The sequence below is a fragment of the Amblyraja radiata genome, chromosome 4 (genome assembly GCF_010909765.2).
Source record: "Amblyraja radiata isolate CabotCenter1 chromosome 4, sAmbRad1.1.pri, whole genome shotgun sequence".
NCBI classification, from domain to species: Eukaryota; Metazoa; Chordata; class Chondrichthyes; order Rajiformes; family Rajidae; genus Amblyraja; species Amblyraja radiata.
In genome coordinates this window covers 62,950,378-64,103,810 of record NC_045959.1, presented here as the reverse complement: position 1 = coordinate 64,103,810, position 1,153,433 = coordinate 62,950,378, and the positions used below count along the sequence as shown (strand labels likewise).

Genomic DNA, 1,153,433 nt, shown 5'->3' with positions numbered 1-1,153,433 from the left:
TCAATCTTCAATCAAAAGGTAAATGTATATTCAAACGGGAAGAAGTAAAGTTAGAATTCTCAAGCCCTTATTGAAAAAGTATCAAGTTTTGGTTTCAGAAATGATTGCTTCAACATTGTATTTTGTCTTGTGCATCAATTGTAGGTAATTGTTGCATGGCAAGAAAAATGATCTGATGCACAAGTCATGTGAGTCCACATCCCAGATGTCCAGCAAAAAGTGGAGCAAGTACTCATGCGTGGTCGCAATTGGCAGCCTTCCTGTTAACATCATAAGGATATCAATCTTCCTGCCTCAAACCTGTAAGGAGTAACTGACCACCAGTGCCTGCGATCCCCGGTATCTGAGAATAGCCGACTAGTCTTTCCGGTTTGTTATGCATTGGAAAGGCAGATGAGCACCAGATGTTCTGTGCTCAAGGATTCTTAATTCCCGTCACACTTGCCATGCCTCCAGACACTTGAAACTCTTTCCACACTCCTCCACTGAGCTATTTGGAGTCACACCTGCACCCCTAAACTTTCACTTGGTATAAATACCTGAGATCATTGGGTGCCAACTAATCAGTTCTAGGTCTACAATCTTTCGGTTCCATTTGAGTTTAGATTTTGGGTTTTCTTCAGTACTTCTCAGTGAGCCTGCATTCCAGTCCTTTCCATTTCTGAGCCTTCGGACAAATTTGTCGACCTCACCCACTACGCCAGCGGTTCTGGTGGCCCACCGTGGAGACTGACACCTGATCTTTCGTCTCTGCCTGTGCACAGAATAAGACGTCCCATCAGCCTCCCTCTGGTCTCCTTCATCCCCTGCCAGTTCCCCGCCATCCCTGGTCCCACATCGCCCTGGACTTCATCACCGGCTTGCCTCCGTCCAAGGGTAATACGGTTATTCTTACCATTGTGGACCATTTCTCCAAGGTTGCTCATTTCCTTCCTCTTCCAAAGCTCTCATCTGCGTAGAACTTGCTCACATCATCATTAACCAGGACATCAGACTCCATGGTTTCCCTAGAGACAGCATCTCTGACAGGGGTCCACAGTTCACCTCAATTTTGGAATTGGACAGCCTCTCTAATGGACTGATCCATCTAATGGTCAGTCAGAGAGGGCCAACCAGGCCCTGGAGACCACCCTACATTGTCTGGTGTCCACCAGCCCTACCACCTGGTCTAGCAAATTGGTATGGATCCAATATGCCCACAATTCTCTACCCAGTTCTGCCACCGGTCTGTCTCCATTCCACTGCTCCCTTGTTTATCAACCACCTCTGTTCCCAGACCAAGAGGAGGAGGTTTCCATTCTATCTGCCCAGGAGTTTGTGCGCCACGGTCATTGGACCTGGAAGGAGGCCCGTTCTGCCCTGCTCCGCACCGCTTCCAGATACAGACAACAGGTGGATCGTCACTGGACCCCTGCCCCTCACTATCGCACTGGTCAGAGGGTATGGCTGTCCACCCGAAATGTTCCACTCGGCGTGGTCCCATAAGTTGGTATCTCGGTTTATTGGCCCATTCACGATTCTCAAAATCATTAACCGCTCTGCTATCCATCTTGGACTGCCCTAATCTATGCAGATTCACCCCACCTTCCACGTATCCCAGGTTAAGCCTGTGTCCTCCAGTTCCCTGTCTCCCGCTCCTCTGATACCTCTGCCACCCCGCATCATTGACGGTGGCCCAGTCTACACGGTGAAGCAACTGCTGAAGTCCTGGCGGCGTGGCAGAGGGATCCACTACCTGGTTGACTGGGAGGGCTACCGTCCAGAGGAAATAAGCTGAATTCCTGCCCATGACATCCTGGACCCCTCCCTGATCCGTGACTTTCATCAGCAGTATCTGGACCAACCAAAGAGGATGCCAGGAGGGGGGTGGGCTCCTGTCACACTTGTCACGCCTCCATACACTTTAGACTCTTTCCATATTCCTCCCCTGAGCTATTTGGAGTTACAGCTGCATTTAATCTGCTCCCCTAATCTATCACTTGGTATAAATACCTGAGATCATCACCAATTGGGTGCTGACTAATCAGCTCTGCATTCTGTCGGTTCGATAGCAGTTCTGAGTTCTGTCGGTTCCAGGTCTACATTTTTTGGTTCCATTTGAGTTTGGATTTTGGGTTTTTTCAGTACTTCTCGGTGAGCCTGCATTCGAGTCCTTTCCATTTCTGAGCCTTCTGACAATTCCACTCTGAGCATCCTAACGTCAGTCTGAAAATCTTCAATTAAACTAGTAATTAGAGATGGGACAAACTGTTGTATTCCCACTAACAATTTAACTGAATGCAAATAAATGTATAATTAAGGATATATGACCTGTGAATTAATCGTTTCCTTCTGTAATTGGCCTGTTCAGTCAGATGAACCAGCTACTCTCAGCTGCAGGTAATATGGTTATTATTTATGCACTATTATAATGTATTATCAATAACGATGTTGCAATTACGAAGCAGATTTTGGAATACTAAATATCTGTTGCCAGCTTGACTCCATTGGGAGTATTTTAATCTCTGCAATAACAAATTATGAGAGATTTTATGTACGCGCAGGTCTATGGTGGTGACTAATTTTTAATACATGCAATTATCTTGTAGATTTTGGGCAACGGAGCATCAAATGGGTTTTTCATTTTCACAAATTCATGTTACTGACCATCTCCAGGTTAAAAACACTTGATTTATGGACACCCTTGCATTACAAGCAAGCTCCCAAAATATAATTAAATTCAAAAGTCTGGCGTATAATCATACATTTCATACATTCATAGGAACAGAATTAGGCCATTCGGCCCACTGTCTACTTCACCATTCAATCATGGCTGATCTATCTTTCCTTCTCAACCCCATTCTCCAGCCTTCTCCCCAAACCCCTGACACCCATACTAATCAAGAATTAGTTGCTCCTACAAATGACAGAACCAGTTTCCTCTCTCTCTCTCTCTCTCTCTCTCTCTCTCTCTCTCTCCACTTTTAATAATTGATCTTTCTTTCCAGTCTCGTGCTTTTGTTGCCATTCACTACAATACTGTAGTGGTCTGGTGACCATACTTAGTGATTTTTGTATATTTTCTGACATTGACAAAGTTGACACTATGGAAAAAATTGACAAATGGACACAATGGGTGGTGAATCTGTGGAATTTATTGCCATGGACAGCTGTGGAGGCAAAGTCTGAGTATCATTAAAGCAGACATTGACAGATTCTTGATTAGTATGGGTATCAGGGGTTATGGGGAGAAGGCAGGAGAATCGGATTGAGAGGGAAAGATAGATCAGCCATGATTGAATGGTGGAGTATGTTTGATGTGCCAAATGGCCTAATTCCGCTCCTATGAACATGAACATCTTTAAAAATTGACCCTTTCGTCACACAGGGTTGGCCTGTGTTACTTTAAGTAGGTAAAAAAGTTGAGAATTAATTTAACTGATTAGACCAGTAAAAAAATATCATCTTTTATGTATTAGATAAGAAGGATTTGATTAATAGCAATAAACAAAAAGGAACCACTACAAATACTCAGCAACTCCCCACATCTGTGGGAAAGGAAACATACTCTTTAGATCAAAAGCCTGACATCAGATATTCATATCATCAGTAGTGCTCGACACTGCACCAAGCAAGTTACAGACATGTCATCAGAGAACATGATGCCTCAAGGAATGGAAAAGAGAGACCAATAAATACTATAAATGTGATATGTGTAGCTGCTTGTAGTGACAATGGCTGCCACGGTGTACTGCTCCTTGATGTTTTGTATGTGTTTGTTCGTTTGTGTCACATGATAAATGGTAGGGAATTGAAGAATACAGTTGAACAGAAGGATCTAGGAATAACCGTGCATAGTTCCTTGAAGGTGGAATCTCATATAGATAGGGTGGTAAAGAAAGCTTTTGGTATGCTAGCCTTTATAAATCAGAGCATTGAGTATAGAAGCTGGGATGTAATGTTAAAATTGTACAAGGCATTGGTGAGGCCAAATCTGGAGTATGGTGTACAATTTTGGTCGCCCAATTATAGGAAGGATGTCAACAAAATAGAGAGAGTACAGAGGAGATTTACGAGAATGTTGCCTGGGTTTCAACAACTAAGTTACAGAGATAGGTTGAATAAGTTAGGTCTTTATTCTCTGGAGCGCAGAAGGTTAAGGGGGGACTTGATAGAGGTCTTTAAAATGATGAGAGGGATAGACAGAGTTGATGTGATCAAGCTTTTCCCTTTGAGAATAGGGAAGATTCAAACAAGAGGACATGACTTCAGAATTAAGGGACAGAAGTTTAGGGGTAACATGAGGGGGAACTTCTTTACTCAGAGATTAGTTAAAACAAATGTAGGTCCCTTGCAGTCAGAAACGGGTGAGTTGATCATGGGGAACAAGGATATGGCGGACCAATTGAATAACTACTTTGGTTCCGTCTTCACTAAGGAAGACATAAATAATCTGCCGGAAATAGCAGGGGACCGCGGGCCAAAGGAGTTGGAGGAATTGAGTGAAATCCAGGTTAGCCGGGAAGTGGTGTTGGGTAAATTAAATGGATTAAAGGCCGATAAATCCCCAGGGCCAGATAGGCTGCATCCCAGAGTACTTAAGGAAGTAGCTCCAGAAATAGTGGATGCATTAGTAATAATCTTTCAAAACTCTTTAGATTCTGGAGTAGTTCCTGAGGATTGGCGGGTAGCAAACGTAACCCCACTTTTTAAGAAGGGAGGGAGAGAGAAAACGGGGAATTACAGACCAGTTAGTCTAACATCGGTAGTGGGGAAACTGCTAGAATCAGTTATTAAAGATGGGATAGCTGCACATTTGGAAAGTGGTGAAATCATTGGACAAAGTCAGCATGGATTTACAAAAGGTAAATCATGTCTGACGAATCTTATAGAATTTTTCGAGGATGTAACTAGTAGCGTGGATAGGGGAGAACCAGTGTATGTGTTATATCTGGACTTCCAGAAGGCTTTCGACAAGGTCCCACATAAGAGATTAGTTTACAAACTTAAAGCACACGGCATTGGGGGTTCAGTATTGATGTGGATAGAGAACTGGCTGACAAACAGAAGCAAAGAGTAGGAGTAAACGGGTCCTTTTCACAATGGCAGGCAGTGACTAGTGGGGTACCGCAAGGCTCAGTGCTGGGACCCCAGCTATTTACAATATATATTAATGATCTGGATGAGGGAATTGAAGGCAATATCTCCAAGTTTGCGGATGACACTAAGCTGGGGGGCAGTGTTAGCTGTGAGGAGGATGCTAGGAGACTGCAAGGTGACTTGGATAGGCTGGGTGAGTGGGCAAATGTTTGGCAGATGCAGTATAATGTGGATAAATGTGAGGTTATCCATTTTGGTGGCAAAAACAGGAAAGCAGACTATTATCTAAATGGTGGCCGACTAGGAAAAGGGGAGATGCAGCGAGACCTGGGTGTCATGGTACACCAGTCATTGAAAGTGGGCATGCAGGTGCAGCAGGCAGTGAAGAAAGCGAATGGTATGTTAGCTTTCATAGCAAAAGGATTTGAGTATAGGAGCAGGGAGGTTCTACTGCAGTTGTACAGGGTCTTGGTGAGACCACACCTGGAGTATTGCGTACAGTTTTGGTCTCCAAATCTGAGGAAGGACATTATTGCCATAGAGGGAGTGCAGAGAAGGTTCACCAGACTGATTCCTGGGATGTCAGGACTGTCTTATGAAGAAAGACTGGATAGACTTGGTTTATACTCTCTAGAATTTAGGAGATTGAGAGGGGATCTTATAGAAACTTACAAAATTCTTAAGGGGTTGGACAGGCTAGATGCAGGAAGATTGCTCCCGATGTTGGGGAAGTCCAGGACAAGGGGTCACAGCTTAAGGATAAGGGGGAAATCCTTTAAAACCGAGATGAGAAGAACCTTTTTCACACAGAGAGTGGTGAATCTCTGGAACTCCCTGCCACAGAGGGTAGTCGAGGCCAGTTCATTGGCTATATTTAAGAGGGAGTTAGATGTGGCCCTTGTGGCTAAGGGGATCAGAGGGTATGGAGAGAAGGCAGGTACGGGATACTGAGTTGGATGATCAGCCATGATCATATTGAATGGCGGTGCAGGCTCGAAGGGCCGAATGGCCTACTCCTGCACCTAATTTCTATGTTTCTATGTTTCTATGTTTACTCAGAGAGTGGTAGCGGTGTGGAATGAGCTTCCAGTGGAAGTGGTGGCGGCAGGTTCGTTGGTATCATTTAAAAATAAATTGGATAGGCATATGGATGAGAAGGGAATGGAGGGTTATGGTATGAGTGCAGGCAGGTGGGACTAAGGGAAAAAAGTTGTTCGGCATGTACTTGTAGGGCCGAGATGGCCTGTTTCCGTGCTGTAATTGTTATATGGTTATATGGTTATCTGTGAAACCTCTTATTATTAATAGTTTATGTGGGATTCCTAACGGTCTCTGTATATCATTTTGTCACTTGTGGGTGGAGCACCAAGGCAAATTCCTTGTATGTGAATACTTGGCCAATAAACTTATTCATTCGTATTCATTCATTCATGAATATTAATTCGTTTTTTTCATTTATACAATAAATGAGATAATCATAGTCATACTGCAGGGAAACAGGTCCTTCACTCAACTCCTCCATGCCAAACTGAAATGCCCCATCTAAGATAGTCGAATCTGCCTGCATTTGGCCCATATTCGTCAATGTCTAAACCTTTTTTATCAATGAACGTTTACCATCCACGTACCTGTCCAGGTGTCTTTTAAATGATGTTATAGTGCCTGCCTCAACTACCTCTTCTGGTAGCTTTTTGGCTGGGTTATCTTCAGCCCAACCTGTCCAAGCCAACCAAGATGCCTCATCCAAGCTCTTGCCCATTTCAGCCCATATCCCTCTAAACCTTTCCTATCCATGTAACCATCTAAATGCTTTTTAAATCTTCCCCAGGTTGCATGCAAAACAAATAATTTCACTGTACCTGGGTATATGTGACAGTAGAGTATCATTCATTTCATATGCCTACCACCCATCTGAGTTAAAATGGTGTATGGATGTTCCATGTTATGTATTGTAAAAAAAATCCTGGGAAAATGTGACATTGAATAACTTAATTATAAATTATTTTGAAATGTTACTTTTTTCATTCAACAGGCAGAACTGTTTGATTCTGCTGATCAATGTAAAATTATATTGGGATGATGTCATATAACTGATGTTATGTATTCAAAGCCTTTCATAACCTTTTAATAGCCCAAAGCCATTACTCTTCAGATATATGTTTATGTTAGTTCCTAAGGGTTTTGATTCGTTTTTGGTCAATTTTCACAATGGGATGCTCAAAGTTTCTTTAATTTTAATTAAAATTACAATGTAAAATATGCACTTCATATTCATATACCATATTTTCTTTCCTTCCATATCTGAGATAAAGTAAGAAACAAATTTCCTTTTAAGATCTCAGTTTTTCTTGCTATTTGATAAGTAACTGCGAAAAATTATCCTAATAACTAACAGGTTGATGAACATGCAAAAATCTGGTACATGGAAAGAAAAACATAGCTAATTACCTTTTAGATTTCCTGGTTGAATTACTAAACTGCCATGGAAGAACAATGGAATGAATCCCCTAATAAAGTTGGAGCTCACTTTGCTGCAGAGCCCTAGAGCCTCAGAATCATACAACCAGAAACAATTTTGTCCATGCCAACCAAGATACCCCATCCAAGCTCTTGCCCATTTTGTTTCATATCCCTCAAAATCATCCCTATCCATGTACCTATCTAAATGTCTTTTAAATCCTGCCTAAACTATACTTCCTCTGGCAGCTTGTACCATATACCCACTGTGTGAAAATATTGCCACACCGGTTCCTATTAAACCTTTCCACTCTCATCTTAAACATGCCCTTGAGTTTTTGATGCCCCTACCCTGAGAAAAGCATTTTGAAGCACAAACTGTGCATTCACTATATCTGTTACCACCATAATTTTATTCACTCCCACAGATCACCCCTCAGACTCCTGCACTCCAAGGAATAAATAAAACAAACTTGACAAATTTGTCCTTATAGTTTAGGCCCTTGAGTCCTGGCAACGTCCTCACAAATCTTCTCTGCACTCTTTCCAACTTAAGTGCTGTTATCCGTCTCTCATTATCTCCTAGTTGCTAACCATTTTCACTCTGCTTCCTATTCCCATACTGTCAAGTATTCTAATGTTTTTGTGCAGATTCCCCGCTTGAAAGGGACCTGATTCATCCACCCCGAAATGATGAACTGGATTTCACTCAATGACCAAACCGCTTCTTTTCCATTTTTTTTTCTCCTTTTATTTTGTCAGATTCAGCAATTAATTGACAGTTTCACTTGATTTATTGCTTCAGCCATTACTTTGAAGGCATTTGGATGTTGTAGGTCTTAAGGTATTTAACAGTTTAGTCTTTTAGCAGGTGAAAAACTGGCTGCCAATCGGGTGATGTAGATAATCAGTCCTGCATGCCTTCGCTGGCGATCGCGGCAGTTTTTAGGACAGTCTCTTAGATTATACTATTCATGTTTTTAGCCGCAAGTCAACTTCCGTCTTTTTCCTCGCTTCCGGTGCTGTGTGCCCTTTTTTAAAGCCCCGGGCGGAACTCAGCTTATCTCCGCTTCTCTGTTCACGGTCGGGCTGACTCTGCTCCCGACCGGGCTTTCTCTGCTTTCTCCCCCCACCGGGTTGACTGTTCCCAGTTGGGCTGGAGACTCAGCCTCTTGTCGGTGGCTTTTCTGGACCTGTCCGTGGCCTTCACGGTACTAGGCCCCCACCCGACGTCTGTGGCTGCTGCTTGGGCTTGGCTGTGGGCTGCACAGCCCTGGATACATTCCAGGTAAGCTGACACCGTGCTTGGTGACCCTTACTGCCCCTGCTTGTTTTCCTAGCTCTTCCCTGAGCTATTGCTTCCCGTTCCTACCTTTTTTCTTTTTGGCGCCAATTCAAAACCATTTGGCTTGGTGCTGTTCCACTTGTTTCCAAATACTACTTCTATTTTTAACTTTTGTTTTCGATTCTTCTTGCTGGCCTTGTTCTTATCTTCATTCTTTTATCCTCGTCGCCAATTGTTGTGTATTCTGATGCTTTGAACAGTCTTGAATAAAGGCTCGGACGGGAGGAATCATACAAGCTTCTTTACTGCAGGACGCCACCTTGTCTTTTTTGCTCCTGCATACATGCCCCAGACATCACAAGACACCAATTACTTAGCCTAATTATCCCATACCTAACACTCCTCCCCCTTTAACTTGGAGGCCGGTAACACCAATTATATTACATACATAATACTCCTCCCCCTTTAACTTGGAGGCAGGTAATACCTTTCATTACAGTTTGACTTGACACATACTGATCTCACTTTCCTGGGCCTCCTCCATGGCCACATTCTGAAAATGTCCGGTCAGTAAAGGAGATTGCCTACGGCTACCTCGACTACCTACAACGACATGGCGACCCCACTACCACTGCACTACGACTTCAAAATTATCGATTTTCTCCATGCCGACCAATTTTTGGTCGCAGAAAATGTTTCAACATGTTGAAAATTTTTCTGCAACCAAACTGAGGCCGCGAGTAGTAACAACTATGCAGGAACTTCTCTTGACCATGAAGGAGACTCTCCAGAGTCCACCTACGACCATGCTGCGAGCTTGTGGCGAGCGTAGATTCTCCTAAACTCGCCAATAAGATCGCCTTAGTGGGACAGGTCCTTGACCTTCAGAGTTGTGCCTTTTTTTGTCATCAGCCAAGCTGTATAAAGGCAGGAGGTTCTTTGAGTCTATGTTCAGCAATCTTATATTGAAGTTCTCAATCTGTGTGCATGTGGCCTCAGTGACACATTACACCTGGTGGAAGTATATAATCCCAGTGAAGGTTTGAGTCCTAAATTTTCTATACTAAACAACTTTGGTAGAAAAATCCAGACTCTCCTGTCTTAGAATGAGGTCAAACGTAAATTGGGGGAACAGTGCCTCGTATGTCGCTTGGGCAGCTTGATTTCTCTAACTTCAAGTAACCCTGCATCCCCTCTCTCTCTGTCCCTCCCCAACCCTAGTCGTCATACTAGTTTTACTGTCGTCCTGTTGCGATCCACTGTCTCTATAACTATTTATCACCTATTATGGGCTCCAGATTTCCTTGAATATCATTGCTTTTTGCACATCTTCTACTTAGGACAAATGAATAGAATCTATATCTCTTATTCCCCTTTCCCATGACTCTCAAGAAGCATTTCAACCCGTAATGTCACCTTTCCCTTTTCTCCAAGATGCTGCCTGACCCACTGAGTTACACCAGCATTTGTGTTTGTTTTCAACAACTAACGTTCAATCGGGCATTTTTTCTGATTGAAGCTATTTCCTGGCCACTTGCCTGATGGTGCCATACTCGATTGGCACATTGACGCAATCAGCCCTCTTATTCCTTATATTTAAGCCCCAAAAAAGGAAGAAATTGATACATTTGCCTGCAGCTGTTTGGATTGGGCATGTTCGGTAAAGATCTATGTTACTGGTCAGGGAATTCTCCTCCATGAGGATTCCCATTCCATAATTGTTAATCAAATCTCCTGCTTTCAAAGTTGGAGTGAGGTAAGATCTCTTTATTTACATCATGGATTTAGTTTAAGAGAAGAGCTGTTCTTTCCAAGAGTAGATTGTCCTTGGAACAAATGCAACAAAGTTGGAGGGACTGGGGGAATGGGATGGTATGTGTATCTGCTACTTAATTACAATTATAACACATGTAACTCAGACTGAAGAAGGGTCTCAACCTGAAGCGTCACATATTCCTTTTCTCCAGAGATGCTGTCTGACCCACTGAGTTACTCCAGCTGTTTATGTCTATCTTCAGTTTAAACCAGAATGTGCAGTTCCTTCCTATACATGTAAGGAGAGAGGCCTTGCTTGCTTTGAATTGTTAGTCTTCGCTGCTCAATGAATATAGACAGGATTTGCAAATTATTTTGCATAATTCACTGAGATCAATTTTTACCAATGTAGATTATTCTCCGTCTCGTTTGAGAATCATTTATATTTGCAGCATGGCTTTATCAAAATGTAGAACATTTTTGTCTCTGGATTCTGAATTTAGTATTAAGTCTGCTGGCGCTCTCCATCCCAAATCCACAAATGTCGCCTCCAAGGAAAGTTATCTGTCCTTGAAGATCCAGTCCCAGATATGCAATGTCTAGCCACGATTCCCGAGGTGCTAACTGTGCCTTCTAATTAATCTGCTGAATAAGATAAGGTTTAAGTATGTAATTATTGTTCCAAACTCTTTATTCATCGTGTGGCCAGAAGGCACATTTCCTCATTCAGTTTCAGAATGGTGGCGCAGCAGTAGAGTTGCTGCCTTGCAGCTCTTGCGGCACCGGAGACCCGGGTTCGATCCCGACTACAGGTGCTGTCCGTATGGAGTTTTTAAGTTCGCCCGTGGCCGCGTGGGTTTTCTTCGAGATCTTCGGTTTCCTCCCACACTCCAGGGACGTGCAGGTATGTAGGTTAATTGGCTTGGTGTATGTGTAAATTGTCCCTAGTGTGCGTAGGATTGTGGCAATGTGTGGGATCGCTGGTCGGCACGGACTCGGTGGGCCGAAGAGCCTGTTTCCGCGCTATATCACTAAACTAAAGTTCAGTGTTCAGTTCAGTTTATTGTTCTGTGTACCAAAGTATAGTGACAAGCTTTTGTTGCATGCTTACCAGTCAGCTAAAAGAAAAGACATGATTACAATCAATCAATTTACAGTGTATAGACACACGATAAGGGAATAATGTTTAGTGCAAGGTAAAGCCAGCAGAGTCTGGTCAAGGATAGTCTGAGGGACATCAAAGAGGTAGATAGTAGTTCAGCACCGTGCTGTTTGTGGTAGGATGGTTCAGTTGCCTGATAACAGCTGGGAAGAAACTGTCCATGAATCTGATGGGACACAAAAATGCTGGAGAAACTCAGCGGGTGCAGCAGCATCTATGGAGCGAAGGAAATAGGCGACGTTTCGGGCCGAAGCCCTTCTTGGTGTGTGTTTTCACACTTCTATACCTTTTGCCTGATGGGAGAGGGGAGAAGAGGGAGTGGCCAAGTTATGACTCATCCTTGATTATGCTGCTGGCTTTGCCAAGGCAGAGTGAGGTATAAATGGAGTTGATAAAAGGGAGGTTGGTTTGTGTGATGGACTGGGCTGCTTCCACAGTTCACTGCAATTTCTTACAGTCCTGGATGGAGCTGTTCCCAAAGCAAGCTGTGATGCTGCCTGCTGATAAAATGCTTTCTATGGTGCATCTGTGGAAGTTGGTGAGAGTTGTAGGGGACATGCCAAGCTTCCTAAGCCTTCTATGGAAGTAGAAGTGTTGGTGTGCCATTGGGCAGGCTTCAATGATGTGCCAGCACCTGCAATTGTATGGAATTTGTGTGTTGCCATCTGGGGCCACACTCGGGCTTATACCAAAGGAAAGGACAACGTTGTGGTGCCTAAAGAAGGTAGGGTGAGATTCACTGTTTAGTTTAGTTTTAAGAGCCTGTCCCACTGGCGACTTACTGTTGCCACATGGTCGCCGGGGTGTCACCTGTATGGTCGCGAGTAGTCTCCTCAGTTGCCCAAAGAGTCCGAGCGTCTTTCTAGTCGCTGCTGGAGTTACAACATGTTCAAAATTTTTCCGTGACAGTGGCTTATGCCAATGAGCATAGTTTGACGTCTCCTGACGTAGGTGCCTTCGAAGGTTGTCGCCAGGTGACGAAGGTTGTCGCCGGTGCTGACAGGTAAATTCCATTAGCGACTACCTGCATCAACCTATGTCAACCGGCAACAGGTACCGGCTACTGAATTGTCTTCAGTTGTCGCTGACAGGGTCGTAGCTTGTTGTAGCTTAATGCGGGTGGACGTAGGTTGAATTCGGTTGTTGTAGGTTGTCACCTGTGTGGTCATTGGGGGGGTCGCCGGTTGTCGGTAGCTTGACGTCGACTAGGTAGTAGGTTGGTGCAGCTTGTCTTAGACATTGTTGTAGACATTGTCTTAGAGGGTCCAGTCACCGTTTTTTCTGCGACCTGCTACGACTATGATAGTCACCGGCAGTCGCCTAAAAATCCACCTAAGTGGAACAGGCCCTTTAGTTTGGAAATACAGTCTGTGTTGCAATGACAGTGGTCAGTGAGAGTTGAGGCAGTGACTGTCTCTCAGACAGACCCTTGTTTATCTCATCATCGCATGGTTCTGGTAATGCAGAATAGGTTCAGCACACACACACACGCACACACGCACACACGCACACACACACACACACACACACACACACACCACACACACACACACACGCACACACGCACACACACACACACACACACACACACACACACACACACCACACACACACACTCTGCTTCCTGCTGTGCTGTAAATGTACTCTGCATTATATTACACTTTGTGGCTGCAGTTATCTCCCGCTGTTCTTGTGGAAAGTCATGAGGCTGAGAGAGCCCAAAAGATTTTCTGTTTACCTGTCCTTGAAGCAATTCAGAGATCAGGGTGAATGCAGACCATTTAACAAAAAAAAAGTACCACAGGGGGAGAGGTCCATCGCTGGTATATTCTGCAAGGGGTGTTGGGAAGAAGTAAAGGGGGACAGATACAACCACTACAGTGTTACATTTTGGATGAAAAGTGGTTTCTTAATCCGAAGAATTTTTTCATTTACTTTATATGGAGTGGATTTCCTGAGATCCTGAATTCCATCTCATTTCCCTCATGGCATGTGGGGTGAGTTTTTTACACAGTGGTGGATGCCTGGAATGTGCTGCCATGGGTATTGGTGAAGGCAAATGTGCAGGTGGCATTTGAGAGGCTTTGGACATGCAGATAATGGAGGGATATGGAACACCTGCAGGCAGAGGAGATTGATTTAATTTGGCATTATATTCGGTATGAACATTATGGGCCAAAGGGCCTGTTCCTTCGCTGTAGTGCTATATGTTCTGTGGTCTTGTAGCTCCAGCACAAGATCTGTCAGTGGCAGATCTTGAAAATATGTCAGGAAATTGTTTCTCTGGTTGGAATTGTTCTTCCAGTGTTTGACTAATTTTGCATTATTTATATATAATCATTATATTTATCCTATCTTTTCCTTTTACTGCTTACACAGAATTTCTTCCCCTTCAGGCATCCAATTTAGCATCTTTCTACCAGGCAAGCGCAGAGCAAAGTGAAGTGACAGAATGCATATCTACACAGTGAGAGTCTCTGGTAGTTATTCAGGTTAGATGCTGTAAACTACTCTGAGGACCGGGATTATTTGTTTCACATACGTCTGCTCCACCAATGAATCGTGCAGAACAAAAATGTCGATTAAGAACTAGAGGCCCACTGCCGATTTTACGGCACCCTTTCTGGATAACCCAGAATGAGCCTTTCTGGATTATCCGTTTTGTTGGAACAACAGAGGTTACGGCCTTGGGGGGGCTGCGATACCGACCCACTAAGTCGGCCGCAGAAGTCAGCTATGGGAATGGACCTCTTGGCTCCAGCTGGGCCGGAGTTCCAGAGTCCCGGCTGCCAGAGGGGGGCAAATTCGACCCACCAATCAGCGCGGAAGTCCTGATGAGGTCGAGATCGGCCACCTCACCCGGCCTAGGTGTCACATTTTTGAGGCGGCTTCTGGGGGGAGGGGGGATTTTGTCCCGATTTAAGGGGGGACCAGACCACCAGTTGTTGGAAAATATGACTGGTTTATCAAAATATTCATGTGCACAATTACTTTGCCAATGTCCCTGGATTGATGAAACTTCCAGCAGGCACTTCAACACTTCCCTTAGATCAGTCCTTTGCCCAGAACAGATCCAGGTTCTATTCAAACCCCAACAGTTTGATCCCCTTGATCTAGCTTTTCTGTCACACAGTGATCAATGCAATGCTATTGCAAAATACAATCAAAATAACCTCCCAAACCTTTACTGGAAATTACTTAAATTCCAGTCAAAGTGATGGGGGTTATTTTTAACACAGCTCTTTATGAAAGTCTAAGATGGCGGCGCGCACGGTCGCAGCGGCTCACGGCTCTCCGTCTCGGTGCTCTTTCTTGTTGTTCGTGTACGTTTTATTGTCCGTGTACATCTTCACTTTCGGTTCTGCGAACATCCGCTACACCCGCCAGAACCTCATGGACATCGGTGACCAGACATCTGTTTCGAGTGTCTTTCATCACACGCATAACACCCCAGACGACATAGCGAGACCATCGGGCTCCCCGTGGATTGTTGTCGGGTCTAGGAGGCGGCGCAGACGGAGGAGGGAGAGGAAGCAGAAGCGAGGCCGAGAGGTCCGGTGTTTTGCTAAGGCTAAGAAAACAACCACATAAGCCACCTCTACCGAGCCTGTATCTCTCCAATGCTAGATCCCTGGTTCATAAAATGGATGACCTGGAATTACAACTCTCTGGAAATCGATATGTTCGTGACTGCTGTGTTTGATTATCACCGAAACCTGGCTTCACCCGGGGATACCTGATGCTAGCATGCAGCTAGCAGGACGCTTTCTGCTCCGCGGGGACAGGACTATGGACTACGGTAAGAGTAGGGGAGGGGGCCTCTGTATCTACGTGCATGAGAACTGGTGCAACAACGGGACAATCATAGACAAACATTGTTCCCCTGACCTCGAGTACATGTCTGTAAGATGCCGGCCTTTTTTTCTACCGAGAGAACTAACAGTAGTGATTGTCACGGCTGTGTATATTCCACCCGACGCCAATGTAAACACGGCGCTCTCTCTCCTGCTGAACACCATTAACGAACAGCAGCGGGCCCACCCCGAAGGTGTTCACATAATTGCAGGGAACTTTAATAAGGCCAACTTGAAGACTGTACTGCCGAAATTTTATCAACATGTCAAGTGTTCTAATAGAGGGGAGAACACGCTGGATCATGTCTACACCAATATCAAGCATGCGTATAGAGCCATTCCCCTCCCCCAACTCGGCCAGTCAGATCATCTCTCCCTCCTGCTCTCCCCAGCCTACACCCCCCTCAGACGCAGTGCCAGGCCCACCATAAAGTCTGTTACAACCTGGCCGGAAAATGCACTCTCCAAACTACAGGACTGCTTCATACAGACAAACTGGGACATATTCGAACACCAGGATCTGAAAACTTTCACAGGAACGGTACTGGACTATATCAAGTTCTGCATCGGAAACGTGACTGTGGACAAAAACATTCGGGTTTTCCCAAACCAGAAACCCTGGATGTCCAGCCAGGTCCGCACACTCCTCAGAGCCCGCGATGCTGCCTTCAGGTCAGGTGACAGAGCTCTGTACAGGGCTGCTCGAGCCGATCTGGAAAGTGGAATTAATAAAGCCAAGGCGGACCATAAGAAGGAGCAGAGTCCCACCTGTCCAGCAATAATACACGGGAGGTATGGCGGGGCATACAAGACATCACAAACTACAGAGGCTAGTGCCACAACGTACAGAAGACATGAGTGCGTCGCTGGCAGAGAAGCTAAATTGCTTCTTTTCCCGCTTTGAAACATCACAACAGCAGCACTCATCTGCTACAGCCCTGCTCCCACCCTCACCTGGCTCCTGTACTACTCCACTCACTGTAAGGGAGAACGATGTCAGACGGGTGCTCCTGGCAGTGAACCCCAAGAAGGCTGCCGGCCCAGATGGAGTACCTGGTAAGGTGCTCAAAGCGTGTGCCCACCAGCTCACCTGTCATCTTCACCAGAATCTTCAACCTCTCCCTGGACCAGGCAGTTATCCCGTCCTGCCTAAAATCAGCCACAATCGTCCCAGTGCCGAAGAAGTCTCCCATCACCAGCCTAAATGATTACCGTCCCGTGGCCCTCACTCCGGTAATCACCGAAGTGCTTCGAGAGATTGGTCCTCCAGCACATCAAGGACTATCTCCCTCCAGACTTCGACCCCCACCAATTCGCCTATCGCCCAAACAGATCCACAGAAGACGCCATCACCGTAGCTCTCCACTCTGTGCTGAGCCACCTGGAGCTGGGGCAGAGCTACGTCCAGATGCTCTTTGTGGATTACAGCTCAGCTTTCAATACTATCATTCCGGACATTCTCATCGACAAACTGGTCACTCTCGGCCTCCCCACTCTCACATGTGCCTGGATAAAGGACTTCCTCACCAACCGGCCTCAGACTGTGAGACTCGGCCCCCACCTCTCCTCCACTTGCATGTTGAGTACCGGCTCCCCACAGGGCTGTGTGTTAAGCCTCCTCCTATACTGTCTCTACACCCACGACTGTAGTCCAGGCCCACAACAACAACCGCATCATCAAGTTTGCTGACGACACTGCAGTAGTCGGACTCATCTCAAGGGGAGACGAGGCAGCCTACAGAGAGGAAGTCCTGAAGTTGACAGCCTGCTGCTCAGAAAACAACCTGGCTCTGAACACCAAGAAAACAAAAGAGCTCATTGTCGACTTCAGGAGGAACAGCACCTGACTTAGCCCCCCTATACATCAACGGCGAGTGTGTGGAGAGGGTCTACACCTTCCGGTTTCTCGGCGTCCTCATCTCCGCTGACATCTCCTGGACAGACAACATCACAGCGGTCATCAAGAAGGCTCAGCAGCGGCTGCACTTCCTGAGGATCCTCAGGAAGCACAACCTGGACTCCAACCTCCTGCTGACCTTCTACCGCTCGTCCATTGGGAGCCTGCTGACATACTGCATTACAGCATGGTACGGCAGCTGCACCATGGCAGACAGGGAGAGGCTTCAGAAGGTAGTTAGGGCAGCACAGAAGATCATTGGCTGCCCTCTCCCCTCCCTGATGGACATTTACACCTCCCGCTGCCTCAGCAGGGCGAAGAACATCATCAAGGACAGCTCCCATCCTGCATTTGGCCTGTTCGACCTGCTGCCCTCAGGGAGGCGCTATAGGTGCATCAGAACAAGGACAAACAGACTCAAGAACAGTTGCTTTCCAAAAGCCATAACCTCCCTGAACTCACACATGTACTGACTTCACAGCCTAACCCCCGGACTCCCATCTATCCACCTACTGTAATTTGTACTGTAACTGTAATTTTTTGATTTTTTTTTAATATGTGCAATAACCCATACTGTATATAGGAATCCTATTTATTCACTCTATTCATCCATTGTCTTTTTATAGATATGTATATAGCGCCGCAGAACTGTGCACCTTATCCCCCCCCCCCCCCCTTTGTTTGTTTTTGCACTAATTACATGTCTGCACTGAGTAGGAGCTGCTTTTAATCTCATTGTACATGTGTATAGTGACAATAAAATGGCATTCATTCATTCATTATGCTATACCTGATACATCCTAATTGGTTAGATGACAAGGACAAAAATTCAGGAAAAATTACATTGTGTGCCATGACAAAAAAATGACATTGAGGCAAGCCGAGATAAGCAACGATGTCTGGTCATCCTAATCATGAATGTGTGATTTTCCTTCTTCTGACTAATCTGACTTACAAAACGTATAGTGAGTACGGAGGTTACCAAGACTCTAATGAGACCCAAGAATCCACTTGATGAAACTCACATGTATTGTATCAATATCTTAGAAGAGCACAGTGACCTGCCTCAATGACTATCCAGGGCTTGGTTATGGTGTGATTCAACTCCTGCCATAGAAATGATTCAGTTTGCCATTACCACAAAATGTTAACAGCATTAGCTATCTCACTGGCTCACCACTATACTATGGAGTATCTGGATAACAGGAACACATTCATCAGGCTGTTGTTCATCAACAATGGCTCAGCATTCAACACAATTATCCCCTCCAAACTATCACCAAGATTAAAGACCTGGTCTCGGCACCTCCCTTTGACTCAATCCTCAACTCTCTCATTGGCAAACATTGCAGGTTGGGAACAACATCTCCTCCTTGGTGACCGTCATCAACACGTGCGCTTCAAGTGCTGTACACTTTGTCCTTCGCTCTACACTTTTCACACCTACAACTATGTGGCTAAGCATAGCTCCAATGCCATCTACACAACACTGCCAACTCCACTATGGTCGGCAGAATCAGGGGTGATGATGAGTCAGTGTACAGGTGAGAAATAAAACACTTTATTCCTAAGAGCGCAGGAGGCTAAGGGTAGCATTTATGGAGCAGTATAAAATATGAGGGAAATTGTTAGGGTGAATGCACAGTCTTTTGCCCAGGGTGAGGGTATCAAAAATCAGAGGACATAGGTTTAGAAACATAGAAACCTAGAAAATAGGTGCAAGAGTAGGCCAATTGGCCCTTCAAGCCAGCACCACCATTCATTGTGATCATGGCTGATCATCCACAATCAGTAACCCATGCCTGCCTTTTCCCCATATCCCTTCTCCCCATATCCCTTGATTCAGCTAGCCCCTAGAGCTCTATCTAACTCTCTTTTAAATTAATCCAGTGAATTGGCCTCTACTGCCTTCTGTGGCAGAGAATTCCACACATTTACAATTCTTTGGGTGAAAAAGTTTTTTCTCATCTCAGTTTTAAATGGCCTCCCCGTTATTCTTAGACTGTGGCCCCTGGTTCTGGACTCCCTCAACATTGGGAACATTTTTCCTGCATCTAGCTGGTCCAGTCCTTTTAAAATCTTATATGTTTCTATATTGAGGATGTCCTTCCGTAAATTAGCCCTAAGAATTTCTTGAAGAGCTAAATCTAACTCTCTCTTGAAAACATCCAGTGAATTGACCTCCACTGCCTTCTGTGGCAGAAAATTCTACAGATTCACAACTCTCTGGGTGAAAAAGAGAGAATAATAACAAGTTTAAGGTGAGAGGGAAAGATTTACTAGGAACCTAAGGGTAACTTTTTCACCCAGAGGGTTGTGGATGTGCGGAATGCTGCCAACATATCATAAGTCCTCTTTACCACACTCTCTGCTTGTGATGCCATTTTCGGGGAGCTATCAATTTGGACCTCAAGATTCCACTGTACATCAATGCTTTTAAGTGTCTTGCTATTAAGTGTACACTTTCTTCTTGCATCCGACCTCTTAACTTGCATCACTTCACACTTGCTCTGATTAAACCACATCTCTGTAGCTGATCTTTATCCTGCTGCATACTTTGAAAGCATTAAAACTGTCCATAACGCCAACAATCTCGGTGTCAACTTCAATCTTACTAACCAACCCATCTGCATTTATTTCCAAGCCATTTATATCGATCACAAATAATGGAGGTCCCAGCATAGATTCTTGCAGAATTCCATTGGTCACAAACCTCCAGCTAGAATAACACCTTTCCACCACATGAATAGGCCAGTTCTGCATCTATACAACTGTGTCACGATGAATCCAGTGGTATTCTAAACTGCTGGATCAATCTACCATGGGGGACTTTATCCAATGCCTTACGCAGTATGTTGGCCTCTAGACGCAGTATGATGACAGATGGCACAATGGGCTAAGTGTTCGGCTGGCAACCGGAAGGTAGCTGGTTCGAATCCCGCTTGGAGTGCATACTGTCGTTGTGTCCTTGGGCAAGACACTTCACCCACCTTTGCCTGTGTGTGTCCTTGGGCAAGACACTTCACCCACCTTTGCCTGTCTGTATGGAAGTAATTGTGTGAAGCACTTTGGGGTCAATGCAAGTTGACTAAAAATGTGCTATATAAATAAAGACATTATTATTATTATTATTATTATTATTATTATTATTATGTTGACGAATAGGTGCCCTACTTGCATCCTGGCCTGGCAGCATCCATCATCAAGGATCCACACCATCAAACTATAATTTATGTTTTGTGTGTTTTCTGATCCGATGAACCTGTGATGCTGCTGCAAGCAAGATTTTCTTTGCACCCCCATGCTACCGTACGTGCATATGACAATAAACTCCACTTGACTTGATGGCAAGCCATGGGCTTCAAGTACTGCATTGATTCAATCTGGGATTTTCAGAACATACCAGCTGACAATTATGTGAAGGAATATCAAAGGAAGCCACCAAGATCAGCATTATGAGCAACAATGTGTCTCAGGAAAAGGTGTGCTGCATCATTACCACTGCATCATTACCACTAATTTGAGAGAACAGTCCTTATGCCAATTCCCTGGTGAATTGCAGCTCTGTACTCTGCACATTTTGTTAGTTTAAATATTCATGCCTGGTTTCTGCAGAATTCTCAGAAAGGTAACAAATACACTGAGCACGTTTCCATGGAATATTTTGTTTCCGTTGGCCATTTGGAAAGAGGAAAAGAGAACACCGACAACAAAGGACCTTTTCAATAGACAATAGGTGCAGGAGTAGGCCATTCAGCCCTTCGAGCCAGCACCGCCATTCACTGTGATGAGGCTGATCATCCACAATCAAGACCCAGTTCCTGCCTTCTCCCCATCTCCCCTGACTCTGCTATCTTTAAGAGCTCTATCTAACTCTCTCTTGAAAGCATCCAGAGAATTGGCCTCCACTGCGTTCTGAGGCAGAGAATTCCACAGTTTCAAAACCCTCGGTGTGAAAAAGTATTTCCTCACCTCTGTTCTAAATGGCACTTTGCAGCCTGCAGTAAATCCACCCCCAGTCACCCAAAGGCTTGTTCGAATGTTCAGTCTGTTCATAGATTGGGCATTCATAACCTAGGGAGGACCTGTATAGTAATAGTTAGGACATTCTATTATGGAGTTTAGACTTTAGAGATACAGCGTGGAAACGGGCCCTTTGGCCCACCGAGTCCACGCTGACCAGCGATCACCCCGTACACTAACACTACCCTACACACTACGAACAATTTACAATTTTTATTGCAGCCAATTAACTTACAAACCCACGAAAACTGGCGAAACCCATGAGGTCATAGGGAGACTCTCTACAGATTGCACCTGTGGTCAGGATCAAACCCGGGTCTCTGGCGCTGTAAGGCAGCAACTCTACCACTGCACCATTGCGTAGCCCTGCAACAAATTCAGATATTGTTCAAAACAAATTATTAAGAAAGGAGGGAGAGAGAAAACAGGGAGTTACAGTATAGACCAATTAGCCTGACATCGGTAGTGGGGAAGATACTCGAGACAATTATTAAAGATGTAATAGCAGTGCATTTGGAAAGTAGTGACAGGATCGTTCAAAGTGAGCATGGATTTATGAATGGGAAATCATGCTTGACTAATCTTCTGGAATTTTTTGAGATTGTAACTAATGGAATGAATAAGGGAGAGCCAGTGGATGTGGAGCATCTAAACTTTCAAAAAGCCTTTGACAAGGTCCCACACAAGAGATTAGTGTGCAAAATTGGAGCACATGTAGGGTCAGAGCAGGGTATTGACATGGATAAAGAACTGGTTGGCAGACAGGAAGCAAAAAGTAGGACTTGACGGGTCCTTTTCAGAATGGCAGGCAGTGCCTACTGGGGTGCCGCAAGGCTCAGTGCTGGGACCCCAGTGATTTATAATATATATTAACGATTTAGATGAAGGAATTAAATGTAATTTCTCAAAGTTTGTGGATGACACATAGCTAGGTGGCACTATGAGCTGCGAGGATCATGCTATGAGGCTGCAGGGTGACTTGAATAGATTGGGTGAGTGGGCAGATGCATATAATGTGGATAAATGTGAGGCAAGAACAAGAAGGCAGATTATTATCTGGATGGTGTCAGATTAGGAAAAGGGGAGATGCAACGAGACCTAGGTGTCCTTGTACATCAATCACTAAGCATGCAGATATATTGTAGAAGGCAATGAAGAAAGTAAATGGCATGTTGGCCTTCATAGCGAGAGGATTTGAGTATTGGAGCAAGGAGGTCCTACTGTAATTGTACAGGACCTTGGTGAGACCACACCTGGAGTATTGTGTGTAGTTTTGGTCTCCTAATTTGAGGAAGGTCATTCTTGCTATTGAGGAAGTGCAGCATAGGTTCACCAGGTTAAGTCCTGGGATGGCAGGGCTGACATATGATGAAAGAATGGATCGACCATGCTTGTATTCACTGGAATTTAGAAGGATGAGAGGGAATCTTATAGAAACATATAAAAGGGATTGGACAGGCTAGATGCAGGAAAAATGTTCCCGATGTTGAGGCAGTCCAGAACCAGGGGTCACAGTTTAAGAATAAGGGGTAGGCCATTTCGGACTGTGATGAGGAAAAACCTTGTCACCCAGAGAGCTGTGAATCAGTGGAATTCTCTGCCACAGAAGGTAGTGGAAGCCAATTCACTAGATGTCTTCAAGGATGTATACTGGATAGATTTAGCTCTGAGAGCTAAAAAAGGAATATGGGGAGAAAGCAAGAATGAGGTACTGATTTTGGATGATCAGCCATGATCATATTGAATGGAGGTGCTGGCTTGAAGGGCCGAATGGCCTACTCCTGCACCTATTTTCTGTTTCTAAATACAGATTTTGAAGGGAAAAAAACAAGCATTTTTGCATTTTTTAGCTTTTATGATAAACACTTTCAATAAAGTACTACATGTTTATGATTCCATTTGTTTATATTTACCATAGCACCACACTAACATTTGTTCACAGTTTAATGGCTTTTAAGGCTGCTAATAGCGGTTTGATGGAGAGGTGGTGGGTGGATGAAGCAGCAGATGGAGTGAGTTTGTTGGAGCAGCTTTAATTTAGCTGCTCTCTTCCAATATTTGTCCAAGATTTTACGACCATTTGACAAGGACAAACATGGTTACAACACAGACACATCAATTATAGCACAATCCTTTTAAGGAACCTCAGCAGGAGGATATTTATTAAATTCAAAAGTTAACTTTACCGCCAGTGAGGAAGGAATCTGGCAGCTGATGCGACAAGGCTGACCACAGATATATTGGCTTTTTTGATGTCACACCAGTATTGAAAGTGGTCACAGGGGCATCCTGCTAGTGTTAAGTTGACAAACCTTGCAGTATTGTGCGAATGCATGCTCCAGTAGGTCTCCTCCAATGTGTCAGTCCACAACGCAGCTGTAGACATCTCTTTGTCTATGTATCTTCTCATGGGGTGATACAGCATGGAAACTGTCCATATAAAGCAACATTTCCATACCTGCCAAGGTGCCGACCCAAATTAGTCTAATTTACCTGCAATTGGCGCAAATCCTTCTAAGCCTTTCTTATCAGTGTACCTGTCCAAATATATTTTAATTGTATCTAACTACTACTTCCTCTGGCAGTTTGTCCTACATATCTACCATCTATGTAAAAAAGTTGCCCCTCAGATCCTCTTTAAATTTTCCCACGTAACCTGAACTTATGCTCTTCAGGTTTAAACTTATTCACATTTTCTTTCCTCCTTGTGGTTAATAAATTGTGGAATACCAAGGAAAGCAAGTGAGCAGGAGGTTCATCACCCGTCAGCTAGCTAAGCATTACCTGAAGAAGGGTCTCGACTCGAAACATCACCCATTACTTATCTCCAGAGATGCTGCCTGTCCAGCTGAGTTACTCCAGCCTTTTGTGTCTATTTAAGCACTACCTATAGTCTGGCATTATAACATTCCAGGCTTTGGTTCAGTACTGCATTCTGATTTTCAGCATCCCACTAGAGTAATACGCTACTTTTTCATAAGGTAATCATTGGCCACAAGTGGTCGTCCTTAAAGTCTATTTGGAGATGTAATAGCTCCGTTATGATGGAGAATTCCACGATGAATCAACCAGTCAGTTGTCGGGTGTTGTCTGTGTGGAATCTGCACATTCTCCCTGTGACTGCATGGATTTCTTCCAGGTGCTCTGGTTTCCTCCCACATCATAAAGACATGTGGGTTTGTACGTTAACTGCCTTCCTTAAATTGCCCCTAATGTGTAGGGAATGGGTGAGTCAGTGGGATAACATAGAACTAGTGTGAACAGATGATCAATGTTCAGTGGACTCGATGGGCCAAAGGGCGTGTTTCCGTGCTGCATCTCTAAAACTAAAAACAAAATAAAGCACAGCTTTGAAATGGTAAATTTTGTACTTCTAAGAATGCTGCAAACACATTTTGTACGTGCTCTTCTTGGTGTAATTTTCAACTTTGGACAATGATAAAAAGTGTGGAATAATAGCTGAGCCACTGGTTATGTATCTCTCAAATACATATTTAATTTACAATGACTCAGCATATTGAGTATTACATTTGAGCTTTAAATAAATATTACCATGAAGAGTGTGCCACATTTTAAAGAAAAAAAGAAAATGGTGAAAATATCTATGGAAAGAAAAATGCAGTTAAGTTCAGGTTGTAAACCTTTCATGAAAGAACCTTGGATGTGAAATATTAATACTACTTTTCTCCAAAGATGCCACCTGATCTGCTGAATATTACCAGCATTTTTGTTTTGGCTTCCAGAAAATATAGCAAAATGGAAGACTCAACACATAACATTTGAACTTACTTCATCAACACTATATTTTCCTGGATGTGGCATAAAGTGGCCACATTAGTGCAAATGCCTTGTGCTAATAGACACAAAATGCTGGAGTAACTCAACGGGCAGGCACCATCTCTGGAAAGAAGGAATGGGTGACATTTCACGTCAAAACCCTTCTTCAGACTGGAATCCAGACCTTGTGCTAATGTTTGGCACTTAGAACATATGATTGACATATGAGGAAAGGTTAAGTAGGCTGGAACTCTACTCTTTGGAGTTTAGAAGAATGAGAGGCGATCTCATTGAAACATATAAGATCGTGAGGGGCCTTGATCGGGTGGATGCACCGAGGATGTTCCCAATGATCGGGGAAACTAGAACTAGGGGACATAGTTGCAGAATAAGGGGGGGCTCTTTTAAAACTGAGATGAGGAAGAACTTCTTCACCCAGAGGGTGGTTCATTTATGGAATTCACTGCCCCAGGGAGCAGTGGAAGCAGAAACGTTAAATATATTTAAGACTAAAATAGATGGTTTTTTAGCTGCCAAGGGGATAAGGGGCTACGGGGAGAGGGCAGGGATATGGACCTAGGTATGGTTAGTATAGTAAGACCTGAGTGATCTCCTGGACAAGTGTCGATCGCATGGATTGGGGTCGGAGAGGAATTTCCCGGATTTTTTTCCCGAATTGGACCTGGGTTTTTATCCGGTTTTTTGCCTCCCCCAGGAGATCACGAGGTTCTTGGGGTGGAGAGGGGTGATAGCGGTATAAAGGGGAGGGTAGTGTCTTGTGTTCTGTGTCTTGTGTCTACTGTTTGTGGGTAAGTGTGTCTGTTTAGTGTTCAGCCATGAGCGAATGGTGGTGCGGGCTCGACGGACCTGGTGGTCTACTCTCGCACCTACTTTCTATGTTTCTATGTTTAACAGCCTCAGCCATGATGTGAACCTAAAAACGCTGACATGTGGTAAATCAAGGTCTACCATTTCAAACTTTGTTTCTTAAATTCAGTTCCATAACAGTCAACACAGACTGCAATGCACAACTGACACTACTGATAATTTCTGCACTGGGAAACAATGGGAAATTGCACCTCACTCCCTTTCCCATCCCACCATCCAAAAACATTCATGGTTAAAACAGGAAATGTCACATCAGACAGCTTCTAGGGAAAGAAAAAAATAGTTAATTTTTCTGGTCAGAGACCCTCCATCAAAACTGGAAAGAAGAAAAAAATTAGTTGGTTTTAAAATGTACAGGGTAAAGGGGAGGAATGGGTAGGACAAAGGGAATTATCGAGTAGGGTAAGATCAGGATTTGCCATAAAGATAGTCTGTTCATAAAGTCATTAAGTATTCACCAGATAACTTCATCAGCATCAAAAATATTTCCTTTGTCACTATAATCTCCAAATAGGCGAACTATACAGACTTGGGGACATTTTTGACTTTTTACTATTATTGTCTATTTATTTGTCTGTTTCTTTCTTTTATATACTGTATACTGAACATTTTTGATGTTTATTATGGGTTTTACAGGATAATATGTTTACATGATTACAGGGCGCCCAAAGAAACGGTTCAAATACTGCATCAAGGCCCACCTCCAGTGCGCAGGCCTAGCCCCAAAAGAACTGGAAACCTGTGCCAGTGATAGGACTGTCTGGCGTACAACCACTAGGAAGGTGGTCAAGCAGTTTAAAGGCAATCACCAAAGTCGACTCCTTAGTGTCAGAGACAGGACGAAGGCTGCAACCCTAAATCCTCCCACAGCAGCCTTCATGTGCCCACTGCTCCCGCATGTGTGGCTCGCGCATCGGACTCTTGAGTCACACCCGATCCGACAAGACATGAGACTGCACAACCATGCTGTCAGTGTCCACAACAGGCCACCACCATGTCGTATCTGTTGTGCTGCTGCAAGTAAGAATTTCATTGTTCGGTTTTGGGACATCTATTATATAGCGATGTTGCAATACTCACCTTCAGCGGTGCTGCAGTTCTGCCACTGGCCGTGTGCACAACTTTGGCGCCTTTGAGGGGGGGGCGGGATTAAAATGCCGTTTTCTCCTGCCTGCGGAGTCGAACTTTCTCAGGCTGTTCAGCTGCTGCAGAAAAATCGTTCCGACTTCCGTTCTCGGAAGTTTTTTTTTAAATCGCGGGACAATTTAATCGATGGAGTAAAATTAAAAGCTACTTCTAACGCCGTCAACGCCTACAATGGGACGGATCTCACGTAGGGGACAAAACATAAGGTAAATCGTATATTTTACATATAAACTTGCTTCTTAGGATGACGTTAATCCAAATTTCTTTCGCGAAAATGTGATTTTGGCCCCATACGAACCAGTAGTGTTTTTCCTGCCGATATGGGGTTCAAATTCACTGCAACCACAACGTTCCAATCGATCGCGTTCCACAAAAACCCACTCGCAAGATGATTAAAATACCCATTAATTTACGGGAATTAAACATTCCTTCCATGTGGCCTATAAATTCATGACAATGAGATTTAAAATTCATGTTATATTGTGAATTCTTGTGTGAATGTTATTTGGACACTTAGGCTATTTAAAAATGTTAACTTTTTCTTAAGAAATGGATAGATGTTTAGATCTAGAAATTGAATTTTGTAATTAACTACAATTAGGTAAATAACTAATTATATGCTTTAATTTCAGGTCATCCAAGTAAGATTGTTTCATATTTGTTTCAGAATGCTTCAATCTACAATAACTGGAAATTTCATTCAGTTCTCTTAATTTTTAAGAAAGTTATGGGCTTTTGACTGTCCCCGATCACAGCTTTTGAGTTAAGTCAATGGAAAAGCAATAGGGAACAAGATGCTAATTTCAGAGTATGAAAATGGTCATAACTTTTTTAATACTGAAGATATGAAAGTGAATTAGGTGCCAAATTACTTTTTATGCTTTATCTGATGGGATAAATTGCAGACTTGATTGTCAAAATCTCAAAATTTTATAACATTGCTATATTATATTACTAAATCTCTCATCTTGTTTGTTTGTGTGCGTGTGTGCGTGTGTGCGTGGATGTAATATGGATGTGAATGAAACGGGACCCCCAACTTTCTTGTCTTTGCAGGAATATAGATTTGGTGTAGGGATCAAGAATCTGATCTTCCCATCGTGCATTGAACAATTTATTGTAGCTTTTAAAAGGTTAATTATTTCTAAACTCTCTAGGCATTTGTTTGAATTATAACAATGACAACATTAATATCTTGTTTGCTTTGAGATGCCATGATATCACAAAAGCTACAATAGAAATGCAATTTTCATAAGTTGATAGTGTATGTTCATTATATTGTAATAATTCATGCAAGAAGCATGTAAGAGTATTGCTGACAAGTGGAAAATAAACCATCCACGAAGAGAGCAGGTAAACTTGACAAATTGACATCTTATCAGAAGTGTCCTAATCTTCAAATTGAAGGAAAATCAAGTGTCTGCAATCACCTGACATGCATCTTAGGTTCCATCAGAACATCTCTGCTCCTGATGCTGGTACAGTTGCAAGAACTGAATGCCAGAGGATTGAGCCATTACATCAAGGTAGAATTGTTTTAGTTTGGCATTAACAAGCACTAGCAAAACTGAGATCATTAAAGCTCAATGGGGAAAATTCCAGGGGCTGAAACCATACCTTCAATGTAGGAAGATGGCTGAGAATTGTCAAAGTTTAATCATCAGAGCCCAGAATATTGCTGCAAGAACGCTTCAGGACCACACCTTTGAAAAAGAAAATCAGATAAAACCTAAAATGTGCTGCAGAATTTCTGTGAACATGTTTTGTGCTACTGTCAAAAACCATTCATTTTCTTAGGGCTTTGAGACCACTTGTAAATCAAACAAATTTTATCAAATATGTTTTGTTCTTTGAGAAGTTGGTGTTAAACCACATTTTTCACTCGCTGTAATCCACTTTGGTGAATACCATTCATCTACGAACTTGTGGAACCTGGAGTCAGCATTCATCTCTGCAACTGGATCCTCAAATTCCTAACATACAGACCACAATCACTGAGGATAGGTGACTCTATGATAATCCTCAACTCTGGTGCTCTGCAAGGATGCATTCCCAGCCGCTTCTTTGGTCTTTATACTCCCACAACTGTGCAACTAAACACAAATACAACTCAATTTATAAATTCACAGATGCCACTACCTTAGTGGGCCGGATATCAAATAATGACGAGATGGAGTAGAGGAAGGAGATTGAGAATCTTGCCTCGCAGGTCAGCGTGGACTCGGTGGGCCGAAGGGCCTGTTTCCGCAATGTATCTCTGAACTAAACTAAACTAAAGTCAATCCATCCTCTCCTTGTAACTCATACCCGCTAATCCAGATACGTTCTGTTAAACCACCTCTGCACCATTCCACTCCACATCCTTCCTGTATTGGGGTAAACAGAACTGCATGCAATAAATTTGACTTATCCCAGTTGCATCATGACTTCCTGACTCTTATACCAATAAAGGCAAGCATACCATGTTCCTTCTCTACTTGAGATTCAATAAGGAGGGGTTTGCAGGTTGCCCCCCCTGATTACATTGGTTATCCACAGGTCTCCTCCAACATTGAGGCAGCATGGTTGCACAGCTGTAGATTTGCTACCTTAAGGGCCTGTTCCACTTAGGTGACTTTTTAGGCGAGTGCAGGAGACTCTGCGCTCGCCACATGATCACCACATGTTCACTGGTGGTCTCTGGTGAGTCTCCTTCATGGTCGCGAGAAGTTACCGCATTCTGGGAACTAGTTGCAGCCTCAGCGTTGAAAAATGTTCTGCGACCAACAATTGGTCGTCATGGAGAAAATCGATAATCCTGTAGTCGTAGGTGCAGTGGTAGTGGGGTCGCCAGTGGTAGTCGAGGTAGCCGTAGGTAGTTTTAGTTAATCTCCTTTGCTGACCGGGCATTTTTATTGGCACATTGGGGGAAAAAATACTTAAGCACGAGTTTTCAGAACCATCAATACCCGACCAGTAATGTTCAATGCCCGCCGAACTTCACAGCTGTGTATCTCTGGCTTATTAAAAGTTGTCTGGCTTCTTAAAAGTGTCTCCATTCATTCCCCCCCTATTCTCCCCCCACCCACCCCCCTTCACCCCCTTCTCCCTGCCCCTCCCTCCCCGCTCTTTTAAAGGACTTACCGTACACTGTGCTGGCCATCTTAACCTTCCTGTTCATCGTGGTGTGTGGCTGTATCACCTTGGCTTTGCACTGTATGAATTTCAGACAGCGCTCCCCCGCTTTCCCTGGCCCCCATGTGTGTGTGTGAGGGTGTGTGTGAGGGTGTGTGTGGGGGTGTGTGTGGGGGTGTGTGTGAGGGTGTGTGTGAGGGTGTGTGTGGGGGTGTGTGTGGGGGTGTGTGTGAGGGTGTGTGTGGGGGTGTGTGTGGGGGTGTGGGGGTGTGTGTGGGGGTGTGTGGATGTGCCATTCCACTTCCCAGTTTTTCAGCGAGTGTCGCGAGCTTGACACTCGCCAGCAGTCTGCTGAAAAATCGCCTAAGTGGGACAGTCCCTTCACAGTGCCACAGACCCAGGTTTGATCCTGACTATGGTTGCTGTCTATTTGGAGTTTGTATATTCTCCCCGCAACCTGCGTGGATTTCCTCCCACACAACAAAGACGTACAGGTTTGTAGGCTAAATGGCTTGGTAAAAATTGTATATTGTTCTTTTTGTGTGTAGGATAGTGTTAGTGTGCAGTCGGCGTGGACTCAGAGGGATGAAGGGCCTGTTTCTGCTCTGTATCTCCAAACTATTAGGCAAGTTGGCGCCTGTAAATCACCCTTGCTGTAGTGGTAGGTTTGAGAATCAGATCGGTATTGATAGATCATGGGAGAGAATGGGTCGTAGGCAATGAACTGGGGAAATAGGGTCAACAGGTTATCTCTGAGAGTTGGGCTGAATGACACAAGCCCCTGTCCCACTTTCACGACCTAATTTGCGACCTCTGACGAACTTAAACGACCTAAAAAAAATCAAGGTCGCGATAACCTACGACCTCCTACAACTTTTCATGACTGTGTCTACGACCTCCTATGACTATGTTGAAATCCTCCCACGACTATGTTGAAGACCGCCCACGACTATGTAGAAGACCTCCTTCGACCTCCTTCGACTATGTTGAAGACTGGCTTCGACCATGAACATTTTACTGCTGTTTGCAGTAGCCCTTGTGCTTCAGCAACCTTTTAAGAAAGGCAGAAGAGGAAGAGCAAGGGTTTAGAGGAAGGACAAGAAGAGGTCTCAATGGGTGAATGGAGATGATGTGATGGACTGTCCCAGTACACCAGATGACTGGAAGAGAGTGGTGCTGGGCTTTGACAAAGATGGAACTTTAAGCACACATGTGGGGCAGTGGATGGCAAGCATGCCATTCTTGTCCCTGTCCCTGTACCCCTCATTTTCCTTTTCGTACAGGATGGCATTCTGCTGGAACCATTCCTCAAGATCCCCCTCCTGCTGCCTGGTGAAGGTGTAGGGCATAACCTTCCTCCAGCCCTCCCTCACCACCAATGGGGCATCTGCCTCTGATGCTGTGTCAGACACAGGAGAAAGGGCTGCTTTGCTGCCTTCAAATGAGGCAGTGAAGGATGGGGTGGTGGTGGGGACATATACTACCACCCTGGTCTCCTCCTCCTGGGGTCTCTCATGCAGGGCTACCTCCTCCTGCACTATCACCTCCTGTGGCATCACCTCCTGCCACTCCTCCTCTTGGGTGGGCAACACCTATATGGCTGTTTTTTTTTTTTAGGGTTGTGCCCTCCCCCTGCGCTGCTGCCTTTTTGGTGCCATCTCTAAAACACGTCTCCTCTCCAAAAAACTCTCCAGCTATGAATGAACATGCCTTGGAGTGACAGAGGTGACGTTCTGCTGTTTAAATCACCTTTTTTTTCAACTGACCTTTTTTTCACCCCGGAGCTATTACCTTCGACTGCCTCCGACCACCTATGACTACCTACGACTAGCATCACGACCTACTTCGACCTACCTATGACCTACCTAAGGGTAAAAAGTATCGATTTTTTTCCATGCCAACCTTTTTTTTACTCGTGGACATTTTTTAATCAGGCTAGAAAAAACGCCGCAACCTACTTGATGCCATGAGTACCTACAACTAGCATCACGACCTACGATCTCCTACGACCTCGTGACGACCATGCTGCGAGTATGAGTCGAGGGCAAACGCGGCAGAGGTCATGAATTAGGTTGTGAAAGTAGGACGGGCTTTAGTGCTCTGCAGTAATGACATATGGAAATGCAAAAACACTCAGCTAGGCATCTTAGATACTTGGAGCCTTATCTGCAGTTCCATCAAACCACATTTGGTGAAATAAAAGGTTTATGAATTCTCCATCATTCCACTACAATCGTTTTCAATCTAGAAAATGTTTTCTATTCTTTTCTTTGGAAACAAAAATAAATTTACAACACATCTGAAATGAAGTAGTTTTGTTTCATTCCTTTATTGTGTGTACAGCAAATACAACCTGAATCCAGTGTGTCTGTAGTTGAAATATCACTTGAACAAAACAGAATGAAACTCCTGAGCTAATAGAGTTTTATACCATTTTGCAGTCAGTACAAAATTGTAAATTCTACAAGCCTTCACATCCAATTTACACACCAAACGGAGTTACATCCACAGAAGTAGCTTCACCTGTGTACAAATGCTAATATTGTTACATAGAATGTCCTTCTGACATAATATAGATTGTTACTTTAGGGTCTACTTAAGATAGTATCATCTGTAGTATCCATTTGTTTTAACAATATATCTGAATATTTTTCTCATATCTTTGTTACAATAACAAGGCTGTGGTATTTGCTAATTTTCCAGTGTTAATTTTTAAATTAAGTTTAAGAAATGTTATTCGGAGAAATAATCTCTTGGTTCTATCTCAGGTATTTCATGAAACCAGGTTCACATATGAGAATTGAGATACTGATCACTAATTCGCCATATTTATTGACTGTTGTGCCAGAGGTAATTATATTCTATTTATTCCTAGTTTAATTAATGTTTCTTATTATCAGATGGGTATAAAATTCCTTAAATAAATCCATGGAGCTAGGATCACTTCCAAACATTGCAATTGCATTTTAAGACTCCAGAATAATGGAGGGTGGCGGAGGAAAGTTGTTTTTTAGACTAGAGGCACGTGACTCATGGTGTGACTCAGGGATTGGTGCTGGGCCCATTGCTGTCTGATATCTATATCAACAGTTTGGATGAGGTATTAAAATAGGTGATATAGTGGACAGCGAAGATGGTTTTCAAAAATTATAACGGCATCTTGATCAGCTGGACAAATAGGGCAAGGAATAGAATTTAGTTCAGATGGGTGTGAGGTGTTGCAAGTAAGGGAAATCAAACCAGGGCAGAATTTCACAGTAAAAGGTAGGGGCCCTGAAAAGTATGGTAGATCAGAAATGGCATCGCAGGTGGTCAAGAAGGCTTTTGGCACTGTTGGCATTTGTTGTGCTGCAGTTTGACACATTAGCACACATGCATGTTTGCACAGGTATCCTGCCTTGCTCATCATTGCCAAAATTATGACAGACATTTTACACCCATTTCACAAACTAGCCATTAGGCAATAATGAGATAAATCTGTAATTGTTTGGATTTTGGGTCCACATTTTAAGTATTCTAAACTGAGGTCTCAAATTGCATGTACTGTACCCTCTTTACCAAAGTTTTGGTGAGACTTATTTATTTCATTCTCTGAAGGTATAGACTGAAGAATTGATTTAGAGGCCAAGGAAGTTCATCAGGTAGAGCAAGAGTGAAAGCAAATTGTACAGTGCATTAAATGAAATGTAACAGAGATATCATATTACCTTTGCCATTTTTTGCCAGGAAACTATGGAAAAAGAAGTACAATACAGGCAGGCAATTCCAAGAAGAATCTAGATCTCGGTCACTTATGTTGAAGGAGTGATTGCTTGATCTTCATTGCTTAAGCTACAGTATGTTGGGACGAACAGGATATTTGCTATATTCAGCCTCAAGGTTTTGATTAATTAGTATTGCCAGTAGATTTACACTATTTCCTACTAGTATTCCATTTGCAATTCCAATAGGATAGCTCTTGAACAACTGCAGTCCGTTCAGCCGCTGCATAGTCAGGAGTGAGAGTAATCACAGCTTCCTAAAGAACTGATTCCAGAGATAAAGTATTTCATAGTTCTATTCCATTATTCAACAGCCCTTCCTGGAGATCATCTCTGTCCAGGGAGGTGCACTGTAATATTCAGCAATTATTCATGCATCTGGCCCTAAGTGGCAATTTGAAGTGGGAAAAAAAGAGTAACATTTGGTTAAATGTTGAGTGTATTTATTGTGTAATTTTAAAAAATGTATCAGAATCTTATTTCCATTCTTCAAATCAAGTCTCAGTGAAAGATAAATTGGCAGTGGACTGATAAATGTGTTATCTGGCTTAAGTTGCTCCAGTAAATGAAGCATGTAAACATGATTAGTATGCTTGAGTGAAAGGCTGGAGGTTGTACATGGATGATCACCATGACTGTAGTGATGCATTGTAAAGATCTGGAGCATATATCACCGAAGATGCCGCAAAATGGCGTATTTTCCTGTTGCTGACTGTGATCCTGATATGTCCGAGATGAGAAAAACATTTTTCACCCAGAGAGTGGTGAATCTCTGGAACTCTCTGCCACAGAAGGTAGTTGATGCCAGTTCATTGGCTATATTTAAGAGGGAGTTAGATGTGGCCCTTGTGGCTAAAGGGATCAGGGGGTATGGAGAGAAGGCAGGTACAGGATACTGAGTTGGATGATCAGCCATGATCATATTGAATGGGTCGAAGGGCCGAATGGCCTACTCCTGCACCTATTTTCTATGTTTCTATGTCCTCTTCATCTCTCAGATCTTCTACACGGCGGATTCAGCTTCTCCTTCACCTCATCTTCAGAACACTCATTCTGTAGTCTTTCTGGAGCCTTAAATTCATGGACACACATCTCAATATAATGTCAGAAGCATATTGCAACATCTCATTAACCTTCCCCAGTGTCTAATCCCTTCCTTTAAAGCAGAGATGGATAGGTTCCCGATTAGTACAGGTGTCAGGGGTAATGGGGAGAAAGCAGGAGAATGGGGTTAGGAGGGAGAGATAGATCAGCCATGATTGAATGGCAGAGGAGACATGATGGGCCAAATGGCCTAATTCTGCTCCTATCACTTATGACCTTTAAACATTCCCAGAGCCTTTACAATTTCAATCTATTATTAATTTCAGTCGCACAAAATGCTGACCCTAAGACCAGATGACTCCAACAAAACTTCACTTGGGTAATTAACATCCTAGTGGTATGATATCAACCACTTCTGCCAAATCCGTCATCCATATTCTTATTGCCTCTAGAATGTGGCTATTTCACTGTACTGTCCCACATTCTCCACTTAGAAGCTCAGAACAGCGAGTCATATTTTGACCTGCTAAGTATTTCTAATTATTCAAATTATAATCAAAATAAATAATCAGAACATACCTACTCAAAAGGCATTAGCTGGAAAAGGCAAATAAAAATAATTTCTAAACTGAAGAAAAGAAAATGGGCAATATCAAATAATGAAAAAAGTTCAAGATTTTAATGCGTCATTCTAGCTTTGCAAGACTTAGTTTTAATAATAGCTTTAGCGCCACCTGGTGGTTAGGCCAATTACTATGCGAACCCTCGGCAGTTGGGGGTAGGGTCATGTGACTGGGTCATGGCGGGAAGGAGTTGACATGATGTTTAGGGATGTGCCCTAGTATAAGTATTGAGCCGCGGGTCAGTCTTCCCCCATTCGCGTGTGTGTTCTCTTTAGCAATATAAATCTCTTTGATTCGCCATGAGTGACTTGCTTATTCACCCGCCATATTGGTGACCCCGATGATCGAAATCATTTTGGATTTCAATAATGTTTTGCAGCCAACGATCAACCTCAACAGCCCGAGGTTGCCGACAATCTGGCCCAGCAGAATACTGTCTTCCTGAAGCTGCCCGTGTTCTGGACATCGCAGCCCCAGGTGTGGTTCCAACAAGCTGAGGCCCAGTTGCACTTTTGACGCATCACGGCCGATGACACCCGGTACTACTATGTGTTTGGGACATTGGATCAGGAGACGGCCAGTCGCCTGGTCCCTTACCTAAGTGCGCCGCAGGATCAGGGCAAATACGAGGGCCTTAAAGCGCTGCTCTTGCAGACCTTTAGGCTCAGCCGCTGGGACTGCATATGGGCGGCCTCGGCGAACGCAAGCCGGAGCTCATGAGCGAGATGCTCACCCTCACGGACGGGCACAGGCCCTGCCTGCTCTTCGAACATGCATTCTTGGAGCAGATGCCGGACAACATCCGCCTGCTGCTCGCCGGTGAGGATTTTGCAGACCCCCTGCAGCTAGCGGAGCATGCGGGCGAGCTGTGGCAAGCCATGAAGCAGAGCGGTGTCTTGATCGATTGAGTATCGGCGGTGCCTTGGAGGGCCCAGAAACCAGGCCCTGAGTTCACCGGGAGTTCAGCGGTGCTACCTGTCCTGACCAACGCCAGTAAGGGGAAGTGGTGTTACTACCACCAGCGCCGTGGTCCCGCAGCACGTCAGTGCCGCCCGCCAGTGCTTGTATGCGGGAAACGCCAGGGCCAGCCGCCAGTATTTGCTGCGGCGGTTGGCCTGAAACAGCGCCTCTACACGTGGGATCGACACTCGGGATGATGGTTCCTTGTTGATATGGGCATGGAGGTTAGCGTTTTACCCCTGTTGGGGGTGGATACTCGTTCTGGCAAGCAGGGGCCTTCGCTAACTGCAGCCAACTGCAGCTCCATACGGACGTATGGAGTTCGCACAATCCCGCTCATATATGGCCCCTGCCATTAAACCTGGACCTTTTAGGTGGCCTATGTTTCCCAGCTGTTGCTGGGTACAGATTTCCTCCGGGCCCAATCCCTGTTGGTGGATGTGCGGGGGCAACGCCTCATTCGTCCACCCTTTCGTTTTCACACCAACAAATAGTTAGTATATCATTTACACACTCCTGCCATATGTCAAGGGCCAAAGCTGGTAGCCCTACCTATTATATCCAGGACAGCTCTGATGCTCTCTGCCACTTTGCCATTTTCCTGTTTCCTGGTCTCAATCTGCTCACCTTCAGCATGGACATCCAATCTCATCTCCATCCCACACAAAAATGACCAGAGGGCTCTTCGCTTCTTCCTTGATAAGAGACCCAGCCAGACCCATTTCACCACCACCCTAGATAGATAGATTCTTGATTAGTACACGTGTCAGAGGTTATAGGGAGAAGGCAGGAGAGTGGGGTTAGGAGGGAGAGATAGATCAGCCATGATTGAATGGCGGAGTTGACTTGATGGGCCGAATCGCCTAATTCTACTCCTATCACTTATGACCTTATGACCCTTCACACCAACCAGGGATCCAAACATTTCTTCAAGTGGAACAACTATTCACATGAACAACCTCCAAAAATTGGCACACTACATTCAATGCTCTCAATTTTGGAGAATACACAATATGTGGGGGGAATACATCATGTCAATACATTGGAAAAATCAAATATGGATTGAGTGGTTGCTTTGTAGAATACTTCTATTCAGTGCTCAAAAACAACTTTAAGCTGTCAGTTACCTGTCTCAATTCTCTATGCATTCCCATTATGATCTTCCAATCATTGATTACCTTGAAGATAGACACAAAATGCTGGAGTAAATCAGCAGGTCAGGCAGCATCTCTGGAGAAAAGGAATAGGACCCTTCTTCAGACCCTTGATTACCTTTATTGCTCAAATAATGCTCACCGTAAATTGAGGAACAGCACCTCACCTTGAGAATAGACTCGTTATAACGCTCAAAACTTAGTACTGAGGTTATCAATCTCAGATGAATACTATTTTTTCACATTTGTGGTTATGCTTTGATTTTTTTTTTCCAATTGTTTCTATTTTACTTCTTATCCTCCTGGCAGTTTTCAAATTAATTGTTATCTTGACAACTTTGTTCTGTGCCTATCATGAACCTCCCCATCTCTTTTCCAGTCCTAGTTAATGGTCCTTGACCAGAAAAGTTGACTCTATCTCTCTCCCAACTGATGTTGCCTGACATGCTAAGTAGCTGCAGCATTCTCTGTTAATGTTTTATAAATGGAAGTTGGTGAAATGTATGCTCTGTTAATGCTTTCCCTCCCTTTCCTTCTCATCTGTAATTCCCTCTGAGACAACTTCCCAACGCTGTAATTCTATCAGCCAACAAACTTAATAAGAAAAGTAATTCAAACTTGTTCAGGGCAAAACAAATGTTGACAAGGTGAGCAAGAAGCCAATTTGATGTAAATTGGAAGAAGTGATGTTTCAGGTTAAGACCCTCCTGAAGCTGTATTTCAGATAAAGGGGAAGCCAACAAGAAATAAAAACTGTCATGAATGATACATTACATGGAGAAAGCACCAGAGGATTAGATGCCTTGGGTCAAATGTATGTTGAGAGGAATCATTAGTGACCAAAATGTAAATGTGCTACAGTGTAATACCTTGTCAGCTTTGGCAGAAAAGCTAAGGTGTGCTATCCTTCTGTGTCACTAAAAGCAATTAATCTTGTCACACTATTAACAGCAAATCATAAGTTGCTTTTATAAAAATTGGTGCAAATAAAGTAATATACTCTCACAGTCAATACTCTGAATGGTCAAATACTACGGAAGAATTGTACATCTTTGGAAAAGAACATGAGGTGGGGTAAAATAGATAATAGAACTGAAAGACATAAAAAGTGGTGGCACAGTGGCGCAGTGGTAGTTGTTGCCTTATAGACACCTAGATTTGATGCTGACTATGGGTGCTGTCTGCACAGAGTTTGTACATCCTCCCTGTGACCATGTGGGTTTTCTCCAGGTGTTCCAGTTCCTCCCACTCTCAAAAGACGTACAGGTTTGTAGGTTAATTGGCCTTGGTATGTTGTCAAAAATTGTCTCTGGTGTCCCTAGTGTATGGGGTGATTGCTGGTCGGCACAAACTCATCGGGACGAAGGGCCTGTATACACGCTGTATCTCCAAACATAGAAACATAGAAAATAGGTGCAGGAGTAGGCCATTCAGCCCTTCGAGCCTGCAACGCCATTCAATATGATCATGGCTGATCATCCAACTCAGTATCCTGTACCTGCCTTCTCTCCATACCCCCTGATCCCTTTAGCCACAAGGGCCACATCTAACTCCCTCTTAAATATAGCCAATGAACTGGCATCAACTACCTTCTGTGGCAGTGAATTCCAGAGATTCACCACTCTCTGTGTGAAAAATGTTTTCCTCATCTCGATCCTAAAAGATTTCCCCCTTATCCTTAAACTGTGACCCCTTATTCTGGACTTCCCCAACATCAGGAACAATCTTCCTGCATCTAGCCTGTCCAACCCCTTAAGAATTTTGTAAGTTTCTATAAGATCCCCCCTCAATCTTCTAAATTCTAAAGGAAAGATTGACAGGTAAAGCAGTGAAGTAGGTTGTGCTTCTGCCTCACAGCTCCAATGGTCCAGTTTTGACCCTGAGCTCCAGTGTCGGCTGTATGGGATTTGTTCACTCTCCCTGCGATCGTATGGATTCCCACCCCACAAACTTTAGTTTTCTCCCAAATTCCAAAGACATGCTGGATGGTAGGTTAACTAGTGACTGGAAATTACTCCTTGCGTAAGTTATTAACTGTAGAATCAGGATGGGTTATATAGGCATATGAGAGGGAAAGGTTATAGGGAAATAAATAAGCGTTGGCACTGGTGGGATTGCTCTGAGGGCTAAAAGGTGATGAAGATGATTGCTGAGAGAAGAGCAATGTAGATAGGTTTGTTTTTGATAAATTTTTCCAGATCGTACAAAAACTAGTGGAGTTCCAAATAGTGCAGAAGGCTGTTAAAAGATACAGCTAGATATAGATCAGGTATATATATGGTTAGGGAAATAGCAGATGTAGTTTAATCCAAGCATATGTGAGGTGTGGCACTTTGGGAGGTCAAATACAAGCAGAAGGTAAAGAGTTACGGGCAAAACTCTTAAACGCATTGATGTATAGAGGGATCTTGGAGTCCTAGTCCAGATATGCTTCAGTTATTCTGCAGATATGCTTGCCTTCATCGGTTGGAGCGTTGAGTATAAGAGGCAGGAAGTCATGTTGCAGCATTATAAAACTTTGATTAGGCCACATTTGGAGTATTGTGTGCAATTCAAGAGAGAGTTAGATATAACTCTTAGGGCTAACGGAATCAAGAACGGGGTACTGATTTTGGATGATCAGCCATGATCATATTGAATGGCTCAAAGGGCCGAATGATTTACTCCTGTTCTATGTTTCTAATTCTGGTTGCTCCATTACATAGGATATAGAATGTTGAAGCAGTGTTGCACAAGAACTTGCCCTTCAGCCCACTATGTCTCTGCTGAACATCATGCCAAGTTAAAATAATCACCTTTGCTTGAGTATGATCCATTGTAGGAAGGATGATGAGGTTTGGAGAATGATGCAGTAAATTCTTCACAACGATGTTGCTTGGATTAAAGTGTTTTCACCATGAGAGTTTGGCAAACTTGAATTGTTTTCTCTTGAGCATCAGAGGCGGAAAGGAGATCTGATGGAAGGTTATAAAATATTAGAGGCGTTCACATGGGAGACAGTCAGAACCTTTTTCCCAGGGTGGAAATAACAAATACTGGAGGGCGTGGATTTAAGATGAGAGAGGGAAAGTTTAAAGGGGATTTGCAGGGCATGTTTTTCCATAGGGAGTGGTAGGTTCATTTTGTTGTATGTATTTACAACGACAATAAAGTTTATTATTATTATTATTATTATTATTATTATTATTATTATTATTATTATTATTATTATTATTATTATTATTATTATTATTATTATTATGTGCCTGGAACATGCTGCCAGAGTTAGTAGTAGAAGTAGATACGACAGTGGTGTTTAAGGAGCTTTTCGATAGGCACACGTGTATGCAGGGTATGGAGAGGTGCGAATCGTATGCAGGCAGTAGGAATTAATTTATCTTGGTATTCTTTTCAGCACATTTGAGATTGTGTGCCATCATTTGCTGTACAATCAATGCATGTAACTGACATAGGCTGACTGGACTGACTAGAGACATTTTGTGAAAAATAGAAGTAGCTGATAAAGCACTCATTTTAGAAAAAATATCTTCACGTAACCTGCCATCCTTAAATATATCACAAGAACTTTCAACGGACGAAGAGGTATAACGGCCATAATAGAATTGGTTGCTGCGCTCCACCTAGCCCTATTGCCCTTTGCACTATGAACCTGTATGCTTGAAATCATCTCATTCCACACCATTCAAACTGTTTGCATACCTCTTGTAACACTTTAAGATTTATGGATAATTGGAAAGGGTCAAGGGAACACTGAATTAGTGGGGGCTAGATCAAAAGCCCTTTGCCTGTGACCAATAGTGTGTAAAATGGATTTTCGCAGAGAGATTTTCAATTTATACTATTTCAGCAATGTAGATTAAATATTTTACTTAATAACAGTTTGGATCAAGCTGATAAATTTACTGATCAGAAGCGTTAATAAACCTTTCAAAAAGAAAATTACTATGTGCCACTTCGTGTGGGTGTGTGATTGTGAAATCACTCTTTGTGATATTTGAAGGTCTGACAGTCAGCGTCACATTTATTTGAAACTAGACTAAGTGGGACCCATTGGGTCCCTGTCACACGGGAGGCCTGGTCCCCCAACGCAACCTGTTCCCCAATGCAATATTCCACCACTCGCCCATAGCCCCAAACTGCCAGGCGTGGCTCATTTCCCCTCATCCCCAAGCACTCCCTCCCCCTCCTCTTCGTCCTTCCCTTTTCCCATCTCCACCTCCCTTCCCTCACCTCTCCCTCCCTTTCCTTTCCCCTACCCTCAGTCACTCCCTCCTCTCCCCTCCCTACCCCCTCCTATCCCTTTATCCCCCACTCCTCACCTCCCCTATACCCCCCACTATCCCTCCTGACCTCCCCCACTGCCCTCCTATCCCTATATTCCCCACTCCCTGCCATTCCCCCCTCCTCTCCCTCTATTCCCCCTCCTCCCCCTGCACTCCCTCCCCCCTACTCTTCACCCTCCCTCTTATTTCCCCTCAACTCCTCCCCTCCCTCACCTCTCCCTCTCCATCTCCTCGCTGCGGACCACGTCCTGCTGCAGCTGTGGCTGTGCCCTCCGGCAACAGTGACCATCCCCTCCAGCCACTGCTGACCAACTGAGGCGCCAGGTGAGGTGGGCGCCTCTTTCCCTTTCATGTTGGGATACATGCTGGTGACTGACAGCAGATGCGGCCAATCAGTACGGCGATGGTGCTGTCCCAGCCATGGCTGACATGAGAGGAGACCAATTTGCGTGGCGATGACGGACAGGAGAGGAGACTCCACTGCGTATGAGCGGTTTTAAAGATTTTTAAACCTTAATAACTTTTAAAATATACCATCAATTGGAACAAAACGTGTTGCACTTGCGCAGAGGAGAATGGTGAGTAAGGTGGCGAAAAATCGTAGTGCTATCGTGTACCATTTTTACGCAAATAGAAAAAACACGCAAATCGGAAGATAACAAGGTCAGAATTTTAGTTATATATACTAGACCAAGTGCAGACCCATTGGGCCCCCAACACACCCGTTCCCCACCCATAGCCCCCAAGGGGGTGTGGTCCTCCAACTCTAGCAGTTCCTGAACGTAAGATTCCAGCAATCCCCTTGCCTTCCTCAGCAGTGATCATAAAAAAAAATTCCAATTGCACTTGCCCTGCATGTTGCAATAGCAATTCGCCCTCCCCCTGCTAGTCGAGCCATTGTGAAGTCAGAAAATTCCAATTGCACTTGTCATGCATGTTGTAATAGCAATTCGCCCTCCCCCTGCTAGCCGAGCCATTGTGACAAGGCAAGGCAAGGCAAGGCAAGGCAAGGCAAGGCAAGGCAAGGCAAGGCAAGGCAAGTTTATTTGTATAGCACCTTTCAACAACAAGGTAATTCAAAGTGCTTTACATAAAACATTATAAGCATTGGAAAGAAACACATATGAAATGACATTTAGATGTAAAACGATTATTAGATTATTCAGATAAAATAATTACTAAATTAAAAGCAATCAAATAAAATATTTAAAATTGAATAAAACCAGGAATAGAAGTTACAGTGCAATATAGGTAATTAATAAATTGTATTGTTTACTGAAAGGCAGCAGCAAACAGAAAAGTCTTCAGTCTAGATTTAAAAGAGCTGAGAGTTGCAGCAGACCTGCAGTTTTCTGGGAGTTTGTTCCAGATATGTGGTGCATAAAAACTAAATGCTGCCTCTCCATGTTTAGTTCTGACTCTGGGGACACAGAGCAGACCTGTCCCAGATGATCTGAGAGGTCTGGGTGGTTCGTAGCTAAGCAGAAGATCAGAAATATATTTGGGTCCTAAACCATTCAGTGCTTTGTAAACCAACAGTAGCATTTTGAAATCAATTCTTTGACAGACAGGAAGCCAGTGTAAAGACCTCAGAACTGGAGTAATGTGATCTACTTTTTTGGTCTTAGTGAAGACTCGAGCAGCAGCGTTCTGAATTAACTGCTGCTGTCTGATCGACTTTTTAGGGAGACCTGTAAAGACACTGTTACAGTGACATCATCAGTTGAAGCTGGTCGGTTTGAAATTCAAGGTATTTTGATTTTTTAAACCTTTAATCAGTAATGAGTCGAGAAATAAAGCGTAAAATGTTCAGTGAAAGTGATCTCTGCCAAGAGGGGGAAAATGTGAGACAGAATGTGTAAAAATCTTATGAAAGTTGGCAGTTTTAAAATTTTAATCGTGAATAACATCAAATATAGGATTAAATCTTCATTGAGGAGGGTCTCTGCTAGCTGCGCCATTGTGACGTCATCAGTCGAAACTGATGGTTTTAATTTCAAAGTCTTTTGACTTTTTTAGACTTTTAATCAGTAATTAATCAAGAATGTCGAGAAATAAACCATAAAATGTTCAGTTAAGGTGGTCCCGGCCTCAACGGGAAAAATGTAAATCGGAATAAATATAATCGATACCGCGTAGAGGGGTGTGTGGGTGGGGGGGGAGTTGTAGGGGGAGAGGGGTGTGTGGGCGGGGAGGAGTGAGCTCGACGAAAAGATGGGGAAGAGCCATGGGGGAGAGGGGGGCATCAAGGGGGAGGGGGGCGCATCACGGGTGAGGGGGGTGGAGCCAGCAAGGGGGACCAGAGGGGTAGTGGCTGGAATTAGCGGTGCGATGGGGACACACAGCGGGCGCTGGTCGCTGTTCATTCTCCTCCGCCGGGATCAGAATCTCCGCTTTCCATTTGGCGACATCTCTGACTTCGGGCTGGGCTGGGTCCCCGACTCTCGACTGGGCTGGGCTGGGTCTCTGACTCTCTGACTGTGGGCTGGGCTGGGCTGGGAGTCCGACTGGGCTGGGTCTCCGATTCTGGGCTGGGTCTCTGATTCTGGGCTGGGCTGGGTCGGGTCGGGTGTCTGACACTGAGCTGGGCTGGGTCTCCTAGGCTGGGTTGGGCTGGGCTGAGCTGGGTCTCCGATTCTGGGCTGGGCTGGGTCGGGTCGGGTGTCTGACATTGGGCTGCTTGGGGCTGGGCCGCTTCGGGTCGCTCTGAAAATTGTGTCCGGTTGGAAACCTCCGCCAGCCATCCTCAGCTCCAGTAAAGACGTGATGGCGCAGGAAGGGGTGGACCATCCCACAGATTAACAGGAGAAAAGACCAATCCATGCGATGCCGACTGGCAGGAGAAGAGATCGGTCTGCGCAAGTGCGGTTTTTAAGATTTTTGAACCTTGCTAACATTTACAACATTCAACTGATCATAACGAAACTTGGTGCACTCGCAGCACAGGAGAACAGTGAGTGAACTGGTGAAAATCGTTGCGCTATCTCAAACCATTTTTGCGCAAATAGAAAGACTGCCAAACCGGAAGATAACAAGATTAGAGTTTTAGTTATGTATAGACAGATTGGAAGGTTAATAGAGTCCTAGTCAAAGATTGATACGGTGTGGAAACAGGCCCTTCGGCCCAACTTGCCCACACCAGCCAACATGTCCCAGCTACACTAGTCCCATTTGCGTTTGGTCCATATCACTCCAAACTTGGCTTATCCATGTACTTATCTAACTGTTTCTTAAGCATTGGGATTGTCCCAGCCTAAATCACCTCCTCTGGCAGCTTGTTCCATACATGCACCACCCTCAGTGTCCTTCTGCAGTTGTACAGAGCCCTAGTGAGACCACACCTGGAGTATTTTGTGCAATTTTGGTCCCCTAATTTGAGGAAGGACATTCTTGCTATTTAGGGAGTGCAGCATAGATTTACAAGGTTAATGCCAGGGATGGCGGGACTGTCATATGCTGAGAGAATGGAGCAGCTGGACTTGCACACTCTGGAGTTTAGAAGGATGAGAGGGTATCTCATTGAAACATATAAGATTGTTAAGGGTTTGGATACACTAGAGGCAGGAAACATGTTCCCGATGTTGGGGAAGTCCAGACCCAGGGGCCACAGTTTAAGAATAAAGGGCCTGTCCCACGAGTATGCGACCTGCATGTGGCAAGCGCGACCAAACCAGAAGCGGGGGCCGTGTGGAGGTCGAGTGAGTGACGTGAAGTTCGAGCGAAGTCCGCGGGACGTTCGCGCATGACGTACGGCGTCGAGACGCTGCGTATGCCCGTCGAGGCGGTGCGTACAGCGTCGATGCGGCTGCGGGCCGGCAGGCCGTTGCCGCGCGGAATTTTTGAACACGGTCAGTTTTTCGGAGCCCCGCACGATGTCGGGACCAGCTCTGCATAACTCCAGACGGCCCCGGCGTCGAAGTGGGACCGGCCCCGCGAGGCCGTACGGCTCAAGCGACCTTGTTAGGTCGCGCTTGCCGCATGGAGTCGCATGCTCGTGGGACAGGCCCTTAAGGAGTAAGCCATTTAGAACGGAGACGAGGAAACACTTTTTCTAAAAGAGAGTGGTGAGTCTGTGGAATTCTCTGCCTCAGATGACGGTGGAGGCAGGTTCTTTGGATGCTTTCAAGAGAGAGCCAGATAGGGCTCTTAAAAATAGTGGAGTCGGGGGATATGGGGAGAAGGCAGGAACGGGGTACTGATTGGGGATGATCAGCCATGATCACATTGAATGGTGGTGATGGCTCGAAGGGCCGAATGGCCTACTCCTGCACCTATTGTCTATTGTCTATTGTCTAAAGAATGTACAACGTCCAAACTGTACATATTATATACTAAACTAAGAATTATTTATAGATGAGTTGGATGTGGGGAGGATAAGCATTAATGGTGACTCCAAGCCCCTCGGGCACATAAAGCATAAAATAAAATTGAGACATTAAATACAAATCCCTAATGTTAAGCTTGAGCAAAAGCCAAACTAAACAAAACTGCTTTGCTATATGTTTATATATATTCTTGTCATGTTAATGGTGATTCACCATCTGCACAATATAATTTAAACAATAAAATCAGATTTTGCATAAGCTGCAGCTATGAATCTATTTTTGATTAACATAACCCTCACTCTTTTTACCATCTTTTCACTTTTAAATTATTAATTTGCCTATCTTGAAATTGTCAGTGGGCAGCACAAGGGTAACAAAAGTATTGCCTTCACACAGTGCATGTGTCGAGTACATCAAAAAGTATTGCCAGTACAAAAGACAACATTACTGTGGAATAGAGGAATCATTGGAATTCTAAAGACAAGAAGATGCCGATATAATGTCAATGAAATTAGGACCAATTGTGGCAACATTTCTATCAAACTTTCCACAGGAGGGAAGGAAAATACTTCTATCTTAAATATCTAATAAACTGGTATAAATAGGTACAACACCTATTGTATACCTTTGAGATGAGGAGGAATTTGTTTAGTCAGAGAGTGGTGAATCTGTGGAATTCACTGCCACAGGAGGCTGTGGAGGCCAAGTCAATGGATATTTTTATGACAGAAATTGATTGATTCTTGATTAGTACGGGTGTCGGGGGTTACGGAGAGAAGGCAGGAGAATGGGGTTGGGAGGGAAAGATAGGTTAGCCACAATAGAATGGCGGAGTAGACTTGGTGGGCCAAATGGCCTAATTCGGCTCAAATCACATTAATTTATTAACACAGTTGAATCGATAATGTTTTATTATTTATGTTTTTTGTGTCATTCCTAACTGTTACTATGTCATGTTGTCACTTGTGAGCAGATCACAAAGACAAATTCCTTGTATGTGAATACTTGGCCAATAAACTTATTCATTCATTCATTATTTATTCATTCATTCATTTAATGCCTAGGTGATCTAAAGTCACCTGTTCCTCCTAAGTAACCTTTGTCATATCTGGAATTATGACATTCTAAATAAATCTATTTACTTTGTAATTAAATAATTCAAATGAATTTACTACTAACATGGTGAATCATGTAGGAAATGATATTAATTGAGGAAGGATGTGGAGAGGGTCCAGAGGAGGTTTACAAGAATGATCCCAGGAATGAGTAGGTTAAAATATGATGAGAATTTGACAGCACTGGGCTTATACTCACTGGAGTTTAGAAGAATGAGGGAGACCTCATTGAAACATACAGAATAATGAAAGTCTTGGATGGAGTGGGTGTGGAGATAATGTTTCCACTAGTGGGAGAGTCTAGGACTAGAGGTCATAGCCTCAGAATTAAAGGATGTTCTTTTAGGAAGGAGATGATGAGGAATTTATTTAGTCAGGGGGTGATGAATTTGTGGAATTCTTCGGCACAGAAGGCTGTTGAGGCAAAGTCAGTGGATATATTTAAGGCAGAGATAGATCGATTCTTGATTAGTACGGATGTCAGAGGTTATGGGGAGAAGGCAGGAGAATATGGTTAGGAGGGAGAGATAGATCAGCCATGATTAAATGGCGGAGTAGACTTGATGGGCCGAATAGCCTAATTCTGCTCCTTTCACATGATTTTATAATTTTAATTACATAATTTCAATATGAGAGATATGGATCAAGTCCTCGCTTCTGGTGCACATCCATTTTAACATCTGAATGCTCCCAGTGACAAATGTGCCCATAGTTTTTTGTGTTCATTGTTTGGCCAGATTACCCAACCTAAGGCTAGAATTAATCCTGCGCCAGGACAAATGCATTAAATCAGTTCACCAGGGGAAAGGGTGTAACATTCATTTATTGTCAGTAACACTAACCCCTCTCACAGGAGCCATTGGAGAGGGGGAGAGAGAGAGACTCTAGATGTCAGCTGCTCTACATCAATGAGACAAGGCGCAAGCTTGGCGATCACTTCGCCGAACACCTCCGCTCGGTTCGCAATAACCAACCTGATCTCCTGGTGGCTCAGCACTTCAACTTCCCCTCCCATTCCGAATCCGACCTTTCTGTCCTGGGCCTCCTCCATGACCAGAGTGAGGCCCACCGTAAATTGGGGGAGCAGCACCTCATATTTCGCTTGGGCAGTTTGCACCCCAAAGGTATGAACATTGACTTCACTAATTTCAGGTAGTCCCTACTTTCTCCTCCCCTTCTCAGCTCCCCCTCAGCCCACTGGCTCCACCTCTTCCTTTCTTCTTCCCGCCCCACCCACCATCCCTCACATTAGTCTGAAGAAGGGTTTCAACACGAAAAGTTGCCTATTTCCTTCGCTCCATAGATGCTGCCTCACCCGCTGAGTTTCTCCAGCATTTTTGTCTACCTGTTGCTGAAGGTACTCTTCAGGTTGACCAGTGTGTCATGTATTGTCCAGCGTGTGTGTGCGCCTGGGGAAGTGAGTGGGTGTCAGGAATATCTGTGCTGGCGAGGATTGAAAATGGGGCATTGGAGGATACAAGATCTTTGGTCTGTGTGTCAACTGATGGAATGTTGACGGTGAGGCATCGAGGGTTCATTAATCAATAGTCCAAATGGGGAGGGGGAGTATTTTGTTGAGTGGTGTGGGTGTCAGACAAATGGAGTTAATCAATGAGTCAGAGTCTGAATTGTGGAGTCTGTTGGGGGCCAGCGGGTGGACAGTGTGCTTTTTCTGTTCAAATGATGGTGCATGCTCAGAGGACGAAGATACATTTTTCAGGAGAACACCAAGCTCACATCGATCCAGTAACATTTTGCAATTTGGTTTTAGATAAAATTTAGTCAACTAATGTGGAGGAACATCACATTGCCCAAAATAATATTTTGCCCTGTGTGTGTTTATATTGCTGATAATTGAAGAGAGGGAAGAGTTTCCTGCACTACGTCATTTGCCCAATATGTACAACCAGTGGATTTGGATATCCACGTCATATAAATATGGAAACCTCCCTCCATTGTACAGGTCCCCAGCTGGCATGACACCAAGTTACTGGTTCGTGGCCTTTTTGATCATATCCATTTTAACTACAATTTTTATTTATCTTTCATTAGTACTGCCAGTTCTTAGAAAATAGTCCTTCTATAACATTTTAAATCTACTCCTACGTAGCTCTGGCATCAAGTCAAAAGTGAAGAGAATCACTCATTTTACAATATTATAACCAACATTTTGCTTCAAGCCTATTTATAGAAATACCGTGAGTAATTTATCATAAGGTGACAGCGCTGGTCTTTCTGTTCACATTTTCCACTCCAGGTTTGCCAGCAATGTAAACCTTTTTGCAAATGCTATATTATTTTCTTAAAATTTGGATTGAAATTTGATTTGATAAAATTACTTTGCGCAGTGTTCTGGGCTTGGTTAGTTGGACTGTTTCATTCATTGTACTCATCATAAGCCTTTTTGTTGGTTCATGTAAATATTCATGCTATTTATCCTCTTTGGTTTAGTTTAGAGATACAGAGCAGAAACAGGCCCTTCGGCCCACTGAATCCACACCAACCAGCGATCCCCGCACAATAGCACTATCCTGCACACACTAAGGGCAATTTTACATTTATACCAAGACAATTAAACTACAAACCTGTATGTCTTTGGAGTGTGGGAGGGAACCGATCTCAGAGAAAACCCACACAGGTCACGTACAAACGAACAAACTCCATATGGACAAGCACCCATAGCCAGGATCGAACCCAGGTCTCTGGCACTCTAAGGCAGTAGTTCTACTGCTACGCCACCGTGACGCCCAGTGGCTTCTCATAATGACTCTTATAAAATAATCTACTCCTTTTATACTTCATTGCATTGGAGTGTCATCCATTATAGGCACCGTTCTTAGTTGTTTGTCAAACACTGTAGGTTTAAACACGCTGCAAAGGTGTTCTGCCCAAATATTTGGGTTGAAATTCCAATATAGTATTGAAGGTATGCTGCATTGTCAGAAGTCCTTCTGTCAGAAGAAATATGAAGCTGACAATTTCTATTCTTTCAGGTAGATCCAAAACTGCAAGGCAGTGTGTAAGAAGAGAACAGGGAAACCATGAAGGGTGGAACAGTGGTGCAGCAGTCGAGCTGCTGCCTTACAGCTCCAGAGACCCGTGTTCGACTCCGATTACAGATGCTGTCTGTACAGAGTTTGCACGTTCTCCCTGTGAACGCATGGTCTCCAGGTGCTCTGGTTTCCACCACACTCCAAAGATGTAGAGGTTTATAGGTTAATTGTCTTCAGTAAAATTGTAAATTGTCCCTAGTGGTGTAGGATAGTGCCACTGTACGGGAGTGATCGCTGGTCTGCGCGGACTCGGTAGACCGAAGGGTCTGTTTCCATGCTGTATCTTTAAAGTAGAGTCTAAAGTCTAAAATCTCTGGTAACCTTGATGATATTTAACACACAATCAACATCACCTTTTTTTGTTTTTTGTTTGTTCTTTTGCCTGTATTAGTTAATTTTTGGTTTTATTATGTTGTGTATGTGTGTGGGTGGGGTGGGGTGGGGGGGAGAAATGGGTTTTTGGTCTCTACCTTCGGGGGAAAGCAACTTCTCTTGTCGTATCCCCTGTGTCCATCTCCATCTGTGCTGAGGCCTAATAGCAGAGCTGGCGGCCTCGGAGCTGGGGCAGCGTTCCAGCGGCAGCGGCGATCTGACCTCGGAGCTGTGGCGTTGCAGCGGCAGCGGTGACCTGACCTCGGAGCTGTGGCGTACCGACGGCAGCGGCGACCCGACCTCGGAGGATCGGCCACAGGCCCGGTGAACGACATCAGCTGCGGGACTGACTTACTTACCATCACCCGGCAGAGTCACAACATCGGAAGCCTGGATCGCCTCGGCGCAGAGGGAGAACAAGGAGGGAAGAGACAAGGACTTTAAGATTTTTGCCTTCCATCACAGTGAGGAAGTGCCTGGTGAACTCACTGTGGTAGATGTTAAATTTGTGTTTATTGTGTGTTTTTGTTATTTTTATTATATGTATGACTGCAAGGCAACGAAATTTCGTTCAGACCGAAAGGTCTGAATGACAATAAAGGCTACTTTGACTTTGACTTTGACTAAACTAAATCTATTTTATGGGAATTTGCGATGTGCATGTTATTTGTCACATTTTTTGCATTATGGTATTAACTATACCAGTACTTCTTCCACCATAAACACTTAGAAATTGGATCGCAGAGAACTCATTTTTCCCAACTGTGTGATTCAAAATCAATTTTTACTCAAAATGAATCACTTTAATCATCGGTACACAAAATTGCTGGAGGAACTCAGCGGGTGCAGCAGCATCTATGGAGCGAAGGAAATAGGCGACGTTTCGGGCCGAAACCCTTCTTCAGACTGATAGGGGGTGGGGAAAGAAAGAAGGACAAAGGGAGGAGGAGGAGGAGCCCGAGGGCGGGCGGATGGGAGGAGACAGCTAGAGGGTGAAGGAAGGGGAGGGGGGGAGGGGACAGCACGGGCTAGCCAAATTGGGAGAATTCAATGTTGATGCCAAGGGGACGCAAGGACCCCAGACGGAATATGAGGTGCTGTTCCTCCAATTTCCGCTGTTGCTCACTCTGGCAATGGAGGAGACCCAGGACAGAGAGGTCGGATTGGGAATGGGAGGGGGAGTTGAAGTGCTGAGCCACCGGGAGGTCAGGTAGGTTATTGCGGACTGAGCGGAGGTGTTCGGCGAAACGGTCGCCCAACCTACGCTTGGTCTCACCGATGTAAATCAGCTGACATCTAGAGCAGCGGATGCAGTAGATGAGGTTGGAGGAGATACAGGTGAACCTTTGTCGCACCTGGAACGACTGCTTGGGACCTTGAATGGAGTCGAGGGGGGAGGTGAAGGGACAGGTGTTGCATTTCTTGCGGTTGCAACGGAAAGTGCCCGGGGAGGGGGTGGTGCGGGAGGGAAGTGAAGAATTGACGAGGGAGTTGCGGAGGGAGCGGTCTTTGCGGAAGGCAGACATGGGGGGAGATGGGAAGATGTGGCGAGTGGTGGGGTCACGTTGGAGGTGGCGGAAATGGCGGAGGATTATGTGTTGTATTTGCCGGCTGGTGGGGTGAAAGGTGAGGACCAGAGGGACTCTGCCCTTGTTGCGTGTGCGGGGATGGGGAGAGAGAGCAGTGTTACGGGGTATGGATGAGACCCTGGTGTGAGCCTCATCTATGGTGGCGGAGGGGAATCCCCGTTCCCTGAAGAACGAGGACATTTCCGATGCCCTAGTATGAAATGTCTCATCCTGGGAACAGATGCGGCGTAGGCGGAGGAATTGGGAGTAGGGGATGGAGTCTTTACAGGGGGCAGGGTGGGAAGACGTGTAGTCCAGATAGCCATGTGAGTCAGTGGGTTTATAATGTATGTCGGTCAGGAGTCTGTCCCCTGCGATGGAGATGGTGAGGTCAAGGAATGGTAGGGAAGTGTCTGAAATCGTCCAGGTGTATTGGAGTGCCGGATGGAAGTTGGTGGTGAAGTGGATGAAGTCAGTCAGTTGTGTGTGGGTGCAGGAGGTGGCACCAAAGCAGTCGTCAATGTAGCGGAGGTAGAGGTCGGGGATGGGGCCCTGGTACGCATTGAACAAGGATTGTTCAACGTACCCGACAAAGAGGCAGGCGTAGCTGGGGCCCATGCGTGTGCCCATAGCTACGCCTTGTGTTTGGAGGAAATGGGAGGAGTCAAATGTAAAGTTATTGAGGGTGAGGACCAACTCCGCTAAGCGGAGGAGAGTGTCAGTGGCTGGGTATAGGTTGCTCCTCTGGTCGAGGTCGTACAGTTGGAGGGCAGGGGGGATCACAGAAGGTGTGCAATTGGAGAGGAGGTTGTGAAACTGTCTCCGGAGAGAGGAGGAGAACTTCTTCAAAGTAGGCATACCTTGAAGAGATATCGCAGTGGAGTACACGTCTTCCCACCCTGCCCCCTGTAAAGACTCCATCCCCTACTCCCAATTCCTCCGCCTACGCCGCATCTGTTCCCAGGATGAGACATTTCATACTAGGGCATCGGAAATGTCCTCGTTCTTCAGGGAACGGGGATTCCCCTCCGCCACCATAGATGAGGCTCACACCAGGGTCTCATCCATACCCCGTAACACTGCTCTCTCTCCCCATCCCCGCACACGCAACAAGGGCAGAGTCCCTCTGGTCCTCACCTTTCACCCCACCAGCCGGCAAATACAACACATAATCCTCCGCCATTTCCGCCACCTCCAACGTGACCCCACCACTCGCCACATCTTCCCATCTCCCCCCATGTCTGCCTTCCGCAAAGACCGCTCCCTCCGCAACTCCCTCGTCAATTCTTCACTTCCCTCCCGCACCACCCCCTCCCCGGGCACTTTCCGTTGCAACCGCAAGAAATGCAACACCTGTCCCTTCACCTCCCCCCTCGACTCCATTCAAGGTCCCAAGCAGTCGTTCCAGGTGCGACAAAGGTTCACCTGTATCTCCTCCAACCTCATCTACTGCATCCGCTGCTCTAGATGTCAGCTGATTTACATCGGTGAGACCAAGCGTAGGTTGGGCGACCGTTTCGCCGAACACCTCCGCTCAGTCCGCAATAACCTACCTGACCTCCCGGTGGCTCAGCACTTCAACTCCCCCTCCCATTCCCAATCCGACCTCTCTGTCCTGGGTCTCCTCCATTGCCAGAGTGAGCAACAGCGGAAATTGGAGGAACAGCACCTCATATTCCGTCTGGGGTCCTTGCGTCCCCTTGGCATCAACATTGAATTCTCCCAATTTGGCTAGCCCGTGCTGTCCCCTCCCCCCCTCCCCTTCCTTCACCCTCTAGCTGTCTCCTCCCATCCGCCCGCCCTCGGGCTCCTCCTCCTCCTCCCTTTGTCCTTCTTTCTTTCCCCACCCCCTATCAGTCTGAAGAAGGGTTTCGGCCCGAAACGTCGCCTATTTCCTTCGCTCCATAGATGCTGCTGCACCCGCTGAGTTCCTCCAGCAATTTTGTGTACCTTCGATATTCCAGCATCTGCAGTTCCCTTTTGAACACTTTAATCATCAGTTGGATGTGAAATCATAACCTTTGCTTTTCCAGTCAGGGCTACTGTGCCTGATGCCTCAAGCCTACACAATATCAGAGCATGCAAATAAGTCCCATCATCATCAGCATAACTTAAACATGCCCAAATTCAAATTTCCATGCCGAAAAAATGACAGTCACAGAAAAACAAGACATCCGCTGTTATATGGCATTTACGAGTTTACCATTTCAACCAATGCTTTCATTCCAGTCTGATAGACTAGTATTCCAATAGTCAAAATATTGAAAAAGTCTTTTCTATCTTGTTCCGTCATTGTTTGCAGCTTTTTTAAATTTTATGCACCTCAGCATATTGCGCTGCAAATTTTGCTTCGCTGATCATCCAGTGATATTGGGTCACAGCTGCTTTGCTGATCCTAGTGAAGGTCATCAGACCTTAAACGTATCTCTCCACATGGCAGCCTTTTAGCGGCTGATGAATGGCTGCCATGTGGAGGGGTACATTCGAGCTTGATGACCTTCTCTATGATCGGCGCGACAGTTGCAAGCTTTGCAAGCAGTTTCCATCAGGAAATGCATATCTTCACACTCAACATTGAGATTGAAAATACAATAGCTCACTTTCAAAAACATTGCTGGAGCTGTGAGAAGCAGAAGACCGCAATAACTGGAAATCTGAAATAAACGAGAATGCTGGAAATACTCAACGTCTCAGAAAGAAATAAGAAACCAGTTAATGTTACAGGAGGTAGACAAAAATGCTGGAGAAACTCAGCGGGTGAGGCAGCATCTATGGAGCGAAGGAATAGGTGACGTTTCGTGTCAAGACCCTTCTTCAGACTGATGTGGGGGGTGAGGGCGGGAAGAATAAAGGAAGAGGCGGAGACAGTAGGCTATGGGAGAGCTGGGAAGGGGAGGTGAAGGAGGGAGAATGTTACAGGAGGGAGAATGTTACAGGAGGATGACTTCCAATTGAACTGGCCTGTTTTGACACAAAGAAAGCCAAAACCTATCATTTAGTTTAGTTTTGAGGTACAGCGCAGAAACTGGCCCTACGGCCTACCGGGTTCACACCAACCAGCGATCTCCGCAAATTAACTGTCCTACACACACTGGAGACAATTTACACTTAGCCAATTAACCTACAAACCGAAGATCTCGGAGAAAACCCACACACTTCACAGGGAGAGTGTAGAAACTCTGTACAGACAGCACCCGTAGTCGGGACCAAACCCGGGTCTCCGGCATTGCAAGTGATGTAAGGCAGCAACTCTACCGCTGCTCCACCATGGCCTTCTGGACAGGATTGTCCTAGGATTGCTGAGCTCTGCTTTTTATTAGAATAATATGGTCCAGTGCCCTAAAAATGTGTATTGAAGAGTTAAATATGTCATCCTGTGCATTCCTGATCAGAAACTGTGTGGGGCCCAAGGATGACTCACACCGAGAAGCACCTGGTCAAATCTCCACAGTGATGCAAAACAACATGAAACTGGTCATTACTATGTTTTATTGTGAATAACATTGATTTTCAATTGTGTAATAAAGCATTGCTACGCAATTGACTTTCCTGGAAGGTTTGTCTTATCTGATTAATTACTAGATCAATCACTTGTTTTATTCCACAGTCTAATTTGGGTCCCAGTTTGTTGTGTTAAATTACGACAGCTTTCACCTTGCATTCAGCAAATACAGAAAATGCATGGCCCAGTATATTCGAATCAAAAAACTAACAAACCATATAATTAAATAATAATGTATATGGCACTCTGGCTCTGCAGTAAACAGTGCCTCAGAAACCACATCCCAGTAAAGAATCTGAAGTGTTAACAAGGAAATATTGGCATGAAGGATTTGTGAAAAGAGGAAAGCAAAACTCTTATGCTGTGTTCCAGCTTTCAAGCATAATTTAATTTCTTCAGCAGTATTGCAGTTGCAAGCGTTTTGTAAGTTTCTATTTCAAGCATTTCATTAACATAATACAGCAATAATGGCTTTGGTACACATTTTAGATAAACCAGTGATGTCTGAAAATATAATTTGCATTGCTTCATTAAAATGTAGTCACATTTTACATTGTATTTCTGTCAGACATTAAAATAATTAATTAAACATATTCTTTACTTAAGACTGTCCGTGTTAATAAAATCTGGTTAGAATGTAATGTTTGAGTTTGCATTATTAGTTATCATCTACATTGATGTTCTTATGCTGCTTTACACCTGGATTGTGATATGTGGATGTAATATTAAAAGTCCTCAATTGGCCATGGTGCTTTATCTTCTTAAAGTTATTCTCAGCAAACAAATGCTCAAGAGGTTAAACCAAGCGTAATGAGAATTATGAAAGTGAATTAAAATTCCCAGATTTCAAAATGGATACCAGGCACATTCTGTGGTGCAAAAAAAAATATCAGATGGGCACGTACATTTACAAAGTCCAGCCCGAGATAGGAAGAGAGTTTCTGTTTATTTTTCTTTTGAAAAACATAATTTGATAAATTAGTTTTAGCTACATCAGTGATCAACTGTATTGCATGATCCTTAGTTTTTGCAATATTGTTCATATTACTATGCAGTATTAGTTCATGCAATATTGTTCATATTAGTATGCAGTATTAGTTCATGCAATATTGCACGATCCTTTGTATTTATCCTCATTTTGTCAAATGTCAAATGCTTCATTTCTGTCAAGTTGCTGTTTGGCTGCTCCAACGGAATTTGATTACATAAATAGAAACACACATTTGAAGTACTACAGTCATCAATTTCAGATAAGTGCACCAACCCTCTCCCACTCAGTGCAATCAACAGCAGCAAATAATTCCCAAAGGTATATGAGTAGTTATTTCACAATTAGTTTTTTATGTACCCTGATATAATTTCTTTTTTTATTATCATGGTTGCACAAGACTGCAAATGTTTTTATTTGCAGCAAAAAAAACAAACTGCTGGAGGAACTCAGCAGGTCGATCAGCATCTTTGGAGGGAAAGGCATTGCCATTATTTCCGGTCAAGACCCTGCATCAAGGTTGAGAGTGGAGAGGGAAGGCGGACAGTGTAAAGAGGAGAAGGGAAGGCTTGGACAATAGATAATAGGTGCAGGAGTAGGCCATTCGGTCCTTCAAGCCAGCATCGCCATTCACTGTGATCATGGCTGAGATCATAGCTGGGATGAACAGAGATGAGGGATGATGGGCAAAATGGAACCAGATGTGGGAGGGAGAGGAGTGAAATTGAGGGACAGGTGGAAGCAAGCAAGGGACAATGGACCTTCCAGTGGGTGCTGTCTGCATCTCTGCACTTAATAAACTCTTCTCAGCTCTTAACTCTCAGCCTGGTAGCTCCTTTATTGTTTGAGGTGTTGGTGGTCTTAGTAGTGCCAAAGAATCCACACGTAGAAACATAGAAACATAGCAAATAGGTGCAGGAGTAGGCCAGTCGGCCCTTCGTGCCAGCACCGCCATTCAATATGATCATGCCTGATCATCCAAAATCAATATCCCATTCCCGTTTTCTCCCCATACCCTTGATTCCGTTAGCTCTAAGAGCTATATCTAACTCTCTAGCTCTAACATCACCTTCAATTAACTTGTTCCTCAGAAGGCCCACCAGAAAAATAAAAACCACTCGCCCTAGTCACTCCCTCTTCTCCCATCAGGTAAGGTGCACAGAAGTTTGAAAATGCATACCTCCAGATTCAGGAACAGTTTCTACCCAGCTGTTATTGGGCAACTAAACCGTCCTCTCACCAACTGGTGAGCAGTCCTGACCTCCCATCTACCCCATTGGAGACAGGGCGGCACGGTAAAGCAGTGGTAGAGTTACTGCCTTACAGAACAAGAGTCCCAGGTTCGATCGTGACTATGGGTGCTGTCTGTATGGACTTTGTTCGTTCTCCGTGTTTGCATGGATTTTCCCCGGATTTTCTCAGGTTTCCTCCCACACTCCAAAGACGTACAGGTTTGTAGGGTAATTGGTATAGGTAAAAATTGCAAACTGTCCCTATTGTGTAGGATTATGCTGGTTACGCGGATCAGTGGTCGGCATCGACTCGGTCGACTGAAGGGCCTGTTTCCACACTGTATCTCTAAACTCAACATCACCTATCCATGTCCTCCAAAGATGCTGCCTGACCCATTGAGTTACTCCACCAATTTGTGTTCTACACCAACATCTGCAGGTCTTTGTGTCTATAGAATATGACATGTTGTCATTAAGGTCCAGGTGCTCTGCTTCCACACAAACAAACCTATCAGCCTAATTTAATTTTCCCTTAGTCCATTCTACCCATCCCCTTCCCTTGACCTGGTTCCATCTGCCCAACATCGACTCCCTATCCAGTTCCACCTTTAACGCGCGGCATGATGGCACAACGGTAGTGTTGCTGCCTTAGAGTGCCAGAGACCCGGGTTCAATCCTGACCATGGATGCTGCCTGTATGGAGTTTGTATGTTCACCACGTGTGAGTTTTCGCTGAGTGCTCATGGTTTCTTCACACACTCCAAAGACGTACTGGTTGTAGGTTAATTAGCACATTAACACTATCCTACACACACTAATTAACAATTTACATTTATAACAAGCCAATTCACCTATAAACCAATATGCCTTTGGAGTGTGGGAGGAAACCGGAGCATCGGAGAAAACCAAAGCAGGTCATGGGGAGAACGTACAAACTCCGTACAGATAGCTCCCGTGGTCAGGTTCAAACCCTGGTCTCTGGTGCTGTAAGGCAGTAACTCTACCACAGCACCACCGTGCCGCCCACCGTACCTAGTTCTTTCAGTGCTCTGTTTTATTCTGTATTCCATCGTATGCAGTCTCATTTTTCTTCATGATGGACAATGTTAGGTGGTGGTGGCACCAGCAGTATTCAGTACCTGTCACAGCACGAGTGACAGGAACATCTTTGTGGACCCTTGCTCTGACTATGATTAAGTGTGGCAGATGCCATTGCTTGGTTCCAGATAAGTCACCACACTTCTCTGTCTTACAAAACAGACTGTTGGTTATGACAAGACTGTGCCATGCATTTCATCAGAGAAGTCCATTAAAGTTAGCTTTCCCTCCTCATTGCCAATCACACCTTTCTAAATAAAAATTGTGTCCTTTCCAACTCTGTTATTGATGTCATCAAGGAGGATCATTTTGTCTTCTGTTAAGATTCAGGCCAGGAATTGCTCAAGATCAGGACAGGACTCCAAATGGGCCTCATTCCATAATTTGTTGGTTGGGACATATGTGCGGATTACGATAGTGTTTGTGTTTGATCATGCTGAACAAGTTGGAGGTCTGGGATAGGTCTCATTTGCCTGCATTTGGCCCTTAACCCTGTATCCATATATGTAGATGTCGAAATGTTTTTTAAAAGTCATAATTGTATCTGCTTCTACAGCTTTCTCTGGCAACTCGTCCCAGATACGGACTACCCTTTGTGTGAAAATGGTCCCCCAAGGGGATCCCTCGTAAACTCTCTCCTCTCACCTTAAGCCTGTAGCCAGGTTCTACAAGTTTTACAATACTATACCCTGGGAAAATGGCCGTGAGCGTTCACTTTATTTATGTCCCTCATGATTTTGTGCACCTTATAAAGGTCATTCCTCAGCCTGCAATGCAAATTCAAAGAAAAAGTCCCAGCCTATTCAACCTCTTCCTGAGTGGCTGGGAGGTCAAAGTAATGCCACTGTCCCACTTAGGAAACCTGAATGAAAACCACAGGAGACTTTGCGCCCCACCAAAGGTTTCCGTGCGGTTCCCGGAGGTTTTTGTCAGTCTTCCTAATGGTCGAAAGTGGTTTCCGCTTCTTCTATGTTCAGACTATTATTTCAAAAAATTCAAAACTGACCGATACTAAAAATATATTGCCGTCTTAAAAATCGGTAATTTTTTAGTCGAAGCTGGTTGCGATGCTAGTTGAAGGTGGTTGCCGGAGGTTGCAACCACCGGCAACCACCTACAATGTGACGGATCGTATGAACGGGACAAAACTAAGTCATTTATTTTACATATAATCTTGTTTCTTGGGATGGCTTTAATCTAATTTTATGTTGTGAAAATGTGATTTTGGGCCCCATACAAACCGGCAGCGTTTTTCCTGCCGATATGGGGTTCAAATTCACCGCAAATGCAACGTTCCAATCGATTGCGTTCCAAAAAAACCCACTCGCAAGATGATTTAAATGCTCTATTTTTTGGACAATCATGTCATAAGAGTATCTAAATCGTCTATATTTTGTGTTATTGTCTATCCATAGTCAATATTTATATACTAAATATCAGTTTTAGTCCCATGTATTGTGCAAAAAACTAATAATTTTAATTATATTGAGTGGATGTTTCTAGATTAATTTATGGGAATTAAACATTAAATTCCTTCCATCTGGCATATAAACTCATGACAGTGAGAAAATCATGTTATATTGTGAATTCGTGTGTGAATGGGATTAGTTTGTTATTTGGATACTTAGGCTATTTTTTTTTATAAATCCTTTTCTTAAGAAATGGAATCTACAGGACGTTCTTAATGGGAAAGTCGTGGGCAGAAAGGCATGTCATGCGTGGTTTGAAGAGCAAAAACTTGTAGTTTACAATGCCAAAATTAAAATGCTGAGGAAAAACAAGGTGGACAGAGTTGCTTATTGGTTACAATCTGAGGAGTATGATGATGCTACTGATTATGATATATAACCATATAACAATTACAGCACGGAAACAGGCCATCTCGGCCCTACAAGTCCGTGCCGAACAACTTTTTTCCCTTAGTCCCACCTGCCTGCACTCATACCATAACCCTCCATTCCCTTCTCATCCATATGCCTATCCAATTTATTTTTAAATGATACCAACGAACCTGCCGCCACCACTTCCACTGGAAGCTCATTCCACACCGCTACCACTCTCTGAGTAAAGAAGTTCCCCCTCATGTTACCCCTAAATTTATGTCCCTTAATTCTGAAGTCATGTCCTCTTGTTTGAATCTTCCCTCTTCTCAAAGGGAAAAGCTTGATCACATCAACTCTATCCCTCTCATCATTTTAAAGACCTCTATCAAGTCCCCCCTTAACCTTCTGCGCTCCAGAGAATAAAGACCTAACTTATTCAACCTATCTCTGTAACTTAGTTGTTGAAACCCAGGCAACATTCTAGTAAATCTCCTCTGTACTCTCTCTATTTTGTTGACATCCTTCCTATAATTGGGCGACCAAAATTGTACACCATACTCCAGATTTGGTCTCACCAATGCCTTGTACAATTTTAACATTACATCCCAGCTTCTATACTCAATGCTCTGATTTATAAAGGCTAGCATACCAAAAGCTTTCTTTACCACCCTATCTATATGAGATTCCACCTTCAAGGAACTATGCACGGTTATTCCCAGATCCCTCTGTTCAACTGTATTCTTCAATTCCCTACCATTTATCATGTACGTCCTATTTTGATTTGTCCTGCCAAGGTGTAACACCTCACATTTATCAGCATTAAACTCCATCTGCCATCTTTCAGCCCATTTTTCCAAGTGGCCTAAATCACTCTGTAGACTTTGGAAATCCTCTTCATTATCCACAACACCCCCTATCTTGGTATCATCTGCATACTTACTAATCCAATTTACCACCCCTTCATCCAGATCATTGATGTACATGACAAACAACAAAGGACCCAACACAGATCCCTGAGGCACCCCACTAGTCACCTGCCTCCAACCCGACAAACAGCCATCCACCATTACCCTCTGGCTTCTCCCATTCAGCCACTGCTGAATCCATCTTGCTATTCCTGCATTTATACCCAACAGTTTAACCTTCTTAACCAACCTTCCATGAGGAACCTTGTCAAAGGCCTTACTAAAGTCCATATAGACAACATCCACTGCTTTACCCTCGTCAATTTCCCTAGTAACCTCTTCAAAAAATTCAAGAAAATTAGTCAAACATGACCTTCCAGGCACAAATCCATGTTGACTGTTCCTAATCAGACCCTGTTTATCCAGATGCTTATATATATTATCTCTAAGTATCTTTTCCATTAATTTTCCCACCACTGAAGTCAAACTAACAGGTCTATAATTGCTAGGTTTACTCTTAGAACCCTTTTTAAGCAATGGAACAACATGCGCAGTACGCCAATCCTCGGGGACTATTCCCGTTTCTAATGACTTTTGAAATATTTCTGTCATAGCCCCGGCTATTTCTACACTAACTTCCCTTAATGTCCTAAGGAATATCCTGTCAGGACCTGGAGACTTATCCACTTTTATATTTTTCAAAAGTGTCAGTACTTCTTTTACTTTGAAACTCATAGTATCCATAACTACTCTACTCGTTTCCCTTACCTCACATAATTCAATATCCTTCTCCTTGGTGAATACCGAAGAAAATAAATTGTTCAATATCTCCCCCATCTCTTTTGGCTCTGCAGATAGCTGCCCACTCTGTTTCTCCAATGGACCAATTTTATCCCTCGTTATCCTTTTGCTATTAATATAGCTGTAGAAACCCTTTGGATTTACTTTCACCTTACTTGCCAAAGCAACCTCATATCTTCTTTTAGCTTTTCTAATTTCTTTCTTAAGATTCTTTTAACATTCCTTATACTCCTCCACAAGCACCTCATTTACTTCATGCTGCCTATAATTATTGTAGATCTCCCTCTTTTTACGAACAAGATGTCCAATTTCCCTTGAAAACCAGGGCTCTTTCCAATTTTTACTGTTTCCTTTCAACCGAACAGGTACATAAAGATTCTGCACTCTTAAAATGTCCCCTTTAAATGTCCACCATTTCTCTTCTACATATTTCCCATAAAACAAAAATGTCCCAGACCGCTCCTTTTAAATCATCTCGCATCTCATCAAAGTTAGCCTTTCTCCAATCAAAAATTTCAAACCTAGGTCCAGTTCTGACCTTCTCCATAATTATATTGAAACTAATGGTATTGTGATCACTGGACCCGAAGTGCTCCCCAACGCATACCTCCGCCACCTGTCCCGTCTCATTTCCCAACAGGAGGTCCAGCACTGCCCCTCCTCTGGTAGGTACCTCTATGTATTGCTGCAAAAAACTATCCTGCACACATTTTACGGACTCCAAACCATCCAGCCCATATACAGAATGTGTTTCCCAGTCTATGTGTGGAAAGTTGAAATCTCCCACAATCACTACCTTGTGCTTACTACTAATATCTGCTATCTCCTTACATATTTGCTCTTCCAATTCTCGTTCCCCATTTGGCGGTCTATAATACACCCCTATAAGTGTTGCTACACCTTTCCCACTTCTCAGTTCCACCCAAATAGCCTCCCTAGATGAGCCCTCCAATCTATCCTGCCAAAGCACTGCTGTAATATCTTCCCTGACTAGCAATGCAACACCTCCACCTCTTGCCCCTCCAATTCTATCACACCTGAAGCAACGAAATCCTGGAATATTTAGTTTCCAATCACAGCCCTCCTGCAACCATGTTTCACTGATCGCCACAACATCATACTTCCAGGTGTCTATACAGACTCTAAGCTCATCCACCTTTCTTACAATGCTCCTAGCATTAAAATATGCACATTTAAGAAACCCCCCGTCTCTTCTTCTCTGTTTATTTCCTTTTTTTTCTTTCCCCTCTTGTGTCCGAGTGCTTCCCTTTTCTGCTTCCTGCCTCCCATTCTGTCTACTAGCTTTCTCTATTTGAGTCCCTCGCCCCAACCATTCTAGTTTAAAGTCTCCCCAGTGACCTTTGCAAATTTCCCCGCCAGGATATTGGTCCCCCTCGGGTTCAAGTGCAACCCATCCTTTCTGTACAGGTCCCACCTTCCCCAAAAGAAGTCCCAATGATCCAGAAACTTGAATCCCTGCCCTCTGCACCAATCTTTCAGCCAGGCAATGCACCAGCTAGCAACTGATCTTCTCCATAAAGACTTGGTCTATTGCTAGAAATTGTAATTTATTTACCTATCTGTTACAAACTTACAGCATATAATACAACAACATTAAGGTTCTTATCTTGAGAATATCAAATTTTTGAATTTACAAGGCAGTCTGGGTGTTTATCACTATTTCCGTCACAATGGTCAATTTTGTAATTAACTACAATTAGGTAATTAATTAATTATATGCTTTAATTTCAAGTCATCCAAGTAAGATGTTTATATTTGGTTCAGAATGCTTCAATCTATAATAACTGAAAATTTCATTCGGTTCTCTTAATTAAAAAAAAAAGTTATGGCCTTTTGACCGCCCTCGATCACAGCTTTTGTGTTAAATCAATGGAAAATCAATAGGGAACAAGATGCTAATTTCCGAGTATGAAAACGGCCATAACCTTTTTAATACCGAAGATATGAAAGTGAATTAGGTGTCAAATTAAACTTATTTTTATGCTTTATCTGATGAGATAAATTGCAGACTTGATTTTTAAAATCTCAAAATTTTGTAACATTGCTAACCTACGTGCACCAATTTACTCCCACACTGGGCTGTGGGCCGAGGTACTTTATGGTTTAAGTTCATGACCCAAATCATGCAACTACCTGAATTTTTAACATATTGTGTAAAAATATGATATAAATCATACCTGAAACTCATCAAGAACAAAACCTGCACATATTTTTTAAATATGAGAAAAACCTCAAATTTTCCGAGTAGTAATTGTCCAATCAATGCACGTTTGACATTGCGTCGGACGCCAATTGACCAATCACGCGCTTTGTTTCATGCTGGCTAGGCAGCGAGCACTCTGGGATCATGGCTGCCTACTAATTACATCAAAACATTAGCAAGGTTTCGAAGGAATAAAGGCAATGCTAACCTTGCTGATAATTTTGTTTTACAATTAAATAAAAATGATAATTAAAAATTTAGAGCTAGGGTTAGGATTAGGATTAGGGTCAGTCGGTCAGTCAGTCAGAAGTCAATCAGTCAGTCGGTCGGTCAGTCATATATTTATATATGGTATAATAATATATGGTTTAAATAGACAACAGCCCCAATGGAGTAATATGAGCATTGAACACTAGATGGCGCTTACTTTTTCAATCTCATTTTCTAATTAGCTTAATTAATTAATGTGCACCTTTTGGCACTGATGAGTTATGACTTCCTTCTCAATTATTTTATCTAAATCTGTGCCAGATTTCAAGTAGATCCCAGAGTTGGGTCATGAAAGTCAAATTCTAGACACATGTTTGATGATCGGCCCACTGCCTACACTCCAAAACATACAGGTTTGTAGGTTAATTGGCTTTGGTAAAGATTGTAAATTGTCTCTCATGTGTAGGATAGTTCTAGTGTATGGGGATCGGCATGGACTCGATGGCCCAAAGGGCCAGTTTCCACACTGTATCTCTCAACTAAAACTCAACTAAGAAAGATTATTAGGAATGCTGAGATGCCACTCCAAATGTGCGACAGTGCCTTGATGGAGCATGAATCAATTTTCCTCTCACAGGGTGGAAGTATTTGTGTGATTTCACTAGGACCAGTAGAAGGTCTTGCACAAACCGAAACCTATCTAATGGGCAGTCACGGTGGCACAGCGTTAGAGTTGCTGCCTTACAGCAAAATGCAGTGCCAGAGACCCGAGTTTGATCCCGACTACGGGTGCTGTCTGGACGGAGTTTGTACATTCTCCCCGTGATCTGCGTGGGTTTTCTCCGAGAACTTCGGTTTCCTCCCACACTCCAAAGCCATACAGGTTTGTAGGTTAATTGGCTTGATAAAATGTTAAATTGTCCAAGTTGGCGATATGCAGAGTACTGCCTTGCCGACTACAAAATTTAGAAGGTTCAGAAGGTACCTCAGCAAATTAGCAAATTCAATATGATGCCTATACAGGAGAGAGATTAAACACTTCATTGAGTGGTGCCCGAAATACAACTTTTTGCTCAACATCAACAAAAAATATAGAACTAATCGTTGACCAGTTTTCATTGATGGATCAGTGGTGGAGAGAGTTAACAACCCCATATTCGTGATTGTTAATATCTCAGATAACTTGTTCCGGACCCAGCATGTAGGTATAAACATAAAGGAGGTAGCTACATCTCTACTTTCATACATTAAAGAGATTCAGCATTTCACAAAACACTCTAACAAACCTCCAGAGATGCACTGTAGAAAGTATCCTGACTGTTGCAACATGACAGGGTGGTGAATCTGTGGAATTCTTTGCCACAGAAGTATGTGCAGGCCAAGTCAGTGGATATATTTAAGGCAGAGATAGATAGATTCTTGATTAGTATGGGTGTCAGGGGTTATAGGAAGAAGGCAGGAGACTGGGGTTAAGAGGGAGAGATAGATCAGCCATGATTGAATGGCAGAGTAGACGATGGGCTGAATGGCCTAATTCTGCTCCTATCACTTAACCTTGTATGTTAATTCCAACAGACAGGAATGCAGAAAATGGTCCATCATGGGCACAGCCCACCCACCAGAGAAAGCATCTACATAAAGCACTGTCTCAAGAAGGTGGCATCTATAACCAAGTACCCCCACCATCCCCACTATGCCCTCTTCTCATTGCTACCATTGGGCAAGAGGCACAGAAGCATGAAGTCGCACACCACCAGGTTCAGGAAGAACGACTCTCCTACAAATATCAGGTTCTTGAATGACCTATACAAACCTAATCCTTTCTCACTAATGGAACACTTTATACTACCTTGGACTTATTTTTATTTCTAATTGTGTTTTACACTAATGTATTGTTTTGGCACATTTTCATTTCACTGTCTTGCAGAATTTATGAGTACTTCATTTATAATTCATGTTTTTGTGTGTGTTGTGTGACTCTTTGTGCCCGTGATGTTAAAGCAAGCAAGATTTTCATTGTACCTGTCCCTACTGTACGTGCATCTAACAAGAAATTTGACTTGACTTGACTTGACTTGACTTGTCCGGCCTCCCTGTGAGCCAACCCTGTAGTACTGATGCTGAAAAGGTATAAAGTAAAGACATGCCATTTAGGCCCAGAGGCCACTTACAAAAAACTACGTATTGCCTCAATAGCATAGCATAGTAGAGTAGCCCTCAACCAACTTGCCGACAGTTACTGAGAATGTTTTAGTGCAAAAGATGGATAAATGCATGTGTGCAGACTGGCACCAAAGGAATCCATGAAGGAAGAGAGTCAAGGATTGTATAGATTTTAGTTTTGATTGCATGTATTCTACAGCTTGGAATATGGATTTGCCTGGACATAAATGGGCAGTAACTAAAGTGATCAGCTACAGATGGAGAGTTACTTGGAAACTGGAGTTGAAAGAGAAGCTTTTCTTTTAAGCTAGGCACGAAGTGCTGGAGTAACTCAGTGGTTCAGGCAGCATCTCTGGAGAAAAAGGATGGGTAATGTTTCAGGTCGGGACCCTTTCCTCAGACTTGTTTTTTAAATTCTGATTCACTCTTCAGGATCGGTCATTAAAACACCTTTTAATGACCATCTTGTAGAGCTGCTGAGTAACCACAGTGCAGTTTGGTATGGGATACCACAACTTTAACCAGTCTGTGATTTGGACGTGAAGCTGAAAATAGTTGTGCACTTATACCATTGCTACCCGATTCTACTAGAGGGTAAACATTGTGGGTTTTCCAGTGCTGTTAGAGAATCCTAGGTAAATCATTATTGCGCATTTGTAGATGGTACGAGCTCCAACCATACCCAGCTGTGATGGGGGTAAAAATGTTCAGCTTGGTGCATGAGTATCCGATTAGTAAACTGCTTTATCCTGGATGATATCAAGTTCTTGCATGTCGTTGGAGGTAAAGGCTTTGGTTGCTGAGGGTATCAATCCATCACCAGTGAAGAGACAATCTCCGATTTTTGGGGTGTAATTAGGTAGACCAGTCAATGCTTACACTCAAGATATTGCTGGTTATTTACACAGCATTGAGTGTCATGAGGAAGTAGTTGTACTCACACATGTTGGGTGTGTTGAGGATGATAGCGATTTGGATGTTGGATGATCAGCCATGATCATATTGAATGGCGGTGCAGGCTCGAAGGGCCGAATGGCCTACTCCTGCACCTATTTTCTATGTTTCTATATCACTTGTGGTCTCCACCTTTCCTTGGTCATCAGTGTCGGCTCTGATTTGTTCTGAACCTTTTCACACCTCTAGTTTCCCTCCCCCTGGATTCAGTCTGAAGAAGGGTTTCAAACCGAAACATCACCTATTCCTTTGCTCGAGAGATGCTGCCTGACCTGCTGAGTTACTGCAGCATTTTGTGTCCATCTTCACTTATCAGTCCATTGAGTTTAAAGTTTGGAGTTTAGAGATGCAGCATAAAAATTGTGCTGAACCACCCAATCCACATCAACCATTGATCATCCATTCACACTATATTATCCCACTTTCTCATCTATTCCGAACACCTTGGGATCAATTTACAGAGTCAAATTAATCTACACATCAGCAGGTCATTGGGATGTGGGAGGAAACTGGAACACCTGAAGGAAACGTACCCGATCACAGGGAGAACGTGCAAACTCCACACAGGTAGCACCTGAAGTCAGGAACAAATCCACATCACTGGCACTGTGAGGCTGCAGCGCTTTCAGCTGCACCACTGTGCTGCCCTGGTGAATATTCTCTAGATCTTGCCATGTGTGGGCACAGACTGTCACACTCCCCAAACAGAATTGATAACAAACAGTCATCAATTCCATTTAAGACTTCTCCTCACTATAATCATAATGCTAGGAATTGTAAGCATTCTTTCAGTCAGTTGTCGATTCCTTCTATAAGGTGATGTACTGTTCAATTCTCCACTACCCCATTGAGGACATTGGACTTTGTCTAAGGAACTGATGCGCTGCAATATTGAGAACTGTATTCTGCACTCTATATCTTTTCCTTTTCTCTATCTATTGTACTTGAGTTTGAAATGATTATATCTATGTGTGGTATATCTGATCTGTTTGGATAGCATGCAAAACACTGATTTTCATTGTACCCTGGTACATTTGACAATAAAAAACCTAAACCTAAATCTGTCAAAAACCACACAGCCCGAAAGGCCATCTAAATTCTGATTTCAGACCCTGCAAAAGGACTGGCAGTCCTGATGCAAAGTCTTGACCTGAAGTGGTGGTTGTCCCTTTGTCTCCACAGATGCTGCTCGACCCACTGAGTTCTTCCAGCAGTTTTGTTTTTTGCTTCAGATTCCAGCATCTGATGGTTCTAGTGTCTTAATCGTTCTTAAGTTGCCTCTACCCATCTGCTTTCTCCCATTTCCTAGCTGTTGGCAAAGGCTGAGTATACATAATCATTACGTTCAGAAGGTGATACATCTGCATTATTTTCTATGCAAGGGTATTTTGCTGAGTCAGTCTGCTTGGTAAAATTGTTACCTGAAGCCATCAATTGTCAGCTCAATCACATTGTGGTCACAATATATCTTGCATTATAGAGGTGACCCCTCCTGTGCACGAAAATCCCATAGGAATGTGAGGAGCCAGTGGTTGTTCTGGTGTATGGGCTGTCTCTATGTTACGAACATCCAACTTATGGGCATATGAACAAGCTTCTGTGATAGTATTAGAAACATAGAAACATAGAAAATAGGTGCAGGAGTAGGCCATTCGGGCCTGCACCGCCATTCAATATGATGATGGCTGATCATCCAACTCAGATTCAGTATTAAATTCAGAAGTCTGACATGCGTGCACATGTTCATTCCTACGAATCTTAGAATGAGTTGATTTCCAACCTTTGGGCTGCAATGCTGGTTCAGATAAAGTGGCAACAGTGAACTGGTGTATTTTGAAGAGATCAACATTTCCTAGCTATTGCTTTTTGATCGTAATTACTTACTAGTCACATTAACAACTGAACTGCATATTGAGGGAGGGATTTCCCTTTCAGTTGAGCAATGGACTTCACTCTGGTATGGAACTCCAAAGTAAAATATTGAAAAATTTGATTATCCCTTACACCTTTGGGTGGCTAGTTATTTTTTATCATGATCAATTAGAAGTGCTTGGTTATCCAGGAGGATAGACCCTCTTCAATAGAGTATTCCTCCATCCTTGTCCCTCTCTTGCCTTGCCATGCCCAGCCTGAGGGACCTCTCCACCTCCTCCATCTCATGCTGAAATCCTGGAAGAACAGCCACCAAAGCCCCAGTTCCAGAGTGAAAGTCAAGAAACACGCAAAATGCTGGAGTAACTCAGCAGGTCAGGCAGCATCCCTGGAAAACATGGAGAGGTGACGGGTTATGGGGAGAAGACAGGAGAATGGGGTTGAGAGGGAAAGATATATCAGCCATGATTTAAGGGTGGAGTTGGACATTCAGTTTACTTTAGTTTAGAGATACAGTGCAGAAGCGGGCCCTTCAACCCATCGGGTTTGTCCAACCAGCAATCCCCTACATTAGCACTATACTATACACTAGGGACAATTTACAATTTTTACTGGTCAATTAACCTACAAATTTGTACGTCTTTGGAATGTGGGAGGAAACTGGAGCACCCAGGGAAAATCCACGCGGTCACGGGGAGAACTATTATTATTAAAAATAATCTATTATTATACTAAAAGTCTCATCTTGACCACTTCCTGTCTACGTTGTAGATACATTTTAGGAAAATAACTACCTTATATCGCTATGATTTTTTGCCATCTTACTCACAGTACTCCTCCAGCCACCCCAAGGCTATTTCCGATCGCTGAAAAATAAAAAACTTATGCATGTTTAAAAAACCATGAGATCAGCTGATTGGTCCTCTCGCCTGTCAATCACCATGATGAAGGTATCGCCCCTTCGGGGGGGCCAGTAGTATAAAGCCCCGGAGGCCGGACGTGAGTCAGTCACTCTGAAAGATTGTGAGTGAGAGTCCACAACTGTGATTCTACGTTGTTAGTCAACTGAACTGTCAGTCTACAATGTGCTTGCAATAAATGATTTGGTAGCCCTTAATGAAACGAAATGAGTTGTTTGGCCTGCCCTGTGCTTGAAATTGAAATGGAAATGGAAATGAAATGAAATGAGTTGTTTGGCCTGCCCTGTGCTTGAAATTGAAATGGAAATGGAATTGAAATTAGTTGTTTGGCCTGCCCTGTGCTTGAAATTGAAATGGAAATGGAAATGAAATGAAATGAGTTGTTTGGCCTGCCCTGTGCTTGAAATGGAAATGGAAATGGAAATGGAAATGAAATTAAAATGAAATTAGTTGTTTGGCCTGCCCTGTGCTTGAAATTGAAATGGAAATGGAAATAAACTGAAAATGAAATTTGTTTGGCCTGCCCTGTGCTTGAAATTGAAATGGAAATGGAAATGAAATGAAAATAAAATGAGTTGTTTGGCCTGCCCTGTGCTTGAAATTGAAATGGAAATGGAAATGAAATGAAAATGAACATGAAATGTGTTGTTTGACCTGCCATGTGCTTGAAATTGAAATTGAAATGGAAATGAAAATGAAATAAAAATGTAATGAGTTGATGACCTGCCCTGGGCTTCAAATTGAAATAGAAATGGAAATGAAATGAAATGAGATGAATTGTTTGGCCAGCCCTCTGCTTGAAATTGAAATGGAAATGGAAATGAAATGAAATGAAATGAGTCGTTTGACCTGCCCTGTGCTTGAAATTGAAATGGAAATGGAAATGAAATGAAATGAAATGAAATGAGTTGTTTGACCAGCCCTGTGCTTGAAATTGAAATTGAAATGGAAATGGAAATGGAAATGAAATGAAATGAAATGAAATGAAATGAATTGTTTGGCCTGCCCTGTGCTTGAAATTGAAATGGAAATGGAAATGGAAATGGTAATGGAAATGAAATTAAATGAAATGAGTTGTTTGGCCTGCCTGAAACCATTCATTTCAGCCCACAAGGTCTCTATTAGCCAAGAACCCAGTCCCTTTAGTCCAAAATGCCCGTATTAGCCCAGGAGGAGCATTTTGGCCCAAAAGGCCCGTGCCAAGCAAGGAAAAGTCCAGAAAAAGTGCCTTTCGCTGAGATTTCACTCTGTTTTTTGTTGTTGTTTTTTTTAAGTTTCAGCCCATCAGCCCTGTACTGGCCCCAGGGGTGTCCCTTCGGCCCATCAGTAAGTATTCCCCCTGCAAGTATTAAACCTCAACCCAGTATTTTTCTCCCTCCCTTCTTTGGATCCCCGTGAGATCCAGGCCTGGATAGCATTTTCTCATTCATTGCTATGATCTGCAGAACAATACGAAAAATGTCTAAAATTGATTCTCCACCCTCCTTCCCCTTCTCTCTCACAGAGTCTCTCACCTGTTCTGGGCAGAATGTCTGGCAGTTTCTGAGCTGCAATCAGTATGACTGAGCTGCCAGTCCACCAGTCCTGAGTGACTGAGCTGCCATCAAACCAGCCCTGAGTGACTGAGCTGCCAGCCCACCAGGCCTGAGTGACTGAGCTGCCAGCCCAACAGGCCTGAGTGACTGAGCTAACTGCCCACCAGGCCTGAGTGACTGAGCTGCCAGCTCACCAAGCATGAGTGATTGAGTTGCCAGCCCACCAGGCCTGTTTGACTGAGCTGCCAGCCCAAGAATCCATTCGGCCCACAATGTCCATACTAGCCCTCTGGAAAACAGGCCCTTCTGCCCAGAACACCCATACTAGCGCTCCAGAACCAGACCCCCCCCCCCCCCCCCCCCCCCCCCCCCCCCCCTCCCCCACTGTCCACCAATATTGGAATTGGTGGAGAGGTGGAATATTGCGTTGGGAGACCAGCCCTCCCGTGTGAACATGGGACCCAACGGGTTCCACTTAGTCTAGTTCTATATGGACTGCACCCGTAGTCAGGATTGAACCCGGGTCTATTGTGCAGTAAGGCAGCAATTTTCCCGCTGCGCCACTTTGCCCCTTTGATGAGCTGAATGGCCTAATTCTGCTCCTATAACATGAACCTATGAACTTATGAGGTGATGTTTTGGATCAGGCCCATTCTTCATACTGATTGCAGGGCTGGGGGAAAGAAATGTATGAGAGTGGAGGGGCAGGACCAAGCATGACAGGTCATAGGTGAACCCAAGTGAGGGGTGGTTTTGCTTGGCTGCAGATAAAAACCAGTGTAGGTTCAAGTTAAACCTTACTTTATGCTTCCATTCTACCTTCCACAACTCTAACAATCTCCTCGAATCAAAATGAGTAAATGTGCAGAAATAACTATCCACCCAAGCAATCACCAACACATCTGCGAGTCAGTAAGGATTACTTTAATGACCCCACATGGGTGAGATAAGAACATTTTCCTGAACGAATGCCTGATTTTCCATCCATAATTAATAAATGGTATTACCTATATCACTGTCAGATTTGCATCATATTAGTGTTGGACAAAGATTGATATCAACCACTATCTAATTTGCATAAATCTGACACATGCACCCTATAATACTCAGCCCGGCCCTGGCTGTTGGCGGCCGAAGCACTCGTGGACCTGGCCCTCGACGGAGCCGTGCTCGCTGTGGCGGGGGCAGGGTGAGGGTGGTGGCCGGCCGAATGAGTGCTGCCCGCAGAGCAGGAAGTGGAGGCTGTGCAACAGGATGGTGGCGGCCGGGCGGTCCCCGTGGTGCTGTTACACCTTGTCCAGGCCCCAGGCTTGGACACCACTCCAGCCCACAGCTCGGCCACCGCCTCGGATCCAGTCGAGGCCCCGACAGCGGACATGGCCAATCAGTGTGGCGATGGTCCCGGCGATGCCCCTTCCTGACTGACAGGAGAGGAGACCAATCTGCGTGGCAGTGACTGACAGCAAACTTCGCATGTGCGTTTTTTACGATTTTTAAACCTTAATAACTTTTACAATATACCATCTATTGGAACATGTTGCACTCGCAGCAGGGGCAAACGGTGAGTAAGCAGGTGAAAAATCAGAGCACTATCATGTACTGTTTTTGTGCAAATAGAAAAACCACGCAAACCAAACGTGCACAAGATCAGAGTTTTAGTTATGTTTAGTCTAAGTGGGCCCTGTTGAATCCCAGTCACACGGGAGGCCTGGTCCCCCAATGCAACCCATTCCCCAACGCAATATCCACCACTCAGCTGTTCCCCCAATGCAACGGCACGCACGTTCTGTAGTCGGGGTACGGGGCACGGGGATGGTTTCAGGCGTGGAGCGTCCTGCAGCCAGGGGAGGGGGATGGCTTTAGGCGTCAGGGGAGTGTGGTGGAGGCGATGTGTGGGGAAGGGGGTTTGTGGGAAGGGGGTTTGTGGGGAGGGGGTTCTTGGGGGTAGGGGGTGTTTTGGGGTTGTGCGGGTGGGGGGGTTGTGGGGATAGGGAAGTGGGTGGGGGAGGAGGGGTGTGGGTGGTTGGGGGAGTGTGGGGGAGTGTGCGGGAGGGTGGTGTGGGTGGGGGAGGAGGTGTGGGGAGGGGGAGTGTGGGGGAGGGGGGATGTGGGGAGGGGAGGTGTGGGGGAGAGGGGTGTGGGGCAGGTGGGTGTGGGGGGGTGTGGATGCGAGGAGGTGTGTTGGGGAGGAGAGAGAGAGAGAGAGAGAGAGATCTCTATCTATCTCTACTGTTAGATAGATATAGACAAGTGAGCAACTTTTGTAATTGGAAAGGAAGGCGAGATGAAAGGATTTGCAGGACAAATGCTGGAGAACAGGGGAATTACACCAACTTATATTCTTGTACAGAGCTAGTACAGATACAACAGGCCCAATGGCTTCATTCCGTGTTTAAACTGTGATGCTGTGACCTTTGAGTACGCCCTTTAGTGCAGTCAATCACTGCTACCGGCCGCCTCCCTGACAAATACATTGAAGTCTTTGATAAACAGGAATAGACACTGCCTACTCATTCTCCAACACAAAATAATTTCATCCAGGCTGAGAAACATCAGTACATCAGTACAAGTGCCATTTTCACAACAAAAGGCAGCTGTCATCATTACATTCCAATTATGTATACGGACCACATTTTATTTTATCACTGAATAACAGAAATTATTGTTCAAGCCATAAAGAAAAAAAAATTACCAGTGTTTCTCAAAGCCAGTGTTCACTATTTGCAATGTTGTTTTCTTAAATTGACAGACTGTAACTTAATCTTACCAAGTTGTGTATCAATATTGGTATTAGAATAGCAGTCTTGATTACAATTACTTATCAAATTAATCAATTTATTGTGCAATGAATACGCAAAGCAATATCCCCATGTGTCAGCAACGGCATTCTTGACACTGAGTCAAACGATTGTGGTGTATTTAGGACAACAGAAAATCCTCATGAGTCAATCAAGGCCTCAACCACTCTCCAAATTAAACACTTCCAAAGAGCTTAGCCTAGCAATCTGCAACTTGATGTTTAGCTCATCTTGGACTTCTGTAGTACTTTCTATAGAGTACATAGAACAGTACAGCACAGAAACAGGCCCTTCAGCCCACAATGTCTGTGCTGGTCAAGATACCACTTTGCCACCTGCCTGCACATGGTCTATATCCCGCAATTCCCTACCTGTTCATGTGAAACACATGCAAACAAAATTAGGTGTAGAAATCTAAGAGGAGGTAAAAGCCAAAAGCCATACTAAAAAAAAGCAGAAAGATACACAACTGCATAAAATTTGACATAAACATCCACCACAGCAGCTCCTCCATATTCCTCACTGTGATGGAAGGCAATAAACTCTTAAATTCTTTCCTCCTTTTTCTCCCACGCTCGGGGCAGTCAAACCATCTGCTGTCGGGGCAATCGAAGCTCCCACAGCTGACGGTCGAAGCCCCCGTGGTAAGTCTCCCGTGATTGGAGCTCTTGAAGTCGGTCTCCAGCAAAGGACGCCAACTCCTCGATGTTAGGCTGTAACAATATACTCTGCATTCTGATTATTTTCTCTTTGCATTACTTGCTATACTCATGTAAGGGATGATTTACCTGGCCAGCACACAGAGCAACGTTTATAGTGTTTCTGAGCAGTGATCTCCTGTATGGATTAAAAAAATTGACAATGCACAGGTTGCATCTCAAAACACTGAAGATTTACCGCCAAAGTTGATTTTGCAAAATTCTTCAAACCTATTGGCAGATTTAGCAAACAGGTATCACCAAGTGTTCCAAGGTTTCCAAGAAATGTATCTTTCAATCTACAATTATCAAGACAATACAAGATACAGATATGTATAAGAAATCAAGATGAGCACTAATAGTCACAAATAATAAAGAAAAAATCTAGAAATATATATTTTCCAGATGAGGACATGCAAATAGTGTAAACCTCATTAAAAGCAACTATGATGCATAAAGAAAGACGTAATTTATCTTTGTTTACAAGGAAATAGAATGCAACAAAAGCTGAAAGCAATTGTTAAGGAAAGGAAATCTACAAACATTGTATAACGTTGGTCATTCCCAAGCATGGTAAAGCAATATACTCCATCTTTGCCAGATCTTGCAACAATACCAATCCGTTTGCATCAGTTACTGAACATAGAAACAGAGAAACATAAAAGGTAGGTGCAGGAGTAGGCCATTCGGTCGTTCGAGCCAGCACCACCATTCAATATGATCATGGCTGGTCATCCAAAATCAGTACCCCGGTCCAGCTTTTCCCCCATATCGCTGAATTTGCTTAGCCCTAAGAGCTAAATCTAACTCTTTCTTGAAAACATCCAGTAAATTGGCCTCCACTGCATTCTGTGGTTGTGAATTCCACGGATTCACAACTATCTGGGTGAAAACGTTTTTTCCTCATCTCAGTCCTAAATAGCCTAATCCTTGGGGTGGAAAAATGAAACCTTCATGTGGTCCACCCTGTTTCGACGAATGCAATCAACCCGGCGTGTACAATCAAATAAGATCAAATAGATCAAGTTGTCCTACAACTTTAGGCTGTGCACGCCATATGCAAGGAGAAGAAGCCTAACCCTTTATTCTTAAACTGTGACCCCTGGTTCTGGACTCCCCCAACAATGGGAACATTTTTCCTGCATCTATCCAACCAATCCTTTATCTGTTTCTATAAGATTCTCTCTCATTCTTCTAAATTCCAGCGAATACAAGCCCAGTTGACCCATTCTTTTATCATTTGTCAGTCCCGCCATCCCGGGAATGAACCTGGTGAACCTACGCTGCACTCCCTCAACAGCCTTCCTCATAATGTCCTTCCTCAAATTAGGAGACCAAAATTGCACACAATATTCCAGGTCTGGTCTCACCCGGGCCCTGTTCAACTGCAGTAGGTCCTCCTGACCTAAACTCAATTCCTCTCGCAATGAAGGCCAACATGCTATTAGCTTCCTTCACTGCCTGCAGACCTGCATGCTTACTTTCAGTAACTGATGTACAAGCACAGCCAGGTCTCGTTGCACCTCCCCTTCTCCTAATCTGACACCATTCAGATAATAATCTTCCTTCCTGTTCTTGCCACCAAAGTAGATAACCTCACATTTATCCAGATTATACTGCATCTGCCATGCTTCTGCCCACTCACCCAACCTATCTAAGTCACACTGCAGCCTCATAGCATCCTCCTCGCAGCTCACACTGCAACCCAGCTTTGTGTCAAATGCAAACTTAGAGATGTTACTGAAGAAAGGCAAGAAATTGATTTGAGGCAAAGAGCAATAATCAGCACATTACTTTTCAAGAAGAGTGTAGGATGTGATTGCTTATTATGTTACAATGCAAAACACTGAAACTTCTCTGTGATGCTTCAAATTATGGGTCAGGAACTGATATGTAATGGACATTGACTCAGAAAAACCTACTGCATTTGCATTACATTCATTGACGATGAATGAGAAAAATAATGCTAAAAATCAAGAAAGAAAAATTAAACATTTTCTTTGGAGTATAAAACATTTCTTCATTTCATAAAGGGCAGAACTTTTACCTTGGTCACTGACCATAAACTTTGATTAACAATGGCTATACAGAGTTAGCAATACCAATGTGTCTAGATTGCAAGGGCTTGCAATTTTCTTATCTCAATACAATTACACGATTGAATATAGAAGTTTTAAAATAAATGCTCTGCAGACCTGTTGTCAAGGTTACCATGAAAAGATTTAGATTTCAGGAGTGAACGCATGATCTTCAGTTTGAAAACTGAAAAAGTAGATTTTCTAGTTATAGTAGTGGGCAAATCTGAGAATGCACACATAGATTACTCTTCTCAAATAAATACATAAAAAGCTTTATAAAGACAGACATTTCACCAAATGTCCAGATGATAGCATTAAAGGGAACAAGGTTATGTTGAATTGGGGATATCGGGTTCTTATACCAAGTTTATGGAAAAGATTATCATTGGATATTCTGGTTTGTGAACTTGAAAGCAAACTCTAGAGGTTTTGTTAATTGTCGGATGAGATAAAAATATTGAAGAGCTAGCAAGGAAGTGTTCTATCTGTCAAGAACACCAGCGAGTGTAGCATCAGAGAGCTAGGAATACCAACAAGACCTTACCGAATAGTGCAAGTTAATTATTGTGAGGCAGGGGTTGATAACTTCTTGGAAATCATAGAGATTCATTTAAAATGGACACAGGTGAAACATGTTGGGTTCAGTACCACAAAGACAGGCCATTAAACAATTCACATTCACTTTCTTATGTCATTGCTTATCAGAAAACTAGCCGAAGATAATGGTCTCCAGTTTCATTCATTTCTATTTGAGTCCACCGTGTAAAATAATTGTATTATGCAGGAGAAACTCAGTAGGTCAAGCAACATCTGTTGAGTCAAAGGGATGGTTCAACATTTTTTTTTTTAACTAATAGAAAGAAAAAAAAAAGCAAGAAAGAAAGGAGATTACAAATATAAAGATTGTGGAGATAGATCCAGGAGATGTTGAGTATAGTTGTTCATCAAACCCTAAACTCAAGTTGTGACTAATTTTATGTTAAACCAGTTTATCTTTTTTTAAATTCAATAAATGGAGACCATATTTTAGAAAATAGTTCTTGATTGTCAATGAATACAAATCTTATTTTTTCCAAATGCAAGGTCTCGGTCATTTCCGTAATCCACATTTTAATTGTGGAGGTTGCTGGTTTTTTCCAAAATGTAAGTATTAATTTTTTCGTGGTTATTAAACTGTAATCAAAAAAGTGTCTCTGACTTATTGTAAGGTTTGTGGTATGTTCTGATAATCCTAATATTATTAATTTTGGATCTGGGTCCAGTTGATTATCGATAACTTTAGAGATAATTTTTATTTTTATGTTTTGTTTTTTTATACAAGTTACAAAAGTATGAGTTAAATTGGCTTCTTGAAATTGACATTTATCACAGATAGGAGAAGTACTTGGGAAGATCCTATTTAATTGTGTCTTCGAATTGTGTAATCTATGTAATATTTTAAACTGTATTAAGGAATGTCTAGTATTTAACGAGCAGTGATGTATATATGTTGTAAACTTTCATCCCATGTGTCTTTCATTATGGGTTGAGCCAATTCATCCTCCCATGCTCATCTATATGACTCTGATGACGGAATGTCAGTGTCTAAAAGGGTATTATAAATATAAGATATTAATTTATTTGTATTGGGATGTCGATTCAGACATTCACCAATGATTTCTGGGCCCCTAAATCTATAATCTTGCGTATGTAATTTTACATAATCTCTAAATTGTAAATATCTAAAAAAAATATTAACATGTAATTCGTACTTCTGCTGTAATTCCTGAAAAGAGAGTAAAGTCCCCTTTTGATAAAGGTCTCCCACCATTTTAATTCCATGAGTTTTCCATTGAACAAATCCTCTATCTAAGACTGACAGTTTGAAAGAAGGGTTATTTGCAATAGGGAGGAAAATAGATAAATTAGCACAATTTTAAAGTAAATTTTAATTGTTTCCAGATGCAGACAACACTATGTATAATCGGGTTTCCTCCATATGTTTTTTTATTCAATTTTATTGGAGCTAAGAGAATCGAGCCTATGTCAGAAGGTAAACAATCCTCCTTCTCCATCTTTAACCAATCTGGCTGCTGATCAGTGTCATCCAGCCAGAAGGTTATATTTTTAATATTAACCGCCCAATAATAAAATAGAAAGTTTGGTAAAGCTAATCCACCATTAGCCTTGGACTTACATATATGTATTTTGTTTATTCTATGGGTCTTGTATTCCCAAATAAAATTAGTAATAATTGAATCCATTAAAAAAAAAAAAATTTTGGAAGATATATCGGAATTGATTGGAATAAGTATAATAGTTGTGGGAAAAAGATCATCTTTATAGCACTAATTCTACCAACGTGAGATGGGAAGTGTTTTCCAAAATTGGATGTTTCTGTGTAATTTAGTAACTAAACAAGGAAAATTTGATTTAAATATAGTATATTTCCTGGTCACATAAATTCCAAGATATTTAAACTTTTCGTAGGCGGTTTTAAAAGGAAATTGTTGAAGTATAAATGGATTTTGTTCCGTTATTGGCATAATTTCGCTTTTATTCCAATTAATTCTATATTTGGAGAATGAGCCAAATTGAGTTATGTGATTTAATAAACTCGGAATGCTAATTTTGGTGTTTGTGATATATAATAATACATCATCTGCGTATAAATACATTTTATTAATTGTATGTTTAGTATTGTACCCGTGGATGTCTGGGTGAGATCTGATACTCTCGGCGAGTGGTTCTATAACGAGGGCAAATAAAAGCGGGGATAATGGACATCCTTGTTTACAACCTCTGGATAAGTAAAATTTGGGTGACAACATTTGGTTTGTCAGTATTCTAGCTGTTGGGGTTTTATATAGGAGGTTCAACCATGATCAAAAGTTTTCAGCGAGTTGAAATGTTTCCATCACAGAAAAAAGATAGGACCATTCCCCTTGATCAAATGCTTTTTCAGCATCTGCAGTCGTCTTTCTTACAGTTTGGCTTTCTTCCCAACCAATTGTTCAAGCGCTTTTGATTGCAACATGCGCCTTAATTTAGTTCAACAAAGAAACTGACAAGTTACTAAAGAACTTTGAATATTTGAATATATTATATTAAACAGGCGTCTCAAATTGAAAAATGAATATCATTTAGATATAAAACCTGATTGGTCAGGGTGCATTAATTTATCGATAACTAAACTTGATCTGTGGGTTAAAATTTTAGCTAATATCTTCTGATCCGTGTTTAAAAGGACTATGGCTCTATACGAGCCAGGGTCTTAAATATCCTTATCTCTTTTTGGGATAAGTATTATTGTTGATTCAGTCAGTGTTGGTGGTAATATCTGTTGTTTAAAGGTGTGGGTATATAGAGTTTGTAAGCGTGGGGAGACCAAGTCACTGAATTTTTTATAAAATTCATTGTTCAGGCCATCGGGGCCAGGGGTATTCCCATTCCTCAGAGACTTAATGGTCTCTTCGATGTCTATCGTAGTTATTTCTGCAATAACTCTCTCTCTCTCTCTCTTTTAAACCAGAGAGTTTGCATTGCTGCAAAACGTTTTGCATGTTCGCAGAGCTGGCTGTTATTTTTGATGAGTATAATGTCTGATAAAATTGCAAAAAGCTATCATTGATGTCCTTGAGTAGTGTAAGCAAGTCTCCCTTGTCTGATCTGATTTTGTAAATTGTGCATTCGTCTTCTGTGGTCTTCAATTTCTGTGGTTTGCCTCCAAATTCAAAGTGTGTTTGTTTAGTATGCTGGAAAAGCCTTAAGATTTGAGCTGAAAGTATATGATTTAACCTGTATTTGAGAGCAGCAATTTTATTATGTCTTATAATAGAGGGGGCAATCGCATTTTCTATGTCTAGCTGTTTTATCTGTCTTTCTAGCTCATATTGTTCAGCTCGGTTCTTCGTGTTTTGGGAAGCTTGAAAGGCAATAATACATCCTCTCACAAATGCTTTAAATGTTTCCCAAAGCAGGGAAGCAGATATTTCTGGAAGGTCATTTGTCTGAAAAAAAGATTTAATCTGCGACTTAAGATAGTCATAACATGCCTTGTCATTTAGAATTTGTGGGTTAAATCTCCAATTTATCTGTTTCTCCAATATTCCTCGTAATTTTACCCTAAAGGTTAGAGTGGTCGGATATGATAATGTTATGATATTTTGAGTTATACGTATAAGGAATAAGTTTGGAATCCACTAAGAAATAGTCAATTCTTGAATATGTTTTATGCACTGGTGAATAAAATGAATACTCTCGCCCTGAGGGGTTTTCGATTCTCCAAACGTCTTTTATATTTGCACTGTATATATATGAATTTAATAATTCAGACGACTTGGATTTTGTTTTCTTTTGAGTTGACGATCTATCCAAAAAGGGATCTAATGTACAGTTTAAATCTACTTCAATTATCAAATTATATTGTCCAAATTCTGGAATGGTATTAAATATTTTCTTGAAAAATTGCAGGTTGTCAAAGTTTGGTGCATAAATATTCACTGTGCTGGACCATTTTCTGTTTACAGGTATTAATGCCACCTGCTGGATGTTCAGGTTCCTACAGCTTTGAGTTACCTTTCCTGTTAGGCAGGAAGTTGTCATAAACCAGGAAGCCCAGCCCAGGGAAAGTACCGCATGGTGTAGACTGTAATTCCTGTGCGTAATTTACTGCCATCCCACCGCACCAGTTTGTTAGACGCATTGTCTGTGAGTAATTATGTTTGTGTAACAGCATCTTTATACGTTATTGTGCAGGATTGCTATTATTAACACAGTTAAGAATGTTTAGAAACATAGAAACATAGAAATTAGGTGCAGGAGTAGGCCATTCGGCCCTTCGAGCCTGCACCGCCATTCAATATGATCATGGCTGATCATCCAACTCAGTATCCCGTACCTGCCTTCTCTCCATACCCTCTGATCCCCTTAGCCACAAGGGCCACATCTAACTCCCTCTTAAATATAGCCAATGAACTGGCCTTGACTACCCTCTGTGGCAGAGAGTTCCAGAGATTCACCACTCTCTGTGTGAAAAAAGTTCTTCTCATCTCGGTTTTAAAGGATTTCCCCCAGCTGTGACCCCTTGTCCTGGAATTCTTGAGAGTGAAATAGAGGTAATTGAGACAGAAATGTAATCATGACGAGTAGTGGTGAGGAACAATTTGAACACTGCATGGAGATTGTGCATTAATAGTACCTACCAAATCTGATGTTTGGAAAGAAATTGTTGAAGTAATTATTGAAGTATGCAGCAGAAAGTGCTATCTTGTGAGTATAGGGCATACCATCAAAAATGTATGCATAAAACATTTAATTCACGAAAGTGATCTTGTAAGCGAATATGAAGGATTTATAATGTGAGCCAATTCCAGAAATTTAATTTGGTGAAGTATGTGGCAGAAATATCTCAAGATACTATTGAATTGAAGCAAGAGGTGACACTAACGTTAAGGAATGGCTATGCGACCAATGATGCAAGTTCTCTTTGAGAAGATCAGTAAGATTTGGAAAACCTGTGAATGGGATAATTCTGTAATTCTTGTGCATATACGAACCATACTTTATTTTCAAAGACCAGAAAGCAGTTGAGCACGTGAGATTTTCCCACTAGTGCCATGTAGTTAATTAGTTGAGTGTCAGCTTTATACACTCTAGCAGTTCTCCTTGTTTCTCTGTGTTTATATACTTCTTATTTCTCCAGTTTGAAATGTCTGCCTACAAAGTACCGGATGGCTCCATACATGGCAGCCTCGCCAAGACCCTTTCTTGCCCTTCTTTTGCTGTTTTGGTTTGTGTTTACATGTATGTTTTTAGTGTACTTTTAGTTTTGTATATTATGTGGGGGTGGGGGGGTGGGTTGGGGGAAACCTTTTTTAACTCGTTCCTCGACAGAGATGTGACTTTTTCATCGTATCTCCGTCTGAACTGCGGTTTTAACATCGTGGAGCTGGCAGTCCCTTTGTTAGGGATCGACTGCAGGAGCTCCAACCGCAGGAGCTTCGACCGCCCCAATCGCGGGAGCTTCGATCGCCCCATTGCGGAAGTTTCAATTGCCCCGACCCGATCGCGGGAGAAAAGGAAGAAAGAAGGTATAAGTTATTTGCCTTCCATCACAGTGGGGAATGTGAGGTTGCCAAAAAAAAACAGATGGACGTGCTGCCTGCCCTGGTGAGGACCTGGAAGGAGTGCAGTGAGTGCAGTGATCTCGTTGTTTTGCAGGGACATGGCTCCATGAGGACATCCAGGAGTCTAGTGCGAGTGTGGATGGCTTTCTGACTGTTCAGGCGGGCAGGGACTGCAGAGAGAGTGACAGCGTTCGGTGCAACTGTGGTCACGTCACGGTGAAGGAGTGTGTGTGTGGCCCGGACATTGAACTGATGGCTGTGGGTCTACGCTTATGCTGTGTGCCCCGAGGATTCTAACACGGCGTTGTGGTGGCTGTTTAAGTCTATGTTTAATTTTTATGTGGTTATGTATCTTGGTGCTTTTTTGTATGACTGTTGGCAAATCAAATTCCTTGTACGTTTACATACTCGGCTAATAAATTAATTACAATACAATACAAGTACAATAAATTCTACTGGACAGCATGCAGGATGAACAAAAGTACATAGAGTACATTTTGACAAACAATGTATCCATTGTGTACAGATACAGGATAAAGGGACTAATGTTTAGTGCAAGAAATAAAAGCTTGCACCACCAGATACAGAAATTGCTTCTTCCTCGCAGTTTTCAGACCTCTGATAAGCTATGGGTGGAGTCCTGATCACCCAACCTCATTACAGACCTTGCACCTTTTTTAGCTGCAATTTTTCTGTGTCTGCAATGCCATAACACTGTAACACTATATTCTGCACACTGGTATTTTTCTTTTCGCACTACCTGTTGTACCTGTGTATGGCTTGGTCATACTCATGTATAGTATGATTTTTTCTGGAGAGCACACAAAGTTTTTCATTGTATCTGGGTACATATAGCAATAAAAAACCAACACCAACACCATTTGTTCAACTAAATTTAAAATTGTCTTTGCATCACTGAGATAACAATTGAGAGAATCCATGCTGCACTGGCCAATATTTGTGCCTCAGCAAACAATTCTAAAACACTTTCATTGCCCTTCCACGGTTTGTGCGATCCAATTATACGAGAATCATTTGTTACATTTGTCAACTGTAACGTATTTTTTAAACTCCCATTCATTGGTTCTGAAGTGGTTTGTGATGGCTGAAGGTATAAAATATTCTTTCCCAAAATTCATTTATATAATACTCTTTCTTCAATGTTGAATTGAAGAATATTTTTTTCCCCCCAAACTGAAACCCAGCAATAACCATATTTGGTTGATTGTGTCTGGTTATGGGAATATAACTATAAATTTCATTTCCATCTATTCCCATTCGGCGATCACCCAATTCCCCAGCCACAGTGTAGGAAGGAACTACAGATACCAGTTTACCAAGATAGACACAAAATGCTAGAATAACTCAGCAGTTAAGGCAGTATTTCAAGAGAAAAGGAATAAGTGGCGTTTCAGGTTAAGTCCCTTCTTCAGATTATGAGACCCTGGGTCTCGACCCGAAAATTCACCTATTTCTTTTCTCCAGAGATGCTGTCCGACCCGCTGAGTTAATTCAGCATTTTGTGCCTATCCTCAGCCAAGATATTGGATATCTTTCCTACCTGACACCACAATCTTCCATGATCCTCAACATGAAGGACTCTTGAATCTTGAATTGGCAGCTCCTGATTGCTACATATCTCCAACTTCTGAATTGCCAACCTCTCCAGCTTTATCTCCACCTTCCCCTGGCAGTCCCTTACCCCAGCAAACTCCTGAAGGTTCAAATTTCTTAGATATGACCTGTAATGAGTCGAGTCGTGCACATGTCAAGGTACAGCACATATTTATTAAAGTACACTTACAGCATTGGTCTGCAAAGTGTTGCAGTAACTAGCAGCTACTCAGACCAAATTACGTAAGCAAACTTCTGGTAATATAAACCGCAGAGTAGGCGGAGCTACTACTAACAAGCACTACAATTGTTTAGTAAGAAGTAACCAATCTACATGATCTATGCCCAATTGCGGCCCTGGCCTTCCATTCAATGATAAGTACAAGTGACATAACTTCAGTGCTAAAAAAATACAATTTCCAATAGGTTTCTCCTGAATTATTGAGGTGTGCTAGAAATTCTAGGTTCTTAGATTAATTTTGCTTACACAGGTAACCCTAAGTGACCCTGTCAAAGGGAATCAAGGATTTATAATTGCAGGACATGTCCACCTTCTGCCATCCAGTGCTATATATTGTGGAATGTGAGAATTAGCTTTGCCCTTGCAGAACGATGACAGGGAACATATAACATTTGTTTCAACCAAAATGAGCAACAAGTGAACATCAGTTAGCAAGGTAGTATTAAAGTATCTTTACAAGTAACTACTTCACCTCAGCCTCTTCAACATCCTCTAACCCTTTAATATTTTGCTTAACCTTTTCTTTACAAAATACCTTTAGGCAATCCTTCGAAATACCATCTTGTGACATATGGACCTTTCAAGTGCACTACATAAATCCGAGGTGATGTTACAGAAGTCAATTAAAAAGTCTATGTACCTTGAATTTAAGGTGTATGTTACATCATTACTACACCCTATTAGAAATGAAATGGCTACATTACACGAGGGATTGGAATGGTAAGCATTAAATGTGGAACAAATTTTCCAGACACGTTTCGCGATAGAGAGATGAGCAAACAGGGCAGCAGAGTGGTGCAGCGGTAAAGTTACAGCGCCAGACACCCAGGTTTGCTTCTGACCACGGGTGCTGTCTGTACGGGTGTCCATTCTTCCTGTGACTGCATGTGCACTCTCCAGGTGCTACAATTTCCTCCCGCACTCCAAAGACAAAAATTCTTGTTGGTTAATTGGCTTTTGGAAAATTGTTGTAGTTCCTAGGAAAGTGTTAGTGTACGCAGATCACTGATCAGTGGGACTCAGTGGGCCGAAGGGCCTGTTTCCACACTGTATCTCTAAAGTCTAAAAATAATTAGAAGGGTCTCGACTCGAAATGTCAGCCATTCCTTCACTCCCTGGATGCTGTCTCACCTGCTAAGTTTCTCCAGCATTTTTGTCTACCTTAGTAGGTTTACATCGATTGCTGCCTAAAATATATTATTTACTTCCTCAATTGTCTCTGATAGAAACATAGAAACATAGAAAATAGGTGCAGGCATAGGCCATTAGGCCCTTCGAGCCAGCACTAAACGGTGAGCAACCAAAATCAGTACCCCGTTCCTGCTTTCACCATATCCCTTGATTCCGTTAGATCTCCCCATATCCCTTGATTCCATTAGTGATCAAGCAGGTTGTCATGTCAACATTGAAGTACATTAGGGAACCTTCCTAAAGGATGCAAGGAAGAGAGCTTTATGTCCACTGATAATAATTTAATGTTGTTCTTTCCTTGAGGTGCCATTGCCCTCTCCTAAACATTATATTCTTTGGGAAAGTCAATGGAGAGATAAATAAGTTAGCTATCCTCTACTCCACCACTGCTCATCCCATGCAGCAACAAATCTAAAAATGTTTTCAAATGTGAAAAACAAGCTTTAAATGCATAGATTCTGTTTAGTGCTCCCATAGTTCCTGAGTCTATCATTTGTTCTGACTTATAAATAAGAAAACATGAGCAAACTTCCCAGGCCTGCCCAGATGTTCAACAAGATCATGTTTTGCCCTTTCCCCATACCCTTTGATTTTTTCTAAATCTATCAATCTCTGTTTCGAATCTAATCAATAACTCAACTTCCATTATCTTCCATGCTGGAGAATTTCAAAGATAAATCATCCTTTCAGCCAAGAAACTTTTCATATACATTCTAAATGCTTTGGCCCTTATTTTGAAAGAGTGACACGTTGTTTAGTTTAGTTTAGTTAGAGATACAGCGCAGAATGAGGTATTTCGGCCCACCGAGTCCATACTGACAAGTGATCCCTACACATTAGCACCACCCTACACACACTAGGGAATATTTTACATTCATACATTCATACCAAGCCAATTAACCTACAAGCCTGTATGTCTTTGTAATGTGGGAGGAAACCGAAGATCTCAGCAAAAACCCATGCAAGTCTCGGGGAGAACGTACAAACTCCATACATGCTGCCCAATTATTATACATCCCAGCCAGGGGAAGTATCCTCTCTTCACTTCTTCATGTTGAGCATTCTAAGAATCTTATACATGTCAGTGAGGTCACCTTTTATTCTTCTAAACCCCAGATGACAGAGGCCTAGCCAACCCATTCTCTCCTCATATGACAGATCTGCCATTTCAGGTACTAGTTTTCTGGGTCTTAGCTGTGTGTCTTCCATAGCGATTTTTTCATAAGGAGAACAAGATTGTAAATTACTCTAGATATAACAGCAGTTTCCAAAGCTGAAATGGATATCAATACCCAACTCCCTCTGGAACATCGGACGGTGAGGGGAGACTTGATAGTATAATATAAAATTATGAGAGGCATACCGTAGATGGGATAGACAGACTGAACCTTTTTTCCCAGGGTGGAAATGTCCAACACTTGGGGGCATAGATATAAGGAGAGAGGGTGAAAGTTTAATGGAGATGTGCAAGCAATGTTTTATTCACGGAGAGTACTGGGGGCCCAGAAGGCTTTGCCAGGGGCGGTGGTGGAGGCAGATAGGATGGTGGCATTTAAGAGGCTTTTAGATGGGCACATGGAAGTGCAAGAAATAGAGAGATATAGATCACGTGCAGGAAGGTAAAGTCAGCTTAAAGGGCCTGCGACCTTCAAGCTCGAGGCACTCGCCTAAAAAACCGCGAACTGGAACGGCGACCATCAGAGCGCGCGCACACACACACACACACACACGCACGCACGCACGCACACACGCACACACACACACACACACACACACACACACACACACACACACACACACACACACACACACACACACACACACACACACACACACACAGCAAATGCGGAGGCCAGGGAAAGCGGGGGAGCGCTGTCTGAAATTCACACGGTGCAAAGCCAAGGTGATACAGACACACACCGCGATGAACACGAAGGTTAAAGTCGGCCAGCACAGTGCACGGTAAGTCCTTTAAAAGAGCGGGGTGGGGGGGGGGGGGGGGAGAAGGGGGGGGGGGTAAAAGGAGTGGAGTGAAGTTTAGTGGGCATTTAACATTACCGGTCAGTTTTCCTTGGTTCTGAAAACTCGTGCTTACGTTTTTTTTCCCCAATGAGCCAATGAAAATGTCCGATCAGTAAAGGAGATTAACTAAAACTACCTATGGCTAACTCGTCTACATACAACGACATGGCGACCCCATTACCACTGCACCTACGCCTACAAAAGTATCGATTTTCTCCATGGCGACCAACATTTTCAACATACCGAGGCCGTGACTAGTTCCCAGAATGCGGGAACTCCTCGCGACCATGAAGGAGACTCACCAGAGACCACCAGCAAACATGTAGCGACCATGTGGAGATCGTGAGGCGAGCGCAGAGTCTCCTGCACTCGCCTAAAAAGTCGCCTAAGTGGGATAGGCCCTTAGCATGGCATCATGTTCGGCACAAACATTGTGGGCCGAAGGGTCCATTTCTGTGCTGCACTGTTCCATATTCGATGTAATATGTGTATCATCTTGGAGACATTTGAAACAATATTTAGTTTGTGCCTAGATAACTAGTTTCAGTGTTGCATCCTTTTAAAGCTTCCCATCATCTCTAATGTTATTCACAGCACCAGGCTTAATGTGAATTGCAAGCTGAACAGACTGCAGAGCCTTTGTTAGTTGCAGCGCTCAACCAGTCACACAGCCCACTACACCCACCTTTTAGAAGTAAATTGGCATTCATAAATCATAACCATTAAATTAAGATAAAATGAACAGTAGGTAGTGAAGGTTACTTTAAAAAAAGCTACTTTCATGTAAATTAATGGAAACCATCCTCAAGTGATGTCTGTTGAACTAACCCAGAACTGCCAGAGAGATATTTATAAGTGCTTTTTTTTAAAATTCAGAACACATTGCTCCAAAAACCCAGATTTAAAAATAGCAAGCTCTTACTTAAAATAGCCAGGATATTGAACGCAGTTACTGTATCACTGCCGTGATGGATGGCAGTCTGCTTCACTTGATTGCTTATCAGGTCTGCCTAGTACTAGAAATACACTTGGGCAATGAGCTAGCTGTCATTACACATGGCTTTTGCTGTAACAGCATCAGTTACGATAAGTAATTAAATCTTAAAATTATCAAAATGAATGCTAAACTTCCTGTAAATGTGACTGTGTGAGATATAGATCTCCCTCTCTGGATAGCCAACCATTTGAAATGTATTACATTTTCTCTTTTTGCTCTGTAATAAAGAAAGCCTCTGTATGATACCTGTCAAATTCTATTAGAATGCTACGGTTGCTGTTTTTGGCCGAGTTCCAGTAATCCACTGGTTTGAGGCGACGGTAATGCAACTATTAAATTAACATGATCATGCTTTATAGTGCCAAATTTTACATTGCCATTTCATAAATGCAGAGGATGATCCGAGGTAAATGCAGATCACACGTTCAGCTTTGCAACCTTTGGTTGGCGAGATTGACTGTGCGTCACGGCATTTGGCATGGAACGAACCACATGAGAGTTTGCGCACCCAATTTATAGTGCACCAAATTGTGAGAGCTGCAAAGTCCACAGTGCAAATCAAACTGCAGTTCAGGCAAGCAGAAAGCACTCTCACGTTGAATAATTATTCAAATAAGGTCAGACACTGAATATCACAACTTTCACCATGGATCTGTTACTTCCAATCTAGTTGATAGATAAAGAACATCTGTCGTATTTTGCTCCTGACCTGGTTTCATCCGTTTGCGTAAGCAAAAATGCTGTTGTTTTGAAGTGCCACAGGAATCTTAGTTTTAGTTTTGATTTTAGTGATACAGCGTCGAAACAGGCCCTCCAGCCCACCGAGTCCATGCCTACAAATGCTCGCCCATAAACTAGTTCTATCCTACTCAGTGGGAACAATTTACAGAAGCTGATTTACCTACAAACCTGCACATCTCTGGAATGTGTGAGGAAACCGGAGCTCCTAGAGAAAACCCACGTGGTCACAGGGAAACCGTACAAACTCCGTACAGACAGCATCCGTCGTCAGGATTGAACCCTGATGTCTGGTACTGTAAGGCAGCAACTCTACCACTGCGCCATTATGCTGCCCCGAGTTGTGAATGTTTATTTACTCATCAGTGAGATTCTTCAGCCTCTGGGTGGGTCTGAAGAAGGGTCTAATCCCAAAAGATAATCTATCCATGTTATCCCAAGATGCTGTCTGAGTTACTCTTGGCCTTGGTGTCCTTTGATGCATTAACCAGCATCTGCAACTCATTATTTCTACACTATGACCAAGAACCAGATAAAAGTAAATATCCATAGTTCTCACAGTAACTGTAACTTTCTGCTGCTTGAACATCCTGTGTGTGATGTGAGAGATGTGAAGAGACCGCAGAGTAAAGCTACTGATTCTGTTCAGTCAACTGGCAAAGTCCAAATCTCAATCAACATGCCTAAATAAACACCACTACATTAGGTGTTCTCGATGTGGGCTTCTGTATATCAGCAAGATCCAGTGTGGACTTGGTAACTGTTTCACTGAATACTTATGCTCGGTCCGCCAGGGCCTACGGGATGTCCCAGTTGCTAACCATCTTAACTGTTCTTCCCATTCCCATACTGACCTTTCTGTTCTGAGCCTCCTCCATTGCCAGAGTGAGACCACACGCAAATTGGAGGAACAACACCTCATATTTTGCTTAGGTAGCTTACAACCCAGTGGTATGAATGTTGAATTCTCCAAATTTCAGTAACTTCAACAAACACTCCCATTCCCAACTCCTTGCCCCCTTTCATAGAAACATAGAAACATAGAAAATAGGTGCAGGAGTAGGCCATTCGGCCCTTCGAGCCTGCACCGCCATTCGATATGATCATAGCTGATCATCCAACTAAGTATCCCATCCCTGCCTTCTCTCCATACCCCCTGATCCCTTTAGCCACAGGCCCACATCTAACTCCCTCTTAAATATAGCCAATGAACTGGCCTCAACTACCTTCTGTGGCAGAGAATTCCACAGATTCACCACTCTCTGTTCCTCCACTAAAAGTCAATTAACAAGTTCCACAGTTCACAATGATATATCCCTCTTGGTGTATCTCTCTCTAGCCAAAATTGACCTATCTGGGAACTTCCCCTACCCCCCTAAGCTTTTATCAGTCGAAGGAAGGGTCCAGACACAAAACGTCACCTATCCATTTTCTCCAGAGACACCGCCTGACATGCTGAGCTATTCCAGCATGTTGTGACTTTCTTTTGCTAAACACCAACAGTCTCCATTAGGCAAGTCTTTCAACTAAGTAAAGTCCATTCAGTTTTTCACATCCGCCAAATCCAGCAGCAACAAATTGTCTTAAAGCAGAAAACATCTATCAATGCCTTAAAGACAATAGGTTGATTAATGTTATAAATGAACCCTGCAGGTGGCTGTGAAAATTCTAATTGCTCTATTGTACTCAGTATTGGTAAATCCTTCATGCCCAATTGAGAAAAGCAATGATCAACAATCTCCATCACCGGTTACATCCTTCTTACAGAGAATGGTAAGTATGCAATCACAGAAAGGTTACACCACTGTGCCCATTGAATCTATGTCATAAGGTCATAAGGACATGTGATAGGAGCAGAATTAGGCCATTCAGCCCATCAAGTCTACTCCACCACTCAATCATGGCTGATCTATCTCTCCCTCCTAACCCCATTCTCCTGCCATCTCCCCATAACCTCTAACACCCCTACTAATCAAGAATCTATCTATCTCTGACTTAAAAATATCCATTGACTTGGACTCTGCAGCCTTCTGAGGAAAATAATTCCACAGATTCACCACCATCTAACCAAAGAAATTCCTCCTCATCTCCTTCCTAAAGGAACATCCAGCTTCATGTTAGGGTAATCCAGTTAGTCCCCCTCCCCTGCCATCTCCCCATCACCCCATAATCGTTATCCTTTCAAGTACTTGTCCAGTTCACCTTTGTATACAAGAAATGCATTATTCTTGGGACAATTCATTCCAAATTCAAACCAGTCACTGTGTAGAACATGTTCAAAAAGGAACTGCAGATGCTGGAATATCGAAGGTACACAAAATTGCTGGGGAAACTCAGCGGGTGCAGCAGCATCTATGGAGCGAAGGAAATAGGCGACGTTTCGGGCCGAAACCCTTCTTCAGACTGATGGGGGGTGGGGGGGGGGGGAGAAGGAAGGAAAAGGGGAGGAGGAGGAGGAGCCCGAGGGCGGGCGGATGGGAGGGTGGGAGGAGACAGCTAGAGGGTTAAGGAAGGGGAGGAGACAGCAAGGGCTAGCAAAATTGGGAGAATTCAATGTTAATGCCATCCGGACGCAAGGTCCCCAGACGGAATATGAGGTGCTGTTCCTCCAATTTCTGCTGTTGCTCACTCTGGCAATGGAGGAGACCCGGGAGTTCGGGTAGGTTATTGCGGACTGAGCGGAGGTGTTCGGCGAAACGATCGCCCAACCTACGCTTAGTCTAGAACATGTTTTCTTCATGTCATTTTTGGTTCTTTTGCCAAAGATTTTAGGAAAATATTGTCTGTCTTTCGCACATCTACCAAACAGAAAGCTTCTCTCACAACCTACATTGTCTAGACTCTATATAATTTTAATTATGTCTCCCAGATTGCCTTTCACACTCTTCTGTTCTGAGCAATTCGCCTTCTCCCGTCCATCCATGTAATTGAAGTAATTTGTAATTCTTCAGCCATCAGTCATCACCCCATACCTACAGATATATGGATCATAATGACCAATACATCTGCAATTTATACCTGTACTTTCTTCAACAAACAAACATTGCAGGCAGTCACGGTGGCGCAGCGGGAGAGTTGCTGCCTTACAGCGAATACAATGCCGGAGACCTGGGTTCGATCCTGACTACAGAGATTGTACGTTCTCCCCGTGACCTGCGTGGGTTATCTCCGAGATCTTCAGTTTCCTCCCACACTCCAAAGACATACAGGTTTGTAGGTTAATTGGCTTGGTAAATGCAAGAAAAAAATTGTCTCGAGTGGGGGTCAGATAGTGTTAATGTGCGGAGATCGCTGGTCGGTGTGGACCCGGTGGGCCGAAGGGCCTGTTTCCGCGCTATATCTCTGAACTAAACTAAAAATATGTACCCGACTACACGGAGTTAGCCACATCAAGTATAATTAGCCTTCCTATCACTCCATTTTTTTGTTATCAATTTTAGCCCATCCTGTATCTCAAATACATTAAGAGACAAATACAAAATACATTAAGATAACAAAAATGTGTTCGGCCTTGGTAGACATCATTATCCAAGTAGTCATTATGTACAAGTGACATGCATTATATCTCCATGGGCAGATCTGCTCTTTAGTTACTCATCAGCTTCTTACAATCTAATTACTGTGTCTCTAGAAGATTCCTGGATTCTCATTTATAGTTAATAATTGTCTGTTCTCATATTTTGCCTTTCTTATTTTCCTCTCTTTGCATCTTCTCTGAACTTTCTGTAATCATTTCTTATTACCTTTCATACATAAAATCCATCATATGCTCTTTGCCTTTATTTTACTTTCTATAGTGCCTACTGTACCTTTCTCCTCGTGTGAATAGCTACATCATTCCTGAAATATTTTCTTTTGCACATCTGTCATTTCCATGCACGTGCACCACATGATTCTTTGTTCTAGTGGCTGACTATAAAATACATCCAGTAATCTTAAACATAACTAACATTAACCAAACTGAAGACAAGCCTACTAGACTACTTATCCTTCAACTAATTATGAGCATTATGAGCACAGCCTGCCCTGATTTTTGTATTTTCCCTAATCCAAACAGCTCCAATAGTGTCAATACCTGTCCTCCTTTGGAATGATCTATCTATTTATTTATTTATTTATTTGTCTATTTATTTATTTATTTGTTTGTTTGTTTATTTGTTTGTTTGTTTTTTGATTTTTCTTATTAGAAGCAGTGTACAAAAGTACAAACCACGGCATATGACATAATACAGTTATAGTACAGCTTCAATTTTAATTTTTAGCTAAAGATGAGAAAGAAGAAGAGAGAAAAAGCAAGAGAGAGAGAGAGAGAGAGAGAGAGAGTGAACGTGCAAGATAAGAACCCCTAAACTACCAAATTGGTGTAGCCGAAGAGTGAGTAAGTAAAAGAAATAAGAAAACCGTAGAGAAATAAAGACACAAACAGAAAGAAAAACAAAAAGTGATGATATACCTGCTTCGTATCTCTCCCCACCCATCACCCAACCCATAATTCGATTTAATTCCAAGATTGTGTTGCACCATACTATCCTTGTAATGAATCAATGAATGGTGTCCATGTCTTCGAAAATTACTCTGGTTTTTCTGCTAAGACAAGTCTCATATTTTCAAGATGTAGCGTCTCAGACATGTTTGTAATCAACGTTTTAAGAGTAGGGGCAGATGTATTTTTCCAGAATTTAAGTATTAGTTTTATCGCCATTATCAGGCCGTAATTGAGGAAACGTCTTTGAAATATTGATAGCTCAGAGCAGGCTTCTGACGTTCCTAGAATAATCAGTTCCGTGTCGGGGTCCAGTTTTGTTTTTAATGTTTTTGAGAACATTTCAAAAATTCCTTTCCAAAAATTATGTAATTTTATGCAAGATGCGAAGGAATGTTATAGTTGCTTCTTGAAGGAGACATTTGTCACAAATAGGAGATACATTTGGAAAGATCTTATTCAGTTTAGTCTTTGAATAGTAGTCTGTGCATTGTTTTAAATTGAATTAAAGTATGTCTAACATTAATTGAACAATTGTGTATACATAAAAGATTTTTTTCCCATCTGTCTTTTGTAATTTTTAGGCATAGTTCCTCTTCCCAGTCTCTTCTAATTGCTTCTGTCGATGGGATTTCTATATTTAGAATACAATACAATACAATACAATACAATACAATACCATTTATTTGTCATTTGAACCTCACATGAGGTTCAAACGAAATTTGGTTTCTGCAGTCATACAAGAAAAGAACCAAGACACACACCAACACAATTTACACAAACATCCATCACAGTGAATCTCCTCCTCACTGTCATGTCTTGTCTCTCCCCTGCTCTCCATTCTTCTCCCAATGTCAAAGTCAAAGCCCCCGGCGGGCGCTAGCAAGTCCGCGGCCATTTAAAGCCGCGCCGGGCGATGTAAGGCCCTGCTCCGGGTCTCGATGTTGGAGTCCCAGGCAGGCGCTAGCAAGTCCCGCGGCTGTTTAAACTGCGCCGGGCGATGTAAGGCCCCGCTCCAGGTCACTTTCAACCCCGCAATTCGGGTGGGAGAAGTCGCCGTTGCCGGTGCACCGCAAAGCAGTCTCCCACCGGGGACCCGCGAGCTCCCGGTGTCACCATCCACCAGAGTCGGGTCGCAGCCGCGCGCCACCACAGCTCTCCATGCTCCGAACTCTCCACCCTCCGAAGCTGGCCAGCTCCACGATGGTAGGTCCGCAGCTCCGCAGGCTCCGTGAATTGAGTCCCCAGGTCGTTCCGGTTGGAGGCCGCTCCACGGTGCTAGGCCCCAACGACAACGGAGACCCGACAGGGAAAAGGTCGGGTCCTCGTGCAGGGAAGAAATTTAAAAGTTTCCCCCACCCACCCCCCGCACCCCACACATACACATTTAAAAGCCCACTACAAACTATACCCTCAACGGGACAAAAAAAAAAAAAAAAGACAGACAGACAGACAGACCTCAGAGGCTGCTGCGACAGTCATACTAGAAGGGTGTTATACAAATATGATGTTAAGTTGTTTGACTCTGAATTTCTATTCATACATTCGTCTAGTATATCTGGCAGCAGAGTTTGGTAGCCATGGGCATATGTTTTCAAATAGTCTCGAATTTGAAGATATCTGAAATATTGATTACCTTTCAGGTGGTATTTCGACTGTAATTCCTGAAATGAAAGAAGGGTTCCCATCTCGTAGAGATCTCCAAGTTTTTTAATTCCTAGTCTTTCCAAAAAAGTAAACATTTTATCTATGATAGATGGCTTGAACAAATGGTTATTAGCTATTGGTGAGAGAAGAGATACATTTCTTAGTTTAAAAGTTGATTTTACTTGTCTCCAGATTCGTAGAGTGCTGTGAATAATCGGATTTTTATCATATAGTGTGTTCTTCAACTTTGTTGGGGAGAGAAGAATCGCGCCTATATTAAAAGGCGAGCAATTCTCTCTCTCCATTATTAACCAGTCTACCTGTTGGCATGAGCTATCCAGCCAGTAAATTACATTTTTAATATTCATTGCCCAATAATAGTATAAGAAATTGGGGAGAGCCAATCCGCCCGTTTCTTTGGGTTTACATAGATGTCGTTTATGAATTCTGTGTGTTTTATAATCCCAGATAAAGTTTATAATCAGAGAATCAAGATTTTTGAAAAGAAATTTAGGTAGGTTTATCGATATTGATTGAAATAAATAGAGAATTTGTGGGAGAAAGATCATCTTTATAGCATTTATTCTGCCTATTAGATACATCGGAAGTGTTTTCCAAAATTGAATAAGAGCATTTAATTTAGTAACTAGGGGCTGGAAGTTTGCGTTGAATAGAGAAGTATATTTTCTGGTTACCTGAACACCCAGATATTTGAATTTTTCCGTAGCAATTCTGGAAGAGAATTTATGAAGGTGTGTCGGCTCTTGAGGTTTTATTGTTCCAGTTTATTCTATATCCTGAAAAGGAGCCGAATTCCTCTATAAGATTTAATATACTTGGAATGCTAACTTGGGAGTTGGTGATATATAATAATTCATCATTTGCATATAATGATATTTTATTATTGGAATATTTAGTATTATAGCCTTGAATGTTCGGATGTATTCTTATACTTTCCGCTAGAGGTTCAATCGCAAGGGCAAATAACAGGGGTGATAATGCACATCCCTGTCTATTGCCCCTGGATAACTGAAATTTAGGAGAGCGTATATGGTTAGTTAGTATTCTGGCAGTCGGCTTATCATATAACAATTTTATCCATGAAATAAAATGTTCTCCCATCTGAAATGTTTGCAGTACTGTGAAAAGATACTTCCATTCTACTTGGTCAAAAGCTTTTTCTGCATCTAATGAAATAATTGATAAGTCTTCTTTAGTTCTGTGTGAGTACATTATGTTAAAAAGGCGTCTCAAATGATTAAACCCCGTTTGATCCAAATGTATTAATTTATTAACGTATTTACTTAAACTTCTTGCTAAAGTTTTCGCTAGTATTTTTGATCTGTATTTAACAGGGCGATTGCTCTGTATGATCCCGGGTCTTCTAGATCATTATCTTTATTGGGTATAAGTGTGATAGTTGATTCAGCTAGTGTTTGTGGTAATGCCTGTTCTTTAAATGTGTATGTATATATGTATGTATGTATGTATGTATGTATGGAGGAGGAGCCATCTTGGTGAACGGCTGCTAGCCAGCAGCCGTCCGTTTTAAATCCGTTTTTTTTATAGTTTTTAGTGAGTCCTGTTTTTTGTTTGTAGGGGATATGGTCTTTTTAATGTGGGGGGTAGGTATTAACTTAATTTCTAGGTCCCTACCTGGTCGGTGTGGCAGCCTTTTCTCCGGGCTGCCCGTTGACCCGTCCTCGTGGCCTACCTGCGGGCTTGGAGCGCCGTTTCCTGGCGGGAACCGCCCAGCACCTCGGCCTCGGCGGCGGCACAGCATTGGAGCGCTGGAGCGGAGCGGGCGATCCCTTGCCTGGGTCGCCGCGCTGGAGCGACGCGCTGGAGCTCTGGCGAGCTGGACCGCCGAGAGCAACAACTCCGGGCTGCGGGTCTGCGGAGCGGAGAGGCGGCGCCAACTTTACCAACGGGAGCCTGGGAGCTCCAAACCGACGCGGCCTTGTCGGCTTCGGCAGCCGCGGGCTCCAACCAGGAAGCGGCCGTTCCAAGTGGCCCAGTCGCCGAAAGGACTCTCCCGACGCCGGGGCAAGACCACCCGGTGAGAACGGCCAGGAACATCGGGCCTCCGTAGAGGCAATTGCGGTGGCCTCAATAGACCTGACTTTGGGGTGAACATGGGGTGGGGACTGGACATTGTGCCTTCCTCCACAGTGCTACCCACTGTGGGGGGATGATTTTTTTGTCTAATTGTAGTCCTGTAGGTCTGTGTCCAAGATGGCTGCCGTGAAGAGAGAGTGGACGCTGGCACGATTTGGTTGCCGCTGCTCCCTCTTCACACTGTGTTTTTGATTTTCTGTTTTTGGATTGAATCCTGTTTTTAATTTGTGTCTCTGTGATGTCTTTATTACTTGTTATATTCCGATTATATGTTATTCCGATATACTATGTAAGGTGACCTTGAGATGTTTGAAAGGCGCCCATTAAATAAAATTTATTATTATTATTATTATGTATAAAGATTGTATAAACGCGGGGAAATTACCTCGTAAAATCTTTTATAAAATTCATTACTAAATCCGTCTGGTCCTGGTGTTTTACCGTTCTTCAGTGAATTGATTGTCTCTTCTATTTCTTTAATTGAAATCTGTGCGCCTAATTCCTCTTGTTCCAGGGGATTAAGTGTTGGAACTTTACAGTTATCAAGAAAGTTTGTAATCTGCTTTCTGTTGATGTTTTGGATGTGTATACGTTTTGATAAAATTGGGCATATCTTTCATTAATGTCTTTTGGAAGCGTTGACAATTCACCTTTATCTGATTTGATTTTTAGGATAGTATGGTCCTTTTCAACTTTTCTCAACTGGTGTGCTAAAAATTTGTGTGGTTTGTCGCCGAATTCGAATTCCTGTTTTGTAATTTGAAATAATCTAATAACTCTTGCAGATAGAATTTGGTTTAGCTTAAATTTTAATATTGCTATCTTGTTGTTTTTATCTATAGTCAGATCTATCGCGTTTTCTAAATCAAGTTGTCTGATCTGTTCTTCTAATTGTAATTGGTCCATCCTATTATTCTATTTTGATATGCTTGATATGAAATGATAGAGCCTCTAAAAAAAGCCTTAAAAGATTCCCATAATAGCGAGGGCGAGATACCTGGGGTATCATTGGTCTCAAAAAAGAGTTCCATCTGTTGTTTTAACTATTAACAACAATCCGGATTATTTAGTATTTGAGGATTAAACCTCCAGAATTATTTTTTATTAAACATTCCTTCTAGTTTTAAGGAGAACGTTAGCTGAAAATGATTGGAAATAGTACTATTATGGTATTTAGGATTAATTGTGAAGGGTGTTAATTTAGTGTCCACTAGAAAATAGTCAATATGTGTATAGGTTTTATGTACTGATGAGTAAAGGGAATATTCTCTTCCGGATGGGTTTGCAATCCTCCATCCGTCTGTTATATTTGTATTTCTTATGTACGTATTTAAGAGTTCACTGGATTTTGATTTTGTATTATGTCTCTTTTGTTGAGCAGATTTATTGAGGTATTGATCCAAAACGTAATTGAAATCTCCCCCAATTATCAGGTTTTGCTGGGGGGACTCTGAAATTATATACAACATTTTATTTAAAAATTGTGGGTTGTCAAAGTTAGGAGCATAAATATTTACCATGGTAAGTGGGGTAGAATATATCTCCCCAGAGACTATGACATACCTCCCCTCTTTGTCTGGAATGGTGTTTTTATGTTTAAATGGTATGCCCTTATGGATTATAATTGCAGTGCCTCTGGATTTGGAGAGATAGGAGGAGTGATATGTTTGACCTATCCAATTGGCCTTCAGCCTGGTCTGAGCTTGAACTTTAAGATGCGTTTGAGGAGCATCCTCCCATCCAAGACCTCCTCCCACGAATCCAACTCCGCCCCCAGGATGGAGACAGCCTTCCTAATGAATTTGTTAATCCTATTGGTGTACGCAGGCTTTGCCCTGCTGCCCCAGCACACGACACCAAATACAATGGCACTGGCTACCACTGATTACACTTAATCTCAAAATATTTCTGCACCATCTCATTAGTATTCCAGGATTAATAATCAAGGACAGGTCTCACCCCGCTCCCATCAGGAAAGAGGTACAGAAGTGTGAAAACACATACCTCCATATTCAGGGACAGTGTCTTCCCAGCTGTTATTTGGCAACTGAACCATCCTATCAACAACTAGAGAGCAGTCCTGAGCTACTATCTACCTCATTGGAGACCATCAGGCCATCTTTAATCACACTTTGCTGGACTTTACCTTACACTAAACGTTATTCCCTTTATCATGTATCTGTACACTGTGGATGGCTTGATCATCTTCAAATATATTCTTCTTGCTGACTGGTTAGAACACAACAAAAGCTTTTCACTGTTCCTTTGTATACAAGACAATAAACTAAACCAAAATATGAGCTGATAATGTGTCTGAAGCAAACTTTTACAAGATGATATTTGCATCTTGAAGATAATCCTCATGAAGGCTTCTTCAATATAATGCTTCAAATCCAGCATCACGCTATCAAACATCACCTATGTGCTCAATGCCTTTATAGCAGTTTTACAAAGCAGCGTGTGTATTACTTGAGATAGCAATAGCCCTTCAGGGCACAACTGAGTGGGTATATGAAAGAATTTTGTGTTTTTCCATTAAGACTTGTGCCTTACAGGTTTTAAGCTGACGGCATGGTGGCGCATGGGGATGGCACGGTGGAGCAGCGGGTGGCATGATGGTGCAGTGGTAGAGCAGCGGGTTTGATCCTGACTACAGGTGCTGTGTTGTCTGTATGGAGTTTGTAAGTTCTAGATGTAAGGTTTGTAAGTTACAGATGTAACCTGCTTTGATTTGATAGTATTATGAAGAATTTTATATTTGATGCAATTATGCAAGGACTTTGGGGCTATTTATTTTGTCCCTGAAAACAGGCACAAGGATAATAATTTATTATCGACAGTCAGGCAGCTTGCCAAGTTTGTTCGATGTAATGATGTCTGTGTGCTGTCCATACTAATGTGGTGTATGCATCAGCCGGGAGCCCAATATTGTAAAATGCTAGCCTTACTTGAAGCTATGCTTAATGCTTGCCTGAGCCTCGGAGCTGAGGAGAAAATGGATCTTAACAGCTGGAGGTGCTAATATAATTGGAAAGAGTGCTGTGCCACAATCAATGATGGCTAACAATCAGGCACTGAGGTTTTTCGATACCGAACTGGAGGTTTTGGTGGAGGCAGTGTTATCTTGAATGACAGAATAATGACGTTGGTGCACATTTTCTTTGCAAGAGGAGGTGGTATATATTCAACAGCAGCAAGGATTAACTGGAAGCAGAGAGGAGCATCTGCAAGCTCTCACCCCATTGAAGACGATGGATGGTTATTGTGGAGATGATCACTGCAGAGCTTTTGTCTATGGGTGAAATTTAAACCGTCAAATTGACGCTATAGTCTTGCCTGGTTCTTCTTCGAACTTGCTTCCAAGGTGGCGCCCAACCTAGGCGACTATTTGCGTGCTAGCCACACAAGCAGATCTACAATCACATATTATAATCGCTCCACACTCTTAAATCTATACACTGTAAATGGCTCAATTGTAATTGTGTATTGTCCTTCTGCTGACTGGATAGCACGCAACAAAGGCGTTTCACTGTACCGCGGTACACGTGACAATAACCTAAACTGAAACTGAACAACCCATTTCCCAATCATGAACAATCCTTTCCGTTGCCCACATCTATAACCATTGTGACAGTGCCCTCTCCATTGGATGCCACTTTGATCCCTTTTACTGGCGGACTAGGCCAGGAGAGGCCAGTCTTCAGCATCATTGGTAACAGCAGGGTTCAATTAGCTGATATTGGTTGGCCACGGGTAATCTCTCCAGAGGGGAGAATGAAGTGGGGGCATCTCCTGACTGGCTGTATTATCACTGTCACAGATTTGAGGAAGACTAAGCCACTTGGGCAAAGCTGAGACCACCAGCAACACTGTGTGGTCAAGACTGAGCTGCTGGGAAGAAGTTTTAGACAGCCAGTGCTTCTACTGTGGCAAAGACTACGTGGCTGTGGCAAGCCAGTGCCTCGTCCAGCCCATGAACAATAAGGGACTGCACCTACACACCGAGGCAAAGACTGAGCTGCCAGGATAACCTGGATAACTGTCAATATTGCCTCTTCAAGCTCAAAGCTGAGCTGCCAGGATAAACCTGAGGTTGCCAGGATATACCTGACACTGCCAGTGCCTCCTCCTGAAACTAGGGTGAACTGCAGGAAGAACCCTGAGATTGCCAAGGTTCCTCCTTTCAAGACAGGGCTGAGCTGCCAGGACAACCCTGAGAACGCCAGTGTCATCGCATATCTGGCGATGAGGGACAGTGCACCCATGTTGTCCTGGACGTACTTACCACTGTAAACAAAATATATCATGTGTTTCACCCTACTGTGAGTATCAGGTGGTGACTGCAAAACCAGGCATCATCGCCAGTGCCACACCATGTACATCTTTCTTTCTTCTCAACCTGCACCACAGCCTTACCCTTGTCACCTGTTCAAATATGATTGCCAAGAACTAAACATGCAACGGAGGAAATTGATGTCCTCAATGTCTCTTTAGCACAGGTACTAAAATGGTGTGATTTCTAAAGTGTAGCACAAAGATCTGCACTTGGCGAGTCAAATATATTGCGGCCAGGGCAAGATTGTAGATTAATGCTTACCAGTTGCTAGAGTTGCACCTGGGCTCATTGTAGACAGCTCAGATGAGGACAGGAGATCCTCCACAGGAATAAACTTCCTAAAGGATAAAACCCAATCTGTACCTTTTTTGCTTATTAAGATGCAACATGAATGGTCATCATAATGGAGCAGCTGTTAGTATGTGCTGGGAATATGAAGTGTGGAACTTGGGACAGCAATTGCCATGTGTAATATGGAAAGGACCCGGGATGGATAAAAAAGGTTACAAGGTGATGGATGGTGGCACCTTCTGCTGAGTAATGTATGAGGTTAGTGGTGCAGTTTGCAGGAAGTCAGACTTAATGGCGTATTAACTAATCCTGAGCACACATGAGGACTAAACCTTTGCAGCACGGCTACAGCATCAATGGAGTTTCCTTTACATGTTCCACTCAAATGCTGACTCCACACTCTCCCACTTCATTGCAGAGAGTTATGGATGTAGCCCAGTCCGTCACACAGATTGGACTTCCCACCATTGACTCCATCTACACTTCATGCTGCCTTGAGAAAGCAAACAACATAATTGAAGACTTGTCCCACCCTGGTCATTCTTCATTCTCTCTGCTCCCATCACACAGAAGATACAGAAGTTTGAAAGAGCACCCCACCATATTCGGAAACACCTTCTTTTCCTGTATAGGCTTCTGAATGGCCCTTCCATAAAATAGGGTTTTGTCAGATTCACATCTACCCCATTGTGGATATTGGACTGGAACTAGTGCGCGATAATGCTGAGAACTATATTCTACACTCTGTAACTTCCCCTTTGCTCTACCTAATGTACTTGAGCCTGACTTGATTGTACTCTATGTATTGAAACATGTGATTTGATTTGATATCTTGCAAAACAAAGCATTTCACTGCACTTTGGTACATGTGTCAATAATAAACCTAAACTGTCAGTTTTCTTGAAGTTTTCTTGGCTATGTTTGGGTACTGGAATTTCTTTCTATTTGCCTTTTCCTTTAAGTTCTTCATAGATCTACGGGAAAATGTAGGTACTTAGTGTTCTTTGTGTTTGGTCAAATGTTTTGGTATATAAACATAAAAAAACAGGTGCAGGAGTAGGCCATTCAGCCCTCGAGGCAGCAACACCATTCAATGTGATCATGGCTGATCATCCAAGATTAGTACCCAGTTCCTGCTTTCTCCCCATATCTCTTGATTGCATTGGATCTAAGAGCTATATCTAACCCTCCCTTGAAAACATCCAGTGAATTGGCCTCCACTACCTTCTGTGGCAGAGAATTAAACAGATTCACAACTCTCCGGGTGAAAAGGTTTCCTCATCTCAGTCCTAAATGACCTACCCCTTATTCTTAAACTGTGACCCCTGGTTCTGGACTTCCCCAACATCAAGAACATTTTTCCTGCATCTAGCCTGTCCAATCCCTTAAGAATGTTATATGTTTCTATAAGATCCCCTCTCATTCTTCTAAATTTCAGTGAATATAAGCCCAGCGATCATTCCTGCCATTCCGGGAATTAACCTGGTGAACATATGCTGCACTCCCACAATAACAATAATGTAATTCCTCAAATTAGGAGACCGAAATGGGAAGCCACCATTGACTCCACAGCCAAAAAGGCCCAACAGAGGATGTACTTCCTGCAGCAGCTGAGAAAACACAATCTGTCATAGGGAATGATGGTCCAGTTTTATACTGCCATCGTAGAGTCTGTTCTCACCTTCTCCATCATGGTCTGGTTTGGCCCAGCCACCCAGCAGGACATCTAGAGGCTGCAGTGCATCGTTCGATCGGCCAAGAAGGTTGTTGGCTGCAACCTTACCCCCATCGACAAACTGTACAATGCAAGGGCCAGGATGCGAGCGGGTAAGATCATCTCAGACCTCTTTCACCCTGGCCACAAACTCTTTGTGGCACTCCCTCTGGAAGGCGACTCTGGACTGTCAAAGTCGCCATAGCCAGATATAAAAACAGCTTTTTTCCCCGAGCAGTAGCTCTTCTCAACAGCCAAAAATCTGTAGCCTCATTTTGCTTTGGTATTTTATTTAATTCTTCACAGGTTTAAATTATAATGTTTTATTTTTAATTGTCTACTGTATATCGTTACTTACGAGCAAAGCACCAAGGCAAATTCCTTGTATGTATAAATACTTGGCTAATAACATTTATTCAATTCAATTCAATTCAAAACTGCACACAGTACTCCAGGTGTGGTTTCACCAGGGCCCTGTACAACTGCAGTAAAACCTACCTGCTCCTATACTCAAATCCTCTCGCTATGAAGGCCAACATGCCATTATCTTTCTTCACTGCCTGCTGTACCTGCTGCAAATACAATGGGTAATCATATTCAACAAATGCAACCGCAGGGGCACAGCTGGTAGAGCTGCTGTCTCTGAGCATTATGAGCACGACATCGGGTGCTGTCTGTGTGAGGTTTGCATGTTCTCATTGTGACCACGAGGCTTTCCTCCATGTGCTCTGGTTTCCTCTCTCATCCCAAAGACATGCTGGTTTATAGGTTAACTGCCCTCTGCAAATTTCCCCTGATGTGTAGGGAGAAGATGTAAAGGAGGGATAACAAAGAACTAATGTAAACAGGTGATCGATGTTCGGCGTGGACTCGTTGAGCCGGAAGGCATGTTTCCACGTCTCCTGGCAGCCCGCAACGACAGACACCGAGATGGAGAGGAGCTGGCAGTGATAGTGGTGAGACAAGGAAAAACAGAAATAAAGGAAAGGCATTAAATTTGACAGGACCTTGTTAAAACATTTTTTTCTTAAATCCTCATATGGCAGCCAGCCAGATTGATAGGGTTAATCCTAATAATGTCTTACATCACTTTAAAAGGAATAGAAGTGAGCTATTATCTGTTGTTCCTTATGTTTGTTTCACTATTTGCTTTAAGTTATGGGTTATGTATTTGCCTTTTTCTACACTCCCAAATATCCATTGTCACTGTGACTATTCAGGTTTGACCGTGTTTATTATTTTCCTTCTATTTTCCACCCTAATATACGAAAGATAGCTCTGAAATGAGCTGCATCGAGCTGAAGGTTTTGCTTTATTCTTCTTTATGGCTGACCTGATAAAATTAAGTGTTTTTCTTTCTCAAATGGATCCATGTTTCATGGCTTGATATTGAGCCATAAGATCAGGACTGTTGCAGGTTTAACTTGCAGTACATTGATTTAGGTGACCTCAGCCACAGCGGCAGTAAGCATTGACAGGGAGCACCAACAAATTAGACAGGTCAATACTCCCGACCTGCATGATGATTCCTACTGGAAAGTTCACGTGTGACTGTCAGGCAAAGACTGGGTCTGACTGCATGATTGAAATGGCTGCTCTCACTCCCTGTTTAACCTACACAAGGGATTATGGTCATTGAGTGAACTAATAATATTGTGGAAAAATACTCAAGATCTTTTTACCAGAGATGATTAGTTTTGTTTAGAGATACAGCACGGAAACAGGCCCCTTTTGCCCAACGAGTCCGCACCGAACAGCAATCCCCACACATTAACACTACCCAACACACAACAGGGACAATTTTATATTTATGCCAAGCCAATTAACCTACAAACCTGTACGTCTTTGGAGTGTGGGAGGAAACCGAAGATCTCAGAGAAAACCCATGCAGATCAAGGGGAGAACGTACAAACTCCGTACAGACAAGCGCCTGTAGTCAGGATAGAACCCGGGTCTCGAGCACTGTAAGCTCTACCGCTACGCCACCGTGCCGCACATTATGGCATTAATGCAGAAAAATATTCTGGTAACCACAGAATTATCATATGTAATCTGTTCAGTTATGTCTAAATTTAGTATTTCAGAGAAAGATATTCTCCTTGAAGTCAAATTTAAAAATACTCTGCTACTTGCCAGTTTCCACTGGAGACTGAATTCAAGCTTTCTTTTAAGGGAATGCAACATTTTACAACAGACACCTTTGATTTTGTCAAGCTGCCTAGAGATGACAACTGGAAAGACATGATAAGAATTACAGAAACTGGATTAAGATATTCTAACATTATTTATTCTACTAATATTTGGAACAAAAGATTAATATTTATTCCACATAGGTACTTACAAAGTTATTTAGGCTGCTCCCTTAGGGACACGTTAGAGAAGTCGGACCATTTATGCATTTTTATTCAATTTTCAGTTATTCATATTCATATTACCTTACAGCATTGGAGGCCCATCAAATCATGCCAGCTCTCAGAACAATCCCACTCCATCATTTATTTCACTGTAATCTATTTTCTCTCACATGCCCATTAAATCCTAATTAACCATGCATGCTACCCCACAATTCTCCTATGAGCTACCTACGCTGGAGGTCATTCAAAATAGGAAATTAAGTCACTAACCAGTTCCTCTTTAGGATGTGAGTGGAAGCCTTGTGATAACAGGGAGAACATGTAAACTCTTCTTCTTTGAGGGAGTGTCCGGGTGGGCGGCGCGACCGACGTCGCAGCGGCCTCTGCAGTCCGTCTGTCTTTTTTTATTTTATTGTCCTATTGAGGGTATAGTTTGTGGTGGTTTTTTGACTGTGTATGTGTGGGGGGCGGGGGGGTGGGTGGGGAAACTTTTAGATCTCTTCCCTGTACGGGGACCCGACCATTTCCCTGTCGGGTCTCTGTTGCCGTTGGGGCCTAGCGCCGTGGATCGGCCTCCAACCGGAACGACAGCTCAAGTCACGGAGCCGGCGGAGCTGCGGACCTACCATCGTGGAGCTGGCCAGCTTCAGAGCGTGGAGAGCTGTGGTGGCGCACTGCTGCAACCCGACTCCGGTGGATGGTGACACTGGGAGCTCAAGGGTCCCCGGTGGGAGACCGCTTTGCGAAGCACCAGCAACGGCGACTTCTCCCGCCCGAATTGCGGGGTTGAGAGTGACCTGGAGCGGGGCCTTACATAGCCCTGCGCGGCTTAAACAGCCGCGGGACTTGCTAGCGCCCGCCGGGGGCTCCAACGTCGGGACCCGGAGCAGGGCCTTACATCGCCCGCCGGGGGCTTTGACTTTGACTTCGGGAGAGGAATAGAGAGCAGGGGAGAGACAAGACTTTGCCTTCCATCACAGTGAGGAGGAGATTCACTGTGATGGATGTTTGTGTAAATTGTGTTGGTGTGTGTCTTGGTTCTTTTCTTGTATGACTGCAGAAACCAAATTTCATTTGAACTTCATGTGAGGTTCAAATGACAAATAAATGGTATGGTATTGTATTGCATTGTATTGTATTGTATTCTTCTTGCATATGGTTAGTTGTAAATTAAGGGCAGACATCCAGGCCAGGACAGTATCAGTTACTGGGTGGATGGGTTTGATGCCACCAGGGAAAAGCCTCAGTGAGCTGTCATTCACAATGTGTGGGATGGTCTAGTCTGGATGTCCCAGTCACCAGCAGGGCTGTCTGTCACCCCCCACTTATGCAGGTGATGGGCTGTTCTTGCATGGAGGGTGCGGATTCTGCTCAGGGTTAGTCATTGCTTGCAATGGAGGTCAAAACTCGATGGTTTCACTGTGGGGTCTGTGATGATCTCTCTGTTGTTGGTGTTGCCAACTTTCCAAGCTCTGCGCCACTCAGTCTTGGAATCAAAGTCTTCCACGGGCTTAACGGAAGACCAGAAGGGTTTGCGGGACCTCAGGCGAATGTTGGGCAGATTGTTCGTCAGCATGGATAGGAAGGTCAGGGTTAACTTTGATGGTGCACCAATCTTTCAACATCCTCTTCCGCTGCATATGCTGGGAGGGGGTGATATGCGAGAGGACAGGGAGCCACTGCAAAGGTGTTGACTTAATGTCCCTGTGATGACCAGCATTGCAGAGTTAAGGACAGTGTCAACTTGTTTGGTGTGGCAGCTATTAGCCCAAGCTGTTGAGCCAAACACGGCTCTTGAGTAGACTAGGGCTAAGCATGCGGTACGGAGGGTGTGTGCATTGGATCCCCAGCTGTTGCCTGCAGGTTTCCTGATGATGTTGACCCTTGCTTTCAGTTTATCAGCCACCCTCATCAGGTGTTCACGATAGGTGAGGGTGTGATCCAGGGTGACTCCGAGGTACTTGGGGAATTCTTCATTCTTCACCAGCTTACTGGAAAAGGACACTCGGAGCTTTGCATTGGCGAGCCGATTGCTGAGGTGATTGTCTTAGGTGGGTTAGGGCGAAGTCACCAGAAGGTGAAGTACTCCTCCATCCACTTCGAGTCTTGGGTTAGCACTCTGCTGATTTCCTCAAGGACAGCTCCCTGGTAGGCAAGGGCAAGGTCATCTGCATATGAAAACTCCTGGACCAGGTAGTTGGCATGTCACTCACATAAATGTTGAAGAGTAGGGCAGCTAGGACAGAGCCCTGGGAGAGACCATCATTCAGGGTCCTGACAGAGCTGGTCTGGTTCCCAAAAAATCTAGCAATGTTACAACATTTTGAGATTAAAAAAATCAAGTCTGCAATTCATCGCATCAGATAAAACATAAAAATAAGTTAATTTGACACCTAATTCACTTTCATATCTTCAGTATTAAAAAAGTTATGCCCATTTTCATACTCGGAAATTAGCATCTTGTTCCCTATTGCTTTTCCATTGACTTAACACAAAAGCTGTGATCGAGGACAGTCAAAAGCCCATAACTTTCTTAAAAATTAAGAGAACTGAATGAAATTTTCAGTTATTATAGATTGAAGCATTCTGAAACGAATATGAAACATCTTACTTGGATGACCTGAAATTAAAGCATATAATTAGTGAATTACCTAATTTTAGCTAATTACAAAATTGACCGTTGTGGCGGAAATAGTAATAAACACCCAGACTGCCTTGAAAATTCAAAAATGTGATATTCTCAAGATCAGAACTTTAATATTATTCTATTAAATGCTGTAAGTCCATAACAGATAGGTAAATAAATTACAATTTCTAGCAATAGACCAAGTCTTTATGGGGAAGATCAGTTGCTAGCTGGTACATTGGCATATCATAATCAGTAGCATCATCATACTCCTCAGATTGTAACCAATAAGCAACTCTGTACACCTTGTTTTTCCTCAACTTTTCAATTTTGGCATTGTAAACTACAAGTTTTTGCTCTTCAAACCACGCATGACATGCCTTTCTGCCCACTACTATCCCATTAAGAATGACCTGTGGATCATTACATTCGGAGTAGTCAAAATTCGGATAATCTCTGCGAATGCTGTCTAAATCAGTCTCTTTTGCTGGGCATTTGGATTGACTATTTTGCATTTCTTCTTCGGAGACATCTGTTTGAAATGAAAAGGAAAAACACTGAACAGCATTAACAGAAACAAGTTATTATTTGCAGTTATAGAAAAAAGGTAGAAATGATAAAGTTAAACGCTAAAACAAATAGTAAATACCCAACAAATAATTCATATTCATCAGTTTCATCAAATCAATTAAATTCATCTAATCAATTAAATTCATCTAAATTCAATTACTAGATCTAAACATCTATCCATTTCTTAAGAAAATGATATATTTTTTAATAGCCTAAGTATCCAAATAACAAACTAATCCCATTCACACAAGAATTCACAATTTAACATGATTTTTAAATCTCACTGTCATGAACTTATATGCCAGATGGAAGGAATTTAATGTTTAATTCCCATAAATTAATCTAGAAACATCCACTCTCAATATAATCAAAATTATTATTTTTTGCACAGTACATGTGGCTGTTGTGGATATTTAGTATAAAAATATTGACTATGGATAGACAATAACACAAAATATAGACGATTTAGATGCTCTTATGACATGATTGAGGATTTTAAAAGAGGATTTAAATCATCTTGCGAGAGGGTGTTTCCGGAATGCGATCGATTGGAACATTGCCGTTGCCGTGAATTATAACCCCATATCGGCAGGAAAGAGACTGCTGGTTCGTATGGGGACTAAATAGCATTTTTGCGTCGTAAAATTAGATTAAAGCCACCCCAAGAAGCAAGATTATATGTGAAATAAACAATTTACCCTTTGTTTTGTCCTGATATTACGATCCGTCACGTTGTAGGTGTTGAGGGCGTTTGAATTCGCTTTTTACTTTAATCCACCTATTAAATTGTCCAGCGATTTTTTTATTAAAAAATCCAGGAACAGAAGTCTGAACAATTTTTCTTCCTCGACTAGCAGCCCGAGGAAATCCTTCTCCGACAAGCGATACAAACCTGCATTTTAATCCCGGCCCCCCCCCTCAAAAGTGCCAAAGTCACGCACACGGCCAGTGGCAGAACCAGGGACGGAAAACCCAGGGGGGCCAGAGGGGACACGTCCCCCCCATGTTTTGAGAGGTGGGGGACATCCCCCCCATGTTTTTGTGATCGCAATTTTAATATCTCCGCTTTCCGTGAGGCAGTGGGGGTGGGACTGATGATCGAGGGTGCGATGATTGGAGGAGGGAGACGTGGCACAGACCTGCGCCTCATCCGCAGGCAGGATCGATCCCAGCCGGGTGTCCAGCGCTGTCTCGAGTGCTCCCCCCCTCCCCACGGGTGGCCAGAGCAGACAGACGCGAGCTGTGCCTCCATGCCCACAGCTAGCCCAGTGAAACAGCACTAAACCCAGCTCAACTCTGCCTGTCCCGCCAGGTTAACCTGCCTGGGCTTGCGGAAAATATGGCCAGCGTGGAGAAGCAACGCCAGTATCCCGTCATATCCAGACAGGGCTGTAGTTAACCCTGTGAGACAGGCAGAGTTGAGCTGCATTTGGCGCTCGATTGAGCCTCCGAAGCCTCGCGCGTGTGTGTGTGAGTGTGCGCAAAAAATTGTCCCCTCCATGTTTTGGTAGTGAGTTCCACTCTTGGGCAGAACTGCAGCGCCGCTGATGGTAGGATTTGTAACATCGCTACTAAATCTATGGTTGCTGAGGATGGATGAGAGGGCACACATGGTGGTTTGGCACTTCAAGATTCTGGAAGCTGGTTCCGGTGGCGCCATGCTGGACTAGCAGTCTCAAATTTTAGCTCCGCTGCTGTAAAATCGCGATTTTTCGCGTTAAAATCGGGTCTGGAGGTCGGGACCAATTCAAAAACTCACCGGAGCCCCGGGACGTCGCGCTGATGATGTCATCAGTAAGCGCTGCAATTTAAAACGGAGGGAAAAAGGATTTAAATGAAAAAACCGTCTTCAGCTCAGAGCCCTCAGAGAACAATCTCAAAACTGCTGAAAACACAGAAAACTGAAGAACAGACCTCTGAAGTGGATTCTGGAATGGCTACAAGGGCAAAGACTGAGTTGGCTACTAAGGAGAAAAATGAAATGGAGGAGATAAAGAACTCGGTAAGAGAACTGAGAAAGGATATTGAGGCTGGAAACTCAAAAATAATGGAAAATATTAATGTTAAATTGATGGAAAATATGTCGAACATCAATGCTGGTAATCAAAAAGTTATTGACTGCATTGGCATTATACAAAAACGAATTGAGGATGTGCATGAAGAGCTAATGGGGAGAATTAATAAAGGGGAAGAAGAATCTAAGAATAAGTTTGAGGCTGTGCATGTAATTGTTTCTTCACAAGTAACTGCAATGAAAGACATGGAAACAGTTGTTGATCAAATGGCTGAAGATATGCAGGGAATGAAGCTAGAACTAGACAGCCTCAAGAGTCAACTGGCAAAAGTCTCAGATAAATGTCTTGATCTCGAAGCTCGCTCAAGGCGCCAAAATCTACGAATACTGGGAGTAACTGAAGGAGCAGAGGGAAATAACGCCCGTGAGTTCACTGCCAACTTAATCAAAAAGATACTCAATTTACCTGTGGAACCGGAAATTGAAGTGGCACATCGAATACCTAGATTTAAGCCAAGATCACAAGCAGATCCAGCCCACCCACGACAGATCATAGTCAAACTTCGGGACATTTCAGCACTTGAAGAGCTGATGAAAAAAATCAAATATAGAGTGAAGATGACCTTTGGAAACGACACTATCAAACTCCTCCGGGATTATCCCTATGAGATCGTGCAAAAGAGAAGAAAGTTCGCACAGACAAGACAGATTCTCCACGGAGTTAAAGATGTCAGATGTGGCGTTTTTTATCCGGCCAGGATGCGCATTACTTTCAAGGGAAAAGAGAAAACTTTCACTAATTCGGATGCATCTTATAAATATGCCCAAGAGATTGTGGCAGAAACAGAAGATTAATCAAGGCAGCGGGACGATATGGACAATTTATTTCCTTTTATTACATCATAGAGAACACCCGAAGATAAGGGAAGAAATACTATTCTCTAAAAGTTTAAAATGGAAGATCATTTCCACGTGCGCCGGTCTAGACACCTTATCTCCTTTGGACGCTTTGGAATTCAACTCAAGGACATTCTTTGTTCAAAATGAAGGAAAGACTGATAAGCAACGCAGAGACAAACAGCCGAGCCGAATGTGGAAAACATCACAAGGACAAATGGCGGTTTAAGATCTTAAAACAGCTTTACAAAATATAGAGAATTAACAATAATTAACAATACTAATATAGAAATATAAATGGAAACTAACCTGAACTATATAATGAGCAAAATGTAATAATGTGCTAAAAAGACTGACTAGCGCGTATATAGAGATAACATTTTTTAGAATTAAAGTAGATAATACTGAATGTTTAAGTGTTATGTAGTTTGTGTGGGGAAGGGAGGAGACTCAGGCACCTGGCATAATTCCAGGAGCCGGTTTCAGGTTAACCCTTACAGCTAACAGCTTACTATTATCAAAAGTATAACCAATTATAAATAATTAGTAGATGAAAGTGTTAGATAAATAAATTTCACAGTAGTTGAACACAGATCTGATAAGTCTGAATGAAATATATATATATATATAGTGTAATTGGGTGAAATATAATTGATTTTGAAATGGTACCGCCCTCCTAGGTTTAGAGTAATAAAAGGAGCGGAGCTAATTGTACAACATCAACTTCGGAAGTCGAATAGATGTCGAACCCCACAAACGCGTGGGACACGCACTACAATGTCAAATACTTAAGACACTGTAATTTTACTTGTTCAATTTTTTTTTTTATCACAATATGTCACTACTATGTGTTTTTTTTTCAAGGAAAATCGCAAAAGGGATCTACCAAGGAAGTTAGTAATAAAAACGCCCCCCAAATATCCAGAGTCCTGAGGTATGGATGCACCGTAATAAATAAGGGTATTAAAATCAGAGAAAATGCAAGAAGATAAACAAAAGAAAATGGGAGAAATCACACTGTGTAGCTGGAATATAAGGGGTATTAATGAACCAATTAAAAGGGGCAAAATACTAGCTCAGTTGAAATCATATAACACGGACATTACTTTTCTACAAGAAACGAACCTTAAACATCAAGATCAGATGAGATTGAGGGCGAATTGGATAGGCCAAACATTTCACTCCTCATATACTTCGAAATCCAGAGGCACCGCAATCATTATTCGCAAAGGAATACCATTCAAATCAAAGAACATTATATCAGATAAGGAAGGGAGATATCTTATAGTTACAGGAGAGATCCATGCTACGCCAATCACCTTGGTAAACATATATGCGCCCAATTTTGATAATCCTCAATTTTTTAATAAAATCCTGAATATAATTGCAGAATTTAACTACCAAAATGTTATAATTGGAGGAGACTTCAACTGTGTTTTAGATCCGTACTTAGATAAATCGATGCAAAAACAAAGAGGTGATATGAAATCTAAAACTAGTGAACTCTTAAATACATATATAAAAAATACAAATATAGCAGACGTCTGGAGGATCGCGAATCCGACTGGAAGGGAATACTCGTTTTAATCAATGGTACACAAAACATACTCACGTATAGACTACTTCCTAGTGGATATAAAACTAATCCCTTATACTATGAACCCTAAATATCACACCAATACGATTTCAGATCACTCTCCGCTAACTTTCGTTCTAAAATTAGAAGGAATGTCTACGAACAAATCGTTCTGGAGGTTTAACTCGCAAATTTTGAAAGACCCACAAGGGAGTATATATCTAAAAAAACAGATGGACCTATTTTTTGAGACAAACGATACACCAGATATATCGCCCACTTTATTATGGGAATCCTTCAAAGCATTTATTAGAGGAGTCATTATCTCGTATCAAGCTTTCCAAAACAAAAAGAATAAGAATGAACAAAGACAATTAGAAGAACAAATTAGAAAACTAGATATAGATAATGCTAAAGATCCAACTATGGATAAACATAATAAAATTTTAATACTGAAATTTAAGCTAAATAAATTATTATCAGAGAAGGTTATAAGATTATTCCAAATTACAAAACAAGAACATTTCGAATTTGGGGATAAACCCCATAAACTTTTGGCACGCCAACTGAAAAAACGGGAAAAAGATCATGCAATTTTAAAGATTAAATCAGATAGAGGGGAATTATTAACACTTCCTAATGATATCAATAAAAGATTTGCTCAATTTTACAAGAATTTATACACATCAAAAACGCTAATAGACAATAATAAAGTTTCAGAATTTTTGGACAATTGTAACCTTCCAAAACTATAACTGAAGGAACAAGAGGAACTGGGAGCACAAATTACATCTAAGGAAATAGAAGACACAATAAACTCACTTAAGAATGGAAAAACACCAGGACCAGACGGATTCAGTAATGAATTTTATAAATGTTTTTACGACATAGTTACACCACGTCTACAGAAAATGTATACATACGCTTTTAAAGAACAAATCTTACCTGAAACACGAGCAGAATCAACGATCACATTAATACTTAAAAAAGATAAAGATATAGAAGAACCAGGCTCATATAGAGCTATTGTTTTGTTAAATACAGACCAAAAAATATTAGCGAAAACACTAGCTAGAAGACTAAGTCAATATGTTAGTAAATTAATAAATGAGGATCAAACGAGATTTATACCTAAGAGACATTCATTTAATAACCTGAGACGTCTGCTTAACATAATGCACTCTCACAAATCTCAAGAACAAGAGTTAGCTATCATTTCATTGGACGCAGAAAAAGCATTTGATCAAGTAGCATTGGATTATATGATTAAAGTATTGCAAAAATTTCAAATGGGAGAGAACTTCATCGCATGGATAAAATTATTATATAACAAACCCACGGCTAGAATATTAACTAATAATATACTATCTACGAAATTCCAATTAACAAGGGGCAATAGACAAGGATGTTCATTATCACCGCTGTTATTCGCTCTGGTAATTGAACCTTTAGCTGAAAAAATTAGAACACACCCGGATATTTACGGTTATAATACTAAATATTCAAATAACAAAATATCCTTATATGCAGACGATGTATTACTGTATATCACAAAACCCCAAATCAGTATACCAAACATATTAAATCTAATTGAGGACTTTGGATCTTTCTCAGGATACAGAATAAACTGGAACAAAAGTGAAATTATGTTGATAAAACCGAAAGACTCAACATATCTCTTGAAATTCCCCTTTAAAATAGCCACAGAAAAATTTAAATATTTAGGAATTGAAATCACTAGAAACTATCACGCTATGTTTAACGCCAATTATAGCCCCTTACTTAAGAAACTAAATAATCTAATCAAATTCTGGAAAACGCTCCCGATGTCTTTAATAGGTCGAATAAATGCTATAAAAATGATCTTTTTACCACAAATCCTATATTTATTTCAATCAATTCCAATATATCTTCCAAAAAGGTTTTTCAAAAAACTACTCAGACATTACAAATTTTATATGGGATTATAAATCCCACAGAATACAAAGAGCACACCTTAGTAAATCAAAAGAGATGGGTGGTCTAGCGCTCCCTAATTGTATGTACTATAATTGGGCAGTAAATATTAAAAATATGATTCACCTGCTGGACAATTCTGCCCAGCAGGTGGACTGGATTGTAATGGAGAGAGAGGACTGCTCTCCGTGTAATACAGGAGCGACTCTCCTCTCACCAATGAATCTGAATAACAAAAATTATAATAAAAATCCAATGATACATAGCACAATTAGAACTTGGAAACAAATAAAACAGAATCTAAAATTAAGAAATCTATCTCTTTTAATGCCAATAGTCAATAACCCGTCGTTTAAACCTTCAATTATAGATAAATCATTTACACAATGGGAAAGAATGGGAATTAAAACGCTCGGAGACTTGTATGAATTAGGAAAATTATTATCATTTCAACAATTACAACTGAAATATAATTTGAAAAATAATCAATATTTTAAATATCTTCAAATCCGTGACTATCTGAAAAAATACACAAAAGACTATCATAACATGTCCCCAGACTTATTGGATGAAGCCATGAAGACAAAGGCTGAATCAGCAAATCTAATATCATACTTATACAACATTATTTTAAATATAGAAATACCTACAACCGATGGTATTAGAAGAGACTGGGAACAAGAACTAGCTATAAAAATTTCAAAAGAGAGCTGGGATAAACACTAACTATGTGTGCATAAATGCTCGATCAACGTACGACATACTCTAATTCAATATAAAACATTACATAGACTATATTATTCAAAAACTAAAATAAATAAACTTTTCCCCAATGTCTCACCCATTTGTGATAAATGTCAGTCACAAGAAGCTACCATAGCGCACTCTTTTGTTTTTTGTATAAAAATCCAAACATTTTGGAACAAAATATTTGAAATCTTCACAAAATTATTTAAAATAAAACTTGTACCAAAAGCAGAATGGATCATTTTTGGAATATCGGAAGGTAACCCCGAATTAAACGTGTTTCAAAAGAACTTACTTAATTACGGGCTAATATTGGGAAAAAAGCTTATACTCAAATTTTGGAAAAATGCTCCAATACCAACAATAAAAATGTGGATTTCAAATATGTTCGAAACACTACACTTGGAAGAGATGAGACTCCTCCTAGCAGGCAAAGCAGACCACTTCCAAAAGACGTGGTCTGCATTTATGGAACTATTACAAGCATAAGGTGCAATAGTAATTTAAAATATAAATGGTACCAGGATCTGGTAACGGGGGGTATAAAATAATTATTTTTTTTTAAACACGGTTGGTATATCCTTTTTTGCGAGTTTTGTGTTACAATAGAGCGATTGTTTTTCTTTTTTTTTTTTTTCTTTCTAGGGTCTTATTTCCTTTCTTTACTTCCTTCTCTAACTTCTTCCCTAAGGGGCTTTCTTTTCCCAACACTTTCCTGCACCTTCACGATTCTTGCTCACTTTCCTTACTTCTTTTATTTCTATCTTTTTTAAAGCTCGAAAAACGAAGTGGTACAACAAATGTAGTAAGATATATCTGATGTGTATTATTGTAATTTACTGTACTTCTAATTAAAATAAAATTTAAAAAAATTAAATTAAATTAAAAAAAAGATTCTGGAAGCTTTCAGCAACTGGCCATGTCTCCACACAGTGTCATAAGCTGATGACAGATCGACGAGAGCAACACCAGTTTTCAGGGCACATTGGAAGCCAGCCTCTGTATTGGTAGTGAGGGCAAGGACTTGATCTGCACAGCTTCAACCAGGTCTAAAGCCAGCTTGCTCTCTGCGTTCTATCAATGGAGAAATCCTGACAAGCAGGGGGCGCTCAAACAGCTTGTAGGATGTACACAACTGGGAGATGGGTTGGTAACTAGCTGGATCATTAGCATATTTCCCAGGCTTGAGGATGGTGATGACTTTAGATTCTCTCCAGGCCTTTGGGATAATTCCACTACAATGGACATGGGTGAAAAAAGCAACCAGCCAGTTGCATCCACGGGGGGCCAAGGTTCTTCAGAAATTCTGGATAGATCCCATCAAATGCCGCTTTCCCAGCTTGAGTAGAGGACAGGCCTTTGGCTACATCAACTGGAGTGTATGGATTAGAAAGGGGGCTTGAGGATGCTGAAGAAGAGATGGACTTTGTCAGGCTCCGTCTCACTTCTTGTCAGGCTTCTTTAGAAGTGGCGACTCTCGAGTTTGCCTGCAGGTGAGAGGCTACAGCATTTGTTGACACCTTGGGGATGTTGTGGGAGCAGCTGAAGGAGAGTCTAAGCCTTCCTGCTGGAGTGCATAAAGTTCAAGTCTTCTACAGTCTCTTGCCAGCGCTGACGTCCTGCTGCATCCAGGGAATCTAGCTGTTCTGTGGCAGTATCTGGGTCGCCTGCGGCCTCATACTGCTTCAAGAGGTCTTCTGATTCAGGGAGCCAGCAAGGAGTGAAGTTTTTGTGAAAGCCTCTAGGGAAGTAGTTCTTTGCTGCAGCCTTCAGGATCGTGCAGAAGGACTTTTAGTTCTTGGGGACAGGTTCAAGACTTATGATCTTTTCCTCAACTTCTTGTGTGAAACCTGTCCAGTCTGCTTTCCTGAAGTGCCAGCGTGGGAGAGGCTTGGATGAGATCACAGGGATCTGTACACCGACGTGGATCAGAGCAGGTCTATATTGACTGTGAGGGAAGTGCGAAAGGATCTTACGTGACGCATGGAGGGGGTGGTCAACATCGGTTTTCGATGTGAAGCAGAGGTCTGGGTTGTAGTCTCTCCTCCATCTGCATGAGTGGAATGTGCCTGGTTGCTTGGCAACATGGAGGAGGTAGCGATCATTGTTGGATGCCCACATATCCAGTAATTCCCCATTCTCATTGTTGGTTGAGTAGCCCCAGGATGAGTGATGACTGTTAAAGTCATAACTCAAGTAAGTAGCAATGCCGTATTTTTTGTGGCATACAGCTACAACAAGCTTGAAGCCATAGATACAGAGGTTGGAAGCACATGAGGTATCAGCTCTAAACAGGCAGCATTGGAGGTCAGAATCAAACCTGGAGCTGTGAGACAGCTGCACCACCTGCCGCTACAGATGCCCACACGGACGAAACATACATGAAACCAATTCTCCACACATGCTGGCTGTCATTTAGCCCCAACAGGAAATTGGCAGAAGCTCCTCTATACCCAGCCAAAGTTAGCCCTGTGTCAGTTGTACAAGTGGTCATGTTGGAGGTCACACTGCATGCGTTTCAGAAGTCTGGTGTTTGCAGACTTTTAGTTAGTTTTTAGTTGCACCAATTAGTTAAATTGAAAGGGAATATTTAGTCTACCATTTCCAAAGCTTTCAGACTCAGCAATAAGGCGGCACGGTGGGGCAGTGGTGGAGGTGCTGCCTTACAGCGCTGGAGACCCGGGTTCGATCCCGACTATGGATGCTGTCAGCACAGAGTTGGTACATTCCCCCCGAGGCCGCATGGGTTTTCTCTGAGATCTTCCTCACACACTCCAAAGATGTACAGGTATGTAGGTAAATTGGCTTGGTACTAATGTAAATTGTCCCTAGTGTGTGTAGGATAGTGTTAATGTGCGGGGATCGCTGGTCGGTGCGGACTCGGTGGGCCAAAGTCCTGTTTCCAGGCTGTATCTCTAAATTAAACTAAAAACATAGATTTTCTAATAAAGGCCAACACTGTTTTCTCCATGGGTTGAGAGCGTCTAAGCATGCCTGACTCCCTATGGCTAACATCAATGGCCTCTAAAGTTCACAAAGTTCTGGTGTAACTCAGCAGGTCAGGCAGCATCCCTGGAGAACATGGATAGGTGAATGTTGAATAGTTGATGGGATGTGTAAATCTGAGGTGCGGGTTACAGCCTTGTCGTGGTGCTAAATATATAAGGGTTGTGAAGGAACAGAATGCATGATACGAGTTATTGGTAGTGGGTGATTAGGTGATGTCTTGGGCTTACTATGCAATGGAAAGAAGAAAATTGAAGATAGACATAAAATGCTGGACTAACTCGGCAGGTCAGGCAGTTCTCTGAAGAGATGGAATAGGTGACTTTTCTGGTCAGCACCTTTCTTCAGACTTCCAGATCATTGAAGACGGTCGTTTCACTGACCATGACCGTATCTGTGAGGGCATTGCACATATAAAGCACCGATTCCAGAATATAATTAGACTTGGAGGCACAATATATGGAAACAAAGAACAGCAGATGCTACCTTATACCAAAGATAGATACAAAGCACTGTAGTAACTCAGCAGGTCAGGCAGCATCTCCAGGGAAAAAGGATGAGTGATGTTTCAGGTAGAGACCCAAAGAAGGGGCCCAACCCTAAACATCACCCATCCTCTTTCCCCAGAGGCAACAACACAGATGGACATAAAATGCATATAATCGGAAGATAACTAAATGCAAGGAGAATAACAGAAATATATACTGTTCGGGTTGTACTAGACCAAGTGGGGCCCGTTGGGTCCCAGCTTCACACGGGAGGGCAGGTCCCCCAACACAATATTCCACCTCTCCACCAATTCCAATATACACTCACACATACTCACTCACACACGCACACGCACACGTACACGTACACACACGCACACACACACACACACACACACACACACACACACACACACACACACACACACACACACACACACACACACACACACACACACACTCCACCTCACACACACATACACTCACACACATGCACTCACTCACACACTCACACACACTCACACACACACATACTTACACACACATACACGTACACACACACATACATTCACACTCACACACACTCACTCACTCACTCGCACACTCACTCACAGACTCACTCACACACTCATACACAGACTCACACACACTCACACATACTCTCACACATACACACATACACTCACACACACACACACATACACTCACACACACACATACACACGCATACACTCACACACACACATACACACAACCACACAACCACACACTCACACACACACAACCACATGCACTCACACACACACATACACTCACACACATACACTCACACATATACACTCACACATACACTCACACACATCCACTCACACACACACACTCACACACTCACACACACGCATACACTCACACACACACATACACACACACACTCACATACGCACACACACACATACACTCACACACACACACTCTCACACACACTCACACACTCACATACACACTCACACAACATACACACTCACACTCACACTCACACACACACACACACACACTCACACTCACACTCACACTCACACACTTAATCAGCGTGACCACTGCACTCACCGGAAATTACGTAATCAGTGCGACCTGTCTACTAAGTGAAAGTCACGAAATGAGCGGGAATTTTGGACTAAAAACAGTCGGACCTAATAAAGCATTTATTCCTTCCAAAAACAGTTGGAACTAATAAAGAATGTATTCCTTCCAAACACAGTCGGACCTAATAAAGCATTTATTCCATCCAAACACAATCAGACCTAATAAAGTATGTATTCCTTTAAAACACAGTTGGACCTAATAAAGTATTGCAGTTTCAAGCATAGGCAGGGCAGCAGGCCAAACAACTCATGGCATTGTCATTTCATTTCATTTCATTTCCAATTAATCATTGCACTTGCAAGCACAGGCAGGGCAGCAGGCCAAACAACTCATGGCATTGTCATTAAAGGCTAACAAATCATTTATTGCATGTACATTGCAGACTCGCAGTTCAGTTGGTTCACAGCTTAGAATGACAGTCGTGGCCTCTCCCTCGCAATCTTGCAAAGTGACTAACTCACATCCAAGCATCTGGGGTTTTATAGTTCTGCCGCCCCCACCCACCCCCCCCCCCCCCCCCCCCCCCCCCCGGAAGGGGTGTTCCCTTCAATGCGGTGATTGACAGGCGAGAGGACCAATCAAGGTTTCTTAAACACTTATTACTTTTTTATATTTCATCGATGGGAAAAATCCTCGGGGCTGGCTCAGCGGAGGAGGACTGTGAGTAAGATGGCCAAAAAATCACAGTGATACAGGGTAGTGTTTTTTTTTGTGATCAATATACAGCGCAGACAGGAAGTGGTCAAGATGAGACTTTTAATCATATAGATGAAGCCAGTCAGGGGTAGGGGGTGGAACAGGGCAAGTTTGTTTCTTGCCTGTAAATACCATGTAATAATAATAATAATAATAATAATAATAATAATAATAAACTTCATTACGAACTCAAGCTCCAGACAAGGGGCAACATTACATTAAAAATGCATTGCATATCAAATATCATAAATACATATAAAATCATGGTATATCACATAAAAACATCATAATTTATATATTTTTTAAACCCACAATACTTAAGTTAAAAATCCAGATTAAAAGATGATCAATGTCCTACAATGAGACAACGATACCAGTGTCTCCACAGCTGGGATTCGTAGCGTGTAGTGCTAACCCTTATGTTTGTCAAGGCCACAATAAGCACATTTTTAGAGTCATTTATCCTGCAAATGAATTTATACATGTGGTGTCGTAGGATAGCTTCTAAAGTACTGACTCCTGCAGCCACAAACATGTTACTGGCAGTACACCATCTAGGTTGCCTTAGCAGTGTTCTCATGGCATCGTTATATGCCACCTTTAGTCTCTGCATACTTGTCTTTAAATAGTTCGACCACAGGTGCGCAGTGTAGAGGGGTGTGCAGTATGCTCTAAATAGCGACATCTTCACCACATCTGCACACGCACCAAATTTACGCAAGAGGATATTGTACATACTATACAAGCCTGTACATACAGCATGCGTCATTGCCTATAAATATCCTCATCATCTGTCATTTGTTCTGTAATAATATGCCCTAGATATTTTATCTTATTACAGACACTAAGATTGTTGTCAGACAATTTAAAAACAGGATATTTTAGGCATTTATCCTCTTTGGTTCTACAGACCATAACAGCACTCTTACTAGCATTATATTTAATGTCATGTTCCACACCATACACAGAACATATAGTAAGGAGCTGCTGGAGACCAGCGCTAGATGGACTAAAGACCACAAGATCATCTGCATACATAATATGGTTCACTAAAATATTACCAATCACGCACCCAGTGTTACAGGCTTTCAATTGTTTAGACAGATCATCAATATATAGATTAAAAAGGACTGGGGACAAAATTCCCCCTTGTCTAACACCATTGCTAACCCCAAATGTGGCTGAGACCCTATTGCCCCATTTTATTTGCATAGTCTGGTGGGTATACCAGTAGGCCAGAATTTTAATAATGTATTCAGGCACCCCTCTTTGACTCATTTTACCAAACAGCTTTCTGTGATTAACACGGTCAAAGGCATCAATAAAGCACATAAGGATTGAAGAGTTTTTGCCTCTATATTTGTTTACAATCTCCTTTAGGGCATATATGCATAAGTCAGTGCCATGTTTAGCTTTAAAGCCAAACTGGTTATCTGTGGAGTTAACAAACTCATTTATTCTATCCAGCAGAACTCTTTCTAAAACTTTTGACAATATGCTGGCTAAAGCTAAATACCATTGCTACAATGTAATGTCATTTATGTGGAACCATGGTGAGAGCAAGGCGGAATTGCACCATATTTTCTAATCCCCTACCTATCTCCACTGATCCAGCAGAACAATAATCAGACTCCCACATCCACAGCTATCAGAACCTTCTAATCCTGCAATTTATGGAGTGATCATTTCTGATTGCCTTCACTTCAGCTAGGAAGATTGTTGCCAGATCGTAGCGGGCTGCTTGTTCTTTGCAGTCAGTTAAAATAGTTGACTTCCATTTCCTGCATTCCAATAACTACAATTCCCTGGAAAGAGAAAGTCACCAGGCAGCAGGTTCTGGGAATGTCTGCCCTGGCCCTGATAAAAATAGTCTAGTTGCTAACAAATCAAAATTAATGGTTTTTTCACATTTGATAGGCAAGATTTAGTTCAGCTAAGTAATATACTTTTTGGTATATAAATGTCAGTTCTATTATCACATATGTCTCCTCTGGGGCACCCCACATTCCCCATGACAAGACTTTGCCATTACTGCTCAGCATCTAATCACACTAAAACATTATTTGGCATTGTGCAAATGAAACCACTTTTGTGAATGTGAATCTTGCATGTGCTATCTTTTATATTGCAGGATGCTAAACCTGAACCCTCATGTTGATCTTACTTGGGCAAAATATATGAAAGAATAAAGTTTATATTAAATACTCGTCTATTATACAATGTTCCTCAAAAATAAGGCAAATATTCCTGTGTTAATAACTTAAGGGCCTGTCCCACTTACGTGTCCTTGGCACACAAATTACACGACCTCGTGGTCGCAATGAGGCACACGGGCATCATATGGCCGCACGGGGCCGGTCCCACTCAGAAGAGCGGAGGGGTATGTAGTTGTGCGCGACATCGCGCGGGGCTCCAAAATTTTTGTGGTGAACGAAATCTTTGCGCGCCAATGGCCTGTCGCGGAACTGACGGCCAAAGTGGGACAGGACCAAGACCCTGGCGCGACGCAACGTCTCACCTTCAACAGCAGCAGAAGCAAGCAAATGATAGGCGAACTCAGCCTGGGGCTCACGGCCGTTGCGGATCCGGATCCGCCCCCACTCCTACTCCCAGAGCGGGGCACAGAAAATTGAAGATAGACACAAAATGCTTTTCAGACTGAAGAAGAGACTTTTCAGACTGAAGAAGAGTCCCGACACGAAACGTCACCCATTGCTTCTCTCCAGAGATGCTGCCGGTCCAGCTTTGTGTCCATCTTCAAATGATGTCACGCACTCCAGCCGGCTGTGCGTACGCATGTAATCGTGCCTGACCTTCGCGGGACCGTCTCGGCTCAATGCAACCACAAGGTCGCATAATTTGCATGCCAAGGACATGTAAGTGGGACAGGCCCTTTTTTTACAGTAATAACTCTTCCCTTATGGTAGGTCTTATTTTATCTTTTCCCTGGCACAAGCATTTGACCTTCAAACGTCAGGTCCTGGACCAAGAAAGATAAAATAGCCTGGATTTTGCAAGGCAGAGAGCATTGCCAATTTGTCACTGATAAAAATCAAGTGTTTATAATTCACCTTGGAGCCAAGGTTGCTAATAGTTCCACTTTATACAAAGTATCCCACATCAAATAGGCCATGGGCCAAGCCCTGAAATTCTTTCATTCTGTGATCCACCTCTGGAAAGTACTTTACTCTACTTTTAAAGTATTTTGAACATGTTGCTGTTAAAGGACTAGAATGTTCCCATGTTCAAATTTTGGGCATTAGTGAGAAATTAATGTAAAATGGAGCTAAATCTCTCCCTGGGTTAAGCACCGGCAGAAGCCAACCACACAGATGTCATAACTGACCAATCAGAAGCACTATATGAAAGGGGTCACAGGAATTGGCCAATAAGCTTCTCTGTGACAAGTGTGACAGCAGAGTGACAGCATGGAGTGTGTATGCACTTAGTGCACTCTAAAGAGACTGACGGAATAGTTATTTTTTTCTGAAGCAAGTTGGAAATAAATCATTGTGAGTGTGCACCTGTGGAAATATCTAAGGTCCACAGAAGGGGAAATTGCCAAGAATGCCTTTGAAAAACCATTTGAGTTTGGTTTTGGCACAAGAAATCCTTGATGTGGGTTACAAAACTTACCTTAAGTGGCGCTGCAGTTCTGTCACTGGTCGTGTGCACGACTTTGGCACCTTTGAGGGGGGGGGGGGGGATTAAATTGCCGTTTTCTCCTGCCTGTCCGAGATATATTTTCTCGGGCTGCTACCTGATGCTGAAAAATCGTTCCGACTGCCGTTCTCGGAAGTTTTTTTTTTTTAAACGCTGGGCAATTTAAACGCTGGAGTAAAATAAAAATCTACTTCTAACGCCATCAATGCCGACAACGGGAAGGATCTCACATACGGGACAAAACATAAGGTAAGTCGTGTATTTTACAAATAAACTTGCCTCTTATGGACGGCAGATGGCACAATGGGCTAAGTGTTCGGCTGGCAACCGGAAGGTAGCTGGTTCGAATCCCGCTTGGAGTGCATACTGTCATTGTGTCCTTGGGCAAGACACTTCACCCACCTTTGCCTGTGTGTGTCCTTGGGCAAGACACTTCACCCACCTTTGCCTGTGTGTATGGATGTAATTATGTAAAGCACTTTGGGGTCAATGCAAGTTGACTAAAAATGTGCTATATAAATAAAGAAATTTAATTTAATTTTAATTTAGGATTACTTTTATCAAAATTTCATCGGCAAAAATGTGATTAAGGCCCCATACAAACTGGCAGTGATTTTCCTGCCGATATGGGGTTTAAATTCACCGCAACCGCAACGTTCCAAACGAGCGTGTTCCACAAAATCTCACTCGCTAGATGATTTAAATAGCCATTAATCTACGGGAATTAAACACTAAATTCCTTCCATTTGGCCTATAAATTCATGACAATGAGATTTAAAAATCATGTTATATTGTGAATTCTTGTGTGAATGTTATTTGGACACTTAGGCTATTTAAAAATGTTAACCTTTTCTTAAGAAATGGATAGATGTTTAGATCTAGTAATTGAATTTTGTAATTAGCTACAATTAGGTTAACTAATTATATGCTTTAATTTCAGTTCATCCAAGTAAGATTCTTTCATATTTGTTTCAGAATGCTTCAATCTATAATAACTGAAAGTTTCATTCAGTTCTCTTAATTTTTAAGAAGGTTATGGGCTTTTGACTGTCCTCGATCACAGCTTTTGAGTTAAGAATGCAAAAGCAATAGGGAACAAGGTGCTAATTTCCGAGTATGAAAATGGCCATAACTTTTTTAATACTGAAGATATGAAAGTGAATTAGGTGTCAAATTCAACTTATTTTTATGCTTTATCTGATGGGATAAATTGCAGACTTGATTTTTTAAATCTCAAAATTTTGTAACATTGGTACTTGATGTACCTCCAACATCAGTGGGTTATCACCGTGCATGTTACATGTGTTTCACGGACATATCGGACATTGAGTGAGCCCAGAAGAAGAAGGAAAGGGAAAATCAGGCAAATGAGCGCAAGTAGATTTATAGGGAATATATTTTCCTTGAGTATTTACATCCTCTTACGTAAACAGTGTAGCCTGAAACAATTTTATAAGTGCATGTTCCACACACCTGCAGGTTCTTAAGTACAGCCCCACATACTGAAATTTGTGTGGCCCAATGAATCAATATCAAGCCTCCCTCTCCCTCTCCCTCTCCCTCTCCCTCTCCCTCTCCCTCTCCCTCTCCCTCTCCCTCTCCCTCTCCCTCTCCCTCTCCCTCTCCCTCTCCCTCTCCCTCTCTCTCTCTCTCCCTCCCCCTCTCTCTCTCCCTCTCCCTCTCCTTCTCCCTCTCCCTCTCCCTCTCCCTCTCCCTCTCCCTCTCCCTCTCCCTCTCCCTCTCCCTCTCCCTCTCCCTCTCCCTCTCCCTCTCCCTCTCCCTCTCCCCCTCCCCCTCCCCCTCCCCCTCCCCCTCCCCCTCCCCCTCCCCCTCCCTCTCCCCCTCCCTCTCCCTCTCCCCCTCCCCCTCCCTCACCCTCTACCCCTCTCCCCCTCTCCCCCTCTCTCCCCCTCTCTCTCTATTGCACTGTCACAAATTGGAGATACATTTTGATACGTCTATCCCTATTCTTGAATTTCTTTGCAAATATTGATATAGCAGTGAAGACATAAACAAGACTGATCACAACATAATGACAATATTGTGAAAGTTGTCCACTCATCCACGCCTAACGAAATGTAATCATAATTTTGTTTCCGTGTTATATTGAAAAAAATAATTACCTAGGGTTTTTAAGTCAACCCACTGAGAGCTGAAATACTTGTTTTCAAATTACATAATTATTAAAGTTCATAAGTCACAACAGAGTCTTTAATCACTTCTCTTAAGTTATCTTTGTACAATCTTTGTATTTTGTTTCTGTTATTTTGTATATTTCAATCCAGCTGTGACCACCAGTCAGAAGGAAGTAGAAGAGCCTCCCTCCAAGGTCAGGATTCAACATGTAAAGGGTGCTGATCCTCGTGTTGCATCTTCTCACCGCAGATCTGCCCACCTACCGCTTCCTCAGTGGATCATATGCAGAAAGGACAAGACCGTCACTGAGCGGTACACAAGAAAAAGAAAAAGGGAGAAACTGATACAATGTGAAACTTTATCCACTGGTAAACATTTCCTTGCTGCAGAACTGCGCAAAGATGAGGGAATTCTCCTGCACATTCGGGGGCAGGATATTGTTGCACTAGAAATACAATATCACTTAAGTTGTTACCAAAGCTACACAAAGTTTCTTACTAGGCAGCAAAAAGAGAGTCCAGAGAAAGACATGTATCAGGAAGGGTATACTCGATTTTGTGAATCAGTTGGAGAGAGTAGAATAATTCGAAATTGAGAAGTGTTAGATTAGATTAGATTAGATTAGATTCCTTTATTGTCATTCAGATGTTGAGGTTAAAGAAATTACTAACCTTGTTTCAGATAATTAATGTTTTTAAATAAAATACCATCAAACTAAAAAAGAATGAGTGATACCATTTTCCTTTTCTTATGTGACTTGATATTGAGACTGGTGTGCAAATGGTAGCAAAGGTTTTGCTGAGCAAATGTATGAGAAATATAGCTTTTGGAATGTGTGAATGGTGTGGGGGAGGGGATAGAGAGTGGATTCGTGTGTGTGTGTGTGTGTGTGTGTGTGGGGGGGTCATTTTGTTTTGTAAACACATATCTAACAAATCTAGTTCAGTTTTAGGTAATTTAAAGGTACATTTGGGGGATGGATGAGCAAACGTGTGTGTGTGGGTGTGGGTGTGTGTGTGTGGGTGTTTGTGTGGGGGTCATTTTGTTTCATTTACACATATCTAACAAATCTAGCTTAGTTTTAGGTCATTTAAAGGTACATATGTCACAGTTGCTAAGGAGAAATATGTCCTTAGCAACCAAATTTACCTTTTTCTTTGTTTTTGGCCGTTAATCCTTAACACCCTATTTTCGAACGTGGGAACATTGTATGCACGCTTTATATACCCCTTTGACATATCTAATACATGTGTAGGTACTTTCCAGATGTGTATCACATAACTCAAAATCTAAGCCCTAAATCCTGCTTCGGCCCATGGTCTAAAAGTGAAAATGTGGCTGTTCTGTATGAAGTCAATGTGGGACGCTGCTTTTCTCATTATATCCAACAGAAGGCATTGGGAAGGGGCTGAGTTTCCACTTGAATGACCACAAATCCTTGAAAGGATTTATAAAGTGAGAAACAGGTTAACGTTTCAGGTTACTGAAATTTCATCAGAAGTAAGAAACGTTAGGAACAGACATGCAGGAGAAGTGTGGAGAGAACAAAGAGAATGTCTTTAATAGTGGGAACCAAGAGAAAATGGATAACATAGATTGGTCACAAAGTGCTGGTGTAAATCAGCAGGTCAGGTAGCATCGCTGGAGATCATAGATAGGTGACGTTATGGGTCAAGATCCTTCCTCAGACTCAAGAAAGGTCTCGACCCATAACATCAACTATCCACGCTCCGCGGAGATGGTGCCTGACCTTCTGAGTTACGCCAGCACTTTGTGTCCTTTTGCGTATTACACAGCATCGGCAGTTCTTTATTTCTACTTTCTGACATGGATAGAATACCCTCCGCTCTCCCATCTCTAACTGGGCTGGACTCAATGGGGCTCTGACTGATATGTCCATTTGGTTCAGATCCACCTTCAAGAAAAAGAGAATGTCAAATTAATTAATTAAATCTCAAATCATCTCAATTGGCCCACGTGACAATAAACTCAATTTCAATAAATGTATCTGAAATTGCACAAATGCCAAATAACTAAATATTTATAATGTCAAATTGATTAATTACATCTTAAATTATCTCAATAGGTGCACGTGACAATAAACTAAACTCAATTTCAATAAATGTTTCAGAAATTTCACAATTGCCAAATTACTATGTGTTCTTATTGAATCGCAGCATGTTACATGCTAAATTGTACATTAAGGTAATACAATGGTGCTCAAAATTGATAGAATGTAAATTAGCCGATTTTAAATGCTGTCAGGTGAACTACAAAAGAGTACAAGGGGTGGGAAACTCAGTAGGGATAAGAGGCAAGGAATGAGAAGTTAGCGACTTAAATCAAGCCATGGAATTCTCTGCCACAGAAGGCAGTGGAGGCCAATCCACTTGATGTATTCATGAGAGAGTAGGATATAGCTCTTAGGGCTAACGGAATCAAGGGATATGGGGAGAAAGCAGAAACGGGGTACTGATTTTGGATGATCAGCCATGATCATATTGAATAGCGGTGCTGGCTCAAGGGGCCGAGTAGGGGGGGAGCACTGTCGGTAGGGGGCGCAGCACTGGCAGCGCCTGTCGGCAGCGTGTCCGTCTTTTTTCAACTTTTTTTATTTTTTTAGTATGTTTAAAAGTGTGTTTTTAATGTTTCTTTGTGTGTTATGTGTGGGGGGTGGTGTGGGGGGGTAAGGGGGAAACCGTTTTGGCCGCCTCTTCCATGGAGAGGCGACTTTTTCAGGCCACCTCCCCCGTGGCCTAACAGCATGGATCGGCGCCGACTTTCCCGGAGACGCGCCCGGAGCTTCAGCGGCGGGCGCAGCGTGGACTCTCGGCGCGGAGCGGGTGAGACCTCGCTGGAGGGGAGCGCTCCGTTACGCCGGCAGCCTGAAGCAGCGGTCTGCAGAACTCCAGCTGGTGCGGCGTCTACAGCCCGGGATCTCACGTTGGGGACCCGGGTGGAAGAAGCTTCCACCGCCGGCCCGCGGCCATCTTCTACCGCGGGCGTGGTATGGACTTAACATCACCCCAGGAGGGGAGCTTCGACCGCCGGCCCTGCAGACTGCGGTGCTTCCGGCTGCGGCACGGCAGGTACTTTAAAACTTTGACCGCCGGCCTGCGGCCTACACCAGCCTGAAGCCGCGGTCTCTGGTTGGGAAGAGCCGATCCTGGACTCACCTTGACTTTGACTTTGTCCCTTACCATCTGGACGCCCGCAGCAACGGCTGTGGAGGGTGGAGGTCCCGACCACGGGGGAAAATGGAGGAGGACTGGCCAAGCTCTGTGCCTTCCACCACAGTGATGAATGCTGTGGTGGATGTTTGTGTAAAATTTTAATGTGGTTGTGTTCTTTATTATTGTACCGCTGCTGGCAACCCAAATACCACCGACCTTGGTTGTGTGGCAATAAAATTATTTCTATTCTATTCTATCATATTGAATAGCGGTGCTGGCTCAAGGGGCCGAATGGCCTACTCCTGCACCAATTTCCTACGTTTCTATGTTTCTCTCTTATGTACCTTTTATATGATTTAACAAAAGCCTGGGAGCAAATCATCTGCGCCCACTTCTTGCCATTGGAGAATGGTGCATGGCCCAAGGAAACAATAATAAAGAACCTTATGAATGTCAAACATAGTGTGCCCTGAGTTGTTAGAACTTAAAAAATTAATTACATACTGTATAATACGCACATTTAAAGCATCCATTGATCATAACGCTTTGTAGTGCATAATTCATGACATGAATTAAATTCTCAGCTATTAGTTTTGTCCTCTGAAAGTTTCTAGGAATTTCTGCCACTGGTGCCTTCCACATATATTGCAATAAAATTTAAATCAGTATCGAATTCATCAAAGCCAGCTACTTTCATCCATTATTGCCATCATCATGGTTCCCCTTTGGCCTCCATTACGTTATATTACATTTGAAAAGCCAAAGCCAATATTTTTTTTTACAAATTTTCCGGTACTGGAAGAACATTGGTCATTTTTAATTCAGTGAGAAAACGCACAAGGAAATCGTTTTGGCACATGCAAATCTTTATAAAGCTGCCCTTGAGTTTCTTTATTGCGGCCGCAGAAACGCGGGGCTTGTTTTCACAGAGGCCCAGGGAGCCGTTGGTGCGAGGGGAGGAGTACCTGCGCTGTAAGTATAAAATACATCGCGGGGCTTGCTTTCACAGAGGCCCAGGGAGCCGTCGGTGCGAGGGGAGGAGTACCTGCGCTAAGTACACCAAAATCGGCAACGTTCCAGAGAAGGAGTCTGGTGGAAGCCTCTGATTGGTGGAAGAGGACCGGGTTTACATTTTTACATTTCTGCCTTCAGGTTAAGGATTCTGGGAGTTAAGGATTCTGGGAGTTAAGTGTACAGTATTTATTAGTATTTATTAGTAAAGTTTAAAGGATAAAGTTTTGTGTTTTTTAATATTTAATATAGAGTTAATTTGGGAGTAAGATATGTCAGTGGAGATTGGCCCCGTGGTTTGCTCAGCCTGCAACATGTGGGAGATCAGGGATATGGTCGGTGTCCCTGGTGACTACGTTTGCAGGAAGTGTGTACAGCTGCAGCTCCTGGCAGACCGCATTGAACGATTGGAACTGCGGCTGGATTCATACTGGAGCATCCACGATGCTGAGAAAGTCGTGGATAGCACGTACAGCGAGTTGGTCACATCGCAGGTAAAAGGTAAGAGGACAGAAAGGGAACGGGTGGCCAATAGCCAGCAAAGCAGTCGGCAGGTAGTGCAGGAGTCCCCTGCGGTCATCTCCCTCCTAAACAGGTATACCATATTGGATACTGTTGAGGGAGATGGCTCATCAGGGGAATGCAGCAGCAGCCAAGTTCATGGCACCATGGGTGGCTCTGCGGCACATGAGGAGGGGAAAAAGAGTGGAAGGGCAATAGTAATAGGGGATTCAATTGTCAGGGGAATAGATAGGCGTTTCTGCGGCCGCAAACGAGACTCCAGGATGGTATGTTGCCTCCCTGGTGCAAGGGTCAGGGATGTCACTGAACGGCTGCTGAACATTCTGGAGGGGGAGGGTGAACAGCCAGTTGTCGTGGTGCATATTGGCACCAACGATATAGGTAAAAAAAGGGACGAGGTCCTACAAGGTGAATTTAGGGAGCTAGGAGATAAACTTAAAGGTAGGACCTCAAAGGTAATAATCTCTGGATTACTACCAGTACCACGGGCCAGTCAGAGTAGAAATAGGAGGATATTGCAGATGAATACGTGGCTTGAAAAATGGTGCAAGGGGGAGGGATTCAAATTTTTAGGGCATTGGAACCAGTTCTGGGGGAGGTGGGACCAGTACAAACAGGACGGTCTGCACCTGGGCTGGAATGGAACCAATGTCCTTGGGGGAGTGTTTGCTAGTGCTGTCGGGGAGGATTTAAACTAATGTGGCAGGGGCATGGGTACAAGGGCAGAGAGGCAGGGGGGTGTAAAATGAGGGTAGAAGCAATAGGTAGCAAGGTGAAAAGTAAAAGTGGCAGGCAGACAAAACCAGCCAAAAATCAAAAAGGGCCACTTTTCAACATAATTGTATAAGGGCTAAGAGAGTTGTAAAAACAAGCCTGAAGGCTTTGTGTCTCAATGCAAGGAGTATTCGTAATAAGGTGGATGAGTTGAACGTGCAGATAGCCATTAATGATTATGATATAGTTGGGATCACGGAGACATGGCTCCAGGGTGACCAAGGCTGGGAGTTGAACATCCAGGGATATTCAATATTCAGGAGGGATAGAGAGAAAGGAAAAGGAGGTGGGGTAGCATTGCTGGTTAGAGAGGAGATTAACGCAATGGAAAGGAAGGACATTAGTTTGGAGGATGTGGAATCGGTATGGGTAGAGCTGCGAAACACTAAGGGGCAGAAAACGCTGGTGGGTGTTGTGTACAGGCCACCTAACAGTAGTAGTGAAGTTGGAGATGGTATCAAACAGGAAATTAGAAATGCGTGCGACAAAGGCAAAACAGTTATAATGGGTGACTTCAATCTACATATAGATTGGGTGAATCAAATTGGCAGGGGTGCTGAGGAAGAGGATTTCTTGGAATGTATGCGGGATAGTTATCTAAATCAACATGTAGAGGAACCAACGAGAGAGCAGGCTATTTTAGACTGGGTATTGAGTAATGAGGAAGGGTTAGTTAGCAGTCTTGTTGTACGTGCCCCCTTGGGCAAGAGTGACCATAATATGGTTGAGTTCTTCATTAGGATGGAGAGTGACATTGTTAATTCAGAAACAATGGTTCTGAACTTAAAGAAAGGTAACTTTGAGGGTATGAGACGTGAATTGGCCAAGATTGACTGGCAATTAATTCTAAAAGGGTTGACGGTGGATATGCAATGGAAGACATTTAAAGACTGCATGGATGAACTACAAAAATTGTTCATCCCAGTTTGGCAAAAGAATAAATCAGGGAAGGTAGTGCATCCGTGGATAACAAGGGAAATCAGGGATAGTATCAAAGCGAAGGATGATGCGTACAAATTAGCCAGAAAAAGCAGCATACCAGAGGACTGGGAGAAATTCAGAGACCAGCAGAGGAGGACAAAGGGCTTAATTAGGAAAGGAAAAATAGATTATGAAAGAAAACTGGCAGGGAACATAAAAACTGACTGCAAAAGTTTTTATAGATATGTGAAAAGAAAGAGATTAGTTAAAACAAATGTAGGTCCCTTGCAGTCAGAAACAGGTGAGTTGATCATGGGGAACAAGGATATGGCGGACCAATTGAATAACTACTTTGGTTCCGTCTTCACTAAGGAAGACATAAATAATCTGCCGGAAATAGCAGGGGACCGCGGGTCAAAGGAGTTGGAGGAATTGAGTGAAATCCAGGTTAGTCGGGAAGTGGTGTTGGGTAAATTGAATGGATTAAAGGCCGATAAATCCCCAGGGCCAGATAGGCTGCATCCCAGAGTACTTAAGGAAGTAGCTCCAGAAATAGTGGATGCATTAGTAATAATCTTTCAAAACTCTTTAGATTCTGGAGTAGTTCCTGAGGATTGGCGGGTAGCAAACGTAACCCCACTTTTTAAGAAGGGAGGGAGAGAGAAAACGGGGAATTACAGACCAGTTAGTCTAACATCGGTAGTGGGGAAACTGCTAGAGTCAGTTATTAAAGATGGGATAGCAGCACATTTGGAAAGTGGTGAAATCATTGGACAAAGTCAGCATGGATTTACGAAAGGTAAATCATGTCTGACGAATCTTATAGAATTTTTCGAGGATGTAACTAGTAGCGTGGATAGGGGAGAACCAGTGGATGTGGTGTATCTGGACTTCCAGAAGGCTTTCGACAAGGTCCCACATAAGAGATTAGTATACAAACTTAAAGCACACTGGCATTGGGGGTTCAGTATTGATGTGGATAGAGAACTGGCTGGCAAACAGGAAGCAAAGAGTAGGAGTAAACGGGTCCTTTTCACAATGGCGGGCAGTGACTAGTGGGGTACCGCAAGGCTCAGTGCTGGGACCCCAGCTATTTACAATATATATTAATGATCTGGATGAGGGAATTGAAGGCAATATCTCCAAGTTTGCGGATGACACTAAGCTGGGGGGCAGTGTTAGCTGTGAGGAGGATGCTAGGAGACTGCAAGGTGACTTGGATAGGCTGGGTGAGTGGGCAAATGTTTGGCAGATGCAGTATAATGTGGATAAATGTGAGGTTATCCATTTTGGTGGCAAAAACAGGAAAGCAGACTATTATCTAAATGGTGGCCGATTAGGAAAAGGGGAGATGCAGCGAGACCGGGTGTCATGGTACACCAGTCATTGAAAGTAGGCATGCAGGTGCGGCAGGCAGTGAAGAAAGCGAATGGTATGTTAGCTTTCATAGCAAAAGGATTTGAGTATAGGAGCAGGGAGGTTCTACTGCAGTTGTACAGGGTCTTGGTGAGACCACACCTGGAGTATTGCGTACAGTTTTGGTCTCCAAATCTGAGGAAGGACATTATTGCCATAGAGGGAGTGCAGAGAAGGCTCACCAGACTGATTCCTGGGATGTCAGGACTGTCTTATGAAGAAAGACTGGATAGACTTGGTTTACACTCTCTAGAATTTAGGAGATTGAGAGGGGATCTTATAGAAACTTACAACATTCTTAAGGGGTTGGACAGGCTAGATGCAGAAAGATTGTTCCCGATGTTGGGGAAGTCCAGGACAAGGGGTCACAGCTTAAGGATAAGGGGGAAATCCTTTAAAACCGAGATGAGAAGAACTTTTTTCACATAGAGTGTGGTGAATCTCTGGAACTCTCTGCCACAGAGGGTAGTTGAGGCCAGTTCATTGGCTATATTTAAGAGGGAGTTAGATGTGGCCCTTGTGGCTAAGGGGATCAGAGGGTATGGAGAGAAGGCAGGTACGGGATACTGAGTTGGATGATCAGCCATGATCATATTGAATGGCGGTGCAGGCTCGAAGGGCCGAATGGCCTACTCCTGCACCTAATTTCTATGTTTCTATGTTTCTATGTTTATGTTTCGGGAGCTGTTCATTAATCCACCTATTAATAGCCACATGTATGAGTTACACATAACTTGTCAATCAATCATAAACACTTCAAATAGGCATTTTTCAAATAGGCAGCTTTTGGAATCAACTATTCAAAGTTGAAGTGCTGAGTTCTTGGCAGAGAAGAGCCTAATATTGAAGGGTTCTAAGAATAGAAACACTTACTAAAATGAGCTTTCTTTGCACTTTCATACATCAACAATTTTTCATACATAATCTGCGCATCTCCCACAACCCATTTCCAGTATCACTGAGGGGTGGCACGGAGGCGCAGCGGTAGAGTCACTGCCTTACAGCGCCAGTAACCTGGGTTTGATCCTGACTGCGGGTACTGTCTGTACAGAGTTTGTACATTCACTCTGCGGCGCGGGGATTTTCTCCCGATGCTCTAGTTTCCTTCTACACACCAAAGACGGAAAGGTTTGTAGGTTAATTGACTTTGGTTGTAAACTGTCCCTAGTGCGTAGGAAAGTGCTGGTTTATGGGGATCGCTGGTCGGTGCAGAATCGATGGTCTGAAGGGCCTGTTTCTGCACTGTATCTCTAAACTAAACTCTGGAAGAAGTATGGCATTCCCTACTGGCATCTAATATTGTGCTTTCTTTAGGTGCCACTAGAGGACAACATTATAGAATGGTTGTTGGCTCCATGTGCTCCATGAATGACCCAAAGAACGATGTGATCTTTGATAGTGTCTTTTGATCTTTGGAGTGTCCCGGGGAGCCGCGCAGGCCCGATCCACCCGCCGAACAACTACGCCACCGACCGAAACGTGACCCAGTAGGTCCGACTCACCCCACAGGCCTCCCAGGGGACTGCTGTGAAGGCGGGCGGCGAGGTATGCCTGGGCCGAAGGAACCTCAGCGGCAGCAGCAACGGGAGCCTCGGTGGCAATGGGAGCCTCGGTGGCAGTGGGGCCTCGTGATCGACCTGCGATCAGCGGTCGATGAGCATGAGGGAGGGAGAGGAAGACAATGGGGACCCGGCGTGGGGGGATTGCCGTGAAGAACAATGGAGGACCCGACATGGGGGGACTACCGTGAAGGACAGTGGGAGAACACAGGAGGACCCGATATGGGGCCTCCTTTGATTAGAATCCTCTGCCCAGGGGATAAGTCTGTGTTTGTTTGTTTGTCTGTTCATTCATTCTGGTGTAGGTGCTGTGCACATGGCAGCCAGTCAACAGTCGCTTGTCTTTTTGTTTTTGTTTTCACTTTTAATTTCAAGTTTTTGTGTACTTTGTTGTGCGTTGTGAGTGTCGGCAGACCAATTTTACTCCAGGGATGAATAAAGTTTTATTGTATCGTATCCTATCGATATGCTAATAGGCTCTCGGTTAAAAGTCATCACTGGGTAAGCTCCATCTCTCAATTGATCCCATCTCTCATATTGTTCAGGAGTGGCACAGGGAGCATGCAACATAAGAATAGGGGAGCAATGCTATCTTATGATGTGTTATGACCGGGTAATGCTGCACAAGGATGATGGGGAAAATGCGTATTCCCTCACTTCACAAGCTGGGGATTCAAGGAGCAACTGATCTTTGCTAAATTGTCTTCAGTGACCAGTCAAGACCTTGCATGCCAATTTTTCAAAGGATTGAATAGGCAAATGTTAATTAGACTAAATATTCTCGGTTACAGGGGGAAAGTGTGGTAAGAGATCTGAGGCATAAGAATTTTAAAGTAAAGGAAAGATTCTAGGTTTGTGCAAGGAGGTAATGTTCTAAATTCATCAGTTCATACGTTCTCGGAGTAGAATTAGGCCATTCGGCCCATCGTCTGCTCCACCACATTCAATCATGACTGATATATCTTTGCATCTCAACCCCATTCTCCTTCCTTCTCCCCATAACCCCTGAAACCTGTACCGATCAAGAATCTATCAATTTCCTCCTTAAAAATATCCATTGACTTGGCCTCCACACCTTCTGCGGCAATGAATTCCACAGATTCACCACCCTCTGACTAATGAAATTCCTCCTCATCTCCTTTCTAAAGGTAAGTCCTTTTTTTTCTGAGGCTATGGTCTCTGGTCCTAGACTTTCCCACTAGTGGAAACATCCTCTCCACATCCACTCCTCTCTGTGGTGGTGGCACGTTCCTTCCTCCCATTGTCTGAGAAGAGTGTCTTTCTGAGTCCAGTCTGTGTTTCAACAGTAAGTCAAGTGAAAATGTGTTCAAACAGAGCATGCGCATTGCCAATTGTGAATCTCGCATCAATAATTTTCCTTTCCTGATTCTAATACTCAAAACCTCATCTTTATTCTTCTTAGTAGCGACAACCATTGAGGAGACCCAGTCTGAGGGTTCAGTTACAGAAGTAATCACACCAAGAGTCACCATTCTGTTAAGTTCATTTTGTACACGATCCCGCATAGCATGGGGAATCCTGTGAGCCGGACGAAAAACTGGGATTGCCTCAGGGTCAATAGTAATCGTGTATCTCACAGGCAGCCTGCCCAGCTCGTCATTAAACAAATCCTTGTATTGTGTTAAAATGTGATGTGTAAAATCACAGCCTATAGTCAGTGGACAGGCAGAAGGGCTGAAGGAGATCAAACCCATGTCATGGCATGCATCGGCACCCAGTATGGATGGTACCTTCTCGCGTACCACATAGAAATCCGGGATGTGGTCACGCGCGGTGAGACTTTACTTGGCCGATAGGGTGTAGTGCTGCACCGTTAAAGGAGATAAGTGATGCAGTCGTCTGAGTTAGAGTTTCTGTGTTTTGTAGCAGTTGGAAGACTGCCAGCGAAATTGCATTACACCGAGCGCCGCTATCGACCTTCAGATAAAGAGTTCTGCCGTTAATGAGCAGTCCGACCTTGGGATCCAGTTTGAACGCTGAACCAGGCAAAGCATGCACATTAATCTCTGTGCTGTCACCATCTGTTTGTGCGAACTGGGAGCTAGGATATTCATCCTGGTTTAACGAAGTGACAGACTGCCTCGTTTGAAATCTGTTGTTTCGTGATCTGCAGCGTTTCTCAAAATGATTTAATTTATTACAAAACCTGCAGAGTTTTCCAAATGCAGGGCACCGGTTGCAAACTGCAGTGTGTGAACCGCCACAATTAAAGCAATTAACAATCCATCTTGGGCTGTTAACTGGCCCCTGAAATGGGCGAGCAGTAATTTGATTAGGCACACTGGCTGCATTGACTTCACGAGCAGCAGAAGATGTTAGCGTTTTAATGTGAGCATTGGTTAACTCAGCTATACGACAGCAGTTTTCAACAGTTTCTAAGGTCAGGCAAACTTCTCGTAACAATTCATCGCGTAGTTTATCATTCAATATGCTATGTATTAAGCGGTCTTTTATCAAGCTATCTTGAATTTCTCTAAAATCGCATTGACTAGCGACATGCTTCAGTGCACTGATATACAGCTCGACCGGTTCTCCTTGTTTTTGACACATTGAGAAATATTTATGTCATTCAATGCTCACATTAATTTGTAACTCACTTAGTTGTCGGAATTTACGTAGGAGGCATTCAGGATCATGGTCAGACTCTGCTAGAATCTGTACACCATTAGCATCCACTCCAGCCGGTGCATAGTGAAATCTTCTGGCACATCGAGCAGCTTCAGTGCCTGCTAAGTTAAGGAGGATTGATGCGCGAAGAGCAGGAGCCGCTGCTGGATATGCTGCATCAATGTAGGTTGAGAAATTTTCCTCGAACACACACCATCACTTTGCAAGGTCTACATCAAACACCAATATCTCTGGCTTCCTGAGAGCAGCAGCCATAACAGTAGTAAAAAAAAAAAAACAAGCTAAAATCGAAGGTTAAATCGTAAACTCTGACACCATGTTGATTTTTAGTCCTTGTAATAATAATGGCCTCACACCATGTCAGGTTATATAGAGTTTATTAGGAATAAACAACACAAGTTCTCACTTGAGAGTTCACTTTAAGACTAACGGAATGCAGCAGACCGCGATGCTAACAAGCTAGTGGGCGTAACTACAAATGCATGACTCATAGCATGAGCCACTAATCTACAGTTTCATTTTTGGATTGGCCTTTGGAGATTGGAAGTGTGATCATTTGCATTCCAACCTACTGCAACTCCCCTCAATCAATGCCAGAACCAATACCGCCCAGGAGTGGTTGGAGCAGCGGTGAGTTTAAAAATGGAGCACGGGGCTTTGTTCCACAGAGGCCCAGGAGCGGTTGGAGCGGCTGGTGCAGTGTTGCCCACTCTGCAACGTTCCATCACATTCAAAAGAAGTGGCCTGGAGGAAGCCACTGATTGGTGGAAGCAGCTGATTGGGAGCAACCCCAGGTTTGTATTTCTGCTTTCTGGTTCAGGGTTCAGTGAGTTAACGGTACCGTGAGTTAAGGGTTCAGTGAGTTAGGGGTTCAGTGAGTTAAGGGTACAGTGAGTTAAGGGTTCAGTGAGTTAAGGGTTCAGTGAGTTAAGGGTTCAGTGAGTTAAGGGTACAGTGAGTTAAGGGTACAGCGCTTTTTAGTAAAGGTACAGTTTAAAGGATTAAGATTTTTATAGTGGGAGTCAGTTGATTTAATTTGGGGGTAAGCCATGTCAGTTGAGATCGGCCCCATGGTTTGCTCATCCTGCAACATGTGGGAGATCAGGGATATGGTCGGTGACCCCGGTGACTACGTTTGCAGGAAGTGTGTCCAGCTGCAGCTCCTGGCAGACCGCATTGAACGATTGGAACTGCGGTTGGATTCATACTGGAGAATCCACGATGCTGAGAAAGTCATGAATAGCACGTACAGTGAGTTGGCCACACCGCAGGTAAAAGTTAAGTGGACAGAAAGGGAACGGGTGGCCAATAGCCAGCGTAGCAGTAGGCAGGTAGTGCAGGAGTCCCCTGCGGTCATCTCCCTCCTAAACAGATATACCATTTTGGATACTGTTGAGGGAGATGGCTCATCAGGGGAAGGCAGCAGCAGCCAAGTTCATGGCACCGTGGGTGGCTCGGCGACACAGGAGGGGAGGAAAAAGAATGGAAGGGCTATAGTAATAGGCAAACGAGACTCCAGGATGGTATGTTGCCTCCCTGGTGCAAGGGTCAGGGATGTCACTGAGCAGCTGCAGGACATTCTGGAGGGGGAGGGTGAACAGCCAGTTGTCGTGGTGCACATTGGCATCAACGATATAGGTAAAAAACAGGATGAGGTCCTACAAGGTGAATTTAGGGAGCTAGGAGATAAACTTAATAGTAGGACCTCAAAGGTAATAATCTCTGGATTACTACCAGTGCCACGTGCTAGTCAGAGTAGAAATAGGAGGATATTGCAGATGAATATGTGGCTTGAAAAATGGTTCAAGGGGGAGGGATTCAAATTTCTAGGGCATTGGAACCAGTTCTGGGGGAGGTGGGACAAGTACAAACAAGACAGTCTGCACTTGGGCTGGAATGGAACCAATGTCCTTGGGGGATTGTTTGCTAGTGCTGTCGGAGAGGATTTAAACTAATGTGGCTGGGGGATGGGAGCATGAGCAGAGCGACAGAGGGGAGTAAAATGAGGGTAGAAGCAATAGGTAGCAAAAGTAAAAGTGGCAGGAAGACAAATCCAGGGCAAAAATCAAAAAGGGCCACTTTTCAACATAATTGTATAAGGCGTAAGAGTGTTGTAAAAACAAGTCTGATGGCTTTATGTCTCAATGCAAGGAGCATTCGTAATAAGGTGGATGAGTTGAATGTGCAGATATTTATTAATGAATATGATATAGTTGGGATCACGGAGACATGGCTCCAGGGTGACCAAGGCTGGGGCTGAACATTCTGGGATATTCAATATTCAGGGGGGATAGACAGAAAGGAAAAGGAGGTGGGGTAGCATTGCTGGTTAGAGAGGAGATTAATGCAATAGAAAGGAAGGACATTAGCTTGTAGGATGTGGAATTGATCACGGACGGTAAACCCGGGGGGGGGGGGGGGGGGCAGAGGGGACACGTCCCCTCCATGTTTTGAGAGGTGGGGGACATCCCCCCCAAGTTTTTGTAATCCGGATATTAAAACCCGGTGAAATCTCCGCTTTCCGCGAGACAGTGGGGGGGGTGGGACTGATGATCGAGGGCGCCGATTGGACGAGAGAGACGTCAGTCAGCAGGGAATGGGGGCGTGATTCAGCATGATGATTGGTGGAGGGAGGAGTGGGGGTGGGACTGAGGATAGAGCGTGGTGATTGGAGGAGGGAGACGTGGCACAGACCTGCGCCTCATCCACAGCCAGGATCGATCCCGGCCGGCTTTTCGGCGCTGTCCTGTTCCCCCCCGAGTACCCCCCCCAGAGAGGTCGGCAGCAAAGTTCCTCCGCTATAGGATCTTTGGTCGGGAATCAGACGGGCCAGCGCAGAGAAACAGCGCTAACTCTGCCTGTCCCGCCAGGTGAGCCTACAGCCTTCCTGGACTTGCGGGAAATATGGCCTGCGCGGAGAAGCAGCACTGGTATCCCATCAGTCCAGACAGGGCTGTAGGTTAACCTGGTGAGACAGGCATAGTTGAGTTGCATTTAGCGCTGGATTGAGCCTCCGAAGCCTCGCGCGCGTGTGTGTGTGAGTGTGCGCATGCGCGCGTGGCCACCAAAAAATTGTGTCCTCCGGTCCCCTCCATGTTTTGATAGCGAGTTCCGCTCTTGGAATCGATATGGGTAGAGCTGCGAAACACTAAGGGGCAGAAAACGCTAGTGGGAGTTGTGTACAGGCCACCTAACAGTAGTAGTGGAGTTGGGGATGGCATCAAACAGGAAATTAGAAATGCGTGCAACAAAGGTAAAACAGTTATAATGGGTGATTTCAATTTACATATAGATTGGGTGAATCAAATTGGCAGAGGTGCTGAGGAAGAGGATTTCTTGGAATGTATGCGGGATAGTTTTCTAAACCAACATGTAGAGGAACCAATGAGAGAGCAGGCTATTCTAGACTGGGTATGGAGTAATGAGGAAGGGTTAGTTAGCAATCTTGTTGTGCGTGGCCCCTTGGGCAAGAGTGACCATAATATGGTTGAGTTCTTCATTAGGATGGAGAGTGACATTGTTAATTCAGAAACAAGGGTTCTGAACATATAGAAAGGTAACTTTGAGGGTATGAGACGTGAATTGGCCAAGATAGACTGGCAATTGATTCTTAAAGGGTTGGTGGATATGCAATGGAAGGCATTTAAAGACTGCATGGATGAACTACAACAATTGTTCATCCCAGTTTGGCAAAAGAATAAATCAGGGAAGGTAGTGCATCCGTGGATAACAAGGGAAATCAAGGATAGTATCAAAACAAAAGATGAGGCATACAAATTAGCCCGAAAAAGCAGCCTACCAGAGGACTGGGAGAATTTCAGAGTCCAGCAGAGGATGCCATCCCCAACTCCAAAGGGCTTAATTAGGAAAGGGAAAATAGATTATGAAAAAAAACTGGCAGGGAACATAAAAACTGACTGCAAAGGTTTTTATAGATATGTGAAAAAAGATTAGTTAAAACAAATGTAGGTCCCTTGCAGTCAGAAACAGGTGAATTGATCATGGGGAACAAAGACATGGCAGACCAATTGAATAACTACTTTGGTTCTGTCTTCACTAAGAAAGACATAAATAATCTGCCAGAAGTAGCAGGGGACCGGAGGTCAAATGACATGGAGAACTGAGTGAAATCCAGGTTAGCCGGGAAGTGGTGTTAGGTAAATTGAATGGATTAAAGGCCGGTAAATCCCCAGGGCCGGATAGGCTGCATCCCAGAGTACTTAAGGAAGTAGCCGCAGGAATAGTGGATGCATTAGTGATAATTTTTCAAAACTCTTTAGATTCTGGAGTAGTTCCTGAGGATTGGGGGGTAGCTAATGTAACCCCACTTTTTAAAAAGGGAGGGAGAGAGAAAACGGGGAATTACAGACCAGTTAGTCTAACATCGGTAGTGGGGAAACTGCTAGAGTCAGTTATTAAAGATGGGATAGCAGCACATTTGGAAAGTGGTGAAATCATTGGACAAATTCAGCATGGATTTATGAAAGGTAAATCATGTCTGATGAATCTTATAGAATTTTTCGAGGATGTAACTAGTAGAGTGGATAAGGGAGAACCAGTGGATGTGTTATATCTGGACTTTCAGAAGGCTTTCGACAAGGTCCCACATAAGAGATTAGTATACAAACTTAAAGCACACGGTATTGGGGGTTAAGTATTGATGTGGATAGAGAACTGGCTGGCAGAGGAAACAAAGAGTAGGAGTAAACGGGTCCTTTTCACAATGGCAGGCAGTGACTAGTGGGGTACCGCAAGGCTCAGTGCTGGGACCCCAGCTATTTACAATATATATTATTGATTTGGATGAGGGAATTGAATGCAACATCTCCAAGTTTGCGGATGACACGAAGCTGGGGGGCAGTGTTAGCTGTGAGGAGGATGCTAGGAGGCTGCAAGGTGACTTGGATAGGCTGGGTGAGTGGGCAAATGCATGGCAGGTGCAGTATAATGTGGATAAATGTGAGGTTATCCACTTTGGTGGCAAAAACAGGAAAGTAGACGTTACCTGAATGGTGGCCGATTAGGAAAAGGAGAGATGCAACGAGACCTGGGTGTCATGGTACACCAGTCATTGAAAGTAGGCATGCAGGTGCAACAGGCAGTGAAGAAAGCGAATGGTATGTTAGCATTCATAGCAAAAGGATTTGAGTATAGGAGCAGGGAGGTTCTACTGCAGTTGTACAGGGCCTTGGTGAGACCACACCTGGAGTATTGTGTACAGTTTTGGTCTCCTAATCTGAGGAAAGACATTCTTGCCATAGAGGGAGTACAGAGAAGGTTCACCAGACTGATTCCAGAATGAAGGGCCTTCATAAAAATATCACAAGTAGATGTATTGAACTTTCTCAGGCAATTTCGTGTCGTATTTGAAACCACTGTTCCCAACACATTTCAGAATTAATTTGGAGGCAATAATGAATGTTTTCATACATGGATATTGCTTTAGTTTAAGGTGGAAGATAAAGAAGAAAACAGAATGATCTTTGCAATGGTATTGTCTTGCCTGGCATTTGATTAAATGATAAATTTTGTTGGAATATTGTGTAATTCTGGTGCCAGTAAACTTTTCAGTCAGTGCCAGTCTCATTTCCAGCCAGGTCGGATGGGCTGTTGACATCTCTGCCACTAATTTTCATTCACCCGCCATGTACCCAAGAGAAAAGTTTGTCATTTTTCATCTCTTACATGGTGCCAAGCTTTGCTGATTTTTGGCAGGAGATGGTACTTGAATATTCCTAATTGCATCCAAGTGTAATAAAAATATTAGTTTGACAGGAAATGAAAAAAAGAAATGAAAGAAACAACCACAGCCCTGCTTCGCCATAACGAAGAGCTGGAGCACTTGTGCAAGAATTAAACAAAAAGGCTAATAGGATATTGACATTTAGCTGAAGAAAATTGGAATACAAAGCTGAAGAAATGATACAGCATTGGCAAGACACCATCTGGTACACTTTGTTATGTTTTGGATTCCTCAGAAAAGATGCATTGGCCTTGGAATATATTTACCAGAATTTTGCCAGGCTCAAATGATTAAATTGTAAGGAAAAGCGTCGTATAAATTTAGTTTTGGCTTTGGTCTCAGTCGGTGGCTTTGGCTCAATTTCCAATCATTTTAAGGAGACTGCTCCCCTCCCCTCCCTTCCCCTCCCTCACCATGATTTTTCATTCAAATTTAAGTACATGTCATTGAATATATGACCAGCCATGAACCAGCACAAACAGTTAGGTAGGTTTTTTAATTTATTTTTTTAATTGTTTTAGAAATGTTCTATGATGTATTTGGAAATAGCATCATGGAAATATTTATATATATATATATATATATATATACGTCCTTTTATTCGTATATATATATATAGCTGTACATGCATGCACAAATATATACGTATACATTATTGTTTTAGAAATGTTCTATGATGTATTTGGAAATAGCATCATGGCAATATATATATATATCCTTTTATTCGTATATATGTCCTTTTATTCATATTGTTATATATATTATATACATACATATATATAATATATATAAAAATATGAATAAAAGCAGGTTTTGTGACATGCCCTGCTGCTGTTTGCAAAACCAGCATAAACATTTCAAAAGTCACTTCTCACTCAAATGCAATTTGCACTGAAAATATTGTGGCCTTTTGTACTGGGTACATAAATGTTAAAGTCACACTGGAAGAAAAAATCATCCTTGGAAATCCATCCCTGGAAACTCCAGGCCAGGATATTTTAAATGTTAAAAGTGTTCATGTGGTATGGTAACACAGTAGTTATGCTATTGGACTAAAAATCTAAAGGCCTGGTCTATTTATTTGGAGATCTGAGGTTTACAACAGCAGCTGGCAAATTTAAAATTGGTTAATTAAATAAAATCTACAATAAAAAAAGATGAAAATGGTAATTGTGACTATGAAACTACCAGATGGTTGCAAATATCCATCTGTTTCACTCACGTACTCCTTCCAAAGGAAATCTGTCATGAGTATCTTGCCTGGCCTGTACATTTTTTCATTTCCCAGCTGTAAGGTTGACCCTTACCCTCAGACTTTCACCTCCCACTCCACCCCATCCCCTGTACCCCCAAACTCCCAACCCCGTTACCTTCCGAACCATCAATTGCAAATCTAACTAGTCACTGATTTCCTCACCACTGATTGCATTCCCCAACTTGGAATCCTAACCCAAATGCCAATCTTAACAATCCTCCACAATTACATCTATGTCTACATCTGCATCATTCCTACTTTCACTTGCAAGACCGCCAACAGACTACTAATTCTGGTCATCGCATCAACTGGAGATGAGATCCACTCCATACCAAGGTTATTCTCCAATAGCCAATTTTACACCAGGTCACTGGTTATCCCCTATTAATGATCCCGACCTCCCATTTGCAAAGATAACCACTCCGACTAGTGCCTTTACTACCCGTAAAGATATTTACTGTCCTGCAATGATATGCCTGCACCCTTACAACTGAACAGCCTCCTGATGATCTTATTACTGATCCATCGCCACGTTAATCCTCATGCAACCTGACCCCTACCAGGCCAACCACTGATTAATCTGGGTCCTCATGACAATCCATAGCTCCCTAATCCCAGCATAGAGTCATACAGTATGGAAAGAAGCCATTTAGCCCACCACATCCACGCTAACTAATAGTGACCCCAATGTTGAGATTGTAAATACTAGATTGAAAAAAATTAAGTCATCCTTGAGGGCCTGTCCCACTTAGGCGACTTTTTAGGCGAGTGCAGGAGACTCTGCGCTCGCCACATGGTCGCCACATGTTCGCTGGTGGTCTCTGGTGAGTCTCCTTCATGGTCGCGAGGAGTTCCCGCATTCTGGGAACTAGTCGAGGCATGTTGAAAAATGTTCTGCAACCAAAAATTGGTCGCCATGGAGAAAATCGATAATCCTGTAGTCGTAGGTGCAGTTGTAGTGGGGTCGCCATGTAGTTATGGGTAGTCGAGGTAGTCGTAGGTAGTTTTAGTTAATCGCCTTTGCTGACCAGTCATTTTCATTGGCTCATTGGGGGGACAAAACGTAAGCACGAGTTTTCAGAACCAAGGATAACCGACCGGAATGTTAAATGCCCACTAAACTTCACAGCTGTGTATCTGGCTTATTAAAAGATGTCTGGCTTCTTAAAAGTGTCTCCACTCCTTCTCCCCCTTCTCCCCCTCCTTTTACTGCCCTTCTCCCCCCTTCTCCCCCCTTCTCCCCTCCCCCCCTCCCCCCTCTTTTAAAGAACCTAACCATCTTAACCTTCCTGCCCATCGCGGTGTGTGTCTGCAACACCTTGGCTTTGCACCGTGTGAATTTCAGACAGCGCTCCCCCCGCTTTCCCCTGCCCCTGCCTTTGCGATGTGTGTGTGTGTGTGTGTGTGTGTGTGTGTGTGTGTGTGTGTGTGTGTGTGTGTGTGTGTGTGTGTGTGTGTGTGTGTGTGTGTGTGTGTGTGTGTGTGTGTGTGTGTGTGTGTGTGTGTTCCACTCTGACAGTCGCCGTTCCAGTTGCCGGTTTTTCAGGTGACTGCCGGGAACTTGACAGGCGCCGGCTGTCCACTGAAAAATCGCCTAAGTGGGACAGGCCCTTTATCCAGTCAGGCCTATGTGTGACCCACAATAAAATGATGGATTCTCAACTGCTCTCTAAAATAGCTCAGCAAGCCCTTTGGGTACATCAAAACTGCCACATTAAATCAGACTAATTGTACATGGATAGACAACTCAGACATAATCTAACCATTTCCCAGCCCCGCCATCCTTGTAAAGCATTCCTCACCAATTTCTAGGGACTCACAAGCTTTGGTGGACGTTGTCCCACTGAGTAATTAACACGACCCGGCATTGAGAGAGAGTCTGGGAGTGTCTAGGACAAGAGGTCATAGCCTCAGAATTAAAAGACGTTTTTTTAGGAAGGAGATGAGGGTGGTGAATCTGTGGAATTTTTGATTAGTACAGGTGTCAGAGGTAATGGGGAGAAGGCAGGAGAATGAGATTAGGGGAGAGATTGATTGAATGAAGGAGTAGACTTCATGGCCTAATTCTACTCCAATGGCCTAATTCTACTACTATCGCATGACCTCATTTCCCCAGAGGTATGATTCTGTGACTATGACAGTCCTAGAACCCACCATCACAATCTCTGAGTGTCTCCTGCCCCTGCAGTAGGAAATCTTCAAGGCTTGCAGAACAGTGGTATCCAGTCAAAAAAATAATGTTGGTTGTCCTCAACATTGACTACATACCCTATGAAGTCTCGTGGCAAATGATCTGTTTATATCATAACTTGGATAAAGAACCAATATTTCACTACATTAAACAGTATTTGAAAAATCGCTCTGAGTGTTGAACAGAACAGTACAACACAGGAACAGGTCCTTCAGGTCTGAAGAAGGGTTTCGGCCCGAAAAGTTGCCTATTTCCTTCGCTCCATAGAAGGAAGTTGCCTATTTCCTTCGCTCCATTCCCCAGCATTTTTGTGTACCTTCAGCCCACTGTGTCTGTGCCGAACATGATGCCAAAACAAATTCTTATAGGCCTGCACACAGTCCATATCCCACCATTCTCTGTATCTCCTTATGCCTATCCAAATCTTTCTTAAATGCCACTATCTTAGAGACCTCCAACGCCACCCCGGCAACGTGTTCCAGTCACTCAAAACCCTTTGCGAAAGGGTGCTTTGTAAGGCTTCAATATCTGTGGTCACTTCACTACCATCAAGGCACTCCGAGATGGTCAAGTTCTTGAGGACATGGAAACCGGTATTATGCTTGTGGCAAGTGCTGACTGAACTAACATGAGGAATAAACGAACTAGACTTCATCCTCACCAATCTACAACAGTGTTGGTAGAGACAGAATTCTAATTTCTCATCAAATACACTTCCAAATATTGTGTGCCTGCACTGTTGCATAGCTGGTGGAGCTGCTGCCTCACAGTGCCAGAGACCGGGTTCAATCCTGACTTCATGCGTTGTCTGTGTGGAGTTTGCACATTCTCTCTGTGCCCGCATGGGATTTCCTCCAGTTTCCTCCCACATTCAAAAGACGTGAGACTTTGTAGGATAATTGGCCTCTATAAAATTGCCCCCAAAGTGTAGGGAGTGGCAGCGAAAGTGGGATAATGCAGAACTAGTGAGAACAGGTGATCAATGATCAACGTGGACTTGGTGGAAAGGCCTCCTTCCTTGCTGTATCTCTAAACTAAACTAAACTAAACAAAAACTACGTTGTGCAAACTAAAACAGATTTGGAAGATGAAAACTGAGCAGGCAGTCGGCACTGTGGACTATCAGCAGCAGCAGAACTCAATTTCACAACAATTTGTAACATAATTGATCAGCACATACCTTCCCAAACTAGGATCCAATCCTGGTTCAAAGAGAAGTATAGCAGGGGATACTATGAGTAGCAGCAGAATGATGTAAAAAATAAGGCGTTAATCTGACAGATACGACACAGGATTACCGGCATACTGAGCTCCAAAGTAAATGTCAAAGGCAAAGTTATCCCACAAGTAACAGATCAAAGACATGTAGCCATGCAACACTGAGACATGAATGTTGGTGAATAGCTGTCAGGAAAAGGAACTTCCAAGAACCCACGGGATGCTGATTTATTACAGCACTCGTACACCTTCAGTCTCAATACTCAGATACGTGTCTCTCCTGTGCATTAAAAAAGACATCCACTCAGGCTGTGCACACTGCTGTGCCAGGAAGCTGGTGGGATTCCTTACTTTCTGCTGGCACTCCCAAGGAAAAGAACCACTCGTGGCTCAGCATGGAGGCTACCTATGAGAGACTGGAGAAAGACACAAAATGCTGCTGTAACTCAGCGGGGCAGGCAGCATCTCTGGACAGAAGGAATGCGAGACCCTTCTTCAGAGCAGAGACTGGTATCAGGTGGATTATAGTGTGCAGGGGCTTAGATGTGGGGCTCAGAGCTCTATTTTAGCCAGCATCACTGGAGACTAGCAGCATTGGCTCCCTAGGTCGAAAACCAAATGAGAGGAACCATAGCATCCAGGTGGCCTTTTAACACATGCAACAGGTCCTTCCAGATTGTGGATGATCAGCCATGATCACAGTGAATGGCGGTGCTGGCTCGAAGGTCCAAATGGCCTATTCCTGCACCTATTGTCTATTGTCTAATGCCTATTGTCCATCAGTATTAGTATTAGTATTAGTTTATTTTATTTTATAGTTTAGTTCAGTTTAATTTAGTTCAATGTAGTTTAGTTTAGCTTAGTTTATTAACATGTGTACCGAGGTACAGTGAAAGGTTTATGTTGCGTGCTAACCAGTCAATGGAAAGACAATACATGATTACAATCAAGCAATCCACAATGTACAGATACATGATAAAGGAAATAACATGAAGAATATTTAGTGCAAGATGAAGCCAGTAAAGTCCGATCAAAGATAGTCTGAGGGAAGTTGGCGAGATTTGTTGGGGACTTCCTAAGTCTTCTGAGAAATATACGTATAATGCTATAATGTCCTGTGTTTGTGCTGGTTCCATCAGCACTCACTTGTGAATATGCATCCTGAGCCTGTGTACAAGATAGGAATCTACCTATGGGTATGAAAAATTAAACCGATGTGGCTATTCCATTAAAAAAAACTACTTAATCCAGTTAATTACCAGTCCAGTCCACTCACAATCATTAAAGTGATGGAAGGTGGCATTGACAGAGCTGCCAAGGGCATTTACTCACTAATAATCAGTTCACCAATACTGGTTTGGTTTCTGCCAGAACCACTCATCTCCAGCCCTCATCAGCTTTTTTTCCCTTCAAAACATGGTGCAAAGAGCAGAATTCCAGAGGTGAGCTGAGAGTGGCTATCCTCAACACCAAGGCGACATTTTACTTCATCAAGGAAGCCTCATGAAACTGAAGTCGACAGAAATCATGGGGTAGAACATTTGTGTGATATGCTGGTTTACTCCGAAGATCGACACAAAGTGCTGGAATAACTCAGAGGGTCAGGCAGAATCGGGGTCTGATGAAGAGTCTTGACCCGAAACGTCAGGTCTGATGAAGGGTCTCGACCAAAAATGGCACCTATTCCTTTTCTCCAGTGATGCTGCCTGACCCGCTGAGTTACTCAAGCCTTTTGTGTCTGTCTTGGGTGGAATACTTCACTGACTGAGTTCATCATTCATATGAAAAAGCAGGTTGTAGATGTAGAAAGTTGAATCATCTCAGCACCAGGACATTGCTGTGAGAATTCCTCAGTGCCAAGTCCTTGACTCAGTCATCTTCAGCTGCTTCATCAATGACTTAGAGATGTGGAAACAAGGGACTGTAGATGTCGATTTACCAAGGAAAGACACAAGATGCTGGAGTAACTCAGCGGGTCAGGCAGCATCCCTGAAGATTCTGAAGTTGGGACCCAACCTGAAGAATCACTTATCCATGTTCTCCCTGGATGCTGTCTGACTTGCTGACTTACTCCAGCATTTTGTGTCTTTCCTCATTAATGCATGATACTCAATGACTGCTGACCAGAAACTTGACTCAAGTAGCTATGCAGAGCTATGGAATTTTGCAGGTCAGAAGTGGAGCATCTTATGTGGAGACAGTAGCCTCCTGACACCCCAAGGGCTTCCTGCTATTCACAAGGCAGCAGTCAGGAGTGTAATGTAATACTCTTCACTTTTCTAGATATGTGCAGTTCTCTCCGTGCAGAAGCTCACTTGCTTAATTGTTATCCTATTCGCCACCCCAAATATTCGCAGTCCGCCAGGGGTGCTTATAATTTCAGTGTGCACATCTATTGTGCAAAGTTGCACAGTGTGCAAACTGTACAACTGCTCCCCCTTCTGTCATTGGCTAGATTGACCTCCACCCCAATCTTTGCGCATCGCCAATCCTGGACTTTCCACTCGTCACTTCAATGTCATGTTTCATGTATCTTGTTGTGTTTTATGACTGTTGGCAGACCAATTTCCCTCCTGGGATAAATAAAGTTCTATCGTATTATATCGTAGCATATAATATCGTATAATTATCGTTTCGTACAACATGCTCAGCAGCTACTCTATCTAGACTACTGTAACCGCACCTTCCATGTCCATCAACAATTTAATAGTCTAACTGGAGCAGGAAAATGCCTTGAGGCTCCAGAGAGCAACTAGCCTAACACATCTCTCCTGCCTCCCTTTCTTTTGCCTCTCCAGTCCATTCCCTTTTATTCACTGGGAGCTTTGTGCCATCAGCACACTGGGCCCAATTTTGCTTTGATAAAGCAGCAGCTTCCCAGACGACCAGATAATATTGAGATTCACCAGAGTTATCTAGATCAGAACCACACTAGAGCGAACCCTGATTTTGCAACTGTTCTGCCCAAGACAGCATGTAAACTAGCATGCACCTGCCCACCCACCATCATGAACCACAACACGTTGCTTCAGAAAAGCAACCAGCATAACTAAGGAGCATTCACATCCCCTGTCAATCCATTTTCTCCCCACTCACAATGAGCAGAAGATACAAAGGCTTGAAAGCATGTATCACTAGATCCAAGAATACTCCTTCGCCACAGTTATCAAATTCTTGAGCAGACTTCTCATAATCTAAAGATGAATTACTGATCATCCAATCTACCTTGTTGTCGACCTAACAATTTTTTATCTGCACTTGTTCTGAAGCTGCAACACAATATTCTGCACCCTGTCTCCTTTCTCTATTTGTACTACCTGTTGATTTACTTGGATAGTAGGCATAACAAACATTTTCACTGTATCCCGTTGCACATGACTATAGTAAACCAATACCAATATCGATACCTTCATGTTGGTCCTGAAATTGGGCCTAAACAAGTCCATTTTCACTTTCATCAATAGAGCCCTCAGAACCGACACAATTCACAAAGTATGTAGTAAACTTTATAATCAATGACAATAAAGCATTTATTAAGAAAGAGCAGGTTTAATTTTACTGTGGTGTCTTCAAACCCATAAACTTAATTTGATTCAGCTGAATCTTTACTTTTCAATCTAAGTAGCTATAATGAGAAAACTGGGATAAATCTAGAATATATCCAGTAGCCGCTGATTTGCTCGGTACCTGGGGTATTGCACATGGTAAAGCTGCTGCCTTCTGACTATAAACTATTCCTTGCATTTTTTTCACAGCCACTTCCATCAAGATTGCAATCTTGCAAGTCAGATTTTGCATAACACTCCGTGTGTTAAACAGTATTAACTGTATCCATTTATCATTTAAACTTCTTGCAAATTTAATCTGCAGTGAATGGCTTAAGAGTATCTATGGGGGGGGAAATAATGCAGCAATATTGCTTCTGATTATTTCTTCTGTCCTTTGATTCTTCATACTTCTCTCAGTGTTATTTCAAATTCCTGTGGATTGAAATAATCTTCCATTTTCTAAACTACCTCTGTGAATAAAACATCTCTATATTTTGGAAGGGCCAGCAAATTAGTAAACATAAAATATGGCTCTGAACCAAAGTCTATTTAATGGCCTTTGTATGCTTTATTGGAGCTGTGTTCAGTGCCTACACGTTTTGAAGCTGATCCTGCACTTTAATAATAATGTATTGTTAACCTTAACGAGCATCTCAATCCTTTCTATAAATGTTGTGAAAGATTCTCGACTGTGCATGTCTGCTGAACTAGCTTGACTGAATTAGAACTACCATTTTACCCATGGCATTTTTCTATCATATGCTCACTTTTGTATGTTTAATTGTCACCAGACTAAGTGGGATCCATTGGGTCCCTGTCACATGGGAGAACTGGTTCCCCAACACAACTCGTTCCCCAACGCAATATTCCACCACTGACCTGTTCCCCCAATCCAACCTGTCCCCCCCCAACTCCATATTGCACTACTCATGCATAGCCCCCAACTGCACAGGCGCGGCTCATTTCCCCTCATCCCCCAGCACTCCCTCCCCCTCCTCTTCACCCTCCCTCTTTTTTGCCCTCTTCTCCTCCGCTCTCCCAATCTCTCCCTCTCTTCTCTCTCCCTCTCCTTTCCCCTACCCACGGTCACTCCCTTCCTCCCTCCATAACTGCTCTCCCCTACCTACCCCCTCCTATCCCTCTATCCCCCACCTCCCCAACTCCTCACCTCCCCCTATCTGCCCCACTATCCCACCTCACCTCCCCCACTGCCCTCCTCTCTCTAGATTCCCCACTCCCTACATCCCCCACTCCCCCTTCCTCTACTCCCCCCTCCTCTCCCTCTATTCCCTCTCCTCCATCTTCTTTTCCCTCTCATTCTACCCTCCCCAATCTCACCCTCACCACTCCTTTTCCCTACCCTCAGTCACTCCTTCCCTCCATAACTCCTCTCCCTTCCCTACTCCCCTCCTCTCCCTCTATCCCTTCTCCTTCCCCACACTCCCTCCTCACCTCACCAGGATCTCGAGGTTGCCGCTCCTCTCCCTTCTTGTGTGTCCCGGAGGAGCATCAGCCATAGGCGCCCTTAGAGCCAGGCCTCGGATCCTTTAGCTGTGAGCCCTTGACCTGGACTTCCCCAACATCGTGAACAATCTTCCTGCATCTAGCCTGTCCAACCCCTTAAGAATTTTATAGGTTTCTATAAGATCCCCCCTCAATCTCCTAAATTCTAGCGAGTACAAGTCGAGTCTATCCAGTCTTTCTTCATATGAAAGTCCTGACATTCCAGTAATCAGTCTGGTGAACCTTCTCTGCACTCCCTCTATGGCAATAATGTCCTTCCTCAGATTTGGAGACCAAAACTGTACGCATTACTCCAGGTGTGGTCTCACCAAGACCCTGTACAACTGCAGTAGAACCTCCCTGCTCCTATACTCAAATCCTTTTGCTATGAATGCTAACATACCATTCGTTTTCTTCACTGCCTGCTGCACCTGCATGCCTACTTTCAATGACTGGTGTACCATGACACCCAGGTCTCGTTGCATCTCCCCTTTTCCTAATCGGTCACCATTTAAATAATAGTCTGCTTTCCTGTTTTTGCCACCAAAATGGATAACCTCACATTTATCCACATTATACTGCATCTGCCAAACATTTGCCCACTCACCCAGCCTATCCAAGTCACCTTGCAGTCTCCTAGCATCCTCCTCACAGCTAACACTGCCCCCCAGCTTAGTGTCATCCGCAAACTTGGAGATGTTGCCTTCAATTCCCTCATCCAGATCATTAATATAAATTGTAAATAGCTGGGGTCCCAGCACTGAGCCTTGCGGTACCCCACTAGTCACTGCCCGCCATTGTGAAAAGGACCCGTTTACTCCTACTCTTTGCTTCCTGTTTGCCAGCCAGTTCTCTAACCTGGATTTCACTCAATTCCTCCAACTCCTTTGACCCGCGGTCCCCTGCTATTTACGGCAGATTATTTATGTCTACCAAAGTAGTTATTCAATTGGTCCACCATATCCTTGTTCCCCATGATCAACTCACCTGTTTCTGACTGCAAGGGACCTACATTTGTTTTAACTAATCTCTTTCTTTTCACATATCTATAAAAACTTTTGCAGTCAGTTTTTATGTTCCCTGCCAGTTTTCTTTCATAATCTATTTTTCCTTTCCTAATTAAGCCCTTTGTCCTCCTCTGCTGGTCTCTGAATTTCTCCCAGTCCTCTGGTATGCTGCTTTTTCTGGCTAATTTGTACGCATCATCCTTCTCTTTGATACTATCCCTGATTTCCCTTGTTATCCACGTATGCACTACCTTCCCTGATTTATTCTTTTGCCACACTGGGATGAACAATTGTTGTAGTTCATCCATGCAGTCTTTAAATGCCTTCTATTGCACATCCACCGTCAACCGTCACCGTTAAATAAAATAACTAATAAAAATAATAAAAATAAAACCCTTTAAGAGTTAATGTACGATTTTTAAACCTCGATATCTTTTACAATATACTACCAATCGGAACAAAACTTGTTGCACTCACAGCACAGGAGAAGGGTGAGTGTGCTGATGAAAAATCGTAGCGCTATCGTAGAAAAAGCGCACAAACCGGAAGAGCACAAGATCAGAGTTTTAAGGTCCTGTCCCACTTAGCGATTTTTTTCGGTGACTGCCGGCATGATATCAGGGTTGCCAAAAGATTTTGAACATTTCAAAATTCAGCGGCGACAAAAAAAATGATGCGCCACTTGAAAAAACACCGCGCGTCAATACTTCATCACACCGCATTACGCCACGACTTTTCCGAAGAAAATCGCCAAGTGGTTCAGGCCCTTTAATTATGTATAGAGAGACTAGATAGATAGAAGATAGATAGGTGTATTGTTAACGTCAAGGAATATCTCAATTCTTTCTTTCAATACCCTGAAAGATTCTCGACTGTGCATGTCTAGTCTGCTGAAATAGCTTGACTAAATTTGAACTACCATTTTACCTGTGGCACTTAGGGTTTCTCTATTAGATGCTCACTTTTGTATGTTTAATTGTTACTTGACCAAGTATAGACATATTGGTTCTGCTCCCCCAATGCACCCGTCCGCTACCTGTAGCCCCCACTGGAGGCATGGTCCTCCAACACAACCCATTGCTGAAGGTAAGATTCGAGCACTCCTCAGCAAAGATCATAGCTCGTGAGCCTCCCCCAGCACTGGAGTTGCATCTTCCGAATTGCAATAGCAATTGACCCTCCCTCTCTTGTCCTGCCAGGAGATAGGATGGCAACATTGTTGCAAATATGCACTTGCTGTGAGATGCCATTGAGCTGAAAAGTTCAGTGTTGCTGCCAGTGTTCCTGTCTTGCAACTTTGTAACGAATTGTGTTGGAAACTGTGAAGAATGATTTTAACAGGAAAAAACATTTTAAATTCAAAGTATTTTTAAACATTTTCAGTAATAAGTCGAGAAATAAAGCCTGAAATTTTCAGATAAGTAGATTTTGGACTCCAGGGGATCAATCTCCACCGGAATATGCAACATTTTTATTGTTACCGCGTAGATTTTTTGCGAAGATTTGATCACACACGGGCAAATAAACACACACACACACACACACACACACACACACACACACACACACACACACACACACACACACACACACACACACACACACACACACACACACACACGATCAGACTTTTAATAGTTATATGATGTTATGAGCACTTCTTTCTGTGCTGCACGCTTCTGCAAAGTCTGTTGAACATAGCCGCTATCTGCGCAGATTTACCAACTCCCTGTGTAGCCATTAAAACATCTGAACTGGAGCTGCAAAGTCTTGTTCTGTAAACTATCGCTGATCGACAATCCTCGGTAGTTATGTCAAAGCTTTTCCTCAAACTACGGATTGTAACAACACCATTAAATACCAGTTTTTTAAAATAACGTTATCACTGGTTGATAAGTATTTGTAGGTAGGCCGTGGGCCAGATTTGTGGTGCTGCAAAATACTATCTATAATAATCTCTAGAGGACACCATGACTGCTAGGAGCCTTGGAAAGACACAATGCTAGAATAATTCAGTGGGTCATCCTTGGACAACATGGAAAAGAGACTTTTCAGGTCAGGACACTTCTTCAGGTAGGAGCCTTATAGATAGTCATAGAGTCTAACAGCATGGAAATAGGCCCTTCAGCCCAACTTGCGGACACCAGCTAACGACTCAGCTACACTAGTCTGAACTGCCTGCATTTGTCCCATATCCCTCCAAACCTGTCCTATCCATGTACCTGTCTAACTGTTTCTTACACATTGCAATAGTCCCTGCCTCAACTACCTCCTCTGGCAGCTCATTCCATAGACTCACTGCCATTTGTGTATAGGTTTATGAAGTTATGAAGTTTATGTGGCTTGTCCACCAAAGCCACTTGCTTACTTCAATACAAATATACCATAATCATAAAAGGCAGTACAATGGAACAAATCTGATGATCCTGCACTCCTTTCTTAGGCATTAAATCATTGAAAGATGCAGCAAGGAAACAGTTCCTTTACCAAGTCCATGTTGACCATTGATCTCCAGTTCACTCAAATTCTATGTTATTCCACTTTCTCATCCACTCACCCACACACGGGGGGGGGGGGGGATTTACCTACACATCAGCATTTTTTGGGATGTGGGAAGAACCGGAAGAAATCCATGCGTTCTCAGAGTGACGATGCAAAGCCCACATAGATGGCACCCGGAATCTGAATTGAACCCACGCCTCTGGTGCTATGAGGCAGCGGTACTACCAGCGGCGCTACCAGCGGCGCTACCAGCGGCCACCCCTGAATGATAACCTTGCCACTGACTACCATATACAGATTGGCTGGTTCCACCTATAAATGTTGTTCACCACCCCTCAAAGCTGTCCAAACAGTTGGCAATCCGAAGTTTACAGCTACATTTCAGCCTGAGCATGGTCTACCACGCAGATATTCATGCAGAAAGTACAGACCTTTAAAACAAATTATTTTTGTTGATATTTTTCAAAGTTTACATTAATCAGTCCTTTGCACATCACTGCCCTGAGATAATTGATTTCTCTTTGCAAGTCACAGTTGTTTGAGTTGGGTCAGACCAAGGAATTTCTGGCGCAGATCACGTTGTCCCCATGTAGAAACAAGGAACTGCAGATGCTGATTTACACTAAAGGACACAAAGTGCTGGAGTAACACAGCAGGTCAGGCAGCATCTCTATAGGACACGGATGGGATTATGTTTTGAAAAGATGTAAACAAGCAGGTTGTTGAGGGCAGAGCCGTAGATGTAGTATTTTTGAACATCACTAAAGCCTTTGATAAGGTTCGCATGGTAGGCTGTTCTGAAAGGTTAAATCGCATGGGATCCTGGGAAAGCTAGAAAACAGGATATAGAATTGACATCATGTTAGGAAGCAGAGGCTGGAAGGTTTTTCCAACCGGAGGTCCGTGACTAGAGGTGTGCCTCAAGGATCGGTGATGGGCCCATTGCTATTTACCATCTACATCAATGATTTGGATGAGAAAGAATAAGGCATGTTTAGCAAAAGAAAAGACTCAAAGTGCTGGAGTAACTCAGCGGGTGTGGCAGCATCTCTGGCGATCCATATTCTCCAGAGATGCTGCCGGACTTGCTGTGTTACTCCAGTACTTTGTGTCTTTTTTTGTAAACCAGCATATGCAGTTCCTTGTTTATATTTAGGCATAATTAGTAAGTTTGCAGATGACACTAAAATAGTAGCATTGGAGACAGTGAACATAGTCATCAAGAATTACAGCAGAACCTGATCACTTGGGTATGTGGGCTGAGCAATGGCTAATGAAGTTTAATTTAGATAAATGGGATGTGCATTTTTGAAGGTCAAACCAGGGCAGGACCTACACAGTGAACGGTAGCATCTTGGGGATTGTAGTAGAACAAAGAGATACAGTAGAAGTAAATAGTTCCCTGAAAGTGCGTCCGAAGGTGGTGAAGTAAGCTTTTGCCACATTATCTTTCATCAATCAGGAAATTTAATATAGAAGATGGAATATTATGTTGCAGCTGTACAAGATGTTGGTGAGGCCACACTTAGAATACTATGTTTACTTTTGACATCCTGCTATAGGAAAGATACTATTAAGCCAGAAAGGATGCACAGAAAATTTATGAGGATGTTGCTATGACTCAAAAGCCTCAACTCCAGGGTTGGACTTTATTCCTTGAAGCCCAGATGGCTGAGTGGTGATCTTATAGAGGTGTATGCAATCACGAGGGGAATGGATAAGATGAATGTACAGAGTTTATTACCGCAGAGAAGGAGAATCAAGAACTAATACAATTAAGAACTAATGAAGAACTGGAACGAGCTGCCAAAGGAAGTGGTTGAGGCAGATTCAATAACAACATTTAAAAGACACTTATACAGGTACATGGATCGGGAAGGGGGAGGGATATGGGCCAAATACAGGTGAATGGGATGAGCTTGAATGGAGCATCTTAGAATCATAGTCATACAGGGCCTTTGGCCCAACTTGCCCATGCTATCTAAGATGCCCGATCTACACTAGACCCAGCTGCCTGTGTTTGGCCCATATTCATCTAAACCTTTTTTCAATTCACGTACCTGTCTGAATGTCATTTGAATGTTATAGTACTTGCCGGAACTACCTCATCTGACAGCTCGTTCCATCTTCCCATCACCCTTTCTGTGAAAAGGTTGCCCCTCAGGTTCCTATTAAATTGTTCCTCTCTCACCTTAAACTTCTCTTCCCTGTTTCTTGATTAACCTACTCTGGGTAATTTGCCCTATCTATTGCCCTTGTGATCTTATACACCTCTATAAGATCACCTCTCATCCGCCTGTGTGCCAAGGGATAAAGCCCCAGCTTGCCCAAACATTCCCTGTAGCCCAGGCCCTCAAGTCCTGGCAACATCCTTGTAAATTCTCTCTGCACTCTTTCCCTGTTCCTATAGCAGGGTGACCAAAACTGAACACAATACTCCAAATGCGGACTTACCAATGTTGGCGTGGATGAGTTGAGCCGAAGGGCTATTTCCGTGCTGTATAGCTTTAACTCTTTGACTCTAAAAGGTACTCATCAATGTTTATCTTTGAGTATTACAGTAAGACATCCTCCCACTCACTGAATGCCTGGGAAGACATCATTCAAAAAGGTTAATAGAGCAAGAGAGGTTTGAATGGCAACAAGCTTCAGGACTGAGAGCTTTCATGTGCTTTACTGAGCAGATCATACTCATGTAATAAAAGCCAGACAGTGAATACACTGAAAAAGTTTTCTTCAACATTACGATTTATATTATGCCAAATAAAGCGTCTTTTTTTTCTGCTGAACACAATACTGACATATTATTACTGAAGTGGGGTCAACTCAGCTCTGATTGAAAGCTTATATTCTGAGCACTCATCAACAATTTACCATTGAATTCACTGCAGTTAAATGCTAACCCTTCATATTCAGTCATGAGGTTGTTTTATAGTACAATTTTCAAATGGTGAGAGAGCATACACCTGCATGATATTACTGCATGCATACCATCAGCACAAGCTCCAACATGTTGAATGGAAGAGAGTATATTAGAACTCATGTCCAAAATGATGACCTTTTTTTCCTAATATTTAGCCTTAATTGACCGCTCAAGATTACCTGTATCTCCAACTCCTAGTGTGACAATAGACAACACAGATATTGCCGATGTTGATAATCATACTCAATTTCCTTCCCTCCTAATAAGATCAGAAACAGAGGTGGCTGTAGAAAATTATACTATGCTTGTACTGTATATCTTGAACACTGCTGCAGAGTGGCGCAGCGATAAAGTTGCTGCCTTACAGCGCAAGAGACAGGGGTTCGATTTTGACTATCGGTGCTGTCTGTATGAAGTTGGTATCTTCTGAGTTAGATTTAGAGTTAGATTTATCTCTTAGGGCTAAAGGAATCAAGGGATATGGGGAAAAAGCAGGAACGGTGTACTAATTTTAGATGATTAGCCGTGATCATATTGAATGGTGATGCTGGCTCGAAGGGCTGAATGGCCTACTCCTGTACCTATTTTTCTATGTTTTTAATTTTCCCTGTAACTGTGCGGATTGTCTCCAGGTACTCCGGGCAAGACATGCAGGTTTGTAGATTAAATGGCTTTGGTACAATTCTCAATTGACCCTAATGTGTAGATAGTGTACAGGGTGATCGCTGGTTGTCATAGTTTTGGTAGGCCGAAGGGCCTGTTTCCGTGCTGTCTATCTCTAAAGACTGAAGTCTTGTATGTTAGAATCCAAATTAAACCCTTTGAGTGAGTACATGTATTTAATCATGCTTATTATGACATAAAGGAGGCCATTGTGCCCATTGAGTTTCAACCAACTCCAAGTAGAGTAATCCTATCCCCTACTTATTGCCCTGTAACATTCTCTTCACACATATCGACAAATTCCCCCAGCTATACTAAGGGTAATTTATAGGAGTCAATTTTACTTCGGAGTCACGTTAGTGACTACGTGAAGAACCCCGCTAGGACGCATGCGTGACATATCGCTACACGCATTGCAACGAGTCACAGCAGGGGGAAGGACGTTCCCCTTTAGCGGAAGAATTTAAAAGCCGGGAACAGCAGGTAAGGAGACTCTGCGTTTTTCCCACTTACCTTGCAGGTGGAAAGATGGACAGATCCACGAGAAAGAAGGCTGCGAAAAAGCTGGCGGGGGAGAACCGCGGAGTTGCGGACAGCCAGCAGCAACAGCAGCATCCGACGGCACGCCAATCTCCCGAAATGGGAACAGCTGTGCCCGACTTCGCTCCCGCACCGGCGAAGCCGGGCGGGAAAGCGAAGCAAAAAATCGGACCGAATGCCAGACTCCGATGAGTCTGACTTTGAGCAGCCGCGAGCGGCCAGTGCCCGTGAGCACCGGGGCCGGTTGGAGCGGCTGCAGGATGGGGAGCAGCCGCGAGCGGCCAGTGCCTGTGAGCATTGGAGCCGGTTGGAGCGGCTGCAGGATCAGGAGCAGCCGCGAGTGGCCTATGCCCGAGAGCATAAGAGCCAGTTGGAGCGGCTGCTGGAGGAAATACTCCAAAGTGGCAGGCTCCGGGAGATGGAGGCTAGCCACAGTGGGCAATTAGTAAGCCCCACAGCAGTACCCCTTGTGGGGCTGCACAGTGTCTCTCCCTCATCAGAGGAGAGCACGGAGGGTCAATTCTGGGCTGACCCTGAAGAGGACAGTGAACAACATACCCCCAGTATGCCTGGGGTGACAGAAAACATGCTGGACATGGTGTCCCAGTTTATCCAACCAGACCAAACTGGCCAAGACCTGGAGCCGAAAATAGCGGCAAGCATTGACTATATGTAATTTAACCAACTGCAGGCACAGGCACTATCAGACACCATGGCACGACATTTACCTCCAGGGAACTGCAAGTCGCTAAATGTTCCCAGTGTAAACCAGTGCATCTGGAAACATGTGGGGACATCAATTAGAACCAGGGACTTGAAAATTCAGAAAGTCCTAAAAGTCCTAACGGCAGGAATTACAGCTTTTGCCCGCACATTGAAGGAGCAAAACATGACCCAAGACTACCAAGATGCACTGGCTTTACTCTGTAACTCACAATATGAGTTGAACAACATCAGGAAAAGTGCTATCCAACCAGCTTTAGACCCCAAATTTGCCGGCCTCTGTAAACCTGGAACCTCCAAACCGCCAATACTACTATTTGGAGGGGATTTACCAAAACAAGTCAAAGAACTTGATGAAGAGGCAAAAACACTGGGGCTCATAAAAGCAGCAACCAAAAGCTACTACGGCCAAAAATATCACCCCTACGGACCCCCCAGTCGGCCAATACAAACCGGAGCAAGCTCAAAAACCAGGAACACCCAACATCGGTCTTTTTTAGGCCATGGCCCAGACCGACCGTCCTGGAAAATGCGCATGCCTTCAACACAAACCCAACAACAGACCCAGACAACGGCGCCTCAACGTCCACAGAGGATGCCGAAGAAATAACACACCTACCACTGGTAACCATGGAGGTAGGTGGGTCTGGTTCCTTAAGAATTAAAGGGAGCATGAAAGTTGGTGGGAGATTACGATATTATTTGGATGCATGGAATAAGATAACTACCGACACTTACATTCTAAGCAGTATCTAGGGTTATACCATAGAATTTATACAAAAACATAACCCTCCAGTACAGCATGTACCGAACCGAATGTTCGTGCTCACAGGCATAGAAAAATCTAAAGCACATGCTGAACTACAGCGGCTATATAAAAAAGGAGTAATTGAACACACCCAACACGAATCACAGGAATTCGTGTCCAATATCTTTATAAAAAACAAGAAAGATGGTGGTTGCCGCATCATCATCGATTTGACTACTTTAAATACCTTTGTACAATATATTCATTTCAAGATGGAAACCTTTGTTACTGCTAAGCAATTGATTTCCGAAGGCTACTACATGGCAAGCATCGATTTAAAAGATGCTTACTATACAGTATCCATAAGAGGTGACCACAGATGCTATTTAAAATTCAACTGGATGGGTCAGCTCTGGCAATACAGGGCACTACCTAATGGGCTGACATCAGCCCCCAGGTTATTCACAAAAATTTTGAAACCAGCCCTAGCGTTACTGCGAAAACAAAAACACATGGTAATGGCATATCTAGATGACATATTTATTGTTGGCAAAACTTTGGAATTGACTAAACAAGCAGTAACAGCCACAAAACAATTGTTTGAAGAACTGGGATTTATCATCCATCTAGTTAAGTCTAAATTAACGCCTTCAACAAAAATGGATTATCTGGGGTTCACCATTAACTCAGTTCTCATGTCAGTGACTTTGCCGAAAGAAAAGGTTACAGCCTTAAAAGAGGCTTGCAGCGAAATCATTGACATCACCAAACCATCCATTAGACTGGTAGCTAGAATAATTGGGAAAATAGTGGCTGCATTTCCAGCCACACAATTTGGACCTTTACACTATCGAAATTTACAGAGAGCAAAAATAAGAGCACTCAAAATTAATGGTGGCCATTTTGACAGACCAATGAAGCTACCAACAGAGGCCATAATGGAACTAAAATGGTGGGAACACAACATCAAGTATTGTTCCAATCCACTAATTATCAGCAACCCGTCTATGGTACTACAAACTGATGCCAGTGCACTTGGTTGGGGAGCTACCAATTCCATCTCCAGCTGTGGAGGGAGATGGAATGCACAGGAGGCATCATTATTAAAAACACTGGGCATAAACTACCTGGAAATGTTAAGTGCATTCCATGGCCTTAAGTCATATTGTTCTGGGTTAAATGACCAGCATGTTAGACTACAAATTGACAACACCACCGTGGTAGAATATATCAACCATATGGGTGGAAATAAATCGACATCATGTGACAATCTGGCCAACACAATTTGGCAATGGTGTATCCAGAGAAATATTTGGATATCAGCTACCTAAACAGGTAAACTAAATTTAGTGGCAGACACCAGGTCATGCAAATTCAATGAAAACACTGAATGGATGTTGGATAAAAATGTATTTGCTGAAATTACAGCACGGTATGGAACACCAGATATTGATCTTTTCGCATCCAGGCTCAATCACCAGTTATCAAATTATGTTTCATGGGAACCAGACCCTGGGGCAGCAGCAACAGATGCATTTTCGCTGCATTGGGGGAAATTGTTTATTTATGCATTCCCTCCTTTCTGCCTCATCAGTCGGGTATTAAGGAAAATACAACAAGACTCTGCGTCTGGTATTTTGATAGTACCCGATTGGCCTACTCAACCATGGTTCCCGGTGATACTAGACATGGTATTAGAACCATGCATCACCATCCATCATAGACCATGTTTACTGGTCCATCCGGTAACACAGGAAAGTCACCCCTGTCATAATCATACAAACCTATTAATTTGTAGAATTTGAAAGCGCCACTACAACACCTGGGACTGACGGACCGAACAATGGATATGATTGCATTGGCCCACAGACAGTCCACCAAAAAACAGTACTTGGTGCACATCAAGAAATGGGGGAAGTACTGTCACGACAATAACCTCAACCATAGATCAAACAACATTCCGTCTGTTCTGGAATTTCTGGCAAGCCTCCACTATGATGAGGGCCTCAGCTATAGTGCCATCAACTGCGCCAGAAGTGCTCTGTCAAACTATCTGTGGCAAGGAACAGAGCGGCATTCTGTAGGGACACACCCCCTGGTAACCAAACTCATGAGGGGCATTTTCAATACTAATCCCCCAAGAACCAGGTACACCCAAATTTGAGATGTGAGCATTGTATTGACCATGTTGAGAAACTGGTCTCCACCTACAGCTCTGTCCCTACAGACACTAACGATGAAAACGGTCATGCTGATGGCTTTGGTCACGGCACAAAGGGTCCAGTCACTACAAAAACTAAGGCTGGACAACTTGACTATTTCATCTGGGAATTTGACTTTTCATATCCATGACTTTCAACATCCATTAAACAGAACAGACAAGGATCAGCAGGGCAAAATATAGAGTTCCGGGCCTACCCGACGGATGATCGCCTCTGTATAGTAACTCACTTACTATTATATATGGAACATACAAGAATCATCAGAGGCAAAGAAATGGCACTGTTAATCAGCCACAAACAGCCACACAAAAAAGTGACAGTCCAGACCATCTCAAGATGACTAAAACAGGTCCTAATAAAGGCGGGAGTAGATACTAACATTTTTAAATCCCACTCCACCAGGGCTGCAGCTACATCAGCAGCAATACAGTTGGATGTTCCAATGGACCAAATCCTCAAGACTGCAGGATGGTCAACGGAAAGAACGTTCCAACGATTTTATAATAAACCAGTCATTGAACCTGGAACATTTGCAGAAACACTTTTAATTTCTGTAATATGATTTTACCCCATAAATAGGGGCTATGATTTGGTGTTAATAAAATTTTCGTTGTTTCAATATCATATTGATATCTAATGATGTTAACACTATTCTCCCCATAATCAAGGCAGATGTGATACATGGACTCGTTTCCACGGCATGAAATCACAGAGCTTTAAAATCTTCACAAAGTCACTCACGTGACTCCGAAGTAAAATAGTAAGATTAAACGAGAACCTACCAGTTTGAAGTTTGATCTTTATTTTATGAGTAGTAACGTTGAGGGAATACGTGCCCTCCGCTCCCACCCTTGATCATATAGTCAACTGGTCTCTCTTCTCTAATCTTACTATGTTTAGTCATTACAGTTATCTGTGATTTCACACCGCTGCTTTGAAGAATGACACGCATGCGTCCTAGCGGGGTTCTTCACGTATTCCCTCAACGTTACTCCTCATAAAATAAAGATCAAACTTCAAACTGGTATGTTCTCGTTTAATCTTACTATTAACCTACCAAACAGCACAACTAGATGGATGATAGGAATCAGCAAGCAATTTGCTAAAACATTTACATCTGACTGTAAGGGTTTTGGAGTGAGTGCACTTGAGAATTGTTGACCGTCTCAAGTCTCTGTCTTCTGATTATTATTGTTTCAAATGTATATAAATGACAATGATTCAGAAACCTAGGTTCAGAATGATTCTGAAAAGTAAGTTGCATCTACTAAATCCCATACTTAATCTCTCCAAACTCTGCCAAATGTGCCATTTGAAATTAGAAGAGCCAGATGCCAAGTCCTCATTGAGGCAAATACCTCATAATCTGGTCTGATGAAGTGTTTTGACCCGAAATGTCACCTATTCCTTTTCTTCAGAGATGCTGCCCGACCTGCTGAGTTAAAACCCAAGTCTATGATCAAGTTATTGACCTCTACTCTAATGTCTCCTATCCCTCTGATGTCTGGAGTCAACATTCAGAAGTTTCAAGAAATAAGTCTGGAGTTCTGAGCCAGAGTTTTTGAAACTTCTTGTGAAACTCTTGAAAATACTTTCTCAAGAAATCACTAAAACTTTGTCAACCTATATTCCCGCATGAATATTGCAGTTCTCAATCTCACTGGATATCTAACAACTATTGTCAGTATAAACAGCTTTCTTAGAGATTAGGTCATTGTTAGGAGCCCCCAGGATCTATAGAAATAAAGGAGAACATGACACCATTAGCTTTTGGAGTATAGATGAAACAGGTATAAGAGGGTAGGAGCACAAGTTGGACACCTTGTTTCCCGCAATTAAATGATATCCACCCCTTTTGCCTCCTTCTTCTGGAACCACTCTACAAATCCTTCAGGACACATTTGAGAACATCAATGCTACATCTGAGAAGCTTACATCTACTCCTTCAGTCCAAAGGCATCCTGAAACCAGTTGCAGCATAGAAACAGAGCACACATAAAATGATCAGCAAAAAACATGGCTTGAATGCAGAGCTTCCAAGCACTTTTGTTTCAACACATTCAGCTCAACTCAAATCAATTAGCACCAAAATTGATTTTTCAAACCAGACTTTCAAATGGACATTCCTAATTCCTTCAGCATCCACTGGTTCCTGTTTTCATCTTTCCACCAAAATAGTACCTTGGACTCTTGACTCTGGAAAGAAAAGGTAATTTTATAATTAAGATGGTCAAGCTGCAGAAAATATTAACTCACATTACAATCCAGGAGCCTGAGTTCAAACGTGAAAAAATAATGTAAGCTTGATAGTCACAATGAAAGATGAGCTGTTCACAAATGATCACAAATTTGAGATGATTTTTCTTTTGGATAATGTAATATAGGCTTAAATGTTGGATTCAGTACATAAGCAACTGGACATTTCAACCCATGACGATAGAATCTCTCTGAAAGGAAGAGTTCAACAATAAGTATCTCATGAAACTGAATTAGCCGTTAAACTGTAATTATTAAGACCTTTCAGGGACATTTGCAATTATTTCATTTTCTTCCAAACTAATTGTGTCTAGAAACATTTTGTATCAAGGCTAGGTTTATGTGTTTGCATTTGCAGACTTAATGAGTGCACCCATTACCGTGCTGGTGAAATTGCAGATTTTGAAATAAAGAACAAGCAAGAAATGGAGGTGATCGTCACCTAATTATACAAATTACAATGAGATTCCTTCATTTTGCATTTGATTACTCTGCGAGTTGTGATGTATTATGTGGATTGGTGGTTTGATTTGATCTGAATTGCAGTGCATTTAAGCTATTTACATTTGTTTATAAAAATATGATTGAGGTATCTTTCTGAACATGGAATAATTAGAGAAGTTACCACCTACTTTGCAGTAACTAAGGGCAATATGAACAATGATATTATTTATCAATAATAATAGTAAATAGCGAATGACCACCCGAAAGGAAATCCTATATTCTAATATATCTGAACCTTGCAAGCCTGGCGGAGACTGCCACCCAGCAGCGACTTCAGGCTTCTCTTGGGAAAAGCCTCCAAAAGGAATATCCTGATGACATTGAAGGGCACTGGAGCCGGCTCAAATCCACCATCCTTGATACCTGTAAAAACATCCTTGGGTGCTAGTCCAGAAAACACCAGAACTGGTTTGACGAGAACAACACAGATATAGAACAGCTCATCTCCAAGAAAAGGAAAGCTTTTCGTGCCTGGCAAAATGATGTAACCTGCAAGGCCAAAAGAGCGGCTCACTCCAGAGCCAAGGCGGACATCCAGAGCCGGGTGAGGGAGCTTAAGAACTCTGTGTGGACAGATAAGGCTCTGGAAATCCAGAGACTGGCAGACACGAGTGACACCAGAGGCTTCTTCAGCGCTACTAAGGCCGTCTATGGTCCAAGCTACCACGGCTTAAACCCCCTATGCTCAAAAGACAGACAAGAACTGCTGAAGGACAATGAGTCCATTAATGCCTGATGGAAAGAGCACTTCCAGTAACTCGTCCACCATGACAGCACAACTGAACCAGACATTACCCACCGCATCCCCCAGAGTCCCATCAGAGAAGACATGGAAGAATCTCCCTCTATGACTGTCAAGTCTTCTAATGTTTTTGCAGATTCCCCGCTTGAAAGGGATTTGATTTATCTACCCCGAAATGATGAACTGGATTCACTCAGACCAAACACTTCTTTTCCACCTTTTATTTTCTCCTTCTTTTATTTTGGCAGATTAGTCTTTAGCAGTTTTTTAGCAGTTTTAGTCTTTACCAGTTTTGGTCTTTATCAGTTTTGGTCTTTATCAGTTTTGGTCTTTATCAGGTGAAAAACCGGCTGCCAATCGGGTCTGTAGAAAATCAGTCCTGCTTGCCTTTTCTGGCTATCGCGGCAGTCTTTTCGGACAGTCCTTTTGATTTACTGTTCAAGTTCTCTGCTCGCAAATCTCTTGTATCTTCTTCACTGGCTTCTGGTGCTGTGTGCCCTTTTGACCCCCAGGCAGAACTCGGCAGGCTGGGGATCCGCCCACTTTAATCACTGTCTCGTGATTTCAATTTAGCATTTTTCTGCACCTGTTCTTTCATTTCAGTTTGACTTGACACCTCCCACTCGATCTTCCAATGGAACCACTTGGGAGTTCGACGCTTTAAAGTCAAACTTTGAAGTCTAGGTTTGAACTTGGTCTTTATTTTTACCAATCGAACTGTTGTGGTGCTTGGGAAAGTTGTGCCCAATTGCGCAGCACAAAAAATGTCTTTTAGAGCATTTTCTCGTTCTCTTACTGTAATGACTCCTGTCAGAGATGGCCTCCCACTTTGGATTGTTTAGGGCTTTGTTCTTGCCAAGAAACCTCTTCGCTTCTCTCCAAATCCATGCGACTGTCTTGATCAGTCGAATCAGAATGCTGAACCGCTTGACATCAACAAGGTTCTGAATAGCTGACCCTGCAGGTGGTCTCTTTGGGTTTGTTGGTTCCGGTTCTTGGTTCTCTACTTTGGCTCTTGATAGTGCTGCAACAAAAGCTTTCTTCTGTAACCTGTTGATGTTCTCTCTGGCAGTGGCAGCCAGTTCTTTAGCTGATTTTATTGGCCACTCACTCACAGGCAATACCAGGAACTTCGGTCCATTTTGCCACTCCGAATACTGATCAAGGTCTTGAGGGCTGGCACCTCTGGTGATTACATCAGCGATGTTTTGTGGGCCAGGAATCCACCGCCAGTCCTGAATGTTGGTGCTTGTTTGAATCTCTCCAATCCGATTGGCGAAGAATGTCTGAAATCCGTAGCTTTCTCGCTGTATTGCACCAAGGATTGTTTGGCTATCCACAAGATGATACTACTTCTCCACTTGAATTTGACTGTGTAGCTCAAAATACTTCTTTAAGCGTGAGGCGAACACTGCTCCGCACATCTCTGCTTTAACAGTGTCTCCTCTGTGGTCCAAGGGAGTTAACTTGGCCTTGGATTCCACAAGTCTGACAATTGGGCCATGGTCTGAATCCCATCTCAGGTACATCACTGCCCCGTAGGTGTGCTCACTTCCGTCAGAAAAGGTGATTCCCAAGGGTTCAGTTGCGGAGCAAGAGGGAGTCAGTGCCCTGACGAACTTGACTTTTCCAAGTTGTACGTACTCTTCAAAGAGCTTAATAGCATCCTCCCTGAGTCCATCTGAGAGTGCCATGTCCCATGTGTCTCTGACCGAACAGCTTCCCTCTTTTGCTTCTTGGAAAGCTCTGCGTACTAGAATCGCTCCCTTTTGCTTAACAGGAGCCACTATGCCGATGGGGTCATATAGCCCTGCTACCTGGCTGAGAAGCTCTCTTCTTGTTAGGGGATTTGGCGTCTGAGTTTTGATTTGCTCTTGTAGAAGGCTTTGACCAAGCCGCATCTTTTTCTTTCTCTTGGAGAAATTGATTCCCACCATAACGTGGAGCATGTCCTCTTCAACAATGTAGCCCAGACCAAGTGCCTTGTTATCATCATCATGCATTTGGTTTGGTAGGATCATGCTTTTTGTTTTGCTTTTCTTTAAAGCATCATTGTCCTCCTTCCTCCCACTTTAGCCAGACAGAACCCAAGGCTTGAGCTCAAACCCACCAGCTTTTAGGATTTGTTCCACATTTGCTGTGATGATTCTCAACTGGTCGAGGCTGTTGTGAGATGTGAGGATGTCGTCAACATAGCTGTCTTTCTGGAGTACTTGCTGCTCATCCTTGAGGTGGGTAAAAGAAGGAAGATTAGCAGTCTCACGCATTGCCAACTGTGCAATGCACCCCGCAGGTTTGTCTCCGATGTTCACTCTTGTGATAGCATACTCTCCCAGCTCCTCGTCCTTGGAATCTCGCCAGAGGAATCTGTGTAAGTGTACTTCACGGTCTTCCAACCAGACTGAGTTATACATCTTCTTTATGTCTCCCAGAGCAGCATAGATTCCGCCTCTGAATCTGAGGAGGACGGCGCGAATTTGGTTGAGGACGTCTGGACATTTCATCAGCAAATCATTTAAGCTGACACCATTGCACTTTTGGCTGCTGTTCAACACTAGTCTCACTGGGGTTGTGACAGAGTGGGGGTTTGGAGCAATAAGGTGACTCACATACCACACTGGTCCCTTCCAGTTTGCAATCATGTCTTCGGACAATTTGATTGCAGCCTTTCGGTCCACCATGTCGTGCACCTGAGCTGTGTAGGCACTTTTCCATTCAGGTTCTCTGGATAGCTGCCTCTCCGTCCTGAGAAATGTGGCTTCCACTGTCCTTTTATTATTTGGTAGAGAAGCTGGGTCTTCCAACCAAGGATAGCTAGCATGCCAATGTGGGTCTTTACTGTGACGGTCTCCTGTTACGTAGGTGAGGCCTTCCCTTACCACTTCGAGCTCTCTCTCTTCAGCAAGAGTCATTTCTTTTCCGCCTGGCTGGCAGTTTCCACAGCGGCAACCCCCGCACTTTGGCTCACATGCTCCTCCAATGCTTCCCACTTCCACCAATCCAAGAAGTCCCGATTGGCGGTTGATGTACGTGACTTCTGGACTTTGACGGCGACCTGTCCGTTTGGTGAAAGTTCCTTGGGGACTGGGGCAGTGAGCTCCTCATACTTTAAAGCAGCTGCTCTCATTGATCTTGCGAAGTGTGTTTTGGACATGTGGGCTGACATGGTAAGCTTCTCAAACAGCTCAGGATGACAACCTCCAACAGTCTTTCCCAGTGGTCCATCCCACAGAATGAGATCTCCAACAGTTCTAATCCTCTGAGGCGCTAGCTGACCTTCTCTATGGCTTATGAGCAAATGTATCTCTTTTGGTCTCACAAGTTCCTCAAGTGGGACGTCTGGAAAGAACTTTTGCAGCTGCTGTGGTGTCACATGTTTGTGAACATCTGCAATGCTGTCCAATCCATAACAAACTAACTGGTGCGACTTGAGTGTGCCCTTGGGAGTCTTCACTCGGATCTTTAGAAGGTAGCGCATCGTCTCTACGTGGACCTTCATCCCCCCAACTCCATGGACGATAAGCGTGATGTCTTCACTCCTAAGGTTCAGTCTACTCGCAGCCTTGTGAGTTATGTAGTTGGTATCTGAAGCCAAGTCAATTAATGTCCCAACCTTTTGTCCAGCATTTGCTATGACCTCCAAAAGCATCATAATCACTGGATGCTCTTGCAGTCCACCTTCCTTTAGGAGGCTTGGCTGATGCTTTGCAGTGTTGAAGGCTCTTGATGCAGTGTTGGAGAACACATCTCGGCATTGTTTTGCCAACTCTGGTGGAAGGTTGCTGAAAAACTCCTCTTGGTCCACTGTATATTTCTTCTTGCCTTTATCTTCCTCTGGACCAAATTTACTCCTTCTCTGATCCACACTGCTTTTCCTCATCTCATAATTGGGGCACAGATAAAAATGATGCTCAGGATTCTGTTCATCCTTGCAGATTTGATTTTTACACAGATATGCAGGTTTGCAGTATGAACCATCATCGTGAACTTCAAGACACTTTTTGCATGCTCCCAACGTCTTTACTGCAGCTCTTTTCTCTGTCAGCTTTAGCCCTCGAAACTGCTTGCAGAAGTACAGCTTCCTTTTATGCTTTATGTCACCACAGACTACACAACTTGTGTGGTCATTTTCTGACTTGGTAGACTTGGTTCTGGCATGTCTTGGTTCAGTCCGAGTTTCCTTTCTACTCGGCTCCTCGTCCCTCAGTTGCTCGAGCTGTTCGTATATGCTCTCCTGCTCTTTGAGAAATGACAAGAGACTGTCAAACCGTTTCTCTGGTGCCACAGCATTCCTCTTGTCAGCTACATAAACCAGCCATTCCTTCTTAAGGGTTTCTGGAAGCTTGGTTTCAATTGATTTTGTCATCAGTGGATTTTTAATAGCGCCTGTGTCTCCGAGATCGCTCAAGTCATTAAGCGCCTTTTCCACAGCTTGAATTAATTCCACTATTTTACGTGGCTGATGTCCTCTGACAGGTGGGATTCTCTGAAGCTCCTCCACTATCTCAATAGCAATAGCTGTTTGATTTCCAAACCGGTTCTCTAGGACACGAAAGATATCATCTGCAGTGTTATAACTTGTGAGGCGGAGGTCTCTTGTAATTTTGTCCTCCAGAATGTCCAGCAATTGAACATTCTTCACCTCATTTGATCCAGTGGGTTCACCTTGCTTTTGCAGTGCTTCCCAATCCTTCCTCCATCTATAAAAGTCACGCTTGTTTCCAGTAAACTTAGGAAGGGCCGTGGGTCTCAGTCTGATGGCTGGTGAAGGATAATTGAAAGCATTCGCCGCTTGTGCTAATCCTTCAGCGTTCTTCTTTATTCTTTCCTGTATGAAGTCAGCCTTCCTGGAAACCAGCTTGGGGACGAGAAGCTTGAGTGTTCTTAGGTGTTTCTGGAAGCTCTCTTGCTCATCCAGAGGGACCCAACGTTTCCACCGACTGTACGTCTCCTTTGCAGTCTCTACCAGTTTCTGCAGGTGGTTAAGCATGAATTCATATGCTTCTTGGTTGCTATTTGATGGTGCGGTGGCAGCAGCAAGTTCACATGCACCATCTGCTGTCTGTAGTGAGGTGGATAATTCAACATTTCCAAAGTTTGCCCATAGAGTGTCCTGGATGAGCCCTTTGACCTCTTTTAGTTTCGACTCACACTCCTTTGCAGTCTTTGCCAGGTCGGCATTTTGCTGTTCAGTTAACACAGTTTCTTCATCTGCGTCCAGCTCCGCCTCCAGCTCTGCAATGAGTCCAGCCTCCACATCGTCATTGGCTTCCATGACTTTTTCGGCCTCCTGCATGAGTTTGTTGAAATTGTTCCTGAGCTCCTCTTCAGACATTTCTTCATGGTTCCTAATGATGCTGTTAACAAGACGAGAGAATGCCCGTTTTGCTGTTGTCCTCTCCACCTTGAGCTGCTCAGCTGACTTTCCAGCAACTTCATCAGCCATGTTTTATCTTGACTTAACTGTCTCTTTTCCAGGTTTCCAGATCTCCTGGCCCCGCCCGGTTTTTCACTGTCAAGTCTTTTACTGTTTCCAGATCTCCTGGTCACAGCGGTTTTTCACTGTCAAGTCTTCTAATGTTTTTGCAGATTCCCCGCTTGAAAGGGATTTGATTTATCTACCCCGAAATGATGAACTGGATTCACTCAGACCAAACACTTCTTTTCCACCTTTTATTTTCTCCTTCTTTTATTTTGGCAGATTAGTCTTTAGCAGTTTTTTAGCAGTTTTAGTCTTTACCAGTTTTGGTCTTTATCAGTTTTGGTCTTTATCAGTTTTGGTCTTTATCAGGTGAAAAACCGGCTGCCAATCGGGTCTGTAGAAAATCAGTCCTGCTTGCCTTTTCTGGCTATCGCGGCAGTCTTTTCGGACAGTCCTTTTGATTTACTGTTCAAGTTCTCTGCTCGCAAATCTCTTGTATCTTCTTCACTGGCTTCTGGTGCTGTGTGCCCTTTTGACCCCCAGGCAGAACTCGGCAGGCTGGGGATCCGCCCACTTTAATCACTGTCTCGTGATTTCAATTTAGCATTTTTCTGCACCTGTTCTTTCATTTCAGTTTGACTTGACAATGACAGAGGTTGAAGATGCCATCAAGAGCCTTAAGAACAACAATGCCACCGGACCAGATGGGATCCGAGCTGAGATCTTAAAGGAAGGTGGACCAGAGCTCCTGTACCCACATCCACGCCCTACTCAAGGTCTGGGAAAAAGAAGAACTTCCCTCAGAACTCAGGGATGCCCTAATAGTGACCATTTTTAAGAAGGGGACAAGGCTGAATGTGGAAACTACAGGGGCATCTTGCTCCTGTCAACAACAGGCAAAGTCCATGCTCAAGAGAGAGCTAGATAGGGCTCTTAAAGATAGTGGAGTCAGGAGATATGTGGAGAAGGCAGGAACGGGGTACTGATTGTGGATGATTAGCCATGATCACATTGAATGGCGGTGCTGGCTCGAAGTTCCAAATGGCCTACTCCTGCACCTATTGTCTATTGTCCTTGCAAACTGACTTCTACTACTGTCTGCGGAGGTACTCCCATAATCATAGTGTTGCTTCCGCCCATCCAGAGGTACAGCAGACATGATATTCACAGCATGCCAACTCCAGGAAAAATGCCGTGAACAAAGCCAGCCTTTGTACATGGGCTTCATAGACCTGACAAAGGATTTTGACTCGGTAGACCGCCAGGCACTTTGGAGCATGCTATCACGGTACGGTTGGCATGCCAAGTACATCAGAATATTGAGGCTTCTACATGATGGCATGTTAGTTACAGTGCTCAGCAACAGCGGCTCTGAGTCCGAGCCCTTCACTGTGGAAACGGGGATCAAACAGGGATGCATCATCGCACCCACCCTGTTTGTTGTCTTCATTGCTGCCATACTTCACCTCATTGGTGAAGAGCTGCTACAGGGGATCCCAATCCTCTACAGAACTGATGGTGGGCTCTTCAACCTTAATAGGTTGAAGGCCAAGACCAAAGTCAGTAACACCGCCATCATGGAGCTTCAGTACGCGGACGACTGTGTCATTGCAGCACACTCTGCAGAAGACCTCCAGGGCATCCTGAACGCCTTTGCCAAGGCATACAGAGCCATGGGCCTCGCCTTAAATATCAAGAAAACCCAAGTCCTACATCAACCTACACCCAACCAGCCATCTACCCAGCCCACTATAGAAGTGGACGACACCACTCTTGAAAACGTTGACCACTTCCTCTACCTTGGCAGCATTCTTTACTCAAAAGCTGGTATCGACTCTGAGGTCAACCATCGCTTGAGTTGTGCCAGAGGAGCCTACACCAGACTCAGGAAAAGACTCTTTGAACCGAGACCTAAAGGCCCAAACAAAACTGCTGGTCTACAGAGCCGTTATCCTCTCCACCCTGTTGTATGGAGCCGAGTCATGGACCACCACCAGCACCTGAGAGCCCTGGAACAATACCATCAAAGATCCTTACAAAAGATTCTGAGGATCAGCTAGGAGGACAAACACACCAACATCAGCTTTTTGGAGGAAGCCCACATGACCAGCATCACCACCACAATAATGCAGCACCAACTTCGATGGACTGGCCATGTCATCCGCTTGTCCAACACACGTCTCCCTAAACAAATCCTGTACTCTCAATTGAAGGCAGGTCGGCGAGCCCCCGGGGGGCCAAAGAAATGCTTCAAGGACAACTGGGAGCATATTTCACTGGACAGGCGCTCCTGGAGGAAATCTGTGCAGGAAGGATCTGCACGTCATGAAACACCATGTCGCAGAGACAAAGCGACAGCAAGGTAAAGAGAGAGAGAAGGGGGCTCGATGACTGCCAACCACCGCCAGTCTCCACTGCCCACGTTGCACCAAGGTGTGTGGATTGCGGATCAGCCCCTACAGACATCTGCGGACCCACAAGTAGACGAGCCTATGGAGTAGGAGAGGACAGTCATACTCGTTTCGAGTGATGATTATATCTATTCTCCCATGTTCAATAGTCAATAGAATGAATGAATGAATGAATGAATGAATGAATGAATGAATGAATACTTTATTGTCACATGTGACGAGTCACAGTGAAATTCTTTGCTTGCATACCTATGGTATAGTCATGCATAAAGTCACCACATAAGGGCGCTGACAAAGTTACAAAGAATAGTACAAATAGTATGACTATTTGCACACTGTGGATATACTGAGAACGATGTAGCCTTTCTATGACATTGACTTTCACCCTGATTTCTCTCTGTTACAGACGTGTTGATTGGCATCGTGGCATACATGCCATCATGGAGTAACATTAAAATTGGAGACAATTTTTTCTGTGCAATTGAATTTGAAGAGGATATTCTACAATCACTCATGATTGATGGAGTCAGGGGCTTTAGTGAGATTGAAGAACACCATGTTTTGCGGCTGATTCAGATTCGTGCATTTTCTTGGAGTTGTGGAAATAATGTCCACTGTGATTCTAGATGGATGGAATCCAAAGGATGATTCATAGAGCAGCTCTTTAACCAAAGGGACGAGGTGCTTGAGAAGGGCCAGGTCAAAGACTTTCCTTGTGGCAGACACAAGAGACTTGTCTCTTTACTTAAAGGTAGTCACAGCTCAGCACTCAAGCCCTCTTTCTTGATGAACAGTTTATGCATGATCTATTTATATGCTGCAACGGGTTTCAGAGTGCCTTTGGACTGAAGGAATGGATGTAAACTTCTCACATACAGCAATGAAGTTCTTAGATAACCTTGAGGCACTTGTAGAAATGTTCCCGAGAAAGGAGGCAAGAGGGATGAATATCATTTACTTGCATGATAAAAGGTCTCCAACTTGTCCTCCAACATTCTTTTACCTCCGTTACCTACTTTCCAAGACCTAAAGGTGTCATGTTCTCCTCGATTTGGAACAACTTCATAGTTGCTAATTGTCTTCCCTGACCCATGGGTATGGCTCTCAATCTTATAATTCTCCACGATTTCTGATAGAACTACAGTAAAATGGTTTTGGATCCTTGCTGCTTTGTTAAATGGGACATTGTTTGTAAGTGGGTATTCCAGTGTCACATATGTATCTGGGTGTGCTTCTCTAAACAAGATTACATCCTTGTATAACATAATTACAATAATCTTCATTCAATATTATATCTTGTCTGAAGAAAATATTTCCATTGTTTCTACGAAAGTCATAGCCTTTAAGATTTTGCACAAAAGCCAACCTAGGACTGGCCTGTCATTGCATTCCAAAAGTTAGTCGTGTATTTGTCATCCATTTTGTGTGGACTAGATTTAACTCTTATGCTGGACTTAGCAACTCGACTTACCATGACATTGCTTCCAGGATTCGCCCCACTGACACAGTTAACTTTGTCACTTTTGACGATTATGTTTCTTTGCTGTGTAGGAAAGAACTGCAGAGGCTGGTTTAAATCGAAAAAGGGTCTCGACCCGAAACGTCACCTATTCCTTCTCTCCAGAGACGCTGCCTGTCCCCCGAGTTACTCCAGCATTTTGTGTCCACCTTATGTTTCTTAGCTATTCCATCCTCAACACCAGAGTGAGATAGATGTTCTCTCTGTATGCCAACATCCAATGTGCAAAAAATTACCTGATACACAAGGAGTATCCCCCAAACAACCTGTATCCTCATTATTCAAATTGGCTCGCAGGAACACGCAATAAAAATTGCTCAAGCTTATCGTGGTTTTGAAATAAAAATATTACATTTTCCCTTGGATCCCTTGAAACTGCAGAAAAACAGAGGCAGATTTGAGTCCTTAACAATTGAATTCTGTCTTCAGGGTTGCATATAATTGAGATTTTCCCCTCTAGTGTATGTGGAGCAGTACAACACTCTATAGTTCAATGTTAAGGCCATTCTTTAATTTCCAGATTTTAGGAACATTGCCAGCACTTTTTTTAAACTACTGGTGTGTCTTTGCTCGGTTCCTGGGTTGGTATGTAAGATATCATATAAAAGATATCATCAGCAAGCAAATTGATTAAACCTTCATTGAAGTTAATGGACCATACCCTTGTGAAATAGGGTTTAGAGTAAATTTATAATTACTGTACGGCTCTAAAGGGACTATTTAAAAGAAAGTCAGTTAGTCAAACATAACCTTATATGGATTTCCATATGCTTATGTTTAACCTTGAGGCTTTATAATGTTCAGCGCAATTGTTTCCAGATTAAGTTCAGTACACAGTTGTGCCTGCTTCCCGCGTTATGAAAAAAATCAAGTCAAGAGTGTTTAATTGTCATATGCACCGTGAATGGAACAATACCATTATTAATTGCTGCAGCTTTATCGGCACATTAACATCATCAGCCCAACAAATGAATATACAGTAATAATATAATACATTATCAGTAACACTAGGTAACAGGACCACAATAGGCCGAAGTACTGTACATAGTGTAACCTATGCAAAGTCCATTGTAGTTTGTAGCTCACTGTTCCAATATGGTGCCCAACCCAAGTACTATTTGTGTGCTAACCACAGAAGCAGATATACAATCACATGTTATAATTGCTCCACACTCTTAAATCTCTACTCTTACAGCAACATTTCACTAAATGTTATTCCCTTATCTTGTATCTATGCACTGTAAATGGCTCGATTGTAATCATGTATTGTCTTTCCGCTGACTGGAACAAAAGCATTTCACTGTACCTCGATACACGAGGCAATAAACTAAACTAAATTAAACTAAACGACACTAAACTTAACAAAACAAACTAAATTGAGGTAAAGTTGTGGTTATGGTTGTGCAGTGTGATTCAGGAGACTGAAGATTAAGGGAAATAAGTTGTTCTAGAACCTGGAGGTAACAGTTCTTAGGCTCTTGTACCTTCTTCCTGATGGGTAAGAGATAAGAGCAAGATGAGATCATGGCCAGGAAGGTGTAGGTCTTTAGTGATATTAGTTGCCTCTGTAAGGCAGCACTTCCTGTAGATCCCTTTGATGCGGGTAGGTCTATACCCATGATGGACCAGGAAAAGTCCACCACTTTCTGCAATCTCCTTTGTTCTTGGGCAATCAAATTACCAAACCAGGCTGTGATACAACCAGTCACTATACTCTCTACCGTGTACCTGTATAAGTTTGATATAGTATTGGTGATATGCTGAGTCTCCTCATACTTCTGAGGAAGTGGAGGCATTGTTGCGCTTTCTTTGTGATTGCATCATATGCTGGGACAGGGACAAATCTTCCAAGATGTGCACACCCGGGCATTTGAAGTTGGTGACTCTCCACCGCCATACCACTGGTGATCTGAAGAAAGATCTTGACCCAAGACGTCACCCATTCCTTCTCTCCAGAGATGCTGCCTGTCCCGCTGAGTTACTCCAGCTTTTTGTGTCTATCCCACTGACGAAGACCGTCAGTTGGATTTTTGTTCCTATTTCCTTCATCCAGTGGACAGAGTGACAATACGAAATTAGTGCCAAATTAAGGACAGTCTCACTTGATACTTGTATTAAGTCGGCACAAAGCCCTTTTGCAGGACTCTTAATGTAAATATAATAGAGTAGACGTTTACCCTACATATCTGAAGTAGATTAGATCTCATTCCATGGAGAAATTCCCTATGCCAAACCCAACTCCATTATCAAGTTCATTCAATCAATGGTATGTACAAGTTCCTGCACTTCAATATTGGTCAGATCCTGGTAAAGTGATTTTGAAGGGTGGTGGAGGGGTGAAGAAGTGACTGCAACTGCAGATACTAGATCACAAAAGTTCATCTCTGATTACTTGAGAGGTGTTTTACCTTTCGGTAGTACAAAATGTGCATGTGTAAGCCTTGTGTAAGTACTAAGTGTGCATGTTCACTTCAAAATCACTTAGTTTATTTCAAGTCAAAATTGGCTGAAGACACAGAGGCTGGTTCACAAGGTCAGTTTAAACCCCAATAGATGCTAACAACTTGGAGGCTGGTTGGGGGCTGGTTTTGACAGCTGAGACATGTTAATAATACTGACTTTCCATCCATTCTGCAGAAGAAGAGGCATCGTAGCACCAGTGACATAGAGTGGGCTTTGTGAGTCTTGTGATAAGGTGTGGGAATAGCCTGAAGCAGGTTAATCATTGGCTTCACAGTGGAGACCCAGTGGACCAATTTCATCACTTATCTGGAATACCCATTTGATTTTCCGGTCAGCTCCCAAACTACCACAGACAAGTTGTAGCTTATATGTGATTTTATAAGAATGTCAGGAATAAAGACTGCACTAGACAGTGAAGTGTCCATTGGGTATGATACAAAAAATACGTGATTCAACGTTCGTAAACATATGGTCTCTACTCTTCTGGTCTGCAACTAAGAGTGCAATATTCAGTTGTGCAAATGTTTTGCCTGCCTTCTCTGCACTTCACTGACATTGTTACACTGAATATTTCACAATGTTACACTGAAAATTGACGGAAAATGCGAGTCAAGCAGCATCTCTGGAGAAAAGGAATAGGAGACACTTCGGATCGAGACCCTTCTTGGGACTGAGAGTCAGGGGAGAGGTAAACTCGAATTCCTTCGTACACATTAACACTGAAGATTATTGGTTAATCCTGCATGGTGGTGCAGGGGTAGAGTTGCTGCCTACAGTGCTTGCAGCGCCAGAGACCCGGGTTTGATCCAAACTAGGGGTGCTGTCTGTATGGAGTTTGTACGTTCTCCCCGTGACTGCGTGGGTTTTGTCTGAGATCTTTGGTTTCCTCCCACACTCCAAAGACGTACGGGTTTGTAGGTTAATTCGCTTGGGTTTGTATACTTACACCAAGTGTAATTTGTCCCTAGTATGTGTAGGTATTGTGTTAATGTGTGGGGATTGCTGGTCGGTCTCGTGGGACTCGTGGGCCGAAAGGTCTGTTTCCGCGCTGTATCTCTAAAACTAAAAACTAAAACTAAAACTAATCGATTCCAGTACATAAGCGAGAAGTTGATCATTTAGAACATGCATGCGTCAAAGTTCCCTGGTTCATCCACCTTGTTTTTTCAAACATATTGAGCCCATGGCTAGGAACACTGTGAATATTGGAAATGATAGTGCGCATGCCCCATGCAAATCAATAATAAAAGAGCTCAGCCTGAAGATCCAGGAATTTTGTCTTGCATTGTTTTGATATTTGGTGATTAGCAATTTTAATTTACTAAATCCATGTCAAGGAATAAGATTTTAAAATACATATGTTGAACAGTATCCATTATTCTGAAAATTGACAACTTTTTAATATCTTTCTTTTTCATTCATGTCAGATATTGCCAGATTTTTTGAATGGGTGTAATTGTGTATATTATTTGCTTGAACCAGAATTACAAAAATAAACATTTAATAACATTGACACAATATTAAATTTGCATAATGCATATAAAACATAATTGTAATGAATTTACAAATATTCATCTTCAAGGAGTGACCATGCTCCTTTTATTCCCCTCAAGTGAGTTTATTGTCATGTGTCCCTGATAGGCCAATTAAATTCTTGCTTTGCTTCAGCACACAGAACATAGTAGGCATTTACTACAAAACAGATCAGTGTGTCCATATACCGTTATATACGTAAATACACAGATGAATAAATAAACTGATAAAGTGCAAATAACAGATAATGGGTTATTAATACCACTCATCCCTCTGTCCCCCAGCCCCCACCCCAACTATCTACCAACTTACTAACAAAAAACCCATCCCCCGAGCCATTTGCTGCCATGCCTTTGGCTCCACAATGCTGCACGGCTTGATGAGTTCATTGAATTTTGATGATTGAGCCAAGTAGGGAAGTTGTCAAGTGCTGACAGATTGCTCACTGATCATCAGGCAACAAATCTCAGAACTTCTCCAAGGACTTGAACCGGCGGTTAACATCGACCCAGCATATCATGTAGAGATGCACAGAGGATAAGTCATCATACATCTATTTCTGTTCATCAGGGGAGTATATATATATGCTTCCTCCTGACCTCAAAATAATCAGAGCTCCTCCAAATTAAACATCACCGGGTGTGCCATGCATTGGAACACTAAATTATGGTAGAGTCCAATGTATGACAAGTTTCCAATTTGCATAAATTAACAAAGACCCCCCATGGTCACTGGCAGGGGTTCCCGGCAATCTAAATCAAGCTTGCTCAAAAATCACATCAGGTGGCAAATTAACAGACGAGGTTTACCATTTTCATTTCATTTCTTTCCCATTCTTGATGAGGAACAGGGTATCTGATATTTACACAGAAACTTGCTGAAAGCAGGAGGGATCTGGTATTGCAGAGGGAACCCTGAAGTCAGCATGCCAATTAGTGGCTGATTAACTCAGCTGGCAGGTTAGCAATTTATTTCCAGGGGATTTCAGAGTCACGACCAGGTGCAGCACAAAAGGAACCCAAATAGTTCTCTCTTTCAACAAAGTCCTGTTGTGAGTTCCGCTCTCCTGCTCTTTCCCATATCCTTGAAAACATTTTCCTTTTCAGTCCAAATCCACTCTCTTTGTAACCTTGCAAATGAATCTGCTTCCATTTTATTCAGGCAGTATTTTCTAGATCGAAACAGCTTGCTTTGTAAAAATATCTCTCCTCAAGACACCCCTGGTTCTTTGATGAATCATTTTAAATCTGTTCTTTACTTCCTCTTAATTCTCCTCTTAACAATCTCTACAAATGTATTACTTTGCTTTGTGGTTGTTCACACAAGAAATAGAAGCAAGATTAGGCCATTCAGTCCTTCATGCCTGCAATGTTATTCAATAAGACCATGTTTGAACTTTGACCCCAAAATGCCACCTCCCTGCACACCCTCCTTCCTTTGATTCCCTTAATTTCTATAATACATCATTCTCTTTCATGAATATGCCCAACAACTTAGCCTCCACCGAAGATAGACACGCAAAGCTGGAGGAACTCAGCAGTATCTCTGGAGAAAAGGAAGAGGTGACGTTTCGGGTCGAGACGCTTTTTCAGACTGGGTCTGAACTGACTCAGTCTAAAGAAGAGTCCTGACATGAAACGTCACCTAATCTTTTTCTAAAGAGATGCTGTCTGACCCATTGAGTTAGTCCAGCTTTTTGTGTGCCTATCTGGTTTAAACCAACATCTGCAGTTTCTTCCGACACAAACTTGGTCTCCACAGTACATACAAGAGAGAAATCCAACTATTGCCTCACCTCTAGGTGACAAAACTTCTTCTCAACTCTCTCCTGAATTATCAATAAGAACTTTGTATCATTCTTGTAACTCCATGTGGATATAGCCACAGTCTGATGACAAGTAAAGCCTCGCGGTTCACAAAAATATCCCAGATGATCTGAAGCTTGGACCATAGGATGCCAATCATATATACATCCACTCCCTGGTGGCTACTCATCCTTACTGCTTCTATCCCATATGCAATCTACACAACTATTGGTTCAGACAATCAACCATATTTAAATAGCACCAAATGGGGATCTTAGCTGTGTTTATAAAAGTGCCCTTGGACTATTAAGATGCTTAAAAAGTTGAAAGTCAGGGTGTCAATGCTAGGCACTATTGAGGAATGCTTCCAATTGCAGCAGAAAATAGATATTCTTCTAGGAGCTACTGATATCTATTTTCACTTGAAAGATTGTTTTCTGTCAACTCATAATCTGTCCATACATTCCAGATTATGGATATTACATCAGTGATCTGCATCACTTTATGCTTCACTTTTTATCTGATTCTCCCCAAATCCTCTATTGTCCGAGTACAACCCACTCACCAATAAGCTGCTGCTGCTGGTTATATTGCTTTTGTTCGGAATCAAATCCAATGGTGGCCAAGGCAATGCCATGGTTTCATTGTTTGAAATATACTATAGCTCTCAATAGTTCTGAAAATCCAAACGCTGGAATACAAATTCTCAAAACCATCTTGAATAGCTTCTCAACTGAGAAGCTTCCCGGGTTGTGCCATGGAGCTGAACGACCAGGCTGAGGGAAACTCGACGGGGGTTCGCCGACAATAAAGAGGGACCCTGCCGTGCCGCCAAGTACGTAGAGGGACCTGGCGGAGTGCAGCCAAAAATGAAGAAAGACCCAGAGGCCACGCCGCTGAGAACAAAGAGGGACCCAGGGGCCACGCCGCCGTACAAAGAAGGACCTGGCGGGGGGCTGCCAAGAATGAAGAGGGACCTGGTGGGCTACCTGCAGCCAGGTGCGGTGGCTTGTCTGGTTCGCCGTTGCAAGAAGATAAAACTGTACTAAAAAGCTTTGAAACTTTGCCGGCATCAGAAACACGGCCACTCTTTGTGTACTGCCTAGGTGAGGTCTGCTGAATAACTTTACTGGGTTGTGTGCTAAAACAAAGAATTCCACTGTACCTTGGTACATGTGACAATGCAGTATCATTAAATCATTGAAGAAGTTATCAACAACTCTTTCCCACCATTATGTAGGGAAGACTCTTTGCATATTGGATATTTAATGCATAATTATATAATATAATTTATGGATTGTATTCTCGCCTTACTTTCATTAAAGAGTTTCAGGAAACACAGGGCTCTGAAGGGCTAAATATAAAATAAAGTACAATATCTCCCCAGATGTGTGATCGCCACATATTTATAGCAGCCCACTGCCCTGGGAAGAGTGACTTGCCAATGTACGCACTCAAATGTTTGCAAATTTTAATCCCACATCCAAGTGCACATCCAAGTTAAAATATTTCCTCATTATTTAATTAGGTATTGTAATTAAATTTCCTTCTTAATTGCTAATGAGAAGATTCATAGATAATTTAATGAATAATGATAGTAGGATTTGATGTCTGTAAAATGCAAATTGAATTATTTTTATCCATCTTGATAATTGATCTGTGTTCAAATCTTATCTGAAATACGTAAAATTATCTCTTGTGTGACAGCTCTCGTATGCTCGCCTTAAAGTTTCTTCACATTCTGGGCGTTCTTGTGTAAGGAAATGGAGAAGCACAACTTCCACAGACAGGATCGCAGCAGAGGCTGAATAAACATTCATTTTGACTCGGATATTTCTGTATATCTAAATGAAATTGTCAGGAGACGTGCAATGTGGTAACCAGTCAAAAGTACTTCTATTGATTCAGCAATGATCTAATCACTACCTGCCACTAAGCTATTAGTCATAGCAGTTACTGCTGCAGATGGAGGAGTAGCTGTACACGCCGTCAAAAATAATAGCCCTGTATGATGCTGATTTCACCTTTCAAGATCTGTTTCTGATAGATATTTTGTGAGTTGACTTGTTGACTTGTTACAAGTTCTAATTCTTTATCTTCTGTGTCTCCCTTGGGATGGGAGGGGGGTGGGGGGCATTATTTTATGTTTCATCATTGGTCGAAAAATAATTGAGAACAAAATAACATGCTTGACAACAAAATTGAGGCGGATGGAAATGGGCAGTGAACTTGCTAATTAACTGTTAAATGCTTATCCCTGGCTAAAATTACCATAATTATGTCTGTCTTTTTGCCCCAGCTTTTTTTGTCTTGAATTCATTTTTTTTCTGATCTAATTAGGTATATTACCTACAAAGTTACTTTCATAAAACTGGGCAACAGGGAATTATTTTAAAAACACCATTTCCATTGTTGATTGCAAATTGTAGACACTTTCTCAACACTACATGGACCTTCTATTCAAAGATACTTGATATCCATTTATGTTAGGTGGCACTGGTGGGGTGGAAGATTGCAACCTTCACGTGGTTCGCCCTATTTCAATGAATGTAATCAACCCGGCGTGCACAATCAAATAAGATCAAATAGAACAAGTTGTCCTACAACTTCAGGCTGCGCACGCCATAAGCACGAAGAAGAAGAATGTGGCACTGTGGTGAAGTGGTAGATTTGCTACCTAACAGCGCCAGAGCCCCGTATTCGATCCTGACTACGGTTGCTGTCTGTATGGAGTTTGTACGTTCTCCCCGTGCCCTGTGTGGATTTTCTCCGGGATCTTCTGTTTCCTCCCAAACCTCAAAGACAGGTGTAGAGGTTATAATTGGCTTGATTAATTGGCTTGATAGAATGTAAAAAAAATTGTCCAGTGCTGAGTGATGCTCTACCTGGAGCTTTTCAGCGTACTACATCCTGATCCAGATCCAGATCCAGATCCAGGTTTATAGGTAACTGGCTTGATAAAATTGTAAATTGTGTCTAGTGTGTGTAGGATAGTGTTGGTGTGCGGAGATCGCTTTTCGGCGTGGACTTGGTGGGCCAAAGAGCCCGTTTCCACACTGCATCTCTAAACTAAACTAAAAATGTAACTCAATGTTTGGTATCGAGGCCCTGCATCGGGATTTCCTGCCCCTTTTGCCTGAACAGATGCAGTAGTTGTGGTTGGAGGAGGTGCAAACAGTAGATGAGGTTGAAGGAGGTGTTTTATCATTAATGTTTTATTATTATTAATGTTTAGTGTTTTCTGAGTCATTCATAACTGTCACTGTGTGTCATGTTGTTACTTGTGGGCGGAGCACCAAGGCAAACTCCTTGTATGTGAATACTTGGCCAATAAACTTACTTACTTACTGACTTACTTACAATAGATGAAGTTGGAGGAGGTGCAAACAGTAGATGAGGTTGGAGGAAGTGCATACAATGGATGAAGTTGGAGGAGGGGCATACTTCTGACCGCGGGCGGGGCGGGGACTTGCCTTCCGGAGCGGGATCCCTCGCTGGGGATCCCTGGAGAGGAGCTCTATGGTCTGTGGTGCTTCTGGCTGCGGCACGGCGGGGACTTTAGATCTTCGACCGCCAGCCTGCGGCCTGCGGCCTGCGGCCTGCGACCTACACCATCTTGAAGCCGCGGTCTCCGTTAGGGAAGCACCGATTCAGGACTTACCTTGTCTGCACATCTGGCCGCCCGCAGCGGCGACTGCGGAGGGTTGTGGTCCCAACCATGGGAGAAAATGGAGGAGGACTGACCAAACTTTGTGCCGTCCACCACAGTGATGAATGCTGTGGTGGATGGTTGTGTTAAATTTTTATTGTGTGTTGTGTGTTCTTTTTTTTATTGTACCGCTGCTGGCAAGTTCATTTCACTGCCCTTTATGTGCACGTGATGAATAAATCTGACTTGACGACTTGAGTACAATAGATGAGGTTGGAGGAGGTACACACAATAGACCAAGCGCAGGCTCGGCGATCATTTCGTTGAACAATTCCGCTCAGTCTGCCTAAACCTATCTGATCTCCTGGTTGCTAAACACTTTAATTTCCCCCTCCCATTCCCACACTAACCTTTCTGTCCTAGGCCTCCTGCATTGTCAGAGTGAGGCCAGCACAAATTGGAGGACAGCACCTCTTATTTCACTTGGGCAGCTTACACCCTAGAGGTATGAACATTGATTTCTCTAACTTCAAGTAGCCCTTGCTCTCCCTTTCACATCATCCATCCCCCTTTTCAGTTCTCAGACCAGTATTACTGTCTCCGACTACATTTTATCTCTGTTTGCTTTGTTGTTACCTTCTCCCAGCTAACAATGATCTATTCTACAGTTTCCTTGATCATCATTCCCTGTGTCCTGTTTTCAAAACCTTACACTTCCTAATCTATGTATCTCTCTCTCATCTGACATCAGTCTGAAGAAGGGTCTCGACCCATTCATTCTCTCATGAAATGCTGCTTGTTATGAGTTACTCCAGCATATTGTGTCTGTCTTCGATTTAAACCAACATCTGCAGTTCCTTCCTACACAATCAAATGATTGTGAATGGCAGGCCAACAAATGTATTATTCAATGGTCCGCTGCTTAGAACGGCATAGTGCATGAGGTGCAAACCTTTGCTGCTGTGGTTTCAGGAAAGATTGGATGAAAAACAAGGTGCTCAATTAAAGTCTAGATTATAAAATGCAAGTTTAGCTGTAGATCTACATGTTGTGCCAGCTTGGTAGCTTAATAATGATATGTTTTTGGCTGACAGACACATAATGTTCATGTTCATAATTGATAGGAGCAGAATTAAGCCATTCAGCCCATCGTCCACACCCATGCCTCCCATGTTTTGAGAGGTGGGGGACAATCCCCCCCCCCCCCCCCCATGTTTTGTGAAACATGCTGCAGCAAAACTGCCGCGTCCGAAGGCAAGTCGCAGCCGCAATGCCACCACAGCCTCTGAAGCCAGCCAGCTCCGTGATGGTAAGTCCACAGGCTCTGCAATCGGAGCCCTCAAGGTCAATTCCAGTTGGAGGCCACCAGCTCCTAGAATCTAGCAGCCCGGGACTAGCTGCAGTTCCCAGGTTGTCTCGCCTGCCCCGGGACTGGCTGTAGCACCATGGTCAGCTCACCTGCCCCGGGACTGGCTGTAGCACCATGGTCAGCTCGCCTGCCCCGGGACTGGCTGCAGCACACAGGTCGGCTCGCTTGCACTAGGTCTGGCAGTAGTGCCCAGGTCACCTGCGTGCCCCGGGATTGGCTGCAGTTCCTAGGTCGCAAAAACTAGTTGAAAAAAAATAGGCCTGCAGGTTACGGGTTGGATCCGACCCCTGTCCTAGATGTTAGGCCTCATTGTGTCCCCCCCATGTTTTAAAAGTGATTTCCGCCCCTGGTCCACACCACCATTCTATCATGGCTGATCTATCTTCCCCTCTCAACCTCATTCTCCTGCCTTCTCCCCATAACCCGTGACACCCGTACCAATCAAGAATCTGTCTATCTCTGCCATAAAAATATCCATTGACTTGGCAATTAATTCCACAGATTCACCACCTTCTGACTAAAGAAATCCCTCCTCATCTCCTTCCTAAAGGAACATCATTTTATGCTGGAGTAGTCAATGGGATAGGCAGTATCTCTGGAGACCAGGAATGGTGATGTTTTGGGTCTAGACCCTTCTTCAAACTATTGGTTAGGCTAGGATAGTGAGCGTCTCAACGTGCAAATTAAGAGGTTCAGCTTGGTTTATCCTTTTCTGGTCTGTGAGGATACAGAACATATAGAGTCAGATTAAGGCATTGGAACAAGAAGCCATTACATTGCAATAATCATGGGTTACTAATCTTGACAAATCAAATTAGTAAAGGTTGTCTTGAGTGCGAGTTCATTAAATGTATTTAGGATCATGTCTTAATAAAATATATTGTGCAAGCAATGTGGAAGAGGCTATTTTAGATCTAGTCATGTGTAATGAGACAGGATTAATTAATGATCTCACAATAAAGAATCCTTGGGGGAAGAGTGGTCATGATGTTATAGAATATCACATTCAATTTAATAATGAGGAACTTAGACTGAAGTTAAATAAAGCCAATTACAAAGGTATGACGGCACGGCTAGCGAAAACAGACTGGTTAAATAGATTAAAATGCAGGGTGATAAATAAGCAGTGTAGTCATCGAGTCGCATAGTCGTGTGTAGTATATATGAGTGTGAGTAAGTCTTTAAAATCTGTTTCAAACATGTGAAGTGACCTTGATGCTTTGTTGTGCCAAATGCCTCTGTCTAGTTTGAGAATAGCTGCCTTCAATGAGAGATTTTCTATTGTTACTTCTGTCTAGTCTGAGTGATAGAACGTGCAATGATACAGTAGAAATCCACAGACACTACAAGCAATGAGAGATATTAGAGTAACAGAGTCATGCAGTATTTTAACAGGCCCTCTGGCCCAACTTGCCCATGCAGACCAAGATGTCCCACCTGCCTTTGTTTGACCCATCTATACATACTAAATCTCTGATCTTGTTATCTTCTGGTACGGCGGTCATTCTATTTGTGCAAAAACGGTATGCGCCAGCTTACTCACCGTTCTCCTGTGCTGCGATTGCACCAAGCTTCATTCCGATTGGCAGAAGCTGATAAGAGTTATTGGGGTTTAAAAATCTTAAAAACTGCGCGTGCACAGATCGATTGCCTCTCCTGCCATTCAGCGCCACGCGGATTGGTCCCTTCTACTGTCACTCCCAGGATGGTCCGCCCCTTCCTGCGCCATTGCGTCTTTACTGCAGCTGCGGGAGGCTCTGGATGATCAACCGGACACAACTTTCGGAGGGAGGGACCGGAAACGGTTCGACCCAGCCTGACCCAGACTGATCCAGCCCGACCCAGCCTGACCCAGCCCGAACCAGCCCGACCCAGCCCGACCCAGCCCGACCCAGCCCGAACAAGCCCGACCCAGCCCGACCCAGCCCGACCAAGCCCGACCCAGCCCGACCCAGCCCGACCCAGCCCGAACCAGCCCGCCCAGCCCGACCCAGCCCGACCCAGCCCGACCCAGCCCGACCCAGCCCGACCCAGCCCGGCCCAGCCCGACCCAGCCCGACCCAGCCCGACCCAGCCCGACCCAGCCCGACCCAGCCCGACCCAGCCCGACCCAGCCCGATCCAGCCCGAACCAGCCCCACCCAGCCCCACCCAGCCCGAACCAGCCCGAACCAGCCCGAACCAGCCCGACCCAGCCCGGCCCAGCCCGGCCCAGCCCGGCCCAGCCCGACCCAGCCCGGCCCAGCCCGGCCCAGCCCGACCCAGCCCGACCCAGCCCGACCCAGCTTGACCCAGCCCGACCCAGCCCGACCCAGCCCGACCCAGCCCGACCCAGCCCGACCCAGCTTGACCCAGCTTGACCCAGCTTGACCCAGCCCGACCCAGCCCGGCCCAGCCCGACCCAGCCCGACCCAGCCCGACCCAGCCCGACCCAGCCCGACCCAGCTTGACCCAGCTTGACCCAGCCCGACCCAGCCCGACCCAGCCCGACCCAGCCCGACCCAGCCCGACCCAGCCCGACCCAGCTCGACCCAGCCCGACCCAGCCAGGTTAATAACATCCTTCTTATAGCAGGGTGTCCAAACTGAACACAACACTCCAAATGTGGCCTCACCAACATTTTGTACAACTGTAACATAACATCCCAACTTCTATAATCATTACTCTCATTATGAAGGCCAGTATATCAAAAGCCTTCTTGGCAACCCATCTACCTGTAACAACACTTTTGAAGAACTATGTACCAGCATTCCTAGATCCCTCTGCTCTACAACACTCCCTAGGGCACCTGTCAATCACTATGAAAGTCCTGCCCTGGTTTGACTTCCCAAAATTCAACACCTTACACTTATCTGCATTAAACACCATTAACTTGATTTTACATTAAGCTTGATGCGCCAAATGGCCTACTTCTGCTCCTATAAATTACTGTATGAACATGGATAACATAGAGAGAATTCAGTCACTGAAGCCTAAATATGAAATGCTTGAACATCACTAAAGTGCAGTGAGTTTGCTTCAAGGAAATATTGCCTGATTTTATTTTGTTTTGGAGGATGGAAAAACCTGCAAGGGAAAGACTTGTGAGACTCATGGGCATACACTAGAATCAGCAGTGGCATGTACCAGAAGCACAAAGCAATGACTTAGCTTCTCTTTCAGAGGACTGGTGTGTCATGATGTTGCCTTGACAAGTGACTGCAAGTTTGGCTATTGAAGGCATTCAAACCCACAATGTTTCACCAGTGGACCTTTAGTTCAATTGCAGAAACCAAATATTTCACAGTTATGTAGATATAGTCTATCATCCTATATTATAGATTTTTTTCCTGCGTTGCCATCTACTTCCTTTCTCAACTACTTTCAACCAAGGATGCATTTAACATTCCTATTCTTCTTTATTTGTCCCTCAGGAGTAAAGTTGATTTGTTTCCATTCCTGCTCAGTGGGTACGGAGGTGATGGGTGAGGCCAAGGTTTCACCTGCAAACTTAGCTGCAGGTGAGATGGGAAGTGGCGATGAAATGGGCAGGTAGTTTCATAGATGGTGCTTTCCTTCAATGTCTTACCTTCAGTTTTGATGTGCACACAAAACATGTCGGATATCTCGACGACATTCAGAATATTCCATCCAAATGTTCAGAGGTCGTAGCCAGGGAATATTATGACTTGCTGAGAAGATTACACTTTTTTCACGGAAAATTTGAGAACATCCTCAAATAATCTCATTTATCAACCTGGTCACCTCTGGTTGCAATGGAACGTGGAGTGGAATGTACATTTTGAGAGTCTGGCATAAAGCATGTGAGCAATGTGACCGACCCATCAGATGAAGAAACCTGATAAGGCTGCGAAAAGAACTTTCGGTAATAAGAAGTGCTCACCAGAATATGTTTTGACCATTCCAGCCTCTGAATTATTGATCAGGTCCATGTACTTTTTTTCCACTTCATGCTCATGTAGTTTTGTCTTTTAAGATAATTCAACTAAGTGCCGCACCTTTTTGAACTCACGGGAAAAGCATAATAAAATTAACTACTGATCCAAGTAGAAAAGCAATTTTGTTTAATGAATTTCAAGTCATTTAAAGAAATGAAGAAAACCAGTATGTTTCCTCAGTATCAGAAAGATCAAAGGGACAATTCCTTCCCCCTAGCCTGAATGACCAATGAATGCTAAGCCCAATAAGTTCTGAATAATAAGGGGTAAGCCATTTAGAATAGAGACTTTTTCTCACAGAGAGCTGTGAGTCTCTGGAATTCTCTGCCTCAGAGGGCGGTGGAGTCCGGTTCTCTGGATACTTTCAAGAGTGAGCAGAGTCAGGGGATATGGGGAGAAGGCAGAACTGGGTACTGATTGGGAATGATCAGCCATGATCACAGTGAATGGCGGTGCTAGTTCGGGGCCGAATGGGCTACTGCACCTATTGTCTATTGTCTATTGAATGCTGGTTGTTGTGTTTAAGAATTGGACGATCCACAATGACACCTTTGAATTTATAGGCTGAAGCAATAAGTCTCCATGCTTTAAAATAGTTTATTTTCCTAACCTTGCAGGATTATCTGTAGTTATTAACACTTACTAGGATGTCAAAAGGATATGTGTTTGTAATTATTAGCCCAAAAATATCTGTGACAGGTTTAGTTGCATGTACCATGCAAATATAGCGATTTCATGATATATATTATATATTATTAGAGAGGCAGGCATTGCAGTAACTAACTGCGGTTTAGCTATTTCAAAAGCAAGAAACCTTTGGATTTTTACTTTTAATTGCATATCTGCTCCTTGTCTAAGGATGCTACAGCATTTGGAAATGTATACACATATAAGCATTATTGACTTCAGCAGGATATCGATGTTCAGCAGGAATTTGGTCTATACTTTCAAGCAAATTAATAATTTGTTGGTATTTATGAAGAACTGAATTTGAAGATAAGCTGGTTTAGATGAGAAATGTGTTTTTCCAGCATAATTAAAATGAAAATGTAAAAACGATAACATAAAAGGAAATAGATACACAACACATTTAAAATTATTAAGGCATTAATAAGAACGCTGAGAATCTTATTACCAGAAGTCATTTAGGAGATCAGTTATGAACAATTAAGAGCTTGTTCTATTTTTGAAAAATAGAACAATATTTGAAAAATATTTTCAGTTAAACATAATGACATTATTATAGCTTTTAATTTGGCACATACGCAGTTGGGAGCTGAGTCATCACTCACTGAGTTTGGAGCTGACTCTGTACTAAGGTTCATTTAGCTTCCTTGCAATTACAGTCAATAACTCCTTCAAACCAATCGTCTAAAGGGGCAGTCCCACTTGGGCGACCTAATTGGCGAGTTTAGAAGAGTTTGAAAAATGACATGTTGAAGACCTCCTTCGACTATGTAGAAGACGTCCTTCGAACTCCTTCGACTATGTTGAAGACCAGCTTCGACTAGCTACGACTAGCTACGATAAACTTCGGGCAAATTGGACACTGAATAGTGGAGAGTGAAGACGATCTCCTTTGACCTCCCTTCGACCTCCCTTCGACTATGATGATGACTTTCTACGACTACCTTCGACTACCCTCGATTACCTACAACTAACATGCCGACCTACTACAACCTACTACAACCTACTACGACCTACTACGACTAAACTTACGAGTAAAAAAAGTATCGATTTTTTCCATGGCGACCTTTTTTTACTCGCGGGTATTTTTTATTGAAAAAAACGCCGCGACCTAGCTGAGGCCTCGAGACCACTCGAGCATGAAGGAGAGTTACGAAGACCTCTTACAATCTCGTGTCGACCATGCTGCGAGTATGAGTCGAAGGTAAACTCGCCAGAACTCGCGGATTAGGTCGCCCAAGTGGGACAGGCCCTTTATGGTGATATCATTATAATCTTATTATGTGTTATAAGAGAAATAATACATTATCTCTCTTATTAAGAGATGTTAAAGAGAAATTATGGCGCCGCGGTAGAGTTGCTGCCTTACAGCGCCAGAGACCCGGGTTCGATCCTGACCTAAGGGTGCTTGTCCGTATGGAGTTTGTACGTTCTCCCCATGACCTGCGTGGGTTTTCTCTGGCATCTCCAGTTTCCTCCCATGCTCCAAAGACGTACAGGTTTGTAGGTTAAATGGCTTGGTATAATTGTACATTGTCCCTAGTGTGTAGGATATTGTTAATGTGCGGGGTTCACCGGTCGGCACGGAGTCGGTGGGCCAAAGGGTCTGTTTCGGTGCTGTATCTCTAAATTAAACTAAACTAAACTAAATATATTTGCATTCAAGAATAGTGTTTCTGCTAAGTTGATTCAATACAGTAAATTGAAATAAAACATTAAATTATTGCGATTACAAAGCCTGAATGATATTTTTATAATTTAGCTAATACCTGTACTGAAATAAACATGTGTAATTGTGATTTTTGAACATGAGTGAAGGACAGAGGCCCTTTAGTCCAGCAAATATATTTCTACATTCAGTTAGATCGTGACAGATCTGTATTGCAAATTCGTCTACCCTCAAAATGTTTTCCATATAACAGGGACTAATATGCAAAAACAAGACAATAATGGGCTTGTCCCACTTAGGCGATTTTTCAGGCGACTGCCGGTGACTGTCAAGTTTCCAGAAGGGGGAGGAGAAGGGGGGAGAAGGAATGGAGTCAACTTTTAAGAAGCCAGAGATGCACGGCTGTGAAGTTCAGCGGATCTTAACATTACCGGTCGGTTATCTTTGGTTCTGAAAACTACTGCTTACCTTTTATTTCCAATGAGCCAATTAAATTCACCGGTCAGCACCGGCTACAACCTACGAGAACTTTCGACCTCCTGGCGATCCACTAGGATCTCCTGGCGACCCACCTACGGCACGAGAATTTGCACAACTCTTCATGTCGGCTTCATTCTAGTCGCCATTAATTCTTCAACATGTTGAAAAATTAGTGGCGACCATAATGAGGCCACGACTAGTTCCCAGAATGCGGGAACTCCTCACGACCATGAAGGTGATTCCCTGGCAACCACCCGCGAACATGTGGCGACCATGTGGCGACTGCATAGTCTCCTGCAGTCGCCTAAAAAGTGGGACTGGCCCATTAAGATCCCTGTCATTAAATACAATATTATGTTTCTTAAGACTATTACTTCCATCTCTGCTGTTTCTTAATAGTTTTTGGTAGGTTCTGTTTTCTTGTAAACCCCTCCTCCTTACTGCCAACAACCTGTTCCTGTTATGTCTTGTCCCTGGTCTTCAATGTGGCTTTATTTTCAGCATTAGCACAGAAAAATAAAGTAGGGCAACAAAGAGCTGGAGGGCAACAGCCAGAAATCTGATAATTATACCAGGGATGTGCAATAAATAAATAAAACTCCGTCTTTTTCTCTCAGGCTGCTCTAATGACATTCCACAAATATGCTGATGCATGCAGGTAGAGACACTATGCATAGCCCCTGCTTTCTTCAAGCATTCCTAATGTGGCACCCAATGGGATGATGTGAAGGCACACGAGCCAAGTGATAGTTATGCGCCTCCGAATTTATTTGCATCTCCGAAAACGTGCTCTGCTTTATATCTGATGCAATCGGGTAGTTGCAGAGAAAAAACAAATCAAATTAAAGAGGCAAGCACCCATCCACTTTTTCCATATGTCTTTCACTTAACTATGCTTCCATTCATGAGCAAGTGACAGTCCAGGATTTGACTCCTCCATTAGAGAAAGATAAACCATCCTGATATGTAACAATTTCTCAATCTTATCATTATACATTTTATCACCTTGTAAGTACGATTGGGAAGATTCTTCAGTCAGCCAATTCAATTTAGTTTATTGTCACGTGTACCAAGGTGCATTGAAAAGCTTTTGTTGCGTGCTAACCAGACAGCGGAAAGACAATACATGATTACAATTGAGCCATTTACAGTGTATAGATACATGATAAGGGAATAACGTTTAGTGCAAGGTAAAGCCAGCAAGGTCCGATCAAAGATAGTCTGAAGGTCAACAATGAGGTAGATAGTAGTTCAGGACTGTTCTCTATTTGTGGTTGGATTATTCAGTTGCCTGATAACAGTTGGGAAGAAACTGTCCCTGAATCTGGAGGTGTGCGTTTTCACACTTACATTCCTTTTACCCGATGCGAGAGGGGCGAAGAGGGAGTGGTCACGGTGCGACTTGTCCTTGATTTATGCTGCTGGCCTTGCCAAGGCAGCGGGAGATATAAATGGAGTTAATGGAAGAGAGGTTTGTATTTCTTCCTCTTACTCACTTGAGAGGAGGAAAATCAATAAAAGTGGAATTATGCCTGTACTAATCATATTACGAGAAATTCTTTAGAATTATAGAGAACTTTGATTAACTATTTTCTTTCTCATTGAGTGCCAGTAGTAATAGACAGATCTACGTGACTGTGGTGCTAACTTTTGACACAGTCTAACAATTATAAAGCAAATCATTTTCTTCTACTTACAGCGCCAGAGACCCAGGTTCGATCCTGACTACAGGTGCTTGCCTGTACGAACTTTATACGTTCTCCCCGTGACTGCGTGGGTTTTTTCAGGGATTTCTGGTTTTCTCACATACTCCAAAGATATACAGGTTTGTAGGTTAATTGGCTTGGTATAATTGTAAATTGTTCCTACTGTGTAGGATAGTATTAGTGTGCGGGGATCACTGATCGGTGCTGACTCGGTGGGCCGGCCTGTTTCCGTGCTGTATCTCGAAACTAAACTAAACTACTAAGTTTCTGTATTAGACATGTCAGTAGCTTTACATCTATGTCACATTGTTTTACCTTTGCATAGATTCAGAGACTGGACGTTTTTAAAAGTAGAAGCTGATTAGTTTCACATCGTAAAATCACCGAGTCATAGAATCATACATCAGGGAAACAGGCTAATTGGCCTAGCGTATCCACGGTAACCAGTGGCACCCTTCTGTATTAATCCCATCTCCCAAAACTTGTCACACAGTATTTTATGACCAGTAGAGTCAAATGCTGATCTTAACATATCTTAAATGCTGTCAGTGAACCAGCCTCAACCATTCTCTCCGGCAGTACATTACAGGTCTTCCTCATATTCCTATTGATTATCTTTCCCCATACCCCAAATATATGTAATCGGAATTTATCTGCCACAGGTAAAGTTTCCTGCCCTCTACCCTATCTATACCCATTATCATTTTATATACATCAGTTATATCCCCTTTTAACTATCTCTGTTCCAGGGAGAACAAACCTAGTTTCTCCTTTATCTCATCATAAGTGAATTGTTGCATCCTTGGCAACATCTTGGGTGAATGTGTTCTGCACATTCTCCGGTGCTCCTCCTACACTTTTATAGTGGGGCCACACACAAATTGGAGGAACAGCACCTCATATTCTGCTTGGGTAGTTTGCAACCCAATGGTATGAACATTGAATTCTCCAATTATAAGTAACTAACCTACAAACATCACTCTTACCCCCCACCCCACCCACCCCCACCCCACTTTTTTCCCTCTCTTCCGTGTTTTTCGGATAGATGTGTACCAATTTCTCCCTTTCCCTTTACCCCATCCACTTCCACCTATAGACTTTTTGCCTTTTCATTTCTAGCCTATGTCCAACAATCTGCCAACCAACCCTCCCCCCCCCTCCCTTGTATCCACCTATCACTCCGTAAGCTTTCACCTGCCCCCACCTCTCTTCCAGCTCTCTACCCTCTACTACAAACAGCCTGAAGAATGGCTCCCGAAATGGCATTTATCCGTTTCCCAGTAATGGTGCCTAACCAGGGCCGGCCTTAAGCTGATTGGACCAATTTCTCCCAATTAGGCCCCACGCCTAAGGGGGTCCCGCGCCAGAGTAATCTACTCTCGGCTCAGGTAGATCTACCCCGGGTGGAGAGGGGTGGAGAGAGAGTAGAGGGGTGGAGGGGGAAGAAAGGGATAGACGGGGAGGGGGAATGGAGAAGGGGGAGAGTGGGTAGTTCCCTCATGGTCCCGGGGCAGCGCTCCCGCCCTTCCAATCGCCGTGCTTCATGCACACAGCCCCGGCTCCCCCCATCTCTCTCCTCGGGAAGACGCGGTGCACAATACAGGGAGGGCCGGGCCGGGGGTTGGAGCAACGTTTACAAACCTCGGCCTCAGCTCACACCCGTCCACCCGGACCCCGGCATCCGCTACTGGTGCCGGCCCTCTCCTTCCCTTCTCTCCTCCCCTTCTATCCCTCCCTTCCCTTCTTCCCTCCCTCCATTCTCTCCTTCCCTCCCTCCTTCCCTCCCTCCTTCCTCTCTCTCTTTTCCCTTCTCTCCTTCCCTCCCTTCTTTCTCTCCTTCCCTCCCTCCCTTCTTTCTCTACTTCCCTCACTCCCTTCTCTCCTTCCTCCCTTCTCTCCTTCCCTCCCACACACACATAACGCACAGACAACTAACACACACACATGCACACACACAACTAAGTTAGGATCGTGTAAAGCCCAAAGGATAGGATGGGACTGAAGCCCAAAATGTAATGCCTGGACTGGTTTTTCGCCAATAGTTATTGGTTTTCCAGGATCTAGTTAAATTTTTTTTTTTTTTCATTTCACAGTCTCTAAAACATGTGGTATTGTAACTATGTACTTTTCAGAGGTGATCTACACATTTTGTTTGTTACTTGTAGGCTTACATGTATGCAATTTTATATTAAAATGTAGCTTAGATCTGTTTGGTCCATTAACTCGCAGGCAATTTTTAAGCGCACATTTTGATTACTTTCCATTCTACCATAGATATATAGTCTATAATAGACTTTATTTGTATTTCTATGATTCTACAGGGGCTCACCAAAATTGTTTCCAATTGGGCCCCGCACCTCCTAAGGCTGGCCCTGTGCCTAATCCATTGTATTACTCCAGAACTTTGTGTCTTTCTTTGTAAACCAGCATCTGCAATTCCTTGTGCCTGACATGGAATAATCCTTCACATGCTCCTTTACTGGTTCACCTGCATTAGTTTAGTATAGCTTAGAGATACACCACAGAAACAGGCCTTTAGGGCCACTGAGTTCCGCGTCAACCAGAGATCCCCGTTCACTAGCACTATCGTACACACAATTTACAATTTTGACCGAAACCAATTAACCTACAAACCTGTATGTTTTTGGAGTGTGAGAGGAAACAGGAGCTCCCGGAGAAAGCCAACTTGGTCATGGGGAAAACATACAAACTCTGTATAGACGGCACCCATAGTCAGGATCGAACGCGGGTCTCTGGCGCTGTAAGGCAGCAACTCTAGTGCTGCGCCATCATGCCGCCCTATGTTAAGGTAATTACCTTAATCCATTTGCTGAAAAAGCCTTCATCAAATATTTACAATGGTGCAAAACGTAGCCATATCTTATGAAGGCAATGAGATTTGGTTATGTGGCCAGGGTTTCTGACTTATGGAGGAGACAGGTGAAAGCACCTCTGGCCAGGCTCATCCTATGGTGGCTTGTGCAGGTATCCCCAAGTTTCCCAATCACACGTTGCCTCCTGGCTGGTTTTTATTTCACTGATGGAAAGGCCAGCTCTCTTTCACTTTAATCCAAGGGCTGTCTCCCTCTCGCCAGCAGCCTCTCTCTCTCCTTCACTGCAGTCATAATGATTGGTGCCACTGTGGGGAGTTTGAGTTCAATTGTTTTGCCCTTCTCAGAGAGCTATGCAGCAAATCATTAGAAAGTATATTCAATTGCTCCCAGTCCTTTTGGGAACCATGTAGTCACTGTTATAGCCACACCAATGCTGTTCTTAGGGTATTTTTAGTTAATGTTATGTTTTGTGTTATGGGAGATCCATTTGGGCACCAGCTCTTCATGCTGTGCAGGTTCAGCACACCAAAAAAGGGTGAAATCCAATTTCTCGGTAATTATAAGTTTCTATAAAGGAAACTGACAGTGTAAACTTGTCACTATTTAATTATAATCTTCCATTGGGGGTGGTACTGTAGAGCGTCAATTTTGTGTCACAGCTTGTACCGAAGTAAAACCCAAAGCTCCAAGCAACCTGGAGCTTTAGAACATAAAACAGTACAGCACAGGAACAGGCCCTTCTCCCGACAATGTCTGTGACGAACATGATGCCAAGTTAAATTAATCTCCTCTATCTGCGTGTGATCCTTTTCCCTTCATTTCCTGCATATCGATCTGCCTATCTAAAAGCCACTTCGTAAGCCACTGTTTCAGGGCGGCAGAGTAGGTCTCCCCGTGACCACAAAGGTTTTCTCCAGGTGCTCCAGTTTCCTCCCACATCTCGCAAAGACGAGCGGGTTTGTAGGTTAATTGGCTTCTGTAACTTGCCCCTAGTATGTATGATACCCCTAGTGAGATATCATAGAACAGTGTATGGGTGATCAATGATCAGCATGAACTCAGTGGGCTGAATGGCCCGTTTACTCACAGATCTCTAAAGTAAAGTAAACAAAACTAATAGCCTCTTTCCTTCACCAACAGCCATAAATTTTCCAATCTACCTATAGAATCATAGATAGAGTCATAGAGTCTTACAGCGTGGAAACAGGCCCTTCGGCCCAACTTGCCCGCACCGGCCAACTTGTCCCATTTACACTAGTCTCACCTGCTTACGTTAGGCCCATATCCTACGAAATCTTTCCTAACCATGTACCTGTCTAATCCATGTACAGGTACACAACCTTTTATCCGAAAGCTTTGGGACCAGACACTTCTCGGATTTCGGAATTTTTCGGATTTCGGAATGGAAGATTTTTAGCGTAGATTAGGTAGGTGGCGCGGGCGGCTTGGAAAGTCTGGAGCGGCTGCCTCCTCCCCGGAGACCGGGGAATCATTGTAAATCATTGCTTAAATGTTAGTCAGTTAGTTTGGAGGGCTTTTATGTGGTGGGGGGTGAAGGGGGTGAAGGGGGGGGGGGGGGGGCGGGCGAAGGGGGGGGGGGGGCGGGCAAGGGGGGGGCGAAGGGGGGGGGTGAAGGGGGTGAAGGGGGAAACTTTAATTCTTAGTCCCCTACCTGGTCGGAGAGGCGGGGAGCGGGCAATGCCTTTCCAGGTCGCCGTGCGGTAAGCTCCGGAGCGCTGTGGCCATCGACTCCCAACATCGCGGAGCTGGGGCTGCGGGCGTCCGGCCGCGGGCGGCGCTGGATTTGGAGCGCCGCGGAGCCAGGGATAGAGTTTCCGGGGTCGGAGCTCCAACCGGCGCCGCCCGCGGCCGGACACCCGCAGCCCCAGCTCCGCGATGTTGGGAGTCGGCGGCCACAGCGCTCCGGAGCTTACCGCACGGCGACACGGTAAGGCATTGCCTGCTCCCCGCCTCTCCGACCAGGTAGGGGACTAAGAATTAAAGTTTCCTCCTTCACCCCCCCCCCCTTCACCCCCCATTCACCCCCTTCACCCCCCTCCCTTCACCCCCTTCCACCCCTTCACCCCCCCCCCCCCTTCACCCCCTTCACCCCCCCCCTTCACCCCCTACACCCCCCCCCCCCCCCCCCCACCACATAAAAGCCCTCCAAACTAACTGACTAACATTTAAGCAACGATTTACAGATGTTTAAGTGTCTCCCCAGTCTCCGGGGAGGAGGCAGCCTCTACAGTAGTACAGACCTCGGTTGACCGTGGGTCATTTCGGGTCAAGTTTGGCGCCAAACGCGAGCTTTGGTGTGCAGACGACATCCTGGAAAAAATGTCCGGTTTTCGAAGCTTTTCGGTTTCCGGAATTTCGGATAAAAGATTGTGTACCTGTACCTGTCTTAAACGTTGCGATTGTACCTGCCTCAACTACCTCCTCCAGTAACTTGTTCAATACACCCACCAACCACCCCTTGTGTGAGAAAGTTGCCCCTCGGGTTTCTATTAAGTCCTTCCTACCCTCACCGTAAACCTATGTCCTCTGGTTGTCCATTCCCCTACTCTGAGCAAGGGACTCTGTGTGTCTACCCGATCTATTCCTCTCTACACCAAACTATATAATTATTTGTAGATTTTACGCTACATTCCTGACTTTTGTCAGTCTTCCTGCAATGGCATTACTGGAGGCTCATTATCCGTAAATGTACTTCTCAGGAAGATATGGCAGCAGCAGAAAACCTGAATGAAGTCTGGATGAATGCCTTAATAAAGAGCCTTATGTCCATATTTCATCAGACCCAATCTAATCACCGATTCCACCCTTCTATTATCCCCAACACTGACCCCCTTCCCCCTCACCCTGACATTTTTGCAAAGCAATAGAAGATCGACTGGGATTAATATAAGATTGCTATTGGAAAATAAAATGTTGTATCATTGTGAGGGAATGAACATGGAAAATCATCCTTATTTTAACCAAGGTATTAATCTATGTATTTTTTCTGGAGTATCCCCTTCATACCACATTAGAATCGCTGACTTGAAAACATGCTTAGCATTCAAACATCAAAAATTATTCCAAATCACCAACTGTGCAAGTAGAACAAACTTCAGCTCAGGTGAAAGATGATAATACTAATATGTTTTACTCATTGAGTAGGGAAGACGTGCAATAGATTGTGCAAGATGACAGGGGTACTTTTAGAGAGAGCCGAGTGATTATTTGATGAAACAAGTGAGCGATTGGTTAGGCTTCTGAAGTTAAATGTACTATTCTCCAAACATCTAATGTGGTCCTGATGAATCATGATGTTATCTAATTGTCCAGGTCTGCCAAGCCTCAACTGCACATCAGACAATTAATTGGGCATGAACAGCAATAAATAATGGGTATGATTTATGGTACTGTCTAAGAGGTGGTCTTTTTGTGTCATTGTATTACATCAAAGATTTGTTTCTTACCATCAGAAGAGAGATTTTGCCTTTTCTGTGCCTCTGTAAGATATCCATTGCATAAGTCTGAGCAGTGTACTGCAGCCCACATTCTGATCAGTCTCAACCCCTGCAAATCCAACACAGGCTCAAATTGACTTTATCAAATGACCTAAGATGCCACATCAGTCAGACGAGAACAAGAGCCCAGGCATTTCTTGTCCCCTTTTAAAGATATGCTCATTTTAAGACACAGATTGATAAATTCTTCATGAATGTAGGAGTCTGGGGTTGTGGGGAGAAGGCAGGAGAATGGGTTTGAGAGAGAAAGATAGATCAGCCATGATTGAATGGCAAAGTAGACTTGATGAGCCGAACGGCCTAATTCTGCATCTATCACATGAATTTATGAACGAACGTATATCATACAATGACCAAAAATAATTCAACCTAAACAATTCTATAGCCTAATTTTGAAAATAAACTTTCTAGATTGGTACACTCGTTGATAATTGTGCTACTAATATGTTATGTTAAAGATATGACGTTGATAGGGACATTGCTTTCTTATCCAGTTATAATGAAGTTGACAACTTTTCAATGAATTGTGAGATTGAAAGAAGAATATTTGTGAATGCCATTTTGCACACAATACTTGTCAAAAATGTACCTTTTATTGCATGCAAAATATTTGCCATTTATAACATCTCTTTATACTTAAATTCAGCAGTTAGATTTTCTCTGTACATTTTCATTCAAATTTTGAATATATATTATATATTGATAAAACTCTATAGTTGGCTGTTCTTGTACAAAATACTACCACTGAAGTTAATTCCTGTGGTGCAAATTTACAGGATTTTCCTTAACCATGTACATTTGTTATAAAAGCAACAATGTACATTTTGAAACGTGCCATATTTTAATGTAAAAATTAGAAAAGTGCATTATTTTACAACATTGCAGTAATCGTAAAGACAATGTAAAATATATACATAATAGTGCATTCATTACAAAAAAGAAGCAATCCCAATAATTACATTTTATACATGAGTCTGAGATCTAGCTTGAGTTGTAAACATTTTGTTACAGCTTCCTATCATAGTACAGCAAAAAATAAATCAGCTTTGGGAATAACAGATAAATCATTAAAACTGTTAGACTTTCTGGGGAGGAATCTTTTTGTTGTTGTTGTTCTTCTTTTTCTATTCTTACAGTCTCAATCCAGGCATTCAAAAACTAATTCCAGGTCATGCAGGTCTTAACTGAACTAAAGATCTAAATGCAAATCTAGCCATCCATCCCTATTCCCTCCACATAAAGCAAGAAATAGCAAATGGCCAGAATTGCTGCAAAAGCATAAATACTCATCCTAAATTAATAAATATTAATTGCATTATTAATTTCATTGCTAGTTAAGTTGTCTTTTCAGGTTTGTTACAATGCATATCAGTTTTACAAAGCACATGCATTTCAACTGGCATGCTAAAATGATCTTTCCGCACTTTACAATCCATTATTAAAGAGCCAGCTTTTCAAAATACAATGGCACATCCGGTATACTGACAGCTTCATGTGTTAACGCGCATGCTTTTTTTCAGCAACACAATTTAGGTTATTCTGTTCTGTCGATTAATTCTGAAATGCGGCATTTAAACTGTTTTACAAAATTAGTACCTGATGCATTGTTTCCTCACATTTCCCACTTTCATCCAGAACACTCCCTCATTCTAACAATTTAATGTTCCTTTAAAGTAGATTAACACCAATCAAACACGTCCATTTGCAAGTAGTTTTGATGGATGCGCAATGTGTTGCTTGTTCCTAAAACTCCAGCTGCCTCCTGTAAGGCATATTGTCGCTGCTTTGGAGCTGTTACTAACCATGCTTCATGCTTGGTTTTTGAGTCTCAGAGAAAGGCTTCTATTTTTTTTGCTGCTTCTTCTCCAGCGCGCTCAATGACAAATCAAAATAAAAAGAGTCTCAAATGGACTTCCTCCTTCTCATGAGCCTGTGGTTTTCGTTGAAGCTGTGTAAACCCGGCGACACAGAGCTCACAGGGGAGGGGAACAGACTGTTTTTCAATGTACTCGGTGAAATCTCTTCTATCTTGTAAGATACCGAGTGAAAGTACTGAGGGTTTAACTGCGAGCTGAAGGAATTCTGGTGCGAGACCACCTGATTGGTATACTCGTGAGACCTGTAGCACATGCAGGAGCAAACAGACTGCAGGTCTGTCACTTCGGCTTTGTATCGCTGTCGGCCCTGTTGGGCGTCCTCCTGGATGTGGATAATCATGCTGTTCCTATTGCCTGCCAAAGACGCTCGCTCTTCAGCATCCCGCCGCTCGTCTTCACTGTTCATGGTCAAAAACCTGAGAACCACCAAGTTGAGGAAGGCTCCAATAACCGTTAAACCGACTAAAATGTACATAAAGCTGAAGGCCACATAGAGCGGCCTTTTTTGCAGTGCCTTGTCTTTCTGCAGAGCCACATAGTCCCCGAACCCTATTGTAGTCAATGTAATGAAGCAGTAATAGTATGCATGGAAGAAGTTCCAGTCTTCGTAGTGCGCAAAGGCAGCTGCTCCAATGCACAGGGTCCCCATGCAAGAGAAGAAACCCACAGTCACCATGTTCTCCATGGACACATCAGTGCTTTTCATGCCAATGCATTTCTTTATCCGTTTCAAAAGGTACTTGACAAATGTGTTCATCCGTTCTCCCAGACTCTGGAACATGACTAGGGTCAGTGGTATTCCCAGCACAGCATAAAACATGCAAAAAGCTTTACCTGCATCTGTGTCTGGAGCTGCATGGCCATACCCTATGAATCAAAAACATATATAGCATTAATCACATTGCACCCAACATTGGAGATTGACAGATTCTTGATTAGTATAGGTGTCGGAGGGTATGGGGAGAAGGCAGGAAAATGGGATTGAGAGGGAAAGATAGATCAGACATGATTGAATGGCGGAGTAGACTCGATGGGCTGAATTGGCTAATTCTGCTCCTAGAACTTATGAACTTTTGAATCTTTCAGACACTTGTGTACTTAACCCTGAAAGCAGAAATTACCCTTGTTCATAAGTGAAGGCATCAGTGGAGCTGCACACTAAATCTCGTTGTACTGACGTGCAATGACAATAAAAGATATATTATTATTATTATTATATTATTAAGGTAGATAAAAAATACTGGAGATACCCAGTGGGTGAGGCAGCATCTATGGAGCGTAGAAATAGGTGACGTTTCGGGTCAAGACCCTTCTCCAGACTGATGTGGAGGTGGAGGTGGGGGGGGGAGGGGGAAGAAGAAAGGAAGAGGTGGAGACAGTAGGCTGTGTGCGAGCTGGGAAGGGGAGGGGAAGGAGGGAGAAAGCAAGGACTACCTGAAATTTGTAGAAGTCAATGTTCATACCACTGGGGTGTAAACTACCCAAGCAAAATATGAGGTGCTGCTCCTCCAATTTGTGGTGGGACTCACTCTGGCCATGGAGGAGGCCCAGGCCAGAAAGGGCAGATTCGGAATGGGAGGGGGAGTTGAAGTGCTGGGTCGCCAGGAGATCAGGTTGGTTAGTGCGAACCGTGGGGAGGTGTTGGGCGAAGCGGAATGCCAAGCCTACGCTTGGTCTCACCGATGTAGAGCAGCTGACACCTAGAGCAGCGGATGCAATAGATGAGGTTGGAGGAGGTGCACGTAAACCTCTGCGTCACCTGGAAAGACTGCTTGGGTCCTTGGATGGAGTCAAGGGGGGAGGTAAAGCGACAATTGTAGTATTTCCTGCAGTTGCAAGGGAAAGTCCCAGGGGAGGGGGTGGTTTGGGTGGGAAGGGAAAAATTGACCAGGGAGTTACAGAGGGAGCGGTCTCTGCTGAAAGCAGAAAAGGGAGGAGATGGGAGTTTTGGGATCCCGTTGGTGGTGGCGAAAATGTCGGAAGATTATCTCACCACCGGCTACATCTTCCCAGCACTTCAACTCCCCCTCCCATTCCGAATCCGACCTTTCTGTCCTGGGCCTCCTCCATGGCAGAGTGAGTCTCAATGCAAATTGGAGGAACAGCACCTGATATTTTGCTTGGGCAGTTTACACCCCAGCAGTATGAACATTGGCTTCTCCAATTTCAGGTAGTCCTTGCTTTCTGCATCCTTCCCCTCCCCTTCCCAGCTCTCCCACAGCCGACTGTCTCCGCCTCTTCCTTTCTTCTTCCCGCCCACCCCCACCTCCACATCAGTCTGAAGAAGGGTCTCGACCCAAATCATCACCTATTCCTTCGCTCCATAGATGCTACCTAACCCGCTGAGTTTCTCCAGCATTTTTGTCCACCTTCGATTTTTTCAGCATCTGCAGTTTTCCAGCATCTGCAGTTATTTCTTAAACAACTGGATCATAAGTGGATATTTTCCACTTTTGACTTTAAAGATACAGCGCTGAAACAGGCTCTTCAGCACATCAAATCCGCGTACACTAGCACTATCCCACACACACAAGGGACAATTTACCATTTATTTACCAAAACCAATTAACTCAAAAAGTTCCACGTCTTTGGAGTGTGGGAGCACCCGAAGAAAACCTATGCGGTCATAGGGAGAACATACAAACTCCATACAGACAGCACCCATAGTCAGGATTGAATCTGGGTCTTTGGCGCTGTAAGGCAGAAACTCTACCGCTGTGCCATTGTGCCGCCCACTTACTTTTGGAAACATTTCTGTTTCAGAAATAGTGCTTTCACTACTCATAACCTCTGACACCCACTTGTTGAAATGCTTAGAATGTGCACGTAGCCATTACATAGAGAGCCGGGCGTGAAAATTTATCAGACGTGTTTTTTACCAAAGTATGAAATAGCAACTAAAAACTGATTAACAAGGAGTTGAGATCATTTGAATGGTGACATCAGCCAACATCGATAATGAACGCTAGACTATAAATTCAAGCAAGCTTGGCAATTAAACCCCTGCAGAATGAACCCAAGGTCTCTCAATTCTCAAATGACACGTTTTTAAAAAGGAACAATTGTGAATTATTATACTCAGGACTCAAGATGATTTGGGGATTAGACACTAGAGTGTTGAGCAAAATCAACTAAACTCATTTAACACATGGGCAGCGCTGCTAAAGGTGATATCCATTATTGGAATGCACTTGGACCCATATTTTTAGAGGTTTCACATCACAGAATTATTCATCTGCTAATTATGTACCCTTTGATCCCAACAGATACTGATTCAGACTGACAAAATTTTTAAGCACGACATAAATACAAGACAAGGCTAGTCCCCAGTGCTCAGTCATTGTTTGATTTAGTCAGACAATGACTGACTAAATTGATCATTTAGTCAGTCATAGACACAATTCAATAAACAGTTTGGCTTCTAAAACATTAAATATAGCATCCGGGAAGGGAGATTGCAACCTTAACGTGGTCCACCCCTTTTCGACTAATGCAATCAACCCGACGTGCACAAACCGACGTGCACGCCATACGTGAGTAGAAGAAGAATATAGCATCCCTAACCTATTAGTGTGCAATTTATTTCCTTGCATTGTCCGATGATGTGGAATTATAAACAAAGGAGAAGAAAGTGGATTTCTTTCAGTATACAAATTACAATTGGATCTTCCAGTATAAGTTCATAGATTCATGTGATAGGAGAAGATAAGGCCATTCAGCCCATCAATTCTACTCCGCCATTCAATTATGACTGAACTATCTTTCCCTCTTAACCCCATTCTCCTACCTTTTCCCTATAACCCTTGAAGAAATGTTGTACAAATTCCAACAATTGTATTATTACGATTATCAGGTGCTGGACAAGTATTGGCAGATCATTCTGTGCTAGTCCTCTGACTGAAATAAAAGTGTCTTTAAGGCAACGAGAGGACTGCAGAAAAATCATTGCATTGACAATTGATTGAATGAAGGCAAAACACGTTTACAGATTTGATGCGTTTTTATTTCATTACATCTGCACCCAATCCTGCAAAACTATCTTGTCAACCACTGACTTGGAATTTTGGCCTGAAATTTCCTGGAAAGTTTTGAGGAACGGTGATATGACTGTGAAATTACATTGTGCTTATTCTGCAAATTTCACAAAGCTTATTGATCGAATTTTCCAATTCTATCTGTACATTTTCTTGCTCATCTGATCCTTTCCATGATTTGCATCATGCAAAATCTAACTCTGATCATTAACATGCATGATGTAAATGATCACAAATGACACACGTTCGTCTTATCGGATCAAAAATCATGATTGCTGATGTTATATAATGATTTTATCTTCCACTACATTGACGTTGCACTGTGTTTTCTACATCATTATATGTCTTTCATGGCATCAGGATTTGTAAAATATGGAAGAGAAAATCTTCCACCATCGCATTTTCTTAAACATGCAATGCTTAATGTGCATCAGCAATCAACATTGATTTTTCAGTACAACAGTAACATGTACCAGGACTTACAGAATGAAAAGGACCTGCAATATGGATTTTCACTGCACAGCAGTTGTTAACACTGATTGCTGTTTGTTTAACACCAGTTTTTTTAAATGTGACATATGTTGCCATCATTGCTCAGTGTAATTTTGGCATGAGTCAGATAAAGGAGATTCTGGCCCATTAATTATTTTGTCATCTGATTTGTATTTGTGGGATATTCTTCAGTGTGAAATGGCTGCTGTATTTGCTTACATAACAATTAAGTGCCTCAGGATACTATTTTTTCTATATTAATAGCTCTGTATAAATGCAAGTTGTTGTTGACATCATTGTGCTTCAAAGGAAAATATCCAGTGTTAAACATTTAGATATTTTAGATTTGTAAGTACATGCAATCTATTCTTTATTCTCTGAAAGATGTTCACAATGGTTCTTTTTCCACCTTACATCTATTAAGCCAATCAGAGTTTGAGAGTCCACCATTCGTAAGCTGCTACTCTTGAGGAGAAATATTTTTATTCCATTTCAATTTCAAACAGACAGTTGGATCATTTTATTTTATCCCCTCAGGCTTATTATTTTCTGTATTATTCATGAAAAAGTCCCTTTTTTAATCTTATTTATTGCTGATTGATGGCGTTTTCAATAAAAGGACTGTACTGTACACTCTGTATTATACAGAAGACGTACATTTAAGATATTGTCACATGAAAACTGTTATATCTTTGAACAAATATTAAACTGTCAAACTGTGAGACCAATAATAGTAACACTGGGGAACAGGTTGGTAATATAAATGATGAAAAAGTGGAATTGTTTCCACAGTGTGCACAGACCTGTGTTCCAGATTAGTATGATTTTACCTCAACATTTTGGACACAAATTCCAGGAAATTAAGTGGAACAAATGTCGACTGTAAATTGAAAAAAAAAAACCCGAAGGATACTTAAAAGAAAGGTCGACTTCAATAAGATAAATTGACAAACTATTCAGATAAGTTAGTAGTAAGAATTGTCTGACAAAAAAGAAAAGCACAGGAAACTCTCAAATAAGAAATGTCTTCAGTACGATCCGAACATATTTGTGCAGAAAGCAAAGCAGTGAAGCCAAAACAACAGACTATTTTAAAATGGTAATCAATCAGAGTTTTGAAAATAATTTAGAGAATGTAAGAAAGACGGTGGGTGGCATAAAAGTATATGCAGTTCCATTATGTGAGGCATCCACCATGGTAATCTAAAGGCAATTATCATTACATATTTATATTAATGTCAATTTTAGAGTTGTTGATTACAACATTTTAAGTTCTGCGTTAATTTAGACAGAAGGTGCAGTGTTTATTAACTAAGTCATATAGTTGCATAAAAAATAGAGAAAATTATATACTTTATACTTTACACTTTCAGACATACAGTGCCTGGTGCCTTTTTGGTGCAGCTAAAAAGTTCATTATCAAACCTAAAAGACTGGTTAGTTTTGTTGAGTTTATTATTGTCATGTGCACTGAGGAACAGTGAAAAGCTCTAGTTTGCATGTTTATCCAGTGAAAGAAAAGACTATACATGAATAAGATTATCCTGCACATCATAAAACGTGATGTGGAATGATTTGCGAGGATTGAAGTTTTACTCTGCTTTTCTAACAAGACTGTTGTCCGACAAATACGTTATTACATGAGTTAAATACAAATAACAAGAGTCAGCTGCAAGGTTGTTGCTGGGCAGTAGCAGGATAATTGGGATGTTCAGAGGATGGCCTTGATTCCTATTTGCTCTCCAATAAATCTCACTGCACCCAAGATTCATCAGCAGTCATCTACCCAAATGCTAAGCAGGCATTTTTTTTCAGGAAGCTCTGTCTTAGTTTGTAAAGTAGTGAACATTTGCTTAGCAGCTAACTAGAAACAACCGAGTGAAATGTCTTGTTAATATGGAATGGTGCAGAGGAGCTTTGCCAGAATGCTGCATGGGTTAGAGGGTTTCAGCTACAAGGATAAACTGTTATTGTTTTCTCTGAAAAACAACCATCAGAGGTTGAGGGGAGACTTGATAGGAATCTATAAAATTATTAGAGGCATAGGTAAGGTAGACAGTCAAAACATTTTCCCAGGGTGGAAATTGCCAACACAAGAGGCCATAGCTATAAGGTGAGAGACAATAGAAAATAAACAATAGGTGCAGGAGGAGGCCATTTTGCCATTCGGGCCTGCACCGCCATTCATGGCTGATCATCCACAATTAGTGCCCCGTTCCTGCCTTCTCTCCATATCCCTTAACTCCACTATCCTTAACAGCTCTATCTAACTCTCTTGAAAGCATCCAGAGAACCAGCCTCCACTGCCCTCCACTGCCCTCCACACACTCACAACTCTCTGTGTGAAAAACATTTCCTCATCTCCATTCTAAATGGCTTACCACTTATTCTTAAACTATGTCCCCTGGTTCTGGACTCCCCCAACATTGGGAACATGCATCTAGTGTGTCCAAAGCTTCAATAATCTTATATGTTTCAACAAGATATCCTCTCATCCTTCTAAATTCCAGGGTATACAAGCCCAGCCACTCCAAACTATCAACATATGACAGTCCCGCCATCCTGGGAATTAACCTTGTGAACCTAAGCTGCACTCCCTCAATAGCAAGAATATCCTTCCTCAAGTTTGGAGACCAAAACTGCACACAATACTCCAGGTGTGGTCTCACTCGAGCCCTATACAACTGCAGTAGGACCTCTTTGCTCCTATACCCAACTCCTCGTGTTATGAGAGGGGGAAAGTTTAATGATGTGTGGGGCATGTTTTTTCATACAGACCTGGAATGCATATCAAGGGGTGGTGGTGGAGGCAGGGAGTAGTATTTAAAACGGCAGATTTAGTCGTGATGTTTAAGAGGCTTTTAGATAGGCCAGTATTAGTATTAGTATTAGAAATAAGGGGCCTGTCCCACCAGCATGCGATTGCATGCGTCTAGCACGGAGGCGTATGGAGTTGTTTTCGGAGCCCCGCGCAATGTCGGGACCAGCCCCGCACAACTCCATACGCCTTCGTGGTTCGAAGTGGGACCGGCCCCGTGCAGCCGTACGCCTAAAGCGACCACGTTTGGTCGCGCTAGACGCATGCAATCGCATGCTGGTGGGACAGGCCCTTAATCTTCTGGAATTTTTTGAAGATGTCACAAGTAAAATGGATGAAGGAGAGCCAGTGGATGTAGTGTATCTGGACTTTCAGAAACCTTTTGATAAGGTCCCACACAGGAGATTAGTGGGCAAAATTAGAGCACATGGTATTGGGGGGGTAGGAGACTGACATGGATAGATAATCGGTTGGCAGACAGGAAATAAAGAGTAGGAATAAATGGGTCCCTGTCAGAATGGCAGGCAGTGGCGAGTGGAATGCTGCAAGGCTCGGTGCTGGGGCCGCAACAATTTACAATATATATTAATGATTTAGATGATGGGATTAAAAGTAACACTAGCAAATTTGCAGATGACACAAAGCAGGATGGCAGTGTAAACTGTGAAGAGGATGCTAGGAGGTTGCAGAGTGACTTGGACAGGTTGAGTGAGTGGGATGCATGGCAGATGCAGTATAATGTAATAAATGCGAGGTTATCCACTTTGGTGGCAAGAACAAGGAGGTAGATTATTATCTCAATGGTGTCAGATAAAGAAAAAGGGAAGTGCAATGAGACCTGGGTGTCCTTGTACACCAGTCACTGAAAGTAAACATGCAGGCAGTGAAGAAAGCTAATGGCATGTTGGCCTTCGTAATGAGAGGATTTAGGTATAGGAGTAAAGAGGTCCATCTGCATTTGTACAGGCCCCTGGTGAGACCAGATCTGGAATATTGTGTGCTGTTTTGGTCTCCTAATTTAAGAAAGTACATCCTTGATATTGAGGCAGTGCATCATAGGTTAATGAGGTTAATCCCCAGGATGGCGGGACTATCATAAGAGGAAAGATTGGAAAGATTGGAAAGACTGAGCTTGTATTCACTGGAATTTAGAAGGATGAGAGGAGATCTTATAGAAATGTATAAAATTATAAAAGGACTGGATAAGGTAGATGCAGGAAAAATGTCCCCAATGTTGGGGGAGTCCAGAATCAGGTGTCACAGTCTAAGAATAAAGGGGAGGCCATTTAAAACTGAGATGAGGAAAAATGTTTTCACCCAGAGAGTTGTGAATTTGTGGAATTCTCTGCCACAGAAGGCAGTGGAGGCCAATTCACTGGATACATTTAATAGAAAGAGCTCTAAGGGCTAGCGGAATCAAGGGATATGGGGAGAAGGCAGGCACGGGTTACAGATTGTGGATGATCAGCCATGATCACAGTGAATGACGGTGCAGACTCAAAGGGCCAAATAGCCTCCTCCTGCGCCTATTTTCGATGTCTATGTTTCTATGTTTCTCTAAGCATTGGCAGTATAATGAGAGATTATATTCCATTCATGAAAATAAGAGAATAGTGAAAGAAAGAATGATGAGGATCTGATATGGAAAAGGGGTTCTCAGAGAGGCTAGGGTGTTAATGATAGTGCAATAAAATGACTGGGATAAGTGAATATGAGGATGGTGGAAGAAAGCAATGAGGATCTGATATTGGAAAGGGGGTTCTCAGATATGCTGAGGTATTATTGATGGTGGGATAAAGTGTCTGTGGGATAAAGCGAATATGAGAATGGTAGTGGAACTCAGAAAAGAATTGTCACACACTCTGGTAGGCAATCTTTCTCATATTATTGGATATTAAAGTCACACTTGGATATTAAAGTCACACTGCATATCAGCAATGTAATGTTGCTATTCGAGAAGGAGGCAAATTAAAACCATGCAGTTACATGCGCTCGGCATTAATGTAAATAAAAACGGATACTTAAAAACACTTGAGTTCATCAGGGATAACCATCATAGCAAAATCATTTATATCTGGAAAGTTACTAAATTCTGAGAGTAAAATTCAATGTATTGTTTAATAGTTAAGTATAAATGTGTTAAATTAAATTCAATACAGAGATATAAAAAGAATAAGTGTGCATTAAAAGGTAGAACCTTTAAAAGGCAGGTAAATAGAAGCTAGATTTCCAAAACACATGCAGATTTTTAAACATGTGTTCAAATAATGCAAAATGGATCCTTGGCTTTTAAAAAGTGTGGGCATCAATTCTAAAAAAAGCAGAAGATAATGTTAAACTGAAACAGATTACCAAATATAGCATTCACATTTCTGCCAAGGATATGGAAAGGATACAGCTAAGATTTAGTATCGTACCAGAGACGAGAGGCATTGGTACTGATGACAGGCTGTGGAAATAAATGCTCTTTCCATTATAATAAAAATGGTTAGGACAGGATCTGAGCTACATTCAAGGTTCAGTAGAAGGCGTAAATATGGAAAAAGGTTATAAATGGGAAATGAGAGAAACAGAGAAATATATTGGTTGCATTGAAAGTATATAAATTTAATTATGTAACAAAATTAAATCAACTGGTTCACTAAACGTTTAAATGTCTGGGTATGTCCAGAAATGAAGTCATTTTGCAAAGGAACTTGCAGTTATCTAATATGTTTAATATTACAAATACTTCAAAGAGCTTAACAAATTGGAACTGGCAAGCAAACAAAATCAGAGACACGAGAGACTGCAAAACAACGAACTGCTGGAGGAACTCAGCGGGTTAGGCACCATCTGTGGAGGAAATGGAAGGGCGACATTTTAGATTGGGAGCCTTTTGCAGGCTGATGGAGTGGGGGGTAGAAAGCTGGAAAAGAGAGGCGGGGTGGGGCAAAGTCTGGCAAGTGATTGGTGGATACATAGGTGAAGTGAGGGGGGGGGGGGGGAAGTATGATTGGAAGATAGATGAAGTGACAAAAGCTGGAGGTGAAAAGACAAATAAAGGTTGCCAGATAAGGAAAGAAAAGTAGTAATGGAATGTAAAGCCAGAGGGATGGATGTGGCTAGATTGGTACTTGGGGAAGGAAAGAAGGGGGATAAAAGGGAAATATGGGACGTACGCATCTGGAGAAGCAGTCTAGGGAGGTGGGAGATGATGGAAAAAATGTGTGCATAGTGGGGTGGGGTAAGTATGGAAAAAAGAATGGTGGGTTAGGCATTATTACTTGAAAATTGAGAATTCAGTGTTCATACGGTTGGTTTGTTAGCTACATAAGCGGAATATAGGTGCTGTTCGTACAATTTATGTGTACTCCAGCAAATAAGGGCAATAAGGTCAGAATGGGATTGAAAAGGAATATTAAAATGGTGAGCAACTGGGAGATAGCAACCGGAATTCCAAAGATGTACAGGTTTGTAGGTTAATTGGCTTGGTAAAATTGTAAATTGAACCTAGTGTGTGTAGGATAGTGTTAGTGTGAGGGGATTGCTGGTCAGCATGGACTCGATGGGCCGAAGGGTCTGTTTCTGCGCTGTATCTCTAAACTAAACTAAAAAAGATTCAGCAGGCTTCTTCTTCTTCTTCTTCTTGCGTTTGAGGCAGCAGAAGACTGCAGCAGGATGATGCTATCCGGTTCAACATCCGTAGGCGCCCGCCCTAAGAAGGGCACATGCTCCGGGTTGGCGCCAAGCTGCGGCTCTGCTGCTGTCTCTGTTTGTTGTTGTTCGCCTAACTGAGGTCAGTTGACAGGGCTCACCACGGGGAGGTCAACAACATGAGCCCAGCAGGCAAAAGACAGAGAACAACTGATCGCCAAAACAATCACCTAGTTTGTGCTCGATCTCGCTGATGTAAAGGAGGCCACATCGGGAGCACTGAATGTAATAGATGAGGCTGGAAGGGGTGCTCATGAAACAAAATTACCGTGGAAGATTTTGAACAAGAGACTCGTATGAAAGAATAGGTTTTAAAGGACACTTTGAGAGTGAAAGCAAATATAACATGACAAAATGTTTTGATAATGGTTTGCAGGATTATTGAATGCAAAATGCCAAAAAATGTCATTTCCATGAGCTTATCATTTCTCATTTGTGGCCATATCTTTCTATTGCAACTAACTCAGAACTAGACGAAAATTCTGAATTACTTTAATACATAATCTGGGGCATGAGATGTTGAATATGCAATGTTTCATTAGGTTTAGGGTTAATGTTTCATCCAGCACTAACATCTTCCACTCTGACCATTCAAACAAGGATTAGAGATCCATATTCCCAGGAGTGGTTTTCACCAGGAGAATATAAAATAACATTGTTTGTTGCTAATTTAATTTCCGCATCTACCTGAGGGGAACATATTGTATTATCTCTGGATGATGTTTATTGTCTCAGAAGGAAAAATATAAAATGAACATATGTGTTTTTATATGGAAACCTACTGTGTTATATTTATCTCAAATGCTCCAAACTCTTGATTTATTGATGAAAATATCCAGTTTCATAATGGTATATAATTCTCCAGCCATGCAGTAAAAACAATAATTCTAAAATATTTTCTTACAAATTGCAACCACAATCCAATCTTAAATACCAGGTAAGAAATATTTTAACACCTGAGCTACTGATTTTAGTTTAGAGAGTTTAGTTTAGGGATACAAAATGGAAACAAACCCTTCAGCCCACCAAGTCTAAATCAACCAATTCACACTAGATATATGTAATCTTACTTTCGCATTCATTCCCTACACACTAATGCAATTTTACAGAGGCCAATTAACCTACAAGTCTTTGGGATATGGAAAGAAACTGGGGCAACTGGAGGAAACCTACCTCATCGCAGGAGGAACGTGCAAACTCCACACAAACAGCACACCAGGTCAAGATCGAACCCATGTCTCTGACATTGTGATGCAGCAGCTCTATCAGCTGTGCCACTATGCCGCCCACGATATACATGATCTACACTTTTCTCTATCCCACCATTTAGAGAAATCAAATTAGTATTTAAACAGAATACACAGTGACAAATGTTTGATTCGAGTACGATCTTGTCAATAGTTTCCTCAACCTAATCCCAGCCTTCTGAACAAAATTAAGCAGCTAACCAATCACTAAACTCCAAAAATAGCTGAAACATAGGATTTTCAGACATTTTATTGATTGGGAAATTCTATTATTTTTACACTTGGACAGTTCCTTGGTTTCAGGGAGGATTTGCTTCTCAGGTGACGGAAGAGACCATAATAGGGCCCACGTATCCTGCCATAGAGATATTTGGCAGGGCAGGAGGGTAGTTTAAGAGGTGGAGTTATCTGGGGGAGTTGGTGTGACATTGAGAACATCCTTGCCCTGTCCCACTTAGGAAACCTGAATGGAAATCTCTGGAGACTTTGCGCCCCACCCAAGGTTTCCGTGCGGTTCCCAGAGGTTCCTGGAGGTTTTTGTCAGTCTCCCAACGTGCTTCCACTACCTGCAACCACCGGAAACCATCTGCAACCTCCGGGAACCCCACGGAAACATTGGATGGGGCGCAAAGTCTCCAGAGGTTTCCGTTCAGGTTTCCTAAGTGGGACAGGGGAATTTAAAGTCCTGTGGCCAATTTGATAATCTCTTTCTAATTGAGATTAAATACAGGTACTTCCTCTTTATTTCCACTTTATAGGCAATCATCTTTTTACTAGTTTGAAATTTAGATGTGAGTCAGGTTGAAAGCTGGGAGGTAGGGGAGAATCTAAAATTTGTTAGTATTTCAGAATATTGTACCCATTTTGGGAGTCTCATTTTAACTTACCAAATAGTCAAAAGCTTGGATAAAGTGGTTGTGGAGAAGATGTTTCCACTAGTGGGAGAATCTAGGTCATAACCTCAGAATTAAAGGATGTTCCCCGAGGAAGGAGATGAAGAGGAATTTCTTTAGTCAGAGGGTGGTGCATCTGTGGAATTATTTGCCACAGAAGGCTGTGGAGGCCATGTCAATGGATATTTTTAAGGCAGAGAGAGGCAGATTCTTGATTAGTACAGGTGTCAGGAGTTATGGGGAGCAGGCAGGAGAATGGGGTTAGGAGGGAGAGATAGAGCAGCTATGAATGAATGGCGGTGCAGACTTGAAGGGCCAAATGGCCTAATTCTGCTCCTATCACATGACCTAGTGACCCTATGTCTGTGTTAGGATTGCAGATTTACGTGGCATTTCCAATGGTAGACAAAAATGCTGGAGAAACTCAGCGGGTGAGGCAGCATCTATGGAGCGAAGGAATAGGTGACGTTGTGGGCCAAGACCCTTCTTCAGAAATTGGCATTTCCAATGGTCAGTAGAATACAATTGGGCTCTCAATGACTAGGAATTTGTCCCTAGAGGGACCTTGATGTTGGTTCACTTATGCTGGTGGATGGAGGATTTTACAGAGGGAGGATTGGTGATACCACACTCTCATACATACTGTGCTGGTCCAAGTTTCACAAACATATAGGACGCAGGAATCACTGCTGCCCAATATGCCAAAGCTTTGTAGAAACAGGGAACTGCTGATGCTGGTTTATAAAAGAGGACACAAGTGCTGAAGAAACTCAGCTGATCAGGCAGCATCCCTGGAGAGCATGGATAGGTGACTCTTTGGGTTGGGACCCTTCTTCAGACGGGAATCTGAAGAAGGGTCCCGACCTGAAACATCACCTGTCCACATTCTCCAAATATGCTGCCTGACCCACTGAGTTACTTCAGCACTTTGTGTCCTGGTCAGAACTTCGTTCTGGGTTTCAGGTCAATCTTCAAACTCGCCAAAAGCTGGGTTAGCAAACTAACGCAATGGTTAATTTATTATCAATGTCTTTGAGGAGAGGCATTTCCTATGTTATGAAAAGTTGACCACAACCAGGATCACATTGTGCACTCTTAATGTTGAAAAGCAGTTTCAATCAGCAGGGGTGGATTCATAAATTCATATGTTCATGTGATAGGAGCAGAATTAGGCCATCCGGCCCTTCAAGTCACCTTCGCCATTCAATCATGGCTAATCCATCCTTCCCTCCTAACCCCATTTTCCTGCCTTCTTCCCATAACTCCTGACACCTGTACTAATCAAGAATCTATCTAACTATGCCTTGAAAATATCCATTAACTTGGCCTCCGCAGCCTACTGTCACAACAAATTCAACTGATTCACCACCCTCTGACTAAAGAAATTCCTCCTCATCTCCTTCCTAAAGGAAAGTCCTTTAATTCTGAGGCTATGACCTCTGGTCCTACTCTCCCACTAGTGGAAACATTCTTGCCACTTCCACTCTATCCAGGCCTGTGCAGGATTAGTTGAGGTCCTTTGTGTTGTGGGTACTGGGTGTGTTCCCTGACATTGATGACTTGTCAGAATGGACGATGGTTGTGTGAGGCATGAAATAGAAAAAAATGTGAGGGTTTCTACAACTAACCATAAGAAATATGTTGGGCGCCAAATTAAATAAATATTGATTGTGAAGGACCTCACAGTTGAATAGCTGAATAATAGTTATCTCAGCTCATGCATAAAGAATGAAGAGTATATTGTGTGATGTACAATAAGATGCTAGCTAACTGTGAAACAACAGTGAGGAGGAGAGTTATAAAGTCATGGTGTCATATTACATGGAAACAGGCCCTTTACACTACCCCCCCCCCCCCCCCACCGCCCTACACCTCCCCCATGTCCCCAAGTCGGTACCCATTATCAAGCATCCATTTACACTAATTCTACACTAATCCCATTTTATTTTCTCACATCGCCTCCCTCCGCCCGCCCCCCCCACCAGATTCTGCACATTTGTGACAATATACAGGAGCTAATTGATATATCAAAAGTTGACAAATTGATGAAAATCAAAATTAGCATTAATTGGTTTTGATCGTTATCCATCATTTTGGAAGCCAGAAATCATAAAATGTGGAAAAAAATTTTGATGGACAACTTATCAAACTGTTTCATATTTTAATAGGAAGGTGATATGTGCAAAAACACATAAATTTTTGACAAATTTTAGAACCTTCCCTGTTTCCCTGCTTTCTCCCTGGCCCACGGCCAAAGTTGGAACTGGTAAAAGCTGACAAAATTAAAATTTAAAGTCATAGAGTGATACAGTGAGGAAACAGGCCATTCGGCCCAACTTGCCCACACTGGCCAACATGTCCCTGCTACACTAGTCCCACCTGCTTGCGTTTGGTCCATATCCCTCCAAACCTGTCATATCCATATACCTGTCAAACAGTTTCTTAATTGTTATGATAGTTCGTGCCTCAACTACCTCCTCTGGCAACCGCTTCCAGACACCCACCACCCTTTGTGTGAAAATGTTACCCCTCAAATTCCTATGTTTAAGAAAGAACTGCAGATGCCAAAAAAAATCAAAGATAGTCAAAAATGCTGGAGAAACTCAGCGGGTGAAGCAGCATCTATGGAGCGAAGGAATAGGTGACGTTTCGGGTCAAGACTCTTCTTCAGTCTGAAGAAGGGTATCGTCCCAAACGTCACCTATTCCTTCGCTCCATAGATGCTGCCTCACCCTCAAATTCCTATGAAATCTTTTCCCGGTCACCTTAAACATATGCCCTCTGGTCCTCGGATTCACCTACCCTGGGCAGGAAACTCTGTGCATCTATCCGATCTATTCTTCCCATGATTTTATACATAGATAGCAGTAAAGGAAAATTGCCAGGTTTTAATATTATCAAATGGGGCTGAACACACTAACAAAAAATGCAAGAGCTAAACCATTTGCTGCTGTTCGGATAATTGGAAATAGACATTCATCACTTCTTGATAAACAAGGTGTTGTTTCTGCCTGTGATTGCTCTTAGTGCTGACATTGGGACCGAACATTAAGATTTTCACTCAGTGAAAATCAGGTTGAGCACTTTTGCAGACTGTCTAGATTTAGCAGCCTTGTTTTATATAAGGAGACTGCCCCTTTGCCTCAGGTTGTTAAATCACCCATAAGCAAGCATCAACAGAGTTGTCATAAAGTGAACATTTTCAATTTGGAATTGTAATCAGAATAGATGGCCTCACTTCGCGATCTGGTATTTAGTGTGAATTGTTTGCTGTAGAGCTAACACTCTAAGTCTGCAACCTCCTGTGAACCTTTCCACTCTCCATGACCAGCAGATTAAGAAATGCAATGTCTTGACAAATGTAATGAAGCTAAAAATTAGTGAAGTAAAAAGAAATAGCAGATCTAGGCTCATTAACTTTAATATATATAAGTAACAATGACAAAGGCAACTACTTAAAATAAAACTGGCTAAAGTGGAAAAGGAGGATGATGAGGAAAATGTTCGAGGTCCACAAGGTTATAGCCCAAAGGATTCAAGGCCAATTGGCAAATTGCAAGAGGCATTTATTTCAAGAAGTCTATTATATAAAAACAGAAATGTAATGCCGATGCTTTATAAGGTAGTGGTCAGACCGCATTTGAAGTATTGTGTGCAGTTTTGGGCCCCGTATCTGTGGAAGGATATGCTGGCATTGGGGAGGGTCCAGAGGATGTTTACAAGAATGATCCTAGGTATGATTGGGTTAACATCTGATGAACATTTGATGGCACTGGGCCTGTAGTCGCTGGAGTTTTGAAGGATTGGGGAGGGGGGGTGCTCATTGAAACTTACTGAATAGTGAAAGGCCTGGATAGAGTGGATGTGGAGAGGATGTTTCCACTAGTGGGAAGGTTTAGGATTAGAAACCATAGCTTCAGAATAAAATGACCCTCCTTTAGAAAGAAGATGTGTAATTCCCTTAGTCAGAGGGTGGTGAATGTGTGGAATTAGTTGCCATAGAAAGCTGTGGAGGCAGTCAATGGATATTTTTAATGAAGAGATTGATAGATACTTGATTAGTAAGGGTGTCAGCAGTTATGGGGTGAAGGCAGGAGAATGGGGTTGAGGGGGAAAGATAGATCAGCCATGATTGAATGGCGGAGTAGACCTGATGAGTGAAATGGCTTAATTCTACTCCAATAACTTGTGAACTTATGAACATAAATTGGACCCAAAATTAGCTTGTTATCTGGAAATTGGTGGAGTCGTTGATGGCAAGGAAGATAATACCAAGCGGCAAGCCAATATTTGGTCAGTTGGTAAGATTATGCCATTTGTGGAGAATAATAACAGTAAGTTGTGCGTAATGAAAGACAGAACCAGAGTATTGAGGAAAAGAGTGATCCCAGTGTGTAAGTCTAAGGTTCCCTGAAAGTAGTAGCACAAGTGGATAAAGTGGTAAAGAAAGAATAGGGGATATTTGCCTCCTTTAGGTAAGGCATAGAATATAAGAGCAGGGAGGTCAAGATGCAACTTTATGAAATGTTAGTTAGGCCACGATTGGAGTTCTATATGCACTTCCAGTTGCTACATCAAAGGAAGTACATAATTGTACCGGATGTTCCCTGGGATTGAGCATTTCTATAATGAAGAAAGATTGAATAGACTGGATTTGTGGAATATACCAAGCAAAATTCAGATCTGAAAGAGGTTTACAAGATTATAGAGACTTGGAGATATAGATAGGAAACCTGTCCATATAATTGTACCTAAAACAAAAGGAAGAGACAAACATTTCAGAGGGGGGTTGGAGGAAGAACATATTTGAATGGAATTTGAATGGTAGTTGAGGCAGGTGCTTTTACTACATTTAATTATTTTGGCAAGGAATTAAATTATCGAGGCTTTGAAGGCTGCAGAACAATTGCTGACATGTGGGATTAGTATAGATGGGTACCTGATGTTCCTCAGTGGCTGAATGGTTGGTGTCTGTGTTCTACGGGTCTGTGATTCTGTGCCTGAATGAATAATATCTAGGTATGTAGGAAAGAACTGCAGATGCTGGTTTAAATCGAAGGTAGACACAAAATGCTGGAGTAACTCAGCGGGACAGGCAGCATATCTGGAGAGAAGAAATGGGTGACGTTTCGGGTCGACACCCTTCTTTAGACTAATTATATCTGTCTTCTCTGCCGAAAATAAAATCTCATTACATTAACAATCTCATCGCATTTGCTGAGGATTTGGCAACCAGAATAAAGAGTTGCTAGCTAATGCAGGAAATTTGCCTGACAATTGCAGTCCTCAAATTGGAACCAATTCAAACATTTGATGTCTCCTTCTAATTTGAATTTGTGAGCACCATGAGCCAAACCAACGGACATAAATTACCTTTTCAACAGAAGTGACAAAAGCAAAGCTAAATCTGAACAGCGTACAAAATACCCACGTAATAAAAGCTGAAGATTAAATTAAATTTTACCAAGCCATTTTATAGAAAGTAAAGATCTTTAAGACAAACTTCATTGTTTTGGTAGAAATGTATATATTTTTTAAACATTCTTTTCAAAAGCAGAAATAAATGTTTAATTTTAAAAGCTCTTTTCAAATGCTTATATAAATATGCAGTTCACTTTGTGCATGATGCAAGCTAGAGAAGTACTTCTTGATAAATCTTGACCTTCATACATAATTCTGATCCCTTTGTAATGCCTTTAGCTTATTTCAGAAGGACCTGTCGCACAAAAACAGACAATTCAAACCAATTGATCTTCACCGCTGTTCATTCTCCACACGAGTGTCCTCATCTTATTCAATCATTATAATATTCTATTCCCCTCTTCCTGCAGATGATACACAACTCTATCTCCCCCTGAAGCCCAACAACCGATCAAATCTACTTAACCTTATCCACTGCCTCGAGGATATAAAGTGTTGGATGGCCCAGAACTTCCTCCAACTAAACGAGAGTAAGGCTGAGGTCATCCTTCTCGGCCCTCGGACTCAATCAAAATGATAGCAGGCAGCTTTGGAAGTCTTACCCCACTACTCAAACCTCACGTCAAAAACTTTGGTGCGATATTTGACTCAGCGTTGAAATTTGACAAACAAGTCAATGCCGTGGTAAAAGCTAGCTTCTTCCAGCTTCGGCGATAGCTAAAATAAAACAATTCTTCCAGTTTGACGACCTCGAAAAGATCATCCACACATTTATCTCCTCCCGCCTAGATTACTGCAACTCCCTCTACACTGGCATCAGCCAATCTTCCCTGTCCCGCCTACAACTGGTCCAAAACGCCGCAGCGAGACTCCTGACGGGCACCCGGAAAAGGGACCACATCACCCCGATCCTGGCCTCTCTCCACTGGCTCCCTGTGCGGTTCCAAATAAATTTAAAGATCCTTCTTTATGTTTACAAAGCCCATAACGGGCTTGCCCCCACCTACATCAAAAGTCTGCTTACCCACCACACCACCTCCAGGTCCCTCAGATCGCCGACTTGGGGTTACTGAACATCCTACGGTCTAGGCATAAGCTCAGGGGCGACCGCACCTTTGTGGTTGCAGCTCCTAGACTGTGGAACAGCATCCCTCTTCCCATCAGAACTGCCCCCTCCATCGACTCTTTTAAGTCGAAACTTAAAAGTAATCTTTACTCTCAAACCTTTCTTGACGTCCTCTGAGTGAGGACTATATGTATGTATTTATGTATGTACTTAATCTATGAACCACTGTTGTATAACGTTAGTACCTCCACCAATGTAAAGCACTTTGGCCAACGAGAGTTGTTTTTTAAATGTGCTATAGAAATAAAAGTGACTTGACTTGACTTGACTTCCCTCATACATTAATCTAACTTCTTCTTAAATATGTTATATACCCTGATCATTCTATGTTGCAGTGCATTCCATTTTCCCACCTCTCTCAGTATAGTTTGTCCCAAATTATTTGTTAAAGTTTGTATTATTTATCGGGAATTTATAAAATAGCAAGGTAATATTAATAATTATGTATCTCATAGTTCTAAATTGTAACCATCCTACTTATTGATGCATGCATTTTCAAAAGAAAGCAACGGACGTGAACTCTTAACTGTTTGATCTTTTTCATACAAATATCAACAAACTCTTTAATCCCCACAACATCTATTCTAAGCATGCATCTATTCCATCTTACCCTGCCTTCTGCGCATTCTTTTCTCTCTCAAAGGGCTTTGCAGTAAATAAATCATTTTGTTCAATGCAGTACAATGAGTTAGCTTATTACATGCAGATGTTAATGAAGCTAGATCACCTATTGCCAATTCAGCATCATGCTCATATTATAAGTATGCTCAGGTGGTTGTCAATAAATTAAATAAACCAATCTATTTGAATGAGTTGGATGACATGTAAACTAGAGATTTTTCATCATAATGGGCTCAATTGGATCATTTGTCTTGTTTTTCACTAGGAGATGATTAGTATCCTCTATCCATTTTTAACATAATGATTCTTCTACATTGCTTGAGCTGACTGATTGAAAGGCTGTTACTAAAACTGACCTTCTAAATCGACCAGATGAATGTTACCTGGAATATGTGGATAACAATCGACAAGATTGCACTGACTCCAATTAGGCAAACCTTGATTTTAAACTCCTCACCACCACCTTCTATGTCTATGTAGAGTCGTAGAATCCTACAGTCTAGTCACACAGGCACATCCCAACTCATCCATGCCGACCAAGATGACCCATCCAAGCGAATCCCATTTACCTGTGCCTGACCTATATCCTTCTAACCCTTTACTATCCATACACCTGTGTAAATGTCTTCTACGTAGAACATGGAACAGTACAGCATAGGAACACCCCTTCGGCTGACAATGTCTGTGCTGAAGTTAATGCCAGGTTAAACTAATCTCCTCTGCCTGCACATGATCCATCTCCATTTCCTGGGCACAACCCAGACCATCGCACAAATCTGCCTTCCTTCCTTTGACTCCATTTACACCCCACGCTGCCTTGGCAAGGCCACCAGCATAATCAAGGACGAGTCGCACCCTGGCCACTCCTTCTCCCCCCTCCCATCGGACAAAGATAAATATGTGAAAAGGCTCACCTCCAAATTCAGGGACGGTTTAACTCAGCTGTTATCAAGCAACTGAACCATCCTACCAACAACTAGAGAGCAGGCCTGAACTACTATCTAGCTCATTGGAGACTCTTGGACTATCTTTGGTCAGACTTTACTGGCTTTAACTTGCACCAGATGTTATTCACGTAATTCCCTTTATCGTGTCCCTTACACTATGGGCGGCTCAATTGTAATCGTGTATTGTCTTTCTGCTGACTGGTTAGCACGTTACAAAAGCTTTTCACAATAACATGACAATAAACTAAACTAAACTAAACCAAAAACGAAACGAAACTAATCCATGTGCCCATCTAAAAACCTCTCAAATGCCATTTAAATGTTGTTACGGTACCAACCTCAAAGACTTAATCTGGCAGCACATTACACAAACCTACTCAACTCAAGGTGCTCAACTGGGTATTGTACTGATGTATGGCAATAGTCCACACACTGTGAAAACATACTGCAGCTCTATTTGTAAATGCTTACATTGTCCAATATTTTTCTATCAGTGCAATATCCTCAAGCCCTTTAACCTGCTATAATATCTGGGTTGACACTCATTTCCAAGTTCAACTGGCTCAGAATTTCACTTCCTACAGCACTTTGCTGTTTTACCTTTCTTTTCTTCTTAAGAATAATCTTAAAACCTCTCATTGTGCACAATTCTATTATTGTGCATCGGTCTTATATACCTTTATGTGGCACAGTATTAATTTTTATTTGACAGTGCTCCTGTGAAAAGCTCTAGGATGGGGTTTTTTTTCATTAAAAAATAGCGCTGTCGACTAACCACCGCCTCCTCCTAAAAAAGATCTTGGAGAATACCAAAGACCTGGCACTCATGGACCTCATCGGAGCCCTCCTGAAAGATAGGCGCTTCTATGTTGTCCTTAACAACAAGCAAAGTCGCTGGCAACGACAACGAAATGGCTTGCCTCAAGGTAGTGTGCTGGCTCCACTACTATATAACATCTACACCAATGACCAGCCAATGGACCAGAACACTGAGCGGTTCATCTACGCCGACGACCTCTGTGTAACATCCCAAGAGAGTACGTTTGAAGCTGTAGAAGCGAATCTCACCTCAGCCCTAGATGAGCTACACCTCTACTATGAGCGCAACCACCTACACACAAACCCTGCGAAGACCCAAGCCTGCTCGTTCCATCTCAGGAACCGGGAAGCAAACAGACCCCTTAACATCACATGGTCTGGAACACCTCTTGGGCACTTCACCAACCCTGTCTACCTCGGTGTAACACTGGATCGCACTCTCTCCTATAAGGAACACGTCAAAAACACCAAACTGAAAGTTAACTCCCGAAATAACACCCTCCGGAAGCTGACCAACTCCAAATGGGGAGCCACAGCACACACATTAAGATCTACTGCTCTGGCCCTGTGCTACTCCTCTGCGGAGTATGCGTGTCCTGTTTGGGAGAGATCATCCCATGCCAAGAAATTAGACCCAGCGTTGAATAACACCTGCCGCTCAATCACTGGCTGCTTGAAGCCCACCAACATAAACAACCTGCACCTCCTCGCTGGCATTGCCCCTGCTGATGTGAGACGGGAAGTCGCCAGCCGAGTAGAGATGACCAAGACCACCAGTGATGAACGCCACCTCCTCTATGGACGTGTACCCCCGGCCCAACGGCTGAAGTCCAGGAGAAGCTTTCTCAGCCATGTCCAGCCCCTAATAACATCACGGGAAGAAACCAGACTCCAACTATGGACAAAAAGGCTTGAGGACAACCCCCCTCCTACTGACATTGGTATCCCTCCTTCTGAAGCCCTCCCTCCGGGCTCAGAAGCACCATGGGTCCAGTGGAAGACGCTCAACCGCCTGAGAACAGAAACAGGGCGATCAAAAGCTGCCATGGCCAGATGGGGCTATGAAACTGGCCAAACCACCTGTGAATGTGGAGAAGAGGACCATACAATGCAGCACTGCCTTGTCTGCCCCCTACTACCCAACCAGTCATATAGTCAACCAGATTCAAAGACACGAAAAGAAGAAGAAGGGCAAAATAAATTACAGTTTAATATAAAACGTATTCTCTGATAAAGACTTGACAAAATCAGGATGTTGAAGGGCCTGGTTCGCCCACCACGGAATAGGGAGAGGGAATTCTCCCAGCCCAGCCCCCTGCTCATCCCAGAGATCAGGAACCGGAGAGGAGGTGGAGGGAGTCGGCAACGGCGGCAGATGCTGGAAAAGGAACAGTAGGAAGATCCTGGGGGGGGGGGGGGGGTATTCATGTTGAAAGAAGCACTTCAACTCAAGCCACTATATCTTGCGGAGGGGAATATGTAAATAACCAAATGCAGTGAAGCAAAATGCAAAACCAAATGCAGTTAGGCAGGTGAACAGACCGATGTTTGGAATCAAGGCAAGAATCTTTGCAAGAGCGGGACACTTTCCACTGTGACATCAACCTTCCTGGAAGATGATTCCAGCAGCAAGGAAAACACACAGAGGTCATGCTCCACCACCCCTCTTTGACTCAGTAGGCACCCCATTTTCCACTCTGCCATTGATGTTTGTTGAGTTCTCTGCAGGTCAGGTTGTTTGCTCATTTTATGATGTGGCCCCATTCTCCTAGTGATCACCCCCTCTCTCACCTCACTGCTTCTGAGTTAAACAACAAAAGCTGTCAGTTGGGTCACGAGGTTTTAGTTTTAAATATTGTGTCACCGATGCTTTAGTTAAATCACACAACTACAGATAAACGTATTCTTCCTGGTTCACCCGTTAGAAACATAGAAACATAGAAAATAGGTGCAGGAGCAGGCCATTCAGCCCCTCGAGTCAACATTCATTATGATCATGACTGATCATCCAAAATCAGTACCCCATTCTTGCTTTCTCCCCATAATCCCTTGATACCATTAGCCCGAAGAGCTTTATCTCTCTTGAAATAATGTTGTTTTTCTATTTCTCTGCAATTTTGCTCCTCACTCTTTCTGATGGGATATGGCAGCACAAATATCCATTACCTTGCTGTATATCTGATCAGATATAAAATATATATCCCAGATGTGCAAATTCACAATGAGTAATATCAAGCTATGTGGTAATATCCACATGGTGGTATGGTGGTGCAGTGGTTGCGTTGCTGCCTTACAGCGCCAGAGACCCGGGTTCGATCCTGACTACGGGTGCTCTCTGCACGGAGTTTGTATGTTCCCCCTGTGACCTGCGTGGGTTTTCTCCGAGATCTCTAGTTTCCTCACCACTCCAAAGACGTACAGGTTTGTAAGCTAAATGGCTTGGTATCGTTGTAAATTGTCCCTAGTGTGTGTAGGACAGTATTAGCATGCGGAGAGCACTGCCCAGCGTGGACTCGGTGGGCCGAAGGTCCTGTTTCTCTAAACTAAACCACTGGCAGTGTGAAGAAAAAAGTGTGCTGAAATTGGAGGAAAGGAGGGAAAAGTCTGTGGCAGGACTGGGGGAGGTTTCAGAGATAGGGAGAAGTAAGGAGAGATCTGAACACAAAATACATTTTTAGATTACTTTACTGGAGGTTAAAAAGGCAAGATGTATTCCACTTCATGAATTAAAATATTGGTGTTCTATTATTATTTAATAATGCAATTAATGCAACCACTAAATTGCAATTAACATTTTTTAATCTCACAATTAATAATGATCTTTTTTTCTTAATTTTTCAAGTCCCTAATCCCTGCACACTCACAATCAATCATAATCACAATAATACTTGTGGCAAGTATGGCAACTTACGAGGAATTTCATTTGCCAAGTCAGTCATACAAATAAAAAGTAACGGAACACACAAAATACATTTTAACATAAACATCCACAGTGACTCATCCACATTCCTCGCTGTGGAAAAGTTAAAATCTCTTCCCTTCTTTGCTCTGCAGCGGTCGGATGCCTCGAGCCCTCTGTTGATGGGAAGATCTTGACTCCCCTAACCGATGGTGGTTTGGCCCTCCGCTTCGGGGGGATCAGCTCCTGCATTGGGGGATGTCAGCTCTCCTGCGCCGGGCGAGCAAACCCCGTGTCGGGGCTGGTCGAGCCTCTGCATCATTGGAGCTCCCAACATCCACGGCCTCTCCCGAGACTGCGAGCTCTTGCTGTAAAGTCCGCAGGCCACGGTTGGAGCGATCCCAGGCAAGGGATCGACTCCGATGTTAAGGCCACGCCCTGCGGTGGGGCTCAAAGTCAGTCCGAGGAGGCATCCAGCTCCATCGATGTTAGGTCCTTCTGCAGTTGTACAGAGCCCTAGTGAGACCACACCTGGAGTATTGTGTGCAGTTTTGGTCCCCTAATTTGAGGAAGGACATTCTTGCTATTGAGGGAGTGCAGCGTAGGTTTACAAGGTTCATTCCCGGGATGGCGGGACTTTCATATGCTGAGAGAATGGAGCAGCTAGGCTTGTACAATCTGGAGTTTAGAAGGATGAGAGGAGATCTCATTGAAACATATAAGATTGTTAAGGGTTTGGACACGCTAGAGGCAGGAAACATGTTCCCGATGTTGGGGGAGTCCAAAACCAGGGGCCACAGTTTAGGAATAAGGAGTAAACCATTTAGAACAGAGACGAGGAAACACTTTTTCTCACAGAGAGTGGTGAGTCTGTGGAATTCTCTGCCTCAGATGGCGGGTGGAGGCAGGTTCTCTGGATGCTTTCAAGAGAGAGCTAGATAGGGCTCTTAAAAATAGCATAGTCATGGGGAAATGGGAAGAAGGCCGGATCGGGGTACTGATTGGGGATGATCAGCCATGATCACATTGAATGGCAGTGTTGGCTCGAAGGGCCGAATGGCCTACTCCTGCACCTATTGTCTATTGTCTATAGGTGACTGGAGACACGACCCGGAAAAACAATCGCATCTCCGGCAACATAAGAAACTAAAAAAAAATCCCTGACCCCCTCCCCTCTCCCCACATAAAACAAACCAGAGAACATTTATGCAGACTTTTAAAATGCACTAACAATTTTTTTTAAAAGATGAAAAAACAGAGAGACTGTTGGCAGGGCTGCCAATCGTGCGGTGCCCCTGCGTAGTCTCTCACCCAAACCAGAGGAAATCATGAGGTGATAATGGTAAGCGATGAGGTGGATTGGTAAACGATGTTAAATGCTGGGGATGAAATGAATGGTTCATTGTATTGGGGAAGAATTTATGGAGGAGTGCACACTATGAGTAGTACGGGTGTCAGGGATTATGGGGAGAAGGCAGGAGAATGGGGTTGAGAGGGGAAGATAGAACAGCCATGATTGTACTTAGTCTTGATGGGCCAAATGGCATAATTCTGCTCCTACGACTTATGAATTTATGTTTGGAGATCCTGGAACATAGGGGAAAGAAGGCCAATAGTTTAATTTTCTGGATCAGAATATTTCTGCTCATCCAAAAAAGAAACAATACTGTTTCCAAAAAAAACACCCTTCTGAGTCCCTTCCAACCGCACCTCATTCCTGGCAAATTGTTTTTAATAATTCCCTGGATATGGGTGCCAACATTAATTGAATGTCCAGATTTGCGCTTGAGAAGGTATTAGGTAGCTTGTTGGACCATTTCTGAGGGCAGTTAAAAGTCAACAACATTGCTCTGGGCATGGAATGCCCGCAGAGGAAGAACAGATTCCCTTTCCTAAATGTGAAGTGACAAGTAGTGAGGTAACACTGTGAGGTAATTAGCTGTTTATGATCATCTAATAATTTCTGTGTTATATTAATGATATATTTAATAAACTGGTTACATTCCCTTGCTGACAATCGCAGGTCTTGAAATCCTTTCTGGATCATTAGTCGAAGCCTTAAACCCCCTTTTCACGGGGCGAGTTGACGCAAGATGTCACCAGAGTGAAGAGGTCGTGGTCCAGCACGAGTCTCGCACGATATAACGGCAGTAGATAAAGAGTTCCCACGGTACTCGGCATTTATGTTATTCGTGCGAGTTACTTGGCCGTTTCCCGAGCAGTCGCGTTAAATCTTGAATGAACATCGTGAACTACACGTGACACAAATGATGTAACTTTTTTTTTCACACACTATATATATCCTCCCTTGGTTGAATCGGCTCATTTGGAGACATGCCTTTACGAAATAATTTTGAGTACAGGATGTTGGTTTTTTTCATTGTCGCGCTGCATGCAGCTGCCCACTATGTGCATCGAAAACGTTTGCTTGAAGGCAGAAGGGAGAAATTAATTAAAAAGAGAATTAAGAGGAAGTCTCACTGGGTGAAGCCCATCTTTCAACGGAGAGCTCAATTTGGACAATATGAGCAACTGCTTAATGTGCTGTGCGAAGAGGATACAAGTGCATTCAAAAACTTTGTCAGAATTTCACCCGAGCTCTTTAATGAGTTAAAGAATAATTTGGGACCTCTGCTGAAGAAGACTGACAGCTGACCCTGTTTTGGTCCCAAGTGCGGTGACCTTTCCATAGACGGTCCTCTGATTAGTGAACCATTGCATGAGTTGGTCATCTGCATTACAGTAGAGTGGTGGAATTAAATAGAACTTCAAGCATTGGATGTATTCCGTTATATTAAAAGTTCTGAACAGTAAATAGAGCCTGCCCTCCGCATTTAATGTGCTATTTCTTGTGCTTCTTGGATACCTGAGCACAAGTTGGTAAATACAGATGGCCTTTTTAAAGGCAAGCATTACAAGTGAGAATTGCCTGCCCTCATGCATAATTCTTTTTATGGCTCTTTAAACTTCAAACACAGAGGGTGTAAAAGCTGTCTGCGACTTTTTTACTTTGCAGCTGCAGGGCAGACAGACAGACTTATAAGAGAAGTTTAAGTTTACTGCAAACACAGAACTTTTACATCAATAGCAATGTATGTTTTAAAATCTTGGATAACATTAAATGGTTCTCCTCTTGATGAACTTATATATCGTTATATAAACTCACATGAGCACTCGGGAAACTCGGCAGCCTTCGTCTCCAGCAGGTTCCTTTTCCTCTCCCTGTTTCTATAATCCTCTCTGGATTTATCGTACAGAATCTCGTTAAATTGGAACCATTCTACAAGTTCCCCCTCTTGTTCCCTGGTGAAGTTATATGGCTTTACCTTCTGCCATCTTCCCTTTACATAAGCGTCTGTAGAGGCTATTCCTACAACGGCTACTGGGGAGGCAATCTGAATTGCACCTTGCTCACCCTCTCCCTGCTCCAAGGAGCCCACAGGCAGTGTTATCTGTGGCATCTCCTGTTGCCTCTCCACCTGTCTCTCTTGCTGCGTCTCCTCCTCATTCTCCTGCATGGCAAAAACATCTCTGACCCGCTTTTCCCCCTTCCTTTGAGATTTTCTGGGAGCCATCTCTGCAAGTGTTCCTGTTAAAAAGATTATCCAACAATGACAATTAGGTGGGACGTCCTCGAAGGACACATGTTCCCATGTGTCCTTTTGAGACCACCTTTTTTAATCACCTTCTGTCCCCTCTGTCCAGCTTCCGGGTTCACCGTTCGCAGGAGTTCCCACGGTACCCGCAAGAGTTATTACGGATATCGCACGGATATCGCACTGGCCACTACGTTCATATAATGTTGCAATACTCAACCACAAGTGTACAAGTCACTCTTGGAGAAATTCCAATTTTCTTGAATTTTCTCCCGAGTGACCAAGTTACACGATGACCTGCCGTTAGCGCTACGGTGGTCCACGGTGGTCCACGAATGCCGCACTGTTATCGCACGAGGTTCCCACGATGTTGAACTCTGGTTAACTCTTGCGTCAAGTCGCCCCATGTAAAAGCCGCATTAGCATTACAAGGGTCCTGTAAAAGAACCACAATGCTACATGTTTAGCAGAAGAACCATGAGGGTTTCCCCTTGGAGGCCTAGAGTCAATATGTATGTCAGTGGAACCCAATCTCCATTTTAAACAAGGGCCCCATCAATTTCAGTTGAAATGCTCTTAGCATTTGAAATTTAAATTGAAGCCGACATGATCTGTTAAAGCTAAAGTTAGTGAGTCATACATCACAGAGAAAGACAGCACAAAAACAAGCCCTTCAGCCCAACTCTCCGTGCCAACCAAAAATCCATCTAGTTCCTTTTGGCCAAATACTTTCCCAGGTAACGCATACTATATACACACTCACCCTCTGTGTCAAGAGGTTGCCCCTCAGGTCCCTTTTAAATGTTTCTCCTCTCACGTTAAACCTATGCCCCCTCTTCCCCAGGAAAAAGATTATGCATTTACCTTATTTATGCCCCTCATGATTTAAAACACCCTATCAAATCACCCTTAGTCTCCTACACTTAAGATAGAAAGTCTCCTACACTAGAAATAAAGTAGTTGCCTATCTAACCTCTGCCTTTAACTCACGTCTTGGATACATTCTTGTAAATCTTTGAACTCCTTCCAGCTTAACAGCTTATTTTCTACAGCAGGGTAACCAAAAGTGTACACCAAGCGTAGCCTCACCAACATCTTGCACAACCATGGGCGGAAATCCCAAGTGGGATGGGTGGGCCACATCCCTCCCATGTTTTGAGAGGTGGGGGACAATCCCCCCCTCATGTTTGGTAATCCGGATTTTGAAATTCGGTGTAAAAAAAAATCTATTAAAATCTCCGCTTTCCACGAGACAGTTTGATGTTGAATGGCTCTATTAACATCGTATTAACACAATGTGTCACCAATTGCGTTTTGACCTTCAAGTATTACTCAAGGTATTCATGGAGAATTTCTTAAAGGTGTCAGATGCGGGTACCATTACCATTTGAACTAATTGGATGTATTGGTGGATGGGAAAGATTTAAACGGGCAATGGAATTCAACAGGTCAGGTCATTAATGGCTCCGGTCGAACGGGTTTCCTAGCTGGCTTGCAGGTGAGTCCCTCATTCATGGTCACTCACATTATTTAGTATTTTTTTCCCATCTCTCTCTCTCTCTCTCTCTCTCCCCTCCAAGGTTGGTTCTTCTGTTTGACTTTATTTGCTTCAGTTTTATTTGTTCTTGTGTTATTTATCACATTGTAGCTTATGAAAGATTCACGCGGGTATCATACGCTTTCTAAGGGCTGAATCGGCCCGCTCGCGGGGCCTTTCATCGTCCGGCGCCACAGAATCTTCCATCGCCCCGCAGTCAGGCAGTCAAACTGCTGCATCGAGGCGATCGAGGCTCCCAGTGTTGAAGCCCCCGCTGGCTGATTTTAAGCCATGCAGGATGATGAAAGGCCCCGCAAATGGGCTGATTCAAGCCCCACGATTCGGGGTGGACGAAACTGCTGTGGCTGGAGTTCAGAGTCGGTCACCAACCAGGTGAGCTCCCGATGTTACCATCCACAGGGCCCACGGACGAAGCCTCCGAAGCCTCGCGCGTGTGTGTGCATGTGCGCGCGGCCACTATGTTTCCCCCCCCATGTTTTGATAGTGATTCTGCACAACTGTAACATCACTATCCAATTTCTATACTCAATTACCCTATTGATCAAAGCCAGCATACCATATGCCTTCTTCACCACCACATTTACTATGATGCCACTTTCATGGAACTATTTACTTGTACTCCTCTGTCCCTTTGATCAGTAACATTGAAATGAATGCTCCAATTTTATTCCAACTCTAGAGAAACTAAGCAAGGAGGGGGTGGTTGAAATTTGCTCCACATAATTCTTATTATTTTACATTTAACTTGTAGTGCCATACATTTAAAATGACACAAACATTACCATACACTTAAAGTGAAATTACCCTTATTATTCTACACTTAAAATGACATAGCCCAGATTGCGATAAAATAAAGCACTTACATTACCACACACACTTCTAACAACCAAGTTACATAAAAATAGAATAGGGGACAAGGTTTGGCTTTAAAACAAGCACAACCATACAATTAAATGGAGTAGTTGTATAGGAGGCTCTCTCTGCTGAAGTGTACAATTAGTAGCTATTGTTCCTATCAGTCCATTGGATGCTAACATGATCGGGCGTGTCAACAGATAATAAACTCAGTAGCCAAATTGAACTCATTTTATATAGTGTACTATTAATAAACTGGAAAGCTATTTTCGAAAAAGCTTGTTTGTTATATTTTGAAAGCTTTTACACAAACTTGAAAGCATCCATGTACTTTGAGGCAAGTCCTCAATAGAATAAGCTATCTTGTTCATTGCAGGTAAAATTTATTTCCTCAGGGTTAACATGATGTTTGATACAGATATGCTCTGACCCCAGTTGCCCATTTAACTGACTTCAATTATGTTTCTAAATATACACAGATTGAGTCTTTGTTTGTGTACCATGATTATGGATTAAAGGAAATAACACCGGTGACAAGTAAAAACAGAGTATCTATTTCAGTCCATTTCTGGAAGTATTTTATGTTCCACAATGATTTCAATGACTTACATTGGAATTACATATTATGGTTGAGAGCCTATTTCCAGACAAACCTGTAGCAGCTTCAAAAGATATCGTTGCTAGGTAACAATGGATTAGAATCTAGGTGGTATCAGCTTTTTTTAACATTAGCAACAAAGCGATTTCAGTAAAATGGCAGGTTTTTGATACAAGAGACTAGCACGGCGAGAGACAAGCCACTTGCAGAGAGTCCATAATCCAAGATGCAACCTCACATTTGATTTATATGTTGATATCAACCTTGCATGGTTTAATAGGCAAATGCACTGCATTAAAATGCACCAAAGCAAGCTGCTTAGAAAGTCAAAGACAAGAGAAACCGCAGATACTGGAACCTGCAACAAAAACAGAACATTGAAATAACTCATCTGATTAAACAGCATCTGTGGAGGCGAGACAGAACAGTAATAGAGTTCTCGTGGCTGGACACTGAAGGAAATCTCCCTGGTCATAGTCATAGAGTGATACAATGTGGAAACAGGCCCTTCACCCCAACTTGCCCACACTGGTCAACAATGTCCCAGCTACACTCGTCCCACTTGCCTGCGCTTGGTCCATATCCCTCCAAACCTGTCCTATCCATAATAATAATAAATTTATTTGTATAGCACATTTAAAAACAACTCACGTTGACCAATGTGCTTCACATCAGTGCAGCTACTAATTTGATACATACAAAGGTTCAAAGGTTATTTTATTAGTCACATACATCTAAGTGTAGTGAAATGCTTCTTGCCAATGCAGCACATAAAGAAAGAATACAAACATAACAATAATAAAGAAATTTAAACATAAAAACATCAGACAGACAGATCCAACAATACATACATAAACTGTTTACAGCCTCAGAGGGGCTCAAAAACGCTAGGGAGTAGAAATAGGTTTTGAGTCATGACTTAAAGGAGTCGATGGTGGGGGTAGTTCTGATGAGGAGCGGGATGCTATTATGTTATTCCACAGTCTAGGTGCTGCAACCACAAAAGCGCAGTCACCCCTGAGCTTAAACCTAGACCGCGGGATGGTCAGTAGCCCCAAGTCGGCCGACCTGAGGGACCTGCAGTTAGAATGGTGGGTTAGATGATTTTTGATATAGGGGGGTGCAAGCCTGTTATGGGCTTTGTATATGTATAAGAGGAGCTTGAAGTTGATTCTGTACCTTACTGGGAGCCAGTGGAGAGATGCCAGGATCGGGGTGAAGAGGTCCCTTTTACGGGTACCCATCAGAAGACTTGCTGCGGACCAATTGCAGGCGGGACAGGGATAATTGACTGATGCATGTACCTGTCTAACTGTTTCTTGACCGATGGGATAGTCTCAGCCTCAACTACATCCCCTGGCAGCTTGTTCCATACACCCACCACCCTTTGTGTGAAAAGGTTACCCTCTCGGATTCCTATTAAATCTTTTCCCCTTCACCTTGAACCTATGCCCTCTTGTCCTCGATTCAACCACTCTGGGCAAGAGACTCTGTGCATCTACCTGATCTATTCCTCTTATGATTTTGTTCCCTGAGTTTATTATTGCCAGCAGTCCGCTGAAAAATCGCTTGTGAGACAGGCCCATAAATCTGCTGGGATCGCTGGTCTGCGCGGTATTGGCAGGCTAAAGGGCCTGTTTCCACGCTGTATCTCTAAATTAAATTAAACTAAACTAAATAATAAGAAAGGAGGATTTGTAATAAGAAGCAAATTCCAGCTTTAGTGTGATTTGAAGTGGTGCGGCACGGTGGCACAGCTTGGTGGAGCAGCGGTAGAGTTGCTGCCTTACAGAGCTGACACCCGGGTTCGAACCCAACTACAGGTGCTGTCTGTACGTAGTTTGTACAGTTTCTCCCCGTGACCAAGTGGGTTTTCTCCGAGATCTTCTGGTTCCTCCCACACCCAAAAGACGTGCAGATTTGTAGGTTAATTGGCTTGGTATATCTATACATTGTCCCTAGTGTATGAGGATCGTGTTAATGTGTGGGGATCGCTGGTTGGTGCGGCCTCGGTGGGCCGAAAGGACAGTTTCCTCGTTGCATCTCTAAAACTAAACACTAAAACTAAAGTGTTGGTTGAATTTAACGCTCGATTCGCCAAAAGTCATTTGTTGACATGCGAGCCTGTTTTTTGAAACTGAAACAAAATCCAGCAGAAATCCTTCTCAAAGCTACAGATTTATCCTACATACATATGGTTAACTTTCATGAATTTTCATCTTGATTATTGCAGGAGGCTTATTAGTACAAAGCAAAATGCCATGAGATGAGTGATCCTAGAATCTACCAATAGCAGTTTATGGATCTGTTACATTATTTATACCACAATCTTGCTGGTTCTAACCATTACTATACAATCACCACCTCAGTGGTGCAAGAAACCAACAGAGATATCATAATGAATGATCACTCAAGTGATTGATATGTAAATAATGAAACACATAAAATAGGTGCAGGAGGAGGCCATTTGGCCCTTTGAGTCTGCACTTGTGGTCAAATCCTGATCCTCATTACATGTGTCTTTCTTATATTTTTCTTTAAAAGACATTTGGACAGGTAAATGGATAGGAACTTTTTAGAGAAATATGGGCCAAACATGCGTAAATGGGACTAGCTTAGATAGGGCATCTTGTTCAGTATGTTTGAGTTGGGCCGAATGGCCTGTTTCTGTGTTTTATGGCTCTATGACTCCATGACTATGGAACAGATAGAGTCATAGAGTTTTATAGCGTGGAAACAGGCCCGTCGCCCCAACTTGCCCACACCGGCCAACATGTCCCAACTACACTAGTCCCACCTGCTTGAATTTGGCCCATATCCCTCTATCCATGTACCTGTCTAAATGTTTCTTAAACATTGCAATTGTACCTGCCTCAACTACCTCCTCTAGCAGCTCCTTCCATACACCTACCACCCTTTGCATGAAAAAGTGACCCCTCAGGTTTATTATCTAAATGGTGTCAAATTGGGAAAAGGGGAAGTACAACGGGATCATCAGTCAATGAAAGTAAGCAGCCAGGTACAGCAGGCAGTAAAGAAATCGAATGGCATGTTGGCCTTCATAACAAAAGGAGTTGAGTATAGGAGCAAAGAGGTCATTCTGCAATTGTACAGGGTCCTAGTGAGACCACAGCTGGAGTATTGTGTGCGGTTTTGGTCCCGTAATTTGAGGAAGGATATTCTTGCTATTGAGGGAGTGCAGCGTGGATTAATTCCCGGGATGGTGGGACTGTTGTATGCTGAGAGAATGGAGCGGCTGGGCTTGTATACTCTGGAGTTTTGAAGGATGAGAGGATATCTTATTGAAACTTATAAGACTATTAAGGGTTTGGACACGCTAGATGCAGGAAACATGTTGTCGATGTTGGGGGAGTCCAGAACCAGCAGCAACAGTTTAAGAATAAGAGGGAAGCCATTGAGAATGGAGATGAGGAAACATGTTTTTACACAGAGAGTTATGAGTCTGTGGAATTCTCTGCCTCAGAGGGCAGTGGAGGCCGGTTCTCTGGATACTTTCAAGAGAGAGCTAGATAGGGCTCTTAAAGATAGCGGAGTCAAGGGATATGGGGAGAAGGCAGGAACGGGGTACTGATTGGGGATGATCAGCCATGATCACATTGAATGGCGGTGCTGGTTCGAAGAGCCGAATGACCTACTCCTGCACCTATTGTCTATTGTCTATTGTCTATTGTCTATTAAATCTTTCCCCTCTCACCTTAAACCTATGTCTAAGAAGGACCTGCAGATGCTGCAAAATCGAAGGTAGACAAAAGTGCTGGAGAAACTCAGCGGGTGCAGCAGCATCTTTGGAGCGAAGGAAATAGGCAAAATTTGCTGGTCTGAAGAAGGGTTTCTGCCCGAAACGTTGCCTATTTCCTTTGCTCCATAGATGCTGCCACACCCGCTGAGTTTCTCCAGCATTTTTGTCTACCTTAAACCTATGTCCTCTGGTTCTTGATTCCCCTATTCTGGGTAAGAGACTCTGCGCCTACCCGTTCTATTCCTCTCGTGATTTTGTACACCTCTATAATATCACCCCTCATCCTGCGCTCCTGTCTAGCCTGCTCAACCTCTCCCTATAGCTCACACCCTCAAGTCCTGGCAACATCTTCGTAAATTGTCTCTGCACCCTTCCCAGCTAGACAACATCTTTCCTTTAACATGGTGCCCAAAATTGAAGTCAATACTCTAAATGTGGCCTCACCAATAACTTATTCAACTGCAACAAGACCTCCAAATGTCTATACTCAATGCTCTGACTAATGAAGGCCAATGTGCCAAAAGCCTTTTTGATCACCCTATCGACCTGTGATGCCACTTTCAACAAACTATGTACCTGTACTCCTAGATGCCTCTGCTCTACAACACTCCCCAGATTCCTACCATTCACTTTGTAGGTTCTGCCTGTGATAGTGCTCCCAAAATCCAACACCTCACATGTTTCTACATTAAATTGCTACACATATGTTACAGTGCTGAGAACTATAGTATGTGCTCTGTATCTTCCCCTTTGCTCTATTTATTTTACTTGAGTTTGACTTGATTGTATTTATGTATGGTATATCTGATCAGTTTTGACAGCAAGCTTTTCACTGTACTTCAGTATATGCAACAATAGTATTACTGCCTTGTTACCTCGTGTAACTGATCATTTATTCTATCTTTGTTTGTTGTACATTTATTTCTAGCATTAATGTGCCTGTAAAGCTGCAGCATGTGAGAAATTCATTGCTCCAGACCTGGTGTATACAGCAATTAAATGCTCTTGACTCTTGACTCCAGTTCATAGGCAAAGAATGGAGGGATATAGAGCATATGCAGGTAAATGAGGTTAGTTTATCTTGCCGTTGTTTTCAACACAGACATTGTGGACCGAAAGATCTGTTCTAGTGTGTACTGTTCTAAGTTCTATGATCTAAATATCGACAGGTACATATCTACAGCATCCTACAGCTAGTTGCTATAGGATTAGGTTGTATATTTAATGCAGGATCAGAAATTAGAAGTTATGAAAGGGACAATGTAAATACATTTTTCATTCCTTGCAAACAAAATGTGAAAACTGCCTCAATCCAAGACAAGGAATGAGGAAAACTAAGAACGTCCATTTGCTGGAAATGAATGTAATTGACTGCCCACCTGTTCTCCTGCTGAACAAGGAGAAGGAAGTCTGTTCGATTATACAAAATGGCATCACATGCACATAAACAAAATAAAAATGGTCATGGACAAAATAGTTTCAGGGATCACAACTTGGAAAACATTTAAGAAAGAACTGCAGATGCTGGAAAAATCGAAGGAAGACAAAAATCTCCCAGAGCCTATCCTTGCTTTCTCCCTCCTTCCCCTCCCCTTCCCAGCTCTCCCACAGCCTACATCAAAGATCCTATAGCGAGCTTTGGCCTACATCCTTGCTTCCCTCCTTCCCCTCCCCTTCCCAGCTCTCCCACAGTCTACTGTCTCCGCCTCTTCCTTTCTTCTTCCCGCCCCTCCCCCCCACACCCACATCAGTCTGAAGAAGGGTCTCGACTCGAAACATCACCTATTCCTTCGCTCCATAGATGTTGCCTCACCCGCTGAGTTTCTCCAGCATTTTTGTCTACCTACAACTTAGAAAGCAATGGGTTTGCAAGCCAAGTCTGTCAGAGAATGGGCACACGTCCCTCCTGGAAAGATTAGATGCTCGGTTTACCTATTAGGTTTGCTTTTGCAGCCATTTCAAGCATTTGATAAATGAATCTCTTTCTTGTGAACGATTTTCTTCTTGTTTCATGCAGTGAACATGAATGTTATTCAATAACTGCGACTGCCATTTCCACGTGTTCATCTCAACTATTCTGCAGTGTTTAACATGGTTGACTTCTTGCAATTGTATGTCTTCTCTTTACTGCACCACAGGATCACCTCACTGGGTTCAAAAATGTGATTTTATTTTTCAATTTCTATCGTTACCTTCTCTAATTGTCTCTTGCAGTGTTCCTATTGCCTGGGGGAATGGAACACTGTTTACAATAAAGATACCACATCAGTGTGAGGTTTCATTAATTGATAGGGTTATAACCCTATCCCAATATAACCCAAAGAATATTTATTGGAAGTGCAAATAAAAAGAACTGCAGAAGCCATATATCCAAAATAAAAACAGAAAACACTGGAAACGCTCAACAGATCAGGCCACATCTATGGGAAGAGAAATGCAATGTTTAAGGCAAGGCAAGGCAAGGCAAGTTTATTTGTATAGCACCTTTCAACAACAAGGTAATTCAAAGTGCTTTACATAAAACATTATAAGCATTGGAAAGAAACACATATGAAATGACATTTAGATGTAAAACGATTATTAGATTATTCAGATAAAATAATTACAAAATTAAAAGCAATCAAATAAAATATTTAAAATAGAATAAAACCAGGAATAGAAGTTACAGTGCAATATAGGTAATTAATAAATTGTATTGTTTACTGAAAGGCAGCGGCAAACAGAAAAGTCTTCAGTTTAAGAAACATGTCGACAGGCACATGGATAGGATAGGGGTAGAGGGAGATGGGCCAAACACAGGCAGGTTGGACGAGTATAGATGGAGCATGTTGGTCGGCATGGACAAGTTGGGTCAAAGGGCCTGTTTCCACGCTGTATGACTCTATGACTATAAACAAAGCTAATGTTTCAAGTCTGACCTACTGCATGGTTCCAGCATTTTTGGTCTTTATTTCATTGGAAGTGCATGCCACTAAAAGGATATGGTCTTGTAAATGAAGGAAAATTCATTTCCTTCCAAATTAGGGTGATACGGTGGCTCAGCGGTAGAGTTGCTGCCTTATAGCATCAGGGACCCGGGTTCGATCCTGACTGCAGATGCTTGCCTGTACGGAGTTTGTATGTTCCCCCCGTGACCTGTGTGGGCTTTCTCCGGGATTTCTGGTTTTCCTCCCACATTCCAAATACGTAGAGGTTTGTAGGTTAACTGGCTTGGTATAATTGTAAATTCTCCCTAGTGTGTGTAGGATAGTGTAAATGTGCCGACTCGGTGGGCTGAAGGACCTGATTCCGCACTGTATCTCTAAACTAAACTAAAATGTTAACTAAACTAAAATGTTAAATCTGAATTGGGTTTGGAAAGCGGTATTCTAATCGGATGCACAATGAAAGGTTTAGCGATTTGTCCAATCTTTCAAATCCAATGCACGACTTGACGAGAAGGCGGAAGGGGTCATAAGGTTATCAGGAATAAGAGTAGAATTAGGCAATTCGGCCCATCAAGTCTACTCCGCCATTCAATCATGGCTGATCTATCACTCCTTCCTAACCCTATTCTCCTGCCTTCTCATAACCGCTGACACCCGTACTAGTCAAGAAATCCATCTCATACATCTCACTGGAAGATGTAGGGAGCCAGGAGGGCATCACCTTTATGCCAGAGGTGATGTACACTTCTGTGTCAGCTACCTTCAACACTCAGAGATGCCCTCTGTGGAAAGGGAGAAACCTTCCAGCAGCCCTGCGGCAACCACACCGGGAGCAATGGGATGTATGCAGGTATTGTGAAGCTGACATGGAAAGCTAGCACATTGGAATAGCACCAAGGTTTACTATATTGATGCTTACAATCAACTGGCTTCCACATAGAAACACAGGGTAGCAGTGGAAGGGTGATATTCTGGCTGGAGGTAATAAGGAAGAGGAGTAGAATTAGGCCATTCGGCCAATCAAGTCTACACCGACATTCCATCATGGCTGATCTATCTCTCCCTCCTAACCCTATTCTCCTGCCTATTCCCCATAACCTCTGACACCTGTATAGGTCTATGTCTATAAGGGTGATATTCTATGCATGTTCCCTGGGGATCTGTGCTGAGGCCTCTGTTGTTTGTACTATATATACTGTATAAATGACTTAGACAAAAATGTAGATGGGTTGGTTAGTAGGTTTGCAGACAACACGAAATTGGGTGAGATGCGGACAGTGAGGAAGTCAAAGATTACAGCAGGATGCAGATATTGGTGAAAAAATGGCAGATGGCGTTTAATCCAAGGAAGTATGAGGTGTCGCAATTCATGAGGCCGAATGTAACGGGAGAATAACATTTAACGGCAAGACCTTTAACAGCATTGATATACAGAGGGGTCTTGGGTTCCAAGTCCACTGCTCCCTAAAAGGGATAAAATAAGTAACGTATTTCCCTGCAATGAAGACGTTATTTCTTACCCAAAAATAAGCCACAAAAATTTACCTGCATCTTGGAGGCCGAAGGTTAGGTTGTTAGCCAAGAAAGATAGACTTGGCTATCCCTCAGTACAGCAACATCAAGAACGATGTTGCTTTACTGAGGGATAGCCAAGTCTATCCCTCATTGTGGCAGCTGATGGGAAGCTGTAAAAGGATAGGGGGGGGGGGGGGGGGTGAGTTCCTTTCACAGCGTGTAGGGAGTCTAGCCCGGGTCACACGGGTAGGAGCATTGAGAAGGAGGGGGTCGGGGATCATGCCAGCAACTCACTCACTCACAGCTGCCGCGGCGCTTCGGGTGCGGAGCCACCGCGTTGTGGCCGGGGAGGGAATCATAGAAACATAAAAAATAGATGCAGGAGGAGGCCATTCAGCCCTTCGAGCCAGCACCGCCATTCATTGTGATCATGGCTGGTCGTCCCCAATTGATAACCCGTGCCTGCCTTCTCCCCGTATCCCTTGATTTCACTAGAGCTCTATCTATCTTAAATCCATCCAGTGATTTTGCCTCCACTGCCCTCTGTGGCAGGGAATTCCACAAATTCACAACTCTCTGGATGAAAACGTTTTTTCTCACCTCAAATGAGGTCTTAAATGGCCTCCCCTTTATTCTAAAACTGTGGCCCCTGGTTCTGGACTCGTGCAACAATGGGAACATTTTTCCTGCATCTAGCTTGTCCAGTCCTTTTATAATTTTATATGATTTTATAAGACTCCCCCTCGTCCTTCTAAACTCCAGTGAATACAAGCCTAGTCTTTTCAATCTTTCCTCATATGACAGTTCCGCCATCCCAGGGATCAATCTCGTGAACCTACGGTGCACTGCCTCAATCACAAGGATGTTCTTCCTCAAATTAGACCAAAACTGTACACAATACTCTAGGTGGTCTCACCAGAGCCCTATACAACTGCAGAAGAACCTCTTTACTCCCATACTGAAATCCTCTTGTTACGAAGGCCAACATTCCATTTGCTTTCTTCACTGCCTGCTGTATCTGCACGCCAACTTTCAGTGACTTGTACAAGGACACCCATGTCTCTCTGTACCTCCCCCTTATCTAACCTAACCCCCTTGAGATAATAATCTGCTCCCTTGATTTTTACGCCAAAATGGATAATCTCACATTTATGTATATTATACTGCATCTGCCACGCATCTGCCCACTCACTCAACCTGTCCAGGTCACCCTGCAACCTCCTAACATCCTCTTCACAGTTCACACTGCCACCCAGCTTTGTGTCACCCACAAACTTGCTAGAGTTGCTCCTAATTCCCTCTTCCAAATCATTAATATATATGGTAAACAGTTGCGGCCCCAACACCGAGCCTTGCGGTACTCCACTCGCCACTGCCTGCCATTCTGAAAAGGACCCATTCACTCCTACTCTTTGCTTCCTGTCTGCCAATCAATTTTCTATCCACATCAACACCCTACCCTCAATACCATGTGCTCTAATTTTAGTCACCAGTCTCCCGTGCGGGACCTTATCAATGGCTTTCTGAAAGTCTAGATACACTACATCCACTGCCTCCCCTTCATCCATTTTACTTGTCACATCCTCAGAAAATTCCAGAAGATTAGTCAAGCATGATTTTTCTTTCATAAATCCATGCTGACTTGGACTAATCCTTTTACTGCTATCCAAATGTCCCATTATTACATCTTTAATAATTGACTCCAGCATCTTTCCCACCACCGAAGTCAGGCTAAATGGTCTGTAATTCCCCACTGTCTCTCCCGCTCCTTTGTTGAAAAGTGGGATAACATTAACTATCCTCCAATCCACAGGAACTGATCCTGAATCTATTGAACATTGGAAAATTATCACCAATGCATCCACTATTTCTAGAGCCACCTCCCTGAGGATCCTGGGATGCAGACCATCAGGCCCAGGGGATTTATCATCCTTCAGTCCCAATAGCCTACCCAATACTATTTCTCGCCTAATGAACATTTCTTTCAGTTCCTCTACCCCCTTAGATCCTCTGTCCTCCAGTACTTCTGGGAGATTGTTTGTGTCTTCCTTAGTGAAGACAGATCTGAAGTACCTGTTCAACTCTTCTGCCATTTCCTTGTTCCCCATAATAATTTCACTCGTGTCTGCCTTCAAGGGACCCACATTTGACTTTGCTATTCTTGTTCCCTTAACATATCTAAATAAGCTTTCACTGTCCTTCTCTGTATTCCTGGCCAGCTTCCCTTCGTACTTCATCTTTTCAGCCCGTATTGCCCGTTTTGTATCCTTTTGTTGTCCTATGAAAGTTTCCCAATCCTCTGGCTTCCGGCTACTCTTTGCGGTGCTATACATCTTTCCTTATAGTTTTATTCTATTCCTAATTTCTCTTGTCAGCCACAGTTGCCTCCTACTCCCCTTAGAATCTTTCTTCCTTTTTGGAATGAAATGATCCTGCATCTTCCGGATTATGCCCAGAAATTCCTGCCATTGCTGTTCCCCCATCATTCCTGCTAGGATCCCTTTCCAGTCTACCTTGGCCAGCTCCTCCCTCATGCCTTCATAGTTCCCTTTGTTCAACTGCATTACTAACACTTCCGATTTAACCTTCTCCTTCTCAAATTGCAGATTAAAACTAATCATATTATGATCACTACCTCCAAGCGGTTCCTTTACCTCGAGTTCTCTTTTCAAATCTGGTTCATTGAACAACACTAAATCCAGAATTGCCTTTTCTCTGGTCGGCTCCATTACAAGCTGCTGTAAGAATCTATCTCGGAGGCATTCTACAAACTCTCTTTCTTGGGGTCCTGAACCAACCTGATTTTCCCAGACTACCTGCATATTGAAATCCCCCATCACCACAGTGGCATTACCTTTGTTACATGCCAGTTTTAACTCCTGCTGCAACTTACACCCTACATCCGGGCTACTATTTGGGGGTCTGTAGATAACACCAATTAGTGTCTTCTTGCCGTTACAATTCCTCAACTCAATCCACAGTGACTCTACCTCGTCAGTCCCTATGTCTTCCCTCGCAAGGGACTGAATTCCATCCCTCACCAGCAGAGCTACCCCCCCTCCTCTGCCCACCTGCCTGTCCTTTCTATAGGATGTATAACCCTGAATATTAAGTTCCCAGGCCCGATCCTCCTGCAGCCACATCTCAGTAATCCCCACAATGTCATATCTACCAACCTCTAACTGAGCCTCAAGCTCATCTACTTTACTTCTTATACTTCGCACATTCATATACAATAGCTCGGGTGGCAGTGAGCGGCCGCCGGGACTGAACAGCGGAACCGGCCACCACCTCAGCGCCTTATGCCGGCCCGCTCACCTCTGGCGGTGCTCTCCGTCTGAACACCTCTTTCTTGCCACTCGCCGGCCTCGCCCATGTCAGCTGCTTCCCGCAAATCCTTAAATTCTGACTGCCGCCGGGGAGGGAACAGCGAAACCGGCCACCACCTCAGCGCCTTCTACCGCCCGGGAATGATGTCCGGTCCCCGTGGCCGCTCCCGTTTTGGCACTACTGATCCTTATGTTTGAATTTCCTAGCTCCTTAGCACTCCTGTTTTTCCCACCATCTCTCCACCTGCCATCACCCCACGCATTCAGTCATTCAGAATGGAGGAGATCTGGAAGCCTTGGGCAACTTGAATAGTCACTTTCTTTATTTTTATTTTTTTTTGAGCATGAGAAATTCTGTCCCGCCAGTCTTTTTTCAAAATTTAGCAACTCAAAATGAGGGTGTGTCTTCGATGCAGGTGCGTCTTCATTGCCGGGAAATACAGTAGATAGTGTGGTAAAGAAGACATATGGTATGTTTGTCGTTATTAGTTCGGACATTGCGTGTAAGAGTCATGAAGTCATCTAGGATATTGTGTGAGACAAAAGGATTGAAGAATTGCAAATTGTGATGCTGGAGGAAGGAAAGTAGGTTGGTGGGGGGGAATAGGTGTGTCCAGGTGGGGCACCGTGGCAAAGAGGGAAGAGGAAAGAAGAGGGGCAGTAGGGGAAGGAGGGGGAGTGTTGATATCTAAAATTGGAGAATTCAATGTTCATACCTTTGGATTGTAAGCTGCCCAAACGTGATGCTTCAACCTTTTTGTCTCACACCTTCTATCTTGTCAACTCTGGCCTGTGTCCAACCATCTGTCTATCAAAGAAAACCCTCATCTGTATCCACCTACGGCCTGCCAGGCTTTGTCCTAGCCTCTCCCTCCCCCCCCCCCCCCCCCCCCCCGCTCCCCATCTTCCAGCTTTCTATCCCCCACTACAATCAGTCAGAAGAAGGGTCCAGACCCCAAATGTCACCTATCCATGTTCTCCAGAAATGCTGCCTAACTCGCGGAGTTACTACAACACTTTATGTCTTTTAAAAAAATTAATCAGCAACTGCAGTTTCTTTTTTCTCCAATTATCAGACAACTAGGACAGCTGTAGCAGTGATCCCTCCAACATGCCTGGACCTGGAGGTCAGTGGGGCCATAGGGATAGCTCATGGTAGGTTTAGTACACTTGAGGGCGGCATGGTGGCGCAGCGCTGGAGTTTCTGCCTTACAGTGCTTGCAGCACCATAGACCTGGGTTCGATCCCGAGTACGGATGCTGTCTGTATATAGGAGTACGTTCTCCCCATGACTGCGTGGGTCTTCTCCGAGATCTTCGGTTTTCTCCCACACTCCAAAGACGTACAGGTTTGGAGGTTAATTGGCTTGATATAAATGCAAATTGTCCCGAGTGTGTGTAAGATAATGTTAATGTGCTGGGATCGCAGTCGGTGCAGACTCGGTGGACTGAAGGGCCTGTTTCCGAGCTATATCTCTAAAATAAAAATAATAAACTAAGATGTGCTTTTGTATAGTAACTTTTACTGAGCTGTATGCAAAAATAAATTTCACTGTACCACGGTATATGTGACAATCAAGCACCATTGAACCATTGAAGGGGTGCCAACACAAGGCTCGCGCTGCAACAAGCACATTGGGAGGGGCGATTGCATTCTACAACATGCTGTTGCCATCCAACGTTCCAACCTCAGCACTTACAAAATGATGCAAAATGAAAGATCAATGAACTGCAGATGATGAGTTGTTTCCATAATGACAAAAGGCAAGATCCCTTCTCAGTTTGGAATGCAGCATTGTGGCAAGTCCCCTGGTCCATCTGATGAGGGTAAAAGGACAATTTCCTCCCATTTTAAGAGGCTACAGGAGGTAAACTCTCAGGCGATGCTAAGTTTTATTCATGTGCAATATTCCATGCTGCCTATCTTTGAGAGACACATAGGACCTTGTCAAGAATGGTCATTCAAATTAACCATGAATAATTAGATTCATTAACACTGAATTAGCCCTGGGCCTCATTAATGATTACTGGAAGCTTGACCTTGCCATGTTATCCATAGAGAGATAATGAAAGCCATGTCCTTGTAGAGACACCTCTCCTGTGAAAACATACATTTATAGAAACCAAACCTTCAGGGTCAATGATGCACGATTCACCACAGTGACCTCACACCCAAAGCAGTTCCAATTATTAGGACTTGCATCGTGAGTAGATAGCCACACTCAGATGTAAATGTCAGCTCTGCACCCATAGCAGTGGACCCATTAAGAGATTTTTTTTAAATGCAGCTTTGATGAAATACAGGTTCAGCTTCTGTTTACTTCTTCTTGCCCTCTTTTGCTTGCCACAATTCTGAAACTGAAGTCATTCCATACTGTATGATTCTATGACTCTATGAAGGTCAATTTATTCAACAGGGCTGATCATCCAAACCACACTGTGTATTTTTCATGCTCAGTCAATGCCAAGTATAATAATTTAATAATATTGAAAGATACTGAATGAAATAATGTTATTTGTGAGTGGTGGCTATTAAACAGTGATATCAAGACCACTAGATGTGATGCATCTGGACTATTGTGAATGTTACCTGACCTTCAGATATCTCTGAGGAACCATAATAGAATGACATATTAATCAGGCAGGTAGATCATTCTGCTTATTTTTCCTATATTTGGATCTATCATTACAAGCCTGGCAAAATACGACAGCTGCTGAGGTTCAATACAATAGAAAATATAAAACTTGCAACTGTAATAAGTACTTCTGGAATTTTAAGAATACCTTTCAGTTGTTTGTGCTTTTCTGGCCAAAAGGGTTCAGAAAAGAATTACGAGGATGTTGAAAGGACTAGAGGGTATGAGCTATAGGGAGAAGGTACACAAAATTGCTGGAGGAACTCAGCGGGTGCAGCAGCATCTATGGAGCGAAGGAAATAGGCGACGTTTCGGGCCGAAACCCTTCTTCAGACTATAGGGAGAGGTTGAGTAGGGTGGGTCTATTCCATGGAGCACAGGAGGATGAGGGGCGATCTTATGGAGGTGTACAAAATCATGAGAGGAATAGATTGGGTAGATGCACAGAGTCTCTTGCCCACAGTAGGAGAATCGAGAACCAGAGGACATAGGTTCAAAGTGACGGGGAAAAGATTTAATAGGAATCCGAGAGGTATCTTTTTCAGACAAAGGGTGGTGAGTGTATGGAACAAGCTGCCAGAGGAGGTCGTTGAGGCTGGGACTATCCCATCATTTAAGAGACAGTTAGACAGGTACATGGATAGGACAGCTTTTGAGGGATATGGACCAAGCGCAGGCAAGTGGGACTAGTGTAGCTGGGACATTGTTGGCCGGTGTGGGCAAGTTGGGCCGAAGGGCCTGTTTTCACACTGTATCACTTTATGACTCTAACTATGACTATGGTAAAAATGGAAGTAGACTAGAGATCCTTTGCCATACAGCCAAAGCTAAAAAGTGTCTATCGTGGTGACAAATGTTTATGAGCGGGCTGGGAACTATTTAACTGTGTACCTCATGAGATGTGTGCTATTATTAATATAGCACATAGCATATACTCAATATAAAACACACAGGCTGCGGTTTAGGATTGGGCTTCCCGTCTGTGCTGCCTGGTGCTCTGTTCTGCACCTGACATATACTGTTAGTGATGTTTTGGGAGGCACAGTGGCGCAGCAGTAGAGTTGCTGCATTACAGAAGCAGACACCCATGTTCCATCCTGTCTATGGGTGCTGTCTGTATGGAGTTTGTAAGTTCTCCCTGTGACCGCATGGATTTTCTCCGGGTGTTCCGGTTTCCTCCCACACTCCAAAGACATACAGGTTTGTTGGTTAATTAGCTTTGTTAACATTATAAATTGTCCCTCGTGTGTAAGATAGTGTTAGTGTATATGAGTGATCGCTGGTCGGCGTGGACTCAGTGGGCCGGCAGGTATGTTTCCGCCCTATATCGTTAACGTCTAAAACTAAAGTCTAAATCTGGATGATGATTCAGCACCTCTTTCTCTTTCTCCTCCTCTTTCTCCTTCTCTCTCTTCTCCTTCACTATCTGTGGCATAGTGGTACAGCTGGTAGAACTGCTGCCTCACAGCGCCAGAGACCCAGGTTCGATCCTGACCTTGGGTGCTGTCCATGTGGAGTTTGATTGATCTCCTTGTGACCACGTGGGTTTCTGCCAGGTACTCTGGTTTCCTCCTACATCCCAAAGATGTGCAGAATGTCTTAGATGTAGATTACTAGGCCCCTGCCATGTGAGAAAGTGGGATAATATAGAGTGAGTGTGAATGGATGTTCAATGAACAGCATGGGTTCAATGGGCCAAAGGGTCTGTTTCCATGCTGTATCTCCAAACTAAATTAATTAATCTTCCTCTTCTTGTATCCTTCTGCTCCTCCTGCTGCTGCATGCAAGGTCTCTACTCATCTGATGGCTAGTGGTACATTAAGCAGCAATCAATGACAATATTTGGGCCAAATATAATCTTTAAGGAGCTTCTTCCGCTGCTGTGGCTTTCAGAACAGTGAAGCTCAATTGCTCTGGTAGAAATGCAAAAGCCAGGTAAGGAATGGATAGCCTTTCTATAAGTTGTGTCCCTTGTTTCCATTCATGCCTGTTGCCCTCTGACACATTTGCACAAGTTACAGATCTTCAGGCAAGATGTGTAGGATCCCCACACTGGTGGCTATTGTAACTGGAATCCCAGTTCTAAAGTAGCATTAGAGGCCAATAGAAGTCTCTGCGTGAGTGGGATTAATTTAGTTTAGTTTAGTTTTTTAGTTTAGAGATGCAGTGAGGAAACAGGCCCTTTGGCCCACCGGGTCTGCGCCGACCAGCGATCCCTGCATTTGAACACTATCCTACACCCACTAGGGACATAAAAAAAATGTTTACATTTACCAAGCCAATTAATCTACATACCTGTATGTCTTTGGTGGGAATGAGCAAACACGTCTTGCCTGCACACTACAGAAGCTGCTAATGAGAAAGTGAACATTCCCTTAAATTGCTCAGATTCAGAGCAAACTGTGTTAAGAAACTCTAGAGACATTATATACTGCATATACTGGAATCTTGAGCAAAGAGCAAACGGCAAGAGGAACACAGCAGCCTGACCCGCTGAGCTCCTCCAGCAGTTTATTTTTTTTGTTTATGAAATCCGAATAGATTTGTCATTAGCCAATGACTAGAAACTGGAATAATGTCACCAAATTTCACCTGCCAATACTAGAAGGTGGCAAGTGAGAACTGCTCCCCATTAGGTGCACATCCTGCACCTAAAACACGTCATGTACAAGTGTGATTCACCTCAGTAAGTGCCTGCTTAAATTTCTAGGGAGCTAAAATGACTTGGAAATGATCATTACCACATTTCATCCTGCGGAAAGTAAATTCTCAATTGCCTGACAGCGTGGGGAGAAAACTTATTTGTGTAATTGAACGTCTAGGCCAGTGTCTGGGCTTCTTGCACTGGTTTAATATATCACCGAAATGGTCGGTTTGTGCATTTGCTTATAGAATAATGTATGATTTTCATTTGGAGATGAATATATTTATGACTGAATTGTCCCTCGTTCCAGAACCAAGATGGAATATTTAATAAGGGTTTTCAATGACAAGTTGGATATATTTAATAATTGAAGTCCTTCACTGAAACTCTGGCACCATAATAGGGTAGAAGATTATAGAGATTTGGAATATTTTCACAATTAATTTCTACATCCCTTCTGGACAAGGCTGTTGACAGTGGCAAGATTACGATCCTAATGGGTACCTTGTTAGAAAATGGGGAAAAAACACACTGTATATTTACTAAATATCTTTCAGAACATCGTATAGATATTTCTAAATCGTCATTTGTAGAAATTACTTTATATCTCTAAATGTTGCCAGCAGTTTTCATGTGATGTGTTTGAAGAATGGAAAGATTTATCAAGTATAATAATTAGCCACAAGAGATGCAAGTAAACCAATTTGAATATTAGAAGAATAATGCTTTTTAATTTTCAATTTTCCTGCATAATTGATTAAAATAATACTGAATTATAAATATAGCCCAGTGTTATTTTATGGGCAATGCAGTCATATATCAGCAGAAATTAGATCGCTATCAAATAACAGGAATGATTGAGTTCTTAAATAATATTTGAAATTGACTTACTACATAAAGTTCATGCAAATAGATAAATATGACCAATTCTTAAGCAGTTGGTCCCCTTTCATCGACTTTTTGGAATCATGTGTTGCAGCGGTACCGTAAAGATTACTGATTTCAGGTCAGGTCGTGGAGAGATTTACATCTCCGAACAAAGATTTGAAAATTTCTTTTTTAAGGGTCTTTTTCTATTTCTACTTTCTACTTTTTATTTTCTTATATACACACTTCACGTTTTTCTATTTTCTACTATCTATTTTTCCTCTTTTTCTTCTCTCTATTTTTTTTTGTTTTTGTTTTTTTTACTTCCTTTTCAAAAACATAAAACTAGAGGTTGTACATAGAATGTATTATGTTATGACATAGTTGGCACCTATGTACCACTGTATTGTTTTGTACTGTATTAACTTCTAATAAATTAAACAAACAAATTTAAAAAATTTGATAACAAAATCAACTTTGGCCCTAGGAGCATGCTCTCTATCATAAGAGTGTCATCTTTCAAGTAATATTGAAGAAAAGTTATCTGGCACTTGTAAACAACCCTTGGTCTTTTTCAAAGTAAGCATGGAATTGCCTGTCTCCTATTTTAATATTTATATCATCAGTAAAACTAAATAAAGGAGTTATTTGCTAGAAAAAAAAAAAGAGATGCAAAAAGAATGTCAGCATTATTAAATCATCGGCTTCAAATGCAGATCATGTGAACTGTGACATAAAATGAAAGGTGACCAGATTAGAAAGGAAGATGAAAAATTGAGAAATGTTTTAATCTGCTTAATTTCTTTTTTCACACTACTCAAATTAGTGCTGTATTATAATTTGCTGTGTGTAGTTCATAAGATCATAAGAGATGGGAGCAGGATTAGGCCATTTGGCCCATCAAGTCTATTCCACCATTCAATCAATGCTGATCTATTTCTCCCTTCTAACCCCATCCTCCTGCTTTCTCCCCATAACCTCTGACATCCGTACTATTCAAGAATCTATCTATCTCTGCCTTAAATATATCCACTGACTTTGCCTCCACAGCCTTCTGTGGCAAAGAATTCCACAGATATACACCCTCTAAAGAAATTCCTCCTCATCTTAAAAGAACGTCCTTTAATTCTGAGGCTATGACCTTGTTGGGGACCTCCAGGCGGGTATGAAGCATCACAACAGCATGTGGTTCAAGACCAGCACTGCATATTGGGCAACGGCAACAGCCACACCCTCGCCAATCCAGAGACAACTTCACCCGTGGAAGCTATAGAAGGGTCTATCTGTCATGAATAGACCTAGTCAGCCACTGAAGGAAATGCAAACACAGATGAAACAATTCCCTCACCAAGTAGGACCATGTTAATGCCGCACCATCACCTCTCGCAATGGACAGATGCCAACCAACCTGTTAGAGTCCCAGCATATGGGTAATTTGTCATTTTCTTTCCATGTGATATAAAAGTATTTTTTCAAGGTTTCACCAAAACTCAAGACAGATGCATAAATGTAAACTAACAAATTGCTCCTTAAAGCAAAAAGGAACTCTGTTTCCCCTCCCACAGGTTTCCCCTCCCGCACCTGATCTGCTGAGCATTTCCAGAATTTTCTGTTTACAGTTTAGATTGTGTTTTTTTTTTAATTGTCGCTCCTAAAGCTCAGATTTTCTGGTCAACAGCAAATTAAAGGAGGCATGTAAATAAATCCACGTCAATAACTCTGAATGTATTTTTATGTCCGTGAATATAATTACTTACCAGTAACAATGAATGTGTCTGTAAGCCTGTGCCTGTGTTTATCAGTAACGATTAAATTGTTTGTCTTGCTGTGAAGGTCAGTGAATATGCATTTATTTAAACATCTGTGTGTCCGTGTGTGTAAGTAATTCTGAATGGGTTTGTGTGCTTGTGATTGTGTTTTTATCAAGGAAAATAAATAAAATGTGTTTGCCTGTTTATGTGTATGTATATAAATAACTCTGAATGTGTTTGTACCTCTTTACATGTATCTCAGAGACTGATCATGTTTCTGTGTCAATGATCATGTGTCTGCACATACATCAGTGAACATGAATGTATGCCTGTATGTATTCATATATATTAACAACTAATATGCATTTTTATTTATAAGTGCGCACACATATCAATAAATGTGAAAATGTGTGTGTGATTGTGCACGTACATCCAGATTATTGTATGGCGACGTGTGCCTCTATATCAGGATCATTGAATGTATTTGTCTGTTGGCATGTTGGAATTGTGGATGTGTATAAATAGAGTGTTTGTGTTCTGTGATTGTATGTGTGTGTGTGTGTGTGTGTGTGTGTGTGTGTGTGTGTGTGTGTGTGTGTGTGTGTGTGTGTGTGTGTGTGTGTGTGTGTGTGTGTGTGTGTGTATGCGCGCGTGTGTATGTCTGCATGTGTGTGTGAATCACATTTTGATGGTACTTGTGTACATGAATAATATTATTATGCCTGTGAATGCACATATTTTGGTAACTGAATCTGTTTGTGTATCAGTAAATGTGTATCAATGTTTGAGAATGGATTGATGCTTCTGTGGCTTATTTTTTGTCCTATATTTGAAAAAGACAAAGAGTGTCCTTTCAGAATAGTGAAAATATATTCTTTTAAACGCCTTGTCATTTTGAGGTGAAGAATGCGATAGTTATTTTTGGACAATCTATACGATTGTAATGCATTATTTTGTTTTAAAAAATGTTTTGCTTCTCATATCTAACCAGATAAGAATTTCATGAAATCCTGGGGCAATTGTGGGCATGGTAATGTTGTGCAAAGGTACGCAGATTCCCGGTTTGACATAATTACATCCAGCTTATATTTACTGAACGTTTTATATATACGAGGCTCTATATTTTGTGATTCATCCATTTTCTTTTTTAATTAAGGAAACAGCACAGTACAAAAACATCTAAAATTAGCAAATGCTAAATTCAAAAAATCTAATTTTAACGCTACATTGACTCAGTTAGTGGTTTGACATTTTAATATTAGTATTCTAATTGATTTGTTTTATGTTGCACAAATTGCCTGAGTTCATTTTCACACAGCATGCATTTTTTTTTTAATCAGAAAAAAAGTACATTTTAATTTTAATAGCTGTTGAATTCATACACAATTTTCTTATTTAAACTTGCCGAAATTAACTGCAAGAGCAGAACAGGATTGAACTTTTTACTTCAAAGAATATTTTTAATTTGTTTATTTCAATGAGAGGGAGGTGATCAGCAAGAACAATCTATAGAAAGTTCTGGATTCAAATCCTTGCGTCGTCTGAAATATAATAATATCTTGCATTTCAGTCCATCTGCCTGCTATTTTCTGAGCCAGTAAATTCATTATTGAGTGAAACATTGTCATAAGTTATACAGTATGGAAACAACCAAGAGAACCTGTGTCAACCATCAAGCATCCATCTACAGTAAACATATACTGATTCTATTCCTTGCACTTGTCCATCAATCCACTGAGGAGGAGGAGCCATCCTGGGGAACAGCTGCTAACCAGCAGCTGTCCGTTCAATACACTTTTTTAAATTAGTTTTTAGTGAATTTTGTCCTATGTTTGTTGGGGAATTTGACTTTTCTATGTGGGGGGGAAGGGGGAAACTATTTTCTAGGTCCCTACCTGGTCGGTGAGGCAGCTTTTTCCCCGGGCTGCACCGTCGACCCGTACTTGCGGCCTACCAGCGGGAGTGGAGCGGCGTTTTCCTGCCGGGGACCACCCAGCACCTTCAGCTTCGGTGGCGGCACAGCGCTGGAGCGCTATCGCGGAGCGGAGCGGGCGATGCCTTGCCTGGGTCGCCGCGCTGGGTCGCCGCGCTGGAGCTGAGACCGCCGTGATCAACACCGTCGAGCTGCGGGACTGTGGAGCGGCCAGCCGCGGGCGGCGGCGCCGACTTTAACATCGGGAGCCTCGGAGCACCAACCGACGCGGCCCTGTCGGCTTCGGAATGCCACGGACTCCGGTAGGGAATCGGCCGTTCCAGCCAGCCCAGCCGCTGTGAGGACTCTCCCGACGCCGGAGCAACACCACCCGGCGAGAACGGCCAGGAACATCGGGCCTCCGTAGAGGCAACTGTGGAGGCCTAAATAGGCCTGATTATGGGAGAACTGGGGAAGGGGACTGGACATTGTGCCTTCCCCCACAGTGGTAACCATTGTGGGGGGATGTTTTTTTGTGTGTAAATGATTATTTTATTCTGTGTCCAAGATGGCTGCCAGAAGGGAGAGTGTACACTGGCGCGCTTTAGCTGCCGCTGCTCTCTCTTCATATTGTGTTTTTGATTTTTGTCTTTGGTTTGAATTCTGTCTTTAATTTGTGTACTGGTGATGTCTTTACTATTTATTTCATTCCGCTTACATGTTTTTACTCTATTTGCTAAATTTTGTAAGGTGTCCTTGAGACTCTTGAAAGGCGCCCATAAATAAAATTTATTATTATTATTAATTTCTCCCAGATCCTGCCACTCAGCTACACACTGGGCGCTAATTAACTACACGATCCCCACATCTGTCAGACTTGGGAGGAAAGCAGAGTGCCTGGAGCCTGGACACCCATGCTGTCAAAGAGAGAACGTGCAAACTCCACACAGACAGTACTGGAGTTCAGGAGTGAACCCAGGTCACTTGGTCAGGAGGCAGCCCTTCAACTAATTGTGCAACTGTAAAACCATCTGCATATTTTTCTCTCCTTCTCTAGTTTTCACACCTCATGAATCTCCCCAGTCCACAGACAGATTACAGAATTGCATTGATGGTGGCAATAGGAAGTCAAGGTTTCAAGAAATCCTCAGATAATTTTAAAGCTTAAAGCATTGGTTAAGCAACTTGTTTTTTAATTGAATGACTACAGCCAGAAATGTTAATCCTGGTTCACTCTCCACAGATGCTGTCAAGTTCGCTGAGTACATTGAATGTTTATGTTTTGTTTTTGTGTACGGTGCTTAAAATCCACAGGATATTTATGTCGTTTTAGTATTTGAAACAGCCTTGGCTGATTGATGAAAAAGAAAAATTAGATTCAATCATATGGAAATATGAATCGATAAGATGGATACTTTCTATAGTGTGCAGAGGTTATGAGAATAATATAGAAGCATATAGTATAGAAACATAGAGTATAGAATTACATGGTGTATTATGACCGCTAGTTCTTTGAAAGAATTATTTAATAGTCCTACTTTCCTGCTGTCTCCACATAACCCTGAGATCTTTTCCCCTATTCAGATATTAATGCTATTTATTTTTGCAAGTTTTCAGAGCTGCATTACAATGTGATCCTACCTTACATTGTATGGGCACTGTTGCAGAATCTGTGAACGATCAGAATGCATTAAAAAGTATTCTACTGAGGGCCTAATAATTTTAAAAAGAATGTATCCATTTTTAGGCTGCCTCATCTATCCTTCTCCATGTAAAGTGCTGAGAGACAATCTATAACATTACACCTCATTGGACTAAGGTTTTATTAGACTCCAGGCAGCCATTCCATACTAATCTTTCTTTTCAATAATGTCTTCCCAGGGAAAATAATGATCAAAGTGATTGTATGAAATAATGTTATTAATGGGACTGTTATGTATTTTGTCCATTTGATTAACTTTGTAATAAATCTCAACCTTATAGTTATTAGTCAAGTCTTTATTCCATGGCCTCACTAAATGACATATTATTTTATTTTATTTTACCAGAGAATCCATGAGTCTAACATTAATTTAGCCTTTGTATCAGGGTGAAATAGTACTGTAATACCATGGATTCTTTTTGGCTATCAAAAGATAAATGACCCAATGGAACAATATATGAATGAAGGAGAGGTAAAAATATGAAACCGTGCAGAGACCAAGAGTAGGTGGGAATGTGAAACAGCCATAAAGTTTTGTTAGCCAGTATGTGCCTTATGCTCTACAACTTCACGGATATTTATGATTATAATTCACTTTATTCAAGGAAAGAGCGTTCACGTTGCAGCCCTGTTTCCACCAATCTTTCCACCACCACGCACAAGAACCACAAGAAGCGTCAAGAAAGACACCATTGTATGCAGATGCTGACAAATGTGTTCAGCTCTGGCTGAACAACTTCCAATCTTGGGTGTGGACTCGATAAGAAGAAGATTTACTTTTAAGACTTAAACATCAAATCAACAACTATATTTGATAATTGTATAGGAGGCATTACTCATGAATATCAGTTGCACCCTTTATTATTTATCAATAGGTTATTCTTGTATGTTCCCTGTAAGATGCTTCATTTAAGTTGGACAGAAATTTAAACTTTAGTGTTTAAAATATTTTACCATTATCTGAATCAAACATTGTCAGTGCTAACGTATGTTTCTGAGATATTTCAAGGCTACGCTCATCTTTTACATTTTGTGTATTAATCTTTGTGGATAGAATCAACACTCAGTAAATTGGAGCAATTATTAAAGGTGGTTTCTGGCAATTATTTAGGGGAATACAATGTTACAAAGATTTAGAATATGGAGTTACCTTTCAGGAACATGAATTAATGCTGGATTTGTTCCTGTTGTCATTTACAGTTTTAGTTTAGCATTTTAGTATTTTGCTATATGTATTGAAATTGTAAGTCTATCGCCGATCCATTGGCTAGTTATTACACTTTAAGCAACAGTCTAAGGCTTCTTCCAAACATCTCTTCAAGTTTAACAGGCTTTCTTCAACCATGAAGGTGAACCTTGTGCACAGAATCTAAATATACCTAGGTGTGGGGACTAAAATGTTCCAGACGTTATCTCATGTCAGTGTCCGTGATATTATTGGATTTTGGAACAAGTATGAAATCCAGAAGTAGAATTTTAGGTCATGCAGATCAAGGTGAACTTGGTAGCAGGTAGAAAAATAGAATATGTGAAAGAATTTTAATTTGATTAATCTATTTTTCAATGCACAGGATTTGCTAAAAGGGTGCGTGAGAAACATTATTTTTACACACACTGCAAAACGTGCATGTTCCTACTTTTGTAAATAGTATTGATATCTCCGTCCCACTGCGCACAGGCAGACAGCTGACACATGTTCACAATAAACTCCACCATATCCAATTTGACAACGTCACAAGGTACTGCAAATGCCGGTTTGCGAAATAGACACAAAGTGCTGGAGTAACTCAGCGGGTCAGGCAGCATCTGGAGGACATGGATCAGTGCCGTTTCGGGTCAGGATCCTTCTTCAGACTGGTTACGGTGCGGGGGGGAGGGGGGGGGGGTGGTGGGGCAGGACAAGGCCTGACAAGTGATAGGTGGATACAGGTGAGGGGGAATTGTAATAGGCAGATGGTTGGACAACGGCCAGGAATAAAAGACAAAAAGTCTGAGATAAGGATAGAAAAGGCACGAATAGCGAAGCCAGTTAAAGGAATGTAGGTGGAAGGGGATGGGGGAAGGGGAAGGGAAGAGATGGGTAGGTATCCAGGTGGGGCATGGGGAAGAGTGTGGATATGACAGAGCAGAGAAGGGGTGCTGTTGTTTGTAGGTTAGTTACCTAAAATTATAGAATTCAATGATCATATCATTGGGTTGGGAAAATATGATATATATTAGATACCATATCAGAATAAGGGGTGCTGTTTGCGTGCGGCCCCATTCTAGTAATGGAGGGAGCTCAGGACAGAAAGAGCGATATGGGAATGGGAAGGAGAGTCAAAATGGTTAACAACCGGGAGACCCAGCAGGCCTTGGTAGACCGAGCGTAAGAGTTTGACAAAATAATTTGCCCAGTCTACGCTTGGTATCACCAATGACAAGGAGGCTGCGTCGAGAATACCTAGAATGCAGCAGATGAGGTTAGAGGAGGTGCATGTGTCTAACCAGGGAGGACTGCTAGTGTCCCTGGATGGACATGAGGGTGGACATATCGGTTGCTGGGGCAAGTACCTGGGGATGGGGTGGTTTGGGTGGGAAGGGATGAGTGAACCAGGGAGTTACAGAGGGAACAATCTCTTATGGAAGGAGGAAAGGGGTGGACATAGGGATATGTCACGCTTAGTGGGATCAAGTTGAAGGTGGTGATTCTGAACCGATACAAATGCCAATTACATTATTGGGGACTTAATTACCAAATAATCCATCCACAAACATTAAAACCACCTCAATTGCCCAGCTTTAGCCAGCTACAGTCATACGCAATCTTATGACTTGCAAGCAATGTTAAATCATTGCCATCTTGTCCAGCAACTATGGAGGATTTGAAATTCTCTGGGTTCCTCTATCTTGTCACAAGCTGTGAAATGATTTCACCATTATTAACATTGGCAGACCTGCAGACAATATACCTTATTTTTTCAGCAATATCTGGGCCAATATTTAAACAGGTTAGACAACAAGGTGGGTTATTTGTATGGTTACATTTAGGAAACTCAGCATCTATCATAAAGTGAATCGTGATTAGAAAAATGTTAGGGAAATTAAAAAAAATTCATAACCAACTGCATCTGGGCTGATACCTGTTGGGAAATCTAAGAATTCTGTACCAAAAGACAAGCATTTCAAGTTTAGGTATCAATGTCACTGTGCTGGCAACTTCCCAATGTGCAGTAATTTGGATATCTTGTGAAGTCAAGAATTAGAGCACAAAATTTGTAATTCTACACATATGACACGCCATAAACAGCATATAAATGGGCCATTTGTCTGAATTAGTCATCGTCAATGTTTATGCTCCATTCAAGCCTCCTTTTATCTGTACTCACTTAATTCTTTCAACATCTGAACTAATATTCCTTTCTCCCTTTTATGTTTGTCAGCTTTCCTCTTAATGGCACTAGTGCTATTTGCCTCAATTACTCCCTGTGGTATCGTGTTCCACTTTGCATAGAACATCATAGAACAGCACAGCTCAGGAACAGGTTCTTCTGCCCACAATGTCTATGCTGAACATGACGTTAGGTCACCCATTCCTTCTCTCCAGAGATGCTGCCTGTCCCATTGAGTTATTCCAGCATTTTGAGTCTATCTTCGGTTTAAACCAGCATCTGCAGTTCCTTCCTACGTCAAGACTCCTCTCCGACAGCACATAACCCATCCCCTCCATCCCGTGGTCTATTTCTGGACTTTCTCACCACTATTTGATTAGTGACGTTTATTTTCTGTATTCCCAATTGGGTTTCTTCTACCTTATAATGGTAGCCTCTGGTTTAGAGATACAGCCTGGAACAAGGCCCTTCAGCCCATCGAGTCTACGCCGACCAATGATCACCTGTACACTAGGTCTATGTTATCCCAGTTTCGCATCCTACACACAAGGGGCAATTTACAGAAGTCTATTTACCTACAAACCTGCACATCTTTGGAATGTGGGAGGCAACCCATGCGGTCACAGGGAGACCCTACCAACTTCGTACAGACAGTACCCGTAGTCAGGATCGAACCCGGGTCTCTGGCGCTGTAAGGCAACAACGCTACTGCTCCAATACTGTGCCACCCCTCCCCAACAATATATGCTCTCCCCAACAATTTCAAACATTTTCTCTGCATGCAATATTTGTCTACTCATTATAATTATACAGGGTTTGTCTAGATTACTCCTCATGCTTCATACCTCAAGAGAATTCTCTCTCTGCATGGGTTCCTTTTATTTTATCCCTTTGGAAACCTTTAATACAACTATCAGTTATTAGTGAATTACCACTCTTGAGGCCCCACTCTGCCAACTTGATACTTGCCATCTATATAGGAAGTGACCTCTGTACTATATCTACCAAGATGTACAAATCCACATTTATTTGTGTGGAACTTCATTTGCTAATTATGTTCTCATTGTACATGTTTGTTAAAGCCTTCCTGTAATTGGAACAATACAGATTGCCATGGCCTGTCAGCAAAGATGACACACAAATTAGTGAAGTCTTTCATATTTTTAGATTAGTTTAACTTAGCATCATGCTTGGCACAGAAATTGTGGGCCAAAGGGCCAGTTCATGTACTCTACTGTTCTATGTTCCTAGCAGTCTTCCTCTGTACTTACTATTCCCCACAATCAATGTTAGATATAGCTCTTATGGCTAATGGAATCAAGGGATATGGGGAGAACATGGGAACGGGGTACTGATTCTGGATGATTAGCTATGATCATATTGAATGGCAGTGCTGGCTCAAAGGGCCGAATGACCTACCCTGCACCTATTCTCTATGTTTCCATGTTTCTATCCACACCCATGCCTTCTACAATTTTTTAAGTTGTGCCTTTGATTTCTGAATCTAAATCACCAAAGTGCATTGTGAATACCAGCAGGTACAGCACTACCCACCTGCTTCCATTGTGAGTGGCTATCTTTCACTCACTTTCTCCACTCTGCCCTGATTTTCTATACCAAGTGCAATTCATTTAGCTATTTACTCCTGACTATGCATTCTCTGATCTTATTTATTACTTGGCTCTTGGCTACCTTAAATAGATCTTATAAAATATAGATAAAATGTAGATGAATTATGTCTGCAGCATTACTTTTGCAAATATCTCGACCCGCAACATCACCCATTCATTCTGTCGAGAGATGCTGCCTGTCCCGCTGAGTTACTCCAGCATTTCGTGAATATCTTCAGTTTAAACCAGCATCTGCAGTTCCTTCACTACACAACTCTCTCTCCCTTCTCTCTCTCTCTCTTTCTCTCTCTCTTTCTCTTTCTCTCTCTCTCTCTCTCTCTCTCTCTCTCTCTCTCTCTCTCTCTCTCTCTCTCCTCTCTCTCTCCCTCTCTCTCTCTCTCTCTCTCTCTCTCTCTCTCTCACACACACACACACACACACATTCTCTCTGTCTTTATCTCCATCACTCTTCCATTTTCCCTCTACTCTTTATCTCCCTCTCTCCCTGCTCTCCCCCACTCGCCCCTGCACCTCTCTCCCTCAGTGCTCCCTCCCCCTGCCTCTCTTTCTCTCTCCCTTCTCTGCTCTCTTTCTCTCTCTCTTCTATCTGTCTCTCTATCTTCCATTCTCTCTCTCTCTCTCTCTCTCTCTCTCTCTTTCTCCATCTCTCTCTCTGCCCATCTCTCCATCTCTATCGCTCCCTCTGACTCACATCCCCCTCACCAATCTCCCTACACATCTCTCTCTCTCTCTCTCTTTCTCTCTTTCAGTACCTGAAGAAAATTAAGTGTGTCCATGCTCAATTGAAAGGTAAGTATTCATAGGTTCATAATTCATAGGAGCAGATCAAGTCTAGTCTATTCCACCATTCAATCATGGCTGATCTTTCCCTGTTAAACCCATTCTCCTGCCTTCTCCCCATAACCTTAAGGGGCTGTCCCACTGCGGCGACCTAATCCACGAGTTCAGAAGCTTCCACCTTGAAGCTCGAGGGCACTCGCCTGGAAAACCTCGAGCTGGATCGACCGACCGCACACACAAACACATCGCAAAGGCGGGGGCATGGGAAAGCGCTGTCTGAAATTCGCACCCGCGATGAATAGGAAGGTAAAAGACGGCTGCCACAGTTATGGTAAGTCCTTTAGAGAACGCGGAGAGATGGGGGGGGGGGGGGAGAGAAGGAGGGAGATGAGGAGAGATGGGGAGAGAAGGGGGGGAGAGGGAGAAGGAGTGGAGACACTTTTAAGAAGCCAGACAACATTTAATCAAGTTTTGCGGGCATTTAACATTACCGGTCGGTTTACTTATCTTTTTTTTCTCAACGAGCTTTCCATTCGACTACCCTCGATTACCTTTGATTGCCTTTGATTACCTACAAATAGCATTACAGCCTACTAGGATATTCCTCGACGAAAACTACGAGTAAAAATCTATCGTTTTTTCCATGGCGACCTTTTTTTACTGGCGGGCATTTTTCAGCATGTTGAAAAAAAACGCCGCGACCTAGCTGAGGCCTCGAATACGCGAAGACTACTCTCGAGCATGAAGGAGAGTTACAAAGACCTCCTAGGACCTCGTGTCAACCATGCTGTGAGAATGAGTCGAGGGCAAACTCTTCTAAACTTGCGTATTTGGTTGCCGCAGTGGGACAGGCCCTTTAAAAAAATTCTTCCTCATCTCCATACTAAAAATACATCCTTTTATTCTGAGGCTGTGCCCTCTTGTCCTAGACTTTTCCACTCGTGGAAACATCCTCTCCATATCCATTCTATCCTCAGGCCTTTCGGTAAATTTCAATGAGATCCTCCCCTCCCCATCTTTGTAGACTCCAGCGAGTACAGGCCCAGAGCAGTCAAGCGCTCATCACACATATTAGTTAACTTACAACTTTTTAAATATATGTTTAAGAAGGAACTGCAAATGCTGGAAAAATCAAAAGTCGACAAAAAATGTTGGATTAAGTCAGCGGGTGAGGCAGCATCTATGTACAAAGGGTCTCGACCCGAAAAGTCCGCTACTCCTTTTCTCCATTGAGGCTGCCTCACCCGCTGAGTTTCTCCAGCATTTGTTGTCTACTTTTTTAATATAGTTTAATTATATAGCTGTAGTTGCATTTTAAATGTTTTCGTCATTTTTGTTTTCATTTTATTTTTTTAAATAATTGTTAAATGTTTAAAATAATTTATCGATGTTACTAGTTTTTGAATTAATATTTCTTGACAGGTTTGGCAGGCGATACATTCTGAATACAAGGCGAGCAGGTTGACAGATTTGTTTCACCATTTATTTTATGTATTCATATTCCAACTGTAAGTCAGTGCCGGTTCACAGAGTAACCCCAGCAATCCTGGGGTGGTACAGTGGCGCAGCAGTAGAGTTGCTGCCTTACTGCGCCAGAGACCCCGGTTTGATCCTGACTATGGCTGCTATCCATACGGAGTTTGTACGATCACCCTGTGACCTGCGTGGGTTTTCTTCGGGATCTCCAGTTTCCCCCCACAATCCAAAGATGTACACAAAAAGCTGGAGTAACTCAGGTAGTATGTCTGGAGAGAAGGAATGGGACGTTTTGGGTCAAGACCGTTCTTCTGAAGAAGGCTTTTGACCCGAAACATCATCCATTCCTTCTCTCCAGAGATGCTACCTATCCCGCTGAGTTACTCCAGCTTTTTGTGTCTATCTTCGGTTTAAACTAGCATCTGCAATTCCTTCCTATACCAAAGATGTACAGGTTTGTTGGTTAATTGGCTTAGTATAATTGTAAATTGTCCCTAGTGTGTGTAGGATAGTGTTAGTGTTTGGGGTGATCGCTGGGCGGGGCGGTCTCGGTTGGCCAAAGGGCATGTTTCCATAATATCTCTAAAAACTAAATCCCACTCCCCATTTATCTCCCTGCAACCTATTCTCTCTCACAGGCTCACAGCCACCTACATTAGGGTCACCCACCTCCTCCCACCCATCTACATTAAGGGCAATTCACAATAGCCAACTAACCTGACAACCAGTGCAAATTTGGGGCGTGGAAGGAAATTAAATTACCAGGAATAAAAGCCACTCAGTCAGAGGGAGAAAAAGCAAACTTATAGGTGAAACGGTTTCACAAGACAGGGCCTGTCCCACTTAGGCGACTGCCAGGGACTAGTTTTAATGGAATTCACCTACGACAGCACCTACAACAACCTACGACAACACCTACAACTACCTACAACAACCTACGACAACCTATGACAGCAAAAATTGTCGCCACTGTCGCCGAAAATGTTTCAACATGTTGAAAATGTTGCGGCAGTCGCCAGACACAATAGACTGCAGATGCTGGAGGAAAAATCAAACTGATGGAGGAATTCAGTGGATTGAGCAGCAACTGTGCCTGAAAGGATATGCGACATTTCAGGTGCAAACTCAGCATTGGGACTAAAGACAAATTTACACCGACTTCAATACTGGCTCGAAGATAGATACAAAATGCTGAAGTGACTCAGCGGGACAGGCAGCATCTCTGGGGAAAAGGAATGGGTGACGTTTTGGGTGGAGATCCTCAATAGACAATATACAATAGACAATAGGTGCAGGAGTAGTCCATTCGGCCCTTCGAGCCAGCACCGCCATTCAATTTGATCATGGCTGATCATCCCCAATCAGTATCCCGTTTCTGCCTTCTCCCCATTTCCCCTGACTCTGCTATCTTTAAGAACTCTATCTAGCTCTCTCTTGAAAGTAACCAAAGAACTGGCCTCCACTGCCCTCTGAGGCAGAGAATTCCACAGACTCACAACTCTCTGTGTGAAAAAGAGTTTCATCATCTCCGTTCTAAATGGCTTACTCCTTATTCTTAAAATGTGGCTCCTGGTTCTGGACTCCCTCCAACATCGGGAACATGTTTCCTGCCTCTAGTGTGTCCAACCCTTAATAATCTTATATGTCTCCCTCCTTCTCTCTCATCCTTCTAAACTCCAGGGTATACAAGCCCAGCCACTCCATTCTCTCAGCATATGACAGTCCTGCCATCCTGGGAATTAACCTTGTGAACCTACGCTGCACTCCCTCAATAGCAAGAATGTCCTTCCCCAAATTAGGGGACCAAAACTGCACACAATACTCCAGGTGTGGTCTCACTAGGGCCCTGTACAACTGCAGAAGGACCTCTTTGCTCCTATACTCAACTCCTCTTGTAATGAAGGCCAAATGCCATTCGCTTTCTTCACTGCCTGCTGCACCTGCATGCTTACTTTCATTGACTGTTGACAAGGACCCCCAGATCCCATTGTACTTCCCCTTTTCCCTACTTGACACCATTTAGATAATAATCTGCCTTCCTGTTTTTGCTACCAAAGTGGATAACCTCACATTTATCCACATTAAACTGCATCTGCCATGCATCTGCCCACTCACCCAACCTGTCCAAGTCACCCTGCATTCTCATAGCATCCTCCTCACAGTTCACACTGCCATCCAGCTTTGTGTCATCTGCAAATATGTTAATGTTACTTGTAATCCCTTCATCTAAATCATTGGTGGATATTGTAAATAGCTGCGGTCCCAGCACCGAGCCTACCATTCTGAAAGAGACCCGTTAATCCCTACTCTTTGTTTCCTGTCTGCCAACCAATTTTCTATCCATGTCAGCACTCTACACCCAATACCATGTGCCTTAATTTTGCCCACTAATCTCCAATGTGAGACCTTATCAAATGCTTTCTGAAAGTCCAGGTACACTACATCCACTGGCTCTCCCTTGTCTGTTTTCCTAGTTACATCCTCAAAAAATTCCAGAAGATTAGTCAAGCATGATTTCCACTTCGTAAATCCATGCTGACTCGGACCGATCCTGTTACTGCTATCCAAATGTGCCGCTATTTCATCTTTTATGATTGACTCCAGCATCTTCCCCACCACCGATGTCAGGCTACCTGGTCTATAATTCCCTGTTTTCTCTCTCCCATCTTAAAAAGTGGGATAACATTAGCTACCCTCCAATCCACAGGAACTGATCCTGAATCTATAGATCATTGGAAAATGATCACCAATGCATCCACGATTTCTAGAGCCACTTCCTTAAGTACCCTGGGATGCAGACCATCAGGCCCTGGGAATTTATCAGCCTTCAATCGCATCAGTCTACCCAACACCATTTCCTGCCTAATGTGGATTTCCTTCAGTTTAAATACTGTGCTGTTGTTTTGTGTTTCCTTTCATACTCCACCATGTAAATACTGTATGTGTGTACTTCATTATAATACTGTAATATTTTCAAATACAAAAGGGCTGCAATACGGGCGGCACGGTGGCACAGCAGTAGAGCTTCTGCCTTACAGCGCTTGCAGCGCCGGAGAACCAAGTTCGATCCCAACAACGGGTGCTGTCTGTATGGAGTTCATACGTTCTCCCCGTGACCGGCTTGGGTTTTCTCCGGGTGCTCTGGTTTCCTCCAACACTCCAAAGACGTACAGGTTTGTAGGTTAATTGGCTTGCTATAAATGTAAATTGTCCTTAGTGTGTGTAGGATAGTGTTAGTGTGCGGGGATCGCTGGTCGGCATGGACTCGGTGGGCCAGAGGGGCCTGTTTCCCCCTGTATCTCGAAACTAAACTAAACTAAAAAAAAAGGGCCACATTATAATGATCTTTTGGCTTTGCAGCCATTCTCATCTGTTCTTATATGCTATTTCTGTACAAGTAAACAGCATTTTATGGAATTGTCCAAATTCAACATAACTTGTAAAACAAATAATATGGAAAAGAAAAATATAATATTTGCATTCTCACTTTATGCATGCATAAGTCAAAACACACATACACTCATCTGTTATGTAAAGAGTTCAGCTTTCTAAATTCATTCTATTTCAAATACCAAATAAAATTAAAATACAAATTTGCAGTAAGTATTATGTTTTCATTTAAATGCAAAGAGCAATGTGTTAAATGTTGCAAATCATGAATGATAATACATTTTCTTCATTGAATTTGTTAATTGATAAATAGTTTGTACTCTTGGTTTTAAGAAGTGTTCCTTTTGGCATGAGCGTTGAGCTATCGTGGCAAAAGCCTGCAGTGAAGGAGATGATCATCATTTTCCCCAGTGAAAGTGAAAGCTTTGCTAAACAGATATTACCCATTATCATTTTCTGCTCATGCATAAGATATACCTTCATTCCAAAACAAAATTACACTTGGCACAATTTAATTGACCATAATTTAGTGTTAACATTGCTTGTGCACACTTAGATAAAAATCATGATATGTTTTCTTTTTTAATAGCCTATCCTTCTGAACATGTGAGGATGCAGTCACAGAGAGCAGGGAAAAACTTGGCAGTGAATGCTCCTGCGACAATTTCATTTGGCTTTACTGCAATGCCAAAGGTAACTCCTAATTGCCAATTTTAAGGGGAATACTGTGTTTTGTCTTAGAGCAGTTGTTTTTTATTGTTACATCTCCACTGTCAACGCTGCCACTTATTGCCCATCTTTAAATGCCCAGGTAAAAGTAGTCATGCGTTTCCATCCTGAAGCTTCGTAATCCTGCTGCTAAGGGCAACCCAACAACATTATTCTGCAGGCTGTTCCAGGATTTAGACCCAGTAGTGATAAATCAATGGCAATATAATTGCAAGACTGAATGGAGGGTAACTTGAAGAATAAATTGCAGATGATGGACTTTCCAAGCACCTGCTGCCAATGTGTTTCTAGGTGCAAAGGTTTAGGTCTGTGTTGCTGCAATGCATTCTGTAGAAAGTTCCACTAAAGTTATGTGCAGATGCTGGTTTAAACCGATGATAGACATGAAAAGCTGGAGTTACTCAGCGGGTCAAACAGCATCTCTAGAGAAAAGGAATAGATGAAGTTTGGGGTCGAGACCCTTCTTCTGATGAGGGTCTCAACCCAACACGTCACCTATTACTTTTCTCCAGAGAAGCTGTTTAAAAAAAAAATCCAGACTCCAGCAAGGTCGCAAAAACAGGACGGCAGATTATTATCTAAATGGTGTCAAATTGGAAAAAGGGAAAGTACAATGGGATCTGGGGGGTCCTTGTTCATCAGTCAATTAAAGTAAGCATGCAGGTACAGAAGGCAGTAAAGAAAGCGAATGGCATGTTGGGCTTCTTCTAACAAGAGGAGTTGAGTATAGGAGCAAAGAGGTCCTTCTGCAATTGTACAGGGCCCTAGTGAGACCACACCTGGAGTATTGTGTGCAGTTTTCATCCCCTAATTTGAGGAAGGACATTCTTGCTATTGAGGGAGTGCAGCGTAGGTTTACAAGGTTAATTCCCACGATGGCGGGACTGTCATATGCTGAGAGATTGGAGCGGCTGGGCTTGTATACACTGGAATTTAGAAGGATGAGAGGGTATCTTATTGAAACATATAAGATTATTATGGGTTTGGACACGCGAGAGGCAGGAAACATGTTCCCGATGTTGGGGGAGTCCAGAACCAGGTGCCACTGTTTAAGAATAAGGGGTAAGCCATTTAGAATGGAGATGAGGAAACACTTATTCTCGCAGAGATTTGTGAGTCTGTGGAATTCTCTGCCTCAGAGGGCAGTTCTCTGGATACTTACTAGAGAGAGGTAGATAGGGCTCTTAAAGATAGCAGAGTCAGGGGATATGGGGAGAAGGCAGGAACCGGGTACTGATTGGGGATGATCAGCCACGATCACATTGAATGGCGGTGCTGGCTTAAAGGGCCAAATGGCCTACTCCTGCACCTATTTTCTATTGTCTATTATCTATTATCTGCAGTCTCTTGTTTTTCCATTTTGGGTCAAGCAGCATCTTTGGAGGGGGGAGTGAAGGGAGGAATTTGTGATGGTTTAGATTGAAACCTTGTACCAGAACCACAGGTGGAGAGGGAGGATAACCAGTATAAAGAGGAGAGGGGAGGTGGTGACACCAGGGCCAGTGGGTGGACTGAGGGACTGAGGAAGGGTGGATGATGATAAGCAAGTCAAGTGGAAAGGGGAGGGGGGAGGAGACAGGAGTAAGTAGATGAAGGCAGACTAAAGAAAGGCTGATGAAGCCAGGTCAGGGGAAGGGGCGAAGGCTGAAGTTGAAGACAGCTAGGTGGGTGATCAACAAAAATGCCAAGGCTACCAATGCAGGAATCTAATGGGAACTATTAGAGGAGAGGTGAAGGGCAGATGGAACCAGAATCAGATGGGGAAAGTCAGGAGGTGAAGTGTGTTGGTAGGAAATATGTTGGTAGTGGGTGAATGGGACCCAGAAAAATGAGTTAATGGGCCCAGAAAAAGTATCATCTCGGTAGCTGTGAGAGTCAGAGGGTTAATAGTGAATGTTGGTGGATAGTTTGTCTCATGAGATGGAGGCAAAATAAAACTAGAAAGAGAAGAGTCATAAATGGTCCAACTAAATTTGAGAATGGGGTGTAAGTTATTAGCAAAGGTGATAAAAATCAATGAGTTCTGCATGTGCAGGAAACAGGACCAGTTTTCAATGTACTGGAGAAAGGGAATGGTGGCAAATATCAGGATTCCCTGGTATGAGGAAGGAGCATGGATTCCCAGCAATTCTCACATACCGAATAAACAATCATACACACTGAGGTCGCCTCAATTCAAAGCAAGGATATTAGAAGATGTTGCATGAAAAATGCTAATAAATACTAATACTAATGCTAATGCTAATACCAATACTAATACTAATAAAACTGTAACATTAAGACAATAATCTTTTTGAGAAAAGGGATTGTTCATATTTCCTCAATATCCACCCATTTCTAAAGGTGACAGAAATCAATCAGTCTTCCTCATCCTGCACATGATTGAGTCAGCAATTGGAATCACTGCAGATCTTCTATCTCTAAGAGAACCACCATTGTTTGTCTTGGTGGTATTTGAATGTAAAGTGCAACTAATATAGATAGAATTCTTGATTAGTAAGGGTGTCAGCGGTTATGGGGAGAAGGCAGAAGAATGGGATTGAGAGAGAAAGATAGATCAGCCATGTTTGAATAGACGTGATGGGCCGAATGACCTAATTCTGCTCCTATCACTTAACTATGAAGAATGCTTGAATAATCATTGAAATAAACATTCTGAATGAACTCATTACAAAGACAAGTTGATATAAGAAATGCATTCAGTAGGTAAATGATGATTAATACACAAGGGGGACAAAGTGCTGGAGTAACTCAGTAGGTCTGGCAGCATCTCTGCAGAACATGGATAGGTAACATTTTGGAATGAGATCCTTCTTCTGATCCATCGTCAGTATGGTAGCATAACAGTTAAGTTACTGAACCAATGTCCAGGGGGTTATTTACCTGGAGATTTGAGTTTCAAATGAGAATTCAAATCCAAATATTCAACAGCTTCAGAGTGAAATGGCACTTTCAGTAATGCGAGACATTAAACAGCCAGGATAGACGCTGTCTATAAAAAAATAGGCTCACTGATAAGCTCCAGGGAAGGAAATCTACCATTCTCAACCTGTCAGGCCAGCCTGTGACTCCAAACGCACCGAAGAGCTTGATTATTAACTGTCCTCTGTAGTGACGTAGCAAATAGGCCAATTGGCGCTCAACAATAAAGCTTCCCAGTTATGCCCATCCTCTCTGATCTAAAATAAGACTTTTGTTTATTGAGAAGGATGTTATCAGCAAAATCTGGCAACCAGCCACACAATTACATAGTAAATTGAAGAATAATGTTTATATGTATGGAAGTCATGGGTGATGACTGAGGGGGAAGTGGAAGGAGGAAGGAGGAGAGGAAAGGATGAAGGGAGAGAGGGAAAAGGGGAGGGGGAGAGGGAAAAGGGGAAGGGTGAGGAAAGGGGCGAAAGGGGAGGGTGGATGGGAAGGGAGGGGAAAGGGGAGGGGGGGTAGGGGGTTGGGAGGGGGAATCAGAAGGGAGGAACTGGAGGGGGGAATGGGAGGGGAGTTGGGAGAGGGGAAATGGGAAGAAGGGAGGGGGGGTGATGAAGGGGAAGGGAGAGGGGGAAAGGAAAGGGGAGGGGGTGGAGAAAAGCAAAGGGCTTTGAGTGAGTACGTGTGGATGAAGTCCACTCCAGTCGGGTTTCTCACCTAAGGAAGAACTGTGCACTGGTGTGTTAAATGTGACGCAGCTGTGTGTGTGTGTTTATGCTTGCATTTGCCGTTCCCAATGTATAAAAGTAAATAAATTAACACCGAGCCTTCGATGGGAACACTTGGCCGTCTCCCGCTTTGAACTATGAGTTAAGGTAAGTAAAACTGTGGTGCAGAGGATGCTTTCAACTAGTTAATATTTAAACTTTCAGACCGCAAAAAATGGAAAAACTTCCAAGCTCCAGCAGATCTTTGTGCGATTTGACGCTTTGTGGAGAATGCTTTCTCCAGGGCTTGTGAGAATGGGTTTCCAGGTCTTGAGATCAAACAACCTCACTGTTACCTGCGCGGCGATGAAACGTCTTCAATGAGCAGCGTGAGGGGTGGACGAGAGGTCGTTAAGGAGGGGGGGGGGGGGGGTTACAGAATGTAAATACATTGATTTTTAATCTGCATTTGAAGCAAGTAGTGCCGAACAAACAAGACGCAGCAGAAAAAAAAATCACCGGGGTTGTGACTCGATTTGGAGAGAGGACGAGAGTAAAACGGAGCAAGGGGGAGAGGCGAGCAGGCTGAGTGGGACCATACATTTGAGAAGACGAATGTAACTGAAATTGTATAAAAAAAGATGCAAAGAAGATGAACCAGATGTTATCAGGCAACTGATACCACGACCAGAGAGCACTGCTGAACTACTGTCTACCTCTTCGATGTCCCTCGGACTTTCCTTGACCGGATTTTGCTGGCTTAACCTTACATTAAACATTATCCCCTTATCATGTATTTATACACTGTACATGGCCCAATAATCCACCGGGTAGCGCCGTCAGCATGGCAGCCTCGCCAACGGTCTGTCTGTCTTTTCTTTTCTTTTGTTATTTTTAGTGTGTTTTAAAAGTATGTGTTAATGTTCACTGGTTTGTTTTATGTGGGGGAAGGAGGGGGTGGTCGGGAGAAACATTTTTGCAGAGATTAGATTGTTTTCCGGATCGTATCTCCGGTCGCTCTGCGGCCTAACATCATGGAGTTGGCGGCCTTGCTCGAGATTGACTTTGCGACGCACCGCAGGGCCGTGGGAGAATAAAGAAGGGAAGAGATTGAACTTTTTTTTACATTCCATCACAGTGGTGAAGTAGCTGTGGTGGATGTTCATGTTCAAAAATATATTTGGGTGTCTTGTTGCTCTTTATTGGTATGACTGTATGGCAAATCAAATTCCTCGTATGTTGCGAAACCTACTTCGCTAATGTAATGTCTTTCTGCTGACTGGTTAGCATGCAACAAAAAGTTTTTCACTGTATCTCGGTATAAGTGACAATAAACTAAACTGAACTGAACTGAGGAAGTGTAGGGGAAGGGGAATGAAAGGATAGGGGAAACGGCAAAGGGGTTGCAAAATGGTGATGGAAGGCTGTAGATGTTGGAAATCAAAACCAAAGTATTGGAAAACGCTCAGCGGGTCGGGCAGCGACTGTTGAGAGAGACACGGTTCACTTATCAGGTGGGAGATCCTACACGTTCGTGGTTGTGGAATGTGAAGTTCTTGACTGACTGCGGGGGTTCTACTTGCCCGCTGTGTGTTTTATGATTTAGTTGCAGGATTTCCCTCGCCCCGTTCCCGAGGGAAACAACCTAGAGAGGGACCAGACTGAATGTGAGGAATGGTCCCAGCCTGAAACGTCACTCATTCCTTCTCCCCAGAGATGCTGCCTGTCCGGCTAAGTTACTTCAGCATTTGGTGCCCATCTTTGCCGTAACTTATCCAGGTTACTTATCGCCTGTCCATTTCCTCCACACATGTTGCCCGACTCACTGAGTTCTCCCAGCACTTCGTGTTTTACCACAAGAAGCTAATCAACAATAAGGGAATGGAAGATCTGATCCAAGGTGTAACGACAACCAGAGTCTTCTGAAGGCACTGTCAAGGATTAGGCTCGTAAACCACTCTGGAGTGGCATCGACTGAAAACCATATTCCACATACCTGGACCTGGGTCTTTTAGTCATACCATGCAGGACTCTTACTAGTTTGTCTTTAAATAATTAACTTATGTTGCTATACTGTGATAAGTTACGGAAAACTTTGCCTTGTCTGCAAGTTATGTGTACAACAGCGGCAGTGGGTACTACAAACAAAGAACTGTAGGTGTAGGTTTATCAAAGTGCTGGAGTAACTCAGGGGGGACAGGCAGCATCACTGGAGCGAAGGAATGGGTGATGCTGCAGGTCGAGACCCTTCTCCTGAGCCAGGAGTCTGAAGAAAGGTCCGGACCATCACATATCCTTTTTCTCCACAGATGCTGCCTGACCTGCTGAGTTATTCCAGCACGTTGTATCTATCAGAGGTACGGTTTTGGAAATAAACTCAATCTATAAGCTTGTTCACTTTTTAAACTCAACCTGTTTTGCCGGAAAATGTAAAGATGCTGAGAGATATGGGGAAGGACAAGAAGTTTTTAGTCGTCAAGTTTGGCACAGATTCTGGTTTGCCAGCCCCTGTTAAAGCCATTTACTGCGGATGATACAGGTTCAAGACCAGCATTCCAAATACTGGGTCGTATTTGCTTGTAGACTTTAGATAATACGTCGTGGAAACAGGCCCTTTGGACCACCGAGTCGGCACCGACCAGCGATCACCCCGTACACTAGCACTATGGACAATTTACAGTTTACAGACGCCAAACTGCAAACTGTTCGGCTTTGAAGTGTGGGGGGAAACAGGAGCACCCGGAGAAAACCCACGCGGTCATAGGGAGAACATGCAGACTCCGTACACAAAGCACGTAGTCAGGATCGAACCTGAGTCTTTGGCGTTGTGAGGCAGCAACTCTACCGCTGCGACACTCTGCTGCCCCCCCCCCCTCCCCCCAAAAGCATTTTAACAACTGAATTAAGAATAATATAATCTGTATTATCTATGTAGGCGCCAAAGGTTGAACCAATTAGAGGCTCGCTTCTCCTCCCCCTGTACCCTGCGATCTCCCCATGAGGAGATGCACGCCGCTATCACCTTATCGCCACCATGGCGAATTTCACCAAATTAATATTTATTGCCGCCCACTAACGTTTTATTCCACGACTTTGTAAGATATCCATTACAAAATTAATGCAAGATGATTCTCTAACTTCCAAATAATCTCCCGATTAAGAACTACACCGATTACTTCACACAGATTTTCAGAGATGCTTCTTACAACGACGGTGTGTGTGTGTGCGTGTGTGTAGAACATAGTACAGGTATAGCACAAGAGCAGGCCCTTCGGCCCACTATGTGCGTGCCGAACATGATGCTAAAAACATCTCTTATCTGCCTGCGAACAATCCATATCCCTCTATTCCCTGCATATCCATATGCCTACACAAAGCCTCTTAAATGCCTATGCCGTATCTGCTTCAACCACGAACCCTGGCAACGCGATCCATTCTGTGTAAAATAAGTTACTCCGCACATTATACACTAATGAAACGTGGTGCCCCCCCCTCCCCCCCCCCCCCCCCTCCAATGGCCTTAATGATCCATGTATACATTCTCTTCCCTCTTGTTTGCAAAGGTATCTCTCTCCGTAAGAAAACTGCAACGGAATGGTTATCCTGGATCTGTGGTTTGTCACTGGCTAATTGCGCCCATTTTACTCAATAGTTGTATCTGGTGTATTGAATGGGGAGAGGACCAGGTTCAAAATCCTGGTTCAGAGTGACGCAATTAGTGGTACCACTGAGTGCGAAAGTATGGCGAAAGCTTGTTAATCCCAGCTCACCTCTCCGGAGATGTATTGAGTCCTTCGCCCAACTTGCCCACATCGGCCAATATGTCCCGTCTACACTCGTCCCACCTGCTTGCATTTGGCCCTTATCCCTCTAAACTGCCCATCCATACATCTGTCTAAATGTTTCTTAAACGTTGCAATAGTCCACGTCTCAACTACCTCCTCTGGCAGCTTGTTCCGCGCACCTACTACCTTTGCAAGAAAATGTTACCCCTCGGTTTCATATTAAGTCTTTCCCCCCTCACCTTAAACCCATGTCCTCTGGTTCACGATCCTACTCTGGGCAAGAGTATCTAGAATCGGGCGAGTAAAAAACGAAGGGGAAAAGAAGATCTGATCTGGATCTATGAGAGATACATTACTGCCGATGCTGGAAATCTGAAATGAAACAGAAAATGTAGCATGGCCGTCTGTGGAGGGAGGGGTGATGTTACACGTTGAGGACCCTTCATTGGCAATGGCCAATTCTGATATGAATTGGAAAGGTAAGTTATCGGAATCTGAGCAATTCAATATTGAGTCGAAAGAGAGCTGTGATAGTCAAGGGATGAGATTTTCTTCCGCTTTCTTATGATGGTCTTCTTTGGAATAGTGTAGGCTTTAAAGCCAGTGAAGTCAGCATGCTATGTAGCTGAAGAGGCAGGTTCAGTCTCACAGTTGCGGACTGAACAGAGGCGTGCTACAGAGCAGTCAGCCAATGTACTGTTGTTTTCTCCAATGCAGAGGAGACCGCATGTTGGACAGCGAATGCAGTACATTGCTTTAGAGGAAGTACAATTATCTTTCTGCCGAGTTTAATACTGCAATACGTGTTTTCGCGGATGCATCATGTGCTCGTCTTTTAATAGAACTCCCCTTATCTCCATTCCTTCGTCTTCTCCAATGTTAATATATCGTGTGGAGGACGAGATATGTCGAATTAGCTATGAATCTGAGATTAGAGATGAATAACAAAACCCCGACAGTTGCAAGGTTTTACTTTAAGAGGGAAGCGTGTCACACACATGGAAATCAAAGTTTCTTTAACTTTAGTTAACTTCATATGTAACCAAAGTTCAATTAAAAAGAGCAGTGAGTGTGATATTGTGAATCCCTAACGGGGGCGCTACCGTTCACTTCCATTAACTTTGAAACCAAAAGATTTTCCTGTAATCATTTAACTCAACCACTTGAGTTAACGACCCTAATCTAGGTGATGACAATCCTTCTTATTGTGTCCCGACTTTTTTTTGTCGGGATGGGACTTTTAAAACTCAGTAATTTCTATGAAACCGATTTCTGAAACGGACTCGCTTCTTCACCTTGAATGTGAGAGAGAGCGAGCTCTGCATCGCGCATAGTGCTGGCATGTAGGTGTATAATAGATTTGAAAAATATCGACTGCATTGTATTTTTGATATACAAATAGGGGGCAATGCTGTATGGCTATTACAGGCATCTAATCCTCAGGGTGGGTGTATTCCCGGCTGCGTTGACTCGCGACTGGGGAACCTCTTGTAATATATCTCCTCTTGAGTATATGTGGGTGTCCCACAGCGAGTTCTGATCCTCACTCTGTTGTGATCCTACCTCAAACGCGCTTCTGATCCTGCACTTGTCGGTAATTAGATAAGCAGCGTTGGTGGAAACATTTAAAGCGGTTAAATCAGGAAAAGTGCCCTGGATCGAGTGACGGGAAGGCGTATTGGAAATGTCAACGCTGACACTTTGAAATGAGAAGAAGCTCACAAACTGCAGCCGGCACCGTTTTTTTTAAAACAGATTGCAGCGGGACTTTGTCAGCTGGAAATCACATAGTGATTTCACCTTTAAATGTCACCCCCAAAACATTCTAGGAGTTATAAATATTTAAGACAACAAGTTGTAGCTCGAAGGCAAAAAATGTCACGGCGCTTTCAGGACTGTTGTCTGAAATATATGGGAGGGGAGACATTGATATGGATGTTCTTGGTGGCCAAGGGTGTGTGTAGTGTAAAGCAGCCGGCAGTGAGTGCAATGCAAGGTGTGGTTGGCATTGGCACGTGGTCAAATTAACTCCACTCCCGGGCGAGTTTACGGATTTATGTTGCAAATCAGCTGACTACCTCGCAGAAGTTAGGACCCCCTTCGTGCTTAGCATGAGAACCTGGATGATTTATCTCTCCCTTTCCCACTGTTGCGCATTTTTAGCAAAATTACATCATTGTTGTTTGGTTCTCTTCACTTCGCAAGAAAATGAAGAGTTGATGAACCTCGGCGGCTGGTGCCACTTTACTGCAGCGCCAAGCACATCTACCTCTTTTGCTGCAGTGGTAGCACTTGTTTCCCCATTGCAGGACAACGTATTGGCAAACGTCGCCAATAACAATGATCTTCTCTACTTCCCCCCCCCCCTCCCCCCCCCCTCCCACCCCCCAAAAAAACCCAGTTTAACTGAAAACACAATCCTTCATGCTTAATATCTTTCTCATGCATGCCTATCGGCAACTGATGGAAGTTTTTAAAGTCTCAGTCGTTTCCTACAAACTGCCACGTTCGTATTAGTTAAAAACTATGTTGCGCACCTCATTGAATATCCTCCCATTTTGTATGTTTACCCCCCACCCTCCCTTAACACAGCACGTCATCTTCCGCGTTTGCTGCACTGCACTCGGGCGGGAAGCAGTGTTATTTTATTGCATCGGTTTTGCTCACAGTGCGGGTATTTTTTTAAGCATTTCGATTCCGTTCCTGCCTGTCAGTGAGGGGGCGGGGGGGGGGGGGGGTGACTAGAAATGACTGTCTCGATCTTCTACACGACCCTCACTCCATGTGCTTCCCCCTCCGTACACTTCGTAGACACTTTGGGGATCTTTAACATTTACATTCTCCAAAGTCTCCTGTTGCGTTCGGTCCTACAAGGTGGTTTGTACATGCAACAGGGTATAAGTTCGGCGATAGGCTGAAACGTACTCGAGTGCCCGCTGCGTTTTGAACAGATTTCCTGGGTACAGCACGGATCTCTCTCACACAGAGAGTGGCCGTGGTCTAAGTGCGCTTACACTTCCAATGATGGGGAATAGACATGATCTCATTTCAAGCAGTCCACGTACAGTATTTAGGGAGCTGAATGTCAGAGTGCCTGGCGGGATAAATGTAGTAGCGAGTAGCGCTGGCGTCTTTCGTTGAGACTGGATTCAACGACAGTAAGTTACCGATAGTAAAACACGCACGAAGATGTAATTTTATAATTGCGATCGGCGCACTGTCATCCGGGGAGAAGGTTAATAAACTATGTTTTTAGTTTAGATATGGAATAATGAGTTTATAAACTTCCGCTAGCAAGGCAGACTTTCATTGTTTTTTTATCCACTATCAAACTGACACTCAACAAAGACATATATTCCTATTAGTAGACCTTGTCCCCCTCAAAGAGGTTAGTTAGTTACCCAGCAAGGTACATAGGCTTTGAAGGCTTTGTTTCCCGTCTGTCGCTGTTCCTTCAGCACCCAGTCACCATAGAAATAGCTTGCCCGCGTGTATGCGTGTGGCGTGTGTGTTTGAAGTGGATCCAGTCAGCACTTACCTATAGTTGTGATCACCGTGATAGCAAAATAAAAGGAGCCGGCGAATTTCCACTGAACCCCGGCTCTGTGCGGCTCCGCTTGCATGATGATCACCTCTAATTGCTTGTAATCTTCATCGCTGATGTTGTACTTGCCCTTGAGTCCGATCTGCTGTTCCTTCAGCTTCCCACCCTGCTCCATTTCGAACTCGGACTCGAGGGCATCGAAGACAGCGGCTCCAACCAGCAAATAAGTGAACGTGCAGATGATCAAGGATAGAGTTCGCACGTTCTGCCGCTTCATGGCCTCCAAAAAACGGCGTTTGAGCGGCTCATGTCCGCTCCCCCTGCTATTCTCCAAACGCCTGAGGTCCACCGAGAAAGCCCGGGTACAGCAGCCAGGATCCCGGCAGCGATTGCTCAAGTTATCCGAGACGTACTGGTCCTCTTCGATGGCTTTCTCGGAGGCGGACAGGCAGAGCAAGCTGCTCGATCGCCGGGACCAGGATCCCTGCAGCCTAACTCTGCGCAAGACCTGACCAAACCAAGTCGTCCCAGTGCGCAGGGCCATCAAAACAACACGTTCTGGGTGGGGGGAAATGCTTTTCGCTGAGCGATCTGTTCACAAAGGATACGGTCGGGGCTCCAGAGTCGTGTGATCTGCGTCAAAGCCCGCTGGTGACAGTGATGAGACGGGCGGGCTTGCCGGGTGGGTGATAGAGCGAGTGAGTTTGGCGGATTCCTGATGGATCAGACTGGGATGCCCACCAAGTTGGACTGGATGTGATTACTGGAGAGTGTTACCTCCCTCTCCCCGAGTCCCCCTCCTCCCTAACCACACCCAGTGGCCTCTTAGCCATCGCCCCACCAGGGTGCCCTTGTCTAGTTATTAATCTTAAGGACAGGTATTTTGATTGTGTTGTTAATGGGTGGACTTGAGAGCCGGGCTGATGTCATCTCCATATTTGTACCCTGATGCACGAAAGGCGGGAATGAAGTAACTTGCCAGCGGGGGATTAAGGCGGATGAAGACGGGTGAAAGAGGCGGGGATGTGGCGAGTGGAAGACCACCTGTGAAGGCTTCACTTAAAGACATGCCACATCGTGTAGCGACAAACTTCTGTAACCTCCCCTGCCCGGGTACAATCTATTCCCCATCTCTTCCTCAACCTCACTCTTCCCGGTCTCACACTGACTCCTGCAGACCCAGCTCGGTTTCAGTATCACCCGGGCCAGCTCAATCCCGCAACATCTACATTTTAATCACAACTAGGAATAAGTAGGTAGGAAAGAACTGCAGATGCTGGCTTAAATCGAAGGTAGACCCTTCGGGTCGAGACCCTTCTGAAACGTCACCCATTCCTCCTCTCCAGAGGTGATGCCTGTCCCGCTGAGTTACTCCAGCATTTTGTGTCTAACAAGGTATAAGTAGGGTTCTGTCCATTTCGCTGTCACTATATTTAATCCGCATTTAGTGTCCCGTGTCTTTCTGACTTTTCTCCTATACTGCGGAGAGATCTCCCTTGAAATATAGTCGACTATTACACACAGTTCGTTGTTATTCTGATTACCAGGTACAATCTGATGATGCCCTTTCTACACGACCGGCGCTATTGCACCGGTTTGAATCTAACTTCGTGGAAACCGGTGTGATTTTCGGTAGTTCCTTCCATCTGCTATCTCGTTGATCAGTGTGATTTCCATCTTCAATCTTATTAATTCATCTGAAGGACACCTAAACCCGAACTCTAGGACCAAGTAATGTAAACCTTTTCAATAAATAATTGGAAATAAATTCAACCTAACATCATCTACTAAGTAAACACCCGTCCAAATAATCCATAAACCCAGTGTTGTAAAGCATATAGAAACCAGCGGGTGCAACAAAGCACCCACAGGCGCTTGGAATGGCTTTCAAGATATTATACAAAATAATGCAAAAACAAACTTCAGATGCCAATAATGAACTCGACACCTTGCTTCAAATATAAACATATAAACATATTGTAGTCGACGTAAAGTAATGAACAAAATATCGTGACTGAGAAAAATGCAAATTCCTTTGATATAAAAGGCAAATAAAGATTTGCAGTTTGCCCATATTATCTACCATGCTGATAAATGAGTCATGGGAAATCTTGGTACGAGCTAAATATTCATTTGCAGTTTAATTATTCCGCTATTAGGATTAAAAGGTTCGCGAATTTGAGGAAGTAAACCAGATGTAAATAAGGATCTATTTTTATATTAGAGCAGTCGTGAATCACACAATGTGGCACAAAATGGCGTGGGTTATGCGATTGCACAGTTGTGAAGAGATGGCTTTGTTTAGCTTTGTTTTAATAATATTCAACAGCACAATCACACGAAGAGCAGCCACGTTTTCTTTTTGTTGTTCCTGAGCTGTCCATGGTCCTTCACAGCAGCGCCAGCCCGGGCTCCGGGGCGGGGTTTGAATTCCTCGCATCATTGGCAGAAGGGAAAGAAAAAAAATCCTGACATCGTGGATAAGTTACGTGGAAATGAAAATATAGCGGAGAAAGGGCGACGGTACTCGGCCGGAGTGTCAGCCTCCCCTTCGCTGAGTCAGCAGAGGGTGAATCTTGGTGGCCCGTGAAATCTCGTCCTGATTTACCAGTGTCTTTAGCGTTGGAATCACTTAGCGACGATTGAAACAGCGGCGGCACCACGATTCAAAGTGTACAATTTAAACATGTCACCAACCAGACTCATGCATCGCAACCCCGCTGTCGTTTCAACGTCTAATTCCAATATCACTGTACCTTAATTCGTACCTTGAAAAGCTTTCAGTTGAAATCAATTGTTAAGTTGTGTTGAATCCCCCCCCCCCCCGCCCCGACCTTGTTCCGCGCAACAACGGATTGTTTCGTATCCTGTGCTTCACGACTTGAACCACCCCTCCCGGCAACAACAGGCAATGTCGTGCTAAATTCCCTTTTCAGAATAATATCAGCGAACTTCAGTGAAGAATACATCAAAGCACTGACATTAACAAATGTGACCGACACCATTACAATACTAAACATAGAATACATATAATAAACTTAATGTCCAGGACATTAGGAACGCTCCACCCGGAGGATTAAATACTATTGACTGCTCTAATCTTGTGTATAGTTTTCAGACTCTGAGTGCGTTCAGAAAGCTATTCTCGGGCGGATCGCTTATACTTTGATTTGCCAAACTCTCGAGTAACTCGGTTCAAAGTGAACCGCGACTCCACGCTGCTTCTGTCGTGCCAATAGATCACTTTTACCCGAAAGAAGTCCTCGCGACCTTCGCGTCCTGGGGATCTCACTGGCTGCTCAGAGTCTGATATTATTCGCTGGGAGGTGTCGCTGGCAGCTCTGCCTCGCTAAATTTCTAACGGGAACCCGGCATTGGAGAGAGGCAGACAAGCTACCCGTTCTCTTGTACAGATTTACATGGCACTTGAGGAGAGGGATGGCTTGAAGTTCGTTTATCAGTGTTTTGTTTTCTGGCAGAAGTTTGAACGGGTATTGCGTTTCACGTTAAAACAAAAAGGACGGGGAATATTCTCGTCGGTGGAAAGTGTCGTTATGGAAATTCATTTGTGAATGCAATTGTGTAACAGCCTCAAGCTCTTCAGAGAAGGAAGGATTGTATTTGTATGCTTTCCGCCTTTTTTGTGTAACATTCTTGTGGGTTATTTCCTGATGTAGATACTGAGTTACAAGCGGCCCTGAATCTCGGAGCAAACCTTGTGTGCGGCTCCCTAAAGCAAAACCAGCCGCCCGTGCGGGAAATAAGAAGATAGACACAACATGCTGGAGTAACTCAGCGGGTCGGGCAGCATCTATGGAGCAAAGGAATGGGTAACATTTCGGGTCGGAACCCTTCTTCAGACAGAGAGTTACTCCAGCATGTTGTGTCTATCTCCGGTATAAACCAGCACCTGCAATTCCTTCCAACGCGTGAGGGAAATAATGCTGGAAAAATTCTAAGATGAGAAAAAACTGATTGCAAGAAGAATTTGATGGGTGCTGGGGAGGGGTGAAAGGGATCAACTGGTTAAATAGTTCACTTAGTTTTGTTCCCGTTGAAAGTAAATGGCCAGAAATGTATTTCTGCTGACTGGCAGCCCGCAACAAAAGCTTTTCAATGTACCTCGGTACAGGCGACAATAAACTAAACTAAACTCACTTTTAGGAAATGCCACCGATTCTCAGTTTTAGAAACGACACCTCTGAACAAAATGTCTCAGAACTGAAGCGGAACACGCCATACTGGAGCATAAGTAAACCAATAAACTTGTCAAAATATATGCGATGTGTACACGGCGATAGGATTAACAGTTCCTGATCTTTAACATGACCGGCAAATTATTTTCAAATACGGACAGCTTGTGTGGAAACGAATAAGCGGCATTTTTAGTTTGCGTATTACTGTCTATAATTTTCAAAGTACAAAGTCTGATTGCATGGTTTATTAGATGTCCATGGTGCAGAGCGCTGCGATTGATGTGCTAATGTTATTGTGATCACCAGTAATCAGTTGTGAGTTGTTCAATTACCAGTGGTGCGTTTGACGTGATATTTCCAAACACACGCATATCCTGAGCACATATTTCCCCATTTCCCATCAGAAATGTCTCATCCTTGTTTGAGGAAAGGATTAATTGAGGGGGTGGATGTACCTGATCACGTCAGTCCCACCCCATAAACTTTCTCGCTCACGTCTCAGATGTAGTTGGGGAGATTAACTGAGGGTGTGTGTAAACCTTTGGAGGTGGTTCCTTCTTTGGCTACTCCATGACTTCAGGCCAGCTACACACTTTGCTTCAATCAAAATTACTAAGGGAAGGAATATTTGTGTAGGAAGGAACTGCAGATGCTGGTTTACACCGAAGTTAGACCCAAAATGCCGGAGTAACTCAGCGGGAGAGGCACCATTAAAAGGGGTTGGTGTAAAATGAAATACTTTGTAACTTGGTCGGCGCCCTTTCTGTGGCGACTCTTTGCATATCTTGGGTATGCAAAACAAAGAATAGCACTGAGACTTGTCACACGTGTTAATAAAGTATCATTCATTCATCTCTGGAGAGAAGGGAAGGGAAAGACTGAAGAAGGCCGAAGAAGGGTCTCGACCCGAAACGTCACCTATTCCTTCTCTCCAAAGATAGTTACCTGTCCCACTAAGTAACTCCAGTATTGTGTCTATTTTGGGCTAAATATATAGACATGTAATGTCTATTTTAGGGTAAATATATGTATCTGAGAACGTTATTATCCCGGATTACTGCCCGAACCAAACTCCCGGCAAATTTTTGAACCTGAGGAGTTTGGTTCGGGCAGTGTCTCAAATAAACAAATAAAGAGGCGCAAAGTGCTGAAGTAACTCGGGGAGTCAAGCAGCTTGCCTGGAGAACATGGATAAGTGAGTTTCGGGTCGGGACCCTTCTTTAGACAGTAGCGTCGCCTATCCATGTTCTCCAAGACTGCTGCCTGACCCGCTGAGTACTCCAGCACTTTGTACCTTTTATTTGTAAACCAGCAGCTGCAGTTCCTTGTTTCTACACAAGGGACCGGTTAGTTGAGGGAATAAAATGGTTTAAGGTGAGCATTACATGTCAGAAATACAGTCCCGGGTCATGAAATGTCGAAATGTCGAAAATTCTAAACTTCATTCTCTCTGTGTATTTGTTTTGTATTTTAGAATGTGACAAGCTACCGGGGAAAGTAATAGTCCAAAGTATTGAAGTGATGGAAACATACAACATATTCTTTGTTTGACCTGTCTTGTCCCATCTGTCATTTTAAACAAACAATAAATCCTCCTCTCAGCGCTTGTTGTAAAGTCGGTTTGGATGAGGTGAACTATGGAAAGCCAAGTCTGACATTTCCCATTTTCTGGTTATGGTCTGTCTTCATCTTCGCGAACAACCCCCCAGCCCCTGTCTCTTGGATGCAGGTCATTTATCTCCTGATTTTCTCAGCTGCCTGTCCTTCCATTTGGTTTTGTCATCTATCTTGTGGTATCTATCCCAGCCCTACCTCCCTCCATCTTAGCTGATCACTCACTGGATTTTGCCAGTTCCCATTATTTTCTTGGCTCTCTACTTATCTTCTTTCCAACCTTTCCTGACTCTTCACACTCGCTGATTTTGTATGATTTTGTTTTCCAACCACTTTCTCTCTCCCCCCCCCCCCCCCCCCTTAAGATTTTTCACGCCTAGCTTAAAGACAAAAACCTCACATGTTTTAATAATTGGTGATAGTGTCCTTAATAAATTATGGAATCATTTGTTAAGAACTATAGTGAAATGAAGAAACAAAGAACTGCAGATGGTGGTTGATAGCAAAGATAGGCACAAAGTGCTGGACTTACTCAGCGAGCCAGGCAGCATCTCTGGAGAAAAAAAGGTGAAAAGGTGAAATGAAGATATGACGCACCATTAAAAAATATTGTGCTTATAACTATTCTCAAAAACAACATTCGGGCCTTATAACGACTAATTTTGACAGATTGACGAGGTACTTCCTTCACACATAGATAAACATCATTGGTAGGTCTTTCATTTTCATGACATTGAGAACCCATTTGTAGCTGAATAAACATTGTGCCGCTGAGTGTTCATTTAAATTAGACGAACAATTATGTTCCGATCAATTTCCTTCTTTCTGAGGGATCCGCCCCACACTGAAGGATCAAATGGCATGGCCATTGTTATTGTGTGATCTTTGACGAAAGGGAGGTTGGTCATTGAAATCACGGCTCCGAGACAGTCACGCGTCTCCAACAGGGGTCGCTGGATTGGAATCGGGTCCAAGGATTATTAAGGTAGACACAAGATGCTGGAGTAGCTCAGCGGGAGCGGCAACATCTCTGGAGAGAAGGAATAGGTGACGTTTCGGGTCGAGACCCTTCTTCATACTTATTATTATTATATAATATTAAAGTCTGAAGAAGGGTCTCGACCCGAACGTCACCTATTCCTTTTCTCCCGAGATACTGTCTGGCCTGCTGAGTTACTCCAGCTTTTTTGTGGCTGTCTTCGGTTTAAACCAGCATCTGCATTTCCTTCCTACACACTTGATGTTAAGGCCAAGCCTGTGCTCCCGTGCTGTGCTGGTAGATACGCGTGAGCGCAGAGAACCAAGTCCGAATCTGGCCTCTATACCTCAGGAGTCCACCAGCAGGCTATCTGGAGAAGCTCAACATGTCGTTTTGAATAAGATTATACACGCAGATTTATTTTGGGTGCTGCGTTTACAGAGAACATTATTCCGTGCGAATGAGTGTGCCAACCCTACCAGACCATGGACAGACACTATCTGATGAATATTTCCACGTTTTACTGTTTCGTGCTTATCGGGTAGTAGAAAGATAAAGGCAGGTGGCAGCGAAGAGACTATGTCCATCAAGGAATGTCAATCTCCTTTAGTCCCCGTGACATCATGGAAGCAATCTGTTGCATTTAGTTTGGTGGGACAAGTCTTCTTGATGTGACTAAGGAGTCCTATTCTATCTCATGAAATGAACAAAGACGCTTTGCAGCTTTCCTCTGAAGGATACAATTCCGAGTTACATGGAGCAGATTTCTATGTGAATGTTTATCTTTCGAACATTTCACCAACACAAAAGTTGTAATTAATAGAAATAGTAAATTAAGGTTAACTAGTTCGCAGCAAGTTGGTACATTTCTTTGAGACCAAAATGTTTACTTTCGCGGTATTAACCTGAATCAGACATTTAAAGAGATGGAATTTCACGTTAGGCGCCACACTGAAAAAATAATTCTGCTGAGATGACAGGTTGGTGACCAAAATAGCCGTCCGACCAATATTAAAGTGAGTGAAATGAGAGCGAAGGAGTGATGTCTTGAAATTGCTTGGTCCGATAAAATTACTTCTCTCATCCAGAATCCACAGGAAGTTGAACACAAAAGGTTTTCTGATATTTATAACAGTCAATTTTCACTTTTGAATGTAATTTAAAATCTGCATTCCTAGTTTAGTGCAACATTAAACCACAGTGGCATCTTCATCAGATCTTAATTTAGAAGGTTAAGGATCATTTTAGTTTATCTTAATATTTTGGGTTGGTTTATTCTACCAAATTATTGAACTTCCAACATTTGGCTTCTTTAATAAATGAAACTTTAGTCATAGAGTAATACAGTGTGGAAACAGGCCCTTTGGCCCAACTTGTCCACACTAGCCAACATGTCCCAGCTGCACTAGTCCCACCTGCCCATGTTTGGTCCATATCCCTCCAAACCTGTCCTATCCATGTACCTGTCTAACTGTTTCTTAAATGTTGGAATAATCCCTGCCTCAACTAACTCCTCTGGAGGCTTGTTCCATACACCCACCACACTTTGTGTAAAAAAGTTACCCCTCAGGTTCCTATTAAATCTTTCCCCCTTCACCTTATGTCCTCTGGTCCTTGATTCGTCTACTCTGGGCAAGAGACTGTGCATCTACCTGATCTATTCCTCTCATGATTTTATACAGCTCAATACGATCATACCTCTGTTAAGATCATACCCCTTTCTAAATTACTTGTTTAAAACTATAAATAATTTGTTTATTTCAGTTTTTCTAATTCTTTCCTTCAAAAGGACCTTATGTAGAGCATGAAGAGTGAAAGATACGTCTTTGCCACATCTGCCCCCAAGATGAGGCTTTCCATTCTCGGACATCCAAAATGTCCTTGTTCTTTATTAAATGTGATCCCCTCCTGCTGTCATTGATGGATCCCTCACTCACATCTGCTCTGTGACCCATAGTTCCGTTCTCTCTCCCCCTCCCAACAGAAGGGACCCAAATCTAGAGATTCCCTGGTCCTCAGCTTTCGCACCACTGCTGTCCGCATCCAACGTGATTCCTCACCTCCAACGTGATTCCTCACCTCCAACGTGATCCCACCACCAGTCACATCTTCCCATCCCCACCCCTTTCCATAGAGATTATTCCCTCCACAACTCATTGGTTCACTCCTCCCTCCCTTCCCACCCAAACCATCCCCTCCCAAGGGACTTTCTCTTGCAAGTGCAGGAGATGTAACCCTTGTCCCAATACCTCCTCCCTCATCTTCATCCAGGGACCTCAGCAGTCCTTCCAGGTGAGACAGAGGTTCACATACACTTCATCCTAATTGAATTCTCCTATTTTTGGTAACTACATAACCCCCCTCCCCATCCCTTCATCCCCTATATAAGCCACTCCCCCCCCTCCCCCACTGCCCTGTGCCCCACCTGGACTCGCACCTGTTTCTCCCCTCCTCCTCCCATTCCTTCCTCTAGCTTCACAATTCACAACTCTTCAGTCCTTTTGTCTCACATCTCCTGTCTTTTCATCTCCGACTTTTGTCGAACCAGCTGCCTATCAAAAATCCCTCCTCACCCGTTTAAAGATATTACCTGCCAGGCTTTGCCCAGCCCCTCTTCTTTTCCAGATTTCTTCCCCTTCCTTTACAATCAGTTTGAAGAAGGTTCCCAATCCAAAACGTCACCTATTCATGTTCTCCAGAGATGCTGCCTGGCCCATTCAGTTACTCCAGAACTTAGTGGGGTTTTTTGTAAACTGGCATCTGCAGTTCCTTGTTTCTAGTTACCTTCCTTCCCTGGGAAGGGAGGACAATTGTATGTTTTATTCTAGAGAATAAGATTCCAACAAAAGCCAAATATCACGGTAGCCTTAATTGGCCACAGCCTATATTATCCTTGAAAGGGAGTATGTTGTGATGTTAATTGTTTACTTGGCCTTATGGTGATGTGGTTAACCATTTTCTAGGAATAGCAAATGAATGGCCCATGTATGGAGCCCTTGGGAAGTTTGTTTGCTGTTTGAAGGAGATAAGATTCAATGTGTAGGAAGGAACTGCAGATGTTGGTTTAAACCGAAGATACACAAAAAGCTGGAGTAACTCAGCAGGACAGGCTGCATCTCTGGAGAGATGGAATGGGAGACGTTTTGAGTCGAGACCCTTCTTCAGACTGGTTAGGGATAAGGGAAATGAGAGATATAGACGATGACGTGGAGAGATAAAGAACAATGAATAAAAGATGTGCAAAAAGTTAACGATGATAAAGGAAACTGGCCATTGTTAGCTGTTCGTTGTGTGAAAACGAGAAGCTAGTGCAACCTGGGTGGGGGAGGGATAGAGAGAGAGGGATTGCCGGGGCTACCTGAACTGAAGTGAGAGACATCAATAATCCCCTTCCCATTCCTACACAGACCTTTCTGTCCAAGGTCTCCTCCATTGTTAGAGTGAGGCCAAATGCAAAGTGGAGGAACAGCATCTCATATTTTGCTTGGGCAGCTTACAGCCCAGTGGTATGAATATTGATTTCTCTTAATCTGTGGAACTCATTGCCACAGATGGCAGTGGAGGTCAAGTCACTGTGTATTTTCAAATCAGAAATTGTAAGATTGTTGATTAGTAAGGGCGCCAATGATTAGGGTAAGAAGGCAGGAGAATGGGGTTGAGAGGGAAAGATAGATCAGTCATGATCAAATGGTAGAGCAGACTCAATGGGCAGAATGGCCTAATTCTGCTTCTACATCTTATGGTAATGAATTTTGACTCCAGATATTGATGCAAAGTTGACAAGCATCGATTTGGACTGCTGCCATTTTCTTTATTGACAGCAATTCATCTTCATAGAGCTTGCATTTTGACCCATTAAAGCAAGAGGTTGGTACTGCAAGCCCAGAACCTGGTTCTCCAAAAGGCAGGCTATCTATCACATGTTCATTTTAAAGTCCTTCGTATGGCTGAATTGCATTTTCACATTTTGGCCAAATGGGCATACTTAACTAATTGGTTTATTTGCAACCTACATCCCAGTGATCTTAAATATCCCTGATTGTGCACGATCTCAGAAAAATCACCGGAGAAATGTAAACAAATCATGGCCACTTCAAATTTAGTGAGAATGTATATGCTGTATATTTTCTGAATGGGGTAGCTATAGAAACACAGAAAATATGTGCAGGACTAGGGCATTCCGTCCATTGAGCCAATATGATCATGGCTGATCACCCAAAATCAGTACCCTGTTCTTGCTATTTCCCCATATCCCTTGGTTCCGTTAGCCCTAAGAGCTAAATCTAACTATCTCTTGAAATCATCCAGTGAATTGGCCTCCACTGCCTTCTGTGGCGGAGAATTCCACAGATTCACAACTCTCTGGGTGAAAACCTTTTTCCTCTATCTTTGGCCCATTGATCTCAATTACATAGAATGTTGAGGAACTTAACCATACCTTTGGTAAAATAGTTGCTTCAGCCCGTGTGGCACTTCAGAAGTAGCTAAGTAGTTTACTCCGAGTGAATGGAATCCATCCATGGTTCTTCTGCACTCCTGCAGGGAAGTCTTTATTTTGCTTTCTCCTCATGAGTCTTCCTCTCCATCACATCAGCTAATGGCATAAATATTGAATTCTACAATTTCAGATAACCCACTTTCCTTCTGTCCATTTCTCTCATGTTCCTCTTGTCCTCTCACATACCCCCTTTCCACACAATACTCCCAGCTCCCTATCACCCCGTTTATTCTTCCATCACCTACCACACTCTTCACACTCTATCCCTTCTTCCCCCCATTGCTCATCCTTCCCCTCCCTCTGTGTTTCTCATCTGCCACTATGCCTCCTTATTTAGAACATAAAACAGTACAGCACAATGCAGCCTCACATTGTCTGTGTTGAACATGTAAGCCTGTGGCCGCCACTGCTCTGGGCCGGTGTCCCATGAGTCCAGGGTCATCCTGCACATCTCCGGCCACCCCCGGACAGGGATGGACACTCGGGCGGGTACGTTACAGTAACAATTCAACAGCGTCTAGAGCGTCGGAGACCCGGGTTCCATCCTGACTACAGATGAAACGCAGGTCTGTATACATGCAACATCGCAGCTGCCGAGAATGTTTATCTCAAGTGACCTATGACCTGGACATGCACAGTTGAAATACCAAACTCGCTTATTCACATTTAACTTCACTATCTTGGGAAAAAGACAGTGACAATTTATTCTATTTATGCCCCTCATGATGAAATATATCTCCATAAGATCACCACTCAGCCACCATTCTCCCCATGTAATTCAAACCCTCCAGTCTACCTCCCTCCACAAACTACATCGGTGAGACCAAGCGCAGGTTTGGCGATCGCTTCGCCCACCACCTCCGCTCGGTTCGCATTAACCTACCTGATCTCCCGGTGGATCAGCACTTCAGCTCCCCCTCCCATTCCGAATTCGACCTTTCTGTCCTGGGCCTCCTCCATGGCCAGAGAGAGGACCACCGTAAATTGGAGGAGCAGCACCTCATTTCCCTTGGGCAGTTTACACCCCAGCGGTATGAACATTGACCTCTCTAATTTCAGGTAGTCCCTGGTTTCTCCTCCCCTTCTCAGATCTCCCTCAGCCCACTGTCTTCGCCTCTTCCTTTCTTCTTCCCGCCCCCCCCCACCCTCACATCAGTCTGAAGAAGGGTCTCAACCCGAAACATTGCCTATTTCCTTCGCTCCATAGATGCTGCCTCACCCGCTGAGTTTCTCCAGCATTTTTGTCTACCTTCCACAAACTACACCTTCAGTTAAAGAACACTGGCATAAAATATCATGATGCAACATAATGTTTAGTGCGCTGTTAGAATTCTATTGGAAAATCAATCGTGTATTTATTATATCAATTCAAATTTATAACCTTGTTTCCAGTTCTTCTATCAATATTACGTGCTCCCACTGCGGTCACAGTAGTGCAGTGGTAGAGTTGCTGCCTTTTAGGGAATGCAGCGCCGGAGACCCGGGTTCGATCCTGACTACGGGTGCTGTCTGTACGGAGTTTTACGTTCTCCCCGTGACCACATGGGTTTTCTCCGAGATCTTCGGTTTCCTCCCACACTCCAAAGGCGTACCGGTTTGTAGGCTAATTGGCTTGGTGAATGTAAAAATTGTCCCTAGTGTGTGTAGGATAGTGTTAATATGCGGGGATCGCTGGTCGGTGCGGACCCGGTGGGCCATAGGGCCTGTTTATGTGCTGCGTTGCCCAATGGTCTGAATACTACTTTGTGCAGATGTGACCCATGGACGGCACAGGTCAACCATACAGGAGCATATATCAACTACAAATGTCAGGCTGCTTTGGTAAAAATGAAAGAGAAATAGCAGTGGAGTTGGGTTATGAAAACGAACTGCATGGAAAAACTTGCTATGTTAATCCCACACTTGAGGCTTTCAATGGCAAATTCCCCACTCATCGGATCACAAACCCAACAACTCCTCCATATAATTTCAATGTAATTCCCATTAATCAGAAGACAATTTGGGTGGTTCAGTGGTGCTGCTAGTACAGTCGCTGCTTCAGTGTTAGAGACCCTGCTTCGATCCTGCCCTCAAGTGCTGTACGTGTGGAGACTGCATATTCTCCCTGTGACTGCGTGGGTTACCTTTGGATGCTCCGGATCTTCCCCATCCCAAACAAAGTGTGAGTTTATAGGTTACTTGGACCTAGTATGTAGCGAGTGGATGCGAAAGTACAATAACATAGAACTAGTGTGAAGGGGTGATTGAAGGCCAGTGTGGACTCTGGGGGCCGAAGGGCCTGTACCCATGCTGTATCTTTCAATCATTCAATTAATCTTTCAATTGGCCTCTACATCAATCTGCACTTCACCTCACAAACATGATCAACCCTACATCCTAACCTGGCTTCCTTCTACCCGGAACCTCCAGTACCACCCAAACAACCTACCTGCTTTACTTAATCAGGCTTTTAAAGCTGGACAAGTGGAGAAGTAGGCTTTGCCTGTACGTATCCTTTTGCTTCATGCATACTAACATTTTGCAGCAGTAGGATCTTGCAGAAAAATACACAACTCACATTTGTTACTATGGTTATGTAGGAAATTTGATTCAATACAAATGCGCCAGAAAAATTAGATAATTTCCCTGTGGAACTCTGTTTGTCTTGGAACAGTAGCTCATCGAAAACATTTCTGCAAGTACTGAACAACTTTGCAGGCAATCCCATTACAATTCAAGCCTATCTGGGGCTTCAAAATATTCTTTGTAAAAATTGTAAATAACTTTTATGGATAATTTAAAATCCATTATTATTTATATATTTATGCCCATAACTTAGGAATTCATGATGTAATTTGATGTCACTAACTATATATATTGTATCCATCATTTCGATACCTTACATGCAATGATAGGACTCCATGATGAGTATTTGCCTGACTGCATATACAGTAGTTGCAATTAGCCTGCTTCACATAATATTCTCCCGTTGCAAATTGAACAATCCATTATTTAAAAACAAGTGCGATGACTGGACCAGAGAATATAATGCATACCTCAGCCCGATTAATCATATGAATCAACTTGCAATGATGGCATAGTTCCCTGACTGTGATCTCCATGTTTCAGTGAATTACCAAAACGGGCTATTCCAGTGTCCTGTTATTTTTCAGAATCTATCAAGACAGAGAAGACTGAGAACTACATTGTGCAATAGGTATCTTGCACTTTATCCATTGTACTTAAGTTTGACTTGATTGTATTTAGGCATTGCATCATCTGATCTGATTGGATAGCGTGTACGGTGACGCAGGGTTAGAGTTGGTGCCTTACAGCACCTAAGACTTGGGTTCGATCCCAACTACGGGTGCTGTCTGTACGGAAGTTGTACGTTCTCCCTGTGACTGCATGGGTTTTCTCCGGTTGCTCTGGTTTCTTCCCACACTCCAAAGACGTACAGGTTTGTTTGTTAATTGGCTTGATATAAATGTGAATTGTCCCTAGTGTGGGTAGGATAGTGTTAATAGGTGGGAATCCCTGGAAGGTGCAGAGTTGGTGGGCCGAGGGGCCTGTTTCTGTGCTGTATCTCTAATTAACCTAAACTAAACATGCAAAACAAAGCTTTTCACTGTACCTCAATACATGTGTCAATAATAAATATAAACCTAAGGAGGCTAAATGGCTCATTGTGTTTATGCTGGCCTTCAACGCGTAACCATCAGTTCTATTTCCCTGAATCTTCCTACAAACTACTCTCTGTCACATGCCTATTAACACCTCCCTAAATCCCCTTTGGAATACAAGAAACAGAAAGATGGGATGGGAACATGTGGAAACAGTATTAAAACTGCAGAAATCACTCAGGCTGTAAATTGAACTACCTAGCATATTTAAAAGCACTAATTAAGGTGAAAATAAAGGTTAATAGTGGATTTTTTGGGATAAAATGTCCACAGTAATGCCAGTCATTTGTAGTGTCATTTGTAGTGTCTATTAAATGTTGGGAGATATTCCTCAAAGTAAATCATATTGCAGCCATTGAAGAAACACTAGGAAACACTCAGGGTATTAAACTGTCAGCTTTGGGAAAAAGAAATAACCATTCAACTCATTGAGATGAGCCCAAGACATATCACACATGCTGTCAAATCTCCCTGACCTGCAAATGGTTCAAAATGCTCCTTTGACAGAAAAAAAAAAAATCAGAATTGGGAGCATACGATGGCCAATCTTTTCAAAAATTGTCAGAAGTCACAAATTTGTTGCAAGTAAGAAGAAATTGTGTGAAACTGCCAATAACCGTTACGCAATTTACTTTCAAGAACACATTTTTGAATTGGTCATTGTGAGACAGACTTGAAGATATACTGCACAATGACTAGAATCAGTCAAACATTGGTGAGTACAAAGGTTTTGCTTTCGACAAGACCTATGACATAACAATCTCAGTAGAATCGGCTATGAAAAACTCAAAATTGATACAAATACATCGATAGATGCTCCTGAACACATCATCAGTGATGTAACCTGGGGTCATTGGGTGTTTCGGGTCTTTCAACATCAGACACCGTCACCCAGGCGACCCAGCCGTGGTTGATCAGACCACGACTTGTGTTCAGGTGGCATCCGCTCCTCCCCATGGACCTCCTTTCCTGATAAGATAAGTTAGAACAGATTGCTAATAATTTTACTTGAAAAAATTATTTCATTCAGGAAAGAACTATAAAACACTGATGCTGAAAATGAAAATTCCACATGTGGGAAAGAAGGCATATGGTATGCTTGCTTTCACAGTTTGAGGCGTGGGCATAAGAGTCAGGGAATCATGATGCAGCTTACATGACTTTGACTAGGCCGTATTTGGAGCTTTGCCTGCAGTTCTGGTCGCCCCATTACAGGAAGGATGTGGAGGTTTTGAAAAGGGTGTAGAGGTTTACCAGAATGTTGCCTGGATTAGAAACATAGAAACATAGAAAGTAGGTGCGAGAGTAGACCACCAGGTCCGTCGAGCCCGCACCGCCATTCGCTCATGGCTGAACACTAAACAGACACACTTACCCACAAACAGTAGACACAAGACACAGAACACAAGACACTACCCTCCCCTTCATACCGCTATCACCCCTCTCCACCCCAAGAACCGCGTGATCTCCTGGGGGAGGCAAAAAAACGGATAAAAACCCAGGTCCAATTCGGGAAAAAAAATCCGGGAAATTCCTCTCCGACCCCAATCCAGGCGATCGACACTTGTCCAGGAGATCACTCAGGTCTTACTATACTAACCATACCTAGGTCCATATCCCTGCCCTCTCCCCGTAGCCCCTTATCCCCTCGGCAGCTAAAAAACCATCTATTCTAGACTTAAACATATTTAACGTTTCTGCTTCCACTGCTCCCTGGGGCAGTGAATTCCATAAATTAACCACCCTCTTGGTGAAGAAGTTCTTCCTCATCTCAGTTTTAAAAGAGCCCCCCCTTATTCTGCAACTATGTCCCCTAGTTCTAGTTTCCCCGATCATTGGGAACATCCTCGGTGCATCCACCCGATCAAGGCCCCTCACGATCTTATATGTTTCAATGAGATCGCCTCTCATTCTCCTAAACTCCAAAGAGTAGAGCTCCAGCTTACTTAACCTTTCCTCATATGTCAATCCCCTCATTGCAGGAATTAATCTTGTAAACCTTCGCTGCACTGCCTCCAGGGCTAGTACATCCTTCCTTAAGTATGGACCCCAGAACTGTACACAGTATTCCAAATGTGGTCTCACTAATACTGTGTACAGCTGCAGCAAGACCTCCGTGTTTTTATACTCAATCCCCCTAGCAATAAAGGCCAAAACTCCATTGGCCTTCCTGATTGCTTGCTGCACCTGCATACTGACCTTTAGTGATTCATGTACTAATACCCCTAGATCCCTTTGCGTTGCATTACAACGCAGCTCCTCCTCATTTAGAAAATAACTTGCCCTATCATTTTTTTTCCCAAAGTGAATGACTTCACATTTATTAGTATTAAATTTCATCTGCCAAGTTGTTGCCCACTCACCTAGCTTATCTATATCCATTTGCAGACTCTTCCTATCCTCCTCATCCCCAACTTTTCCTCCCATTTTTGTATCGTCCGCAAATTTTGATATATTACACTTGGTTCCCTCCTCCAAATCATTTATATAAATTGTGAACAACTGGGGTCCCAGCACCGACCCTTGCGGAACCCCGCTAGTTACCGGTTGCCATCCCGAGTATGAACCATTTATCCCCACTCTCTGCTTCCTATTTGTCAGCCAATCCTCTACCCATGCTAATATATTACCCCCAATCCCATAATTTTTTATTTTTAGCAATAGTCTCTTATGTGGCACCTTGTCAAAAGCCTTTTGGAAGTCCAAGTATACCACATCCACCGGTTACTTCCTCAAAGAATTCGAGCAGATTCGTTAAACAGGATTTCCCCTTCACAAAACCATGCTGGTTCTGTCCGATGAAGTCATGTTTATCCAAGTGCCCCGTTAGTGTTTCTTTAATAATTGTCTCTAACATTTTACCCACCACCGATGTTAGACTAACCGGTCTATAGTTACCCGCCTTCTGTCTACTTCCTTTTTTAAATATAGGTGTTACATTGGCCATTTTCCAATCCACTGGGACCGTTCCTGCCTCCAGGGAGTTTTGGATTGAGGGTATTGGCTCCATGGAGAGGTTGGACAGACGTAGATTATATACTGTGGAATGCCAGAGGTTGCGGGGAGAGCTGATAGAAGTATATAATATTATGACAGGCATGGAAAGGATAGACAGTCAGAATCATTTCCCCAGGGTGGAAAAATCAAATATGAGAGGGCATAGCTTCAAGGTGAGGTGAGGAAAGGAGATGTGCGGGGCAATTTTTTTTTTTTTTTAAAACACAGAGAGTGGTGGGTGCCTGGAAAACACTTCCAGGGGTGGTGCTGGAGGCAGATACGATACGGGCATTTGAAAGGCTTTTGGATAGGCACATGGGTAGGTAGGGAATGGAGGTACATGGATCATATGCAGCAAGAGATTAGTTAAATCTGGCATTATGTGCTCTGCTGTTCTATGTTATATCACTGCCTCACCATATCTGAGAGAGAGAACTGCTTAATACCTCACAATACCTCACACTTTTGGAGTAGCAAAGAAAATTCTAAAATGCAGCTAGTGACATAGCTGCATCTTCACTACTCTAGTGCCATTGCCCATGCTGATCCTTAGTGCTGGCTGAGTGGATTCTCCCTGTGACACTGTGGGTTTTCTCAGAGTGCTCTGGTTTCCTCCCACACCCCAAAAGCATCAGAACCGATTGGCTCTGTTGTAAATTAACCCCCATGTTTATGTAAGTAACAGAATTTACGGGGGAATTGATGGGACTGTGAGAATGAAATAGAATTAGTATAAATGGGTGGCTTGATGGTTGGCCTAGACTTGGTGGTCAGGTGGTATGCTTCAATGCTGCCTGATTCTATGACTTTAAAAAAATCCTTTGCAATTCATAAGTCATAGGAGCAGAAGTAGGCCATTTGGCCCATTGAGTGTACTCTACTATTCAATCATTGCTGATCTATCTTTCCCTCTCAATCCTATTCTCTTGCCTTCTCCCCATAACCCTGGAGTATCTTTCCTAATTAAAAATCTGTCGATCTCCGCCTTATAAATATCAAATGACGGGTTCTGAGGCAATGAATTCCACAGATTCATCAACCTCTGACTAAAGAAGGTACTTGCGCTGCACCCCATGACCTTGGGCATTCTCTTCAAACTTAGAATGAGCCTTTCTTTTAGAAACATTGACAATAGGTGGAGAAATACCCTGGAATTTAGGAGGATGAGAGGGTATCTTTTTGAAACATATAAGATTATAAGATTATGGACATGCTAGAGGCAGGTTCCCGATGTAGGGGGAGTCAAGAACTAGGGGCCAAAGTTTAAGAATAAGGGGTAAGCCATTTAGAACAGAGAAAAAGAAAAACTTTTTCACACAGAGTTGTGAGTCTGTGGAATTCTCTGCCTCAGAGGCGGAGGTCGGTTCTCTGGATACTTTCAAGAGAGAGCTAGATAGGGCTCTTAAAGATAGCGGAGTCAGGGGATATGGGGAGAAGGGAGGAACGGGGTACATGATCACATTGAATGGCGGTGCTGGCTCTAAGGGCCAAATGGCCTCCTCCTGCACCTATTGTCTAAATACATAAAAATAGGCAACGGGATAATTCGCATTGATCAGTCCACAATGATTTATCTTTCGCACTGGCAAATTGTGCTTTTTCATGTTAATCCACCCATTCTTGAATGTTGACAGAATTTAAAAAATTGAGTTCTGTTGGGCTGATAGGGTTGGTCAACAAAATGCTCACTTACAAATATAATTAGCATGGAAGAGACCATTTTTGATTACTGCTGAACATGCAATTCAAATTTATTTCCATTTTGTAGGTACAGGAAAGAAAAGTATCTTTAGAACAGCAGTTTGATTGTGTACAGTGATGCTTGTTACAGTAGCTCCTGAACTTTGTTTGAAACAGTCATACAATAGCCTTCTTCACACTGCAGCTGAAAGAGAGGCATAATCCCGGGAATATTTATCATTTTATTTATTTTATAATCATTGCAGAAGTTCAACTGCAAATTAACTGTTAAAATGAATTATTCATATGGTTCAGGTAAACCTAACCATGGCAAATTTAATTGTAAAAAAACCCTGAGTTTTGTAGCTGGCTTTCCAGTTTATTTTTTTTATTTTAACTGCTTGGGGACAAACTAATGAATAACCTCTTCAAAGGATTGCAGCCAGATCAATGCAGTGTGAATGAGGCATATTGCTGACTCACAAATAATAGCAGATACCTTACAGCTATGATACAGAGCAAGAATACATTGTGTCCCATATATCTGAAAACTATGCAGAAGATTTTAAAAGAGGGACACGTAACGTATTAACGAAACATTAAGACTGAGCTTTACAGCATTGTCATATCCGACTTGTAATGGATACATGCCTTCATTATCACAACACTGATATTTTTGTTATGCGGCTCCCCATTATTTTTACAGTCAAAATTTCAGAAAAACTTTTAACATCCATTTTCCATTGTGCATCTGAGTTCACATAACCATACGAAGAAATATACATTCACCTTTTAGATTTTAACAAAATTTCAACGAGAGATCAAAGAGCACACTAAGCAACTGACCAAGTGCTTCCTTTCATCCAGAGATGCCTTCCATCTCCTCTGTAATCCAGGTTTAGTTCTAACTTTGTGTAATTTTAATGATTGAAGCTATCAGCTCCTTGGATATTTAAAAATGTGGCCAAATAAGCTTTACCCAAATATCCAGCAATGTTTTATTTTGGAAGGGTGTCTTTGCAGTACTAAACCAGAATATTCAAGGAGATACTGTTGGCAAGTATATCCAGTGAGTCATTATTTACAAAGATCGAACTCACTGGGTCTTATAATCCGTACTGTGTACAATAAATTTAAAACATTGTGTGCTGAGCTGGATCCATGGCACGCACATGAACACTTGGCAAACAGAACCAAGAAAGGGGCAACTCCCTGCTAGAGTTGTCATCGTGAAATTTTATATTCAAGTAATAATCACCAGCATAAAGGAATAGCAGAGCTCCACTGCAAACAAAATCTTCACTGGATTTCACCTGTAACAAGAAAATAAAAACATTTAGTAGGAAACCCCACAGGACAAACCAGGAACCATTTATCATCACACAAGTAAACATGGGTAGACCTACCACAGGTAGTGCTGTGAGCTGAAATAACATCCTTACAATTTCAAACAACACACACAGGGAGAAGGCACCTGGTTTACCACAAAGGCACAAAATCAATGACCAACGTTGATTTCTTTGATATGAGGATTCCCACTGGTTTTGTATTTCACATAATTTAAAAAAAAATCACATGGTATGAAAGAGGTTAATGTCTTAGGGGCTGTGAGCTGAGCATGAATCTATGTCAGGTGTTGGGTACATTCAGAAGGGCTGTTTGTCAGAGTATTTCTGATGGATTTTAAATCACGTCTCAAATTTTAATCTTGAGTCCATAATTTTTCAAATATCCAGCTCTGATAGTACCATGATTTTACTTTCCTTCAAAATAACATAAAAGGACTCGCAATATGGCACGGACAGTTATTTTAAAAATACAATTTTACCAGTGAAGCTACTTTTCAGATGATTTAATTTGTTCAGAAGAAAAAGGTGGTCTATCATTTCACGTATAGCTGATTCAAAGCTGATGATTTTCTTCAAATCTACCTGGTAACATTTGATCATGTGGTGTCTTAGCTGAAGTTAAATTGACAGCGTAACAGTTACGGTTTTTAAATCAACCAAATCAAAGTTTAGGAATGGGCGACGTTTCGGGTCGAGACCCTTCTTCAGATTGAAGGGTCTCGACGCAAAACGTCTCCCATTCCTTTTCTCCAGAGATGGTGCCTCACCCGCTGAGTTATTTTGTATCTACCTTCGATTTAAACCAGCATCTGCAGTTCTTTCTTACACAAATCAAAGTTTATCTGGTTCAAATATAGACATATACTTTCTTGAAGAAAATGTCATAAATAAATGTCAAACTTGGGTGAAGAGAGTGCAAAATGGGAGAGTCAAACGTTTTTTGAATAATTTTTCAGCATGTGGATGTTGCTGGTGAGGTCATTGCTCATCTCTAATTGTCATAGAGCCAGTCATACTGCAGGAAACAGGCCCCTCGGCCCAACTCATCCAAGCCAACCAAGACGCCCCATCTAAGCTAGTCCATTTGCTCAAGTTTGGCTCATACTCATCTTTTCCTAACCATGTACCTGCACCCATGTCTTTTAAACATTGTTATTGCACCTGCCTCAACTGCTTCCTCTAGCAGCCTGTCCCCTATACCCACCACCGTCTAAGTGCAAAACTCGGGTGTTCTTAAATCTATCCTCTCTCACTTTAGACTTATACCCTCCAGTTCTTAATTTCCCTATCCATTTCCCTCACGATTTTACACACCTCTATAAGATCACCCCTCAGTTTCTTGTGCTCCAAGGAATAAAGTCCTAGCCTGCCCAAGCTCTCCCTATAGCTTAGGCCCAAGAGCTCTGGAAACATTTTCATACATTTTCTCTGCACTCATTCCTGCTTAATGTCATCTTTCCTATAACCATATGAATACTGAACACAATACTTCAAGTGGCCAAAGCCTTGTGCCTTTATGAAGGAGTAATACTCTTCCATTTTGAATCACTGTAGGCTGATCCAGAAGATTAAGATGCATGGGATTAACCAAGACTTGGGCCATATGGATTCAGACCTGGCTCACTGATAGAAGACAGAAGGTTGTGGTTGAAAGACAATGTTCAGGCCAGCAGTCTGTGACCAGTGGAGTTCCCAAGGAACAGACAATTGAACCAGGAAAAAAATGCATTCATTAATATAATAAGAAAGAAAATAGTGGGAAAAGATTCCATTGTGATGTTCAAAATTAAGTTGGATAAGTATCTTAAAGGAAATAATTTTCAGGGGACAGTGCAGAGGAATGATCTAAATGGATTGCTCTTACACGGAACCAATTTGGACTTTGAAAAATCTGGGCTCCTTTCCTCAGGATGAAATCTTAGAGATTCTGAAGCGAAGGTTTCCTCATAAACTGTTTTTATTTTAATATACTTTGAGCCAAATAAAGCACCACATCCAATACTGTAGTACTATTGATCAAGAGCATAATTTTCACTTATTATCAAAGATTTATATCTCCTGTGTACAGACTGTGCACTGTAATATATTATCTATAATTTTTAATAATTCTGTTTAGCTTAAATACCACTGTGCATTTATATCTACTTAGATCCAATTGTTTGTTTAAGATATACTATTGGTGTCATTAAATACTTTACAGAACAATGAAATATTTCCCTTGCTTCATAGAGCAGAAACTAGTACCAAATTGCTTTTCTTTGTTTGAATTTTTTTCCATTATTCTACAAATTTATATTCAGTTTCCTTTTTTGTCCTGCCTATGGTAAAATTGATTGTTCCTCCAAATATTTTTGTCCAGTGGGTATTGGCACAACTCAACTATATTGGTCGAGAACAATTATAAATGACAAGTCTCGGAACTGCTGAAGACGATTGCACCGTGGCAGGCCAACAGCAACACCTTATTTTATTTGTTCAGTTATCAATATATATATATTTTCATGAAGGGTGTTTCTGGGTGATTCTTCCTTCTTGATTTCAGCAACTGCAAAGCCAATTGTGCTCCATCACAGGGTCTCAATCTGATTAGTGCAATGTACTTTTCATGAAGCTAATAACATATCAGAATCAGTGTTCTGGAGAGATACACCACTTGAATCAGCTCTTTGGCCTACCAAGTAAACACCTAGCCATTTACACTAATTCTATGTTAATCCTTTTTTTTAAAATATTCTCATCGCATCTCTTTAACTCCCTCGAGCTTCGTCCACTCATCTACACCCGAAGAGCGATTTACAGTCGCTAATTAATCTATCAGTCTGCATACCTTTTGCAGATGGGAGGAAATCAGGTGACCTAGAGAAAATCATGCAGTCACTGGGAACATTTGCAAACTCCACCCAAACAGTTTCTAATGTCAGGTCTGAACTTGGGTCAGCGGTGCTGTGAGGCAGCGATTCTACTAGCTGTCACCGTTTCACCCTATACAGCCACAGCAAATTTTGTATGTTTGTGATTAACTGTCTATCTTCCTTGTCTGAGGTTGCTGTAGTATTTGTGTATAAACAATGTTGGGTACCATTAATCTCTTTGGTATTTTGACAGAAAATTATGTCAAGATGATACATGATGAAAACTATGTCCACCACTAAAGTACTATTGATGCAACAGGAAAATAATAGTGCACATCCATTTACCACCACTTTAAAAAACATATAGTAAATTGAGGTATGTAACTAGTAAATCTGTGATAGCAAAATAATTGTGCCATGGCTCAGCCAAGCTGTTTTGATAATATAATAAGATCACATCTAAGTTCTTGTTTAAATAGTGAAACAAGTATTTATCATTGGTTTGGTAACAATTATGCCATGTACATGTAAAATGATGATGCATTTCAAACTAATTTTGGTCTGATGAGAAATAGATTAGAAATAGATTACTGATGTGAATTGGAGAAAATCAGAAAAATCAACATAAAGATTAGCATTTTATCATTTGAGTTGGATGAAATGAACCCAATTATTCGATGGACACAAAAAGCTGGAGTAACTCAGCGGGACAGGGAGCATCTCTGGAGAGAAGGAATGGGTGACGTTACGGGTCGAGATCCTTCTTCAGACTGGTCAGGGATAAGGGAAACGAGAGATATAGGCGATGATGTGGAGAGATAAAGAACAATGAATAAAAGATATGCAAAAAAAGATGGCCTGCTTCCTTTATCATCGTCACTTTTTTGCATATCTGCAGTTCCTTCCTACTAATTATTCAATAGCCGATTCAAAAACTGGTCAAATACCTGGTTCAAAAACTGTCCGCTCAAACAACAAAACAGCAAGGAGAAAAAAAAAGTATTTTGACAAGATAAGTGTTCCATAGCTGATCTGAAATATTGAAATAAAAAGACAATTTCATAAAATCAAGTAGCAGATCAGGTTGAGGTGTAATTAACTAAGAAAATTGTAGGAAGTAACAACAGCAATTATCAGTATAAAATGGGAAAGAAGATTGATTCCTCAAATGAAGAGGATAACTAAGATACACAAGCTTAGTCTAAGCAGAGGCGTAACAATTACAAAATTCCAGAATGCATGTACCCCACATTGCTGAGGAGGGTGGAAAAAGAGAAAACGTTAGAACAAAGCAGATTCTTTTGAAAAATCATGACAGATAGAAACTACACTGAAGTATGAAGGGAAGCAAATATTTATTGGCTTTACAAGGAGTTTTGCGAAACCATAGATTATACTGATTAAAGTAATGCACGAAAGCAATGAATGCAAAATATGTGAATTTATAGCAGTTTTGTAACAAGGGGCAAAATAAAAGAAATAGGACATAGTATTTGAAGGAATATCACATGAACAAGGCATAATCAATGAACAACATGTTTTTTCAAATGTTTTCAAACAAATCACTAATAAGAAAGTGACGACATATCATCGGCAAAGTACTGATGAGTATTTGAAAAGGATATGGGAAAAGGGCATGGGATTGGAATTTCTGCCAAAAAACTGAAAATCTACTCTCTGCAAAGAAATATAATAAGCCAAATGGCACCCTTCCATGTTATAATTGCAATGACTCAATATTTCGACTCTCTCCAATAGCAAAGGATTTTAAATAAATTAATTGACTGAAAAAAACATTATAGATAATAATAGAATAGGAGGCTGCCATTCGGCACATTAAAAACAGTTCTCCTTATTTATGTCATCAAAAGCATCAATAATTGTAAAGCTTTATTACGTCTCTTAACTTTCTCTGATCCATGAATGCCACTTCCGTGCTTGATTCCAAAACTCCTCCAAAACGGTACACGATAGCACCACAATTTTTGGCCCACCTTACTCACCATTGTCCTGGGAAGTCCGTTCGCCAAGTTTTGTTCAGATTGATGTTATATTTTACAAGTTATTAACTTATATTTTACAAGTTATTTTAAACTTGATAAAAACACATTTAAACCATGTTTCCACTTGCTCTGCCTGTCTTCGCGTCACAATGATGTCACAATGGGATCCCAAATCACATTTACATAAAATAAAAATAATAAAATCAGTTTTATTCAAACTCTTCCGTTTTCATTCACAATTACGTCATTGTGGGGGGTCGGATAGGGGCGTGGTGAGGAGTGGAGGAGCAGGGAGGGAGACGGGTTATGGAGGGAGGGAGGGAATGACTGCGGGTAGGGGAAAGGACAATATTTCCCACACAATATTTCTGTAATCATAAAATCAATTAACTTATCGGGGGCAAGGAGAGTGCTGCACAACGTATTCCCACATTATCTAAAGTCAAATGACAATCTTAGTTTGCTACGCAGAGGGGGTGAATCACAAAAAAAGAATATTTAATGCTAAATGAAAATAAACTTAATATATAAATACACCCACAGTCCTTCTGTCAATGAACTTGACTCCTAATTTGAAGACCATGTTCCAGGAAAGAAATCAAATCAAAACCATATAACCGAGATAAAATTACTATGAAACCTATCAGATTAATCTCAGTTCATTATCTGGTTATGAGGCCAGAATGGCATAAAACTACACAATTACAATTTGGACGATAAAAAAGAATGCCACATCGCAAATTAGAAACAGAAAATATTAAGTCATTGTTTGGGTTTTAAAATGGGCAGGACTCTTTTCCAGCAGATGTGCTAGTAGACTCATTGCTTGATGTGGTGTGTGATATTAATGTAAAATCTTTCATTGAAAAATGTCATGCCTCAAACAGATGATTAGTGATATATGTCAAATGACAAATAACACAGCATATTTAGAAAAAGAAAGTAATATCCTGCAAGAAAAGTAGCATTTTTACATAATTAGGGATGTGGCAATAATAAAATCAGTTTTATTCAAACTCTTCCGTTTTCATTCACAATTACGTCATTGTGGGGGGTGGGATAGGGGCGTGGTGAGGAGTGGAGGAGCAGGGAGGGAGACGGGTTATGGAGGGAGGGAGGGAATGACTGCGGGTATGGGAAAGGAGAGGGAGGGAGATGGGAGGAGGAGAGGGGAAAGAAGAGGGAGGGTGAAGAGGAGGGGGAGGGAGTGCTGGGGGATTAGGGTGAATGAAGGAAAATAGGGGTAGGAAGAGGGATGGCAAGGTAATAATAATAATAACTTTATTTATAAAGCACTTTAAACAACCGCAGTTGCCACAAAGTGCTGTACATGAGAACTCATGGACAAAAAGTTATTACAAACCATTAAAAACCGTAAAACGAAGGACTAAAAAACAGTAAAAATTAAAAGACATTAAAAGCACTAAGAACAGGAGCAATGTCTCAGCCAGTGTCGAAAGCCAGAGAATAAAAATGAGTTTTTAGGGAGGATTTGAAGATGGACAGTGAGGGGGCCTGTCTGATGTGCAACGGCAAGGTGTTCCAGAGTGCCGGAGCAGCAACAGAAAAGGCTCTATCCCCTCTGAGCTTCCGCATAGACCTTGGTACCTCAAGGAGCAGCTGATCAGCTGACCTGAGGCACCGGGCAGGAGCATATAGGTGGAGCAGCTCAGAGAGATGGAGGAGGGGAGGGAGAAGAGAGAGGAGGGGAGGGAGGGGGTGAGGGGAGGAAGCAGAGGAGGGTTGGTGGAGGGTGGGGAGAGGGAGGATAATGGAGAAGGGGAATAGGGGACTGAAGAGGGAGAGTGAGATGCCTTCACATTGATATTATTTTTTTACAAGTTATTGCCATTTTAAACTTTAAAAACGTCAGCTGCGCCTGCGCAGTTGGTGAGTTGTGGAATATTGCATTGGGGGAACGGGACCCAACGGGTCCGCACTTGGTCTAGTTCCTATTAAATCTCTTTTGCACCTCTTCAAATGAAAGATTCACCCATTTGGAGAGATTATTTTGTTATGGTGCTTGTTCAAGCTTCAATAAAATGTTCTTCCCATTTCAAATCAGTTTATCTATTTTAACTCATGCTATGTAATATTCCAGAACTTAAAAACCAAGACTTTTGATTTGTTGACATTTTCTAGTTAACATTTACAAGTTAGCACCCTGTTACATTCTGTCCTGATATGGGCCAAAAGAAGGAACAATTTTAAACTAATATTTTTGGTTAAAATAAATTCTAGGTGTAAAATTCCCCACAACTTAAGTGAATCAAAGGTCCATTTTATTTGACTTTCTATCCTAGGTTAAGGTTGGCTACACTTTGTAAACACCTTTTTACAACAAATCTATTTCTTTGATTTTTATAATACATTAAAATGTACTGATAATCATTGAGAAGTTAATCAACAATACTCTTCACAGTGACTGACTTCAAAATACTTTGTGTGTTATGCACCAAGTACATTACATGCTCTACTTACTGCATCTATGTAGAATGTATTGGATCCAATTGAAGTAACAGCTTGCCCAAGATCATTGTTGTGAACCCCATTTTGATAGTCCTGGTATGGAATGACAGTGAGGGCAAATGGGCCCACAGTACGCTTGCTCTGATTTGTGAGCTTTACTTCCAGAGAGGTTGGCTCACCAGCCTGGCATTCAACTGCAACATCACAGTCACAGGGTTTCCCAGATACCAGTACATCTGTGTGGGGGAATAAAGGAAAGGTTAAGATGTAAAACCTGCTAGATAATCTCTATTACATAATACTCGTTCGTTTTGCCCTCTGAAGGCCCATGTGAAAGCAGTTTCATTGGTGGTGGAAGGGTTCCCTGGGTAAAGCTGGTACCTCTCCCACACAATATTTCTGTAATCATAAAATCAATTAACTTATCGGGGCAAGGAGAGTGCTGCACAACGTATTCCCACATTATCTAAAGTCAAATGACAATCTTAGTTTGCTACGCAGAGGGGGTGAATCACAAAAAAAGAATAAATATTTAATGCTAAATGAAAATAAACTTAATATATAAATACACCCACAGTCCTTCTGTCAATGAACTTGACTCCTAATTTGAAGACCATGGTTCCAGGAAAGAAATCAAATCAAAACCATATAACCGAGATAAAATTAATATGAAACCTATCAGATTAATCTCAGTTCATTATCTGGTTATGAGGCCAGAATGGCATAAAACTACACAATTACAATTTGGACGATAAAAAAGAATGCCACATCGCAAATTAGAAACAGAAAATATTAAGTCATTGTTTGGGTTTTAAAATGGGCAGGACTCTTTTCCAGCAGATGTGCTAGTAGACTCATTGCTGGATGTGGTGTGTGATATTAATGTAAAATCTTTCATTGAAAAATGTCATGCCTCAAACAGATGATTAGTGATATATGTCAAATGACAAATAACACAGCATACTTAGAAAAAGAAAGTAATATCCTGCAAGAAAAGTAGCATTTTTACATAATTAGGGATGTGGCAAAAATATTGCTCAGGGAATTATCTCTTTCATCTTCAGGACCTGTGTTTGAAACAAGCAGAGAGTGAAATAATTACATTCTCTACAGATGTGCATCCTTTGGAAAGTACGGTTCAATTGTCTCATAATGGCTGAATGGTAAATTGACAAAATACATTACGAACTTGCTATATCACCGAGGTCTTCAAGTAAGTTGACAGGAACAATGCAGTGTGCTCTCTGCCGGAGCCACGACCATGGCGAAACGCACAAAGAAAGTGGGGATTGTGGGCAAGTACAGCACTCGGCATGGAGCGTCGCTCCGTAAAATGGTGAAGAAGATCGAGATCAGTCAGCATGCCAAGTATACCTGCTCCTTCTGTGGGAAGACTAAGATGAAGAGGAGAGCTGTTGGCATCTGGCATTGTGGATCGTGCATGAAGACTGTGGCTGGAGGAGCCTGGGCCTACAACACCACCTCGGCTGTGACAGTGAAGTCTGCCATCCGTCGCCTCCGGGAATTAAAGGATCAGTGAATATCGACTGGGAATATCTCGTGTATGTCATCAAAGCTGTTAATTAAAGCGTAACAAAACCAAAAAAACCCCCAAAAAACTGAGTAACAGGTACCCAGAGAGCTTTTGGGTGTTCCGCTAAAGCTTACTTTTCAGGTAGGGTGGAGAGAACTATTCTCTCTTTACAAGGTTAATTCCCGGGATGGCGGGACTGTCATGAGAGAATGGAGCAGCTGGGCTTGTACACTCTGGAGTTTAGAACGATGAGAGGGAATCTCATTGAAACATATAAGATTGTTAAGGGTTTGGACCAGCTAGAGGCAGGAAACATGTTCCCGATGTTGGGAGAGTCCAGAACCAGGGGCCACAGTTTAAGAATAAGGAGTAAGCCATTTAGAACGGAGACGAGGAAACACTTTTTCTCACAGAGAGTGGTGAGTCTGTGGAATTCTCTGCCTTTCGGTGGAGGCAGGTTCTCTGGATGCTTTCAAGGGAGAGCTAGATAGGGCTCTTAAAAATAGCGGAGTCAGGGGATATGGGGAGAAGGCAGGAACGGGGTACTGATTGTGGATGATCAGCCATGATCACATTGAATGGCGGTGCTGGCTCGAAGGGCCAAATGGCCTACTCCTGCACCTATTGTCTATTGTTTGTTGTTTATTCCTCATCCTTATCTATTTCCCAACAGTAGTGCTTCATCTTTACATCAGGTACAAAAGTTAAAAAGCATTTCCATCTCAGGCATTGATGCCCTTTACATTGAGTAGAGATATGAAAAAAAATGAAAACAAAATACAAAATGTATACACATGATAACTTGTTTTGATTAATTTAGAGGCAACAACTTTCTAATTACATTTCAGGACATTACATATTCTCTCAATAAAACAGAACACGGTGGAAAGATTCAGCAATCTAACTGATCTGCTGAGTATTTCCAATTTAAATTTCGGATTTCCAATATCCACAATATTTTACATTCATATATTGCCTTAGTATAGAGGTGGAATATTTCAGTCAATAATAATGCAATTTTCAGAAAGTCTGATACAAAAATCACTAATATCAAATAAGGAGCAGGTTGGCACAATTCGTGTACTGCATTACTCTCTGTTTGAAATGACTGCTTCAAAATATTGTGTAGAATGGAAATCAGAATTTTCATACTTGCCAGAGATCAACCAGTAACCATCACCTTTTTAGTATCTCAACTCAAAGTAATAAATATGTATTTAAAGTGATAACTATCTTATTACTGACATTATGAGCAACATGAATCAATTTTTTGCTTATGAATGCACATTGTCCACTTTGACATGAGAGCTGACACACGAGAAACTGAAGATACTGGAATTTTGATCAAAAAATAAAGTGAAGAAGGAGGTCAGTGAGTCAGGCACCATCTGTGGAGGTAATGGACAGACAATGTTTTGTGTCATCTGTCCCGAAGCATCATCTGTCCATTCTCTCCAGTGATGCTGCCTAATCCACAGAGTTCCTCCAGCACTTTGTGTGTTTCGCTGGATGTTAAAGCTGTAGCAAGATGTTTCCATTAGAAATGAAAATAAGCACAACGAGTTTGAGCTATGCTTGGCTCCAAGGAAGACCTGCAAAGGATGCTGGAATATTTTCAATCAAGGCAGCTTTATCATTTAAGATACAAAATACTTGTTGAGCAATTGTTTGGATTGAACATTTCTGATGGTTTCCTCAATGGTTTCAAATGCAATCTATGTTGGAGTTAATTAAAAGATAATGTCCATTGAAGCCTAATATTTGAAGGGAAAGGAAGACTAGAAAATAATAGAAAGATTAAACGAGCTTACCGTTTGAAGTTTGATCTTTATTTTATGAGAAGTTGAAGTGAGGGAATACGTGAAGAGTCCGCCAGCCCGCATGCGCGTCAATCTTCAGAGCAGCTGTATGAAACCACAGACTAGTTGCTGAACTTAAACTATAGAAAGATGAACGACCTTAGAACTACTGAATGATCTTTATGAGAAGTAGGGTTGGGAGTGCAGGGCACGTATTCCCTCACTTCAACTTCTCATAAAATAAAGATCAAACTTCAAACGGTAAGTTCTCGTTTAATCTTTCTATTTTATTTCGAAATCACGTGAGTGACTACGTGAAGACTTCAAAGCTCTGTGGTTTCATGCAGTAACCCAATCTGTGTGTGAAACACTTCAACAGATAAACCATTAATGGTAGAAAAAACATGGGTTATTAATATCATGATGCTAACTTGCATGCATGGCCATTGTTCTTAACCGGACCGTAGTCCCAATTGAAGTTGAGTTGGACAATAACTCATGCAACACTGTGCAGAATTCTATCTGCAAATATTCAGACATATTCACCAAATTTTATAATTTATTAACGTGCACTATGTAAGCCTCTTGCTGTATGACAACAAGGGAACTATCCATTCTATTGGCTGCTAATGAGCCATCAGCAATACCTTGAGACTATTGAATAACAATAAAGAAAACTATCTTGCATCTCATAGGTACTAGCAAGCTCAGTGCACTAGTATACCTAATGACACCCCCAATCTCTGCTCTGGTGGGTATGTTGTCAACATCAAATGTACGCAATCATGCTCATTTCAAACTACCCTAATGTCTGTTATGAGCCAGAGGTAGAGTAAAGACTGTGTTACAGTTACTGAAAACATAATCATCTTAAAAATACTGCTCCCAGTAGGAATACAGTAGAAAAACATTTGCATAATAATTTACTGATATACATCGCACACTACAATGAGTGTAGGCTATTAGAGTGGTCATATAAAAGACACCCTGCATAACGCTAGTGAACAGCGTGTGAATAACCAATCATTTTTTGTCCCACTAATGGTACTATAGAGAATGACAAAGCAGCACAAGCAATGTCAATTGTGCTATCACATAAACACTTCTCTAGGCTCAAACTGAAAGCCACACAAAACCTCTGTTACTTCCGTTTAAAAAATAACTCCCATATTTTGTTCACAAATTTCCCATACAATCGTGCAGAGCTAGCTGCCCGAGAAAACAGGCTGCCCCAGCCATTACTCGTGAGCGAGTAAATAGGAGTTGCTCAGCCGCCTTACCATGGCCTGAATGAATAGGCAAAATTGGCACTATTAAATTTCATGTTGCCTCATACTTAATATCGCAAGAGGTATCTACTGATAACCCTCAAGTTTTATCAGCTGCCAAATGTTGCATATTATCTAAAACTCGATGCCACAATGCCCTTAGATCTGAGTAGGGCAGCATTGGCTTCCACCACTGGCTTTGTTATCAACCACCAGATAATCTGTGTCTCTTGTGTATAGATATGGTAAAATATGCATCTTCAAGATCGATTCTCTGAATCAGTTATTTTGCAGAAACCCAATCATCCATTTAAACTGGGTAACTAAACACATGATCAGATTAGCCAAATACTAACCTGATTCGGCATGCTCCATGTTTTTGTAACCTTGAGAAGTATCAGAAATATACCCCTCTAGTTCTAGGCCAGACCACTCATCCTCCGATGAGATGACACTGATTCCCCTCGGAACCACTGTTCGTCTATTGACCATACGGACGGAAAATTTTCTGGCTTCTCTTGCCGCGGAAGATGCATTATCTAGTGATTGATACATTTCGCTGATAACATATAATCAGAACCTTATGACTAGAGCTGAAACAGTCTCCCCTTGATGTGGGAAGACAAGTACCCTGTCAACTCTTGACTATAAGTATACCACAAATTCTCAGCGTTCTACCTCAGAGTGGAATTTAGCAAAATGCAACCTGAATCAGGAATTGCTTCACAGTCCTCTGACTGAAACTACTTGTCTGAGTCGCCAGAGTGCACAACCCAATCTCCTCGATCCGCCACTCAATCAGGAATACTGGTATTGAGAGTCTACGGATTATTATAAATACATTGTTGATTCACAACATGAACCTGCAGGTCGGATAAAAAATATTATATGCCAGACCAGCTTCCTGCTGGTAGCTACCTATCCCAGAGAGGATGGCAATGATGATTCCAATGAACCGGCAAACTCTGCTAACTGAGCAGAAATTTAAACATGTGTTGAGGAAGACTCCAACTACTTCATTCTACTTCATTCAGACTGCTCCATTTTGGAGTTTTACGGAGGTAAATAAAGAGACCTTACCTGCCAGCGTCTCTGAACCCGGGTCGATTTGCTTGTTGGAGCTACAGTGAAGTTCCATTTGCAGATCCTGTCTGCCATGCTTGCCATTTCTTCAGCTGGTGTGATGTTAGATAGCTGATGCCGCTGGCCAACTCCTCTTGTAGTGGCTTGCCCGTCCCCGAGGGAACAGCAAATTAGAGGCAAGAGCAGGCAGCTCTTCCTATGCACCTCTCGTACATCATGCATTAAAGCATGGGATTCAGGCATAAGTCATGTTCGGATTCATGTTCGGTGTCATCGCTATATTCTGAACATTACCTAAGAGTGGGATGAATAGTGCAAACCTGAACCAGGAGTTGCTGCAGGCATATGACTTGAACTGCCTGTGCATGCCTCCTAACACGGAGCATATTATTTGGCACCATCTCCAACGCCCCTTTCATCCGAGTGGGAGGAATATTGCAATCCTGAACCAGGAGCTGCCTCAGGCATAAGTGCATCTTATTTGGCACCATCTCCGACACTCCTTTCATCCGAGTGGGTGGAATATTGCAACCCTGAACCAGGAGCTGCTGCTTGACATGCCTCCGTAACACGGTGCATTTTTGTGCCACCTTGTGATTCATCAGATGTTCCAATTGAGACAAACGGCCAATCACATCTTCCATAGATGTGGGGACAGAATCCCCTTGATCCAAATCATCCGACCGGACTTGTCCCACAGACTTGGCTTTGACTTTGCCCTGACTCGGGTTGCCAAGCTGCTCCCTCTAGGAGCCGAATCGGGACTAGCTTTGCAGATCGGCGCTCTGTCGGTATAAATCATCATTATTTATTATATTTACCAGACAGGTTGCACCTGCTAGTGACTCCGAGTCCTTGCTCCCTTCTGGAGCCTCAACGGGGTATTTCAGGGAGGAAATAGAGCGCAACCCTGCACCAGGTGTTGTTTCCTCAGGCCTCTGCCCCCATATGACTCGGATGAGCCGGCATTATAATTGGAGTCACCTCTTCCCGATAGTCCGCTAGACAGTGGGAGAAATGCTGCAACCCTGCCAGGTGTTGTCACAGGCAAATTACTGGAGCCGTCTGTAATGCCTCCGGAATACGGAACATAGTTAGTTCATATGATTAAACAGAAGCATAGTCCCATTGGATCAAAGATTTGACTGCTTTGTCGATAGCCACACGATTGGGGTTTCTTATGAAAGATCTCCAACAGTCCCCTCTACTGAGCGGAAATTATCATGACGCAACCCTGCACCAGGTATTGCTCCACAGGTGTCTGATAGACACAGTTGAAAAAAGGCTTCCCAAGCCAGGAGCTCCTTTCTGGAGCCTCAATGGAGTTCCTAAGAACACCCGCCCGCTCCAGTAGAGCCCCATTCTATGCCGTAATGGCAAGTCAAATTTTACTACACCATATGGTGTATGATAATAAATGTCCTATCTGCTGCGATAGTCACAAACGTGACCAAACAGCAACTGCTATTAAAAAACTGCCTTAATCAGTTCTACAGATTTTGGACTTCAATTAAAGAACTATCTGCAGAATATCGAAATGCCCCTAAAAATAGAGCACACACTATATAGTCCACAGCATATGCTGCCTTAGCAGCATTTAAGTTTAAAAAGTTTTTTGGTGGTATGGCAGCTGAGCTTACCTAGCGTACGCTGCCCTGGCCGCAGCTAATTTTCAAAAGCGCCTGCTGCTGTTATTTTTGACAGCGATCAAAACCTAGCCGCGGCTACTTTAAAACCGTCTGCTGCTAATTTTAGCAGCGAGCTACCTAGCCGCGCCGGCAGCCCCAACTCCTAATGGAGCTTCCACGGTGGCCTAAAATCCGGCCGCCTGCTCCCGTTTGGAGCTCCAAAGCAGGCAGCCGCAATAATGAATCCGAACTCCTATGGAGCTTCCACGGCGGCTTCCAAATTCGGCCGCCTGTTCCCATCCGGAGCTCCAAAACCGGCAGTTGCAATAACGGAACCGAGCTCCAATGGAGGAGCTCCTACGGCGGCAGTCGCAAAATGGAATCTAGCTCCTAATGGAGCCTCCACGGCGGCCCAAGACCCGCCGCCTCCATCAGCTACTCCGGGCCCGCTGCCGTAGCGGCCCGCTGAAAATAAAATAACTTACCTGTCAGAGCAGTTGCGAACTGCTCCGACTCGCGCCCCATGCGGTTCGCATATTGACGCGCATGCAGGCTGGCGGGCTCTTCACGTAGTCACTCACGTGACTCTGAAATAAAATTACAAGGCAATTGTGTAAAGAACACGTTAGAACCATACTATAAACTGCGAAGAAACATAACTTCTGAAATGATCTTTAATTAATAATGTAGCCAACCATTAATATTGGTGATTTTAATTTATGATTCTGCATTATATCACCACGTAAGAATAACGGATGTGCCATTATTTCAACACTTGTAAGATTTTAAAAATTGGACTTGTCTATCAAAATGTTTCATTTTGAACTCTATGTATCATATTACTTAATTAAAACCAGAAAGTATTATATATAGATCTTCAATCTATTCTTGGATAGTTGTTTAAACCCCCTGAAAGCAGCTGGGGAATTACAAATAAATTATATTGGAATAAAATGATGATATCAGTGAAGGCAACAAAAAACTAGCACGCTGTTGCAGCAACCAATTTGATGCACTCTTCAGAGAAATAAATCTTCCATCCTTACTGGGTCTGGTCTATATGACTCCTGACTCACAAAACTGGGTTACTCGTAACTGCTTCTTCAGTTTACGGACAATTAGAGATTGGCAATAAACATTAGCCTTTGCAGCAATGCCCATATCGTTTGAACAAATAAATAGTCTCTGCTGAATATTCTATTTTTATTGTAGATTTCAAGGGTTATCTTAAAGGAAGCATGAGTGTTAGAGTCAGGCAGATTTATGGAGTGAATTTGACTAGTGCCTGAAGCTATTTGCACCGTTCGAGGTATTAAGAAATGTTGGGAAGTATAGATGACCCAAATTTGAGGAATCTATAAATTCTCAAGTGCTGTCGGCTGAAAAGAGGAGGGAGGGAGGACCTTGGAGGGATTTGAACAAAAAGGGAAAATTATAAAATTGAGGCATTGATGTATTGAAAGCCAAAGAAGACAGCAATTGGACTTGATTCAAGTCAGCAGGGTTTGAGGAGGGCAATTACATGGAGACAGCCAAAATTCAAACCTCGTACTTTAGATGGCTATAGTTAATCACAGAATAAAGCATGAGAATTTTCAGTGGACATAAAACAGGACTGCAGTAAAAAGGAAAGAAACAGGGAGAGTATTTGAATAGACGAATTATACTGCAGACTCTGTGAATATTATTTGAAATGATTAAGAAAATATTGAACATTTTCTGCAAAAACTATTAATCTGCATAATATAAAGGGTATGCCTGAAAAGTTGTAATTTTACCAATAAATCTCATGTCTGATTTAATTCCAAAATAAATGATAGGCAGCAAGCAGATCCTTCTGCAGCCTGTAAATGCCTCCACACTTTACCAAAAGGAATCATTCCCACATTTGGTATTGTTCATACTTGGTTGGTCACTTTGACTCAAAGTACAGCTGAGTAGATTTCAATTTCACACAATTGGGAAATTGAGATGTCATCAGACAGGACCTTTATACTTTAAAGGTTTCCAAAAGTTCAGTACTGCATTACTCAAAGCAACTTCAAACTTGTAAACAATTAAATCTACATAATAAATTTAAATGTCTGTCAGTTTCACCTGCAGAGGTTTCAAATAGTTTGTTGTCAGTTGCACATTAGCCATCTGAGAACTCATGGAACCGGAGTGAATGCAAGTCATCCTCAAACTCAAACAGAATTCTTAAGTATCAGCAACTCAGGGTCATTTGATGGTTGTACAAAGATTCCAAAATTATTTATAAAAACAAACTAAACAAACTAAATGGAAGGGTTTCACGGTACCTTTGACATTAGTGTTCCAAAAATTCCTCATTTGGAAAAGGTAACATTCAAATTGATTGCAGATCAAATTTCAGGACAAAGTTAACGGCCATTTAATAATTGCTTGCTGATTTATTTTCGCTGCATTTCAGACTGTATCCCTCATCTTGATGTCTCAACAAGTTCTTTGCACACATATCAAATGGAAATATCTAAAATTGTTTCCTATCTACCTCACTTTCTCCCAGAGCGACTACTTAGAAAAAAATCCCAAAGATACTGATAAGTTGTAAAGATATTAAATCTACAGAAATAAACTTGGGTCAGATAATAGCAAATTCTGTTATTTCAAAATAAACAAATTCAAAGTAAGTTATGGGTACATTAATCCTATTGATTCATGAAAACTACGATGACAGTCAAAAGCTACCACCAACCTTTTCCTGTGAAAAGCTTTGATTTTTATATGACTAATTGTTAAACAGATGTGCTACCCTGATGCAGTGTACTTCTTGTGTAAACAGTACGTGAACCAAAGACAAACTATTCAGGATAGATATTCAATGAACTAGAATTAATAAAAATGCATTAAGGACTTGATTTCGGGTCAGAATATTACATCTAAGCAATTTAGAAAAATATGAGGGATATATTTTAAGCAGATATCAATAAATGGGCTTGCAATTTCTCCAAGATACAATCTTCATTATATTTGTAACCTGTGGTAATTAGAAGGGAAATGTTTGAAAACAGAATTTGAAACAAACAGATTTAATCAAGTAGAACAAACAGTGAAAGATTTTGAATATTCATTACCTATATCACTCTCTAGTTTTTGATTCAGAACAGTCTGATAAATGAGACACCTGCTTTGAGTAAATACATTTGTCGTCCTGATTTGACAAAGTCAACAACCAACACGGCACAGCTGCACCTGCAAGTTAGCTTTCTTCAATAGTGCAGAGTACTTTACTTACTATGAGATCCTTCCTGGTTCCTCAAATGTTAACTATTATTTTCATTAAAAATCTCTACAAGGAGCCATACCAATTCCATGCCTAAGGCGATTAGCGATTACAAATATATCTAGATTCCACACTTTCATCTCATGACACTGAAAAACATTAGAAACTGCAAATAGAATCATAAATCTAGATTTCTCCTGTAAAATGTCAACAAACATCTTGAAATATATTTAAAATATGTACAGCATTTGGCACCAAATCATCATCAGCATGAGAGTCCCTGGATTGTGCGAAGTAGGGAGCATGACCACCTGTCACACAGATACTGCATTCCCTGGTTGAATCCAGAAACCAGACATGAAGTGGCATTCCGGAAGTGGCGGCGCTGTTAACAGCTGCGGCTCGCCTGCAGTCCGTCTGTCTTTACTTTTTTCTGTTGTTTTTTTTGTCTTGTTTTGGTTAAGTTTTAGTTTGTTGGGTTGTGTTAGGGGGGGGAACATGTTCTCTGTCTCTTCCTTCGGGGGAATGCGACTTTTTCGTGTCGTATCCCCCTTCTCTGCCTCCGTCTGCGCTGAGGCCTAATGGCGGAGCTGGCGGCCTCCAGCCTGCGACTGACCCCGAGGCTCCGGAGGCAGAGCCAGCCAGGACTCACCAACGAGAGGCTGGCCGTCTTCGGGGCTGAGGCAGCGGTGGCCCGACTTGCTGGTGCGGCGTTCTGGCTTTCGGCGGCGGCCTGGAGCTGATGCAGCGGGGCTCGGAGCGGAGACTGCGGGACCCAGAGCTGGGGCGGCGGCCCGGAGCTGGGGCGGCGGCCCGGAGCGGAGACTGCGGGACCCGGAGCTGGGGCGGTGGCCCGGAGCGGAGACTGTGGGATCTGGAGCTGGGGCGGTGGCCCGGAGCGGAGACTGCGGGACCCGGAGCTGGGGCGGCGGCCCGGAGCTGGGGCGGCGGCCCGGAGCGGAGACTGCGGGATCCGGAGCTGGGGCGGCGGCCCGGAGCGGAGACTGCGGGACCCGGAGCTGGGGCGGTGGCCCGGAGCGGAGACTGCGGGACCCGGGGCTGGGGCGGCGGCCTGGAGCTGGGGCGGCTGCCCGGAGCTGATGCTGTGGCGGGCCGTCTCGGAGCGGAGACGGCGTTCCGGCTTTCGGCGGCGGCGACATCACCACGGAGGTCCGCTGGACTGGAGGGCGGCATCTCCGGCCTGGATCGATCGCCTCAGCGCAGAGGGAGAACAAGGAGGGAAGAGACGGAGACTAAGACTTTGCCTCCATCACAGTGAGGAGGTGCTTGGTGAACTCACTGTGGTGGATGTTTAATTTGTGTTTATTGTATGTTTTGTTTTTATTGGTTCTCTGTATGACTGCAGGCAACATAATTTCGTTCAGACCGAAAGGTCTGAATGACAATAAAGGAATCTAATTCTAATTCTAATTCTAATGAGGGTTTTGCAAGGAGTAATGTAATATACTTGTGCAATGTAATCGGGTCACTAAGTTGGGACAGGAATCAACACACCCATAAAATTGCTGAAGAAACTATCGCCAGTCAGTAAGTTGGTAAGTAAGTAATTTAGAAAGCTTCTGGATGTGACATGCAGTAACATTTAAAAAACTACTGCAAATTAAATATAACAAGTAAAATTAGAAATGTAACTTAAAAAAAAGCAAAAATACAAAATCACTTAAAATGCTTAAAAATACTTCTGAATAATTAAAAATTGAGAGGTATTCCTCGATTTACAAATTTTCACTGTACCTCCATTAACATTTGGGGCTGGTGTCTTAGATTTGCACCACTCTCCATGTACAGAACAACATTGCACCAAAATACTGATGTTGAATGGCGGTGCAGGCTCGAAGGGCCGAATGGCCTACTCCTGCACCTATTTTCTATGTATCTATGTATGTTGAATTTCACCCAGCCTTTTATTATGAAATTTCACTTCACGAAATATGTTCCAAGATCGTATCCTTTTTGTAAATCAAGGAATGTGCAGAATGCATTAAAAACATATTACAAAAAACTGTACCTTACTTTCTTCCTTGCAACTGTAAAATCCCCAATTGAAATGGATGAGCTCAGAGTCATAGAGTGATACAGCGTGGAAACAGATCCTTCGGCTCAACTTGCCCACACTGGCCAACAATGTCCCAGCTACACAAGTCCCACTTGCCTGTGCTTGGTCCATCCAAACCTGTCCTATCTATGTACCTGTCTAACTGTTTCTTAAAAGATGAGATAGTCCCACCCTCAACTACCTCCTCTGGCAGCTTGTTCCATACACGCACCATACCTTTGTGTGAAAAAGTTACCCCTCAAATTCCCTTTAAATCTTTTCCCCTTCACCTTGAACCTATGTCTCTGGTCCTCGATTCCCCTACACTGGGCAAGAGACTGTACCTGATCTATTCCTCTCATGATTTTGTACTCCTCTATACGATCACTCCTCATCCTCCTGGGCTCCATGGAATAGAGACCCAGCCAACTCAACCTCTCCCTATAGCTCACACCCTCCAGTCTTGGCAGAGATCCCAATCCTTACATAGAAAAGAGGAGGCCATTCGGCTCTTCGAGCCAGCACCGCCATTCATTGTGATCATGGCTGATCATCCCCTATCAATAACCCGTGCCTGCCTTCTCCCCATATCCCCTTATAAGCAACTTAGGATCCATGAGTTCATTCAACAGTTTTAAGTGCTGGAGAATCTCAGTAAGTTAATTGAATCACATAGCACAGACCCAGACCCCTCAGCCCAACCCGCCAACACCGACCAAGATGCCCTGTCTAACCAAGCCCCGTTTGCTGGCGTTTGGCCCATATCTCTCTAAACCTTTCCTATCCATGTATCTGTCCAAGTGTCCTTTAAAGTTTAGTTTAGTTTAGAGATAGGCCCACCAGTCCGCGCCGACCAGCGATCCCCGCACATTAACACTATCCTTTACACACTAGGGACAATTTTACATTTATACCAAGCCAATTTACCTACATACCTGTAGGTCTTTGAAGTGTGGGAGGCAAGGAAAGATCTCGGAGAAAACACACACGGTCACAGGGAGAACGTACAAACTCCGTACAGACAGCAGCAGTAGTCAGGAGCAAACCTGGGTCTCCGGTGCTGCAAGCACTGTAAGGCAGCAACTCTACCGCTGCTCCGTGCCACCTTGTTGTTGTTGTATCTGCCTCAACCATAAGCTCTGGCAGCTCATTCCTTATACTTACCACTCTCTGAGTGAAAAAGCTTCCTATTAAATCTTTCCCCACTCACCATAAACCTATGTCCTCTGCTTCTTGATTCCCCTACTCTGTGTAAAAGACTCTGCATTCATCCAATCAATTCCCTTCAAGATTCTATACAACTCTATAAGATCACCCTTTAGTCTCCTAAGCTTCAAGGAATAAAGTAGTAGTTTGCCCAATCTCATCATATAGCTCAGGCCTTCTGAGCAGTCTTTTTCACTTAATGACAACTTTCGCATAGCAGGTTGACCAAAACTGAATACAACACTTCAAATGTGGCCTCACCAACAATTGTAACATAACATGCTAACTGTAAAACTCAATACCCGGACTGATGAGGGCCATGTGCCAAAAGCCTTCATTACCACCCTATCTACCTATAACACCATTTTCAGAGAACTGTGTACCTGTACTCCACCAGATCCCGCTGCTCTACAACACCCTCCTTAGGGCCCTACCATTCACTGTGAAGGTCCTTCCTTGGTTTGACTTCCCAAAATTCAGCACTTCACACTTATCTGCATTATACACCATTAGCCACTCTTCAGCTCATTTGCCCAGCTGATCAACATCCTGCTGTAATTTTTGATAACCAGCTACGATATCACCTACTTTTGTGTCACTTTCATCATCCACTGTTGTGCGGAGTCTAGCATTGGAACATCCACCAAACAAACCGATCAGCTTCAAAGATTCTTTCATTGGCAAATGCACTTGTTTCAGCACATGGTTAACAGCTGATATGTACCAGCACAATTTTACCTTTTACATCAGGGGGCATTAGCTATTTTTATTTAGATAGCACATTTTCTGGAGCTTGCAAATTACTCTCCTAATGTTAGAATTAACAGCTTTAAATAAAACAGCTAAAAACTCAACAGAAATAAGTGGAACACAAATTGCCTTACAGATAATTAAAACTATTTAGCCATTTTTGTTTTATATGGCAGGGGAACCGATAGTGAGAATTTCCCTTTGCTTGATAATGAGGCAGAATTTCATTGTGATAGTTCTAAAGATGCAAAGCTACACATGTTTAATTTATAATATTATGATCAACATGATACTTCTTAATGAGATAGTCTGTCTTTTGCTCAGAAAGCCCTTATGAATTAAGACAATCTGCTTCACTGATATTTATCTAGACTAAAATCTGCAAACAAAAGGGCTAGTTTAGCCAGTTAGTTCTCTCTACCACACAGATAATTCTCAATAACTACCCACAATAAAAAGTACAGATAGTACTCAGCTTCCAGTCATATTAAAAATCAAAATTGATTAATTTTCCTAGCAATCGTATTTATCTCAAACAGTTATCAATGTTATTTTCCTGAAATGGCACAAAGGTTGCCTTGTCGCTCTCCTGTTCTCAAAAACAAAGCCAAAGTAAAAACTGAAAATTAAGACTTTGTTACAAATGCCAAGATGGCATGTATTAACTGTGCTTCTTACGTAGTTTTGGAGAGAAGGTGGCACTGAGCCATGAATCAAACTCAACTTCAAACGCAGGAAAAACCTGATCTTTTACCTCTTTATGTTGACATCATAAATCTACTCTTTTCTCCAATTGAATTACAATAAATTGTTCAGACACTGCTTATAATACTGTCCCACTTTCAATGTTTATTTAAGTCACTTGTATTACTGATGGCTCTGATGAAGTACCCCAGTCTCACTCATCTTGAAGGATTACTGCCATTATATATTTGAGGACCTACAATTCTTTCTTTCATGTTACCAAAATTATTACTTTTGCAAACGAAACATGTCGAAGGGAACTGCAGAAGTTGGTTTAAACCCAAAATAGACACAAAAAGCTGGAGTAACTCAGGCAGCATCTCTGGAGAGAAGGGATGGGTGACGTTTCAGGTAGAGACCTTTCTTCTCTCCCCTTTCTCCCCCCGTCTTACCCATTTGCCCCCTCTCTCCCTCTCCTCACTCTCCTTCTCTCTCCTCCCTTTCCCTCTCCATAATGTTTGGGCCAAAGACCCATCATTTATTTATTTGCCCCTGTACTCCACAATTTGAGATATGTAATAGAAAAAATCACATGTGGTTAAAGTGCACATTGTCAGATTTTAATAAAGGCCATTTTTATACATTTTGGTTTCACCATGTAGAAATTACAGCAGTGTTTATACATAGTCCTCCAATTTCCGGACACCATAATGTTTGGGACACAGCAATGTCATGTAATTGAAAGTAGTCATGTTTAGTAGTTTGTTGCAAATCCTTTGCATGCAATGACTGCTTGAAGTCTGGGGTTCACGGGCATCACCAGTTGCTGGGTGTCTTCTCTGGTGATGCTCTGCCAGGTCTGTATTGCAGCCATCTTTACCTTATGCTTGTTTTTGGGGCTATTCCCTTCAGTTTTCTCTTCAGCATATAAAAGGCATGCTCAATTGGGTTCAGATCGGGTGATTGACTTGGCCACTCAAGAATTGACAATTTTTTAGCTTTGAAAAACTCCTTTGTTGCTTTAGCAGTATGTTTCGGATTATTGTCTTGCTGTAGAATGAACCGCTGGCCAATGAGTTTTGAGGCATTTGTTTGAACTTGAGCAGATAGGATGTGTCTACACACTGCAGAATTCATTATGCTACTACTATCAGCAGTTGTATCATCAATGAAGATAAGTGAGTCAGTACCTTATGTCCAGGCCATAACACCCCCACCACCGTGTTCCACAGATGAGGTAGTATGCTTTGGATCTTGGGCAGTTCCTTCACTCCTCCATACTTTGCTCTTGCCATCACTCTGATATAAGTTAATCTTCATCTCATCTGTCCACAGGTCCTTTTTCCAGAACTGTAGTCGCGCTTGGCAAACTGTAACCTGAACATCCGATTTTTGCGGCTAACCAGTGGTTTGCATCTTGCAGTGTAGCCTCTGTGTTTCTGCTCACAAATTCTTCTGCGGACAGTGGTCATTGACAAATCCACACCTGACTCCTGAAGCGTTTTTCTGATCTGTCAGACAGGTGTTTGGGGATTTTTCTTTATTATAGGGAGAATTCTTAAGTCGTCAGCTCTGGAGGTCTTCCTTGGCCTGCCAGTCCCTTTGCGATTAGTAAGCTCACCAGTGCTCTCTTTCTTCTTAATGATGTTCCATACAGTTGATTTTGGTAAGCCTAAGGTTTGGCTGATGTCTCTAACAGTTTTATTCTTGTTTCTCAGTCTCATAATGGCTTATTTGATTTTCATTAGCACAACTTTGGTCCTCATGTTGTTGAACAGCAATAAAGGTTTCCAAAGGTGATGGAAAGACTGGAGGAAAGATTAGGTGCTGAGGGCTCTCTTTATACATGCATTAAGGAGGCAATTAAACACACCTAAGCAATTACAAATGCCTGTGAAGCCATGTGTCCCAAACATTATGGTGCCCTGAAAACACTACATTATGATGCCCTGTAATTTCTACATGGTGAAACCAATATGTATAAAAATGGCTTTAAATAAAATCTGACAATGTGCACTTTTCTATTACAAATCTCCAATTGTGGAGCGCAGAGGCAAATAAATAAATGATGGGTTTTTGTCCCAAACATTATTGAGCGCACTGTATTTATTTTTGTTTTAGGTCTTTTTGTTTGGATATTCCCAGGGCACTATTTCAATTAAGCACATGTGTTTTAATATTTATTCCACAATCAGCATCAATAAATACAGATTATATGATAATCACAAACTTAGCTGTTATTTCCTTATATCAGTAGTTAAACATCAACAATACTTTACTGGCTGAATGTATTTATGTAATGCTGTCTTCATGGAAGATTTTAAATAAATACAAATTATTTCTTACCCATTTCACAAAGGACAGATTACAGCAAAAAAAATTTTAAAGGTCCAAAATCACTTTCATTTCAGAAATTGCTAATCATCAGTTTTGTTAATCATTACTCGTTTAAACAGGCTTTCATGAACATCAACAAATAAACAACTTTAAAGGGCCTGTCCCACTTACGTGCCCTTGGCACGGAAATTACGTGACCTCGTGGTCGCGTTGAGGTGCATGGGCATCGTATGGTCACGCGGGGCCGGTCCCACTGAGAAGCGCGGAGGGGTATGGAGTTGTGCGCGACATCGCGCAGGGCTCCAAAATTTTTGTAGCGAACAATATCTTCGCGCGCCAACGGCCTGTCGCGTAACTGACGGCCAAAGTGGGACAGGCCCAAGACCTTGGTGCGACGCAACGTCTCACCTCCAACAGCAGCAGAAGCAGGCAAATGATCGCTGAGCTCGGCCTGGGGCTCACGGCCGTTGTGGATCCGGATCCGCCCCCACTTCTACTCCCAGAGTGGGGCCAAACAAATTGAAGATGGACACAAAATTTTGGAGTAACTCAGCGGGACCAGCAGCATCTCTGGAGAGAAGCAATGGGTGATGTTTCGGGTCAAGACCCTTCTTTTCAGACTGAAGAAGAGTCTCGACACGAAACATCATCCATTCCTTCTCTCCAGAGATGCTGCCGGTCCCGCTGAGTTACTCCTGCTTTGTGTCCATCTTCAAATGACGTCACGCGCTCCAGACGGCTGTGCGTACGCATGAAATCGGGCGGGACCATCGCGGCTCAACGCGACCACGAGGTTGCGTAATTTGCGTGCCAAGGACACGTAAGTAGGACAGGCCCTTAAGGAGATTTTGTTCAAGATTCCAGCATCTGCAGTTTCTTGTATCTCAACTTTAAACGATTTCTAGTGTTGGGCATCTAAAATAAACAGAAATTCAAAATGCTACCAAGTACATGGGATTTCAATGCACATTGAATGCACAATTAGACTGATTTATATATTACTATTATTTCTTATAATAATAATATCCTTATAGTTTGCATTTGTGAAAGAGAAATCTCAAATATGAGTTGTTTAAGAAAAAACTGCAGATACTGGAAAAATCGAAGGTAGACAAAAATACTGGAGAAACTCAGCAGGTGAGGCAGCAATCTATGGAGCGAAGGAATAGGCGACGTTTCGGGTCGAGATCCTTTAGACTGATGTCGGGGGGGGGGGAGGGGGCGAGAAAAGAAAGGAAGAGGCGGAGACAGTAGGCTGTGGGAGAGCTGGGAAGGGGAGGGGGAGGGGAAGGAGGGAAAAAGCACGGGCTACCTGAAATTGGAGAAGTCACTGTTCATACTGCTGGGGTGTAAACTACCTAAGCGAAATATGAGGTGCTGCTCCTCCAATTTGCGGTGGAACTCACTCTGGCCATGGAGGAGGCCCAGGACAGAAAGGTCAGGTTCGGAATGGGAGGGGGAGTTGAAGTGCTGAGCTACCGGAAGATCAGGTTAGTTATTGCGAACTGAGTGGAGGAGTTGGGTGAAGCGATCGCCAAGCCTGCGCTTAGTCTCACCGATGTAGAGCAGTTGAACCTCTGCCTCACCTGGAAAGACTGCTTGGGTCCTTCGATGGAGTCGAGGGGGAAGGTAAAACGACAAGTGTAGGATTTCCTGTGGTTGCAAGGGAAAGTACCAGGGGAGGGGGTGGTTAGGGTGGTTAGGGACGAATTGACCAGAGAATTACGGAGGGAACGGTCTCCATGGAAATCAGAAAGGGGAAGAGATGGAGCGATGTGGCCAGTGGTGGGATCCCGTTGGAGGTGGCGAAAATGTCGGAGGATTATATGTTGTATGAGACGGCTGGTATGGTGGAAGGTGTGGACAAGGGGGACTCTATCCTTGTTACGAGTGGGGGGATGGGGAGTGGGAGTGGAGCTACGGGATAGAGAGGAGACCCTGGTGAGAGCCCCATCTATAATCAAAGAGGGGAACCCCCGTTCCCTAAAAAATGAGAACATCTCTGATGCCCTGGATTTGGAACACCTCATCCTGGGTGCAGATGTGGCATAGACGGAGGAATTGGGAGTAGGGGATAGAGTCCTTACAGGAAGCAGGGTGGGAAGAAGTGAAGCCAGTGATGGTGCTTGAGATAATGGCATGGTGCTCGTCTGTGGAATGTGAGTGATTTTTTCTATTTTCAGATGGGTCCCTTAAGATTTTGCCTGGCCCGATCAATTTAGTAACATCTCTCAAGATGTTGAATGTTTAGTAATCAGTGTCACAATATTCCCTCTCTCCTTATCAGCCCAAAATGCACTCCTTATGCTATGTATAGCTAATCAGTAATTCTCGAAAGTTTATTATTACCTAGTTCTGTTTCCAGCGTTTCAGGCTTATTCATTCATCCTATAACTGCTGCATCATTCCTTAGCCATTAAATACATACTTAATTTATTGTGAGATTTATTCTATCACATCTCATTCTGGTTTTTGGTAATCTACTGCATATCCCCGAGATGTTGATCTTATTCACTATTCTCAATAGGGGCAGATAGATTATAGTACAGTTCACTACTCTAATGCTTTATGTATTCTCACCATAAAAAGTCTCTCTTTCTCAAACATTCCTTTTTTATATTACTGACATTAATTTAGTTTCATTTGTGTCTTTCTTCCACCTCACTAATCTGTTATCTTCTGTCTGTATAACAAAGATTATAGCTAATCCAACCAGTAACTTTCCACTTCCAAAAGAAAGATAAAGGAACTTCAATAACTTCATGTAACTTTAATATAATTTCTAAATATATCAGCCAAGAAATACATAAATGTTGTGAGATTACTGCTAATTATATAACATCCACAACTCAGATGTGCTTTACAAGCAATCCACTGAATGTGTGAGCATTTTGACAAAGACTGTTAAAAAATTCAGCTGCATGTACAAAATAGTATTCTAGAAATAAATATTCACAGTAGGAAATAACATCGGCAATCACTTGAATAGGTGAAACATAACAACCACGATCACATGTTAATAGAGAGACTGAAGTATAATTGAGGTGTTTTGTATAAAAACACTTGATTTACTTTAGTATATGGCAGAGATGATTCTTTTAGAGACATAACTGTCACTTGTTAAGCTTGACTAACTTTAGGAAAAAAATACAATGGAAAATAAATCCTGAGCCGCTCTATCAATCAGCTGAAGAAATACTGTCCCAATGCCACTGAATAGGAATGCAATTTGGATCCATCAATCTTTAAGTTGCAGTAGCGGCATATAATAAAGTGACATAGCAACAGTATGTGAAAACGCGGTTATTTTTTGATCCACATATACATAATGCAGTAGATTTTATGTTGAATAAATGAATAGCACTGGATTATATCGCTGGTTTGGATTTGCAGGACGCGAACAGTGTTTATCCATATGGGGCTGCATCTTTGGTATTTAAACATACAACCAATCCATCTCTAAAGACTTAACTAAACCGAAGGGATATTGAACTTCCCAAGATCATTTTATGTGGTAATCTTAGAGTGCATAGAAAATTAATAATTTTCAAAATGCTGCAACTCTCGACTGAATTTCAACTCTGAAAATAATCCATCAATTTTCTTACTGATACACGCACAGTGCAAATAAATGGCTGCAGCAACAAAGTGAATGTATTTATACTTCAATGAAATAACTTACAATATTTATCTCAATATAAGAGATATCTTAACCTAAGAAAAACACAAATGAAACTATTTCCCAAATATTAGTGCATTTATGTCTGCATTTTGGAGATTACTAGCAAAACTAACATTGATTACCCACCCGTAAAATTCTTTGAGAAGCTGATATTGAACTTCTTCCTAAACCTCTGCAGTACTTTTTGATTGATTGAAATACGCAGCATTGAAACAGGTTCTTCGGCACACCGAGCCCACACCGACCATTGATCACCCATTCACACGCAGTCTATGTTATTCTACACTAGCATCCACTCCCTACGTACTAGGGGCAATTTTGCAGAGGCAAATTAATCTACAAATCCGCAGTCTTTGGGATGTGGGAGGAAATCAGAGCACCTGGAGGAAACCCATGCGGTCACAGAGAGAGCTCGAACCCGGACCTGCGGGTCCGTAAGACAGCAGCGCCACTGTGGCACCCTAAACTTCTGGTGAACTTTCTTCAACTGTGTCAAGATTTAGACTAGCGCCAATGAAGGAATAGTGATATAGTTCAAGTCAGGATAGTATATGAATTGGAGGAGAGCCTCCAAGTGGTGATATTTTCAAGAGAAAAATAGATTTAGCTCTTAGGGCTTAGGGAATCAAGGGATATGGAGAAAAAGCCAGAATGGGGTACTGATTCAGCCATGATCAAATTGAATGGCAGTGCTGGCTCGAACGGCCAAATGGCCTACTCCTGCACCTATTTTCTATGTTTCTATGTCAGATTAGCCAAGTGAGATAGTGTTGTACACATTGCAGTCAATGTGCACCAGTGTTCGTGAAAGAAATTCACGGTGTGGCACGGTGGCGCAGCGGTAGAGTTGCTGCCTTACAGCGAATGCAGCGCCGGAGACCCGGGTTTGATCCTGACTATGGGTGCTGTCTGTACGGAGTTTGTACGTTCTCCCCATGACCTGCATGGGATTTCTCCGAGACCTTTGGTTTCCTCCCACACTCCAAAGACGTACAGGTATGTAGGTTAATTGGCCTGGTAAATGTAAAAATTGTCCCTGGTGGGTAGAGGATAGTGTTAATGTGCGGGGATCGCTGGTCGGCACGGACCCGGTGGGTCGAAAGGGCCTTATCTTACCGCACTGTATCTCTAAACTAAACATAGTGAAAGGGGTTGTTTTGTTCTGCATGAATTAGTTTCTTGAGCAAGTGGAGAGAACTTCATTACACTCTCGAATTGTGCCTTGTACATGGTGTTGCGTGAGTGGCCTCGGGGTTGTCAGAAGTGAGTCACTCCCGATGGAATAATTTGCTTCTGATCTTTCTCCTGAAGCCACAGTATTTATCAGCTGAGTTACTGGTCAATGTGAACAATAGGATGTAGATAGTGAAAGATTCAGCAACAATCATGAATGTTAAATCTGGGTGGCAAGACTCTCTCATGCTTGATGTGGTTATCGTGGCACAAATGCTGCTTGCCACATATCAGCTTGAATGCTGTCTGGGTTTTGCTGCATTCAGGGATGAGCTACACATGGAATTGAACATTATGCAATCATCAGTAAACACCCTCACTTCCGACAATAAGATCGATGAAAGTTCATTGGTAGAAGTCCTATGCAACTTCAGCAGTGATGTCTTGAGGCTGGGATATTTGAGCTTCAACAACAATGTTACCATCTTTATGCAAGGTATGCCTCCGGCATTGGAGACATTTTTCCTTGAGCTTGTTAACTCATTTTATCAAGTTTTCTTATGCCACACTCTGACAAATCGTGCCTTGATGTTAAGGGCATCCACTCTCACCTTATCTAGGAAATTCAGCTTTCAGCACATATTTGAACCAAGGCTTTAATGAAGTCTGTACCCAAATGCCCTTTTGTACAGGTTATTGGTAAGTGCTGATTAATAGTATTGTTGATGACAATTTGATGATGATTAACGGAAGGCTGATTTAACTATTCTGGTCAATGGTCTTTGACCTGAAACATGACCTAGCTGAGCATAACTACAAAGCCATTTGTAAATTTGCTGACGACACCACTTTGCTGATGGGGAGTCAGCGTACAGGAGAGAGATTGAATACCTGGTTGAATGGTGCAACAAGAACAACTTCTTGCACATTTTCAACAAGACCAAAGAACTAATCTTTGATTTCAGAACGAGGAAGATGGAAGACTATGTGCTAGTTTTTATTGGTGAAGATAATTAGCAGTTTAAAATTCCTGGGCATTAACATCTTGGATGACCCGTTGTGCGTACACCTACATTCTAACTTCTTAGAAGTTTAAAGAGATTCTGCATGTTTCAGAATTCTCTAACAAACATCCACAGATGTACTGGAGAAAGTATCCTGACTGATTACATCGTAACCTGTTATGGCAATTTCAACACACAGGAATGCAAGAGGCCGCAGAGAGTTGCTGACTCAGCCCGCTCCACGAGTGGCTCAGTTTATTGTCATATGCACAAATGCGGTGAGATACAGGTGTAAAGGAAAATTTTGCCGACAGGAGGACAGAAGTCTCATGATCAGCTACTTTCCTTCAACCATAAGGGTCTTGAATCAACCTGCATAACCCTAATCCTACCTCACACATTGAACACTGTGATCCACCTCTTTCACACCCATGGACTTAATTTATTTCCTATTATCTTCTACCTGCGTATGGTTTACACAGCCTAAAGTTGTAAGACAACTTGTTATGTTTGATCTTCTGTTTGTGCACACCAGGTTGATTGCATTCATGGAAACAGGGTGAACCACGTGAAGGTTGCAATCTCCCACCCCATTTCATTATGATTTTGCACTAATGTCTTGTTTTTGCACATTCCCACTTTTAGAAATGTATATATAATTGATGTATTATTTGTTTTTTTAATCTTTGTCTGAGACTATATGCCTGTCGTAATGCTGTCAACAAGATTTCCCATTACATCTGCACCTCACCGCATTTGTGCATATGACAATAAACTCCACTTGACTTGGAATTCTTTTCTTCATTCCACAATTGCTGCCTGATCTGCTGTGTATTTACAGCCTTTTCATTTACTTCAGATTTTTAGCACCTGCAGTTCTTTTATTTTCAACTACAGCCATTCTTTTGGGTACCAAGGAAACGAAACAAAGAAAATTGGAAGGTAAATACACTTAAGACAACAAGCAGTAAAATGCTTGGAGGAAGTTGGATGAGAGCTGCAAAATTAATTGACAATCTGTTAAACAGTCTTGTGCTTCCATAATTTCTAGCATCCAAATATTAACAAAAGGTGTTAATCTAACTTTAGGTGTATAAATTTCACAGATTTGAACAAGCACTTTAGCCCTTGGCTTTGCAGGATTTTTTTTGTCTTTTCTCACATTCTGCTTTTTTAGCATTAGAAATTTAATAAAATTAAAATATATATCTTTTATTGTGTTTGATACATGTCTCAATATCTGGCAGGTTCTAAGATGATGCCTTCCAAACAGGTATAATGGTACTTTGCAGTTCAGTCAATCAACTGGAAGATGGCAGTTATTGATCAAAACACTAAGATCACACTATTTTGCATACATCACATAAATTAATGCAAAATTCAAATTTTCATTTAGCAGACTCCACCAAATCCCTTTTACTGAATGTATTTTATTACTTCGATATAACAGCAGCATGGAACTGATCTATTATTTTCATGGAGAGAAGGAATGAGAGACGTTTCTGGTCGAGACCCTTCTTCAGTCTCCTCCAGAGAGTTACTCCAGCATTTTGTGTCTATCTTCGGTTTAAACCAGCATCTGCAGTTCCTTCCTACATATTATTTTCATGTATTTACTTTATATTAATTTAAGCTGCAGCTTATTTTTTAGTATTCACACCTCTGAGTCATGAGGCTGCAGTTCAAGTCCCACACTCAGGACCTGAGCATCAAAAACTAGACTGACAATATGGGCTGATACTGAGGGAGTGTTGCACTCAAATATGATGCCTCTTGAATGACATGCAATACTGCTCCCTTAGACCATGACCATAAGACATAGGAGCAAAATTAGACCATTTGGTCTGTCTACTCTATCATTGGATCATGGCTGATCTATGGCTGATCTATTTTTCCCTCTCAACCCCATTCTCCTCCTTTCCATAACTTTTGATGCCCCTACTATTAAGAACCTATCAATCTCCGCTTTGAAAATACCCAATGTCTTGGCCTCAACAGCCATCTGTGGCAATGAATTTCATAGATTCACCAATCTCTGCATAAAGAACTTACTCCTCATCTCCATTCTAAAAATATGTCCTTTTATTCTGAGGCTGTGCCCTCTGGTTCTAGACTCTCCCATTACTGGAAACATTTTTCCACGTCAACGAAGGCTTTTCATTATTTGGTAGGTTTCAACGAGATTCCCCCTCACCCTTCTAATCTCCTGCGAGTACATACCCAGAACCATCAAACGCTCATCATACATTAATGCAATCATTGCCAGGATCATTCTCATAAAAGATCCCTTAAGTGGACATTGCTGAATTTCAAAAAGTGGTGGCAGGAAAGCACCCCCTGTAGCTTGGCTAATATTTATTCCTCAATCAACATTACTAAATATAAATTAGACCATTATCCCATTCCTGTTTCCTGCATGTAAACTCATGTTCAGTTTTCTACAATACAATTCCAAATGCACTTTCACAGCAGCAATGTACTTGGAACATCCTGACAAGGATGTGAAGGGCATTATGCAAGTCCTTCATTCTCTCTGGGAAAGATAATTTTAAATCAATTTAGCTTCACCAATTTATAATTCCTACATCAAATAAATAGTCAGGTCTGGTGTAATACTGCTTGGAGGCAAGACAATGTTTTTTGATGCATACTCCTTAGCCCTTGGCTTTCCAGTTTTTTGGCTAATCTCATTGTCTGTTTTCAGCAAGCTTTTGACTCAGAAGGTCTTACTGGCTCTGCATGAAATGTGCTTGCAGCTGGGCTGGGATTGTGTTCTTCTCGTTAGAGATGTTTCCAGGGAAAGCCAGTGCTGCTGTGAACCATGTAGGCTCTAATTAAATTAGTGAATTGCAGCTGCAGGCTTCAGATAGAAAGGTGGAAAATAAATCTTTATGTACCAAAGACAAATAATTACAGCAAAGAAAAAGACCATTTGAACAACAACTCCATTCTTTTTTTCCTGGCATTCAAGGCTTTTGTATCTTATGGATCCAGGGAAGATCATGAAAATAAACAACTGGTCAATTATTTTTTTTCCTCAATTTCTGCCAGATTTATTGATATGGAGTCCATTTACAGATCTAATTTTCTTAAAGTGCAATCAAATGCAGGCAAATTAAAACAAAATAACCAGACCTGATGTTCCTACTGAGATGAAATGAGTGCACCTCATCTGGAAGCAGTCAATCACTGCATGAGGCTGCTATTTTCAAACATAAATTATGTGGCCAGAGTCTTTTGTGCTTGTTTAAGAAATATTACACTTGAAGCTTGCCTTGTCCACTGGACTGGCAACTATCCCGAACTACTCATTCACCATTGCAAGTTTCAACCAATGGTGAATGTTTCCAAGCCATGAAGATGGCACGTAAATACGTTTCGTTTGGCATACTGCTAATAAGCAGTTTTTCTAAGCTCCTGATTTTTAAGAAAATGTTTTAAAATGTAGAAGTTTATATAAAAATAGTCAGCAGTTGGTTCTTATGGATCTTAAAATTTTGGTTACTCACTTGCAATGGACCTGTTAAAAAGTTTCTGATTTATGAAAAACACATCTTAAAATACCATGTTCAAAACATGTCAAATTTCAACTCCTTATTTTACTAAGCAATAGTTCTGAAAATAACTTATATTTTACAAAAAATACACTCTGAAACAGTAGTTTCGGGCAGGCTTTTATTTTGGTGATGTTAAAATAACTTTGTGCAAGAAAATTTGTTTTTAAAAACAAAAGTTGGCACAATTTTATCTGCAATTTGCCCCGGATCATCAATCATGCCCATTGAGGAAGCTCCACTCTATGCTGCAAGATACTGTGTTTATGGTTGGTAGTGCAAAACACAATTAAAATATTATAAAGTAATCAGATGAATTTTTAGTTTACATTTTCAAGGTGTGTATTGTGATAGTTTCACATTCACATGGTAGCAAAATGCTCTTAACTTTAACAACCTACAAATTCCAAAATCTTAAAACACTGTTATATTATTATGCTGAGAAAAGAATCAACCTTTTGCCAATATTCAATTTTAATTCAAGTATTATTAATTCACAAGCATAAGAATTGTTTTTTTGAAAGATGAAGTAACGCAGTCAAAGAATTCTCCTTTAGGCAGATGAACAATAATTTAATATCATATTCCCCCCAAAATTGTTTCTGAATACATCGTAGTCTGATTGGTGGCTACTTAATATTGTTGTGGCATTATTTAAAGCTGTCGCTTTGCAGCTATATATTTTGTTTTGCATCTTGCCATGGATGAGTGAAATATTAAGAGAGTTTATATAGAGCGAGTTTGCTGATGTAGATATTGCCATTGGTTGCTATCCAGTCACATCATCAAAGAGCATGCACAAATAAAACAAAGATTCCCGTTAACGTGATCCAATTAATTATTTCCAAATAGCCAAGATATAAATAGCAAAAAATAAATCATATAGAAGTTTTAAGTAAAGAGCTACTCTTAATAAAACAAAGCTATATGAACATGTCACATAAATGAAATGAGTTTTCTTCCCAGTGTATCGAAAGAAGCAGCAGAATACAAATTGATTCTTTTTGCAAAACCGATTCAGTATCTTTTACTGATTTATAAAAAAAAAAGAAACATAATTTTGAACTCACATTTTTGCAAAATGATTTTTTTTCTGCTTCATCTGTGTGGTGAACTCTGCTATATGTGATTGCTGTGCCCATGGTTTTTATTACTTTACTTATAACAATCAACCAGTTCTGCAGTGCCTGGTCTTCAGGGATTTTGCACAGGCTGGTATTGATTCTGTCACAAGAACATGCTAAAAATAGCTTGCTCTGTACACATGCTTCACTTCAAATGTCAAAAATGCACATAACCATTTATGATTTTACAGCTACTAAATATTTAAGCGGGTAATGTCTTCAGGGAAAGATGATTTAAAATCCACCTTTTTTATTTGCAACCACACAATACAGTGAAATAAATCATGTTGAAATGCATTATCTAAATACTTGCATATATTATTCTGATAAAGAATGATGAATGCCCTGTCCAGTTCTTCTGCATATTCTGACATAATATAACTCTACTGAAAGCAAAGACCCTATACCTAGTTTGAATTAAAAAATTATTCCAGTAAAAACTTGAATTGTATTCAGCAATTGTATTTAGCAGCGATTTATGCACACTGCATAGCTACGCGCACACACCAGAATAACACATAGTGCAAATCTATGAACAATATTATGCTACTCCATTTAAAATCATTATCTCAAAATAATCTCAATATCTCTTGCACAGACTTTTCCCCAGGGTTGGAGAATCAATAACTAGAGGGCATTGATTTGAAATGTGAGGGGAAAGATTTAATAGGAACCCGAGGGTCAATTCTTTCACACTGAGGTTAGTGGGTATTTGGAACAAGCTGCAGGAGGAAATAGTTGAAACAGATAGAATAAAAAACATGTACAAGACATTTTGGCAGTGACATAAATAGGAAAAGCTTAGAGGATATGGATCAAATGCAGGCAAGTGGAACTAGCTTAGATGAGGCATTTTGATTCATATGGACGTTGCGCCAAAGGGCCTATTTCCGTGCTGTGACTTAGCTACACAGTTTTACAAGTATGGGGCATTCCTAACATGCACGGATGTATGTAGCAGTTTAACATCCAGTTTAACTCATAATACATTGCTACACCGGTTATTTGTTGTTAGCGTTTTAAGACAGTTGCCTGTGATCATTTCAATAACGACTGTGGTATATGTGCGATCCCGTGCCACCAGGGTGGCGTTTGCGTTTGCAGAAATTGCTGGAGAATCATGAATTTTCAGAATGTGAAGCCACATCATCTGCACATACATCATGAAAAGAGATTTGAAAAATAAAGATTGTGGTATTTACTTTAATTACATATATCAAATTTTTTTGTGAATTCTATAGCGACGAATTTCCATTCCCTGAACAACTGTATGCGAGGTAAACACAAAATGCTGGAGTAACTCAGCTGGACAGGAAGCATCTCTGGAGAGAAGGAATTGGCAACATTTCAGGTCAAGACCCTTTTTCAGGCTCCAGACCAGGGGTGGGGAACCTGCGGCCTTAAGGCCGAATGCCTTCTAAGCCATTAAGCGCGGCCTTTTGAATGAATCCAAATTTTGTAGAACAAATCCTTTTATTTTTATTAATATATTTTTGTTCGTCTTTTATTATTTTTATTTTAATCTTAAAATGAACGTATTTAAAATACCAAAAAGTAAAAGAAGATTCAACGAAATTAGCATTTTTTAGCATTCAAATTAGCATTTCAACCTCACCTTGTTGATGTCTCCGAGGCTCCTAAAGAACTACAGATGGAATTGATTGAGCTCTCAGAAGATTACATTTTAAAGTCCTTATTTGACGCTAAGAAAGATCCGATTGAAATATGGATATATGCAATAGAATACCCACGTCTACGGCAACATGCACAAAAAATGCTTTCTTGCTTTTCAACCTCTTATTGTTGCTAATCTACGTTCTCCTACCTAACCCAAATCAATACACTCTTAAGGTCACAAATGATGGATACCCATCTAGAAGATCAGCTGAAACTGCGTACCTCCATGTTGCGACCAAATATTCAAATGCTTTCCCACAAAAAGCAGTCACAACAAAGTCATGAAAAGGTTAGTTAACTTTGGAATTAACATTTTTTTTTAACATTTTCTTGAAGTTAGTACATAGTAGTTAGATTTTTACAAAATAATGTACATTTTGAAGTATATCTAATTTAAGTTTCTTAGATGTGGCCTTATTAGATTACAGCTAACTTAATGCGGCATTCCAACATGAAAAGGTTCCCCATCCCTGCTCCAGACTCTCGGCCCGAAACGTCACCCATTCCTTCTCGCCAGAGATGCTGCCCGTCCCGCTGAGTTACTCCAGCATTTAGTGTCTACCTTCAATTTAAACCAGCATCTGCAGTTCTTACCTATACAACTGTATGCAAGGAGCCTGTATATTATTTTTGGTCAGTGATTTGCATTTTCGAAATAATTATAAATTTAATATCGAATAACGAATATCATTCTATGCTCTTTTTTTGAGGTAGGGATGCTGATATACAAAATATTCTGAGAAAGTCTTCAAAAATATAACTGTTGGCCGGAGAGATGACAGATGTTAATTTGCTATCCTTCCAGTGAATGTGCAACATTTTGCAGAGCCAAGACTAATGAGACATCCACAGACTCAGCTGCAGGTGGGCAAGGGATGCTTAGCATGACAGGCAGGGAGAGAGTACGCAAAGCCTTTTTTTAACTGTGGTTCTATGTATTTCTGACACATATATTCAAGGTTCTGGATATTATCCCAAAAGCTCATTCTCTTAAACACTTGTAGGTCTAGTTGGTAAGGACAATGCATTTTTCAATGAGTCTTTAAGAATATTGTTGTTATTTTTCCTCTCTCCATCTGCTACTCTCATCATGATGGAATGGAATGTGTGTTTTGGGAATCTAGTGTCAGGCATCTAAATGATATTGGGTAATGATGCAACCTTGCCTCGATGCCAGTTTGTAATGAGATTGGCTCCGTTGTGAACATACTGGCTAGGATCATGGCTTGAACATATATGGCTGGCATGAGCCATGATCAGATACAAGATAAAGCTGAGATTCAACATGCAGGCCAACAAATTGAGAAGGATGCTCCACAAACTTTCTTGCTTGTTTAAATCAAGGTCAAAATGGCAATTGCGTGGAAAAGTTTTCTGCATTTTTATTGGAGCTGGCATATGCAGATGACTCTGTCATACAAAAAGTTCAGGTGTTACCGTGTTAAAAGCTCAGGTGTTATCAGGACCACAAGCACAGAGACAATTCTTAATTAAGTTGGAATCACAGACGGATGATCAACAGTTGCGGCAGGGCTTGCACACTAATCAGCACCTACAAGTGGGATGTATACCCATTCTCTGGGCTGCAAAGGTGTTTTGCTCATCTCAGTTTCTTATTAAAAACTTTTAGCACAACTGCTGAAGCTGACCTGTGTTTAAAGGCTTATTATGGATTATTCTTAGCGCAAATCTTTCTCAAAGAATCCTCATTCTCAAAAGAAACAATACTAACTAATTATGTCATTAAGAAAAGAACTATACTGAACTAAGGACTAAATGAAGTAAGACGCATTTAAGGTACCCAAGAATGTGAAGTCGGTAAAAATAAATGAGGCCCACATTGAATTAAGTCATGTCATCCACTTGGTCTGATCATTGTAACCATTCCATATAGATCATGTAATTTGCATGCTTTACCAAGAACTAATGGAAGAAATAAATCACCTGAAGGTACCCAGTAACATTTCAAGGAATATTACATTTCTAAAACAAAATATCAAATTAATTAACTCATGTCATCAGGGCTGCCAACATTGGGTGGGAGTTGGGAGTGAGAAATTGTGAGAGACCAAGCCCGAAGGAGCGTAGCGACCAGGGGGGGGGGGGGGGGGGGGGGGGGGGGATGGAGTGAGTGGGAGGAGGGTATCCCCCCTCCCATTGGTATGGTGCTTTTGCATTTTTCAGCTTGAAATTGTGCAATATGGTGCATACTGTAGCGAGTCTTACACTTGAATGCAATATATATGCTTTAAATTGGATTAGCTGTGAGTAAAGTTAGACTAAATTACATTCCTAATTACATTCCACAGTAGAGCCGAGGCTCTGATCAACACGTGCAGCACATGAATGATCCTAGTATATTCATGTATGAAAATCAGATTATAATCAAACATTTGGCCCATGTTGACCAACCTGGGTCTCACTGCACATCTGGTACTACTCCTGGCCCTGACTCCAGTTGCATACCTTCTCTCATTCCTGACCCTGAGTCCAGCCTTACACCTGTCCCCCTATTCCACCCTGATCATAGCTGCGTACCTGCTTAGGTTCTCAGTGCTCAACACTCCCATTGTCCCAGCTTTGACTATACACCTAGTACTATTCCAGACCTTGACTCTGGATGCACACTTGGCCTTGCTCCTAGCCCCTCTGCACTGACAATATATCTGGCCCACACATAAAGCCCCATATTTGACCCCCTGGACTTAACCTATTATGTTCAAGTCCACGGGTGCTTATCTAATGCGGTAATCTTTTATGCATTAAAAGACCAAATGCACTTCACAGACCAAATTATGTATAACAAAATTTGCTACACCATTGGCTTCCTTGTCATCTAACATGCTAGTTACTTTGTCAAAGAAGTCATCAATTGGTTGAACACAATTTCTCATCCATAAAATTATACTCACTCAGCTGTATAAATATTCTGTTACAATTTCTTTCATTTTCCTAACAAACTGTCCTGAAGTCATTTTCACCCCCAATATTTTCAGTATTTTGCTGTCTTCCTCTCAGCTGGGACTTTTCCGAAATGCAAAGTGCAATAACTATATATTTAAGCAATAATATTCTATTTAATGTGATCTTGAGAGTAGATAATATTTTCTGTGGTATTCATAACACAACAATGATAAAAAGATCTTTGTTTCGATTGCACCTATCAACATGCATACATTATTATATTACAGTTAATATGTACCAAGGGCAAATTCCAAGTGAAGTTTAAATGGCATCAGAAAAATAAAACCTCCGGAATGGATGATGTTCATTATGTGGTTGGTTAGAGTCAGTATCAGCACAATTACTATATTAAACTTTGAATCTTCAGATGTCCTGGTTCAAGCTAAAACTAAAGACAAATAATAACTTCCTCACACAGTCCCCTGCAGGTATATCTGTCACTCCTTTAAAATATGCCCCTTCATTGAACAAGCTCTTAAACATCGCATCTGAATAAGTTTCAATCTGATTACACTCCTTGAGGATGTTCATCTACGTGCTGAATTAATAAAACAATGAGATTGGGAATATTCTATTCAACCTGTCAAAGGAATTTGGGATGGGGGGGGGGGTGTTTAGAAATAGTCAGTGAGGTAAACAAACATAATAGTTGAGTGGCAAATGACAATAGTGCTACCTTCCCAATATTTAACTGAAGGAAATAATGAGTTATCGGGGTTGTATGTTGTGACAGACAGCCTGACACCTTGCATGTCATTTTAATATTACACTTATCCCATCCCCCTGGTTATTCTGGATTAATAAATTAAGGTTTTGTCAACTAAATACAAATCAGGCTAATTACAAATCAATAACATTAGCCAACTCCGAAACATGAAGCGCTGAGCATTGGGATCCAGACATCACGGACAACTGGCCTCAGTTCCCCGCTCACATCTGGCAGTGTTCTCCATCTGAACCAGGGGCCGCTGAGCGTTTTTGAAAGTGGGGGGGGCTGCGCGATCACTGATCACTGGCCTTGGGGGTACCTGGTGAGGGAATGGAGCAACCGAGTGGGGAGAGGGTGCGGAAAGTCCCCGCCCCCCCTCCCAGGGTAGGGACTTTTTGAAATCTGATGTATTAAAATAGTAAGATTAAACGAGAACTTACCAGTTTGAAGTTTGATCTGTATTTTACGAGGAGTTACGATGAGGGATTACGTGAAGAACCCGCTCAGCACGCATGCGCGGCATACTTCAAAGCAGCGGTGTGGAATCACAGATAGACACAGTTATTGAAGTAAACATAGTAAAGACAAGGAGACATCAGTTTATCAGTTTGATCCATATTATTGAGGGTGGGAGCGGAGGGCACGTAATCCCTCATCGTAACTCCTCGTAAAATACAGATCAAACTTCAAACTGGTAAGTTCTCGTTTAATCTTACTATTTTACTTCGGAGTCACGTGAGTGATTCCGTGAAGACTTCAAAGCTCTGTGATTTCAAACCGTGTAACAGTTATTATTTCACACTGCCGAAGTCCTTGAGGGAGGAAGTGTGTTATCGTAATCAACCAATGAATCTGTTTGTAGAAAAACACAATGGTATTTTTTAACAATAACAACAAAGAAATTAAATTGCTCCCCTGGGCTTAAATTAAATATTTGCAGTCTGTAAAATCTTTCCTGCAAATAAAACAGGTTTTGCCAACGGCTTATTATAAAATTTCTGAACGGTCTTTCCCCCGACCATCCTGCTGTAGCAAGGATGTGGTCTATAGGCACGTCCATTCTTTTAGCCGTCGACGTGGATGCTGCCCTGGTGGAATAAAATTTGTACATGTTAGTGTTTATCCCAGCAGTTTTTAGCACCTGCTTGAGCCATCTCGCAATGGTTTGGCTCGTCACCCGACCATAAGGTTTTTTATGACTGACCCACAAGGCTTTTCATCTCCCTCGAATATTTTGGTTGTGTCTATGTAGGATAGTAGGTGGGTCATGGCACATAACCGTGGTTCTGGCGGGTAAGCCCGGAATTCCACGACTGGATTAGGTGTTCCTGGTCTGCTCTGTTTGATCAGTCCCTGGATAACGACAGAGATCTGGTCTGGAGCTGTGAGCATGCCATCCAGTCGCAATAGGTGTAGCGACTGGACCCTCTGTGCAGATACAAGTGCCATCAACATGAGTGTTTTGAGCATAGATTGTTCCAGGTTGAGGGATCTGGCTGGTGGCCATCCCCTGAGGTATGTCAGGACCACACTGACATCCCATGTATGGGTGTACCTTGGTCTAGGGGGCTAGAGTTGTAAATACCCTTTATTAGTTTGACCACCAGCGAGTGGGACCCCATGGCCTGTTGTCCTGGAGCTGGTTTTAAATAGACAGGCAGGGCACCTAGCTGTGTTGATGGCTCTGTAGATGAGTCCTTCATCGTGGTGAAGGTTCGCCAGGAATTCCAGTACATTGGTAACTGTAGCGGTTGAGTAGGTGGTCCCTGTATCCAAGCAGTACTTCTCCCATTTTTTGATGCTGGACAAGTGCTGTTTTTTAGTGGATGTTCGGAGGGATGCTGACATGGTGTCGACGGTTTGTTCTGATAATCCCAGTCCCAGAAGTGGTTTGTGCAGAATCTGCAACCCAGGAGTTTGATTTTTTCATGGCACGGGTGGCTTGTGACCGACACTGGGTGTTAAGAACTCTGGGTCACTGGGGAATACCATCGGAGTTTCAACAACCATGTCATGGAGTATTGGGAACCATGGCTGCGTAGGCCAGTCGGGTACTATCAAAATACCTGAAGCAGAGTCCATTTGTATTGTGCGTAGTCCCCGACTGATGAGGCAGAAGGGAGGAAATACATAGAAGAAGAATTTCCCCAATCCAGCGCGAACGCATCTACCGCTGCTGCCTCAGGATCTGGTTCCCAAGCGACATACATAGGTACCTGGTGATTTAGCCTTGATGCAAATAAATCGATATCTGGCGTGCCATATTGCTTGATGACTTTTGCGAAAATTTTTTGGGGGGTTTTAACATCCATTCGATGTTGTCATTAAATTTACGTGGCCTGGTGTCTGCCACTGTATTTAGCTTACCTGGCAGGTAAGTTGCTGATAGCCAAATATGTCTTTCGACACACCATTGCCAAATTGTGTTGACCAACTTGTCGCATGATACCGATTTTATGCCGTCCATATGGTTAATGTAGGCCACCACCGTAGTATTTATCTATTTGTAACCGTACATGCAAGTGATGCATATTTGTGCATATGCTTTAAACCATAAAAGTCACCCATCTCTAGATAATTAATGCCCAGTGTAAGTGGTAATGATGACTCCAGGTTAGTCCATCTATTACCTGTGCTAGATATAGAGTTAGTTGCTCCCCAGTCTTGAGCACTGGCATCTGTTTGGATAACTAACATAGGGTTAGTGATGATAATAGGGCTGTAAACTATGCCAAATGTTTTTTGCCCACCACTGTAGCTCCGATATTGCTTCAGTGGGTAACTTCATGACACGATCATAATGACCTGTATGTCGTTTTTGGTGCAAAGGTCCGAATTATGTAGCCGGAAAATGCTGCTACCATTTTCCCAATTACTCTGTTACTTGTCGAGTAGTTGGTAGTTTGTTGCATGATTGTGCCAATTCAACTATTTTGTCTCTTGGCAATGTTAGTCACGTAGACTGAATTAATTGTGAAGCCCAAGTAGTCCATGATTGTGGATGGCTTCAACTTAGATTTGTCTGGATGTAAGACAATCCCAGGGTTTCGGATAACTGTTTTGTAGCTGATACAGCTAACATAGTCAATTCCATGGTTTTGCCTACCATTTAAGATATCATCAAGATATGCCATGACAATATGTTTTTGTCTTCTGAATATTGCCAGAGCTGGTTTTAGTGTCTTGGTGAACAATCTTGGGCTGATGTGAAACCATTGGGTAACGCTTTAAACTGCTATAGCTGCCCCATCCAGGTAAATTTCAGGTATCTGCGATGATCCTTGTGAATGGTACTAAATAGTAAACATCTTTAAGATCAATGCTTGCCATGAAGTATCCTTTGGAATTTAGTTGTTTGGCAGTAACAACTGTTTCCATTTTGAAATGTATATACTTAACAAACATATTTAGTGAAGTTAAGTCAATGATGATGCGACATCCACCATTTTTTTTAGGTTTAGTGAATATATTTGATACGAATAGCAAGGGTTCAGGTTTTCCCATGATACCCTTTGTAGTTAGTCTCACCAGTTTAGCTTGTCCCTCTCGTTTCTTTAACGGAGAGGGGAAAAATACCGTCTGGGGTGAATGTTGACCTGGTGGCAATCTTTCTAGTATGAATTGTATTTGTATCCACTAATGCCATTGAGTATATACTGATCACTCGTGATAGACTCCCGTGTGTTAGTATTACTCGATATGCTGGTAGGAACCAGAACCACCTACCTCCATGGTTCTGGGTATTCTTCTGTTTCCTGCCGGTCCAACGAGTGTTGCACGTCGTCTAACGTGGCGGTGACATTGGGGGGTGGCACATTTTCCATGGGGTCCGCTCTGGGCCCTGGTCTAAAGAAGACTTTCGGTGATAGATTGCGGACCCCGAGCTTTCATCAGTCCCATATGGTAGACGTCGACTGATGGAAGCGATGGGGTGCTGCTGCTTATTGTTTTTGGTTTTGCTCGTCCCGGGGCCTGCCCTCATGAGACCGAAAGCTTGTTAAGGCCTCTCCACATCCTTCATATGCTTTGTGAGGTTTTTGCCAAAGAGCAGTGGGTCTGACTCAGTGGCTGGAGTTTTGCACAACCCCGCAAATTTAGGATTTTATGGCAGGTCTTATGATTTGTTTACGAAGGTTGTGGTCATCTCCATATTGGTCCACGGAACGAGCAGACGATGTGATGGCTGACGTCAGGAGCCTGAGGATCCGCTGCAGTTTTAGCTCCTGGTTCCGAATGTTTGCCCCAACGTGCCCCCACTTTTGGCTGTTTACAGCCGGCACTTTAAGGGACTCAGTTCTCTGGAGCTGCTACCTCTCCTGTAGGGCCTTGAACGGCCTCCTGCACGTGGGGTTGCCACGTAGCGGTCCACACCTAGCAGCTCTTCCTGTTCCTGCACCCCTTGCAGACTCCCGAGATCTTCAGCCATCGTCCCCTCTTCTTGGCCAGCCCAGTCCTGGTCACCAAAGCTACCCTCTGGTAAGGAGGAAGCAATGGACAGTGCAGAAGGCACTGTGGAGGGAGTGCCTGAACTCCCCCCTGCGAGAGCGCCCCTCACAAGCGCGTCTCGCTGGAGCTCCTGCTCCAGGAGCCGCTCCAGCGGCTCAGGCGGCTGTCTCTCTCCCGAGCGGGTGGAGAGACGTCCCCGTCCGACAAGTCGGAAGCCACCGGCCGGACGCCTCTTCCGTGGCTTTACTTCCAGCCCGCTGCTCAGGCGCTAGCGGGCTGGGCTCGGTGCGGTGTTGGGGAAATAGCGGAGCGCCCGGTAAGCGGTCCTACCGCCTTGTTGCTGCCCCCCCCAGATGGAACGCTCCTCCGTGGAGTCGAGAGGGGGACAGGTCTGTTCAGGCGGCTGTCTTTCCCCCCGTGTGGGTGGAGAGACGTCCCCGTCCGACAAGTCGGAAGCCACCGGCCGGACGCCTCTTCCGTGGCTTTTTACTTCCAGCGCGGTGTCAGGGAATAGCGGAGCGCCGGGTAAGCGGTCCTACCGCCTTGTTGCTGCCCCCCCCCCCCTGATGGAACGCTCCTCCGTGGAGTCGAGCGGGGGACAGGTTTGTCTAAGAGCCTTTCTTCTCTGCCTGAAAGCAGAAGGCTCCCTGTGAAAGAAAACCCCGACCTCAGAGCTTACCTGACGGTCCGTTCTTTCACCTCCGTAGCGGGAGCGCCTGACTCCCGCTGCGCCGCTGTTGCTCTGCTGAACGTAATGCCGCGCATGCGTGCTGAGCGGGTTCTTCACGGAATCACTCACGTGACTCCGAAGTAAAATCATGTTTTTAGTGCATTGTAGAAGTATAATTTCAATGTTATTTGTATGAAGTATTTTTAAGAGGTAACTTTTTAAGGGGTAACTTTTTCCACACAAAGAGTGGTGGGTGTATGGAACAAGCTGCCAGAGGAGGTAGTTGAGGCAGGGATTATCCCAACATTTAAGAAACAGTTAGACAGATACATGGATAGGACAGGTTTGGAGGTATGGACCAAAAGCAGGTAGCGTAGCTGGGACATGTTGGCGGGTGTGGGCAAGTTGCGCTGAAGAGCCTGTTTTCACACTGTATCACTCTATGACTACATTATACCTCCACCATGCATGAATGCTTCAAAATCAAGTGATCGAGTTTTATTGCCATATACTCAAGCATAGAAACATAGAAAATAGGTGCAGGAATAGGCCATTTGGCCCTTCGAGCCAGCACTGCCTTCAATATGATCATGGCTGTTCATCTAAAATCAGTACCTCTTTCATGTTTTTTCCCCATATCCCTTGATGTCGTTAGCCCCAAGAACTAAATGTAACTCTCTCTTGAAAACATCCAGTAAATTGGCCTGCACTGCCTTCTGTGGCAGAGAATTCCACAGATTCATAACTCTCTGCCTGAATAAAGTTTGCCTCATCTCAGTCCTAACTGGCCTACCCTTTATTCTTAAACTGTGACTCCTGGTTCTGAACTCCCCCAACATCGGGAACATATTTCCTGCAGTTGCAGTAAGTGAAAATCTAGCAGACAAGCAGGATGCTTTATCCAACCACTCCCATTTGAAGTCCACTATCTTCCACCGTTTCTACCCAGTGCTTGCTACTTACTTCCAGCAGCCACTGTTGTCTTGCATGATGCACCGAGCCGCAGCCTGTCCATGCCGATCACCTGGCGAATTTGGCACAGAGACTCTCACGGCAGCGGCGCAACGCTTCCGACGCCTCCGACAGCCCAGGACTCTTGCACTGAGGCTGCTCCATGGCCGGAGCTGCAGTGAGCGACTCGCCAGTCCGGCAAACACTCGCCAGCCCCGCTCCCCGTCCGCATCTGTCCCCGCTGCTGCTTCTGCTTCCAACACCCGTGGCCCATGCAGTTGATATGAGTTTTGAAAGTTTCGTTGATCACAGAATTTCTCACGACAGAGCGAGAGAAATTTGTGATCAGCGTGAGAATTTGGCGAAATGCGTGATTCTCACGCTCAATGCATGAGAGTTGGCAGCTCTGCCTCTCTCTCACCCTCCCCTCTCTCGCTCCCCCTCTCTTTCTCTCCCCTCTCTCCCTCTCCCACCTCACTCTCCCCTCTCTCTCTCTCCCCCATCTATCCCGCTCTCTCTCCTGTCACCCCCCTCTATCTCCCCTCCTCTCTCTATCCCCCTACGTCTCTTCCTCTCTCTCCTCTCACCCCTCTCTCTCTCTCCTCTCTCTCTCCCTCCCACTTCACTCTCCCCCCTCTCTCTCACCCCCTCTCTGCTCTCTCTCCCCCTCCCCTCACCCCCTCTCTTTCCCCAAACTCTCTCTACCCCTCTTTCCCCAAACTCTCTCTCCCCTCTCTCCCCCTCTATTTCTTCTCTCTCCCCCTCTCTCCTCTCTCTCCCCCTCTCGCTTTCTCTCCACACACCCTCACCCCCTCTCTCATCTTTCTCTCTCACCTCTCTATGTCCCCTCTCTCTCTCTCCTCTCTCCCCTCTATCTCCTCTCAACTCTCCCTCCCACCTCACTCTCCCCCTTGCTCTCTCTACTCTCCCTCCCCTCTCTCTCTTTCTCCTGTCTCTATCTCCTCTTTCTCTTTGCCCCCCCTCCCTCTCTCTCTCTTCCCCCCGTTTCTCTTTCCCCTTCTCTCCCTGTTCCCCCTCTCTCCCTGTTCCCCCTCTCTCCCTCTTCCCCCTCTCTCTTTTACAACCCCTCTCTCTCCCCCCTCCTTCTCCCCTTCTCTCCTAAGAAAGCAGGTTATATGAGTTTTGAAATTTTCGTTGATCACATAATTTCTCACTACAGAGCGTGAGAAATTTGTGATCAGCGTGAGAATTTGTCCAAATGAGTGATTCTCACGCTCAAAGCGTGAGAGTTGGCAGCCCTGTGTCATCCACATGGTCTGATCAACATAACTATCACATGGATGATGTAATTAGTTGAGAAACAGTATAAACTTTAGAAGAGGGTGTTTTAGGAGATAGGATAATGGGTAAGATGAGTAAGAAGATGAGCAAAAGAAAAGACACAGAATGCACTCTGCCTCTGTGTTTGACGGACGACTTATTTGTTCGCAATTCATTAGCATGTTTTTCTAATATTGTAAGAATTGTATTTGCGTTTTGGAAATCTTTTAAAATTATAACCTTTGTAAACAATAACCATTGTAGAAATTATTCCCCAAAATTAAACATGTTCCTTTTTTTAAAAACTGTATTTAAGCTGCTTTATTAGCTGGAAGTGTCTTCTCCTTTGTTGGGCAGGGGAACACTGGAGTATAATATGTCAAAATCATCTTCAACCATATTGGTGTACAGCATAGGTATTACAGCAGAGAGCTTGTGGGGGAGCGGGGGTGAGATGGATAGAGGGTTTGGGGGAGACTCATTCCAATTCACATTCTGAGATCAAATCCATCAGCTCGAACAACCCATTATATTGATGCATGTGGATTCAGTGGGTCGAAGGGCCTGTCAAAATATTAGTCACTTCAAGGAAACTTAGGGGAGATTTGTTGTTAACTTATTTTATATATGTCAAAATTAATTCTAATTAACTGTCTCAGAAACATCCTCAACAAGGACAATTTTTTTTTACAAATAGCTGACTGTCCGAAAGAAAAATGCTGTTTACATCATTGGAAGTCTTTGAAGTCCAAGACTTCAAGGTCAGCTGATGACACATCAGACTATCTACTCTGTTGCTGGACCCACTCCTTTGAATCAGATGACTGAACATATCCGGACCCTCTGAAAGGAGGGACTTTATATATTTTAAATCAGGCCCCCAGCGTTGATGCATGGCAGATGCAGTTTAATGTGGATAAATGTGAGGTTATCCACTTTGGTAGCAAAAACAGGAAGGCAGATTATTATCTAAATGGTGTCAAGTAAGGAAAAGGGGAAGTACAAAGGGATCTGGGGATCCTTGTTCATCAGTCAATGAAAGTAAGCATGTAGGTACAGCAGGCAGTGAAGAAAGCAAATGGCATGTTGACCTTCATAAAAAGAGGAGTTGAGTATAGGATCAAAGAGGTCCTTCTGCAGTTGTACAGGGCCCTAGTGAGACCACACCTGGAGTATTGTGTGCAGTTTTGGTCCCCTAATTTGAGGAAGGACATTCTTGCTATTGAGGGAGTGCAGCATAGGTTTACAAGGTTAATTCCCGGGATGGCAGGACTGTCATATGCTGAGAGAATGGAGCGGCTGGGCTTGTATACTCTGGAATTTAGAAGGATGAAAGGGTATCTTATTGAAACATATAAGATTATTAAGGGTTTGGACACGCTAGAGGCAGGAAACATGTTCCCGATGTTGGGGGAGTCCAGAACCAGGGGCCACAGTTTAAGGGGTAACGCATTTAGAATGGAGATGAAGAAACACCTTTTCACACAGAGAGTTGTGAGTCTGTGGAATTCTCTGCCTCAGGAGGAGGCCAGTTCTCTGGATACTTTCAAGAGAGAGCTTGATAGGGCTCTTAAAGATAGCAGAGTCAGGGGATATGGGGAGAAGGCAGGAATGGTGTACTGATTGTGGGTGATCAGCCATGATCACATTGAATGGCGGTGCTGGCTCGAAGGGCCGAATGGCCTACTCCTGCACCTATTGTCTATTGTTACATCGGAGAACACTGGCATAGGATCTGCAACCTCATTTGTTTGAAGGAAGTCACTGGACCATTGGAGAAAATAAGTGATTTACTTATTTTACTTTAAGAAGGAACTGCAGATGCTGGAAAAATTGAAGGTAGATAAAAAATGCAGGTGAACCTCCATCTCCTCCAACCTCATCTATTGCATCCGCTGCTCTAGGTGTCAGCTGCTCTACATCGGTGAGACCAAGCGTAGGCTTGGCGATTGCTTTGCCCAACACCTTCGCTCAGTTCGCAATAACCAACCTGATCTCCCGATGGCTCAGCACTTCAACTCCCCCTCCCATTCTGAATCCGACCTTTTTGTCCTGGGCCTCCTCCATGGCCAGAGTGAGTCCCACCGTAAATTGGAGGAGCAGCACCTCATATTTCGCTTGGGTAGTTTACACCCCAGCGGTATGAACATTGACTTATAACCATATAACAATTACAGCACGGAAACAGGCCATCTCGACCCTTCTAGTCCGTGCCGAACACATAATCTCCCCTAGTCCCATTTGGACTTATCCAATTTCGGGTAGTCCTTGCTTTCTCCCTCTTCCCCTCCCCTTCCCAGCTCTCCCACAGCCCACTGTCTCTGCCTCTTCCTTTCTCCTTCCCGTCCCACCACCCCCACATCAGTCTTAAGAGGGGTCTCGACCCGAAACGTCACCTATTGCTTCGCTCCATTCACCCACTGAGTTTCTCCAGCATTTTTATCTACTTTCTACTTATTTTACTTTGATGTTTTCAATTATTTGCCAGGCTCAAGGACATTGAAATGGTAAATTGAAATTGAAATGGTAAATAAGATTTTGACAGCTAGAGAGCTGTTAAAGGGGACTGGGAGCGATCCTTGGGATGGTTTGTCCGAGTCACAGTGTGGTGTCCATTCTGTTTGTTAGTTGTAGTGGATTAACAACATTTTCAGTCCAGATCATGAAAAATGTGAAGATAAAGGAGTCTATAGATTACCTGTCTGGATGGTAGGCTGGATTCAACAAAATTCAGTTCAATATTTAACTGTGAATTCCCAGTGTTTAAGTATAAATGGCAGCTCCAATGTTTCATAAGAATTTATCCCATTTCTCCCAAAACGTGCATACCCTGTTAAAGTTGCTTTGTCACAATGATTACTATTTCAGGCCATCAATCACAATCACCAAAACAAAAAAACTGATAACTATCAAAGATAATCTCAAGGTTAGGAATTCAAGTCTCAAATCACATCAAAGCACAAATATTTTGGCTGACACTCCCATGAGTGCTATAATGGTCAAGGAATCTGAAATCATTAGCATTGAATTCCCTTTGGAAGGGATATTAAATTAAGATCATTGACATTAAATAACATGTTGAATGTCGAGGTCAGCATCTACCAAGGAGGAGATCAAATGGGATGAAACATCTTCTTTATTAAAGTCGAATTTCAGTCTATTGATACTTCACATCGTAACCAGAGTGCAATGAAGCAAATATTTTCAATTACCTGGTTGTTTTTGAGGAAGTAAAGTTCACGCAAAGAATATCGAAATGCATACTTTGAATTAAAGTTAAGGGACGTGTTGATTAACCTCAAGACATGGAGATTTGACAAAGGTTAAACCATGGTACCAATATCAAATTGGTAGAGTCTGTGCTGCAATCCATCTTAAAAACTCATTCTGCGACATTAAATGTAAATACTTTGAATCACTGAGGGAAATAATTCACAATCTGAAAACCAATAAAGTATCAAGAAATTAAAAGTCTTATAAACTAAAACAAGGCTTAGTTTTCATTTTTGCCCCCAATCACAGAAGAGGATTTCAATTCATCAATTAATTGCAAACATTGCAATTGCAATTGCAGACAGAAATAAAAGGTAGAAGAGACTACTGTGTATTGTATTGTATGTGGCATTTATCAAAAGTAAGCTCTATACTTAGTATCATCTTGGGAGTGAAATTAAACGGTCAAAGTCTTGTGACAAGCCTTAATAGATAATTAGTACGATAGCAGCTGTTGAGAAAGGAATTTATACATTTTTCTTCCAATCTATTTTGCTTGATAAAATTACTACATTAACAACATGTCTAACAGCATTAAATGCTTGCCTGGTGTCATAAAATAATGGATCACCACTAGTGCAATAAAACATTGCTAAGTTACCCAAAATAATGCTAAGTTACAAAAGTCATGACAGACTCCATTTTGGTGTATTTTGAAGAATATTTTTAAAGGTTTGTATCATCTGAGCACCATGCTCGCTTTAAATATTGAAAATAGTTGAATAAAATAGATCATTTTCCATTCCTAAATGGCTTATTTTGTACCATATCTAGATATTAAAAGTATACAGAAAGACACTAAATTAAATAGAACAAATACAAAGCAAACAAAACTTGTGAATATGTTCTTCTATAAAATTGTAATCTGATTAATATTGACTATATATATAATTTAATCAATTGAATGTGACAAATAACAAGGTGTTTATTCGGAATTAATGGGATCGACATACTTCAGTCACATTGTATGTCATAAGCACCATTTTCTGCCTGTTCTAAATGTACTATGTATAACATGACTTCCAATAGCACTAGCGGTAATACAATCATATTAGCATTGTCAAAAAGCTGAATCTGCAACAGATCTTTGTTTTTCAAATGATTGAATTTGGTTCTCACTTTGGTAATTGTACTAATTCGCAGTCATTTTAATGATAACAAGATCCAAGCTTATACATTGAGCTATTCCAATACACCCACATAAAGCAGTGTGTTTTTTAAATTTGGCACAGGCAATTGTTTGCTGCTGTTCTCAGCCATAGTGTGAGGAAATATAGTGTGACACTATATCCCTCTATTCCATGACACAGGAGTTAAGAGCAACAAAGCTCCATATTCATGCCACTCTGTTTATTGCATACGCAGAATTCAAGAGTGTATAGTGAACAAAAGTACATTAGGAGAGGTCAGTTTAGTTAAGTTCAGGGAAACAGTGTGGAAACAGGCCCTTCGGCCACCGTCTGCGCCCACAAATGATCACCCGTGCACTCGTTCTATCCGACACACTTGAGACAACTTACAGAAGCCAATTAACCTACAAACCTACACATCCTTGGAATGTGGTGGGAAACCTGAGCATGTGGAGAAAACCACATTGTCACAGGGAGAACTTACAGATGGCATCCATAGCCAGGATCAAATCCGGGTCAATGGCACTCTAATTGGCCTCCCTACTCTCTGTGGCGGCTTCATTCTAGTCGCTGCTAATTTTTCAGCATGTTGAAAAATTTCACGGCAACCATAATGAAACCGCGACTAGTTCCCAGAATGCGGGAACCAGTGATGGAAATGGGGGGGGTGCGCAGGGGGACGGCGTTCCCCTACTTTTCAGTTTCCAGTTTATGTCCAATTTCTGTACTAGAAGGGAGTTAGAGACGTTTATTAGCTATCCTCATAGCTGCCAAGTAGTACAGATCTTCCGTATTTCGTACGGAAATGCAATACGAATACGGAAATACGAATTTGCGTTGTTAAATACGGATTTAAAAAAAAAAATATTTGCGTTGTTAAACATGGATTTTTTTTAGAAAATTACCATGGATTATCGTTGCAACGAGTCACCGCTGCACCGGCCACGAGTCGAAAACGATTTGTTAACTAGCACTGTTAGCATTTGTTAACAGCCAGTAGTTAACACGTAGTTATACAATGTATCTTCAATACATCAATTCACATTCCTCAGTAAATGTAATTGTGTTTTGACCAAGTATTAATGACGCTGCGTTCCTCTGAATAAAATTCACGGGAGAATTTCTTAAAACTTAGTCATTGAGGGCTCCGGATCGCGAGCACGGGCTTCTTCCCGGTGTGCAGGTAAAGTCATTCACCCACGTTATTTTGATCTCGTCTCTCTCTCTCTCTCGCTCTCTCACTCCCTCTCTCTCACCCTCTCTCCTCGGCATTCCCGGAATCATTTGGCGTTTTGCGGTGACGGCTGCATCTGCGGTTCCTTCCTGTTGGGGGGGGGGGGAGCCCTGGCCCGTGGCGGCTCCTGGTCCGTTCCCTCCGCGGGTACCACCTGGCGCACTGAGTTCCTCCAGCACTCTGTGTTTTATTTGTTTGGCTCTGGAGTTGAAGGTGTACACGGGGGGCTGGGGTGGCTCAGCGGGACGGGCGGCGGCTCTGGGGAGAGGGTCTACTCTCCAGAGTCGCTGTCTGTCCCGCTGAGTTACTGCAGCTTTATGTCTATCTTCAATTTCGGAGTTAAATAAAAAACGCAGAGTGCTGGAGGAACTCAGTGGGCTAGGTGGCATCTGTGGAGGGAATGGATTAGGAGTTGTTTCAGGCCAGGGTTCTTCTTCAATAGGAAGGAACTGCAGATCAAAGATACTAGAGCGGATACTAGTATCTTTGCTGCAGATCAGGCACGATATTCTTCCGATTTAAATCGGAATTCCGATTTTATTGTTTTCCTATTTGTCAATTTTGTGTGCCCGATTATTTGGCAGCCAATCAACCGCTGTTTCTCAGGGGGTTGCATCCAATCACCGACCAGCTTCCCTTAAATTTCCTGTCCAATCAACAAATCGGTCTCCTCCCGTCCAATCAGCCGCTGTCTCCAAGGGCATTGTGTCCAATCACATAATGCGCTGGTCACTCGGCGGCCAATCAGACACAGTCTCCGAGGGGCGTTGTGACAAATCACTGACCTGCTTCACTCACCGAAGCAGACGATGGCTGCAGCCAACACAGAGAGAGAGAGAGAGAGAGAGATGCAAGAAAACAGCTATGACATATAATACACAATAAACTGTATTACAAATACACAATAAACAAGTTATGCATTCTTGTACTCTTACATGGGTATGACCGTAAATTTTAAAAAAAAAATCAGCAAAATGGCACAGCGTAAAAACACTGATTTCCTCAGCAAAATGGCACAGCGTAAAAACACTGATTTCCTCAGCAAAATACTGATTTTTAGGTACTACGATACTGAAATGCTCTGACAAGACTTGGCAGCTCTATCCTTTGTCAAGTTTCTAGCAATTAAAATTAACTTGTTTATTTGCTATAATTATGCTTGCATATTTCACTCAGCTCTCATAAACATCATATATTAAGTTATGTTATCAAAAATCCAAAAACCATTTTAAAAAAAACTGAATTAATAGCTTTACACGGGGACGTGCACGCTGCAGTACAGCAGAGACGGTGAAATGCTACACTGCACTTCTACATATTCTTCAATCATCATACCTCGACTGCTAGTATTATTTTGTATATTTTCCACAGCATGATAGTGATACCATTGAACCATGGCCCTTCCTTACAATTAAATGATTTCTATCCCAGCAGTACTACAACATCGTATTACTGCAGTATTTATAGATCCTTGTGAGTACAGATTGTGAGATTGTGAACACGTAGGGTTGCTTGCAGATAATGTGGTGAAGCCTTTGGCTTGTATCTTCATCAAAAGTATGAGATATTATGAATATTTGATTCGTATATTGACTTTTTTTAAGGTCTTGGGTATGTACTGTATCTTATAGTACTCTTAGGGATGAATGTGCGTATTTAAGGTTGAATTAAGAGATCAAGAGGCCGTCTGACACCAAAAACTGCGCTACGTATTTTAATTGCCACAATGGTTTATAAATGAGTTAACTCACACCAGCAGTTATGCTACATAGGCCACTTGCTTCAGATTACCTGGCTGTTTCGCCTGATGCTGCATGTGAAGACATTTCAAAAGATATTGAAAAATGTGATCTTCCAGACTGTTGGACACAAGAAAGGTACTTAAACAAAAAGAAAGAATATCCCTGGCTAATTATTAAAAAACAGAAAACTAGGATGTAGTGTATGCAGCAAGTGTGGACATCTTGGACTTGAACGAACACAAGGAATTAATTTGTCTGATGAGTGGTGCAGTGTTAATGTAGTAGGTGAGTGATGACAAAGCAAAACAGTTAACGAGTTTAAGAAAAAAGATTTTTAAGCACAAAAATAGTGAAGCTCATATCAGATACCAAAAAATCAATGAAACAGCTGAAAAAAAAGCAATCGAAATGCAGTGTATATGTCACTGAAAAGGACGAAGCAAAAACAGGTTGAATTTTTAGAACTGTATATAATATTGTACACAAAGGTAGGCCATACACAGATATGTCCTCTGATATTGAACTGCAAGAAAGAAATGGCATTGACTTAGGGTACGTTCTACACTTTCGTAAGTCATGTACAGATGTTTCTCACCACATAGGGAACCAGATGCGAAAGACAGTGATGAAAAATATAATTTAAAAACAATCTAAAATATCTATTATGATTGATGAATCTACTACTATTAATGGCAAAACTGTTCTAGTAGTCTGCTTGAGAGCAGCAGTTGGTGAATCTTCCCAACCTATATAATTCTATTTTGACTTAGAACATATGAAACTTGGTGCAAATGCAAAATCTATATATGATGGGCTTCTAAGTTGCTTACAAAGAGGTGGTTTGTCAATACAGTACCTAAAAGAAAATGTAATATCACTTGTGCATCATGATGGTGCATCAGTAATATTAGGACGAAAGGCAGGGGTTGCAAAACTATTTCTTGATGATTTCCCTAATGCAACTGTTTGGCACTGTGCCAGTCACAGGCTTGAACTCAGTGTAGGTGATGCTATAAATGAAGTTGCAGGTTTGAATCATTTTCAGATATTTTGTGATAAATTGTATTCCTTATATCATAGGTCTCCTAAGAATCAGGATGAGTTAACTGCATGCGCTGAGGCTCTTCACGGTTAACTGTTGAAAATTGGTTGTGTTTTCAGTGTGAGATGGGTTGCTTCATCTTACCGAACTGTAAAGCCAATGTGGCAGTCTTATAAAGCTATTTGGGAGCATTTTGGAAAAGCAAGCAGTGATGCTTCAAGATCTAGTGCAGAGAGAGCAAAGTACGAGGGGCTGAAAAAGAGTATTAGAATCATCAGCTTTCGTAAATAATTTGGGCTTGTTGATGGACAGTTTGCTGGAGTTGTCTGAACTGTCACTTGAACTGCAGAACCGAAATTGTACACTTAGTAAAGCTCATGAGGAGATTAAACAAACTATCAAGGTTCTTGAATGTCAAATAAAGAAGCCAGGAAAATTTTATACTCAAGTGGAGAAAGCAACAAGCCAGATGATATTTAATGGAATCAATTTGAGAGCTGATAAAGTACCTACTATACATAGACAACAGTTTTTGAGGAGTTTGGCCAATAATATGAAATCCAGGCTGCTTGAATCTATAACAACTTCCAATGATAAATGTAAAAAGTTAATTAACTAGTCGAAATATTTAGATATTAACAATATTCCAGAAGCTTCACGTTTTATCTTTGGGGATAATGATGTAGAAGAAATGGTAGAATAATTTGGCTTAAATGGTCAGCTTTGTATCAGAGCCTTCAGAGAATTCAAGGAATCTAAAGGGAAAGTAGTTTCTGCAGAGTTTCAGCAGCAGCTAACGGCTGTAAATATAATTCCGGTAGCAACAGCAGAATGTGAAAGAAGTTTCAGTGGCATGAATTTCTGCATGTCACCACAACGTGCAAGACTTCAAACTGAATATCTCTCAACTCTTCTATTTATTAAGTTGGTAGGACCTCCTCTGTCAAAATTCAACCCCAAAGAATGGCTTCTTAGTGGCAGAAGGCGTGCTGAAGAAGCGGCATGCAGAAAGAAAGTGGAGGTGACAGAAGAAAATGGAGATTATATACCATTATGGAACATTTTGTAATATAAACTGGAGTGTAATCCACTTAATTGTTGCGTTTGTTCATTAATAAATAAGTAGAAATTTCAGAAATGTAGATTGTACTTACATTTATATATTGGCTGATCATCGTACGTATATACTACATATAGCTAGATTGTAAAGTTGTAAACTGTACACTATTATTATTGGCTGATCATTGTATGTATATAGTACATATAGCAAGATTTATGAAATTGTAAACTGTCCACTATTATTATTCTCAATAAATGTATGAATAATCTGAAACAAATTTTTTTTACCCAAATATATATTTGTTATACCTATCTTATTTGACTGAGTTACAGATACAATGTATATGTAATCATCATACCCAGTGCATATAGGCTCAAAATGGCCCTGAAATTTACCATATCACAAAACATTTCTCACGGGGGACTTATAGCGTCTAACCCCCCCCCCCCCCCCCCCCCAACCTCAGCCTCATGGACCTTAGCGTACCCCTAGTTCCTAAAACCCATTTCCATCACTGGCGGGAACTCTCACGACCATGAAGGCGACTCCTCGGCAACCACCCATGAACATGTGGCGACTGCATAGTCTCCTGCAGTCAACTAAAAACTCGCCTAAGTCAGACAGGCTCATAAGGCAGCAACTTTACCGTTGTACCACTTTGCACCCCTAATTTTATCCGTACTTGCAAATATTGGTTTTGTTTTTAAAGTGATTTTTTTTACTGCTAGATAGGCTGATTGATATTTTTTAAACATGGAAAAATCATGTTTGTGCTTAATAAGTACTAGGATCTCATGAAAATAACTCAATTTAAGACTCAATAAATATCCATATCATTCAAATCCAATTAAAACACCCTCCCCTGTCCCCACCATTGTAATGAGTTCAGGATTCCTTAGTGCAATTGAGCTGGATGTCATCCAGATACAGGTGGAAACTGATACTGTATTTTTTCACCATGTTGTCAAGAATAAGTATGTGGATATCAAGGAATTTCTTGGAGGGTAACAAATGTAACGATCGAAAAGCAGGAAGAGAATAATTTCAGGTAATTCCCTGAACAAATTCGTTCAGAGTAGTTCCTTCGAGCAAAAAGAGGTGATGTTGATTGATAAAAATTATTTCAGTTTTGTGCAAAGGTTAAACTTTATTCAAAGAAAATGTTCAGTGAGTTTGAAGCAGCAAGAGACATCGGGAATTGGACAACTATTTGCAAGGATAGAAGGGTTAAAACAGAGAAACGTAGAAAGATTTAACCATGGGCACTCATATGGGTTCCAGCAATGCCTGCCTTTTTGTTGGTTATGTCAAACAGTCTTTGTTTCAGGCGTACACTGGACCTATCCTACAACTCTATCTCCACTACATCAACAACCACATTGGGGCTACCTCCTGCACATGTGCAGAACTCATGGATTTTATTAACTTCACCACCTCTCGACCTTGCCCTCAAATTCACCTGGACTATTTCTGTCAATTCCCTTTGCTACCTTCTGGCTTCATAATTCACAACTCTAAACCTGTCTCACATCTTCCTTTCTTATGTGTAAGAAGGAACTGCAGATGCTGGTTTAAACCGAAGATAGACACAAAAAGCTGGAGTAACTCAGCGGGGCAGGCAGCATCTCTGCAGAGAAGGAATGGGTGACATTTCGCGTCGAGACCCTTCTTCGGATTTCCTTTCTTATCTCTGGCCTTTGTTCCTACCATCTGCCCATTAAACCCCCCTTGCCTATGTCTACCAATTACCTGTTACACTTTGTCCTGCTGCTCCCTTTTTCTATCATTTTTCTCTCCTCCGAAAATCAGTCCAAAGAAGAGTCTTGATCCAAAACGTCAGCTAAACATGTTCTTCAAAGATGCTGCCTGACCTGCTGAGTTGTTCTAGTACATTTTGTCATTTTGAGAGTTACAACATGCTTTGAGTGGTAGGACTGTGATGGTTGAATTGGATGTCAGGAGCAGTATATCACACTAAAAATGTAGTACCAATCTGGTGAAATTACAGCAGAATATTTCATGCATGGTAAATACCTGAAGCCTCATGAAATAAAAAGACAAGGAATCCCTCAACCAATACATCAGAATAAACCTCTGCAGTCCTGCCACATCCAATTGTGAAGGCTGTACACCCTTTTCTTCAACAATGATGGGACATAGCATTAAAGATTAAAAGCCATACTGACACGTTTGAAACCATCTTTAGTTGGTGACAAGTGGATCATCCATCTCGGCATTCTTTAGTAGACACCAATTTTCAACTAATAAATTTTATTCCATCATGCTGGATACACCAAAAACTTGTTCCCAGAATACTTCGTCATGTAGGGCACATCAGTCGTAAGTTAGAATATTCTCCTATCATTAAAATGAGTGCAACCCCAACAAACTTCAGCACCCAGTTGAGGTGCTGAAGTCCTTCGCTCTAGAACTATTTTTGTTTTGCTCCAACACAAGCATTTACACAATTAAATGTAAAATTACATGTGACCTGTCCACAAAATACAAAAATAAATACATTCCAGCCAACAACCGAGTCTGAACCATCAGCCAAATGATAAATTAGAGCTCAATCAAGCACCACTTAATCATATGTTCATTTTTGATTAGTTTGGCCTCTTCCAGGACAATGCAAAATGCGTTTCAATCAATATCATGCAATTCATTAGATTACTGAGCAGTTATGGAAGATCTGAACAATATCCTGGCTTAGTTTGTACATGACAACATTCACACCAATCGACTCAAAGCAATTCTTATCTACAACAAGAAAAGGTTTAGGTATTTCCCATGGGCAGAACTTTGAAATCCTCAGTCAAAATCCTAGGCTGTGCAGTGTAAAGTAATTTAACAGGAAATTTAATAAACCAGCCTCATAAATACTGGATGCTGGGTGGAGCTAGGTATTCTGTAGAAAATGACTCCGTTCATGGCTCCCCAAAGCCTTTCCATCTTATACAAGACACATAAGGAGTGAGTTGGCATATTTGCCTCTCACTAAATTAAGTGCAGCTCCAACAAAAACAAGTATTTCCAGAACAAAGCAGTGCACTCAACAGGCACCTCCTACACCACCTTAAATATTTACTTTCACAGTGCACTGAACCTGTAGAGTGTTCCATTGCAAAATACATCACAACAATACGCTAAAACCCCTGTCTCACGGTGCGAGCCGACCCACGAGTGACCCTGAGTTTAAAACAAATTAAACTCATGGTAATCACGTACAATTAACATAGCGGGAACGTCGGAACTCGTGGACGCAACTTAGTGACTCGTGGCGCTAACAGCAGGTACCCGGGAAACTTGTTAACTCTTGAAAAATTTTAAACATGTTTAAAGATTTCCACGAGTCAAATTTACTCTTGAAGTTAAAATTTGAAACATTGAAACTCGTTGTAAAAACATAGTGGCCCGTGAGTTTACCGTAGTGACTCTTGAGTCTACCGTGGGTTTGGCCTGAGTGCCAGAAGTGAAATGTTGAAGATTAGTCAGATCTTAATAGAAAATGAATGAATGGATGGATGGATAGGGGTCTGAAATTAACTTTCGATGGGAGAGAGCCGCCGATGAAGCTGAAGGTACAGAGCGAAGATGGGGGCTCAAGCATTGATGGGAAGGGTTAACACTGGGCGGGACGCGTGAAAAGTGACCATACTGAGGGAATTCCCACGTATATGAAGCAGAGAGAAACGTGAGTACTACATAGATTATGTTTGAGCCAGCGAGGAGACATTTCTTCAGATAATGATTTTACAATGTGAGGTGATATTATAAGACATGGGATATAGACACAAAATGCTGGAGTAACTCAGCGGGGCAGACAGCATCTCTGGAGAAAAGGAATTGGTGACGTTTAGGGTCGAGACCCTTCTTCAGACTGGTTTTGTGCTGTGCTGTTGCGGTATCTCTGGAGAGAAGTAATGGGTCTCGACCCGAAACGTCATCCATTCCTTCTCTCCAGAGATGCTGCCTGTCCCGCTGAGTTACTCCAGCATTCTGTGTCCATCTTCGCTGGCGAGGAACCGTGCGTGCCCTTTGCAAGCTTTCGCTCTCGAACACAGATAGCAACGGATTATTAGGGGAAGAAACTTGCGTTCATGCCGCACAACGTATTTGACCACCTGCCCCCGCTACTCAAGGAGCTTGTGCTGAGCTGTGGAGCTTCAACTGGGGCAGGCCTTACCTGCTAGGCTGGTTGGAGCTGCTGGACCTCGGTAGCAACCTGTTGACCACGGTGCCTCGCATGCTGTCCAACCGCACCCAGACCCTGCGTCTTCAACCTCACCCGCAACCAGATCTCCAAGCTGACCAAGAAGGACTTCCTGCGAGACATGACCTCCCTGCAGTACCTGGATCTCAGCTACAATAACCTGAAGACCATCCAGATCTCCAGTTTCCCGGACAGCGCCATCAAACACCTTCGGGAGCTGCGGCTACGCGGCAACCACTTTCTCTGCACCTGCGACGCCAGGTGGTTCGTGTGGTGGATCAATCAGACCACGCTCTACATCCCTCGCCTGGTCACCGATGTCACCTGCTCCTCCCCCAAAGCCCACCGCGGCCACGGCGTCGTCATTGGGATGGAGGAACTGAATAAAATCCAGGTTAGCCGGGAAGTGGTGTTAGGTAAATTGAATGGATTAAAGGCCGATAAATCCCCAGGCCAGATAGGCTGCATCCCAGAGTACTTAAGGAAGTAGCCCCAGAAATAGTGGATGCATTAGTGATAATTTTTCAAAACTCTTTAGATTCTGGAGTAGTTCCTGAAGATTGGAGGGTAGCTAATGTAACCCCACTTTTTAAAAAGGAAGGGAGAGAGAAAACGGGGAATTACAGACCAGTTAGTCTAACGTCGGTAGTGGGGAAACTGCTAGAATCAGTTATTAAAGATGGGATAGCAGCACATTTGAAAAGTGGTGAAATCAGTGGACAAAGTCAGCATGGATTTATGAAAGGTAAATCATGTCTGACGAATCTTATAGAATTTTTCGAGGATGTAACTAGTAGAGTGGATGAGGGAGAACCAGTGGATGTGTTATATCTGGACTTTCAGAAGGCTTTCGACAAGGTCCCACATAAGAGATTAGTATACAAACTTAAAGCACACGGCATTGGGGGTTCAGTATTGATGTGGATAGAGAACTGGCTGGCAGACAGGAAGCAAAGAGTAGGAGTAAACGGGTCCTTTTCACAATGGCAGGCAGTGACTAGTGGGGTACCGCAAGGCTCAGTGCTGGGACCCCAGCTATTTACGATATATATTAATGATTTGGACGAGGGAATTGAATGCAACATCTCCAAGATGACACGAAGCTGGGGGGCAGTGTTAGCTGTGAGGAGGATGCTAGGAGGCTGCAAGGTGACTTGGCTAGCTGGGTGAGTGGGCAAATGCATGGGCAAATGCATGGCAGATGCAGTATAATGTGGATAAATATGAGGTTATCCATTTTGGTGGCAAAAACAGGAAAGTAGACTATTATCTGAATGGTGGCCGATTAGGAAAAGGGGAGATGCAACGAGACCTGGATGTCATGGTACACCAGTCATTAAAAGTAGGCATGCAGGTGCAGCAGGCAGTGAAGAAGGGAGGTTCTACTGCAGTTGTACAGGGTCTTGGTGAGACCACACCTGGAGTATTGCGTACAGTTTTGGTCTCCTAATCTGAGGAAAGACATTCTTGCCATAGACGGAGTACAGAGAAGGTTCACCAGACTGATTCCTGGGATGTCAGGACTTTCATATGAAAAAAGACTGGATAGACTCGGTTTGTACTCGCTAGAATTTAGAAGATTGAGGGGGGATCTTATAGAAACTTACAAAATTCTTAAGGGGTTGGACAGGCTAGATGCAGGAAGATTGTTCCCGATGTTGGGGAAGTCCAGAACAAGGGGTCACAGTTTAAGGATAAGGGGGAAATCTTTTAGGACTGAGATGAGGAAAACATTTTTCACACAGAGAGTGGTGAATCTCTGGAATTCTCTGCCACAGAAGGTAGTTGAAGCCAGTTCATTGGCTATATTTAAGAGGGAGTTAGATGTGGCCCTTGTGGCTAAAGGGATCAGGGGGTATGGAGAAAAGGCATGTACAGGATACTGAGTTGGATGATCAGCCATGATCATATTGAATGGCGGTGCAGGCTCGAAGGGCCGAATGGCCTACTCCTGCACCTATTTTCTATGTTTCTATGTTTCTATGTCATGGTGGACCTGCACTCCTGCGAGTTGGACTACCTGGGCATTGGCCTCTACACTTTCTCTGCCTTGATCACCTTCTTGCTCCTCTATTTGATACTTAAAACAGGCCTTCATTCACGGTGGTGCAGCTGCCTGACAGCGAATGCAGCGTCGGGGACCCGGGTTCGATCCCGACTACGGGTGCTGTCTGTACTGAGTTTGTAAGTTCTCCCCGTGACCAGCGTAGGTTTTCTCCGCGATCCCCCCACACTCCAAAGACGTACAGGTTTGTAGGTTAATTGGCTTGGTGAATGTAAAAATGTCCATAGTGGGTGTAGGATGGTGTTATTGTGTGGGGATCGCTGGTCGGCGCGGACCCGGTGGTCCGAAGGGCCTGTTTCCTCTCTGTATCTCTAAACTAAACTAACAGGGGAGAACACTGGACCTTCTTGGTCAGTTTATTATTTTACACTTATATACATTACACAGATCACAGAGTGTGAACTAAAGCTGGCAAGCCGAGGTCATGCAAGAAACGGGGGATAACGGGAGACGATTTTATTCAGCAACTCCATTTTGGCAGAACATCTATCCTGTGCTAAGAAACCTAACTTTCAGGGGATTTAAATCTTGAGTTCAACTTCTACCTGAATTTAATCGATTTACAAAAGCTTTGAAGTTCTCCCTGCAGTCCGTTTTTTAAACACCTTTACGTTTTGCCCTTTTTTTGACAGCCAAGTACTTTAAATGCCATTTATTGCATTGTAGCAATGATAGGCAACGCTTTGATAAAAGCGGTTAATTACAAGAGAAACATGCAGCTACATAAAAGACACGGAGAAGCTGATCATCGGGGCAGTTCTGTCCATGGTCATGGGAGGCTTTTTATAATTTTAAAAAACTGCATGACATTTTTATCCATGTGATGATTTTTCCACACGTCGGTAGTTGTTGTTGGCTCAAGAGTAACTCGGGAGAGGAACTTGGTACATCGCAGAAATGAGAAGTAAACGGCAAACTTAGACATACACGTGGGAACTCGTTTAAACTTGTGAAAATAAACTTGGAATCTCGTAGACAACCACGAGTTTGATTTTTTCTTTCACTCGGGATTACTCGTGGGTGGACTCGCACCGTGAGATAGGGGCTTTAGGCTTCTTTGACAGAGCCTCAAAAACACATGGTCTGTACTACATGAAGTTCATGTATCCTAGTACATAGCCAGACTAGGATACAACTCCGAGAAACAAGGAACTGCAGATTTTGGCTTACACAAAGGGACACAAAGTAACTCAGCAGGTCAGGCAGATTCTCTGGATAACGTGTATAGGTGACATTTTGTGTCAGGATCCTTCTTCAGATTGGAAGTCTGAAGAAGGGTCCCAACCTGAAACATAATCTATCCATGTTCTCCAGAGATGCTGCTTGCCCTGCTGAGACTCCAGCACTTAGTATTCAGCATATTTAGCATACACCTACTCCTACAGGGTCCCCTCAAAGTCACAAATCATCTTGGTTTGGGGTTTTATTACTGTTCCTACCTGCGGGGTGAAAATCCATCAAATTCTCTGCCTAACTTTATTATGGGTGTTCATCATTACAAAATCTATAGGACTTGGAGGAGATTACTATTTTTCCGAAGAGTTACGAGGGATGGCCAATAAAATCTGGCTTTGCCCACTTTTCCTCAGTGATTAAGCAAAACAAACTATAATCCCTTTCGGATGGATTTAAATCTTTGCCGCAGGAGATCAAGTGATGTGTTTAAACACGCACCATCACCTGCAGGCAAAGGTTCTGTGAAAAGACTTTAGTTCTGTTTGCAGTAATGTAAAAACCATCTGTTGGAAGGATTAGTAGCTTTACTCGTTGGGCTTTGACTGGTAACTCAATATCCATCAGCAGTTATGTCATCAAACCAATTGCTAACCGCATTGTGTAATGTTCACACTTTCAAATTTGTGCTATCTTCTATTTTTCATTTGATTAATTGCTAGATGGTAAGTTCAAAATAAATCGGTAAAATTTAAGTATGAAATATAACTGGAGAATTGATTGGAGCACCTTTATTCCCACATTTACTGTAATTTAAATTCACTTACCTGAGAATAAAAATGCAGGCTATACCATTAAAAATGAAGTTGGTGGGTTTGCAATATAATGGAGATATTGAGTTCATTGTATTCTCCAGTGTTTAGAAGAATGTAAAGAGATCTCATTGAAACATAAAACATTCTTTCAAAGTTTGATAAATGCAAGGAAGATGAGTCCCCTGGCTGAGGACAATAGAGCCAGAAAATGGGGAAGGCATTTTAGGAATGAGACCAGGAGAAACTTCTTCGAAGAGTGACTTTAGAATTCTGTACCTGGAAGGGTTGTGAAGGCACAGTTGTTGTTTAAATTCAAAACTGAGGATGGTAGATTTTTGGACATTAAGGAAGTTAAAGGATGTAAGGATAGTGCTGGAAAGGACACTGAGATCGAAGATGAACCATGATACTAACAAACAGCACAGTAGGCCAAAAGAGCTGGATGACCTACCACTGTCCTTATTTCATATGCTCGGCTGTGTTTTGGTAATTCTTTTGGAGACTCTTCAGAGGGTATTTTATATAAACAACTTTGGAAAACCCAATTAATATTTCCTTTTGAATCTTGGCATTTTATCATTCCGGATGAAAGACTCTACAACATCAAAATGGTAAAATAGGGTTAACAAAGACTGGGCAGGAAGCAAGAGATGCAAGAACTTAATTCTATAATGTCAATACAGTGATAACAAACAAGGTAAAGGGCACATAAGATACGAGAACAAGAGTAGACCAACTAGCCCCTCAAGCGTGCTCGACCAATCAATAAAATCATGACTGATCCAATCTTAGCGCCATTTTCCCTCACTCTTCCTATCCCCTTCACTTCTTTGTAGCTCAGTAAATCACTTAGAATACATTAAATAGCTCTGCTGCTACAGCTCTCCAGTTGGAAATTTCAGAGACATGCTGCTTTTATTGAAGAAATTTCTCCTCACCTTGATCTTTACAATACCCCACAGAGTTAGATACCTTCATGAGGAAAATAATTCTCACAGCATCCTTCGTCAATCTTCCTCAATCTTAATTGTTTCCATAATAACATCTCATTCTTCTGAACTCCAATCAGGTTAGAGCCAAGTTGCTCAGCCTCACTTCGTACATCAGCGCCCCTCAGCGCCCCTCAGCGCCCCTCAGCGCCCCCCCCCCACCCCCACCCCCACCTCAGGAATCAACCTAGCGAACCCTATTTGTACCATCTTGAATGCAAGTATATCCTCCTGAATGTGAAGTGCTAGCACATGAAACATAATGAGCAGCAGCCAGTCAACCAGCAATTGACTGTTTAGGGCTGTGAAGCATATTGGACAGCTTGCTGCTCTCATGTTGACCTTAATACACAGCACATTTGGTGATTAGAAGTGATTCTGTTTCCCACTGGTATCGTCGTCTTTTAACGTGAAGGTTTGCCAGCACAGTTGAAGTGGGATTAAAATTTAAATTCTCTGCAATTTATCCATTTCACCGTAGTCATTTACATATTAATTTAGTACAAAATATTCACTGCAGAATTGTTTCAGGCATATATACATATGACATATACAGATACATCTGAATCTTTAATTTTTCATTCCTTAAATGGTCAGGTAGTAAGTTTGAAAGACTATTGAAGGGTCGAATGGCCTACTCCTGCACCTATTAGAAACATAGAAACATAGAAAAAGGGTGCAGGAGGAGGCCATTCGGCCCTTCGAGCCAGCACCGCCATTCATTGTGATCATGGCTGATCGTCCCCTATCAATAACCCGTGCCTGCCTTCTCCCCATATCCCTTGATTCCACTAGCCCCTAGAGCTCTGTCTAACTCTCTCTTAAATCCATCCAGTGATTTGGCCTCCACTGCCCTCTGTGGCAGGGAATTCCATAAATTCACAACTCTCTGGGAGAAAAAGTTTTTTCTCACCTCAGTCTTAAATGACCTCCCCTTTATTCTAAGACTGTGGCCCCTGGTTCTGGATTGTCTATAGTCATTGTGAAAACGTAAAACATAAGCCGAAAATCTATTGGCACACATCATCAGGTCTGTTGACAAGGAAGGTGCTGATGTTGTGTGTGCAAACTGATCCCTCTCTTGCAGAGGACATGCATTAAGGGGCTGTCCCACTTGGGCGACCTAATCCGCGAGTTCTGGCGAGTTTGCCCTCGACTCATACTCGCAGCATGGTCGACACGAGGTCGTAGGAGGTCTTTGTAACTCCTTCATGCTCGAGCGTAGTCCCCGTGTACTCAAGGCCTCAGCTAGGTTGTGGCGTATTTTTCAACATGTTGAAAAATGCCCGCGAGTAAAAAAAGGTCGCCATGGAAAAAATCGATACTTTTTTAACTCGTAGGTTTAGTAGTAGGTCGTAGTAGGTCGGCATGTTAGTCGTAGGTAATCGAGGGTAGTCGAAGGTAGTCGTAGATAATCTTCATTATAGTCGAAGGGAGGTCGAAGGAGATCGAAGGAGGTCGTCTTCACTCTCCACTATTCGGTGTCCAATTTTTCCTGAAGTTAGTCGTAGCTAGTCGAAGCTAGTCTTCAACATAGTCGAAGGAGGTCTTTTACATAGTCGGAGGAGGTCTTCAACATGACATTTTTTCAAACTCTCCTAAACTCTTCTAAACTCGCCAATTAGGTCACCAAGTGAGACAGCCCCTTTAGTTCTCAGGCAGATCCTCACGCCTCAAGTAAGTAAAAGGTTCTCTTATCTGAAAGGTGGACTGTTTCTTTTCCCACACATGACTTGATCTACTGAGTATTTCTAGTATTTGCTGTCTTTCTTTTGGTCTTCTTCATACTTTTCTCCGCTGTAGACCATCAGGTCCTTGTCTCCACGACAGTCACAGATGCCATTTTGTTTGGAAATCTTCCTTCCACAGCTTCCAGGCTTACAATGCCTGCCTTTGCACAGCCCACTTCTACCTATGTTCAAGATCAAGAAACAGGAATACTGTTTAATCCTGTTCTAACCTGACCAAAATTATTTCTTGCCGCCTTAACTCCATCCTTTCACTCATGATCCACCCCTTCCCATGAACATATGAGAATCTCCAATACTCTCTGTCACTTTGACAGTTTTCAATTCCCTCTATCTCTTCATTAAGAGAAACTGAGAGCCGTTCCCCCTCGAACAACACATTCATTGCTTGGCTAAACTAATTATCTGATTGTCACCTTTCACCCCATCAACTACTGCATTCAATGGACTATGCTTGACTATTTCTGACAGCTCCTCCACAAAATTCCACCACTGGACAAAAATCCTCTCCACTTTTAGTAATTTGAAGAGATCACTTTCTACACAACACCTTTATCCATTCTTCCATCCACATTAACTACTTCCACCTTATGGCACTACTCCACACAACCGTATGAAATGCAACACATGTCCTTCAACTCTTCCCCTCCCACAATCCAGGGACAGTCATTCCAGGTGAAGCAATAATTCACTTACACTCTTTCAACATAATGCATTGCATTCAGTGTTCACAATGTGATCTCCTCCACAATGGAGAAACCAAACGCAAATTGGTGACCAGTTTGGTGGGCCACCTGCATTCACTTTTCAGCAGTGATGATCCTGATTTTCCTACTGGCTGTCACTTCAACTCGCTGCCCCACTCCGACTTGTCAGTTTGTGACCTCCTGCATTATTGTAATGCGACTCAATGTAAGCTGGAGGAATAAGACCATCTTTTTGAACATGTTGCATTCTTCTTGATTCAATATGGAACTTAAAGTAACCTGCTTTCTGTATCAGTAGTAGCCATTTCTGGTGTTAGTTATTGTCTCCGCCTCTCCCTTTCTTCTTCCCGCCCCCACACTCACATCAGTCTGAAGAAGGGTCGTGGCCTGAAACGTCACCTATTCCTTCGCTCCAGAGATGCTGCCTCACCCGCTGAGCTTCTCCAGCATTTTTGTCTACATTCGATTTTTCCAGCATCTGCAGTTCTTTCTTAAACATCTGCGATATTGGGTCTGTTTTCCCTCTCCATTGGTGGACTGTGACATCAACCTAAAAAATAACCGTGTTTCTCTCTTCACAGATGTCACCCAACTGTTTACAGGATTTTCTGGTTTCATTTCAGATTTCCAGAATCTGCTCCTTATTTTTGATTTTCAAACATCTTGAATTTGATTGAATAGCCAGTTATTATTCCGTACTTTCATATCTAGAGTTTGAATATGACCACGATAAGGTCTCAACTAGGTAATGCAATAATCATGTACCTCAAAAAGTGTTTTTATTTTGGTACAAACTAAAAGATCCAAAGAATTGGTCCTTCCCGAAGAATAGGGTTGCGCAGCGATACAATTGCTGCCTTGCAGCAACTCGCGGAGATGCAGGTTTGATCCTGACGATGGGTACATGCTCCCCGTGACCTGCGTAGGTTTTCTTCGGGTGCTCCGGTGTCCTCCCAAACTCCAAAGACATACGGGTCTGTAGGCTAATTGGCGATAAAAAATAGTAAATTGTCCCGTGTGTGTAGGAGAGTGCTCGTGTGCGGGTCTGCGTGGGTTCGGTGGGCACAAAGGGCCTATTCTCGCGCTGTATCTCTAAACTAATCTAAACTAAACAGATGGAAAATGAAATACAACTGTCATGCTTTAATATCTCAAGATGTATTTAAGAGGATTAGGTAAGACATATTGGTGAGAAAGTAAGAAGGGTCTTTAGCTTGCACTGAACCTGATCTAAATTCTCTTGTGAGAGTGACTACAAATTAGTAGTGAAAGATGGAGAAGCATTTTATTTCGCCACACTGACATCTCTTATCTTAACCAATCCAAAAAATGAAATTATCTGATTCACCAGGCATTCTATAATAATGAAGTAATTTTCAGATTTTCTATGGGATCTGCTCAAGTAATATCGTTAGAGAGTTGCTAGCTGCAATTAAGAAATTTCAGTTTCCTAGAGTTAACACGAGTTAGACCTATATTGCTTTCAAGTAAACTTATCACGGAACCAAAGCTGCACAAAGGCAACCTATTCCTTCACTCATAGGACTAATTAGATGTATGGTGTTCAAAAGCTTAAATTAAACAATTAGTCAGTACCAAATAGATTTAATAGGGACCACGTGCAGGTAGGTGGAATTAGTTTAGATCGGCATCACAGTCAGCAGAGACATAATGGGCCGAAAGACTTTACTGTTCAATGTAAGACAACCAATAATAATACTGGGCAATACTGTGAGCTAATCTCTTGGCATCAGTGTTACAGTTACAACCTTCAGACTGGATCATACTTAAAATACACCACTTCCAAAGACATTTTGCAGAGAAATGAAAATCCCACTAGTATGAGTTTATATAATCAATTTCACTTCAAAGCTGAATCAATGCCAAATTCCTCCTGGCACCAAACTACTGTAATTATAGTTTATTAGCAGAAGAGATACAAGGAAAGTATTTTTAATATTTCTTAGATTGAATTCAGATATTAGACATCATAGAAGAGACTGAACATCTTTAAAATGAGCCCCGACCCATTGGAGTTCAGAAATATTGGATTCCCCAAAGCACCCAAGAACAAAATTCCGACATTAACTGGCAGTCAAACTCAACTGGTTTTGTTAGTGCTTCGAATGTTAATGCACAGATGCATTAAATAAGGGTCATTAAATCGTATAGCATCCAAGAAGAGATAGTTTGTCAGGCTATCTTTATGTTGTGTCTATGTGGCAAGAAGGCGTCCTTGGGATTGTATAGGATTTTAGACTGAGTTTTTTTTGTCACGTTCCTCAAGCTGTATTGGCTTTGTACAACTAAGTTTTAGGTGAATTGCTACACCAGAACAGACAGGAAATCTGATTTTTTGAACAGACTTAAAAAAAAAGGAGAACAACACGATGGCAGCGTCCACGGGCTACATCAGAAACCTTGACATTTCGACAAGAGTAGAGAGCCGTTCAGCTCCTATATGGATAGAGCGAACATGTTCTTCACGGCAAACAACATAATGGAGATTAGTGGTGGAGGAGAGGTAGTGACTGAAACAAATAAGGCTGTTTGCGAATGCATGAAAGCGATTCTGCTCACGGAGATCGGTCCTGAAGTGTACGGCACACTTGTGAATCTCCTTGCGCCCATAAAGGCAAAAGACGTGCCATTCAACGACATTATGAGAAGTTGGAGGAGCACTTCAACCCAAAGCCTCTGGAAATTGCAGAAAACTATAAATTTGGCACTAGAAACCAGAAGCAGAATGAGACAATCAATGAGTACATTGTTGCTTTGAAAAAGTTAACTTTGCACTGTAACTTTGGAACCTTTCTCGGACGCGTACTACACGACAGATTTGTTTGTGGTCCAGTGGATGAACGAATTTAGTCCAAACTCATGAACACTCCAGATCTTACATACGAGAAACCATGCAAGATTGCTACCACAAAGGAGATGGCATCAAAGAATGCTCGCTAGTTTCGTCCACCACAGACTGCAGTGACTGTTTACAGTCATAAGGCAGTGTTTATGGCCAAACCAAGAGACGCTAAACCAAAATCAAAGTATGGCGGGGAGCCGAGTTCATCCAGTTGTTATCGTTGCAATGGTAATCACTCATCCCAATTTTGTCAGTTCAAAATGGCCAAGTGCTATAACTGCCAGAAGAAAGGCCATATTGCCTCAGCATGTCAGGCTAAGTTTAAAGCAGGAAACCAACAACCTGCGGGAAACAAGCGACAACACCAGAAAGGAGTTCACAACTTGTAAATGAATCCAAATGGAAATGAACTTGGGTTGTACACCATCTATGCAACCAACAAGCCTACAACCAGCCAAGGCAAGGACTTTTGAGCTAAACTATTGATTAATGAACAGTTAATCGATATGTGTATTGACATGGCAGCAGATTGTTCGGTCATGAGCAAAGACCTGTACGAAACAAAGTTCCCACAGATACCATTGTTTGAGAGTAAGGTTAAGCTGAGAACCTACTCGGGCGAAGTTTTGGAGACATGCGGACAAATGAACTGTAAAGTTCAGCATAATGGTCAGTCAGTAACACTGCCGATCATAGTGGCCAGCTACAGAAATAAACCAACCCTCCTTGGAAAGGATTGGCTGAGTAGAATAGAGTTAAACTGAAAGAACATTTTCAGCGTCGATTTGTCCAAATCACATCTTGAAAAATTCAAAAGCAAACATGCAGAAATATTTGCCGACAGTTACACAGGAATAACAGGGTACTCTGCACACATTCGACTTAAGCAAGATGTGAAACCTGTGTATTGTCGACCAAGACCTGTACCATATGCACTAAAGCAACAAGTGGAGGAAGAACTCGACAGGTTAAAGCGGAATGGAGTACTCGTGAAGACAGACCCGAGTAACTGGGCAATGCCAATTATGGCCGTACCCAAGGCCGACAAAACTGTTCGACTATGCGGTGACTACAATGTCACAATAAACCAAGCTGTTGACAACGAACAATATCCGTTATGAACCTCGCAAGATCTGTACGCAGAACGTAGCAGAGCAAGAGTCTTCACTAAACTGGATTTGTCTCACACTTACGCCCAACTCAATGTCAACAAGGAAAGTCAGCGGTACTTGACTATCAACACACATAAGGGCTTGTATTCATATACAAAGCTGTTCTATGGTGTGAAATCCTCCCCGAAAATCTTCCAGTCTGTCATGGACAAAATGTTGCAAGGCATTCCGCAATGTGTGTGCAACCAGGATGACCTTCCCGGAGGGCATGATAGAACATCTAGAAATCCTCGAGCAAGTTCTCACACGACTGAACTGCTACAATGTCAAACTGAGACAAAGTAAATGTGCATTTGTGCAGTCAACCTTGGACTCAAAGTAGACGCCAACGGACTTCGCCCTATGAAGGTGAAAGTTGAAGCAATAGTGAATGCTCCCAAACCCAACAATGTGTCAGAGCTACGATCATTCCTTGGGATGGTGCAATTCCATACACGATTCCTTCCAGATTTAGCAACTGTGCTCAAGCCACTACATCATCTGCTACAAAAAGATGTGAAATGAACGTGGGGAAATGAACAGCAACGTGCATATGACATCTGCAAGGAAAACTTGACAAGTGACAAACTCCTTGTTCACTACGACACGCGAGATGAAACTTGCTTGTGATTCTTCAAGTTATAGTGTAGACAGTAATCTGCCATGTAATGAATGATGGACCGGAAAAGCCTATTGTTTTTGCATCCCGCACCCTATCACCGAGTGAGCGCAATTATGCACAGATAGAAAAAGAAGCACTCAGCATCGTGTTCGGAATCAAGAAATTCCATCGGTTTCTTCTCGGCAGACCATTCACCATAGTGAATGATCACAAGCCACTACTAGTGATACTTGGTCCCAAGTCAGCTATACCTTCCAAGGCAGCATCAAGGATGCACTGCTGGGCAATTCTGCTGTCCCAGTATGAGTACAGAAGCTCCAAGTACAACGCATTTGCAGATGCGTTGTCCCGGTTGCCCCATGAGAACTCTGACATGGGAAGTGAGAACTTAATCTACACACTGCAAGTTTTAGATGAAGACTTTCCAGTGACTGCAACAGAAATTGCAGCAGAAACAGAGAAAGACACTGTGCTGAAGAGGGTCTTTGAACAGACATTGAACGGTTGGACTGAAATCGATAGTGGATTGAACTGAAGCCTTTCCATAATCGACGCCATGAATTATCATGCGAGCAGGGGTGCATTAAGTGGGGTTACAGAGTGATTGTACCAGAGTTTTTGAGAAACAAAATTATGAATGAACTTCATGCCGAACATCCTGGCATAGTAAGCATGAAGTCAATTGCCAGAAGTTTTGTGTATAGGCCTGGTATTGACAGGTGGTCACTGGTGAGCAAATGTAGCGCCTGCCAAAATTGCCAGAGTAAACCACCAAAAACACCACTGCAACCCTGGTAATTACCAAGTTGACCTTTTCAGAGAGTTCATGTAGATTTTTGTGAAAAGGGTAATGATCACTTTCAGGCACTAGTAGATATTCATTCCAAACGGAATGACGTTAAGCATATGGGGTCAAGCACTACTACTGAGTGTACCATAGATGAGTTGAGATCAATTTTTGCATGCCATGGTTTTTGCATACCGGAATAACTTGTTTCTGATAATGGGCCTCAGTTTCGTTCAGAACGGTTCAAAGAGTTCATGCAGCGGAATGGTGTAAATCACACACTTGTTCCCCCATACCATCCAGCCTCCAACAGGGTGGCAGAAAGGTCTGTTAGAGATGTCAAAGATGCTCTCAGGGAACAGGTTTTGCAGGGTAGTTCAAAGCTCAGCTTGAAACATCGTTTGGCTAGTTTCTTGCTGAAGTACGGAAACAAACGCACATCAACGGCTTACTTACCTGCAGAACTGTTGATGAAGAGAAGGCTAAGAATACGCCTAAGTCTAGTTCAACCCAATTTGGCTTTGAGAGTTGAGCAAAAACAGTTAAATCAAAAACACCATTTTGACTTCCACAAAAAGGAGAGGAACTTCAAGCCAGATGAGCAAATTCGTGTTCTCAGTCCTCCCAACAAGTCCAGCCAAGACTGGGATGTTGGGGAAATAGTGGAAATGTGTGGAACAAAAAGATACTTAGTTGAAGTTGGAGATGGGATCAAAAGTGTTCATGTTCAAAAGTGATCAAACGATTCCAGCCAAAGATGAACCAAAAACTGAGCATGAAGTCCTAATCCCTGAGATTTTATCTGAAAGTGAGTTGGAAAAGACCACTGTGATTGAAACACAAAGTTCAGTTAGTACAGACAAAGAAACAGATTGCTCTGGTCAAAGTCAGGGTACTAAAACAGAGCCAAACAAGCCTACAGTTGAGTCAACACCTATACCTTGTACACCTGTTACTGTTAGACAATCAGGCAGGATCTGTAAACCCCAGTAGTCATGTTAGGTTTGTAACTTAAATAACTAATTGCACAAGTAAAACAAAAATGTGTAGATATGCAAAATAAATATATTATGTTTATCATTAAAAATTTCATAAATACAGGATAAACAATACTGATTTAAATCAAGTATCACAACAACAAAATTGTAACCGAGTACTTAGATTTAATACTTTAAAAAAGGAGAGCAGTGTAATGTATTCATACATATTCATATGTATATTAATGAGTTGGTGTTCAATATAAGCAGGGAATGCTGGGAAATAAATCTCTCTCTCGTGAACCAGGCAACCAATGTGTAAGTCTAGTTCTTCATTCTGCCGTCTGGAATATAACACTAACCTTATAGCTCAGTACCACATTTCTGCAGTTACACCTTAATATCTAAAAACCTATGACCTCCACTTTGAAAATACTCAGCAAATAAATCTCTTCTGCCCTTTTGGATATGAGATTTTTAAATTTATTCCCTGAATGAAGAAGTTTCTTCTTGCCTCACTCCTGAACAACTGATCCCTTGTTTTGAGATTGTGTCTCCTGTTTATAATAATAATAATAATAATAATAATAATAATAATAATAATAATAATAATAATAATAATAATAATAATAATAATTATTATTATTATTATTATTATAGTGGTGATGGCCTTGGGGTAAAAACTGATTTGATAGACCTGTAACGCTTTCCTGAGGGCAAAAGGGCAAACAAGTAATGTGCGGGATGAGATGAGTCCTTTAAGGGCTTGTCCCACTTACGCGACTTTTTCGGTGACTGCCGACACCCGTCATAGGTCGTTACAGGTCGCTGAAAATTTACATCATGTTGAAAATCCAGCGGCGACCAGAACAAGGTAGGACTCTTTGGGCGACTACTCATGACCATACAGGCTTCACCACGCGACATGTCGCCAGTGTGTCGCCTATATGGTCATGAGTAGTCTCCTAGTCACCCAAAGAGTCGTAGCGTCTTTCTGATCGCCGCTGAATTTTCAACATGTTGAAAATTTTCGGCGATCTATGACGGGTGCCGACAGTCGCCGAAAAAGTTGCGTAAGTGGGACAGGCCCTTTAGTATGCGTGATGCCTTCCGCAGGCCACAAAAGCTATAGATCTCTTCCAGGGCAGGCAGGTGTGTGTTGGTGATCTTCTGGGCTGTATTGATGACTCTCTGCAGAGCCTTCTTGTCAGCCGCAGAACTGTTGCCATACCATACCAGGAAGCCATGTGTCAGGACACTCTCTATGGAGCAACAGTAGAATGACACTAGCAGCTGTTGTGGCAAGTTGACTTTCCTGAGTGATCTGAGGAAGTAAAGCTGTTGTTGTGCCTTCTTTACCAGGGAGTGAGTGTTAGTTGACCACCTAAGATCTGCTGAGATGTGTGTGCCCAGGAACCTGAAACTGGAGACTCTGTCCACTCTTTCTCTGTTTATGTGCAGTGGGAGATGGTCGCCCTGCTTCTTCCTGGTCAATGGTGAGCTCTTTTGTTTTCTTTGCTAAGTTGTTCTCTGAGCACCAGTTTATTAACCTCTGTACCTCCTCCTTGTAAACTGAGGAAACATTAGCACCATATTTAATCTGTCATCCTCCTTAAGAATTTTGCACCTAAAATTTTCAGGAATGGGAGAACTAAATCCCAGTTAAATAAAGGACAGCTATATGATACACAACCTGTAGTTTGATGGTAACATTGAGTGAAATATTGCCAGCTACAGATAAAGAAGTGTTTGGTTTATTTTAACGCCTACTGTTTTAGACATCCAGGCCCAGAGAAGGGAAAGTATTAGCAACCTAACAATTAAAATATTGCTGAATAATATTTACTAACTGTAATGGTTAAATCAATCAATTTTTTTAATACATTGTTATTGTGTTACTTAACTCACAATTATAGACTTGCTTAGCCAAATCAATTATTCATATTCCACAAGAGTAATTAGCTTCTCTGTCATGCAGTAACTATCCATGAATTCCAGCTGACTTCATGCTACCTAGTGAATTTATGTACAGTAAACATAGCTTTAATCTCCCAAGAGGAACATTAAACCAACGAGGTGTCAATATATGTCTCTGTGTGTGCAAACACAATATACTAAATACACTGCTTTTGAACGATGCCAAATCTAATAATTTCATGCCTGTGAAGAACATGATAAAATTCATCCGTATTTAGTTAAATAAAGTGGAATTGAGCAGTTAAAATAAAAAAATTAAATTCAACAATTATAACAACATAAAACTAATAAAACTGCATGGTGAAACTTTAATATCTTCTTATGAATAAATGGAAAATCTCTATGATTGGATTGTTTAGTGTCTGATGCCCCCGAGTAGCACACAGGATGAACCATTCACATATGCGTGAGCTCATACTGTTTCATATCTGCATCTTCAGCAATGAAGATGCAAGTCCAAGTAGGTAGAAGATAAAAATACAACTAAGTTATGGTAAAACATATAATAAAAATTGCAAGTAAATGTATGGCCTGCTTCCTATCTAATAATAATAATACATTTTATTTATGGGCGCCTTTCAAGAGTCTCAAGGACACCTTACAAAAATTTAGCAGGTAGAGGAAAAACATGTAAGGGGAATGAAATAAATAGTAGAGACATGACTAGTACACAAAGTAAAGACAGAATACAATTCAAAACACAATATGAGGCAATTAATGCACAGATGAAAAGGGAGGGGGACGTGAGGCTAAGGATAGGCAGAGGTGAAGAGATGGGTCTTGAGGCGGGACTGGAAGATGGTGAGGAACACGGAATTGCGGATCAGTTGGGGGAGGGAGTTCCAGAACCTGGGAGCTGCCCTGGAGAAGGCTCTGTCCCCAAAACTGCAGAGGTTGGACTTGTGGATGGAGAGGAGACCGGCTGATGTGGATCTGAGGGACCGTGAGGGTTGGTAGGGGGAGAGGAGGTCAGTGAGATATGGGGGGTCCAGATGGTGGAGGGCTTTGTAGGTGAGGATCAGGATTTTGTAAGTGATCCGGTGGGAGATGGGAAGCCAGTGAAGTTGTTTGAGGACTGGAGTATGTGATGCCAGGATTTGGTGTGGGTGATGAGTCGGGCGGCTGCGTTCTGGACCAGTTGGAGTCGGTTGATGTAGGTGGAGCTGATGCCAAGGAGAAGTGAGTTGCAATAGTCCAGTCGGGAGGAGATGAAGGCATGGATGAGTCTTTCAGCAGCGGGAGGTGTGAGAGAGGGTCTGAGTTTGGCGATGTTGCAGGAGATGGAAAGAAGGAGGTTTTAATGACATGGCGGATGTGAGGCTCAAGGGAGAGGGTGGAATCAAAGATCACGCCAAGGTTGCGGGCCTTGGGAGATGGGGAGACAGTGGTGCCATCGATGGTGAGATGGTGTCAAAAGACAACAATAAGTTTATGACAGCTTCTCCCAGGGCTTGTTCCATGTCAATCTACAGCAGACCGTCTCCCTCCTCTCCTGGCAGCCAAAGAAGCGGTTGAGCTATTCTGTCAGAGAGGCACTGTTGCAGGTGGATGAGTTGGTATTGTTTTTGTAGTTTGTGATGCGCCGTACCTTGCCATATGCGATGGAAGTCTGAGTTGAAGTGACTCTCAATCCTTTGCTTATAGGCTGCATTGGCGTTCCTGATGCCCCTCTTCAGGTCAGACCTGGCCGCACTATACAGCTCTGTGTTGCCAGACCAAAAAGCCATATTGCGGGCTTTTAAAAGGAGTCGGACGCCTTTGGTCATCCATGGTTTGTTGTTGGGAGGGATATGGATGTGTTTTGTGTTAGTGACATTGTCACCACATCTCACTATTCTTAACTCCAGCATATAGACCACTCATCAATATGGTCAAACCAGCTGCAAGGGATGTTCATGTGTGGCCTGAGGGAGCTTCACCACTCTTTTCTACTGCCACAACACTATACTGTGAAATATTGCACATTCTGACTAGACGACGTTTATCTTGGCGTTTTTGTTGTTTCCATTGTCGTTATAATTTATCTGGTACGTTGGAGCTCCGCTCGGGCAGTGCGCCTGAAATTTTAATGTATGTATTTACAATGACAATAAAGTGTAGTATTATTATTAGTAGTATCTAGTTTGAAAATCGGAATAAAAATGTACATGAAGGGGTAAGTTCAGTCTTCAAAATGGTATTCAAACAAGAGCCATTGAAGGAGAAGCCATTGCTTGTCCAAAGTAAAATAATTTAGAATTAGTAACATGATTCTCTACAATTGAGAAAAGCTTATTTGCAATTTAAAATTCATAATTAAAACTTGCTTGCGCTTCTACAGTGAATGTTCCGGCAACCAAAATTTAATTAAACGGTCTAAAAACAAATGCTACTTATTTTCAGTAGCACTTGTTTCATGATCTTTTGAAGGAAAAAAAACTATGCAATGTCAGGATTTTTCAAATTCCATCGCAGTGAAAGTAATGTTGAAGTTTAGCTGTTATTATAATATGGGCAAATATAATAAGGCTTCACAAACAAATAAACAAGCAAAAAGTCTAGAAATTGGATTCTCTTGCACACATTTATTATGTGCTAATTTGCATTTGTGCACGTAAGATCATCATGGCAATTATTTTGGAGCTGATTAATGATTATCAAGTACTGGCCTGGGTGTGATTCCGCAGTGGTCACTGGTCTAGTAATCAGCACATAGCTCACCAACGCACATTAGATAATCACATCATAGACACCTGGGAGAATGCCGTGATCCATTGAATATCCATTCAATTCTTTACCATAAGTCGAGTGTGAGAGAATTTTTTGCGAACTGATTGTTCTCAATATGGGTGCCCAGCAAGGAGGGGGAGAGGGGTGAGAGGGTGAACGAGAGAGAGATAGAGAGAGAGAGGAGAGAGAGGAAGAGTGTGTGGGGTGTGTGATATAGCGAGATTATATATCTGAGGAGCTATCCTCTCTGGCGTCTCTCTGCTCGCTCTCTCTCTCTCTCTCTCTGCTCTGCTCTTCTCTCTCTTCTCTCTCTCTTTCTCTCGTTCTCTCTTCTCTTCTCTCTCTCCTCCTCTTTCTGCTCTCTCTACTCTCTATCTCATCTCTCTCTGCTCTCTCTCTCTATCTATCTGCTCTCTCTCTCTCTCTTCTCTCTCTCTATCTCTCTCTCTCTCGTCTCTCTCTGCTCGCTATCTCTCTCTCTCTCTCTCTCTCTCTCTCTCCTCTCTCGCTCTCTCTCTCCTCTCCTGCCTCTCTCTCTCTTTCTCTCTCTCTCTCTCTCTCTCTCGCTCTTCTTCTCTCTCTCTTCTGCTCTCTCTCTCTGCTCTCTTCTCGTACCTCTCTCTTCTCTCTCTCTCTCTTGCGCTTGCTCTCTCCTCTCTCTCTCTCTCTGCTCTCTCTCTCTCATCTCTCTCTCTCTCTCGATCTCTCTCTCTATCTCTTCTCTCTCTCTCTCTCTCTCTATATCGCGCGCTCGCCTCGCTCTAGCGCCGCGGCGCCTCTCTCGCTCGATCTCTCCTCTCTTCTCTCTCTCATCCGTCTCTCCCTCGCTCTTTGTCTTAGTACATGGTGTCATGATTCTGTTTACAAGAAGTAAAAAAGTTACTCTTCATGTATTTTTAGCTATTCTAACAATTGTTTTGAGGAAATGGTACTGTGTAATAGTGCTTGTCACGTGTGAAAGTCACCCAATAAAGCTACGGAAAGGCCTAATGAAACACCATGGCCTAAAAATCCATCAGGCTAGAATGAGAAAGAGGTGCAGCGCACAGGCCTTGAACCTGGTGAGATGCAGGAGGAGCCCGGCCGGGACTCACCCCACAGAGCCCAGTCCCTCCACGCACTAGAATCTCCCAGAATCTCCCCTGCAGAGTAGTTATTAAGATGGCTGATCCATGGGCGGTTGTTGCTGGGACACAAGTCGGGGCCTGATCAACCCCAGCTGGGTCGCCTCGGCGAGGGTGTCTGATGTTGTGAGACCTGAAACACTCGATGACCCCAGATCAGATCACTGAGGATGCGGTGGTGAATCTCTGGAACTCTCTGCCACAGAGGGTAGTCGAGGCCAGTTCATTGGCTATATTTAAGAGGGAGTTAGATGTGGCCCTTGTGGCTAAAGGGATCAGAGGGTATGGAGAGAAGGCAGGTACGGGATACTAAGTTGGATGATCAGCCATGATCATATTGAATGGCGGTGCAGGCTCGAAGGGCCGAATGGCCAACTCCTGCACCTAATTTCTATGTTTCTATGTATATTTTTCACACTACTTGCAGAATATAGTTAATGCACTAAAATAGGCTGTATTCCCAATTTCTTGACATTAGAACGTGTTATCTAAAATTACCCCTTTTCATTTGTTACTTCTAAAACATATAGGAACACTAATAAATATATAAACACTAAGAAATAAAGCAAAAAAAGTAATTTATAAATAAAACTCAAATTATCTATTTCCCCCCAATTTTCAGTAAAAGAATACCCATTGAAATGAACATGGTCTGACATCAGGTCAGGCTCACATATTCTCCATTGTAATACTGTGAATCGTAGCATGCGCAATTGAACATCATGTGGAATAAAATGGCAGAATGGAGTAACAGATGTGGCAGCATCCATCACAGCAAGTCTCAAGCCTTCAGATGACCATCTTCAGTCCAGGATTTACTTGCGACTGAATACCACAAGGTCTCTTCTGAGCTGCTGGGAACAAACAGCTTAATCAAGAAAAAAGGACACATTGTGCTGGAGTAATTCAGCGGGTCAGGCAGCATCTCTGGAGAACATGGATAGGTGAAGTTTTGGGTCAGAACCCCTCTTCAGGCTGATTCGTTAAGACTTTCATAATGCATGACTTTCATAATGTTATGGAGGCCAAACAAAAGTTGATAACTGTGAGCATTTACTCTAATCACTAGATTCATTTGAACTTTAATATAAATGAATTATTATTCTGTTCCTCAGGTTTTTGGTTAACTACATATTGAGATAAAGTTTTTTAATACTAAACAATTCAGTGTTCCTTAAAGTTATTAGTTGTTTCCCATGCTAATCTGACCATGATGTAGCAAATGATCAATAGGTTCATAATAATTTGAGTAAAGCTTTTTTCTTTTAGTCTCCAAAGACAATATTTGGTTGCTTCATTCAATTTGAGTTCATTGCTGCCTGCACATGTCTTCATATTTACTTATGCTTTATTAATCACTGCAGTTTTTCTCCATGGTTTCACTTTTGTTGACTTGATTCTTCCTAATCAATGCCATTACTCAGCTTTTCTACTTTGGCTCACTTGTTTATTGGCTGTTCTCAACTATTTGTTAATTTCAAAATACTGTTTTGTATCCACTAGCAACTACCCAGACAAATATTTTTTCACAAGAATCTCCTATAAATGTGCTCTCTTTTTCACCTGAGATTCTATCTCCCCTCATTAAAAGAGGGTACAGGTGCACAACCTTTTATCCGAAGATCCAAATAACGAAAACCTCCGAATAGCGGCCATTTTTTCGGTCCTTGAAGAAAGGTCCTTGAAAACGTTCACCGAGGGCGGCCCGCAGAGGTGACAGCGGAACCTCCGGTCGGTCCTCGAAGAAAGGGGAACTAAATCCCCATTCATAAAAGAGAAGGTGAGGGTATATTGCGCGGGAGGGTTAATAATTGACAATATGCTGCTGCCTGCCCGCTGAATTAAAAAGTTCCCACGGTGGACTCACGATATACAGTGTTTCGTGAGTCTTGCGTGGGAACTTTTTAACTCAGCGGGCAGGCAGCAGCAGATTGTCGCTCGCTTCAGTATCACCCCACCTACACCCCTCTGCTTCCCGGCCATGTGTGTGACCCCTTCCCTCCCCTCTCCAGCTCCCCGCCCATTGCACCGGCGCGGGGGCTTTGCACTGTCTTCACGTCGGCGATTGCAGCAGGACCGTGTCAGGACCAATTAGACACCGACCACCAGGCCCACCGCAAGCACGGAGATCCCAGAGACCCACAGCCAACAGCAGCCCAGCCCAGCCCCACTCCAACTACAGAGGAACCTGGGTTGCGGATGACGGGGCGCAGCTCGGGGCGTCGTAGGGGCCCATCGGGGAGCGGCCACTCAAAGCCACGCCGGGAGATGTAGGGCCCTGCCCCGGGTCTTGATGTTGGAGCCCCCGGCGGGCGCTAGCAAGTCCGCGGCAATTGACAGCCGCGCCGGGCGTTGTAAGGCCCCCCTCCAGGTCACTCTCAACCTCTATGATGTTTGCTCTCAACCCCGTAATTCGGGCGGGAGAAGTCGCCGCTGCCGGTGCCCCGCAAAGCAGTCTCCCACCGGAGACCCGCGAGCTCCCGGTGTCACCATCCACCGGAGTCGGGTCGCAGCAGCTCGCCCCCGCAACTCTCCACGCTCCGAAGCTGGCTAGCTCCACTGAGGTAGGTCCGTAGGTCCACAGCTCCCACCGCCGCCCACCGACCCCCAGGCCCACTGCAAGCACGGAGATCCCAGAGACCCACAGCCAGCAGCAACTCCAGCCCAGCCCCGCTCCAACTCCAGAGGAACACGTAGGGGCAGAAGCTGATGGTGTGCAAGGTACGTCTTGTTCTTGGGGTGGCGGATGAGGGGGCGCAGCTCGGGCTGTGGGCGAACTGCCACTTGTCGCTGTAGCGGCCAAAGATCATAGAGGAGCTCCTCTATGATCTTTGGTAGCGGCCCATCGGGGAGCGGATTCCTCTGGGGTTGGAGGGGGAGGGGGGTATTATGCTGTTTGATCGCCCCCTGCTATCCCAGGGACAGGGAGACACAGCGGCTTTTTAGACTGGTGGGCAATCACTTCCAAAGTTCTGCCCACACAGTCAGTACACCTCTCCTACACTGTATTTCATACAAACATTTATTCTGCAAGAAAAAACGACATTGAAGACTCAAACTCACGATCGAGTAACTGCCAGGATCAAGGCGCAAACTCGCGACCTTGCGGATATGAGCCGAGCACTCTACCACTGAGCCAGCCATTAAAATCTACGCTAAAAAAATTCCATTCCGAAGACCGACAAATTCTGAATTACGAAAAGTGTCTGGTCCCAAGGCTTTCGGATAAAAGGTTGTGCACCTGTATAAGTAAAACAAATGGGAGAGATACAGAAAATAAGTGAGTCCAAACAAAAAATTGTATAATACCTTTAAACTAATCGATTATCAGGAGGCTTTTTGAATGTATGGCAAATCACAACCTAATTTCTGCACACTTCCAATCCCCAGCAAGATAGAAGGAATCTTAGCTCATTTTCTACTTTCCAGACTTCATCTTTAAGCCCTTTTGTGGAGTAGATACCACCACCTTGGCTGGTTAGTAATTTTTTCTTGTACAACAGTTTGTACATGGAACTTTCTTGCACTATATGGTTAAATTGCACTGGGATATTCTCAGTCAGACACATGACTTGCAGCATGATGGCCTGTTCCTAGCCAGTTCAACCTCTCCCTATAGCTCTGGCACTCTAGTCCTGGCACTTATCTTGTAAATAATCGCCGCACCATTTCCAACTTAACAACATCTTTCCTGTAACAGGGTGACCAAAACTGAATAAAATACATCAAATATGGCCCCACCAATGTTTTGTACAATCCTGCAGAGTTTAAATAATATTTACACCCCAATAAAATCCCACCAGATATCCACTGAAATCGTTCATTCACCAGCTGAAAGGTTCAATGTGCTATTTCTATCTGATTCGCACATTCGGTTGGCTGCCTGCACTGTTTGTCCTTCTGTCTCACTTTGGCTAGCAAATACTGAATACAAATAGAAAATGATATGCATTATTGCTTATTGTGGGGTGTAAAGTATTGCCAGAGGATCAGTCAAAAACCACCAGACTGTTCACAGAAGTCATAAATGATCTGGAGGTCACATATTGGCAGATCTGATCTCTCATTCCTCCACTGGATTTAAGAGTGTAACCAGTTGATGCAGCCAGCCAACAGAATGTGGGAATCAAATAAAAATAGCATATTAAACTTTTCAGCTGGTGAATGAAAGATTTCAGTGGATGTACTGTGAGATTTTATTAGAGTAGTAATATTCTTTAGACTCTTTTCCAGATTGTACAAGACATTGCTGAGGCCACATTTGGAATATTATATTCAGTTTTGGTGCTGGAAAGCTGGATGCTGTTTCCATCCAGGCTCTCAGCTTTATGGTAGACATATGCAGCCAATTTAATTTGAATGCTGTCACTGAACTCAACGTAAAAGAATGGTACAGTGTTTTGTATATCTTTCCATTTATTAGACTTATATTGTATATCTTTAAAAAAAATACTCTCTGATGACTTAAATCCTTTATATCAATTTTTGAAATGTTTCTGGTCATAATTTAAAGCAGTCAAATGGTATTGACAGTAGCGAACAATCAAACAATCATCAGATTGGCTCAGGGTTTGTGCCTCAGGATCTTTAACTAAGGCCGAGCCATCATTTGCTGATTAATCCATTTCAACAAACTGGCCACTGCTGGAAAACCCAAAATGTGATTGGGTCCACAGGAGCCGTAAAATGCCAGTACCATTATGAGATTAAGTGTACTGCCAAGTGTGAGCAGCAGGCCCGATTGATTAAAGATGCAATTTATAATTAAAATCTTTAGCACAGTCATTCCTTTAAAGGGTTTTAAGGTGAAAATGATGGAAACACAATTTAGTGCTCGTTAATTTAGGATTGGTCTGCAGAAAACCAATTGCTGTCAATAATGGCCTTTAACAATTCCAATAACACGGCATATGCTGCCATTCTTACATTGGAGAAGAGATAGAAGCAGAGCTTATGCTGACCAAGAGATGTCAATGGCTGCATGTTGATGGCGCATCTGAGGATCTTGATGATAAGAAAGTATAAGACCAAACAGTCCACTATGCCACTATTGTAATGGTGCAGATTGATCGCACATATACCTGATGGTGATAATGTTGAAACAGGGCTGCCAACATTGGGTGTGAGTTGAGAGTGAGATATTGCATGGGAGCGTCTCCTATGGTAGGGAGCTTTTGCATTTTTCAGCTGCAAATTGTGCAATCTGGTGCATACTGTAGCGAGTCTTTTAAATTACACTTGAATGCAACATTTATGCATTAAATTGGATTAGGTATGAATAAGGTTAGGCTAAATTACATTCCAAATTACATTCCACTGTAGAGCCAGGTTCTGATCAACAGGTTCAGCACATGAATGACCTTAGTATATTTATGTATCAGATTATCATTCATGCTGTTACACATATATATAGAGAAAAAATACAAGGCAAGAGGAGTCTGACTTCCATTACTGTTCTGCATAAATAAATTAATCAACCTTACTCTTTGAGTATAGAAATAAGACGAAAATAATGCCACATATTCAACCAAGTATATGGTTCAATTAAATTAATATATATATATGTAAAACATACATATGTAAACAGGCCCTTCAGCCCACCAAGTCCACACTGACCAGCAAACTAGCATACACCAGTTCTATCCTACATGCCAGGGACAATGTACAGAAGCCATTTAACCTACAAACCTGCACTTCTTTCAGATGTGGGAGAAACCAGAATATCTGGAGAAAACCCATGTGGTCATAGGGAGAATGTACAAATTCTGTACAGGCAGCACCCGTAGTCAGAATCAAATCTGGGCCTGTGGTGCTGTAAGGTAGCAACTCTACCGCTGCGCCACCGTGCCACCCCATTAAATTATTTTTTCTGTAATATATTTATTAATGAGTTTCATTAATAACACATGATTCTGATTTCTGCCCTTAGTAGCATAATACACATCTTCAGTCATCGTGCTTTACATCTATATGGCTGTTTTTCAACCTCTTCAGTCTGAAGGTCTCGACTCGAAACATCACCCATTCTTTCTCTCCAGAGATGCTACCTGGCCCGCTGAGTTATTCTAGTTTTTTGTGTCTATCTTCAGTTTAAACCAGCATCTGCAGTTCCTTCCTACACTCTTTGTTAAGTGAAACGGGTCCTATTTTCATAATAATATTCACCTCAATTAAATATTTTCTTCGCCTCCGTTGCTGCAGAGAATACAATCAAAGTTATTGACTGTCTTCAAAGTGAAAAAAAATTCCAGCCATGCCAACATGTTCATAAATCGTCCCTGGATACTCCCCAGAGCAATTGCACCCTTTATACAATGTGTTATAGTCTTACAGCATGGAAACAGGCCCTTCATCCCAAGTTGTCCATGCAGAACAAGATGCCCCATCTAAACCAGTCCCATTTATCTGCATTTGGCCCATATCCCTTTAAACCTTTCCTGTCCATGTACCTGTCCAAATATCTTTTAAATGCTGTCATTTTACCTGCCTACTTCCCCAGGCAGCTTGTTCCACATACCCACCATCCTCTGCGTGAAAATGTTGTCCCTCAGATTCCTATTAAATCATTCCTCGCTCACTTTAAACCATGGTGTCAAACTCGTTTTAGGTCACGGGCCAGATTGGACAAAATGCGACTTCATGCGTGCCGGGTCAGTTGTGCACGTGCGAACGCACCCTTTCCATTAATAAACCATTTGAAACCATTCACCATAGTGAGGACAGAAACAGGGAGATAAGGGATCTGAATGTGTGGCTGAGGGGCTGGTGCAGGGAGCAAGGATTTAGATTTATAGACCACTGAGATCTCTTCTGGGGTAGGGGTGACCTGTACAAAAGGGACGGGTTACACCTTAACTGGATGGGGACTGACGTTCTGGCAGGCAGGTTTGCTAGGGGTACACGTGTGGGTTTAAACTAAATAGTGCGGGGGAGGGATTGACAAATTGGGAGTATAAAGATGAAGTTAAAGTGGAAGTGAGTACAGGAAAAGTTACAAAAGAATCCCGAATTAATGGGAAGGAACATTCGAGAAGGGATAAGAGAAAAGGTCAGGGCCAATTGCGAGCGGTGCGAGAGTGGAGGTGAATACCAAGGTCAAAATGTTGTATATGAATGCGCGAAGTATAAGAAATAAAGTGGACGAGCTTGAGGCTCAGTTAGAAATTGGCAAGTGTGATGTTGTGGGAATTACAGAGACATGGCTGCAAGAGGGCCAGGGATGGGAACTGAATATTCAAGGGTATACCTCCTATCGAAAAGACAGGCAGGTGGGCAGAGGGGTTGGGGTAGCTCAGTTCGTGAGGAATGAAATTCAGTCCCTTGCAAGACGTGAAATTGAAACAGGAGATGTGGAGTCAGTATGGATAGAATTAAGGACTTGTAAGGGTAAAAAGACCCTAATGGGACTTATCTACAGGCCCCCAAACAGTAGCCTGGATATAGGGTGCGTTAAAATTGGCATGTAGTAAAGGTAATGCTACGGTTGTTGTGGGAGATATCAACATACAGGTAGACTGGGAAAATCAGGTTGGTACTGGACCCCAAGAAAGGGAGTTTGTGGAGTGCCTCTGAGATTCTGAGAGCAGCTTGTATTGGAGCCTACCATGGATAAGGCAATTCTGGATTTAGTGTTATGTAATGAACCGGATTTGATAAAAGAACTTGAGGTTAAGGAGCCATTAGTAGGTAGTGACCATAATATGGTCAAGTTTAATCTACAATTAGAGAGGGAGAAGAGTAAATCAGAGGTGTCAGTATTACCATTGAATAAAGGGGACTATGGAGCCATGAGGGAGGAGCTGGCCAAAGTTGACTGTAAATATACCCTAGCGGGGATGACAGTGGAACAACAATGGCAGGTATTTCTGGGAATAATACAGGTGCAGGATCAGTTCATTCCAAAGAGGAAGAAAGATTCCAAGGGGAGTAAGAGCGACCGTGGCTAACAAGGGACGTCAGGGACAGTATAAAAATAAAATAGAAGTACAACATAGCAAAGATGAGGGAAGCAAGAGGATTGGATAATGTTTAAGGAGCAACAGAAGATAACTAAAAAGGCAATACGGGGAGAAAAGATGAGGTACGAAGGTAAGCTAGCCAAGAATATAAAGGAGGATAGTAAAAGCTTCTTTAGGTATGTGAAGAGGAAAAAATTAGTTAAGACCAAAGTTGGACCGATGAAGACTGAAAAAGGTGAATTTATTATGGGGAACAAGGAAATGGAAGATGAGTTGAACAGGTACTTTGGATCCGTCTTCACTAAGGAGGACACAAACAATCTTCCTCATGTACTAGTGGCCAGAGGATCGGGGGTGACGGAGGAACTGAAGGAAATCCACATTGGGCAGGAAATGGTGTTTGGTAGACAGATGGGACTGAAGGCTGATAAATCCCTGGGGCCTGATGGTCTGCATCCCAAGGTACTTAAGGAAGTGGCTCTAGAAATCTTGGCCGCGTTGGTGATAATTTTCCAATGTTCTATAGATTCAGGATCAGTTCCTGTGGATTGGAGGGTAGCTAATGTTATCCCGCTTTTTAAAAAAGTGGGAGAGAGAAAACAGGGAATTAAAGACCAGTTAGCCTGACATTGGTAGTGGGCAAGATGCTGGAGTAAATTATAAAAGATGAAATAGCGACACATTTGGATAGCAGTAACAGGATCGGTCCGAGTCAGCATGGATTTACGATGCGGAAATCGTGCTTGACTAATCTTCTGGATTTTTTGAGGATATAACTAGGAAAATGGACAATGGAGAGCCAGTGGATGTAGTGCACCCGGGACGTTCAGAAAGCATTTGATAGGGTCCACATAGGAGATTAGTGGGCAAATTTAGAGCACATGTTATGGGGGGTGGAGTGCTGACATGGATACAAAATTGGTTGGCAGACAGGAAACAAAGAGTAGGGATTAACGGGCCCCTTTCAGAATGGCAGGCAGTGACTAGCGGGGTATCGCAAGGCTCGGTGCTGGGACAGCAGCTATTTACAATATACATCAATGATTTAGATGAAGGGATTCAAAGTGACATTAGCAAATTTGCAGATGACACAAAGCTGGGTGGCAGTGTGAACTGTGAGGAGGATGCTATGAGAATGCAGGGTGACTTGGACAGGTTGGGTGATTGGGCAGATGCATGGCAGATGCAGTTTAATGTGGATAAATGTGAGGTTATCCACTTTGGTAGCAAAAACAGGAAGGCAGATTACTATCTAAATGGTGTCAAGTTGGGAAAAGGGGAAGTGCAACGGGATCTGGGGGTCCTTGGTCATCAGTCAGTGAAAGTAGGCATGCAGGTACAGCAGGCAGTGAAGAAAGCGAATGGCATGTTAGAAACATAGAAACATAGAAATTAGGTGCAGGAGTAGGCCATTCGGCCCTTCGAGCCTGCACCGCCATTCAATATGATCATGGCTGATCATCCAACTCAGTATCCCGTACCTGCCTTCTCTCCATACCCTCTGATCCCCTTAGCCACAAGGGCCACATCTAACTCCCTCTTAAATATAGCCAATGAACTGGCCTCGACTACCCTCTGTGGCAGAGAGTTCCAGAGATTCACCACTCTCTGTGTGAAAAAAGTTCTTCTCATCTCGGTTTTAAAGGATTTCCCCCTTATCCTTAAGCTGTGACCCCTTGTCCTGGACTTCCCCAACATCGGGAGCAATCTTCCTGCATCTAGCCTGTCCAACCCCTTAAGAATTTTGTAAGTTTCTATAAGATCCCCTCTCAATCTCCTAAATTCTAGAGAGTATAAACCAAGTCTATCCAGTCTTTCTTCATAAGACAGTCCTGACATCCCAGGAATCAGTCTGGTGAACCTTCTCTGCACTTCTCTGCATGTTGGCCTTTATAACACGAGGAGTTGAGTATAGGAGCACAGACATCCTTCTGCAGTGTACAGGGACCTAGTGAGACCACACCTGGAGTATTGTGTGCAGTTTTGGTCCCCTAATTTGAGGAAGGACATTCTTGCTATTGAGGGAGTGCAGCGTAGGTTTACAGTTAAGAATAAGGGGTAAGCCATTTAGAACGGAGACGAGGAAACACTTTTTCTCACAGAGAGTTGTGAGTGTGGAATTCTCTGCTTCAGGGAGTGGTGGAGGCCGGTTCTCTGGATACTCTCAAGAGAGAGCTAGATAGGGCTGTTAAAGATAGCGAAGTCAGGGGATATGGGGAGAAGGCAGGAACGGAGTACTAATTAAGGATGATCAGCCACGATCACATTGAATGGCGGTGCTGGCTAGAAGGACCGAATGGCCTACTCCTGCACCTATTGTCGATTGAAATCAAACATTAGCAGACCAAAATGTAAATGTAGGCTACACAACTGCACCTAATTTTTATTAGCCTGCTTCCAGCAATCAAACTCAGACAATGAACACAGTTAGCCTCTAATTTTTATTGAAATGATTGAAGTGAGGGTGTGTGGGAAGGTGTGAGGGTGTGTGTGAGGGTGTGTGAGAGTATGTGTCAGTGTGTGTGAAGGTGTGTGTCAGTGTGTGTGTGAGTGTGCGTGAGAGTGTGTGAGAGTATGTACAGTATCTGTGTGTGAGGGTGTGTGAGAGTGTATGTGTGAGGGAGTGTCAGCGTGTCAGTGTGTGTGAGTGTGTGTGTGTGAGGGTGTGTGTGAGGGTGTGTGTGAGAATGTATGTGAGGGTGTGTGCCTGTGTGTGTGCTAGTGTGTGTGCTAGTGTGTGTGCCAGTGTGTGTGTAAAAGTGTGTGTAAGGATGTGTGTCAGTGTGTGTTAGGTTGTGTGTGAGAGTGTGTGTCAGTGAAGTGGCGACAACACCCAGAATGAGCGGAAATTCGGAGACTTGGCGGCATCCGGGGAGCATTTCCCTCTCCCCCTCACCCGCCCCCCCCATCTCTTCCCCCCGCCGCCCCCCCCGGAATGCGGGCTGGCCCAGGTGCTCTGTGCTCAGCTGGGGTCAAGGAGAGGTGAGGATCAGTGACCCGGGGGTCCGGGGGATGTGAGGGTCGGTGACCCGAGGGTCCGGGGGAGGTGAAGGTCAGTGATCCGGGGGTCAGGGGGAAGGTGAGGGTGGGTGACCCGGGGGTCGGGCATCGGAGCAGAGCCTTAGCCCAAGATTCATCCTCGCAGCTCCGGAGGCGGCACCATTGCCCCCACTCACCCGGTCCGCTCCTCCGGACCAAGGTTAAAACTTCATGGGGTGTGGACAAAGCAGCCGCCGGAGGTGAGGGTGGGAGGTGTGAGCGATGCCTCAGGGGTCGGTGCTGGGACCACCGCCGTGTCTCACCTATTACACCATCTGCACTGGAATGTGTAGTTTAGTTACACTTTAAACTAATTCCTCAAATCATCCCGCGGGCCGGATTGGACCCCTGCAAAATGCACCTGGACTTCAATGAGAACCATTAACTTATCAAGCATTCCTCAGATCTCTTTAGATGATTCAATATAATTTTGCATTAAAGCGTAGGAAAAATCAGTTTGGCTTCATTTAAAATTATAAATAAAGGAATTAGTTATTTTTATGAAACCCTTAGGACAGTCTGAAAAATGCTTGTTGAAATAGCCTGCAGCATAGTTTTAGCTGATGTATCGAAACAGATCTCTCAGGAGCTACATTGCACTGGTACCAACACATTCCCCTGGAAAATACACCAGCATTTTTTTAATTTAGTCTGGGGTGTAGTGATGGATTTATAGCAGGTTTTATTCACAACATTTAAGGACTAAACCATGCAGATCAAAAAAATGATTGATTCATGTATACCATTCCATTGTGAAAATACTGGTTTGTTTGTAATGTAATTAATTTATTAGAACTTTTAAAACAGTAGCCTCATTCTGAACACACATGTAAAATATTTTTTGTAGTCAAAAATAACACTGGGAATATCATTCATCCTTCAAAATGCAAAAAGCTTTTGAATGAATGCTAGTTGAAATTCATACCCATTAAACACCTTTGTTCTGTATGAGTAGTTTGTTAAGTTAGCGTCTTTCCAATTAGAAACTAATTGGCGATGATAGAGGCCAGTAAAGCACAACTGCTCTGTTTTTATAATATGGAATCTTTCCTAGAACATTCAACAGAATGGAACAATAGAAAATGTTAAGTGGAACTTAATCAAACAACGTATATTTGTTGAGTAAATATGGATCGAAACTGTAAATCTTCCAGGCAACACGTAGTAAGATATTCTTGCAAGAAGATCCATTTTAAGAACAGTCCTCAAATACTGCAATAGGCCTCCCTAGAAATACATAGTCAAGCAGTTCCAAGGTCCTAAACCCCCCGCCATGTTCTGTATTGTAATTAGTATACTCGTATTCTGTGTCAAACATGATAATGTATTCTGTATTCTGTATTCAATACATGATAATGATTCCCTGCTTAGGTTGACCTCTCATTTCTTCTCCCTTCAAAATGTCCTGCATTACATATTGTCAATGATGTCCAGCCATCATGTGATGTGTCCAAATCATTGTTGATTTACATGGCAATTAAATGGTGAGACACATCATTCTCTCAACATTGTTTTCTCTTTATAATGTTAGGATGATAGGATCAATGGGACCAAGTACCAAGAAAGAATTACATTTCAACCAAAATCCATTGTTGATGGCCTGATCCTAACATTAAAGGGGAAAATAATAACATTTATTTTGAGATAACAGTCAGTGTCTAGTAAACAGTTGATGCATCTGTCATACTATATGCAAACCCTTAGATGTGAAATAGCAGTTCAATCACATTTTATTTTCTGGAGTGACCTTAGGTTTAAGAAAAATGGCGATTTTTATGTACTGTTCTGTTTAATTCATGTTTGTGATATAAACAATATTGGAATAACATATAATTTACACTGTCTGTGTTTTGTTTATAATTATTCTATGTCAGTGATTACACTGGCCACTTGCCAGTCATTCAATTGCTAATGCTCGCTTTATATGCTGAAATATATTCTCATTATGTTAATAATCTAGGAGAAAGTATTGTGCAACAGAATCATTACACTTAATGGGAAGATGATGATCTTCAAATCAAGCAATATATTTTCTAACTGGTTAATTTTTGTACGTCAAAATGTAGCTCCACCACCACCCCCACAAACCCCTACCCCTCTTCCATTAAGACTTCCATTAAGACAACCAGCCTACATCACAAATTGACATTTGATTACCTTATTTTCCAAGTTTTGACTAAAATAGTACAATCACCTGTTAAAAATTATTAAAACAAAAAAGTCTAAACTCCAAAGACGTATAGCTATGTAGGTTCATTGGCTTGGTAAATGTAAAAATTGTCCCTAGTGTGTGTAGAATAGTGTTAATATGTGGGAATCGCTGGTCGGCGCGGACCCGGTGGCCCGAACGGCCTGTTTCCGCGCTGTATCTCTAAACTGAACGAAACTAAAACTAAAACTCCAAATTAACTAACATTGTAATAAATTGACACTTAGTATAATAATCTGGTCACTCCAACATTTTCATGACAACTTATGCAAGCGAATTCACTTTAAGTAGGAGTTCATGAGAGAGGATTTATCTGTTAACTTGAGATGCCTTCTCTATTTGGTGCTCTCTCTTAAAGGGTAAAATGGGAAAGGATAGGAAGGCATTCCATGAACTCAGCTCTAACTGACAATTTATATGCAGAACAACGATCACACATAAACTTGTACTGATGGGGGATGATCAGCCGTGATCACATTGAATGGCTGAATGGCCTACTCCTGCACCTATTGTCTATTGTCTACTGTCTATTATCTATTGTTTTTTATTTCCTTAAATTGATCAACGGGAATTATCTAATTTTAACATTAGCAAAGTGATAAATTAAGTAGATTGTGATGAACTTGTTTCTATGGAAGAGAAACCAGTACAGCAATGGGGAATAATCACAAATTTTGAATTAGAAATAAAATTATAAAAAAATTACACTATGGGTATGGTGAATCTGAAACTTTCAAGGCTGGTCATTCTGGCCAAGACTGAAAATGATTTTTTTTTTCTCTTGTAAGGGTGTCGATGGATAATAAAGTGTGATGAGCAAATGAGCTTGAGTAGCCTATGATCTGTTTGCATGTAGAAATGTACAGGTTCTTTGGACTAAATGGCCTACTCCATTTACAGTCTTGCTAAGATCCTGCTCATATTACCACATTGTCAAATGCTAAACTGCGAGACTAGTTTACATAATAGCATCTCCCTCTGCACAGTACATGCTCTGCTCAGCATGAAAAAGAGAAAAACAAGTTAAAAGCACTAGAAAGTGAATCCAGATCACAAACTGGGGAAGAATGTAATTTAAACCATACAATATGTCTAGGTGAAGCAAATAAGACTATTTCATTAAATATAAAAGGCATGTAGAATCGGTTGCAAAATAAAAAACATATATTACCTAAAATGTATTTTTTGTGAGCTAATGATAAACATGTTACATGAACACATAACCAAATTGTACAAATCTACTGTCAAGCATACATATTCAATTGAAACACATTGTTCAGCAGCTTTAAGTGGTGAATTCTAATTCAAATAACTGTGCCTTCTTAAAACCTTTGTGAAAATAAATAATACAATGACTGCATCACTGATGAGCACCTACCTTATTATTTCCATATTTAGCATCACACACATTGCACACTAGTGTCTTTCAGCAAGTTATTGAGTAATTCATTGAAGCTACACTTGTTTGAAAATAATTTACTAAATAAGACTTTTAAGAATTATAACAGTGGGATGAACATGAAAGCCAAACCAGGAAAAGCACAATGTGCCATATGCAATACAAAAATAGAATGAATTCTTCAGGGCTGAATTGGCACCAATTGTGTTGCTACGAGAGGCCAGTCTCTGCAACGACTGTCAAAGATAATGTTATAAATAGAAAATTGATTTGTTCCCTTGTACGGAAAATAGAGAATGATTTCAGCAGACAGTTCATGTGACTGAAAGCTCCTTAAGGAACACAATTGTCATGTCAACAAAGAAGGGGAAAAAGAGGCAGTAACGCACGTTATACTCAGGACATAAAGACATAAAGACATTTTTTGTACGTGTAAAACATTTCTGTGATTTAAAAGAAAATGACTACATCTGTTCAGAAAGGTACATATTGCTTCTCTTGTATTAGTTTAGTTAAATAAAACTACTCAATATTAATGAAATGTAATTAATAGATTATGTTTTAATAGTATGCAGCATTAATTCATGATCATTTTGCAAACCAAGGACAAAAACAAAACCACACAAACACCTTTAAGCCAGAACAGATTGACAGCTAATTTCTCATTGAGAACCTTCCTCAATTGGTTCATTTTCTACCCTTATCCTGATGCATCGTGTCACACACTGTCCTACCCTGTCACACACTGCCCTTTTTAAAACATTATTTATTTCTCTCTTTGATTTGGAAACACCTCTCCCTGCTTTTAAAATCAGACATAATTCATCCCTCAAATGTTACCCTTGACCCATTCATTTTTCATTATCTACTGCATCTCTAACCTTTTCAATCCCAACAATAGGAATAAATCAATGCTTCCCAATTCTGTGCCTTTCCCAAAGCTACTTACAGTGCCCTCCATAATGCTTCGGACAAAGAACCATTATTTATTTGCCTCTGTCCACCACAATTAGAGATTTGTATAGAACAAATCACATGTGGTTAAAGTGCATATTGTCAGATTTAATTAAAGGGTATTTTTATACATTTTGGTTTCACCATGTAGAAATTACAGCTGTGTTTATACATAGTCCCCCGCATTTCAGGGCACCATAATGTTTTGAACACATGGCTTCACAGGTGTTCGTAATTGTTCAGGTGTGTTAAAATGCTTCCTTAATGCAGGTATAAGAGAGTGCTCAGCACCTATTCTTTCCATCACCTTTGAAAACTTTTATTGCTGTTTATCAACATGAGGCCCAAAGTTGTGCCAATGAAAGTCAAAGCAGCCATTATAAGACTGAAAAACATGAATAAAACAGTTAGAGACATCAGCCAAACGTTATGATTACAAAATCAACTGTTTGGAACATCATTAAGAAGAAAGAGTGCACTGGTGAGCTTACTAATCGCAAAGGGACTGGCAGGCCAAGGAAGATCTCCACAGCAGATGACAGAAGAATACTCTCTATAATAAAGAAACATCCCCAAACACCTGTCTGACAGATCAGAAACACTCTTCAGGAGTCAGGTGTGGATTTATCAATGACCACTGTCCGCTGAAGACTTTGTGAACAAAAATACAGAGGCTACACTGCAAGATGCAATCCACTGGTTTGCCGCTAAATAGGATGGCCAGGTTACAGTTTGCCAAGCAGTACATAAAAGGGCAAACACTGTTCTGGAAAAAAGGTCTTGTGGACAGATGAGACGAAGATTAACTTATATCAGACTGATGGCAAGAGCAAAGTATGGAGGAGAGAAGGAACTGCCCATGATCCAAAGCATACCACCTCATCTGTGATGGCCTGGGCATGAATGGCTGCTGAAAGTACTGGCTCACATCTTCATTGATGATTGCTGATGGTAGTAGCATAATGAATTCTGAAGTATATAGACACATCCTATCTGCTCAAGTTCAAACAAATGCCTCAAAACTCATTTGCCAGTGGTTCATTTTACAGCAAGACAATGATCCCAAACATACTGCTAAAGCAACAAATGAGTTTTTCAAAGCTAAAAAATGGTTAATTATTGAGTGGCCAAGCCAATGACCTGATCTGAATCCAATTGAGCATGCCTTTTATGAGCTGAAGAGAAAAATGAAGGGGACCTGCCCACAAAACAAGCATAAGCTAAAGATGGCTGCAATTCACACAGAGAGTGGTAAATCTCTGGTTCACACAGAGAGTGGTAAATCTCTGGAATTCTCTGCCACAGAAGGTAGTTGAGGCCAGTTCATTGGCTATATTTAAGAGGGAGTTAGATGTGGCCCATTGTGGCTAAAGGGATCAGGGGGTATGGAGAAAAGGCAGGTACAGGATACCGAGTTGGATGATCAGCCATGATCATATTGAATGGCGGTGCAGGCTCGAAGGGCCAAATGGCCTACTCCTGCACCTATTTTCTATGTTTCTATGTTTCTATTCAGGCCTGGCAGAGCATCACCAGAGAAGACACCCAGCAACTGGTGATGTCCATGATTCGCAGATTTCAAGCAGTCATTGCATGCAAAGGATATGCAACAAAATACTAAACATGACTACTTTCATTTACATGACATTGCTGTGTCCCAAACATTATGGGGCCCTCAAATGAGGGGACTGTGTATAAACACTGCTGACATTTCTACAAAGTGAAACCAAAACGTATGAAAATGGCCTTTATTAAAAACTGACAATGTGCACTTTAACCACATGTGATTTTTTTCTATTACAAATCTCAAATTGTAGAGCGGGGGGAAGATCAGCAAGAGGTTTAGGATTATTATTGACAAATGTCTTGAGGTACAGTGAAAAGCTTTGTTTTGCAAGCTATCTAAACATATCAGATATATCATACATGAATACAATTAAGTCAAACTCAAGTACAATAAATAGAGCAAAGGAGAAGAGTGCAAAATATAGTTATCAGCATTGTAGAGTATCAGTTCTGTAGACAAAGTCCAATGTCCACAATGGGGTAGAGGTGAATCAGATAGTTCCCTAGCTTATGGAAGGACCACTTAGTAACAGAGGGGGGAAAGTCTGGTGCTGCACAGTTTCAAGTTTCTGTATCTTCTGCCGACAGGACCAGGGAAAAGGAGGAATGACCGGGGTGGAATGAGCTCAATTGTCTTGCTGACATCGAGCAAGAGGTTATTATCCTGACATCATGTTACTAAGTTTTCTATTTCCTTCCTGTACTCGATCTTGCCATTGTTCATGATTCTGCCCACCACAGTGTCATCTGCAAACTTGTCGATTGAGTTGGAGCTGAATGTGGCTATGAATGTATCGGGAGCACAGTAGGGAACTGAGAATGCATCCTTGCAGACACTGGTGTTGAGAATTATTGTTGAGGAGGTGTGGTCACCTATCCTCATTGACTGTAGTCTGTTGGTCAGAAAGTCAAGGATCCAGTCAGTGCCAGAGGAGAGTGCAGATTCCTAAATCCAGGAGTTTGGAAATGAGTTTAGATGGGATTATAGTGTTGAGGGTGGAGCTACAGTCAATGCATAGGAGTCTATTGTAGGTGTTCTTATTCCAGATATATGGTATTTGCCGCTGACCCATTGCAGCAGGAAAGGTGCAGTTGGGGGGGCAAGTGAGGAGAGGAGGGGGAGGGGCGGGGGGAAGGGGCTGGAGGGAGAGTGGATGGTCAGGTGGGGGTGGGGGAAATAGGTTATGTCCTTACTCAGATCATCCTTTTACTTTATTTTTCTTCATGCTGTACACTTAATCCCCAGGACATGTGTTCAACAAAGAACCTAATTTCAATGCTAATGAACAGCAGAGGCATTTAACTTCAAGGTTTTATTACCTTGTCCCACCTTAACTACCTTTCGTAACTAGTAAGACTAATGGTAGCTGTGCGTAGGTACTATGGATGGAACAGGGCTGAACAGCAGTAAGCTTAATTTTCCTTCTGAAATGTGCAATTGGCAATTGAAATGTAGCATTGAAATGGGACATTCCTGAAAGGGGTTGCAACTTCTCAAAATACGGATTTTAAATTACAAAAAGTGGCCTGTTCTTATTAGTTTATTGTTTTATCGCTCCCTGTGGACTGAAGAGGAATTGGAACAGAGGGCTGGTAAACAGACTGGCTGCGGGAGGCAGTGCACCTCTATGATGGAGTTGGCCAATGGGGGCCCGGCAGCAGCCTAGGGCTAGTTCGTGGGCCGATCCAAAAGGCCGAGTGCATGGACCAGATGCGGCCTGCAGCTGATCGCAACAGTGGAGCATGTAACAACAACTGGTTCATGAAATTGGCACCAAATCTGGCGACTCTGTAGACTGACTCAGCGTATTACTGCTGTACATGTGAACTGTATCTGGGATGCTTATCTAAGATGTGTCTAAGTGCTTATGTGTAGTGATACCTGTACTGAACTGTATACAAAAATGAATTTCACTGTACCTCGGTACCTGTGACAAATAAAGCACCATTGAACCATCTCCTAAAACTCAACATCAGATGTGTCATCCCACCCCCCACCCCTGCCCAACTCCCAGTCCTTCCCACTTTACAAAATTTAGCTTCAATATTCTAGTATCAGAGTACAAAGTTTTCTTGAGGGCTTGCAAATTGTCCAGTGAATTACACTTTTACATTCCATCAGCGGAACACTGATTTACTTTTGCTCTTCTGAATTGTAATTAAATATACCAAACATATTTTCACATATAATTCATCACTCAGAGGTAAAGGGAATGTTCATCTTACTTGGTGACAGTTTTGCTGTTTCTGACAATTTTAATTATTTAAATTTTAATATCTAAGTTGTAGTAAAGATTAGGGAATTCAATTTTTTTCAGTATCATATCTCCGTCCACATTGCGGTCTAACATCGATGAGCTGGCGGCCTCTGCTGGAGACCGACTTCGGGAGCTCCTGTAGGAACCTGCAGGACTAAACATCACAGAGCTTGCGATCCCTTTGCCAGGGATCAACCTCTGAGCTCCAAAAAGCGGGAGCCTGCGGACTTTAACATCGTGGAACTCGCGGTCTCTGGTTAGAGACCGACTTCGGGAGGTTCCGCAGGAGCTTCGACCGCCCCGACTGCGGAGGTTCGACTGCCACGACCGCAGGAGAAAATGAGGGAAGATTAGACTTTATTGCCTTACATCACAGTGAGGCATGTGGGGAATCCGCTGTGGTGGATGTTTATGTTAACTTTTATGTAGTTGTGTGTCTTGTTGCTTTTTTTAGTATGGCTGTATGGTAATACAAATATCACTGTACCATAATTGGTACACGTGACAATAAAAGACCTTTGAAACAGAAAAAAAAATGAATTGCAAGGCCAAGTTCCACATGATTGAAGCTTAACAGATATATCCACCAAGAATTTATTTTTGCGGAGGGTAAAATAAAACTCCCACTAATGCAATTTAAGAAATAGAGCTTCAGAAACAGCTTGGAAGGAATCTATTGGTATACTGAGATAACGCATTGCAATAGCTCAGAGCCAATAGCTTAACCAAATGGCCTCCCTTTCCATACATTTAGTTGAAGAGTACTTCTGGTAAAGCATAATTAATTTGGTAAATATGTAGAAGCCTATGTGAATAGATCAACATTTAAATTAGTTTGCTTAAATAGCTATCTTCTTCCTGAAATATATATTGTAACAATACAATGTGACGTTTATAAAAAGCAAAAACTATGGCATTTACATCTCCACACATGATTTATCATGTTAATTGAGACAGCCAAGGTTCAACTTTAAACCCAGAGCAAGGCCATCAGTGGTTAATGCTTTAGCAACCACTTAACAATTCTCGAAATACTCACTCAAGTTTGATGAATTCCAATGCAATTCAACATATTGATGATTCCATGGAGGTCACAAAAAAAGTACAGTATTTATATATATCTTTTGAAATTGCCCAATTTAAATAATCTGTATTTAATACCTGAAGCTGAAAGCTGTGAATGTATTACTGAAAGGATGTAGTCTTAAAATAGACTATAACATTATTTTTTTGCATGTGCAAATTGAGCTATAACAAAATATAAGATACCCTTATGAGGAATATATTCACTACTCTACCACATCACTTCAAGTCTAACTTGATAAACTTCAAACTATAAACAATTAATCAACCAAACTAAAATTTTGATGGTCGTTAAAAGCAGAATTACATCAGTGTTTTGAGATGATGTTTAACATTGAATCAGTCGTAGTTATTTCAAGGTATGAGATAGAAAGAATAAATATTTTCAATATGAGATAGCATTGGGGAAGAATAATTTGCAGGAGTCACCGATACAAAGAAAGTAATTCAATGTTAGTGGGATTATTAAATGATGCAATGTATTTAAAGCAGAGTAATAAAGAAATAGCTTTATACTATTACTTAAATGCCAAAAAAACCCTTATCCGACCTTTCACTATCTAATCACATCATCATAATGAGAATCCACGATATAAGAATTATAGTTAGGATTATGTTAAAAGAAGTATTTCCTGCCGAAACGTCTTGGAAAAGGATATGGCTCATTGAACAAACGTGCCAAATTAAATGGGGAGGCCAAGCAGGACAATTTTGCACACATTTCCGAGGGTTTTATTGCCCGATTTGCAAATCTATCTCCTCACATTTTGTTTGGAGGATTTTAAACCACGATTTTCTCTTCTTGCTCCCTCCTCCCACCACCCTATCACAATGCAAAACTCACCCAAACAATGTCAACAGATGTCAACAAAAATTACACTGATGCTTGGTCTCATTGTCTTTGCAAGCTACTGCTGCTGAATTGTGCCACATGCCACAACAACATCAGCAAGTCATGCTAACTCCTTTGCTCAGGAAGTGTCTTCATCCATGTCTCTTTCAGCAGCCGGCAAAATGGGCATGGACATCTGACTGCATTGTTGGCTTCCCTAAGGTACAGTCACTTAGAGACAGGTCAGGTTCTTACCCAGACCATCTTGAAAGTATACTGCTGGGCATGTTTGGCTGCCACACTGGCCCATTTGGGAAAAAAAGTATGCCTCCAGTGGTCGGTCTGTACAGATCCCTCCAATACAGATTAAATTAACCCACTCTTTTCTCATTGTTGCCCCACCTATTTATTCAATGGCAACACTGCTCTGTTGCTAGAAGAGTATTGGTTTTATTCTGGTATATCCCTTTAAAAGCCCGTTGCAAACCACACATGTGTTGTGTGGCATTACAACCTTCAATAAAATGGAACAATGGAAACCAACAATATGACAGTTTGATAGTGGAGTTGCACATGGGGAAAACATCAATGTCATTGTGTGATTCTTGCATCTGGAGCTCCCACTGGTTATATAACTTTAAAAAAACAATGGCTGGATGACTCACAATACTGTTCTAATGCCAAACACAAATTGCGACGAACAATTTATAGACCATGAGGCGGCCTAACGTTAAGGCGGCCTAAGTTGCAAGTAACAACTCCGAATAGGAAATAGTGTGAGAACTCAGTCAGCCACTGAATCACAACTTGAATTAGAATAGATTCATGTAACTAATCAAATTTGCATGGCTATGACTCAAGTAGTATGTTGAACTGACGTCCCATAAGCAAGTTACAGTATATCTGGATATAATGCTAATTCACTAAATGTTTAAAAAACTGTTTTATAATATATTCTACAATATCAGTTGCAGGAGAGCCATGGAAAGACCATATTGACTCCACTGATAAGGATACAAGTTTCTAAATTACTGTTAATATTAGAGCCAATGGAAGTTCCCTTATGTTTATATTTTTCCCTTTAGGGAAAATTATCCCGATGTTGGAGAAGTCCAGAACCACGGCTCACAGTTTAAGAATAAGGGGTAGGCCATTTAGGACCAAGATGAGGAAAAACTTCTTCACCCAGAGAGATGTGAATCTGTGGAATTCTCTGCCACAGAAGGCAGTGGAGGCCAGTTCACTGGATGTTTTCAAGAGAGAGTTAGATTTAGTCTTCGGGCTAAAGGAATCAAGGGATATGGGGAAAAAACAGGAAAGGGGTACTGATTTTAGATGATCAGCCATGATCATATTGAATGGCGGTGCTGGCTCGAAGGGCCGAATGGCCCACTCCTGCACCTATTTTTCTATGTTCTATGTTTCTACGTTTCCATCTTTCATATGTACCCAAGTAGGAAAAGTAGAAGAGATATATGAAGATAACAGGGATCCATATTTTTACGGATAGAATAACAATGAGCAAAACAAGATACAAAATGGATCATACTGTGCCTGCAGGAATGCGATTAACACATTTCAAAAGAACAGTGGGGGCCACATATACCCAAGATTGCCCTCATCCAGATGGGTTTCTTTGAGAGTAGCAAGTAGCATCAACTGTAGGAAACCCTTTGCATGCACATACCGAGCATCACTACATGCTGAGGTTTCACCTACCCACAGTGTTGTGAAAAATAGGTCTGGCCATTTTGGGAGGGTAGGAGGCTGGAAGCCAGTGTAGACAGGATGGGCAGATTAAACTGAATTTATTTCAATGTGATAGGCCTGACAGTTATGATGAATGAACTCATGGCATGGATAGGTACAGTGGCTTGCAAAAGTATTCATACCCCTTGAACTTTTCCACATTTTGTCACGTTATAACCACAAACGTAGATGTATTTTATTGGGATTTTATGTGATAGACCAAAACAAAGTGGCGCATAATTGTGAAGTGGAAGGAAAATGATACATGGTTTTCAAATTTTTTTACAAATAAAAAATTGAAAAGTGTGGCGTGCAAAAGTATTCAGCCCCCTTTACTCTGATACCCCTAAATAAAATCCAGTGCAACCAATTGCCTTCAGAAGTCACCTAATTAGTAAATAGAGTCCACTTGTGTATAATCTAATCTCAGTATAAATACAGCTGTTCTGTGAAGGCCTCAGAGGTTTGGTAGAGAACATTAGTGAACAAACAGCATCATGAAGCCCAAGGAACACATCAGACAGGTCAGGGATAAAGTTGTGGAGAAGTTTAAAGCAGGGTTAGGTTATAAAAAAATATCCCAAGCTTTGAACATCTCACGGAGCACTGTTCAATCCATCATCTGAAAATGGAAAGAGTATGGCACAACTGCAAACCTACCAAGACATGGCCATCCACCTAAACTGACAGGCCGGGCAAGGAGAGCATTGATCAGAGAAGCAGCCAAGAGGCCCATGGTAACTCTGGAGGAGCTGCAGAGATCCACAGCTCAGGTGGGAGAATCTGTCCACAGGACAACTATTAGTCGTGCACTCCACAAATCGGGCCTTTATGGAAGAGTGGCAAGAAGAAAGCCATTGTTGAAAAAAAGCCATAAGAAGTCCCGTTTGCAGTTTGCCACAAGCCATGTGGGGGACACAGCAAACATGTGGAGGAAGGTGCTCTGGTCAGATGAGACCAAAATTGAAGTTTTTGGCCTAAATGCAAAACGCTATGTGTGGCGGAAAACTAACTGCACATCATCCTGAACACACCATCCCCACTGTGAAACATGGTGGTGGCAGCATCATGATGTGGGGATGCTTTTCTTCAGCAGGGACAGGGAAGCTGGTCAGAGTTGATGGGAAGATGGATGGAGCCAAATACAGGGCAGTCTTGGAAGAAAACCTGTTAGAGTCTGCAAAAGACTTGAGACTGGGGCGGAGGTTCACCTTCCAGCAGGACAACGACCCTAAACATACAGCCAGAGCTACAATGGAATGGTTTAGATCAAAGCATAGTCAAAGTCCAGACCTAAATCCAATTGAGAATCTCTGGCAAGACTTGAAAATTGCTGTTCACAGACGCTCTCCATCCAATCTGACTGAGCTTGAGCTATTTTGCAAAGAAGAATGGGCAAAAATTTCAGTCTCTAGATGTGCAAAGCTGGTAGAGACATACCCCAAAAGACTTGCAGCTGTAATTGCAGCAAAAGGTGGTTCTACAAAGTATTGACTCAGGGGGGCTGAATACTTTTGCACGCCACACTTTTCAGTTTTTCATTTGTAAAAAAAATTGAGACCCATGTATCATTTTCCTTCCACTTCACAATTATGCACCACTTTGTGTTGGTCTATCACATAAAATCCCAATAAAATACATTTACGTTTGTGGTTGTAACGTGACAAAATGTGGAAAAGTTCAAGGGGTATGAAAACTTTTGCAAGCCACTGTATGTTCAGCTGGGACATCATGGACGTGGCAGAAGGGAGGCAACATACCATCCAGGGAGTGTTGTCTCATTTGGTGCCACGGAATCTCAGGTTTGTCCCCCTATTTAATGAGTCTCCTATCACCATAGTCCTGTCTGACTTCACCCTGCCCTGCTGTGTCTCCGAGCCAGGCCAGGTGTCACAGAGATGACTGCTGCTGCTGCTCTCCTCTGAACGGTCATCTACCTCCAAATAGTGTATACTTGTTTTCGAGGGGAATGACCACAGGGGATCTCTACACCCTCTGCCTATTCCCTTTCCTGGTGGCCACTATCAACTGGCTGAAACCTAGCTAAGGGAGGGCAGGACTTCCCTCACGGCTGCTTAATGTCCCACGATAAAGGTGTTACAAGTGAGATAGATGTGGGGGGGGGGGGGGGTAAAAGAGTAGGGGGAAGTTGTTTCACTGATAAAGGAGAACATCATGGCAGGAATGTAAGATGATATTAATGAAGGATCTGCCATTGAGGCCATGTAGGTGGAGCTGAGAAATAAAAAGGAGATTTACCTTATTGGGATTGTATTATGGACCTTCAAATAGTCAATGGGGATTAGAGGAATAAACATGCCAAAAAATTGGAGATAGCTGCATTTCCAATATGCTAATAGTGTCCTCATAGTTGGGGTTTAAACTTTCCTTGGACTGCCATTGTGCCAGGGCTAAGAAGGAGTGTAATTTGCCAAATCTGTTTACAAATTTTCATCAGACAATATGTAGAGGGCCTTACAAGGGAGAGGGCAAAACTTAACCTATGGTTAGGGAGTAGTGCAGGGCAAATTAGTGAATTGTAATGGGAGAGCCTTTTGGGGCCAGCAACAACAGTTCTATTAGGTTTAAAATAGTTATTGATAAGAACAGGGCTGGGCCATAAGTTAAAGTTCTAAATTGGGACAAAACCCACTTTGATGATATTAGACAGGCAGACACGGAAATCGCTATCAAAACATGGTGGGGACACAATTTCTTGGCGGCCGCGCATGCGCATGCGCATGCACACATGAGAGGCTTCGGCCGTGGGCCCTGTGGACGGTAACATCGGAAGTTGACCTGGTTGGTGACCGACTCCGAACTCCAGCAACAGCAGCTTTGTCCGCCCCGAATCGTGGGGCTTGAATCGGCCCATTCACGGGGGCTTTCATCGGCCGGCGGGGGCTGACATCGGGAGCCTTGATCACCTCGATGCAGCAGTTTGATTTTAAGCTGCACCGGGCGCTGAAAGGCCCTGCGAATTGGCCGATTCAGCCCTTAGAAAGCGTCTGATAAAGTCTGGATTACAAAACATGGGGGGGATTGTCTCCCACCTCTCAAAGCATGGGGGGGAAGGGTCCCCCCAGGATTTCCGCCCATGTAGACTGGAACTTGGAAATGTTGATTTGAATAGAGTATTTGCAGGCAAAGGGACATCCAGAAAGTGGGATGCTTACAAAAGGGTCATTCTGAGAGTTCAAGATGTACATATTACTGTTAGTGAACAGCAAGGCGGGTTGGAGTATGAACCCTTGGATGATGAGAGAAATTGAGGATCTGGTCAGGAAAAATAAGGCATTGTTCAGGTATAGGCAGCTGGGATCAACAGTATCCCTGGAGGAGTATAGAGGAATGAGGAGCATACTTAAGAAGGAAATGATGAGTACACAAAGAAGGCTGGTGATAGTTCTGATAGATAAGATAAAGGAGAATCCAAAGAATTTATGGTATATTAAGGGAAAAAAGGGAAACCAGAGAGAGAAAAAAACAGCCCCTTCGAAACTTTTGATTATGATTACTTTTATCTATGTGTAAACATAGAAACATAGAAATTAGGTGCAGGAGTAGGCCATTCGGCCCTTCGAGCCTGCACCGCCATTCAATATGATCATGGCTGATCATCCAACTCAGTATCCCGTATCTGCCTTCTCTCCATACCCTCTGATCCCCTTAGCCACAAGGGTCACATCTAACTCCCTCTTAAATATAGCCAATGAACTGGCCTCGACTACCCTCTGTGGCAGAGAGTTCCAGAGATTCACCACTCTCTGTGTGAAAAAAGTTCTTCTCATCTCGGTTTTAAAGGATTTCCCCCTTATCCTTAAGCTGTGACCCCTTGTCCTGGACTTCCCCAACATCGGGAACAATCTTCCTGCATCTAGCCTGTCCAACCCCTTAAGAATTTTATAAGTTTCTATAAGATCCACTCTCAATCTCCTAAATTCTAGAGAGTATAAACCAAGTCTATCCAGTGTAGAGCCGTAGGAGATGGTCATGGTCCTCAAAGAATATTTCTCCTGTTTTATCATGGAGAAAGACGTGAAGACTATGGATCCAGGAAAATTTAATGGCGACTGAGGACAATCCATATTGTAGTTGAGGAGGTGCTGGAAATCCTAAGATGTATGGTCGATAAATCTCCTGGGCCTGATTTGATATATACGAGGGCACAATGGGAAACTAAATAAGATATTTCAGGAGTCCTGGCCAAGTTACATACAGTGCCCTCCATAATGTTTGGGCCAAAGAACCATCATTTATTTATTTGCCTCTGTACTCCACAATTTGAGATTTGTAAAGTGTACATTGTCAGATTTTATTCAAGCGTATTTTTATACATTTCGGTTTCACAATGTTGAAATTGCAGCTGTGTTTATACATAGTCCTCCATTTCAGGGCACCATAATGTTTGGGGCACATGGCTTCACAGGTGTTTGTAATTGCTCAAGTGTGTTTAATTGCCTCCTTAATGCAGGTATAAGAGAGCTCTCAGCACCTAGTCTTTCCATCACCTTTGGAAACTTTTATGGCTGTTTATCAACGAGGACCAAAGTTGCGCCAATGAAAGTCAAAGAAGCCATTATGAAACTAAGAAACAAGAATAAAACTGTTAGAGACATCAGCCAAAAATTAGGCTTACCAAAATCAACTGTTTGGAACATCATTAAGAAGAAAGAGAGCACTGGTGAGCTCACTAATTGCAAAGGGACTGACAGGCCAAGGAAGACCTCCACAGCTGATGACAGAAGAATTCTCTATAATAAAGAAGTCAAGTCAAGTCATATTTATTTATAGCACATTTAAAAAACAACTCTCGTTGGCCAAAGTGCTTTACATTTGTTATAAGAATAGTATAGACAAACAAACTACATACATATATACATATAACCCTCGCTCAGTGGATGTCAGGAAAGGCTTGGGAGTATAGATAAGATTTTAGTCTTGACTTAAAGGAGTCGATGGAGGGGGCAGTTCTGATGGGGAGGGGGATGCTGTTCCACAGTCTAGGAGCTGCAACCGCAAAGGCGCGGTCGCCCCTAAGCTTATGCCTAGACCGCGGGATATTCAGCAGCCCCAAGTCGGCCGATCTGAGGGACCTGGAGGTGGAGTGATGGGTGAGAAGACTTTTAATGTAGGAGGGGGCAAGCCCATTGAGGGCTTTGTAGACATAGAGGAGGGTCTTGAAATGAATACGGAACCGCACAGGGAGCCAGTGGAGAGAGGCCAGGATCGGGGTGATGTGGTCACTTTTTCGGGTGCCCGTCAGGAGTCTCGCTGCGGCGTTTTGGACTAGTTGCAGGCGGGATAGGGAAGATTGGCTGATGCCAGTGCAAAGAGAGTTGCAGTAATCTAGGCGGGAGGAGATAAATGTGTGGACGATCTTTTCGAGGTCATCAAAGTGGAGGAAGCTGAAAGAAGCTAGCTTTTACCACGGCATTGACTTGTTTGTCAAATTTCAGTGCTGAGTCAAATATCACGGCGAGGTTTTTGACGTGAGGTTTGAGTAGTGGGGTAAGGCTTCCAAGACTGCCTGCTATCATTTTGATTGAGTCTGAGGGGCCGAGAAGGATGACCTCAGACTTATTCTCATTTAGTTGGAGGAAGTTCTGGGCCATCCAGCACTTTATATCCTCGAGGCAGCGGGTAAGGTTAAGTAGATTTGATTGGTTTTTGGGCTTCAGGGGGAGATAGAGTTGTGTATCGTCTGCGTAGCAATGGAGGGAAATGCCGTGCCTTTCAATGACCTAAGGGAGAAGAGAATGGGGCCAAGGATGGAACCTTGTGGAACCCCACAGCAGAGATTAGCTGGGGAGGAGAAAGAGTTGCCTATGTTAGTCGAGAAACTCCTACCTTTGAGGTAAGAGATGAACCATCTCAGGGCAGTGCCATCAATACCAACCCCGTACCGGAGACGGTCAATTAGGATGGTGTGGTCGACAGTGTCAAATGCTGCGCTGAGGTCAAGAAGGAGCAGGATTGCACAGTCGCCAGAGTCAACGGTGAGCAGTAGGTCATTATGTACCTTCAACAAGGCAGACTCTGTGCTGTGGTGAGCCCTGAAACCTGATTGGAAACTTTCCAGGATAGTATTTTGGTGAAGGTAAGGCATAAGTTGACTTAAAATTACCTTTTCAAGGGCTTTTGAGAGGAAAGGCAGTTTAGAAATGGGTCTGTAGTTGCTTGGCAATGTGGGGTCGAAGTTAGTTTTTTTCAGGAGGGGCTGGACCACAGCATGCTTGAAGCAGGTAGGTACAGTGCCAGTGGCCAGAGAACTGTTGAAGATGGCGAGGATGCTGGGACCGGCTGTTGTAATGACTTACTTTAGGAGGGCAGAGGGGACAGTGTCGAGGGGGCAGGAAGTAGGTTTCATGGTGATGATCAGTTTTACAAGGGAGAGTAGAGTAACGAGTTGGAAACAATCTAATTTTGAAGAGCAGACCACTGAGACAGCCAGGTCACAGGTGGGAGGGGAAATATTTGTTCTAATGTTTTTACCTTGATGATGGTACTAAAAAGGACCTTGGAATTATGATCGGTTTTGGAGATGAGGGTGGAGAAGTATTTAGTTCTAGCAGATTTTACCGCTTCCTGGTAATTGTGAAGATTGTTTTTCAGGAGTTCAAAGGAAATTTGAAGCTTATCAGATTTGTACTTCCGTTGTGATTTTCTGCATTCTCTTCTTAGGGCTCTGGTGGTGTCATTGAGCCATGGCTCACCTTTAGGCTTAGGCTTTTTCATTTTAAGAGGAGCAACAGAATCCAGGATGGAAGAGCAGGTAGTATTGAATAGCGAAATGAGGTCGTCGGTACTGAGGTGAGGGGTGGACGCCTCAATAGTGCAGATGTCGGGGGCGGCTATGAGAGCCTCAGAGAACTTACTGGCCGTCGTGGAGTTAACGTAGCGGGAGTAGCGAGCAGGGAGATGGGATTTTGAGGGAGAGAAAGGCAGAGATATATCGAATATAATAGCACTATGATCAATAATATCTGTGTTACAAATTGGGAGACCATACGAAAGCACTAGGTCCAGTGTATGGCCAAGCTTGTGAGTGGGTCCAGTGGTGAGTAGAGACAGATTGAAGGACTCAACCAGGTTCATAAATTCACTCACAAGAGGCTTTGTGGGACAGCAGACATGAATGTTAAAGTCACCAAGAATCAGGACACGGTCAAATTTGGGCAACAAGCTAGCGATAAGATCACCAAATTGTGAGAGGAAGTCCTTATTCATTTTCGGTGGGCGATACAAAAGAACAATTAAAAGCGGACAGATTAGACCAAATATGATTAGTTGATGTTCAAAACTGGAGACGTGATCAGCGTTCAGAAGGCGGCAGTTGAAATTCTTCTTAAACACAGTGGCTAGGCCCCCACCACGACCTGAGAGCCTAGGCGAGCTGAAAAAGTTACAGGTATCAGGGCAGAGTTCCACAAGTGGAGCAAGCTCACCAGGATTCAGCCAGGTTTCTATGATCAGTAGGATGTCCAATCCACGTGTGATGAAGAAGTCATTGAGGACAAAGGTTTTGTTCAGCACTGATCTCGCATTAATCAGGGCCATTTTAGCAGGGACTGCAGGTGAGTTGAGGGCCGGTAGTGGCTCCCACGCCAGCGGGCGGAGGTTCCGGGAGACCACGCCGCTGCGCTTCACACAGGGCCTGGCTGGGAGCCCGCGTGCCGACAGACCGGGGACCGGGAGGATCGACCGGAGAAAAACATACCTGGGCTCGAAGGACCGCCGATGGATGCAAAGGATATGCAACAAAATACTAAAAACGACTACTTTCATTTACAAGACATTGCTGTGTTACAAACATTTTGGTGCCCTGAAATGGAGGGTCTATGTATAAACACTGCTGTAATTTCTTCATGGTGAAACCAAAATGTATGAAAATTGCCTTTATTAAATTCGGACAATGTGCAATTTAACCACATGTGATTTTTTTCTATTACAAATCTCAAATGTACCAACAGGGGCGCCGTATGAGTGGCAGCCTCGCCAACAGTCTGTCTGTTTTTTCGTATATTTTTATTATTTTTAGTGTGTTTTAACAGTTTGTGTAAATGTTCTCTGGTTTGTTTTATTTTACTTGTTTTACTTTTTCTTTCAGCCTCTTCCCTTGCCGGAGATGCGATTGTTTTTTCGGTCGTATCTCCGGTCGCTCATGGAGCTGGAGGCCTCCCTCGGGACTGACTTTGAGCCCCACCACGTGGCGTGGACTTACCATCGAGGCCGATTCCTTGCCTGGGATTGCTCTAACCGCGGCCTGCGGATTTTACAATCAAGAGCTAGCAGTCTCGGGAGAGACCGAGTCGGGAGCTCTGGAAGCCACACGACGCTCGAGCAGCCCCGAACCGGGGTCAAATCGCCCGGTGTGGGGTAGCTGAGATTCCCCCGTAATGCAGGACATTGATCGCCCCGACAAGGAGGCCCGCTGCCGGCTACGGGAGTAAGATCATCCCGTCAACGGGAAGCTCGAGGCCCCTGACCGCTGGATGACAAAGAAGGGAAGAGATTTAACTTTTTTTTCGCCTTCCATCACAGTGAGGAATGTGGAGGAGTCACTGTGGTGGATGTTTATGTTAAAATGTATTTTGTGTGTTCTGTTGTTTTTTATTTGTATGACTGACTTGGCAAATGATATTCCTCGTATTGCGCAAAACACACTTGGATAATAAAGTATTATTGTATTGTATTGCAAACTGTGGAGTACAGAGGCAAATAAATAAATGATGGGTTTTGTCCCAAACATTATGGAGGGCACTGTATTTGGTTAGGATATTTGAAGAAGCAACCAAAGAAGTTGACGAGAACAGAGCCGATGTAGTCTATATGACTAATAGCAAGTCCTTTCATAAGGTTTAACGTGATTGGTTATTTCACATGGGAACAAGGGAAAGCGAACAAACTGGTTGCAGAATTGGCTTCATGGTTGGAAGCAGAGGGTGCTGCAGAAGATTGCTTTTCAGACCGAGGCCTGATGGGATGAGATTACATAAGGCATGATTAGTAAGTTTACAGATGGTACTAAAGTAGGCAGTTGGGTAGACAGTAAAGATGGGTATCAATAATTACAGTGGGATGTTGATCAGCTGGGCAGAGTGGGCCAAGGCTTCATCAGTCAGGGACTTTGGATAAAGTCTTGGGAAGTTACTTTACAGTTGTATAAGATTTTGGTGAGACTGCACTTGGAGAATTGTGTTCAGTTTTGGTCACCTAGTTATAGGAAAGATGCCATTAAGCTGGGAAGAGTGCAGAGATGATATACGAGGATGTTGAGGGTCGGCATTATACGGTGAGGTTTGGGGCTATGACTTTATTCCTTCGAGGTCTTTATTCCAGGAGGCTGAGGGGTGCACTAATGGAAATGTATAAAATAATGAGGGGGATAGGGTGTAAGCACAGAGTCTTTCTCTCAGGGAATCAAGAGCTTGAGGGCACAGAGTTAATGTGGGAGGAAAAATAGTTAATAGAAACCTGAGGGGCAACCTTTTCACACAGAAGGTGGTGGGCTACATGGAATGTGGTGCTAGAGGAAGTAGTTCAGTCATGTACTATAACGACATTTAAAAGTTAATTGGACAGATACATTGATAGGAAAGTTTAGAGGGTACTAGACCAAGGGGGACCCGTTGGGTCCTGTCCCCTCAATGCGCGGTTGCGGGGGGGGGGGGGGGGGGGGGGGGGAGCTGCGGCGTCACAGTTGGTCTAAGATCCTGTTTCTGTGCTGTATGACTATGATTCTAAGAGTGTAATAAAATGTCCTACATTATATAACTACACATTTATGAACTAGATATATTTTGGCAAAAAGTATCGCAGGCTTATTCCATGAATCATAAATCAACCTTGGTAAGTTCTGTTCTCAGAGCAGTATCATATAAAATTGCTTCTGAACTTATTACAAATGATAAAAATCTCTAGTATTCGTTGAAGATGTACTATTTAACAAAATATCATCATACTAATTAAGCCACCGAATTATATATTGCCTCAATTTCCTTCTCCGATTTCTTGTTATGCAAAACAAATGATATTAAATAGAATTTAACATTTCATTTACCACATTGGCAATAATTGTGCATAACATATTACTAAAGATTGACAGGATAGATGGTTAATAGATGGAAGGATAGAGGTCTTGTTTTCTGAAGTGAATGAATGAAAATATTCTTTGTTAGATTTAAAACCGTCAAATAGATTTATATCTCCAAATAGATAACTACTGCACTTGATTGAATGACCCTCCCTGGATATAGTGCTCCTCATAGGTCACTTAAATTGAAAAATCTGTTCAGTCATCGCCACATTACCTTGGACACGAAACCTCAAGACAGTAACTCTCGCTGATTTCTCATAATCACCATTTCGCTGATGTAATCTCTAAAAGCCATGATCCATTTGATTAGATCATATATATTTCTATTATTATTGAAGACAATATTGCTAAGTGGGTGAGTTCTAGTGTGAAGCATAAACATAATCTCTCTTTGTGCTGTAAATTTCAACGTAAAATTGGACCTTTTATATAATAGATTTCACACAAAAAAATGTATTCCAACATTTCCCAACTTCAGTTTAATTTAACAAGTAAAGGTAATCTCCATTTATCAAAATGTATCAAATTAAGATGCTAGCCAGAATTTCTCAGAATACAATAAGCAAAGACTGCATGTTTGTATTTTATAGCATATAAAAATTACCACATAGCCACTGCATGACTGTTTTCAGGGAAATCAAAAGGATTAATGTATTCTTTATTATAATGTACTTGGGAAAAGTGCACTGAAACAATTCTTTATTATAATTGTATTACAAAATAAAGGTGCTGCAGTTGTAATAAATGGAAATCCATCTTAAAAGCACTAAAGTACGATGTAAATGCATTTAATTAGTGCTGTCTGGATATCTATCCTCCGAATAACATGAGGTAGCAGATATGCACAACATCACCATAATTGGTAACAATATTATTGCATGTCTCATACTCCAGCTTTGCAATCCAATCCTTTTTGAAATGAATAGAGGAGAGCAGTGTGGGAACAGCAAGAGGTAATCTTTAAAGTGAGGTGCTCACCAGATCAATCTACAGAAATGGAGTGCATGCTTGCAAATAATAAAAACAGCGCACAATCGACAGAGTTAAATGATCCCAAGATCAATGTATCCGCCGTCCTTTCACTTCTAATTAAAAATGGTGATGAACATTAAAACAATGGGAGAAGGCTTCAAAAATACCCCCATTTTCTTTGAAGATAAAGCACAAATCCAAGTAAAGAGTGAAACATTCCTAACCATGTTCTGTCAGCAGCCTCACTTCTTCTCAAGCCATCACAGAAGCCAGTCTTAAATCATTTCAATTCTTGTCAAGTAAGAACAAGTAGTAGCTGGGAGCAAAGGTTACAGCAAAGGATATAAGATTAGACAAAATCAGAGTCCACCAAATTTTGCTGATAGCTCAATTTTGTGAAAATAATACTATTTTTATGTTTGATTTGAGAAAAAAACATAAATAAACAACAAGACCGGCATTGAATTTCTAATTTACTATGATCTACAGGAAAAAAGAGTGACAAAAAGAGTTAATAAAACAATGTTTTGTTATTAAATTGTTATTGAAAAATTATAGATTTTGAGAGCAATTGTTAATGTAAGCGGTATCACAGTATTTTTACATTGGGAACACATGGGTAGCATGGGCCAAATCAGATTTTGGACACTAGTAGGCCACACAAAGGCAAAGCTTGACCAAAGGGCTTGGAGGATTCCAGAATCAAACCTGAAAAGGTGGATTGAAAAGTTACTTGCTCTTCTGAAATCAGTAAAATATGAAGCAATAAATTGTTGCAAAACAACATGGCCTTTTAAAAGCACACAAATGTAATTGTAAAATGTATTCATACTAAGCTACTTTAGCCCCTGTCCTACTGTACGAGGTAATTCACGAGTTCTCCTGAGTTTTCCCCTGATTTGAACTTGGAGAATGTCCGTAGCGGGTCCGTAGGAGTTTGTGGATGTCTTGTAGCGGCTCGTAATGCTAACGGTAGGCACTCGGGACATCTGGTAACTCGTGACGTTTTTTCATCCCTGCAAATAATGTCCACGAGTAAAAAAATACTCGTGATGAAATTTTAAAAAACTTTTTATACCTACCATTAGCATTACGAGCCACTACGAGACATCCACGAACTCCTACGGACCCGCTGCGGACATTCTCCAAGTTCGAATCAGGGGAAAGCGCGGGAGAACTCGTGAATTACCTCGTACAGTGGGACAGGAGTTTTAGCTGGCCTGCAACCAGTATTACTGCTGACTAGACAGGTATTTCTGATGAAATAATCTGCTAAGTCTATGCACAAATGGTCATATCGTTACACACCCCATTTCTTTCTGTGTTCAATTTCCATGGACAGTTTAACAAATAACAGACTACACATTGTCTTATCTGCTTTACTTACAAATTCACTCTCTGCTTAATGCTCAGAGCAGTACAACACAAAATGGGCCAGCATCAACATGTCGAGCATGCTCATTTACTTATGAACAAATACTAAAAACATAATCAGCATTATGGATAGTTACAGAACTAGTATCTTAAAGCTGGTTAGAGTTAGGTGCATCTCTTGATATATTTCACAGTACCAGTTCCATTCTTTTCCCCTGCTCATCTTAACACTTCTCTTAACATTAAACAAGAGAAAATAATGAATGCAATTTTGCTTTTCATGGCCTCAAAAAATAATTTAATATCATTGGAAAATGTTTCCTGAAATATCCCTCATCTTCAGAGATAATCAAATTATACTTCTATATATCTATAAACATGGCTATTTAACCCTAGTTGACTGTCCTCGACAAAATTCACTCTCAGCTGTCCAAATTAACAACCTTCATTTCTGACATTTAAGATGACAGAAATGTCCTAAATGAATGCCAATGTTAAAGGTGGAAAGAGTTTGACATTTTAAATACATGTGCAATAAATGCTACTGAAGTCTTGCAATATTTATACAGTGGCCTCTTGAATTCTGTTTATAAATTGGAATACAAAGTGTTGACAGCACCTTGCAAATTAAAGAGGCAGATTATACATGAATTTATACCACAGAAGAATCACTGCAATTCCAAATAAATCAGCTCACCTGGGATGACAAAAAAAATAAATGAACCAGAATGAACTGGAAATTCAAATATGCATGTTAATGTTTGACTACAATTTTAGGAGTTTGACAACATACAGACCTGGATCCATTGAGGAAACATTCTAAATGCATCCTGAAAATATTGGCATGTAGAATAATAAATAACTAGTTGAGTTCTTAATCAAAAAGGTTCATTTAAAGGAAAATAAGTTAGAGAAATTGACATATTTAATCAAAATATGGTAGACATACTCTGAACCATTTAAATGCAGCATTAATACCACAAAGCAGTTAAACTACTGAAAAAGAGGCATACTGAAGACAGGAAAGCTGAGATGTCAACACAGCAATGTGCATAAGTCAAATACTTCTCAGAAATCACCCTGAAAATAAAAAGTGTAATATGTAATTAATTGAGAATCATTCGTTGTTATTGTTGTTTATGAACTGGCTTGGCTTTTGATCATCCTAGAAAATGACCAGTTATAAACTTCTGGGGTAACAAAACTTAGATTTTCAGTGATTGATAAATAATTAAATTTTAAACAAAAGAGAAATCGTCGATAGCATTTTTCAATTGGTGTTAAAATTAATTTTGAGAGATTGAAGAAAAAAAATTACAGTTAATGAGAAGAAGTAATTGCACCTCCTTATTTTTATCCCACCTTTTTGTATTTTTAAGAAAGAATTTCTAAAATTTTGTACATACGTTGGCCTCCTTAAATTGCTCAACATTAACCATTCATGGTGTCCACAGGGGAGAACATGATTTTACAACATTGCTAGTATAAATGTCAATGGTAAATTAAAATCTTTTACTTCCATATTTAATATTTATTTGAAGGCAACTCAGGTGTTGACTTTGCCACTTTTTGCAAAATTGGTTGCCTTTTGACAACATTTAAGAGTATATAATAGAAGGAAACACGACCTCTGACGCAAGCAGCTTTGAAAGGACTGCTAATTGCCTTAATGTTCTAGAAATCCCTCTCTAAACTTCTTCACCTCTCTCACATCTTTGACGATACTTATTAAAAATCTACCTCTTAAATCAAGCTTTCAGCTAAAACAATATAACAAGTAGTAATTAGGCAGAGGAGATACTTTGGGTTGAATTAGGAAACCTAAAATAATTTAAAGCTTTGTGTTAGTTGATCTTATGCTCCTGAGAGGCATCAGTGAAATGGATCAATGCGTACATTCAGAAAGTGGCCAAGTATGCAACAAAAATTACAAACTTTGTGGAAAATGGCAGTTACCAGTAAGTGCTGGGATTATTTCATTTTAATATTTTTATTTTAGCATTTTATTATGTTTTTAAATCTGTAATCTTTTCAGATGCCTCTCATTATTCAACATCAGTCTGCTGCCGAAGAGAGTTAAGGTGCTCCAAGGCAGGATCTGAATGGTACACCTGAGACCCATTTGCCCCTGGAGTCAACACCATCAGCTGAAGACAAGATTGTTTGGCCTTTCACATCTAGAAACAACAACTGTTGCACAGTGGTAGAGTTGGTGCCTCACAGTGTCAGAGAACAAGGTTCAATCCTGACTAAGGATACAGTCTGTACGGAGTTTGAATGTTCTCCCTGTGACCGCGTACATTATCTCTAGGTGCTCCAGTTTCCTACCACAGAGGCATACAGGAAGTAGGTTAATTGGCTTCTGTAAGTCGTTCTACTTGTTCTGTTAATATTGACTAAATTAGAGTTATTATAAAAAATGGAGGATCATTGCATTTGCAGGGCCTGCTTGGTCTCTGTCTGTGAAAAGCTACAGGCTATGAGTTGGCGCCAGCTAGTCTGAACCCTAGATTGATATGCAGGATGGGGAAAGATCCAGATGTCCTCTCCATTGTTAAAATGTATGAGGACTTTGCAGAAGAGCTCAAAGGTGTTGCAAATGCATTATCAGGATTGGCTCGCTGCAGAAAGATTGTAAATACTGTTAATAATGTTGCAAGGTGTTTGTTACTGTTTGATGATTGGCTGAAGTGTGAAGCCTTGTTTGAATTGTTTATACTCCCTGAAAGAATGTTGCATTACTTGATTAACTGACTTCATTCCAGAAGCTTCTGTAGAAACATTGTAATGGGATGCTTTGTAATTGGGTTGGGGAACTGTCAATAACACTTTGATGTAATCGATATCTGTGATTGGTTTACAAAAAAGCTGGAGAAACTCAGCGGGTGCAGCAGCATCTATGGAGCGAAGGAAATAGGCAACGTTTCGGGCCGAAACCCTTCTTCAGAAGAAACGAAGGGTTTCGGCCCGAAACGTTGCCTATTTCCTTCGCTCCATAGATGCTGCTGCACCCGCTGAGTTTCTCCAGCTTTTTTGTGTACCTTCGATTTTCCAGCATCTGCAGTTCCTTCTTAAAAACTCTGTGATTGGTTTGTTGGGGCTATCACCCCCATGTAGTTCTGCCCCGCAGGGTCCGATAACCTATAAAAAGTGATCCCCACTAGGATCGTTGTCGATCTTCTGGAGGGGCGCTTGGGACTGCTTAACCTTTTGGAGGTGTCTGCTTGCACGAGGCAGAAGTGCTTGGACAGCAGAGACAAGGATCGAACCTGTGGTGGTTAGGTAGGGAGTTCGTTATTGTTTCATAAAATAAAGTTTAGTGGTCCAGTGCTTGACTCAGTGTTTTACTGAACTAGACTAAGAGGGGTTAGCCCTAGGAGCTTATTTACAGTTCTATTTGATCTTATTTGATTGTGCATGTCAGGTTGATTGCATTAGTTGAAACAGGGCAGACCATGTGAAGGTTGCAATCTCCCACCCTTGGGAAGAGCTTGTTTCCACGCTGTATCTCTAAAGTCGAAAGTAAAGTCTAAAGCATGCGCTGCAAGAACTTTGTTCGGATTTATGTTAAACGCCATGTAGCTTTGGTAGAACATTACTGTGCGAAATGTGAATTATAACTTTCATTCTAAACCACAGAACATCTTTAGAGTAGTTAGAGAACCGATGCCAGAGACGCGGGACTGGGAGAAAATGACAATACTCGTTTATTTATCCTTCCATTGGATCTGGAGGATTTTGTGAAAGCAGCATGCTTTGAGGAGCCTGCTGCAGGTAGTGTAGATTTTAGAAGTAAATGGCAGGACAAGTATATGGCAGACCTTCGATTTAAAGGACAATACACTTTGCTCATGAGAGTGCCAGCAATGATTTCAGCATCGGCTTTCTGTTCCAACATGCAATTGGTCCTTTTAGCAATAAAGACTGTGCACTTTTTCCCTAAAGAGGAGGGACATTAATGAAAATAGTAAAAGAGAGACAATAGTAAAAAATAACACGTGGTTATACAGGGCTCTCGCTTAACTTTTTTCCCCTGTTGCTAGCCGGGCAACCTAGGCAGCTTTTTAGGTTGCCAAATGACAGTTTAGATGGTCATTTAAGACGGCTTGTATGACATATGCGATAATGTGCTTGGACGAAGTGCGTAGTTACGAGTCAGAATTATGGTCAATGAAGCATTCACGTATTATTTCTATATCAAATTAAGTCACAAACTAAACATATTCACCAATCAAGACATACATGATATATACCACAATGACATGCAGCAAAATTACAATACAGTATCTCATCTCCTTTTACACGTTACAATGAATGCAATTTCTATTATTTCTTTCCACTTCCAAACAAAATTCTGGTTGGATTATTCAGTGTATGATCAACCTCAGTGAGACCAAGTGCAGGCTTGGCGATCGCTTCGCACAACACCTACACTCAGTTCGCAATAACCAACCTGATCTCCCAGTGGCTCAGCACTTCAACTCCCCCTCCCATTCCGAATCCGACCTTTCTGTCCTGGGCCTCCTCCATGGCCAGAGTGAGGCCCACCGCAAATTGGAGGAACAGCACCTCATATTTGCTTGGGTAGCTTACACCCCAGCGGTATGAACATTGGCTTCTCCAATTTCAGGTAGTCCTTGCTTTCTCCCTCCTTCCCCTCCCATTCCCAGCTCTCCTACAGCCTACTCTCTCCGCCTCTTCCTTTCTTTTTCCCGCCCCCCCCCCCCCCTCCCCCACCCCCCCCCCCCCCGCCGACATCAGTCTGAAGAAGGGTCTCAACCCGAAACATCGCTATTCCTTCGCTCCATAGATACTGCCTCACCCGCTGATTTTATTCCAGCTTTATCTAGAAACGGGATCCCACCACTGGCCACATTTTCCCATCTCCTCCTCTGTCGGCTTTCCGCAGAGACCGCTCCTTCCGTAACTCCCTGGTCATTTCGTCCCTTCCCACCCAAACCACCCCCTCCCCTGGCACTTTACCTTGCAACCGCAGGAAATGCTACACTTGTCTCTTTACCTCCCCCCTTGACTCCATTCAAGGACCCAAGCCATCTTTCCATGTGCGGCAGAGGTTCACGTGCACCTCCTCCAACCTCATCTATTGCATCCGCTGCTCTAGGTGTCAGCTGCTCTACATCGGTGAGACCAAGCGTAGGCTTGGCGATCGCTTTGCCCAATACCTCCGCTCGGTTCGTAATAACCAACCTGATCTCCCGGTGGCTCAGCACTTCAACTGCCCCTCCCATTCCTAATCCGACTTTTCTGTCCTGGGCCTCCTCCATGGCCAGAGTGAGGCCCACCGTAAATTGGAGGAGCAGCACCTCATATTTTGCTTGGGCAGTTTACACCCCAGCGGTATGAAAATTGACCTCCAATTTCAGGTATTCCCTGCTTTTGCCTCCGCTTCCCAGCTCTGTCTCCGCATCTTCCTTTCTCCTTCCCACCCCCTGCACCCTCACATCAGTCTGAAGAAGGGTCTCGACCTAAAACGTCGCCTATTTCCTTCGCTCCATAGATGCTGCCTCACCTGCTGAGTTTCTCCAACATTTTTGTCTCCCCATTCACACAAGTTCTGTTATCCCACTTTCCTCACCCACTCACTATACATTAGGGGCAATTTTACAGAGACAAGTTAACCGATAAAGCCAATGTATCTTTGGGATGTAGGAGGAAACCTACATGCTTGCAGGGAGAATGTGCAAATTCAACACATAGTGCCCAAGGACAGGATCGAACACAGATCCCTGGCGTGTGAGGCAGTAAGTTCACCAGCTGTGCCACTATATATTATTTTCCAAATCACAACAAATTATACGTTGATAACTTTGGTTACTAAAAAAAAAAGAAACTATCCATTTTCAGTCTTATATCTCTAAGTGATGCTTTGTTGCCCTTTACAGCTACTGTATGTTTTAATTCAGTTCAAGACTATGGGACAGTACATTGGCCATAAGGTTGCTGCCTAAAATTGCCAGAGACCCGGAATTGATCCTGAATATGGGTGCTGTCTGTATGGAGTTTGCTCCTTTTCCCTTTGATCGCATGGGTTTTCTCTAGGTGCTCTTGATTCCTTCCACATTCCAAAGGTGTGCAGGACTTTTTCAGACCCAACCCGAAACATAATATTTTCCTTTTGTCCAGAGATTCTGTCTGACCTGTTGAGTTACTCCAGCTTTTTGTATCTATCTTCAGTTTAAACCTGCATCTGCAGTTCTTTCCTACACACACGATACTATACGATAGAACTTTATTAATCCCAGGAGGGAAATTGTGTGCTTGTGTGTATAGTTATATATTCATATATAAATATACACTATGTTTTCTCGTTTATAACATTGTTTACAGAGTACTATGTTTACATATTCTGTTGTGCTGCTGCAAGTAAGGATTTCATTGGGACATGAGAGAATAAAACACTCTTGACTCTTGACTTACGTCGCCAATGTGTGGGATAGAACTAGTGTACGGGTGATCGGTGGTCGGCGTGGACTCGGTGGGCCGAAGGGCCTGTTTCCACGCTGTATGTTTAAAGTAAACTAAAACACTAAAACCAGAGGAAATCTAAAGAAGGGTCTCTACCCGAAACGTCACCCAATTTCTTCTATCCAGAGATGCTGGCTGCTCCATGGAGTTCCGCCGCACAATTAAAGCATGGAATAGTCTTCACCCTAGCATAGTTACCCAACCAGACGCAACTAAACTTAAGGTAGCACTTTTTTTCCCCAAGAACCCTTTTTTGTTTAGGTCCAAGTCAAGAGTCAAGAGAGTTTTATTGTCATGTGTCCCAGATAGGACAATGAAATTCTTGCTTGCTGCAGCACAACAGAATATGTAAACATAATACAGAACGGGAGATAAAAGTTCACTGTCTATATACCATAGACCATATATATGCACAATAAATAAACAGATAAAATGCAATAGGCTGTTATTTTTTATCAGCTTTTTTTATAAACAGTTTTTATCCACGAGTAGTTGCTCTACTCAACAGCAAAAAATCTGTAGCCTCCTTTTGATCTGGTATTTTGTTGGTTCACATGCTTGATCAATGGTGTTTTATCATTAATGTTTTATTATTATTAATGTTTAGTGTCTTCTGAGTCATTCATAACTGTCACTGTATGTCATGTTGTTACTTGTGGGTGGAGCACCAAGGCAAATTCCTTGTATGTGAATACTTGGCCAATAAACTTACTTACTTTCTTATTCAGAGTTTGGTGGTAGTGTTTAAATTCTATTTACATTCCATTTCAAATATATTTGGAGGACCAGGAAACCAAGAGGCAAGAGTTACTCCAGGGAGTTACTCCAGCTCCAGCGAGTGATTCTGCGTTGGTTTTCAGCGGTCGCAGCGAGTGGACAGCAATGGCAGCCAGATCTCCCATCATGCAAAGGGAGGGAGAGCTGCAAATTGCCGATGATGTGCTGGCCAAAGATCCTCGCTATAGGATCTTTGGTGCTAGCCGTGGTTGTGCGCATGTGTAAGGCGGCCGGCTGTGCTGGCGGACGAGGAGCGGGCGGAGACCCGAGACACGGACAACGGGCAGAGACCCGAGACATGGACACGGATAGCGGGCGGAGACGGAGAGTGACAGAGAGAGAGAGAAAGATAGAGAGGGGGCCCGCTCAGAATTAAATGATAGGTGTCCCGGGTGCTTGCCAAGCAATGGCATGACTTTTAGGTTGCCCGGAGGGACTGTGGGTTGCCATTGGCAACCGGGCAACCACTAATTTCGTGCCCTGTTATATCTCTTATGCAGCTGATGGTGCTTTAGCATTTAATACATCAGCAAGTCATGAGACCTTTGAGACTAAAAACCTTCTTCTCGATGCTCATTCTAACATAGCCGGTTCAATCTCAAATATACTTAATTTGAGCTAGTCATGCATTACTAGATAAGTTAAAACAACAGACACTAAAAATTAAGCTCCTGTCAATCTTTTAGGTGAAAAAATGAAAACATATCATGCAATTACATAATAAATTATCGGGGAAGTCACATGAAATATTGAATGAGCATCGGATATTGAAATGTAAAAAATAACCGGTAAAATTTACATCTCTGCCTTGCAAAGAACATTTCTAAATGCGGGGGATACAATTATGAACTATTACTTCAATTAAACTCAATCGCATGCCCTCAAGCCATTAAGTCATTTCTAGTTTATTATTTGTGCATAATTTCAAAAACAATATAATTGAAGATACAGAGTTTACAGGAAATCTTAGTCGTATCAGTCTTAATATAACATGAAGGTAGACACTCCAAAATGCTGGAGTAACTCAGCGGGACAGGCAACATCTCTGGAGAGAAGAAATCTTCGATTTAAACAAGCATATTTTGTGTCTACCTTCGAATTAAACCAGCATCTGCAGTTCTTTCCTATTCAATATAACATGAACTAAACAAAGTATTGTCATGGGACAATGCAGGATTTATTTTTTGAAGTTTGTAATTATCAGATATATAATTTTAAAAGATAAGTCAAATTGTGGTATCATTTATTCAAAAATTTCACTGCAAAATGTGTTAATCAGATGTTAATTGGTAAACTGTTTATTGATAATTTACTGGCATTTAAAAGTATTTTTTTTAAATAAGTATTATATATATTTAAAATGAGCTATTCTAAGACTTTTCATTCTCTCTTTACATTACGGCAATTCACTGCTAGATACAGTGCATTCAGAAAGTATTCAGACCCCTTCACCTTTTCCACATTTTGTTACATTCCAGCCTTATTTTAATGGATAAAATTCATTTTTTTAATGATCAATCTACACCCAATACCCCAATATGAAGAAGTGAAAACAGGTGTTTAGAAATGTTTGCAAAGTAATTAAAATTAAATAACTGAAATATCACACTGACATAAATATTCAGACCATTTACTCAGTGCTTTGTTAAGGCACCTTTGGGAGCAATAACAGCCTCGTCTTCTTGGGTATGATGCTACATGATTGGCACACCTGTATTTGGATAATATCTCTCATTCTTCTCTGCAGATCCTCTCAAGCTCTGTCAGATTGGATGGGGCGCATTGATGCTCAGCTATTTTCAGGTCCCTCCAGGGATGTCGATCGGGTTCAAGTCCGGGCTCTGGCTGGGCCACTCAAGGACATTCACATACTTGTCACCAAGCCACTCCTGCGTTGTCTTAGCTGTGTGCTTAGGGTCGTTGTCGTGTTGGAAGGTGAACTTCTACCCCAGTCTGAGGTCCAGAACGCTCTGGAGCAGGTTTCATCAAGGATCTCTCTGTACCTTGCTCCGTTCATCTTTCCCTCGATCCTGACTTGTCGCCCAGTTCCTGCCGCTGAAAAACATCCCCACAGCATGATACTGCCACCACCATGCTTCACCGTAGGTATGGTATTGCCAGGTGATGAGCAGTGCCTGGTTTCCTGCAGACATGACACTTGGCATTCAGGCCAAAGAGTTCAATCTTGGTTTCACCAGACCAGAGAATCTTGTTTCTCATACCTTTTGGAAAACTCCAAGCGGGCTGTCATATGCCTTTTACTGAGGAGTGGCTTCTGTCTGGCCACTCTACCAAAAAGGCCTGATTGGTGGAGTGCTGCAGATATAGTTGTCCTTCTCCGAAGGTTCTCCCATCTCCACAGAGGAACTCTGGAGCTCTGTCGGAGTGACCATCAGGTTCTTGGTCACCTCCCTGGCCAAGGCCCTTTTCCCCCGATTGCTCAGTTTGGCCGGGCTGCCAGCTCTATGAAGAGTCCTGGTGGTTCCAAAGTTCTTCCATTTAAGAATGACGGAGGCCACTGTGCTCTTCGGGACCTGCAATGCTGCAGAAATTGTTTTATACCCTTCCCCAGATCTGTGTCTCGACACAATCCTGTCTCGGATGTCTATGGAAAATTCCTTCGGCTTCATGGCTTGGTTTTTGCTCTGACATGCACTGTCAACTGTGGGACCTTATATAGACAGGTGTGTGCCTTTCCCAATCATGTCCAATCAATTTAATTTATCACTGGTGGACTTCAATCATGTTGTAGAAACATCTCAAGGATAATCAATGGAAACAGGATGAACCTAAGCTCAATTTTGAGTGTCATAGAAAAGGGTCTGAATACTTATGTAAATGTGATATTTCAGTTATTTCTTTTTAATTACTTTGCAAAAACCTCTAAACACCTGTTTTCGCTTCTTTATTCTGGGGTAGTGTGTAGATTGATGATAAAAAAAAATAATTTAACCATTTTAAAATAAGGATGCAACGTAACAAAAATGTAGAAAAAATGAAGGGGTCTGAATACTTTCTGCATGCACTGTACTTCTAACAGTCTGATTCATAGTGGGAACACATCATTTTGCAAGCGAACAGTTATTGAGGCAAAGAGTCATATGGCACAGATTCAACTAGAACCCGCCTACCACCAAGCACCCTTAATGCCTTCCCATCAATTCCACCCCCAACAATTTTACCATTCACATACACACTTTAAGAATTTACAGTGGCCAATTAACCCATATCTTTGAATATGGAAGGAAACTGGAGCTCCTGAAAAAACCCCACGCAGTCTTAGAAACATAGAAAAATAGGTGCAGGAGTAGGTCATTCGGCCCTTCGAGCCAGCACTGTCATTCAATATGATCATGGCTGATCATCTAAAATCAGTAACCCATTCCTGCTTTTTCCCCATATCCCTTGATTACTTTAGCCCTAAGAGCTAAATTAACTCTCTCTTGAAATCCAGTGAATTGGCCTCGACTGTCCTCTGTGGCAGAGAATTCCACAGATTCACACTCTCTGGGTGAAGAAGTTTTTCCTCATCTCAGTCCTAAACGGCCTACCCTTATTCTTAAACTGTGACCCCCTTGTTCTGGACTTCCCCAACATCGGGAACATTTTTCCTGCATCCAGCCTGTCCAATCCTTTACGAATTTTACATGTTTCTGGAAGTCACAAGGAAATGAGCAAACTCCACACCTATAGTAGATTAATTGAATTGAACCCGAGTTGCTGGAGCTTTAAGCTGTTTCATTGTGTCACCCTGCTTTACAACACAGAGGCACTCTTCTAAATACTAAGCCACAATTAATGTATTAAATGTTCAAATTAAGTCATGCGTGGCAGCAAAGGATTGTAATGTAGCAGGGAAATGCCACTTAAAACAGATGAGTGGGAATAGATGAAAAGATTATTCAACAGCCAGGAGGTTAACACATTCGAAAAAGATGAAAAATAACACCGAAAATAGAACCTGACTTGCCAATCCAAAAAGATAAACACAAAATGCTGGAGTAACTCAGCGGGACAGGCAACATCTCTGGAGAAAAGGAATGGATAAACAAAGCCCGACAGGTTTCGGACCGAAACATTGCTCCATAGATGCTGCTGCACCCGCTGAGTTTCTCCAGCATTTTTATGAACCTGATTACAGGTTTGATTCAGGGGAGGTATATATTCTGATAAAACATTTGGGTTCCAGTTAACCTGCATCATTCACTGTCATGCAGGCCTAGCTCAATAATAAATATACTAGTCAGGATGATTTGCTTACTAAGAAAATAAATGTCCAGTGTTGAGAGTTTCAGGTGCACTTGTTTGGGTGTTTCTCCATTACAGTTTATTAGTGTGCTTGAAAATCAAAAAGCTGCTAATGTTGGAAATATGAAATAAAAACAGTAAACGTTGGTAATACCTGGCAGGTCAGAGGTATTTCAATTCACTGTAGTCTTGTCTGATAATTTTCAAACTTTCCTCTTTGCAGATTGTAATTACACCCAAAACAGTTCAATCATAACTCACAAAAAAAATAATTTATAGTATCAAAGAGGAGCATTCAATAAACCTTCCACTCAAGTAACTTGTGGCATAAAGATCTTTTAAGATAAGGTCTGATTCTGCATTTAATCTTGCTTTCAGTCAACATCAAGAGAAAAAATGATAAATACTCCATCTCGTCCAGATCATTTAAAGGAAATAAGATTAATAAAATTACAGGGAAGTGAAAATAAGCTGGATCAACGAGTGTTACTTGAAATTGAAATAGCTCCGAAAACTACCTACCATCATACTATCATACATATTACGTTTGACTCCTCCCATTTCCTCCAAACACAAGGCGTAGCTATGGGCACACGCATGGGCCCCAGCTACGCCTGCCTCTTTGTCGGGTACGTTGAACAATCCTTGTTCAATACGTACCAGGGCCCCATCCCCGACTTCTACCTCCGTTACATTGACGACTGCTTTGGGGCCACCTCCTGCACCCACACACAACTGACTGACTTCATCCACTTCACCACCAACTTCCATCCGGCACTCCAATACACCTGGACCATTTCCGACACTTCCCTACCATTCCTTGACCTCACCATCTCCATCGCAGGGGACAGACTTCTGACCGACATACACTACAAACCAACTGACTCACATGGCTATCTGGACTACACGTCTTCCCACCCTGCCCCCTGTAAAGACTCCATCCCCTACTCCCAATTCCTCCGTCTACGCCGCATCTGTTCCCAGGATGAGACGTTCCACACCAGGGCATCGGAAATGTCCTCGTTCTTCAGGGAACGGGGATTCCCCTCCGCCACCATAGATGAGGCTCGCACCAGGGTCTCATCCATACCCCGCAACACTGCTCTCTCTCCCCATCCCCGCACTCGCAACAAGGGCAGAGTCCCTCTAGTCCTCACCTTTCACCCCACCAGCCGGCTAATACAACAAATAATCCTCCGCCATTTCCACCACCTCCAACGTGACCCCACCACTCGCCACATCTTCCCATCTCCCCCTATGTCTGCCTTCCGCAAAGACCGCTCCCTCCGCAACTCCCTTGTCAATTCTTCCCTTCCCTCCCGTACCACCGGAACAACACCGGAAATTGGAGGAACAGCACCTCATATTCCGCCTGGGTTGCTTGCGTCCGGATGGAATGAACGTTGAATTCTCCCAATTTTGCTAGCCCTTGCTGTCTCCTCCCCTTCCTTAACCCTCGAGCTGTCTCCTCCCATCCCCCCGCCCTCGGGCTCCTCCTCCTCCCTTTTTCCTTCCTTCTCCCCCCCCACCCCCCATCAGTCTGAAGAAGGGTTTCGGCCCGAAACGTCGCCTATTTCCTTCGCTCCATAGATGCTGCTGCACCCGCTGAGTTTCTCCAGCATTTTTGTGTACCTACCATCATACTTACTTCCCAACATAATAAGTAGTTATGTGTTAGATTTCCAATTTATTTCTCAATAGTATAATATCAATGTAGAAGGAAGTCATTCAGCCCACCAAATATGTGGGAGCACTCTTAGCATTCCCATTCTCATCATCTTTCATCCACATTTTCCTGTAACCTTTTCTCTGTCATGTGATGATCGACACCTCCACTGAATCTCCTGTTATCCATCCACGCCAGGGCCAATTTAGAGAATATGTTTTCACAACTGATTTTCCTACCTACCTTAATGTTATAGCAATTTATTTGCAACCATTACTCTGATACCTTCATCCAAGTACTAAAATTGCTAAAAAACTGAGGCCAAAGCCATTTGTGGTACTATTTATTACAACACTAGCAAGTTTGCGGATGACACAAAGCTGGGTGGCAGTGTGAACTGTGAAGAGGATGTTAGGAGGTTGCAGGGTGACGTGGACAGGTTGAGTGAGTGGGCAGATGTGTGGCAGATGCAGTATAATATAGATAAATGTGAGGTTATCCACTTTGGCAGCAAAAACAAGGGGGCAGATTATTATCTCAATGGGGTTAGGTTAGGTAAGGGGGAGGTGCAGTGAGACCTAGGCGTCCTTGTACACCGGTCACTGAAAGCTGGTTTACAGGTACAGCAGGCAGTGAAGAAAACTAATGGAATGTTGGCCTTCAAAACAAGAGGATTTCAGTATAGGAGTAAAGAGGTTCTTCTGCAGTTGTATAGGGCTTTGGTGAGACCACATCTGGCGTATTGTATACAGTTTTGGTCTCCTAATTTGAGGAAGGACATCCTTGTGATTGAGGCAGTGCAGCATAGGTTCACAAGATTGATCCCTGGGATGGCGGGACTATCATATGAGGAAAGATTGAAAAGACTAGGCTTGTATTCACTGGAGTTTAGAAGGATGAGGGCGGTTTTATAGAAACATATAAAATTATAAAAGGACTGGACAAGCTAAATGCAGGAAAAATGTTCCCAATGTTGGGCGAGTCCAGAACCAGGGGCCACAATAAAGGGGAGGTCATTTAAGACTGAGGTGAGAAAAACTTTTTCACCCAGAGAGTTATGAATTTATGGAATTCCCTGCCACAGAAGGCAGTGGAGGCCAAGTCACTGGATGGATTTAAGAGCGAGTTATATACTCTAGGGGCTAGTGGAATCAGGGATATGGGGAGAAGGCAGGCACGGGTTATTGATAGGGGACGATCAGCCATGATCACAATGAATGGCGATGCTGGCTCGATGGGCCGAATGGCCTCCTCCTGCACCTATTTTCTATGTTAACTTGCCAACCAGAAAAGTCCATTTACCTCTCCTCTATTTTTAAGGTTAGCCAGCCAAATTTCTATTCATCACAATATGCTACCTCCAACACCATCAGTTTTCAATTTTCACAATTACTTTTGATATTTTATCAAATGCTTCTAGAAATAGTATAGTAATCCATAGCGCATTACATCAAAAAGATCTCCAAAACAAAGATGGTTCAAAATATTCTCCCCACCATAATCAAGTCTTTTGTTCCTGCAAATTTTTACCTCAATGATCTTCGTTCCCATCCCTTAATCCCACTGGCCTACATTGATCTTCTTCCCATTATGTCGATTGTTTCCTCAAATTTCCTCCTCCTATGTCATGGTGTGATGTTGTGGTGGCAAAGATGACCAGACTGCTTGTGTTACATTTATGTATAAGTCCAGAAGCCTCCAGTTCGAAACACACATAGCACTTCTGGTGTCTTGCTGAAAACTAGTTCATTTAAAAAAATCTAGATATATTTGTTTTCCATGAATGAATCCATAAGAAGATAGCCTATGTCTTTTAATTTTTCCAATTTGAACCATTGTGTAATCTTCCTCCTTCTCTAATACTGATTCTGATTCCATAAGGGATTTGCTAGTATTTTTAAATTAAAATTCCTGAGATTATGATAGCTGTAGTGTACTGAATTTCAAACATCACATCATAGATCAGTAACAAAATAATTATTAAAAATCTGTTATTGATAATTCTGGAATTCAATGGATACTCTTACTCAACCTAAATGAGAATATCTGAATGGAACCACCAGGATTGGCTCAAATATTGTGAATGCATCTTTCTGGAATTAATTTCAACATTTTCTTAATCATCCCTTGAAATAGAGGATAAAGATTGAAAATGACTTGGGGACGATGTTGACAGCTTTGATAACCATGTTGCTCTAAGTAGTCTGGCAAAAGATGAGGAAATTAGATATAATTAACAATATACTGTATATGAAGTGTGATGAAATGTGACAAATAGAAAGAAACAGAGAACACTTTGAAATATGGAATGTTTAGAACAAGCTAGTCTAGTAGATTCGTGCAGGGCTATATGTCGTTGCCTTATTAATAATTTAGTTATTGGACTATATATAAAAGCTACTTTTGTTCTGAAAAGGAAAGGACAATTGAATCTGAAGATGAAATTTAAGCTTCAGATTTGTTTGATCACATTAAGCAAACAATGATGCTGATGATGATAGAGCAAACTGCAAAATTATAGTTTTGTGAAGCAAACATTCAATAGATGTAAACTGACAAGAAAAAGATCTTAGGCAGCAAAGCAGAAGAAACAGTTGAGGCATCTGAATACCGAATGCAAATCAATTCAATGGAAAGAAAAGTGAAAATAACTATGTCTTAGAACTAACTACAATGCACATTAAGAAAAGTATACTGCATTGATGCAGGGACATGTGAATGTAGAGCACATATGGGCTACCATCCAATCCACCCCCCCCCACCATCCCCCGCCCCCATCCCCGTCCCTCCCCAACCCCAAATTCAAGATACATACAGGTAACCTGATGGATGGAGAGACACAGATTTGATCTATAACATTTTGTATCCCTCCAAAAACTGCAATTTAAAATTCTGATGCATGTTTATGCTTAGCTGATGTTGTCAGATTTCGTTATAGCGATAGATTGGTTGAAGAGCTATTAAACCAGGGCAACACTAGATCAGAAGCGAGTCTCTCAACAAAATCTCCACCTGCATGGACAAATCTCAGGATCAAGTAGAAGAAAGCAATCTTTTCAACTGGCATTTCATTATTTGGCTAAACATTCACTCTGTACACTCCAGTGTAGCTTGATTGTACAGGGAGATACTAAGCTCCAAGTAACATCTATGGATTATTATACAACTATTTCTTCATCCTTCGAACTGTCAAGTAAACAGTATTATGTAACCTTTTCACTAGATATTTTTTCAGGATGCATTTGTTCCCCTGCACTGAAAGCCAATGCAACCTGCGATATAATGCTACACAGTGATTTAATAAATACTCCTCACAGAGAAGGAATTAATACTTCTGAATAGGGGATGTCATAAAAAAAAATATTAATGTATAAATTAATTTTAATGGTATGATATCCAGATAATAGCAAGAAACACAAAAAACTTCAGAAAGGGTTAAGACATTTTGGAGTTTCCTTTACAGTCACGCTACTTCTCTTCAAAGATTTTTTCTCCTTGCTTGGTATTTTTTGATTTTTTAATAGACTCATAGCACAGCAAGAAATACAAAAGACAATGTAGGATTGTTGAATGTATTGTGGCTCTTCTTTTAAAAATGCTCAAAAATTGCTGAGCTAGCCTGTTGAAGAAAATTGAAGCCAAATGTTTTTGATAGACAATAGACAATAATAGACAAGAGACAATAGGTGCAGGAGTAGGCCATTCGGCCCTTCAACGTGATCATGGCTGATCATCCACAATCGGTACCCCAATAATATGGATAGAGTTATGATCTTCAAAAAGAATCAATGTATTTCTAAAAGAGAAAGCACATTTAGTCGTATTGAATTTATGTAGGTAACCAACATGCCCCATATACCACAATGTTTTAGATCACATATTTGGTTTATGTCAGATTCTACATGCATCTGGGAACAAATATGCAAGAAATTCCAAGGTTTCCTGTGTATCTTTGGTGTCCCTAGACGCAGCTGCTCTCTACAGAGCATAAGGCTGGGGAGCTGATGTTCAGAATAGACTTCATGGTTTCATGTGTAGTAATTAGATTAATAGGCTTGTTTTATTGACTTTCAGTCTTTATTTGGTTCATGAACATCACCCATATGGGATTTCTGAGTTAATATCAGTCTGTATATGAACTATTATCACCCTACATTTATACACACGCACTATTCGTGTAGAAGATGTCAACTTAGCAAATTGATTTAATAATTGATTTTAGTGCTGGAAATGGCACATTTCATTTCAGCAGCAGCATGCAGAGTTACTTTCAGAAATCTGTCAAAATATGTTTTACACAATTTTTAAAAAACAAACATTTTATGGTGCTATTTTCAATGCAGTTAATTTCTTCAAAAAAAGAGTAAGTTGTACTACGTAAAAAAACTCAACTCATTCATTTCTTCATGTGCTAGTCATAGAGTCATAGAGTGATACAGTGTGGAAACAAGCCCCTCGGTACAACTCGCCCACACCGGCCAACAATGTCCCAGCTACCCTAATCCCACTTGCCTGCGCTTGGTCCATAACCCTCCAAACCTGTCCTATCCATGTACCTGTCCAACTGTTTCTTAAACGATGGGGTAGTCCTAGCCTCAACTACCTCCTCTGGCAGCTTGTTCCATACACCAACCACCCTCTGTGTGAAAAGGTTACCCCTCTGATTCCTATTAAATCTTTTCCCCTTCACCTTGAACCTATGTCTTCTGGTCCTCGATTCCCCTTCTCTGGGTAAAAGACTGTGCATCTACCCGATCTATTCCTCTCATGATTTTGTATACTTCGATAAGATCTCCCCTCATCCTCCTGCACTCCATGGAAGAGACCCAGCCTACTCAACCTCTCCCTTTCGCTCACACCCTCTAGTCCTGGCAACATCCTCGTAAATATTTTCTGAACCCTTTCAAGCTTGATAATATCTTTCCTATAACATGGTGCCCAGAACTGAACACAATAACCTAAATGCGGTCTCACCAATGTCTTATACAACTGCAACATGACCTCCCAAATTCTATACTCAATAATCTGACTGATGAAGGCCAAAGTGCCAAAAGCCGTTTTGGCCACCTTATCTACCTGTGACTCGACCTTCACGGAACCATGCACTTGTACTCCTAGATCCCTCTGCTCTACAACACCACCCAGAGGCCTACCATTCACTGTGTTGGTCCTGCCCTTGTCCGACGTCCCAAAATGCAACACCTCACACTTCTCTGTATTAAATTCTATCAACCATTCCACCTGGCCAATCGATCCAGATCCTGTTCCAATCGTTCACAACCACCTTCACTGTCTGCAAAACCACTAACTTTCGTATCATCAGCAAACTTGTTAATCTTGCCCTGTATTTCCTCATCCAAATCATTTATGTAGTTGACAAACAATAACGGGCCCAGCACCGAACCCTGTGGCATGCCAGTAGTCACAGGCCTCCATTCTGAGAAGCAACCTTCCACCATCACCCTCTGCTTCCTTCCATGGAGCCAATTTGCTATCCATTCAGCTATCTGTCCTTGGATCCCATTCAATCTAACCTTCCAGAGCAGCCTGCCATGCGGCACCTTGTCGAACGCCTTACTAAAGTCCATGTATACAACATCTACAGCTCTGCCTTCATCAACCTTTTTGCTCACGTCTTCAAAAAAATCAATCAGATTTGTGAGACGACCTCCCACGTACAAAACCATGCTGACTGTCCCTAATCAGCCCTTGCCCATGCTGACTGTCCCTAAGCAGCCCTGTATATCCTATCCCTCAGAATACTCTCCAGCAACGTACCAACGACAAATGTTAAGCTCCCCGACCTATAGTTCCCAGCATTTTCCCTGCAGCCCTTCTTGAAAAGAGGCACAACATTTGCCAGGTGGGAGAGAGAAAACGGGGAATTATAGACCAGTTAGCCTGACATCGGTGGTGAGGAAGGTGCTGGAGTCAATTATAAATGATGAAACAGCAGCACATTTGGATAGCAGTAACAGGATTGGTCTGGGTCAGCATGGATTTACGAAGGGGGAATCATGCTTGACTAATCTTCTGGAATTTTTTGACGATGTAACTAGGAAAATGGACACAGGAGAGCCAGTAGATGTAGTGTACGTGTACGTGGACTTTCAGAAAGGTCCCACATAGGAGATTAGTGGGCAAAATTAGAGCACATGGTATTGGGAGTAGGGTACCGACATGGATAGAAAATTGGTTGGCAGACAGGAAACAAAGAGTAGGGATTAACGGGTCCCTTTCAGAATGGCAGGTAGTGACTAGTGGGGTACTGCAACGCTCGGTGCTGGACTGCAGCTATTTACAATATACATTAATGATTTAGATGAAGGGATTCAAAGTAACATTAGCAAATTTGCAGATGACACAAAGCTGGGTGGCAGTGTGAACTGTGAGGTGGATGCTATTAGGATGCACGGTGACTTGGACAAGCTGGGTGAGTGGGCTGATGCATGGAAGATGCAGTTTAATGTGGATAAATGTGAGGTTATTCACATTGATGGCAAAAACAGGAAGGCAGATTATAATCTGAATGGTGTCAAATAGGGAAAAGGGGGAGTACAACGAGATCTGCGGGTATTTGTTCATCAGTCACTGAAAGAAAGGACAGCGGGCAGTGAAGAAAGCTAATGGCATGTTGGCCTTCATAACAAGAGGAGGTGAGTATAGGAGCAAAGAGGTCCTTCTGTAGTTGTACAGGGCCCTGGATGGACATTCTTGCTACTGAGGGAGTGCAGCGTAGGTTCATGAGGTTAATTCCTGGGATTGCGTGGCTGTCATATGTTGATAGAGTGGAATGACTGGGCTTGTATACACTGGAATTTAGAAGGATGAGAGATGAACCTATTGAAACATATAAGATTATTAAGGGATTGGACACGCTAGAGGCAGGAAACATGTTCCCGATGTTGGGGAGTCCAGAACAGGGGCCACAGTTTAAGAATAAGGGGTAGGCCGTTTAGAACGGAGATGAGGAAAAAACCTTTCACCCAGAGAGTTGTGAATCTGTGGAATGCTCTGCCTCAGAAGGCAGTGGAGGCCAATTCTCTGGATGTTTTCAAGAGAGAGTTAGATAGAGCTCTTAAAGATAGCGGAGTCAAGGGATATGGGGAGAAGGCAGTAACGGTGTACTAATTGTGGATGATCAGCCATGATCACATTGAATGGCGGTGCTGGCTTGAAGGGCCGAATGGTCTACTCCTGCACCTATTGTCTATTATTTATTCTGTGGCTATGACCTCTGGTCCTAGACTCACCCACTAGTGGAAACATCTTCTCCACATCCACTCTATCTCGGCCTTTCACAATTCGATAACTTTCAATGAGGTCCCCCCTCATTCGTCTAAACTCCAGCGAGTACAGGCCCAGTGCCGTCAAACGCTCATCATATGTTAACCCACTCATTCCTGGGATAATTCTCGTAAACCTCCTCTAGTCCCTCTCCAGTGCCAGCATATCCTTCCTCAGATATGGAGCCTAAATTCGCTCACAATGCTCCAAATGCAGCTTGACCAGCGCCTTATGAAGCCTCAGTATCACATCTCTATTTTTGTATTCTCGTCCTCTAAAAATAAATGCTAGCATTGTTTGCTTTCTAGATATTTAACTTGATGCACATCCTCTCATTGCCCTCCATGATTTAATCAATCATGGTGTAGAGCCTGGCTTCTAAGCTTGAACTTATTTTGCATACGGTAAATGAATAAACGGGAGCAGAGTGTTCTCGTTCTGGAATGTAGGCAACAAAAGTTGGACTTCAGTCTGAAGGAGGGCCTTGACCCAAAACATCACACATTCCTTCTCTCCAGAGATGCTGCCTGCTGTTACGCTAGCATTTTGTGCCTATCTTCGATTTAAACCAACATGTTCAGTTATTTCCTACACAAGGAAAAATATAGACCGGCTTGCCTGACCTCAGTGGTTGGTAAGATTTAAGGATGAGGTTTCCGAGCACTTAGAAACACATGGAAAGTCAGCATGGTTTTGTAAAGTGGAGAGTTTGCCTGACAAAATTTTTTGAATTCTTTGAGGAAGTAAATAGCAAGATAGATAAAGGAGAGGGACACAAAAAGCTGGAGTGACTCAGCAGGACAGGTGGCATCTCTGGAGAAAAGGAATGGGTGATGTTTCGCGTCGAGAGGAATCTCGATCCGAAACGTCACCCATTCCTTCTCTCCAGAAATGCTGCCCGTCACGCTGAGTTAATCCAGCTTTTTGTGTCTATCATTGGTTTAAACCCATATCTGCAGTTCCTCACGAAATGTAGATAAAGGAGAATCAGTGGATGTTGTTTACCTGTATTTTCAGAAGGCCTTTGATAAGGGCCGCCTGTGAGGCTGCATTAGAAGATGAGAGCCCACGGTATTAGACGAAAGATACTAGCATGGATGGATGGCAGAAGGCAGAGGGGGAATAAAAGTTTTTTTTCGGGTTGGCGGCCAGTGACAAGTGGTGTTCGTAGGGGTTGATGCTGGGGACGCTGCTCTTCATATTGTATATCAATGATTTGGATGATGGAATTGAAGGCTTTGAGGATGATACAAAGGTAGGTGGAGGGGCCGAAGGTGTAGAGAAAACAGGAACTCTGCAGAAGGACTTGAACAGGGCTTGGGAGAGTGGGCAAAGAAGTGGCAGATGGAATACAGTGTAACAAAATGTGCAATTATGCATTTTGGTAGTAGGACTACCATTTTCTAAATTGGGAAAGGATTCAGAAATCGGGGATGCAAAGGGCCTTGCGAATGCTGGTGCAGGATTCCCAAAAGGTTAATTTTCAAGTTCAATCGGTAGTAAGGAAGGCAAATGCAATGTTAGCATTTATTTCGAGAGGACTAGAATATGAAAACAGGGATGTACTTCTGAGGTTTTATAAGGTACAGGTGTAACCAAATTTGGAGTATTGTGAGCAGTTTTGGTCCCCATATCTCTGATGTGCTGGCATTGGAGGGGTTCAGGGGTTTCCAAGAATTATTCCTGCGATAATTGGATTAACGTATGATGAGCGTTTGAAGACAATATTCTTTAAGGCAATGATTGACAGATACTTAATTAGTAAGGGTGTCAAGGGTTACAGAGAGAAGGCAGTGGAATGGGGTTGAGAGGGTGACAGATCAGCAATGACAGAAGAGCGGAGGGGACGCGATGGGCCAAATGGCATAATTCTGCTCCGATGACATGAACTTATGAATCTTGTCATTAATTCCCTGTGGCAGACAGCAAAGAAACGTCTCTGTAATTATCGCAATCAGACACATTTGTTTTCTTAAAAGAACTAATTGGTTCAATGCCTGAGATCCCCTACCATTCTCTCTTATTTCCTGATTATGGATGACTTTTTCAAATTCTCAACAGGCTGGAGTAGCACTACGAATAAGTAATATGTTCTGACTAATCAAATAGGGAATGTATGTGTTATGAAATGGATTAAATACATAAAGGAAAAGAACTGCGAGTATATAGAAATCTGAAAAGTAGATATTTGTAAGAAGGAACTGCAGATGCTGGTTTAAACTGAAGATCGACACTAAAAGCTGGAGTAAATCAGTGGGACAGTCAGCATCTCTGGAGAGAAGGGATGGGTGATGTTTCAGGTCAAGACCCTTCTTCAGACTTTCGGGTCGAGTCTGAAGAAGGGTCTCAACTCGTTACTCTAGCTTTTTGTGTCTATCTGAAGAGGAGATACACTTGATTGCTCTTGTGCAGTAAAAGTCCCGACAAGAAATGCCACCTACCCATGTTCTCCAGAGATGCGGCGTGATGCACTGTTACTCCAGCACTTTGTGTCCTTTTACTATAATACTACGGTTTGTCTCCTTTTGTCCAGCATGATAATGCTAAGATTCTGACAGCTTGTTTTGGAACTAAATGGACAGAACAAGTTCCCTGATCTTCACACTAACTCAGCAAATAAAACATCCTGTGGTATAATAGTTCAATAGACTAATCAGCAAATGTAATAAAATGATAATTATATTGTAATATTAAAAGGGTTAATTAGTATTTCCAGTTGAACATACTTAATTTTGACCATGATTTATTAATGAGATTGCATATATAAAAATATACTGTGACTGACCTGCCGACTAACTGGAAAATGCTTAAATTAATAAATTAGTTTCTATTTGGGGACAAAAATCTGCAGAACCTCTTTTTTATGAATTCTTTTATTTTCCTTTTGTAACTGTGAATTTGTCAAGTTCTTGCTTCCAGAAATCCTTCAAGTGAGTGTTCTCACACTGAGGTGTAGATAGCTAACTATATTAATAGCTGAGATTTTCATGGAGAAAATGTGCACACCAAAAAAAACGTGAATTAAAATTGACTATCAAGAAAAGTTTTCACATTTAACTTGGATTTTGAGTAATACTGCAAAAATGAAAGTAAAAGCTTTATACTCTTGCATGTGCAGGAATGAAATAATATTTCTTGCTTGGGGAAAGGCAATGTCTCATTGTAGCATATATATAGTAATTGAAGAAGCAAAAAATCAGGCTGATCCCTGCCTGCTGCGCAGACTTGCCAGCCATGGTCAATTCCCGATCAATAAATGATAACATTGTGCTAGCTTTTACAATAATTTGATAATACCTGCATCCTGGCCTTTTGCCTGACGTACACTAGGATGCTCAGATGCTCTGCAGAGTTCTGAAATCTCTTCCGATTGAAATGATATGATTTTTTATTTTTCCTGCCCATTGGACAATTTCACATTTTCCCACACTACCCTCAATTTGCCAGGCCTTTGCATATTCACTTTATCTCTCTTTGCTGCCATTTGTTTTTTGTTTTGCCCTCTTCATAATTTATTTTCATATCGATCTTTGAGGCGACCACTGATACCCCCACAGATTACATGCATTGCACTAGGATAAAATTTGCACTATTTAAGTAAAATTTCTCTCCACTGAAAGAAACTAACAGGTGTTACTCAAGTTTGAAGTTTTTGCTTCATAGCGATACAATTTTCAATGGACGAACAGATGATTTTTTATTCCTAATACACCCTTGCTGCTGATAAATGTATCGATCAAACCAACAATGCCAATTAATCCAGCTAAAAACTTTATTGACTCTCATTTTCATTGATAGCACACAATTAATAATGACAATTTGGCAACATTTAGGGCTTACAGTTCTCCACAATTCTGTGCTGATGGAAGCAATTACAAAATCCCACCGTTCACACAAGAACCAGACAACATAGGTTTAAGGAGAGAGGGAAAAGATTTAACAGGAACCTGAGGGGCAACATTTTCACACAAAAGGTGGTGGAATTATGGAACAAGCTGTCAGTGGAGGTAGTTGAGTCAGGTACTATAACAACATTTAATAGATATTTACAAGGGAAAGTTTCGAGGGATATGGGCTAAACACGGCTAGGTGGAAATAATGTAGATGGGGCAACTTAGTTGACATAAGCAGGTTGGGATGAAGGGCCTCAGTTACATGACTCTAAAGGGGCTGTCCACTGCGGTGACCTAATTGGCGAGCTTAGAAGAGTTTAGGAGAGTTTGAAAGAGTGTCATGTTGAAGACCTCCTTCGACTAAGTAGAAGACCTCCTTCGACCTCCTTCGACTATGTTGAAGACCAGCTTCGATTAGCTTCGACTAGCTTCGGGAAAATTGGACACCGAATAGTGGAGAGTGAAGTCGATCTTCTTCGATCTCCTTCGACCATGTTGAAGACTATCTACGACTATCTTTGACTACCTTCGATTACCTTCGACTACCCTTGATTACCTATGAATAACATGCCGACCTGCTACGACCTACTTCAACTAAGCCTACGAGTAAAAAAAATATGGATTTTTTTCCATGGCAACTTTTTTTTACTCGCGGGCATTTTTCAGCATGTTGAAAAATACGCCGCGACCTAGCTGAGGCCTCGAGTACACGGGGACTATTCTCGAGCATGAAGGAGAGTTACAAAGACTTCCTAGGAGCTCGTGTCGACCATGCTGTGAGTATGAGTCGAGGTCAAACTCTTCCCAACTTGCCAATTAGGTCGCCGCAGTGGGACAGTCGCTTAAGACTGTGATTCCATGTAAACTTGCACTTTTTAAAAATGGCTATCAGGAGAAAAATCATTTAAATGTGTATCAATGGCAACAGAGGCAAGTTTTGTAGATGTGAACATGGATCCTAATTAATTAAGGATTTGCAAGAAGATTGAACATTTTCTATGGACAGTATTGCTACTGTATCTTGATGGACCTGCTGCATTCAAAGGATCACTGATTTACTTCAGACAAAATTAATCCTGACTGAAATTTACACCACAATCGGGTCTGTTAATCCATTCAAGACACACAATTATTTCAGTTCCATTCATTTGAGGCAAATCTATATCCCTACTTGTAGTTATTTGTTGTCTCACCATTAGGACAGAATCCCTTGACCATTGTTTGGCATCTAAGAAGGGATTTCATATCATTTAGTTGAAGCATCAGCCATCTGGTCTCTCAAGCCTGATCTGCCGTTTAATGTCATGGCTGATCTAATTTTAAGCTCTGCATTCCTTCCTAGCTGCAGGCAATCATTGCTTGGACAGACAACGTTGGCAGAGCTTATAAATGCAGGTATATTCTCTCTTCTTATCTTTTTCTGTGTAACGATTGGTATACAATCAGGGTCATGGATCGTGAACAAAATGTCTCCTTATTCCTACCTCAGATCTACAATTTAGACAGCTTACAACAAATATAATTTTATTATCCTTTATGTTCCATCCACCCATCGCCCTTTGTGTGAAAAGGTTACCCCTCAGATTCCTATTAAATAATTTCCCCTTCACCTTGAACTTATGTCCTCAGGTCCTTAATTTCCCTAATCAGGGCAAGAGATTCTGTGCATCTGCCTGATCTATTCTTCTCATGATTTTATACACCTCTACAAGATTATCCCTCAACCTCCTGCGCTCCAAGGAATAGAACCCCAGCTTACTCAACCTCTCACTATAGCTCACACCCTCTCGTCCTGGCAACATCCTCATAAATCTTCTCTGAACCCTTTCAAGCTTGACAATATCTTTCCTATAACATGATGCCCAGCACTGAACACAATACTCTAAATGCGGTCTCACCAACATTTTATACAACTGCAACATGACCTCCCAACTTCTATACACAATGCTCTGACTGATGAAGGCCAATATGCCAAAAGCCTTTTTGACCCCCTTATCTACCTGTGACTCAACCTTCAAGGAACCATGCACCTGCACTCCTAGATCCCTCTGCTCGACACACTCCCCAGAGGCCTACCATTCACTGTGTAGGTCCTGCCCTTGTTAGAAGTCCCAAAGTGCAACACTGAGAGGTCTCACTCTCTCTTGTTACCCTTTTCCCCCATATGCATTTAAAAATCGTTTGGGATTGTCCATAATGCTACCCGCCAGAGCTATCTCCTGTCCCCTTTTTGCCCTTCTTATTTTCTTAGTTTCCGAAACTCCTCCAGGGATGCACTTGATCCCAGCTGCCTATACCTGTCCAATGCATCCTTCTTGTTTTTGACCAATGCCTCAATTTACCTTGTCAGCCAAGCTTCTTGACGTTTGCCTGCTTTGCCCTTCAATCTAACAGGGACGTACATATCCTGAGCTTTTGTCAGCACACTGAAAAGCATCCCACTTGGCTGATGTTCCTTTCCCCTCAAATAACCTGCTCCAGTCAACTTGAGCGAGATCTTCTCTCATAGCCTCAAAGTTGACCATACCACGGTTGAGCATTTTAACACGTGGGCCCTCTCTGTCCATCCATAAATATCTTAAACCTAATCGAACTGTGGTCACTGGTCCCAAATGGCTCCTCCACAAACACTTCATTAACTTGCCCTTCCCAATTCCCCAATACTAGATCCAGTGTTGCCCTCTCACAGGTGTGGGTCTCTACATACTGCTTGAGAAAACTCTCCTGAACACTTTTGAGGAATTGCACCCCATTTAAACCCTTCACACTATGATTTTCCCAGTCAATATTGGGAAAGTTAAAACCCCTTACAACAACCTTATTTGACCTGCAGCTGTCTGCAATTTCCTGGCATATTTGTTCTTCTAATTCCCATTGACTGTTCAGGGGTTTGTAGTGCACCCCCAACAAGGTGATCATCCCTTTCTTGTTCCTCAGCTCCACCCATATAGCCTCACCAGGCAAACCATCCGTAATGTCACCGCTGACCACTGCCGTGACATTCTCCTTAACCAACAATACAACCTCCACCTCCTCTTATCCCTCACCCGTCTCTCCTCAAGCTCCTATAGCCCGGAACATTGAGCTGACAGTCCTGCCCCTCCCTTAATCAGGTTTCAGTAATTGATTACTGGTCTGTGCGGACTCGTTCGACCGTAGGGCCTGTTTCCACGCTGTACCTCTAAACAGTAAATTCAACTTTAAGAATCCAGCCCGAATCATTTACATGCTTCAACAAACAAACTTATATATGACAACAAGTATGAGTCATTCTCTATGGATAGAGAGAATCTAGGTATATGGGGATAGTGGAAGAAAATGGTGCTGTGGTGAAAGATCAGCCATAATACTAATGAATGGCAGAGGGATTTCAAAGAGTTAGATGGCCTAAACCTGTTCCAATTCCAAGCTATGTTACATTTAATACTGATATATTGCAAACACATGCAAAATAAGAAAATAATTGCAATGGTTGCTGCTGGGAGTGGTATGGAAACTATAGAAGAACAGGCCCTTTGACCCACAATCTCGGTTCCAAACATGTTGCCATGATCTCCTCTGCCACTTGCCTAGAGTAGGTGAATCGAGGACTAGAGGACATAGATTTAAGGGGAAAATATTTAATTGGAATCTGAGGGGTAACTTTTTTACACAAAGAGTGGCGGGTGTATGGTAAAAGCTGCCAGAGGAGTTAGTTGAGGCAGGAACTATCCCATTTAAGAATCAGTTAGACAGGTACTTGGATAGGACAGATTTGGAATTATATGTACCAAACGCGGGCAGGTGGGACTAGTGCAGTGCTTCCACACCTCAACTTTTTTTTCCTGAAATAGACTCCCAAATTTCCTGGAATTTGATGATATTTCCTGAAATTTAAGCCTTCCCCAACTGCGCAAGTGCGACTGCCACACCAACTGCGCACGGGCGGATACCTGGCCCACTGCTCACGCGCAAGGAGACGGCATCATTTTGCGTCCCTACCGCGTCACCGGCGCCATTTTCAAAAAAATTTCCCCCAAATCCCTTCACGTCTCCCCGCTCGTGCGCAGTGGGCCGGGTATCTGCACCTGCGCAGTTGGGGCGGCTGTCGCACATGCGCAGTTGGGGAAGACTTACCCGGCCGGGAAATTTCTCGAAATTATTTAATTTCCCTATAATTACCCGAAGACAACCAGAATTTCCAGAATTTGCGGTGGTTTCCTTCAAAGTGGAAATACTGGACTAGTGTAGCTGTGAAGGTACACAAAAATGCTGGAGAAACTCAGCGGATGCAGCAGCATCTATGGAGCGAAGGAAATAGGCAACGTTTCGGGCCAAAACCATGTGATATATTGGCTGGTTTTGGCAAATTGGACCAAAGGGCCTGTTTCCACACTGTATAACTCTATGACTCTATGAACCGGCAGAGCATTTTCAACATTTGATGTTTTTAATTCAGATTTCCAGGATCTGCAGATTTCTGCCATTCAATTATGTTACCCATGCCTTTCACTGCAAATTTGACATCGATAATTAAGATATCAGTGTAGTATTTTTCAAGTGGGCATGGTCTTCATATATTTCTCTAAAGTTTAGCTTAAGGTTGCTGCTGACAGTAAGTAAGCAATATGTAAAAATCAATAGATATCTAAATTAGAGGGAATTAGACCATTTAACAAACTTTGGAAATTCTATCAAGAAATTAATTCAAATTATAAATCCTATCTATAGAGTGATTTGTAAACAGTGGAAAATGTGGATGATTAAAAACAAGTTAATACAAGTTAATGCAAACGTTAGAAATAGCAGCTAAATGACATATAGCCTTTGAGTTAGTCCCTTTATTCAATAAGATCATACCAGGCTCGGTTGTTAAATGCATTTCCCACCCAAATTCCATAAGCACTCTTAACGTGTGCAAAATTATTTGTTAAATAACAAAGTTGAAATAAATATACATCACATGAAATAGAATCCAAGTTATGTTGTATTATGATAACAGATTAAGTTAGTTCCTTTATAATTACTGAATAATATGTACATCCCAATGCTTATTGTTCTCCTCAGTGATGGGATTGTGCAGTCAGGTGCACATTAATAAAATATTTGAGCTCATGATTCTTTTCTGATTAATGTGTGAACAATCTTTTCACGAGCGTTTTATGTTCTAAATTTGGCTGAAGTTAGTTAATGTGTCTACAAATATACTTTGGCTGGGTCAGTATTTATAAAGTTGCTACATGGGAGAAGCATTTGGATCTGGTGTCAATATCTCCTATGTCCCAGGTCATCTAAAAATTATTGGCATAATTAAACATATACTTCCAGTAGACTGATATCTGGGCACCGTGATGATAAAATGATGTGAACCAGACACTAAAATCTTACAGAAACATGGAACCTTCTGCAGACTGATTGTAGGAGGCAAGGGAAAATTTTGGAAAAGAGGAGGGGCAGAACAAAGCCTGGCAAGTAATAGATTGATACAGATGAGAGGGGTTTTTGATAGACATATTGTTGGACAAAGGTCAGAGATGAAAAGATAGTCGTGAGACAGAAAAATTGAAGAGTTGTGAACTGTGAAGCTAGAGGAAGGAATGGGAGGGGAGAAATACATGTGAATCCAGATTGGGCACAGGGGAGTGTGGTGGGGAAGAAAGGGAGGGGGGGGGGGGGGGTGTAGTTGCCTAAAATTGGAAAATTCAATGTTCATACCAAGTTAAAATGGTTAGCAACCAGGAGATCCAGTAGACTTGCTTTCTTTGTTAAGGGAGACTGATAAAGACTGTCATAGGAAAAGAGCAACTGCAACCATGACTAAACAAAATAACAGTCTTCAATGAATGTAAGCCTATCCATACATATTTCTCTTTGTAACTTGGAAAACATACAAACATAGGAATCAGGAGAAATTAGCCAGTTAATCCCTCTAGCTTTCTTGCCATGTGCATTGATCTATGCATTAACATTCTTCCTCTAATAAGATGAATAAAACTGTATATAATCCTCCCGGTGTGACCTTACTAATGCCCTATGTAACTGGAGCATAACCTCCCTACTTCAATTCCCCATCAAATAAACAATACAATTTCATTAGTTTTCCTAACTATTATCAGTACCTGCACCTCAGCCGTTAGCAAAATATGCACTGGGGTACACAGAATTCTCTGCATCTCAGCATTGTGCAATCTCTCACCATTTGGACAATAAATATTTTTCATCTGCCAAAATGCACTTTTTCCACATTTTCCCCACTTCATACTCTAATTGCCAGATCTTTGCCCATTTACTTAAGCTTTTAACATTTTTGTAGCCTTATTTATTCTCTTCACTACTTTGCTATCTGCAACAAATCCATTAACTGTATTTCTGTTGCCTTCATTCAAATAATTTATATAAATTGCAAAAGAACGGCGCCCAGTAAAGGAGCTATTTGTTCCTAATCTCCGTTTCCTGTTAGCCAGCCAATGTTCTATCCATACTAATGTGTTATCTCTAATCTAATTTACTCAGCAATCCGGTGAGCCTCCAATTTTAAAATCTTGCATATTACTGAATTTAATCATTTCTCAATTGACAGCAGTGCCTACAGCTGCCAAAGTCTTCAACTCAAGAATTACCTACCGAACTATATTGGCCTCAGTTCTCTTTCCAATTAAATGATCATAAAAACCTGCTGATTTTTGTTACTCTGCTCATCTGTCTGACTAACTCTTCAGGTAGCTTGACTATGTTTTTAATTATTATTTTTTAAATGTAGATGCTAAAAATTTTAAACTAAAACAGAAAACGTTTGAAAACTTAGCAAGTGAGGCTGCGTCTGTGAAAAAGAATCAGTAATTGTTTCGAGCCTGTGACCCTTTGTCATAACTGGGAAATAGAGAGATGCAAGTAGGGTTTCAATAATTGGAAGGAATTGTGTCAATAATTATGTTAAATATGATATCCATTGAACTTTTTCCTTATGGATCAAAGTTTCACCTGGAGAAACAAATTTATAGAGAAATTCCAAAAATGACCACCTTGTAGATCAGCTCGTCTCTTCCATCCAAGCTTATGCACTGCAACACACAAATCATCACGAGTTGGAAAAAATGTCAGTGACTGCCCACTTTGCTCTTTTCATCCAATCCATCAGCGTTACACCAGGAATGGCTGCCTGATATAGTGTGATCCTATTCATTTCAATGGGGCAGTTTTAGTTTTTAATTTTAGAGTTACAGCTTGGAAACAGGCCCTTTGGCCCACAATTTCCATGCTGACCAGCCTTTGTCGCGTATACTATCCTACATACTAGAGCCATTTTTTATAGATGCCAATTATCCTACAAACCTGCACGTTTTTGGAAGGGAGGAGGAAACCGGAGCACCAAAAGAAATCCCACGTGGTCACAGTGAGAATGTACAAACTCTGTTTTAACAGCACACATAGTCATGATTGAAACTGGGTCTCTGGAGCTGTGAGGCAGCAACTCTACCACTGCACCACTACGCCACCCAGTTGAACATGAGTCAATAGTGCATGGAAAAAGTTTGTTTTATTTTATCTTTATATTTTTGTTAGTTCTATCATGTTTCCATCTTAAGTGTTTTCTTTACTCTATTAATTTTTCCAATATTTTAAATCAAACTGAGCTGTTTTTAAATGTATGCCATTCACAGATGAAAGAGATATTTACAGCAATTGACTGTCAACAGCATTGCCAAGAGAATGGACCTCATTATCATCCATCCAACGCCTCAATGCCAATCATGCCTCATTCAACTTCATGATATGGCCACGGGTAGCTAGACCTTGAACTCAATTGGAATCAGAGTTGCAATTGGCAAGTGCGACTGCACAAAAGCAGGATAGGTGGGTGCAAGCAGGAGGGTAGACTGAACAATATATGACCCATGATAGACACAAAAAGCTGGAGTAATTCAGCGGGTCAGACGGCATCACTGGAGAAAAGAAAACGGTGACGTTTCGAGTCGAGACCCTTCTTCAGACTGGAGACCCATCTGACCTGTCTGAAGAAGGGTCGTGAACTGAAACATCACCTATTCCTTTTCTCCAGAGCTGCTGTCGGACCCACTGAGTTACTCCAGCTTTATGTGTCTATCTTCGGTTTAAACCAACATCGGCAGTTCCTTGATAGACACAAAATGTTGGCATAACGTAGCAACTCTGGAGAGAAGGAATGGGTGATGTTTTGGATTGAGACCCTTCTTCAGACGGAAACCAGCATCTGCAGTTCCTTCCAACATGTCTGCAGTTCCTTCCTACACCATATTTGGCCCATGATCTTTCTTTAGTTTTTAGTTAGAGATATAGCATCAAAACAGGCCCTTCGATCCTACCGAGGCAATGCCAACCATCAATCTATCACCCGTGAACACAAGTTCTTTGTTAACTCACTATTTCAACCACACCCTACACACTGGGAGCAACTTACAGAGGCCAATCAACCTACAAATCAGTACGCCTAGCATCCTAGCATTGTGGGCGGCACAGTGGCTCGGTAGTACAGCTGCTTACTCAGTGCCAGTGACCCGGTTTGATCCCGGTATGGGTGCTGTATGTGCAGGGTTTGTATCAGTAACCACATGGGTTTTCTCTGGCTGCTCTAGTTTCATAGAAACATAGAAATTAGGTGCAGGAATAGACCATTCAGCCTTTTGAGCCAGCACCGGCATTCTGCTTTTCCTCATATCCCTTGATTCCGTTAGCCCTAAGAGCTAAATCTAACTCTCTCTTGAAAACATCCAGTAATTGGCGTGCACTGCCTTCTGTGGCAGAGAATTCCACAGATTCACAACTCTCTGGGTGAAAATGTTTTTCCTCATCTGTCCTAAATGGCCTACTCCTTATTCTTAAACTGTGACCTTTGGTTCTGGACCCCCCCAACTTGGGGAACATTTTTCCTGCATCTAGCCTGTCCAATCCCTTAAGAACTTTATATGTTTCTATAAGATTCCCCCTCATCGTCCTAAATTCCAGTGAATACAAGCCCAGTCAACCCATTCTTTCCTTATATGTCAGTCCCGCCATCCCGGGAATTAACCTGGTGAACCTACACTGCACTCCCTCGATAGCAAGAATGTCCTTCCTCAAATTAGGAGACCAAAACTGCACACAATACTCCAGGTGTGGTCTCACCAGGACCCTGTACAACTGCAGTAGGACCTCCTTGCTCCCAAACTCAAATCCTCTCGAAATGAAGGCCAGCATGCCATTAGCTTTCTTCACGGCCTGCTGTACACGCAAGCTTACTTTCAGTGACTGATGTACAAGGACACCCAGGTCATGTTGAACCTCCCATTTTCCTAATCTCACACCATTCAGATAATAATCTGCCTTCCTGTTCTTGCCACCAAAGTGGATAACCTCACATTTATTCACATTATACTGCATCTGCCATGCATCTGCCCACTCACCCAACCTATCCAAGTCACCCTGGAGCCTCATAGCATCCTCTTAGCAACTCACTCTGATCCACCCAGCTTTGTGTCATCCACATTCCAAACTCATGCAGATTTGTAGGTTAATTGGATTCTGTAAATTGTTCCTAGTATGTAGGATGCTAAAGTGGGATAACATGGAATTAGTGGGCAGGTGATCAATCTTCAGAATGGACTTGGTGGGCTGAAGGGCCTGTCTCCACCCTTTATCCTGGAGAAAACCCATGCAATCACAGAGAAAACATGCAAACTCCACTCGGTCAGGGTTGAACCAGTGTTTCTGGCACTGTAAGGCAACAGCTCTATTAGCTGCTCTTCTGTGTTGCCTGGTTCTGTTATAATTTCCCCCAATAGTAACAGACCTGCCTTGGAAATGAAAGTGACTATTAAAGCGAGATATAGGCACAAACAATTACTTCTTGTTAGAGTAGAAACCAAAATGTTCACTTTAATACAGGTAGGTAAACACATACATCACTGAAAGCAATTGCTTCACATGCAATGTGGAGAATGAACGCAATTAAAACAGCACTGTTCTTAATAAGCGAGTTTGGTATTCCGACTGCGCATGCCCAGGTCATAGGTCACTTGCTATAAACATTCTCGGCAACTGTGGTGCTGTGTTGTGTGCAGGCTTGCATTTAGTCCATGGTCTCCGCTGCCGTGGGTGTTGTTGAGTTGCTGCTGGGCCGTCCCCGTCCCCTTCCGGATGTCTCGTCCCTGTCCGGGTGTGGCCGGAGTTGTCCGGGGTGGCCCTGGAGGCACCGGACTTGCAGCCATCACAGGGGGGGAGTCACTGGCTCCAGCTTGGCTCTGCCTGTCCCGCCAGGTTGGCCGGCAGCCCTGGACTGTCCCGCCGGGTTGGCTGGCAGTCTGGGGCCGGCCCGGAGCGGTGGCGGCTCCGGACTTGCAGCCGGCGCGGAGGGGGGCAGGGGCGCTGGCTCTGGAGGGACGGGGACGGGGATGGTTCAGTGATGGTTCGGTAGCGCTTGAGGCGCTGGGGACTCGAATTCGATCCTGGCTGCGGTTAAGACGCAGGTCTGTGTGCGCGCAGCTGCCGAGAATGTCTCTCCATCGGTCCTGTCTCTCCCCCCTGTCTCCCACTTGCATCTGCCCCCTTTCTCTCACTGTTACACCCCGCTCTCCCGCTACCTGGCACCCCCGTTCCTCAGATTAAATATATTTTTACACATAAATCATGAATAAAGATAAGAATTTATACACAGTTTATGCAGCCAGCGCTTTGGTTGCTTTTTCTTTATAGCGAGTGACCTTTGACAAATCCCATGATTCCTTGCGTTTTACAGAATGCCAAACTCGATTATTATTACAAGAAATACAAGTTATGCAATTTCATTCACATATAAAGAATATTTTAGTAAAGACATGCACAGTATCATCTTGTATTCCCAATTGACTTTGCTATATTTGTTTCTGCATTGCCATAGGAATAGAAACAATGAAAACAGAAGGGTTTCTGCCGAGGAAATAATCATGTATTGTGCCAAAAACCTATTTGAAATTGTGCTGGTTGGCATAGCTTCATGTTTTGCTAAAAAAAAACTTGTATAATTAAAAATATATGTTTTATGAACCAGTACAATAAAAGCAACCTAGAGTTTAAACATGTCTTTACGTAGGATGTCTTTACTGAGTGACACGGTGGCGTAGTGGTAGAGCTACTGCATTACAGTGCCAGAGACCCGCATTCGATCCTGACTACGGGTGCTTGTCTGTACGGAGTTTGTACATTCTCCCGTGACCTGCCTTGGTTTTCTCCGAGATCTTCAGTTTCCTCCCACGCTCCAAAGACGTGCAGGCTTATAGATTAACTGGCTTGGTTATAAATGTAAAATTATCACTAGTGTGTGTAGGATAGTGTTAATGTGCAGGGATCGCTGGTCGGTACAGACTTGGTGGGCCGAAGGGCCTATTTCCGTGCTGTATCTCTAACCTAAACTAAACTATAAAATGAGTATTTCCCCAACTTATTTCTTCCCGAATAGAAATAAATTCAACAGAAGTACATATATTTAAAGTGTTTCCCATTCTTCATCTAAATGGGTTGAGTCGAGTTTGTTGTCACGTGTAAAGGTTGTCAAAATATAAAGGAGAATATATCTCGGCTACAGAAATGGTCTGAGCAATGGCAGATTAAGTTTAATCCGAGCAAGTGTGAAATGTTGTGCTTTGGGAGGTTGAATGTAAGGGGAAGGTATACAGTTCATGGGTAGATCCTTAACACTGTTGATGTACAGAGGGACCAGGGGTACAATTCCATAACTCCGTGATAAATAAAGGGTTTGATATGCTTGCCTTCTTTCTTCAGGCACTGAATACAAGAGTCAGGTAGCAGCTTTATAGGACTATGATCAGGACACATTTGGATTATTGTGAGCAGTCCTGGTCACCCCATTACAGGAAGAATGTCAAGGCATTAGAGAGGTTGCAGAAAAGATTTACCAAAATTCTGGCCACAAGGAACTGCAGATGCTGGTTTACCAAACAATAAGCGAAGTGCTGGAGTAAATCAGTCAATCAGGCAGCATCTCGGGAGAACGTGGATAGGTGATGTTTCGGGTTGGGATCCTTTTTCAGAAGGCTGGAAGAGATGCAGGGACAGGACAGGTACTGGCAAATGATAGATGGAAACAGGTGAGGGAGTTTATTGACTGGCAGATTATCAGACAAAGGCCAGAGATTCATCATCGTTGAAAACGTTAGCGACACAGCGGTGCTGGTTTCCGACGGGAACGGTGACAGAAGCGCCACACATGATTTTGACGTGCGTGCTTTATCATCATTCCTTACAATGCTATGTACAACAGTGATCACAACTTCTACTGAGATGAAAAGACAAAAAGTGTGAGATAAAGGTAAAAGAGGAGTGAAATGTGAAGCCAGGGAAAGGAATATAGCTGATAGGGGTTGGGAAGAAGGGAAAAGGGAGAAATGAGTATACATCCAGGTGGGGCACAGGAAAGAGAGGGGGGGGGGGGGGAGTGAAAGTTGGGGATGGGGGTTGGTGTTTCTAGCTTAATTACCTAAAGTTGGAAAATTCATTGTTGATACTGATGGGTTGGCTTTAACTCCCTTTCCCATTCCCATTTTGTCCTGGGCCTTCTCCATTCTCCATTGCCAGCATGAGACCACAACTGGACGGACAGGACCTCAAATTTATTTAGGTAGCTTACAACCCAATGGTAAGAACATTGATTTCTCCAATTTTTAATTTTAAACCATCTCCCTCTTATTCCCCATCCACTTTTATCCCTCTCTCTTCCCCATGCCCCACACCCGAATGTTCCTTTCCACTTCCCCAATATTCATTGCTCTAGCTTCACATTTAATGTTTCTTCTATCGTTATCTCAAACTTTTTGTCTTTTCATATGCTACTGTATACTAGACCACTTAATAGTTTACTTTCTGCATAAAATTTGCTTTGATATTGAAAGTGAGAGCACAATGTGAAAGGCTTAAACAAACATTGTGGCAATGCCCACATTTTCATGTCTCCCCAGAGCTGTTGGCTGATCTGGGCAAAACTGGACTGTGTATCAGGATGAAAAAAATGCATTTAAGTTTTTTTTGCATATAACTCACAATTAAAAATCCCTAAGTGCCCGTCCGCAGTGATGATTTATTTGTCTCTGATTCTGCTTATTCTCAATAGCATAAACTACTGGAACCCTGCAGTATTTAGCAAAGTTGTCAGAAAGTATATGAATTCTGCTAATGTACTTATATCCACTTTATGATTACAATTATTTCTAAACCTGTCAATATTTTCTCTGGATAGCATCTAATTTATTTTATGTATAATACAGGCAATTCTTCAATAAATAATCTCAAGGAAAATAACTTATTCCCTTCCGATATCTCCTCAATAGATTGTAATGGAAATTGGAGCTTTCCAAACACAGCACAAGGCAAACAGTTCAATAAAATGCAGTTTACATCTACATATGAGCATAGATTGAAGACCCAAACATGCAGAACATAAGCTTTGGCCAATGATTAAAAGGTGGCTAATGTGATGGCACACAGGATAAACAGAGTGCGACATAACATATTTCCATAAAGTTTAAGAATCAAAGCCTGAATTGTTTAATTGGCCAAGATGGGCTAGGAAACTACAATCTGTGTAATACTCTTTGCTTCGGGAGTGTGTGGGGTGGAGTGCCAATTAATTGTTAATGCCAGGAATCTAATTCACAAATGACCTCTGCTGATTCCTTAATGAAAAGTAGATATTCTGCAAATATTTAGCAGGACAAACATCATCTTTGGAGATATATAAACAGAACTAATGTTGCAAGTCTATGATCATTGTCCTCTTGCTCACAGGAACATAATGGTAATAATAATTTTTACCTCGTTGTTACTCACTGCCCAAGTCATGTGCAAATAACACCACTTGGAAGGAGAGATGATGCCCATGCTCATGGGACGCGAGTTATCCATGAACGTCTCCGCTGAAGACAATAATGACACGGGAAAATAGGAGAAAAGTATTTTAAAACATAAATTAATTTAAGTTAAATGAATTGATGTAAGCAGTTGGATCAGCAGGTATTTGTATACTGCCATGTGCCAGACCAGGCCACCATTCACTGTGTTCTACTGCCACAAACTAAAAGATTATCAACTGAAGATTGCTCAACACTGGTACCAGCGGCAAGGAGGAAAACAATTTCAATTATTTAGCAGCAAGGTTATGAATTGTATGAAACCATTCTATTTTATAAATAGATCCCTGACCGGCATTGCTATGAAGTAAATATTTTTAGACCCAGTACTATATATTCAGTTAGCAATTTTCTAAACATGATCCAAAATTTATTCTGACAAAATAATAGAAAACAGACCCAATACAATATCCTATGCCATCTATAGTCTTTGGTATGTGTCGGTACATGAACAAGAATCATTTCTTATGTTATCCATATGCGTGCTTCAAATCATGTTCACTTAAATATTGGCCAATCAGTGGATGAAAATCAATTGGCTTCCTTTGTGACTTAACAAATCTATCTCTGGTGTTTAATGATTAAAACAGAATCAATGCCTTCTTTTTGCTATAACAATGAACAATTGATGACCTAAAAACCACGGAAACCCAAATTTGCAAACATAATTCCTCACCATGTCACATCACTATAATTTCCCAATCAACATTTTGTCAAGTAATTTATGGTTCACTTTAAGAATAGCCAGTAATATCCAATTCTGACTAAAGAAGCACACAAAATGCATTTATTGCAAGATATTTGTGCTTAAATACTGAATCGGTGTAGGACTCAATGTTTATATTCCAGCTAGGCTTCATAAGGGAGCTATTTAAAAAATAACAGTGTTAAATGTAATGCAAAACACAAACATTTTGTGCATTTGGCATCCCAATGGCAATGCTGATAACACATTAGATGAAGTCAAATCCTGTGTGGATTTGACTTCCATTTGCACTTTGAACCTCATAAGTTAGGTTAGTATTGCATTGCATTTAGACACAGGTCAAGAGTTATATAATGAGTGACAATTTAATCCACAACACTGCAAAGTCAATACAAATCTGCCTATTTGCTTAGAGACACAAGAGACTGCAGATGCTGGAATTGTGAGTAAAAAACAAAATGTGGAGAAACTTAGCCTGAAGAATTGTCCAGATCAAAAATGTCATCTGTCTGTTTCCCTCCCCAGATTCTGCCTGATCCACTGAGTTCCACCAGTACTTACATTTTTGCTGCCTTTTAGCTTACTGTGCTGTGACATTCAAACCTGTCCATTAACATTGCCTGCTCCATCACGGGTAGTGACCTCCCTACCATCAAATGGATGCGCAGAAGGCACTGCCTCCAAAAGATAGCCAATATCAAAAATCTGCACTACCCTGGCCACCTTGCTACGACCATCAGGACGATGGCACAGGAGTCTGAGAAATATGATTTCCATGTCAGAACAGCTTCTTCCCAGCAGCCATCTACACTAGAGCACTACACAACATTAACCACACCTCTCTTCAGCAACTATAATTTACTATGGACTTTGTTTTGATTGTAGTACATCATTTTTGCACTAATATGGTTTAGTTACCTAGCATTACTGACCATTAACATATTGTATTATTGATTATTGTATTATTTTTGTTGTGTTATTGCATTTATAGGCATGTGAAGCTGCAGCAGGCAAGGATTTAATTTATCTGTTGCCAGTATGTATGACAATGAAACACTCTCGAGTCTTAAATTATTTTCTGTTTTCCACTTAGCCACCTACTACTTTCACTCTCTTGAAAATGTTCACTTGAATCTAGTAGTAAACTTCAAAACTGATTTCATGTTCTTGCATATTTAACATTGAAGTATTTAGTGTTTAGTGAATCTTAATTTGCTTCATTTTTCAAAGATAACTCAATCTGAGAGAAGACCAAGATGTTAATTGGACAAAATATCTAAGTGGAACAAAAATGAAAATCCACTGTAGACAGGAGGTTAGAATTTCATAGCAATCTCAGACTCGCAAAACAGAATCAGTGCCACCAGGGAAATATGTAAATGAACTATTATGGTCTGGTTACCTAGTAGGACTGATAATTTATTGTATAATTGATTATTGTACACTTAATAGTTGTGTGCTATTATGTTAATATGTCTATAAAGCTGCAACAAACAGGAAGATCTAGATAGATTACAACATACAAAAGTGCAATCATACCATACACGGAAAGACAAAAATATAGTCAATAAATAGGAATCTGACGTAGGTGCTATTGTTAATCAGTGGTTCCAGGAATTAGTGTAGGACCAGGGGGATGGCATCTGCCATGTACCTGTTGCAGCGATAGGCAAATTGAAGTGGGTCTACGCTGTCATACCCAGGTACAGTCATGTCAAACATGGCGTAAGGATTGCAGTCCCACAAAATCCTCCATTTATCTTTGGATATTATGGTTTCTGACATATTTCAGGAATTTTGTCTCGCCATCTCAATTTCCGGAGGCAAAAACAATGATATCATCTCTGCTCCTATTCTGCCCAAGGACACAAGGTGCTGGAGTAACTCAGCGGGTCTGGCAGCATCTCTCTAGAACATGGATAGGGGACGTTTCATGTCGCTGAAGAAGTCTGAAGAGCCATTGAGCACAGAAATGGGCCCTTCTGCTCACCTTGCACATGCGTTGGCATTCTGGGCAAGTTTAATTTGCGTGCATTCGGCCTGTAGCCCTTCCTGTCCATATATCTGTCCAAATGTCTTTTAAAAGTCAGTTGTATCCGTATCTATAGCAACTTATTCAAAATACGGACTACCTTTTGAATGAAAAAGTTGCCCCCGAGGTTCTACTTAAATTTCTCAATTCTCACTTTAAGCCTATGCCCTCTACTTTTAGAAGCCTCTACTGTGGATAAAAGACTGTGAGCATTCATTTTATCCGTGCTCCTCATGATCTTGTACACCTCAAAGTCCCAGCCTTTCTAACCTCTCCCGAATACGCAAGCCAGGGAGCCCAGATAACATTCCAGTGAATCTTCTTGGTCTCTTTTCAAATTAATTGACATCCCTCAGTAACAGATGGGCAGCCAGAACTGCACACAGTATTCCAACTGTGGTCTCACTAACAGCTTGTACAATTGCATCATGATGTCCCATCTTTTGTACTTAATACCCTTCCAAATGAAAGTAAGCGTGCCAGAGACCTTCTTCACCATACTGTCCACCCGACTCGCCACTTTTAGGGAAACATGTACCTGCATTCTCAGCACTCTCCAGGGCTCTATTATTTACCGTTTAAATCCTGTCATGATTTGGCATTAAGGTGCAGCACCTCACATTTGTCAAAGTTGAATTTATTTGCTATTACTTGTTCCCCCTTTCTAATCTTGTTCTAAACCTAGTTAACATTACTCATTGTCCACTACACCACCAATTTTGGTGTCATCTTCAAATTTCCGAACAATGTTAACTATATTTTCTGTTGGAAAAGTATGTGGATTGCCGTCTAATATAAAAAATATTGTTTTAAAGGCGCAAACACTTACTTTGGATAATTTAATGAGGATTATTGTTGAGAAGAAAAGTAGAAATAGTACAAGACAATCTAGCTCCACGTGCATAGCTAAATTGCGAGTGTCTTAAATAAGGTTCTCACATAATGGCTTGAATCTGATGAGATAAAAGAATTAAGACTATGTTGCAAGTTTTCTGATATTTTGCAAGTTAAGCAATACTACTTGGATCCACCGCCAGAAGGCACTGATTCTCAGGATAAACATGCTAATTCTTGAGCTCTTCTGAACGCAATAAGATAAAACTGAAATTATATGTGGAAACATTTGTAGAACATAGATGTTCATCAATGTGTAATATTACTAAGAAATGTATGCAATTCGCAAATCTACTTAAAACTCTATGCTGTTAGATGAAATGTTCTATTTTTAACAATCCATAATTGTAGTTTACAGCCCTTCATTTGGATTTCTGTTGTGCTTTTCTTGGAGTTCAAAGAATACAAGAGGACCTGTGCCAATTTCACCGACTTAATTTACAATAACAAACAGCAATAAGGGGTTCTGCTCTATGTCACGGCATTGTTGCATTAATAGTTATTGTGTGCTCGAAGTTAGATTCCAGATTACAGCGAAGACGCTGCAGGAATGATCACTTGGTGGTCACAAGGAAGCAAGAAGAAATAAACGAATTAAAATATTATTGTAAATATTTCACTAATAGTGTCGAAAAGACTATATACTAATATACAAGACTGGCCATTTAATACAGTCACATTAACACTGTAATGTTCTGGGCAGATTGGAGCTTGAATATTGGGTGCAGACCTGCGTCCCTTCCCTATCCGGCCGCAATTGGGCGTCCCTGTCCCTTTCCGAGTGTCCCGTCCAGGGGCGGCTGGAGACGTCCGGGATGGCCCCGGGCCAGCGGTAGCTGGATGGGAGCGGAGGAGCCCGGAGGGAAGGAGGGGGGAGGGGGCACCGGCTCCAGCTCGGCTCTGCCTGTCCCGGTGGGGCGCTGGCACGTCGCAGGACAGGCAGAGTCGAGCTGCGGCCGGCGCCTCCCCTCCGCGCTGCCTACTCACGTCCGCGGACCTCTGGATAGAAGATCCTCCTTCAGACTTCCTTCACGTCAAACTTTTGCGCCATGGTTGGGATGGATGGGAGTGGGGATTTTCACGGGCGCAAGGAACAAATGACCTAACGTTTGTGTTGAGTGAACTGAGTATTCTTAACGTCCTCGTCGTACACCGGCGTTTTGTGAGAGTGGTTGGATCCCAGCTTCAGCTCAACCAATGTCGGTCACATTATCAGGACAGGCGGCGGGTGAACAGGAGCTGATATGAGGCATCGGTGATGCTCTGGAATCCTAGTCGGCCGCTGCCGAGCAGCGGGGTCGAGGAGGCAGCGCCCGACCCGGGAGTAGGGGTGCCAGTTCTTCCAGCGGCGAGCAGAGAGGCACCAGCTATCGCGGGCCGCTCACCTGTTGGGGGCGCTGACTCCTTGATCCTGGGATCCAACCACTCTCACAAAACACCAGTGTATGACGAGGACAGTAAGAACACTTAGTTCACTCAATGCAAACTTTAGGTCATTTGTTTCTTGCGCCCGTGGAAATCTCCAGCGTGGTCGAGACGAGGGGGTTCTGAAGTTGCATTCTCTCGATTGAGGACATTTTCTCGACTCTCCTAGAAGCAACGAGCCATGGCTTTACCAGTGTTTGTCCGTCTAACTGAAACCTCTCTTCCCCCACCTCTCACTGTCTCTTCCTGTCTCCCACTCGCAACTACCCCCTCTCTCTCGCTGTTACACCCGGCTCTTCCCCGCTACCAGGCACCCCGTTCACTTTTTTTAAATTCACAAACAACCTTTGAAAAATTCCACAATTCCTTGCGTTTTTCGGAATACCGAACTGGCTTATTATTATTATACAGGCAGCTACAAACATTTATGACTGACAGTGAGACAAAAGACAGTATATCATTGGATTTACCAGGAAAATGAAGCTAAATTATTCCACACACTGTCCATGGGACATCGGTTTGATCTTATGCAATCAAAAGTAAAACTTCACTTTCAACTCTTTTAACTATCAATACTGAGAACATAGGCCATAGACGATTACAGCCCAGCAACAGGCCCTTCTGCACAAATTGAGCGTGCTGATCAAGATGCCAATTAAAATGAACAAAATGTGCCTGTACATGGTCTATATCCTTCTATTCCCTACCTGTTCATGTGCTTGTCTGCATGCCTCTTAAACATTGATATTATTTCTGCTCATACCGTTTCCTCTGGTAGTGCATTCCAGGCATCTACCATTCTGTGTGCAAAATGATACTTGCCTCATAAATCTCCTTTTAACTTTCCCCCTTTCACCATAAAGCCTTGCTCTCTAAAAGTTGACATTTTTACCCTGGAAGAAAGACGAATCATGGCTCCCATAATTTTATAAATATCGGTCAGATCTCTCCTCTGCCTTCCACACTGCAGAGAAAACAATCCAAGTTTGTTCAACTTCTCCTAATAGCTAATTCTCTCCAATCCAGGCAACATACTGGTAAACCTCTTCTGCACACTGCAAAACCTCCGCATCTTCTCTGCAATGTAGGTTCAGAACTGCTAACAATGCGGAATGTGGCTTAACCAAAATTATACACAACTGCAACATGACTTCCTCACATTTATTCTCAATATACCTACCTATAAAGGGAAGGATGCCAAACAAATGCTATGTACTTGTGTTGCTACTTTCAGAATGCAAAGGATTTGCACCTAATGAGCCCACATAAATGTTTCTAAGAGACTTGCCATTTACTCTTTATTTTCCTCTTGCATTTGACCATGTATTTGAGGTGTATAAAATCATAAGAGGAATAGATCGGGTAGATGCACAGAGCCTCTTGACCAGAATAAGTGAAACGAGTAGGGGAAAAGATTTAACAGGAATCTGAAGGGTAACTTTTACACAGAAAGGGTGGTGGGTATATGGAACAATATGACATTTTTGGTGTTGTTTGCAAACTTATTAACCAACTCATCTACAGTTTCATCAAAATCATTTATATATCTCACAAAGAAACATTAGCCCCAGCACTGATCCCTGCAGAACTCCACTGGTCAATGACCTCCAGTCAGAATAACTACCTCTCCATCACTACCTTGTCTTCTATGGCCAGTCAAGTTTTATTCCAATCTACCAAGTCTCCATGTGCCTTAATCCTATGGAGCAGACTATCATGGAGCTTGTTAAAAGCTTTACTAAAATCCATGTAGACAAGATCCACTGCTCAATTGCCATCAATCAACTTCTTCAACTCCTCGTAAAGCTAATTTAAATTAATAAGACATTAGTAACTTTTACACACCAAGACATGACCTTTTAGCACAGAGCTATGTTGATGGTCCATAATAGGTCTTTGCTTTTCCAGAAGCGATTAGATCCTATCCCTAAGAATCTTCTCCAATAATTTTGCCATCATGCTCGAAGGTTCACTGGCCTTAATTTCCTCATTTGTTTTTATTGCCCTTCCTAAACAGAGGAACAACACTGGCTATCCTATGCCCCCAGGCCTCATAGACACTTGCCTGTGACTAGAGAAGATACAAAGATCTTGTTCAAAGCATTCTCCTTTCTTGCCTCTCTCAATAACCTGGGATGGGTTCCATCCGGCCCTTAAACATTCAAAAGTACTAAAAAATATGCTCTTTACTTCCTAATTTACTGGGAATTATTCAACATAATTTTATGCTGAGCATGTTTGATGATGTCAGAGAAGCTGAAAAGATGACAAACAGCAAATGCAAATCATGGTAATAGGTAGCCCTTAACAAGCTATTTCTTTTTCAAGGACAACAAGAAATGCCACTGTTTTACTGCTAGCTGCAAAATCGTATTGTATGATATTTATAATTGAAGAATAAGAGGGATCACATCTAGCATGAAAAGAAGCACTGGGTAATAGGAGGGATGACATAAAGTGTGAAAAAGGCACAGATGTAAGTAATACAGATGCCGGCCCACAGAGGGTTTCTTTTCATTATTATTTTAGTTTAACGGTCAATTATTTGAAATTTTCACTCGCCATGTAAAGTCAGCTAAGCCGACATCAACCATCAAACAGTTTCTAACCATCCACCTGCATTACTGACCTATGCACAGCCCTTTTAGTCTCAATTGATCCTGCCCAAGCTATTACCTTCCCTGCTTGTGAGTACTCTTGTATTTAGACTCTTGCTTGAAGTAAGTGATGAGCAAACATACTGCCGCTATTTTGGGGAAATTCATCTTATTTAACACGATTGGGTGGAAAATCTTGCCCTGGGGATGGAAATTTCCAAGCGTTATTTCCTAGATTGTTAATGTTATCTTTATTCTAGTAAATTTGTTGATTTATATAATACTTAGCAACCATTATATTCCATTAATAAGCAAATACTATCAAAATGCTGAACACAGAAAATTCAGCAGTGTCATACCTTCGTAACACACTGCCATTGTTCTGATCACAATACAAATTATACAGAGGGAAAATCTCAGCCTAAAAATACTCCTAGCTCAATTATTATTCATCTCCATTCTCCATAAAAGTACAATTTTACATGCAAAGTGGAAGAAAATCTTAAATCCTAGCTTCATTTTAATCAAATTAGTATTTTTAACATCATCAATATAAGAAGACCTCCAAGTTCTAAATTAATAGTTGTGTTAATTCTCAAGAGAAATAGCAGATAGAAATAAATCATTTTATTTCATTTTGGTGCACCCAAGACCATTTTTATGTTTGCATATCTTATAGATTTGTTCATCTTAATACCTTGGTTTGTTCGGAGATACAACGTGGAAACAGGCCCTTTGGCCCACCGAGTCCACACCGACAAGCAATCCCCGCACACTTACACTATCCTACACACACTAGGGACAATTATTTACATTTATACCAAGCCAATTAACCTATAAACCTGTACGTCTTTGGAGTGTGGGAGGAAACCGAAGATCTCGGAGAAAATCCATGCAGTCACGGGAAGAGCGTACAAACTCCGTACAGACAAGCACCCGTAGTAGGGATTGAACTCGGGTTCACTGGCGCTGTGAGCACTGTAAGGCAGCAACTCTACCGCTGTGCTATGCCACCATCTTTGATCTCACTTGAATTAGAACGGGTTTATGGAGAAACCTTTATATCAAATAAGGTTTCTTACAAAGATATCGGGCCAAATTATAGTTAATTCTGGATAACAGTTCCACAGAGAACAGTCACGAGACAGACCATGATGCACCATGATGACTTTTGCACTGTCAGATTTGACCTCCCATTCCACCTCAAGATTCATTAACAAGTGTAGCAGTAGAGCACTGTCAGGCTGAGTGAAATGCCTGAATACACTTACCTTCTATTCAGTCAGCAACTTGTCACCCCTGGCTGGTATAAATAGCATAACCTTGATGAAAAAGCTGAGTATAGGTAAATTTTTGTTTGTTTTGTTCTTTAATATTTTAAATTACTATCATATACTTCAAGGTGTTCTTAATGAATTTATTTCAAGCTTTTTGATTAACAAAGATATCTAAAAACAGCAACAAAAAAAAGCCTTTGGCAATATACACCTGTCAAAAGACGGTCACAATAACACAGAAAAGTTGGGGTATGAGTACGCTATCTGTCCCTATGCTTCACCAATCAATATGTTAAAGATTGATTTGCTCGAGTCCCCAGCTCTTCATTTGTGCACTTTGTCTCAATTTGTGCAATTGGTCTCAATTCCTTGCCTCCTCAAAAAATCTAGCTGCTCTTGCAATATATCCAATGATCTAGCCTCCAAAACCGTCTGGGTGAGAGAATTCCAGGTTTACTACATTCTGTGAGAAGAAATTCCTTTGCATTTGAGTTTTTAATATACTGTGCCCCCTTGTTAATGACTCTCCCAATGTGGAAATGTTTCAACATCTCGCCTATCACACACCATAGGATATTTAGGTTCAAACAACATAACCTCTCATCTTTCTCCTCATAACAGACTACGCAGCTGGATTTCAGCCATTTGTGATAGGATAACGCTCTAATCCAGGGGAATTGGCAGAGTGTTTCTCTTATGAACTGCCTCCAATACTGGATTATCCTTTCTTAAATGTGGACCAAAACAGTACACAGCACACCAGCATGGCCTCATCAACATGGTTTACAATTGGAACAAATAACTCTAACACTCTCCCAACAAAGACCAATATACCACTTGCCTTCTGAAAGACCTGATGCACCAGTGGGCTAATTTTGTGTTCCTGCATAATGCCGAGAATTCCACTCCGTATTCGACTCACCTACAATCTTTCTCCTGTTGATGAAAGTCTGCCTTTTGATTCCTCCTGCCCAAATCCATAAAATCTTCCTTGCCTAGATTAAACTTTATTTACCAAATTTTCACCCAGATTCAACCTATGTGTATCCAGTTGCATAGTCCAAAAACCTTAATTGAGCATGCCCTCAATCTATTTTTATGCCAGGTTGTTTTGGCAATGTAGTCTCGGAATCCCAGACCTCTTGTCACTGCTCAAGGTCCACTCCACTAAATGGAAGGACAGATGTGAAGGGTCATCTTGTTGCCCCTCCACATCTGTAAGAGGGCATTGTGAATGGGCAGACACCTGAGACAATGAACCAGATCCAGTACAAGTCTACTTTGCTTTTATAAAGTGAATTTTGGAAAGAGAATTGTTATTGACAAATCTGTGGTTAAAGATAATGTAGTAGCACGGAGAGAGGATGGTTAAAGAAAACAGAAGGCAGCAATGAACATTCTTTTTTCACCTGGGAAGATGATACTAGCAGTATGGCACAAGGATCAGCACTGGCCTCAACACTAATTACAAATTTATATTCATGACTTACATGAAACGGCAATATGCAATCTGTCTATATTTTTTGTAATACAAAGCTAAGTGGAAATCTGGGCTAAAGAATGATGTAATAAGTCTGCAAAGGGATCAGGGCAGGTTATGCAAGCATGTAATAAGATAATAAATAGAATATAATGTGCAAAATGTAAGCTTATTTACTTTGATGGAATAATTGGAAAAGTTATGTCAATTTAAAATGGTATGTAACTGATAAATATCAATGTACAGTGAAATCTTGAAGAGGATCATTAAGCACAGAAATTTAATAAGCGGATTTAATAAGCAGATATAGGAAGCAGATTTTAAAACAAACTAGACGTTGGATCCCTGTCACATAGCAGGCTTGGTCCCCCAACGCAATATTCCACCACTCACCCATAGCCCCCAACTGCACAGGCGCAACTCATTTCCCCTCATCCCTAGCACTCTCTCCCCCTCCTCTTCACCCTCCCTCTTTCTCCTCTCCTCCTCCCCTCCCCATCCCTCTCCTTTCCCCTACCCTCAGTCACTCCCTCCCTCCCTCCATAACTCTTCTACCCTCCCCTATCTCTCTGTCCCCCATCTCCCACTCCTCACCTCCCCCGCTGCCCACCTCTCTCTCTATTCCCTACCTCCCCTACTCCCCCCTTCCTCTCCCTCTATTCCCCCACTCTCCCCTCATAACCTCCTCCCTCTTTTCCCTCACCTCCTACCCTCCCCAATCCCTCCCTCACCTCCTACCCTCCCCAATCCCTCCCTCACCTCTATTTTCCCTACCCTCAGTCACTCCCTTCCTCCCTCCATACTCCTCTCGCTTCCCGACTCCCCTCCTCTCCCTCTATTCCCCTCTCCTCCCCCACTCTTCCTCCCCAGGATCTTGAGGTTGCTGCTCCTCTCCCTTCTTGCATGCGCCAGAGCGCAAGCCGTCGGCGCCCTCAGAGCCAGGCCTCGAATCGACCCGGAAGCAGCTACAGCCGCGGCCGGAGGGGGGAGAGAGCTTGGAGAAAAGACGGGGAAGAGCCATGGGGGAGAGGGGGGTATCACGGGGGAGGGTGACAGGAGCCAGCGAGGGAGACCAGAGGGGAAAGGGCTGGAACTGTGGTGCGTTGCGAAGGCGGTGCTTTTTGGGACTCACAGCGGGCGCTGGACGCTCTCCTCCGCCGGGATCAGACTCCACTTGCCATTTGGCGACATTTCCAACTCTGCGCCGGGCCGCTTCAGGACCCACCGAAAATTGTGTCTGGTTGGAGACCTCTGCCGGCCACTCACAGCATCCCTCAGCTCCAGTGAAGACGCGATGGCGCAGGAAGGGTCGGACCGTCCCGGGGAGTGACAGAAGACCAATCCGCGCAGGAGAGATCGATCTGCGCACATGCGGTTTTTACGATTTTCAAACCTCGCTAACTTTTACATTATACTACCGATCGGAACGAAACTTGTTGCACTTGCAGCACAGAGGAACGGCGAGTGAACTGTACCGTTTTTGCACAAATAGAAAAAACACGCAAACCGGAAGAGCACAAGATCAGAGTTTTAGTTATGTATATAGATTCCCAGTTGCCAGAGCGCAAGGAATATGGAGTTCATAATAAAAGAAGTACTGTTGCAAGTATACACTTCATCAGTAAGATTACATTTTTACTGGTGAATCCAGTCTAGTGTCCATATCCAAGGAAGGATGCACCTGCCTTTGACATATGCAATGTGGATTCATGAATAGAGTCCTGGAAAGTGCAGGATGTCCAAAGAGACGAAAGATTGAGTAAAAATAGTCTGCATTCACCTGAATTCAGAAGGCAAAGATGATTTTTTTTTAAAAGTCAGCAGTGTTTTATTGTCATATGTACCGAAACGGAACAATGACATTATTACTTGCTCCATCCAGCACAACAGGTTTGTAAGCACAGCACTCAGTAGATAACATCATAAACAAACAAAAAAAGTTCAATAAATAAAATACCCAATATAAGGCAAAAACAAAACAAAGTCTGAAGTCCCTAGTGCAACCAAGGCAGTTCGTAGCTTAGTTGGTGTTCGTAGTGTTCAATAGCCTGATGATTGTTGGGATGAAGCTGTTCCTGAACCTAGATGTTACAATTTTCAGGGACCTATACCATCTTCATGATACTTGAGTGAGATGAGCATTGCCATGGTGGTGTGGATCCTTGATGATGCTGGCTGCCTTCAAGAGACAGTGCATCCTTTCGATCCCGTTGATGGTGGGGAAGTCAGTGATCCTGTTGATGGTGGGGAAGTCAGTATCCACAATGGATCAGGTAGCGTTCACCACTTTTGTAATAGCCTTCATTCCTTGGTGTTTGAGTTGCCAAACCAGTCAATATGCTCTATACCTTACACCTGTAGAAGTTCAAGAGAGGATTAATCGACATATCGAATCTCTTCAATCTACTAAGATGGATTCTTCTTACAGGCATTGAGGGGCTTTTTTTTAATGATTGCATCAATGTGCTGGGTTCAGGACAGATCTTTAGAGATATGTACGTCCAGGAACTTTAAGTTGTTGACTCTCTCCACAATCGACCCGTTGATGAAGACAGGTTTGTGGATCCTTCCTCTTCTAAAGAGGACAATCAGTTCATTGGTTTTACTGATGTTGAGAGCAAGGTTGTTGTTCTGGCACCATTCAATCAGATGATCGATCTATTCTTTGATTCCTTATTATCCGTAATTCATCCAACAACGGTGGTGTCATCAGCAAATTTAAAGATGGTATTAGAACTGTGTCCAGCTACACAGTCATGGTATAAAATGGAGAACAGGGGGGCTGAACATACAGCCTTGAGGTGCCCCTGTGCTGATGGTTATCATGGAGTAAATGTTATTGCCAATTTTACCCGTGGTGTTTTGTTTGTCAGGAAGTCAAGGATCCAATTGCAAAGTTATGAAAAATCGGACTGGGTAGATTCCGAAAAACCATTTAGTCTTGCCAACAATGTAGAACAAGGGGCCGTAATCTCAATGACACTTGGGTTAGCAAGTTGTGAGGGGAACACATAAAGTGATATAGATAGGTAAAGCAGTGGGCAAGAAGTTGGCAGTTGTAATATAATAGAGGAAAATGCAGTCTGTTTTGCAGGAATGAAAAATTATTATATAGGCTGCCAGAATTGTAATCTTTATTGCATGGCATATGTATGATAAAAGTAAGTAGGTTTTGATACTTCCAAGACTGTACTTGGAGTATAGTATGGAGGTTTGGTCTTTACATTTAAAGAAGAATATACTTTCATTGGATGATTCCTATAATATACTCATATATGCCTTAAACTCATTGGAGTACTGAAGAATGAGAAATAATTTTGTTGAAATACAAGATTCTGTTGAAATACAAGATTTTAAGCAACATTTTTGTAATGCCCATGATAATGAATAATGGATAATCCCATATCGTTACTACAAGCATTTGCCTGGGATTAAAAGTAATATAAGTATCGAAGAGCTTTTGAAATCAAACAGAAGTCACTAAATAGGAACATTTTGTTCACAATGAATGTGAATTCCATGATGTATCCAAAACTGGAAGATAAATGCAGTGACAGCAGCAAAGCCCCCTTGGGAAAATTGGGTCTACTATGTTTGTCTGTGCTTTTACAAAATCTCTCAACTTCCTGATAGTAATGTGGTATCATAAAAAACCTCCAACAATTCTGAAGAAAAACACACTGTTATTGTGTGGAATCTTTTCAGAAACATTTCGACATTATCAAAAATGAATGGTTTAAGAAAAATTGACCGTGCTCAAGGTTGACTTTAAATTTTCATTATGATTCCTTGACATTTTCAGTTTAATCTTATTTTGTTGGAGCAAGAAAAGTAACAAAACATGTTGAGTTTCCCCTTAAAATAGTTTCTATACTGTGATTCTTTCGAAACAATCACAAAACATTTTACTTCCAAATATGCTTTAAAATATCTGCCAATTACCAATGAATTACCTGTCAATGTAAAGCCTGGCAGTGTTGTTGAAACTATATAAGTATTATATCACTGACAAACCAAGTGTTTTCTTCCCAGCGGAATCATTCTGTAATTAAATCCTCCAAAGGGAAGAAAACGAAAAAATCAAAATTCCAAAAATGCCAAAAGGCATTGAAGACTTTGACAAAAATAATATACTCTTAGATCACCATTAAGCTAAAATATTAATAAATTGGTCTCTGTTAATTTTTTAATGTTTTAACTATTTTATTGGAACAAGTTGAATTACCAGAATAGAACTTTGCCTAACTTAGATTTGCTAATTCTGCAATCTCCCTTTTCAAATAATTTATTCAGTTTCAGATAAATGTCATAAATTTAGCCCATCAGATAATTTTGTCTATCAGCATTTTTAAGCTTCCAATTAAAATTGTAAATCAAAATAAAATACTGTTTGGTGTCATATTTCAAAAATATATGAGATACCAAAAATTAAATCCTTACGTAGTTTAATTGGAAGTTTCCTGCAAACTTAACATATTCGTGACATTGATCTACATTTGCCTTTAGAGCATGATTTAAACATCACAAACAATAACACGCAACAAAAAGCTTTTCACTGCACACGTGACAATAAACTACTGAATTAAACAATATGAAAAATGTTCATACCTATAAGCATGAGATAATAGTTATAATGGGAATACATTTAATAATGTATATACGATTCTTAAATCCGCCTATTCTTCTGAAAAAATCAAATTCACTAGTTGAACTGTGCATTATGCAATAATTTGAGAATGTCTCTTTTCAATTCCAACTGCCTTTTTAATTGTTAATAATGCCTTTTCCTTAATTGAGGCCATGGTTGGCAATAGCAAGCACATTTTCTAAAAGTTAAAAAATCTACAGCTTGAATCTTAATGTTCGGGATCTATAAAATACTCTTCCTTAAATTAATAATGCAATCTGAATCATATTACATTAAATTCTAATGTAGAATATGACGTCTGAACCCACCTCCCAGTGCATTCAGGTCCTTAGCATTGGAACAACAGTTAGTGAAATCAAGCAAGAAAAATCATGAAACTAAGACTTAGACAATAGACAGTATGTGCAGGAGTAGGCCATTTGGCTCTTCGAGCTATTCAATGTGATATTGGCTGATCATCCCCAATCAGTACCCAGTTCCTGCCTTCTCCCCATATCCCCTAACTCTGCTATCCTTTAAGAGCCCTATCTAGATCTCTCTTGAAAGTATTCAGAGAACCGGCCTATTTTCTATTAATATTTAATTTTTTGCCATTCAAAGTTTTCTAGAAAGACATCTGGCAAAATTTGTTTCAGGGTGATAAAAACTTAATCTAATCTTATGACAACACTGGTTACAGATAATGTGATGCCATCTCACCATATGATTTATAAGACCATCGTTAACGGTACAACAGAGGCTGAGAAACATATTTCCAATTTGTAACTTTAAAAGAGTTCTTTGACAGGATGTTGAAAGTGCCAGCTATTAAAAAATACTAAAGGAATGAAAGGTATTACAAGATTCAAAGTTCTTTAATTGTTATATGGATCAGGAATGAAACAATGAAATTCTGACATGCTGCAGTTTTACAGGCCCATTCGATCAATAACACACACACACACAAATATATAAGAATCAATAATGCAATTAAGTAATAATCATTAATACTAGTAATCTGGACATAATCAGTAAAATGTTTAAGAAATAAAATGAGTGATAATAAATAATGATATTAACAGGGCTGCCAACTCTCACGCTTTGAGCGTGAGACTCACGCCCTCAAGCAAACTCTCACGCTCATCAGAAATTTCTCACGCACACTGGTGAGAAATTTTGTGATCAACGAAAATTTCAAAACTCGGATAAACATGGTCCGCGGGTGTTGGAGAGCCGGGGCTGCGGGAGGGATGGGAGCAGAACCAGCGGCCGGAACAGATGCGTTGAGCCGGAACGGACGAGTGTTTGCCGGGGCCGGCGTGTCGCTCGCTGCATCTCTGGCCATGGAGCAGCTCCGGACAGTGCATGTCCCGAGCGTCGGAGGCGTCGGAAGCGCCGCTGCCGCTGCCGCTGCCGCTGCCGCTGCCGCAGCAGCTGCCGCGAGAGTCTCTGTGCCAAAGGGACAGACTCTCAAAGGGAGGTGGAGAGAGAGAGAGGGGAAGGAGACAGGGAGACAATGGAGGAGAGAGAGAGGGGGGGGGGTGAGAGGGGAGAGACAGGGGGGGAGTGAATGGAGAGCGAAGAGGGAGAGGGGGGGAGAGACAGGGGGAGTGAATGGAGAGAGAAAAGGGGAAGAGAGAGGGGTGGTAAAAGAGAGAGGGGGAAGAGGGGGCGAGGGGGAAAGAGAGAGATAGGGGAGCAAAGAAAAAGAGATAGACAGAGGAGAAAGAGAGGGGAGAGAGGCAAGGGGAAGAGTGAGGTAGGAGTGAGAAATGGGGAAGAGAGGAGGAGAGAGGGGGAAGAGAGAGAGGTGAGAGGAGAGACAGAGAGAGAGGGGAAAGAGAGAGGGGAGAATGTGTGGAGAGGGAGAGAGAGGGAGATAGAGAGGGAGGGAGAAAGAGGTTGGGGGGAAGCGAGGGGGAGAGAGAGGAGAGAGGGGGAGAGAGAAGAGTGGGGGAGAGAGAAGAAAGAGAGGGGGAGAGAGAGTTAGGGGAAAGAGAGGGGAGAGAGAGTTAGGGGAAAGAGGGGAGAGAGAGGGAGGGGGAGAGAGAGAGGGGACAAGAGAGAGGGGGAAGAGTAAGGTGGGAGGGAGAGAGGGGGGAAAGAGAGGGGGGAAAGAGAGGGGAGAGAGGGGGGAAAGAGAGGGGGAGAGAGAGGGGGGGAGACCGAGAGAAGAGAGGGAAGGGGAGAGAGTGAGAGGGGGAGACAGGGGAGAGAGAGGGGGTGAGAGGAGAGAGAGGAGAGAGAGAGAGGGGAAAGAGAGGGGGAGGGGAGAGATAGAGGGGGAGAGAGAGAGAGGGGGGTTGAGAGGACAGAGAGCGGAGAGAGAGAGAGTCTCTGTGTCGAATTTGCCCAGGTGACCGGCATGGATCAGGCTGCGGCTCGGTGCATCCTGGAGGACAACCAGTGGCTGCTGGAAATAAGTACCAAGCACTGGGTAGAAACGGTGGAAGGTAGTGGACTTCAAATGGGGGTGGTTGGAGAAAGCATCCTGCTTGCCTGCTAGATTTTCACTTACTGTAACTGCAGGAAAAATGTTCCCGATGTTGGGGGCGTTCAGAACCATAGGTCACAGTTTAAGAATAAAGGGGGGGGGGTAGTTAGGACTGAGATGAGGACAAACTTTCTTCACGTAGAGAGTTGTGAATCTGTGGAATTCTCTGCCACAGAAGGCAGTGCAAGCCAATTCACTGGATGTTTTCAAGAGAGAGTTACATTTAGTTCTTGGGGCTAACGACATCAAGGGATATGGGGAAAAAACAGGAAAGGTACTGATTTTAGATGAATAGCCATGATCATATTGAATGGCACTGCTGGCTCGAAGGGCCGAATGGCCTATTCCTGCACCTATTTTCTATGTTTCTATGCTTGAGTATATGGCAATAAAACTCGATCACTTGATTTTGAAGCATTCATGCATGGTGGAGGTATAATGTAGTCATAGAGTGATACAGTGTGAAAACAGGCCCTTCGGCGCAACTTGCCCACAACCGCCAAAATGTCCCAGCTACGCCACCTGCTTTTGGTCCATACCTCCAAGCCTGTCCTATCCATGAATCAGTCTAACTTTTTCTTACATGTTGGGATGGTCCCTGCCTCAACTACCTCCTCTGGCAGCTTGTTCCATACACCCATCACCCTTTGTGTGGATAAAGTTACCCCTTAAAAAGTTACCTCTTAAAAATACTTCATACAAAAAACATTGAAATCATACTTCTACAGTGCACTAAAACATGATTTTAATACATCAAATTTCAAAAGGTTCCTACCCTTCTTCCACACCCTCTCCCCACTCGGTTGCTCCACTCCCTCACCAGGTACCCCCAAGGCCAGTGATCAGTGATCGCACAGCCTCCCCCTTTTCAAAAACGCTCCAATCCAATTTAAAGCATATATATTGCATTCAAGTGTAAGTTATAAGACTCGCTACAGTATGCATCATATTGCACAATTTCAAGCTGAAAAATGCAAATGTTCCGTACCGATGGGAGGGGGCACCACCCCTGCTACCACCACCCCCCCCCCCCCCCTGGTCGCGATGCTCCCTCGGGCTTAGTCTCTCGCAAATTTCTCACTCCCAACTCTCACCCAATGTTGGCAGCCCTGTATTAAGATCAGAAATATTGTCACCTAACATCTTGTCAGTAGTGTTGATCAACCTTTGAAGATGAGTTTCAATGTTTCAGTGAATATTTTTATCTAATATGGTCAGTTATAGTTCATTTAACATCACAGGTTCATTGTTGAAAATCTTACAAGTAATGCAAAAGTTGTTATATCGTTAGTTTATAAGATTTTATAAGCACTAAATATTCAAAATATAATGCAAACACAGCAGCAGATAAAATCCATGGTCAAGAATGAGAAGAAAAATCTGTAGCATTAGACTTACACAACCTGTGACCACCGGAAGAATTGCAGTCATCTGTTTGACATACAATGCAAGATGAACTCATAGAAACATAGAAAATAGGTGCAGGAGTAGGCCATTCGGCCCTTCGAGCCTGCACCGCCATTAAATATGATCATGGCCGATCATCCAACTCAGTATCCTGTACCTGCCTTCTCTCCATACCCCGTGACCCCTTTAGCCACAAGGGCCACATCTGACTCCCTCTTAAATATAGCCAATGAACTGGCCTCAACTACCTTCTGTGGCAGAGAATTCCAGAGAATCACCACTCTCTGTGTGAAAAATGTTTTCCTCATCTCGGTCCTAAAAGATTTCCCCCTTATCCTTAAACTGTGACCCCTTGTTCTGGACTTCCCCAACATCGGGAACAATCTTCCTGCATCTAGCCTGACCAACCCTTTAAGAATTTTGTAAGTTTCTATATGATCCCCCCTCAATCTTCTAAATTCTAGCGAGTACAACTCATGAAAGTGTTGCGCTTTTCCTAGCTCATGATTATTTCACATTACACGATGACTATTATTTTATGAAGATTTAATCTCCTCACGATTAAATTGTTATCAATACTTGATGCATGAAGGTTACGTTCCCAAATACAGGTTTACTGCAGGATTTTAATTCAAGGTATTTTGTGTTGTATTCATAAATAATGGTACAAAACAAATAATTGAAACAAAACTTTACAGAATACCAGGTGAAAAATCTAAAAGTAGAATAGGATTTAAGGCTGTATTTTTAAATGCGTACTTAATTAGATACTATTCAAAAAAATGAAAGGAATTACTTGTATTAAGATCTTATATTGTGTGTAGATCAAGGTTGCCCCTTCCACTTACACACTGCCCAGGGCTCGAAATTAGCGGTTGCCCGTGTGCGATTGACCACCCAAAGCGCCGCCGGGCAACCTAAACGCCGAGTCATTTTGCCCGGCTTGGCACTGCAGATACTGGTTTGTACCGAAGATAGACACAAAAAACTGGAGTAACTCCGTGGGTCAGGCAGCATCTCTGTAGAAAAGGAACGTGATGTTTCCTGTCGGCGATGGCTGTATTGCGGGGCAAAGATACTAGATGCGGGGTGACGAACGGTCGGAGCGAATGACGGGCCCTGCACAGCGGCAGCGACAGCGGCTCCATCTCCTCCTCCACCCCGATAGCGGCCGCTGCTTGCAAATCCGCTAACGGCGCTTTCAAAACAAACCCTCACGCTCACCAAGGCCGGGAGGAGGGAGGGAGGGGGAGGCATCGGTGTGCGGGAGGATTTGTTTTGAAAGTGGCGTTAGAGGATTTACATGCAGCGGCCGCTATCAGGGAGGAGGAGATGGAGCCGCTGTCGCGGCCGCAGCTGCCGCTGTACGGGGCCTGTCATTCACTCCGACCCTTCTGAAGCAGCTGCATCAAAGATCCTTTAGCTATCGGATCTTTGAGCTGCACCGCCCAACCCCGCACCTTGCTGTTGGCTGGCGGAGGAGGGGAGGCGGTGGCGAGGAGATCCCAACCGCCACCCCCTTTGGCGGTGGACAGAGACGGCCAAGGCAGCGGGGCGATGTTGTCCGAGCAGCGCTGACCTTCCTTTCTCCCCCCCTCGCCCTCCTCCCCTCTCTCTCTCTCTCTCTTGTACGCCCCCTTCCACCCTCCCCCCCCTTATCCTGGGGTCCCTCCTCTCCATCCCGCACTGATCCCTATTCCGCCCTCTATTCAGTCCTCACTGCCATCCCCTGACCTTATTGTGCTGGAAATGTCATCAGAGCTAACATTGACTATGTTTGATAATGGAATGCAATCAAATGTGTTTTAATTCCCAATGTTATTATTTGTTTTAGTTCATAAAGATGGATTAATTAAATTGTGAACACATGAAACATTAAAACCGCAGCGCTCGATTGTCACTGCTACCGTTGACACGTTATTACAGAATTCATTTTAACGGCAAATCAATACTCTTAATATGGAGTATCAGTACTGTAGTTATTTAATGAGCAACATTCACAACTATACGTTGGATTTATCCAGGTTTTACTTCTGCTGTCGATCATATACATCACAAATTTGGCCAGGAGATATTTCAGTTGAAATTTTAACGTTAATTCTGAAGTGGGAATGATGGAAACAGCATTTATCAATAATTTTTTTTAAATCTGGTGTGTACAAACTGGGTATCTTCATTGCTGTTCACAACACGTACATCTAATCTGAATGTCCGGTAATGTGGCGTTGTGACACCTTTAAACATATTACCAAAAGAACATTTGCTGCAGTTATGTCCTTTGGCCATCTCTAGTCAATTAGTGTAATGTTTAATCTGTCAGATGGGTATAGTCGGTTTTAACAGCTATTATCATAAAATGCCTATAGAAATTTCCTTGCAACCTGTATATTTTGTTGTGGATAAATTATGTGGGAAGCGAGAGTGTTTCTGTACCAATAGCAATAACGACCCATGCTATGGCCATGTCATGGTAATTTTCAGTCCTTCACAGAAAACATGCTTGCATCAATCTGTAGTGTGCATGGTTAAGCATATATGTTACCATGGCCCAGGATTTATTGAAACAGGTTGATCATACGCTGAATAATCCAACCACATTTTAGTTTGGAAGTGGAAAGAACTAATAGAAATTGCATTAATTGCAATGAGTAAAAAGAGTTGAGATACTGTCTTATAATTTTGCTGCATGTCATTGTTGGATATAACATTTCTTGATTGGTGAATATGTTTAGTTTGTGACTTTATTTGAAGCAGAAATAATATGTGAATGTTCAAGAAGGAACTGCAGATGCTGGAAGATCGAAGGTACACAAAAATGCTGGAGAAACTCAGCGGGTGCAGCAGCATCTATGGAGCGAAGGAAATAGGCGACGTTTCGGGCCGAAACCCTTCTTCGGACTGATGGAATATGTGAATGCTTCATTGAGCATAATTCCGACTGGTAACTACGCACTTCGTCCGAGCACATTATCGCACGCGTCATGCAAACCGTCTTAAATGACCACCTAAACTGTCATTTGGCAACCTAAAAAGCTGCCAAGGTTGCCCGGCTGCCAACAGGGAAAAAAAAGTTAAGTGAGAGCCCTGCTGCCCCTTCTGATAAGTGTACAAAAGCATAATTTTATATTATTTTATATATGACACATGGACAAGGGGACAATTATTGTGCTTATATCCTGAAAGAAGTTGGCCCCATATATCCTGAATTCATATTTTTAACAAATATCTGGATTTTAAAAAAAGTCAGTCAACTAAAGCATGCAGCAATGACTTTGTAACATGCTTGCAACATGCACACAGTTCCTTCTGTGCCAACCTGAAGTAAGTAAAACAAATAATATCTAACTGCTAAGTACAGGGTGATAATGGTGGCAGGCAAGGCAGCAAGTGCTGTCTAGCACTAATACAGCACCAGTCTTCTTCCTTCCAGGTGGATGAATTTTTAACGTTGATTTTCCTTCCCCAACAAAGGGAAGGGGGAAGGGTAGAATAAGGAATTTCTAAAAATAGCTGAGCTTGTCAGTACTATTGTCTGTCACCGAGCTTAACATCAAAGACATTTTCATCAAGGTGGACAGAAATTTAGTCGGAATAAGAATTATCTTATGCTCTATTGTGCAAATTTAGAGAGATAATACATTTATTGTAAAATACATTGAAAATTGCCACATATTGAATAACAATTAGAATGATTATATGGCTGAAGGTAAAGCCAATTTATTATTCAAATCATTTGTAATTTTTTTTAATGTAATTCCAAATGATTATTTTTAAATCAAAACACAATAGTTATCTCATAAATGAGACATTTTGGCTCTGTCAAGGCAGGAAAAATGTTAAGGCACAAATAACAGCAAACACTTTGCCATGTTCTGCAACTACTCATGAATATGTGAAAAGCTTTGAGTTATTTTTAGAATCCTCTGTAACAGCACCTTCATTTTCCTTAACCCTTTCACTTCCACTCTTTCAGACAAATGTTTTACCATTATACAATATTTAGAAAATATAATGTTAGCATATTGACAGCTCTTGATTGAATATTAATATACTAACAGTTCTATAATGGGCATACCTGTAAAATTAAAAAATATTACTTTTACAAACTGGTTTTGAGATATCAGTGAATATTGCCAATGCTTGAATTGTAGCAGTGTCATTGTTGTGTAAAACACAAACTGCTGGAGTAAATCAGCGGGTCAGGAAGCAACTGTGGAGGGAAAAGACAGTTCCCTCCACAGTGACGTTTCGGCTCGGAACACGGTGGTGGTGAATGTGTAGAGTTCTTTGCCACAGATGGCTGTGGAGGCTGTCAATTGATATTTTTAAGGCAGAGATAGTTGGATTCTTGATTAGTATGGGTGACAGGGGTTAGGGGAAGAAGGCAGGAGGATGGGGTTAGGAGGAAGATATAGGTCAGGCGTGATTGAATGGCGGAGTCGACTAGATGGTCCAAATGGCCTAATTCTGCTCCTATCACTTATGACCTTCAGTGCAGTCCAAGAATGAACAACAAAATAACATTACACTGATCTGACCATGGCAAGTACATTTAGAAGAATAACATATAAATTATTTACATGTTGTACGCTGTTTTGTTTGTAAGCTAATTGCCCAATAGAATAAAGTTTTACACAAGTATTCACTACATCTGCATTCTCCCTTCTAATTATTGTTTCATTTCCAATCTTAAAAGGAAAGGAAGGAAACTGAATATTTTGGATTTTTCTTTACCATTTACTCAATGACACATATTTTGGTGTAACCTACAGTTCCTGAGTGCTCTCTACATGGAAGGTGTAAAGGAGCCAGGTCCATTACTGGAGAAACAATACTACTCTCACCATCTGTTGGAAAATATTTTACCTTTTGTAACAGATTGATGGATGGTGTGTATATTCTCACAGCTCACCTCCCTTTTCGCATCCAATTTTCTGGCAATCATGAAACATTCGCAACAGATGCTAGTGATGATGGAGGTAGGGTGAAGAGTACATGAGCACATTACTGAAAATTACGACTAAAAAGGGTATGTTCTTTTTATACTGTTCCTCAAAGGTATTGCAGGAAAACTGCCATTAATATTCCTCAGGTAATTTTGCATTGGAAATAACTGATACAAGATCAGACAGGATTTCACGAGAAAACATGGTAAGATTAATATGTTTAAAAAACAGTTTACTCTGTATTTATCATCTTCAAGGTGCAATAAATAATCGAAGAATCAATAAACATATTTCCATCCAGCTAGACTGAAGAATGGTCTTGACCCGAAACGTTATCCAAAGATGTTGCCTCACCCGCTGAGTTACTCCAGCATTTTGTGTCTACTTTCCATCCAGCTAATTGGCTCCTTGCACGAGCACAGCTTTTTTGCAGATTTTTCCTTTGTAAGCATACATCCAATTATCTGATGAAAACGGCTGTTGAATCTACTTCCACAATATTTCCAACTGTGCATTGCAGATCTCAAAGAAAACTTGCAACTTCAAAATAATTCTTCTCATCTCACTTTTCTTTTGTGTTTATCCAATTATCTTTGATCTGTGACAACTGGTTCCTCCTCAGTTACCTATTCGGTAAAAGCACTTTATGATATTGAATATCTCTATTAATCTTCCCCTTACTACAGTGAGGATTACCAAATGTATACAGTCTCTACATATTTCAGTCCTTCAGGGTTTGAATGCTTCAAGCAGATCCCCACTCCACCCCTCTGCAAGGTTGCATCCATTATAAAGTCTAATACCTGCATTCAGAAGTATTGCCAGGTGAGGCTTAACCCGTGATTTATAAAGATTTGGCATAACCCCTGCTTTTGTTCTGAATACCTACATCAATGAAGAAGGATCTTATTTAAATGAAATCCTTAATTATTTGTTTTGTTAACATTTTACTACCAACCAGAATTACTTGCCATTGTTAGTTTTATATCTAAGTGATCAATTTTAACGCTCTTTGCCTTAGTTTTCCTGCACTTCATTTCCCTCATAAGCAATAGTTTCAAACATGGGTGTTGTTACTGTGGTGTTGGAGATGACAACAGTTTGTCAATGATTACACCGACAAACCCGTGGCAGGGTGAATTCACGTGAAAAGGTTTATTTACAGTGATGACAAGAAGGTTCGTGTCTATATGGGGTGCAGACCCTTGTCGTCTATGGGCAATTGAGGAGGTACTGATCATCTTGGGCTTGTCTCAGCAGCTCAGTCTTTCTCCAAAATGAGGTGCAGGATGGTCTCGGGCTTGTCTCAGCGGCTCAGCCATGTTCCAAGAGGAAGTACTGGCGATCTTGGGCTTTTTCCAGTGACTCGGTCTTACTCAACGTGTGGAGATGCAGTCCCTTGTAATCTGTGGGCAGGTGAGCAGACGCTAGTGGTCTCAGGCTTGTTTCTGCAGCTCAGTGATGGACTCAAAGAGGAGGCACTGGCAGTCTCGAGTTAGTCCAGATCGCAGTCTTGGCCTCGAAGAGGAGGGGCTGACTATTTTGGGCTTGGTCCGACTGCTCAGTCTTGTTCTCTGTGTGGGGGGGCAGTCCCTCATTGTCTGGGGGCAGGAGAGGAGAGGCCAGCGATCTTGGGCTTGTCCTGGCAGCTCAGTCTTGCCATGAGTTTACAAAGAGAAACACTGCTAGAAGGGAGGCAGCCCTCATTCTCGCCCTCCTGGAACTTCCTTGGGTTTTAAAGAGTGGGGTTGATTATGAGGTGCGTTAATCTAATGCCAGCTAATTGGACACAGCTGTTGCTCCTCCAGCCTTGGCCTTAGCTTAGTCCAGATACCGGGAATCAGAGCACTATTTTGGCATATGCTGGGTAGACGTTTTGAGAAATTAACTCAAGCAATAACATAATTTTGTCTCTGTATTTGACAATCGGATAAATAACTTCAAAAACAATTTTGTGACCATGTATGTCAAAAATGTGCAGAATGATAAAAGGCAACAAATATAACCTCAAAATCAAAACAAACTCCCAAAAAGGTAGTAGAGGTTAGATGACTGGTTAATTTTTACACCTACCAGCAATGTAAACTGCAAGGATATGTCTCTTATCTTATGACAGCATGAAATATGTTGCTTTATCTTTTACAGAGAACCAACATTTAGGAATGAAAAGATATTAGCAACTCTGCATATATCCAGTCCTATTAGCTAATCTGACCCAGCACATGTGAGAGCAAGTCATAACAGCTTTAAAAGTGCACAACACTCAATGGAATCTCTGAAGCAAGAATTTCATTGTCCTATCTGGGACACATGACAATAAACTCTCTTGACTTGACTTGACTCTTGAAGTCTTGTCGATTCAAAGCCAGTCAAGGAAATTTTCTGCTGATTCCCAGAAACATGTTCTTCAACCAACAAATCAGTACTTCTTGCAGAACATCACATGGAAAAACCTCTGAAGGAAACAGAGAATGTAATCTGGGACAATGTCATTGTCTAAGGATATGACTGCCAGTGACTGATCTGATCAAATCTGGAAGGACCTTGCTTCCTTGCTCGTCTGAGATCAGCTTCTGATGGAATAAACATGAAAAGTAATCTATCCGATTTGATCTTAATTGTTATGGACAGATATAACTGTGGTAGTTACTAAATAGGTAAACTGAAACTGGTACTAAAGTGAAACTAACATTGGTAACAACAAAGTTTCTCAGTAACTAAATTGTAACTCACGCACAATGCTAAAAGCGGATCTATGAACCTGGCTACCCTTGCAGTAATATATACCACCACAAACTGTCATCACTTGGCTCAAGCACATCAGTCACAGTTCAACCACAAACTAGAAAGGAGGACAAACCATGTTCCATAAGCAGTGTAAAAGAGATTAAGCAGCAAAAATAGGTAAATATTAAAATGAAGTGCAAAACAAGTTAAAGCAAACATTCGACCACCTACGCGTACGTTAACATGTCAGCCAATGGATAGTTCTTTGTGTCTATCATTAATAGATTGAGAAAAAGTTTTCAATCTTACCATTTTCAGTCAAGAAATATGGTGCACAGCAAGGTAAATGGCCTGTCCCACTTTCACGACCTAATTCACGACCTCTGCCGAGTTTGCCCTTGACTCATACTCGCAGCATGGTCGTCACGAGGTCGTAGGTAGGTCGTAGGAGGTCGTGATGCTAGTTGTAGGTACTCGTGGCATCAAGTAGGTCAGGACTTTTTTTCCAGCATGATGAAAAATGTCCACGAGTAAAAAAGATCGTGAATTAGGTCTTGAAAGTGGGACAGGCCCTTAACAAAAATAATAAATATCATGAAGACCTTCATTCTCACCTGTGGTAGAACCCAACATCTGAAGAAACCATCAACATTATCAACTGTTTAAGAAAGAATTGCAGATGCTGGAAAAATCAAAGGTAGACAAAAATGCTGGAGAAACTCAGCGGGTGAGGCAGCATCTATGGAGCGAAGGAATAGGTGACGTTTCGGGTCCAGACCCTTCTTCAGACTGACATGGGGGTGGGATGGACGGGAAGAAGAAAGGAAGAGGCGGAGACAGTAGTCTGTGGGAGAGCTGGGAAGGGGAGGGGAAGGAGGGAGAAAGCAAGGACTACCTGAAATTGGAGAAGTCAATGTTCATACCGTTGGGGTGTAAACTACCGAAGCGAAATATGAGGTGCTGCTCCTCCACTTTGCAGTGGGACTCTGGCCATGGAGGCCCAGGACAGAAAGGTCGGATTCGGAATGGGAGGGGAAGATGAAGTGCTGAGCCACCGGGAGATCAGGTTGGTTATTGCGAACTGTGCGGAGGTGTTGGCCGAAGCGATCACCAAGTCTGCGCTTGGTCTCACCGATGTAGAGCAGTTGACACCTCGAGCAGCGGATGCAATAGATGAGGTTGGAGGAGGTGCAGGTGAACCTCTGCCTCTCCTGGAAAGACTGCTTGGGTCCTTGGATGGAGTCGAGGGGGGACGTAAAGCAACAAGTACAACATTATCAACTGGATTATTTCCTGGTCTCTTTAAATCTTCACTGTCACAGAAAACAGTAAATTTGCAATTAATGATTACAATTACAATTCATTTACATTTCACACTAACATCTATCATGCCATCTAAATAATTCTGCAGACTATCAAGAAGCAGGAAGTTAACTAGACCATCCAAATCAGCATCATACCCAAAAGAGTAGGGCAAAAGCTGCATATTACGCTCAGTTAGAATTACCTTTCAACCTCCAATAGCTTCCTTCTGACATCTACTTCAGTCATATGAGGAAATACTCAAAACCTGTCTCAAAAATCTTAATGAATAATCACAGTATTATAAAATAGTTACAAAAGGATGCTATTTGTTCTGTCCAGTCTGTACTAACTCTACATTAAAGTACTCTAGATAGTTCTGAAGGGCCTGTCGCACTTACGCGATTTTTTCGGCGACTTGCCGGCGCCCGTCATAGCCGCAGCAGGTTGCTGAAAATGTTCAAAATGTTGATAATCCAGCGGCGTCCAGAAAAAGGTACGACTCTTTGTGCCACTACTCACGACCAAACAGGCGTCACCCCTGGACCGAACAAATAGCATCCTTCTGTAACATGTCGCTGGGTGATGCCTGTTTGGTCGTGAGTAGTGGCCCAAAGAGTCGTACCTTTTTCTGGTCGCTGCTGGATCTTTTAGAAGATGAACCGTATATATGCAAGTCCAATTAATATACGTTAAGAAATGCAGTGGTATTACTACCAATTTCAGGCGAACCCCACTCTATACTTCTCTCCAGTCTGAGAAACAACTTTCAATACTATATGTCTCCTGATACTTAATCAATTTTCTATCTGTTCAGCGACAGACCATTTTATTCCATCGGCTCCAATACTGATGGCAAACCTATTTTACTTCGGAGTCACGTGAGTGACTACGTGAAGAACCCCGCCAGGACGCATGCGTGTCATATCGCTTTCACGCTTGCGAAACGACAGGCGGGGTGGAGCGTTCCCCCGCAGCGGTAAGTTTGAAACCGCGACCTGCAGGTAAGTGACTTACTCTGCGGTAGTTTTTTGTTCCCCACGCTGTTTTTACACAGGGGGGAAGCTGGGCAAAATAGTGTCCACAAGTGCTGCGAGTGAAGCTGGCTGGGGAGGACCGCGAAGTTGCGGGAGCCAGCAGCAGCGGAAGGCACAAGCCCCGTAAGTGGGATCAGCTGTGCTGACTTTTGGTCCCGCGCAGGCCAGAACACCACGGCCGGGCGGGAGACTATTCAGAATGGGGCCGTCGACTTTGACAAGTCGAAACGGCAGGAGGCGGGGTGGAACGACGTTCCCCCGTAGCGACAGTTTAAACCTGGACCTGCAGGTAAGTGAAACTGCGGTCTTTATTCTTCCCATACTGTTTCACAGGTGGGGAAACATGGAGAGCTGTGCAAACAATGGCAGGCGGCACAGGAATCACCCGTAAGGGAACAGCTGTGCCCGACTTCGCTCCCGCACCGGTCAGATTAAACACCATGGTTGGGCGGGAGACTATACAGAACGGAGCCGTTGGCTTTGACAAGTCAAAACGGCAGGAGGAGGGGTGGAAGGACGTTCCCCCATAACGGCAAATTTTAAGCCTGGACCTGCAGGTAAGTGATACTGCGGTCTTTATTGTTCCCATACTGTTCTACAGGTGGGGAAACATGCACAAGGCAAAGAAGTCGACCAGAGCTGCGACAAAGCTGGCGGGGGAAGACCGCGGAGTTGCGGACGCCAGCAGCGGCCGGCGGCACAGGAATCACCCGTAAGGGAACAGCTGTGCCCGACTTCGCCCCCGCACCGGCCAGATTAAACACTGCGTCTGGCGGGAAGGCAAGAAGAAAACCAAAAGAGTCGTTGACTGATGAGTCCGACTTTGAGCAGCCGCGAGCGGCCGGCGACTGTGAGCGCTGGAGCCGGTTGGAGCGGCTTATGGAGCAAAAGCTCCAACATGACAGACTCCGGGAGATGGAGTCTAGTCACCGTGGGGATATAAAAAACACCCACAGCAGCACCTTACGTAGGGCTGCACAGTGCATCTCCCTCGTCAGAGGGGAGTACTGGGGGGTCAATTCTGGGCTGACCCTGAAGAGGGGTTTTGACGAACAAAACTACAAGTGTGCAGGGGGTGCAGGAAGGCAAAATCTACTGGTCATGGTGTCCAAATACATACAGCCAGACCACGATGGACACCACTGCAAAAATACTTGGGACCAGGAAACTGCGTATCCCTGAATGTTCCAGTCATGGAAATAGCATCTGGAAACATGTCGGAGCAGGACTTAGAAAAGCCCTGGGGCTCATAAAGGCGACAACATTAAGGATCTCCTACAGCCAAAGACAGCACCCTTATGCACCCACCAGCAGAACAAGTGAAGCTGGTGAAAGCTCAAAGGCCGGGCATACAGGACAGCGGTCCTTTAGACCATAGCCCAGACCGGCCTTCGTGGAAGATGCGCAAACCCCCAACCCAAAAACAAACCCAGACACCGGCGCCTCAACCTCCACGAAGACTACACAGAAGAAGCAAACTTCCACTGGTAACAATGGAGGTAGGTGGGTCTGATCCCTTACAAATTATAGGAAGAGTGGATAATATAAGATCGTGAGGGGCCTTGATCGGGTGGATGCACCGAGGATGTTCCCAATGATCGGGGAAACTAGAACTAGGGGACATAGTTGCAGAATAAGGGGGGGCTCTTTTAAAACTGAGATGAGGAAGAACTTCTTCACCCAGAGGGTGGTTAATTTATGGAATTCACTGCCCCAGGGAGCAGTGGAAGCAGAAACGTTAAATATATTTAAGTTTAAAATAGATGGTTTTTTAGCTGCCAAGGGGATAAGGGGCTACGGGGAGAGGGCAGGGATATGGACCTAGGTATGGTTAGTATAGTAAGACCTGAGTGATCTCCTGGACAAGTGTCGATCGCCTGGATTGGGGTCGGAGAGGAATTTCCCGGATTTTTTTCCCGAATTGGACCTGGGTTTTTATCCGGTTTTTTGCCTCCCCCAGGAGATCACGCGGTTCTTGGGGTGGAGAGGGGTGATAGCGGTATAAAGGGGAGGGTAGTGTCTTGTGTTCTGTGTCTTGTGTCTACTGTTTGTGGGTAAGTGTGTCTGTTTAGTGTTCAGCCATGAGCGAATGGCGGTGCGGGCTCGACGGTCCTGGTGGTCTACTCTCGCACCTACTTTCTATGTTTCTATGTTAATACACATATTGGTGGGAGATTACACTCTTTTGGATACATGGTGTATATCAACTACAGACACTTATATCCTAAGCAGTATCCAGGGATATACCATTGAATTGTGCAAAAGGGGTGATGGGTAAACCCAACATGATTGACTGGAATTTGTGTCTTATATCTTTACCAAATACAAAATAGATGGTGACAGTCGCATCATCATCAAATTGACCAAATTGAATACATTGTACTATATATTCAGTACAAAATGGGAACTGGTAACTGCTAAAGAAATGATTTCCAAAGGCTACTCCATGGCTAGCATCGACATAAAAGATGCTTACTATTCAGTGCCTACACGGACTGATCACAAACGTTATTTTTTTAAAATTCAACTGGATGGGGCAGCTCTGGCAGTATAGAGCTCTACCAAATACATAATCATATGATCATACTAATTGTGGGCATAACTTTGGAGTTGGCCAAACTAGCTGTAACAGCCACCATACAATTGGGTGAAAACTGGGGTTATCATCCATCCAGTTAAATCTAAACTAATGCCTACCAACATAATGGATTCTTTGGGGGTTTTTTACAATACAATACCATTTAATGTCATTTATAGGTTCACTATTGACAGCTCACATGTCGGTGACTTTACCAAAGGACAAGGCTACAGTCTTAACTGAGGCCTGCAACAACCCCACTGACATCAGTGAACCGTCTATCAGATTGGTAGCAAGGGTAATTGGCATATAGTGTCTGCCTTTCCAGCCACACAATTTGGACCTTTGTGTTACCGCTTGGTTGGGGTATTACCAATTTCCATCTCCATCTGTGGAGGTAGATGAAAGGCACAGGAGGCATCATTATCACAGACACTGGGCATAAACTACCTGGAAATGTGGGGTGCGTTCTATGGCCTAAAGTCATACTGCTCTGGGATAAATCACCAGCATGTTAGACTACAGAGTGACAATCTGACTAATACAATTTGGTAATGGTGTATCCAGAGAAATATTTGAATATCAGCTACTTACCTACCAGGTAACCCAAAATTCAGTGACAGACATCAGGTCACGCAAATTCAATAAAATAAGACTTAATCACCAGTTACCAAACTGTGTTTCTTGGGAACCAGACCCTGGGACAGCAGGGACAGATGCTTTTCGCTGCATTGAGGGGCAATTGTTTATCTATGCATTCCCTCCTTTTCTGCATCATCAGTCGGGTATTATGAAAAATACAACAAGACTCAGCGTCTGTTAATTGGTAGTGCCGATTGGCCTACTTAACCATGGTTCCCTGTGATACTCGACATGGGTTTTAACCATGTATCACCATCCTGAAACAACCAGATTATTGGTTCATCCCGTAACAGGGGAACCCATCCATGTCAAATACAACAGACCTATCAATTTGTAGAGTCTAAAGAAACCTCTGCAGCAACTGGGACTGGCGGACAGAACATTGAACATTATCTCAGCCGGTCACAGACAGTCCACCAAAAAACTATATCTGGTATACATCAGGAAATGGGAGATATATTGTCACAGAAACAACATCACCTACAGTTCGATGAACATAACGTCTGTTCTGGAATTCCTGGCAGGCCTCCATTATGATGAGGGGCTCAGTTACAGTGCTATTAACTGCGCCAGAAGTGCCCTTTCAACATATCTATGGCGAGGATCAGAGCGTCATTCAGTTGGGACTCAACTCTGGTAACCAAACTTATGAGGGGAATGTTTAATATCAATCCCCCAAGAACCAGGTACTCTCTAAAATGGGATATGAGTATTGCCCTAACGTTGCTAAGGAATTGGTCTCCAGCAACAGCTCTGTCCCTGCAAAGACTGACGCACAAAACAGTAATGCCGGGGTTTGGTCACGGCACTAAGGGTACAGTCGTATATAAGTTAAGGCTGGACTATATGACTTCTTCAACAGGAATATAACGTTTCATATTACGAATTAGTCAAACAGAACAGACCGGGATCATCAGGCCTCAAAATAGAATTTAGGGATTACCCTACAGATATCGTCTCTGTATAATAAGACAATTATTGTTATATATGGAGAACACCAAAAACATCTGAGGCTATGAGATGGCACTACTAATCAGCCACAAACAACCCACAAAAAAGTGTCGGTTGAAACTATTTCCAGATTGCTGAAACAGGTTTTAACAACAGCTGGGGTGGATACTAACATATTCAAATCTTATTCCACCAGGGCTGCAGCTACATCGGCAGCTATGGAGTTGGATGTACCAATGAACCAAATCCTCGAGACAGCTATGGATAAGGGAAAAATGTTCCAACTATTCTACCACAAACCAGTAGTTAAACCTGGAACTTTGCAGAGTCAATTTTAAGTTCTGTAATATAATTTCACCCCATAAATAGGGGCTATAATTTGTTGTTAACAATTTATCATGGATTTCAATGTTGGATTCATGTCTAAACATGTTAACACAATTCCTCCCACAGTCAATTAAGGCAGATGTGATGCATGGACTCGTTTCCACGGCATGAAATCACAGAGCTTTGAAATCTTCACGTAATCACTCACGTGACTCCGAAGTAAAATAGTAAGATTAAACGAGAACTTACCAGTTCGAAGTTTGATCATTATTTTATGAGGAGTACGTTGAGGGAATACGTGCCCTCCGCTCCCACCCTTGATCATATACTCAACTGGTATTTTCTTCTCTAATCTTACTATGTTCAGTCATTACAGTTATCTGTGATTTCACACCGCTGCTTTGAAGAATGACACGCATGCGTCCTGGCGGGGTTCTTCACGTATTCCCTCAACGTACTCCTCATAAAATAATGATCAAACTTCGAACTGGTAAGTTCTCGTTTAATCTTACTATTTCCTGGCACTCTATTAAATGTCTTCTGGAAGAGGCACTACTACCAGATAGAACAATTTCCACAAACATGGTGCCTTTGTAATTAGATTTTGATAAACTGAGATGACCACTGCATAATCTCTGCACTGAGAATGAGAAAAATGTGAAAATTATCACCCTAAAATTTCCTTCCATATTAAACATGCAAGTTAGAATGATGGACATGTCTGTTCCTACATCACAAATAAACCAGCATTGTGGGAGCATGCTTCCATAGGAATTATAGCTGTACACCAGGAATGCTTAACATCACAAATAGAGCAGGCAGCACTGACCTTATCCAAATGAGCCAGTTATTGTCAACTTATTATCAGTTCAATCTATTGGCAACATTAATGATTAACATGACAGTTTTAGCTAGTTACTGTATATCTAATGATATGTGCAAAACAACAACTGTCAACAACTGAATATTTAATACATCGCAGCACTGAATTGTTTAAATGCTTAAGAAGATCACTGGAAAAAGCTGCAGTGGAGAATAAATATTGAAAAACGCAGCATGCACATGTATTTAAAGCATGTCTGAAGAAATTAATTCACATATGAAAACCTGCAAAACCAGCAGGATATCACTTTGGACTTGTGTTAACTTTCTGTTAAACATTTCCAAGTAATGGGGCACATTTAGATTATTTATCACAGAATAAGCGAGTTCAGTATTCCGAAAAACGCAAGGAATCATGGGATTTGTCAACGGTCATTCACCATAAAGAAAAAGCGAACGAAGCGCTGGCTGAAGAAACTGTGTATAAATTCTTATCTTTATTCATAATTTATGTGTAAAACTCTCACCTCTCCAAAGGAACTAGTAGTGGGAGAGCGAGGTGTAACAGCGAGGGGGCAAATGCGAATGGGAGATAGGGGAGAGTGCGCACACAGACCTGCGCCTCATCCGCAGCCAAGATTGAACCCGGGTTCCCGATGCCGCAAGCACTGCCGAACTGCCACTGGACCATCCTGTTCCCCCTCCCCCCCCCCCCCCCAGTGGGTGGCCGGAGAAGGCCAGGGAGACCCTGGAGAGGGCTCAAAATTAGCGGCTGCCCGGGTGCCATTGACCACCCAAAGTGCCGCCGGGCAACCTAAACGCCGAGTCATTTTGCCCAGCTTGGCACTGCAGATACTGGTTTGTACCGAAGATAGACACAAAAAACTGGAGTAACTCCGCGGGTCAGGCAGCATCTCTGGAGAAAAGGAACGTGACATTTCGTGTCGGCGACGGCTGTATAGCGGGGCAAAGATACTAGATGCGGGGTGACGAAGGGTCGGAGCGAATGACGGGCCCCGAACAGCGGCAGCAGCGGCCACGACAGCGACTCCATCTCCTCCTCCTCCTCCCTGATAGCGACCGCTGCTTGTAAATCCACTAACAGCGCTATCAAAACCCGCACGCACGCCGAGGCCGGGAGGAGGGAGGGGGAGGCCTCAGCGTGCGGGAGGGTTTGTTTTGAAAGCGCCATTAGTGCACCGCTCAGCCCTGCACCTTTCTGTTAGCTGGCGGAGATGGGGAGGCGCTGGCGAGGAGATCCCAACCGCCTCCCCCTTTGGCGATGGACATGGACGGCCAAGGCAGCGGGGCGATGTTGTCCGAGGAGCGCTGACCTTCCTTCCTCCCCACCTCTCTCTCTCTCTCTTGTACGCCCCCCCCCCCTTATCATGGGACCCCTCCTCTCCATCCCGCACTGATCCCCATTCCGCACTCTATTCAGTCCTCACTGACATCCCCTGTGCTCCCCTCCCCATTTACCCCCCCCTATCTATTCATCCTGCGCTGATCACCCTATCCACCTCGCATTGATTCTCCTGCCACACCCATCCATCCTACACTGGTCCGCCAATTCATCCTGTACTTACCCCCCTTCCCATCCATCCTGCACTTCTCCTCCATCCATCCTGTACTGATCCCCCATCCATCCTGTACTAATCCATGCATTCATCCCATACTGACCCACCCTCCAGTTAGCCTGCACCTTTCCCTCATTCATCCTGTAGTGATCTCCCATTCATCCTGCACAGACCCTCCGATCCACACTGTACTGACCCAGCCCCCCTCCCATTCATCCTGCACTGATCTCCCCCTCCCCATCCATCCTGTACTGTTCCTCCCATTCAAGAAGAATGGGGGGAACAGTCTGAAGAAGGGTCTCGACCCAAAACATTGCCTATTTCCTTCGTTCCATAGATGCTGCCTCACCCGCTGAGTTTCTCCAGCACTTTTATCTACCCCCATCCATCCCATACTGAACCCCCCATTCAACACCACTAACATCCCCCGTGCTCTCCCCTCAGAATTTTACCTACTCCAACCAACACGTACTAATTCACCTGCCCCAATCCATCCATTCTGTACCGACTGCCTTCTAACCCCCCCCCCCCCCTCCCACCCCCCACCATCTATCCACCCCGCACTGATTCACACACACACCCCTCCCTGACCCTATTGTGCTGGAAATGTCTTCAGAGCGAACATTGACTATGTTTGATAACGGAATGCAATCAAATGTGTTTTAATTCCCAATGTTATTATTTGTTTTAGTCCATAAAGATGGATTAATTAAATTGTGAATACGTGAAACATTAAAACCGCAGTGTTCGATTGTCACTGCTACCGTTGACACGTTATTACATGTGGGAAGCGAGAGTGTTTCTGTACCAATAGCATTAACGACCCAAGCTATGGCCATGTCATGGTAATTTTCGGTCATTCACAGAAAACATGCTTGCATCAATCTGTAGTGTGCATGGTTAAGCATATATGTTACCATGGTCCAGGATTTATTGACACAGGTTGATCATACGCTGAATATTGGAATTTAATTCGGAAGTGGAAAGAAATTGCATTAATTGCAATGTGTAAAAAGAGTTGAGATACTGTCATATAATTTTGGTGCATATCATTGTGGGATATATCATGTCTTGATTGGTGAATATGTTTAGTTTGTGACTTTATTTGAAGCAGAAATAATATGTGAATGCTTCATTGAGCATAATTCCGACTTTTAACTACGCACTTCGTCCGAGCACATTATCGCACGCGTCATGCAAACCATCTTAAATGACCACCTAAACTGTCATTTGGCAACCTAACAAGCTGCCAAGGTTGCCCGGCTGACAACAGGAAAAAAAGTTAAGTGAGAGCCCTGCCGGACAGACGACACTAGCAGCCCCAGGCCCACAACCACACGGAGAAGAAGCGCCAAACACAACTCAACTCCGCCAGTCCCGCCGGGCCAACCGACAGCTACGGACCGATGACAACAGCGGCACCAGGCCCACAGCCAGCGTGGAGAAAAAGCACCAACCCCAGCTCAACTATGCCTGTCCCGACGGGCCAAGCGACAGCCCTGGAACGATGGGCCGGCTGCAAGCTGCAATCCCGGCCCGACATCTCCGGACGCCCCCGGACAGGGACAGGACACCCGGGAGGGGACAGGTACGGCCCAGCAGCAACTCAACCCACCTGCAGCGCCGGAGACCCGGCCCAACCCCGGACGTGCACGATCTCGCTCACTCACCAAAGCATCAAGCAATAAAAATGACAAAATAATCTTAGCTATTAACAAAGGAACAATAAATACAACTAATTCATAGTCTGAAAGCAGGATTTTCTTACCTAGAAGAATCAAAGCTGGAAAAAACGACTGAAATGAAGGCCTATAAGTACACAGTCCCACTGCTTCCAGCAATGTTTATGCAGAGTGACCTTTCACCTGGGCATGCAGTCAGAATACTGAGCTCGCTTATTGTAACCTCTTAAGATTTAGCACCCATTGTGAATTATAATTCGAGATATGCCTGTGATCTTTTCTGATGCGATTCTCTACTTCTATGGTACTTTTTTACCGTTGTGTTTGTTGTAGAAGGAAAATAGGTTCTGGAAGAGCAAGAGGTACATAATATCATGAATGCAAGAGATTAACAATCACCTCTCAGAACCTTCAAAAATTTAAATTATATTTCTGAAAAACAATTACAATGGCAACAACAGGTTCAAAAGTTAAGCCCCTGTCCCACTTACGTCTCCTTGGCACGCTAATTACGCGACCTCGTGGTCGCCTTGAGACGCGACGGTCCCACGAAGGTCGCGCACGACTTCATGCGTCCGCACAGCCGTCTGGAGCGTGTGACGTCATTTGAAGATGGACACAAAATGCAGGAGTAACTCAGTGGGCCCAGCAGCATCTCTGGAGAGAAGCAATGGGTGATGTTTAGGGTCGAGACCCTTCTTCAGTCTGAAAGAAGGGTCTTGACCCGAAACATCATCCATTCCTTCTGAGTTACTCCAGCATTTGTGTCCATCTTCAATTTTCTTGGCCATGCTCTGGGAGTAGAAGTGGGGGTGGATCCGGACCGCAACGGCCGTGAGCCCCAGGCTGAGCTTGGCAATCGTTTGCCTGCTTCAGCTGCTGTTGGAGGTGAGACGTTGCGTCGTGTCAGGCTCTTGGGCCTGTCCCACTTTGGCCGTCAGTTACGCGACACGCCGGTGGCGCTCGAAGATTTTGTTCGCTACAAAATTTCGGAGCGCCGCGCGATACCGCGCACAACTACATACCCCTCCCCTTCTCAGTGGGACCGGCCCCGCGCGGCCACACGATGCCCGTGCGCCTCAACGAGACGACGAGGTCGCGTAATTTGCGTGCCAAGGACACGTAAGTGGGACAGGGCCTTTAACCTCCTCTGACACTGCAAATTAGATAGCACATTCATCTCTTATGCCAATTTTTCCTATCTACAATGCTGTTTCTGTCTTTTCTCCACTTTCATACATGTCCTCTACTGCATGCTGTTTATTCCACAACTGCTTTTGCTCCTCCTCTGCCGAGCTCAGTCTTCTACTTCTTCTTCAGTGGGAGATGGTGAATTCTATAGCAAGGTTCAACAGAAGATAAATCATTGGTTGCAGACTGCATTTATCCTACAAGTGAGGCATGGTCTTCTGTAGCTACCTTTCCACCCATTGCCTAATCCAGTTTGCCCTCACCCTATTCCATCGCATTAAAATACAAGATTCTGAGCGGCTTTGACTGGATGAAGAATGGAAAAGCAGAGATAATTGTTTAAAACTAAGGGATTGAGGGCATTTAAGACTTTGAGTACTTGAAACACTCTCCGGTGTGAATGCATATTTGAAGTTACAATATTGAAAGGTGGAGTAAGCTATTCCTGATTCTATGCGTGTTCCTGACTCCTTATGTATTACTTTACAAATCACCACCCTCTGCCCTCCTTTACACGTTAGTTTTTTTACCAAGCTTTCGAAAATCACATTGAAAATGTACATACATGTAATAATGTTCCAGTTAACCATCTTACCAAGTTCTACAGTAATAAAAACAGTTAAAACAAAAGTTACCAAATTGATGATTTCATCAGAGCATTACAATTTTAAAGTCCTCAGCTGCAACATAATCGGCGTTTAATTCCACATAACTACAAGGATAGAAACATAGAAACAGAAAATAGGTGCGGGAGTAGGCCATTCGGCCCTTCGAGCCTGCTCCGCCATTCAATATGATCATGGCTGATCAATATGATCATGGCTGATCAAGCACCTGGAGAAGGAGGTCTCATACAACACAGAGCTTAGGTATAATGTGGTAAAATTTGCATGCTGTAAGGCAGTTAATTACATAAGCATACAGAAAATGGTACCTGACTTACAAAACGTCTTCACCTACATAGAAACTCTTTCCTTGATTGCCCTTATCAGAAGTGATAGATGGGTTAAATTAAAAGTCAGATCTATTATTTGAGAAAGATATTTTTATCTGTCCAATAGTCAAAATCAAGTTTACAAAGCAACTTCAGAATGAGAAAAGGTCACTTGACACCTTAAAATGCCACTCGTCATCAGATATAATATGGTATGATTGATAGTGAATTGTCAACTGATATTGGCATGTTGCAGGATGAATTATGGATGTGCACTGTCCATTTTCAAAGACCAATTTTGCACACATGCTTCTGGGAAATGAACTTTCTGATTTTGGTTTCGAACCATATGATGATTAATCAAAATATTATTTCTTATAGCATATTAAACAGAACATAAAACAATACAGCACAGGCCCTTCGGCAAAGTCAGGTGTGCGCTACCATGATGCCAATCCAACTCATGTCTGCCTGCATCCCTTCATTTCGTGCCTTCATTTCATAGGTCTCTATAAATGCCTCCGAAACACTGCTTTTTCGTATCTGGTTCTACCATCTCCCCTTGCAACAGATTCCACGTACTTACCACTGTGATGGGGGAAAAAACTTGCCTTGCAAATTTCTTTTAAACCTCCTCTGTTAAAAGTATGCCTCCAGAATTTGACATTCCAACCTGGTAAAAAAGATTCTGAATATCTTATCCTATCTCTGGCTCTCATAATTTTTATACACTTCTATCAGGTCATTCCTCAACCTCCAACATTCCAGAAAAAAAGTGTATAGAGTAACACATCTTACACTTGCGTTTTGAGCATTTGTATCTTGCTACCTAGTATTTTTCTTTCTGTTTCCTTAAAGTGAGGTGATCACTAAATCACTTAAGTAAGTAAGTACGTTTATTAGCCAAGTATTCACATACAAGGAATTTGCCTTGGTGCTCCGCCCACAAGTAACAACATGACATACAGTGACAGTTACGAATAACTCAGAAAACACTAAACATTAATAATAATAAAACATTAATGATAAAACACCGAAGGTAGACAAAAGTGCTGGAGAAACTCAGCGGGTACAGCAGAATTCGTACTGCCCTTCTTAAAAAAGGGAACAACTCTTCAGTCCTGTGGCTGAAGAGGATAAAAAAATCTTCATCGAGATCTCAGCAATCTCTTTTCTTGGTTCTCCCAATAACCTGGGAAAGATCCCCAGGCCCCGAGAACATAGTCACCTGAATGTTCTTCAATAGATCTAGCACCACCTCCTTCTTAATCTCATCGAGCGCTAGATTATTTGCAATACCCACACTGACCCCACTATCCTCCATGTCCTTCTTCTTGGTGAATACCAATGCAAAATACTAGTTTAGTACCTTGCCTACTTCCTCTGGCACCATGTATAAATTCCCTCGAGTAGTCCTACCCTTTCCCTAGCTATCCTTATTAAATGCCTCGACCACATTCTTGGCGGATGACAAAGCTCTATCAAAGGTCTATGCAGTTTGCCCCCTACAATCCAGTCGCTATTCAGACCTCATTTGTGGATTCCAAGCTGTACAAGGAAGTGAGATAACCCTGAGAATTGCAGATAGGACGGTGAATTCTGGAGAGGGCGACTGACTCCACATAGGCCAAATCTATTCTTAAATTATATACAAAGTTTGTATTACTTCCCTCAGAGATGGCTGAAAAATCATCTTATACCTGACTCTACAATATACACAGATCTCATGTTTAAGAAGGAACTGAAGATGCTTGCGTAGACAAAAATGCTGGAGAAGCTCAGCGAGTGAGGCAGCATCTATGGAGCGAAGGATATTTCCTTCGCTCCATAGATGCTGCCTCACCCGCTGAGTTTCTCCAGCATTTTTGTCTACACAGATCTCATGATCGGTTCAGTTTTTTGTATGGTTCCTTTTTTGAAGTTAGCTGATTATTCAATCCCGATAACTTCAAGATATATAAAGAATTGTGATTCTGGTCAAAAGAGTGAGTTATAGAGTCATACAACGTGGAAACAGGCCCAGGTCGGTTGCCCACACCAACCAACATGTACCATCTCCATAAGTCCCACTTGCCTGCGTTTGGCCCATATCCCTCCAACCCTATCCTATCCATGTACCTATCCAATTGTTTTGTTAAACGTTGTGATACTCCCTGGAGTTGAAAGTTTTTCTCTTTGGGGCAGGATAGAAGGTTCAAAAAAGGATCGAGATTCAATTTTAGCTAAATAAGTAAATTATAAGTCACAAAAAGGAGATAAAATACTTGTAACGTTTTTTTTTAATTTTCAGGTACTTGGATGCAGACCTGAGAATCAATTGTGAAAATTAATTAAAGCTTAAGAAATTGGGATGAGCAAAAATATTGGTTGTTGTCCACAAGCAGAAGTAGAATGAAAAATAAAACTGCAAATACTTCTCAGCTGACAGATAAAATCATTTGAAATATGAGACATTCAGAATTCAACAACCCACAATGCCCTCTCCTGGCCAGAGCTTATGACAAATGATAATATGGTAAAATTGAATGTCAAGTATTGATGAACCAATTTACAATAGAAGAACTGACTGTAGAATTGTGTTTCATGTGCTTTTATCCATCAATGTTCACCTGTTTTTGATAGTTAAATCATTATCTCCATTTGACAAACTTATCATTTATGTATGATCATAACTTATCATAAACTTCATTTATCACCTTCATGCAACATTTTACACCTGTATTTTTTATGTGTTTTTCTGATAGCACTAAAGGTGGATGGACATGAAGTGATAAGTTGAGTATGAGAAAAACCGGGGATCCACAGATTTGTCTTCATCAATTGGATGGAGGTGGAGAAATTCAACATCTTCAAGTTCCTGTGCATGCATATTTCTGAAGATCTGCCCGGCCCAAGACTTTGATGTAATTGCAAAGAAAGCTAATCTACACCTCTACTCCCATAGAAGATTGAGAGGAATTGTTATGTCAATGGATATTCAATCAAACCTTTGGAGGTGTGCGGTATAAAGCACGCTGGCTGGTTTGGCCATGCATGGTTCGGCACCTCGAATGCCCAGAAACGAAGGAGACTACAGAGAGTGGATGGACATTGACTGGTCCATCAAGGGTATTGACATCTCCATCATTGTGGGGATCTATTGGAGGTATTGCCTCAAAAAGGCAGTCAATATCATCAAAGACCCACATCACCCTGGCCATGCTCTCAATTTGTTACTACCATCGGGCAGAATGTACAAGAGGCTGAAAACTGTGTCCATCATGCTCAAAAACAGCTTCTTCCCAGCAATCGTCAAACTCTAATATTACACACACTAACGCTATTCAGCAACTATGTTCTTCTATGGTTGATATAACAATATCATTGGTTGATTTTTGTTGTATGATTTTTGCATTATTATGGTTACCTTGTATTCCGGTTATTAATTGTTTTATTGATTATTATATATCTATCTGCATGTTATTGCATTATTGGGCCTGTTAAGCTACAACCAGTAAAAATGTAATTGTTCTATTGTCAGCACATATGAAATTCAAGCACTCTTATCTTGACTCATGTCTTTTGTAAAATAATTCGATTCGAGCTCCAAGTCAAAGAGAAAGAAGCAACCCTTGCAGAAGCATGATTTGTACAGATTGCATCATAACAGGAATACATTTAAAGCACTGAGAAAAACTCTCAATGTACACAGTCAATATACAAACTAATGTGGTCACTAAAAGATATTGGATCCAGTTTGAACGTTTGATTGCTTTCTTGTTACTTCCTGGCTTTTGATAATAGTTTTGGAAAAACTATGTGGCATCATAAATACTAATTAGTTGAATCATGGCTTTTGATATCCACATCATTAAGGAAATTACTTTAATTACTAAATATTTAATTAGTTCAAGCCAATCTTGAAGGCTAATTTAACAGATAGCAAGAATTTGACCCAGTCAAGTTTTTAGCCTTTTTACTTAATACAGCAAATCATTGAATATGAACTGAATCATCATTCAGAACAATTGCCATGACCAGCATCATCTTCTGATGGGCAGCAAGTACTGGCCTTGCCAGCGATGGGTACATCCTCTATAAGAAACAGACAAGTGAAATTGAACATAGTGGTGCAAGTGGTCCCGACGACAATTTGCTATTTGTTTTGGATTCGCTTCCACAGATGATATTTTTCCTCAGAGGCTAGGAGGTTGCACAAGCTGTCCACGTGCAAGGTTGAGGGTGGAGGGGACAACGTTAAAATTAACTCCGCATGGTGCTCAGAAATGGCGTTCTGGTGAACTCCTGCTCCCCAGAACTGGAATATTCTATGGTGAAATATCATCCCTACTTCCTGCCATGGGAATTCATTTTGGCTATACTGACAGCAATTTATGTACCGCCACAGGACGATACCAAGCATGCAATTGAAGAATAACACACCGTTACCAATATGCTTCAAATGAAGTAACCCGAGGCCTTGGTCATAATAGCCAAAGACTTCAATCAGACTAACGTCAAGAACATGCTTCCAAAACACTATCAGCAGGTTTCCTGCCCAACATGAGGCCCAAACACCCTCAACCACTCTACACAATCATCAAAAATGCTGATCACTCCATTCCAAGACCAGGTAAATCTGATCACCTGGCTGCTTCTTCTCTCTGCTTACAAGTAGAAACTGAAGGAGGATCCAGTACAAAAAGTCATTAAGTGCTGGTCCGAGGAACAGTTGAGATCCTTCGCAACTGTTTTGAGTTGGTGGACTAGTCCATATTCAAGGACTCTGCAGCCTAGATGAATATGCCACTGCTGTCACAGACTTCATCAGCAAGCATGTAGAAGACTGTATAACAATATTGGCAATGTTAAATGTGTTCCCCAACCCATTAATAATGTGGATGAATCCTGAGGCCACTCCCATATGAAGTCCAAGTCTGCAGCACTCAAATCAAATGGTCCCAAGAAACATATCTACATCTTTCTTAGAGCCATTAAGGATGCCAAGGAGGAATTCTGGACCAAACTGGATTCCTGAGGTGATGGTCCGGATACCCGTAGATTGTGGCAAGGCTTGCACACCATGATGGGCAACAAAGTGAAGGCAAGCAGTATCACTGGCAACAATGGGTCTTTCACCAATGAACTCAATGCATTCTAAGCCCACTTTGAACTGAAAGACGTTGGAGGGGTGCCTGTAACAACAGTTACTGTGGCAGACGTAAGATTGGCCTTACTGAGAGTTAACTTACGGTAAGCAACTGGTCTGTATGGAGTCCCTGACCGTGTCCTCAGAACCTGTGCAGATCAGCCGGCAGAGGCATTCACTGACATATTTAACCTCTCACTATTCCATTCTGAGATCCCCACCTACTTCAAGATGACTACTATCATCCAGTGCCAAAGATCGCCTATCCATGTTCTCTAGAGATACTGCCTGACCCGCTAAGTTACTTCAGCACTGTATGTCCTACTCGGTAATTTCGTTTATAGTTTAGTTTGGTAATACAGCATGGCAACAGACCCACTGAGTCCACACCGACCATCAATCACACATTCACACGAGTTCCATGTTATCCCACTCGCAACACATCAAGGTAATTTACACCGGGGTCTCTAGGCTGTGAGGCAGCAGCTCCACCAGCTGTGACACCGTGCTCCCTCTGTCAGTTGAAATGATAAGTTTGTTGATGAACAAAGAAGAAAAAAAGCAAGAGTAAATGCAGTACCCTTAATTTTAAAAGACCTGGCTTTAGAGATTGTAGATAACACTTTTTTGCTCCAATTTCTACACCATATTCTATTCCCCAAGACAATTAAAGTCATGGGGAATGTCATAGAGCAGAAGTAACAAGGATTACAAGTACCTGTACAAAGTTCCCTGAAAGTGGCGTTGCAGCTAGATAGGATGGTGAAGGAGGCTTTTGGCATGCTGGCCTTCATCAGTCAGGGAATTGAGTATTTAAATTGATGAGTATTGTTGCAATTGTACAAGACACTGCGCTGAGTATTGTGTTCAGTTTTAGCCACCATGCTCCAGGAAAGATCCACTACTCTGAGCGCAAAGAAGAGTACAGGGATGTTGCCAGGACTCAAGAGCCTGAGCTATAGGGAGAGGTTGTGCAGGCGAGAAACTTTATTCCTTGGAGCGCAGGAGGCTGAAGTGTGTAAAATCATAAGGGGAATAAATAGGGTGTCTTTTTCCCATGGCCAGGGAATCAAAAACTCTAGGTCATGGGTTAAGGATGAGGGACAGATTTAATAGGACCTGAGGGGCAAGGTTTTTTTCACAGAAAATGGTGGGTATATGGAACAAGCTGCCAGAGGAAGTTGTTAAAGCAGACGCAATAACAATTATTGAAAAATGTTTAGGCAAGTATGTGAATAAGAAAGGTTTATAAGGAAATAGGTCAAATGCAGACAAGTAGGACTGGCTTAGATGGGACATTTTGTTCGACATGGAAAGGTTGGGCTGAAGGGTTTGTTTATATGCTGTATGGCTTATGCACGTACAGTGAGGTACAGGTACAATGCAGCAACGACACGAGCACATAGACTCAAACAACATTTCAACATAAATTATACAAGATATTGAAGAACAACAGCAAAAACAAGACATTAGTGTACAATATGATTAGAAATGAAATGCAAATACATAACGTCTCAACTTAAATAGTCAATGCCCTGACTAATGAAGGGCAGCGTGCCAGATTTTTAAAATCGTCCCATGTATCAAGCAGATGTATCACTGCTTATGTCTTACTGTTTATGTATCACTATTTTATTTCTTCATCAATTTTGCAGAGATGAGTCTACTCCATGTCAATCTGCACAGTTAACTATTTCACATGACTGCTCTCGCCACAATCTTTGGACAAAGGTTATCTGGTGTATTGACAATATTAGTTAATAGTTAGTAAGTTAAATCTGAAATAAATTAATAAATAGGGTTATTCCATTATATACTTACCATTTGATTTTAGCCTGCAATATTTTGCTTTTTTTTCTGATTTAATGCCTGGTACAATAATACTTGAAGATCAATACAACTAATCCATGGAAATGGATTGCCCACTCTATATTCCTAGGACCATCTTTAATGCAGTATTTTTAATCCCACTCTTTGATGTTTTCCTGTTTGTACTCCAGGTTCCCAAGAGCAGAAGGTGGTTTCCTTAATGACAGGACACTGTATGAATGGCACTGAAGGTACTGCTATTAACCCATCTGCTGTTCCTAATTAATGTTAGTCTGATTAGATTGGACAATTAACAATTGCTGTGTGAATAATGCAGCAGCTACGAAACTGTGATATTAAAAAGAACACGGAAAATAAGTCCAACTCAGCCAAATTAATTAGAACTTTGCAACTGCACAATTTCTTTTATTCACAAATAGAAAATAATTTTGTTAAATAGAGGCATAATCAACATGCGTAACTACAAATACCCAATCTCCTGTTTCATTATATCAACAACTGGACAACAGACAATATTTCAAATTTATCATTCAATTTGGAGCTATCTAGCTGTTTGTTGGATTTTGCGCATTTTCCTCTATCCATCAAAACACACGTGCAAAACAGAAGAAAATAGATATTCATGCTCTCATCACATTCTGTTCTTACACACAATTATCTGCCATAGATTAAAAAAAATTAAATCAATATTTAAGAATTGTTATCCTGATGATGGTTGGAATAGAATGCGGAAAGAGCTATCAATATTATGTTGAAGATATAATTTGATGATGAAAGGCAGCTTTGCTGCAGTAAACTTGCTTACTAGGAAAAGCTAAAAGAAAAATGCATGAGAAATAAATGAGAAAATGCTGTGCATTAAAAACCTTTAATAAATGAGGTTTCATGCGTTTAAGTCATTAACAACATCCCAATCACAGTATAGAAGCAGCACTGTTTATGTGATAATTAGAGCCAAAATATTTCAATTTCTTCCTCTGTCATAAAGTGATAAATATACAATTAAGGGAATATATACAAATAATGGCAAGACCCTTAACAGCATTGATGTGCAGAGGGATCTTGGGATTCATGCCATTATCTCCCTGAAAGTAGAGAGAGTGGTAAATAAGACATATGGGATGTTTGTCTTCATCAGACAGGAGCAGAAGAGCCAGGAAGACATGAGGTACCTTTAAGGGCCTGTCCCACTGCGGCGAACTAATTCGCAGGTTTAGAAGAGTTTGCCCTCGACTCATACTCGCAGCATGGTCGACACGAGGTCCTAGGAGGTCTTTGTAACTCTCCTTCATGCTCGAGAGTAGTCCCCGCGTACTCGAGGCCTCAGCTAGGTCGCGGCGGTTTTTTCAAAATGCTGAAAAATGCCCGCAAGTAAAAAAAGGTCCCCATGGAAAAAAATTGATACATTTTTACTCGTGGGTTTAGTCGAGGTAGGTCGTAGTAGGTCATAATGCTATTTGTAGGTAGTCGAAGGTAAAGCTCGTTGAGAAAAAAAAAGGTAAGCAAACCAACCAGTAATGTTAAATGCCTGCTAAACTTTATTAAACATTGTCTGGCTTCTTAAAAGTGTCTCCACTCCTTCTCCCTCTCCCCCCCTTCTCCCCCCTTCTCTCCCCCCTGCCCCCTTCGCACTCTCTAAAGGACTTACCGAACTGTGCCAGCTGTCTTTAACCTTCCTGTTCATCGTGGGAGTGAATTTCAGACAGCGCTCCCCCGCTTTCCCTGGTCCCCGCCTTTGCGATGTGTTTGTGTGTGTGCGCAGACGGTCGATCCGGCTCGTGGTTTCATCGCTGACGGTCGTTCCAGCTCAAGGTTTTTCAGTGTGTGCCCTCGAGCTTGAAGGTCAAAGACAGTTGCTGAAAAGTCGCGTCAGTGGGACAGGCCCTTTATAGTCTTTGGTTTGGCTGAATTTGGAGTATTGCATGTAGTTCTAGTCGTCCCATCACAGGAAGGTTGCGGAGACTTTTGAAAAGGTGCAGAGGAGGTTTACCAGAATGATGCATGGATAAGTGAGTATTAGCTACGGGAAGAGGTTGGACAAGAGGTTGGACAAGACAGGAATTGCTTTTTCCTGGAATGCCAGAAGTTGCGGGGGGAGCCTGATAAAAGTATATAAAATTATAAGTGTCAGAGGGTCAGCAGAGGTTCACAGGATAGAAATTTCAAATACTAATGGGCAGAGCTTGTAGGTGAGAGGGGCAAAGATTAAAGGAGATATGCGGTACAAGTTATTTTTACACCGAGGGTGATGACTGCCTGGTAAGTGCTGCCGGAGTAGGTTGTGGAGGCAGATACGATAGTGACATGCAATAAACTTTTCGATAAGCACATGGATATACAAGGAATGGAGGGATGTGGATTATATGCAGGTGGTAAGCATTGGACTTGGCATTATGTTCCCCACAGGCACTGTGAGCTATAGGATTTGTTGTTGTGCTGTACGGTTCTATGTTCTAAGAATGCAACTGTAGTAAAAAGAGCAAATTAATTCTGTAGAAATTATGTGCAAGGGAATAGGTAAACATGAGCTGTTGAACCAAATATTGAATATATTATGTGAAAACAGATGTGAAGAGAAAGAGATCACAGGTATTTGTTTCGACATTGCCAAGGCATTCTATTGACAATAAGTATTATAAGATGAATTAGAATGCAAGCAAAGTAATTGCTATAAAGGAGTATGTCTTAACAAAAAACAGTGTCATGAAATTGCACAAAATATAACAAAACTTCTTGATGTCTCCAAACCGAATGATAAATTTGAAAATCTGTGTAATGTGGTTTGGGTAAAATGAAACAGTAGATGGTGCATTTGTCTTTCCTATTTAACTGGAATGCACCTCCAGGAGTGGTGCTGGAAGCAGATACAATAGTGGCATTCAGTAGGCTATTAGATAGGCAGATGAATATGCAGGGAATGGAGGGGTATTGATCATGTGCAGCAGAGGAGAGTTGTTTAGTTGGGCACCATGTTCGGCACAGACATCGTAGGCCAAAGGGTCTGTTCCTCCTCTGTACTGTTGTTGTATGTTCTAAAGATGCCACAACTAAGCATTTTTTTTTCTCTGTGAGTAAAAATTGTGTGGTTGAAGAATTCTGATTAATTTGGATGAGTTAGAATTATTCCCCTTTTTCTCTTTAATACCAATTTCTTTGCTGCTGCATTAATGTTCATGCATATATGAATTTCAAAGCACTAGATAGTTTGTGGCCCCTTAGTTAAAAGACTGAAAGCAGATGCATCAAAAGGCTTGTGTACTGCAGCATTATAGCTTCGAGGGGTATAAATATTTCAGCCTCAAATTGTGAATCTGCTAAACGACCGAGGCCCTTTCATCAAAGATACAGGTCATAAGATTCAGGACCGAGGCTGGAAATCAAAGCAACACAGACAGCCAGCAGCCAATGGTCACTCTGGCCTGTTAAAAGTTTTATTTGCTTGGTTTGTGTGTCTGATTGTTTATTATATTATTATTGTATATTTATTTGTTGTACTGTTGCATTAATGTGCCTATAAAAACTGCAGCAAGTAAGGGCCTGTCCCACTTGCACGACCTAATTCACGACTTCTGCTGAGTTTGCCCTTGATTCATACTCGCAGCATGGTCGTCGCGAGGTCGTAGGTAGGTCGTAGCAGGCCGTAATGCTAGTCGTAGGTACTCGTGGCATCAAGTAGGTCGAGGCGTTTTTCTAGCATGATGAAAAATGTCCACGAGTAAAAAAGGTTGTGAATTAGGTTGTGAAAATGGGACAGGGACAGAGACTTTCATTACTCTGTTACTACTGCATATGACAATTGAGCCCTGTTGACTCTTACATTGTTTCATGTCTGTGTTGTATAATTGTCTCAATAATTGAGATCTAGTCAAAACCTGCCACAAATTCATGATCTTTTGCAACATAGCCTATCCTACTAATTGAGACTTGGACCATGAACAGCAGGCACAACAATACACTGGAGAGTCACCACCAACTATCCCAAATCTTCAAAATACACTGGCAAACTAAGCAAACCAAAGCCACCATCAGCTTACACAAAATGCTGGAATAACTCAGCAGGACAGGCAGCATCTCTGGAGAGAAGGAATGGGTGACGTTTCGGATCGAGACCCTTCTTCAGACTGATGTCAGGGGATATAATGGGTGATGTTTCGGGTCGAGACCCTTCTTCAGACTGATGTCAGGGGACTATCAGCTTTGAGGTAATAGCCTCAGCTCTGAGGCTCTAATCACTTTTGTTTGGCTTCATAATACGGCCACATCACATGCATGCAATACAAAGGAACTGCAAATGACGGTTTATACTAAAGATAGACACAAAAATGCTGGGGCAACACAGCGGGTCAGGCATCATCTCTGGAGAAAACGGATAGGTGACATTTTAGGTCAGGTCCTGACTCAAAACGTCACCCATCCGTTTTTTCCAGAGAGGCTGCTTGGCCAACTGATTTATTCCAGCTCTTTTTGTCCATCACATAACACACATGCTCAATTTCAGACTCTTTAAACAGTTGCTCCACTCTGAGCTCTGTCATGGAAGGGATTCCCAATGGTTGAAATTATATCTCACATAAAGGAAGATGATTGTAGTTGTTGGAGGACAATTATCGCAGGCTCAGAATATCAATTCAGGAGTTCCTCATGACAGTGTCATGGATCCAACAGTGCTTTAACCAACCGCATGAGAAAACTATGGCATTTACATTTACTGTACAACATTTTCTTTTTTCATTTATTTCAGTATTTCAATTTATTTGGTATATTCCACTATATGTATACATGAAGGGAATCAAATCATCCATCTTCATCATTACTTGATGCGAATTCTGAAACTCCCTCCCCAAAATGAATGTGGGAGTACCTTTAACAGAAGCAGTGGTTCAAGAAGGTAGATTACTAGTTTATTTTCAAAGGCAACAGCTAATTAAAAATAAAGGCTGGCCTATCCAGATACCACAAATGAATAATTAATACACTAATTCAACAAAATAATGAGTTTGGTCATGGGATTCATCATACCCATTTGCTCAATCCTTCAATTTGATTGACCCCTGAAATACTTAGCCTGTAATTAAACCATTCGACTGCTTGAGGATACATTCTGCAAACATATGCTAAACTCAATGAACATTTCACCATTTTTTTAAATTAGAAGATCCATCTATCAATGAAAAGCACTCCAACATGTATACAGCTAAATTAAATTCCACAAAGCAAAGGGTAACAGATTTGACATCTGAACTACACGTATTTCAGTAAGCTATTCTTTTTCTTTCAATAAGCTTACTTACCGGTAATTATAACACTAATTTGGTAACCATTGAAATCCTTTCAAATAATTTTCAGCATGTGAAGAGAACATATAATACTTTTTTTTAAACATCAGTGCTAAAAATAGGCAGGAAGAGGCAGATTTATTATTCTTCTATCTTGCAAGTTCGGCACTTCATGGACAATGGTTTCATCAGCAGAAAGAAAGGCTATTAAATGAGTTAAAAATAGCAACAATCAATTGATTAGTGGGCAATCTAAGCAATAGTATTGCACAGGGAACATTTATCCTTTAGTTAAAACATTCCTTGTGGCTGCAATAACTGCAAATCCATCATTTCTAACCAAGATTTAAACTGCAACCTGATGTATAAATTATTTGTTCCAGAACTGCATTAGTGCAAATTGCTGATAGCAAAACAACTTTTATCATTTACTTTCCAGTCCACTTCTCCAAAATGATAAAGTGATCATTTTTATATGTAGCAATGTCCTGTTTTTAAATATTCTAATCGTAAAATAAAAACATATATTTCAGTTAAATATAAACTGAAGTAACAGTTGTGGGTCTGTCCCACTTCGGCGATTTTTCAGGCGATTGCCGGTGACTGTCAAGTTGCTGACAGTCGCCTGAAAAACCGGCAACGGGAACGGCGACTGTCAGAGTGGAACACACACACACACATACATCGCTTCCTGCACCAGCCCGTTATGCAGGCGGGAGACAGGGCAAGCAGGGGGAGCGCTGTCTGAATGAAATTCACACGTTGCAAAGCCAAGGTGTTAGACACACACCGCGATGAACAGGAAGGTTGGCGCTGTAATTAAGATGGCTAAAGCACAGTGCATGGTAAGTCCTTTAAAAGAGGGGGGGAGAAAAAGTGGAGACAACTTTTAACAAGCCAGAGATACACGGCTGTGAAGCTCGGCGGACATTAATATTACCGGTCGGTTCTGTAAACTACTGCTAACGTTTTTTTTCCACAATGAGCCAATGAAATTCACCGATCAGCACCGGCTACAACCTACGAAAACCTTCGACCTCCTGGCAATCCACTAGGACCTCCTGGTGACCCACCTACAGCACGAGAATTCTCGCTACTCTCCATGGCGGCTTCATTCTGGTTGCCGCTAATTTTTCAACATGTTGAAAAACTGCAGAGTCTCCTGCAGTCACCTAAGAGGGACAGTCCCATCGAGTATTGTGCAGAGTGCAAAGCAAGTGTGGCAAAATAAAATCTGGATTGATATATCATTATCTTTAGAATTAGAAAATGATCAAATGGAAAGGAGAGCAAACAGGGCATGCAGACCTCAGCGTAAAGAGCAGCAATCTTTAAGATTCTGCCATTATACACTGTTTTAGCCAGGGAGCAGGAATACTCAACAATCCCTGGATCTTTCCGCTTTAATATATCATACAACATAGAACAGCACAGCAAAGGGAACAGGTCCTACCACACACAATGTCTGTGCCAAACATGATGACATGACCAACTCTTATCTGCCTACACACAATCCACATCCTCGATTCTCTGCATATGCTTCTATCTGTATAAACGTCTATCAGGTCTCCACTCAACCTCTTGTGTTCCAAAGAAAACAATACAAGTCTGTCCAACATTTCCCTGTAGCTAATACCCTCTAATCCAGGCATCGCACTGGTAAACCTCCTCTGCACCATTTCCAACACCTCCACATCCTTCCTGTATTCAGCCTGCAATGATACAACTATAACATAATGATTCCTGCAATGATACGTCTATCTTGGTTTTGTTTTGCCCCACTTGCATGGTGATCCCAACGTGATCTGTAATGGAGAAATACAATGCAGATTAGGTGACCACTTTGCAGGACAACTTTGTTCAATTGAGCTTCAAATAGCCTTTCACTTTAACCTTCCATCCTACTCCTACTTTTCCAATGAAACCCATATAAGCTTGTGAAATCAGAATCAGAATCAGATTTTATTCGCCAAGTATGTTTTGCAACATACGAGGAATTTCACTGGCCTGGTCAGTCATACGATTAAAACACAACAGACTCAAAACACATTTTAACATGGACATCCACCACAGTGGCTCCTACACATTCCTCACTGTGATGGAAGGCGAAATAAAGTTCAAGTCCTTCACGTGTTCTTCCTTGGTCAGGGGCCTCGAGCCCCCGTTGACGGGATGATCTTGACTCCCGTAGCCGGTGGCGTTCGAGCCCTCCGCGTCGAGGTGTTCAGCTTCCGAATCGGGGGGTTGTCAGGTCCCCCGCGCCGGGTGATCAAACCTCACGTCGGGGCTGGTTGAACCTTCTGCTGCATTGGAGCTCCCGACTAGCCTCTCCCGAGACTGCGAGCCCTTGTTGGTAAGTCCGCTGGCCGCGGTGGGAGCTCACGACAGTCCGAGGCGGCTACCAGATCCCTCGATGGTAGGCTGCAGAGCCCGAAGAATGTGATCCAAAAAATGATCACATCTCCGGGAAGGTAAGAACCTGAAAAAAAAGTTTCCCCTGATCCCCCCCCCCCCCACATAAAACAAACTGAAGTACATTAAATCAAACTTTTAACAAACACTAAAATAACAAAAAGATGAAAAAACGAACACTGCCGGCAGGGCTGGCCATCTCCCCGGCGCCCCTGGTAGCACCTCATCTTCTATTAAAATTATGTGCAATCCTTAGAATTCAAAATTAACCAACAATTTCACATAACCAGCCTTTACAGTTTCAAAACTGTGAATCCTGAACTCAAGGTTATCTATCAGTAGCATCAACTCGGTTGTTCTCCCTCAACGTATGCAGCCTGATGTGCTGAGTATTTCCATGATTCCCGTTCATTTTGATTCCCACCAACTGTGTTGTGTTCTGCATCTCTCAGTTCCAGGCATATCAATGTGATAAACAAGCTTTCACCACCCTCTCTTAGATGGCAGCAACAGTGAAATTCTCTTGGTTTTCATCCTATATTAGACATTGGCTCTGTTCATTCCATCTCACTACCTTCTCAACAACTTAAAAACATGGCAACATCCTGTAATATTAATTCTGATTTTCTCTGTAATGATGTTGCCTGGTCTATTGAGTATTGTTGGCATTTTCTGTGTGTATATGTACATATTTATATATATAGACCAGGCAGTATCATTAGAGAGAGAAAAAAAGTTAAGATGTGTGTGTATGCGTGCGTGTGTACGTGGTCTTCTCAGATTTGAAATTAATCTATGTCATTACGGGATGAAGATAAAAATTAGTAAATTATCATAGAATTTTAAATTTTAATTCCTTCTTGTAATTAATGTATTGGTCTTTTACTGTCATGTGTATCATGATACAGTGATAAATTTACAACATACCTGCAAATTACATGAACAACCCTCAACAGTGAAGGATGTTATACCCTTTTACACTTGTTCCGATTAACATGTTTCAAATTATTTTTTGAAATGATCAAGCTGAAATGATTGAGCTGAAAATCAGTGCCTTCTAACTCTGGCAAGCACGTGTATGACTCATCCAGCATGAAAATACTATCACGGTAGATGTTTCAGAACTTCTTGGAACAATTCGGTACCTGGTGAAATGGGAACGCACATCTTCAGCATTTACGTTTTCTGGTTCTGTCACAAAAGGACTATACATCACACTTTAATATGGTCCTTTGGGGATGAATTACCAACCCCATATGGCTACTGTGAAATGCATCTGCATTAACAAAGTAAAGGGAGCAATTTCATGATATGCAATTAATTTCAATAACACTCAAAGCAACAGAACCAGATTTTCAATTTTATCAAAGCTAACCGTGGAGCATTACAAATCATCCAGCAATCTGTTGGCAGAATCCACACACGTCTTAATCAGAAATAGATATTTTTTATCAAACTGATATTGGCCAGTGTCTTTAAGGTGGTTTTATTTGTCCTACCAATTTTATTGCTCTGTGTATTGGAATATAAAAAAACTGTTCCACAATCTCTTATTACGGCTATCAAACCATGGCATTTTGAAACCTAACTACATGATTAGATTCATATGTCAGAAGCCAAAGTACATCTTTTTTTAAATCATAAGAGGAGGACAGTGGAGACATTGTAACTTATTGCATAAATGTTGACATTTTATAAGTTTCCATTTCCTGACTTTTCCAAAGAATGTTTGATGATGCTCTTTCAGGTGCATGCAGAGTTCACTATTTGAAGGACTTTGGATTGCTTGCATTGCTTCCAATAATGAACAAAGTCATTTGGAAATATAATAGACTGCAGTCACTGGAATCTTGAACGAAAACAAACTTCAGTGGGTCAGGCAACATCTGTGGTGGGAAATATGCAGACAGTGTTTTGGGTTGGAAATTTTCTTCAGACCGATGGAATAGAGGCGAGATTGCTGATAAAAAGAGTTAAAGGTAAATTATTGGGGCAAGAGCTGGGAAGTGATTGGAGAATCCAAGTAAGGAAGGTTAGATTGGCAGATGAGTCACTGCCAAGATCCCCACCATCTTGGAGGTCATCTTTGAGATGAAATTCAACTGGACCAGCCACATAAACATCAGGCCAACAACATAATGTCTGAAGGTGGGCATCTTGCAGTGAATGTCTCGCCAGCTGACACTCCAGAGCATTTCTACCATAAACATGGCACAATGTGTAGGAAGGAATTACAGATGCTGGTTTAAACCGAAGATAGACACAAAATGCTGGAGTAACTCAGCGGGACATTCAGCATCTTTGGAGAGAAGAGAAGGAATGTGTGAAGGACAGAGGAGACATTGTAACTTATTGCTAAAATGATGACATTTTAATAATTTCCATTTCCTGATTTTCCAAAGAAAGTTTGCTCCAGAGAATTCCTTCTCTCCCATTCTTTCTCTCCAGAGATGCTGCCTGTCCCGCTGAGTTACTCCAGCATTTTGTGTCTATTGCACATCATACGCAGGTTGGATTACTCTCCACTTGCCTGGAAGTGTGCAGTAACAATTCTCATGCAGCTCAACGCAATAAATGACAAAACAGCGCACTGCTTTCGACAACTTAAACGTTTCTTTTCCACAACATTGGCACACAGTTGCTGCACTGTGTACCACCTACAAAATACTTAACAGTTACTGATCTCGGCTACTCAAACAGCACCTCCAATACACCTACAAGGGGAGAAGCAACATGGGAGCAGCACCACATCAGGTTTCTGTCCAAGTCAAGCACTATCCTAACTTCCTTCATCACCATTGGATCTAAATCATGAAACTTCTAACCCAACAGCACAAGATGAACTAAGGTAGTTTAAGAAATTGGGCCATTATTACTTTGTCAAGGGAAGTAAAGACTTTGTCAGAGGTGCCAAGATCCTGAAAATGAATGTAAATAATCAAAATCTACTGCTACCTTTGTTTTGCAAAGGAATCAACTCCAGTTTCAACTACACAAATAATTATTTTTCCCTACTACAGTTATAAGTACATGTCTAGATAGAAAGCTTTCAATATTTTATTTTGAATATACAAAATGATTTAATAATGATACTCTTTTCTGTCGTATCATTCTGATAAGACAAGTGCAATTTCCTGCTATCACTGCCAAGCAAAGTGCTTTACCCTCCCAGGCAGAATACAGATAAAATGGAGACATGAATATAGAGGAGATTGCATAATCCAACAATGTTTTTGATAACACATAAGGATCCATAGCTCAATAAGGTTTGCTTTACTTAAGGTTTTTACATTTTGCTTTATAATATATACTGAACATAATTAAAATCTCAGCACACAATCCAATTATTTATTTTGTAGTTTGGAATAGAGCTGGGAAGCAAGTGGCACATGCTGAATCTGAACACAATTTTCTGCTCCCTGGTTAACTCATCACTCTCCACCCAAACCACCCCCTCCCCAGGTACCTTCCCCTGCAACCACAGGAGATGCAACACCCCTCCCTATAACTCCTCCCTCGACTTTTCCAGGGACCCCGACAGTCCTTTCTGGTTAGACAAAGGTTCACTTGCACCTCCTCCAACTTCATCTACCATATCAGTTGTTCAAGATGTAGACTCTTATACATAGGCGAGACTAAACATAAACTGTGCAATCGTTTCGCAAAAAAACCTTTGTTCAGTCCACCTGATCGCCCAGTTGCAAAAAACTAATTCCCCTTCCCATTCCCACACTGATCTTTCTGTCCTCGGTCTCCTCCATTGTCAGAGTGAGGCTAAACACAAATTGGAGGAACAGCATCTTATATTTCGCTTGGGCAGCTGACAACCCAGTGGTATAAATATTGATTTATCTAACTTCAAGTAACCCCGGCATTCCTTCTCTCTATCCCTCCCCCACCCACGGTCGCAGTAGCTACTCGTTCTCACCTAGCAAACAGCTAACAATGCCCTGTTTCCTTTATCATCGTTATTTTTTTGCATATCTTTCATTCATTTCTTCTATATCTCTCTACATCACTGTCTATTTCTCTTATTTCCCTTTCACCTGACTACCCATTCCATGTCACCAGAGATACTGCTTGTCCCGCTGAGTTACTCCAGCATTTTGTGTCTATCTATAATTTTCTGCACCTCTTTCAGCCCTCTTGACATGTACAGAGTTGGCCAGCAATAAAGTTTGAGCAGTGCAAATGTATGACTTAAGAGCAACTGAAAAAAGATAAATTTGGTATGTTTTATTCTGATTACTTGTCATTAGTAAGTAAGTAAATTTTATTTATATAGCACATTTAAATCAACTCGCGTTGAAACCAAAGTGCTTTACATAGAAGAAATTAGGTTTCCACACATCCGTATAAAATAAAAGAGAAAAGACACAACACACTCCAGAATTTAACATGAACGTCCCCCCACAGCAGAATCAGCATTTTGCCTGAGAGGAAAGGCACTAAAAAGTTCAGTCCTCTTCCTCTGTGTTTACCCGAGGTCGGGGCCTATTTGAGGCCTCCGCAGTCGCCGCGACAGCGGCCCGATGTTACAGGCCCTCTCGCCAGATGATGGAGTTCCGGCGTCGGGAGAACATTTAGTAGTTTCATTTTTGATATAGAGTTAACAAATACCAATTAAACATTATTAGCTGCATAGTTGTATGGCCACATCTGTAACCACAAGTGTGCAGATTAGTCAAAGGTCAGTCATGACCACATTTCTTAAGATTGGCCAAGTGAAATTTCTGTAATATTCTGTATCAATTATACATTTTTATAAAAGGAAAGGTCAGGCTAAATTTATTCTATTTAAACCAGTTTGTAAAACATTTGAACGTAGTTGCACCTCGATGTGAATTATTATTTGGTGCTCTCTGACTTGGACTGGCAAAGTCATCAGTTATATTAGATGTTATAGAATAGGATTAAAACAAGATTTGGCAAAGGCTTCATTAAATTTGTACTTCAACCACCTTGCAATAATAACCAATTTATCATTTGGTTTTCATTTGCTTGCTCTACTTGTGTATGTTTACTTAATATCTTTTGAGCCAGCCTAACCACATCAACAAATATAGTTTCGCACTATTAAAATATTATACTTCATTATTCTTCCTACCAAAGTGCACGTCAAACTTTCCTGTGTTTCTGCCACTCATTTTATCTCCATCCATAAATCTATCAATTTTTGCCAATAATTGAGCATCCATAGCCCTCTGAAATAGGCAACTCCAAAGATTTAAAACCCATGATAATAAATTCTCCCATTTCAGTCCCAAAAGACAACCCCAGATACTTCACTAAGATTTCATGACTCTCCACTGAGGAGAATCAGCCTTTGCTTATTAAAGTATACAGTGCCAAACTATACTGTTTGGCACAAAGACCCATCATTTATTTATTTGCCTCTATACTCCACAATTTGAGTTTGTAATAGAAAAAAATCACATGTGGTTAAAGTGCACATTGTCAGATTTCATTAAAGGGTATTTTTATACATTTTGGTAGAAATTACAGCTGTGTTTATCCATAGTCCCCCCATTTCAGGGCACCATAATGTTTGGGACTCATGGCTTCACAGGCATTTGTAATTGCTCAGATTTAATTGCATCCTTAATGAAGGAATAAGAGAGCTCACAGCACCTAGTCCTTCCTCCAGTCTATCCATCTTTGAAAACTTTTATTGCTGTTTATCAACTTGAGGACCAAAGTTGTGCCAATGAAAGTCAAAGTCTGAGATGAGAAACAAGACTGAGAACCAAGAATAAAACTGTTAGAGACATCAGTCAAACCTTAGGCTTACCAAAATCAATTGTTTGGAACATCATTAAGGAGAAATAGAGCACTGGTGAGCTTACTAATCACAAAGGGACTGGCAGGCCAAGGAAGACCTCCACAGCTGATGACAGAAAAATTCTCTCTATAATAAAGAAAAAAAACAAACACCTGTCCCACAGATCAGAAACACTCTTCAGGAGTCAGGTGTGGATTTGTCAATGGCCACTGTCTGCAGAAGACTTCATGAACAGAAATACAGAGGCTACACTGCAAAATGCAAACCACTGGTTAGCCACAAAAATAGAATGGCCAGGTTACAGTTTGCCAATAAGTACTGAAAAGAGCAGCCACAGTTCTGGAAAAGGGTCTTGTGGACTGATGAGATGAAGATTAACTTATATCAGAGAAATAGCAAGAGCAAAATATGGAGGAGAGAAGGAACTGTCCACGATCCAAAGCATACCACCTCATCTGTGAAACACGGTGGTGGGGGTGTTATGGCCTGGGCATGTATGACTGCTGAAGGTACTGGCTCACTTATCTTTATTGATGATACACTGCTGATGGTAGTAGCATAAGGAATTCTGAAGTGTATAGACACATCCTATCTGCTCAAGTTCAAACAAATGGCTCAAAACTCATTGGCCGGTGGTTCATTCGACAGCAAGACAATGATCCCAATCATACTATTAAAACAACAAAGAAGTTTTTCAAAGCTAAAAAATGGTCAATTCTTGAGTGGCCAAGTCAATCACCTGAACTGAACACAATTGAGCATGCCTTTTATATGCTGAAGAGAAAACTGAAGGGGACTAGCTCCCAAAACAAGCATAAGCTAAAGATGGCTGCAATACAGGCCTGGCAGAGCATCACCAGAGAAGACACCCAGCAACTGGTGACGTCCATGAATCGCAGACTTCAAGCAGTCATTACACTCAAAGGATATGCAACAAAATACTAAACATGACTACTTTTATTTACATGACATTGCTGTGTCCCAAACATTATGGTGCCCTGAAATGGAGGGACTATGTATAAACACTGATGTAATTTCTACATGGTGAAACCAAAACGTATAAAAATGGCCCTTATTAAAATTTGACAATGTGCATTTTAACCACATGTGATATTTTCTAATACAAATCTCAAATTGTGGAGCATAGGGGCAAATCAATAAATGATGGGTCTTTGCCTAAACATTATGGAGGGCACTGTATTTATAATTGATAATGAGTATCTTAAGATATTCTTTGAAACAAATCTCAATGTTTGGAATCAAATGTTAGGGATTGCATTTAAAGTCATTGACAATATTTAAACATTATTAAAATATAGTGACCAAGGGCAAATAAGGGCAGCGTAATCTCAGACATAAGCACATTGAAAACATTAAATACTTCTGGGACAGCAGGATGCACAAGCATGATATGAACTGTTTCAGAGGTGGATTAGGTTATGCCATACTGTTGAATGTTATACTTTTCGCCGGAGTGGTTTGATGGTCTTTTATTGTCACGTGTACCCAAATGCAGTGGAATTCTGTTTTTGCATACAGTTCAGAACCATCCAACTATACATTAGGGAAAATCATACTGTATAATAGTGTAAGGTAGACCACACTGAGTCAGCACACAAGAGTCATCACGTTTTAGACATCTTGTACCCTTCAAGCCTAATCTTTTTAAATGTTATTCTTAACTTGGCTATAAATAGCTATATCTCAAAACAGTCAAATAAAAGTCAGAGATGTTAATGCTTCTCTGCTAAAGTTCTGTTAAATCACTTGCAGCTGCTATCCTTACCTGCTACCAGAAGCACTTCACACACTCTCCAGAGGGCAGCATTGATAATAATATAATTGCTTGATCACAGTTCCATAATGGAAGTGTACCAAGGATATTATCTGTATTGCCACATTAAAGATTACAAAAATCATTTTTAATAGTTATTTTAAGATCAATACTTTGTGCTCAATTCGTCCCATGCCTCATGTTTGCTTTCTGCGCCCACTCTAACCTTTTGCTGGCTGTCGACCCTTATTGTCCTGCCAGCATTGCTGCTGGCTCTTCCACAAAACAATCAAAGACCCTGCCAAGATTTATTTGCCATTGTTCCTTAATGTATCTGATAATTCAATAATGTTTGAGTTAATTGTGAAACTATTATATATATATGAGATAACCAATTCATGTAAAACCACAATCAATATGTAGACTAATTAAAACACTGAAGTTAATTGATATAAGAAAAACACATCCTTTAAGCAGAAGTAAGCAACTCTATTCAAATGGATAGGGCCTTGCAGGATGGGTCAGCTGTGTCTGGCATAGCTGAAGAGCCAGATGTGAAATGCTTCTGGGCATTTAGCTCAGTTCCTCACAGAACATTCCTGGACTTGTCATGAAGTCCAGTGGCTACACTGAAGGTCAGATGTGTCAGAAGGAATTAATGGCAACATACGAGACAACTGTATACACATATGGAAGTGCAGCAGTATTACAAAAAAACACTTAAGCCAAGCTAACATCGTGCACAAATTGCACAGTGGTGTACAAATAAACAGACCCATTAAACCTCTCCATTTATATCTGGATGCCCTCAGCTATTTCAACAGTTTTCAATTTTGTGGTCCCAACCAGTTCATCTTCCTCTTCCCTCTGCACTTCAATCATACATCGGGAGCGTCTGATGGATCTCCATTACTTCCTTGAACAGAAGCTCAATCACAGCATCTCCAGCAATTATCCTGACTGAATATCACCACAATGATCAACTCCTTTAAATCCACTCCCTGTTATCTTTATTACTAAAAGTCTCTACTTGACCACTTCCTGTTGTTCTGTATATTGATTTTAGAAAAAAGGCTGCCACTTACGCTGTGATTTTTGGCCATCTTACTCAGAGTACCCCTCCGCTGCGCAGGATAAGTGGATTTTTCCCATCGATGACAAATAAAAGAGTTATTAGTGTTTAAAAAATGTTGAGATTCTCTCTCCTGTCAATCACGCCATGAAGGCCACGCCACTTCTGGTGGGAGGGGGACTATAAAACCCAGAAGTGTGGGCGTGGATCAGTCTCTGCAAGATGGAGGAGTGAGAGGTCACGACTCGCTGTCTTTAGTGGCCTTGCATCCTGCTTGAAATGGTACGAAGCAGCACTTGAATTTGGTGGCCTTGCACCCTGCTTGAAATGGAATTTCAAGGAATAGCCGTGAGTCAACTGCCAGCCCACCAGCCGAGTGAGTGAGCTGCCAGCACAACAGGCTTGAGTGACTGAGCCGCCAGCCCAAGAATCCATTCGGCCTGCAATGTCCATACCAGCCCTCTGGAAACCAGTCCCTTCAGCCCACAACACCCATACTAGCGCTCCAGAAAGCCCCCCCCCCCCACCACCCCACTGGCCACCAATATTGGAATTGGTGGAGAGGTGGAATATTGCGTTGGGGGACCAGCCCTCCCGTGTGATGCTGGGACCCAACAGGTCCCACTTAATCTAGTTAAAGATGTTGTTACGAGTCACACCTATCTTTTTGTGGATTATGTGGAACAGTCTTTGTTTCAGTTCTACTCGGGTTCGTTTCCTCAAATCATTTTCCCAAAGATCAACAACTGCATTGATGCTGCTTCTTGAATACATACTGAACAAAAGTTTCATTAATCGTATTCTCTATTGTCATCTCTACTCACCTTTACATAGTCCAACTCCAATACATCCCTTCTTATTTAGGATCTGTCCATCTCCATCTCAGGGAATATGCGAGTCCATTGTAAGGCAATAGCTATCTTGACTATACTTCCTCCCACTTTTGCTCCGGTGAGGACTCTATTCCATTCCACCAGTTCACCGGTCTCTGTGGCATGATGCCAATTATCAGCAATGACTTCTGAAATGGCTTCCTTTAACCTTAAACCGTGGCTTTCTCTCTACCACGGCGGACAGTACCCATAATCACATCAGTTCTATTTCATGTTCCTCTTTTCTCTTTTCTAATGGACAACACAAGAACAGAGTTCTTAGGAGAATTGTGGGGTTGAAAATGACCTGGAGCGGGGCCTTACATTGCCCGGCGCGGCTTTATCGGCCGCTGGACTTGCTAGCGCCCGCCGGGGGTTGTAACATCAAGACCCGGAGAGCGGCCTTGCATCGCCCGGCGCGGCCTTAATGGCCGCGGGACTTACCATCACCCGCCGGGGGCTTTGACATCGGGAGAAGAATGGAGAGCAGGGGAGAGACAAGACTTTCCCTTCCATCACAGTGAGGAGGAGATTCACTGTGATGGATGTTTGTGTAAATTGTGTTGGTGTGTGTCTTGGTTCTTTTCATGTTGTATGACTGCTGAAATCAAATTTCGTTTGAACTTCATTTGAGGTTCAAATGACAATAAACGGTATTGTATTGTATTGTATTAATTCTTTCCCAGTTCTGATAATGGGTCTTAGATCTGGATCGTTAACTTTGTTTCCTTTACCACAGATGCTGCTTGACCTGCTGAGTGTTTCTTTCAATTTCTGCTTTTGCCATCTATCAAATACCTGCATTTTGTTTTGCTTTCAAATTTAATTTCTAAATTACTTACTCATCTCAGCCATCTTGGATAAAGCAAAATAAAGATGTTTGCATCTCTTTTCCCAGTGACTATAGGCTCCCACACTGGCTGCCTCGCCAACAATCTACGCGTCCTTTCCTTCTTTGGTGTTCTATAGTATGTGTTAAATATATGTTTTAGCTTGTTTTATGTGGGGATTTGGAGGGTGGGGGGGGCTTGGGGGAAACTTTTTTTAATCTCTTACTCAGACTGCGAGGACTTTTTTTTTCCCATAACGTATCTCCATCCGCACTACGGCCTAACATCGTGGAGCTTGTCTCTTGCTTGGAACCGACTTCGGGAACTCCAAGCACTTAACATCGTGGAGCTGGCAATCCTGTCGGGGATCGACCTTGAAGCTCCAGTCGCGGGAGCGTGCGGACTTAACATAGTGGAGCTCGCAGTCCCTTGATTGGAGCTCCAAGCCGCAGGAGCTTCAACCATCCCTACGCGGGAGCTTCGATCGCCCCGACACAGGGTCTTCGATCGCCGGCTGCAGGAGCTTCGATCGCCCCAACTGCGGATGGTTCTACTGCCCCGAATTAAATGACGAATGTGGGGAATCCGCTGTGGTGGATGTTTATGTTAACTTTTATGTAGTTGTGTGTCTTGTTGTTGTTTTTAGTATGGCTGTATGGTAATTCGAGTTTCACTGTACCTTAATTGGTACATATGGCAATAAACAGATCTTTAAACCTTTGAATAGTCCGTAGCGTGAATGCCAGAAGGTATCAAGATCAGATTACCATCAGGTGGCGCCGGCGATTGCTAGCTCGCCAACGGTCTGTCTCGTATTTTTCTTTCTTTGGTGTTTTTAGTTTGTTGTAAAATGTATGTTTTAGTGTACTTTTAGTTTTGTCTTATGTGGGGCGTGGGGAAAACTTTTTTTATCTTTCCTCGATGGAGATGCAACTTTTTTTCATGTCGCACTGCAGTCTAACAGCTGGCGGACTTGCTGGGGACCAACTTTATGATCTCCAACCGCGGAAACTGCCGACTTACCATCATGGAGCTTGCAATCCCTTTGTCAGCGATCGCCTTCGCGGTAGCCTGCGGACTTTAACATCATGGAGCTTGTGGCGCCTTGGTTAGGAATCGCAGGAGCTTCGACCGCCCTGACGCAGGAGCTTTGATCAACGGCTGCAGGAGCTTCAATTGCCCCGAATGCGGATGGTTCGACTGCCCCGACCGCGGGAGGAAAGAAGATAAGACTTTATTGCCTTCCATCACAGTGAGGAATGTGGAGGAGCCGCTGTGGGGGATGTTTATGTCAAATTTTATGTAGTTGCTTTTTTGGTATGACCGTATGGCAAATAAAATTCCTCATATGTTGCAAAACATACTGTAGATTGGTTATTTCCTACTAACCAATTGTAGTGCTTGTTCGTAGTTGCTCCGCCTAATATGCGATTCATATTACCAAGAGCTTGCTTACGTAAGTCAGTCTGAGTAGCTGCTAGTTACTGTAATTGGCAAAAAGAATTTCACTACATCTAGGTGTATGTGACAATAAATCAACCTTTGACCTTTGACCTTTGAATGTCCTGCAGACCGATGATGTAAGTGGACTTTAATAAACATGTGCTGTATATTGATGTGTTTCCGACTCGATTCATTACATGGTGTCAGAAGTGGGATTCGAACCCACGCCTCCAAACGCTATCAAGGGCCCCACGCAAAACCAGCGACCAACAACTCTCTGAACTGAACTCTGAACTACAGTTCTCAGTAATGAAGGTATTGTATGTTCCTACTGATTGCCTAAGCAGCCTGGCAGAGCACACGGCTGCTGACGAGACTTTACAATTGCTGTCCGAGGTCATCCGGCGTGGCTGGCCGGATAAACAACAGAGCACCCCGCTCACAATCCACCCATACTTCCTGGTTCACGACGAACTGGTGTTACAGGACGGGATTATAGTCAAGGGCCACAAGGCAGTTGTCCCAGCTGTCCTCGGGACAAGTACTTTGGCGCAGTCCACAGGGGTCACCCCGGCGTGGAGGCAACTTTACAACGGGCACAGAGCATGTTTTACTGGCCTGGTATGACCAAGTACATACGTGACAAAACTGAAGTCTGCGCCATGTGCAAAAGCCTGACGCCACATCAGCAGAAGCAGCCCTTACTGCCGCACCCGGTTCCTCCTCTACCGTGGTGCAAGGTAGCCACCGACATGTTCGAATGGCATGGGAAGCACTATCTGGTTCTTGTCGACTCTTATTTGGGCTGGTTTGAGATCGATCTACTCCAAACCATCACATCTGAAGCGTTTATCCAGAAATTGCAGCGCCATTTCTCTGTGTACGACTCTCCTGCACGCCTTCTATCCGACAATGGCAGTTAGTTAATCAACCAGCTTTTCAAAAACGTTGCACAACGATGGGACTTTTGACATATCACCAGCAGCCCTGAGTTTCCGCAGTCCAACGGACTCGCAGAACGAGCCGTCCGACGCGCAAAAGAACTAATGGAGCAATCATACCTTGCTAAATCGGACGTCCACCTACCTGCTCAATTTAAGGAACATTGCTAGGGATCCAGGAACAACTCCCAAACCCAACGACTGATGTCTCACCAAACCCGTGCTCCCCTGCCTGTTTCCCAGAAGCTCTTGCAGTCACAAGTTCGTTCTCCATCTGCGGTCCAGGAACAACTACAATTCAAGTGCGATACGCAAAAACGTTTTTTCGACAAATCCAGTGAGCCACTTAAACTTCTCACCAATGGACAGGTGGTTCGCCTCCAGACCAACAAGGGTTACGGCCGTTTTGGACACATCCACAGCCCTGCCAAAGAACCCACCTGGTTAACGCGGAAAGAGCCATTTACAGATGCAACCGTCAACATCTCCTACCAGTGAAGGAACCGCGTCCTGCGACTCCGCATCCAGAGGTTTTGCGTTTTGTATACCACCCACCCACTGCCAGACCGGCTGCTCCACCATCAGAGACTGTATCCCAGGCGGCCACCCGCTACGTTCGGCGCCTAGCTCGCCTACTTCACCACCTCCCCTCCTCGGCGGGACCCCGGTCACATTCCCGGTTCCCTCCCCGGTAACTTCTCCGGTAAAAGGATGAAATGCGGACTCGTACCGCACACATGCTGGGCGGGTTAGCAGGGCACACATTAGATACGGTGATTTTGTGTAACTATCTATACTTCCCCATATGCGTTATTAACATTCCGGCTCCTATATTGTTTAGCCATCATGTTCCCACGTATCTATGCTTTCTTTTGTTTCTACAAGGAAAGATGTAGATTGGTTATTTCCTACTAACCAATTGTAGTGCTTGTTAGTAACGCTCCACCTAATATGCGATTCATATTACCAAGAACTTGCTTAAGTAAGTCAGTCTGAGTAGCTGCTTGTTACTGTAATGTCCTGCAGACCAATTCTATAAGTGGACTTTAATAAACATGTGTTGTATCTTGATGTGTGTCCGACTCGACTCATGCATAGTTGTATCACTCACATTAAATGGAAATAGCAACTCATACAAAACCAAATTATAGATTTCTATGATTCATTTATTTATGTGGGTTTCATTTGATTGTACAATTTACAAGGTTCTGATTTGCACAGAAGATGTGCTAAGAAATGAATGCACAAAACAAGCAATGCAGCAATTTTTGAGAGGTCACTTTCATTACTAAAATTGAATTGGTGTCAAATAAACACTTACTGCCAAAGTATTTTCCAAAGTATAATACTGTATAGATGATGTGGTGCTTAGAACAGCAATTAAATGATGAATTGAATGCATTACTGCAAACACCACATTTTGTCAAATACACTGAGGTATCATATGTCCACTGCTTCTGATATCGTCTCACACCATTATCAATTCTATGTTAATTGTGCGTTTATTTTAATGGATTTTAATTTGGATCTTTCAGCAAATGATTTTATCAATTAATTAATTGCAGATTATATATATCAATAATATTGGACAACGATTTCACACTCCTGTTACACTGCGGTTTGGAAAGGATAAGTAGAGATACAAATAATAAAGAACAGCAATGTCAGCAAATGCATAAGTTTAATATGCTTTGATACTTAATACTTCAATACAAGCTTTAATACTTATTACAAGAAGGATACATTATTGGATCAGGCCACATTTACACGTCTAAGGTCCAAGGTGCTAAATCAGAGTTGGGAAAGAGGTGTAAGAGGGAAAGAGAGTTTTCAGCCAAGAATGGGGCCAGGAAGGATAAACAGAGAGAATAGGGCGAGGCCAAATGATTTAAAGTTGCAGTTGGAAGACCAATATGTGCCTTCTAATAGTCTGTTGCGATTAGAAAGGTTGTAAGAAACAGTGCATTCAGAAAGTATTCAGACCCCTTCACTTTTCCCACATTTTGTTACGTTACAGCCTTATTCTAAAATGGATTAAATTTTTTTTTTTAATCATCAATGTACACACAACACCCCATAATAAAAAAGCAAAAACAGGTGTTTAGAAATTTTTGCAAATTAATTAAAATGAAATAACTGAAATATCACATTTACATAAGTATTCAGACCCTTTACTCAGTACTTTGTTGAGGCACCTTTGGCAGCAATTACAGCCTCAAGTCTTCTTGGGTATAACACCACAAGCTTGGCACACCTGTATTTGGGTAATTTCTGAATTCTTATCTGCAGATCACCTCAAGCTCTGTCAGGTTGGAAGGGGAGCATCGATGCACAGCTATTTTCAGTTCCCTCCAGAGATGTTCGATCTGGTTCAAGTCCGGGCTCTGGCTGGGCCACTCAAGGGCATTCACAGACTTGTCACGAAGCCACGTTGTCTTGGCTGTGTGCTTAAGGTCGTTGTCCTGTTGGAAGGTGAATCTCCGCCTCAGTCTGAGGTCCTGAACGCTCTGGAGCAGGTTTTCATCAAGAATCTTTCTGTACTTTGCTCTGTTCATTTTTCCCTCAATCCTGACTAGTCTCCCAGTTCCTGCCGCTGAAAAACATCCCCACAGCATGATGCTGCCACCACCATGCTTCACCATAGGTATGGTATTGGACAGGTGATGGTTTCCTCCAGACGTGACGCTTGGCATTCAGGCTAAAGAGTTCAATCTTGGTTTCATCAGATTAGAGAATCTTGTTTCTCATGGTCTGAGAGTCCTTTAATTGCCTTTTGGCAAACTCCAAGCGGGCTGTCATGTGTCTTTGGCCTGAATGCCAAGCGTCACGTCTGGAGGAAACCAGGCACCGCTCATCACCTGGCCAATACCATACATACAGTGAAGCATGGTGGTGGCAGCATCATGCTGTGGGGATGTTTTTCATTTTCAGGGAACTGTGTACCTGTACTCCGACATTCCTCTGCTGAGGGCAAAAACATTCATTATAAAGGCCCTGCCCTGGTTTGACTTCCCAAAATAAGACACTTGGCACTTATCTGCAGAAATATTAGCCATTACTCAGCTCACATGCCCAGTGGATCAAGATCCTGCTCTAATTTCTGATAACCATCTCGACTGTCTACAATACCAACGCATTTTTTTTTAATTCACTGAAGATACATTACTATTTTCTTGAATTTAAAGCTTTAAATTTCTGGGATGATCCGTCCTAATTATAGAATATTAACCAAAAATTCAATCTTAGTACTGTAGTTCTAAAATGTTTTGAAGTTCCTTTGATTTCCCTACATGTAATTTCATGCTATCCTATAACTGGATGAACACCACTGTGTCAGATGCTTATTCAGGTTATAACAGCATGACTAATTTATACTTTCACAGGAAATTATGAAACACAGTTAAGCAACTCAGAAATTAAGCGGAAATCGTTATCATGCAAATCCTGATTTGAATGCAACCAAGATTTGCATTTTTATAAAAGATTTGACAAATGTTTTCCACAGAAACTTATTTTTAATTTGGTCTAATAAACTGAAAGTTGGGTTTGCACTTTGAATCCAAATATTCTTGCCATCCTGGTATTGCCATAATTGGGAAATAGGATCCAGCTTATCTTGTTCATCCTACCAACAACTAGAGAATAGTCTTGAACTACGAACCACCTCATTGGTGATCCCAGACTATCTTTGATAAGACTTTACTGGCTTTATCTTGCACTAAATGTTATCATGTATATATAGATACATTTTAGAACTACAGTACTAAGATTGAAATCAATAATTATTTATAGAAAAGTAAAAGGTAAAGCACAATTACAAGCGTTGAACAAAATCATATTATTTTTTAAAAGGAATGTAACTTGACAGGAGACTCACAGTCTATACAAATTCAATAGTTCTTGTATAAGTTCAAAAGCCATTATAGGTGGTGAGGAATTTCAGTCAGATTAACGTCTGCCATAGCATTGAAATATACTGAAGGACAAGGTGCCCAGCATCATTCAGCACATTTGACCAAGCACATGAACAGTTCTAGACCCACTGGCATTTAAACAAAGTTGCTTCTCTTCAGGCTGACTGAGAAATGTGGTAGTAGATTCAACAGTAACTTCCAAAAGGGAATAAAGACAAGGTGGTTATGAATTGTGGAGAAAACTGGAGCCTGTGGAATTATTTTGAATGCTCTTACAAAGACTTGACATAATTTTGATGGATTGAATAGTACCCAATAATGTAACATTTAGACATTCTATTCTCAGTGACAATGTAAATTTGGGATTAAGGAGAATGGAAATTGTCTTAGAAAAGTGTTTAATTCAATGTGAATTTGAAAATTGGTCTCGAGCGAAAAAGCCCTCCATCATATAACAAATCTTGGATTTCTAACACAAAATGACAGTTATACTCATCCTTGAAACCTTTGTTGCCACCTGGCTCAATGTTCTGGAACCAAATGTTCACAAATAAATTTTGTGCTGCTCAAATTCTTTGTTCCCTACCTTTTCTAGCCCACTCTCAAAAGATATATGGAATGTATTCTCCTCCCTTTATTAATCCCTGTTTTATTGCCTTCTTCCTGTATTGCAAACTTATTCAAAACTGTTTCATCCTTGAATCAACTTTCTGCTGCACCCTGTATATACTTCCCTATTTTCCTTTTGTCATTTTCTATATACAATGAATGCTGAGAAATGTAAATTTTATTACCTATACAATTTTTTTTTACAACGTGTTATCTAATGGTTTTAAAAAATGAACCTGCTTCTGATGAGGCATTTATGTTTTTGGCATGTAAGAAATGAGATAAGCAGCTCTACTTGAAATCTCTTGTTCTTCTACAGCTGGACAGTAGAGAGCATATTGATGCATTGCATCACGGTGACCATTCCCCAGTCCATCGCAGGTACTGAAAACACCATCATAGAGATCAAAGTGATCTACAGGAGGCGCTACCTCAAAAAGACAGCCAGCATCATCAGAAACCCAAACCATGCTGAGCATGCTCTCTTTTCACTACTGCCATCAGGAAGATATCTGAGCTTGAAAGATGCAACGCCCAGGTTTAGTAGCAGCTTCTTCCCAACAACCATCAGACTATTAAACACAACAAACTCCAACTAACTTACACTTGGGCGCATTGTTTTTTATCTTTGCACTATTATTGTCTGTTTGCTTTCATATACTGAACTTTTTAGTGTTTATTATAGTGTTTAGAGTACTATGTTTACACATTTGTTGTGCTGCTGCAAGTTGGAATTTCATTGTTCCGTTTTTCGGGACATATGACAATAAAACATTATTAACTCTTGACGACATTATAAAAATTCAAATCTACCAAAAGTATCTTGACATTTGACATTTCTGTATTTCAATGCTTCAAAGAAATCTCTCAATTTACGGTGTGGGAAGTTGGGCCGAAGGGCTTGTTTTCATAATGTATGACTAAGCAAATTCAATCTTACTTCATTCTGAATGAAACATTTCAGATTTGAGTTGAGTATACGCAGTGAAAGTCAGGGAATAACTGTGCTGAACACCGAGATGTAGTGGTTGAACAACAGCTAGCCGTGTGTGTTCTTATTGTCTCAGTTGTCGTATGTAGAGCGGAGAACCAGTGAGATTGCATCCACTGTTGATCTATTGTGGCTGTAAGCAAATCGTAGTTGGAGTTTGATATGTACCACAACCAACCTCTCAAAGCACTTCATCACTTGGGCGTTAGTGTCATCAGTCGGTAGTCATTGACGCATGTCACCTTACTCTTTCTGGGCACTGGTATTGTTTATGCCATTTTAAAGCAGCTGAGTGCCATGGATCTTGGTAATGAGAGGTTGCAGATAAACAACTTTCTCCATCCTATTTATTTGCATCCAAATCATTCTGGTAGGTGTCTTTAGAAGAGGAAGACCGTAGATCCACAAACAAGTATTTATCCGCAGGTCGGTGGTGGAGAGAGTCTACTGCTTCAAGTTCCTGGGCATGCATATCTCTGAAGGTCTATCCTGGACCCAGCACATTTATGCAATGATCATTAAGAAGGCCCATCAATATCTCTACTTCCCTAGAAGAATGGGGAGATTCAGTATGCCGGCAAACATTCTCTACACCTTCTTAGGGGGCGCCGTCCTGTGGTATGGCTGCCCAGCCTGCAGCTGTTCGTTTTTCATTCTTTTTTTTAATTTTTAGTGAGTTTTAGTGTTTTGTTTTTGGAGTTCTAGACTTTTTTATGTGGGGGGGAAGGGGGAAACTACCTTTCAGGGTCCCTACCTGGTCAGAGAGGCAGCTTTTCTCCGGGCTGCACTTTCGACCCATCCTCGCGGCCTACCAGCGGGCCTGGAGCGGCGTTTCCTGAGGGGACCGCCCAGTACCTCGGCTTCGGTGGCGGCACAGCGCTGGAGCGTTATTGCGGAGCGGCCGATGCCGTGCCCGGGTCGCCGCGTTGGAACTCTGGAATGCTGAGACCGCCGATAAAAACATCGCTGAGCTGCGGGACTGTGGAGCGGCCAGCTGCGGGCGGCGGTACTGAACTTAAACATCGGGAGCCTGGGATCTCTCGATGAGATCGCCAGTAGTGGAGCTCCAACCGGTGCGGCCTTGTTGGCTTCGGAAGCCGCGGTCTCCGGTAAAGGAAGCGGTCGTTCCAGGTGTCCCATGCCGCTGAGAGGACTCTCCCGACGTCGGAGTACAATCATCCGGCGAGAACGGCCTGGAACATCGGGCCTCCTCAATAGGCCCGACTATGGGTGGACATGGGATGGGGACTGGACACTGTGCCTTCCCTCATAATGGGAGCCATTGTGGGGGGTGTTTTCATGTTTAAATTTCTTTATTATTGTTATGTCTGTATTTTTTCTTTATGTGCTGCATTGGCAAGAAGCATTTCACTACACCTAGGTGTATGTGACCAATAAAATAACCTTTGAACCTTTGAACAGGTATACGGCAGAGAGCATATCAACTGGTCGCATCACTATTTAAATTGTACAATGAGCAGTCAAAATGTTGATAGCCTTTTCAAAAGTTGTTCAAAACCTTGATTTGCATTGTTATGTTTTATGCAGCCTTTCCTTTGATCAGATTTTTATTCTTAGGTAATCTTACTTAATCTGGCCTGCTTCATTCCAGCTTTATGGGTTCTGAGGTAACTATGTTGCCAATTAGGAAACCTTTACAATAGATGGGGCAAAAGGTGCCTGACAAGATGGGCGAGATGGCAGGTTATCAGGAGATCTGCTTTTGCAGGGCTTCTGCCTGCTCCTGATGCATAACTTCCACATTATTGGTATCATCTCGAATGCTCCTTCTCTTTGTGAGAGAAGGGCCAGAGATTTTCATGAGTCAAGGATAATGTTGCATTTCTTCAAGGAAACTATTGGCACAAACAGGAATCTTTTCCTCCGTCCACTCTTTCTTTGATTAAACTCAAAACAGACAGGCCCACCCAATATAAGTTATAGAATGCACCTAGCACTTCAATACTGATGGATATTGGCCTGCTTTTTTTTTTTTTTTTTTTTTTTTTCCTTCGAGTCCGTTGCAATCTCAGATGTCATTCTGCCAGTATCTGGCGCAGGTCACAGCTGGTCGGGTTGGTTCAGCCAGGTCCTGGGGGCTGCACTGGGGGGCGTCGTCACACTCCAGTAGGTGGGACATTGGCCTGCTGAGAGGGGTGGACGTGAGGATGCCAAATAGGATAGTTAATCCATGTCTCAGATGAATATAATGGAGCTAGTTTCACTGCTGTCTGGGGACCACGAGTTTTGTGCCAGGCTTCAAACTAAAAATTGTCTTCACTGCCAAAGGTTTGGTTATAAACCCATTGGTCAATGAGCAAACAAATTCCATGAGCAAACAAATTTTAAGAGCATGCTCTTTAGTTCCTCCTGAAGTGGCGGCGCTGCCCAAGCAGCTGCTGCTCACCAGCAGTCCGTCTGTCTTTTCTTTTTTTTGTTTTCTTTTGTTCTGTTGTTTAGTTTATTTCGTTTATTTTAGTTTTGTATGTGTGGGGGGGGTTGAAGAAACTCTTTTTAGACTCTTCCTTCGGGGGGATGCGACCTTTTCTTGTCGTATCCCCCGTCTCCGTCTGCGCTGAGGCCTATCGCGGAGCTGGCGGCCTCCAACTGGGACCGACCTTGAAGCTCTGAGATAAATTGGAGCCAGGACTTTCCAACGCGGGGCTGGCCGACTTCGGGGCTGTGGCGGCGTTGCGGCGGCGGCGACCCGACTTCGGTGCCTCGGAGGCTCGGTCGCGGACCCACTAGACGACAACGTCAGGAGCTTGCAGGTCCCAGGTGTTTTCTGGAGATCCCGCAACGACAGCTTTGTCCGCTGGACTGGAGGATGGCAGCTTTGGCAGCTTCTACCGCCCCGGGCCACGGAGATTGAACCAGCCCGTTTGTGGAGCTTACCATCACCCGGCGGGGTCCCTACATCGAAAGCTGGATCGCCTCAACGCAGAGAGAGACGAGGAGGGAAGAAACAAGGACTTTAAGACATTTAGACTTTTGCCTTCCATCACAGTGAGGAGGTGCCTGGTGGTGGGTGTTAAACTGTGTTAAGTGTGTGTTTTGTTATTTTATTCTATGTTATGACTGCAAGGTAAACAATTTTGTTCAGACTGAAATGTCTGAATGACAATAAAGGATACTTTACTTTACTGAAGATAAAGTCGATGATTTTGATTCAGTCAAGAAGGATCATGCTGATACTGCTCCATTGCCACACAGAGATTATTTTCACTCTGCTTCTGGATTGTGAGGAAGGTCTGTGTCGGAATAGGAAGGAGAATTAAACTGTCCAGCAACCGGGTGATCAGGTTGGTTCCGCAAAGGTGTTCCGCGAAACTCTGCGTTTAATCTCGCCGATGTATAAAAGTCCACATCTTGAACAATGGATACAGGAGATGAGGTTGGAGGAGGTGCAAGTGAACCTCTGCCAAACCTGAAAGGACTGTCGGGGTTCCTGGCTGAGTCGAGGGAGGAGGTATAGTGACAGGTTGCAGTGGTAGGTACCTGGGGAGGGGGTGGTTTGGGTGGGACGGGGTAAGTTAACCAAGGAATTGCGGAGGGAACGGACTCTGCGGAAGGCGGAAGGGCGTGGAGATGGGAAAATGTGACTTGTGGTGAGATCTCATTGGAGGTGGCGGAAATTTTGGAGGGTATATGTTAATCAAGATGTGGACTCTTATACTTTGCTGAGACCAAACGCAGACTGGGTGAACATTTCGTAGAACACCTTCGCTCAGCATGTGTGAACCAACCTGATCTCCCGGTTGCTGGACACTTTAAATCTCCTTCCCATTCTTGCACAGACCTTTCTGTCCTCCATTGTCAAACTGTCAGGCAGCTACAGCTTGTTCAGAATGCTGTTGCTAGAGTTCTAACAAAGACCAAAAAATTTGAGCATATTACACCAATTCTTAAATCCTTACATTGGCTCCCTGTATGTCAGAGAATTGATTTTAAAATCCTGCTGCTCACCTATAAATCACTACATGGTTTAGGGCCAAAGTATATCACTGACATGCTTCCACTATATAAGCCTTCTAGACCGCTAAGATCTTCTGAAACCAATCTGCTAGTGATTCCCAGAGTAAATACAAAACATGGGAAAGCAGGATTTAGTTACTATGCAACAAATAGCTGGAATAAACTTCCTGAAGATTTAAGACTTGCCTCAACTTTGACCACTTTTAAAACAAGACTGAAAACTTTTATGTTTACTTTAGCTTTCAGCTAAATCTTAACTACATTGCACTTTTAACTTTTGCACTTTTTATAATGCATTTTTAATTTTGCTTTTCTTTTCTTTTAGTTCTTCTATTTTATTTCATTTTATTATTTCATTTATTGTATGACATGTTTTTATGTGAAGCACTTTGAGTCTGCCTCGTGTATGAAATGTGCTATATAAATAAAGTTGCCTTGCCTTGCCTTGCCTTTCCTTTATCATCGTTACTTTTTTGCATATCTTTCATTCATTTTTTAAAATCTCTCCACATCACCGTCTATATCCCTCATTTCCCTTTTCCCTAACCAGTCTGAAGAAGGGTCTCGACCCGAAATGTCACCCATTCCTTCTCTCCAGAGATGCTGCCTATCCCGCTGAGTTACTCCAGCTTTTTGCGTCCATCTTCGGTTTTAACCAGCAATCTGCAGTTCCTTCTTGCACATCCTTACATGAGCTCACATCAAGAACAGAGATGTGGTTGAAGAGGTCTTCCAATTATGCAACACATGCAGTCTTTCACAATCGGATCTCTCAGTGAACTCCCACTGTGCCTCAATTAAAAATATTCTTGGGTTTGAAACTTAAAAAATATTTATTTCCTTTAGCCATTTTGAAAGGGCTCAGTGTGTGTTTGCATTGAACTATTTGATCTCAGCTTGTGTGAAAGTAAGGACTACATAGTGGCAATATCATACCAAGGTTAAGAAGGTTCAATTGTTGGGTATTAATGCAGGAGTAGCAAGATGGATTCAACAGTGGCTGAATGGGAGATGCCAGAGAGTAATGGTGGATGGCTGTTTGTCAGGTTGGAGGCAGGTGACTAATGGGGTGCCTCAGGGATCTGTGTTGGGTCCACTGTTGTGTGTCATGTACATCAATGATCTGGATGAAGGTGTGGTCAATTGGATTAGTAAGTATGCAGATGATACTAAGATAGGTGGTGTTGTGGATAATGAAGTAGATTTCCAAAGTCTACAGAGAGATTTAGGCCATTTGGAAGAATGGGCTGAAAGATGGCAGATGGAGTTTAATGCTCATAAATGTGAGGTGCTACATCTTGGCAGGACAAATCAAAATAGGACGTACATGGTAAATGGTAGCGAATTGAGGAATGCAGTTGAACAGAGGGACCTAGGAACAACTGTACATAGTTCCCTGAAGGTGGAATCTCATGTAGATAGGGTGGTAAAGAAAGCTTTTGGTATGCTAGCCTTTATAAATCAGAGCATTGAGCATAGAAGTTGGGATGTAATGTTAAAATTGTACAAGGCATTGGTGAGACCAATTCTGGAGTATGGTGTACAATTTTGGTCGCCCAATTATAGGAAGGATGTCAACAAAATAGAGAGAGTACAGAGGAGATTTATTAGAATGTTGCCTGGGTTTCAGCAACTAAGTTACAGAGAAAGGTTGCAGAGATAAGTTAGGTTTTTATTCTTTGGAGCGCAGAAGGTTAAGGGGGGACTTGATAGAGGTTTTTAAAATGATGAGAGGGATAGACAGAGTTGACGTGGATAAGCTTTTCCCATTGAGAGTAGGGAAGATTCAAACAAGAGGACATGACTTCAGAATTAAGGGACAGAAGTTTAGGGGTAACATGAGGGGGAACTTCTTTACTCAGAGAGTGGTAGCTGTGTGCAATGAGCTTCCAGTGGAAGTGGTGGAGGCAGGTTCGATTTTATCATTTAAAAATAAATTGGACAGGTATATGGATGGGAAAGGAATGGAGGGTTATGGTCTGAGTGCAGGTAGATGGGACTAGGGGAAAATAAGTGTTTGGCACGGACTTGTAGGGCCAAGATGGCCTGTTTCCGTGCTGTAATTGTTATATGGTTATATAGGTAAAGGAGATGCAATTCAGACAGAATTACTGCTCCTGGTCATATTGAGCAACATTTAAAGTGTACTCGTTATTGGCAAATGACAAAGCAACTGAGTACCTCAGAATATCTTAAGAATACCTTGACTGTGATGTTGATTGTTTTATTATAGCCTGCCAGCACTATCTAAGGGGGCTCATCATGGTTTATAATCTTTCAGAATGTGAAAGGAGTAAGATAGAAAATGATTGATGACCAATAAACAAAATTTAGAAATGCTATATTTTGTTCATATTGTAAAATCCTACTGTTTTGAAATGTTGAAAAGAAATGTCAGAAACCAAACTATTAATTTCCCTGGAAGTTTTTTTTAAAATCCGAGTCACACATATTGAAACAGGCCATTTGGTACACCAAATCAACACTGACTAGTGGGCACCCTTCCAAATTAATTTCATCTTCCAGCACTTGGCCTGTGGGCTTATATGTTGAGTGCTCATTTAGACATTTCTAAATTTTGCCCGTGATTCTGCTTTATTTTAATAAATGTTCTTTCGTTACAACAAAATTCTGGTGAGGTGGGTTTAAATTACGATCATATGTTTTGTTTTTGCACATGAATAAGAATAGAATAAAAGATGAGCTAGCAATATTAGAGCTGTCTTTAATATTAAGACAAAAAAAATCTGGAACACAAGTCAGCATCATTAAAGCCAATGCTCACCTATCAATAATTGTGTGATACTTTAACATCATTAACCTCCTTTATTCAAACCAACAAAGTGGTTTACTAGTATTGTCCCTAAAATTAATTCAATTTTTTTTCAATGCACCTCAGTCTTTTGGTTATATTGAAAATTTGATTTGAATTATTTAATTTATTACCTCATTGTTTTAATAATCAAAATGGTAAAGCACTGTCCTTGCTATTGTTAGATCAGTGAACAGCACATGAATTTTGTAAATTTGCTCTTTGTAAAGTATTCTTTACTGCAGATCGAAAATATGGATGAATTGTAAAGCACAATGCATATTCAAAAGAATATATCTTGGATGCAGCAAAATAGGAGGAGAATTAATCTTCAATTATTTGTTCCTGAAGATTAGTTAAATTGGAGTAATTCACAAACCTGAAAAGCCACAGGATATTCTATGTAGAATTATGAAAACGGCTAAAAACCTGTGCGTGGAGAAAACACTATTTTGCAGGCCTGAAGGCAACTGTTTATGAGTCTCATCTATTATTAAAATACTGGTTATTTGTTAAACACCTGATGGAATTTAATTATACAAATAAGATATGAAACACGGTGTCTAGTCCTCTCGACTATTTCAGTATTGTTAGCTACTGACAAAAAATATCGTCACTCACAGCATGGAGTCGCAAGGAACTGCAGTGCAGGAATCTTGAGCAAAAACAAAGTGTTGGAGGAACTCAGGGGTCAGGCAGCATCTCTGGCGAACATGGATAGGTGATGTTTTGGGTCGGGACCCTTCTTCACCCATGTTCCCCAGAGATGCGACCTGACCAACTGAGTTCCTCCAGCACTTTATATTATCACTAGACCAAGTGCCGACCCGTTGGGTCTGTTCCCCCAACATGTGATTGCGGTGGAGGGGGCTGGGGGGGTGGCATGCGGCGTCACACACACTAACTACGCCCCCCCCCCCACACACACGCTAACTGCCCCCCTTGATATTAATATAATAATATTAATATAATATCAAGGGAGGGGATGGGGTGGAGGGAAGGGGGTAGGGGAGGGGTGGAGGGGAGGGGGGAGAGACAGAGAGAGCGATATGCAACCGTGCATCACGCGTGCAGAATGTTCTGGAAATGAAGCGTGCGCGTCTCATGCACGAAAGCTGTCGGCAGCTCTATGGAATTCAGGGGAGGACCGCCACCCCCCCTCCACACACAAACACAGCGGGTCCGCTCTAAGCAGTCAATGAAGACAGGAAATTAATTTTTTTTAAACTGTCTTTGAAATTAAAAGTTAATGTTAAGAATTAGTGATGTTAAGTGAGAAATAATTCAATTCAATTCAATGAAAAACAATGGAATCAACAACCTGACAGGCTGGGGGAGGGGGAGGGGCGGGGCAAGGAGGCAGGTGGGCCAGGCGCAAAGACATTATGAGGTCAGCGGGCGGGGCCAGCTGCCAGGCTGGGGGGGCAGTGACGGGCGGGGCCTGGAGGCAGTTGGGCCAGGTGCAAAGGCATTGTGAGATCAGCAGCTGGGCAACCTCAATATTTTTAAAAAATGTCAGTTTGGTGATAAATTTTAGTAAATATCTCGGGAAATAATTGACCTAACTTATAGAGGATTGGATTTTTGAAATCATAAGGACATTTTCTACCAGAATTTCACTGTTATTGTAACGTCAGCAACTGGGCAGCGGTCAGATTTTTAAAAAAGTCAGATTGGTCAACAATTTTAATAATAAAATCAGGAAAATAATGTGCCAAAGATACAGAGGAGTGGATTTCTAAACTCGCAAGGAAAATCACTACTGAAATATGTAAACGTTTTCTCGTTTCGGCGTCTGGTTTTCGAGGAGCTACGTTTCACATGCAAAATGACACACCCACACCCCCCCGGCTCCCGATGGCCACATGCCGCGCTGGTCGGAGCTCCGACTCTTTCGATCTCGGCGAGAGATCCCAGGCTCCGCGGTGTTTTAAATCCAGCGCCACCCATGGCTGGACGCTCCGCAGACCGCAGCTCCTCGATGTTGGAGTCGGCGGTCACAGCACTCCGGAGCTTACCGCACGGCGACCCGGGTTGGCATCGCCCGCTCTGTGACGGTGTTTCAGTGCTGCGCCGCCACCGAAGCTGGGGTTCTGGCCGCTCCAGTCTCGATGGTAGGCCGCGAGGAAGGGGCAAAGAAGCAGCTCGGAGGGAAGCCACCTCTCCGACCAGGTAGGGACTAGGAAATAAAGTTTCCCCCTTCTCCTCCCCACACCCACAACATAAAAGAAGACCTCCACCAAACATTTTTTTTAACAGGAATAAAAATAAAAATAAAAAAGGGTGAAAGGACGGAATGCAGGCAGAGCAGCCATACACAACGGAGCCCCTCTCCTGCAGTCCACCTTCATATATGGAGTTACATAATATGGACTATGGAGTTACATAATACGGAAGCAGAGCTTTTGTGCCACTTAGTATCAACTATCAACACCCATTTATACTAATTCCATTTTATTCCACTGACATTTCCACCAACTCAATCATCATTATCTCTGCTTTTCTTTGGTATATAGGAGGAAACTGAAACACACATAGGAAATCCACCTGGTCAAAGGACACTACACACATACACACTGGAGGTCAATATTGAACTTAAGCCTTCATGCAATTCTGAGCAAATTGCTGCTTTTGTGTACCGACAAGAAATGATAGCAATCTCAAAAAATCAATTTTATTTCTTTACAGAATTAACTGATAACAACTTCCTTGAAAGACCATTAGGAAGTTTTAATATAATTGTCATCTCTCCACTTGTGAACATAATACAGAACATTGAAAAACATCTTCAATTTGGCAATATAAAATGCAGTTTTAATCTGTTTCTGTTCCTGTGGAGACATGCCATTTTTAATATTCCCTTTCTACATAAAACCATCTTGAAAAGATAAATTTTTAATGAATTCAAATTCATTGTAGACTCTACAAATTCATTGTAGACTCTACAAATCACCCCCTCGATCCAACACCCCTCTCTCCTCTCATCTCCTTCTCACTCTTTCTCTGCCCCACTCTCATTACCCCTCGAGATAGGGTGGGGATGGGGCAAAAGGAGCCAATTAATTATATTAATATAATATCAAGGGCGGTGGTTAGTGTGTGTGTGTTGGGGGGGTGGGGGGTGGGGTGGTTAGTGTGTGTGTGTGTGTTGGGGGTGGGGTGGTTAGTATATGTGTGACGCCGCAACCTCCCCACCCGCCCGCAACCGCGTGTTGAATGGACGGGACCCTCTACCCCTCTCCTTCTCCCCTCCCTCCCCTGTTCCCCCTCCTACCCCCCTCTTCCCTCCCCTCCCTTCCCCCCTCCCTCTTCCCCCTCCCTACTCTCTCTATTCCCTTTCCCCCTCTCCCCCTCCACCCCCTCCCCCTCCACCCCCTCCCCCTCTGCTCCCCACCCCTCTCCCCTCCTCCACACTCCTTCTCCTCTCCTCCAACCCCATCTCCCCTCCTCCAACCCCCTCTCCACCCCCTTCCAACCCCGCTCTCCCCTCCTCCAACCCCATCTTCCCTCCTCCAACCCGCTCTCCCCTCCTGTCTACCCCCTCCATCCCCCCCTCTCTCCGCACTCCCTCCTCCTCTCTCCCCACCCCCTCCCCTACTCTCTTACCCCCTCCTCCCCTCCCTCTCCCCCTCTCTCTCTCCCCCCTCTCTCCGCCCTCTTCCCCCCCTCCCCCCCTTTCCCCCTCCTCTCCCTCTGTGTGTGTGTGTGTGTGTGTGTGTGTGTGTGTGTGTGTGTGTGTGTGTGTGTGTGTGTGTGTGTGTGTGTGTGTGTGTGTGTGTGTGTGTGTGCATGCGTGCGTGTGTGTGCATCTGCTCCAAAAAACGACGCCCTGACGGTAAATTTTGAACATATTCTTGCTGAGTTTTATCTGGTCGAGTCCAAAATTGTCTTACCTGAAAAATTCATGCTTTATTTCCCAAGTTATTTATGAACATGTTCACAAATTTCAAATCTATATTACTAAATCTCTGTTCTTGACCGCTTTTGGCCTTCTGTGCTGCGATTTCCGAGAGAACGCCGCCACCTACGGCCGTCATTTTTGGCCATCTCGCGCAGAGCCCCCCTCCGCCGCATGTGTGCCGAGGATTTTTCCCATCGATGAAAAATGACAGATATATTAATGTTTTTACAAAATTTCCCATTCTCTCTGCTGCCCCTGCTGGAGGGAGGGGGAGGGACTATAAAACCAGGAAGTGGTGTGCCTCAATCAGTCTCTGCAAGTGGTGTGCCTTAATCAGTCTCTGCAAGTGGTGTGCCTCAATCAGAGCTCTGAATAACACTGAACAAATGTCTCCACAGCTGTGAGTACCCATAATGTGGTTTGAAAATGAAAATATGGTTAGTTTGAGGAAAAAAGCAAATGGTTGTTTGGGTTGAAGTAAAAAGGAACCCTCTCTCTCTCTCCCCGCCTCTCTCTTTCTCTCTCTCTCTCCCCCCCTGTCTCTCTCCCTTTCTCTCTCTCTCTCTCCCCCCCTCTCCCCATCACCCCCCCTCTCCTCTCTCCCCCTCTCCCCTCTCCCCCTCTCCTCTCCCCCCCCCCTCCCTCTCCTCTCCCCCTCTCCTCTCCCCCTCCCCTCTCCCCCTCCCCTCTCCCCCTCCCCCCTCTCCTCTCTCTCCCCCCCTCTCCCCATCACCCCCCCTCTCCTCTCCCCCCTCTCCTCTCTCCCCCCTCTCCTCTCTCCTCTCCTCTCTCTCCTCTCTCCCCTCTCTCCTCTCCCTCTCTCCTCTCCCCCTCCCCTCCCTCTCCTCTCCCCCCTCTCCTCCCCCCCTCTCCTCTCCCCCCCCTCTCCTCTCCCCCCCTCCCCTCCTCTCCTCCCCCCCTCTGCCCTCCCCCTCTCCTCCCCCCCCTCTCCTCCCCCCCATCCTCTCCTCCCCCCCATCCTCTCCTCGCCCCCCCTCTCCTCCACCCCTCTCCTCTCCTCTCCCCCTCCCCCTCTCCCTCTCCTCCCCTCCATCCCCTCCCCCACCGTCCCTCCTCTAAACCCCCCTCCCCTCCACACACCCCTACCTCCTTACCTCCACCCTCCATCCCCCTCCCTGCTCCCCACCTCTCCCCCTCCCCTCACCTCACCCCCTCTCAGCACGCTCTCTCTCTCCCCCTCTCCCCCCCTCTCTCCCCCCTCCCCCTCCTCCCACCCTCTCTATCTCTCTCCCCTCCTCCCCTCCCCACCCTCCCTCCCCTAAACCCCCTCCCCTCCACACCCCTACCCTCTTCCCCCCTCCCTCCCCCTCCCTGCTCCCCACTTCTCCCCCTCACCCCCCTCTCAGCACTCCCTCTCTCTCCCCCTCTCTCTCCCCCTCACTCTCACCCTCTCTCTCTCCTCCCCTCCTCCACCACCTTTCCCCCCTCACCCACCCTCCCTCTTCTCCTCCTCTCCACCCCCATCCCTCTTGCCCCTCTCTGTGTCTCTGTCTCTCTCTCTGTCTCTGCCCCTTCTCTCTCTGCCCTCACTCTCTAACCCCGCCCCCCCCCCCCCTCCCTCTCTAGATGTGACTGCAAGTTGGGGGCTATGCGTCAGTAGATAGGGTGGTTATGGGGTAAAAGGAGCAAATTAATAATATTAATATAATATCAAGGGGGGTAATTAGCGTGAGTGCGGGGGGGGGGGGATAGTTAGTGTGTGTGACGCTGCATGCCGCCTCCCCCCCACAACCGCACGTTGGGGGAACAGACCCAACGGGTCTGCACTTGGTCTAGTAGCTTATAAAATCAAGGAGATGGGCACGTCACAATGGCTCTTCTTACACTGTCTTCCACACGCTGCGAGTGACATTACCCCCCTGACCCCTCTTCCCCCCTCCTCCCCGTTATTTTGGCTGTGTTTCACGTGCTGCGAGTAATGTTACCCTCCAACCCCACTCCCCCCTCCCCGGTTTTTCGCTGTGTTCCACACACTGCGAGTGACGCCACCCCCCAAAACCCATCTCCCCCGCCTCCCCGTTTTATCGCTCTGTTCCATGCGCTGCTAAGTGACGTCGCCCCCGACTTCCACCAGCCTCCCAGCTCATCTTTCCAGAACACTCACAACGGTCATTCTCACTTTGCGAACCAAATGAGTGTAGCGGCAGATTTTTATATTGGTCAAGAGATTACTCCCTCTAGCCACTTAAGAGACTACATGGCTTTAGCAGAATGTCGTAATACGCATGTGAGTTCTCCGTGAGACATTCAGAGCTACTCAACAGATAAATTTTCATAACAGTCTTTTGATTAATAGTGTGTGTGTGGCCACTACAATGAGAACAAAGCTTCTTGCTGACTTCCACATCTTTACAGATAAGAGACCGATTGAACTTCCCGACTCATTATTCGCAAAGGAATACCATTCAAATCAAAGAACATTATATCAGATAAGGAAGGGAGATATCTTATAGTTACAGGAGAGATCCATGCTACGCCAATCACCTTGGTAAACATATATGCGCCCAATTTTGATAATCCTCAATTTTTTAATAAAATCCTGAATATAATTGCAGAATTTAACTACCAAAATGTTATAATTGGAGGAAACTTCAACTGTGTTTTAGATCTGTACTTAGATAAATCGATGCAAAAACAAAGAGGTAATATGAAATCTAAAACTAGTGAACTCTTAAATACATATATAAAAAATACAAATATAGCAGACGTCTGGAGGATCGCGAATCCGACTGGAAGGGAATACTCGTTTTATTCAATGGTACACAAAACATACTCACGTATAGACTACTTCTTAGTGGATACAAAACTAATCCCTTATACTATGAACCCTAAATATCACACCAATACGATTTCAGATCACTCCCCGCTAACTTTCGTTCTAAAATTAGAAAGAATGTCTACGAACAAATCGTTCTGGTTTAATTCGCAAATTTTGAAAGATCCACAAGGGAGTATATATCTAAAAAAACAGATGGACCTATTTTTTGAGACAAATGATACACTAGATATATCGCCCACTTTATTATGGGAATCCTTCAAAGCATTTATTAGAGGAGTCATTATCTCGTATCAAGCTTTTCAAAACAAAAAGAATAAGAATGAACAAAGACAATTAGAAGAACAAATCAGAAAACTAGATATAGATAATGCTAAAGATCCAACTATGGATAAACATAATAAAATTTTAATACTGAAATTTAAGCTAAATAAATTATTATCAGAGAAGGTTATAAGATTGTTCCAAATCACAAAACAAGAACATTTCGAATTTGGGGATAAACCCCATAAACTTTTGGCACGCCAACTGAAAAAACAGGAAAAAGATCATGCAATTTTAAAGATTAAATCAGATAGAGGGGAATTACTAACACTACCTAATGATATCAATAAAAGATTTGCTCAATTTTACAAGAATTTATACACATCAAAAACGCTAATAGACAATAATAAAGTTTCAGAATTTTTGGACAACTGTAACCTTCCAAAACTAGAACTGAAGGAACAAGAGGAACTGGGAGCACAAATTACATCTAAGGAAATAGAAGACACAATAAACTCACTTAAGAATGGAAAAACACCAGGACCAGACGGATTCAGTAATGAATTTTGTAAATGTTTTTACGACATAGTTACACCACGTCTACAGAAAATGTATACATACGCTTTTAAAGAACAAATCTTACCTGAAACACTAGCAGAATCAACGATCACATTAATACTTTAAAAAGATAAAGATATAGAAGAGCCAGGCTCATATAGAGCTATTGCTTTGTTAAATACGGACCAAAAAATATTAGCGAAAACACTAGCTAGAAGACTAAGTCAATATGTTAGTAAATTAATAAATGAGGATCAAACGGGATATATACCTAAGAGACATTCATTTAATAACCTGAGACGTCTGCTTAACATAATGCACTCTCACAAACCTCAAGAACAAGAGTTAGCTATCATTTCATTGGACGCAGAAAAAGCGTTTGATCAAGTAGTATGGGATTATATGATTAAAGTATTGCAAAAATTTCAAATGGGAGAGAACTTCATCGCATGGATAAAATTATTATATAATAATAATAATAATAAATTTTATTTAATGGGCGCCTTTCATACATCTCAAGGACACCTTACATAGTAATCGGAATAAAAACATATAATCGGAATAAAACAAGTAATTAAAGACATCACAGTGACACAAATTAAAAACAGAATTCAATCCAAAAACAGAAAATCAAAAACAGTGTGAAAAGAGAGCAGCGGCAGCCAAAGCGCGCCAGCGTCCACTCTCTCTTCACGGCAGCCATCTTGGACACAGACCTACAGGACTACAATTAGACAAAAAAATCATCCCCCCACAGTGGATACCACTGTGGAGGAAGGCACAATGTCCAGTCCCCACCCCATGTTCACCCCAAGGTCAGGCCTATTGAGGCCACCGCAATTGCCTGTACGGAGGCCCGATGTCCCTGGCCGTTCTCACCGGGTGGTCTTGCCCCGGCGTCGGGAGAGTCCTTTCGGCGGCTGGGCCACCTGGAACGGCCGCTTCTTGGTTGGAGCCCGCGGCTGCCGAAGCCGACAAGGCCGCGCCGGTTTGGAGCTCCCAGGCTCCCGAAGAAAAAGTCGGCGCCCGCTCTCCGCACTGCCGCCTTGCCGCCTCTACGCACGCCGCCTCTCCGCTCCGCAAACCCGCAGCCCGGAGATGTTGCTCACGGCGGTCCAGCTCGCCAGAGCTCCAGCGCGGCGACCCAGGCAAGGCATCGCCCGCTCCGCTCCGCTCCGTTCCAGCGCTCCAATGCTGTGCCGCCACCCAGGCCGAGGTGCTGGGTGGTTCCCGCCAAGAAACGGTGCTCCAAGCCCGCTGGTAGGCCACGAGGACGGGTCGACGGGCAGCCCGGAAAAAAGGCTGCCACACCGACCAGGTAGGGACCTATAAATAAAGTAACACCTACCCCCCCACATTAAAAGACCATATCCCCTACAAACAAAAAAACAGGACTCACTAAAAACTATTAAAAAAAACGAATTTAAGACGGACGGCTGCTGGCTAGCAGCCGTTCACCAAGATGGCTCCTCCTCCTCTGGATATAACAAACCCACGGCTAGAATATTAACTAATAATATACTATCTACGAAATTCCAATTAACAAGGGGCAATAGACAAGGATGTTCATTATCACCGCTGTTATTCGCTCTGGTAATTGAACCTTTAGCTGAAATAATTAGAACACACCCAGATATTTACGGTTATAATACAAAATATTCAAATAACAAAATATCCTTATATGCAGACGATGTATTACTGTATATCACAAAACCCCAAATCAGTATACCAAACATATTAAATCTAATTGAGGACTTTGGATCTTTCTCAGGATATAGAATAAACTGGAACAAAAGTGAAATTATGTCGATAAAACCGAAAGACTCAACACATCTCTTGAAATTCCCCTTTAAAATAGCCACAGAAAATTTTAAATATTTAGGAATTGAAATCACTAGAAACTATCACGCTATGTTTAACGCCAATTATAGCCCCTTACTTAAGAAACTAAATAATCTAATCAAATTCTGGAAAACGCTCCCGATGTCTTTAATAGGTCGAATAAATGCTATAAAAATGATCTTTTTACCACAAATCCTATATTTATTTCAATCAATTCCAATATATCTTCCAAAAAAGTTTTTCAAAAAACTCCACTCAGACATTACAAATTTTATAAGGGATTATAAATCCCACAGAATACAAAGAGCACACCTTAGTAAACCAAAAGAGATGGGTGGTCTAGCGCTCCCTAATTTTATGTACTATAATTGGGCAGTAAATATTAAAAATATGATTCACCTGCTGGACAATTCTGCCCAGCAGGTGGACTGGATTGTAATGGAGAGAGAGGACTGCTCTCCGTGTAATACAGGAGTGACTTTCCTCTCACCAATGAATCTGAATAACAAAAATTATAATAAAAATCCAATGATACATAGTACAATTAGAACTTGGAAACAAATAAAACAGAATCTAAAATTAAGAAATCTATCTCTTTTAATGCCAATAGTCAATAACCCGTCGTTTAAACCTTCAATTATAGATAAATCATTTACACAATGGGAAAGAATGGGAATCAAAACGCTCAGAGACTTGTATGAATTAGGAAAATTATTATAATTTCAACAATTACAACTGAAATATAATTTGAAAAATAATCAATATTTTAAATATCTTCAAATCTGAAAAAATACACAAAAGACTATCACAACATGTCCCCAGACTTATTGGATGAAGCCATGAAGACAAAGGCTGAATCAGCAAATCTAATATCATACTTATACAACATTATTTTAAATATAGAAATACCTACAACTGATGGTATTAGAAGAGGCTGGGAACAAGAACTAGCTATAAAAATTTCAAAAGAGAGCTGGGATAAACACTTACTATATGTGCATAAATGCTCGATCAACGTACGACATACTCTAATTCAATATAAAACATTACATAGACTATATTATTCAAAAACTAAAATAAATAAACTTTTCCCCAATGTCTCACCCATTTGTGATAAATGTCAGTCACAAGAAGCTACCATAGCGCACTCTTTTGTTTTTTGTATAAAAATCCAAAAATTTTGGAACGAAATATTTGAAATCTTCACAAAATCATTTAAAATAAAACTTGTACCAAAAGCAGAATGGATCATTTTTGGAATATCAGAAGGTAACCCCAAATTAAACGTGTTTCAAAAGAACTTACTTAATTACGGGCTAATAATGGGAAAAAAGCTTATACTCAAATTTTGGAAAAATGCTCCAATACCAACAACAAAAAATGTGGATTTCAAACATGTTCGAAACACTACACTTGGAAGAGATGAGACTCCTCCTAGCAGGCAAAGCAGACCACTTCCAAAAGACGTGGTCTGCATTTATGGAACTATTACAAGCATCAGGTGCAATAGTAATTTAAAATATAAATGGTACCAGGATCTAGTAACGGGGGGTATAAAATAATTTATTTTTTTTAAACACGGTTGGTATATCCTTTTTTGCGAGTTTTGTGTTACAATAGAGCGATTGTTTTTCCTTTTTTTTCTTTTCTTTCTAGGGTCTTATTTCCTTTCTTTATTTCCTTCTCTAACTTCCTCCCTAAGGGGCTTTCTTTTCCCAACACTTTCCTGCACCTTCACGATTCTTGCTCACTTTCCTTACTTCTTTTATTTCTATCTTTTTTAAAGCTCGAAAAACGAAGTGGTACAACAAATAAGATATATCTGATGTGTATTATTGTAATTTACTGTACTTCTAATAAAAATAAAATTTAAAAAAAAAAAGAACTTCCCGACTCAGTCCCGTCAGCCCGCTCGCAGTCAGTCCCGCCTGCTCAGTGTCCGCCGCACCCGCTCGCAGTGCCTACGCGTCCCTCTCTGTGCCTCTGTGTCCCTCTCTGTGCCTCTGTGTCGCTCGCTGTCCCTCTCTGTGTCTCTGTGTCGCTCGCTGTCCCTCTCTGTGCGTCTGTGTCCCTCTCTGTGCCTCTGTTTCCCTCTCTGTGCCTCTGTGTCTTGGAGATGTCACATTTACTTCCCTCATCTAAATCGTTAATATATATTGTAAATATCTGGGGTCCCAGTACCGAGCCTTGCGGCACCCCACTAGTCGCTGTCTGCCATTCTGAAAAGGACACGTGACACTTTTTAGTATGACTGTATGGTAAATCAAGTTTTACTGTACCTTAATGGGTACACGTGACAATAAAATACCCTTTGAACCTACTCTTTGCTTCCTGTCTGCTAACCAGTTCTCTATCCTTGTCAATACCCTATCCCCAATACCATGTGCTCTAATTTTGCACACTAATCTCTCTGTGGGACCTTGTCAAAAGCTTTTTGAAAGTCCAGATACACCACATCCACTGGATAAGGCTGTCCCTTATCAATTTTACTTGTTATATCCTCAAAAAAATCCAGAAGATTAGTCAAGCACGATATCCCCATCATATATCCATGCTGACTTTGACTGATCCTGTCACTGTTATTCAAATGCGCTGCTATAACATCCTCAAGCATCTTCCCATCTACCGATGGAAGGCTAACACGTCTATAACAGTCCAAGAACACGACGCAAACTTAAAGAAAGTTCTGGACCGCGCTAAAGAGATCAACCTCAAGTTTAACCCTGGAAAGTGCAAATTTAGAGTGAACGAGGTGAACTGCATGGGTCATGTGTTCACCAGTGACGCCCTCAAACCTGATCCATCAAATACTATTGCAATCAACGAGTTGCCAGCACCCACAGACGTGCTCAGCCTGCAAAGATTCCTTGGCATGGTAAACTACTTGGGGAAATTCATTCCAAATTACAGTGAACTATCGGCCCCATGGCGCCAGCTAACTCACAAAGACACTGTTTGGTCCTGGCATGAACAGCAGCAGAGGGCGTTCGACACTCTTAAACAACAAATGTCTTGTGCCTTACCCTCATCTACTCTGATGTTAAGCTACCTGTCACACTGACTTGTGATGCCTCGCAGTACGGTTTTGGAGCAGCTTGCCTCCAAGATAACGGTGACGGCAACAGGCCTGTTGCCTATGCTTCTAGCACCATGACAGATATGGAACAACACTACGCTCAGATTGAAAAGGAGCTGCTAGCGGTCGTTTTTGCTTGCAGGAAGTTTAATTACTTTATCTTCGGTAAAACAGTCACGATTGAGACTGACCATCAACCCCTAATAGCATTCTGAACAAACTGATAGACGCTTCTCCAGGACACCTCCAACGTATGTTGCTACAGCTACAGAAGTATGACATTGTTCTAACTTACAAATGTGGCAAGGACATGCACCTGGCTGACACCCTGTCGCCTGCCCCACTGTAGACCTGTGAGAAATTATCCACGTCTGAAGACAGTTTCCTTGTCATGGCAGTCTCCTATGTTGCTTCGTCCTGTTTGGAGGACCTGGTTGCCCAAACTGCCGCTGACGATACCCTACGATCGCTCTCCTCCATCGGGTGGTCAGACAAGCAATTCAGATTACCACTCCCAATCCGGACCTTCTTTGCCATTTTTGATGAACTAGAACTACAAGAGGACATTATCATAAAGGGCCACAAAGCTCAGTAACCCCACCTCTGCAGGGGTAGTGCAGAAGCTGGCATGCCTTTTTTCTGTTCATTGGTCTCCATATCAGCTACTGTCTGACAATGGCAGTCAATTTACCAGCCAGAACTTCAGAGACTTTGCTACAAGCTGGTGTTTTCGTCATATCACCAGCAGCCCCGAATACCCACAGTGTAACGGGCTGGCTGAACGTGCTGCCAGGAGTGCCAAACAAGTGATGGAACAACTCCAGAGCAGCATCAGACGTATACCTAGACCTGCTCAACCTGCTCAACCTGCGCAACATCTCCCGCGACCCGATATTGGGTTCACTCGCCCAGCGAGTTATGTCAAGGCAAACCCGAGCCAGCGAAACAAACACTAGCACCGCTAGTGATCCCACCATCCGAAATCCAGTCCAGGCTACACCGAAAGCGTGACGTTCAAAAAGGATGGTATGACAAGACAAGCAGACCACTTCCACCACTAGCCAAGGGACAGGTGGTCCGTCTATAAACCAACAAGGGTCACGACCACCTCGGTGTAATTTCTGGAACTGCTTCCGAACCACGTTCATATTTGGTCAATGATGATGGCGGCACCTACAGACGTAATAGACAGCACATTCTGCCTGTGAACGAACCAGCACCACCTCTGTATTATCCTAACCGCACAGGTATACTTCCATCCCCATCCAGCGGCATCGGCCCGACCATACCACCACTACCATGCGCTCCTGATCCGGTCTTATCGCCTATGGCCACGCCGCCTCCAGCCCTGCCAAGGTCTCCTGTTTCATCGCCGGGGATGCAGTTTCAACATCCTGCAACAATTCTACCACCGATTGCATCTCTGGTGACGCGAAAAAATGCAGGATTGTACCCTACTCGTACAGGTCGCATCTGCAAGCCCACCATAAAGTACCCGGCCTATGTTTGAACTTCCCTCCAGCTTACTTACACATACTATATGTACTTTATGTAATCAGTAGTACCTACATTTTGCATGCGATTATCATATCTATTTTATTAGGAGTTAATTCTTTCAGAGGAAGGATGTAGATTAGTATGTCTTTACTATAAACAAAATACAGAGCGGAGGTGCAGAACCTGGCGGACTGGTGTGCACGTAACAACTTGTCACTAAACACCTCCAAGACCAAGGAGCTGATTATTGACTTCAGGAGGTCCCATAATGGAGAATACGCCCCCAATCTCCATTTACGGGGAAAGTATGGAGAGAGTGTCCAGCTTTAAGTTTCTGGGCACTCACATTTCAGAGGACCTCACATGGTCCACCAACACCGACCGCTGCGCTGGTCAAGAAGGCACAGCAACGACTGTTCTTCCTGAGGACATTAAAAAAGACTGGTCTGCCCCAACAGCTGCTGACAACGTTCTACCGCTGCACCACAGAGAGCATATTAACGTATGGCATCTCTGTGTGGTATCTCAGCTGCACGGAGGCGGAGAGGAGAGCTCTTCAGCGCGTCGTCCACAGAGCGCAGAGGATCATTGGGACACAGCTACCAGCCTTGGAGGGCATCTACCACACACGGTGCCTCAGGAAGGCCGTCAGCATTCATAAAGACTCCTCACACCCTTGTAACGGACTGTTTAAACTACTTCCCTCAGGCAGACGTTACAAGGCCTTCTACGCCCGAACCTCCAGACTCAGAAACAGCTTTATTCCCAGAGCTATAGCGGCTCTGAACCGGCCCTGCTGAGTGCCCCCCACCCCCCCTGGACTGTCTCCCTCGGATGGTCACGTCACACAGCTTATTTATTTATTTTACTTTTCTTTTACATCGGTTGGAAGCTGCATACTAAATCTCGTTGCACTGACGTGCAATGACAATAAAATATATTATTATTATTATTAGATATATATCACCACACAGATTATGCATGCTACACATTCTTTATGTAGACCAGTCCAGATCTTCATCCCTACCCTGGGCTAGCCCTATAAGCCCGTGTGTCTCCCTCTCTCTCTCTTTTAGATTTGATGCGGACCACAGGGATGAAAGCACGTTATGTTCCCTCTGTTTGTACTGCAATAAAGACTATGAGTTCTAACCTCTATGTGTGCATCTGATCATTTTAACAGACCCTTCCTTAGACTGACTGAAATACAAAAAGCTTGGAAAAAAAGCTAAAAGAGACAGGACAGATATGGGCTGCCAACAGATGACCTCAGGCGAGGAAGTTCCCTGAAAGGTAGATTGTTGGATAGAAGCATGTGTGAGCCCACGAGGGATACATAATTGTAAACTGTAAAGCTAGTTAACGGACTTTTAGTGGAGGTGGGGGGCCGAGAGATGAAACTGGTGCAAGGTCAACCAAGGTTTTTCTTAATTTAACAGATTATTAATCCTCTTGTCCAAGGAATTAGCCTTGCGAATCTCTTGTGAACTCAGCCTCCAAATAAATAATAAGATTCAACTAGAACTTCCAAGTCAACCACTCTTTCTACAATGAGATCTAGATTTATGCAGGTGTGAAAATATTATTATTATTTCATCTCAAATCACTCTCTTTTTTCACCACTGCCCAGGGAAATAAGTCCTTTTAATGTAGTATAGACCGTTCAATATTATGAACTTCAATTAAGTCTCCCCTTAATCAACTCTACTCCCTCTCCAGTGAAATTTGATCTTTCCTGTAACATGATGGCCATGATATTCAACCATGTGTCAAAAGTATGGTGTGAACTTCTGATATAACTACCCTCTCTGGCTCATAAGGGAAAGGATACCATATGCCATTTTATCCCTCATTGATCTGCTCTGGTATAATCTGCGTACATGGATTCCGAGGTTTGTCTGTTCCTCATTCCTTTCTGATGTACCCATTCATTGTGGATTCACTGATACACCATTTTACAAAAAAATTGAAAATCGCTTCTACATTTACATAAGTTTTTCTACTTTTTTCTACTTCTGCTATTTTTAGCAAAACTGTTCAATTTAGATCTAATTAACCATAATCAAAACCTTTTGAGTATCATTCATTACAAATAGCACAGAAATTTACCTGTATTTACACTGAGGCAAATAATTTGTATATTATGCATTATTTTAAAAACCTGATTCAAGCCGAATTAAAATCTCATTCCTTCAAATCTAAAATTTAATCACAGTAAGTCTGTGCATTCACATAAAATGAATAGACCAGGAAAAAAAATGGAATAAACAGCAATATTATATTCAACATAGCTATGCTCTATTGCCCTGGTTTGTCCTATCCACAACAAACAAAACTCAACCTGACAAGGCGACAAAGGTGGTGGATGATGTATACATGGATTTTAGTAAGGTATTTGATAAGGCACCCCGTGGTAGGCTGATCCATAAGATTAAGATGCATGTGATTAACAAAGATACTGCTATGGATTCAGAACTGGCTTACTGGTAAAAGATAGAAGGTGGAAGGTCAATATTCAGGCTGGAGATTTGGAATCTCCAAATTCTGCAGAGATCTGTGGACTGTGAAGGTGGCTGTCAATGTATTCAGCGGGATATAAATCAGCCTCAGAAATGGGCAGAGAAATTGACCTCAAAGTCATATCTAGCAAAAGGTAATGATTATGGTGGTTAGAGGTCCTACTACCCCGTCCATGTTCTCATCTTGCTACTACCATTTCTTGAGGATAAGCAAGAATTGATACTTCAACCACATCATGATCATAACATATTATAAGTATTATGTGGAAGTAATGCAGCAAAAGATCCTCGAGCATTGCTAATTTATACATTAATTCATCCTGACAAATTTATATTTTCTAAAAATAAGTCGGCAAGGATTCAAATAGAAGCATGCTGTAACACCCAAGGGGCTAAGCATTCCAACTATACTCACAATGAAATTTAGCAAAAATGCTCCTAACACCCTGCAAAGAAAATGTTATGTAATTGTCACTTGCTAAACGGATGCCATATGCAATACCTTCACTGTATTTATACAAGTTTATTCCTTAGCCAATGTTGGAATTGATCACTAACTAGCATACATTACATGAATATAATGTCACTTTTCAATCCATGTCGAAATGTTGTCTAGGTCGAGCAGATGTAAGAATGAGCTGCTGGCTAGCACAAATGAATTTGAACATGAGCATTTATGACCAAACATCCATGTTCTCCAGGAATGCTGCCTGACCTGAGTTATCCCAGACATTGTCGATTTATTTTTTGTAAACGAGTACTGGTCGTACCTTGTTTCTACAATCTGAATTATTGTAATTATTATATGAAAATGAGATTATTAACAAATAAAAAACCATTGCCCTTTCTTCGTGGCACATATCAAACTATTACTTATGGAGGTCTTTTGTGTCCTCCCAATGCAAGGTTTTTCTGGTCACCCCACTGCCCCTTTCCACTTTGAGTAGTTAGAGGGCAATAGCTCATTGGATTCACAGAAAATATTGCATTTCTATTAGAAGGCCTTGAGCTCAGACTTGAATTATTTTCTCTGCCAGCCAGAACATATCTCAGCATGACAGTGCTCAGAAACGATATTCTGTTCCAGAAATTTGGTGTTAGGCATGCAAACGAGATGGCCTGTCCAATATATAGTCAACTGAGTGATCCTAGAGATTTATTTTTGGGCATGATTGTCTGGTAGACAACACTGATGTCGTACTCATCAAATCAGTAACTTGAGGACTTAGTAGTTCATGGTGTGTTTTGGAATAATAGAAAGAAATATGATTATCGGGTTCATTGTGGAGTCTCCAAATCCTTCAGGATCCTCACTTTACAAATAAATAATTATCATTTTATTATTTAATGACCATCCTTCAAGAAAAATGCTCTAATGCTGTATCTTTTGTTAAAAGACAACTTTTAACAATTTTTTTCAAAATACAGCCTGGAACAGCTGTTAGTCAACCTTTGCACTATAATGTTACCTCTAAAGCCCAATGTTTGCTTGATAAACAAGTGCCAAGCAATTTCTCTGGGCATGGGCATCCAATGTGAAAACAAAAACATTAAAATAATTGTATTAATGAAATCTTATTTTAATTACAACTTAGATCAATAGGTTTCATGAGTGATAAAATACATCTACTACGATGGCATAGTTGGGCAGTACAGTGGCCCAGCTGGTAGAGCTGAAAAGAACAGGATAGATGATTGGCATTGATTCAGTGGGTCAACAGGCCTGTTTCCATGCTATATCTCTAAACTAAACTAAAACCATGTCAATAGGCCGTCTATTGCTTTCAGATTATTGACATGTTCAGTTGCAATTGAATAAGAGTGATTGATTTGAATAATTGAATAGGAGCAATTGAGTGGGTGATTGAATAACGGTTGGAAGGGAACAATTGTGTGAGAAGTGGGAATCTGGGAGACGATTAGTCATTGTGTGGGAGCGATTTCAGTGGCCTTGGAGTCTGAAAGGAAGGAGCGAGTATTGAATAGGTGTGAGGCTCTGGAATTTTATTTTGTATTGTGTCTATTGTGCAGAAGAATGGGGAATGTCTCAGAGAAGGACCTATCAAATACACAAAAGCCCAATAAGAATAATTTGTGAGAAACTTGCACATGAAGCAGAAAGATTAAGAGGATTATCTGGAAAATTATTTAATTTTGAGGATCAAACTTTGGCCAATTGATGGACTTAAATCTGTGGTGGGAATAAACTACATAGAGACAATTGTTAGACGATATGGAAACCGTGAAGAAGGTAATTTCACATAAGAAGATTTCTTATTGAAATCTGGAGAATGTTCTTCACTGAAAGAAAAGTAAATAAAAAAATCGTTCTGCTTTCTACTTTAAGAATGGCAGCGTTCAAGTTAGGGATTAGAGTGGAACAAGAGAGAACTGGTCCTCCTCTGGACATTCAGGAACAGGGGAAGGAAGATAGTGGAAGCCAGCAGCAGGAGCAGGAGAGAACATCAGCTTTTAAAAGAGACGACTGAGATGGCTCTCAAAGGGAAGGTGCTGACTAAAATCAAACATTAAATTTAGTAAGAGTGCCGCGGTTAGCGTGGACCTCGAAGGGAGAGAAGCCCACTATATGCAAGGGTGGGCAGACATTTTCAGAGTGGAGCCACAGCATTCCTCACAGCACTCTCATGTGCTCAGTTTGGACACACCATGCGCAGCTTGCGAGCAGGGGCGCTCGGGAGGAGTCAGCGGTATCTTCGACTCCACCCACTAAATTCAAATCCAAAGTAAGAAAATCGGGAAAGGACTCACGAGCTCCTATGATTGCTCCACCAGTAGAGGATAGTGTGGGGAATCAAGGAACTAGAAGGAAGGTTCCGCAGAAGTTCGGTACCAAAATTAATTGGTAAATCAAGTGGGAAAGTGAAAGAATACTTCCTAAAGTACAGAGATTCCGGTAGCAGCATGAGCAGCTTTTCTGAGGATGAGACAGCAGGAGGATATGAAGTGGCTGATCCTGACATCGATAGTATTATAAGGTCGGAGCAAATTCCCGACGATGTGGGTATAGAGCGGATTCCCCGTAGGTAACTCCCTAGTAGGAAGCTGCCTTCTCCACCTTTAGAATTAGATCCCGCAGTACGTGTAAATGATCCCCGGGCCACAGACATTCACACTTCAATGCAACCTGGTTCGACGGCAGCTAAATCCTTTCAGAGACCCGTCCTAAGAATCCAGAAATGGGAAGTAACTTCGAAGGAAGACAAGGAGGAGGAGGATCTTAAAGCGTGGATAGACATGCCATTCCGAGAGCCGACTTTCCCTCGGTTTGGTTGGAGAGGGTATAGAGCTGTTAGACCTGATCAATGTTACAACTGTGGGGAATCAGGACATTGGAGCCGATCTTGCCCTGTGAGGGAATATCGAGAAGGAAGGGGGCAAAGAAGAGAGCCACGGGGTTTAAGAAATCAGTGGATCCCTAGAGGTTACATTGACACTTGGGACCCCGAAGGTAGAGGAAGAGGACACATAGTAACAGGTGGCAACGAGAATGGGAACTAAGGAGAACTGAAATGGCACTAGGGAGATAAGAAACAAACTTATTGTGCAGGAGGTACGGGAGTGGGGAAAGGAGCTATTGTACTAACTTATTACTAAGTTTGTGCCTGCAGGACAGTATAATTGACAACATACTATCTGGGGAGTGAGGTACAGAATATGCAGACCCCTGAGAACGGGCAGAAGACAGCTCAGGTAAAGTAGCTCCCCAGAAACAGGAATCAACAACAAGGAGGGAATGATACTGTCCTGTCCCTTTAAGACAAATTTGGGAAGGCCAACAGACAGCGAAGGCTGCTCCTCAGTAACCCTACTCCTTTAAAACTAACATTAAGGAAGAAGAAGAGGATACCTACCCTAGTGCCCAACTTTAATATAATCTAGCTTTTGACACCAGTGAAGGAAAGGTAAATAACACCATCCAATCTTTCCTAAAAACAACAGACAACCTATGACGACTATTGGGGTGAGGTCTACTTTGAAGAACTGAATTTGAATTTGAAAATAGACATTCCTCTGGGGTTTGGGGAAAAATACATACTTTGCGTCTAAATTATAATTATTAGAAATAAATTGATAAAATTTAGAATTCGGTCTCTAAATTATATGGTAATGAATTGGAGGAACTTTAAAGTTTGAAATTTGGAACTGACTTGTGAGATTTGGCTTAGGAATATTAAAAGGCTGATTATTAATTGGATATTGTTATTGTCTCATCCCCAGAAAGGCAGCCAAAGATGGGAAGGATTATTCAGAGAACATCAGGAAAGGATGGAACTTGGGAATATCTGGTAACATGGAAATTATTCAGGAAACATGAGAGTTGGAATTGGAAATAGTAAAAAGAGGAACAGTGAACAGCAAGACTTCCCTTTAAGAGACCAGACTAGAACATTATTCAGTGGAAAAAGGAAATTAGTTATGAGAAAGAACCCCTATGGACTGAGAGCCGAGCCAACATACTAAGGAAGAAGTACTGGAGGAGAAATCTATTGAATTAGAAGGAGGAATAAGAAAATGGGTGTTGAGATATCAGAGTCGATATATTTGACTTGTGGATTGAGATTGTTTAACCCATCATAGTAAAGTGGCTTCTATTATCAAGGTGGAAAGAAATTGTTTAAGAAGGAACTGCAGATGCTGGAAAATCGAAGGTACACAAAAAAGCTGGAGAAACTCAGCGGGTGCAGCAGCATCTATGGAGCGAAGGAAATAGGCAACGTTTTGGCCCGAAACGTTGCCTATTTCCTTCGCTCCATAGATGATGCTGCACCCGCTGAGTTTCTCCAGCTTTTTTGTGTACCTTGGAAAGAAATTGTCCCTGGATTCAGCATTCTTAATTGGCTTTAGGATGAAATTGACCACATATGGAAATTGATTAATTATATTTGAACAGCTGGGAATTCCACATGAATTGGAATGGAATTGTGTTATCGACCACAAAGCTGTGGAATGAGAAGAGTGAGACGGACCTTGAAACTTAAAATATTAAATTGAAGGCTGAGACTGAATTTGGTTAAATTGAAACATTCTTCATGGTTTGCTTTAAATAAGAGTCACGCCTGTAGGGAAATCTGGACTGAACCCAGCTGAAATTTATATGAGAAACCATCATCAGATATACATATTATAACTGAGGAACGGTTTCGGCCCGAAACGTCGCCTATTTCCTTCGCTCCATAGATGCTGCTGCACCCGCTGAGTTTCTCCAGCATTTTTGTGTACCTTACATATTATAACACTGTGTGAATACGGAGAGGGCTGATTAGTGCTGATTCTAGGATAGTAAAGAGTATATTATAGAATGGAATAGTAAAAGGAATACAGTGATAGAGCAGAATATAGTAGATAGTGAAATGGAAAAGGGACAGTATTGCAGAATTACAGTGAATGTATGGGAAAGCATTGGTGCATGAATGGTAACTTGCTTTGTCCCAAGCTTTTCAGGAATTATAGGTTATAGGTTTGACTATGGAAAGGGATGGAAGAATGAGCAAGAACACAGATGGAGGGAATTCGCGCCCACGAAAACTCGGGAGGTGAAGACTCATCAGACGGAAATTGTGAAGCTACGCCCATGAAAAATTGGGAAGCTTGACACGATTTTCTGAAGAAACATCATCGTCTTGTGGTTGTTGATAGATGGAGAATGTAATAGACACACATGTATATCTGTTTATCTGATTATCTGACGGTTATCATAAATGATGGTTTATCATATTTAATAAAAAGGAAGGAATGTTAATTCTGGCCAAATTGGAGAGGCCAGGAAACTAAAATTGAGTAAAGGCTTCTGGGCTGCTCAGCCATTTGGTCAATTTAAATGTGCCTTCTGCAGAAATGGGACAAGTTGCAGAATGGTGTCAGTTTGTCTCGAGCCTAGATAAGAGCTGCAGGAAGAGAATGGAACATCTGCAGAGTCTGACAATTAGGTGTAAATTGCATGAAACAGATTGGATGAATGCGAACCAGACATACACATTGTAAATGTTGTTGCAAAGCTTTACTTTGCTAGATGTTGATTGGATTAAGTGTTGAGCCTTGTCTGAGTTTCCTGACTGTCAAGGCACATTTTGCATAATTCATCTCTGTTAAATTGCATCTAGAAACTTCTTCAGATACATTGTATTAGTCACTGTATTATTGGATTGGGGAAATGTCTATCATGTACTGTGTTAATCAATATCTGTTATTGGACTGTATAGAGACCACCCTCATGTGGTTCGGCCCCTCAAGGTTCGGGGACCTATAAAAGGCGCTCCCATGAGGTCCTGTGTCGATCTTCTGGGAGAACGCTTGGGACTGCATGACCTTCTGGAGTGTCTCTACTTGAACGAGGCCAAGAGGGCTTGGCCAGGCAGATACAAGGATCTAACCCGCGGTGGTTAGGTACTGGGAAATGTTATTGTGTTTTTCCAAAATAAAGTTTAGATGTGCAAGTGTTTGACAGTGATTTTTGACTGAAACTAAACTGGGGGGAAGCTTAGAACGAGCTATTTACCCTCTCTCATGTCTTCTTAGTCCCCTTTGTTCAACTGCAACATTGACACTTCTGATTTAACCTTCTCCCTCTCAACTTGCAGATTAAAACGTATCATATTATGGTCACTACCCTCCCAGCGGTTCCCTTACCTTGAGTTCCATTATTAAATCTGGTTCATTAGACAACACTAAATCCAGAATTGTGTTCTCTCTGGTAGGCTCCAGTACAAACTGCTCTATGAATCCATCTCGGAGGCACTCTACAAACTCCCTTTCTTGGGGTTCAGAACCAACCTGATTTTCCCAGTCTACCAGCGTATTGAAATCTCCCATAACCACAGCGCCATTACATTTGTTACATGCCAATTTTAACTCCTGCTGCAAATTGCACCCTATATTCAGGCTACTGTTTGGGGGTCTATAGATAACTCCCATTAGTGCCTTCTTACCTTTACAATTCCTCAATTCTATCCACAGCGACTCTACATCGTCAGTCCTATGTCACCCCTCGCACGGAACAGAATTTCATCCCTCACCAACAGAGCTACGCCACCTCCTCTACCCTCCTGCCAGTCCTTTCTGTGGGACGTATCCTGAATATTCAGTTACCAGTCCCGATCCTCCTGCAGCCATGTCTCTGTAATCCCCACAATGTGATATCTACCAATCTCTAACTGAGCCGTAAGCTCATCCACTTTACTTCTTATAATTCGTGCATTCATATTTAATACTTTTAATCCATTACTCACCTCACCTTTCACATCAATTTCTATTTCACTTGACCCTACTCTCCTATCCCTTCGTGAACTTTCTGTCCCGTTATTTCAGGTGTCTTTCTTAACTTTTCCTTTACTCTATTTCCTTTTAACTCCAGCCTTGTATTTCCAATTTTGTCTCCCAGTTAAGCTCATTGTCACATGTACAGAGGTACAGTGAAAAGCTCTGTCTAAAAAGCACAGCATATACTATGCTTCTTAGTCACCCCACTCATGAACTCAAGAATCTGTGGATGCACATTCCAATCATTTTTAATCTCACATGTCAATAAATATACATTCAGTGTAGATGCCCTTACATTATTGAGAAATCATTCAGACTCCATCTCTGATCAACCTTTAAGACACCTGATCCTATCTCCCAAACACCCAGAAAACCTTTTTATTCTGCCTCAGATGAGCATCTCCGAGGTACTCAATCACATTGTAGTCCAAATGAGACCCCAAATCTACCTCCATTCAACTCCCAAGATCATAAAACTAATCTTTAGCCAATTACCTAAACCCTACCTAGCTGGCTCCCATTTTATCATATACACCGGCCCTGATCACTGTCGCCTCACCTCATATTTCAGTTTGATCTCCTCCATCATCTTCAAAACTTCGACCTACCCTCCTTTCTACATCATTGCTCACTCCACAATCAGGCAGAAAACTTATTTCCTCCACTATATCCACAAAAGCAAAGTCAGCAAAGGCACAGTCTATTTTATTATGCGCAAAGCCATGAGCATCTGGCACAACACCAATTTTCTGTCAAGGTCTTCTTGAAAGAGTGATAAAGGGCCCTGCAGAATCTCACTTAAACATACTTTTTTTAGTACATAAGAATTTCTAGTCTGCTTTTTTACAATGTCATAAACATATGTTACGCAAAAAAAACATTCAAATGCATTATGTAATTTTAAAACATTGCTGTTGACACAAACATTGTATTGCGAGGTTAACCACACTTATTTAGTAATAGAAAGTATACAGAGATGCTGAACTAAGCAACATATATTGCTAGGCTAGATTTGTTAAGTCTTGTCACAGATCTGGATACATAATGAATGGAAGCAATTGCTTCTAAAAATAGCAAGCAAAATCATTTGCGGAATTCAGTGTTGAGCCAAAAGTAGCATAAACTCCATGCAAGTCAAATAAAATTAATTATGTGCCTGTAGGTGTTATGGAAATTTTTGTAATGAATGAAACATGAGATGTTGAAAACAGAGATATTGATTACCCACATTTATATGTATTTCAGCTATCCAGCATTATTTTAGTTTGAAGTAAATCCAATAGAATTTTGGCAAAGTCATGGCCTGAATTTAGTAATGCTATTGGCTTTTGTTATCATCTCACTGTAAGACTGAGAGCAACTCTGGAATTTCTCCATGTGCATTTTAAAACTGAAATCCCAAGTTTCTGATAATGATTTAGGGATTAAATGTCAAAGGTATAAATTTCAGATGCAAAATGCATGGCTGTGACATGGTTGTAGTATACATCTAGTATGCCCAAAACAAATTAATATCTACCTAATAATACTTTGCAAAAAAGAGGGTCAGATAAAATTCTTCATGTTTAAATTCTCTCGAAGGGATTATATTGTGCAAATATGTCATTAAATGAAATATAGTCCATAGGACTGTATAAATAGGAATTCATGACATCAATGATATCCCAAAGGCCACCACAGCAGCACATTGGTAAACATCAGTATCGTGAAGGAAGGATCCTCCATTCGTGTCACCAAGTGACTGTTACGCACCAACAGTCAGCTCACCAGTCATTAAACAATATTCAGACACTTTATCAATGATCTTCATCCATAATAAGTAGGCTGATGGCTGTTTATTGTAGTTTCTACTCCTTTGACAGCACTTTGGTAATTGAGCCATCCAAACTGACAGGCAGTATTTGCTGAACAACATTCGGAGTCAAACTAAAAAGTGACATGCTATACTTCCTGTAGATTGGTTTATGCATGACAACCGATTATAGTAGACTAGCATCACTAACCCCACCTTACTGCACCATTTCTATTAACACCTACTTCCTGTACTGCTCAGTTCTGAAAGCGGTCATGATGCTCTGATAACTAACAACCTACTGTACCGCTATAGTTTGTATAAAGATTAAAGATGATCTTGGATCTTACATTGTGTGACTCAGTTGTTTACATGGTGTCAGTCAGCTTGGGTTAACCCACTGCTTCTGTTTATCGGAATTGATGCCACGCTGGCCCACGCACAGAACCTGTTCTACTGGCCTGGGATGGCCAAGTACACACGGGACCGTACGGCCTCCTGCCCCACTTGCAACAGTCTTGCACCACACCAGCAGAGACAGCCCCTACTGCACCAACCTTCACCAGCTCTGCCCAGGACGTCGCTGGTGGCAGACATTTTCGAATGGCACGGTAAACACTATCTTGTCCTGGTTGACTCTTTTTCAAACTGGTTTGAACTCTACCTACTGACCTCCATCACATCTGAGATGGTCATCCGAAAGCTAAAGAAACATTTTTCTACATTCGGCGCACCCGTCCGTTTGCAGACCGACAACGGAAGACAGTTTACCAGCCACGCTTTCAAGCTCTTTGCCAACCGATGGAATTTCCACCATGTCACGAGCAGCCCTGAATACCCACAGAGTAACGGGCTCACTGAACGAGCCGTCAGAAGCGCAAAACATCTAATGGAACGAGCACACCTTGCCAATTCAGACGTGAATTTCGATCTTTTAAATCTCAGGAACATTGTTAGAGATGGGACCCTGGGCTCGCCGGCCCAGCGACTGATGTCCAGAACAACAAGACCTCCGATTCCAATTGCTCAGCATAAGTTGATACCGCAGGTGCTGAAGCCAGCCACAATCCAAAAGCGTATCCAGGAGAAACACGACATTCAGAAACGGTTGCATGACAAGTCCTGCAAACCACTCAACCCTCTACTACCGGGCCAGGTCGTTCGTTTACAAACTTCTATGGAACATTCCCGTCTGGGTAGTGTTGTCGGCCTGGCTGAAGAACCTCGATCCTACCTTGTGAACTATGATGGTACCATATACCGCAGAAGCCGCCAACATTTGCTTGCTTTGAAGAAACCACCTCCGCCACCAGCCGGTCCCTATGCTCTACCACTTCAGTTCCAGCCATTTGCTGCTGTGCCTTCCATCAGCCCCAGCATGTCCCGCACTCCTCCACGACCGGCGGCTATGACTAACCACAAAAATATCTCTCCTGCCTGCTCCCTGTCGGTCACCATGGGTGTCCCCTGCTACCTTCTCGCTTCCGGGTTCACCACCTCCCTTTAATCTTTCCGGCGAAGGGGGAGAGGGCTTGGTCCGTACGCGTTCGGGCCGTATTAGTAAACAGCCTGATAGATATGGTGAATATGTTTAATTCTTATGACATGTATGCTCACTATACCCACTCTTTAGGGGGAAGGATGTAGATTGGTTTATGCATGACAACCAATTATAGTAGACTGGCATCACTAACCCCACCTTACTGTACCATTTATATTAACACCTACTTCCTGGACTGCTCAGTTCTGGAAGCGGTCATGATGGTCTGATAACTAGCAACCTACTGTACTGCTATAGTTTGTATAAAGATTAAAGATGATCTTGGATCTTACATTGTGTGACTCGGTTGTTTACACTTCCCAACGCACACCAAATTAAGTTGTGACCACACTCAGAGAGAATATAAAATCACCAGGTCTTTCACAAATATCATTATCACCCAGTTTGCCACCATCATTTGCATGGGTGGATAACTACTGAAATGCTCTCATCTCCTCAGCAATTACACTATGCACATAAATTGTGGAGCAATTACGCAAGAACTGTGATAATGACCAATATGAAAATGCTCAAGCAACTCAATATTATCTCGAACAACACAACAAACTGCAGATGTTGTAACCTGGAGCAAGAAATAGATTGCTGACGGAACTGAGCGAGCCAAGCAGCTACTGTGGAAGCAAAGGAATCATCAGCAATTCGAGTCGAGACCCTGATCAAGGATTTTTACCACAGGGAAAGACATGAAGACAAGTGAAATTGAGTAAGTTAGTGGCAATGTTTTGCAGACAGTCTATGTCACAGTCAAGGAAGTGCGGAATGTCCAAAGATGTATGAAGGTAGATAAATCTCACGGGCCTGTGAGAAGCTAGGGAAGAAGGAACCCTGGCTGAGATATATGAATCATTGTTAGACACAAGTGAGGTGACGGAAGAGTGGAGGGAGGTTAATGCTGTGAAGAGGTGCAAAAATGTTTTAATATTAGACCAATAAGCCTAACTGTGGTTTATTTTAGACTCTGCGAGATAAGATATCAATGCATTTGGAAAGATGGTTGGTTAGGTTAGCCAGTATGGTTTTGTGCACGAGAGATCCTGTTTCACAAATGTTATTGAGTTTTTAGAGGTAATCATGAAGGTCGATGAGGGCAGGGCCAAAGAGACATGGACTTTGCCAAGGCCTTTGATAAGGTTCTGCAAGGAAGGGTGCTTTAGAAAGTTACATCGCGTGAGATCTAGAGAGAGATAGCAGGATCTTGATCAGCTGGGCAAGTGGGCCAAGGAAAAGCTACTGGAGTTTAATCCAGAAAAGTTTAGTTTAGATATACAGCACGGAAACAGGTCCTTCGGCCCACCGAGTCCGCGCTGACCAGCGATTCCTGTAAACTAACGCTATCCTACACACTAGGGACAATTTACAATTATACTCAGCCAACTAACCTACAAACGTGTATGTTTTTGGAGTGGGAGGAAATCGGAAATCTCAGAGGAAACCCACACAGGTCACGGTGAGAACGTACAAAAATCTCCGTAAAGACAAGCACCCATGGTCAGGATCGAAGCCAGGTCTCTGGCGCTGTTAAGCAGCATCTCGACCACTGCGCCACCGTGCCGTACTGTGTGAAGTGTTACATTCTGGTAAATCTCATTGTGAACGGTAGGGGTGGCGGGGGGTTGTAAATGCATTCTTCCCCTTAAGGGCCATTGCAGATAGATTTGGTGAAGACAACTTTTGGCATGCTTGCCTTCATCATTCAGGGGCTTGAGTACACAGTGCCCTCCATAATGTTTGGGACAAAGACCAATCATTTATTTATTTGCCTCTGTAAAATCACATGTGGTTAAAGTGCACCTTGTCAGATTTTATTAAAGGCCATTTTTATACATTTTAGTTTCACCATGTAGAAATTACAGCTGTGTTTATACATGGTCCCCCCCCCCCCCCCCCCACCTTTTAGGGCACCATAATATTTAGGACACATGGCTTCACGGGTGTTTGTAATTGTTCAGGTGTGTTTAATTGCCTCTTCAATGCAGATATAAGAGAGCTCTCAGCACCTAATCTTTCCTACAGTCTTTCCATTACCTTTAGAAACTTTTATCACTGTTTATCAACATGAGGACCAAAGTTGTGCCAATGAAAGTCAAAGAAGTCAGGCTAACCAAAATCAACTGTTAGGAATATCATTAAGAAGAAAGAGAGCACTGATGAGCTTACTAATCGCAAAGGGACTGGCAGGCCAGGGAAGACCTCCACAGCAGATGACTGAATAATTCTCTCTATAATAAAGAAAAAAACCCTAAACACCTGTCCGACAGATCAGAAACACTCTTCAGGGGTGGATTTGTCAATGACCATTGTCTGCAGAAGACTTAATGAACAGAAAAACTGAGCCTATACTGCAAGATGCAAACCACTAGTTTGCCACATAAATAGGATGGCCGGGTTACAGTTTGCCAATAAGTACTTAAGAGCAACCAAAATTCTGGAAAAAGGTCTTGTGGACAGATGAGACGAAGATTAACTTATATCTGAGTGATGGCAAGAGCAAAGTATGGAGGAGAAAAGGAACTGCCCAAGATCCAAAGCTAACCACCTCATCTGTGAAACACGGTGGTGGAGGTGTTATGGCCTGGGCATGTATGGCTGCTGAAGGTACTGGACCACCTTTTAGTCATTGATGATACAACTGCTGATGGTAGTACATAATAAATTCTGAAGTGTATAGACACATCTTATCTGCTCAAGTTCAAACAAATGCCTCAAAAGTCATTGGCGGCGGTTCATTCGACAGCAAGACAATGACCCCAAACATACTGCTAAAGCAACAAAGGTGTTTTTCAGCTAAAAAATAGTCAATTCTTGAGTGGCCAAGTCAATCACCCGATCTGAACCCAATTCTGCATGCCTTTTATATGCTGAAGAGAAAACTGAAGGGGACTAGCCCCCAAAACAAGCATAAGCTAAAGATGGCTGCAATACGGGCCTGGCAGAGCATCACCAGAGAAGACACCCAGCAACTAGTGATGTCCATGAATCGCAGACTTCAAGCAGTCATTGCATGCAAAGGATATGCAACAAACTACGAAACATGACTACTTTCATTTATGACATTGCTGTGTCCCAAACATTATGGTGCCCTGAAATGGGGGGGACTATATATAAACACTACTGTAATTTCTACATGGTGAAACCAAAATGTATAAAAATAGCCTGTGGCGTCACCTGATAGCAACCCAAGGTCACGACGAACCATCGGCTCTAGAGGGCGGCGTCTTGGTGGGGGAGGCGCGAGTCACGGGGTCAGTACCTGAGTTGGTATTTAAGGCTGGGCAACGCCCATGTCAGGTGAGGAGTAGGGAGCTATATTACAGAAGAATAAACACGTCTAGTGCACACAACTTGTGTCTGACTAAGTTTTGGCTGGATTCCTGCGAGTCCCCGCCACAACCCTTTATTAAAATCTGACAATGTGCACTTTAACCACATGTGATTTTTTCTGGTACAAATCTCAAATTGTGGAGTACAGGGGGAAATAAATAAATGATGGGTCTTTGTCCCAAACATTATGGAGGGCACTTTTTCACTCTATTTCTTTCCTTTTTAGTTTAGTTTGGAGATACAGTCTGGGAACAGGCCCATTGGCCTACCGTGTCCGCGCCAACCAACGATTCCCGCACATTAACGCTATCTACACACAGTAGGGACAAGTTACAATTATACCAAGCTAATTAACCTTCAAACCTGAATGTCTTTGGAGTGTGGAAGGAAACCGGAGGTCCCGGAGAAAACCTGTGCAGGTCTTGGGGAGAATGTACAAACTCCTTACAGACAAGCACCCGTAGTCAGGATCGAACCCGGGTCTCTGGGCAACAACTCTACTGTTGCGCCACCTTGCCGCCCCACGTTAACTTACAAACTCAGGTATACGTCAGTTAACCTACACCTCAGTTCACCTGCATCTCGGTATACCTGCACCTCAGTTCACCTGCACCTCAGTTAACCTACACCTCAGATACCCAACCTAAAGAAATTCAACAGTTCATAACTTTGAGGAATGAAACTTCAACTCATTTCCACCTTAAACTAGCAATGTTACAAAATTTTGAGATTTTAAAAATCAAGTCTGTAATTTATCCCATCAGATAAAGCATAAAAATAAGTTTAATTTGACACCTAATTCACTTTCATATCTCAAGTATTTAAAAAGTTATGGCCATTTTCATACTCGGAAATGAGCATCTTGTTCCCTATTGATTTTCTATGGACATAACAAAAAAGCTGTGATCTTGAACAGTCAAAAGCCCATAACTTTCTTAAAAATTAAGAAAACTGAATGAAATTTTCAGTTATCATAGATTGAAGCATTCTGAAACAAATATAAAATAATCTTACTTGGATGACCTGAAATTAAAGCATATAATTAGTTAGTTACCTAATTGTAGCTAATTTCAGACTTCAATTACTAGATCTAAACATCTATCCATTTCTTAATAAATGATTAACATTTTTAAATAGCCTAAATGTCCAAATAATATTCACAAATAATTCACAATAAAACATGATTTTAAAATCTCATTTACATTAATTTATAGGCCAAATGGAAGGAATTTAGTGTTCAATTGCTGTAAATAAATGCCCATTTAAATCAGCTTTCTAGTGGGTCCCTGTGGAACGCGCTGGTTTAGAACGTTCACATTGCGGTAGATTTGTGCCCCAAATGCCCAGAAAAATACTGCGCGATATAATGGGCCCAAATTGAGCTACTCGCAATATTAAACTTTGTATAAAGGGTTCTTTAGAAGCCCTTTTTAATGTAAATATATACAGCCTAACTTCAGCTGTTTGCTTTATGAGACTCTGCGGTTGCTGGCGGTCACAGGTTTAGAGATTGATTTTTAAACTACTATAACTATTTTACGAGGCCTTTAAAACTAATAATAGCTTTTGCGACGGGGTCTTCCAGCGATTTTTCGTTAATAATTAACTAGGCTGAACATCTTCGATTTGAACAGCCTAGAGAAAATCGCGTTTTAAACCCGCCCCCTCTAAACGGCGCCAAAATCGCGCACACCCGTAGCGGCAGATTTTCAAAGACGCTTCAGGTAGGCTTTGCAACATACCTACTTAAACGGATGACATTGGCATGTCATAAAGGTAATACTACGGTTGTTATGGGGGATTTCAACAAGCAGGTAGACTGGGTAAATCATGTTGGTACTGGACCCCAAGAAAGGGAGTTTGTGGAGTGCCTTCGTGATGGAATCTGAGAGCCGCTTGTACTGGAGCCTACCAGGGAGAAGGCGATTCTGGATTTAGTGCTGTGTAATGAATCGGAGTTGATTAAGGTTAAGGAGCCATTAGGAGATAGTGACCATAATATGATAAGTTTTAATCTACAATTTGAGAGGGAGAAGGGTAACTCGGAGGTGTCAGTATTACAGTAGAACAAAGGGGACTTTGGAGCCATGAGGGAGGTGCTGGCCAAAGTTGACCGGAAAGATACCCTAGCAGGGATGACAGAGGAACAACAATGGCAGGTATTTCTGGGAATAATACAGAAGGTGCAGGATCAGTTCATTCTAAAGAGGAAGAAAGATTCCAAGGGGAGTAAGGGGCGACCGTGGCTGTCAAGGGAAGTCAGGGACAGTATAAAAATAAAAGAGAAGCACAACATAGCAAAGATGAGTGGGATGCCAGAGGATTGAATCGAATTGAATAAGTTTATTCGCCAAGTATTCACATACAAGGAATTTGCCTTGGTGCTCTGCCCGCAAGTGACAACATGACATACGGTGAGAGTTAAGAATGATACATTAAACATTAATAATAAAACATTATTGATTAAACATATAAAATACCAGAAGGCTGGATGAAGACAGTATGAATCCTGCACGCTTTCCTTCTTTGGGAAGACCATTGTGTAAAAAAGGTTGGGACATCATGATGCAGCTGTTCATGTCATGGTTAGACCACATATGGAGTTCGCTGTGCAGTTCTGGTCGCCCAGCTATAGGGAGGATGTCATTAAATTGGAAAATGTGTAGAAAGGATTCATCAGAATGTTATTTGGGTTTACAGGCTTGAGTTAAAAGGAGAAGTTGGATATACTGGGATTATTTTCCTTTGTCCTGAAGAAGTCTAAGGGATGACCTTATTGAGATTGTCAAGATCATAAATGATATTGATAAAGTAAACGCTCAGAGTATTTTTTCTCCAGAGTGAAGGATCCTAAAGTGAGAAAGGATCCTTAAGGTGAGAAAGGAGATATTTAAGAGGGACCTCAGAGGCAATATTTCACTCGGAGGGTAGTCCATATCTGGAATAAGCTGCCATAGGAAGCAAGGAATTAAAGGAAGCTTTAATGATTTACATTTAGTTGATGTACCTTTAAATGTCTTGGATCATCAGAACTTTTGATAATTACAAGGGTACCCTGGGGCAGTCGCAATGGTAACAGCCAGGGGCCCTTTTCACCACTAAGTTTGGTACATTTAACATGCAGAAGTTTGGCATCCATTTCCAGTACATACTGGAAGTGGTGAGCCTGAACCAAATCTTGGATCCAACAGAATATTAAATTCTTCATCATGGAACAAATGCAAGTTGCAGTGCTATCAATTAAGGGCCAACAGTTTAGTGACTAAACAATTACGCAATGTTTTAACTCCTGTAAGTTCTTCATATTTTTAATTCGACACTGATAATAGATTAATCTCCTAAATGAACCAGAGTTGTTTATATAATTAAGAATGTCGATCCAAACTTGGTAATCTGGGTAAGCTTTCAAAAAGATGCCAAATAAAACACAGAACCTATCCACTAATTATTTTGAAACTACTGTATCCTCTGCTTCTATAGCTTTGTCACCACATCTCTGAAGCAGGGGATCATGGAATTACAAATAAATGTAACAATGAATGAACAGATAATTTAAATGATAATGCAATCATCTATTATCCATGTTACACCATAGAATAATAATGTGAAAATGCACAAAATCATTGTAAGGTCATGTGTTGCTCGTTTTGTGAATAACTTGATTATGCATTGCGTACCTTTTTGTGATCTTTTTAATCTGTGGTAGCAAGTAGATTTACTTCCAATTTCCATAAAAAAACGCTGTAATAAATGAACCTAGCCACTTGCATTCTAAAATGAGATACCACTTAATTCATGAATTTGAAAATATACCAATATTCAAGAATGCATTCCTCACACAATTTGCTTTATAAATCAGAGTTTTTCCTTCAATTAAAGTATCTGAATCATTCCCCTGAAGTTCAGAAAAGTTTTAACCTGCTGTAAATGTTTGAACTAAACGTAACTGTACATTTATTTTTAATTGAAGTTGACTTAGATCCTGAGTAGACACAAAATGCTGGAGTAACTCAGCGGGACAAGCAGCATCTCTGGAGAGACGTTTCGGGTCGAGACCCTTCTTCAAACTGATGACTTAGTTCCTTACGTATTGATCAAGCTCATACAAATAAAGTACCTAGTGCCAGATATTTTGACTTAGACCAGCTAGCCAGAAGTATCCTATCCATGATGCAGAGAGCACACCTCAGTGGCCCCAAGTATTCCCAACTCCTGCAATAAAGTCGAATATAGTGGCAGAGTTGAAGGAGCAATGCTGCCAAAACTTGCAAACTGAGCTGGATTTTACCTGTATTAATTTTATGTTTCTGGATGCTTATGCCTGGCAAACATATTTCAATATTATTAAAATATAATAAAGGAAATTATTTAAGTAATGTTCAAAAAAATCAAAAATAAAATTTGCAAAGGACCAAGACACAAAACAGCCACTACCATTTCTGCACATATGGGACAGTGTGGGGAGCCATTGGAAAGCAGTTGAGAAAAAAACACGAAATATTATTTCTCATAAAAATGCTTCTAGGTTTAATTATTAACCATATTTCAACTAAAGAATAACTTATCCATGGAGTGAAACTAGATTGTGATCAATCATTTTCAAGTACTCTCTAAGTAGTTTCACGAAGTTAATGAATCTTTGAATATATCATGAAGGTTTCCAGTGAAACAGCAATTTAATTTTCTCAGCTTTATTGTCACATCAGAATTAAAGTATGAAAAAACTGCATAGTGAAGCAATGGTTTTAAACTTTCATTTTGGATAGATATTCAACTGGAACATAAAGCATTTAAACGTTTTATATTTGCACATTAGAGCAAGGTAATCCACAGAAGTGAGCACATGTGCAGCAACAGTTCCTTAAGAGAACCAGTAACATCACTCTTGTGGCAGAGAGTTGCAGAATGAGTTCCTTTCACCAAACACTAAAAACAAACACTGTGAGAACGATCATCTGTTGGAGAACTGTAGATTAGTGTCACTCATACCGTGACTCATACTGTGGCTCCACCCACAGGCTTAATAGAAAGCTCTTTCCCTCTCTCTCTTAGTCTAGTGCTGTATGCTGAAATGAAGTAACCTATCTTGAATTGCTAATAAAGACTTTGGATTCAATTCACTTTGTGTGAGCCTTATCAATTCAACAAGAACTTAGCTGTCAGGCAGCATCTGTGGAGGGTAATGGACAGACAACATTTGTCAGAAGTCTTAAGATGTCTTATTCACAGAGTCTAAAACAAGAGCTGAGTGGAGGGAAAATTTAAAGGGGACCCGAGCTGCAAGATATTCACACAGCAGGTTGCGGGTATATCAAATGAGGTTCAGAGTAAGTTTCAGAGGGGTGGGGGGGGGGGGGGGGGGGGGGGGTTAAACCTGCAACATTTAAAATACATATTGACAGGTATAGAATAGAATAGAATGCCTTTTATTGTCATTCAAACAGACAGGGTTTGAATGAAATTTCATTCCTACAGACATGACATTACAAAAAAAAAACAAGACACACACTTAACACAAACATCCATTACAGTGAATCTCCAACACCTCCTCACTGTGATGGAAGGGAAAAGTCTTATCTCTTCCCTTTGCTCTTCTCCCACGGTCCAGCAGTCCAACTGCAGCGTCGAGGCGACTGGGGCTCATGATGTTAAAGCCCCCGGCGGGAGATGGTAAGTTCCGCGGCCGTTTAAGCCGCGCCGGGCGATGTTAGGCCCCGCTCCGAGTCATTTAAACCCCACGATTCCGGCGAGAGAAGTTGCCGTTGCGGGAGCTCCGAAAAGCAGGGACCCACCAAGGACCTGCGAGCTCCCGATGTTCCTGTCCACCGGGCCTGCGACCGGAGCCTCCGAAGCTCCGGTCGGGTCGCAGCTGCGCGCCACCACAGCTCTCCCCGCTCCGAAGTCGGCCAGCTCCATGATGGCGAGTCCGCAGGCTCCGCGACTGGAGCCCTCAGGTTGGTTCCGGTTGGAGGCCGCCGCCGGCTCCACGATGTTAGGCCCAACGACACCGGAGACCCGACAGGGAAAAAGTCGGGTCCCCGTACAGGGAAGAGATTAAACGGTTCCCCCCACCCCCCACATATACACAGCTAAAAAATAATAAAAATTAGAACCAAAAACAAACATCTAACGAGACAAAAATTTTAAAAAAGACAGGCGGACTGCAGTAGAGCCGCTGCCGTTAGGCGCCGCCATTTCTACATGAGTTTAGAGGCAAAATGAACTAGCTCAGGAAGACATTTTGGTCAACATGGAATACAAGGGTTGAAGGGCCTGTTTCCATGTTGTTTAACTCTATACCAAGAGATTATAAACTGAAAAGATTACTTTTGATGCAAGTGCTAGAAATTTCCATATCTATGACAGGAATTGTGGTGTTGCACCGTATTGGTTTCTTAAGGGCCTGTCCCACTTGCATGCAATTTCGTGCATTTGACGCGACCTACCGGAAGCGGAGTTCACGCGAAGTTTGCGCTAAGTACGCGCTAAGTACGAGCTAAGTTCGCGCTAAGTTCGCGCGTGACGTCATTTACGTCATGCTTACCAATCAGCTGGGCAGGAGGCGGGCCGACTGAATTTGGGCGTCGCACGGTGACGTCATCACGCAACGCCACACACTAGACATACGCCGTCAAGACGCTGCGTACTACGTCAAGACGCTGCGTACGATGTCAAGACGCTGCGTACGACCGCAATGCGCCTGAGTGCCGACACGCCATTGGCGCGCGAAGATTTCGGCCACTGCAAGAATTTTGGAGCCCTGCGTGATGTCGGGACCAGCCGCGCACAACTCCTCGCTTCTAAGTGGGACCGGTCCCACGCGGCCATACAGTGCCCGTACGCCTCAAGCGGCCACGAGGTCGCGTAATTTGCGAGCCAAGGTCACGTAAGTGGGACAGGCCGTTAACACTATATAGATGGTCTCAAAAATATAACAGAAAAATAGAATATTGTAGAGGTCCATGCATGGTGTAAACACTCTGTTTAATAATTAACCGAAACTGCCCCGTCGCTCATGCGCGCATCATTATTATTTTACTACTACTGAGCCGTCGTTCGTGAGCACCCGAGCTCCACTCCAACTGCCAATCCTTCGAATTCCAACTGCCGCCTTTGAATTCCAACCGCCTAACGGCCCGCCCCCCCTGACCGTGAGATTGGTCGGCCCATATCACGCCCAGTCCACGCGAGAGTTCAAGCCTGACCAACGACGGTTCAATACCAAAATGGCTCAGGCCGCCACAATATTGCACGCATGCACACACACACACATAAAGTTCACTCTATTTGCAACAAATATATGGCATATTAGGCGCAACTAACAAAGACACAAAATACAATTAAATTGTAATACCTTTCCAACAAAGTTTAATCAAAATTCTGTACAAATCTCAGCATATCGCTAGACAACATTTTTCAAGAAATAATGTGAGCAGGCAGCATTTTCCTGTGTTAAAATGTTCTGAGATATTTATGAGTGGGGACCTCATTAAGTAGGTTCCAACTCAAATATCTCACAGAACATTTTTAACACAACTGAAAATAGTTCTTCACAACAAATAATAATTTTATTCTAAATCTATCCCTCAGCTGTGATTTCATCAATTGAAAACTTCAAACTAAACTGACTTGAACTTGGAGAATCAACTTGGTCAAAACTGGTTTCTAGAATTGTGAGACTGCTGCATAACTGTCACCCTTTCCATTGCTCTATTCATTATTCAGGTGCATCAATCGATGTATAATAAATGCTGTGACTGGCTTCTTTACAATTTAAATGACTGAACAGAGATAATTGCGAGAAAAAGATTGAGAGGGGTTGAGGGGGAAAGATAGATCAGCCATGATTGAATGGCTGAGTAGACTTGATGGGCCGAATGGCCTAATTCTGCTCCGATAACTTATGAATTGCGGTTTACAATCAAAGATCTAACCACTGCAAATAATTAGTCAGTTTAATAGTGTCATAGAGCAACACAGCAAAGAAACAGTGGTTAGATCTTCAGCCCATAGAGTCCATGTCAATTATCAAGCACCCATTTATATAAATCTTTCATGGCACACCTTTAGGATGTGGGAGGAAACTAGAGCATCAATGGGAAACCCACACTATCAAAGGAGAATGTGCAAACACCACATAGACAGCACTACAGTCACAGTTGTACTGAAATCACTGGAGCTCTGAGGCAGAATCTCTACTTGCTGGACCACTGGGCCGCCCATTCAACATCATAACTTTAATGCTTTTCTAATTGCATGCTTTGACAAAGATGAATATATGAATGCAAGTGCCAAGTGATTTGTTCTAAAAATAAAAAAGGCATTTAACAAATGTTGTATATGTTTTGTGACTTGTTTACAAATTGGGACAGTTTTAAATAATATTTTATACTTCATTAGCTTTTCTTAGCTGACTTTCCCTTAATTGGTGCTATCAAGCGTTCACACAGTGAATGCTCTTTCTTGTTAGAAGCTAGAAATCTGTGAAATACAGATAGATCCAGTGTAGCCTGCAACAGAACAGCGCTCAAATATATCCAGTAAGATACAATTGATTAAGCATGTTACATTATTAAATGTATTATTATACGGTGAGACTAGCCATGGTTTCTTAAAATTGTTTACCAACTGAAGTATAGACTGAAAAGACACTCAAAATATAGAGCTGCAACACCTAAACTGCCTTTTCTTGGTCACAATGTCGAATTAGACCAGTTCTCAATTTTTTTTCAATCCCACGAAACAACATAAACAACAAACAAATTAACTACATTGATACTCTTTGTTGCAACATGATTTGTAAAATTAAATATAAATGTCATTCGTAAATACAAGATTCAAGAGATTCAAGAGATTCAGGATTCAAGAGATTCAAGAGACATTTATTGTCACATGCACCAATTGGTACAGTGAAATTTGGGGTCTTATTAAACTCAAGTAATTTATTTCTTACTCCACCAGACATCTATGTTTTCCTTTCTATAACTAATCTTTCATGTACTATTTACATGTTCAGCAAAAGGTTTTCAACATTTAAGAACACTGTATTAACATGGCAGATATATCGTCAGAATTAATCCAGCTAATTAACAGATTATGATGATGACTCTGTTTCTCAATTCTCCCTGCATGCTCAGTCACTCAGACCGATTAGTTTGTTATTCTCAAAGCTTAAATTATACTTCTCCTTCTTCTCCTAACAAAAGTGCATCAAATTCTAATTTGAAAATATTCACAAACACTATATCGGCTACCACGCAACACCTCATATAACTGTCAACATCAACATCTCACATTCTTTTGAAGAAATCATTAATTTCATTATCACTAATTTAAGTTCACACAAGTTCACTATTTATAGGAGTATTAGGCCAATTGGCCCATTGAGTCCACTCTGCTATTCAATCATGGCTGATCTCTGCCTCTTAATATCATTTTCCTGCCTTCTCCCCATAACCCTTGACACCCGTTCTAATCAAGACTTTGTCTATCACTGCCATAAAAATATTCACTGACGACCTCCACAGCCCTCTGGCAATGAGTTCCACAGATTAACTACTAAAGCAGACTAAAGAAGTTCCTCCTCATCTCCTTCCTAAAGGGGCACCTTTTAATTCTGAGGCTATGATTTCTGGTCCTAGACTCTCCCACCAGCGGAAACATGACAGTTGGTGGGGGCGCTGCGAGTCGACTGCCCTGATAGTAGCGTGTTCGTTATTTCAACTTTTTATTTGGTGTGTCTAATGTTAGTTTAGGTGTCTCTTGATGTGTCTTGTGTGGGGTATTGGTGGGGTGGGGGGAAGGGGGAAGGGGGAAACCGCTTTTGGTCGCCTCTTCGACGGAGAGGCGACTTTTTCCATGTCACCTCCCTCGCGGCCTAACAGCTTGGATTGGAGCGGCCTTTCTCGGAGTCGGGCCCCGAGCTTCAGCAGCGGGCACAGCGTGGAATTTTTCCATCGCGGTGCGGGCGGACCCTTGCTGGGGGTTGCCAGAAAGGAGTGCTTCGATCCCTGGCCTGGTGACTTTGGCTGTGGTCTGCGGAGCTTCTAGCCGCAGGCGTGGCGTGGACTTACCATCAGGAGTCAGGGATCCCTTGCCGTGGATCGCCGGCGAAAGGTTCCATCCCGAAGCCGCGGTTCCGGTAGGAAAGTGGCCAATTGGGGCACTCCAAGCCACGGAGTGTGTTTGACCGTTCCAACGTCGGAGTTTGGATCATCCCGACGAGAGGGCCTGTACATCGGTCCATCCGTAGTGGCGACTACAGAGGGTTCGTGGCCCCGACCACGGATGAACAAAGGAGGAGGACTGACTGAACTTTGTTGCCTTCCACCACAGTGAAGAATGCTGTGGTGGATGTTGTGTTGAATTCTATTGTGTATTGTGTGTTCATTTTTGGGTGTATCGCTGCTGGCAAATTAATTTCACTGCACCTTCATTTCACTGCACCACGAATAAAATTGACTTTGACTTTTGATCCTTTACACATCCACTATATCTATGCCTTTCTTTATTCTGTAATTGTCTTAAACAATTTATATATATATATATAAAATTATATTTATTATACAAAATTATGAAAAAAAGAGGAATTTTAATTCAAATTCAACAGATGACTATTTGGTACATCACATTTAAAAATCAAATTATTTTATCATTATAATTTTATTGGAAAAACAATTAATTCAAAATATTTGTCTTGGATGCAACATGTCAAGCTATAATTGGCAACGTGACAATATGCTTACCTATATTTTCTTATCAAAAGAAACATAAATATCGAGCAAATGAAAACAATCAAATATATTGGAAATATATTAACACAAGTAAAAATACGAAACCAATAATACTATTTAATGTTTGAATGATTTTTGGCAATTATTTTGCAATATCTCAACTCTTCATCGATTTGAGCCATATCAAGTATGAACATGACAGGCAACATATTGGTACTCACCCCACTGTAAAGGAGCTAGCTGTAAGTGTTCCCGCACTAGTTGATTGAGAACACCTTCCACACTTGCTTCTCCTTCACGTTTAAGAGACGGGTAGAAAAGATTAAGGAAATCAAGCTTTTCAAATCTTGCAGCTACCTTGAAATGTATGTTGTAAATTTAACCATATAACCATATAACAATTACAGCACGGAAACAGGCCATCTCGGCCCTACCAGTCCGCGCCGAACAATTTTTTTCCCTTAGTCCCACCTGCCTGCACTCATACCATAACCCTCCATTCCCTTCTCATCCATATGCCTATCCAATTTATTCTTAAATGATACCAACGAACCTGCCGCCACCACTTCCACTGGAAGCTCATTCCACACCGCTACCACTCTCTGAGTAAAGAAGTTCCCCCTCATGTTACCCCTAAACTTCTGTCCCTTAATTCTGAAGTCATGTCCTCTTGTTTGAATCTTCCCTATTCTCAAAGGGAAAAGCTTGATCACATCAACTCTGTCTATCCCTCTCATCATTTTAAAGACCTCTATCAAGTCCCCCCTTAACCTTCTGTGCTCCAGAGAATAAAGACCTAACTTATTCAACCTATCTCTGTAACTTAGTTGTTGAAACCCAGGCAACATTCTAGTAAATCTCCTCTGTACTCTCTCTATTTTGTTGACATCCTTCCTATAATTGGGCGACCAAAATTGTACACCATACTCCAGATTTGGTCTCACCAATGCCTTGTACAATTTTAACATTACATCCCAGCTTCTATACTCAAATTTGCTAGAGAAGAACTTGTAGGTTCAACACGCAGACTTGATGCTATAATGCTGATATTTCTAGTCATAACCAATTCTTTAAATATATGGCTACTCCAAATAATAAATTAATTGCAAAATATTTTTCTATTAATATCAGCAAATCACTGTAATTGAACCCAGATTTGAACCATTGAACAATGAGCAGTAGACTTTGAATGTTAAACAATTGTCAATCACTTAGTGGACAACAGAGGCAAAGGAGAAGGTTTAGTCACCTTGTTTCATTATACAAGGAAATGGATGAAGGTGAATGAAATATACTTTTTAATAAATGAATTGTTAAAAAAAAGTAATATTTTAGAATTAAGTTGCTTCGAACATTCTGTGTTTTACATCCCATACTCTTTCTTTTTTATATTTCATTGATATATGTGTGCGCTTAAAATTATTTTTATTGATAAATGAACTAGGAGGTACTATCTCTGATTCATACATGTTTTAATGCAAAAGATTACTCATGGAAAGATTACTCCAAAATAACTTACTGCAGACATGACAAAAAGTATTTTATCATCAATAACATGATTATTGTCCTCATTGTCATTCTACTTAAAATCACCTATCTGGATCAGTCTGAAGAAGGTTCTCGACCCAAAACGTCGCCTATTCCTTCACTCCTAGATGCTGCCTCACCCACTGAGTTTCTCCAGCTTTTTTGTCTACCTTCGATTTTTCCAGCATCTGCAGTTCTTCCTTAAGCAAAATATGTGGATTACATAGTATTCTGTATCTTTTTATTATCCTGATAATATAAAAATGCAGTTAGTCATCATGTTTTCCCGTCAGTCATACATTTATACATGTCGGCGGACATTTAACATTACCGGTCGATTATCCTTGGTTCTAAAAACTCCTGCTTACGTTTTTTTTCCCCAATGAGCCAATGAAAATGACAGGTCAGCAAAGACGATTAACTAAAACTACCTACCACTACGTCAACTACCTATAACAACCTGGCGACCCCACTACAACAGCACCTACGACCACAGGATTATCGATTTTCTCCATGGCAACCAATTTTTGGTCGCAGGAAATTTTTCAACATTTGAAAAATTTGCGGCGACTATACTGAGGCCGCGACTAGTTCCCAGAATGCGGGAACTCCTCGCGACCATGAAGGAGACTCACCAGAGACCACCAGCAAACATGTGGCGGCCATGTGGCGAGCGCAGAGTCTCCTGCCCTCGCCTAAAAAGTCGCCTAAGTGGGACAGGCCCATTACTGATGCAAAATGCTTTCGCCTGAAAAATACAAATCTTTTCAAAGAAGAGGAGCTACACTGATAGTAATCAATGAGTTTCTTAGCTAATACATTTTAGACCTAACTATTACAAAGCTTTGTATAAATGTTGCTTTGTATTCATTAATATTGCAATGATGACTCAGTTTTGTTTCCTCATTGGGGTGTGATGTAAGAATGGGAAATTCCATCATACTGCTTAATATGTTTTTTCTAATTGTTCATTCAGTCTGGCTCAACTAAAAACACCAGACATTTTTTTCTGAAGGGCACTAATGAACCATATGACTTTTATGACAATTCAGTAACATTATTGATATCAGAATTTTAATTTCAGATATTTACTTAATTGCTGGAATATAAATTCCTGTCTTCTGTGACGGCTATCAAAATTCCTTTGTTTCCAAACCTCACCCTTAACGACAATGCCTCGATATCTATGGACAATATAAATAGGGAAAGCTAATTTAAATCTGGAACTTTAAAATGATATCAATGGCAAGAAATCATCACTGACTTGTCCGGTCTGCACATTCCCAACAGACATAGGGTTTTCAGTAATTAACTTATAATATTATAGTTCATGTCAAATAAATACATGCCTTTGCACAGCTGCATGAAAAGAATATGCAAAAGGATGGCTTCTGAAAGAGAAAGCTAATCAAAGTTTAATTGCTATGTAGGATAGATCCACAGATTGGATTTTTGTTGTAACGGTCATTTTAATGCGTACACTTGCATTTGGAATTTGGGACTTCACATGACACAATGCATTTTTATGAAGGACCACTTTCAAAGAGCTATGTACAGTACATGTACTTTGAGATTCTCCGTTCTCCAACTCTCCCCAGGACTTTACCATTCACTGTGAATGTTCTACCCCGTCTGACTTCCCAAACTACAAATATCTCACACTTAACCAAATTAAATTTAATTTGATATCCCATGGTTCAGTTACCAAGCTGATCAAGATCTCTCTGTAAGTCTTGATAAATTTCCTCACTGTCCACATCGTCTATTTTTTTTAATGTCTTCTGCAAACACACTAACTATGCCTTGTACAAAGATGATTTACAACAAGGTTCGCAGGACGTGAGGGTCGGAGTGATGGGAAAAGGTTAGGCAGGCCAGGACTTTAATCCTTGGAGCCTCGGAGACTGAATAGTGATGTTTTAGAGGTGTACAAAATAACAAAGGGCATGGATGAGGTGAATGCACATACTCATTTTCCACAGAGAAAACTAGAGGGCACAGGTTTAAGGTGAGATGTGGAAATTTAAAAAGGGACTCAAGGGGTAACTTCTTCGCACAGAGGGTGATGGGTATATGGAACAGGCTACCAGAGAAAGTGGTTGAGACAGGCACAATAACGACATTCGAAAGACATTTGAACAGGTACATGGATAGGATAGGTTTTAGAGCTAAAACAGCCTAAGACAGGCAAATAGGATTCGCGCAAATAGGTATTTTGGTTGGCAAGATGGGCCCAGAAGCCTGTTTCCAAGCCTGTTTTACACTATGACTAAGAAATCACAGCAAACATTAGTATCCCACTGATGCAATCAATATAAGTGATACCTGTGAGCATTTGGTGGACATCTGCCTTTGTTAAAACCTTGCAACATCAATAATGCCAACATTCTTTACAGAGCTGACAACATAAAACGTAGTTCCCAAATGATTGCATCTGAAAATGCTTTGTATGTAACAATGGGCAGAGATATTATATTGTGAAGAAGGTTATGCACATGATTGAGAAAAAGGTTATGCACATGATTAAATCAGAATCAGCAGCAGGTGCTCCTGAATTTCATGATCATCTTGGATAAACTAAGGATGTCACGGCAAGAACTTGGGGCAGGTTTCTGAAGGTGCTGATTCCTTCAGCTTATCTGGATTGAACATTTTAACTTAATGGGTTTGAAAATTTGAAGGAATTTGCAAACTTGCAGATTTGTCATTTTGCAGGGGAGACAGCAAGTGCAGGTCCCATGCCAGTAGATTTTTTTTGACAAGGAGTTGAAACCAATCAAGGCATGTAGCATGAGTGTTTAATGTAGGTAGAAAAGGGTTCCCTCATTTGTTCATCTTTCAGGATTCAATAGGTCAAAGACACTTTATTCTTCTCCTTATAGTTACTGTGAGTGACTAAGCTTTGGTAGTCATCTTCTGCAAATATGTTTTGTTTCCACTGGTAAATCTGGAGTTGTAGATGCTTTTGCAGAAAAAAGTGAGCTTTTGATACTGCGTTGCATTAATCCAGCTAAATTAGATGAGTAGCTAAAATCAGTTATTCAGTCCGTGACCTGCGTGGGCTTTCTCCGAGATCTTTGGTTTCCTCCCACACTCCAAAGACGTACAAGTTTGTAGGATAATTGGCTTAGTAAATGTAAAAATTGTCCCTTGTGGGTGTAGTATAGTGTTAATGTGTGTGGGTTCGCTGGTCGGCACAGACCCGGTGGGCCGAAGAGCCTGTTTCCACGCTGTATCTCTGAACTAAACTAAACAAATGTAAATGTGTATCACCTACACTTGAAAAAAGGCAATGCAAGTTAAAATAACCAGGGAAAGAAAGGAAATGATTTGCTAGCAAATGTTTCGTAAATAGAAGTAAGGAAATAATTAAGCAGTATACCAGCTATGGAGGTATCTGATGATTAAAAGGCTAACGCCCAGACAAGCGACAGACAGATGGTGCAAGTGTAAATGGGGAGGGATTAAAATCTTTACAACGTCAGACACAGAAGGAAGCAAATGTCGAAGAAGCAAGTCGACATGAATGGCGAGTGATGCACGGAAAACACCAGAGAAAGCTTTATCTGTGATGGCAGTAGAGTCTAGTCAGTGTACATAAATATGGAAAGGAAAGCTAGTGTGGGGATTACACGTGGCCTGTGACCACTGGAATAAAGTGAGTCATGTATGAACTGTACTGTGAAGGCTGTCTTGGCAGAAGTTAAGGAAGAATGCAAGATGACAATATAGAATGGGGATTTTAAAAAGCTGAGAGATGGAACAAGGACAAGTGCTTGAAGAGAAAAGTAAAGAGATCAAGTGTTTTTAACCTGTCAGCTTGTATAGGGCAGGTAGTAAAAAGTATTAAAGAAAGGGTGATTTAACCTCTTTCACCTCCATTACACTTTCTTGGATTACACATATTACATTTATCACAGGTAGACAAAAGTGCTGGAGAAACTCAGAGGGTGCGGCAGCATCTATGGAACGAAGGAAATAGGCAACGTTCTGGGCCGAAACCCTTCTTCCTACCCTTACATTTATCACTTTCGGTATAGAAACATAGAAACATAGAAATTAGGTGCAGGAGTAGGCCATTCGGCCCTTCGAGCCTGCACCGCCATTCAATATGATCATAGCTGATCATCCAACTCAGTATCCCGTACCTGCCTTCTCTCCATACCCTCTGATCCCCTTAGCCACAAGGGCCACATCTAACTCCCTCTTAAATATAGCCAATGAACTGGCCTCGACTACCCTCTGTGGCAGAGAGTTCCAGAGATTCACCACTCTCTGTGTGAAAAAAGTTCTTCTCATCTCGGTTTTAAAGGATTTCCCCCTTATCCTTAAGCTGTGACCCCTTGTCTTGGACTTCCCCAACATCGGGAGCAATCTTCCTGCATCTAGCCTGTCCAACCCCTTAAGAATTTTATAAGTTTCTATAAGATCCCCTCTCAATCTCCTAAATTCTAGCGAGTATAAACCAAGTCTATCCAGTCTTTCTTCATAAGACAGTCCTAACATCCCAGGAATCAGTCTGGTGAACCTTCTCTGCACTCCCTCTATGGCAATAATGTCCTTCCTCAGATTTGGAGACCAAAACTGTACGCAATACTCCAGGTGTGGTCTCACCAAGACCCTGTACAACTGCAGTAGAACCTCCCTGCTCCTATACTCAAATCCTTTTGCTATGAAAGCTAACGTACCATTCGCTTTCTTCACTGCCTGCTGCACCTGCATGCCTACTTTCAATGACTGGTGTACCATGACACCCAGGTCTCGCTGCATCTCCCCTTTTCCTAATCGGCCACCATTTAGATAATAGTCTGCTTTCCTGTTTTTGCCACCAAAATGGATAACCTCACGTTTATCCACATTATACTGCATCTGCCAAACATTTGCCCACTCACCCAGCCTATCCAAGTCACCTTGCAGTCTCCTAGCATCCTCCTCACAGCTAACACTGCCCCCCAGCTTAGTGTCATCCGCAAACTTGGAGATATTGCCTTCAATTCCCTCATCCAGATCATTAATATATATTGTAAATAGCTGGGGTCCCAGCACTGAGCCTTGCGGTACCCCACTAGTCACTGCCTGCCATTGTGAAAAGGACCAGTTTACTCCTACTCTTTGCTTCCTGTTTGCCAGCCAGTTCTCTATCCACATCAATACTGAACCCCCAATGCCGTGTGCTTTAAGTTTGTATACTAATCTATTATGTGGGACCTTGTCGAAAGCCTACTGGAAGTCCAGATACACCACATCCACTGGTTCTCCCCTATCCAAGCTACTAGTTACATCCTCGAAAAATTCTATAAGATTCGTCAGACATGATTTACCTTTTGTAAATCCATGCTGACTTTGTCCAATGATTTCACCACTTTCCAAATGTGCTGCTATCCCATCTTTAATAACTGACTCTAGCAGTTTCCCCACTACCGATGTTAGACTAACTGGTCTGTAATTCCCCGTTTTCTCTCTCCCTCCCTTCTTAAAAAGTATGAAGAATAGTAACCCGACATCAGCTCTAAATTTGCCCTGTGCTGACAAATTAAATATTGTTGCTCACTGTTCCAGGTGAGTAGCATAAAACACAATGTGGCATAACTTGAAAAACATTTTTTTGTTTTCTTGGATAAAATATGTGTTTCATACATTCCAAAGGAAGAAGTCAGATCTGCTTTCACAAGGGTAAACTCTGAGAAACCAGCCAGCTGGGATGGAGTCCTTGGTTGGGTTCTGAATCGCACAATCAACTGGCCATAGTCTTCATAGACATCTTCAACCTCTCACTTTCACAGTCCACTATCCCCATCTGCTTCAAGGAAACATCTATCATTCCAGTCCACAAGAAATGTAAAGTGACCTATCCAAATGACTGCTGCCCTCTACCTTAAATATTGAGTAATATGCACTATAAATGCTTTGAAAGGATGGTAAAGGCACACATTTTTTCCATTTAGACAATCTAAATCCCTTGCAATTTGCATTTTTTTTAAAGAGTTCTATGAAGGAGGCCATCTCTCTTGTGCTACATTTATTATGAATCACCTTGTCAATAAGAACACCTATGACAGGATGCTATTCACTGACTACAGTTCAGCCTTTAACACAGAAAGCATGAGTGAAAGGTTGCTAGGGGTAAGTGGAATGCAGAGCTGAAATTACAATCAGATTGGCATGAACTTGTTGAAGGTGGAGCAAGATCAAGGAGGCAGGTGGTCTATTCCTGCTTCTAATTTGTACACATATCTTTGTATGGCTAATTAGGAGTGAGTGATATTATTTTGGAAGGCAGAATTGATACAATAAGAAAGAATAAGCCTCAACAATGATACGTTCATAACTAAACTTTGATATAGCACATATAGTAATTTATTTCTACCAATGCTGCGTAACCCACTGTGTTCACCCACCAGTTAACATAGAAAATAGGTGCAGGAGTAGGCCATTCAGCCCTTCGAGCCAGCACCGGCTCTACTGGCTCTATATTAACTTTTGGCTTTATATTTAACAATCTGCATTCTCTCATTCATTCTCCTCTTTTCTTCAAGTTATATGTCAGCACCGTGAAAGGATATGATCTTCCACTTGATGTTCAATTTGCTATTGATCTCTGTAGCCTGAGCATGGTTCCTTTCCTCTTCAATCTGTCTTTGGTTTTCTGCACACATTTCATCTACTTTGCTGGATGCTGGAAGAGTTTCAAATTTGAATTTGTTGACTTGTATGGCCATTCTGCAAAATAAAATCAAAGCAACTCTTACAATAATGCAGTAGCATAAACATAGAAACATAGAAACATAGAAATTAGGTGCAGGAGTAGGCCATTCGGCCCTTCGAGCCTGCACCGCCATTCAATATGATCATGGCTGATCATCCAACTCAGTATCCCGTACCTGCCTTCTCTCCATACCCTCTGATCCCCTTAGCCACAAGGGCCACATCTAACTCCCTCTTAAATATAGCCAATGAACTGGCCTCGACTACCCTCTGTGGCAGAGAGTTCCAGAGATTCACCACTCTGTGTGAAAAAACATGGAGAACATTTCAATGCGGATATTAAAAAACCCCTCCAGATGCTGCAAATATTCTATTAACAGGATTTGACAGCCATCTACTTTGTCCCAGAACAGTCTAGCCAGATTCACTCTGCCTGAAAACTCATCTGCCTGACTGACCTTGTCCGAATATTATCAACAACTCTCCCACCTCCACGTAATTTTTTCAGATCAATTAGGTAAATGTAGGTATTCACATGGACCCAAGCTATGCCTGCCTTTTTGTGAAGTGGAGCAGTCTGTGTCACATGCATGCACAACGTCCCTTACCTCAAAGTACAGGAAGGAGATAGAGAACTTTAGTAACACAGTATCAGGACAACAATTTCAGCAAAGTGAAGCAACTAGACATCGAATTCAGGAAGAGTAATGGAATACATGCCCCAATCAACACTGGACCTTTCAGAGACTTGGAAGTCGTAAGACAGCACTATAACAAGGCAACTCTCTACTTGCTGTTCCAGAAGAGGATCTATTCTACTTGTGTACTGTACAATTTGACTGGAGAGCATGCAGATCAATCTTTTCGCTGCATCTTCGTTCACATGACAATTAATTAAACTAAACTGAGTGCAAGAGGAAATGTTTAGTTTCAAGATACCGCGTGGAAACAGGCCCTTCAGCCCACCGAGTTCATGCCAACCATTGATCACCTGCACACTAGTTTAAGGAAGCCAATTAACCTACAAACCTGCGCGTCTTTGGGATGTGGGAGGAAACCGAGCACCTGGTGAAAACCCACATGGTGACAAGGAGAACATAGAAACTCTGCAAGGACAACACGCATAGTCAGGATCGAACATGAGTCTCTGGTGCTGTGAGGTAGCAGCTTTACCTCTGCGCTACTGTGTTGCAAAAATGGAGAAAAATGGCAGTAGAGGACAAGATATAGGTTCAACCACAAACTTAGTGAATGATAGGAGAAGTGACTGCCAACTACAAATTCTATTATTTATGTTCTTTTGCTTTTATAATTTCAGCAATTTCCATTTTAATTTAACATCTGAGGTGGCTACTGGTCATAATTTTATACTTTAAAGAGGCCATTTTTAGGACATATCTATATTACTAAAAATCTGATCTTGACCACTTATTGTTGTTCTGTATATTGATTTTAGAAAAAACGCTGCCACTTACGGCTGTGATTTTTGGCCATCTTACTCAGAGTCCCCCTCCGCTGCGCAGGGCAAGAGGATTTTCCCCATCGATCAAAAAATAAAAGAGTTATTAGTGTTTAAAAAATGGTGAGATTCTCTCTCCTGAAGGCCATGCCCCTTCCGGAGGGGCTATAATACGTGGAAGTGTTGAGTGCCTCAGTCAGTCTCTGCAAGATGGGGGAGCGAGAGGGTTACGTCTCTCAGTCTGAGCTGTGAATAACACTGAACACATGTCCACTAAACTGTGAGTGGTTTTACTGACCTGTCAGTGCCCTTAATGTGGTTTGAAAATATAGTTTGGAAATGCTAAAGCTGTGTTGCCTTTTGTTTGGAAATGCTAAAGCTGTGTTGCCTTTGGTTTGGGAGTGCTAAAGCTGTGTTGCCTTTGGTTTGGAAACGCTAAAGCTGTTTTGTCTTTGGTTTGGAAATGCTAAAGCTGTGTTGCCTTTGGTTTGGAAATGCTAAAGCTGTGTTGCCTTTGGTTTTGAAATCCTAAAGCTGTGTTGTCTTTGGTTTGGAAATGCTAAAGCTATGTTGCCTTTGGTTTGGAAATGCTGAAGTTGTGTTGCCTAATTAAAGTTGCCTTGCCTAATTAAAGTTGCCTTGCCTTCTATATAATTAAAAGTCTAATCTTGACCACTTCCTGTTTGCGCTTTATATTGATTTTGGAAAAAACGCTACCATGTACGGCTATGATTTTTTTTGGCCATCTTACTCAGAGTCCCCCTCCGCTCATCATTGATGAACAATAAGTTATTCGTGTTTAAAAAATGTTGAGATTCTCTCTCCTGTTAATCATGCCATGAAGGCCACGCCCCTTCTGGTGGGAGGGGGGGAGGGACTATAAAACCCAGAAGTGTGGGCGTGCCTCAGTCTCTGCAAGATGGAGGAGGGAGAGGTCATGACTATCTGTCTTAAGTGGCCTTGCACCCTGCTTGAAATGGTATGAAACTGCACTTGAATTTGGTGGCCTTGCACCCTGCTTGAAGTGGTAAGAAACTGCACTTGAATTTGGTGGCCTTGCACCCTGCTTGAAATGGAATTTCAAGGAATAGCCATGAGTCAACTGCCAGCCCACCAGCCGTGAGTGAGTGAGCTTCCAGCACAACAGGCTTGAGTGACTGAGCCGCCAGCCCAAGAATCCATTTGGCCCACAGTCCATATTAGCCCTCTGGAAAACAGTCACTTCAGCCCACAACATCCATACTAGTGCTCCAGAAAGCCCCCCCCCCCCCCACCCCACACTGCCCACCAATATTGAAATCGTGGAGGGGTGGAATATTGGGTTGGGGGACCAGCCCTCCCGTGTGATGCTGGGACCCAACGGGCCCCACTTAGTCTAGTATCTTAATAAAGGTAATACAAAATTATTTTAAATTGAATACAATTTTAGATAATCTACTTTAAATACAAATTGTAAATTAGATTTTAATATGATTCAAATTGCTTTCTTATTCAAGACAAAATGATTTTGAGCCACAACCTCCTTGTAAAAGCTCAGTAAATTGAATGCTCACTGAGTAATTTAAAGGATTCTTGAACAGAAATTACACTAATTCAGTTTAATACTGGTCTGCTGAAAAAAGAATACTCATCTAAAGGCATTATCCTAATCAAAAGGTTGTTCAGAGACAAACAATTTCAAATAGATGGACAAAATGTTAACAACTCATTTAATTGATTGTGTAAATAATTATTGAAGCCAGCAGATTTTATATATAGGTGAAAATCAAAATAGATTGCAAAATTCATTAAACCAGTTGCTATTTAAATATTGTAGCCTAATTTTCAATTTTAATTAATCATCTGATCTTTTTCACACTTCCACTCAAGATAGTCATGAACACAATGGGCAGATTATTCTAAACCATGCCTGCTGCTGAGGCCATTTAAAAAAAAGCCAAGTGATTAAAATAAAAAAGTTAATTATAACAAATTGAAACAGTAAAATAATTAAAAACACTTAAATTAACCATAGAAAAAGAAAATGGAAACAGTGGTTTGTCAGCCTTTTGAGCCTGCTCTACCACTTAAAATATTCATGGCTCCTCATCCTTCTCAACATTTTTTTGTTCTCACCTCATACCCTTTTTTTTTTTGCCATTTCTACTATATTCACAGGTTTAATAACGCTAAGCCCTGTCCCACTGTGTGAGTTCACTCAAGAGCTCTCCCGAGTTTAAAAAAAAACAAACTCGTGGTAAGCACGTAGAATGAACGTAGCGGGTACATTTGTTTTACTAATTTACAAGCAGGTACCATACATAGTCCGTTGATCCATATCCAGCATAATGTTGTGATAATTGCATAAAAGGTATTGTTGTCTAAGAAATTTGGTGTGGAATGATAATCCATCTCAGTACTCATTTAGGCAAGTCCCAAGCTGTAGATACTTTTCCCCCACCCGCAATCCTCCTCGCCCGATCTTCATTGAACCTACCATTTGACCAATCTTTTATTCAGCTGCTGTAACGTTTCCTTCCTATCAAATACTGTTTTATAAAACTCCTACCTGTCCACGTGGAAATATCCCGGTGGCTCAGCACTTCAACTCCCCCTCCCATTCCCAATCCGACCTCTCTGTCCTGGGTCTCCTCCATTGCCAGAGTGAGCAACAGCGGAAATTGGAGGAACAGCACCTCATATTCCGTCTGGGGTCCTTGCGTCCCCTTGGCATCAACATTGAGTTCTCCCAATTTGGCTAGCCCGTGCTGTCCCCTCCCCCCCTCCCCTTCCTTCACCCTCTAGCTGTCTCCTCCCATCCGCCCGCCCTCGGGCTCCTCCTCCTCCTCCCTTTGTCCTTCTTTCTTTCCCCATCCCCTACCAGTCTGAAGAAGGGTTTCGGCCCGAAACGTCGCCTATTTCCTTCGCTCCATAGATGCTGCTGCACCCGCTGAGTTCCTCCAGCAATTTTGTGTACCCACGTGGAAAGATTGACTGGTTGGAGAAGCTATTTAAATGCAATTTCTTGTTATTGACTAAGATCATTTCTTTGCTTTTGCAGAATATTTGTTCAGGCTTCTGAGAAAATTTGAAAGCAACATAATAATCAATATACTAATCGCCTTAAAAAGGTTGAATCCGGCAAATATAAATTGAGAATATCTTGTATTTGAGGTGCATTGAAACCATGTTATTGGAAAGGCCCTACAACCCCCACAATTAATATGTGGATTACGGAAATGTCGGAGACACTATACTTAGAAAGAATTAGACTTGTCTTAATGGACAAACAAGATATTTTCGATAAAATCTGGGCTCCATTCATTAACTATCTGAAGGGATAGATTGGCACAGCACGAGGACCCAACTGAAACTTGAACTCAGGATCAGATGAAAAGCTATACTTTATAATCTACGAACCTATCTCCATTGACGTATTACAGGTAACCCATTCCACCTCCTCTGTTTTTCTGTTTTTTTAAATTTGTAACTTTCTACCCTCTCTTTCTCTCTCTTTCTATAAAAAATAAAAACACTAGAAGCAGAAGTAATAGATAATTGAAAATTTTAATAATGTATGACTGATGTATATGAAAAGTCTTTTTACTATAATATGTAACTATACTTTATAATATGTCTACTTCTAATAAAAATATATTTTAAAAAAAATAAAAATAAAAGAATATCTTGTATTTGAGGTGCATTGAAACCATGTTAAATGTCGTTTAACCTGTCATATTCTTTAAACAAAGGAGGGATCTTTCACAAGTGATTCAACCGATGTGCGATTAACAACCTGCGTTATTGTGACATGATGGATGTCGTTCCAAGTCGTGATATAAATGCAAATATATGGTCTTTTATCCTAGCTGACCCCCCCACCCACACCCACACCTGGTTCGATATGGACCAGGAATGAAAATTAATAGCTATGAATTGTTTAACAGCGAGCTACGAGGTTAGATTGAAGCACCTGTCAGAGGGCTAAGAAACAATCCTGAGTTGACGGCGTATTGTTTTAAGTGAGCATTTTGCAGCGACCTCACCTTATATTCTGGTTAAATATTCTTTCCACGGAAATCTCCTATTTCACTTTGAAATTATATTCATTTATAACCGTCTGCAACATCAGTAACCACCTTAATGTTTGTGCGTTTAGTACGGGTATGCTTGAAACAATTTATTGTAATGTACTGTATGTTTCAAAAAAACTACATTAACCAGGTGTGAAAATTACACTGAATCGAATGATGATTGAAAATGTGTGGGAATCGACTAATTGCTGCGAATTTTTTTAAGTCGAAAGTTGTATTTTATTTCAAAGTGGGAATTTGAAGATAGGGACAGAGATTCTACACAGAGATTTTGATAGGAAGGAAATGTTACAGCAGCTGAGTAAAAGAAAAGCAGCTGAGGGAAAAGCTTGGGACTTGCCAAAATGAGTACTGAGATGGATTATCATTCCACACCAAATTTCTTAGACCTTTTATGCAATTATCACAACATTATGCTGGATATGGATCAACGGACTATGTATGGCTCATGCTTGTAAATTAGTAAGACAAATGTTCTTCTTTAGGTACTGTTGTTTCTGGGATGGGGTGACTAATTACAAATAACCTACATTCTATATTTTGTCATAATGTGGCTGAATCAATGGCATATTTTGTGATATTTATTGAGATAGAAAGATACAACTGAATTTGGGCAAAATATTACCTTGCAACATTCTGTATGTCTGATAGATATTGTGAAATGGAACTCAGAAATTATGGGAGGATTTATCGGCAAGAGTAATAAGACTATTCCAAATTACAAAACAGGAACATTTTGAGTTTGGTGACAAACCACATAAGCTTTTAGCTCGCCAATTGAAAAAACAAGAAAAGGAAAATACTATAACCAAAATTAAATCAGAGAAAGGTGAATTACTAATACTACCTGAAGATATTAATAATAGATTTGCCCAATTTTACCAAAACTTATATACATCTAAAATTAATATAGAAGATAGTAAAATAAAAAAATTTCTAGATACCTGCAATCTTCCAATATTGGACCTTTTGGAACAAGAGGAACTAGGAGCTCAAATTACAATCAAAGAAATAGGTGAAACAATAAAATCGCTGAAAAATGGTAAGACCAGACCAGATGGGTTTAATAATGAATTTTATAAAAAATTTCAGGAGATAACAACCCCTTATTTATTTAATTTATACTCCCATGCTTTTAAAGAAAACAAACTACCTGAAACACTAACAGAATCAACTATTACGCTTATTCCAAAAAAAGATAAAGATTTAGAAGATCCGGGCTCGTACAGAGCTATATCACTTTTAAATACAGATCAGAAAATTTTAGCAAAGATTTTAGCAAGAAGATTAAGCAAATATATTAGTAAATTGATAAACCCTGATCAAACGGGGTTTATACCTAAAAGATACTCATTTAATAATCTGAGACGCCTGTTTAATATAATGTACTCGCATAAAGTAGAGGAAGAAGATATATCAATTATTTCTTTGGATGCAGAGAAAGCATTTGATCAGGTAGAGTGGCAATACTTATATAAAGTACTACAAAAATTTAATATGGGAGAGAATTTTATAACATGGGTAAAATTATTATATGATAAACCAATGGCAAGAATTTTAACTAATAACATGTTATCTCAAAAATTTCAACTATCAAGGGGTAATAGGCAGGGATGTGCACTATCACCCCTGCTATTTGCCCTTATGATAGAACCCCTGGCTGAAAGTATAAGAATTCATCCGAATATTCAGGGCTATAATACCAGGGACTCAAAGAATAAAATCTCATTATATGCAGACGATATACTTTTATATATTACAAAGTCACAAACGAGCATACCAAATTTATTAAACTTAATAGAGGAATTTGGGTCTTTTTCTGGATATAGAATAAACTGGAATAAAAGTGAAATCATGACATTAAAACCTCAAGAACCTACACACTTACTGAAGTTCCCCTTTAAAATCGCAACAGAAAATTTTTAATATTTGGGTATTCAGATTACTAGAAAATATAAAGCATTATTCAACGCTAATTTCATACCTTTATTAAATAAACTTAATACGTTGATTAAATTTTGGAAAACACTTCCCTTATCATTATTAGGTAGAATAAATGCAATAAAAATGATCTTCCTACCACAATTACTATACCTATTTCAATCTATACCGGTATATATACCAAAATATATATTTTTTAAATTAGACTCAAATATTACTAATTATATTTGGGACTATAGATCACATAGAATCACAAAAAAACACTTATGTAAACCAAAAGAGGTCGGGGGACTTTCACTTCCGAATTTTATGTATTATTACTGGGCAGTGCATATTAAGAATATGATTTATTGGTTGGATAGTTCTACCCAACAGACAGAATGGATAAAAATGGAGAAGGAGGATTGCCATCCTTGTAATATAGGAACGATCCTCTTCTCCCCCAAAAAACTGAATAACACAATATTTAAGAAGAACCCAATTATATATGGTACAATAAGAATTTGGAAACAAATAAAATTATCTTTAAAATTAAGAAATCTATCACTGTTAATGCCAATAGCGAATAACCCTTTATTTAAACCATCTCTTATTGATAAGACATATAACCAATGGGAAAGTCTCGGAATTAGAAGGATCGGGGATATGTACGAAATGGGAAACCTACTATCATTCCAACAACTACAATTAAAATTTAAATTGAAAAACAACCAATATTTTAAATATCTTCAGATTTGCGATTTCGTGTAAAAATATATACAAGGATATCAAAAAGTAACTCCTGACTTATTGGAAGAAGCAATGAATATTGAAGCTGACTCACAAAAATTAATATCATATTTATATAATAGTATTCTAAATATAGACCTACCATCGACAGAGGTACTTAGAGAAGAGTGGGAACGGGAACTAATGATAAAAATTACGAAGGTTAAATGGGAAAAATACCTGATATATATTCACAAATGTTCAATTAATGTAAGACATAATCTAATTCAATTTAAAATTGTACATAGATTATATTATTCAAAAACAAGATTGAACAAATTTTATCCAAATATATCCGCCACTTGTGATAAATGTCTAGCCCAAAAGGCAACTATAACACACTCCTTAGTTTCCTGCATAAAACTTTATAGATTTTGGAATGATATTTTTGAAATATTTACAAAATTGTTCAAGACAAGAATGGAACCTAATACTGAAATGATTATATTTGGCGTAATGGAAGATGGGAATAAATTGAACACATCTCAAAATCTATTCCTTAACTATGGTTTAATAATAGCAAAAAAATTAATTCTTAAATTTTGGAAGGGTACATCAATACCAACGCTTAAAATGTGGATTGCAAGTATGTTGGACACCGCTCATCTTGAGGAAATGCGATTCCTCCTAATGGATAAATCAGACCAATTCATAACGAGTTGGTCTCCATTCGTCATTTTTTTGGAATCATATGGTGCAACACAATTGTAAAAAATAACTGTTTCAGGACTGGACGAGGGTTGGTCAAGATTATAAATAATGATCTCCTTTTCTTTTTTATTTTATTTTCTTTTCTCTATTTTCTCTCTCAACTTTCTTCATTTACTCGTTTTCTTTTTTCACACACTATATATTTCACATCTTTCTATCCTTTACTATCTAACTTCTTTTTCTTATTCTAATCTTTTTTCAATGTAACAAAAAAAAAAAAAGAAGTTGTACATAAAATGTATTATGAAAATATATATTAGGCACTTTGGTGCCATATGACTGTACTTACTTCTAATAAAATAAAATATTTAAAAAAAAAGAAATGGGAGGATTACATAAAACTGCAATTCAAAGGTAATGAATATACTGAGTATTCTTATTTCCATCATGAACATACAATAGGGATATAGGCACCAGGTCCTACTACGGTAAACTCACGAGCTACTACGGTAAACTCACGAGCTACTACGGTATAACTAGGAGTTAAAAAGTATCGAATTTTTCCATCCGGTGTATATTTTACTCGTGGACATTTTTCAACATGTTGAAAAATCTTCACGAGTTACCACATATCCCGAGTACCTGGCGTTAGAGCTGAGACGTCCCAAGCTCCGACGTACCCGCTACGTTCATTCTACGTGCTTACCACGAGTTTGATTTTTTTTTAACTCGGGAGAGCTCTTGGATGAACTCGCACAGTGGGACAGGGCTTTAAGTATCCAGGGCCCCATGTTCAAGTAATTCCACAGGTTCATTACTCGCAGAGAAGAAAATTCTTCTAATCTCATTCCTAATGGGATGGGACTGGAAAGGATGCAGAGGAGATTTACACGGATGTTGTCTGGGATGGGGCATTTCAGTTATGAGGAGAGACTGGGGATGCAAGGAATGTTTTCTCTAGAGCAGGTCAATAAAAGGGGACACTTTGAGATGCATAAAAAATGGTATGGATGTGGTTGAGTGCAGAAAATTGTTCCTCATATTAGGTATGTTGCAAATCTGTCCAAGCCCGTGTGTGCGATTTTGGCGCCGTTGAGAGGGGGGCGGGTTTAAAACGCGATTTTCCCTAGGCTGTTCAATCGAGCTTGTTCAGCCTACTTAGTTGCTGATGAAAAATCGCTTGGAGGTTTGTTCGCTGGAGCTATTTTTACATTTAACGGGTTTATTTAATTATTATAGTAGGTTAAAAATTATCCTCCAAACCCGCGACCGCTGACCACGGGCCGGATTTCATACAGGGGACAACGGAAGGTAGGTTGGTTATTTTTACATTAAAAAGCGCTTGTTAAGATCCCTTTATACAAAGTTTTATGTTGCGAGTAGCTAATTTGGGGCGTTCTAAACCAGCGCGTTCCACAGGATCCCACTCGAAAGCTGATTTAAATGGCCATTAATTTACAGCAATTGAACACTAAATTCCTTCCATTGGCCTATAAATGAATGTAAATCTATCTATCTATTATATATTAAAACTGTGTGCCTGCCGCCGTCCGTCCGTCCGTCCGGCTGCCGGCTGCCTTTCTTCCTTTGATTCCTTGCTACGCCGAAACCAGACGCAGAATCGCCGAGATCTTTTCCATTTCGGTAGAGCTTTCACTTTTCTTTCTAAGTATCCACTCCTGATTACATTTTGTCGTGTTTATGTACACATTTTTAATCAAATCCTTCTCCCCCCCCCCGCCCCCCTCCCAATATTTCAAAAATAAACTGGCTTCTCAGCCATAGAAGCAGCCCCAGCCTCAGCCCCTGGTGAACGTTCCATCGTGTGATGTCACAATGCCCAATGCTCAAAGACATTGTTGCCATAGAGGGAGTACAGAGAAGGTTCACCAGACTGATTCCTGGGATGTCAGGACTTTCATATGAAGAAAGACTGGATAGACTCGGCTTGTACTCGCTAGATTTTAGAAGATTGAGGGGGGATCTTATAGAAACGTACAAAATTCTTAAGGGGTTGGGCAGGCTAGATGCAGGAAGATTGTTCCAGATGTTGGGGAAGTCCAGAACAAGGGGTCACAGTTTAAAGATAAGGGGGAAATCCTTTAGGACAGAGATGAGAAAAACATTTTTCACACAGAGAGTGGTGAATCTCTGGAATTCTCTGCCACAGAAGGTAGTTGAGGCCAGTTCATTGGCTATATTTGAGGGAGTTAGATGTGGCCCTTGTGGCTAAAGGGATCATGGAGAGAAGGCAGGTACAGGATACTGAGTTGGATGATCAGCCATGATCATATTGAATGGTGGTGCAGGCTCGAAGTACCGAATGGCCTACTCCTGCACTTAATTTCTATGTTTCCCTCTCCTCACCCCTCTCCCTCTCCCACCCATCCCTCTCTCCCCCACCCCCCCTTCCCTCTCTACCCCACCCCCTTCCCTCTCTCCCCCCGCCCCCTTCCCTCTCTCCCCCCGCCCCCTTCCCTCTCTCCCCCCGCCCCCTTCCCTCTACCCCTCTGTCCCTCTTCCACCACTCCCCCTACCCCTCCCTCCCCACTCTTCCACTTCTCTCCCCTTACCCCACCCCTTTCCCTCCCCCAACCCTCTCTCTTCCCACCCCTTCCCCTACCCCTCTGTCCCTCTTCCACCACTCCCCGTCCGTCTTCCACCACTCCCGCTACCCCTCTACCCCTCCCTCCCCTCCCCACTCTTCCACTTCTCTCCTCCTTCTCTCCTCCCCCTCTCCTCACCCCTCTCCCTCTCCCATCCCTCTCTCCCCCACCCCTCTTCTCTCTCTACCCCACCCCCTTCCCTCTCTCTCCCCGCCCCCTTCCCCCTACCCCTCTTCCATCACTCCCCCTACCCCTCTCCTCCTCCCTCTCCACTCTTCCACTTCTCTCCCCCCTTCCCCCTCCACTCTCCCTCCCCACTCTTTCCCCTCTCTCCCCCAACAAATTTTGTAACATTGCTACTCATATCAGTGACATCGATATTGGGTAAGTTCAAGAAATTTAGAGGGAATTGAAGGAGTTCCTATTCAACCCAGAAAGTGGGGAGTACCTGGAATGCATTGCCTAAGAGAGTGGCAGAATCAGAGTTGCCTAAAGTATTTAAGAAGCGTCTTGATATAAGACCATGGGCTAACGTTGGAAGACGGAATAAGTACTAGAAGACGATATTTTTAAGCGTTCCCACTAATTAGTCAGTGTGGATGTGGTAGGCTGAGTAGCTGATTTTTATGTTGTATGACTTCATGATTATAGAAACCTTTTGTCTTATAAACTGACGATGTATTGTACGAATAAAAAAATATGCATGCACTTTTCAACAGGATCAAATGTCTGGGACCACCAGTCCTGCCTGATGTAAAGCTGAGATCTACATAAGTATATCCAAAGCTTCATTTCTGTGTCACAGAACTGTCATTGGGCGCAATGGCAAGTCATGTAGGGAAACAAAGAGCCAAATGTCTTGAATCTGACATCCAGCATATCTGCCTACTATCGCATTTGCACTGTCACACCTCAGTCCCATCAAATTGAGGCACCAGCAGACAGCAGTTCGGGCTTCACAATCTGAGATAATATTGGCCTATCTTTTTTACGAATACCATTATAGTTAGAAATTGTAAACATGACTAACTGCAAACATGGATTGCAAGCTTAATGTAAAACTACAAGTGGCCTTTACTACTTAAAACAACACAAAATCAGACTGGATTAAGGTACTCTTCTCTGAGTGTCATACTCAAATCATCATAATTATATTTATCCATAAATAAGGACCAGGGGAAAGGGGCATGGTAGGAATGCATTGCTTCAATTAGACCAAGAGGGATGACCCTTGATTGAGTCGGTGAGACCACTCTTAAAATCATCATTGATAGGATTAAAAGCAAATTGTGGACTTATCTGCAATATCATATAGTTAATGGGGAAAACAAAAGATAGAATTTACTGAGAAAAGGGATCGTCTAATCAAACTATAACGGTAGAATTTAAATAAGAGAGGGTTATACTGTAGACCCATTAGTAAGGAGGAATCAAGGCCATACCGCTGCTATCATCAGGCAGCAGGTAAAAAAGCCTGAAGTCACACCACCAGGTTCAGCAATTTTCCTACAATCATCAGATTCTTGAACAGACCCGTACAACCCTAGCCCTATCTCTGTAATAGAAAACCATTTACATCACCATGGACAAAGTCATACAGCACAGAAACCAGCCTTCACCCAATTCGCCCATGCCAACAAAGATGCCCCGTCTAAGCTAGTCCCATTTGTTCATGTTTGGCCCATACCTTTCCTCTGCAAGCACCTGTCCAAATGTCATTTAAATGTTGTTGTTATATCTGTCTCAACTGTTTCCACTGGCAGCACAAAGCATATACCCACCAACCTCTATGTGAAGGAAAGAAGCACAGATGCTGGTTTAAACCGAAGTTGGCAGGAAAAACTGGAGGAACTCAGCGGGACAGCATCTCTGGAGAGAAGGTATGGGTGACGTTTCGGTTCCTCCATGAAGTTGTTACCACTCAGGTCCCCAGTATATCTTTTTGTTCTCACCTTAAACATATTCCCTCTAGTTCTTGATTCTCCTAGCCTGGAAAAAAACTCTGCATGCACCCTATCTATTCACCTCATGATTTTATACACCTTTATAAGATCACCCTAAACCTCCTGCATTCCAAGGAATAAAATCCCAGCATGCTAAGCTCTCCCTACAACCCAGGCCCCCGAGTCCTGGCCACATCCTCGTAAATTTTCTCTGCACCCTGCAAATCTTCTCTGTACATTTTGTAAACTTTGTTTTCTAATTCTGTATTTTTTGCACTCATTTTTTTTGCAAAGTCTTTTTCTTTTCACTGTCTTGTATAATTTATGAGAAATGTAAATGCAATATATTTTTGGATGTTGGCTGGTTCTATGTGCCTGTGATGCTACTGCAAGCAAGTTTTTTTGTTGTACCTGTGCTTCACGGTACTTGTGCATGACATATACTTGATGTGCTTTCACTTGGGTTAAAGTAACAAAGGGCTCAGATGTGCTGGAAATTGTTATGTGTTGGAATTTGTTATGTGCATCTAGGAATAATGTTCAGACAAAATGTAGAACCTTATTAGACACAGAGCAATATTCAAGCTCATCTTAGGAAATTAAATTGGGCAGGTGGTGGGGGTAAACTTTGGGAAGTGTAACCATAATTCTTTAAGTTTCAAGATAGTTCTTGTGATGATGCAGTGTCTTTCCTCTGCCTCCACAGATGTTGCCTGACTGCTGAGTTCCTCCAGCAGCTTAATTTGTGCCCTGTAGTTATAGAAAGGAATAAGATTGGTTCTCAAATTAAAGTTTTGAAGTGGGTAAAGGCTGAGTTCAATAGCATGTGAGAACTTGGCAAAAGGAGATTAGGAACAGATGCTCGCGGGTAAAACAACAGCTGATAAGTGGGAGTATTTTTAAAAGGTGTTTGCAAGAATTCAGGGCCAGCATGTTCTAGCAAGGGTGAAAAGCAAAAGTTCAGGAAACAAAAAAGGGAATTGTTTTGGAAGGTAATAGGAAGCTGGGATCAAGGAAATCTTGCAAGAAATATAGTGTGTGCAGGGAAATATTTTAAAAATTACGATGCAAAAAGGATTCATGAAATATCCTTGGCAAGTATGATTAAAAAGAATCCAAAGATATTCTCTAAACATATCAAAGCAAGAGGATAGCTAGGGAATGATGGGATAATCTATGTGTGTTGTCAGGTAAAGGAGGAAAGGTACTAAATGAATACTTCATATTTGTATTCAATGAGAAGAACATGGAAGATAGTAAGATCAGGAAGTAGTACCTGTACTCAGATATTCTGGAGGTTAATATTAAGAAAGAGGAAATGTTTAATGTCATGGATGCACAATGGTAGATACCAAGGGTCAGGAGAGATCTTTCTGAGGTTATGGGAGATAGGAGATAGCTGTGGTTCTGATGGATATCTTTGCATCTTAATTTACCGTAAGGTCAATAGGTAATAAGGAATATAAATAGAATTAGGCCATACGGACCATCAAGTCTACTCCGCTATTCAATCATGACTGATCTACCTCTTAACCCCATTCTCCTGCCCTCCCCATAACCTCTCACACCAGTACTAATCAAGAATCTATCTATATCTGCCTGAAAAATATCCACCAACTTGGCCTTCATGGCCATCTGAGGCAAAGAATTCCACAGATTCACCACTCTCCATCTAAAGAAATGTTTCCTCATCTCCTTCCTACAAGAACATCCTTTAATTCTGAGGCTATGACCTTCAGTCCAAGACTCTCCCACTAGTGGAAACATCATCTCCACATCCACTCATCCAAGAGGAACCCGGGTGGCAGATGAGGGGGCGCAGCTCGGGCTGTGGGCGAACTGCCACTTGTCGCCGTAGCGGCCCATCGGGTTCCTCTGGAGTTGGAGCGGGGCTGGAGTTGCTGTTGGCTGTGGGTCTCTGGGTTCTCCGTGCTTGCAGTGGGCCTGGTGGGCCTGGGGGTCGGTGTCCCGTTGGTCCTGACGTCTCCGGCCACCCCCCGGACAGGAGCAGAGACTGGGAACTGTACCGCCCTTGCCCCCTCCCTCTGCAACTGCAAACAACCCCACTCTCCTGCTCATCTAACCCACCTTTCCCTCCCAACTCCAGTCCCGTCCCGACCCCCTGGGAAACTGATGGGAGCGACTGCCCCGGGGCGACTGACACTGACCTGCTGGCATCACCGACGTGAAGACAGTGCAAAGCCCCCGCGCCGGTGCAATGGGCGGGGAGCTGGAGAGGGGAGGGAAGGGGTCACACACATGGCCGGGAAGCAGAGGGGTGTAGGTGGGGGTGGTGACAGATAGGGCCAACAATGAGTGGAGAAAGACAGAAACACCGACGTGCAAAGGAGACCTACAACAGTGCATGATCTCTCTCGCGTTATGGCAGGTGATTGTCGCTGGGAAACTGAAGGGAGCGACAATCTGCTGCTGCCTGCCCGCTGAGTCAAAGAGTTCTCACGGTAGACTCACAATACACTAAGGTAAACGCACGGGCCACTACGTTCTTACAATGTTTCAATTCTTAACCACAAGAGTAAAATTGACTTGTGGAAAATTTTAAACATGTTTGATTTTTTGCAAGTTGACAAGTTTCATGAGTACCTGCCGTTAGCGCCACGAGTCTCTAAGTTGCGTCCAAGAGTTCCGTACGTTAATCGTACGTTATTACCACGAGCTTTAATTCGGGGTACCTCTTGTGTCAACTCGCAACGAGAGACTCAGCTATGAAGACACTTGACAGAGTCTCGCATGGTGGGCTGATCCATAAGGTGAACATACTGTATGTGGGATCTGAGAAAAGCTGGCTAATTGGATCTAAAATTGGCTTAGTATAAGGAGGCAGAGCACAATGGTTGAAGGATGCTTTTCTGATTGTATCTCTGTGTCCAACGGAACACTACAGGGATCATAGCCTAGACCCTTGTTGTTTTTATGTACATGCTGGAAGTGAATATAGAATATACGATTAGCAAGTTTGCAGATGACAAGTACGTTGGTGGTGGTGTGGATAACGGGGAAGATTGTCTGAGGCTACAGCAGGATATTGATCAAACGGAATCTAATCCCGATAAATGCATTTTGGGAAGTCAAATAGGGGTAGGACAAATATTGTAAACAGCAAGAGACGGAAAATTGTTGGTACGAAGAGGAGAAGGGAAATGCTGAGATTGGGGCCAATAAGTATGAAGGGTGGACGGAGGAAGGATGAGGGATAATGGGCAAAAGGGACAAGCAGGGCGAGAGGGAGGGGTAGAGTTGGTAGACAGAAGCAGGTGGGTGATAGATTGAGCAGACAAAGAAATAAGGCAGATGGTGCCAGATTGGGAGAGGGGATGATGAAGGTGGAGATACATCTGGAGGATGATAAGCAGGGACACAAAGGCTATGTGCTTGATTCTGATAAATAAAGAGGGTGATAATGTAAACTATGAAAGGAGAGATGAAGGGCAGATGGAACCATATGGGGAAGGCGATCCAGTGGGTGAAGTGTATGGATATTTGATTGAGGGAAGAAAAATGGGAGGACAGCAGGTGGATCGGCAACTTTCTTTGGTTACCTCTTCAAAAACTCAATCAAATTCATAAGACACGATGCCTCATGTACAAAATGATGCTGACTATCCTAAGTCAGTCACAGTCCATCCAAATGAAGATATATATTTTATCTCAGAATCCTCTCCAGTAACTTACCCGCTACAGGTGTTTGGCTCATTGGTCTATAGTTCCCAGTCTTTTCCTTGCCGGCTTTCTTAATAGAGACACAACATTTGGCACCCTCCAGTCATCCGGCACTTCATCAATTTCTAACGATGATTTGCTCTTCCCTTTTACATAATGCCTAAGGAAACCTTCCTGAACACATTTGACAAATTCCACCCCATCGAAGTCCCTGGCACCATGGCAGTCCTAGTTTACATGCGGAAAGACAAAATGCCCTGATATGACAACTCTTCTGGTTTTCCAACTGCCTGTAATCTGCTACCATATTTGTTATTTTAAGTCTTGTTGACTATTTGGGGCCTATAGTACGCTCTCAACATGGTGATCGTCTCCACTTGATTTCTCAGCTCCACCCGTTTAACCTCACTGGATGAACCATCACTAATGAACCATCACTAATATCTGTGGAATAATCTGCCACAGAGATCAGTAGAGGCCAATTCACTGGATGGTTTCAAGAGAGAGTTAGATATAGCTCCTAGGGCTAACTGAATCAAGGGATATGGGGAGAAAGCAGGCATGATCATATTGAATGGCGGTGCTGGCTCGTAGGGCTGAATGGCCTACTCCTGGTCCTGTTTTCTATGTTTCTCTGTTTCTAATGTCCTCAGACTACTGCTCCTTAATCAATAAAGCAACATCCCCTCCTGTTTTACCACTTGTACCCTGGCATATTAAGCTGCCAGTCCGGTCCCTCCTTTAACCAGGTTTCTGTAATGGTTACAACGTCTTAGTCACACGTACCTATCCACACCCCGAATTCATCCACTTTACCCGTCAGCACACATTGAAATAAATGCAATTTAAACTAGCAGTCCTGCCTCATTCTGTGTCATGCTCCTGCCTGTCTTATCAACTGAACTTGCTTTCATCGCCTTCCGTACTAACTTCCAGCCTCTCACCTTCCTCAGTTCTGCATTAGATCCCGTCCCCTTCAAATCCAGTTTAAACCTTCCCGAACAGCACTCGTAAACCTACCGGCCAGGATATTGGTTTCCCTCGAGTTCAGATGCAACCTGACCCTCTTGTACAGGTCACTTCTGCTCCAGAAGAGATTCCAATGGTCCAAAAAATCTGTATCCTAACTACTCGGCCACAAATTCACCTGCCCCATCTTCAGATTCTTACTCTGACTAGCACGTAGCTCCGGATGCAATCCGTAGATTTTTACCATCAAGGTCCTGCTTTCAAACCTTTTGCCAAACTCCCTGTATTCACTCTGCAGCACCTCTTCCCGTTTCTACCCATGTCATTTGCGCCAATGTGCACAACAACTTCCGGCTGCTCGCATTCACCCTTGAGAATGATTTGCAGATACTCTGTGATATCTTGACAACTGGCTCCAGGGATGTAACACAGCATCCCAGTGTCTCTTTTGTGAACAGAGTCTGCAGTCTGTCCCCCTAACCAGCAAGTGTCCTATCACAACTGCTCTGCCTGACTTCACCATTTTCCTCTGTGCCTCAAAGCCAGACCAGATACCACAGACCTGACTGCTGTGATTCTCCCCTGACCAGTCAACCCCACCAACATCCAAAGGAATATATCTGTTTAAGAGGGTAATGGTCTCAGGAATTCCATCACTTTATACACTCACTAGCAGCAGTCACCCAGAATACTAACTGCTTTTAGCTACAAAATTGAAAGTGCCTTGTTTAGTGGTTGCTGACTTTTAAACAATCCCGCCCTTCTGTTCCTAATGTGTTACTCACTGAATAGAACATTCTGAACTGATAATCTTTCAGTATTCTGACCTTCTTTTCCTTTCAGTTGCAAAAAACTAGTATTGACCAAACACCAAAAAAAGTATGCACAGATTTAATTGCCAAGTCTTCCCCAATCACCCCAGCCCCGGGATTAAAAGACATGCAATAGTGGGCCAGCTCAAAAAATTCTGATGAATGGAAGTAATCTTATTGTATTGGCTAGATAGCCATAATTAACAACAATTAAGCATAGTTAATATATCTTCCTGTATTTAGTGTCATGTTATGAAGCAATCTTAAATTCACATTCATTTATATAAATACATGAGATTTTCAATAGTCTAGCCTCTTAGGGAATTGAAACAAGCACTTATCTTAAAGATAACGTTTCCAGGAATGCAATCTTTTTTATTTGATTTGTTGGAGTTTATTGCACAATGTAGATATGGCATAACATTTGTATTTCAGCTTATCTAATGAGTCATTTTTTACTACTTTAGTTTAAAATCCATTATTATGAGTTTGCACGCTCTGATAATTGTAAGATAATTCTACATGTTGCAAGATAACACATAATAAATGGCTAATCTGCTCTTTCAGAGCAATAAGCGAGTTCAGTATTCCGAAAAACGTAAGGAATCATGCGATTTATCAAAGTTCATTTGAGAAAAAAAAGCGAACAGGGGTGTCAGGTAGAAGGAGAGCAGGGTGAACAGCGACAGAGAGGGGCTGATGCGAGTAAGAGACAGGAGGAGAGACTGGACTGGCGGAGAGACAGTGAGAGGTGGGGGAGAGAGAAGAGGTGTTTGTGTTTTTCTCACAATTATGTATTTAGTTTAACATTCCGCAGGGAGTGCCGGGGTTTGCACGTTGGTTGCAGAGGTGGGCAATGTCCTGCAGTCCCTCCCTCCAGTCCGGGGCGGGGGGATGGGGGTGGGGTGGAGGGATTGTCCTAGCGCCGGGGAGTTCTTGTGGAGACGGGGTGTCCAGGACCTGCAGAGAAGCCACTATAGTGAGTTCCTCTCTCCCCATCTCTCTCCCCATCTCTCTCCCCATCTCTCTCCCCATCCTTCTCCCCATCCTTCTCCCCATCCTTCTCCCCATCCTTCTCCCCATCCTTCTCCCCATCCTTCTCCCCATCCTTCTCCCCATCCTTCTCCCCATCCTTCTCCCCATCCTTCTCCCCATCCCTCTACCCAGCTCTCCCAGCCACTTTTCCCCTCTATCCCTCAGTCCCTACTTCCCCCACTCCCCTCCTCCTCAGGATCTCGATGTAAACCACCGCCAGCCCTGTTTTCTCCACCACATCGACAATGAAGTTGTACTTGTGTCGGGGGGGGGGGGGGGGACGGTCCGAGCGGCCTGGAGCCGGAGGAGGCCGAGACTGCGGCCTAGTCCTTGTCCCGGGTCCCGCTCCTCTCCCTCCCAGCCGGCCTGGAGCAGTAGCGCCGACGCCCCCAGACCCAGCTCCAGCCTCGCCTTTACCCGTAGACAGACGTCGCTCTGTAGGAAGGAACTGCAGATGCTGGTTTATACCGAAGGTAGACACAACATGCTGGAGTAACTCAGCAGGACAGGCAGCATCTTGGGAGAAAAGGAATAGGTGACGTTTCAGGTCGAGACCCTTCTCCAGAGATGTTGACTGACCCGCTGAGTTATTGTAGTATTTTGTGTGTATCCCCGTTGATTGGTGCTCGACTTTCGCCATCACCGAGGGGTTAACCGACATCCACTGGATAAAGCGAGAGGTGCAGCTGACGGTCCCCAGCCCGTCGGGGAACGGGTTCCTCAGGAGTTGGAGCAGAGTTGAGCTGGTTGGCGCTGGCTGTTCCGTCACCCTGGACATCTCCGGCCGCCCCCAGACAGGGATGGGACACTCGGGAGGGGACGGTAGTGAGATCACTTGTTCGACGTTATCTAACTGCAGTAGCAATTCATCAGCGCTTGCAGCACCGGAGACCCCGGTTCGATCCTGACTACGGATGAAATGCAGAACTGTATGCACACAGCAGCTCAGCTGTTTATCGCGAATGTCCTTTGACCTCGGCATGCACAGTCGGAATACCAAACTCGCTTATTGAAATTATACTCCAGTAGAAACTAAAATATTGCCTTGACAAATAGCCAATAAGTGCGTTTTGTATTTCAACTGCGCATGCTCAGGTCATAGGTCACTCAAGATAAATATTCTCGGCAACTGAGCTGCTGCGAGTGCACAGACCTACATTTCATCCGTGGTCAGGATCGAACCCAGGTCTTCGGCACTGCAAGCGCTGTTGAATTGCTACTGGACTGTTCCATCCCGAGTGTCCCATCCTTGTCCGGGGGCGGCCGGATGTCCGGGGTGACCCTGGTCTGACGGGACACCGGCCCAGGAGCAGTGCGGAGAAGCGGTGAAGAAGCGGAGAAGAAGCGCTAACTCCAGCTCAAATCTGCTCCAACTCCCCAGGAACCCGTTCCCCGACGGGCCGGGGACTGTCAGCTGCACCTCTCGCCTTATCCAGTGGCTGTCGGCAAACCCCCTCAGTGCCGGCGAAAGCCAAGCACCAGTCATCAACGGGGATACACACAAAATGCTGTAGTAACTCAGCGGGTCAGGCATCATCTCTGGAGAAGGGTCTCGACCCGAAATATCACCTATTCCATTTCTCTGTTTTAGCTCATTTATTTTACTGAAAAGAGGAAAATGTTGTCAATTGAGTCTGGGTACATAATTCACAGCAAGTTAAACACGCTATTCTTTACTGCCAATGGAGGACGGTGCAGAAAGATATTTGCTGATCAATTCAACTTTTTGGGTGAAGTCTCTTTCAAACAATTTAAAAAAAAGTTATTTTAATTATATTGTAGTCAGTAATTTCAAAATTATTAATAGACTGACAGATTATTTTGTTAATAGTTTCTTTAGGAGTTATTTTCCACACACAGTAATTACAGAGCCGTTCATTTGTTGAAAGCCTATTTGATCTAAAATGAATTATGTTTTAGTTATCTACAGAATCACAATTATTAAGTTTATGGTATGATAATTGCACTGACAACCTGCTGTGTACATTGAATTTCCCATTACCAAAACACTTTCTACAGTATCTTCAATGGAGAAAACAATCACAAAACATTATCAAATAAATTGTGACACCAAAATTAAAAGGAAATATTTGGGGCAGACTGCTCAGTTAAAGTAAATGTACTCAGTTGCAGTGACTAGTCAATTGAGGCTGGGTACATAATTCACAGCAAGGTGCCGCAAGGTTCAGTGCTGCGACCCCAGTTATTTACAATATATATTAACGATTTAGATGAGGGAATTAAATGTAATATCTGCAGGAGTCCCCTGCGGTCATCTCCCTCCTAAATAGGTATACCATTTTGGATACTGTTGAGGGAATGCAGCAGCAGCCAAGATCATGGCACCATGGGTGGCTCTGCGGCACATGAGGGGGGGGAAAAGAGTGGAAGGGCAATAGTAATAGGGGATTCAATTGTCAGGGGAATAGATAGGCGTTTCTGCGGCCGCAAACGAGACTCCAGGATGGTATGTTGCCTCCCTGGTGCAAGGGTCAGGGATGTCACTGAACGGCTGCTGAACATTCTGGAGGGGGAGGGTGAATAGCCAGTTGTCGTGGTGCATATTGTCACCAACGATATAGGTAAAAAAAGGGATGAGGTCCTACAAGATGAATTTAGGGAGCTAGGAGATAAACTTAAAAGTAGGACCTCAAAGGTAATAATCGCTGGATTACTACCAGTACCACGGGCCAGTCAGAGTAGAAATAGGAGGATATTGCAGTTGAATACGTGGCTTGAAAAATGGTGCAAGGGGGAGGGATTCAAATTTTTAGGGCATTGGAACCAGTTCTGGGGGAGGTGGGACCAGTACAAACAGGACGGTCTGCACCTGGGCTGGAATGGAACCAATGTCCTGTTTGCTAGTGCTGTCGGGGAGGATTTAAACTAATGTGGCAGAGGGATGGGTACAAGAGCAGAGAGGCAGGGGGGTGTAAAATGAGGGTAGAAGCAATAGGTAGCAAGGTGAAAAGTAAAAGTGGCAGGCAGACAAAACCAGGGCAAAAATCAAAAAGGGCCACTTTTCAACATAATTGTATAAGGGGTAAGAGCGTTGTAAAAACAAGCCTGAAGGCTTTGGGTCTCAATGCAAGGAGTATTCGTAATAAGGTGGATGAGTTGAACGTGCAGATAGCCATTAATGATTATGATATAGTTGGGATCACGGAGACATGGCTCCAGGGTGACCAAGGCTGGGAGCTGAACATCCAGGGATATTCAATATTCAGGAGGGATAGAGAGAAAGGAAAAGGAGGTGGGGTAGCGTTGCTGGTTAGAGAGGAGATTAACGCAATGGAAAGGAAGGACATTAGTTTGGAGGATGTGGAATCGGTATGGGTAGAGCTGCGAAACACTAAGGGGCAGAAAACGCTGGTGGGTGTTGTGTACAGGCCACCTAACAGTAGTAGTGAAGTTGGAGATGGTATCAAACAGGAAATTAGAAATGCGTGCGACAAAGGCAAAACAGTTATAATGGGTGACTTCAATCTACATATAGATTGGGCGAATCAAATTGGCAGGGGTGCTGAGGAAGAGGATTTCTTGGAATGTATGCAGGATAGTTATCTAAATCAACATGTAGAGGAACCAACGAGAGAGCAGGCTATTTTAGACTGGGTATTGAGTAATGAGGAAGAGTTAGTTAGCAGTCTTGTTGTACGTGCCCCCTTGGGCAAGAGTGACCATAATATGGTTGAGTTCTTTATTAGGATGGAGAGTGACATTGTTAATTCAGAAACAATGGTTCTGAACTTAAAGAAAGGTAACTTTGAGGGTATGAGACGTGAATTGGCCAAGATTGACTGGCAATTAATTCTAAAAGGGTTGACGGTGGATATGCAATGGAAGACATTTAAAGACTGCATGGATGAACTACAAAAATTGTTCATCCCAGTTTGGCAAACGAATAAATCAGGGAAGGTAGTGCATCCGTGGATAACAAGGGAATCAGGGATAGTATCAAAGCGAAGGATGATGCGTACAAATTAGCCAGAAAAAGCAGCATACCAGAGGACTGGGAGAAATTCAGAGACCAGCAGAGGTGGACAAAGGGCTTAATTAGGAAAGGATAAATAGATTATGAAAGAAAACTGGCAGGGAACATAAAAACTGACTGCAAAAGTTTTTATAGATATGTGAAAAGAAAGAGATTAGTTAAAACAAATGTAGGTCCCTTGCAGTCAGAAACAGGTACGTTGATCATGGGGAACAAGGATATGGCGGACCAATTGAATAACTACTTTGGTTCCGTCTTCACTAAGGAAGACATAAATAATCTGCCGGAAATAGCAGGGGACCGCGGGTCAAAGGAGTTGGAGGAATTGAGTGAAATCCAGGTTAGTCGGGAAGTGGTGTTGGGTAAATTGAATGGATTAAAGGCCGATAAATCCCCAGGGCCAGATAGGCTGCATCCCAGAGTACTTAAGGAAGTAGCTCCAGAAATAGTGGATGCATTAGTAATAATCTTTCAAAACCCTTTAGATTCTGGAGTAGTTCCTGAGGATTGGCGGGTAGCAAACGTAACCCCACTTTTTAAGAAGGGAGGGAGAGAGAAAACGGGGAATTACAGACCAGTTAGTCTAACATCGGTAGTGGGGAAACTGCTAGAGTCAGTTATTAAAGATGGGATAGCAGCACATTTGGAAAGTGGTGAAATCATTGGACAAAGTCAGCATGGATTTACGAAAGGTAAATCATGTCTGACGAATCTTATAGAAGTTTTCGAGGATGTAACTAGTAGCGTGGATAGGGGAGAACCAGTGGATGTGGTGTATCTAGACTTCCAGAAGGCTTTCGACAAGGTCCCACATAAGAGATTAGTATACAAACTTAAAGCACACGGCATTGGGGGTTCAGTATTGATGTGGATAGAGAACTGGCTGGCAAACAGGAAGCAAAGAGTAGGAGTAAACGGGTCCTTTTCACAATGGCGGGCAGTGACTAGTGGGGTACCGCAAGGCTCAGTGCTGGGACCCCAGCTATTTACAATATATATTAATGATCTGGATGAGGGAATTGAAGGCAATATCTCCAAGTTTGCGGATGACACTAAGCTGGGGGGCAGTGTTAGCTGTGAGGAGGATGCTAGGAGACTGCAAGGTGACTTGGATAGGCTGGGTGAGTGGGCAAATGTTTGGCAGATGCAGTATAATGTGGATAAATGTGAGGTTATCCATTTTGGTGGCAAAATCAGAAAAGCAGACTATTATCTAAATGGTGGCCAATTAGGAAAAGGGGAGATGCAGCGAGACCTGGGTGTCATGGTACACCAGTCATTGAAAGTAGGCATGCAGGTGCAGCAGGCAGTGAAGAAAGCGAATGGTATGTTAGCTTTCATAGCAAAAGGATTTGAGTATAGGAGCAGGGAGGTTCTACTGCAGTTGTACAGGGTCTTGGTGAGACCACACCTGGAGTATTGCGTACAGTTTTGGTCTCCAAATCTGAGGAAGGACATTATTGCCATAGAGGGAGTGCAGAGAAGGTTCACCAGACTGATTCCTGGGATGTCAGGACTGTCTTATGAAGAAAGACTGGATAGACTTGGTTAATACTCTCTAGAATTTAGGAGATTGAGAGGGGATCTTATAGAAACTTACAAAATTCTTAAGGGGTTGGACAGGCTAGATGCAGGAAGATTGTTCCCGATGTTGGGGAAGTCCAGGACAAGGGGTCACAGCTTAAGGATAAGGGGGAAATCCTTTAAAACCGAGATGAGAAAAACTTTTTTCACACGGAGAGTGGTGAATCTCTGGAACTCTCTGCCACAGGGGGTAGTTGAGGCCAGTTCATTGGCTATATTCAAGAGGGAGTTAGATATGGCCCTTGTGGCTAAGGGGATCAGAGGGTATGGAGAGAAGGCAGGTACGGGATACTGAGTTGGATGATCAGCCATGATCATATTGAATGGCGGTGCAGGCTCGAAGGGCCGAATGGCCTACTCCTGCACCTAATTTCTATGTTTCTATGTTTCTAAGTTTGCGGATGACACAAAGCTGGATGGCAGAGTAAGCTGCGAGGAAAAGACTACCGTGAATATTTATTTCACACCTAATAGATGTCAAAAGTTATTTTACTGAGTTGGTGTAGACCTCGATCACCTACCTTTGACACTCTCCAGCGTGCAAAATCAAATCCTCATTATTCTTAGCACTTATGGTCAGTTCGTGTTCTGTAGAGTTGAAGACATCTAAGAGAAGGTGGCATTTCCGGGTACTGTTGAAATAGAGTTCAACACATTTAACAGTAGAAAAATCAGACAAAAGAACCAACAAACAAGATGTAAATGGAATGCAAAGTAAAGAAAAATCTTTTAAGATTCCTGCAACTTAATATGACATTTTAAAATCTATCATAACAATTATAATCCAATAGAGTATGGCAGTCAAATTGTCTGCAAATCCATAAGAGCACAGACATCATTGTGTGTGCTGAAAAGCATGTGACAAGAATGCTTGCGCAGTGATATATCAACCTTAATGCTGCAACTGGCAATAATGTCTTACAGCCCCAGAGACCCACGTTTCATCCTGACTGCAGGTGTTGTCTGTATGGAGTTTGGATGTTCTCTCTGTGACCACATGGAACAGAAGCTCAATTGAACCAGCAACATACATAAAATGGACGCCGGTGCTGATTTATAAAAACGATACTAAGTGATGGAGTAACTCAGCAGGCTAGGCAACATCTATGGATGGCATAGATGGGCGACGATCCAGTCTGGGGCTCTACAGCTGACTGATTGCAGTAGAGGGGAGAATGCTAGGAGGACAAAGCTAGACGTGCGATAAGTGGTTACAGGAGAGGGGGGTTTGATTGGCATATTGGAAAATAAAGATTAGAGATGAAAAGAAGATAAAAGAGTGTTTTTAAGGAGACGAGAATTTCAACAAATTGACAAAGGTATGGTAAAACAAAAACAGAAAACGCAGGAAATACTCTTTATTATACAAGTTAGTCTGCATCCCTGGGAAAGGTCTCCAACCTGGAATGTTGACTCTGATTCTCTTTCCACACATGCAGCCTAACATGTTGAGTATTCCATGCATTTTTATTTTTTTTGTTTTAGATTTCCATCATTTTGTTTTTTGGAATGGTGATGTTTCCAAGTCGCAGAGGTCACCACGAGGTCCACTCAGTCAACTCCAGCTCTGAGGAAAAATCTGATCAGTCCCATCTCTCATCTTATTCCTCAGGATCTGCAAATTGTTTTCCTTCAATTGCCTTTTCTGTTACCTTTTCAAGCCTTAATTGTGTATCTACTATTCCTCCAACCCATTAATTTAATATCATTATGTGGCGTCAGCCTAAACAGGGCCACTCATGCTCGAACCCTCGTCAGGAGATACGAGGGCGGGCACGTGACGTCATGTGCTAGAGGGAGTGTCCTGATACAAAAGCTCTCTCACCACGAGACCTACCGAGACAACTGGCAGCTGAGCACGAGGGAACAACCTCGCTCAGCTGCAACAACATTGTATTATAGTTAGCGCACCAACTACCACCGAATAAATGATTCTTTGAACCGGGTGAAGTCTCACCTTTATTCACCACGTATGGTGCCGCTACACTGGTGACCCCCGACAGTCCGAATTGAAATTTGGACTGCTGAAGCACGCAGCCTCGGGAGACGTGATGTCCGCAGCCGGCTGCCCAGCCCTGCAGAACGATGCTGCAGCCAACCCGGCCCTGCAGTAAGGTATGCCACCTCTTCCCCACAAGCTGCTGCTCAACGGAGCTGAGAAGCCGTCGCTGCTGCCGCTCTCCCACTTCCGGCAACTAGGCGGGCCGCTTTTGCGACGGCCGCCGTGCTCCCCCGCATGACCTGCCCGGAGCCGACCACTGGAGCGGAGAGGCCTTATCAGCCGCCGCTGCTCCACCAGCTGCTGCGAGCTTAGCAGCCTCCTGCCCCACAGCAACACCGACGCACGCCCGACGGCCCGGGGAGCAGAGATAGAGAGAGTACCTGCCGCTCTCCCGCTCCCGACAACAGGCTGGGCCCACACCCTGTACCGCACTGGGCCTCACCGCAGACACGGCTCCAGGCCCTGCCCCGACCTCACCTCACCTGCACCGCTCCGGGCCTCACCGCGGACACGGCTGCAGACCCGTCACCGCAACAGGCCTCGTCGCGGCCACGGCTCCACGCCTTGCACCTCACCGGCAGACCCAGCACCGCAACAGGCCGGCCGCTGCCCAGGGCCTAGCCACCCGATAGCTCGGGCTTACCTGGGGCGCCTGCCGAAGACACCCTTTCTTCACCTCACCGGCATGGACACTGAAGATCCCTGGGCGCTGTCTACTTGTCCGGCCCAGGGATTCAAGTCCGCTTCAGCCGGCCGGCAAAATGGCCACCGCGGCTGCCTCAAACAGGCGGCCGCACGACTACAAACATGGCCGCCGCGGCCGGCCGGAAGAGAAACACAAACTTACCGTCCACAGCGCCACCTTCCGGCCGGATGCCGTCACTGCAGCACGGCCACTGGCAACAGCGCCACCGACAGGTGAGCCGCCATCACTGCAGCCTCACCACCGTCACAGCTCCACCTTCCAGCCGGATTCCGTCACTGCAGCCTGACTACCGGCAACAGCGCCACCGTCAGGACGACTGCCGTCACTGCAGCCTGACTACCGGCAACAGCGCCATCTTCCGGTTGGATGCCATCACTGCAACACTATTCTGGACTATGGACAATTTGAACTTTGGACGCTGATGGCACTGTAATTTTTCTTGTTGCTGTTCATTTTGCGTTAACTGTTTTTCCACGCCCGGTTCAGGAATTGTTTTGTTTATTTTATCTCCGGCGGTTTCTGCATCGGTCCCCTCGCACCCCTCGGGATCGCCCACGCAGAGCGTCACTGCGCCCGTGGAGCCTCCGTCCCGACTCTCGCCCGGGGTGTCCCCGGCCCACGTGTAGGAGCCGCCCTCGACCGTTATTTTCCTTCCTTGTTGCCGACGTCTCCCAGCCGTTGCTGGGGGACGTATTTCTCAGGACACTCTCCCTTCGCTGGTGGAGGAGATACGGCTGTGTCTCTTCCGACCGGCGGCTTCTGCATCGGTCCTCTCGCACCCCTCGGTACCTCGGGATCGCCCACGCAGAGCGTCGACTGCGCCCGTGGAGCCACCGTCCCGACACTCGCCTGGGGTGTCCCCGACACACATGCAGGAGCCGCCCTCGACCATTCTATTCCTTCCTCCGGTTCTGGGGGGGGGGTCCTGTGGCGTCAGCCTAAACAGGGCCACTCATGCTCGAACCCTCGTCAGGAGATACGAGGGCGGGCACGTGACGTCATGGGCTAGAGGGAGTGTCCTGATACAAAAGCTCTCTCACCACGAGACCTACTGAGGCAGCTGAGCACGAGGGAACAACCTCGCTCAGCTGCAACAACATTGTATTATAGTTAGCGCACCAACTACCACCGAATAAATGATTCTTTGAACCGGCTGAAGTCTCACCTTTATTCATCACGTATGGTGCCGCTACAATTACCACTTTATGTACACAAATAATTTATCACACGTGAATCCCTTCTCCCCCATTTTACATCGCCTGCCACCCGCCCCATATCTTTTATTTATCACTTTATATCTGCCTTACAAATTCTTTAGAATATATAGTCAGGAGAAGATTTATCGTACCTAAACTTTTCTTGACTTTGTACAAGTCTGTCAAATCTCATCGTGATCTTATTGCACCAATTAGAACAATGCCAGCTTCTTCAGTTCAACTTTGTTGCAGATATCTGTCATTTCTGATAAAGCTTTTCTACATCCTCTCTGGAATATTCACACTTTTCCTGATCAGAATTACACACAATATTCCTCATGTGCCTTGTAAATGATAGAAAGACTTTGGGAAGTTAGATCATTTGTTACTTGCTGTAACCTCCATCTGACCTTCTCTATTTTGGTGGAGAAAAGTCTGAAGAAGGGTCTCGACCCGAAATATCACCCTTTCCATCTCTCCAGAGATGCTGCCTGTCTCGCTGAGTTACTCCGGCATTTTGGGTCTACCTTCGATTTAAACCAGCATTAGCAGTTCTTTCCTGCTCTATTTTGTGCTGGCCTAACATCCACTGCTTCCGATTCACTAGAGTTTCTCAAGGTTACAGGTTCAAATGATGCATTCACGTCACAGAAAATCACTTCATGCTCACCCTATAGAATTCAGCACTTTTGTTCATGTTTGGATCAAAGCTTTACCGTGGGTGGTGAAAGCCAAAGTGAACACAGTATGAGACGTAGTGGTAAGAGTGTACCACTTACCGTTAACAGCCATTAAATGAGTTAACAAGCCATTCATAGAAATGTACGATAAAAGCTTCCAAGCAGAATAAAGTAATGAGTCAAGAGAGTCAAGAGAGTTTATTGTCATGTGGCCCTGATAGGACAATGAAATTCTTGCTTTGCTTCAGCACAACAGAACATAGTAGGCATTGACTACAAAACAGATCAGTGTGTCCATATACCATTATATACGTAAATACACAGATGAATAAATAAACTGATAAAGTACAAATAACAGATAATGGGCTATTAATGTTCAGAGTTTTGTCTGAGCCAAGTTTAATAGCCTGATGGCTGTGGGGAAGTAGCTATTCCTGAAGCTGGTCGTTGCAGTCTTCAGGCTCCTGTACCTTCCACCTGAAGGTAGCAGGGAGATGTGTGTGGCCAGGATGGTGTGGGTCCTTGATGATACTGCCAGCCTTTTTGAGGCAGCGACTGCGATAGATCCCCTCGATGGATGGGAGGTCAGAGCATGTAGTCTTTTCCGCTCCAGGGGGCTCAAGTTGCCGAACCAAGCCACGATGCAACCGGTCAGCATGGTCTCTACTGTGCACCTGTAGAAGTTAGAGAGAGTCCTCCTTGACAAACCGACTCTCCGTAATCTTCTCAGGAAGTAGAGGCGCTGATGTGCTTTCTTAATAATTGCATCAGTCTTCTCAGACCAGGAAAGATCTTCAGAGATGTGCACGCCCAGGATTTGAAGCCCTTGACCCTTTCAACCATCGACCCGTTGATATAAACGGGACTGTGGGTCCCCATCCTACTCCTTCCAAAGTCTACAATCAGTTCCTAGGTTTTGCTGATGTTGAGGGCCAGGTTAGTGTGCTGGCACCATATGGATAGTTGTTCGATCTCTCTTCTATACTCTGACTCATCCCCATCAGTGATACGTCCCACAACAGTGGTGTCGTCAGCGAACTTGATGATGGAGTTCACACTATGACCGGCTACGCAGTCATGAGTATAGAGTGAGTACGGCAGGGGGCTGAGCACGCAGCCTTGAGGTGCTCCAGAGCTGATTGTTATCGAGTCTGACACATTTCCACCAATACGAACAGACTGTGGTCTGTGAATGAGGAAGTCGAGGATCCAAATGCAGAGGGATGTGCAGAGACCCAATTTTGCGAGTTTGGTAACCAGCTTGGAGGGGATGATAGTGTTAAATGCCGAGCTGTAATCAATGAATAACAGCCTGACATATGGGTTTTTGTTGTCCAAGTGGTCCAGAGCGGAGTGGAGGACCAGCGAGATCGCATCCACCGTTGATCTGTTGTGGCAGTAAGCGAACTGCAGTGGGTCCAGGTTTTTGTCGAGGTAGGAGTTGATTTGCGCCATGATCAACCTCTCAAAGCACTTCATCACCACCGTTAGTGCCACTGGTCGATAGTCATTGAGGCACGTCACCTTGCTCTTCTTGGGCACTGATATAATTGATGCCCTTTTGAAGCAGGTGGGAACCTCGGACCTCAGAAGTGAGAGGCTGAAAATGTCCGTAAAAACGCCAGCCAGTTGGTCCACACAGGTTTTTAGAACACGACCAGGTATACCATCAGGTCCAGGCGCTTTTCGAGGGTTCACCCCTCTGAAGGATTTCCTGACATCGACCTCTGTGACTGTGACTGAAATACCATCACAGTGAATGGGGGCTCGGGAAGGCACATCGGTGTTCTCCCTATCAAAGCGTGCTCATCAGGGAGTGATGTTTCGCCGACATTCGAGCTGCCTCCTGGTTTCGCCTTGTAGGAGGTAATTGCATTCAGGCCCCGCCACAGCTGCCGAACATCTGTCTCATCCTTCAATTTGGAGCAGAAGTCCCTTTTGGCCTTTTGATGGCCTTACCAAGGTCGTATCTGGACTTCTTGTAGACCACTGTATCATCAGACATGAATGCCCGGTGTCTGGTCTTCAGAAGAGTGCGGATCTCAAAGTTCATCCAAGGTTTCTGATTGGGAAACACTCGGAAGGTTTTGGTGAGGATGCAGTCCTCCACACATTTCTTAATGACGTCTCTAATGACTGTGGCGTATTCGTTCAAGTCCGTTTCCAAGTCCTTGAACATTGCCCAGTCTACAGACTCCAAACAGTCCTGGAGTTGTTCCTCTGCCTCCTCCCCCCCCCCCCTCCCCCCCGATTAGCTCTGTACTGTCCTCACCTCTGGGGGTGCGCTCTTTATTTGCTGCCTGTAGGCAGGAAGAAGCAGCACCGTGGTCTGGTCGGATTTACCGAAGTGAGGGTGAGGGATAGAGCGATAGGCATCCTAGATGGTGGTGTAGCAGTGGTCGAGGGTGTTTGGTCCTCAGGTGCAGCAGGAGACGTGTTGGTGGAAGTCAGGGAGTGATTTATTTAGGTTTGCCTTATTGAAGTCCCAAGCAATGGTGGTAAATGCCTAGGGGTAAGACGTCTGGTGTTTGTTGACCACGGCGTGCAGCTCCTCCAGTGCCAGACGGACGTCTGCCTGGGGTGGGATGTAGACCGCAGTCAGGATGATGGAGGTGAATTCCCTCAGTAGATAAAAGGGACGGCACTTCACCGCCAGATGTTCCAGGTGTGGAGAGCAGGAGTTGGACAGGACTGCCACGTCTGAGCACCACGCAGAGTTGACCATGAGGCAGACGCCCCCTCCTCTCCCTTTCCCAGATGCCAGTGTACGGTCCATAAGGTGGATGGAGAACCCTTCAGGCTGGATCGCTGAGTCTGGGGAGCTGGGGGTGAGCCATGTCTCTGTGAAACAGGACACAGAGCATTCCCTCAGCTCCCTTTGATAAAGCAGTCTTGCCCTTAGGTCCTCCACTTTATTTTCAAGGGACTGTACGTTGGCCAGTAGGATAGTAGGGAGAGGGGGCCGAAGTCCCCTGCGCTTCAGTCTGACCTGAAGTCCTGCCCGTCGGCCACGTTTCCGGACACAATGGAGGCTTCCCCTTTGTTTCCAGGTACTGTGTTTACTGTACCTGCTGTTTCTGCGGACTTGTGCTGGAATGGGGATTCCTTCACAGACGGCAGATCCAGCTCCTTCAAAGTTGGCAGCTGCAGCTTCATTGTTCCTGGAAGATCCAGCCCGTCGGCTCTGGAGGTCATCCCGGGGGTTCCCAGGTACAGTACCTGTGATCCTCAGACGGGTCGGGAGTTTCACAGCCAGCGTGAGAAAATTTAAAGTCCGGGGCTCCCGCAGCTGCGGGAGATCGCGAAATTGCGAGAGCCTTGAGGTGCTCAAGCAGCTTGTCTGAAACGCCACCGTTTTCTGCCGTTTTCCTGATCCAGGTGAGTTGATTGAAGTTGTATTTAAGCCTTTTAGGTTCTGGTGCTCCGCAAAAGTCGCCGCAGGCAGACGCCATCTTGGGTCTGCTTGTCAAAACGAAAGTGAGGGTGCGGGATAGAGCGATAGGCATTCTTGATGGTGGTGTAGCAGTGGTCGAGGGTGTTTGGTCCTCTGGTGCAGCAGGAGACATGTTGGTGGAAGTTCAGAGGCCTGAAGAAACTGCTGTCCCCAGGGTCTACAACATGAGCCGCAACAGCAGCTGTATGAACCAGTGACGAAAGGCTTGCTTGTGCAGGCCAGCGGCATCAGCGCCTAGTTTCAAGGTGAAATGACACAAAGTGCTGGAGTAACAGCAGACTGAATCAATCTTCATATACATATCCCTATCTAAAGGTCTCTTAAATGCCATTATCATATCTGCCTCAAACACTACCCCTCGCAGCACCTTCCAGGCACTCGCCACCCTCTGTGTCAACAAAACTTGCCTCTCACAACTACTTTAAACTTTGCCCTCATCTTAAAACTTGTAGTATTTTTCCATCTGGGAAAAAAGTTGGCTGTCGGTCAACCCAATCAATGTCTCTCATAATTTTATATATTTCTATCTGGTCTTCCTGCAACCTCCAGCATTTCAGAGAAAGTAATACAAGTCTGTCCAACCTGCAGCTAATACCCTCTGATTCAGGCATCTTTCTGGTAAACCGCCTCTGCACCCTTTCCAAAGCCTCCACAACCTTCCTGTAAGGGGGTGACCAGAACTGTATGAACTACTCCAAATGCGGCCTAAGTGAAGTCCTATAAAGCTGCATCGTGACTTCCTGACTCTCACACGCAATGTCCTGACCTATGAAAGTAAGTAAACCATATGCCTTCTTTACCATTCTATCAACTTGTGCTGACACTTTCAGGGAGTTATGAACTTCTCCAAGATCCCATTGAACATCAATGCTGTTAAGGGTCATGCCATTATTTGTAGATTTTCTCCTTACATTTAACCTCCTGTACCTCACATGCTCAGATTAAACTCCATCTGCCATTTCTCTGCTCACTTCCTTAGCTGATTCATATCACTATGAGTCTGACAGCCTTCACACAGCCACGACCCGAGCAATCTTGGTGTGATCTGCATATTTACTAACCAACCCGTCTCCACTTGCATGCAAACAGCAGAGATAGGGGTATGTAGCCAAGTCCATCACACCAACCAGACTTCCTCACATTGATTCCAAGTGCACTTCATGTTGACTCGGAAAAGCAACCAACATAATCAAAGGCATTCCTTCTCCCTGCTAACGTCCAGTAGAAGGTATTGAAGCTTGAAATCAAGTCGTCAACTTTATTTGTCACATACACGTACAAGATAGTGAAATAAAGTGGCAATGCCTGCGGGATTAACAGAACAACAGAACAGAACAGAACCAGTATTTACATTTTTTTAAAAGACACAACAGTAATTACTCGCTGGTGAGATCAGAATTTACAATCCTTCTTTGGCTACACCACTTTGGTAGTCTAGGGGTTCTATCCATGCACATTCCACTTTTTCTCTCTCTTTCTTTTTCTCTCTTCTTTTCTCTTAACTATAGCTAAAAGTCAAAATTGAAGCTGTACAATAACTGTATTGTGTCATATGCCGCTGGTTATATTTTTGTACATTTGCTTCTAATAAATAAAAAAATTAAAAAAGAATTTACAGTCCTGATGACCTGTGGGAAGAAACTCCATCTCATACGCTCTGTTTTCGCAGCGTGTCACCGGAGGCGCTTGCCTGACCGTAGCAACTGGAACAGTCCGTTGCTGGGGTGGTAGGGGTCCTTCATGATCTTGCTGGCTCTGGATCTGCACATCCTGGTGTATAGGTCCTGCAGGGGGGTGAGTGTAGTTCCCATGGTGCGTTCGGCTGAACACACTACTCTCTGCAGAGCCTTCCTGCCCTGGGCAGAGCTGTTTCCAAACCAGATTGAGATGTTTCTGGACAGGATGCTTTCTACAGCACCAGAGTAGAAGGATTGAAGGATCCTCAGAGAGATTCTGAATTTCCTCAGCTGCTTGAGGTGGTAAAGGCACTGCCTTGCCTTTCTCACCAGTGTGTGTTGTCCATGTCAGATGCTCTGTGGTGGACTCCCAGGTATTTCAAGCTGATCACCCTATCTACAGTAGTCCCATTTATCCCCAGTGGCATGTATGCCAACAAACAAATTCAGAAACAGCTTCTTCCCCTCTGTTATCAGGCTTCGGTGTAGTCCTTCCATAAGCTAGGGTATTGTCCAATTCACCTCTACCGCGTTGTGGGCATTGGACTTTACCTATGGAACTGATGCACTGCAATGCTGAGAACTATGTTCTGCACTCTGTATCTTCCCCTTTGCTCTAATGGATTAATTATACTTGAGTTTGTATTCATGAATGTTACATCTGATATGTTTGATTAGCATGCAATCAAAGCATTTCACTGTACCTCAGTACATATGACAATAATAAACATAAACCAATAAAAAAATAATGCAATAAATTATCAGTTATACCAGTAACCAGGTCATAATAGTGCAATACATGTAAAGTCCATGGTAGAGTAGTTGAAGTAGGGTTGTGGTTAGGCTTGTGCTGTGTGACTCAAGAGCCTGATGGTTCCTGGGAAGAAACTGTTCCTGAATCTGTAGTTGTCACACTCCAATATCTTCTTCCCCACGATATCAGGGTGATGAGAGTGTGCCAAAGGTGGTGTGGTTCTTTGATGATATTCGCCACTTTCTTAAGGCAGCACGTGCTTGAGTTAATTTGACGAGGTTGTGATACAACCAGTCTGTATGCTGTCTACCGACACCTGTAGACGTTCGATAGGGTATTTAGCAATGTCTGAATCTGTTCAAATTTCTAGGGAAGCAGAGGCATTGATGAGTTTTCTTTGTGACTGCTTCAACGCCCTGGACTGAGGACAGATCGGGGTGGGAGATTGCAACCTTCACGCGGTCCACCCTGTTTCCACGAATGCAATCAACCTGGCGTGCACAATCAAATAAGATTAAATAGAACAAGTTGTCCTACAACTTTAGGCTGTGCACGCCATAGGCAAGAAGAAGAAGGACAGATCACCAGAGGTGCATCCCACCGATGAAGACAGGTTCATGCTTCCCTTCCTATGGTCAACAAAAAACTCCTTGGTCTTGCTAACATTAAGATTAAGATTATTGTTCTGGTACCACTCAACTAGAGTGGACAGAGCGACAGGAGAAGGAGGTGGCGTCTGCGGTGGAGGAGAGGAAGAGACCGAGTGGGGACAGAGCACCAAGAGGAGGCGGTGACGGTCGAGTGTTGAACAGACATAGAGACCGCCGACAACAAGAAGCAGCAGCTAGTCTTTCACATTTCTAGCCATAAAAAAGTTATGATTGTCTACGTTATCTCTGCCTCTCATAATTTTATATATCCTCAGTCTCCAAAGGAAACAAGCCAAGTTTGTCCAACCTCTTCTTACAGCTAATACCCTCTAATCCAAGATTTGGATAAACCTTTCCTGCACCCTCTCCAAAGCATCCACATTATTCCTGTAATGATGCAGAAACGTGGCCGAACCAAAATTATATAAAGCTGCAACATGACTTCCTGATTCTTATACGCAATGGACCAATCGATGAAAGTAAGCATATCTTAAGCCTTCTTTACCACTCTTTCTATTACTGCTATCACTTTCAGACAGCTATAGGCTTGGATCCCAATATCCCTTTGTACATCAGTGCTATTAAGGGTCTTGCCATTAACTATATTTTCTGCTTATGTTCCTCACAAAGTGCAATACCGCACAATTAACAACTGATAGCAATGAGGTTCTGGTGAAAACAGCTGAGCAAACTAAACTTGCATGTTGCAGTATTAATGCAGGAGTTGGAAACAAATATTAGGGAGCTGTGCAAGAGCTAGAGTCAAAGTGTATTGTTAATCGGAACAATTGTAAATAAGTAAACTCCAGCCTTCAAATTATTTCTATTGCATCCATATTGATATCGCAGAGTTCTCAGTCTTTTATTGACATGAATAAATGGCAATGTTAATCACCTGGGCACACCTACACGAATAAAGACTGCTATTGATTCAAATAGCAGCTACTCAATATTTACACAGGTTGTAGTCACTTGACATAATCAATTCTTGAAAATAACCACAATATATTTACATGGATGCCAACCATTTTACATAATGGATTGTTGAAACTAGCCACAGCTTTCATCCAAACACATCAATATAACTAATTAGGATTTATATGTGGATGTGTTCAGTATTGGGACAGGCAGCAGGCATGGCCTGACTCCATGAACAGATGAGGCAAAGGGCTAAGTTAACAGGAACACAGACTATGATGAGAAACTCATTAAGACTTGAAGGTAAGAAAACCAGACGAGATGGGGATATTGAACTATAATGTTTAAAATGTTCTATATGGCCAAAAACAGTGATCTGGAGTAACTCAGCATGCCGGGCAGCATCTCTGAAGGATATGAACAGGCAACGTTTTTGGACAGGACCTTTCCCAAAAATGTCACCTAGCCACATTCTGCAGCGATCCTGCCCCACTGAGTTACTCCAGCACTTTGTATTCTACAGAATAAAAATGGTTCAGATTCTGAACATGTGTGCATAAAATGAAAATTTACTGATGAATAATTTCTAATTTTGCAGCTGTCATTTTCTCACCCTTTAGTCCCTCGCCCAAATGACTTTGTTTTTGTTTATGTTAAATATGCATTATCAACAAATATAACCAATCTTTGCCCACTATAATAAAATGGAGTGCACAAAGGTGTACTTCAGAAATATTGGTGTCTGATGTGGCCATTAATGCGAAAGGACGCCTTCAACTTGTTTGGGAAATTATAAGTGCATCAATAATTGAGAAGTTCCACAAAGCTTCTGATGATGCAGCAACTGGAAAACTACTGGATCATCAGTAGTCAACATCGTCATTACCAACAGGCTATTTGCAAATGTCATCTTCTATCGACTTCATATCCTTGCAGGAGGAAGATTGCGGCAAGCTGCAGTGAAGCAGCTGAGCAGAGCAGTCAACTGTGGACATTATTTTTTTTAAGGCAGCCGAACAGCAATTGCAGAGAACAGAGAGAACCACTTCATACAGCATTTATTGATCTCAACCTTCAAGATTGGCTTCAATCTTCTATGCAGAGTAGTTTGGTTCAAATAGCTGGCAAAGACTGGCTGTCCTCCAAGGTTCCTCAAAGTAAAGTTCCTCTATGTAGATATGAAAAGGCAGAATCTACTAAGATTACTCAAAACCTTTTTACATAACCGTGGAGTCAAGTCCATTTGGACTCTAAACAAACGTGAAACCTCCTTTGCACTCCTGCAGTAAACATGCATTTGGAACACCTACTGAAGTAGCACATTTGAATAGCTAGAATACTATTCAATCCATCGCTTATCTGGGCAAAAATAAAAGGTCACAAATTTATCACCAGATATCTGCAAATTGTAGATTACACAGCAATGATGACACACTCAGAGGATCATTTTCAACATTACAATTTTTCTAAACATATCACAATTTTGGACTGAAGATGACCAATATACTAGGGTAAGATATGACCGAGTCCCTACTATCAATATTTCAATTACATTTTAGTGTCTACCCATTTAATTGGGATCCAATATCACTAATAATCCATGAGTTCATAAAAAAACAGACCTGTACACATCTTGGAAGTATAGAGTACACATTCCGATACATTTGGATCTTTAAAAGTACACAATTCTAAAGCAACATCAAATTTGAAGGCTTGGACATATTCAATGGATGAATGTACATAGTCAATGGATGAATGTAGAAACAAGGAACTGGAGATGCTTATTTATAAAAAGAGAGACAAAATGCTGGAGTAACTCAGCGGGTCATGCCGCATATCCGGAAAACATGGATATGTGACGTTTCGGGTTGGGATCCTTCTTCAGACTCCTAACCAAAACGTCACCTATCCATATTCGGAACTGGGATTTTGATGTACTGTACATCAGTGTGGATATCCGGAAGGCAGCGGCAATCGAATCAAATTCTCGGATAATTTCCAAAAAAGTAAAATGGAGCAAATTCTAAGTGACAGAGAGAAACAATAACAAATAGCACACAAATACATCAAACACTACTTTTAAGTATAACAGATGTAATTGAGACCACCATTCCGTTATGGATATTTTATAGCCGTAGCAGTTTGTTCAAGCATGCCTGCTTCGTTTGCTCCAAGCCTGAAGGAGCAGGCAATACAATGAATAATGTACAACAAAGGGGATATTTCTTCTAAATGTTCGCTTTTTTTTACCCTGAACACTGAGCCACTCATTTAACATTTCTACCATTAAAATACTTGAGACAAACTCTTCATAGACTAGAGAGTTCTTTGTGGTCCACCTGAGTTACAATAACTGCTTTATGGCTTTATAATTTACTCCTTAGCACATTGAATTGCTATGCTATTGTGAGATAAAGGCCTTGAAATTCACTCACGGAATGCTGAAAAAGGTCTGTGCAACCGAAAGTGGGCAAAATATTGTGTGTTTCTGCATCTCCGTATAGACACAAAATGCTGGAGTAACTCAGCGGGTCAGGCAGCATCACTGGAGAGAAGGAATGGGTGACGTTTCAGGTCGAGATCCTTCTTCAGACTGATGTCAGGGGAGGGGGAGGGACAAAGATAGAATTTAGTTGGAGACAGTAAGGCTAGTGGGAGAACTGAGAAGGGGGAGGGATAGAGAGGGAAAGCAAGGGCTATCTGAAGTTAGAGAAGTCAATGTTCATACTGCTGGGGTGTGAATTACCCAAGCAAAATATGAGGTGCTCTTCCTCCAATTTGTGCTGGGCCTCACTCTGACAATGGAGGTGGCATAGGACAGAAAGGTCAGATTAGGAATGGGAGGGGTTGTTGAAATGCTGAGCCACTGGGAGATCAAGTAAATTAAGACAGACTGAGCAAAGGTGTTCAGCGAAACGATCGCCGAGCCTGCGCTTGGTCTCGACCGATATAAAGTTGACACCTGGAATAGCGGATACAGTAGATGAGGTTGGAGGAGGTGCAAGTGAATCTCTGCCTCACCTGGAAAGACTGTTTGGGTCCTTGGATAGAGTCGAGGGGGGAGGTAAAGGGACAGGTGCGGGTTAGCAGTAAAATGTAGACACAAGATAGGCAGATGTTGGTATGGAGTCATAGGGTATGAAAACGAGTCCTTTGGCTCAATTTGCCCATGCCGACGAACATGCCCCATCTACACGTCCCAACGGCCCATATCCCTTCTAAACCTATCCTATTCATTTACCTGTCCAAATGTTTTTAAATGTTGTAATAGTACCTGCCTCAACTACCTCCTCTGGTAGCTCATTTCCTTCGCTCCATAGATGCTGCTGCACCCGCTGAGTTTCTCCAGCATTTTGGTGTACCTTTGATTTTCCAACATCTGCAGTTCCTTCTTAAACACCATATACCCACCACCCTGTGTGTAAACAAATTGCCCCTCAGGTTCTTATAAAATTTATCCTCCCTCACCTTAAAGCTATATCTTCTTTTTCTGGATTCCCCTACTGGGTAAAAGATTCTGCATTTACCATATACAGTCCTCTCGTGGTCTTAAACACCTCTATAAGATCACCCCTCATACTCCTATGCTCCAAGGAATAAAGTCCTAGACTGCTCAACCTCTCCCTGTAACTCAGGCCCCAGAGACCCGGCGACATCCATGTAAATCTTCTCTGCACCCTTCCCAGCCTGACAATATATTTTCATATACAAGGTGACCAAAACTGAACGCAATACTCCAACTGCATAGGAAGAAACTGCAGATGCTGGTTTAAACCAAAGATAGACACAAAAAGCAGCAAGACAAGCAGCATCCCTTGAGAGAAGGAATGGGTGATGTATCGGGTCGAGACCTTTCTTCAGACTGGTTAGGGATAAGGGAAATGAGCGATATAGATGATGAGAGGTGTAGAGAGATAAAGAACAACGAATGAAAGATATGCAAAAAAGTAACAATGATAAAGGAAACAAGTCATTGTTAGCTGTTAGTTGGGTGAAATTGAGAAGCTAATGCGACTTGGGTAGGGGAGGGATAGAGAGAGTGGGAATGCCAGGACTACCTGAAGTTAGAGAAATCAATATTCATCCTACTGGGTTGTAAGCTGCCTAACCTAAAAAGACTGTCAGGGTACCTGGACAGAGTCGAGGGAGGAGGTAAAGGGACAAGTTGCATCTTCTGCGGTTGCAGGGGAAGGTTGGGTGGGAAGGGATGAGTTAACCAGGGAGTTGTGGAGGGAACAGAGTCTGCGGAATGTGGAAAGGGGTGGAGATGGGAAGATGTGACTAGTGTTGGGATCCCGTTGTAGGTGGCGAAAATTTCGGAGGATTATGTGTTGTTTGCAACGGCTGATGGGGTGAAAGGTAAGGACTAGGGGGACTCTGTCTCCGTTGCGACTAGGGGGAGTTGGAGCAAGTGCGGAGCTGCAGGGTACTGGGGAGACATGAGTGAGGGCCTCATCTATGATTGGAGAGGGGAACCCCCGTTCCAGCAAGAATGAGGACATCTCGGATGTGATGAGGACATCCAAATGTGGCCTCACCAATGTCTTGTGCAAGTATACCATGACCTCCCAACTTCTATATTCAATACTCGAAATGATGATGGCCCAAGTGTCAAAAGTCGTCTTGACCACTTCATCCACCTGTGACAACACTCTCAAGGAACTATGTACCTGCACTTCCTCTGCTCAACAACACTCGCTAGTGCCTTGCCATTCATTGTGCAGGTCCTGCCCTAGTTTGACTTCTCAAAATGCAACACCTCGCACTTATCTGTATTAAACTCCATTAACCATCCTCAGCTCACCTGCTCAACCAATTCAGATAACCATCATTGCTATCTACAATTCCACCCACCTTCGTGTCATCTGCAAACTTGTTAATGATGCCTTGTAGATACTCATCCAAATTGTTGATATAATCCACAAACAACAAAGGACCCAGCTCAGATCCCTGAGGAGTGCTACTCGACATAAGCCTCCGGTCCAAAAAACAGAGGAGAAAAATTTAAAGGAAATGTGCAGGGCAACTTAAAAAAAAACTAATTGAGTGGTGAGTGTCTGGAACACATAGACAGGGGTGGTGGTAGAAGCAGATATGATACTGGCATTTAGGAGGCTTTTAGATGGGCACATATCATCCATGCCTTCATCTCCTCCCGACTGGACTATTGCAACTCACTTCTCCTTGGCATCAGCTCCACCTACATCAACCGACTCCAACTGGTCCAGAACGCAGCCGCCCGACTCATCACCCACACCAAATCCTGGCATCACATCACTCCAGTCCTCAAACAACTTCACTGGCTTCCCATCTCCCACCGGATCACCTACAAAATCCTTATCCTCACCTACAAAGCCCTCCACCATCTGGCCCCCCCCATATCTCACTGACCTCCTCTCCCCCTACCAACCCTCACGGTCCCTCAGATCCACATCAGCCGGTCTCCTCTCCATCCACAAGTCCAACCTCCGCAGTTTTGGGGCCTTCTCCAGGGCAGCTCCCAGGCTCTGGAACTCCCTCCGCCAACTGATCCGCAATTCCGTGTCCCTCACCATCTTCCAGTCCCGCCTCAAGACCCATCTCTTCACCTCTGCCTATCCTTAGCCCCACGTCCCCCTCCCTTTTCATCTGTGCATTAATTGCCTCATATTGTGTTTTGAATTGAATTCTGTCTTTACTTTGTGTACTAGTCATGTCTCTACTATTTATTTCATTCCCCTTACATGTTTTTCCTCTACCTGCTAAATTTTTGTAAGGTGTCCTTGAGACTCTTGAAAGGCGCCCATAAATAAAATGTATTATTATTATTATTATTATATTCAGGGAATGGAGAAATATGGATCATATGCAGGCAGAGAAGATTTGTTCATGTTGCATCATGTTGGCCACGGACAGTGTGGACCGCAGGGCCTGTTACCGTACTGAATAATATCAATGTCATGGTTATTCTGAGCTAACTTCAAGTAACCCTTGCATACCCCCTCTCTCTCCATCTTTCCCCCACCCAAGTCTTACCAGCTTCAAAGTCATCTTGTTGAGTCACTGTCTATAACTCGTTCTCACCAAACACACGGCTAAAAATGGGCTGTTTCCTTTACCATCGTTACTTTTTTGCATATCTTTAATTCATTTGTTCTATATCTCTCTACATCACCGTCTATATCTCTCGTTTCCCTTTCCCCTGACTCTCAGTCAGAAGCAGGGTCTCAACCCAAAATGTCACCTATTCCTTTTCTCCAGAGATGCTGCTTGACCCGTTGAGTAACTCTAGTTTTTTGTGTCAATCATCACTCTGAGCTTAGGGCCATATTAGGCCACAGCTATTGATCGATGCAACATCAGTTTGTTGATCACTGTGACATTAAATAGGTCATGGTCATGGACATAAGAAAACCATATGGTTTTTTTTCTACAGCCCACAAGAGAAGACAGGGGATTTTGATACCACTCCAGATTTCCCCAAAGAATGGGCATTCATAAACTGAACTCATGCAGTTATGCCTTAGAGATTAAGGCAACTGGATGCCAGGAGCACCAAGCTGGAGTCCTAGAGTATCTCCACAGCAAAAAGGACGTCCTATGTGGGTAATGTTCTCCACCAGGCTGTTCAGGTCTTATGAGATCCCAAGACTCTCTCCCTCCCCCTTCCATCAATGCAGCAGCCATTCTTGAGGATTCTTTCTCCATTTCCATCTTTGAAGTATATTTGCAGCATAGAGCTCAAGCTGTTCTATTAGTGGCAGCATGAAGCAAAGGAGATACGCTGAAGTAGCACATTAGCTCAAACACATTCCTTATCAAGAAGAAAATGCTGACTCAAATATCATTCATCTCACCTGGGGAACTCAATATCTGATTTACAATGAATGTAAATGAAAGATTTGTCAGTTCATTTCAATTTATAATAAGCTACCAGTGATTTACCATCTTCTTTGCTGAAAACAGAATCACATCACTAGTCCTGGTATCATAAATTCACAATCGAAAGATATATGAAATAGCTGACATCACATGATCAGCATATGCAAAACCTAAATCTTGGCTTTCTGGATGCAGCACATCCGCCAAAAAAAACAGAAAACGCAGTCAGAAGCTCGCTGTAGATAGCAAGACAACAAACTAACAGCTAAGTCATGCATTGCACTGATTGTAAAGGAAAGCAGAGTCAGTATTTTTGTTGTTGTAGAAAACATTGCTGTAAGGTAGCACCAAGTTTATCCTGCAACCTATAAAATGACCCAGAACAAACCATTAATTTGTGTTTACAAGTAGGGATAAATAGGTTTTACACAGCTTTCAATTATGTTTTTGTTCACAAATCTTAATCATTTAATATTTCAATATTCAGACTTTAGCAAAGATTTTGATAAGCGAGTTTGGTAAACCCGATAAATGTAAGGAATCATGGGATATGTCAAAGGTCATTCGGGAAAAAAACCCTATTGTTAGCGATTCTACCAATTAATTAATCTAGAATTCTGTCAACTCAATAGCTTCCTTTCTTGTTCTGCTGTTCACACACTACTTACACAGCCCCAGCTAGTTCAGTTCATTAATCTGCAATTATGAGATATTCAAAAAAATTAAAGAACCTATTATTTTCATTTAATCCTTAATGTGTTTGCTACTGGAATAAGAAAATATTACGTGTTTGAAACGTTTTCTTATCTTTATTCATAATTTATGTGTAAAAATATATTTAACCTGAGGCAGGCAGCGACTGTATCAGTGTGATGTGGGCTGATGCTTTACCTACAGGCAGTGTGAATGTACCGTTAAGGCAGGGGTCAGCAACCTATGGGCCACGGGCCAGATCCGGCCCGTAACCCGAAATCATCCAGCCCGCAAGTGTATTTTTTTAGTGACTAGAATGTTGTTCTTGCCTCCAGCGAGACCTTGCCCAGAGTTGTCCCAGTGGACGGGCAAGGCAGCTCTCCGGGACGGTTTTAACTGGGATGGTTTTACATTGTGAAGTTCACTGTGCCCGAGTTATTGATCAGAATGAACACCCGCTCCTGTGGACACGTCTCACTGAGGAATCTGTCACAAACGGATTCCACCGCCTGTTGGTCAATAATAGGATCAATCTCATGAGCCAGTGGCCGCGTGTTCTTTCTGAACTGAACTCACTGTGGCATGAACCCATTAACAGAGCCATTCTGCTGCTGGATTCTAAGTTGTCCCTGCCTTCCTTCTCGAACCCTCCTCGTCCCCAACAGATGCCGAGTTCCCAGAGTGCTGGTTAAACGCGGCCGGTCGCGGTTAAATATATGAAACCGGCTCCATAAGAGACTGTGGGCTGGATTAACGAACGAAAGGACCATTCTGCCCATTGTAGCGTCTGGCTGTTCGCGAGGAGTGTGAGAGAGAGTGGAGGAGTGTGGGGGGAGATTTAATTTCCAGCGGCATGCAAATGATGGACCCACAAGGGTTGACACTGCAACGGCAGTTGCGAGAGCGAGAGTCTGTTTCAACAGTTTGTTTATTTTCAGCTGAGTTAAATAATTAAAACACAAAGCGACCTGAATGATCACCATACTTACTGCCGATGTCCTACATACCTGCCATTGTAAAAGTTACATTACTATACCGCAAGGAGTGAACAAATCCAAATATATCACGGTAAACTGTAAAAGTTTGTTGCCAAAGTTCTTAAAGCAATATTATGTCTACTGAACATAGTAGTTAGTTTGAGACACTGGTATAACAGTTATATGTTCCGAAGCATAAAGCAATAAAACACCGAAGCATAAAGCAATAAAACCAACAAAATCATCATCGTTTTTGTACAAATGAACTATAAATACACCTAGTTAATAGTTTTGAAAGCAGTATTTTCTATCATCAAAGAAGCAAAACTGGAAAATACGGATGAAACGTGGGGCTGTATGCACGCAGCAGCTCAGTTGGCGAGAAGGTTTATCGCGAATGACCTATGACCTGGGAATACGCATTTGAAATACCGAACTCGCATATTACACAGATTAAAAATAAAATCGCATGTACATTGAAAACTTATTTTCATAATGGCCTAAGGATATGCACATTTAGTGTTACGCTGTTAAATCCTTTCTAAAATATGACCTGCACTGTGCATATAACTTTGTTTTTCTCTTTGCCAGTTCTAAAGATTGTGCAATGTTAGCAATGTTACTCTTTCAAAATATTTATCTAACACGTTGAGTATTACTGCATTTTAAGTTTTTATACCGATTCCATTCTTCTCACTTGTCATTTTGCTGACACAGAAACAATATATGAAAAATTGTGCCATCCTATTTAACTCTTAGCCAAGATTCTGATCTCACCTCACCATTAACATAATCTATTTCCAGCTCAAATTACATCACTGGTTTCTGGCTCCATCTCAACTCGCTTAGTGTTGACGGCCTTATTGCAGACAACTTAATACCTGTCTGAAGGTATCCCATTTTGTACTTTCTATAAACCAGACTAACCAAAACTGTTGGTATATTTGCTGACAATATCACTGCCATTGGATAACAGGTATCAACGAGTTAAGAGTGCAGGTGATAGATCCATAATCTGGTTAAGAGCAGAAGATTGACGAGATCCTCAATGAAAATGACTCCTCCGTTTCTACCTCGGAAAAAGATTTGAAGACTAGGGAACTCGGTAAAGTTAACAGCGATGTCCCGTAAAAAGTCCGTATTACAGTAGAAAAGGTGATGGATGACTTCAAAGTAGATAAATCCCCGTGGGCATGAAAAAGTATGCAAAAAGCTAGAGAGGAAATTGCGAGAGCTCTCACTGAGACCTATGCATCATCATTACCCACGGTGAGATCCAGGAGGGTGGTCAATGTCATGCCTTCTTTAAAGGGCTGGAAACAAACAGACCAGTAAGCCTGACATTTATGGAAGGTAAGTTACTGGAGGAGATTCAGAGCCATAAGATATACAAGCAATTGGGAAGGCCGGGGTTTGGTTAAGGACAGACAGCATCATGTTGTGCATGAGATATCATGTCTCATTAATTTAATTGAAAGTCAACGAGGGTGGAGTAGTAGATATTATCCATATAGACTTTGGCTGCTCTGGAAGGGGACATCTAACGAATTGTTTCTCCCAGAGTTCTGACTATATACTAGGGCACACCCCTCAACCACGTAACAACTCCTTCCCACCAAACACAGTCACGTGACCCTGCCAGTCCAAGTGCCGAGGGTTCGCTCAGTAAGTGGCCTATCCACCAGGTGGCGCCACAAGAGCTATTTATTGGTCTGAAGAGTTACAATCCAAAATGTCAACTATCCATGTTCTCCAGATATGTTGCTTGGCCCACTGAGTTACTCCAGCACTTTGTGAATTTTAAGACCATAAGACATAGGAGAAGAATTAGGCCATTCAGCATATCATGTCTACTCGCCATTCAACCATGGCTCATCTATGTTTCACCCTCAACCACATTCTCCTGCCTTCTCCCAATAACCTTTTATACCCTTCCTAATCAAGAACCTATCAATCTTCACCTTACAAATGCCCAATGTTTGGCCTCCACAGCCATCACTCCACACTCAGACCTCCTCATTCTTACCTTTTTCTAGTCAGGGAATTGAGTGTAAGCATGCCGAAAGCTTTCTTTACTGCTTATTACTGCTCATTCTACTTGTGTTGCCACTTCCAGGGAGCTGTGGAAAGAGGACCATGGGAATCGAGTAGATCTCTCTATACTGACTGAAGTTGCAGTTGTAGGAAGTCCATCATCTTTGCCTAAAAACACTTTTGCAGGTATACAGTGCCATCCAGATGTATACAGTGCCCTCCATAATGTTTGGGACAAAGACCCATCATTTATTTATTTGCCTCTGTATTCCACAATTTGAGATTTGTAATAGAAAAAAAATCACAAGTGGTTAAAGTGCATTGTCAGATTTTATTAAAGGGTATTTTTATACATTTTGGTTTCACCATGTAGAAATTACAGATGTGTTTATACATAGTTCCCCCATTTCAGGACACCATAATGTTTGGGACACATGGCTTCACAGGTGTTTGTAATTGCTCAGGTGTGTTTAAATGCCTCCATAATGCAGTTACAAGAGAGCTCTCAGCACCTAGTCTTTCCTCCCATCTTTTCATCACCTTTGCAAACTTTTATTACTGTTTATCAACAAGAGGACCAAAGTTGTGTCAATAAAAGTCAAAGAAGCCATTATAAAACTGAGAAACAAGAATACAACTGTTAGAGACATCAGCCAAACCTTTGGCTTACCAAAATCAACTGTTTGGAACATCATTAAGAAGAAAGAGAGCACTGGTGAGCTTACTAATCGCAAAGGGATTGGCAGGTCAAGAAAGAAAAATCCCCAATCACCTGTCCGACAGATCAGAAACACTCTTCAGGAGTCAGGTGTGGGTTGGTCAATGACCACTGTCTGCAGAAGACTTCATGAACATAAATATAGAGGCTACACTGCAAGATGCAAACCATTGGTTAGCTGCAAAAATAGGATGGCCGGGTTACAGTGTGCCAAGGAGTACTTAAAAGAGCAACCAGAGTTCTGGAAAAAGGTCTTGTGGACAGATGAGACGAAGATTGACATATCAGAGTGATGGAAAGAGCAAAGTATGGAAGAGAGAAGGAACTGCCCAAGATCCAAAGCATACCACCTCATCTGTGAAACACAGTGGTGGGGGTGTTATGGCCTGGGCATGTATGACTGCTGAAGGTACTGGGTCACTTATCTTCATTGATGATACAACTGCTGATGGTAGTAGCATAATTAATTCTGATGTGTATGGATACATCCTATCTACTCGAGTTCAAACAAATGCCTCAAAACTCATTGGCCGGCGGTTCACTCTACAGCAAAACAATGAGCCCAAACATACTGCTAAAGCTACAAAGGAGTTTTTCAAAGCTAAAAAATGTTCAATTCTTCAGTGGCCATGTCAATCATCCGATCTGAACCCAATTGAGCATGTCTTTTATGTGCTGAAGAGAAAACTGAAAGGGACTATCCCCCAAAACAAGCATAAGTTAAAGATGGCTGCAATACAGACCTGGCAGATCATCACCAGAGAAGACACCCAGCAACTGGTGATGCCCATGAATCGCAGACTTCAAGCAGTCATTGCATGCAAAGGATATGCAACAAAATACTAAACATGACTAGTTTCATTTACATGCTGTGTCCCAAACATTATGGTGCCTGAAATGGGGGGACTATGTATTTCTACATGGTATAATTGTTGAAACCAAATGTATAAAAATGGCCTTTATTAAAATCTGACAATGTGCACTTTAACCACGTGTTATGTTTTATTACAAATCTCAAATTATGGCGTACAGAGGCAAATAAATAAACGATGGGTTTTTGTCCCAAACATTATGGAGGGCACTGTATATTTTTTGGACTGACCATCATTGGCTACTTCTTCAAAAATCTGCCTTACAAGTAATGATTATTCAATTCCATTGAATGCTCCTCAGAAGATGAAGCAGTTCATGCCAACGTAACAAGATCTTAATGACATTATGGCCCGATATCAGCTAAATAACATTAATGACGCCCTAGAATTAGGCAGTAACCAGCTACAATAATAGTCACAGCACTTTCCCCTGATACTCATTGCATCACAACTACCATGTTTCCCTGATGAACATTCCTTAGTGGTAGCAGTAGGGGGTTGGTCACCACAGGTGAATAATGCAAATTGATCAGCCACTTAAATTCTATAGCTGAAAGCAGGTTAAAGGGTGTGTATCTAGCAATAATCATTTTACCTCCTGACCTTTCAGTATCTCTTCACTTCTGCAAGGTATAAGACTTATGAAATCTTTGTCATTTGCAAAGGTACATGCAGTTCCTACAACACTCAATAGTTCAGCGCCACAGGACAAAACATTTGATACCCATCTCTAAAAATTCATTTGTACACCGACAGAGCACTACTGTTACAACATGTAATATTTTCAAAGTTCATAGCAATTTATGGGCGGGCTTTCTTTATCCTAAACCTGCAAGAACAACTTGATGGGAAAGCAATAGTAGCTGTAACAACGTAATACATCAAAACACCATTGTGTTGGTTCTCTTTCAGGTTGCAAATAATATGCACGTGGAAATGTATCAATGTTTCCGAATTGTCACTAGATCTCATCAGCCACAACACAAGTTTAACTTCACCATAAGGACTGAAGCAAATTAAAATGACTGCCCACGACCTTAAGGGCAATAAGAACTAACCAATAAATGCTGTCCTTTCTAGCATGCCTAAAAATGACCAAATAACTGTGTTCTAAAATCACTCCTGTGAATGGCATTTTATACTAATTAAAAGGCAATTTAAATACAAAGTGGCTTGTATGCAGATTATTTCACAATCTTTATTTATTTATTTATTTATTTATTTACAGCTTCCATTTTAATTTTAGCAAAGATGAAATAGAAAAAGAGAGAAAGAGCAAGAAAGAAAGAAAGTGAAAGAGAAAGTGAATGTGTAAGAATAGAACCCCTAAACTACCAAATGGGTGTAGTCAAAGAGTAAGTAAAAACGTAAAAAAAAAAAAAGACAAAAACGGAAAAAAAAAAAAAAAAAAAAGTGTTGATATACCTGCTTCATTTCTCTCCCCACCCATCACCCAGTCCGTAAATCGGTTTAATTCCGTTGTGTTGCACCATACTATCCTTGTAATGAATCAATGAAAGGAATCCATATCTTTGAAAACTGCTCTGATTTTCCTGCTAAGACAAGTCTCATAACTTCAAGATGTAGTGTCTCAGACATGTTTGTAATCCACATTTTAAGAGTTGGGGAGATGTATTTTTCCAAAATTTAAGTATACGTTTTTTCGCCATTATCAGGCCATAATTAAGGAAACGGCTTTGAAATATTGATAGCTCAGGGCAGGCTTCTGCTGTTCTGAAAATAATCAGTTCTGTATGGGGGTCCAGTTTTGTTTTGAATGATTTTGAGAAAATTTCAAAGATTCCTTTTCAAAAGTTATGTCTTTGTTATGCAAGAGGCAAATGAGTGTGTTATAGTTGCTTCTTGAAGGAGACATCTGTCACAAATAGGAGATATATTTGAAAAAATCTTATTCAGTTTAGTCTTTGAGTAGTAGAGTCTGTGCAGTATTTTGAATTGGATTAAAATGTGTCTAACATTAATCGAACAATTATGTATACATAAGAGATATTTTTCCCATCTGTCTTTGGAAATTTTTAGGCCTAATTCCTCTTCCCATTCTCTTCTAATTGCGTCTGACGATGGAATTTCTATATTTAGAAGGATATTATACAAGTATGATGTTAGATTGTTTGACTCTGAGTTTCTATTCATACCTTCGTCTAATATATCTGGCAATTACAATTTGAAGATAAACATTGAGGTTACATATCGTATCTCATATGGCTAGCTGTACCTTGTTGCAGGAAGTGTGCTGACTCTTGTGAAGAATACTGACGGCTCAACATCCACATGAAGTCCCAAAGAAAGATTTCTGTGGTATCCTTCACTGTGCCCTGGTCCACCAGAATATTTGAAGTTCAAAATGGCTTCCAGTGTCTGAAAAACAAAAACAAAAAATCGATATGTATATGCGTTTCAAATCTTTGGACTGCTGGAATGTGCTTTTATGGTTATATATTGAGTTGGTTAATGCTCATAATTGTGGTGATGCAGTCTACTTAAACCTCTGTACATGCAATAATAAAGTCTGAGCTTGGTATATGATCCAAATCAATCAGGGTTTAATTGTGACGGAAACTTATTTTTAATCACTTTATTTTACTTCAATTACTTGAAGTTTTATTTACTTCTGCATTGGACAAGGCATGTCTGGAAGGGATAGATAGAAGGTACTGGGTCAATATGATTTGGCCCATTTGATCCGGCATGTAATCAGAGGTTAATTTTAAATAGAAAATACACTATGTCACACCTGTGACCATACTGTAGTGAAAACAGCTGGCATGGAAACTATTGAAGAACAGCAGATAATCAATCTTTGCCATATGAATTGAGGCCACAAATATGTTACAGATAAAAGACAAAAGGAAAATGTGTAAGGATTGGTCATAAATGATTTTAAAATACAGAAACATTAATTTTTAGCCTTGATGTTATTAACAAGATTACAGGTATCTTACAAAATGAGCCAACACTGGGAAAGAGGTAATAAATCCATGAAAAACCAAATGAAAGACCACAATTTGAATTGCACTACAGATATGTTACATAAACAAAGCTGAAACATCTCATGTGACTGATATAATAAGAGACATCAAGATGTTGCTAGGACATTATCAAGACATTTGTTTTACAAGATTGGTTTTGTGACATTTTGCAGTCAAAGTTGGAATGCAATAGCATTCAGTGCTAAAATCCAGGAGTTGATAATTTGTAATTCACACATAGCTGAATAACAGATTTTGGATAGTGTAGCACACCGTATCTCATTGGTTAAAAGATGGAGATGGATTAAAAGAGGACTGTACACTGCAAACTTGTAGCTTTAGTGGGCATAAATATATAATGACTGTGTTTATGCTGCATGAAGTAACATTTCAAAAGCAGATTTGATTAGGAAGTTACTTACACACCATCAGCAGTCATTTGGTCCAATCTGGTCTGAAAATGCTATACTTGTCTGGGTCAAACTTTTGCTTTGTTGGAACATTCATGCTTTATAACTGTCATTTATTTAGAATAAAAATGATTCTCATGTCTTTTCACAATATCAGTTTCTTCTACGAATCTTTGTAGGTTTTAACAATGTAATTACATTAGTGTACTTCAGCATTTATAAATAAGCAGAATTGGTGAATGTTGCATGCAAACCATCATCACTTTCTGGAGAGTCAGGAAGGCTTTTTTTAGCATCGATAGAAATCACCCTAACGATCAGAATCTCACTAAATCTCAACATGGATGTGTTCCTTTTTTCATGAATCCTACATGAATGAATTAGAGCTCCAATGCTCTTGAAACAACAACTGTCAGAAAAAGAACATAGTGGAAACCCGATAATACATAGTGGTATGCGAACCTGGAAACAATTAAAAAATACTTTAAAATTGGATAATTTATCACTTCTTCTTCCTATCTTAAATAACCCCCCATTTAAACCGTCTGTGTTAGATAAAGGATTTGCAAAATGGAAAAGCTATGGAATTACAAAAGTGGGACACCTTTATCGAAAGGGTATACTTCTTTCATTCCAGGAGCTACAACAGAATTATGGACTACATCAAAATATTTGTTTTAGATACTTGCAACTTAGAGATTATATAAAATCACACACACAAGTATATAGAACTAAGGACCCAGAAATCCTTGATGAATGTTTGAATAAACATCCTAACACAGATAAATTAATATCCTACATTTATAATATCCTGTTAGATACTGACGTCCCGTCGACGGAACCACACAGACAAGCACGTAAAAATGATTTGGCTCAATCCATAACGAAGGATATATGGGATGAAAGCTTACAACGTATACATTACTGTTCGTTAAACACCAGACACTCTTTAATACAATTAGGTACTGCATAGATTATATTACTCCAAAACAAAATTAAACAGAATTTTTCCAAATATCTCACCTATCTGTGATAAATGTCAGTACCTAGAAGCCAACTTAACTCATACCTTGGTAAATTGCATAAAAATTAAAACATTTTGAATGGATATTTAAAAAATTATTTCTGAAGATGTTAATATTCAACTGGATCCCGAACCAAAATTAATAATATTGGGAATATCAGAACAAAGTATAAAACTTACAACAAATCAAAAAAATCGATTACAGTATAATTACTGGGAAAAAATTAATACTAAGATTTTGGAAAAATCCAACAACCCCCACAATTAAAATGTGGATTACAGAAATGTCTGAGACCTTACACTTGGAAAAAATTAGACTTGTCTTAATTGACAAACCAGAATTATTTGTTAGAATATGGTCTCCATTTATTGATTTTTTAAAGAGGTAAACTGGTTCAAAACAGAAGCTGGACTGAAACCCGAGCTCAGGATTGGATGAATAACTACGCCTTATAATCGACGGACCCGTCTCCAAAACCGTTATTGGTAATTTTCTTTGTTTGTTTTTTTGTTTTTCTTTCTCTCCTTTTTTTTTCTCGTTATCCCTTCCTTTCTATTAGTTTATAGATCTTTCTTACAATTCTATCTTTTAAAAAATTCTATAAAAAGAACAGATGCTTTGTATGAATGTAATTGATAAACAAACCGTGTTGCTATTATGTGTTTACGCTTCTATCGTAAAAATAATTTAATACAAAAATAATTAAAAAGCAAAAGAAATGCTCTTACCTTTGTACATGAAAAGTAACAATCATGAATGAAGCACAAGGTCTGGGCCCTACTAGCATATGATTTGAGTTGGACTGAGTATGAAAACACAGGCATCAAACTGAAGTGAATCAATCAATGGTATGAGCAAAGTAGCGGCACTATATGGTGAGGGGAATGGAAAGAATAAATTGAATGGTGAAGGTGGGTGGTGAATGCTTGCCAAGAGAAACAAAGGATTTGAATCCATGGGAAAGGTAAGAAGGGACTACAGTGCCCCCCATAATGTTTGGGACAAAGACCCATAATTTATTTATTTGCACTGTACTCCACAATTTGAGATTTGTAATAGAAAATAATCATATGTGGTTAAAGTGCACATTGTCAGATTTTATTAAAGGGTATTTTAATACATTTTGGCTTTACTATGTAGAAATTACAGCTGTGTTTATACATAATCCCCCCATTACAGGGCACCATAATGTTTGGGACACATGGCTTCACAGGTGTTTGTAATTGCTCAAGTGTGTTTAAATGCCTCCATAATGCAGTTACAAGAGAGCTCTCAGCACTTAGTCTTTCCTCCAGTGTTTCCATCACCTTTGGAAGATTGTATTGCTGTTTATCAACACGAGGACCAAAGTTGTGCCAATGGAAGTCAAATAAGCCATTATGAGACTGAGAATCAAGAATAAAACTGTTAGAGACATCAGCCAAACTTTAGGCTAGCCAAAATCAACTGTTTAGAACATCATTAAGAAGAAAGAGAGCACTGGTGAGCTTAATAATCGCAAAGGGACTGTCATACCAAGGAAGACATCCACAGCTAATGACAAAATAATTCTCTCTATAATAAAGAAAAATCCCCAAACACCTGTCCCACAGATCAGAAACACTCTTCAGGAGTCAGGTGTGGATTTGTCAATGACCACTGTCCACAGAGACTGCATGAACAGAAATACAGAGGCTAAACTGCAAGATGCAAACCACTGGTTAGCTGCAAAAATATGATGGCCAGGTTACAGTTTGCCAAAAGTACTTAAAAGAGCAATCACAGTTCTGGAAAAAGGTCTTGTGGACAGGTGAGATGAAGATTAACTTATATCAGAGTGATGGCAAGAGCAAAGTATGGAGGAGGGAAGGAGCTGCCCAAGATCCAAAGCATACCACATCATCTGTGAAACACGGTGGTGGGGGTGTTATGGCCTGGGCATGTATGGCTGCTGAAGATACTGGGTCACTTATCTTAATTGATGACACAACTGCTGATGGCAGTAGCATATTTAATTCTGAAGTGTATAGACACACCCAAAAGTACTTAAAAGAGCAATCACAGTTCTGGCCTGGGCATGTATGGCTGCTGAAGATAGACTGGAAGTGGCGGCGCTGGGAACGGCTGCGGCTCGCCTGCAGTCCGTTTGTCTTTTACTTTTTTGTGTTGTTTTTTTCATTTTGTCTAGTTACGTTTTTGGTTTTTAGGTCGTGTTTATGGGGTGGGGTGGGGTGGGGTGGGGTGGGGTGAAACGGGGCTTGCTGTCCCTCCCTTCGGGGGAATACGACCTTTTTGTCGTATCCCCCTTCTCTGCCTCCGTCTACGCTGAGGCCTAATGGCGGAGCTGGCGACCTCGGGACTCTGGAGGCAGCTGACAGGACTCGCCCTGAGCTCGCTCCCGTGAGGGTGGCCCAGCCCGGGGCTGGAACTGCGCTCTCGTGAGAGCGGCCTGGCGAGGGTCTGAGAGACTTTCCCGTGAGGGGCTGTGGCCCGTCGGAGTGGCCCAGCCCGAGGGAGAACGGCACTCCCGTCGGAGTGGCCCAGCCCGAGGGAGGAGCGGCACTCCCGTCGGAGTGGCCCAGCCCGAGGGAGGAACGGCACTCCCGTCAAAGTGGCCCAGCCCGAGGGAGGAGCGGCACTCCCGTCGGAGTGGCCCAGCCCGAGGGAGGAGCGGCACTCCCGTCAAAGTGGCCCAGCCCGAGGGAGGAACGGCACTCCCGTCGGAGTGGCCCAGCCCGAGGGAGGACGGTACTCACGTGAGGGCGATCCGGCTCGGGGCTGGAACGATGCTCCGGTGGTTGGGACGGCGTTCTGGCGGCGGTGACCTGAGTCCAGGGTTCAGCCGCGGGCCAGCGGCTGCGTGTGCTGGACTGGAGGGCGGCAGCTTCGACCACCCCCGGGCCGCGGTGTTTGAACCGGCCCGTTTGCGGGGTTTGGTGAGCCGCGGGACTGTTGTGCCATCGCCCGGTGGGGAATCGCCTCAGCGCAGAGGGAGAAGAGGAGGGAAGAGACAGTAACCCTAAGATTTTTGCCTCCACCACAGTGAGGAGGTGCTTGGAGGATACACTGTGGTGGTGTTAATTTGTGTTTATTGTTGTTTATTATTGTATGATTGTATGTATGACTGCAGGCACGAAATTTCGTTCAGACCGTAAGGTCTGAATGACAATAAAGGTATTCAATTCAATTCAATTCAATTCAATCTGCTCAAGTTCAAACAAATGCCTCAAAACTCATAGAAACATAGAAAATAGGTGCAGGAGGAGGCCATTCAGCCCTTCGAGCCAGCACCGCCATTCATTGCGATCATGGCTGATCGTCCCCAATCAATAACCCGTGCCTGCCTTCTCCCCATATCCCTAGATTCCACTAGCCCCTAGAGCTTTATCTAACTCTCTCTTAAATCCATCCAGTGATTTGGCCTCCACTGCCCTCTGTGGCAGGGAATTCCACAAATTCACAACTCTCTGGGTGAAAACGTTTTTTCTCACCTCATTCTTAAATGACCTCCCCTTTATTGGCCGGCGGTTCATTCTACATTCTACAGCAAGACAATGATCCCAAGCATACTACGAAAGCAACAAAGGAGTATTTCAAAGCTAAAAAATGGTCAATTCTTGAGTGGTCAAGTCAATCACCCGATCTGAACCCAATTGAGCATGTCTTTTATATGCTGAAGAGAAAACTGAAGGAGACTAGCCCCCAAAACAAGCATAAGCTAAACATGGCTACATTACAGGCCTGGCAAAGCATCACCAGAGAAGACACCCAGCAACTGGTGATGTCCATGAATTGCATACTTCAAGCAGTCATTGCATGCAAAGGATATGCTACAAAATACTAAACATGACTACTTTCATTCTACTTCATTTCATGACTACTACTTTGTTCCAAACATTATGGAGGGCACTGTACATGGATGTAAAGGGCAAAGAATGGATAAAGCTCTTGGGACAACAGAAGGAAATTGGGGAAAATGTAGGGCAAGGAAAATGTACCTTCATCCAATTCAACTAATGCCCTACAGAACTGTATGTAATCTAGAATCATTCAAATCAATAAGGACAGATATATGGATAGGAAAAATTTAGAGCAATATGGGCCAATCGCAAGCAAATAGGACTGTGAGGCATCTTGGGTGGCATAGATGAGTTGGGAATTTTAATAGGCTGAGGGATTTCACGGGCATCTGGATACACCGATTCAGATCTGTAGGACTAACAATAATATGGGGAAACTAACCTTTAAATTGCCGAGCCATTTAAAAAAATCTTGGAGCATCAATATATTGCACATTCATGACCACCGAAACCAGCTGGTGCTTAGTTGCTATGTTACATTTAAATTAATTTTTGAATCCATAATTATTGAATCCATGCCATTTTATAATATCTGACTGAATAATTGTAGCAGTTTTGAATGTCTAATTTTGTTATGGTACTAATTGCTTTATCCCAGATGTGTTAATCAAATAATGTTAATTAGGTACATTTACACCATGTGTTTTTTTGACTGACAAGAGCCAGTTGGCTAATTTACTCAATCTGCTGTTTTGCAGCTATGACAAATCAGATAAATATATTTTTCATGACAACCAGACCATTTGTTCCACCAAGTCTATAACAGCTCATTGAGCAATCCCATCAAACCCTTCCCCTACTAATTTCTCTGCAATCTATTCTCTTTCACGTGCTTATCAAATCTACCCTAATTCTCCAATCACCCATCCCTACTAGAAGTAATTTATAGTGACACAATAATATAAACAATCTGAATTTCAGCTATCCAATAAACTGGTGAGTATGAAGCCAAATTTCAGGCATTGATTAATGCAATCCTTTAAATTCATGTAATTTTACTCTTTGAACAATATTCTATATACCACTTAAAGATGTACTGGATTTTTTTACAACATTAAAGACAGAAATTAAACAAACACTTGAAGTTGCCACTGAGACCGGGACTAATTCTCTGCCAAAGAAGGCAGTGGTGGCTAATTCACTGGGATATTTTCAAGAGAGAGTTAGATATAGCTCTTAGAGCTAACGGAATCATGGGATATGGGGAGAAAGCAGGAACGGGGTACTGATTTTGGATGATCAGCCATGATCATATTGAATGGCAGTGCTGGCTCGTAGGGCTGCACTGATTTTCTATGTTTCTATGTTTCTATGGACAGATATTGAAAGAATTTGTACCATTCCACTCAGTAGCAAAGATTTTGTGGTCCAATCATGGCTAGGACGAAGGGAAGAAATACAATAAAAGAAAAATGATATGTCAAGAACTCCTGCATGTAAAAAGGTAAATAGCAAAACTAAACACAGTTTGCCCAGAAACTGATATAAGGGGATTAGTAACTTGGAACTTGAAATTTGCTGACATATTAAGTTTTCACCCTAAATAACACCGAGCAACCCAAAAATAGTAGGGTAATCAAGGGAGGAAATAAAACCAAAACAACCAACAATTAATATCCCTAAGAACCAAAGCAAATCAATACATCTAAAGCCTGACAAAATAAATACAAAGTAACTTGGCGGATCAGGCAGGAAGACATCGCTGGAAGACATGGATAGGTAACATTTGTTGTCAGGACTCTTCTTCAGACTGGTTCACAAATCACCTGGATCCGATGTCCTGCAGTGTCATGTTCCAAAAGAAGTGTCTGCAGAGCTATAATGAGGATACATAGGTCATCATCTTCGAAAACATCCTAGATTCTGTGAAGGTTCAAATGGATTGAAAAACAATTGAAGAAGGGGGGTTGTGGGAGAAGGACAACATTCAGGCTCTAAGTCTGTGACCAGTGGAGTTCTGCAGGGATTTGTGTTTGGACCTCTGTTTGAGATATGTACAGGCACACCCCAACTGACATAATAAGCAAGTTATGTAAACTCGCACTTATGTAAACAATTAACAATAGGTGGTCCCGTTTCCTGAATGACCTGTAATTGCAATGGGAGGATGACGAGTCCTTCCCGTTCATTTAATTGATGTAGAAGCATCGCCTAGGCTCGGTGCAACACTGGGTAAGTGAGCTAGTATGGGAAACGACAGCGAGAACGTGGGAGACGGTGAAGAGCAGCTTCCGGCCGAGTCATCACGTCTTCCACAAGGTGCACCAGCAAGCCCTTCCTCACCATTTTGTTCAGTCTACTGCTTGCTCCTCCACCAGCACCTCTTGCCACCTTCTCCCCTGGAGTTGCCGACATTTTCCAAGGTAGAAGATGCCGGCGACTCCGGGGCAGGAGGATGAGGCAACGGTGAAAGGGGGAACAGACAAAGCGACGGCTGAAGTGGCAGCTGATGAGAGGGGAGGGAGCCCGACGGAGCTGCAATAATAGCCCAGTCAACCAGACGGTGCAGCAGCTGGTGAAGAAGAACACGCCAGTGCAGACCAACGGCATCGGCGCCTAGTTTCAAAGTAAAACAATAAAAGGTGCTGGAGTAACTTAACAGAATGATTCATTCTAAAGAAGGATCCAGACCCGAAACGTCACATCCATGTCCTCCAGAGATGTTGCCCATTGTTTTGTGTAAAAATAACATCTGCATTTCTTTGTTTCTACCTGGTTTAAAGGAGAATCAAACTTGCATAAAATAAGGCTTACGTAAGGGTTTACCGAACGCAGCTATATATAAACAAAAGGAAATAAACAAAATAAACTTCCATGGAGACCAGCGATAAACCAGAGTGACACTGGTATGCAGTCTCTTAGCAGGTTCCGCAAATGCAGAAACTGTGTTAATCCAGGATTTAGCTTCCCTGGGTGCAGCTGAATGCTGGATGCCCCTTGTGGAACTGCTGTTCATAACAGGCCTCACAATTTGTTATTCTACTGAGTAAAAATGTAAAATATACTGTGGTAAATAACAAATTTTGTTTCACCAGGTGGTCAAGTTTAACAGAAAAAAATTACTGAAGCCACCTTTTATCCTTTGGTTATTGTCCAAATCTAATTTTCCCAATGCTCTTCTGATAGGTCTTCCTATCTGAAACTTTATGCTCAACGGAAATAAAATCTCTACTACTTGAAAAGTCTCATTTTCTTATTCAAATATATTTCCTGCATTTACTTAATCATTTTCTTCTTAATTGGACTTTTTCTTATCCATACTTTACCACAAACAGTTGCTTATTTAATCCCGGGGATATCACTATTGCAGCTGATTTTTAATCAAAGGAAATTCGATTCCCCGATTTCAAAACATATGTAGCTTTCAACCATACATTTTACTACACAACCTGAGATTGCAATCCTTTCACCATTTTCCATTTGTCCAGACCACCTTTTAATATCTTATTGCACGTCAACCATGTGAAATTAAATTTTGCTTCAAAGGTGCCATACATGACTTTCAAAGTATGCTTTTACACTACTGATCACTACTTCCCTGAGCACTAATAAAAAACAAACACTCGCAAATAGATCTTTGCAAAACGTTATGGACCTGTTTTAAGTTGAGAACAGGTCAAAATACAGTACATAGGTCACTTCTTTCTTTCTTTTAAAATCTTTTTATTCGTTTTTTTTCAAAAACAAAAACAAAACAAAAAATAATGATAAACATAACAATGATAGTGATAAATAGGGATTAGGATTACATTAATAACAGGTATAACCTAAATATGAGTCCAGTGTCAAAATACACATTGAATATAGATCTCCCGGCCTCTATGTAAATATAGTTAAGTGTTTAAAAGAAAACTTATATATAAAAAAAACAAAAAGATAAAAAGAAAAAAAAGAAAAAAAGCGAAAAATGGAAAAAGCAAAATCCCCCTAAACTAGAAAAAAAAAAGCAAAACAGAATCTGGGCTGCAAAGAATTTCAACAATTTAAGTCCCCCGTTTGTCGTCAAGTCCGTTCCACCATATAAAGGTAAAAGAATGATTATAACGGTTGGAGAGGGGACAATTTATGTTGTGTGAAAATGTTGAATAAATCTTCCCCAAGTCCTATCAAATTTAACCAAGGGTTCAACAATGTCACTCCTAATTTTTTCTAAATTTAAACATGATATCATTTCAAAGTACCAATGGAGTATGGTCGGAGGGTTAGTCTTTCCATTTAAATAAAATAGATCTTCTGTCAATTAATGTGGTAAAAGCAATCAGCCGATGGGCAGAACGGGACAAATGAATAGAATCTAACATTGGGAGCCCCAAAATTGGAGTCATAGGATGAGGTTGTAAATCAATACCTAAAACTACAGAAATAGTAACAAAGATTTATTTCCAATATTTTTCCAAAAGTGGGCAGGACCAAAACACTTCTTGATTGAAAACCACCTGGATATCCAAGGTCCAAAGGCTGGGTAATTTGTCTCTCCGATTCCTAAACAGCCATTTCTGGTGTAGGATCAGTCCACATTCAAATAGACAGACAATAGGTGCAGGAGTAGGCCATTCGGCTCTTCGAGCCAGCACTGCCATTCAATGTGATCATGGCTGATCATCCACAATCAGTACCCCGTTCCTGCCTTCTCCCATATCCCTTGAAGCCGCTATCTTTAAGAGCTCTGTCTAGCTCTTGAAAGCATCCAGAGAGCCAGCCTCCACCGGGAGGCAGAGAATTCCACAGACTATAAATGAAGGAAGATTCACAATAAATGAAGGATGATTCGCAGCCTGAACTTTAGGAGGAGAAGAAATAATGTATTTGTTAACCTTTTAAAATATTTTAGCCTCGTTAGCTTGAGCACAATACAAGACTGCCTTCCCTGGCCTGAAAGGTAGTCAGATGGTTCCAGATCGTATGCCTTATTTGTATGTGTTGGAAGGAGCTGCAGATGCTGGTTTACACCAAATATAAACACAAAATGCTAGTTGTATGTTGGCCAAGACCAGCTCACCATTGAGACCGCACCTAGGTTCACCAGATACCTCTCAGGTGTGTAAATAAGGAGAATGAGATGGGACTGGTGGGATTGATCTGCAGGGAATAACATGGATCTAATGGGTCAAATAGTGTTGTCCATGAATAAGCAAATAATCTACTCAGGAGGATAAGCACACTTGACCCTCTCCATCCATTACAGGTGATTGAACTCATTTTGGCCTGTTGTTGTGTCAACAGCAACTTCAAAACTATTCTGGAAAGCCAATGAATTTCAGAATAGATTAAATAGTATTATATTAAAATAAGGCAAATAAGCCATGAAAGGATATTGCTTGGAAGGAATCTATTGTAATAAAGCCAAACCTGGAATATAACTACAAGTTCCATTAAGTGAAAAGGAAATTTCGCATCTTCACCAAATTATTCATAAAAGGAGTCATCAGTACGAATAGTGGGTTAATTCGTTGAAATATTGGAGGTAAAATGCAGGCATAGAAACAGCTGGCATAAACTATTCGCTTACTACTGGAGAAACACTAGCATTTTTCCAAAGGAATCAACTTGTATATGTTAATGGGACCCAAGCAGTGATTGAACTTTATTAACAAATAAAACTTTGTCTTCAATAAGGTTTCATAAATTACTGGACTATTTTTGTAATTTTTCTTAACATGCAAAATATTTGCATGGAAATACTTTAATAGTTTCATAGTCTGCTATTTAAATAGGAGGAGAAAAGTCAACATACTAAATCGATGGAAAATATGATAAATAATTCTCGCTGGCAATTACCATGGCAATTGGATATATCTGGCATCACAATTATCTGGTGCATGTGCAGCAACCCCTCCTATTTAAAGAGCTGGGAAGAGGGGAAAACTAAGAACCAGGAGAGAAAGGGCAGTATGGGAATGGCCGGGGGAGTTAAATTGTTTAGCAACCAGTAGATCAAATAGGTTTAGGCGGTTGCTAAACATCCCACTCCCATTCCCATACTGACATTTCTATCCTGGGTCTCCTCCACTGTCAGAGTTAGGCCCAGCGGAAAATTGGAGGAACAGCACCTCATATTTCTCTTGGGCAGCTTACACCCCAGTAGTATGAATATTGACTTCTCTAACTTCGTAACCCCTGCTTTCGCTCTCTCTCCATCCCTCCCCTTCCTAGTTTTCCGACCAGTCTAACTGACCCCTTGATTAACTTTAATCTCTACATGCCTCGTTATCACCTTCTCCTAGCTAACAATGATCTATTCTAAGGTACACAAAATGCTGGAGAAACTCAGCGGGTGCAGCAGCATCTATGGAGCGAAGGAAATAGGCAAGGTTTCGGGCCGAAACCCTTCTTCAGTATGATCTATTCTAGTTTCCCATTTGATGTCTCGTTTTCACACCTTACACTCCCTTATCTCTGTGCCTCCCTCTCCCCTGACTCTCAGTCTGAAGAAGGGTCTCAACCCGAAACATCACCCATTCCTTCTATCCAGAGATGCTGCCTGACCCGCTGAGTTACTCCAGTATTTGGTGTCTATCTTCGCTGTCAGCATCTGCAGTTTCTTCCTACTCATTAAAAGTGGTGTCAGAGGTTGATAAGGAGGTAAAGGCAGCTTTGGCACACCAGCTAGGTAATTAACTGTATAGAAGTTGGAACGTAATATTTTGCAGTTGTACAAAACAGTGGTGAGCCATACTTAGAATATTATGTTCCGTTCTAGTTACTCTACTGAAGGAAAGTGCCAATAAACTGGATAGAATGCATAAAAGATTTACAAGAATGTTGCTAGAACTTGGGGGAAGGGGGGGGGGGGGTTGTTGAATTGAAAGGAGATATTGGGCAACCTAGGATTTTATTCCTTGGAGCATAGGAAACTGAGGGGAAATCATATAGAAGCGCATAAAATCATACAGACATAGATCGGGTACATGCACACTTTCCCTCCCCGCCAAGGGTTAGGAAATCAAGAGAAGGCTTGGTTTAAAGTGAGAGTGAAGTGATTTAAAAAGGTCCTGAGGTGTAACTCTTCCACAAAGAGAGTGGTAGGAAATGGAATGAACTGCCAGAGGAAGTGGTTGAAGCAGATACAATAACAACATTTAAAATACACTTAGATAGTTACACGGATAGTTAAGGTTTAGAGGGTTTGCACCATCGAGAGCATCCTTACCAACTGTATCACAGTATGGTATTGCAACTGCTCTGTCTCCGACCGGAAAGCGCTGCAGAGGGTGGTGAAAATTGCCCAACGCATCACCGGTTCCTCACTCCCCTCCATTGAGTTTGACCAAAGCAAGCGTTGTCTGCGAAGGGCGCTCAACACCGCCAAGGACTGCTCTCACCCCAACCATAGACTGTTTACCCTCCTACCATCCGGGAGGCGCTACAGGTCTCTCCGTTGCCGGACCAGCAGGTCCAGGAACAGCTTCTTCCCGGCGGCTGTCACACTACTCAACAATGTACCTCGGTGGTTGCCAATCACCCCCCCCCCCCTGTCACTCCTCCCACCAGGAAAACACTATGACTGTATGCATGTAAATAGATGTATATATTGTCATATTCTATGTCGCTCTTCCAGGGAAATGCTAACTGCATTTTGTTGTCTCTGTACTGTACACTGACAATGACAATTAAAGTTGAATCTGAATCTGAATCTGATACTAAACCAGGTGCGAACCCGTTGTGCCCGTCCCCCAAGGCAATATTCCACCACTGACCCATAGCCCCCAACTGCGAAGGCGCGCCTGAGAGGTTCCCGTTGTGATGCCAGAGATCCCCGTTGTGACGAGAGTCATGGCAATCCTCCCCCAACTGCGCCTCGCCATCCCTCTTCCTACCCCTATCCTCCTCCATTCCCTCTCATCCCCCAACACTCCCTCCCCCTCCTTCACCCTCCCTCTTCTTTCCCCTCTCCCCCACTCACTCCCTCACCTCTCCCTCCCTCTCCTCTACCCTACCCTCAGTCACTCCCTCCCTCCATAATCCCTCTCCCCTCCCTACCTCCTCTCTATCTATCCCCCTGCTCCCCACCTCCCCCACTATCCCACCCCCCCCCCCCCCCCCACAATGAAAACCACAATTTTTTTTTTAATGAAACATCCCCCCTATCCCAACCTCCCACAATGAAAATTGCAATGTATTTTTTTTAATGAAATTCTCAATGAAAATCGTGTTTTTACTTTAAAATAACCTAAACACAATGTTAGCTGTTAATGAAAATGGAAGAATTTGATTAAAACTGAGCTCTTATGAAAATCGTGATTTTTTAATGTAAATGAGATTCGGGATCCCATTGTGACGTCATTGTGACGTCGAACACGGTTGACGCGCAGGGCAAGTGGAAAAGTGTTTTTTGTAAAGTTTAAAATGTCAATAATATATAAAATATAACATTGCTACGGCACATCACTGGACAATGGTGAGTAAGGTGGGCCAAAATTGTAGCGCTATCGTGTACCGTTTTGGCAGAATTTGGATAACACGTATGCACGCACAGACAAACAAGATGAGAGTTTTAGTGATATATAGATGGGCCAAACATGGGCAAATGGCACCAGCTTTGCTTGGTTGGCATGGACTAGTGGGCTGAAGGACCCATGTCCATGCTATGCAGCTCTAAATCATTAATGTGACAAATTACAGAGGATCTAGCACAGAGGCACATTGCTGGTCACAGGCTTCCAGTATGAAAAACAACCCTCCTCTGTCACTCTCTCACTCGTAGTCATAGAGTCATAGAGTGATACAGTGTGGAAACAGGCCCTTAGACTTGCCCACACAAGCCAACATGTCCTAGCTACATGTCCACATCCCTCCAAACCAGTCCTATCCATGTACCTGTCTAACTGTTTCTTAAATGTTGGGATAGATGTTGGCCTCAACTACCTCCTCTGGTGGCTTGATCCACACACCCACCATCCTTTTTGTGAAAAATCTACTCCTCAGGTTCTTATTAAATCTTTTCCCCTTCACCTTAAACCTATGTCATCTGATCCTCGATTCACCTACTGTAGGCAAGAGACTCTGTGCATTTATCCAATCTATTCCTGATGATTTTATAGACCTCAATATGATCACCCCTCATCCTCCTGCGCTCCAAGGAAGAGTCCCAGCCGACTTAACGTCTCCTTATAGCTCAGACCCTCTACATAGAAACATAGAAACATAGAAATTAGGTGCAGGAGTAGGCCATTCGGCCCTTCGAGCCTGCACCGCCATTCAATATGATCATGGCTGATCATCCAACTCAGTATCCCGTACCTGCCTTCTCTCCATACCCTCTGATCCCCTTAGCCACAAGGGCCACATCTAACTCCCTCTTAAATATAGCCAATGAACTGGCCTCGGCTACCCTCTGTGGCAGAGAGTTCCAGAGATTCACCACTCTCTGTGTGAAAAATGTTCTTCTCATCTCGGTTTTAAAGGATTTCCCCCTTATCCTTAAGCTGTGACCCCTTGTCCTGGACTTCCCCAACATCGGGAGCAATCTTCCTGCATCTAGCCTGTCCAACCCCTTAAGAATTTTATAAGTTTCTATAAGATCCCCTCTCAATCTCCTAAATTCTAGAGAGTGTAAACCAAGTCTATCCAGTCTTTCTTCATAAGACAGTCCTGACAACCCTGGCTACATCCATGTCTAAAACTTTGTACCCTTTCCAGCTTGTCTGCACCCTTTCCAGCTACCACTCCTTTCACCAAGCCACTTTTATATCAGATCAGACAGTTTACCCCCTGGATCATAGAAACATAGAAACATAGAAAGTAGGTGCGAGAGTAGACCACCAGGTCCGTCGAGCCCGCACCGCCATTCGCTCATGGCTGAACACTAAACAGACACACTTACCCACAAACAGCAGACACAAGACACAGAACACAAGACACTACCCTCCCCTTTATACCGCTATCACCCCTCTCCACCCCAAGAACCTCGCGATCTCCTGGGGGAGGCAAAAAACCGGATAAAAACCCAGGTCCAATTCGGGAAAAAAATCCGGGAAATTCCTCTCCGACCCCAATCCAGGCGATCGACACTTGTCCAGGAGATCACTCAGGTCTTACTATACTAACCATACCTAGGTCCATATCCCTGCCCTCTCCCCGTAGCCCCTTATCCCCTTGGCAGCTAAAAAACCATCTATTTTAGTCTTAAATATATTTAAAGTTTCTGCTTCCACTGCTCCCTGGGGCAGTGAATTCCATAAATTAACCACCCTCTGGGTGAAGAAGTTCTTCCTCATCTCAGTTTTAAAAGAGCCCCCCCTTATTCTGCAACTATGTCCCCTAGTTCTAGTTTCCCCGATCATTGGGAACATCCTCGGTGCATCCACCCGATCAAGGCCCCTCACGATCTTATATGTTTCAATGAGATCGCCTCTCATTCTTCTAAACTCCAAAGAGTAGAGTTCCAGCCTACTTAACCTTTCCTCATATGTCAATCCCCTCATTGCAGGAATTAATCTTGTAAACCTTCGCTGCACTGCCTCCAGGGCTAGTACATCCTTTCTTAAGTATGGACCCCAGAACTGTACACAGTATTCCAAATGTGGTCTCACTAATACTGTGTACAGCTGCAGCAAGACCTCCGTGTTTTTATACTCAATCCCCCTAGCAATAAAGGCCAAAACTCCATTGGCCTTCCTGATTGCTTGCTGCACCTGCATACTAACTTTTAGTGATTCATGTACTAATACCCCTAGATCCCTTTGCGTTGCATTACAACGCAGCTCCTCCTCATTTAGAAAATAACTTGCCCTATCATTTTTTTTCCCAAAGTGAATGACTTCACATTTATTAGTATTAAATTTCATCTGCCAAGTTGTTGCCCACTCACCTAGCTTATCTATATCCTTTTGCAGACTCTTCCTATCCTCCTCATCCCCTACTTTTCCTCCCATTTTTGTATCGTCCGCAAATTTTGATATATTACACTTGGTTCCCTCCTCCAAATAATTTATATAAATTGTGAACAACTGGGGTCCCAGCACCGACCCTTGCGGAACCCCGCTAGTTACCGGTTGCCATCCCGAGTATGAACCATTTATCCCCACTCTCTGCTTCCTATTTGTTAGCCAATCCTCTACCCATGCTAATATATTACCCCCAATCCCATAATTTTTTATTTTTAGCAATAGTCTCTTATGTGGCACCTTGTCAAAAGCCTTTTGGAAGTCCAAGTATACCACATCCACCGGTTCCCCTTTATCCACCCGGGTTGTTACTTCCTCAAAGAATTCGAGCAGATTCGTTAAACAGGACTTCCCCTTCACAAAACCATGCTGGTTCTGTCCGATGAAGTCATGTTTATCCAAGTGCCCCGTTAGTGTTTCTTTAATAATTGTCTCTAACATTTTACCCACCACCGATGTTAGACTAACCGGTCTATAGTTACCCGCCTTCTGTTTACTTCCTTTTTTAAATATAGGTGTTACATTGGCCATTTTCCAATCCACTGGGACCGTTCCTGCCTCCAGGGAGTTTTGGAAAATTATCACCAATGCTGATATGCGGATCCCATATGATATGCATATATCCCATATCCCTTACCTCCAGACCAGCCTATTATGTGGGACCTGGTCAAAGGCCTAGTTGAAGTCCATGTTGTAACATCTACTATCCTGCCCTTAAACCTCTTGGTCATCTTTTCAAAAAAATAATTTAAGTTCACGCAACATAATTTCCCATCAAAGCCATGCTGACTATTGAGTCTCGACCTGAAACGTCACCCATTCCTCTCCAGCGATGCTGCCTGTGCCACTGAGTTACTCCAGCATTTTGTGCCTACCTACTGACTATCCATAAGGGCCTGTCCCACTTGGCGTCATTTTGTACATCACAAAATCCTGAGACGCCGCATGCGACCGCGCGTCACTGCCTATGTCACCATGTACCATGCGAGCATCACGGGCGTGTCACGACGCGCACGTCGTGCGTCGTGACGCGTAAATGACATCGCGTAAATTACGTGCAAATGACGGCAAGTGGGACAGGCCCTATAATCAGTCCTTTCCTTTACAAATGCAAATGGTTTATCTCTCACTGAATTTTTGAACAATAGTTTTCCCACCACTGATGTGAAGCTCATTGGCCTGTAGTTCTGTGGTTTGTCCTTGCTGCCCTTCTCTAATAATGGAACAACATTAACCAACCTCAAGTCTTCTGGTACCACACCCTTGGTGAACGAATTTCCAAAAATCTCTGTCAAGACCCAAGTAATTTCTTCCCTTGTACCCCACAATGTCCTCGGGTACACTTGGTCAAGCAAGAGGGATTTATCCACCTTTAGACAATAGGCAAAAGACAATATGCGCAGGAGCAGACCATTTGGCCCTTCGAGCCAGCACTGCCATTCAATGTGATCATGGCTTATCATCCCCAATCAGTACCCCGTCCCTGCCTTCTCCCCATATCCCCTGACTCCGCTATTTTTAAGAGCCCTATCTAGCTCTCTCTTGAAAGCATCCAGAGAACCTGCCTCCACCGCCCTCTGAGGCAGAGAATTCCACAGACTCACCACTCTCTGTGAGAAAAAATGTTTCCTCGTCTCCGTTCTAAATGGCTTACTCCTTATTCTTAAACTGTGGCCCCTGGTTCCGGACTCCCCCAACATCGGGAACGTGTTTCCTGCCTCTAGTGTTTCCTGCCTCTAGCCCTTAACAATCTTATATGTTTCAATTAGATCCCCTCTCATCCTTCTAAACTCCAGAGTGTACAAACCCAGCTGCTCCATTCTCTCAGCATATGACAGTCCCGCCATCCCGGGAATTAACCTTGTAAACCTACGCTGCACTCCCTCAATAGCAAGAATGTCCTTCCTCAAATTAGGGGACCAAAACTGCACACAATACTCGTGTTGGTAGTCTCGTGTACCAAGACTACCAACACCTCCTCTCTTATAATGGCGATATGTTTCAGGACATCTTTGTTCTCTTCCCAGAGCTCACTGACTTCCAAGACCTTTTCATGGTAAATACAGGCGAGAAGTATTCATTTAAGACCTCACCCATCTCCCTTCGCTCCACACACATGCTTCAAGTACTTCTTAGTTAAGGAATATTATAGTTTAGGTGAATCAGAAACAATGTTATATTCTGAATAAAATGTGTTTTAACCTTCATCTTAAATCATTAACCATTCTTCACTTCTGTGAACCTCTTTTACTATATCCAGAAGTACATTATGATTCACTGCAGCTTTTTATTAACTCAAGCTGACCTATGCAATATTACAAAATTGCTAACACACAGAATACTATACTTAGATACAAAAGAATCTTAGTGTATTTATTTTTGTTACAATATGGTAGGAGACCATTAGGTCCAATGAGTCAATACAATCTCTCAAAGCATATCCTTCAAACTGCTCCTCCCGCATTTACTCTCCCACACACTCATCAATTCTCCTACTAACACCATGGATAATTTACAGTGGTCAATCCTTGGGATGTGGGAGGAAGCCATCGCACCCAAGAGAAATCCATGCAGTTACAAAGAACATGCTAGTTCAGTACAGGTAGCACCTGATGTTCGGATCAAACCTAGGTCACTGAACTGGGCAGTACACTTGCAAACAAAGCTAAAAATAATATCCCCCATTTATGAAACTGCATTATGTGTAGATTGACTACAGATGACCAAAGTATGCTACTATTGACAAATTTAACCTATGTTTCTCATTACAATAAATTGTTTGGGGCAAAAATATAGCAGGTTGTCATTGGTCCACTTATGACTGTGCAATGAATTATTCAAATTTTCCATTTGTCCCTTTTTGTTGGTAATCTTGATATTCTTGAAATACAGAGGGAGTAGTTATATTGCTGGCCAGACACAATGAACCTTCTTCTCTAAATGATTCAATGATTTTAGACTATGGAACGTAGATGAGTTGTGCTTATTGTCATATGCATAAGTAGGATGAGGTACATGTGCAATAAAAATTATTTCTTGCAGACGCATCACAACTCTATTGCCGTGAAGGAAATGGACAGTGGTGTTCAGTTGTTGAGATAGGAGTTGAGTCATGCCATAGCTGACCTCTCGAAGCACTTCATTATGGTGGATGTAAATGCTACTGGACAGCAATCATTGAGGCGGGTCACCTTGCTCTTCTTGGACACCAGTATGATAGATGTCCTTTTGAAGCAGGTGAGGACCTCAGGCAACAGAAGCAAGAGGATGAAGATGCCCTTGAATACTGTAGATAGTTGGTCCACACAGGTCTTCGGCACTCCGCCATTTACGCTGTCTGGGTCTGATGCCTATCGTGGATTCACCATCTTGAAAGAATCTCTGACAATCGCCTCAGTCTGAGATCACAAGGGGGTGTAGAGACTTGTATTTTTGCGTCATTGTTCCCTCTTTCAAAGCATGCATAGAAGGCTCAGTGTTCATCTGGAAATGGTGTAGTTGCCACTTATGCTACTTGATTTTGCCTTTGAGGGGGTAAAGGCATGCAACCTCTGTCACAGTCATTGAGTCTTTCTGTGACTCCAGCTCAGCTCAAAAATTGTCTCCCGGCTTTCTTGGGGCTTTCAGGAAGTCATAACTGGACTTCTTGTAAAATACTAGTCTTACATGCCACACATCTCACCCTCAACAGATTATGAGTATTTTGGTTCATCCAGGGATTGGTGTCATGAAGTCATAGAGTTAGACAGCATGAAAATAGGCCTTTCTGCCCATTGGTCCATGCCGACCAAGTAGGCATTCTGGGCTGGCCGTATTTGGTCCATATCTCTTATCCATTTCTCTCCATATATCTGCCAAATGTGTTTTTAGATATCATTAATTGTATCCACTTCCATAGTTTCCTCTGGCAGTTCATTCTAGATACAGACTACCCTCAGTGTGAAATAGTTGCACCCAAGATCACTCAATAATCTCTCCCTTCTCACTAGAGGGCCAATGCCCTCTAGTTTTAGAATTATCCAACCTGAGAAAAAGATTGTGAGCATTCACTTCAAACATGTCCCTCATGATCTCAATAAGGTCATCCCTCAGCCTCATATACCCCAAAGAAAAAGGTCCCAGCCTATACAACCTAAGCCATTCATAATGGTGGTATAGCAATGGTCGAGTGCATTGGGTCCTCTGGTGTCAATGGTAGTTCAGCGGATACTCTGTCAAGATACCTTGGTTGAAGTCCCCAGCAATGATGTGGAAGGCAACGGGATGGGCTGCTTTGAGTTTGTCGATCGCGGCATTCAATTCCTCACGTGCCAGTTTGATATATGCCTGAGGCGGGAGGTTGATTGCAGTCAGGATGATGACAAAGAACCCTCTCGGTAGATAGAATAGTCACCTGCACTTGACTGTTAGATGTTCCAGATCAAGGGAGCAGGAATGGAATATGTCAGCCATGTCCGAGAATACAACAAGTTTATCATGAAGCAAGAGCCGACGCCTCTTCCTTTTCCTTTAACATCAACTCCACAAGCTAGTCTGCCTGTGATAACCTTCCAATCATTGCTTGTTTTAAGTCTACCTACCTTTGCCTTAAGAATATTCAAGGACTGCTTTCACCACCTTTTGAGTAAAGAGTTCATTGTCATGACTCTCTGAGGGAAATTTCCACATTAGATGGTTGACTCATTTTTTAAGCAGTGACACTTAGTTCTCCATTGCCCCACAAAATAAAATATCCTACCATTGGGAATTTGTTCCAATCAAGTTGCTTGTCACTCTTCGAAAATTCAGTGGTGCAAGCCTTGCATCCCCCAGACAAAACACACTCAAAATCTGTCATTTTACCCCAACATTTCTCGGTAATGGTTCAGAGAAGTATCTTTGGGTTAAATTTTCTGTACACTTACTTATTTGGCCAAATAAGCTTCTGAATATATGTGTCTGTAATTCAGCTATTTAATAAAGTGGGTTGGTGAGTATGCAGTGGGATCACACATTTTCTTCCAAGTGTTTCAACAGTCTATTATTAAAAGAGAAACACGAGAGGGCTGGCAGACACAATGACATGAAGGGGACATCCTGCAATAAGAATATGAACCAGAAATGACTTGCCTATTTTTTCATCATGAAAATGATTAGGTTTTGATTTAATAAGCTCTAGCATAAAATATTAAAATGCATTATCAAACTTCTATGCTTTTCCTAGCATAACATTGCCTAAAGCACACACATTAAATGTCAGTCAAACGACAGCAACATTTTTGAAACAAGCAATATCCTGACTTTTCAGTGATTGAACCCACTCAAAAAAAATTACGAGCAAAAATTACCACCTCTTTAAACTGGTATATATAAAATACTGTATTTTTATCTTTGTTTTGAATGAATGCAAATCTATTTTAAGCTTGTGGTGACACAGGAGTGAAACAAATTTAGGTGGCTGACAAATCTGGCACATCATTCACTTTTAATATTGCCCTGGATGCAACTTTCCAGTTGACCTTTAAAACAACCTCATTCAAAAGGGCTCACAGGTTAAATTGACTCTGGCAATGCAATAAAATGCAAGTTAATGACATTTTTCATCCATACAAGATCGTATCATGGTGTAAAGGAATGTACTTAAAATTACACCCCTTCCTCTTGGACACCTTTTGGACATTTCATTTCATCAACAGCCATGACATCTTCACTCTCTTCACCCACCCCAACATCATCCCTCTGATGTAATTCAAGTCTCCTCTTATCTTTCTAGATTCCACGGGATTCAAGCCCAGTCTGTGCAACCTTTCCCCATCGGACGATAAACTCATATCAGACTTCTCTGAATTGCATCAGTGCACCAAATCATTGAATACCTCGTGCTAGTGAAGGTAAGAACAGAAAGATAGTGGAAATTAATGTGTGGCTGAGGAGTTGGTGCAGGGGGCAGGGATATAGATTTATGGATCATTGGCATCTCATCTGGGGCAGGTGTGACCTGGACATTGTAGCCATTACTGAAACCTGGTGATGGGAGGGGCAGGACTGGCAGCTCAATGTTCTGGGGTACAGGAGCTTCAGGAGAGGCAGGGGTGAGGATAAAAAAGAGGGGGATTGCATTGTTGGTTAAGGAGGATGTCGTGGCAGCGGTCATAGGTGACACAACAGACAGTTCGTCTAGTGAGGCTATATGGGTGGGGCAGAGGACCAAGAAAGAGATGATCACTTTGTTGCGGGTGTACTACAGACACCCGAATAGTCAACGGGAATTAGAACAAATATGCCATGAGATTGCAGACAGCTGAAGGTCAAATAAGGTTGTTGTAGTAGGAGGTTTTAACTTGCCCAATAATGACTGGGAAAATCATAGTGTGAAGGGTTTAAATGGAGTGCAATTCCTCAAAAGTAGGAAAAGTACTGTTTTCTCATGGTGTATGTAAAGGCCTGCACATGTGAGGGCAATACTGGATCTCGTATTGGGAAATTGGGAAGGGCAAGTTAATGAAATGTGTGTGGAGGAGCCTTTTGGGACCAGTGACCACAGTTCGATTAGGTCTAAGATAGTTATGGGTAGGGACAGAGAGAGCACACGAGTTAAAATGCTCAACTGGGGTAAGGCCAACTTTGAGGGTATGAGAGAAGGGCTCGTGCAAGTTGACTGGAGCAGCTTATTTGAGGGGAAAGGAACATCAGTCAAGTGGGATGTTTTTAAAAGTGTGCTGACAAAAGCAGAGGAGTAGAGAGGGAGAGGGGAAAGGGGGAGAGAGGGAGGGAGGGGGAGAGAGGGGGAGAGGGAGAGAGAGAGAGAGAGAGAGAGCATAGAGAAGAGAGAGAAGATGAGCGACGCTAGATCTCAGCGAGATGAGATGGAGATCTGCTGGATCTGAGTTGCTCGCTCTATGCGTCTCTCGTGACTCTCTGCTCCTCGACCTGAGCTCGCTCTCTACTCTCTCTCCTCTCTAGGCTGCTCTCTCGTGCTCCTTCTCGCCTGCTCCGGCCTCGTTCTGCAACTGGCGATGCTCTCAGAGAGAGAGAGAGAGAGAGAGAGAGAGAGAGAGAGAGAGAGAGAGAGAGAGAGAGAGAGAGAGAGAGGTGAGAGAGAGAGAGAGAGAGAGAGAGAGAGAGAGAGAGAGAGAGAGAGAGAGAGAGAGAGAGAGAGAGAGAGAGAGAGAGAGAGATTGATGATACAAAATTGGATGGTGTTGCAGATACTGAAGATGTTTGTGAAAGATTGCAGCAGGATCTGGATCGATTGGCCAGGTGAGCTGAGGAATGGTTGATGGAATTTAATACAGAGAAGCGTGAGGTGTTGCATTTTGGGACGTCTAACAAGGGCAGGACCTACACAGTGAATGGTGGGCCTCTGGAGAGTGTTGTAGAACAGAGGGATTTAGGAGTGCATGTGCATGGTTCCTTAAAAGTCGAATCACAGGTAGATAAGGTGGTCAAAAAGGCTTTTGGAACATTGGCCTTCATCAGTCAGAGTATTGAGTATGGAAGTTGGGAGGTCATGTTGCAGTTTTATAAGACGTTGGTGAGACCGCATTTCAGGTATTGTGTTCAGTTCTGGGCACCGTTATAGGAAAGATATTATCAAGCTTGAAAGGGTTTAGAGAAGATTTATGAGGATGTTGCCAGGACTAGAGGGTGTGTGCTTTCGGTAAAGGTTTAGTGGGCTGGATCTCTATTCCTTGGAGCACAGGAGGATGAGGGGTGATCTTTTAGAGGTGTATGTAGAGCTAACAAAGAACACACCAAGTAACGATCCAACAAGTTTATCAGCATATAGTAGAGTTACACTACTAGTAGTCACCTCCGTGGCTACATCCCGACTAACGACTAGTTGCTGAAAACGTTAGTAACATATGGTGATTGTAAGGTAAGACCCGGACTGGATTATGGATCTGAATGGTGTATAACATATGTATGTTAGTATTAGGTAGAGCAGGTCTATATCTTTCCTCGTGAGAAAATAACGTGACTACATTTAATATATGTGAGTACAATTAATCAGGTTTAACTGCCATCTGATTAAGTCAGCACTGGAGTAGATTAAGCATAGTCCCCGTATCTAAGGGGTGGTTTGCAAATGCGAACTGCTCGCAAACGGTATTGGCTCGCATCGCCATCCTTCACCAGCGAGAATTGTGAGACCGGGGCTGGTGGAGCGCTGGAGACCTGTAAGACGGGTGAGGGGAGACTGGAGAGTGGGACACCGATGGCGGTGGCGAGAAGGCTGGGAGCAGACAACGGAGTCGGGGGAGGGAGAGTATTAGTCATATGGTGACACAGCCCAGGAACATCTGGATACGGGATTATAGATTGCGGTTCCTTCACTGTTAGAAGATATTGACGGTTTCGCCGGTAAGTCCCACCATCAGTTGACCATGTACGAGCGTGGTTCTGGTGCCGGGCTGCGGATTGTACCAAGGCATCTGTGACCCTTGTCAGTTTGAAGCCTTACAACTTGACCGCTTGCCAGCAGCTGGAGTGGCCTGCTTGTTCTGTCGTACGAGTGTTTTTGAATCTCACGCTTATGTTGGTTGTGCTTGAATTACTGATGGCTTGAGAATCTGTGGTTGTAGCAGTTCCTTGGGTACGGGCAGTGTGGCACGGGTTCACCTTGACATAAGGCGTTGGGCAGGAGACCCTAGCACTGGGTCACGGACAATGTTTCTCAAGTTGCGCATGTCAAGGTAAACATTGGACTTTGCCAAATGAGATCTTTCCATCAGCTGTTTTTGCACTCCGGACTGCCCGCTTGGCCAGCCCGTTCAATTGAGGGTATTCGGGACTGCTAGTAATGTGGCAAAAGTCCCATCGTTGGGCAAACTTCTTGAAGCACTGGCTGGAGAACCAGCTACCGTTGTCAGACAGGAGTTTTGCCGGCGCCCCATGACTTGAAAAGCGTCGCACTAGTTTCTGAACCACCACTGTTGCGGTGGGGTTGGGAAGCAAGTCAATCTCAAACCAGCCCGAGTACGAGTCGACTAGAACCAGGTATTGTTTACCACGCCATTCGAAAATGTCTGTTGCTAGTGTTGACCATGGTAGGCAGGGACTGGGTGAGTGAGAAGCGGCTACTTAGGTTGATGGGGCACCAGGCTGTTGCAGATCGTGCAGGCTTCCATTTTCTCTCGTATAAACTCGGTCATTCCGCGCCAGTAAAACATGCTCTTGGCTCGAAGAATGGTTGCCTCGGTGCCGGGATGTCCCCCGAGGACCAACTTAAAATACTTGTCTCGTAGGGCAGTTGGAATGACGACCTTGTGTCCTTTGACAATCACACCGTCCTGGAGCACTAGCTCATCACAGACCGGGAAGAACGCGCGAATGGTAACAGGTACCTTGTGCTGTTTATACGGCCAGCCATGCCGGATGATCAAGGACAGGGACTGTAGGGTGTCATCGGCTGCTGTCTGGGTAGCCAAGTCGTCCAGGCACTCTGTCGGAATCTAAGACACCATCATCACAATGTAGGTGTTGTTGTCTGACCGTTGTTGCTCGCAGGTCTTGTATGGGGCTCTGGATAGAGTGTCGGCTAGGTGCATGTCTTTGCCTGGCTTGTAAACCAGGTTGATATCGTATCTTTGAAGCTTCATCATCATCCGCTGCAGGCGGGCAGGAGCAGCATGGATTGGCTTGTTTAGAATGCTGATCAGAGGCTGATAGTCTGTTTCAACAGTTACAGTCTTTCCAAAAATAAAGTCTTTGAATTTTGCGCATGCAAAGACCACTGCCAGTAGTAACTTTTCAATTTGAGCATAGCGCTGCTCGGTCTCAGACATCGTGCGAGAGGCATATGCCACAGGTCTGTTGTCACCGTCATTGATGCTCTGAAGGCAGGCTGAGCACCCAGTCCGTTACTGGGAGGCATCGCAGGTTAGCGTTGCCGGCAGTTTTACATGAAAGTAAACCAGTCTGGGAACAGGACAACTGCTGTTTTAGGGTAGCGAATGCTCTCTGGTGTTTTGTGTACCAGGACCAGGTTGTGTCAAAGGGTGTGCCAAAAGTGGTTAGTTCAGACGATTTATGGTCAAACATGATTTGCCAGAATGAGATTTTGGCATCTAAAACAGAGCATACAGTCGCTTTGCCCAAGTGTGCCGCTACCTCTTCTACTGTGCACATTGGATAGTGCGGACGCTTGATCGCAGTATTTAGATCTCTGGGGTTGATGTAGATTCGTATTTCATCTTTGTATTTCTTGGTGGCCATTTCCATGGTTGACACCCAGTCTGACGGGTCGTTGACTGTGGCAATGACCACCAACCTGGACACACTGCAGCAGAGCCACTGTCGTGCCGCTGCCGATCGGAACGCCTGTTGATGTTTAGTAGAGAGTAGAGTGTTTAATTTGTTCATGATATATGTATTTTTATTTCTATTTATTTTTTACTGCACACTGAATGGACACTGGTTGAGCAACGTTTTTTTGTTTCCTCTGGGTATGTGAGTACTCAGGAAAATTACAATAAAGATATACTATTACTATACTATACTATTACTATACTATTAACGCATCAATACCAAGTAGAGTCGTTACTTCGCCTGAGACAATAAAAAAGTTCAGCTTGTGTACACATGCCACTAGGTGGCACTGCAAGTCAACCCTGCCAACTGGGCGAACCTCTCCTCCCCCAAAGGGAATTAACGAAGAGCTTGTGTTTACAACAGTTTCATGTTCTTGACCCTGGAAAACTCAGCCAGAGACATTACATTACAACGAGCCCCAGTGTCGATCTTTGCCACAGCTGTGGTGTTGTTGATTCGGAATATAACTTCTGGGTCCCGTAGTTTACATCTACTTTCAGATAGAGAATGTATGTTTAGGCAGGAAATATCAGGTTCTCACAAATTCTCACAGAGAGACAGCACAGCTTGAGCTGGATCGGACAGGCTATGGGAACCATCTTGCTGGAGTAGATTTATCTGCTGTCTGGGTTCTGTAAGATTTCTGCGGGTACGACAGCAGCAAATAAAGTGGTTTCTTCTTTTACAGTAGTAGTAAACTTTCCCGAAGGCTGGGCATTGCTCGCGGACAGCGGAGTGTGACCACCCACAATTATTACATTCAACAGGAGCTCTACCAGTCTGCCTCTCTTCAGGTGATGGGCATTGAGCACAGTAGAATGGGTTGGCAACACTCAAATGGTATAATGAGTGCGAACCCTGCCCTACGAGGCGGGTACGGGGTCGGTGACTTCGGCAAACATTCTCTGCCCCGATGAGAGTTAGATCAGCATCCCCTAGTAGTTCACTTCTCACTTTTTCATTGAGGATGCCACTCACTAGCCTGTCGCGGACAAGCTCGTCGCACAGCTCTCCAAAATGACACCGGCAATGGTGCTGTTGTATGCCTCGACAGGCTCGCCAGGGAGATGTTTTATTGGACAGAATTTGTTGCGTTCCATAACCATGTTGGTCCGAAGTTCACACAGGTGTCTGAACTTGTTCATTAAACAGACTGGCTGGTCTATAGTCTCTGCAGGGGTGATCACTACATTGTTGTCACCCATCACAGTCAGGTTATAGTGGAACCGCTCGGCTCATTGGATAGTTTCAGATCCCGTGACGTTGAGAAGTACAGCAGCTATCTGGTCTAGAGGCATTCCGCCATGGCCAGCTCGAATGTAGACATTAAAATCCTTCTCAAAAATCCGCCAACGCTCACTGAGGTCAGCATCGAAAACTAGGGGGTCGGGCTTCTTAAACAATTGTGCCATAATAAAGTGGGAAAGGGAAAAAAATATACTGGGGAATAAAGAAAAGAAAGCCAATAAACTAGAAGCAGAATGGGTCCAGAAACACTGACATCATGTAGAGCTTTTAAAGAACACACCAAGTAATGGTCCAACAGGTTTATTAGCATTTAGTAGAGTTACACTACAAGTAGTCACCACCGTGGCTACATCCCGACTAACGACCAGTGGCTGAAAACATTAGTAACATATGGTGATTGTAAGGTAACAGACGGACTGGATTATGGATCTGAGTGGTATATAATATGTGTGTTAGTATTGGGTAGAGCAGGTCTACAGTGTATAAAATCATGAGAGGAATAGATCGGGTAGATGCACAGAGTCTCTTGCCCAGAGTAGGGGAATCGAGGACCAGAGGACATAGGTTCAAAGTGAAGAGGGAAAGATTGAATAGGAATCTGAAGGGTAAAATTTTCACACAAAGGGTGGTGTGTGAATGGAACAACCTGCCAGAGGAGGTAGTTGAGGCTGGGACTATCCCAATGTTTAAGAATTAGTTAAACAGTTACATTTATAGGACAGGTTTGGTGGGATATAGACCAAGCGCAGGCAGGTGGGACTCATGTAGCTGGGACATGTTGGCCGGTGCAGGCAAGTTGCGCCGAAGGGCCTGTTCCACGCTGTATCACTCTATGACTCTATCCGAGCAATCTCACAAATTGGAAATGCCTGTAAACTCTAACTGTAACTTTCCTAACTAAACAATTTGTATTTGCATAAGTTGCATAATTTAAATCAAATTCACAGTTTTTTGAACCAAGAATTCTTGACTGTACATTTACTTTCAGCTTCTGATAAAGGCTGTCCCACTTTCACGACCTAATTCACGACCTTTTTTACTCGTGGACATTTTTCATCGTGTTGAAAAAACGCCCCGACCTACTTGATGCCAAGAGTACCTACGACTAGCATCATGACCTTATACGACCTACCTACGACCTCCTACGACCTACCTACGGCTTACTACGACCTCGTGATAACCATGCTGCGAGTATGAGTCAAGGGCAAACTCGGCAGAGGTCGTGAATTAGGTCGTGAAAGTGGGACAGGCCCTTACGTTTGCTCAACTCCCAGATCCAGCATAATATGATGTCATTACCTTGGGAAAATAACCAGAAACCACATATTTCAAGAACTGGATGTCAACATAAAGATTTTTGATAGGCTTCTTGTTCGAATATAATTTTTAGGGTGGGCATAACATGTCCCAATGCATCTCACTTCTCTGACAAATTATGTTGATTTGTATATACAAAACACCCACAGTATGCCAACAGCAAACTCTAAATTTATCACAGTCACAGTATTTGGCTCTTCGTATATAGAGCTATTAGTATGAGAATACCAGCTGAAAACAATTATTGTATTAACAGCACATCAGTTGCTTGTCATCATGCAGGATCCTGATCACAGCTGGGATATACAGAAGATAGAAATGTATATCTAATAATGAATATACTTAAAGGGTAAGAATGTTGGCCTATTATTTTGCAAAACCATCAGCAGCAAAATATTCTTTCATCGCTGAATTTCCATGCCAGATTTGTTAAAGCAAAATGTTGTAGATAAATACTTTACATGGTACCTATCAGTTGCTTACACACCAGAAGTTTCCATATTCAAGCTGAAGTGTCAGCACTCGAATAAATTTGCAGAGTGCTTTGAGAAAAACAGAATTCTCTTAAGAATCACAGAGCTCTACAGCACGGAAACAGGCCCATTGGTCCACCTTGTCCATGCCAACCAAGTTGGCAAACTGGACTAGTCCCGTTTGTCTGAATTTTCCAAATAGCCCTGAAACCCTATCAATAAATCTATATGTTGTGCTTATGACTTGACTATGCTCAAGTTAACATACAAACAAAGCCCCTCAAGGTAGGTATCTCAGTACACAGGATAATAAACCAATACCAATAATGTAACCCCATCTTCTCACAAATCAATATATTCTACAATGTTTTTACCATTTAGTTACGATCATAGATCATAACACAGTACAGGAACAGGCACTTCATCACACAATATCTGTGCCGAACATGACGCCAAGGCCAACTCTTATCTACCTGCACATAATCCATATTCCTCCAATGCCTGCATATCCCTGTGCCTATCCAAGTCTCCTAAATGCCATTATTGTGTCCACCTTCACCACCACTCTGGCAGAGCATTCCAGGCACTCATGACCCTGTGTAAAAAAAAACTTGTTCGGCACATCTCCTTTAAACTTTGCCCCTCTCATCTTAAAACTATGCCCTCTGGTCCTTTCCAAAGCCTTCACATCTTTCCAGTAAAGAAACAACCAGAATTGCACGCAATACTCCAAATGCAGCCCACCAAAAACCTATCCATATTCTCCAGACAAGCTTCCTGGCCCACTAAATTACTCCAGCACTTTAAATCTGAAAAGCTGCAATATAACTTTCTGACTCTCATACTCAATGCCCCGACCCATGAAAGCAAGCATATCATGTCTTCACCACTCTATCTACTTGTGCTGCCACTTTCAGGGAATTATGCACCTTCTGTACATCAATACTGTTAAGGGTCATGCCATTAACTGAATATTTTCCCCTTACATTCAACCTCCCAAAGTGCAAAATCTTACCCTTGATCAGATTAAACTCCATCTGCCATTTCCCCACCCCCATTTCTGCAGCTGATCAATATCCCGCTGTATACTTTGCAGCCTTCCTCACAATCCACAACTTCAGCAATCGTGAGGTCTTCCGCAAACTTACTAACCAACCTGTCTATGTTTAGGTACATCACAAACAACAAATGCCAGCAAATCCTTCCACCACAATCCTCTGTTGTCTATCAGTAAGCCAGTTCTGAATCCATACGACCAAGTCACTGTTAATCGCCTGCATCTTAATCTTCTGGATTAGTTTACCATCCATGTAGATAACATCCACAACCCTACCCCCATTGATTACCTTAATCGCCACATTACCTGACCCGCTGAGTTATTCCACCACTCTGGGTCTTCTCTTGAATATTGGACTATTTTTTCCTGAAAGCAATACCAGGCTAACAAGCCAATTGTTTTTTCACTTTCTCTCTCCATCCTTTCTTGAAAGACAGGTTAAACTTGCAATTTTTCAATTTCTTCCAACTTCCCCAGGTGCAATGGAATCTTGGAAAGTCAAAATCAAAGTGTTTACCATATCCACAGCCACTTTATTTAGAATTCTAGTATGCAGGCTTTCATGTACTTTCAGATTTATTTCACATCTCATCACTCACGTTGCAGCGGCCCCTACAGCCTGTCTGTCTTTTTTTTTTTTTTTGTCTAGTTAAATGTAGTTGTTCGAGTTTTTTAATACTGTTTTTAACTGTGTATATGTGGGGGGCGGTGGGGGGGGGAAGGGGGAAACTTAAAAAAATATTTTCCCTGTACGGAGGACCTGTCGGGTCCTGTCGGGTCTCTGTTGTCGTTGGGGCCTAGTACCGTGGAGCGGCCTCCATCCGGGAACACCTGGGGGCTCCAGTCTGCAGAGCTGCGGACTTACCATCGTGCTGCAGCCCGACTCCGGAGCTCGGAAGCTCCAGCTTCAGACCTGTGGACTGTGATATCGGGAGCTCGCGGGTCCGGGTAGGAGACCGCTTTTCGGAGCTCCCGCAACGCAACTTCTCCCGCTCGTGTCGCGGGGTTGGAACGACCCGGAGCGGGGCCGTGCATCGCCCGGCGCAGCCTTAAATGGCCGTGGGACTTGCCATCGCTCGCCTGTTTGTATGGCTGTGGAAACGGAGTTTCGTTTGAGGCTCACTGAGGTTCAAATGACATGTAATAAATATTGTATTGTATATTGTATTGTATCAGTTTGTTATTAGCCATCATTAATACCTCTGCCTCATTTCCTTTGGGGGGTAATGATTGAATGAATGAATGAACACAGAGCACAGACCACGCTCGCAGAACACAGCCCCTGCTCGCAGAACACAGACCCCGCTCGCAGAACACATAACACAGCCCCCGCTCGCAGTGCACAGAGCACAGCCCCCGCTCGCAGAACGCAGAGCACAGTCCCCGCTCGCACTCTGCTCACTACGCTCCTTCAGCTTTATTCTCGCGGCCAGTGATTGATCGTGGGTGCCGGAAGGGCTGTCGCCGTCTTGGCGAACAACAGACCAATAACCTTTCTAATATTTCACCGATCGGAAAAAAACTTGGTGCACTTGGAGCAGAGGAGAACGGGAGTAAGGTGGCTTAAAAATCCTAGCGATATAGGGTACCGTTTTTGCACAATTTTGAAAACGCAGACCGGAAGTGGTCAAGCTGAGAGTTTTAGTAATACTATAGATGATGGCGCTGCACAGGCAATGCATTTGCGTATCTTTGTTGAGAACTTTGAAATATTAATGTATTGTATTGCAGTGAAGAAACCTTTATCAAATTTCATGTACTAATGTACAGTCAGTTCAAATCCTTCAAAGGTTTGAATTGATTTTTTTCTGAGAGAAGTCAAAACACTTATTTAATGGCAGCGATTCCAATTAAAATCCCTTGTCATAACATAATTTAGTATTTATCAGACAGGATCATTTGGAACTGCTTTTCAAACTTGGAATGATGGTAAAACAAAACAATGTGAGCAGTCTTTGCAAGTTATCTTGTTAATTATATGACAATTTTGAATCCGGTTGGTAGTTATTAAATTTCAAATCAATCATGGCAATGTGAAAACATACCAAGAATAACTGAATTTGTTAATTAAGTTTACAAGGTCACCTAGGCACAACATGGAGTTACTGTCAAATGTTCTCTCTTCCAAAGATTCTTAAAATAATGACAACATGAAAAAATACAAGCAAAAGTAAGCCTTTCAGCACTTCATACACTTAGTCTTGGAACAATGTCCCAGATCGAACCTCCTCTATTGATAGGCATGTTGAATATGGCCAACAAAGCCTCACCAGTTCCCTTAGTCAAGCATTTCTGCAAATATGCAGGATTTGCAATGTCTCGATGAATTTTTTTTAAATCATTTATGTCATGATTGGCCAACCCCACAACTGTGACTGTGACCCCTGATTTTCGACACTCCACATTAAGGAAACACCCTTCAAGCTTCTAACCAATCAAGCATTACAAAAACATTGCTTCTATTGTTGAGATATTTTGTCCTTCCAAACTATAGACGGCCGACTCTATATTTTCACCTTGTAGAACATCCCATTTCACCATGCCAGGAGTCCTTCCATGAAGTACTGCAAATATATATTTTCTTGTTTATGAAGACCAGATCAGCACATGATATTCCAGGGGATGTCTCAACACAGGTCTTTGTAATTTCAGTTAAAAATCTTTATTCTTGCGTTCAAATTGCCTTCCATTAAAGGACTAGCATACTATTTGCTTTCCTTATTGTTTGGTGTAATTACATGTACATTTTCAGTGATTCATGTCCAAGGAAACCATTTTTCTAAAACTGCTTTTCTAGTTTTACAACCAAAGTTCATGATGTTGCATTTTCTGCATTATATACCAACAACATTCATCTGGCATGTCTATTGGTCTCGAGGTCAACGCTTGATCTATCTGACAACTTACGTAATGCATTGCTTTATATTGTAGTAAACCTGGACATACTATACCTGGACCCCTCTTCCAATTTCTTCTTCTGAAGAAGGGTCTTGACCCGAAATGTCACCCATTCCTTCTCTCCAGAGATGCTGCCTGTCCCGCTGAGTTACTCCAGCATTTGAGTCTACCTTCGATTTAAACCAGCATCTGCAGTTCTTTCCTACCCCTCTTCCAAATAATTGGTACAGATTGCAAATAGCCCCAGCACTGGACCTCACATGTAACAATTTCCCAATGTCAAAAGACCCATTGAATTACAACCGGGTGGCGCGGCAATGGCTGCCTCGCCAACAGTCTGTCTCGTCCTTTTCCATCTTTGTTGTTTATTAGTATCTTAAATGTATGTTTTAGTATTCTTTCGCTTTGTTTTATGTGTGGGGGGGGGGGGGGGCGGTGTTGGAGGAAACTTTTAAAAATCTCTTATCTCAACACAGATGCAATTTTTTTCCGTATCGTATCTCCGTCCGCACTGCGGCCTAACATCGCGGAGCTGGCGACCTCTTGCTCGGGATTGAATTTGGGAGCTCCAACTGCGGGTGCCTGCGGACTTAACATCGTGAAGCTGGCAGTCCCTGTCGGGGATTGACCTTGGAGCTCCAACCGCGCGCGGGAGCCTGCAGACTTAACTTCATGGAGTTCGTGGTCCCTTGGTTAGGGATTGACTTGGGGAGCTCCAGGCCGCAGGAGCTTCGACCGCCCCAACATGGGGGCTTCGCTCGCCCCGACCGCGGGAGAATAAAGAGTGAAGAAGATTAGACATTATTGCCTTCCATCACAGTGAGGAATGTGGAATCTGCTGTGGTGGATGTTTATGTTAACTTTTATGTAGTTGTGTGTCTTGTTGCTTTTTCTACTATGACTATGGTAAATCGAGTTTCATTGTAACTTAATTGGTACATGTGACAATAAAATATCTTTGAAACTTTTGAACCTTTGATTCCTCCTCCCAATTTTCTTTGAAATAACCAGTTCTCAATAAAGACCTCCAATCCCATTAGCTCTAACTTTATAGAATCTGTGTGGCACCTTACCAATGTCCTTCCCAAAATAGTAAGATTAAACGAGAACTTACCAGTTTGAAGTTTGATCTGTATTTTATGAGGAGGAACGTTGAGGGAATACGTGAAGAACCCGCTTCCAACGCATGCGTGTCATTCTTCAAAGCAGCGGTGTGAGGTCACAGAAATCTATAATGACCTAACATAGTAAGATTATCAAAGAGATACCAGTTTTGATATGATCATAGGAGGGTGGGAGCGGAGGGCACGTATCCCCTCAACGTTCCTCCTCATAAAATACAGATCAAACTTCAAACTGGTAAGTTCTCGTTTAATCTTACTATTTTACTTCGGAGTCACGTGAGTGACTACGTGAAGATTTCAAAGCTCTGTGACCTCATGCCGTGGAACGAGTCCATGCTTCACAACTGCCTTGGGTATCGGGAGAGAGTATCATTAGCAATTTTAGACACACTTATACAAAGACTTGTGTGATATAACGAGAAAATAAATTTATTAATTGAAATCATAGCCCTGTAACCCTTCGGGCAAATTATAATATTGAACGTAAAATGCTTTCCGAAAATGATGATGGCTCCAAAACTGGTTTATTATAAAACCTTTGGAAAGTCCTTTCGGATGACCATCCTGCTATTCTGAGGATTTGGTCCGTGGGTACCTCAGAATTTTTGCTGCGGATGTTGCTGCAGCCCTGGTGGAATGAGATTTAAAACCATTAGTGTCTATTCCTGCCATCTTTAGGACACATTTGAGCCACCTTGAGATAGTTTGGGTCGTGACCCTTTTGTGCGGTTTCTTGTAAGAAATTAACAAAGCCATTTCCTGACCTCGAATGCTCTTAGTATATTCCATGTATAATTGGATATGTCTTGCTATACACAGACGTTCGTCATATGGATATGCCATAAATTCAATCACTTGACCCGATGAACCTGGTCTGTTTGTTTTATTAATTCATGTATGACAAACACCAGTTTCTCTCGTGAGATGATCAAGGAGTCCAGGCTCAGTTTGCTTAATGACTGGACTCGTTGTGCAGTAACTAATGCCATGAGCATAACCATCTTCATGGTCAGTTTCTGCAGTGATAATGCTGTTTATGGGCGACCAGCTCCTCAGCATGTTTAAAACGACACCCACATCCCAGATTTTGGAGTACCTGGTTTTAGGGGGATTTGCATTGAATATGCCCCTCATAAGTTTTGTTACCAGGGGGTGCGTTCCCACCGTGTGCCGCTCCGTTCCTTGTGATAGGTAATTGGAGAGTGCACTTCTGGCACTATTGATGGCACTGTAGCCCAATCGTTTATCATAATGGAGGTTTGTTAAGAATTCCAATACGGCCGGAATGTTCTTGGCCCTTTGGTCTAGGTTGTTGTCAAAGCAGTATATGCCCCATTTCTTGATGTGTCCGAGGTACTGCTTCCGTGTTGACAGTCTTTGTGCGGATGTGATGAGATTCATCGTCCTGTCTGACAGCCCCATGCCGTGTAGTGGGTCTTTCAGACTCTACAAATCAACAAATCCATAGTCTTATGGCATGGGTGACTGCCCCCCTCCAGTTACTGGATGAATTAATAAATTTGGGCTATGTCCAATAATGGAACATGGTTCTAACACCATCCCCTGTATGACCGAATACCACGGTTGAGTAGGCCAATCGGGTACTATGAGAATCCCAGATGCCGAAATATTGTTGAATTTTCCTTTGTACCCGATTGATGAGGCAGAATGGGGGAAAAGCATAAATAACGCCATTTCCCCCAATGCAGTGAGAAAGCATCTGTTGCTTCTGCCCCAGGGTCTGGTTCCCAGGACACATACCTTGGTAGTTGGTGATTCAACCTGGACGCAAAAATATCAATATCTGGTCTACCATATTTTGCTGTAATTTCAGCAAATACATTTTTATTTAACATCCATTCCGTGTTTTCATTAAATTTGCGTGACCTGGTGTCTGCCACTGAATTTAGCTTACCTGGTAGGTATGTTGCCGATATCCAAATGTTTCTTTGGATACACCATTTTGTAATACCATAGACGAGTTGTCAATAATGATGGGGTTGGAGCAATACCTAATGCTATGTTCCCACCACTGTAGTTCAATTATAGCTTCCGTAGGCAGCTCCATAGGTCTATCAAAATGACCTTTGTTAAACTTGAGTGCTCTAATTTTTGCTCTTTGCAAATTTTGATAATGTAATGGCCCAAAATGTGTGGCCACAATCTTCCCAATTATCCGGCCTACCCGTCTAATGGAGGGTCTGTTGGTGTTAAGAAGCTCGCTACAATCCTCCTGTAGGGCTGCGGCTTTATTTATTGGTAAAGTTACTAACATATTGACCGTGTTAATGGTGAATCCTAGATAATCCATATTCGTTTCTGGTATCAATTTACACTTAACTACCGTCTGTGTTCCCCTCTGATGGGTACTGTATAGTATGCATCTTTTAAGTCAATGCTTGCCATATAGAAACCAGCTGATACTAATTCTTTAGCAGTGATAAAGGTATCCATCTTAAAATGCACATATTGAACGAATGTGTTTAGGGTTGAAAGGTCAATGATAATCCTGCAACCCCCATCTTTTTTATTTTTAATAAATATGTTTGATACAAATTTTAATTGTTCATGAGTAGTATGCTCAATCACACCTTTTGTATACAATCGTTGTAGCTCCATGTGGGCTTTAGATTGTTCGGTTTTTGTAAGGACGAAATGCCTTTCTGGTGTATGTTGTACTGGGGGGTTATTGGGATGAGTAAATTCTATCAGATAACCCTGAATACTGCTTAGAACATACGAGTCTGTAGTGATTTTACACCAGTCGTCACTGTAGTATTGCAACCTCCCTCCCACCGTCGTGGGTCCCATTTTTACAAAAGAACCACACCCACCTACCTCCATGGTTACTGGTGGTTGTATTATTTTCTTTGTTTTTTGAAAAAAGGGGGTTTTGTTTTTATTCGTGTTCATGGTTGTACTGGAGGTTTAGGCTTCCGCATCTTCCAGGGTGGCCGTCCCTGGCCATACCCTAAAAGAAGGCTGCTGCGGGTTATATTGGGTTCTGGCACTGCCACTGATATAAGCCACACTTTTCGGTCTTTCATGTGGCTGGTACCGTGATCCAAAATAAGCCTTTGCGCTGGTTTTGATGAGCCCCAGTGTCTTGGCTTCCCCAAACAAAAGGGTTGGGGTTTTAACGGCTCTTTGTTTGCAAATTGTTGCATATTTAGGATCCAGTGCTGGCTGAATAGCCGCCCTCCGCATGCTATTCAGCTCATATTGTACATTACAGAACAGGGCTAGTGCGTCTTGGTGGCCTTTAGTTTGCTCTGTTTTGTCCAGGGTGCGGATGTAAGCTGTGATCCCTGCCGTAAGCCCCTTTAAGGCTTTCTGGATTTTGAGATCATGGTTCCTGATGTCCCTCCCCATATGCTTCCAAATGCATTGGTTGACACTGGGGATTTTGTAATGCATCACAGTTACCAGGTGGCAGATGTCTGGCCAGTGTCTCTGTGAATATTTGTTGTTGGAGTTGATGGCCAGACATGTAATTAATACTGGCTGCCATCCTGGAATCCAAGTCTGCCCCTGTTTGACTTGGTTTGAAGTAATCAGCCACCATGTCCAGCAGTGTATGTTTTTCTGCAGATTCAGGATCATGGGAAGCTGTGTGATCAGGGTCTGGCCCATCAGGGTCCTGCCCACTCTCCTCCGAAGAGGTCGAGATTTCAGGGGGTCCCTCACGGGGTACCCATATGGGGCTTGTCTGCCCACTGTGGCTAGTCTCCACATTCATGGGACTGCCACTGTGAAGGAGCTCCTCCAGCAGCTCCTTTAGACGGTCTCTACGTTGAGCTGCACTTGCTGTTTTTGGCTGCTCCCATTCCTGCAGCCTTTCAGCAGTGTGCTGCTCTTCTCTGTATCCCCGCTGTTCCCGTCCCCGGTACTCACGGGTACTGGTTTGCGGGCTTTCCTCGTCCCGCCGCTGGCCACACCGGTCCTGACTGTCGGTCCACGTCTGTTCCCGGTCAGCTGTTTCTCCTGGCTGCTCCGTTTGCAGCCACTCATAGCGGGTTTGTTCCGTCTGCCGCACCCGTTCAGCCCTGGTCCGATATTGATACGGGCTGGTCGCCCGCTGCTGCTCCAAGTCGGGCTCTGCTAGATGGTGCGTTTTTGTTTGAACTTTGCCTCCCGGCCGGTGAGTAAGTTTCGTTGGTGCCAGAATGATTTCTGGCACAGCTGATTCCTCTACCGAGGCATCTAGAGCCGACGGCTGCTGTCTCTGCCGTTCATCCACGTTTACAACGCGTTTCTCGGGCAGCTTTTTTGCAGACCGCTTCCTTTTCACTCTGTCCATTTTTCGGTGAATAAAATGCAGAGTCCTTACCTGCCTTTTGCTGGTCCTTTTTTCCTTCTCCCGTTACTGGGGGACGTCCTCCACCCTTCTGTTGACTCGTGCAATGCGTGTAGCGATATGACACGCATGCGTTGGAAGCGGGTTCTTCACGTAGTCACTCACGTGACTCCGAAGTAAAATCCAAATACACCTCATCCACTTGTATTTATTTTACTTTTTCCTACTGAAACATCCTTTTGTCAGAGAAATGCGGACAAGAGCTCATAATACAATTGGACGAGGCACTGGCCTTTGATTGATCATAAAATGTCTAAGCAAGACAACACAGAATATGTGCCGTACTTATGCATGACTACAAGACTCAGCGTTGCCTAATCCACTATTATCTACTTCAACAAGGTCTCAAATACCATCACCAATGAAAACGTTGTTTCACAAAAAGCAATCTCAAACTCTCAAGGAAGCTGCAAAGGTTTCCCTGAGACTGAGCATTTCAAATATCCTGATGATTTCCCAGCCATTGGGAGTCAGAGTGTTCCACGTCATCAACAACTCATTCACTGAACCATTTGACAAGATTGCCTCTGCATTTAACAGCCACAAAACAAATGATTCTGATTTTACAACACCATCCTCCAACAAAGGTGGTCAATGGCAAAACCATGGATAATGTACACCATTTTTCAGGCTACAGAAGCTGTGAAAGCGAAAAACAAATTAGGTTTCAGTAAGAGAAGTTTGAGGGATGGGTAGAACAATACAAGAACCGTAACTTTCAACACATCCTCACCCTGGTACACACCTGCACTTCGTAAACTAAAACAGACTGGTCGCCAACTCGAACGACTTATAAAGAAATCATCTCTCACAGTCCACCTTGAAGCTTACAAACTCCACCTCACTGACTACAAAGATGCCCTCATTGCTGCAAAATCTGCCTACCTCTCCTCCATATTCACCGATCCCTGCCTAAACCACAGAACCCTCTTCTCCACAGTGGGCAACCTCCTCAAGCCTCGAGCCAACACTCTCCCTACCCCTACTCCGGTTCTCTGCAACTCATTCCTCCACTTTTTCGCTGATAAAATCAGCACCATCTATCAATCTTTATCCCCTGTACCCGACTCCCCAGCATCTACTCCACCACCTACTAAGGCCCCTCCTTTCAACATCTCCACTGACCTCCTTACCCCTCCTCCACACTGCTTCCTCTCCCAGTTTGACCTGGTCACCCCTATTGAAATCTCCAAACTCATCAGCTCTTCCAAACCCACTACCTGCTCCCTCGACCCTCTCCCCACTCCCCTGTTGAAGTCCTGCCACCCCGTTCTCTGCCCCTACCTCACTAATCTCTTCAACTCCTCATTGTCCCAAGGAATTGTCCCCTCCGCTTTCAAAACTGCTGCCGTTACACCAATCTTAAAGAAACCTGGTCTTGATCCCTCCTCTCTCATTAACTACCGCCCAATCTCAAACCTCCCCTTTCTTTCAAAAACCCTGGAGCGTATCGTTGCGTCGCAACTTCATTCCCACCTCCTTGTGTATAACCTACTTGAACCCCTCCATTTCTGGCTTTCGCCCCCTCCATAGCACAGAAACTGCTCTCCTCAAAGTCCTCACCTCTGCTGACACTGGTTCCCTCAACATCCTCATCCTCCTCGACCTGAGCGCAGCCTTCGATACAGTGAACCATAACATCCTGCTCACCAGACTCAAAGACCTCGGCATTGAAGGCTCTGCACTCAGCTGGCTCCGTTCCTACCTTTCCAACAGATCCCACTTCATCTCTCTCCGCAACCACACCTCTGCTACAGCCGCAGTCACTCAAGGCGTTCCCCAAGGCTCCGTACTCGGCCCCCTCCTCTTCATCATCTACATCCCCCCCCTTGGTCAGATACTCCGCTACTTCAATCTGAACTTCCACTGTTACGCTGATGACACCCAGATTTACCTTGGCACCAAATCCCCCCACAACCCCCCCCCTCTCCCATATCAACTCCTGTTTGTCAGCTATAAAAACCTGGATGCAACATAATTTCCTCAAACTCAACAGCGATAAGACAGAATTCCTCCTCATAGGCTCCAAAGCCACACTCAGCAAAATCAATAACCCCACTCTCACCATCGACGGCACCACTGTCTCCCTATCTCCCCAGGCCCGCAACCTTGGCGTGATCTTTGATTCCACCCTCTCGCTTGAGTCTCACATCCGCCATGTCATTAAAACCTCCTTCTTTCATCTCCGCAACATCGCCAAACTCAGACCCTCTCTCACACCGCCTGCTGCTGAAAGACTCATCCATGCCTTCATCTCCTCCCGACTGGACTATTGCAACTCACTTCTCCTTGGCATCAGCTCCACCTACATCAATCGACTCCAACTGATCCAGAACGCAGCCGCCCGACTCATCACCCACACCAAATCCTGGCATCACATCACTCCAGTCCTCAAAAAACTTCACTGGCTTCCCATCTCCCACCGGATCACCTACAAAATCCTGGTCCTCACCTACAAAGCCCTCCACCATCTGCCCCCCCCCATATCTCACTGACCTCCTCTCCCCCTACCAACCCTCACGGTCCCTCAGATCCACATCAGCCGGTCTCCTCTCCATCCACAAGTCCAACCTCCGCAGTTTTGGGGACAGAGCCTTCTCCAGGGCAGCTCCCAGGCTCTGGAACTCCCTCCCCCAACTGATCCACAATTCCGTGTCCCTCACCATCTTCCAGTCCCGCCTCAAGACCCATCTCTTCACCTCTGCCTATCCTTAGCCCCACGTCCCCGTCCCTTTTCATCTGTGCATTAATTGCCTCATACTGTGTTTTGTATTGAATTCTGTCTTTACTTTGTGTACTAGTCATGTCTCTACTATTTATTTCATTCCCCTTACATGTTTTTCCTCTACATGCTCAATTTTTGTAAGGTGTCCTTGAGACTCTTGAAAGACGCCCATAAATAAAATTTATTATTATTATTAATACAAATATCTCTGATAGGGTGAGACCAAATGGATAAATGCGTGCGGTTACAAAAACATTTTTCATCTTAGTCTATGTATTTAAAAAGTTATACCAGCAAAACCATTGGAACATGCCAGCTCGACGAGATAATATGAATACAATAAAAATTAAAATAATCCACAAGATGAAAAGGCAGAAAATTGTCCAGTTCTGATGCAAACAGCAAGAATGCAAGTGACCCCAAGCATCGAGAATTAAATAACTAGTCTGAAATTCAATACTGAGGTTTTGATTTTCATGAGGTGCTCTAGTCAGCTGAGCAGAAAAGTAGCAAATTTAATTTAATCCAGAGAAGTGTAAGCAAATGCACTTGTAGTAGTTCAACACGGTAATAGAATATGCAGTAAATTTTAGGAAATTTACTCGCATGGAAGAATAGAGGAACTTTGGACTTTATATTTGAGGATTCTTCAAAAATATCAAGGATGATCTCCTTTATTATCCAAAGCAATGAATACAAGAGCATGGGGATTATCTTGGAATTGTAAACAATGCTTTTGGTCACATTTTGAGTATGGCATATAGTTTTGGACACCACAATACAGGAAAGACAGATTGCCCTTTTGAGAATTCAGAGAACATTTAAAAGAATGTTGACAGGAATGGGCAATTGTACACTGAAAGAAAATTTAAAAGGCTAAAATTGTATTATTTGGAACAAATGAGATCAACAGAAGATTTTATGATACACACAATTTTAAAAGGCCTAAAAGTATGCCAGGATGAGGGTGAGAATGACGATGAAAAAAGGCAAATGAGGGGATGTTCACTTGTTCATTTGACAAAAATTGCAACGTGAAACCTTTCCACATGGAAAGCCACTATCAACAATAACCTCACAAATATTACAAGATGGCCATGTGGAGGGAAGGAGATCTGTGATAACTTGGTTGCCCTATGGGCCTAATCAACAGTCGAGAATCTCGGAGAGTTGACATCTTCAAACGGATCTTTCCATTATTATGGTTTCCAATGCATTGCTTCGTTTCTTAAAATTATGGTGTAATCATAATTTAAGAATAATGTGCTTTTTGTCCAGTAACTCAGGTGCTTAATAATCCAAATTCCATGCCTCACTCAATATATGTGACAAAAATTAGTGGAGTTTTGGATAGCAAGCAAGGTTGTGCAAAGATTCAGCAGGATAAAGATCAATTAGAAATTTGGACAGAAACAGTTGGAGTTTTAACAGTTTAACCCCCAGGGTGCAATGAGGTGGTGCACTTTGGGAGGTCAAATGCAAAAGGAGAGAATACGGTAAATTGCAGGATGCTTGGAGCCGTGTATGGACGTGACGTCGAAGGACGAGAAGCTGAAGCAAAGAAGTGGAAGTCAAATAACCGAACGGAAACGAAGCCGAAAAGTCAACTAACCGAAAGTGTACGAAGCCGAAAAGCGAACTAACCGAAAGGGCGGGACGCCTAAAAGCGAACTAACCAAAAGCGTGGGATGCCTAAAAGCCAACTCACCGAAAGGCCACTATGCCGAAATGCCAACTAACCGAAAGACGGTGTCGCCTAGAAGCCAACTCACCGAAAGGCCGCTATGCCGAAAAGACAAATAAAGGACATGATGTCGCCGGGGGATGGAACTTGTCAGCGATTGGTCCAGATCCCCGCGTCCATCACATCACTGGCCGGGGGAGACGGGAGGGTGGGGGTCATTTTCCCCACACAAGACCGCCCTCGGCTGGAGGGTGACTGGGTACTCTGAACCCGAGCACCATGTTGTAAGCGGACGAAGGAGCGCATCCCTCAGGACAGCCCCCACTCTCCCACGGCCGCCCTCCGCCTCGTCTCCCCGTGTGGCCGCACTGTGATGGGCTGTGGGTCGGCAGCGCACACACACACACACACACACGAGGCCGGGTAGAGCAGAGTTGGGGGCAGTCTGATCCCTCCGCCCACCCAGAGTCACATCCACCGGACCCCGCTCCCACACCAGGGTGATTCACCCCCCTGACCCCCGACACCCACACCAGGTGATTCACCCACCACCCCACCCTCCCCCCCCGACAGACGGCTCAGGGCATTGGCAGCCATAGTAAATCGCTTTTAAAACATGGGGAGGGACACAAATGCCCTGGCGGGCCGATGACAAGTGTGCATGACAACTAATCATTTTATCTCCTCCCACTCCTCCCACCTGCATAATGCACGCAACAAGCTCCCACGCACAAAACAACAGATAATCTGTAATCTGTTTTAACCGAAGATGGACACAAAAAGTTGGAGTAACTCAGCGGAACAGGCAGCATCTCCGAAGAGAAGGAATGGGTGACGTTTCGGGTCGAGACCATTTTTCAGACCTGAAGACTGAGTCCGAAGGGTTTCGGCCCGAAACGCCACCCATTCCTTCTCTCCAGTTGGAAGTTGGGAAAACTGGCACTTACAGCGGTCCATGTGAAAAATCAGCACCTACCAACAATGAAGGCGCTATGAAACCAGCTGCCGTAAGCCCTTCCCACAGGACGGGGTCGTCATTAAAACTCAAAAAAGCTTTGATTTAAAAACAAAAATATTACATGTATAAATAGTTCTTACATTCAGGAACCTGGTTAATTAAGTGGTGGGATTATTTCCCTGTCCCAACTATGCCTTTCCTTTAGCAGGTGGTTACATCCATCCCTCCCTTACGAAGATGTGAGATTTCATTAAGAGCACACTTGGATGAATAGGTGCAAGCGACATGTAAACGTCTAGCGTCTCTTCCATGCGCGCAATACATGAAGACGATGAAATTAGACAACTGTCACACCAAAGATAGACACAAAATGCTGAAGAGACTCAGTGAGACAGGCAGCATCTCTGGAGAGAAAGAATTGGTGGCATTTCGGGTCGAGACCCTTCTGACTCAGTCTTCAGGTCTGAAGAATGGTCTCGACCCGAAACGTCACCCATTCCTTCTCTCCAGAGATGCTGCCTGTTCCGCTGAGTTACTCCAGCATTTTGTGTCCATCTTTGGATAAAACAGATTACAGATTATCTGGTGTTTTGTGCCTGGGAGCATGTTGTGTGCATTACGCAGAGGGGGGGGGAGTGGGAGGAGATAAACTTGTTCGTTGTCATGCACCCTTGTCATAAGCCTGCCAGGGAATTTGTGTCCCCCCCCATGTTTTAAAAGCGATTTACTATGGCTGCCAATGCCCCGAGCCGTCTGTCCCCGCAGCCGGGTGGGGGTGTGAATCACCCGGTGTGGGTGTCAGGGGGTGAACCACCCCGTGTGTGGGTCGAGGGTCGGAGGGGGTGAATAACACTGGTGTGGGGGCAGGGTCCAGTGGCGACAGTGACTCTAGGTGGGCGGAGGGACCAGATTGTTCACAACCTGCGTTCGAGTATCTCTGCCCCACCCAGCCCCGTATGTGTGTGTATGCGTTGCCGACCCACAGCCCGTTACAGTGCGGCCGCACGGGGGTGACGAGGTGGAGGGCGGCCGTGGCCATGGGAGAGTGGGGGCTGTCTCGAGGGATGCGCTCCTTCGGCCGCTTACAACTTGGTGCTCGGGTTCAGAGTGCCAAGTCACCCTCCAGCCCAGGGCGGTCTTGTATGGGGAAAATGACCCCCACCCTCCCGTCTCCCCCGGCCAGTGATGTGATGGACGCGGGGGTTTGGACCAATCGCTGACAAGTCCTGCCCCCTTCCCCGGCAACGTCATGTCCGTTATTTGGCTTTTCGGCACAGCGGCCTTTCGGTGAGTTGGTTTCTAGGCGAAGCTGCCTTTCGGTTAGTTGGCGTTTCAGCATGGCGGCCTTTCGGTGAGTTGGCTTTTAGGCATCCCGCCCTTTTCGGTTAGTTCGCCCGCCCTTTTGGTTAGTTGGCTTTTCGGCTTCCTTTCCGTTTGGTTATTTGGCTTCCACTTCTTTGCTTCGGCTTCTCGTCCTTTTATGCCACGTCCCGGTATCGCCTAGAGCATTGATGTACAGAGGGATGTTGGGATGCAAGTCCATAGCTCCCTGAAAGTAGTAACAAAAGTCGATAGAAGAGCAAATGAGTACATCACATGCTTGCCTTCATCTGTTGAGGAAATGAGCACAGAGGTTGGAACTTCATGCTGCAACAGGACAAAGCTTTGGTTGTGCCACATTTGATGTAATCAGTGCAGTTCTGGTTGCCACAAAAGAGGAAGGATGTATTTGGAAAGGATGCAGAAGAGCCTGGATTTAATAATATATTAGCTGGATAAATTTGGACATTTTTCTCAAGAGCACTGACGAAAGTGTATAAAAACATGAGAGGCATAGAAGGGTACACAGTCAGTCTTTTTTCCAAAGTGGAAATGTAAAATAATAGAGGACATTCATTTAAGGTGTGCAAGGAAAATTTTAAAAAGATTTGCGAGACAAGTTTTGTTTATATATGCAGGGAGGCATAACATATGATGAGTGTTTGATGGCACTGGACTCGCTGGAGTTTAGGAGGATGAGTGGGTGCCTCGTTGAAACTTACCGAATAGTGAAAGGCTTGGATAGAGTGGATGTGGGGACGATGTTTCCACTAGTAGGAAAGTCTAGGACCAGAGGTCCTAGCCTCAGAATTAAAGGACGTTCCTTTATGAAGGAGTAGAAGGAATATTTTTAGTCAGAGGGTGGTGAATCTGTGGAATTCTTTGACACAGCAGGCTGTGGAGGCCAAGTCAATGGATATTTTTAAGGCAGAGATATTCTTGATTAGCACGGGTGTCAGGGGTTATGGGGAGAAGGAAAGAGAATGGGGTAAGGAGGGAGAGATAGATTGAATGGTGGAGTAGACTTGATGGGCCAAATGGCCTAATTCTGCTCCCATCAGTTATGACGTTATGACCATAAGAGTGGTCGGTACCTGGATGTGTTGTCAGGAGGTCAGTTACAAAAGCAACGATTAAGAGGCATTTAGATAAACAATACAATACAATACAATACAATACAATACAAATTTATTTGTCATTTGAACCTCGTTGAGGTCCAAATGAAATGTTGTTTCTGCAGTCATACATACAAAAAGAAAAGAGAAAAAGACCCAAGACACAACACAATTTACACAGACATCCATCACAGCGCATCTCCTCCTCGCTGTGATGGAAGGCAAAAACGTATCTCTCCCCTGCACTCCCCATTCCCCCCCGATGTCAGAGTCAAAGCCCCCGGCAGGCGATGGTAATTGTCCCGCGGCCATTAAAGCCACGCCGGGTGATGCAAGGCTTGGTGATGCAAGGCTCCGGGTCTTGTTGTTGGAGCCCCCGGCCAACGCTAGCAAAGTCCCGCGGCCATTCCAAGCCGTGCAGGGCGGTGATGTAAGGCCCCGCTCCAGGTACTCTTCAACCCCGCAACTCGGGCAGGAGAAGTCGCCGTTGCAGAAGCCCCGAAAAGCGGTCTCCCAGCAGGGACCCGCGGGCTCCCGGTGTTCCTGTCTGCCAGACCTGCGGTTGGAGCCTCCGAATCTCTGGGGGTCGGGTCGCAGCAGCGCCACCACCACTCCACCCGCTCCGGTCTCGGCCAGCTCCGCGATGGTGAGTAAAGTCCGCAGCTCCGCGACTGGAGCCCCAGGTCGTTCCTGCTGGAGGCCGCTCCACGTTGCAGCCCCAACGACAACGGAGACCCGACAGAGAAAAGGTCGGGTCTCCCGTGCAGGGGAAAGATTTTAAAGTTCCCTCCCCCACCCCCCACCCCCCCACCCCCCGCCCCCCACACACATACCCCGTCAAAAAATAAAATAAAAACTACATTAAAACGAGACAGAAAATAATAAAAAGACAGACGGACTGCAGAGGCCGCTGCGACATGAGTCGCGCCGCCCACCAGAGTAGACTCTGGTGAATAGACAGGGAATAGAGGGGTATGGACCACATGTAAGCAAATAGAATTAGTATATTTTGGCATCATGGTCAGCATAGATATAGTGGGCCCAATGCCAATTCTTGTGCTATACTTTTTTATGTCTCAATTTGCTAAAGAAAGCACAACTGAATCGAAGAACTACATTTTTCTAAAGAGATGTGCTAAAAAGAAACTTCATGTAATATTTCATCATCCTCCTGCATAAGATAATGTACACTAGAAATGGAGTGTGTGCCCCATCTACAGGTTGGGAGAATATGGAACAATTTAATTCTGAACTGCATGGAAATCAGTAGCAGAGGAAACTGCATCCAATATTGCCTTCTTTCATGAAAAACGCATAAGGGTTAAACAGAATATATGGTGTGCAAATTTAGTTTACAAATAAATGCTATAAAATGGAAATCTTAAAATTGATTGCCAATTGCTCAAACAATTGCAATTTAGTCAAACAGCATGTTACATGCTTGTCTTGCTGATAGATTTTTATTAAATAACTGACTGTGGGACCCGTCGGGACCCAGTCACACGGGAGGCCTGGTCCCCCAACGCAACCCATTCCCCAATGCAATATTCCACCATTCACCCATTCCCCCAATGCAACTTGTTCCCCCAAAGCAATATTCCACCACTCACCTTTGGACCCTAACTGCACAGGCGCGGCTCATTTCCCCTCATCCCCGAGCACTCCCTCCCCCTCCTCTTCATGTGTTGGAGGGGATGAGGGTAGGGGGGAGAGAAGTGGGATGTGTGGCGGGGTGTGGGGTGGGAGGGGAGGAGGGGTGTGTTTGGCCGGGGAGGTGTTGAAGGGGAGGAGAGGGTGGTGTGGGGGGAGGGTGGGTGTGGGGGAGGGGGGGTGTGGGATGTGTGGCGGGAGGGGATGTGGGGTGGGGGGAGGTGTGTATGTGGGCGGGATGGGTGTGGGAGGGGGAGGAGGGATGTGGGGGGTGTGTGTGTGTGTGTGGGAGGGGGGTGTGTGAGGGCGTGTGTGTGTGTGGGTGGGTGCGTGTGGGCGGGGGGGTGTGCGGGCAGAGGGGTTGTGGGGGGGAGGGGTGTGTGAGCGGGGGGAGGAATCTGGGCGGGGGGGGTTGTGGGGGTGAGGTTGTGGGGGCGGGGGTGCCGTGGGGGAGGGGGAGGGGGTTTGTGGAGGAGGGGGCGTTGTGGGGGAGCGGGTGGTTGTGGGGACGGGGGTGTGTGGGCAGGGGAGAGTGTGGATGGAGGGGTGTGTGGGCAGCGGGGTGTGTGAGCAGTGGGGTGTGTGGGGGGGGTGTGGGGGGGGTGGTGGGTGTGTGTGGGGGGTGGGTGTGTGGGGGGAGGGGTGTTGTAGGGGCGGGGGTGTGTGTGGACAGGAGGGTGCGTGTGTGGGCGGAAGATTGGGTGTGTGTGTGGGGGGTGGGTGTGTGTGAGCGGGAGGTGTGTGGGCAGGGGCGCTTGTGGGGGGGAAGGGTTTGTGGGCGGGGGGGAGTTGTGGGGTGAGTTGTGAGGGGAGCAGGGACTTCACGGGGAGCGGGGGAGGAGCCAGCGAGGGGGACCAGAGGGGTAGTGGCTGGAAGTGGCGATGCGATGGGGACTCACAGCGGACGCTGGTCGCTGGTCGCTGGTCGTTCTCCACCGTTTGGTGACATCGGCGACATCTCCGCTTTCCGTTTGGTGACATCGGCAACATCTCCGACTCCGGGCTGGGATGGGTCTCCGACTGGGCTGGGCTGGTTCTCCGACTCAGCGCTGGGCTGGGTCTCCCATGCTGAGCTGGGCTGGGTCGGGTCTCCAATGCTGGGCTGCTGCTTGGGGCTGGGCTGCTGCTTGGGGCTGGGCTGCTGCTTGGGGCGGGGCTGCTTGGGGCGGGGCTGCTTGGGACAGGGCTGGGCTGCTTCGGGTCCTTCCGAAATTCCGGTTGGAAACTTCCACCGGCCACTCTCAGCTCCAGTAAAGACGCGATGGAGCAGGAATGGGCGGACCGTCCCGGGGAGTGACAGGGGAAGAAATTAATCCGCGCGGCACCTACTGGCAGGAGAAGAGATCGATCTGCACACGCGCGTTTTTAAGATTTTTAAACCTCGGTAAGTTTTACGACATTCAACCGATCAGAACGAAACTTGGCGCACTCACAGCACAGGAGAACGGTGAGTGAACTAGCAAAAATTGTAGCGTTATCGCAAACCGTTTTTGCACAAATAGAAAGACCGCCAAACCGGAAGACAACAAGATCAGAGTTTTAGTTATGTATAGATTGAGCTCCAAATTCCAACATGCTAAATAACATGCTCATACACCAATTATCTTGGGGTTTTTTTTAATCAAGTTTCTATTTTTCAGCATTTGGAGAATTGGAAAAAGATTAAGTTTATCTGACAATCAAGTCATATGTTCAAATTAAAAATAAAATCAGAGAATTTATGCTTTTCTCTCAACTTTAGTGCTATGTAAAGATGAACATGACCATAAGCTCTCAGAAAAAGGATGTTTCTCCTTCAGCAAGATTTTTGGTTTGATGACAAAATCTGCCGTTTTGTACAAATGTGGAGGTCAGAAAGCTGAGAATATAGCATGCGTTGCAGAAGATGAAGTTATTACTTTGCCCAATAGGAAACAGGATCAAGCAGAAATTAAATTATAGCATAAAACCATTCATTGTTTTTTTCTCTTACATTAAGACATCAGGCTAAATAATCCTGAGCCTTGCCCACTTCTTCGAAACAGCCTCCTGTCTGTCTAGTCATGTCTTACATGTCTAGTCTTAGTCATCTAGAACCAGAGAACCAGGCATACCAATATCTACAATCCAGAGAGGCACCACCAAGGTGGAGCATTCAGCTTTTGGCTCCGTTGCAAATTCCAATCAGCTCTTCCCTCAGCACACTTCTGCTCTGCTGCTGGATTCACATTTTAAGGTGCATGTGTGAAAATCCAAGACTTGCTGGATATTGAGTTGGCAGTTCCCTCTGAAAACACCTGCTGAACGTCAGTAACTCATCAGAAGAGTAAGAATAATTTTTTACCAAAATGCATTCACAGGCTCCATTCTAAACAAGTTCTATGATAGCTGATATCCAAACTGCAACAAGCAAGCTGGGGTAAAAGACTAAGCATTTCCTGTTAATTGGCTAAAAATAAAGTATTTTTCCCTACAATACTGCATGAAGATCATTTATGTCAAGGGGCTGTCCCACTTGGGCGACCTAATTGGCGAGTTTAGAAGAGTTTGAAAAAATGACATGTTGAAAACCTCCTTCGACTATGTAGAAGACCTCCTTCGACCTCCTTCGACTATGTTGAAGACTGGCTTCGACTACCTACGACTAACTTCGGGGAAAATTGGACACCGAATAGTGGAGAGTGAAGTCGACCTCCTTCGATCTCCTTAGACTATGAAGACTATCTACGACTACCTTCGACTACCCTCGATTATCTACGACTAACATGCCGACCTACCACAACCAAACCTACGAGTAAAAAAAGTATCGATTTTTTCCATGGCGACCTTTTTTCACTCGCAGGCATTTTTAACATATTGAAAAAAATGCCGCGACCTAGCTGAGGCCTCGGGTACACGGAGACCACTCTCGAGCATGAAGGAGAGTTACAAAGACCTCCTACGACCTCGTGTTGACCATGCTGTGAGTATGAGTCGAGGGCAAACTCAACAGCACTCGCGGATTAGGTTGCCCTAGTGGGACAGGCCTTTCAGTATTTTGGAATTGAATAATTCAGGAAAAATATAACTGAACGGCCTTGTTCAGCAATTTGAATGCCAGGAGCAAAGAAGACTGCAAAAAGTTGTGAACACTGCCCAGTCCATCACGGGTTCTGACCTTCCCTTCATCGGAGGGATTTACAGGAGTCACTACCTCAAAAAGGCAGCCAGCATCATCAGAGACCCACACCACCTTGACCACACACTCATTTCACCCCTGCTATTGGGAAGAAGGTACATGAGTCTGAAAACTGTAACGTCCAGGTTCAGAAACAGCTTCATCCCAACAGCCATCAGGCTATTTGGGTTGGTGGGGGCGCTGCAAGTCAGCTGCCCTGCCAGCAGCGTGTTCGTTATTTCAACATTTTTTTGTTTTTTTGGTGTGTCTAAATGCTAGTTTAGGTGTCTCTTGGTGTGTCTTGTGTGGGGGGTGGTGGGGGGAGGAAAGGGGGAAACGCTTTTGGTCACCTCCTCGACGGAGAGGCGACTTTTTCCATGTTGCCTCCCTCTCGGTCTAACAGCATAGATTGGAGCGGCATTTCCCGGAGTCGGGCCCAGAGTTTCAGCAGCAGGCGCAGCGTGGACTTTTCCATCCCGAAGCGGGCGAACCCTTGCCGGGGGTCACCAGAAAGGAGTGCTCCGATCGCTGGCCTGGTGAATTTGGCATCATGGGGCTGTGTTCCGCGGAGCTTCGAGCAGCGGGTGATGCATGGACTTACCATCCGGAGCCTGGGATCACTTGCCAGGGATCGTCGGAGAAGAGCTCCAACCGCCGGCCTGCGGCCTATAACATAAAAACATAGAATATCGGTGCAGGAGCAGGCCATTCGGCCCTGCGAGCCTGCACCGCCATTCAATAGGATCATGGCTGATCATCCAACTCAGTATCCTGTACCTGCCTTCTCTCCATACCTCCTGATCCCTTTAGCCACATCTAACTCCCTCTTAAATATAGCCAATGAACTGGCCTCAACTACATTCTGTGGCAGAGAATTCCAGAGAATGTAAAAAAAAAATTTCTCATCTCAGTCCTAAAAGATTTCCCCTTTATCCTTAAACTGTGACCCCTTGTTCTGGACTTCCCCAACATCGGGAACAATCTTCCTGCATCTAGCCTGTCCAACCCCTTAAGAATTTTGTAAGTTTCTATAAGATCCCCCCTCAATCTTCTAAATTCTAGCGAGTACAAGCCGAGTATCCAGTCTTTCTTCATATGAAAATCCTGACATCCCAGAATCAGTCTGGTGAACCTTCTCTGTACTCCCTCTATGGCAAGAATATCCTTCTTCAGATTAGGAGACCAAAACTGTATCCAATACTCCAGGTGTGGTCTCACCAAGACCCCTGTACAACTGCAGTAGAACCTCCCTGCTCCTATACTCAAATCCTTTTGCTATGAATGTTAACATACCATTCGCTTTCTTCACTGCCTGCTGCACCTGCATGCCTACTTTCAATGACTGGTGTACCATGACACCCAGGTCTCGTTGCATCTCCCCTTTTCCTAATCGGCCACCATTCAGATAATAGTCTACTTTCCTGTTTTTGCCACCAAAGTGGATAACCTCACATTTATAACATCCTGAAGCCGTTGTCTCCGGTAGGAAAGTGCCGATTCGGGCACTCCAAGCCACGGAGTGTGTTTGACCGTCCCAACGTCAGAGTTTTGATCATCCCGACGAGAGGGCCTGTACATCGGGCCGTCCGTAGCAGTGACTACGGAGGGTTCATGGCCCCGACCATGGATGAACAAAGGAGGAGAACTGACTGAACTTTATTGCCTTCCACCACAGTGAAGAATGCTGTGGTGGATTATTATTATTTTTTTTAAATTTCAAAATAGACTTTATTCAGGTAATAAATATGTACAACACATAAACCGTGCGAAACATTCATCCGACATTTCCAGAGGCAGTACAAATAATTCAATACAGTCTACATATATTGCTCAAATTTCACAAATTTGTCCCCCACCCTTGTCACTTATGTGGCCCACTGGCGTAGAATTCTTTCCCTTGTTTTGAGGGGCATCTCCACCACACCCTGCCCCCCATGTCCAGCAGCGGAAGGACCCTAGACCGTGGTCCTTCCCCACCGAGTCTTGGCGTTGGTTGCACTGAGCTTCAGTGCATCCCTCAGCATGTACTCCTGCAGTCTGCAGCGGGTCAGTCGGCAACATTCCCTGACGGATATCTCGCTCTGCTGGGTGGTGAACAATGTTCGGGCTGACCAAAGAGCGTCTTTCACCGAGTTGATGACCTTCCAGCAGCACTCGATGTCAGTCTCTGAATATGTCCCTGGGAACAGTCCGTAAATCACAGAGTCCTCTGTGACGGAGCTGTTCGGAATATACCGTGACAGGGACTCTTGCAGACCTCTCCAGACTCTCTTTGCAAATCCACACTCTGCGAAGAGGTGGGCAACCAGCTCCTCTCCATAGCAGCCGTCCCGAGGGAAGCGTGCGCTGGTAGTGAGGGTCCGACGGTGCAGGAAGGATCTGACTGGGAGGGATCCACTCACCGCCAGCCAAGCCAGGTCTTGGTGCTTGTTGGTGAGTTCTGGCAATGAGGCAATTTGCCAGACAAGCTGGGCAGTCTGCTCTGGGAACCACGCCACCGGATCCATCGAGTTCTTTCCCTGCAGTGCCTTCAGGACGTTCCGTGCTGACCACTGCTCGATGGACATGTGGTCAAAGGTGTTGGTCCGGAAGAACCTTTCCACAAATGATAGATGGGGCGGCAATGTCCAGCTAACTGGCACATTGCATGGCATCTGCGCCAGGCCAATCCTTCGCAACACCGTGGACAGGTAGAACCTCAGCAGGTAGTGACACTTGGTGCCCACTTGCCTTGGCTCTACACTCCGCCTGATGCAGCCACACACGAAGGTGGCCATCAGGGTGAGGGCAACATTGGGCACGCTTTTACCCCCGTTGTCTGCTGACTTGTGCATTGTGGCCCGTCGCACCCGGTCAATCTTCGACCCCCAGATGAACTGGAAGATGGCCCGGGTGATCCCTGTGGCGTAGGAGGGAGGGACAGGCCACACTTGCGCCAAGTACAGCAGCCCCGAGAGCACCCCACACCTGATGACCAATTTTTTCCCCGTTATGGGGAGGGAGCGTTGCCTCCACAACTCCAGCTTCTTCCCCACCTTGGCTATCCGCTCCAGCCAATTCTTGTCACATGCCTCAGCCCCCCCGAACCAGATCCCCAGCACCTTCAAGAAGTCAGGCTTGATGGTGAAGGGGACAGAAGATTGGTCGGGCCAGTTGCCAAAGAGCATGGCCTCGATCTTCCCGCAGTTCACCCTGGCTCCCGTGGCCGACTCAAACTGGTCGCAGATACTGATCAATCTGCGGACCGACCCTGGATCCGAGCAGAAGATGGAGACATCGTCCATGTACAGGGAGGTTTTGACTTGAGTGCCCCCACTGCCTGGCAATGTCACTCCTCTTATGCTTGCATCCTTCCTGATGGACTCAGCAAAAGGTTCAATACAGCAGACGAACAAGACAGGGGAGAGAGGGCAACCCTGCCTGACTCCAGACCTGACGGGGAAACTGTCTGATTCCCACCCATTGATTTGGACTGCACTACAGGTATCGGTATAGAGCAGTTTGATCCAATTGCGGATTCCTTCCCCAAATCCCATTTTGGAGAGCACGTCCCTCATGTACATGTGCAATATCCTGTCGAAGGCCTTCTCCTGGTCCAAGCTGACTAGGCAGGCATCCACCCGTCTGTCCTGCACGTAGGCAATGGTATCTCTCAGCAGCGCCAGGCTGTCTGAGATTTTCCTGTGAGGTACAGCACAGGTTTGTTCCGGGTGGATCATCAGTCCCAGAGCAGATTTGACCCGGTTGGCGATGGCCTTAGACAGGATCTTGTAATCGACATTCAACAATGTGATGGGTCTCCAATTCCTTATATCCTTCATCTCCCCCTTCTGCTTGTAGATTAAGGTGATGCTGCCCTTTCTCATGGAGTCTGACATGCTGCCAGCTAGAAGCATGTGGTTGTACACTTCCAGCAGGTCCGGGCCCACCCAGTTCCACAGAGCCGAATACAACTCGGCCGGTAAGCCATTGCTTCCGGGAGTTTTACTCGAGTCAAAGGAACGGATGGAGCCAGTCAGCTCCTCTAGGGTCAGTGGTTGGTCCAGACTCTCCCGCTTGCTGTCCTCCAAGACCTCTGTTATAGAGGACGGGAAGTTCTGGGAGGCGGTGCTGTCTGTGGCCTTTTTGTCATACAAATCCGTGTAAAAGGATTTGCAGATCCTCAGCATATCCATTTGCAAGGATCTTACCGAGCGGTACTCCTCCCTAATGCTGTTCATCACAGAGCTACCCCTGTGAACCTTATAGAGGAAGAAGCGTGAGCACGTCTCATCCTGCTCCACGTGGCGGACACTGCATCGGAAAATGATCTTGGAGGATTCAGAGGTAAAGAGCCGAGCTTGCCGGTCCTTCACCTCTCTAAGTTCCTCCCTCACATGTATGTTATTGTACGTTATTTTTTTAAGTGTATCACTGCTGGCAAATTTATTTCCCTGCACCATTGGGTGCATGTGACGAATAAAATTGACTTTAACTTTGACTATTAAATGCTATAACCTGCAATAAGCTCTAAATAGATTATTATTGCACTTTTATTGCTTTTTTTTGTGCATACATGTGTGTGTGTATGCATCAATGAGTCTGCGCGCGCAACAAGTCCCAGCTACATGAGTCCCACCTACCTGCACTTGGTCTATATCCCCCCAAACCTGTCCTATCCATGTACCTGTCTAACTGTTTCTTAAACGTTGGGATAGTCCCAGCCTCAACTACCTCCTCTGGTAGCTTGTTCCATACACCCACCACCCTTTGTGTGAAAAAGTTACCCCTCAGATTTCTATTAAATCTTTTCCCTTTCACATTGAACCTATGTCCTCCGTCCTCGATTCCCATACTCTGGACAAGAGATTCTGTGCATCTACCCGATCTATTCCTCTATTTCTCTCATTGATTATATACACCTCTAAGAACTGAACACAATATTCTCGATGCGGTCTCACCAACGTCTTATACAACTGCGTCTTATACAGACTGATGAAGGCCAAAGTGCCAAAAGCCTTTTTGAGCACCTTATCTACCTGCGACTCGACCATCAAGGAACACCTGTACTCCTAGATCCCTCTGCTCTGCAACACTCCCCAGAGGCCTAACATTCACTATGTAGGTTCTGCCCTTGTTAGTCGTCCCAAAATGCAACACCTCACATTTGTGTGTGTGTGTGTGTGTGTGTGTGTGTGTGTGTGTGTGTGTGTGTGTGTGTGTGTGTGTGTGTGTGTGTGTGTGTGTGTGTGTGTGTGTGTGTGTGTGTGTGTGTGTGTGTTTGGTTCATTATTTTTTTTTAGGTTTTTAAAAAAAAGCTTTTAAATTAACCCCACCTGCCTATATGTTGTCTATATCCTTCCATGACCTGCTGTTCCTTTAACAAGGGCAATGGGGACAAACCAGGAAATTGTGGTTGAAAAACCTTACATCAATGCTAGAGAAATTATTGGAGAAGATTGCTAGGGATTGAATTTACCTGCAACTGGAAACAAATGGACCTATTACGGATAGTCAGCAGCGGTCTGTGTGGAAGAGGCCCTAGCCCAAATTTGCGTATTTGAGGAGGTGGTGAAGATGATTTGAGAGGGTAGGGCCGTGGATGTTGCCAACATAGATTTCAATAATGCATTCGACAAGCACCCTCATGGTAGACTGATCCAGAAAATTAACACACGTGTGATCCATGTAGACTTGGCAGATTGGATTGAAAATTAGCTCGATTTGCGAAGATAGAGGGGAGTGGTTGAGGAATGTTATTCTGCGTAGAGGTTTATAACCAGTGGTTCCACAGGGATCAGTGCTGGGAACAGTTGGTGATTTAAATATAAGATTTGAACAAAAATGTTGGAGGACTGTAAGTAACAGACACACAAAAATTGGCAAAGGTGTGAATAGTAAAGAGGGCTGTCAAAACAGCATGGGGTACAAATCAGTTGGAAACCAGGGTACAGAAATGGTAAATGGAGTTTAATCCAGGCAAGTGCAAGGTATTGTAATTTGGGAGGTCAAATGGAAGAGGAAAGAATACAATAAATGGTAGAACACTTGAGAGCTTGATGTGCAGAGTATCTTGAGGTTGTCCATCGGTCCCAGAAAATGGTAAGACAGGTGGATAGGGTGGTGAAGGTACGCGGACATCAAACTTGCCATTATTGGTCAGAGCTTTTAATATAAAGATTGTGAAGTCATGGTGCATCTGTATAAAACTTTGGTCAGACCACATTTGAAATAATTAGTGCAATTCCAATTGGCTGCCACACTATAGAACAGATGAGGAGGCTTGGGGTAGGGTGCAGAATAGATTCACCAGGATGTCATCTGGATTAGAGAGTATATGCTGCAAGGACCGGACTCTATGCAGTTTTGTTTGGGCGTGTCACTGGTCTATTAAGCATGGTTGCCCAACCATGATTTATGTGATCCTGATAGTGTACTCGTAAACCAGCAGGATGATAAATCGGTGCCTATATTTGGGTGTATGTATAACTGAATTATTTTACTTTTGTTTGGAAGTCATAAGAGTGATAGTAGGGGAAAGGAGGGGGCCGGGGGTGATATCTGCTGATATTTCTCTGGATTCCAAACAGTTCACCATTAATAATACCCCTCCTTTTGGTACAATGTCAATTATTCCCTCCCTGCACAGGCTTCTAACTCCTAAAATAGCATTACAATTGTCAGAGATAAATTGGGTTGTTAATAGTTTTATGGAGAAATGTTTACTCAAATATCATACTACTTTTTTTTTTATCATCTATCGATTTCAAAATCTATATTGCATTTCCCCAGAACATTTAATACATTAGAAAAAGCAAACTCAGAAAATTTGATATTAATGGAAAAAAGCACCTTAATGTTAAATGTCATAAAATAATATTTTTTTTCTATATGTAACCAACGTTTTGCATTTACAATTATTGATAGAAAATACATTTCAGAAGTTATGTAAGTTGTTTTTATGAAATAAAGCTTTTGAAGCAGTAATTGAATCAAATCTATTGAAATAGTTTTTAAATTTCATTGTTACTTTCTCAAATTGTTGGTTAAAAAACATGTTCTAACTTTGAGATGTGGACACAAAAAACTGCAGGTGCTGCGTTACAAAAACAACAGTGCTGGAGTAACTCAACAGGTCAGGTAACATTTCTGTCGAACATGGATAGGTGACATTTTGGGGTAGAGCTTTCTTCAGACTGATTGTAATGTGTGGAGAAAGCTGGAAAAGACGTAGAGATGGGACAGAACCTTCTAGTGGAAGGTGGATACAAGTGAGAGGATTGCATCTTTGCAAGATATACTGATATGTTAGGTGTGATGAGGAGTCGCTGATTGTTTGTCACTTGTGATGGAAATTATTAACTTAAAGAAAATGAGGCGAAAGTCATTGAGGGCGAGGATCGTGACACCTCACATGCTCTTCCAACACTTCAATAACTTTCGATTCTTTGGCCCCCACTGCCTCCTCTTTGCCATGGATGTACAGTCCCTTTACACCTCTATTCACGACTAAGAAGGTCTCCGGTTCTTCCTTGAACAGAAAGCTAATCAGTTCCCATCTCCTCAGTGGAATTTGTCCCCACCTTCAACGACTCCTCTTTTGACTCCTCTCACTTTCTTCAAGTTAAAGGTGTAGCCATAGGCACTTGCATGGGTCCAGCATGCCTGCCTTTTGTACATTACTTCAAAACATTCCTTGTTCCAAACATACACTGGCACCACCCCCCAACTCTTTATCCGCAACATCGACGACTGCGGGGCTGCCTCCTGCATCTGTGCAGAACAAGATGATTTACCAGTAGCTATCATCCTGCCCTCAAATTCACTAGGGCTATCTCTCCTTTCTTGATCTCTCTTTCTCCATCACAATGGACAGACTATCAACTAACATCCACTATAAGCCCACTGACTCCCAAATTAACTGGTCTACACTTTCCCCCACCCTGCCTCTTACAAAGGCACCATCCCCTATTTTCAATTTTTCTGTCTCCATTGCATCTGCTACCAAGATTAGGCTTTCCACCCGAGGATATCAGAGATGTGTCTTTTGTAAATGTGGTTTAGCACACTGCAGCAATAGATTGATTCCTCGCCCATGCCTCCTCTGTGTCCTGTAGTTCTGCTCTTGTTCCCCCTCCCTCCAGATGGAATAACATTAGACTTCCCTAGTTGTTACCTTTCTACCCACCAGCCTCGTTCATTGGTATTTCTATCACCTTCAACTCATCTTCCATTCCCGTTACGCAGAGATCGCTCACTTTGTTTGTTTACTTATCCCTTCCCATCCAAACTACTACTTCCCCTAGGTACTTCTCCTGCAACCACAGGAGATGCAACCTTTTCCTATAGCTCTTTCCCCACATCCATGCTGACGCCCAAGCAGTCCTTCCAGGTGAGACAAAAGTTCACATATACCTCCCCTGACCTAATCTACGGCAGTCAGCGTTCTTGATGTTGCTTCCTGTGCATTAACTAGACCAAGCATAGACCAGGTGATCGATTCGTCGAACATTTGCGTTTGGTCCACAAGGCGTGCTCAATCTCCTGGTTGCTAATCATTTCAATTTGTGGTACATTATTGGACTTCAATGTTATATCTTGCACTAAATGTTGTACTCTTTAACTCTGCACTGTGGACGGCTTGATTGTATTCATATATAGTCTTTTCTTTAACTGGATAGCAGGCAAACAAAAGCTTTTCACTGTACTTCGATACGGGTGACAATAATAAACTAAACTAATTCCCCTTCTCATACCGACCTTTCTGTCCTGGGCCTCCTCCACTGTCACACATTAACTGGAGGAATTGCACCTGATATTCTGCTTCACCAAACTCCAAGATTATACCTCCCCTTGCAACATGATCTTTGACATCCACATCAACACACCTCAATTAGTACAGATCAGTAACAACATCTTCTCACTGACCATCAACATTTGGTGACTCGTGGCTGCATGGTTAGCAAATGTTTGTGTAAGTACAACTTCAATTCCATCCATATATTCTCTGACATCATTGTTGTTGTTATTGTTTTTGGCTAAATCATGGGCGGTGATGAGTCAGACGACAGTGGAGAGTGAGAACATCATCATCGACGGTCACTCGAAACGAGTATGACTGTCCTTTCCTCACCATAGGGTCGTCTACTTGTGGGTCTGCACATGTCTGTAGAGGCCGATCCGCGATCCACACACCTTGGTGCAACGTGGGCAGTGGAGACTGGCGATGGTTGGTAGTCGTCGAACCCCCTTCTCTCTCTCCTTACGGTGCTGTCGCTTTGTCTCAGCGACATGGCGCAGTTCCATTTTGTGACGTGCAGCTCCATCCTGCACGGATTTCCTCCAGGAGTTCCTGTCCAATGCGATGTGCTCCCAGTTGCTCGATGTGATGTGGAATTTCTTCAGACTGTTCTTGATGTGTCCTTGAAGCGTTTCTTTGGCCCGCCGGGGGCTCCCCACCTTCCTGAGAGCATATGTTTGAGACAGGTACGTGCCGCGAGTAATTATTCAAGGTAGGCAGTCAGTCGGCTTTTTTTAAATCTTAAACCACGCGTGCGCAGATTGTTCTCCGTAAGTTGTCAGTCGACTTTTATAAAGTAATTTGTCTTCAAAAGCCATATCTCTTAATAAAGTACCGTATTTCCTGGCAATGATGATGCACTTGCGTCGAAGACGCACCTCCATTTTGAGTTGCTAAATTTTGAAAAAAGGCTGGTGGGACATAGAATTTCTCACGCTCAAAAAAATAAATAAATAAAGTAACAATTTGCCCAAGGCTTCCAAATCTCCTCCATTCTGAATTACTGAATGGGTGATGGTGGGGGGGGGGGGGGGGTGGAGGGTGTCGGTAGGTGGAGAGATGGTGAGAAAAACGAGAGCACACCGGGACAAGTTGAATCAGTTGTGATCTTATTGACCGACAATTATAGTTGAAGGAACCAATTGGGGGGGGGGAGTACCTTTCACAGCGTGTGGGGAGTCTGGCCCGGATCAGTGTGGGCAGGAGGGTTAAGGAGGGGGTCGGGGTTCATGCCAGCAACTCACTCACTCACCGCTGCCGTGGCGCTGCAGGAGCGGAGCCACCGCATTGTGGCCAGAGAGGGAAGCAGCTCGGGTGGCCTCACCTCTGGCAGTGCTCTCCGTCTGAACACCTCTCTCCTGCCGCTTGCCGGCCTCGCTCATGTCAGCGCTTCCTGCAAATCCTTAAATTCCGACTGCTGCCGGGAGCAGGACATGGCCTCACTTGCTGCACTGGGTGACACTCACACTGCATGGCATTCACTGCCCGATCCATGTCGTTCAATGTAGACCGGACAGGGAGGGGACCAGCTCAAGAGCGGGTCAGCGGGCGATGATAACAGGACAACGGGTGGTGGAGCTTACTCCTGTGCCATCGCGATCAAGGGACCAATTGTGGTTACTCGCAATGACATGATCCCCGACCCCTTCCTTCTCAACGCTCCTGCCCTCCCCGCAACGTTACCCCAGGCCAGACTCCCCACCCGCTGTGAACTCCATTCTTCTCTCTTTGTTTCTTAAGATACTCTTAAGATAATGACAATCCAAGTTTGAAAAACCCGCCAAGAAACTTGCGCTGTGCATACGCAGTAGGCTGCTGTGCAGCCCATGCACGCAGTCCACGGTGCAAAGGCAGAATTTCAGTTTGCTATTGAAGGCTTGAAGCAGAGTCGATGGCACGTGAGCTGCACATACTTTCGCGTATTACATGTAATGCGGATGAAAGGCACGGGAGAATTATGCCTACCTAAGAGATCGATCTCTTAGGTAGGCATAATTCTCCCGTGCCTTTACTATTTATATTTAATAATTACCAGTTTATTATTTTAGTCAGGGTAGGCACTGCCTTCCTTGCCTAACCTGACTGCACCTGCCTGGTTTGAGAGGTCCCACAACATCCCCTCAGTCAACGTCAACAAAAGCAAGAAACTAATCATCGACTTCAGAAAGCAAAAGGCAGATAATTATGTCCAGTTTTCATTGGCAGGTTGAGTGTGGATGAGTTAGCAGCTTGGATGACCCCATGGACCCAGCTTAGAGACGTGATCAGGAAGAAATCACGTCAACATCTCTACTTTTTAAGTTTAAAGAAATTTGGCACATCAACAAATACACTAACAATTTTTGTGCTGCCTTAGTCTTTGCACATGTAAATTAGAATGTCTTTTGTTGCTCAATGCACCTTTTCAATTGTCAGTAACAATATTTCTGTCATCAGTTATGTCAGAACTACTTTTTCCGCATTTTCCCATCACCACCCCTTTCCGACTTCCGCAAAGACCATTTCCTCCGCGACTCTCTGGTTAAATCATCCCTTCTCACCCAAACCACCCCCACCCCAGGTACCTTCCCCTACATCCGCAGAAGATGCAACACCTGTCCCCATTCCTTCTCCCTCAACTCTGTCCAGGGACCTCAACAGTCCATTCAGGTTAGGCAGAAGCTCATTTGCACCTCCTCTAACCTTACCTACTGTATCCGTTGTGGACTCTTATCCATCGGCGAGACCAAACACAGACTGGGCAATTATTTCGCTGAACACCTTCGCTCTGTCCGCCTGAACCTACCTGATCTCCTGGTTGGCAACCACATTAATTCTCCTTCCCATTCCCACACAGACCTTTCTGTCCTAGGTCTCCTCCATTGTCAGAATGAGGCTAAACGCAAATTGGAGGAACAGCATCTCATGTTTCGCTTAGACATCTTACAGCTCAGTGGTATGAATACTGTTTTCACTAACTTCAGGTAGCCCCAGCATTCCATCTCTCTCTATCCCTCCCCCACCCGTCTTAAGCCTCTTTTCTCCGAACAAATAGCTAATGGCCTGTTTCCTTTAACAGCATTGCTGTTTTGCATATCTTTCTTTCATTGTTCTTTCTCTCTACATCATCGCCATTACCTCTCGTTTCTCTTATCCCTAACCAGTCTGAAGAAGGGTCTTGACTCGAAACTTAACCCATTCCTTCTCGCCAGAGATGCTGCCTGTCTTGCTGAGTTACTCCAGCTTTTTGCGTCAATCTTTGGTTTAAACCAGCATCTGCAGTGCCTTCCTACACTACTTTTTATTTGCCAGCCAAACATCCCCTCCATATCACATCCAATGCTAGTATTCCTCCATGAGAATGAAAAATACTTCAGTGTTTCCCCACCAAATTATTTGATACCATGTGACGAAACAAGCAATATTCAGTTTTATTTACATTTTCAATGGATTATGAATTTCTGCAGATTTCTACTTATTTTAGGAGAGAAATGAGACGACCAATGACCTTTTGCACAAATGAAAAATGGAATCAAATATTCAATTAAAAAAAAGGTTTGGGATTACAGTACAGTTGAATTTTCCCCAAGCTACATAATGTTTGGGATAAAGACCCATCATTTATTTATTTGCCTCTGTACTCCACAATTTGAGATTTGTAATAGAAAAAATAACATGTGGTTAAAGTGCAAATTGTCATATTTTATTAAAGACCATTTTTATACATTTTGATTTCACCATGTAGAAATTACAGCTGTGTTTATACAGTTACCCCATTTCAGGGCACCATAATGTCTGGGATACATGGCTTCACAGGCAATTGTAATTGCTCAGGTGTGTTTAATTGCCTCCTTACTGCAGGTATAAGAGAGCTCTCAGCACGGTCTTTCCTACCGTCTTTCCATCACCTTTGGAAACTTTTTGCTGTTTATCAACATGAGGACAAAAGTTGTGCCAATGAAAGTCAAAGAAGCCTTTATGAAACTGAGAAACAAGAATAAAACTGTTAGAGACATCAGTCAAACCTTTGGCTTTCCAAAATCAACTGTTTGGAACATCATTAAGAAGAAAGAGCACTGGTGAGCTTACTAATCACAATGGGACTGGCAGGTCAAGGAAGACCTCCACAGCTGATACAATACAATACAATACAATTCAATTTATTGTCATTTGGACCCCTTGAGGTCCAAACGAAATGTCGTTTCTGCAGCCATACATTACAAACAAATAGACCCAAGACACAACATAATTTACATAAACATCCATCACATTGCTGTGATGGACGGCCAAAAAAACTTATCTCTCCACTGCACTCTCCCCCCCGATGTCAGAGTGAAAGTCAAAGTCAAAGCCCCCGGCGGGCGATGGCGAATTGTCCCGCAGCCATTAAAGCCACGCCAGGTGATGCAAGGTCGCGCACCGGGTCTTGGTGTTAGAGCCCCCGGCGCGCGCTCGCAGTCCCGCAGCCATTCCAAGCCGCGCGGGGCGATGGTGTAAGGCCCCGCTCCAGGAGCTCTTCAACCCCGCAACTCGGGCGGGAGAAGTCGCCGTTGCGGAAGCCCTGAAAAGCGGTCTCCCTCCAGGGACCCGCGGGCTCCCGGTGCCGCCCGCCAAACCCGCAGTTGCAGCCTCCGAAACTCCGGAGGTCGGGCCGCAGCAGCGTCCACCACAGCTCCACCCGCTCCAGACTCGGCCAGCCCCGCGACCGTGACGGTAGAATACTCTCTATAATAAAGAAAAATCCCCAAACAACTATCCGACAGATCAGAAACACTCTTCAGGAGTCAGGTGTGGAATTATCAATGACCACTGTCCGCAACAGACTTCATGAACAAAAATACAGAGGCCACACTGCAAGATGCAAACCAATGGTTAACCGCAAAAATAGGATGGCCAAGTTACAGTTTGCCAAAAAGTACTTAAAAGAGCAACCACAGTTCTGGAAAAAGGTCTTGTGGGCAGATGAAATGAAGATTAACATAGATGGCAAGAGCAAAGTACAGAGGAGAGAAGGAACTGCCCAAGATCCAAAGCATACCACCTCATCTGTGAAACACGGTGGTGGGGGTGTTATGGCCTGGGTATGTTTGGCTGCTGAAGGTACTGGCTCACTTATCTTCATTGATGATACAACTGCTGATGGTAGTAGCATAATTAATTGTGAAGTGTGTCCACACATCCTATCTGCTCGAGTTCAAATAAATGCCTCAAAACTCATTGGCAGGCGGTTCATTCTACAGCAAGACAATGATCCTAAACATACTGCTAAAGCAACAAAGGAGTTTTTGAAAGCTAAAAAATGGGCAAGTCAATCACCCGATCTGAACCCAATTGAGCATGCCTTTTATATGCTGAAGAAAAAACTGAAGGGGACTAGCCCCCAAAACAAGCATAAGCTAAGGTACACAAAATTGCTGGAGAAACTAAGCGGGTGCAGCAGCATCTATGGAGCGAAGGAAATAGGCGACGTTTCGGGCCAAAACCCTTCTTCAGACTGATGGGGGGTGGGGGGGAGAAGGAAGGAAAAGGGGAGGAGGAGGAGCCCGAGGGCGGGCGGATGGGAGGGTGGGAGGAGACAGCTACAGGGTTGAGGAAGGGGAGGAGACAGCAAGGACTAGCAAAATTGGGAGAATTCAATGTTAATGCCATCCGGACGCAAGGTCCCCAGACGGAATATGAGGTGCTGTTCCTCCAATTTCCGCTGTTGCTCACTCTGGCAATGGAGGAGACCCAGGACAGAGAGGTCGGATTGGAAATGGGAGGGGGAGTTGAAGTGCTGAGCCACCGGGAGGTCAGGCTGGTTATTGCGGACTGAGCGGAGGTGTTCGGCAAAACGATCGCCCAACCTCCGCTTAGTCTCCCCGATGTAAATCAGCTGACATCTAGAGCAGCGGATGCAGTAGATGAGGTTGGAGGAGATACAGGTAAACCTTTGTCGCACCTGTAACGACTGCTTGGGTCCTTGAATGGAGTCGAGGGGGGAGGTGAAGGGACAGGTGTTGCATTTCTTGCGGTTGCAACGTAAAGTGCCCGGGGAGGGGGTGGTGCGGGAGGGAAGGGAAGAATTGGCGAGGGAGTTGCGGAGGGAGCGGTCTTTGCGGAAGGCAGACATGGGGGGAGATGGGAAGATGTGGCGAGTGGTGGGATCACGTTGGAGGTGGCGGAAATGGCGGAGGATTATGTGTTGTATTTGCCGGCTGGTGGGGTGAAAGGTGAGGACCAGAGGGACTCTGCCCTTGTTGCGAGTGCAGGGATGGGGAGAGAGAACAGTGTTACGGGGTATGGATGAGACCCTGGTGTGAGCTTCATCTATGGTGGCGGAGGGGAATACCCGTTCCCTGAAGAACGAGGACATTTCCGATGCCCTGGTATGGAATGTCTCATCCTGGGAACAGATGCGGCGTAGGCAGAGGAATTGGGAGTAGGGGATGGAGTCTTTACAGGGGGCAGGGTGGGAAGACGTGTAGTCCAGATAGCCATGTGAGTCAGTGGGTTTGTAATGTATGTCGGTCAGGAGTCTGTCCCCTGCGATGGAGATGGTGAGGTCAAGGAATGGTAGGGAAGTGTCGGAAATGGTCCAGTTGTATTGGAGTGCCGGATGGAAGTTGGCGGTGAAGTGGATGAAGTCAGTCAGTTGTGTGTAGGTGCAGGAGGTAGCACCAAAGCAGTCGTCAATGTAACGGAGGTAGAGGTCGGGGATGGGGCCCTGGTACGTCTCGAACAAGGATTGTTCAACGTACCCAACAAAGAGGCAGGCGTAGCTGGGACCCATGCATGTGCCCATAGCTACGCCTTGTGTTTGGAGGAAATGGGAGGAGTCAAATGTAAAGTTGTTGAGGGTGAGGACCAACTCCGCATAAGCTAAAGATGGCTGTAATTCAGGCCTGGTGAGCATCACCAGAAAAGACACCCAACATCTGGTGATGTCCATGAATCACACACTTCAAGCAGTCATTGCATGCAAAGGATATGCAACAAAATACTAAGCTTGACTACTTTCATTTACATGACATTGCTGTGTCCCAAATATTATGGTGCCATGAAATGGGGGGACTATGTATAAATCCTGCTGTAATTTCTACATGGTGAAACCAAAATGTGTAAAAATGGCCTTTAATAAAATCTGACAATGTACACTTTAACCATATGTGATGTATTTCTATTACAAATCTCAAATTGTGGAGTATCGAGGCAAATAAATAAATGATGAGTCTTTGACCCAAACATTATGGAGTTCACCATACCTCACAATATTAATGGCACTTTCTAATATCAGTAATGTTCCTTAAAAGCTCATAAATGTGATCCACTTAGTTTAGAGGTAGTAAAAGAAAATCATTACTGAACTGAATATTTCAGCAATGGCTTTTCATTTCTATGCAACCGGCACACCAACCATCAACTATTACACCAGTCCTTCACCACACAGATCAAAACTGACTTTTTGTCAAATAAACCAAATACTGGTCATGTCTTCTTGATTTCTTGGTTAGAAATAGCCCTTAATTTTAAAGACAATAAAGGCACGTCAAACTCTCCATTAAAGCATTGAATCTTTTCAAATCACAAAGCATGATTTTGTTAAACAATTATGGAGAATGGAAAATCAATTTTAAGTTTTAAATGTGATCACGTTGATGTAATTATTTTTTTTTAATTGCTTCAATGTATGTTTTGTTTGACACAGCAGAATAGAGCAATTATACCTTGTTTGGAGTGAAAGGCATTCAAAAATCAGTTCATTTCCCATTTGGTTGATGAGGACTGTGCATAATCCTTTTAATTCCTTTCATTACTTGTACTCACCCATATCTCCTACTGTACTTTTTCCTCACCAAATTTTGGCTTCATAGAACTGTCAACTGTCAGTTGGAAATATTTTCACTCAGAGAAAGATGATTGACTCGAGCTCAAAAGTCAAGGCTAACACTCCAGTGCAATAACCAAGGAGTTATTATCTAGGGTATCTGCTTTCAAAAGAGACATTAAACTAAACCGAAAGATCAATATTCCACCTAAAATAAATGTTCAATAGATTATAAAAACTGTTTTCAGACAGACATTATAGATTCCCTAGTGAGATTTTGAAGAGTAGTTACTTTACAACATTTACAAAACACTAGACTAAGTGGGACCCGTTGGATCCCAGCAACACATGGGAGGACTGGTCCCCCAACGCAATATTCCACTTCACCACCAATTCCAATATTGGTCGCTAGTATAGGTGTTGTGCGCTGAAGGGACTGGTTTCCAGAGAGCCGGTATAGACATTGTGGGCCGAATGAATTCTTGGGCTGGCGGCTCAGTCATTCAAGCCTGTTGTGCTGGCAACTCACTCACTCATGGCTGGTGGGCTGGCAGTTGACTCACGGCTATTCCTTGAAATTCCATTTCAAGCAGGGTTCAAAGGCCACCAAATTCAAGTGCTGTTTCTTACCACTTCAAGCAAGGTGCAAGGCCACCAAATTCAAGTGCAGTTTCATACCACTTCAAGCAGGGTGCAAGGCCACTAAAGACAGCGAATCGTGACCTCTCCCTCCCCCATCTTGCAGAGACTGAGCCACGCCCACACTTCCGGGTTTTATAGTCCCTCCCCCTCCCACCAGCTGGGGAGTGGCCTTCATGGCGTGATTGACAGGAGAGAGAATCTCAACATTTTTTAAACACGAATAACTCTTTTATTTTTCATCAATGGGAAAAATCCTTGGCACCTGATGAGCGGAGGGGGACTGAGTAAGATGGCCAAAAATCACAGCCGTACGTGGCAGCTTTTTTTCTAAAATCAATATAAAGCGCAAACAGGAAGTTGTCAAGATTAAACTTTTAATTGTATATAGAAGGCAAGGCAGCCTTACTTAGGCAAGGCAGCTTTAATTAGGCAAGGCAGCTTTAATTAGGCAAGGCAGCTTTAATTAGGTCACACAGCTTCAGCACTTTCAAACCAAAGGCAACACAGCTTCAGCACTTTCAAACCAAAGGCAACACAGCTTTAGCACTTTCAAACCAAAGGCTACACAGCTTTAGTGCTTTCAAACTACATTTTCAAACCACATTAAGGGCACTGATAGATCAGTAAAACCACTCACAGTTTAGTAGACATGTGTTCAGTGTTATTCACAGCTCAGACTGAGAATTGCGACCTCTCGCTCCCCCATCTTGCAGAGAACTGAGGCACCTCCACACTTCCGGGTTTTATAGTCCCTCTGGAAGGGGCATGGCCTTCAGGAGAGAGAATCTCAACATTTTTTAAACACTAATAACTTTTATTTTTCATTGATGGGAAAAATCCTCTTGCCCTGCACAGCGGAGGGGGACTCTGAGTAAGATGGTGAAAAATCACAGCCGTAAGTGGCAGCGTTTTTTCTAAAATCAATATACAGAACAACAGGAAGTGGTCAAGATCAGACTTTTAGTAATATAGATTTAGACGGGTACATGGATAGGAGAGGTTTCGAAGGATATGGGCCAAATGCAGCCAGGTGGGACAAGTGTAGATGGAGCATATTGGTCTCCATGGGCAAGTTAAGCCGATGGGCTATTTCCACACTGTATGACTCTGACTTTAAGTTCTCTGGCCAATATTTATTCCGCAGTCAACATTGCATTATCTTATTGGTGATCTTGAATGCAAACTGGCTACTGCAATTCCCATATTGCAGCGAAGACTACATTTCAGAAATATTTAATTACAAAGTGATCTGACATAGTTTAAGGCTTTTTAAATTAATTTTCCATTCAACGACATCTATATTTAAGTATGCACAATTAGAAGCTCGTTTCAAATTAATCGCGATTGTTCATTCTGCCACAATTCACAGTACTGCCATCCCTTCGTAATAACACTAAAATTATAGGTTGATGATGATCAACTACATATCGAGAATAATGCACAGTTTTTTATGGAACTTAAAGCTGTATTACACATAGTTTAATAAATTCCTTCACATTTCCAAAACACCCAAAGATGTATGTTTCACATCTTCATTGACATCCTCCTAAGCTCTCCTCAGTAGCACTTTCTGGAAGCTGTACTGGCCTACACATTTCATTCCATCCATCTCCTTTTCTGGTATTTTCAAAGAAAACAGCTTTTTTTTCCCATTATGCTATCAAGGATCCAAAACCTCAACAGCCTTCAGATGCCAATGTCTCTTTTGACTTTCTGCCTTTTTATCTTACCCATAAGCTACCATTTAAGCTTCCTTTCTTCAAGATTAAAGGATTTACTTCTTGGTTTCTCATTTTTAATAAATTTTATGCAGCGCTATATCAGGCTCCTCTTCCGCCATCTTTGGCTCTGCATTCATTTTTACAGTCAGTGGTCTCTGAATTAAATGGGCCTGTCTGTCAGTCTTCAGAATTCTTATCCTGCTCCCTATCGGAACCAAATCCCCTTTAAATTGGCACAATACCTTGCTCTCAGAACCAATACCAATGCTGATTTCAGAATTATTGATCAGGATGCAGGTGTTAAAATGAGAACAGAAAATGCAAATCAGGTTGCAATTATGGAGGAAGAAAAAGAGTTAGCACATTTCAAGTTGTAGAGCAAGGCTAGGGAGGAAGAACGGATGAAAAAGAGTAAGGTCTGTGAAAGGGTGGAAGTCAGGAGAGGTTGCATGATAGAAATGATAATGTTCTTGGGTGAAATAGGGTGGTAAAGGTATAACTGGAGGAAGTACACTCTCTTTAACACCAAGCCATCATTTGCATGACTGTTTCTGACCAACTTCTCTGAAGCTATTTTCTCCGTACCCTCCAACTTTATATTTCTTCACCCTGCACAGCTCACTGCCTTTAGCTTGCCAGATCCGCAAATTTATTTTATTCTTACCCCAAAGTATGTCTCAATTATTTTTTCTATGAAAAGTTGACTGTTCATCTCATGGATGTTGACTGACTGAGTATTAATAGCATTTTTTCACCTTAAATTTCAGATTTCCAAGATCGGCCATTTTTGTTTTGATTTCCATCCTTTGATGAGGTAATTTACACTATTTAAGACGCAACAAGTTCAACAACTTCAATTAATGATACTATAATGACTGTTTTTACAACGTTCTCAAAGTCCAACCGATGACCATTAATTATGATGATTTGGAGGCATAGCCTAACGCACTCACAACACACATTAGACAGCAAAGATTAATCTTCCAGACGTCGTTTCTTGGTTAATTGTTTTTGTATTGAAGTAATACAAAACAAAGAAATAACATAATTTTCCGTACTGAATTGCTCTTCCATTCACATCATATAAATCACATAAAAGCTTCTTCTTAAAACGATATGTCGTCTCATAACACGTGTGTGTCAAGATCACTGGAATGGCAACTGTCAGACTGGAACACACACACACACACACACACGCACACACGCACGCGCACACACATCGCAAAGGCGGGGGCCAGGGAAAGCGGGGGAACGCTGTCTGAAATTCACACGATGCAAAGCCAAGGTGATACATACACACACCGCGATGAACAGGAGGGTTAAGACGGCTAGCACAGTGTACGGTAAGTCCTTTAAAAGAGGGGGGAGGGGAGAAGGGGGGAGAATAGGGGGGGGGGGGATAGGGGGAGGGAGGGGGGAGAAGGAGTGGAGACACTTTTAAAAAGCCAGACAAATTTTAATAAGCCAGAGATACACAGCTGTGAAGTTTGGCAGACATTTAACATTACCAGTCTGTATTCCTTGGTGCTGAAAACTCGTGCTTACACTTTTTTCCCCCAATGAGCCAATGAAAATGCCCGGTCAGCAATATCCAAACAAGATATTTCCATACCTGTAATATGATGACTATCGCAGCATTTCTCTTCATTCATGGCATGCATAAAAATCTTAGTCTCCTTTCCTGTGATGTCCAGCCTTCTCATCAAGCTTTCTGTGCAAAAGGTAGCCGAACTTCCATGATCCAAAAATGCATATGTTTGCAACACTGTATTCGCTTTGCTGCTCCTTACCTTTACTGGTAAGATGGATAAAATACAGGTTTCTACCCCAGCCCCCAATATGTGCATTTATCTGAGGTGAGGTAACAGCATCCCTCGTAGCTGGCTTCTCCTTCTGTTCTATTAGCTTTGCCTTCTTCTCTGTAATCTTTTGTTCAGTGTGAAGTAATTCAGGATGATCTTGTTTGCACTTATTACAAGTTATACAACTCTTGTAGTCTCTAGTCATATGTCCTTTCTTCAAATATCCAAAGCAGATTCCCTTCTCCTTTAAGAAGTCTCCTTGAATTTTCGACACCACCTCATGGTGTGACCAACCTCATCACATGACAAACAGAACACTTTTTGCTTAATAATGGATGCATCTCCTTTCATTCCTCCTGTCGTTTCTACAGGTACTATAACAGTAGCAAAACTGCTTTCCTTAGGTCCTGATCTTCCTTTTGTTTTAGTAAAGGTACAACCTTTAACAGTTGCTGGTTTAGGCTCTTGAATATCCCCATGGCGTAGATCTGACATTAACCGTACTTCCTTTTCCATGAAATTCACCAGGTCAGGAAGCATAGCTGGCTGACTGTGGTCTTCCTGTATCTGACCTGCTCTATCTCTCCACCTTTCGCTAAGCCTATAGACCTGTCTTATAGCCCTGTCCCACGGTACGAGTTCATTCCAAGAGCTCTCCCGAGTTTAAAAAAAATCAAACTCGTGGTAAGCACGGAGAATGAACGTAGCAGGTACTTCGGAGCTCGGGGACGTCTCTTAGCGGCTCGTACCGCTAACGGCAGGTACTTGGGAAGACTCGCTAATGGCAAGTAAGCACGGGAATACTCGTGAAGATTTTTCAACATGAGAGCCCCGAGTACCGACGAGTGACCATTACCGTAAATCTCCGAGTTTGAATCAGGGCGAACTCAGGAGAGCTCTTGGAATGAACTCGTACCGTGGGACAGGGCTTTTAGAATGATAGTTCTCATATTACTAACAACAATCATTTCTTCCATGTGGTCGAGATTTCTTATCGAGCTACAACAACCTCTAAGAAATGTCGCAAACTCATGCAATGTCTTCACATCTTCTGCATTGATGGCTGTCAAAGCATAGGCCTTCTTCATGTATGCATTAGCAATCTTCTGTTCGTAACAAAAATGTTCTTTAAGCAATTTTCTTGCCATTTGATAGCCCTCCTCTGCAGGCAAATTTCGATAACTTATTACAAACTGCTTTGCATATCCGCTTGTGTGGTGCTCCAGTAATCGTAAGCGATCTCTTTCATTAGTAGTTTTCATTTCCACTCCTTCGTGAAGCGCTATTATGAAAGTTTCATATTGCAAAAGATCACCATCATAATTAGGAATTTCCATTGGGGGTAAGGTGGAAGAGCGATTTTGTTGAGCTAGGAGCTCGCTGATTCTCGTTTGATTCCTCACCAATTCATAGAATTCCCTTTGAGATCCCTGGTTGGGCACAGATGGATAATGAACAGGCCTCTGAAAAGAGTACTGGTCTGGGTAAGTTTCGTCATGAGTCCCATGACCAGTTGTTTATCCCTGGCTGGGCGCAAATGGATAATAAACAGGCCTCTGAAAATCTTGGCTTGTACAAGCCTGTGTATTGGGCCTCTGGGAAGAGTGCTGGAACGCTAGCTTATTACGAGCCTCACCAGACAGCCCAAAAGTTGTTTGCTTCGGTCTAGCTCCTTGTTGCTGAAATAAAGTTTTGCCACCCATCCACCTACTCAGTACTAATTCTGAGTCATGCCAGATATTCTCTGGCTATAGATTTGATTTAGCTGCTGTTCCCAGCTTAGCAGCTCCTTCATGGACTAAGAAATTATCCTTCTGAGATATTCTCGAGCTGCATCTTGTACCTTGACCTTCCAGTATCTCCTTCTTTGAGGAGTTGAGCAGCTGCCAACTTCGTGGCTATTTCCAGCCATTCTTTCTCCTTCCTCAACTGCCTTTTTCGTTCCTCAGCCTCTCTCCTCAGCTGTTCACTTCATTCCTCAGCCTCTCTCTTTAGCTGTTCACTTCGTTCCTCGGCCCCTCTCTTCAGCTCTTCATTTCGTTCCTCAGCCTCTCTCTTCAGCTGTTCTTCTTGCCTTTTCATCTGTTCACTTTGTTCCTCAGCCTCTCTCTTCAGCTGTTCTTCGTGTTCCTCAATCTCATATTTTTTCTCCAAGATGGCAGCTTCTAGCGAGAGAGCAACTACTTCAGCTTTGGCTTCCAATTCAGCAGAGACCCTTGTAGTTGAACTGGCTACAGAACCAGATTTATGTCTTGATCTTCGTGTTAAGACATTTGAAATGCAATCTTGAGGTGTAATTTCTTCTCCCACTTCGACAAAAGTACAGGCAGATAAAAACTAAAACTATAAATATCAGACATGATAATAATACTGACTTAAGCTTAATGGTTCCTACAGATACTGCAGAGAGTTAGCAGGACCTGATCTGGTAAGTACCGAAGGCAGCGAAGAGCTAAATTTGGCAAGAGTGATTCAGCAGTGGGGATGGACTTGAAGGAACCTTTGCCAGTTGTACGCTGACACGCAGTCTTAAATTTGGTTCCTAATAGAACTACTGAGAAATGGCACAAACAAATTCCCCCAAAAATTAAACTGAAAAATTAATTAGTGATTTACAGGAATGCAGTATAGTATATCTTCAAAATTAGAATTCCTGATTAAATTCGCATTTACAGTGAGAACCATATAATTAAAGTTAATAACAAACATTACCCAGGCCAAGATAAAATTCTAAATAGTCAATTCAATAACAGCATTTCAAAACTGAGAAGATAAAAGAAAACTTTAAAAATCCATAGATGAAAAGTAAATCCAATCAAAATAACAAATAATTAACATACTTGTCTAGATACTGAAGGGAGAAGAAAACGCAAGGCTTTTTATAGGAAAAACAGCAGCTGAGGCAATTGCGATTCCGGCACCATGTTGAAACTTAAACCCAAGTCTTGCTGTATCAATACATATATGAAACAAGGCTAAATGAACTCCAGGAAGATAAAATGTTGGAGTAACTTAGTGGGTCAGGCAGCATATCTAGAGTAAAGGTGAGAAAGTTTAAAGATTTAAAAGTTACGAAATGGATTCAGCTGTAGAATTAGAAGCAATAAAGAAATGCCTTCACCTTTCTCCTATTACACTAGCAAGGCTAACAAAGATGATTTTGCTATTCTTCCATAACACTAGCGAGATAATAGCACAACTTCATGAATGTTTTCTGTTATGATATAAACATCAGAAGAATGTTCAGACAATGGTACTTTCCCTCTGCTCTACTGATTGCAATGTACAAACAATAGATCAACAAGGTCAAAAAAACAAATGTTTGATCTGCACAAAAATTGCTTCTGTAGCATAACCATATATGGGCTAACCTTTCCTCTCTCGGAAGAACCTGCCAATCTCAACAAGCAAGAGGCTGTGCCATGCTCTGTGAGATAAAGTATTACTGAATCGCTGATTATTGGAGTATAAATATATCTGATTGAGCATGACTCCTGTGTGGGGGGTAAAGTGAACGTATAGAATATACATTACATACTATAAGAGTTTACTGCCACACCCACCTGGCGAAATAAAGATTTTACTACTTGATTACCAATTTTATTGCGTTTTGTCTGTTTGAAGTGAAACAAACCTTAACATTAACAAGTCGGCAGGATGTGGCTGGAAACAATCTCTGAAGACTGAAGGCTACAGTTTGTCCGGGGTCTCAAAGGGGTAAAGAAAGTGCACTATCAGACCCCTTGAGTCTGAACTCCTGAGTGTGTCCGGGAACCTTTTTCCGAAGTGATCTTGTTCCCTGCCAAGATCTTTCAGAACAGACAACGCATGGTAAGGCAATTTTTGGGAGTGTTGACCCAGACTAAGTTGGCTGTCTGAGGTATTAAGCTGATATTGAGCCGAGTAATGGGATAGGCTCTGGACAAGAGTAATGTGGGAGCTTCGATACATGGGACTTTCGGTACAGCATATGTGTTATTTGGATCCACATGTGTGTTATTTGGATCCAGGAAAACGTAAAGATTACGCAATGAATAGATTTTAAAAAGAGAATATGGTTGGCCAACATACTATTAAACAATTGGTACGTAAAAATGGAAACCTAAACAAAATATCCCCGGGGACCCATTGTCTGGCATGGCAACCCTCTTTACAGAGAGAGGGGGATGAGGAACAAATTCGGAGAGAGAAACAAAATTGGAAATAGTGTAGACCACCTCCTCCATGCCTGGCCACCAGTACACTAAGATCCCGTGAAGAGGAAGGGGCTCCGGTACTCCTACAGGGAAGGGCAATCCCAGAAGGAAGAGCTGATAAGGAAGATGAGGAAGAAGAAGGGAGAGGGCTTAAGGCAGAAGTGGAAAAGCAGTAATGAATCCAGCAGTGAGAGAGTTAAACAACACAGAGCACCAGAGAAAGAGAAACAGCAGATAAATCAAAGAAGACTGAAAGGGAAAAAGTACGATGTCGAGCTGGTGGCTTTCGAGGCACTATACCTTAACTACACTGCAAGAATCGAGGCTGCTCACTTTTGCCCCAAGAACTTCAACTTTTTGCAGCCAAGTCGGTACAGTTTAAAACTCTCGTACAGTTTAAAAGTGTGAGGTGTGGCAACACCCTGAATGACAGGGAATCGGACCAATCGAATTTCTGGGCTTGGTTAATTTCTATCGGCAGTGGATACATTAAACTACTCATTGCTGGTGTCTCTGCCTAGGCACTGCAGCAATTCTCTCTCTCTCTCTCACTCCAACAAAAAGACTTTCGCAACAGCGCTTGCTACTGCACCAGCTACTGCATGCCTTAGCCCTCCCAGTCCAACTGGCAAATATTAAGTGGAGTGCCCATACAAGTGGCCACAACAAAGTCTCCCGGGGGTATGCCCTAGCTGACATTACTGCCCACACAGCAGATTACGAATTCTGCACATTGGTCCCCACAAAACCAAAGATTCTAGTAGACAAAACGGCTCTGTCAGACAAGGGAATGTAAAGTTAATTAATGTAACGTTCTGCCATGTAAAAATAATTTTGGAAACGAGGTGGCTGCGCCGTTGACCCTTTGACAGGCCTCCGGCTCACCGCTCTCAGACAAATTTGTACCTGTTTTTCTTTTACACTATATACACTTCCTTACGCTTGCTGATAAGGAGGGAAGGGAATGTGGAATGTAGCTTACACTTTAAAGAAATGAGCTGTCTCTAAGAGGGAGGAAAGAGAGAGAGAGAGACAGAGACAGAGACAGAGAGAGAGAGAGAGAGAGAGAGAGAGAGAGAGAGAGAGAGAGAGAGAGAGAGAGAGAGAGAGAGAGAGAGAGAGAGAGAGAGAGAGAGAGAGAGAGAGAGAGAGAGAGAGGAGGAGAGAGAGAGAGAGAGAGAGAGAGAGCGAGAGAGAGAGAGAGAGAGAGAGAGAGAGAGAGAGAGAGAGAGAGAGAGAGAGAGAGAGAGCGAGTGAGAGAGAGTCGAGTGAGATAACAGAAATGTGTGTTTTGTGTTGAGACAGTTCTTCAGTATGTGTTGTATTTAGGAACGAAGTATGAACATTTTTGGGTGTATCAAAGTTTTAAGAGTTTTGCATAATTTCCTTGAGGAGTGTATAACTGTGTTTTACTCGAGTGCTAATTTGATTGCTTTAACGTGTGTGAATATCTGAGATTCAGCATATTGCATGAGGTGTGGTAATTTGTGAGTGAATGTCACAGAAAAGAGGGTGTAGAGTGAGTGAGTTTAAAGACTGTTACTTGTTTGTGCAACCAGTTCTGGGCAAATGATGAATTAATCCTATAATTCAGATAACATAGGATGTATTTGAATGAGCTTGCTCATTTACATGATAAATCTCTGTAGAGTCTCATGTGTTTTAAAAGATAGTGTCTCTTTAAGAAGTTGCAGCTGTGTGGGCGTTGATCTGCAGTTATTTTCTTTTCCTTTGCTCTTTGAAAATGTAGTGGCTATCTATGTGGAAGTTAACTGTTTATTCTCTGTCTTCTCAACTTTTATTATTTAAAGAGTGTTCATTTTCTTCGCCTCATAACCTGGCATTAGGGTTGGTGACCTTGTCGGTATTTTAAGTTTGATTTCTTCCTATTTCTTTCCTTTTGAATTGAATTCAAGAGAGATCTGAATTGCGCACTGGCTATGTGGTATTCAGGTTGAGGTGTTGGATGAGAATTGGAAATCCCTTTATCTCAGGAAAAAATCTGTTAATTTGAAATTGTGTATTTGGGGAGATAGATTGAAAGAATTGGGAATAATTTTTAAATAGTTTTTACTTTATAATGACCTATTTTTAAAGGGTCTGCCTTGTAAGTAGTTAAAGAATTTAAGTAAAGCCTTGACTGAGACTGCACAGGACCTTGGTGATGAATTAATTACATATGCACAGCAATTGACCCGAACCTTGTCAGTCTTACAGAAACCACTGAACCAGAGAAAAGCAGAAACCACTATCAGCTGACCATAACGTCAAATCCTTACAACCAGGATATCACAAACTGATAAGAAATTGGGATCGGAGGAAATTGGGAGAACGGTGGAAGGAGCCCTTCCCAGTACTATTGACTACACCTACAGCAGTGAAGGTCGAAAATAATCCTCGTTGGATACACCTAACCGATTGCGAAAGAATTGGAAACTGGAAAAAGGAAGTATGAACTTGGATGTCGTCCTGCAAGACTCGAGGTAAACGGAAGCCTTACAGAAACTTTTTTATTTATTTATTTTTATTTTTATATAAAATGCCAGTATTTACAGGATCTTGTTAAAACCAGCCATGAACATAAGCGAACGCATTGCACTGAATTATATAAGTGCCTCCCTTATCCCGGATGCTAGGAACAAATCTCCCCCTGGTTGATTAAACTTGAACAATTAACAGTGACGCCTTATTTGTTCTTAAAGGGATCGATTTGAGATGGGAGACACCTCTAAGTCACACTTAATCGTAGCTACTAGACCTCCAGCAACAGCGAAAGAAATAGGAAAACTGATAAAATGACTGACGGACAAAATGACAATTCACGTTTTAAAGTTGGCAATAACACAGAAGGAAAGATCACATGGGGCAGAAAGGAATGGGACACTATGAAAAGCAACAGCTGCCTACTGAGGATCTGCCTATGTAAATCCTGGCCAAAATAGAGCTAAAATAAAGCAAAGGATTCATGAATCTGCAAGGCCTGTTGGCCTTTTTCGGTGAGAAGCCTCAAGCTGCAAGCTGGTGCCAGGAAGTCTAGGTCCCAGATCAATACACCAGATAAGGAAGGTCCAGCTGTCCTAGCAATTGATAATATGTATGAGGACCTTGCAGAGAAACTCAAAGGTGTTGTAGATGCATGGGTTTGATTGGATTACTGCAAAGGGATGGTAAATAATGTAAATAATGTTGCAAGACAGTTGCCCTGCAGTTTGGTGTTTGGCCGAAGTGTGAAGCCCTGGCTGAATTGTGTGTACTGTCAGGGTAAATGTTGCATTATTCAGTTAACTAACTTCCTTCCAGAAGCTTCTGGAGAAACATTGTTTGGGACTCTTTGTAATTGGATTGGGGGACTGTCAATAATACTTTAATGTAGTCGATATGTGTAATTGACTTGTAAGGGGAACCACCCCTATGTAGTTCAGCCCCCAGGGTTCGTTGACCTATAAAAGGTAGCCCCATTTGGATCGGTGTCGATCTTCTGGAAGGGCGCTTGGGACTGCGTGACCTTTTGGTAGTGTCTGCTTGCACGAGGCTGAAGGGCTTGGCCAGGCAGAGACAAGGATCAAACCCACGGTGGTTTAGGTATCATATAGGGGGATTTGTTGTTCGTTCAAAAATAAAGTTTAGTTGTTCCAATGCTTGACTCGGTGTTTTTACTGAACTAGACTAAGCGGGGTAAGCTTTAGGACCAGATTTACACCTACTGTGACTCTGGTCCAAGTACCATACAAACTATGGGCAAAGCATAAGAATCATGTGGGATGAATGTATTCAGCCCCTGAACATAAACTGACTATAAAAAAAGGGTGTTGCCTTGCCATGTTTAAAACAATATTGACTGGCCCCGGAGGCTGAAGGAGGAATAGCTATGGTCTTTATGACTGACATGATTGTCTTTATTGCAACGAGCACTATTAGTGAAAAGTCTGTGAAATACTCCTATTCTGCCAATCCTGAAAGTGGAGACTTAATGAATGGTGTTGTGTCTAAATCCTGAGAGCTATTAAAAATAGTCCTGTAGTACCTGATACCAATATAATTATGTCATCTATACCGGCAAAAGCCGACACCTTTACAGTAATTGACCTATGTTCAGCTTTTTCCTCCATACCCCTGCATAAAGACCGATAGCCTATTATTCCGTGGCTTTACCAGCAGTAGTAAAATGGATGCCAGCTTGCTTACGCGCTGTAACGGCGAGGACTACAATGATAGAAGTGTTCGCAGTGAACATGCTGCTGTAAGGTAAACAAGCTTCCTTATCTGATTAGGATGGTGAGTTTGTACCATAACTCTTTACGAGCTCAAGGACAGATTCAAACCAAATTACAATCAGACACATGTATGCCTCCATTCCTGCAATAATTCTGCATAATCCATTATCCTCCAATTCACGGGTTTTCTCATTTGGCCTGGGTTTTAATAAGAATGGAAATGTGCAGGGAAAAAATGAGTAAAAGGCAAAGATTAATTTAACAAGGTGGGCAAGTTAATGTTTTTTTATTTTTGTGCAAAGGCTGCAATAAAACAAAAGTCTTGTATCTGATGTTGAATTTGTTTAATATGTTATTTATAAAAGTGCTTTTTATTTCAATATTTGACTTTGCAGAGCAACAATCACTGTATTTATACTCTCAGCAGAGATTTTGTTCCCTTGAGGTTGTTAGAATGGTCATTTAATTCTCTCCGCACAACCCTTTCCCAAATTAACTCCCGGATGCCCGCTGAAATAATGCTTCTAGTTCATTTGAATTTATGGATGTTAATCTCTTAAAGAAGCTAAAAACTAATCTGCAGGTCCCACAGTCATGGATAAATGGCATGCAGCAATTCAATGGGGGGCTTTCAAAGCCACAGTAGGAAATATTTCTTCAGGGGGGCTTACCAAATCTTGATCTGTTTTCCAAGCAATTCAATGGGGGAATTTGTGTAAGAGTTAATGCCAACAGCCTGAAACGTATGAATTCTAAATATTACTCTTTATTTTTTATAAGCTCTGCATAAAGATAGTTTACAGCTCCATTCTCATTTTACCCCTACCATTTTGTCATAAAGTATGCTATTTACATTTTTAATCTCACAACATGAATTTGACAAGTCTTCGACCAGGTTATTGTCATTGTCAAACGGCAAAAATTCTTGATAATCCTTGTACGTAATCGTGTTCACTGTTTTACAACAATCATATATTAAAAAACGTTCTTACTATAAAATAAGTATTGATCATAAAGATCAAAAAAGAGGCACCTGTATTATAATAAGACGAATGTTGTGCCTAGATCCCTGATGAATCCTCTAATATTACTGACTTAGCTACCCACATTTCCCAAGAAATTGAGAAAATCCATAAGGTTGGCAGTGACATGCATGGGTACAATGAAGGAAATGGGAGCTGCTGGCCATTCAGTTGGTTTGATGGACTTTGGGATACTGTATTACACTATGGCTATCTTTTTATTAATCATCGCTCTGATTTTATTGTTAACTGCTTGCGAGCATTATGTACCTACCCAGGATTGTGAGTGTTATCATAACTGATAAAGAGGAAGGAATGAGAAAGTTTAGTTTAAAAGTTACAAAATGGATTCAGCTGTAGAATTAGAAGCAATAAAGAAATGCCTTCACCTTTCTCCTATTACACTAGCAAGGCTAACAAAGATGTTTTTGCCATTCTTCTATAATACTGGCGAGATAACAGCACAACTTCATGAATGTTTTCCTTTATGATATAAACATCAGAAGAATGTTCAGACAACGGTTCTTTCCCTCTGCTCTACTGATTGCAATGTACAAACAATAGATCAACAAGGTCAAAAAAACAAATGCTTGATCTGTAGAAAAATAGCTTCTGTAGCATAACCATATATGGGCTAACCTTTCCTCTCTCGGAAGAACCTGTCAATCTTAACAAGGAAGAGGCTGTACAATGCTTTGTGAGATAAAGTATTGCTGAATCGCTGATTATTGGGGTATAAATATATCTGATTGAACATTACCCCTGTGTGTGGGGATAGAGTGAACCTATAGTCTGTATATTACATACTATAAGAGTTTACTGCCACACCCACCTTGCGAAATAAAGATTTTACTACTTGTTTACTAATTTTATTGCATTTTTGTCTGTTTGAAGTGAAACGAACCTTAACAAAGAAATAGGTGACATTTCGGGTTGGAACCCTTCTTCAGACTATTTCCAGACTTCAGCGATTGAACTCCAGTTTAGTATTTCTGAGCTTGAGGACAGCTGAAGTCACAGCAGGCATAAGTGAAGCAGGCATTAGAGCACATGGTATTGGGGGTAGGGCTTAGAGCACATGGTATTGGAGGTAGGGTATTGACACGGCTAGAGAATTGGTTGGCAGACAGGAAACAAAGAGTAGGAATAAACGAGTCCCTGTCATAATGGCAGGCAGTGTCGATTGGAGTGCCACAAGGCTCAGTGCTGGGGCAGCAACTATTTACAATATATATATTTATTTTTTATTGGAGGAAAAAAAAATACAGTACATCTGACGTATTGCATTACATTTCCTTCCATTTTGTTTTTTATATATAATAACAAAATAACCTTTACCCACCCTCCCTAAACATCCCTTGGCAGCTAATGTGTTCACAATACAAACATATCACAAATACAAATGCACATTTTAACAATAATAAAGTAACAAAACGGAATAAAGGCAGATCCCCACCTACTGTCAAGTGCCCTCAGTCAATAGGTAGTTCCTTTAGACCCTCAACGTATAATAAAAAAGGTTCCCATTTCAAATAAAACTTTTTCACAGACCCCCTCAATGTGAATTTAATCTTTTCTAGCCTTAAAAAAACATAATGTCTTCCAGCCAAGCAGCAGCAGATGGAGGAGTGGTAGATTTCCAGACCAGCAAGATTCTCCTCCGGGCCAAAAGTGATGTAAATGTAATTATATCAGACTGGGTTGTGTTTAAACCCAAGGTTTTATCTGCTACACCAAATACAGCTACATGCGGGCAAGGTCTCACTGTCACCCCAAGGACTTCACTGATGGTTTTAAAAACCACTGCCCAGTAGTTACCAAGTTTGGGGCAAGACCAGAATGCATGAGCTAGATTGGTTGGAGAGAAGGAGCACCTGTCACAGCCAGCGTCTGTCCCTGGATATATGTCAGCAAGCCTGGCTTTGCTTAAATGAACCCTGTGTAAAACTTTGAATTGTATGAGCCCCAATCTAGCACATGATGACGAGGAATGGACTCTTTTCAATGCTTCTGTCCAGCATTCCTCAGACAGATCTATACCAAGGTCGGCCTCCCACCTAGTTTTAACTTTGTTCAGGTTTTGATCTCCTAAAGACATCAGTTGAGAATATACTACAGAGATCAGTCCTTTATTTGCAAAGGTAAAAGTGAGTTTATCCAACACTGTGACAGGCGGGAGATCAGGGAAAGAGGGATTTTTTTTCATGGCAAAGTGACGGACCTGAAGATATTTAAAGAAATTATTATGTGGGAGGCCATGTTTTCTGTGTAGGTTATCAAAACTATCAAATATGGTGTTAGTGTATAAATCCTTAATGCACATAAGACCATTCAAACCCCACTGTCTAAAGGTTGAATCAAGTGTGGAGGGGGGGAATAAATGGTTACTGTGAATGGGACCCAAAACTGAAGCTGATGTAAACTTATAATGGCAACGATATTGATTAAAAATGTTGATGGTGGATAGTACGACAGGGTTGGATGTAAATCGAGAGGGTTTCAATGACAGGGAGGAATATACTAAAGCTGGGAGAGACGAGGAATAACAAGACTGTGACTCAAGCAGACACCAGTCTGTATCTGGTCGGTGAAGCCAGAATAATATCTTTTGGATATTGGATGGCCAGTAATAATGAATAAAGCTGGGAAGGCCCAGTCCACCTACTTCACGACCTCTTTGGAGAGTGCACTTATTTACCCTTGGAACCTTGTTACCCCATATAAAGGAGGTTATAGATTGGTTAACTGAGTTAAAAAATGACTTGGGTAGGAAGACCGGCAAACATTGGAACAAGTAAAGAAATCTGGGAAGTATAGTCATCTTCACCGATTGCACTCTCCCAGCCATAGTGAGAGGTAGACTACGCCATCTCTCAATGTCAGCCTTCATTTGGCTAACTTGAGGCGTATAGTTAGCTGCAAACAGGGATGTGAAAGAGAGGGTAATGTGTATTCCTAGATATACAAAACCTTCTTGAGATATGGGAAAGGGCAGGATTCCTGTCGGATCTGTATGATTTTTAGGTTGATGGGAAAGCATTCGCTTTTTTGGAGGTTCAGTTTATAGCCAGAGAAAGTTCCAAACTGATCTAACAAGGACACAATTGCAGGGCCACTGGCTGTAGGGTCGCTCACATAAAGAAGGTGGTTGTCGGCATATAGAGACACACGATGTTCCCGGTTTCCTCTCCTAATGCCCTGGAATAATGTGGTTGACCTAAGTGCAATAGAAAGAGGCTCAATTCCAATCGCAAAAAGAAGCGGAGACAAAGGGCAGCCTTAACAAGTGCCGCGTGTTAATGGAAAATAATAAGATCGCAAATAATTTGTCTGTATACATGCTAAGGGTGAATGATATAATAGCTTAACCCAGGCTACAAATTTATTTGCCGAATCCAAATCTCTGCAAGACTGAACAAATATGTCCACTCCACTCGATCGAATGCCTTCTCCGCGTCCAAAGAGATAACAACCTCTGGGCGCGGAAAAGCACCGGTCGAATAGACCACACTGGCCAGTCGGCGGATATTAGAAAAGGAATGACGATTTTTAATGAAACCTGTTTGATCTTCTGAGATTATTTTGGGAAGTTGGCATTCTAAACGGCAAGCCGGCGCCTTCGCCAAAATCTTTACATCTACATTCAAAAGTGAGATGGGGCGGTATGATCCACATTGAGTCGGATCCTTTCTTTTTTAAGAAGTGAAATAGATGCCTGTGAAAGGGTGGGGGGTAATGAACCATTTTCCAAACATTTTTTAAATAACTGGTGTGAGCTTATCCTTAAATTTCTTATAAAATTTGAATGGATAACCGTCAGGGCCTGGGGTTTTACCACTCTGCATCGCCATAATGGCATTATTAATCTCTTCCTGCCCAAGGGCCTGGTCTAGATCTTCTGCCTCTTCATTTCCAGAGTGGGTATTTCCAAATCGTCTAAGAAATTTTCCATATTCATTGTATCCAAGGGGAATTCTGAGGTGTAAAGAGAAGAAGGAAAGGCAGTGAAAGTATTTATTTCTTTTGGATTGCTTGTTATGTCTTGGTGTATGTCTCTTATCTGAGGAATAAGTTGTGACGTGGATTGACGCTTCAGTTGGTGAGCCATAAGCCGGCTCGCCTTATCACCGTATTCATAATAAAGACCACGAGTCCTGAGAATTAGTTGTTCTGTTTGATTAGTAGATAGAAGATTGAATTTTGTTTGTAAGTCAACACGGCTTTTATATAATTGGGTGGTAGGTGCTTCAGAATATTGCCTATCCAGAGCCAAGATGGATTGTAACAGGGTTTGCATTTCCTTCTTGCGTTCTTTATTGGCGTATGAAGTATAAGATATGATTTGACCTCTCAAGTAGGCTTTTAAAGTTTCCCAAAGTAAAGAGCAGGATACGGACTCGGTTTTATTAATCTCGAGGAATGTGTCTATGTTAGCCGATACAAAACTGCACAATTTTTCATTGGAAAGCAAAAGGGGGTTGAGTTTCCAGAGAGGTCGTTCTCTAATGTTTAAAGGAAAGCCTAGGTCCAGTATCACAGGCGTGTGATCTGATATTACTATAGCAGTATATTCAATTTTCTTAACCATAGGAATGAAGGGGCTGTCGATAAAAAAATAGTCTATTCTGGAAAAGGAACGGTGAACATGAGAAAAAAAAAAGTGAATTGTCTAGCCGTTGGGTTCAGGAATCTCCAGGGGTCCACAGAACCATTTTGTTGCATAAACAGTGAGAAGGTCTTTGCCATACCAGAAGGTGTCCCCTTAGAACTAGACCTATCAAGCAGTGGATCAATAGCACAGTTCAGGTCTCCCGAAAAAATTAGCTGGTGCGTGTTCAGATCGTGTATTAATGACAAACCTTGATTGCAAAGTGAGCATCGTCCCAATTAGGGGCATAAAAATTCACTAAAACTACAGGTTTTTGAAAAAGACACCCGGAAACTATAATAAACCGACCATTAGGGTCACTGACTAAGGTACACAAAATTGCTGGGGAAACTCAGCGGGTGCAGCAGCATCTATGGAGCGAAGGAAATAGGCGACGTTTCGGGCCGAAACCCTTCTTCAGACTGATGGGGGGTGGGGGGGGGGGGGGGAAAGAAAGAAGGAAAAGGGGAGGAGGAGGAGGGGCCCGAGGGCGGGCGGATGGGAGGGTGGGAGGAGACAGCTAGAGGGTTAAGGAAGGGGAGGAGACAGCAAGGGCTAGCCAAATTGGGAGAATTCAATGTTAATGCCATAAGGACGCAAGGTCCCCAGACGGAATATGAGGTGCTGTTCCTCCAATTTCCGCTGTTGCTCACTCTGGCAATGGAGGAGACCCAGGACAGAGAGGTCGGATTGGGAATGGGAGGGGGAGTTGAAGTGCTGAACCACCGGGAGGTCAGGTAGGTTATTGCAGACTGAGCGGAGGTGTTCGGCGAAACGGTCACTGACTACGTTGGACGATGTAAACTGTATTCTTTTGTTGATTAATATTGCCACACCCCTGGACCTGCTATTAAATCTGGTGAAAGATCTGACTAACCCAAGTTTTACGCAGTCTATTATGATCTTGCAGTCTTAAGTGAGTTTCTTGTAAAAGTAGCATATCTGTTTTTAGTTGTTTTAGATGAGAAAAAAACTTTAGTTCTTTTAACAGGACCATTAAGCCCCTTTACATTCCAAGATAGAAACCTCACAGGATAGCCTCCATCAATATCACCATTAGCCATATTTCAAAATATATATTTCAAAAATACATACAGGGTCTGCCATCCAAAACAACACGAAGGCTGCATGTGAGAGCCCACAATGGGGAAAAAAAGAGCAGAAAAAAAAGTCGAGTGCATTTGTAACAATCAAAGAATAAACTGCCATTACCCAACAATTACCCATTTCCCTCATCCCCTTACATAAACAAAAAAAACATTTAACCCCCAAAAACCTAGATCTTCTTCCCCAACTGAGAACGAGCACAGGCATTACAAAACAAAAAAATTCCAAAGTGTTCCTAAACTAAAATTTTAGATCCAATTGAAAGTTGTACAGTCGTTTGTTCTATTTTTTTTAATTATATAGGCTAAAGATAACCCCGGACAAGCTAAGCATTACGAGAAAGAAGTAAAAAATTGTGTCCCAGAGAGCAATTATAGACATTTTCATTTTTGCTGGCTAAAAGTCCTCGACTCACTACTTAAATTCTGTAGCATGGCAGTTCAGCTCAGTCGAGATCCACAAATTAAACTGAAGAATGAACAAATCTTACAAACAGTTTACCGCCGCAGGAGGTCGTGCCAATGCCGCATGGATATCCTAAAAGGTCATTGTTCTTCACGGCCGTCACCTCCCCAGCGCGAGTAGTGAAACTTTTTGGCAGCATCTGGTGTATCAAAGTAGTGCTTTTTACCTTCATGAGTGACCTGGAGCCGGGCAGGATACAGGAGGCCAAGCCGAACCCATTTCTCGTAGAGCAGGGATTTTATTTCCCTAAAAGTTGCACGTTTTCTCCTCAGCTCCGCGCTGAAATCCTCATGAAAAAACACCCAGAGCCCTCGGAAGGACAGCTCCTGCCTCCATTTGGTGATGATACGATGTTTATCCTGAAAGTAATGAAAGAGAACCAGGAACACTCTTGGCTTAGATTCCTTGATATTCGGGACCTTCGTTGGTGTAGGGCCCATTCGGTGGGCACGCGAAAGCATAAGAGGTCTTGGGAAGAAATCAGCCCCCAGCACTTCTTCAAAAAACTCAGTCATAAATTTAACAGGGTCCGAACCTTCGAACCTTTCGGGTATCCCGACCACCCTTAGGTTGGATCTCCGCGACCGGTTCTCATGGTCATCTAGCTTCACTTTCAGGAGTGCTTTTTCACTCTGTAATGTAGCTATTGCAGTTTCGGCGCTCACCAGTCTCTCACTGTGGTCATTCAGGCCGTCTTCAACCTCGCAAATGTGTTCATCATGCATTTCGTAATAGGATTTAACTTGCTCCAGATTGGTGTTCACCGGCGACAAAGCCACTTCAAGTTCTCTTTTTAGGACAGAGTTAACCGCTTGTGTCATATCGGCAAGAAGTGCTGAACAAAGCCTCTCGAGATCCTCTGGTAGTTCAAGCCCAGCTTCAGGCAGCGGTGCCAAAGCTGCAGCACTCTTGCTTGAGACTTCACTGTCTTTTCCCCCGGTTTTAGCTCGACGGCTCATTTTACTTATTGTTTCAGGTGCTTAATACTGCCTCGAGTCCTTCATAATGTTTAATAGTGGGTTATCTCAAGAATATAACAAAGAGAAACAAGTAGACTTAAGCAGAAATCGGGAGCCACGCTCACACACAGCTGCTCAGTCCATGTTCAACCCGGTAGTCGACAATATATATTAATGATTTAGATGATGGGATTAAAAGTAACACTAGCAAATTTGCAGGGTGAACTGCGATGAGGATGCTAGGAGGTTGCAGGGTGACTTGGACAGGTTGAGTGAGTGGGCAGATGCATGGCAGATGCAGTATAATGTAGATAAACGTGAGGTTATCCACTTTGGCGGCAAGAACAAGGAGGCAGATTATTATCTCAATTATGTCAGTTTAGGAAAGAGGGAAGTGCAACGATACCAGTCACTGAAAGTGAACATGCAGGTTCAGCAGGCAGTGAAGAAAGCTAATGGTATGTTGGCCATCATAACCAGAGGATTTGAATACAGGAGCAAAGAGGTCCATCTGCAGTTGTACAGGGCCCTGGTGAGACCACATCTGAAGTACTGTGTCCAGTTTTGGTCTCCTAATTTGAGGACGGTCATCCTTGCTAATGAGGCAGTACAGTGTAGGTTCACAAGGTTAATCCCCGGGATGGTGGGACTATCATATGAGGAAATATTGGAAATACTGGGCTTGTATTCACTGGAATTTGGAAGGATGGGAGGGGATCTTACAGAAATGTATAAAATTATAAAAGGACTGGACAAGCTAGATGCAGGAAAAAATGTTCCCAATGATGAGACAGTCCAGAACCCGGGTCCACAGTCTGAATAAAGCGGAGGCCATTTAAAACTGAAATGGGAAAAAAACTTTTTCACCCAGTGTTGTGAATTTGTGGAATTCTCTGCCACAAAAGGCAGTAAAGGCCAATTCACTGGATGAATTTAAAAGAGAGTTAGATACTCTAGGGACTAGCGGAATCAAGGGATATGGGGAGAAGGCAGGCATGGGTTACTGATTGTGGATCAAAGATCATAGAGAGGAGCAAGATACTCCACACGACGAAAAAGGTCATGGTTAATTTTTCGCGCCATTTTGATATGCTGCCTCGCGATTATCGTCATGACATCCACATCTGCAGCTCACTGACTGAATGATACAGACGTCCTGACCTCTGAAATCACACTCTTCCAATCAATTATTTTAGGATAAGCCTTTCTAGAGAACATGGTACTTTTTGCTTAGCCCATTTTCAAAATATAGAATTTTGAGTTTGCCGTTTGATTGGTACAAGGAAAGCTTGTAACTTGGTACTACAAAGCTCGTAATATCTTTTTTTTTTTTTGCACACTAACTTTCTACATTTCTACTTTTGGGTATGTATGTGGCAATTATGGCTCATGGAATTTTCTCCCACACTACTAGTTATATTCGTAACAACATATTTAAATACAAGGGAAATTTTCTATCTTTCCGAACCCGTTAAAAAAAATGTCTGAAGAAGGGACCCGACCCTAAACGTCGCCTAGCCATTCCCTCCATAGATGGACACAAAATGCTGGAGTAACTCAGCGGGACAGGCAGCATCTCTGGCGAGAAGGAATAGGTGATGTTTTGAGTCGAGACCCTTCTTTGGACCATCCATAGATCCAGCCTGACCTGTTGAGTTCTCCAGCACTTCATGTTTTGCTCTTAGACTAAATTTGTGGTCCACTGAAGAAGCAACACGATATACCACTCTGGAAGTGCAAGTTTTGTTGTACACTTCATACAGTAGAGCACATCATAACTCACCCTGAGTGAATTAATGAGGTTAGATTATTTTTTCAATCTGTGGCTAGAATTAATCGATACCCTCTCTATGTACCTTATATCAGCTTTATTGTATGAAAAGTTCGTAAATGCGGCTGCGCAGATGTCGTTTACAATTATCCATATTGTTTATGGGTGGGTGTTTTCTATAGCTACTGTTTCCAACTTCGACCAGATGTTAAATCAGTGATTGAAAACCAGGACTTAAATATGTGCATCATACCTATTGTAAAAGAGAAACAATGCTTTGCCAGCTTTGTTCTCAGCAAAGATCATAGAGCGGCGTTCTCAGAGCACAGCCCAACACTGAAGGAGAACAAAATAATTTTGTTCCAATGATGCCGTTTGACATCAATTTATGTACATACTCATCCAGAGAAGACTACACGGGTACAATATTTCTTAGTTTTATGGGAAAATATGGCTAATTTCTCCTTATGATACAGGAAGAAACATGTGCAGTCTACAACAACCTAATTATAGGTTGCTAATATTAATTAGAAGCTAGTGGCAAATGTAAATGGTAATGTATATGTAGTATATAGGAATGGAAATAGAATTCATAGGATCTGTTCACAGTCCTATTTAGTTTTAATTCAACCTAAAACCAAATAAAGGTGAAAAAACAACTTTCATGTTGTTCTTGTAAGAGATGTCTCGGCGAACAAAAACGTACGGGCAGCCTATCAGCGGCAATGGCACATGGGAAGGGACCACTCGATGACGCGACGTTGGGATGGGAGATAGGGCGCCAACCCTCTCCCGCAAGCGGATCAGCACCGATGACGGGGGTTCCTGGAACCCATCAGCAGCAGGGACAAACTCCCCGGGGACGGTGAGCGGAGCATCATATACCAACTCCGCGGAGGACGTTGACAGATCCTCCTTCGGGGCCATCCGAATCCCCAACAGGACCCATGGCAACTTGTCCATCCACCCAGGGCCTGTGAGACGAGCCTTCAGGGCGGCCATCAGACAGCGGTGGAACCGTTCCATCAACCCATTTGATTGGGGATGGTACGCTGTCGAGTGGTGGAGCTGCGTCCCCAACAGGCGGGCCATGGCAGACCACAGTTCAAATGTAAACTGGGCGCCCCGGTGTGAAGTGGAACCCCAAAGCGAGCAATCCAGGCTACTACGAGGGTACGAACACACGACTGCGTTGAAGTGTTCGTGAGCGGGATGGCCTCCGGCCACCGCGTAAAACGGTCAACCACCATAAGCAGGTGTGAAACACCCTGGGATGGAGGCAACGGCCCCACGATGTCCACGTGCATGTGATCGAACCGCCGGCGTGGCACTGCGTATTCTTGAACAGGCGCCCGGACGTGTCTATTCACCTTTGATGTCTGGTACGAATTGCGAGCGACCTGCTTCCGAAGTCCGTCCCACATAAACCTTGCGGCCACCATAGCGACCGTGGCCCGGATGTAGGCGTGGTCCTGGGTTGCTGGGCCAGCTTGGTCATTGAATCAATCCGATCCAGCGATTCCGGGGATTCCAGCGGCTCCAGGTATTCCAGCGCGCCCACCTGCTGCTGGTCAGAGATCCACAGCTCATCAGCACGGGCCGCTAGCTGGATGGGATCTTCAAAGCTCTCCCCCACGAGCTGCTGTCGGAGGTCTCGTGGCAACTGAATATTCGGCCCTGCCCTGCACCTGTATTTTAAATGGCTCAGCACTACACACACAAATTTCTCCTTAAGCCTGCCATTCATATCGAAATTAGACCATGAACAGTTTAGGCATGTAGTGATTCTGATAAACAATTTGCTGCTATATTGGTCTTCGCAGATTCACAATTGGCATATTTGTCATTTCTATTAACCAGAATAATGGAGACACTCAGGAATATCATTCAAGAAGTTAATCAACCATAAAGATCACGCTGATAATTGAGCATTCCCCACTGAAGTGGCTTCGTCTATCAAATAAATATGATAAGAGCAGTTCTCTGATGTATAAAGATCCATAAAACAAATTTATCTGGGAGTTGAAAACCTTTTCTGAGGACAGTTCAAGCAAGCATACTGGTACGTTTCATGGGTACATTTGCTCCAAATCTGACTTCTCATGGCAGACGACATTAAGGTGATGGTATGAGATAAGAAATGAATGCTGTCTCTCTGCCATTTTGTAAAAAAAATGACATGCAGCATTTAAGGCAATAAAGTTGACATATTTCGCAATATTACTAAATTTTCACGAATGTACAAGGAAAAAGCAAGGATTAAGTGAGGAGCTAAGGCTACATTTAAAGTAATATTCCGATAATATTACTTTTTCGACAATGAAATAGAACCCAGGCAACAGTATTAGCCTAAACTAAACAGATTATAACACATTCGCAGATTAAATTTTGCCTGTTGGAAGGAAAATTAAAACATTGTCTACTGCTTTAAACTCCTCTTCATCACAACTTTAAAACAAATCACAATGGAGTGGCTTGCTTGAGCACCATCAAAATCATTAAGGGTCTATCCCACTTACGCAATTTTTTTCGGTGACTTGCGGGCATCCGTCATAGGTTGCCGAAAATTTTCAACCTGTTGCTGTTATAATTCTCAAAATGAACACATTGGCAAGAATAAAATGAAAATGGTGCCTTTTAAGATGGAAGGAAATGGTTATGCTCATCTATAAAAATATGTACAAACATTCAGTGCTCATCGGCTCATTCACAGATGAAAGTAACCTGGTTTCACCCCAATGACTTCCACTTTAACGTTTTAACTGCTCCTCCTCTCAGCTGCTCACTTTCAAAGTCAAAACTATTGACACTTCTTTATTTGGTAAATTTGACCTCTAACCCTCGACTATTCCACCATTGAGAATAATCTCCCATTATCCATAATTTCCAAATCCCTCATTATTTTAATATTCTTCGATCAAATCTCATCTCAGTCTTCTATTTTCCAGAGAAGTCTTAACTACTCCAGTCAGGACCACTCTCAAATCCCCTCCTCAGTGCCTGCATGACCTTTCTATTCTGTGGGCACCAAACATGGCCACAATATCCCAGCTGATGCTAAATCAATGTTTCATAAAGGCTTTGATTCACTTCCCTGCTTTGATACGCTTCTGCCCCTAATAAGCGAGTTTGGTATTCCGAAAAACGCAAGGAATCATGGGATTTGTCAAAGGTCATTCGAGGTAAAGAAAGAGCGAACAAAGCGCTGCGTATAAATTCTTATAATTATTCATAATTTATGTGTAAAAATATAATTCATCTGAGGAACAGGGTGCCAGGTAGCGGGAGAGCGGGGTGTAACAGCGAGAGAGGGGGCAGATGCTTGTGCGAGACAGAGAGCGAGACATTCTCGGCAGCTGCACTACTATGCCTCACCCGCAGCCAGGATCAAACTCCTGTCCCCTGCGCCGCCAAACCTCCACTGGACCGTCCCCATCTGGCCCCATGTCCCCCCTGTCCCCCCCAGCCCGAGCATCCCATCTCCGCCCAGGGGGCAGCCGGAGATGTCCGGGGGACCCTGGACTGGAGCAGCGGCACACAGGCCCACAGCACTACAGAGAAGAAACACCAACCCCAGCTCAACTACGCCTGCCCCGCCGGGCCAACCGACAGCCCTGGACCGACGGGACTCTGGCCCGGAGCAGCGGCGGCCCAAGACCCACAGACAGCGCGGAGAAGAAGCGCCAACTCCAGCCCATCCCCGCTCCAACTCCCGAGGAACCCACTCCCCAAAGGGCTGGAGACTGCCAGCCTTACCGGCCGCTGTCCAACCCTCCCCCCCCCCCCGGCGCCGGCAAAAGCCGAGCACCAGACATCAACGGGGATACACCCAAAATGATGCAGCAACTCAGCTGGACAGCCAGCATCCCCGGGGAAAGGAATGGGTGACGTTTCGAGTCGAGAACCTTCTCCAGAGATGTTTGCCTGACCCGCCGAGCCACTGTAGCGCCCAGTGTGCATCCCCTCCGATGACCTGCACTCAGCCTCCACCAGCAGCGATGGGGCCATCCGACAGCCACTAGACAAGGCGAGAGGCACAGCCAACGGTTCCCGGCCCGCTGGAGCAGAGCCAAGCCGGAGCCAGCGCCTCCCCTTCGCGCTGGCTGCAAGTCCGGAACCGCCACCGCTCCGGGCCGGTGCCCCGCCAGTCCAGGGCTGCCGGCCAACCCGGCGAGACAAGCAGAGCTGAGCTATAGCCATGTAGCCAGCGCCTCCCGCCCGCGCTGGTTGCAAACTCGGGGCCGCCGGCACCCTGCAAGCCCAGGGCCACCCCGGACAGGGACAGGACACCCGGCAGGGGACGGGGACGGCCCAGCAACAACTCGACAGAGCCCGCAGTGCTGGAGACTTGGGCCTGACCCCGACCCCGGACGAAACGCAGGCCTGCACACAACGCAGCAGCACAACTGCCTTGAATGCTTATTGCGAGTGACCTAAGACCTGGGTATGCGCAGTCGGAATACCAAACTCGCTTATTATAAAGCAATATGCAAGTCAAATAAACTTGCATTGTCCACTAAGGATGACAAATGAAAAACATAACTTGAGCACCCCATCTGTCACAATTGTTGGGGCAGGATTCAGAGTGATAAGGATAATTTAAGGATTTGGCTTTTAAGCCCCCAAGTTAAATTCATGCCAAATTGGAGCCATGGGGAAAAAGGAAGATCGTAATGCATGTAATTATTTAGTTACATAAAGTGTGATTTTACATACGAATGAACCCATTTTAATCGTGGATTTAGAACTACCTGATATTTAAACACAATTTTCTTTATTCCTGGGGAGTATAGTTTGAAAGATTTAGAGTCAAGCACTTGAATTTCAAACTTTATTCAATTTCTCATGAATTATTTTGGCAATTTTAATGGCGTTTAAATCTTTCATAATAGATGAGAAGTTGCCGTTCCCTCTCCTTCCCCCTAACTGTCAACCCTCATTAACAAAGGCATCAACTATTTTCTCCGTATAATTGGACTTGCCTGATTCAAATGCTAAAGGTCTCCATACATGCTGCCACATGCAATCCACATGGTCGCAACATAGTCAAGGTAACCAGTTGATTAATGGAGAAACTCTAGCCTTGAAAAGCGAGCAAAGTTAACGAATAGCTAGCCATAAGAGTTATCACTGAAGAAATTGTTAATTATCTCTGATTGTTATTAAAAAAGAAAATTACAATTGTAAACTAATAACACAAATAAATTTAACATATTAAAATGAAGACATTAAAGAGAGATAATTGAAGTAACTTAAGGGCCTGTCCCACTTGGACGTCATTTGCGCAAATGGCACGCCAACGGCGTACGGACGGCGCATGGTTACGGACGTTGACGCATGGTGACACATAATAAATTAGCATAGGCAATCTTCGTGCGTCACCGTGCGTAACCATGCGTCACCACGGGCTACACATACGCCGTCAGTACGTCAGCGTGCGCACGGGATACGTCACGCAGGTGGCGCGAGAGGATTTTGAGCATTCCAAAATCATGGGGCGCCGCGCGTCACTGCATACGCCATCACACCTCACCACACGCTATGCGCGCGTAACAACGCGCCAACCAATTTTTAGGATGTCGCGTAAATGACGCGCAAATGACGCCCAAGTTGGACAGGCCCTTTAGTTACACTTTTGTCTCCCTACCCATGAAGCCACAATCCTCATTGAAGTCTATGTGGTTTCACATACCATGTCAAGTTGGAACAGCGACATTATACAAGAGTAGTTGTCTTATTCACATGAAATACATTTCAAGCTTTTATTCAACATCACACATTAAATACAACTAATACATTGTCACTCATTTTCTTTGCAACAAAATGTAAATTTATCTCTGATTGTTTCATGAAACGTTTCTCATGAGGTTCTTTCACAATTTGACAAATGGAAGATGCCACGCACAACTCCCACAAAATCTCTCATTCACCGAAAGAGGGATTTGAATTCCCCAAACCATAACATAAAGATTCTACTTAGTGCAACTCAACATCATTTTTTATGGTTTCAAGATACAAGGCAAATGCCAATTATCTCAAATTATTCCAAAGTACAGCATTTATCCTTGAATGTTCAAAATTACAACTAACTCTAGAGTTACATTTTCAAAGTTTTAGCAGGGGGAAATCAGCATCTTATTGGATTTTTGAAAAAAAAATCAAAAATTGATTTATGGCATTTATGAAGGTGTTTTAAGTGGTATTAATTTTTTCCTATAGTTATGATAGAACTGTCCGTTATATAACATGCTGAGCTGTGAGAAATTAAAATATATGAAAAGCAACAGCAAAGCTCTCAGTAACTAAGCTTAGACACTGAAAGTCTCCACAATTTTATAACCTCTGTCATTAGAAATTCAGTTATCTATAAATTTACACTTTCAGGGAAATTGCTTCTTCTGTAATAAAGGCTGTGTAAGATTTTTTATGCATGTTATCTTTTTCCATGAATAAAGAATTTGATCACAACCTCTTCAAAATCTCTCTTTAAAAACCTTTTACTCACCTGCCCAAATAAGTCATTTTAGCTTGTTTCCAATTCTTTAAATTAAGCTCCTGACAATCAATGGACAACATTTCTTTACATTCAAGATGCTCTATAATGTTAATTTCAAATCCATCCTTGTTTCTGCTCGGTAATAGAAAACAATATATGGCTTGGCTTTTTCACGTGACTGACTTATTTTGCTTTTGTTAGATAGAGCCATTTCTATGTACCCTCTATGCTCTGAACTTTTGAATCAGACTGTCAGTCTTTGTTTTAGTAAGCTAATTCTCAACATACATTCAATCAGATTTGTAGCTCTACCCATTAACAAAAGGGAGGAAAATAAAGAAACAGTAAGGGACTGGGATTTTTTCACATCATAAGACCATGATCCTATCAATTACCAAGACGAGAGAACAAACTGTTCATACTTATCAGCCTCTTTGGGAAAACAACTTCAACGCCAAACATTTTAGCATCTTAACCATTTTCATTGTGCCGTTGATTTTCAAAACACTTATTTACTGTGTATACATTTTAAAACATAATGTTTAAATCTAACTTTGTATCTATCTAATTTTGATAAACACATGCCCCCATATGAAGCAAGTCACAAATACTAATCAGATCTTTTTTCCCTTCATAGATTGCAAATCAACATTTACTAACGTTGTTACAAATTCCTGCCATCAGTGGCGCTCTTGATCTGCTCACTGCCTGTGCGCGCGACTCGAGAGGCTGTGGGGGGGGGGGGGGGGGGTTTAGTAAAATGCAGATTTTTATTGGTTGTCAGGGTGGGATTTCCTCGTATGACAAGGTTATGAGGAAATTTCGTTCTGTCATCCCGTTCGCGATTTTTTTTTTAAACGTTGCTTGACTATTGAATCGCTGGATGAAAGTCGGGCCCAACTTCAACGCCTTCAAAATCACAGATCACAAGTTCAGGACAAAACAAAAGGTATGTACTGAAGGACGTTTATTTAACATCTTATCTAGTTTTTGGTGTAATTTCATTTTAATCTGATGATGCAAAATATGCTATTTAGGCCCCGATATCGGCCGTGTCTTGCCTGCCGACTGCGAGTGTGAGCAAAATCATGGCAGCCACAATCCGATCTCTGTATCATAATCCACAAACATCCACTCTCAAGATAATCAAATTCATTATTTTTTGCACAATCATGTCATAAGAATATCTAAATTATCTATATTCTGTGTTATTGTCTATCATGATCAACAGTACATAGTTTTGTCAGATATTTAGTATAAAAATATCGATCATGGATAGACATTTACACAAAATATAGATAATTTAGATGTTCTTATGACATGATTGTGCAAAAAAATAATGATTTTGATTATCTTGAGAGTGGATGTTTGTGGATTTTGTACACATGTCTGTGTAAAACAGCCTGACTATGCTGCAGTGTTATAAACCAACAGAGTAAAATTTATGGGAATTAAACATTCAATTCCTTCGATTTGGCATAGAAATTCATGACAAAGTGAGATTTAAAAATCATGTCATATTGTGAATTCTTGTGTGAATGGGATCAGTTTGTTATTTGGATACTTTGGCTATTTAAACATTTATTTTTAGCCTTTTCTTAAGAATGGGATAGATGTTTAGATCTAGTAATTGGATTTAGATGAATTTAATTGATTTGATGACACTGATGAATATGAATTTCTGTTGGGTATTGACTATTTGTTTTAATGTTTAATTTGAACAAAATCATCCCTACTTTTTTTTCTAAAACTGCAAATAAAAACTTGTTTCTACTTAATGCTGTTCAGTGGTTTTTTCTTTACATTTTTCAGATGCCTCCGAAGAAGAAATGCAAAATTGTCAATCCAATACCCTGGCATAGCTAGAGCTCACCTTGAAGTGAATTTCTCTGTCATGCCCGAGTCTAAGAGGGATCTTAAAAATGGACACAACTTGTACTTGTATACCTCGTTTGGAAAAAGTCGGTCAGAATGGGAAAGTAGTGGGCAGAAAAGCATGTCATGCGTGGTTTGAAGAGCAAAACTTGTAGTTTACAATGCCAACATTGAAAAGTTGAGGAAAAACAAGGTGTACAGAGTTGTTTATTGGTTGCAGTCTGGGGATTATGATGATGCTCCTGATTATGATATGCCAATGTACCAGCTAGCAGCTGATCTTCTCCATGAAGACTTGGTCTTTTGCTAGAAATTGTAATTTCTTTACCTGTCTGTTACGGACTTACAGCAAATAATACAATAATATTCAAGTTCTGATCTTGAGAATATCACATTTTTGAATTTTCAATGCAGTCTGGGTGTTTATTACTATTTCCGTCACAACAGTTAATTTTGTAATTAACTACTTAATTAGGTAATTAACTAATTATATACTTTAATTTCAGGTCATCCAAGTAAGATGTACCATATTTGTTTCAGAATGCTTCAATCTATAATAACTGAACATTTCATTTAGTTCTCTTAATTTTTAAGAAAGTTATGGGCTTTTATGTCAATGGACTGTCCTCGATCACAGCCTTTGTGTTAAGTTAATAGAAAAGCAATAGGAAACAAGATGCTAATTTCCGAAATGACCATAGGGGTGTGGAAAGATATGAAGCAGGTATATCCCTTTTCCCTTTTTTTTCTGTTTTGTTTTCTTATTTTTATTCTTTTTGTTATTTCTCTCTTTTTTTTCTCTTTCTTTATATCTTTATGGGTTTTTTTTTCTCTATTCTTTCACGACTATCAATATCACTACTTTACTTAACTTATCTCTTTTTCTTGCTTCTGTTACTTCTCTATTATTAAATTAAAAACAAGAAGTTGTACACAAAATGTATTATGTTATACACGGTTTATACTACTGTACATTGCTTCTAATAAAAGTATTAATTCAAAAAAAAATAATTAAAAAGATTTTAAAAATGACCATAACTTTTTTAATACTGAAGATATGAAAGTGAATTAGGTATCAAATTAATGTTTTTTATATGCTTTATCTGATGGGATAAATTACAGGCTTGATTTTTAAAATATCAACATTTTGTAACATCCCTACATTTACGCCAAAGAATGGCTGCATTGTGCAACTTAAGCATTCACATGGTCTTCACAATTTGTACCATCTTGAATTGATTGAATACTTTTCCATTGCTGTAATATTTTCTCCCATTTGTCATTTTTCCTCTCATATGTCTTCCCATCCAATTTCTGGACCAAGTCCCATTGGAAAAAAAACATATCCACCAACCTGACCATAAAGAGACTAAACCCTATCAAAGAAAATTGAACAGTAAAAATAAAAAGTAGATTCTATTATTTTAAATTAGTTTTTTGACAAAATACTCTACATTGTTAATAGCAATTAATCTGCACTCAACATATGGTCAGGATCCATGTAATTAATGAAGTCCAATTCCAAGAGGCCTACAAAGCATTGAAGCCATTACTATTTAGGTATTAAAAGATTAAACTCCAGCCATTTTTTCAGCAATAAAATAGTTCATGCTATTATGTGTAAGAAAGAACTGCACATGCTGGTTTAAATCAAAGGTAGACGCAAAAGGCTGGAGTATCTCAGCGGGACAGGGAGCAATCTCTGGAGAGAAGGAATGGGTGACGTTTCGGGTTGAGACCCGAAACGTCACCCATTCCTTCTCTCCAGAGATTGCTCCCTGTCCCGCTGAGATACTCCAGCATTTTTTGTGTCTATCCTCATGCTATTATTGCTCAGTTAACAAAGCCACAGAAATATTGTATGCAATTCTGGTCTCCACACTACAAAACTGGTGAGATTACATTGGAGCTTCTTCAAAATTTTTCAGTTATGAGGAGAGACTGTGCAGGCTGTTTGACTTTCTTGGAGCATAGGAGGGGGACAAAATTTAGAGGTATCAAAAATTGTGAGACGTAGAGAGGATAGATCCTAAGATATTTTTCACCAAGGCAGAAATGCCCCAAATCTAAAGGTATAGGTTTAAGATAAAGGAGGTTTAGAGGAGATCTGAGAAAAAAAAAAATCATTTAAGGGTGGTTGCAAATTGGAATACAGTAGCTAAAAAAGTGGTGGATGTAGATAATCTCGCAATATTTTTTAGAAGCATCAGCATGGGCACAAATAGCCAAGGCCTTGTTACTAAAGCAAATGCAGGTAATAGGAAAGTATAAATATTTGATGTCAGCATAGTCACGGTGGGCTGAAGAGTCTGATTCTGATATCACACTGATTCTATGAAATCCCAATCCACAATTCCTCAAGTCATCATAGTAATAAAACACAAGCTGTTGTGTACCGTATCTATTCAAACTACTGCACTTAAAATTTGAGAAATAGGACATACCTTCACATGATTGTATTCACTTTTACTGTTGGTGTCCACTGAATTGAAGTTAGCAGATTTACTCTCCGAACCTAGTTTACCATTCTGTCGAAAAGGACTTGACAAAGGTAGCCCTGCAAGACTTATTCCATCTGAAAGGGGAAAAAAGCAACAATTTTAAACGAAACAGATTTATATAAATGAATTTTTTGAAAACTTTAATAAATCATTAATTTATGAAAACTTCTAATAATTTATTGAAATGTAAATAATATTATTTAATTTTATCCATTCAAAAAGCAGGAAGATTGCAACCACTTCAAATGTATTTAAAAAAAATCAAATTATTTGAATATCAAGCTAATAGCCTCTGGAGAACAAAATCATACATGTAGTTGAGATTTAATGCAGGAAAGGACAATATAGATATCCTTCTCAAAAGATGAAGGTTTGGCGTGCCATAGGATCTACACAGAGAATCGCATTTCACAAGCTCATCATGAATCAAAATACATTTCACCCAAAGTCGTACTTTTCAAACGTCGGCACAACTGTAACGCAGCAATTGCTTTGAAATATTGGCACTGTTATAATGAAGAAAATGCGGCAGTTGCTTTGAAACACAAGCACTACTGTAATGTAGGAAATGTAGCAGATGCATTGTGCATAGTAAGGTCCCAGAATAACAATGAAATAATGATAAGGCAAGATATTGCAGTGATAAAAGCAGAGATTTATCACTGGGGAGAAATCTCCTGCTCTTCTTTGTTGTAGCCAAGGAGACTTTTACGCTCACCTGAGATGAAGCAAGGACCTTAATTTAATGACTCACCTGAAAGATACTATTCTTGGAGATGCTGACTCGATTTGTATTCAAGGCTCTAGAAGCATAGAAGCATAGAAAATAGGTGCAGGAGGAGGTCATTCGGCCCTTCGAGTCAGCACCGCCATTCATTGTGATCATGGCTGATCGTCCCCTATCAATAACCTGTGCCTGCCTTCTCCCCATATCCCTTGACTCCACTAGCCCATAGAGCTCTACCTAACTCTATCTTAAATCCATCCAGTGACTTGGCCTCCACTGCCCTCTTGGTTCTTGGTTTCTTGGTCCTCCAAAATATTCCAAATGGAATTTAAACTGGAGGTGGTGGAGGGAGGACTTAAGCCAGAAAGGGTTATTGGGAAGAAAGAGCTACTTTAAATTTAGTGGCAGCAGCGTGTCCGTTTTTTTCTACTTTTTTTGTTTTTTTAGTATGTTTCAATGTATGCTTTTAATGTCTCTCTGTGTGTCTTGTGTGGGGGGTGGTGTGGGGGGGGGGGGTGAGGGGTAAACCGCTTTGGTCGCCTCCTCCATGGAGAGGTGACTTTTTCCAGGTCGCCTCCCCCGTGGCCTAACAGCAAGGATCGGCGCGGCCTTTCCCGGAGACGTGCCCGGGGCTCCAACGGCGGGCGCAGCGTGGACTCTCGGCGTGGAGCAGGCGAGTCCTCGCTGGGGCTCGCCGGAGGGGAACGCTCCGTTTTGCTGGCCCGCGGCAGCCGGCAGCCTGAAGCCGCGGTCTGCACAGCTCCAGCTGGCGCGGTACCTGCAGCCCGGGATCTCACGTTGGGGACCCGGGGGGGAAGAAGAAGCTCCGAATGCCGGCCCGCGGCCAACTTCTACCGCGGGGGCCGTGGCGACTTACCATCAGGAGTGGGGTCCCTCGCCAGGGATCCCTGAAGAGGAGCTCCAGATAGCCGGCCCTGCAGTCCGTGGTGCTTCTGGCTGCGGCGCGAAATTTAAATCTACGAGGCCTGCGGCCTACACCAGCCTGAAGCCGCGGTCTCTGGTGGGGAGGAGCCTATTCTGGACTTACCTTGACTTTTACCTTGTCCTTTTACCATCTGGACGCCCGCAGCCACGAGGTTGAGGTTGAGGAAAATGGAGGAGAACTGGCCAATTTTTGTGCCTTCCACCACAGTGATGATTGCTGTGGTGGATGTTTGTGTTAAATTTTTATCGTGTATTGTGTGTCCTTTCTCATTGTACCGCTGCTGGCAAATTCATTTCACTTGCACTTTATGTGCAATGTGACGAATAAAAACTGATTGAACTGATTGATTGATCTGGTTGGGTAACTATAGTAGGGTGAAGACTATTCCATGCTCTAATTGTGTGGTGGAAGAACAAATTGCTGTACACATCTGTCTTTGTAGCTGGGATCATAAATTGGATTGAATGCCCTCGTCTGCTCCTAATTGGTTTGGGTTTGGTGTAGGTCTTGTAATCTATGTCGAGCTGACCATTTAACATTTTGTAAAAACAGGTCAAACGGTGAGCTTCACGTCTTGGAGAGGGTTCCACCACAGAGAATTCAGAAGTTTGGTGACACTCGCTTCTCTCTCTCATAGGTGTTAGTAACAAATCGAGCTGCCTGTCTTTGGACACGTTCGATGGAAGAAATGTTTATATTTGTGTATGGGTCCCATGCTGCAACAGCGTAGTCCAAATGAGGTCTTGGCAAACTGAAGCCTGGCCATCCTATTTTGCAGCTAACCAATGGTTTGCATCTTGCAGTGTAGCCTCTGTGGCAGGGAATTCCATAAATTCACAACTCTCTGGGTGAAAATGTTTTTTATCACCTCAGTCTTAAATGACCTCCCCTTTATTCTAAGACTGTGGCCCCTGGTTCTGGACTCGCCCAACATTGGGAACATTTTTCCTGCATCTAGCTTGTCCAGTCCTTTTATAATTTTATATGTTTCTATAAGATCCCCCTCATCCTTCTAAACTCCAGTGAATACAAGCCTAGTCTTTTCAATCTTTCGTCATATGACAGTCCCGCCGTCCCAGGGATCAATCTGGTGAACCTACGCTGCACTGCCTCAATCACAAGGATGTCCTTCCTCAAATTAGGAGACCAAAACTGTACACAATTCTCCAGATGTGGTCTCACCAGAGCCCTATACAACTGCAGAAGAATCTCTTTACTCCTATACTGAAATCCTCTTGTTATGAAGGCCAACATTCCATTAGCTTTCTTCAGTGACCGGTGTACAAGGACACCCAGGTCTCGCTGCACCTCCCCCTTACCTAACCTAACCCCACTGAGATAATAACCTTGTTTTTTCCGCCAAAGTGGATAACCTCACATTTATCTATATTATACTGCATCTGCCACGCATCTGCCCACTCACTCAACCTGTCCAGGTCACCCTGCAACCTCCTAACATCCTCTTCACAGTTCACACTGCCACCCAGCTTTGTGTAATCCGCAAACTTGCCAGTGTTGCTCCTAATTCCCTCTTCCAAATCATTAATATATATGGTAAACAGTTGCGGTCCCAACACCGAGCCTTGCGACACTCCACTCGCCACTGCCTGCCATTCTGACCCGTTCACTCCTACTCTCTGCTTCCGGTCTGCCAACCAATTTTCTATCTATGTCAACACCCTACCCCCAATACCATGTGCTTTAATTTTAGTCACCAGTCTCCCGTGCAGGACCTTATCAATGGCTTTCTGAAAGTCTAGATACACTACATCCACTGGCACCCCTTCATCCATTTTACTTGTCACATCCTCAAAAAATTCCAGAAGATTAGTCAAGCCTGATTTCCCTTTCATAAATCCATGTTGACTTGGACTAACCCTTTTACTGCTATCCAAATGCCCCATTATTACCTCTTTAATAATTGACTCCAGCATCTTTCCCACCACCGAAGTCAGGCTAACTGGTCTGTAATTCCCCGTTTTCTCTCTCGCTCCTTTCTTGAAAGGTGGGATTACATTAGCTATCCTCCAATCCACAGGAACTGATCCTGAATCTATTGAACATTGGAAAATGATCACCAATGCGTCCACTATTTCTCGAGCCACCACCCTGAGGACCCTGTCCTCCAGTACATCTGGGAGATTGTTTGTCTTCCTTAGTGAAGACAGATCCGAAGTACCTGTTCAACTCTTCTGCCATTTCCTTGTTCCCCATAATAATTTCACCCGTGTCTGCCTTCAAGGGACACACATTTGACTTTGCTACTCTTTTTCCCTTAACGTATCTAAAGAAGCTTTTACTGTCCTTCTTTTATATTCCTGGCCAGCTTCCCTTCGTGCTTCATCTTTTCAGCCCGTATTGCCCGTTTTGTTTTCTTCTGTTGTCCTATGAAAGTTTCCCAATCCTCTTGCTTCCGGCTACTCTTTGCTGTGTTATACATCTTTTCTTTTAGTTTTATTCTATCCCTAACTTTTCTTGTCAACCACGGTTGCCTCCTACTCCCCTTAGAATCTTTCTTCCTTTTTGGAATGAAATGATCCTGCGTCTTCCGGATTATGCCCAGAAATTCCTGCCATTGCTGTTCCACCGTAATTCCTGCTAGGATCCCTTTTCAGTCTACCTTGGCCAGCTCCCCTCTCATGCCTTCATAGTCCCCTTTGTTCAACTGCATCACTGACACTTCCGATTTAACCTTCTCCTTCTCAAATTGCAGATTAAAACTAATCATATTATGATCACTACCTCCAAGTGGTTCCTTTACCTCAAGTTCTCTTGTCATATCTGGTTCATTGGACAACACTAAATCCAGAATTGCCTTTTCTCTGGTCAGCTCCATTACAAGCTGCTCTAGGAATCCATCTCGGAGGCATTTTACAAACTCTCTTTCTTGGGGTCCTGAACCAACCTGATTTTCCCAGTCTACCTGCATATTGAAATCCCCCATCACCACAGTGGCATTACCTTTGTTACATGCCAGTTTTAACTCCTGCTGCAACTTACACCCTACATCCGGGCTACTATTTGGGGGTCTGTAGATAACACCAATTAGTGTCTTCTTGCCTTTACAATTCCTCAACTCAATCCACAGTGACTCTACCTCGCCAGTCCCTATGTCTTCCCTCGCAAGGGACTGAATTCCATCCCTCACCAGCAGAGCTACCCCCCCTCCTCTGCCCACCTGCCTGTCCTTTCTATAGGATATATAACCCTGAATATTAAGTTCCCAGGCCCGATCTTCCTGCAGCCACGTCTCAGTAATCCCCACAATGTCATATCTACCAACCTCTAACTGAGCCTCAAGCTCGTCTACTTTACTTCTTATACTTCGCGCATTCATATACAATACTTTTAATTCCTTACGCATCTCATCTTTCACATCGATCCTTATTACACTTGGCCATACTCTCCTATCCCTTTGTGTGCTTCCTTTCCCGTTAATTCTGAGGTCATTAACCATCCCTTTACTCTCTTTCCCTTTATCTCTGTCCTCGACTATCCCATTTGACACCCCACCCCCTTATTCGGTTTAAAACCACCCGTGTAGCAGTGGCACACCTGCCTGCCAGAATGTTGCTCCCCCACCTGTTAAGATGCAATCTGTCCCTTTTGTACAGTTCCCCCTTACTCCAAAACAGATCCCAGTGATCTAAGAATCTAAAAACCTTGCCCCCTGCACCAGTTCCTCAGCCACACATTCAGGTCCCGTATCTCCCTGTTCCTGCTCTCGCCAGCACGAGGAACTGGAAGTAAACCGGAGATAACAACCCTGGAGGTTCTGCTTTTCAGCATTTTTCCAAGCTCTCTAAAGTCACACTGCAGAATATATATCCTCTTCTTTCCGACATCGTTTGCGCCGACATGCGCTACCACTTCCGGCTGTTCAACTTTCCCCCCTAAGGATTTTCTGCACTTTGTCCGGGACATCCTGGATCCTGGCACCAGGGAGGCAGCACACCATCCTCGAATCCCGTCTGTTGCCACAGAAACCCCTGTCCGTACCTCTCACAATGGAGTCTCCAACTACAATGGTGTTGCCTGACGTCGGCCTCTTTGGTTTTGGCTCAACAGCCCTTTTTGCTTCGCAAGCCAGTCCGCCGCTCAGTGTGATAACGTCTTCTGTCCCGACAGCTTCTAAGTGGGTGAACCTGTTCACAAGAGGTACAACACCCGGGGGCCTTTGCATTCCATGTTTCCCTCCCTTTCTCACCATCACCCACCTTCTCTCTTCCAGTAACTTAGGTTTACCAATCTTACTGTAGGACTTGTCGAGGAACGACTCAGTTTCTCGGTGGAACCTGAGGTCATCCACTTGCTTCTCCAGTTTCCCAACACGGTCCTTCAGGAGCTGTACCTGGATGCACTTCTCACATTTGTAGCAGCCAGAGGCACCAGCAGTGTCCTTGACCTCCCACATACTGCAAGCATCACACTGAATCAGCTTGCCTGACATCTCCTTGTTTCGTCTCTCCCTCTCCAGCGTTTTGCGTAGACTCCTCTCCTCAGCCGAAGACTCTCGAGCCAAAGACTCGCACTTTACTCACAAGACTGCTCCCTAAGAGCCGTCCTGCTTATATTGACTGATAAATTGCCTAGTTTACCAATTTACAAACCAAATTCCTCAGTTTTAAACTGTTTTCCTCCCCTAACTCACTTCTAACTCTCCTCCCACTCAGGCTAGAGCCAATCAGTGCTTTCTCCTGCTTCTCTTTGTTGCTGTTCTTCAAAATCCATGGGAGCACTGAGTGGAACTTAAACATGTTCAGAGGTATGAGTGCACACACTGAACCACTGAACTCAATAACAGGTTTGTAACAAACTGACATGTCTGCTGAAATTTTGAGACCATTTTAATGTAACTAATGAAATTGAAAATGATATGATTGAGTGTAATGTCATTTTATACACCACGTATTATTGCTCTCCGATTTGAAAGTAAAAATTGGACAGGGCATAAAAAGTATAATTCCAAGCAATAGTGTCATTTTCAATGTTCTACTTTGCTATATTATATGTTCTATAAACTCTTTGATAATTTTTCATAAATTTATTAGTGCTCCATTCAATGTTGGCAATGCACAAAATATTGAAGGAGAATTTTCATTTCAACAATATGTTGTGACTTAGCAAGACGAGTAGTATTGCCTTACTCACATTTTGTTTCAAAACAAGTTTCCATCGCCTTACCCAAATGTTGGTGGGGAAGAATGTACATGTTTTAATGCAAAGGTACAAATCACATTGCATGTATTGCAGTTCCATGGTTCATGACACTACAGATATCACATTAAGATAAGTCATATTGTTTTGATTGTAAATTAAGTGGAAGCCAACTAATGCCCCTGCCCCACTTAGGAAACCTGAACGGAAACCTATGGAGACCTTGCGCCCCACCCAAGGTTTCCATGAGTCGCCAGGGGTTTTGGTCACTTGCCTGGAAAGCCTCGACCGAAGCGTGAGCTGCATCAACTGACCAAAGATCCAACAGGATCTTTGCTACCGACCACACACACACACAAACACGTCGCAAAGGTGGAGAGACAGCAGAGGAGCGCTGTCTGTGCGATGAAGAGGAAGGTAAACGGCTGCCACAGAGCACGGTAAGTCCTTTAGAGAGCGTGGGAGGGAGGGAAAGAATGGGAAAGAAGGGGAGAGAAGGACAGAGAAGGGGAGGGAAGGGGGGGGGGGGGGGAAGAAGGAGTGGAGACAGTTTTACGAAATTTAATAAAGTTAGCGGGCATTTTACCTTCCGGCGGATCTTTTAGGTCCTGAAAACCAAAGATCCTACAGGATCTTTGCTGAAAACTCCAATGAGCCAATCAAAATGGCCAGTCAGCGAAGGAGGTTGCCTTTGACTGCCTGTAAGTAAATAGCGACCCCACTCCACTGGCTTCGACCAAACGGCAACCTATTTTTAGTCGAGGCCGGTTTTGCTTTTGTTGAAATAATCGCAGGAACATAGAAGAAGCCTCGACTAGGCGGAAACCACTTTCGGCTATTAGGGAAAGTGACCAAAACCTCCGGGAACCTCACGGAAACCTTGGGTGGGGCGCAAGGACTCCAGAGGTTTCCATTCAGGTTTCCGAAGTGGGACAGGGGCATTACACTATGTTTGAAAATAATCCATTTAACAGTCCGATAACATAACTAAATAATTTATACAATCATTGTATGTTGTTGCAGAGTGATTTGACAAACTGGTGGAGCTACAACAGAACTGCATTCATATTAAAATTAAAAAATAATTTAGGTAGTTAAATAATCTAACAAAAACAAAAGCTCTGCAGTCCTGTACAACAGGTCGTGATTGATGGGGGGCAAAAAATCAACTAACAGGATGATGTGGCTCTATGGACATATGCATCATGAATTATGCTCAAGCCCACCCTTACGTTGAAAGCATTTGTAACCATTACTGCCAGAAGTGCACAGTGGATAATCTATCTTTAGCCGCAAAGAGATCCATATCATTGAAGACATTCAATTTGTTTTATATACCATGTGGTGTAAAGAACTGGTCCAAATACACTGGATGCACAGACACAGGAGACTGCAGATGTTGGAATCTGGAACAAAAAGCAAATTGCTGAAGGAACTGCTGCAGGCAGAGGGATGTCAAGGGATGAAGACTGCACAGAATTCAATTCCTTTTGAAAATCCTCACACAATGCAGCAGTCGGTGTCAATATTCAGCAAAAGCAGCACAAAATTCAGCAGATTATGATATACCTGACAATAGTCTGCCTGGACATAATGGGGTCTATTTCCATGCAGCATGGCAATGACAAGTGATACAATAATCACCTTCAATAAAAAGAAATCGGAGACATGTTCCCATCCCTTGATCCTAGAGCGGTTCACCATAGATCAGAATTGATCAACCATAACAATAATTTTGATTAGAATTACATGCAAAAGCCAGGACATTCTGCAGCAAATGTCTCATCATCAACCCTACCACAAATATCCTCCATCAAGATGCATTCAACAACAGCATCTATTTGCATAGACATATGCAGCTCCATTATCTGGCATGGTTGGTGCTCCATTCACCAGTAGTGCATCATGAGTGTGGGATGTTCTAACCACAAAATGCATTGGGGAAAAAAATTGCCAAAGATAATCAAATAACCCACAAATTTAGGAATTCTAACATCAAGGAAAACAGGAACATGGGAATACTCTTAGTTGAAAGATCGTTTGCACGTACAACATGCATTGTTATGCAGCAACATAACAAATGTTACTTTCCCACATATGATAGACCAGCTCAATAACATTTTCTGCATAAAAATCAGTAATATCCTTGGCACAGGATCAAAATTTTAGCAAAAGCACTCATTGAATTTCACTGATTTCAGGACAAGTAAGATATCTGCAGTTTGATAGCAATTCTCTTTGAAATTACTTTGTACATTTTATGAAAATTGCACCATTTTTAACTACTGCCTTAGATTTTGTAGCAAAATTGCTGCATTGCCCTGTTGTCAACCTCTACCTCTATTCGACTATAATACGTTACGGAAATGAAATGCCCTGACCACATAGAGCACCTTGCCTTCGGGTATCTTGTCTGCTATCCTCAACCTCTGGTCCTCCAGATCATTTCAAGTAAATCATTTCAATCTCAACAGCAAAGATAGGTAGCTTGTCACTAACTGTAATTTCTAGGGCTATCAGTGTCATTTTCAGTGTTCCTTGAGTGGTTTCAAGCCCCACCTCTCTACCCATATATTTGGAGCAAGGCCAATGGATAGACCTGGTTACTGAGGTTTTCACTATTATGTATAGCAATGGAGGAGAAAGGGAACAGCGGGAATAAGAGGCTGAATACAACAACCTACCACTGATAAAATGTTATCTATATTACTAAAAGTCTGATCTTGACCACTTCCTGTAGTTCTGTATATTGATTTTAGAAAACGCTGCCACTTACGGCTGTGATTTTTGGTCATCTAACTCAGAGTCCCCCTCCGCTACGCAGACCAAGAGGATTTTTCCCATCGATGAAAAATAAAAGAGTTATTAGTGTTTAAAAAATGTTGAGATTCTCTCTCCTGTCAATCACGCCATGAAGGCCATACCCCTTCTGGTGGGAGAGGGGGGAGGGACTATAAAACCCAGAAGTGTGGGCGTGGCTCAGTCTCTGCAAGATGGAGGAGGGAGAGGTCACGACTTGCTGTCTTTAGTGCCCTTGCACCCTTCTTGAAATGGCATGAAACTGCACTTGAATTTGGTGGCCTTGCACCCTGCTTGAAGTGGTAAGAAACTGCACTTGAATTTGGTGGCCTTGCACCCTGCTTGAAATGGAATTTCAAGGAATAGCCATGAGTCAACTGCCAGCCCACCAGCCGTGAGTGAGCTGCCAGCACAACAGGCTTGATTGACTGAGCCGCCAGCCCAAGAATCCATTCGGATTCCACAATGTCCATACTAGCCCTCTGGAAACCAGTCCCTTCAGACCACAACACGCATACTTGCGCTCCAGAAAGCCCCCCCCCCCACACTGGCCACCAATATTGGAATTGGTGGAGAGGTAGAATATTGCGTTGGGGAACCAGCCCTCCCGTGTGATGCCAGGTCCCACTTAGTCTAGTTGAATAATAATATTAAGTGTGCTTCACCACTCACAGATAAAATTTTGAGGCACTGTTTTATTTTAAAATAGATATCCACAGTGCTTTGCTATTGTTCTTGTCAATACACTGCAACTAACTTCCATTAGTTTTTCTATTGTGAATTCCAAAGAAAGTTTCATGGCAAATTCCCATTTACAAAAATGGTGCAATAATTATCTTTAATTTCTCTATGTGTGATTTGTAACTAGTATGCGCATTGACAGATTTAAAAGCAGGGACATGCCACATAAAAGATCTATGATATAGCTTTGAATTAATAAGATGCAGTACTGAAAATGATTACTCCTTTCAAACTTGAGAAGTTATACTTCAGATATTGGGCTGCAACTCAAATTTCCCAGAATATATTTTCCTAGAATCATCTGTTAGATGAAAGTGCTAGTATTGCATCGAGAGCAAGTTCTGTTAAAAGTAAAGTTGGCATGACTGTACAGCAAGTTTTCAGTATATAATTTTTAAGTAATCTTTACCATTACGAACTACACAATTTCAAAAAGTACAATATTCTTCTTCCAAATGAAAACCCATTCTTGAACGTCACTTACAAATGTGATAACTAATATATCACAATTTTAAAAGATGGACACTATCAAAATAACTTGATTGGGATGAACGGGTTGGACTGCAGGACCTGTTTCAATGCTGCATAATCCTACGACTCTAAAGTATTTACTTGAATTGCGGCTTCTCAATTGCTCAGTAATTCTTAAATCGGAGTGATGCATCTTCAATAAGGTAGATAATGTTATCCCACATTTTAAGAAAGGAGGGAGAGAGAAAACATGGAATTATAGATCAGTGGTGGGGAAGATGACTGATATCTGTGGTGGGGAAGATGCTGGAGTCAATTATAAAAGATGAAATAGCGGCACATTTGGATAGCAGTGACAGGATCAGTCCGAGTCAGCATGGATTTACAAAGGGGAAATCATGCTTGACTAATCTTCTGGAATTTTTTGAGGATGTAACTAGAAAGATGGACAAGGGAGAACCAGTGGACTTTCAGAAAGCCTTTGATAATGTCCACATAGGAGATTAGTGGCCAAAAACAGACCACATGGTATTTGGCGTACGGTACTGACCTGGATAAAAAATTGGTTGGCAGACAGGAAACAGAGTAGGGATTAACGGGTCCCTTTCAGAATGGCAGGCATTGACTAGTGGGGTACCGCAAGGGTCGGTGCTGGGACCGCAGCTATTTACAATATACATTGATGATTTAGATGAGGGGATTTGGGGTAACATTAACGAATTTGCAGATAACACAAAGCTGGGTGGCAGTGTGAACTGTGAGGAGGATGCTATGAGGATGCAGGGTGACTTGGACAGGTTGGGCGAGCAGGCAGATGCAGTTTAATGTGGATAAATGTGAGGTTATCCACTTTGGTGGCAAAAACAGGAAGGCAAATTACTATCTGAATGGTGTCATGTTGAGAAAAGGGAAAGTACAACGAGATCTGGGTGTCCTTGTTCATCAGTCACTGAAGGCAAGCATGCAGGTACAGCAGGCAGTGAAGAAATCTAATGGCATGTTGGCCTTCATAACAAAAGGAGTTGTATAGAGGTCCTTCTGCAGTTGTACAGGGTCCTAGAGAGACCACACCTGGAGTATTCTGTGCAGTATTGGTCTCCAAATCTGATGAAGGACATTCTTGCTATTGAGGGAGTGCAGCATAGGTTCCACGAGGTTAATTCTCGGGATGGCGGAACTGTCATATGTTGAAAGAATGGAGTGACTGGGCTTGTATACACTGGAATTTAGAGGGATGAGAGGGTATCTTATTGAAACTTAAGATTATTAAGGGATTGGACATGCTTCCGGTTCCAGTTTCCGGTTGGCGGCACGACTCGCGTTGCAGCGGCCCCGACAGCCTGTCTGACTTTTTTTATTTTTTGGTCTAGTTAAATGTAGTTGTCGTGTTTTTTTCATACTGTTTTCAACTGTGTATATGTGGGGGGTGGGGGGTGAGGGTGGGGGGGGGACTTTTAAAATCTCTTCCCTGCACGGGAGACCTGACCTTTTCCCTATCGGGTTTCCGTTGTCGTTGGGGCCTAGTACCGTGGAGCGGCCTCCAACCGGAACGACCTGGGGGCTCCACATCGTGGGGCTGGCCGGCCTCGGAGCGTGCGGAGCGGTGGTCGCTCGCTGCTGCGGCCCGACTCCGGACGCAACTTCGCCAGCCCGTGTCGCAGGGTTGGAACGACCCGCAGCGGGTCCGTACATCGCCCGGCGTGGCTTTAATGGCCGTGGGACATTCCAACACCCGCCGGGGGCTCCAACTTTGTGACATTTAGACCTGGAGCGGGGCCGTACATCGCCCGGCGCGGCCTTAATGGCTGTGGGACTTACCATCGCCCGCCTGGGGCTTCAACATCGGGGAAAATGGTGTACAGGGGAGAGAAAAGACTTGCCTTCCATCACAGTGAGGAGGAGATTCACTGTGATGGATGTTTGTGTGAATTGAATTGTTTGTGTGTCTTGGAGGAATTGTTTTGTTTGTATGGCTGTAGAAACAGAGTTTTGTTTGAGCCTCACTGAGGTTCAAATGGCATTGAATAAATATTGTATTGTATTGTATGCTACATTGGAAACATGTTCCCAATGTTGGGGGAGTCCAGAACCAGGGGGCACAGTTTAAGAATAAGCGGTAGGCCATTTAGAACAGATGAGGAAAACGTTTTCACCCAGAGAGTTGTGAATCTGTGGAATTCTCTACCTCAGAAAGCAGTGGAGGCCAATTCTTTGGATGCTTTCAAGAGAGAGTTAGATAGAGCTCTTAAAGATAGCAGAGTCAAGGGATATGGGGAGAAGGCAGGAACGGGGTACATGATCACAATGAATGGCAGTGCTGGCTCGAATGGCCGAATGACCCACTCCTGCACCTATTGTCTATAATGAGTGTGTAAGCTGGTTTGAATTAATGCAAATATTACAGCTATGATACTAATTAAATTTGTTGAAAGCAGACAAATATATGCATTTCTTGTTCATTAAATGGAGCAATTTAATAAAAAACAATTCACTAAAAGGTAGATCAAAGACCCAGAAATTATTTTAAAGACCCTTAATTTTGCCATTTATAACCACAAACTTTTGTTTTTTTCAATTATATTGCTGATCCAGATAACTGTGTAAGTACAAATATCATTCACAGCACAACCCTATTAAATAATTTAGCCAAAGTATCATCATTCTGAAATTGGTAGCACTATGGTGCATAAGAGTCTTAACTATTTATCATTGGACAAGAATGTGAAACCCATCACATCTGTTTGAAAATTAAAATCAATTTTGGAATAAAAGATAGCATCATTAATGTTGACCATGAAACTACACAAATGCTGTAAAACGTCATCATCTGCAAAGGATATCTGATCATTTATTACTCCAGACCTACCAACATTAATGTATTGAATTAATTGCAGATGCGGGTTTAAGCCATATACAACAAATGCTGTAAACAAGAGGTATAGATTCATATAAGGGGAACCAGAGGTATAGACTCATTTCCCTTTCCCCTGACTCTAGTCTGAAGAAAGGTCTCGACTATTCCTTCTCTCCAGAGATGCTGCCTGCCCCGCTGTTACTCCAGCATTTTGTCTATCCACCAATATTATTCATTCTTACCTGCTCTCTGAAATGGCCTTGTAAGCCACTCAGTTCAACAGGCAATTATAAACAATAAAATGATGTTCTTCCAGACATGACCACATCTTTGAATGTATAAGGCCCTTTTCCTACCAGATTATTCCACAATGAACAGTAACTAAGCAACTGCAAAGTTAAAGCAGCCATACCTATTTAAACAAATAAATAGCGAGGAGCATTGGTAATAAGGTGGATGAATTGAATGTGCAGTTAGTAGTTAAGGAATATGATAGACTTGGAATTACGAGACATGGTTCCAGAGTGACCAAGGCTGGGAGCGAAACATGCTGGGGTATTCGATATTCAGGAAGGATAGACAGAAAGGTAGAGCAGGTTAAACAGGAGATTAATGCAAAAGCAGTGAGAGAGGCATTAGCTTGGATGCTGTTGAATTGGTATGGGCAGAATTGCGAAATAGCCAAGGGTAGAAAACGCTTGTTGGAGTTGTACACAGACCACCAAACACCAGTAGGGAGGTTGGGGATATCATCAAGCAGGAAATCAGGGATGCGTGTAGCAAAGGTACAGCAGTTATCATGGGTGACATTAATCTACATATAGATTGGGCTAACCAAATTGGTAGCAGCACTGGGGAGGAGGATTTCCTGGAATGTATACGGGATGGTTTTTTAAGCCAATATGTAGAAGAACCGTCTAGAGGACAGACTGGGTATTGTGTAATGAGGAAAGATTAGTTTGGGATCTTGTTGTGCAAAGCCCCTTGGGCAACAGTGACCATAATATGGTGGAATTCTGCATTATGATGGAAATTGACACAGTTAATTCAGAGACTACGGTCCTGAACTTAAAGAAAGGAGATTTTAAAGGTATGAGATGGGAATTGGCTAGGATAGACTGGTAAATTATACTTAAAATGTTGATGGTGGAGATGCAATGGCTAAGATTTAAAGACCGCATGGATGAACTCCAAAAATTATTCATCCTTGTATGGCGAAAAAATAAAACTGGGAAGGCGGCTCCACCGTGGCTAACGTGGGAAATCAAGGATAGTGTTAAATCCAAGGAAAAGGCCAGAGGAAACCAGAGGACTGGGCAAAATTTAGACAAAGGGGTTAATTAAGAGTGGGGGAAAAAAGAGCATGAAAGAAAGCTTGCGGGGAATATAAAAACTGACTAAAACCTTCTTTAGATATATGTAAAAAGGAAAAGATTAGTGAAGACAAATGTAGGTCCCTTACAATCAGAGACAAGGAATCAAGAAAAATGCAGAAAAGTTAAATGAGTACTTTGGTTCTGTCTTCACCAAGGGGGGCCGAATGAATACGGGAAACAAAATCCGCCTGCGGGCCGGATGATTTCGGGTTATGGGCCGCATTCCGCCCGGGGGCTGTAGGTTGCCGACCCCTGATCTAGTGGGAGGGAGGAGCTGAAGGGAATCCACATTAGTCAGGAAATGGTGTTAGGTAAACTGTTGGGACTGAAGACAGATAAATCCTCATGGCCTGATGTAGGGCATCCCAGAATACTCAAGGAAACTTTGCATATCTTGCAAAGTCTCTTATTTCATGGTGGGTTTTGTTTCTGCATTGGTAGCTCCCCTGAGTAACTTAATAATTACTAATTTAAAACAAAAATTACATTGATTATACCAGAATTGTGTTGATAATTGACTAGATAGATATTTTCAAAGCCCAACATAATTTTAAAGATGTTTAGATGCAGGGAAGAGCAGCGAAAATATTCTGATGGCATGGTTTCGTACAGTGGTCACTAATAATTTCAGTTATTATTAAATTAACTCAATTACGTGCATTTAAGGGAAAACCAGAAAAGCATGAGTGTAAATAGTTTTTTTAAAGGTATGACGATCGATCAAATTTGGAGATAGTGTGGATGCAGGCCCTTCAGGCCCCACTGAGTCCACACCAATCAATGATTACCCATACACTAGTTCTTTCCTACATTCTAGGGACAATTTACAATTTACAGAAGCCAGTTCCCCTACTCTGTGCATTTACCCGATCTATTCCTCTCATGATTTTATACACCACTGTAAGATCACCCCTCATTTTCCTGCGCTCTGAGGAATAAAGTCTTCAGGGTATAAAACAGGTGAATGCACATAGTGGTAGGTATATGGAACAAACAACCAAAAAAGGTGGTTGAGGTAGATAAAATAACAACATGCAAAAGACATTTGAACAGGTACATGAAGAAGCTGGGATGCTGGGAAATAAATGCTGGGGAAAAGTAAATTGTGGACCCAGAGTCAGAGAGTCATAGTCATACAGCATGGAAACAGGCCAACTTGCCCACACTGACTAACATACCCCCATTTACACTAGTCCCACCTGCCTGCGATTGGTCCATATCCCTTCAAACCTATTCTATTCATATACATGACCAAATGTTTTGGACAAGCTCCATGTCTTCTGTACTTATTTTGAAAGGGAGAAGAATAATGTAACTTAAATGTCCCCCATGGCCCTTAACGACCATGATCTCAGTCTCTGACGCCAGTCATAAGATCCTTCTCGAGGGTGAACACACAGAAAGCGTCGCCTGGATGATGTGGCTGACCACATTTTCAAAACCTGCCAGGACCAACTGGCTGGAGATTTTACAAACATCTTCAACCTCTTATTACTACAAATTGTGGTCCCCACTTGTTTAAAAGGACATCCATCATAATACCCAAGAAGATAGGTGCCCAAGAAGAATAAGATGACATGTCTCAACGACTACTGATCATCCATTGTGACAAAGTGCTTTGAGATGGTGGTTACGACCTAAATCAACTCATTCCTCGATAATGATATGAACCCACTTCAATTGGGCCCAGAGAGACACAGTTTGCCAGCTCTTGCTCCATCCCTACGCTTCATCTGTTTCTACCAACGATCTTCTCCAAACTCTATCAGATTGAAGAAACGTCCCAACCTGAAATGCCATTTGTCTATTTCCCTCCACAAATGCTTAATGACCCACTGAGTTCCTCCAGCGGTTTTTTCCTCAAGATTCCAGCATCTACATTATCTTGTATTTCCTGTGCACACAGCTCAATTTGCCTACCACAACAGATCGACAGCTAATGCAATCTCGCTGGTGCTCCACTTTGCGTTGGACCGCTTGGACAACAGGAACACATATGTTAGGCTGATATTCATCGATTATAGCAAGGTGTTCAACACCATCATCCTTTCCACTCCCATAATCAAACTGGATCTCCCACTTCCTTATGTGCAGAAATCAATCAATGAGTACATATTAGCGCAACACCTCCTTGTCACTGTCCATCAGCTGAAGTACACCTCAGGGTTGCTTGTGCAGTACCCTGCTCTAATTGCTCTTTATGCATGATTCTGTAGCCAGACATAGTTCATGTGCCATCTTTAAATTCAGAGACAATACCACTGTTGTGAGTCAAATAACAACTAACAAATAGTCAGAGTATAGGAAGGAGTTGAGTGGTGCCAAACCAGCTACCTTGCTCTCAATATTTGCAAGATGAAGGAACTGACTGTTGACTTCCGGAAGAGGAAGGGGCCTTGCACCTGTCTTCAAAGACAAGACAAGGGTGGAGATCAGCAATTGATGATCTTTACTGGTACCCAACACATGGATGCAATCACAAAGTAAACATAGCAATGACTACTCCTTCAGAAGTTTTAAGAGTTTTGGTAATGTTGCCGAATATCATACTTCTACGGGTATACAATGGAGAGCATACAGACTGGTTGCATCACCGCCTGCTATGAAAATTCAAATGCTCAAGGAGCAAGGAGACTGCAGAAAGTAGCGTTCATTGCCCGATATTGATTTCCCTGCCACTGAAGGAATCTGCACGAAGCCATGCCTGAAAGCACCAGCTAATATCATCAAAAACTAACCCTATGACCTGGCCATGCTCTCATGTCATTGCTATCAACAGGAAAGTGGAACAGGGCCACACATGCATCTGCCCAACCTATTTATTCGTATCTTCCCTAGCACTTGGCACCAGGAGTAACCCAGAGGTGACAATGCTTGCGATACTGATTTTTACAATACAATACAATTTATTTGTTATCATTTGAACCTCTTGAGGTTCAAACGAAATTTGGTTTCTGCAGTCATGCACACAAGAAAAAAGAACCAAGACACAACACAATTTACACAAACATCCATCACAGTGAATCTCCTCCTCACTGTGATGGAAGGCAAAGTCTTATCTCTCCCCTGCACTCCTCCCGATGTCAGAGTCAAAGTCCCCGGCGGGCGATGGTAAGTGTCCCGCGGCCATTAAAGCCGCGCCGGGCGATGCAAAGCCACGCTCCGGGTCTTGGTGTTGGAGCCCCCGGCGGGCGATGGTAAGTGTCCCACGGCCGTTAAAGCCGCGCCGGGCGATGTAAGGCCCTGCTCCAGGTACTCTTCAACCCTGCAATTCGGGCGGGAAAGTCGCCGTTGCGGAAGCCCCGAAAAGCGGTCTCCCACCAGGGACCCGCGGGCTCCCGTTGTCACTGTCCACCAGACCTGCGGTTGGAGCCTCCGAGCCTCCGAATCTCCGGGGTCGGGCCGCAGCCGCGCGCCACCACAGCTCTCCACGCTCCGAACTCGGCCAGCTCCACGATGGTAAGTAAGTCCGCAGCTCCGAGCAGGAGGCCGCCAACGGTGCTAGGCCCCAACGACAACGGAGACCCGACAGAGAAAAGGTCGGGTTCTCCGTGCAGGGGAAAGATTTAAAAGTCCCCCCCCCCCTTCATCCTTTGTTTACTATGTCATGGTACCCATGTGTACTACGACACCTAGTTACTCAGTTCCCCATGAAAATACTCTGCAACCACAGAAACATCCTTGATCCACGAGGCAACATACCATTCTGTAGATTCATTTGCGGCTACTGAATCGCTTGTCTGTACCCCAAACTATCAAATCACTGATCACTAACAGTTCTCTTTGACTGCATCCTTCCTTGCTGTGCTTCATAGCCAGTGATGTGCCACTGACCTATCTGCTGCTCCTGGTCTCCTCTGAAAGGCAACCCCCCCCCCTCCCTCCCCACCCTTCAACAGTATACAAAATAATGTTTCTGAGAGGAATGGCCACAGGGCTTTCCCTGTCTACTTGCACATCTTCAGTGTGACCACCTCACTAAGGCTCATGTCTATGGTTCTCTCAACATCCCAGATGCACTTGAGGGAGACCAATTCCAACTCCAGTTGCAAAATGCAGTCAGTCAGGAACTGCTAGCAGACACACTTCCCACATTTGTAGAAATCAAGGACTTAAAATATTTGCAGAAGGTTGGAATTAGCTTTCCTTGCAACTAAAGCAGTTAAGCGGGGATTTGACAGATTATGAAGGTTAGAGAAAAGAACCATAAATAATGATGCACGGAAAAACTTTAAATGCAGCATCTGATGAGATTCTGGAAAGCACTGCCAGGGTAGTAATGAGAGCAGATGAACCTGCAACATTCATTAGGTGCATGGATAAGTACCTGAAAAGAAAGAAGACTGCAGGCTAAGGGGAAAGGGTGGAGTAGTGGAATTAGTTACATTTTTTGTTTTACAGAGATAGTAAACACTCTACTGGCTGAATGCACCTTCCATGTTATTGTGGGACCATCTGGTGGTTGAGCCACTTATAGATTGAACCCTCGTCAGTGGAGGTGGAAGTCATGTGACTGAGTTTGGCGAGAGTTTGGGAAGGAAGATCGTCATCCGTCTATGCTGCTCGTTTTCATTCCTCCAGTTCTGGGGAGAGTCAAGTGGCACCATCTGGTGGTTGAGTCACTTATAGATCGGTGGTACAGGTGGAACTGTCAAGTGACTGAGTTTGGCGGGAGTTTGGGGAAAAAATCGTCATCAGTAGTGAAGTTGGGGATGGCATCCAACAGGAAATTAGAAATGCGTGCAACAAAGGTAAAACAGTTATAATGGGCGACATCAATCTACATATAGATTGGGTGAATCAAATTGGCACGGGTGCTGAGGAAGAAGGTTTCTTGGAATGTATGCGGGATAGTTTTCTAAACCAACATGTAGAGGAACTAACGAGAGAGCAGGCTATTCTAGACTGGGTATTGGGTAATGAGGAAGGGTTACTTAGCAGTCTTGTTGTGCATGCACCCTTGGGCAAGAGTGACCATAATATGGTTGAGTTCTTCATTAGGATGGAGAGTAACATTGTTAATTCAGAAACAATGGCTCTGAACTTAAAAAAAGGTAACTTTGAGAGTATGAGACGTGAATTGGCCAAGATTGACTCGCAATTAATTCTAAAAGGGCTGACGGTGGATATGCAATGGAAGGCATTTAAAGACTGCAAGGATGAACTACAAAAATTGTTCATCCCAGTTTGGCAAAAGAATAAATCAGGGAAGGTTATCCGTGGATAACAAGGGAAATCAGGGATAGTATCAAAGCAAAAGATGAAGCGTACAAATTAGCCAGAAAAGGCAGCATACCAGAGGACTGGGAGAAATTCAGAGACCAGCAGAGGAGGACAAAGGGCTTAATTAGGAAAGGGAAAATAGATTATGAAAGAAAACTGGCAGGGAACATAAAAACTGACTGCAAACGTTTTTATAGATATGTGAAGAGAAAGAGATTAGTTAAAACAAATGTAGGTCCCTTGCAGTCAGAAACAGGTGAATTGATCATGGGGAACAAGGATATGGCGGACCAATTGAATAACTACTTTGGTTCCATCTTCACTAAGGAAGACATAAATAATCTGCCGGAAATAGCAGGGAACCGCGGATCAAAGGAGATGGAGGAACTGAGTGAAATCCAGGTTAGTCGGGAAGTGGTGTTGGGTAAATTGAATGGATTAAAGGCCGATAAATCCCCAGGGCCAGATAGGCTGCATCCCAGAGTACTTAAGGAAGTAGCTCCAGAAATAGTGGATGCATTAGTGATAATTTTTCAAAACTCTTTAGATTCTGGAGTAGTTCCTGAGGATTGGAGGGTAGCTAATATAACCCCACTTTTTTAAAAGGGAGAGAGAGAGAAAACGGGGAATTACAGACCAGTTAGTCTAACATCGGTAGTGGGGAAACTGCTAGAGTCAGTTATTAAAGATGGGATAGCAGCACATTTGGAACGTGGTGAAATCATTGGACAAAGTCAGCATGGATTTACGAAAGGTAAATCATGTCTGACGAATCTTATAGAATTTTTCGAGGATGTAACTTTTAGAGTGGTAGGGGAGAACCAGTGGATGTGTTGTATCTGGACTTTCAGAAGGCTTTCGACAAGGTCCCACATAAGAGATTAGTATACAAACTTAAAGCACACGGTATTGGGGGTTCAGTATTGATGTGGATAGAGAACTGGCTGGCAAACAGGAAGCAATGAGTAGGAGTAAACGGGTCCTTTTCACAATGGCAGGCAGTGACTAGTGGGGTACCGCAAGGCTCAGTGCTGGGACCCCAGCTATTTACAATATATATTAATGATTTGGATGAGGGAATTGAATGCAACATCTCCAAGTTTGCGGATGACACTAAGCTGGGGGACAGTGTTAGCTGTGAGGAGGATGCTAGGAGGCTGCAAGGTGACTTGGATAGGCTGGGTGAGTGGGCAAATGTATGGCAGATGCAGTATAATGTGGATAAATGTGAGGTTATCCACTTTGGTGGCAAAAACAGGAAAGCAGACTATTATCTAAATGGTGTCCGATTAGGAAAAGGGGAGATGCAACGAGACCTGGGTGTCATGGTACACCAGTCATTGAAAGTAGGCATGCAGGTGCAGCAGGCAGTGAAGAAAGCGAATGGTATGTTAGCATTCATAGCAAAATGATTTAAGTATAGGAGCAGGGAGGTTCTACTGCAGTTGTACAGGGTCTTGCGTACAGTTTTGGTCTCCAAATCTGAGGAAAGACATTCTTGCCATAGAGGGAGTACAGAGAAGGTTCACCAGACTGATTCTTGGGATGTCAGGAATTTCATATGAAGAAAGACTGGATAGACTCGGCTTGTACTCGCCAGAATTTAGAAGATTGAGGGGGGATCTTATAGAAACGTACAAAATTCTTAAGGTGTTGGACAGGCTAGATGCAGGAAGATTGTTCCCGATGTTGGGGAAGCCCAGAACAAGGGGTCACAGTTTAAGGATCAGGGGGAAATCTTTTAGGATCGAGATGAGAAAAACGTTTTTCACACAGAGAGTGGTGAATCTTTGGAATTCTCTGCCACAGAAGGTAGTTGAGGCCAGTTCATTTGCTATATTTAAGAGGGAGTTAGATGTGGCCCTTGTGGCTAAAGGGATCAGGGGGTATGGAGAGAAGGCAGGTACAGGATACTGAGTTGGATGATCAGCCATGATCATATTGAATGGCGGTGCAGGCTCGAAGGGCCGAATGGCCTACTCCTGCACCTATTTTCTATGTATCTATGTATCAGTCCACAGCAGCAGCAGAGACCTTGCTAAATCTCTGACTTAGCGCGCGTGTGTTTAACAGTTGTATTTGCCAATAAAGATTGTTTTATTCACAATGCATGAATTACTACATTATAACTATTCTAAAATTTCCGTCTTAGTCGCCTCAATTGTGTGCACCTGCAATAATTTATAATTTCACTGGAACAAGCAAGTATGGCACAAATGACATTGCAGCTGTAGAATTCATTTGAAAATATGAATGTATTTATATTCTCTCAACGCCCTTAAGAACTGAATCACAATTAACTAATTTGGAATTTATCAAGTATTTCTATAACACTAGACTTACCATCATTTAGATCCTGAAGTAAACTCTCTTGACATGAGAAGTCCAGTTTCACTTGTATGTTCAATGTGAAATAAGCAACCTTCCCAGATTCAAGAGGTAACTGTGATAGCAATTCTTCCAAGGTCCAGGTCAGAAAATCACCATTCAATTTCTCTGTGGAAGACCAAAACTTTGATCAACAAATCACCAAAACATTAAAAAAATTAACAAACTGAATATCTAACTATTAACAATGTGGAGATTTAAAAAACATATAAGTGAAGGAACTCAGCAGACGCAGAGGATCAATCTGTGTTTTAGGTCGAGACCCGACGAGAGGACACAGTGTAAGAGGTTGAGAGCCAGTATTAAGTGGTCAGAGGGACGCGTGAGGAAAGAGCTCATTAGGCTTTCAGGCTGCAGAGAAGATTTATAAGTATGGTGCCAGGACTCAAAGGCCTGAGCTATAGCGGGATATTAAGACTAATCCTTGGAACATAGGGGGCTGAGGCATTATCTTAGGGAGGTGTATTACTTCATAAGGGGAATATATGGGATGAATGAAAAGTTGAATTTCCCTCTCAAAGATAGCCTTTTGTTCAGATGTTGCAACAAATTGCTTAATTTGCTTTTAGAGATTAATTTTTTGTGTATTTCATCCAATAACTCAATAAGGCTAACCAAATTGCATTGTACTACAAGAAACATCACAACATGCAGGCCATTATTTAAACCTTGAATTCAGCGCCATAAGGTCAGATATTGACATCCTGTAAAGGAAGCCATTCATTAAACCAGACCAGCAATGGGGAACCTTTTCATGTTGTAATGCCGCATTAAGTTAGCTGTAATCTAATAAAGCCGCATCCAAGAAACTTCAATTAGATATACTTGACTAATCTTTTAATGACTGTTGTGACTGCTTTTTGTGGGAAAGCATTTGAATATTTGGTTGCAAGGTGGAGGTACGCAGTTTCAGCTGATCTCCTAGATGGGTATCCGTCATTTGTGACCTTAAGGACGTCTTGATTTGGGTTAGTTAGGAGAATGTATATTCGCAGCAATAAGTGGTTGAAAAGCAAGAAAGCATTTTTCGTGCATGTTGCCAAAGACATGGGTATTCTATAGTATTTTTCCATATTTCAATCGGATCTTTCTTAGCGTCAAATAAGGACTTTAAAATCTGAAGAAGGGTTTCGGCCCGAATCGTTACCTATCTCCTTCGCTCCATAGATGCTGCTGCACCCGCTGAGTTTCTCCAGCATTTTTGTGTACCTAAGGACTTTAAAATGTCATCTTCTGAGAGATCATTCAATTCCATCTGTAGTTCTTTAGGAACCTTGGAGACGTCAACTAGGTGAGGTTGAAATGCTAATTTGAGTGTGATGTTGTGATTCTCAAAGTCATTGTATTCTTTAATTAATAAGTCTATAAAGCTGCGTATTCTTCAAATGATTCGCATGAATCCTCCTGCTCATCAATGACCTTCACTAACTGGGGAAAATGTTCATCCGAAATTTTATTTTGAAGAAGTTTGAAAAAAGATAGCTTTTTTCGAAATGCTTGGGTTTATTTGCCACATATCTATAGACTTACCTTGCAACTATAGGCTTATAATTTGACCTTGCAAAGAAACATTCAAGTCATTTTGCTTTGACATGATATCACACAGAAATGCAGTATTTCTATCGAAATCGTCTTTCAATAATTCACATTGCTGATTCTGTTCTTCATGGAATTTAACTATCTGTTCTCGCAAAGATAAAAAATTTGCTAACACCTGTCCCTGCAATAGCCAATGCACTTTACAATGATACGGCAATCCACACCGAATACCTCATCATCCAACTTTAGCATATTACGAAACTGACGATGCTGTGTTGCATTTGCACGAATTTAGTTAACAATACTTACAAACTTGTTGCAAAGTGTCACTTAAAATAGTAGATTTAGCACAGAGATTTTGCTGATGTAAGATACAATGAAAAGAAATGAGAACATCTGGATCTGATAATACCTTTTTTATCTGTGCAATAAACCCTTCACGTTTTCCTGTCATGGAAGGTGCACCATCTGTACATACACTCACTAAATGAACCAAATCCAGTCCAAGTTCACGACATTTATCTTGAAAGTTGTTGAAGAAATCTATTCCTCGTGTTCAACCCGTAAGAGTGCTCAAAGCGAGTAAAACCCGTCTCACGGTGCGAGTCGACCCACCAGTGACCCCAAGTTTAAACAAATTAAACTCGTGGTAATCAAGTACAATTAACGTAGCGGGAACGTCGGTACTCGTGGACGCAACTTAGCGACTCGTGGCGCTACCGGCAGGTACCCGGGAAACTTGTTAACTCTTGAAAAACTTTAAACATGTTTAAAGATTTCCACGAGTCAAATTTACTCTTGAAGTTAAAATTTGAAACATTTAAACTCGTTGTAAGAACGTAGTAGCCCGTGAGTTTACCGTAGTGATTCGTGAGTCTACCGTGGGCACTCCTTAACTCAGCGGGCAGGCAGCATCTCTGGAGAGAAGGAATGGGTGACGGGATGACGTTTCCAAATTTCTGCTGCGTCTTTGGGTTACTCCAGCACCGTGTGTTCACTTTTTGTCAACCAGCATCTGCCCTTTCTTGTGTATGACATTATTTGTATCCGTGGCAGTTGATTGGCGCTCCCTTCAGTTTCCCAGGGGGTCGGGACGGGACTAGAGTTGGGAGGGAAAGGGGGGGGGGGGGGGGGTTCGGGTGACTTAGTACGGGAAGACAAGTGTACTGACTGTGTGGGCAGACACTTTGGTAGTGATTGCCCATGGAGTGCACTGTCGAGGACTTCATAATGCAGAGAGCATTATAAACAGTGGAGCGATTAACCCTGGAAAGGGGAGAGACTTCTCTCTGAGTTGGACCCAGGAAACTGAAGCAGGAATTTTCTTGAGGTTATTAACGACAGATAAATGGATGGGAAGGGTTTAGAGGGCTATGAGCCACATGCAGGCAAATAGTACTACCCCAAGACGCTAACTTGCACGGCAAGGCCAAGCTGGGCCAAAGGACCTGTTTCCGTGTTGTACAGCCCCATGACTAAGGCCTATCTAGTGGGATTGACATGTTTTGTATTTTTCCTTTCTAAAGATGCAGTGTATTTTGGTGACTATTACACACTGCAGACCAGAAGCGCCTTCAATACCCAGAGAGAAGGGATGGGTGGGTTAGGTGAGCAGGAGAGTGGGGTTGTTTGCAGTTGCAGAGGGAGGGGGCAAGGGCGGTACAGTTCCCAGTCTCAGCTCCTGTTCTACCGAGCGTGTGGACGTGGACGAGTGGCTTGGTTGGCGGTGGCCCATGGTGTGGCAGAGCCGGCGTGCCTGCTGACTCCCATCACCCCGCCCCCCCCCCCCCCCACCCCACCTCGGTCCGGGGCCACGCTGGGAGCCCCCGAGCACCTGCCCCGGGGTGACTGGCACTGATCTGCTGGCGTCGCCAACGTGAAGACGGTGCGAAGCCCCCACACCTGGTGCAATGGGCGGGGAGCTGGAGACGGGAGGGAAGGGGTCACACACATGGCCGGGAAGCAGAGGGGTGGGGGTGGCGACAGACAGGGCCAACAATGAGATGGAGAAAGACAGAAACACCGACGTGCAAAGGAGACCTACAATAGTGCATGATCTCTCTCGCATTATGGCGAGTGGTTGTCGCCTGCCCGCTGTTTCTGATGCTAAAGCCTTGGGATCGTTGCCCTTCGTGCTGCCATGGAGGGGGAGGGGGGTATTGTACTGTTTGATCGCCCCCTGCTATCCCAGGGACAGGGAGACACAGCGGCTTTTGAGACTGGTGGGTAATCACTACCAAAGTGTCTGCCCATACAGTCAACACACCTCTCCTACACTTGTCCCCCGTGCTAAGTCACCCCAACCCCCCCCCCCCCTCCTCCCCTCACTCCCCCCGTAGTTGATTCATCCAAAGTGATTGAATAATATATATCACCTTTTGGAGTATTGCGTGAAGTTGTTCTGTTAAGTTCAGAGCTAATTCATGCTGCCGATCAGTTATAGTTCTCCTTGAAAGAGGCAGTTGTTTGTACTTTGAAACCTTATCGGGGTCTAAGCATCCTACAACTTCGACAATGCCTTCTTTTACGATTTCTACATCGCTAAATGGCTTCCCTTTTTCCCCCCGAATATATAAGCTACCTTATAAGTCGCTTTAGTAGCATTATTTTGTGGTCTTACTGCTGCTTTAAATAACTGTCTTTGCCTTTGCTTTTCATCTTTTAATTTCTGCAATGCAACCTTTCACGCCTCACTTTCGCGCCAACGGACTCTCCCCGACATTTTCCCTCTCGTCAACCAGCCTCAGGCGGTGGTGGCGCCAGTCAGGCAGGGAGGTTAATGTACATACTAGAGTCGCATTAGAACTAAATCATGAGCATAACAGGTGTTAAAATAGCCCTCATGACTTACTAATGTTTTAATTGCGGCCGTCAGTCGTGGAGGATTATTTTGTTGAATCTTCTTTTACTCTTTGGTATTTTAAATATGTTCATTTTAAGATTAAAATAAAAATAATAAAAGACAAACAAAAACATATTAATAAAAATAAAAGGATTTGTTCTGCAAAATTTTGAAAAGGCCACACTTAATGGGCTAGAAGGCAGCATGCGGCCTTAAGGCAGCATGCGGCCTTAAGGCCGCAGGTTCCCCACCCCTGAACCAGACCAAACGTTTCAAACATGTTGTGAACATTCTACACCTACAAGCAATAGCCTGAAATGGCATCTCATTTTCTTTAACTAATTTGTTCATCCTGCATAATCTCCATGCCTGAGAGATCATTAACATGGATTCTCACAGTACCAAACATTTATACAGGACAGATATGAGGAGGGCAAGAAAAGCACAGATAATACAGGAGGGCTAAGGGCAGCACTCAAGGATAATCCAAGTTCAAAAGAACAGTGGAATCGATACGCGTAGAAGCAAGTATCAAAAATTGACAGGACAACGAATGGGTGGATGGTTTGTATCACCATAACACCAGTAACAAAAACAGACAGGTACAAACAAAAAGTGAAACTTGTAAACCTGCTGATATTACTGTTTCACTCACTGGCTACATTTGTCCTCCTTGACAATCCAGGTACTGGGTTATATGTACTATCAGAATAATGCAGATTGTGTATAAAATCTAAATCTAAATACTTGTAAGAGAAATGCAATGCTTAACATGATGCTGAACTCTGATTAAGCTGAGTATTTCTCAAATATTGTATCTGCAGCCATTATTCCAGCACAATTCTGAATATTATAGTGTAAATTTTAACATTAATACTAACTATAATTTGAATTAATATTTTGAATAATGCCCTATACAGTGCATTCAGAAAGTATTCAGACCCCTTCACTTTTTCCACATTTTGTTACATGACAGCCTTATTTTAAAATTAATTAAATTCATTTTTTAATCATCAATCTCCACACAATACCCCAGAATGAAGAAGCGAAAACAGGTGTTTAGAAGTTTTTGCAAAGTAATTAAAAAGAAATAACTGAAATATCATATTTGCATAAGTATTCAGACCCTTTGCTATGAGGTTCATCCTGTTTCCTTTGATTATCCTTGAGATGTTGACCGGACAGTGAGGGGACCAACTCAAGAGCAAAGATCATAGGGCGGAGCATGTCAGCGGGCAATAGATAACAGGACAGTGGGAGGTCGAGCTTACTCCTGTGTCAGCGCGAGTAATCTCAATTGGTCCCTTGATCGCGCTGACATAAGAGGAAGCTCCACCGCCCGCTGACCCGCTCCGCTCTATGATCTTTGCTCTTGAGCTGGTCCCCTCAATGTCCGGTCTACATTGACAGACATGGACCTGGCAGTGATCGCCATGCAGTGTCACCCAGTGCAGCAAGTGAGGTCATGTCCTGTTCCCGGTGGCAGTTGGAATTTAAGGATTTGCACTTCCAGAGATGGAAAAAGTGTACCGCTATCGTGTACCGTTTTGGCGTTGTTCAAGTCATGAAAAGCACGATCATAAACAAATGCACAAACTCAAGCACAATTACAAACAAACGCACAAACTCACACACAAAATGAGAGTTTTAGTAATATACATATATTTCGTATATATACATACGATAGCGGTACACTTTTTCCATCACCTTACTCACAATAGTCCTGTGGTGTGGTGTATCAGGTTTTGTGCAGATTTATGTTATGTTTTAAAAGTAATTCACATTTTTTAATTTACAAAACCCCAATTTGAGAAACATTTCTTCCCTCTACACTGGCATTTACAGCTATGACATCCCAATGGGATGAGGGAGTATGAATAATGGGAATTGAGCAGCCCTGGCGCAGTTGGGGGCTATGGGCGAGTGCTGAAATATTGCGTTGGGGAACAGGTTGTGTTGGGGGAATGGATGAGTGGTCGAATATGCGTTGGGGAACGGGTTGCGTTGACGGACCAGGCCTCCCCTGCGGGCAATGGGCGAGTGGTGGAATATCACGCTGGGGGACCAAACCTACCGTGTGACAGGGACCCAACGACTCCCACTTGGTCAAGTATATCCTTATGATAACTATAAAACCGTGTGTGTGTGTGTGTGTGTGTGTGTGTGTGTGCGTGTGTGCGTGTGTGCGTGTGTGCGTGTGTGCGTGCGTGCGTAGAGATTTATCCCCCGGAGTTCAAAATTCGCGTACCTGAAAATTCTGGGCTTTATTTTTTGTTATTAATAAAATTCTTCATAAATCCCATCAACATTTTAATTCAAAGCGCCTGTTTTTTTCCCTGATGACGGGACAATGGATCTGCCTGCCTGCCATGCCGTCTGCTCGCGCTGCGACTTACGCCACCTCCTGCCCCTCCCTGCTCCCCCCGTTGTTCAAAAGTCGCCGTGTCGACTGAACACCGAAGATCATCGCTGAAGACTGCGGCACGCGCTGCAAGTGAAGAACGAGCAAGTTGGGCCCTGAATTGGAGCCGTTGGGTCCGTCTCGGCTCTCGTCCGTCACTGCCGAAAACATTTGAAAAAATCCCACTGTCCAAAGATCATAGAGCGCTCTCTTCTTGCTCGCGCTGCGAGAGACGTCACCCCCCCCAACCACTCCTCCCGTTCTCGGGCCCTGCCCGCCAAAGATCATAGAGCGGAGCCTGCAGCCGGGAGCAAAGTTCGGGAACCAGCCCTCCCCTGTGACGACGCGCTCCACCCACCTCTCAAACTCTACCCCCCTCCCTCTCTGCCACCCCCCCCACTCCCTATCTGCCCCCTCATGCTCACTCACACCCCACCCTCCCTCTCTGTGTCCCTCTCTGTGACTGTCCCACTCTGTGCCTCTCTGTCCCTCTGTGTCCCCGTGTGCCTTTGTATCACTCGGTGTGCCTCGGTGTCGCTCTGTTTGCTTCTGTGTCGCTCTGTTTGCTTCTGTGTCGCTCTGTGTGCATCTGTGTACCTCTCTGTGCACCTCTCTGTGCCTTTGTGTCCTTCTCTGTGTCCCTCCCTATCCCTCTGTGTGTCTCTCTCTGTGTAGATTAGATTAGATTAGATTCGTTTATTGTCATTCAGACCTTTCGGTCTGAACGAAAATTTATTTCCCTGCAGTCATACATATAATTTAAAAAATGACAAAAACACACAATCAACACAAATTTAACATCCACCACAGTGAGTTCACCAAACACCTCCTCACTGTGGTGGAAGGCAAAATCTTAAAGTCTCTGTCTCTTCCCTCTTTGTTCTCCCTCTGCGCCGAGGCGACGGTTCAAACTCCGCGGGTGGTCGCTGCCTCCGCCACAGCTCCGAGGCCGAGTCGGGTCTCCGCTGCCGCTGCCTCCGCCACAGCTTCAGGGCCGAGTCAGGTCTCCGCCGCATCTGCCACAACTTCGGGGCCGAGTCGGGTCTCCGCTACCGCTGCTGCTGCCGCTGCCGCCACCACAGCTCCAGGACCGAGTCGGTTCTCCGCTGCTGCTGCCGCCGCCACAGCTCCAGGGCCGAGTCGGGTCTCCGCTGCTGCTGCCGCCGCTACAGCTTCGGGGCCTAGTCGGGTCTCCGCTGCCGCTGCTGCTGCCGCCGCCGCGACAGCTTTGGTGCCGAGTCGGGTCTCCGCTGCCGCTGCTGCTGCCGCCGCCGCCACAGCTTCGGTGCCGAGTCGGGTCTCCGCTGCTGCTGCCGCTGCTACAGCTCTGATGTCGCCAGCTCCGCCATTAGGCCTCGGCGCAGACGGAGACGGGGACGGGGAATACGACCGAAGAAAAAGTCGCATCCCCCGAAGGAAGAGACCAAAGCATGTTTCTCCCACCCCACCCACACACATACACAACTTAATAAAACAAAATTAACTAAAACATGACAAGGAACAAAACGAAAGAAAAAAAAGACGGACTGCAGGTGGGCCGCAGCTGTTAAGCCAGCGCCGCCATCTTGGTACCACTCTGTGTCCCACTCTGTGCCTCTGTGTCCCTCTTTGCGCCCCTCTCTCTACCCCCCTCCCTCTCTAGCCACACCTGCGAGTTGGGGGCTATACATGAGTGGAAAGGGCAGGGGATGTGGTAAAAGGAGTGAATATTAATATAAAATCATTGAGGGTGGTTAGTGTGTGTGTGTGGGGGGTGGTCAGTGTGTGTGTGTGTGAGATGGGTTGGTTATTGTGTATGTGACACCGCAGGCCGCCCTCTCTCCCCGCAACTGCGTGTTGAGGGGACGAGACCCAAAGGGTCCCACTTGGTCTAGTATATTAATAAAACTCTCATCTTGTCTTGGAGTGCTTGCGAGTCCATGCGGGCCTGAACTACACCAAAACGGTACACGATAGCGCTACAATTTTTGCCCCACCTTACTCACATTTGGCTTGCGGTGTAGTTTTATCAAGTTTCGTTCAGATTGATATTATATTTTACGTTATTCGCAATTTCATCTTTGCAAAATCCTGTTTAAGAAAGAATAACTTGAACGCTGCAGTGGCAGTTTGCAGCTTTGACATCACAATGGGATCTCATTTACATAAACTGCCTGTGAACAGTGCTCCACCAGACAATGACATCACAATGGGATCTCATTTACATAAACTGCCCATTGTTCAACCCAGTGCAATGAGAGAATTGTTACATTGTTGTAAGGAGAGGGAGGGAGTGGGTGAGGGGGAAGAGAAATGTTATTTAAACATTATGTTTAGTGAGAGTGTGATAGGTGAGAGGTGTGAAGTGTGGGAGTGGGAGAGCAGGGAGAGGAGAGAGAAGAGGGAGGGTGAAGAGGAGGGGAGGGAAGGGAGTGTTGAGGATGAGGGCAAATGAGTCACGCCTTCGCAGTTGGGGGCTATGGGTGAGTGGTGGAATATTGCGTTGGGGGAACGGGTGAGTGGTGGAAATGGGTTGCGTTGGGGGGACGGGTGAGTGGTGGAATATTGTATTGGGGAACGGGGCCTAACGGGTCCCACTTGGTCTAGAAAGTTACTAAAACTCTTATCTTGTTTGTTTGTATGTGTGCGTGCGTGACCGCGAAATTCCAAAACCTCGCCGAAACTGTAAACAATAGCGCTACAAATATTTGGCCCATCTTACTCATCATCGTCCTGGGATGTAAAAGAAACAAGTTTCGTTCAGATTTATGTTATATTTTACAAGTTATTGACATTTTAAACTTTACAAAAATCACTTTTCAAAACATTTTTCTACTTGTCCTGCCCGTCAGCAGCATTCAACATCACAATGACGTCACAATGGGGTCCCAAATCTCATTTACATATAAAACATCGAGATTTAAAAAAAAATCTCAGTTTTAATCAAATTCTTGTGTTCTCACAGGGCTCGAAATTCACGGTTGCCCGGGTGCCAATCACCACTCAAACTGCCGCTGGGCAACCTAAACGGCGAGTCATTTTGCCCGGCTTGGCAACTTGGTTTATACCGAAGACACACAAAAACTGGAGTAACTCCGCGGATCCGGCAGCATCTCTGGAGAAAAGGAACGTGACGTTTTGTGTCGCCGACGGTTGTGGGAAAGATGCTAAGTGTGGCGTGACGGAGGGTCGGCGCTAAAGACGGGCAGCAGCGGCGACGGCTCCATCTCCTCCTCCCGCACCCCGCCCCGCCCGGCGTGTTAGCGGCAGCTGCTGCCACTCCGCCAACGGCACTTTCAAAACAGACCCTTGGAGGAGGGAGGTGTCGGTCAGAGGCGGAAGTAGAGTAGGGGTAGGGGGGAGGGGGGGTGATTGGAGGAGGGAGACAAATCAAAACACTCTCGGCAGACCTGCACCGCAGCCAGGATCGATCCCGGTCTCCGGCGCTGCAATCGCTGGACCATTCCCATCCCCACCCGAGAGCCTCCACATGCCCGGGGATGGCCAGAGGCGTCGGGAGTCAGACGGACGCGGCACCCCCAGGCCCACAGCCAGCGCAAAACCCAGCTCAGCTCTGCCTGTCCCGCCAGGTTAACCAGCAGCCATGTCTGGATTGAGACGGGGCTGTAGGCGAGACAGGCAGCTGAGCTGCATTTAGCGCTGGATTGAGCTGAAATTACCGTTCACAGAAGCCTCGCGCGTGTATGTGTGTGCGCATGCGCGCGCGGCCGCCAAGATATTTTGTTCGCGGTCCCCTCATATTTTGGTTGCGATTTCTGTGTCTGACATGTGTTGTACGAGGAGCGCTGGCCTTCCTTCCCACCTCCTCTGCCTTCCTCTCTCTCTCTCTTACGCCCCCCTCCACTCCCCTTATCCTGAGAGCCCTCCTCTTCATCCCGCACTGATCCCCATTCCTGTCTCTATTCAGTCCTCACAGAGGGATAATTCAGTTGAAATTTTAACGTTAATTCTGAAGTGGGACTGATGGAAAAAGCGTTTATCAACAATTTTTTTTTAAATGTTGCTTACAAACTGGGTATCTTCATTGCCACATACATCTAATCTGAATGTCTGGTAATGTGGCGTCTTGACACCTTTAAATATATTACCAAACATTTGCTGCATTTATGTCCTTTGGCCATCTCTTAGTTAGTGTAATGTCAGATGGGTATAGTCAGTTTTGTCAGCTATTATCATAAAATGCCTTTAGAAAATTCCTTGCAACCTGTATATTAGATTAGATTAGATTAGATTCGTTTTATTGTCATTCAGACCTTTCGGTCTGAACGAAATTTTGTTTCCCTGCAGTCATACATATAATTAAAAAAATGGCAAAAACACACAATCAACACAAATTTAACATCCACCACAGTGAGTTCACCAAACACCTCCTCACTGTGGTGGAAGGCAAAATCTTAAAGTCTCTGTCTCTTCCCTCTTTGTTCTCCCTCTGCGCCGAGGCGACGGTTCAAACTCCGCGGGTGGTTGCTGCCTCCGCCACAACTCCAGGGCCGAGTCGGGTCTCCGCCGCTGCTGCTGCTGCCGCCGCCACAGCTTCGGTGCCGAGCCGCGGCTCCGCTGCTGCTGCTGCCGCCGCTACAGCTTCGGTGCCGAGCCGGGTCTCCGCTGCTGCTGCTGCCGCCACTACAGCTTCGGTGCCGAGCCGGGTCTCCGCTGCTGCTGCTGCCGCCGCTACAGCTTCGGTGCCGAGCCGGGTCTCCGCTGCTGCTGCTGCCGCCGCCACAGCTCCAGGGCCGAGCCGGGTCTCCGCTGCTGCTGCTGCCGCCACTACAGCTTCGGTGCCGAGCCGGGTCTCCGCTGCTGCTGCTGCCGCCGCTACAGCTTCGGGGCCGAGTCAGGTCTCCGCTGCTGCTGCTGTTGCTGCTACAGCTCCGATGCCGCCAGCTCCGCCATTAGGCCTCGGCGCAGACGGAGACGGGGAATACGACCGAAGAAAAAGTCGCATCCCCCGAAGGAAGAGACCAAAGCATGTTTCTCCCACACCACCCACACACATACACAACTTAATAAAACAAAATTAACTAAAACATGACAAGGAACAAAACGAAAGAAAAAAAAAAAACAGACTGCAGGTGGGCCGCAGCTGTTAAGCCAGCGCCGCCATCTTGGAATCTTGGAATTTTGTTGTGGATAAATTATGTGGGAAACGAGAGTGTTTCTGTACCAATAGCAATAACGACCCATGCTATGGCCATGTCATGATAATGTTCGGTCCTTCACAGAAAACATGCTTGTAGTGTGCATGGTTAAGCATATATGTTATCAAGGTCCAGTCTTTATTGGCACATCTTGATCATACGCTGAATAATCCAACCACATTTTTGTTTGGAAGTGGAAAGAAATAATAAAAATTGCATTAATTGCAATGTGTAAAAAGAGTTGAGATGCCGTATTATAATTTTGCTGCATGTCATTGTGGTATAAATCATGTCTTGATTGGTGAATATGTTAGTTTGTGACTTTATTTGAAGCAGAAATAATATGTGAATGCATAATTCCGACTGGTAACTGCGCACTTCGTTCGAGCACGCCTCATGCAAGCCATCTTAAATGACCACCTAAAATGTCATTTGGCAAACTAAAAAGTTGCCAAGGTTGCCCGGCTGGCAACAGGGAAAAAAGGTTAAGCGAGAACCCTGTTTCAGTCACAATGGCATCCCGAAGAATGGGATTCATTTTCATTAAAAACCGTAATTTTCAAAAACACTCAGTTTTAATAAAATTCTTCTTTTTCCTTAACAGCTAACATTGTGTTTAGGTTATTTTAATGTGATTTTCATTGTGGGGGGGTTGGGACAGGGGGGTGGTTTCATTTTTTTTTTAATATCACAATTTTCATTATGGGGGATGGGATAGGGGGGAGGTGAGGAGTGGGATAGAGGGAGAGGAGGGAGGTAGGGAGGGAAGAGAGGGGAAAGAGGGGAAGGTGACAAGGGAGAGCGAGGGAGGAGGGGGGGGGGTGATAGAGGGAGAGTAGTGTGGGAGGTAGGGAGTGGGGCATAGAGGGAGAGGAGGTCAGTGGGGGAGGTGAGGAGGGAGAGTGGGGGAGGTGAGGAGGGAGAGTGGGGGAGTGGGATAGCGGGGAGGTGAGGAGTGGGGGGAGGGGGGGACAGGGATCCTCATGATTACTTTGGTAGTGGTCCTTCATGATCTTGCTGGCTCTGGATCTGCACCTCCTGGTGTATAGGTCCTGCAGAAGGGGGGGGGGGGGGGTGGGAGTGTAGTTAACGTGGTGCGTTCAGCCGAACGCACTACTCTCTGCAGGGCCTTCCTGTCCTGGGCAGAGCTGTTTCCAAACCAGAAAAATATGTTTCCGGTCAGGATATTTTCTACAGCACCAGAGTAGAAGGATTGAAGGATCCTCAGAGAGACTGAATTTCCGCAGCTGCCTGAGGTGGTAATGGCGCTGCCTTGCCTGTCTTACCAGTGCGGAAGTGTGTGTTGTCCATGTGATGTGGACTCCCAGGTATTTAATGCTGCTCACTCTATCCACAGTAGTCCCATAAATCCCTAGTGGCGTGTACATCCTTCGTTGTTGTGCTCTTGTAAAGAACACAATCAGGTCCTTAGTTTTTGCGCCATTCAAGAGGAGGCTGTTATTCTGACGCCAGAGTGCCAAGTCAGCCACCGCCTCCAGGTAGGCCTTCTCATTGTTATCGGAGATCAGACCCACCACCACTGTGTCATCACAAAGTTAATGATGGAGTTGGAGCTGATCCTGGCCACATAGTCATGTGTGTACAGGGAGTACAGTAGGGGGCTGAGGACGCAACCCTGGGGGGATCCTGTGTACAGGGTGAGGGGGTTGGAAGTATGTCTGCCCATCTTGACCACCTGGGGCCTGGCAGTCAGAAAGTCCAGGACCCACGCACACAGGGGAGTGTTCAGTCCCAGTTCCAGCAGCTTATCAGCAAGTCTGGTGGGGACTATGGTGTTGAAAGCTGAACTGAAAGCAATGAACAGCATCCTCACATAGCACCCCTTCTGGCTGTCAAGGTGAGAGAGTGGTGTGCAAAACATGGGAGACCGCATCATCCGTGGATCTGTTTGGACTGTATGCGAACTGCAGCGGATCCATGGTGTGAGGGAGGAAGGCGCAGATGTAGTCCTTGATCAGCCTCTTGAAGCATTTCATGACCACTGAGGTGAGGGCACCGGCCGGTAGTCATTCAAGCAAGCTGGAGGCATTCTTAGGCACTGGTACAATAGTGGATCTCCTGAAGCAGGTAGGGACCACGGACTTGGCCAGGGAGAGGTTGAATATTCAGATTCAGATTCAGAAAACATTATTGTCTGTCGCAACAGAAAATCTTCTATTGTGGTGAACACTGGAGCTAGCTGATCAGCACAAGACTGTAGTACTCGCCAAGATATACCATCTGGGCCTACAGCTTTCCTCGTGTTCACACACGTCAGAGCCCTCCTCACGTCGTGCTCGGACACCGAGAATGTGTGCACATCCCCAGCAGTGTGCCTCACTCCAGCCTCGCTGGCCAGCGTGCTGACAATGTTGTTGTTAGCCAGCAAGCTAGGGTGTTGTTGCCCGCCTCAAATCGTGTATAGAAAAGAGTTCAGATCATCCGCTAAGGAGGCGCTGGCTCTCCCGGTTGAGGGGGGGGGGCTGCTCTGGTAATTTGTTATAGTACGTAGCCCCTGCCACAGGTGTCTGGTGTCACGCTGCTCCAACAGCATCCTGTTCCTGTACCTCCTTTTTGCGTCCTTCACCACCCTTCGCAGTGTATAGGACTCTGCCTTGTAGTCATCCATGTTGCCGGATGCCAAGCTGGAGTTATAAGCAGCGGTGCATGCATTCAAACTAAAGCGAATGGACCGGTCAACCCAGGGTTTTTGGTTAGGAAAGAAGCTAACCCTTGCTGTGGGGACGATGTTGTCGGCTAATGTTGCTATGAAGTCCGTGACAGCTTCCGCAAACTCACTGACGTCTCTGGAACTTGATTGGAACATATTCCAGTCGACATCACTCAGTGCATCCTGCAGCATGGCCTCTGACATCCCTCGTCATGGCTGCTTCCCGTACTATCCGTTGTTTATATCCGGCAGCAGGAAAATGACGGCATGGTCAGATTTTCCAAAAGGAGGGACTGAAACGGCCTTATATTCTTTCCTGAACGGTGTGTAACAGTGGTCCAAAGTTCTTTCCCCCCTGGTGACACACGTGATGTGTTGACAGAAGTTACCTATAACTTTTGAGATTCGCCTTTTTGAAATCCCCAACCACCACCATAGCCGCGTCAGGATGCTTGTTCTGACATAACACATCGTGTAGGACCTATAGTGCCGTGTCGGTGTCCGCATGCGGTGGCTGTTATGATGACTGAGCTGAACTCCCGGGAAAGGTAGAATGGACAGCATGAGATCGTCAGATGATCCAGGTTCGACGAGCATGTACGAGAAAGCATCTTAATATTCTTAGGGTTGCACAAGTTGCTGTTGGTCATGAAGAAAACCCCTCCACCCTTAGATTTTCCAGACTATTCCATTCTATCCTCACGAAAAACAGAGGACTCGGTTGGGTATATTACTTGATCTTTCACCAGCCATGTCTTCGTCAGACAAAAGATGTTAGTCTCTTGTGTCCCGCTGGAATCTAATCCTCGCCCTGAGATCATCTATCTTGTTTTCCAGGGACTGGACATTAGCAAGAAGAATGCTGGGCAGAAGTGGACAGTAGGCTTGAGCTTTTAGCCTGTTCCGAATCCCCCTCCGCTTACCTCAATGTTTTTTTCTGCCGTTTTCCCCAGAGACGCGCTCCCATTGTTGTTGCTGCGGCTCGCTCTTATGATCTCTGCCGGCCACGCTGGATCGGTGGATAAAGTGTCCAAAAAAACTTTGGTTACGCTAATGTAAGTTCAAAGGTGTTTTTCGATCGTGGAGTGTTAGTGCTGATGTGTTAGCAGCAAGAAAGATATTAAAAATAAACATAAGTTTAAAAAAATGCACAATCTCCGCGGAGTTACCACGACGGAGACTGGACCCGGCCGCACCATCTTATCAGAGTGAAGGGAGCTCAGATTTCTTGCTTTACCATTCTAGTGAAAAGATTTTCCTCACACCGATAATTAAGATGGTTGTCCAGAGTTCAATTTTCTCCAGTGATTTAACTTCTGCATTAAAATTGCCACAAACACCAAGCTAATTTTCTGAAGAGTTGTAGATACAAGGAACTGCAGATGCTGGTTTTCCAAAAAAAGACAGTGCTGGAGTAACTCAGCGGATCAAGCAACATCTCTGGATATGGAAAGGTAACAAAGTTGCAAGTCGGGACCGTTCTTGCGGAGGTGGGGAGAGAAAGCTGGAAGAGAAGACATACAAGACAAAGCCTGCGAGTGATTGGTGGATACAGGTGAGGTGAGGGGGGGATTTATGGCTGGCAACCGGACCCTGACGGACTGAGCGCAAGTGTTCCACGCAAGTGTTGCCGAGTGTACCCCCCCCAATCAGTCCTAACAAGGGTCCTGACCTGAAACCTCACCTATCCATGTTAGAGTCACAGAGTCATAGAGTGATCGTGTGGAAACAGGCCCTTTGGCCCAACTTGCCCACACCGGCCAACAATGTCCCAACTACACTAGGCCCACTTGCCTGCGCTCGGTCCATATCCCTCCAAACCTGTCCTATCCATGTACCTGTCTGTTTCTTAAATGATGGGGATAGTCCCAGCCTCAACTACCTCCTCTGGCAGCTTGTTCCACACACCCACCACACTTTGTGTGAAAAAGATACCCTTCAGATTCCTATTAAATCGTTTCCCCCTCACCTGAACATGTCCTCTGGTCCTCGATTTCCTTACTCTGGGCAAGAGACTGTGCAGCTACCCAATCTACTCCCCTCATGAATTTGTACAGCTCTGTAAGATCACCCCTCATCCTCCTGTGCTCCATGGAATAGAGTCCCAGCCTACTCAACCTCTCTCTATAGCTCACACACTCTCGTACTGGAAACATCCTCGTAAATCTTTTCTGAACCCTTTCAAGCTCAACAATATCAGGGAGGAATGGGTGTGGGTGTGTGTGTGTGTAGAGTGTGTGTGTGTGGAGTATGTGTGTATGTATGGAGTGTGTGTGTGCCAAACTGTACAGAAGCTATACATAGAAAATAGGTGCAGGAGGCCATTCGGCCCTTCGAGCCAGCACCGCCATTCATTGTGATCATGGCTGATCATCCCCTATCAATAACCCGTGCCTGCCTTCTCCCCATATCCCTTGACTCCACTATCCCCTAGAGCTCTATCTAACTCTCTCTTAAATCCATATAGTGACAATCATCACACAACATTGCTCTCCAACATTTCTTTAATTTCCATACTTCAAGAATCTTTCTCAAATCTAGTGCAAACTTCTTAAAACAATATTTCATCACTATTATAATTTGAGGGTAAATGTAAGCTAATTTAGAGCAAGTGATGTGACTATTTGTATTTCTTTTAATAGTAACCACTCCACTTAGCATCATAAGCAAATATTGACAAGAAAAGAAACAGAGGCACAGCAAGATGAATGAATTTATGGTTTCACTCACAAAGCGGAAAATGTTAGAACCAACAGTTCACAGTTAAAACTGCACAATGGCGCAGCGGTAGAGCTGCTACCTTACAGCGCTAGGGACACAAGTTTGATCCTGATCTTGGGTGCAGTTTATATGGGGTTTGCATGTTCACCCTGTGACCGTGTGCGTTTTCCCTGGGTGCTCCAGATAAGTAAGTAAGTAAGTTTATTGGCCAAGTATTCACATACAAGGAATTTGCCTTGGTGCTACGCCCAGAAGTAACAACATGACACACAGTGACAGTTACGAATGACTCAGAAAACACTAAACATTAATAATAATAAAACATTAATGATAAAACACCATTGATCAAGCATGTGAACCAACAAAACACCAGATCAAAGGGAGGATACAGATTTTTGGCTGTTGAGTAGAGCAACTACTCGTGGATAAAAACTGTTTTTATGTCTGGCTGTGGCAGCTTTGACAGTCCGGAGTCGCCTTCCAGAGAGAAGTGATTCAAAGAGTCTGTGGCCAGGGTGAGAGGGGTCAGAGATGATCTTGCCCACTCGCTTCCTGGCCCTTGCAGTGTACAGTTCATCAATGGAGGAAAGGTTGCAGCCAATAATCTTCCCTGCTGATCGGACGATTCGCTGCAGCCTCCAGGTGTCGTGCTTGGTGGCTGAGCCAAACCAGACCATGATGGAGAAGGTGAGAACAGACTCTACGATGGCCGTGTAGAATTGGACCATCATTGCCTGTGGCAGATTGTGCTTCCTCAGCTGCCGCAGGAAGTACATCCTCTGTTGTGCCTTTTTGACTGTGGAGTCAATGGTAGTTCCCCACTTAAGGTCCTTGGAGATGATGGTTCCCAGGAGCTTAAAAGACTCCACAGATGTGACTGTGGTGTTGTTGATGGTGAGTGGGGTGAGGGGAGGGGGGGCTCTCCTAAAGTCTACAATCAGTTCCACTGTCTTAAGAGCATTGAGCTCTAGGTTGTTGCGATGGCACCAGGACGCCAGCTGTGACACTTCCTGTCTGTAAGCAGATTCTTCCCCATCCTGGATCAGTCAAATCAGGGTTGTGGCGTCCGCAAACCTGAGAAGCTTGACAGAGGTGTCTGTGGAGGTGCAGTCGTTGGTGTAGAGAGAGTAGAGGAGAGGAGAGAGTACGCAGCCTTGTGGTGCTCCTATGCTGAGTGTTTGCGGGTCCGAGATGTGCTTTCCCAACCTCACATGCTGCTTCCTGTCTGTCAGGAAGTTGGTGATCCACTGACAGAGGGGTTCAGGCACAGTTAACTCGGAAAGTTTGGAGTGTAGTAGCTCTGGCACAATGGTGTTGAATGCAGAGCTAAAACCAACAAACAGGATCCTCGCATAGGTCCCCTGGCGGTCTAGGTGCTGTAGGATGAAATGCAGGCCCAGGTTGACTGCATCATCCACAGATCTATTGGCCCGATATGCAAACTGCAGAGGGACCAGCAGGGAGTTTGTGAAATTTTTCAGCTTGGCCAACACAAGCCTTTCGAGTGTCTTCATGACTACAGAGGTCAGTGCGACAGGCCTGTAGTCATTAAGCCAAGATTCCATCCATATTCCAAAGACATACAGGTTTGTATGTTATTTGGTTTCTTGTAAATTTTCCCGCGTGTGGAGGATAGAAGTATAGGTAAATGCTGGTTAGCACAGAATCAGTAGGCCACAGGGCCTGTTTCCACGCTGTATCTCTAAACTCAACCAAACTAAGCAGCAATAATTTAAAAGAGTGGAAGTAGATAAATTAATAATAAACTACTTGTCAATTTATAGTTCCCCACCCCCCCCCCCCCCCAACCCCCCCCCCCCCCCCCCCCCCCCCCAACCAAAAGACAGTTAGCAGCAATGGCAGGGTTGTTGGCTTTGGTCTTTCTGCTGTCCAGATAACAACTTTGGTTCCAGCTAAACTCATCTAATCAACAAAGGAGAAGTTACTTGTAATTGACAGATGGTAGTTCTCATTATGTTTATGTAGAAATATGTACAAGTATATCTTAAGTACACCAGAAATACAGATTATATATTATTTATTTCCTTAATATTACAGATAAAATTAAATCTACAGATTATGCAGTCTATAATTATGCACCAAATATATATAATGAACACCTTCAATTCAAGCAAACTTAATTTAGAGCAGCATAGCATTTAAACATACAAGTGAAGTTTAAGGTCTATTAATAAATTCCCAACTGGGACGTTTCTGGAATATTAAAGCATTAAGATCCATTACGATCATACGAGAAGAAACAAGCATTCTTATTCTCAAGACAAATAGATACTAACCTTTGTCATTTACGTTCTTTGCAGAGATCTCTAACGTTTCCAAAGGTTCTGTACCAATATTCTCCAGTTTGATAGTCAGCTGTTGCAATTCCCCATTGAAGAGTTGAACAGATGCACTACTAAATATCTCATCACCTGACAATGGCACCAGTGTCTGAGCAGATCTAAATTTAAACATTAATTAGTATCAGTGCGTTATAGGTTTTGCACAATTATGAGTTTAAAAAAAGTCACTACTAATTAGTAACAGCGAGCAAGAGTAAAAGAGCTTGCTTTTTTTTAAATGCCTCTTATAAATTGGAACTATAATAAATTTTTATTGAAAGTAACATTTGATGAAAACATATTTGAAAATCATAAATAACTATAACTTAGCTCATTAAAATAATACATTTCATAAGTTCAAGCAGCATGCAACAGTACATCAGTAATACTTACTAAATGCTTGAACAATTTTCAGACTGAAGGTACAATCATACAGTGCTATGCAGAGTTAATTTGTCCTATGAAAAGGTCATCATCCTAAAATGTTAAGTCTCTGTCCATAAATGTACCACTAGCATTTTTTGTATTTGACTTGAATTATTTAGCACATAAAGGAAGGCACAACAGACGGCAGATGCTGGAATCTGTAAGCAGCTGGAGGAACTCGGTGGATCAGGCGATAAATGTGGAAGGAAATTGACAGCCGACTTTTTGGGTCGAGACTCTTTATCCAGATTGCTTGGTCTTGAAGGGTCTTGATCCAAGCATCAACTGTTCATTTCCTTCCACAGACACTGTCTGGCCTTTTGCGTTTCTCCAGCCATTCTACTTTGTTGTGTTCTTTTGCATTTAATGTTGTTAAATTCTACTTAACCATTAACATTCTATTAAAATTTCTCTTCTGATGTTGGATATTATTCCACATAAATCTTGAAATATTTTGGATATTTTCAAAAGGGAATATATTTTCTAAGAAATATTTTTTTTCTGATCAAAAAGTATAGAATATATTCAGTCACTGTCAGTTCACCGGCTTTCAGATGTTAGTGAATAGCTCCCTCTGTGGGTATAACATACCCAGCCCATAATTTTTTGCAATAGTAACAATACAGAAAATGCTCAAAATATCTCACTCTGCAAGTCAGGCATCGTCTGTGGTTCAAGAAACAGAGATGATGTCTCAGGTCAAGGAGCCCATCATCAGAAACTTGTTTGAGGCTGATTTAATATTTTGATTTCAAAAGCATAAATTATTGTTATTTCGACTCCTACTATTTTATACAAATAAACAATTACTTGCAGCAACAATATTAATAAAAGTGTTTAATTTCTCTTCAAATTGTTTTGCATCTTTGTGCCAAATCTTGATGAACAACTTGCTTTATAAACTTTAAATAACTGGTAGACAATTTGTTCCAAGAGCTTTATAATTTCTTAATTTTTAGAAAAATAGAAAGCATATGACTACTTCCCTCAGTGTTTTCCATTTGGTGCCAAATCCTAGTTGTTTTTTTTTTGTTTGGCATTACCTCAAAGCTTGATTGAATTTTCTTTTGCATGTTTAAGTTTTGAAAAAGTAATGATTTAAAAATAAGGAACTAGGAAGCAAAAGCTGGCAAATTGCTGCATCGGCTTAGTACTTGTTTAATAATACATATAAAGAATATAAATTCAGTCAGTCAATGTGTTTTTTCAAGTCTAAATTTAAGATCCATTTTCAGTTTGCTGCCAAATTTTATAAAGCAAATTGCTCACCAGGATTTGGCACAATGATGCAAAATAATTTGAAAAGGAATTCAATGCTTTTACTTTTCTAATATGATTTCTGTAAAACCCTTAGAAGTAATTGTCTAACAATTATTTAAGAAAGAACTGCAGATGCTGGAAAAATCGAAGGTAGACAAAAATGCTGAAGAAACTCAGCCGGTGAGGCAGCATCTATGGAACAAAGGAATAGGTGATGTTTCGGGTCAAGACCCTTCTTCAGACTTTAATTTATTAGTTGCACAAAGAGCAATGGTAAAAAAAAAAAATCACATGGTGCTCATGCTTTTTAAATCAAAACGTCAAAATCCATCCAAGCAGACCATTTGCTACAACAAACAGCTCTAGCTGAATGAAAATCTGTGAAACCAGGAGAATAGCAGCTCACTTGAGATTCATAAGAAAGATCAACAGAAAGTTTGCAATTCATGAGATGGTATGATCAGCACAAAATAAAAACTTTCAAAACACGTACTGTACTAAATTATTGCTGATTACATACATTTCTTAACAGCTGACAGCAAGCAAACTGAGCAATAAATTTGAGTGCTAATCTACCAATTCTACACAATGATGTATTAATCCTCCAGTTGAACTCAAAGACAAGAATCCGACGATTATTAATGTATTTTCATTAATGTAGTTTTTCTAGGTTCTGATCAAAGATCACGACCCATAGCTTGTTTCTCTCCCAACAGACACCGCCAGAAATGCTGAAATTCTATTTCCATTAATATGGGCCTTTTTACATGGAAAGGTTACACAAATGTGTTCTTGCAAACCACATTCATGCTTGGTAATTGTTTGAAATGTAAAATGTACCATACATAGAAAGTTTAAGACTTGTGCAAGTGCATGAGAACAAGACACCATTTAGAGCAGAGACTTCAAAGTCAAAGTCAAAGTCAATTTTATTCGTCACATGCACATTACATGCAGTGAAATGAATTTGCCAGCAGCGATACACTTAAAAGAACACACAATTCACAATAAAATTTAACACAAACATCCACCACAGCATTCTTCACTGTGGTGGAAGGCAACAAATTTCACCCAGTCTTTCTCCCGTGTCCACCCGTGGTCGGGGCCATAGACCCCCCGTGGTCGCCGCTACAGACGGCCCTCAATGTACAGGCCCTCTCGTCGGGATGATCTAAACTCCGCGTCGGGACGGTGAAACACACTCCGCGGCATGGAGGTTCCGAATCGGCAAAATCCTACTGGAGTCTGCGGCTTCAGGATGTTATAGGCCGCAGGCCGGCAGTCGGAGCTCTACTTCGGCGATCCCCGGCGAGGGATCCCAGGCTCCGGATGGTAAGTCCACTCCCCGCCCACGAGGGATCCCACAGCCCCGCCCCCACAGACCATGGCTTCAGGATGTTATAGGCCGCAGGCCGGCGGTCGGATGCTCTTCTCTGGGGATCCCTGGCGAAGTCCAGGATGGTAAGTCCACGCCATGCCCGCAGCTAGAAGCTCTGCAGACCACAGTCCCATGTTGTCAACGACATCAGGCCAGCATTCGGAGCAAGGGTTCGCCCGCTCCGCGATGGAAAGTCCACGCTGCGCCTGCTGCCGATGCTCCGGGCCCGACTCCGGGAAAGGCCGCTCCAAACCATGATGTTAGGCCACGAGGGAGGCAACATGGAAAAAGTCGCCTCTCTGTTGAGGAGGCGCCCGAAAGCAGTTTCCCCCTTTCTCCTCCCCCCGACCCCCCACATAAGACATACCGAGAGACACCCAAACTGACACTAGACACACTAAAAATAAAAATAAAATTAAAATAATGAACACGCTGCCGGCAGGGCAGCCGTCTCGCAGCGCCCCCACCGACTTAACCTTCGGAAGGGAAAAAGACATTTGGCACTATTGTCCTAAAAATCACACAATACTTATTTGAACTTGCAGATCCGCAGAATTTCAACAAGTGACTGTGATCCATAAATCATCCAAGCATCCAAACATCCAAGAATAATTAATCTGCATCTACAAAGCGAGAGTCCTTAATCGCTTCTTTTTTAAACCTTTTCTGGTGTCAATGTGCAGACCCTGAATAAATTTGTGGCTTACATTAACACTGACAAAGATATTTCAGATTGGGTGATTGAAATAAGCCTTTAGGCCCAACTTGCCCATGCTGATCAGCACTAGGCCCACCTGCCCATGCTTGGCCCATAACATTAAACCTAACCTATCAATGTACCTGTCCAAATGTCTATTAAATGTTATGATAGTAACTGCCTCAACTACATCCTCCAGCAACTCATTCCACATACCCAGCACCTTATGTGAAAAAAGTTACCCCTCACATTCTTATGAAATCTTTCCTCCCTCACCTTACCTGATCTCTTCCTCTCATGATTTTATACACTTCTATAAGATGGCCCTTTACCCTCCTGTGCTCCAAGGAATAAAGTCCAACTATATCTAGTTAGCTGGCTTTCCATGGATCATAAATTCATAAGTGATAGGAGCAGAATTAGGCCATTTGGCCCATCAAATCTACTCCACCATTCAATCATGGCTGATCTATCTTTCTCTCCTAACCCCATTTACTTGCCTCCCCATAACCTCTGACACCTGCGATCTAATTTTCCAGAGTAACCCTACCAGGCAGAACCTTAACAAAGGCCTTGCTGGAGTCCATATAGTTTAAATCTACTGCATTTCCCTTATTAATCCTTTTGATTGCTTCAGTCATTCTAAATACATACATATCTTAGTTTAGAATGCCCTTCAGTAACTTACCTACAACAGATGTCATGCTTGCTGTTCTATTTTTACAGGCTTTTCTTTGAAAACCTTCTTAAATAAAGGCATAACGTGAGCCACCCTTCAGTCTTCCGAGACATCAGCCATGGCAAACAATAATACACGTATTTCAGACAAGGCTCCTGCAATTTCTTCTTCATACTCTATACTCATTCTTGGATATATCTGATCACGCCATAGAGATTTACCTACCTTCATACACTTTAGGTGTCAAGCACCTCCTCACCCACGTTGCAGAGCACCCAAGAACTTGCGTTACTTTCACTCTTTATCTCATCTTTCCTCATTTTTTAAATACACTAATCTAACAAAAATGTCAAATCTTGATTTGTGATCCTGCTGAAGTAAAGGTCACTCCACTAACCTATTTTTTTCTTACAGCCAATCCATGCAAACTTTTAATTGACTGTGAACAACAAATTAAATTCATTTTTCCTCAGGAGATTGTTCTTGAGTATTAAGATCCTATTCTGCGTATATTTTCTTAGATAGAGATGAATGTTAAAATGTCCTAAAAAGGGGAAGAAAACTGCAGTGTTGCTGGGAATTTTAAATAGCAGCCAGATTTAAAATATATCAAAAAGTCTACTTCTCCAGATACTAATTCTAGGATGCAAGTTCTCCTCATATATTAATCATCATATTGCCAACTCAATTAATGTCATTTTTTCTTTTAGATTTGGTGCTTCCAAATACAAATTTTTCATTACTTTTATATAATGTGCAAATTTACATACTGACATTATATATTTATATAATCTGAGCTCTAGCTTAGTTTATAGAGTGCCACTTGTCAATTTGCATTAAGAGATCCTATTTATTCTAAACCAAATTCATCTTGAAACCCCGTGACTTAAGAATCATCATCCCCCTCTATAACAAGATCCTCCACTTCCAAATCCATACACCGCAATCAATAAAGATGGGCGACAAAACATCCTCCACTCTGTCAAGATCACAAATAATCACCAAGCATGCACACTAATTTTCCTGACAATCTCTTGAACCAAATTATAATGAATGGCTTGATGCAAAACACTTTGGAAAAATAATGTCAATTATGTCACAGTGATATTTTAACAAAAGCTACTTTCACTTCCCAACCAGCAGGAAGATTCTTCTGGAGAATTCCCTAAACATTGTGCTTTAATTTTGAAAAAGCTTTTAGAAAAATAAGCTTACCGTATTTCCCGACAATGAAGACGCTATTTTTTACCCAAAAATAAGGCACAAAAATTTACCTGCGTCTTAGAGGCCAAAGGTTAGGTTGTTAGCCAAGAAAGATAGACTTGGCTATCCTTCAGTACAGCAACATCAAGAACCATGTTGCTGTCACTGTATCATCAGATGTCAGCTTTTGCGAGGACAGTTGCATTCCAACTAAGACCCGGATATGGTTCAACAACAACAAGCCCTGGTTCACTGCAGAACTCAGACGGCTCCGACGGTCGAAAGAGGAGGCCGACAGGAGCGGGGATGCAGACCTCTACAGGCAGGCCAAGTACAAGCTGAGAAGAGGAATCAGAGCTGGCAAGGAAACGTACTCTGAGAAGTTGAGGAGCAAGTACTCAGCTAATGACTCTTCTTCGGTTTGGAAGGGCTTGCAAGAAATTACCAGCTACAAGAAGAAAGCCCCCCGCTCTTTGGATAATCGTCAGCTGACCAACGACCTGAATGAGTTTTACTGCAGGTTTGAAAATCAGAAACGTATCCCTGGTACCCCCTCCCCCCCTCCCCAACCAACACAGCCAGACCCCAGTCTACAAAGAATGGACCCTACACCCTCTCCTTCCCATTAACCACTTCACACCTACTTAAGGCAAGACTCCAGTATGCAAAGACTGGGCCTTTCTACACCCACCACTTCACACCCAATTAGCCCCACCCTCTGTGCCGCACAACATAACTTATCCAATACCAACAATAAAAATAGAGGTGGAGAGGCTTTTCAGAGGACAAAAGAGCCGGAAATCTCCAGGACCTGACAATGTTTCTCCATCTACTCTTAAACTCTGTGCCAAACAGCTGGCACCGGTCTATACAGACATTTTTAACCAGTCCCGGCAAACATGCACTGTCCCTGCCTGCTTCAAAGTCTCCACTATTGTCCCTGTACCCAAAAAGGCAAGGATAACTTGTCTTAATGACTACAGGTCTGTCGCAATGACCTCTGTAGTCATGAAGACACTTGAAAGGCTTGTGCTGGCCAAGCTGAAAAATATCACAAACTCCCTGCTGGACCCTCTGCAGTTTGCATATCGGGCCAATAGATCTGTGGATGATGCAGCGGGCAATATCACCTCTGACCCCTCTCACACTGGCCACAAACTCTTTGAATCACTTCCCTCTGGAAGGCGACTGTGGATTGTCACAGCTGCCACAGCCAGACATAAAAACAGTTTCTATCCACGAGTAGTTGCTCTACTCAACAGCCAAAAATCTGTAGCCTCCCTTTGATCTGGTATTTTGTTGGTTCACATGCTTGATCAATGGTGTTTTATCATTAATGTCTTATTATTATTATTAATGTTTAGTGTTTTCTGAGTCATTCATATGTATCTCATGTTGTTACTTATGGGCGGAGCACCAAGGCAAATTCCTTGTATGTGAATACTTGGCTAATAAACTTACTTACTTACTGTACTGAGGGATAGCCAAGTCTATCTCTCATTGCTGGCAGCTGATCAAGTCAAGTCAAGAGTTTAGTGTCATGTGTCCCAGATAGGACAATGAAATTCTTGCTTACTGCAGCACAACAGAATATAGTAAGAATAAATACAGAACAGTTCAGTGTGTCTATATAGCATAGACCAAATATATACACATAAATAAACAGATAAAGTGCAATAGGCTGTTATAGTTCAGAGTTTGTTTGATGGCGAGTTTAATAGCCTGATGGCTGTGGGGAAGTGGCTGTTCCTGAACCTGGATGCAACATATTTCAGGCTCCTGTACCTTCTACCTGATGGCAGCGGAGAGATGAGTGTGTTGCCAGGATGGTGTGGGTCCTTGGTTGATGTTGGCAGCCTTTTTGAGGCAGCGACTGCGATAGATCCCTTCGATGGTGGGAGGTCAGAGCCGATAATGGACTGGGCAGTGGTCACAACTTTCTGCATTCTTTTCAGCTCCTGGATGCTCAAGTTGCCGAACCAAGCCATGATGCAACCTGTCAGCATGCTCTCTACTGTGCACATGTAAAGTTTGAGAGAGTCCTCTTTGACATACCGACTCTCCGTAATCCTCTCAGGAAGTAGAGGCGCTGATGTGCTTTCTTTATAATCTCACCTGCTGAAGTCCTGCCTCCCCGTTCTCTGCCCCTACCTCACTAATCTCTTCAACTCCTCATTGTCCCAAGGAATTGTCCCCTCCGCTTTCAAAACTGCTGCTGTCACACCAATCTTAAAGAAACCTGGTCTTGATCCCTCCTCTCTCATTAACTACCGCCCAATCTCAAACCTCCCCTTTCTTTCAAAAACCCTGGAGCGTATCGTTGCGTCGCAACTTCATTCCCACCTCCTTGCATATAACCTACTTGAACCCCTCCAATCTGGCTTTCGACCCCTCCATAGCACAGAAACTGCTCTCCTCAAAGTCCTCAACGACCTCCTCACCTCTGCTGACACTGGTTCCCTCAACATCCCCATCCTCCTCGACCTGAGCGCAGCCTTCGATACAGTGAACCATAACATCCTGCTCACCAGACTCAAAGACCTCGGCATTGAAGGCTCTGCACTCAGCCGGATCCGTTCCTACCTTTCCAACAGATCCCACTTCATCTCTCTCCACAACCACACCTCTGCTACAGCCACAGTCACTCAAGGCGTTCCCCAAGGCTCCGTACTCGGCCCCCTCCTCTTCATCATCTACATCCTCCCCCTTGGTCAGATACTCCGCCACTTCAACCTGGACTTCCACTGTTACGCCGATGACACCCAGATCTACCTCGGCACCAAATCCCCCCCTCTCCCATATCAACTCCTGTTTGTCAGCTATAAAAACCTGGATGCAACATAACTTCCTCAAACTCAACAGCGATAAGACAGAATTCCTCCTCATAGGCTCCAAAGCCACACTCAGCAAAATCAATAACCCCACTCTCACCATCGACGGCACCACTGTCTCCCCATCTCCCCAGGCCCGCAACCTTGGCGTGATCTTTGATTCCACCCTCTCCCTTGAGCCTCACATCCGCCATGTCATTAAAACCTCCTTCTTTCATCTCCGCAACATCGCCAAACTCAGACCCTCTCTCACACCTCCCGCTGCTGAAAGACTCATCCATGCCTTCATCTCCTCCTGACTGGACTATTGCAACTCACTTCTCATTGGCATCAGCTCCACCTACATCAACCGACTCCAACTGGTCCAGAACGCAGCCGCCCGACTCATCACCCACACCAAATCCTGGCATCACATCACTCCAGTCCTCAAAAAACTTCACTGGCTTCCCATCTCCCACCGGATCACCTACAAAATCCTTATCCTCACCTACAAAGCCCTCCACCATCTGCCCCCCCCATATCTCACTGACCTCCTCTCCCCCTACCAACCCTCACGGTCCCTCAGATCCACATCAGCCGGTCTCCTCTCCATCCACAAGTCCAACCTCCACAGTTTTGGGGACAGAGCCTTCTCCAGGGCAGCTCCCAGGCTCTGGAACTCCCTCCCCCAACTGATCCGCAATTCCGTGTCCCTCACCATTTTCCAGTCCCGCCTCAAGACCCATCTCTTCACCTCTGCCTATCCTTAGCCCCACGTCCCCCTCCCTTTTCATCTGTGCATTAATTGCCTCATATTGTGTTTTGAATTGTATTCTGTCTTTACTTTGTGTACTAGTCATGTCTCTACTATTTATTTCATTCCCCTTACATGTTTTTCCTCTACCTGCTAAATTTTTGTAAGGTGTCCTTGAGGCTCTTGAAAGGCGCCTATAAATAAAATGTATTATTATTATTATTATTATTATTATAATAATCGCATCTGTGTGATGGGACCAGGAAAGATCTTCGGAAATATGCACGCCCATGAATTTGAAGTTCTTGACCCTTTCCACCATCATCCCCTTGATATAAACAGGATTGTGGGTCCCTAACCCAGCCCTTCCAAAGTCCACAATCAGTTCCTTGGTTTTGCTGGTGTTGAGAGCCAGGTTATTGTGCTGGCACCATTTGGTCAATCGGCTGATCTCACTTCTATACTCTGACTCGTCACCATCAGTGATTCGTCCCACAACAGTGGTGTCGTCGGCGAATTTGATGATGGAGTTTATCTGAATGGTGGCCGATTAGGAAAAGGGGAGATGCAACGAGACCTGGGTGTCATGGTACACCAGTCATTGAAAGTAGGAATGGAGGTGCAGCAGGCAGTGAAGAAAGCAAATGGTATGTTAGCATTCATAGCAAAAGGATTTGAGTATAAGAGCAGGGAGGTTCTACTGCAGTTGTACAGGGTCTTGGTGAGACCACACCTGGAGTATTGCGTACAGTTTTGGTCTCCCAATCTGAGAAAAGACATTCTTGCCATAGAGGGAGTACAGAGAAGGTTCACCAGACTGATTCCTGGGATGGCAGGACTTTCGTATGAAGAAAGACTGGATAGACTCGGCTTGTACACTCTAGAATTCAGAAGATTGAGGGGGGATCTGATAGAAACTTACAAAATTCTTAAGGGGTTGGACAGGCTAGATGCAGGAAGATTATTCCCGAGGTTGGGGAAGTCCAGAACTAGGGGTCACAGTTTAAGGATAAGAGGGAAGTCTTTTAGGACCGAGAACAGAAAATCATTTTTTATACAGAGAGTGGTGAATCTGTGGAATTCTCTGCCACAGAAGGTAGTTGAGGCCAGTTCATTGGCTATATTTAAGAGGGAGTTAGATGTGGCCCTTGTGGCTAAAGGGATCAGGGGGTATGGAGAGAAGGCAGGGATGGGATACTGAGTTGGATGATCAGCCATGATCATATCGAATGGCGGTGCAGGCTTGAAGGGCCGAATGGCCTACTCCTGCACCTATTTTCTATGTTTCTATGTTTGCACTATGTCCGGCTACGCAGTCATGAGTACAGTCAATAAAGCAGGGGGCTGAGCACGCAGCCTTGAGGTGCTCCCATGCTGATTGTTATCCAGGATGACACATTTCCATCAATATGGACAGACCATGGTCTGTGAATGAGGAAATCGAGGACCCAATTGCAGAGGGATGCGCAGAGAATCAGATCTGAGAGCTTGGTAACCAGCTTGGAGGGGATGATGGTATTAAATGCCGAGCTGTAGTCAAGGAATAACATCTTGACATATGAGTTTTTGTTGTCCAAGCGGTCCAGAGCGGAGTGGAGAACCAGTGAGACCGCATCCAGCGTTGATCTGTTGTGGCATTAAGCGAACTGCAGTGGGTCGAGGTTCTTGTCGAGGTAGGAGTTGATATGCGCCATAATCAACCTCTCAAAGCACTTCATCACCACAGACGTTAGTGCCACTGGTTGACAGTCATTGAGGCACGTCACCTTACTCTTCTTGGGCATGGCGGGACAGGATGGCGGGACAGGATCAAGGGCTTGGTTTAGTCCAGGGGTCGGCAACATCGCCTGCGTGTCCCAGGACTGCCTGCAGTTCCCAGATCCCTCCAGTCCCCGGGACTGGCTACAGTTCCCAGGTCCCTCGGGTCCCCGGGACTAGCTGCAGTTCCCAGGTTGCCTGCCCCAGTACTGGCTGTAACGCCCAGGTCGCCTGCTCTAGGACTAGTCGAGAGAGAGAGAAAGAGAGAGAGAGACTGGGATGCTGAGGTGACTCCCCATCCGCAAACTTGGAGATGTCGCATTCCTGCCACTGCTTCCGTGATGGAAGACGAAGTGTGATGCTGACAAATGATTTACAATGATTGTTAGCAAATCTAACTCCTCGTTCCACATTTGTGAACTGAAATTAAAACAGCTATTAAAACTCCAGATCTATTCAGATATATTCATCAAAATAAATTTTACATCATGGGAAACATAATCAAATACGCCTACAGGCTTATGCACAAACTTTTATCCGAAAGCCTTGGGACCAGACACTTTTCGTAATTCGGAATTTTTCGGCTTTCGGAATGGAAGGTTTTTAGCGTAGATTTTAACGGCTGGCTCAGTGGGAGAGTGCTCGGCTCATATCCGCAAGGTCGCGAGTTTGCGCCTTGATCCCGGCAGTTACTCGATCACGAGTTTGAGTCTTCAATGTAGTTTTTTCTTGCAGAATAGGAGAGAATAGGGAGGGTTAGGCTGGGATCATTCACTGCGAGATGATCTTAGTGCGGGAGACAAGTGTAGGAGAGGTGTACTGACTGTGTGGGCAGAACTTTGGAAGTGATTGCCCACCATTCTCAAAAGCCGCTGTGTCTCCCTGTCCCTGGGATAGCAGGGGGCGATCAAACAGCACAATACCCCCCTCCCCCTCCAACTCCAGAGGAATCCGCTCCCCGATGGGCCGCTACGGTGACAAGTGGCAGTTCGCCCACAGCCCGAGCTGCGCCACCCCAAGAACAAGACGTACCTTGCACACCGTCAGCTTCTGCCCCTGCGTGTTCCTCTGGAGTTGGAGCGGGGCTGGGCTGGAGTTGCTGATCTGGGATCTCCGTGCTTGCAGTGGGCCTGGGGGTCGGTGTCCCGATGAGGGGGCGCAGCTCGGGCTGTGGGCGAACTGCCACTTGTCGCCGTAGCGGCCCATCGGGGAGCGGCTTCTGGTGCTCCTGACGTCTCCGGCCACCCCCTGTACAGGAGCTGAGTCTACACTGTACCGCCCTTGCAGGTGAGCAGGAGAGTGGGGTTGTTTGCAGTTGCAGAGGGAGGGGGCAAGGGCGGTACAGTTCCCAGTCTCAGCTCCTGTACAGGGGGGTGGCCGGAGACTTCAGGACCAACAGGAACCCGCTCCCCGATGGGCCGCTACAGCGACAAGTGGGAGTTTGCCCACAGCCCGAGCTGCGCCCCCTCATCCGCAACCCGGGTTCCTCTGGAGTTGGAGCAGGGCTGGGCTAGAGTTGCTGCTGGCTGTGAGTCTCTGGGATCTCCGTGCTTGCAGTCGGTGTCCCGTTGGTCCTGACGTCTCCGGCCACCCCCCTGGACAGGAGCTGAGACTGGGAACTGTACCGCCCTTGCCCCCTCCCTCTGCAACTGCAAACAACCCCACTCTCCTGCTCACCTGCAAGGGCGGTACAGTGTAGTCTCAGCTCCTGTACAGGGGGGTGGCCGGAGACGTCACAGCCCGAGCTGCGCAACCCCAAGAACAAGACGTACCTTGCACACCATCAGCTTCTGTCCCTACGGGGAGCGTGTTCCTCTGGAGTTGGAACGGGCTGGGCTGCTGCTGGCTGTGGGTCTCTGGGATCTCCGTGCTTGCAGTGGGCCTGGGGGTCGGTGTCCCGTTTGTCCTGACGTCTCCGGTGACTGGCACTGACCTGCTGGCATCGCCGACGTGAAGACAGTGCAAAGCCCCCGCGCCGGTGCAATGGGCGGGAAGCTGGAGAGGGGAGGGAAGGGGTCACACACATGGCCGGGAAGCAGAGGTGTGTAGGTGGGGTGAAATTGAAGGGAGCGACAATCTGCTGCTGCCTGCCCGCTGAGTTAAAAAGTTCCCATGCAAGACTCACGATACACTGTGTATCGTGAGTCTATCGTGGGAACTTTTTAACTCAGTAGGGAGGCAGCAGCAGATTGTCAATTATTAACCCTCCCGCGCAATATACCCTCACCTTCTCTTTTATGAATGGGGATTTATTTCCCCTTTCTTCGAGGACCGATCGGAGGTTCCGCTGTCACCTCTGCGGGCCGCCCTCGGTTAACGTCTTCAAGGACCTTTCTTCAAGGACCGAAAAAATGTCCGCTATTCGGAGCTTTTCGTTATTTGGAATTTCGGATAAAAGGTTGTGCACCTGTATATTGAAAAGGTGAATGATGCAGATCTCCATTTCCACCGAAGAAAGAATAAATCATTTTTGTCTTCTCCTTCAATCACTAGAGTACTGAGTGCTCTTCATTGCATGCATGGGTGCAAAATAACATCCATTATTCCTGCAATACACTTATGGTATTTAAAATAATACAACTTATATTTGTGAATCGTATTGGAATAATTTTGCCGTGTAGCTCAGAATTGAAGCAGTACTTGCAAGCTCATATCAGAGCAAACCACACTTAAAAAGTCATATTCTGTGCTTGATGAACATATCTCAAGCCTTGCGTCTTACCTATCAGCTTAATGGTGCTGATCACATGAAGGAGTGTAGAGAAATACATTAAATTGAGGAGATTAACAGCGATTCAGTTTATCAATATCCTACCGTGGCAAAGAGGTCGTAATTTGTAGCCGTGGTAATGCAGGCACTACTTCCACAGTGCAGCCATTAACTTTCACTCCCGACAAATTTTCTAACAAGCAGTCACTGGACACACCAAAAACGGATGTTTGATAACCTGAAAAACACTTGATTTAATCAGTTAAAAATTACAGAGCACATTACCATAAATACTTTGTTACAAATCAAAAGGACCATGCTGTGATATCCAAGATCAAATGTTACTTTTGAAAAGAGGTCTCAGTAGTTATCAGGAAATCGTTTCTAAATTCAATTCTGAAAATATTCAGCTGACTCCATTTATTCCTGTGAAACTTGACATTTAGTAAACTTAGAATAAAATTATTTAGATTTCAAAATTAGCTATTTTTAAGTCTTTTGTTAAAAATAACAAAACATTCAGTTTTGTGTTTGATGCAATTTTTAAAATATTTGTAAGCAGGTATTGTAAATTTTACTTGCATTGAAAAGTTATGAACTTTGATGTGTTTTTGTATGATTAGTGGTCCAAAAGTAAATCTTTTTAAATTACATTTGATTTGGAAATTTGACTAAAATCAACAAATTCTTCAACAGTTGGCTTGAAACTATCAGCTTATATTGGCCCAGCACCGATCCCCGCGATCACCACTGCTCGTAGATTTTCAAATCTAAATAATAACTCTCTACTGCCACACTCTGACTCCTACCATCAAGGCAACTATGTATTCAAATGGCTAGCTCACCATGGATCCCGTGATATAAACTTGCCGACAAGCCTACCATGGAATACCTTGTCAAATGATTTTCCAAATTCCCTTTTGTAATCTTCATACCTTCCATTACATCATTATTCATTTTCCTTAATTCCTCAAAGTCCATGCCCTCAATAGTAAACGCAGATGAGAAAGATTAAATTTAAACCTGACCTATCTCCTCTGGCTCCACTGAGAAATGACCACATTGATCATCTAAGGCCTTCTTCCCTACCTGGTTACTTTTTGCTGCTAATATATTTGTAGCATTTCTTCAGATTCTCCTCTCCCTTATCTGTCAGAACAATCGCATGTCCCACCCCAACTAATTTCCGTCTTAAGTGTCCTCCTGCAACTCAGATTCCTCAAGGGATTTGCTTGATCCCAGTGCCGAGACCTGAAATAGGCTACCTTCACCTTATTTTTCCTGACCAAAGCCTCCAAAATCCCTTGTCTCGCTAATCCTGCCAGCCTTTCTCTTATTCTCAGGAACACACGTTCTATGAATTTTCACTTAAAAAAATTAGCCCCATTTCACCACTTTAAATTGTGGACATGTGCTATCTTTCTCCATAACTATTTATCGATAACTACAAAAACAACTCATTCCAACCAAAATGAAAATTATAGACCTGGAACCCGCATCTAGGAATTGAAATATACTTGAATAAATTTGCCATTTTCACTGTTTACTTTAGTTCACATCCTTATTTTAAGCTTTTAGTACTGAGTCAAGTTACCATGGTACTTAGTCATATAGTGATACAGTGTGGAAACAGGCCCTTTGGCCCAACCTGCCCACACCGGTAGGGTTGCCAATTTTCTCACTCCCAAATAATGGACAAAAGGTCAGAATAAGGGACAAATTCCCAACAGCAATTCGTTGACCGACTCGGCCGTGGCTGGGTGAATGATGAGTTGGCCCGGGTGCTGGTCTGCACACAAAGCCCAGCCAGCGGGCCAGATGAGGAGGTTTGGCCCGGGCGCCGGACTGTGTGCGCGACGTCGCGCGCAAAGTTCGGCACCACATCCAACTCATGAACCGATGATCAGCCATGAGAAGGAGAGGTGGTGGTGTCAGCGGTAAGCGAAGGTCCGAAGGTCGGACAGCTGGCCGGGCTTCCGACCGACGGGGCCACAGGCGAGGTGCTGCCGCTGCACTCCATGTCGGGACGGGTGAGACAGGGCCGAACGCGGCACTCCGACCCGACAGTCCCCTCGACCTGAGTAGTAGCAGTAAAATATGGGACAAGGGCGGTTTTGTATGGGACAAACCAATTTAGCCCAATATACGGGATGTCCCGGCTAATATGGGACAGTTGGCAACCCTACCCACCAGACAACATGTCCCAGCTACACTAGTTCTACCTGTCTTGAGCTTGGTCCATATCCCTCCAAACCTGTCATATCCATATACCTGTCTAACTGTTTCTTAAACTATGGAATAGTCCCAGCCTCAATTACCTCCTCTGGCAACTTGTTCCACACTTCCACCACCCTTTGTGTGAAAAAGTTAACCCTCTGATCCTAGAAGATTCAGCATGTTCACAAGGATTCTGTCAAATTTCTGCAGATGGGTGCTAGAAAGCTGTAATGAATTTTATGGTCCATCTGTAGAAGTTGACAAGAGTTGTTAAAGACACAAGTTGTCAAGAGTTGTCCTATTCCCTTAGTCTTCTGAGGAAGTAATAATAATAATAAATTGAGTAGGTCATTGGTGAGTATATGTCAAGTTTGAACAAGACAAATTGTTGGTGATGACGACTCCTAGGAAATTGAAGTTGACAACCATTTCCACTTCAACACCATTGATTGGGGAATGTACTGCACCATATTTCCTCCAATAGCTAGCTTCTTTGTCTTGCTAACATTGAGGGAGAAGTGTTTGCCTTGACACCATGTTACTAAATTCTCCAAATCATTCCTCCATTTCATCTTGTCATTGTGCTAGATCCAGCCCACTAGTGGTGTCATCTGCAAACTGGTGCATGGAGTTAGAGCAGTACTTGGTCACACAGTCATGAGTGTATTGGGAGAAGAGCAAGGGGGTGAGAACACATCCTTGGAGGGCACCAATGTTGAGAATTATTATGGAGGATTTGTTGTTGCCTATCCTCACTAAATGTGGTCTGCAGGTCAGAAAATCAAAGTCCAATGTTCTAGTCCAAATCAAGGAACCAGTGGTAGAATAAGGTGCTAACTCATAGATCCAGGAGTTTGGAGATTAGTTTAGTCAGGATTATGTAGTTGAAGGCAATGGTCAATCAATAGGAATCTGACACTGTCTTTGTTATCTAGATTTACCAGAGAGAAATGTAGGACAAGGGACATGGTTCCTGCTCTGACAGCAGGCAAACTGAGTGGAAGGCTGTCTGGGAAGTACTTCATGATAGTGGATGTCAGAGTCACTGTACGGTAGTTATCAAGGCCTGTTTCCCTGCTTTACTTTGTCGAGTGCACCCGTTCTGCACTTGTATTTAGTGTGGTATTTTTTTATCATAACCATGTATACTATTTACTGAGCTTTACGTAAATATAAAAGAATTAATTGCACATTGGTGCATATGAAAATAAAATTGTCTGAATGTGATCTGAATATTCAAGTACATGTGCATTATATATACAAGCAAACAGAATACATGGTAAAAAAAAAACCTATAACAATTACAGAAAAGGACACAAGACAGTTGAGCCTTCTAGGAAGAAACAATAGTTCATTAGCCAACTGGCAGCAGGAGCAGAGTAACAACATATTCAAATAAGGAAATTAGACAAGTAGTGGATTTTGAGGATCTAAATTTTTTTGAATAAAGAATGGGATAAGCAGACCAGCTCATGTTTGAAAAGTCATAATCGTAGAGAGCGTATAGAGGATATGTTTTTAGATCAACAAAAGATCAGGTCATATTATATTAAAAGCCCAGATTTAGTTATCAATCTAAAGAGCTGAATATTGTGGATAGTGACAAAAATATAAATATGTTTCATGACAAATAAAATGAAAAATAATATTATTTTGTTTTAATGACTTGTAGTGTTTCATATTCTCAAGGTAGAGTAGTGTTTCATATTCTCAGGTGAATTGTTCAAGCAAAACTATAATGTCATCCCTAGAATTTAGTAGCTTAGAAGAAAACTTGAAATACGTTACCAAGATAATAAGGGAACTCATGCAGTAGAGAAATAAAATGTCTGTTTATGGGACAGTATGGAACAATTGGACTTTTGATAATGATGTCAGGGAATACTTCTACTTTCAAGAGAGCAACATGAATTTAGACCTTCCATAAATAGTAAAATAACCTTGGATCAATTTTTACTTTAATAAAGAAATTGAGGGTTCTTGATAGCTGAAGATATAAAAGGCATAACAATGAAGAATATCTTAACACCCTTTCGGTCGAATCGAGTCCCCATTTTAAGTAAAGGGGAATCATTACTGTGGAGATGATTGTAGTGTTGCAGCTGTTTGAGGTACAGAACTTTGAGATGCTGAGTAAAGATCACTTTCACTGAATTTATATGAAAAAACTCAATGCCAAATTTAATTGTCAATGTGCATTTCTTGACATGCACAACTGACAAAATGTTGCAGAAATAAAAAATACGGTCCATTTTCTAGGAACGCAATTCCCCACAATGTAGATGGGGTATGAATGAGGAAAATGCACAACCAATTATCCCAAATTTATTGGCACTTGCACATGCAAATTCTAATGTAGACAAAATGGTAAAGAAGGTACTTGTTTTCATCATTCAGGCATTCAATCTAAATGTTGCAAGTTATTTAGCAGCAGTATAAAACTTTGGTTTATCCTTTGGTATAAAACATTTGGAGTTTCGTTTGCAATTCTGGTCATTTGATTAGGTGAAGGAAGTGGATGCTTTGTAGAGGATACAGGAGGTTTATCAAAATGTTGCCTGGATTAGAAGATTTTAGTTACAGGTTGGACAACTTTGGAATCTTTTTTCTCGAGTGTCAGAGGAGACCCGATAGAGTATATAAAATCATGAGAAGCATAGATAGGGTACACAGTCAAATTCTTTTTCTCCCAGCCTGGGCCTTGGTTCAATGTCTGAGTGTGCAATTTGTCAGGCCCTCGAGATTTATCCACCTTAATGCACTTTAAAATCACCAATACCTCCTTTTTGGTAATTCATGATCTCAGACATCACAACTCTTATTTCTCCATTCTTTGACTTCCATGATCTTCTGTTAAAGCAGATGAGAAGTATTCATTTAACATCTCTATTTCTTGTGGTTCTGCACAATGACGCCGATGCTGATCCTTAATGGGACCTATTCTTTCCCGAGCCAGTGTTTCACTCTTAATATATTTGTAGAATCTCTTAGGATTTTCTTTAATCTTGCCTGCCAGCTTTATGTCGTATGTCCTTTGAGCCCTCCCGATTCAGTTCTTGCGTGTCCCCCTACATTTCTTATACTCATCCAGTGCTTAACTTGATCCCAATTGCCTGAATCTGACATGTGCCTCATTTTTCCTGACCAGAGCATCATCATCTCTCGTCAACTAGGAGTTCCTAAAGTTGCTCCCCATGCCCTTGTGGAAGGTGAAGGCTATTGTCGGTGCCTGTGAATGAACGTGAACTTAAACCACATGCCCTCGGACACATCCCTAACGTTCCATGATCGGCTCGGGAAGAAGGGCCTAGTGGCATCGGTGCACAGAAGCGGAGGCGACTGGAAACGAACAACAGCGTGTTTTCAGATCATGGTGTTGGCGGGAGCGGCCATAAGCAGCCAGGTGAGCAAGTGGATCGAGTGTGGAAAAAGGAAGCAACAGCATTGTGCTGGGCCAGCCCAATCCCAACTTCATCAATCTAATGTCACCAGAATCCAGGGCCTTAACAAGTCAGGATCTAAGAAATTGCAAGATCATACTTTTCAAAGACTTTACAGTTGACAGATGGCCCTGGAAAGTGGAGACTCTCTGCAGGCTATTGTAGTAGAGGATCTATTGTACTCCTGTTTGGTGTGACATGACTGGATAGTATGTAGAACATGTTTTTCAGTGTATCTGTTTGCGTGACAATAAACTAAACCCTGTACTCTTGCTATCTTTTATTCTCCTAATCGAGCTCTGAAAGTTCCTGCCTAATGCCTCCAAAATCAGTCTTGCCCCATTTTAGGACCTTAGCTTGAGCCAGTCTTATCCTTTTTTATAACTACTTTAAAACGAATAGAATTATGATCACTGGCCCAAAAGTGTTCCCCCACTGACATTTTAAACATTGTCCTATCTCTGCAGATGAGTCAAATAGTACCCCAAGTTGATTTAAGATGCTCTCAAGTAACAAAAGTAAACGCTGACATTTTTGACACCATCCAGTTAAATCTCCTCAGTGCACTCCAGTGCTGGACTCCATGTGGAGTTAAATCTCCTCAGTGCACTCCAGTGCTGGACTCCATGTGGAGTTAAATCTCCTCAGTGCACTCCAGTGCTGGACTCCATGTGGAGTTTTAACAATGGAGTCCTGATATACCTAGATTCCTTTCTATGCTGTTTGAGAATTTGTCCCTATGATTTAACACCAATCAGATTTAGTACTGGATGAGAACACCCATTCCTATGCATATTCATTCTCATCCAGACATGTGGAAAAGGTGAAGTCCAGTGGGGGTTTTTAAGCCTCCATTAATATTTTCATTTAAGATTTTAGTGTGCTTAATTTACAACAATTTAAAAAGTAATGATTAAGCGTACTACACAAAGTTCAGTCATAGTTACTAGGACTTTATGACAATCGATAGGGCGATAGAATAGTGAATATTGATACCATGATTTTATATGAAACCTTGAAGATCCAGGAAAGTTCCAGGGATTAAAGCCATATCATGTTCTTTTGATATACTCTGGTTATACTGAGGTGGAACAAACAAAGTGAACATGTTTATTCCACCCAAGTATATTTAGCATTTTCCAAACATAATCAGAAACTAAGATTACATGACTCAAAGTGACTATAATCTCGAATAGCTGTATAAAGTATTATACGGATACACTCATTAGAGGAGGATTTCCTGTTTGGTGCCTGTCGGCAGCTGGCTTGATCGACAATGGAGTGATATTTATTTAATTCAATGTTCGGGAAGTGGAGGAAGAGATACAACAGGGAACTAAACACTGGCTATCCAAACATCAGTAGGAGGGACACACAATTGCTGGGGAAACTCAGCGGGTGCAGCAGCATCTATGGAGCGAAGGAAATAGGCGACGTTTCGGGCCGAAACCCTTCTTCAGACTGATGGGGGGTGGGGAAAGAAAGAAGGAAATGGGGAGGAGGAGGAGGAGCCCGAGGGCGGGCGGATGGGAGGGTGGGAGGAGACAGCTAGAGGGTTAAGGAAGGGGAGGAGACAGCACGGGCTAGCCAAATTGGGAGAATTCAATGTTGATGCCGTAAGGACGCAAGGACCCCAGACGGAATATGAGGTGCTGTTCCTCCAATTTCCGCTGTTGCTCACTCTGGCAATGGAGGAGACCCAGGACAGAGAGGTCGGATTGGGAATGGGAGGGGGAGTTGAAGTGCTGAGCCACCGGGAGGTCAGGTAGGTTATTGCGGACTGAGCGGAGGTGTTCGGCGAAACGATCGCCCAACCTACGCTTGGTCTCACCGATGTAAATGAGCTGACATCTAGAGCAGCGGATGCAGTAGATTCAGTAGGAGGGAAACTGTTCAGGAGTCTATAATAAAAAGATATGATAACAGGACAGTTTGAAAATATCAATGTGATTAGACAGCAACAACATGAATTGAGGAAATTGTGTTTGGCAAACAGAAATGTTTTGGATGATGTAATTAGTAGAAGAGATAAGGGAGAAGTGATGGACGTGGTGTATTTTTATTTTCAAAGTTCTTTGATAAAGTCCTTATCAAGGAATTCAGCATGCAAAATTAAAGCCCACAGGAATGGTGGGTATATAACTGCATGGATTGAAAATTGGTTCAGATGGGAAACAGTACAAAAACATTTTTTTAATTAGGTGGAAGATTGTAAGGATTGGCGCATCACAAGGATCAGTGTTTGGACCCCAGCTGCGCATATTATAATTTGGATAAAGAAACCAATATTTGTCAGTTGGTTAATGACAGGAAACTGGTGGGATTGTGAAGTGATGCAAAAGGCGTTCAAGGCAATGCAGATAGACCGATTGAATGGGCAAAAAAACATGACAAAGGCAGAAAAACGTGGATAAATATAACACTGGCTCCACAGGTTCCCTCGTCGGCTCTTCCACTTCGATAAGAATAATTGGAAGACCATGTATTATTTAAATAGTGGTAGATTTGGAAATGTTGATATACAAACATACTTGGGTGTCCTTTGTACACCAATAACCAAAGCAAACAGTAGGTGCAGCAAACAGCAAATCTCTTAAAGTTGCACCCAAATCTCTTAAAGTTGAGTCCAAGATGAAAGATATCTCTACAATAATATGAAGCCTTGTTGAGTATACACCTGGAGTATTGTGCTCAGTTTTGATCTCCTAATCTAAGAAATATTTACCATGGAACAAGTGTAACAAAGTGTTATCATGTCAATTTTTTGCTTTAGCAGTATGTTTGGGATCATTGAATTCCTGTAGAATGAACCACCGGCCAATGAGTTTTGAGGCATTTGTTTGAACTTGAACAGATAGGATGTGTCTTAACACTTCAGAATTCATTATGCTACTACCATTAGCAGTTGCATCATCAATGAAGATAAGTGAGCCAGTAACTTCAGCAGCCATACATGCTCAGGCCATAACACCCCCACCACTGTGTTTCACAGATGAGGTGGAATTCTTTGGATCTTGGGCAGACCCTTCTCCCCTCCATACTTTGCTCTTGACATCACTCTGATATAAGTTAATCTTTGTCTCATCTGTCCACAAGACCTTTTCCCAGAACTGTGATTGCTCTTTTAAGTACTTCTTGACAAACTGTAACCCAGCCTTCCTATTTTTGTGGCTAACCAGTGGTTTGCATCTTGCAGTGTAGCCTCTATATTTCTGTTCATGAAGTCATCTGCGGACAGTGGTCAATGACAAATCCATACCTGACTCCTGAAGAGTGTTTCTGATCTGTCAGACAGGTGTTTGTGGATTCTCTTTATTATAGAGATTTCTTCTGTCATCAGCTGTGGAGGTCTTCCTTGACCTGCCAGTCCCTATGCAATTAGTAAGCTCACCAGTGCTCTCTTCTTTTTAATGATGTTCCAAACACTTGATTTTGGTAAGCCTAAAATTTGGCTGATGTCTCTTACAGTTTTATTCTTGTTTCACAGTCTCATAATGGCTTATTTGACTTTCATTGGCACAACTGTGATCCTCATGTTGATAAACAGCAATAAAAGTTCCCAAAGGTGATGGAATGACTGGAGGAAAGACAATGTACTGAGAGCTCTCTGATACCTGCATTAAAGAGGCATTTAAACACACCTGAGCAATTACAAACACCTGTGAAGCCATGAGTCCCACACATTGTGGTGCCCTGAAATGGGGGGACTATGTATAAACACAGCTGTAATTTCTACATGGTGAAACCAAAATATATAAAAATACCCTTTAATAAAATCTGACAATGTGCACTTTAACCACATGTGATTTTTTTTAAATTACAAATCTTAAATTGGGGAATACAGAGGCAAATAAATAAATATGGGTCTTTGTCCCAAACATTATGGAGGGCACTGTAAGTGGTCTGAAAATCCACCACTATATTTGTACAAGTTCTTCAATGTGCATACAGCTGCCCACTGAAAAAAAAAAAAAATCAAGATGGAGCTTGGGAACAACCTCATGAGCATGCGCATCCACAAAAAGCATGAGTAGATGAGGAGGACTGCAGCTGAGATGCCTAGTCCGATACTCCTTGTCATATCCTGTGTTCTCAGCCAGTTTTTCAATGATGCATGGCAAATCAAATTGGGTAAAATTTGTTTCTATGATGGTGCGGTTCGAGTGCAAGCAAGTCTGGATTTGTCACTTCTGGCTGAACATGGTCATGAATGCTTATGCCACATTGGATGCGAATATTGAAGGATTTTGTGCCTTCCCTCATAATGGGAACCATTGTGGGGGGATGTTTTTTATGTTAAATTTCTTTATTATTGTTATGTTTTCTTTTTTATGTGCTGCAATGGCAATACACATTCCACTACACCAATTGGTGTATGTGACTAATGAAGAACCTTTGAACCTTTGACATTTGAATATTTTTGGATCTCCTGCTTTCATTTCTTGATTAATTATCTACCACTGTTTTCATAACAATATACGACACAATTAAAGAGCATTATTTCATCTGTAAATTATGGGATCACATAGCCATGAACATTGCATGACATGCATGCGGTCTAGCATTGCTCCTTCATCAGATTTGCATCTTAATTTTATAACTACTCCCAGTCTGTACTTGGTGCTGTTCATACCATGTCGTTCTGGACTGCTCAATGAACAAGTAAATTATCGGGCTTGATTGCAATAGCAAAGCTAAGAGATCCCACAACCAGGACTCAGTCAGTGGCGGTGCTTCAAAGACACTCTTGGTAATGAATATTGAAGGAATACATCCCAACTGCATTTTGTACCCTTTTGACAACAGGCTTTTACCAAGTGGATGGAGAATCACTGATTTTTCAGCTGAAGGATGATAGGTGGTTATCAGGATGTTACCTTAACAATGTTCAACCTGAAGCCATGAGACTTGATGGGGTCCAAAGTCAAAATTGAAAGTCACAGTACTACACCCTCAACCTCTGGTTTGCAGACGACACACCGGTGATTGGGCTGATCACCAACGGTGATGAAACAAAATACAGAGCGGAGGTGCAGAACCTGGCGGACTGGTGCTCAAGTAACAACTTGTCACTAAACACCTCCAAGACCAAGGAGCTGATTATTGACTTCAGGAGGTCACATAATGTAGAATACGCCCCAATCTCCATCTACGGGGACAGTGTGGAGAGAGTGTCCAGCTTTAAGTTTCTGGGCACTCACATCTCAGAGGACCTCACATGGTCCACCAACACCATTGCGCTGGTCAAGAAGGCACAGCATCGACTGTTCTTCCTGAGAACATTAAAAAAGACTGGTCTGCCCCAACAGCTGCTGACAACCTTCTACCGCTGCACCACAGAGAGCATATTAACGTATGGCATCTCTGTGTGGTATCTCAGCTGCACAGAGGTGGAGAGGAGAGCTCTTCAGCGCGTCGTCCACAGAGCACAGAAGATTGGGACACCGCTACCAGCCTTGGAGGGCATCTACCACACACGGTGCCTCAGGAAGGCCATCAGCATCCATAAAGACTCCTCACACCCTTGTAATGGACTATTCGAACTACTTCCCTCCAGCAGACGTTACAAGGTCTTCTACGCCCGCACCACCAGACTCAGGAACAGCTTCATTCCCAGAGCTATAGTGGCCCTGAACTGGCCCTGCTGAGTGCCCCCCACCCCCATGGACTGTCTCCCTCGGATGGTCACGTCGCACAGACACATCTGCACTTTAGTCTGTTTGAACTGTTTTGACTGTTTTACTGTTGTAATGTTCTTTTTACAAACCATGTTCTTGGGGTATCTAAATCTAAATTTTATTAGTTATTTAAGTTATGACATCGGATGGAAGCTGCATACTAAATCTCGTTGCACTTATGTGCAATGACAATAAAAGATATTATACATTATTATTATTATCTATTCCCTGACAGAACAGGATCTACTAGCAGCTTATAACATACTGATGTGGCAACTGGTATGCCATCTGTAAGGTATGTTTCATAGAAACAACTAGTATGTTTATTTGACAATGAAACAGCTCTCCCTATTTAGATGACAGCGCATGCATATTTGGCTCAGAGCCACTTTGCAGTGTCAGAATTGAAAGCCAAGATCAATGCCTGACGGTCCACTCTTTTTTTTTGCTTTAAGTAGCTTCAATTCATCTGCAAGAGTTTGTTGAGCCATTTTTGAGGACAAATCAGATTCAACCATGTACCACTGGCCTGGAGTCACTGATATATTACATTTCCAGCTCAGAGGGTTTTAATATAAAAAGTGGAGACAAGAGATCAAAATTCCAAGAGTAAAGGGAAGCTTAGAGAAAAAGAAAGTAATGTGGGAAATGATAAACAGGTCACAGCAGTAAGGAATATAGAGAACAAATCCAGCAGCAAATCTGCAAATATGCCGGCGGCACAGTGGCGCAGCGATAGAGTTGCTGCTTTACAATGCCAGAGACCCGAGTTTGATCCTGACTACGGGTGCTGTCTGCATGGAGTTTGTACATTTTCCTTGTGACTGCATGGGTTTTACATGGATGCTCCAGTTTCCTCCCACACTCAAGGACGTACTGGTTTGTTGGTTAATGGGCTTCTGTAAATTGCCCCCAGTGTATAGGATAGAGCTAGTGCACGGGTGAATATTGGTCAACGGGAACTCGGTAGGTCGAAGGACCTGTTTCCGCACTATATCTGTAAAGTCTAAATCTGCCAGTTGGCTAGTCGAAGGTCAAGGCTCTGCATCTGAATGCTGGGATTCAAGGCAAAATCGTTAAAATGAGTGCAAATGGAATATTATCTGTTAGCCATTTCAGAAATATGACTGTAGCATAGCACATTAGGGCATGAATGCTGAAGGGTATGTGACATAGAGAAAGGAGGAAATAGGAAATGCTGGAGGAGTGACGCTATTAATTAATAATTGTTTCAGCCCAATAGACAGGGATGTTCTCCGCTGCACCACGATAATCACCGATGCAATTATGAAGGCATGAATGTATAGCTAGCCAAACTTACGGGATCAGTCAATCAAGGTGAAGTGCCGGACACTTATGGGAATTTTTCAAAATACAAAACCTGTACAGTCCAAAAAAGTTATAAAACAGACAGGAAGAGTTTCTATGGTTCTTTTTTTTTTTAAACCCTCTTCAAAGTGAGCTGATATCCTGGAGAAAACAAACCTTGTGAGTAAATAACAAAAACTAAACGATTTCTTCACTACGTAGGATGCAATTAACATCCCTGATATAGCTATATCTGAAACTGAAAGAGAAGCGGGAAATTAAGAAAATATCAATCATAAGAGTAGGGCTATTGTTGCTGTGGGCTGACAAGCGATTGGGTCTGAAAGTGGGTTAGCCAATGTGCTGGGTTACATTTTCCAAAATTCTCTGGCATTAAAAAAAGTGCCATTCGTTTGGAAAATACAAAATGTATGCTTTATTCAAAAAGGAGAAAGACAGATTTCGAGAATGCATTTGATAAGATGTTGCATCAAATGTATTGCAAATAAACATCTTATGACTTTGGAGAAAATATTGACATGGATTGGCTGGTTAACAATAACCTGGATGGTGTCCCGTCTCTTGAGAATTGTTGGTACTCTCTTCTTATCTAGCTCAGAAAAGTGGAGAGTATTCCATCATATTCTTGGACGTGTCATGCAGATGGTTGAAAGGATAGCGTGGCACAAGATGAATTTCTTACCACAGGACAACCAACCACAGACCTAATAATTCTGAAGAGGGTCACAACCCGAAACATCACCCATTCCTTCGATTTAAACCAGCATCTGTAGTTCTTTCCTACACATATTCATCTATACTGTTTCTATACATTTACCTATCTATGTGTCTTTTAAATGTCGCAAAGTCTGGTACTTTATACATCAAATCATTTTAACTGATTCAAAACCACAAACCCCCGGTCCATGTCAACTCCCACCCCATAACCTCCACAAACTCATTTAAGTTTCTAGGCACCTATATCTCCAATAATCTAAAATGGCACATCAATGCAGACCACGTCGTCAAGAAAGGTCAACAACGCCTATATTTCCTCAGACAGCTCAAAAAGTTCAGAGTCGATAAACACCTCCTGGTCCGTTTCTATCAATCAATCATTGAAAGCATCATCACCTCCTCAATCACAGTCTGGTACGGTAACACCGATAGTCACTCACTACACAGAATACAACGCATTGTCTCCAAGGCCTCCAGGATCATCAACTCCCCCCTCCCCTCAATCCATTCCAGTTATCTCCAACGTACCTCAAAACGGGCAAAAAAGATAATCAAAAGAGACCAAAACTGTACGCAATACTCCAGGTGTGATCTCACCAAGACCCTGTACAACTGCAGTAGAACCTCCCTGCTCCTATACTTAAATCATTTTGCTATGAATGCTAACATACCATTCGCTTTCTTCACTGCCTGCTGCACTTGCATGCCTACTTTCAATGACTGGTGTACCTTATTTTAAGACATGTCTGATTCAGCATGCCCTGTTTACACCTCGTTTGATCTTCTAGCTTGAAAGTGAGAATAGAGAGAGAGAGATAACAGCAAACGAAAAGGTATAGGGTTATAGCCGTGTAGTGTACACATGAACCACTTATGGTTCATAAATAGCCACGTTTGAGCTGCTTGTCTGCTTGCAGGTTCTGCCCCACAAGGATGCATTTCTTGAATGGTCCCAAACTGAATGACCATAAAACACCATTGGTTCCAAGTCACTCAGAAGCCTCCAAGTCACCCAGAAGCCAGCAAGGGCCACAGTTTTTTGTTAGAGGAAACAATGCCAGCTTTCTGCTGATCTTGAAATAAATCAACATTTACCCTGGTGTCATACTCCCAGCAGGCAATTCAGTAAATCCCAAAATGCCCTTGGTGAGGCAGAATCAGACACATCCTCCACACATCTCCAAGTTTGCAGATTACACAAAGCTGGGTGGCAGTGTGAGCTACGAGGAGGATGCTATGAGGCTGCAAGGTGACTTGGATAGGTTGGGTGAGTGGGCAGATACATGGCAGATGCAGTACAATGTGGATAAATGTGAGGTTATCCACTTTGGTGGCAAGAACAGTAAGGCAGATTTTTATCTGAATGGTGTCAGATTAGGAAAAGGGGAGGTGCAACGAGACCGGGGTGTGCTTGTGCATCAATCACTGAAAGTAAGCATGATCTATATCGGTGAGATCAAGCGTAGGCTTGCCAATCGTTTCGCCGAACACCTCCGCTCGGTCCGCATTAACCAACCTGACCTCCCGGTGGCTCAGCACTTCAACTCCCCCTCCCATTCCGTATCTGACCTCTCTGTCCTGGGTCTCCTCCACGGCCAGAGTGAGCAACACCAGAAATTGGAGGAACAGCACCTCATATTCCACTTGGGGAGTGTGCATCCTGGTGGCATGAACATTGAATTCTCACAATTCTGTTAGCCCTTGCTGTCTCCTCCCCTTCTTACCTCTCCCTCAGCCCTCGGGCTCCTCCTCCTCCGTTTTCCTTTCTTCTCCCCGCCTCCCCACACCCCCCATCAATGCTCATCTTCAGTCTTCTTCTTCGTTCAATCTCAAACTCCAATTTGAGCAAAGAGCTGTTGCACATTATCTGGTCCACTATTGCTATCATAGATCTGGCATTTGCTGGCTGGCCTTCATCCAACTGTAAATAGTTCTTCCTCTGCTTTTAAACCCTTGAGAAAATCAATCCACCCCATTTATCTCTGTCCTCCAACAAACTAACACCAATCCCCAAACTTCTCATTCCAGCAGTTTTATTTGATATTTAATAGTCACTTGACAATGAGAGCTAAACCTTTGGCAACATTTGTTCTACTCACTGAATTCTGAAAATATGTCAACAATTTTCTCACCATCTACCTTAATCATTCCCGAGAAAGGAAGTAGCCACTCCCATGTACCTTTTGTTGATTCTTCTCAAAAATTGAAAAGGTGAATAATTCCATTCAATGATCCTTAAAACAAAATATCTAATCCCATTTCAAGTATTAATTTCACCACTTATAAACCACAATGGTAATTAAGTATTTATAGTCAATGTTATATATTAGTTTAATGGAGCACTAACCAAAAATATTAAGCAAAAGCAATATTTATACCATGTTTTCCAGCTGCTTTTAAACATTCATAACACAAATGCTTACCATTTACATTGATCTGTCCTGATGTACGAGGAACGCCCACAAGTGTGACTGGGTACAGTCCAGATTCAGCAGGGAGGGAAAGAGCAGCTGGGAGAGATTCAAATTCAACACCAGATACCAGTAATCCCTGGGAAATTGATCAGAGAGGAAAATGGATATCAATGTGAAGGATTAATTTGGAACAGACATTTCTGAATTGTAACTTTTTCCATTACAATATCATAACATGTCATACCTACATTCAACACTAACGTCAATACATAACATTGCACAGATTTTAAAATATTCCACCGTTATATCTATGGAAATAACTAAACAGGAATGTTTTTAATCTGATTAGAAACGATACAATTGACAAAATTACATACAACAATCATATTCAACTTCCTTACTTCACCATTACATTACAGTTAAATTGAAGTTCCGTTAATCCTTACTCTTTGTTTCCTGCCTGCCAACCACTTCACTATCCAGCACTCTACCCCCAATACCATGTGTCCTAATTTTGCCCACTAATCTCCTATGTGGGACCTTATCAGGTCTTTTCTGAAAGTCCAGGTACACTACATCCACTGGCTCTCCCTTGTCCATTTTCCTAGTTACATCCAGAAGATTAGTCGAGCATGATTTCCCCTTCGTAAATCCATGCTGACTCGGACCGATCCTGTTACTGCTATCCAAATGTTTGGCTATCTCATCTTTTATAATTGACTCCAGCATCTTCCCCACCACCGGTGTCAGGCTAACTGGTCTATAATTCCGTGTTTTCTCTCTCCCGCCTTTCTTAAAAAGTGGAATTACATTAGCTACCATCCAATCCACAGGAACTGATCCTGAGTCTATAGAACATCGGAAAATTATCACCAATGCATCCACGATTTCTAGAGCCACTTCCTTAAGTACCCTGGGACGCAGACCATCAGGCCCTGGGGATTTATCAGCCTTCAGTCCCATCAGTCTATCCAACACCATTTCCTGCCTTAATGTGGATTTCCTTCAGTTCCTCCGTCACCCCAGATCCTCTGGCCACTACTATATCAGGAAGATTGTTTGTGTCCTCCTTAGTGAAGACAGATCCAAAGTACCTGTTCACCTCATCTGCCATTTCCTTGTTCCCCATAATAAATTCACCTTTTTCGGTCTTCAAGGGTCCAACTTTGGTCTTAACTAATTTTTTCCTCTTCACATACGTAAACAAGCTTTTACTATTCTGCTTTATATTCTTGGCTAGCTTACCTTCGTACCTCATCTTTTCTTCCCGTATTAACTTTTGGGTTATCTTCTGTTGTTCTTTAAACATTACCCAATCCTCTTGTTTCCCGCTCATCTTTGCTACGTTGTACTTCTTCGCTTTAATTTTTATACTGTCCCTGACATCCCTTGTCAGCCATGGTTGCCCTTTTCTCCCCTTGGAATCTTTCTTCCTCGGAGGAATGAACTGATCCTGCACCTTCCGTATTATTCCTGGAAATACCTGCCATTTTTGTTCCACTGTCATCCCTGCTAATGTATCTTTCCAGTCAACTTTGGCCAGCTCCTCCCTCATGGCCCCATAGTCCCCTTTATTCAACTGTAACACTGACACCTCCGATCTACCCTTCTCCCTCTCCAATTGTAAATTAAACCTGACCATGTTATGCCTCCTGATGGATCATTAACCTCGAGGTCCTTTATCAAATCCGGTTCATTACATAACACTAAATCCAGAATTGCCTTCTCCCTGGCAGGCTCCAATACAAGCTGTTCTAAGAATCCATCACGAAGGCACTCTACAAAGTCCCTTTCTTGAGGTCCAGTACCAACCTGATTTTCCCAGTCTACCTGCATGTTGAAATCTCCCATAACAACCTCAGCAATACTTTTGCTACATGCCAATTTTAACTCCTGATTCAACGCGCCCTATGTCCAGGCTACTGTTTGGGGGCCTGTAGGGTCTTTTTACCCTTACAATTCCTTAGTTCTATCCATACTGACTCCACATCTCCTGTTTAAATGTCACCCCTTGCAAGGGACTGAATTTCATTCTTCACCAACAGGTCAACCCCACCCCCTCTGCCCACCTGTCTGTCTTTTCGATAGGTGGTATACCCTTGAATATTTAGTTCCCAGCCCTGGCCCTCTTGCAGCCATGTCTCAGTAATTCCCACAACATCATACTTGCCATTTTCTAACTGTGCCTCAAGCTCGTCCACTTTATTCCTTACACTTTGCGCATTCATATACAACACTTTGACCTCCGTATTCACTTCCCCCCTCGCACCGCTTGCAAATGGCCCTGACCTTACTCTGTTGTCCCTACTCGAGCTTTCCTTCCCATTAATTCGAGAATCTTTTGTAATTTGTCCTGTAGTCACTTCCCCTTCAACTCCATCTTTATACTCCCAATTTGTAAATCCCTCCCCCCCACTATTTAGTTTAAACCCACACGTGTGGGGTACTGATTGTGGATGATCAGCCATGATCACATTGCTAGCTCTGGGGGCCAAATGACCTACTCGTGCACCTATTTTTTAGCTTTAAAAATAGAAGAAAAGGTGTCAAATAGATTTTTGCAGAAAAATATGATTTTTTTTTAATTAAAAAAAAAATGGGAAGTGAAAGGAACTCTTAAGATGTTGTGGATTAACATTGTTTGCTTTCCGATGTTGGAATTACATTTCTTGCCACCTATTAACCTTAATCAAAGATGCTCAAGTGACTCCTCTTTTGTCTGTCTTCTATAACATTTAACCGTCCCCAACTATTTCAACACCTACAATTTCTGCTGGTGTTTATGCTATTATAAAAATCACTATTCAAACAGGACTCTAATGGTGGTGCCATTTTTGTTTAAATCAGAATTACAGCCATACATTTAAACTTCATTTAGCTAACAGTCAGAAGAGCAATAAAATGATTTAAAAAAACACAAATAGAGATTACACAAGGAACCTAGTTCTAATAAGAGAAACTCATTTATCATATATCATTATTCATCTGCAAAGTTACAATATCACCATGTTATTTCCATTATTTCCTCTAAGGGGTACAAGAACCTAATGAAGGTTTATAACATATTCAACAGAAACAATTATTAATTCATAAGCTAGTGTTTAAACAAATCTGTTAATGAAAATTCAGGAACTTCCTAATTTAACAGTTGCTACATTTACACTGTCTGGTAACAATTTCCAGATTCCAGAGCTGTAACAATAATCTCAAAACATTTTTTTTCAAACACTAAAAAGTGCTGGAAAATGTAAGAATTTTATCACATCAACCTGCATTGCTCCAATGAAGCCCAACATGAACGTAAGAAATCGAACATTACCCTCCATCTCTGCACTTCACTGCCCTCAGGATGACATCAAATTGAACAATACTTGATAATCAGCCTGACTTGTCGGTGACAGAACTGGCCAGTCCTTATGCAAGATTATTCACCTGTAACTAACTGTTGCTTTTTACAAAGATGCTACCTGCTAAGGAAGACTACTAAATTGATAAAGGAAGTCAACAAAGAATATAGGAATAAACTGCCAAGAAACACAAAGAGTACAAGAATATACAAAAAGATTACAAGCATGGTGCAAATAAATATGAGGTTGTGTAAGACAGATCGACACAAACGCTTGAGTAACTCAGCGGGCCACGCAGTATCCCTGGAGAACATGGAGAGGTGATGTTTCTGGTTGTAACCCTTCTTCAGGCATGTGCAAAACATGTGAAATCATAAGAAAATAAAAGGAATAACAGAGGAATTAAATACTTTGTGTCCAATTTTACAGAAGACAAAAACCTATCAGAAACACTAGAAACATGCTAGGTTGTTCTAGCAATAAAGAACGACTGAAGGAAATAAGTACTAACTAAATGTTTCAGAAAAATAGTTGAGATTATAAGATAAATCCGAAGAAACCAATGATCTACATTCTAGAATTATAAAAAGAGACAACTCCAGCGATAATGAATGCTGTGATTACCAAATTCTGGTCATTCTGGAATTGTTTTGGTAATAAAAGATAGCCAATAACATCTCACTATTTAAGAGAGAGAGCAAAGTCAGGTATCCAAGGTTATTATCCTAATGTTAGTGGTAGGAGAATTGCTGTAATCTATAATGAAGGATTTAATAATAGGACGAAAAAATTAAAATGAGCAATGGATTTCTAAAAGGCAAATAGTGTTTGACTCAGCTACTGGAGTTGTTTGAAGATGTGTTTTGAAGCATAATTAGGGGAAAACCACAAGTAAGCCGGCGGCCCAGTGGCAACACGATGGCACAGTGGTAGAGTTGCTGCCTTACACCACGAGAGACCTGGGTTCAATCCTGGCTACAGGGCTGTCTGTACGGAGGTTGTACATTCTCCCCGCTCCCACACTCCAAAGATGTTCAGGTTTATTGGTTTCTATAAAATTGTACATTGTCCCTAGTCTGTAGGATAGTGCAAGTGTCACTGGTCAGCACGGACTCCTGATGGGTCAATTTCCATGCTGTATCTCTAAACTAAATGGGCCAAAATGGAAAATACAAACCTTGCCAGTGTCATATTCACATTTCCAAAAAGAAAAATCAGAAATCATTACCATTTATTTTGTTGCATAAAAATACTAGAACAGAGTATCCGTAACTTAACTGCGGCAAGAAAAACAATTATTTGATGATAGTGCCAAATTTCTTATCCATTTCACCAAATGCTATGATTGATAAAACACAGAACCGGTAACAGTCTTTCCAGATGTTTTCTAATTCAATTGGCATTCCACAGAAAGTGCTACATAAGATGCCTTTACATCCTTCCCTTTCCCAGTCATCACTCATTCAAATGAAGACGCAATGGCTCAGCAATAATTTGGAAACTGCAATTTCAGGGATTTAAATTCTATTGTGGCATTTGCTAGCAAATCATTGTACACGCCTGTTTTGTCAATACTGTGCAAAAGCACCACATTCACTCACCACATAAGAATGCAAAAGAATGCAAACTTTTCTACAGTCTATTAGCTCGAAGCTTGTACAACCAAGCTTTACATAATTCTCACTTAACCTCCACATTTTCGATTAAAAGTCATAGTAAAGTACAAGACCACCTGTTTTAGTAATTTTAAGAAAAGCTAGTTTACTTTCTTGTCCCTTAACAAGGACCACAAGAAAATGCAACCCCAAATTACAACCATCAACTTATTTATTGATAACTATCATCATTTTGCAATCTAATTACAGGTGCACAACCTTTTATCCGGAGTTCCGGAAACCGAAAAACTCCGAAAACCGGACATTTTTTCCAGGATGTCGTCTGCACACCAAAGCTCGCGTTTGGCGCCAAACTTGACCCGAAACGACCCACGGTCAACCCAGGTCTGTACTACTGTAGCGGCTGCCTCCTCCCCGGAGACCGGGGAGACACTTAAACATCTGTAAATCATTGCTTAAATGTTAGTCAGTTAGTTTGGAGGGCTATTATGTGAAGGAGGGGGGGGGGGGGGGTTAAGGGGGAAACTTTAATTCTTAGTCCCCTACCTGGTCGGAGAGGCGGGGAGCGGGCAATGCCTTACCGGGTCGCCATGCAGTAAGCTCCGGAGCGCTGTTATAGCCGGTTGTAGCTCTGACCCCGGCAACTCTACCCCTGGCTGCGCGGAGCTCCAAATCCAGCGCGGCCCGCGGCCGGACGCCCGTAGCCCCAGCTCCGCGATGTTGTGTGTCGGCGGCCACAGCGCTCCGGAGCTTACCGCACGGCGACCCGGTAAGGCATTGCCCACTCCCCGCTGGTATCCCAGCGCTGCAACGCCGCCGACTCCCAACATCGCGGAGCTGGGGCTACGGGCGTCCGGTCGCGGGCGGCGCTGGATTTGGAGCGCCGCGCAGCCAGGGGTAGAGTTGCCGGGGTCGGAGCTCCAACCGGCGCCGCCCGCGGCCGGACGCCCGCAGCCCCCAGCTCCGCGATGTTGGGAGTCGGCGGCCAGAGCGCTCCGGAGCTTACTGCACGGCGACCCGGTAAGGCATTGCCCGCTCCCCGCCTCTCCGACCAGGTAGGGGACTAAGAATTAAAGTTCCCCCACCACATAAAATCCCTCCAAACTAACTGACTAACATTTAAGCAATGATTTACAATGATTCCCCGGTCTCCGGGGACGAGGCAGCCGCTCCAGACTTTTCAAGCCGCCCGCACTACCTACCTAATCTACGCTAAAAATCTTGCATTCGGAAATCCGAAAAATTCAGAAATCCGAGAAGTGTCTGGTCCCAAGGCTTTCGGATAAAAAGGTTGTGCACCTGTACTGCCACATAGAAAATAAACCGTTATCCTTTTATTGTGGAAAACCTGAAGTAAAAGTTTTTTTAAAATGGGAAAAGCAATACTTACCATGTTTTCTACTCTCAGTTCAAAAGGCATAGGATTATAGACCATCAGCTGAACTTCACAGACATCTCCCTGCACCCACTGGAAATCTGTTGGGGTTGAACATAAAACTCAGTTATCAAATTCAGAAGGATATCATCAACTTCATTACAATACGACTAACAAATATAATCTTTTGTATGACAAAATAGAAATTTATGCAAACATATTGCTGCAATAACTAACCCATTTTTAAGCATAAGGAAAAGCAAATAACTGAATACAGTTATGTCTTAGATTCCGGAGCAACTTACATTTGTAAACTGAAGATAAGTGTTGCTAAAGTACAGGTGTTAATCAAAATTGAAAGATTATGATTTTAAAATTATAATGAAAATTAAGGATATCCAAACATTCCTGCATTTTCTGAGTTTACAATATTACATTTACTGTATTCAAAACACAGTTTACATGTTCATAAACATTTGTTTTTAAAAACTGGCTGTTAGTAATGTGTGAAACTGGCATTGACTAACAATTATCACACTGTATCAAATTTTCTCCTCCTCCCCAAGACCACCAAACCACCTCCCAACACAACTGTTGTAGCATCTGACATTAGTAATTGCAAACCAAACAGTAACACAGAATATAGATGACAAAAATAATTAAAACTGAAGATTAAGCATTGGATGACTGAAATATCTTTCTTCAGTCTACTAGGGCAAACTTAATTTTCCTGGCATTTTAATTCTCCATCCCACTCTGACCAGTTCATGCCTCAAATCCTGTTATTACACAACCCAACATAAGCTTGAGGATCAACATCTTATTTTCCATCTGGGAACATTAAAGCAGTCTGATATACATGAAAAGTTTGAAAAATATATTGATATACATGAAAAGTTTTTACTATAATATGTAATTATATGTTACCGTAATATGTTTGCTTCTAATAAAAATATTTAAAAAATCAAAAAAAAATCTCTACTTGCTGAGAAGATTAAGGGTATGTGACAATATTCTTTTGAACTTCTACAGGTGTATGGTATGGAACATATTGACTGGTTATCTCGGGGACTGGTTCAGTAACTTGAATGTCCAGGAACAAAGAAGATTACAAAGTCATTATGCCGCCCAGTCCATTATGGGTACTTATCTCCCCACAATAAATGGGATCTCTAGGAGGACCTCATACAGGTAACCAGCATCAAAGACCACATTACCCTGGCCACACTTTCATTTCACCTCTACCATCATTCCGAAAGTATAACCGTGATCAACAGGTGCAAAGATAGCTTTGTTCCCAACACCCATCAAGCTCTTGAACACAATGCTAACCGGTCAACTACAGACCGTCTTTGGTTACACCATGGACATTGGGCCATTTGACCTAGTTTGGGTGTTATTTAGTTTGGAGATATAGCGCGAAAACAGGCCCTTCGCCACACCAAGACCCTATCGACCAGCGATCCCCACACATTGATACTATCCCACACACACTAGGGACAATTTACACATACACCAAGTCAATTAACCTACATACCTGTATGTCTTTGGAGTGTGGGAGGAAACTGAAGATCTCGGAGAACACCCATGCGGTCATGGGAGAACCACAAACTCCGTACAGACAGCACTCGTAGTAGGGATCGAACCCTGGTCTGCAGCGCTGTAAAGCAGCAAGACTGCTGCTGCGCCACTGTGGCCACCCTTTGTTGAATTTTTATTCATTATGTTTATTGTTTATCACTATTTATGCGTTTCGTGTTACAGGCCAGTTATGCTGCTGAAAGAAAGAATTTCATTGTTCCATTGCCAGTACATGGCAATTAAACAGTAAATTCATCCCAACTTAATTTTCTTTCACAAAGAGCTCTCACAACGATACAGAGCTTTCCGGGAATTTGGCCATTTGAAATTAGAATGGCTCAAAATTGGCAGGAAAATGCCAGATACCTTTATCTTGAAAGATTTTAAGAGAACAGTTTTGGAAGATGTCATTTAAAAAGCTTTGCCAAGCTACAGTGTACTTTGTAAAATTATTCATATTACAATGCACAAGTGATTGACGGAGTAAAATACTCATACTACCTTAGTTACTGCCTATTTTCAGAATTTTCCTTTTTAATATCAGATTTCCAGCATTCATAATACAGCCATTCCTCTGTTTATGAAAGGGACAAGTTTCTGGAGTTTCAAGCCAAATTTCATGAAGATAAAAAGATCTGCAAAATGCATTGTGATCATTTTGGTAGAAGGTATTCTTGCAGAGTGGTATTCTCTTTGTTATTGGGTAACAAAGCTTCAAAAATCAAAGATACATATCCTATAGTTAGAGCCAATCAATGCTTTCTCCTGCTTCTCTTTGGTGCTGTTGCTTCAAAAACCACGGGACCACATGGTTCTGGTTGATTACTGCGCAAACACCTCATCAAATCCAAGTCAACACTATATAAACACATGGGAACCATTGGAGAGCCCTGAAGAATCCAACCGCATACAGCCACATGCTCACTTTGACCATTGCCGTCTGTTCTCTCTCACCTAGCCGGTTTTTATTTCAACATGCCACTTTCCCTTGAATTCTGCGGATTTTATGATCCTGATAAATCTGATACAGAGAACTTTGTCAAACATCTTACTGAAATTCATATTTGGATAGTTACAATTACCTTTTATAACCTTGTAATCTGGGCTCAGTTATTAAATTGAAGGCTTTATAAAGAAATAAAATTATCAATTTAATAATTAAAAATAATGCTCATTTTATTTCATTTGGTAATTGGGGGATTGTTACAATAACCACTGTATTCTAAAAATAAATATATGCTATTACGTTACTATCAGTTAAGATAATTTGAGCATTTCAATTGAAAGTGCTTGTATTTTCCATTTACATTGCCATTGTCTTTACTCTGGATGTCACAGCTCATGTTTTGCACCAAAATCACCTGACAGCAAATACATCACACAGTTGACAAATCAACAACAATTCATGAAACTAACATGAAATTTAATCTGAAAAAGTTGTGATTTGATACATCCTCACCTATTTTTTTGCCTTTTTCTTCACCACGGTGGTGTGCAATAATCGGTGAATAAATGAAAGGGCTCTTTGAGGATACATTTGGACCAAGTGTGTTTTTTATTTTCAATGGGCGGAGATTAGGCGGAAGATTCAGAAGCTTTGCAGACCTATATTAAAAGAGAAAGTTATAAATTTACAGTTCACATTTAAATCATAAATTTATAGCTCAAACCATTTTCTCCACAAAATAAATTAGGGATAACCACAAGAGGTGGTTTTAAATTTATCAAACAGTTCATAAAACCAGAAGACAGCTCAATAGAAGACCTGGTATCTATCACTTGATTATTATTTTTTAATTAACAGCAATTATCTGTTTTGAGTAACAATCATGCTGTTTGGTGGTGCTTTTATTAAACATTTGATATGCTCAAAGTTGTCATTCAATTTGGCACATTGCAAATTACAAGCCCAATCACTGCACCCATGATAGCTGCGTTATAATACTTACATAATTAGCATTCAGTAATCACAACCATTTATTTAATCAAAAATCAATTGTATGGATGCCTGTAGGTTCTTATACAAATCTCACATTACCCTGATTTGGAAACCTTTCTCTAAAGTCCGAGAACTTCCAACCCAATAGCACTGATGGGAATATCCTCATCAGAACAGCTTAGTACCACCTTGAAGGACAATTATGGATAGACATATCCATGTTCATCACTCACTGAAAGTAAGCATGCAGGTACAGCAGGCAGTGAAGAAAGCTGATGGCATGTTGGCCTTCATTACAAGAGGAGTTGAGTATAGGAACAAAGAGGTCCTTTTGCATTTATACAGGGCCCTAGTGAGACCCCACTCCACCTGGAGTTTTGTGTGCAGTTTTGGTCCCCAAATTTGAGAAAGGAGATTCTTGCTATTGAGGGAGTGCAACGCAGCTTCACGAGGTTAATTCCCGGGATGGCGGGACTGGCATATAGAATGGAGTGGCTGGGCTTGTATACTCTGGAATTTAGGATTAGAGGGGATCTTATTGAAACATAAGATTATTAAGGGATTGCACACGCTAGAGGCAGGAAACATGTTCCCGATGTTGGGGGGAGTCAAGAACCAGGGGCCACAGTTTAAGAATAAGGGGTAAGCCATTTAGAACGGAGATGAGGAAAAACTTTTTCACCCACAGTTGTGAATCTGTGGAATTCACTGCCGCAGAAGGCAATGGAGGCCAATTCTCTGGATGCTATCAAGAGAGAATTAAGGGCCTGTCCCACTTGGGGGACCTAAGCTGCGGGTTTAGAAGAGTTTGCCCTGGACTCAAACTCGCAGCATGGTCGACACAAGGTCCTAGGAGGTTGTATGAGGTGGCTCTCATGCTTGAGGGAGGTTAGGTCGCGGAAAAGTTTTCAGCATATTGAAAAATTTTCCGCAAGTAAAATTTAGTCGGCATGGGTCTTTTCCACTCGTAGTGCAGTGGAGTTGGGTCGCTATTTACTTACAGGCAGTCAAGGGCAGCCATAGGCCATCTCCTTTGCTGACCAGGCATTTTGATTGGCTCATTGGTGTTTTCAGGACCTAGGAAGGTCAAAGGCACTCTTCTGGACTCAACGATTAGGTTGCCCAAGTGGGACAGGCCCTTTAGATAGAGCTAGGTTACATTGGGGGGGGGGGGGGGGTGGTCGGGGGGGGGGGGGGGGGGGGGGGGGGGGGGGGGGAGTGGAGTGGTTGGGGGGCTGGTATGGGGTGTCGGGGGGGCCAGTGCCAGTGCCAGTGCAGCGCGGTCAGTGACTGGGTGGGCGGAGGGATGTCATGGGCCGGGACTTGCCCTCAATCCACCGGCACGCTGCTCTTCCACAAGTCAGTGAGCAGCAGTGATTTTTGCGTTTTTTTAACAGATAAGAACGTATGTGTTGCGTGTGTTACTGGTGTATGCCGGCAGCTGCCTTGTACTCCAGAAGGATTGAGCTTCTCCGTGCGTCACGCCCTTTGACCTGATGACCTTGCGTGCCACCACCCTATTGGCATACCATGCCCCAATACCAACATAATTAATTCAACAGGATGACATAATTCATAAGCAATCATCTTCGGGAGGTTTCTTCCCCAAATTTCACAAGAGCATTAAAACAAGATACTCCACAACATTATAATTCACAATATGAAGTGTCCAAAGCTAAAATTTGATCACATTTATTTCATATCATTTACATTGATTGCTTTCCTTTAAATGTTTCAGCAAAATATATATGAATATGTTACGTCAATTTAGCAGATGTAATCTCAGAACTTGCTTACTTGATTATTTTTTATACATGGACATACCAAGGTCAGGCAACCTCCATGTTATAGCAGTTTGGATAAAATGAATTTCCATTGTGGAATTCATAAATCACTACCCAAAAATTTGCGATATGGAATAAAGTTCACTCTTACAGAATTTGAGGTAGGGAAACAAAGAACCTCAAATGTAAAAAAAACAAATTGTCCATTTTTTAAGATACTCAATACTGTTGGGCATTATTTGGATATGTTATCACTGCAATCACTACCAAGTCTCTCCTTTGTTATGCTCTCTCCAGTTTGAGGACATGTGAACAGACTTTCAAACACAGCACACAGATCTGCATTTCCCTAATCCACAACAAGGTGCAGAACTGCAGTTGGCCATGGTCAGCCCTTGCACCTTTACTCCACTTCGATTAAGCCACTGCGCTTAAATCCAATATCACCCCCCTGCCATGAACTCCTTATATATTCCCTTTCTCCCACAAACCCTTATTCTCGTATCCCATCCTTTTTACCCAATATCATCACTTCCTAATCCACGACCTTTGCCCATCCTCAAATCTAATATCGGGCTCAGCTATTAAAAGGCGACAAGTCACTTTCCCCCCCATCGGCAATAAAATGGCTCAACAGGAGAGAAAAGCATCCTGTCGAAACACTTCTCTGCTTTTAACAGGATTCAATGTAAAAGTGAGGTTGACATCACAGAAAATCATAATACACTGTTTTCTAGGAATGCAATTTCTCCATAATGAGGGTGCCTGTACAATAAAAGAGGGGAAACGGAGTAAAGATTCAGCCAAAATTATAATATTTGTTCTTCGACTACATTACATTTGTAGACTTCAGAGACAAGAGAATAGGGTCAATGAGTCTCCCTCTTCCTGAATGCCAACAAATAGTACCAAGACTGAGAAGGCAATATTACATAAGATTGACATTGATAAGCATGCATCATCACAATAATTGCACAATGCAAACCCTGCAATAACACAAACAAATTTAATAAAGTCATGCTGATCTGAACGGCATCTCAACTCAACATTCCCTCTCCACAGCTCCATCAGACTGTATCTAGAGGGAATGGACTAATGACAATGGACTAGTGGGACCCAGTTCAGACTTCAGTTGCATGCTACACCTACGTCAATCAACTCAAATCTATCATACAGAAAATGCTCTTGTTTTATATTTTTCCTAAAAAAGTAGATGAAGGCATACTTTCAAACAATACAATTTACATATCAGGAAGGAACTGCAGACACTGGTTTAAACCGAAGATTGACACAAAATGCTGGAATAACACAGGACAGGCAGCATCTCTGGAGAGAAGGAATGGGTGACATTTCAGGTCGAGACCCTATTTCTGACTGAGTCTGGGGAGGGGCAGATACAGAGATAAGGAAGTGTAAGGTGTGAGAATGAGACAAAGGGGATAGAGATCACGGTAAATGTAGAGCAGATCATTGTTAGCTAGGAGAAGGTAACAACAGAGCAAAGAGAGATAAAATGTAATCAGGGACAGTCAGAATGGTTGGAAAACTGGGAAAGAGGAGGGATAGAGGGAAAGCAATGATTATTTGAAGTTAGAGGTTAATATTCATACTCCTAGGGTGTAAGCAACCCAAGCGAAATATGGGGTGCTGTTCCTCCAATAAGCAAGTTCGGTATTCCGACTGCGCATGCCCAAGTCATAGATCACTTGAGAAAAACATTCTCGGCAGCTGAGCTACTGCGTGTACACAGACCTGTGTTTCATCCGTAGTCAGAATCGAACCGGGTCACCGGCGCTGCAAGCGCTGTTGAATTGCTACTGGAGTTGGCGACACTATTTCTCCCGTCTCAGTGGTCCATGCCGAAATCACAGCAGAGACAATCCAATGATTCACGGTCTGGTCCCCCTCATCCGGGGTGTATGGGTCCCATTCTCTCTCGGGCTGCCCTCCCGGGTTATATACGGTTATTATACAGGGGCGAACCATGCACCCCTCTCCTGCATAACCCCAGCAGGCAGATTTGTGAGCGGAGTCTCACTGCCATCCCCGTCCTTTCCCGAGTGTCCCATCCCTGTCCACGGGGTACCGTCAGCTGCACCCCTCGCCTTATCCAGAGGCTGTTGGTTAACCCCCTCGGTGCCGGCAAAATCCGAGCATCAGTCATCAACGGGGAGATACGCAAAATGCTGCAGTAACTCAGCGGGTCAGGCAACATCTCTGGAGAAGAGTTTCGACCCAAAACGTCACCTATTCCTTTTCTCCAAAGATGCTGCCTGTCCCGCTGTTACTCCAGCATTTTGTTTGTATCCCCGTTGATGACTGGTGCTCGGCTTTCACCGGCCCCCAGGGGATCATGCTGGATGAGGCGAAGGGTGCAGCTGACAGTTCCCGGCCCGTCGGGGAACGGGTTCCTCGGATGTTAGAGCAGAGTTGAGCTGGAGTTGGCGCTTCTTCTCCGCGCTGGCTGTAAGCCTGGGGCCGCCACTGCTCCGGGCCGCTGTCCCGTAAGTCCAGGGTCATCCCGGACATCTCCAGCCACCCCCGGACAGGGATGGGACACTCGGGATGGGACGGGGACGGTCCAGTAGCAATTTAACAGCGCTTGCAGTGCTGGAAACCCGGGTTCAATCCTGACTACGGATGAAACGCAGGTCTGTATATACACAGCAGCACAGCTGCTGAGAATGTCTCTCCGCTGGTCCAGTCTCTTCCCGTCTCCAACTCGCATCTGTCCCTTCTCTCCCGCTGTTACACCCTGCTCTCCCGCTCCAGCCACCCCCCCCCCCCCCCCCATATCTCACTGACCTCCTCTCCCCCTACCAACCCTCACGGTCCCTCAGATCCACATCAGCCGGTCTCCTCTCCATCCACAAGTCCAACCTCCGCAGTTTTGGGGACAGAGCCTTCTCCAGGGCAGCTCCCAGGCTCTGGAACTCCCTCCCCCAACTGATCCGCAATTCCGTGTCCCTCACCATCTTCCAGTCCCGCCTCAAGACCCATCTCTTCACCTCTGTCTATCCTTAGCCCCACGTCCCCGTCCCTTTTCATCTGTGCATTAATTGCCTCATACTGTGTTTTGTATTGAATTCTGTCTTTACTTTGTGTACTAGTCATGTCTCTACTATTTATTTCATTCCCCTTACATGTTTTTCCTCTACATGCTCAATTTTTGTAAGGTGTCTTTGAGACTCTTGAAAGGCGCCCATAAATAAAATTTATTATTATTATTACCTGGTGTTAATATCAGGAATTTTGGGTACTTGGGAAAATGGAGGATATCTGTTTAAAGATCTGTAAAATCTGTTCGACATCTTTTGCAGAAAGCTGCAGAGCTATGTGACATGGATGGCTCCAGAAAGCCTGAAGCCTGGGCGGGGGTTGCATAGAGGTTGCTGTCCAGATGCCCTGCAAGTTGTTAATATGTATGGTATTCTGCTAAAGGAGCTATGCACGGCTGCAAAAGCATGCTTGAGATTGGTTGGGGGAATGTTATGTCTCAACTATGTTGCAGACTGTGTTGCAGTACCTTACTGCCATTAAGGGCCTGTCCCACTTGGGCGACCTAATCCGCGAGTCCAGAGGAGTGTCTTCGACCTTCAAGCTCGAGGGCACTCTCCTGGAAAGCCTCGAGCTGGATCAACCGGCCACGTTGAAACCGCAAGCTGCATCGAACGAACCAAGGGGGGGGGGGGGGGAGAGAAGGGGGGGGGGGGGAGAGAAGGTGGGGGGGGGGGAGGGGGGAGAGAAGGGGGGGGGGAGAGCAGGGGGGGTGTGAGGGGCGAGGAGAGAAGGGGGGGGGGAGAGCAGGGGGGGGGAGGAGAAGGGGGGGGGAGAGAAGTGGGGGGGGGAGAGAAGGGGGGGGGGGCGAGAGAGAAGGGGTGAGGGGAGACAGGGTGGGGGAAAAGAGTAGTGGGGGGGGGAAGAGAAGGGGGAAGGGGAGAGAAGAGGGGGGGGAAGAGAATAGGGGGGGAAGAGAAGGGGAGGGGGAGAGAGAGGGGGAAGGGAGAGAAAGGGGGCAGGGACGGAGCTAGGGGGGGGGGGAGAGAAGGGAGGGGGGGGATGAAAGAGGGGGGGAGAGACGGGGGGGGGGACGAGAAGGGGGGGGAGAGAAAGAGGAGGGGTAGGAGAGGAGGGCGGGGGAGAGAAGGGGGGGGAGAGAAGAGGAGGGAGAGAAGGGGGGCGGAATGAGAAATGGGGGGAGGAGAAACGGGGGGGGGAGGAGAGCCAAGGGGGGGAGAGAAGGGGGGGGGAGAGAGAAGGGGGGGAGAGAGAAGGGGGGGAGAGAAGGGGGGGGAGAGAAGGGGGGGGGAGAGAAGGGGGGGGGAGAGAAGGGGGGGGGAGAGAAGGGGGGGGGAGAGAAGGGGGGGGGAGAGAAGGGGGGGGAGAGAAGGGGGGGGGAGAGAAGGGGGGGGGAGAGACGGGGGGGGAGAGAAGGGGGGGGAGAGAAGGGGGGGGAGAGAAGGGGGGGAGAGGAGGGGGGGGGAGAGGAGGGGGGGAGAGAGAGAAGGGGGGGGGAGAGAAGGGGGGGGGAGAGAAGGGGGGGAGAGAGAAGGGGGGGGAGAAGGGGGGAGAGAGAAGGGGGGTAGAGAGAAGGGGGGGGGAGAGAGAAGGGGGGGGGGAGAGAAGGGGGGGAGAGAGAAGGGGGGGGGAAAGAGCGGGGGAGAGAAGGGGGGGGGAGAGAAGGGGGGGGGGGAGAGAAGGGGGGGGGAGAGAAGGGGGGGGGGAGAGAAGGGGGGGGGAGAGAAGGGGGGGGAGAGAAGGGGGGGGGGGAGAGAAGGGGGGGGGGGAGAAGGGGGGGGGGGGGAGGGGGGGGGGGGGGAAGGGGGGGGGAGAGAAGGGGGGGGGGAGAGAAGGGGGGGGGGGGGGGGAAGGGGGGGGGAGAAGGGGGGAGAAGGGGGGAGAAGGGGGGGGGAGAAGGGGGGGGAGAAGTGGGGGGAAGAAGTGGGGGGGAGAGAAGGGGGGGTGGGGGGAGATTGGTCGAGGAGAGTGGCCTCATTAAAGATGTTTCCTTATCTAGTGATAACGTTTCTTTACTTAATGGAAGTGTTTCTCCCTAAGTGCTATGTGTTGAAACTGTTATGTACTGTTATATGATTGGGCCAAAGAGTTGCCATTCTATGTGTTTTGCAGCCGGTATTGGTAATTGGCTTGTAGGGGTTGCCTCCCCCAAGTAATGTCACGCCCTTAGTTCGGAAGGGTATAAGAGGGTGGGTGGGTTGGTTAATTGTGACTTCTATTCTGTTTGCACGAGATATTGTTGTCTTGAGTGAGTTGATAGGCATCAGGCCCTGCAGTTTTTCTTCAATAAAGTAAGGTTTTGGAACCAGAGTTTGACTAAACCAGACTAGGGGGGTAAATCTAGAACCGAAATTAACACTGGCACCACCGTTCCTCAGATTAAATATATTTTTACACATAAATTATGAATAGATGAGAAAATGCTTAAAACATAAGTATTTTTTTCTTATTCCAGTAGCAAACATTAAGAATTAAATGAAAATAATAAATTCTTTAACTTTTTGAATATGTCATAATTACAGATTAATGAACTGAACTATAACTATGACTGTGTAAGTAGTGTGTGAACAGCAGAACAAGAAAGGAAGCTATTGAGTTGAAACAATTCTAGATTCATTAATTGGTAGAATAGTTAACAATTTACACAGTTTATACAGCCAGCGCTTCGTTCACTTTTTCTTTATCACAAATGAACTTTGACAAATCCCATGATTCCTTGTGTTTTTCGGAATACCGAACTCACTTATTTGCGCTGGGACTGCCGCACTCCTCCAGAGGAGGACCAGGACAGAAAGGTCAGTGTGGGAATGAGAGGGGGAGTTAAAGTGTTTAGCAACTGGGCAATCAGGTAGGTTTAGGCGGACTGAGCAGATATGTTCAGCGAAACGATCGCCGAGCCTGCACTTGGTCTCACCAATATGTAGGAGTCCACACCTGGAACAGCGGATACAGTAGATGAGGTTTGAGGAGGTGCAAGTGAACCACTGCCTCATCTGAAAAGACTGGCGGGGTCCTTGGACGGAGTCGAGCGAGCAGGTATAGGGACAGGTGTTGCATTTCCTACGGAAAGCGGAGAAGGTGGGAAGATGTGGCTAGTGGTGGGATTATGGAAGTACAGAAATCAGTCATATTAACTTATAAATTTTTTGTATCCTTTGTATTTGTAATACTTGAGTTACTTAACTTTTATATCCTTTGCATTTTAACTTTGGTAACTCTGTATTCTTTGCAGCTTGTTTTCTTTAACTTGTATAAGCTTTTCACAGCTTGTTTTTGTGACTGGTGTTAGGAGAAGTCATGTGATTTAAACAAGGATGGATTAAGAGATGGAAAATAACTGGGGTAGGTGGGGAGAGGTTATTGCAGGTGATTGGTTATTGCTAAGGGAATGTTTGCAAGTGATTGGTTATTGATAAGGGAATGTCTGCAAGTGATTGGGTATGGAAATGTACCGGGGGTGGGACGTACAGAGTTAAACATGCCATAAAAAGAAGCAACTCTGTGTGAAGTGGGCAGTCAAACGATTAATTCTTTGAGTGTCCCAGCCTTGATTTGCAAATAAAGGTTTGAACTTCTTGAAGAATTCTCCGCGTCGCCTGACTTAATCTCGAGTATCAGTAACCACGACAAAACCCTGTTGGAGGTGGCAAAAATGGATTATGTACTGCATGTGACAGCTGATGACCAGTGGGACTCTGTCTCTGTTGTGACTGGGGAGAGTGGGAGCATGAGCGGAGTTGCGGGATATCGAGGACACCCTCGTGAGGGCCTCATCTATGATGGAAGAGGGGAACCCCCGTTCCCTAAAGAATGAGGACATCTCAGATGTACTGGTATAGAATATCTCATCTTGGGCACAGATGTGGCGTAGTCAGAGAAATTGGGAGTAGGGGGGGGATAGAGTCTTTGCACGTGGCAGAGTGGGAAGAAGTCACACACTTCTAGACTACACTTCTTCCCACCCTGCCTCCTGCAAAGACTCTAACCCTACTCCCAATTTCTCGGTCTTTAAAGAATTGGAAGAACTATGCGGAATTACAAAGGTCAAAGCACAGAAATTGATTAATTAAGATGGAGCAAATGGACCTCATTTATAAGTAATCAGGTTATATTTATACAACTACAACATCTTTGAAAGAAGCAAACTTCAATAATTAATACGTTAGAAGGCAAAAGATAAACCCATCAATATACTTGAGAATAAAAGTAACAAAAGCACGTATGTTAAAAACAGAAAATCCAGGAACTACTAAGCAGGACATGTGGATAAAGAAACAGAGTTAATATTTCAGGGTAATAACTTTTCAACAGAATTGGGACAAGCTAGAGACATTTTATTCCTGATAACAAGTCATTGACTCAAAATGCCAACACTATTTATTTCCATTAACACAGATCTGCTCATTATTTAATGCATGCTTGATAGTTGAACTTCACAATTCCAGCAGCTGCAATTTATTACTTTAATGATTTGGTTCACAGTGCAAACCAGTCTTACCGGACTATAGGAAGCTTTGTGAGGGGGACTGGAGGTAATTTAACATCATCGGGAAGAGTTACAACTTCCATAGTTCCAGGGCATTTTGCTGTGTAGTTCTCCAAACTCTGAGAAACTTCCTTCTTCTCTGCAAAATAGCACCACAAATAGAAATGCACCACCTGACTATTTACTTAAAAATAGATACTATGAAATCTTTCCCAGTCTATTAATGAAACATGAAATCGAGTGCTTCTGGTAAAAGACCAGGAAACTCAATTCAAGTACCCAAAAGAAAGTTAGTTCAAGCAGTTCAAAATTGTTGCAATGTCATAGCAATGTGCACCCTTTAAAATAGACCCATCATTTAATTATTTGCCTCTGTACTCCACAATTTGAGATTTGTAATAGAAACAAAAAAATCACATGTGGTTAAAGTGCACATTGTCAGATTTTAATAAAGACCATTTTTATACATTTAGGTTTCATCATGTAGAAATTACAGCTGTGTTTATACATAGTCCTCAATTTCAGAGCACCATAATGTTTGGGACACAGCATTGTCATGTAAATGAAAATAGTCATGTTTAGTATTTTGTTGCATATCCTTTGCATGCAATGACTGCTTGAAGTCTGCAATTCATGGACATCACCAGTTGCTGGGTGACTTCTCTGGTGATGCTCTGCCAGGCCTGTATTGCAGCCATATTTAGCTTATGCTAGTTTTGGGGGCTAGTCCTCTTCAGTTTTCTCTTCAGAATATAAAAGGCATGCTCAATTGGGTTCTGATCGGGTGATTGACTTGACCACTCAAGAATTGAGTGGTCAAGAAGTCAAAGCAAAACGTCACCTAATTCCTTCGCTCCATAGATGGTGCCTCACCCGCTGAATTTCTCCAGCATTGTGTCTGCTCAAGAATTGACAATTGTTTAGCTTTGAAAAACTCCTTTGTTGCTTTAGCAATATGTTTGGGATCATTGTCTTGCTGTAGAGTGAACCACCAGCCAATGAGTTTTGAGGCATTTGTTTGAACTTGAGCAGATAGGATGTGTCTACACACTTCAGAATTCATTACGCTACTACCATCAGCAGGTGTATCATCAATGAAGATAAGTGAGCAATACCTTCAGCAGCCATACATGCCCAGGCCATAACACCCCCACCACCGTGTTTCCAGGTGAGATGGTATGATTTGGATCTGGGCAGTTCCTTCTCTCCTCCATACTTTACTCTTGCCATCACCCTGATAAGTTAATATTTGTCTCATCTGTCCACAAGACCATTTTCCAGACTGTGTTTGCTCTTTTAAGTACTTCTTGGCAAACTGTAACATGGCCATCGTATTTTTACAGCTAACCAGTGGTGTCGCCTCAGTATTTCTGTTCATTAAGTCTTCTGCAGACAGTGGTCATAGACAATTCCACATCTGACTCCTGAATAGTGTTTCTGATCTGTCGGACAGGTGTTTGGGGATGTTCCTTTATTATAAAGAGAATTCATCAGCTGTGGAGGTCTTCCTTGGCCTGCTAGTCCCTTTGCGATTAGTAAACTCACCAGTGCTCTCTTTCTTCTTGATTATGGTAAGCCTAAGGTTTGGCTGATGTCTCTCACAGTTTTATTCTTATTTCTCAGTCTCATAATGGCTTATTTGACTTTCATTGGCACAACTTTGGTCCTCATGTTGATAAACAGCAATAAAAGTTTCCAAAGGTGATGGAAAGACTGGAGGAAAGACTAGGTGCTGAGTGCTCACTTATACCTACATTAAGGAGGCAATTAAACACACCTGAGCAATTACAAACGTTTGTGAAGCCATGTGTCCCAAACATTATGGTGCCCTGAAATGGGAGGGGACTATGTATAAACACAGCTGTAATTTCTTCATGGCAAAACCAAAATGTATACAAATGGCCTTTAATAAAATCTGACAATGTGCACTTTAACCACATGTGATTTTTTCCTATTAAAAATCTCAAATTGAGGAACAAATAAATAAATGGGTCTTTGTCCCAAACATTATGGAATGCACTGTATTGATATTTGAGCCTGGTTTGAATACATGTTGACAACACTGCCCATTGAAATACCCTCATATATAACGTCACCTATCCATGTTCTCCAGAGATGCTGCTGACCTTGCTGAGTTACTCCAGCACTTGAGTCCTTTTGTGTATTGAACAGGAACTGCACTTGTTTGCCTTTCTCTCCCCCCCCCCCCCAGTCTGCTTTAATGTGGGTTTACTGCATATTGGCATTGCAGTTGAAAGATTTGAAAAATCCAGGACCATGCTGCTTAAGCTAAGCTATTCCCTATATAGAAATAGGAATTTGTTAAATTGGAACCAGATATTCTGTGCAAAACTGATTTTCTGAGCAAACTATTGGTTTGAAGGAAGTGTTGACAAATATAATGTGCTTTCTAAAGGAATTTTTTTCATGGTAAGCTCAATAATTCACAGATTGGCATATAATGAATTATCTTTCTGAACCAGCTGATAACAGTATAGTTCGTCGGTGGGATATTTTAAAGCTTTCACTTTTCACTAATCTTACATTGCATTCCAGCCTTGTGAGCCTAGGAACTCAGCAGGTCAAGAGATTACAGAAGCTGGAATCTTGAGCAAAACAAAGTTGATGGAGGAACTCAGCTGGTCACGCAACATCTGGGGAGGGACCAAACAGGGAACATTTTAGGTTGGAACCTTTTTCAGATTGGAGTAGAGCGAAGGTTGGGGGGGGGGGGGGGGGGGGAGATTGGAGGAGGAGAAAGGTGGAAAAGGAAAGTGATGTGGGACAAAGCCTGGCAAGTCATAGGTCGGTACATGTAAGGAGGGTTTGAATGGCAAATTGATGGAGTGAGTGATAAAGATGAAATGAGACAAGAGAGTGCCAGATAGCGAGAGGAGAAAAGGAATGGAAGAGGAGATGGGCAAGGAAAAAATAGGGAAAAGATCCATACATCCAAAATTTCTAGAAGGCAGAGGGGAAAAAAGAAAAATCACAAGGCTGGAATGCAATGGAAAATGGAAGATCAGTGAAAAGTGAAAGCTTTAAAATATCCCACAGATGAACTATACTGTTATCAGCTGGTTCGTAAAGATAATTAATTATATGCCAATCTGTGAATTATTGAGCTTGCCATTAAAAACCTTTAGAAAGCACATTATATTTGTCAACACTTCCTTCAAACCCAATAGTTTGCTCAGAAAATTAAAGTTTTGCACAGCATATCTGGTTCCAATTTAACAAATTCCTATTTCTATATAGGCAATAGCTTAGCAAAAGCAGTCATAATTGCTGCTGACTTTATATGTCAGCAGGAATAAAAAATGGTGCAACAATGAGCGAGGCAGAAATGGGAAACCAAAAAATAACACTGGCGTCAGACCTTCTACTTCCCAGATAGGTGCAAGAATCACGCATGCGAGCGACCAAAGAGAAATGAGCATAATTTGGTCACCACAGCACCATTGGGCACGGGGCCAATCACAGTATATGGTAAATTCAGATATAATTACAATGTTTAAGACAATTGACTGCCCTATTTCACCTGAAACATCAATTTAGCATTAAACTGAATGCTAATCACATGACCCACTGCCATATCTTACCTTGATCTGAGAGGAAATCCAGCATGGTTTGAAGAAGAAAGGACAGGTGACGAACTGCAAGAGCAGGATTTCCCATTCGTCTTGAAGCATAAACAAGCTCATGCAGCAAACGCATTTGCACTGCTGGCCAACCTTTGTGGGTTCCTGCAACATTAATTCAAAATTAAAAACAAGTTGAACAGAGATCCTTCAGATATACAAATAAAAATAGCATAGCAAATGATGCATTTGAAAATGAAGTTAAGGAATCTTAGTATGTACAATGGGATCTGGGGGTCCTTGTACATCAGTCTATGAAAGTAAGCATGCAGGTACAGCAGGCAGTGAAGAAAGCGAATGGCATGTTGGCCTTTATAACAAGAGGAATTGAATATAGGAGCTAAGAGGTCCTTCTGCAGTTGCACAAAGCCCTAGTGAGACCACACCTGGAGTATTGTGTGCAGTTTTAATCCCCTAATTTGAGGAAGGACATTCTTGCTATTGAGGGAGTGCAGCGTAGGTTTACAAGGTTAATTCCCGAGATGGCGGGACTGTCATATGTTGAGAGAATGGAGCAGCTGTGCTTGTACACTCTGGTTTAGAAGGGTGAGAGGGCATCTCATTGAAACATATAAGATTGTTAAGGGTTTGGACACGCTAGACGCAGGAAACATGTTCCCAATGTTGGGGGAGTCCAGAACCAGGGACCACAGTTTAAGAATAAGGAGTAAGCCATTTAGAACGGAGACGAGGAAACACTTTTTCTCAGAGAGTGATGAGTCTGTGGAATTCACTGCCTCAGAGGGCGGTGGAGGCAGGTTCTCTGGATGCTTTCAAGAGAGCTAGATAGGGCTCTTAAAAATAGGAGAGTCAGGGGATATGGGGAGAAGGCAGGAACGGGGTACTAATTGGGGATGATCAGCCATGATCACATTGAATGGCGGTGCTGGCTCGAAGGGACGAATAGCCTACTCCTGCACCTATTGTCTAACACTACTCATGACCAACAGCTGCACAAATAGATAAGATTCAAAGAATGACAAATAAACTAGTCCTCATTTACAATTTAACTCAAGTGTATTCCTAAAATAGTTAGAGTATAAAAGTAAAACCTATGCGACTAAATGGAGAAAAATAAAAAAGTATTTGAACCTGTAAGGATATTCAGTTACATTTAGTTGAATATTTATTACCTGCCCCAAGATATAAATTTTATGATGTAAATACCAAGAACATTCAGTGCAGAAAGCAGAGCTATCAGGGTTATTGCACCAAATAGGAAAAGACAGAAATAACTGTGCAAGATAGAGGTCCTCTGAATTAAACCATAAAGATGAATATTAAGCCCCATGTTGGTTATAGTTCGATCAGAGGGACCAAATGTAATAGATAACAGCAGAGGGTCATTCCAAAAGCTAACAATACAATCCCAAGGAAGGAAAAGCAACCCAAGCACTCGAAAAAAACCAATTTAAACTCTGCAAACATGTCTGACCAGAACATTAATTTTGTTCTTTTCAATAGACTGGCAAACTGAACCTTTTGGTCGCCAACCAGTTAATTTTTATATTATTCTTGCCAGTTTATATTGACCCATGTCTGAATTGCAACTTTAATAACAATAACTTAATGGGTGGTAGTCTACAATAACATTTTTGATCTTTTCCTCAAGTCACTGGCACTTTTATAAATCAGCAATTCTTTTAATATTTAGTTTCACGTTAATCTTTCTACAGCTGATTATGTCCCTTTGACTCAAGATATGATACTACATGCATCCTGATTTTCAAAAGCAAAAATAGTGAAAAGGTTGACACTATTTAGAACATTAACTTTGCAAGACTTTCTCCAATTTGGATTTTGCATATTAACAATTTTTCTTGTTAAATATCCCAAGGAAATCCATGCTTGGTAAAGTACTTTCAGATTTATTTATTTTTTAATTCTGCAGGATTATTAATCAGGGGTTTCTGCAGGAACAGACGAGATTTGAGGATGGTGTGCTGCCTTCCTGGTGCCAGGATCCAGGATGTCACGGACAGAGTGCAGAAAATCCTCAAGGGCGAAGGTGAACAGCCGGACGTGGTAGCGCATGTCGGCACAAACGATGTCTGAAATAAGGGGATGAATATTCTGCAGCGTGACTTTAGAGAGCTCGGAAAAATGCTGAAAAGCAGGACCTCCAGGGTTGTTATCTCTGGTTTGCTTCCAGTTCCTCGTGCTGGCGAGAGCAGGAACAGGGAGATACGGGACCTGAATGTGTGGCTGAGGAACTGGTGCAGGGGGCAGGGATTTAGATTCTAGGATCTGTTTTGGAGTAAGGGGGAACTGTACAAAAGGGACAGATTGCATCTTAACAGGTGGGGGAGCAGCATTCTGGCAGGCAGGTGTGCCACTGCTACACGGGTGGTTTTAAACTGAATAAGGGGGGGGGTGGGGTCTCAAATGGGATAGTCGAGGACAGAGTTAAAGGGAAAGAGTAAAGGGATGGTTAATGACCTCAGAATTAACGGGAAAGGAAGCTCACAAAGGGATAGGAGAGTATGGCCAAGTGTAATAGGGATCGATGTGAAAGGTGAGATGCGTAAGGAATTAAAAGTATTGTATATAAATGCGCGAAGTATAAGAAGTAAAGTAGATGAGCTTGAGGCTCAGTTAGAGGTTGGTAGATATGACATTGTGGGGATTACTGAGACGTGGCTGCAGGAAGATCGGGCCTGGGAACTTAATATTCAGGGTTATACGTCCTATAGAAAGGACAGGCAGGTGGGCAGAGGAGGGGGGTAGCTCTGCTGGTGAGGGATGGAATTCAGTCCCTTGCGAGGGAAGACATAGGGACTGACGAGGTAGAGTCACTGTGGATTGAGTTGAGGAATTGTAAAGGCAAGAAGACACTAATTGGTGTTATCTACAGACCCCCAAATAGTAGCCCGGATGTAGGGTGTAAGTTGCAGCAGGAGTTAAAACTGGCATGTAACAAAGGTAATGCCACTGTGATGATGGGGGATTTCAATATGCAGGTAGACTGGGAAAATCAGGTTGGTTCAGGACCCCAAGAAAGAAAGTTTATAGAATGCCTCCGAGATGGATTCTTAGAGCAGCTTGTAATGGAGCCGACCAGAGAAAAGGCAATCCTGGATTTAGTGTTGTCCAATGAACCAGATATAAGAGAACTCGAGGTAAAGGAACCACTTGGAGGTAGTGATCATAATATGATTATTTTTAATCTGCAATTTGAGAAGGAGAAGGTTAATTCGGAAGTGTCAGTGATGCAGTTGAACAAAGAGGACTATGAAGGCATGAGAGGGGAGCAGGCCAAGGTAGACTGGAAAGGGATCCAAGCACACATCCTTCCTCAGATATGGGGCCTAAATTTGCTCACAGTACTCCAAACGCAGCCTGACCAGCGCCTTATCGAGCCTCAGCATTACATCTCTGTTTTTGTATTCTAGTTCCCTTGATATAAATGCTAGCATTAAATTTGCCTTCTTTACTACCGATTTGACATGCAAATTAACTTTGCAAATGCACCAGCACTTCCAAGTCCCTTTGCACCTCCGATTTTTAGATTCTCTCTCCATTTATAAAATAATTTACACCTTTATTCTTATTACCAAAATGCATGACTCTGCCCTTTGCAATACTGAATTTCACCTGCCACTTCTCTGCCGCCCACTTCGCTAACCTGTCCAAGTCCTTCTGCAGAGTCCTTGCTTCTTCACACTGCCTGCCCCTCCCCCTATCTTAGCATCATCTGCAAACTTGGCCACAAAGCCTTCAATCACTTTAATTTGTAAAATAAATATTCCTTATTTGTACAATTTTGGATTTCCTTCTTGACATTAAGTACACCACAATCAATTGTGATCATGGTCAAGATTTGAACTTGGTTTCAGGTTTAAGCAATAAGAAAAACTTTGTGATTTTTGTTTGAAAGTTTGATTGTGATATTATAGCTTACATTTGTCTCAAAGCTCTGACAAGGTTTTACCTTTGCTAAAGTCTTGGGGATCCAGAGACAGGCTATATCCGTGCAATGTTTCTAACAACAGCTTGTAGCAAGCTTTCCATCCAGGATCAACGATGGATGGTGTCACGCATTGCATAGCAGCTACACGTTTGAAGAAGGCAGATTTACGATGAAATCCTATCAAATCATACAATTCAGAAAGGATACTGTATCGCTGTATCTTTTCTTCTTCAGAAAGCTACAAAGTATGAAAATAGAAAATACATACAAAATTAACATTCAGTATTGCATATAAAGAAAATTTAACAGTACTTTTACGCTAAGCACCAAGTGGTAACAGAAACAGGGCAGCACGGTGGCACAACAGTAGAGCTGCTGCCTATCAACGCTTGCATTGCCGGAGACCCGGGTTCGATCCAGACTATGGGTGCTGTCTGTATGGCGTTTGTACGTTCTCCCCATGACCGCGTGGGTTTTCTCCAAGTACGTCTTTGTTCCTCCCATACTCAAAAGACGTACAGGTATGTAGGTAAATTGGCTTGGTATAAGTGTAAATTGTCCCAAGTGTGTGTAGGGCCGCGTTAATGTGCTTGGATCGCTGGTCGGTGCCGACTCAATGGGCCGAAGAGCTTGTTTCCATGCTGTATCTCTAATTTAAACTTAAACTAAAATAAGGTTCCAAAGAGACAGATATTATCCACTCAATGCCCCTACTATGCACCCCCCACCCCCCCATCATGTTTCTTTATATTACAGACTTGTAAAAAGCAACAGCAATGCAAACCAAATGTGTTTTTTTATTAAAATGCCCAAGGACGCAAATGACAAATGATTACAGGTGCACAACCTTTTATCCGAAATTCCAAATAACGAAAAGCTCCGAATAGCGGACATTTTTTCGGTCCTTGAAGAAAGGTCCTTGAAGACGTTCACCGAGGGCGGCGAAGAAAGGGGAACTAAATCCCCATTCATAAAAGAGAAGGTGAGGGTATATTGCGCGGGAGGGCTAATAATTGACAATCTGCTGCTGGCAGGCAGCAGCAGATTGTCGCTCCCTTCAGTTTCACCCCACCTACACCCCTCTGCTTCCCGGCCATGTGTGTGACCCCTTCCCTCCCCTCGCCAGCTCCCCGCCCATTGTACCGGCGCGGGGGCTTTGCACTGTCTTCATGTCGGCGATGCCAGCAGGTCAGTGCCAGTCACCGGAGACGTCAGGACCAACGGGACACCGACCCCCAGGCCCACTGCAAGCACGGAGATCCCAGAGACCCACAGCCAGCAGCAGCCCAGCCCCGTTCCAACTCCAGAGGAACACGCTACCCGTAGGGACAGAAGCTGATGGTGTGCAAGGTACGTCTTGTTCTTGGGGTTGCGGATGAGGGGGCGCAGCTCGGGCTGTGACGTCTCCGGCCACCCCCCTGTACAGGAGCTGAGACTGGGAACTGTACTGCCCTTGCAGGAGAGCAGGAGAGTGGGGTTGTTTGCAGTTGCAGAGGGAGGGGGCAAGGGCGGTACAGTTCCCAGTCTCAGCTCCTGTCCAGGGGGGTGGCCGGAGACGTCAGGAACAACGGGACACCGACTGCAAGCACGGAGATCCCAGAGACTCACAGCCAGCAGCAACTCTAGCCCAGCCCCGCTCCAACTCCAGAGGAACCCGGGTTGCGGATGAGGGGGCGCAGCTCGGGCTGTGACGTCTCTGGCCACCGGGGAGCGGGTTCCTGTTGGTCCTGACGTCTCCGGCCACCCCCCTGGACAGGAGCTGAGAGACGTCAGGACCACCAGAAGCCGCTCCCCGATGGGCCGCTACGGCGACAAGTGGCAGTTCGCCCACAGCCCGAGCTGCGCCCCCTCATCGGGACACCGACCCCCAGGCCCACTGCAAGCACGGAGATCCCAGATCAGCAACTCCAGCCCAGTCCCGCTCCAACTCCAGAGGAACACGCTCCCCGTAGGGGCAGAAGCTGATGGTGTGCAAGGTACGTCTTGTTCTTGGGGTGGCGCAGCTCGGCTGTGGGCGAACTGCCTCTTGTCACCGTAGCGGCCCATCGGGGAGCGGATTCCTCTGGAGTTGGAGGGACAGGGAGACACAGCAGCTTTTGAGAATGGTGGGCAATCACTTCCAAAGTTCTGCCCACACAGTCAGTACACCTCTCCTGCACTTGTCTCCCGCACTAAGATCATCTCGCAGAGAATGATTCCAGCCTAACCCTCCCTATTCTCTCCTATTCTGCAAGAAAAAACTACATTGAAGACTCAAACTCGCGATCGAGTAACTGCTGGGATCGGGGCGCAAACTCGCGACGTTGCAAATATGAGCCGAGCACTCTACCGCTGAGCCAGCCGTTAAAATCTACGCTAAAAATCTTCCATTCCGAAAGCCGAAAAATTCCGAATTACGAAAAGTGTCTGGTCCCAAGGCTTTCGGATAAAAGGTTGTGCACCTGTAGTAACAAGCAAACAACAAGAAATGGCATATTATGACCTTCCTTCCAACTATAATAAGGAGCTCATGGACCCGATACAAGGTCTAACATATCCAGGGTCTTCAAGTGGGAAATTCCAGATCGATTGTGGTCCACATAGAGTCCAGTGGCAGAGTACACAACTGGAGTACACCACCATTACCTAGCAAATTACATGGAGCTTGGTCAGCAAGGTTGGTGATCCATTCTTCTGTACAGAAATCCCAAGATTGCTGGCACTCCCACTGTGAAATAATTTGACCGAACATTTTCCTTTCTATGTGCTCAAAAAAATGCAAGTTGATTTCTTGTTTACAAGTGTCGCAAACAGTCAACAAAAGACTTGCAAACTTTATCAGCAATTCAAAATTAGTCAACAATCAAATTTCTTTGATGCAAATCATTAAAGAGAATTGGACGGACATTATAAAAAAAGAAACAATTATTGAAAAGCATACCTGGCCAAGATTGATGTATACAGCATTTTGAAGGAATTCAGAAGCTTCCATACTTCTCTTTTGAATGGCCAGCACCCTAACTGCCTTCACACAAGCTTCAAGTTCGATCACACCAGCGTTTTTGTACTGTAAAGTGGCATTAAAGTAAACTATTTAACATTATATTGCACTTTCTGCCAGCAAAACATCCAATTCAAACATTGCAGGCTAATTAATGACAAAGATCCAATTTGCCATAATCTGATAGGATATATCATTTACCAATAAATCGATCCAAAACACCAAAATATTGTGCTGATTGAGAGATTTAATAATAACCGTGATAAGTTTGCATTAACTATAACATATATTAATGAGCATTAAACCTAATCTTCAATTTATGAATTGATAATATTGCGTTCAGTATGTATAAAGGGAGGGTTTGAAGAAGGGTCTTGACTCGAAACGTCACCCATTGATTCTATCCAGAGAAGCTGTGTGCCCCGCTGAGTTACTCTAACATTGTGTGTCTATAAAGGGAGAACATTCAATTGTAAAAGCTCTCATGACTAAATATTTATGCGGATCTCCAAGTATTTTAAGTAAATTTAGCAAAGCCTGTCATTGGATTCTATTTATTCTGTTTAAGAGAAAATTGACAATGTTGCCACACAACAAATACACTTTGATTCCAAGACATGTGCAACAATGAATTTCTAGAAGATCAACAGGAGTACAGTTCCTCAGTCAGTAATTGGAGGCGAGTGATTTGACAAACTGAAATGGAAGAGGAAAATTTGAGAAATTGAAGTGAATGGAGACCATTTGCCAACTTTGTCTATTAGGAAAACGTATAGCAAGTTAAAGTTTCTAAGTTATTCAGCTGAAAGAGGAGAGTCTGAATGAAAGAGATTTTTGATCAGCTGATCCTATTTTCAAAAGGTTAAGATGAAATGGAATGGAAGAACAGGAAAAATCTTCCTAATAGAGTGGTGGACAAATACGTTTTTTCTTCTTACTTTTTTCATTAATGAACTGTGTTTAATAATTTAAAGTGACCAATTATGGATTCTGACATTAAATATTCTTAGGAAGTGTATGCGTAGACTGGTGGCCGAACATATAAATTACTGGGTGACACGACTACTACAGCTGCTGCCTCTCATCTCGAGACCCATGTCCTATTCTGGCTTCAGGTACTGCCTATGTAGAGTTTGCACATTCTCTGTGACTTTCTGGTTTATCTTTCAATGCTTTATTTCCTCACATATCCCAAAGAACAAGCAGGTTGGTAGGTTAATGCCCGCTATAAAGTCCCCTTAGTATGTGGGTGAGTAATACAATTTGTGGGGATTGGGGAAAGACTTGACCAGAATACGAGGAAAATAAAATTGAATTAATGTGGATGGGTGCTTGATCTTCAGCACTAATTAGGTGGGCTGAAGTGCCCGCTAACACCCTATACGGTTCTGATGCTCTAACTCTAAAGTAGCTCTCTAAAGATTAAGACAGTGGATATAGTTTTTCAGCAGTAGTTGATACAATGCCTTTTATAAATGACATTTAAATTAAACTTTATAACATAAATTACATGACCAAAAATAGGTTAGTTCCAAAGACCACCCATTCAGCATACAATCAGTTGACAAATTACTTCAATTTTCCCATTATTCAAAGCCTCGGTAAAATTGCAGACCATGTAAATGCTCATTTCAAAATACTTACCAACCTGCCCATTGGACTTATTGTCCATCCACTATTTACAGATATTAGCTTAATCATCAGGTCAAATCTACCTCTAAGTACAGGCACTCTACCACAGATAGGACAAAATAATATCTGTGATAGGGCTAGATCAGGATTGCCATGGCAATAATATAGAAAAGTCATCAGTTGAAGATGACTAGGGCAGTTAAAGATAATTAAAACCCAAGCTCCAAAGATAACTAGAGTGAGAATAAAGACAAATGAAAGTGAATCAGTGTAAAATGCATGGTTGCTGGACATGTCCATAGGTCAGATTATGCTCATTGAAAAGCAGAAATTGAGTCAATATCACAGATGAATGACTTACAACAGTTGATGCAGATAGAGAAAGTGAGTTACCTTAAGCTGTAAATTTTGATACCCAGTCAGCAAGACTTCATGCTCAGACAGAAGATGAGGTTCTATTCCTGAAGCCTACAGTGGCATGATTATTACAGTTTAGGAGCCACAGACTAATAGGTCAAAAAGGGAGTGAAATGGAGAATTAAAGTTAGACACAAGATGCTGGAGCAACTCAGCGGGACAGGCCTCTGGAGAGAAGGAATGGGTGAAAGGCAACAGGAGCTGAATTCAGCTGTTTGTGCAGGCAAAATTCTTTCATAGTAGTTTATGTCATTGTTTTGTAGTTTTGAAAAAAGCTAGTCCTCAAATGACTACTATAATTTGTGACCCAATATATAATGAACGTTCTAATTAAGTTATTATCAATTTCTTTCAAAATTGTCTGCATTAAGTGGAGATGGAGTTGTGGCGTGCAGACTGGATTTTGTGATGGATGGGGCTGTGTTTATAATACTGCAATTTCCTGCTTCTTTGCCATAGCAGTTGCCATTAATACTAGATTTTTTTCATTTAAATACGTGGTCTACGCTATAACTTCAAAGTGAAAAAAATCAAAATGAAATAAATGTCTCAAAAATCAGAGGATTATTTCAAGATTACCTTCCCAAAGTACGAAATGGCTTCCTTATATTTGTCAATAATATCCTCAGGACTTAAACAGTTCTTCGCTCTTCCAATCTCTGCACTCGTGTCTGCACTGATGCCATTTGTTGTCAAAGCACCTGGAAGTTTAGAAAAGCATGTAAAAAAGTTTTTAAAATGTAGAGATCTTTAAATTATGTTCTTGATCCAACAAATAAAACATTTAAGACAGACTGAGTGCAGCAAAACATATTACACAGCCATCACAATTCAAATTATTTTCAGGTGCATAGACATAAAGAACAAACACAGGCCAACTTCCCTTCTGCAAATAAACAATGGCACTTCAATGCCATCATCACATTGCATGTTCCTCAGCGACAGATGTGTGTTGAGCTAAGTGACATAGTTAGGCCGCATGCAGCTGAGAAGTTTATGCTGAAAAGTGAGGGATATAACTTGTTTGTCCTGGGTCTTCATGATTTATGGGTTAGACTAAAGCTGATAATAGGAATAAGACCATCATAGTGCAAAGCACCATCTCAGATCCAGCACGAGATAATGTACAGTAAACCCTCGGTTTTACAGACCTCTTTATAACATATTTCAGTTATAGCGAACAGACCTACTAACTTTCACCACAAGGCCGGGCTGCCAACGCCACCTGCAGCCCGCACCACCTCTCCAGCCACTTCCAGGCTGGGCTGCCGGCGCCACCCCTGGCTCGCACCGGCTGCTGGCACCATCCGCAGCACCACCGCCGTCCACTTCATGGCCAGGCCACTGACACCAACCCCAGCCAGCATTGACTCCCCTGCCACTTACAGGCTGGGCTGCTGAAGCTGGCCCACATCCCTCCCCGACTGCTTCGAACCAGACCTACAGCCACCATCACCAGCCCACGCAGTCTCCTCGGCCACTCCCAGGACACGCCTTTCAATGCTGACGCTCCTTACCTGCACTCCGATCACACACAGACCGCAGCCAATGACTCCGCCAATCATAGCATCTACCTCGACCGCCATCAGAACAAGGTCATCAACTCACCCGGATTCCAGGCCCAGTTCCCGACAGAGTCTGAACGACCCGAAATGTCACCTACCCTTGTTCTCCAGAGATGTGGCCTGATCTGCTGGGTTACTCCAGCACTTTGTGTCGTTTTCTGTATTATCCAGTATCTGCAGTTTTGTATTAATCAGCATCTGCACAAACAGTTGTTTGCGTCCACTACTTATATAACGATAATCCTTTACTCAGTTATATCGGACAATCGACAATAATGGACACCATACCACCCCTCCCCCACCCTAAGGTCCGTTATATCGAGGGTTTACTGTATATTCAAGATCAAAATTACATTCTCCACACATGCTCATCTACATATGTCAGTGTGACAAAATATTGTTCTCAGATTGAAAAATGTACACAAGCTATGGAGATCCTCTTCAGCAGTCACACTGCTAGCCTGAATGAAATACTATTTTAAGGTCAAATTTACCCCATTGCCCACAATGGTCCAAGAGAATGGATAAAGCATGCAGTGCATGCTTTTGAGACATAACATTCAGGCAATATGTCTGTTCGGAGACGAGGAATATTTGAAACCTAGGCCGAAGAAACTGCATTACATGCAGGTTCACAAGCAGACCTAAAGACAAATCATTAAAGCTGATCTCAAAACCTATCTCCAATGATTAGGTGGCTAAAAATAGATATACTTCAGTTACGAAGTATGCATCTTGGCTATGCCAGAAATAAGTAAGGTGTTCTACACTTCAATTACAATCTGATAGTTCTGCTCAAAGAAAATGCAAACACTTCATGGGTATAAATAAAATTATGAGAAGTATAGATTAAACATTTGATAGTGAAAACAAATTTACATGCCTCAAAATTACTCCCCAATTGTTATCCCTATATGGTCCCGTCAGTATATTGTCCTCTAAAGTCAATGGAATTCAATTAAACTAGAATTTCTGAGGCAGAAAGTACTGTTTTAGCTTTAAAGTGCGTCTTGCAGCACTAAATGGATATTAATCAAGGTCATAGTGTCAAAGTTCGTTTCTTAAAAAGCAGATAGCACCATAAACAGATAAAGGTAAACCATGGCAATCTTTAATTGATTCGTCAGACGGGAGTGGCAAAGATCTACAAGGAGCCCAAAAAAATGCTCAGTGCTCGGGCTCCACTCACGGAACAAAGGAAAGTTATCACAATTATACATTTTTCTTATCAGTAAAACACTCCTACCAAGTCTGAATATGGCATGACTGAAAGATTCTGCAGCTTTCAGAATATAGGAAAGCAGAGGCTAAATCAAGCTCATCCAATAACAAGTTATTACTTATCTCTGGAGCGTCAGCTATTTTTTTCAATCGTGGCTTCTTTATGGCCTTGAATAGAAGCACATGTTACTACGCAGGCTGCCATCTTAATGTCTTTATTGAAAAGGCAACCTGTCCTCCATATTGTGTTCCATATAATTTGCAATGTCATTCAGACTTGGCACAGAGCCATTCTTTTTTCTACTAGACCATGCTTTTGTTGAAGAACGACCATTTTAGATTTGACTATTAGTTCTTTCATTCCCTCCTTTTTATCAAACATGATAACATTCATAGTCCTCAGTAGGTACACACAATGGTCGCAAGCATTAGAGCAATGATTAGCAGAATGATAGAGCCATAATGTATCACAGCACCCCAAAGTCCACCAAACCAAAGGTATGGCTACCAGTTCCCACTGTCTTCGTTGACAACTATCCTGATGAAGCTTGTTTAGGGTCGATGGATCAGGTGCCACCTGTAGGCGGTGTAATCCTTTCAGCTGATATTGGGGTTGTGCCATAAAGTTCGCACCTGTCCGAGGGTGTTGCCAGTCTCTTCATAGATCGTTGCACAGGTGCTCCCCCCTCTCTGCCCATGGTGGGGTTCACCACCTTGAGCGAGACGCTAGCGTATGCGTGGGTTTGGACAGCTTCTCCTCCCAGTAGGTTTGGGTGGCCTGCTTCCACATCACCACGTAGAAGCGGCTGCTGTACTAGAAGCCAAAGCCAGCGTAGATTGTGGTCTGTGTTGAATTAGGTGTCACTGAAGTTGATGGCGTTGAACTCCTCAAATCCGACAGTAAGGCCAGGGTCAGAGTTGGCGGTCTGCAGTAACTCCCTGCACTTGTTGCGCACTACCCAGTTAGGAACGATCTGCATCGTCCCCTTTGGAACTTCCTCAGGTCAGTCTCACTGATGGCGCTGTTCTCGGGCACGTCATAGATATCTGGGATGTTGTTGTCAAAGTCGACCTTGCAGGTGTCTCCTCTGCTGTCACCATCGGCATCGATCTGGTCAGGGTTGGGAACAAAACGGCAATGTCCTTCTCATCAGAAACGCCATCATTGCCATCCTCATTAATGTTCTGATTGTCATCACACTGATTACCCACCAGGTCTGAGTCATTGTCTTCCTGGATAGGGTTGTGCATAATCTCTTTCAAGGGATCCATCTGTTTCAAAATGTTCAGCTTCTCTCGCTCTAGACCCTTGGTCATATGATAGAGCTCAAAATGCTTCAAGATTATTGATCAAATGTGGTTTGTCGTTCTGAAGTTGTGACCAAAGGCTTTGCACTTCCTCCTGATCTGTAAATATATTCTCTCTTTTGTATGGATCAGCTTTACATGGCGCTGCAGATTGCAATCAATCAGAAACACCTTGTTACATCCCGGGAGGGGGCAAGGTCTTTCATGTACCTCTTTGTGCTGCTCTTCTATATGTTTCTTAAGTCCGTCAACTCCTCTAAACAGCACAGCAACCCTTATACTGACATCAATACGGTGGGGAAATCTTCCCTTTCAAAGTTTGACTTTGGTTTTCAGCCACTTTTTTGTCCAGATTGTTTCTTTACATCCTTAATATTGCACTTCTTAACTGGTAACTTACTCTTCTTCTTCCAATATGGTTGGAAAGACTCATCTGAAGAACCATTCTTGACTTTTATTTCTCAGTCATCTTCACTTGATAAATACCTTTCAGAAAGATCACTGGACTCTAATCCATCCACAACATCATTTCTTATAGAACAAGATGCTTCATTGCAGTTAACTGCTTTTTTCACATTTAATGGTTGAATTACATCTTGTACGTGAACTTTTTCCCAAGAGCACTGTATATTCAGGATCTGAGCGCAAGAACATATCCTTCTTCAATGGGGATTACGAGTTGTCCACATCCACCGACCGTGAAGTGGCTCCACTGTATGTACAAGGCTGAAAGTCTGCTAACACTGGGACAGGTTGATGCTTCGCAACATTATCACCCTCACCATTTTCAGTCACTGTTCGATTCCGAGGTGAAAGGGTTATTGAACCATCCAGAACTTCCTCCATTGAGTTCTTATTTCTACTGGATGGGCCCTGTCCCTCATTCAAAACAACGCTGCGACTTGAATGCATGTCCAGGGTGTTACTGTGGCCTTCTGTTATCAGAGTTCTGAACAGTCCTTCCAATTGCTAGAATTCTGCTCGATTCACCTCTATCCCATTGCAGACATTGGACTTTGTCTCTGGAACTGGTGTTATAATGCTCAGAACTATATTCTCCACACTAACCTTTCCTTTGCTCTACCTATTTTAGGTGAGCCTGGCTTGATTGCATTTGTTCATGTTAATCCTTTGTGTCTTGCTGACACTGAAAAAGAGTGCAAGATTCTTTAGACTCATCATTTAGCTGTTGAATAACTATTAACTGGGTTCCTGCTTAATTAATGTTTCTATAGTTAGCTGACTTGATTCAATTTCAATAGGTTTGTTTTAATCTGTATTTAGCGTCAAGGGATGAACCATGGACATATGAACATTCAAATTGTGAGCCTTCTTGAACCACTTCAAGATTCAAGAGAGTTTATTGTCATGTGTCCCTGATAGGACAATGAAATTCTTGCTTTGCTTCAGCACAACAGAACATAGTAGGCATAACTACAGAACAGATCAGTGTGTCCATATACCATTATATAAATATATACACACATGAATAAATAAACTAATCAAGTGCCAATAACAGATAATGGGCTATTAATGCTCAGAGTTTTGTCCGAGCCAAGTTTAATAACTTCTCACATTGGTCACAAGCAAATTCAAGTTTAGCTTCTGCCTTGTGCTTGGTCATATGGTATTTCAAGGATGCTCTTTGCCTGCACTGGAAACCACAAACTTCACGCTGCAAAGGCTTTGCTCCAGTATGGCGCATTTGATGAACTGACAGGTGTTTCCGCTGTTTGAAAGTCTGTCCACATTCCTCAAAAATGTAGTTTCTTTTCACAAATGTAGTCATTCTTTCTCTCAAGTTGTTAATCATCGTGTGAAACCATCATTCTTCTTCCTTCTCCATCAATGCCAACTGTCTGTCTGATCCATCCCAACTCAGCTCTTCACTTTGATCCCGGCTGGGATTTACCTCAATCCAGTTCTGTAACTGAGTTGCACTCCAAAATCATGTATTTTCAACCACAACCTGATTGCTCTCCTTCAGCTGCTATGTCGTGGAAGCGAGATGGTCATTTAAAGAACAGGCATTGGTGAGCACATTTCTCATCTGTTTCAGCTCGGTCTGTCGCTCCGGGATAAGCAGCCCCCTTTTTCTGGTTACTTCAAGAACCTGTGGTAATGGATCCATCTTGGTCAGTGTTATAAACGTAAGGACAGTTGTCAGCCTTATTCAGGACATCTTGGTGCAGGGATTGTTCCACAAGTCCAGCCCATCTAGGCCAATCTCAGGATAAAAAGTAGGGTCAATAGCCCCATTGTCCTTTCTTGGTTCTCCTCCATTTATAGTCAATCGTATCAGATGTCTCCAACAGGGGTAATCTTCAATCTTCACAGCGGTTGGTGTCGTAGCAGCACCTGGTACAGTCCCCTCCAACAGTCCCAATTTTGGCCGATCCTAGTACCTTATCAGGACGTAGTCTCCCAGTAGTATGGACTGTGTCTGTGTTCAACTGGCAGTGGCTTCTGCGTTTTCAATCCCTGTGAATTTCATGATTTCAAAAATCCCCTCATCTGAAAATTTGATTCATTATTTCCAAAGTTTTTTACTAAAATTGTAAACCAATCTGACATCTTATTTAAATCTAATGTGCTGAAGCGAGCTGATGACGTCACAATGCCTTTGCTCCTCGGGGCAAGCTGCGCAGAACATGAAGATTTGTCTAATCTAATAAGGGCCAGATCTTGGATGAGTGAAAACTTGAAAGAACATCCTAGAATATTTTTGAGAGAGCTTTGGGTTTAGAACAAATACTTCCCTTCGAACATTGAAAGAAAACTAGCACAAAAGAACAGGAAAACATACATCAGGTAAACAAATTTATCCGAGAGGAGTAAGCCAAAGTGGATCAGCCCCCTTGTTTCCAAAAAAAAAAAAATTGCGTGGCACATTAGAGACGTCTCTCTGTATTAACTTCACATTCCCCTCCCTTGTCTGACAAAAGCCGTTCTGATTAAAATAATCTTTGTTTCTGTAGGGACCAATTTGCAGAATTGATGCAGAATTAGCAAGCTAGGAAATTCCCCTGGGAGACTTTATGAACTGGGACTCGGAGGGCTTGCAAAAGTAATCTTCTTGTTGGAGTGAGAAATTAAAATGAACAAAGAGAGAAGTTTAAAGTAATGGTGGGTGGGCTAATGTTCAAAATGGGAGTGGTCTGAGCTGTGATTTGACAGTGATCCAGATTGTGATTGGCCACCTCCCCCTTCTTCTCTAGACAGGGTCGCCATTGCCAGACATAGGGTTTGTTCTCCGAACAATGGAGAGCTATGGTTAGGATTAGTGTCAGGGTTAGGGCTAGTGTCACAGGTAGGGTTAGGGTCAGGATTAGGGTTAGGGTCAGGCATTTTCTTCTCAGTGGAAGAGGGTTAAGGTATAGGTCAGGGTCAGACATTTTCCTCTCTGTGGAAGTGTATTAGGGTTAGGGCAGAGGTCGGCAACCTACGGGTCCACGGGCCAGATCCTGCCCGTAACCCGAAAACATCCAGCCAGCACGCGTATTTTTTTTCTGGGGACTTCCGTGACGGAGCCAGCGCTATGGGGGTGCTGAAGGCGACCCTAAGCCGAGCTGAGCAGCGGGGGGGGGGAGGGGGGGGGAAAGAGAGAGATGGGGTCAGTCAGTCGGTCGGGCTGATGGCAGGTGGGTGCTGTGAGGGGCCAGTTGGGCTGTCGGCCGGCCGGTGGGTGCTGCAAGGGGTCAGTCGGGCTGTCGGCTGGCTACTGCGAGGGGTCGGTCGGGCTGATGGCCGGCCGGTGGGTGCAGTGAGGGGCTGGTCAGGCTGTCGGCCGGCCGGTGGCTGCTGAGAGGGTCGGTCGGACTGATGGCGGGTAGTGGGTGCAATGAGGGTTCAGTCAGGCTGTCGGCCGGCCGGTGTTGCAGCGCACGAGTGGGTGGACTGACGGAGCCGACGCTATAGGGGTGCTGAAGGCGGCCTGGGCGGCGTGCAGGGCAGTGCTTCTCCCAACCATGTTGACATTTGATGTAATCATGGTTTCGGTTGGGCTGCTGCTGATGATACAGAAGGGCATGCTGGCTGAGGTGGACGCGCTGAGCGGCCACACGTATGGAGCCCGCAGACGGTCCCAAAGCAGTTCCAGCTCCAGCCATGGGCAGCTCTAGAAGGGGGGAGCGAGTTAGTGTTAGGGTTAGGCATTTTCCTCTCAGTGGAACATGCATTAACCTTCCCCCAACCTGGCACTGTCCCAGTCCCACTATGGCCGTGATCCCCACTCTGCACACTGGCAGTTAGTGGGGTTTAGTAAACTGGGGAATGCATAGGATCTGCCCATACCCATTAATTAGGCAGGTTCAGGAACCGGTGAAACCCTGGACCTCTGCGGCAGTCCCGTATTCAATGTTCCCATATACAGCTATATATTATTGAGCACAAGAGGGCATTTACTTTTTCTAATTAGTTTAATTAATTAGAGTGTCACTTTTTGCACTGACGAGTTATGAATTCCTTATCAATTATGTTTTATCTAAATCTGTGCCAAATTTCAAGAAGATATGGGTCACGAAAGTTAAAATCTAGAGCCCCTTTGACACCTCGGCCCATGGCCTACTTCAGAGAATGTGGTCTGGAGCTAAAAATGGTTTCATATTTTCACACAAACTTGCAAGTTTTTTCTACATTATTTTCATTAGGGTAAAGATATGATCACCCTTCATTCATGTTTGCAGCAAATGCCATTGTGCAATGTAGATTACATGATATCTGAACTTTCCAACACATTTCACTTACAGAGCTGCTGACCATTGAGTTTGCGAGAATTGGCTTAACATAAGCCAATTTAGCCTCTCAAACAAACAAAATGGATCCATTCAATAAATTTTGTAACTGCTGCCTGGAGTTTGACAAGTTTGAACTCAATTAAAATAGTTCTGTAAGGCTTTCAAATAAAATAGCAGCTAAAATTTCACATCGGTTCTGCAAATACATTGAAACACACAAGTTTGCCTTTCCCATTAAATGTAAAATTATTATTTAGCAATTCCAGTATAATCCAGTTTCCAACTACGAAACTAATAACAACCAATATTAATAGTTTAAACGCATTAACTCAAACTTCACGAAACACTGGCTACTTAATACTGTGAATTGAATCGCAGCTACGATGCAGAATCTAACTGCAACTTTAAGTATTCTGCTCATTACATAAATAAAAATGTACAATTTTGGCCCACCATTGGGTTTTTTTAAATTTGTGCAAAGGAGCAAGTTAAACAATAATATAACAAAACTTCATAATATAACAAAAGCATGGGCAATTACGAATGAATCAATAATCTTATTTTCAAGAGTTAAAAGTGCAAATATTGGAAGGACACTTGAAAAAACGAAGCCTGCGAGGAATAAATTCTTGAGGGTGGAGTGGGATGGGAGGAGACACTCAAGAGATTTAGCAATGGCCATTACATGGACAGTTAGCGCACTTAACTATGCACTTCTATCTTCAGATTTTAATCTGGCATGGATATGGATGCTCGATTCCACATGTTCTCTGCCCTGCAACAAACAGCCTGCCATCTTAATAACATGGGAAATTCGAAGCAAAACTTCCAATGCTGTATCCTTTCCATCACCAAAGCTTCTTTCCACCTATCATATCATATCTCTTCAAAACTCAAAATATCTCAATTGTTTTTTCTTGGCCAGTTGCCCAATTTCTATCAACTACTCAAATTAATTTCAAGCTTTGCCACCAGCTCTCATAGGGTTTCTGGTCAAAGCTTGGTCTTGATATTGTAATCATGTGCAAACTGCTCCATGGCTTAGCTTCTCCCCATTTCTATCCTCTTTACTTTAGAGATTCAGTGTGGAAACATGCCCTTCGACCCAGCGACCAACGATCACCCACATACTGGTTCTATCCTCCAATTAAAAAAGCAAATAGATGATTATTAACATTAAATAACTTCTACCCCCATTAATTTCCCGATTAAGACATTCCCATTCAACTCAATGGATGGTGATACTGATCCTACGCAAAGCTGATCAGCATAGAGTTGAAAGTTACCTAATATAATATTGGAGAATCACATGTTATTTCACGTGTGCCAATATATTTTAATCACCTGGTCTTAGATTTGGATTTTAAATCTGTCAATCTAAGTCTGTGACAACCCCAAATGTCAGCATATCCAAAACCACAAGCAATACATGCATTTTTGCTTTGCAATATTTCCTTAATTCCTACCTTATTTCAGTTCTGGTGTCTAGGTCATATTCCAATCATCGCCTGCAACTCTGATATTCCCCGAGGGGAACTTTTGTACCTCATCATATTTGTTTTTCCTTTAACATCTCATTTGTACCAAAGTTCTCTCTTGCAACCACTAGTATTAAAGTATTGGCCATTCTAACGTCTGAATTTTAACAAATAAATAGATTGATCAAAAGAGGACTCTGCTGTAGTTTTAAGAGATAAAAAAATATATTTTTACAGTAATAGAAGAACAAGGAGTCATGAAGGTGAAATCAAGAACAAAACAAGGGTTACAGCTGCCAGATTATTTGCTCTTATCCAGTGAGGTTATACTCAGTGAGATTATGAACGTTGTCATGTTATTTCAAGAAAATGACAGATTCCGAAACATTTTTTTCATAAATTAGTTTGCACTAAGAATCACTAAAAACTAACAATTCACACTTGGGGCATGCTTCAGACTTCAATTTATTTGCCTCCATTCTCATTTGTCCTCAGTACGAGTACACCGGCTGGCGCCAGCAATGGCTGCCTTGCCAACAGTCTGTCTATCCCTTACTTCTTTGTTGTTTTAATAGTATGTGTTAAATTTATGTTTTAGAGTTCTTTAGCTTGTTTTATGTGGGGGGTGGGGGGAAACTTCTTTAATCTTACCTCGACGGAGATGCGATTCTTTTCCATATCGTATCTCCGTCCCCACTGCGGCATAACATCGAGGAGTTAGCGGCCTCTTGCTGGAGATTGATTTGGCAGCTCCAACTGCGAGAGCCTGCAGGACTTATCATCGTGGAGCAGGCGATCCCTGTCGGGGATTGACCTCGGAGCTCCAACCGCAGGAGCCTGTGGACTTTAACATCGTAGAGTTCGCGGTCCCTGGTTAGAGACCCACTTCAGGAAGTCTCTAACTGCAACAGCTTCAACCACCCCGACGTGGGAGCTTCGATCGCCCCAATGCGAGGGCGTCGACCGCCGGCTGCGGGAGCTTCGATCGCCCCGACGGATGGTTCGACTGCCCCGACTACGGGAGAATAAAGAGGGAAGAAGATTGGACTTTATTGCCTTCCATCACTGTGTGGAATGTGGTGAATCCGCTTTGGTGGATGTTTATGTTAACTTTTATGTAGTTGTTGCTTTTTTTAGCATGGCTGTATTGTAATTCGAATATCACTGTACCTTAATTGGTACACGTGACAATAAAAGACCTTTGAAACCTATTGTATCTTTTTGCATCTTTGTAAATTACAGTTTACACCGTGTCTATTGTCTATGTTCTCTTTGGATAGGTCTGTGTGCTGTTTTCTACTGAACTAATCTTGAGACTTTAACTTTGGTTCCAATTTTCAATTATTCCTCATTTCCTCGATTGTGGACACTGATCAGCACAACATATCAAGCACAAAAGACGTATCCAAATATTAATGCTTCCGATTGTGCTGTTTGCTTTGAGATTGAGATCACAACAGTTAGGCAAAGCATTTTGAAGCAAGTTTCTTACCATTAGCAAAAGAACAAAAGCAAACAAGAATTTATAAATAGTCACACCATTCAAGTTAATAAAGCAGAGAAGTACAGTACCTGGATCAATGAGAACTTCCTGTGCCCCTAGAAGTGGGAACAAACAATTCTTTCACTCCCTTTGTAAACTCATATATATTAAAAAAAACATTGGCATTTCATCTACTCAAATGTACCAAAAGGTAACATCTTAGAATTACCTAGCTCACAACATATGTTACCCCACTTACAATCATCCTGGGAACTTTAACTCCCCAGGTTTGAATCATCTCAATCTATGCTGCACAAGTGTTCTCTTTATTTTAATCTTCCTGGAGAGCAGGATTACATTGTATTTAAATAAAACTGAGGCACCAAGGCTTCAATTATGTTAATACGAGATCACCCTGTACTTAAGAGACAAATGGCCGAATGAAAATCTCCTGGACAATATGTAAAATGGTTTGAAATATCCCAAATGAAAAATAATTCTACTGTTTAATTTGTAAACTCTCATTCAAAAGCCTAAACAAGTCAGCTGTTGTATGTAGAAAAGTAAAACATCTACCTATATTCAGGTTATTGACTCACAACAAGGAAAATTGCACTCAGCTCTGCCCTTTAAATGCCTGAAGGATGGCCAAATCAAACAGTTAACATTATTCAAAACATATTTGCAGAAAATCAGAAAAGGATATATACTGATCTGTGGTCCCTGCAAAAGGAGTAGGTAGGATTAATGTTTCATTGCAGTGACTTTGTCAGAAGCCACTATTTTTGTTATCAAGCAAAAACAAAACCATGCCACTTAAAAGACCATTTTACAATTAAAATGAAAATAAAGTAAATCTTCAAGCCATTTTGCTTCTTCCTATATGAATAGAAATAACAATTAATCTAAAAAAGCCTGACATAAATATCTAGGTATTGGAATGGATCATAAAGGGAGAAAAAAAAAAAAAGACACCAGGTGCCTGCCTTACTGTTCAACAGCAAGGCAACAGGTGGGTAGCCAGAGGCCAAAACACGCAGCCAGAGGCCAATGTGCCAAAAGGCAACAAGCCCTAACCAGATGTTGAAGGGGGATGACAATAGAGTGGGAGGCCAAGCAGAAGGCAACGACCAGAAGCATTACCTGCACATAAACGGCAAGAACTGAACACCGAGCAAACTGTAAGAGTTGAAAAAGTGTTATAAAGAAACAAAAATAGCAGGCAGATCTGGGTGATGCACACCAAATTGATGAAAATTAGCTACACCAGCAGGCAAACATGTCTTCTTCCTCCCAGCATTAAATGCTAAACATTTTCCAAAATAAATATTGACATTAAAATTCTTAACATGATCTTGATCCCACGAGGAAAAAATCCTGAGGAAGCAACTAATTAAGAAAATCTATGCAGCATCCATTCAACCAATATGATTACCTAACAAGGTTCAAAATTCCCTAACAAAATTCCCAAGGGGCATTTCGCTCTTCATAAATTTCCTCCCCCCAAGAATCTAATCCTTTGACAAGAACTTTTAATGTAACCATAAGCCCAAAATATAAAATCGACATTTATCCAAAAATCAGATCTGCTTTCTACACAAGCACATTGCAACATTCCAAGAGATATCAAAAGCACCAAATGTACATGGCTATTGGGGAACGTAACATTTGAATTTGTAAATGTGGCTCAATTTACTTCATGCTTGAGCATTATTTTTATCTAACGATGTTTTAAATATTGTCAGTTGATTTTGGCTGGGTACTCCTAAGTGCGGTCCTGTTCATTGTTGGACATTTTATTTTATGCCTACAATTGGCCCACAAAGGGGGTTGCGTTGTACAATGATGCATCATATAGGCCCTTGTGAGAGGGCATCACCCTTTGGAGTTCACAGATCTTATGCTAATTGATTAATCTGGTTATGTAGAGGAAATGCACACTGCCAGACTGATGAATTACTTTTATTCTGACAGCCAAAAGGATCGGACGGACTCATGCAGAGGAATCAATTGATTTATTTTCTGGCAAATTCCAAAAGAAAGTTGCTGATCTTGCAAATCAGGACAAACAATTCTGCAGCTGAAGGTTGCAACCATCCTATGCCACTCTCAATTGATCAAAGAACAAATCAAAACAAAGAGGCACAGACCACATGGAAGATACGTGGGTGGGATGTGGGGCTGGTGACAAGTGCGAACTATTCAATACAACTCCTATAAGTTGTCCAAATGTAGAAGTAGCGCAGAGGTATTGTTTTTGTCCAGTGTCACAGCTAAACGAAATAGAAACATTTAAAGGAAAATAAATTTCATTATTTAATGGCAAATAAATCTTTAGGAGCTGTACAACCCAAGGGTATTGCTATTTACATTTATAGGAAAGATTCGGGTTGAGAAAATTAGTTTTAAAATTATGGACTATGACAAGTAAAATAAATAAATCAATGGTACACTTAAAATGGCGATACTTTAAGTTCAACACAGATAATAAATTATTATTGACGGCTATCAAATGGCTGGCATAGACACACTGGGCTAAAAGATTCATCACTCTTGGAGTCATTGACTTTTTGGCCGACTGTGTCCATGCCAGACATCTGATCATGAGCAATAATAATAATAATACATTTTCTAGCAGTGGGAAGCCTCCTATGCCATGATGCTCATCTAAATACTTAATGCTATGACAGCTCCAACTCCACTAACCTTCAACCAGTGCCTCCAAAGTTTCAACCATATTCTGCATTAAATAAATTCTTATTCAGTTTCTCCCCAATAATCCTACTTCCCTTAAACCCATGATACCTCTGCCGAGGAGTAAAGGTTCTCACCATCTACCCCAGCTATACCTCTCTAATTTTGTGTATCTCAGCCTTTTCTGCTCCAAACTCAGTGTTCCTCACAGCTGAAATAGACCATTACAAGCAACCTTCTATTGAAATTCCTCCTCACCGTCTTCAATGCAGTCGCAACTTCCCATGATGTGGTGACCATAACTACATGTACTACTCTAGCTGCAACCTAATTAATGCTTTACAAAGTGGCATTATAACTTCCCTGTGTTTGTAGCAACAAGAGAATGCAGATGCTGGAGTAACTCAGAGTGGTCAGGCAGCATCTCTGGAGAACATGGATAGGTGATGTTTCAGGTCAGGACCCTTTACAGTCTAAAGATCTAAAGAGTCTTGACCAAAAACATCACGTATCCATGTTCTCCAGAGATGCTGTCTGACCTGCTGAGTTTATACAGGACTTTGTATCTTCTTTTTCCCCCTGCACTTGTATCGTACACTTTGACAAATGAAGATAAATATTCTGTATGCCTTCTTAACAACTCATCTACCTGCATCACTGTCTTCATTGGACACAGATATCAAGGCTCCTGTTCTAATGCAAAAATCATTCTGAGACACTTTACCAATGCAAAATTCTTCAACCTACTTATGGCTATCAACATCTAAAATGCAAAAGAATTAAAAACGTTGCTCTTTTTTTTTTTTTTACACACTACTAGAGCCGAGATCCCTCTTTGAAGTACAGTGCTTGGAAACCAAGAATCTTCAAGTATCTCATTTACGCCTGCATCATTACAACAGAGGATTATTTTATCAAGCAGTACACATTTCACAATTTTTTAATAAATAGCCATCACATGGAAGAACAATTGGCTGAATGCCCCTCCATCCTATACCAAGAGCAACTGATCCTACTTACAATGGTATTGCATTTGTCAGCTATTCAACATAGATCCCAATGGCTGCAATGACCGCAATAAAATTCACAAGTTTCTCACCTATTCCTTTACTGACCATTTTCTATATCCCTTGAAACAAAAGAATAATGGAATTTCTAATTTTAAGTTCCAGGTTAACACCACGTGAATATAAAATTTACTTTCCTGGATAGATCGATACATGTTAATTGAAACTGTAACTTCTCAAACTTTTTTTTGTTTTTTAATAACTACTACACTATTTTAAACATTCTACTTTATATTCTATACATCCAACTTGCAGACAAAAAAGGTATATATTATTCAAATATATACTTGATTACAAAAGTTACATGGACCAAGTATTGGGTATGTTTACTAAAAGGTTTCATGGGGGGACCAAAAACAAGACCAAAGCCATTCCTACTCTGCTCAAATTTCATTATTAAAAAATATATTTATAATTAATTAATACTGAAGAGCAATTGTCAAGAAATGGAATGGAACTATGATGCCTTTATTGAATACAAAGTTTGTCAACTTCCTAGCATAAATAGAAACAAATAGACGTGCAAAGACAAAAACTAAAAATCCTATTGACTTACCATGACGGTGTTGCCTGCCAGCTTCTGATGGTAAACCCATGCTACAAGCTCTGCGAACAGCAGGTTTTGACCCAGTGCCATTTGGATAATGGTAGATAACAGAAGATGAACACAAACCCTCAAGCGCAGCTGAACAACAAACACAAGTTTATCAGTTTAAAATAAATATAATTAAACACAGCTTATTTAGCAGTATATTTCCTGTTATTTACATCGAATGTCAACGATTTTAACAAACAGAACAATTTCCAATCACTTAACATCAAGATACTTCAACTTGTACGTTTCTGCCACCCTATGGCATGTACTTGCATCCCAAGTTGGCATCTAACAATGTAAAAGAAGAGACCTGTATGACTGTTCTTTTTCCATGCTTGTAATGTTATCTCATTTGTCTGCTGTTGAAATGTTCGTCATTTTTTTTTTCTGGACTTCAAACTTGCCAAGCATTCTTAGTGGGCCTTCATTAATTTCTCGCTGTAATGTTAATATCACAGAAAAACGCTGTTTGTATCCTCATGAGTAGCACGTCTGGACTGATACTAACAAGTGGTCGGGCTGGGCTTGTAGAAAGAACACATCACTCCTGTGTTTACAGTGCCTCAATTCGCACCCTTGTTTTCAAACTGCTCTATGACCTCTTCCAACCCCATCATTATAAACCTCTCCGATTTCTGAAATAGTTGGTGCTTCCCATTTGGTCATATGAATTATCCCTATGCATATTGGTCGTTGTGCCTTATTCCTCAATCTCTTTTGATTGTTTTGTCAATTTTGATGGCCACTGGCGGTGAAAGTAGCAGCTTTTTTTCTTAAGAGACAATGGCATCTGATCACCTAGAATCTTATTTTTCCCAGTTTAAATCCAAAACAGCTTTACTTCCGCTTGTCAATTTCCAAAGTAACTTTTACGAAGTTCTCTAGTTCCCAATCAGAAAACACATAACTAATTCTAGACTGTGTAATGCAAATACCTCTCACTTTCACTCACATTATATCCACTTCGATTTATGAAAACACCTCAATCATGTCCCCTTATAATCTCCTCTACTCCAGGAAAACCACATCATGCCTCTCCACTCTCCACTCAACTGAAATGCTTCAGCCCAGCCGCCATACTGGCGAATCTCCTCTTTTTCCTTTCCAACACCTTTGCAACTGCCCTATAGTGTGATGAATCAAATGGCTGTATGACTATGATACAAAGCTACTCCCTGATTGTCGTATGTGGCCAACCTGTAAACAACTATGAAGGTCCCATAGAACCTTGGATAGCTCATTGAGATGCCTTCTCATTCTTCAAAACTCTACAGAAAATTAGAACAATTTGTTTGATATTTCTGCCTGATCCCAGAAGGTGCCAGGAGAACCCATCAATATTACAACTAGCACAAAGTCAAATGTAGACAATAAAATCAGCCTTGTTTGGATGAAGTGTCACTAACCTGAAATATATTCTTGTTTTGTCTCTTTTCAGTATTTTCTGTTTTTATTACAAATAAGGAAATGTCATACTAAATTGCTCAAAAATCTGTAATCTTATGGCTTAGCATATATCTGTCTTTCTATTATTTCCACTTACACTGCCCAGCACTTGGAAGGAACAGTTATTAAGAGAATCCAAGCGGGGGGGAACTTAAATGCCCATTACTGAGTGTAGTTTAATTGTGTTGATGATCAATCTGGCCGAGTCTTGAAGAACAAAAACACCAGACTGGCCCCAGAGTAGATTGGCTGCTGAACAGGCTTGCATTCATGTCGTTCCTCTTGCCAAGTTGCTTAAGTTTAGTTACAGCATTGGCATCAATCTAACCAAGATGCCCAGATTTGTCCCATCCACATGGACAAATCAAATCAACTCAATCATTCAAGTGATAACATATTATCAACACTGTTATCAAGCAACACTATCTCAAAATTCAGTGTGCATTTTGCCAGAGCGATTTGGACATTATTAGACAACATTTATTCAGGGACCCTGAAAAGACAGAACTCATGGGAAAAGCTCTTCACTGGTCAGAATCATGCAATCCAAAAAAGGAAGATAGTGGAAGTTTTAGGAAAATTTGTTACCAAGTCATTTCAGCTGTTTCATCAATTACTTCCGTGCCATTATAAGATCAAAAGTGGGAATGTTCAACAATATGAGGAATTCTACTCAGAATATAAAGCCCCTACCTCTGCTCGCAATTGTCAATGAAACATTAGAGCATAGCCCAATGTGTGCCAAGTAAAATTTACACGACAAAAAGAGCTCATTTCCAAAAGGTTTAACCATGTATCCCAGTAATTTAACTGTATTCCCCATCATGTTCCCCACCATTGATATTTGAAGAATTGCGAATTGATTGTTGCCAAGATGAGACTGCAACTAATCTGGGGTGCAACAATACTACAGGATTGGTTCAGACCAGTTGAAACCATCTCTAAGAAGCTGAAGGGACTCCCATATTGGGCAAGTGGCAATGAGTTAGTAAATGCCAAAGAGATAAACCAATCAGAAAGAGACACTATTTCGACTAATGATGGGGATGCATAGAAATAAAGGGAAGGAAGTGAAGTAGACGATTCGGAGAGATCGCCTACTTCATTTCGATTTAAGTTTAGTTACAGCTAATTTCGGAGAGATCGGAAGTGAAGGAAATTCAGGGAATGAAGGAAGTCCAACGTAGTTGCTTGCTTTTTCTTCATCTTAGAATGTCTCGATTTGAGACCATGCAAGCACAGTGCCTGAATAAAAGGTTTTAAATACTATCACTTGATTCAAAGTATTTTTAAGAATTCAATCATCTAACAATATTCTACAATGATGAAACATGCCACAGGAACAAAGTACACAAATACATATCAAAGGCTAGGTAGATGGTGCTGAGAGACTCACTTCCAGAAATTTCAGTGCCACAAAAGCAAAAATCAGGAGATTACTGAATCTTCTCTACTTACCCAGATGAATGCTGCTCCAACATGTCATTCAGATCAAAATAACCCATCTGATTGGAACTTCAACACGCAATGTCAAGTATTCAGTGCCTACAGACCCCCAACTGTGGGCAGTTTTGGTCCCCTAATTTGAGGAAGGACATTCTTGCTATTGAGGTAGTGCAGCGTAGGTATACAAGGTTAATTTCCGGGATGGCGGGACTGTCATATGCTGAGAGAATGGAGCGGCTGGGCTTGTATACTCTGGAGTTTAGAAGGACGAGAGGGAATATTATTGAAACATATAAAATTATTAAGGGTTTGGACACACTAGAGGCAGGAAACATGTTCCCCATGTTGGGGGAGTCCAGAACCAGGGGCCACCGTTTAAGAATAATGGGTAAGGCATTTGGAACGGAGATGAGGAAATACTTTTTCACAGAGAGAATTGTGAGTCTGTGGAATTCTCTGCTTCAGAGGGCGGTGGAGGCCGGTTCTCTGAATACTTTCAAGAAATTGCTAGATAGGGCTCTTAAAGATAGCGGAGTCAGGGGATATGGGGAGAAGGCAGGAACGGGGTACTGATTGGGGATGATCAACCATGATCATTGAATGGCGGTGCTGGCCTACTCCTGCTCCTATTGTCTATTGTCTATAACTCACACAATGTCGTGTTAGAAATAAACTATTACCATTTATTCATCTGTTGGATCTAAACCCTATAATTTACCACACTTCATTTATGTGGGATTACCTTCACAGAACTGCGCAGTTCAAATCAACAACCCACTATCAGAGGCAGTTATGTTAAGCAATAAATGCTTGCCTTTACATCAATGCCCCAAAATAATTTTAACTTAAACTTTCATAATTTGGCAATTTTGGTCAAAGGGCCAGCCAACTGAAATATTAACTCAAGTTCTTCTCTCCACATATGTTACATGACGTTAAGCATTTCCAGTAATCTCTTCCTGCCTGCCATCCAAAATTTCCAGCAATGCCATTCTCGATAACCCGCACTTTTTGTTTTGTTCTCCTCCATTGTCATGAATCTCCCTCCATTTGGCCAACAGTGACATAGCGGCTGGAGCTGCTGCCACACATCACCAGAGATCCAGGTTCATTCCTCGCCTCTGGTACTGTCTGTATGGAGTTTGCATGTTCTTCGCCTGACATCCGCCATCATGAAGTGTTTCAAGAGGCTGATCAAGGTATATATTACTCCAGCCTCCCAGACAGCCATGATTCAGCATAACTTGCCTATCTTCCCAACAGGTTTACAGCTGGAGCCATTTCCTTGGCCCTATGCTCATTCATGAAACATACCGAGAAAGGGGACACTTACATCAGACTCCTATTCATGATCCAATTTACAAACCATTCCTCCACTTTCAGCACTATCATTCCAACCAAACCTCTGCACCTAGGCTCAGCAACCCCCTCAGCGAATGGATCCTTGGCTTCCTGACCCATAGACCACAATCAGCGCGGATAGACGACAAAGCATCCGCAATGACAATTTTCACATATCAGTCCTCCGCAACAAGGCATTGTCAGCCCCTTCCAATACTCCCAACACACCCACAACTGCAAAGACAAATTCTGCTCTAATTTCATTTACAAGCATGCAGATGACACCACCATAGTGGGACAGATCTTGAACAATAACGAGACAAAGAAAAGGAAGAAGTATGAGAGCTTAGTAACATGGTGTCAAAAAAACAACCTCTGCTTCAATGTCAGCAAGATGAAGAAGCTAGTTATTGACTTGGGGAAATGAAGTTGTGTTAGCATCAATGGTGCCAAAATTGAGGTGGTTGAGAGCATCAAGTTCCTTGGCATAAACATTGTCAAGAATTTGGTGACGAGGCACATTGAAGCTTCAGCCAAGTAAGCACATCTTTGCCTCTACTTCCTCAGAAGACCAAATAAATGTCTCCAACTCTTACAAATGTCTGCAGGTGCACTTCAGAAAGTATCCCATCAGGATGCATCACAGCTTGGTATCGCAACTGCTCTGCCCAAGAGAGTAAGAAATGCAAGAGTTGTAGAAGTAGCTCAGTCAATCACGCAAACCAGACTCACCTAAACAACTTAATCTACACTGCACACTGCCATAGGAAAGCAGCCAAGATAACGAAGGCCCATTTACACCCCAGTCATCCCCTCTTCTTTCCTCTTCCACCCAGCAGAAGATACAATAGCTTGAAAACACATACCACCAGATTTGGGAACAGTTTCTGCTCCACAATTGTCAGGCTACTGAATGGTCCTCTCATAAACTAATGATGTAGTCCTAATCTCCCAACCTATCTCATCGCGGCCATTGCACTCTCTATAGCAGTAACACCATAATGCTGCAATACTATATCATGCTCTTTGGTATTTGACTCTTGTACAACCAGTGGAACTTGAATATGTCTTATTGTACTTGTAGGAGGCATTCATGCTCAGGCTAGTTACTGTTAGCATATTATATTATTTTATCGAGATATTTCTAGCAGTATTATTTTGAACGCTTGGTGGTGGGCATTGATACGTAGATGGGCTTGACATCTTCTATATTACTAAAAGTCTGGTCTTGACCACTTCCTGTTGTTCTGTATATTGATTTTAGAACTTACTCAGAGTCCCTCTCCGCTGTGCAGGACAAGAGGATTTTTCCCATCGATGAAAAATAAGTGTTATTAGTGTTTAAAAAATGTTGAGATTCTCTCTCCTGAAGGCCACGCCCCTTCCGGAGGGACTATAAAACCCGGAAGTGTTGAGTGCCTCAGTCAGTCTCTGCAAGATGGGGGAGCGAGAGGGTCACGTCTCTCAGTCTGAGCTGTGAGTAACACTGAACACATGTCTACTAAACTGAGTGTGGTTTTACTGACCTTGAGTGTCCTTAACGTGGTTTGAAAATGAAAATGTGGTTGGTTTGAAATAAAGCGCAGCAAATGGTTGGAGGTGGTTGGTTGGTTTGAAATGGCAAATGATTAAAAGTCTAAACTTGACAACTTCCTGTTTGCACTGTATATTGATTTTAGATAAAACGCTACCACTTACGACTGTGATTTTTGGCTATCTTACTCAGTTCCCCTCCCCTCATCAGGTGCAGAGGATTCTTCCCATTAATGAAAAATAAAAGTGTTATTAGTGTTTACAAATTTTTGAGAATCTCTCTCCTGTCGTTCACGCCATGAAGGCCATGCCCCTTCCGGATCATAAAACCCGGAAGTGTGGGTGTGGCTCTGCAAGATGGGGGAGGGAGAGGTCACGACACTGTCTGAGCTGTGAATCAACTGAACACACGGAATGTCTACTGAACTGTGAGTGTGGTGTTTATGTGGTGTTTTGTGTGGTTTTATGGTGGTTTCACCCTGCTTGAAGTGGTATGAAACTGCACTTGAATTTGGTGGCTTTGCACCCTGCTTGAAGTGGTAGGAAAATGCACTTGAATTTGGTGGCCTCGCACCCTGCTTGAAATAGAATTTCAAGGAATAGCCGTGAGTCAACTGCCAGCCCATAAGCCGTGAGTGAACTGCCAGCACATCAGGCTTGATTGACTGAGCTGCCACCCCAAGAATCCATTTGGCCCACAATGTCCATACTAGCCCTCTGAAACCAGTCCCTTCAGCCCACAACACCCATACTAGCGCTCCAGACCCCCCCCCCACCCCACCCCACCCCACCGGCCACCAATATTGGAATTGGTGGAGAGGTGGAATATTGTGTTGGGGCAACGGGTCCCACTTAGTCTAGTACATGATAAAGGGAGAGGGACTGACCAGATCAGACCAGCCACAGGATTTGGAGAGAAATTATTTGATTGACTAGCAAGCAAACTGCATCACATAATAATAAATCAATACCAAGAAAAGGTCACCTTTGCTGCATTTGAAATTGTAGTCTTGGTCAAACAGAACACAAGTAACTGGCAATAGCATAATTTTTAAATAATTTCCAACTTTCATTAATGTAGTCATTTTGCACAATAAACTTACCTCCCAACCACAAAAAGTCATTCACAGAGCGAAGTAGTTCTACAGCCATATGGTAATGAACAAGAGCATCTTGTAGCATGCCTGCTTGCAAGCATAGATCACCAACATGTTTCCGCATTCTTCCCTGGCAACGCTTCTTGTAATGTCTATAACCATAAATATATTTTAAAAATCAGCTATACCATTATGGTTCCATATTGCCTGTGAAAGATGAACATGTGTTCACCAGTAATTTTGAATACAACTTTAGGCAATTTAAATTTAAATTTGCTTCTTCTGACTGTTGACACAAAATGAAAACAAGGTAACCTGCAAGAAATTTCAATTTAGTAAAGATGTTCCAATTAGTCTATGAATGAAATATTTGTGTGCAGTTCTAGTCGCCACACCACAGGAAGGATGTGGACTCTTTGGAAGGGCTGCATAAGAAATTCACCAGGACATTATAAAACAAGCAGCCAGAGGAACACAGTGGATCAAGCAGCATCTGTAGAGAAAGCAGGATAGCCATATTTTGAAACAAAAAGACAGCGCTTGAGTAACTCAGCAGGTCAGGCAGCATCTATGGGGAGCATATCAGGTCAGGATCCTTCTTCAGTAGCTTTAAGCTAAATTACAACAGATTTTAAAATATTCAATTGCTCCTTGTGTGTTATCCTCCCCAACAATAAACTGTAGTTTCAGTTAGAGATTAAAACTAGCATCGACTACTTCTACTATTTTGATAGCAAGATCTGCGAACTTCTTCAGTAATAGCTTATAACTGCCAAACACGGTGCACTTTATCATACAGCAAACTAGACCCAGTCATAGTCACAAGGTACAAAATAATGTTTTAGGCCTATATTCACTGGAGTTTAGAGGAATATGAGGAAAATCATTGAAACGCTCAAAATGCTTATAGGGTTCAACAGACTAGGCGTGGGGTGGATGCCTCTCCTAACAGAGGAACTAACGTGTCACAGATTGACTCATTGGTGGGCCATTTAATACTAAAGGATACATTTCTGTGACTGGAATTATCCATCCTGGATGACTGTTGAGACTCAGTCATAAAGTTAACTTAAAACAGAGATTGATAGATTTAACCTTTAGAGATACATCATGGAAACAGGCCCTTCAGCCCACGGAGTCTGTGCCGACCAGCAAATACTCCTGTACACTGGTACTAGCCTGTACACTAGGGACAATTTACAATTTTTCTTTAACCAAAGCCAAAAATCATGCAAACCTGTATATCTTTGGAGTGTGGGAGGAATCCAGTGCACACGGAGTAAACAATCGCAGTCACAGGGGGAACATACAAACTCCATACAGACAGCACCCATAGTTAGGATTGAACATGGGTCTCTGGTAATATAAGGCAGCAACTCTACTGTTGCTCCAATGTACCACCCCAGATTTCAGGAAATAAAGGAAATCAAAGATGTGAGGATAATGCTGAAAAACAACAGATGCAGATCAGCCATGATCTCAAAGAAGCAGACCAGGCTCAAGGGCCAGATGGTTTACTCCTATCCTCGTGTTTATGTTGAAAATAAACAATTAATACAATCAGGTTTCATAAAACTAACCTCACGTTTCGATGTGTCTCTCAAAAGTAATATTGACACACTTGATAAAGATGAATTGTAATTGAAAGTTCATTTACGTAGAACAAATTTATAACTGTGGTAGCTTTGTTAAGATGGAGTTTAAAGTTTCATTATAATGGAGTAGATAATTTACTGCAATAACACAAACCTTATGAATGAGTTATTTATAACATTAGAAACATGTGACATTTCATTATCATCCTAGATTGCCGATAAATAAAGCTTCCTAATATGTGCAAACTACATGTTTGAGTTATAAACTTACCAACAAGTTTCAGTTCAGTTTTAGTTTATTGTCACGTGCACTGAGGTAGTGAAAAGCTTTGGTCAAGAACAATGTACCAGCTTAAAAAAAGTATCATCACTCACCTACTATCTGTATCGAGGCCCACAAAATCTTTCTTTTCAAAAGGCACACACAATAATTGAATCTTGTCTCCCGATTTATCCGTTGCTCTATCAAGACGCTTAGATTCCAAAACAATGAACAATGATTCAATGAAGTCTTCCACTTTCTTTTCTATTGTTTCACACTCGTCATAACTAGGATAAAATGCAACATCAGTGCGCGGTTGCTCAGCTATTTCTCCATGCAGCCCAAAGACAAACAAACGCGAATCGTACAATGTAGAACCGTAAATTTCTTTCCGTAGATGGAATTTCTCTGAAGTCTGTGGCCAGTCCTTTGCATTGCAACACTCTGTGACAGCTATCAATCCCACAACTTTTCGATGGGTCTGAAAGTCTCCCCATTCATTGTTTTCAGGTGGGTAATGGTGCCTGTAACGGATGTATAAAACTCTCTGGGAATCTTGTAGATTAACCTGATTGGCAGCAGAAATTTTCTTATATATCTTGAAGAACTGTTCGTCTGGTACAATTCCCACGGGCTGGACAATAACCAGAAGACTCTGGTGATCCTCTGCACATTGCATGTAGTCAGGGACACTCATTCTCCATCAACTGAAATCTGATTAAAGAAAACAAAACAATTGTCTTTCTCAATGCATTTCAATATTTATGAAGCTTTATTTTTTATGAAAAAACTATTATAGCCATTACAAGAATATCTGTTTTTAAAGCGAACTGTTTGGACACACATTCACTGGAATATTCCAGGACAATTATTCATTTTCGGCAGAGTGAAAACAAGCTGCTAATGGCACAAAGGTTCAACTGATAGGGAGTTAACTCAAGATGAAATAGTTTCATTTTATTTTAGCAAGACCTTTTCAGAACAAAACTTAAATGGCCTGGACAGACAGTAGGGATTACCAAACATGTTCTTATTGTGAACAAGGCCAAACGAAAACTCTAAGTTTCAAAACCTTGAAAGCCAATTAAATCCCATCATTCACACAAGACCTCTGCTAATGCTGAAGTTCATGTTTCTTTTCTTTCTCATCAGTATTGGGATGGTCAGTATTTTGTCTTATACACAATTTGTTTGAAAGCATTGAAAACATTCCCTACAGTGACAAAGTCAACTTTGGTTTATTGTGTGTAAGAAAGTAATGGATATGAAGTTCATTAATTGAAGATTTATGACAACTTATGAACTTGTGCATATCACACAAGCTAGGAAAACATGGCCCAATCTCCCCACTCAAATTTCAGGTAAACATCACACTGCACTATTTCCCCCTATTTTATTGTTTATTGATGTTCCCTCAATTACCACTGCTGGATTGCTGATTTTTCAGCAATGTCCTATCATAGATATGGAGATTATAATTCTACAATGCTCTTTACAAGATCATCAGCCGATACTCAGTCCACCTAGTTCTAAATATCACCTAATTTCAGGTATGACATTGGCTGCATTTACAGAGTTGTCACATTTGAAAAGCAAATTTGTGCTCTTTAACCAAAAGGACAGGGGGCAATTTTAACATCCCCAGAAGCAGCAAAGCTTCAAAATTACTTTCTCACAATAATTTAATGACTTGCATTCCGTTTTAGCAGTCAGGAAAAACGGGGGGGAGGGGGAGGGGGGGGTGCTTAAGATGGAATAGAGGCAGTTACAAAGACACAGTGGCAAAGGGGTGGAGGTGACAAACACGCCATAGGACAACTCCTCTGTTACAAGGATGGAGTAAAAAATATTTAGATTGGCAATGTATTTGCTTTGGTAAATGATTGGTTAAGGGGCAGAAATCAAAGGAGGAATAGTCTATATCGGCGAGACCAAACACAGGCTCGGCGATTGCTTCGTTGAACACCTCCACTGAGTCCACCTCAGACTACACAACCTCCCAGTTGCTGAACACTTTAACTCCCCCTCCCATTCCCACACTGACCTTTCTGTCCTGGGCCTCTTCCACCGTCAGAGTAAGGCCCAACTCAAATTGGAGGAACAGCACCTCGTATTTCACGGCACGAATACTGATTTCTCCAACTTCAAGCAAACCTTGCCTTCTTTCTCTCTTCCCGTCCCTCTCCCACCCTAGTTCTCTGGCTAGTGTCACTGATCATTTGCCTCCTTGTCACCCCCCCCCCCATCAGCTAACAATGAACCATTCTACATTTCCTTATCATTGTCTGGTTTTTTTTACACCATACCTCTCCATATATCTAGACTCCCTCTCCCATGACTCCCAATCTGAAGAAGGGTCACGACCCAAAATGTCACCCATTCCTTCTCTGCAGAGATGTTGCCTCCCACGCTGAGTTACTCCAGCATTTTGTGTTTATCTTCAGCTTAAGTATTAACGTATTACCTATGACATTCTTCACATATTATTAAGTATATACTCCTTGCACTACCCACAAGACATTACAAAGTACATTGTATACCTAAAACTCCACCTCCATCGCGATTGGAAATTGTCCAGGATATCATAGTAGTGAATGGAAATTACAAGAACCCGACCCCCAAAAAAATTTCAGAATGCAAAAATTCTACAATCAAGATCATAAGACATTGAATCAGAATTAGGCCATTTGGCACATCAAGTCTGATCCATCATTCGATCACAGCTGAACTATTTTCCCTCTTAACCACATTTTCCTTCCTTTATCCCCACATCCTTTGACTCCCTTACTATTCAAGAACCTAACAATCTCCGCTTTAAAAATACCTACAGCTGTGCCCTTTGGTTCTAGACTCTCCTGCTACTGAAATAATCCACTCCACATCTCTCTGCTTCCAAGGATTTTTGAGAAACATTTAGCATTATATCATAATGTGGCCCAAATTATTACATTAGCAGATCATAAATAAAGAAACATGTAGTGACTGTGGACTTTGAAAGGGGTAGGATAGGGATCCACAATCTCGTTTATATCAATGGTGGAAAGGGTCAAGAACTTCAAATTCTTGGGCGCACATATTTCCGAAGATCTTTCCTGGTCCCAGCACACTGATGCAATCATAAAGAAAGCACATCAGCGCCTCTACTCCCTGAGAATATTACGGAGAGTCGGTATGTCAAGGAGGACTCTCTCGAACTTCTACAGGTGCACAGTCGAGAGCATACTGACTGGTTGCATCATGGCTTGGTTCGACAACTTGAACATCCAGGAGCGGAAAGGAATGCAGAATGTTGTGACCACTGCCCAGTCCATCATCGGCTCTGACCTCCCCACCATCGAAGGGATCTATCGTAGTCGCTGCCTAAAAATAGCTGCCAACATCATCACAGACCCACACCATCCTGGCCACACACTGATCTCTCCGTGCCATCGGGTAGAAGGTACAGGAGCCTGAAATCTGGTACATCTGCTTCTTCCCCACAGCCATCAGGCTATTAAACACAACATCAAACAAACTCTGATCTATAACAGCCTATTGCACTTTATCTGTTTATTTATGTGGTCTATGGTATATAGACACACTGATCCGTTCTGTATTATGCCTACAATACTCTGTTGTGCTGCAGCAAGCAAGAATTTCATTGTCCTATCTGGGACACATGACAATAAACTCTCTTGACTTGACCTGGATAAGGATATTTTCAAATTCATTCAAGGACGTGGGCTATGGAGTCGGCATTTAATTGTCCTTGTAAAAGGTGCCGGTGAGCTGTCTTCTTGAACCACTGTCATCCTTGAGTGATCTATCTTGCTTGCTATAGGATAGACAAAAGTATTGGAGAAACTCAGCGGGTGCAGCAGCATCTATGGAGCGAAGGAAATAGGCAACGTTTCAGGCCAAAACCCTTCTTCAGACCAAAGATCCTATAGTAAGCAAGATAGATCACTCGACGAAAAATACGTAGTACGGTCAGATGGGCAGATTCGTGGGTAATTTTCGGCCCCATTTCTGTAACCGGCTTCCGTCTCCACACCAAAGATCCCATGGGATACTAGTGCGGAGACGGAAGCCGGTTACGGAAACATCCTCATAAAAATAAAAGTTATTTGGGAAAAATCTTTTCCTCATTTTCAAAGAATTATAATTTATTAACACAAACTGTTCCCCCGCAATGTTGATTACACTGCGAGTCGGGTCGGGTTATGGAAATGGATGAAAAAAAGGCCCACGTTCCGTTCCGTTGCGTACTACACGTCAGCCCATTGCATTTAGAAGGAGGGATCTATCTTGCTCCGCTATAGGATCTTTGCTTCAGACTGATGTAGGGTGGGGGGGGGGGGGGGGGGGGGGCGGGGAGAAGAAAGGAGAAAGGAAGAGGAGGAGCCCGAGGGCTGAGGGAGAGCTGAGAAGGGGAGGAGACAGCAAGGGCTACCGGATATTGGAGAAGTAAATGTTTTAGCCGCTAGGGTGCAAACTGCCCAAGCGGAATATGAGGTGCTGCTCCTCCAATTTCCGGTGGTGCTCACTCTGGCCATGGAGGAGGCCCAGGACAGAAAGGTCGGATTCAGAATGGGAGGGGGAGTTGAAGTGCTGAGCCACCGGGAGATCAGCTTGGTTAATGCGGACCGAGCGGAGGTGTTCGGCGAAACGATCGCCAAGTCTACGCTTGGTCTCACCGATGTAGATCAGCTAACATCTAGAGCAACGGATGCAATAGATGAGGTTGGAGGAGATGCAGGTGAATATGTCGCACCTGGAACGACTGCTTAGGTCCTTGAATGGAGTCGAGGGGGGAGGTAAAGCGACATCCTTGAGGTGTAGATATACTCACAATGCTGTTATATATTTGTATGCTACCTCTTAGTACTTTAGAAAACACGATTCAAAAGCAAGTGATTTCAAAGCAATGTAATGTTGTGAAATGCAGCAACCAATATTCACCCAATAAGACCAACAAACTACAAGAATACAAATTACTCCGTTGGGTTTTTAAATAAGAGGATTGCAAAGGTTTAGGGTTATTACTGTCGCATGTACTGAGGTACAGTAAAAGCTTTGTTTTGCATGCTATCCAAACAAATTAGTCAAACTCAAGTACAATAGTTTAGTTTAACAGCATAGAAACAGGCCCTTCGGCCCACCGCCGACTATCAATCACCCGTTCACATTAGTTGTATGTTATCCCACATTCTCATCCTTTGGGGGCAATTTATAGAGACTAATTAACCTACAAACTCACAAGTCTTTGGGATGTGGGAGGAAACTGATCACCTGGAATAAGCTCACGCAGTCACAGGGAGAACATGGAAACTCCATAGTCAGCACCCAAGGTCATGATTAAACCCAGCTCTCTGGCACTGGCATATTGCAGCTCCACCAGCTGTGCCACTGTGGTGCCCTACTTCCCCCTCTCAACTCCACTCTCCTTCCTTAGGTTGATCAAAGGGGAATTATCTGCCCAAACCCTTTCACAGGTGCAACATCAATATCCAGCCATGTTTGTCCACCGTTAGACTTTCGCTTGTACTTTTGCTGTAAGATTAAATCAAGGAACTTGGGGAAAGAACAGCAAAACAATATTGAGGTAAGTGAACAGACAAAACCATAGATAATGAGATTAAGTGTAAGGGCTGGATGGCCTACTGCAGCTTTTGTTTCCATGTTCTTATAAAAGCTTTCACAACTCAAGGACATGAAAATGAATTATAACCAAAGTGATTTTGAATAAGACACAATGACAATGTTATAATAGTATCAAACCGGCTATCAATCTATCTTCAGCAAGGTCACACTAAATAATGTTAAAATAATCAGATAATCTGTATGAGTGATTTGCTTTTGGGGCAAAATGTTAGCCAGAACATGGGAAAACTTCTGATAGTTTAAAAAAAAAAGTTATCATAAACCTTCCATAACAATCCAAAGGTAAAGAACAATACATTGGTTTAATGTCTTATCTGAAAAACATCACTACCCTACAGCATAATTCTTCCTAAGTACTGCACGGACGTTATTTACACAGTCCAAGCCTGACAATTGTATTTAAAATTTAGATTGTTTAAAAGGCTAATGATTACATTTAACAATAGCTTCAACTTATAGTATTGGCTTCAACTTCAATAAACATTCAATTCAATTATTGATTAAAACTATTAGATTTACAAACTTAGGGAAATCTCAAAAACGGTGATAGATGGAAGAAATAATAAACATCAAAGTCAGTTAACCAAAATAGTCAAGGTACACTGCTCAAATCACCAAATGCTCTCCTTGTCCAAACAACTTAATGCCCAAACTTGTCTTAATTTTGCAATGCTACAATGAACCAGAAGTTTGAATGAATGTCATGATCTGAGAGTAGCCTTCGAAAATTAAAACTAATGAGGAAAAAAATCATTCAAGTAGCATGCTCTAATGTTCAAGAAGTTGTTTATTTTATGTGCTAACAAAAAACATCAGGAAATTAAGATGTAACTTACAACCAAAACAAATCATTTACATTTAATATGAATCACTGACCACTACAAAAGAAAACCAACAACTGATAAATCATTTAATAAATCCAATTTAATTTATTGTCTAAAATTAAATCATATTTATAGATTTAATTCTATCTTGAAACATGAAATTGTAACCATCATCATTTTTTATTAAGTGTGTCATGTTGAGATTGTGCTTTTGTATAGTATGATTTAATGACCAACATTAAGTCAGCAACCTAACATTATTTAATTCTTGTGTCCAGAAAGAACTGCAGATGCTGGTTTAAATCGAAGGTAGACACAAAATGCTGGAGTAACTCAGTGGGACAGGCAGCATCTCCAGAGATGCTGCCTGTCCCGCTGAGTTACTCCAGCATTTTGTGTCTACCATTATTTATTTCTTCCATCTTGTTAACAATGTTTCTTTTCAAAATCATATTTCAATGGAAAGTTACAAGTATTTGACAATACATTTCATTTATTTTCAGACACAAATTCTATTGTATTGATATTGTTTTATCTATATGACCAATAATTGCTTCAGCTAACACTCACTTGACCATCTCGGGTCGTGAACAGCTCTCAGCCCAAAGTTAGTCTATTACATGTTTACGAGGAAAGCTCGTGTGCTCGTTTAAAGCATCCTAAAATAAATAGCGTCCGTGTAAACAAAATACAACTCCATTGCGACTTTTAGCAAAACCGAGAAACCAGGAAACACACAAGGCCCAAGCTGCATCAAAAACGCTTCAGGTAAGTGCACTCCAGACCCAACCAATCGACTCGAGGCATATCACTAATGTTACAACAGGTATACTTCAGTTTGGAGCAGAAGTTAAATAGAATAAACTCTCGCCTTTTGCATATTATCCGTCCCGTGTGATTACACATTCCCGTCTACGACAAAAACAAGATTGGCAACAGTTTCGCGACCTCGGTCAACGAGTTTCGAATAGCTCCTCGGATTGCCTCCCGTTAACGCAAAATCATTTCTCTCTCCCTCCCGAAATTAAACGTTTCCCCACTCCGTGAATCGGACGCACCTCACCCTCGGACAGCAACAGGGGGGAGGGGGAAGCCGGCGAGAGGCGGGCACGTTAACGGCTGTCAGAACTTTGACCGGGACGCGAGCCGGCGCGCGAGTAAGGAAGTCGTTGGCCCTTTTGTTGCTGCTGCTTTCAATTGGTCCGCAGGCTCATTGCCATCGCACTGGGAGGCGGCCGGCTCGCGCCCGCTCCGGCCACCTCACGCGCGCGACACCTACCTACCTACCTGTCAGTCAAGGTCGCGGTCCGGCCGCAAGCTCTGGGCTGCGGGGGGAGGGGTCGCCAGCTTCTCTCTCACTCACTTACTCTATGACGGTGGGTGTGTCCCTTCTTTCTTTCTCTCATTCACTCCCACCTTGCCCCGCCCCCTATCGCATCGACGTCAGACCAGAGATGACGTCTAAGGTTTGGGGCACGGCGAGCTCACCGGACTCGATATGACGCGTGTCCTCTCCCTCCCTCTCTCTCTGTCGTCCCGCCCCTATCGCATTAACGTCAAGCGAGCCATGGTCGGAGCACGAGCACGCGCACGGCGGGCTGCCCAGATTCTCTCTTTGACGGCGGGCGTGTCCACGCTCTCTTCAGCCACGCCCCTATCGCATCGACGTCAAACTAGCGATGACGTCACGGATCGGGGCCCCGATCCCTTCTCTGTGACGGTGGGCGTGTCCTCTCTCTCGCCCCGCCTCCATCCCGATGACGTCACATTACGTTATCGCCGTCCAGTTGAGGGCCTCGCCCGTAAGTTGTCAGCAGTTAGACGCTATAAATAGACAGATACTGTGGACACAGAATGCTAGAGTAACTTGGCGGGTCAGGCAGCATCTGTAGAGAGAAGGAATGGGTGATGTTTCTGGTCGAGACCCTTCAGTCTGAGAGTCAGGGGAGAGGGAGATAAGGAAGGGTAAGGTGTGAACACCAAACATCAAAGGGGATGGGGATTAAGGGACGTAGAATAGATCATGGATAGCTAGGAGAAAGTAACAACGAAACATAATACAGAGATAAAATTTAATCAGAGGGACAGTCAGACTGGTCGGAGAACTAGGAAGGGGGAGGAAGGATAAATAGACAGGGCGAGGGGGCTATTTCCACACTTCCATCGTTACACTTAATATTTATCTATGATTGTGCTTATGTATAATATGATAGTTATATAAAAAGTTTATCCCACACTCTTCTCACTACTTCTTGCACCAATCATTATTCATGTTATTTTCTTTATCATGTAACTGTACACTGTGGACAGCTCGGTTGTCATCATATATTGTCTTTCCGCTCTGGTTAGCACGGAACAAAAGCTTTTCACTGTACCTTGATATGCGTGACAATAAACTAAACTCAATTCTACAATCAGTCTGAGAAATATATTATTTCTCTAATTTGAAGTAACCCCTGCATCCCATTTCTCTCCGCCCCTCCAATACCCTAGTGGACCTGACAAGTCCACTGTTCGGATCCATGTATCTCTTTGTTATCACCTCTTCCGCAGCTAGCAATGGGCCATTGTGGGCTCCACTATTTCTTGGTCATAGGTGCCAGCTCTCATTTGTTCTCATAGATCTAGTTTCCTTCCCCACTGACTCATTCTGACGAAAGGTTTAGACCTGAAATGTCACCTATTCCTTTTCTCCAGAGATGTTGCCTGCCTCAGTGGGTTACTCCAGCTTTTTGTGTCTATCTTCTGTGTAAACCAGCATTTGCAGTACTTTCCTACACAAAGAAAACAGCGTGCCAGGGTCTATCCTGTGAATCCCATTGGGAACATTATGAGTTTCATTAAGGTCACCTTTCATTTTTTGTCAAACTCCAGTGAGTATTATCATTAAGGATATCCTTCCTATAATATGAAGTTCAATACTAAAATTAATCCTTCAGCTGTCATCTCAATTAAGCCTGTAAAAAAGTAGTGAATCATCTTTCTCGGACCAACCCTCTTGCAATGAAGATCAATATACAGTCTGTTTTACTAATTGCTTGCTGTATTTCTGTGTAAACAGTCTGTCCTTTATGTACGGACAAACCAAGATCATTCTGCCTACCCACATTTACTTGTTACTCCCAAAATATCTCCACATTATTCTGCAACTGCACTTCCTGTTTATTTACTCTCCTAACAGTACAGCACAAGAACAAGCCCTTTGGCCCAGAATGTCTGTGCTAAACATGATGTCAAGAACTCTTATCTACCTGTACATAATACCTGATAACCTTCCAAACAAAAGCGAAACATTGATTGGGTTGGAAGCTGCTGGTGAAGTTCAATATAAATGCTGAAAAACTATTTTAAAAATACAATAATTGAATTGAATGGAAATATTAAAAAGTGCAGAGAAGGGAAAAAGCTGGGTGTATGGAAACTACTACAAACCTAGTTGAATATGCAGCTGCATGTACTGCATCCAAGGAAGGGACAAAACAAACATGGGAATGGGTAGAACTTCCTGATTAAGTGGAGCCTGCAGATGATAGGACAGCTTCGGGTGATTATTCTGGGAGGAAGACAGGAACCCATGATCAGGAGAATATGGAAGCATGAGTGAAGGGCTTGAAACAAAAGGAGAGTCCATGTATGGAAGTCCAATTTAGCACCTTGGTATGAATAGTGATCTGGCAACATCCAACAAATGACATTATTTGGAACTACTGCAGATGTTGGAATCTTGAGTAAAACACAAAGTGCTGGAGTATCTTCACAGGTCAGGTAGCATCTGTGGTGGGAATGGACAGGCAACTTTTCAGGTCAGGACCTTTCTTCAGCATGACAGCATTTTGGGTTGGGACTCTTCTTCAGACTGGCACCGCTGTCGGAGATTTGATCAGAACAGGTGTGCCGGTTGTGCTTTGGAAGCACCCGCATTTTTGTGAGGTTCTCAGATTATTAAGGAACTGCTTAGAAATATTTTATTCAGTTCTCAAATATAACAAGACTTACAGGTTATGAAGACAGAAAACGTTGAAAACATACAGTAGGTCTGGGTGCAGGATTTCAGGTTTCCAGCAGCTGCAGTTTAAAATATTTTTTTTACAGTCTTACAGATTCATGTTAAATTGCATGACATATGTGATCTTTCTAATGAAAAATATAATGTGTGCTATTAATGTAATGCAGAGAGTGTTAGTTGCTTGAATGTTCAATTGAGAATCAGGGTGGTATTGGAAAATGAGTTAATGGTTTGTTTGATATGAGCCGTTAAATGCAACCAAAAAGTTGATGAGATGATTATGTGATTAACCCTGCAACATTGGACTGTGTTTCAGTTTAAATGCATTGTAAATAGATGTGTTCCTTTAATGTATTTCATATTAGTGAGTTATGTAACATTCAACAGTACAAGCTTTGTTTGATGATGTTCTGACTGTGACTCTATTTATATGTTCTCTGTTGTTTTTAAATTATTGTCTGTAACTGTGGAACTGTGCTGCTGCCTGTCGTGGCCAGGACTCTCTTGTAAAAGAGATTTTTAATCTCAATGAGATTTCTCCTGGTTAAATAAAGGTTAAATAAAATTTAACCCAGTCACACGGGAGCCCTGGTCCCCCAACGCAACCCATTCCCCAACGCAATATTCCACCACACACCCATAGTCCCTAACTGCGCAGGCTCGGCTCATTTCCTCTCATCCCCGAGCACTCCCTCCCCCTCCTCTTCATGTGTGGGGGGGGGAAGGGAAGTGGGATGTGTGGCAGGGGAGTGTGGGCTGGGAGGGGAGGAGGGGTGTGTGTGGACGGGGAGGTGTAGGAAGGGGGGAGAGGGTGGTGTGGGGGAGGGGGTTGTGGCGGGGTGGTGTGGGGGAGGGTGGGTGTGGGGGAGGGGTGTGTGTGGGCAGGGGGGGGGAGTTGTTGGGGAGAGGGGTGTGTGGGCAGGGGGGAGTGAGCTCGGAGAAAATACGGGGGAAGAGCCTTGCGGGAGAGGGGGGAATCACGGGGGAGGGGCCAGTGAGGGGGACCAGAGGGGTAGTGGCTGGAATTGGCGGTGCAATGTGGACTCATAGAGGTCGCTGGTCGTTCACCTCCGCCGGGATCAGAGTCTCCGTTTTCCGTTTCGCGACATCTCCGGGCTGGGCTGGGTCTCCGACGCTGGGCTGGGTCTCCGACTCTGGGCTGGGTCTCCGACTCTGGGCTGGGTGTCCGACTCTGGGCTGGGTGTCCGACTCTGGGCTGGGTGTCCGACTCTGGGCTGGGTATCCGACTCTGGGCTGGGTATCCGACTCTGGGCTGGGTCTCCCAGGCTGGGCTGGGTGTCCCACGCTGGGCTGGGCTGGGGCGGATCTCCGACGCTGGGCTGCTGCTTGGGGCAGGGCTGGGCTGCTGGGGGCTTCGGGTCCCTCCGAAAGTCCTGTTGGAAACCTCCACCGGCCATCCTCAGCTGCAGTAAAGACGCGATGGCGCAGGAAGGGGCAGACCGTCTCGGGGAATGACAGGGGAAGAGACTAATCCACGCGGCTCTGACTGGCAGGAGAAGAGATCGATCTCCGCACGCGTGGTTTTTAAGATTTTTAAACCTCGCTAAGTCTTACGACATTCAACCGATCGGAACAGAACTTGGTACACTCGCAGCATAGGAGAACGATGAGTGAAATAGCGAAAAATCGTAGCACTATCACAAACCGTTTTTGCGCAAATAGGAAGACCGCCAAACCAGAAGATAACAAGATCAGAGTTTTAGTTATGTACTAGACCAAGTGGTCCCTGTCACACAGGAGGCCTGGTCATCCAAGGCAACCCGTTCCCCATCGCAATATTCCACCACTCACCCATAGCCCCCACGGGAGGCCTGGTCCCCCAACGCAACTCGTTCCCCAAGGCAATATTCCACCACTCACCCATTTCTCCAACACAACCCGTTCCCCTAACGCAATATTCAACCACTCTCCCAGAGCCGACAACTGCGCAGGGGCTGCTCATTTCGCCTTATTCACCCTACCTCATTTTTAAACTTTAAAAAAATGCAATTGCACTTGCTAGCTCACAGAATTCAGTGTACTGTGACTTTAAAAAAAATGCATTTGTACTTGCTAGGACTAGTAGGACTCATGTATTTGGATAGCAACAATGTTGCGAGAGAGTTCTAAGCACAGGGAATAAGCGACAGTTGTTTTTTTCCAAGTTTTTTGAGATTTTTGTACATTTTCATTAAAAACTCCAAAAATAAAGCATGAAATTTTGAGATAAGGCGATTTTTGACTGCACGGAAAAAATCTCTACCGGAATATATAAAAATCTTACTGTTAGCGCGTTGTTTTTTCATGACTACACAACAAGATTACCTGAGTGGTCATATAACATTTTGGGAGAAGTCAAGATGAGAATAAATGCATTTTTTCTTTCTGTTTTCTTGGGCAACCAAACACCAGTTGATTTATTGTAAAAATCTATATTTGTAAAATGTTAATTTGCAAAGAATCTGGTACACCGAGTAAAATTAGTTCATGTTACAGTGTTGTTTTATGAAGTTACTTGTCGTGATTTTGAATCAAATAACAGATGGAAAACTAGAGGCATCCATTAAAAATGCTTAAGATAGACACAAAAAGCTGGAGTAACTCAGCGAGTCAGACAGCATCTCGGGAGAAAAAGAATAGGTGATGTTTTGGGTCAAGACCCTTCCTCAGATTGATTACTTTAATTACTACTTACATTAAAGAAACACATCTATTATTTACAGAAATGCTTGCATTTACGAGATTATTAGTAAATGTTGCAAAAATTAGAAAAAATGTTCCCAATGTGGGGCAAGTCCAGAACCAGGGGCCACAGTCTTAGAATAAAGGGAAGGTCATTTAAGACTGAGGTGAGAAAAAACGTTTTCACCCAGAGAGTTGTGAATTTATGGAATTCCCTGCCACAGAGGGCAGTGGACGTCAAGTCACTGGATGGATTTAAGAGAGAGTTAGATAGAGCTCTAGGGGCTAGTGGAGTCAAGGGATATGGGGAGAAGGCAGGCACGGGTTATTGATAGGGGCTGATCATGTCAGCCATGATCACAATGAATGGCGGTGCTGGCTCAAAGGGCCGAATGGCCTCCTCCTGCACCTATTTTCTATGTTTCTATGTTAAAACCATCTATTTATCAATCTTGTTTAAGAAGAAACTGCAGATGCTGGAAAATCGAAGGTAGACGAAAATACTGGAGAAACTCAGCAGGTGAGGCAGCATCTATGGAGCGAAGGAAAAAGGCAACGGTTCGGGCCGAAACGTTGCCTATTTCCTTCGCTCCATAGATGCTGCCTCACCCGCTGAGTTTCTCCAGCATTGTTGTCTATTTATCTATCTTATTGTGTCATGGATTTTTTGAAATCAAACAAGAAAAAGCAATGGTATTCTGTTATTCTGCCTGCATGGAATGGTTTGTGGAAGATTTAACATTTGTGACTACACATGCTCACTTAATTTTTAGTGCATTTCGTGGACAATTGACTAATAACAGTGGAAACTTGACACTGTCCTGTACACTTCACAGCTTAATGATATTCTAATGTTACGGCAAAGTAAAAGTTAGACGCATGCACTCAGCCATCTGCTCCTTTTTCTCTCTCATTCACACTCACTCTGTTAAAAACCATTATCCTGACAGAACATAAAATATCAATAACTTAATCACTCTAAATAAGCTTTTTGAAATTTAGATCCATTTGTTCTAAGAACTAGGATCTACTAAGATTGCAGAGTACTTTCTTATTTCAAGACTATACTTAACAGACCAATATTTGAAACTCACCCTTTTTTGGTGAGCTAAATATATGCAGAATATAATACATTGGATAAAGAATTGGCAGAAAAAACATCATGAAATTGGCAAAAAAATACACGAGAACAGCACGATGCTGGTTTGCACTAAATAGCGTGTGCTGAAAGGGGCTCTATGTGGTTCCAGATGGGACTTCACTCAGTTTAATGTACCAACTATGGGGAAGTGGAGACAAAGTGGATTGAGCTGATGCGTGAGTTGTGCTGAGGGGCTATTTCCATGCTGTATTACTCTGACTCTCTGACAGGAAACTGCAGATGCCGGAATCTTGAACAAAAACAAAGTACTGAAGGAACACACAATTGCTGGGGAAACTCAGCGGGTGCAGCAGCATCTATGGAGCGAAGGAAATAGGCGACGTTTCGGGCCGAAACCCTTCTTCAGACTGATGGGGGGTGGGGAAAGAAAGAAGGAAAAGGGGAGGAGGAGGAGGAGCCCGAGGGCGGGCGGATGGGAGGGTGGGAGGAGACAGCTAGAGGGTTAAGGAAGGGGAGGAGACAGCACGGGCTAGCCAAATTGGGAGAATTCAATGTTAATGCCATAAGGACGCAAGGACCCCAGACGGAATATGAGGTGCTGTTCCTCCAATTTCCGCTGTGGCTCACTCTGGCAATGGAGGAGGTACTCAAAGTACTCAAAGTACTGAAGGAGTTCAGAGGACAAGCCAGCATCTGTGAGGGGAATGACGGGTGATGTTTCAGATCGGTTGTGTCATTTTTTTGCCCTTTCAAAGCATACATAGAAGACATTCATGCCATCTGGATGTAATGCATTGTTGCCACTTATGCTACCAGGTTTCATCTAGTAGGCAGTGATTGCGTGCAAACCCAGTCACCGCTGTGACATATTCAATATGGACAGGTGACGTTTTGAGTCCGGGACTGTCAGTCTGTCTGACTGAATCAGTCAGAAGAAGGGTCCCAACCCAACACTTCACTACATGTTCTCCAGGCATACTGCTTGACCTGCTGAGTTACTCTAGCACTTTCTGTCTTGTGCTCAATTTTAGTATATAAAAAAGGCAGAAAGTGCTAGAGTAACTCAGCAGGTCAAGCAGTATGCCTGGAGAACATGTAGTGAAGTGTTGGGTTGGGACTCTTCTTCTGACTGATTCAGTCAGACAGACTGACAGTCCTAGACTCAAAACGTCACCTGTCCATATTCTCCAGAGATGTTTACCTGACCTGCTGAGTTACTCCAGCACATTGTGTCTTTTTTTGTAAACCAGCGTCTGTGGTATGAGTTGATTAATACGGGTGTCAGAGGTTATTATAGGGAGAAAGCAGGAGAATGAGGTTGAGAGGGAAAGATAGATCAGCCATGATTGAATGACGGAGTAGACTTGGTAGGCTGAATGGCCTAATTCTGCTCTGATAACATGAACATATCTGCAATTTCATGTTTTTATATCTTGGTATTAGCATGGTATTTGTCTCATATTGAAGTCTGAGTACCATGTTCCTTCTCTCCAGAGATGCTGCCTGTCCTGCTGAGTTACTCCAGCATTTTGTGTCTATCTACCATATCTACATATCTGTTGTGCTGCTGCAAGTAAGAATGTCATTGTTCCGTTTCGGGACACATGACAATAAAACAATCTTGACTCATTACTCTTGCGATGTGGAGGTCTGAAATCCAGGCTGCTTTTGATGAGTGTTGGGGGTCTGTGGAACAAATCTGTGTAATCTTGCACTACGTGTACAGTGCAGAGAGGGGGCGCTCCGGCGCCGCCAGTCTTTGTCCCAGGGAGCAGCGCGCGGCGTTTCGGCTCAAGATGTCTCCCGGCGTGTTCCAGTTTAACGAGGCGCGGCAGAAGTTCAGCGTAAGCGACCGTGGCTGCTCCTCTCGCTCTCTTTTATTGTCGATGCTGCGTGGAGATGGGGATTACTGTACCGGGGGTAGTTAAAGGGGGCTGCCGGGCCTGCGATGGGACGGGAATAGATAGCCACCGTTACCACCGACCTGAGACACGGTGTCAGTTTCAATATGCCACGAATGTTGTTTAATCCTTTGTCATTTATAACTGGACCCAGTCGGATCCGTGTTTGTTGAATATGTTTTGTTTTTTTAATTGTACATACATCTGGGGTTATATGGTCCATGGTTGGATATCAAGACAGACGATTCAGAAAACTAATTTATTCATCAATGTGCATGATTGTTTTAGTAAGCTCGAGGTTGTTTAAAATATCATTTGAAAGACGTTTCTCTTATGCCACATTTCTGCAGTATTACACAGAAAAAAATGATCCAGATTATTCCTTGAAACTTCTCTGGAAGGTTAGAATAAACCTTAGCTGAAGTGTGAACTGAAGCTTCAGCATTTTTTTGTTGCCATGTAGCCAAAATCTATTAAAAACAATGTAGATTTAAAAAAAAAAAATGTTTCTATTATATCTCTTGCCACCCAAATCACCCCCTCCCCAGGTATCCCTTACCACCCAAACCACTCCCTCTCCAGGGACTTTCCCCTGCAACCGCAGGAGATGCAACACCTGTCCCTATCCCTCCTTCCTCTGCTCCATCCAAGGACCCCGACAGTCCTTTCAGGTGAGGCAGACGTTCACTTACACCTCCTCCAACCTCATCTACTGTATCCGTTCAAGGTGTGGGCTCCTATATATCGGCAAGACCAAGTGCAGGGTCGGCGATCGTTTTGCTGAAAACCTCCGCTCAGTCTGCCAAGGTCTACATGATCTCCTGATTACTAAACACTTTAACTCCCCCTCCCATTCTGACCTTTCTGTCCTGGGCCTCCTCCACTGTCAGAGTGAGGCTCAACGAAAATTGAAGGAATAGCACCTCATATTTTGCTTGGGCAGCTTACAACCCAATGGTATGAATATTGACTTCTCTAACTCCAAGTAACTCTTACTTTCTCCCTCTCTCCATCCCTCCCCAATCATAATTCTCCAACCAGTCTGACTGTCCACCTGATTAACTTTTACATTGTATGCCTTGTTGTCACCTTCCCCTCGCCAACAATGATCTATTCTACATTTTACTTGATATTCGTCCCCTTTGTTCTCTCGTTTTTCACACCTTACCCTCCATATCTCTAATTTCCCTCTCCCCTGACAGACTGAAGAAGGGTATTGACCCGAAACGTCACCCATTCCTATCCAGAAATGCTGCCTGTCCTGCTGAGTTACTTCAGCATTTTGTGACTATCTCTGGTGTAAACCAGGATCTGCAATTCCTTCCTACACATTACTATTGTACAAGGCATTGGTGAGGCCACATTTGGAGTATTCAGTTTTGGTCACCTTGCTATAGGAAGGATGTCATTAAGCAGACAAAAGTGCAGAGAAGATTTAGGAGGATCGAAGGAAATAGGCAACGTTTCGGAGGAGATAAAGACCAATGAATGAAAGATATGCAAAAAAAGTGATAAAGGAAGCAGGCCGTTGTAAGCTGTTTGTAGGGTGAAAATGAGAAGCTACTGCAACTTGGGTGGGGGAGGGATAGAGAGAGAGGGAATGTCGGGGCTACCTGAAGTGAGAGAAATCAATATGTATCTATTGCAGAGTCCCCCAGTCCTTGCCTTCCACCCCATCAGCAGGGCTCGAAATTAACGGTTGCCCAGGGTGCCAATGGCAACCTAAAGTCCCGCCGGGCAACCTAAAAGCCGTGCCATTTTGCCTGGCTTGGCAAGCACCCGGGACACCTACCGTTCAACTCTGAGCGGGCCTCCCTCTCTATCTCTCTCTGTCACTCTCCATCTCCACCCGCCATCCGTGTCCCTGCTGCCGGGCTCCGCTATATGATCTCTGGCCAGGTCTCCGGTCGCTCCTCATCCGCCGGCACGGCCGGCCGCCTTGCACATGCGCACTGCCACGGCCTGCACATCCTCCCCATGCACATGCGCACAACCACGGCCAGCACATCATCGCCTGCCCTGCACATGTGCACTGCCACGGAAACTGGTCGGCGCCGAGCACTTTCTCCCTCCCTTTGCATTGTGAGAGATCTGGCCGCCATTACTGTCCGGTCGCCGCCTCGCCGCGACCGCTGAAAACTAGCGCAGAATCACTCCCTGGAGCTGGAGTAACTCCCTGGAGTAACTTGCTTCAGGGAGCAAGAGTTCCTCCAAAAATATTCCAAATGGAATTTAAAAGGTTCCACCACCAAACTCCAAACTCCAAAATGACAGTCTATTGCACTTTATCTGTTTATTTATTGTGTATATATATGGTCTATGGTATATAGACACACTGAACTTTTAACTCCTGTTCTGTATTATGTTTACATATTCTGTTGTGCTGCAGCAAGCAAGAATTTCATTGTCCTATCTGGGACACATGACAATAAAATTCTCTTGACTTAAGGAAAAAAGGGTTCATGGGGAAAAAAGAGTTACCTTAAATTCAGTTGCGCCTGGTTGGGTAACTATGGTAGGGTGAAGACTATTCCATGCTTTAAATGTGCGGGGGAACTCCATGGAGCAGCCAGCATCTCTGGATAGAAGAAATTGGGTGACGTTTAGGGTAGAGGCCCTTCTTTAGACTCACTCTCGTTTTAGTGTTTTAAGTTTAATTTAAAGATACAGCGTGGAAACAGGCCCTTCGGCCCACCGAGTCCACGCCGACCACCGATCACCCGTACACTAGTTCTATCCCACACATTAGCGACGTAAATCAAGAGTGTTTTATTCTCTCACGTCCCAGTTAGAACAATGAAATCCTTACCTGCAGCAGCACAACAGAATATGTAAACATAGTACTCTGTAAACAATGTTATAAACAAGAAAACAAAACAGTGTATATTTATGTGTGTGTAATATATATACCCACACACACACACACAATTTCCCTCCTGGGATTAATAAAGTTCTATCATATAGTTTTGTGTGTGTAGGAAGGAACTGCAGATTTAAACTGAAGATAGACACAAAAAGCTGGAGTAACTCAACAGGTCAGACAGAATCTCTGGACAAAAGGAAAATATTACGTTTTGGGTTGGGTCTGAAAAAAGTTCCTGAACACCTTTGGAATGTGGAAGGAAACAAGAGCACCCGGAGAAAACCCATGCGATCAAAGGGAAGAGCACCCATATTCAGGATCAATTCCGGGTCTCTGGCACTTTTAGGCAGCAACTTTATGGCCAATCTACTGCCCCATAGTCTTGAACTGAATTAAAACATACAGTAGCTGTAATGGGGGACATAGCGTCACTTAGAGATTTAAGACTGAAAATGGATAGTTTCTTATTTTTAGTAACCAAAGTTATCAACGTATGACTTTGTGTGTGTTGGAAAACAAAATATAGTGGCACAGCTGGTAAACTTGCTGCCTCACACACCAGAGATTTGTGTTCGATCCTGTCTGTGTTGAATTTGCACATTCTCCCTGCGAGCATGTGGGTTTCCCCCCATATCCCAAAGACGCATTGGCTTTGTAGGTTAACTTGTATCTGTAAAATTGCCCCTAATGTGTAGGGAGTGGGTGAGGAAAGTGGAATAACAGAGCTTGTGTGAATGGGTGGACAAAAATGCTGGAGAAGCTCAGCGGGTGAGGCAGCATCTATGGAGCGAAGGAAATAGGCGACGTTTCGGGTCGAGACCCTTCTTCAGACTGATGTGAGGGTAGGGGTGGGGGGGGGGGGGCGGGAAGAAGAAAGGAAGAGTCCGAGACAGTAGGCTGAGAAGGAGAGGAGAAAGCAGGGACTACCTGAAATTGGAAAGGTCAATGTTCATACCGCTGGGGTGTAAACTGCCCAAGCGAAATATGAGGTGCTGCTCCTCCAATTTACGGTGGGCCTCACTCTGGCCATGGAGGAGGCCCAGGCCAGAAAGGTCGGATTTGGAATGGGAGGGGAAGTTGAAGTGCTGAGCCACCGGGAGATCAGGTTGGTTATTGCGAACTGAGTGGAGGTGTTGTGCGAAGCGATCGCCAAGCTTGCGCTTGGTCTCACTGAGGTTGATCATACGCTGAATAATCCAACCACATTTTTTGGGGGAAGTGGAAAGAAATAATAGAAATTGCATTCATTGCAACGTGTAAAAAGAGTTGAGATACTGTCTTATAATTTTGCTGCATGGCATTGTGGTATATATCATGTCTTGATTGGTGAATATGTTTAGTTTGTGACTTTATTTGAAACAAATAATATGTGAATGCTTCATTGAGCATAATTCCGACTGGTAACTACGCACTTCGTCCGAGCACATTATCGCACGCGTCATGCAAGCCGTCTTAGATGACCACCTAAACAGTCATTTGGCAACCTAAAAAGCTGCCTAAGTTGCTCGGCTAGCAACAAAGTTAAGTGAGAGCCCTGATCAGCCGTCGCATACTACACATAATCCTCCGAAATTCCCGTCACCTCCAACGGGATCCCACCACTAGCCACATTTTCCCATCTCCACCCTTTCCGCCTTCCGTGGAGACCGTTTCCTCTGCAACTCCCTGGTTAACATCCCTGCCCACCCAAATCACCCCCTCCCAGGTACCTTCCCCTGCACCGGCAGAAGATACAACATCTGTCGCTATACCTCCTCCCTCGATTCTGTCCAGAGACCCCGACAGTCCTTTCAGGTTAGGAACACGTTCACTTGCACCTCCAGATTCATCTACTGTTTCCAATATTCAAGATCTGGACTCGTACATCGGCGAGACCAAACGCAGACTGGGCGATGGTTCACGCGGAACACCTTCGCTCAGCCCGCGTGAACCAACCTGATCTCCCGGTTGCTGGGCACTTTAATTCTCCTCCCCATTCCTACACAGACCTTTCTGTCCTCGGTCTCCTCCATTATCAGAGTGAGGCTAAACGCAAATTGGAGGAGCAGCATCTCATATTTCACTTGGGCAGTTGCAGCCCAGTGGTATGAATATTGATTTCTCTCACTTCAGGTAGCCGTGGCATACCCTCTACCTCTATCCTTCCCCCATCCTTTATCATTGTTACTTTTTTGCATATCTTTCATTCATTGTTCTTTATCACTCCATATCACTATCTATATCCCTCGTTCCCCTTATCCCTAACCAGTCTGAAGAAGGGTCTCGACCGGAAACGTCACCCATTCCTTCTCTCCAGAGATGTTGCCTGTCCCGCTGGGTTACTCCAGCTTTTTGTGTCTATCTTCATTTAAACCAGCAGTTCCTTCTTACACATGATGATAAAGGAAACAGGCCATTGTTTGCTGTTTGTTGGGTGGAAATGAGAAGCTCGTGCGACTTGGGTGGGGGAGAGAGAGAGGAAATGCAGGGGTTACTTGAAGTTAGAAAAATCGATATTCATACCACTGGGCTGTAAGTTACCCAAGCAAAATATGAGATGCTGTTCCTCCAATTTGTGTTTTGCCCAATTTTGACAATGGAGGACAATGGACCTAGAACAGAAATGTCTATGTGGGAATGGGAAGGAGAATTAAAGTGTTTAGCAACTGGGAGATCAGGTAGGTTCAGACAGACTGAGCAAAGGTTAGGACTTTATTCATTGGAGTGCAGGAGGCTGAGGGGTAGTCCTGTTGAGGTGGATGCAATTGTGAGGGGAATAGATAGGGTGAATGCACAGTCTTTTACCCAGAGTAATCAGGAACCAGTGGATATAGGTTTAAGATGAGGGACAAGTTTTAATACAAACCTGAGTTGCAGCTCTTTTGCTCGGAGAGTGTTAGGTGTGTGGAATGAGCTGTCAGAGGATGCAGTTGAGGCAGGTACTATAACAGCATTCAAAATACATTTGGACAGGTGCATGGATAGGAAAGATTTAGAGGGATATGGGCCAATCACTGGCAAATGGGACTAGCTTGGATGGGGCATCTTGGTCAGTGTGATCGAGTTGTGTCAAAATGCCTGTTTCCATGCAGTCTATAGAATAAAGTTCTATCAAATAGCATTTCGCAAACTATGAGGTATGCTGCCTACCGCAAGCTTTGGAAAGAAGTTGAGGGACTTCGAATATTGAGTTGAATAGAGGCAACAATATGAAAGTATCTGGAGATAGAAGTAAACAAATCTTTTTTATTTAAAAATAACTGGTCACCAAAATATTATAAAATGCTATTGACAATGGGATATGTTTTTAGAATTGTTAAATTCAAAACTGCACAATGCACAATTCCAATACAGGTGCACAACCTTTTATCCGAAGATCCAAATAACGAAAACCTCCGAATTGCGGACATTTTTTCGGTCCTTGAAGAAAGGTCCTTGAAAACGTTCACCGAGGGCGGCCCGCAGAGGTGACAGCGGAACCTCCGGTCGGTCCTCGAAGAAAGGGGAACTAAATCCCCATTCATAAAAGAGAAGGTGAGGGTATATTGCGCGGGAGGGTTAATAATTGACAATATGCTGCTGCCTGCCCGCTGAGTTAAAAAGTTCCCACGGTAGCACGATACACAGTGTATCGTGAGTCTTGCGTGGGAGCTTTTTAACTCAGCGGGCAGGCAGCAGCAGCAGATTGTCGCTGCCTTCAGTTTCACCCCACCTACACCCCTCTGCTTCCCGGCCATGTGTGTGACCCCTTCCCTCCCCTCTCCAGCTCCCCGCCCATTGCACCGCCGCGGGGGCTTTGCACTGTCTTCATATCGGCGATGCCAGCAGGTAAGTGCCACAGTCACCGGAGACGTCAGGACCAACGGGACACCGACCCCCAGGCCCACTGCAAGCACGGAGATCACAGAGACCCACAGCCAGCAGCAGCCCAGCCCCGTTCCAACTCCAGAGGAAAACTGCAAACTGGCCGGAGACGTCAGGACCACCAGAAGCCGCTCCCCGATGGGCCGCTACGGCGACAAGTGGCAGTTCGCCCACAGCCCCCTCATCGGGACACCGACCCCCAGGCCCATTGCAAGCACGGAGATCCCAGATCAGCAACTCCAGCCCAGCCCCGCTCCAGCTCCAGAGGAACACGCTCCCCGTATGGGCAGAAGCTGATGGTGTGCAAGGTACGTCTTGTTCTTGGGGTGGCGCAGCTCGGGCTGTGGGCGAACTGCCACTTGTCGCCGTAGCGGCCCATCGGGGAGCGGATTCCTCTGGAGTTGGAGAGGGAGGGGGGTATTGTGCTGTTTGATCGCCCCCTACTATCCCAGGGACAGGGAGACAGGACGTTCACCGAGGGCGGCCCGCAGAGGTGACAGCGGAACCTCCGGTCGGTCCTCGAAGAAAGGGGAACTAAATCCCCATTCATAAAAGAGAAGGTGAGGGTACATTGCGCGGGAGAGTAGGAATCCCAAGACAAAGTTGAGTGAGCGTTCACCGAGAGTGGCCCGCAGAGGTGACAGCGGAACCTCCGGTCGGTCCTGGAAGAAAGGGGAACTAAATCCCCTTCATAAAAGAGAAGTGGAGGGTATATTGCCCGGGAGGGTATATCGCCTACCTGGAAGAAACCGGACATTTTTCCCAGGATGTCGTCTGCTCACCAAAGCTCACCAAAGCTCACGTTTGGCGCCAAACGCACGTCGCCTCTACTGCACACGGATATAAGAGTGTGAAAATGTCGCCTTAGGCCGCCTAAGGGCATGTAGCCCCGCTAGGGTGACATGAGTGCGAGAGGTGATTCAATGCTGCGGTCACATTTACAAATTCAGGAATTCATTCAACACACTGCATTTCATACAGACATTTATTCTGCAAGAAAAAACTACATTGAAGACTCAAACTCGCGACCGAGGAACTGCCGGGATCAAGGCGCAAACTCGCGACCTTGCGGATATGAGCCGAGCACTCTACCACTGAGCCAGCAATTAAAATCTACGCTAAAAAATGTCCATTCCGAAGACCGACAAATTCCGAATTACGAAAAGTGTCTGGTCCCAAGGCTTTCGGATAAAAGGTTGTGCACCTGTACTGTAAAAGCAGGACAAGATTCAAAGCAGACTTTTTGTTAAAACAAGGATTTATATGGATGGACTAGATGTTGGAGAATAATAGGTAATGACAACAACTTATTTTACAAAAGGCATTGAATAACTTATTTTACAAAAGACAATACTTAGATGATGCCTTAGAGCAGATGGATGGGACAGGGTTTATCTGGAGAGCATCTGAAATTAGATACCATAAATAAAAATCAAGTTAAGAATGTTTAATTTTCATATGTACTGGCAACGTACATTGAAAGTCTTATTTGCTGCAGCTGAACAGGCCCGCCCTATTAATGTAATAACACACAGAAAAGTGCATAATAATCAAAAATAGAATAAACTAGTAACCGTAATATTAAATGATCATTATAGTGCAAAATAGAAGTCCACCGTCCATAGAGGATCATAGTTGCTGAGGTTAGTATGTGCAATGTTCAAGAGGTTTATAGCTTCTGGGATAAAGCTGTTCTTCAACATGTTAGTCACAGATTTCCGGCTCCTATACCATCTTCTTAATGGCAGTAGCAAAATGAGAGCATGGCCAGGATGGTGTGGGTCTTTGCTGGCTTTTTGATCCCTATGGATCCCTTTGTGATGGGAGCAGTCAGTACCTGTGATGTGGCGGGCAGTGTCCACCACTCACTGCAGTCTCCTTTGTTTCTGGGCATTCAAATTGCTTAACCGGGCTTTGATACAACCAGATACTCTCTATTGTATCCCTGTAGAATTGAAAGAGTATTTACTGACATACTGAATCTCCTGAATCTTCTAAGGAAGTAGAGGTATTGATAAGCTTTCTGTGTGATTGCATCAATGTGCTGGGTCCAGGGCAGATATTCAGAGATATACACAGCCATGAACTTGAAGCTGTTTACTCTTTTCATCACTTTCGCATTGATGAAGACAGGTTCATAGATCCCTGGCTTTCCCTTCTTGGAGTCAACAATCACCTCCTTGGTCTTGCTAATGTTGAAATCAAGATTGTTGTTCTGGCACCATTCAATCAGATTTTCATATCTCCCTCGTACTCTGACATTATTACATAGAAACATAGAAAATAGGTGCAGGAGTAGGCCATTCGGCCCTTCGAGCCTGCACCGCCATTCGATATGATCATGGCTGATCATCCAACTCAGTATCCTGTACCTGCCTTCTCTCCATACCCCCTGACCCCTTTAGCCACAAGGGCAACATCTAACTCCCTCTTAAATATAGCCAATGAACTGGCCTCAACTACCTTCTGTGGCAGAGAATTCCACAGATTCACCACTCTCTGTGTAAAAAATGATTTTCTCATCTCGGTCCTCTCGTTGCATCTCCCCTTTTCCTAATCGGCCACCATTCAAATAACAGTCTACTTTCCTGATTTTGCCACCAAAGTGGATAACCTCATATTTATCCACATTATACTGCACCTGCCATGCATTTGCCCACTCACCCAACCTATCCAAGTCACCTGGTACACAAAAATGCTGGAGAAACTCAGCGGGTGCAGCAGCATCTATGGAGCAAAGGAAATAGGCAACGTTTCGGGCCGAAACCCTTCTTCAGACTGATAGGGGGTGGCGGGGAGAAGGAAGGAAAAAGGAGGAGGAGGAGCCCGGGGGCTGAGGGATGGGAGGAGACAGCCCGAGGGCTGAGGAAGGGGAGGAGACAGCAAGGGCTAACAAAATTGGGAGAATTCGATGTTCATGCCTGCAGGATGCAGACTCCCCAAGCGGAATATGAGGTGCTGTTCCTCCAATTTCCGGTGTTGATCACTCTGGCCATGGAGGAGACCCAGGACAGAGAGGTCGGACGGGGAGTTGAAGTGCTGAGCAACCGGGAGGTCAGGTAGGTTCTTACGGACCTCCTCTCCCCCCCCCCCCTCTCCTCTCCCCCCCTCTTTCTTACTCCCCTCTTTTTCTCCCCTCCATCCCCTCCCCCACCGTCCCTCCCCTAAACCCCCCTCCCCTCCACACACCCCTACCTCCTTCCCTCCACCCTCCCTGCTCCCCACCTCTCCCCCTCCCCTCACCTCTCCCCCCTCCCCTCACCTCTCCCCTCCTCTCTCCCCCTCACTCTCACCCTCTCTCTCTCCTCCCCTCCACCCCCACCTTTCCCCTCTCACCCACTCTCCCTCTTCTCCTCCTCTCCCCCCCCTCTCCTCTCCCCCCTCTCCACCCCCTCCTTTCTCCCCCCTCTCCTCTCCCCCTCCTCTCACCCACCCCCCCTCTCCTCTCTCCTCTCCTCTCTCCCCCTCTCCTCTCTCCCCCTCTTCTCTCCCCCCTCTCCTCTCTCCCCCCTCTCCTCTCTCCCCCCTCTCCTCTCCCCCCTCTCCTCTCCCCCCCTCTCCTCTCCTCCCCCCCTCCTCTTCTCCCCCCCCCTCCTCTTCTCCCCCCCTCCTCTTCTCCCCCCCCCTCTCCTCTTCTCCCCCCCCCTCTCCTCTTCTCCCCCCCTCTCCTCATCTCCCCCCCTCTCCTCTTCTCCCCCCCTCTCCTCTCCCCCCCCTCTCCTCTCCCCCCCTCTCCTCTCCCCCCCTCTCCTCTCCCCCCCTCTCCGCTCCCCCCCTCTCCTCTCCGCTCCCCCCCCTCTCCGCTCCCCCCCCTCCTCTCTCCTCCCCCCCTCTCCTCTCTCTCCCCCGTCTCCTCCCTCCTCTCTCTTCCCCCTCTCCTCTCTCTCCCCCTCTCCTCTGCTCTCCCCCCCTCTCCTCTCCCCCCTCTCCTCCTCCCCTCTCCTCTCTCCCCCCCTCTCCTCTCCCCCCTCTCTGCTCCCCCCCTCTCCTCTCCCCCCCTCTCCCCTCTCCTCTCCCCCCCCCTCCTCTCCCCCCTCCTCTCCCCCCCCCTCCTCTCCCCCCCCCTCCTCTCCCCCCCCCTCCTCTCCCCCCCCCCCTCCTCTCCCCCCCCTCCCTCTCCCCCCCTCCTCTCCCCCCCCTCTCTCCCCCCCTCCTCGTCCCCCCCTCCTCCTCCCCCCCTCCTCCTCTCCCCCCCCTCCTCTCCCCCCCCTCCTCTCTCCCCCCCCTCCTCTCCCCCCCCTCCTCCCCCCCCTCTCCATCCCCCCACTCTCCTCCCCCTCCCTCTCCTCTCCCCCCCTCTCCTCTCCCCCCCCTCCTCCTCTCCCCCCCTCTCCCTCCCTCTCTCCCCCTCTCCCCCTCTCTCTCTTTCCCCTCCTCCCCCCATCCCCTCTCCCTCCCTCCCCTAAACCCCCCCCCCTCCACACCCCCTACCCTCTCCCCTCCACCCTCCCCCCTCTCCCTGCTACCCACCTCTCCCCCTCACCCCCCTCTCAGCACCCCCTCTCTCTCCCCCTCACTCTCACCCTCTCTCTCCTCCCCTCCTCCCCCACCTTTCCCGCCTCACCCACCCTCCCTCTTCTCCTCCTCTCCACCCCCTATCCCTCTTGCCCCTCTCTCTGTGTGTGTCTCTCTCTCTCTCTCTCTCTCTCTCTCTCTGTCTCTGCCCATTCTCTCTCTGCCCTCACTCTCTACCCCCCCCCCCCCTCCCTCTAGATGTGACTGCAAGTTGGGGGCAATGCATCAGTAGATAGGGTGGTTATGGGGTAAAAGGAGAAAATTAATAATATTAATATAATATCAAGGGGTAATTAGCGTGAGTGCGGGGAGGGGGGGGGGATAGTTAGTGTGTGTGACGCTGCATGCCGCCTCCCCCCCCACAACCGCACGTTGGGGGAACAGACCCAACGGGTCTGCACTTGGTCTAGTATATATTGTAAATAGCTGGGGTCCCAGCACTGAGCCTTGTGGTACCCCACTAGTCACTGCCTGCCATTCTGAAAAGAGTTTACTCCAACTCTTTGCTTCCTGTCTGCCAGCCAATTCTCTATCCACTTCAATACTGAACCCCCAATACCGTGTGCTTTAAGTTTGCATACTAATCTCTTATGTGGGACCTTGTCAAAAGCCTTCTGAAAGTCCAGATATAACACATCCACTGGTTCTCCCTTATCCACTCTACTAGTTACATCCTCGAAAAATTCTATAAGGATTTACCTTTCATAAATCCATGCTGACTTTGTCCAATGAATTCACCACTTTCCAAATGTGCTGCTATCCCATCTTTAATAACTGACTCCAGAATTTTCCCCACCACCGATGTTAGACTAACTGGTCTGTAATTCCCCGTTTTCTCTCTCCCTCCCTTTTGTAAAAGTGGGGTTACATTAGCTACCCTCCAGTCCTCAGGAACTACTCCAGAATCTGAAGAGTTTTGAAGAATTATCACTAATGCATCCACTATTTCTGCAGCTACTTCCTTAAGTACTCTGGGATGCAACATCTGGTCCTGGGGATTTATCGGCCTTTAATCCATTCAATTTATCTAACACCACTTCCCGGCTAACCTGGATTTCACTCAGTTCCTCCATCTCATTTAACCCCCGGTCCCTTGCTGTTTCCGTCAGATTATTTATGTCTTCCTTAGTGAAGACAGATCCAAAGTGGTTATTCAATTGGTCTGCCATGTCCTTGTTCCCCATGATCAATTTGCCTGTTTCTGACTGCAAGGGATCTACATTTGTTTTAACTAATCTTTTCCTCTTCACATATCTATAAAATCTTTTGCAGTCAGTTTTTATGTTCCCTGTCAGTTTTCTTTCATAATCTATTTTCCCTTTCCTAATTAAGCCTTTTGTCCTCCTCTGCTGGACTCTGAATTTCTCCCAGTCCTCTGGTAGGCTGCTTTTTCTGGCTAATTTGTACGCTTCATCTTTTGTTTTGATACTATCCCTGATTTCCCTTGTTATCCAAGGATGCACTACCTTCCCTGATTTATTCTTTTGCCAAACTGGGATGAACAATTGTTGTAGTTCATCCATGCAGTTTTTAAATGCCTTCCATTGCATATCCACCGTCAACCCTTTTAGAATCATTTGCCAGTCTATCTTGGCCAATTCACGTCACATACCCTTCAAAGTCACCTTTCTTTAAGTTCAGGACCCTTGTTTCTGAATTAACAATGTCACTCTCCATCCTAATGAAGAACTCAACCATATTATGGTCACTCTTGCCCAAGGGGCCACGCACAACAAGACTGCAAACTAACCCTTCCTCATTACTCAATACCCAGTCTAGAATAGCCTGCTCTCTCGTTGGTTCCTCTACATGTTGGTTTAGAAAACTATCCCGCATACATTCCAAGAAATCCTCTTCCACAGCACCCCTGCCAATTTGATTCACCCAATCTATATGTAGATTGAAGTCACCCATTATAACTGTTTTACCTTTGTCGCACGCATTTCTAATTTCCTGTTTGATGCCATCCCCAACTCCACTACTACTGTTAGGTGGCCTGTACACAACTCCCACTAGCGTTTTCTGCCCCTTAGTGTTTCGCAGCTCCACCCATATCGATTCCACATCCTCCAAGCTAATGTCCTTCCTTTCTATTGCGTTAATCTCCTCTCTAACCAGCAACGCTACCCCACCTCCTTTTCTTTTCTGTCTATCCCTCCTGAATATTGAAGCTCCCAGCCTTGGTCACCCTGGAGCCATGTCTCCGTGATCCCAACTATATCATATTTATTAATAACTATCTGCGCATTCAACTCATCCACCTTATTACGAATGCTCCTTGCATTAAGATACAAAGCCTTCAGGCTTGTTTTTACAACACTCTTACCCCTTATACAATTATGTTGAAAAGTGGCCCTTTTTGATTTTTGCCCTGGATTTGTCTGCCTGCCACTTTTACTTTTCACCTTGCTACCTATTGCTTCTACCCTCATTTTACACCCCTCTGCCTCTCTGCTCTTGCACCCATCCCCCCGCCACATTAGTTTAAATCCTCCCCGACAGCACTAGCAAACACTCCCCCAAGGACATTGGTTCCATTCCAGCCCAGGTGCAGACCGTCCTGTTTGTACTGGTCCCACCTCCCCCAGAACTGATTCCAATGCCCTAGAAATTTGAATCCCTCCCCTTTGCACCATTTTTCAAGCCACGTATTCATCTGCAATATCCTCCTATTTCTACTCTGACTAGCCCGTGGCACTGGTAGTAATCCAGAGATTATTACCTTTGAGGTCCTAATTTTAAGTTTATCTCCTAGCTCCCTAAATTCACCTTGTAGGACCTCATCCCTTTTTTTATCTATATCGTTGGTGCCAATATGCACCACGACAACTGGCTGTTCACCCTCCCCCTCCAGAATGTTCTGCAGCCGTTTAGTGACATCCCTGACCCTTGCACCAGGGAGGCAACATACCATCCTGGAGTCTCGTTTGTAGCCGCAGAAACGCCTATCTATTCCCCTTACAATTGAATCCCCTATTACTATTGCCCTTCCACTCTTATGTCTCCCTTCCTGTGCCGCAGAGCCACCCATGGTGCCATTAACTTGGCTGCTGCTGCCTTCCCCTGATGAGCCATCTCCCCCAACAGTATCCAAAATGGTATACCTGTTTAGGAGGGAGATGACCGCAGGGGACTCCTGCACTACCTTCCTACTGCTATGCTGGCTAGTGGCCACCCGTTCCCTTTCTGTCCTCTTACCTTTTACCTGCGGTGGGACCAACTCATTGTACATGCTATTCATGACTTTCTCAGCATCGTGGATGCTCCAGTATGAATCCAACCGCAGCTCCAATCGTTCAATGCGGTCTGCCAGGAGCTGCAGCTGGACACACTTCCTGCAAACGTAGTCACCAGGGACACCGACCATATCCCTGATCTCCCACATGTTGCAGGCTGAGTAAACCACGGGGCCAATCTCCACTGACATAGCTTCCTCCCAATTTAAATCAACTCCCTCACACTATAAAAATCTTTATCCTTTAAACTGTACCTTTATTAATAAACACTGGACCCTTACCTGAAAGCAGAAATGCAAATCTGGGGTTGCACCCAATTACCCCGTTATTCGTCCAACAATGGTGGTATTTATCATTGGCAAATTTAAAAGTGGCATTGGAGCTGAATCGGGCTACACAGTCATAAATATAGAGAGAGTAGAGCAGGGAACTGTGGTGATCCTGCGTTAATATTTATCGAGAAGGAAGTGTTGTCAATGAGGAAGTTGAGCATCCAATTACAGAGGGTTGACCAGAGATGCAGTTTTCTGAGTTTGACAATAACTTTGGAAGGGATAATGGAATCTAAGCTGTAGCCAACGAACAAAAGCCTGACATACATCAAGAATATAAGAAATAACAAGATAGTGAAAATCCATTAAAACAGCAAAAAAATTGACCACTTGCTAAAATGCGAAAGCGGTTACAGCAATTTGGTTAGAAGCTTTCAAAAGAAAACCAGAGGAGTATGAGAGAAAAGAATATTCTGAACATCATTTTTAGACTTTAGAGATACAGCGTGGAAATCATGTGCCACTCAGTCCTCGCCGACCAGTCATCATCCCGTAGACTAGCACTATCCTGCACACCAGGGACAATTTACAATTTTACTGAAGCCAATTAACCTACACATCTGCAAGTCTTTTGGAATGTGGGGGGGGGGAGAAACCAGAGAACCCAGAGAAAACCAACGCAGTTAAGGGCCTGTCCCACTGTACGAGGTAATTCAAGAGCTCTCCCAAGTTTAAAAAAAATCAAACTCGTGGTAAGTACGTAGCGACTACGTCGGAGCTCGTGGATGTCCCATAGCGGCTCGTAATGCTAACGGCAGGTACTCGGGGAAACGCGGTAACTCATGAAGTTTTTTCAGCACTGTGAAAAATGTCCACGAGAGCCCCGAGTACCTACGAACGGCTATTACCGTAATTCTCCGAGTTCGAATCAGAGAACTCGGGAGAACCTGCCGTTAGCATTACGAGCCGCTATGGGACATCCACGAGCTCCGACGTAGTCGCTACGTACTTACCACGAGTTTGATTTTTTTTAAACTTGGGAGAGCTCTTGAATTACCTCGTACAGTGGGACAGGCCCTTTACAGGGAGAGCGTACGAACTCTGTGCAGACAGCACCCATAAGTCATGATCCAACCCGGGTCTCTGGCACTGTATGACAGCAGCTCTACCTCTGCTCCACTCACCCATGATGAAATAAAAGGAAATGTTTGGAGTTTAGATATTCTTTGTGAAAAGGGAAGATGTTGTATTTTCCATGTAATTCTATATAATATAGATACTTGACATTGCATATAACTCGTATCCATTTCTGTAATTTTTATAGTAAGTGCATATGCCACAGCATATGCAGCAAATTGATGAATGACCAAATTTAAAATTGAATTATATTCTACATCCCATTTGCAATCAGTAAAAATATGAAAACAAATATAAAATTGGATTTGAGACATAGGAAACCAGTTGAAATGTTTTTGCGTGAAACTTTAACCATAATATGAATAATGTGCAAATCTAGTTGGAGTGAGAAAGTATTCAGGGAGTCCATAGAGACTTTACATGCAGAAAATAAACCAGATGGTGCTCAGTTTTTGACCACCTTACCAACTGACGCTTTCCCATATTTGCGATGTTGAAATAAGGGTTCAGTTCCATGTGAAGCAAGGCTAATTCATGGCCTAGAGATGGTCACTTATTGAGGACCTGACAGTTCAACTTTGTTTAAAATTTAACATCTTACCTGAATGACAGCACCTGTAATGATACAGAATAGGTAGTTCTGCTATAAAGCGATAGTTGCTTTCCTAAAGACCTTCATGTTACAGAAAAACATGTTATAATAGCATTTGTGTCAAATGGGGCAAAAGGGTGGTATCATTGCCAAATTAGAGAGATGTACACTTGCAATAACAGTTATATTTCTGGCAGGTTTCAAAAATAAAGGTGGGTTAAATAGCTATAAGTTTATTATTAGATGCAAAAACACTGAAGGCTGAATTGCATTGCATTTTTTTTATAGATTATGATTACACAAGTATCATTGGAAGTGATTGCTTGTCAGTTTCCAAAGTGATACTCTTAAATGGCCTCTGCAGTGAAACTGGCAGCCTGTGTTCTTAAGATACAATGTAGTCTGAATACTGCAGAGCTAATTTCCCATCAAAATTGCAATGTGACCAATTCAACATGCATAATACAAATAGTGTTTTCTAACCCATTAATGGTGTCCTATCCAATTTGCATTATGAAAACATGTTTAGCAGATGATCTTGCTTGAAATGCCAATGTAGATTTTTGTGCTGAAGTCTCAATCATTTTGTGTCTATCTGTGATTTCAGTAGAAATGGATTCGAGAACATTTGAAATCAGCCTCCCTATCCGTTTGCATTTGCTGTGTTTAAATTGTGAATGTGTTCACTCTTCATGAAAACATTGATTTGCTATCTGATTCACCTGTGACATTGATCATCATGTGTAGAAAATGTAGTGAATGAGGTGCAGAGGAGCATTTTTGGGTGAATTGAAACCTTTACATTGAAACATTTGAAGGACATTTTTTTACTTTATTGTTATTTTCTATTATTCAGAGGCTATTATTTTATTCACATTGCACCATAAATTTCTTCTTAAAATTTATTATGTCTGTACAATTGATGAATTAGTCCCTTATGGTTACACATTTATTTATTGGATTCCATGGTTCATTCTTGAGGCTATTAATTTACACAGGCAATTGGAGCAAACTTCAAGTACAGCTCCCTCCATGATGTTTGGGACAAAGATCCATCATTTATTTATTTTCCTCAGTACTCCACAATTTGAGATTTGTAATGGAAAAAAATCACATGTGTCATTGTCAGATTTTAATAAAGCCCATTTTTACACATTTTGTTTTCACCATGTAGAAATTACAGCAGTGTTTATACATAGTCCTCCCATTTCAGGGCACCGTAATTTTTGGAACACAGCAATGTCATGTAAATGAAAGTAGTCATGTTTAGTATTTTGTTGCATATCCTTTGCATGCAATGACTGCTTGAAGTCTGCGATTCATGGACATTACCAGTTGCTGGGTGTCTTCTCTGGCAGTGCTCTGCCAGGCCTGTATTGCACCCATCTTTAGTATATGCTTGTTATGGGGGCTAGTCCACCAGTTTACTCTTCAGCATATAAAAGGCATGCTCAATTGGGTTCAGATCACGTGATTGACTTGGCCTCTTAAGAATTGACAATTTTTTAGCTTTGAAAAACTCCTTTGTTGCTTTAGCAGTAAGTTTGGGATCATTCCCTTGCTGTAGTATGAACCACCGGCCAATGAGTTTTGAGGCATTTATTTGAACTTTAGCAGATAGATGTGTTCATTATGCTACTACCATCAGCAGTTGTATCATCAATGAAGATAAGTGAGCCAGTACCGTCAGCAGCCATGCATGCCCAGGCCATAACACCCCCACCACCGTGTTTCACAGATGAGGTGGTATGCTTTGGATCTTGGGCAATTTCTTCTCTCCTCCATACTTTGCTCTTGCCATCTCTCTGATACAAGTTACTCTTCGTCTCATCTGTCCACAAGACCACTTAGCAGAACTGTGGTTGCTCTTTTAAGTACTTCTTGGCAAACGTTTGCAGCTAACCAGTGGTCTGCATCTTGCAGCGTAGCCTCTGTATTTCTGTTCATGAAGTCTTCTGCGGACAGTGGTCATTGACAATTCCACACCCGACTCCTGAAGAGTGTTTCTGAGCTGTCGGACAGGTGTTTGGGGATGTTTCTGTATTATAGAGATGGATTCTTTTGTCATCAGCTGTGGAGGTCTTCCTTGGCCTGCCAGTCCCTTTGCAATTATTAAGCTCACCAGTGCTCTCTTAATGATGTTCCAAACAGTTGATTTTGGTAAGCCTAAGGTTTGGCAGATCTCTCAAACAGTTTTATTGTCTCTCAATCTCATAATGGCTTCTTTGAATTTCATTGGCACAATTTTGGGCCTCATGTTGATAAACAGCAATAAAAGTTTCCAAAGGTGATGGAAAGACTGGAGGAAAGACTAGGTGCTGGGAGCTCACTTATACCTGCATTAAGGAGGCAATTAAACACACCTGAGCAATTACAAATGCCTGTGAAGCCATGTGTCCCAAACATTATGGTGCCCTGAAATGGGGGGACTATGTATAAACACAGCTGTAATTTATACATGGTGAAACCAAAATGTATAAAAATTGCCTTTATTAAAACCTGACAATGTGTGCTTTAACTACATGTGATTTTTTTTTTCTATTTTACTTCGGAGTCATGTGAGTGACTACGTGAAGAAGGCCCGTTCAGCCGCACGTGCGTCATTACGTCAGACGCATTGGTGCAGGCAGCCGCTTGGGGAGCAGAAGCTCCTCTAACGCGGGTAAGTTTTAAACTCAAGGTAAGCTTGTTTCTTACCTGTTTTATTCCCTGCAGGAACCTCTTGTTCCAGAGGTTTTCTGTCGGTGGATTCGCGAGGCCCGACGAGGGAACCAGCTATGGGCTGTGGGGAAACCCCGGTTCTTGCCGCTAAGAGCGGGTAGCTGGAGAGTGTCGGGTGGTCGTGGAAGACGTTGCTGATGGGGGTCGGGAGGGTTTCCCCCAGATATGAATATGAATACTGGGGTTTCCCGGGGAGGGGACCACCAGTAGATCTGGTCGGGAGGGGGTTTCCCCTCCGACAATATAGAGGGTTTTTCCTCCGATATGAAAGTTAATCCTGGGGTTCCCGTGCAGGGGACCTCCAGTAGACGTATATGCCGGGTGTCGGGAGGTTTTTTCCTCGATATACATATAGAAACTGGGGTTCCCGGGTAGGGAAATCCAGTAATTATGCGGGTTTCAGACCGCAGGGGTCCCCACGAAAGGGGTTAAACGGACCGGAACGGTCAGCCCTGAGGCCGGTAGGGGTTTTCCTTCCGGTAATATACAAGGGTGCTGGGATTCCCGGGGGAGGGGAAATCCACCAGCTATGTGGTGCCCGGACCGCAGAGGTCCCCAAGATATGGGGTAAATCGACCCAAGTGGTCAGTCCTGGTGCCGGGAGGGTTCCATTCCGGTAAAAATAAATAATGTGGAAGTTGGCCAGGATGGAGCCTTATTGAGAGGAGGCTCAAGATAGATACACCCTAACATCAGGAGATATGGCAGTGTTGGGCAGATGGGGAGCCCTTGCCAGCAGTGCCTTGTAACAGGGCTGCATTATGGGGATGCCGAATATATGGCAGTGCCGACCTATTGCTCTAAGCCGTGTCAGCAGCGCCTTGTATAGGGCTGTTTAAATGTATGGCAGCTGCACCTGGAGAAGGGCTGCAATGATGTCTCCCTCATGGAGGAGGTGAGCTTACCGGGGCATTTTCTGACCCTGAAGGGTGGACCTGTTGGAGAGGTCATGCCAGAAGCGCCTTGTAGTAGGGCTGCTTAATGTCTCCCTTATGGAAGAGGAGAACATGCCGGGTCAGTGTAATCTGATGCCGAGGCTGAGGGTATAGCGTGGAGCATACCTCAAGGAATGAAGGGCACATGTCAGAGGTACGATTCTGGCAGCAAGGTTGCCATTGCAGCAATGCAGTGAACAAAGGTCCTTTAGTAACTTGTCAATTTCTTTGTTGAACTATCAGGGGAGTTAGAGCCACCCGCCGAATATTCTATTCAGGTGAGACATATTCCACAGGCAAAACCTGAAGGGCGAAGCACATAGTTTAGGGGGAAAATGCACCCCACGGCTTCATCGGCAGGAAGCGGTTCACTGAAGCTGGTAGCAGCATTAAGCTGACCAGAGTTACTCTACAACTAAGTGACCACGAACAGTTGGTAAGATTTACAATTGGTTGGGCAGCACACAAATAACTGAGACATTGTCATCTACTCAGAGGCATTTTAACCAGGTAACTGGACAATACTAGTATTCCAAGAAGGTTGGAATTTGGCCAGAAGAGTGTTGATCCAGGTCCAGTATTCTTAGCCAGGTTGCCTTCGAGACAGGCTCGGAGATATGGGGAATTGTCTTTCAAGGCAAGGTCAGAATTATGGCAAGAATTGTCTTGGGACATGTGAGAATTATCAGAACTGGGCCAGAGTTATTGTCAGGGCAGACTCGAAATGATGGCAGGTGTGGCCTGTTCATTAAGAAATAAAGGTGATCAAACTGATTTCTTAGGGGTTTTTCCATGTACAATGATCATCAGAGATGTTTGAAGGCATTGTTATGATGAGGCAAGTTAAACAGTATGATAACAATAAATCATTCAAAGGACTACTCAGAGTTCAAAAACAATTGTGATGTATTGTCTGGATTATATTTTGATGCTGTATTTGACTAAATCCACTCAGTTTCAAGCTAATTGAGGAATTGGTTTCTCCTATCCAGTAAATTAGGTTGTTATCAAATGGATAGTTGCCATGTGACTCCGCCCTGGGCAATAGATTGGAATCAATAGAAACCTGGAACAGCCTTGTGGTTATAAAGGAGTTCCTATTCATTAGACTAACTGACAATGTAATAGATGTGATGCAGCTGTGCATTTGGGAGAACTGACAGCATGCTTAATGACAAACAATAAGGGTCATGAAGAACATTGTTAATACAAATTGCTATTGCCAGCTGAAGCTAAGAAAGCCACTATGATGGACAAACAGTAATAATAATAATAATACATTTTATTTAATGGGCGCCTTTCATACATCTCAAGGACACCTTACATAGTAATCGGAATAAAAACATATAATCGGAGTAAAACAAGTAATTAAAGACATCACAATGACACAAATTAAAAACAGAATTCAATCCAAAAACAGAAAATCAAAAACACAGTGTGAAGAGAGAGCAGCGGCAACCAAATCGTGCCAGCGTCCACTCTCTCTTCACGGCAGCAGTATTCAGCAGTAAACAGTATTCAGCATTGCTCCAGTAGTTGATCAATACATATGTCATTATATTGCAAAAAAGATGCTATGGCTTAAGGTGGGAACATGCGAATGTCATCACTAGTTGAGGTGCAGGAGATTTGCAATGAGTTTAACTCTTCAGTATTGGTATCAACTATCTATAGACCATAAGTGCATTATGGGTTAAAGAGGGATTGAGTGAATATGCACAGGGGCATGCTCAACTTCATGTTGATACACTAAGATGTGGCATATGATAAGCACGAGGGTGCAATCAGTGAAAAGATCCTGTAAAAGGTACATAATCTAATTTGCCGCTGGAGTATCATTAAGTACAGATCAATGACAACACAGAATGGGTGTTGGACCACGCAGTATTTATGAAATTCTGATTCAATGCAACACTGAATATAGATATATTGTTTTCATGCTAATTAAAGGTTGCAAAATGTGTGGCATAACAGTGGCGAAAGATACATTCTCGCTACAAGCATGAGGAATGGTCTTTTATGTCTTCCTCCAAATTTGCTTTATGAGTCGGGGATAAATGGGGATCCTGTGGATAGGGTGAGCTGTTTTAAATATCTGGGAGTCCACATCTCTGAGGATATGACATGGACATCACACGCCGCAGCACTCGTGAGTAAGGCAAGGCAGCGCCTTTACCACCTCAGGCAATTGAGAAAATTCAGAGTGTCTCCGAGGATCCTCCAGTGCTTCTACGCAGCGGCTGTGGAAAGCATCTTGTCCCGAAATATTACCATCTGGTTTGGGAATTGCTCTGCCCAGGACAAGAAGGCTCTGCAGAGAGTAGTGCGTTCAGCCGAACGCACTATGGGAACTTCACTCGCCCCCCTGCAGGAACTATACATCAGGAGGTGCAACTCCAGAGCCAATAAAATCATGGGAGACCCCTTCCACCCATGCAACGGTCTGTTCCAGCTGCTACGGTCAGGCAAACGCCTCCGTTGCCATGCTGTGAGAACGGAGAGGTTGAGAAGGAGTTTCTTCCCAGAGGCCATTCGGACTGTAAATCTCACCAGGGACTAACTTTACTGAACGTTTTTCCTTCCAATATTTAATATGTAAAAGAATATGTGTGTGTGTTTATGATTGTGTTTATAGTTTGTTTGGTTGTTTGTTTGTCTTTTTGCACAAAGTCCGCGAGCATTGCCACTTTTCATTTCACTGCACATCTCGTATGTGTATGTGACGAATAAACTTGACTTGACGACTTGTCTTGGAATAGAGTCATCAAGAGTCGCTTTAGGTTCCAGCTGTGGAATTGGCCTATGCAGTTTGATTCCCGATTTGTCGGGAGTAATAATAATGCAACATTATATGGTTATTTAAACGTAATTTGCTGGTCCCGCCTGCGGCTTGAAAGATCAGCCGTTGCATGATAAAATCAATATATGTTCTACAGATTCTCAATAGACTGCTTACGGCTTGGGTTTGTCATGCCTATTTTTGTATGTATTCACAGTGCTGGAATGGTACCAAAAAGCGGTATTTTGCTGCTTCAGGAGATGGGAAGCGTTTGTTTAATGCTCATGTTAGATTTTAAAATGGTACAGATTCTGAGTTATTGCAGTTCATTTAAATGGTCTTTGACAATATGGAATTATAGGATCATTAACTGTGCCAAGGGGCTTTCCATCAGACTAACTGCAGCTAACGAGGTCTAAGTTGTTGGGTTCACCTCGGATATCGAGTTAGTAAAGGATATCTGTTACACAGGTTTTCCAGGACAAATACAATGCAGTATGGGAGATTGACATTGTGTAACACTATTTGAACCAGGGGGTTCCAGCTACATTCTTAGCTTTGATCGGACCTCATTAGGTAGTTATCCTCCTGGCGCTGGTTAGCGCAACAGGTCACTCGCTACATTATTGTGACAGGAGAGGATGATTACATCTGCAAATATATGCATAGTATTTTATGCTATAATTAATTTAAGCAGAGCAGTAGTGGTGTCAGATCTTAAAATAACTAAAATAAGACATACCCAGGGATTTCTCATTATGTGGGGACACACATATACAACAATACGTCAAGGTCACCAAGAGCCTTTGAGACTCTGAGCTAACTATGATTGTTAGTTACAAAAGACGTTATAAGAACCTATCTGCTCAGATCTTGTCAGGTGTTAAAACGGATTTGAGGTATGCAGGAGTAGATACTGATCTGGATCTCGCTCCATCAGGGCTGCTATAACAGCAGCAGCAAGGGTTAATTACGTTCCACTGGACCACATCATAACGGCTGTAGTGTGGTCAAACGAACAATATTTCAAACATGTTATAATAACCCGTTGCCAGACCAGAGGTATTCTCAATTTATTTTATGTTCTGCTATAGGTTCCATCCGGATGAGAGATGTGACTATTGTTATTGGTTATTTAACAGCATCAGCATGTTTAAATCTATGTCATGACTGTATGCATTATGAATGTTTTCCCTCATTTTGTCAATGAGGCAGTTGTGGTTGTGTAGACTTGTTTTCTCACGGCATGAAATCACAGAGCTTTGAAATCTTCACGTAGTCACTCACGTGACTCCGAAGTAAAATAGTAAGATTAAATGAGAACTTACCAGTTTGAAGTTTGATCTTTATTTTATGAGGAGTTACGATGAGGGAACACGTGCCCTCCGCTCCCAGCCCTCGTTAAGCTCATCTGATAGTTCTAGTCTTCTTTCATCTTACTATCATACTTCAGTCACTGTTATTATTATCTGTGATTTCACACCGCTGCTTTGAAGATTGACGCACGTGCGGCTGAACGAGCCTTCTTCACGTATTCCCTCATCGTAACTCCTCATAAAATAAAGATCAAACTTCAAACTCGTAAGTTCTCGTTTAATCTTACTATTACAAATCTCAAATTGTGCAGTAAAGAGGCAAATAAATAAATGATGGGCTTTGTTCCAAACATTATAGAGGGCACTATATGTGTAATTGCACAACAGGAAGATTAAACTTTTACAAATGCAAACACAATTTTGTTAAATCTTCACTCACACAATCAATAAGACCACACTGAATACTAAACGTAACACATTTTGAGAATTATTAATTGAAATTTACTTTTATTTCACTAGGTATGTACAAAAGAAGCTGTGAAGAGCAAAAATGTCAAGCCATTGACCCTTGTATTCAGCCAGTTGAGTGGAGGGTAAGAGGTTATCCCTGCATTACGGGCATTTGGTTAATGGAAATTGATCCTTGTAGAAATTACAATTCACTGCCCAAAACCTTTACATGTGGAATAAAATTTACTTTGTTTCTTGATGTGGATTTGTTTAATGGAAAATTGCCATAGAACAGTTTTCCAGCAACACAGGTTTCCTGTAAAATAACACTTTTTAAAATGTTTAAATGATCAACTTGACCAGGTGCTGATGTTTCTGTGGCTTTTCTATTTTAGTTCATGTTTTTAGAATTACTATTTGTTTCTAAATGTAGAGAAACAGAGAAGAAAACTACACTGGATCAAGCATTCAGAGGTATTCTTGAAGAAAAAATTGTGAGTAGCAGTCGTAATCTCCCAACCTACCTCATCATGGCCCCTGTACTTTTCTATCTGTACTTTCTTTGAAGCTGTAACATTATATTCAGCACTTTTGTATGGCTTGGTTATACTCGTATATAGCATGATTTAACTGGATAGCATGCACACACATTTTTTCACTATCACATGATAATAGTAAATCAAGTTCCCAATTTTGTTTGTAAATTTCTTTCCAGGTAATCTGTCAAGGCCAAATATTGCCAGTGGCAGCAATAATACATTCAAACAGCAGATAATTATATTTGTCTGTTTTATTTCAAGATGATGCTGGCAAGAGGTCTTTAGTAGAAAAATCACCAATTCATCTTATGGCAGTTAGCCCTTTTCCAATTTAGCTGTACATCTTTTGTCATGAATTACTTGAATGTGTTCAGTTGAATTCTTGAGATTCTACTGAACAAGATCTTGTCAGAGGATGTTTAGCAAGATTTAAAGAAATTTAGGCCTGTTTTTATTTTAAAGGAGGGAAATAGCTATTTTTTCTCCATTTATCTGAGAAACTACAGTCAAGATTTAAAAATGTAAAGGATTTATTTGATTTTTATTAAACATACACCTTTTTATTCATGGGAAACAGACAATTGGAGCAAGGTTGACTTTTCATGCCCTTGACCAGTTCCATTTCTAGAGAGTACTTTTACAGAAATTTGACCTGGAAAGTCGACCATTCCTTTTCCCACACATATACTCGACCTGCTTTGTTATTCCAGCAGATAGTTTCTTGCTTGATTTCTGGAAGTGATGTGCACCAGTCTGCAAAGTGAAGTTACCACTCGGGTACTTTAGGGAGAAGTTCCAAGATTTTGACTTGGTGACAAATCATCTTATGGCATTTACCCCCTTTTCTATGTAACTGCCCAACTTTAATAACCACTTTCTTCTGTTCTATTACATTTTTGAAATTGTTTTGAATTAAGTCTTATTAGTTTGGCATGATTTTAAACAGCTTGCATTCCAAAGAAGTACAGGTTTGTAGGTTGATTATTTGCGTCGGAGGAAGTAAAATTTTTGTTGTACGAATTTCTTAGGTAAATTTAATGGGGAAAATCAAATGTACGACTTTAAACAAATGAACTACTGGTGTATGGTACAGAGACTTTTTATAGCTTTTTGTTCTGTTTTTTTTTAGTTAGAACAAGGTGAATTTGAAGATTTCTTGTCTATTATCTCTCTTAGCATTAATGCAGTCACAGAAGGTAATTATATGTTTAAAATTACATCTTAAAAGAGTGCTGTTGTTTAAATAAGTTTGTGGCAATCTGTTGTTTTGAGGATTCCATTTAGACTTCAAATATATTTGTCTATAATCAAGAATATATGTAGCGCATGATATTTACTATGCAGAATCCTTTGAAAAAGATGAAAAGATTGTTTTTACACAAAATTGGTGTGTTTTTAATAATATTTACAGGATTATTCCCTTCATCCTGTCAAGAAGGGAGAGAGTTTGCTTTAAAAAAGCTTGGCATTTAATCTGCTCCAACGCTTATTTACTTAATATTACAGCTTTTTTAGTTGCCCTTAGTAAAGGTTAAATATTTCATTGATTGGTGTAAAATACAATGTTATTCTGCATGTTGTGAATATTTAGTTTTAGTTTAGTTTGGAGATACAGCACGGAAACAGGCCCACCGGGACCACGCTGACCAGTGATCCCCGCACATTAACGTTATCCTACACCCACTAGGGACAATTTTTACATTTATACCAAGCTTATTAACCTACAAACCTGTACTTCTTTGGAATGTGGGAGGAATCCGAAGATCTCAGAGAAAACCTGCGCAAGTAACGGGGAGAACGTACAAACTCTGTACAGACAGCACTCGTAATCGGGATCGAACCCGGGTCACCGGCGTTGCATTCGCTGTAAGGCAGCAACTCTACAGCTGCGCCACAAATGTATCATATTTTTTCTGGATTAGAAGTTATTAGCTATAAAGATGGATTGTTTTATCTCTCAAGTATAGAAGGTGGAGGGGTGATTTGATAGGTCCATAGAATTATGAGAGTCACAGACGGAGTCTTTTTCCCAGGATGGAAATGTGAAAGAATAGAAGGCATAGACAATAGGTGCAGGAGTAGGCCATTCGGCCCTTCATGCCAGCACCGCCATTAAATGTGATCATGGCTGATCATCCACAATCAGTACCCCATAGCCAAGGTGAGAGGTGGAAAGTTTAAAGGAGAATTGCAGGGCAAAGTTTTTCATGCTGAGAATGATGCGTGTCTCACATACAGTGCCCTCCATAATGTTTGGGACAAAGACCCGTCATTTATTTATTTGCCTCTACTCCACAATTTGAGATTTGAAATAGGAAAAAATCACGTTGTTAAAGTGCACATTGTCAGATTTTAATAAAGGCCATTTTTATACATTTTGGTTTCACCATATAGAAATTACAGCAGTGTTTATACATAGTCCCCGCATTTCAGGGCACCATAATGTTTGGGACACAACAATCTCATGTAAATGAAAGTAGTCATGTTTAGTATGTTGTTGCATATCCTTTGCATGCAATGACTGCTTGAAGTCTGCGATTCATGGACATCACCAGTTGCTGGGTGTCTTCTCTGGTGATGCTCTGCCAGGCCTGTATTGCAGCCATCTTTAGCCTATTCTTGTTTTGGGGGATAGTCCCCTTCAGTTTTCAGTATATAAAAGGCATGCTCATTTGGGTTCAGATCGGGTGTTTGACTTGGCCACTCAATAATTGACAATTTTTTAGCTTTGGAAAAACTCCTTTGGTGCTTTAGCAGTATGTTTGGGATCAATGGCTTGCTGTAGAATGAGCCGCCGACCAATGAGTTTTGAGGCATTTGTTTGAACTTGAGCAGATAGGATGCGTCTATACATTTCAGAATTCATTGCTACTACCATCAATAGTGTTATCATCAATAAAGATAAGTGAGCCAGTACCTTCAGCAGCCATACATGCTCAGGCCAATGCAACGGCAGATTATTATATCGTTCAAGAGATCACTCTGTTATCATCCATAACACCACCAACACCGTGTTTCACAGATGAGGTGGTATGCTTTGGATCTTGGGCAGTTCCTTCTCTCCTCCATACTTTACTCTTGCCATCACTCTGATTTAAGTTAATCTTTGTCTCATCTGTCCACAAGACTTTTTTCCAGAACAGTGGTTGCTCTTTTAAGTACTTCTTGGCAAACTGTAACCTGGCCATCCTATTTTTGCGGCTAACCAGTGGTTTGCATCTTGCAGTGTAGCCTCTGTATTTCTGTTCATGAAGTCTTCTGTGGACAGTGGTCATTGACAAATCCACACCTGACTCCTGAAGAGTGTTTCTGATCTGTCGGACAGGTGTTTGGGGATTTTTCTTTATTATAGAGAGAATTCTTCTGACATCAGCTGTGGAGGTCTTCCTTGGCCTGCCAGTCCCATTGCAATTAGTAAGCTCACCATTGCTCTCTTTCTTCTTGATGATGTTCCAAACAGTTCATTTTGTTAAGCCTAAGGTTTGGCTGATGTCTCCAACAGTTTTATTCTTGTTTCTCATTCTCATAATGGCTTCTTTGACTTTCATTGGCACAACTTTGTTCCTCACGTTGATAAACAGCAATACAAGTTTCCAAATGTGATGGAAAGACTAGAGGAAAGACTCGGTGCTGAGAGCTCTCTTATACCTGCCCGATGGAGGCATTTAAACACCACTGAGCAATTACAAACACCCGTGAAGCCATGTGTCCCAAACATTATGGTGTCCTGAAATGGGGGTGGGGGGGGAACTATGTATAAACACAGCTGTAATTTCTACATGGTGAAACCAAAATGTATACAAATACCCTTTAATAAAATCTGACAATGTGCACTTTAAACACATGTGATTTTTTTTCTATTACAAATCTCAAATTGCGCAGTATAGAGGCAAATAAATTAATGATGTGTCTTTGTCCCAAACATTATGGATGGCACTGTATGCTGCCAGGTTCAGTGTTGGTGAATGCAGATACAATAATGGAGTTTAAACGGCGTTTAGTCAGGTACATAGATATGCAGGGAATGGAGGGATATTAATCATGTGCAGGCAAGGGAGATTGGTTTAACTTAGCCTCGTGTCTGTCACATACACTGTGGGTCGAAGGGCTGGTTCCTGTGCTGTACTGTTCTGTGTTCTATCAAAATTCAATAACATTTTTAAAGCTCACACATATGTTTTCAGCTAATAATTTGATCATTTGTATGTGTGTAGGTATTTGCTCTGCAACAACACCCTTCATACTGCTTGGTGATGTACTTGATTGCCTTCCTCTTGATCAATGTGACAGAATATTCACTTTCGTAGAAAAAAATGTTGGAACTTGGAAATCTGTGAGTAATGCTTGAATTAATTGTTCAAAATAAATTGACAATTGTGTTTTTTTCTGAGAAACAGATAGTATGAATTTATATTTCACAAATCAATTTTTCATTCGTTGTTATCATGAATTTAAAACAAATTCAAGTCACCTTTGGAGATGCAGACATGAAGTAATGATGATATACTCCCTAAAATGATTTCCATTGCAAAATGCCAGGTACATGAGATGAAATTTGCTTTCATGACTTTGGTCAAAGAATGGAATGAAGTGTAAAAAAATAAATTTTTGTTCAGATGCATAATATAAATGATATACAGAAATCTCAGTTTTAAATACAATTAGTTTGCTATTCGCAGTAAAAGATGGTAATGGGTACTTCCCAGAGCATAATTCACTAACTGGCTTGGATAGTGTAGACATCCAGAACTCTTTCCCTGAGTGGATATGCTACAGACTAGAGATTATAGCTTTAAGTTTAAAGATGATGTGCGGGGCAATTTTTTAATATGGAACGGTGGGTGCCTGGAACATGCTGCCAGGGGTGGTGGTGGAAGCAAATATGATAGTGGCATTTTAGAGGCTTTTAGATGGACATATTGATATGCAGGGAATTGAGAGATTTTGATCACATTCATGCAGAGGAGATTAGTGTAACTTGGCATCATATTCGACTCATTGTCCATTTTGAAATAATACATCAGAAAGAAATGTGTGAGTGGGGTTGTAGTGTAAGCTTTGTGAAGTAGCTGTCGTAACATTTGTTATTTCCTTTCAGGCAACATTTTACTCTGCTGGCAAAAACTACTTATTAAGAATGTGCAATGGTAAGTGAGAACAAATCAGCAGATCTTGTCTGGACTCTTACAAATTGGAACAACAATATTGCACTTCATGATATTTTTTGTAAAGTTCTTCTTTCTAGGCATTAGTAACAATAGCATATAGCCAATGGATTGTTGCTGTAAACACATTTTGGTTCACTGATGTTTTTCATATGTGGACATCTGTCATTCTTATACAGTATGCTCTGTGATTCCAAATCTGTATTAATGCATGCCACTCTTTAAAACTTCTCTGAAATGGCCCAGAAAGTCACTCAGCTGTTTCATACCTGTTATGCTTACTAATAAAAAGGAAGGATTATCTAGCTATCAACCTTGCCAGCAGATTCAGACACGGCAAATTTGGTTGACAGGTACATAGAAAAGAAAAGTTTAGAAATGATATGGGTCAAACATAGACAAATGAGACTAGCTCAGAGGGTTTATCTTAGACAGTATAGACAAGTTGGGCCAAAGGGCATGTTTCCGTACTTGTTTAAATGTTAACTATAATAATTTTTCAGATCTCTTACGAAGACTTTCCAAGTCGCAGAACACTGTTTTCTGTGGAAGAATCCAGTTATTCCTGGCTAGATTGTTTCCTTTATCAGAAAAGTCAGGTACGAAATTAGAACCGTGTGACAAGAATTTCCATTTATTTTTGTGGTGACTGTACAGCGCTCAATCCAGGTTTTCAGAGAGATCCCACCACTTCCTTGTGCTACTTATGCCAGTGACCTCAATCAACACCTTTTTTTTCTGCTGGATTGCTTTTGATTCTACAATTGTCATCAAATTCCACATCCTTAATATGTAATATTTGTTCTTGTGTTCAATGATGGTTATATTCACTTTCTTTGAAAACTCAAAATATAAAGAACATTGTTTTACCTGTTGCAATTTCAGTCAGCATTCACCGATTTTCACATCTATTGTCTCTTCTTGTCTCACATTTTCATTCTCGCAGTTGATAGTAAGCAGCTCATATATCTCTTTACCAATTTGTTTACCTTGCAATCACTAAAATGTGTATTTTGGTGATAGTTGAGCAGCTGCTGTCACTGTTTCCTTCACCATTGAACAAGATGGCGATATTAGGACAAGTGATTTTTTTTAAATAGACTTGTTCGATTGTAAATTTATTTTGTTTTACAGAAGCAATTTAAACTGCACTGAAATCGGACTTTTAAAACTTAAAATACGTCATTTTACATGCTAATTCTCTTCTATGAGTCTTTAGTCTTTTGCACAGAAAGCAAATTGTACGGACTCAGAGGGCGGTGGAGGCCCGGTTCTCTGGATACTTTCAAGAAAGAGCTAGATAGGGCTCTTGAAGATAGCGGAGTCAGGGGATATGGGGAGAAGGCAGGAACATGGTACTGATTGTGGATGATCACCCATGATCACATTGAATGGCTGGCTTGAAGGGCCGAATGGCCTATCTTCATCTCTGATCTAAATAGTCATGCCCTCGTCATGAGATTATTGTACTCAGTTCAAATCTGTCAGCCAGGGACAGTTGTCTTTCAAGAAACCTTTCAAAATTTCCAAGAAAAAGACGCTCAGTGTATTTAATATTTGGATTTTAGGAAAAAGTCTTATTGCATGCACATCCTCTTGCATATGTTTCCCAGATAAAGAAATTCCAAACTCTGCATAATATTTCATGAGTTTTCAACAAAAATATATTTAATCTTTTCTGAGCCTACATTTATTGACCATCTCACTACCTGTCCCTGTAAAGTATGGCTTGTCATATTTTAGAAGGCATATTAAGGTCCCTTGTTACCCGTCATGAGGGAAAACATTGTTACCATGAAGTAGCCACAAGTGTCACAGAGTTTGATTGTGTTTTATTTCAGGGCTCAATCTGCAAAGCCAATTTAACCTGGAAAATATCACGGTGTTCAACACCAATGAACAGGACAGCACCCTAGGGCTGAAAGTGAGTGTTATCTTGGATGAGAAAGCTAAATACCAATGGGATTTATCTTACTTGTGTGTCCTTTTTTAAATAACTTTTGTTATCTTTTGAGAATTTGCAGCACACAGAAGATAAAGAAGATGGAATGGAAGTTGAGGAGGGAGAGACAGGTGACGAGGAACCCCCTACAACTTGGTACAGATATTTTAACTTTTTATTAAACTCAGAGAAGTACAGAAACAAACCTGGCCTTTATTTGAATAAGTTGTTGAATGTGACTAGATCTTGCAGCAAATAATATGTCATTTGAGCCAGTTGATCCTTCCCTGTCGTGTGATTTCGCACAAGCCTTTTACCTCCAATTCTGTCCACATCTATTTTCTGAACCTACTTATCCAGTGTTCCCTTAAAAGTACCTAACTTGCTCATTCAATTATGTGGTGGCAAGGTGCATGTCTTATCCACTGTGGATTAGTAGTTTATTCTGAATTCTTTATAACCATCTTATTTCTGACAATAAAACTAGCCACAATTGGTTAATTGTTTCCTGATTATAGTAACTTCTCTGTTCTAATATCATCCTTGAAAATCTTGCACTGTAACGTGCTTTCCAGTTACATATTTTAATGTTAATAAAAATATTGGTGAGATTAACAGCATATATATATTTTAATTAATCTTTCTCTTGGAGGAAACCGTAATTATGCTTGGTCCCTGCATCATTCTTTGAAATGTATTTTTTTAATTGCTGTGATTTTCTTACTACTTTAATAGAAGTTGGTTCATAATTGAAGTGTCTGCTGAATGTTTCTTTAGGTCAGGGAAATACTTGCAGTGAAATCTGTTTCAGTCTAATGCCCCTGTCCCACTTAGGAAACCTGAACGGAAACCTCTGGAGACTTTTCGCCCCACCCAAGGTTTCCGTGTGGTTCCCGGAGGTTGCAGGTGGTTGCCAGAGGTTGCAGGTAATGGAAGCAGGTAGGGAGACTGACAAAAACCTCCGGGAACCGCACGGAAACCTTGGGTGGGGCACAAAGTCTCCAGAGGTTTCCGTTCAAGTTTCCTAAGTGGGACAGGGGCATTAGGATTTGATAAAACAATTGAACTGTTGCTCTTAAAGTTTTGAAAATAACTTAAATAAGTGCTAGTGAATGTAGTCTTCCTGTACATTGCAGTTCAGACTACTGCCTTCCATTTTGTATAGGTACATTTATGGATGACATAGGCGACTGCAGGAGACTATGCTGTCGCCACATGTTCGCGGGTGGTTGCTGGCGAGTCGCCTTCATGGTCGTGAGGAGTTCCTACGCTCTGGGAACTAATCGCGGCCTCATTATGGTCGCCGAGCATCTTTCAACATGTTGAAAAATTAGCGCCGACTAGAATGAAGCCGCCATGGAGAGTAGCGAGAATTCTCGAGTCGTAGTTGGGTCGCAAGGAGGTCCTAGTGGGTTGCCAGGAGGTTGAAGGTTCTCTTAGGTTCTCGTAGGTTGTAACCAGTGCTGACCGGTGAATTTCATTGGAGAAAAAACAGGTCAGCAGTAGTTTTCAGAACCAAGGATACCCGACCGGTAATGTTAATGTCCGCCGAGCTTCACAGCTGTGTATCTCTGGCTTATTAAAAGTTGTCTGGCTTTGAAGAAAGAACAGTTCAACGATCTAAGATCAAAAATGAAACATTTATAAAAACAACAATAAAAAGCAATTAAATAATGTGTCCCACATACGCGCAACTGCATGTCGGGGACTCCTGACGATGGCTTGGCCTGGAAAGTTTGATATATGGGCTATTGTAGTTTATTTTATCTGAAAATCCTGTTTAACCCTTTCATTACACCCAGTTGAATAAGACTAATTACTTTTTTCACTGATTTAGAGGCTTGCATAACCTAAGTTCCAATTTTGTCATGTCATTGTTAATATTCATATCTTTTTTTATTTTTAAATAGCTCTGTTCCCATCGATTACAACTTGTATCGGAAGTTTTGGTCACTCCAGGATTTTTTCAGAAATCCATTGCAGTGTTACGAGAAAATTTTTTGGAAGACGTTTTTGAAGGTAAATTTTATTTGCTATGTGAGGTCATTCTATCTTCCAAAGGACCTTTAGCTGGGTATACTTCTTAAAAACAAAATCATTATAGCCAAGATAATGTTTAAGCAATTTATAGCTGAAGGAAGGCACAAAGTGATAACGATGATACAAGGATGAGAACAGTGGATCCCAGTACCCCTTCGTTATCACCTCTTCTCCAGCCAACAATGGGCCATTATGGGCTCCACATTTTCTTGGTCATCTGTTGCGGGCCCTGATTTGTTCTGGCCTTTTGCTACTACAGTCCCCCCTCTGCTTTCAATCTGAAGAAGGGTTCAGACCCAAAACAGCACCCATCATTTTTCTCCAGAGATGCTGCCTGACCTGCTGAGTTACTCCAGCACTTTGTGTCTATCTTCGATATAAACCAGCATTGGCATTTCCTTCCTACACGTTCTAGCTGAGGGATGTGGAGAGAGTGCAGAAGAAGTTTAACAGAATGCTGCCTGGATTATCAACTATTAGCTATCATTATTTATTAAGGATTATTTTCTCTGGAAAGTCTGATATCGAGGTGAGACCTGTTAGAAGTATATTAAATTACGAGAGGCATAGATAAGGTAAACAATCAGATCCTTTTTCTCAGGGTGGAAATGTCAAAGACTTGAGGGCATAGCTTTAAGGCCAGAGATTAAATGAGATGTGTAGGGCAAGTTGTTTTACAGAGAGAGTGGTGGATACCTGGGACATGGTGATGGAAGTAGATGCAATAATGGTGTTCAACAGGCTTTTAGATGGGTGTGGAGCTATGTAAGGAATGTCGGGATATGGATCACATGTAGGCAGAGTTTAAATATCATGTTGGACCCAAGTTTGTACACAAACATTGTGAGCCCAAGGTGCTGTTCCTGTTCTGTAAGTATGCTCAAACCTATGAAGGCAAGCATTGCTATATGCCCGCTTCACCATTCTATTGGTCCATATGTTACAATTTTCAGGGAACTATGGGCTCGGGCTCCTTGGACTCTCTGTTCAGCAACATTCCTTTATCCCTACTATTTACAGTGTCCTCAATTTGATTTCCCAAAATGCACCACCTTGCACTGGTGGGGAATAAAAGGCTGAACTTTCCAAATTATTTAAATCTGTTGTCGCTTTGACAACCTTGCTCGGTGTCCATCAATTTTTGCATCATCCCCAAACTTACAAATCATACATCCTATACCCTAGTTATTGATATATACCACAAACAAGTAAGGTTTTAGCACCAATCCCTGTGCTGCACTGCTGGTCAGGCTGCCAATCAGAAAAATATTCTTCCGCCACTGCGCTCTGCTTACTATCACCAAGCCAATTTTTGAGCCAGTTATCCAGATTCAAAGGTCATCTGCAGGACATGCTGAAGACAGTGCAAACCAAAAATACACGTTATTAAATTATTACTTTTTAAATGTTCTGTAAGTTATTGCAATAACAACATTCAAAAATAATAATATTATTGTATATTGTTCAGTTTGTGGGGGTTTTCTGATGCACAACCCATGATTACACATAAAAGCAAAGGTCTTTTTTAATGCTTGTACAGTATTGATATTGTCTTTCTCTCCGATCATCACTGCTGTGTCTTGTTTTGCAGCATTCGGATGAAGTGTTAGATGTTTTCAGAAGCTACAAACTGGATGATATGCAGGCTTCAAAGAAGAAGCAGGAGGAATTAAAACCCCCAGGAGATGCACATGTTTACTTCGCTAAATTCTTGACCAGTGAGAAGGTATTTTTTCATTGCAGCTTTGGTGAAATTCCATAAGCCATTTGTGTCTCCTTTCTTTCAGTTGAAAAATGTTCAGTGACAGAATATATCATTGGGTTTATTGGGTATTTTTAAGGCAGAGAATGACAGATACTTGTTTAGTTTAGAGATAGAGCGTGGAAACAGGGTCTTCGGTCCACCGAGTTCACGACGACCAACGATCCCCACACATTAACACCATCTTACACACACGAGGGACAATTTACACTTATACCAAGTCAATTAACCTACAAACCTGTACGCCTTTGGAGTGTGGGAGGAAACCAAAAATCTTGGAGAAAACCCACACGGTCACAGGGAGAACTAGAAACTCTGTACAGACAGCACCCGTAGTCGGGATGGAGCCCGGGTCTCTGACGCTGTAAGGCAGCAACTTTACCGCTGCGACATCATGCCGTCCGTTTAATTAGTAAGGGTGTTATGGGAAGAAGGCAGGAGGGTGGGTTGAGAGGGAAAGATAGATCAGCCATGATTGAATAGAGTAGACACGATGGCCCGAATGGCCTCATTTTGCTCCTATAATTTATGAACATTGATGCTGAAACAACTTGATTAATGTACTGGGGTACTGATTGTGGATGATCAGCCATGATCATATTGAATGGCAGTGCTGGCTCGAAGGGCCGAATGGCCTACTCCTGCACCTATTGTCTATGTATCTATGTATTGCAGCATGTGAACATTACAAATTTCAGTACACAGATTTCAAATCAGCCACTAGAACAAAAACACAAAGGAAGAATTCCAAAATATGTATAAAACCCTCTGATTTCTGACAACTTTCATCTCTGATTAAAACATTACTGATATATATGAGTAAAATTGAGATTCTTGGCCATGCTCAAATACGGGTATCTGCAAATATTTGTTTGTCAACGTGGGAAAGCTGAGCAAAATTTATTGAACAGCAAGGAAACAAAACATGGTTATTTTCAACATGTTGCTAGGCCCTGTTTCTGAATTATCTGATGTTAATTTTATATTTTGGTAAGAAACTAGTTTGTGCTTTTATTCAATTTTTCACCCCCAGAGCAATGAGATGTAGAAAATAATCTGGTATTGGCCTGGTCTTTGATTAATATAGTTTAATTGAGAATAACATTGATTATGAGAGCTATGAATGAACATTACATTCTCTAGATGCATAAAAAAATTCTTATTGATGTTTGCTAAAAAGACTAAGAAGGAACAGAAAATAAGAATGTTCTTTATATCAAATGGCAAAAACAAAATCTATTTAGTTCTATGTTTCATAGCAGCAGAGCACTTTAGTAAGTAAATGTCACCAAATGACTGCAGCCACTTAACTCCTACAATACTCCCTGCCCAGATCTCTTGTATTTTTCAAACTCACTTCATTGACTACGAAATGGTTTGAAAGAATGCCTACTACATATTTGAGTTCATAAAAATGCACCTGCAAATCTGACTCTATTTTCTTTTTGCTACTAGCTGATGGACCTACAACTAAATGACAGCAACTTTAGACGACATATTCTTTTACAGTATTTGATATTGTTTCAATACCTGAAGGGCCAAGTCAAATTTAAAAGGTAATCATCTATAAATTTACTGTATAGTGTGAACATATCTAGTTAAGGAAATCCCTTTAATGTATCATTAAGTTCAATGGTAGAGCTAAAAATGCTTCAATATTTATGAGATCGAGCATTTAATGAGCATATAAACAATAGGAAGATCAATGTGCCAAAGGCAATATTTGAGGTGGGAGGCAAAGGAGACAGAGAAGTCAATATGCAGGAAGTGTTGATAGAATTTGATTTTCTTGATTTAGTTTAGTTTACGTTTATATTTTTAAGCACGTCACTCGATTAAGTCTTGAATTTATTTTTCTCCTTGAGAAAAGTTATTTGAGGCTACTTAACCTTGAACATAAACCTTATATAATTTCTCTGTGGATTCTTCATTGTGTTTTCCCATCAATAAATCCCTTTCATTTATCTCTTTGCCCTTCTCTGCTAAATGATTACCTTCTGCTCGAAGGACATCGGTTTCCATTTAGCTAATTGTAAGCTCTTCTAGTGTATTTCATTTCAGGGTCATTGCAGATGAACTTGTCTATTGCTGACACACAACCCACAGACACGATTGCACTGTTGCTGGATAATGTTCAAGAATAAAAAACTGCCAATTTATCTCTTAATAATCATAGGGACTTTACTCACCTGAAATCATCATTCAGCTGTTGACCAGGAATTACATTTGAAACTTATTTTTTCCCATGTACATTGTGAGACATATCATGGAAACATACCCTTTGGCTTTCCAAGTCCACACCAACCACCCTATCAATCCTACATTTATACTATTTATATTATTCTCCCACTTTCCCCATCATCTTTCTCTGGACTCCACCACTCAGCTACAGTCTCAGGGCAATTAACAGTTACCACCAATAAAACTGCCAGTCTTTATTTGGAATATGGGAGGAAACTGGAACACACACACACACACACACACACACACACACACACAGGAACCCCATGTGGTCTTGGGGAGAACTTGCAAACTCCACACAATAGATCTGTCTGGTTTAGTTACTCACTGAATGAACAGTCTGAGCCAACATGGAAGTTGGCAATTCCATTCAATTGCCAGTTGTTCTTAGTTATGCGTGACACCACCAGTTTTGCCTGCCCTCCACTTTTTCAATTGGGGATCTGTCGGGAAACCTTGAGGGAATACTGCCCAATTTTATTTCCCTGTCTGTTTGTTCCTGTTATATCTCCCTTATTGCTGTTTGTAAATCCTAGTTAACATAGTTTAATTCCAATATGCTTTAAAACTTTTACTTTGTGTTACATTCCTCCAGTTAGATTAGATTAGATTAAACTTTATTAATCCCCTTATTCAGGGGAAATTCTGATGTCCTTGCAGCACACTAATAAAAATACAACATAGCATTCAAAAAGAAGTTCAACACAAAAACATCCCCCCACAGTGGTTCCTACTGTGGGGGAAGGCACAAAGTCCAGTCCCCATCCTCTTGTCCACCCAAAGTCGGGCCTATTGAGGCCTCCACAGTCGCCGCCACGGCGCCCGATGTTCTCGCCGGGTGATGGTGCTCCGGCGTCGGGAGAACCCCCAGCGGCTTGGGGTGCCAGGAACGGCCGCCTTCCCACCGGAGACCGCGGCTTCCAAGCCAACAGACCGCGCCGGACGGAGCTCCGCACACTGGCGATCTCAGCAAGAGATCCCAGGCTCCGGGATGTAACGTTCAGCGTCGCAGCTGGCCGCTCCACAGAACCGCGGCTCCACAATGTTCTTATCGGCGGTCCCAGCATACTGGAGTTCCAGCGCGGCGACCCAGGAAAGGCATCGCCCGCTCCGCAATAGCGCTCCAGCGCTGCGCCGCCGCCAAAGCCGATGTTCTGCGCCGCCGCCAAAGCCGATGTTCTGGCCAGGTCCCCTCAGGGAAACGTAGAGGGGACCTGGCCAGTTAGAGTAGTAAATCTTTGAAGCTCTTTATTCAAGAGGACTGCGTTCATCTTCCTGAATGGTAGAATTGGCAGAAGGAATTGAATGGATCACTTCTACTGCCTATTTCACTTTTCATTTATCTATTCAAAATTATGTTGGGAAAGTGTCATAAGTTAAATATTAACTGGAGTTGTGTAATTTTGTAAGAAATGCAACTCTATAAGTGTTTATAGAAATCCTCCTGGAAGATGAATTTTAAGAAAAAGCTTATGCTTTGCTTAATATTTCTTAACATGGAAAAGTACATGGATGTATTTTAAGATAGGAAATGTCCTTCAAGGAAGCAGATGTCGAGTAATTATACCGTGTGGTGTTTAGTGCACTATTAGTCATGTGGAAGTAAAAAAATATAACCACAGCATGTGAACAATGAGCAATGTTCAGATATTATTCACCAGCCAGATCTATGAGAACACACATTTCAATAAAGTTGGGGTTTTTTCACAGCTCCTATTGCGTATTAACTGATGAACAGTCTCTGTGGATTGAAGATACCACCAAAGCAGTTTATCAGGTTGGTTGAAGTGAATTACTATACGAAACTAAATGAAATTCCCCTTTAAGAATAGGGGCTAGGCCATTTAGAACGGAGATGAGGAAAAACTTTTTCACCCAGAGAGTTGTGAATCTGTGGAATTCCCTGCCTCGGAAGGCAGTGGAGGCCAATCTTGGTTTCTTGATCCTCCAAAATATTCCAAATGGAATTTAAACTGGAGGTGGTGAAGGGAGGGCTTAAGCCAGAAAGGGTTATCGGGAAGAAAGAGCTACTTTAAATTTAGTTGCATCTGGTTGGGTAACTATAGTTGGGTGGAGATTATTCCATGCTTTAATTGTGCGGGGGAAGAACGAATTGCTGTACACATCTGTCTTTGTAGCTGGGATCACAAATTGGATCGAATGCCCTCGTCTGCTCCTAATTGGTTTGGGTTTGGTGTAGGTCTTGTAGTCTATGTCGAGCTGACCATTTAACATTTTGTAAAATCAGGTCAAACGGTGAGCTTCACGTCTGTCTTGGAGAGGGTTCCACCACAGAGAATTCAGAAGTTTGGTGACACTCGCTTCTCTCTCATAGGCGTTAGTAACAAATCGAGCTGCCTGTCTTTGGACACGTTCGATGGAAGAAATGTTTTTATTTGTGTATGGGTCCCATGCTGCACCTGCGTAGTCCAATCCACTGGATGCTTTCAAGAGAGAGTTAGATAGAGCTCTTAAAGATAATGGAGTCAAGGGACAGGGGGACAAGGCAGGAACGGGGTACTGATTGTGGATGATCAGCCATGATTACAGTCAATGGCGGTGCTGGCTCAAAAGGCCGAATGGCCTACTCCTGCATCTATTGTCTGTGGTAGAACTTTATTTATCCCAGGAGGAAAATTCGTCTGCCAACAGTCATAAAACACAAGGTACATGAAACATGAAATTAAAGTGATGAGTGGAAAAGATTGGGGATGTGCAAAGATTGGGGAGTGGTCTCTCCATCCACCGTATGGACCGTACGCAGGCATCTGGGAAAAGGAGAGGAGGGGGGGTCTGCCTCATGGTCAACTCTTCGTGGTGCTCAGACGTGGCAATCCTGTCTAACAGAATGGTACGGAGAGGGGGCGAAGTCCCCTGCGCTTCAGTCTTACTTGTAGTTCTGCCCAACGACCACGTTTCTGTACTCCATGAAGGCCTCCTCGGTGTTTACAGGTACAGTACTTGCGAGTCTCCTCGAGGTTGGGGATTCCCCTGCGATCGGGGATTCCCTTACAGTCGGCACCTCCAGCTCCGTTGCTGCTGGGAGATCCAGCCCGATGGCCTCGATTCCGGACTCCATGACGGCCTCCCTGGTGTTTACAGGTACAGTACTTACTGTACCTGCGCGCCTCCGCGAGGTCGGGGATTCCCCTCCAACCGGGAATTCCCTTACAGCTACCTCCGGGAGATCACAGTAGTGCTCATGCATTTTAGCAGCTCGCTACTTACATCGCTGGTTTCTGCAGATTATTTTATACAGGTGAGCTCAGAAATACTCAGAAATTCTAAGAATACTAAATTGTATTCTATAAAAATTAATCCCAAATATAGTATTTTTTCCCCCCAAAATAGATGGGTTTTCATTCATTTTCACAGTAGATGGCTAAGTTGTGTAGACTAACAACTGGAGTCAAGCAGCACAGAAGCAGGCCCTTTGGCCCAACTCATCCATGCTGACCAAGATGCCCCATCTAAGCTAGTAGTTTGCCCCATTTGATCTATATCCCTCTAAACCTTTCCTATCCATATGCCTATCCAAGTGCCTTTTAAGTGCCATTAAAGTACCTGCTTCAGCTAAGTCTTCTGGCAGTTTGTTCCTTATGTCTACCACCCTCTGTGGAAAAAGATGCTCAGATGACCAAAACAACTCTTGATCATCAACCCCAGCCTTCTATTGCCAAGCCATTTTCAGATCCAGTTTACCAAACAAGCGAGTTCGTTATTCCGAAAAAAGCAAGGAATCATGGGATTTGTCAACGGTCATTCGCTATAAAGAAAAAGCGAACAAAGCCCTGGCTGAACAAACTGTGTAAACATTCTTATCTTTATTCATAATTTATGTGTAAAAATATATTTAATGTGAGGAAGGTAGCGAGAACGGGGCGAGAGGGAGACAGGGGAGAGGCTGGACCGGCGGAGAGACATTCTCGGCTGCTGCGCGCACAGACCCGCGCATCATCCGCAGCCAGGATCGAACCCAGGTCCCCGGCGCCACAAGTGCTGCCGAACCGCCACTGGACCGCCCCGTTTCCCCCCCCCGAGCGTCCCATCCCCGTCCGGGGAGACCCCGGTCCGACGGGACACTGGCCTGGAGCAGATGCCCAGAGCCAGCGCGGAGAAGAAGTGCCAACTCCAGCCCAACCCCGCTCCAACTCCCGAGGAACCCGCTCCCCGACAGGCCGGGGACCGCCAGCCGCATTCCCCGCTCCTCCGAGCAGCCAGCAGCCAACCCCCCCCCCCCCCCTCCCCCCGGTGCAGCCGAAAGCTGAGCACCAGCCATCAATGGGGATACACTACAAAGCACTGCAGCAACTCAACTGTACAGGCAGCATCCCTGGAGAAAGGAATGGGTGACGTTTCGGGTCGAGACCCTTCTCCAGAGATGTTGCCTGACCCGCCGAGCCACCGCAGCACCCAGTGTGCTTCCCCACCAATGACCGGCACACGGCCCCTGCCGGCACCGTGGGGGCCAACCGACAGCCACTGGACAAGGAGAGAGGCGCAGCCGACAGTCCCTGGCCCGCTGAGGAACGGTACCCCCGGGAGCCGGAGGAGAGCTGAACCGGAGCCAGCGCCCGCTGCAAGTCCGGACAGGGACGGGACATCCGGGAGGGGACGGGGACGGCCCAGCAGCAACTCAACAGCGCCCGCAGCGCCGGAGACCCGACCACGGACCCAGACCGCACGCAGCAGCACGATCTCGCTTACTCACCAAAGCATAAAGCAATAAAAAAACAACAAAATCATCATACTTTGCACAAAGGAACAATAAATACAACTAATTCATAGTTTGAAAGCAGTATTTTCTTACCTAGAAGAATCAAAGCTGGAAAATATGGATGAAATGAAGATCTATATTTACACAGCTGCACTGCTTCCAGCAATGTTTATGCAGAGTGACCTATGACCTGGGCATGTGCTGTCGGAATACTGAACTCGTTTATTGCTCTGGATTCCGTGAGCTCACTGGCAAGATTTGTTGAAGGTTTTAATGATGTTGATACGATATAACTTTATTTATCCCAGGAGGAAAATTGGTCTGCCAACAGTCATAAAACACAACAAGATACTTGAAACATGAAATTGAAGTGAAGAGTTGAAATTCCAGAATTGGGGATGTGCAAAGATTGAGGAGCAGGAGGGGGAAGGGGAGTCCGTCTATCCCACAACAGAAGGGGGAGCATTTGTACTGTTTGATAGCCACAGGGGGAAAGGATCTCCTGTGGTATTCTGTGTTGCATCTTGGTGGAACCAGTCTGTTGCTGAATGTACTCCTCAGGTTGACCAGTGTGTCATGGAGGGGGAGAGCTGTCTTGTCCAAGTTTGAGGAGCATCCTCTCCCTCCAAGACCACCTCCAGTGAATCCAACTCCACCCCCAGGACAGAGCCAGCCTTCATTCTATTGGCATTGCCCTGCTACCCCAGCACACGACAGCGAAGAAGATGGCACTGGCCACCACCAATTGATAGAACATCTGCAGCATCTTACTGCAGACGTTGAATGAGTAGAGCCTCCTCAAAAAGTAAAGATGGCTCTGTCACTTTTTATTCAGTGCCTCAGCGTTCCTGGACCAGTCCAATTTACTGTCCAGGTAAACTCCAAGGTAGTTGTACTCCTTGGTAAACTGCACATCCACACCATGTTCCTGTTCTCCTAAGGTCCACCACTAACTCCTTAGTCTTGTCGGTGTTCAGCTGCAGGTGATTCAGCCCACACCACTCAACAAAGTTGTTGACTACACCTCTGTTTTCAGCTTCCCTTCCCTCACTGATGCAGCCCACAATTGCAGAGTCATCTGAAAACCTCTGCATGTGGCAGGAGTCTGCAGTCTGAGGTTTAGATGGTAAACTGGAAGGGAGAGGGGACTGTCCCCTGTGTTGCTCACTACCATGTCTGAAATACAAGTTCTATAGCCTGACATACTGTGGTCGTCCAGTCAGGTAGTTGGTGATCCAGGACACCAATGGATCATCCACCAGCATCTTCGTCAGTTTGCTCCCTAGCAGTGCAGGCCGGATGGTGTTAAAAGCACTGGAGAAGTAAAAAAAAACATGACTCTCAGTGCTTCCCGACTTGTCCAGGTGAGCATAGGAACGATGGAGCAGGTGGATGATGGTGTCCTCAACCGCCATCTTTGTTTGGTAAGCGAACTGCAGGGGGTCCAGCTACGATGTAACCAGGGTTGCAAGTAAGTGAGCACCAGCCTCTCCAGAGACTGCATGATGTGAGGTCATTGCCCACGGTCTGTAGTCCATTGGAGGAGCTGGGACGCATCCTCTGGTACAGGAACCAGGCAGGATGTCTTCCACATCACAGGAACCCTCTCCAGGCTCAGGTTGAAGATATGCTGAAGTACTCCGCACAACTGGCAGGCACACGCCTTGAGTACCCTAGGGCTGACACCATCGGGACCCGTGGTTTTGCCTGGGTGGAGTCTGCTCAGCTCTTTCCTCACATGCTCTGCCCCTTCTTTGCCGCACCTAACCAGTGTCAGGAAGTGGACCAGCGAAATTGAAGGGGGAGTATCTGTCAGGGAGCAGGGGGGAGGGTGGGCAGAGGCCCCTCCATCAAATCTGTTAAACCGGTTTTGCTCATTGGCCCAATCCTGATTGCTTTCCCTCCCCAGGCCACTGGTCATCTTGTAGCCTGTAATGCTCCTCATACCACACATCCCTCATGTTGTTCCGCAGAAGTTTCAGCTCCAGTTTCCTCCTGTAGTCAACCTTGCCCTGTATTTGTCTCGCCTTTAGATCTTTCTTTATCCGTTTCACCTCCCTGTCACCATTCCCGAAGGCCTTCTTCTGGTTGAGAAGGGTCTTTATGTTACTGTTGACCCAGGGCTTATTGTTGGGGAAACACTGTACAGTCTCCTCAGGGACAACGTTATCCAGAGAAATTTATGTAACTGGTAACACAGTCCGTGAGCCCATCAATGTTCTCTCCATGAGGACTATACTGTTCCAGTCTGTGACCTCAAAACAACCCTGTAGAGCGTCCAGCTCCTCTCAACAGTTAACTTCATTAGTCTGACAGGATTTCCCCTTAACAAAGCCACACTGCCCCTCCCAGCTCTGCCCCCTCCCAACTTGGAGCAGGGAGGATTTATTCACCTTTAAGCCTGCTGACACATTCAGTACCGCCTCCTTTTCAGTGTAATTTGTTCTGGAACTCGATCCTCTTCCCTGAATCCTTCAACTGCATTGTTCTACAAAGTGAATCATGGCATTGATGTTGTCTATGAATGTTCATTCTCCATTTTCTCAAACCACTGGCAGTAGTCGGGTTTTTGGTAAATCTGCATATTTAAGTTGATGGACTGCAGGTTCTCCTCAATCTTGTAGATAATTCAGTTAAACTTCTGAGGTAAATTTCAGCTGTGCTTTTCAAAGCACTTTTGATGTTGCTTTCCTATAGATTTTTAACTGGCAGATTATTACATTGAATTGAGATTTGTTTCACCAGATCTCCTGCAGGCTTTAAACTGCGATACAATTAAACACTGATTTCACTTATAAACCACTGTTTCCTTTCATGTTGTGGATGCGATTCCCTTTGACCACAAACATTTATTTGTCCTCCAATCCAATATTGACGTACCAAAATATACTTTCAAATAAGATGGTCAATGTCTTTCTGCTCTGCAGTTTAATGAAATTGGGAGGTTTAGGGAGAATGAACATAGAAACATAGAAATTAGGTGCAGGAGTAGGCCATTAGGCCCTTTGAGCCCATTCAATATGATCATGGCTGATCATCCACTCAGTATCCCGTACCTGCCTTCTCTCCATACCCTCTGATCCCCTTAGCCACAAGGGCCACATCTAACTCCCTCTTAAATATAGCCAATGAACTGGCCTCGACTACCCTCTGTGGCAGGGAGTTCCAGAGATTCACCACTCTCTGTGTGAAAAAAGTTCTTCTCATCTCGGTTTTAAAGGATTTCCCCCTTATCCTTAAGCTGTGACCCCTTGTCCTGGACTTCCCCAACATCGGGAGCAATCTTCCTGCATCTAGCCTGTCCAACCCCTTAAGAATTTTGTAAGTTTCTATAAGATCCCCTCTCAATCTCCTAAATTCTAGAGCGTATAAACCAAGTCTATCCAGTCTTTCTTCATAAGACAGTCCTGACATCCCAGGAATCAGTCTGGTGAACCTTCTCTGCACTCCCTCTATGGCAATAATGTCCTTCCTCAGATTTGGAGACCAAAACTGTACGCACTACTCCAGGTGTGGTCTCACCAAGACAGCAGATAGAAACCTATCTATTTCCATTTGAAACTTTTGCATGGTGATCTCTGCATTAAAAGTCTGTACATCCATGGAAATGTACCTGCTGACCCAGAAAGATTTGAATCATTGATAAAAGTTATCTTTAAATGTTGCTTTTGTTTTCTGTGTAGTTGCTCAAGGAGACCCCACCTGATGGAGAGAAGTTTTCTAGAATGGTAGAGGTATGTCAAGTTACTTTTGATTTGAAATTCTGATTTAAATTTCCTGATAGCAGGTAAATGACAAACAAAATTGCTATTTGCACTCTCTCCAGAGTAGATCAATAGTGACATTCTAGCTAATTATTTGTTCACTTGTTCCTTACGTTAATTTATTGCTTTCTCTTGGTGTTAGTTATAGTGCTAACCCCCTGACACAGGTCAACTAATTGAACTCTGACTAAATATGTGATTTTAATTCTTGGGATCTGACCTTGAAGGTATAGTGATCGATTATGTTCAACGCTGTACCCTAAGGTAATGATATCTCAATTTTTGTTAGAAACTTGCAGGATTTTGATGCATCTAAGTCAGATTGGTGTGTAACTTGAAGGTGATGATCTTTGAAGTCCATTTAGTGATATATACATACATAAATACAGGCTTTAAAATCAATCTAATCTAATGCATTGAAAGGGCGCAGAGGTGGTTTACCAGAACGATGCCTGAATTACAGAGTATTAGTTACAGGGAGAGGATGGACAGACTTGAGTTGTTTTCTCTGGAATGCCGGAGGTTGTGGGGAGACCTGATTGAAGTATCTAAAATTATGAGAGGCATAGATATGGGATAAGTCAGAATCTTTTTACCAGGATGAAAAAAATCAGATACTAGAGGGCATAGCTTTAAGTGAGAGGGGAAAAGTTTATATGAGATGCGCGAGGCAAGTTTTTTTTTACACACAGAGGGTAGTGTGTGCCTGGAACACACTGTCGGGGGTGATGGTAGAAGCAAAACATTAATGGCATTTGCCACTTTTAGATAGATATATGGAGATAGGGATATGGATTATGAGCAGGTGGATAAGTGATGGGCTTCGCATCATTTTCAGCACTATCATTGTGGGCTGAAGGGCCTATTCTTGTCCTGTACTATTCTATGTTCTAATGCTTGTAAGAGCTTGCATGCTATATTTTATTACAGCATATATTACATAGTGAAGAAAACTGGATTGCATGGAAAAATGAAGGCTGTCCAAGTTTTGTTAAAGAAAGGTATTTTCATCAAAATCTGACTTTACATCTTTTCTATCACTTTTCTGTTACTCCTATTTGTATTATTTTGTATAGTTCATTAATTAAAAAGGAAAGCAATTTCCTATTAACATTCTTCAGATATGTAAATTAATGAAATAATCTCCAAGTTATTGTGGTACAAAGTTTTTTAAATTAAAAATGCAGTTTTCAAACAAGCCATTTGTACCAAATAATTAATGAACCACTTCATTTGGATGCTTTCTGATTTTTGTCAAACTTTGAAATTCTACTGAACTGTACTAACTTGAAAAAGTTGGGAAAATCAAATTAATGTAGTGTGCACGTGTTACCTTTATTTCTTATTTTCTCTCCCTAAGTGAAATCTACACACATGCAGATATTAGATCACTCTAATTAGTTGTATTTGGTTTTTAAGACCGCCCGAATCCAAAATTCCAAAGCCTGCAAGGAAAAGACCTGCTCCTGAAGATTTCTTTGGAAAAGGACCAAATAAGAAGGTCTTAATGGGAAAGTGAGTATAAATGTAATTTCCAAGCAGAGTTTGGAAACGGGGTAATCATGTGAGGTTTGATTTATTAATTTGTTAATTTTTACCTTTTTAAAACTAGGATAGTGGAATTGAGTGCTCTTGGTTTTCCATTTTTAGCATTCAAGTCAGCTCTACATGTACACAGAATGATTCTCACTGGCCAAAAATTGAAAATGATTTACCCTCCACACCAGAGAGTTCAGTAATTTCTCTGAATTGGAAGGAAGGCTGGTGTATGCCGAAACAGGGACAGCTTTCTGCTTTTGCGTCACACAGATTAATACTTGGTTTAACAGTAACACAGCGCACTTAACATAGGACCTTTGCAGCTCTGAGGATTTATTCAGGCTGGAATCAAGGTTGGTTTAGAAACCTAGGATAATAAATAGTTAATGACTAATCTAATTCACTGCAGTTTCTAAAACGTTGGAAACTTTGAGATCAAGGACGACATTACTTAAATATTCTGCTGGAGCCTTTAAGAATTATCTTAAGATGCCTCATAAAATAAAAATGTACCATAAAATCCAGTGCAAGGCTTGTAATCTTATGGAGATTTATGTGATCTGCAAGACGAGACTCAGCAGTGAGTTATACATATTTTTTTGCAAAGTAGCTTATTAGCACGGTTTGTATCATAACCTTTCTGGCTTGATGGTACGGTTATTACGCAATTAGGAAATTGTTTTCCTTTTATAGTATTGAAGCTAGCTACTCTATAATGACTTGACTTGAGAATTAAGGGACAGAAGTTTAGGGGTAACATGAGGGGGAACTTCTTTACTCAGAGAGTGGTGGCTGTGTGGAATGAGCTTCCAGTGAAGGTGGTGGAGGCAGGTTCGTTTTTATCATTTAAAAATAAATTGGATAGTTATATGGACGGGAAAGGAATGGAGGGTTATGGTGTGAGCGCAGGTATATGGGACTAGGGGAGAATACGTGTTCGGCACGGACTAGAAGGGTCGAGATGGCCTGTTTCCGTGCTGTAATTGTTATATGGTTATGGTTATAAGTTTGTAAATGACTTGGGCCTTGGACTTCACATATCTCTCATATATAATAATTTTATTTCCCACAGTGAAGAGCTGACGCGGTTATGGAATCTCTGCCCTGATAATATGGAGGCATGCAAATCTGAGAGCAGGTAAGAGGTGCACTTTAACTAGTTTAATTTAGCTTACTATTGTCACATATAGTAACATAGAAAATAGGTGCAGGAGTAGGCCATTCGGCCCTTCGAGCCTGCACCGCCATTCGATATGATCATGGCTGATTATCCAACTCAGTATCCCATCCCTGCCTTCTCTCCATACCCCCTGATTCCTTTAGCCACAAGGGCCACATCTAACTCCCTCTTAAATATAGCCAATGAACTGGCCTCAACTACCTTCTGTGGCAGAGAATGATTTTCTCATCTTGGTCCTAAAAGACTTCCCTCTTATCCTTAAACTGTGACCCCTAGTTCTGGACTTCCCCAACATCGGAAATAATCTTCCTGCATCTAGCCTGTCCAACCCCTTAAGAATTTTGTAAGTTTCTATAAGATCCCCCCTCAATCTTCTAAATTCTAGCGTGTACAAGCCGAGTCTATCCAGTCTTTCTTCATATGAAAGTCCTGCCATCCCAGGAATCAGTCTGGTGAACCTTCTCTGTACTCCCTCTATGGCAAGAATGTCTTTCCTCAGATTAGAAGACCAAAACTGTACGCAATACTCCAGGTGTGGTCTCACCAAGACCCAGTACAACTGCAGTAGAACCTCCCTGCTCTTATACTCAAATCCTACGGTACGGTAAAAAGCTTTTGTTTGCGTACTATCCAGTCAAAGAAAAGACCATACATGAATATACAGTGCACAGGTAAAGGATACAGTATAGCAACTAGTCCTAATAAAGATGCTGGTGATGCCCAGCATCTAAGGATAGATAAACCTTGTTAACACATCAGATCGATGAATGACCTTTCGTCAAGACTGAAAGAACGTAGAGGTAGAAAGCCGTAGAGTGCTGTCATGGATAGAATATTGGTTGGCAGACAGGATACAAAGAGTAGGGATTAACTGGACCCTTTCAGAATGGCAGGCAGTGACTAGTGGGGTACCGCAAGCTCGGTGCTGGGACCGCATCTATTTACAAAATATATTAATGATTTAGATGAAGGGATTACAAGTAACATTAGCAAATTTGCAGATGACACAAAGCTGGGTGGCAGTGTGAACTGTGAGGAGGATGCTGGGTGACTTGGACAGGCTGGGGGAGTGGGCAGATGCAATTTAATGTGGAAAAATGTGAGGTTATCCACTTTGGTAGCAAAAACAGGAAGGCAGATTATCTAAATGGTGTCAAGTTTGGAAAAGGGGAAGTACAGCGGGATCTGGGGGTCCTTGTTCATCAGTCAATGAAAGTAAGCATGCAGGTACTGCAGGCAGTGAAGAAAGCGAATGGCATGTTGGCCTTCATAACAAGAGGAGTTGTGTCTAGGAGCAAAGAGGTCCATCTGCAGTTGTACAGGGGCCTAATGAGACCACACCTGGAATATTGCGTGCAGTTTTGGTCTCCAAATTTGAGGAAAGCCATTCTTGCTATTGAGGGAGTGCGGCGTAGGTTCACAAGGCTAATTCCCGGGATGGCGGGACTGTCATATGCTGAGAGAATGGAGCGGCTGGGCTTTCCAGATTTCCTCTGGAATTTAGAAGGATGAGAGGGTATCTTATTGAAACATATAAGATTATTAAGGGTTTGGACACGCTAGAGGCAGGAAACATGTTCCCGATGTTGGGGAGTCCAGAACCAGGGACCACAGTTTAAGAATAAGGGGTAAGCCATTTAAAACACTTTTTTCATACAGAGTTGTGAGTCTGTGGAATTCTCTGCCTCAGAGGGCGGTGGAGGCCGGTTCTCTGGATACTTTCAAGAGAGAGCTAGATAGGGCTCTTAAAGATAGCGGAGTCGGGGGATATGAGGGGAAGGCAGGAACGGGGTACTGATTGTGGATGATCAGCCATGATCACATTGAATGGCTGGCTCGAAGGGCCGAATAGCCTACTCCTGCACCTATTGTCTAATGTCTATTGTAATGCTGGAACTGCTCAGCAGATCAGGTAGCATCTGTAGAGAAATAAAACAAGTCACTCTTACAGGCAAAGGATCTGACTCAAAGTGTCTACCCTATCCCCCACGTTCACTTCTTTCTCTCCCCTGTACCTGCTTTCTTAAAACAAGCTTTTCACCCATTCAAATGTTTTTTAAACATGTTTATAGCTGCCTTTGCCACCTCTGCTCTTTCCATGTACCTACTACCCTCTGTAAAAACGTGCCCCACCTATTCCCTTTAAATTATTCTCCTCTCACAAACCCATCCCCTCTAGTTTTAGACTCTTCCTCCAATGCAAAAAAAACTGACTCTGGTCCCTCTAAATAAAATAAACCTCTCGGACTCGTTCACTCACCCCTCAAACTCCTTCACTCAAGGGAAAATAGTCCCAGTCTATCTGATCTCGCCTCAAGACCACCTGTTTCTTTTTGCATTTAATTTGTAATACTGCCTTTGCACAAGCAACAAAGCCATCATTCAGCACATATGGGATTAGTAACAGCGTGCGTGCATTGATGTGCTGTTGGGACGAGGTAGGATTCTGCTCCGAATTGGCAGTTTTCCAATGAGTGACTTTCCAGTCCCAAATGTAAGATGTAAAGGAGTAAAAGAGGCAGCAGTTACACCCATTAATCTGCAGACTGCTTAAATTACAAATGATTCCACTGCATGGTCCAGTTCTTGTCATTAATCTGTTCTGTTTATACTATAATTTGTAACCTGCTGAACAAAAGCACTTGTATTTCTGCCAAAGTTTCTTTTTGAATATTTATCTGGCTTTTATTGTTTGGTGTGATTTATAGTTTTAGATTGTTTCCTTGTGATTTCAGAGAATTTATGCCCAGTTTAGAGGAGTTTTTTGAAGAAGCAATTGAACAAGCTGATCCTGAGAACATGGTTGAAGAAGAGTATAAGTATGTTATTTCACAAACTTAAAGATGTGATTCTGCTAGCAACATTATGATTATCAGAAATAACTTCAATTTCCAACACAGTTTTAACATTTATTTACATAGGGTGGTAAATAATTCCAATTATGGCTGGAGGGCTTTGAGGCTGCTAGCTCGAAGAAGTCCACACTTTTTCCAGCCAACCAACCAGCAATTCAAGAGCTTGCCAGAGTACCTAGACAATATGGTTATCAAATTGGCGAAGGAATTACCTGTGAGTATAACTGCTTCCAATTCTATAATATAACTGCTTTCAAGAGAGTTAGATAGAGCTCTTAAAGATAGCGGAGTCAAGGGATAAAGGGAGAAAGAAGGAACGGGGTACTGATTGTGGATGATCAGCCATGATCACATTGAATGGTGGTGCTGGCTCGAAGGGCTGAATGGCCTGCTCCTGCACCTATTGTCTATTAATTAAAAAATGTTAAGATCAATTAGACCAGCTAAGCTTACTTTGGTGTAAAGTTTTCTTAAAATGTACCAAAACTCTTCACAAAGTATCTAGAGGCTCTGGGCAAGAGGACTCAATAGAAGTATAGTACAGAAGTACACAGGGCCCCTCATCTGAGGCGACGATGGGAGCCTCGGCAGCTGCAATGGGTGCCTTGGTGGCAGTGTGAGCCTCGACGGCAACGGGAGCCTCGGCAGCATCCGGGTGGCCTCGGCGGTAGCGGGAACCTCAGCAGGGGTGGGGCCTTGCGATCGATCAACGATCGATGAGCAAGTGGGGGGGAGGGGCACTCTAGCTTTAGAATCCTCTGCCCAGGGGATAGTCTGTGTTTGTTTGTTCACTTGTTCCGGTGAAGGCACGGTGCACACTGCAGTCAGCCAACCGTCGTTTGGCTTTTTCTTTTTGTTTTCACTTTTAATTTCAAGTTTTTCGTGAACCTTGTGTGTTGTGACTGTTGGGAAACCAATTTTCCTCCGGGGATGAATAAAGTTTTATCGTATATTCGTGGAAAGGCTTGGAGGAAATATTCAAATGTTTGCCAGGGTGGCTGGAAATTGAGAGTGGAATGGAAGAGCAAAGGGAATGACACTATTGAACTTGAAAGAAAGAGGTTAAAGAGATTTGTAATCGGTGCATGGAAGAATGGAAGTCTTGCAATTGTGATCACAGCAATGAGGGCAAAATGAGAAAATAGAAGTTCCAGCATTGCATTTACTTATTAAAGACGTCATTCATAGTTTTGTATGGCATTCAGGATTTATGACTGCCAAGATTCAATGTCAAACTTTCAGGGATAAGAAAGGCATTAAAATGTGAACTTCAGATTCACTAATCACTTTTCTAATTACTTCCAGCCTCCATCTGAAGAAATAAAGACAGCAGACGATGAAGATGAGGAAGAAGACAATGATGCACTGCTAAAAGAAGGCAATGAAAGTAAGTCTATAAATACAGATATTGCATGAAATGTATTGAAAGTACTTATTTATGAATGTTATCATGGTAGATCTGACACTTGTTAATAGATTTAAGTCTTCAATGTTTTCCTCTAACCCCATAGTTAGTAGCATTGATGATAAACTAAAGAATGAAAGAATAGTATTCATAGAGGATAATTAAAACATTATAAGGAAAACTCCAATCAGCATACTTTCCACAGTTGGCAGTTCCACGAGAATATTCAATTTAATTAATTGCATTGTGAATGTTAGAGAAGTTTTACCCATTTGATATCAGTCACTAATTGCCCAGAGAACATGGTTAGTCATAATTGTCACCACATGTCAATGTCAGGTAGTCTGCTGCTGGGCGAAAAATGTGAGAATCTTTTAAATTTTGCAGTCAACTAAGTTAGAGTGATCGATCTCAAAGAAATCTGCTCATGAAAATCTATTAATCTTTATTATTTATCACTGTGGTTTGTATTTCCCTTTTCCCAATATTGGAAGTTTTTGGGTGTATAGGGATGCTTTGGTGATATCAACAAGCAGATTAACTAGCTATTCACTTTGAGAAAATGTTCTATCATGTGACTACGATTATGAATTCAGATAGCAAACATGGATGTAAAAGTACACGCTTTAAATAAGTTTAAAAAAACAAAAACAGAGCAAACAAATTAAATTATAATGAATAAAAAGTACACATTTAGTACAAACTACTCCAGCCTCAGCCAATCACTAATTTATTTTTGATTGTTTATGACAGTGAATATGAAGGCAACAGTTTGTCTGATTATTACATTCACTTCAAAATCTTGATTCTATACACGGAATCCAAGCGTGAACAGTTAGCCTCGTATGGAATTTAAAAACGTGCCCATCTTCTGCAATGAAGTGTAATTTGTTTAATCCTTTTTACGTAAGTGATTCTCACTTATTTCTGGTGATTAACAGGAGATTGATGCATAAAAAACGTTTAGCGGAGGAGCAGAGATTTGCTTACAATCCCTGGATTTCCATTTCAACCTGCATATTCAGATAATTATTGTCATTCCTACCATTATCACAGTGAGAGTTTACTGGTTCACCGTTGTCCGCTTAAACATTTCTCATGGCAGAGCCCGAGATAACTGATGAAGCAAAGACATTTACTTTTACATGAAATGACTACCATTTTTGTCTTAAATTGTTCCACACGTAAAGGCATGAATGTACTGTTGAGAATTATTGCCAAGGGTGTCCATTACTTACATATTTTGTGCTATGTGATTATTGTTCTGGTTTCAGATGACAGTGCATCATGAAGACCAATCTATTCTCTACACATTTTAGTGTAAAGTACATAACTAGCAGTGCGAAACCAAATCACTTATTAACAATGAAGAATCATAACATTTACAGTGATTCACTAGGTTAGGATTGGAAGTCAATAAATGAATAGAAAAAGTCAATGTTCTTTTGTAAATCAAAAATGTAACTGAAACAGATGCAGCTCTCAAAAAATCTTCATTCTTTTTTAAAGACAACCTCCAATACTGACATTTCTAGTTTCCCATGTATTTCAGCCAACAACAGCAGGCTACCTGACATCATCGTCTGGTGACAAAAGGCTGCTAACGAACTCTCCCAAGCAGTTAATGGTTGCAATCAGGTAGGTAGAAACATCCATTTTGAAGGCACTTTGATATTGTTACATGGGGTCTTGGGGAACATTCCTCAAGTGTAGATCTGTGACCTTCATGTGCCACATTACCCTATCAAATCCATAAGAGGCAAAAAAAAATGGAGGTATAGGTAAATGGTAGGGAGTAAAACCAAATAAAACTCTCAAGTTTGTTCTGCCGTTAAATAAATTCATGGGTAATTTTGTGCCTTGTTCACTTTCACGCCAATCACTGTAGTTTTCAGTGTATTCAGAACTGAAATAGATATTTTGGGGTCCTAAGGAATTAGTGACCTGGTATCAATTCAAGGTTGAATATATTGGTAGTTAATGGAAAACCATTTCATGTCATCCAGACTTTCATTTCCCAAAATTGAATCCTTGACTTTATAGTGCAATGGTTGACAGGAGCATTTTAGGAACTGGGAGTATGCTGATTCTGGAGTTTTCCTTCGTAGAATGTAATTTTCATATCAGTAACTTATGTAAGATTTCATTGTAGCTTCATCCTCTTCACCTCCATTCTGATGTAAATACAGCTGCCCATTTACAGGACAGTAAGTATAAGAAAGTGCCCCTGGATAATGCTGTTGAAGTACTTCCTGGGTTCTTTCAAAGAGCAACAACAAATAGTATGTTTTATAAAGTAAAGAAATAACACTTTTAAATTAGTGTAACAAAAATTGTTGAGCATAGAATGGGTAAAAAATACAGTTTGAGAATGTGTTTTAAAGATGGAGAAATCATGCACCAACTTTATAGAATCTCCAGAACTTAAGACAGTTGGCTGATGCTTTGGTCGTCGATGGTGGGAAGCTGAAAAGGCAGAATCAAAGGTGAGGGGCTGAGTAACGGAGTTGACGGGAACAGAGTGGAATTTCTAACTGGGAGCGATGACTTTGAGTGTGATGCAAACAGAAATGTAGTGACACATTTTTGTCCTAATTTTAGATGCACAGTTTTTGCCAGCCTGAAGTTGTTGAAAGTAAGTGTTCTGCTCAGCCAGCGTCCCTGGGAAAACTGAGTAAAGCTGGAGTTGCACTGGCTGCAATATGGCCATGAAATTAGGGCTGTCGGCAACCCTGTAACTCCACCTGAGAACATTAGTCATGCAGATTATCAACAGCATTGTGTTCGTTTGTTGCAGTTGCTTATTACTAACCAGTATGTTATCTCTGTTTACAATGTGTAGATTCCCTGGTATCCGCCTTTTCAAAGTTGAATAGTAGTGGCAATGTCTTGATAATGTAACTGCCATCCCATGGGGTGAAGGGTGGGGTGGGCAGGATAGATTTTGGGAGAGGAAGCCACAAAACTACTGGAAAATTCTTTGTTGGCGAGCAAAACTATATCCCCAGCTCAGCTAGTACTACCCTCCACAGATGTATCTGCCACAGGTACATTGGTGAGAATAACATCATGTAGATTTGACCTTTGTATTTGGTTGCATCACCATTAATCACAATCATCTTTTATTATCCTAGTAAAATCAGAGCAATGCCATCCATTCCATGGTTCTGGCAAAGAAGGTTGCCATCGTAAACTGATCAAATGCTGTGGAAAAGTCCAGGAAGATAATGATCCAGAGGTCACTAAAGATGCAACTCAACCTCAGTAGTTTAACACAATCTTGAAGAAGACATTTCAAAATACATAGACATAACACTACTACACATGTTTGAGCACTACAAAATAAATTTGATGATTGTGGCTATTGTTGAAAGGAATGATAACTTAAGCTATGAAGAAAATATTAGAGGCAGCAATGATGTTGGTGCAAATAACCATGTTGGAGAGCTGGAAAATGATTACAATTTGAAAGGATGATTTGGTAAAGCTTAAAAGGATAAAAAGTCAAGTTGACATTTTGAATGTGAGACTACGGTGATGGAGGAAAGAAAGATCATGGATTCATTAGACCATTTTGTGTGATTTGAGTGAGAATTGTAGCGGGGCTCAAGGATGCAACTGTCCTTCTACATTAAGGGTTAATTTGCTGAATGTTCCTGGACTAATGTGTAATTTAAGGTGTAAAGATTAACCATCTAACCAGATCTATTGGCTTATATCTAGTTCACGACAGTTGTGCTTTAATTTGGGTCCTTCTCAATGCAGGCAGGAACATTGGAGACTATACCAAGGAATGATAAGGCAAGATGATAGTTGCTAAGAAGCAAAGCTGTGGTTCATCAGGCAATAACAGCAAATATTTCACCTTGAACTGAGAAAAAAAACTTTGCACTTACATTTAAAAAAAAATGCAGATGCTGGAAACACTGAGCAAGTCCAGCCCCTGCTCTGGGAAGAGATTTCAGTTGGTGACCCTTTGTCACAACCGACATGGTGCTTTAAGTTTATGCTTATTGTTACACGTACCAAACAAATCAGCTGTACCATACAATAATACAATCAAGACCTATTCAAGTACAATAGTTAGAGCAAAGAGGAAGAGACAGTGTATAATTGCTTCAATATGGGCGAGAGAAGGAAAACACTGTAAACACGGTTGAGAACGTAGACAAAAGAACTGACAAAGGAATGCGGGGGTTGTGAAAAGCAGAGCAGAAGGACATGCGTGGCAGGTTAGACTGGAATGTCCTCTGCCCCCAAAGAGAAAAGGCTGAGCAATTATTAGATGGACAACTGTTATAGACCAAGTAATCAAGTTCCTTCAAGTTGCAGAATTCAATATTGACCGTAGAAAAGATTTCAATTTTTGTGAGTTTGCACTTGACTGGTACCAATGGTAGTAGTTGATTAGCTGTAAAAGTGTTAGAAACTACCTGATGTTGTACCAAGTTTCTGTATTAAGGAAAGTTTTTTTTGAGAAGAGTTTTAAAATCATACACGAAAGACCATTGGTAGTGGACATTATTTTGAAGCTCGTGTAATCGATTACCAAGACATCATTATAGTTACAAAGGGAGTTTCTGGTTAGATTATAAAATAATCGCAAGAAATACAGTAAAACTATAATTAGGCATCTCATTGTTCAGAAATCCGAGATGGTCAGGTTCCTGGCTCACTCATTACTCTGGCATGAGTGTGCTAACGAACCAGAAAGCAAGCAGGGGCAGGATCTGTCATTTGGGCTTGGTATGTTATCAGGGTTGGAGTCGGGAACATGGATGCAGTGCCCTCCATAATGTTTGGGACAAAGACCCATCATTTATTTATTGGCCTCTGTACCAGTTCTTCCACACGTCAAAAAATAATTACCTCAAATAGAACCCCAAATTTCCTAGAATTTGATGGTATTTCCTGAAATTTTCAAAAATGCTTCCTGCGTGCTATTTGTTGGAGTTTTTTTGAGGCACACGCTACCAACACAAAGAAGAACAAGACAAAATAGATCTATAACTACACCGTATCTGCCTGCTTCTGTTAATCAGACAGTGTTACGCAAAGCAGTTTTTGATGTCTCCAACACCTTTTGTTGTCTTCGTTTTTTCAGCCTGCTCTCATGTGTCTCAGTCTCTGCTCTCACTAGCTCCCACTCTCCCTTACTGCCCAAGATCCAAAGCATACCACCTCATCTGTGAAACACGGTGGTGGGGGTGTTATGGCCTGGGCATGTATGGCTGCTAAGGTACTGGCTCACTTATCTTCATTGATGATACAACTGCTGATGGTAGTAGCATAATGAATTCTGAAGTGTATAGACATATCCTATCTGCTCAAGTTCAAACAAATGCCTCAAAACAGCGGCTGATTTTACAGCAAGACAATGATCCCAAACATACTGCTAATGCAACAAAGGAGTTTTTCAAAGCTAAAATATGGTCAATTCTTGAGTGGCCAAGTCAATCACCCGATCTGAACCCAATTGAGCATGCCTTTTATATGCTGAAGAGGACTAGCTCCCAAATCAAGCATAAGCTAAAGATGGCTGCAATACAGGCCTGGCAGAGCATCCCCAGAGAAGACACCCAGCAACTGGTGATGTCCATGAATTGCAGACTTCAAGCAGTCATTGCATGCAAAGGATATGCAACAAAATACTAAACATGACTACTTTAATTTACATGACATTGTTGTGTCCCAAACATTATGGTGCCCAGAAATGGGGGGACTATGTATAAACACTGCTGAAATTTTTACATGGTGAAACTAAAATGTATAAAAATGGCCTTTATTAAAATCTGACAATGGGCAATTTAATCACATGTGATTTAAACTCAAATTGTGGAGTACAGAAGCAAATAAATTATGGGTCTTTGTCCCAAACATTATGGAGGGCACTGCATGCGCCCATTTCTCCCACGATCCTGCCCCCTTCCTCTGGTTTCACATTTCCCTTTTCTTCTCTCCTCTCACCGCTTTGCCTTTTCATCTCTGACCTGTGTTATTTTTCCTTTTCCATCCCCCCTCATTTATACCCAGCTATCAATTAGCAGGTTTTATCCTACCCTTCCCTCTCTTTCACCCCCCACTCATTACAATCACTGAAAAATGGTCTCAACCGAAAGCAAATAGCAGTTACTGGGCTTATGAAGCTATCAAGTACTGTAGCTACAGCTCCAAACTCTGGTTTATATCAATATGAGAGTCATTTGCAAGGTAAGGAACGGTTCTTCTGCAGCCAATAAAGTACTTTGAGTGTAAATTCTTACTGTTTTAAAGTAGAAAACATTCAACCAAGCATTTTATGGGTCACCAAGTGCAGACCCGTTGGGTCTGTTCCCCCAACGTGCGGTTGCGGGGAGGGGGGGGGGGCAGCATGCGGTGTCACACACATTAATTACCCCCCCGCACGCTAACTACCCCCTTGATATTATATTAATATTATTAATTTGCTCTTTTTACCCCATAACGGCCCCATCTACTGATGCATAGCCCCCAACTTGCAGGCGCTCTAGAGAGGGAGGGGGGGGGGGGGGGGGTAAAGAGTAAGGGCAGAGAGAGAGAGAGGGGCAAGAAGGAGAGGGGGGAGGAGGAGAGGGATGGGGGGCGGGGGTGAGAGGGGGGTATGGATGGGAGGAGCGAAATGGTGGTGGGGCGAGAGAGGGGCCTGATTTAAACGAAACAGTACGTTTTGTGAAGAATTTTATTGAAAATGTGTAGAGATAAATGACCAAATTTAATGAGGAGTGGATCTGTGAATTCATAAGTTAAATCCCTATCGAAATGGTAAAAATCTCCGCGTCTTTGCGTCTGGTTTTCGAGGACATACGTTTCAAAGGCAAAATGCCGTACACCCACACACACAGAGTTTTAAAAGTATATAGATATTTGCTGCAGTGGGACAATTTTAACTTCTGACTAAAGGGCCTGTCCCACTTGGGCATTATTTGCAAGTCATTTACGCAACATCATACGCGCGTCGTAACGCGAGCATGGCGAGGTGATGGCGTAGGCAGTGACGCCCCGGGATTCTCAAAATCCTTGCGCATGACGCGCAAATGACGCCCAAGTGGGACAGGCCCTTAAATTGAGAAACCAGAGTGAATGCACCTTGAATTCACAACAAAACTATTCATGATAAAATTATTTAACACAATTAGATGAAGTATTTAAAAGTGGCACGTTTAGAAATTAGTTTAATATTTTTCAAATGTTGACTAAATGTCTGTCTTGATGTTAGTTTCTAATATTCCTTTAAGAAATAGTAGGGCCAGTGTCTCATTAAAAAAGGAACGTGAGAATTGGTTTATATCAGAAATATGCAAGTTGGATTCAAGATACAGGGCTGTGTATTATCATTCATCAACATTACAAGTTGACACTATGTGCCACCACGATCTTATTGTATTTGGGAAGAGCAAAAGGGTTTATATTTGACTGACTTTCACATTCGTACGAAATAATTAACAAGTGTGTTTATGTTTGGTTTTCTTTAGGGATATTTACTTGAACCTTATTTTCTCAACTAATTAGTTCTGGATTGTAGTTTTTGCACATAACCACATAGACCTATGTTTAACGGTATAAATGGGGTATTATCATGAATGGCATGTAATCTTTTTTTATTTACCTTTAGGTCCTGATTTGCACACGAGACTTGTAACACGTGAACAAATAGATATATTTGCCAGCAAGCTTGGAGAACAGTGGAAAGTATTGGCACCCCAGTTTGAAATGAAGGAGTCCGACATCTGTGCAATCGAATCAGATAGCGAGGACATGAAGATGCGTGCTAAGCTGCTGCTCGTGGCTTGGCATGATCGGGAGGGACTGCAAGCTACAGTAGAGAATTTTTTGTCTGCGTTGATTGATGCTGGTTTAAATGAACTTGCCGAAACCCTGACAAATGAGGCTGATAGCATCAGCTAGTCATTGACTGAAGAACCAAACAAGTGTACAAATCAACCTTGTTTTCTTTTTTACTATTCTATTTCAAATAATGAGATAGTGAATTTTACAAGTTTTTTAATATAAACCAGTTTCTGTAATGTGGAGATTTGTTGATTTACTATCTATGGTTTTGAGTTAGTGAGCCAAATTTGACATGGTGTTTACACTCTCCACGGTAAACTTTGACAATTGTTAAGGGATTACTACTTAATTAAAATTGCAGCAATTTTATGTGTAATCCACAACTCTTTTGTATTTGAATTAATTAGTGGATAGATGTGAAAATCCGTTGTTGATACCTGCCAAGTTGAAGATGAACGTATCAGTAAATTATGGAGAAATTGAATTCCCTCTGGCAGAGGGGAACTTTATACACTTCTTTGTTATCTACCAGAGGGAAAGTCCTTAACTGCCTACTCCATGGTTAAACTGCTATTCCTCAGATTGCAAGGTATTTTTTAAACAAAGGGTGGTATATGGAATGGGCTGCCAGAGGATATAGTTGGGGCGAGTGCAATTATAACATTTTAAAGACATTTGGACAGGTTCAAAAGCCATAGATCCCAACAATTCTCATCTGCTGCCAACAATTGATCTGACATTTGGACTTGCAGCACATATTTTAAAATATCATGATAAATTATTTAAATTTTCAGAACATTTTATTTTTACTGCAGCTTATTAATCGCCAAATTAAAGCACAAAGTAAAAGCTCCTTGCATCCCCTTAGCCCAGCTTTAAAAAAGTCTCGACCCAAAAGGTCGTCTGACCTGTTTAGTTACTCCAGCATTTTGTATCTTATCTATAGTGTAAACCAGCATCTGCAGTTCCTTCATACATAGCTCAGTTTTAATCTTCATGTTCCAATTTTGGGGCACGGCCATAGGTTGGGAAACAGCAGTTTAGAGGAATGTAGGCCAGGGGAGGATAAATGGGACTAGCTTGATGGGGCATCTTGATCAGCATGGACGAGTTGGGACAAATGGCCTGATAATGTGCTCCATGAAATGTTGTTTCGGGCTTGAGACCTTTGGGGAAAGTCCATAAAATTACTACAGAACTACTTTCCACATCTCAGGATCCTTCTCAAAGTGAAAGTAACCACCAATAACAAAATCCATGCAAGGAAGATCAAAATCTGAAAATTGATGAAACGCAGGGCACAGGTCATGATTATCATGAGCAGAGAAATAAGAAGGTGCCATCAATTCTGCCACTACAAATTCTTCCATTGGTAGGATAAGTGAATCCACATTGGCGTTTACCTCGGGTGAACTGCCACCTGCATTGAGACCGTAATTACGCCCAAATGGTTGGGCAACATGATTTCCTGCCCAATCTCAGACTCAAACAGAAACACTATGTCAAGTTCCGTTACAGCAAGAGATTATTAGAGGGAGAGGAACAGATTCAAAGATGTTTAAGGTATATCACCCAAAGGGTTGTTGGACCAAGACTACTCAAAATCATGGCACACTTAGGATTACATTGGGAACTTTTAAGTCCATTTGCCAGGAGTACATCATCTCCCATGCTACCCACCTGACCGCCTAAGAATATAGGACAAGGACATGCCATTTGGCGAACATGATGCCAAGTTAAACTGTGCTCCTCTGCCTGCATACGATCCAGACCCCTCCATATCCATGTGCCTATTAAAATCCACTTGAATGCCACTATCATATTTGCTCACATATCTCCTTTTAACATGGCACCTCTCATTTTAAAGCTATGTCCTACAGTTTTTTACATTTCATAAGGTCATAAGTGATAGGAGTAGAATTAGGCCATTTGGCCGATCAAGAACACTCAATCATGGCTGATCCATCTCTCCCTCCTAACAGCATTCTCCTGCCTTCTCTCCATAACCTCTGACACCTGTGCTAATCAAGAATCTATCTCTACCTCAAAAATGTCCACTGATAACCTCCACAGCCTTCTGTGGCAAAGAATTTCACGTTCACAACCCTGACTGAAGAAATTTATTCTCCTTCCTACAAGAACGTCCTTTAATTCTGAGGCTATGACCTCCAGTCCTAGACTCTCTGTTTATATTATACTAGACCAAGGGGGACCCGTTGGGTCCCGTCCCCTTAACGAGGGGGAGGGGGAGCGGAGGGAGAGAGAGAGAGAGAGCCCGGGGGGGAAGAGAGAGAGCCCGGGGAGGGACCTCGCGAGTGCTGGGGAGCTGCAATACAGAGCCCACTTGCTCGTTCTTTCTGCGTCTTTTGAAGAACCAGGGGGAAGGGACTCGCTGCGCGTGGAACATAGGGCAGCAGAGCCCATTGTGATGTCATCAGCGAAACCATCTCATTTATTTTTCAAGTTATTTGAAATGTTTGAACATTTTCATAAATAACTCGAGGAATAATGCATGAAATTTTCAGATAATGCGATTTTTGACATCACAGCGTAAATCTCTATCGGAATATGTAAAAATGTCACCGTTAGCGCATCGTGTTTTCGAGGAGATGTGAAACGCACACAAACATCACACAAATAAATACACATCCAAGATCAGAGTTTAATAAGTATAGAGATATTTCCACAGTGGGAGAAAGGTTCTGACCATCTATGCCTCTCATAATTTTATTTACTCCTATCAGGTCTCCCCTCAGCCTGTGACCGTCCAGAGAAATCACAATCTAAATTTGTCCAATCTCCTTTCAGCTAATACCCTCTAATCCAGGCATCATTCTAGTAAACCTCGTCTGCACCCTCTGCAAAGCTTCCAAGCAACTAGGACTGCATATAATACTCCCCAACTGCAGCCTAACCCAAGTCCTATAACGTGCAACATGATTTCCTGACTCTTCCACACAATCGATGAAGGCAAGCATACAATATGCTATTGTTACCAGTCAATCCAGCTGTATTACTTCCAGAGAGCTATGGGCGTGGCCTCCTAGATCCCTCTGTATATTATTGCTGTTACAGGTCTTGCCATTAACTATATTTTCTCCTTACATTCAACCTTACAAGTGCAACACCTTGGACTTGCTTGGAATAAACCCCATCTGCCATTTCTCCACCCATTTCTGTAAGCTAATCCATAGCCCGCTGTATAATTTGACTGATTCCATCACTGTCCGCAACTCTATTAATTTTGTCATCTGGAAACCTCCTGACCACCCTACTGACCAATACATCACAAACAGGAATCCCAGCAGAACTCCAGCCAGAATAACACCCTTTCACTTCTGAAAGGGTGTATTTAAGGTCAGTCTGAAGAAGGGTTTCGGCCCGAAACTTTGCCTATTTCCTTCACTCCATAAATGCTGCTGCACCCGCTGAGTTTCTCCAGCATTTTTGTGTACCCTTTCACTTCAACCCTTGTCTTTTATGATTAAGCCAGTTCAAAAACCAAATAACCAATAGAAAGACAAATTGTAATACAATGTTACATTATCAGCTGCAAAGGGCCAACATAAAACATTTAACATTAGCCTCTTTAATACTTGAGCCAATATGTATTACTTGGCCCGAGATAAGCTATGACTATGACCAATTTCATTGAGAGCAACACGGATGTTATGTCGTCAAAATAATTAAAATATTGGCAGTAATACTTAGCAATAAAATTTATACCCAATTCTATTATCCTTGCTTCTGGCAAGCATCATCATCATCAGTAAGAAAACACAGTAGGAAGTCCCAGAAGGACAGCCAACTAATTATTTCTGAAGTGTAATCACTACTGCAATGTAATGTATTGCGCTTAGTTACCTCCAGATGATATTGACTGAGTAAGTGTGCGATATGTCATGAATAATGTAGATTCAGCAGTTGCTGCTTACCTTACAGATGGCACAAGATCTATTCATCCAAAATGAACATTTCGGAAAACATTTGATGAAACTTATAATTACAAGAGTATCAGTTCAAGTTAATTAATATAGGCATTATTTTGCATAGATAAAAAAAATATTTTCAGCAAAATTAACATTGTTCCAGGATTGGAGGTATGATAAATTCTCCTAGTTATTCAGGGAATTTGCGAAAATATTGATTTCATCGAAAAATCTAAAGGTAAATTTCAATAAAATATAATAAGGAAAATACAAAATTGCACAAGTCTTGAGTTGAACGACAGTTAATTCAATGGGACCACACTGGACACAAAATTATGGAGGTGGCTGTACCACATGGAGTAAAATTAATTGTTGGGCTAATAGAATCATATAGTGTGGAAACAGGCCTTTCGGCCCATCATGTCTCAGCTACACTAGTCCCACCTGACTGCGTTTGGTCCATATCCCCCACAACTTGTCCTATCCATGTTTACGAAACTAGATGCTGGAAAAATCAAATGTAGACAATGTCAAATGCTGGAGAAACTCAGCAGGTGAGGCAGCATCTATGGAAAGAAGGAATTGGCGATGTTTCGGAAGGGTCTCGACCCGAAACGTCGCCAATTCCTTCTCTCCATGGATGCTGCCTCACCTGCTGAATTTCTCCAGCATTTTTTGTCTACCTGTCCTATCCATGTACCTGTCTAATTGCTTCTTAAACACTGGGATAGTCCCAGCCTCAACTACCTCCTCTGGCAGCTTGTTCCATACACCCACCACACTTAGTGTGAAAGGTTTACCCCTCAGATTCCTATTAAAGCTTTTCCCCCTTCACCACATCCGCCATGTCATTAAAACCTCCATCTTTCACCTCTGCAACATCGCCAGAATCAGACCCTCTCTCACACCTCCCGCTGCTGAAAGACTCATCCATGCCTTCATCTCCTCCCGACTGGACTACTGCAACTCACTTCTCCTTGGCATCAGCTCCACCTACATCAACCGACTCCAACTGGTCCAGAACGCAGCCGCCCGACTCATCACCCACACCAAATCCTGGCATCACATCACTCCAGTCCTCAAACAACTTCACTGGCTTCCCATCTCCCACCGGATCACCTACAAAACCCTGGTCCTCACCTACAAAGCCCTCCACCATCTGGCCCTCCCATATCTCACTGACCTCCTCTCCCCCTACCAACCCTCACGGTCCCTCAGATCCACATCAGCCGGTCCCCTCTCCATCCACAAATCCAACCTCTGCAGTTTTGGGGACAGACACCTAGTTAAATGTAGTGTTGGTGTTTTTTAATACTGGTTTTAAATGTGTATATGTGGGGGGGGGGGGGGGGGGGGGGAAGGGGGAAACCGTTTAAAATCTCTTCCCTGTCCGGGAGACCCGACCTTTTCCCTGTCGGGTCTCCGTTGTCGTTGGGGCCTAGCACCATGGAGCGGCCTCCAACCTGAACGACCCGGGGGCTCGGGAGACTGCGGAGCTGCGGACTACTCACCATCGTGGGGCTGGCCGGCCTCGGAGCGTGGGGAGCGGTGGTGACTCGCTGCTGCGACACGACTCCTGGGGCTCAGAGGCTTCAGCAACACAGCCGCAGGTCCGGTGGACTGGGACATCGGGAGCTCGCGGGTCCAGGGGGAGAGAGAGCCCGCTTCCCGGAGCTCCCGCAAAGCAACTTCTCCAGCCCGTGTCGCGGGGTTGGAACGACCCGGAGCGGGGACGTACATCGTCCGGCACGGCTTCATGGCCGTGGGACATTCCAGCGCCCGCCGGGGGCTCCAACATTGCGACTTTTAGACCGGGAGCGGGGCCGTAAATCGCTCGGCACGGCCTAAAATGGCAGTGGGACTTATCATCGCCCGCCTTGGACTTGGACATCGGGAGAGACATGGAGAACAGGGGAGAGAAAAGACTTTGCCTTCCATCACAGTGGGTCCACTGTGATGGATGTTTGTGTGAATTAAATTGTGTGTATGTCTAGGAAATTGTCTTTGTTTGTATGGCTGTGGAAACAGAATTTCGTTTGAGCCTCACTGAGGCTCAAATGACAATAAATGGTATTGTTGTATTGTATTGTTGTAGAGCCTTCTCCAAGGCAGCTCCCAGGCTCTGGAACTCCCCCCCCCCCCAACTGATCCTCAATTCCGTGTCCCTCACCATCTTCCAGTCCCGCCTCAAGACCCATCTCTTCACCTCTGCCTATCCTTAGTCCCACGTCCGCCTCCCTTTTCATCTGTGCTTGAATTGCCTTATATTGTGTTTTGAATTGAATTCTGTCTTTAATTTGTGTACTAGTCATGTCTCTACTATTTATTTCATTCTGCTTACATGTTTTTCCTCTACTTGCTAAATTTTTGTAAGATGTCCTTGAGACTCTTGAAAGGCGCCCATAAATAAAATTTATTATTATTATTATTACCTTTTCCCCTTCACCCTCTGGTCCTTGATTCACCTACTCTGAGCAAGACTCCGTGCATCTACCCGATTTTATACACCTCTATAAAATCACCCCTTATCCTCCTGCGCTACAGGGAATAGAGTCCCAGCCTACTCAAACTCTCCCTAAAGCTCAGACCCTCTAGTCCAGGCAATATCCTTGTATATCTTCTTTGTACCCTTTCCAGCCTGACAACATCTTTCCTATAACATGGTTCCCAGAACTGAACATAATACTCTAAATGCGGTCTCACCAACGTCTTATACAACTGCAACATGACCTCCCAACTTCTATACTCAATAGGTACACAAAAATGCTGGAGAAACTCAGCGGGTGCAGCAGCATCTATGGAGCGAAGGAAATAGGCAACGTTTTGGGCCGAAACCCTTCTATACTCAATACTCTGACTGATGAAGGCCAATGCACCAAAAGCCTCTTTGACCACCTTATCTACCTGCGACTCGACCTTCAAGGAACCATTTGAGTGCACCTGCACTCCTTAGTTCCTCTGCTCTACAACACTCCCCAGAGCCCAACCATTCACTGTGTAGGTCCTGCCCATGTTTCCCAAAATGCAACATCTCACATTTCTCTGAATTAAATTCCATCAACCGTTCCTCAGCCCACCTAGCCAATCGATCAAGATCCTTGGGTAATGTAAATCTTAAACCTGCCTATACTTAAAGCACTGGGCATAATTCACAAGAAATTCTGCTCGTCACCCATTCCAATTTTTACTCAGGCCTAAATTTACCCAGTAGGAGGCCATCAAAAACAGACTACAACCTCTGTTAAAGTTAAACCAGGTCCAGGGTCCATTAGGTTGATCAGTACTGTCGCTTGCACTTCCTTGATTTCTCCACTACCACACAAATAACACATCTGTACAGAGGAAAGAGAGGCATTTCTAGTACCACCCAAGTTTCATTTCTCCAGTGACCTGGTCGATCATCTCAAATCATTTAAATCTCTGCAAATGTTTGTTACAATTAGTAATCACTTTTAATGCGATTCTGCAGCTGAAAATTATATTGTAGTAGCTGGGAACTTTCATATGGCCTAAGGAATACCAGTAATATTATTTTGAAAAAGGTACAAACGTAAAAGCATAACCTAGAATATTGTAAAATCATCTGCCAGTCTCCGGGTCTAAGTTACCCCGCTAAGGTGGCCAGAAACATATTGGAACCATATTGTGGTTGAATCAAAAACATTGTCGCTTTTAATTTCTTTGCCTCCAGCTTTGATTGGTACGGGTGTCAGGGGTTATGGGGAGAAGGCAGGAGAATGGGGTTAAGAGGGAGAGATAGATTGAATGGTGGTGTAGACTTGATGGGCCAAATGGCCTAATTCTGCTCCTATTACTTATCAACTTCACTTCCATCATGCTGGTAGTAGCGTTGCAGTTTTGAAGCACTTGCTTGGATTTCTCCATGGATAAATGGAAATGGCGGAAAACGGTTCCAAGATTTCAGACTAAGAGTGCCGAGTTAACATTTTTATTTCCTGAGCCAAAGTAAAAATGTTAACTTTTTTCCATAAATGCTGCCTGATCGGCTGAAGGCTTCTAGCACTTTGTTATTATTTAAGATTTCAGTCGTCTGCAGAGTTTTGAGCTACATTGATACCTAGAGATGAGCCTGATACCATCATGATTTGCAGGGCTTTTACTTGATTATTGTCATAATGTCTAAAATCAGAAGGATATCATGCAAGCTTGTGTTCCACTACCTTGGCAGCTGCCATGATTCTTTTCATTCACAAATCACTTGCATCCCCTTTCATTGCCAGAGCAAAGGTTTGTGCACATCTGTACTTTAAGGAAGAATGAAAGGGCAACCAACTGTTCAGTAAATGAAGGGAGATGGGAAGGGCAAATTAGCTGACCTTCATTAATGCAGATCCACCCTCTGACAATTTTGATGGTGCCGTTGCATGGCTTTTCAAAGTGGATGGTATTCGATGCTTCATTGATTCTAACCATGTTTTGAACCATCATCTCATTAGAAAAGCTGAGCCTCTGCAATGTCACCAAGTCATATTTGTGTAATTGAGCCATCAAATCTGTAAATTGTATTCACAAAGTTCAAAAAGCCACACTTTAATCTTCAAATATAGAAAAAGTGCTGAGTGGAAAACAAGTCAGGCAGCAACCACTGCAGTTTCTTGCCCAGCCTGATATGAATCAAGGCTTAAGATACCAACAGCCGACTGTCATATTACTCACCATTTGAAGGGAAAAACTTAATCCCCAAATAACTTCAGAAATTTAGGACTGATTTTAATCTAACATGATAGGGTGATGATTCACAACCAGTTCAGAAACCAATTAAGCTACTTTTCAATTATCGTTGAATTTCAAAGTTTTAGAAAAAAGATTAATGAATTAACTTTATACAACAAAATGTGATTTTAGGTAAACTGGTTTAGGTTGGAGCAGCAGTACAATGGTAAGGAACACTAGAACATTTTAGAATTAGGCTTATTTGCAATGTAAAATTTATAATGCAAATTTTACATTGTAGCTTTAACCTGTAGTATACTTTGAAGAAACCCAATTCAATTGAATATTCACACACACACTTTTGACTGAAAACTAGAAACAAGAGGAAGAAACACAAAATTATGGATCACTTTTTTTTATTATTTCACATGGAGAAGTGTCAGAATTAAGAACAGATCAAATCCACAGGTCTTCTTCAACTAATACCTGATTTGTTTCAAAAGGTTTGGTAGGTGATGTTAAGCAATACCAGGATCACAGTTAAGACAACACCTTCCCTTTGCAGTCTTATTTCCAATTAAGGTAAGCCACAGAAAGTGAAGGCATTGCGCAACAGTAACAGCCATGCAGGACAAGGAAAATTAAGGTAGTTGCATTCAACTACAACATCACTGCGGGGCTTCATCTTCAATGACTTCTAGTCTACGAGGCCCGTACAGTAGAACATAGGCTATGTGCCAGTCACCACCGCCAGACAGTTTCAGAATATCTTCAGGCACCACAACGCTGACTTTATCGTCGTCAAATTTAATCCACTCATCTAAAAATTAAAGCAATACAAATGAGAAATGGGAACCTTCACATTTAAGAACAAAACAGATGTCAGTTGCCCTACAGATTTACATGCAGATCTCAAGGACTGATGTCCAAATTTATTTCAAAACGGTCATGTCAGCATGGAATGCAGTTGCAACAGGCAAGATGTGCAACTGCTATGGTTAAAACCCACAAAAACTCATACATATAACATTAGAGGTTTATGAATGAAGCCAACAAAGGCTGCCAAGTGTTACATCTATTAATATATAAAACTCTCGCCCAAAATTCCGAAACGGAACTCCGTCCGGCTGTCACATTTCTTCCATTGATTCCCTGCAACTCCGAAACTGGACGCAGAATCGCCGACATCTTTTCCATTTCGGTAGAGATTTCACTTTTCTTTCTAAGTATCCGCTCCTCATTACATTCCGTCGTGTTTAAGTACACGTTTTTAATCAAATCCTAACCCCCCCCCCCCAATATTTCAAAACTAAACTGGCTTCACACCCACAGAACCTTCACCAGCCCCAGCCCCTGCTGAACGTTCCATCGTGTGATGTCACAATGCCCAATCTTCACATATGTCCAATCGGAATGGATTCATTTACATATGCCTATGCAGGAGCCCAAGCCAATGGTGAACGTTCCATCGTGTGATGTCACAATGCCCAATGTTCAAAGACATCGTTGCCATAGAGGGAGTACAGAGAAGGTTCACCAGGCTGATTCCTGTTATGTCAGAACTTTCATATGAAGAAAGACTGGATAGACTCGCCTTGTAATCGCTAGATTTTAGAAGATTGAGGGGGTATCTTATAGAGACGTTTAAAATTCTTAAGGGGTTGGACAGGCTAGATGCAGGAAGATTGTTCCGGATGTTGGGGAAGACCAGAACAAGGGGTCAAAGTTTAAGGATAAGGGGGAACGCTGAATCGCCGACATCTTTTCCATTTTGGTAGAGATTTCTCTTTTCTTTCTAAGTATCCGTTCCTCATTACATTTCGACGTGTTTAAGTGTACGTTTTTAATCAAATCCTAACCCCCCCCCCCCCCCCCAATATTTCAAAACTAAACTGGCTTCACACCCACAGAACCTTCACCAGCACCAGCCCCTGCTGAGCGTTCCATCGTGTGATGTCACAATGCCCAATCTTCACATATGTCCAATCGGACTGGATTCATTTACATATGCCTATGCAGGAGCCCCAGCCAATGGTGAACGTTCCATCGTGTGATGTCACAATGCCCAGTGCTCATAGACATCGTTGCCATAGTGACAGTACAGAGAGTCAGATGTGGGCCGAGGAGCCTTCAAGACAACATGAGATGTTCCCATATTGTGTGAAAATATTTACGTCATTCACCCCTGAACCTCGATAAGAACACCACCTGCACATCTTAATTAAATTAGAGAAAAACGGAAAAGAGGTCGGGCATTTACACTTTTAAGGCTCTGTGTGTGTCGAAGCATCGTGTGTGTGATGCCGCACCGCTAACCCCCCCACCACCCCCCCCACGCGTTGCCGAGACGGACCCGACTTCGACGACTTCAAGATACGATATTTTAAGACGGCAGGGACCCGACTTCGACGACCAAATCTCCCCTGGGGGCTACAGGTAGGGAACGGTCTTTATGCACTTTTCCAACTCTGTGTGTGGGGGTGGTTAGTGTGTGTGAGGCGCCCGCCCCCCACCCCCCCCCCCCAGTGGGGGCTACGGGTAGGGAACGGCTGCGTTGGGGGATCAGACCCAACGGGTTTGCCATTGGTCGTCGTGTTTAAGTGCACGTTTTTAATCAAATCCTAACCCACCCCCCCCCCCCCAATATTTCACAACTAAACTGGCTTCTCACCCATAGAAGCAGCACCAGCCCCAGCCCCTGGTGAACGTTCCATCGTGTGATGTCACAATGCCCAATGTTCAAATACATCGTTGCCATAGAGGGAGTACAGAGAAGGTTCACCAGACTGATTCCTGGGATGTCAGGACTTTCATATGACGAAAGACTGGATAGACTCGGCTTGTACATGCCAGAATTTAAAAGATTGAGGGGGTATCTTATAGAAACTTACAAAATTCTTAAGGGGTTGGACAGGCTAGATGCAGGAAGATTGTTCCAGATGTTGGGGAAGTCCAGAACAAGGGGTCACAGTTTAAGGATAAGGGGTAAATCTTTTAGGACCGAGATGAGAAAAACATTTTTAACACAGAGAGTGGTGAATCTCTGGAATTCACTGGCACAGAAGGTAGTTGAGGCCTGTTCATTGGCTGTATTTAAGAGGGAGTTAGATGTGGTCCTTGTGGCTAAAGGGATCAGGGGGTATGGAGAGAAGGCAGGTACAGGATACTGAGTTGGATGATCAGCCACGATCATATTGAATGGTGGTGCAGGCTCGAAGGGCCGAATGGCCTACTCCTGCACTTAATTTCAATGGTTCTATGTTTCCCTCTCCGAAACCCCTCTCCCACCCATCCCTCTCTCCCCCACCCCCCTTCCCTCTCTACGCCACCCCCTTCCTCCTACCCCTCTGTCCCTCTTCCATCACTCCCCCTACCCCTCTCCACCTCCCTCTCCACTCTTTCCCCTCTCTCCCCCACCCCTCTCCCCCTCCCTCCCTCCTTCCCTACCTCCCCATCCTCCCCCTCCACCACATCTATCTCCCCATCCCCCTCTCTCACCCCCTACCCCGCTCTCCTTTCCCTCCCAAATCTGTCCCATTTCCTCCACCTCCTCTCCCCTCCCTCCCCTCTTCACATCCCCCCTCCCTCCCCCCACCTGTGTGTTTGGGGGTTGGTTAATATGAGTTTGATGCCGCAGCCCCCCCCTCCCCCCCCCCCCCCCTGCAAAACGCCGTTGGGGAAACAGACCCAACGGGTCTGCACTTGGTCTAGTTTCATCTAAAATGATAGCAATGTTGAATTGCTTCAGTTTGACATTGAGCAGGAATAAAAGCCTCTTCCTAATATTTAGATCATGCAATGTGATTGTATCAAGCAAGAAAAAGTACCTGATTTTCTTCTAACCCAAGCTACGTAATGACCAGATGAACTGGATCTGCCTTGATGCGTTAGCACTGCCATAAGGTCATAGTATCCACTGTTATTGGAGCCTAAATCTATTAAAATAAAACAATGTTTATAGTATTTTTTTAACTATAATGGAAAAAAGAACACATTTAATTCCTATATTATTACATTTCTAATCTTAGTTACACGGAGCTTTAAGAAGACACTAAACAGACCCAGTACATGCATTTTACGAGTTTAACTCAGACCAATTTTGTGACAAGTAGAAACTCAGCAGTTCGATTGCAGATGGTATTGTTTGGACTTGAAAGGAGTCCTAAATTGATTTCAAGAAAATGTTGCGAAATTGTATTTTGAAATGTTATACAAACACTTACAGCAATCATAACTTTCTTTATCTTTCTACCTCAAGTTTTTTTTTATATAAAATAAAATACTTCAGACCTGGGAAAAACTTCCAGCTCATTCAGCATATCCAGAACAGTTGGTCCAGGAGAGAAAAAGCAAACTGTTTCTCCTGGCTACTTAGCAGCATGTTACAAATGTTTTCAATGTAAACCAAAATATTGCTGCACAGCCTGAAGCAAGTGCTGGATGTTACTACAATCTAGCATCTTTCAACTTCAGTAATTATCGATTATTTTACACTGCAGAATACCAAAAAAGCTTCACATTAGAAGAAAAATACTAATCCACATACCATCAGGGAAATAAAATGGCTCATACTTGACGTCTTTTGGCTCTCCACTTCCATTTTTAGTGCTAGTCTAATGATAAAAATGAAAATGTAATCAAATTAGTGCTTTATCAAACTTTAGTGATTATGAATGATTGTTGAGTAAATAAAATGCATTATTACGACAAATAAAACTTGCTAAAACATATGTTAGACGATAATATATACAAAGTTTACCACCAAATACAACTTATTTTCAAATAACAATGTTTATGAAATTCTGCCAAAATATTGGCAACCAATTCTCCATAAACCAGTGTCAGAGTTCAATGTGATTCAATATAGCAGGGCATTCAAACTTTGTCCCCTACATGAAATCTGAATTCAGAATGTCTCAATTGTGCTGGTGCTACCCAACACACGATGCTGCTTCTGAACATGAAGTGCTACAAGATACAAGGAACATAGTGCAGTGAAATAGATAAAATGCATTTTCCTTTAGAAACAAATGTTGCCCAGTTTGATTCGAAATTAATTGCCCAATTAATTCTAAAATTACAATTATAGAAAGTGTTTGACGAAATCAATTCTGCAATATGATTATAGCATTAAAAAATTGCATTCATTTAATATATTTTTCAAATTCTATTGAATGACGTAGAAAATGAGAAATATGTTTTTTTCTATTCTGAAGATAGACACAAAAAGCTGGAGTAACTCAGCAGGACAAGCAGCATCTCTGGAGAGAAGGAATTTCAGGTCGAGGCCCTTCTTCAGAACTTTCTATTCTGAAGTTGTGCAAAGTGGTCCTGCAGAGTCATGGTGGTACAGCGGTAGTTGCTGCCTTACAGCACATGCAGCGCTGGAGGCCAGGGTTCAATCCCGATTACGGGTGCTGTCTGTACGGAGTTTGTACGTTCTCCCCCTGACCGCATGCATGGGTTTTCTCCGAGATCTTTGGTTTCCTCCCACACTCAAAAGATGTACAGGTTTGTAGATAAATTGGCTTGGTAAATGTAAAAATTGTCCCTAGTTTGTGTAGGATAATTTTAATATGCGGGGATCACTGGTCGGCGCGGACTCGGTGGGCCGAAGGGCCTGTTTCCGCGCTGTATCTCTAAACTAAACTAAGCTAAAAAAGAGCAAGAGCTTCACTGTACAAACAACTTTTACATGAAGTTACAAGAATAGGCCTTAATTTACCTTTGTCTGCACATCAACCTTTCGGTCTTCCTCTTCCTTGAATTTTAACCTATGTGGAACCATATTTTCTTGGAGGCTTGGTACACATAGTTCATATACATCCAGCATTAAAGGAAACTTGACATCCTGAAGACAATTACAAAACACATTTTCTATTTACAATTGCAAAACTAAATTACTAATACATTAATGTGCCTTCAAAGACTTCTAATGCACATTTATTTGCTAAAATGCTATGCTGCAAAGTCTAACAATGGCAATAACAAACGCCAAATGCATGCAAAAAGTTTATCACAAAGCTATCATTTCAACACTAAGAACTGAAATCGCCATTGCCAACACAAATAACCAGCATGTAAGTTTGTTAAATTGTAAAAGTATCAGGAGGGAAGCCCCAAGGTAGAAAGCAAGACAGCTGGACTGATCCAATTAAAAATACAATTACTTGCACAGTAGAGAAAAAGATGTTGAGTGAGGATTGATACAATTTAGTAGATTTTTTTAATACAATGAACAGGAAACTTACTTTTGGCTGCTGATACAGTGATCAATCTAAAACTGCTATCAACTGAGATTTTCTTTTAGTAAAGTACACACAGAATGGACAGCAGAGGAACAGTCTGCAGATGGGGAGGAGTGTGATTATCTGTAATATCTGACACCAAGCTGTATCTGCAGACTGCAAGTGCCATCATTCACTCAGTGGTGTCTGGCGGTTATCAAAATAATCATACACAATGGAAGGTAGACAGAAATGCTGGAGAGACTCAGCGGGTGAGACAGCATCTATGGAACAAAGGAATAGGTGATGTTTCGGGTCGAGTCCCTTCTTCAGATTGATGAGAGGGTGGGGGTGGGGGGGGCGCGGGAAGAAGAAAGGAAGAGGCGGAGACATTGGGCTGCAGGAGAGCTGGGGAGGGGAGGGAGGGAGAAAGCAGGGACTACCTGAAATTAGAGAAGTCAATGTTCATACCATTGGGGTGTAAACAACCCAAGCAAAATATGAGGTGCTGCTCCTCAAATTTGCAGTGGGACTCACTCTGGTCATGGAGGAAGCCCAGGACAGAAAGGTCGGATACGGAATTGGAGGGGGAGTTGAAGTGCTGAGCCACCGGGGGTTCGGGTTGGTTAATGCGAACTGTGTGGAAGTGTTGGGCGAAGCGATCGCCAACCCTGCGCTTGGTCTCACTGATGTAGAGCAGTTGACACCTAGAGCAGCGGATGCGATAGATGAGTTTGGAGGAAGTGCACGTGAACCTCTGTCTCACCTGGAAAGACTGCTTGGATCGTTTGGATGGAGTCAAGGGGGGAGGTAAAGCGACAAGTGTAGCATTTCCTGCGCTTTCAAGGGAAAGTACCAAGGGAGGGGGTGGTTTGGGTGGGAAGGGACAAATTGACCAGGGAGTTACGGAGGAAGCGGTCTCTGCGGCAAGCCCAAAGGGGAGATGGGAATATGTGGCCAGTGGTGGGATCCCATTGGAGGTGGCGAAAATGTCAGAGGATTATCTGTTGTATGTGATGGCTGGTGGGGTGGAAGGCGAGGACAAGAGGGACTCTGTCCTTGTCACAAGTGGGGGGATGGAGAGTGACAGCGGAGCTACGGGCTATAGAAGAGACCCTGGTGAGAGCCTCATCTATAGTTGAAGAGGGTAACCCCCGTTCCCTAAAGAATGAGGACATCTCCGATACCCGGGTTTGGAACACCTCATACTGGGTGCAGATGCGGCACAGACGGAGGAATTGGGAGTAGGGGATAGAGTCCTTACAGGAAGCAGGGTGGGAAGAAGTATAGTCCAGATAGCCATGGGAGTCAGTGGGTTTGTAGTAGATGTAGGTCAGTAGTCTGTTACCTGCAATGGAGATAGTGAGGTCTAGAAACGGTAGGGAGATGTCGGAAATGGTTCAGGTGAATTTGAGTGCTGGATGGAAGTTAGTGGCGAAATGGATGAAGTCAGTGAGTTCTGCATGGGTGCAGGAGGTAGCACCAATGCAGTCGTCAATGTAGCGGAGGTAGAGTTCAGGGATAGGGCTAAGGTACGCCTCGAACAAGGATTGTTCGACGTACCCTACAAAGAGGCAGGCATAGCTAGGCCCCATGCGTGTGCCCATAGCTACGCCTTGGATTTGGAGGAAATAGGAAGAGTCAAAGGAAAAGTTGCTGAGGGCAGAGGAGAGTATCGATAGACAGGGATTGGTTGGTTCTGCAGTCGAGGAAGAAACGCAGGGCTTTAAGCCTCCAGCTGGGGGATGTCATGCAATGGAAATCAGTTTCTTCTTTTTCATTTGTTTCAGTAAATTTAAATGACCAATTATTCTACTTTATGTGAGAAGGGACACAAAATTTGGAAAAAAGTAATCATGTCTAACTCTCCCTGCAAGGTTTGACTCCAGTAAATTTAAATAACAAATTATTTCATCTTAAGAGAAAAGGGACATGAAATTTGTAAAATAATGTTTCCAGTAATGATGTGTAACTCTCCCAGCCAAGTTTGACTCCAGTAAGCATACAGGTCAATAAAACCTGAAAATACTCAGTGCCTGTAATCAATTAAATACTTGTTATCCATGTTAACTATAATAACGAGCACATTGCAGTTAATTTAATAAAGGATAGCCATCATTTTTTTTGTGTGTGTGGTGTAATTCAAGCCACCATTTGTATTATTTTAATTGAATTAGTTTCCAAAGCACCAGCGTCTGCTGAGCAACCTAAAAAAATGAATTGTTTAAAACATTAAACCAAGACCATTCAATGAAATGGAGATCCGGAGAAATAATGCAGAAACTGTCCTTCCAGACGTGCCGTGGTCTGTCAATAGATTACAAGTACAAACCTTGAGAACTTTGGCATTTACAGACTCTTTTTCCTTGTAGAAAAACCTCACCATCTGAACTGTCAGGTAGGCAGGCAAGCGGCATATTTTAGACTAAATTAAAAGAAAAAAATGTTTACTGCTAGTAAATTTCAGTCAGAACACAGCACACAACATTTACCCAATAGAAAACCATAATCATTTGTTCAATTTGTGTAACTTTTATACAGTCTACCAGAAGATCAAAAATAGGGATGTCCGCAAGATTGTACAATTTTCAATTCCATGATCAACTCAGCAAACAAACATTCATGCCTGCAGGCAGCAAAACTTTTATTAATCAACAGGCAATCAATCATCAAATGCTCACTTCATCCGCAAATATAACATTTATACGACGTCTCCTATGTCCCGCGACTCTGCTCTCACTCACCCTCACCTCAAACGTAACAAGGATAGAATTCCTCTGGGTCCTTACCTTTACCCCACCAGCAACACATCATTCTCCGACATTTCCGTCACATCCAAACTGATTAGCCATCAGTCACATCTTCCCGTCCCCACCCCATTCCCATCTTCTGAGGAGACTGCTCCTTCAGCAACTCCTTGGTTTGCACATCCCTTTCCACCTAAACCACCCCCTCCCTAGTTACTGCCCTCTGCAACTGCAAGAGATGTAACACCTGTCCCTCTACCTCCTCCTTCATCCCCATCGAGGATCCCATCAGACTTTCCAGATGAGAAAGAGGTTCACGTGAACCTGCTCTAACCTCATCTCCTGTATCTGGTGTTCCCGATGTGGCCTTCTGTACATCGGCGAGACCAAGAGTAGAATCGGTGGCCAAGAATAGAATCGGTCGGCAAGGCTTAATGCATCTCCCAGTTGCTAACCATTTTAACTTCTCTTCCCACTACCATACTGTCCTGGGCCTTCTCCATTGGCAGAATGAGATCACACGCAAACTGGAGGAAGAGCACCTCATATCCGCTTACAACTCAACGGTATGAGCATTGAATTCTCCAATTTTAGCAAATAATCAACCCCTCCCCCCCCCCCCCTCCGTGGCGCACCTGAACTTGCACCAATTTCTTCCTCCCCTTCCTCTTCCACCTACATTCCCTCCTCTTGCTTCACAATTCTCAACTCTTCAATCCTTTTGTCTTACACCTTCTGCCTTCTCATCTCTGTCCTTTGTCCATCCATTTGTCTATTAAAACCCTCTTCACCTGTTTCCACCTGTGCTTGCCAGGTTTTGTACCTGCCCCTCCTCCTCCTCCTCTCTTCCAGCTTTCTCCCCCACCCTCTGTCTGAAGAAGGGTCCCGATCCAAAACCTCATCTATCCATGTTCTCAAGAGATGATGCCTGACCTGCTGAGTTGCTCCAGCAGTTTCTCTTTTTTTTTTTTTAAACCATTTATAGACTTATTATACTTACAGATTTGATATACAAGGCATTTCTTTGCAACGTAGGAGAATGCTTGGTGATTTCTTCTTGAAGACGCTGACAAAGTAAAAATAAATTTATTTGCAGATCTAGTACATTGGTGCAGTTTTGACAATACTTAGCAACTTTCAGCTACAAAAAATGAAATACAATAAAGTTTTACATTTTAATTGTGCAGCCATTTAATAATAAAGCGATTTGCAATCCATCTGTTTTCTCATGCTATAACCAATCTTTTTTTTGGAGCCTTTACAAATTTGAAATTTTAGCACTTACCAGCTTTAGTCCTGTGAATAGATATTTGACTTCTTGATTTATGAAACAACTAAGTTGAAGCTGAGTCTCCTTGCCTTTTGTGACATCCTCATCTTCAGCCTCTGTGCACTTCATGCTTTATGAAAGTTATTAAGGATAAACCTGAAAGACAACACTGTCAGAAAACAGTGCTGTCAAAGCAACAGATGAACAACTCCCTTGAATCTTGAACAGGATTAAAATGTTGTATTACAGCATGCCTGCCCTCAGATCAATTTCTTCCAAAGTGTTCCCGACCACAGTGTTTTGGCATGAAACTGACATGGTTTTGTACAAAAGAGCCTTTCCAACCACAGGTCAGTCATACAGCATGGAAACATGCCTTTTGGCCCAACTCGTCCCATCTAAGCTAGTACCATTTACCTGCATTTAGCCCGTATCCATCTAAAGCTTTCTTATCCAGGTGCCCGAGAAAATTTGGACAAAATTCCTCCACTGGTGCTGTAACACAACAATGAACTAAAATTGCATAAAAGCACTTCTAATATTTTTCCACATCCCAACAACTCAGCTCTGGATTTATTTTTAAGAAAAGGATACGTGGTTTCATATTCTACACCAAAGAATTGGTCAATTAAATTTTTCTTGGGTGTTGAGGCTGTTGCTCCCTCTGAATTAGTCTACAGGGAAGAAGAGTAATAAATAAACTAAGAAAATGTTAGCATGTTAACATGAGAAATAATATAGACCAGGCACAATTCACCACAATTTTAAACAACAGAACCATTATTAGTTTGTAATAATCTATACCAAAAAGAGTCTGCTATTAAACTCTAGCATTTATGTCTTCATATATATCTGGCTATGTGTGGTTAAAAAAATAATTCCATGAATGTAACCTTAATTCAATGTGCACACACCTAACCCAATCCTGCCCTGCACTATAAAGTGCTTGAGCAATTCTGCTCCAAGTAACATCTCTGAACATCAATTCTCCCTCCCTAAAAATGAAAACATTAATTAGTTTTATTAACATATACAATGCAAAATTTTCCCCCTCGCAATTTACGGGTGTGCCTCGATGCTGCCTTCCCCAGGACGTATACCTCATCCACAGTTAATCATATCCTTACAACTATAAAACTCTGATTAATTGAGTGTGCGTGAGCAAGTTGACATCTGCTCGAAAAAAACGACGCTCTAACGGTAAAATGTTTACATAGTCTGGTAGACATTTATCCTGTGGACTCCGAAATTGTCTAACCTGAAAAATTCATGCTTTGTTTCTCAAGTTATTAATCAAAATGTTCAAAAATCTGAAATAAAAAGGTCCGGCTTTGGCTGATGACGTGACAATGGTTCTGCACGCTGTGTTTTCCACGCGCTTCAAGTGACGTCAACCGGCCGCCCGGGGCCGCCCACTGCTGCCGCCCTCTCCACTTCCCCCCATCTCCCCCTCCTCTCTCCCCCCAGCCTTCTCTCCCCCCCCCCCCCCCGCCTTCTCCCCTCCCCTCTCCCCCACCCCCTTCTCTCTCTCCCCCCCCCCTTCTCTCCCCCCACCCCTTCTCCCCCCCTCCCCATAATTCCACAAATAATGTTGGGTGAATATGGCCCATTTATCTCCAACCAATATCTGTCTATTTTTAGGGTACAAAAAGGGTACCTCTAATATACACTTACACCACTACTCACGGGAAGAAAGTAGAGGTGCGACAAAGAGGCCAATAATGTCACTTCTAATCACTATTCATTACTGGAAATGAATGTATTGGCATTTGTTAAATGCATATACACTATAGTGTTCCCCATGGTGAAATCATACCCACATTCATAAAGTTCACGGCTTTACTGATCACAAGGATAAACCGCAGTGCACTATTGGAACTATTTAAGAACGATTCAATATCATCAGAAGTGTTGAGACGGAAAAAAAGTACACTAAATCCATCCCTACTCCCAATTCCTCCGTCTCCGCCACATCTGCTCCCAGGATGAGCTGTTTCACACCACGGCATCGGAAATGTCCTCATTCTTCAGGGAACGGGGGTTCCCCTCCCCTACTATAGAAGAGGCTCTCACCAGGGTCTCTTCCATACCCCGTAACACTGCTCTCTCCCCATCCCCCCACGCGTAACAAGGGCAGTCCCCCTAGTCCTCACCTTTCAACCCATTAGCCGTCACATACAACAAATAGTCCTCCGTCGTTTTCGCCACCTCTAACGTGACCCCACCACTCGCCACATCTTCCCATCTCCCCCCCTGTCTAGTTTCCGCAAAGACCGCTCCCTCTGCAACTCCCTGGTCAATTCTTCCCTTCCCTCCCGCACCACCCCCTCCCCGAGCACTTTCCCTTGCAACCGCAAGAGATGCTACACTTGTCGCTTTACCTCCCCCCTCGACTCCATTCAAGGACCCAAGCAGTCGTTCCAGGTGCGACAGAGGTTCACCTGCATCTCCTCCAACCTCAATTATTGCATCCGCTGCTCTAGATGTCAGCTGATCTACATCGGTGAGACCAAGCGTAAGCTTGGCGATCGTTTCGCCGAACACCTCCGCTCGGTCAGCATTAACCAACCTGATCTCCCGGTGGCTCAGCACTTCAACTACCCCTCCCATTCCGAATCCGACCTCTCTTTCCTGGGCCTCCTCCATGGCCAGAATGAGCACCACCGGAAATTGGAGGAGCAGCACATCATATTCCGCTTGGGCAGTCTGCACCCTAGCGGCATAAACATTGAATTCTCTAATTTCCGGTAGCCCTTGCTGTCTCTTTCCCTTCTCAGCTCTCCCTCAGCCCTCGGGCTCCTCCTCTTCCTTTTTCCTTTCTTCTCCCCCCCACCCTACATCAGTCTGAAGAAGGGTTTTGGCCCGAAACATTGCCTATTTCCTTCGCTCCATAGATACTGCTGCACCCGCTGAGTTTCTCCACCTTCGATTTTCCAGCATCTGCAGTTCCTTCTTAAACACTAATGATAATTAATGTACCCATGCCAATTTTTCAGCAAACTACCAGTCTTTCTCTCATGTTATAACAAATTACAATCGTAGCACTGTACAGAGGGAAAACACAAATACAACAGGTTGTTGGCTGCATTTTTACCTCCATTGGTGCATCTAATTCCATAGGGTCAAGCTTCTGTTGCAGCACCCTCATGACCTGTATCCAACACTCATTAGCATCCTAAAAGGGATACATAAATGGGCCATCAGAAACATTAAGGGGTCACATCTTCAAAAACACATTTAATCTAAATTTTATTATTAATTTTTACTCATTTAACAGGTTATCTTGTGCACTAAAATTATGCTGGATGGTAATTTGTTGAAAATAAAACGGATCAAATCGGGGAACTCCACTGAATAAAAAGTTTTGTTTTAAATCTTCAAAACTTAAGTAAAACATTTTTGTGTATAATTATTTGGATTTCAACATCTTATTGACTGCAGTTGGATGCTTCTTCCTCTATTATACCATTTGTACTGCAAAGTTAAAACAGGCTAATTTGGAAAACTTACTCAAATCTGTCATTAGTGACTGCATATAAATCTCAATTAACTCATTTAAGTAAATCAATCGTTTGAATTGCACTCTCAATGGTGTAGATTTCTTAACCTGCAAGAGGAGTAATCTGATGGGATGAATAAACAAAGAGCAAGGAATGAAAATCAAGTTATTTGAATAATTAAATGGAGCCAATAGCCATGTAATGAGATAAATATTATTAAACCAATCTTGTGGAATTTTAGATTTGCCATTTAGAAAAGAACGATCAATTAATATTTAGGTGGACATTACATATATGACGTAAAATGACTGCAACCATCAGATAGCTCAAAAACTAGTGCCGGTGGCAGCAAAAGGACTGAATGGCAGAGTAAAAAGAGATGGGCTGAATGGCCTAATTCTGCTCCTGTCACTTATGACTTTGTGACTAAACAAAGCAGCCTGCATAACTGGCATTCCATCCTTCATCCTATTCAGTAAACCAGACAACAGGTCGTACAATCTTCATATTGCAGTGCAGTAACTCAAAACTTCTTCAATTGCTCCACCCAAATCTAACATGTATATCCCTAAATAAGACCAATGCAAGTACAGGGTCAAAAACAACAAGAGGATGGTCACATTGCCACCTGAAAGTTCTCCAAGTCAGATATTATATTTGGAACGTAGACACAAAATGCTAGAGTAACTCAGCAGCTGAGGCAGCATCTCTGGAGAGAAGGAATGGGCGACGTTTCGGTTCGAGACCCTTCTTCAGATTTAACTGAACTGAAATTATATTTGGAACTATATTACCATTCCTTCAGCAACACAGGTCATATGTGATAGGAGCAGAATTAGTCCATCAAGTCCACTCTGGCATTCAATCATGGCTGATCTATCTCCCCCTTCTAACCCCATTCTACAGCCTTCTCCCCACAACCCCTGACACCCGTACTAATCAAGAAACTATCCATCTCTGCCTTAAAAATATCCATTGACTTGGCCTCCACAGCATTCTGTGGTAAACAGATTCACCACCCACTGACTAAAGAAATTTATTCTCATATCCTTCCCAAAGGCTCGTCCTTTAATTCTAAGGCTATGACCTCTAGTCCTAGACTCTCCCACTAGTGAAAACAATCTCTCCACTTCCACTCTATCCAAGCCTTTCACTATTCGGTACCTTTCAAGGAGGTCCCCCCTCATTTTTCTAAACTCCACGCCTTTATTCCTACTACCAAAATGTATGACTCCACTTTGCTACACTATATTCCATCTGCCACTTCTCTGCCCAATCTCCCAACCAGTCCAAGTCCTTCTGCAGAGTCCCTGCTTTCTCTGCCCTACCTGCCCCTCTAACTATTTTTGTATCAACCGCAAACTTAGCCACAGAGTCTTCAATCCCCTCATCCAAATCATTAATAAACAACGTTAAGTGTGGCGGCCCCAGCACCGACCCCTGCGGAACTCCGCTAGTCACTGGCAGCCAACCAGAAAGAGCCCCTTTATTGCCACTCTTTGTCTTCTACCATCCAGCCAACCTGCTATCCATGCCAGTATCTGCCCTTTGATACCGTGGGCTCTCATCTTCCTTAGCAGCCTCACGTGTGGCACCTTATCAAAGGCTTTCTGAAAATCTAGGTAAACAACATCCACTTTGTCTGTCCTACTATTTATTTCTTCAAAGGCGAAGCTTCTTATCCAACAACATTTTGAGAATTACTTCAATAACAGACTGGCGTTCAAGGCATAAATAAATTGATAATTGTCCATGAATAAATGCCATAAATGAGAATCCAAAAGTGATTTACAACAGAAATATTCAAAACTGCCTGTTACGTTACATACCTGCTGAAGATATTGGCCTTGCTCTCCTTTCTCTGCAAATTGGGGGAATGCCATATGAAGAAATTGCAGTAGAATTATTGGTGGAATACTAGATGATGTTTTATCCATTGATTCAAATAGGTCTCGAAAAGCTGAAAGAAATTGACACAATTGCATAATTTTTCACTTTTACTATTTAAAAAAATCTCACATATTAAATTGCAACGCCCAATTAAGATTGATGGGACAGATTTTTAGGTGAGCAGAGATTTCCCCTCAAATTAATGGCTGAAGATTTTTCTTAAACAGTTGGTGGTGTGTCACTGCATTAAAAATCCATTTGTAATACTAAATGAAGTGTTTAATTATAGAAAGGTCAAAGCTAGGGACCAGCACACCTAAACTGGTTTGAAGAAAGATGGAAAAAATAAAGGGATTTAGGAGCTAAAAGTTAAGACTGGACAACTCCTCATTGAGGTGACGTCTAAAGTTTACAAATAAATAAGCCATATATTATGTTTACAGACCTCTAAAGCTGCTATAAGTAGGAATTTCATTGTTCCGTTATCAGTACATGTGACAATTAAACATTCTGGACTCTCTTTTGAATGAAAAGCTAACAATTTTTAACATGCACGCCTGGTCCTGCACTGAATATGTTTTATTTACTCTAAATATTCAAATTCAGAATTAATTTTGGTATAGCCAGGAACATAGGCAAGTAGGCAGGCAGTCTGTAATTAAGGGGAAAAAAATAATTGGCCCGCACTCAAAAGTACATTTCTCAACCATTTCATAGCAGATTGCTTGATACTCGGACCAGTACTTGGGGATAGTTGTAATGGGAGGCATGAGTAGGCTTGCTGGCTGGAAGTGCAATCAGTGTTTTTGGGTTAAGTTAACAGATTGGTCAGATGAAAGAGGGAGAGTGATAGGCACAAAATGGCCCATAAAATACCTTAACAGGGATCTAGAAATTTTAACTAGGAGTTTAGGTTGGAGAAATGAATTTGCAATGTATGCCTGGGACTTCGATCTGAACGTCCTTTGAATTGCAAAAAAAACAGGTCTCAAATTCTGCAAAAGGCTCAAGGTCATAAGTGATAGGAGCAGAATCAGTCCATTCGGCCCATCAAGTCGAAATTCAATCATGGCTGATCTATCTCTCCCTCCTAAGTCCATTCTCCTGCCTTCTCCCCATAACGGCTCATGGATGTGTGGATGCCGTAGGGCAGACATACCAAAATTATGTACATCATTATACATCACTGAAGTCAGACCCCTTGACCCACCACGCCTGCACTGAGCTTGATGCCAATCTGAAAGTAATTCCATTTGGCTGCACATAGTCCTTATCTTTCTCTTCCCTGCTTGTTCTTGTGTCTGTCTGAATACCTCTTAAACATTGCTATCCCATCTGCATCTACTACCTTCCCTGGCAGCGTGGTTAGGCACTTTCCGTTGTCTATAAAACAAAAGCTTGCTCGTACGTACATTATACTTGCTCACCTTAAATTTATACTCTCAAGTAATTGACATTTCTAACTTGGGAAAAAGACTTACTCTATCTACGCCATACATATTTTGAACTACTTTTATTATATCGCCCCTCAGCCTCCAACACTCCTGACAGATCCAAATTTGCCCAGCCTCCCTTTCTACTTAGCGCACTCCAACCCCAGGCAATATCCTGGTAAATTTCACCCAAAGCTACTCCAAAGACTCAACATCCTTCCTTTGTGCAACAACAAGAAATGTACACAACACTCAAAATGTAGCCTAACCAAGGTTTAACAAAGCTGCAAATGAGTTACCAACTTTTAAACGCAATGCTGCAACCAATGTAGGGAACCATGCCATATGTCTTCTTCACTACCCTAATTACTCATGTTGTCGCCTTCAGTGAGCTTGCACCCCAAGATCTGTCTGTACATCAATGTACGCAAGGGTCCTGCCATTTACTGCAATTTTGCAGCTAAGGCCTCAAAATGTATTATTGCATATTTATCCATACTTATGCAGATGCATACTCCATCTGCCATTTCACCACCCAAATTTCAAACTAATCTATACCCTGCTACATTCTTTGGCTACGTTCCTCACGGTTCACAATTCCACCAAATATTCTGTCATCTGCAATGCTACATATTCATCCAATCATTAATATATATTTCAAACAAGAGGTCCTTGCAGAACACCACTGGCCATAGACTTCCAGATAGAAAAGTATTCCAACAACTACCGTCTGAGTTCCAACATATGGAAACAGTGAAAAATCTCAAATTTTGTGTTACTCATGTGAAGTCCTGATTTTCCATAACCTTTCTTTTTCATTGAAATTGTATTGCACAAAAACATGGCCATGAAAGCCATACTGGCTTTCAAGACCAAAAGAAAATGAAACATGTCAATGGCCAATAGAAGTTCAATAATTTATGATTAAAGACAGCATGCAGTGCTGCCCCATCTACTAAGTGCAAAGCCATAGTAGTACAGGATAGCACTTACAAAGAAACTACTGGTGCGGAGAGCTTCCAACGCGGGCGGCGCTGAACAACATCATGGAGTCCTGGGGCGCCTTGCAGAGGGTCTACAGCAGCAGTCTCCACCCGGCGCGGCCTACGGACTTTGGAAGCCGCCGACTCCGGTGGGAGGGGGCTGACTCTGGTGTCCACGCCGCTGAGGACGTCACGCAGCCCCGACGTCGGACTTGTATCACCCCGGTGAGCGGTCCTGGACATCGGGCTGCCCGTAGCTGCAACTGCGGAGGGCTTGGGGAGGCCCTGACCACGAGGAACAGTGGAGGAAGAGACTGACTTTGGTGCCTTCCCACACAGTGGGAAACTTTGATTCTGCTGTGTGGGGATGTTTTATGTCAAATTCTATAGTGTGTTGTGTTCTTTATTTTTATTGTATGGCTGTATGGGAATTTCATTTCACTGTGCCATCCGGCACATGTGACGAATAAATGTATCTTGTATCTTGTGCTTCTACCCTAATCTCTCACTCACTTATATGTCAAGTACCCCATCCCCAACTACTGCCATATCTTAACTGAATTTCTCCAATCTTTCTTATCTATCCTGTTGCTCATACCAGTGGAGTTTGCTTTCTTCAGATATAAAACTCAAAACAGCTGCTATTAAATGTCTTTGAATTATAATAGGGGTAAAAAGGCAGTCAAACCAATGATATACTGTAGGAATTAAATTGCAAGTTATTTAAAGAGTACCATTTACCTGCAGTGATATACTGTGGTGGGGTCATAGGCGCTGAAGCTCTCAAAGCACCTTTATATCTGGGGGGGAAAAAAAAGAAATTTATTTTTATCTCTGTTCTGAATCGCAAACCCCTTTAATTTGAGACGGGGCCACTAATTCTAGGCAACTCTCCAAGGGGAAACATCCACTCTGCATCTACTATATTAAACCTTGAAATAATGTTCTATGTTTCAATGTGATCACCTTCCCATTCTTCTTATCACAAATGTATATAATTAAGTAATCCATCTATATGGATGAATCTCTGCAACTCTCTGCCACAGTAGGTAGTTGAGGCCAGTTCATTGGCTATATTTAAGAGGGAGTTAGATGTGGCACTTGTGGCTAAAGGGATCAGGGGGTATGGAGAGAAGGCAGGTATGGGATACTGAGTTGGATGATCAGCCATGATCATATTGAATGGCGGTGCAGGCTCGAAGGGCCGAATGGCCTACTCCTGCACCTATGTTCTATGTTTCTATGTTTCTATATCCACCCTTGTACTCAAAGCTCTTCTAATAAGTGCAATAAACCTGGACAGATGCACTTTTTTTTAAGATAACTTATCACGAAGCAAAAATTATTCTTTTGCTTTGTGTTTTGTTCTTACATAAAAATTCAGACTCGGGACGATTGCCAATTTTTGCCATATTGTATTTATAGGTTTTCGGTATAAATAACTTGGATTCGCAACTTGATCCTTACAAGTTTATTTTTCTTTAGAAAACATATTACAGACTTGTCTGGGCTATTTACAACACTTCAATGATACCTCCAAAAATTGGGGTTGCATTTCATACGAAATATCATAATTAAAGGCAACCAATAGGGATGAGATTTTAAAAAATGTATGATTTGTTTTTAAACAATTTATGAATTATCCGTATGCTATTTTTAATGCTAAATGTTTTAAATACAATATGCTATCTGCAAGTTTGTCAGTGGGTGAATTACCAGACTAGTAATCTAGAGCCCTGGACCACCAATGCAAAGACCCTGGTACAAATCCCACCACTGCAGCTGTGCAGTTTAAATTAAATTAATAAGCTAGAATTTAGAAAGACAACCACCTCCATCATGGTGATCATGACCATTAGAAATATCTAACAGGAATACTAAAATCTGATTCATTAATGTTCTTCATAGGCATAAAGCTGTCCTGACCCGATTCGGTTTATATGTCACTTCAAACCCAACCCATTGTTGAGCCCAAAATGATTTAGCAACCCACCCGGCTGCTGGTGACTCATCACTAGTTTTTACAAAAGCAGTAAGGGATGGAAAATAAATACTAGCCATGTTAGGAACACAAGATCCAAAAAAGATGAATAAATTTAAAAATGTAACAGAATAATACCCAAATCGTAATAAGCAAGTTCAGTATTTCAACTGCACATGCCCAGGTCATAGGTCATTCGCGATAAACATTCTCGCCAGCTGAGCTGCTGCATGTATACAGACCTGAGTTTCATTCGTATTTTCCAGATTTGCTTCTTCGAGGTAAGAAAATACTGCTTTCAAAACTATTAACTAGGTGTATTTATGGTTCATTTGTACAAAACTACGATGATTTGATTGGTTTTATTGCTTTATGCTTCGGTGAGTGAGCGAGATCGTGACGATGAATAACACGCATTTTTTAATTGTTTTTGTGGGGGGGGGGAGAATTAAATGAAAGGGTTCAGAGAAAACATGGCAGACAAAATTTAACAGGAGTAAACTGTGAGACAGAACATCTTAATGAGACCATTTGGGAGAGAGAACGGATGCCTGTTCTCTCTCTCTTTGAAGGAGGCGCTGCCTGCCCCAGCGAGTGGGCAAACGCGGAACCAACCCGCAATATGAGTGGGAGCATTTTCTCAGTCAGACTTTGTCGACAGTTGGGGTGGGAGATCAGGGAGAGAGCGAGCTGGCGATGCCGTACAGACGGAACAGTTTAACAACGACCCATTAAAATCCGTCCTTCGGCCACTTGGCAACCTGATCTGATCTGATCTGACAGCCCTCTCGCTAGCTCGCTGCGTGCCCAATCCTAACGCAGAACCTCCACAAAACCTTTGTGCTTCAGGCAACACCTGCACAAAGAGCCTCTGCAAACAAGGGCTGGCGAACTGTGCTGGTCAACGTGCACTGGGCAAGATGGCTGGGGGAAACGCACCGCAACCACCACAAACATGGAACAGCACAGACCCTCCACTCAATCTATCCAATACTAAAGGGCAGGCATTTCACAGTTAAATGTCTTATATCGGATTGGCGGCTCCTTCACAGGGCCAACCCTGAACGCAGTTTTCCTCGGAGATTAATCTTTGCCTTAACGGTACATTCACACTGCCTGCAGGTAAAGCATCAGCCCACATCACACTGATACAGTCGCTGCCTGCCTCAGATTAAATATATTTTTACACATAAGATATGAATAAAGATAAGAAAATGTTTTAAATGCAAGTAATATTTTCTTATTCTATCAGCTAACACATTAAGGATTAAATGAAAATAATAAATTCTTTAACTTTTTAAATATCTCATAATTGCAGATTAATGAACTGAACTAGAACCGGGACTGTGTAAGTAGTGTGTGAACAGCAGAACAAGAAAGGAAGCTATTGAGTTGACAGAATTCTAGATTAATTCCTTGGTAGAATAGTTAACAATTCATAAACAGTTTATACTGCACTGCCTTCATGTTTTTTTTAACCCCTAATGACCTTTGACAAATCCCATGATTCCTTGCGTTTATCGAAATACCGAACTCGCTTATTCCACTCAACGCAATTCATTCTCTAGATATCAGTTTTTTTTAAACTGTAGAATACAATATAAATGTACTGCATTAATCCCAAATATATCATTTTTTCTCCATTCAGGAGTTTTAACAATAAACATTTTATAATAACAAAGTTTATTTTTGTGGCTGCAAGCTAAAAATACTAAAGACAGTATTATCTTGTTTATGAGAGTATAATGGCCAATTGTCAATAGGAATGACTGCTTGTCAATCTTAACAGCCGTTTGGATGAAACTAGTAGGCTCCTCTTGAGGCAATGGTGTCTAATTACACCATAGATTTTTTTTCCTTAAGACTTTTATTTCCAAGGCAACTTTCCCAGCTCAAATTAATTTCCAAATTTCCAAATTAATTTTTAAGTAGTTCTCTAGATCAAAATCACATTATAATCAGTTTAGTCTAGGTAATACAAATAGCATTCCCCAATTCATCAAACAGGTTATATCCATTATGCGTTATGGAAATACACATTATAGCAGTTACCTGCAATCCTTCGTTAACATACATTTGTGGTTTACATAATATGCTTTCAAGAGGGAAATTTCCCTGTAGCTAATATTGAACAGACCAATATACTTTAAAATGTAAGTGATACTCACTTTTTCAAGGTGTCCCTTAATTCAGGCACTGAGCGAAGACACTGTACAGTAGCATTCATATAACAAGTATTTCCAAGATTGGTGAGCCCACATGGAAGATCCATCTGACAAAAGAAATACCCAGTTATAATCATAGAGTGATACAGTGTGGAAACAGGACCTTCAGCCCAACTTGCCCACACCGGCCAACATGTCCCAGCTACACTAGTCCCACCTGCTGCATTTGGTCCATATCCCTCCAAACTTGTCCTATCCATGAAGAGACTTTATTTCAAGTTATTTATGTTGAAGACAATCTCAGGACTAAACAGGCATTAGGCAGGTTTATTACAGAGATGTTACATACATCCTTCAAGATGGTGCCTGCAAACAACTTACCACAACTACATAATACAGAAAAAAACTTTATTTCAATTGGTTTTAGTTTAGAGATACAGGGTGAAATCAGGCCCTATGGCTCACCAAGACCACGCCAAACATTGATCACACTAGTTCTATGTTATCCCATTTTCTCATCCACTCCATTCACAATTGGGACAATATACAGTGGCCAATTAACCTACAAACCCGCACGTCTTTGGGATGTGGGTGGAATCCGGAGCACCGGGAGGAAAGCTACACGGTCACAGAGACAGCATGTAAATTCCACCCAGTCAGGATCGAACCCAGGTCTCTGGTGCCGAGAGGCAGCAGCTCTACCAGCTTTACTAATGATGACAATGGACTTACAGCTGAAGCTAATTGTTCTTCTGTCATGTCTTCCATAAATGTTGGACGTACAAGCGGTTCTTCAGGCAATGCCTCTGCCGATCCCATCATTAAGAGAGTCATTCCCTGTAAATATTATTTACACAGGTTTGTAATTAAACAACATATTTCAAGTGACACATGCTAAATACTTCATCTTTCTCACACTATCACTAACATTCAAGACAAATGGAAATAAGGAGTTAAATAGCTATAAGATCCTGATGAATAATTATTTGGCCATAAGAGATTCTTCCATGAAGAGTCTTAATTTCAAGACTGTACGAATACAGGGAGGAACTAAAATTACGTGTATTTTTACCATGTGACTGCTTATTAGAACCAGGACGTGAAGGTTCAGGGAAGCACTTGTCACAGCAGTAGTTAAAAGAGAAAGGATGTAATAGGGAGGTCATGGAAAGAGAAGGCTGGCCTGTTCTGTTTGTTTGGATACTATATTCTTACCAACTTGCCTAAATCCAATTCCAAAGACTTATACAGGTCCTCCCTGATTTACAATGAGTTTCCATCCCTGAGAATTATTCGTAACCCAAGCATTTCTCGTCAGAAATGAGGCTGCCAGCAATATATTTAAAGAAATCATTGGTCAAGCAAAGGCAAAGTGTCATTAAATCAGGCATTTAAGTCAACCAGAGTTCTCTACACAATGCAATGTTTTGCTGCAAATCAATTCCCACACAGCTGAGCATGTCTCGGCCCTACAGTTGCCAGCAAATCCATCCTACCAGTCTCTCAAACACTAATTTGCACTTACGAATGCCTTCCATGCCTTTGTAACCTGGAGAAGACCGGCATTATGAGCATGATCAAGCTGCATTGTGTACAAACTGCATGATACAAAGCAACAACCTGCCAAGATTCTCCCCAAAACAATTTACACCTTCAGCCCCAAGAAGTTTAAGAACATCAGGGGCACACAAACACCATCTCAGATTTCCATGACACAGGAGGGCATCATTTGGCCCATCAAGGCACTGAGCAACTCCATTGCCCACACAATGTTTCACTGAGACTGGTTCCCCCACCACCACCACAATTCCCATCGACTCCCCTTGAATTCTACTCTTTGGGTACACATTAGAAGCAATTCACAGTGGCCAATTAATCTCCCAGCCCACCGGTTGTGGAGGTAGGCACAATACAGAGGGAATGTCATGCAGTCACATGGAAAACAGATAGCGCCCATTGAAACTGAGCCACTGGAGCCAGAAGATGACAGTTTTACTCCCGATGCTGACTTTTGATGAATACATAGATCACTATACATTCATCATCACTAGGTTACATTTCTGACATATTACCATTATGTTCAAGAAGGGAAGACTGATAAATGTCCGCATGAGAAGAAGTAGTTTTGAAAAGGAAAATCAAGCTGGCCTTTTTAATCCAATTAAATTTTCCAAACTTCAGACTGGGCCCCATTCTGTTACCTGATGGTGACATTCTACTGTTGCAAAGCCTTGTGTTGCACGAATGATTGAATGCAGTAATATTAAATAAAACAGTTTCTCATCTTACTTACACTTTTTATCTTGATGCCACCCCATTCATCGTCCTAAAAATAAAAAATAAGAGTTAAAAAAATGTTTAGGTGGATTGTTAAGCAACGACTAAGCAAGGAACTTTGATGTCCTTTTACATCTCAGAAGTACACAAAGTTATTCAAGTAAATGAAGGTCAAGCAACATCTCTGGAGAACATGGACAAGTGACATTTTGGGTTGGGGCCCTTCTTCATATTGAAGGGTCTGAAAAAGGACCTAAAATCTGAAATGTCACTTATCCATGGTCTCCATAGCCACTGCCTGCATTTTGCATAAACCAGCATCTGCAGTTCCTTGTTTTTACATGTCAGAAAGTCACAGCGGAAGAAACCTTGTATGTGAGGGAGTAGAGAGGGGGAGGGGGAGGGGGGGGGAATCACTGGGGAAAGTCTCCGATTCTAAAAAATATATATATTTGGTAGGCCAAAAACTATCAAATTACACATCTCCCAGTAACCGACTCAATGGTGACACAAGAAACTGAACATGTGGAATCTAGAGCAAAAAACAAAAGGCTGGAGAAACTAGGTGGGTCAATTAGCATCTGTGGAGAGAATGAATAGATGATTCAGGTCAAAACCCTTTTTCAGACAGATCAACTGCTCACTGACTCTGTTTTGCATGTGTCAGATGACCTGAATTGGTTTACAAACCAACAATGATCAAGCAAATTTTAAGCATGCTTCCAAGTCATAACACAAACCCAATAATAGTTGACCAGTTTGATAACTGGTCAGTGGCAAGGCTTCAGTGGTAATTAGCTATAAAGCATATGAAATGAAAGAGATCTGTCAGTCCAAAAACTTGCACACAAGATGCGAAATTTGTGCCTCCAGATGAGAAATTTGTGCCTGTAGATAGAAACGTAACTGAGGCTCCAGTGTGTTAGTGTTCTGCGGATGAGCTCAATGACAAAGTGCAAAGTTACATGCACCAACTTCAGAGCACCATACCACTTGGGACTTCTGCATTTGGCCAATCATACATGAAAGACTAAACTAGGTGACAGCTATCTGTCAGTCGGCTCAGCACAGCCCAAGAGCAATAATGGTCCTGAACCATGGACCTAAACTGAAAAAAAACCTCACATTCTTTCATATTTTAGGCTAAAATTTATTTATCTTATAAACGACTAAATTTCTGGATGATAGACTGCCTTTTTCTTCTGATGGATTGATGAGAAAAAAATGTACATTCGTAATCTAATATGGAAAGGATATGCCTTTTTTTTTTTTAAATCAAAGCAAAATGACTGCATGATCCTCTGGATCAACAACATGGAATTTTACACAATGACGGCACGGATAAAACCAAATGGGCCTGAGGGAGCCATAGCAATAAATTCCTTGTACTAGATCTTAGGTTAGCCAAAAAATTGATACATTCAAATTAAAATGCACCACCTTGTAATATGAAACATTTCAATTATATTATTTAAATGATGGGGGCAAAAACAAACCCTATGAAAATATACAAGTAAACAGACTTTCAACATATCTATTAGCTTGGAATTTCAGTTTTGAAATATCATAAAGGACAATGCGATAAGATGGGAATCTTCCTTTTCTAGGATAGTTTTTGGACAGTACATTGTTCACCAGTTTCTGAGTTTCAAAAGACCAGTGATGGAAGGAAACAAAGAATTTTAAATTATTCACTGACAAAAATTATCCCCACTTTGCATAAAAGTAGCATTTCTAAACCCATCCAACATACCTTTAGTGTGCCTCCTTTAATCATAACCTTCTGTCTTTCCGGCTGAACTCCAGTCAGCGCAAATAATTGTGCTTTAAAAACCACAGGTGGATCATCGGTGTTCAACTCCAATGCATCAAACTTTTCTTTCCCCCATTTAACATTTACTAGGAATCAGAAAGAGTTTCTCAATTATTTAATGGCAATATTTGTGACAGTATTTTAGAGTTCACAAGAATAACACATACAAATATTAACATTTCAACTGAGGTGCTCCCTTTGTCTCGAACAACAATAATCAGGGCTCGAAATTAGCGGTTTCCCGGGTGCCATTGACCACCTAAAGTGCCGCCGGGCAACCTAAACGTCGAGTCGTTTGGCACGCAGATACTGGTTTATACCGATAGACACAAAAAACTGGAGTAACTCCGCGGGTCAGGCAGCATATCTGGAGAAAAGGAACGTGGCGTTTCGTGTCGGCGGCGACTGTATTGCGGGGCAAAGATACTGGGTACGTGGTGACAAAGGGTCAGAGCGAATGACGGGCCCCGCACAACAGTAGCCACGGCAGCAGCGGCCGCGATAGGGGCTCCACCGCCTCCTCCTCCCGGCGGAAGGAGGCCTCCCTCTCCCTCCCTTCCTCGGCGTGCTAGAGGGGTTGTTTTGCAAGCGCCATTGGCGGAGTTGCAGGCAGTGGCCGCTATCGCCCTGATAACAGCCGCTGCTTGCAAATCCGCCAACGGCGCTTTCAAAACAAGCCTTCTCGCATGTCGAGGCGGGGTGGTGGGTGGGTGGGAGGGAGAGAGAGAGAGAGAGAGCGCGAGCGAGGGAGGGAGGGAGGTCTTCTTCCGCCGTCTGAAGCAGCTGCACCAAAGATCCTATAGCTATAGGATCTTTGAGCTGCACCGCTTGGCCCCGCACCTTGTCGGCTGGCGGAGGATGGGAGGCGGTGACGAGGAGATCCCAACCGCCACCCCCTTTGGCGGCAGCACTTTGGCGTTGGACAGGGATGGCCAAGGCAGCGGGGCGATGTTGTCCGAGGAGCGCTGACCTTCCTTCCGCCCCACCTCCTCTGCCCCTTCCCCCCCCATCCACTCCTCTTATCCTGGGACCCCTCTTCTCCATCCCGCACTGATCCCCATTCCCTCCTCTATTCAGTCCTCACTGACATCCCCTGTGCTCCCCTCCCCATCTACCCCCCCCCCCCCAATCTATTCATCACCCTACCCACCTCGCATTGATTCTCCTGCGCCCCCCCCCCCCCATCCATCCTACACTGGTCCCCCAATTCATCCTGTACTGACCCCCCTTCCCATCCATCCTAAACTTCTCCCCCCATTCATACTGCACTGATCCCCCCATTCATCCCGTAATGACACACCCTCCATTTACCCTGCACCAATCCCTCCATCCATCCTGTAGTGATCTCCCCATTCATCTTTTACTGATCGCCCATTCATCCTGTACTGATCCCCTCATGCATCCTGTACTGATCGCCTCATTCATCCCGTACTGATCCCCTCATTCATCCCATACTGATCCCCCAATCATCCTATACTATCCCCTTATTCATCCTGAAGTGATCTCCCATTCATCCTGCACAGACCCTCCGATCCACACTGTCCTGACCCCCCCACCCCCCCAATTCATCCTATACTGATCCCTCCCCATTCATCCTGTGCTGATCCTCCCCATTCAAGAAGAATGGGGGGAACACTGAAGAAGGGTCTCGACCCGAAACGTTGCCCATTTCCTTCGTCCATAGATGCGCCTCACCCGCTGAATTTCTCCAGCATTTTTGTTTACCCCCTTCATCCTGTACTGACCCTCCCCATTCATCTTGTACTGATCTCCCCATACTCTGTATGATCCTCCCCATTCATCCTGTACTGACCCCCCCATCCATCCCGTACTGATCCCCCCATTCAACACCACTGACATCCCCATGCTCTCCCCTCACAATTTTTACATACTCCAACCAACACATACTAATTCACCTCCCTCAATCCACCATTCCGCACCGATTGCCTTCTCAACCCTCCCCCCCCCCCCCGCCCATCTATCACCCCCGCACTGATTCACACACCCCCTGACCTATTGTGCTTCATGTTCTTCAGAGCGAACATTGACTATGTTTCATAACGGAATAAATCAAATGTGTTTTAATTCCCAATGTTATTATTTGTTTTGACACCTTTAAACATATTACCAAAAGAACATTTGCTGCAGTTATGTCCTTTGGCCATCTCTTGTCAGTTAGTGGAATGTTTAACCTGTCAGATGGGTATAGTCGGTTTTAACAGCTATTATCATAAAATGCCTTTAGAAATTTCCTTGCAACCTGTATATTTTGGTATGGATAAATTATGTGGGAAGCCAGAGTGTTTCTGTGCCAATAGCAATAACGACCCATGCTATGGCCATGTCATGGTAATTTTCGGTCCTTCACAAAAAACATGCTTGCATCAATCTGTAGTATGCATGGTTAAGCATACATGTTACCATGGTCCAGGATTTATTGACACAGGTTGATCATACGCTGAATAATCCAACCACATTTTTGTTTGGAAGTGGAAAGAACTAATAGAAATTGCATTAATTGCAATGTGTAAAAAGAGTTGAGATATTGTATTATAATTTTGTTGCATGTCATTGTGGTATATATCATGTCTTGATTGGTGAATATGTTTAGTTTGTGAGTTATTTGAAGCAGAAATAATATGTGAATGGAGACAAAAGTGCTGGAGAAACTCAGCGGATGCGGCAGCATCTATGGAGCGAAGGAAATAGGCAACGTTTCAGGCCGAAACCCTTCTTCAGACTGATGGGTTTCGGCCTGAAACGTTGCCTATTTCCTTCGCTCCATAGATGCTGCTGCACCCGCTGAGTTTCTCCAGCACTTTTGTCTACCTTCGATTTTCCAGCATCTGCAGTTCCTTCTTGAACATAATATGTGAATGCTTCATTGAGCATAATTCCGACTGGTAACTATGCACTTCGTCCGAGCACATTATCGCACGCGTCATGCAAACTGTCTTAAATGATCACCTAAACTGTCATTTGGCAACTTAAAAAGCTGTCAAGGTTGCCCGGCTGGCAACAGGGGAAAAAAGTTAATTGAGAGCCCTGGTAAGGCACAAATGTCGCATTGATTAATGTCGACAGATTGCACCTGGATAATATAGAACTCCCAAATACATTTAGTTAACATGAATTTGTGGAATAGCTTATTCATTACCAATATAAATACTACGTCACCACCAGCTGACGTAAAACGCTTTGATTTCCATTAACTTCGAGAAAAATCACTCGAGTTGTGGAAGGACTGTTTCCATATCTTAGGTTAAAAATTACCTAAGTGAAATTTACTGAGGCATACATTGTCGGTAATATATGACATGAAACAGAGATCACAGGGCAAAAGTACAAATTACCAAAAAAACAGCTGCAAAAGCCTGAGCAACGAGTGTCTACGTGAAGCCGGAGGTGGAGAAGGGGTTGGCTAATCTGCCAGTTAACGCATCAATGACTCGACTTAAAAGAACATTAAAAAAAAGATAGGAGAGGAGTTCCTTTATAATCGAAGTAAAGGGCCTGTCCCACCAGCATGCGATTGCATGCGTCTAGCACGACCAAATGTGGTCACTTGAAGCGTACGGCCTCGCGGGGCCGGTCCCACTTCGATCGGCGGAGACGTATGGAGTTGCGCGGGGCTGGTCCCGACATCGCGCGGGGCTCCAAAAATCTTGCACTGTTCGAAAATTCCACGCGACAACGGCCTGTCGGCGCACAGCCGCATCAAGGCCGTAGGCAACGTATAGACGGGCGTACACAACGTCTTGACGGCATACACCTAGCGTGGCGTTGCGCAATGACATCACCACCCGGCGTGCCGTTGCGCGATGACGACGCCGTGCGACGTCCAAATTCAGTCGGCCCGCCTCCTGCCCAGCTGATTGGTGAGTTTAACGTAAATTACGTCACGAGCGAATTTTGCGCGTACTTAGCGCATACTTACCGCGAACTCCGCTTCCGTTTGGTCGCGCTAGACGCATGCAATCGCATGCTGGTGGGACAGGCCCTTAACCACATTCACTATTTTTCTGACAGGAAAGGAAGGTTCCACAAATCTAGGCTGTCTCTGAAGCAGGAATTGATTTAGGAAGTGGGTGATAGAAGGTACCCTCACAAATTTCTAGCTTCAATAATTATGTGCCTTCTTTTTTTTTCAAATGTTTGCTCATATCTCAATCATAATACTAAAGTGGAATGTATTAGTCATTCTTGAAATCATTAAGAAAAATTAAATATGTGTCTTATACTTTAATAACTTTTATCGAAGATGTTACATAGAGTCATAGTCATAGAGTGTGAAAACAACCCTTTGGCCCAACTTGCCCACACGGCCCAACCTGTCCCATCAACATTAATCCCAACTGCCTGCGTTTGGCCCATATCCGTCCAAACCTGTCCATGTACCTGTCCAAATGTTTCTAAAATGTTGCGATACCACCAGCCTCAATAACCTCCTCTGGCAGCTTGTTCCATACACCCACAACCCTGTGTAAAAAAATTACCCATCAGGTTCCAATTAAATCTTTCCCCCCTCACCTTACACCTATGTCCTCTGGTTCCTGATTCCCCTCCTCTGGGCAAGACACACTGTGAGTCTACCCGATCTGTTCCTCTCATGATTTTATACACAAGATGGTCATTAGCGGCAGTTTGACAATTGCACAGCTTCAGCAAGGCAGGCAGGCAGATTTCCACGTGTGATTGGCAATAAAACCCAACATGACTGCTGCTCCAGATATCTTTGTTGTCAGATTTGAGAGGCCAGGTGGTCTTTCCCTATTTTCTTACATATTAATTGGCAGATTTGGCAACTCCTTATCCACCTCCTGCTTCATCTGGGCACTCATCCCACTAGTTTATATGGGAATTTTCTTGCTGTAATTTGCTCCTATTATCTCAGTGTCTCGTGTCAAATATGTTTGACATCAAAACAGTGTATGCCTTGCTAAATTTTACTATTTTATTGTCACAGAAATGAAAAGTGGTGTAATTATCATTAGTGCACATTTAGGATTCCAGTCTCCAAGCAATGTGTCGGAATTTGATAGTTATGCCCCTTCTGAAAAATCCTGGCTATCTTTATTGTTCGGTTATTGTGATAAATTTGCTCATCTTTGGCCCTAATAATGATTTTCATTGTTATTGATGGAACCAGTAATACACTGCAGGAACCAGGGTTGGCTTTATTAACAGGTATGTTAATAATAATTTGACATTACATAATTCTGCCTAGTATCTTTTGTACAACATTATGATCATCAATAATTCATGAATTTTGTCCCTCAACTCACTCAATTTCCTTAAATACCTGGCACTGTCATACGATCATAAGACAAAGGAGCAGGATTAGACCACTCGGCCAATTGAGTCTGCTCTGCCATTTGATCGTGGCTGATCTATTTTTTCCCCATTTCCCTGCCTTTTCCCTGTAACCTTTCACACCCATACTAATCAAGAACCTATCAATCTTCTATTTATAAATACCTAATAACTTGCCCTCCATAGCAATGAATGCCACAGACTCACCACCCTCTGCCTAAGGAAATTCCTCCTGTCTCCATTCTAAAGGCAGGTCCTTTTATTCTGAGGTTGTCCTCTGGTTCTAGCCTTTCCCACGACCCGAAACATCCTCTCCGCACCCACTCAATCTACACCTTTCTTTATTCGATAGGTTTCAATGAGATCCCCCTCATCCTTCTACACTCCAGCAAGTGAGTACTGGGCAAGAGCCATCAAATGCTCCTAATATATTAACCCAACCATCTTTACCATCAGTTCACTATGACTGACCACAGTAAGTTATCTTTTTAGTCTCAACGTTGTAATATTCCTCTGGTTTTGTCCTAATGTGATCCCACTCCTTCCCATCCCAATGCTTCCCTGGCAAACAGGAAGCAAAGAGTAGGAGTAAACGGGTCCTTTTCACAATGGCAGGCAGTGACTAGTGGAGTACCGCAAGGCTCAGTGCTGGGACCCCAGCTATTTACAATATATATTAATGATCTGGATGAGGGAATTGAAGGCAATATCTCCAAGTTTGCGGATGACACTAAGCTGGGGGGCAGTGTTAGCTGTGAGGAGGATGCTAGGAGACTGCAAGGTGACTTGGATAGGCTGGGTGAGTGGGCAAATGTTTGGCAGATGCAGTATAATGTGGATAAATGTGAGGTTATCCATTTTGGTGGCAAAAACAGGAAAGCAGACTATTATCTAAATGGTGGCCGACTAGGAAAAGGGGAGATGCAGCGAGACCTGGGTGTCATGGTACACCAGTCATTGAAAGTAGGCATGCACGTGCAGCAGGCAGTGAAGAAAGCGAATGGTATGTTAGCTTTCATAGCAAAAGGATTTGAGTATAGGAGCAGGGAGGTTCTACTGCAGTTGTACAGGGTCTTGGTGAGACCACACCTGGAGTATTGCGTACAGTTTTGGTCTCCAAATCTGAGGAAGGACATTATTGCCCTAGAGGGAGTGCAGAGAAGGTTCACCAGACTGATTCCTGGGATGTCAGGACTGTCTTATGAAGACTGGATAGACTTGGTTTATACTCTCTAGAATTTAGGAGATTGAGAGGGGATCTTATAGAAACTTATAAAATTCTTAAGGGGTTGGACAGGCTAGATACAGGAAGATTGCTCCCGATGTTGGGGAAGTCCAGGACAAGGGGTCACAGCTTAAGGATAAGGGGGAAATCCTTTAAAACCGAGATGAGAAGAACTTTTTTCACACAGAGAGTGGTGAATCTCTGGAACTCTCTGCCACAGAGGGTAGTCGAGGCCAGTTCATTGGCTATATTTAAGAGGGAGTTAGATGTGGCCCTTGTGGCTAAGGGGATCAGAGGGTATGGAGAGAAGGCAGGTACAGGATACTGAGTTGGATGATCAGCCATGATCATATTGAATGGTGGTGCAGGCTCGAAGGGCCGAATGACCTACTCCTGCACCTAATTTCTATGTTTCTATGTTTCACATCTTCCTGCATTCTCCAAATGACCCCCCCTCTCCCTCTGCCCCCCTCTACTCTCTCTCTGCCCCTCCTCTCTTTCCTCCTCTCTCTCTGCCCCTCACTATCTGCCTCTCTCTATCTGCCCCTCTCTCTCTCTTTTCCCTGCTCTCTCTCTGCCCCTCTCTATCTCTCTCTGCCCCTCTATCTCTCTCTGCCCCTCTCTACCTCTCTCTATCTCTCTGCTCCTCTCTCTGCCTCTCTGTATCACTGCCCCCTCTCTCTGTATCACTGCCCCCTCTCTCTCTACATCCCCCCCCCCCTTCCTTATCCCTCTCTAGACGCGCCTGTGAGTTGGGGGCTATGCATGAGTGGATAGGGTAAAAGGAGCGAATGAATACTATTAATATAATATCAAGGGGGGTGGTTTAGAGTGTATGTGGGGGGTGGTTAGTGTGTGTGTGACGCCGCAGGCCGCCCCCCCACCCAACCGCGCGTTGAGGGGACGGGACCCAACGGGTCCCACTTGGCCTGGACTGTATATCCTAAAACTATGCCCACAATATCTGTGAAATATGTTTCCCTTTCAATGGCAAGCAAATGTGCTATGGCAAAATATACTTTACTGAAGAATATACAGGACATTCAATGAAGCACTCCCTCAAATTAAAAATCACTGGAGTTAGAAACGTCCATTTAAACTGACACCTGAACAGTACACATAAAATAGATCTTCTGAAAAACAGGAAGGTTTTTGAACACCAGACTGATTCCTGGGATGTCAGGACTTTCATATGAAGAAAGACTGGATAGACTCGGCTTGTACTCGCTAGAATTTAGAAGATTGAGGGGGGGTCTTAAGGGGTTGGACAGGCTAGATGCAGGAAGATTGTTCCAGATGTTGGGGAAGTCCAGGACAAGGGGTCACAGTTTAAGGCTAAAGGGGAAATCTTTTAGGACCGAGATGAGAAAAACATTTTTTACAGAGAGTGGTGAATCTCTGGAATTCTCTGCCACAGAAGGTAGTTGAGGCCAGTTCATTGGCTATATTTAAGAGGGAGTTAGATGTGGCCCTTGTGGCTAAAGGGATCAGGGGGTGTGGAGAGAAGGCAGGTATGGGATACTGAGTTGGATGATCAGCCATGATCATATCGAATGGCGGTGCAGGCTCGAAGGGCCGAATGGCCTACTCCTGCACCTATTTTCTATGTTTCTATGTTTAAGTAGCTGAAAGGGGCAGCAGCACAAGGGGCCGGGACCACAGGTTTCTGCACAATCATTGGGTGCGAGGTCTTCTGCAAAGGACATGCACATTTGAAACAAAATCAGACACAATCCTTGCAAAACAATATTCGATCAATAATCCCATGAAAATAATAAAATACGTGAATGATAATCGACCAAGTCCGGGTTCTGCCGCCTGGGCTGGGCTGTCAAAGTAAAGACAAACTGCAGCCGGTGGCTTCAAGGCAACTGAGTCCGCGTCTCTACCCGGCACAAGGCCAGTCCCGGCCCGGCTCGGCTCTGCCTGCCCCTGGCCCTGGCCCTGTCCTGTCCTGTCCTGTCCGGCTCAGCCCGGCCCGGCCCGGCCCGGCCGCTGACACGTGAAGGCAGCACCGAGCAGGCCAGCGCCGGGATCCCGAGGCCCACTTCCCCTTACAGGGAAATAAAGGGGGTGGGGGGGGGGTTGGCTGGTGGCAGGGCAGGGTCGGGCCTACCTTTGAAGACGGGCATGGTACCGCCTGGCGCTGGCGTCGCTGTCGCTGCGGCTTCTGCTGCTCCGGGAGACGGCGGCCACCTCGCCCCAGCTCGGCCTCATTCAAACCCTCCCTCTCTCCACCGCGCCTGCGCAGGACCGCTCCGCCAGCCGCTGCCAGGCCTGACGGCCATCGATCCATCGATCCATCGGCGCTCTGTTCACACGCCTGCTGGTGGTGGGGGGGGGGGAGAGAGACAGACACACACACACATACAACATACAACACACAACACACACACACACAACACACACACACACAACACACACACACACACACACACAACACACACACACACAACACACACACACACACAACACACACACAACACACACACACACACACACACACACACACACACACACATACACACACACACACAACCCAACACACACACACACAAACCACCACACACAACAACACAACCACACACAAAACACACACACAAACACACACACAAAACACACACAAAACACACACAAAAAACACACACACACACACCCAAAACACACACACAAAACACACACAAAACACACACCCAAAACACACACCCAAAACACACACCCAAAACACACACACAAAACACACACACAAACACACACACAAAACACACACACAAAACACACACAACACACACACACACATACAACACACACACACAACACACCACAACACACACTCAACACACACACAACACACACACAACACGCACACACACACAACACACCAGGAACCAATAATACTGCAGGTGCGGGCAACACCAAAGCAAAGATCCTAGAGGAGCAGAACTCTATGATCTTTGGGCAACACGAAGCACGAGGACTCAGTGGGTCAGCTAGCATTTGTCGGGAGGAATATCTAGCACTTAAAGACAGCAGATGTGTGCTGTCTTCCCTCATCACCATGAACATTGGTCAGATTAATATTTGTTCAAGAATCAAGAGAGTTTTATTGTCATGTGTCCCAGATAGGACAATTAAATTCTTGCTTGCTGCAGCACAACAGAATATTGTAGGCCTGCATACAGAACAGATCAGGGTGTCTATGTACCGTAGACCATCTATATACACACAAATAAACAGATAAAGTGCAATAGGTTGTAATGGTTCAGAGTTTGTTTGAAGTTGTACTTAATAATCTGATGGCTGTGGGGAAGCGGCTGTTCCTGAACCTGGATGTTGCAGATTTCAGGCTCCTGTACCTTCTACCCCATGGCAATGGAGAGATCAGTGTGTGGCCAGGATGGTGGGTCCTTGATGATGTTGGCAGCCTTTTTGAGGCAGCGACAATAGACAATAGGTGCAGGAGCAGGCCATTTGGCCCTTCGAGCCAGCACCGCCATTCAATGTGATCATGGCTGATCATCTCCAATCAGTACCCCGTTCTTGCCTTCTCCTCATATCCCCTATTTTTAAGAGCCCTATCTAGCTCTCTCTTGAAAGCATCCAGAGAACCCGCCTTCACCGCACTCTGAGGCAGAGAATTCCACAGACTCACCACTCTGTGAGAAAAAGTGTTTCCTCGTCTCCGTTCTAAATGGAGTGCTCCTTATTCTTAACTGAATTCGCGACTGCGATAGATCCCCTCGATGGTAGGGAGGTCAGAACCGGTGATGGCCTATGCCGTGTTTACAACTTTTTGCAGCCTTTTCCGCTCCTGGACGCTCAAGTTGCCGAACCAAGCCACGATGCAACCAGTCAGCAAGCTCTCTACGTGCACCTGTAGATTTGCAATGTAACTCTTTGCAGAAGCCCACTTAAAAAAAACTACTTTGAGATGCATGTTTTCCTGAATGTCCAGCACTTAAAGACAGATGTGTGCTGTCTCTGTATCATGTACTAAACAGCCTCAGAAATAGCTGCAATTTGGAATGTGATAAACCAAACTGCTAAAGAACGTGGAAAACAACCATTAGCATTTAAGAATAATCACATATAGTACAGCAAATTGATTAAAATGCAGAGATGGAAATCCTCAAATCAACAACAAGAGAGCTATTGTACAGGAAGGAAATGCAGTTAATGGTTTAAACCAAAGATAGATGCTAAATGCTGGAAGAACTTAGCAGGTCAGGCAGCATCTGTAAGGAGGAATAAAATGGTTTGTACCAGAGCAGATAGAAAATTAAGTATCAGGAGACATATAGTGAAAGTTGTTTCTCAGACTGGAGAGAAGTATAAAGGGGTTAGCCAGAAATCAGTAGTAATATCACTGCTTTTCTCTACGTATATTAATTGGACTTGCATATATTAGGTTCAAATTCGTCAAGTCAGGAGAGTTTATTGTCATGTGTCCCAGATAGGACAATGAAATTCTTGCTTGCTGCAGCACAATAGAATATTGTAAGCAAAAATACAGAACAGTTCAGTTCAATATACACATAAATAAGCAGATAAAGTGCAATAGGCTGTTACAGTTCAGTTTGTTGGCGAGTTTAATAGTCTGATGGCTGTGGGGAAGCAGCTGTTCCTGAACCTGGATGTAACAGATTTCAGGCTCCTGTACCTTCTGCCCGATGGTAGCGGAGAGATGAGTGCGTGGCCAGGATGGTGTGGGTCCTTGATGATGTTGGCTGCCTTTTTGAGGCAGTGACTGCGATAGATCCCTTCGATGGTGGGGAGGTCAGAGCCGATGATGGACTGGGCAGTGGTTACAACTTTCTTTATCCTTTTCCGCTCCTGGGCGCTCAGGTTGCTGAACCAAGCCATGATACAATGCTCTCTACTGTGCACCTGTAGAAGTTCGAGAGAGTCCTCTTTGACTTACCGACTCTCCATAGTCTTCTCAGGAAGTAGAGGCGCAGATGTGCTTTCTCTATAATTGCATCAGTGTGCTGGGACCAGGAAAGATCTTCAGAGATGTGCGCGCCCAGGAATTTGAAGTTCTTGACCCTTTCCACCATCGTCCCGTTGATGTAAACGGGATTGCGGGTCCCTATCCTACCCCTTCCAAAGTCCACAATCAGTTCCTTGGTTTTGCTGGTGTTGAGAGCCAGGTTATTGTGCTGGCACCATTTGGTCAATCGCTCGATCTCACTTCTATACTCTGACTCGTCCCCATCAGTGATTCGTCCCACAACAGTGGTGTGGTCGGCGAACCTGATGATGGAGTTCGCACTATGTCTGGCTATGCCTTCATGAGTATAGAGTGAGTAAAGCAGAGGGCTGAGCACGCAGCCTTGAGGTGCTCCCGTGATAATTGTTATTGAGGATGACACATTTCCACCAAAACGGACAGACTATGGTCTGTGGATGTGGAAGTCGAGGATCCAATTGCAGAGGGATGCGCAGAGAACTAGATCTGAGAGCTTGGTAACCAGCTTGGAGGGGATGATTGTATTAAATGCCGAGCTGTAGTCAATGAATAACAGCCTGACATATGAGTTTTTGTTGTCCAAGTGGTCCAGAGCCGAGTGGAGGGCCAGCGGGATCGCATCCACCGTTGATCTGTTGTGGCGGTAAGCGAACTGCAGTGGGTCAAGGTTTTTGTTGAGGTATGAGTTGATATGCGCTATAATCAACCTCTCAAAGCACTTAATCACCACAGACGTTAGTGCCACTGGTCGATAGCCATTGAGGCACGTCACCTTGCTCTACTTGGGCACCGGTATTATTGATGCCCTTTTAAAGCAGGTGGGAACCTCAGACCTCAGAAGTGAGAGGTTGAAAATGTCCGTTAAAACTACAGCCAGTTGGTCCGCACAGGTTTTTAGAACACGACCGGGTATGCCATCAGGTCCAGGCGCTTTCCAAGGGTTCACCCCCCTGAAGGATCTTCTGACGTCGGCCTCTGTGACTGTGACTGAAATACCATCACAGCGAATGGGGGCTCGGGAAGGCAAATCGGTGTTCTCCCTGTCAAAGCGTGCGTAAAACGCATTGAGCTTCAGGGAGCTTCGCTGACAATTGAGCTGCCTCCTGATTTCGCCTTGTAGGAGATGATGGCATTCAAGTTGTTGAACATCCGTCTCATCCTCCAGCTTGGAGCAGGTCCCTTTTGACATTTTTGATGCATTACCAAGGTCGTATCTGGACTTCTTGTAGATCACTGTATCTCCAGACCTGAATGCCCGGGACCTGGACTTCAGAAGAGTACGGATCTAATGGTTCATCTAAGGCTTCTGGTTAGGAAACATTCGGAAGGTTTTTGTGGGGATGCAGTCCTCCACACATTTCTTTATGAAGTCTGTAACGACTGTGGCATATTCGTTCAGGTCTGTTGCCGAGTCCCTGAACATTGCCCAGTCTACAGACTCCAAACAGTCCTGGAGTTCTTCCTCTGCCCCTCCCGACCAGCTCTGTACAGTCCTCACCTCTGTGGGTGCGCTCTTCTATTGCTGCATGTAGGTAGGAAGAAGCAGCACCGCGGTATGGTCGGATTTACCAAAGTGAGGGCGAGGGATAAAGTGATAGGCGTCTTTGTAGCGGTGGTAGAGGGTGTTTGATCCTCTGGTGCTGCAGGAGACATGTTGGTAGAAATTAGGGAGCGATTTCTTAAGGTTGGCTTTGTTGAATTTCCCGGCTATGGTGGTAAATGCCTCGGGGTAAGTCGCCTGGTGCTTGTTGACCACAGCGTGCAGCTCCCCCAGTGCCAGATGGACATCAGCCAGGGGAAGGATGTAGACTGCGGTAGATTCCCTTGGTAGATAGAAGGGACGGCACTTCACAGCCAGGTGTTCCAGGTGTGGAGAGCAGGAGTTGGATAAGACTGCCACGTCTGAGCACCACGAAGAGTTGACCATGGGGCAGACCCCCCCTCCTCTCCTTTTCCCAGATGCCAATGTACGGTCCATGCGATGGATGGATAAACCTTCAGGCTGGACCGCTGAGTCTAGGGAGCTGGGGGTGAGCCATGTCTCTGTGATGCAGAACACAGAGCATTCCCTCAGCTCCCTTTGGTAAATCAGCCTTGCCCTTAAGTCCCCCACTTTGTTTTCAAGGGACTGTACACTGGCCAGTAGGATAGTAGGGGAAGGGGTTGAAGTCCCCTGTGCTTCAGTCTGACCTGAAGTCCTGCCCGTCGGCCACTTTTCCGGACACAATGGAGGCCTCTTACTGTACCTGCTGATTCTGCAAGCCTGCGCTGGAACGGGGATTCCCTCACAGTCGGCAGCTCCATCTCCGTTACGATTGGGGATTCCCTCAGTCGGCAGCTACAGCTCCGTTGCTCCTGGGAAATCCTGTTCGTCGGCTCCGGAGGGCTTCCCGGTGCATCCAGGTACAGTACCTGTGATTCCCAGTCGGGTCGGGTTCTCTCCAGTGATCGAGGGAACGCTTGCAGTCGGAGGCTCCCGCAGCTGCGGGAGATCGCGAAATCGCTAGTGCCTTCAGATGCACTTCAGATGACAATTTATATAATGGTATATGGACACACTGATCTGTTTTGTAGTAAATGCCTACTATGTTCTGTGTGCTGAAGCAAAGCAAGAATTTCATTGTCCTATCAGGGACACATGACAATAAACTCACTTGAACTTGAACTTGCACTAGCAGCTTGTCCGGTATGGTGCTGATTTCTGCCGTTTTTCTGATCCAGGTAAGTTGATTGTAGCTGTAAGTGATCCTCTTCTGTTGGGCTGCTGGCAAAATGTCGCCGCAGGCAGGCACCATGGAGAACATGAATAGTAATTTACAAAACACTTGAAACTTGGAGGTTAAGTGAACCTTGTAGCTTTAAGATAAGAAGGGCAAAGTTTAAAGGAGATGTAAAAACAAAGAACTACCGATGTTAGTTCACACAGACACAAAATGCTGGAGTAACTCAGTGGCAGCATCTCTGGAGAAAAGGAATAGGTGACATTTTAGGTCGAGACCCTTCTTCAGACTGAGGGTTAGGGGAGAGGGGCCAAGCGCAAATTGGAGGAACAGCACTTCATAATTCGCTTGGGCAGCTTACAACCCAGCGTATGAATTATGATTTCCGCTCCTGAGCGTCCAGGAGCGGAAAAGGATGCAGAAAGTTGTAACCACTGCCCAGTCCATCATCGGCTCTGACCTCCCCACCATCGAAGGGATCTATCACAGTCGCTGCCTCAAAAAAGCAGCCAACATCATCAAGGACCCACACCATCCTGGCCACGCACTCATCTCTTCGCTACCATCGGGCAGAAGGTACAGGAGTCTGAAATCTGTTACATCCAGGTTCAGGAACAGCTGCTTCCCCACAGCCATCAGGCCATTAAACTCGCCAACAAACAGACTCTGAACGTAACAGCCTATTGCACTTTATCTGCTTATTTATGTGTATATTGAACTGAACTGTTCTGTATTTTTGCTTACAATATTCTGTTGTACTGCAGCAAGCAAGAATTTCATTGTCCTATCTGAGACACATGACAATAAACACTCTTGACTTGATTTCTCTGCCACAGAAGGTAGTTGAGGCCAGTTCATTGGCTATATTTAAGAGGGAGTTAGATGTGGCCCTTGTGGCTAAAGGGATCAGGGGGTATGGAGAGAAGGCAGGTACAGGATACTGAGTTGGATGATCAGCCATGATCATATTGGATGGCGGTGCAGGCTCGAAGGGCCGAATGGCCTACTCCTGCACCTATTTTCTATGTTTCTATGTTTCTCTAATGGGCCTGTCCCACTTAGGTGACTGCAGGAGACTATTCGGTCGCCACATGGTCGCCACATGTTCGCGGGTAGTTGCCTTCATGGTCGTGAGGAGTTCCCGCATTCTCGGAACTAGTCATGGCCTCATTATGGTCGCCGTGAATTTTTCAACATATTGAAAAGTTTGCGCCGACCAGAATGAAGCCGCCATGGAGAGGAGCGAGAATTCTCGTGCCGTAGTGGGTTACCAGGAGGTCGAAGTTTGTCGTAGGTTCTCGTAGGTTGTAGCCTGTGCTGACCGGTGAATTTCATTGGCTCATTGGGAAAGAAAACGTAAGCAGTAGTTTTCAGAACCAAGCATGTCCGCCGAGCTTCACAGCCGTGTATCTCTGACTTCTTAAAAGTTCTCTTCACTCCTTTTCCCCCCTCTATTAAAGGACTTACGTGACCCTTTCCGTACATTTCTTAATTAGAGCGCCAACCATCCTGTTCATCGCGGTGTGTGTCTGTATCATATTGGCTTTGCACCGTTTGAATTTTACTCAGACAGCGCTCCCCCCGCTTGCCCTGTCCCCCGCCTGCATAACGGGCTGGTGAAGGAAGCGATGTGTGTGTGTGTGTTCCACTCTGACAGTTACCGTTCCAGTCGTCGGTTTTTCAGGCGACTTGACAGTCGCCGGTAGTTGTCTGAAAAATTGTCTAAGTGGGACAGACCCATAACTTCAAGTAACCTTTGTATTCATTCTTTCTCCGTCCCACCCTCACGTCATTCTACTTGTTTCACTGTCATCCTGCTTAGTTTCACTGTTTGTGTCCACACGTTATCACCTTCCCCACAGCCAACAATAGAGCATTGTGGGCTCCACCTTTCCTTGATCGTTGCAAGATTTCCTTTGTCCTTTTGCATACAGTTTACTCATTTGTTCTTTGTACATTTTCATATCTCTAGTTTCCCTCTCCCCTGACCCGAAATATCACCTATTCCTTTTCTCCAGTCATGCTCCCTGACCAGCTGAGTTACTCCAGCACTCTGTGATTTTATGCTGGTGGGAGGGATGGAAGAGTCAAGAGTGTTTTATTGTCACATGTACAGTGCATTTAGAAAGTATTCAGACCCCTTCACTTTTTCCATAATTTAATATGTTACATCCTTATTCTAAAATGGATTAAATTCTTTTTTTTTTATCATTAATCTACACACAATACCCGATAATAAAAAAAAACAAAACCAGGTGTTTAGACATTTTTGCAAAGTAATTAAAAAGAAATAACTGAAATATCACATTTACAAGTATTCAGACCCTTTACTCAGTACAGTACTTTGTCGAGCGATTACCTTTGGCAGCGATTACAGCATCAAGTCTTCTTGGATATGACGCTACAAGCTTGGCACACCTGTATTTGGGGAATTTCTCCCATTCTTCTCTGCAGATCCTCTCAAGCTCTGTCAGGTTGAGCAGATAGGATGGGGAGCATTAATGAACAGCTATTTTCAGGTCCCTCCAAAGATGTTCAATCGGGTTCAAGTCCAGGCTCTGGCTGGGCCACTCAAGGACATTCACAGCCTTGTCACAAAGTCATTTCTGCATTGTCTTGGCTGTGTGTTTAGGCATGTTGTCCTGTTGGAAGGTGAACCTCGGCACCAGTCTGAAGTTCTGAATGCTCGAGAGCAGGTTTTCATCAAGCGAGCTGTCATGTGGCTTTTTACGAGGAGTGGCTTCCGTCTGGCCACTCTACCATAAAGGTCTGATTGGTGGAGTGCAGATATAGTTGTCCTTCTGGAAGGTTCTCCCATCACCAGAGAGGAACATTGGAGCTCTGTCAGAGTGACTATCGGGTTCTTGGTCACCTCCCTGACCAAAGCCCTTCTCCCCCGATTGCTCAGTTTGGCCGGGCGGCCAGCTCTATGAAGAATCCTGGTGGTTCCAAAGTTCTTCTATTTAAGAATGACGGAGGCCACTATGCTCTTCGGAACCTGCAATGCTGCAGAAATCGTTTTATACCCTTCCCCAGAGCTGTGTCTCGACACAATCCTGTCTCGGAGGTCTACGGACAATTCCTTCATCTTCATGTCTTGGTTTTTGTTCTGACATGCACTGTCAACTGTGGGACCTTATATAGTCAGGTGTGTGCCTTTCCAAATCATGTCCAATCAATTTAATTTACCACTGGTGGACTCCAATCAAGTCGCAGAAACATCTCAAGAATAAGCAATGGAAACAAGATGCACCTAAGCTCAATTTTAAGTGTCATAGCAAAGGGTCTGAATATTTATGTAAATGTGATATTTCAGTTATTTCTTTTTAATTACTTTGCAAACATTTTCAAACACCTGTGTTCGCTTTTTTATCGTAATGTTCAAGAGCCTGATGCTTGTTGGGAAGAAGTTGTTCTTGAACCTGGACATTACAGTTTTCAAACCTTGTTTAAGAAGGAACTGCAGATGCTGGAAAATCGAAGGTAGACAAAAATGCTGGAGAAACTCAGCGGGTGAGGCAGCATCTATGGAGCGAAGGAAATAGGAAATGTTTTGGGTCGAGACCCTTCTTCAGACTGATGTGAGGGCAGGGGGGCGGGAAGTAGAAAGGAAGAGGCAGAGACAGTGGGCTGAGGGAGAGCTGAGAAGGGGAGGAGAAAGCAGGGACTACCTGAAATTAGAGAAGTAAATGTTCATACCGCTGGGGTGTAAACTGCCCAAGCGAAATATGAGGTGCTGCTCCTCCAATTTACGGTGGGACTCACTCTGGCCATGGAGGAGGGAGGCCTAGGACAGAAAGGTATCAGTAGACGGGGATTGGTTGGTTCTCCGCTCGGTTTGCAATAACCAACCTGATCTCCCGGTGGCTCGGTGCTTCAACTCCCCCTCCCATGCTAGAATAAATTTGCAATGATTGCAGCATTCTGCAAAGTCATTGTCTTGAGTTCTGAGCAACATGTTTTGCAGCCTTGGAGGAGATACAGTGCAAAATGTTCAAATATTACCATGGATACGGGGCGGCCGGGGAGGGGTTGAAGAAGCAAAGGTTCAAAAAGACCTCAAAATTTGGTATGGTTTTAATCAAATAAGTGTTTCCAATCGTGGCTGGTCAATAAAAGAACACAGATATAAGATGTTTGCAGAATAATCAGCTGAACATTGAGAATCAAATAAAAAATGCATGCATAAAGTTTATAGAGATGAAATTGGACAGGGTCCTTAAGGAATATAAAACTAGCAGAAAATAACTCAAGCAGGTAATTCCAAGGGCTAAAGAGGGGGCATGGAATGTTATTTGCAATTCTGTTTGAATGAAAATGCTTGAATCTTCTTCTTAGGCCCCCTTCGGTCATGGCTGACCATGGGTTTCTCCAGGGTTGGAGGACGCCAGTGCGTGACTTTGTTTAACGTGGGGAGAATGGTGCACAGACAGCCACCCCACGGTCCTTGACAGCTCTGGGTCAGGATCCAGTGGCAGGGAGTCCAAGACGACCGGAGACCCTTTTCTGCTGCAGCCTTCATCCGCCTTCCCAACCGTTGTGATGCTCTATTAAGGTCAGCCATCATCCTCCACCTGTTCCACCGTTGAGGTCTTGGTTGGTTTGCTCTCGGTTGGAGTCCTCCCCCTCGACCTTACCGCCATGGGTGGCCCTACCAGGAGCATAGCTCCAGACGGCATCGCTCTCAGGATCTCAGGACCACACAAGCTTCTCCACCACGACAAGGTGATAATCCACTGAGAAGAAATGCTTGAATAATACCAGGCGTAAAAGGAGTGGCTGAAGAAGCAAATGCCCTCTCATCTTACACTTATATAAAATTGCAATATAAGACTGCATGTATGTTAAATTGCAAAATTGACAGCCAATAGTCAGAGCTAAGCAATCTCACAAGCAATGAATCAGATTCTCACAAGCAGTGAATCAGATTCAAGCTCTGCACTTACATAATTACCTGTGAATGATTAGATTAGATTAGATTAGATCCTTTATTTGTCATTCAGACCTTTCGGTCTGAACGAAATGTCTTTCAGACCGAAATGGGACCGAATGGTAGCAATAATTACACACCAAACAAGAGACAGCAAGAAGATCACCCCATCTTCAAAGACAGAACCTAGCATGCCAATATTTAAAGAAAAAGGTCAGTGCCCTCCATAATGTTTGGGACAAAGACCCATCATTTATTTATTTGCCGCTGTACTCCACAATTTGAGATTTGTAATAGAAAAAAAAAATCACATGTGCTTAAAGTGCACATTATCAGATTTTAATAAAGGCCATTTTTATATTATTTGGTTTCACTATGTAGAAATTACAAGAGTCAAGTCAAGCGTGTTTTATTGTCATGTCACAGATAGGACAAAGAAATTCTTGCTTGGTGCAGCAAAACAGAATATGTAAACATAGTACATAACAGGAGAAAAAAAGTTCAGTGTGTATATATACACATGCACACACACTCAATAAATAAACAAATATAGTGCAATAATAATAATAATAGTATGTTGTAGTTCAGAGCTTATGTGTTGCCATGTTTAATAGGCCAATGGCTGTAGGGAAGAAGCTGTTCCTGAACCTGGACATTACAGTTTTCAGGCTCCTGTACCTTCTTCCCAATGGCAATGGTGAAATGAGTGTGTGGCCAGGATGGTGTGGGTCTTTGATGATGTTGGCTGTCTTTTTGAGGCAGCGACTTCGATAGATTCCTTCGATGGTGGGGAGGTCAGAGCCGGTGATGGACTAGGCAGTGTTCACATTTTTGCAGTCTTTTCCGCTCCTGGACGTTCAAGTTGCCGAAACAAGCCACGATGCAACCTGTCAGTATGCTCTCTACTGTACACCTGTAGAAGTTCAAGAGAATCCTTTTTGACATACCGAATCTCCATAGTCTTCTCAGGAAGTAGAGGTGCTGATGTGCCTTCTTTATAATTGCATCAGTGTGCTGGGTCCCGGAAAGATCTTCGGAAATAAGCATGACCAGGAATTTAAAGTTCTTGCCCGTCTCCACAATCGAACCATTGATATAAACAGCATTGTGGGTCCTCATCCTTCCCCTTCCAAAGTCCACAATTACTTCCTTGGTTTTACTGATATTGAGAGCAAAGTTGTTGTGCTGGCACCATGGAGTCAATCGGTCGATCTCACTTCTATACTTTGACTCATCACCATCTGTAATTCGTCCAACAACAGTGGTGTCATCAGCAAACTGGATGATGGAGTTCGCACTATGTCCGACTACAATCATGGTTATAGAGTGAGTGAAGCAGGGGGCCACGAACGCAGCCTTAAGGTGCTCCCATACTGATTGTTAATGAGGATTAAGTATTTCTGCAAATTCAAACAGACTGTGGACTGTGGATGAGGAAGTCGAGGATCCAATTGCAGAGGGATGCGCAGAGACCCAGTTCCGTTAGTTTGGTAACTAGCTTGGAGGGGATGATGGTATTGAACTTCATCACCACAGTTAGTGCCACTGGTTGATAGTCATTGAGGCACGGATGCTCTGCCACACCTGTATTGCATCCATCTTTAGCTTACGCTTGTGTTGGGGTCCAGTCCCCTTCAGTTTTCTATTCAGCATATAAAAGGCATGCACAACCCAAGAATTTACCAATTTTTTAGCTTTGAAAAACTATTTTGTTGCTTTAGCAGTATGTTAGGGATCAATGTCTTGCTGTAGAATGTACTGCCGGCCAATGAGATTTGAGGTATTTGTTTGAACTTGAGCAGATAGGATGTGTCTTTTCACTTCAGAATTCATTATGCTACTACCATCAGCAGTTGTATCATCAATGAAGATAAGTGAGCCGGTACCTTCAGCAGCCATACATGCATCAGGCCATAACGCCCCCACCACCGTGTTTCACAGATGAGGTGGTATGCTTTGGATCTTGGGCAGTTCTTTCTCTCCTCCATACTTTGCTCTTGCCATCACTCTGATAGAAGTTAATCTTCGTCTCATCTGTCCACTAGACCTTTTTCCAGACCTGTGGTTCCTCTTGTAAATACTTCTTGGCAAACTGTAACCTGGCCATCTTATTTTTGTGGCTAACCAGTGATTTACATCTTGCAGTGTAGCCTCTATATTTCTGTTCATGAAGTCTTCTGCGGACAGTGGTCATTGACCAATCCACACCTGACTCCTGGAGAGTGTTTCTGATCTGTCGGGCAGGTGTTTGGGGATTTTTCTTTATTTATAGGAGAGAATTATTCTGTCAACAGCTGTGGAGGCCAGCCAGTCCCTTTGCGATTAGTAAGTCTGCTGTAAGGCCCTGTTGTGACTAGCACAATGAATACACGTCCGCCATCTTGTTAGAAATATTTAATCTGAACAACCAACCAAAACTTCTAGAAGGTCACCTGACCTCAGTCACGAGGCACAGGGACATTTGCCAGCTTCTGCTTTTGGCCTCAAGGGGCGCTGGCATTTATATTACATATACATCACATCTCCCCCTTCACTTTAATTACATCACATCTCCCCCTTTCAACCAGCTTGTCATGGTACGTATGAAACGGAGACAGGTCCTAGGGCAGACCACGCCTGTTACTAGGCCAACCCTTTCTTATATACTCGCACAACAGTGTTAGGGTCCAGTGTTTGCACTGGGCAGCCAGCTCAGGGTGTTGGGGACAAACATTTCACGTCCCGGCTTCCACCGTATTTCCAGGTCGTACCGTAGCAGGTGCATTCGCATGCGCTGGAGTCTGGGGCTTAATGTGTGTAGCAGCTTGGCGAGCAAGCCTACTAACGGCTTGTGGTCAGTAGATTACTGTGCGCTGACCGACAATGAAGTCATGAAACTTTCTGTATGTGTACAATATGGAGCACAGCTCCTTCTTTATAGTCGTATAGTTGCGCTCGGCCGCGTTTACACGTCGTGATGCGTAGGCAACAGGTCTCTCGTCTTGCATTAGGAACGCTCCAAATCCACTGTTGGAAGCGTCTGTGGCAATTGAAACGGGCACGTTCACATCGTACAGTTTGAGTATGGGTGGCGATGTGAGTCGAGACTTCAGCTGGTCTACTGCCTGTCTGTGCTACTGCTCAAAATGCCACGCTACTCCCTTTTCTGTTAGCTGTCTAAGTGGGGCGGTGATCTCCGAAAGGTTTGGAATAAACTTGGCCATGTATGTCCATCCCCAAGAACTTTTGCACTTCAGCCTTGTGTGTCGGGTATGGCATTTGTAGCATGCTGCTGACACGAATGGGCTTGGTGACACGCCTGCTTGCGAGGTGACGTGCCCCACATATTCAATCTTGTTTGAGCGCATTACCGACTTTCTGGGATTGAGCTTTAGGCCGGATTCTTTCACCCGTTCAAGTAGGGCTTTCACCCTTGCATCATGCTGGGCTGCATTCACACCCCAAACGAGAATGTCGTCAATGACTATCTCCACCCCTTCTTAATCACTGAACTCTTCCTGCATCGCCCGTTGCCAAATCTCACTTGCGGATGAGATTCCAAATGGAAGCACGAGGTATCGGGATCTCCCAAAGGGAGTATTAAATGTGGTCAGACGCGAGCTGTCATCGCTCAGTGGGAACTGCCAGTACCCACTTGTAGCGTCAAATTTCGAGAACCATTCTGCCTTCGACATGCGGGCTGCAATGTTCTCGAACGTCGGCATTGGGAAATGCTCCCTGCGAATGGCCGCATTGAGGTCACGTGGGTCAAGGCATATGCGGACTTCGCCATTAGGCTTGCTAACCACAGTCATTGAATTCACCCAATCTGTCGGTTTTCTCATGGGCTTTATGACTCCCAAGCTTTCCATGCACTCTAATTCGGCTTTGACCTTATCCCTGATCTTATTGGGGATAGTGCGGGGCAGGTTTTGCTCAGGTTGCACATTCTCTTGCAACACTATGTTGTACTCATGTTTTTTTAGCCTTCCCAGCCCTTGGAAAATCTTGCGGTTTTCCTCAATGATCTTCGCAGTGTATGATGGGCTCGCACTCACGCCATCAACCCCCTCCTTTCCCCCAAGCCCTAACTTTTCACACGTTAGTTTCACAAATATGGATTTCACATTCCCCCTCACTATTTGAAAGACAACCCTATATTCTTTCTTACCTACTTTGACGTTCCCCTTTGCCTGCCCTACAGGCTTCATTGTATGTCCAGAGTATGACCTCAGTGTCACGTTCGTGTTCAGTAAAGCAAGACCAGTCTTTCTGAACAAGTGGTCTGGCAGGAAGTCAACAGCGCCAGAGTCAAGTTTGAACTAAATGTCCACATTGTTGATGCTCTGTCCCCATTCACACATCGACTCAATCACGGCGTCAATGTAGAATACATCAACGTCGTTGTCCACTGGCTCTGGTAGCGGTGAAGCGTTCCTCTGGAAATCGATGTAACGGACGTCAGGACCCCAGTCCCCGGCCTTTTGTCTGATTAGCCGGTCATGTTTTCGGGAACGTGGGCGGCTGTTGGGCGCTCTATTTACTGGGCAGTCGGGGGTTCTGGAAAGATGTCCAATCTCTCCGCAGGTGTAACATCTCATGTACTGAGCAGGGGAGTAGTTGCCTTTATGCCCGCGGGTGCACGACCGGCAGACGGTATCCTTACCAGAATCACGGATTTCTGTCTGTGGTTGTCTGTGTCGCGAATCCCTACCTCGGCCCCATGGCCGACTGGCGCTGTCCCTTTTCACGTAATCAACTGTCTCTTCAGTGTCGATGGCGGTTGGGGCAATCTACTTCACGTGCTCGGCTGATGCATCGGCGATCAAACACATGTCACTGCATTTTTCCAGTGTTAAATCATCGCATTAGACAATAGACAATAGGTGCAGGAGTAGGCCATTCGGCCCTTCGAGCCAGCACCGCCATTCAATGTGATCATGGCTGATCATCCCCAATCAGTACCCCATTCCTGCCTTCTCCCCATATCCCCTGACTCCGCTATTTTTAAGAGCCCTATCTAGCTCTCTCTTGAAAGCATCCAGAGAACCTGCCTCCACCGCCTTCTGAGGCAGAGAATTCCACAGACTCACCACTCTCTGAGAGAAAAAGTGTTTCCTCGTCTCCGTTCTAAATGGCTTACTCCTTATTCTTAAGCTGTGGCCCCTGGTTCTGGACTCTCCCAACATCGGGAACATGTTTCCTGCCTATAGCATGTCCAAACCCTTAACAATCTTATATTTTCAATGGGATATCCTCTCATCCTTCTAAACTCCAGAGTGTACAAGCCCAGCTGCTCCATTCACTCAGCATATGACAGTCCCGCCATCCTGGGAATTAACCTTGTAAACCTATGCTGCACTCCATCAATAGCAAGAATGTCCTTTCTCAAATTAGGGGACCAAAACTGCACACAATACTTCAGGTGTGGTCTCACTAGGGCTTTGTACAACTGCAGAAGGACCTCTTTGCTCCTATATTCGATTCCTCTTGTTATAAAGGCCAACATGCCATTCGCTTTCTTCACTGCCTGCTGTACCTGCATACTTACTTTCATAGACTGATGAACAAGGACCCCCAGATCCCGTTGTACTTCCCCTTTTCCCAACTTGACGCCATTTTTAAATTTTTTTATTTTTTATTTTATTAGAAGTAAGTACAATCATATGGCACCAAAGTGCCTAATATATATTTTCATAATACATTTTATGTACAACTTCTTTTTTTTTTGTTACATTGAAAAAAGATTAGAATAAGAAAAAGAAGTTAGATAGTAAAGGATAGAAAGATGTGAAATATATAGTGTGTGAAGAAAGAAAACGAGTAAATGAAGAAAGTTGAGAAAGAGAAAATAGAAAAAAGGAGATCATTATTTATAATCTTGACCAACCCTCGTCCAGTCCTGAAAGTTATTTTTTACAATTGTGTTGCACCATATGATTCCAAAAAAACGACGAATGGAGACCAACTCGTTATGAATTGGTCTGATTTATCCATTAGGAGGAATCGCATTTCCTCAAGATGAGCGGTGTCCAACATACTTGCAATCCACATTTTAAGCGTTGGTATTGATGTACCCTTCCAAAATTTAAGTATTAATTTTTTTGCTATTATCAAACCATAGTTAAAGAATAGATTTTGAGATGTGTTCAATTTATTCCCATCTTCCATTACGCCAAATATAATCATTTCAGTATTAGGTTCCATTCTTGTCTTGAATAATTTTGTAAATATTTAAAAAATATAATTCCAAAATCTATAAAGTTTTATGCAGGAAACTAAGGAGTGTGTTATAGTTGTATTTTGGGCTAGACATTTATCACAAGTGGCGGATATATTTGGATAAAATTTGTTCAATCTTGTTTTTGAATAATATAATCTATGTACAATTTTAAATTGAATTAGATTATGTCTTACATTAATTGAACATTTGTGAATATATATCAAGTATTTTTCGTGATTTTTATCATTAGTTCCCGTTCCCACTCTTCTCTAAGTACCTCTGTCGATGGTGGGTCTATATTTAGAATACTATTATATAAATATGATATTAATTTTTGTGAGTTAGCTTCAATATTCATTGCTTCTTCCAATAGTTCAGAGGTTATTTTTTGATATCCTTGTATATATTTTTTCATGAAATCGCAAATCTGAAGATATTTAAAATATTGGTTGTTTTTCAATTTAAATTTTAATTGTAATTGTTGGAATGATAGTAGGTTTCCCATATCCCCGATCCTTCTAATTCCGAGACTTTCCCATTGGTTATATGTCTTATCAATAAGAGATGGTTTAAATAAAGGGTTATTCGCTATTGGCATTAACAATGATAGATTTCTTAATTTTAAAGATAATTTTATTTGTTTCCAAATTCTTATTGTACCATAAATAATTGGGTTCTTCTTATATATTGTGTTATTCAGTTTTTTTGGGGAGAAGAGGATTGTTCCTATATTACAAGGATGGCAGTCCTCCTTCTCCATTTTTATCCATTCTGTCTGTTGGGTAGAACTATCCAACCAATAAATCATATTCTTAATATGCACTGCCCAGTAATAATACATAAAATTCGGAAGTGAAAGTCCCCCGACCTCTTTTGGTTTACCTCTATAGTCCCAAATATAATTAGTAATATTAGAGTCTAATTTTAAAAATATATATTTTGGTATAGACTGAAATAGACTGAAATAGGTATAGTAATTGTGGTAGGAAGATCATTTTTATTGCATTTATTCTACCTAATAATGATAAGGGAAGTGTTTCCCGAAATTTAATCAGCGTATTAAGTTTATTTAATAAAGGTATGAAATTAGCGTTGAATAATGCTTTATATTTTCTAGTAATCTGAATACCCAAATATTTAAATTTTTCTGTTGCGATTTTAAAGGGGAACTTCAATAAGTGTGTAGGTTCTTGAGTTTTTAATGTCATGATTTCACTTTTATTCCAGTTTATTCTATATCCAGAAAAAGATCCAAATTCCTCTATTAAATTTACTAAATTTGGTATGCTCGTTTGTGACTTTGTAATATATAAAAGTATATCGTCTGCATATAATGAGATTTTATTCTTTGAGTCCCTGGTATTATAGCCCTGAATATTCGGATGAATTCTTATACTTTCAGCCAGGGGTTCTATCATAAGGGCAAATAGCAGAGGTGATAATGCACACCCCTGCCTATTACCCCTTGATAGTTGAAATTTTTGAGATAACATGTTATTAGTTAAAATTCTTGCCATCGGTTTATCATATAATAATTTTACCCATGTTATAAAATTCTCTCCCATATTAAATTTTTGTAGTACTTTATATAAGTATTGCCACTCTACCTGATCAAATGCTTTCTCTGCATCCAAAGAAATAATTGATATATCTTCTTCCTCTACTTTATGCGAGTACATTATATTAAACAGACGTCTCAGATCATTAAATGAGTATCTTTTAGGTATAAACCCCGTTTGATCAGGGTTTATCAATTTACTAATATATTTGCTTAATCTTCTTGCTAAAATCTTTGCTAAAATTTTCTGATCTGTATTTAAAAGTGATATAGCTCTGTATGAGCCCGGCTCTTCTAAATCTTTATCTTTTTTTGGAATAAGCGTAATAGTTGATTCTGTTAGTGTTTCAGGTAGTTTGTTTTCTTTAAAAGCATGGGAGTATAAATTAAATAAATAAGGGGTCGTTATCTCATGATTTTTTAAATAAAATTCATTATTAAAACCATCTGGTCCCGGTGTCTTACCATTTTTCAGCGATTTTATTGTTTCACCTATTTCTTTGATTGTAATTTGAGCTCCTAGTTCCTCTTGTTCCAAAAGGTCCAGTATTGGAAGATTACAGTTATCTAGAAAAAAAATTATTTTACTATCTTCTATTTTAATTTTAGATGTATATAAGTTTTGGTAAAATTCAGCAAATCTATTATTAATATCTTTAGGTAGTATTAGTAATTCACCTTTCTCTGATTTAATTTTGGTTCTAGTATTTTCCTTTTCTTGTTTTTTCAAATGGAGAGCAAAAAAGCTTATGTGGTTTGTCACCACACACAAAATGTTCCTGTTTTGTAATTTGGAATAGTCTTATTACTCTTGCCGATAAAATTCGATTAAGTTTAAATTTCAGTAATATTATCTTATTGTATTTATCTGTCGTGGAATCTTTAGCATTATCAAACTCTAACTCCCTGATTTCTTGTTCTAACAACATTTGTTCTGTCTTATTCTTTTTATTTTGAAAGCTTTGATATGAAATTATAATTCCTCTCATAAATGCCTTAAAAGTTTCCCATAATAAAGAAGGCAAAGTACCTGGTATATCATTTGTATCGAAAAAAAGTTTCATTTGTTGTTTTAAATATTGATAGCCTTGCACGTCATTTAAAATATGTGTATTAAACCTCCAAAAAATTTTTTTACCCGGCATTCCCTCAAATTTTACTGAAAATGTCAACGGAGAGTGATCTGAAATACTACTAATGTGGTATGTTGGGTTGTTTGTATATGGCATTAATTTCATATCCACTAAAAAATAATAAATTCTTGAATAAGTTTTATGTACCGAAGAGTAAAATGAGTATTCCCTTCCAACTGGATTAGCAGATCTCCATACATCTATTATATTAGTATTTTTTATATATGTATTTAGAAGTTTGCTAGTCTTAGATTTTAAATTACTTCCTTTGTTTTGCTGATTTATCTAGATATGAATCTAAAACACAGTTAAAGTCCCCCCTATTATCACATTTTGGTAATTAAACTCTGATATTATGTCTATAATTTTATCAAAAAATTGGGGGTTGTCAAAATTCGGAGCATAAATATTTATCAAAGTTAGTGGGGTTGCATAAATTTCTCCCGAAACTATAATATACCTTGACGCCATTTAGATAGTAGTTTCTCATAGTAGTAGTTTCTCCCGGAGCGGCTGGCTGGTGATGCCGCAGACGATTCTGTCTCGCAGCAATGAGTCATGGATAATGCCAAACTTGCAATCATTAGCTAAAGACTTCACTGCAGTCAGGTAGCTGGAGAAGGTCTCCCCTCGCCGCTGATTACGTGTATAAAATATGTATCTTGTGACAGTTAAGTTTTTTTTTGGTTTACAGTATGTCTGAAACTTATTCTTCAGCGGTTGTATTTTGTTACATTCATCAGGGGTGAACCGAAAGTTCTCATAAAGCTCCTGAGCGGCTGGCCCCGCGACGTGGAGGAATGTTGCACTCCAAACCTTTTCAGGCTTACCCGTCAGTTCTGTTGCCGTCTCGTACAGCTGGAATACCCTAATCCAGTCCTTATAATTCTTGGCCAAGTTCGCTTGCATGGAGAGTGGTCCCGGTGGCTTGAGTCCTGACATTCTTTTCTTTAGTTTTTTTACTCTGACACCATGTAATGTCTGCTGTAAGGCCCTGTTGTGACTAGCACAATTAATACAAGTCCGCAATCTTGTAAGAAAGATTTAATCTGGACAACCAATCGAAACTTCTAGAAGGTCACCTGACCTAAGTCACGAGGCACAGGCACATTTGTCAGCTTCTGCTTTTGGCCTCAAAGGGCGCTGGCATTTATATTACATATACATCACAGACTTCATTGGCACAACTTTGGTCTTCATGTTGATAAACAGCAATAAAAGTTTCCAAATGTGATGGAAAGACTGGAGGAAAGACTGGGTGCTGAGCCGGCAAACCCTCACCATAGGAGCACCGCAAGGCTGCGTACTGTCCCCTCCTTTACTCTCTCTACACCAACAACTGCATCTCCAGTCTCCTCTGTCAAGCTTCTCAAGTTTGTGGACGATACAACCCTGATTGGACTGATCCAGGAAGGGGAGGAATCTGCCTACAGAAAGGAAGTGACACAGCTGGCTTCCTGGTGCCTTCATAACACCCTGGAGCTCAATGCTCTTCAGACAGTGGAATTGATAGTAGACTTTAGGAGAGCTCCTTCTCCCCTCCCCTCACTCACTATTAACAACACCACAGTCACATCTGTGGAGTTCTTTAAGTTCCTTGGAACCATCATTTCCAAGGACCTTAAATGGGGCGCCATCATCGACACCACAGTCAAAAAGGACCAACAGAGGATGTACTTCCTGCAGCTGCTGAGGAAACAATCTGCCACAGGCAATGATGGTCTTCATTATTGAACCTTCACCCTTCCCCCCTCCCCCCATTGACGAACACAAGGGCCAGGAAGCGAGCGTGTAAGATCATCTCTGACCCCTCACCCTGGCCACAGCTGGACATAAAAACAGCTTTTTTCCCCATGAGCTGTAGCTCTGCTCAATTACCAAAACTCTGTAGCCTCCTTTTGCTCTGGTATTTTATTTAATTCACATGTTTAAACCATGTTCTATTCTTAATGGTTTACTGTACGTTGTGTTGTTACTTGCGACTGGAGACCCAAGGCAAATTCCGTGTATGTGTACATACTTGGCCTATAAACTTATTCATTCATTCATTCATGAAGCAAATAAACATACCTGAGCAATTACAAACGCCTGTGAAGCCATGTGTCCCAAACATTATGGTGCCCTGAAATGGGGGGACTATGTAGAAACACTGCTGTAATTTCTACATGGTGAAACCAAAATGTATAAAAATAGCCTTTATTAAAATCTGACAATGTGCACATGTGATTTTTTTCTAATACAAATCTCAAATTGTGTAGTATAGTCAAATAAATAAATGATGGGTCTTTGTCCAAAACATTATGCACTGTAGCATGCAAATATTTAAAGAAAAAGGTCAAGGCATTCGCAACCTCATCCAAGCGGAATGTCTTCCAATTAATCCATCTTAGCCTCACCGACACCAATCTCCTCCAGCCAATACAATTAATGCCACGTGAAATCAAGAAATGGCTGACAGCATTCGGATACAGCAAAGGGTGCAGCAACATCTCAGCTGTAGTATTGAAGAACGGGACTCTAAAATTAGTTGCAGCTCTACCCGAGCTTTTTCAGTAGTTACAACACATGCATCTCTCTGACAATATGGAAAATTGCGATGGTGGGTCGCATTAACAAAGAGAACAAACTTAGTCCAACTAATTACTGCTCAATCACACCAGTCTCAATCAGGAGACCTCAATCAGGGTAGCACGTGGCGTAGCGGGAGAGCTACTACCTTACAGCACAAGAGACCCGTGTTCGATCCTGACTACAGGTGCTGATTGTGTGGAGTTTGTACGTTCTCCCCGTGACCGTGTGAGTTTTCTCCAAGATCTTCAATTTCTTCCCAGCTTGCAGGTTAGGTATTAAATGTAAAATAGAATAGAATGCCTTTTATTGTCATTCAAACAGCTTGGCTTGAATGAAATTGCATTTTATACAGTCTTAACAATTACAAAAAAACCAAGACCCACACTTAATACACTTTACACAAACATCCATCACAATGAATCTCCAATACCTCCTCACTGTGATGGAAGGCAAAAGAATTATCTCTTCCCTTGTTCTTCTCCCGCGGTCCAGCAGTTCAACTGCAACGTTGATGCGAACTGGGGCTCCCGATGTTAAAGCCCCCGGCGGGTAATGGTTAGTCCTGCGGCCGTTAAGCCTCGCCGGGCGATGTTAGGACCCGCTCCAAGTAATTTCACCCCGCGATTCCGGTGGGAGAAATGTCCACTGCGGGAGCTCCGAAAGCAGTCTCTCACCAGGGACCTGCGAGCTCCCGATGTTCCTGTCCACCGGGCTTGCGGCCGGAGCCTCCGAAGCTCAGAAATCGGGTCGCAGCCGCGCGCCACCACAGCTCTTCAAGCTCCGAAGTCAGCCAGCTCCGCAATGGCAGGTCCACAGGCTCCACGACTGGAGGTGATATCATAGACCCAATATGGACCAAAGAGCTGTATTCTACAGGGGAGGTAAGAAACATTGCCACTTGTGTCTTTTGGTTCACACACAATTTAATCAGGGAACCATTTAATTTAACTAAATATCAATTTGGTTTTGTGGTAACATTTTTGCTATAGATTTAGTCTGACAGTTGAATGTCCATTCTAGAACTTTAAATATATACCTATGTTAATATTTATTGCTTTATAGATTTACCCTATCGAATCCAACGTAAAATGAAGACTCCATTAGCCAATTATTGTAATGCAAAAGGTTGCAGCCTTATGTGTAGAATACAATATGTAGAACAGCAAGGAATTTTAGGATTTGATTTCCCCACGCCTAGATATTGTATAAATACGCTTACACTCAACAGAAACTTTAAACGAATCTACAATAACACATACCAAAAACTGATAAGGATCTTGAAGACCCAGGTTCATATAGTTCTCTTAAATACTGATCAGAAAATATTAACTAAAATACTATCTCATAGATTGAGTTTAGTGATGAATAAATTAATACACCCCGACCAAACAGGTTTTATTCCAAAACGTTACTCATTTTATAATTTGAGACGACTATTCAATATTATATACTCAAATAGAATTGCTAATATAGACCTAGCAATCATTTCGTCAGATGCTGAAAAAGCATTTGATCAGGTAGAATGGTCATATTTATTTTCGGTGATGGAAAAATTTCAACTGGGGGAGAAGTACTGCACATGGGTTAAAGTTTTATATTCTAACCCAACAGCTAGAATATTAAAAACCAAATGTTATCAACTAAATTTAATCTTTCTAGAGGTTGCAGACAAGGATGCCCGCTATCCCCATTATTATTTGCCCTTGCAATTGAACCATTAGCAGAAAGTGTTAGAGCCCATCCAGAAATATACGGGTATAATATTAAAGACACAATGAATAAAATCTCTTTATATGCAGGTGATGTATTAATATATATTACAAAGCCAGAAACTAGCATTCCAGACCTATTAAATTTAATAACTCAATTTGGTCTGTTTTCGGGATATAGAATTAATTGGAATAAAATCGAAATCATGCCAATAACGGAACTCAATTTACACACATTACAACAATCATCTTTTAAAATAGTTAAGGAATAGATGAATGTTTGAACACCCTAACACAGTCAAATTAATATCTCACATTTATAATATATTATTAGACAGTGAGAATCCGCCGACGGAATTATACAGACAAGCATGGGAAAAGGAATTAGCTCAACCTATAACGAAAGATATTTGGGACGAAAACCTACAACATATACACCAATGTTCGTTAAATACCAGACATTCTTTAATACAATTTAAAGTACTATATAGACTGCATTATTCTAAAACAAAATTAAATAGAATTTTTCCTAATATCTCTCCTATCTGTGATAAATGTCAATGCCAAACGGCTAACTTAACCCATACTTTTGTAAATTGTATTAAAATTAAAAATTACTGGATGGATATTTTTAAAATAATCTGTGTAGTCGTTAAAATCCAAATGGATCCCGACCCTAAATTAATAATATTGGTCATATCAGAACATTACCTAAAACTCACAATAAATCAAAGAAATTTCCTTGATTACAGTATATTAATTGGGAAACAACCCCCACAATCAAGATGTGGATTATGGAGATGTCGGAGACCTTACATTTGGGGAAAAATTAGATATGTCTTAATTGACAAACCAGAATTATTTATTAGAATATGGTCTCCATTTATAGATTACTTGAAGGGGTAGGTCGGACCGGCACCGAGGCCGGACTGAAGCCTGAACCCAGGACTAGATGAATAGTTATGTTCACTGACCTACGGACCTATCTCCCAAGTTGTATTATTGATAGTTTATTCTATTTTTCTAATTTCTTTCTATCTTTCTTTTTTCTATTTATAAATATAAATAAATAATCAGAGGCAATGTTTATAGATAACCGATAAAGGAGGATCCCAGCTACTCTGGTAACTGGGTCCCTGTAAACCTGGATACTTAATATGTAACCGCTAAACAAAGTCTGTACCGGTTGTGATTATGATATGCAAATCCCTCTAATAAAAATGTATTTAAAAAAATATATATAGTTAAGGAAAAACTTAAATATTTAGGAATTTATGCAACTAAGACATATACTTCTTTATTTAAATTAAACTTCCCACCTTTACTGAATAAACTACATGAGAATATTCAGTATTGGAAAACATTTCTTATTTCAATGTTTGGTAGAATTAATGCTATAAAAATGATATTTTTACCGCAATTATTGTACCTATTTCAATCAATTCCGATATATCTCCCAAATGTTTTATTTTTTTTAAGTCGATACCATTGTTACAAGCTTTATTTGGGATTATAAGAATCATAGAATAAGCAAAAAACAGCTATGTAAATCAAAGACAAATGGAGGTTTAACCTTACCAAACTTTTTGTTTTACTTTTGGACAGTCCATATTAAAAACATGAATTTCTGGCTGGAAGAAATGGATCAGCAACCAGATTATTTAAGGATGATAAAGGAAGACTGTTTGCCTTTTGAAATTGGTTCAATTATGTTTGCTCCAACAAAACTGCACAAAAAAACCTACAGGGAAAACCCTATAATACACAGTGGTATATGAACCTGGAAACAATTAAAAAACTTAAACATTTGATAATATATCATTGATTCCCCATTGTAAACAACCCTTTATTTAAACCCTCCATATTGGATAAAGGTTTTACACAATGGAAAAATTATGGAATTAAAAAGATGGGACATCTTTATTGGAAAGGCACTTTTCTTTCATTTCAGGAGTTACAAAAGATCTATGGACTACACTCAAATAACTTTTTCAGATATCTACAATTTAGAGATTACGTTAAATCTAATACATGACTTCCGGTGGCTGCTATGAAGCAGTGAAGGCAGCTGCACTGAGCTCTCCTCCAACAAATCGTGTTTAAAGTCGACTCCCATGCCAGGATCGAGTTAAAAAATCAGGTTTGCTGAACGTCGAGGGTACTGACTCCATCAAACGGTACCGGTGGATTTGGGATTTAAAACGATCTTATCGTAAAAACTGGATGAGAAAGAGAAGAGGTCAGAGAGGACCCAAGAAGACTACAATCAGTTTCCAGCTCCAAAAAGCTCTGGATGAGCTTGAAACCACCCCGGAACTCACTTTTGAAAGTTTGGAAGAGGAGCTGGAAACTCAACAACCTACAAGCGATATGGCTGCGAGAAGTGATACAAAGGAGAAAGAAATGAAAAGCTGGGAAGAAACGGTAAGAGCTAATATTCTTAAAGATATTACTAAAGATCTTCAGAAGCAATTTGCCAAAATGAATTCTACAATTCAGAACAACTTCTCCACTATGGAGGGCAATCTTTCTAAGAAAATTGATAATAGCTGCGGCGAAGTAAAAGAGCTTTATGTAGCCCTGAACCAGCAGTTTAAAGATTTGGAGTCCAAGACGGCGAAGGAATTGGAAAGTATGCAGAAAGATTATAACAATAAACATGACACCCTGCTGAAGCAATTAACAGACTCGGAAAAATTGATGGAAGAGATGGATGGTGAAATGGAACAGATGAGCCAAGAAATACAAGGTCTGAAAAAACAACACGATACTAATTGGGAGCTAACGAATAAACTGAATGAGAAATGTCAAGATTTAGAGGCCAGGTCAAGGAGGCAAAATCTGAGAATAGTAGGAGTTAAAGAGGGTGCTGAACACGGCCTTCAAATGCGTGATTTTATTACTAATCTACTTAAAGATGTTTTCAAACTTCCAGAAAAACCAAAGATAGATCTGGCTCATCGAGTGGGTCGCTTCCAAAAACATGATAATGCTAAACCAAGGCAAATCATTGTAAAGTTCCTGGATATTTCAACTTTGGAAACTCTATTAAAGAAGATAACCTATGGAGAAAATCTTACATTTGCTGATAATATCGTAAGATTCTACAGGGATTATCCTCGGGAAATTTTGGCAAAAAGACGCGAGTTTAAAAGGGCAAGCAGTATTTTATATGGACATTCTGAAGTTCGTTATGGCGTGATCGATCCAGCGAAAATGCTAATTACGTTTAAGGGCAAGCAACGCTCATTTACGGACCCGGACTCTGCTTGCAAATACGCCCAGGAGATTTTAAACAAAATTCAAGGAGGAACAGAATAATAGACATTTTATCTGTGGAACTCTGTTTTGTCTGTTTCAATTAAGACATTAGAACGCTTCAGACGGTTACCAGACAGGCTTATCTGGCAAGAATGTGTTGTTCAATAACAGAGGCCGAATTAAACTTCTGAACTGAAAGCACAGATGGAAGCTCAAGGTCGCAAGCTCGTCAACAAACCCCTCAGCACGGAGAACTATGAGACCGTCTCCTTTTGAAATGGCCATTATGAGGCATCTGTTCCACACTGTATGACCTATTATTTATATATATAATTAACTAACTAATTAACCACTTACGCGCAATAAACTCAACTAACGTTAAAGGCGTAATGTACTACACTAACACGACTAACTATATAGCAGGAAGGATGGGGGAGGTTAGACATATATTTTAAATACTAAATACTAATTATGAATTAATTAACATACAGGTAAATGAAAAGTGTCATTATTGACGAGGTACTTTAACCCATAATTTCTTTAATTTTAATCCAAATCTTCTACCTTCCCTTTTATTTTATTCTATTTTAAACTGTTCAGCGATTAATTGACCTGATATAATTTTGGTAACAATTAGAGGGAACCGACTAACGTTGGGTCAAATTCTAATAGGGGGATAAGGCCCAGTGCATAATCTCATCGACGGAGGTCAATTTAAAAACAAATCTAGTTACCTTAGGTGGCTTTATTGCAATTTATCGCTTTTTTGATAAATTACATTCACTTTTTTTGTTTATTCACAATTATGTGTTGTATGACTTAACAATTTTTATGTACACTTTATTTTATGTTTTTCTCTTTCCCTTAATTATGTTTAATAGTGTCAGGAGATGTAGAACTACTGTAGAAATTATGAAGGACAACTCTGGATTCGGGATTCCGAGGTACTTGGCTGCATCACAGGAATCATACAGTCTGGTAATAATAGCCAATGCAAGATAATAGTCGAATAAATATCGGAGGTCTCACCTTCTGTAGTTGGAACATCAGAGGTGCGAATGAGCCAATTAAGAGGGGTAAAATTCTGGCACAATTAAAATCATTAAATATGGATATTGCTTTCCTACAAGAGACACATCTGAAACAACAAACTCAGATCAGATTAAGGGCAAATTGGATAGGTCAAACCTATTACTCCTCATTCACCTCTAAAGCAAGAGGCACGGCTATTATAATTTGGAAGGGTATACCTTTTAAATTAAAGAAATCTATATCTGATAAAGAGGGAAGATATGTTATAGTCACGGGAGAAATTTACAATACACCATTAACTATGATAAATATTTACGCGCCTAATTTTGATAACCTACAATTTTTTAGGAAAATAATAGATTTAATCGCAGAGCATAATTATCAAAATATAATAATGGGGGGAGATTTTAACTGTGTTATAGATCCATACTTAGATAAATCAATAAAGCTAGGGAAGCGTCTTGTTAAAACTTAGACCTGTGAATTTTTAAATACATATAAAAAATAATAACATAGCTGATATTTGGAGAATAGCAAATCCAAGCGGTAGGGAATACTCATTTTATTCATCAGTTCACAAAACTTATTCGCGAATTGACTATTTTTTATTGGACACAAAATTAATCCCGTAAACGAATAAACCATCATATCATAATAGTATTATTTCTGATCATTCACCATTGACTTTTATACTTAAAATTGAGGGAATGCCGAGTATAAAACCTTTTAGGAGATTCAATGTATATATATTAAATAACCCGCAGGGTTATGAGTATATAAAAGAACAAATAAAACTTTTTTTCGAAATAAATGACACGCCGGGTATTTCTGCACCGTTATTATGGGAAACCTTCAAGGCATATATTCGCGGCGTCATAATTTCTTACCAAAGTTTTCAAAATAAGGAAAATAAAAGAGAACTTCAGCGGATAGAACAGAAAATAAAACTACTAGAACTGGACAATGCAACTGACCCAACCATAAATAAACATAATAAGATAACTTTATTGAAATATAAAGTCAATAGAATACTATCGGCTAGAGTAATAAGATTATTCCAAATTACAAAACAAGCACACTTCGAATTTGGGGATAAGCCACATAAACTACTTGCGAGGCAACTGAAGCAACGAGAAAAGGAAAAAACTATTACTAAAATTAAATCGGATAAGGGTGAGTTTTTAACACTGCCTAAGGATATTAATAAGAGGTTTGCCCAATTTTATCACAATTTATATACATCTAAAATAAACACAGATGTAAGTAAAATTACAAATTTTTTAGATAATTGCAAGCTCCCAAAATTGGATAGTTTAGAACAAGAGCAATTAGGAGCACGGATTACTAGTGAAGAAATAAAACAAATAATAAACTCACTGAAAAATGGGAAGACCCCAGGACCAGACGGTTTTAGTAATGAATTTTATAAAAGATTTCAGGAGTCAATTATACCAAGATTATTCAATTTATACACGCAGGCTTATACCGAAAATAAACTACCAGAAACCCTAGCAGAAGCAACAATAACACTTATACCAAAAAAAGATAAAGATTTAGATGAACCGGGTTACTACTAAATACGGATCAGAAAATTATAGCAAAGATTCTAGCTAGAAGGCTAAATAATTATATTAACAATTTAATAAATACGGATCAAACGGGATTTATACCCAAAAGACAATCATTTAATAATTTGAGAAGGCTTTTCAATATAATGTACTCTCATAATGAGGACAATGAAGATATTTCAGTTGTCACGCTGGATGCAGAGAAGGCATTTGATCAAGTAGAATGGCAGTATTTATACAAGGTACTCCAAAAATTCAATATGGGAGAGAATTTTATTAGATGGGTTAAACTACTTTACGATAGACCTACGGCAAGAATATTAACTAACAATACGCTATCTCCAAAATTTTACTTATCAAGGGGTAATAGGCAAGGGTGTGCCTTATCACCATTGCTATTTGCCCTTATGATAGAACCGTTGGCCGAAAGGATTAGAAATCACCCGAATATTCACGGATATAACACTAAGGATTCAAAGAATAAAATTTCACTATATGCTGATGATATTCTTTTATATATTACTAATACACAAACGAGTATACCCACCTTATTAACACTAATTGAGGAATTCGGCTCTTTTTCAGGATATAGAATAAATTGGAATAAAAGCGAAATTATGTCTTTAAAACCACAGGATTCGAGACACTTACTAAAATTCCCCTTCAAAATTGCAACAGAAAAATTCAAGTATCTGGGTATTCAAATTACGAGAAGACACAAATCATTATTTAGTGCCAATTTTATACCACTATTAAATAAACTGAATGATATGATTAAATTTTGGAAAACACTTCCGCTCTCATTGATAGGTAGAATTAACGCTATAAAAATGACTTTCTTACCACAATTAATATATTTGTTTCAAGCGATTCCAATATATATTCGAAAATATTTTTTCAAAAAACTAGATTCCACTATCACTAATTTTATATGGGATTACAGAACACATAGAATTCAACGAAAGCATTTGTGCAAATCTAAAGAAGTTGGGGGTTTATCATTACCTAACTTTATGTATTACTACTGGGCAGTGCATATTAAGAACATAATGTACTGGCTGGATAATTCCACTCAGCAGTTGGAGTGGATAAGAATGGAGAAAGAGGAGTGCTATCCGCACGATATAGGAACGATCCTGCTCTCACCGATAAAATTGAATAGTACAATATATAAGAAGAACCCAATTATTCACAATATAATAAGAATTTGGAAACAAATAAAAGTATCCTTGAAATTAAATAATTTATCAGTACTAACCCCACTGTTGAACAACCCCGCATTCAAACCTTCTCTCATCGACAACACATATCAACAATGGGATAGACTGGGGATTAGGAAAGTAGGGGATATGTATGAATTGGGTAAACTGTTATCATTTCAACAATTAACATTAAAATTTAAATTGAAGGATAATCAATATTTTAAATATATACAGGTATGTGACTTTATGAAGAAATATACACATAGATTTCAAACTATATTTTTAGACCCTTTAGAAGAAGCAATGAATATTAAGGCTGATTCCCAAAAATTAATATCATACTTTTATAATAATATATTATATAGAGAATCACCCTCAACAGAAGCACTAAGGGAAGATTGGGAACATGAGCTAATGATAAAGATCTCGAAGGATAGATGGGAAAAGTATTTGATGAATACACATAACTGTTCTATTAATACAAGACATAATTTAATTCAATTCAAATTATTACATAGACTATATTATTCAAAAACGAGGTTGAATAAATTTTATCCAAACGTCTCTCCCAGATGCGATAAATGTTTGTTTCAAAACGCTAATATAACACATTCATTTGTAGGATGTACAAAGTTGAATAAATTTTGGAGTGATATATTTACAAAGCTCTTCAAGTCAAGAATAGAACCCAAAGTGGAATGGATTATATTTGGAATAATAGGAGAAGATACCAATTTAAATAAAGACCAAAATGTTTTTTTTAATTATGGGTTAATAATTGGAAAGAAATTGATACTTAAATTTTGGAAAAATACAACCATACCAACTGTTAAAATGTGGATTAGGAATATGATGGACATAGCACGCCTTGAAGAAATGAGACTCCGACTAATAGATAAATATGACCAATTCTTAAGGAGTTGGTCTCCTTTCATCGACTTTTTGGAATCATGTGATGCAGCGGTACCATAAGGATTGCTGATTTCAGTTCATGACGTGGATAGAACTACATCTCCGAATATAGATTTGAAAAATTCTCTTTTAAGGGGCCTTCTCTTCTATTTCTACTTTCCACCTTTTCTTTTTTATTTTATTTTTTTATTTTTATTTTTTATATACACACTTCACATTTTTCTACTCTCTACCATCTATTTTTCCACTCTTTCCCCTTTCTATTGTTTTCTTTTTCTTGTCTTGCTTACTTCCTTCTCATAACATAAAACTAGAGGTTGTACATAGAATGGATTACGGTATGACATAGTTGGCACCTAAAATTAGGTGCCACTGTATTGTTTTGTATTGTATTAACTTCTAATAAAATAAACAAATTAAAAAAAAAATAAATAAAAAAATCTAATACACAAGATTATAGGACTAGGGAACCAGAAATCCTTGATGAATGTTTGAATAAACATCCTAATACAAAAAAATTAATAACTTATATTTATAACACCCTCTTAGATAACGAGGTCCCACCGATGGAATTATAAAGACACACATGGCAAAATTAATTAGGCCAACCTATAACGAAAGATATTTGCGACGAAAGTCTACAATATATACATCACTGCTCGTTAAATGCCAGACATGCCTTAATACAATTTAAAGTATTACACAGATTACATTACTTTAAAACAAAACTAAATAGAATCTTCCCACATATCTCTCCTATCTGTGATAAATTTCAGCATCTAGAGGCTAACAACGCATACTTTTGTAAATTGTATAAAAATCAAAAATTTCTGGATTGATATTTTTAGAATAATTTCTGAAGTTGTCAATACCAAATTGGACCCCGACTCAAAACTAATAATACTAGGAATATCAGAACAAAGCCTAACACTCACAACAAGCCAAAGAAACCTTCTCGACTATAGTATAATAACTGGGAAAAAATTAATATTAAAATTTTGGAAAGGCCCTATAACCCCCACAATTAAAATGTGGATTATGGAAATGTCGGAGACCCTACACTTGGAAAGAATTAGACTTATCTTAATGGACAAACAAGAACTTTTTGTCAGAATATGGTCTCCATTCATTGACTATTTGAAGGGGTAGACTGGTTCAGCACGGGAACCTAACTGAAACTTGAACTCAGGATTAGATGAAAAGTTATACTTTATAATTTTCGAACCTATCTCCAATGATGGATTATTAGTAAATTATTCCATTCTTTTTTATCATGCCATTTGTTTTTGTTTTTTTCTCTTACTCTCTATAAAAAAAAACTAGAAGCAGAATCAATCCACAACTGATAATATTAATAATGTACGACTGATATACATGAAATGTATTTATTATGATATGTGTTTGCTTCTAATAAAAATATATATTTTTAAAAGCAAGGAATTTTCCCAAACCTTGTTGCTTCCTTAAACAATATTATCAAAATATATAAATCTTTTATTTGTTGTTCTTCCTTTGTTTTGTTTTTCTTTCATCTCTGCAGTTGTGGCATCATGGTACACATTTCTCCAGTGAATTAATATATTCTGCTTCAATAATTAAGATTCGGTATGCAAATACAGGCAATGGAATTCAACCGAGTCAAATCATCTTACCAAGCAATGTTCGCAAGAATAATATCTCATTGTATTAAAACAGGCAAATGCATATAGATATGTTTATTGATACATATCCATCAGTGCGACTTTCAATATCACTTAAAATATGTAATTATCTTCAACAAAAATCCAATTTCCAGTGCTTTAATACATGTAACTGCAAAGCCTTTATAAATTACATGGGAGGTACTAGGTGAAATAAGCCTATCATCCATTTCATGACTGTATTCCTGTTGACTGGCAAAAAATAAAACAGCAAATACAACAATTCCTATGTTACTGGAGTGACTCCTGGAATAATACAAAGAAATAATCCTTATTTAATGCCATCAACAGGTCAAGTTTGCTGCAGGTTTTCCTATGTGCAATTCCAACAGATTCCAGGCAGTTTATTCACTTTAGAATTGTTTTCAAAATACCCAAAATAACACAGTTCACAATGCACTGAAAAATGTTTAAGCAGATACAGTTATTTGAAATTACAATGAATGGCAGTAAAACAGTTCTTCAAAAGTAAGGCATCAACAGGATTATACGATTCCCGTTGAAGTGTTTTAAGTAGAATAATTTATGTTTTAAAACAGTGCACAGTTTATCTGTTAAGTTAATGTTGACTACCTTCTGAAAAGAATTCATTTAAAATGTAAGGCAATCTATTTATAAAATCATTACAAAATAATGTGCCCCCAAAATACAAATCTGACTGTTCAGAATTAACACTAATTCCCCAATGCTTATTTTAAACGGTACAACATTTGAACTGCTATGGCTTTGCAAAAAGTAAACAGATCATGAGTGAAATATTCAGTGAATTTTTCCCAGTTCTAAACATTTGAGTTTATGTATTTAGAATAGCATAGTTTATAAGCCTTTTTATCAGCAGAGCTTTCAGTCTTACAGTCACAAGATTGTAAAGCTTTAAGCGTCTCAACAGATCTGCACAGAAGGCATGAAAAGTTTGAGGCGTAATAAATTCAATGTAACAATGGTCTTCTGAAGCATCTGACACCATCTTCAAAGGAATTATCTGTTCTCTGTGCTATTTCCAGTATTTCAATTTCACACACTTCCCTCCTTGCTTTAGCATAAGCTATTCCCTTAAGTGCAACTACCCTATCCCTTACTCGCTGAAATGACGCAATAAAGAAAAACTCATTGGGCTTTTCCGTAATGTGCTGCCCTGATGTTCACTTGCTATTACAGAAAAGTCAAGACCTTATTTTTAGTTTGCTGCCTGTTGCAATTCATTAAAAAAAAACTTCTGGTATGTATGGCCAATGTGCGATGATTAGCCTTCCACGCATTTTGAAAAGTGCAGGAAAAGAGAGTAGGTGAATGAGATGCGGAGATTAACAACAAATTTTGCCCAGAAATTTGGACTGTTTGGAGTGGAAAGAGTCAAATCCATTTTGCATTGATTTGCGATTTCACAAAACCCATCTTCCTTGAGAAGAATCTTAAATCCAAATTCCATAAACGGTTAGCTGAAAAAGAGAGAAATCATTATCAACAAAACGGTCACTGTGACTTGAACAAAGTGCAAGGATAAAAAAAGACCAAGTGTGAGCCGTGACCCCAGCGCAAGATTCAACCACTGAGAAGTACGGGCAACGCAGGCCTTTTCCGGCACTCACGGGTCCCCCCCAACGGCTTTGCTCTGTGTGCCGCGTGTACAAGACTCCAGCTGGCGGCATATATATAAATAAATACTCTCTCTCTCTCTCACAAAATTTTTGCGCTATCATGTACCGTTTTGGCAAAGATACAATTACACATGTAGACACACACGCACACACAAACAAGACAAGATTTGTCAAAGTATATATGTAGATATGAAAAAATGCCACCAAACAGTAGCAGTCAGTTTAAAAATAAGCCATTTTGCTCAAAATGTGGAGTATGGTACTATGAAAATAACTAACATAATAAACCATTACTTTCATCTCTGTTACTTACCGTATTTTGATTTCCTTCAGTTCTTTAAAGTAAAATATCTTATAACAACCTGCAGTGACCTTCATAATATTTGGGACAAAGACCCATCATTTATTTATTTGCCTCTGTACTCCACAATGTGAGATTTGTAATAGAAAACATCAGATGTGGTTAAAGTGCACATTCTCCGATTTTATTAAAGGCCATTTGTATACATTTTGGTTTAACTATGTAGAAATTACAGCAGTCTTTATACATAGTCCCCCATTTCAGGGCACCATAATGTTTGGCTTCACAGGCGTTTGTAATTGTTCAGAAGTGTTTAATTGCCTCCTTAATGCAGGTATGAAAGAGCTCACAGCACCTAGTCTTTCCTCCAGTCTTTCCATCACCTTTGGAAACTTGCTGTTTATCAACATGAGGACCAAAGTTGTGCCAATGAAAGTCAAATAAGCCATTATGAAACTGAGAAACAAGAATAAAACTGTTAGAGACATCAGCCAAACCTTAGGCTTACCAAAATCAACTGTTTGGAACAATATTAAGAAGAAATAGAGCACTGGTGAGCTTATTAATTGCAAAGAGACAGGCAGGCCAAGGAAGACCTCCACAGCTGATGACAGAAGAATTCTCTCTATAATAAAGAAAAATCCCCAAACACCTGTCCAACAGATCAGAAACATTCTTCAGGAATCAGGTGTGGATTTGTCAATGACCACTGTCTGCAGAACACTTCTGGAAGAGAAATACAGAGGCTACACTGCAAGATGCAAACCACTGGTTAACCACAAAAATAGGATGGCTAGGTTACAATTTAACAAGAAGTACTTAAAAGAGCAACCACAGTTCTGGAAAAAGGTCTTGTGGACAGATGAGACGCAGATTAACTTATATCAGAGTGATGGCAAGTATGGAGCAAAGAAGGAACTGCCCAAGATTAAAAGCATACCATCTCATCTGTAAAACACAGTGGTGGGGATGTTATGGCCTGGGCATATATAGCTGAGAGTGAGAAATTGCGAGGAAGCACAGCGACCGAGGGGGGCGGGAGGGTGTGGGATATTTCAATAAGATACCCTATCATCCTTCTAAATTCCAGTGTATACAAGCCCAGTCGCTCCATTCTCTCAACATATGACAGTGCTGCCATCCTGAGAAATAACCCAGTACTTTTGTCTCCAGGTGCTCCTGCTTCCTCCCACACTCAAAATGTGCAGTTATGAAGGTTAATTGGCTTCTGTAAATTGGCCCTAATGTGTAGGATAGAACTAGTGTATGGGCGATTCAGGGATGCCAACATTGGGTGAGAGTTGAGAGTGAGAAATTGTGAGGGAGCGTAATGACCGAGATGTCAGTGACCCAGGGATCCGGGGGAGGTGAGGGTCAGTGACCCGGGGGTCTGGAGGAGGCGAGGGTCAGTGACCCAGGGGTTGGGCATCGGAGCGGAGCCTTAGCCCGAGATTCATCCCCGCGGCTCTGGAGGTCCGTTCCTGGCCGGGGTTAAAACTCCATGGGGTGTGGACAGAGCGGCCGACGGACACTGAGCCGCCGGAGGTGAGGATGGGAGGTGTGAGCGGTTCCTCAGGGGTGGGTGCTGGGACCACCACCATGTCTCACCTTTAGACTCTAAACTAAACTCCTTTTTTTCCCAAATCATCCCACGGGCCGGATTGGACCCATTCGCGGGCCGGTAGTTTGACACCCCTGCTTTAAACCAATGCCCTCTTGTTCTTGAATCACATATCCCGGGAAAAAGACTGCATTCACCTTATATATTCCCCTTGTGGTTTTTACTCACCTATAAAACATTTTTTGCTTTAATTTGAATTTCCACCAGCTGAGTGTCAAATGAAAACATTAGCACTGCAGAATTTGCAGAATAGTGTGCGATAGGCTTAAGCCAATCAAATTGTTTGTTACTTACGGGCAACCCGCTGACAGAAAGCTATTCTTATTAGTGTGTGTGGAAGCTTTCGGCGAATTGAATTTTTCGTGACTTTCTTAATTTAAATTTTTTTAAATCTTTTTAATTTTTTTTAATTTATTTTTAATTTATTTATTTATTTATTAGAAGTAGACATATTATAAAATGTAGTTACATATTATAGTAAAAAAACTTTTCATATACATCAGTATATACAAAAAATTTCCATTATCAATTACTTCTGCTTCTAGTGTTTTTATTTTTTATAGAAAGAGGGAAAAAGAGAGGGTAGAAAGTTACAAATAAAAAAGAAAGCAAAAAAAAAACAAAAACACAACAGAAAAACAAGGGAGGTGGAATGGGTTACCTGTAATACGTCAATGGAGATAGGTTCGTAGGTTATAAAGTGTAACTTTTCATCTGTTCCTGAGTTCAAGTTTCAGTTGGGTCCTCGTGCTGTGCCAATCTATCCCTTCAGATAGTTAATGAATGGAGCCCAAATTTTATGAAAAAGATCTTGTTTGTCCATTAAGACAAGTCTAATTCTTTCTAAGTATAGGGTCTCCGACATTTCCGTAATCCACATTTTAATTGTGGGGGTTGTAGGGCCTTTCCAAAATTTTAATATTAATTTTTTTCCGGTTATTATACTGTAGTTGAGGAAATTTCTTTGGTTTGTTGTGAGTGTTAAGCTTTGTTCTGATATTCCAAGTATTATTAATTTTGTGTCTGGGTCCAGTTTTGTATTAATAACTTCTGAAGTTATTTCAAAAATATCAGTCCAGAAATGTTTAAGTTTTATACAGTTTGCAAACGTATGTGTTAAATTAGCCTCTGGATGTAGACATTTATCACAAATAGGAGAGATTTGTGGGAAGATTCTATTTAGTTTTATTTTAGAGTAGTGTAGTCTATGTAAGACCTTGAATTGTATTAAAGTATGTCTGGCATTTAATGAACATTGATGTATTTGTTGTAAACTTTCGTCCCACATATCTTTCGTGATAGGATGACCTATTTCATTTTCCCATTTGTATCTATATGGTTCGGTCGGTGGTACCTCGTTGTTTAGTAGGGTGTTATAAATATAAGCTATTAGTTTTTCAGTATTAGGATGCTTGTTCAGACATTCATCAAGAATTTCTGATTCCCTATTCCTGTAGACTTGTGTATTAGATTTAACATAATCTCTAATTTGTAGATATCTGAAGAAATTATTTGAGTGCAGTCCATAATTCTGTTGTAACTCTTGAAATGAAAGAAAAGTACCTTTCCCATAAAGATGTCCTATATTTTTGATTCCATAATTTTTCCATTGTGTGAAACCTTTGTCCATAAAGGATGATTTGAATAAAGGATTATTTACAATGGGAAGGCAGAGTGGTATATTATTCAATTTTAAATCTTTTTTTATTTGTTTCCAAATTCGTATTCCACTATGTATTATGGGGTTTTCTTTATAGGTTTTTTTGTGCTGTTTTGTGGGGGCAAATATGATCGGTCCAATTTCAAAAGGTAGACAGTCTTCCTTTTCCATCATTAGCCAATCTGGTTGTTGATCCATTTCTTCCAGCCAGAAATTCATGTTTTTAATATGGACTGCCCAAAAATAAAATAAGAAATTTGGCAAAGCCAAACCTCCATTTATCTTTGATTTACATAAATGTTTTTTACTTATTCTATGATTCTTATAATCCCAGACAAAACTTGTAACAATGGAATCGACTTTTTTGAAAAAAGTTTTTGGGATATATATCGGAATTAATTGAAGTAGGTACAGCAGTTGCGGTAAAAAAATCATTTTTATAGCATTAATTCTCCCAAGCATAGAAATGGGGAGTGTTTTCCAGTATTGAATATTCTTATGTAGTTTATTCAGTAAGGGTGGGAAATTTAGTTTAAATAAAGAGGTATATGTCTTAGTTACATAGATTCCTAAGTATTTAAATTTATCTTTAACTATTTTAAAAGGGGATTGTTGTATTGTATGTAAATTGAATTTTGTTATTGGCATGATTTCGCTTTTATTCCAATTAATTCTATATCCCGAAAACTGACCAAATTGAGTTATTAGATTTAATAGGTTTGGAATACTAGTTTCTAATTTTGTAATATATATTAGTATATCATCTGCATATAAGGAGATTTTATTCCTTGTGTCTCTAGTATTGTATCCAAATATTCCTGGATGGTTTCTAACGCTTTCTGCTAGGGGTTCGATTGCAAGAGCAAATAATAGTGGGGATAGTGAGCATCCTTGTCTACAGCCTCTAGAGAGATTAAATTTAGTTGATAACATTTTGTTTGTTAATATTCTAGCTGTTGGATTAGAATATATCAATTTAACCCATGTACAGCACAACTCCTAGTTGAAAATTTTCCATCACCGAAAATAAATATGGCCATTCTACCTGGTCAAATGCTTTTTCAGCATCTAACGAGATAATTGCTAGCTCTGCGTTAGGGATTCTATTGGAGTATATAATATTAAATAATCTTCTCAGATTATAAAATGAATACCGTTTGGGGATAAACCCTGTTTGGTCGGGATGTATTAATTTGCTGATCACTAAGCTCAATCTATTAGATAGAATCTTAGTTAATATTTTCTGATCAGTATTTAAGAGGGCTATAGCTCTGTATGAACCTGGGTCTTCAACGGGATGAACAATCAACGGGAATGGAAACATTTTTACAGAATTGTAAGTTTGCGGGTCAAGATCAGAAAGAGAGAGAATTGCTAGGGGCTGAAATTACGATAAAAGACATTGAAGAATCAATAAAATCCTTAAAAAACGGAAAGTCTGCAGGACCCGATGGTCTAAATTCGGAATTTTATAAAAAAAATTATGATTTGCTTTCCCCACGCCTACAGACAATGTACAAATACGCTTATACTCAACAGAAACTCCCAGAAACTCTAAATGAACCTACAATCATACTTATTTCAAAAGCGGACAAGGATTTTTTTTTAAATTTGAGCATGAGAAATTTGTGATCAGCGTGAGAATCGGGTGAAATGCGTGATTCTGGATTTACCTGGACTTTCACTCATCTGGATGCCTGCAGTGGCGGCTGCGGAGGGTTGAGGTCCCGACCACGGGGGAAAATGTAGGAGGACTGGCCAAATTTTGTGCCTTCCACCACAGTGATGAATGCTGTGGTGGATGTTCGTGTTAAATTTTTATTGTGGTTTTGTGTGTTCTTTTTCATTGTACCGCTGCTGGCAAATTCATTTTCATTTGCACTTTATGTGCAAGTGACGAATAAAACTGATTGTTGTTGTTTAAGAAGGAACTGCAGATGCTGGAAAATTGAAGGTACACAAAAATGCTGGAGAAACTCAGCGGGTGCAGCAGCATCTATGGAGCGAAGGAGATAGGCAAGGTTTCGGGCCGCAACCCTTTTTCAGATTGTTGTTGTTGATTGTTCTCATGCTCAATGCGTGAGGGTTGGCAGCCCTGGAGTAGTCACCCAGCAACTGGTGATGTCCATGAATCGCAGACTTCAAGCAGTCATTGCATGCAAAGGATATGCAACAAAATACTAAACATGACTACTTTCATTTGCATGACATTGCTGTGTCCCAAACATTATGGTGCCCTGAAATGGGGGGACTATGTATAAACACTGCTGTAATTTCTACATGGTGAAACCCAAATGTATAAAAATGGGCTTTATTAAAATCTGACAATGTGCACTTTAACCACATGTGATTTTTTCTATTACAAATCTCAAATCGTGGAGTAGAGGCAAATAAATAAATGATGGGTCTTTGTCCCAAACATTATGGAGGGCACTGTTTGTTTATTTACAAACTTGACATAATAATTTGAGCCCAAGCACCCAGGAGAGCACAGTGACACAGCTATTAGAATGGCTTCGTCGCAGATCTCGTGACAGGTTCAATCCTGACCTTCTGCATACAGTCTGCATGTTTTCCCTGTGACCATTCTGGTCTTCCGAGACTCCAGTTTCATCCCACATCGCAAAGACCATGCAGGTTAGTAGATTATTTAGCCACTGCAAATTCCCCTTTGTGAGTAAGTGAGTGATAGAATCTGGGTGGACTGGTGGGAATGTGAGCATCATAAAATAAGATTTGTGGGATATCACAGGATGTGGTAAGTGGGTGCCTGTTGGTCAGTGCTGAGGGCAAAGGACCTGTCCCGTTCTCCGTGACACATCATGAAGTATACGTGCCAATGAGCTAAAGGTGCCTTAGGTAAGGTGGTGCAAAGCTTAGTCAGAAATGGATTTAAAGCAGAGATAATTGGAATGGGAATTTCCCGGCAACGAAGTCGCTATTTTTTATCCTAAAATAAGGCCCGAAAATGTACCTGCGTCTTGGAGGCCGAAGGTTAGATTGTTAGCCAAGAAAGATAGACTTGGCTAAACTTCAGTACAGCGGCTGTAAAAGGACAGCACCGCTGGGGGGGAGGAGAGTTCCTTCCACAAAGTGTGGGGAGTCTGGCCCGGGTCAGCACGGCTGTGCCGCCAGGGGTAAAGTTTCGGGGAGGGCAGGAGCATTGAAAAGGAGGGGGTCGGGGATCATGCCAGCAACTCACTCAGTAGCTCGGGTGGCTACAAGAGGCCGCCGGGCCCAGGACAGCGGAATTGCAACTAGACCCGGGGCTCGCAGGCGACCTGGGCGCTACAGCCAGTCCCGGGGCTCGCAGGCGACCTGGGAATTGCAGCTTGACCCGGGGCACGCAGGCGACCTGGGAACTTCAGCCAGACCTGGGGCTCGCAGGCAACCTAGGAATTGCAGCTTGACCTGGGGCACGCAGGCGACCTGGGAACTGCAGCTAGACCCGGGGCACGCAGGCGTCTTGGGCGCTACAGCCAGTCCCGGGGCAGGCGACCTGGGCGCTACAGCTGGTCCCGGGGATGCGAGGGATCTGGGAACTGAGGCCAGCCTTTCTTCAAAATTTAGCAACTAAAAATGGGGGTGCCTCTTCGACGCAGGTCCGTCTTCATTGCCGGGAAATACGGTGGTTTAGCACAGGAATTCCAGAGATTACATAGTTAAAAGGATGATATTTAATAGACTTGTATAAAAGGTTATTAAGAGATTTCCAATCTCTGTTTTGAAGATATTTTCTTTATCCTTCCTCTTTGTAACTTCAATTCTCACTCAACGACATCAAATCCTTGCTAGCAAATAGATCTGTAATAATTTGTTCCTCTCCCAAACGCCCATTTTCATTTTATTTCAGTGGATATTCAGTTTATTTAAATACTATGAGGGATGGCGTGTGGGCGGTCATTGCTTAAAGATGTGATGTAAATGAATTACAACCAAACAAAGGACACATTAGGACTACAAGTTTAGTAAAATAGTTATTTCCTTAAATAAGGAGGCAAGCAAAGCAGTTGTGGGATTTAGGAAAATAATACATGCTTGGTACCAAGCTAGAGCAAAAACAAGGTGTGGGCTCATTGTTCACAAAGTGTCAGATTTGGGGAAATAGTGGGTTAAAACAGAGCATTTCATGGAAAGAAGTAGACGTTTACAGGTCTAGTTTAAATTTAAATGCTACCTCTTGTTCAATGATTTTCTATCTCAAAAATAAAACCCGTGTTCTGTCCAATTATCTGTCTTGAAACGTTTCAGGGCATTTCTTGAATGTTTCTCAAAGCTCAAGAATTCTGAGCCTCATCTACATGGGATTAATTTAAACCCATGCTCCATCAATGCAACACTAACAGTCTATACAAATCTCCTTTACACCTAGCCTTCAGCCAAAAAAGGACCGTTTCTTTGATCATCGTTACTTTTTTTTGCATACTTTTCATTTATTTGTTATATATCTCTCTATATCACTGTCGATATCTCTCGTTTCCCTACCCTTAGCTCTCAATCTGTAGAAGAGTCTTGCCCTGAAATGCCACCTATTCCTTTTCTCCAGAGGTGCTGCCTGACCCGCTGAGTTACTCCAGCTTTTTGTGTCTATCTTCTATTCAAATCAACTGTTGCTTTCAGTCTCTGACTTGTGGCAGTCATTCATTTTCTGCTATTTCTGTGCTGTGTGACTATGATTTGTAATTTCACTGTTTTAGAGAACTATCCGTTTCTTTCCACTAAAACAGCAAATTAATGACTTCTGCCACAAATATACATCAAAAGAAAACCTATTTGTTAATTTGTTACCTGGGCTTGACTGGAGTAATATGTTTGGCAGGTTTGCGAAAAGACTGATTTGGTGCTGATCTGGTGGATGAGGTCCTGGGAGAAGCACGCATAAAACTTGAGATAGCTGACGGGTTCTTTGGAATTTTCTTCACTAAATGTCCAATCCATTTTTTCTGTTCATCCTGAGAGCATGCCAGTAGCAACATATCTCTCGCTGTATTGACATCATAATTCACTAAGAAGAAAACATACTCTTAGAGAAGTGATTGTACAAAAGTCTCCCATGCTCTCGTTAATTAACGATTAGCTTTTGCCAAAATACAACGGCCTGTCAATGCAATAGCTATACAATTAAACAATTGACAGGATATTGTCTGGTGTTCTTAAGCTCTTAGTTACTGGTCTTATAGTAGAATATAAGATTCATGTTATATTTAAGTACACATCAGTCTAGGGGAAATACAAATATTATATAAACTGCCTCTTCTTGTAAAGTAGTAGTTAAGATTGATAGCTGAAAATCAATGCCGTTTCATTCATAAAAAATATTCATACCTTTGCATGATATAATCATGTCTTCCTTTTTATCCAAATGATCCTTATGGCACTTAACATGGCATCGCCTGCATTCTAGTGCAGGTGGTGGTTTGAAAACATGCCACAAAGGCTTTGCACAAGCTTCACAATTTGTAGGAAAATGATAAAGTGTTGGGATAAATTCGTGACCTTTATGAGGTATAAAGTCAGGTTTTTCCACTGATTGCACAGTTTCTACTTCCACATCTTTCCGGCATTCAGCTTCATTGGCATATAGTATCTGAAAAAATTTATTCAAATACAGTAATTAAAACAAATGGTTCAAACTATGGTTAAAAATTACAAGTCTAAGTGAACAATTTTGTCCAGAAGAAAAGGACTGTGGTGCAAGATTGCCCTCGGAGACACATACTTGAAATTGTTTTACACATTACCTATAAACAGCAGGAAGCCTGAGCAAACTCCCACATCAACATTTATCTTTGATACAATAATGGATCGGTTTTATTGCTGATGGGGAATCAGAGTATTATGTACAGCCTGCGATACCCCAACCATTCAAACCATTTTTATGTGGGCCAGAGATAAACCACATAATGAAGGCGCAGGTTTTGCCTAGTGAGTCTGCCCTCACACAGATCCAAGATAGCGTCCAACCAGGGCGATTCTTTGTGTGTTAGTCACAGAAGTGGATCTGCGATCACGCATTATAATTGCTCCACTCTTTACACTGTGAATGGCTCAATAGCAATCATGCATTGTCTTTCCACTGAGTAGTTAACATGAAACAAAAGCTTTTCATTGTACCTCGGTACACATGACAATAAACTAAAATAAACTTCCTATTGATACGAGTTGCCACTGAAGGCTGTGGAGGCCAAATCAATGGATATTTTTAAGGCATTGATAGATTCTTGATTAGTACAGGTATCAGGGATTATGGGGAGAAGGCAAGAGAATGGGCTTAGGAGGGAGAAATAGATCAGCCATGATTGAATGGTGGAGTAGACTTGATGACCTCATATCACTTATGATCTTATGATATTGTACCTTACTCTCTCTGCAACTGTAAAGGTAATCTTGTTGATTAAAACTGCCCTGCAGCTGGGCAGCAAAGTTCCCAAACACCCATTGCCCACAAAACTTCCAGCCGACAACAAATTAATTCTGTCAAAGTTGACTGTTGCTTAATGCTTCTGAACATTCCAATATCGAGAAAGATTAACTATTATAATTTAAATAAACTAGAAAAAGTTAAGCACTTAAAAATATCCTATAATACTTAAAACGTCTTTAAAAAATATAACTGCGCTTGTCTCTTCTCCTCGCAGGGTGAAAACTTGTATTTAAATAAGTCGGCTCAAGGATCCTACGTCAATTCTTACTTGGGTGCGAGAACAGTAAGGATGCAAGAGAGTGTATTCCCCGGCATGCATGCTTGACAGCAAAGCAAATTCCTGATCCATCACTGGACACCATATGGAGTTCATCAATGAAGCATTTGACCAGTTGAGCTCAGCCAAAAAGATTTTTTATGATTCAGTCATTTTCCCAAGACTGCTTGGTCTTATGAGAATTGATGTTTATTTCGCAGAATCACATTATAAAACTTGTCCAATTCTTTGCTACATCTTGCTATTCTCTCCCTTTCTCTTTATTACAGTCGTTAATTGTAATGTTCACCTTCTTTAAATCCTCACTAAAAGTCAGTTAATTCAATGTTCCCTCTTCTTCCTGACATCTATAGGGGTTCCTTATCTTTTCTCCAACATTTGGACTCAAATCTTCTTGATATACAACCTCCTTCAAGTGAGTTCCAACAGGATGAATCTCACTCTCCTTCAGTTGAGAGCTACATATAACTGTATCAAACGAGAACGAGGACGAGGACTGGGGCAGGTAAGCAATGATCACATTGAAATGGAAGGCAGCTTGAAGGGCAGGACGGCCAATGCATACTCCTAATTCATTGTGCTCTTGTCAAACATTAGTTTGAACTTACCGTATTTCCCGGCATCCTATTTTTACTCTAAAATAAGGCCTGAAAATGTACCTGCGCCTTGGAGACCGAAGGATAGGCCGAGCAATGCCACTCTTGTAGCGACTGCTCTGCGGAACCTGCCACGCCTTCGACCCTGGAACTGTGTGAAATGGGAAGCAGCTGTAAAAGGACAGCGCCGCTGAGGGGGGGGGGGGGGGGGGGGGGGGGGGTTGGAGAAGAGTTCCTTTCCACAGCGTATGGGGAGTCTGGCCCGGGACAGCACGGCCTGGGCTGCACAAAGTAATAAACTTGGCTTGGCCGCCAGGGGTAAAGTAGCAGGAGGGCAGGACCGTTGAGAAGGAGGGGGTCGGAGATTATCCCAGCAGCTCCGGGCACGGAGCCACCGCATTGTGGCTGGGGAGTAGCTCGGGTGGCTGTGAGCGGCCGCCACCTCATCGCCTTGTGCCGGCCCGCCCGCCAGCCAGTGTCCTTCGGCACAGGCGCAACCGGTGGAGGTGGTGGTTGGCGGGTAGCTACTGGGCGGAAGGCTGGCTGCTCCGTCCCGGGTTCTCTCTCTCTCTCTCTCTCTCTCTCTCTCCGTTTTGTGATCTCCTGAGCCAGGAAGTCCCCGTCCCTCAGGCGTGGACCGCACAACGCATTGTGGGACAGGCAAAGATGGAGGTTCCCCGGTCCTCATTGCCTCCTTGAAGGACTTTCACATCTTCCTTTCAACTGACTAAACCAAACCCTTGATCCCGTCCCGGCAGCCTTTTTTTTTAAATTTAGCAATTCAAAATGGAGGTGCGTCTTTGACGCAGGGGTGTCTTCATTGCCGTGAAATACGATATGTAGTAAATGTTGGTGTGGTTGAAGAGTCGGAGAGCAGTGTAATGCAAAACAATAAATGCTGTTATTCTCATTACAAAGTCGACAAAATATGTCACAAAATGTCTTGTGCACTTTTCCTTTGACATCTTTCATGCTCTCTGAACTGAAATACAAATAATTAATGACAATGGGCAAAAGCAAAATGTAAAAGAAAAGTCCTGAAAACTGAATGCGTTTGTTAGCTTACCTGGAATATCCGAGGAATTTCACTAGTTTCTGCCCTGTATACATCACCTTGTGTTACAGGACGCACATGGAATAATTTGCTGAAATATAAATTATTTTGAGTTGCAAATGACCTGCAGATTTCATTAAGCATGCAAATAAACTTTTTGGATAACATATTTCAATGGCACTTTTCATGTGCATTATGGCCATGCAAGTTTTCGATCATACACAGGATGTCGGTAAAGCTATCAAGGCCTGTAATTATTTACCCACCATTAAATAGTAATTTAGGTAGGTGGTGGTGATTTGCTTTCTCGAACTACATGGGAATTCCAGGACTTTACCCCTGCAAGGATGAAGGACAAGTGAGGGGGGGGGGGGGGGGGGGGGAGATGGGGAAGGATTGGGGAGTTAATGGGCATATAAAGTAGCATACTTTACAAAGGAATGGGATTAATGGGATTTGTCTGAGAGCCAGCATAAACTCAATGGGTTAACTTTTTATATGGCCTCAGTCTATATTATAAAAATATCATCTTCAGCTAATACCACTGTAGAGCCCATTGCTCTTCCACTACCCTTTCTGCGATCTGATGTGCTTTTCCCTTGTGATATCCTGGCTTATGTTAATCAACTTTATATACACACCTCTTTTTGTTGTATCTTCCTGTCCACGTGTCCCAGTAGAGGAGACGCAATAATAACCCATCTACTTCCTCTCTCACTGCCTCAGGTCCCAAATATTATTTTCAGAGGAAAAGAGTATTTATTCCGACTAATATAAACAATATTTATTGTCTTAATACAGTTTCCCCTACATCGTGGGGACCATGTACAATTACGTGACTAACTTGTGGGGCACTTCTCTTCAGTAGCATGGCCCCAAGCATCCAATGAGTGGATGAACTATTCATCTGATTTGCACGTTTATAGCTTTAATTGCAGAATCACCCAAAATTTATTTAGAATCATAATCTGAACCGTAAACATTTATCCACCTGAATTACCCACAGGGACTGCACTTGTGTTCGGAATACTAATAGGTATGTTGCAAAGCCTACCTGAAGCGTCTTTGAAAATCTGCTGCTGAGGGTGTGCGCGATTTTGGCGCCGTTTAGAGGGGGGCGGGTTTAAAACGCGATTTTCTCTAGGCTGTTCAAATCGAAAATGCTCAGCCTAGTTAATTATTAACGAAAAATCGCTGGAAGACCCCGTCGCAAAAGCTATTATTAGGTTTAAAGGCCTTGAATAATAGTTATAGTAGTTTAAAAATCAATCTCTAAACCCGCGACGGCCAGCAACCGCAGAGTCTCATAAAGCAAATAGCAGAAGTTAGGTTGTATATTTTTACATTAAAAAGGGCTTCTAAAGATCCCTTTATACAAAATTTAATATTGCGAGTAGCTCAATTTGGGCCCATTATATCGCGCAGTATTTTTCTGGGCATTTGGGGCACAAATCTACCGCAATGTGAACGTTCTAAACCAGCGCGTTCCACAGGGACCCACTGGAAAGCTGATTTAAATGGGCATTTATTTACAGCAATTAAACACTAAATTCCTTCCATTTGGTCTATAAATTAATGTAAATGAGATTTAAAAATCATGTTTTATTGTGAATTATTTGTGAATATTATTTGGACATTTAGGCTATTTAAAAATGTTAATAATTTATTAAGAAATGGATAGATGTTTAGATATAGTAATTGAAGTCTGAAATTAGCTACAATTAGGTAACTAACTAATTATATGCTTTAATTTCAGATCATCCAAGTAAGATTATTTTATATTTGTTTCAGAATGCTTCAATCTATGATAACTGAAAATTTCATTCAGTTCTCTTAATTTTTAAGAAAGTTATGGGCTTTTGACTGTTCACGATCACAACTTTTTTGTTATGTCCATAGAAAATCAATAGGGAACAAGATGCTCATTTCCGAGTATGAAAATGGCCATAACTTTTTAAATACTTGAGATATGAAAGTGAATTAGATGTCAAATTAAACTTATTTTTATGCTTTATCTGATGGGATAAATTACAGACTTGATTTTTAAAATCTCAAAATTTTGTAACATTGCTAATACTAACACTTCATATGAAATATTTATTTGTAATATTTCTCTTACGTTACAAACATACAAATTATTTAGTATTATTATCCAACTGAGATTATCAGTTTCATCTATTTTTCAGAACACATTCCTTCACTTTTGGGATCATTTTTGCTGTTCCTCCTTGAACCCCTGCCAATAAATGCAAAGCATAACCTCAATTAAAGATTAATCTTGATTACTTGTGGGAATACAACAATAGAATGAGAAACCAATCAAGGCCAATCAGTTAGTACTTCTTTCTCTACCCCTGATAGGACTAGTAAAATGACGAGAGGCATAGATAGGGTAGACAGTCAGAACGTTTTTCCCCCAGGGTGAAAGAATAGGGGGCATAACTTTCTGGGGGTAAAATTTAAAGGGGCAGATGTGTTTGTTTTGTTGACACAGAGAGTGATGGGTGCCTGAAATGTGCTGCTAGGTGGAAGCAGATATCTTAGTAGTGTTTAAGAAGTTTTTAGGTAGGCACTTGGATATGCATCACATATCCGCTCACTCATAGTATGGTTACACCATGCAATTGGTTTCAGTATTTTCAAGTCTTCAGAACACACACACATGCGCACGCACGCACGAAAATGTTCTTGCTTTCCGTATCGGCCAGTTAATGTTAATCATGTCACACCCAACATTACCTTCTGATCTGATATCACATTTTACTTTATATTTCATTTTATCTTTAATATCAAATTTTCAATGAATAACATTGCACGCTGAATTCTCCTCTTTACCAATATTCTCTTTCTGCAAACTCTGCAGTATCAGTATGGTTCTACTTACTCAATATCTAATACCATAGAAGGATTAGATTGCTCTTTATTCACCTCGTCGTCATAGAACAGTATTGTTCTGCTGCTGACCACAACATACTGTAAATAACAAAGATTCAACATTACAAAAGAATATTGTATCCAGCAAGTATAATGCCATCTTTCCCGTTAAATTCCCAATGATTCAAGAAAAAAGTTGCGCTCCTCAGCAGCAGTCTGCCTGCCTAACCTCGAAACATCTGATCCACGTTTAACCATTAGGAACAAAAGCTGTGTTATTAAATTACTAAAATATGATGAATTGGCTGATTTCAGCTAAAAATGATCTGTTGCTAGAAATACAGTCACTGATTGGTACTAGGAAAAATAATAAAAGCTGAGATTGCTATTTTCTAATCACAGCATCCAAAATAGAAAAAACAGGGAATCTAAAGGCATTAAGTGAAAATAATACTTAAAGAACTGGCAATAAAACATTGCAAGATAACATTTTTACAAAGATTAGGGAAGAAAGGTTGATAATTAGAAATGCATTTGAAGATTTTTTTTGTTCGTTTACGAGCTGTATTTGTTGTCAGCTCTTACTTTTTTTGACGTGATGGTTAATCATCTACTTCAACTATCGAGCTTCTGAAGGAACTCTCTCAGTTTTATTTTGCAGATGACAAAGAAATGGAAAACTGCCCAGAGGAACTTCTTCGGCAATGTCTTGAGACTGGACTGATTTCTTTCCAACAACCATAGCCATTTTGATTTATGTCACGTACAAATGCAAACACAGGATACTTTCCCCTCAGCACTCAACTGACTAGTTTTACCAGGACTTTTGATGTAATATTCAGTCAAATGCTGTCTTGATGATGAGCAGTTACTCTTAGCTCATCTCTGGAAGTTGGCTTAATTGGTTCTTTCAGATGGTTGAATGGATGCCAGCATTTCAACAGCTTGGCTAGAGGAACAACATGTTCGGAATGCAAGTCTTCAGAACAAAAACCCGAAGCGCTGACTAGTCCCACTGCATTCCTAAATCCTATTCTTTTAGCAATTTAAAGAGAGTTTTTCCATTCTTTTTCAGTTCATATGATAATAATAAATCAATACCAATCCCATAAATCACCTTTACCACTCTCAAATTGTATTGCCACCTTGAGGGAGTTATGGACTTGGATCACACGATCGCTCTGCATATCTATATTGTTATTGTTAACTCTATACTTTAGCCCTTGCATTCGACTTTCCAAAGTGCAACACCTCGCATTTTCTCAGATTAAACTCCATCTGCCATTTGTCCATCCATATCTGTGACTGATCTTTATCCCACTGTACCTTTGGCAGCCTTCTTCACTGTCCACAACTCTACCAATTTTAGTGTCATCTGCAAACTTACGAAACAAACCATCCCCATGTTTGACCAAAGTATATATATTACAAACAATGTAGTTGTAGACAATGGTTCATTACCTGCTTTTTCCATCCATAACGCTTTATGTTTACCCGGTTTGGTATCGATAACCATCCCTCCATCCTGGTTTCTAAATTTGAAGAAATAGAGAGTTAAAAGTTTTGAACATAAATTGTGATACACTAGGAAATAAATCACTATAAACGGTCCAGACACATACAGAACAAGTCAGTTTTGGTGATAACCCAGCCCAAATTATATTGTTCTTGTCTTACCCTCAGAAGATTCTTCCCATTGGTACTCAATGTACAGGTATACTTATTCATTAGTTATGGAAGAACAGTAGATGTTGATTAGCAGGAGGGTGCAAACCCATGTTTGACCTCATGTAAAAAACTTCATGGTCTGGAGTCAATACCTGAACACACTACTCTTGACTGTAAGTCTTTTTTAAGTTCTGGCGAGTCTCTCCTAGAATAGGACATAGGCAGGGATTGAAATGGAGGAGTCTAAGATTTAGTTTCGTTTGGAGATACAGCGCGGAAACAGGCCCTTCGCCCACTGAGTCCGCACCGACCAGTGATCCCCGCACATTGACACTATCCTACTACACACACTAGGGCCAATTTACACGTACACCAAGCCAATTAACCTACATACCTGTACGTCTGTGAAGGAAACCAAAGATCTCAGAGAAAACCCATGCAGTCACAGGGAGAGAGTACAAAGTCCGTATAGACAACACCCGTAGTCGAGATCGAACCCGGGTTTCCGGTGCTGCAAGCGCTGTAAGGCAGCAACTCTATCGTTGTGCCACAGTTGCTGCCCTTATTTGGTGTGAAAGATATGATTCTGTGTATCCTGGCTATTGCTTAGCAAATCTGTAGAGTTCCCTGACCTAGGCCAACAAAAAATATATATAAATCTCCTAATCCCACAGAAATAGCTGCTGTGATGAAATACTACCTCCTGTTTAGCAGATTATTAGGCCAGAATTATTACTCCAATAATATAATTAGATTATCAAATTCTTGGCATGTTAACATTTGTTATAAAATATGAGAAAAGAACATTGATATTAGTCAAACTACATACATGTTCCAAATGTGACATAGTGCATGTATGTAGGTGGAGGAAATGAGCATCCAGCTCATCCTCCTTCCATACTATTACCATTCAAATAACCACAAATCTGAAGAACTGTGGAAATATTCAATAATTTCACACCTATTTTTCCTGTATAACCTCAAACCAGTTTCTCAGACCCAAGGTCTGTTACAAGTGGTACAGTGCCCTCCATAATGTTTGGGACACAAACCCGTCATTTATTTATTTGCCCCTGTACTGCACAATTTGAGATTTGTAATAGAAAAAAAATCACATGTGGTTGAAGTGCACATTGTCAGATTTTAACAAAGGCCATTTTTACACATTTTAGTTTCACCATGTAGAAATTACAGCAGTGTTTATACATAGTCCCCCCATTTCAGGGCACCATAATGTTTGGGACACAGCAATGTCATGTAAATGAAAGTAGTGATGTTTAGTATTTTGTTGCATATCCTTTGCATGCAATGACTGCTTGAAGTCTGCGATTCATGGCCATCACCAGTTGCTGGGTGTCTTCTCTGGTGATGCTCTGCCAGGCCTGTATTGCAGCCATCTTTAGCTTATTTTGTTTTGGGGGCTAGTCCCCTTCAGTTTTCTCTTCAGCATATAAAAGGCATGCTCAATTGGGGTCAGATCAGGTGATTGACTTGGCCACTCAAGAATTGTCCATTTTTTAGTTTTGAAAAACTTCTTTGTTGCTTTAGCAGTATGTTTGGGATCATTGTCTTGCTGTAGAATGAACCGCCGGCTAATGAGTTTTGAGGCATTTGTTTGAATTTGAGCAGATAGGATGTGTCTTTTCACTTCAGAATTCATTAAGCTACTACCATCAGCAGTTGTATCATCAATGATGATAAGTGAGCCAGTACCTTCAGCAGCCATACATGCCCAGGCCATAACGCCCCCACCACCGTGTTTCACAGATGAGGTAGTATGCTTTGGATCTTGGACAGTTCCTTCTCTTCTCCATACTTTGCTCTTGCCATCACTCTGATATGTTAATCTTCGTGTCATCTGTCCACAAGACCTTTTTACCGAACTGTGGTTCCTCTTGTAAGTACTTCTTGGCAAACTGTAACCTGGCCATCCTATTTTTGTGGCGAACCAGTGGTTTGCATCTTGCAGTGTAGCCTCTGTATTTCTGTTCATGAAGTCTTCTGCGGACAGTGGTCATTGACAAATCCACACCTGACTCCTGAAGAGTGTTTCTGATCTGTCGGACAGGTGTTTGGGGATTTTTCTTTATTATAGAGTATTCTTCCGTCATCAGCTGTGGAGGTCTTCCTTGGCCTGACAGTTCCATTGCGATTAGTGAGCTCACCAGTGCTCTCTTTCTTCTTAATGATGTTCCAAACAGTTGATTTTGGTAAGCCTAAGGTTTGGCTGATGCCTCTAACAGTTTTATTCTTGTTTCTCAGTCTCATAATGGCTTCTTTGACTTTCATTGGCACATCTTTGGTCCTCGTGGTGGTAAACAGCAATAAAAGTTTCAAAAGTTGATGGAAAGACTGGAGGAAAGACTAGGCGCTGAGAGCTCTCTTATACTGGCATTAAGGAGGCATTTAAACACCTGAGCAATTACAAACACCTGTGAAGCCACGTCCCAAACATTATGATGCCCTGAAATGGGAGAACTATGTATAAACACAGCTGTAATTTCTACATGGTGAAACCGAAATATATAAAAATACCCTTTAATAAAATCTGACAATGTGCTCTTTAACATGTGATTTTTTTCCAATCACAAATCTCAAATTGTGGAGTAGAGGCGCAAATAAATAAATGATGGGTCCTTGTCCCAAACAATACAGAGAGCACTGTAAACCACGGAATTAGTGTTGTGTCCACTGTTGTTCATTATTTATATTAACGATTTGGATATGCATAGAGATGGCATGCATGTTTGTGGATGGCACTGAAATTGGTGGTACAGTGGTGAACAAGGTTATCTACACTTGCAACGAGATCTTGAGCAACTGGGCTGAGGGATGGCAGATGGAGTTTAATTCAGATAAATGTGAAGTGTTGGGTTTTCATATTACTGTGCAAAAGAAATCAATACTTAGTTTATATCTCTGATAAAACTCAGGGTGTTTTCCCAGAAATAAGCACACAGTGGAATTGATGTTGAAGGAGGTTATTCAGGAAGATGCATTACTGACAACCTGCTGTGTCAGCTCCCAATGTGTACCTTCACACAGAAAGATGCACTATTGACAGGCTGCTGTATCAGCTCCCAATGTCTACCTTCACAAATGCTGCCTGCCACTGAAACTGGTTCAGTCAGCCACTGCAATGAAATGGTTACAGTGGTCTAATTGCTGCAAGGCTGATGTGGAATGAACCACCAAGACAATGCGCTGATAATTGTGAGTAGGTGCTGATTTTGAGTAGGCTGGAGCCAAATGCAGCACTCAGGGATGCAGTACAATGAGTTCAGGCATTGCTGAAAAGTGGCAGCAATAGACCTACATATTGACAGATCATCCCAATGCTATCGTCTTTCCCATCCATGTGATGAAAGCTGCTACCTCTCCATCTCTTTGCTAGGGGCATGGTTTCCCCCACACAGAGATGCCTCTGTGACAACCAGCTCTATAGCTGGTGACCACCATTCAACATATTACCAGAGAAATTTGTGTGTTGGGTGGAGCTTTGCAGCCAAACATCAAAGAAAGGCAGAGAAGGGCAACTTCCATGACATCCAACAAGGAGGCAATGAGAGAGAATGCAGAATCCATGCAATTTCTCAGCACATGAAAGCAGCCACTGTTAGCCTCACAAGTGGCCCACATTCATCATGCAAGCCAGAGAGCAACCATGAGCCCCAAACCTTGGCACTGAGCAGCTGTAGTACGTGCCCTAGCCTATCCAACATCGGCTCTCAAGCACCCTTTGCCAATTCTGATTCATTCTGCATCAAGTTGTGAGTGAAATGATCGTTGTTTTCAGTGCTGCCAGAGAATCGGCAGGTGGCAACAAATCATGCCTGGTTCCCAGAACAAAGGAGAGCCTGAGTGAATGTCTTTCCCTTCTGCCAGTACCCAAGTGCAGTGGAACGTACACCTGAAAGTTTGAACTGCAGGGCCAAGAGTACCATAATGAAAATGTTACATGGATGGGGAAGGTTGAGAGGGATATGGACCAAACACAGGCAAATGGGAGTAGCTTAGATGGGGTATCTGGCATGGATTTGGGCCAAAGGGCCTGTTTCCGTGTTGTATGACACTAAGACTCGATAAATCTGATGTGGTTTAGTACCAAGCATGGTACGAATATATTTTATAATACGTTTTTTTTGTTACATATACAGATTAATTTAGTTTAGAGATACAGCATGGAAACAGGCCCTTCAGCCAGACTCCATGCTGACTTGTTCTATGTTCTTCCACTTTCTTATCCACTCCCTACACACTTGAGGGCAATTTTTACAGTAGCCAACTGACAAACCTACATCTCTTTAGGATGTGTGAGGAAACCAGAGCACCTGATGGAAATCCACAGTCACAGGTTTTAAAGAGGACCTTAAAACAATCGGTCAGTGAGGAATTTCCAGAGCTTGGGTATTAATCAGTTTAAGCCACAATTCCAAATGGCAAGGAAAACAAAGTAAAGGTTCGAGAAAAACCCCAGTTGGAGAGTGGCAGAATTCTTGAAAAGTTGTTGAGCTAAACAAGGATATAGACAAGGGAATTTTGAGACCGTGAAAAGACTTTTAACCATTTTAAAGGCTGCTGTTTCAGAAGACAATGTAGGCCAGCATGCTTCGAAATGATGCAAGAGTAATACCGTGTTTAGAATTAATAATTCAGCATAACTTTGAAATGACCTCAAGTTTCTAGAACACGATAAAGACGATAAAGAAGTCTGTTGCAATAACGCGGAAACCAATTAATCTGCATATAACTCTAGCAAAAAATGAAACTATTAGCAAGAAATAAAACTGAAGTATGGATGGATGTAAGCAACTTATAGAGTGAATGTAGACAATAAGCTACGGGTAAAAAGATACCATACAGTACTCATTCAACAAATAGGGTTGAATGAGCTTGGAATCAGTGATAAGGGAACAAACATTTTTGCGGCATGGAATATTATGGCTGTTTCCTTCTAACCTTTATTTGAAGGAAATTGTAGATTTAAGTCTAAATGTTGGGCATGGAATTTCATTTCAAAAGGGTGCTTTGGAGGGGGGACATGAGACTGTGAGATAGGCCCGGATAATCCTTCTTGTGAAATGTATTATCTCCATGGGCCAGCATGCAAGTGGTAAACAGAAGGTCACCAAGCTTCAGTATACTTACACGCAATAAATGTAGCATATTTTTTGTGGGAGGATGCCCATGTGGTAACAGGGAGGATGCCCATGTGGTAACAGGGAGAATGTGCAAACTCCATACAGAGAGCACCCAAGATCCGAATCGAAACAGGGTTTATAGTGCTGTAAGGCACAGCTTTGCTGCTTGAAGGGTATTAAAGTCATAAGAACAAACTACCGCCAAAGAGGTAAAGCAACCACTGTAGTTCAGAAAGCGGAAAACATGCCAAGCCACATTTGATTTTCATACATTCTTAAAATCTGGCATTTTAATAGTTTAGAAGACAGTATCCTTTCTACAATATGATCTGAAAACTTTGTGCCCGAATCAAAAATACACAATTCAAAAATTTGATTGTAAGGTGTTTAAATTCCAATTTTGTTTGTTTCGTATAAAATGTAAATAATTTTATTATGTACAATGAAACAGCTAAAAATCTTTAATCCTTTGAGCACTCAGATTCTAAATCCTCACTTTATAACGGGCCTACTCTAACCTATTATTGATTTTAATATTATGGAAAATTAAGCACTAATCAATAGCAGTTTAAATTGCAAAATTAAAATGATAAACCATTCTCTTGACTAATCTTGCAATTCATCTATATATAGAGATATAAAGAATGCTGTCTCTTAAACATCACAAAGCAATTTAATCCAGTACAGATGGAGTCAGATTTCAAATGCCAGTTAGCAAGCAGAAAGTGCAAAAGAACAAGCCTTTCAATTACTTACTGGAGAAAGGTAAGACATGAGTTGTAAAAGGACCACTCAACTAGGCACAAAGAATAAAAGACATGTCCATAAAATACTTATCTTGAATATAGTGTGATTTGTTTTTAAACTATGCCACAGTACCAAACTAATTTCTGTTCCTTAACAAAAAATATGATTTTGATGAATGCTAAATCTGGTAATGAAGAACATTTGCAGCTCAGTACCCATATGGGTGGATGTCAGTACTAAGATGTACAATGACGTATTATTGCTTTAGAACCAATGATTTTCATTGTAAATGTACAGAATTACCTATGCAAATTATGGTCAAATATGGCACAGTGAGCCACAGCTTAAAGCCCCCATCATTTTGAGCAAACCACGCGTCAGAAATTCAAAAATATACTCCGTTATGTGCCATTATGTGTCCTTCCACTTACACAGTCGGCTTTTTGGTTTCAGAGATGACCACAAATGCTAATTTAAAGCTAATATTTTCTCTTGGATGCCATTCAGGTTGTGTAAACATTACATTTTAGATACTGTAACAAAGGAACAAATTATTCTTTTTTTTCCTTGGGGCAACTGAAATTGTGACCAGGGACAAAAGGATAGGAGGCTTCTGTCTATAATTGGGTGCAGAATTACTATTTCACCTTCTCTGAAGTCGGTCAGTTCAGCTACTTAACGAAGGATTAACAGCACAGAAGAATCTGCCTAGAAATATTTGGAGCTTAAATTTGAAAGGCTGTTACATGGGGGTTCATCCGAGTTTGTGCAGTCTATCATAAAGGTCACAGTTCATGTGTGGCAGAGTAAGGCCTGAGTGTGGAAACAGAAAACAATCTTCTATCCCGCCATTGTGGGAAGAAGAAATAATTGACAAAGTTTGTTGAGCTGTGGATTTGGGTTGGGAAATGGCTTGGCCAAATTCATTAACAATGAAACGTTAAAAGCATAACCGACCTGTAAGAATATGCACAATCCATATGTCATAGCCAAACTTCAAATTGGAATGGACACTTTGACTAACACCAAACAGTTCTCAACACTAAAGAGGTGATTTGGTTTAAGGATAGTGCAGATGCTTCACATGTGGCAAAGATATGCCTAAATTATGTCAAAATAATTTTGTTTGATACATTGCACATGCTGATTGCCTCCACATATCTATGCATGAGAATCATCTTGGACAAAAACAAGTTCACTGCAATTGAATCTTCTAGAATATAACTGCACAACACAAAAATGTGAAGTTTGCAAGTGCAGAGTAAAATCAAACCACCAGGGGAGAGAGAAGAACATTTCTTACAAAATAATCTGTTTTTTCCCCATGCCTGCTAAACTATCACTCAGTTCCTTAGATGTATCAAATAACTTTACTTCATGGTGTGCAGAAAAATGAGGGGTTATCTTATAAAAGTGTACAAGACCATGAGGGGAATAGAGAGGGTGAATGTACATGTTTTTACCCAGAGTAGGGGAAGTCAAGAACCAGAGCACATAGGTTGATAATAGAAACCTAAAGCGCACCCTTTTCACACAGGGGGTGGTGGGTATATAGAACAAGCTGCCGGAGGTGGTATTTGAGGCAGGTACTATAACAACATTTCAAATATATTAGGCAGGTTTAGGGGCAAAGGTTTCGTGGGTTAATGGCCAAATGCAGGCAGGTAGATCTAGTGCAGATCTTGGTCAGCATGGGTAAGTTGGGCCGAAGGGCCCGTTTCTGTGCTGTATGACACTATAATAACGTTAAAATGTTTTTTTTTTTTAATTCCTAGACAAAGGACATTGTCCAAAAACAAACTGGTTAAGTTTTAGTTAATCTTACCAGCAACACTTCCATCAGAATCTTCAGACTGCAAGTTGGCTACACTGGTAGTATCCATACGAAGCTGAAGATCTTGAAGTTTAGAACGAAGCTGTTCAACATCGCTGTCCTTACTAGCCAGATGCATTTGGAGCTCTGCGCGAAGGTTACATTCCTCTACAAATTGCTGTAATATTCAAAGAAAGTAGTCAAAATGAAAGGAAATGAAACAGTATGTCGGGATGGTAACAAACATTCAAGTTGCAGTCTGGCAAGTGGTTATTAGAGAGGTAAAGGAGTCCTATGTGTGCTTGCCTTAATTGGACATGGCATTGAACACAAGAGTCATGATGTCATAATGTAACTTTATTAAACTTTGGTTAGGCCACACTGGGAGTATTACCTGTTGTTACATTACAGGAAGGTTGTGGAAACCTTAGAAGGATGCAAAAGGGATTTACCATAATGCTGGCTGGATTGGACCGTATTATCCATGAGGAGAGCTTGGAGAAACTTGGATTGTTTTCTCTGGAATCCCGTTGGTTGCGGAGAGACCTGATAGGTGTATAGCAATGTGAGAGATAGGCAATTCGAACCTTTTTCACATGGTGGAAATAGCAAAGACTTGAGGGTATAGCTATAAAGAGGAGGAAACTTTAAAGGAGATGGACATAGCAAGTTTTTCTGGAACACAGAGTGGTGGGTGCCTGGAACACATCAGCAGGGGGAGTGGTGGAGGCAGACATGATAGGAGATAGGGGTAGGAAGGATGTGCTGGCAGTGGAGAAGATGCAAAATAAATTCACCAGGATGTTGCATGGAATTACAAGGAGATTGGATAGGCTGGTTTTATTCTTACTGGAACAAAGGAGGTCGATTTATAAAATTGAGGGGCAGAGAGGGGTTTAGTTGGAAGTGTTTATGGCAGTGGAGTCCAGAATTAGATGGCACAGGTTTAAAGTGAATGAATATCTGGAACAAGCTTGTTGGAAGTTTGGTACAAGCAGATATAAATACAATGTTTAAAAAGTATTTGGACTGATACTTGGATATGGACGTACTTCAGGCAATTTAATTTTTACTATAAAACTATTTTGTTCATGTTCCCAATGAAAACTGCTGAATCCTTATTACAAGCATGTGGTGCAACACAACCTTCGAAATTAATTGTTTCAGAACCGGGTGAAGGTTGGGTAAGGATACGAAGTAGGTATATCCCTTTCAAATTCTCTTTTTTTCTTCTCTATTCTTTTTTTTTCTTATTTCACATCACCTTGTTTTCTCTTTTGGGCTATACGGCCTTATTCTCTCTCTCTCTCTCTCTCTCTCTCTCTCTCTCTATTTCTTGCTTTTCTCACTTATTTTTTACTATTAAATTTAAAATAAGAAGTTGTACATTAAATGTAATATGTTATTCATGTCTTATATTATTGTACACTACTTCTAATAAAAATATTTAAAAAAAAAGAAAACTGCTGAATCAAATGTGCCATGCTGCATTATCACACCATAACCAGTTGAAACAAAGTTGTGGTGAAAAGTGTATAAATAGAAGGCTTCTATGTATATTTATGAGACGTATTTAGACATATGTCAGTCTGACTGTGCAATAGATTATGTTTCTACTCACACCTGGTTACCTGACCCGAGCCCAAATGGACATGGCTGGGTCAGATCTACATCTAATAGAAGTTTCAGGTTGGAATGGATCGAGCTGGGCAGCCCACTCTTGCAGGTTTGGGATGGTTTCCTTAATATGCCCTCCATTTTGGTGTAACATCTTCAAAAAGATCCATAACATGCTTGTTTTTGTTATATGTCCAATGGTAATCAGGTTGAGTTGGGTATGGGGGAAAAAAAATTGTAAGCCTTTGGACTTAGATTTCCATGGTTGAGCCAGATCCTATTCCATCATGATTAGGATAGGTCCAGGTTATGTTTTAAATGTTAAGCCCAAGCAGACATGTAGTATCCATTTCAAAATAATTGTTAGTCTTACCGCTTGCATTTCATTTAAATCCTTCTGATACTTCACAACCATTTGACTGTATTTCTCTCTCTCCTGGTTCAATTCCAGTTGCAATTTTTTATTTTCCTTTTCTTTTCTTCGGAAATCTGCTGTATTTACTTTCTTACGATCCACTTTTATATCCTTCCGGTTCATAATTTCAGCAAGTTTATTAACAGCCTAATGGATGCAAGCAATTGTAAATTTAAATATACCTACGACATTATCAGTACAAACTATTAGAAGGTTTATTAGAAAGGGATTAGTTATGGTTTGGAAAGCATTTTATAAAACCTACTTGTGTTTTCAGTGTACGTTCTTGGTTAATTGTTTTTTCATAAGTAGTTTTCATGTTTAATTCTTCTTCCGTCTTCTTCTGTAAATCTGAAAAAATATTTATTCCAAATAGCGTAAATTCTTAATGTTGATGACAATTTTGGACAATAGCTCACAGTTTTATCAAGCTATCATCCTAATTCTAGAAGCTTTGAGCACAAATTCTGAGCACATCTCATATTTTCCTCAAAAAGACCAGAGTTTTTTTAAACCAGATGGATACTTCCCCTCGATTCATCCTCAAATTAGTAGACAAGACTGTTCCTAATCTGGACTAATGCTACAACCATGCCACAGTTGTGGAAACAGCACATATTTTTACCACAGGAGGAAGGCAGAGAGTAAATGATGTAATGGCCAGCCTGCTGTTTATCCTGACAAACATTATTGGTTCTCCAGAAGACCTGGAAGCAAACTGTGTGCACAGTTGTGAACATTAACATGGAGACTAGTGCAAGTCATTCAGTCAAAGGAAGATGTAAATAAATAAAATGTCATTGACACTTGTTGACTTTCATTTATTAACCAACGGAATTCTCAAAATGAAATATTGTACTGCAAAACTATGTCATTTTACATATTTATAATAGTAATAATATGGACTCAATAATTAGAGAATTTAAATAATGTACATTAAGGTAAAAAGGTGTAAATATTATTTTTATAATTAAACTTTAATTTTTCAAGCATTTGATTCTATAAAAGCAATTTTAAAGTAATTTGTATTATTCCTTTTGACAGTATTTCTTCAATATAAAATTATATTACATATGGTCAGACCCTAAAAGTGAAAGAAGAAAGAAGAACAAGACCCAAAAGGTCCATCACCCATTCCTTCTCTCCAGAGATGCTGCCTGTCCCGCTAAGTTACTCCAGCATTTTGTGTCTATCTATTGTATGGTTACTTTTAGTAGCTCATCAATGTGGATAACACTTAAGATAGACACAAAAGGCTGGAGTAACTCAACGGGTCAGACAGCATCTCTGGAGAAAAGGAATAGGTGATGTTTTGCGTTGAGACCCTTCATAATAATTACAGTGCATTCAGAAAGTATTCAGACCCCTTCACGTTTTTCACATTTTGTTACGTTACAGCCTTATTTTAAAATGGATTAAATTCATTTTTTTAAAATCATCAATCTACACACAATACCCCAGAATGAAGAAGCAAAAACAGGTGTTTAGAATTTTTTGCTAAGTAATTAAAAATAAATAACTGAAATATCACATTTACTTAAGTATTCAGACCCTTTGCTATTACACTCAAAATTGAGCTTAGATTCATTCTGTTTCCATTGATGATGCTGGAGATATTTCTACAACTTGATTGGAGTCCACCAGTGGTAAATTAAATTGATTGGACATGATTTGGAAAGGCACACACCTGTCTATATAAGGTCCCACAGTTAACAGTGCATGTCAGAGCAAAAACCAAGCCATGAAGATGAAGGAATTGTCCGTAGACCTCCGAGACAGGATTGTGTCGAGACACAGATCTGGGAAAGAGTAAAAACAATTTCTGCAGCATTGCAGGTCCCGAAGAGCACAGTGACCTTTGTCATTCTTAAATGGAAGAACTTTGGGACCACCAAGACTCTTCATAGAGCTGGCCGCCCGGCCAAACTTAGCAATCGGGGGAGAAGGGCCTTGGTCAGGGAGGTGACCAAGAACCCGATGGTCACTCTGACAGAGCTCCAGACTTCCTCAGTGGAGATGGGAGAACCTTCCAGAAGGACAACTATATCTGCAGCACTCCACCAATCAAGCCTTTATGGTAGAGTGGCCAGATGGAAGCCACTGCTCGTAAAAGCCACATGACAGCCTGCTTGGAGTTTGCCATAAGGCACCTAAAGGACTCTCAGACCATGAGAATCAAGATTCTCTGGTCTGGTGAACCAAGATTGAACTCTTTGGCCTGAATGCCAAGCGTCACGTCTGGAGAAAACCAGGCACCGCTCATCACCTGGCCAATACCATATGTACGGTGAAGCATGGTGGTGGCAGCATCATGCTGTGGGGCTGTTTTTCAGCGGCAGGAACTGGGAGACTAGTCAGGATTGAGGGAAAGATGAACGGAGCAAAGTACAGAGAGATCCTTGGTGAAAACCTGCTCCACAGCGTTCTGGACCTCAGACTGGGGCGGAGGTTCACCTTCCAACAGGACAACGACCCTCAGCACACAGCCATTACAACGCAGGAGTGGCTTTGTGACAAGTCTGTGAATGTCCTTGTGTGGCCCAGCCAGAGCCCGGACTTGAACCCGATCGAACATCTCTGGAGGGAACTGAAAATAGCTGTGCATCAATGCGACCCATCCAACCTGACAGAACTTGAGAGGATTTGCAGAGAGGAATGGGAGAAATTACCAAATACAGGTGTGCCAAGCTTGTAGTGTCATACCCAAGAAGACTTGAGGCTGTAATCGCTGCCAAAGGTGCCTCAACAAAGTACTGATTAAAGGATCTGAATACTTGTGATATTTCAGTTATTTCTTTTTAATTACTTTGCAAAAATTTCTAAACACCTGTTTTCGCTTTTTTATTATGGGGTATTGTGTGTAGATTGAAGATTTAAAAAAATGAATTTAATGAATAAGGCTGCTATGAAACAAAATGTGGGAAAAGTGAATGGGTCTGAATACTTTCGGAATACACTGTATGTCCAAGTTGACATTGTACCACGTGCAGGCTGTGGGGCCGCAGAAACACTTGCTGAAATGCATATACAGATGCTCCCTGATTTACGATGCTTCGACTTACGATATTTCGACTTTACGATCGGCAAACACTCGGCAATGGCAGTGAGCAGAACGGCACTTCCGGTCACGTGATCGCAATGTATTAAACGCATTTTCGACGAGATATTTTCGATTTACGATGGGTTTATCGCAACGTAACCCCATCGTAGGTCGAGTAGCAACTGTACAATAAAACACTGACAATGTGGCACACTGAGTTCCATACTGGCACATTTTCCAGACTGTTGGATGTTACATAATATTACAAAATTTAACAAGACATTTAAAATTCACAGTATGATCAATTTTCCTGTGAAACGGGGAAGTGGAAAGAGATGAGCAAAACCAGGACCACTATGTGTTGAAATAGAGCATAGCAAACATGACCTGACAAGCCTGCCTGATGCCAATCCACTGGGATATCTGAATAGACAGATGGCATCAGTTTTAATACACATGCTTTCCAACATGCCACGAGAACGTCATCGAGTGTGTAAACTAAGATCTCAATGCTACAATCCTACAAAGGAATAGCCATCACAATTCAAACTACTACCTCTCACAGTATAATTATATTGATTAATCATCAAAGTGAGCATAATAACAGCTAATTATTAGTAGAGATTTTATTTCATATGTGGTCAGATTTCCATACCTTCTCTCAGTGACTTCATTTTTTCATCAAACTCTGCTTTCTCCTTGGATAGATTTCCTACATCTTTGGTTAGGGTTCTATTCGATTCCTCTAGCTAAATATAAAGGAACACGTATATTTTTACAACAGAAAATAACAGTGCTGCATATCACTTAAGGCTTGAAATACGAGGCTTAAGTTATACGATAACTTATACACTCTTAGTACATGTAAAACTTCCAAGTTTACCAAGCTAATGGTACTGTCCTTCTCAATTTGCTCTTGCTTGTGTCGTGCCATTATTTTCTTCAATTCCTGATCAAGTTCGTAACATCGATCCTCCTCTAAAGCCCGAGCTAGCTGCTCAGAATCTGCTTTAGTTATAGTTAGATCCACTTGTGAAGATAATGAATCCCTGGTGGACAAAAAAAGAGAATGGGTGTCACCATATGTAGCAAAGAATTCGGCATTTGAGCTTGCAAACAGGATTGACTCAATTTTGGCTGATCGGAGCAGAGAAATCGTATTTTGAGAGATGAAGATGGTGAAGGAGATTCTACTGGAGGCGAGCAATTACTCAATTTCTGGCTCCTGAACAAATCTCAGCATATAATCAAAAATCTGAGGATGGCTTTTGAACAAACTAACCTCAGCCTGGTATTTATTGACAGACCAATTTGGAAAGAGAGCATGAATATAACATTGGTGGAATAACTGCAGATGCTGGAGAAATCAAAGGTAGACAAAAATGCTTGAGAAACTCAGCGGGTGAAGCAGCATCTATGGAGAGAAGGAGGGTCTGAAGAAGGGTCTCGACCCGAAACGTCGCCTATTCCTTCCCTCCATAGATGCTGCCTCACCCGCTGAGTTTCTCCAGCATTTTTGTCTACCTATGAATATAACATTGGGATGTATATAAACCAGGGGACTAATGTCAATTTGTAGCACTGTGAAGGCTCAACTAATGTGGCAGGCATCACATACCTGGTTCAGAATACGCACCATCTGTCACACTCTCTTTACTCTCCGGTATTAGTGCTAATGCTTTAAAATGGGTTGAAACGTATTTGAACATTTAGCCGCAGAAATTTTTATGTAGGATTGTAAATGGAGGAGCGTTTCAAATGTCATTATTCATGCAATTCTTTGGAAAATAGGTTCATCATATCGAATCTTCTACCTTTCACTGATCACATCCTGCATCTTCCTCTGAAGTTCACTGTTCATTCGATTCTTCTCCTCATTTTCCACTTTAAGCTCTTTAACTTGAGTCTTATACAGAGTCTGTGAACAAATTCAAGAAAGGAATAAGGGCCCCTTTTTGCAATAACGAGCAAGAATTTACTGACTAAAACTTGATGACATTTTTCCTCAGGGAAAAATTGTGGGAACCGTGAGCCAGCAGAACTTTTATTCTGGGAGAAGAGAGACTTTGGAATTCTGCTTCCATCAAGCTTTGAAAAAATAAAAATAAAACAAGGATAAATAGATTATTGATATCCATGGGTGAGAAATTACCCTCCACCATGGGTTGAATCTGAAGATTAGGTTGTGGCTAAAATAGTTATTAATGATCATTTTAATGTTCCATTTTAGGCATTGTTCTGGTATCCCATGTTAACTTGTGAAATATTGAAAATGTCCACTCACAGAAAAATACTGCTCTGCCTCAAGTTGGTCTTGGAGTTCCCGCATTTGGCCCTCATTGCCTCGATACTGCCTGTCAAGAAGTCAAAAATGCAGTCTTATTGTTGTAGACATCTTAAAAATCAAACTAGTTGATGAAACAAGCAAATGTAATTGTAATTTTAATTAATTTATTAGCCAAGTATGTAAAAACACACAAAGAATTTGATTTGCCATAGTCATACCAAAAAAGCAACAAGACACACAGCTACATAAACATTAACATAAACATCCACCACAGCGCACTGTGATGGAAGGCAATAACTTTTTTCTTCCTTTCTTTTCTCCCACGGTCGGGGCCGTCGAACCATCCGCAGTCTGGGCGATCGAAGCTCCCGAAGTATGCGATCAAAGCTCCTGCAGCCAGGGCGATCGCAGCTCCCGCAGCTCCCGCAGCTCCCGCAGCTCCCGCAGCTCCCGCAGCTCCCGCAGCTCCCGCAGCAGGGGTGATCGAAGCTCCCGCTCATCGGGGAGGTCAAAGCTCCTGCGGTTGGAGCTCCCGAAGTCGATCCCCAGCAAAGGGACTGCCAGCTCCATGATGTTAGGCCGCAGTGCGGACGGAGATACAATACGGAAAAAATTGCATTTCCATCGAGGAGAGATAAAAAAGTTTTCCCCACCCCATAATACAAAACTAAAGATACACTAAAACATATATTTAACAACAGACTAAAAACAAAAGAACAAAACAGACTGTTGGCGAGGTTGCCATCATACGGCGTCAATGATATTTACCATAATATTGTTACCGACTGCTCATCAACTAATTTTCCATAAAAGTTGGATTGCAATCCCAAAACCCTAACTCAATGCAGTCCAATTTCAAGAAAGTCACAAATACAATCTCCTGGATGTAATCTCTGAAGATCTGTCCTGAGCCGAACACATTGATGCAATCACAAAATCACCAGTGTCTCCTATTCCTCAGACGTTTGAGGAGATTCGGCAAGTAACTGAATACTCTATCAAACTTCTGCAGGTAAACAGTAGAGTACACTGACTGGTTGCATCATGGTCAGGTTCAGTGACATGAACGCCTATGAATGATGGAGGCTGCAGAAAGTGATGGATGTCGGCTGGTGCATCACGGATATTGACTTCCCCACCAAAGGAATTAACAGTACGAACTTTCTCAAACAGGCAGTTAATATAAAAGATCCACACTACTCTGGCCATGCTCTCATCTCGCTGCTACCACTGTGAAAGTGGGACAGGAGCCTAAGGGGGTGAGAAATTGCAACCTTCACGTGGTCCGCCCTGTTTCGACGAATGCAATCAACCTGGCGTGCACAATCAAATAAGATCAAATAGAACAAGTTGTCCTACAACTTTAGGCTGTGCACGCCATACGCAAGAAGAAGGAGCCTAAGGACTGTGACTGTGTGTAGAATTGCTACATTTGTCTTCAAACCTGATTAAACTTCAGAATTAGTTGATCGAGTCATCCTCAATGGTCGTAAAAAATATAAATATTTTTGGGATTCAATATATATTCAATATATTATGTATTATAAATAATATGGGCAGCACAATGGCGGAGTGGTAGAATTGCTGCTTTACAGTGCCAGAGACCCGGGATCGATCCTGACAACGGGTGCTGTCTGTACAGAATTTGTATGTTCTCACTGTGACTGTATGGGTTTTCTCCTAGATCATCAATTTCCTCCCACACTCCAAAGAGTACAGGTTTGTAGGTTATTTTGCTTGATACAAATGTAAATTGGCCCTAATTGTGTGTAGGATAGTATTAATGTGCAGGGGTCGCTGATCGGTGCGGACTAGGTGGGCCAAATGGTCTATTTCCACACTGCATCTCTTCACTAAACCAAACCAAAATATATATTATGGTTTAGCATGGAAGAAAAAATACTGACCTCAGGACCTCCCAAAATATCTTACAGCAAATGATGCATTTAGGAAGTCTAGATATGAATGAAACATGACACACCATTTGCAATATGATAAAAGACAGATTTTGGCCTAAATTTTACTACAGTCCTGTGTGGAATGACTAGTAGCGAAGTCTTAAGGGCCTGTCCCACTTTCACGAGTTATTCATGAATTCTCCCGAGTTTTCCCCTTGATTCAAACTCGCGGAATGTTCGTAACGAATCCGTAGGAGGCCGTAGGAGTTTGTAGATATATCGTAGTGGCTCGTTCTGCTAGCTGTAGGTACACGTGGCATCAGGTAAGTTGGGACGTTTTTTCCAGCCCGATAAAAAATGTCCATGTAAAAAAATGGTCGGGATGAAAGACATTGCAACTTTTTACTCGTAAGGAGGGCATCGAAATAGTCGTGGGAATTCGCAAACATACTCGTAGTTCGTGAACATAGTCGTGGAAGGTCGTAGGAGTTCGTAGATTACCACGATCTTGATTTTTTTTTTAGGTCCTTTAAACTCGGCAGAGGTTTTGAATTAAGTCGTGAAAGTGGGACAGGCCCTTTATGACTCCTAAGCAAATTCAAAAACAATGAAACTATTCCCAACTGCACTCTTCTTGGAGTTCAAAACTGAAGTTGGTATTTGTGCAAACTCCTCAGCCCTTATCTCAGGGTATCTTAAGGTATCTGTGGGCATGATTGGGTGTGGAACCCCAGGGGTCAGGAAGATGGGTAAGTTTGAGGCCAGGGCCAGCTTCCATAGTACTTGTGTTTTCTACTTCCTTTTAACTCAATGGGTTCATTTGAAAATGAACCAATACCTTATGTAGCATATAAAAAAAGTAGGTTTAAGTAAATCCAATAGGCCATAAAATCTGTTCAGAACCATAAAAATCCTAGATTGACCAGACTGTTAAAATTTTACTGTACTGAATTTGAAATAAAAAATAAAACATCGCCACATCGTTTACCGTAAAGAGCCATTTTGGCACAAATGTTCCTACGGAAAAGAAACCAGTTATTGTTACTCAATCTACTCTACGGTAATGCCACTGAAACTTAACTCCTCTAAAATCACCTTTTGAGTCACTACATGAAACACAATTGAACTTAATTGAAAGTGCTGGTCTTGCTAATGTTGCCCATGTGCCACAAATAAATAAAATTAATGGTAATATCCCAAGCAAATAAATACTTTGAGAGTTGTCCCAGTTGAAATTCCAGCGACCGTTTGGATTCCAGCAACGAATTGATCTCTTGTTTCAGCTGTTTTTCTGATCCTTTAAGATTGTCTGCTTCCAATGATTGGGCGTTCAGCTCATTCTTTGTCACTGCACGTTTATTCTTCTCTTGATCCAATTGAAGCGATAGGTTCTTCACCTGCAAAATCAAGAACATTGATCATACTTTCTCTATTTAAATGATCTTAATTTCAATAGACAAATTAATGTCATCTATAAGAGGCTTCTCACACCTTGTCAGGACTCTCCAAAGCTACTTTTCACACTGTGTTTTTGATTTTCTGTTTTTGGATTGAATTCTGTTTTTAATTTGTGTCACTGTGATGTCTTTAATTACTTGTTTAATTCCGATTATATGTTTTTATTCCGATTACTATGTAAGGTGTCCTTGAGATGTATGAAAGGCGCCCATTAAATAAAATTTATTATTATTATTACTTGCATTCAAAGATTTAATATCCAAAGCGCAATCACTGTTCTACATATAAGCAGGCTGCCAATCTACACACAACTTAGATGGGCACCGACTGAAAGAATGATCATTTTACACTGAGTGCAATAAACCGTCCCAAATTATTTGTCAACTCTTCCTTGGAGCTTTGTATAGGCCTGGTCAGAACAACTAACTATGATGGTGCGACAACTTTTTATCTTACATGTTAAAAAAATGGATTTGATTAACATGCATTGTGCGGAAAGCAGTGTGGAAGAGGTACTACGAGAACTTGCCAAGATCAAGGCAATGATTGTTACTCTTCCAGCCTAGGTATTCTGCAACAGAATGGCAAATTTAAAATCATAAGTAGTTGTTCCTCATAGAAGATGTAATATATAGAAGCACTCCACTTTAGTTAATTAACGTGTACGCCTCAGTTCTGAAGAACTGAGTGCCTATCTTCCAGCAGTTCCCATCTTCCAGCAGTTCCCAAGTAACAGCTCTGGATGATCAACAGCTTAGTGGCTCATTTGGTAAAGCTTCTGCCTCACATCGCCAGACACTGGGTTCGATCCTCATCTCAGGTGCTATCTGTGTGGAGTTTGCACGTTCTCCGTGATCGCTTGGGGGTTTCCTCCAGGTGCTCTGGTTTCCTCCCACATCCCAAAGACGTGAGGTTTTGTAGGTTAATTGTCATCAGTAACTTGCCCCTCGGCCTAGAATATAGGGAGTGGATGCAAAAGTGGGATAATAAAGAACTAGTGTGAATGGTTGCTCAATGGTTGGTGGACTTGGTGGGCCAAAGGCCTCGTTTCCATGCTGTATCTTTTAATCAATTCAATCAAAAACTCGGTGAAAGTCAGGACAACCTTTTTGCTCTTTCAGTGCTGCCAACTGGCACTTTTCCATAGATGTACGCACTGAGGGGCGCATTGAAGCTTGGCACAGCGACTGCAAAGGTTCTATGAAGAAGGATCACCGTATGTCACAGGACACCAAGCAATTCCACTCCTTGCAATAAACTTTTAAATGTTTCACCGATTGATTGTTTGGGGATGAAACATGAGTGACATATTAACATGAATATATAATGATAAACCTGGACACCGAGTGAAGGACAATTCCATATTTCAATTGTATTAGTGTACATCTCAATATGTTATGAATAAAAATGTTCCTTCAGGAAAAAAATCAGTTTAAGCCTGGCAGCAAATTACTCCTACAGCAAAAGTTAGTATGTGGCCTGGACCAAGATCCTAAGTTCAGCTATGATTTAAAGCTAAATGCAAATTGTTTTCTTGTTAAAAGATAGAGTTGGCCACTTTTCATATGCATGCAAAGGGCAGCACTGGCACAAGGATGGCACAGTGGTGTAGCTGGTAGAGCTGCTGCCTCACAACGCTGGAGACATGGGTTCAATCTTAACCTCGAGTCCTGTCTGTATGGAGAACATTCTCCCTGTAACCACGTGGGTTTCCTCCAGATGCTCCGGTTTCCTCCCACATACCAAAAACGCACGGGATTGTGCGTTAATTGACCTCTGTAAATTGCCCCTTGTGTGTATATAGTCATAGAGTGATACAGTGTGAAAACAGGCCCTTCAGCCCAACTTACCCACACCGACCAACAATGTCCCAGCTACACCAGTCCCACTTGCTTGCGCTTGGTCTATATTCCTCCAAACCTGTCCTATCCATGTACCTGTCTAACTGTTTCTTAAATGATGGGATAGTCTCAGCCGCAACGACCTCCTCTGGCAGCTTGTTCCATACACCCACCACCCTTTGTGTGAGAAGATTACCCCTCGGATTCCCATTAAATCTTTTCCCCTTCACCTTGAACCTATGTCCTCTGGTCCTCGATTCCCCTACTTTGGGTAAGAGACTCTGTGCATCTACCCAATCTATTCCTCTCATGATTTTGTACATCTCTATAAGATCACCTCTCACCCTCCTGCACTCCATGGAATAGAGATCAACCTTTCCCTATAGCTCACACGCTCTAGTCCTAGCAACATCCTCATAAATCTTTTCTGAACCCTTTCAAGCTTAACAACATCTTTCCAAAATATGGTGCCCAGAACTGAACACAATATTCTAAATGCAGTCTCACCAACGTCTTATACAACTGCAACATGACCTCCCAACTTCTATACTCAATACTCTGACTGATGAAGGTTAAAGTGCCAAAAGCCTTTTTGATCACCTTATCTACCTGCGAAGCTACCTTCAAGGAACCATGCACCTGTACTCTTAAATCCCTCTGTTCTACAACACTACCCAGAGGCCTACCATTTACTGTGTGGGTCCTGCCCTTGTTCGACGTCCCAAAATGCAACTCCTCACACTTCTCTGTATTAAATTCCATCAACCATTCCTCCGCCCACCTGGCCAATCGATCCAGATCTTGCTGCAATCTTTCACAACCATCTTCACTGTCTGCAAAACTGCTCACTTTTGTATAGAAACGTAGAAATTAGGTGCAGGAGTAGGCCATTCGGCCCTTCGAGCCTGCACCGCCAATCAATATGATCATGGCTGATCATCCAACTCAGTATCCCGTACCTGCCTTCTCTTCATACCCTCTGATCCCCTTAGCCACAAGGGCCACATCTAACTCCCTCTTAAATATAGCCAATGAACTGGCCTCAACTACCCTCTGTGGCAGAGAGTTCCAGAGATTCACCACTCTCTGTGTGAAAAAAGTTTTTCTCATCTCGGTTTTAAAGGATTTCCCCCTTATCCTTAAGCTGTGACCCCTTGTCCTGGACTTCCCCAACATCGGGAGCAATCTTCCTGCATCTAGCCTGTCCAACCCCTTAAGAATTTTGTAAGTTTCTATAAGATCCCCTCTCAATCTCCTAAATTCTAGAGAGTATAAACCAAGTCTATCCAGTCTTTCTTCATAAGACAGTCCTGACATCCCAGGAATCAGTCTGGTGAACCTTCTCTGCACTCCCTCTATGGCAATAATGTCCTTCCTCAGATTTGGAGACCAAAACTGTACGCAATACTCCAGGTGTGGTCTCACCAAGACCCTGTACAACTGCACTACAACTAACAAGTATCATCAGCAAACTTGTTAATCTTGCCCTGCATGTTCTCATCCAAATCATTGATGTAGACAACAAACAGTAACGAACCTAGCACTGAACCCTGAGGCACACCACCAGTCACAGGCCTCCACGGTCCACCCCCAACAAGATAATTATCCCTCAGCTCCACCCATATAGACTCACTAGACGAAGCGTCTAATGTCACCTCTGATCAGGGAGTAGATGCGAACGTGGGATAACAAAGAACTAGCATGCACAGATGATCATTGGTTGGTGTGGACTTGGTGACCTGAAGGGCCCGTTTCCATGCTGTATTTTCAATCAAGCAATCAATATTACCTGATTCTAATGTATGAAAGAAACTAATAAACAAAAAGTCTAATCTATCCAAAAATATTTTTCTTAAGTACTTCCCTCTGAAACTAAACGTTTCAAAGTAGGCACTTAGAATCCTTTGCACTATTGAAGTGCAAAATTACTGATACATCGGTTTGGTAATGGTAAGATTATAGTTTAAATAAACAACTTCAAACAATATGCTAAATAAAATTGATGAAACATATTTCATGCGACATAAAATTGATGCAACAAATTTCACGTTTTCATGATAATGAAGTGTATTATTTGCCCAGGATCAAATTTCACTGCAGGTTCTTGAGCACTCTCAACCTTGTGTGTCTTTTGTTACATTACCCTGTTAGAATCAAATGTTCCAAAATATTAAAGACAAAATCTCCAAAATATTTTTTTTAAAAATTGTTCTCACCTCTTCTTCCAATCTTTCCTTCTGCTTACTGAGCTGCTCCATCTTTTGTTTATACTGCTTCAAATCCACATCCTGCATAGACCGCTGTTTTTCAACTTCCAACATCTGATTCTCTGCCCTCTGCCGAGCCAGCCTCTCTTCTCTCAATTTGTTGTCCATTTCTGAATAGCAACAAACTAATTTAAACTCAAGTATTTAAGAGAAAATAAATACAGGTACATCACAGATTTTCTGGCACCCTTGGTTCTAGAGCCTTGCCAGATTATCAGTTTTACCAAACCAACAGTGGTCACGTAGTGATAATTCAACAATACACCTCTGACCCACTAATTATTCTCCTCCCGTTTCTATAAATAAAACAAATATTAAATAGAAATTAAATTTACAGCAAAATTTGAATTTCTTCCACGGGCAGCCCAGGCACCAGTTAACGAGTTGCCCTCGGAAGTTGCGATTAGAGTCTGATCGGCGAGTGCCCGTGGGGCCGAGGCGCGCACGGGGGGCCAAGGCTCGCAGCCGCCGGAGCACAGAAACACGAGCCATGGAAACGCGAGCCTGGGTCGAGAACGATGACCTCACTCAGTCGAGCAGCCACATTCTCAAGGGGACTTCCAAATCTACACACCGGCGAGTTGGTGGCGCCTTCGGCAAACTACATTAAGTCCGGCCGTGGAAGTCCTTATGAGCTTAGGCGCCACATTTTCGGGGAGACTTCCAGCGGAAATTTCAAGTGTGCTCTCGTAATTTTGTCCGGATTAAAGGAAGTGTAGGACCATCAGGTACCGGAAAATCGGTGGTATTCCCTGTGCTACATTTTACATACAAGAGATTGCTGATGCTGAGATCTATAGCAAAACATAAACTGCTGAGAGAACTCAGTAGGTCGAACAGAATCTCTGGAAGAAAAGAGATTGCCACCTTTTGGAGATGAGACCCTGCACCAGGAATGAAGTTTAAAGGGGAGATAGCCATTGGAAAAGAAAACAACAAAATTACATATGGAGATTAATACCTCTCAAACTATGGGATTCTTCATATAGTTAATATAGATTTTATGTTAGGGCTGAGGCAGTACCACAATTTCTGAAATTATTCATTCCTTAAGTAGAAAGTCTGATTTGGCATGCTCATTTTCAGGTAATGAAGTCAACCATAGAACCTACACAAAGTTCTTTGAATACTAACCACTCATAGCCACAGATCTTGCTTCTTCAATGGATTCATACTCATCTACCAATCGTGCTTTAGTTACTTTATGTTCCGCGATCTCTTGGTCCAATCGCTGCTGTAACATTTTTTGTTTGTAATTTGCATCAATTTCCAGGTTATTCTTTTCCTACAGTGGAGAAGTATCACAGAATTATTGCATGCTCTTAATGTAACAGATTAAAAGTGCCATATTGCCAGATCTTTCTTAAAACCAAATGGGAGATGGCGAAATTAAAAAAAAAGAAAAGAAAATGCTTCCATAATATCAAAATAATACCAATGCTGCAAATCTCAAGGAAAAACTGGGAATGCTCACCTGGTCACACCCTATCTGTAAAGAAAAAACAGAGCTAATATTTCAGGTTAGTCGCCCGAGATGCAGCCTGAACTCCTGAATATTTTCAGCACTTTCAGTTACTTCATTTGCTCAAACAATCACCAAAATAGGGTGATGGAAAGTACGAAGGTAGATGTCTTCTCACAAGTATAAGCAATTTTCCAGAGGTTGCATTATGCACCTCCTTCTTGTAGCTACTGTATACAGGACTACCTGTCCTCCCTCAACACGATGAACATTGCAAATGGAACTAATATTAATTTGACCAATGTGACTCTTTGCAGAAGCACACTTCGGAAAAACTATTTTGAGATGCATTTGTTCCTGAGTATCTAGCACTTAAAGACAGTACAAGCGTGCTGCCTCTGTGTCACATGGATTGAATAGCCCCCAAAATAGTTACAATTTGGAATAAGAGATAAACATATACTGATGAAGAACGAGGAAAACAAATATTAGCATTTTCAAGTAAAAATCATATGTATATTACAAGTTGATTAAAAACACAGAGATGCAAATCCTTAAATCAGCCAGACAACAATGGGAGAGTTAAAACAATATTCTTCATATCTTTTATCTTGGTAGGTGAAGAAAGCAAATAGAATTTTAACGTGAAATATTAGCATGCTTCATAAGCTTACAGATGTGATGTCAAAGTTGTATCTTGACTGACAGAATCATGGTCAGTTTTAATCTCTATCATAGAGAAAAATGTAATATACACCATATATTGTATATATGGTGTATGTTATATATCTTAGAAATAGGCCCTACATTTGTGCCCAACTTTTCCATACCGCCCAAGTTTCCTATCTGAGCTAGTCCCATTTGCTTGCATTTGGTCCACGTCCCACCAAATCCTATCTATGCATGTACCTGTCCCAAGTACTTTTTGGACATTGTAATTATATCTGCCTCTACCACATCCTCTAGCAGCTCATTCCACATACCAACCAAAGAAAATGTTGTCCCTCAGGTTCCTTTTATATATTTCCATTCTCACCTTTGAATCTGTGCCCTCTAGTTTTAGACTCTCCTGTCCTAGGAAAACAAAAAATATCTATTTCCTAGTCTTTTCTCTAAGGCTAATCACCTTGCCTATGAGCCTCGTGATTTTATATATGTCACACCCCCTCAGCATCCTACACATCAGGGGAAATAAAAACAACCTAACTAGTCCCTCCTTATAACTTAAACCCTCCTCTCCCTCCAACATCCTTGTGAAGCTTTTCCACACCCTTTCCAGCTTAATGACCTTTCACAGTTATTACTCTTATGCTTTAATACCTTCTCCAGATTGCTATGCTTCTCTTGTGCTTGTTTCTTTTCCATCTCTGCTTTTGAAAGGTTAAGTTTTGTTGTTTTCAAGTCTTCTTGTAAAGAAGTGATACGAGCTGGGGAAATAAAGAGCCATTATTAATAGATTGTTCATTTTGCTGTGAGACCTTCTAGTGGGTCTGGTGCAAGCACCTAATCTAAATCAGTTCCACCTTTAGGCGAAGAAGGAAAGGCAGGATCAGGTATTAGCAGTTTGAACACAGTAAGTGGAATTCACAATTAAACATTAAATAGTGAATTTCAGGTACACTTCATGTCATTGGTTTTCTTGAAATAAGTTAAAAATAAAAACAAAAGCATGATATTACACAAAGAAAGAATACTGGATTGAATCTCATGATTACACGAAAAATATTGCAACAGGTAAGAATACTTCAAATTAATAGATTATTCAGATGATGCAGGTTATGAAGTTCACTTGCTTGCAATGGGAAGACACATACTTTATTGTCAAGATAATAGTGCTTCTTACTTTAAGAGCTAAAGAGTTAAGTGAAATGGTTTCCTTGAAATTATCAGTGTACAGAGGATGTTTGTTCCCATCACCTTAAATGACATTTTTCCAATCAGGTTGGTTGAGGAGTCTCAGTTCCCCAATTCATTCATTGATACTGCAGACCATGAGGTTTTTCCACTACACTGTAAGGAAAATATTTGCTGGCAACCATGCAAAAAAATGTCTGCACAGCTATCAATAAGGTGAAAGGCAGCAGATTTCCCTCGCCTTCAGCAAAATGACTCAATGGTTACAAAGAACATATTTACATGGTAAAAGACCAAAGGTCAACTCCACAGATTGATGGAGCCCCCCCCCCCCCCCCCCCACTCCTCCCTGACCCAGCCAACTCCTTCCACCACCTCCCCACCTTCTCCCAAATTCAGGCAGTTTCTCATTGCAAAGGTAAATAGAAAATAATTATCTTAGGGTAAGGAATCTGAAGCAGAGTCACCATCTGACAAAATTGCCCACATCTTGAGTTCGTGCAACTCAGATATGTTTTCCCATTTGCCAAAGGAAAGAAAATGATCCAAAAATCTCAAATCATAACATGCCACAATTAAAACTTACAAATTCCTATTACCTTGTAAATCGCTGATCAATTCTGAACCATGGCTGCGATCTCTTCTCTCAGTGTCCAAAGCAGATTGGTGTTGGATAATATCCTTTTCCAACTGTAGCTTTGTATTCTCCAAAAAGCGGGTTCGTTCCTGCAGTTCGCTATTTACAGTCTCCAATTGGCTCATATTTTTTGTTTGTTCAGTTTGATTTCTCCGTAATCTTGCTGCCGTGTCTGATTCAGTCCGCAACAAAGCATTAGCTTCTTCTAACTGTTAATAGATAACAAACAATAATATCTGGCACATTTTGACTCTGATTCGGGGATAAAAAACGTTTATTGGTTTAGAACTCACTTGTTTTTGCAGCTGCACAATTTTCTCATTTGATATCTGGGAGCTTTGGGTCACCTTCCTCAAATCTTCAAGTTGCTCCTTTAACATAGAACCTACAGATGAACAATAACAATTAGAAAGTTACAACTGCTTGTCTCTGAAGTACAATTCATTATGCAAGGAAGATTGTTGTTAAAATTATTAATAAGCAGACATAACAAGTACGCAATAAGCTGCATTTTAATTGGCAAGGCTTGAAATACAACAATCAGTGTGCCTTATAGGCCTGTCCCACTTCGGCGATTTTTCAGGCGACTGTCAAGTTGCCGGCAGTCGCCTGAAAAACAGGCAACTGGAATGGAGACTGTCACGAGTGGAACACACACATATACACATCGCTTCCTTCGCCAGCCCGTTATGCAGACGGGGGACACGGCAAGCGGGAGCAGCGCTGTCTGAGTGATATTGACACGGTGCAAAGCCAAGGTGATACAGACACACACCGCGATGAACAGAAAGGATGGCGCTGTAATTAAGATGGCTAAAGCACAGTGTACGGTAAGCCCTTTAAAAGAAGGGGGAGGGGAGAGGGGGGAAGAGGATTAAAGAGGGGAAAGGGGGGTAGAAGGAGTGGAGCCAACTTTTAAGAAGCCAGAGATACATGGCTGTGAAGCTCGGCAGACATTTAAAATTACCGGTCAGTTATCCTTGGTTCTGAAAACTACTGCTTACGTTTTTTCCCCCACAAAGAGCCAATGAAATTAACCGGTCAGCACCAGCTACAACCTACGAGAACCTTCGACCTCCTGGCGACCCACTAGGACCTCTTGGCGACCCACCTATGGCATGAGAATTCTCGCTACTTTCCATGGCGGCTTCATTCTGGTCGCCGCTAATTTTGCAACATGTTGAAATTTGCTGCGACCATAATGAGGCCGCGACTAGTTCCCAGAATGCGGGAACTCCTCACGACCATGAAGGCGACTCCCCAGCAACCACCAGCGAACATGTGGCGACCATATGGCGACTGCATAGTCTCCTGCAGTCGCCTAAGTGGGACAGGCCCATTAGATATTCTTAGTTTATAAACACAGATTATCTGTGTACAATTTGTGGCAATGCAACAAGAAATTGCATCAAACATCAAATTTGGCACAGTGCTACACAAGGGGATATTAGAACAGGTGAAGTTGATGTTAAGCATCTTTTAAAAGGGTGAAGCAGAAGAATAGAAGTAGAGAAACCTCGAGGGGAATTCCAGAATTTAGGGCACAGTTAGCTGAAGGCATGGCTGCCACATTTGTCAGAGTCCGAGAGTGTGGAAACAGGCCCTTTGGCCCAACTTGCCCACACCGGCCAACATGTCCCAGCTACACTAGTCCCACTTGCCCGCTGGTAATTTGGAGCAATTAAAATCAGGCATCCACAATTCGGTCAAAACTGGAGGCGATAACATAATCTGGGATAGGCAAGGCTACTCAAGGGTTTACTCAAGAAAAGAAAAATTCCATTTGGTGGTGTTAGACCAAAAGCCAATGTAGTGCAGTGAGACGAGTATATCTTGCATCAAATAACAAGTGTCATTTTATTTTTTTTAATCTAAAATTTAAATTCAAATATACCTAGATTTGCAATTACTCAAGTAGGGCAAACAGTTAATATATTGGACACCAAACTGAAAATCTAATTTTTCAAAAAATATTCAATGTTGGTGTCCAGCCTTATTGCAAAGGAATCTGACAGCCTTTGTGTGTGTGCGCGCATATTATTGAAAATAATTATCCAAGTACTGCTTTTATTTCCCTGGTTTCCAAATTCTGAACTTCCTTTATATTTGTCATAGTCCACAGAGTAATCTAATTAAGGTCTGACCTAGATAATCTTCTCCTTTTCAATGAACCAAGTCCAGAACAAACCCCAGTGTTTTTTTGTCCTTCTCATGGATGCAACTTTGTTCTTTCTACTTCCAACTATCCATCAGCTTTGTCACATTTAGATATATATTTCTAAAGAGTTTAATTTATTCCACCAACACAAATTTGCAGTGTAACACATATTGAAATCCCAAGTTCATTTTAACAAACATTTTCCCGTCCAGTTAAATTTCTATCCCATGGTTACGTTGCCCGCAAATTGGGATTGTTATACCAATTATTAATATAAATGATGAAATGTGGTCCCAGCTCACTGACAGAGATTTGATTTATGTTATTGTAAATTTTAAGTAAAAACTGAATCACAAACACAACTGTTCTTTCAAACTAGAGAAGTCATAGTACTAATATTACTATCCATTGCAGAGAAACATTTCTCACTATTGCACTACATCTTAACTTTTCCAGAAATCCTCACTATTTTCTGAAAATACTGATATTTGATTTCTGATAACGGAAAATTGAAGCTAAACTAATGATAGAAGGATAACGTTAATTCAGGGATTGAAAGAATATGATGTTATACAAAATTACCCCAGGTTTAGTTTGATGATCAACTCTGCCCATCTATAAAATATCACTGCCTTATTTAACACAAACACACTGAAGTCCAAGATATCCTGAAATGGGAGGGAGAGGAGCCTGAGGTCGTGGTACATATAGGTACCAACGACATAGGTAGAAAAAGAGAAGAGGTCCTGAAAGGAGAATTTAGGGAGTTAGGAAGAGAGTTAAGGACAAGGACCGCAAAGGTAACAATCTCAGGATTACTGCCTGTGCCACGCGACAGTGAGAGTAGGAATGGAGCGAGGTGGAGGATAAATGCGTGGCTGAGGGACTGGTGCAGTGGGTATGGATTCATGTTTCTGGATCATTGGGTAATTGATGAGGGTAAAGCAGTGGATGTTGTATATATGGACTTCAGTAAGGCCTTTGACAAGGTTCCTCATGGAAGGTTGGTTAAGAAGGTTCAATTGTTGGGTATTAATGGTGGAGTAGCAAGATGGATTCAACAGTGGCTGAATGAGAGATGCCAGAGAGTAATGGTGGATGGCTGTTTGTCAGGTTGGAGGCCAGTGACTAGTGGGGTGCCATAGGGATCTGTGTTGGGTCCACTGTTGTTTGTCATGTACATCAATGATCTGGATGATGGTGTGGTAAATTGGATTAGTAAGTATGCAGATGATACGAAGATAGGTGGTGTTGTGGATAATGAAGTAGATTTTCAAAGTCTACAGAGAGATTTATGCCAGTTGGAAGAGTGGGCTGAAAGATGGCAGATGGAGTTTAATGCTGATAAGTGTGAGGTGCTACATCTTGGCAGGACAAATCAAAATAGGACTTACATGGTAAATGGTAGCGAATTGAGGAATGCAGTTGAACAGAGGGATCTAGGAATAACTGTGCAGTTCCCTGAAGGTGGAATCTCATGTATATAGGGTGATAAAGAAAGCTTTTGGTGTGCTGGCCTTTATAAATCAGAGCATTGAGTATAGAAGTTGGGATGTAATGTTAAAATTGTACAAGGCATAGGTGAGGCCAATTCTGCAGTATGGTGTACAATTTTGGTCGCCTAATTATAGGAAGGATGTCAACAAAATAGAGAGAGTACAGAGGAGATTTACTAGAATGTTGCCTGGGTTTCAGCAACTAAGTTACAGAGAAAGGTTGAACAAGTTAGGTCTTTATTCTTTGGAGCACAGAAGGTTAAGGGGGGACTTGATAGAGGTCTTTAAAATGATGAGAGGGATAGACAGAGTTGACGTGGATAAGCTTTTCCCACTGAGAGTAGGGAAGATTCAAACAAGAGGACATGACTTGAGAATTAAGGGACAGAAGTTTAGGGGTAACATGAGGGGGAACTTCTTTACTCAGAGAGTGGTAGCTGTGTGGAATGAGTTTCCAGTGAAGGTGGTGGAGGCAGGTTCGATTTTATCATTTAAAAATAAATTGGATAGTTATATGGACGGGAAAGGAATGGAAGGTTATGGTCTAAGCGCTGGTAGATGGGACTAGGGGAGAATACGTGTTCGGCACGGACTAGAAGGGCCGAGATGGCTTGTTTCCGTGCTGTAATTGTTATATGGTTATATGGTTTTGACACCGAGCTCACCCTCATTTTCCAAATTGCGTCTTTTTTCAACCTCTTGTTCCAACTTCCTTTGGTATTCGTTGATTTTGTGCTGCATCAACATTTTTTCCTTTTCAACCTGAGACAAATTACCCTCTAACGATTTTCTTGCTGTACCCTGCATATAATGGCAAAACATAAAACATTTAAACTAGAAATGGCCTTGGTGCACAAAAGAGTAGCTTCACAATAAATCTGAACATAATATTCAATAATACAGCATGATTTCTTTTTGATTGCGATTGAATTTTGATCTAAAAGCAAAAACATTATTTGTTCTGAAGGATGTAAATGATGAAAAACTGCAACGTGAACATATACATTTAATTTGATGCCCCATCTACCCTCGTCCCACCTGCCTGTATTTGGCCCATATCCCTCTAAACCTACCTTATCCACGTCAAAATGCTTTTAAAATGTTATGATAACACCTGCCTCAACCACATCCTGTGGCAGCTCGCTATAGCACCCATTGTGTAAAAAAGTTGTTCCTATTAAATCTCTCCCCCCCCCCCCCCCCCCCCACTCGCCTTAAACCTATGTCCTCTGGTTATTGATTCCCCGACGCTGGGCAAAAGACTGTGCATTTACCCGATCTATTCCTTTCAGGATCTTGTACACTTCTGTTAAGATCAGCCCTCATCCTCTAGCGTTCCAAGGAATAATGTCCTAGCCTGCTCAACCTCTTCCGAGAGTCCTGGGAACATCCTTCTAAATCGTATCTGCACCCTTTCTAGCTTAACAACATCTTTCCTATAACAGGGTGACCAAAACTGAACACAATACTCTAAATGTGGCCTCACCAATGTCTTGTACATAACCTCCCAACTTTTATGCTCAATATTCTGACTGATGAAGGCCACTGCACCAAATGCCTTCTTGACCAACCTATACCAGTCAAACATAGAAAATAGGTGCCGGAGTAGGTCATTCAGTCCTTCGAGCCAGCACCACCATTCAATATGATCATGGCTGATCATCCAGAATCAGTACCCCATTCCTGCTTTCTCCAGATGTCCCTTGATTCCGTTAGCCATAAGAGCTATATCCAATTCTCTCTTGAATTAATCTCAAGGAACTATGTACCTGCACTCCTAGATCCCTCTGCTTGACAACACTCCCCAGAAATGTGCAGGTCCCATCCTGGTTAGTCTTCCCAAAATGCAACACCTCACACTTTTTTAAATTCCATCAACCATTCCTCAGCCCACCTGCCCAACCGATCCAAGATTCTGCTGCAATTTTTGATAACCATTTTCATTATCTATAACACCACCCTCTTTAGTGTCATCTGCAAACTTGCTAATTATGCCTTGTACATTCTTCATCCAAATCATAGATGACAAACATCTTGTTTGCTTTGTTGCCTGCAATAAAATTATACCTATATTGGAGTTTCTAAAACTCAGTCACTTGCAAACCTCCATAGCATAGGAACAAGTTGTTTTTGTATATTATAGAATTTTGGCACAAAAACCTGATTTGAGTGTACAGTTTCATGCCATACACACTTATGCTGCTTATGCTCAGAGGTACCAGGCGCGCTCTGTTAAATCAAACGATGCACACTGCACATTTTGACTGCACTTGCACACCATTTTTGCATGAGGCTTCCATACCAAAACATTTCTTAACTGGGGAGTTGAAATCTACTTCAGCAATAAAGGGCACCCAACGTTTCTTAATCCAATTCTTAGACGAGATGTCTTGTCTGCTGTTGGGTCATTCTTTACTGCTTTCTCTGAACAATCTCTATCATTTTTGAGGTCCCAGGCCCTCAGATCAACTGTAAGACATAATACTTCCCTCCCGACCACCTATATAACCTATAAACAGTTCCTACATTTTGTGTCACCCATTGGACCAACCATCTGAGCATCTGCACCCTACCCATCAGTTACATTCGTCAAGCCATGACCAACTGTTCAATAAATTCCCAAATCTACGCCAATCTCCTGCTTGGACAATGCATTGTCCAGCTAACCCCATACTAGAAACCTGATTCACTCCCCAATATGATCCCAATTATGGGATCCCAATCTTATCCTCTCTAATTGGCAATAATAAAGATTTTAAAACTGTAGGATTCTTATTTATGAACAGAACTATTTTAAGATTTTATAAACTGTAAATCTTAAAAACTTGCTAAAAGTATCATTTATGTTAACAATTACAATAAATAACAAATCTGATTTACCTCATCATCCAGTTCCTTTGTTATTTTCTCTAACTTTAAATTTCCTGCCCTTGAAACACAAATCAAAGAGAAAAATAAGCATCAAGTTGAGTGCGCACAAATTATGGTCTACCACGTCCGACCAGAATATGCTCAACCAGTATTAACATCAATGGAGGCCAGCATTAACTTGCTTAAATAGAAGCAAGTCTGGTAACTTGTGTGCATGCTGTGCTACACTGCTGTTCGACTCCCTATGGTATGTAATGGAGGGGCCTGCTCAGATTCTGCTAGTCAAATAGTCACAATTCTTAACCTCAATGTTTCTGACAGGGATTGTGAAGTTGCAGGGGGTGGGGAACAGGGCAGGGTAAAGGGGGATACAATACTTGTTTTAAAACTATTTCAGATCTATTTGATTTTTTTAACATTTGATTTAGTAAAGAATTTTAGCTGAGTTTATTCATTTATTTTTAAATAATTTTGCACTTATAAAAATGTTTTTGTCTTTAAATGCTTCCATCTGTGACTGCTAGATGGGTCTTCCACATGCAGCCAAGATACAATGGAACTGGAGCAACCAAGGGCAGTTTATTTATTATTCTCACCTGTACTGAGGTACAGTGAAAAGCCTTTTGCATGCTATCCATACAGATCAGATATACAATCAAATATACAATACATAAATATAATCAAGTCAAACTCAAGTACAGAAGATTGAGCGATAGTATCTGGCGATAATAGATCTTTCTCTGGGAAGAGCATGCAGGGTCAATGCTTTGCAGTGCCATCGTGTCACCCTGGTAAGCCCATGCCAATATGATCAGCTATTAAAAATGGACACAATGTAACAAGATCTTACCTGCATTTTTGTTCCCATTCATCTTTTAATTGTCTTTCATTGTGTAATTGCTCTTCAAGTTCATAAGTCGTCTTTTTCAAATTTTCAATCTTAAAAGCAAAGCAAGGTGAAATAGTCAATTATCCAAGTATTTTCCTCAGATTTCTATGTGAAAATTGAAATAGAAAGAAACATATGGACGTTTAAGATCAATGCTGTTGAAAAATCCTGCAGTAATAACTGTATAATGCAAGCCTCGTCATCTTAAAGATTGACATTCATAGAAGAAATGCGCTTATCAACTTTTCCTTAACTTTTAGCTTGGAAGGAGGAATATTCCCAACAATATTCCCAACAAATTGGTCTGAGACGGATCTTAATGCTTTAGTGATGAATTAATTCAAAAATTAATTCTAACATTAATTTGCTTTCTGGATGTTAGAGAGAACATTGCAACTACAATGACTGCTTCAACTATACTTCACTGTTCAGGGATCATCTGAAAGCAATAATAACAAAATGCTTACTTGGTTATGGTCTATGGTAGAACTAGTTCTACAACCACTATCTCGTTTGGGGGTACCAGATGAATTCCTATGAAGAGAATAAAAAACAATGTTTACATTAAAAGTCAAACTTCTTAACATAACTATGTCAGAGCAGTTAATACTGAATTTTCATCAGATGGTTTACAACCTTCAGGACATTAAAATGGGTAGTGGGAATCATATGCATGGAGCAGATACAAGAGATGAAGGATAAAGGAAATGCTGAGCATGTTTTTACCAGGGGCATCATGACAGGTGTAGCTGAAGAGAAGGTTGCGGGGGGTTGTGCAAGGTATATAATGTCTGGATATTTAAAAAGGCTTATGGTCATATCTATCAAAATTCTATTGTTCAAAATATGTCAAGTCAGGATGCAGATAGCATTGACGTTCCAAATGCCCAAAATGCATGAGAACTGGAAGGCATAAAAGTCAGTAGAGTTGAATTATGGAATTTAGGCAAAGCTCAGTCAGTGAAGATCTATGGTTGTTTGCAAATCTGTTTTGGAGCTTTGGAATGGAAATCCTTCAATCTGTGAAAATATCCCAGGAAAATATGTTAGGAGGACACACTTCAGTTGTAAGCAAGGTAGTGATATTTTATTGCATTCAAATTCTCTATTAGCTCTTACATCGGCAATCTTCAACTTAATGGCATTGGGCAAGAGGGAAAGGGAAGAACAGAAAGGGAACAAATTAAAAGTCAATACAGGTAGTGGTGTAAAAGTTCATGAATTTCAAGTTTGTGGATTTCAGGAGTTATGGGAACATGAAGAGGAGGCAGAAGCAAAATCAGGCTGAAGAGAAAATAGGTGCAAGCCGTTCATGGGTCATCAGCACCAGACATATGCAGCTATATGAATGAGCAGACGGGAAACTAGGTACTCTCCTCCGCAACCGCAGCAGATGCAACAGCTGTCCCTATACCTCTTCCCTCCACCGTGTCCAAGGACCCCAACAGTTTTGGATACCCAGCTTTTCAGGTGAGGCAGAGGTTCACTTGCACCTCCTCCAACCTCATCAACTGTGTCCGCTGTTCCAGGTGTGGACTCCTATATATCGGTGAGACCAAGCGCAGGCTCGGTGATCGTTTCGCTGAACACCTTTGCTTAGTCTGCCTAAACCTACAGTCTCCCGGTTGTTAAACACTTTAACTCCCATTCCCACACTGACCTTTCTGTCCAGGGCCTCCTTCATTGTTAGAGTGTCCAGCGCAAATTGGAGGAACAGGACCTCACATTTCACTTGGGCAGCTTATACCCCAGTGGTAGGAATATTGAGTTCTCTAACTTCAAGTAGCCCTTGCTTTCCCTCTCTCTCCATCCTCCCCCCTTCTCCAACCAGTCTGAATGTCCCTGATAACATTTTATCTCTGTTGTTACCTTCTCCTAGCTAACAAATATCTATTCTCTATTTTCCTTGATCTCTACCCTCTTTGATGTCTCATTCTCACCTCACACTTCCTTATCTTTGTATCTCCCCCTCCCCTGACGTTCAGTCTGAAGAAGGGTCTCGACCCGAAACGTCACCTATTCCTTCTCTCCAGAGATCCTGCCTGTCCTGCTGAGTTACTCCAGCATTTTGTGTCTATCTCTGGTTTAAAACAGCATCTGCAGTTCCTTCCCTCACAGATGAATGAGTGTTTGGGAGACTGGCGGGTGGAGGCTTCAGGCGACTATTACCTGCCTCAACTACCTCCTCTGGCAGCTCGTCTCATATACTCACCATCCTCTGTGTGAAAAAGTTGCCCCTCAGGTTCCTATTAAATCTTTCACCTCTCATCTTAAATCTACGTCCTCTGGTTCTTGATTCCCCTACTCTGGGTAAAAGAAGCTGTGGAACTACTCTATCTATTCCCCTCATGATCTTATACACCTTTATAAGATCACACCTCATCCTCCTGTGCTCCAAGGAATTAAATCCTAGCCTGCCCAACCTGTCCCTATTGCTCAGGCGCTCAAGTCCTGGCAACATCCTCGTAAATTATCGGATAAAATCTTGGTTTCAGAGCCTTGTTTTTAAAAAAAAAGTTCACTGCATTTCGAAGATGCTGAAATCACTCAGCAGATCAGGCAGGAAAGAGAAACAGAGTTAACATTTCAGACCCATGACCTTTTGTTAGAACTGAGCGCGTCAAGTAACTTCTGTATACTTCAGATTTCTAGCATTGGCTGATGTTTTGATTTTTCTTTCATACTCACTGATGGTCTCTATAGTATGTGAATCCAACAAAAGGTAACTGATTTCCAACAAAGGCCTTTGGTACAGGAAATGTTTCTTCCTCACCCTTGTCTTCTTCCAAATCATCAAAATTGCTAGTGTCAATGTCACTACTTAGCTCCGGCAAAACAGGTGCAGAAACTACAATGAAAGACATACTTGGGTTAGTTGCATTGCACCAGTGGAACATCATATTGATAACGTGCTATTCAGCATTTCCGGCCTGTCCCATCAGTAAATTGGGTACTAGCTAACATGAACCCATCTTTGCTCCATTAATATAATTGCCATACAAAATTATGGGCAGTGGGCAGGTGCTATAGACCTGCACGGGAAGGTAGACGCTCCCTCCCCCACGAGTCTCGGGCAGATGGGGCTCATCAGTCTGGGAAGGCAGTCCATCTAGGAGAGGGAAAACTCTGATTCAAAACCTCCACTTCCTTGTGGCTATATCCAGTCATGAAAAAGGCTCCAGGAGTAAACCTCAAGAAAATCCGGAGTCGGAGCTCCTAAGGCAGTTCGTCGTTGTCTGCAACCTCGCTCTGGCAGCTCCTACGGTGGCGATGGTGTCAAACTGTAACGGCCCTGCTGTTCCTTTGGATCGATCAGCGACGTGGAGAGGGGGGGATGTGCTGCATGGGCAACAGCCTGTCCTCCATATGACATCGCCCAGGCTTGCATCCGAACAGGATGCATCACCCATGGTCAGTCATGACCGAGGGGGGCCTACTACCTACAAAATTATATCTGATGCACATCTGAAAATCTAAATTTACATAATATTCTCAACTTTGAGTGCAAATGTTTCAGAATTCCAAAAGTGTTTGTGTAAAAGGTGCAGCCCTCCTGCACTCCATAACAGTTTGGCTCCAAAAATTGCTTTCACTTGGAAAACACCAGCAGATGCAAAATCCACAATAACCTTTGAAATAGAATACTAGAAAAAACAACATATTAGTAAGTTATAACCAAGTTGGTTATAACTTTTATAACCAACTTTGGCACAACTTGTTGAATAGTTCCCGCAGAGCAAACAAACTCTCAGTTGAATGCTGTAAATGCCTAATATAACTGTAACTCACCCAAAGTAGCCTATTCCTAGTTGAAGGAATCATAAGCATTCCAATATATGTGAGAATGCACAAGTTTAAGAGAACATTGAATAGATGTGCATCCTGCCTTATTCCCCCAAGAATAAACATCATGGCTTCCACATTTATATCCTCGGGAACGTTTAATTTAATAGAATCCACTGCTAAAATAATGCATTGTTGCCTCTGTGCCTTCGTGCAACAGAGGTAATCTATTTGCTCATTGAATTGTGAGGCACAACAACAGACCCTTCAGCCCAACATATCTATGCCGACCATCAAGTATTTATGTACATTATTGCTATTTACCCTGTACTTGGTCTGAAGCTTACCATGCTTTGGAGGATCTGGTGCTAATGCTGATGTTTCATAAATGCTATGAGGGTACCTGCTTCAACAATTCCTCGGAAATGTGTTCCAAACATCAACCACCTCTGATTGTAAAAGCTCCTCCACAGACAGATCCCCTCTAAACCCCTTACTCCAATCTTAAATCTAATCCCTCTGGTCTATATAATCTGTGGAATAACTCCATATCCTTGGTACTCTCACTGTAATCATTTGGTTTCTTATCATTGCCAAGACCTTCAGTTTACACAAACTGAAACTGGGAAATCTGAGCCACAAAAACGTAAAAATTGAAGGATTTTGTTTATTAGTCAAAGCCATGAGCAAGACACTGAGTTGTCAGGTTGTTTTGGTTCAATTAGCTTTTGTGAGCTTTCTGCGTCAGTAATACAATATCAACTCCCTAATAACTGCATGGGCTACATTAGAGCAACTTTAAGAGAACTAGTTTTATTTGAACATAAGCATGAACATATCAATATTTTACACTGCATATAAATAAACATATATTAAACTGTGGAACATCTTCTATGAATCTCCCCTACAAGGTAATGCAAAATCAAGCTGCACACCATTTAATTAATTCCCGTATTTATTTTGGTCTAGCAATTTTCACCATAATTAATTTACTCACTATCTAGCCAACCAGTGCACAGCTATCATTTCCAGAATTTCCCCATCTCCAAACATACATTGATAAGGTGGTTGAAACAGCAATAGAAATTCTAGTTTTGGTGTAACAATAAAGTATAGAATGCCAAAACAATGAGTATAAATTGAAGGACTGTGTTCCATGCTTTGAGAAAATATTGAGGACCTCAGACTTTTTACAACATATTCACTGGAATGTTTGAGAAAATAAAAAAATAATCATTAGCACAATTCATAATGGTGGGAGTGTAATGTATGTATTAAAAATTAGAATTTATTCAACATGACAACTTAAAAATATATACGAATAAAGTGGCAGAGCCCCTCAGGCCTGCAATGCCATTCAATAACAATCTGGCTTATCTCCATTTTCCTCTCCATGGCCATAAACCTTAAATTCTCTTCTAGTTCAAAATTCTCTGTCACCCTTTCAGAAATGTAATGATTCAACAGACAGGGTTCACTAGCATACAGAATTCCAAGGTTCACAAGCTAGGAGGTAATTCCTGTTCAAGTCTTAAATGAGTCTTGCTTTATCAGGAGGCTGTTTCCCCTAGTTCTAGGCTAAGTTTACAGAGGAATCATGTTCACACCTCTACTTTGTCAAGGCCCCTTAGAATATTTTGTTTCAATGAGTTTACCTCTTATTTTGCTTATGGCCCATTCTGTTCAATCTTTCCTCATGGGTCAAGCTCCTCATAAATCTAAGTTTTGAGTGAGTAATAGGTCACAATAAGAGACTGGAAATTATTGACTATCAGACCCAATGGCTAAAATAAGATATATAGAGAATACTAGACCAAGTGCAGACCCGCTGGGTCTGTTCCCCCAACGTGCGGTTGTGGGGGGGGGAGGCGGCATGCAGCGTCACACACACTAACTATCCCCCCCCCCTGCACTCACGCTAATTACCCCCCTTGATATTAAATTAATATTATTCATTTGCTCCTTTTACCCCATAACCACCCTATCTACTGATGCATAGCCCCCAACTTGCAGTCACATCTAGAGAGGGAGGGGCGGGGTTAGAGAGTGAGGGCAGAGAGAGAAGGAGCAGAGACAGAGAGAGAGAGACAGAGACACAGAGAGGGGCAAGAGGGATGGGGGGTGGAGAGGAGGAGAAGAGGGAGGGTGGGTGAGGGAGGAAAGGTGGGGGAGGAGGGGAGGAGAGAGAGAGGATGAGAGTGAGGGGGAGAGAGAGGGGGTGCTGGGAGGGGGGTGAGGTGAGGGGAGGGGGAGAGGTGGGGAGCAGGGAGGGGGAGGGAAGGGGGTAGGGGTGTGTGGAGGGGAGGGGGGTTTAGGGGAGGGATGGTGGGGGAGGGGATGGAGGGAAGGAGAGGGAGAAAAAGAGGGGAGAGAGAGAGGAGAGGGGGGGAGAGGAGAGGGGAGGAGGGGAGAGGAGAGGCGGGGGGAGAGGAGAGGCGGGGGGAGAGGAGAGGGGAGGGGGGGAGAGCGGAGGGGGGGGAGAGGAGAGGGGGGGTGGGAGAGAGGAGAGAGGAGGGGGGGGAGAGGAGCGGGGGGAGAGGAGAGGGGGGAGAGGGGGGGAGAGGATGGAGGAGAGGAGGGAGGAGGGGGGAAGAGGGGGGAGAGAGGAGGCGGGGAGAGAGGAGGGGGGGAGAGAGGAGGGGGGGAGAGAGGAGGGGGGAGAGAGGAGGGGGGAGAGGAGAGGGGGCGTGATGGGGAGAGGGGGAGAGAGAGAGGAGGGGGAGAGAGAGAGGAGGGGGAGAGAGAGAGAAAGAGAGAGGAATAGGGAGAGAGAGAGGTGGGGAGAGAGAGAGGTGGGGAGAGAGAGATAGAGAGAGAGGGTGCCTTTTTACTTCAACCCAAACAATCATTTGCAGGCAGTGCTTTTTTCCCTCAAAATAACCATATTTTCATTTCAGACCACATTATGGGTACTCACAGCTGTGGAGACATTTGTTTAGTGTTATTCAGAGCTCTGATTGAGGCACACCACTTGCAGAGACTGATTGAGGCACACCACTTCCTGGTTTTATAGTCCCTCCCCCTCCCTCCAGCAGGGGCAGCAGAGAGAATGGGGAATTTTGTAAAAACATTAATATCTCTGTCATTTTTAATCGACGGGAAAAATCCTCGGCACACATGCGGCGGAGGGGGGCTCTGAGCGAGGTGGCCAAAAATGACGGCCGTAGGTGGCGGCGTTCTCTCGGAAATCGCAGCACAGAAGGTCAAAAGCGGTCAAGAACAGAGATTTAATAATATAGATAATTGAGAGCTGTAAAGTTGGAGAAATCACATTCAGGATTAGCAATGGAGTCAGAATTTGTCATTCTTCTTCTTTCGACAATAGTTGCAGGAGTAGGCCATTCGGTCCTACGAGCCAGCACCGCCATTCAATGTGATCATGGCTGATCATCCCCAATCAGTAACCCGTTCCTGCCTTCTGCCCATATCCCCTATCTTTAAGAGCCCTCTCTAGCTCTCTCTTGAAAGTATCCAGAGAACCGGCCTCCACCGCCCTCTGAGGCAGAGAATTCCACAGACTCACAACTCTCTGTGTGAAGAAGTGTTTCCTCGTCTCCGTCTAAATGGCTTACCCCTTATTCTTAATCTTAATTATATCTTAATTCATAATCTCAATTATAATTTTGGGGGGGTGTTTTATGTTTAATGTTAAATTCTATAATGTTGTGTTTATTTTATTGGTGTGCTGCAATGGCAACTCAAATTTCACTACACCAATTGGTGTATGTGACAATAAATGTCCTTTGTCCTAAATTAAGATATAATCTAAATTATATCTTAACTTAATTGCGCTTTGACAGCAATGGAATACATTTTTTAATCTTGAAGGACGATTGAATTGATTGTCAATTAACAATCCAGTTTATATTCCAACAGAAAATGCATTGACAATCAGCTTCAATAAAACTTCAAAATAACAATGCATAAAATATTATGAATGACATTTTTGATAACTTACTATCTCTAATATTTTCCCAGGTCCATTGATCATTTTGGAAGAAAGGATGCTTTTTGATTTCTGCAACACCATTCCGGCCAAGCCTCACTTCCCTAGAGAAAATAATCAACATTAACAAAATACTGTTGGTTAGATCAGAGTCCACAATATGTCCCACAGTTTTGCTTTAAAAAAAAATAAAACAGAACCTAATTTATTTCAAGTCAATATTAAGATCATTAATAATACTTTGTTTGCCTTCCTTAAGATAGCCAAAATTGACAAAATAACATGAATGTACTGAGTTTTAAAAATGTAATCTCAATCCCTGCCAATAACAATAATTTTTTAAGATTTGTATCCTTCTGCACAAAAACCTTATTTAATCCAAATGTTTTGTGTGACTTGGGCTCCATAGGGTTTATGATAACTACTGATGAGTTACATATTTGGTAGAACATTCATTGCCCATAGAACAACCTGTGTGTATTTATAATTTTCTAATGCAGCTCTGGACAATAATAATAATAATAATACATTTTATTTATGGGCGCCTTTCAAGAGTCTCAAGGACACCTTACAAAAATTGAGCATGTAGAGGAAAAACATGTAAGGGGAATGAAATAAATAGTAGAGACATGACTAGTACACAAAGTAAAGACAGAATTCAATATAAAACACAGTATGAGGCAATTAATGCACAGATGAAAAGGGACGGGGACGTGGGGCTAAGGATAGGCAGAGGTGAATAGATGGGTCTTGAGGCGGGACTGGAAGATGGTGAGGGACACGGAATTGCGGATCAGTTGGGGGAGGGAGTTCCAGAGCCTGGGAGCTGCCCTGGAGAAGGCTCTGTCCCCAAAACTGCGGAGGTTGGACTTGTGGATGGAGAGGAGACCGGCTGATGTGGATCTGAGGTACCATGAGGGTTGGTAGGGGGAGAGGAGGTCAGTGAGATATGGGGGGGCCAGATGGTGGAGGGCTTTGTAGGTGAGGACCAGGATTTGCAATGCAAGCGAATAGAACATGGGAAGGCAGGGTGGAATATAGTAGTCTCGTACTTAACATCAGACATTTATCTAACATTCAATCGTGCACCATTATGCTGTTTTACACTCAACATTGTCTTTACTCATGTATTTATCATGAATGTATGTACTCTGTTAACTCTAGGCTTCATCTAAACAAGGAATTTCATTGCACTCTGCTGTACATAACAAACTAATCTGAATGAGGACTCCATTTACAATCAAAAATATTATGTTTAATTAGGAATCTGAATAAGCATTCAGTTATGATGAGCCCTGAAAAGAGCAATATTATTTTGTAGCTTCAGAGCATCTATGTACGGGAGGGCTGAACACACCATAGTTTAACATATGTTTGTTTTCATACCTGTCAGTGAGGAAAGCACAAATAAGGCTCTTTGCATCCTTAGAAATATCATTATCTTCAGGAAACAACAATGAGTTTTTGTGATTCATAATTTTGCTGTATGTTCCCACTAATGAATCTGCATAAAATGGTGTGTCACCTGTAAAAGGAGTAAAAACATCATTTAGCCTTCATAACAAGTAATGTAATTGACAAAGCAACTTTATTCAATGGATCAGTCACCACAATAACAAATTTAATTACGTAACATATGACCTCTCAGGATGGCTATGGGTGTTCAAAGACAGAATTGTATAAAGTGTAATATCAATCATTCCATTACATTGGAAAAAAATAATCAATGATATTTAAGGGTCATGTCTGATTTATAATCCAAACATTTATTTTTAATGCTCATTTTATTTCAAAAGCAGCCATAGAAGAGCACTGACTGTACCAATGAGGGACATGGATGCTTTCACTAACCTTCTGTCAGACAAAGTCCCAATTCCTATTCAAATTATTTTAGCTGATAGAGCTAAAATGATATAGTTGATGGAGAAATTAGTTTCATATATAGTAAAAGCTGAGCTGTGGAAATAAGCTGTAAGGGCAGAGCTGAATGGAATTCTTGGACAGTCATAACAATTACTACAAGTTTCCACCAGTCATTATCATAGCAAATGCAACACTGATGCGGCCACAAATGCATCGATCAATTCCAAATATTTTGTCCTTCAAATTACAAAAAATTAACATGAAATTTACACCAATTTTTAATGTGACCGAATTTTTTAGGGAGCCAGAATTATAATAATAATAGCATATTTAATACATAATTTCTTAACTCACCAACAAGCATCTCATACAGGAATACTCCTACTGACCACCAATCACACTCCCTTCCGTAATAACCATCTCCACCTTGAGATTTCAGCACCTCAGGGGAAATGTAATCAGGTGTCCCAACAGCTGTATCACATCGCACCATTCCTTCCTAGTAATGGCAAGTAAAATGGTTTGTTAATTCATGCTAACCACACATCCTATTTTACACAGAGTGACATTTCAAAAATGTATTAAGTGCAGAATAGAATTAAAAATAATTATTCAGAGAATTTGATGAACAGCCTGCACAACTATTCAATCCGTAGCAGTATTCTTGGCCAAGTCAGAAGGTTCATCCCCAGGACCTGAACACTGCCCTGTAATAGAGAGAGCATTGTACTACTGGATGCACCATCCTTTAGATTAGGACACAGACACACACTGCTCAGTTTTAAGTTAAATGTACACTCTATTCTGAGGACAATTATTCCCCTTCTGAATTAATGTTGCCAAAATACATTAATTTCCACACTTGTGAATATTGGGAGTTTAATAGCAGCAGCACTTCAAATTCAATCCTTGTTTGTTAAGCATTTTTGGAGATCCAAATAATATAAAATGTATGAAATGCATGTTTTTCCTTCCTATAAATAAAATCTGTATTAAAAGAGACAATAAATGGGGTTAAAAATTCTTATCATGTATATGGAGGAAATTAAAAGTAAAACCGATTCATATTTAGTGAATTTGATTTTTTTTAAAGCAATATTCTGCACTCCTAACATGAGTTTGGCAAAAAAGTTTGCCCATGACAATTCCTGCTTCAGAATCTATCTTTCCACAGTGGCACAGCGATAGAGTTGTTGCCTTACAGCGCCAGATACTCCTGTTCAATCCTGACTATGGGTGCTGTCTGTACTGAGTTTATACGTTCTCCCTATGACCACGTGGATTTTCTCCGGGTGCTCCGGTTTCCTTCCGCATTTCAAAGACGTACAGGTTTGCAGGTTAATTAGCACTCTGCAAATTGTCCCTAGTGGGTAGGACAGAACTAGTGTATGGGTGATCGCTGGTCAAAGTGAACTCAGTGGGCCAAAGGGCCTGTCGTCGCAATGTATCTCTAAATTAAACTAAACGTCTTTGTTCATAAAAATAATCTCTCTCCAACAAGCATTTTACATTAACTCAATGAATAAGGATGTTTATAATTTACTCACATATGCTGAGGAATTGCTACTCATAAATCTCTGGGAATAATTATCAATTTTGGATAACATCATCACTTAAAAAAATCTTTCATTTTAGTTTAGTCACCAGGGAGATACAGAACAGAACATAGGTCAACCATCAACAACCCATTACACTAACACCTTTCTTACATTCTCCCCAAATTCTCATAGACTACTCCCAAATTCAACCCCTCATCTACATACTCGGGGCAACTTGTTGGGGCTAACTAATCTACCAAACCGCAAGTCTTTGGGATATGGAAGGAAACTGGAGCACCCAGTGGAAAGTCATGTCGGCTCAGTTCAGTCTGTGCTAACACCACATAGACCAAACCCGAGGTCAGGATTAAATCCAGGTCCTTGGCACTGTGAGACAGCAACCCAACAAACTGCATCATCATGCTGCCACAAAGAAAAACTTGCTCAAATGCAGTTTGATAAACTTTCAGAATGTCTACAAAAATATTTATGTATATTGAGTTTCAAACCTAATTTTGGATATTTATGAAGACGGGGAGGGAATTGGCTATAAGTAGTTTTGAAGAAAGAACTCCAACAGATAGTACACGGTGCATAGCATTGGAGCAAAGGATAAGGCAATAAAACTAGAAACATTCTGCATGAGGAATCTCATTGGCAGAATCTAGGAGCGAAGCAAAAAACTATTTAAGTGCAGAACCAGGAACAGGACAACATTTCTTCATTAACACATGCATGGTACGAGGTTCCACACTACTTTTTTTCCCATTGTATGATTGGATGAATAAAGCACATTAACTTCTAAACAAAAACAAGTCAACCACACTTTTTCATGCAATATTTAGTCAAATTATATGACAATATACTCAACATGATTTGACTTGGCAGAAATACCTGCCAACCAGAAGGCATCACGGAATAAAATACATCTGATCAAAACCCTAGATATCACCATTTAACAACAAATTACACCAAATAAAATAAATGGCTCCATGTGCAATATTCAGCGCTGCGATAAGGGCCTGTCTCTCCGTACGAGGTAATTCAAGAGTTCTCCCGAGTTTTCCACCGATTCGAACTCGGAGAATGTCCGTAGCGGGTCTGTAGGAGTTTGTGGATGTCTCATAGCAGCTCGTACGAGTAACGGTAGGTACTCGGGAAATCCGGTAAACTTGTGACGTTTTTTCAACACTGTGAAAAATGTCCACGAGTATAAAAAATACACTCGTGATGAAAACATTTTTTACTTTTTACTCGTACGAGCCGGTACGAGACATCCACGAACTCCTACGGACCCGCTACAGACATTCTCCGAGTTCGAATCTGGGGAAAACGCGGGAGAACTCTTGAATTACCTCGTACATTGGGACAGGCCCTTTAGGAGATAAATCAATGCAAAGCATTATGGAAAAACCAGCTTTGCAACAGCATATGTGGAAAGAATCAAATACGATTAGTTATTTTTGGAAAGTCAACACAGCATACTAAAACTTACTTTATTCAACTTCATGCAAGTTCCAAAATCTGCTAATTTTAAATGACCAGCTTTGTCAAGCAACATATTATCTGGTTTCACATCCCTGATAAGACAAAAAAAAAAATAATTTTACTGCAAAATGTTTATGAAAGAAAATATAGTTTAGAGACTAATTCTCAGCATAGTTCTTAAGAATATTTATTATACGCACCCAACACAGAGATCTCCATTTACACATTAAAAATAAACGGCATTGCTGTGGGACATTTCACCACCTCAGGATATCACCAAAATCTTACCAGCAATGAAAGCACTTCTGTAGTCCGATAATCACTGTCATATTATAAAGTACAAATTTATGGACAACATTCCACAAACAGCAATATAATAATGACTGACAAAGCTATGATTGTATTGTTAATCAAGGGATAAGTATTGACCCATGACATAAAATCATTTATGCCCATCTCAGAATGCAAAGGCAGCCACAACTAAATGCCCAGTCTAAAAGACAACACTTTAGGCATTGCACCACCGCCTCATTACTAACATAGAGCCACACAGCACGGAAACAGGACGCTTGGCCCAACTCGTACATGCCGATCAAGATGCCCCATTAAAAGTTAGCGTGTGTGCAGGGGGGTAGTTAGTGTGTGTGACGCCGCATGTCGCCTCCCCCCCCCAGCCACCACACTTTTGGGGAACAGACCCAACGGGTCTGCACTTGGTCTAGTATCTCCCTAAATCTTTGCTGTACATGTACCTGCCCAAGTGTATATTGCCTTTCCTATCCGTGTACTTGTGAAAGTAATATCATGCAGCATTAGCTTAGATTCGGGGCTCAAATCTGAGACAGAAATTTGAATCTGCAACCTTCTGATTAATTCTACAGGATTATACCTTATACCTCCTCCCTCAACTCTGTCCAGGGACCCAGACAGTCCTTTCAGGTTAGGCAGAGTTTCACTTGCACCTCCTCCAACCTCATCTACTGTATCCATGGTTCAAGGTGTGGACTCTTTAAACATCGGCGAGACCAAACATAGACGGGACGTCATTTCGCTGAACACCATCGCTCAGTCTGCCTGGACCTACCTAATCTCCTGGTTGCCAAACTCTTTAGTTCCCTTCCCATTCCCACACTGATTTTTCTGTCCTAGGCCTTCTCCATTGTCAGAGTGAGGCCAAACTCAAATTGGAGGAACAGCATCTCATATTTCACTTAGCGAGCTTACAACCATGTGGTATAAATATTGATTTCTCTATCTTCAAGTAACCCTTGCTTCCCCCCTCTCTCCAGCCCTCCCCCACCCAAGTCGTACCAGCTTCAAAGTCGTCTTGTTGAGTCTCATTGTTCATACTCAAATTCAGTTAGGCCATAGCTAACAATGGCCTGTTTCCTTTATCGTTAGTTTTTGCATCTTTCATTCATTTGTTCTATATCTCTCTCTATATCACCGTCAAAATCTCTCGTTTCCCTTTCCCCTGACTCTCAGTCTGAAGGAGGGTCTCGACATAAACCATTACCTATTCCTTTTCTCCAGAGATGCCGTCTAACCGCTGAGTTACTCCAGATTTTTGTGTCTATCTTCAATATTAAACCACAACACACACACACACACACAACACACATTGTGTTTATGTGAGTGTATATACTTTTAATTTCATGTTCAACACATAATTGCAGCAAAACTGAAATCCCAATTTAATTTGCAACAGCCAGGATCAACTGTCAAATAATTACCTGTGAATGAAACCCATGGAATGAATGGCATCCAAAGCAAGAACAACTTCTGCCGTGTAAAACCTGGCCCATTTTTCAGGCATGTCATAATTACTCATTAAATTCACAAGATCCCCTCCAGGCATATATTCCATCACCATGTAGAGATAACGATTATCTTGGAAAGCATAGGATAGCTATTTAGGAGAACAAAATAGATTAATTAATCCATATCTGTAAAAGTGTATAAAAAGATAATGTTGGCACTCCATGCAATGAGAAGAAACATATTATATGCAAGATACTATACATGCTGAAAATCCTATTATAACAAAAAATTCTCAGATCAGACAACATCCACAGTGGAAGAAAAGTTAATATCTCAGCGATGACCTGATAAACTGGATGCTGGTGGATGATGGCAATGATAAAAGATAAAATAAAACGTGTTATTAGTTTCCTTTTTACAAACATATTTCTTGTTCTTTATGAAATGGCTAACAAATTATTTTTTACAAAGAAGCTTGTGTAGTGCTGGATGCAGAGTGCATGGCATCAGATGACAATTGTAAAATGCCCTGAGTACAGAGGGGAGGCAAGACAATTGGGGTAGTTGTACGTATTTTAAAAAATATGATTTGCTAAAAATCTCTCAAATTTATGGGTGCAAAATCAGTTCTGAATCCAAAAACTAATTCGCCATAATAAAGACAAACATTTCCAGGTTTAACAAATACAGTTTATATTCTCACTTTCAAAGCTACTCAATTGCACGTGATAATAAAAATGCATGAGATACCTGCACAACCCATGGACTATTTGCAAATGCCATGATGCCTCTTTCTTCCCAAAAGAATGCTGAATCGGATCGTTTTATCATTTCAAACTTGCTGAGCAGTTTCATTGCAAATACTTTGCGTGTACCTCTGTGTCTCACCTAAAAAAAATATTGTATTGACATATCAGAAAAAGGAAGTATGTTTAAGATATTGGATAAAAATACATGTATATTTTGAGATGAATATTGATAACATGTTTACTTATAGATTTTCACAGCATTTTTGATGAATAAATTATGACATGCTGCAACACTCCATAGTTAAAATAGTTCAGTTTTATGGTATACATCAGTATCCCCTCTTTCACATACACATAACTACAGTGCCCTCCATAATAATGGGACAAAGACCCATCATTTATTTATTTGCCTGTACTCCACAATTTGAGATTTGTAATAGAAAAAAATCACATGTGGTTAAAGTGCACATTGTCATATTTTAATAAAGGCCATTTTTATACATTTTGGTTTCACCATGTAGAAATTACGGCAGTGTTTATGCATAGAACCCCATTTCAGGGCACCATAATGTTTGGGACACAGCAATGTCATCCTGTAAATAAAAGTAATTATTTAGTATTTTGCTACATATCCTTTGCATGCAATGACTACTTGAAGTCTGCGATTCATGGACATCGCCAGTTCTGGGTGTCTTCTCTGGTGATGCTCTGCCAAGCCTGTATTGCAGCCATCTTTAGCTTATGCTTGCTTTGGGGGCTAGTCCCCCTCAGTCCTCTCCTCCATATTTTGCTCTTGCCATCACTCTGATAGAAGTTAATCTTCTCTCAAGTCCACAAGACCTTTTTCCAGAACTGTGGTTGCTCTTTTAAGTACTTCTTGGCAAACTGTAACCGGGCCATCCTATTTTTGCGGTTTGCATCTTGCAGTGTAGCCCCTGTATTTCCGTTCATGAAGTCTTCTGCAGACAGTGGTCATTGACAAATCCACACCTGACTCCTGAAGAGTGTTTCTGATCTATCAGACAGGTGTTTGGGGATTTTTCTTTATTATAGAGAGAATTCTTCTGTCATCAGCTGTGGAGGTCTTCCTTGGCCTGCCAGTCCCTTTGCGATTATTAAGTTCACCAGTGCTCTCTTTCTTCTTAATGATGTTCCAAACAGTTGATTTTGGTAAGCCTAATGTTTGGCTGAAAGTGGTGAAATCATTGGACAAAGTCAGCATGGATTTATTAAAGGTAAATCATGTCTGACGAATCTTATAGAATTTTTCGAGGATGTAACTAGTTGAGTGGATAAGGGAGAACCAGTGGATGTGTTATATCTGGACTTTCTGAAGGCTTTCGACAAGGTCCCACATAAGAGATTAGTATGCAAACTAAAAGCACACGGTATTGGGGGTTCAGTATTGATGTGGATAGAGAACTGGCTGGCAGACAGGAAGCAAAGAGTAGGAGTAAACGGGTCCTTTTCAGAATGGCAGGCAGTGACTAGTGGGGTACCGCTGGCTCGATGCTGGGACCCCAGCTATTTACAATATTTATTAATGATTTGGACGAGGGAATTGAATGCAACATCTCCAGGTTTGCGGATGACACGATGCTGGGGGGCAGTGTTAGCTGTGAGGAGGATGCTAGGAGGCTGCAAGGTGACTTGGATAGGTTGGGCGAGTTAGCGGTGGAGGCAGGTTCTCTGGATGCTTTCAAGAGAGAACTAGATAGGGCTCTTAAAAATAGCGGAGTCAGGGGATATGGGGAGAAGGCAGGAACGGGATACTGATTGTGGATGATCAGCCATGATCACATTGAATGGCGGTGCTGGCTCGAAGGGCCAAATGGCCTACTCCTGCACCTATTGTCTATTGCTTTCCGCAGATACCGCATCCTCTGTAACTCCCTGGTCAATTCGTCCCTTCCCACCCAAACCACCGCGTCTCCTGGAACTTTCCCTTGCAACTGCAGGAAATGCTACACTTGTCGCTTTACCTCCCCCCTTGACTCCATTCAAGGACCCAAGCAGTCTTTCCAGCTGCAGCAGAGGTTCACCTGCACCTCCTCCATCCTCATTTATTGCATCCGCTGCTCTAGGTGTCAGCTGCTCTACATCGGTGAGACCAAGCGTAGGCTTGGCGATCGCTTCGCCCATCACCTCCGCTCCGCTTGCATTAACCTACCTAATCTCCCGGTGGCTCAGCACTTCAACTCCCCCTCCCATTCCGAATCCGACCTTTCTGTTTTGGGCCTCCTCCATGGCCAGAGTGAGGTTCACCGTAAATTGGAGGAACAGCACCTCATATTTCGCTTGGGCAGTTTACACCCCAGTGGTATGAACATTGACTTCTCTAATTTCAGGTAGTCCCTGCTTTCTCCTCCCCTTCTCAGCTCTCCCTCAGCCCACTGTCTCCGCATCTTCCTTCCTTCTTTTCGCCCCCCACCCTCACATCGGTCTGAAGGGTCTCGACCCGAAACGTTGCCCATTTCCTTCGCACCATAGATGCTGCCTCACCAGCTGAGTTTCTCCAGCATTTTTGTCATCCGATTTTCCAGCATCTGCAATTAATTCTTAAACATTTTCTTTCGTTGGGAAGGAGGCCAGCTCTATACACAATATTCCAAATGTGGTCTAACCAGGGCGCTAAATAATTGGAGAAAGATGCATCCATTCTTGTACTCAAATCCCCTTGCAAAAAAAAGGACACCATACATGCTTTCTAAATTGCTTGCAGAATTAAATTGATAAATTAACAGAATTGCTTGATAAATAAACTTTCAATAATCCACTGCAAGGGCAACGAAATCCTTATAAACCTTTTCAAAAGTAAGTCTCTCCTGAATTTTGTAGAATTTTGGATGATAAAATACAAAGCATCCAGTAACTTCATAACAACCTTCTTCAAAATTCTAAGGACACAGATCATTAGGTCTTGGGGGATTTACCACCTTTCAGTTCCATATTTTTTTTTACTAATGCAAACATTTTTAAACTCATTTACTCTAGATTTAAAGAGCTCTGCCTTGAGAGGTTTTCAATGCCTTCTTCTGCGAAGAAAGATAGAATTATTTCTTTATTCCCCCACACGTGGGCAATTATTGTAAATACATTATTGCACACGTTCCTTTCAATAAAGCATTACAATATTCTGTATTTATTAATAAATTATCCTTTGGCAAACGTCTGGAGATAAATCTGAGAAAGATAACTGAGATAGCCCAGAATATTTACGCTGGCCACTGCTTGATCATGACCGTGCTCCAGAGTTCAATCATTGCAGTATTTTACAAGTCACATTCAGCATTCTTTTCTCAATTCCAAGTGGATACAGGTTGATCTGCCCTCCAGAGAACAAATGTAAGAGCTGCGTGAAAAATATAGATTGCTGCACCATTACAGGGTGTGGTATTTTGGAGCATTCTAATTACATCACTGCTTTGATTTGTGGTCTCAACAAAACAGAAACAGCAAATAAAGCACTGCTGCCGACATACCAGCTGAACTTCTCCAAACGCTCCTCTACCGATCACCTTAACTACTTCATAATCTTCCGCTTTCATTCTTAAATCCCGAACTTTACTCATTGCATCTTTATCTGTAAAAGATATATATTAAGATTATTAAACCATCCTTAAGTAACCAGGACCAAGTTACTATTTTATTCGAAGTGAAATATGGGAGTTCCCATACAATAACTTTCCTTTCTGTTTAAAAATAACCAAAAAATAACAAATATGGAATCACGAACTTACAAACATGGATTGAAAGATTATGTACAAACAGAAAATGCTAGGTGGATTATAGTCTATCTGTACTCACGTGGCTTGTCCATATCCCCTTGAAGCCTTCTCTACTCACAGCCCCACCTGATTTTGTATCATCAGCAAATTTGGAAATGTGTAATTTGGTCTCCTCAGCTATAATTTCTCTCATAGAGCAACCTTAGATAGAACACTAAGACTCAACAACTAATCACAAAATACCCCAATGGTCATAACTTGTCCATTGGAGAGATACTTGTTTAGATATTACCACCCTTTGCTTCGTCTGTTAACCAAAACCCAATCCACACAGTATTTTACCCACAATTTCATATGCTTTAACCTTGCTAACTAATCTCCCGCTAGGAACCTTATTAATAAGTTTCAGAAGATCGTAATACTCCACATCCACTTGTATCTTCTTGTCCATCCAACTTGATGCATCTTTAAATAACCTAACAGATCAATCAAGCATGATGTCTCTTTCATAAATAAATTCTGACTGTTCAATCCAATAATTCTTCCCCAGTTTCTCTGCATTATATCCTTCATTACAAATTGCAGCATTTTTCCTGCAGCATGTTACACCAACTGCTTTGTAGTTCCCTGTTTTCTCCCTCCCTTTTAAAAATGGTCACCGGGTGGCACCGACAGCAGTAGCAGCCTTGCCAACAGTCTGTCTGTTTTTTTGTCTTTTTTGTTATTTTTAGTGTGTTTTAAAAGTATGTGTTAATGTTCTCTGGTTTGTTTAATGTGGGGGGTGGGGGAATTTTTTTTCAAACACTTACCATGCCGGTGATGCGATTGGTTTCCGGATCGTATCTCCGGTCGCTCTGTAGCCTAACATCATGGAGCTGGAGGTTTTGCTCGAGACTGACTTTGAGCCCCACTTTGGGGCCGATGACTTACCATCGGAGCCTGCGATCCCTTGCCTGGGATCGACACTCCAACCCAGTGCCCAGACCGCGGGAGAACAAATAACTTTTTTTGCCTTCCATCATAGTGAGGAATGTGGAGGAGTCGAGGTGATGGATGTTCATGTTAAAAATGTATTTGGGTGTCTTGTTGCTCTTTATTAACTGTAGGGCAAATCATACTTGGCTAGTAGAGTGCTATTATGATTACGATTATGATTTGTAGGGAGATTTTGAGAATCTACAGCACTTTTAGACAATGGCCAGTGGACACATTATATCCGTGGCCATCTTTCAAAACTCTGGGATATAATTCAGTGGGTGCTTAGAAATTTATCAGCTTTCAGTATCACATCTTCTCTGGACAGAAAAGTGTTGCTGGAATAGACAATAGACAATAGGTGCAGGAGTAGGCCATTCGGCCCTTCGAGCCAGCACCGCCATTCAATGTGATCATGGCTGATCATCCCCAATCAGTACCCCGTTCCTGCCTTATCCCCATATCCCCTGACTTCGCAATTTTCTAGATATCCAGAGAACCTGCCTCCACCGCCCTCTGAGGCAGAGAATTCCACAGACTCACCACTCTCTGTGAAAAAAAATGTTTCCTTGTCTCCGTTCTAAATGGCTTACTCATTATTCTTAAACTGTGGCCCCTGGTTCTGGACTTCCCCAACATCGGGAACATGTTTCCTGCCTCTAACGTGTCCAAGCCCTTAACAATTATATGTTTCAATGAGATATCCTCTCATCCTTCTAAACTCCAGAGTGTACAAGCCCAGCTGCTCCATTCTCTCAGCATATTTCCTTGGATTATCACCCTCTTACATTAGGTTGTTGCCCGTCTAAGCTATATGCGTGAACCACTGAGATAACGGAAAAGGAAAGATGCTGACTGGTGGTGCCAACAAGAAATGTGCCAGAAAGCTAGTCATCAGACAATAGTCACAGCATAAAAGATGGATCACATGCAAGCAGATGCGACCAGTTTCATTTGGCATCATATTCAACACAAACATCACAGGCCAAAGGGTCTATTCCTGTGTTGTACTGTTCTATTCTACAAAGTGAAAGACGAGGAGGATGCTACACACCAAGTGCATCATACAACATAGAATAATGCAGCACTGGAACAGGCCCTTAGGCCCATAATGTCCATGCGGACACGATGCCTGGTTTAAGTAATCTCCTCTACGTGCACATAATCCATATTTCTGCATTCATAATGCCCACTTGCCCAGATGTTCACAATCACAATGAAATTCTTGATAACCATCTACACTTTCTCAATACCACCTATTTTAGCATGATCTGCAAATTTACCAATCAGTCTACAACAAGTTAACAGAGGATCCACTGTAACATCTGCTGCACAACTAGGCAAAAAATGAATAACGACCAGTGACCTAATCGGGAAGCACTGTTTGCCAACCCAAACATCTCACTGACTGTGGTGAAGCAGTTGTGTATACAGATTTTATTACTCCAACCTTATCGATCCCCAGCCCCGTACGGCCCAATTTTATCTTCTCCCCAAAATCCACAAACAGAACTGTCCTGGCAGACCCATTGTTTCTGCTTGTTTACGTCCCACCGAATTAATTTCCACATACCTTGACTCCATCCTATCCCCCCCACCCCGGTCCAATCCTTCCCTACCTATGTCCAAGACATCTCACACTCTCTACGACTCAACGACTTCCGTTTTTCAGGCCGCCATGCCCTGATCTTTACCATGGATGTCCAGTCACTCTACACCTCCATCCGCCACCAGGGAGGTCTTAAAGCCCTCAGTTTTTTTCCTCGACCACAGAACCAGCCAATTTCCATGTACCAATACTCTCCTCCGCCTAGCAGAGCTGGTCCTTACGTTCAATGACTTCTCCTTCAGCTCCTCCCACTTCCTCCAAATCCAAGAAATACATATGGGCACTCCAATGGGCCCCAGCTGTGCCTGCCTCTTTGTAGGATACGCCGAACTATCACTGTTCCAGGCATACACTGGCCCTATCCCCGAACTCCACCTCCGTTACATTGACGACTGCATCGGTGCTGCCTCCTGTATCCATGCTGAACACACTGACTTCATCAACTTCATGGCTAATTTCCATCCTGTACTCAAATTCACTTGGACCATCTCCGACTTCTCCCTACCGTTTCTAGATCTCACCGTCTCCAACACAGGAGACAAACTATTGACTGACATCTACTATAAACCTACTGATTCCAATAGCTATCTAGACTACTCTTCTTTCCACCCTGCTTCCAGTAAAGACACTATCTCCTACTCCCAATTCCTCCGTCTACGCCTCATCTGCGCCCAGGATGAGTTTTTCCATACTAGATCATCAGAGATGTCCACATTCTTTAGGATACGGGGGTTCCCCTCTTCCATTATACATGAGGCTCCGCTCTTGCTCTCCCTCCCCCCATTCGCAACAAGGACAGAGTCCCCCTTGTCCTCACCTTCCACCCCATCAGCTGTCGCATACAGCATAAAATCATCCAATACTCTCACCACCTCCAACGGGATCCCACTACTGGTCACATCTTTTCATCTCTACCCCTTTCTGCTTTCAGCAGAGACCACTCCCTCAGCAACTCCTTGCTCAACTCGTCCCTTCCCACCCAAACCAACCTCTCCCCAGGTACTTTCCCCTGCAACTGCAGGAGATGCAACACCTGTCCCTTTACCTTCCCCCTCAACTCCATCCAAGGACCCCAACAGTCTTTTCAGGCGAGGCAGAGGTTCACTTGCACCTCCTCCAACCTCATCTACTATATCCGCTGTTCCAGGTGTCAACATCTCTACATCGGTGAGACAAAGCGCAGGCTCGTCGATCGTTTCGCTGAACACCTCCGCTCAGTTCGCCATAACCTAATTGATCTCCCAGTTACTCAGCACTTTAACTCTCCCTCCCATTCCCAATCTGACCTTTCTGTCCTGGGCCTCCTCCATTGTCAGAGTGAGGCCCAGCGCAAATTGGAGGAACAGCACCTCATATTTCGCTTGGGTAGCTTACACCACAGCGGTATAAACATTGACTTCTCTAACTTCAAATAGTCCTTGCTTTCCCTCTCTCCCCATCCCCTCCCCTTTCCAGTACTCCCACCAGTCTTACTGTCTCCGACTACATTCTATCTCCCGCCCACTCCCCTGGCATCAGTCTGAAGAAGGGTCTCGACCCAAAATGTCACCCATTCTTTCTCTCCAGAGATGTTGCCTCTCGCGCTGAGTTACTCCAGCATTTTGTATCTACCTTGTGTATACAGATTATTGGGCTAGAAATGTATCCAAAGCTTATGCCGATAGTAAAGCAACTTACATTTAGTATAAACTACATGGACATTATTGCTTGTAAATTTATTTAGGTTTACTGGAACATAAATAAGTGGTAACTTAAGTGGTAACTTAAATCTGCCATGGTAATGTTTAAGGACAAACATTTTTAAAAGTTTACAAAAATATATATAGATATTATTGTTACAGTGATCGGAAAATAATAATTGAAGCAAGCTCTTCTCAATCAGAAACTATTGCCCAGATGCTGGTTTCGAAATAGCTCAAAAATGATCTTATAATTTGAATATGATGTGGTATTACAATTATCAAAAGAATAGCTACTGGAGACAACATGACATTGATTCATAATAATAACTATTTGCAGAAATCTTTTGACTACACTTCTACTTTACCTCCCTCAAAGCTCGAGTTCTAAAGAAGGTCATCATCATTAAGTGCTAATTCTATGTCTTTTGCTGTGGATGCTACCTAACCAGCTGAATATCTGAACATTCCTAAATGTTTGTCACTTCTGTTTGTGAAACAGACTGGCCTAAAATGTAATGAGCTGTTGCCAATATTTTGATAAAATTACGTTTTATTGCACTTCACTGATTGAGAGTGCTCTGTTAGCCTATTTGAAAGAATTAACTACATAGAATTGGATGAATACAAGTACATCTTGAGCCAAGCAACAGCAGATATCTGAAGGTAAATGGGTAATTTTATTTCTATATACTATGGAGCAAATGATAAAATAAATGTTATGTAAAAAGTAGCATCACCGGTAGATAGGGTGACAAAGCTGGCGGCTTTTGGTAAATTGACCATTATTAGTCTGGGTATTGAGTATAGAAGTTGGCACGTTATGTTACAGTTGTACCAGACATTGGTGTGGCCCATTTGGAATAATATGTTCAAATTTAGTCACCCCGAATGTCATTAAGCTGGAAAGAGTGCAGATGAGATTTAGGAAGATAGACAATAGGAGCAGGAGTAGGCCATTCGGTCCTTCGAGCCAGCACCGCCATTTAATGTTATCATAGCTTATCATTCCCAATCAGGAACCTTGTTCCTGCCTTCTCCCCATATCCCCTGACTCTGCTATCTTTAAGAGCCCCATCTAGCTCTCTCTTGAAAGTATCCAGAGAACCAGTCTCCACCACCCTCTGAGGCAGAGAATTCAACAGACTCACAACTCTCTGTGAGAAAAAGTGTTTCCTCGTATCCGTTCTAAATGGCTTACTATTTGTTGACAAAAGTCAAGAGCCTGAGCAACAGGGAAAGGTTGGGTAGACTAGGACTTTATTCATTAAAGCACAGGAGGCTAAGGGGTGATAGGGACTAGCTTAGATGGGCTATCTTGGACAGCATGGAGTTGAGTTGAGCTGAAGACCCCGTTTCCCTGCTGTATGACTATGACCATCACTTCAAATTCATCTTCTATACCTTGCTTGAAGGGAACTGAAGGCGTGACTGGGGAGTGCTAAACCAATACCAATTATATTGTCACACCCTATATTCATGTGAACATACTGAAGTAATGAAGCCTCAAGTCACTACTACAAAAATGAAAACTGCGATTTTGAATAATGCAAGTTTTGGTTATGCAGCTTAATCAATGTATCACAGTGTGTAAAGCTTACTTATCTTAATATTCTTAATTTAAAAGTTACCACATATAAAAGACTACAAATATATTGATTCAAAATCTTCAAGGCAAAGCTAGCCTGATCAATCAGTGACTACTGGTGAAATATAAACTTTTAGTGGGAAAAGCACAGAAAATGAACTAATATACTTTAGCGTTCAAACTAAGCCGAGACAACCTATACATTAGTTTCCCTTGTGCCGAAAAAAACCCGAATAAAGACCAACATTATTTTTGCTTCACTATGTTCCCTCAAATGAAGTTGATCTCAGTATTTTGAATCAATGTCCAACTTATCCTCTGGACTACAGATTTTTAAGTACTTGGCAAATTTTATGGAAACAAAAATCCCTCAGGAATTTGTACACACATTCATGTAGGATTCAGAACGGGCTGATTTTTGCATTAAGTAACTTTTATAAAATAATCTTTTCTTAATCATTTTCCAGAAATAAAACTCTGTTCAAACTCCTCCTGGGATTTAGTCTACAACAGCCATTGCACTATGCATTTAAAAAAACCGCTGCAGATTTTGACAAGCCTAATGCTCTTTGCTACTGCAAAATTGGAAAACTTAAAGAATCATACTCCTTAATTGATAGTTTGTGGAATAAACTGAAATTCTTTTAAAGCATTGATACATTTGAACTTAACCAAGAATACATAATAAAAAATGCCATAACTGTGGGCTGAAGTATATAGTGAGATTTTCTATGATAAAAGTTCCAGTTTTACAGCTGGCTTCGAATCATTTAATTGTCAGCTCTGTCTTTTGACGAGCTGCAAGATTGAACATTGAAACCAAGCCATCCAAGGAAATTATAGATCAGAAAGAGGACGGATACAATCAGTGATCTTAGTAAAATAAGTTGCAGATATAAAAGAGTGGTGCGATAAAACATGAAATTTATGATTCCTAAAGAAAACAAATTATTTAAAATAAAAATGATATTAATTTATATTTTGCATGAACAGGGACTGGAATATAAGTAAGAATTTTACTGTTCCGTTCTTGGTACATATGACAATTAAAGACTCTTGACTCTTAGAGTCAAGATCTTCTCATAAACAAAGAGATTTAAGATTACAATATTTCTACCGTGGATTTTGAGTAATAAATTATGAATCTCTTTATAACACACAGAATGTAACACAGGTTTTTTTTTGCCAAAGCAATTTTAGCATGTAATTCCTTCAGCAATGTTCCATAGGAATTAATATAGCATGAATTGCAACAATGGAGCTCCACTTCCGAAACTAAGATGGTCTCATTCGAAATACCCTTCCCTCGTTTTCTCTCAATTTGAGATCCAAAATGAATCTGCCCAATTTCGTCTTACATTGTTTCTTTCTCATTCTTTAATCTCACTTATTAAGATTGTTGGTGTTTTAGATTAGCTCTTAGGGCTAAATGAATCAAGGGACATGGGGAAAAAACAGGAACAGGGTACTGATTTTAGATGATCAGCCATGATCATATTGAATGGCTGTGCTGGCTCAAAGGGCTGAATGGCCTACTCCTGCATATATTTTTCTATGTTTCTATGCTTCTGGCACATTCAGAAAACCAACCTTACCAGTTTTGGCTAGCAAGGTTATTAGCCTGTAATGTTAGCGGTTTTCCTCTTTCATAATTAGTTCAGTATTTCCAACATTCATTGTTCATAAGATTTCCACCATCAGTATTTTGTATCTCATAGCTCCAACACCTTGTCTTATTCTTCCTCTTAATTTGTTTTCACCTCTGCCAGCAAAATCAGCTCTAAATAGCACACCTTCATCAATGTTGTACCAGCTAGCAAAACTACTATTTGTCTCGTCTCCCATTCTTCATCCTATTAGAGACATTCTTCATTCTTTCTACTCTCAATCCTTATGCTATCAGAAACATTCCAATTGTTATTTATACTATTGTTCTATGTTTCTGCTGAGACCATCCTGAAATGTTAATTTTGTTTATCTCTCCATTAATTCCAGCATGTTTTGTATTTTATCATTTATTATTAAGGTACATACCTCATTCCATTCTAAGAAAATAATATTGCTAATGGGGATCATAACATGCCACCTTCCATCTACACTATGGTTTATGCAAAAATCCTGTGTGCAATCATTGTTGAATCAACTAAACAACTAAAACTTAATGTCAAATCAAATTTTATATTTTTGACTATTTAAATCTTGTAGTAGAATTCAAACTACTTAACAATATTAATAGCACTTATTAGTGTTACAATATATATATTTTTAAATAGGCTTGAATTTCTTACATGCAAAATGATGGCCATGACTATAAATATTAAATATGTCTGTAACATTAAGTTTATACATAATTCCATAATACTCACATCTATTTATGAAGTTGTCAATGTTCTTATTTTTTCTTAAGGCAGGGAAATCCAAATCATAAATCAAGGCATCCAAGCTATCCTACAAGAAGAACCAGATTGTTAAAAATGTCAGTCTGATGTTCATGTGTATCTTACAATAAGGACATTTTATGTGAAAAAAGTGTTTCATATATGTATTTTATAACATGTACCAGAATTAATGTTATATTACAAAATTATACTCATGGCTGACAACTCCTTGGCATTCATCAAAAATAATACACTAATGCTATTAGAAAATATGTGAAATTATCTAGGAATTATTCCGATTTGTCTCCAAAAACATTGAAGATATAAAGTATTTTATGCAGGATCTGTTCTTCATCAAAATCTTGTAAAAGTTGCATATAGGAGTTTCAAATAAGCTTTTTCCTTTTAGATCATTATGCTCTGGATGCTTACCTTCTCCTATTACATTTAAAAAATAAAAACTACAGAAAACCAACTGCAATAGAAGCTGGTAAAACAAAGTAAAGAGTGGAATAAGATTTTGAAGATAATCTTTGAAAATCACAGATGCCATAATATAGATTTGGTGTCTTTACACAGCTTAATTGGTTGAAATGGAGAAATACTTCATGAACTTAGTTTATGGTTTAATCCGGACGGCTTCATCAAGGTTAAGATAGAAAAGTGCATATTTTCATACACATTTTAAGTTTTGGGGAAAACTATTCTGAAGCTTTCTGAAGCTGGTGCCAGCAAAATAACCTCTCTCTCAATGTCAGCAAAACTAAAGAGATGATCGTGGAAGTTTGGCATGAACGCCAGCATCCTCACAAACTTCTAGTTGTACCATCGAGAGTCTGCTGCATCATAGTCTGGTACGGGAACTGTTCTGCCCACAGCCGCAAATCACTACAGAAAGTGGTGAAGGCGGCACAGCACATCATTGGCAACTGCCTCCCGGCCATTCAGGACATTTTCCACCGGCGGTGCCTGCGGAAGGCACACAGCATCATCAAGGACCACCGCCACCCAGCACACAGACTGTTCTCCTTGTTGCCGTCAGGCAGACGATATAGGAGCATGGCTGCACGTACCACCAGACTTAAGAACAGTTTTTATCATCATGCCATCAGGCTTCTGAACTCATATACACATCATATATGTTGATTATTTTATTTATTATTGTCTTTTACCGACCAATGTCACTTTTATCTTAGACAAAGAAGATGTCAGCTAATTTACATCGGTGAGACCAAGCGTAGGTTGGGCGACCGTTTCACCGAACACCTCCGCTCAGTCCGCCTTAACCTACCTGACCTCCCGGTGGCTCAGCACTTCAACTCCCCCTCCCATTCCCAATCCGACCTCTCTGTCCTGGGTCTCCTCCATTGCCAGAGTGAGCAACAGCGGAAATTGGAGGAACAGCACCTCATATTCTGTCTGGGGTCCTTGCGCCCTTATGGCATCAACATTGAATTCCCCCAATTTGGCTAGCCTGTGCTGTCCCCTCCCCTTCCTTCACCCTCTAGCTGTCTCCTCCCACCCTCCCATCCGCCCGCCCTCGGGCTCCTCCTCCTCCCTCTTTCCTTCTTTCTTTCCCCACCCCCCATCAGTCTGAAGAAGGGTTTCGGCCCGAAACGTCGCCTATTTCCTTCGCTCCATAGATGCTGCTGCACCCGCTGAGTTCCTCCAGCAATTTTGTGTACCTTCACTTTTATCTTATCTTTTTTTGTCACGGACAAAGTGCAGAAAATCCTCAAGGGTGAAGATGAACAGCCGGAAGTGGTAGCGCATGTCGGCACAAGCGATGTCGGAAAGAAGGGCATGAATATTCTGCAGCGTGACTTTAGAGGGCTCGGAAAAATGCTGAAAAGCTGGACCTCCAGGGTTGTTATCTCCGGTTTGCTTCCAGTTCCTCGTGCTGGTGAGAGCAGGAACAGGGAGATACGGGACCTGAATGTGTGGCTGAGGAACTGGTGCAGGGGGCAGGGATTTAGATTCTTAGATCACTGGGATCTGTTTTGGAGTAAGGGGGAACTGTACAAAAGGGACGGATTACATCTTAACAGGTGGGGGAGCAGCATTCTGGCAGGCAGGTGCACTGCTACACGGGTGGTTTTAAACTGAATAAGGGGGTTGGGGTGTCAAATGGGATAGTCGAGGACAGAGTTAAAGGGAAAGAGAGTAAAGGGATGATTAATGACCCCCAGAATTAACGGGAAAGGAAGCTCACAAAGGGATAGGAGCGTATGGCCAAGTGTAATAGGGATCGATGTGAAAGGTGAGATACGTAAGGAATTAAAAGTATTGTATATGAATGCACGAAGTATAAGAAGTAAAGTAGATGAGCTTGAGACTCAGTTAGAGGTTGGTAGATATGACATTGTGGGGATTACTGAGACGTGGCTGCAGGAGGATCGGGCCTGGGAACTTGAGGTAGTTGAGGCCTGTTCATTGGCTATATTTAAGAGGGAGTTAGATGTGGCCCTTGTGGCTAAAGGGATCAGGGGGTATGGAGAGAAGGCAGGTACAGGATACTGAGTTGGATGATCAGCCATGATCATATTGAATGGCGGTGCAGGCTCGAAGGGCCGAATGGCTTACACTTGCACCTATTTTCTATGTTTCTAACTTAATATTTAGGGTTATACATCCTATAGAAAGGACAGGCAGGTGGGCAGAGGAGCTCTGCTGGTGAGGGATGGAATTCAGTCCCTTGCGAGGGAAGACATAGGGACTGACGAGGTAGAATCACTGTGGATTGAGTTGAGGAATTGTAACGGCAAGAAGAAACTAATTGGTGTTATCTACAGACCCCCAAATAGTAGCCCGGATGTAGGGTGTAAGTTGCAGCAGGAGTTAAAACTGACATGTAACAAAAGTAATGCCACTGTGGTGATGGAGAATTTCAATATGCAGGTAGACTGGGAAAATCAGGTTGGTTCAGGACCCCAAGAAAGAGAGTTTGTAGAATGCCTCCGAGATGGATTCTTAGAGCAGCTTGTAATGGAGCCGACGAGAGAAAAGGCAATTCTGGATTTAGTGTTGTTCAATGAACCAGATATGATAAGAGAACTCGAGGTAAAGGAAGCGCTCGGAAGTAGTGATCATAATACGATTAGTTTTAATCTGCAATTTGAGAAGGAGAACTTTAAATCGTAAGTCAGTGATGCAGTTGAACAAAGGGGACTATGAAGGCATAAGGGAGAAGCTGGCCAAGGTAGACTGGAAAGAGATCCTAGCAGGAATGACGGTGGATCAGCAATGGCAGGAATTTCTGGGCATAAACCGGATGCCGCAGGATCATTTCATTCCAAAAAGGAAGAGAGATTCTAAGGGGAGTAGGAGGCAACCGTGGCTGACAAGAGAAGTTACGGATAGAATAAAACTAAAAGAAAAGATGTATAACTAACACAGCAAAGAGTAGCCGGAAGCCAAAGGATTGGGAAACTTTCATAGGACAACAGAAGGAAACAAAACGGGCAATACGGGCTGAAAAGATGAAGTACGAAGGGAAGCTGGCCAGGAATATAAAGAAGGACAGTAAAAGCTTCTTTAGATATCTTAAGGGAAAAAGAGTAGCAAAGTCAAATGTGGGTCCCTTGAAGGCAGACACGGGTGAAATTATTATGGGCAACAAGGAAATGGCAGAAGAGTTGAATAGGTACTTCGGATCTACTTTACTAAGGAAGACACAAACAATCTCCCAGATGTACTGGAGGACAGAGGATCTAAGGGGGTAGAGGAACTGAAAGAAATTTTCATTAGGCGAGAAATAGTATTGGGTAGGCTAATGGGACTGAAGGATGATAAATCCCCTGGACCTGATGGTCTGCATCCCACGGTCCTCACGGAGGTGGCTCTAGAAATAGTGGACGCATTGGTGATCATTTTCCAATGTGCAATAGATTCAGGATCAGTTCCTGTGGATTGGAGGATAGCTAATGTTATCCCACTTTTCAAGAAAGGAGCGAGAGAGAAAACGGGGAATTACAGACCAGTTAGCCTGACTTCGATGGTGGGAAAGATGCTGGAGTCAATTATTAAAGAGGTAATAATGGGGCATTTGGATAGCAGTAATAGGATTAGTCCAAGTCAACATGGATTTATGAAAGGGAAATCATGCTTGACTAATCTTCTGGAATTGTTTGAGGATGTGACAAGTATAATGGATGAAGGGGTGCCAGTGGATGTAGTGTATCTAGACTTTCAGAAAGCCTTTAAGGTCCCGCACGGGAGACTGGTGACTAAAATTAGAGCACATGGTATTGTAGGGTGTTGACGTGGATAGAAAATTGGTTGGCAGACCGGAAGCAAAGAGTAGGAGTGAACGGGTCTTCAGAATGGCAGGCAGTGGCGAGTGGAGTGCCGCAAGGCTCGGTGTTGGGGCCGCAACTGTTTACCATATATATTAATGATTTGGAAGAGGGAATTAGGAGCAACACTAGCAAGTTTGCAGATGACACAAAGCTAGGTGGCAGTGTGAGCTGTGAAGAGGATGTTAGGAGGTTGCAGGGTGACCTGGACAGGTTGAGTGAGTGGGCAGATGCGTGGCAGATGCAGTATAATATAGATAAATGTGAGGTTATCCACTTTGGTGGCAAAAACAGGGGGGCAGATTATTATCTCAATGGGGTTAGGTTAGGTAAGGGGGAAGTGCAGCGAGACCTGGGCGTCCTTGTACACCGGTCACTGAAAGTTGGCTTACAGGTACAGCAGGCAGTGAAGAAAGCAAATGGAATGTTGGCCTTCATAACAAGAGGATTTCAGTATAGGAGTAAAGAGGTTCTTCTGCAGTTGTATAGGGCTCTGGTGAGACCACATCTGGAGTATTGTGTACAGTTTTGGTCTCCTAATTTGAGGAAGGACATCCTTGTGATTGAAGCAGTGCAGCGTAGGTTCACGAGATTGATCCGTGGGATGGCGGGACTGTCATATGAGGAAAGATTGAAAAGACTAGGCTTGTATTCACTGGAGTTTAGAAGGATGAGGGGGATCTTATAGAAACATATAAAATTATAAAAGGACTGGACAAGCTAGATGCAGGAAAAATGTTCCCAATGTTGGGCAAGTCCAGAACCAGGGGCCACAGTCTTAGAATAAAGGGGAGGTCATTTAAGACTGAGGTGAGAAAATCTTTTTCACCCAGAGAGTTGTGAATTTATGGAATTCCCTGCCACAGAGGGCAGTGGAGGCCAAGTCACTGGATGGATTTAAGAGAGAGTTAGATAGAGCTCTAGGGGCTAGTGGAGTCAAGGGATATGGGGAGAAGGCAGGCACGGGTTATTGATAGGGGACGATCAGCCATGATCACAATGAATGGTGTTGCTGGCTCGAAGGGCCGAATGGCCTCCTCCTGCACCTATTTTCTATGTTTTTATGTACCGTTGACCCTGTGTTAACCTACATATTACTAATAAAACTGAACTGAACTGAACTGAACTCTCCACAGAGCCATTTTAATGGGCAGCATAATGGTCAGTTTGTAGAGCTGGTGCCTCACAGTGCCAGTGACCCAGGTTCGATCCTGACCTCGGGCGCTGTCAGTGTTGAGTTTGCTTTTCCTGTGAGTGCTCCATTTTCCTCCCACATTCAAAAGACATGCAGATCTGTAGGTTATTTGGCTCCTTTGGATTGCCCCTAGCGTGTCGGAAGTGGATGCGAAAGTGGGATAACAGCGTGAACAATTGTTGACGTAGATATGGTGGGCCGGAGACCCTGCTTCCATGTACTTTCTCCAAACTAAACTACATTCATTCAGTAATCCCATAAAAAAATATTTCTGGATTGAGTTAGTAAGGCACTGACACATACACAAGTTGATTTCATCTCCAATATTTAAAGGCACAATGCAAGCATCAGATTCGATTAAGTCTAGAGTTGACACCATATCAAAATCAATGACCAAATGCATAGGTAATGTTGTCCCAAGATTTCTAGATTATTCTGTGGAGCATTTGGTGGGAACTGTAAGAGTCCACAGATCTATCATCATCCCCTCTAATTCAAGGAAGAAATCTGTGTCTAACACAATAAAGTTGCAGACACAGGAACTGCAAATGCTGGAATCATGAGAAAAACACAAAAGACTGGAGGAACTCAATGTCAGACAGCACCTTTGAAGGGAATGGACAGGTGATGTTTCAGGACAAAACTCTTCTTCAGACTAGAAAAAGGCACAGAAGTACAATGTGTTGTTCCAGATTCAGCGATACGAGATATTGAACAGCCTGATCATATCAAAAAATACTAGTACAATCATCTACATTCTGATGTACCCATGCTCCTCTCTTATGTCTACTCCAGCACACCGCTCCTCCAACCACTGCATTTTGCAACTATAGGCAAATTCCTCTCAGTACCCTCACAACTCTTCAAAGAAGCCGCCACTCACATTTAATCTTGATCAGTGTCACAACCTACCACCGTCACCCAGTCCACCAAGAGAACAACAACACCTCCTCAGATGTCATTAACTTAGATGGTGCATCATCACAAGGCCCATACCCATCTGATGATCACAATTCTGTGGGTTTACTGAGAGAAATAATTGAATTTCTCACTTGAGGAAACCATGTATCAAGAGCAGGATCAGATGAAAGCCACAGGGATACAGATAGAAAATAAGCATTATAGGATGCAAGGTTATTCATTCTCTGCTTAGCTGAATACAAATACTAGATCTCAATGCCAGGATACATCATGCATACACAAAAGGCTGGAGTAACTCAGCGCATCATGCATCATCTCTGGAGAAAAGGAATAGGTGACTTTTCGGGTCGAGACCCTTCAAGCATAGAATCAGAGTCATATAGTAGAGAAATAAATATTTTGGCCCACAATATCCATGCTGACCATCAAAGACCATTATATTAAGTTGTACCATAACCTCCCTGCTTTATGCCCTGACCTGCTGCTGTAAATTATATCATCAGCACATCAGCACTGTATACATAGCGTGAGAATGAAGTTCACGTCGAACATGATTGGGAAAATATTACAAGTCTCTGTGATGTTGAGTTAATCCATTAAGAGCACTCCTTTGACTGGAACATAATACAATTGCACTAGTTCGTGCAAACTCTCACTGAGGGCTTGTCCAATATGAATGCCATCTTTAATAGGGTAACAGAGATCCCAACCCCACTACTTCTCAATGACTTGCAGTGGTGCTCAATGGCTCAATCATTGTAAAGTGTGGAAGAGCAAAAAAGTGATGGTGATATGGGATAGGGATGTGGTGCCTCTGAAGTATTTTTCCTGATCATCCATTGTTTCCCTCCTTCAGTCTGTTCCTCACATGTTGGACAAATCTGTCATTGTTTAACAGCTCTTGAACCAGTGCAAAGCAGGATCCTCAGGCTCTAAAACTTAGGAAAAACTGACCATGACCATCAGTTGGTCAAGTTGACAATCAGTTAAGACAAGCTTGTCTGCACCTCTGCTGCAACCACAGAGTAACACCATAATTGAACTTCTGGTAAGAAGACAACATATTGGTGGTTGCTAAAGTTTATCCATACATAATATTTCACATAATGCACCTGTGTTTTCTCCTAATTTTCCAGATGCACTTCCAAAGTATCAAGGCTTAAATCTTCAAAAATCTTTAACTTTTGCAGCTCAATTGCACCATCTCCTATAAACTTCAACTCAGGCTAGTCCACGTCTCCTCCAAACCAGCACAGTACGTAGGATCTGCAGCATCACTAACCTCACATACTTGTTGCCCAGCAGCAAAGTCTCAACAAACCACCTCAGGACAGGAAGTTAATATTGCCATGGAGGTTGAGGCATGAGGCCTGGATATGGCTCTGGCGGTGGAGCAGGAAATATCTTACATGGCTCAACATGAAATAGTTTCTGTTGAAATGTCCTGCAGCTGAAGAACTGCCACAGAAATGAAACAAAGCAGAAGAATTGTGGGCCTGGCAATTTTCATACAAAGCCTTGTTTTTGGGGTTTGCATGCGAATGACATTTAAAAGGCTCAGAGAGAGTCAAGAGTCAAGAGTGTTTTTATTGTCATATGTGCCGGATGGGACAATTAAATTCTTACTTGCTGCTGCACAACAGATGTGAATATGAAAACATAGAACATAACGGGAAAGAGAAAAAAAGAAAAAGTTCAATAAATAACAAATATTGTACAATAATAATATAGTCTTTTGCAGTTCAGAGCTTATTCGATGTTGTGTTCAATAAATAGCCTGATGGCTGTAGGGAAGAAGCTGTTCCTGAACCTGGACGTTACAGGCTCCTGTACACTCTTCCTGATGGCAATGGTGAGATAAGTGTGTGGCCAGGATGCGGTGGATCCTTGATGATTTTGGCTGCCTTTGAGGCAGCGACTACGATAAATCCCTACGACGGTGGGGAGGTCAAAGCCGGTGATGGACTGGGCAGTGGTCACTACTTTTTGTAGTCTTTTTCGCTCCTGGACGTTCAAGTTGCCGAACCAGGCCACGATGCACCCAGTCAGAATGCTCTCTACCGTGCACCTGTAGAAGTTTAGGAGAATCCTCTTCGACATGCCGAATCTCCGTAATCTTCTCAGGAAGTAGAGTCGCTGATGTGCCTCTTTTATAATTGCATCGGTGTGCTGGGTCCAGGGAAGATCTTCGGAAATATGCACGCCCAGGAATTTGAAGTTATTGACTCTCTCCACCGCCGTCCCATTGATATGAACAGGATTGTAGGTCCTCATCCTTCCCCTACCAAAGTCCACAATCAGTTCCTTGGTCTTACTAATGTTGAGAGCCAGGTTGTTGTACTGGCACCATTTGGTCAGTCGTTCGATCTCACTTCTATACTCGGACTCGTCCGCATCTGTGATTCGTCCAACCACAGTGGTGTCGTCGGCGAAGTTGATGATGAAGTTCGCATTATGTCCGGCTACGCAGTCAAGGGTATAGAGTGAGTAAAGCAGGGGGCTGAGCACACAGCCTTGAGGTGCTCCCGTACTAATTGTTACCTCCAATTCGAACAGACTATGGTCTGTGGATGAGTGGAGGACTGCGTTCCAACAAATTAAGGCATATCAGCCCAACTTCATCATGGAATTGATAACTTTTGAGATATTCGTTTATGATCATTGACCCTTCAAAATAAACCCATCAGTTGTTATATCAGAGACAACCATGAAGATAACTATTGTTTTTTAAAGAACACTTATTTGTTTGCAGTAAAATTGTCTGATGGACTACTGGTGGGTCTGTACAGAATTCCAACAATGAACAAGTAAAATTAATATATTTTTGAAAGCAAGTTTGAATTGTTGTTTACCTTTGTATTTGGATTGTGAGTTTGGTTTTCTGAGGAAAATTGACATAGCAGTTATAGCATACTGACTGCAGACAGCCTACTATAGCAAGATTTTCATGTTTTTCTAAAATGTGCCATTACGTGACACTCTAACTCAAATTGTAAAAACCACAAATTAAGTGTTTTGTTACTCTGAACAGAATGTGATAGAATAGAAATACACTTTAGCAACAATTGCGCTGAGTACAGGCTTGTCCTCCGTCGTAGCCACTTAAATTATATTATACATCAGTACAAACAAGCCATTACTCAAATACCAGAATGTAGAATATAGATAGGATTACAGTTACTGAAAAAGAACAGAATTAAAAAATGCAAGGATCGCAAGGAGGTACTTTGGGAGGTTGGGACTGCAGCCGTTTAGTATGATACTGTGGGGAAGCAGCTGTTCCCAAATCTGTGGTGTGTTTTCATAAGGTCATAAGTAATAGGAGCAGAATTAGGCCATTCGCCCCATCAAGTCAGCTACGCCATTCAATCATGGCTGATCTATCTCTTCTCCTAACCCCATTCTCCTGCCTTCTCCCTATAACCCTTAACACCCGTAAAGGTTTTCAAGCTTTTGTATCTCTTCCCCAACAGGAGAGGGGAATAGGGGCAATGACTGGAGTTTAAATGTTCCTTGATTATATTGGTTGGTTACCCAAGGCAGCGTGCAGTATAGATGGAGTCAATGGTCAGGGAGACTGGTTTGTGAGATGGGCTCGGTTACATCCATAGCTCTCTGCAATTTCTTGCAATCCGGGGCAGAACTGCCACCAAACCAACTGTGATGCATCTCAGTAGGATGCTTTCTACAGTGCATCTGTAGAAGAAGGGTCTCGATCCGAAACATCGCCTATTTCCTTCGCTCCATAGATGCTGCCTCACCCGCTGAGTTTCTCCAGCATTTTTGTCTACCTTCGATTTTCCAGTATCTGCAGTTCCTTCTTAAACATTTCTGTACTAATGTTGTGTTTGACCTGAGCAAATGGCAAGTAGGTCAATAGTTTTTTTTTGTTTTTTTTTAAGTGAAGCATACAAAATGAAACTATTCAAAAAAAAGGATTGAACTTGAGCAACAGTGATAGAGAAGTAACGTATTACTGAGTGCATGGAAGAGGACAAGGCAAGTGTGATTGCCAATTTGGGCAGATTCCTGGCCCAAATGCAGCCTTATCAAATTTTAAAAAGCTGCTACATGACTCCTTACTCTCATACTTAATGCCTCGATCGATGAAGGAAAGCATACCATATGTCTTCTATACCACTCCATCAACTTGTGTTTCCACCTTTAGAAAACTATGGTCCTGGGCCCCAAGATCTCTCTGTACTTCATGTCAAGAAACTTAATTACCGTATTACCGTATTTTCCGACGTCCCAGACGCTATTTTTTTACTCTAAAATAAGGCTCGAAAATTTACCTGCGCTTTGGAGGCCGAAGGTTAGGCTGAGCAATGCCACTCTCGTAGCGACTGCTCCTGCCTTCGACCCTGGAACTGTGGGAAGTGGGAAGCGGCTGTGAAAGGACAGCGCCGCTGAGGGGTGGGAAAGAGTTCCTTTCCACAGCGTGCGGGGGGTCTGGCCCGGGTCAGCATGGCCTGGGCTGCACAAAGTAGTAAACTTGGCTACATTTATGTCCAAGTCGTTTATATATAATCACATCTGCAGAACACCACTGGTCACAGACCTCTAGCCAAAATATTTGCCTTCCATAACTATCCTCTGTCTACTACGGGTAAACAAGTCCCGAATCCAAACTATCAATTCACTGTGGATCGCATACAACTTAATGTTCTGATCAGTCATAACACATAATTAAATGTGGCGCAGTTGCCAACTCAAAGCACCAGAGATACAGGTTTGATCCTGACCTCAGGTGCTGTGTGGAATTTGCATGTTCTCCCTGTAATCGCATGGGTTTCCTCCAGGTGATCAGGTTTCCTTCCACATCCCAAAACTCCAAACTAAACTCCACGCAGGCAATATCCACTGCCTTAAACTCATTGATCAAACAACTCAATCAAGTTAGTCAGTCATGACATGTCTTGGAAAAAAACATGCCAGTTGCAAATCCAAGTAAATCTTATCCTGAAGATTCCTCTTCAATAGCTTTCCTAACACTGATGCGAGTTGTGTATTGGTGAGAAAAAGGCACCAGAAGTGGGTGAGGTGAATGATGCCAAGAGAACTCTTGAAATCTGATTATGACAACACAGTAAACGCAGAAAAATAAGATGTTGAATAATTAGCTTACAACATTCTCAACCGTGCATGGGGAAAAAACATTACCAAACATAGTAATGAAACCAACACAATCAGCATTGGGGATATGCCAAAATGATCTCGGCAAAATAATATTTATGAAAAAAAAGTGGCATGCCCCTGGAAGAAATGATTCGCAACCTACATGTTTTAGACTGGGAAGGCATTGCAGATGTCATAGTCCTTCAGTTTCCCTTCTTCACAGGTCTGACGATACGTCGTAGGCCTGAAAAGGTAACTTTCTCTCACTACAAATGCTGTCGGGCCTGCTGAGTGTTTCCAGTTTTTATTTCCGATCTGGAGTATCTGCAGTCTACTTGATTTACAACACGAGTTCTAGCCCGAGTGGGAGGAGAGAAGTGAGTCAGAGGGGTGAAAACAGTTAAAAAGTAGGAGCCAAGCACAGGCAGACTTTACTCAGAACTGCTGTAGATTTGGGAGCAACAGCAGGAGGAGTTTAGCAAGAGATACGACTGATTGGCTCTAGCCCGAGTGGGAGGAGAGAAGTGAGTCAGTGCCGGGAAAACAGTTGAAAACTGAGGAATTTGGTTTGTAAATTGGTAAATCAGGCAATTTATCAGTCAATTTAAGCAAGACTGCTCTTAGGGAGCGGCAGTGAGTGAGCGGCCTTGTGAGGGAAGTGCCCTGTGAGTCTTTGGCAAGGAGGCTGAGGAGAGGAGACCACGCAATATACGCTTGAGAGGTAGAGACGAAAGAAGGAGATGTCAGGCAAGCTGATTCAGTGCGATGCTTGCAGTATGTGGGAGGTCAAGGACACCGCTGGTGCCTCTGGCTGCTACAAATGTGAGAAGTGCATCCAGGTAGAGCTCCTGAAGGACCGTGTTGGGGAACTGGAGAAGCAAGTGGATGACCTCCGGTTCGTCCGAGAAACTGAGTCGTTCCTCGACAAGTCCTACAGTAAGATTGTTACACCTAAGGTACTGGAAGAGAGAAGGTGGGAGACAGTGAGAAAGGGAGGGAAGCATGGAATGCCAACGTCCCCGGGTGTTGTACCTCTTGTGAACAGGTTCACCCACTTAGAAGCTGTCGGGACAGAAGACGTGTTTACACTGAGCGGCGGACTGGCTTGCGATGCGAATAGGGCTGTTGAGCCAAAACCAAAAAGGCCTAAGGCAGGTAACGCCATTGTAGTGGGAGACTCCATTGTGAGAGGTACGGACAGGGGTTTCTGCGGCAACAGACGGGATGCGAGGATGGTGTGCTGCCTTCCTGGTGCCAGGATCCAGGATGTCATGGACAGAGTGCAGAAAATCCTCAAGGGCGAAGGTGCACATCCGGAAGTGGTAGTGCATGTCGGCACAAACGATGTCGGAAAGAAGGGGATGAATATTCTGCAGCGTGACTTTAGAGAGTTCGGAAAAATGCTGAAAAGCAGGACCTCCAGGGTTGTTATCTCCGGTTTGCTTCCAGTTCCTCGTGCTGGCGAGAGCAGGAACAGGGAGATACGGGACCTGAACTTGTGGCTGAGGAACTGGTGTACGGGGCAGGGATTTAGATTCTTAGATCACTGGGATCTGTTTTGGGGTAAGGGGGAACTGTACAAAAGGGACGGATTGCATCTTAACAGGTGTGGGACCAGCATTCTGGCAGGCAGGTTTGCCACTGCTACACGGGTGGTTTTAAACTGAATAAGGGGGGTGGGGTGTCGAATGGGATAGTGGAGGATGGAGTTAAAGGGAAAGGGTTTCTTAAATGTGTGAGCGTAGAGACAGAGGGGTGTAAAATGAGGGTAGAAGCAATAGGTAGCAAGGTGAAAAGTAAAAGTGGCAGGCCGGCAAATCCAGGGCAAAAATCAAAAAGGGCCACTTTTCAGCATAATAGTATAAGGGGTAAGAGTGTTGTAAAAACAAGCCTGAAGGCTTTGTGTCTCAATGCAAGGAGCATTTGTAATAAGGTGGATGAGTTGAATGTGCAGATAGCTATTAATGACTGTGATATAGTTGGGATCACGGAGACATGGCTCCAGGGTGACCAAAGCTGGGAGCTGAACATCCAGGGATATTCAATATTCAGGAGGGATAGACAGAAAGGGAAAGGAGGTGGGGTAGCGTTGCTGGTTAGAGAGCAGATTAACGCAATAGAAAGGAAGGACATTAGCTTTGAGGATGTGGAATCGTTATGGGTAGAGCTGCGAAACACTAAGGGGCAGAAAACGCTAGTGGGAGTTGTGTACAGGCCACCTAACAGTAGTAGTGGAGTTGGGGATGGCATCAAACAGGAAATTAGAAATGCGTGCAACAAAGGTAAAACAGTTATAGTGGGTGACTTCAATCTACATATAGATTGGGTGAATCAAATTGGCACGGGTGCTGAGGAAGAGGATTTCTTGGAATGTATGCGGGATAGTTTTCTAAACCAACATGTAGAGGAACCAACGAGAGAGCAGGCTATTCTAGACTGGGTATTGAGTAATGAGGAAGGGTTAGTTAGCAGTCTTGTTGTGCGTGGCCCCTTGGGCAAGAGTGACCATAATATGGTTGAGTTCTTCATTAGGATGGAGAGTGACATCGTTAATTCAGAAACAAGGGTCCTGAACTTAAAGAAAGGTAACTTTGAAGGTATGAGACGTGAATTGGCCAAGATAGACTGGCGATTGATTCTTAATGGGTTGACGGTGGATATGCAATGGAAGGCATTTAAAGACTGCATGGATGAACTACAACAATTGTTCATCCCAGTTTGGCAAAAAATAAATCAGGGAAGGTAGTGCATCCGTGGATAACAAGGGAAATCAGGGATAGTATCAAAACAAAAGGTGAAGCTTACAAATTAGCCAGAAAAAGCAGCCTACCAGAGGACTGGGAGAAATTCAGAGACCAGCAGAGGAGGACAAAGGGCTTAATTAGGAAAGGGAAAATAGATTATGAAAGAAAACTGGCAGGGAACATAAAAACTGACTGCAAAAGCTTTTATAGATATGTGAAGAGAAAAAGATTAGTTAACACAAATGTAGGTCCCTTGCAGTCAGAAACGGGTGAATTGATCATGGGGAACAAGGACATGGCAGACCAATTGAATAACTACTTTGGTTCTGTCTTCACTAAGGAAGACATAAATAATCTGCCGGAAATAGCAGGGGACCGGGGGTCAAATGAGATGGAGGAACTGAGTGAAATCCAAGTTAGCCGGGAAGTGGTGTTAGGTAAATTGAATGGAGTAAAGGCCGATAAATCCCCAGGGCCAGATAGGCTGCATCCCAGAGTACTTAAGGAAGTAGCCCCAGAAATAGTGGATGCATTAGTGATAATTTTTCAAAACTCTTTAGATTCTGGAGTAGTTCCTGAGGATTGGAGGGTAGCTAATGTAACACCACTTTTTAAAAAGGGAGGGAGAGAGAAAACAGGGAATTACAGACCAGTTAGTCTAACGTCGGTAGTGGGGAAACTGCTAGAATCAGTTATTAAAGATGGGATAGCAGCACATTTGGAAAGTGGTGAAATCATTGGACAAAGTCAGCATGGATTTATGAAGGGTAAATCATGTCTGACGAATCTTATAGAATTTTTCGAGGATGTAACTAGTAGAGTGGATAAGGGAGAACCAGTGGATGTGTTATATCTGGACTTTCAGAAGGCTTTCGACAAGGTCCCACATAAGAGATTAGTATACAAACTTAAAGCACACGGTATTGGGGGTTCAGTATTGATGTGGATAGAGAACTGGCTGGCAGACAGGAAGCAAAGAGTAGGAGTAAACGGGTCCTTTTCACAATGGCAGGCAGTGACTAGTGGGGTACCGCAAGGCTCAGTTCTGGGACCCCAGCTATTTACGATATATATTAATGATTTGGACGAGGGAATTGAATGCAACATCTCCAAGTTTGCGGATGACACTAAGCTGGGGGGCAGTGTTAGCTGTGAGGAGGATGCTAGGAGGCTGCAAGGTGACTTGGATAGGCTGGGTGAGTGGGCAAATGCATGGCAGATGCAGTATAATGTGGATAAATGTGAGGTTATCCACTTTGGTGGCAAAAACAGGAAAGTAGATTATTATCTGAATGGTGGCCGATTAGGAAAGGGGGAGATGCAACGAGACCTGGGTGTCATGGTACACCAGTCATTAAAAGTAGGCATGCAGGTGCAGCAGGCAGTGAGGAAGGCGAATGGTATGTTAGCATTCATAGCAAAAGGATTCGAGTATAGGAGCAGGGAGGTTCCACTGCAGTTGTACAGGGTCTTGGTGAGACCACACCTGGAGTATTGCGTACAGTTTTGGTCTCCTAATCTGAGGAAAGACATTCTTGCCATAGAGGGAGTACAGAGAAGGTTCACCAGACTGATTCCTGGGATGTCAGGACTTTCATATGAAGAAAGACTGGATAGACTCGGTTTGTACTCGCTAGAATTTAGAAGATTGAGGGGGATCTTATAGAAACTTACAAAATTCTTAAGGGGTTGGACAGGCTAGATGCAGGAAGATTGTTCCCGATGTTGGGGAAGTCCAGAACAAGGGGTCACAGTTTAAGGATAAGGGGGAAATCTTGGTGAATCTCTGGAATTCTCTCCCGCAGAAGGTAGTTGAGGCCAGTTCATTGGCTATATTTAAGAGGGAGTTAGATGTGGCCCTTGTGGCTAAAGGGATCAGGGGGTATGGAGAGAAGGCAGGTACAGGCTACTGAGTTGGATGATCAGCCATGATCATATTGAATGGCGGTGCAGGCTCGAAGGGCCGAATGGCCTACTCCTGCACCTATTTTCTATGTTTCTATGTTTCTATGAAATGCTAACCGTTCCTCTCTCCACAAATGTTGCCAGAAGCATTTTCAGCGTTTATTTTTTATTTCTAATTGAAGTTAAATTTCATTATTAGGGACCTCTTTAATTTCACAATATTGCAATATTATTGGGTGCATATTAATCATCCCACCGTGTTACTTTTCATCATCCCAACATGTGGTTTGTCCATTCTTGCATTTTTCAATAAAATTGTAACAGATTAAATAAAAATCTGCAGGTCTGGAAGCTTTGAAAATATGCTGGAAATACTCAGATTATGCCGCAGCTACAGAGAGATTATCAGTTACATGTTTCATGCCAAACATCAGGTCAGGTGATTTGGGGTTAATTCTCCTTTTACAGATCTTGTCCAATCTGCTGAGTCTAACCAAAACTAGACTTTTGTTCAAATAATGAAGTAATTCTCAAGAAAAAACATTTTATCTTTTCCTTACTACTCAGGAAATAGCATGCAACATTGCATTATGGCAACATAATTACACTTCGCAAAGTTCTAATGGTCATCGTTTATTTGTTCAACGCTGTATAATGTTGAACAACTTGATAATGCAATGCGAAATGAACAGGATAATTGCAGAAAACGAATTCCCAGAATTCCTCATCACTTGAACAAAGGAGAAATTAGACCTTAAAACAGCACGCAAGCAGACACTGATATACGCACTGAATAGTACGATGCGGTCGAGTCAAAGACATTTCAGAATAGTGTACAATTTTAACAATGAGTTATCCATAGAAATTGCAGAACTATTTTGGATAGCACATAATACTCAGTAATCTAAATATCAATGTTTATATCACAAACATTCATATGTTGATCAAGACATAACACATCAAGATGTCAGACACTCCTTTAAAAAGATAGAGCTGATGTGAATGACCTTAATCATGTGGTGCAAAAACACAGAGGCATTTAGCAACCTTGACTAAGAACACCATAACTCAAATTAAGGACAATTGGAAATGAAACATTAGCCACCCACTCAAAGGAAACCGAAAACAGGATTCAGAACCAATTTAGGGTTGAAATCAAGAAAAATGGTATATCCCATAAATTTTCAAAGAACAGTTTTTGTAGTATTTGGGAGAGAAAAGAGAATATTGATTATTTAATTCCTTGAAGCACTTATTAGGACTTGAGAATAATTTTAATGAAAAAGCTTGAATAAAAATGTCAACATATGAATCTTAAACAAGGAGTTAAAACAATTTGAAGTAGTTGTTCGCCGTGTTTTTCAAAATGCATAGTTCATCAAGAGAATGATAAGCATTTCTATTTTGGGAAAAGTACTGATGGCAATTTATTTTTAACTTTAAGATCTCTTTACTGACTGTTCCAAAAATTTTACCCCCTCAGTTCCCAGAGAAGTTGCTAAAAGTAGTAAATAGGAAATAGAAAAAGGACTAAAATTGGTCTCCAATAAACATTCCACCAGATTAATAAGAAATGTACTACAAGAAAATCTCAATACTGTGTCATCCAAATATAACCACACTGGTGGAAGTTTGGTGTTGCAATGGGATGAGAAGTTAGATATCCAAGTTACATTTATAATTCCCTGCATTTAGTCTGCTAGGTGTTTCCTAAATTAAAACCCTTCAATGGATCAGAGAACAAATGCTAATCTAGAGATCAAGTAGCATCTGTGGATTAAAAAATTGAGTTAATGTTTCAGATTGAAGATCTTTAAAAAGAATCAATAACTATTGGAAAAATTCCAGTGAAGGGAATTCCAGAAGTTCCAGTGAAGGGAACTTCCATTGGGCTCCATTGAAACCAATGCAGGATGACAAAATGTAGAGGGGTCAGTGATAGTGGGATAGAGATTTAAACTGTCAGCCAACTGGACGCTCACCATGATGAAATCCTTGCAGTTTGCATAATGATATTTTGCAACGTGCTACCCCAACCTACATTGACTTTCACAATTTGGAGAATACTATATCCTGATCATGGAATGGATAACACTAAATTGTAAAACCCCTGCCTCACGGTGCGAGTCCACCCACGAGTGATCCCGAGTTAAAAACAAATCAAACTCGTGGTAATCACGTAGAATTAACGTAGCAGGAACGTCGGAACTCGTGGACGTAACTTAGCGACTCATAACGCTAACGGCAGGTACTCGGGAAACTTGCTAACTCGTGAAAACATTTCCACGAGTCAAATTTACTCCTGAAGGACAAATTTGAAACGTTTAAACTCGTTGTAATACCGTAGTAACCTGTGAGTTTACCGTAGTGACTCGTGAGTAACTTGTGGGTTTGGCCCGAGTGCCAGAAGTGAAATGTTGAAGATTAGTCATCTCCAGAGAACTTGGATAGGTGACGTTTCGGGTCGGGATCTCTCTTCAAACTTTAGACCCTTCTTTCACCCGAAACGTCACCTGTCCATGTTCTCCACAGATACTGCCTGACACATTGAGTTATTCCAGCATTTTGTTTTTTTTCGTAAACCAGCTTCTGTAGTCCTTGTGTTCCAAAATGTAATGCTTTATAAATGTCCAGAGATGCTGCTTGTCCCGCGGAGTTACTCCAGCACTTTGCGTCTGTCTCCCTGGAGACCTTGTTTCCCACGCAATGTGACATCTACCGTGCATACATTTCCAACTGTTGTTTTGGCAGCAGCAAAATAATCTCCCGGTTAGTACTTAGTGTTGCTGAGGCCTAGTTTATGTAGAGACAAGAAACTGCAGATGCTGGAATCATGATCATAAAACACACACAAAGTGTTGGAGGAATTCACATAGCGCTGGAGTAACTCAGCGGGACAGGCAGCATCAGCGGAGGGAATGGACAGACGTTGATTCGGCTCAAAAAGAAGGGACCCGATCCGAAACGTTGCCTATCCATTCCCTCCACAGATGCTGCCAGACCCTCTGGCTTACTTCGACACTTTGTGAGTTCATGTCATAGGAGCAGAATTAGGCCATTCGGCCTATCGAGTTGCTCCAACACTTTGTGTTTCGCTCAGCATCTGTGGTCCCCCATGTCTCCATTTGACAGCTGGAAGAACTCAGCGGGTCATGGAGTCTGAAGCAGGATCCCTGACCCGAAACCTCGCCTGCCCGTTTCCTTCCACCAGTTTCATGTAGTCACTTTTCGATAAAACCCCACCGCCCCATTTATTCCAAGTCCATTTAATTCCGCGTGTCTCCATTTCATTCATTAAGTCGGCGGTACTGTCACATCGTTCGTTTTCGGTCAATACAACAGAACAGTCTGAAGAAGGGCGACGATAGCGTCTCTGGAGAGAAGGAATGGGTGATGTTTCAGGTTGAGATTCTTCGACAGACTGGTAAGGGAAACGAGAGATATAGATGATGATGTATTGTAGAGAGATAAAGAACAATGAATGCAAAAAAGTAACAATCATAAAGGAAACAGACCTTTATTCGCTGTTCGTTGGGTGAAAACGAGAAACTGGTGCGACTTGGGTGGAGGAGGGATAGACAGAGAGGGATTGCCAGGGTTACTTGAAGTGAGAGAAATCAATATTCATACCACTGGGCTGTAAGCTGCCCAAGTGAAATATGAGATGCTGTTCCTCCATTTTGCATTTAGCCTCACTCTGACTGGAGGAGACCTTGGACAGAAAGGTCAGTGTGGGAATGGGAAGTGTTTGGCAACCGGGAGATTAGGTAGGTCCAGGTAGCAACCGGGAGAGTCGCGATCCGAAACGTCACCCATTCCTTCTCCAGAGATGCTGTCTGACCCACTGAGTTACTCCAGCTTTTGGTGTCTATCGTCGGGGTGAACCAGCATCTGCAGTTCCTTCCTACACAACAGAACAGTACGAGGAGCGGTTAATGTTAGAGGCTGCTCACTAACCTCACTATGTATACATCGTCCTCTCTAGCAATTAATAAATATAATTCGGTTACCGTATTATTTACTACAACCGCCCGTTTAAAAACACTAATGACTGCTCTTTAATTCTCAACCACTGGATATTTGCCTGGAAACATATTGCATGTTTTCGGTCAGTGAGATAATTCAATTTTAATAGACTGAGGTGTTAAACTAAACGACCTATAATTTAAATAGAGCATTTAGGATCGATAATAAAATTCTATATTCACATATATAATTCCAGCACCACTTCACACTGAGCTGTCAGTGATGTTTAAAGGGGCTGGTATCTGCCCTGATCCGTTCGGATAAAACACTGTTTGAAATAATTTGAAGTTTTGAAATTAATCCTCGCAGCCTAATGTACACTTTGGGCTAAGATTTGATCCCTGCACAAAGCGCAATGTAAACGGAATGGAATCTCTATTAACATTCTGAGACTCTCTACATAATGGAAGTGATCACATTCGGCCCTTCGAGCCAGCATTGCCATTCAATATGATCATGGCTGATCATCCAAAATCAGTACCCAGTTTCTGCTTTCTCCCCATATCCCTTGATTCCGTAATCCTAAGATATTTAACATGGGAGGCTTTTTATAGTGAAGGAAAAAAACTGCATGACATCATTTTTACCATGTGATGATTTTTCCACACGTCGGTAGTCGTTGTAGGCTCAAAAGTAACTCGGTAGAGGAACTTGGTACATCGCAGAAATGAGAAGTAAACGGCAAACCTAGACATACACGTGGAACCCGTTTAAACCCGTGAACATAAACTTGGAATCTCGTAGAAAACCACGAGTTTGTTTTTTTCTTTCACTCGGGATCACTCGTGGGTGGACTTGCACTGTGAGGCAGGGCCATTAGTAACGTCACCTGAAGGAATGCACAAGATCGTGGATGGTGGTAGAAAGGAGGGGGGGAGGGAAGGGATGGGAGTAAGGAATAAAAAGTTAGATGTGGCACCTTATGCAGTTGCATAGAAAGATACCAATGGCAATGTTACAGTCATCATGGGGATTTCAATATGCAGGTTATCCGGGAAAATCAAGTTTGTACTGGATCCCAAGAGAAGGAATTTGCAGTGATTTTGTGGTCCAGTCCACTGGAAAATAGGCATTCTGGATTTAGTGTTGAATAATGTACCAGGGCTCTGGAGTCAGAGTTGATGAGTCGGAGTCGGAGCAATTTTGGTGCTGCTGGAGTCAGAGTGGGAAGTCGGTAAAAAAGTCCTGACTCCGACCTCAACATAAATTTCAGAGATTACATAAATTGGAAAAAATCCCACTTTTTAAATATACTGCACATTTCCAATAATTATTTTATTTCTTTCAATAGAATTTTAAGTTTGTCATAGTCCTATAATGTATTTTTTTCTTTTAGCATAATGAATAATGTTTTTTTTCCCAAGAATAAACAAAAAAAGCCACAATAGCATAGCTGCAACCATTAGACTCCAAACGTTATGGACATGGGTTTAAAAGGTAGCCTGATGATTCATGTAGTTCGTAGGAAATGCCGTCTTGTGTAATGTTATCATAGCAGATTTAGAATTATTATAACTAGGGGTCGGAGTCGGAATCCGAGTCAGATACACAGGAAATCAAGCAGTCGGAGTCAATAGACAATAGGTGCAGGAGTAGGCCATTCTCCCCTTTGAGCCAGCAACGCCATTCAATGTGATCATGGCTGATCATCCACAATCAGTACCCCGTTCCTGCCTTCTCCCCATATCCCCTGACTCCTCCAGTCGGAGTCGGAGTTGGGTGTTTTGGGTATCGATTCCACAGCCCTGTAATGAACAAGATTTGATTTGGGAGCTCCAGGTGAAGGAACCCCTAAGAGACTGATCATAAATATGATACAATTCAACCTGCAGTTTGTGAGGGAGAAGCTGAAATCGGATGTGTCCATAAGGTAACGACAGAAGAACAAGGGAGAAGCCGGCTAAAGGTAATTGGAAGGAGACCCAAGCAGGAATTACAGCCTCCAACCTTATCGTTTCCCAGCCCAGCACAGCCCGTTTTTACATTCTCCCCAAAATCCACAACCATAACTGCCCTGGAACACCCATTGTTTCAGCCTGCTCCTACCTCTCGGGAATGATTTCCACATACCTCGACTCCAACCTATCCCCCCCTGGTCTAATCTCTCCTGTCGGATGTCCAAGATACCTCACATGCCCTTCGTCTCTTGGATGACTTCCGCTTTCCGAGCCCCCACTCCCTCATCTTTACTATGTTCAGTCACGCTACACCATCCCCCACCAGGAAGGCCTTAAAGCCCCCAGTTTCTTCCTCGACTGCAGAACAATTCAATTTCCCCCTACTAACACTCTACTCTGCCTAGCGGAGCTGGTCCTCACCCTCAACAACTTCTCTTTTTACTTTTCCCACTTTCCCCAGGTCAAAGGCATAGCTATGGGCACCCGCATGGGCCCCAGCTATGCCTACCTCTTTGTAGGGTACGTTGAACAATCACTGTTCCAGGCATACAATGGCCCTATCCCTGAACTCTATCTCCGTTACATTGATGACTGCATAGGTGCTATCTCCTGCATCCATACAGAACTCATGGACTTCATCAACTTCACCACCAATTTTCACCCTGCACTTAAATTTACTTGAACCATCTCTGACACCTCCCTCCCCTTTCTTGATCTCACAGTCTATTACAAACCCACTGACTCCCACAACCATCTCGATTACACTTCTTCCCACCCTGCTTCCTGCAAAGACTCTATCCCTACTCCCAATTCCACCGTTTTAGCCACATCTGTGCCCAATATAAGGTGCTCCATACTAGAACATCCGAGATGTCCTCATTCTTTAGGGAACAGGGGTTCCCCTCTCCCATCATAAATGAGGCCCTCACTCGTGCCTCCTCGGTATCCCGCAGCTAAGTCCTTGCTTCCCCCCCCCCAGTTGCAACAGAGGCAGAGTCCCCCTAGTCCTTACCTTCCATCCCATCAGCCGTCGCATACAGCACATAATCCTCCAAAGTTTCCTCCACCTCCAACGGAATCCCACCGCTAGCCATATTTTCCCATCTCTATTCCGTTCCGCCTTCCGCAGAGACTGTTCCCTCCACAACTCCCTGGTTAACTCATCCCTTCCCTCCCAAACCACCCCCTCCCCAGGTAACTTTCCCTGCAACCACAGAAAATGCAACACCTGTCGTTATACCTCCTCCCTCGACACTGTCCAGGGACCCTGACAGTCCTTTCAGGTTAGGCAGAGGTTCACTTGCATCTCCTCCAACTTCATCTATTGTATCCGTTGTTCAAGATGTGGACTCTTATACATCGGCGAGACCAAACGCAGATTGGGCGAGCCTTTCGCGGAACACCTTCGCTCAGCCCGCCTGAACCAACCCGATCTCCCGGTTGCTGGACCCTTTAATTCTCCTTCCCATTCCTGCACAGACCTTTCTGTCCTCGGTCTCCTCCATTGTCAGAGTGAGGCTAAACACAAATTGGAGGAACAGCATCTCATATTTTGCTTTGGCAGTTTATGAGTATTGATTTCTCTCAATTCAGGTAGCCCCGGCAATCCCTCTCTCTTTCCCTCCCCCACCCAAGTCACACTAGCTTCTCATTTTCACCCGACAAACAGCTTACAATGGCCTGTTTCCTTTATAAATGTTACTTTTTTGCATATCTTTGATTCATTGTTCTTTGTCTCTCCACATCACTGTCTATATCTCTCGTTTCCCTTATCCCTAACCAGTCTGAAGAAGGGTCTCGACCCGAAACGTCACCCATTCCTTCTCTCCAGAGATGCTGCCTGTCCCGCTGAGTTACTCCAGGTTTTTGTGTCTATCTTTGGTTTAAACCAGCATCTGCAGTTCCTTCTTACACACCTAGCAGGAACGACAGGAATGGAGCAACAATGGAAGGATTTTCTGGGAGTAATTTGGAAGACGCAGGATCTTTTCATCCAAAGAAGTAACATGCATGAAGAGAATGAGGCAACTGTGGCTAACAATGGAAGTCAAAGATAGCTTAAAAGTAAAAGCGAAGGCATATAATATGGCAAATATTAGCAGGAAGCTAGAGGATGGGGAAGCTTTTTAAACCCAAGACAATCATAAAAGAAATAAGGGGAAAAAAGATGAAATATGAAGGTAAGCATGTGGCGTCAGCTGATAGACAGACCAATGATAATGACCAAACTTGCATGTAACACCACGTTTGGTGTCGCTACAAGCTAGCCAATAATATAAAAGAGGATACCAAAAGTTTTTCCAGTTATATAAAAAGAGTAAAAAAGAGGCAAGAGTGGACATTGGACCGCTTGAAAATGATACCGGAGAACAAGTAATGGGGAACAAGGAAATGGCGAACAAACTTGAATAATTTCTTTGCATAATAAACATATAGGACTTGCTCCATCGTTGAACAAAACAAAGATAGAACTGTGTACCAATCCCATTTTCCTATCCTGTACCCATTTTCTTTGCTTCTCTTGATTTATACAGTGGTTCTCCAGGGTACAGATGATCTGACCACACAAATTCTCCGAACATTTATAAAGCATTTAGGCTCACAATAACAAGTTCCATTGTATTTATTAATGACTGGATACAGTACATGTTCAGTTAATTTAATTATGGGCAGCATTCGAGTAATTATTCAATTAAATAAATTGTAGCATGTGTACAGTGATATGTATATGTTACTATAGAAAATTGCCATTTTGACTCATGGAAAAATTAGCTTACAAACAGTTCTCAAAAACTAAAACCTTACATAACCCGTTAATTGCCTATAGTAGAGATCCTGCAAAATCTGAAACTTTGCCTACCCTGTCCTCCAGAGATTCTGCCTGACCCGCTGAATTAGTCCTGCATTGTGATTTTTGGACTAGCATTAGTCATCATTTAAGCATTTGCGGCTGTCATGAGTGCAGAATTCCAAAAATTCCCAACAATTTAAATCAGTGACTCCTGACCTTTGTCAATGAACATACCATATTCACACTGAGTAATGTACAACCATACACAAGTGGCTGATGACGTTGTAGACTAATCCTTTTAAGGAAATGGTGCTGTTGTATTATTTTTTAATGGTGTTTTATCATTAATGTTTTATTATTATTAATGTTTAGTGTTTTCTGAGTTATTCGTAACTGTCACTGTATGTCATGGTGTTACTTGTGGGCGGAGCACCAAGGCAAATTCCTTGTATGTGAATACTTGGCCAATAAACTTACTTACTTCTTTCGCAGACTCCCTGTAATCTTCAGCAGCTCCATGCCAATCCTTATCAAATGACATAATCAAGTACCCAATTAGAAGTGGGTAGTATTTAAAAAAAAAACAGAACTAGCACAAATGTCTTCATCTAACAGGCAGAATTGTCCCCATTCTCCCATATACCTCTGACACCTGGTCTACCTACAACAAGCATCTCAAGAACACAAGGCCCGAGAAAAATACCACAAATGCCATCTCTGCAAAATTCTCCAAATTTACTGTACGAAAAAGGAAACCAGATGCCAATGTCCTCTCCCAAGTCAATATTCTCAGGCACAGTCACAGTTAATATTTTGGACAATCCACATTATTTGCATACCCAACATCAGACTCCCGAAACAGGCACTCTGTTCCAATATCTGTTATGGGAACAAATTAGCAATTGCACAAAGAAAAACACACAGGGATGTGCTTAAAGATTCCTTGAAGAAATGCAACATTCCCATTAACTCCTGGGAACGTCTGCTCCATGTGTGTTCAAAGTAGGATAGCAGATTTCAAGATGAATTTGAGACTTAAGATAATGCTTCAAAAATACCCTAGAACACAAGCAAGTAATGAAAGGAGTTCATCAACAACGCACCCTCCCAAGTTATCAGTCAATCTATCTCTGCTGTTTCCATATTAGTTTAGTGGGATCAAGATAGTCAGAGTAGAAGTGAGTCACCTGTGATTTCCAAGGGTCAGCCCAAGGAAGGTAGGTAGAAGATAGTTCTTACGTAATGCAAACAAAAGTGATGACCATTGCCTTGTATCTAGGGTGTTTCCCCATGAGATCCAATGAGGAATTCTAATCCTTCACTCTTGGCTCTCCACTCTGCATTGGACCACTTGGACAATAAAAACACCTACGTCAGGCTGTTGTTTATAGATTACAGCTCGGCGTTTAATACCATCACCCCTTCCAAGCTGGTTACCAAGCTCACGGAACTGGGCCTCTGCGCATCCCTCTGCAATTGGATCCTCGACTTCCTCATCCACAGACCACAGTCTGTTCAAATTGGGGGAACCGCTTCATCTTCGGCAACAATTAATACGGGAGCACCTCAAGGCTGCGTGCTCAGCCCCCTGCTTTACTCACTCTATACCGATGACTGCATAGCCGAACATAATGCAAACTCCATCATCAAGTTCACCAACTACACCACTGTGGTTGGACGAATCACAGATGGGGACGAGTCAGAGTATAGAAGTGAGATCAACTGACTGACCAAATGGTGCCAGCACAACAACCTGGCTCTCAACATCAGTAAGACCAAGGAACTGATTGTGGACTTTGGTAGGGGAAGGAGCGGACCCACAATCCTGTTTATATCATGGGACGATGGTGGAAAGGGTCAATAACTTTAAATTCCTGGGCGTGCATATATCAGAAGATCTTTCCTGGACCCAGTACACCGATGCAATTGTCAAAAAGGCACATCAGCGATTCTACTTCCTGAGAAGATTACGGAGATTCGGCATGTCGAAGAGGATTCTCCTAAACTTCTACAGGTGCACGGTAGCGAGCATTCTGACTGGGTGCATCGTGGCCTGGTTCGGCAACTTGAACGTCCAGGAACAAAATAGACTACAAAAAGTTGTGACCATTGCCCAGTCCATCACCGGCTTTGACCTCCCCACCATCGAAGGGATCTATCGTAGTCGCCTCCTCAAAATGGCAGCGAAAATCATCAAGGACACACACCATCCTGGCCACACATTCATCTCACCATTGTCATCAGGAAGAAGGTACAGGAGCCTGAACGTCCAGGTTCAGGAACAGCTTCTTCTCCATAGCCATCAGGCTATTAAACACAACAACGAATAAGCTCTGAGCTCTGAACTGCAAAAGTATATTATTATTTGTTATTTGCACTATATTTGTTATTTATTGAACTTTTTCTTTTTTTTCCCGTTATGTACAATGTTTACATATTCACATATTCTGTTGAGCTGCAGCAAGAAAGAATTTCGTTGTCCCGTCCGGGACATATGACAATTAAACTCTTGAAACATTCTGAAAGGACTATTCACTCCATAACTCCCCAACATGGTCCTCCATCTCCACCCCGTTTAAATGGCACTTTTCTATTCAAGGAGATGCAACAACAGTCCATTCCAAGTATAGCAACAATCATTCCAGCTGAAACAGTAATTCACTTGCAGTACTTCCAGTTTAATGAACTTCATTGCATACACAGGACTCCCTTGAATTTAGAACTATTTTGCAGTACACCTCCATTCAATCGAAAGGGTGAGCCAAGCTTCCAGTTGTCTGTCACTTCAATTCATCCACTCACTTTGACCTGCATCTTTTCATTGTTCAAATGCAAGCTCGAAAAGCATTTTATCATCTTGATGCACTGCAGCCACTCAGTCGATATAGAATTCAGCAATTTCAGGTAACCAGTCTTTCTTGTTTGTGTAAGCACTACCCTGTTATGAAGTAAGGTTATCCATAATATTAACTGAATTTTTCCCTCTGCATAGATGCTAGAATGTTGCCGCATTTCAGTTCCAACATGGTTTTGTTTTTTCTCTGCTTCACTCATTCAGGTCCCATTATATGCACTGCAGCCAGATCACCTGAGATTAACAAGTATTTATCGCCCTCTCTTTGATAACATCAATAACACTTATCACCTGGACAATCTTGGGTCTCCAACCCATCACAAAAATGGTGCTTTATTGTCCATACCCTCCTGCTCTCTGCAACTTAAAAGGAACTTTTTTTTCTCTCCTTTCTAGTTCTTATAAAAGATTATCAACCAGCAATGTTAATTCTGTTTTTCCTCCTTCACAAATTCTTCTGACCTATTGAAAATCTGCAGCATTTGCTCCTTTCACTTCCGAAAATGGAATATTGGCTTTGAAGGAGAGTAGTCATAGCGTGCAAAGGTATCTAATACAAATATCAAAACAAAAGATATTTCAGGTAGATTCAGAGAAATTGGCAGAGAAGTCATAAAATAAGGGACGTAGGGGAAGTATTCATTTGGAAAGAGATGCTGCCCAATCTACTAAAGTTTCCAACATTCTCTGTTTATTTATAGTAAGTCAGATAGGGCCTAGAATGCACAATGAGGATAATAATGCAGACAAATTCAACAACTGCACACAAAAGAGATTAGATGAGTCTCTCCAAGAGATTCCAATGCAAAACTGATGTTGTTCAAATACAGCAGTTGATAAAATGCGAACATCTTCTTGACATAGGTGGGGTAGGGGGAATATTTACCCTCAAATGGAAGCAACGAAGTGGATGAAAGCGCTCTGGCAAATCTAAACAAAATACAACCAAATTGAGGCAGAGAGGTGCCCTGAGCCACTCAAGAAGAGCAGCCTCAAAGCAAGGCACCCTGCCACCGCTCCTAAAGTTAATATCCATAGCGAAGCCCACTGAAAATGGCTCATGAAATTATCAACGCTGAATTGATGAACCCCCAAATGCAAGTCCTTTCTTTCAACCCCTTTCAACCCTGGAAAAAAAGAGTGAAGCTAGGTTGATAAGTCATGGCGCCAAACCCAGTTTGATACAAAAGGGCAGCCAGCACCATAGCCAGCACCATAGGCCAACTGTGTGCCCTGGCCACACTCTCATTTCATTCCTGTCATTGGGAAGAAGGTACAGGAGCCAGAAAACTAATCTCCAGGTTCAGGGGCAGTTTCTTCCCAACATCCATCAGGCTATTAAATACTACTATATACAGTGCCCTCCATAATATTTGCGATAATGAATTCTGAAGTGAAAAGACACATCCTATCTGCTAAAGTTCAAACAAATGCCTCAAAACTCATTGGCTGGTGGTTCATTCTACAGCAAAACAATGATCCCAAACATACTGCAAAAGCAACAAAGGAGTTTTTCAAAGCTAAAATATGGTCAATTCTTGAGTGGCCAAGTCAATCACCCGATCTGAACCCAATTGAGCATGCCTTTTATATGCTGAAGAGAAAACTGAAGGGGACTAGCCCCCAAAACAAGCATAAGCTAAAGATGGCTGCAATACAGACCTGGCAGAGCATCACCAGAGAAGACACCCAGCAACTGGTGATGTCCATGAATCGCAGGCTTCAAGCAGTCATTGCATGCAAAGGATATGCAACAATATACTAAACATGACTACTTTAATTTACATGACATTGCTGTGTCCCAAATATTATGGTGCCCTGGAATGGGGGGACTGTGTATAAACACAGCTGTAATTTCTACATGGTAAAACCAAAATGTATAAAAATGGCCTTTATTAAAATCTAACAATGTGCGCTTTAACCATATGTGATTTTTTTATCTATTCTAAATCTCAAATTGTGTAGTACAGAGGCAAATAAATAAATGATGGGTCTTTGTCCATAACATTATGGAGGGCACTATATATACTTACATATCAGTTGTGCTGCTGCAAGGAAGTATTTTATTGCTCCATTTCGGGACAAGTGACAATAAAACACTCTTGACACTTCAATAAAGGTGCTCAATACATAATCCAACACAAACCAATACACATGGTAAAATACTGAAATACGTCAGCAGGTCAGGCAACATTGTGGAAAGGAAAACAGAATAACATTTCAGGTCAAATTTCCTTCAACTGGGAAAAAGAGAAAACAAGACCACTGCTGCTGCAATTGCCTGTCCTCCGGGTCAAATAGGGCTCAAATTGACCAAGGTTCAGTCAGGTTTTAAATTTTATTGCAAAGTAGACTTCTATTGCGTGGCACAAAAATTCTTACCATTCATCAGATCATGCTTAAACACATTCCAGCTCGTCACTTGGAAGACCCAAATTGCTTCCTTACCGAAGAAAAACAATTGAGGATTGGAAATTCCTCATTGAAAACCCCAAATATGTCCTTTTATTGGAATTAAGTTCACTGATGACAGCAATGCTTTCAAAGGCAAGTTTACATTACTGGTCAGTGTGTTTATATTATTTTTTGCACGCAAAGGGCTTTCCCAAGAACAGAGGAAATTATTCAGTGATTGAAATGTTTAAAATTATTACCATATTTCCCGGCATTGAAGACGGACCTGCGTCTAAGACGCACCCCCAATTTAAGTTGTTAAATTTTGAGAAAAGGACGGCGGGGCAGGATCAAGGGTTTGGTTTAGTCCAGGGGTCGGTCAATATTGCCTGCGTGCCCCGGGACTAGCTTCAGTTTCCAGATCCCTCGCATCCCCGGGATTGGCTTCAGTTCCCAGATACCTCGCGTCCCCGGGACTGGCTGGAGTGCCCAGGTCGCCCTTCACCGGTTGCGCCTGTTCCGAAGGACACCGTGGCTGGCTGGCAGGTGGGCCGGCAGAAGGCGCTGAGGTGGCGGCCAGTTCCGCTGTCCGGTCCTGGCGGCTGCTCGCACCCACCCGAGCTACTTCCCATTTACCATTCTCTACAGCAGTTAATCAATAATCACGCTAGGTTTTCAGGGAATTAATGGGTGGGGAAGAGGGTCTTAGGATATTGATCCCAATAAATTGATACTTACATGACAGACATGACTGAAAAACCACAAGCATCTTAAATTAAACACACCAATGGGCAATCCTAGTCATTTTTCTTCTCAGATTCCCATTTTAGTCATGCTAACATTCAGATAACTCAATTCTAATGACATTGCATTCCTAAATAGCTGGTGATGGTAAAGACTTTGGCCTCCCACATCATCTTGGCCTAAGATTTTTGTAGTAAAACAGCAATTTCTCAAGCTAAAGCAGTCCTTGGTAATAAATTGATCAATTTGCAATATTCACATGAAAATAACAAAAAGCGTCCACTTTGTTATTTTCTTGTGAATATTGCAAATTCTCCTCCCATTAATTCCACTAGGCTTCTTAAAGAATGCCCTGCCTTTCAATATAACCAAGCCCGATTGGTCAGAGTGTTTATCTTCTTTGCCAGTTCCATGTAGCCCTCAATTTCTATATCTTTCAATACATTATCCCATGGTAATTAATCTCAGAGGTGTGCTCGGTAACTGTGGCACAACCTGCACGTCATCACTTTTTACAAGATGAAACCAAGTAGATCAAGTAACAATGGCACATCTCTCCTGGATAAGCTCAATGATTTTTAAGATTGCTTCAAAAGGAAGAACAACCTTGTACCTTCATGGGCAACCACAGCCCCCGACGACCCTATAATCTTAGTCCATGGGGCTATGCCAGAAGATCCTTCACGAAAGTGAATTCTTGGAAAACGTCCTGCCCTGATGGCATGCTTGGTCGTGCTCTGAACACCTGCGCATGATGAAGACTTACCCAAGATTGGCAAAGACACAAATAAATGCCTGCCTCAATAATGACCTGGCCCCACTTCAATTCACCAAATGCCATTACAGATTAACAGTGTTGGACTACTTCGACAATAGGAACACGTATCTCAGGCTGTGTTATTCAACATCATCATCATGGAACCCTTGTACCCAGACGCAGCATCAACACCATCTTTAAATTTGCCGATAACACCCTTGTTGGACAAATAATGATGAGCCAGAATACAGGAGTGGGTGGTATTGTAGATAGCAAAGATGGTTATCAAAAATCACAGTCGATCTTGATCAATTGGGCAAATGAGCTGAAGAATGGTCAATGGAGTTTAATGCAGATAAGTTTAAAATGTTGCATTTTGAGAAGTCAAACCAGGGTAGAACCTTCACAGTGAATGGCAGGGCCCTCTGGTGTGTTGTAGAGGAAAGGAATCTAGTGGTGCAGATGCATAGTTCCCTGAAACTGGCATCACAGGTGGATAGGGTGGTCAAGAAGGCTTTTGGTATATTGGCCATCAACATTCTGGGTGATGAGTATAGATGTTTGGATGTAATGTTACAGTTGTAGAAGATGTTGGTAAGGCCCCATTGGAACATTATGTTCAGTTTAGGCACCCTGTTACAGGAGGGATGTTGTTAAGTTGGAAAGAGTGCAGAGAAGATTTACAAGGATGTTGGCATGTTGACAGGACTCGAGGCGCTGAGCTATAGGAAAGGAGAGAGGCTATAGAGAGAGGCTGGACAGGCATGGACTTCATTCCTTGGAGCACAATTATGAATTTAGAGGTGTATAAGATCATGAGGGAAACAGATGAGGTAAAAGTGTGCATTACCCCAAGTAGGGGAATCAAGAACCAGAGGACACAGGTTTAAGGTGAGACTGGAAAGACTTGATAGGAACCTGTGGGGCAACTTTTTCTCCACAGAGGATAATGGGTGTATGGAACAAGCTGTAAGAGGAGGCAGTTGAGGCAGGTACTATAACAACATTTCAAACATTTGGACAGGTAAATGGATAAGATGGAGGGATATAGATCGAATGCGGGCAGGTAGGATTAGTGCAGATGGAGCATCTTGGTCGGCATGGCCAAGTTGGACCGAAGGGCTGTTTATGTGTTCTAGGACTCTAGTCTATGACTTTTAATCTCTCAGAGGAGGATGGTGGTGGCAAGAGCCAACAGCTTCAATTTCCTGGGCGTGCACATCTCTGATGTTCTATCCTGGGTCTAGCACATAGATACAATCACAAAGGAAGTTCACAAATGCCTCTACTTCCTCAGAGGTTTGAGGAGGTTCCAGCATATCACCGAATACTCTATCAACTGTAAGGTTTTTGAACCATCGTGCACAACCCTAACTATAGCACAGAATCAGTAGACTTTGTACTACAATGGTTGTTAAACATACTTTGTTTTTTTTGCACTATGATCTAATTTACTTCTTAGTTCTTAGGCCCCCTTCGGTCATGGCTAACCATGGGTGTCTCCAGGGTGCTTTCCCTATATGGAGGATGCCTGTGCGTGACTTTGTTTAACATGGGGAGACTAGTGCACAGACAGCATCTGGGTCAGGATCCAGTGGTATGGAGTCCAAGACGACCGGAGACCCTTTTTTTGCTGCAGCCTTCATCCGCCTTCCCAGCCGTTGTGATGCTCCACTAAGGTCACCATCGTCCTCCACCTGTTCCACCGTTGAGTTCTTGGTTGGATTGCTCTTTGTCAAAAAAGTCATTAAACACTACAATAATAATAAACCGTGGTTTAACAAGGACATTAAAAAATTAAGAAAGGAGAAAAATTCAGCTCATCTGGCAGGAAACAAAGAACAATATATGGCTGCCAAATACAAACTGAGATCTGCTATAAGAAGAGCCAAATCCAACTATGCCACTAAACTAGAAGAACGTCACTACTAGTGACACACGTTTCATCTGGAAAAAACTCCAAAACATGACGAACTACAAAAAGAAACCCACCCCCACACCTGACAGCGACAATCAGCTTCCTGATACACTCAACGTTTTCTATGGGAGGTTTGAGCAGGCACCGGCTCCACCACCATCTCCCCCCGACCCCCTCCCTCCCCCTCCTTTCACCATCTACGAGGAGGAGGTGAGGAGCACCTTCAGGGGACTTAAGAGGAATAAAGCCCCCGGCCCAGATAACATCAGCCCCTCCGTTCTCCACCACTGCGCTGCGGAACTGGCTGGGGTTTTTACCAACATCTTCAACACCTCCCTCTGTCAAAGCTCAGTACCCAACTGCTTCAAAGAATCTATTATCATCCCGGTTCCCAAGACCAAGACCATCTCCAGCCTCAATGACTACAGACCCATTGCCTTGACATCGGCAGTCATGAAGTCATTTGAGCGCATCATACTCAATCACCTGAAAACTGTCACCACTCCACTCATGGACCCATACCAATTTGCATACAGAGCCAACAGGTCAGTTGAGGACACCGTCAACTTAGCAACTCATCACATTCTGAACCACCTGGAGTCCGCAAACACATATGCCCGCATCCTGTTCATGGATTTCAGCTCGGCATTCAATACAATAAACCTGGCCATACTGCTCAATAAATTACTGGACATGAACATTGACCCATGCATTTGTTACTGGATTCACAGCTTTCTCTGGAACAGGAAACAGAGGGTGAGGATCAACAATAATACATCCTCCCCTCTGTTCCTCAGTACAGGCACACCCCAAGGCTGTTCTCTCACCCTGGCTTTTCTCCCTTTACACAAATCAGCTCACATCCCACCACAGCTCTGTCAACTTGTACAAGTACGCGGACGACTCAACCATCATAGGATTCATCACCAACAACCAAGAAACTGAATACCGTGCACAGGTCAACCAAGCAGTGACCTGGTGCACAGACCATGATCTCTTACTCAACTCATCAAAAGCAAAATAACTCATCATCGACCTAAGACGCCAGCCATCCCCCAAAACTCCTGTGCTCATTAAAGGTGAATCCATCTTCATCACTGACACTTTCAAACTCCTTGGAACCCACATCAGCAACAACCTAAAATGGAGGACAAACGCAGACCACATCTATGGAAAAGCCCAGCAAAGACTTTTCCATCTCCGACAGCTAAGGAAGCTCAGAGTAAGGTCTCATCTCATGCTCCGCTTCTATACAGCCATCATCGAAAGCATCCTCACTTCATCCATCACAGTCTGGTTCGGCAGTCTCGACTCACTCTCCCGGAAGAAATTACAGCGCATCATAAACAGAGCATCCAAAATTATTGGCTTACCCCTTCCATCCCTTGAATCACTTTACCACAAACGGACACTTCACAAAGCCCGCAAGATCATCTCTGATCCCACTCACCCTGCACACTATGCCTTTCAGCTACTGCCCTCTGGGAGGCGTTACAGGTCAATTGCCTCCAAAGCAAAGCGTTTCAAAAATAGTTTCATTCCCACTGCAATTAACTTTTTAAACTCTGTACGGTGAGGAAATACGAATAAGCATGGCCCTTATGTATTATGAAATGTGTCTGTTTGTATGTATATCTATGTTACAAGTTTAATGTTTGATGAAATGTTGGAACCTGTATCGAGCTGTACTGATAACAAATTCCACCAGCCTGGCTGTGTGGTCATTAAAATACAATACAATACAATACAATACAAAAAAAAAAAAAAAACCTCCCGCTCGACCTTACCGCCGAGGGTGGCCCTACCAGGAGCATAGCTCCAGACGGCATCATTCTCAGGATCTCAGGTCCGCACAAGCTTCCCCACCACAACAAGGTGTCAATCCACGGACAATTTACTTAGAGCAACAGATAATCAATTGTATTTTTTTGGTGTTGTAACGTTAATGTGCCTACAAAGCTAAAAACAAGAAATAAATCCATTACTGCAGTGCGTGATTGAATGGCGGATTAAAATCGATGAGCAGATGGCCTGATTCTACTCCTATGATTTATGAAATTATATCAGATGCATATGATAAATAAACACTCTTGAGTGCCTCTTGTTACAGTATCAGGGACTCCAGCTCATCAACTTTGAGTGAGCGTTCAACAAGCAACTAACATATGTTGCAGGTAGACAAAAATGCTGGAGAAACTCAGCGGGTGTGGCAGCATCTATGGAGAGAAGGAATAGGCAACGTTTCAGGTCGAGACCCTTCTTATTAAACGTTTCGTCTCCAGCATTTGCAGTTCTTTATTAAACATTTCGTCGCCAGCATCTGCAGTTCTTTCTTAAACATTTCGTCGCCAGCATCTGCAGTTCTTTCTTAAACATTTCGTCTTAGATGCTGCCTCACCCGCTGAGTTTCTCCAGCATTTTTGTCTACCTTCGATTTTTCCAGAATCTGCAGTTCTTTCTTAAACATATGTTGCAGATAAGGTCACCATGAACTGTGGGGTCCACCAGTTCACATGTCTGAAGAAGGGTCTCGACCCAAAACGTCACCCATTCCTTCTCTCCAGAGATGCTGCCTGTCCCGCTCAGTTACTCCAGCATTTTGTGTCTATCTTCGATTTAAACCAGCATCTGCATTTCTTTCCTATACAGTTCACACGTCACGATACATTGCCTGCCCACCTATCGTCATTGGGTTATTTTACATTCACATTCCTTGGTTGTGCTGGTAGTCAGGAATAGGTTGGATTGGGGCCCATGTCTCCCCTCTCCCTAGACTCTCCCCACTGTCTATTTACCAAGGCCCCAAGTCTCTCCACTCTCCCACAATGCTTCTCTTCACTCACTGTGTCTGTCACCATGTCCAAGTCTCTCTGCCCTCCCCCCCCAGAGTCCCAACCTACATTTAACGTCAAACATATTTAAAATAAAGTGAAGTATTGCATTTTAAAAACGTTGATATTTTAGCTTCCACCCTAACCACATCACATCAGTATAATTCAATTCTTTCCTTTCTCTAAAGTGATGAAAAAATAGAACAAATGGTTTTCACTTTGTGTCTTACCCTCAGAAATCTTCAATATGTTTGGCCACTCAATCAACTTGATGATATAACTATCCTGATACAGCAATTCCTTGGATTTATTTAGCTACACCAATTGATGGCAGGAAAGGAAAGAGCCTTGAAGCAAACAATGCTAGATTGCAAATTTACTTTGCTTGAAGGTCAGCAAGAGTACAGTTGCTGCACTGTTCATTGCAGGTTACAAATGTAAAAAAACAGGGTTGCATCTAACCTGGCAATTTATGACATGATCAGGCTCCTCTCAATTATTGAGACAATTAATAAATTCAAATCCAGCAACTCATCAATAACATATTCTGCATTACTCAACTCAGATAACACCAAGTCTAGCGTTGCGAGCCGGCAGCCTCGCCAGCAGCTGTTCGTCCTTTCCACTTTTTTAGTTTTTAGTCTGTCTAAAAGTGTGTTTTAGTGTGGAGGGGTGGGCGGCCTGAAGCCGTGGTCTGTGGAGCGGGGAAGGGGGGAACTTTTTTAGTCACTTACCTCGGTGGAATGCAACTTTTCTCCTAGTTGCATTTCGCTTGGATTGGTGCGGCTTCTCCCGGAGTCGGGGCCTAGAGCTTCAGCAGCGGGCGCAGCGAGGACTTTCCATCGTGGAGCCGGGCGATCCCTTGCCGGGGATCGCCAGAAGAAGTGCTCCGACCGCCGGCCTATAACATCCTGAAGCCGTGGTCTGTGGAGCTTCTAGCCGCGGTGTGGACTTTCCATCGTGGAGCCTGAGATCCCTTGCCAGGGATCGCTGGAGAAGAGCTCCGACCGCAGGCCTGCGGCCAATAACATCGTGAAGCCCTGGTCTCCGGTAGGAAGCGGCTGATTCGGGACCTACAAGCCGCGGAGGGTCCGTCCGTGCCGTCGTCGGAGTTTCGAGCATCCCAATGTGAGGCCCTGTACATCGGGCCATCCATAGCGGTGACTACGGAGGGTTCATGGCCCCGACCACGGATGAACAAAGGAGGAGGACGGACTGAAAGTTATTGCCTTCCACCACAGTGAAGAATGTTGATTCCACTGTGGTGGATGTTCATGTTATATTCTATTGTGTATTGTGCTCTTTTGTTTGTTTGGCTGCATGGCAAGTCAAATTCCACTGCACCATAAGTGGTGCATGTGGCAATAAATGTGAACTTGAACTTGAACTCTGAACAAGTTGGATCTAAATAAGTTTCACTGAAATTCAAAACAATTCAAGTGCAACTGAATATAATTAAAAAAGAACAAAAAAGGGAAATCAAATATATGAAATGATTACTGATGAAATGAGAAACCTCAACAGGATTTCAAGAAGGAATGCAGAGGCAGTTGTATAGAAATGGATTCAGTTATTAGAAATGCAAGGAAATACAATGTCACCTCACAGCAGCATCCAGAAACATTTAATCGTTGAAAGAAAATTAGCATTTGCAACACTGTCACCAATTCCTCTTTGACGTAACCAATGAACAAAAGCTCACTAAACCATTCATAACCAATACACTGGCTAAAAAGCTTCACACAAAAATATCCAGATTTATGACATCCCCCAAATGTTAGTAATATCAAGACTATCTACAAAGCAGAAGTTATGACTGAAATAACCAGCATTTATGCATTCCCTTTAACTCTCGATGTCCCAAAATGCATTGCAAACAAATACCTTTTAAAGGATGGTCTCTGTTCTAATGTAGGAAATGCAATAGCTAGTACCTGTACTAAAATTGCCTCACAAATAACATCTTGATAACATGCAGAGAATTATTTCAATTATGCTCATACAATCATAGTTATGGAAAATAAAAGATTTATTTTACTGAAAATGAATGGTCTATTTAGGAAAGGCTGCCAAGAAAAGCCTGGGCCTAACATCAACGGTGAGAAGGTTTTGGAGGGGATTCTGAAAGAAAGAATCTGCACGCATTTGGTAAAACAAGGATTGATCAGGGATAGTCAGCATCATCCTGTGCATGGAAAATCATGAATTACCGATTTAACTAAGTTTTGTGAAGCGGTAACCAAGAAGGATGTGGATTGCAGCATGGCCTTTGACAAAGTACCACATGGTAGTCTAGAAGGTTAGATCACATGGGACCCATGTTAAGCTACCCAATTGGATGACCTTGAAGATGAGAGATGAGAGATGAGTTTCAAGGCACGAATCGAATGATGGTAGAGAGTTGTTTTTCCGATGAAGGCCTGTAACAATTGGTGTACCACAGGAATTGATGCTGGGTCCACAGATGTTCTTTGCTTATATTAACAATTTTAATGTGGAAGCAGGTTTGTGTATGACACTAAAAAATGATGGTATAAAAGACGGTACCCGGACGTGGCGCCGACAGACAAGAAGCCGAAGCCAAAGAACCGAATGAAAACGAGGCCAAAACGCTAATAAACCAAGAGTCCGAAGGCCTACTAACCGAAAGGATAGAACGCTTAAATGCAAACTAACCGAAAGGGCGGGACGCCTAAAATTCAACGAACCGAAAAGCCGCGTCGCCTAAAAGCAAACTTACCGAATGGCCGCTCTGTCAAAACGCCACCTACCCGAAAGGCGGCGTCGCCTACAAGCCAAAGGACCGACTGCCGCTCAACAGAAACGTCCAATAACGGACATGAAGTTGCCAGGGGGCGGGACTTGTCAGTGATTGGTCCAGACCCCCGCGTCCATCACATCACTGTGAAGGCATGAACATTGTCCCACCGGCTGGGTCACTGTGTGACAGCAGCCTCAATGGCCGGACCACTATGTGACAGCAGTCTCACCGGCTGGGTCACTGTGTGACAGCAGCCTCACCGGCTGGGTCACTGTGTGACAGCGGGCTCACCGGCTCAGCCATTGTGTGGAGGCAGTCTCACCGGCTGGATCACTGTGTGACAGCACCCTCACTGGCTGGGTCACTGTGTGACAGCAGTCTGACCGACTGGGTCACTGTGTGACAGCAGCCTCACCGGCTGGGTCACTGTGTGACAGCGGGCTCACCGGCTCAGCCATTGTGTGGAGGCAGTCTCACCGGCTGGCTCACTGTGTGACAGCAGCCTCACCGGGCAGCATCTCTGGAGAGTAGGAATGGGTGGCATTTTGGGTCGAGACCTTTCAGACGCACTCTGAAGAATGGTCTCGGCACAAAACGTCACCCATTCATTCTCTCCAGAGATGCTGCCTGTTTTGTGCGTGGGAGCTTGGGTGCGTTCCGCAAGCACCGAGATGGTAATAAATAAAACGTCTGTCCCTGCACCCGGTGTGGGTGTCGGGGTCCAGGGGTCGGAGGGGGGAAATCACCCTGGTGTGGAGGTTGGGGTCCGATGGCTGTGCATCGCGGTCAGTGACTGAGGGACGCTCCCGCGGGTGGAGACGGAGGAGAGAAGGGGGGAGAGAGAAGGGGGAGGGAGAGAGAAGGGGGAGGGAGAGAGAAGGGAGGGATAGAGAGAGAAGGGAGGGAGAGAGAAGGGAGGGAGAGAGAAGGGAGGGAGGGAGAGAGAAGGGAGGGAGAGAGAAGGGAGGGAGAGAGAAGGGAGGGAGAGAGAAGGGAGGGAGAGAGAAGGGAGGGAGAGAGAAGGGAGGGAGAGAGAAGGGAGGGAGAGAGAAGTGAGGGAGAGAGAAGGGGAAGAGAGAGGAGGGGAAGAGAGAGGAGGGGGAAGAGAGGGGAGGGGAAGAGAGAGGAGAGAGTGGAGAAAGAGAAGAGTGAGGAGAGAGAGGAGGAGGAAGAGTGAGGAGAGAGAGGAGGAGAAAGAGAAGAGTGGAGAGAGAGGAGGAGAGAAGAGAGAGAGAAGGGAGAGAGAGAATGGAGAGTGAGAGGAGTGAGAGAAGGGGAGAGAGAGAAGAGAGAAGGGAGAGAGAAGAGAGAGAGAGAGAGAGAAGGGAGAGAGAGCGAGAGGAGAGAGAGAGAGGAGAAAGGGGAGAGCGAGAAAGGCGAAGAGAGAGAGAGAAGAGAGGAGAAGGGGATGAGAGAGCAAGGGAGAGAGAGAGAAGAGAGAGAGAGAAGAAGGGAGACGAGAGAGAAGAGAGAGAGAGGGGGAGAGAAGAGAGGAGAGAGAAGGAGAGAGAGAGAGAGCAGGGAGAGAGAGAAGGGAGAGAGAGAGAGAGAGAGAGAGAGAGAGAGAGAGAGAGAGAGAATGGAGAGTGAGAGAGAAAGGAGAGAGATGAAGAGAGAGAGGAGGGAGAGAGAGAGAGAATGGGGAGAGAGAGAGAGAGAGAGAGAATGGAGAGTGAGAGAGAGAGAATGGAGAGTGAGAGAGATGGGAGAGAGAGAGGAGGGAGAGAGAGAGAGAGAGAAGGGAGAGAGAGAGAGAAGGGAGAGAGAGAAGGGAGAGAGAGAAGGGAGAGAGAGAGAGAGGGAGAGAAGAGAAGGGAGAGAGAGAAGGGAGCGAGAATGGAGAGAGAGAAGGGAGAGAGAAGGGGGAAGAGATGGGAGAGAGAGAGAAAGAGAAGGGAGAGAGAGAGAAAGAGAAGTGAGAGAGAGAGAGAAGGGGGAGAGAGAGAGAGAGAAGGGAGAGAGAGAGAGAGGGGGAGAGAGAGAGAGAGAATGGGAAGAGAGAGAAAATGAGAGAGAGAGGAGAGAGAGAGAATGGGGACAGAGAGAATGGGGAGAGAGAAGGGGAGACGGGAGCGTGGGGTTAATTTTCCCACACAAGCCATAGGTGACTGGGCAATCTGAACCCAAGCACCAAGTTGAAAGCGGACAAAGGTGCGCATCGCTCGGGACAGCCTCCACTCTTCCACGGCCACCCTCCGCGGGCTGCGGGTCGGGTGGAGCGGAGGTTTGGGACAACGTTCATGCCTTCACAGTGATGTGATGGACGCGGGGGTCTGGACCAATGGCTGACAAGTCCCGCCCCCCCGGCAACGTCATGTCCGTTATTGGACGTTTCTGTTGAGCGCCAGTCGATTCGTTGGCGTGTAGGCAACGCCGCCTTTCGGGTCGGTGGATTTTCGACAGAGCTGCCATTCGGTAAGTTTGCTTTTAGGCTACGCAGCTTTTCGGTTAGTTTGCATTTAGGCATCCCATCCTTTCGGTTAGTAGGCGTTTTGTCTTCGTAATCTTTCGGTTTATTGACGTTTCGGCCTAGTTTCCATTCGGTTCTTTGGCTTCGGCCTCTCATCCGTTGGTGCCACGTCCGGACACGATAAAAGACAATGTAGGTAGGTAATCAACGATTACAAGATTTTTATCAACCGAATCAATAGGCTGAGAGATCGCAGATAGAATTTAACAGATAAATATGAAGTATTACATTTTGATGGGAAAAGTCACAGCAAGGTGTCCACAGTAAATGGTAGGGCCCTGGAGAGCATTGTAGAACAGAGGCACCTGGGGCATGTGTACAGTGCCCTCCATAACGTTAGGGACAAAGACCCATCATTTATTTATTTGCCCCTGTACGCCACAATTTGAGATTTGTAATGGAAAAAAAAATCACATGTGGTTAAAGTGCACATTGTCAGATTTTTAAAAAAGCCATTTTTATACATTTTGGTTTCACCTTGTAGAAATTACAGCAGTGTTTATACATAGTCCCCCCCCCTTTTCAGGGCACCAATGTTTTTGGACACAGCAATTGTAACCTGGCCATCCTATTTTTGCGGCTAACCAGTGGTTTGCATCTTGCAGTGTAGCCTCTGTATTTCTGTTCATGAAGTCTTCTGTGGACAGTCGTCATTGACAAATCCACACCTGACTCCTGAAGAGTGTTTCTGATCGGACAGGTGTTTGGGGATTTTTCTTTATTAGAGAGAGAATTCTTCTGTCATCAGCTGTGGAGGTCTTCCTTGGCCTGCCAGTCCCTTTGTGATTAGTAAGCTCACCAGTGCTCTCTTTTTTCTTAATGATGTTCCAAACAGTTGATTTTGGTAAGCCTAAGGTTTGGCTGATGTCTTTAACAGTTTTATTCTTGTTTCTCAGTCTCATAATGGCTTCTTTGACTTTCATTGACACAACTTTGGTCCTCATGTTGATAAACAGCAATAAAAGTTTCCAAAGGTGGTGGAACGACTGGAGGAAAGACGGTGCTGAGAATTCCCTAATACCTGCATTAAGAAAGCATTTAAACACACCTGAGCAATTACAAACGCCTGTGAAGCCATGTGTCCCAAACATTATGGTTCCCTGAAATGGGGGGACTATGTATAAATACAACTGTAATTTTCACATGGTGAAACCAAAATGTATAAAAATACCCTTTAATAACATCTGACAATGTGCACTTTAACCACATGTGATTTTTTTTCTATTACAAATCTCAAATTGTGGAGAACAGAGGCAAATAAATAAATGATGGGTCTTTGTCCCAAACATTATGGAGCACTGTACATAGTTCTATGAAAGTGGGAGCTGCACTCCATGAAGATGACTTCCGACAAGCTGCAAAACACAAACGGCAGCAACAAAAGGAGAGATTGACCACCAATGTTGCCAAACATATTCCATCATCAATACATTGAAATGCAGAGAATTAATGGATATGGATCATGCGTAGTCATAGTAGATTAATTTAACTTGTCATTATTTTCAGCACAGACATTGTGGGCCTATATGTGTACTATTCTATGTTCTAATACCACTTATCCATGCCCACATTGTAATAAAGACTATGGCTAGAAATCAGCCTCTTCAACCATCTCAAGACCACAGAAAAGACCCACCAGGAGAACATTCACACTCGACTTCAAGTGATCGCTGATGAAGGTGGAGACACAGATGTACATGACGATAAAGGCAGCATTTAGTACACTTGCCTTCATCCGTCACGTTATCGTTGGCAGTTGGGATCATGTTACAACTGTAACAACATTGATAAAGCCATATTTGGAGTAATGAGTACAGTTCTTGTCGCCTCAGCTATAGAAAGGATGTCATTAAACTGGAAAGGTAAATAGATTTACAAGAATATTACCAGGTCTAGAGGTTGAAAGTAACAAGGACGCTGAATAGGTTAGATCTTTTTTTCTGTGGAGTTTAGGAGACCAAAAGGGTGAGCTCGTAGAGGTGTATAAAATCATGAGCGACATAGATGAAAAGGTGAAAAGGACCTTCTCTATGGTAAGGGAGTCTAAAACTAGAGGGCACGGGTTTAAGATGAGACAGGAAAGATTTAAAAGGAACCCAAGGGGTAAATTTTCACATGGAGGGTGTTGCATACACATAATGAAGTGTCAGATGAAGTGGTAGAGGCAAGTACAAATACGACATTTAAAAGGCGCAGGTACAAGGATGGCAAAGATTTGGAGGGATATGAGCCAGGTGGAACTAACTCAGTTTGGTATCTTGGTCAGCATAGGTGAATTGTGATGAATAGCCCGTTTCCATGCTATGACTCTATTTGACTTTTTTTTAAATCTTTCTTGTTCCATCCAAAAGTATTCTAGCATGTTTTAGCTACAAACTGATCGTTACAACTCATTATACTTTTTTTAGTTGTATATTCTTATTTGATCTGAAGTATTAAAATAATTTACATTAACAATCCCACCAGCACCTGTAATAATTTGTTCCTCTCACATGCACACAATGCAAAGTATTCAGTGGAACATCAATACCAACCGCAGTGGGTGAAATCACATTATTGTATTTTACTAGTTCAAATCTGTCTGAATGTAAAACTCAGGAACTTTATTCTTCTACACTGGCAATGAGAAAGGATAAAATTGTGCATTATATGCAACCACCAAAGGGCAATATAACAAGTACTGTATCATTCCAAAGTATTACACAAATTAAATTGAACAGTGGATTTGATTATATCAAAATGTAAACATTCTCACTGATCATAAGTGTGTTGATGGAAATGAAGGAATATATTTTTGAAAGCTGTCCATCATGAATTTCGCTCTGACACTTGAAAGATCACATCTATACTTCAACAGGATGGTCAGAGCATCATGAGTAATGTATTAGACTTCACCTACCAGCAAACTTTCGCAGTTCACTTCACACTTGGGATCCTTTAACATGGATTCAATTTTTTCAAACCGAGCTTCCAAGCTTTCTCCGGACGACATTGTGTCCTGTTATTTTATGAAGTTTTGTCCCAAGTAAACAAAATCGATATGTCTATAAAAATACCTTCACCAGCCTCGAACAGATGTATTTAACAATCGTTGCAAACCGCTTCACGACATAGTTTCATGCAACATTTTTTCCAACACTCTGAACCATAAAACCTTCCATGAAGTTTCTGCGAATCTATGCCGCATTTAAAAATAAATTAAAAAAACTTCCCGTTCCTCTTCAAAACCTAAAGGGCAGTGGCTCGTTACCGGAAAAAAATATGTACTCTGATTTGTACGTAAAAAAATATACTATATATACATTCGACATCCACGAGTAAAAAAATGTTGTAATGTTGCCTTAAAAGTTCAATTTGCAGAAAGAAAAATACGCTTTCAAGCTCCTGTAACAGGTTTCAGTTAAAGGCCTGAACAACACATCTGGTGTCTTGACAGCTTCAATCCAGGAAAGCCAACTTCTGCAAATGTTTCTTCACACCGGATTGCACAGCGCGCATTTAACATCCTCTGGGTACATCACTTAACTCAACTCGCACAACCAGCACCTCCTTTAAACTCACTCCAAACTTTTTTTTTAAGAAATAAAAAAAACACAGCAACAAGGATTCTTATTGTCCGGGATCTTTCTCACAGAGGGCAGGGATACAGCGCCGTTTTTTTCCTTCCTGACAACCTGGCCGTCAGTTGCAACTTTCTTTTCCTGATCAACATGTCCGCCTTCCTGTTCAAACACACACAGCGGCGCGGCGCGGCCCGACCCGGCCCGAGCAAACTGCGCACTGCGCACGCGTCACCCGGCGCCTACCCCCGGGCCCACTGCGCACGCGTCACCCGGCGCCTACCCCCGGGCCCACTGCGCACGCGTCACCCGGCGCCTACCCCCGGGCCCACTGCGCACGCGTCGCTCGGCGCCTACCCCCGGGCCCACTGCGCACGCGTCGCTCGGCGCCTACCCCCGGGCCCACTGCGCACGCGTCACCCGGCGCCAATGCCCCTACCCCGGGCCCACTGCGCACGCGTCACCCGGCGCCAATGCCCCTACCCCGGGCCCCCTTGCCCACTGCGCACGCGTCGCTTTGCCGCGACCTCCAGCCCAGCCCACCGCGTATGTGCCAATTTACAGCTCAGGGCAAAGCGTGCGGAGTGGAGACAAGCAACTGCAGATGTTGCTTTACAAAGAAAAATACACAAAGTTGCTGCACAGAGTATGATTTTACTGAATTGTATGCAAAACCAAGAATTTCACTGTACATGTGACAATATTTTATTGTCACATGTACTGAATTGTATGCAAAACAAAATTCGTTGTTGGCATACAATTCCGCGAAATCATATTATGGATCGTGGTAGACAAAAAATGCTGGAGAAACTCAGCGGGTGAGGCAGCATCTATGGAGAGAAGGAAAAGGCGACGTTCGGGTCGAGACCCTTCTTCAGACTGATGGATGGTGGTGGTGGCCCGTCGTAGACGCCGACAGCAATGGTT

The 1,153,433-nt window shown here is 42.6% G+C and overlaps 6 protein-coding genes, 2 long non-coding RNA genes and 1 other non-coding gene across 20 annotated transcripts; 4 read left to right on the top strand and 5 right to left on the bottom strand.

The window, feature by feature from the left end:
- Positions 1-208,585: 208,585 nt before the first annotated feature.
- On the bottom strand, positions 208,586-286,693 carry kcnk9 (potassium two pore domain channel subfamily K member 9). The gene is made up of 2 exons (XM_033019651.1): positions 286,057-286,693; positions 208,586-209,926 (listed from the first exon to the last, which is right to left on the bottom strand). Exons 1-2 carry the CDS (start codon positions 286,604-286,606, stop codon positions 209,085-209,087), a joined length of 1,392 nt encoding a protein of 463 aa, XP_032875542.1. The 5' UTR covers positions 286,607-286,693; the 3' UTR covers positions 208,586-209,084.
- LOC116972628 lies at positions 268,156-268,257 on the top strand. Its single transcript, XR_004411835.1, has one exon. It is a non-coding gene; the product is annotated as a U6 spliceosomal RNA (small nuclear RNA).
- A 19,034-nt stretch (positions 286,694-305,727) lies between the features above and the next one.
- On the bottom strand, positions 305,728-881,585 carry trappc9 (trafficking protein particle complex subunit 9). 9 transcript variants are annotated; one of them, XM_033019648.1, is made up of 23 exons: positions 881,565-881,585; positions 873,723-874,323; positions 871,759-871,904; positions 864,851-864,979; positions 860,623-860,649; positions 849,322-849,443; positions 846,634-846,759; positions 843,735-843,951; positions 839,765-839,908; positions 836,175-836,301; positions 826,395-826,540; positions 823,370-823,455; positions 817,026-817,152; positions 801,327-801,459; positions 787,502-787,665; positions 767,848-768,000; positions 745,154-745,284; positions 642,958-643,100; positions 617,052-617,162; positions 590,873-591,029; positions 583,004-583,094; positions 314,374-314,597; positions 305,728-307,001 (listed from the first exon to the last, which is right to left on the bottom strand). In XM_033019648.1, the coding sequence occupies exons 2-23, from the start codon at positions 874,304-874,306 to the stop codon at positions 306,822-306,824; spliced, it is 3,468 nt and encodes a 1,155-aa protein (XP_032875539.1). In that variant the 5' UTR covers positions 874,307-874,323; positions 881,565-881,585; the 3' UTR covers positions 305,728-306,821. The 9 variants fall into 9 exon arrangements, with proteins under 9 accessions (XP_032875539.1, XP_032875536.1, XP_032875533.1 ...); XM_033019645.1 differs by lacking the exon at positions 881,565-881,585 and adding an exon at positions 881,444-881,533; XM_033019642.1 differs by lacking the exon at positions 881,565-881,585 and adding an exon at positions 881,360-881,528.
- Positions 315,591-315,980, top strand: LOC116972211 (60S ribosomal protein L37a-like). The gene has a single exon (XM_033019650.1). It carries the CDS (start codon positions 315,623-315,625, stop codon positions 315,899-315,901), a length of 279 nt encoding a protein of 92 aa, XP_032875541.1. The 5' UTR covers positions 315,591-315,622; the 3' UTR covers positions 315,902-315,980.
- LOC116972212 lies at positions 447,475-467,264 on the bottom strand. Its single transcript, XR_004411740.1, has 3 exons — positions 467,098-467,264; positions 457,646-457,651; positions 447,475-447,487 (listed from the first exon to the last, which is right to left on the bottom strand). It is a non-coding gene; the product is annotated as an uncharacterized LOC116972212 (long non-coding RNA).
- An 8,040-nt stretch (positions 881,586-889,625) lies between the features above and the next one.
- On the top strand, positions 889,626-951,761 carry thoc1 (THO complex 1). 4 transcript variants are annotated; one of them, XM_033019639.1, is made up of 22 exons: positions 889,626-889,710; positions 914,496-914,569; positions 914,860-914,920; positions 916,095-916,161; positions 919,180-919,298; positions 920,064-920,112; positions 920,634-920,729; positions 921,972-922,054; positions 922,146-922,228; positions 923,983-924,091; positions 925,704-925,838; positions 927,330-927,430; positions 929,826-929,892; positions 936,516-936,566; positions 937,527-937,597; positions 938,016-938,111; positions 939,208-939,273; positions 942,051-942,134; positions 942,237-942,384; positions 943,476-943,557; positions 945,128-945,213; positions 951,206-951,761. In XM_033019639.1, the coding sequence occupies exons 1-21, from the start codon at positions 889,663-889,665 to the stop codon at positions 945,163-945,165; spliced, it is 1,728 nt and encodes a 575-aa protein (XP_032875530.1). In that variant the 5' UTR covers positions 889,626-889,662; the 3' UTR covers positions 945,166-945,213; positions 951,206-951,761. The 4 variants fall into 4 exon arrangements, with proteins under 4 accessions (XP_032875530.1, XP_032875529.1, XP_032875528.1 ...); XM_033019638.1 differs by having other exon boundaries at positions 945,111-945,213; positions 951,206-951,604; XM_033019637.1 differs by lacking the exon at positions 945,128-945,213 and having other exon boundaries at positions 922,155-922,228.
- An 8,622-nt stretch (positions 951,762-960,383) lies between these two features.
- On the bottom strand, positions 960,384-995,096 carry usp14 (ubiquitin specific peptidase 14). Its single transcript, XM_033019635.1, has 16 exons — positions 994,925-995,096; positions 986,211-986,356; positions 984,474-984,506; positions 982,913-983,017; positions 982,184-982,287; positions 978,776-978,834; positions 975,558-975,688; positions 973,323-973,403; positions 970,823-970,902; positions 970,244-970,358; positions 969,959-970,024; positions 968,544-968,636; positions 965,710-965,835; positions 964,531-964,597; positions 963,812-963,919; positions 960,384-960,804 (listed from the first exon to the last, which is right to left on the bottom strand). The coding sequence occupies exons 1-16, from the start codon at positions 994,938-994,940 to the stop codon at positions 960,653-960,655; spliced, it is 1,482 nt and encodes a 493-aa protein (XP_032875526.1). The 5' UTR covers positions 994,941-995,096; the 3' UTR covers positions 960,384-960,652.
- On the top strand, positions 960,801-963,818 carry LOC116972206. The gene is made up of 3 exons (XR_004411739.1): positions 960,801-961,050; positions 962,947-962,954; positions 963,696-963,818. It is a non-coding gene; the product is annotated as an uncharacterized LOC116972206 (long non-coding RNA).
- A 33,179-nt stretch (positions 995,097-1,028,275) lies between the features above and the next one.
- rock1 (Rho associated coiled-coil containing protein kinase 1) lies at positions 1,028,276-1,152,727 on the bottom strand. Its single transcript, XM_033019634.1, has 33 exons — positions 1,151,846-1,152,727; positions 1,107,313-1,107,394; positions 1,098,850-1,098,950; positions 1,095,369-1,095,506; positions 1,094,591-1,094,766; positions 1,092,865-1,092,949; positions 1,090,186-1,090,330; positions 1,089,355-1,089,493; positions 1,087,981-1,088,072; positions 1,082,928-1,083,087; positions 1,080,707-1,080,773; positions 1,080,201-1,080,289; positions 1,079,360-1,079,408; positions 1,077,145-1,077,280; positions 1,073,119-1,073,210; positions 1,072,788-1,073,034; positions 1,071,655-1,071,761; positions 1,070,007-1,070,157; positions 1,068,822-1,068,982; positions 1,064,519-1,064,703; positions 1,061,406-1,061,475; positions 1,060,936-1,061,039; positions 1,060,005-1,060,170; positions 1,059,777-1,059,870; positions 1,056,347-1,056,432; positions 1,056,040-1,056,228; positions 1,054,062-1,054,227; positions 1,046,142-1,046,212; positions 1,044,691-1,044,779; positions 1,041,819-1,041,897; positions 1,038,781-1,039,042; positions 1,038,244-1,038,460; positions 1,028,276-1,029,714 (listed from the first exon to the last, which is right to left on the bottom strand). The coding sequence occupies exons 1-33, from the start codon at positions 1,151,936-1,151,938 to the stop codon at positions 1,029,711-1,029,713; spliced, it is 4,092 nt and encodes a 1,363-aa protein (XP_032875525.1). The 5' UTR covers positions 1,151,939-1,152,727; the 3' UTR covers positions 1,028,276-1,029,710.
- Between the last annotated feature and the right edge of the window lie 706 nt (positions 1,152,728-1,153,433).

Bases quoted from the DNA above. Each gene is read 5' to 3' on its own strand.
- kcnk9 (XM_033019651.1), bottom strand. From the start codon at position 286,606: ATGGCCCTGCGCACTGGGACGACTTGGTTTGGTCAGGTCTTGCGCAGA. The intron at 209,927-286,056 runs GTAAGTGCTGAC...TTTGATTCATAG, and splicing joins CACGGTGATCACAACTATAG to GGTATGGCCATGCAGCTCCA.
- LOC116972211 (XM_033019650.1), top strand. From the start codon at position 315,623: ATGGCGAAACGCACAAAGAAAGTGGGGATTGTGGGCAAGTACAGCACT.
- trappc9 (XM_033019648.1), bottom strand. From the start codon at position 874,306: ATGAGTGTCCCTGACTACATGCAATGTGCAGAGGATCACCAGAGTCTT. The intron at 864,980-871,758 runs GTAAGTTTATTG...TTTGTTGTTCAG, and splicing joins TGACTTTTTGTGGTTGGGAG to CTGCGCTTGAGGGTTTGTGT. The intron at 643,101-745,153 runs GTATGTCCTATT...TTTGTTTTTCAG, and splicing joins GTGAATACAATCATGTGAAG to ACACTGGAAGCCATTTTGAA.
- thoc1 (XM_033019636.1), top strand. From the start codon at position 889,663: ATGTCTCCCGGCGTGTTCCAGTTTAACGAGGCGCGGCAGAAGTTCAGC. The intron at 922,055-922,145 runs GTGAGTGTTATC...TTATCTTTTGAG, and splicing joins ACAGCACCCTAGGGCTGAAA to AATTTGCAGCACACAGAAGA. The intron at 937,598-938,015 runs GTATTTTCATCA...TTGGTTTTTAAG, and splicing joins CCAAGTTTTGTTAAAGAAAG to ACCGCCCGAATCCAAAATTC.
- usp14 (XM_033019635.1), bottom strand. The intron at 970,025-970,243 runs GTAAGTGCTAAA...TTACTTTGTCAG, and splicing joins TATTCACAGGACTAAAGCTG to CGTCTTCAAGAAGAAATCAC. The intron at 965,836-968,543 runs GTTTGTACTTGT...AATTGTCTTCAG, and splicing joins TAAATGCCAAAGTTCTCAAG to GATGTCAAGTTTCCTTTAAT.
- rock1 (XM_033019634.1), bottom strand. From the start codon at position 1,151,938: ATGTCGTCCGGAGAAAGCTTGGAAGCTCGGTTTGAAAAAATTGAATCC. The intron at 1,098,951-1,107,312 runs GTGAGTATTATG...TATCTTTTACAG, and splicing joins TGACAACTTCATAAATAGAT to ATAAAGATGCAATGAGTAAA. The intron at 1,089,494-1,090,185 runs GTGAGTTAAGAA...CTCCTTTTACAG, and splicing joins CCTGTATGAGATGCTTGTTG to GTGACACACCATTTTATGCA.